The following is a 1,153,433-nucleotide window of genomic DNA, read 5'->3' as shown; positions in this document are numbered from 1 at the left end:
CAATATGAAAATGTACATATATGAAAGTCATAAGACATTTACTGCAAACATATATTTACTAAAGAATTAGTATAGAGGATGAATAGACATCATAAACATATAAGTAGTAAGAATAATCCAACCGTATATCGAGGCTCATTGATTATTTAAATACTTTCGTAATCTCTACAAACACTTTGCTCGTACTAACAATTTTGTACATTCGGTGTACATTTTCCTTTCAAACTTTACCGATATAATTATGAAAGTCGCGTGTCGTTACAATTCCAGTAAAATTTCAAAATACTTCTTATAACATATGTGGCGGCACTCGACAGGTAAATACCATCACTCGACACTAACTAGTGTCGGACGACGGCAGCGCAGTGGTTAGCTCCTTAGGTTACGAACGTTCGGGACGTTCAAATCTCAGCGACCGGAGTACGATTTTTCTTCTACGCATCAAAAACGGAAGAAAATCAGCAGTACCCCATCAGCGACATCTACAAGCCAACAGCTACAATTATCACGGACAATACTTTTACACCTCACATACTTCCACGAGCTACTTTATATTTCATTAAATTAAATATCCTTCCGATTTTTTAAAAGCTTCACCAAAAGCCCTCTATCAAAAACGAGAAAGGAGAAAAACCACTGGTAACATAAATATACCTTCGCTGCGTTCGACGAGTACGAATAATCCCCGTCGGCAGAAGACAGCCTTAGGTGGGAAAGTTTTGATTTACGATAGCAGGTTCGTCCGATACCAAAGGTCAGGACCAGAAACGGTGCAACGGGAGAAGTTTACTCGGCGACCGAGAACGCTCTATTAGTATCAACCATTCGTTATTTTCTTTCCTAGTTCGCGCAACCATGCAAGAACGACGAAGAAACATCGGCGAGTTGGTTAGTAAGAAAGAGCCGGATCCCCAAAGGATATCCGTTCGTGGTTCAAGACACTCGGCTTGCTTTCTCGTCATGGAAAACTGGTTATTGATACTGCACCGGGAACTTGTTTGGAGAAGGGAGAAGAGGAAAAGTTTGCGCGCCGGTGTCGGAGCATCCCTTCCGGTGCTGGGTGCTAGCCATTGATAAAAACATATTTGCCCGGGACCAAGCGATGTTAACAACCTCGCGCTCGTATCGTTTGTCATTATTGCTGTTACGTGGCGGGGGACTCGATCAACTGGCGAACGAGTACGAAAAGTTTCGCATCTAAGGAAAGTTCGACGCTGTCACGGACCGTGGAACCGATGAATCGTGATTTTCTCGATAGTGTCTTAACTGGCTCGAGTCCGAGTGTCGAGGAAAATCTTGGCCGATTGCCGACCTTTGATCTCTCCTTCCTACTGGCTACGTAGTCAGAATTTTATTAGGGAAAAATGCAGGGGACCGAGACAATCAGCTACAGTGTTTTCTTAATTTTTCATTTATTTTATTCTTTCGTAAACTGTGCTGCACTTAAGATGATTGTTTTAAGTTTCTGTATAAAGTCAAGTGGAACAAACGAGTTCGTATGAATTTATTTTCGAAGATGATTTATTAAAAAATTATAAGATATGAGATAAGATTTCATCAAGGAGAATGAATTGATATTTTACTTGTAAATAGTATGGTCATCGAACGAATGCCTTGAATGTTTGCTGTTAATTATTACCGATAAGTAATTACACAGAGTTAAAACAGAGAAACATCGTGCAATTTCGCTTAACGACAACGATTTTTTCATTCCTTACGAAGCAATAGGAAATTAGGTTTGGACAGAAATGAGAAAATAATACGGCGAACCGATTAGTGAGGTTACGTAACAAAGCTTTACCTTTGACAGGTGGTAACGTTTAGTAGTAGAGCACGACGGGTTTGGATGTAGAAATCGATAGTTGTACGGGAACTTGTGTAAATAGAGATTAACGGGAAGCTTTTGTTTGTAGCAAATATTATGGGTGTTGCCATAACATCAATCGTCCAATGCTAAGACCGATGTTTGAATATTGTTGATTATTGAACTTGATCGCTTCCGTCATCACACACATAGTCGAAAATCTCTGAATAATTTTATACAAATAGTGATTGATACTATTATTCAAATTTTAGATTGAACTAAAATTTAGAAATATTTTAAGACTTTTTTATATAGATATGTCTATGTACTATTTACAAATGTGTTTCAAGGATCAGACTTCATCTTGTACATAGAAAAATCCAATTCTGTTGCAGTGTTTGAGTGTTAGCGCGATGGATACGTCAAGGAATCGAACGTGGCTGAGAAGAATGGCTAGTCTGCTCTGGCTTGTCTTCCTATTTGTCGGAGTTTCGGCTGGAACTCTAGAGAAACTACACGAAGGTGAGTTGGTAGCATTATGTCAGCCAAATTCTTCTTGCTATATAAACAGACGCTTATTGAATAAATATTTTCAATCTGTTCCACGTAACTGATCGATTTCTCCAAAATAGCTGATATTATCGAAGTTAATAATTATACGGGATCGTGTCGCACAATAGGCGCAAGCCATTATCCCAGCCTTGTCTGTGAAAGTGAAAAATATAGACCGAAAAGTCATTATCATTCCTGTCCCTGACGCGTACCTTTGCACGGCGTCACCGACAGCGTTCGAGTGACGATGATAAATTTCTGTTTAATGTATTGAACACCCCGTGAGATTTATTACGTCTACAATAGCAGGAAATCGGTCTTTATCGATAGCATCGCTTCACGACCCAACAGCGTTGCCAACATTCCTCAAATTCCTTCCAAACGCACTCACGAAGATTCTTAAACATCTTCGCTGCGCTATATTCAAAACGTGAATATCCACACTATGCAAAGAAACGTTTAAACGGTCTTCAAAGGATAAGAAAAACGTCGAAAATGTATTTACAGCTCGCAAAACGAGCAGAGATAATCGTAAAAGAAACGACGCTGAGACTACTTTAAACCGCGGTATGACCACCGATATCTTTCGACCGCTTTCGTTCCTTTAGGCTACGATCTGGTTATCCTGATTTCGTACCGCGCCGTCAACGAGACACGGGAAAGCGTTAACGATCGCAGGACAGCGCGTGCGGAGAGCACCATATGATTTAACCATAAATTCGATCTGCATAACAAGGCGACCCCTCATGAATAAAGTCATTCGTATTTCGATATTAATCATGCCTCGCCACGCCATCCGGAACAACGAGTTTAGAGGTCTGCCCTCCCTTTCATCACCCGCCTCTGTTTTCCTTCTCCGCTCTCGCGTTTCACGTGAAACGCGCTTCTGTCAGAGGCCGACGCGTCTCTTTCGCGCCGTCTGCTCGCCTCGTACCATCGCTATCGAAAATTTCAGTCTCTGCTCGCCTGTTCGTCACGTTCAAATGCGTAAGTGTTATACGCCGACTGAACCGATCGTTTATAATTAACGACGCTACATGTTATTCGTTTTCACGGAAGCAGAGAATTTTGTTAATGGTATTTATAGTGGAAGCGTAGCAAAGTGGATTTGCGTTTTAACGTTTCGTTAAATAATCAGAACTATCGGGATGGAATATTATACGTTTCCCTCTTTTAACCATATACGTACATAGATACATATGTATATCGTAGAAATTAGGTTAGAATGGGTCACTGTTAAGTAAAATATATTGGGATATTAACAGTAAGTGAAAGATTTGCCTAATATGAACGAAAGGGTATTTGTGGAAGATGTGACATTCCTGATGTTAGAATCAATAATATATGTTACGATCATTGAAATATTTTCACTAATAACGGTAAAAAGGATCGAAGCTAATTTGCTATGTCGTCTAATCTTAATTGAACCAATACATTTATGACGGAGACTCATATAAGATTAGGCTGTAACCTATTAAAACGCTAGAGCATTACTAGAAACATTCTGCTTCTCTAATTATCTTATCTCCCTCCGACACCGATAATTTCATTCTAACTAACCTTACCCAACCGAATCGAAAAATCCCTCCCAACTATCTCCGATTCTCAACTTAACCCGTACTAAACTCACAAACCAAGAACCGCCCATGTACATACGTTCACCTGATTGTACGAACGTACCTATAGCTGAAGATACATATTTCCACGACTAGGATCCAAGGAAACCAGAGCAAAGTAATTTCTGATAGCGGTTAGGAGCGGAAAGGATAAATGTATCGGGTGTACCGAACGTAATTAGAAACATTCGAGGAAATGGATTGTGGGATAGGAATGCGGGTTTTCGTTGTTCGACCAATGGACGCGACAAGCGAAACGGTTTTATCGAGTTTTCCAGAGAATTATCTATCGCGACCACGGTAGATAAAGTATCTACGTCTTCCGGCCGATAGGTCCTCCACTATTCCCATCTCTCTTTTCCTTCCTGTCTCTTTGCTCCTCTTCTCTGCCCGAGTACGTCTCCCCCTTCTCTCTCCTTTCTGTGAAAGCCAGCAAGCTCCGTTGCAACTTCCGACTGAATAAGCATCACCTCACTTCCGTTTCCGACGATGTAGCCTTTGACGTAATACGTGCGCCGTTTTCAGTGTCCCATTGCCTATCCTATTTCGTCGACCTCTCGTTCTCTTTCTCAGTTACCAGTCTGCGTATCTACTTCCTCTTTGATACTTCCCTTTCTCTTCCGGCCTTCCCTCTCCCCTTTCTTTATTTCTTTATGGATCCACGAACTATTCTTTGCGGTGTTACCATTATTGCCGCATCTTCGTCCGTGTTCTCGGCTTCTTATTTTAATACCACTCATCGAACTTTTCAGCCACGTTGTTTCTTTTAAGCGACCTCCCTTTGACATTGCTTTTTACGCGATCGCGCAAAACGGGTCACTTAACGCTTTGTCGATTGTTAGAAGTACTTTGCTGGTCGTTTTGATATGAAAGTTTCTCGAGTTTTTTTAATATTTATCGTTTTCAGCGATCTATCTTTTGCGTTTCGGTACTTCAGTTTCTTTACGCGGAATCTTAACTGCGAAATTAACGACTGACTATTGCCGGGCTTGTGTTATTGTATTTACTCTTGAAGCACGTAAGAGAGTCAATTTGTTTGAGATGTTCAAAGAGAAATCTACTTTTTCTTTGTTAATGGAAATACATTGGTTTCGAAATTTTTTACAGTACAAAAAAAAGGAATAAAAAGAACGTTTAGATGTAGTTGAATCCTTCGATGTAATTTTGTCATTAACGTAGAATGCATTACGGATGATATGCTTCGTTTTAACGTAACAAAAACTATTGAGCGTTAGACAAGATGCGTTGCTTCCAGTAATATTTCCCTCTACTCGAATACCTTTTTTGTATTGCTCTATAGTGAGATAAATTTGTACGAGATGAGATGCTAATGGTTCCCTGAATTGAATTATAAACGGCAAATAAAGACAGAGTACCTGTTAAAATCTCGTTCCGTCTATTTACCGTCAGAAGAGGCATATTAGAATCATCAAAATTTGTACATCGCTGAACGTTAATTTTCTACCGCCGGAAGGTTTATTCAATTCCACACAAAATACCAACGCGTTTTTAATCCGTGGTTCGAAAACTAGGGTTTCACGTGTCGGGAAGAAACCTCGGTTACGTTTCTCGTAGAATACAAATGCGACGTTCCTATTTTCTACTCCATCAAAGACAAAGTATCCGACGGAAGTCCTGTGTCGTTGCGTTATTAAATCTTTCCACGACTAAAAATTGAATCCATCTTTTGTTTTCGATATCCGTTGTGAACTCATGGCCAGTTTTCCGTGATGTAAAACCTAAAACGGATTATTCCTTTTGCTCGAACTTAGACAACGCGACATCAAACGAAACCAATGGTCGCTTGAATTGTTGTTTAAAAGATTAAAATTAAACACGCTCGATTTCACGGTTAACAACGTTGATATGCGGTCACGGTGGTCCTGTCAACAGATTGGGTGCTGAACGAATTTTATATCTGTGTATTGCACATAGCGTTGATAGTGTCGTTTCTTTCAGTACAATAAATTGTTATACTCCGATATAACATCTTATCAGACAGAAATGTTTAGTAATTTTCGGTAGGTTATACTATATGTTATACATACTATGGTAGTCATGAAATTATATGTTGGTTGTATTATATAATGATTAACAATACAAAATAAGAATTCCTAGAATTTTATAGATTTTTTTTAGAAATAGATTTTATAGATAAATGTCCTATAGCGCATTTCACATTTCAAATTATTATTATAGTATTAACAGCATTATAAAGTTTACGAAAATCGAAACATTTCAATTAATCCTGATATAATTGGTTATCCATAATAATAATCGGTGTATCACATGGCGTCACTGTCAAGTTTAACGCTGATTTTTAATCACTGATAAATCCGCAACGTTCGTGTCAAAGATTCTACGAACTATCGTCCCTCTATCGTGTAATGTCAGAAACATACAGAGGAGATATACATAGATATTAGCTGCATTATAAATGAAAAATGACAACAATTATGTGGAGTAACAAGATAACAGTGATGCATCAAACAAGCTTAATCTCTTTCTATCGCGATTCCGATAACGTTGCTGGTTTTTTTTATCGAAGCTAGACACGCATCTGGTCGCAATTTTATTTCTTCTCGGAACGTGTTCCACGCGTTCGCCGATCCCGCTTCCGGTTTCCGTTAGACTTCCGGCTCGACGGCATCCGTGAAAAATTGCGTTTCGTCCGCTATTGCCTGATCGGTGAAGCGTTACGCCGACTGATGACGCAAGCCACGATGAAATCTCTTCTCTTACCGGCTCATGGTTCCATTTCCCCTCTCGCTCAGGAGCAACCTTTCGTCCTTTTGTTTTCGTATCCGATGAACACATGATCCCGGTTTCCGGTATCCTTGACGGGCCACGTTCTCCTCTTAGTCTTTGCATCCGACTTTTTTGAATTCGTCCTCGGCGTTGTATCAGAAGATGGTGCGTCCCCACTCTGCGCGGAAACGTCGACATCCATCATCCGAGGAAACCGAATCTCAGCACTTGCTATCCTCTCCTCTGCCACCGTTCTCAACGATCCTGGCGACTGTGTTGGCAATGGCTGTGAGACAGTGGTGAACGATCTACCAGATGGGAGATAATTTTAATGACAAGCTTTAAGCGGAACTACGAAAAGAAAAGTACCGTTGGAACTAGGTTTCAATGTTATCTTTCATCCTCATTCTGAATTATGGTGCGAATAAATCTTTGCTTCTCGCGTGAAAAATGTTATTAATTTTCTGGTTATATGTATAGGTAGAAAAAGGTATCGTTGACCGAGAAGTAAATATTTGGAGCGAAATCAGGAGAATGCAGTTATCGTTAACGGATAGAGGAAAGGCAATTTCGAGAAGAAGACATGGAGGTTCGCATAAATTTGACGGAACACAGCACGCCATAAAACCAACTGCAGATTGTATGCGCAAATGCAAGGTGCATGTTCTCGTAGTCGTTTTTGCCAGCGTCCGCGAACCGAGCCAACAAGCTAGGCATCCTCTTGCCAACACTGTCTTTCGCTTCTTATCTCGCAGTCGTAAAGTGCATTCGCTCTTGATAATAGTACGTAACGAAAGGCGACTCTCGAATTATCGCAATAACGCACTTTGCGATACATCGCCGGGAAACATTCCGCGCCAAAGGAATTCCCCTACTATATTCCTGCAAGTAAATGGGTCCATTAAGAAATTTAATATCTTTCAGTACGACTGCAGTGCTGATATTAGCAAATTGCGTACTATTTTTCGCAATATTTTCATCAGATCGGAAAGGAAATGATTATATTCGAAAATTTCAATATATATCTTTCATATATACTGAGATATATTATCAATAAACCAATATTAATAATAATCAATAATAAATAAAATATGTTTCCATCTGTATTTCCTATCGACGAAAGTTTTACGTTAAATACTTGCAAAATTTATTCACGAATATCGCTAGCTTTCCTATTCATCTCTGAAGTAGGAATACTTAAGCAAAAATAATCTTGTATTTATATTTTCAAAAATAGAAGATATCAGCTTCTAACTTCGTGGCTATAGATATTCTTGATTAATGAATGATTGGTGATGAACGAAGAATGATGCTGTGAACAGATAGAAGGATAATCTTTTTAAATTTCTATGAAACTATTGCACAAATTTTATCACAATTAATATGGAAATGTTCGTGTTCGTTCGTCGTCAACCGAGATCAAACGATCCTAAACCTAACGGTGTTCCATCAAAGTGGGAAAAAGGAAATCAATTTGTTCTCGCGTTTCAATCGGCGGATTAGAAGTTGTCGGGTATTTTTTTCCTCTGAATTCGTGGAAATCGTTGCCAGGTGCGAGTTTATGCAAGTTGCCGGTTCCTGTTGTTCCTGGTGATTGGAAATCGCTTTTGTCGTTAAGCCAAATCGCATTTCTAGATTGCCTCGTTACCTCGAGCTATTCTGGACACCTCGGACAACGCCAACACGAGAACGAACGAGAAGGGATCGGTTAAAGCCTGTATTGCGAAAGCCTCGTCCAATTATCAGCGTCTACAGGGCTCAAAGCAGTCGCTCCTTTATTGTGTTTACTGATTGCTGACGACGCTCCCGAAGGTAGCTTCGCTTATGCGGAAGCACTCAATATCCAAACACCCGAATTTTCAGTCGACCCTCTATTGAGAAACGTCGTTCTCCGCTTGCATCAATACCAAACTGGGATTCCGTTTAACTTGCCGGCATATCAGTTTTAGCAAAATTGATGCACTTGCTCCCGAGCACTACGTAATCCTCTGTTATAACCAGATAGGCAATAGGAAAATAGGCAAACCTTCGATGAATTCCAATTTGTTAGTCCTTTTATCCCATTTATTTGGTTGGTATATGAGTACAAAACCATAATAGTTCATTTAAAAGATTTTACTTGCTTACTTTTTTACTTTTATGTCATTTGGTAGTTTCAAAAGTGAAACGATTAATATTACGATATACTTAACGTTGCTAGAATTGACAGTTTTGGAATCTCACGATCAAATAAAAGTACAGTTCTGGTTACATAAAATTGATTAAATGAATTTTAAGATTGCATATTATGTTCTTTCCCTGTGGTGTTTATTGTATTTATTATCAATATAATATATTGTATTAATCTCATACGAGAAAATACTCTGATCGAATATTCTCATTGTTCATGGTAAACAATATTTAACAAAGTTTAGGTATTTTTGTTATAAATCTTCTTCACATCGAACATACGTGATTCAGAACAAATTGTCGATAGTATAAAGAATGAGTAGTATGAATCGTCAATTTCAAACTTTGAAAAATCTGTTTCGTAAAATATATTCGATTTTTCACAGAATTTTTGATGATCTTGGAATATTTAACTATGCAATGCAATCAGAAAGGTTCGAAACTCCTTCGCTTTTATCAGATTCATATTTCATCGGACTATCAAGTAGTTTGATCGAATTTTCGCATCGTCTTATCGTTGCTCCTCCATGTACCGACTGACCGCGTTAGCAGGTCAGCCAAGCAACTTTTAAATTTCCCATGCACGGCGATACCCGGCCATTGGCATAACGAGAAGGAAACTTGGCCGACAGAGAATCGAGCCGTAAGTGGAATGGGGTGGCAGAGGGGAAAAAAATTCTTGCGAACTACTCACGACGGAGACCGCCAAGATGGAGAAGAATAGCGAGCGTTGAATAGAAAGACGGCGGTGGAAAGTTCGAAAATTCGTTGAAGCGAGGCCAAGTCCGACGTCGTATACAGAGGGCAGAAAATGGCGGACAGAGTCACGTTTGTCTTGGAGTTCTTGCGGGGCTTAGCGTCGCTCACCCCCGTTGCTACCGTTTGTTCTTTTGATTCTTTCCAGTCACTTCACCGCCACCGTCGTCCACCTACTCTCCGCCGTTACCTTCCAGAGTAACCCCGGCAATCTTTCTCGAAAAGTTTGGTTATTTAATTTCCTAGCCGCGGTCTGCCAGAGGAGCGCCGTGTCTGCTCCTTTTCTCTATCCGCGTTAAAAGAACGTCCATCTCGTGTGTCCCCAGATGAACATTTTTTCCTTGTCAACCCTCTTATCGCGTGCTGCAAATGATCGTCGAGCTTCGTGAACTCCCTGTGAACAAATTACGTTTAGATTGATCAGTTTAAGGGAAACGTGACCTCGCATTAAAACTTCTACATTCCATAGAATTATTATTATTTTACTAAGTCGAATTTAGTAAAATTATAATAGGACTAGCAACGATTACAAAACAAATTTACAAATTATCTATCGTAAGTTTCGTAACTTTGGTATTTTTAACGAAGCTGTCATGATATCGTTTCTTCGAACGAAAGTAACGCCACAAGCGAAATTTCGCCGGCTCAGAAATATTTCACCGAGAACGGAACGCGAGATAGCGTTTGATAAAGCACGCGTCGATATCGAAGAGACAGCAACATCGCAGAGACGGATACCCGATGGAAAAATAACGCGTCGTCACGCACAGCTTCTCACGATTACGCGGTCTCGCACGCGACGAAGTCCCCGGCAACGATTTCTCGGAACTGTCCCTTTCCCCGACGGTTCTTTTGAATGCTCGTTATCATGCAAACGGCGATACTGCGAAAAAACGTATCCGGTCGAGAGGGAGTTTCGAAGGAACGCGTATCGGCTTCAATACGGAACAGCTTCTTCGCGACTGCGCGGATAAGAATCTCTTTGCCACTTTATAGAATCGCGTCTGGTCGTCTTAGGGCTTTTTCGTCGCGCCATTCAATAGTCACACGCTATCCAAACGAATCTTTCGACGCAAGGGTCCACCAGGGGAACGTTCGGTCCGGATATTCGTTGTATATACAACCGCCTCGATGGAGCTGTGCTTGCAACTGCGATCCTTCCACTATGTTCGTTTGTATACGTACATGTTCGCAAACTGTGTGCACGGACATACCAGCGCCGACGTATAATTCAGTTTTACCCTGAAACGACTCATTTATATGCGTTCGTTTGATTGAATCTCTCCCGCGTAGCCCTGACTCCCTCTCTGCATCGTTTCTTTCCTCCTTCTCGTTCCTCCCTTTCATCTCGCTTCCACCACGCAGATTTCCACCCTGTCCCTGTCTCTGTATTTCTTTCTCCCTTCGTTCTCTTCGTTCTCTGTTCTCTGATCCTTTCCCCAAGTTCTTCTCTCATTTCGACTCTACCCATCTCTCATCTCTCTTGCCTTTTCTCTTGTTACCACCCTCGTCGACACCAACGCGGTTAGCTGTTTCAATTTCCCCTCGCCTCACAAAACTGAAAGGCGTGCCCATCATCCGCCGTGTCCTCTCGCTACGCTTCTACTTTTCGTCCTTCGTACACGCCTTTCTATCTTCTGTTCGCGCGATCGTCGCTCGTTTTCAACCGTTCCAGATAGTCCACGCGACATCTGTCTCCGTCTGTCATGGATATATCGTTTACAGTTTATAATAGTAGCCTACGTTGTTGACGCACGTTTGGATAGGTCGATGGAATTTGATCGTTGCGCAGTACGATTGTTTGCCCGGTGTCGACGGTTTTCCAGGAATTTCCAGCAACTTTCAGCTTTCTGTCCTGTTTATCGGTTCGTGCTTAGAGGCAATTCGGGTTATAGAAGCCTGCGAAACGATCGTCTGGGGGGGAGTAATGGCCAGTTGATTCGATGGAACTAGCTATGGATTGCTTCGACTCTGTTAGAAGCCTCTCGCGTTAGGCTCCGTTTAAGTTACTTTTTACAGGTTCCCCGATGGCGATGATATAAAGTTTCGTTGGCAAACTTCGACCGAGTAGAAGTATCGCTCGATTTGTGACCGTTTATAGAAATCGAGAAGGTAAAAAAAGAAGAAAGAATTACGCCTATGATATTTCTTTGTATATATATATTTCCTGCCATACGCTTTTCAGGAACACGTTCCATTTCCACTTATCGATTTTGCTGTCACTCAAGCTCTCTTTTACCGTCGAAATTCAATTTGTCACGCGGGCAGGCAGCTTACTTAAATTGAAGTTTACAGCACTTTCTGCCAGTATTTTTGTTTTACATCGGAGCGCTTCGCATCTTACGCGGAATTTTCACCGTAGACGCGCGAGATAACGCAATTTCGTCAGCCACCGGGGTGGAAACGCGTAAAACGCGACTGATTATCCGGCAGGAATCGAAACGACGAAGGGTTTCGTGGGAAGCGGGCTTGATGTAGTTCGGGATGTACGACTAATGCAATTATATCTCCACCCTCTGACTTTCGGTTCATGAATATCACCGTTTGATTTGTATAATGTCGAGTTATTGTTCCGGATTCGAGGGGAGCAACCATTTTATATCGAATATCTTCAACTAAATCGATTTCAGTGAAACGTGAAAACGTACGAAACTTTCGAGAAAATACTGTTTCGAATTATTTGAAAAAAAAAGATAACTACTTTCGTGAAACTTATCTATAGAGTATTTTTGAATTGTGTGATTTTTTCTCTCTGAATATTTGTTCGAAACGACTTCTCCGTTCTTTCCTCTCTTTCTCTTATCCTTCTTTTTTTTGTGATAAATGTATACTCGATAAAATTACGAGAAAGAACCACCTGGATGAAGCATTAATTGAAACGAAGAAAAGCTTTTTTTTCATGCATATTTCGTTATAAATTATTCAATATCGATGTCCTTAACAATATTACGGTGGACGTGGAGAGCGAAGGAAAGTTTGAGAATCATTACCGTCTCTGTTCGTGTTACCGTAGCGCCTTCAATCAAGCTCCGTTGTCTAGACAATTAACCGGACGGTCGATGCAATTAAAAGCAATTGTTACGAGCGTGTGTGTGTGTGCGCGCGCGCGCAACCGCGACAGTGCGACTGGGAATTAATGTTCCTGCATTAGAACAAACGGATCCCCCGCCAAACTCCCAGGATTTCAATAACAATTTTATTGTATTGAAAATTCATTTTTTATTCATACGCTGGTTATCGACGCGTAAAAAAATTAATTAGTTATTATATAATCGGCTATTTCGCTTTGTTTTATTCAATATCAGTCGGAAACGTAATAAGATTAAACGAAATATCAAGTTTCCTATTGGATATCTATCTATAATATTATTCGATTTTTCTCTATTTTAAAAATACTTAGGTTGTCTCATCATCGAAATAACGTAACCTATTTTATTCCCACCTCGGTTATAAAACCGTATTTAATTTTATAATCATTTCGCAGTTTCCAATCCTTCCAATAAATTCCTAAATTCTATTACCATTAATCAGACATTAACGTTGCACAAAGATTAGACGATTTTTATCTTTCATCGACCTCGTCCACGATCGCTTTCCTTCCTCCGTTAATCTTTAAACACTCAAGTCTTTTTGTGCTTTAAATGAAAAATGGAGCTTAGAGAAAAGCAGTCCTTTCTTCGATCTTCATTATACCTGGATGGGATTTTTCGTTTTCTCGTTTAACCGGCGTAATTGACGTCTCGAGGGTCGGGAAAACCTCGGTTATCTCGGTGGCACGCATCGATCCGTCCCGTCGGCGCAAAACGCTTTTTAGGATAGGCCGTTTATTCCGGTTGCTTGCCGGCCTGGTGACTAATTACTTCGGTTAACTGCTCGTGAAAAATGCACTACTGGCCGAATCCCCTGAAACGGAATGTATAATCAGGCCGGATTGCTCGGCGATCGAGAGCAGAGAAATACGCGACGGGGAACGGCTCGATCGTTTCGAATGGACATCACTGTAATCACTGGTAATGCAGATGGCGGTAGTCCGCCGATGGGCGCATCGACAATCAGCTATATAATTAGCGAGGCCTCGCCCACCAATTAAGCTGCATTCATTGGACGCGATCGTTAGCCCCGCCGTAAGCATATTGCCGTGAAAAATGTATACGCTGTTCGCTAAACGTTGCTTAACACGGTCGTTGACGCGATTATCGATCCGCTGATGAAAAATGACAAGGTATCGTTTCACCTCGCGTGTGTATCGATGCTTTGCTGATCGATGCTGATCGTTATCCCGTGGAATAAAAATGAAAGAATAAGAAACAGTATCAGAGATGACTCCGATATGGTCCGCTACAAGTCTAGTTGTCTTCTCGTTTTTATATCAATAAAAAGCATAATTAGATTTTATATATTATTATTTATGTATTGTGTTGAAGAAAGAGTAATTTTGTGATCATTCCTTGTTCTTGTTCGGCACTGTCAACTATCTTGTCAGTCAATGCAATACTATCGATCTCCGCGATACTGATACTTATTCCGTGTTAGTTATTTTTGGGGGAATGTGGTAACATGAAATAGGGGTAAAGTCACGAGGGAAGTGGAGCGACTATGCCAATTTTTGGATTGTGTGTGTACGTGCTTGTGTGAATCTCAAAGTGACCATTTTTATGTAATTTCATGTTTAGTTTTATTTAAGGTTGTTTTCTTTTTAATTTAATTCTGAATATAATACACATATGCGAACAAAAATGTCAGTGAACGGATGAATGATCAAATTTCTATTATTCGTTTGTCTGCGTAATGAAATGAATTTGTTACTTTCATCAGCTGTGAACATTTTCAAGACAGTAGTATCTAAAAGTATTTAAAATTGACATAGAAATCATTGACGAGATCTAAACTAACATCGAGACCAGACAGGTGTAATTCAACATTCACGTTTGTGTCTTTTAAATATTAAGAATCAAAAGAAGAACGTTAATTCGTCTATAGAGAGACAAATAAAAATAGAAACTAAAATTCGAGATACAAGTAGAGATAATGCACCAAAATATTATAGGGCGAGTATTAATTAAACACTGACAAAAACATTAACTGAACAATTTCCAATGTTTAAAGTAATTTTATTTTCCTCGATCCGCTACATTAAACACACGAGAACGTTGGGACACCTAATTGTGGAAACACTCGCAGAGACGCGAAGCGTAAAACCATGGCAAAACTACAGCTACAGGAAGAAAGTTCTCTGCGGTGAAACAACCGGGTCGAAAGAAATCCAAATTTCATTAACTGGCGGATCGATCTTAGCCACAGAGCGGAAAAGTACGCAATGGAAGCAATCGAACCTCTCTTTCAAGGGAATAGCACGGTCTTTATCGTCTGAAAAATCGAACAGCGGAAAGGTTCGCGTTCCTGTGGTTGCAACGTACGACATTAGCGGATACCTATCCCTCGTCGACGTTATTTTGGAGCACGGTAACCACAGCTCGTCCGGTAATCCTGTTCACGAGCTTGAAAGCTCTCCTCTCTTCTTGCCTCTTTCATTGCGCGTGGTTACTCGAGATCGCGGTCATTTCGAAGGTTTGCCGGGACCACGTCGGAAGAAGAAGAAGAAGATTCCCTCTCGTTCGCCTTATCGAGAACGATTCTGCTCGACGAGGGAGCTCCGCCTCTCGCGATTACGCTATACCGACTTCCATTCCACTCTTTCGATTCTGTAAAGAACAAACAGCCACTGAATCGCGACTCCATCCGCGCTTTACACGCCCCAGTTTCGTCGTGATCGATCTTTTCTCCGTACAGGATTCCTCCTTGACGTTGTTACAAAACGACCGCGATCCGGCTGAACGATCGCGATGCTTCGTGCTGCCCGCTGGCATTCCGATCGAGAAAGAGAAAGTAAACGCGCTTATTTCGTACGATCGAACAAGATGTTTGTAAGATTGATACAGTTGATGTGCGATAACTTTTCTTTCTTTTAAGAAGGAACGTAAAGATATGGAATTTTAGAGGATTTATAAGTGTGTAAGTATCACACAAATGTTCGTGTCATGTTAGAACGATGAGGATTTATAAAGTAAGGAGTATATTGTCTATTTAAGGAGAATGATTAGAATTCTTTAATTCTTTCAAAAGTTTGTAAAAGATTGTACGGTTGATTCCTATAATCACTTAATGTTGGATAATGTGAAATATTATATGTGCTAAAAACAACTCGATCTATTAAGATTAATAAAGCAGTTCCTTCATGATCAATCGCAATTTTATATTCAACATTATGCAGGAGTATTTATTGATAAATAAAATATACTAGCTGTATTTTACACCTTTTACAATTCTACAAGACACCATGGGAACTTCTATCAATGTCTCAAGAAATCGATACGTTACACTTACGAAACTGTAAAAATCCATGCGCGCGTTAAACGTAAGCTCGTCGCCAGCATCGATTACATTTTCCAATAAAGTCGTTCATAAATCAGATTTCGCGCCCGAGACACCGGCCCGGACGTTAAATTCACCGCGCAAACTTTCGCGAGAGCCTCTTGCCCTCGGCTTTATGAAACCACTATCCGAAAGGCGACAACGTGGTCCGGGCGGGGTGCAACGTAAAAAAACCCCATCGTCGTTCTACAAGGTTCATTTTATCGAGGGTTGGCGTGTGATCCATCTCTTTTAGACTCGCTCTACATTGCGTTCCCTGTGAGCCAACTATCCCTGACCACGATCGCGGACGCGCCTTGCAGTTTTCGCAGGGATGCGCCCGGGGAAAGTGTTCCACGTCGAGACGTCTTTTTCCCGACGTCTAATATTTTTGTTATTATCCCCGGACGTCTATCGCATCGATATGGAGGATGTATCGGCAGCTGTCGCCTCCGTATAAACGCTAACAGTGTGCGCGTATACGCACACTTGTACACAGGCATGAAGCTAGAAGGGACTAGGTTAACGTACGCGTTCCATGACGGAGAGAGAGTTTAATACGGACGGATGACCGTAAAGCCCCGGTTTCGCTAGGCAAGAGGAAGGTCGAGAGATATATAGAGGGTTGGGTGAGGCAGAGAACGAAGAGAGAGGGTGGCATTGGGGCGGTCCAGGTGTCGATATAATCGAGAGACTTGCTCGTCATCAAAGTGCCCCCGTGGTTCTCCTAGTACAGCCCAGTAGCGGCAACACAACAGCTACAACGGCGAAGCTGGCGGCCCTCGTTAACGCAAAAACGCGAGAGATGATGGATGGATGCTAAATTGCATTAATTAAATCCACCGTGACACCCTAGGCCGGCAGCCTTGGTATCACTCGGCGGCTACCACTCGGGCCTGCTTGTCTGTGATCGAAGTGTGAGCCGTTTAAAGGGGTATGGGTCACTTTGATGATTACACCCCGCACAGACCACTCTCATCCCCTTTCCCCGTAGACGGTCTTCCTGCTCCTTCCTACTCCGTCTTCGGGCCACTCCAACCTACCAGAGAGCCATTCTCGTAGCCCATCCAGACCCGTTCATAGTACACGTACCTACCTTAGTACTCGAAGGTTCCGCGTCGAATCTCTGGCTGCACCGACCGAAGCGAAGATGTCTTAACTATCAAAGTCGTTCCCTAGATTAGGCCGCAATACGATACGATTCTAGCAAGAGCACTCCTAGGAGGATACCGGATCCTTTGTCGTTATTGAATGACGACCTACTCGTTGTTTCGCCGACGAAACCTTGGCACAATTTCGCGCGCCTCTATTGACTGATTCCCTTTGATCGTGATTCGTTTAGCAGTTGCAGGACCCGAACTCCGCGTTCCTCTGTATCGGAAAGTAATTTTCTTCTCCGCGCGAATCGATCGGTCATCTGGATTGATTATTCGCAGGTTTTTTAATACGTAGACTCATTGCGGGGTGAAAAGGACGATTATTCAGCGATGAAATGTATTTCTCTCCCGGATGAAGTCAATTATACCGGCAATCGTTATGGATTTTTTACTTCCAGTGACGCGCAACACCGCCTGGAGCCAATTCTGCGTTTATTTAAATTTAATAGCTCCGTGGGGCGCCACGCGATCTTACTCCGGAGAGACGTGAATCGAATGAATGCCTCGTAACACTTTTTCAAATTCTTACCTCCGTCTTTACTGAATCATTCTGGAAGACCTTACGATACAATGTCTTTTTTTTATATAAAGTAACACTTACTCTGGAAATCCTTCGATTTTACTAACATTTCCCTCCATGAAATGTGAAAAATGGTGCAAATGGAATTTAATTGAAAAAGTATCATACTCACCTTTTATAAGTTTTATAGGTCGTATAAGATCGTATCAAAATTATTCAATGTTATCGAAGAAGACACCAAGAATTAAAAATCAAGTCAAAGTTATATATCACATACTTATGTACTACTTACGTAGCCGAAATCTTCGCAAAGTTATTCATAGACAACGCCCATTTTCTCCCTTCGATCCCTCGTAAATCTTTGGTTCGATAGGATCAAGAAAGAAGTACGGCTCCGCGAGGGTGAAATATCATTCTGTTTGCAGCCGTTGTATTTCAAGTTCGGAGGGAGGAAATTAAATGAGATCATCCTTTCGCTGTACCTTTTGGAATTGCGTCCTACGCTTTGATGTTCTAATTTGATCCGCGTCGGCGCGGGAAGGAAACACGGGGTTAAGTGGATTTCGTCGAATAAAAGAACACCGGCGCGAGACTCGTATGGCAAAGTAAGACATTATCCGGAGCCAGTGGCGAGAGGAATCGGTCGGATTCTGTTCTTCAACTTCGTGAACGAGATGATGAGATCTCGATGCTGTCGCGTACCATGTGTTTCGCCGCGGAGATAAGTGAGGGTTACGCTGCGTGGATATTGGGTATAATTTAGTAGGTTGAGGCCTCGTCGATGTTTCATCTGCCGGAAGAAAGAAAAGGGTAGACGATAGCAGAAGAAAAAGGGAAGTTACGTTTGGTGTGGTATCGTGCAGTGTATCATGTCTTGATTATTTCCAGGATAAACGCGAATCGAGCGTGCTCCTCGGCTAAAAATCATAAGTCGGAATAATAAAAGGCAAGAGACTGGCGCAATTATCTCGCCACTCGCATGCTCGCGTGCACCAGTTGGATGGGAACCGTTGCCTTACGAGGCATGGATCGATGTCGAGAAGCAATTGGGACGGTTAGTTTGTCGCAATTAGAGTTCGTAATGACGATCTAATGATCTCCGTGAATTGCGTTTCTTAGCCGTTGAAAGAGCGGCGCGAAAACGCGGTTAATATTTCATCCCTGTGACGCGTAACAACGTCCAACGATTAAAAGAGGAGGAAATTGGGTCGACGTAATTGTTGAATTTTTAAGTCGACGTTTCACTCTTCCCCTGCCGCTGCTTCTTCTCTCTCGTTTGATGAACGCGCTGTTTGTTCAATTAGGCCAAGAGATTCGTTACCCGCGTAAATCATTTTTATTTTCATTGAAAAATATTACACCAGGGACGGAAACGTGAGAAACGGTAAAATTAGAGTGTCATGAGGGGACGCTTTGCTATTTAGGGGGAAAAGCGTGGAAATGCATTTTGAAACAAGCGGAAAAGACGAAAAATTTCTACACTGACAGAGCGCGACGAAACGCAAAGAAAATTCTGCTTGCCTCTCTTTCTCTATATTTTAACTCTTCCTCCATTTCTTTACCCGCTAGATTTTGTTGATCTTCGCGGGTGACAAATATTTTCGAATCGTACGTACTAAAGAGGGATCCGTCGATTCGCTCTTCGGAAGCGACGAAGCATAGCAGCTTCAAAGACGCAGAAGTACCTTCGCGGAATAAGAGGATAATGTGGACTCGATTTGGCGTTCTTGAATATTTAATATCTCGCGAAAGCCTTCTCATCGCGCGGCCGCTCTTTTTACGACAAACCAACCATTTGCTCTTGTCGAAGCGGAACTAAACGAAGAATCCGACTGTGTCCGATGTAGCATCCATAGGATACGCGACCGATCGTCCCTTCTTCTGATTGATCTGCCGTCATGGTGTTCAAGGAATCGTTTAATACCCTCGGATTTTATGGTTTCGCGGCTGTCAAAGAATCGTAAAACGGGAACAGGAGGTAATATGGAAATAACGTAAAAATATTTCCACTGAAAATACGGATTCGAACAGAGGCAAAATCGTTTTATTCGAACACGATTAAGTATACGAATACGTGGTTATCTTTTCAGTCGTGTTCTTCCTGAAACTCGATTTTTATCTTCTCTCTCGGATAGAATTGAAACACAAACACAAGCGGAGGTTCTTGTTACTGATACTATGTACTTCGGAAATCGTTTCTAATAAAACAGTATTTATGATCTTCAAGTCAACATCGAGATACCATTATTGCTTCAATCGATCACTTATAAAATTATATCGGTTCTTCGTAATACAAAGAACTGTTTAATTTATAAGATATTGCTACAGCATAAGAAAAGAGACATATATTCTTTCTTGGTCATAAGGACGAGATCCTATTAAACTGGGTTTCACACGTCTATAAATCAAACACGAAACATTAAACGGCAACTTAACTTTGCTAAAACTTATCACATCCCCCTTCCCTCGAATCGCGTGTTTCTGCGTTGCACGGAGGTCCATTCAGGCCTTCGTCGTTCCATAAGTCAGAACTTCCATGGGAACTTGCTGAAATTTAACCAGGCGTCGGGAAATTCACGGAGCCTCCCCCATCAACCGCATCACGAAATGCTGTCCGGCAATGAATGCCGCGGAACAGCCGACATTATAATGCCTTCTTTCTTATTCAAGACGAATCGTTCGTAAGAAGTTTCAAAGTTAAAACGTCGTTTCTCTCGGATGTGTCACTCATCTAAACATGAAAGGGTGTATTATACGTGCTCTTAGGCGAGAACCATTGCATTGGACTACTCAACGGCTGCTTTACCCATTTTCGATTACGTTGCATTCAGGAATAATAATTGCACACTTGCCAGATTGTATAATAATTTTGAGTGCTTTGAATAATGCATTTTTTCGTTAATATGTGGAATATATATATACATGGAAATAATAATATGCAAAAAGATCTTGGAACTAAATAACTTAGAAATATATATTTTGATACTTCATCGTAAAAACATTGGCGTTCTAAATAAATTACCTTCCATTTTCTTTTCGTCGTTGTTACCAAATTGCAATAAGCGTGTATTCTTGTATAGATAAATTTATTTATTGCCTTATTATACATTATAAGTAAGTGTAGAAATATCAAAAACTTCTTTTCTTCTTCAACAATAGTTCTAACAAGTAACTTCTGTGACTTCTTCTTTAGACTAAAACTGCCATAGGAATATAGTTTAAACGTTGCAACTTGGTAAGTAAATTAGTCCAAATGCTTCTTCGACAGAGCTCTTTGGCAAGAATAGAGATTCTGGTGTCTGCATGTGTCGTATCCTGACAATTTATATTCCGGATACTAACCACAGCAAAAGTCACATCTCTACGGACAATACTTTCAACGATTTTCTTTCGAAACGGAGGAAAGGTTGAACGTTCGCGCTTAGAAGCCACGCAAGAGAGAGGATTCGTTGGCCCGGTAAGAAACGACAAAGGAAAAGGGGTAGGGGTGGCTCATGCAATTCTAAACTATTTCAATGAAATGGGATAGCGGTTGGTAGATTTGTTGGTCGCGGTGCAACCGGCTAGTTCCTAGACTAGAAGACAAGGCAAAAGGTGGAAGAGAGAGAGAGAGAGAGAAAGTTAAGAAAAGCCAGGCTTCTGTAAGGACTCGGCTCTCTTCCTTTGTTCTAAAATTCTTACGACTTCCCTTACGTCTTGCTAGGTTCCATTCTCCCTCTTCAGGGACGACAACAAAGGGAGTGGCCTGCGTCAAGCATGGTGGTAATGGCGGCACCGCAGCCGCTGGATGATACAAAATTGTTTCTTCTTTCGCGCTTGGTCGGGGAACACTTTGTAGGTAGCGAAACGGGCCGGATATGCCTTGCAACTTTCTTTGCCCGTCAGCTCAACGTTGGCTCAGCTAACTTCGAGGGTTTTTACATTAGCATATCGACTTATTCATACAATCCGCTTCTCTCTTCGTGTTCCGTGACGGATGAACGCGCGCGCAACATTCGTGCTCTCCTTCGGGCTATACGGGACCGTCGATGATCACGCCGTTGAAGACGTACCACGCTTTTTGAGGGGCTTTGAATTTCGCCTTCGACCCTCCGGGGAATACGTTACGACGTGTTTCGATACATTGATTTCGTTAAATTCGAGTGCTGACTACTACGTCCTCGAACCGACTTTGAAACACAATATTAACTTTTTCGAACCATAATTTTTAAAAAATTTAGATCATATTGATAGACGTAAATCGAAATCTCTACTTATATAAATATAGAGTGTTTTTAAATCGCATATGGACGTTTCACGGGGTTAATTTGGAGTATAAACTTAGCATCATTATATAGTACGGACAGTTTGTATTAATATTGGAAAAGTTCCACGTAGTTGAACTTTGTCGAAATAAAAATAGCTCTATACGCCTATTATAACATTTGCGTCATCTTATACCATTAAACATGATCGATATGTAGATCGCAATTGTCTTTACACACCGTATGTTAAGGGTTAAGTGAATGCACTTTTCAACGATCGTACAAGTTACTCGTAAAGAGAAGAAGGAGTTGATACGAGTGTCAAGGACTCGAAACATTAGACACAGAAAAATCTGCAATAGAGGGTAGATAATAGGGTTTCGCGATAAATCGGAGACACTTCATAATTCAAGCCTTTGCAACGAGAGAGTTGCAGAGAGAGAACGCTCCAGAGAGTTCAATTCCGAACAGCCGTTTCGTTGGTGTGTCCGTATTGGCCCCACGTAGTCGAAAATTTTTCATACGAGCTATAAAAAGCGTCCCCGGGGCGAGGGTTAAGAGAAATATCGGGGGTGATGCTTCTTCGGACATTCGTTCAAACTGGTAGACGACGAGCGACTCGGATTGGAAAGAAACTAGCGTGGATCATAGAGTCGCAGAGCACGAGCAGCGCTTGCCGACCGTGGCCGAAGTTTGCCGAGCGCGGCCGACCGCCTGTGAACGCGGCAACTCGCATACGACAGTACAGTCGTGCCGCGGCCTCCATAGAGGGAGGTTTATACAATCTGTGCCGCTCACAGCGCTTCGTTTCATCGTGAGAAAGCGTCGTAAGACGCGTGTTCTATCTCGACACGCCGATAGACACAAAACCATGTTGTGACACTTGTACGAACAATCGTTCGACAAACGTGATGTCACGGGATTAAGGAAAGGCTGGCTCATTCGTGAAGTAAAATTCGGCGACTCGATCGTGGGCCGAGCAACAGATGTGACGTCGCGGGACGCGCTCTTTATATTTAGTTGCCAACGATTTCCTCGGTTGTTTCTTCGTACGCACGAATATATACGTATACGTTCTCGTGTGTCGGTTCAACGGTCGCACGCGACTGTGTATTACTTCGACAGTGACGTAATATGGCGCGAACGAAAGTGTATCACGGACGTCAGTGACATAGAGCTTTACGTCGATAAAAGAGTTAGGTTGCATGTTTAACCGTTTATCATAGATACAAGCCTTGAAACCATTCAGAGGTATTCCGTTCCTATTAGCGATCTTTACTTCGTAACTTTGCCTGTACGATCACGTTCGTGTATGCCACGTAACATAGAAGAAGAAAAAAGAGAAAAAATAAGAAAGAGAAAGTGGAGAATCTTGAGCGATTGTTAGACCTGTATCCGGTGCTCGCCGAACGACCCTATCTCAAGGCCCTCTACCTGCGACTAAGAATACTGTAAGGACACGAGGTACTGGCGCGTCGTTCCTAAAGCAGGAAAGAGAGGCACAGGAAGAATTCCTTTGTCCTCGAGGGCAGAGTTGGTGAAGCTGGTGGACGAGAAGCGGCGAACGTAGCGGCCGAAGTGGAAGGGAGAGAAGGAAGCACAGCACGCGGTCGAGTTTCTACCTTGTCGATCGTATATACCTGGCGTGCGTGAGAGAGAGACGGCGCGATCGTTGGTGAGTGAGACGGACAGTGAAAACGAGCCTTGTGGCATCGGTGAACGTCCGTCAGCGCGTTGCCAACGGCAAAGGGCAACAACCACGCCGTGAACACAGATTGTAGCGCGCTGTTAACCAAGGCCAGGTCGAATTTAACGCTACAATACGCATTTTCACTTGACAGTGACCTTTCCTGTTCTCTCTTGCGATTCACGAGAAATTTTCAATCGGTCTCGATACACGTGTTACGCTTTGTAGTGTAATGCCTTTGGTCGATTAGCGTCAATTGTGCACGCTTTTCGTTTGAAATTCGCGCTTCAAAGTGTCCAGCTGGGTCTGCGTGTGTCCTTTCCGTGAATCGTGCCCGAGGATGCAACGACGAAGATTACCGGATGCCATGTTGCTGCTGGTCAGAGCAGCTGTTCTCGCAGCTGTCTTGGGACTGTTCCTGGGATCGAGTCATGCAAACAGGCCCGCCGGTGCGCATCCCGGCCACGCGTACTTCGAGCAACCTTGTTGCGGACGCTCTCATCTCAGGCATCATAAAGGTTAGAATCCTACATACAGCCTTTTCCTACTTTTTTCTTCGAATAGGTGCGGTTAGGATTAGTGTGTTAGCATAGATAGCGGATATGCTGGATGTGTTCGGGGAAACGATCCTGTGTTTACATAAACGAACTGTATCTCGCAGTTCGAGCGATAAGTTGAATAAATTCTATAGAAAGTACTGTTGTGTACAAGCGATATTATACATATATCTGGTGTATTTTGAGGTAATTCTAGGGATGTTTTCTTCGATGGAAAAGGAAGATTTTAACGTAATTCTTGTGGTAATAGGAAAATGTTTCTGAAAGTTGTTTAGGTTATTCTGGGTTTAAATAAAAATGCACAATTTTTGTGGTATATCCTGTAGATGGAGTTAATACGTAGTTTGTAGCATAATAATTATGGCGGTAAAGTACAAACTGTGTCGTTAAATATAAATTGCTTCAAGATGAGGATTTTTAATCAGTATAATTAACAATCACCCGAATCGATAGATTTTCTCTCTATGATGTTTTTGCTGTTGCGCAGCAGAGTTTGATCAAGTGTATATTTACAAACAAGTGGTTCGAAAATCGTATTTTCTGCATGTTGTGTTTACCCTGGTATGATTAAATCAATGAAGTGAACGATCAAACTGAAATTTTCTGGATAAAAGAGTACGAAGAAAAACAATTATCGAACGTTCTATATTCTATACTATCAAACGGACTGAAATAAAATTTCGCCTATATTTATTATGCAATAGTCTAATATAACTTGCAAGTATATGTCTAATCAAATTCAAAGAAAACACAAGGCTCGCGTTTAAGAGTCCAAAGAATTGACTTCTATTCTTTCGAGTTAAAAAATTCCAACAGTGCAAGCTCAATTCAATTAGAGTACTGCAAAAGATTTTGAAGTATTTAGGATATCTAAACAGGCGTGAGACACGTAATACGATGTTAGATAACCAACTCGCGTAGTTAAAGTTACACAAATGTTTTTATCAGTTTGGAAAATCTTCGACTTGGCCAATTACTGACTTAGAATTTCTGAATTCTTGTTTTAACGAATTTCTCAGCACGTGATGTAAAGTTCCTTCGGAGGTTATACGTGATTTCCTATGATTTCAAGAAAAATGTAAAATCACATTAAACTGCCTTGAAGTGTATGTAAGTAGGTTCGCAAAACGGAACATTGGAAACACGGAAAAATTGAATTTGGAGAACACTCAAAGTATAATAAAAATCGGGCTCGGCCATTTGCCGCTATACGAAACGTAATACCTGTCTCCTGTAAGTTGGAAAAATCCCGGGGATCTTCGAACGGATTTAAACTTTCAGTTCAAGCATGTCTGTTTACCGACTCGCGTTCAGAATTCATCAGTAGGGTACACAGTTTGTCAATCTTCCCTTAAATCCACCGGACGTTCTATGTACGTCCCACTGGTGAAGATTTTCACCAACTATGAAACTTCCTTTCGACCACTTGTCTCCCGAACTAAAATATCGAAAACTTTCGGCTGGCAAACTTCTACCGAAACGTCGGGCATTAACGCTTCGACATGTTCGATAGCTAGCGAAAGCTGATTCACAATGCGCTTTTCATTAATTACCGGGTAATAATGATTTCGTTGCATCCGTCGCCTGGTACCGAGTATTCGTTGGGAAATCTCGCGGAACAATGTGTCGTTACTGCCACGTAAATACCCTTTCATTAATTAATATTATGAGTTTCACTTCTGTCGGCCGCTCTAAATACCAGCCACCCTCGCGTTCATAGAACAATGTGGCCCGCAACCCGTATAAATCGCCAACTTTCAAACATTCCACATCGTCCGGTCGGCCCTTGCCTATAAAAGACCAACCCACAGACACCCTCGGTGGCTGAAGGTTAACGAAGTCTCCGGTGGTGGTTTACTCTTGGAATTTTCAATGGTCGTGTGAAAAAAAAAGATCGCTTTTCGCCACCGGTATACATGTACGAGGACAGTAAGGGTGGGATTAAAAGGGTGAAGTTTTTTCTTTAGCCGGAAGGGGGTGGCACTGGCGGGGTGGACGGCGTAGAGATAGTGGCCGACCCCCACACGCGTTCTCTTTTTCGCGGTAAATCATTTAGGAGGACACGCCGGTACGAAAGGGACGTAAAAACGACGTAGCCCGGTACCGAAAAGCCCGTTAGCATACATCACCAATATTATCTCGGGGAGGGCCCTGCCACACGATATTACCGGGGCTTAGAACGCCAGGACTGACTTCATTATGTGCCGGGGGAGAGAGAACCGTCGAATGGAATGTGGAATGGTTGGTTGGTCGGGCAGAGCCGGCTGCTGGCTGGTTGCTTGGCTGCCTCTCTGCCAGTTGAGAGCCACCGAATGCAGGCCCCTCTCTTTTCCACGTATGCATACTCCTCGCTCTGTACATGCACGAGTTGTGTTTGGAAAATGCGTGGTTTAGAGTCGTATGAGTTTCGATGGGGATGCAGGAGAAAGGTAGCAGGTCGAGGGTAGCGGTGCCACACGTGAGAAAGGTGGTCCATCGGTGGCGTTCTCGCGCGGGGAGCAACGGATGGGAGCTTTCCGCAAGAAATTTTTCAACTCGCACACCGTCGACCAGCAGGCCAGACGAGACACGAAATTCTCGTTTAGTTTTTTGTTGGTCGCGCGTTTCGCTTTCTTTGCTCGCGCGAACGTAATTTTAATTGCGCGGTTGTCCGCCTTGTTATGCGAATTTGCTCGCCACTTTTTCCTCTCGTTCCACGCGAAATTGCTGTTACCGAGGCCGGAGGGAACACCGAACCTCTCGTCGAGTTTCTCGTTTCTCTCTCTCCCCCTTCCTCTCTTGGGTGAGTTCGTACCAGGTTGGCCAGGGGCGAAACGAAAATTTTCACCCGTTCTCCTTTTCGTTGTTGATTCCACGCTGCTTGGTTTATCGCCTACGGTTGTTTCTCGCGTGGGGGTTTGTTTCATTATCGGTTCATAGAGCAAATGGATGTTAGGGGTTTTCGTAACGATGGTGCTGAACCCTCGATCTCTCGCTCGATTCTCGGACGAATGGGCCGTCTAATCTTTTGTTGAACGATTCTGCGTTCGGAGTATGACGTTACATATCCTGCATGCTGCTAAACTGCGTAACTGAAGATATATAAATACCATGGAAGCGTATTCTATGCGAGTTATTGTAACGCGAGATCGACGATAAGGGAGCATTACGTGCTGATTTCTGCAGAGAAATCGATGTTGATAACGTGCTTGATAACGAACATTCGTGGCTTTATGGACGTTTTATAATGTGCATATAGCATGTATATAATGAAAACTTCTAATGCATTTTATTTTTTAAACATTTCATAGTTGGCATGCAATCAATTTATGTAAAAAGTCTTTTGTCTAGTAACGCGATAGAATAACGTATTGAAAATTCCTGTTAGCGCAGAAAACAAATTTACATAGGGCAGAGTTATTTTTATGGTAACGTCGTTTTTTACAATTACCTTTTCCGCGAGTGTTTTAAATAGCGGAAATGCGCGCTACTGGATGCAGAACACGTCTACTTTTTCATCGCGCAAAAACTGGAATATATTGCAAAACCGCAGGTCACGGTTTTCCGTTATTCAGATACCAAACAGTACGTTAATTTAATCCGCACTTGTGGCTGCAACTGTACGCCATGATACGATCATGAATCGTAAACCCCAAGTATCGAGTCTCTCTGGTAACTAACAGAACGGATATTAATTTCGACGAGCTTCTCAAACTGACCCATTGATCTAATTTGCACGCACATTTCACGTGTAACGTGTTCTGCCTGTATATCCATCTAAGATGAAATGAAATTTACGCGAAACGCGTCTAACTTGGGCAAACACGGTTTTCCTCCCTTTTGATTGCTAACTTGTCTTTTTCTTAATTTCGTAAGTTTGTTGGTAGCAGAGAAGTTGTCGTTGTACAAAGTATCAAAGAAGTATCACAGAAGTACGTGAATTAGAAAGTATGTTGTATATGAAATTATATGTGAAATTGTATATGAAATTGTATATGAAATTATATGAAATTATATAATTGTATATGAAATTTCTGGAAACTTTTTGTTTTAAATGAACGAAGGATAAAGTTTAAGAAAGTCGAAAGATAATCGTAGCAGTTAATCTCTTTTTACCGGTAAAGATAAATTGTGGTTCTTTGGTTAGACGATTTATTCTAAATTAACACAACTTCTGAGTAACTATCGTTCGAGGAGAGAATTCACAAATTCAAGAAGAAGTTTCGCTGCTAATTTATCAGATCTTTATAATTCGTTTATAGGCGATGCAATCTCCTTTGATAAACTCGAGGTAGTTTTGAAAAATAACCCGATTGCCGATCGAACGGCAACTCCTTGAGCTGTTTCGAACTTCGTAGACCTTCGGCCGAAGGAAAATTTTCATAGTCGGAAATCGTTCCATTTAACGAGCCGTGTCGCGAACTTTCTTAGAAAGGGTCACGAAATTTTATAAACGAAAAACTGACCCCGACTTCGATAATTAGTCCTGGCACAAGAGAGCCTTCACCCTCTTTCTTTCTTTCTTCCTCTATTTTCGCCTGTTCTTTCCTTCCCTTTCTATCTGCTCTCGTACAAGATTTGCCCCGACTCCTGAATTACCCCGCGTAAATCCTTAATTCGACCGTAAACTCGAGGAGCTTGCCGGGATACTTTCTTTGCTCTGCCTAGAAATCTACGAATGATGTTTGCGTAAGTATCCAGGTGGAGAGAGAAAGAGAGAGACAGACAGACAGAGAGGGACAGAATTATCGAAAGGTGGCGGCGGATCGCGGAGTTTGAAAACGAGAGAACCGGCCAACAGTCTCGATGAGAGAGCTTCCCTTTGGTCGTCGCCAAACGTCCTAAAGATTTCGAAGATTAAAAGCTAGCACATTCACAGTCCTTCTTACTCCCTCTCTCTGTCTCACGAGGTTTCGACCGGGCAACCCTCTCGAACGCTCGCAAGGAAGGCCGACTGGCTAATGAAGGATGATAGCAGAGACTCATCTACCATGCGGTATTTGAAGCCGCGCATTCCTGTGGTCGAGACCACGACCCCCCATGAATGCCGAGACATTGACTTTGCTGGCCGTGCTCCGGAAGTTGGAACGTGGCTCCTCGAAGCTTTTGGATGCGGCCTGCTCAGCCCCATCGCGGTTGAATTATCTCCTTTGAAAGCCTCTTGCGCTCTACCTCCTTCAAGATATCCCGTTGAAAGAGTTACCGATCCTCGGCACGTATTCATCCGAGAAACCATTAGCCAACTTTTCTTGCCCGGTTCAGGCTGTTTGATGAGAAGGAAGATTTTCGTTCTACAGGACAGGGGTGAAAAGATGCTGAGAGAAGGTTAGATCGACTTGGCTCTTTCGCGTATTAGTCGCGTGCCATGTCGACTCCGTGTTTTTGCGTTGGTCGCGAACTGCAAGTTCCACTTGCAAGTTCTCGAAACCTGCGATGAAACGGAAACGCGGGAGAAAAAGCTAGCTGTAAGAGTTGGTAAAGACGCGCTACGGGTGGCTGTGCGAAGGGCGGACGAAGTCTGAGGGTGAAGAAGAGGGAAAACGGAGAAAATGCAACAAAACAGCGGTTATTTTCCGTCTTGGAATCCATAGATCGTAGAGAAGTCTGTTTTAAGGTGGCGACGCCAGTCTGTTCAGATCATTGGCTCGATGAAAGATCAACAACGCGGTAAAAATTCGAAACATATTCAAGTCTCAATTTTTGCCGTTGGTGTATAGCAAATTCTATTCTTCTTTAAACAAACTTTTATGGGGTGAAATCCAGATTCTTTTTATTGATTATCAGTACAAAAAGTGGAGATTATTACTATAAAGAAAACTGTCTGCCTTCTGAAGATTCATATTATAAGCATAGTACGTATAATTTAATTCTGAGTTTAAAAAATTAGAGGGTCTTTCTCCTTTCTGTTTTAACGATGCTTTCAAACGCATCCTCGCACGGCGGCTGAAAAACAAATCGTTTACGCCGCGGTGGTTTAGGAAATCATCGGGATAAATTAATCGGCTCGCCCGGGGCAATCCTCCTAACTCGAGCCTGGGTAGCAATTAAAAAATAATTTCCCTTAAGGAACATTCAACCAGACCAAAGAACACAGCGTGAGTTTTAATTAACATGCAGAGGAAGCTCATCCCCTTTGGTAAAGAGTTACCTCGTCGAATTAAAAGCGATACTTTGGTTACGTGTACGCACTGAAAATCCAACGAACAGTAACAACAACGACAGCTTGTAGAACGGGATGTCCAGAATGAGGGAAAAAGCAGCTTTACCTGCATTAGCTTGCGTCTTTTCTTTACTTTAAGCGAGATCCGGCCGCGATGTAAGCTTAGCTCGTGTTTGGCGCATGAAGCGCAAGGCAGAAAGGTTGGGATAGGAAAAGCCCGACGACGACGAAGACGGGAACAACGAAAGAGGAAGGCAACATCGTGCCGGTCTTGTCGGATATTCCAACGACAGGATTACAGTCACCCTCGAGAGTGCCTTCCTCTTCTTTTCTCTCCCCTCCCTTTTGCGTGCCATCTCTTCACTCTCAGCCCCCTCTTGCCTGTCCTCTTTCTCTTTATTCCGCTGGAAAACACTTTGTAGTCGGCGTGTAAACGTGCGAAAGTGCCCTGCCAGAGCGCTCGACGAGAGAAAACGATTCCGTGAAGCGAGACCAGGAGAGCCCCGGTATTCCGGACGACGATAAAAAGGATAATGAGGATATAATGTGGCGCGCGGTGTTCCGGATGTTTAGGCGAAACGCGCGTTATCGCGTCCAGCTGGTTAAGGTGTTCGTGTAATGAGCGTGCAGAAAGGAGAGGGAAAAAAAAGAGCATCAGATTGCGTAACCCGTTGCTGCCGCCATGCGCCAGCCGTACTGGCTTTTACGAAAGAGAAAACGCGCATCGTGCCACGAGGCTCTATGGTCCACTGGAATTTTAATGAAATTTTTGCCTTCGTCATTGGTTGGTCAGAGAAAGGGATAGATAGCGAAAGAGAGAATCGCCCTTTTTTTCTCGCTACCAAAACGATTCAGAGAGCTTCGATTTCATCCACTAGTATATATTCCTCGATGGACCATAGCGTGGAAAATAGGCGCTCCTAATGGTCGTATGTTCGTTCTGTTCCTATCGACACGATTTTCACGGATGCAAATCACATCTGTTTATTATTTCACGAATGGTGCATTTGATGCGAGCGAGCGAGAGAGAGAGAGAGAGAGAGAAGCTTCAGTCAATTCGTGAAATAATGAAACGTTGTTTCGATTGTTCGGCCGGCGTGTGCATGTAGACCATGCTGATCGAAACGTTGGAAAACCTGGTCAGTTTTTTGGATACATTCCTCAACGCAGAGTTTTGCGCTGAAAGCACTGTTAATTCGCCGTTTAAATCGAATGAACGTCGTATAATCGCGTTCGCGACTGGAATAGATTCCTCGTACGCTAATTCAGGAATTTAATGCGCTTTTATATTCCAAGCTTCCACGATAACGCGCAACAATGAAAAATTCTTTCTTCTCTCTTATTTTTTTTTTTTTTTTCCCCTCCAAAAACATATTTCCATAAAGCACCGCCGGGAAATTATTTCAAACGTTCATTCCGCTAGAATTCTGCTTTATTCAATTAGAGGCATTAAGGTATTAACGACGATAAAACACGCGGAGCGTTTCTCCTCGGAATTCGAGCGTGTTCGAAAGCTTCTACATCTTCTCCCCGCGAAACGGGGTTAACGTTGAAACTAGTTTCTCCCTGAAGACGCACGCCGGCTTGAAACGAAGGAAAACGCCGGAAATGCGCAAGTTTCTTTGCCCAACCGCGACTACGCTGAAATAACAATGTTCGCTACGCGTTACTTTTCTCTCTCGTGCGAAAAATCTCTTGCCTTAAGTCTTAGGTTTATGGCAGTCGTTGGATGCGTCGTGTTGTAAACTAGCCGGTATTACGTTCTCGCGCGCCTTACCGTTCGAATGCGTTTTAACCGGCAACTTCTTCCTTTGCGTGGACGGTTTAACGAGATTCTTCTCGCTGGGGACGCAACGAGATATCGTTCTCATTCAATCGAAAGTTTCCCTCTCCGAACCGGGAGCTCAGAAAACTATACGACGCGACGTCCGTAGATTCAATCTTACGTATAATTTATAAGAGGCGTGATTCGTAAAGCAGGTTGGGCGCGCGATTTTTAAGACGATGAACAGTCGCGATTTATCGCAACGGAGCGGCAAACAGTGTAATTAGAGGGGAACATTAAAAGGCGAAATGTTCCTGGCCTTTAATCTGCGATAGCATGTATCAAGAGTACCTTATGTGAAAGAGAGTATGATTTATTAATGTGTTTGAAACAAAAGGATGAGAAATGCGTTTCATGTTTTACTTTAGAATTTAATTATTGAATTTGAATGTTAATTAAGTTTGACATGTAAGCCACGTAAAAGCTACAATGCGAACAATTAAGTAAACAAGATAAATCGTTTGGTTTCTGAGAAGGTAGACACTGCTACCAAACTTGAGTAAACAAGATATTTAGATTATTTCATAGTGAAATATAATTACAAGCGATTATTAATATGAATCTTCTTTCCACTAATCTATTATTCTCAAATATTTCTTCACGTTTGTAAACATTTTATACCGCATATTATGTCCCAAAGCGAACGAACAACGCTTTAAGATAAGATCTTATTATCCACTTAATGTAGCCAAAAGACATTCAATTTTTTCTTATCAGTACGTTAACCCTCGCATTAATATCATGGCTGCCATTAACGTCGAAATATCTTCGAATAGATTGTCAATCACCGCGCACCTATCTCTGAATTTTTTAACCTGTTTAAAATCTTTTCACGTGTTTCAAATTATCTGGTGTTCGCCTCACACCTTCGTTCGGTAGTCGATATCACTTGGCGGCAGGGATCTTAGATCTTCCTCTTCACCCTTATTCGCGTGGCGTTAATACAAGAGAAAGGTAAAATTGAATCTTGCTTTATCTCGAGAAGAGATATTGGAACGAAGGCGGAGCTTCTTCGCAAGGGACCAGACGCTCCCTTCGTGGCGCGCGTCGCTCGACTGAATAAATTGTTACAACCGCTATCAACAGCTCCGCGATACGAGCATTCTCACCCTTTTGCCCGCCATTCTGCTCGTATTCGGTATTTCCAGATCGACACATTCATCCACTGCTCTCTGTCGTAGAAATTCTAGACTACGATCTTCAGTTCGGATTTCCTATTTCCGAGAGTACGGGGTATGAGTCGTTGAGTGTGATTTTAATATTCTTTTGTATTGAAATGTACAAATAGAGTTAATGAATAGAAATTTTGGATAGAAAAACAAGTTCGGAAATATCGTATTGTTTTATGGAATAATTAAAAGTTAATTCAGTAGATGAATATTTTTAACATATTTTACATTAAAAATATCCTAGTTTTGCGGTCGAAATGCCAGAAGCATTTTACGATTATCTATTATTCTTGTTTCTTATTTTCGTATTAAAGATTCTATTTACCTATTTCATTATTACAATTACTTATTATAGTAGCAAGACAAACATTTTTGATATCTTCTATCGTTATGATCGTCACTGCTTTTTGAAGAGAATTTTTCTTTTCTAACTATCACAATTTTATCAAGCATTCTCTTGGTGATTTATAATCATACTATCGACAAAACAGCCACTTCGAAGCCCGTATCCACCAATTCCTAATCTAACTTTTTAATCCACACGAAGAAGCATCGAAAGAATCTTGGAATGAGATTCTATCGCTAGAATTTAGCCTCGCCGGTAATTTCGAGTATTCTGGTATATTTCTGTCGGCGCGACGCGGACTCTCAAGAAGCCAATTAAAAGAGGCCGTCTGGAGGTCGGCGAATTGCCTTATCAGAAAAATTTCAAGCTCACGCAGTCGGAGCGCGGTAGTGGGAACGCGTATAAATTAACTTTACGTAACGAACGACGGCTGTCGCGAATACATACACATGTTTTCAGTGAGCTGTCGCGGCGACGACGGTGCTTCCGTTTTCCGTATACGTCTGTCCGTGATTACGGACGAGCGTACGACCACCGCGGCTCACGAACCCGCTCGCCGGGACCTAATTACACTAACGACCGGCAATAAAAAGCAGCCGACGCGGCGACGTCGCGGAATTCGCGCGCAATTACCGCGGGATTCGCGAGAGGGGGGTCAGGTATCGCGTACACTTAGCAGCCACTCGAGAGACGTTTGCAGACAGAAGTCCTTTAACCCTCGCTTCGAATCGACGATCGCATCGTCGAACGCGCGCCTATCAACCGGCTCTAAGTAATCGCGTGCGCGTTTATCCGGCAATCGCGTGCGTTCGACGACGTGCAGGACTGTACTCGCGCTCGTTATGCGCAGTTGGACGCCCGCGCGCTTCAAATTGCACCGATTAGGACAAAAGAGGAATCACCGATCACTTCTGTCTTGAGTCTGCTGTTGCAAAATCTACTGATGTATAATCGCGATTCTAATTAACCATACCGCTTATTATTTCTCGGTTTGTATGAGTTTCGGTTAATTATTCCGTGATTCAATGGAGAAACGATTTTGCGATTGTGAGACAGCTGGTAGTTAGAAATGGAATGATGCACTAGCTTCGATCTGGTAATTCATAGGAAAGTGAAAGGTGAGATTAATATTGAATTACAGACTGAATGTAAGAGAGATGCAGCTTTATAAGGTTAATGGGATTTTATTGAGAATCAAGAGTATTTCGAATCTTGGGTAGGAAAAAGGAATTGATATGCCTTAGTACACCTTTATCGATTTTTGACTGTGGTAAGTAAAGAAAACATTCGTGAATAGAATTAGGAGCATTGCAGAAGAAATGAAGAGGAATTAAAATATCCATGGCGTTCATTTTTTTCTATCGTATTAGTTTAATAATCCTATGTGGCTGAAAAATGTTTCGCCAAGAGCGCAAAGGATGTAATTCCGCGTTATTACACCGTAATTGGGCCTCGATATAACTTGACGAGTTCGAGTTTATTACTACCTCGTAGTGCGTGGAAGAATGAAGTCGTTGAAAGGCAAGCCCGTTCCTTAAGCACGAAGAGCCGTTGTGGTAGGTTAATTATTCCACAACTCCGGTTCCAGGTACGTCCTTCCTCTGCGTATGCATCATCGTTCTCTTGACCCCTGGGTATTTCGCATATCATAGATTTCGTATTGTATATTACACTGTATATTTCATATGTTACATCTGTTTCTTGGAAGTCATCATTGAATGAGGAAATTGTATGGAATGTAGATTGTTTCATCAAACACGTCGAATTATTTAACGTTTATTCGCATTCAAATGTTTGAAATAATTCTCAAATAGGAAAAGTTGTATTTTACTTTAAGAACTTGGAAAATTTGAGATTGGAATTTGTTTCTTCGAAATCATTATCGAATCAGAAAATTCCTTCCCTATGGCCGCAAATGAATTCTCTCATCAACCATGTCGAATGATTTAACGTTCATTCGCGTTGAAACGTTTGAATTATCAGAAAAAGATATAAATATTATATATTAACTTGGGAATTTGATAAAATTTGAAATTAAAATAAATACATATTCCAATTTTAATAGGTATTTTTCAAGTATCTTACGAGCCTCGTTTGTATAGGTACTTTATGTCTCATTTAACGTTTCGCACGTTTACTCGTCCGGATGAGAGACTCTCGCTCGTTCACTCATTATTCACATACCAACACAGATATACCTCTCATTTGTCGATAGCACTCGTTTGTCACGAATCACTCATCTCATTCGCGCTTTCTCTCGCTTTCATTACGATGTTCGTTACACAACCTGACGCTGATGAGTTTAAAAAGCCTCTTACACCCGAGTTTTACCAAACGTATAAAATCAAGTAGGATTACCGAGTTGAATATAAGGTGTCAAATTCCTATAGCGATTTACATATTATTAAAGTTTTAATGCATTTTGCGAGGGCAGATTGAAAAATTTCCGGAATTGCCGCTAGGTGTTGTTTCATTTATTATTGTTTTTGTTTATTATCCTGTAATACTTAATTGTCGTAAACCACCAATCTCCTTAAGCATTCTCGTTAATGGTTTACTGAAAACCACGGGTAACAGTACGTATGTTTCGAGAACATTACGAGGAGAAGGGCGAGGAGTTCGGGTTGGCTCGTTTTGGCAAACGAACGATATGTGGAAGTTACTCTTTACCTGACTAGCGTGTCGGGATTATGGTTTCGTGTCAGTCGAAGGTAGAGTGGAGACGACGAAGCATGGCGCGAGGGTGAGCGAAAAACGTAGCAACAAAGGGCAATTGGAAACTGGTCTTGCCTCGAAAACGCGGTATCGTCAGGCCGAAAAGAAGTATTATAACCGTTGCTACGGGGGTAATAGTCGACAGGGCCAGTTAATGCCTCGTAATGGCTGAACGAAAGGGGCCACGATCGCCCCTCGTAACGACCTGTACCGGCGTAACACGACCGCATGGCCCCATCAAATCTGATACCGGTGTACAGGCGTACTAGAAACATGCTGCCGTGGCCTAGGCCCCGGAACCCTGCTTGAATAGTCAGAAAAAATGTGTACTACATTCGGTGGAACGGGCTTCGTGCGAAACTTTACGGGTATCGCAGGTTGCTTCCGCGTGCACAGTGCATACAAAGTGCAGACAAAGGGTCACTAGTGGTAATTTGTACTAGGTCTAATGACAGAGAGAGGAGGAATTAATAGTAGGTGTTTGAGTTTGAGAGGAAGCTTGGGTTCGGAGATAATAATGTGTTTCATGGTAGGGTGAGATCGTTCTGTTGAAAGATTAGTGTCTGGAGGAATTATATGAACCTCCCAAAAGTCTAACTAATAACTATGATTTTTATAAATTTCTCAATTTCGTCACATAGAGAATATAATTAATGTTGAGGTCTTTAACAAAAAAAAAAACACTTATCACAAGATATGACAGAAGGTAACTTCTACAGGTAAAGGTAAATTCTACGATGAATTGAAAAAATATCATTCCCTACTTCGCAATTGCTTCATATGAATGTGCTTTCTGAGCGGCTTGTATAAAGAGGTAAAAGTTAAAAGAGTTAAAGCTATGTGTATATAAATAAAAATGGTCTAAAAATGGAGTGTATTTAGAGATTCAACTGAGCTTAACGAATTAAACGAGGGTATTTTAATCTTCATATTTTCGAGATTCTGAAAGCTTGTCCAAATAGAATTTCACGCATGTGTATACAACTATACAGTTGGACTACAGTTATAATTACGTAAAACTTTATCGAATAAAGAAGAATAATTAAAATATCATCACGTTTTATTTAACTTTAACATTTTATCATTGCATCGATAAAAGTCGCCCACATATACCGGAATATCTCTCTTAGCTTTGTTCGTGCTGCGAAATATCGCTTTTCCATCTAACTTCGGCGAAATGAATAATTTTTCCGGAGAAACTGCGGTTCTACCATAGACCGCCGGTTCATTATCTTCGCCGCTACTAATAGTTCTAATTGCCGACAGCTTTTAAGGGAACGAGCCTGGAATACTGTATGAAACGGCGACAGGCTTGTTTTGGTGTACGTGCACGAAACTCGCGTGAAAACTCACTGCTCCTCTTTCAACGTTCGCACGGCGCTAGCTGCAGCGCGCTGCATTTCTTAATTGTTCCCTAACAAGAGGAGTTGGCACTTGGCACCGTTTGTTGGCCTGCCTCACCTCTTTCAGGGCCCTCGACCCACTACCATGAAACAGCCACCAGCCAGGGCTCGTACTTCTTGTACTCGCCTTGGCTAACCTCGAAGGAAACAGCTTTCCTCTCTAACCTCTCTGTCTTTCGCTTGCTTGCTGTTACAAGCGTGTTACAAAGTGATTAGTCGAGTAATAGTACCGGCTAGTCTCTGGTTGTGGTATGTCGTTAATGTTCCGTCCGGACTTGCAGCTGCAGCTGCACTTCGCTTCCGCTTCTTCAGAACTTAGACACGCGACCAATCGGTGGTTGCCATTGGAAGATTTAGAGCAGAATTTCCGTGGTTAGATCTCTGTGTGACCAAGTAAAAATTTCAATGTTTCGTCTGATTTCTTTCGCGGCGAATGTAATATTCGAGCTTAGAATTTTCGTCGAACCTCTGTGATGGATACGTTTTATAAAAATAGTCGCAAGCGTTGTTTGTTTTATAAATGAAATCTAAGATTATAGAGGAAAAACGTAATAGATCGGATTTCCTATGTTTTTACATGCAGTTTTGAAGTTCGATACATTGTTGATCAATTAGTTAGATACGTGTTTCTTCATCCTCTTCAATATTTTTAAAATGTTGCACGTTATGACACCAGAATATTACTTGCCTTTCGCTTCCACAAAGTTTAGCCAATTTAACAATTTTTTAAAAAGGCTTCAAAACATCTGTATTCTCTGTATTAAAATGCATTTATTTAATCATAAAGTGACATAAAAACTAGAAATTCAATTAAAATGTAATTACTTTATTTTTTATCTGTGATGATAACCATAATAACGATGATCACCATAAATAACGGTCAAACAATATCTTTGATATTATTATATTTAAAAATATGGATTCTTATCCTTCTTTCAAGAAAGATCTTTTATTAATCCTGTAGGCTTAGCAGATGCAAAATCGAACTTTAATTCTGAATAAGCAGTTTAATTTCTTGCATGAAAAATGTGAATAAATATTAACACAGTATGACGTCACATCTTTGACTTAATTGGGTCATTTAATTGCAATCTGTTAAGATCCCGCATTATAGTGTCATGTTTGACAAACGTTCTTCGAGACGCGCAGCTGCTGCTATTTCATTAGAATTAACGATGCGTGTAAAAGTTCCTCGTGCACGATTCCCCGTTCACACGCACCTATGTAGTCGATGCAGTTTAGGCTAAATTATTTCTACGTTCGCGATGTTATTTATACAAGCGTATCGCGCGCACGTGGTGTGATAGGTTGCGGCGAACACACGGTTCCGTATGAATGATTCAAAGCGTAGGCGGCCGAATGTAAATGGCTTGAACGATCGATAAATTTATTAATTGTTTGCGTCAGCGATTCAATTTGATTAATTAATTCGGTCATTCCATTGTTCCGAGCAACGATAATTTCATTAATTTTGTAACATTCGCGTGGAAAAGATAGATATCAAAACCAATCGGTTATTTCAATTTTATATTTTAGATCCGTATTCGTTTGCGATCTGTTTGCAATAAAATACAGCTTTATTCATTTTTTGAATGATTTCATATATATGAAGTTCTGTTTCATGTGGAGTTAACGTATTCTGCTTTTGGTTAACCTCATTTGAGTAGAATTTTTAATATTATAGTTTATTAATTTTTATATCCAATTAACAGATTCATATTTTCATATTAAATAAAATTCTGACGGAGAGAAAGGAAAGTTTGATATATATATATATTATCCAGTTTAAAATACATTATTTTATACTTTAGTACAATATTATATACGATATTATTCATCATTTTCATAGCTGTTGACCATTTTAAATTCGTTTTATTGAAATGAAGCCATTTCAATTTGAAATAGATTCTAGGATTTAATCATCATAATTACTATGATCTTGCAATGCCGTTTAATAAGGTGTACGGAGACCGCGTAGTCATATTTTTGCAAGAAATTTCAACAAGTGCACGTTTTCTTGTTCGATATATCTACATATATGTACTCATCCACAATTTAGCGATGAAACTGCGAATTTTCCGCATCTGTGTTCGACAAAGGGAGTTAGACAATCCAAAATACTTTTTCCTTTTTTACGAACTCGTTTCAATTCAAACCAAACTTATAATTACGTAACGACATACCCTCGGCGTTCCACGAATATTTTCTTGCTTATATTATACTAAAATGGTACATCTATATATATATATATAGTTCTTCCTTTAATACTTTCTTGCAATGTCTGACTCCTAAAAGTAAAGCGAAGAAACGTGCACGCGAATTGTTCATTTTCGAAAGAAAAAGTTGTCGAGGTCTTAATACAAGCGTCACCGGATGTGCACACCGTTCTTCCTGCGAACGCAGCTGTCAGTGGCTGTGAGATTCGGTCTCTGTATAGTCAGATACCGCGTGCTTGGCATTCTCCTCGCTCTGCTAGTTCGGTTCAGGAAAAATTAACTTTTTAACGATACCGAACCACGTAACACATGTGCATATCTGACGAATGTTGCAGTCTGCCTGACTGGATGCGAATGTTGCGTTTTTTTCTTTCTGTTCGAAATTCCTCTATTTGCGTTTGTATGTTGTTGTATGTTGAAATTCAGTATATTTTAAATAAATCAATTAAATCAGCGAACAATGCAATGCAATCCGATTTACTGAAATGATCGATACGATTCACATAAAAATTGCTCTCGTAATTTTAAATTCCTCTTTTCAAAAGAAATACTCAATATTTGCGTAATACACATAATATATTGACCACTGATGCATTCTTAAGCCCAATTTCGTATTCAATATTTCAAAGCATTAGCAACGTTAGAGTTCTAATCATTCTTATTAAGCATTATATCCTCGACCATCAACTTTCCTTACCATAACGCATTAAACTCTCCAAACCATGTAATTTGTACAATATTACCCTCCGTAACATGCACATCTGCTATTCAGCACACGAAACCTCGCTCATGATTCTCAAATATTTCTATACTTTTCTACAAAACCCATTTCCTTTTCTTTCGCTACATAAAAACTCACCACCAAATTCAGGCTTTTACTGCTTCTTCCCTCAACATGCACTTGTAAAAACACATTTGCGAAGACTAACTCGCGTCACTCGAAATTATGCATGCGTACATTCTCTCGAAAGGAACGAATGTCGCGTCGTTGCAACAGTAGCAAGCGGGATAGGTTAACACGGATCGCGTTTTATCGGATCCGCAACTAGCGTTCCTGCTAGGCGTCCGATTATCCTTCGGACTGGGCACATTCGTGGGAATAATTCCACCCCCGCGCAGCTGGCATTCTTGGGGGAGACGGGGCGGTTATTTTGATCGACCGACATTATAAGCCGTCGCCGCTGCTTCCGCAACCGTGAAACGAGCTCTCGCGTATTAAGACGATGATATTCGCCGGTTGCTGGAACCACGACTCGTAGCCGCGTATAGATTATATTACCTCTGGATGGGATGTAAAGAACGAAATTATATAATGGGCGGAGTGATATCATAGGAATTAGACCAGAATGCAATCCTGCTGAACATTTGAAGAGTCGTTACGTTCTAATGCCTGTCGATTATCTATTTAAAAGAAATGCTATGCTATTATAATATTATAGTTCGAACGAAAGATCGTGGAGCGAATAAGCGAATAAGATACTCGGTATTATGATAGAAGCGATTCGATAATTGATTTTCAAATAATGAATAATTATTCTTAGAACTCGCTGGACTGGAAGGTCGACGGTGTCGTTAACCACTGAGAAGATGATGCACTCTTCTTTTCTTTACTCCGAGGTTGTTCATTATTTGGACCGGTTCAAACAATGAGTAAAGTTTCATCGACTTACTTGAGAAGAAGTGACCCTTTCTCTCGACTCTTTTAAATACCGCGCTCCTCAGAGATGATTCTCGTTATCATCAAAAATAAGAAAATCGTTATTAGGGAGCATTCGAAACACGGTCTAAGACGGGGAAGAGGAAAATCGAAAGGTCTTTGTGCGAGAGAACGTTCGATCCCTCCAGAGAGTCGATATTAATTTTTGTCGACGAAGGAATCGCCGCGGGGAGGCGATAAAGAATGAGAGCAACCGCGAAGGGCGAGGTTTAGAATGATTGGAGGAAAAGCGGGGTGCGACAAAGTAGAAGGAACGGAAACCGTGAACGCAGCGATTTTAGGTTTCCCGAAGCAATCGTTCCGCGCCGCATTGAGTTTCACAGATGTCTCGTTTCGTCTCGCCGCGGCGAAATGGCGAGCGAATAATTAGCAGCCTGGCGGTGTGTTGGTACCGCGATGGAAATAAATTTCGGCCGTAAACAGCCATGAAGTTGGTATTTAACTGTACGTCGCGTTTGTGCTACTCTGTATTTCTACACGCGGCTGATCGTATCTCTCACTCTCTCTTTCTCTCTCTCTCTCTCTCTCTCTCTCTCTCTCTCTCTCTCTCTCTCTCTGTCTGTCTATCTTTCTCTTTCGTTTTTGTTTTAATATTTCTCTGTTGCGCCGTTGCTCTTTCAGCGGTTGTTTTCTCTTTCCGTTCCTTTGCCAAGCGTGAAGGCGATTGCCTTTGCCACGGTTAACTTCGGCGGAACACAATACCGAAAACGGCAGCGAAACTCCCGACGTGTCTACGAATCCGCCTTTATCGTCCGTTGCAAGCGACGCCACTTCTTTGGAAAAGGCACGTACCACCTGCAGCGAAAGGAGAATACGAGCAAAATGCCTTAATGGTCGCATCTATTTCTGCCTTTTCGTGGCGAAGCTGGAGCTCAACTGGCAACAGGGGTTGCCTCCTGGCTGACTGTGTAGTTGGATGTGTTAATCGGTGCGATTCGTGCGATTCTTCTTTTGTTCTGTTTCGGTATAAAATTGCTGGAAATGCACTGGAAACGATATCCGTGGAATGAAAACTGTTTCGTTATTACGACCCCGTGGAGTCGGTTCCAGGCTCATTTGAGTGGTTTAACTGCTCTTGAGAAAATAACCGACTTGTTTCACCGAGTTCTTCTTTTTTAATGAATAAGTAGCAGATTGTATCACTTACTTCACGATACAGTCTAATATTCTTGCCTCGAATTTTATAACGAATTTTAATCTTACGGATATAAACTTTGGATTAAAACGACGTGATTGCTAATTTTATGTACGTACGTATTACGTAGTTGCTGGAAAAAAGTAACAGCAGAAGTAATTCTTTGTTTTTGAAAAATAATAAACTTCATTAAAATTCCAAATGAAACTGACAAGCGAGCCGTGACAGACGAAACCGCAACAGCAATTCCAGTTTTTGGACAAACGTAAGCGAAAAATAAATGAAAACGATGTCTGTGTACTGGCATTCTTTACCGAGAAAAATTGTAACATTTTTTAGATGTTTCTGTTTACTGGTGCCATGCGCACGATGAACAAACAGTATTGCCATTTTACGCGACGGGTGGCGTTTTAAACCGTTTAAACAGGAATGGAACGATTTATTCACCACGGTGGATGATATTTTTAATATGTCAACTGAAATGAAAAATAGAAACCAAAAATTTGTATGACGTCGGATTGTTTGGCGTTGGCATTTTGTCTCGCACTATTTTCATTCATTCTAAATTGTAATCAATATTATATAATGTATTAAAAGTTCTAATAAAGAAACAAATCTTATAACTTTTATCAAAAGATACAAATATCGAGAATTTTATCGGATAACTTGAACTGTGATATAATTTTTATGTTGTATATTATTTTTTCTCAATTTAAAAAATATATAGGACCATATGTACGTTTCAAAGAATTAATCGAAAATACCATAAAATCGAAGCGTGTAAGTTGTAAAACAGCTTGTGTGAGAAATAAGCGAAACATTTGTACATGTAATTCTGTACCGAAGGGTACAAATTGCCAGCAGTCTGGCGTTAAAATGCGGTCGTTTATTTATGATAATTTAACGCATTATTCGCGCGATCGTTACGCATTTGCATGTAATTTGCACACATCGAAAGGGTTAATAGATTAATGCAATCAGATTGATTATCATCGTGAATAAACGTAGAGTATGTTGCGTTAATCACGTATTTTCTGTTGTTAACTCTAGTTGAGTATTATAGAAACAGCAATACTATAGAAGATTATTAATTTTGGATCTCGTTGTGGAGATACAATTTGTACACGTTACACGCTATATTACTTATCGTTTATGAGTGTTCTTAAAAGTTTTTAACCTTTTTATTTAAAAAAATAAAACAGACTACGATACCTGTTTTTTTTTTGCAATCGGTTAGTAAAATTTTCAAGTCAATTATTACAAATATAGATAATGGTTAATAATAAAAAGTTACTACGTTAAGATGATAAAATTCTATCGAAATATTCATTGCTTCCGGTTCGCGCTACTTTCTGCTTGGTCCAGCGAGTAAATTGCGGTTTTAATTAAATGTCGAATCACTTTCCAAGCTGTGCATCAGATTCTACAAGAAATCGTGCAAAATGCGCGTACGATTGCTTGTAACTGTGTCATTTGCTACTTTCACTCGCGTCAAGATCAAACGCGACTACCGTTTTGCACAGCTCGACAATGAAAAATTGTTCATTCCCAAATCGTATCTGGATCTCTTAACGCGTTAATCGAAAGTTTTATTCTCGAATAAAACTTGATATTCATCGAACGGTTAATATCGTTCAGTCTTTCTCTTTTGTCACAAGAGTCGATGTTAAAACGCAGCGTTTACTAGGAACACAGGCAGACGAGAGAGCTTTTCTTACGTGGCTCTCGCAAACGGTGGTAAACAGCGTTAGGTACAATCGTAAAACGGCGCGGAGTCTGGTAAAAAGTGAAATTCTGATGCAGTTCGCAGGCGCGAAAACGAAGGAAGCAATTACTCGTTAAACTTTCGTCTTGCTCTCGTCGAGGAATAACTTCCTTTCAACGTCGGTGATTATCGAAGCTGGCCAAAGGAGAGAGAGAGAGAGAGAAAATTCGACTGGTTCGATTATTTTAACGACCTGCTGCGATTCTCCTAAGATGCTCCTGGCCTTCTGTCGATCGTTCCAATCGATTTCCCTGCGGTGTAATTTCGTTTCGCTTCGACAAACTTCTACCCGATCGTACCTTCGCACCGTTTCAACGACGGCTCCGTTGTTTTCTGCGAGAAATCATGGTTCGACAATTTGTTCCGTAGCTTTTCAAACAATCGCGCCTAAGTAGAATGAAAAACGATGTATTCGAGTTGAATCATTATGTAGGATTTACAAAGCGTCTTAAAATAAAGGAAATATTTCTCATCGAGTCAATTACATATTACATATTACAATTACAATTTTATCCACATTCATTGATTGATTAAAACTTAATTAAACGTGCCGATCGGTTCTTTTAACAAGATCACTTGTGTCGGACGCATCGTGTATGTTAATTTTATCAGAGCTCGTTAATCCGTTCAAGTGTCCCATACTTCCCTTCGGCTCAAGGATGTCTGCATTATTCGATATGTTTTTCAAGTGGATATTAAGCTTACTCCGTTAAGACAAACACACACATCGAGTTGAATTTCGTACGAAACACGCAGTTGAGATAACTGTATGACGCGTTTATAATTTCTGAATCATTTCTCTGTACCTTGCTCGATTTTTCTGTTCGTATGATTAATTCAAAGAATATTTCGATTGCGACACGTAACATATAAAGTAACTGGAAATGTTATAGCGATACTATCGATGTTTATAATACATGATCGATGCACTTGTAACGTTATTGCAACTTTTTACGATAGCAATTAAATTTATTCTTCCTTTATCTCCATTCACAGAAATTCTTTTCGAAAACGTCATTCTGATAAATTTGAGTACTTGATTACAATGTTCTCTTTCAAGCTATATGTCGTTTCTAAATCCGAAATTTCTGAAGGTAACGAACGCACGGATTAGGCTCTGTATACCATAACATCATTGGACGATAGAAGGCAGGCAACATTAACGTCAAGTGCGAAGTGGTAGCGTGAAAATCAACGCTTGCGAGTAATATCTAGTTAATTGACGAGGGATTAAATTACCTTCGAAAACGAATTGGCATCGTGATGCCGCGTTGAATGACGACGAACGGCGTGTGCCATGGCGCTCCAACGATCAACGCCGAGGCTTCCGTTTCGAGGCGTGCGCCGCTCTCAATATTCCTGGTTGTGTAGCTCACACCCGTTGCACGCACGTACGATACATCGAATACGTATAGGTATGTACATGTGTATGTATATATACACGTATGAGTATGTATATGCATTGTCGAAGCGATCGAATTCGACGAATGCGATCATATTCAGACGAGACGTTGGAAGTCTGTACAATGTGAAATACGCATTTTTCCGATAACTTCTCTAGTTCTATATTTATGAGGTCAGTGAATCTGCCGAAGAGAAATAATTTTGAGGGTGTAACTAGGTGAAAATAGTATTAATCGATATAGTTTTCGAGTTTAAATTAGTTCCAGACGGGATCTAAGTGATTAGGTATAGATTAATTTGTAGGTTAATATATTTTCTGACACGAGCATAGTAAATGTTTTAGCAATATTTTAGGTTCGTGACAAAATATTTTATTGGGACGAATTATTAACATTTTAGCTAAGCAAAAACAGCATTCGTGTCAAATTTCTAACATTTCCATTTTCTCTTGGATTTATACTAAATGGATGATGTGATAAATATTTTTATTCAACTACTTGGAGATGCAAGTGGGTCGTGTTATACCGTAGAGCAATTAGCATCACGTTAAATAAAGGATATCGGTAAGATACCTTGGATTAGAAATACTTGTTATAGATGTTCGAGACATGAGATTTAACAATAGATTTAAACATCAGCTGATTTCTTTTATAATTGAACATGTAGGATCGGAGTAGAATATTTCGTATCACCTTTTTAAATCAAAAGATGATTTAAAATTTAAGTGATCAGTGCCAAAAATTCGAAAGAAAGTGTAGTAATTAGGTTTTTTTAAATACACACGGAAATTAAAATTGAATCTGCACTATACTTTTCGAAACCAAACCAATTTTATGAATCTGCCAAATATCTACCACTATTGTAGTTTTGCTATATCCAATATGTAAATGACATAAGATCAATTATTTCTCTTTTATTGTTGTATCACGAAATTGGCAACTCGACGTAGTGGCGTATTTAATGTATGAATCGTATAACATGGTTACGAGTTACACGCGATAGCTGTAACGTTTTCTAAAGTACGTGTTAGCTGGGCTGAAAATGCTGGCAGCCGTGTGTCAGCCTTGCAGAGACACTGTTACAAACGTTTTATCCTCCGTTCTGCGGCAAAGCGCGAAATCGTCGACGGCCTCGGATTTACGAGCGTCGAGCACCAAGAACGTCCGCAAGAAACTCAGACCTGGTAATTTACTGATGCGCATATTCGAGAATTGAGACGTTTCGCGTCAAGTCGGTCTCCAATGGATGCGGTTAGCTTTGATAAATATTGATAAATTATATTGATAGATATTTAGAAGAACAGAAATGTATCTAGTTAAATTGGACGTTGCTAATGGATATAGACGTGTTAGTAATGGCTGTTAAAATTGGACCGATGTAATCACATTGTTACATAGTCTGTTTTATAGTTTTATTTTATTCTAAAATAGAAGGTGCTTTTTTTCATGGAATTGAACTTTGAACTCTAATATATCATGTCGCTTTTTAAAATATTCGTCACAGTGGCGACAGAATGGGTCAGGTAAAAACGATAAAGTAATTAAAATTTGAAATAAATAACACGGGATTTCAACATCAAAATAAAAGTCTCTACGTATACCACGAACTAATAAAATATTAGTTCTATGAATTCCATGTCATCGTTTAAAATAAAAAGCATATTCTATTCAGTTCTACTTTTTAAGACATTTAGTTCAGTTCTGTTACATTTTTTATTGATTTGAATTTTTTAACATATAAAAGCCACATAGGAACGTACAATGCGATTGTATTATATATTTTTCTGAAAATAAATAAATCCTGTGGAAGCGTTCAATTTCAGTTTTCCACAGTAGAAAGGATTTCGTACACCGAATACGATGCACGACGACATTAGTCTCCAGTATTAGGATTTCATTATATTTAATATTAATTCAGATTTTCGTATTAAGATTGAAGAGATTCTTAGCACTTAAGCTTAAAGTCGAAAACAGAAATCCAACGGGATTCGAATAACGCGGACTTAAATGAAATCGGGCGGCGGGTGAACGTTTAAAAACAATGAAATTGTTACGAAAGTACGCACATAAATAACGATATTTGCGAAGGTCCTTATGCGCCCCTTGTAAAAAATCAAATACGCGGAAGCTGAAAAAAGAAGGCAAGAAGATCCAAAAACGTTACAGCGCACCGTGGCTTGGTTATGCCCGTGGATTGGCGCACGAATAAAACATAAAACATAGAGAACGAGAAATAGAGGCGAGAAAAAGGAAGAAATTGTTGATAACGAGTACTCCAAACGTTCTGCGGAAATTAGCAAATAAACTTCCTTTCGAAATTAATAAAATCTCGAATAAGGTACGCAAAAGGAGTTCAGGAAATTGCAATTTGTACGAACGTGGACTGGATCTGGCTAGACCGCATGCGCGCTGAATCCTTCAAAGCGACATTAAAATTCCATTAAATAGACGTATTTAACGCTGTACCGTTGGATATAAAAACACACGAGCATAGGGATCGGTGTATAGGCGTAGTTACTGTGATGCGCCTCTGAGCCAATGAACTACGTCCTCTCTATCTTTTCTATCTTCTATCCTCTACCGTCTTTCTCTTTTTCTCTTTTCTTATCGTTCTCTACTGTTCGCTGTCGTACATTTGACAAAAACGAACAAAATTCTGGCTCATCATTTGAAGCAGCTAGGTTCGCGGGATACGAGCTTTCGTCGAAGCTCTCGTCCTTTTTCAGGGAGCGCTTCAATGCCGCGGAATCATTTCTCTTGTTCGCGTTGCTACGCGCGCGGCCTATGAAAAAACAGGCGGAGAGGGGATCATGTAACAACGCGGTAAAAAGTGTTAAACGCGTTTCGAGCACTTGAAATGGCTGGTCTTGTATATGGAGTACCCACTACAAAGCGACCCATTTTTCTATTTTTTTCCCTTTTCTTCTCTATCTTCTTTTATTATTTAACCCGTATATTTCACGTGAGCAATGGTAACCTGCATTGTGAACTCTTCACTTTGAAATCATCGTTCGATTCGCTAATCCCAAAGTAATCCGTTCAGTCGTTGAATTACACGACGCTGCGTGCATTTAGCCGCGATGAATGCCGCGTCTCCGGAAATTCAGTAAAAGCGTCCTCTCCTCGTTCTTGCTGCGAGATAGCGTAGCTGCCCTTTTCAGAAACTGGGACGAATTCTACTACGTAGGTAGTCACTTCGGAAGAAATTCGCGTTTTTTGTGCATGGCTTGTTACTCAGAGTGAATGTAATGAGACCACGTCGGGACTTTAGTGAAAATTCACGTGAACATTTGTTTAGCGATTAAGTTTCTTACGGTGCTTTAGGTTCTCGAAACTGGAACTGTTTTAATGACGATCTTAAAAGTATTTTACCAATTGGGTTTCTGTTATATTTGGAAACAAAGTTCAGTTGCTCGGCATATTTTTCGAGCTAGTCGTTAAAGAAATTTTAACGAGATCCGTGGTATAATGCTTTTCGCAACATGAATAGATAAACACACATTCGCCTCACGTTTTGTACAATATAAATTACGAGTCACGTTATCCAACGTTGTCTTAAATTTTCTGTCAATTTCAATTCAATAAGTACCAACAACAAATTTGATCAACTAACTTTTTACCAACCATCTCAGCTATAAACAAGATCCACCCATCATTTCCCAAATCCACCTTTCCACTATGTCGCATCCTCTTTAGTCGACCTCCATGTTCGATCTTTTAGGATCACAGAAAATATTCGCGTGCATCGTCAAAGGAAATAAACTCGAAATATTTATAAGAGCGTTCAACAAGAAACAGATCACGGACAGTTAATCGCTCTCGCGTTTCTATCGTTTTAACAGCGTGAAAACGGGGGTATAATGACAGAGATTAGCGTAGATTTCGAGATCTACGTTACGGAACGGCATCCCGTGGCGCGATAATTTACGGAGTGTAATGCTCCGCGGCGAGTAAAAAACGAATATAAGGTCCAACGAAGAATGATATGGCGGCGCGTAGCACGTCGACGCTTTCTTTTCGTACATTGCTCTGTCTCTTTGGTACTCTGTTTTTCGAACGAGCTTCTAAACGTAGCGCGTGAGTCGGGGCTGTGGTTTTAAAGCGATACCATGTGCCATGTGCCGATGGCATTTCCGTTTGCGCACCATCGTACCGAGATGTTCGCTCTTGGGGAGGAGCAGGTTCCCTTCTTCTCCAGAAATAGCCTTGCACACGTTAGATAGATGCTAACTTGTCTCGTATCCGTGCACGAAACGCCAGGATGTTTTGTGGTCCGCTTCCGTGAACAAGAAACCCGGAGAAAATTGTTTATTGAACCATCTTGAAGGTGTTATACGAGAGCCGCGAATAATTGTGAAAACAAAATTATATACTTGCATTGTCTCACGTATGATGAACGATAAAACTGTTTTTCGTAGACGCGAAAATGAATAAAGCTATGCTAACACATGCTGTTGTCATTGCATACGTTTATTCATTTAAAGAGTTACGGAGGCGATCATTGAATCACGATTATAGTTCTCTACGGTTGGTTTATTTTTAGTATTGTACACGTTGATGCAATCGCCCTTTTCGTTTCTTGTTAATGTTTTCGATGCATAAAATTGTAAATGCAGAACCAACGTCAGCAGTGGTATCAGTTATACGGTTTACATTCAAGAACACTCGTTGCTCTTGAGATTAGCGTATAAGCAACGGAGTAGTCTTTCGATTACAATGCGATTGCCTTGTTTGGAAGAAAGGATTCTAGGAATGCGTGCACGACGCAGTATGAGTGCCCGGTCAGAAGTACTGTACACCAAAGTAAGAGCCCTCGAGAGTGAATAGTAGTATCGGTGGTGAACGAAGACAGAATGTTTGGTATGCTTTTACAAAACACGATTCTATTTCCATAAAAATATTATTAAAAGCACTCGGGACATTTCTTTGATTTGATACAGCACTAAAAAGTTCAATAACTTTTATTATATCTTTGTAAAATCACGGATGACTAACACATTACAAGTAGCATAAACCCCGTTTATTTACAAATATCGACAATAATATTCTGGTCCCTGTAACATAGAGTTCGCTTTCAAGAATTTACAGAATTCCGTTAAATCCCCACTCGACGAATTGCCACTAATTTCTAAAGCAAACTCGTCACTTAACAGATTTCCAATCTGCTCGTAGGCCACGTATACACGCACCAGCCGCTTCCCAACGCGATTTTCTGAAGTCGAGCGGAAGCGAGAGAGCCAATCTTCCTTTCGTGGTCACAGCACAAAGTCTCATTTGCGCGACTCGAACTTCCAAACGAAACACGTTCTTGCTCTCGACTAAGTTTGCTCACATAATAATGCAAAGGCTTCTACCGACTACAAACAATCCTTTTACAAAACAGAATCTCACAGGGTAATGTCGAAAGCGTTACCGGAAGTCCCATAGTGTTGCGCGTCTTTTTAGCGTGATGCCGCTGGGTTTCCAAGAAAATTTCATTTATTATGACAAAACACGGAACTTCTAGAGATATTCTTTGCTTCTAAAGGATTCTGAATTAGAAACTAGGATACTTAAAACCATAAATTCGAAGAGATTTTGTGTTGGGATTAGAAAGTATATCAATTCATTACCCTCAATTTTACAATTAACTATTCTTTATTACTCGGTAAAACAGTTTTTTTACTTCGAGTAATCCTTCGATTTCGTTGTATTTGATTAAAAAAAAAAAAATAGTTATACGATTTTACAATCTATAAAGCATCGTAATTATAAAATTTTACAATTTGAAAAAGCTCAAATATTTGTACTTCGAATCGAGATAACTCGACTGACCTAAAATTTGTTCTCAGTTCCATGGAATTTCTTTTTTCTCGTGTAGAAAGTTCGTAGCAGAAAAATTCCGGGAACACGACTTACATCATTCTGACTTTAATCGGTCCATATAATTTTCTCGATAATAGCCTGATCATAATTCTCCGAAGCCCTTCGATAAGACCTCTCGGAGCCACCATGCTAGAACAAAAATGCCCCCGTCGAAAACTCCATTCTTGAATAATGGACTTCACATTTGCACGATTTATCATCTCTTTGCCCTCCGTAGCGGCATCAACCGTTAAACATAGTCACGAGGATTTGATATTCAACGAGAATATGGATTACTTGATTATGACGCGTGTCGCCATCCAGTTACGAAACGACGATCAAATTTTCTATGCTTTGTGCTTTGTATAGGTCGTTGTTCACGTTTCGATTCGTGGAAGATTCCAAAATTGTAAGATATACTAAAATTTTCACTCCTAATTTTGAGGATGTCGCACAGATGTTTATTTTGGTAATACTTTGTTAAATATCGATAGGATAAAAGTTGGAACGAACTATTATCGAAATTCCGAAGTTTCTACGAAGAGCTAATATGTGATAGACATCGACAAGTTCCGTGTAACTTGGTTACTCGCAAGTTTCAGTTTTAGTAATAATAAGGTCATGTTTTCCTGCCGAATTGCTACGAAAGATTTCGAGAGTTAGAGTTTGCTTCGTTACCTTGAGCTCCTGCACGGACCTTTGAAGTATTAATTAACCCTTGAATATTCTGATCGTGGAAACTTTCGATTCTGAAGCTCTCCAAAGAAAGAATCCTTATCCTTAAATGGCTGGTAGAATCCTAGTCTAGCCAATCGATCTACCAATGATTTTCTCTCTTACTAAAATTAGCAATAAATTTTAAAATTTTTCGATCGTTGGCTTGATCTTCCTATCTTGATATCTTCAATGTAGAATCTTGACGATCGTAAATTAAAAAGATTTGACGTTCATGTAAGAAACATAAAGTTGGATCTGAGAAGTATTAAAAAAAAAAAAAAAAAGGAATTTAATAACGCGAAGCCACGTCAGTATTTCGAATGGGATCAAGACGTTGACATAACATTTGCACGCATCCTAAAGAGTTACGACGGCAACAGCTGACTTGCACGCCGGCTTTTTTCTCTCTATTTGCGGAATGTGGGTCAATCGAGAGCTGTCAACGATCCCGATAGATTTCGCTCTCGGCTCTTTATCGGAGTTTCTTATCGAATCGAAGAGACAGCCGTGACGCGAACGGATCGCCGTACGATTAGCCTGGGAGATCTCGAAACGATTCGAGAAACTCGTTCGTGCCGCGGTGTTCCTCCGGCGACGAGGGAGCCACATTTCGCATTCCTCGTTCGAGAAAAGCCGGCATTGTAGCTTATCGATTGAGTGCAAAGTTTGGCCCGTTGCGAAACATAATTTTCTGGAAGTCGTCGGAGGCCACGGATTTCACGGGAACACGGATTACTCGCAGAAGTTTATCGAGACGTCTATCGACTTTCCTCTTGTTGCACGTTTTCAACGAAGAATATTCGGTTTCCCTTCGGGTCTCTTGTGTTCCGTTCGTGTTTCAACGGAAGAGCATTCGATGGCCAAGAATGCGAAAAGGAAAAAATGGGCAAGTAAGTTCGTCTCCTAAAAGTGCGAGGAAATATTCGTTTTATTATGCAGTTGTTCACGAAAATATTTGATTATTTATAATAGAAAATATTTATATACATATCGTGTGTGTGCGTTATATTAAAGATTTTGAAACTTCATTGGTAATAATGAAACGTCACTAGTATGATTGCATTGCTAGAATTTGAAATCCATTTATAGAAATTACAAGACATTTATCGCAAATATATAGAGCGTATATTTAATATAACATGTAATGTATGAGCATTTAAATAATTAAGGATGACCCCATTGAATATCGATGGTCGCTAATGTAATGGATACTTAATTATTTAAATACCTTTGTATTAAATATCTGGCAATTTTTGTATATATGTATTTCCAAATTTGTTTTAAACATTGTTAATATGATAGCGCCATTTGGGTCTGATAATGATGCTAATGAAATTTCAGAATGTTTGATATAGCACATAAAACATTTATAAAAGGTGTTTACGCTGTAAGTGTTGGAGTACTTTCGTAAGCCACGGTAGTTTCGATGCTGCGTTTACGCGAAGCAGAGAATTGTTGCAATATTTTGAACGAACCGGTCGAATCCGATTCCTATGGTCGAATGTTTATTGGTATTCCGTAATTAGTATCGGAAAAATGGGGGGAACACGCGAGATACAAAGCATTTATCCATTAAATCGATGGAATTTTGCGGGGAAGATCGGATATTAAAATCGCTTGCGATATACAATTTAATTTTTCGCTGCACGAGTTGCTCGATTAACATCCAATTCCGCGTCCAATCCCGAGCGTACAGCAACGCTATGGCGTCCATACGGCCGGTTCAACACATCGTTCCCACGGATTACATTTCTCGCTGGTGGAAATACAAAACTGACATGGATAAAAGCAACGGACTCCATTGAAATCGAGGCATTTGCGTTCCGATCAAACAGCAGTTTCTCTTCACAAACAAAACGCGTGCTGTGTAAATTTATGTAATACTTTTTGTTCGTTTCATTCCGAGGATTTCTTAAGTGTACGCTGCCGCGTTTTCGTTCTTTTCGTTCGATGAATGGACCACGAACGTATAATTTTACTTGCAAAGTATTCTAAAGTTTCCTTTAATTAAAACATACTTTGGTACAGAGAAGAATACTATGTGGAGAGGATGTGAATAGAGATATCGAATTGCCAGATCGAAGCTGAAACCCGGATCTTTTGCTCGTCAGATGACTGCTTCGTAGGCAATGAGTTGCGTGGGTCGATATGAAATTTTTGATGTTAGTCGTATCTATACAATGTATCTATATGATGATTGACGTTTATTCGTATTAGTCCTGACAATGTAGTTATTTCTATTTCATTCCACTCTCTATATATAGAGTCATTTATTTACTTGAGTTATGAAATCGAATTTAACAGCATAATTAAGGATATTCCAATTCAGCCATGTAGATATAATCAATCATTTTCTTCCTATACAAAAGTCTTTGTTTCGTGCATACATAACATCACTGCAAAAGAAATTACATTCATCTATTGTCATCGTACACCATAATTGCAAAAAGTGTCTTTCGTAGAAACATCCTTCTGACAATTTGCATTTAGGACCGTCCATATTCATATTTATTAATTAAACAATATATCGTGACAATATCTCATCTCCATAGCACATTTTAATACACTCAGACCTAACCAAAATTCATAAATACGAAATCAAACAGAAAATATGCAAATAAATTTCCACCCCATACAAATTTCACTCGATAATTAAACGCACCATGCCACTATCCCAAGTACATTAACATATCGACAACCCTACCAATACTCCAATCCTTAGTTCTGTCTCCCCAACCGCTATAGGGAGAAGGTCCTCCTTTACTCTCGCGTTTGACGATCAGCCGATCGCGCGAAGATGTTCCGTTCAGAGTAACGAAAGGCGCGCCCATATATCGAGACACGCGGCGGTCGACATCCATATTCATGAAGGCAGAATAGAGTCGAAACGGGCGGAGAGGATCGGCCTAATTAAGTTGTTGTCTTCTTGGAAAACAAGGCGAGCTGCGGTGGCTTTGGGCCGAGCGTTGGCGGCCCTTTCTCTTCCTCTCTTCGTCTCTGTCTATCGTCACCTCGTCCCACCTTGCCCGGATTGCCAAGCCCACCACGTCTCTATCTCTTCCATAGCCTGTCGTTGTCGTTGGTCGACCAAGGTCCGTCCACCTTCGCCCGTAACCTCGTCAGCCTCGTCAACCTCGTTGCGGTCGAGCGTGGAACTCGTTGCCGACGACTATCCGTGAACAGTTCAGCCAGTCTGTAAATTGTTTGATGTCTTATTTACTTGATTCCTGGAATCGTGCAGGATGCGTCACAGGCTTTATTTGCGATTGTTAGAGACCCGAAGAGAATGTCGTCAGCCGCGAGAGAAAGTGGGAAGCTGTAATTTATCGTTGAATGGCCCGTTAAGGTCGCTGTATACCTCCTGCTTGGAGTAAGTCCGAGTAAGTGTACGATAATTCCGGTGATTTGTTGGAATTCCTTGATATACACTAAGAGACCTATATTTGATTTGGATGGATCGTATTTGGGGGGCAAAGTGTGGAATTCTTATTCTTAAAATTTCGTGTAACACGGAATATGTTGTTAAGTTTAGGCTTAGCTTATCCTTATCCTTATTTTTGAGCGGATACTATTTTTACTACCTGTAGAATTATTACTATGACTTGGTTGCTAGGTTGACATTTTTTTAAATTTAAATTCAATATGTGTCCGACGTGTTAATTACTAGTTATCCTTGCGCCGATTTGCTATCGAAAAGTAGAAAGAGACTTTCCATTTTCCTTTACATTATTTCATTAATACTTAAGAATTAATCCTTAGAAAAGTGTAAAATCTCGAGGAGTATTTATGTACTCCTGTAGTATTATGTAGTATTATGTATTGCTTGTTTTCCCCCGGATAATTGTTTCTCTAGTTAATCAAAACTAAGAGTTGGAGGAAGTTTGTGTATTCCAAAGTAGTATCAATGGTGAATGCGCCTGGATTTCCTTTGCAGTTGTTAGTTATTGTACTATCTTGAAAGGCTTCGCCGATATTCCTGTGGTTCAATTACTAGTTTGCATCTAGGTCGAACGATATAAGTAAATCAATTTGTTTCTCCTTATGTAAAAGTCTCTTAGATATACGATATATGAAACTTGTTCTTTCAATTTATCTTTGTTGAAAGCCGATAACTGAAGATTATATAGGTTAACGATTATTTTAAATGCTATTGTTGAAATGCAAAATGATAACTGTTGAAAGTTATTCAAATGTAGTTAAATTACAGTTGAATTATATAGAATAAAAAACTACGTAGAATGAAAAAGTTTACTATACAAACAATATATATATACTTCTACCTCAAAAAAAAAAAAAAAAAAAAAAAAAAAAATAAAGCGAGGAAGGAAGCGAATTTAAATCTCTGAAACATTTCCAATTCAAAAAATATCTCATACATCGCACAATGTGCATTCTACGCGAAAACAATTTATCTTATGAATTCATCGAAACAATCTGAATTTATTTTTTCTATCATCGAACGTTTTTTCCACCTACATATGATATCCTATGTATACTTTCTATTAAAAAAGGAAAATAATAGCATCTCATCTACTAAACCATTTTAACCTATACACGGAAGATCATAAATACAAGCACATGAGTGAAAATCGAGAGCCAAAAAGAGGGTTTTGAAATCGGATTGCTAGAGAGAAGTTACTAAATATTTCTTGTCCCATCGTCAAGTGGTCTATGGTGGTGCTTTCCATCAGGGATACGGTCAATTTCCGGTGGCATCTTTGCGGTCGCGTTCCAACGTCGCTCGTAAAGTGGCAGTTCCCTATCTACTCTCAACAATGAGGACCTTCTTATGCGAAACGGACCGGACCGCGTGTATAATGGTGCGACTATCAACGTGGATGCAGCCGATCGGTATTCGACCATTATTGAACAGTAAATCGAGTCCGTTTAACAGGATATTTATGGAGAGCTCGCATGCGCTTGCAAAGGGAACTGGAGTGGGCTGATAGTAGGTGTATGCCGACTCGTATGTATCATGATGGCTCACGGACCATCTAGCAATGTTCACGCGTCGATATTCGGCTCTACTTATCGCCTGAGTCTTCTCCCGAGGAGTCATCGTCGCGTTTATGGCATCGCGGGCAAATTTTTACGAACATTGCAATCCTTTATATATAGACACGATATATGTTTTTCGTAACTGAAGATATAATAGGATTCTATGTAGAATTTTATGTAAGATTCTAAGGGGATTCTTGGAAAGGAAGATGGTCTAAATATAGAATATGTATCTAGATGTTTTTTTCTTTTTTTTTTTTTTTTTTTTTTTTGAAGAAAATTGTGTTTGGAGGTTTGTGTGGGACTACTTGAAAAATTTCGTCATGTGTTTCAAGGATATACTTGCCATCAGAAGGATATGCACCGAAACATTATTTCTCAGAAGTTCTCCTTAGTCATCCTCTCTATACAAATAAACCGTTTTTAGCCTACACTGCTGATGAATTTACTAGAAAGTTTCCAATGAAATGTAAAATTTCAGTTTCTTTTTTATTTTGTTCGCTTCATTGGCGTCTTCTAAAGCGTCTTAATTACCATTTCGGAATTGAAGATTATGATTTTCTTATTTTCTTCATATCATCTCTGTCTCTCTTCGTTCAAATTAAGATTCACGAAAGTATTCGAACACGTGTAGTCATCTCTTGTGGAGACGTTATATGTGTTATATAAAACATTTAGAAATTTCGTTAGTACTGTTATGAGACTCGACTGTCGTATTTATATCGGTGAACTTTAAAATAAATCCGAATATATTTCGAGTCTCTACTTCGCAGAGATCGCAGAAATATTTATACAGTTAATTATCCGTTGTATTATTAATAAACCTCGAAATTCAGTGAGATTATATTCGCAATAAATGCCTTATATACATTTGCAGACTGATTTCAAATTTTATCAGTATGATTATGACAGTCTTGTTTCGCTAATGTTACCTCAAATCGTTTTAATTACTGCATGCAATATACACACATAAAAATTTCCTAAATATGTAAGCCAGTGTACGTAGCGAACATGTACCCAACAAATGTCTTGAAAACATCAAAATCATATTGCACGTTGTTTTATTTATTTTTTCTACCTAAAATGACCGCACTCCAATCAAACCACCATGTATGAAACACTCTGTATATCGATGTATTTCCACTGCCACTAGCGTCAACCTATTTTTATCGACAATTTTTCTCACCGGGTTCCTGCGCCACGGTGGAAGTCGAATCTATAAATCTTCCACCCTCCAAGAAGGATCTTCGGTCCGTTGGATTTCAATCGCGCGCCGACTGAATCCCGGAGAAACGGAATTGTTTCGACGCGGAAGAAATGCAACGCTCGTCGGTCCAGCATGTCTGGAAGTTTGTTTTGTGCCTTGTTCCGTTGCTTCGCTCGTTGTTCTTCGACTAGTTAGCTGGTTTCTTTCGTGTCCGGTGGAGTTCGTTAACGGCGGCCCTGTGTAACGACGTATTCGATCAAAGTGCTGGTGCGTTCGTGCCTTCGCAAGACAGCAGGTTGGCCGCGTGTGTAGATGAAACTGTTCCGCGGATAAAAATAGCGAGAACCATGCCGTTCGAAGTCGATGCTGGGAGTTCCGTTATATTATCATGAATAATGATTGAGGAAATGGTAACGACTTGAACTTGCTCTGATTTCCAGATATTTATAAAACTTGTTTTATGAGTTTATGGTTACAAGGGTGTTTTATGACTGTACTGTGTAAACTGAGAAAAATATTTTCTTTTTTGCTTTACTAGAAGAACTCGCTTATAAAGTAAGGATTAAGGTATAAACTATGTTACAAATTTTATCTGTAATTCCAGCTTTTTCGAATATTTCGCTCTTTCGATAGAGAATATCTAGCTGTTAAAAAATTTAAACATTTTCAACGTTCTGAAACTTTTAGCGTCTTTAACAACGTATTTAAAAATATGGGTAGTTCGCGTGGTAAATTCACTATGAAAACACTATGAATTGTTTCAATAATCTAATACCATCTTTTTATCAAAAGGTATATAATTTTTATTGCTAAACGAATACAATCTATTGCAATACGAATACGAACTACCGCAATATATCGTCGTAAATATGTAACTATATAAATTGATGAATCAAGATTCAAATACATCTGTAATGAATGGCGTGCGGCATCTCCGTCAATTCAGTGGGAGATCGAGTGGAGTATAGGGCAAGGGTCAGGTACCCAACATTTTGATTATGTCGAGGTGTTTTCGTACGAGCGACACGCCAGGGCAAAGCGTTAAATATAGACCGCGCACGGCTAAACAAACGATCAGCCCGTGGCTTAACCAGAGCTTATGCTCGAGCGTTAACTAGGGTTTATGTTTATACTCGCGGTGCAGCTGTTAACTAGTTCGCCGTTGTCGAAACAGTGACACACATCGCGCGTTCTGGTCCACAAGCATCGATCTCCAGCATAGCAAACTCCGAAATCCTTGGATAAGTCTTCAGACGAACGCCTACCGTCTAATCCGCGATAATTTCAAATATTACTTTTGAACATTGCTTTTAAGAGGAAAGAATCGACTGATATTCCATCCTATTTCTTAATTTTGTTAGCTTTGAAATTTTATTTTCAAAAAGTTTGGAATACAAATAAACGAGAAGAATATAAATGTATAGCTTTATAGGAATTCTTAATGCTAATCGTAATTAACGAGATATTGAAAAATAATATTCTTAAAGTTGCCAAGCGTGATATAAAAACTGCTACATTATAAAAGTAGAAAATGTAATTTACCACGCTATAATGCTGTAATTTTACATATATAGTATATATACATCTACGTAAGTATCTATAATTAGGAGATCTCTACTGCAACAATTTATCTTCTCGCAAGACCATATGTATCTCCATCATAGTCAAGAAAATCATAACCGAGATAAAACTAAAGGGATTAGCGCACATGAGATTCAATCTCGCGAGATTAATTTGTCACGTGTGCGCGTTGTTGATTACTGTAGTCAACAAAGCAAGGGCAGCAAACTAGGGCGGTAAAAGTCGAAAATAAATTGGCCAAATCAACCGACGGTCGAACGTTTATGATCCTTTGAGACAAACGAAGCTGTTCTATTATTCAGCGTGTTAACCTAATTAAACGGGACTTTCCTGTCTCTAGACGCAACAAAGGAACAGACCGAGCATCCAGCTGTTGTTTTTGGACGGAGTACCGCGCCGAGCGGAGTTTCGCGAATGAATAATTCGCTTAAATGTTTCGTGCACGCCAGTTTAATTATTCGATGCGGCGGAAACCTGAAGAGATGCGTTGGTGAAGCGTTAATGGATACTTCGAGAATCAAAGTTCGACGCCATTTAATTTGCGTCCAAGTACGAAAATTCATCAAAATACTCCGCGTTGTTTTCGACGCGAATTTTTAAGAAGGCTAAAGTTGGATACTGATTTTAGTAAAATTTCCGCGCTCAGGCCAACTTGTAACTTTTTCGGATTATTTTCGTACTTTTCCTTTCTTTCGCGCGTATTAGCTCAATTAACGTCAACGCAGCTTTTTCATAACGAGCATCCTGAGATTTGCTGTACGAGCATCGTTTATTGATACTTGTTGCTTTTGTGCATTGTGCGTAGGTTGTCGATGTACGTACATCGTGAAATATCAGTTCCTTGAAACGTTTCTTGCTTCTCTTTTTAAAAAGAGTATTGAATCGATATTTGTATTTACTTTATGAGCGAATTAAGCTACTCCTCGTATTATTGTATATTGAAGGAAGTATAACGGAGAAAGAGCAATGGAAAGAATAACAGAATATTTGAAAGGGAAGAAATTGGGAAAAGCGACGTTGACTGTATGCGTTTGAAACGACTGATGATACTTGTGAATTCGTAGATTGTAGAGACAAATCTCAGCGTTTGAACTTTCTATTTTTCGCGGATTTTTCACCCGTCTTCTATATAATATTATTCTCTTGCTCGTGCAATATTGTTTACGATATTATCTACTAAATTACAGTAATAATTACATCACTTTCAACGTACATAATTTGTGTATTAACTTGCTGCATATTGCTATTAGTATTAATCTAGTCTTATTACTATTAATTTCTATGTATTTATTAATTTTTAAGCAGTCAAGGAAGGGACAATTATTGCACATTTTTCTCGAAAAATAAAAGAACATTTAGAAAATTGCTTGATCTTGTCTGAACAGAAAAAATGTCTACAAGCTCCGTGTAACACGGATTAGAAAAAACCTCCACGATAAATTGATAAGATAATAAAAGCTTCGAATAGTACGATCATCGAACAGGGGTCCTTGTTGGCCTGGGTTGCTTAAGAAAGAAAATTAAAACGGATGGCTGCTGTCGATGGCAGAACCGAACCCGTTTCTTTTTGCAGCTGCGGTTAATGCTCGACGAATAGGGGAGGCGAATAGAACGAAGATCTCTCGATTCAACCGCTATCGTTCGACCTAATAGGACAACTCATCAACCTACTCTCCGTTTCCATTTTATCTCAGCAGATTTGCACGGCATTAAAGTGGAGCTTTGATCGAAATCTATTCTAATCGAAATTAGCTGGAGGAAAAAAAAGAACGTCGAGCAAACGTGTAAATCCGCAGACAAGCATTGGCAACTCCAAATGAGTATTTTTTTTATACTTAGCGATTTGCGAGACTCATTTTTATATTAAAGATTTTATAAGAAATTTGATGACGTATTGGAATAGTAATTACGAGACAGCTGTAGCGTATCAATTAAAATCATAGTTGCTATAAATTTTAGTATTTATGTGAATTAAGATATAATGTATCTCACATTCAGTGAAATAAATAATTCTGAGCGTTTCCTTTCATTTCGCTAGATTATCATTGCAATTTCGATTTAGACTATTTATCGTATATGGAGAATTTTCATCTTCAAAAGTCCAGTATTCCAGCATCGATGACATTTTAATATCTCCCTGTTTGACATACAAGTTCTATTAAAAACAGAATAAATTCACGAAAAAAATGCACACAAAGCTTGTTTGTTCTTCGTTCCCCAAAAAATCATCCTCTGACATATCAATGAATACGAAATGCTGCTCTGCTTCGAACAATAATTCGAACACACATTTCTGACATTCGTTTTTTGATTCCAAGCACCGTAACCCATGGCGATTTAACGTCGCCTAAACTCGATGAACTGAATCCAAGCATTTTACGTTTTATCGGAAAAGGAATCGGTGTGAAAGGGGACGAGAAATCGTTGCAGACAAACTAGCAGGGGGAACGATTCGATGTTCCATTTGGTTCTATCGCGAATGCTCGTTCGTTATAGGATTTATGCGCGCGTTCATGAAAATTGACTCCTAATAACGGAGTGCGGACCACCGAGACCGCCGCCTACCCGGCGCGTTACGCATCTGATTTAAAATTTATATGAACATAATTGCGCGTACACGGACTATGGAACGGAAACCACGCGAATTCAGCCAGTTGTCAGCGCTTCCGGATAACTGAACACCGCGTAATCCTTCAACCAAGCGCCTAATATAATCGCCACACATTGACTTCCTCCAGTTTCAGCCTATGTATGCATGTATTTCGTTCTCAGGCATGCGATTTATCGAACACTATAAAATTTTCTTTATTCTTTATTTTCCCCTTTTTCGTTGACCTTTTATCATATTTTCGATTTTTCGTTGGCCTTTTATCATATTTTCGATTTTTCGCTGATTTGTGGAGCCAATGGATCTCGTTACTTTCGTAATTCAAACGTTTCATTGTGTCTGAGTCATTGGATCCAGCAGATCTCGCTAACATTCTATTTATTTTATTAAAATACACGCAGAGCGAAATTGTGACTAGTTTCGTAGTGGATAGATATTCGAACGAGAGCTTAACCCAAACGATTAAATAAAAATAGGAGTATGTTTGCAACCACTATATTCCATTTTAAGAAAACAGAGATTCATCGTGAATTTCGATAACACGCACGAATAAAATCGAAAGCTAGTAATTGGCATTATACAATCAACACGTTAATCCCACAAGACTTTCCTTTAAACTTTTCCTTACGGTAACAGTTTCATTCTCATTGCATGACTCAGAGTCCAGCATCGCTCCATAACATAGAAATCTATCTCAGAGAGACCGTTGCCACCCTTCGCTTGAACAAAACCTGTTGATGAAAAACTACATACATCGCGTTTCCTTCGAAAGCCACGCACACGTCGCATTCACCTGTTAACGTACCCACGAGCCAATGTACCACGACCGATCTCGAGTTCAAATTAAATCAGCAACTCCCTTGTGGAGAGTAGGAAAACGCAGGTGAAAGGGACAGCGTGAGGCTGCTCGACGAAAAGAACGTTTGCGTGTCCTGAAAGATTCATGGCTGCTTTATTTAGTACCGAACTCGATTAGTAATTATGCTGTTTGACTAACAAACTTCTCCTTTTGTTTCAGGTAAGCCCCCAGACGGTTTCAAAGTGAGTCGTTCGGGGTCGGGAACGGGGCTCGTTCGCATTTTCGGTGAGTAAACAGCGCGTATCGACGCACGCATAATTAGTAGCCGACACCCCCGGAAGGCCGTCGAATTTTCTGACGGGCAGGGTTGCTCGCTAGGGTTTTTCTGTAACGAGGATACCCTTTTATCCCCGCGCCTCGATCCTCTCGCACGCAACCCAGGCCTCGTGTATACATGCGCGTACACGCAGGGTTCGTTTAACGTCGTTCTTTTAGTTCACCCCGCTGCCAGCTGGCCTTGCATTTTTGTTAACTAGCAAGAGGGTGCGCCTCGACCCGAGCTGATATAGTTTATTTACGTTCGCAATTAACACTCGATGCGACCGACAAGCTAGGGCCTCTACAGTTGAAAATTCTTTTCCCTTGGAAATTGTATTTTTCCTTTCCCGCGGTGCTTAGGAAAATTTCATTTTTTTCTATTGTTACCTTCTGGTAATATACTCTGCATAATCGAATGTTAGTGTTTCTACGAATTTGGTATTCTTTTTACAGGAAACGAAATTTAAAAATGCTTGTCAAATAATTTCGTTATTTGACGTGAACGTTTGGTTTCCTAAACTATATATTTCTATACGTTTATGGGAATTTTAAACACGAGATAGCCACAAGTACGTAAAATAATAAAAGTGCACTATTATGATATTACTTGGATAAATTCTCTTTCGTTCATCATGTTCGTAAAAATATAAATTTGCATAAGCATCCAATGTCTATTCATCAAATAAGGTGGAAATATTTCTTTTCGCTACGGTAGATAATTTACATTTCAAACGTAAAACGTATTTTCGTCGCGATGATATTGATAATTTGCACTTCAAACGATACATATCTAAACGAGTCTCACTCAATAAGGACTGTGATGGGGGATTGCTGTGTGTAAGAAACAGAGATGACAGGGATGGTTCGAGCTGCAAATGAATCAGCCCGAGGGGAAGACATCGGGTCATCTGTACTGTGTGGAGTTGCCATTAAGTACGCCACAAACAGAATGCTGGGCTGACGGAGGCTGTGCGGTTCAATTAATCGCATGATAAAGGCAGTGGAAATAGATTTCCTCTATTTAGAATCGTGTCTTAGAGGCTCGTTAAGCTTGGTTGTCTAAAAACCTTATCGACCAAATCCAAACGATGCAACCTTAATGATCCTCCTGCGCCGTTTCTTGCGGCGTGGAAACGACTAGCGAGAAAATGAAAAATAAGTAATTTAGAAACGAAAGGAATTACGATAGAAAATATTTCGGTATGGTATCGACAGTAATAATTGACAAAATTTCTATTTAAAAACAACTATTTAATTATAACTTGGTAATTTGCTTATTCGTAGACAGTGATTTAATCCGATAAAAATAAGTATGAAATATTTTTATATGTACTTTTAAAGTTCATATTTAAAGCTACATGTAGCTTAAATACACAATGAAGGGTAGTTGCTATATGATACACTACATTTTCACGTGTTCATCGCTTTGGGCTGCAGAGAGGAGGATGAACCAACGAATGGAAAAGAGAAGAGAAATAGAAAAGATACACAAGAGGAGGTACAGAGTGAAAGAGGAAGGAAAAAGAGAAAGTGAAGTTCAGAAACTGAAGAACAAAAAGCTTTTAATCTATTTGTTTCACTTTCTGCTATGAATGATCACAATTTCAAAAAGAAACTTCGTCTTAAAATTTATACTCCAATTTTTTCCTTCCTTTCAATAAATGTAGAAAGTGAATATAATATTTAACATTTACAATAGCGATATTGCCATAAAAATTCCAATTCATAAAACACGGTAAAGCTGTCGCTGAGCATAGGATCCAATCAAAAAGCACCCCCATGTTTAGGAATGTTGGCGGGAGGGTTCAAGATGATTAGCAAAAGCGCTTGAAATATCCAGGAAGTTTCTGTGATTTAAGAGTCGTCGGTGCAATATTGCGGCGCGGTTCGAGCGGATTGCCCGGAAGAATCGTGGTTGTCACAAATCAGCGAATGGCAATATAAGGCTACGGGGCGGCGGTTTAGTGCGAGAACGCTCGATTACGCGCGCGCTATAAATATTGCGTGCAATCGGGCCGTAGGGCGCGAAAGTGAGAAGGGCGTGTGTTACGAGGCAGAATTCTCTCGTCCTCGTCGAAGCTCTCTGGCTTTTACTTCGTCCGGGGAAAGCCAATTCGCCATTGCTGGTTAATTTATCGGAGGTGCCGTTTATTTATTGGCAGCCCTTTCGTTCAACGAAAGTCGAACGCGACTCCATCGGAATTATCTTCATGAAAAAATCGATTCGTTGTTTCTCATTGCTGGATTTAAATGCGAAATTCGTTTTTTAATCTGATATATGTTAATTGCTAGAAGCATCGTCTAGTTTCATTTTTGTGGCTCTGGATTATTATCGTCTGTATATCGTATTATTACTCGTAAATTATTTTGTAGCTTGGTTGTAATTTGCGAATTCAGCGAATAAAGAAATATTGAACTGAGAATAATAATATTAGATTAATATTAGAAAATGTAATGGATATATCAGGAAATTCATTGTCATTGGAAATAAATCTTAATAAGCGTAAATTTAATATCTAATTACAGTGTAGATCGTGCTTTGGATTTATCTGCAATATAAATACTAGAAGTAGATCGTAGAATGTCTCATGAATTTGCTGCTATGTTATTTATTACATATTATTTATCACATACAATTAAATCGCCTATAATCAAATCTCATGTACAACATTTCATTCAATTACAAGTTCATAACATCGGTATAAAACGATTGAATTATACGATAGACGAACGTTTCACGATTAAGCTTTCGTGGAACACTTCTGATCTAATTTAATTAAACCGGCTGCTATTTTCGTCTAATTTCCGATGCTGTCCGCGTTACACACGCGAAACTCGTCTGCAGACGGCGAGGCGTATTCTCGCCGCGTCTTCTCGACTAGGTTCGCGCGATCGCCGTGAATAATTGAGAAGTTCCTGGAAGTTCTTGAAAACCGATCAACGGGAAACTTGCAGAGGCCCTGCGTCCGAAGGTGCGACGTGTATGACGGTTATTAAGAAGGCTAGGATAATCGCATATCGAAGAACTCCAATTAATTCTTAATTACGTTGCTCGATCATCCGGTGAACGCGACTCTACGCCACGCCGGTATATCGACATTTCTGCTCGATAGTGGTGCGGCTCTCTGTTTGACTTATCGTTCACGACTCTGGGAACGCATACTAATTTTCAGCTCGTTCGTTCATTCGCCACACTCTAACGGGCCGATAAACGAAGTTAAGAAACTTGACGATTTATCAGTTGATTCAAATCGAGAAAATTGAGCTTCTATTGATATTAAATTGAGTGAATTTATTTAGGCGAATTTATTAAAGCACAGGTTCAATCGAAGAAGGCTTCCTTTGAAGAGTAATGGATAAATATCATTGATTAATTAACATTTTTATATCTTGGACGAATGGAAATTAGTTTGTAGTCTGAAATTAATTTAATAGGAATATAACTCCTGATTTAGTTTATTTCTTACTTAATAATAATTAATAGCTTGTGAATATATAGTTAATGCACTTATAAGAAATCTAAGTGTGTAAAAGTGTAAAGAGTATGCATAATGTACAGAAATGTATAAAATGTTCAAAATAAGCTTTTTTAGTTAATTAATTAGTTATAATAGTTGATGGATGAAGCGAATTTTTACTTAGGTTCTCTATACTTAGGTAATTATATATGTGGTTTTAAGTTTGTACAAAATTGGATTCTACATTTATAGATGTGTTACTTCACATTTTGCAGATTCAGCAATTAAGTGGCATTCGTAATTTAGACAATACTACATTCAATCACACGTTAGAAGAAGCTTTCGATTCGATAAAAATTCACGAATCAAAATAGAAAGAATTTAGTCACGAGGGAATCATTCGCCACAAAATTAGAAGTTAGAACGAATTTTCGGAAATATCTCAAACCAACATCATAGTGTATTTTTAACCTTGTCTGTTCGATCGTGAAAATAACGAGTAATTCGCGATGCTTCGTTAACGCGACTAACACGTGTTTTGCGTTACGGACATGAGAAACGTGCTTTGATCTCCGTTGAGTGCCGCTAAATCGTGACGGGATTATTTACGAGTTCTAAACGAGAAGTCAAATACCGAGTTTCTGTTTGAGATATCACTGTGATTACTTAGTTATTTTTTATGGAGAGAGGAATCGTGTCGAAATATCAACAATATTTTGATTTATATTTTGTTTTTTCAGAAAACAAATTGGCAACATCTTTCAACTTTATTAGTAGATTCTGACATACTTGCTCAGACGTTGTCGTTTTAATAAAATGTAAACGAAACCCACTTCACAATAATCGTAACAATAAATTCTGAAATATAAAATTAAGTATAAGTTGAGTACATAAATATGACTTGCGTTAGATTTTAAAAATATTATATTCAAAGTATTTATCTCGATATATTATGAAATATAGTAAGCTATACTACTCGACGTACACACCGACGTTAAAGTCAGAATGGTCGATCGTAAAATTCAATCGACGTTTCGCAAAAAGTGCGTCGAGAAAAGCATCTAACCGACTGAGAAGATTAATGTGCGACCAATAGAGACATCCATTCCACGATAAACGCGTTGCAAACGCGACCTAATGGCTCGAAATCGCAGCCGATAACACGTTACCTTTGACTTCTTGCTTCGGAAATTCGCTTTCTGCTATTCACGACTCTGTTCGTTTTAACGGAAAATAAGAGGAAGCTCGACAAAGCTTAAAAATTGCATTTCATCGTTATTCAATGGATCAATGAGAAACAGGAGGTTAGTTTGCTCATTAACATCTAGGGACAACAATACAAAATTGTTGGTTTACCAAGGGAAACATATTTTCGTTGTTGTTTCAAACGGTCGAGCAATTCTGTGGTCGGGTTCAATAAGCGTCCGCGTCAATTTGTTCAGATTTCGAAGAGAAGAGGCAGAGTACATAGCTCTTGATTCTCGCTCCTGTTCGTGAAAGTGGCGTGTATCGATAGGTGCCATTGCATGGGAAGGTAAACCGTTTGGATTTACGTCAGCCGGAATGGCGTATGTGTACACGATATTTCAGCTCGAGATTTTCCTTTGTAGTCGCGGCAGAAAGATTCTGGACGATGGGAATGATAAGAATGGAAGGTGGTTGATGCACATTTCTCTCGAACTCTTGCGAACGATATTAGAGGTTTTAAGATTTATCGATGTTTTCTTCAATGCATCTATGCGTTGATCGCGCGCTTTCGATATTTCGAACTATCTTCCCTCTCTCTTGCTTCCTTTTCCTTTTTTTAAACCTTTCATTGATATCGCTCGCGTTATATCAATAGAACCATCACTTAATTTTGCTCGAAAAAGAAGTCACAGGTTAATAATTATTTACTATCACACAATCTCCACATTAACCATACTTATTAAAATTATGTAACTAAGGTACCACCAAGTTGAGACAATTTTCTGTAAATAGATCTTTCATACCGTGGTCGTACGATGCTTTTCGGATTCTCAGGAAGCTTTTAGTGATTTCAATATAGAACCATTTGAGAAAGTCTTTGAAAGACTTGAAAGGCAATGCTTAGGTAATAAAGGAACGATCGATCCTTTTTATTCTAAAAAGGGAGGAAAAAATAGAATCTCCTCATAGTAGATTACCATATATACACCTTTTAATAATATTCAAAATAGATGTGATGAGTTTATTTTCACACACAACCCTCTGCCTTATCGATTAACAAAAGGAGGACTTCACCATACACGGGAATAAAGCAGGACGTTAATTGAAATTACGGCAGGCAGTGGTTTGAAATGCCGATGCGTTTAATCATTACTAATCTGTGGACTAACGAAAAAGGAAAAGAAAAAAAGAAACAAAGCACTCTCTCTGCGTTCCAGCGTGTCGGTAACCCTTAATAACGTTAATTGCCGTTCGGACTATTGTTCCTAAACCCGAAACCATATGTCCACGTCAAAGGAGGGCTGATGTGGCGCTTCGTTTTTCTGATCAAACCCCGCCAATTATCGTCACTGCAGGGTAGGCGTAGCTGGGACGCGTGACACCCCTAACATTCGAGGTTTCTGTTGGGCCGGCATGTGGCTCCGAGCAAGAAAATACACAGATTACCGCGACGTGTTCCAGTAACGTGCCGATTAATGACTGGACCACGTGTCGCACGACAGACATAGGGTAGGATTATTTTATCGAACTATCGATTCGATCCTTACGATATAACTATTCGACTGTCAGCATTTACACACAAATTCATCTTACGCGTAGAATGATCGATATTATCTATCCAATACCAATTTGTTATGGAATTATTCTGATTCTGATAACATATGAGAGAAAACATGAGAATAGTTTGATTATGTTAGAATGAGGTTGAGATCAGAGCATAAAATTGTCCGAGATTTGAGCGTCTGATTTTGTTCTTTTAATTACTGTCGTTCAAATTACGAAGTTTAATCATAAATGCTAAGTACACAAAGGCTATTACGATCGAAGGAATAATACATTCCATCTGTTGTTTCAATCGAGATGTATTTACCTAGTCATTTTATTTTTATATTTCATAGCGTTTAATAATATATTTGTATTATACAATGTTTTCACATTATATTGCATGCTCTGTGGAACTATTTCCAAATCTCCATGTCGTATAAATAGAATTTCCAATGAAGCCTCGTTAACCTATTCCAGGAAATCTCAATATCTAACGTAGTCCATTTGAAACAGTCTTCCACGTCTCGTTCACCTGTTCTCTCTTCTGAAACGACACACAATCGACTCTGCGGTCGTGCTTCTCACCCTTTTCGATCGTTCTTCCCCATTGTCGTGGTCGTTGCTCGCTTTATTGCATTTTTTCTTCGCAGGCGCATCGATAGGTACACGGATAGTCGAGGCGATCGTGTGTCTCGAGGCTTTGTGCAGGCTCGAAGGAAACCACCACTGGCTGTAATCTCTTTTTTAACTCACCCTGGTTTCTCGACCGGCTCAAAGCTAACGATTACACGCCAGTTAACGATCCCTTGTACGCGAACCTTCGTTCATACTCCTTGCCTTCCAGTCTCCTTTCCTGTCTATTTTCTTTCCTTCTGCACGAAGGCCACTCGCCACACGTTCTTCCGCTGCTTTCTCGATCGATCGATCGCCCAGTAATCGCCTGCAGTGTATTGTTTAGCGGTCGACTTGCTCGACTATGTGTAGTTTAGAAACTCGTATAACCTATAAAGTTCGAAATTTTCGAGTTAAAGGAAAGGTAGTTTCCTTTGGTGGCCCTGCAACCACTGTAGTTTATCGTTAATGGTAATCGCTGTGTAAGCGAGTTTCATTCTTTATCAAACGATGTCGCCAAGATTAAGTCCATAAATTGAGCAGTTTTTTTATGGGTTATGAAGTTTATACAGATAGAAAATTCATCGATCGAAGATTTTTGGGAAACTCTAAAAATAAAAATCTCAGATAAATCTCGCATAAAATCTCAGATCTTATAGTCCTCCGGATCAGTTAACCTACTTTTCTTCTTCTGATGTATTAACCAGGAAAGACGAGTTAACATATCATTTAGGATTTATGTCTCTTAAATATTCTAGTTTCTTTCTTTTCTTCGGAATTCTCTATACCTTTACGTGTTGTTTCTCTTAAAAATAAATTATGTTGCATTCACATTTATATTTACTAAAACCAACCTAAATTAATCTCTCTTTATTAGCTTCCAATTACGTGATTAGAAAGGTTTCTATCTAAATGATAACTCGATTAACAGATCAATATCTCTGATAATCGCCAGACCATTTGACTCATTTCTACGAAAAATCCACACAATTTGTGGCTCGCGTGTAGGTAACTTCGCAGGGAAGAACGTGAAGGATATAAAATATGACACCAAACTTTCAAAGCTACATATTGACAGCTCGGAGAACGCTTGTATACACGGTCCGTGTACTTGGATTTTACCCTCCGTGTCCTCTTATCGAAGATACTTAATCTGCGTTTCTATGGCATAGAGAGAACTGGGGGTTCGAGTTCATCGGCAGGGGTTCCATTGAACAGACCAGGCAGAGATGTCGATACGAAACCCCCATTGAAAGGGGCCGTGCACTAGGTTTACGAAGGGATCGATAGTTTTCCTAGGAACGGTAAATACAGCACGTTAATCCTGTGTTTACAGTTTATTCGCCTATTTATCTGCTCTCGCGTACCATTTCTCCTTTCCGATGCGAATAAATCTACAAACTCGAAACGTAATCAACACCCGATCGATCTTGATAGATCGTAAAATCGCTTTTTTAAGAAACCAAGCTGAAAACAAGACTGAAAGAATGTGGCAGCGTGCAGGTTTCAGTTGATGAACGCGATAGGAACGGGAAGCGATATCGCTAATTACGGCCGTTAAGAAGCACAAGAAGCGGGGAAATGGCACGAAAACGTGGCACAAGCACGGTTACTGTAATGAAAGAACATGGAGCGTTTTTTTTCTAACCAACTTTCTTCGAGCAACTTGCCTCGGTGCTTTTTCCTTTCCCTTGGCTAGAATTCGCGAAAGAAAGAAGACGAACAACGCCGTGCTAAGGTAGATTGCTCGAGTAGAAGAAGAACGACGGTATTTGAAGAAGAGCGAGAGGAAAAGCAACACGATGAAAAGACGAGAGAGCGACGCGTTTACGAGTGGCAAGAATGAAATACGCCGGAACACCGAGCCACGGCCTTTGCTTTTAAATTATTGTATAATTGTATATTGCGGAACAAAGTTGGACGGAGACGTCCGCGACGTAATAACGCGACGAACGTTTGCGTATAAAAAGGCTGGCTGGCATCCTCCGTTGCTATCCTTCTCTGTCCTGTCTCACAGACTTTCTCGTTTTTCCTTTCGTGCAACTTGCCACCAGTCTTCGTCTCTCTATTTCTCTGTTTCTTGTTCGCTTGGTTTCGCGAAGAAGAGGACTCGTTTTTGCCAGGATAGAACGAAGAAACGGCAGACTCGAACGCGCAACGAAGAACAAGGATTTATGAATTTGCCATCGGACGGCTTCGAATCTTAACGATTCTCCTTGGTGTTTTACGCGAGCCGGAAACGCGATGAAAAGCGAGACTGTGATTTACCGCGGAAGAAAGACGAGTCTCGCCTCTTTGGAAACGCTAAGTTTTCTCTTTAGTCGAGCATGCTCTTGACCGATTGCTTTCTTTTCCTTCGAAATTCCCAACGATCCTTCTATTAAATAATTCTCTCTGCGAAAAAGAAGTTTTTGGGAGACTATCTTCGATTGTATTATAATGTCTCGTTAAATTTCTATCGGAGCCGATGTTTGAGGAATATTTCGCTTTCCTGATCGACGTCTTGAGGATATTAGCAAAGTGTGTCAAACGTAAAGATATATCAAATGAAACATAAGAACCATTAGTTCATTTATAGAAGGAGTACAGACAAAAATTTCATGTTCTATCGTTCACGATAATGTTGTGTAATCTCGCCAATAAGGTGACAAAAAAATTATTACGCTTTATATCAACTAAATTCATATCAAACAGAGTTCTATGTAATTAATTTTACAACAAAATTATATCAGAGAAATCCGAATACTTTTAAAACAGGTGTCAAAATATATTTCATTTATTCTACGTCGATCAATTAGCTACCGCTGATTATTTCTAATATACCGACATCACTCTGACAACACGCGTCACGCGCAGTGATCCCAGGGAATTTTTGAGCGGAGCCGATGAAGACGTCAAACGCTTCCAAAAAATGTCCTAGACGTTTATCGATAGATAGACGTACCCTCGTGTGAAGACTTTCCTCCCTATCGCAGCCGACGTGTTACGATGTTCCCTCCCCTCCCCCCTGGTTTCTCCATCTTCAGCCTCGTGTCTCCTCTCACAACGTTATCGACACCTTCCACATTGCCACGTCATGGCGCCTCTCGTCGTTCTACATAGGCATTCGTGTTCTATGCAATAGAGAAACGAGATATCGTTGACGACTACTGGTCGACCGGTAGCCAGTGTTAGATATCGTAATGGGAGATACACGTTACACAAGACAGCAGACAAGTGTGAGCGAACATTGTCCCATCGATATCTTGTAGTCTTTGGCTGACCACCACTTTGCGTTCCATTATAGTTACGTATGTTAGGCTCTTCTCGGCTGATTTCTTCGGAATTTTCGGATAAATTTTCCTTAACCCGTTAACGAGCCATCCGAGTAACGACTACATAGTTCTTTGACACCGTCGTCCGGTTTTTCCTGGTTCCTTTTGTGCCTCGAAGGGATTGGAATCGATCGATGCTACCCTTTGTAATTGACACGTACGGATTTGCCGGACGATCCAGAGCAAAATTACACCGCGCGCCATAGAGAGGCTGTGCTGCTGCTGCCTCGGAGTTCTAGCTCAGCTTGGCGATTCAGCGTTTTTAATGGAAAATTCCGGACCGGACGGAAGCGATGTTTTCAAATCAATTTCACGAGGAAAATGGTTTTAAGTGATGGGATTAGGGAAGTGCAGTGTAAAAGCGATGTTGAAGATTAATAAGAATTAATAGTTTTTTCAATTGTAGAGCATTTTTCCCAATATGTACATATTGTTACTAGATTGCAGCTGTTGTTTGTGCGAATATCTACGTTGTATACATTGTATTTATTACAGCAGATATATATACATATAGTAGGTTCAAGTATGTTACATTTCGTATCATATGACTGCAAAAATACCATATTATGAAAACGAAATTCACATGATAGAAAATCTCGTTGCTTCATTGAAGGAAACTTACTAAACTTCGCGAACGAATCTGTAATGAGATCGTTATTACATTATTATATATTTCATTCTGTGTTTAGAAAAGAGCAGGTGTTCTGTCGCGCAACACATCTGCACGCCATCCCGCGCGGCTTGCCAACCAACGGTCTACCTGCCGTCCTTCTAACACTCCATAGGTCCAAGGACCCACTATAAAGTTGCAATTCTAGCTGCATTGTTCGCACACATGGTCTAAGCACATCTGTTTGCCAGAAAAGACTTTCTAATTCCAGAAGAGTTTTCGGCTAGTTTTTAGAAAGGTTCTTGGGTTTATTATGTGCTCTTAAGAATTACGAAGAAAGCGGAGATATACCTAACGAAAAATCTGAGTTTCCCTGTAAACAATGTCGCCTAGGACCCAAGTTGGTAGGAGGTTTCTTCCTCCTCTCTTCCTTCCTAACATTGGTCCCAACCAATCGACATCGCGGATTGTTGCCCTCACTTTACTAACTAAAAATGTAAGCAACGAATCCGCGTTCTTCGTTCAAAGAGCACACCCATACCAAGCTTTCCTCCGTATTCACATTAGAATAAGCTTCAGAGTTTTCCATCGTCTCTCACGGTGACTAGAGTTCCTGCATAACTCTCACTGTTCCTATATCTCTCAGAGTTTCCTACTACTGTCAAAGATCTAACGCCTAACTTCTAACATTAAGTCTCATACCGTGTTACTTTCATATCTATATTGTTGCAGCGTGATAAGTTATTAAGTGTTTATATCTATTCAATCGTGTATACTAAGTGTTGGAAATATATATTTTAACTCTGCGAGCCACAGTGTTATCATACCTGAATCACCCCTATTATCTTAATCGAAATACGGGGATCGAACTATTCGTGGTGTCGATCATTCTAATCGTAACGGGAATTTACGACTCCCGTTGACGCGTATTCTAACGACCGCGTCTCCCCGCGATAGCTCGAAAATACAGCAGGAATTCTTAATTTAGGAAAATAGTTGAAACTTCTATGAAAAGCTACGATATCAGCAATCGCATGATTATTCTGGAAATCCAATTTATGACGTTTCCGGATGTTGAGATCATTCTGCTGTACTCTGCCATTATGCGCATAAGGGGGGAAAAAACCGAATGAATTGCCACGAAATTAACTCGCAATCTGCACAAAGAATCGAGAGGCTTCCTTCAGATTTGTCTAATACGAGCCATTCACTTAATTAACGCGGAGACCCTTTTTCATTCGCGGTAATGCGCGCTCGAGTAGAAAAAAGGAGCTCTTCTAGCACGGTCGTTGTATTGTGTTTGCCCTCATTTGCGTATAAATCCTGATTAGAGTGGGACCGTATCGCTGCTCTGAATCGAGCAGCTATCTCTCTCTCTCTCTCTCTCCCCAGTTTCCTCTTTTTATTTGCCTTCGTTCGAGAAATACATCGCTCACGGCGGAATTTTTCTTTGGAACTTTGCAAAAGATGAATTCTGATACTTGCGAACATAGTCGAGAATGAATCTCAGAATCTCGGTCATGTGCAGGTTCTTTTTTCGCGACGCATGGAAGGAAGTCTGGCTTGGTAGGTCGAGAGTGTCAAAGGTGGAGAAGAGGCAGCAGTCTTAGGGCGGGAAAATATTTTGGAACGTCGCCAGAAAGCATCCTCCCCTCTCCGTGAAAAGTTCGACCGAAGAATCTCAGCGATTCCAAAAATAATGCCTCATAATTCGCCGAGTAGTAATAATGCTTGGCCGATTCTGTGATTATGCGGTTGAACCGTTCGAAATGGTTAAATCGAGTTATCAACTAGAAAATTCGCCCGCGGAGATTCTTCTTTGTTTCTTGAACATTTTTGCGGAGAACTTTTTTGAAGAGGTGGTACTCGAGGTCGAGATGCTTGAAAGGTGTCTTCACTATGTAACGTGTAGTGGAATATTTTAAATTCAGGTCAAGCGACGTGATTAAGCCACATTTTTCTTCTTCTTTTAATCTGTTTAAAAATTTTAAAAATTCCTTTCAGGCTTTGCTTATATTTTTTAATACGATGAAACGAGTTGATCGTATAAATGAATATAATTAGAACGGAGTTAGAATGTACAGGATTTATTATTTAAAGATACGTAATCTTCTCTTATCAACAATAATCACTATGATGTACGTGCCTGTCTGAAATTGTAATATTTATTATTGGTTGAATTGACAATTAACAGCAACCATTAATTCTAACATAAAAATTAAAAATTATTTATTACACGAGAGATTAAAAATACAACAATGTCCGACAAAAATACCACATATCATCTCCTATTTTCTCAAACAGACCAATTTCAATTCGTATCCTAAATATCCAAAGGATACAATCACTTGACTTTTACATACAAAATCTTTGCCAACATAGATGTAATCGATTTCAGGTCGTTCGTTATGGAAATCAAAATTCTTATCCGACTAGGTTATTAGCCTCGATCCAGAGAAAACATACAGAGTCCGAACAAACGCAAACCGACGCGACAGGACACTGTTCTCCGTGGATCATAGCGTGTAGTAGGTCGGATCGTGCCAAATTCAACTGTTTGTTCCGGAGTTGGCTTTTTTTTGCCTCGCGCATAGGAGCGAAGAGGATTGACCATACACCGTCGATAGGTCGGGAATCGTTCGAACAGCATTTATCGAGATTGGCCCTGGGCGTTTGAACAATTCGCTGTATCGGAGGCGAGTGGCGGCTAGATGCTGTCGGATTTTCGAAAATCTCGAAAAGCTTGCCGAGCATACGATCGGTAGCGCGATAAATATACTCACTCGTGCGTATAACGTATGCGCGAATAGCGATTTTGTATTCGACACGCGGCCTCGTCGATCGCCTCTCCCCTCTTGCTCGCTCTCTATCTCCCTTCCGCTGTTTGCAGTGTATTTCGATTGCATTACCTTTTCCGCGCCATTGGCCTCTCCTGTTTGCAGGAAAAATTCGTGCCCGCCCGATACGCTTTCCACGGGCCGATTTTTATTTTTTAGAGATTTTTATGCGTTCGCTCGTATACCCTGGCGGTACCCCTTTTTTGCCCCGCATTTTTTCTTCGCTCGTTATAAACGGCAGATGCTGTTGTGGTTGTTTCAGCGAGGAGTTTCGATACATATGAATATTATACACATGGTTCGTTTTTACTACACGTGGCTGGTATTTATTTAAGCATGGTATTTCGCGTGATTTTTTTATGAATAAATAACTAGAATTTATAACTTTGGCTTAGCAGAGGTATTTAGCATCCATGGATATTACAGAGGCGAGAAAACCGATTCTCCAACTTTTTATTAGTTTCTCAAAGAGTTATATGTATTCGTATCAGATACGAATACTATTCCCACTTCTAATTTCGATATCGTGACGACGATGTGGCTTGAAGTTAAAAATTAATGTACGCTTCGCAGATCCTATTACTGGTGATTCGTCAAGCACCAATTACAGCTCGTAAATGATTATCTTTCCATACTGTGAAGATAAACTTACCTACTAATTTGCACCTTCCGAACATTTTGCATATCATAGATCGAAAATCTGCTTTAACCCGTTTGGTTATCGCGCTGGCTAGTTTTCACACTTCTGTTTCGTTCGATAAAGCAGCGAATCGTAAGTACGTGCGAAAGAAAGAGGCCGTTCTTACATCGTGGCGTGATTACGAGTAAGAAAAGTTCGTGAAAAACATCGGTAGCAGGTAAAAAGAAGTTAAGTATCGCGTCAAAAGGCATACGCCAATGGAAAACCTACTGATTAAGCTATCCCTTACGATAAATGCAATTCTCACAGACAGAAACCGTCGGAAATACTTCATTTCGCGGTCGATTCTGCTTACAACTTGAAACACAGTTTCTAGAACAGGTCTTACTTTCTACACAAGGAAGAGGTAACCCTGTATTGTATACAGTTTTTGCTCTTTCCTTCTTTTTTTTTCTTTTTAACTATGGTCTCGCATGGTGTTCGTTAAGCGACAAGATTGGATAAGGAAATCACTCGCGTCTCGACGCTGTAACACTTCTCTCGATAGCATCGACCGGAAGCGGCGAGCTCGCGTGCTACACTCCACTTCGATTGCGTACTTTGCAAATATGTAGAGGCACGAAAGTTCCTTTTTTTTTTTGTGCTCTGCGAAAATCATGCTAGTTCCGCGCTCGTAAACCGTTTCGGGGATTGGTACGAATTACGAGTGAATTACGGGTTTGCCACATGGCTGCTTACGTGAATACGATTGCAGTTGCTGAAGAAGTTGACGGCGATCAAATGAAAAATAATCGTCGACTGATCGTAAGGATGATAGGCGCAAGTTTATGTACGAGGTGCACTCCTGATGGAATTATCGATAAAATATGTTATGTTTAAGGTGAAATTGCTTTTGAACTTGGATTAAAATCTTGTTTATGAGTTTTCAGACACAGTGTTTTTAATAAGTCTCGTGAAAAATGTGACTGCTTTTTAAACGATGATATGTTGAGATCTTTCGTGATTCGAAGGCATATTTCGTTTGATTAGGCACATTCAATTGATATTTGCTACGAATGGCATACTTCTTACTCGTAATGTAATTTATATCTATATAACTATTTGTAAAGGAGAATACAAAATAACGTAAAATTTATTAGAATTTTCTAACAAATATAATTAATTGATGTCTTAGTAAGTACTTGTGACCGACGGTGTAGCTTCGCACTTCATATTTGACTTTTTCTGTTCTATTTTAAATTTAATTTGTACTCTTTAGATGCAACGAATCGAGACCAATTCCATTTAACGCAGGCAAAACTCCTGGTAATTTGGTTAATCGCAGCTTTATCTTCTATCTGCTATATATATTAGGACAACATTTAACTTTCCGCGAAGGATGCCGGCCACCGATATCCAGCATTTCTCTAGCTTTAGATTCCATAGATTGGTCGGGGTCAACAGAACGCAAATTCTCACGGCGATCGATTACGCTTAGCCTGTTCGAATCCCTCTGAAATACGATCTGGGAATCGTGCACAGACTCCTGGTTCACCGCGAAAGAGGAAAGTCCTGACGAAGGACTCCTTCGGGAATATTCGTTCGCCATGCCACGATTACGGGATACATGCATCCTTTCTCCTCTGTGTTTCCGCCAGCCTGCACCACACCGACAATACAAGGGGAAATCGTTGATGATACTGTTTCATGAGTGTCCGTTTCTACGTGTCGGATCAATGAGATGATGCAATGCTGGAGATATCTTGGCTGTTATGGATCTTGTTATCGTTTGATGGGGGATAAAAATGCAGTTTAATATATTTATATTTATTATTTTATCGAATTACGTATGATCCATTTTCTTCTATCAAACTAAAGATCACAACGTTCGACAGAATAGGTTTCATGTTTGTATAAAGATGCCTTGTAGAAAAGAAAGTGTCTGTAAAAGAAAGACACTTTCCGGACAACCTAATATTTAGGAGATAATTAAAGTAAGAAGCTGAGGTATTGTTCTTGCTCACTTGAACCAATGTTATTAGTAACATTTTGCAAATTACACGTCATGAAACAACAAGCTTGGTAAATGTCAATTTTATAAAGTACAAGTCAGTTGTTTGCTCCATTTGGTCTAAAGTTGTAAAATTTTAACTTACGAATTGTAGTTTATAAATTATTGTGTGAGAAGGCCCTGGTCATGTTCTTAAATCCATTTATCGATTTATACATGATATAATAGATTTCATTAACTACTACATACAGTGTTTCGATATCACATCACGAATGATCAATCACCATACTCTCATTTCCTTTCGATTAAGAAATATATTACAGAGGAAACTCATCGATCAAACCCAATGCAATCGAAATCACGGGTGTAACTCAATTACATGTTTATAACAAGTGTAATTAAAATCTCACCACGAACCTTCCTCTGTTCTCGAAAATACTTGGTAGCAGCCGATCTATCATCTCCTATACATATACCATGAATACAATTTGAAACAGCTGCGATCTGGAAAATGTATTTCGGAGCTCGTATAATCATCATTCTTGCGCAGATGCATAAATTTGTTTCACTCGTTAATCTCGCACAAATACCATATTTCTTTGAATTTTTCCATCTTTAGTTCCATAAATACATAAACGTCCTTAGTGTAACTGTAACAATTCCGCCAACTAAAACTAATCTTGGAATATATTATACTCGTAAGAATCGAGAAAAGCCAACGAAACTGAAAATCCTAATAAATCAAAGTATGTGTTGGCAAGATTCCATCAATCAGGACAGAAGCATCTTTAACGGTGTAACTTCCATGGAACTATTATCAAGACGTATTAAACTGAACATGCGTATCGACGCGTTAACGAACCCGATTCCAATGGCCTTTAGCCGTTGGCGGGTGGCCGCGTATCTCCCGAGATTTGCATCATCATTGCGTCATTAGCGCGTATTCGTCGGGACGTCGAGGTGTACAGTCTGTGCGGCCTGCGATAATTGTATCGACGCTATCAGAGAGATTCCCTCGTGGGTTTCCTCTGTGCTCTATCTCTGGCGGTTGCTTCTCGCGTCAAAACGTTTTGGAATATTGAAAGCCAGGGTTCACGGGCCAGAAGCTGTCTGTTCCGGTTACGTGGAACAATTTTTGCGAGAAAAGGCAGGCAGCCGGATCTGGCAAGGTGAAGGTAAAAATCAGACGGAGAAAAAAGAAAAGGAGGGAAAAAGGACGGGCGAGGACCGAAGCAGAATGACGAGGTATAGGCTTGACTCGAGGGTGAGATGCAGTCGATGGAAATAGAGAGAAACCAGAACGGCGAGCGGCGCCACGAGGGGTGCAGTGGGTGGGAGGCACTCGCGGATGAAGCACAGTTCACCGAACACCGTTTGTTCTTTCCGGGTCGCTGGACCATGCAATCTTTTCGCAAATCCAGGTTACTGCGGAACTACGGGCTCGTCCTGTCGGTCGGTTGGTCAACCTTCTGTTGTTGTCAACAAGTATTTTGTTCCGCGAGTCGTGCTATTTCCGGGAATTCATGAATCTTCCACTGATACTCGCTGGAGAATATCCCGGCGTGTCCTCGACACGTGATTCCAACAGCCAGTTTTATCGTCGTCGGCACAGCAGATACATATTTCTTTTTCGCTCCACCACGCAACGATTGATACGGAACGCTTGAAAGTTATTGGTATTTTTATAGCGAAGCTTTTCGGGTAACGTATCTTAGCAGCTATTGCTTTGAAATGGTTGGACGAAAATTGATCCTAAAGGCATAATAAAATACGTTTATGAAGCTCGTATTGGATAGGTGGCTGTATACAGACGTTTATTTACCAAGGATACAATTTTATGGATTTATATTGGAGTTTGTAACGAATTATCAACTTGTTGACAAAACTATAGTTTGCACTTTCGATGTAATTAGCTTTCAATTCTAACGTAGTCGAGAGTATAATGCATTATTACCGGAATAATAGCGTCGATTAAAGTTTAAGGAATGATAGATTCAGTTTCGAATTTTACCTCCTTTCAATCTATTATCGTATTATTCTTTTCGATTCATTAAAATAGTCAGATTACATCTATACCTACGTACTTTACCACTTACACGTTCAACTCTTCCAATTCATAGTTCTCAGCTATTATTTTATTTTGTTATTAGAATGTCTATATATAATTTTTTTTTAATTACACGTAAAAGCATTATTTTACGAATAAGATTTACAGTTGAACCCGTGAACAGATGTGTAACATAAGAGTAACAATAGAACACGAACGAATGAAAATGTAAAGCAGATGAAACTAATGTAATCGGAACGAGGATATCGCTGATCAGTCGTCAGGAGATGCGCTACGTCGAATCCTAATGACGTCGATTCTAACGATGTTGATCGTAACAACGTTCCGGTGGCTATTACGTCAGTTGCTAGGATCCACGCTACTTAATGCGATCGAACTGCTTGGACTCTGCTTAGTTACGTAAACTCTCTGGAACTAGCGATCGAGGCTGCGTGTTATTCATTGTCCGTCTTACAGATATGCCTTAGGTTTCTCTCGCACTAGATCAACGGACCCGTAGACCGAGCGGTAGATTAGTCTATGTCCGACGTGCATACGCGCCGGCAACGTTACGGTCATTAATTTCATTAATTAAGGCAAGCCTGTCCTCCGTTCGCAACGATGCGCTGACTGCTTGCAAATTCGACGAAGATTTTATACCGAGATCGGTCAACCGAGAGCTATCGGACTCGACCCGAGGTGAATTTATTGGTTACAACGATATTAATTAACTCAATGGTGCGATTTCATTGAAAGTAACGAAGAAATTATAGTAAAAATATTAATGAAAAAAACGATGCAATATGCCTTTTTTCTTTACGCGGAAATATTTTTTCTTAACATTTATAGTCAAGTTTTACTGTTTTACTTTTCTCAACTTAATTAAAATTCGAATAATCAAATGATGTGAAAATTGTACAAGCGCAACGATATTTGTTGAAAAACATTATTTCGTCAAGGTACAGAATATATATTAAAAATGGATACTTTTATAGAAACTCATTACACAAAGCAGAGAGATAATATTTATTTTTGTGATTTATAAAACAATTTCTCAGTATGATATAAATAATTCAATTTCTTAAAATTTGATCAAATTATAGAAGCTAGATTTCGCATTTGTCTTTCGAAACAACGATGTGACAAAATAGAATTCCGTGATATAAACTAACAGGGAGAGAGAGAGAGAGAGAGAAAAATGAAACGTTGCGTTAACGTTGAAAATACAACGAATCGCATTTTGATTTTCCATGTATATTTGTACCACCTGCCGAACTCGTGTTTAGTATCGCGATCCAGGGTCATCGCTCTCTCGATTAATCGAATCATTTGCCATTCGAAACAATTCGACAATCCATAATTGACGTTTCGCACACTTCCATCTATCACCCAAAATCCCAACATAGCATAGCTGTTAATTCCCTCCGCAAGCCGTTTCAGCAAATAACTTGACGCAAAAACGAAACACGGTACACCGCTATAAAAACAAAAAGAGAGAAAAAATAAGGAAAACAAGAAGGACACGGAAGGATTTTCTGAAATGTTTGCTCAACTTTGTTGTAAACATTTCAGTGTGCAGAGAACAGAGTATCCGTGGAATGTTCTCATTTATCTAGTAAATAAAGCTTTAGACCGATCTTCGATGTACACTTGTTCGTTGTTATTTTTCACCCTCCCCCCCTCGGTTTTTATTCTTTTCGTTGCTTTTTTTTGTCTCGCTCAATCCTGTGCACACAGGGTTCTCACTGGCGAGCACATATTGACGTTATTGCGCAAACAGTACAGCTGCCCCGGGTCCGATGAATATATTGTTGATTCCGCGACAATTTATGCGACCGTGCTGCCCGACCACATTTCAATCGCGAATTATTCAGCTCCGGCTGACAAGCACTCCATCAAAGTGCATTCATATAAATAATTACATCGGCCGGCATTATTAAATCATTAATTTCAATTCCGTTCGACCGCGCGCAGCAACAACCTATTAGTTATCGTTCGCCGAGCGGGCCAACGATGAAATTCCGACAATTCGTCATAATCTCGCGCAAATGTTGCCCTCGCGAGATATTATCGTCTGCTGCTGAACACCGTTGGGCTGCTTTGTGCTTCTAACTCCTTGCTTTCTGCTATGTATAAAGTTACTACGTGTTATGTTGCTATATACACCAGGTGTTAGGTTTGCTGCAAAAATTCGCAATGAAAATTACAAAATATTGAAGGGAATGAATTTTCATGGATTCAGCATGAATTTTTCCTACGTAGTAAAAATAGTTCGCCTTTATTGATAATCTCTTCGAATAGCTTTTACATAGCTTCTGAAATATTTCATTTCTTATCTGTCTTTTAAATAAATTTGCGAAGACCACCGTAAATAATGAGACTATGAGACTCACGCGATTCAGTGAACGAAACAAATAGAGTTGAGCATTCCCGTTAACATTCAAATTTTCGTTCGAAGATTCTTCGAAGTTTTGTTATTGTATGAGGCTCAACTTTGTCTTACCAAAGAAGATCTTTGTCCATGATTCTCATTAGTATAGTTAGTATAATATTTGTTCGAACGTTTCATTATTTGATAAGAGTTGATAATAACGTTATGAAGTTTCTAAATGATTCGATATTACACATGGTTTGGGAAGATTGTTAGACAAACTTCGTTTCAAAACAGTTTTTGGTTTCAACAAAATTTTTGGATTGAAACATATAGTGTTTGGTAGCGTTTTTATATGATAGGAGGTGTATGATACAGTATTGATTTCTAATTAAGATAGCCTGTTCCATTTGTCACGTGGTGGTTTTTTGAGTTCGATAGGTTTTATGTCTGAATATTTATAACGATTGAACAAAAGCATCCCGCTATAAATATAAATATTCATATTATTCAAGAAACGCTGATAGTGGACTTTGGTTGCTTGTCATGCGAACCTTCGTAATGCAGCATTGGAAAAATTGATGGAATTTTTTCTAAATATCCTAGAAATTCCTTACAATGGAAAAAGTATGACGATATTAATATCTTGGAAGTTATAGAATTTTTACTCTTTCAAATTTATTATTTTCTCTTGTGTGTCTGTTCGGAAAGTCTATCTGGTTTAGTGTTAAAAGCTTTTTGTATCTCAGTCTGATTCGCTATCAAAACCATCAGCTATTGTATACGTTTCCTGTTTCAAACCATTTATCATTCCACTTAAAATATCACAGTTTTGAAACCACTTTAAATCGTACAAAACATCGTGTCGATCACTTCACCCGACAGGAACAATAATGGCTCGAAATTTTACCTCTCAACAGTTTCGGTTCGAACAGTACTTTTGGATTTGTCAGTTATCATTCACATAATGTTCTGCAAACTATTTCATTCGATAAACTTATTGTGAGAAATGCGGATTGTTTTTAAAATACTTGTACTTTGATGCAATAATTTTTTATCCATAATTTTGTAAACTCCGTGTCGATATTATTCCTAGATAAAGTTCTATTTTACCTTCAACCGACACATTGTACGTTCGTAGATTTCAAAGATCCATTTGTTCTAGTAGAATCCTAAAATAGAAGAAGTTATAGCTACCCACTAATAGATTTACTACTTACTAGTAGATTTCAGTTCAAGCTCCAGGAATAGACTTGGAGATTAGATAAGGAACAATGAAAGCAATCGGAGTGTTCAAAAATTCCAATAATTCTAAAAATAATTATTTACAATTCTGATGTAATTTCGAGAGTTCAGAATCTAATATCCATAAAGCTTTCAAGAATATCGAAGATTATGTCTAGAATTCTCAATCTGATGTATGTATAGTACTATACACAAACATCTTTTGATTATCTAAGGTCTGGGAATATTCTGATTAAATTTGAACAACATAAACAGATCTATATCAAAAGTAATGAACACGAAACCATCGAGTTCGACATTCGGAAGCTGTCTGTATCACAATCTATAGACGCGATACCATTTTTGTTGAGTCGAATGGATATGGAATTGTCTGTATCGGAGTGAATTGTTCGGAGGTCGTCCGTACCGAGTCCAATAGATTCGTGGTCGTCTGTATCACGCTGCATGCAACCGGTGTTGTCTTTGTCAAACTGATGGGAACCAAGCTTATGTCTATCTGACGGGTACTTCTGGGGTCGTCTGTATAGGATTTGATGGAGCCCGTGGTCTTCTATATCAAGCCGAATCGAACTAGATTTACCTGTATTGAGACGAGTGGATTCACAATTGTCTGTTAGAAGTTTATCGAACCAACAGTTGTTGGTTTCGAGGTTTACGAATCTCGTGACTTCTGTATATGTGCCATTCATCTAAAACAATCTGTATTGGAGATCGTCAATTCTGAATTATTTATATTTCTTATAAGTTTACGAATATTATGTGTATCTTATGTAGAGTCGTCATTCAGTCGTGCATTCTTTATTGCGTGAATATATAGAATTTTTTGTTATATTAATATTGTATAAGGGAAAAACTTCACGTTATACAAATTTCTGTATCATTTTCAATTCTCATATTATAATTATTACACCGTAGAAACCGTGATATACCTACAACAATATATTTTGTTTTGCATATGTCACGAGATATAATACTTCTGCGTCACAAAATAAATGTTATTACATTTGGATTGATATCCCGTTAAGCTCTCAATCCTAGAACTACTATATTATAAAATGTGCCTAAATATTCTAAAATGGTGAATGGTAAATGTAAAGAATTGAACATACGTAATTATACTTCTGTTTGAGTAATAATCCCATTACTCTCGTCGAAAGCGCTTTACAGTTTTAAGTACATACTTACTTGTATGTAATTGCAAAAGCAAGAAATCTGAAACCCATCAATTTAACTGATTTAACAATTATAGTTGCAATTATTCTATCAACAAAACAGTAAAAGTTCTGCAGCTAGTTACTCTATCGAATTTAATTACCACTTTCTCTAATACCACTATACATTACATACAAGATTCTTCACGCTTCCAGTCAGCAGTACCGGAACCGTTCCGGTTGAATAACCACGCGCGGTTCGGATCTTATAGAATCTATGCGATTTCATGGTTGGAAATCTCGGCGACTAGGTACTCGATACACGAGAGAGCAAACTCGCATATTCGATACGCGATTATACGCGAGTACTTGGCTGGAGGACGCGATGCACGCCAATGTAGAGATGAATGGCCGGTTATTTGCGACGGGCCTGGCGGAGGCGTCGGCCGACGATGTGGCTCCACACGCCGTGTAATTAAATATTTGCACTGCCATCGCCGATCGCGCCGCTTGATACCCGAATTGATAGTGTTCCATTTTATACAACGCTTACGCGCTGTCCGCCTGCTGTCCGGTGTCGATAAACACGGGGTTTGTAGGATCAGCGTGTACCCTTTTGCAGGACCGGCCACGCTACAAATCGTGAGATTTGCGTTTGTTTTTTTCCGATTTTTGCCCCTACCTTGCTCTCTACGCCGCCTCTTTTTTTCATTTTTATTTTAAATACATGTCCGTCCGGTCAGTTTTCACATGACAAGCTTTCTCTTTTGGCGTTCGGCGTGGACACAAAGCGATCGAAAATTTCCTGTTCGATGAAACTGTCATCGATGAAAGATGATTTCGTTTGGTTGGTCGATTGTATATCGACTTTTATAGAGAACGTTTCGCTTGGAAGTTTTGCGTGTCTTTCGTGTGTGAACCGTGTTTTTGGAATATACAGAATCTATAACGTGAAACATGAGCCTGTGACATACGGGATAATCTCATTTAACGATATTGGTCTGAGACGTACAAGACAATTTCATTGAACGATAGTCTCCTCCATTGTTCTAAGAATTAAGATGTAACCCAGTTAAAGATCAGTCATTTGATAATAGTATAACGTATCGTATTGAGAATATTTTATATTTTATAACCGTCTTAAACAATATCATTTATCGCTAATATTTTCTCAACCGATCGCGAAAGTTTCTCATCACTTTCAAAATTGCATTTACATCGCGAACCAATGCGCGTATAGTATATCGCCAATATCGGAATCAATTATGTACGAACTCGATCGAAATTGAAATTTGAAAATGGCCACGTTAAGAAAGCTCGAACGAGCCCGTCGGTGATCGATGTTTAAAATCGTACAGGTGAACAGCGATGAAACTGCGAACGAGAAATCTCGTTAGAGCGCAAGAACGCGTTGTTTTTCCAGGCTGGGTGCCCCGATTCATCGAGCACCGGCGTACAAAGCTCAATTTGCCTTTGAAAGTCGATGCTTCGCGGTTCGCTTTTATCGCTGGAAAATTTGGTCCCACGCGCGTTACAGCGTTATGTATTCATCGCTGGACGCTCGACGCGTGCGTACTTCAATTTTGTTATCTAATTATGTAGAACGCGATCCTTCTCGTTCCGATACGAGCGTATTAATTTTAACATTCGCGGGGACCGGGTAATTCCGTCGTTTCGTCGTAGGAATATAGTTTTCTCGGGCCGCTTTCACCGAGGAAGCAAACGCAAAGATGCCTCGTACACGTCGATTTTAACCGTCGAATATATATTTAACGGAGCAGAAAAGCTTCTTTGCCTTCGTTTGACGCCTTTCGCTGCTTGCGAAAACTGGGACGCATAAACAAAAAGACCGAGAAAAAGAGGAAGCACACAGACTTAACGTCCTTTCTCAACGAGTTTAAATAATTTACTGTCGAAGCAAAGCCGGGATTTTCGTCAGGGAATATTCTGCAGAGGGCTCGTTTCCTATGGAAAACGAACACACACACACACACTCTCTCTCTCTCTCTCTTTCTCTTTCTGCTTCGTCCGCTGTTTTATTGTTCGCTCGAGAGGAAAACACTCGTCGCTTCGTTTCATTTTGCAGCGTGTTAACGAGGAAAGTGTATGTAAATTGAACCGCGCCGTGAAGGATCGAACGAATTGAAACGTGCAATTAAGGATTTCTCCCGATACGTGCCACCGATAACGGCGATCGTTTTTCTAGAACGCTGGTAGCTTACTACGAGCTTGTTATTTGCGTTTACCACTGCGATCGTAGAGCTGTCATAAATACACGTTTTGCAGAAAAACGAGGGTAATTGAAACCAATTATATCGCACCGCATATCGAAATTAACTTGGTTGCAGGAACTCTGAGCAACGTTCAACGTTTTATAGGATTTTCTGCGACGACGTTTTTTTCCTGATGATGTGTGAACGAGAACGTTTAATTTAAATATTATCTGTGGAGTTTATTATCGAGCAAATATGAATACGATTAATTTTAAAAGCATGACGAATGGACTTGTAAATTACGCTAAAATTATATATTGTATATATATTATGCGTGTATCTTTTTACTAATTTGTTACAATAAATTCCATTAAATGTCATACATTAGGTACCACAGTGTAGTAAACAAATTGAGCATCTGTCTACTTAGAGTAGAAAGTGTTCCAATCTCTGTGAAAATATTCTAAAGCATTTTATAGGGACGCTTTTAGCGGCGTTCAAAGTGTTGGCGTGCATCAGACGAGACGAATCGATAACGAACCCCGTTCTGCTTCATCGACGACCAGAAGCCCTCGCATTCCATATGATTACGTATTATAAAAACGATCAATCGCTTGTGAAAATTCGTGAAAGGTCCCGTTACCGACCGTTTCCAGAGTGGCGATCGCGTTGCCCCTTTTGTCTGAAATCGCCGGTTGAAATCTTCGACGGCGAGCAGATTCAAATGGAAAGGGTGAAACGTTTGTCTTTCACTTGGCCTTTTCCTTTGATAATTCAACTATCGGCCGATTCCAATGAACATTATCCTTTATCCGGGGTAAATCGATGGAAAGGAGTTCCAAGAGCGCGCGATTTGTGAATAAATCAAAGAAACAGATTCTTAAGATGTAGATATATTATTATTCAGAATGCTAATTTTATCTTATTTATCTTTCGTGTATCTTTTAACTGTGTCAAGAGCCTTTGATATAATTCTCAAAACTTTCAACTTTCAAAAATAAGAAATCCCCACGGCACGAGGATATTTATTTTCATGTAATCTGTTGAATAGAGAAAACTCTTATTTGATTATTTCCTTGTCTTATTTCTTTATGTGACGTACAATTTCTGTTAAACATACACTATACCGTATCTACAGTTACTAAAACTAAAATCTACCTAATCGAAATTGAATTATCTTCAGTAACTTGTAATTCTATCACTAAGAAAGTTTCTGATTGATGGATAATTGAGTTAACAGGTTAATATTAGTCACAAATACGAAATAACTCAATCTTCTCAATGGTAATATTACATATAGACTGCAGGCAACATTTATGTATTTACAGGAAATTTAAACATGCAAAAATGCATAGACTGCGCATAATATGTGAAAATGTAATGTCAAAGCATATTTATAGCTTTATTTATATAGCTTTATTTATATAAATAGAAACAAATTTTCTATTTATTTCTTTAATTGCGTCTATAAAGATATACATTTTCGTAATCATTGCATAAACCTATGGATTCAAATATGTAATCAAGTGATTACCTTGTCGCAACTTATTCACTCTGCATTGGATGAAACTTGGATTTTCGAGGAATTATTTGTTCGTCGGTGGATCAAGCAAGAGACACGTTCGAACTTCTCACGATGATTAATCGGCATCAAGCCGTGCGTTAGTCGGGTAAATTACTCTTTCGCTACGTAATTTGCCGTCTGTTAGATAGGTGATTTAAAGTCGCGCGATAATCCGTCAGGAAACGAAATACGCGGGAACACGCGTCATGATCGCGTTTAGTAAATGCGGTGCTAATAACTCCAGCGATTCATTCGTGCAAATTATCGAATTTTATCATTGCAGTTTTCAACTTGAAGATTGTTTCAACGACGAAAAATAACGATGTTGAAACCTTTGGCACTTTTGATATATCGAATTATAAAGTGGCGTGTCAGCGTTGAACGAGTAAACAAGATTATGTACATGACGTTGGACAGAAATTGAAATTTGCGAAGTGATAGCTGTTTAAGTATCTAAAAAAGGAACTGGATTATTGTGGATCGTAATATTTGAATATTATAATAGCAACTGTTAACGTGTTCACGTGTTTCAAAATATTGAACATAATAGTGTTGAATATTTTTATTTATATATTACGAATAGAAGGTACAATTTGAAATAATTCATTAAGTAATTTATAAATTTCATTAATTTTACTCCAAGGATATTATCTAACGACATCTATTAAATACGTTAATCCGAGATCTTTAATTAAAATTCTTAATATAAAATTGAGATTAACGATTACAGTCCTCCTTTAGTGTACCCACTATCTCTTCAAGATACTATCAATTCATTTTATTATTAAGCAAGGTTTAATTACTAACGAAACTTTTAAAACAAGTTTATCAACGAGAACTATCATCGACTACTGTCGACATTAACCAAATTAAATATGGAGCCCCGAAATCAGTTTACCAGCGATAATGTTGGTCTCCACAAAATTTGTAGAGTTAATTGTCGAGTAAATGAAACAATCATCTGCTAACGCGTTTATTAATCGATAATATCGTACGCAATTATAATTAGTCGAAATGGGAGAAAAATTAGTTGCAAATGTCGCTAAGTAAAGAAAGACGTTTGTCAAAGGCTTTTAATACGAAAAAGGGACAAAGTTTAGAAGGGGTGTCGCTCCTAAGTTGATTCTCGTTGCTTTGGAAGCGCAGCTGTTACAGCAGCGACGAAGCAATTACGAAGGAAGGCAAGGAGCTTTATCGTGAAAATAGCCGTGTTGCGATAAACCGGCTGCGGGCAAGGCCGAATTATTGCTTAGCCAGCCGCGTAAACGGCCAAGTCCCCGGGCATTGGGCACGGGCCCTCGTTAATAGGCGGGCCACTTCCATTTCGAGACTCTGCTAATTAATAGAGATTATAATTGGCAATTAAATGCGTCTGAACGAAGATACGAGGTGGTACGTGTGTGTTCCACAAAATTCGGCTCGAGATCCTGTGGGAACGACTCGAAAGAAAATTGGAGAACTGCAACCGTATGTGTGTTTATCCAACTAGCTGTTTAAGCGATTGATTGACAGAATTCATTGGTTTATGGGAAAATGAATAGTGAAAAATTTTAACATCTTATCGAAGATGTCATTGCGTTGATTACTTATTCGTAAATTGAATAATTCTATGCAAGTTTGAATTTTTATCAACATAGATACAGGAACGATACTTAAGTACCGATGTACTGTTTCATCTTATAAATAACTACTTTAATTTGAATATCTTGTACATTTTTGTATATTATGTATTTATGTCCGTGTACATATCTGCACATAAACATTTCCTGTTGCTGCATAAACATTCGCAGTCTATTTATTTAACGTGAGAAGTGCGAATAGAAATTAAAATCTCATCGTTCTAGCACTGTATTTTTAGAAGAAACGAAAATAAAAAAGAAGAAGAATCTCAATTTGCATTAGCATGAATTTTCTTCAAGTTCTTGCTGAATTTAATTAAACCAAGTCTTTATTTGTTAGACGCTAATTGATTGCGATCTTGATACATAATATTGCTGAACAAAGCACTTAGCTTGATGGCACGTAATATCGAAAGTCAAATATAAAAGCAAATGTATAGAAAAAGGAATGGTTGTAGCGGTTTTCGACCAAGTAATGACGAAGATAAACTTCTTCCTGTTGAAACATATTATTTACGCGATCGTAATTACTATTTACATTACCTGATTACCAAACGTGTTATTTAACAACTTTGTCGCGTGCACTCGTACGTTTTAGTTCACAAACTGCTAATCTCTTTTTTAGCGTTTTCTAATTTCATAATATTTTTATCTATATAATATTTCAACGGTATAATCAAGATGTTTGTATGATAATGCAATGTCAAAATTACATATGAATTTACGTATATCGGATTATATCTCGAACTACTCATTAACTTTGAATTTGAATTCATCAACTCTCTTGCCGAATACTTTATGCTACTCGCGAATCAGAAATAGCGAGCAAAGTTAAAGTTAGTGAGACAGATGTCTGGACGTGAATGAATTCGACTCTATCACGGTGATGCTATAGACTATGCTGTACGTGTTAGGATTGTTAATTAATACTCTAACTTCTAACGCTTCCAACTTAGATATAATACCTACGAAGTTACTGAGAAACGTGGATCAAATGTAAATGTCGATGAATCTGATTTCATTAGGTTGAAAGACGTCGAGTTAGACAAGAAGTTGAAGATCTATATCGAACTTTGGCTATTACATTTTGACTATTTTTCATACAAATTCTTCAACGTAATTCAACCCTTGAGTTCAATTTATCACTTAACTAAATTTGGCACAAAATCTTAGATACGCAACGGAATTTCCCGATCAATTATCAGCTGCATCTATGAACCTTCAATTTCTGTTTCATCTCGTACGATGTGTACAAAATTTTAAATTAATTTTTACATTCTATACATACGTAATGCAAGTATAAATAGAAACCTAAACACTGGTAACTCACCAGTATCTAGCCCATCCATAGACAATTTTCTCAGTCGCCTATGTTTCTTAGCACAGCGTATCATGTCAAAAGTTGCAAAAGTTGCGATATTTCGTACGACATGTAATATTTCCCATAAAAAATCATGCCCCTTTACGATCCTCCTATCAAGCTCCTCCACACGAAATTCATCTGATCAACTTTGTTGCATCTAGACTCAGCAGTAAACAGACGGCCATCAGTATGTCATTCTCGGAATTTCTCAACGACGCGACGATATGTATCATAACCGCGAACATGCACGCCGTGTCTCATCCGAAATTTTCGCGATAAATTAAACGACGGCCAAGCCTGTCAAGGCGAGAGAACGAGCCGCGATTTAACACGACGAGCAAGCATCCGCGATTCTTTCGATTCTGTAGTACGGTCGCCAGCTAAGTAGATCAGCGTTTGATGTACGATGCCAAAAAGAGATAACTCGACAGCGTATTGACGTCGATTGGTAGCATCAATCACACGGCGTGTTCAACACGCGTGTATCAATCACCGAGCGACGCTATCGAGAGCTACGATATCCGTGCCCGCCACTGTATGTCGGGATCGCGAGCTTTTTTGTCGACGAAAACCCTATCAATCGGAGATAAGAAAGGACAACCCTCCGGTGATCCTCGCACCCAAAAATAGAATATCCCTAGCGCCGCGACGCTGATCACCGCTCATACAGACGGAATATGATATCTTGTTCTCGGCGACGCAATCTGGCGAGAACGATTCACTGTGCAGAGGGTGAGAAACGTCTGTCGATTATACGAGGGTTAGGTTTGGGAAAAACTATATGGGTATTGTGCAATTGATTTTTTTGATTTGTGAAAGGTTATGTGGGTATTTTGTTTATCGATATATCGCAGAAGACAGAGACAAGCTAAAGTTCTGAATCCCTGTTTAAAATGATTGTTTTTGTTTTTGCAGGATGATTTATATTCATATATAGACATAGCGATTTTAAAAGAAGGATTTAGAAAATTATATCATTTTTTCAAAACTTGCAATATTTAAATAATATTTACCATCTTCGTGCAACATAATGGTATTTAATGAAAAATTTTTATTGTTAGAGTATCATAGCAATCGAAGAATGTGTTTGTTTCTATGCAGCCAGAGTAATAAAGCTTTTCAATAAAATTTTCTCAAAATATTATTATCAAACTGCTGTATCTACCTCTCCCAAAATTCGCCTCGAAAGTTTTAAAAATTATTTCATCGTTGCTTGATAAATCAGTAAAAGGATCCCAACATGAACCAATTTAGATAATCTTAAAATATCCAGCCCTCTCCATATACATATATATTCGCGTATTAATGCTTTCACTTCGAATAACATAAAAGGAAAGAGGACAAAAATCAACGAACATCGGGAGTTAACTTTAGCCCCTAATACACTGGGATCCTGGTGTATCAGTTACGTTCGCTGGCAGGAAATAAGATAAAAAAATTCGCAAGCTGAGCCAGCCAGACTGTTCGTTCAGAGGTGCCGTGATGAAAGGGGACAGAGAGATATAGAAAACGAGGGTGACTGAGATAAGGGCCTGCAAGGGTTACGACCTTGGGGAAGGAAGTCGAGTAGGATTAAAAGGCGCGCGCGCGCGCTCGATTCGGCACGATAGACGTCGACGATCGTGGAAAATACTAGCGTCGAAAGGTTGAATTGCGTTTCGGGTGGGAAAAAACTCGCGATTTACCGATCTGCTAGAGGCAGTCGTCGCTTGGACAACGAAATCCCGTTCTAATCAGAATATTCCATCTTAGAGTGCCGTTTCATATTTGGAGTTTTTTCTAACGCTTCAAACCGCCTCAAATTTCTTTTAGTACTTCACTTTGATGCAGTGTAAATGCATGATAATGTACTAGGAAGAATACGTATAAGATATTGATTATTCTCTTCCACATCTTTCTACAGCAAGAACTTGGTGATTAAAATTTTGAAAGGAGATAGGAAGTAACAGAATGGAAAATTTTCTTGTTTTCTATGAAACATATTTTCTACCTCTATTATTAGAGTAGATAGATATTGCGTAATATTACTCATTTTCCTATAAACCAGTTAATTATAGATTTATTAAATATTAATACTACCAATATTGTAGAATTGTGTATGTTATTATATCTCATATAATATAATACGTTGTTATATCACAGCTTAATAATTAAACTACTGAAATATTACAAGTTCGATATGAAATTATGGATTATCAAATTGTATAATATACGCAATGTATCGTATACGATGTAACATGTGCGAATTACTGTGATAACACTTCGCTCCATATTTACTGATATTGATCTTCATACAAACGACCTTCTTAACGAGGAAAAATTCTTTTGAATAATGGCGCATACAGCCTTTTTGATTTCCACTCTTCGAATATCATCTTCCACATATTCCACGAACGTTTTTCTTCTAACACCCACATCGATCCAAATCACCTGATTCCACGATCACGTCATATAGGACTCGCTATTGGTGCATGTTCGCAATTCTAGCGGAAGCAGCGGCGTGACCAAAGTCGCAAAGATAGCACTGGTCTCGTGGAGAGGGAAACGGCAAAGGTCAGAAGTTGCGGGTGGAAAGTTGGTCGTTATCGTCGTAGCTTTTCACGGGGAGGAAATGGGGGCCGATTAAGCCTCGCCATTTTCCAATTAACGCCTTAATTAAATCCTCCCACCGCTGGCGTCGGCGACGGAGTCAGCCGCGCGTCGTCTGCTAGCCGGCGAAAAGAGACGCGCGCTTAAAATTGCTCCGGCGTGGCACGAGGTCGGCGCGACGCAACGTGGCAACCGGTACGCCGCAACCCTCGATTGCGCGCTACGTTTCGCCGGCTGATCCGTAATTGCGTTCTTGCGCGGTGAAATTGCCGACCTCTCGTCTTTCCTTCCTTCGACCTCGTCGACAACCAACGCGACGCTGACAAGCTCTTTCAGACTCGATCGAACGATCATCGCTCGATTACCGTCCCTGCGTTGTTAGGTAATCGATTGTTCATTGTGACGGAATGTTTAATGATCGATCGTTTAATTTTATGATTATATGCGGCAGTCTGTGCGACACGCAGATATTGTAGATGACATAGATGGAAGTTAGATTAGTTATTTTACATGTAAGGAGGCAAGGAAGAATATTCGTGGATTTACGTGGTATTGATTTAGTATCGTTATAAGATTTGCTTAGGTATCATATTGTAATTTAACTTTATACGTTAAAATGTATAAGGGAATAGCAATTACACAGCTTAAAGCTTTAAAAATAAGATTTCCTTTCGAGATGTTGAATTTTAATTATGTAACTGGATAATGTAAAATTTATAACTTTATAAAAAGTAGCCACAATTGATGAATTTGACTTCCTTCGAAAGGATCATGTGCCATGTGATAGGATTTATTGTTAGAATTTTATATGATTCCGTTTAAATGTTCATTGTGTGAAACTATATTCACGGCAGATAATAAGTTAAACAGAAATACAATATAAAATATAGAAAAGCGTGAGAAACATGTAGATATTAAGCATTTCATTGAAAGTTGAATGTTTTTAGTGTCAATGTACAATCGACTCGCTGTCTAACAGAAAAATTCACCAAAAATGTCTTGTTATCGTCTTTGCGTATCTTTTTATAAGACTTGGATCACTGCCGATCGCTTTGTGCATCGTCCAATGTAAATTCTAACAACCGGTTTGGAATATCCAAGCAACTCGGTCAATCACATTCTCATCTCTTTCCATGCAGGATTCTATCATTTATGCTACAATTACAAAAAACTCAACGGTATTTTCAACATTGACTGATGTAACCTGCAATCGTTAACTCGATTACGGCTATCGATCGTATTCACGAAAGAAGTACAGTACAGAGATGGGGAAGAACCATGAATTTCAAATGCACGTTCCGCCGTGTAAGCGTAATCGAAGTATCGGTATACGTTTTTCTCGCTATCGATTCTATGACATGGAAGCCAAGGAGGCGGACATCATCGTCGTCAAATGACACCTCTCGATTCGTTCTCCTCATTCTATACTCCGCTCAGAATCGTTGACTTCCGAGTTATAGCCTTTACCTTCGTGACTGTCGCTTAAACGATTTGCAAACGTTGTGATTTATCGTTGTCCACCAGCGAGGAACCAGGAATAGGTTTGAAAGTCGCTTGAAAACCTACCCGAATGCATCGACGAACAGTTCGATCGAATAATTGTCTTTATAAAACTTTAAGTTAAGCTGGAACCTTACTGAAGCAACGACGAGCAACTTTTTGTTAATGTTCCACGTGTCTTGACAAATTCCTTGGTTGTTACCCGATATTTCTCCATGTTTCTTTACGTTTCAGTTGTCGGTAACAGAAGTTGTTGCTTGTTTGCTATTTACAACGACGAAGATCGAAGAAAAATAAGAAACACAAAGCAACACGTCGCAAGGAAGAAACAGCGTTCGTTTAGCGCGTACAGTTTGTCGATTGTTCCACAATGCATTTTCGTGTGGATGACTTATTGTTAGGAACGAATGTCGCTTTGAAACCGAAACAAAACCCAAATGTACCTCTGATTACATTGTTTCAGCGCGGACAGAATGTTTCTTACGAATCGATGTTTGTTAGTTACCGTTCGAACGACCCAGAAACAACAGGTAACAAAAAGTTCTTCATTGTTACTTGAACGAGGACGCAGCTTTAACAGCTGTGTCTTTCTCCTCGTTGCCAGTTGCCAATGTTTTATCAACGACAGTGGCTCTTTTGCTTCGTTTCCGCGTTTCTAACCTACACTATCGTTTCATTTTTAACCTAACAACGTTCCCTGATGGTACTCGATAATGCACGAAGAGAATCTGCTAACCGGTGACTACCGTGACCACGGTTCTTTATAATGCAAGTACCAATCGCGAGCACGTGGAATGCCAACCGGAATGGATGATCTAGCCGATTGGTTTATTTATCAGCTGGAAAACGATCCCGAATAGATAGCCTGTACAAGAATGAAGAAATATATGCAGCACGTACACCATACTGAACCGATGCACTTTTCGAGATGGAGCTTCTTTCAGACGATTGACCCGTTAGGGAAAAAATACTATCGATGATGATGCCATGATAGGAGGCTGACATTATCGTCGTGGATCAGAGTGAATCGTAATTTTCGAGAGATCAGGATAGGGAATGCATAGGGGATTCTCTTCTCTATTCACTGGAAAATCGATACGCTCGCTCCAGTTGCTGAATTTCACGTTGCTCGATCGTTTTCTCGAAACGCGGGAATGCAGAGGGAACGAGTACAGGATTTTACGACGAAATTGCATTATCGTTAATCCTTGGTTTATTTTAGTTAGAGGCGATAGCCGTTTAATTTGTTTCGAAGTCGTAAAGCACCGTCGTTTGGTCACAGCCTCTGGCGAACAGTTCTATTGCAATATTAGAAAGTTTTATAAACGCGATTAATAAAGAAGATATTTAATAGACGCTTGACCGGATGCTTCTCAGTGTATTTCACACTTGATATTTATCGCTTTGACACACTTCAAGTAATTATTAATTAATACAGCGCAATCGGAAATTAAAATTAGTGCCACGATCGCGAGAAAAAAAAGACGGATACGCCGACATCATCGAAAAGGTCAGGCGAATAAAGATATCGAGCTGTAACCGGTCTGTGCTTGAAATAACACATTCCTGATGACGATCGTCTAACAAAGTGACAAACCAGTTATCCCTCTTACCCTTTTCCCATCGTTAGTTGCCATTCGTCCAACGAAACCGGCCAATTTTCGAGTAATGTCTTAATCAAAAGCCGCCGCCTTCCGAAACACATCCTTCATTTTATACTGATCATGAAATTTGTATCACGTAATAAAATGCAAATGGGATGTGTGTCAGCATTAATGGCGGGCCCACCATAATTCTTGGTAAAATTTACAAGTGTCTTTGGTTCCTTGGAATTCGGTATCTGTACATAAATTTTCAGCTCGAGCTGCGAACGTTTATGACGTATTATGAATAAGTTATGGGAAGTTGCGCTGCATAATGAATCGAGACATATCCGTAGAAACGTGTTATAATATAAGAATGTTACAGGTGCTCAATATTTATTGATCCGATAAACGTGTTAATGAGGCTACGTGTAAAAAAATTAGATCTTTCTGCGCTAAATCCGTTTTTCGTAATATCGTAATGCAAATCAGAAGAATGGACATATTTAAAGTATTACAAATTAACGAAACTGCGCGATCATTTTTATTTACGTATTTGTCTTTTTGTTTCAGGTAAGCCGAGAAATTTGCATTTTGCTTGTATTCAGCCTGATTGAGCCCTGATGCGTACGTGAGTACTAATATTTAGAACTTGAATAATTGTTACGAAATTATCATGAGTGTATTCGCAATCGAGAATACCATATATAATACATCTAACCAAAACCTCATATTTAGAGTAATTGTCAAAATAAATTCTTTTAAAAAACGTGCTCTTTTAAACGCATAAAAATAAGCAGTATATATTCTTCGACTTCAATTTCAGAATCGCAATATAAATGATCTCTTCCATTTTAGTATCAATAACAACCGTATTCTACATAAATTCAGTTGTGCTTATTATACTTCCAAAAGACGTTAGGAGGAGGTATCTAATTTTATTTTGTGATTTCTCAATACTATCCCGACTGGCCAATGTTTCTTAGGAAAGTGAACATCTATTTAAAGATCAACGTTAATCGATTCATCCAATAACTTTATTTAAAAATCAAACAAACAGTGTAAAAATATAGAAAATAATAGAAATAAAATAAAAATCGGAAATTTAACCATTACGTTTAATCTGACATCTAAGCCCAAAAATATGCCACATTATTTTGAAGTATCATGAAAATTCAAGTATTGTACTTTTCTCGGTTAAATTTCTGCTTGAACCATGTAAACGAAGCCTTTGACGGCGCACGAAGAATCAAAGCTAGCACGTAGCCGCGGCGAGAATTTACAGTTCTGGAGAACCGTTCGCGCGAGAAGACGTTCGCCCGTGGCCACATTCGACAATGGTCGTCGAAGTACCGGTCAGACCGGCTCTCGAAGTGCCTGCCGCTTACGGGAGGTCTGGATGCGCGAGCAGGGTACACTAGCTCTCTTGTTCGTCTTTTATTTTCCCCGTCGTTGCCGTCGGGCTGCTCGACTAGCCGCCGCTCTCGCTCTCCACGTGAAAACGAGAGAGAAGAACAAAGAAATCGCCTGCACGACTCTCTTTAAGCCCGGCCCTCCGCGTCGTCAGCAAACCAGCAAAAAAGATCGAATCGACGTGGGATCGAAAGCGGTCGACGAAGCCTGTAAACGTCTAATCGCGGAATTCCTCTCGCAGAGGCAATTCCACCTGGCAGCTCCTGAGAGAGCATTCGATCGCGAAAGTGGGACACCGTGTTCCACTTCTATCGACGCAAAGTGCGGACGGGAAGTGTCGGGATGGACGCGGTCCCTTGAGCGCACCTCGTTCTGGACGCTTTTAAACCCGATGAAGATTTCGCCAAGTGCTAAATTGACCGAGATCGTGGTCCAGTTTTGAACCTAAATTCGATTCGAGCACTTCGTTGATGCGTTTCCTTGTTTCCTGTTTTTGGTTTTGTAACTAACATACACGTTAGTCTGCATTTTCAGACTGCGAGTTTGCATTTTCTTAAGGCATCTGAGTGCAAACTAGTTCTGCCAAATGGTTCTGGGTAGATTGTAGGAGAGTATCGTGGCTTTGGAATTGTTTACATTTCTTAAAATGGTTTCTTCTATGTGTATAAAATTTTGGAAGATGCGAATTTTCAGTCGATAGTTGGAGCAAGTAAAGAATTAAGTCATCGATGGTGTTGGTAGCTTGTTGTGAGAACTTACTGTCTGTGAAACGTTATTTTCTTTATTTATATAAAATAATACTTTCATAAAAAATCGCCCGTTCTAGCTTTATCTACATTTTATCTCTAATATTGTCTTCTATTTATTAATCCCAATTCTTCTTCTTCTTCTTCTTCTTCTTCTTCTTAAAATTCCCAACGCAGCGCTGCATATTAAAGCAGAAGCAGTTATCGAATTATAAAACTTCCATGAATCAGTATTCTACCCGAGTATTCGAAGAATTTCATGAATCAAAATTTTCGCATTATCGATCATTCGCAGGAACTGCATACCGGTTGAAAGTTTCATCACGAATTATCGGAGACGAAAATTTAAAAAAGCTCGCGAGACTCGGCCGTAACCGGTGGCTTAGCGACCGGAAAGACCGGGAAGAACATAAGCGATTATATCCACCTAGTAATCCTCCGTAATCCTTAGCTCCATAAAGCAGGATGCTGGCGCTTGCGCGCCCTGTATACCTCTAATAAACTCCTCGTCAGCCGCTACTGAATATTCCAGTCTGTCCTACATAAGTTGCGGAATATCCTTGTAGTGTTCTGAAAACGCTCCAACCAGGGACTAATTCGTTTTTTCTCTGGGTAACTTAGCTCCGTTTTCTTAGATAAAGACGCGTTTTGACCCAATTTTTCCCATTGTAATATTTACAAATGTTTTCAGTCATTAGAGTAAATTCAAAAAGTATCGTGATATAAGAAAAACGTAAATTAATTTTAATAATTTTCATCCTTTACGAACGTTTATGTGAATTCAAATTTTTGTGACCACGCCTAAGAAAAAATTTGTTTCATCCGTTCAATGTTCCAAAGATTATTTCGATATTTTATATATATATTTTTGTACATTATGTGCACTTTGTACATCTTTGTATCCTTAAATTACTTGCAACTAAGTTTAACACGTTCTAAATAACTGCGAGCCTAAAATGGCAGACGACACAGATAAAGAAGATCAGGAATTTAGCTTCGTGTACCTACTTTACTCGGATTTGAATTACTGCCAAAACGATTACTTTTCTCCAACCAACCACCGTACAAATATACTTTCGACTTTATAAATGAAGCTAGCACACGAATTTTACGATATCTCGGTCACCACTTTGGCAAAAATTTTCCTCGCAATATCGTGGATATCATACGGGATAAATTCTTAAAAGAATTCTTAGTAGAATTATAAAATATATGGTTTAACCTTCTTCGACAAAATCGAACCAGCAATCGACGGTATAATAAAAATCGCCTATCGAATGCTCTGACCGGTCAAGGCCCATGTATTTCACTATCGTTTCGAACCGGAGAGGTGGCCCGGTCGAAGGATTGAGCTTAATCCAGTCGCGTTCGCCGGTAACCGGGATCCACGGGAGAAGATTCAGAGCAACGATGACTTTCAAGAGAAAAGGAGGATTAGCCGTGGATGAGTGGCAAGACTTTCCATTGCCGCCTCGTGCTCGTTTTTCTTCATTCTTTCTCTCCGTGTACACGCGGGATAACCGGTCCGGGAGCGAGAACTATACGACGTGAGTAAAAGGGATGAAAGTGTAGATGGATGCATCAAAAAGAGAAAGAAAGTGGAAGATAAAAGATGGAGGCTAAAAAGATAAAGAGTCGTGAGAGAGATGTGACGGGGCGATAGAGTGTAAAACAGAAATGCTGATGTGATGGAGTGGCAGTATGGCCGAATAGCAGAGTCGGAAAGTGATCTCCTGAGGGAAGAACAGGCGGGAAAGGATAGAGAAACAGAAACGTACCGCATCTTCACGTAGCAGTATACAAGTGTCCGTTTAAGGAAGACCCAGAAAACGCGAAAGATAAGCCAGAAATGTCGTGAATACAGATGGACTGGGCGATAAGTTGACTCGTTTGCTTTACGAACCCTTGCCTACGAACTTGCTTTACGAACCCTACATCTCCTTCGTATCGCCTTGTCACGACGCCCCACGTGTCACTACTTGCTTCGCTTTTGCCTGTCGGCTCTGTTTACTATATTCCTCTTTCGTGAATGCAGAAACAACCTCGTGATAACGCCTGGTCCACTACGTGATAAGAAGGACCGGTCGGTTCCCTCTATTGCCCTACGTGACTCTGGGCAAACCGTTTTTCTGTCCCGATATCCACTTCTTTTTTCATCTACAGTCTATAGACGTAGTTGTAGGCTGCCGGTTTAAGATATTTTTGTTATAGTCCGGTACTCGAATCGAGATGAAAAGAGACACAACTATGGGTTGAAGTAATAAAATGTTGGTGGTATGTGCGAATTTTATTTGTATGCAGTATTAGATATAGATACGTTGGTAAAGTCCAATTGTTGGTAAAGTGAAGAATGGAAAAGAAGAGTATTATTTGATTTTTCGAAAATCAGGCTGTTCTTATATATATTAAAATGCACGATAGAAGAGGACAAATGAATATGATATAATAGATACTGGTATACATCTGCGGTTAAAGATCTCAAGACGGTTATTTCATTTGCTCGAAAATTATACTCTTGATACTTTATATGACAAAGAAAATATCTAATGTGCTAACGCATTAACATTTTTGCTATAAAATCTGTATAATTTGAAATTTACAATCTGCGTCAAAGACAAAGTCTTAAGACTTTCGACTAACAATATACAAAATCTATCCGGAAAATAGTGAGAATGAAATAACATGTCTCTTTGGGTTAAATAGGCGGATAGGTGGACGTTCAAGGTCATTTAGGTGGGAATGTCAGAATATCTTACTTATTAGTTGTGTTGTAACCGCATCCATGCGAGTGTTTTTCTGCATCTTTTTTCTTCAGTTCCTCGTCTCGAATATCACGATAATACACCAAACCATTCATTCGTAGCTATGATAGTGTTGCTGACTAAAAAATCCATTTCAGTCCTTCCATACTTACCCTGCAGTCCTAACCTAGCATCTTGCTACTATTTTTTGTTCTCCAAATTAAAAACTAAATTAAAAGGCACCGTGGAAAGCGTCGAAAAAGCTGTGACGAAGGGTCTAAACAGGATAACATGGGAAGACTTCTTGCTACAAAGAATGACAGATGCGTTGCCTCAGCGATATGCTTTCAAGAGGATAACATAGCTTTGTGGATTTATTCGATAAATATATTTTTATAAAATAATTCTCTTTACTTCCCAGGCAGACCTTGCGTCATATCTTTTATTACCAACAGCTATTAATCAAAGCTATACAACCAGTCGAATAAGAAAAGATATAAAATTTTGGATTTTCTTCTAAAATTATTTAAATCATATCTCTCCAAAAATTTCAATCGACAGTAATAATATATATATTATCTTCTACATAAAGTACAAGATTTTTCAAATCGATTGCGACATTTAAAGATCTTCTCTCGGCGAGTCACACGATTGGCACAGGTTTGCCGCTTCCATAGAAACTGGACATAGGTGGGATTTAAACTGGCGAGTCACGCGATCGACTCGCCGATCGGGATATCTAGAACGCGATAGATCCTGAGACACGAGCCGATGTGTGCCGCGGATCTCGGCTGAATGTGTAAATCTCCTGAATGCGACCTCCGATGGCAGAAGGCGAAACTGATAACCGCGGACCATGCGAGTAAATCAACGGCTATGACGTCGAAAAGGGTTAGCGGCGTGGAATTCCATTTCTCGGGGCGATATCGTCGCGGCGTTTATATCACGCCGGCAGGAGGAACGGCCGAAGTTAATCACGGACTGCTATTCCGGAGCGAAAAGGAACGAGTTGCAGTCGAACAATGCTCGCCCGTCCCTGCGGCAAGATTGAAACTCTCCTAGCTGCGAGTTGTTTCACCGTGAACAGCCAACTGAATGTTTCTCACACGAAATGTTAAAGTAACTTTCTCTTATTCTTGGAGTACATCTTGAATAAGAAATTAGAACTTGAGGGTATTTGAGACAGAATTGAGGTTCTATTCGCTAACATTCGAAATAAGAGAGATTTTTAAATAAGATTGAAGACTTGTACGACTGATGCGTATGATATATAACTATACGTATACATATACATATACATAAATTGTGATATTATAGATCCAAATTTTTAATTTCAACTAAAGTTACTGTTTCTAAAAGGAGAATCTTGTCTATAACGATTTACTTTTTTTATATTTTCTATAACACGAGGGAGCAGATAGAAAATATCTCATGTTGCTTAGATATATGTATTGACATATAGATTTTTGACGTTCAAATATATAGGTAGATAGGATATATAGATTTGAATATATAGCATTAATATTGCACTTTTGTTGCTAATCTCAGAATTTTGTATGTTTTTATATCGCTGCGCTATCTCACGGACGTGAATATTTTTCTTCGTGTATTTTTCTAAGCGAAGTCTTATGCTTGATATTTATCTTATAATACAAGCATTGTGTTCCCGTTTTTAATGAGTTTATTTTGTGTGCGGGATAAGAATTTCATTTTTAACCTAAAACGCTATATGACGCAAACATATTACACAAAAAGATAAATCCAAGGGAGCAAAACTTACATTTTATATAGGAGCGTGGCAAAATATGGTTCAAGATATTGCTGTATAAACTGTGCTCCTGGATTGAAATAATGTTTCGCGGTACATGAAAGCACATTTTTACGATAAGAATTTCCATTTTTTTAATAACGAAAAGTTAAGTTCATGTCAAGTACTTTCAAGTATGAGTAAAAAAGAATTATTGTAGTCTTGATATAATAATTCTATGCAATTTTTCTAGACATTTCTTAAGGCAAATAACATATTTACACGCACAACTCTAGCTTTAATCGCACAAAAATTCTTCTGTCTTCGATTCAAACTACGCAGACTCTTCCGAATATATCTATATCAAAGTCAACGAGTCGTCACAGATATTAGGAATCTTCCCCTCTCGAAACAAAGCGCACACGTTCAGAAAGCTCGCGGCTAATTATGACGAATCGGTCGTCCGTCGACGTGACAGAAAGAAAATGAGCGATCCGAGGAAAAAAAAGGAAAGTCATGGGGGCTCGGTGATGGCTCTACTTGGAAGTCCCGAGATGCGCGGCATAGTGCTCTTCCCGCCGCTTCCAGAGCAAATCTTATTCGAGCAAGATTAATTCCCTTGTTCCTCCTTCCACCGGTCGAATCGCCAGTACGTGCTCGCGCTCGAGAGGACGAAGGGTAACATTGAGAGAAAACGAACAAGGAGAAGAAAACGACGAGGGGAAAGAAAAGAGGAAGAAAAAAGAGAAGAAAAAACAGAGAAAGAAGGGTAGGATCTAAGAAGAGATTGCCTCTTACTAATAATCATTCACAGCCCATTACCACCAATGACTCATCCGTCGCGGAAAGACGCGGAACGTCGAGCGGCGCCCGACTAAATCATCGAACCGTGTTTCCTCTCTCTAACCCTGGGATATATGGACAGTAGCTATGCGAGGGTTGATGGGGAGTTGTAGATGAATTTCCAGGACCGCGAAGAAGACGCTGGCCGCCGATTCGATTCGAATCGAGTCCGGCGCGCATCAAACAATGCTCGCAATTACGGTGCGGCCAGAGCACCGCTGTTCGGTCACCCCGACGCCTGTCGACAATGCCTGGTAAATGTACCGTCTCATTTGCCAATATTGTCCCACTTTTGTGCCTCCGTTGAACGGTGTGCGTGCATGCATGCACGAGTTCGGCCACCGATCGATCCTGACTTTTGTATCCAGACGACAATGGGAGGCTGTGCACGCTCCACCGACCTGGGGAAGAGGCGTGAATATGGATTTACACTGGACAGTTTTTCGGAACGCGAGTCTTAGAAGCAGCAAGGGAGAGTTGGGTGATATCGATCCAATGAAAGATTTTGGAAAGAAACGACGTTGAGACTGGTAGCATTTGGTTTTAAATCGGAGAACGAATCGGAGGGTAGATGATGGAGATTTTTAATGTATAAAGATATTGAAAAATCTTTGTTTTGTATTTACAATACTGCGCGTAATTGGGATTTCACATACGTACACAGTGGCTATACAAATTTGCGCACCATTTTACCTGTTATAATATTTATATTCTAATTGATCAGGTTCAGGTATATCGTATTCAAATTTCGTATCGTTTAGTAGTAGGCTATCATATGAGTACAAAAATTTGACACTATGAAAATGGAATGTAAAATTTGGTAAAAATATGCTCCGATGGAAAGTAAGGGTACGTATATGCAAATGCATTCTGTAGCCACGATACGTGGTATGAATACAAACACTGAATATTTGTTCATATTATCCAAATTGTCCTAAAAGTAGGATAACCTAGAATAAAGAAATTTGTATGAATTTTGAGAACAGGTTAAACTTTCGTGTGGTTTGCCAAAACTGAACCACTGGTACATACGTTGGTTGAGTTTCGGAAATTCAGCATTCGTCGACCGGCAGAACACTCGGTCCGTTCGAAAATTAACGATTCTTGGCTTTAGAAAAGAAAGTTTCCTCATTATACGGAGATCTTTTCTTTATTAATCCGGAAAGTATAACTCCGCTAAACTGAAAGTCCAGTTCGAATCCTGATTTTTCTTGCAATAAGTTTCAGAAAAGCGATCTTCGTCGCGGGAAAGTTTAACAACCTTCGAAAACTTTCGATTCGTCATTTTTTGTTTTCCGTAAATCCGCACGATGATTATCGCGTTATCCAGAACTTAAACTATCCAAACATTCTTTCTCCTTTACGCAGAATACCATTCTCTGAATAACATTTTTATTACGTTTAAAAATTCTACTACTTTTCGTCGAAAGTACTTCACCATCGTTTCGCGAGTTAAACGAACACCGAAACCTTTCCTACTAACCGTCGACAAGTATATTCGAAAACGTCAGTTTTGCAAGATCAAGCGCGACAACTTGCTAAATCACCGTTCGACCGTCTGCTCTTCAAATTGCGCCTAATATTCCTTGGTTGCTTGCTCGCGAGCTTACGATCAAAGACTTCATAAAGACTTAGTAGCTGGCTGCATTCGAAAGGTTCCGCGTTCCTTCCCCATTCAAAATGCTCAGAAACCCCGTAAACTTGCCACGTGGAAAAGAATCAATGAGCTCTTACAGTTACAAAATTACGAAACTTCGGCTCCCATTGAAGGAGGTGGCGTGTGTTCGCGTCTTTCCGTGCTTTTCGTCGAATATTGCTCGCGGGCCCATGCACCGTGTAAATGTAACTCCGGAGACGATAAGATCGAGCATAGTAACGCGTGAACACGTTGCAATATATATTCCCGTTGCGTACTTGCTACAAATAACGAAGAGAGCTGCGTACGTTGATGGCGGCAGACACATACCAAGGGGGAGAAGAGAAATCATAGAAACGTTATCACGCCAGTTCTCCAGCGAACGATGAAATACTCGTCGGTTCCTGTTCGTTCTATCGCTGTACAGTTCCGTGTCGCTTCGTAGTTTCTGTTTCTGCATGTACACGTGTATGTGCGTTATATGGAGGAGATACGTGCACATGCGTCTACAGGATGTTTCTAAAACGGTCTCCTAAACTTTACGGATGCGCTCTCTTCACCTTTAAAGAGAGAATACGCATGTATGCTAGAACACGAGTTTCCTTTTGGTTTCGAGTCGTTGACTGTTGACTTGAAATTTTCTGAGAATGGAGAAGTCTTGTTTTACGAATCGTAAGGGGAAATGTAGACGACACGTATTCTCAGATCGAATAGGTAAAAATATTTATTGTTTTGTTATTTTTATTCCTCTATCCGGAGCTCCTGATCCTAGGTGGCAAATTTCTCTTCATTTCTATGTACATTTCATGTTTCAGTTTTTGCAGAAATATGATTTTTGCCGTCAACTCGGTTAGCATATTCTAAAGTAAGTAATAACATTTTATTTACTTTCCGAGGATAGGTATAACGATAGATATACATTTCCACATTTCCTACATTTTCATGTCAGATGAAAAGATACATACTTTTAAGCTTGTATAGAAGACAAATATCAACAAATGTGAGATGATGAAATTTAAGACGTAAGATTTATACCACTACACTGTTCAAGGATTAATTAATTAAAATCTATTAAATAAAATACCAGCCTAAATCAAGTTGCTCATCCGATCTACACAATGATACAGTCAGAGTTCATCCACCGCGTAACCTGTCCTACAAAAAATATCGATCCAACCGAGAAGAACTGAAAAAATATGCACATCTGAACAATGAAACATTAGGAACAGTATATCTTTGTCAGTGTGCCGGAATCAAGTAGAACGTTGCTCTAAAATTTGGGCGTCCATTTTAGCAGGCAGCCAAGTACACGTAGTACGCGAAGAAGTGGAAGGCTTTTGCCAGCGAGGCTTCACCGTTTACGGTCCATTAATATCACTTTAGTAAGTGGGAGTGTAGTTGGACGAAAGGCAATCCGTTTTCATCCGCTCGTCGTCGTATCCTCGATGGAGAGGATAGGCGGAGACGGCTAGATAGATAGGAAGGAAGGAAGTAAAAGGAAAGAAGTTCGCTTTGCACGAGCAGGAACGTGGCTCTCCGTGAACGGATGCAATAATTAAGGTAGATACTCGCAAAGAACTCGGGCGAGAGAAGAGTGTGCGCCGGACGCGTAAAGATGGAGCACGCCCCCTTAATACCGAGATATAGAAACCATTAATTTACGTCACATTACGCCGCCGGTGTACGATTTCAGTCGTACCACCGTAATAGGGTCTCTGCCAAGCCTGTATATACTCTAATTTGTTCGCAACATCGTTACCGTTATGCTAGTTTCCGCTCCCTTTCCTGATGCGCCTAGAGTTTTGGTAACCCGGATGAAATGCACTTTTTTCGGTCTCCATCCTCTTTGATTTATGACCTACAATTAGAATGAATTTTAGACACGAGGAAAGAAGCTTCTTCTCTTTTCGTGGTTATTCATTTTCATTTTATTTGGAACACTTTGGTATTTGGTTACCTTCATTGGATTATATTAGGTTGTCCGAAAAGTGTCTTTCTTTTACAGACACGTTTTTAACAACGATGTATCTTTAAACAAACATGAAACCTAATCTTTCAAGCGTTGTGATCTTTATTTTGATAGAACAAAATGGATTATACGTAATTCGATAAAATAATATAAAATGGAAAATGTTGTGCATCCATTATTTGCTTATAAAACTTTTCGGACGACCTAATAGATATACCAGAAGAGATATGGTCGAGTTACGCAATTTTTAGAATATTTTATTTTTGTTAGTACTTTAAATTTTGTTAGTATTTTAAATATTGTGATAAAGACTAGCACTTGTATCTATAAAATAGGTATACGATTAAATATCTTAAAATTAAACAGTCATTTAAATATAATTCAAAGTGTCATGGTCACGCACGGTCCAGATACTAATTAGGGATTAAATTTCCTCGACTTTTTGCTTTAACTTGGATAATTTTTACTTGTACTTTTTATTAGATACTACAGTTGTAAATCTAGGAACCATGCGCAATAAGGATTTGGTTCTTTCCTTTTTTTCTATTGATATATCTAATCGTCTTGCATAATACGTATTTATGCAAACAGAGAGGAAATCTACTTTCGCAATTATTATTGAAATATTGGAATACTTCACTAATGACGGTAGATTTAATGAGAGATCAAGGATCAAGGCAGGCAAGTGTAAGCTAGATCTTGATCGCGATACAGCAATTTCTGCTCAAATGTGATGAATGGCTATGCCAAGTCAAAGCTATTAAGCAATTTAATCGCGCCGTTCTTCTTAATGATTATCCGTCTTTCATTGTATTTATAAACTAAAATTAATTTTAAGTAATTCATTAAATCGTTCTTTCAGTATCAGACGTATCTATATCGCTTGTTTTGAGAAGTGTATCGTTGTCAATGAACATTACCTTCAGCATTTATATGTCCGTAACAGGAAATTGCCACACAATTTAATCGCTCTTTTAGTACCCAACATCGTCTGAAGTCCATAGAATGTATTTTTATATTTATCTACTAAAAGCTGCCATAAAAAGAAATGTATTCCCGCTTGTAAAAGAGTACAAATGTCTTACCTCAAAAATGTGAGCAGAAGGACAGGACAAAATTTGTTCATTTTACGGTACTATCCCTACAATATTATATAAGTTAAATCTTGAACATGTCTTCCCTAAGTTATATTTTGATCATTTAAAACAAAACAGATATTTAACTTGTTTAACCTATTCAGAATACCCAGCCTATATTTTTCTCTCTAACAAGACCCTTCCAATTTTTTCCAATTATATCGCTTTTATGTAAAATGCATAGGAGATGCTTGGGATATTTTTATTCCCTAAGAATTTGCTACGGCTCTTCTGTATTCATCCTCTGTTCAGGACGCTTAGCTTCTTATCTAAACTCAGGACGATCGCCACGGCGATGATCCGCGGTGAAACGTCGCCGCTCGTTATCTCAAAAGTTAATCACCCATCGCGCGCGATCTGGATAGACACGGATAGACTATTACAGCGAGGAGTTAATGCAAAGTGAAATTAATGGGATCGAGAGCTGGCGTGGTATCGTGCCAAGGAAACCTCGTCGTAATCCGTCAGCTTATTACGGTAGAACGAGTAAAGCGACGTCGCGCGGCGTGCGTATGCAAGTCCTCCTCTTGGACTTTGCACTATCAGTGACACCGGCATAGGACAGCACGCGCCAGTTTTCCTCTAGGAATTCGGCTTTGACGCATTCCTGCGCGAAGAACTACAAATTCCATCAGAACGATCTATCAGAGATTATTCTATGTTTTTTTTTTTCTCTCTCGATATCTTTTCACGAGTTCAATGGGATTGGGGTCTACCTTTGTGCAGCTTAGATACTCATAGAGAGATAGAGATAGTTGATCTAATAAGTGTTCAATGAACAAATGATAGTTAGTAATAGCATAGATGATTCATGGCGAGTATTTCATAGCGATAGATTTATGACGCTATTGTTAATTTGGATTACGCTTTTGTTCATACGGGCACGAAAAGGTACCATTAAATTGCAGGTGTTTGGAAACGAGTTTGTGATCTTGTTATCAAAAATATAAAACTGCAAAATCTCTCGCGCAGTGTCGCTACTACGAAATTGCAACGATTTTACATTGCTCATATGCAGCCAGGCTAATCCTTTGCACCGAGCTTAAGATTGCAAAATAGTACTTCTTTTCTATCGCCTATTTATTTCGCTTTTCAAGGTATATTTTTTTGTTTCCTTTATAAATTCGCGACAAATAAATATTAAATATTTGCAGTAAAAATTTCGCAAATTTCTATGTAAACACGCATGTAAATTTTGTTATCCTTCCCTGTTGGTTGAATATTTTACACGAGCGTAAATCCTCTAAAGTTGAACAGTAGAACAGAAATTTTTAACCAAGGTAAACCTCAGAAAATCGTAATGTCTGAATAACTTTTTAACGCGAACAAAATCATTATAGGTACGCATTTGCGCAGGATTGTAGTTTCTATAACTGGAACGATTCACTTATTCGCTCTTATACATCCCTTACGGCGAGAGCTAAATAATTTCCATATTGCCCGGACATTCAAAATCGTTGTTCGATGTATGTACTTCTCGATGGATGATCCTTGTTATCCGTTCGCCTCCTACTTCAAACTTTTTACTTGGACGTTTATAGATTTTTCGCGGAATTATTCATAAGTCTATTCGCGAGCTCTTCCCGAAGGAAAGACTGTCGATATCGATCAAACTGTACGGAAGTTTGTTGAACAAGAAGTTCATATCCTGGATGATATAAATGATATTTGTTTCGAACATATTCCACCTGATGTATATTTTGTTAGTTAAAACGTTCGTTCTTTTATCAGATATGTAGAAGGAAGATCATTTTCTTACTTATTAGGTGTGCAAATACACTATGTTTCAATTGAGATACTTGGGACAGTTATTTTAAACAAGAATTGTATGTATATGTCGATGCTACAATCGATGAACAATCCAACTGTTGAAGTTTAATTTTAAATTGGTTTGTTATTCAAGACTGAAAAATATGAAGAAGTCACTGAATTTTAGCTTAATCTACATTCTATTCGGAAGTTGTGGGACAGAGATAATAGGCAAGTCTTGTATCAAAGCGAAGGGAAAATATTAAAGACTATTAAAATTTCGCTTCGAAAAAATTGTTCGTATGCTTGTTGAAAATCACGAAATATTTAGTTGTTTCAATCTAAAAACAGAAAAATAGACACTCTGACATGCAATAAATTTTTGCACATACGTTTCCGAAATCCGATTCGTTTGGTGTTTGTAAAATCCAAACCTTGAATTACCAGCGTTCATTATGCAAGAAGAAAAATACCCAACCTCAGCCTAAATAATCGCTTGACAGAAACTTTCGAACGGAATAACAAATAACGTTCATTTCCAGCGTTCAGCTTTGGAATACGTGGAAACAGGAATGTATTACCACGCTCTCTACTAAACATACGCAACAACGGGGCATAAAAATCCCCAAGGGTAGCTCGAACGATCCTTGATTCCTTCGGGTGGGTAAAACGACACTGCGAGGCGTCATTGTGGTAAACAAAGAGGGAGACAGCGACTCGGAATTTTGTCGTCCAGCTAGCGGTCGGTTTTCACGAAGGTGTCCGGCGAGAGTCCATACACGGTGTATCCGATAAACGTGCTATCCATAAAAGTCAATGGCCGGACGTTCTTCTCGCGTTGTTGTCTCTCGCAAATGCCAGATAAATGGCTCTCTAGAGTCTCGACGACACCAACTAATACCCAACTCGTATTCTCCTGCTCTTCGCCTATCCCTAGCGTGTAAAAGCATACGCACGTCTCCATATATACGTATAGGTGTTTGCGTGTTTTAGTGGAAGCAGATAGGTCAGCCGATATCAATATAGGAAACTGGACATCGGGGACCAGAACGGGTCTCGTAAGGCTACGCCTTCTCGACAGCCGTGCTCGCTAATATCGAAGGCGAATGACTTATGAGCAGTGTCCCGTGTTCACCGGGACCTTTTGACCAGCTTCGCGGAACCGAAGCGTCGACAAGGGTTGCACGAGGCCGCTGCACCCCTTGATACCAGTCGAAGGGACCTTCGAAGTTAGGGACGAAACGACTCCAAGTCGCGTGTGACTCGCATACGAATGGAAACAGACACAATGGAAATGTAATTTCATTCGACGGCCGCCTAGGACGCGGGACATATTGAATTCTTCTTTTGACTGGGTGGAGGAACACGCCATGGTGGCTTGTTGTAATCGTTGTTCGCCCTCTCTTCGCGAAGAGAGTGTTTCCTTTCTTGGATGACCCGGAGGGATAGTTTGAATTTTTCCTGCTCATTGGCCTGAGGGGCTTGAAAGAATGGGGTTGTTCGTATCTGTACTAGGTTATACTCGCTGCTTTGTTTGATATCGCGTTAAATATTAATAAATATGAAGCACGCGTCCGTTGCAAACTGCATCGCACCGTGTTCGCTGTAAACTGAATATATCCGTGATAAACCCGCGGGCGAGTTTCCTCTCATACGATCTTTATAGGTCATACGTATATAATGAAATTGGCATGACAGAAGTGTCGTGACTCAGGTTTATTTAGTTTTTTTTTAGGAAAATTGTTTTGATTGTTTATTTGGAAATTTGCCGACAGCTATCGTTGGATAAGTTTTATCGTCGCGCAATATTGTAATATATCCATTTGAAACTGTCTTATGGTTACTACACAAGGGGAAATTAACATCTATTTGAAGTGGCTGAATGAACAATTACCTGCAATTCGATCTATATCTTTTAACATTTTATAACCTTCTATCTATGTACATACTCAAATAATGCAATCCTTGAAATAGTTTTAAGATTTGCAAAGATTCGATTACAAGAATTTTCGAAATCTTATCGTAGCTTTGGTAAATTTCAAACAACGATGATACGGATACGTTGGTAGATACGTGTCGTGCGTAGCTCGAATCGTCAAACTTCTCCCTTCGGGGAAAATGCTTCCATTCTTGACAGAATTGGGGGACGCTTCTACGCAGAATGTAAACTGGTCTCCGGAGGTTTCCGTAGATCGCCTGGTATTCGACAAGATCAACTACCAGTACGTTTCAACTGGCCATAAATCGCCGCAATGGCAAAAAATAGGACTCCTTCGGGGTGTTTGTCACCATGAACTGTTTTTCCTCCGGACATTATTTGGGGAATTCTTTTCTGATAGTTTTGCCCCTTCATGGTACTTTCTCTGAAACGATATCCGCTTACTGTAATGGCTGCTGGAAGTGGTTCTTCTTTTAAAACATTTTGAATTGAAACCTTTGATCTCAGATTAAATAAGTCACGGAGATATTTCGAATCTTTCAGTTTATTCCGTGTCTCTGGGGTTATTGTCTTCTATTTCTTAATTCATTGTTGTTAGAAGATAATGTTGTTACAGAAAAGGAAAGCAAAACATACCTCACAAAGGCGATCCTATCCTTTGATACAGTTTCTTGTATAATGTCGTATTGATTATAACTTTTTTACCGTAATAACAAGGAGAAAGAAAAGGAAAATATTATCCCAGATATTTATCATGACTTTAATTCAATTTTTGTATACAAAAAAAAAAAGGAAATAATTGTTACATAACATTTTAAATCTTCCGCTTACTATATTCACGATCCAAATATCTCCTACAAAAAAAAAAGAAACATAAAACGAAAGCAAAACCACAAAACAAAGAATCATAACAAAATTAACCATTTAAAGGCCAAACAATGGCAGTGATTTGCTCGGAAGCCTCAATGGATCTCGATGTCACATTCACCGGCGCGATTGTCGAGCCGATCGTCGAGCTTCTGTTTGATAACCGAACTCTTCAGGAACGAATTCGCGGCAGTGACTTTGCAAGGAATTTCTGGCAAGCACTTGTGGGTGTCGTAGATCGCGTGGCATTCACCGTCTCCGGTCTGAACGGGGCTATTCTTCCATTGAGAGCCGACTGGGCGTGGAACGAGTCTTGCAGCATCTAAATTACTCGAATTCCAAGAGCCACGGAACGATCAAGCGAGGATCGGTGTTCTCTCGTAGGCGCAGGTTTGCACGCTAGGTGACTTCATGGTATGGCGATCGTCGTTTTCAGAAGGCCGTCTTTGTGGATCCTTCGTGCACTCACGATGAATGCCTGAAAATATCCCAACGGTGTTTGTCAAGGTCTCGAAACGGTGAGTAACAACGGCAATATGGCAAACTCTGTCCCCTTTAGGTCGCGTTGTCGCAGATCGGCCGACGTTCATTTTATTGACCCCATCGGGGTAAGTCGAACCCCTCGGTCTACCGGCATAACTGGCCTCCCTAATGGTTCTTGATTGAAATCTTGCTGATTTCTGACCTTCCTGCACCGCCTCGGACAACGGACGACGTTTATTGATTCGTCATATTTTACCCGCCTCTATTTTCTTTCTTTTTATGCTCGTAAAGTTTGGAAAAACTTGTGTGAAATTTGAGCGAATATTTTGGTAAAGAACATATGGGTATTTCGTTTCTCATCCTTATCGAATATTTAAGTAAGCATTGTTTTATTACGTAACTCATTGGTTGTAACTCAGTGTAGTAGTAATTCAGTACTATACGTACATTTCCTTGATATTATAATTCCTTCTTTTTACCAGTGTAAGTAATTTTATGGGGTATAACAATTTACTTTAATCGGGTTTAATTTTAAACCTATTTTACTATGTACAAATTTTGTCAAATCATTTCGACGAATACTCACAATCAGTAAGAACATAACATGAAAGAATCACAGTATTAAAAGTAACAGTCAAACATGTCTCATGCTCTCACCTTCTCACACACTATCGCATACACATCACTGTCTATACCTTTAAAATCTCCTAACCAATACACGTGCTCAACTATCAACTCAACTCAACTCATCGGGAAGTCGAATTTTTTCAGTGTCAGTCGTCCGCCACGCAAAGGTGACGACCCAAGCGAGTTAGCGTTTTATTCTCGACAGGCTATCGCGACGGGTTCGCGGTGAAAAGTTGGAAAATTTCGGTCCGACAAAGAGACCGCCGATCCCGAAGGTGCTCGCCGGCTCGGAGTTACGCCGTTGAAATTGAACTTCGCCGACCCTTTGGAGCAGCCGTAGTAACTATCGGAAATTGAACACTCATAGCGGCACGCGCTGATGGTGCATGTGCACGCACACACGCGGCGGAAAATGACGAGAACTCCCGGTGGCCACTCGTATATAGCCGGCAGCGACCGGAAACGCAATTCTGCCGCGTCCAGGTCGAATTCACGGCCGATCAGGCCGTTCCGAGAAATCAATAACGCTTTAAATCCTGACGATTAAAATCTTGGCCTATCACGTTGCGCGGCTAGCGCCCATTTCTTTGTTGTGTCGCTCGGATTTCGCTTCGAAGTGAACCAAATACCTTCGATAGCGACACTCAGAAGGGTTATTTAATTGGTTTCCTATCGAATGGAAATGGAAATGGAAGCTGGATGAAATTTATTAAACTCGTGCAGGATCGTTTTATTTAATTTCTATTCCTAGAGAGGAGATTTAATTCAGCTATAGAGGAACGCAAAATTATTTGTTTGCACACCTAGAATATTTTTCTTGCTTTTTGCCTCTGCGAGGAATCGTTTGCTTTGATGCGGCAAATGTTTAGAGAAGCGGTGTTTATATTTGTTCGGGTAGTCGTGTTTGTTCAAAGTATAAGGCATTTGATATCTTTTCCAAACGAGATCACGCGTTTTAATCCCTGTGTTACCGTTTCTACGTTACATTGCTTGCGGAAACTATATTTACGTAAGTAGTATTATTTAAAAAGGAGTAAAAAATTTGGAGAAGCATTTTAACCAATCATTTTTCTAGTATCCTGCGAAGTACTACGACTGTTACACGTTACGTTTCGTCCAAAAATTCGCGTTTTCACTTCAATTCTTCTTGCAGCCATGAAAAAAGGGAAAAAAGAAAGACTTGAAGCCAGGATTTGTAATGTACTCGGCGAAATAAATTCAGATCTGAGAGCTCGCGTGCGACGTACGAGGATAAAACGGTTCCAAGTGAAATTGAAATTCGTTACGTCGACAGAACAAGATATTCGACGTGCCAAAATCTATGAGCGAGCCGACGTGCCAACCGGCGGAGAAACAACTTGTCGAATACTAAAGTAGCCCGAAGTTTTACGCGAGCGATTCGCGGTGTCGGAACGAATGTGCCGGATTGCATCGGTTTCTACCCCGACCAGAAATCGAAATTGCTGGACCGCGAACTTCTGGCTGGGAATGTCGGCCAGCCGCGGGGGATTATTTCCTGCGTTGTCGATTGTTACGTAAATGGAAACTTGCTTGGTAATTATTCCACCATGCAATAATTATCGGAAGCGGCCAAGTTTCAGCGATAGAAGTGGTAATTAATCGTTCCATCGATACTTCTTGCATTTTTGGCTGTTGCGCGTAAGTACCTCGTGACACGTTTTTAACACAAATAACGTGTAATTATAACATGTAGTTCCGAATTTCGCTTTTATTCTCTCCATTTACTTTATAACGTATTTTAGAATTATTGTAGGTCAACTCTGCTTCTGATAGTAGAGTGAAAGCGATAGGAACAGTTTTACCTAATAAACGTGTGTTTGACTTTGATTTATTTCTTTAATAGAGATATTTTAAAAGTGAAGTAGACATTTTTCATCGGTGTTGCACAGTTATGAGTGAAAAGATTATATAATTCTTTTCGAAGATACTTTTCCAAGATGCGCTTTTAGTCGATATTTCGTAAGAATAGCATATGCTATTGTTACGTTAATTTGGAATAAGTGGACGTTACCTGTGATTGATGTAGAGAGAAGCTAGTAATCTGTTAGTTAAACAAGCCACTCGATTGACTGCTTCAGTTTGAACAATGCGAATTACGTTCGTGACCGATCACAAGACCTATTGAATCATACATGGGACATTGTTTTTGTAAGCAGCACTTGAGTTACTGCGCTTAGGGATTGCTCCATTAAAGTAAACTAGTTGCTTCTCTGGAAACATTGTTTGAAGCTATTTTTGTAGATCAGAAGTATGAAGAGGCATATAAATGGCCTAAAGTTAAATCTTTTAACGATGACAATTTTTATAAATAAGGAAGTTTACAGAAAATACTTGACATCCATAGAAATAATATACCAAAATGAACCTATTTCTCACTAAGATTAACTAAACACAAACTTCATTTAGTATTTACTACTATAAAGATCAGATTCCACTAATAAAGTAGATACTCAGCTAACGTACGCCCCATTCTCACGAATCGTTTTCATGTTCCATCCTCAAATTGCGTATATTTCAATTACCTTTTAAGACCAACAAAACTACGCTTATATAGCCTATACTTACTTTGAGCCTTATACCTCTGTTCATGGCACTTTGTTCCGGAAATACATCCAATTATGAGTCCCCATTAACTTAAGCAGGATAAAATAAGTGCAGTATAAATATGATCAAGGAATTTCCAAGGACTTGATTCGATTACCATCAGCTGTATCAGATTCAGATCGGAATTTCTCGGCAGTCGTCCGAATACCGTTAACTCAAGTAAGTAACTCCGCGAGCTATTTGGTTTCATGAACGAGCTCAAAGGATAACGGGAGAGGGGAGGGGGTTGGATGGGTCGATGATCAGCGCAAATGCTCCGGGCAAGGGGCTCGAAATCATCGGTTTCGCGATATGTACGCTCTCCCAGGCGATGCTGGAACCTCGAGGGCCCCGACACAACGCTCGATACGCGCTTATCGTACAGAGACGGATGCTCCATTATGTCCACATGCTCGACATGCCGGCCGCTTCAATTGAATCGTTCGCCAGATTACCCAATGACGCATAATGCCCGCCCGTGCTGGCCTCTACGTCTGTACGTGAAATCGTACACACGTATACAGGCATGCAAACACAACGCCGATTGGGGCACGCGCGCACCCTCTTGCTCACCTCTCTTACCCGATCGTCCTCATTCTCTTCCACCCCTATGCAGTTTCTGCCCCCCATGCACAGCCTTTCACCCGCCACTACCACCATCGTCGTTGCCGAACGGATGCAGGTATGCAGCTTCGCGGACTATTGTGGCCCTCTGAGTAATTCCAGACACGTAAAAGCAATTCTCGGAATCCTCCTCATTGTTATGCAATCACGGCTGCCGGCCAGCGCAAACCGAACGGGATCATAATTTTGTCGAGAAGCCGGTAATGCCGCGGCGGCCGTGCCGCTGACGCGCCAAGTGTCCTGTTTCCTTTGACGCACGTAACGTATGCGACGATACGCGGACTACCACGCGATCAGGGGGTTGCTGCCTTGGCCACGCGACTGCGTACCACCCCGCGGCTCGGCCGCAATCGCTGGAATTCGCATTGGACACCGTCTGCGCCCAACGATCGCTCATACTGATGACAAGTACAGGACCGGTACTCCTCTATGTGAATGGAAGATAGTTCACACTTACTGAGTGTTGGGTCTGAAGTAGCATTGCGGATTATTTTATTCATTTGGGAAAGGATACGAGAAGGGATATTTTCTTTTTTAAGTATTATTAGAATAACATTCGAGGATCTATGTATATATAAGATATTCAGAATCCTGTAATAAATGAACTCACGAAAGTATTTGTCTTTTGAGAATCGAATATTAATAGTACAGTTACGAAAGGAAATTGAGAAATTGGCAAAGGATGAAGTTGATCAGTTTGGGTTCCAAGAGATTTATATAAGAAATTTACAGAGAAGTTCACTGATAATTTTCTGAAGTAAGAGGAGGAAGCGTTTTACTTCAATTCGAAGTTCAATTCTATTGATAACAAAACGTATGGTTGTACGTATCAACTGTATTATTATTGTTATTATGTTAATATAGTAATGATAGGAAGGAGAAGAATCAGTATATTTTACGTTATTCTTTGTCTATTCTTTTATTCATATCTCGATTCCACTATCTTGATCCAGGTTTCATTGAAAGTCAGGAAATGAAAAGTTAAAAATACTAACCACAGTACACCTCAACACGAAACAACACAGCAAGGTATACTTAGGAACGCAACCAGTTTATTACAGCGTAGTTCGAGCATCCAATCTAACTGTTGGCCTAGACTTTGTTCCACGAAGATTTGAGAGTCCACGCTACGAATGTTTCAACCGTGAAAGTTTTCAAATTATAAATCACTCAATTCCAGAGATTAACCGCGTCTAGCGAGGATACTTCCTAAGAGTGGTAATTTATCACGTTTTCGTAGTTGCTCGGACGATGCTCGGGGCATTCGTCAGTTTTCAGCAGCAATTACATGTACCCTGTTATTCGTAGACTCGTTTCCCGAGCAACAGTTATTATGTTCCACAGTTATATAGCACCAGCAGGAACTGTTCTTCGAAGTCGAGCCACGCGCGAGGCATCAAACATAGAGTCGGATCTGGAAAAACTTATCTACGTTTCCTTCAGAAACGATCGCCAGCTTTAAAGCCTCTCGAGATATATCTCGAGTACACGTATATACTTTCTCGAGCCGGCACTCCGATGCTTCTGAAAATTTCGTAGGAGGAAACGAAACATCGACTGCACTCGATGTATCCGTTATCGAGTAGGATAAAAACGGCGGGAAATCAAAGGGGCACGGCTTCCGGTTGCAGGAACGTTTGCGTTCGATCGACGATGAACGTGCTAGCAAAGAGCGGCTGGCACGCGAGTTCCAACCGTATCGAACCAATGAACTCTTCCGTTGAGAAACGATTACACTGATATTTCCTTACTTACCTATGCTCTATGTGGAGGAAATACATATAACATGATCGTAAGTTGAAGTTTCGAATGACGTCACGGATTGACGTAATACGTAGAGTTGCGTATAGCATTTCATATATTTCACGGTACGGTTTTACGTATATCAGCAAATAGAAAATATATATAAAACTCTGTTTTAAGCTGCGTCATATCTAAGGTAACAAACGATAGCGTTTATGCTAAAATTGTTTTTTAATAAAGTAGAAGATTTGTTCTCCAATCAACATACTTCTTATTAAGCTCTAATGAGTATATAATGAAACAGCAATATATATATATATATATCCAACTTACTCTTATTTCTTATTAAACTTTCGCGAATATATGTGATATTATTTTAATATTGATTTACTTGCAAATGAAGCCTTTTTGTAATAGAAGATCTATATCTTATCTATATCAGTCGATATATCTAGTTCATTTATTTCTTATCAAACTCTGGTGAATATATATTTTTGTCAAATCATCCACCTCTTTGAAAATGAAGTTTGTAATAAAACATCAATTTATATAGCCAATTTACTTAACCATGTAAAGTTGTCTCTTTTTGTGTTGCACCATTACTTTAGTATCTATTGTGAACTTAGCTATACTTCACACCATCCGTGACAAGGTCTCAAATCCTGACTGATTTTATAATCACGTTACGCGTTTAATAACGAGGATACGTAGAGATATAGCGGTATCGCGTTGATAACTACAGATAGAAGAGCATATGGCAGGCGTAAGAGACGCGTAGGTAGGCCCTCGCACCGGTTTAAAGGTAACTTTCGACGAAGCACGGCTGCCAGGTTCACACTCTCGGGCCACATTGTTTTGCCGCGGGAAACTTGCGAGCTATTTAACGCCTTGCTTAAACCGCTCCGTTCTGCCGCAAGAACCTGAAACCCGCGTCGTGTATCTTCCACCTCTAGTCGCCCTCTTTCGGCTTGGCCCACGCTCTTGCACTCTCTTAACTACCCCCTCCGTTTAGAAACCCATGAGCCTGTTCCATCGACCAACTTCGAGCCAACTTCGCCTACATATTGTTCCCGCGAACGTGAGAGGAAGTGGCCCACCACGAGCTTCCGGCATTAGGGAAAGGCTCGACATGTTCACCGTTCAAAATTTCAAGAAACAACACCTGATGCAACTCCAAGATTAAATGGTTTCACTTTCGAAATAGATTTGGAAAAACTTTTTTATTGATCTTTCCATTTCCTTTTTCTTCTTCTTTTTTCTTTTTTTTTTTTTTTAATAAGTAACATCGAACGAATGATGATACGTCTACGCTTTCCTTAACATATTCATATGTTAGAGGATTCAGAGCAATTTGTTTATGATACCTTCATTTTTAATAAAAATGTTTATCTAAATCGATACTATCTTTCATACTTATGATATTTAAATGTGGTAATTCGAATAAACTAATTGTAATCAATGTAAATCATATTTCACAACTAGTTTCGAGTATCTCTGAAAGCAAAATTTTCTTTTTAATATAATTTCGATAAAGGTAGCGGAATTAGAATATCGAGCAGATATTTTAACTTTATTATACTTTTGAAACGATGATACTGCAAATATCAGAGGTCACAGTTTCTCGAACGCATTTGATTCTCATATGGAAGCTGAGTTTCCATCAGTCACGGAAATAGGTTCGAGTTTCAAGGTAGGAACGGTATCAATTATTCGTCCTACTTTATTCCCCGTATAGACATGGTTTCCAGAAATAATTTTATCCACGAGTGCATTTCAATTTTCACCCGTGACCCCATTTTCCTGGCGATATTAACTTAACGACAGTAATATGCCCGTGGCCCACACATTAGATGCATCATTGTCACGTGGCGAGGGCGCGGGACAACCTCGAAATTAAACTTTTCCTTTAGAACGAAGTGGGGCGCGATAATGACCGCATACTCGCCTAGGAACACGTAATTGAGTCACAATGACTGTACCATCGGTTACGGTTTATGGCCATTATAGTTGCTCCTAGTGGAATGCGTGATTTTACACTGTCAACTGATTGCACTAATATCGTGTACCAAAAACAACGATCGTGATTAGTAATTTTATTTCATGATGTACGAGTACATCAAATTTCGAGATAAATTTGCTAGAAAAATCTGGAACGAGATAATAATAATTAATATATCTCAAATAGTATAGCTCAGCTGTGAAGATTTTGTAATAGTTCTATTTTTTTGTGTGCAGCCATTAAAAATAAAAGTTGATGTATTTTCACTAAGAGTAAGAAAAATATCTTTTTTGTCTGATAAAAAATTTGTATTTTTGTAAATAAAATATTTTAGCTTTCGGATATTTAATGGAATACAGAGATAACTTGCATATATTGAAACGTTCGAGTATGCTATTATAATACAATTAATTTATGATTGAGATAATTTCTGGTGACCGATCTAAATTCGGTCCTACCCCTTTTGTTAAAAGTATTGACATTTTTGTGTTAATAGGCAAATAGAAACGACAGATGCAAACTGCATTAGGAATATTATATTTGACTGAAAGATACGTATCTTAGTAGGTGTGTCTCGCTCACATGGGAATATTCCAATTTCTTTTTCCAAGAATCATTTTATCTTTCTCAAGATCCTGCATCGTACGAAGAATGAAGTACCCTCGATCAATTTATGGATATCCAAGAATTTCATAATTTCTTTGTAAAAACTTTCACGATATTGCCTGTTATTCGTGTAAGAGGGTCTTCTACCCTTTTCTGCTTTCCTAACATCATAATTATTCGCATAAGAGGATCTTACGATCTTAGTAACGTAAAAATATCATCACGACGTAGTACCACGCCAGAAAAATTTACTTATAATTCTCAATGAGAATTGATTGTAAAATTCATCCAAATAAAAAAAAGAAACCATAACCTAAAAAGATAAAAAAAAGTGTAAATCGTAAGGTTGTAAAATGTGAGACATAGCATATTTGCTGTTTTTAATGTTAACTTTGATTTAGACTTACAAATCATATAGTATAAATTTTTTTAATTAATTGAGATATAAGTACATATGACAATTGAAGAATGCTTTAAACAAATTTCCATTGGTATTTGTACATTAGCTATATTATATTTGTCACATTTTTCAAATTACACATTATGTCAAATTCTCATATCTCATATGCTTACACACTGCGAGATAATTATTTCCAATCGACGTACTCTATATAGAACTAACTTCGTAAATTTGATTTACATGTGAGTCATAGCGTTTGTATTGATCTCTGGAAGACTCTTTTTCATTACTTAGCGTCCATCGAGTCTCGTTCTTGCTTCTCCTGTTGATTTATACGTCGCGTGGACCACGCCCGAGGTGCACAAGCCGCATAATATTTATAAGCGACCATGTGCACCGGCGGCACGGTGCTTCACACACGTCCGCCCGCGTCGTGAGACAATGAGGCCGACATAAAGGAAGTAAAAGCGCGGGAATGCTGCAATTGAGGTGAATGCGTGCCACATGAGATATGCGCGGCTGCGCGAGGCACCAGCCGGAGATATATCGCGAATCCCGCGAACGATATTGTTATAACGAATGGTCCTTTGCGGGCTGCGTTTCGCCGCGATTCATCGTTTGAATTGGAAATCGAAATTAGAGGAATCGAGGATGAAACCGTTGGATTTGTTTCTATAACAGTACTCTGCAGTTGCATAATATTCGGAAAATTGAGAATGAAACAGACAAACTATGAAACGACCGATTGAAATTAACAGTTGCGTGAAAGCAAAAGAGAAGTGAAAAGACTGCGGACACATAAATCGTTAGATATATGGGAATGTCGTATCTGCTTTCTGCTGCATAAATTACTTAAATATAAAAACTGTTAGAAAAGGCACATAGTATCTGACTGAAAAATTATTCCTTTTTTTCTGTGTGATATATTTTATACAATGGCGGTTCTATAAATTTAGTAATTAATTTGACAACGCAGGGAAAATTGCAAGGATATAAAGTAATTTTTTAACTTCCATCAAGACGTTTCGTGGCGAATTATTCAGACAAGATATTAAACGCATGTATGTATTTAAAGATACATTTCTTTGACCTCCTATATAGGAAAGCTTGAAATTGCTTGAAATTGGAAACGCTATTTACGTTTTCGAACTATGTCGCTGGTTTCATCTGAGACATTTTTCAATAGTTTCTCGTTAACGGCATACACGGGCGGTCAGTTATAAAATAATCACGGACGATATTTAAAACGCGCACGGTATGGCGAGTTCCTCGCGCATCAGCGGTCCGTTGAAAATGATATTTAAGCAAAACAAGATTCGAGCCGGCGTAATTGCGGTAAAACAAGGTTTTCGTGTACCGTGATTTCCGGCGATTACCGTTTCGCTTACATCAACGACGAAATTTGAGGGGTCGTAAGATTAACATTTATAACGCAGCGTTTCGCTGCGTGCTTTTTTAATCTTCCTAGCCGTACCCTTTCGATTGAGGCCGATCGGCCGCAATTTTTTCGTCAGTTTCTGCGTTCCACTTTCGTTTCGTTTCGCTTCGTTTCGTTTCGTTTTGTTTCCTGAATACTCTATACACTTGGACGTATACACAACGCAGCGCGCGTATTTTCTCTCTCCGTTTTGTGCTTTCATGGTAACGAGCTATGTATCTGCAACGATAATTAAAAATTTGATGGATCGCGTGATGGTTGTAAAAAGTAATTTGGAGAGATGCAATCAAAACCCTGAATACGGGTCACAGCGGGTATACTCGAAAGGAAAATAGCTGCACGATGACCGTACCAAGCGGCTTCATTACGAACAGATAGATTTTATCGTTTGTTTCACTTTAATGGCGTTTCGCCACGATGAAAACGGAACGAATAAAAACGCGTAGTACATGGTGAACAGTTTGGGATACTCGAACGTTCCAACGATAGCCGTGTCTCTGTTTTACCTTCATCTCGTCCTGTGAATGATTAATCATCGTTTAAATATAGCTTGTCCCTTGCAGGACGTACAAGGGGGTTGATTCCTCGTATAAGAAATAGGTGGTGGCCCGCTTTTCGGCAATTATCCCCTGTCACATGCCTCGAACGATCTTCGAACCATTGATCTTTCCCTCTGTACGTTCTGACAGTGGCAATAACGGTAATGTTCTCGATTCCATTGTGCAGCAACGATTTACAATATTGCGACATCATCGTTGCCCCTTGCCGTGAGAACCGCATAAAACGAAATATAAAACCAGGCTTTAGGTAGGAGTATTCTTACTATCATTGTCTACAAATGTTTTACTGCCGAAACTTTATAGTTAATAAGATAAATTTGGCCGATATTAAAAACGAAATCGTTTCTTTACATATTTACGAACTGGATAGTTTTGTGCGCATATGAAAAATTGAATTAATTTAAAATGTAGCTAGAACCTTAAATAAAATATTATCGTACGGTTATACGAAAAAATTGAAATATCTTTTCTTTTGTTTTAGGTAAGTTTCCCTGTTAAACTCAGAGGCTAGTCTAGCGACGCGTAAAGTGAGTATGTTCGTTTTAGCGAAACCATAAAATATTCAGTGTTACAAAGGCGGGCTTTTTTCGATTGCCGTTTTATCTATTTGCATATGATTTGCTCTTACATTTCTCATTCTTCTGCAATTACACTGGAAGACCAGAAAAGAAAGTAAACGAGAGAAGATGAGGAAAAAGAAGGAAACAGCGAACCCACGTAATTTCACTTTGTCTCGCGCTCATCGAACAATTACACGGAATTGCGCAAAGTGCTCGCATTAAACATTTTAACGAGAATTAATGGGCGGCTGTTGCTTGGCGATCGACCTTCTGCTCTGCAAAATGCAGGAAAAAGTTGAGGTTATTGTCATTATCGGATCAGTTACGTGACGCTTAATCCATTCGTTGTAATTAACGCGTCTAGTACTTAACGCTCGAGTAGAAAATGGTCGGATCTTCCGCGCGAGATGCTGCACGAAAATTAAATTTATTGGATTTTAGTATAGAAGCAAAATCGATGAATAATTTGCTAATTAGAATGCCGTTAAATGTAGTAAATTAATAGAAAATTTTTGCCAAGTTAAACAGCACTATATTTCATCGGAGTAAACATTGTTTCTATCGTATTACAATTTTAACAATTGATTGATCGACCAATTACTTGAACAAGTGTAGCCTCGTTTTACCATTAATTCTGCACTATAATTACGCCTGTTAGTTAATCGAACCGATATAGCTAGTCGAATTACTCGTTCGAAAACAAATGGTCGATTTCCGCTCCCAGAATATTGAAGCTCGATTTGTACAGCTACCACCTGTCGATATTGCATCGTGCGTAATCTTTCTTTTTACGTTCAACTCGTTATAATTTCTGTTATGCTTGAAATCTTATATTCAAACATCGTAGCTTGTATAGGAAGTATAAAATGTTTGAATAATTGAACTATTTTTATGTGCATACTGTATGGATTGCACTATGTGCTAGAAATTGTAAAGCTAGATTGAAACGCGTGTATGATGAACATACGAATCGATACTACTAAACTACTAATTTTCCAGATATGTACGTAATTTGAAACGCAGTTATAGATTATTCCCCAAAATATCGCAAAATTGATTGCTCGAAACGGCTGTAATGCCAATCCGACTCCTTCAGGAAAATTTGATTAAATGAATAATTAAACTATTTTTTAACAACGACAAACTAAAATATCTATTTCCTATGCACAATTTACGCACTTTTCTTCTGGTTGAATTTAAAGTTATTGTAGATAAAAGATTTGTATTTCAAGTAATAGTAACTTAGTTCGCAAGAAATGAAGCTTCGTATTTCATTGAACGAGATAGTGTCTTTGGTAGCGAATCACATAGCGAATTCACGGGTCCCCAATTATAATGCCGCGATGTTGTGTTTTGGAAACAATGGCTACTATAATGACTAACAGGCAGCCTGCAGGTATTCGTACTAAACGGTGCATTTCCGTACATTTACGGAAGCAAATGTAATGCACCCCATTGCCGAAATTGTGCCGGCTGGCATTGCAAGGAATTGTATCGATAACATATGCGTGGAATTTCATGGAAAATAAATAATAATGGACAGAAAATTGTTCTTGAATACGTGTAGCTCCGAATCATACATAAGTGCAAACATCAGCGATATCATTAACGAAATTAATAGAATCTTAAGACAATTTAAATGCAGGTTAGCATATTTTTTATTTTAATACATTTTTCTCTATGTATCTTTCCTTTTCACATAAAATTCCTCCATATAATACACTGTCATTTAAAAAATGAACTACATTTTATAAAAAGTGAATGGAGAACTTTCATTGTTCGTTAATTAACTTGTTCCAACATTAACAAACGAATTTGTTTTAATATTTCCACTTTAACAAATTTGTCGACATTAACAACGATTTTAATTATGAATCCAATTAAAGTTAGTATATCGGGTTTTACATTTATCAGCAAGAGGGGGCAACGAAATTAATGTTTACAACAGTTGTACCGTAAATCGTGAGTATTCTCCGCTCAGTTACCACTACTTTTACAATTTTGCATTGAATTCATTTCTCGAAAATATAAAATTTATGCCGGTGGCCAATCGAAAGTATGCTGTTGTCCCGTGTAATACAATGATTCAAACTGGAAATGCATACTCGTTTATCTTATTCCATTGTTTATTTCGAAAATATAACAGATGAAATCATAGATTAATCTGGCTCAAGCTAAATAAGCTTCGGAGGCTTCCAACGTTCGCAAATGATGACGTAGAAATATTACTGAGAATCATTAGATTATTGGCACCATTTAATGTATAAAACAATCGATGTCATTGTGTACATTTGAGAATAATAAAAATTCAAAATTGGAGAATCCATAATGGAAACATTATTTGTAACGTAAAAAAGTATTGTTTACGATGAAATTGAAAAGTATAATAAAGACAGCAAAGTAATGTAATAAAACATTATATATAATGACAGAAATGAAAATCCATATCGTCTTATTTATTATTTACAATAGAAAATACAAAGTGAGACTGCGTACAAAATTTATTTCTAACCATAACAATCTAAAACTCAAGTAAAAAATTTACAACTCATTTTCTTCGCCTATTACCATTCCACACCAAACTACTTCCTCGCGTCGTTACAGTAACATTCTTGAAAAAAAAACTGTCAGTGGAAACGAGCAAAATTCCATTCAACGCCATTTCATTCGTTGCCCATTTAATAAACCGTATTTATTACGTGACCACGTACAGGCAATGAAATATCGAAAGAGAGAGAGAGAGAGAGAGAGAGAGAGAGAGAGAGAGAGAGAGAGAGAGAGAGAGAGAGAAGGTGGAAGAAAGAAAAGAAAAAAAAAAGCAAGACCAACTCGTATAACGAAGCGCGATATTTCGGAACTAGGTTCCACGGCCGTATACCTATTTGACGTGTCTGCGCGAGAAAGCGGGGGAAAAGATAGAGAGGGTTGAATCCAATTCAACTATGGCATCGACTTGTTTTGGTCATCGAAATCCTTTTTTTCCCCTGCCCTCTCTGCAACGTGTCGCGGCGAAGTCCGACAAAAACGAGCAAGTGTAGCATGTAACGAGCGAGGTACACCTTTCTATTTTTTATTTTTCTTTGTCGCTTTTTCCCTTTTTTTTTCCATCGCTAGCACCCGTCGTTGGAATCCGCAGCGACAAGAGAAATGTCGCGAGCAGAAAAACGCGAGCGCCCGATCGACACGCGTCCTACCGTGAAATCGCTTGTTAACTTTTCTTAGTCGATTGTCGTTTCTTCTTCTTTCGGAGATCTATTCGTGAAGTTCAAGTCTTTACGCGAGAGTAAAACTGTGAAGCTAATAGTTTAACTGAAAGCGTGTTGCGACGAACTGTCGTTCTAATAAATACGTCAGAAGAATCAAATACGTAGGTACAGCCCGATCCACAAGTAGGTATTAGGCTATGACATAGCTTAAAAGATGTCATTAATTTCATTATTATTAATATAATACAGGTAAAATTAAGTAGTCCTTCCCTTATAAAAATTTTATTATAATTTAAGTAAAATTAGATAAAATTGTTATTTGTCTAAGATACTATAATCTCTATCTTAATCTAAGATTTCGAATCAGACAATAATTCACAAAAGTTCCAATAATTTTTTAATAACATTTGAGACTCACTCCATATTTTATTCATTCGGCAGACCAATAGTTCGTCGGAATACGTATCCACTGCTTAATTATATCCTGAAACGAGGATTCCTTTGATGACAGAAGACGCTGAAAATTCGAATACGGTATACAGAGTTGGAGAAAAATGATTACGAGAATTGCGTGGTAGAATGCAGATCATATGGGTGGCGATAGACTTCGAAAGAATGCAGTAGGAAGAATGCAGATCGCGATGGAGACGGTTAGGCTTTGAAAGAATGTTGGCGAAAGAATGCAAATTATGAGGATAGCGACAGGGTTTTAAAAAATGCGGTTGCGAGAGCGTATGGACTACGTGGACAATAGGACACTTGGAAAGAATAGTGTGGGAATTGAAACGTCGATGGGAGTGTCAATAGGATAGTATCTATCGATTGCCAAATTGTGAAGAATACTGTTTACGTAATACTTCTATTGGCAAGATCTGTAGGGATCAATAGAATTCACTGGTTTAGGAGCTTCAGAAAATCGAACACGTTCGCTGTGTGTAATATCGATTTGAATAAAAGATGCAAATTGATAGTCACGAAAGCTTGAGAGAATATTTCGTAATAGTATATGTAAAGAACGTATGTATAGTTTCATAATAAATCTTATAGAAAAAACATATTTAGGACAGTAATAAAGATGCGATATATGGTGAAGGGATTAAAAGATTCCATCGTAATGTAAATTACTAGTTTCGTGAAATTATATGTATAATATAATAATCTTTTATCTGGAATTGTTATATGCATTAATACATTTCTTGTAATTTGTTGGAGACTCGTAAAAAAATGAAACCCGATTATCGTATAAGTTAAGAATACTCGTAGGATTAACGATTTGTCCAGTACATATTTAGACTAATGTCTAAAATCTAAAAGAGGTAAATACGAACAGTACTCGTATCGTTCCGTCAACCGTGTTTTCCAAGAAATACTGTTTTATCAGCTATCTTTTCAAGTATCCTTGAGGAAAGTCTATAGCCTGGCACTAGGAACCAACGGGTTATAAATAGAGAAATGCAGGGAAAAAACAGTTGTTAAGTAACAAAGCGCATTAATTTCATAACTATACTTAAAATCAAGTACTATCTGGATTAACAACTGAAATCTAATATTACCTCGCTTCACACTATACACCTTCGACCAGGGTCCGTTTTAAATATACCCGTACATACATTAATGGCTACACGTCAGTACCTTATCCACTCTTGCAAACGTAGACCATTACTTTACTTATTTTTACACGTTTCCTACACTTCGTAAGTAATTGGTCTATCGATCAACTCTCACATTTATTCACATCAGTATACTACTAAAAATATAAGACAGTTTGTCGAAATAAAGCATTTCTATATTTTAGTTACACTATAATTTGACTTAATGCATTATGTCTTTAAAACTATCCCAAAGATCTGTTTGTTTTATTGACAATTAAGAACAGATAATATTTTCGGAATCCTAGAAGAAATAAAACCCCAGTACAAAAGAGCTACGTTTCAAGCCATCATAATCAACGAGCACAATTATCTTTCCATCATCGTCGGCGAACTATTCGAAAAAATACGTTCCTATTAATTAATAACTAATAAACAGTAAAAACTAATATTGTTCGTAAGCTAAAATAGGTAAATTGTGTGCTGAAGGGGTTAAAATCTAAGCTGAAAACATGTACATTCTAATACATCAAAATTACCAAGCAATTACTACTGGACATAATAAAACTACGAAGCTCGTCTATCGCACTTTTCTTCCATTCTCGGAAAACATGGCCTGGTCACCACCCACGTGTTCCGCTCGCACACGCGAGGTTAACCCACGCGTTCCCTCGATGTTCGCGCGATTCGCAAGTCGATAGCGCGCCCGCGAATCATCACGACTTCTCATCATTCCTTTTCATGCCATTGCAAGCCAACTGGTTTCGATAACTGAATTTGGTTCGTGCGCGCGCACGTGCTATCCTGGAACATCGCTCGAGCGAAATTAACGCGCGCGTTGGCAAATAAGCACGGGGAACACGCGATGCTGCCGGTTGAGCGTCGCGTTGGCCGCTGTTGCGGTGTGCATTACAGATGTAATTAAGATAACTGAGGTGAGGGCAGCTATGCACAATAGCTGATATATGCGCCGATGGATTCGCGCAAGCGGCGGCTAGGCCGGTTACATAATCGTATCCGAGCGGCTATCCGCAGAAATCTTGGCCGTGGACGTCCGTTCCGCGTACCGATTTCCCTTTGATGTCGATTCATGAGTAATGGCTGCTACGATCCGCGTCGCAATTTTTCACCAGGCTTCACTTGCACGCGTGTCACCGGGTATTGTTCCAACCGGCTCGCGTGCGATCAGTTTCCGATTGGTTGATAAAAATCTCGTTACAACCGTACTCGAATTATAGAAAGGTAACTTGACAGGAACACGACACAGATCGTATCTTTATTTCGAACGTTTGAATCCCTTCGCGTGTGCGAATGTGCTTTTGCGAACGCTAATGATGCACTCCTAGGGGAATGGATTCTTGAGGTTGGGTTTGATGCGATTGTTTCGTGATTTCAAGTGTTGAGAATTGTAAACAATATTGTAAGCAACTATAGATGTGCATTATTGATAGCGTCCTTATTTATTTGTACATTTGTATATTTGTTTTTTACGTGCTTACGTTTGGACGATTTTGGTGCTACTAGAAATATGGAAATATGAAACATAAGAAGATGGTACAGTGGCTCGTGAAAGTATTCGAGCTGCTATAATTACGATAGAATCATGACAGTTGTGTTTCATTACAGTGCTAATAAAATTTCGAAATGCATTATATAACATATATAATAATATTCATAAAAGGTTTTTGAAACTGTTCCAACTCTATATGGGAATCAAGATTTTTGTATAATTTCATGCAGCATACATTACGTACTAATTACTAACTTACATTTGGTATATTGATACTTTATCATAAATGAAATATGATCTTTCCTAGTTCTTGACTTACTTAGTTAACTTTTTAGGTCTTTGCGACGTAATAGCTAGTAGTAAAATACATTATGATAAATAACTGCAATGGTAGCTTTCTCAAGCATTATAAAAAAAGTCTATAAAAATGTATCAAAATATAAGGAAGCTCGAAACGATTATACGTATGTATCACGCAATTCGTCAAAATATTCGTCGGCAACGGCGTGCACGAAGCAATTCGCTGCAGCAATTTTCCATAGAAACTAGTCTACATCCATCTCGCACGAGGTATAGAATTTTGCACATTAACCTACTCCTGTTATGTAACTTCCAAAGCATTCACGATAGTTCTGGAAGTATCTGTTAAACGTATTCAGGCAATGTTACCTTTCGAAAATTTATCGAAGAAATATCGAGAAACATTTGTGTTATATCGTATACAAGTATAAAGTAATCGTGTACAAAATATTCTCTGCTCTGTTTCTGTTATAGTTCCATTTCTATTTTTGTTTCTATTTTCAGTAGAAATTTTCTATAGGTTTTTCGAGAAATATCGAACTCGTTTCGTATTAACCGCTGGTGGAACAATGGGCAAAACGTTTCTCGTAAAATAGAATGTTTTTCATTCTATACACAGAGGATATTTGAATTCTGACATCGATCCGTATTGCTTGAATAAGCAGAGGAAATTCTATTTCAATACTTGGCTTGAAGTTGCTTGCTGCCTTTCGCTGTAATTTAACAGTTTCTTATTAAGTTCCTGTCGAATGTAGTTCCGTGGCTGCGAGAAGTTCGAAAATGCGGGACGGCATACATTTTCGAAATATTTAAGCTCATTCAGAGACGGCGTCGCGCGTTCAATTCGAGTTTGTTCAAGTGATTAATGAAGTCGCGGCGAAACGTAAGCCCCGCGAAGCGCGCGCCGAAAGCGTTCAATCAATCTGATTTATGTTTGATCGTGATTAACGCATTCACGGGCCGGACGCGCCGGATTTTTACAGCCGCTCCGACGAATGGACTTCATGAAGCGCGAACAAATACGCTGGCTAACTCGATTTTTGCAAGCGCCATGCGTAGTCTCCTGTTTTCGATTGTAATTTACAAAACTTCGCATTATGAAATTTTACACCGTCCGTTTGAATTTTATGTATTTCGACGCTTATAATTGATAATTAAATATTCACGGTTCAATTAATTCACGGGATTTTGCGCGCTTTCACGTATTTTAATTTTTGGTGCAATTTCATTTTATGCAAGATTTGCTTTATATTCCTTTCAAGTCGTGTAATATCATTTATTAGAAATATTCATTTAAACATTTCTTGTATCCTATTATGATTATGCTGAAACAAGATAAAATCATTTATTTGAAAAACATCTCACATAATTTTTTACATTTCGTCTACTAATTCGCAAGAATAATTCTTTCTTACAAAACTATTTCTTTTATTTCGTAACTTTCAAAAGTATTCTTTGCGTGTTAATTACTACAAGAAAATAGTACCACGGTTCATTATTCATGCACGCCTTATGCACAAAGTATCAAAAGCATTCATCCACTTTCTTCTTCATCACGAGATCTTTCCCCATTACTTTTATTAGCATCATATTTTCTACCACATGTGAACACCTACATTTAGTGTCTATAATCGTATTCGAAAATCGTCGGGCTGCCATGAACACGAGCGTCAATAAAATCACGTCTACTAGGCTTAACGATGAATCACTACGAACATTTTGTTTATCAGTCGATGTACACTCTATACTTTACCTCAGTATAGCCTACGAAACTTTCTTTTTGATTTCTATTTTCTTCCTGATCTCTATCTCCCCGAATTCTATATTTCTTAGATAATTTGATACAGAATTTATATAACTAAAATCTCAATTAGGTATAATTTTGACTCAATTGAGGTTTCGGAAATATTTTATGCTACATGAACATCAGGGAAGTAGAAAGTTCCATAATTATACAGAAATATCTAAGCATACATGATTTTTGTCTTTCGTTTAGAAATGAATGGACGAAGCGTAATTGATTATTTCATAGTTTGCATTAATATAATTTTGCAAGCACACTCGTGATCAATGTGTCGCTTTTTCATCATGAGTACACGTATATTAAACACAATTTTTAATAAAATCTAAAGAATAATCCTTCCTTGTTATTTCTCTAGTATAAATAAATTAAGAACATTTCGTTCGAGAGCGCAGTGACGCAACCAACCGGACAGAATTATGCAATAAGCTACAAATGAGAAAAAAGAAAGAGAGAGAGAACGCTAAAATGAAACAGTATCAGGAGCCTCGTGAAAGTTGTCTTAAAAAATCTCTCATTTCTGTGGACGCGTGGTTCATCAACGATGAAACGAGTCGCAGTTAAAAATTTGATGGGGCAAAGCCACCGTTTCGTTATTTAAATGCAACGATCGATCATTTCCATCTGCTTCCTTTTCTAATTCCGTTTCGCGTATCTATCGAGCGAGTGAATTACCGCTGAAAGGAAGAGTTCGTTGCAGATTAATCAGATATCGGTGCACCGACATGGTTCATTAAGTTTGCGAAGATATCGCAAATTGGATCACCCTTACAAATACCCAGTTCGCGTACCTATCTTGAATATTCCTCGGTGAATTTATTTCGCTATTCGGCGGAATTCAAGAGAGAAGCGTGAAACGGTGGAACATCGCCGCCGCTTGTTTGAAAAGATAACAATATGAACCATAAAATTTCACACGTTGCCATTCCCCTGAATAATAACTTCAAACTGGTTTAAGCACGGTCCCTCGGCTACACACGCATTCACGAAACTGAAATTTTCTGCGCTTTCCTAATTTATCTCTGCAAATATAACCTGCGAAACGTTATATGAAAATTTCAGATTGCAACATTCGAAACGCTGAGTCTATCTAAGGTATTGCTGACGATTCAGGATTCAGTGGGCTTCAGATAGATGACATTGAATTCGTGTGTCCCGATACGATCAATTTCAGATATATTTAACTCGATACAGATCATCTCTGGATCATTCGACTCAATCGACATGAACCTAGTTCAATTTGTTACTGTTTAAATATTGTCGAGCTTGTAGGATGCAGCATGGACAATTCTGTGTCTTTGACTTCGAATAACTTGGAATCCGTCAACTCTGCGCTGTCTGATTATGTTGATGGAATCTACTGTGAATGTTGTCCGAGGAGATACCATTAAAGACCTCGCAGATCCGATGAACCAGGTGACAATGGGGACCATGAATATTGTAGGCGACTCTTAAGAGCAAATATTGCTGAAATTTTGAAAATTTTTAAGGTTCTTAATCTTAGCAATCTGGAGCCCTCGTGATTATACTGAAACATTGCAGCTTTCAAAAATTGGAATAATCTTAGAATCTATAAGACTTCAGATATCGTATTAACCTTAGGAAGTCTGGGAATCCTAGGGAATTTTAGAAAATTCTAGGGAACCATAAATACAGCTATTATCCATTATACGTTTGAAAAATCAGGATAATCTACACTTTCTTAGAATCTTCGAAAGTTTTTATAACCTTACAACTTTCGAAGACTCTATGTTTTTTGATGACCTTAGAATCTCGGATGACCATTAATTAATACCTTAGATAGTTTTGGAACCTACTCTGGATAACTCTAAAAAGTTCTTTTGACAAATTATATACAATTCCCAAAAACACGTATCGGTACGTAGATTTTATCTTCAGATAAAATGTAAACCTCCATGTTTTGGTTCCTCTCTTACTTCTCTTATGCTCTCAATGGGTACCGCTTCTAGCTAAATAGTCTCATGATCATTTGATAGTAGCGGATCTAATTATACAGGCTAAATCGAGCTTGTCCCATAACCTAGTTTGCGAGATATCTTGGACAGTCGAATCTCTACGCATACAAATGTAGTCCACACCGGAACATGCTCTCGTATCGAATATTTGTATCGTAATGTCGTATTTTATCTTTTCTTTTTCCTTTTTCTTAAATCCACTTTACATTTGAGATTCCTATCTCAACCTTTTTCGTAAAAAAGTTATAAAGTGAAAATTAAAATATCGTCGAATTATAAAAGTTTCGTAGATGGTTATGTATGGGAAAAGTTAGAGAATTTGAATTAAAATTTGAAACTTTATAGTATTCTAGATTATACTCGTTTTTAAAACTGAAATTGCAATACTTCCGTGTTCTCCTCCTAATATCTAACGTTCTTATTCCTCGACTTACACTTAATTTTTTTAAAAGAATTTTTTTAAAAGAATCTTGAATGCTTTAATCGTTCTGTCTACTATTGCAATAATGTAAAGTTTGCAATTTTTCATACTTTTGAAATGATAGATACCAAGACCGCAACACATTCCTAAAATCCTTCATAATTAATTCATTTGCACTTATCGTCTACATTCTAGATGAAATTACTCTGAAACAATATTCTCTAGTTTCTTTTCCATGCACCTGGCCATTGAACTTGTGTCAGCTGCACGAATATGCCAGCAAGCTTTGACTTTCCAGCAATCGAAACGGCTGCAAACGATGCCATCTGCGTAGATGTTGTATCTATAATGAATAAGGGAATATGACGATGGTAGTTAAAGTCGCTGTTTGTCCCTTATAGTCTCTATGTCATGAAAGAACATGTGAGTTGCGCCGATGGCCGAACAGAGTGTCATTATTTTCGCATTTAAGCGTATTATAGCGGGTTCGATACTATCGCAATAGTCGAATAATAGAAAAAGGGTCAAAGAATTTCTTGCAAAAAAACGTGCGCTAACAACACTGGTTAGTTTAACGAGAACGCGAATTCATTGTACGTGTAATTATTAACAGATTATTTGTTTCTATTTTTAGAATTCTCGTGAGAATTTACATGAAGTTTTGATTCAAACTTTACGTTTCTTTAGAGAATATATGTAGCTTTCAATAGTTCAAAAAAGTTAAATTACTAAATAGAACGTACGAATTAAAACGAACAAAATAAGAGAACAGATTTCAAATTTGGATCCACTAATTTTACGTTTTTTTTTTTTTTTTTTTTTTTTAGAGAATATATTGTAGCTTTCAATAATTCAAAAAAGTTAAATTACTAAATAGAACGTACGAATTAAAACGAACAAAATAAGAAAACAGATTTCAAATTTGGATCCACTAACTTTACGTTTTTTTAGAGAATATATTGTAGCTTTCAATAATTCAAAAAAGTTAAATTACTAAATAGAACGTACGAATTAAAACGAACAAAATCAGAAAACAGATATCAAATTTGGATCCACTAACTTTACGTTTTTTTTTTTTAGAGAATATATTGTAGCTTTCAATAATTCAAAAAAGTTAAATTACTAAATAGAACGTACGAATTAAAATGGACAAAATAAGAAAACAGATTTCAAATTTGGATCCACTAAATTGCAATTCAAAATATATTGAATCCAAATGTTCCTATAATTGTAACTATAAAGAGAAACGATGATGGAAAGACCAAAATTATCACGTCTTCGAGGCAAAGAATTGGTTCCTCGAAATTCTTCTCTAATTCCAACCTGCCCTTCCTTGCAATCCACCCTCCGTTTTATCGCAATAAACGAATTTCGATGGCGCTTCCGTTTAATTAGCAATATCATGGGACGATCGCGATGAAATTCGTTCCGTCGGAGGCAATATTATTTTCGTTTAAAGAATCGGACCCGTGAGAGGGTGTCTCGCTAAACAAGGGACAAGTCTACCCCAACGATCAACAGAAAGGGGAGGAAGAGTTTCAGACTGGCTGACGTCGGCTGGCCACTTGAAATGCCTGACTGTCTGAAATCCAAATTATCGATAGCGTGCATAGATTATTCCGCTATTATTATGCTACGTTCCACGTTATCCCGCAGTTCAAACGCGAAAATATCAATTTTTCGAGCGCAACACCGATAATCCATGGTTCGAGACCGTCGTCACTCCATGATTCCGTCACACGCCATTACATTTACCTCGTGCAACACATCGAAAATACTTTTTTTATCTTTCATCTTCTTTGTCCTTCTTTTTTTCTACTTTTTTCTCTTTCTTTTTTCCTTTTTTTCTTCTTTTTTTTTATTTGCGCATTGTTCCCGATAGCACGAACGATAATACCACGCATTGGGACTTCGTTCCAGCAACATCGACGTTAATCTGGAGAGCGCGACAGAGACGAGCGTGAGAGAGACAGGGTGATTTAGAGGGGTAGGTCGGATAGAGGGGTGGGGACGAGACGCGCCGGTTGCGCCGAGGGGATGAAATTCGCATACCTGTACAAATATTTCGTGCATGTGCGTGGAAAATATCGAACCAACTTTCTCTTCGGTCCGTGGCGCGCGATACCTCGAATACCCTGAGCACAGGTTCCCTCCGATATAGACAAGAAGGGGATAAATTCTTTCGCTGGATTTATGCCAGTAATTAGAGAAACGTTATATCCCCTTACCTCGCCCCCCTCCCCCTTCACCTATCCTACCTCGCTATTGGCTGTATTAAATTTACGCCAGAGAAACGAAAGCTATTGTGGAATAAATAAATCCTTACTCGTTAAGCAAGCCTCGAATTGTATTACCTTCAGAAACATTCGACTCGTGTCGTGTGTAGTTTCACTTGGAATTGTTGGATTGTTTTATCGTTATGCGTGCTCTGGCCGAATTTATTTAATATCTGCTTTCTAGATTTTGGAGATAGAAAGGTTTGAAATAGTTTAGAGAATGTATTGTATATCGTGTGTGGAAATTTTGCTGGCAATATTGTGAACTATATTGAAACTAAAATGTTGAAGATCCAGCCTCGACCTGGTTTCGAAACTGCAGTTTCGATGGAAAATCGTAGGAATTCTATGAGTTAAATGTTATGTAATAATACGTGGTCAGTTGTAATTTTCATTATTGTACTTCTAACTTGTAAAAATTCTCAGTATTTTCATGATCGTGAGCAGAACGAGATGTCGTGGGAAAATTGGATCGCTGCAGTTTGATTTCTAAATGTCAAGCTCGTTAGGATAAATGAGTTTCGTGGTCAGTAACATCATTATTATACGTTCTCTTTATCAAAATTTCATTTATTTTTGCAGAGATTACAATTTTTTATACAAATCCTATTAAAAATTATTCTACATTTTTAATTTAGCTCATAAAGGAACAAATAACGAGTGAAATAATAATCATAAAATTTTGATAACAGTATTACATACGAATTTTTCACAATCTGAATGCTTTACTAATGACCATTACTATAAATGCAGAAATCTCGGAAAATACATATATCTGTATTTTTGCACGCTTTTCCAAACATGGTTCATCTCGATGCTTGAGTAAATATGATTTCGCGTCGAAAGCGATAATTTCGATATCTTAAGTGAAGATTCGTCAACAGAATGTCCAAATTCCTAGAGTCGAACTTGTATTGAGACGTGTTGTGGTCACCGGCAGAGTGTGCCATAAAAATCCGCGTTTTCGTCCGCGGAGAATAAATTGGCTCGTATATCAAAGCAAATTAACGCCGGCGTCCGCGCGGACAATTAACGATTTTCTATAGGCCACGAACCCACAGAGAGGCAGAAAGAGAGAGGAAGAGGCGTCGTTCGTTTTCCGGCTATAAATTTCGTCGACCTCGGCTCGGGCATTTTGCACATTCTACAGCTGCCGCCAATTTTATGTCTCGCCTGTTATGCTAGCTCTGTTATGGGCCTACGGTTAACGCTTACCTGTTGGCCGGTCTTATATCTTGATAACGACATGATCATCGAGTCGGCTCGATTTTTGCGTTGTTTTATATCAGACCAGCTACTTCACCGATTTATTTTCTTATTGAGATGTGGTCGATCAAGATAAAAAAATTAAGTAAAGGAGAGGAAAAAAACGGAGAAAAGGAAGAAAAAAAAGAAGACGAGAGAAAAAAGAACAAATTTGGAAGAGGAACGAAAGTATAGACACGCGCGAAGCTTTTTTAGATGAACACATAGAAATTGTTGGTAAAAAATAATCATATGATACATGATAATTAAATCTGTATGTAGCGTATAGATAGAGATTGAAACATGTTCAGGGAGAGATTAATATATGATTATACTATTAAAAGGAGAATATATACAGATTTAATATTATGTCGATCATATGAACATAAACGTGTATCAGTTCTGTATATTTCTCTATAGCTCGTTATGAATAGAATTAAATTTTACGATAGCGTATTTCATTGAAAGCGCTTCAGCAACACGAACAAGACCGGCTTTCATCCAGTTTGTCAGTAAAACGGCTTTAACCCCAGTTTTAAACACTTCCAAAGCTGCAATTTGTACTTTTAGCCGGTGCCAACAATCCTTTCCACTTTTACGACTAATTACAATCGCGTTTCATCGTCTATTTTCAAGCTAAAGAGTAATACTCGAAATGGTAACAGGCAAAGCATAATAGAGGTGCATATTAATTGGCTCTCTCGTCACCTAGTTCCTCTGCTTTCCGGTCTCCCCTCGTAATATCTTGTTATGTAACGCGTACGCCAAGAAACTTCGCCGTGTAATTTTCGACATTCTTGATAGTCCGGATTGAAGTTTAGCGAGACAGTTTCTGACTTTACGGACTATAAAACAAAAACTTACGACTCAGTTACTGTTACGTTACTAGGAGTTTTGAAAATAATTTGTTCTCCTGCTACATTAAACTTTATATCAATCAATAAGATATATATACATAACGTAAGTTCTGCAGTTACTTCGTCTATGAACTAATAAGTAACATAATAATTGTGTCGTAAATAAATGAAACTGTTGAAGTAATTACTTCAAGAAAATCTCTGCACCTTTTCTTTTGTATATCCGTGGCCTGGAGTCCGCTGTTACAAAGAGAACAGAATTTAGTGAAACAAAAAATTCAAAATAAGAAGAGGTCCACATTATTGTGCCTTTGAATATAAATTTTGTTTTGGGTTACGAGATCTAGAAACAAAAAACCTATAAGCAGATTTCTATTGTTGTTTCTTGTAGCCTTCGGCTAGAGCTACACACCAAGGTTAACTTTTTGGTAATGTCCTTTGCTATAAATATATGAACGTGCTCCCTATCTTCTTCCTATTGTATTGTAACAATGTAAGAGTGAGGAACTGGATCAGCATACATTATACCTGTACTTATTTCAAGATATTTTTCTATTACAAATTCATCCACTCGTTCATCTATCATTCAACCTCAACAGAAACTATAATTAAATTCATAGTAATATATCAAGAATTAAAATGCATTACCAGAAATATCGTTGGTTGATCAAATGACATCGTATCTTGAGAAGCGAATTATTGAAAACTTAAAGAACGGTGAAACTTCCAACAAACTACGTATAAACAAGAGTGTAAAACATATAAATTTTAAAACACCAAAGGAGAAAACTTCATAGACAAGACATAAAGAAACTTACACTGGTATCGTCATCGAATCTACAACATTTAACACGAACCACACTTCACTTATTTACTCCAGCTCGCAATTGCACATCACGAAAAACCCTGAATACTCTCGCATCACACTATCTATTAAACCAACGAATCTTCACCCAATAAAATTCTATAATTCTCTCGCAACTATTCCTTTTCAAAATTTTCGCCAATTCGAATTCAAGCCGCGAGTTTTTCACTGGTCGTTTGTATAGGCTCGCGACAGAGATAAATATTTTATGGAGTATCGGTTCTCTTCACCAGCGTAGATCCGTTAACAGCAAAATTCCTGGAACTGCACGTTCGTGAAAGTTTTATTTTAGGTCGCGATTTCGATCGAGTGACAGTTTAACGAACGTGTTTCTGTTAGGTAGGCGCGCTGCTGCTGCCCAACCATAAGTTCGAACAGACGTCACTCCCGTGGGCAATGCATGTTTCATCGGATCGATTTCCAAGTGACGTCATGTAGGTATTAACCGCGGTTTCTTTGAATTATTAAAACCGCCTGCACCCGACGTAACCCCACTGCCTTGCATGCATTCCTTCCTACGTAAGTTCAGTACTTTGACCTGTCGAGGATTACGTAGCACGACCATGTTATATGCTACACCGTTCTCTATCTTATCTCCTCGTCGGCCGAGGAAAAACCATGGCGAGGGATGCAACTATTTTTTTTATGAGGGTTGCGTCGTTGCATCGGCCAGGCACAAGAGATTCATTCGAGATTATGTTTACGATTTTGTGGAAAATTGGTGGAAAAGTTGATTCACAGAGAGAATCGATAAATATCTAGCTGGTTTTGTAGACAGAAAGAATTGCAGAGATTCCTGCTTTTGTATTTTCCTTCTTTTTCGTAGCAGGTATTATAATGTTTTATTCTTATTGTGAGTAGTATTTCATTTTAAGAAGACTCATTTCATAGATAGAACTTTTAGGGAATTGTAGTTCTAGAGGGATATAGAAATTTGTTAGTTTATAATTTCAGAGATTTAATTACTTGAATTGTTTGAAAACTTGTTTTCGCGAAGTTTATAGTCTAAGGGAATATTTGATCGACGTTAACAGTCTTTGTACCGGAATTTTGTTCAGCGTTTGTACAACAATAATGAATAATACAGACAATATGTGAGAAGTTTTCTACGATTTATATATCTTTCTGTGATAGTGTAGAACATAGCCTGAACATCACCGATTCGTTAATATGGAATAGTTAATAAGATGCTTAAAATAAGAACAGCATTTTGTAAGCTCAAATATAGATATCTAGCAAAGTGTAACTTCAATTTGAAATTTTACAAACTAACGAAATATAAATTTGTTATTCGAATATAACATGTAGGTCTAATAAATGAAAAGACTGTATCTTGATACTTGTAAGAAACGATATTTACACGATAGAAGTGGGCAAACTTTTCGCGAGATAACTACAGCATACTTTTACGATTATAGTTCAGAAGGCGATTATACGATGCCTGAAAAGTTGGGAAGAGTGCTTTGGGAAGTTTTTAAATGTAAGTTCACCGTTTCCTTGGGAATCTTAAGCAACTCTTTCGCGTTGCTCTCATATCGTTTCCTCGAATTTAAAAATGTATACAGGGCGCAGTTAAAAAAATTACATAGCCGTGACGCAGTAATAACAATTTTCTAGTATTTTGTTATGCTGTATCTATCCATTTCTCGTATGTAGTATTGGCAAGTTACAAGTGTTAAGCAACAACGATATTCCCAACAATATTTCAGATAATAATTTACTAAATTATTATCAATTGCGTGAGATGGCACATTAATCTATTTTTGACGATGTGCCAAATTGAAAATGTGCCAAGTTGTTGGTAAGCGCCAGATCGCGCGCTTTATAAATGTCTGCTAATGTTAATGAACTATATATATATATATATGTAGAGCAACCAATAATAGATGCTAAGATATTAAATATGTTCAACATTTCAACGATATTGGTCGTTCCAACAGAAAATAGAATAATCATAATTAGTTGTATGATATCGTTATATCGAAAAAAAATTTGTAACAGTAGCAATGGAAATAAAGCGATGAAAGTATAGATAACTTTTCTCGAGAAGAATGAAAGTTTTCATAGATCTATTCCCATAGCGTTGATCAACTTGAAATTGAATTACGTCGAATCTCGTTTTTGCATTTCAAAACCCGCAATTATTGCCCGACGCCTGACCATAATGAGAAGACTAGTATGACGGCTTTGATCTTTATACCTTCGGTAATCTAGTTAAGCGTAAGATCAAAGGGACATTTTTTGCATTTTTTCAATCTCGCGCGTTATCGTATTTGCCGAATATCGCGCGTACTTTGATAATTTAAAGAAATCTCATTTCAGTCTTGACTGTAATTATTAAATTGCTGGTTATCAAGATCCCTGATTTTTCTTAGATCAGAGATTCACAGTTTGATTTGATCAAGAAATTTGGAATTTAATTTATTCTACAAACGCAAAATTTGTTGTGCTACTCTAAATACATCTCTGATTGAAAACATAAAACAGAACAAGACACATGAGAACGAGAGAAGCGCAGTATGTCAGGCGACCATAGTCGGTCGTAGTATGCAGAGATTACTTCATGGCAAGTGACTATAGTCGTTTGTAATAGTTAAAGGGTTAAGACGGAGAATCTTGGAACTAAAGACAGTTTAACCTGGTAACCGGAGTCATTGATCAATCAGAAACTTCTGCAACCACGTTATAGAATATTAATGACGCTAAATCAATTTCAAGTAGTTTGTTAATTCTTGCAAATTTAAATAAAATATAAAATGTATTCCTATGAAATATACAAATCAATAAAACGATTTTAAGTATAAAAATAATAGTAGTATAAAAATATATTAGTCCATTGAACAACCCTTATCGGTTCACGCGTGAAACTATCGAGAGGTGCGGATAATCGTCGCGAAATTCGATTAAGCACTTACTTTGGTGTAGTCTGGACACCAGGTCGTTTATAACGGTGCGAAACGTGGCCAGGCCAGTCGCAGGCGTTAGCTGGTCGCGTACATAACGAGACAACACACAGGTAACAGGTTCCAGAGAATAATTGCGAGTCGTCCAGCTGGGTCCGCTTTTTCGCGTTCAATGTACAATTATCGATCCAATTACGCGAAATAGAACGGTCGATTGTGTCGTTCGTTTAAGTAAGCTTTATTCAATTCCGGCGGTAATTGTGTTTTGACTTTGACGGGCTTTATACCGTGTGCAGTGGAAATGGGAAAGAGGGAACGAAACACAGGAAGAGAGACAGCCACTGTTGATCCGTGACGTGTCAAGCCGGACCGGAAATACAAACCGGAAATATCGGCACCACTTTGGCGCAACGATCGTTGTAAATCCCTCGATATCCGCGTTGTGCTCGCCTTCTGCCGCGTTTGCACGAGCAGAAAAACACTGTTTGCAAGGAACAATGAGGCCTGGATCACAATACTCGGCAAATAGATTGTTTGGAACATATCGGTCTGAACGCGTCGTATTGTCGCGTATTCCTGTTAAAAAGGTACATCGACTGACAAAAGTGTTCGCGGGGCTTTGAGAAACAATAAAAAGAGATCGAGCGAGAGAGGCCAACCAGGGAAACGAGCGTCGCATCGTTCAATCGTTCGACGCGACGCAACCTGCTGAATCAATGTATCCTCTGTTCGTGACGCGTAGGTAGGCTACGTGCATTCCAACTACTGTACCGTTTCTTTCGTTTCGTGCACTTCTTTCATTCCGTAATTGTCCCTGCTTGTAATCAATTAAGCAGTTGATTTTTTAAACGACGGTTCTTGCTGAATGTGTAACATCGATTTCTTTCGATGCAATGTCGTTAACTTGTTTTGCTTTAAATAAGTGATCTTTTTAACATACAAATGGATAGAAAATTCTTACTTAGAACTTCATAGGTTTCGAGCATTGAATGTGCATATATATTCGAAGGGCTTTTAAAGAATTGAAATTTTTGTAAACATTTGTACAAAGATCTTCATGGTCCTATAACGAATTGTGGAATTTTGAAATGATTGCACTTGCATAAATAATAACGAGCTAATAGTGATAAATATTTTTGAGAAATTTGAAAAATATATTGTGTATATCTACTTACAGAGAGCAAGATAATGTAGCAACAATAATAATCGAAGTACGAAAATAAAGACAAACTTGTTATTTTGAGTGACTTGGTCTGGTAGATTGGCATCTTCCCCATTGGGCCACTAGGGACAACTATCATTTGTCTCGCATTACTAATCGTCGTGCACTCGTTTAACGCTTAGAATGACACCCGTCGTAATACACGGACGTTATCTGTAGAGGCAGCAACGTGACAGAGCGATGCCAGTTGGTTATATGGGGTCGTTGATCGATAAGACGATACCAGTTAACTGCGCGAGATACGACACCCTAAGCTTCTATCAAACTCCAAGTAACGCAGCCGTGAGAAGCGTGCACGAAAAGATGCGTTTCTGCGATCATTTCCTTAACAGTTAAATACATAGTTTCCTCGTCGTAATATAGGTTTCTATAAACTGGTCATTTATTTATCGTTTATTCTAACAAAAATGGTCATGAGGTATATAGATTTATCTTCATTTTCTGTTTAATTTGATATTATAAATAAACAGTATTTAAAGTAAAAATATTAATTCGTAATCAAAGAATCAAATGTTTAAGTATTTTGATGTTGCAGTATATTTTATAAATACATTACCATTTAAATTACACAAATGTAGAATTCAAATAGTATATTTAATACATTTCTATACTCAACACGACGTTTTTGAAACGTTCGTATTTCCACAAATTTTATAATTTATCAAAATATCTCTACAAAACTGCACGTAAAATATCTTATTGCAAACCAACGGATTTTTTTCCAAATAAAAACATCCACGATTTAACATGAGCGTAACGTTCAAAAGGGCGTAAATTGGCCGGCTAATCGTACGCGTGTTTACTCAGTTAGGTTCTTTAATTAATCCAATGCTCGAAGCAACGAGTGCCTCGTGACCCACCGTCGTTGGTCCCGCTCTATGCAAATAACCGATATAACGTTTCTAAAGCTGGCATGAGGCTTAGTCGTCGAGTTACGCTCGTTAAAGTCGGTCGAATCCATCAATCTCGAGCCGCGTCTCCTGTCTGCGACGTTTATCCCCGTCGATTCGAAGGGCCACCCTACCGGGTTCAAAGAAAACATATTTTCCAAAGGGCCTCCGGCTAAAAATTAATATTCTTCTGCTGGTATCCTTTCGTTCCCTCGAACGATTCGACGTGCAACGTTCAAATAAGCTGGATCGAGAGAGGCGGAAAGCATTTCCCAAACTGTCAACCAATTAATCTTATTAATTTGTCCCCGCGTTCCAACGATCCCCTCGCGGTCTGCGTGATTTATGAAACGTTTAATTAAAGGTTTCATAAAGACGCTCAACGCCCCGTCTTTGGGTAACGCTCGAACGACCGATCCGTGCTCGTTGATCCGCGTTAATGATCGACTGAGGAGACGAAGCGAACGGTTACAAAGAAAATGAAAGTCTACGAGGTTTTCACGATCGATACACCCTCACACGAATTGAATAATCGCGCGATTATTCGTGGAAGTTACGGCAGGTTACGTGGTAATTAGTTAGGATCGAGGTTTTCACGGCACGTTGGCCTGCTTTCGCCGTAAATAGCGGTAATCGTTTACATAATGCCGTTGTTAATAATCTGTATCGAAAGCGCTTTGTAGAGAGTTCGTCGTGATAATGGCGAAGAGAAATCGACGTATTATGTGCCAGGTAAATCGTCCCCTGCCGTTCTTTTATACTCAGGTCTGAATATTTTTGTGATTTATAAGAATCAATTGTTCATTGTTCGGGTCAATGAAAGAATGAAATATAGTCGATACGGAAATGAAATTTTCATTCGCGTTATTGTTCGCGTTTATGATCGATCATTATGTTTAAATTTTATTTTTAAGAAAGTTTCAGGAATTTCATTCTCAGAAAGTTTTAAAATTCGTTGTTTCAAAGCTACGATTCACGCGAATAGTAATTAGTCGCAGGAAAGAATTCAAAACGGATACATAGATTTCTTAACGCGGTTCATGGACACGAAACTCTTTTATCAGTTATCTTTGATCAAATTAGCTTAACGATCATTTCGAATAGTTTAACACGCAGCGAGCAGAAAGTTCCAGCGTAAATTTTCTAGTGGAAAAGAGAGCCAAAGGTACTAATTAGACGGATCCTAATTATTCGAAGCGGTGTGCAATTGGCGCGTGTGCGATGTTGACAGTTAACGGGAACCTCGATTATCCCGCGTGCAACGCGAACGAAGCTAACGTTACTCTCGTCTCTGTTCAAACGTTCCATAATTACGATGGGTAATTACGTTGTCGATTCTATTGAGCAAACATGGCTTCTAAGGTTGCAAGATGATGTCATTCTTTACCTATCGACGATCAACGATCACTTTAACGTGCGTACGATTGATGCTAGCGGCTCATTGTGAAAGTGAAATTATAAAAGCAACAAATTTGATCAATGTGCGTTTCTCTTTATCCTTTCCTTCCTATTCTTGTAATTATGTTAAACTATAAGATGTTTCTTTTTGTATATGATTATAGTAAGTCTACATTTTCATTTATATTTTTTATAAGAACAATACAAGTTAAAACTAAAAGAAAAGTTTATATCATTTCATAATGAAAATAGTTACTATTTAAACTGTACACGTTAGTTCTGAAATATCTAGAGCGAAGGAGAAAATATATTCTAACGTCAGTCCATCATTCGTCACACGAATGCCTTAACCAATTCGCTTATTCGAGCTGTGAATTGGTCCGTGTCCAAAATTTAATATCCCAATCAGCTGTCACCCGCAGAAAAGAGCGTCAGTCCCTTTTGTCCGAGAATTGTCGAGATTTGACCAACTGACCGAATGGAAGTGCCATTTTCGATCATGACGAGAACCAACTCAATTAAACGTCGTTTTGCTTGGAATGAAATCATTCGGAAGCATCCGTGTCTGTAACAGCAACTTGATATCACGTCTAGTAATTACTTCGTCTAGGGTATCTTCAAAGGTACTTTGAGAACGTCTCTTTGAATCTTTTTCAGTCAACGATGGCTTTTCCATGGCTAGTGAACTAGAAGCACGAATCAGTCGATTACAGCTACGATCTTTTTGCAAAGAAAACCATATTATTACTAACCTCTTGATTTTTCTCCAGGCGTAATAATCGTGCAACATGTTTTTTTATCAGAACAAATGAAATACGACGAGTTTATCATGTATAGAATTAATCCGATTAATCGAATCGCTTATTTTTGTAGATACGAGGAAACGTTTATGTAGATTAATTTTTTGTTTAAGTTTTGTTTAATTATGAAATATTTGTAATTACAAGCTATAAAATTCTCTATTTGAACCGTAAATTCGTTTGGTACTTAATTTTACCTATCATCGTTAGACTGTGAATGAACACGAGAATGTTTGGAATGCGCGTAATATGTAAAAGTATAACAAAATATATGAAGTGAAGTAGTCATTGTAAAATTTAGGGGACGAAACAAATGTACTATATAGGTTCTATTTCTTTAACTATTTCTATAAAAATATATATTTGCATGAAAATCTGCAGTCTGATTATCATGGTTCATAGTTAAAGGTGTAACTTCTAACAGATTCATCGATGGTAATGTTTCTCGCGTTATTAAAAATCAAGACACCGATTAAAAAAATAACTAAGCAGCATTTTGTAAACCACGTAACAATATTCAAGTGGTAAATTACAACCGTCACGAAGAAATTTGCATGTGAATAGTGTCGAATGGATTCGACATTTTCGGACGCGGGGGAAAGAATTTACGCGCGCCATTAGTGTCCCGACGATGGTTAAATGTTTTTGTAAAACTGTCACCGTTCAGTTTTATAGCGGTGATCGTTGCGGAACTTTTACATTTTCGTCCAGGTGATGATTCACTGGTTGAGCTAGGGCCATAATCAAGAACGAATCGTTGCGAAAAATCCTGCGACCGAAATAGGGAAAGGGACAGACACTCGTTTCGTGAACGAGTTTTCAATCCTACGATTCAATTAGCCTTTTTTCAATTTGCATTAATGACACGACACGCGATGCAAGCGAATTGCCTGTATAAATAAAATTTGATTTTTTCCTGTTTGCTTTAAAAAAAGCTTTATAGAACTGGTTCATAAAAGTCCAAGCACTTTATGTTGTTAGGTTCCGCCAAAAAATTGGTGGAATAGTTAAAATGCATAGGGAAAGTTTTAAACGATACTGAGATTGGTAACGCGTATATATATGTACTTGTATTATATATAATCATAGGAAATTACTTTGAAAGAGTTCTGTATATATAACGTTTGAGAATAGTATGTACTAACGAATCAGTAAAAAGTTTAATATAAAAAGAACAGAAATTACTATATAAATTTCTCGCGTAATAAAGATGTCAAATAAATCATTCGTTAGTTCTATTAGTGGCAAGTTAATTTACTTATGAATTGCTTACTTAGCTTACTTTGCTATCATGATAAAAGTAAAGAAAAGTATAAAAGTTCAAATAATTACGATCGATATTATACACGCAGTATTTTCTTATTCTAGAACGTGCAAATCCATCCTAGTTTTAAGCCTGTTCCATCAGAGATTTTCTAAGCTGTTACTATTACCCTTGGCGAACAATCACCCCAACATCGGATTGCGCGTAGAGAACGCGTGAAATGCGCGTACCGTTCGGCTGCATGAGAATACATACTGTGTTGCCGCAGTAGATAAGGTTTACAACACGATAACTGATAGGAAGGTGATAGTGTAGGACGATATATCCTTGCGTGTCGGCCTCCCGATAAAGCTTCTATCGTCTTGCCGCTGCCAGGGCTGCGCTGCAAGCCTTTCGTGACACGTTGCATGATGATCCACGTGAACCGCGACGGTTTATTGCCAGGATCGATCGCCAACATCGAAGATCTACCTTCCCATCAGCGGCAGAACTCCTTTCATTAAAGTTCCGCAGAGAAATTGGGCCACTCGCGCTCGGATAAGACGACGACACCATCGGAAATTCCGAAAACTTCCGCTCGATATATTGGTTTTAAAGTTTCCCGGCTGCGTAGCTGGCGGAGTTATTGCGAGAAGATTAAAAAAGGAGAAAAGAGAGAGCGAAGAACGTGTGCTCGATAACGCGAGTTTTATTACGAAGGGTCGGTGTGATAGAATGCGATGGAAATTGGGTAATTTATGAAATTCTCTTTCACGCTGGAATTCCAAAGGAATTTTGGGTTTTAAGAGTGTAGTGTACCAGCTGCGTTCGTTTTGAATTGCTTTTTTTCCTTTTGTCTTTTTTTCTTTCTTTCGAAGGAGAATCGAAATGACGCTTCGATGAGACTCGTTTCTGTTTGATCTGCGAATATCAATTTATTTATCATACAGGCAAAGAATATAACGTTATCGTTTTTCGGACGGAATTTTTTATTTCATTTTTTTAGCGATAAATGTCTTCAACTATAAATGTACATGAAAGTTTTGTTAGTTTATTTGCTAAAATATAAATGACGATGTAGAAATAAGTAGGTATAAACCATATGAAAAAATATTTTAATATAAATATTGTCAAATCCACTACAAATTATTAAGATCAATTTAATAAACGTTTGTTCCTTCTATCGCGTATTTCTAAAAGGAAAAAAGGAACCATAATGTCGGGAATAGCTGGATGGAGTCCATTCTCAGGGAATTACCCGAAAGCTCCATAAAAATTATTTTCCACCGCGGACAGCTCGTCTTCCAATTTATTCCCATTCGACTCGCTCCCGATACATATTCAAGAATCGATATTCCCCGCCTGCCCCCGAAAAAAATTCTTTTGTGCCAAATATTGGAATTGCTTTTTTCCTCGAAAGCCGCCTTTGTGCTCGCAAGCCACGCGAACCGAAAACGGGATGAAAAGAGCACGTGGATGTCATGCAGGTACACGTAAGCGCCACCCTCCATTCCTGTTCTTTCTTTCTCTTTCACTTTCCCCTTCTCTCCATCCTTTTCTCTTCCTTTTCTTTTTTATTTTAACCTATGAAAATTAGGGCAATGACCGAGATAAGGGCGACACCACGCAACCAACCCCTGTCGGTTTCGACCCTCGTTAACGCGACCCAGTACCGACTCCTGGCATAACCAGGCACAGAAACGCTGAAATCGTACTCCCATTAGTTCCGGAAACCGTGGCAGAACGATATTTGTTGCGGAACATTATTTTAAGCGCACGCGAACATAAATGCAACGACGAGAACTTATTGCAGAGTGAAACCGTGGCAGATATTTTGTGACTAACAAAAGGAAAAAACACAAGGAAGACAAAGCAGGAGGCAATCGTTGATTGCTTTAAAATTGCAGCGTTGACTGGTAATACGCTTCTAATTGGCATGTTTGCGCGCATAAATCGATAAGGAGATTTTCCAGCGAAAAATTCCTGAAACTTCTATGCACCGAAGGTGGCAATTTGTTGCCTGAGAAATGGGTCAAATACGTTGGGCATATAGTTTTCATGACAATGGTTCTTTTTCTTTTTCCTTTTTTTCTATAATTGATAGATTTTTAATGTATTGATATATTTCTTTTTATAATTAAGTTGGAGAATAAGTGAGATTAAGTACTTGATATTTAATGAAGTCGTGAAACCTTAATAATTAAAAATGTGCAACGATGAATATTATGGACTTGGAGAAAGAAATAGAGAAAAAACAGATAAAGCGGTAATTGGTCAAGACCACTTCTTTTTTTTTTTTCTGCATCAGACCGCAGATGTAACCGCGCTTGCATTAGAGCCGATTGCTCGCAAACGTTTTTCTTTTTCCTTCGTCGAAATTTTCTCCGATGCCATTACAAAGACCGTGGGGTTTTTTCGGAACTGGGTCGGATTTATTTAAACCGAATTCCACTGGCCAGTTACGAAGTCGCCAACGGCGTCGAACGTGTCACTGGAACAATCATCGATTTTCCTCCAATCGTACAGGCAAATGTAACAGACTTCGAAAACGCAATCACCGATTCCATTCCCAGTCATTACAAACCAACGCGTATCGAAATTACAAAAAAAGGAGAACACACAGCGGTACGGTTCGCTTCGAAACGAAAATATCGAAAAAGAAAAAAGAAAAAAAAAGAGGGAAGGATCGTATCAAAGAGATCCCCCTGTGTGCGAGTTCTATCGAATCAGCAGAAGGAAAATAAACTTACAATCAAAGAACAACAGCGACTGGTCGCTAACTTCGTTTCGTTAAGAACAAAGACGGAGAGACGGAAAAGCAAAAGAGAAAAGAGGAAAGACGATAAAGACGATACGGCAATCGTTGGGCTAAAGTATCCTTCTCCTCGATAAATGGATCGATACACTCGGCAAACGATAAACTGTAGACACGCGTTTAAATAAAGCGCGGATCCTCTTCATAACGAAGTCTCTACTTTCTCTTCAAGGAGACTCGGCTCTGAGCGGAGACACGCGGCGACCGACATATGGGAGGTGGAGAACAGCTTAGAGGGGGTGAATACACACTCGAGGCGTTACTGGTACCGGGGGATGATGCGTGCTTTCAAGGCTATTTGTTGCGTGCCTCGCCACGTGCTATCTAGATATTCTGTTTGATGGAACGGTTCGGCAAAGACTTTGTGTGTCACTACCGTGACATACCGTGCAACCCGAACCTTTATGCGCACGCACTTGGCCGCGATAATGCGTGTCACGTGCTAGCTAACACCAAATATGGTCCACAGAAACGATTTCAATATCCAATATTTTCCGAACGATATTACGCGACTGCCATTTACAGACTGTCTCCTGGTGGATGTTGGATGCTAACGAATTCCTTGGACGTCGTAATGTTTCGATGGGCTTTTGAAGTTTTATGGGAAATAAAGGGGGAACAATACGTTATAACCTCGCCAGGGATGGAAAAAAGGAGCATCGCACAACGATGAGTTATAGAAGTTTTCCCCGGAAGAAAATTGATGGGTCCCGATGGTAAGTGGTCTTTCGACTTTGACGGCTTTTCGTTCCGAAGGATTCCGATTGCTATCGACCAGTTCTTCTCCTTGTCCAGTATCTGAGGGTAAACTTTGTGAAAGTGAGTTTTCTAATCTTTCGATGTTTCTAAAATTCGCTAAATTTGTTTTGAACAGAGATCAGCCGTTTGTTTCGTTTTTTAAATGATTTTGAAAGCATATTATCTTGGAAGGTTAAATATAGGAAATGTAACTCCACGGTTCAATAAAGTTACACTTGAAAGACATTTAAAGGAACAGCAGAACATCTTTACAAATTGTACAAATTGTTTATGCATTTAATAATATAATTACTTACGTTTACGCAAATTAATGTTTCTACAATATTGATAAAATAATTTCAACTTTATTGTATGCCTATCGATCGTAAGTTAATCATAATAATATTTCTTGGAGCATATTCTGGCAATGAAATATCAGTTTCCCAGTTATCGTTTAATCAACGATACTTACGGAGCTTATTTTAAACAAAGCCAACTAGGGGCCAAAGAGATTACGCGAAACGCAGCTTGAAACGAGAGGAGAAACGTGAAAATATATTATGATGTCGTTCAGATAGCAATGGTGTGCACGCCATTTACCACTCTCGTAGCTATTCTCGAATTCTTCGCGACGCGTTTTCTCTAAGAAAGAGGTTTCAAGAAACCAACAAACCACCACTCGTGACACGGCTTCCTAAGAAAAGCGTTGGAAAGAAGGAAGATCTTCTGCGATTTACTTAAAATGAATTTTCACCCGTTTACCTGAAATTGTATCTCATTTTCCTACCAATTTTCAATTCGTGTTACATATATGTACTAATACCAATTTCTTTTTCGCATGTTATTGATATGGATTAATATTTAAAAAAAAAAACTTACAAACAGGGTCGACTAAAAGAAAAATAATGAATAATAAAATGATTGTAAATTAACAAAGGCGAAAAGAACAATTTCAATCAATTACCTTAATTTAAGATTAGAAACCTTTTTTCTAAATATTTCTAACGACTTTATAAACGTTACATCCATTTCTCAATACGCAGAATGTTCACGTTGTTTCAATTGCAAGCCAGCTTTGATCGTGTTTTATACGAATCCGTGGTAACAGGCAACTAGAAACGAGTAGATTAGCCTGCACGCGCTCGATCACAGAAATTGAACAAAGCCGAGGTAGCCTCTCTGACAAGTAATAACAGTAATACCGACGTAAACTTTCGAAACAAGTCGACCGCCAAGGTATACACGAAATTAATGTTACCGGGGTTATCGCGGACGGAAGACATGGTTGACGACCTTTTCCTCGAGCTCTGAAAGCGTCGCAAGCTCCGTTCACCGATGAAACCCCGAAGCTGTAAGCACGTCGTAAACTGGCCACATTTCGTCGCGACACTTCGCCGCATTATCCCGCCGTTTCTCTTTTTAATTAAAGTTAACGACTCGTTACTCCTTATTCGTTCCCAAGAGGAATCGTTTGCTTTCCAGCGCAAGCTCGTTTTCCTTCGCGTCTATACGAGTTGAATAACAAAAACAAGACCAATATAATCGTTTGATTTAGTGGGTCGATAATGGCCATCGCAAGTTTCCTTCTTGGATAGTATTTTATTAATTCTTGCAATAAAGACGTTACGATGTCTTATTTCGTAATATTAGATCCAGGTGAGAATTTTAAAAGGTCGCTATTTCGTATTTTAGTTGATTTATTTTACGTTGCTTAGTTTAGTACACTTTACTTTTCACAGTTGTTAAGGATATAGAGGGTTTTATAGAATCGTAATTTTTCTGACATAAGATTATTTGTTCGTTATTGAAAGTTGGTAAATTTGAATGCATTAATAGTCTCGCGGAGAATATGATTTATCGACTGTTGACTCAATATGATGATTTGATGTTCATGTGATACGATATCGATAACTCTGAGTCGATGTAAATCAATAGAATGGCTTCCGATGTAATTCAATGCCGATGTCAGACTGGTTGTAGGGCTGGATTATGACGACCCTGTTGTTATGGGAACCAATATAATCGCTAGACTCGTGACACTTGGTATACGGTTCTGTGAGAAAGTCTTATACCATTTATATTACTAATTTCAAAACATATGTTTAATTATTCTTGTCATATTCGTATTAAACTATATTAATATTTTTCTATCGTTTAATAAACCAACGAAATATTTCTGACCGAAATATTGTTCATTGAATAAGAACCGTATTTAACTGAATCTTCATTTTACATTTGATCCCAATTCTTTAAATTAAATATCATTGTATTAAATATTTATATTATTCGTAGCGTTTTGAAAGCAAATTTAAATTAAGTTTAAGGAGTGTAACCATAAAATAAATCATACGACAAGGGGTTCGTCGTATTAAAGTCGTATCAAACCTGTAATTTTTTTCCTTGCCTACGAAGAACAACGACAGTGGTGCGAAATGTACTCACATAAGCTTGTCGACATCGCATTTTTGGTAATTCCGGTGAGCGCGTTAGACCCTCCCATTTATGTGTTCCGAGCAGTCGACGCGGCATTGTCGTGTAACTAATGGAAATTTAAGCCCGTCCTGTGAATCCAGCCTTTACTCCTCACTGGCATGCGTGTCACGTATCACTTTCCACCGAGCCTTCAGCAAACACGCCTGTTTACGATATCGTCGGATGATAACAACCAGTCTTATCTCGCATTGTCGTTCAACACGAATTTGTTGCGCCGATACAATTACTAACTATTCCATTTTTTGTGTGTTTCAGGTGAGTTCGAAATTTATACACGTGCCTGAACCTGATTCTACTGCCTGCGGAAGAAAGTCATGTTGGTAATCGAAGTGCATAATTAAACTCTCGGACGTAATTTGGTATACCAATTATTATTCTTATTTTCTTTCGTATACAGTGGTTAATTTTATCTGAAAATTTTTTAGCTTCAATTTGACACTTTTGATACTACTTCAAATTCTTCAGATTCCAATCAAATTTAGGAAAGGGAAATTATATCAACCCTTCGTGGTCCTGTGCTTTCAATCATCAAAATAAAGAAACATTTGGAGATACGTATGATTCAGAGTAACACTGTACCATGAAATTGGAAATATTGACGATGACCTTTGTTTTAAATCTTTAGACATTTGCTTCGATTACATTATCAATATTCATTCGGTGAAAATTTAATTGCGACGATCTTGCGCGAACTCTAGACGACCACAAAGAATTAATCTGATATGAGCCATATTAATCGGTCCTTAGGATAGCTACAAAAGAAACAGTAGGATTTTTTAAAAATCTTATCGTCATTGATAAACAGTTGGAAAATTTCATTTCCGATCATTTCTTCCCCTCAAATTCTTATTTTCCGTGAGACAGACAAAGATCTCATGAATGCGACATCACAGTTCCTAAAATACGATAATTCGTTCGGACCTGAAACACCAAATAAAAACGAATATCCTCCTATATTGAAAGTCAACTGTAAAACAGTCGAAACAGTTTAAGACGTCTTATCTTCTTTCCATTTCAATAACGCTGTCCTTGTAGTTCCCGTGTGGCAACCGGCTAAATATAAATATACGAACGTCTTCTTCGCAAGACGAGAGGGAAGAAAGAATTGCGGAAAAGTACAGATAGCAGGTGCATTAGTCGAAGTCGTGTGTATGGGTCCCCAGGAGAAATCATAAGGTCTTACCCTTCGGCCGTTGGTAGCGTCGGTACCCGCGAGGGTGAGCGGCCCTAATAAATCCTAATACTAAATCACCCCCTCGTCCGACTCTCTCCTATTACTCATATTTTGTACGCGGTGCGTGGTGCAGACGGGCACGTAGAACGCACACGAAACCAGCTTTGTTTTCGAAATACTAGACGGGTTTACGTTTCATTAAATGTGACGTGACCTTCTCGACCAGCTGGCATTAGATAATTGCCTTACTGGGGGATTCAAGCAGTATCGATTATTTTTTAAATTGAACTGCCAACCTTTAATTAGGGTAATATCCCCGGTTATCCACCCTCGTCTTATAGCGAACGGCGTCTGTAATTTGCCCCCTCTATTCCAGACGCTTTGTGATCTCGTTGCTCTAGCGTTCACTTCCTGGCGTGGAAAGTTTATTCGCCGCTTTATTTCTTGGTGTCTGAGTTTCTGTCTTAGATAGAAAGGAGACATTTTACGTTTATTTTATTTAGAACGAGAATTTGAATTAGGTTTATTATAGGTAGTTTGTTGCATCGGTTTTACGTATAGGGATTGTTATTATTGTACAGTTGATTCGCAAAGAATTGAAAAATAAGGTTGGAAAGTAAGGAGAGTAGCGGCGCATGTTGATCTAGAACATCGATTAATCAAGTTTTCCGCGAGATTTCATCGCGAATAAAGGTGTATTGGAGGATTACATAGCTAGGACTGTAATGAAACGTTTATCTTTCAACCATTGAATGAAAGAAATCCCTGTATTTCAGTACGATGGTTTCGAAAAGAAAAAATGGGTTAATATGTTTCTTTGTTTACAACATTCGAATAACTTTCAAAAATTGCGAAGAGAGATGAAAAATAATCACAGTATTGTAACAACTGTGTATATATATATTGAAATTAAAATTTTCAAACACAATCCTCCGCGTCTACGAACATTACAAATATCACCGTTACAAAAAGTCGTAGCAAAAGTCCATTAAAAAAGAGGAACTGGGAATGCCAGCACCTCGTTACCGAGCAATTTGGCGGATCGTAAACGAACCGGTGCACAGGTCGCTATTCAAAATTTATCTCGCGTCGAGGCAACACGGGGACGGTCATTTGTCCGGAACAGCGGTGCTACGCGATATCAATATCCGTTTTGTCGAATTATGTTCATGCCTGTTCGGCGTCAGCGCAAAATCAGCGGCCGCCTACGTGTAACCGAAATGTAATTACAAACGCCGGCCTGGTAAACACGTGCGTCTGATATCCATACACACGTGCTGGCCGTTCGCACGGCCGCCGGACGTTCGCTCTCTCGCTTATAACCCCAGTTGTATCAGCACGGAAGAACAATAATCGTACACTAGCCGCAAGGATATTATGAACGAGTCACTGCGGCGCTACAAAACAACCAAGTTTTCACCCGTACTTTTGTTTCTCTCAGTACGTGATCGGCGAGTTGACGTGTCTGAAAGTACCGTTTTTACATCGCCTTTGTGTCCTCGTAGCGGCAGCGGATAATTATATACGTAACGCAACGGTTGTCGTGTTTTACGGCATAGAATGGCGACACGACCGTTCCAGGCATTGTCCTTCAGCAACGCGCGTGAAACTACACTTTAAACGCAAGAAACTGGCGAGACTCTTTCAATCCTCCTCTCGTGTCTCGGTTTTGTGGCCCCCCTTTAGTCGAGAGATTACACTCTCGCGTCTTTTTATTGTCTTGATGTGCGTGTTTTATGTATTACTCGCGAGCGCTTGGAATTTAACGTGCGTATTGTCTGTTGCGTTGATAACATTGCAGATTAATTGGATGCGAGTTGGATGCATTCGAAGAGATTCTTTCATAACTTGTTCGTGTAAACTTTGGAAATTCGTGGTTTTTTGTGTCTTTTGGAATTTTTCTATTGGAATAGTAATAGTGATAGGTTGAAACGTGTACTTTGGAGAAGTTTAGATGCTTCTGTGTAACTCGTTGAAGATATATACATGTGGTAAATATAGGATTTAATTTTTACTCTGCCCTAATATGTAGCTATCCACGATTGATCAGGATTGTTCAGTCTCTCGCATATACGATTGAAAACTCGCGTCATCACGAACACTTATTCTCGAAAAATCGATATTCATCAGATATCTATTACATTCTCCGAAAACTCACAAGAACGTCTTAAAATAATGTTCGCGATTAGGATTACCACTTCTACTTCTACTACTACTACTTCTCAAAAATACCTTGCTGTCGCCCGACTCAAAATCGTGAAACGAACAAAGTATCGACGGTCACGTATAATCAACCGGCCATTATCGACATTATATTCCAATCACGGGCACATCATAGACCCGTGATAAATAATTTACGTGATCCTGTAGTGTGTTTCGCGTATCTACTGTCGCACATCGATAACGAGCCAATTAGTGTGTTGTCGCCGCGTAACGATACAACACGTCCCATCGATTGGCGAGTCGCATAATCGTTTAAAAGTTAGCACGCACAAAGTGAAAAGTGTATGTATGTGTGAGAGAGAGAGAGAGAGGGAGCGAAAGTGTTGAATTCGCGGCGGTCGAACTCGCGTTTCTTCTCTCTGTGTGTGCTACGCGGCATGCTGTTCCCGCGCCAACGGGGAATTAATAATTGAACGAGTCTTCTCGTCCAATTATACCGTGGCTGCGTTATTTTATCGTGGCGATCGCGGCATAGGCAGCCGTCAATTAATTTCAGGAAGCACGTTTCGATGCGTCGATCGTCATTTTCTTTCCGTGTTCAATTACCGGCCTGGCAAATGAGATAATTGCACGAGAAGGAAAGGAGGAACCCCCGCTTCCCTGGCTATCTTCTTCATTTTCTTCTTCCTTTTCCTCCTCTTTTTCGTTTTCTCCTTCAATTCTCGTTCGAGGAACTTCCTCTATCCAACGAATATATATCAGAGGCTGATTCGAATTCCTCAGGCCAGTTGGCGTGATTGCAAGCAATTACGCAGTTTCTTACATGGCCCTTTTCCCTCGGACCAATTATTTGCTTTTGTCGAAATTAACCGTAAATTGCAGAGGAACTCACGAATCATACCCACCCTTTTGACAGAGCTTGATCCAACCACCGCGTCGTTCTGGTTCGCGGAATAGCATTATTAGTCGAAGGTATCGCTTTACGCTTTTAGTCAACCGCTCCATGATTATTGTGCTTCTGGTAATGGACCAGCTGGTTATTCGTTACATCTAAGTACGAATCATAAGTAGAACTTACTTCGTACATGCTATACCGGTCATGAATTCTTTATAATTCGTTAATCGTCTTCTGTGAAAACCTAAATCTTTCAAGTATGTCCCGTTGCTTTCAGTACGTGATAAAAGAAAGTGCGAAAGTCTAAGATGTTTGTTCGATTATATATAAGTTTGCACAAACTTCCCTCCGGTACACATTCGCTGTTATTTACACGTACGTTGAGTTGATTCAATTATGTAAATGTTAATTGTTGCATTTTATGATTACGTGCGTATCAACAAAAGGACTTAAAAAGACAAACGAAGCCAGTGACAGAGTTATTGGGAGAAATGTTGTTATTTAAAATAAAGTTACTTGTGATTGATTATATATTCATGAAGGGATAAATAAACCTATAATTTATACGGGTTTTATGTAATTAATTTAGCCTGAAGTAAGCTTAGTTTATTGTATATCGTTTATTTCCTTATACTTCGACCTGTAAAAATTCCCATGACATAAAACATAGATCGAGAATAGACAGGTACGATTTAAACGGCACGCATTGTGCGGTCGAAGATAATCCCAGAAAATATCCCAACGCGTGGAGCAAGTGTTTCGCTACGCAATCGAACACCACAAACAATGCTGTTTGATCATTGGGTTAACGGCGATCTATTAGCGCGAAATTCTGGTTAAGGCAGATAATAACGTCGATGCCGCGAAATTATTATTGATTCGCGTTGTAGACTGGCCTCGCGGCAATAAATTTCCTATTATCCTTGGAAAACGATCAAACTGATCGAAAAATGGAAGTCCAGCGAATTCTATTCCGCAATGAACCATTGATGCAGCGTTTAAAAAGTTGTTTTAATCTTTTAAATAATTATCCTAGTAATTGTAGGTATTGATGAATTCGAATAAAATATCGGATGAATAAATGGGTGCTTATAATATCACCTTTTAAGATATGTAACATTGGAAAACTAAAGCGACGTATCAAAATTATTAAAAATTCTTACGTAAAATAAGCATACGTAGGATGAATTTTTATTCAGAGAACATTAGAGGGAATGTTTTATACAATGGCAATATAAAACCAATGAATAATCGTTACATTGTTTATCCAGCACAGAACTTTGCCGTTGAAACCGCCCGTTCCCTCCTCAATATTTCTAATTACAATTTGTTGCGTTCTCGCAAACATTTCAATATCACCAGTTAAGTAAAAAAGCATCCCAGTATAGCGGGAATATTCCCGTGAAAGTTCGAGCCGGCGATAATTCACGACGGGATAATTCGCGTAGAATGGTGTTATTAATTTATATCCCCTTTTCCACGCATTCCCCAAGGATTCCTCGACGCCAGAAAATAAAACCACCACCCTCCATCCTCCAACGACCAGGTAACCATCGCGCGTTCTCGCCTCGACGCTCGTACGCTCTCGCGACCAAAAAACGCCGTGGAACAGAATTAAACAACAAAACCGAAACACACAAAAAAATGGAGGGGGGGACAAAATATCAGGCGAAAAAAAGAAAGCGAAAGAGGGAGATGGGTGGGAGGGTGGTATGGAAAAAGAGAAAAGGAAGAAAAATCAGAGAAAAAATTCACGCGTACGCAATTTCGCGTTTCGCGCGTATCGGCAGGCAACGTGTGGCCCTGGCTGTGGTGTTCGAGGTGGCGGAACCGGTACCGACGCGGCGGTGGCCTGCTATTTGCATACGTGGCGCGCGGGGGTGGTGGACGAGACGGTTGGAGGCGGCGGAGGAAGGCAGGCTTTAATGCCCATGCATCATGCATATTCAAACCCCCGGCACGGTACAGCTGTACACGGAAGCTAAATCCCAACGCGCGTCTCCGCCGTTGGCCCCTCCAACCCCCCTCAACACCCCTTCACCACTCTATCTTTGTCTCTCTTCCCAAACGAAACCGCTCCTCGTCTACGTTTCTACGCAGCTGTATTCGCGTGTACGTACATAACTGTTCCGGACCGTGTCTCCGCTCTGTCTCTTATTGAAAATCAAAATTCAAGCGAATTAGTTGGATGGAGGCCTTGGGGAGAGAAACGGTCCTCACGGCATCCAGCCCGTCTTCCGCGTCCTCTCGTATTTCCTGAGCTTAGCACCGAGCATCGTGATTTTCCTTTCTATAGATACTAGAACCGTAATAGGGGGATAGAGAAAGAGAGAAATCCTCGAAGGCCTGGATTTCGTATGTTTGCTCGTGGACGAGTGTGTATGTATGTATAAGAGTCAGCTAGGGAGAAGTATAATTGCTCAATCGTAACCTGGCCAGTGCTGTAAGTGGATCCACGGTACCCTCACCTGCGCCCGGGATAATTAAACTTCGCAGACGTGGTGGCGCGCTAGCCCCGCCGACTCTACGATGCGTCAGGAGGAGAGGTTCTGGGAAGTCGCGACTCTCGATCGCGGCTAGACCCAGTCGATGAGAAAGGGTGGCAGAAATCGTTATAAGGGGGATGAGTGGGTCGGATATTCGATATCCTAAGGGTTCGGTAAGCTTTTTCTCTTGTTCTTTGCTGTCGTTCCTTTTTGAGGCGAGTGCGAAGATTGCTGATAGTGATACTTAAATGGATAGAATTAGTTAGATTCTATTTATATGTTAACTGGTATATTTGTTGTTTATTGGAAATTGTGATTTGTTAATTTACTGAAATTAATTGCGAGGAAGTGTGTCAATTAATAATTAAACTGACACGCTTTTACGGTAATTGTACCTCCGTACGTGCGTAAAAAGTGAAACAGGAATATTAATTTCTGTTTTATATCCGATTTTTAATAACATCGCGGCAGAATAATATTCATGCCGTGACACCGTAGGAAATATGGAAATATTCCGCTCACGCATGCATATCATTATCGTTTCTGTAATATTACAGAGATGAAAATCGTTTTATATTAAAATGAACCGATTGGTAATCGTTGCATACGTTTACATTGCAAACATCAGAGGACTTGTCCATTCAATCGGGATGTTACGTAAAACGATCCGATTAATATTACATATCGATGTTAATTTCATTTTAATTCTGCTTCTCATTTAACAGGAAACAGGAGGTTTTATTTTAATTTGCAGAGCTTATCTCGCTTTAAGTAGAATGATGTTTACATGGTCAGACAAATGTTTTTTTTTTATTTTTTACGATTTCCACTCGAAGATGATAAGTTTATTTGATATACATATGTATAACAAGTGTTCATTTAGTGTAAAGTCAAGTGTTTAATTATCTCTCTTGTACGCGTTCACTGGTCTATTTCAAAAAAAATTTTTTTTTCTCTTACTAAACTTCAGTTAACATGCACATTGTTCACGTAATCTGCGTTGAACGCGCTGGTTCGCACGCGTTTTATTCAGTTTCGTCGGTAATGCATCTTTTTCGGTTTAGCTACCGTTTGATCCTCTTTTTCCTGTATGCTATCGACTGTTAGCGTATTGCGCTTCGTATCACAAAAGACTCTAAAATTGAAAGCACATTTTTCATAAACTCCCTGTGACAGGACTATTAAAAAGTACGAATTCACTGAAAATGGTATGCTGGTGTGAAAATAAATTACGATATACTTCTGCTTCTATCATTTCGAAAACTTAGTTTTATCGTTTAGAAATTCTTCGATCACTATTTCAAAGAGAAGTTATTTTGATTAATATCTTACTTTATTTTTTATTTTTTTATGCATCGAATCGTAGTTTGCTTTGTTCGAATCTATTTAATTAATCTGTATCATCGTCGGGAAAAAATAATCGAAAAAGTGAAATACACAAACATCGTTTTAGTCAGAAAATGTTAGTCAATAATCGAGTCGTTGAAAAACTACATTGATCTACTCATAAATTGGAAATTATAGAAATAATAATATTGTAAACACTGTTTTTTTCTTTCTTAAATTTACTTCAGGATTTACCATTACTTATGGCATTCATTTATGACAGATGAATTTATGAAAGTAAATCATTTGTTCCTTCAGAATTGAACATTAATCGAATATTTATGTAATGAAATTAAAAAATTAACAAAAAGTGAAGTTAGCGTGAGAGACGCTCAACTATTATATATGAAAAAACTTATAAACCACCTAGCGCCAAAAGATATTCTATTTTCCATTTTATAATAAGACTTCCAAATAATCCCAACATCTCTAACACGCAACAACATCCGCACGCAGGAAGCCGGTTTTCAAACGGAAGAAACGCAATTTCAGCATCAATTACCTTACTTCCATTTCTCTGTAAGCGTCTCCTTATCCAGAGCCCGAAAATGATCGCTTGAAAACGTATAATGGTTATCCGGCGAGCCAGCTGATCGTGAGGCAATCTCTCTTCACCAGTCGTGGCTTATTTCGCTCGGGTGACGTCGGGGCATCGATGCACGACGGTTGCCGCGAATCGCGTTAGGGAACGATGAATGGGTGCCGGTGCTGTTCACGAAGAGCGGACGCGATTCCGTGTAAAATTGGAAACGAAGCGGTAATAAAAAGTTCCAATTTCCCCGTCGTTTCTCTTACTTCGTTCAGACAGGCCCCATAATGTCTCCATTTCTCTCTTTCTCTGGTCGTGGTTCGCTCCTAGTTCTCTTGGAACAGCTAGTCGAAGGGGGTTGGAATGGGCTGGTGGATGCAGGAACATCGTGGCAACGCCTCGGGGGCTAACGGCGCTGAATAGAGGCAGGAAGAAGGCAGACGAGGGTGCAAAACCCGGCTCGACCCGGGAGAGTAGACAGTTTAGCCAACTTTCAGATTTACACCCTTGCAGTTCGTTCACGGGCCGGCTGCTTCGGCAGACGAGAAAAGGGTGAAGGAGGAACAGAGAAGACTGCTTCGGGGTCGGATGGGACACGCTCGGGATCCTCGGCTTCTTACGCCGTACAATACTCGATTTTCTTGCGCGTGTGTGCGTGCCAGTGTCTACAAGGACCCCCTCGAATCGGCTGCAGCCCAACGATCCATCCGCTTGGGGGAAGTTCCCAACGCGCGCGAACAGGTTGAAAGTTCGATCTCGCCAGTGTGAATGTCGGGACCCGGCTTTTGTGAAAACTATGCCACATTCTCTCGTTCCCTACGATTTAGTGCGTCGATTACTGCGATTAGGATGAAGGCGTAGCGTTCTTCTTAACCCCTTGAATCTCTTATCCCTTTGCTTGGTTTATCGTCGATGGAATTTCGAATCTTCTGTTGTATGTTTTAAGTGAAGTAGTAGATCGATGTCGTGGGATTTATGGAAAATTATGTTTTTATGGATGGTTGTGTTAGAATTCGTTGTGGATGGGTCTGAATAAATTCGCTGCTAGTTTCTTGATGTTAGAATTATGTCTTGTACAAATTAGCTAGGTTATCTGATTCAAGTATCTCGACAGTAAATTTGTGTTCATGGAAATCCAGTGACGGATTTGAACGAGACTTACACAACGTGTTATTAATTAAAATAAGCTAGCTAAATCTAATAGGTCAGTCAACATGGATTAGACAAACATTAGCATTAATCCGTACGTCTCTTCCATTTGCCATTGGATTTTGCTGATGTAATATTAACGATAGACGAGTATTCGTAATATTTTTCGACACTAATCCTCCGTTAAAGCCACAACAAGTACGCATACAAGTTGAACCTTAACATTACTTGCAGGGAATCTGCGATCTAAAGCCGCGCTTTCTTTTTACAATAATCGCCTCTTTTATTAACTCCGCTACAATTTTTTTCGCACGCGGAAGAATCTATCATCCCGCATCGAAAAAGCACGTTAAAGACAGCGGAAAACACGAACACCCGTGTCTAACAATTTTCCGATAATCCGTAAACCGCCACAAAGACGGAAACCACCGCCCGCAGCGTAGAAAAATCCGGGCAGCGTGTCGCGTGTGTACACGTTTCTTGAAGAGAGGGTCTCGTCGGTACACGCGTGTGTAGGTGTTTGAGCGAACTAACCGACCTCCTCCTCGTGCTCTCTCCATTGCCCTCTTCATCCTTAATAAACGACGGAAGTCTAATGTACTTATCACCCTCGCTAAATAAGCCGAGCGCTCTTCGGCGTCAAAGAAATGTAAGCAGCTTATTTATTTCGTCGTTTGATAAATACCGGCAATTAAGCTTAAAGAGCGCGGCCGGAACGCGAAAGGCCTCGCTAGGGCTAGGAGAGACGGGAGGGGATGGCAAAGAAGATGGGAGAACACAGAGCGAGAGAGAAAACTGAAGCAAGATGGAAAAAGGAGGCGAAAAAGGGAGAGAGATAAAGGGAAAGCGTGGATGTTCGCTCAGACATTCAGTGGATTCACGGCTGCTCGATCACGGCAGAGGGCAAAAGACGGAAATGTCAAAGGACAAGCGGAGGATAGTTGCGCGAAAGCGGAAGACCCGCAGCAGCCACGAGGAATGAGAGAGGAACCGAGTCTTTCTCTTCTTATCTACAAGTTCCAATATACCGGCTCGACCCCAGTTTTCCGTTCGCGCGAGGCCCTCGACGCCTCGACGTCGTCTTAATGCAATAAATGATCTCATTTCGGTGATAACTGTCTTGATATATCGCGAGCAGAGAGGGAGAGGCTGATCTTCCAAGTTGCGGCTCACGAAGCAACGTAGGAAAGGGAGGACGGTCAGGAAACGAACCGAACTTCCTTTCCATCGGCTACAAGACTACCGGAGATCATCCCGAGCCGATAGATAAGCTCCTCTACAACCATTCGTTTATCTGTCCACTCACCTATGCATGCTTCTTTATCTCCCTATGCTACATTTGTATAAACCAGTTTACTTGTGGTCTTTTTTTGAGTTACCGGGTTCTCGGAGAATTTGGTTACTATATCTATGTATTAAGTTAGATTTAAGGATTTGATTTGGGTCCCATGATTTCAGCTGTTGAATATCTGAATTGTAAATTTGTTCAATCGATTTGTAACGGGATCTTGGGGACATTGATATTATACGGAGTTGATGTTATACTTCAGATACTTGAGTTTTGGTTTGTAACGATTAGATTTCACAGTTATAAATTTAGGTCACAGCCATAACGCGATGTAATATCGTTTATCTTTATTTGTTAACGCTCATTTCACTTCGTGTTTATACGAATTCAACGATTATAACATTAATGGCATTCACTTTTTTTTACTCCGGCTGTTTTATTAGAAAAAACGTGGAAACACGTTTCTACATTTCCTGTTTGAGTCATGCAACACGATACAAATAGTAAGGTATTTCTATGAGTCATCGTGTAAAGCAATATAATGCGACATCTCATTCCAGAGATTATCGGGATATGTTTAAAATTAATTACTAAGTTACAAAACTAAATTAAAATATGCTATCAAACTATCATGGTATACTTCAAACATTTCAATTCAAACTTACTAGTCTTTGCATACAAATTTGATATGTGGCCTCAAGATAACACATCTTTTAGTCCCCAGTTCAAAAGTATCTATGTATTTCTAAAATAAGCTCATATCTTCAAAACTATACCTATACGATCCAACGTTAATATAAGAATTCCATGCCCAATAGTCTGATGATAGACAAACGCTTGGTTCTATTCCCGACACGTGACGTTTGCGTTCCTGTTCCCTTTTTACGTGAACGTGATGCATACATATTTGTTCGTTGACCCATGATTTATGCTCCAGTTGGGTCGATCTAGGCTTCACCTACTAGATGGACGTGCACGAGCGTAGAATATTCGCGAGTTAGGCAGGTGTCTGCTATTGGATTCTGTGCGCGGAATCCCGAATACGAGCACAGCTTCTCTATTCAACGTCAAACTTGGATCGTGTCGAACACATCCGTTGACTTATTCAAAAAAATTATATCCATTTCTTTCCATTAGAAAATAAAAAAATCCACGATGAAACCTTTTAACCATAGTCGTTATCTCAATTTTTACAAGAGAGTGACAGACATTTCCAATCCCAACCACCGATGACGTTTGAAACGTCGAGACGAAGCCAGGCTTTCTCTCGAAACCGTGAATTTTTATTCGTCCGGGTTCGAATACCATGTACATCCCCATCAGTCTGACCAGCAAGTATCGGGGTAGAAAAGTAGTATATTTTCGGGCGTATTTCACTATAGAAGACAGGTGGAAGAGTTTCTTATCCCTCCGGTCGCGTTGACCTTTACTTGTCTTTGGAGTTTTCGCTGGCGTAAATTGTAGAGGGACTCCCGAGTCGTGGACTCTCTTCTGTTGGAGTTCGATCCAACTGCCGTAGCGACACGTGGAATCTCAATATAATCGAAGCTTCATGTTGATAGCTTGTTGATAACTTGATGATGGTTACAGCAACAGTTATTCTTTATATGGAAATACAGTCGAACTTTATATCGTCTCGTTCGAAATGGAAAATTTAATTGGCACCCGACTGAACGACTACTTGCTGTTTGAACCCATTAATTTAAACCTGAACTTTTATTATATGAACGAAAAGTAATAGTTAATATGAAAAATCGGTTACTTCCTATTATATAAACTATTTGCCTTGCGAATAATTCATATAAAAGAATTTCTATTGTATGTAGGAGAATTTGGAATAAACGAACTTACAAATAAAACTTATTTCGCGCGTACCATCACATTGATCACGATTTCTTTCTTATATATACGGTTCTGCTTTTGTAAACGCTTCTTTTTTTTAAATGCCTAATTCTTTCAAGCCTTTTAATTCTTCGTGCTTACACCCCCCTGGTCAGGAGCTATCGCGATGGAAAAGTAGTAGATTTTCGAGCGTATTTCACCGTCGAAGACAGGTGGTAGAGTTTCTTCCCCTTCCGATGGCGTCGACCTTTACTTCTCATTGGAGTTTTCGCCGACGTTTCCGGGGGAAACAAGCGCTCCGCCGCGGCGAACTTCGTGTCGGAATCAACGGAGCGGTCGAGCCGAGCCGTGCCGGGTTGTATATCAGAAGGAAAACGTGGCTAGGTACACCGGCCAGGGACGAGGTTTAACGGCTCCCTCTAGGGCTGCCAGTTACCACGGTCCGATGCCTACCCTCTCGACCTGTCCGTTCTGGAATAAAGATGGCCGAGGGTTGCAGGAGCATCCGCACCGGGGTTATCCTCATGGGATTGCACAAGGGTACGGGGTGTATACGTGTAGCAGCCGGTCGTGGTATACGAGAACGAACGATGTACGGAGAGGGGGATTTTTTGCTCCACGATGCAACCACGACAGACTTGACGAGATGTAAATTCTACGCACCACGGAAGAAAATACCTAATGTAACGCATACGCTGTCTTTCATAAGTAGATAGAAATGTTGGTCGATTTTGTGCTAGGATATTTGAATTTGATGAATATGTGCAAATTAGTAGTGAATATATGTGACGATGATTGTAATGAGTTGATCATTAGAAGCAATATTTACTGCATTATTTATTTAGTAAAAGATCTAACTATGATATATTTCATGATTTGGGATATGCATTTTTTATTTAAATATCATTATATACGCTTGCATCAACGTCGGAAACTATTTTATCAGTTCAAAGGAACCTTGGTATTCTGATTTGAAAATCGGAATAAAAAGAAATCCGAAGATAAATAGGTTGTTACATGCTAAAGTAGTTCTACAAGTTTTGACAATTTCAAGCGTCAATTTTGAATTACGCATTCAATTTTAGAAATCAATTTAACTGTTCCGTAGTATACTTGTACGTAGCTATGACGATTACTAGGAACAAATTGTAGTTTGACCTACATATCTATAATTCTGTAAGGTACATTTCGTCTAAAATAACTGTTGAACTAAAGAACTAAAATAACTGTAGCGTACATCGACCGAAGTTAAAGCCAAATTGCCTCACGTGCGCGATTGTACTAGTCAATTATGAGATTGGTTCGTATTTAATTTTCGTCGTACGGTCTAGAGTTCGCCGTGATTCTACATTCGTTTGTTCAGATAGTTTGTTGAAATTGATCATATTAGCTGTATGGATAATTCGTTGCCTGGAAGCATGGACTGTAATTCATTAAGCAGATTGTTTGTAGTTTGACGATTACAACGTGTATTCTTATGTAGAGGAACATTCCGTATCGTGATGATCGCGAGTCACGCCGTTAATTCTATTACCATATTCGAAACATAATTATTATTGTTCCGTGAGGTTGCATGCGCGGTTAGTAACCGTGATTAATTTCAGATTTATCGCGGAATTATCGCCCTCTGTCGCGTGTAATCAATCAATCTCCTTTACGATATGCTTCACGACTCTATTGGCCCATGTTACACCTATTCGCTAGTCTTTTCGCGTAAACGATACTATGGTCAAGAAATTCTTCCATCATGTCACAGAAGTTCGTGCAAGAGTTCATTAAAAATCCTCGAATTTAGAATTCAATGTTCGACTTAGAATTCAACGAATGATCTTGTTGCGATATGGCCAAAATTTATATCGTCACGTAGTTTCTGAGTATCACGTAGCATGTATCTATGTATTAGCACTTATATAATATTATAAGGCTACAGAACTTGTTTTGTCTGAATAGTATACCTAAATGTACCAAATTGAATATGACACAAAATTCTGATAAAATAGTACAATAGTTCATATCGATTACATACATAAAATTTTACAATGTAGAAGTTATTCCAATACGAAGAACGATAATTATTTGTTAGCATACAGCAATATAAGTAATAAAAATCGGTCTATAGTGAACCTGTTAATTTTTGATTTTACACAACGCTATATATAATACTTTGTAAACAAAATACTCAAATATATCTTCTAAAAGAATTTCTCTTATCGTCATTGCCAAACGAAAATGTTAATCTACCGCTGCACAGGAAATTTCCTTGGCACCATGTATATCTCGTCCAACGCAATCGATGAAACGTGATTTCAACCGAATTACAGGGCCTACCAGGCATGTTAAAACACGGTGAAATGCGGTAACATGGATGTGAAAAGTTCAGCGCATAAAATGGCCGTGTATTTTCATGATCAAAAATAAGATTTATAGGTCGGATTTGGTCGGTGTTGCTCGCTTGTTGCTAGAACGCGACCCGGGCCGGAATCGGATTTGACCGGGTGATCGATGATCTTTCGACAGGCCATGGCCGATAGGAAATTTCGAGGTCGGTTAGATAACCGGCAATCTTGTGATATATCGGTTAACGATATTAAAAGCCGAAAAGGGCATGCATATTCAGGGCGCCGCTTACGTTTTATCTGATCGACGCTGGCAGGCGCCGCCAGGGAATCTTGACGCCCGACGTAAACCTGCCAGAAGTTGATGGATTGCGATGCCGGCAGAAAGCGGGTTACCCCGAAGAACCTGAACCACCCAACCGGTGTTATACTTCGCTCCGGCGTCGGTCTAATTTGAATTTAATAAGGGGTTAAATTACTGTTTATTCCTTCGAGCTTGTACGCCTTGTATCGCGTTATTTGTAACAGCGGTGAAGATGTTTCATGGGGTTTGAGAGGGGAAACACGACCCCCTGAAATTATATTTTTTTCTGTAGGAAAAAGGATGTTGGTGCATAAAGGATCCATGGAATATTAAATATTCGTGGAATATTAAATTGGAGAGTATAAATTTTAATTTCAAGATGTAGTTGTCTGTGTGGTGGTAAGTGGATTGTAAAGGTGAACCTATGCTGCGAGAAGTTGAATGCTCTTTAAATTCAAGCTACAGCTCATTTTCAAGTAGACTTTAACTCTTGAACCTTTTTGATGTAATTTAATGTAACTTGGAATATCTCTTCAAATTTCAAGTGAAGTTGAGACTCTTTCGACTATTCTTTAGTTTTAAGGGAATTAGTTTCAATTTTGTATTCAGTCATTGTGAGCAGAGCACTGAATTCTTTTTCGGACGTTTTGACATGCTTTTTATATCCTTCGTCTTCTCTGCGTCTACTTCTTTTAACAAGGTGTCAGATATGTTAAGGCAATGCTCCTGCAAATCCATTTCCTTATCAAAATTCACCGTATCTCCATAGATCGTACTTTATCGTACTCTAACTCGTAATTCTTCGTTGGTCGTCAACAATTCATCTTATATCGCTCATCTCAATGTATCTTAGTAAGCAACTAAGTTGACTTGTATGAATACCAATTTCAGTCAACTTGAATTTAGCTAACTGGTCCTATCTGAACGATATTTCACCACACATCATTTATCTACATTTACTGGTACTTTTCTCTAACCAGATTAAACTCACGTTCCCAACCTTTCCTCTATCATCGGTTACACCAATAGCCCTTAATCCGTGCTATCAAACTTTTCGAATCCTCGTCGAGCTCTCAATCGAACGTTTGCAGACATCCATTACGCGTATGAAACCTCCTAAATTTGTTTCTCCGTGGAAGCCTAGTCCGCGGAATCGCAACGAGCAGCGAACGAGAGGTAGGGATCGGTGGTGGAGGCAAATAGACGCACAAACAAACGAACAAAGAGAGCAGCTCGGTCTCTCCTGGCGAAATATTAGGCAGGTCTTCGGTAGAGCCGCATTGTGTTTTGTACTCCGGGAAATAGCGACGTTCCCGGTCGGCCTCGAATCAGCTTGAAATATACGACAGAGGGTGGCCCGTTGCAGCTGCATCCGCAGTTGCAGGCCACAGTCTCTCGCTGGCGAGCGAGTGAACCGACGAACGAACGAGCCTCCTCGTCTCTTCGTCGTTGGACGATGGAGGCTAAAAAGGAAATAAATAGAGAGATAGCAGAAAGGGGCTCGAGCAAAGGACGAACGAACGAACGGGCAGCCGCATACGGTATTATACGGGCATTCGTCGATGCGCCAGCTCGTGTGCTATATCGTGGTTAAATCCCAAACCGTTCCCGTGAATTATTTCCGACATTACGAAAAGTGGGACGGCATACTTTAACCAGCGCGACGCGCCAAGCGCTTCGGCTTCTACTTAATTAATCGTTCCACGGGATTTATCGTTGTCTCCGGTGCCACTAGTCGCCACGATTTCGCGAACCTTTCTGCAAGACGCCATTTATTCAACCGGCTCTCGCCTCCGATTCGTTTGTAGCGATCCTACGTTCAAGCAATTTGCGACTTTTGGATGAATTATACGAAACAATATCGGAGTTAGCCAAATGTTTACCGTGTTTAGGCACACGTGATGTATTCGTGTATGGGTTATTAGAAAAGTTGTTGTACGATGGGTAGACGACGCAAGTGGCTGAGAAGGGACTATTTATGGAAGGTTATAGGCTCCAATTTTGGAGAGTTACTGGGCTTGGTTAAACGGACAGGAAAGGTGTACGAACGAAAGAAGGTATTTTAGAAGTTATTGTCTAGAAATTGTTAGGTGCTTCTTGCTAAATTTTTGGAAGCCGCGTTTTTGCTTAATGTATAGAATATCACTGAAGTTTTAATAGAAGTATTAGGATATTATACAAAAGTGTTATATTAAAAATGTTCTATTTTATTCACACGTTTATTAGAATTTTTCTATTCCGCTAATAGAAGTTTAGAGACAAAATGAAATGTTAAATCTTTTAAACGAAATACAAGGGAAGCTTTAAAACCAAAAAGTAGGATTATTAAAAGACTGAATATTACACGAGCAAAAAGCGTTGTGCTCTAAACTTAACGATGCGATATAAAGATAATGCCATCGTCGAATTAAAACGTTTTACGCTTCAAATATAATAGCATAGATAGTAACACTATCTGTACTTGAAAAAAAAAAAAAAAATGAATAAAGTGCAGAAATTGAAGCAGACTATTTCTCTCTCGAAGGAAAGAAGAGGTAAAACCGACTACATTCGCGTTACGTATTCGCACGGCGAGAGAACTCGGTCCGTGAAGCGGTGCGAAGCGTAGCGAATTTCGACGGAACGCGGCGAACAAAACGGGGCTGAAGCAGAAGAGGATGAGCTTCAAGGGGCAAATCAGCTTTTGTCGTGTACACGACAAGTCTTTTCAACGCGTACCATCTTAATAGAGCGTGCGAGAAACATCCAGTTCAACGAAGACAGAGGGAAGGAGGGGAGGCAGGAGGGAAAATTCCCGTTCACGGATGTCAGAATCCTGATATTATCCCTCATATTACTTTTTTTCCTCTCCCTTCGCGCCTGTAGCTTCGTTTTATGAGCGTATGATGGCTATGTCGACGACACCGTTTCGAATGAAACTGTTCTTGGAGATTCGAGATATTTCTCATACAACGGTCAACACTTCTGCTACTTTTTTCCTTGTGACTTAATAATGTAGCTCTGTTACACAACAAAACGGAAAAGCATCGACAAAATTAAAGATGAAGAAAAAATTAGGTAGTGGGTTTATATTACATAGAATCTTCTTTTTATTAAGATTCTATTCTTTCTTAACTACTGCCACGTGAGTATATTTATTTATTTTTTATGCACCTGTTTAATTATTTACTATAACTATACTTCTCTCTTCTTACTTCTCAAATATTCAAAGTTATTAAATTTTTCTATGAACGTAAGAAAAATTATATATTTATTCTGCTTATTCTTGAAAATTATACTCGGAGCTAGCACATTTATTGACAGGCTCGATTTTCAAATCTTTAGGAACAATAAAAAATTCGCATTTAAAATTTCCCATTATTTCCCTACTTCGTTTGTTATCCGTTTCTACAGGTGTTGCAGCGGATGTGATAAATCTTTCCTATTGATCTCTTCTCACATCTTTGCGATGAACGATAAAGGCTTCTAAACTGCGAAACGATCACACTCCATCTAAATCGTTATATTTATTCAACGGATATTTACTCTTTTATTTCCATTTACAAGCAGCCTGGAAACAGAAGGTATCGCGATAAGAACAACGAAAAAAGAAGAAAAGAGAAAAGAAATGAAAGGGAGCTGATTTACGTTTCCTCGATCTACCGACATGAAACGTGTGCACGTATACGCTCGCTATTCATCATACTCTACGGACATTCGTCGTGAAACTAGGCAATTTATGCGTGTTTTGATATTCTCGCTCGCGTTTTATTCTTTTTCTCTACTTTTACGTATTTTTCGTTTCTTTTTCGTCAACTCGCGTCGCGAATATATTAGGCAGGGGCGAGGAAAGCGACGCGAGGCGGAGTCGCGTTACAGATAACATCGCGAGACCAACGAACGAGCGACTGCTATCCTAATAAACTCGTGCTTCTGATCCCATAAAAATGCATTGGATTCTCCAAGTTCGTACACGAGAACACACCCTTCGTGAGTGTTCCTGCTGGAGATAGTGCGCAGGGAAAATGACTGGAAATGGAAGGAAATATTCCTGAACATATAACATATAAATTGGTGTCTGATATGCGTTATAAACAGATTGTGACAGGATGTGTGATGTTATCGATGGATTAATAAGCAGGGAGATTGTCGAGTTCAGATTACAACCGTGAAAAATTTCTTTTGTTGTCGCGTGTAATATGTCCACTATATACATAAATCTATTGAGTACATTGAATATTGTACAGGAATATTGTGCAGATAGATGTACATGACAATTGAATTGAAAGAAACAAAGTCTACGTGAAAATAGAATTCCTCGGTAATTAAATTCTTGTAAACTATATTACGTATAATGATACGCCCTAAAACTATCCTTTTAATCTCGATCGTTATATTTATGGACTTATTAATATCTTCAAAAATGACGAAACTTCCATTAGTATACGAAATATACATAAATATAGGAACAAAGGTAAAAAAAAGAAAAAGGGAACCAAATCCTCACATCTATCCCGAAAATCGGAATAGAGGCTGCCGTAAGTCTTTTGAGAAACCGAATGCAACCGGTGGATTTTTATTTCAATTCGCGGCGCAATATATTATTTGTAAAGCTCCGGCTTGTGAGCACTCGCATACGGGACCACCCTCATCTACCACAAATCCTATCCGTGGAAGCGCAGAACCTTTCGCCAGGGCCAAACGTTTTCTATACGTCTGTAACGACGCGAATAACTTTTATGCATCCACCCTTCGTCGATACTCTACGCCTCTTCTCCCTCTTTCGAGGAGATCCTGCTACCCCTCGCGAGTTCGTTCGTTCCGTCGTTTCGCGATTGGGATTTATTTTCTACGCACTAACGCAGTGATTGGCCAGGCACATCGAGCAACACGATCTAGAGCATTACGTCGTTGCGTACTTTCTCTTTTATTTTGTGTCGTTAAAGGATGGAGGGTGCTCTGTGAGACATTGATGAATTTTAATTTTAAATGCAGAATCTGGTTGTACTGTGAGCTTAGCTTTTATGGAATCAAACAGTTCCTATTAATTAATCCTTTGCCTTATGATTCATTTCTTGGTTATACTTATCGTTAAAACGGTATGATTAATGAAAAAATTATTAAGATACTATAAGTTAGATTTAATGTTTCGCAATCCTATAAATTGGAACGAATTTTTCAATGAAATGAAAGTTTCGAATCAAACGTAGTTCTTGTTTGTAGTTGTAGTTTTGTATAGTTTGTAGTGTATGTAGTGAATCGTGAGTGGATCGTTGTGTAATGCTTTGCTGTTAATCGGTAAAATAGAAAGAAATTACGAAAATTATAATAAACGTTAGCGCCTTAATCCTTACCGTTCCTTTAATTTAGGTGTACCAGCTTCTATCTTCGTTTTTTGGTTCACGTCAATAATTCTACGATAAAGTTGCTTCATTCTTTATTTCCGACCCAGTTAGGAGAGCACGTATAATTCTCAAGCTAATCCAGCTGCTTAATCCGGTCATTGCCTCACAACATTAATGTCTAGAAACTCTATAACTCCGCAATCATTCAAAATCGATTCAGCATTGACGTGATATTCTTTGTTGGAAATCCTTCTTAAACCACCTCCTACCAAAGTATGTATTGACATTTGCATCCAAGTGAATCCGAGTACTAGACAAACAGATAAATCTAATAAAACGCGACATTCTCTGGTAATTTCATGCGTCTGACCGCGTTTGACTCGCGTTGGACAGTCACAATTCTCGTCGAATGGATTTCTGACCGTGGTCTGGAATCGACAGCTTCCAATAGCCGGGCTGATATCCTAGGATAATCAATTCGACCACAGCCAGAGTTCGAGTCGAACGATACGCGATGCAAGATCGCCTTCGCTAGAGAGGCTTGTCCTAATTCGAGCTAGTCGGTCATGTTTAATTCAGACGTAATGCGAATTTCACGTGAATCGTTTCATCGTCAAAGGTCCCGAAGTCAACTCACTTCGTGAGTTTAAAGGCTACGAGATCTTCGAATCGGTATTGGAGGTAATTCGGTTCCGAACTTATCGTTCATGTTTAATTCAACGTTGACCGGGTGCACCTAAGATGGGCGTAGTTTCGCGCAGGAAGCGAGAATAGTTCGACAAAAGGGGTGCAAAAGCGATAAAGAACTGTAAAAAAAAAAAAAAACGGTCGGGGTAGTACAGGTTTGCCGAAAGTATCTGGCGAAGATTTACTTTTATACGTTGGCGATGCATGTAAAATACGTCTTTACATAAAATGTCGTGGAGTTTTTACTCCGCAACTGAAATTGCCGCTCGTAAATTCTGGCATTGCAGTGATATCGACGACGCCCACCTGGACAATCCCGAGCTTTATTCCGGAATAAATCAACGCTATCGTTGCATAACGAAGCAACTGCAACCTTCTTTCCCTTTTCCACTTGGGAAACAATATTCGGACACGATACTCGTGTCTACATGCTACGTGCTTTAGGCTGTGGCAACTAATCGGCTGTGTGAACTGACGTTCACACGAAATCGATATATCAAAGCAATCAAATATAGTAATGTAGGGTTATTTGAGTTACCTAAGGTAAACATCTTCATTTAATCGTGATATTGAACTTGTAGAAATAAAGTAATGTAAATACACTATATAATTATGGTATTTCAATTAACAATATCAATTTTAGCTGAACAAATTTTTTTTCCATAGAAGTTATAATAGAAGTCATATCCTCATAGAAGGATATAGCTGTCAATATAAGTAAACGATATATTCCACTGTTTATCAGATTACTAATAGCGAATGAAATAGTCTGTTCTTAAATGTAAATGTCTCAAAAGCTATTCATAATTGAATTTGACAAATTCTCTTCATTGGCTCCTTATAATATTCCTCTAGATCCGAATAGAACCCTACCCTTACTCTATGTATATATATATTTTTTTATGAGTGTATGCATTGCAGTTTTCGAATGTTTCATTCGTCAGAAATCAGTTGCCGCCAAATCGCATCCACTGTAAAAGCACAGCTTTATTTCGACTCGTTTCCCTTCAATATTTCTTTCAGTCCTTTACAACGAAAAGATGGAGTGCCGCTAAAGAGATGTCCTGATATGAAAGATACGATCGTTTCACAAACGATATGGGATAGTTTAGGATCAGAAGTCGATTATTCGATGGCCGTTTGAACGAGCAGCGAGGCTCGATCTAGCATCTTCAACCGTTGCCACGAACGGTGCGTGTTCTGGACAGGGGATGTCCAGTGTCCCGTGGGACAATCTTGTCGGCAGGCCTTCGCCATTACCTGGCTACATTGTACGTCCACCCAGTGATCCTAGGCACACGATATTGCATCTGATGCGAAATCTGCCAGGCTGATCGCGGTGCCCCGGTACCTCTAGTCTGCATGGTTACCTTCGATAACCTCGTTCGGTCCTCTAACCGGTCGCTTGTTTGCAGCCGGTCTGGAGGAAGAGAGACAAAGGATGAGGTTTGAGGGAGTGGACACGAGACACGTCGACAGCACTAGTGGGATTATAGGGTCGACGGTCATAGAGGTCTTTTGAGTCAGAAGAAGGTCGCAGGATTGAATTATCTGCCATCAGGAGGGGTTTTGACCTCGGCTATCGCGATAGTGGAAAGTCGGAGAAAACCGAGTGGCCACTAATCATATAACCCCGAAATATAAGGAGGAAAACTCTGCTAGGATGAAACTGCCGGATATTGCCAGGAACAAAGAAAACAACCGTCTACCGTGGCCGAACGCTGGCATCCTCTTAAATCATCTCTATAGCCTGTAGCTAGAGTCTCCATAGAGTTTATTGCTAGGAGGCTGCGACGCTTGCCACAGATTTCAACGTTGGTCACGATTGATGTTATACGTTTGATAGGTAAACATATTTTAGTGTCTATTTGTTACAAAAGGGAAAAAAGACAAGAAAAAGGAAATTCGTTTGTTCTTTTCACGATCTTTATTGTTATTTCGAGTTGGAATTGGTTTGTTTCATTAAAGTTAGAAACGGATCGGTCCTACTACTGTCTATGTATCTAATAGTATCTTTGGTAGAGTTGTTTGCTCGAATAGTTCGGTTGAAATATTCGTATTCTTCAATTAAGATGATTTGAACTATTCATATCTTCACTGTACCATTGCAAAAGAAAATACTGAAGAGTTTCCAACACTATTTTCAACAAAAGATACAAGAAACAAAGTCGACTTTCTATTCTGATATAATCGAGATAAAGATTACGAAACATTCAGGTGACCATTTCATATATTGCAATTTAATATTAACTTATTATTTTACCATATTAGAATATATCTCATTAAGAAATACGTATGTGTATATTTTCGTCATTCACATCCACTATCCTTGGTCGTCGGATGCATGCCAGAATGGTCTGCTTTGACATGAATCAAGGATCAAACTCGCTGGGGTCCTGTTCAAGCAACGGGGTCAAAGGGCTGCTCGTCGAAGTGATGGCGTTCGAACGTATCCGCCGCAAACATTCCACAGAACAGGAGGACAGATGTGGTATATTACATCAGCAGTTGGTGGCGGAACCTCTCCGTCGTGACGGTATCCTTTGGGGTATCCGCAGATGTGCCGAAAGCCACACTCCTACGAGAACGCGCGCGCGTTATATATATAGTATATAGGAAACCGCCAGCACGAGCCTGGCTATTCGTGGTTTTGACAAGGTCGGGACAGGCTACCTGTCCTTCCAACCCTGAAATTCTCGGTCAATGATTATTAAGCGTCACATCTTGTGGCAACGACGGAACCGCGAAACGTGCCAAGTTCCTAATTATCAGGAACGTTTTGGTTGGATAATTCATGTCCCGTCTTGTGGAAATTCCCGTGAAAGCCGCTTGCGACTTTCCTCATTGCCTGAGAATCTGGTGGGTAGTCGATTCGAGGAAGAAGGTTATTTTTATGTTACGTTGCTTTGAGAAAGATTCGCGACTCGGTCAAATCTATTTATTTGCTTTCTCAGTTTCCTTTAATGTTATTAGAATATATCACATTGTCCAATTTTCCAAACTTAATACTCTAGGAACTTGTGATTTTTCTCTTATCGTATCAAGCTTTTTGCAAATATAAATTCTTCCTTCTTATTTCTGTTTACATCTTTGTCATTTAATTTTATATTTTACTTTACCTTTCTAGAACATCGCTCCGCGTTATCAACCAAAATACCTAAAACTCCAACGATTAGCAGTATCGTATCTCCGTCTTCTCGTTCCGACATCATCGCTCCACCAGGAATCGGAAGTGGTCGGTTCCGGAATTATTATCACTATTATCATATATATTGACCTTGCCGGCGTAAAGCCGCGTGCGGTGCTAACGCATTTGATTTAGCGCTAATAAATAACCATTATTGTAGAAACTGGAGTGGCGAATGCCGTATGCGGGGCCGGTTGCCAGCTTCCCGAGGGAGAGAAAATAGAATCGACAACGTAGTTTCCATTATTGTGCCTGATAAGGGGATGAGTACGCGGGGGCGGCTCGGTATCACGTCATACGTGTGGATAGGGTTGATTATACGACTATAATAATCCGCTAAAAGAGCAGCAGATGGCTCAGGCCACCCAAGTCGCGAAACTTGTGCATCGTTTTTGCATTCATCTAAAAAAGGCACCACGTGGTGAATGATGGACTAGGAACTTTCTCACAGTTCTCGTGAAACGTGAAAAGGCACGGAGCATGAAGAAAATTGCGTGTAATGATGGTGATTTATATGGTGTTTGATCTTGCGAACTTTCGTGTTTTAGAGCATAATTACTTAGAGTATAAGATGTTTCAGTGACTTTAAAAGAAGATTTTCTATAGAAGTTTAGATTAGATTAGTACTGGTATATGTATTTATAATGTAACTAAAAGCGTGATATTATTTAAGCCTCTCAAAAGCCAAACTGATCGACTATACTTCTTATAAAATCTTTGTTTCACAAATTAAGATCGTAATTAATAGTCAACGCTTTATAAAATAAACAAATCTTTTCATAAATTTACTTGTCATAAAGAGGGAGGGAGAACGAAATGTCTATTATAAAAATATTAGACGAAATAATCCACATTTTACGAGTAATATTCGATAATCACTTATTCTCCATCGCCTAAATTAGTGAAGAATCAAAAACGCGACGCACACCGTCCAAAATCGAAAGCACCATCAGAGGGATCATATTATTCGTCGTCGTAGAATCCAATTGCACGAAAGCCGCAGGCCTCCTATGTATCGATGTTCACTAACGGAATCGCTAATCCCATCTCGAAAACTCCAAGTTTCCCTAGAACTATAATTGTATAGCCGCGGCGTTCAATGAAACTGTTCCGGAGTCAAAGCATTCCTTCGTTTCACCGGTCAGACAGTGTTCTGCAGTCGTACCGACAAAAGGCCACTCTCGCTCTCTCATCTTCCTTCACCCTTGCAGCCTACAGTAACCAAAATACAGCTTAGACAGCAGTAGCACTCACCACCTACTCGTTGTTGCTCGAAGCAACGGCATCGTAACATTATTCAAAACGAAGAGAGGAGGGGGACAGTAATAACAACGCAACGTTGCGTTACCATTCTGCGCATCGTGTAGTCGGCTGGTTAGTGCTTTACGCGGCGAATAACATCGTAACATTGTATATGAATGGCTCTTTCGTAGATTTCGATGATGGGCCCGGTGTAGTACGCATTCCCTCGAAGCCGGGCAACCTGTCCGAGGCTGGCTCTAGCGCCGTCACATTCGTCACAGGCTCGCCACCCTTCTTGCCTGCAAGCCGTGGCTACTACTCCCTGGTCTGCAACGTGTAAACACGCCGGCGTAATAGCGAGCAGCGACCCTGCCGCTCCAACGGCATTGTGTGCGCATACTGATGTTTCATTAGCCGACTGTTCATGCTTCTCCCGGGCCGTCAATCAAGTTCTCCAGCCTGCGGCTGGCTCCTCAGTTTCACCAGACGTCCGTCCCGATCCCGGCCACAGTATCGGCCTGTTAGGATCGCTTTATAAGGGGATTACAATTATCCGATGTTTGATTACCCCTTCCGTGGTTGCAATCTGTTTAGACGCATTTACGTGCAGTAGCTATCGTATATATCTACGTACCCGTGCTCTTCTCTCCTCACTTACTGTATCGCAGGCAGACCGATGGAACGCGCTAGCATTTGCTTCCTTATCGTGGCGATCATTTGTTTCGCGATACCGGATAAAAGGATCGATTAACCGTATCACTGCTGCTACTTGTTCTTCGTTCGATTGATAAAAAGGTAGGTGGAGAGACGACGATCATTGCGATTAGCGATGTGTTCGCGATGTATGTATCCGTTGTTCGATGGATACACTTGACGGCTTAATTGTACTGGAGAAATCGTGAATGTAGACTGCTGCGAGGGGAATATTTTAAGGGGCCGCGTCGAGGAGCGTTTCAGAGATTGGAAAGATTCATTGTTTTGAGGACCTCTCGTTGCGATCATGATTACGTGTACTGTGGTTGATGGTTTTTTTTAGATCTGGAACTACGGTAACTCGGGGCATTATCATTTGAATGGATTTCATCGACTCGTTGAAATGATATGAATATGCGATTGGCTGGTATAAATAATTAGATGGAAATTTGTTTGTTTTTTTTCTTGTGATACGTAATAAGTGTGAGTTAGATTGTTATATGTCATAGTGAATAATTTAGAGATACGAAAGAAATGAGATTGTTATGCTAGAGTGTTAAACACAAGTGACAAGAGATTCCGAGAATATATACGTAGGTATTGTTAGAGATTTGATTACACGGTAATTTCTAATAAAAATGTATATTGTACATTCGTAATCTTTATGAATACGGTATGATTAATAAGAAAGAGAGTCGTCATTAGAGCGGTGCATGAGTCATCAGAGAGTCTTTCAAAAGTCATTACTGAGTCATTGCGGGCTTGTGGCAGAATCGTTAAAAAGCATCTTGCAAACGTATTAACTAAGTACATAACCAAATGGATACTTATTTGTTCTAGCTGTAAATTAAACATACTCTGCATAATTTTTTTTTTTATTCTCCTAACGCAACACTCACATTCCACTTCTTCGCAATAACGTTTATTATTTGTATTCAGAACAGCAAAATTCGCAGGTTTGTAACAACGTATCGTTATCATCAACTGCTGGAGTAGCAAACACTATACCATTTTCAGCCTGTGTAGTATTCTCGCGGTAAAGGTGAAACCATTTCGCCAGGAATTCAGCTTCGTTAGACGTTAACGCGGTTTTATGATACGATCTCGCGTATCGTTTCCTAGAAAGCGTGTATGACATTACGATATTCCATTACACGTGCTGTTTATTGTTAGTCATTCCGCTTCGACCACGCTAATCGCCAACGTAACTTATCGTTTCGATTTCTGGCGCGTTTTGAAATTTAAATAGAGGGAGGTGGAATCGAGAAGCGCGCCAAATGGAAATGCGCGACCGTACCGAAATCAATTTATAAGAGGATCACAATTATCTCCGCGGTCGATCCACCATCCCCCTTTCGAATTTACGCAACGGTTCGGAGTTATGCCGGCGGCGGGCCAGTGATGAACTGCAACGCAAATTCGAACCGCACTGTGGCGATGCCGATGGTCGATTGTTAGCGATGTCGCGCGGCCCGCCCGCAATTGTACACGTTTCATTTCAACGATCCAGATTATGTAAGTTTCGAGGCAATTACGCGTTGGTTATTTTGGTCATGTGAGTTATTCATGTTCGACGTTATGCAGATTTTGTTTCGGGAATAGAAGAGGGGGAAAATTAAATGAGATATGGAGAGATTTTTCTATGTTTCGATATGAATCGCGATGACGATCGATTTGATACGTTTCATATATATTTTTGTGTACAATGGCTCACGAATGTATTTGAATAGTTACCATAGAGAAGTTTTATGTCCATAATACGTGTGTTATATGAGAGATTTTCAACTGTTATTAACACCATAATGAGGTACGATTGTCATGATTATATTGGTCAAATTTGAAACCAATATTACAATGTATATAGAAATTACAAGATATTTATTGCAAATATGCATGTAGTAAAAAGTTAGTATTTATCTGGCATAAATAATGTTTCTTTACAAATATAAAAATCATTTAAAACTTTGCTCTGTAAATGCACTTGAAATCCTGGTTTTCTGTTCAATGATTGTTTGATGTGGACGGATTAAACTTATCCAGTTCCGTTTGATTATCCTTTTGAACTGAAAATCCACTCGTGCCGAATCACGACGATGTCGCGTGCACGAATCTCCGGAATCCCTTTGACGAATCTTTCTCGATGATTCACCACGACACGAACGTCTCAACGTTCTTGTAAACTAACGAGTAATTAAATTAGCTCCGAACACTAGCGTTTTTATGAAGTTAAATTGCAGGGCGTTCGTAAAGGAAACAGTAACTTGACCGTAAGGTTACCTGCCACAGTGAATGCTTATCCAAAGAAACACGTGCAAATTGGTGGGAAAAATATCGCTAGAATAAGATTGTTTGACATAATTTAAAAGACATGTAAGGCTCTACTTTTCAGGGTCATTCAAGATGTAGTAAATATTGTTCTAAGGTCATTTTTTACGCCTTTCACGACCGTTCTAAGATTTTTTTATAGATCAATTTAAAGTTTTACTAGTTTCATTCCGTTATAAAACGTTACGACTTGCGTGAGCACATAAAATTGTATAGTTTTCTATTAAGAATAGAGAACTTCTTTATACACAAAAAGCAGAGACACGAAGAGTATAGCCATACAATGTATATCCATAAGTCTCTATAACGCCACATTACAAGTACGTAATTTCCCAATTAAATGTCATGTTTCATAACCAATCCCAATCAACGGTTCTAACCACATAACAAATCAGCATGCAACGTTACCTAACCACGAGTAATATTAATCTAACCATCGAGTCGATTACGAAGACAATGAGCATTATGAAAAAGGAGAATCAACCTAACATTTAACGCAACCTACTACAAATTCTCGTCAAACTGGAACAGCGTCAAAACCAGCCGAATCCCATGAAGGAACGCGAACACGACAGTCCTTCCACCATCGCGCGGGTAACCTTTGACGCGTAGACGTGGTGTTGATTCGTGCACAGAGAAAACATGAAAAAGAGGGACCGAGGAGAAATAAAAAAAGAACGCAGAGCGACGATGCGTTTCAACGCGAACGAGATTGCTTTGTCAACTGCAGCGTAAGTGACAAGTACGATTGGCCCGCGCGGCGTATTATCCCGCCGATGTTTCATTACACTGTCAATCACCATGTTTGTCCAGAGGCCCTTGCCCGCAAACCGATCGACTCGTTCTCATCAACCGAGCCAAATCGCTTTCGCCGTTCGCTTTATAAAGGGATTACAATCATCCACTGTTTGATTACCTTTCCGGGCGTGTGCGAGTTAGTTAGCCCTGGCCGCGATACATACGCAAGAGAGCGCGATGTCAACAGCGTGTGCCAGCTAGTAGGACGATTCCCGCCGATCTATCCGCGCTCTGGCCACGGCAATCATATCGCGATATGCTTTACAGCGAAAGCTATTAACCGTCGATGGGCCAATTCTGTGACACATTTACACAAACTTCACCAGACCCCTTCCGCAAAGTGCCAATGTAATTTAATAGCACGATGGTTGCGTACGCAATGCCCATTGGGAACGCGGCTACGAGACGCGTGCATCGGTCCAAGAAATAAGGGGAAGAGACAAATGCGTTTCGTATTTGTGATGAAGATTGCAGGATCGTTTGATAATTTTAATGGTATAGGGTACGAGATTATTTATTTGAATATTTGAGGGTCAAGTGGTTTGTAGAATTTGAGTTCATCGATACTTTCTGTTTGCCACAGTGGTACAGTGGTACAGTAAAATGGCTATATATAGTCTGCGTTATATGAAACATTTTGAAATTTTTCGTTAGCACTTTAATGACGTACGTTGGCATGATTATATTAATAAAAGGAACCAGTTTAAAATTGCAGATTGTAAATTGCCTCCCTCTTCTACGATGTTACAGATTCTTGAACTTGGATCTGAACATTATAGATTCTAATAATTATAATTATAGACAAAGTAAAAGGTTAGTGTTATATGTTACTTAACTTACACAATATCGTAAGAGAACAGAAGCTTATATCGATTATACAATGTACAATCTAAGAGAAAGTGTAATCAGACAGAAAATCCTCGTTTACTTTATATTTTTGTCCATCACAATCACAGCTGCAACTATTTCCAATTATCCTCACAAAAGTTATTCAACATGAAACATGTAAAATACCAAACCTGATCTTACACATCATCAATCACTACTGGCGCCTAGAAATTCAACATTTTGACTTATGAACTTACGACTACGTTGTAATTCTTCTACCAATACACCAAACTTATACATGCATAGCACGAGAGAAGTCATAATACATTCACGTTAACTTCTCCTTATTATAGATGACAAGGCAAGCACCTTGGTGCATAGGTTGCAGTAGAAGCGATTGTATTAGTAAGACCGAGGGACCAAGCTGTGCGTATCGTGTCGACGGCTGCCGTAACCTGTAATTTCCCCGAAATCTTTAATTACCATTCTCGCGAGAGTCTCTTCTCCTCTCTCCTCCTCTCTCCTCCTCATGCTCTCTCTTTCTATCTGTGCACAGCCGTCGATCGTTGGAACGTTACGACGCGAACGTTCGAGGGTTCGTAATACGCCGCGCCATCGAAATCCGTCCGGTGCATGTACGTGTAGCCGAATGGAATTTACAATGGGACGATAATTTATGCTCGACGAGAGGCTCGCCCCGACCGACGACGGAACGCTTCGAGAGGGGTCTCGTGACGAGCTTCAGTGGGGGAAAGGAATCGAGAATTTACGACGCGCCGTTGCTCGGGGATACATTCATAAAAACGCCCCGTGATTCCCGTGGCCATTAAAAGCTGCCACACGGTAAACTGCGAATATCTTTGTTGATACCGCGACGATGACTCGACACGAGCTACGTTGCACGCTTTCTGACGAATGATCTGCATTGATGGATAAAAAGAGGTGGAAAGAGAAAAAGAAACGAGCAGAGTCCTCTTGCACGATATTATTTGAGAAATTTTACATTTTCTTATATATTTGCCTAGTAGAAGTGGGGTAATAAAATAAAGAAAATTTTCTAAGTACGTTTTTTAGTTAATAAATTATTTGGATGATATTCGGATTCGGAACTTCGGGATAATTTTTCGCCGTCGATCGTTTTAGATCTCGAGATTGTCTCTTTTTAAGTTCATCTCTTTTACTAATGATTTTTTAAACACTGTTCTAATATTTTCTTCGTCGTTTTTTCATCTTATGAAATTTAGAGAAAACGGAAATATTTATAACGTCATGACTACTGATTGGTTCTTAGTGAATTAAGAATGACAATAAATAGCGATATCAGACTGAATATTTTGCCAATAGCGCGAAAAGAGAATAGAGAATTCGCAGGACATTTCGTCGGGTTTCCTACATCTATCTATCTGATCATCCTCGAAAACAGTGGAGGATACAAAGGAGAGGGGGATGATGCGTGGTCTGCACCCTCGGTCAGCTCCTCGTGGACGTTGGAAAGGGTGAAACAGGGGCTGGTTTGTGCAACGTGTGTGATTACGTTGGCAATTACTCCCACCCTAGACTCGGATATGCCGTTGGCCTCCTTCCACTCTGGCATTCTCTGCGTCGTTCTCGACCGACGGCGGAAGGGTTGTAACTCGTTATTAGCGAGGAACAGAGACGGTAGAGGGGCAGGTGATTACAGCCTCGAAGTAGATTCCCCGGTGATGATAAACGCGGGTCCGCAGATCCGATCGTTGGTTCTGCCCTTTGAGTCTCTCCCTTTCTACCTCGATTTCTCGTACTTTCTCCATCTCAGACTACGTTTCCGTCTACCTCCATCCTTAGCTCGTCTTTCTATTCGAAAGTCGAAAGGAAACATCGGTGTCTTGATTACCGATCTAAAAGCTCGGAGCAAAATAACCTCGAGTTTAACCCTCTTAGCGCGTCCGTTTACCCTCCTAAGAGTTTCTTTCGATGTATCTAGATAAGAACGTAGCGGCCTTGAAGTGAACCATTTCGTCGCGTGTAAGTAGGAGTGTAAATCGTTTTATTGGACCCCGTTGGATATAGAAGCTGCTATTAAGACTGAGGTTAATCGTAAGGTTATATCGCCGAAGGGAGGTTAGATCGTTGCGAGACAGAAGTGATACTGTAGCCTCGGCTTTGCGTAAGCTTTTTTCGCGAAATCTTCGATGTATACGCGGAACGTCCACAGGTTGAAAGAGAACGGGCAGACGTCAGGGGGTTTATCTAGATCCGGCGGCGTCACGCGAAAGTGCTTGCAAACGATGCGGGAATAAATCATCCATAGTTGAAGAATCGTAGTTACCGTCGTCGACGATCGTTTCGCGAGAACAGTGGCTGTCTTTCGACGGTTGCATTCGGAACCGGTTGTCTCGTGCTCGTTACGCACTCGAGGAGCAGTCCGATGAAAGAACTCCGATATACCCAGGCTACGAAAGTTACTGACGAAGGAAATGGAGATCGGTGAAAAGGGAAGGAATGTTGGACGCTGAATGAAACGAACGCACAGAGGAATAGGGAGTTCGAAGACAAGGCAAGGTAAAAAAGAAGATGCCAAGGGTCAATCAGGAAGAAGGGTTCTTAAAGATCAGTCGGAGAAAAAGAGAGATAGAAAGAGTATCTCCCAGAACGGATTCTTTTGTGTATATACGTGTATATATACTATATAACGTTTCGACGAGAATGCTCCGCCATAGAATAGACTTGGAGAGCTCTCTAAAAATGACTGCACCTTTCGCGGTAGCGCACGCAGCGAAGGTATTAGCAGAGTCGATGGTAGCTAGAAGTTCTATAGGTATATACGCGTTACGCCAGATACACCATGATGGAAGCTATACGCGTGGAACGAAAAGATAACGCAATTTATTTCAACCTTTATTCATCCTCTTTTCGCTTTCCCCCTCTGCTGGCTCGTGTGTACCAGCCAACTCTATGTAGCTAAAGACTTTTCACCATTTTCTTTTTTTCTTTCGCCTCCCCTCTCTGTTCCCCCTCTTCATTTATTATTTTTTCTCTTAACCCTCATCTGATGCGCTCACTTCTCGCATCTTCTTCCATTAAAGGTCCACTCTTCGCCATTATTATCGTTGTGGACTTAAATGCATCCACTTTACACGGCTTCGTTGCGATAAAATCTTAAGTTCTCCTTTACCGCTTCACTGGGATTTCCTCAGAGAGAGTTTTCCAAGTAATGTTTTACCTTGTTGTTTTCGAAATCGCGTGGTCCTACCTTTGTGACGAGTAACAGTCGTATGACCGATCGGAATAGGTACAAACACCTAGCTGATGGTTATCGTTCAAAATATTATTCACAGCTTCCTTGCATTTTTGTTTCAGCGACTTAGTCGCTCACTTTGTCTCCAAGAATTAGGGTCATTCTACATACCGTTTCTTCCACGTGCAATTTATCTTTCAAGTTTCTTTGCATTTCATACAGCAGCAAAATTTTTTTATTAATATACAGGTGTTTTATAAATTGTACAGTTAAGCTGTGGACGAGAAACGTATAACTATAATAGGATCACTGTAATGAGATACGACTGATATGATAATATTGACCAAATTTACTGTTTAAATAACTTCGTAATTCTGTGAAATACGTACTTACATTAAATATCCTGTAACTCTTATACAAATTTTCAGATTTGTTTCAAACTTTACCAATACAATCATAATAGTGGCTTCTCATCGTGGTATTAATGAAGTTTCAAAATGTTTCGTGCAACTGCTCATGAAAGATTTCTAAACATGTTTGAATGCTTTCCTGAACAACCTTAGCTTGTAATGCAGTCAAGCGCTCTTTACAAATGATATTCCTTCTTTCTTCTGACTTTTTTCCCTCTGTTATTCGCGAGACTAATAAGATTATGCGCTTCGAACGAAATCCTACTCACGTTGTGTCGCTATTAAGACGAATTTTCCGTGGTTGACGAAAGCTGTTGGCGGAAATTTCATTTGTTGTTCGTAGATGCCGCTAAATCTGTCCGTAGCCGAGCTAAAATCCAACGGCCGACTAATCCAACTCGATCGCGCTTAATCCAAACTCGCACACTTCTCATTTCCGGCTGCCTGGAATTCTGGCGTGTCGCGATGCACGCGATTCATCGTTATGCTCCGTGGTTTTCCAAGAGGGAGCTAAGCCGAGTGGGTGCGATACGATTAACATACCAGAAGTTGCGTCGTTATTTGAATCAACCGTCTGAGTTGCACGACTGTTGAAACTCCGCGTGTACAGAACGCATGCATCAAGCAGCCGGTAATTTGGGTCATCGGGCTGACTGCCTTCTGGAAACATCCCTACGGAACGTGTGTATACGTGTGTGCCTTAGATCCGTTAGTACTAATGTAATGTACATTCCCGATATCTTGCAGTCATAGACCTCCCGTGCGCGTTTCTTCGACGCATATTCCAGTGAAATTGAATTTTCACCGCCTGGCAACCGATCGAAAACACGGATCACGGTTGACGATTGCGCGGTTTCTGTGGCCTCTTGACGATTTAGAACATTATTTGTAATTATCTTATCTGCGAATGATATTCTTTTAGGTTGGTATATTAGATGTCGAGTTTAATGGGATACTAAATGGAATATGTATTAAAAAGGCGTAGGAATAATGATGAAAATAGGGTAGCTATACAAAATATTTATACGTCATTGTATTTATTGTAGCATGTTCATATTGATTGATTAAACGTATAATTATATGGTACGTGGAAGTGTCGTATCATTAGTCGTACTTTCATACCATTACAAAAATTTGATACTATGAAAATTAGATGCAGTACCTGATAGAAAAAGTTTTCTTTAAAAAGGCTTTTTCTGCTAAACGAACAAGTTAATTTATAAAACAGTTGTACACAACGAAGTACGATTGTCTTTTGAGAAAAAATTGGCAGTAAACTTAACTTGCCTTTGTTTCGCCGTACCGTATTCTTATCTCGCCAATTAAATTCACTATAACCTTTGCACGCCAATTTACGAGATCTTCATTCTGTCTTCACTCGACTGTCCTAAACGTACCCGCTTCAACTACGATTGTCCTTTCTCATCAGCGAAATACTCGACATTTGCAGAAAGGTTGTCTAAGAATGAGATACAAACGGCATTCCAGATTGAGTCACGCTAGACTCAACTTTCTACAAGACTCGACGAAAATGTCATGAGCATCTTTACCAGTAGTTTGATGCCGGAGTTCTCCAAGAACGTGTACTTAACGCTTGCTTTAATTCTACATGCCTGACCTCGTTTTCGACACAGTGTTGCATTGTACCCCATAATCACCCTCGCTTATGCACACATCAGCCAATTATTGCAGTAGGGACTATCTCATTACCAATTAAGCCCTTTTCAACTGGGCTGGAACAGGGCCCAATGAATTTTCCATCGAAATTTCGACGTATCGAGGCCTTGGAAATTATAATAGACACGGTGAGTTCATAGTTATTCGTGGGAAACTATCGAGGGACGCGTGTTTACAGCACCGATATTCGTCTGCTAGACGGAACTAAGAACCGCTTTCTTCGCTGAGAAAGTTCGACGTACAATCTACAGACCGAACCTGATCTGAATCTTGCATGGCTACGTCATTAAATTAACGAATCCTTAATATAATTAGAGTTTCACAGGAACAAGTCGAAAGTAGAACGGAACGGAAGAGTGTTTCCTTTGTTCGATCAGCGTGCGACACGCGTTTCTCTTCCGTTCTTTGCTTCTTTTTGGTTCGATCCTGTCATAAGCTTAATGACTTAGGAGAAAAAAGAGAAAGCGAGTCGTGGTGTATTAATAAGAGAATTTTGTAGTTTCGATCGTTGATACAAGAGCGTAGACAGGGCATGAGTAACGAATAATTAGGAATTTATATGGGGATTATAGTAGTGATAATACGATTCTTATATGAATCATACAAAAGTTAAACTAATTAAATTTATTGAGAATAATTATATGATTTTTGAAAAGCATGAATGATGTATTTTGGTATCGTTAATTAAGAATTCTTGAAAAAGTGCATTTAATTCAATATGAGCTTCTACGTAGCTCTCACAAGTGATGGTTCAATTGATCAGAATTTTTTAAACAGTCTAGATTTGGAGAATTGAATCTGTTTAATCACGAATAAGAACATTCTACAAGAATAAAACAAAGAATATATTTCAAGAGCGATATACCAGAGAGAATAGAGTTCCACAAGTCGTTATCTACATTCACCGACTTTTATAATCGCCTTTAAAAACATCTCCATTTCATCAATGTGGTTAGGTACACATCACACAAAGACCATGAACTACACGCTACTTTAATGGAAAGTAGTAGATTACAGGTTCGAGTTGCAGGCGTTCAGCCTCGAACGAGGCGATACCCGCTCGCGAAAAAGGTGTTTGCCATTAATCTCTAAGCGTGACCCGGTGATGTAAGCCTATTACCTTGATTAAAATATCCAATAATCGAATTCATCCGAGTACGATAACGACAGGGTAACCGAACGATAGAAAAACAAAAATGCAACAGAACGAGGAAGACAGAGAGAACGAGGGGATAGATTTGTAAGAGGAAGATAGGTTAACACGGCAGGGTGGTAGGGGGTTGATTAATGAGAAGGGAGTGACGTGGCGGTACGCCGCGCACCAGCCACGCTTCGCCCCATTTCATCTTTTGCTTTCCCCTCCGTTTCGGTTTCGTCCTCTGGTATCTCCCTCTTTCCACCCTGCCAGCTTGTTTTCTCCCTCCTTTCACTTTTCCTCTATTTCCTTTTGTTTTATTCCGCGTCCTATCTCGAAAGGTTTCCGTCTTTTTTCGCTTAACTTCGTGACTCCTTTGTTCAGGGTGGCCCATTCGCCGCCTGCTTCGTGGCGCCTTGTCTGCGTGTAGTTTTTTCTCCTAAGAAGTTTTCTGAGTGTCTAATGTTCATCGAGAAGTATCGATTCGGTGGTAGTTTTATATTCTCATGTTGCAGTTGTGCGTTATCGTTGGCGGATACGAAGGCCATAGGTGAAAATCGTGATAAGTCTCGTCTTTATATTTACAGTATATTTAAATATCTACGTGTATATATTTTCCGTATTGACAAAAAAATCGTCTTGCGCAGAAGACGCAGAAGAATGCTTTCACTTTTTTAGAGTGCCGTAGCAAAAGGGCAAATAAAAATGTGAAACATCAGTCGAATTTTGAACATATAAAAATTTAGTTTGTTCATCACATAGCAAAGTAAAAAAAGAAAGGTGGGAAAGTTCGAGAACGAAAGTGCAACGATGTTTTGCTCTAAATATCTAGCAATAAAGACGCCGGGAAAAATGGACCAGAGTTGTGCACTTAGCGGTTCTTTTTTTTCCCGCGTGTTATGAAACAATGGGCTAGCAAATAATAGCACAGCGGTAAGCTACCATCAAAAGCCAAACACGGAATTGCCTCACCATGTCGACCCTTTCGAACCATAGCCTGCTGCACTGAGTAAAAATGAACCCAGTGACCTCGTATTTTTTAACCAGGTAACGCGTGTCGGTAACAGGCCACATTGTTTAAAGGTAACTTCGAGACGCCGTAATTCCATTCAATGCTACGATTAAAGCGTCGTTATTAGGGTCAACGAGAAACCTGTCATCATAGGAAAAATTGTATAGCCAGCAAAACTAATAACGACGTTTTTTCAACTGTTGAACGTTTCGTTCCCTCTTTTTTCGAACCGTTTCTTTCATCCGTCTTTTGCTTCTTCTAACACTGCAGATTTACACTGTTTCGTGTTCCAAGTCGTAGAATCGGCGTGGCGCCAACTATCGCCATTTTCCCAGATAGGCAAACGAGTCGAAAGTCAACGTGTCATTATCGATACACCTCCGTCCACGCGATTTTCGCAAAACTTGTTTCTCATTCTCGCCCCTGTTCCCATTTCACGAGATCGTTCACGTGCACGATTGCACGTCCTTTCAGCGCTCGCCCTTCGAGTTTTACACGACCGAAGGATACCTCGGAGGCTACTCTTATCTTGATTTATTCCACCAAGGTGTGATCCCTAGGGAAGGCCTCCCTATTTATTTAAAAGACTCTCTCGTAGGTCAACTTGGCCCGGAGAACCCTTAAAAGTAATCGCCAGATCTTTCAATTTCGTTAAATGGCAATGTAGTCTGCACACTTTACTAAATTTGTTTATTTATAGATAAAGGTCACGGGTGAATAACATAATAAAGTTATTATTAAAGTACAGTGTTGAAATATAATATGTCGTTAACCAATTCCACATCCATTCGTTTTTGATATTGAATATGTGTTGTTGGCTTTCTTGAATATACTTTCTTGAATATTTAAAAAAAATATCAGTACTAACGCAGACTAACGTAACAGCTAAGCTAAGCTTACTCGTTTCTCAAACAAAACATCATGGATTTATTACTTATTTTCGAAAGTCTTGGGTTTTCGAATTTGTCAGGTTAATTCCTTCTTTAATTGTTATATTAAAATGCCGGATTTTAGCCATCAAGTGATATAAAAGTCAGGAACTGAACAAAAATGGACTTGTCATGTTCTTCCCGTATGGCCGTCAAACGTCATTTTAGTCAAATTTGAACTTTCAACTGCGAATTTTACGCTGCTTCTACGTTAGGTGGAATTAAACTCTATTTCTCTGTAAGTGCAAGACGCGAGCATTATCTGCTTCTGCATTAATGCTTCTACATTAATTACCGAGAAAATTGCAAACTCCTCAAAGCGAAAAGTAATAAAATTGTTTCAACAAACTTCGGATAGAATCGATATCTCGCCTCTCGATCCGAACGCCGCCATCGCTTCAAGTGCCCCAGACATTCGTAATCAAATAACTTTCCCTCTCATTAGAGACACTCGAACGGTCCCAAACGAGGCAGCCTTGCATTCAGTGCACTCTGCGTTTCTGGGGGAGCGCTTTGTATATCGTCTTTCTCTCGCTATTCTTTCCCTGCTGGCGAAAATGTACCGGTATAAGTCATCAATTAAAACTTTTCAGCGTCTATCGACGAACGTAATTCCGCGATGGTGGTACATACCTGAATCAAAAAAGTCCCTTCGACGTCATAGTTTGGGAGGCAGGGAACATTTTACCCTATAATTTCGACAAATTTAGTTCATTAATTTTATTCTTATTCTGATGCTTAAGATTACTAAAAGTAGAACGGAAATCTGTGCACTGTCATTTTATCATTATAAATTAAAAAAATCTGTTTTCCTAGTACGACACGAATGCAGTATCTTTCTGACAAAATACAATGATCCCTATCAGCTGCTATCTTGTAATATTGGCGGCAGACTTCCGTTTTTAAGCGTAAAAAACGGCTAAATTATTGCAGGCTCTGTTAAGTTTCAAAATATTTACTTCTATACGTACAACATACGATACGCAACTATTCTTCAACTTAACACAGTACGATACAGCTGAGTTCAATTTTCCGGTAAATTCTTGGCTTAAAAATGAGCATGAAACTAACTAATGATTCAAGTTTACTGATACGCCACACAAAAAATGTCCACTTGCTGCCGGACTATCGCTAGATTCCCTGCGAGCACTTGAAACTTCGATACACCTCCTAGTTGAATCGTCGTATGTTTGAGAAGAGTGTATTGTCATGTCGAGGTCGGCCCATCCGTAATCAGCGCGCACGAGTTGGAAACATGTCAATTCCGTGAGGAGGCGTGAACTAGAGATGTCGAGGGTGTACGCATTCACATCTGGCCATAGAACCTACCCTCGATCGTCAACTCTTGATGGACACGGAGGAGGAAGAGAGCGTTTCAGACCGGATAAAGGCTTCTAGAAACGCGTCAGCAGGGTCAGATCCCACGAGCCGAACTATCTCCGATCAAAAAGTGATCTGATGTTCCATTTAAATCGGCTTATATAGCGAATGCGTTTCTGAGATTGTTCATTATTTGGCCAACTTGTTCCATATATTGAGTGTGTGAGTTTTTTTTTTATGTGGGATATACAGGAGTGGTATGTTGAAAGTTGTTGAAGGTTTGATGACGTTGTATGTTGAACAGGGTAATAAGGGAAATTGATCGTTGGATTATTTTAGGCAGTGAATTGATTGATGGGGCTGATGTATGTACATATATGGCGCATTTAATGCAACGTTTATGTAGGTACAATTAGGGCAGGATGTATGAACAGGTTTTAACAGAAGGTTTGATTTAGGATTTCTGCGGTAGGTGTGATTTTCATGGCTCTTTTAAAACGTAGTATATCTTTAAACACTTACTTTGAGTTTTAGTTTGATTGCTTCGGGTTTTAAACTTAACTAGATCTATTAGTGGTAATGCAGTAAATCTTTATTCATAATCCTAAACTTTATTTCAACGTTCCATGGAATATTTCACAAACAATTTGCTACTGGAATATATAAAATACAGATTTGTTCTCTTCATTAAACTTCCAAACCTCCAACTATACTAAACCAATACAAGTTTCTATACAAATTAATCTTAGGTTCACAAAAAATATTTCTTTCGTAACTCGAAGTTTACGTAATAATACGCAATTTATCAGTTGAATTACAATTGAAATTCGAATAATTAAGTTGGAAGTGAATTCGATCAAGATCAGGCGTGAAGTTGCAAGGGAAAATCCACGTTTTCTCGAAGAAACTTTCAATCGACGCCTTCGAAACGGTCCCCGGAATAATTTACACCGATACGATCTCGAACACACGTTGCAGAAGGAAGTGTCGCAGTGCTGTGAACGTTTTGCGAACTGAAATGCGAACGATCGAGATAACCGGAAGGCCCGAAGTTCCCTGTCCCCTTATCTTTTATCGTTCGTTTGCGATCCACTCGATTTCAGTTAATTTGAACTTCGCGCAAACTATCGCGACTCGTCTACCCTCGCCTATCATTTTCACAGAATAGTGCGAGTAAAAGTGAGGAAAATACGAAAGTCGCGCGAGCTCTAGTCTAAAGTAAATTATAAATTGTAAAAGAGAGAGAGAGAGAGGACAGGCCTTAAATAAACAATTTTACGAAGTAACTTCGAAGAAAGCTATACACCGTATCCTTGCTCCGAAAGCAATTCAGAAACGTTCATTTTTATTCAAATGTAAAAAATTGTCCTTGAACATAACAGCACGATGTTCTGCTACTTTACGTGTCAAGATGAATAATGTTCTTGAAATTGGATCAAGTATCGTTTTATTATTTTCAATTTACGATCATATAAACTGTTAATGATTATTTTACAAAGATAGTTTACAATGAAGTTAGATTACTTCTAGAGAAAAGTTTGCTAAATTTATTAATACTATTTATGAATAGTATTATAAGACAATAAGGAATGGAAATTTTATCTTCGTTAAAAATACTGAAAGAATTGCTAATTACCTAATGGAATAAATATTATATTCCATTTACTATATTCTTTTTAGGGTGTATACAGTGAAATACAAAAATGTATGATGGTCTGTATAAAAGAAAAATCGAACGACATCCATTCATGCATCGTGTATACTATACAAGCTCGAATGAAACTCAAGTTTCATACACAGTTTCCTAGTTTTTCATGGATTTTTAAACAAACTATGTTATTTCAAATACATATCGTGTTCTGCGCTCCGTTTTTTAATCTCAAAAATTCTAAATGTTATTCTTACATACGGTTGAATGGGTGCTTTTACATTGACCTGTGTGAGATGTGTGACATCAGACAGACACCTTGCTGAACTCGGGGGATTAAAATAATAATAACGTTGGAAATTGGACACGGCGGTGGCTGTACCCTCGTAATCTTCCGTGGCCATATGCCGGTGCCGGCTGGAACGAAGCCAGGCGAACGTGAAAAAAAAGGAGAACGATCGCATACCTAATCTGACATTGTGAGAGCGGGTTAGGGCGTCTAACTTTATTCAATCGCGGCTACGTTTCGTTATGGTCTCGCATTTCGAAAGAAGACGAATGTGAAGGGTCACGGAATAGGGTCATTCTAGGCGCACGTGTCGCGAAATCCCCTTTTTCCATGATAAGATGACGCTGATAAAGTCACTATCGAGTGAATCCCATAGCATACGCCATGCGTATTATCGCCTACCGTATTAGCATAACCTTAGATTTATTTTCAATTATAGTCTCGTATATTACATTCCATTTTTTTTTTCTTTTAATGCAAGATAGCGGCGAGGGTTATGAATGTGATGGATTTGTTTTTTTAAATATGGATAAATGGAGGTTCTGGTGGGAATGTATGCAGTAATATTATAGTATACTTGCGTATTAAGTAAAGAAAATAATGGCACGCGTTTGGTTTGTACAAACAATTGCAACTAAGGGCAAGAACTTATTTGGTATGTATCATTTTTTTAATATTATATATAATATTAGAATGATCCATCATAATTTTCTACGCAATAGTCTGCTAAATTATTCCTTATTTAGAAACATATTTTAGACAGAACTTATCTTATTTCAAGGAAATAATTTTACGATAGACATTAGTCTCAGCTAAGTAGAAAATAGAACTATAAACCTTCGTTCAACTAGATGTGTAGCTCACTTCAAGTAAAGTTTATTCACCTGTCTTACATCTCTTGATACTATTCGCTTGCGATAAATACATTTACTTTCCGAGATATCGAATACCAGTTTATATACTTAAATGATAAAATTCAGAGATAGTCGAGGAGTGGAGTTGGTCAACTTGGCATCCAAGAAACTCAAATAACACGCCATATCATCGTAGCGTAAATTCAGCGAAAGTATCGATCGCATAGGTGAAACTATTCAATTGCAAGTGAATTCCGCGCATCGAAAAGCCGAACGAGAGAAATTTCCGTCGCTACTGTTCTTACTGCACGTGGCACGCGATCCGTCTGCGTGCCGATAAGGCGTCGCACGTATAAACACGTAAAACTAGACAGAGGATAGAACAACGCGTGCACATGTATGCGACGACTCGGCCGCAAGGGAGGCCAACGTTCGAAACGCCCGTTCACATCGCCATTCGCGTTCCCCGGGAGCTTAACAGGGATCTACCGAGCTTGCGTGAAAGCCTCGATGACGTCCGGGTGAATCGGTTGTTTGCGCTTCTACGTGCGCCCACTTTCAAGGGAGCATTAGTTTCAATTTTTCTCCGCGAGATTTCCGGAGAGGCAACGTAATAAAGCGGAACAACACTGAAATAATAATTTATCGTCGCTCAAGCGTAACTTGCGTTTCGACGGTTACACGATAAAAGGATGATTTTTTGGTATAACTGTGGTGATATGAAAATAGGAATGAAATTGTAGCGAGAAATATTATAGTTTTGTTTAATGTTCTTGGCATCGGACATTTAAAGTTATCGATGAAGATGTTAAAGCGATTTTTGTAATGATGGAAGTGACTGTGAAAGAGTGTCGGATGTTTTCGGTATTCTAGAGAAATTGACTGAAGAAATTATTGGCTGTAATTGCAGATAATGAGCTCGTTCCATTGGAATTAGAATCATCGATCAGCTATAAAAATGCCAGCTAGATTGCATAAACAATCTGCAATAAATTCGCATTACTTTGCAATAATATAGGCTAATTATGGTTCAACAATCGATCGAATTGATTTTCCACGCTTTCAAGAAATAAATCGCCCTCCATTGCCTTCCGCTTGCTGAGATTATTAGCAGAAGTATCGCCCCCGCGATTTTAATATCGCCACGAACTATAGTTCGAGGTCGCGTTAGCGGGGATACGAATCGATTTATTAAATTCGAAGCACTTTCTAGGGAACGTTTATTCCGATACGGTTCGTGGAGAAATGAGGCGTTCCAAAACGTCGTTTAGAGATGGAGGAATGAAACTTATGAAAATTTGTAGCTTCTCGTTCATATAATCCTGATGTTGTACTCCGTCGAATTCAATTTTGTGTGTGATATTGTTCCATGTATTATAATTCCACGTTCCATTTTTACAATATGTATATCATTTGATATCGTATTTTTATATAAATCATATTATTCACACAAATGGTGCGAGTAGATGATTCGAAGCCGAAGTAGTAAAAACAGAATTTGTCAGACAATTCTCAGACAATTTCTCAGACAATTTGTCAGACAATTTCTCGAGTATTTGCTCGAACATGACAAGAGATACATCGTTACATTGTCACTAATAACTATTTTTATTTATATGTCTTTTATATCTTTCGTATTAAGTTTATTTGTAACACAGCATCCGTATGGTATATTAAAAAAAATTTATAAAATCAATGAAAAATTTATACAATCAACAAAAACATAATTTCACCAGAGCAGATTCAATCTCGTTTTCATCACCCGCAATGAAAGCATCCTGAAAACCGTTTCGACCACCAGAATGTACGCGTGTCATGCGCAGCGCCAGATTTTGTAGAGCGAAAATTATAGCCGCGTAAGGAAGAACGTGACCCAGATTCATCTTGCGAAACCGTGGTAACTTCGTTTCGAACGCATGATCGCGTTTCACTCTGTTAACGATATCGATATCCGGCTGTTTCCGCAGCGTTCAGTTTTCCGCGGAATCCACGGAAGATCAATGTATAAGCAAGAGGTTCAACCGAAAGTAGATCAAGCGTTTTTCAACGATCTTTAAACAGTTTCGTTCAGAATAGCGTAACAAATGCATGAAATTTCCGTTTCGTTAACAATACTTGCTTTCGGATCGTTTATTTCTACATTTTGCAACGATTTTAAATGTTCTTGCTTTTATTTTTCATTTGTATTATTAACTCCTTACCTTACGGTATTGAATCATATATTCATAATTGAGGTATGGTTCCGATTAACACTAGAACTACTAATAATTAACACGGAGTCATTTTCACCAAAACCAGTCAAAATGACTGATCTTTAAAAAATACGTAATAATAGAATATTTTTATATTTATTGATTTATTTCTTTCTTACAGAAGCAATTCCATGTTATGTAGTACATTTTTGGTATTCTTAATCCATCTGGGACCATGATCCCTAAACGAGGATTGACACATTTATAAAATTGTAGAATCTGTCATTTTGACTGCTGTGGTATTTCTAGTGTTAGCATCTAGCGATTTAGCAATCGATCCGGAATTTTTCTGATAACTCATCATATTAAATGATACAAAGTAAAAATTTTAAAAACGTGTGGGAAGTTATACAAAATGAGGAAACTGTTATTTTGACTGGTACTTGGTAAGTACCTTAAGTAGCCTTAAGTACCTTTATAAGTAGCCTTAATACAAAATTATTTTGAGTTTGAATACATAAAAAACAAAATAAAATTCATTATATTATTCTTTTAGTTATCGTTGCGGAACTCATTACATCATTGCGGAAAGAAAATATAACATGAAGTAGGAATTTTAAAATAAACTTGTAAAACCACTCAATTTGACTGATGTGGTAGTTCTAGTGTTAAATAAAAGGAAAGTTTAATTTGTACTCTAATTTTTAATTCTTCTCCCATTGGTACGGATTGCGAATTATTTATCTAGCTACATTTCCTTAGTCACAGATGTTTTTCATCTGATTGTGTTCTTTTCATCATTAAACAATTTTTCAAGTTTGAAATGTTTTTAATATACGTGATTTCTCGTTTCATTTTTATGCTACAAAACATTGAATATCTTTCTGTTCAATCTTTCTGAAACAAAAGCAAGATTGACATATAGAAATTGCGAAACGACAGAGTTCAATGCAAATTACGTATTGTATTGAATATTTCCGAATTGCGTCCGACATAGTATTATTGCGATGAATACCTGATTTAAGTAGTTACTAAAGCAATCGTCAGACACGGTTTTAATTATAACAATTGTTTGATCATCAAGATAATTGACAGAGGTACAAACAATCTGAAATTTAGTTGGATAATTTGTACTTCCAAATTGTTGAAAATCGAACGAGGTCGGCATGAAATTCCAGGGTTTTCTCATTTGCAAAGCGACGAGCAAAGACACTAAAATCGTTCGAATTGGAAGCGCGGCCAAGGCTCGTGTAATTAAAGCAGAAAGTACTCGAATCCCTGTGCAATAACAAGTAATGACCAGCCTCTGTTCATAAACTGTGCACGCGTGCAACAGGATGGTACGCTCGTTTTCGACATGTCGAGTATCCGTGTGCGCGTGAACCAAGGGAAAAGTAAAATATGCGCGCGAATTCAGTTCGTCCGACGAGTTCCCTGGGCGATGACGGTCTCTCGTGAGGATCGAGTTCTTTGAAATTGGAGAGAGACGGCGGAAAAAGCTTCGTCCGTGCCTCTCGCGAGTATTGATTGTTCATACTTGGATTTTCTCTGTTCCGTCGGATAGTCAGTCCGCTTCGAGAACAAAGTTTCGAAAGAAATTGAAGCAGGCGAGATCCCAATTTTCCTTCGTCCCCATTTAAAATCGCACCCGTGAATCCTTCTCTTTTTCTTCCTTTTTTTTTTTTTTTTTTTTTTTTTTTTTTGTATCGTTAGCGTTGGAAAAAGGGACGATCGACGAAACAATTTTTTTTCACGGTCCGAGTGACTTTAATAGTTCCGATCTTTCTGACGCGTGAAATCATTCGACTATGAATGCTCTCATATTGGGTTCTTTCGCTTTTTCCTCTTTTTTCTTTAATCGACCGTGCGGGTTAAATTTTTACTCGACCGGATTTTTTCAATATCATTGCGAATTTTTCCTGGAATTATCGAATCCATCATTGAAAAATTTATACGTTTTAATATGATGGAAATATTTGCATTATTTTGGCTACATTCTAACATTTTTGTCTATCGGTTATAGAAGACTTTGAGCATTCTAAAGAAGAAATGGTCGTTTAACTTGTGTTATATTCATAACCGCTTAAATTATAACTTCGTGCAAGCTACAGTGAGTCGTGATACAATATCAACTTTTGATTACCGAAATAAAAAAGATACGTATGTGATGTTTAGGAGTGCATAAAAAATTTAACAATGAAAAGTTTCACTGCCATGTCGTCATAGGCTGTTCTACATATCATTTCCATAGCGTAAGTGAATAAATCTTGAAAAAGAATCGGTCCAACATCATCCTTCATCAAAATCACATAAAAGAACTACCACTTCTACCTGTCTCTAATAAAAATCACCACTGAAACACCATCGAACAATTCACTTAACATCTCTAATGCATTAATCTGTATTCACTCCAAATCTGCTAATGTTAATGACACTCATTGTCAACATCTGGTTGACTAATGGAGAGGAGTGTTCACACTTTGACATGTTCGTCAAGGTAATCAAACGAGACCTACATTTTGAAAATACATGGCTGCCGGTACTCTAACTTGCAATCTGTCTTTCATGGCATACACAAGTTAGTGATCCATTAGACAATTCGTTAGAAGCCTAAGCATCTATCATCAATCGTCTGGTGAACGCGCGTACGTAACGTCGCAGCGAAAGGTCTGGCCGCCTTTAGCGAGTCGAGTAATGATAAAAAATTACATAAGCGGACAGTTCGGGGTCGAAGGGAAGATAGAGTGGCCGCGTTTTAACGATAGCATCTCGTTTGTCGTGATTAACGGAGTCGAGCAGGCTTTTCTTTCGTATCGAGTCTAGCGAACGCGATTACGAGGACTCGCGAGGGCCGACGATGGCAGACGAAAAACAGAAGGAAAGAGAAAACGAAGCGACATCGACTCGGTTAATTGAGAAATACCGCTTAAGCGAATTAACCCACTGCCGGAACCACCGAATTCAAATGGATAGTTTCCGGTCCCGGGCTCGTTTAGCGTTATCTCTCTGCGTTAACAACCCCAGAGGAACGATCTTATCGTTCCGCGATACCTAAAGGCTCTTTTTCGACCACTCGAAGGCAATTTACAGTAAATAATCGCGTCTACGGTGTTTTTAATGGCACACAAGTGTGTAATAAATGGTCTTTGGAAGTCGTTAGTTTTGTTTAAACGAAAGGAGCCTATTGTAAGAGTCTTAAAATTAATATAATTCACTTTCCTCATCGGCTTTATCTCGCGGTTAATCGGATCATCCCTCGACTAAAAATTTCTATGACTAGGAAGTTAATAATTGCTCGATTCATTTGAAATAATATTTATTTTTCTATGTTATAAACTATTGCGATATATTTAATATTTTTAGTTTGATTTGTTGGGTTATTATTTGAAAGATGTTTATACTTATAACGGATGGTAAAATTAATAAAGCTTCGAATTTAAGTTCTAATTGCACGATTATACAGAATTTGACGAATTATATATAACCGTTCTAAACGATCGTGGCAATTTTGGCAAGCAAAGGTTCTTGCAAATATTTGGTAATTAGTGATCTACATTCGGCGGTTAGTGTATTATTTTCTCGATAAATACGCAAACAGCGAAACGTTTGCACGATGTTCCGTTACAGAGATTATTAGTAATTATTTGAACGAGCAGTTTGCAGCTAATATCGAGTCATATTTCCTGTTAATACGTTCGATTCATTGATCGACAGTTGTAAATTATACGAGGAGTTTTCGCAAGAATTTACAATAATTTCTTATACAAAATTATTTTTTTGTATAGTTATTTGTATATAGATAATGAAAATCAGGAAACCTAACAACCTTAGCATCAAATGAACATGAATGGTATCAAATGGGACATAGAAATAGAAACAAAATTCGAATCGTGCTATCTCTTTATTCAAACTGCGCGTAAAATTAAGTCCTCCGCATTCATTGTTCGCAAAAACATTTTTCCTGTTCAATTGAATACAGAGAACTTAAATAAATTTCTTTCCAAGATTCACTACGATTAGCATTGATAATTTTTCTGCATACCGGAATTAATTTACGCTCGAATCTACGAATCACCAAAATGGTGAAAATAATCAATTTCTAATAACTTTCACAGAAATTTTGCAGGTTAGCTTTTACTTACAAGCTATTGATCTTTGAATGATTTTTTATAAAATATATATAAGCAGTTTTAACGTTAATGAAAACATAATGAGAAACAAACCACGTATGCTTATATTCCCAAAATATGTCTTTCAAATCTTCATATGATCAAAATTACGAGATGCCTGGTTTAGAAATAAACAAAGGTTAATTTCAACGCTGATGTACGATCGAACCAGTACCCTCAAGAACTCTGGAACTCAGCGGCACGAATAATCTTGTAGTAGTGGTCGAGGTTCGATAAAGTTGGTGAAAGTTGGCTGACCTCAGCGACTACCGCGAAGATCACCGAGGAAGAAAACGATTTTACGTCTGGTCGAAAATAGAAGCGTTCGAACGAATGTGGAGAACGATGCAGTTATATCAACTGACCGAACGAGCGGCAGGTGCAGACATCATCTTCTATGCACGCGATGCGATACGATTTTATTACGGCAATAAAATCGGAATAATGCGCGCGACGAACGTACTGCTGGTCCTCGCTGACGAGCCGGAAAAACGAACCGTCGTATTTGCGAGGGAATATAAATTTTCAGTCTTCCCCGGGGGGACAATACGGCCCTGGGCCGCCGCGGTTTATCCGCGCCGATCTAACGAACTGCGTGCCGATGTTGCGCTTCGGAAGATACACTGCAAAAACGTTCTAGCGGATCCAGCTTTTCCGAATTTTATTGACGTCGAGTGTTTTGATGGTCTAAGTGTATTTTCTGCGTGTTAGCTTTAGTGCGCTCAAGATTTATAGCGGGCGCGATATATATAGAAATGCCTGTGTTCCTATTGTGATCGATAATTGATAACAGATTTCAAGTTAGAATGGTTAGAACGGATGGAATAATTAGTTTGATGAATCGAAGATCAGTTCATTCTGATATTTTACAAAATAGGTTTACCCCTCGTGTTTCCCAGATTTCATTGATTTTTTAGTGAACACAGTTAGGCTAATTCAAACGAACGTATAGCTAGTAATAATTTGATGAATTTTTGTAATTTTTATTGAGGGATTTTTTGTATTAGTGGATGACGAGAAAATCTCTATATAGTAACATTAATCTTCCTTTTCGTATCGTAGTGTATATCGAAACCTGCTTCGTCTAATTATTAATTGTTCTTAAACGTAGAAAATCTCTTGTACAGAGAAGCAATTAAAGAATTGAGCGAACATGAAAATTACAAGTTTGAGGAAGGATAAAACTATATCAATAATATCGGTACATTATCTTGAAAAATCTCGAACTATCTGCTTGAAGAGTTCAATCTTGGCCATTCATGATTGAAATTCAGGTTATAATCCACGATTAAAAAGCTCGATGAGCCGAGTAGATATACGTAACGATCTATTACACTCGTACAAAAGTACTATTGTTACCGGATCCACCAATGAACATCAATTCGAGTTAGCCTCGTATTAAGCTCGACCGCATCGCTACGCCACTTGGTCGGGAGATAAAGGACGAGAGATCAGGTTTTTGCATTCATTCATGGGCTCGCGGGCAAAGAACTTGTGAAGGGAACGAGAGTCAGCTAGAATCGTTCGGTGCCGGTGTAAACACGAGAAAGATAGAGAGAAAAAAGAGAGACTCGTGTGTCTGTGCAGCGACGCCACACTTGGACCCCTTTCATTCGACGTCAGCCCCTTCTGATACCGCATAAAATATAGTATTGTTCGCGCTCTGTTAGTCTAGAGTGGAGAACGAGTATATTTAGGAAAGGGCGGCTTTCTTTCATATGTTAAGCAGATCAGTGTCGGCCGACGAGATAGAGGGTGAAAAGGGTGTTTGTGAAAGGTATGGGGGATGGTGGCGAAGAGTATAGCGAGAGGATGGCACGAACGTCCCTTACGACTTTTACCCAAGAGAACTGTGCAGGAGCGCGCGCTCCTAAATGATTGCTGGCTTGACTTAATGTTGTGAAAAATAGCCGCGCACTCCCGCGCATCTTACGGATATTTTTCTTTATAAAAAGGCGAAAGCAAAGTGATGAATCCAATTTTTTAGCATGGTATAATTCGAAGTTTCCCCGCTCAGCGTGACTCGTAGCTGCGATTTCGACGATTTATATTCGTCGCGTATGCTATACGCTTCCTTCACGATCGCTAGATCGTGAAACTTCTTTCGTTTACGAGTTATTCCTCGAGCGTTTCAAAGAGGGATAAATTCGTTTGCCGGTACGTTTTAAGATTCGAGATTAATTCAATACTTTGGTTAAGCACGTTCTAAAAGCCGACTATATTTCAGGTCGTACCATTTTTCTTTGTCGATGGTACAGTGAAATTTTTATCGCGCGATGCTTCCTTGCGTGTGCACGAACCGTACGCTCGTGAATTAATGCTGTCTCGACTTTACGATCAAAGAATATCGGAACCAAGTGTCTCGTAACATTATCTTTTGATGCAGCAAGAAACGAGGTCCTAGTGTAAAGTAGTACGATCTTTGCGTAATCTTAGTAACCTGAATCTCATTAAGAGACCGCGTAATATTAAATACTTGCAATATTTATGAAGTATGTAAAATTGCTTTAATCCAAGTGCTATGGTACCCGAATTTATTGAACTTTAGACTATAAAGTCCAAGCCCTAAACTTCATAATTCTCAAAGTTCAGCACTTTAAAACCTCCTACCTCTACAATCCCAGAACCCTTAAAATCGATTTTACAGAGCTCAGATCCTAGACCTCTGTTAGACTCTAGAGCCTAGGATCCTTGAACCCTAGATTCTAGAATCTGAAAGCTCAAGATTGCGTATACATAACCTTGCTTTGATTCCCCGGAGACTCGATTATGATCGTACTAAAGTAAATCCAAAATGTTCCGTCATATTACCGGTTCGGTAGCTCCACACTCACGCATAAACTGCCATTCATCCTTAATGACCTTAATTGACGTTTTACTCGAGAACATTTGCACGGCCGAGTCCCCGTCTCCGCCAATTGAGGTCCATTTGCTGCTTCGATGTTCACGTCGCCCCCGTTCCGCAATAAAACCGCCACCTAGTCGATGAAACGAGAAATGTCACGTTGTTACGTGTCGTGTAATTCTAACGAGTTTTATGACGGCGATATAAGTCGCCTGTTGGCTTTGCTCGGCTTACTGCGAGATGCGAAATGAAAAGAGAGCAGCAGAAGATAGAGCAACGCGAACGAGGGAACGAGGAGAACAAACGGCAAGCGTTATTATAAAAGTCATAATGAAAATCTAACGATCCGTCAGGCGAGGCGTGCAGCGGCCAGAGAAATGAATTTCCTCGAGGTCCACCCTTCGTTGCTCAGTGTTTAATCTCTTTGTTTACTTTTGCTTGCAGAACACGTGAGGGAATTCAGCTGCGGCATGCTGTATTACAGGACGTTGTACCTGGACAGTAAGAGGGACGCCCTATACGTCGGCGCTATGTAAGTACTGTTTCTTCCCTTCCGTACTAACCCGCAAACCGGCTCCGCGTTCATCGCTTTTTCTCACATAATAAAATGTCGTAGGATGAAAATCCTGTCTCGGTAAAAGTTGCGCTTCATTCGTCGTCAAAGTGCCAGAAGCGGGACCTCGCTGGATAAAATGGAAAGATGGAGGGGGGTGTACGTGTGTGTACGTGCCGCGAAACGGATTTTTATGATTCTCGTGATTAAAATTCTGCACGGAATGCGAGCGCAAGAGGGGATGGAAGCGTGACGATTGATTAAATTTCTCGGTGACGTCGAACATCGTATAATCCATGTTTTGAAATACTCTGTGTATTACAGCGACGCTGATACACGCCGGCTTTCGCCATGATAATTATCGTCGCGCTGATTGCACCGAATTGCTACCCCTCTCGCCGTCGTCCCCTATTTCCACACACCCCTTTCGACCTATCGGCCGTGCAACGTTCAACGACGATCGTTTTTTGTTCAAGGCCTTATATCGACGCGCGTGCGCACTGAATCAGTGTGCAATTTTGCTCGTTATTTATCCCGCATTCGAGATTGAAATGAAAAGTAACGTTCCGTTCGATGGCGTAACTGGGTCACGCGTGAAATGTTTCGTGCGTTCGCCCTGTCTCGACCAAGCTTTCCGTACGTTGCGGAATGATTGACAGAGAGGGTTGGCGAACAGTTGGCTGGCTATTCCGCTTTAGATTATTTCCAGTGGAATCGTGAAGTTTGCTCGTTTAAGGTAGAAAAAAAAGTAAGCTGTTATTGGAGGTGATTAAAAATATCGTCAAGCGAGAGAAGTGTTCGAAACTGTACCTCATTCTGTTTTTATGTTTTTCGTTTTAATAGCACAATAATCGAAATTTTTATTTTTTCTGTAGAACGAGATATTTTGAGAGTTATTTCGAATGAATTCGATTGATAATAAATGTCTAATCAGTCAAGTTGAATTAATAGCAATAAAATTATAATCAATCGAATAAATCCAACTAATCAGCTGTGAAAAATGTCATAAATTTTATAGAATTGGATTTGCAATAACAATAACGATCAATTATATAAAAATATATACGTAGATTATATATTAATATTCATTTAATAAAAGGGAAATTGAGTATAATAATTTAGTTCTCGCCGAGCCGATTGTTTAACTTTCTGTTTCGCTTCGTCGTCATAACATATTCACGCAAGAAGCTTCGCGTTCGTGCACTCCTTTTCGTAATCGGGCCCTTTTCTGCGGTATTTGCACGCACTCTTAGCTCGAGCACTGAAATATATACCCGCGTTTATGTACCGGGTCGTTCCTCTGTACACGAGGGGAATGACTAGGTTTCGTTTGCTAAACGTTTCAATTTGCAGAAAGGTAATTTACTGAGACCTTCGGGGCACGGCGGAAACTCTGGAACGAAAGACGAAAGAGCGGATTAAATTCCTTTGCTACTTTTTAAAGAACATTTCCGATTAATCTTGACATTCAAGTGAATGAAGAAATATCCTCAACGATTACATGTAATCGAGACGTAAAATTGTTTTTGCGGGCGATAGCTCTTAATTGACGAGATTTAATTCAGCGAAAATATACGCCTGGAATATTCATGTTAATATGTACAAATTTGTTGATTACTTTGACTAGATCGTATTACTGAAATAAATAGAGAGAGCAAGGCTTGAAATGTATGTAGTTAGAGCTAGCCTTTTCCACAAATTAGTTGCCTTTCTCAATTTTATGAATTAGTAGAGTTAATTATCTCTATCAAAAATTCTTCTATTCTCTTTATAAAATAAAACACACCTATGTTTCTTTCTAACATGAAATTAACTATGAGTTTTACTGTAAATTTGTTATAAATTATTATTTTCGAATATTCTTGGAATAGTAATGAGACCAAAATTAAAAATATCTTGTTTGAATAAAGTAATAGAAGAGAAATAATAAATCGGTATAGCAATCTTAGTCGTGAGCCAAAATAGCTTTCGTTGTCAACTCGAATACTCTTCGTTGTAGCAAACAAAGCACGAATCTCTTGCACCATCGTCGTATGGTGGTAATACAATATTCTAATGGGGGCTATCTTTTCTCCTTTAGAACGAAGGTCGTCGTTGAGGGAACGGAACAGGGGGTTGCTTCGTCTGGAATGGATAAAGAGATTTTGACAGGGAACACTGCATCATTACTATACGAGTATTATTTCTTGATTCGGTTCCAACCTTTTCTTTCCCCCGCGTTACTATCCTGCCGGCCATTCACTGGCGTTTTCCTTTGTGAGCCTCCCTTCTTAATTTGGTAAATGCCAGCAAAATGCTACACGGCTCTGGTAATGGAGAGGTCACCAGGGCAACGCGTCTCTGAAAGACATAGCCAGATACAAAAACCAGAAGAACGTCTCCTATACGAGCCAAAAATAAGAAGTCATGTAATATATTTATTGCGACAGAAAAATTATGTCGTGCTTTATGTTTTGGCAGATAGATGAAACTGCGTGGTTGTTACATGTGAAGCAAAAAATCAAATTAATAGTAATGTGTTGTTTCTTGATGAAGTTAATATTTAATCAAGTTGATTGAAGCGAATTCTACCACTTTATTTTTGAATATAATTTAGAATTAAATCTAACGTATGTAATCTGCAATTGAGTTTGCAAAGGGTGCTAAAAGATATAGTTTTAAATAAGATCTTATAAGAGTATCTTATAAGAGTAATGGATCAACGTTCAGGAAAAGTGTACTTTTGATTTCAATACCGTAAAGTGTATGCTTGTGTTATGATTTATTTATTTGGCTTACAATAGCTATAGCTAGCGAAGGGTGCATATCGAATAGAATAGATTAAGCAAGAAACTTTTATATACTGTAGGAACATAATATTTCAAAAATCTTTTTATCATTTAACGATACACGTGCATTGTACACAGTAGGTATATAAAAACTCTTTTATGTAAAAGTGAAGAAATATTAAAATGCATTCGTTTTCATAAATAAAAATAAATATAAAAAAAAATATGTTACACGTAGAAGTATAATTACGATATATTCTCGTCATAGTATATTTTTAAGCAAGTTTTTGATCTAGTAGAAATTCAATTTACACCTGCTATTATTTATAATGGTAAATGGATGAAAATCTCATTAGGAATTGCTATCTTATGATTATTAGGACCATTTTACCGGGATCGTATTACATTTTGTTGGGATTACAAATACAAATCGTAATCGTTGTACTAGAACGGATCACAAGGCATTCGCGGGGACGATTTATTTTGCTGATATTTAACATATCTGTCGGTGCTTGTGTGGTCCATTTGCTAAATAGTCGGAATAATGAAGGTTTAATCCTGGCGATGCTCAATAAAGTAGCATTATGTAAATGTAATAGGTAATTCCGGAACAACTGATAGATATTGAATTTCAAAGCGTATCCACGAATAATCTATTAAATTTACTGTCTCGATAAATTCATTTTTACACAAACTGTATATCGATGATTGTTCGATGTTGTTATGCAAAAATTAACATTAAAATTTATGTCGGCTGCGTTTATTTTCCATTTTCAATTTTATTCAGTACAATGTCCCGCGAATTATTATCATCTTTGGCAATGTTAATGAAATTGGGATTAAAAAAGGATAAATTTAAAATTGTTCTTAGTATTATTTGTATTATTCATTCTTTGTGCTAATTCCGTGATCTATTTCTTTCATTATTCCACGAAATTATGTACAAATTGAATATCTCCTTTCATTGTTTTTTATCCTCTTTTTCTAATTTTACTGCATACTAACTACACTTAGATAAAAAAAAAAAAACGTTGCAATATACTATTCAACATCGCTTAAAAATAAGCAATTTAGTGAAACAAGATAACATTCAAATTCTCGTCGAGCTCAGAATCGAATAAACCGAAAGCCCCAGTACAGTTCTCAAGATTTCCAAACGAACGTAACCTTATTACACGCGGCAGCGAACGCGTGACACGCGCGGGGCGCGAAATAATTTCAGTCAAAACGAGAGGACCGAGGATGAGATTCTCTCAAAGGTGGAGGAAACGGGATTACGAACGGGGAGAATAAATCGGATAAAGGCGACGACGAGGTAAGAAATGACAAGCGCGTAAGATCCTTCCTTTTAAAAACGATTCCCTTCGTCCCGGTAACAAGACGGGAGCGCCTGCGCGTACCAAAGCGCATAAGGGGTGAAAAGGTAAAAACGCGACTTACGATAAATTGCATTTTCCAACGAGCAAGAGCGAACAGGAGTTTAACGTTTCCTGTTTTCTGGCTTCGTTCCATGGCCTCGTTTCTAGTTTCCCTTCGACTATCCACCTGCACACGCAGCCACCCCTCCCCGCAATATCGAATTCCGATAAGAATCCTCGCGCAAAAGGAAAACGATTCCGACATTCCTTTTCCAATGATGCGAAACGATTAAGCTCTATGATCCCCGAGAACGCGGCGTTTCAATGATGTGACTCTCGATTTCAGACGGAACATCAGCGTACCACCCTCTCAGCTGCGGGGGCGTAGTTTAATTAAAAGGCTCCGGATAAAACGCAGCGCGTTATTCGCAAATTCGAGTCGATTCCGCGCTTTGTAAAAAGCGAATTGTGCCCGGTTTCCCACTGAGCGATACTGTTAATCGTTCGCGAGCCGGTTAATTGGATTTCCAGATGATATTCTTCGAAAAGGGGATGATCGATGACCTGGTATAAATGATAAATTGCTACGTTGAGATTGGATTCGATACGGTTCCTTTTCTTTTCTTTTTTTTTTTTTTTTTTTTTTTTAATAAGCTATTGTGAAGGTAGAATCGCTACTTTTGTACAGAATTTTTTAAATTTTAAAGGTAGCCGTAGGGCTTCAGGGTGATATTCTTTGTAAAAGGGTAGATCGATGATTTGGTATAAGTGATACATTCTTAACATGAAAATCGTTTTCGTGGTGCTCCCTTTTTATAGAATCCTTATATTTGAGATTGCCTCCAAGTGGAAATCGTAAAATATAGGTCAACATTACTATATTATTGATAAATTTAGAACATGGGTGATTGGAACTTTTGTAATTTCAATATGAACATTATAATTATTAATTGCGTGTATTAAAAGGAAAATGAAATTATTATCAATTATTATAAAAGCGTTTTATGTCTTGTCAATTTTTGTTACCTATGTGAATATACATATTTCGCCTCTTTATCCTATAGAATTAAAATTGGAATCTGTCAAAGAAAATTTATCTTTCAATTAAAAAAATTCAATCAATAAATTTTGTTGTATTGAACGCTAATAACAACTTATAAATATTTGTCTCCTCATCGATCGACACCTTCTTTTTCATAAAAGTACAAGTCCTGTCGTTTCTACAGAAAAATGCTGACGTGTTAATTACCTACTTCCCTCGAATTACGAAATCCAATATTAGTTCGATAATGAGCCACACTGCAATTAGTAACCTCGGTGTTACCGAACGGAAACCTAGTAACAATTAATGTACACGAGTTTCGTCTAACCGTAAACTATTCTGATTAATTTTGCCAATCCTGAAACTTCGACAAAAGCGCGCCGCAAATATCCTTGCATTTGAATTCCTGTAAAAATATGTGACAGGCGAAAAAAGTCACGAGTAAAATAAACAAACGTGTCAAATGTATAACGATTGATTTGAATTATTTATGAACGTCAATCATAACAGAACATTTATGCTCGGTGAAATTACAACTGGTTCTAGCGCTTCAGTTCCATGCGATTCATGCGAAATGAAGAAAAATAACGTGCTGTGGTCAGGTTATTTCATAAAACACAGTATGGTAGCATAATAGATCGCGTCGATGGAATGAAAAATAAAAAAGATAAACGTTTCCGCTCGGAAAAATGGACAAAGGAAAGGTGCGATGGAGTTAAATCGATACCTCAAAACAAATTGCTCGATAATGCCTCGACCTCTTGGCCCGTGATAATAAATTTTTCCTCGCCGCCTAAGAACCACACGCGCTCGTGCATCGTCGATGCCAGCTAGGGTAAACCGTCGAGGAAAAATGCCGGCACAGGTGTGTATGTATATGTTTGTGTGTGTGTAAGTGAAAACAATGAACGAAAAAGCGAGCAAGAGCAGGAAAAATGGAAGAACGAAATAAAGGTCAAAAAAAGGGGGGAAGGAAAAAGAGTAAAAAAAGAGAAAAAGGGGGAGGTGTGTAATCGACGCACGTTTCAGATCGTCGTTGATGGTGATAAGTGGCGAACGATCACACTTTCGCTCCATGCGAATTGCTCGTGTCGCACGGCTCGCGTCCTGCACATGTTCCTAACCGTATCCCATCATGATTCTCTTCGTCCCTCTTCCCCTTATCCTTTATGATCCCTTTTTACCTTGTTGTATCGTCAGCAGAGGATCGATACTACGTACGAGCATCGTTGCTCGTTAATTAGAAAGGTGATACCCATTAATTGTAGTTGGAGAATCGATGGCTGCGTTGCGGTTCGCTTCGCCATTAAGAGACGCTAGTCGAACGCTTGCAATTATCAGACTTCCGGCCGAGTTGCCGAGTCGAGGAAAAAAGAAAGAAGTCGTTCTTTACTCTACGAGAGTAGCGAGGATTAGTATCGCGGTGTCGAACATTGGAATCTCGTCTTCTTGAAATGATGTTGCGATACGGAAGTCTTTGGCGTTCTATAACGACCCTGTTAGTAACCTGTGGAACAGAAACCTTATCTTGCTCTTTCTACGATTTTATGGAACTTATCTGTTACTCTCTTATCTTCTTCTATGTGTCTTTTTTTTTTCTCTCTTTGATTGTATCCTGTAGTTGAGTCGTTATCTTTTGACAAACCATTTTGTTTTTCTTTCATTTGCCTAGATATATTTTACTGGGATAAGTTTTAGGGCTTACTCTTACTTTTTTTTTGCGTATCAATTGGACAGGGGTAAGAATTTGTGATATTGGAAAGCGTTGTCCACGTGATGCGTGAAAAAGGAGTGGAATTATGTGAATGCCTTGCGAGATTGCGCTGTCGAGTATGTGCTTCCATTGTCGATATTGGAGTGCTACGGAAAAATGACATCGATTAGTCCCATCATTCTCGACAATAAACGACTCTCATGTCGAGATTTAGATGTATCGAGTACCGTGTTAATGCACTTCAAGAGGATCACTCTATTTGTAGTACTTTTGAGACTTTCGATGTCCTCTTGTGAATAATCTTCCTATAATCGTTTTATCACACATCCAAGCATTTGCTACTGAATTTTTCTAGCAAGTTATAGGAATTGCTAAAAGTTTTCGTTATTCGCAAGTCAAGTTTAATTTTCATTGAAAACTGAATTGTATACCATGGTATGGAGAATGAAAGGAAGTATGTACGTTTATATGAGTAGACGTTCATAAAAGTTTACACGTGACCGCTTAACTTTGTTTCGCTTGGCTAATTTGAAACTCCTTTGTCGCTCGAATAATGAGATGCATTGCGCTTCGTTCATCGAATGGAGTCCAATTCAGTCCGTGTCACGGTTCGTTCTCTATTCTAATTCAACATACCTCATTGGTCGACCTATGTACGAGCATACAGCGGAACGTCTCTTAATGAAAGTAAAGCCTGGCCACTGGGAAATCGATTTTATGTTACGGGCGAATTGATTTTATTTTTACTACATTTCTATCATTTTGTTGACGATTCTTTTGATATAAAAGTGTATGGAATTGTAGAACACTGATCGTAAATCGTGTATTCAATATTCAATACATCGTAATGAATATTGTATTATAATCAAACAATAGTATTGTATTAATAGTAAATAGTATTGTATACGTACAAAATAATATCAAAAAAACAAATTAAATATTTTGCGCCTGCATTAGAAGAAGGGAAGAAAATGAAAGTTAAAAAAAAAGAAAACTAAAAGTAGGAAACCCATGAACGAATAAGTGTATTTATAAGTTTATGAATTAAATTTATCGATAAGATATTGCTCCAAATATTGGTAGTGTCGATTACGGAATTGTATTGAACCATTTTATGTATCTGGTACTTATATGAAGAACTAAGCAACAAAAGTAAGAATCGACAATGTTCAACGTAACCGCTATCGTTATCATGCATAAAATATAAAAATCTGGTAATCGAAGTATCTAAACGTTAAACGATGTCGCTATATTTTACATAATTAAACGGGCAACGGTGTGGTACGATTCTGGAAACACGGCAAACGCATTTAGCGAATCAATCGAAATCCGACGGATGTGATTAGATTTCACGCATTCGATCAGAATCGAGCGTTCCAGCAATTGAAATGGCCGTAATACAGCCATGGACGTTTGAAATCGATAAGTATCATATAGTGTTAGACATAATCGCATCGACAAACAATTTATTTTTTCCTCTTTTGTCTTTTTACGCTTTTCTGTTGTTCGACTAATAAGCAGCAGCCAAACACTGATCGATGTGTTTTTCGAAAGAAATCGACGCGGAGTAAATTTCGCAATCGAATCTATCGAAAAAGTTTCATCGTTCTGGAATGAAATTTCTCGTTATACGGGATTTGCGTGAGATAAAACTCTTTTGAAGGATTTTACTACGCCATATTTGCTCGATCATCGTGATATTAGTTCATCGCCGTTTAAACGCCGCGATATTAACTTTCGATGAAAGACAGTGGATCGATAACAGATTCTGACAGCATTTTACCTCTTTTATGACAAGTAAAAATTCCTGTGTTATTGTTTTATTCAATATGTATTTGGTACTGGGGATATTAAATCAAATGGTTCGGAAAAAAAAGAGAAAAGTCGTGGAGTAGCGCTGAACCGAGTCGCGCTTGTTTCGTTTTTAATTAACGAATGAAAATTTTGTAGGGTCTTGTTTAAAATCAATCAATTCGGTGTAATTAAAACCGAGGTACAATTTCTTCTTCGTTCCTTTATATCTCATAATTGAAATAGGACACAAAATTTAATGAAGTTTTTATCGTTCGGAGAAAATTTTAAGTAAATAAATCAGTATATTATGTGGTAATATATAACACGAAAATTTTAATCTTCTTTTTTTAGATTAAAAAAAGTGGGTCATGTTATAAAATATGATTATATTAAAAATAATAAAAAAGACATCTGATAGAACAAATCTTTTAATTATTTAAATAATAACACGTTATATTTCGTAAGTTTGTCTCATCTAAAATTTTAGCCTATAGGCAGTAAAAGTTTGTTTAAAATCAGGTCAAACTATATATATATATATGTATTCGTTAAGTGATTCACACCTCGAATTGTTAAACTCGATCTATTATGTTACATCGCAGAGAATACATTATTCTTGCAAAGCTTTCGATGTTAATAACAACGGTACCTCTTTCCTGACGTGCGTTTCGCCATCGAAAATTTAAGGGGGAAGATGGGGACTGGATCTCGACACAGTGGATAATGCATTGCAGGTCGGAGCTGTCTGTCACGTCACGTGCAACACCAAGTCAGACACCGACGCTTTTCTGATTTACTGGCTAGTGAATTTCCAAGTTTGTCGAGTACGTTACATTACTTTGATATGAAACTACTTTGAAATATTTATTTTCATTGTATAATCGCTCGTAATTTCTATTTATTGTGGCAACTCAGAAATGCATCAAACAAGAAGTTATTCAATTATTTTGATACAGATTTGTTTAACAATAATGTCTCGAGTTTTAGGAGAGAATTTATTGCAAATCTAAGAATCGATTAAAAAAAGGAAATTTAAAAATGAAATTTAGTGAATGATAGTACTATTGTTACATTAGATTATCACATTTTTATGATGTAACAAATACATTTACTATTGTTATTACAAAATCGGCACAAGTAACACTTCTATAAAACTAGTTTAAATCGAAGCATCATATCTTGAAATATTTTACAAAGTTTATTAAATATTATAACCATACCGAGGCAATCTTCTTTAACTTTACTATTGATTAAATACCAATAGAAATGACCAAAAATCTATCAGAAAATTGTTTAAATATAACAATAAATTTATAATCAATTTCGACATAAACTACCATACATTCAATTGAAAGAAGGAAAGAATAAAAAAAAAATTCAACTACGAAAGACATCAGACCAGAAACATATATCGTCACGCCTACGATTCTATCAAAATTCTTGCAAGTAACTCGCTCCGTGAGGCAATCGAAAAATTACAGAACGAAAAGCTGAAGGAAAAGGGAAACGTTAGAAATTCTCAACTGGCTCGAAAGAGATCGGATACCACGGTCCAGCATTTCCAAGCTGACTGGGCGGTTTTTTTAAATCGAAAACACGATGACTTTACGCTCGCGTTCCCGCCGCCATCGATCACCCCCGCAAATTGCTTTCGTACAAATTTTTTCCCCCGTTCTTTCCGGTTGTCTCGAGCGACGAGCTTGCACGTACAAGGTCTCGCCCCGCCTTTCCCATTCACCTGTTCACGTCAGCCCTCCAGGAAACTTCTCCAGAAAGCGAGAAGCCGGCGCAGCCGGATTCCAAACTACGGATTTGTTTTTCCACGTCGCTATTTACTTTTTCACGGCAGCGTGCACCGGATGAATGAGCAAGGGAAACCTTCGAAGGGTAAAGCAAACGACTGCCTTTCTCACCCTTACTTCTCTCTTTCGTCTTTTTTCCACCGTTTTATACTATTTTTCTTTTTCTTCGTCTTTCTTCTTCTTTTTTTTTCTGAACCCGCATTCCATCCGACTGCGTGTTTTCTATTGAAGGCCAATGACGAACGGTTATTGGAATAAAGTTATGTGGCGCGCCGGCGCTAATGTTGCGAAACATTTCGAAACTGGGTAAATTCGATTTACCCCAGCCACCAATGCTCGCTGTTCCATGTACCATTTCGCTCGATCCGCCGACACGCACTTTTGTTTTCACCCACGATTCGATCTCGTTGTAGATGTAACGGGAAATCGCGATCATTTTCCGACCGCGTCGTCCTGCGGAGTTTTTGCTAATTAGCGCGTCCGTGGAAACGATTCGGTTTTGTCGACTGGATTTTACGAATAGCACGGTTGAAGTAATCGTGTAGGGTATTTCAGAATCGAGTACGTGTTTGTAGACTTGGACGTATGCATGGTATTTTATTGTAATGATGAAAGTGATGTGCGAAATTGGATGAGGATGAATCTTCTGATTTTCTAAATGAATAAAAATATTCCGTTTTCATGAATTTTTTTGTGCTTCGAGCATATTTAAAGATTTCTTGCTGTAAGACTTTCTAAAAATATTTCAAAGTAATATTGTCTTTCTGTGTAACGATCAAAGATTATTTCTGATATGTAATAATATTCTTAGTAATTGTATTATTTGAAGTCCTTCTCAGGAAATGGAAAAGTTTAATTATCGATGAAAGAAAGTATTTTGGGGTAAGAAATTCATAATAATTCCAATTTGTGATCACTTTATTCGCATAGGATTTACCAGTTTCACCAATTTTACCATCTATCATATATACGAAAGCGGTTCATGCAGTCAAACATGATTACACTCGTAAACAAATATTATACCAGTTTCTATACACGTACGTCTATGTTTCACTTTTAAAGTCAGTAAAATATATCCCAAAGTTCAGTTATCAATATAAAGAAAGTTTCTTACATTATGCAGTATAGCGAGCTGGAAAACTCGAAGGTTTTCATTTTCTAGGTCAGGCAATTAGGAATTTCTTCGTTGTGAATAATTCGCCGAATCCTTATGAAGTTGCCGTGGAAACGAAAATTAAATATGCCTACGAGCTGTATGTAATCGAAGCTCCAGCTTCAATTGTTCCGAATTCCCGGTTTCGGACGATTCCGTGGAACACGTAGCTTTGGCCATACAAACGTTTAGTTTAACGCCATTGGAATTTCTAGAGGGAAAGTAGAGGGTTGTATTCGCTGAATCGAGGGAAAATCTTCCAAAGGAGAAACCCCGTTGCCTTGGTTCTTTATTATTAGATGTATTTTTATGCAGTTATAATAAATTAAAAAATGCAAAGATCCAAAGATCCAAAGAATGTATATAATATACTGAAACGTATAAAATATTAGATTGTCCGAAAAGTGTCTTTCTTTCGCAAACATGTTTTTTACAACAGTGCACCTTCGTACAAATGTGAAACCAAGTCTGTGAAATATTGCGGTGTTTATCTCAACAGAACAAAATGGATCGTACGTAATTCGATAAAATAATATAAAACAAAAAACGTTGTGCGTCTATTATTTTCTCATAAAACGAAAGAGACTTTTTGGACAATCTAATATCTAGAGTGGAGTACTCGCCATAGTTTTTAGATTATACGAAAGAAATCACTGTGTGCAGTGACAGAGAAAAGAAAATTGATAAAATTAGAGATATATAAAGATACTATAATTTTATGAACCTGATCTATATTTAATAAGAGTAACGAATAAATATAATATATACCACAGATTAGACGAGTGTCGTGAATATGATAAAAAGCTTTTGATACAAAAATTACTGAAATTGATAATGTATAAATTTTGAACTTTCATTTATCCGCCACAGTAGCCATTCGCCAGTTCTACAATTCTTTTCATAAAGATATAAAATTGCATGACAATCCGCATCCTCGTTATTGTCTTATGTCGTGTGAGTATATTTTTTGTTTGATAACCTTGGGCCTAGCCGGAGGATCATGCGTCAAAGGAAATCCTAATAAAAAGTAAGCGATAGAACGGAAACGAAGAAAGTTAGGGATCCGTCGAGGAAGAAGATACAGGAGATTGGTAGACATAGGGACGAGGGTTTCCTTCCTTCGATGCTCATAGAAATTCCGTGGTGTTCGCGAGCAGTTCCGCCGTGCCGGGCAGAATGCCGTAAGCAAAGTGCCACACGCCTCCTACACAACCATACATAACCGTGACTAGATAAGGCGAACCTGCAGCCCAGCAGGGGTAATGTATCTCACAGACGTACGGAATGAAAATTTATACCCCGAGCTTTCGGCTATCGCCGCGTTTAATGCGAATTGTTGTTACGCCACCGTTGGCTCATTTTCGTTTTTCTCGTTTGTTACAGGGACAAGGTGTTCAGGCTGAATCTGAGCAACATCAGTCATTCTAATTGCGAGGTGAGTAATTCACAGTCTTTCAACGCATAAAGTGGCTACAAAAAGTATTTGCACGCATATTCTTATTTTCCAACGAACCGTTTTTCTTGTTATACTTTCCCATTGCTTATTCCATATTTTCATTATATACTTTCATTCTCATATTTTTGTAGTCACATTGGAATAATACTACATATACTGTAATTTTCTAATGCTGCGTTCTTTCGTCAGATTTTACATTTCATTTTCATAGTATTTTATAACAATAGATAATAAGGCAAAAAGATACATAATATCTTATATAATAGATTATGAAGTTTGATTCTTGGTTATAAAAAATATCACTCACTCAAATTTTCTTTAAGTATTATGGACCATAGCGCAGAAATATTATCCTCATTTCTAGTTCGAATGGTTTATTACTGGTAGTATAATCGACAACTTCTGGAATTTTATATGATATTAAAGTTTCTGATCATGGTGTCTAATAACTTTTAATGTCAGTTTCAAAAGTTCCACGATGGAAGAAAGTAAGCTTCGAGTGAAAACTTTAAAGTACTCTTAGAGTGGTCAAGAACTATGTATAGCAGCTATGAAAATTGGAGACTCGTATAAAAAATTCTTCTTATAAAAAGAAAATTATATTTTTTGCTAACCAGTAGTACATTTGAATGAAAAGAACTTTATAGCATTATTAACGGAGATTAAATTACTACTATACGCATTGTATCGTAGCTATTTTAATCTTTTATTTTTATATTTATTGTAGCTATATCATCGCCAATAACGAGCACCTAAATGTTATTGCTTAATGTATCGTATATGAAAATGATGAATCTTGTAAAATATAATTAATTATGCACTTCGTGCCTTGACTGGTGCATTTTTCATGATTCACTTCGAATCAATAACTGAACTACAGATTCTTATGCATTTCTGGTTACATTCTAGATATATAAATATATAGAGTATAAGGAAAATAATAAAACTCTTCTAAAAATGACAATATTTGAGGAAGGAAATAAATGTTTCTATTGAGATGTCTATAATTTTGTGTGCTAGACTAGATTGGCCGAGTAGTAGTGACACACGTATGTGAATATGAGTGTGTTGAAGGAAGTATGTGTGTGTGCGGCGTCTCGAAAAAGAGATGAATGTAACTGTTCTGTTGGCAGTCTGGTATGGAAAATGATGAGACAAAGAGAGTGCCGAAACGCGTGCAAATTTATATCGACAAAGATTCTAGAAATCGTTTATTATATAAATCTAAAACTATTTTAATATGAATTCTAAGTGTAACCTTAATGTTCCTTTACTTTTATGTCGGCAATTAAGATCCACAATTCTCAACAGTATTTTTAAGTATTTTTATTATTTCTTCAGCGTTCATAAAAATGTGCATTTGCAAGAAATATTTGCAATCCATTAAGAAAACTAATAGATTAATGAAAAGTAATTTGCACTTAATCACTTCTTAAAATACACATTCGCCTAAAATTCATAGATCGAAACAGCCCGCTACTTTTCAAACAAACAGAATATCAACTTCGTTTTCATAAAACTCCCCTCTGTATGCTCACGATTTTACCCCCCGTTGTTTCTGCCCGATACACGCAGCGATCGCACAGCTGGCAGCGAAACAACAAAAGTAGTAATTTACATTTATAACCTCCGTCCGCCTCGAATTCAAGTTGGCGCAATAAAAATGAATCTATATTCAGGATCTTACGACCGGTGGCAGTCGGCGCATCTTCGCGCGCCATTTTACGAATCGCGTACTATTTAATTCGAGGAAACAACGAACAAACGTAGCAACGTTCAAAAACCGCCTTCTGTTGCAGCATCACGCTTCGATTAGCATCAAACGTCGCGTAACGCTTGACCCCCTCGTGCGCCACGATAAAACTTCGTTCTGCTCGTAAATCCGAAAAACGGTCTTCGTCGTCCCCCATAAAACTGTCAATCATCCCGGCAGAAACGTCGTCTACATCATCGTGACAGCTGACGACTCTACTCGCCTCTAAGCGATCCATTGTAGACGAACGTTGCGTGTCCCGATTTTTCCACGCACTCTTTTCTTCCATTTCGCCTGGATGCACTCGCGCGACTCTGTTCTCGTCGTGTCGCGAACGTCGAACAATCGATGTCGGCTTAATGCACGCAGACTGGAAATGGTGGTCGCTGTGAAATTTCATATTTTGTGGAACCTTTTCTTTTAGAGAGAGATGGAAAATCTTTGCCTTTTTAGTTGGTTTCGTATTATATTCTTGCCGTGATGTTTGGAAAAAATGGGATTTTCGCGTGAGTGAGAGTGGACAATTTTTGTAGTTGAATACGTGTGAATGCGTTAGGTGTTATAATATTCGAATTGCGAATTATCAGAATAAACATGTTTAAATTTAGGTTTATCGTGAATGTAACCCAGAAAATCTTGAAAGGGGATTGTTTCCACTGCATAATTAATTCTTTGGTTACTCTTAAAAAGTTTCGATTTTAGAATCAAGAAAGGCGAATTCTTTAGCCTTTATCTTTTTCCGTGTTTCTTATGTTGTGTCTTTATATATTTTCAGAGTGAAAAAAAATCAACTTTAATGATACATATATCTTTGTAAATCCTCAGAACACGAAGACTCAGTTACAATGACACGTCGACTAGAGTCCAATCAATTTCCGTAGACAAACGCACAAAGATTAATCCATGTATACGTATAAGAGTACTAAGAACTACATTTCATTATCGATACCTTTGATAAAGCGATATTTATCGTTTTATTTTATCATTTAGAAGCTAATTCCAAATCCAGCTACAACAAATTTTCTACGAAACAAAGTACAAATTTCACAATTTCCCAAGACAAAACAAAGAACAGAGAAGCAGACCAGGCGTATTAAGAACACCAGAGAAGCATAATTGCGCCAATGAAACTGCTGCAATCTTCTTTATACGCCGCTTTGAATTGTGTCCACGCTTTCGTTTAGCATCTCGCCGAACCGCACCTGGTTAAATTTTTCCTGCGCCCAGGTGCACTTCTTGTTGAGCGGCGCTGCACTTGGCGCTCGTTTTCCACGGATACCATCGTTGTGGTTCGTTCAGGAAGATTGAATCGGAATTGCTTTGTCGGTACCGACGTCGGTGACGCCGATGTGACCGTGGTCACCTGCAGTCCGATTGTTCGACATTGTCAGAGAAGGAAAATTGCTTTTTAACCTTGTCGAACGATCGCAAGTCTCGAGACGGCCGACCATTTTCCTCTGTGCCGACCACATTGCAACGCTTTTTAAAAAGACCGAAATCCGATCCGTAGGTACCTCGTTCGCGTGTCTTTTTCTTTTCTTTCCGTCCATTACTCGAAACGCCTCCATAGAAATTGCCATTAACCTTCATTCCGTCCTTTCTTTCGTTCTTCTTTAGTTTTGTCCGCTCTTTCGTCTCGCGATCGACTTCAGCCTCGATAACGGACTATCTCGAACGACCAACCGATCTTACTTTCGATTCCTGTTTCGTCGAGAAGGCCAATCTAACGATGGAATTGATTTTTCTAAACGACGTTTCAATCGGATTGTTATGGATATCGGGCAGTTCAATGCTATTGAATTAGCTCTCAGAAAATCATTTTATTTCGTCTTATGTAAGTGTTATTTTATGTGGTATTCTTGGGTCTTTTTTCGTATTGCGCTTTAAATTCTTATCTTTTGTACGTGATATTTCTGACGAGGATTTGATGTTGCATGAATAATTTTCTATACAGAGTGTCACAAAATATCTAGAGGATATTAATAGGCTTGATTCTAGAGATCAAAGCGATGATAAAAGTTGCTTTACAAAAATAACGTTTTGGGCTCAGTCTTCAAGTTACAAATAATTTTATTTTACTCTGCAAGTATACTGGTTAAAGTAAGAAACATAAAATGTGAGCAACATTCTATATGGATTTTAACTGGATTGATACAAGAAAGAAAGATCTATAAATTTGTGAAACGATCGCTATTAAAGATAAACAAATAAGAAACTTATTAATGCTTCATAAAAAATCATAATTAACTTTGTTCATAAAAATACTTTGTCTCAAATTCATTTTTGTTTTCGTTGCGAAATTTTGTTCATCTGTGATATCTTAATTAAAACATGAATATAATATGATTTGACGTTTCTGTGTTCATTATACAACAACCTTTTATACAATTTCCACGAATCCACGGTTATTTTTACACCTTTACATTTTAAAGCCGAGGAATAATAAAATTCCGTACAAAAATTTCCTGACCGACCCATTTTAAAATATGAAAGACTATTTCCCTCGATTGTTCGTGGAGAGTGGAGGAAAAAAAAATGATTTCGGTATGGCGTCATTCTTTGGCGCAATATCGCGCGAACACGGCCGCGATCCTCCAGAGCGTTGCACGAAAAGCGGCGACGACAAAGTGTTAGTGTACAGAGGAACAAGAAGAGCCGCAGTTATTGATGACAAGCGGAGATAACGAGCACGTGGAACGTTATTAAATTTCGAGTGGATTGTAGCCAATAAATTGAAAAGCGCGCGTTACACTCGAACGACGCAAAACACACACGCGGACGCTTCGAATCAATCGCGAGGATCCTCGGATTTGATAAATTTCCTCGCATAACGAGTAGCACAAAGAAACAAGATTAATTGTAATAGAAAAAATAATAATAATAATAATAGATAAAAAAGAAAAGAAAAAGAAATAAGAAAGATAGAAAGGGCTGGTGAAAAGGAGATGGAAGAAGCAGAGGGAGAGACGTAAGAGAAAACAATTTTCGAGGTATCGGACGTACCTCGAAGAGTAGCTTTTCACGTATCTTTACCTTCTACAGTCCATTGAAATCGGCCATTGAATTCCACCGGATTCCCCTGAGGGGCGAAGAGTTTCGACGGGGATGAAGAAAAAGTCTTTCTCGATACTGGTTTCATGGTTGGGCACAAAGAACGGTGAAACGGCGCTCCACCATGAGGGAGGAAACGACAATTCGAAAACGCAATTATTCGGGCAACGTATCGTTGCCGTACCACCTGTCGCGAAACCGAAAACCACCCCAAATAGAGAATCAAAAGAAAAAATATATAAAAGAGGAAAAAGAAACGTTGAAGAGTAAAAGAGATAAAGAGGGGAGAAAGGGGGAAAGAAACTAGAGAACCAACCCCATTCTCGTTGCCTCTATGGCCAGATGTGACGATTGTCACGAAAAAAAATAATTTAAAAGCGGAGAACAACGCGCGCGATCGCTGGACGTATGCCGGAAAAAGGATAAAGCTCGAGTTTCGTTCTTTCGACAGGGACCATGGTCAGCCGCTTACAGATCATGTTTCCAGCGTAGCCTTTTTTCTTTAATTATGATCGTCGCGTCGGTCCGGTTCGCGAATGGTAAATTGAAGCACGTAAAACAGTCGCGTATCGTGTTTCTCACGCCTGTCCCGATAGCTCTTAACGCTAGCGTGCTTTGTGCCGTTTGGCATTCGAACTGGGTGTGAAATTGAAATTTTTCGGAGAATTGACGTGACGATTTGATTGGTAAGAGACAGAGGATGATAAAAGTGGATGAGGAAGAGATATTATTTTACAAGATGATTGTGTTACGATGATATATAGAACGATTCAGGTGTATTTGTATTCTATGTATGGGTTGCTTTAATTTCAAAATGTGGATACAAAGTAGGAAAACTTTCAATTATACTTATAAAAATGTGTGAAATATTTCATTTATATTGATATTGATATAATGATATGATGATATTTAAATTTATTCAGTGTACTTTTTAAGTGTAAATAAATAAATCATTGTTTAATACGATAATATGGAGATATAATGAACATTTGTTAAAGAAATCGGATGTCTTCAACCTTTTTCCACCAAGTTTCATCTCCAATGTTCGATTAAACTTGTATCTTTCTGTTGTACATGACAGTTCGTACTCACGAGAAGTTCATCTTTTATCTTGTCACGTTACGATGCTGTTCTGTGTTTAAAGTTGCTCGACACGAACAGTTACACCGTAACAGTTGCAATAAAATTCCATCGCGAGGCTGACGTTACCGCAGAGTTTAGTTCCATAGAGAATTCCGGGTGACTGTGGTTTCGACTTTGTTCATTGCGGTACTATCATGGCGTGGCCAAACATTAACACGTTCATCGTTTAGCGTCTGGTTTTCAAACGCCACATCATCCATCCATATCGACTTACCTTCAAAATCTTTACGTTTCACTGTCGCTGAAACATATTAATTAACATATAAGATCCTTGTTTCAATCATCAAACATAGACTTATCCCAGTTGAAGTTTAACATTAATGACAGGAGAGGCGTTTTTCATTTTTTGGACTTTGAAGACCGACGGGCACCGTAATTTCAGGTTGCTATCCATTTTTAAAATTACAAGTGAAATATCTGTAACGTACTTTTAAAAAAATATTTCTATAGTTTTGAGTAGACGCATGCATATCTCATAATATTTCTCGTGTGAAAACTAAGGCTCGATCCTAATCCTGCTCGTTGCCAGATACTGCCGCAGCGAAACAAAGTTGAAATAATACAATTGAAATTCTCTTAAATACTCGCGAATAATTGAAACGCTCGACCAATTTCAATTTTCCCATTAATAAATGCCGTATTACCGTTCCCGCGAAGAATCTTCCATCTGCGGTTCCACGAACTTCCGAGGTTCCCCAGTGTCATTACAAAGTTCGGGTCCACGGTGGGACGAACAACACAACTGAGACACCTTGGAACGTGGATTTCCGCGGTGGGACTTTACATACTTGTTACCAGAAAGTAAAATTCGAACGAGAGAGGGTTAAACTCGATCTCGACGTTGCTTAAGGCTCGAAGAGTGGGAGCGTGAAAAATTCGCGAAAGTTAGCCGGCCCGGAGTCGGGCGCAGTTACAATGAAATCCCATTGCGAGGCCGGCGTTGCCACCGCAGAGTTCGATTCCATGGAGAATTAACGGGAATGGGATTTCGATTTTACTCGTGGTAGTGGCGTGGTAACGTGGCCGTAAAACGTTAGCGCAGGCTCAGCCAGGCCACAGAACCGTCCATCCCCCCTGTGACCGAACCCCCGGGGGTGTTTCGCGCTGGCCAAGTAAGGGGACCGTTGCGTTACGTGGTAAACTGTAAAGCGAAAAGAAAAAGGAAAAAAAAAGAAGAGGAAAGGAAGGAAAAGGTAGAAAAGAGTGAGTTAGGGGAGGTAAGAAGACGGACCTAGCGCTTTCTGATGCAATTTCGTGTTTTGCATACATGTATAGCGATTGCGGTCCGGGGGCAGACCGCAGCGGCGGTATATTCTGGTTTAGACGGCTACGGGAAATTGATACGCTCAAAGATACTTCCGTCCTTCTATACCTCGCACTTTCTGTTTGTTCGCGCTCTGATCCATTCGAAATAGGACGGCTTATTATGTTCTTTGCTGTTCGTTGGAAGGTAACAGATAGGTGGGAATGAAAGAATACCTTGTTTTCATTGAGGATATTGATCATTTCTTGAGGATAATGTTTGAGTAGCTCAGATCAGGTAGAAGATTGATATTATCGGTGGTTGATGTAAGTTGTGATTTATGATAATTCACAGATGAAATATAATTTGCGATATCGGATATATTCATGATGATGAAGAATGGAAGCTATGCATATTTAAGTGACTCTGTCCTGGTAAACCAATATTCATTGTATGATATTTATTATAAAAAGTCAACCTTTGTGTAGCATTTATTTGTTGCCAAACTTCTTGAAAGATCTATATCCTCTCAATATGTACAGGGGTTGGACAAAATAATGGAAACATCTCTTATATGTCATATACATATACAGATATGACATATACCAGGTGTTTTATTGTTTTATCTAACCTTATGTCACATTTGTACATGTATGTGACATATAAGAGATGTTTCCATTATTTTGTCCAACCCTAGTATGAGGAAAGAAGATGTATAATATAAGAACTACAAATCATTGTTTTTTTCAAAAATTTAAGAATGAAGAAATTGATAATTTTTATTAAATACAGAATGGATTAGATAATTAAATAATTATTAGGAAGATTACACAATTGAATACGATTACAGGAAACTCATTTTAATGAAATATCCAAGGATCTACATATGTTTAAGAAATCTGACTTAGAAAAGGTATCATTCCGCATTGCTCCAACCTAATAGACAGAGCTCAGTGAGGAAATACAATTTGCAACTTCTCCTCATCGTCAAACGGAATATTAAACACGAAGCGCGGTATGGTGTGGTGTAATCAAAGACACGATCAATCAATCCTAATCCAGGGTCGACGAGAGTCCATTCCGTGAGTAACGCGTATACCAAATTACCTCATTGGCACTGGGTATAGTTCGTTCGCTGTCTATTTCCATAATGAAGCGTTTGAACGCGACAGAATTGGTTCGCGAGAGGGAACGATCGTCGGTTCCATTAATTTCACCGACTTAAATCGAACCAGACCCGTCGACGACGAACGAGGAACAATGAAAATGGAGTCGGAAAACGCGGTCTTAGCCCGTCCATCTCGCGTAACACGGGATCGATTCGATAGTATCGCAGCGTAGTTCCGCGACATGACGCGTCACGCGAACGTGTGCGTTTTTCCCTGGCGCACAGGCCAGACAATGGGCTCCATGCTAATCCGTGTCTGCGTTACAATTTCATAAGGGGGAGAAGAAAAGTTTCGAGGCCGTGCGTCAGTCCTGAGGGAACTACTCCGCGCCCCATACGTTTCACGCAAGTTATAACACGTGGTGCTTACAATGGACGACCGGGGACATACTCGTCGGGGCTCGTGCATCTTGCAGAAGCGTTGGCGCCATACTCGCGAAAACACGTGGAACAAATCATTCGTACCCGGTAATTTTCTTACTTCGCTGTTGCTTCGTGTACTTTTTTTTCCAACGAATTAACAAACTGAACTCTCGGTTGCTCGATGCTATGGAAAAGTATCGATTGTGGTATTAGATTGATACGAGGGATTGACATGAGGTCGTCGCCTGGAAGGTAATCGCACAACTTTTTCTATCTTTCGTTGTTTCTTTAGATTGCGGAATAATGACAGCTCGCGAAGTTGGTGGATAAAGTTATTTCAGTCCTGAGGTTTAGGCTTCTTTATCGATCTATCTTACTATGTTAAATTGTATAGTACATATGTTCTCTGTAATATGGTAGTTGATACGTATGCTGTTGAAATACGTTTAATAGGAGAGTGGTTATTTTTATATTCTAATATCTTTTACTAATTTTTCATCAATATTTTATGAATAATAAGAAACATAAAAATATTACTGTTATTAAGTTAGCACGAGTCTGTACGTCCCTATATCATCGAGTCTAAGGTAAATGTAAATCACTCTTCCAAAATCGCGTATAACATATCTATATATGTCAATTTTACTATTCTTTTCCATGTCCAATCACCGACTAATCAATCGAAAAATCCTTTGAAACTTATCCTCGAACGTTGCTCTCGAAACGGAGAGCCGAGTGGACGCGATGCAGAGGATTCTTCAAAGGAAACCCATGATTTAGAGCCAGACAATCTCAGTATCTTTATCGTCGACTACGGAGACATGCATCGAATGATAAAATCAGCCAGGCCGGATTCTGCATTTTATCCAGTGCTGCTCTTTCAGCGTGAAATGTAAAGTGTTCTATGTAAAGACAAAGAGGAAGAAGAAGCAGAAAAAAATAGGAAGAAGTACATGGTACGAAACGACGAAGAAAGAACGATTGGTTTGCATCGATCGAGATCGATCGACGAGGAAAATCGTCGTGTCCGTTGATTCAAAATACGGAACTCCAAATCGTGTCTGAGTGGTGTACACAGAAACAGGATATAGTAGAGGAAGGAAAGGGGGAAAAGGTTAAAGTTCAAACGAGAGAAGCTCAAGTGGTTTCATCGGGCCGGAGAAAATCGGAATCTATAAAACACCGGTACGTCCAATAAAACAACGTCCAATCCGGGTGAAGATCAGGATTCACGATATCGGCTGATACCACCTACGCGTTTCGAAGCAACCGCATCGCATCAGCCCCGACTGAAACTCCTGGCGCAACAGCGACGACTGCAACTCCGGAAGATTGGACGCTGGGGTGGTTTTACGTTTACATGACGGCAGTAAAGTATTAAGAAGCCCTCCGTGGGATTTACACGGCTGTAAAGCCGCGGATGAGATACCCGTTGCGCCTCTCTCTCAGATTTGCTGATGCTGCGGCTGAGAGAGCTTCCGGTGATGCTAGTCGGCTGGTCGGATTGTATTGGTCCACGTCCGCGAGATTTATGCGCTTTTTATGCCCGTGGAACGCGGTAATAATGAGTTCGGCTGCTTTATTATTTCAACCACGATCACCGTAGCTCTTCTATTTTGATTTGTTAATTTTCGCCTGACAAGCAACCGCTTTGTTCCTCGGGCAGACGTGATTGGAAAAATAATTTCATCTATGGCGTTAGGGAATATGATGAAATTCACAGATGGTATAAATAAATTAATGATAAAACACACAGAGATTTTTGATCGTTGTTCATCTCTGTTGTACAGTGACACTTTCGATGAAAAATATAACGCACATGTCTTTCGTAGGTGCAAGAAATGGATTCTGGAAATTGTATCGCGATATTCATTTACGATAATTCCTCGCACGTTCGTTACATTTTCCCTCTGATTTTATATCGGTATTAAGCTGAAGAGTACACTTGTTCGTTTAATGAAAATCGTGTCTCTGACGAATGTAACGTACCACCGGTACCAGATGTGTTAATCGTGATTTATCTGACGAGTTCACGTGAAATTCAACACAATAGGGTAGCAACCCCTCTATGCAGCGTGTAATTTTAGCGATATTAATTTCTAACGATTTTAATTCTTTGCGTTGTGTAAATATTTTTTTGATAAATAGAGCGAATATTCGAGACTATCGAGAGTATGTCTTGGGTATTGCATTAATCAGGAGGAATTTCCGAAACTGCTTAAATTGTTCTGCACGACGCATAGTGGTCCAGGATGAGATAGGATCGTGATGATGAATAATTACTTGCTTCCAAGTATTTTCAAATCAATGATTATTGTGTTTTATGTATTATATTATTATACACTATGTAATACATGTAATATATATATGTAAATATATGTAAATATACATTTTTTATATAAATATAAATAATTATACACACTTTATATGAACAAACTTATTACTATGTATTATATAATTGAACAGTGTTATATATTATTATATTATATTAATTTTGTTCCGCCAAATCGGTCATTTGAACTACTGTGCGACGTTCTCTGCAGTTTCGAAAGAAACTCCGGCGCCTCGAAGATTCCGAAAAAGAATCATTTTGTCGCCTCAAATTTCGCGGTGACCTAGAAATACAGCAACGTTCAGAAAGAGCAACGACTGGGGAATACGGAGGATGATTAAAAAGTTCTCATTCAGTCTCTCTTATTTTTACTCTACCCTTATTACGATGTGGGACCGAGCGTTATCTCGACGCGAAATTAAGAGATCTTACTCAAGCTACCGCCTACTTCTCATCCTCCTTACTTTTCTTTTCACCGCGCGGTTTCTTCTCAGAAAATATGGAACAAAGATTCTTCGAAATATGGTCAACATTTTTAATTATACGACAAATTAAAAGAAGAATATCCGAAAACAACGATAAAATACACGACGAGAGTACTCTCCCGATATTTCCTTTTTTCTTCTTTTTCCTTTCCTTTTTTTTTATGTATGTATATGTACAAGATGACATAGCTAGATATGAAGGGGTTGGCAGCGAAAGAAAAAGTAGCAAACAATTCTGCCAAGCACTGAAATATAAACGGGCAGGTCCGCTGCTTTCTAGAATGATGGCATTAAATATACATTTCGCGCGCAGGCCACTCTGTATAACTTCGAGACTCCTGCTTTGCCTTCGGAATTTCTATCCCTAACGCCTCGTGTTCACCCTCGTGTTTCTTTCCTCCTTTCCCTTTTCTCGCCTGTCGCGTTTTGGAGCCGACATCCCTCGTCTCGGGGGTGGGAGGGAGGGGGTAGGCACTGGTCGTGTACAAGCTGTAACGCGGAGTTTATTGCAACGATGAATTTAGGATAAGACCCCGACGAAATTTCAGTTTGATGAGGCTCTTCTGCGCCGCCAGCCGCCGCATTCGAGAGACGAACAGCTCTTTCTCTCATTCTTCTTCTCTTTCTCTCTCTCTCTCTCTCTCTCTCTCTCTTTCTCCTTCTTGCTTTTTGCCTTTCTGATGACAATCTCTCGAATACGCGCGAACTAGGGTAAAAAAGGAAAACCCTTTTCTCTCTCGGGTTGACCATAAATTTATGCTTCTACATTTCCATCCCGCTTTCTCGGAAATCTATTAACTCTGCAATGAGATAGTTTATTTTGGAATGGTTGATAAACGTTCGATTAATTTGAATTCGTAACAGAAATGTTCTATCGCGTACGTGAAATTAATTTCTATATTTACCTGGGACATGATTTGTCATTCGGTATGGTTAAGAATTAATTTTGGTCTCCTTAGAAGGTAGATATTGGATCTGTTAGGCTTTAGTATACTTATTGTCACAATTTTCGAGTTAAGCTATGATTATATTAGAATAGCATTGACGAAATATTCATTTTTAATAATTTGGTTTCAATGAGATATTGACATTCTTGAACGCTCTTTAAAGTACAATAAATCGGCGATAGTAAGAACGTAATTCCATTTCTTTAAAAAATGTGGTCATATTGGAATTTCTATAAATAATTCAAAAACTCGATATATCTTTTCCCCGTCTCTGATAGCATATGTATCTTATATATAGATACTTTTTTTAAAGTAACATTAAGTATATTTGAACCAGATATCTCTTATTTTATTTTATTATAGTATAAGTACCCAATTTTTCTTTTTCTTAAGAATTCTATCAGTAGTAAACTTGAAATGTTGAGGAGACATTCAGAATATTACGTTCTACTCTGTAGTATATTCTACTCATAATACATTCTACTTTCTCTACAGTCAGTTTCAGCAATATACGTATGTTCTGCTCGTGTTTTGTATAGATACGCGAGCGATGAATTCGGGAAAAAAGAAATCCTTAAGGATTTCGCGCACCAACTCTCTTTTCCTCTTTTTTACTTGGGTATTTAGACACGGCACGACGCTGTTCTTGGAAACTTGTAAATAAATGTAATGACGGTGGCGCACCGGTGCTCGTAGAGCCGGCGCTAACGCAGTTTTAAATCCGTTCCGCGGATAATCACGACGAAGGCAGCGGCAACCGGGCCGCATCGCGAAGAAGAAAAGACAAACAAAATTTTACGAAAGTTGCGATGAAAAATTCTCACGGTTCTGTTCGCGAAATCCTCCTTATACTAGTTTCTTTCTTTTTCTCCATGCAAACTTGTTTACACTTCTCATTTTCCCGATTTTTCGTTCTCGTTTCACGCCCAAATAAAATTATTCCTTGAGTATGGTCTTTGGTAATCCTAGACTTGGTTAACACCGCGACAACGTAGTTCTTCTTTCCCTTCCCTTTTTTTTTTTTTTTTTATTCTATTTGGAAGCGATAAATCTAAAGAAAACTTTCGCGTTGGTCTTTGTTCCTCGCGTTCATTACACCTCTTCCGTTTTTAATACCGTGTTGTCGTGGAAAAATAAAGAATATATGCGCCGGTACAGAGCCGTGGCGACGTTCGTTTGATCGCGGGCCGAGTTTGTCTTGCCGAAGATTTCCTTCCTCACTTCGTGCGCGACACCGAGAAATCGGGAGTCTAGAAAGTTTCGCCGGGGTCGCCGTTGCAGAGTAGCGGTTGGCGAACCGTCTCGACCAAGCAGGGTAAAAAAGGAAAAGAACCAGATAAGAGGAAGAGAAAACATCGTAGAAGTAGATAAAGAAGGAGGAGCAGGGAGAAGACTGTATACGAGACTGGACAGAATGGTAAGATTTCCGCGAACATCGAGTTTGCGGTGGAGAAACCCTTCCTTCGTCGTCGAACAAACATCGAAATTGTAAACAGTGCAACAGAAAAAGAGAGAGAGAGAGAGAGAGAGAGAGAGAGAGAATTCTTAGCTAGCGTGCTACTTTAGAAGGCTCGCGTTAGATGGTTCTCGACGATGCCGGTAATTGGAGCTTACGAAACGGTTCTATTATCCGAAGAAGTAACTGTCAAGCGTGTCTATCTCTTTCTCGAACCATGCTACACTCACTGCTTAGCCTTATTTCGCGCTTAGTCCACAGAGTTGTTTTATCCAAGTTGCTGTTTCTATTCTCCCTAGCTATTTCATCCAAGTCAAACCAACCCCTCTTTCTCCTCTTGTATTTGTCCTACACTTTGCGCTGCCTTCGCGATTGTATCGCTACTTAGCAGCTTAACTTTTTAATTACCACGGTGACTCTTGTTTATCGTCGCTTTGTTTCTTGTGCTCCTCGCTTTTCACCTCTGCTCTTCCCTTTCCTTATTCCACGTGGTCTGCCGGTTCTCTCAGCAAGTTGCTTGTCGCGTTTTCGAAGACCGACTGAAATACCCCGACACTCGAGCCGCGCTAACGAGCCTCGAATCGGCCGAAAGGCGCGACACGCTGCTGCTATAAGTACAAACAGTACGCGCGAGGAGGCAGGAGGAGAGGCGAGCACAAAACGAGAATACGAAAGGGAGAAGGATCGGCGCATTGCGCGGCGCGAACGAGACTCAAGTACCCTCTCGCGCGAATTTATGGCGAAAGTGTTCAAATAGCCATACAACCCCTGCCTGCAGTGGCACTGGCTGCGTCCTTGTCGCCGTCTCACCCCGCCGTCGTCGTCATTCTCGTTGTCGTGCAAACTGCCTCTGCTACTAAACCGCGAAAACCCGAGAAAAAAAGACGCATACAGCAGCGGCCCGCTTCAGCGCGATCTGAAGCGTGATAATCCGTAATTGTTCCGTGCTTATTGACGGACGAGATTGGGTTTTCTGCGAAATTTATCGTCTCGTCGCCGCTTCGTTCCTCGATATTAATATTCTGTACGTGAATGGAAATATATGGATGAATATAAGAAGACAGCTGTGTTTTCGTAATCTTCGCGTGAAATGATTCTTGGATCGATAAATATTGGTAGAAATGTCTTTTTCTCTTTCGTTTCTGAAACTTTTTAAAAGTTATGCATACCCATTACATTACAGTTGCAGACGTATTTTATTGCACTTGAATACGAAATTCCAACTTTAGAGACAATTGAGTCGTTCGGAACTCACATTAATGAATTCCATAAATTGGAAGATGCAGAAAAATGATGATATTGTTAACATTGTGTTTTTTAATTTACCTTAGAATTTACTATTATTCGTGCCATACAACTTTAACAACTATTCATTGAAATGTTTTCTTGTAACATTATGTCATATGTAGCGAAAGTGAATATACCGAATATTACTCGATAGTAATCCTGTGCAAGAAATCCCTCAATCCAAAGCATCGAGGATTTACGATCGTCTCATTTGATCGTTAAAATCCACGTCACCGATGCAATTCACCTCGAGCATAGTTCCGGATAATTTATCGAGATATATCGCGCGAACGAGTTCGTCATTGGCAAAATCAAGCCTGATAATTTGTTATCTGCGCGTTGTGGACGTTTACCCTCCGCGGACACTAATGTCCTGGAACTTTGGTCGTTAGATGTTTCTTCTACCTCATTGACTTCCTATAATTGGTACGGATGACGCGAAGGATTCACCCGCCTCTCACGTCCCTCGATTGCGAAACTTTGCTCCTGCAAATGCCTGGTGGACACGGGAGATTAGAATCGTGAACAAAGGAATGTGACAAAAATTATAGTTCAAGCGTGAATAGCGATAACTTCGAAGTTGTGTAGTTTGGCTTTGAACATTTAACAAGACGATATTTGTTTTAACAGAAATTCGTATCTAATGGTGTCACTAAATATAAATTTTGGGTAGATTTATTTCTATTAATTTTAATATTTTAATAATTTGTTTTTCAATTTATAAGAGCATTAACTCGTAAAATTGTTACTTTGGAACTCGTTGGTAATTTACACTTATTATTCATAAAGATATAAACAGATTGAATTGATATCAACGTACAAGCTAGCGATTAAAATTAATTATCAAGATTCATATAGAACATGAAACACAATTATGCGGATAATAATTTCTATGATATCACGAATATAAATAAATTACAAAATGTTATAAGTCGATGGCTATTTCTCAAATGATTCGACGATTTCACTCGTACAAATTATTATAATACATCTTCTACAAATATCTCGTTCTAACTTCATATTTGTACGATTTTTACTTTTCAAGAAGCATCGTTTTCTTGATTTTAGTAGAATCGTCAATGCATCCCCATTCTCCCTAACGATGAATCGCATGATCGATGAGAGCGTGACATCGGTATGCATTGGAGTTGACTTTCGAAAATCTCCGGCGGCCTTTTTCACTGCGTAGATAATTTTCACGCCGCCGGTGTAAGAAGTAAATCACAAAAATTGGAATCCACGATATCGGATTGAAATCAATATTGAATGCAGATTGAATCCCGGTTTTTCGCTCCTTTTACCTCCCCATTCACCTCCCATTCTCTTATCCTGTTTCTCCCTTCAATGTGCGCACACGATGTGCGTGTATCCGCCATCCACTCTGTTTCTCCATTTTCAGCTCTTCCTGCTACACTTCCTTTCTGTCTCTATCTTTCGCGTCGGATCGCAGAAGGGCGCGCGAGTTTGACGGTTTCCATTAAGAAAAAGTGACTTACGGTAGTGATCGACAACGAAAGGCACTTTTCGGTCTCATCGCTTCTGATCGCGAAAATTTTATGCGTATGATCACTTATGTACGACGAAGCTCGAGTGTTTAGTTGCAAGGCGAATCGAATACAGGTATTGTCACACTTGGTCTACGACACGGAATTATCTAAATTTCAGTTATAGCACTCATGGTGTCGCTTTCGACGAGTTTTTAGTTCTTCGTGAATTACGTGTTTGAAAGGTTTCGAAAAATTCTATCGAGAAGATAACTTAAGTCTTTGAAAGAAGTTTGAATGTTTATTTCGTTATTAGAAACTAGTGGTGAAGAAGCTGGGAATTAAATATTTTCAATTGTGAGAAATTAATACGAATAATCGAATAACAGAAAAATATTTACATTAGATTGAACTAGATTTTACAACATAGTGTTTTAATAAATGAGACACCAAGTAACCTGAGAGAGAGAGTGGTAGAAATATGATTGTCTATATTTAAGGAATACACATTTCTTTTTCTGAGTATCGTATTCAAATTACAAATTTAATGGTTAATATAGATACATCGCATGGTATAGAGAATTTTCAATTGGCACTAACAATTGAAAAGTGAACGTAAATCTTCCGACTTCATTCCCTGTATTAATAATTTCTTCTCATGGATGGTTATTAGTATATAGCACACGTAGCGACAAGAAACGATTCTATCTTCTAACGGTTCACTACCGTGCGTTACTATTTGATGAGATAAAAAGCGGCGCGGTGGCTCAGCCCGATGAATTTTTAACCACGCCTCCCAGGTACCATTACGGGCCTCGAATTTCGAAGGTTAGGGGGTGTCGATACCCCTGAGAAAACCGTGGGTCTTGGTCGTTTCAATAATTTAGCACGGTAAATTGTACCAGTCGCCGTATAGACTGACGTTCCACTTTCTTTTACTTCCGATCAAAATGTCATTCGTAAAAAGACGACGGGCTCCCTAAATATTTCATTCTACCCTTGACCATAAATGTAGTTCGATTTCACTTTTATGCAATTCTGTTTCGAGTATAAATGAAGTTGTATAGGTGTGGAATGATTTATCAAGCAGAGGGAAAGGGCATTACATTTTCATGGCACGCTATATCCTGCATGAGCGAAATTGAATTTTAGATTTTATTTTCTGCCACTTTTTATCTTTATAGTTTTGTTTCGATCAATGGTAACATGTTTTCTGTTCTCCTTATCACAGAGGAAACGAAATTTCAAAAATATAAATACATGGATATGCGTGTGCTTCTTTAAGTCACGTCTTTATTATATACCTAAACATAATTGCAATTAACACAATATGATGAATATAAATAGTCATTTCTTATGAATCATTTCCTATTTCTTTTAACTTTGTATTGCGTATCACACTCTTTCCCTGACTACCGTAATTAAATCTTTCCAAATTATAGAGAAATCCCAAATCTTCTTCTAGAAATTGCATCGTTACCTTTCTTCGTTACTAATCTTCGAAACTTTGAATCTTCAAAAGACAAGGCTATACCTGAAGTAATAATTTCATTACGACCAATCTCGTGTCCTAAGAGGAAGCCAATCGAGGGATCAAACCTGCGTAGTAAAGGGACCAGCGCTTCTGTTCCGCTAAGATTAATCAAAAAGCGTCGCGCATCTTAAGGATCAACCGCTATCAGAACTTTTAGTTAACGATTCTTGACTCGCTATTGGGCCGAGGAATTCGCAGACGCGCGACATCGCGGCGATGATTAAACCGTCGAAACAAGAGATAGGAAGAGGCGAAGAGAAGGTACGGAACGAAGGAGCAACGAGTTCGTCGTAGTTTAACGACCAGATGACAACCTCTGGGTGTTCTATTCGCGACATCATCGCCTCGCCACGAGCTTAATCAAGCCGGATGCCGAAAGTCTAAAGCCACCCTCTGAGGAGCCTAGCACCGCGCGGAGACCTCTTGAATAGAAGAAGCGCAGACGGCAGAGAACCGTGGCTGATTTGAAGACGTAGAGGCGCAAAGCAAGGGAGTTTTGGTCCGAACTGGGACACGAGCGGTGATTACATGTGGACACTCTGCTTTGGATGTTCGCGCAGAGTCCTCATCTTTGTTACATAATCAGGCCGCCTTTCTTGCACCCGACTGCACCTTTTGGAGATAGTTCTCTTCGCCCCGATCCACACGTCGAAAAGATTCCGTCCTAGTAGTGATTACGTTGCTCGTTTAGAAACGTGACCGATTTTTCCCTGCCTTCACTCAGTGTATGACCTGTTTTTGCGGATTTTAGAGATTTTTATTTAAATTTGGCTGGCGATAAATCGCTCAGGGCGAAAAATATAGGATGACATGTTTCGGAGAATAGATTTGCTGAGGTTTAGGATTTGGATTTGGGTTATTTGCTTGTGAAACTGTTGTTGCTCGAGGGTTAAATGTATGATAAATTATTAATACAATCGAACTCTGTTTATGCGAATTTTATTTATTAACGAAATTTTCTCTCGTGCTTGACTAAATGAATTCTTGCTGTTTGAATCTACTTATCCGATCGTGAATCATTATATCAACAATGAATTACGGCAATTTGAGAGAATTAATGGACCCCCTTTTATATAAATTATTTGTCTCCCGAAAAATTCATATAAACGCCGTTCTAAATAAAATATTCCTATAATAAGTTCTAGTAATAAAATATTTGCTAGTAATTTATACACCGGTGTCATTGAAAATATATTACGAAGTTTAGAAATGTTTCTTCGTTATTTCTTCATTAGTATAGTATTTGTTAGCGTAGTTAATTGTAACGAAACTATGTTGAACTTCCTTTGTTAACGATGAATGATGATATACAATATACATAGAAGAAGATTAAAAGATTTATCGTGTGCATAATATTAAATTCTGAAAGTTTCGATCTATCGAAAACACGGTTACATCGGTTAATTGAAGTAGGAAAATTGTAAAGGAAAATGTTCAATTAAAATACAGAGGAAAGGATGTAAGGTATATATAACACGCGATAACGAATATTATACGGCAGTACTTTAGAAGTATATATTTCGCCGCTAAGAAGATTCTTTGTCTTTGATGGCATGGCTCCGCAAACCAACCTTCAAAAGCCTCGACCTATTTTTCAGCCATACTTTTCGTTGCTTTTGTTTCCTAACGGCTAAATGAGGAAGCGACGGAGTCTAATGAAATGCAAAGATGCTGCAGCCGCATAGAAAGAAGTGAAAAAGCCAAGATGCTTTGAGAAGCATGTTAATACCAAAAGCTACAAGCGCATAAAACTACCAGACAACTTCATTTATTGGAACAATATTTTATTTCGTGCTCGAATAAAATTACAGATATGCGACTAATTACACGGTTCAATGTAAAATTGTTAGGGAATTTAATGTTTAACTTACCCTCTCGGAAGCAAAATCGATCAACTACTTGTTTTTATTAGTTTCTCAATTTCATTATATATATAAATACGTAATTAACAATCAATTTTCAAGATAAGAATGACTTGCTTAAGTTCATTCGTCGGAAGAAAATGATATTAATAATAATAAATTCTAAAAGAAATTTCCTAATAAGAAAGAGAAAATAATATTCTACGTGTTTCTCGATAAAACCCAAACTCCTTCCAGTCAAATATCCAGTCGTCTAATTTCTTCAAACTCGAGATTCAACACCTTTGCAAGTTGTCAGGCAGCATGGCAACATTTCAGCATACGATGCGGCGAGGTTGGAATTCGGTGTCGTCGTCTCAAAATGCAAGCGTCAACGACTTTTCGTCGTCTGTAAGACGACGGACAGACTTCTTCCTCCAGGACTGCTTACTGAGCGTGTAAACGCAGCTTGGGGACGCCCCGTGGCCTCGCACTCGATCCTCGTCGACTTTTCTGCCTGCAGCAAATCCGCGGAAATCCGGCTCCGTCGATGGAGTTTGAGGTCGGAACACATACAACCAACGTGCAGGGAGACGGTAGATATTTCTGTTTAATAGTCAGCGTACCATGGCCGATAATGGAAGTCGAGGCGTTTGCATGCCGCCAGGCACACCGGTGCCGTAAAGTTAATGGCATCGTAGGCAACGCGATAAAATGATGCACCCCGGCCAGCTGACAAAATTATTGCCAGCATCCATACGTGACCTGGTGAGATTGGCAACCTGGTTCAACCTTTAGAGACACATAGAACGTATCCATGTTAGGCTTGAACATGGCTGTGGTTGTGAAACAGTAGGCTTGTGAGAGATAGGATGTTTTTGATTATTATTGAATAATTTTATTGAATTAATTGTGTAGAATATTTGTCACATTTTCAGATTTGGATATTTTGATTTATTTTTAATTAAGTAATCGTAGGAAAATGTTATAAAATATTAACGTTTCGTATTATTTTGAATATTTTGTAATGTTTTGTAGTGTGATATATAGACATTTATATTCTTTCGCGGAGATTGGAATAGATATGTATATTGTCTCTTGTGAAAGCTAAAATTGTCGTATTGTGTCAATGATTAATTAATGGAAGCAATGACAGGATACGATAAGATACGTTATTTTGTATCGAATCACACAGTATAATATTCTTATAGGAATTTCCTCTGACACTATGAGTATGTTTCAGCAAACTGACAATTTCGTTTGTAACTTTTTTAAGTTCCTATTGGCTGGCTCTAAATCTTTTAATTCATAATTAGAAATGTTTTTTTTTTATATAATTATACAATATTTTATATAATTTGTAAATGATTTAAAATATCGAGTATATTCTCATCGTATCAATAAATTTACAATACAAATATTTCTTGTTCACACTTTACAAAGACTATAAAGGAACGTTAAAACAACATTGAAACCTTTGCAGTAACATTTCAAACAGAAAGAAAACATTAATTCTACTATCACATTCTCTTTTCTGATCTAGACAACTATACATTTAAGTCGGACATACCAAGTGGGTAGTAGGTTACTATAGAGGTAACTTGCACCTGTTCTTTCCTTCTCTCTCTCTCTCTCTCTCTCTCTCTCTCTCTCTCTCTCTCTCTCTCTCTCTCTCTCTCTCTCTCTCTCTCTCTCTCTCTCTCTCTGTTTCTCTTACTCTTTCTTAGTCTGAAGTTGTTCACGTCTCTTGGTTCTCCGTCTGCCTGCTCGAGAACTTTCTGCTGCTCTTTAGTGAATTAAGGACTAGAGAACATAGCCTTTAATCAGAAACCGAGCGAGATTAAGGTGCGTTCCCATTTCGCGAGCTCGTTAACGGGTCCCTGGTAATACGAGAGGTTCGTTAGAAAAACGACGTAGAAGGAGGCCTGATATCGGAGTTGTAATCTGAAATTGAACCGTTAGACGAATCGTCGGCCTCGCTTGGTCTCGCGTGGTTCTTTCTTTGCTTACGTGACTTCGAGATCTATGATCGATATTGAACAAACACTGGTTTTTCCTTATCGATTTTACATTCAACCTCTTGTCTCGTTACCTATTTCTGCTTCTCTAAATTATAGCCGTATTGTAACTAATGCAAATTGTATTCACGATAAAATTTCATTTTATTTCTGAATCTCATTTCAGCGTACTGTATCGGAACTTTATTGAACCGAAATTATTTCTGAATGTTCATTTAACATAAGTACTGCATAACGTAATTTTATTTAAGAGCGAAATGTTTATAAAACAAGGGGCTAAAATGATTCAGGTGTAAGTAACGTGTGAAATTATGTGTTCTTTTATTTTCAAAATTAGAAGCTATGTCGGTGTAGTTTATTCAGATATGTTATCGTTAAATAATTTCTTTTTTGTTTAATTGTGAAAAAGAGGCAAGTATAGTTTATGAAACGTTCTGCGGTTATTAAGTTACATTTTCAAGAACTGTGCTACGCATGGGTTATTAATATTAACTAAACGTAATAGCGAGAAAATTTTACGAGTTACATAAACTTTTACGTCGGCCAGCTCACGATGGTAATGGAAAAACGTCGTGAGTTGGTTCCGATATTAGATTCTATGACTCATTTACTATTACTATAGCTCACAAATGAGTGTTCTTAATTAACGACACGTTGTCGACGTGTGAGAGTAGAATTATAATGTTTCACGATTTTGATCTCGCTGGAAAACAGTAGTAAAAACATTTTATGCTTCTGTATCCTGTAACTTTTTCTATAATTATTCCACTCTCACAGAATTATTCACAATATTACTATTTATAAAACATATCGTTTCCGATTAATTATGAAAGATATATTTATTAACTTTTAACATAAAATGATGTACATGAGACGTTATTGTAAAATTCAGCAGCTACTAAATGAATGAATTAGACAAAAGGCAGTGAATTAGATAAAAGGCAATCACAAACAATAATGAATATTACAACAAAAATTAATTAATAGAAATATCAATTAAAACAATCAATTTCTCTCCTTTCAACGAAGAAAGAGCAACGAACTCTACCTATCAACTTAACGCATCTAAGATTAAACTATCGTTTTTTCCATAGCCATCAGTTTTCACAGTCAAAGAGATTTTTCACGCTCGTAGAAAATCGAATGAAACACGAATGAACATAAATGCATAAACAAGTTACAAAGCAGGTCTTTCGATAGATTAATGACTCAACACGAGTTTCTTTCCTCTGAACGAGGAGCATTTGCATTTCGTCGTCGCACCTTTTCCATGTAGCCAATACCATTAACATGTTTCATTTCACTCGACCCTTCGACACGCGTACAAAAAGAGGAAAGAAGAAAAGGAAAAAAGGGAGCGAAGGAGGAACTCGAGCACAGCTTCAGCCACGGTCTTCGTTTCGTTCTTCCTTTCGAAGATACTTTCACCCACACCTCGATCCAGCGCCTTCATTTCCCGGCAGCCTCGCTATTTCTAACGCGGCGTACACCACCGGATAGTAATGATTAGTGTAACGAGAAGATCCTTGGCTGGGTTGCAGTTAAGTGCGGATACCGGGAATGGCTCCGCTTTTAATTACCGGCGAGCCCGGTGTGTACATCGCAGCCTTAATGCACCAGGCTGCTTAACGAGTAATACGTCGTTATCAATGGCCACGCGCAGCTGTACTAGAGCCTGGCATCGTTAAATGATTTTAACGGGCCAACCGGTGGAATTTACACGAGGCAAACGCCTTCCCTTCCGTTTTTCCTCCTTATGATCAACTGGATTGTTTCTACAGCCATACGAACCACATCAAATAGGAGGTGGATATTTTGAGAATTAGAACAGTGCGTGATCGTAATTTTGGTACGTTTAGGAGATGCGAGGTGAATTTAGGGAAATGTGTTAAGGAAGAAAGAAGAAATAACAGGTTAAAGTGAAATTTATGCGAGGCAAACGCCTTCCTTTTCGTTTTCATCACATGTGATCAACTGGATGCTTAGAAAAAGAAGAAGGTGAATATTTTGAAAATTACGACAGTGTGTGAGAGTCACTTTGTGCTCTCAGGTCCTAGATAATCTCTACGTATATCCATTGGGAGATTTTTCTCACAAATTAGAATTTTCTTAGTGCCATGAAGAGAGTAGAATAACAAAATCTGACATAACCAAAGCTATTTACGCACCAAATTGATTTCCCGAGAAAGACGATAAAGGATAGACTCGTATAATATAAATTTTCCTTTAAAAAATGAAATCGTAGTATTTAAATGTATTAGCTTGTTTGAAAAGTTTCCTTCGTTCTATGAGGAAATAATAGACGCACAACGTTTTTTGTTTTATATTATTTTGTCGTATTACGTACGATCCATTTTGTTCTGTTGAGATAAACACCGCGACATTTCATAGACTTGGTTTCACGTTTGTATGAAGGTGCATTGTTGTAAAAAACACGTTTGCGAAAGAAAGACACTTTCCGGACAACCTAATATATCGCTTACTTGAATCGAAGAATTCGTTTACATCTTCTTAATCGTCTACGTCTTCAGAATAATTTTTTCCCTATATCTGCGTTCAGTTTGTAGCAAGTCTGCTTATTAAATAATTGAATCGTTGTATTTTTAAATAAATGTCGATTAATACAAAATGTCGATTCATACAAAGATATGGAAGCAGAGTAATACAATGGAAGGAATCTGAATGAAAACGTGTCATGTCGAAAGTGGGGCGAATTCGACAAAAGCAACAGATAACTAGCTTCAGACAATTGTTAAAATCAATATTAGAATGGCGGTTAAATCGAGTCGAACGTGAAGATGTCAAACAGGAAGATAGTGCAGGATCTATTCAGTTATTACCTAGTTAACCATCGTTTTGCATAGGAAATTCCAAGCGCATATAAGCGACTTCGAGACGAACTAGTTCTCCAGCCACGTGCTTGGTATTTCGAGAATAATTGTGCCGAGCAAGCGAACGTAACGTAGTACGTAAGTAGATTATCTTTATACGCGGCCAGATCTCTGAAAATTACTATCTCGCTAACGTACCTCCTTTAACAAATATTTCGCGAACGTTAAGTTTCCTGAAACGATATAGACTCGCCGTCCTTACTTCCGCCCAATTTTAATGCTTTATCGTATAAATTATATTTTCAGGAAACTCTGCCTTGAAAAGCCTGTAATACAATTTAATTAGAGAGATTCTGTTACAAGATCTTTACATTCTTGAAGAAGAATCTCGTTTGCTTTGTTTCAAGAAATAATAAACACAGTTATACAGTAACGAAAAGAACCGTAGGTTTTAATATCAAATCAAAGTAACACAAAGATCAGAAATCATTTTTAATTTTTCTCTTTTTTAACACTAGAATTATTCCAGAAGAACTCCAGATATTTTATAAAAAATCATCGAAATGTCCAAAAATACATCGATATAAATCTACAAAATTTCTAAGAAACATTACGAATTAGTGCGACTATTCCATTGCATAGTAGCTTCATGCAATGTGAATCACAAAACTTAGCTACAAAATAATCAATGTGTTGCCTAATGTTCCATTAAAAAGAATAGAATCATTGCATTTCAATTTACCCGCAATTTTATAATTATGATACACTGTGTCAAAATAAACGAGTGTCTAGATATTTTCAGAGATCGTTTTAATTTTACTCATCTCATTAATTCAACTTCACAAAATACCAATTAGTAGCCAACCACGGACGAGTCATCTTCGTACAAGTCAATCGTGTTCAAACGTAATTAACATTCTATCGGACGAACACGATCAAAGCCAAAGTAGAGAGTCGCTACTCGTGTTACGATTCTTATCGCGAGTTTCCCATTGCAAGTTAGAATCCTCTGAAACGATACCGATCGAACGTGCATTTCGTTCCATCGGGAAAAATCTCGTTGTCTCGTGAATGAAATTAACTTTGTGGATGGAATTAGAAATCGAAACGATAAAGGCCAAAGGCCAACGACTTATTTCGAGAACAAGACGTGTACACGCAATTCCACGCTCGTTCAAGCGCAATCGTGTAATCACAGAATCGCGAGTGGCGCTCGCGCGCTTCGCTGTTTAGCTATGGCAGGTTTGCAGCTTGATTACGCATTCGTGTGCGTGCGTGTCCACCTGTGCACCCTCTTGTTCCAACGTGCACGTGCGTGATCCGCAGCCTGTCGCGCACGTGTTTGTGCACGATTATATATTCGTACGTACACAGGTAAGCAAGGCTACATATATGTTGGAGGGACGGGTGTTAGTGTTTGAGGACAAGCGTGTTTGTGGACGTACGCATGTGATTACCCGATGTCGCGGATGTACAGCTGCGATCGAACGTTTCCGTGATTGTACGAATGTACTGTACGTTGATCGGTATTGTTGCTTTATGATATACCATATATGGAATTGTAGTTTAATGCTTTGCCATATGAGTCGCATACGACATTTTATTTTAACTAGTTTTTATCACATTGCATACGGGCTCAACGCGCTCCCAGAGTCCGTATATTTTTGATTGGCACAGATCTACCGATGTACTGACTATACTGACTGATTGTTCTTACATGCTTGAAATGTCAACATTCAGTTGTTTTCCTCATCATTTGTCATAAGAATGCACAAGGCTTCATTACCCAGGTAACATAACAAAAGCATTTGTCTCTGGTTGCCTAAGTCATCGATTCAGTCGAAAAAACATGAGAACGAGATATCTCGTGACCCGGCTACAACGTTCGGCTTGCTAAAAACCGAGATATCTCGTGACCCGTACGCAATGTGTTATCACCATATATTGTATCGTATTGTTAATATGTATCGGTATCGACATATTTTTATTAGATAAAAGAGTATTACTTTTGAAGGCTACATGCGTAATTTAGACGTACTTTGGCAATCGATATGGTGTATCGATAATGACGTATTTTTATTAAATAGAAGAGTGTGTTTGACGTGTTGAAAGGAAAAGGAATCGAATGAAATCAAACATCGAGTCTACTAGTGTGACACGATACTCGCGTAACCTGTTTCTGAAATGTTATTAATGTGCTTTTGATAAGCACCTTTTCTGACAAGTAGAAAAAGGACTTTAATCGAACATGAAAATGCTGTGCGCACGGTATAAATCCTTTGTTTCAATTAATATATTCCACGCGTGTATAATGACAGAAATACCAGTGCTGTCACAAGTGATTGCATGTTCGAGGCGTGTTTAAGAATCGTCCAGTTAACAGCCATGGGTCAAGGAAAACAGAGGCTACTAATTATTTGTAAACGAGGAGTTCTATTTCCATTTTAAGAAACCCATTTTCCACGGGTAGTCATGCAAGAAATAATATATCCGTACAAACAGAGTCCAATTACAAAGGCGTTTACTGAACTGAAAGCAAAAATTCTACGTTAAGAACGTGTAAAAATGTGAGTATCTTTATTTAAAAGAAAAAAAAAAGGAATGTTTAACTTACTTAATTCCCCTGAATATAATAATTCGCAATATAAAAAACTTGCCCATAAATCAAAAGTAAATTTACTTTTTCAAGCACTCGGAATCGACCTCATTTCATTCGTGGAAAGTTCAATAATGAAGTTAACGTAGCAGCTAATGGTTATTCTACCTCAATAAAACTTTCATTTATTATCCAGCTCGTTTGAAACGCTAAGAGATCAAAGGATTTAAAAACATTAATATCGCGAGTTAAAAATTGAAATTAGAAACTTAACCATCGCGTGAAAGAGTTAGCACGCGAGAAACGTTATCCACAGAAACGAAATTGGACGATATCGAGCCAAACAAATTCGGGTAATTTTCTCTTTACAGCGGAGCGTAAAGTTGGTCTTTGCTCGGCCGAAAATTTCCCTTCTGGCGTATTCGGTGTATTCCAAGCGATCGGAATCGTAGCGAATATCGGAGAGGTTCGAATCGAACCGCGTAAATCGTGGTACGCGCCGGGTTTGCTCGAGTCGCGCGATTCGCGAACTTCCAGCGACCAAAAGCTCGTAGAATAGAATTCCTCGCAGGAATTCCATTTTACACGGCCATTGCCGGGAGCCAGACGATTCGATTCGGTTCGAGGCGATTCATTCTACCTTCAGCCCGAACAAATAATTTTCCACGTTCGCCAAAAACCTATCGCGAGATCAAATACCACATATTGTCTCTAACGTATGCGACGTCGCAAAAACGCAATTTATCGTGTACTCCGGAGAACGTGCAATTTTTCTATAAGAGATAATTTTCTCCTTTGGTTACTTTCAATGCATCGCATTAGACACGACATGTTTCGTTTGCTAAAATTATGTATATCGTATCTCATTGTATCTTAGTTTTATTATCGAACTTTTGGATTGTAGATGTAACTAATTAAAAGTTTCGACTTTTGTAAAAATGTTTCTTTCAACGTATTATTGGATTAAAAAGTTTCGAGTGTAACAGAAGTTCTTTTATTTGTATTCATAACTGAAATATCTAGATATTTTCTCGTGCCCTAAATTTCTTTCACTCGATATTTCAACATATTTTTAGCTTCTTTCGTTGTTCGCTCGGACTGATTATGTGCTATATGTAAAATATCTGATATCTGAACAGTATACTCTGAACTGTATTTTATACATAAGTTTAGACATAGTCAAATAAGATAAAAAAAATTGTCCACCTATAATTCCTAACATCTGGAGCTTTCTCATTGCTTTATGTATTTCCGATATGTCAACTGAATAACTTTATACGTATTTACATAGAAAATCGCATGGTGAATTAAACTGTTGAACACACAATAGAATTTTTAGATTTATCTCAAATCAGTAATACGATTAATTCGATTCGATTAATAAAAAGAATACTTGAATCACAAATTTCACGTTTGTTTGCAATGAATAATTGACATTTCATAAAATGGTATATAAATTCATAATATCATAATATCATTTCATCATTTATACATTTCATAAATGTATATAAATAAGATATTTCAATTATTCTAAGATCAGTTGATCTCGCTTTAATTATTGTTTTTTTATTCCCACCAATTAATATTAACTATTATTGTTATCAATATCTATCAATTGTAGATGGTTGTCTGAGACAAGTTCAGAAGCCAAAACGAGATTAAAGAGCTTCATTTCAAGTATATTTATATTTTATATATTCGCAATAATTTGTAAGTGTCGAATTATTTATAAAGAGCAGCATAAAGAATCGGAACTTGCAACACCACAAGGCACGTTTAATTCATCGTGGTTGATGATTAAATCCATCAGTGTGAAACATCCCAAAAATAAAAAAAAAGACATGGCACCATCGAAATCCTAAAAATCAGACGCATGAAAACCAGGCGTGTCGCATAATTTGCCCGTTTCGAGTTCGTCCCCCGTTACTGTCCTCCACATCGTCCGAATAAATATCACGGTGTGGTCGCGTGCGCAAGCAAAAACAATTCTTTCGTTAATTTATTAGCCGTAGATCACTGTCACAGGACGGTGTTTCGGGTTTCTCCCCCCTACGTTCTCCCGGGCTAGGCCAATTTCGAGGATCAACGCGGTTTCTGGCCGTGACATCAGCGGGGAGCGGCACGCGACGTCCGCAGGAGATCGATCGTTAAAGGCAACGCGTTTCGGACGATTGACCGTGCAAACGAACCACTTCCTTTTCCGGATCGTGTCTACGACCTCTGGCACACGAAATGCTCTGGCTGAATGGAAGACGGTGAACGAGGGGTTGCTCCACCAAGGCGTCGAAATCTATGGCCGAAGGGTCTGCAACTCGCGGTTTCCGTTTTTCCGGTTTACCGGAGAAAGACCTTGCGGCTTTACTGTCACAGATCAATTTCAATGAAATTCCTTTTGACGTTTCGTAAAAATGGCTATATTTAGCTTGGTTTAATTCGGACGTTGAATCGTCCAAGTTGTGCGAAGAATGGACGAAGGAATATAGCTGGAAATTCGTGCTGTCGGATATTTTATAAATTTGATGTGAAATGTATGGAAAAACGTATTTGTAGTATTTATGAAGATGGTTACGTTGTTAAAATGAGGGAACAAAAGTGCTTTGAATAATTTTAGTGAAAACAATGCTCATAGTTACTGGTGTACAAAGGATATTTATTTAGTTTAAACGTTCCATTGTTTATAGACAGTTAAAAACGATGTTCGAATCATTAATAATTCCTGCTGTCTTGTTATTTTATAAATATTAATGTAAATATAGTAACAAATGCAACAATATATACAAATTTGTCATATTTCTATGAAAGGAGAGAACAAAAATGGATCCAATAATTTTAACGAAAGCGTAGTTGAATGGAGTACAAAACGTAATTATTTTCGACAAGTTAATCTCTGGACTTTCATATTAATAGAACGTTGCAGAAGAATTATAGAAATAAATCGTGATTTCTCGCTGTTAAATAATACTGTTTAGATTATGTGAATTTCGTGTTTATTATAAATCATTTAATGAATTCCGTTATGCAATTACGGTGAAAAAACAGTTCGGTTTTAGTATATGAATCAATTACAGTTCAAATATTGCTGCTCAATTAATTATATTTTTGTCCGCGGATATAGTAGATATAAATACGACATTTTTTAAGTTTGAATTAATTATTTAGCAGCGTAAGAAACAACAGTTGAAATAATTATAATAATTGGAATAATTTATAGCTTTATATAAATAATATATTTGAAAAGATTATATTTTGCACTTGAATGCACTTGAAATAAACTTTCATAAAAGATTTGTCATTTTCGTCTGATCAGATATCTATTATAGGTTTTTAAAACTTCAAATGATTAAATTGATATTTAGAGTTCTATTTTGCAAAAATTGCTTGTGCTTGAAACAAACGATGCGCTTGAAAAAAAAAAAACAAATTTGATTAGTTTCTTTTCCGATAATAAACTTGGATTTTTCTTACCGGTTTCCTCGACAAATAAATGATCTTATTTCAATGTATAATCTTTAATTTATTGTTTATCGCTTAATTCCACGAAGATCAAGCTGTTATAGACGTAAAGCCCCCAAAATGCTAGGAATAATACAAACTTGATAGTTGAGAAAAATAAAATGCAAAAGAATCGTGATGGAAAATATAGATTCGAATAAAGGTATAAGGAAATACAAATATTGGACATCGTATTTTATTCTTGTATCATATGTATAGACGTCCAATCCTGTTTGATAGCCATTCAAAGTTTCGAGAAATGTTCCCTAAGGAAATATTTCTTTAATATATTACTTTTTCGAAAGTATGTGAATATTTCACTTCTACTTAAAATATGTACGCGTATATATTTTACAATTTTTTGCTGTATACGAAGCTGGCAACACGAGAAATAAATAAAAAGTCCTGATAGTGATTAAGATACGTTTGTGTCTTGTGTTACTATCAAAGAAAGCAATGGCTTGGCTGGATGTATGAATAAGAATAATTTCAAAAAGCTCTGTTTGCTAAAACTTGCTCTTTCTAAACTCGCTAGACTATGTACTTTTCGTCTTTAGGAATACTCATCGTCACAGACATGCGCACACATAAGCATTCACAGACAGTACTTCATCTTTCCAGAGTACACGTAGACTCGTCAAATCTTAGCTTTTGGACATGATACGGTATCTATCAGAAAAAATCTTAAATTATTTTATTTCAAGATTTAATTTCGAAATTCAATGAAAAATTTGAAATGCTGATTCAACGAATATGAATTTCAACAACTTCGTATAACTATCCATAAGTTTGCCGAACTTACAGGCTACAAGCTATAACCTTCGCTAAATAAAATTTGTCAAGATCTAGCTGGAAATATTTACGTACTTTGTTCGTAATTTGTTCGTAATTAAATATGTTCGTACTTTGAGCTTCTTGAATCTCCTAAACTGATCAACTCCATTTTTTATTAATTTCTTCATTTCATTACGTAAGTACACAATCGATATTCGATTCTCGAGAAACTTGACTTACTTCTTACAAGTTTACACATTCAGGAAGATGACACAAATAATGGTAAATTCTAAGCTAAATTTATAAAACAAAGTTGCTAAGATTTTTCTGTACTCCTCAATTTGAGGATTCGATTAACATGGTTCATGAATGATCCATATGATATACCAACAAACATCGATATGAACTAAAAATCATACTAAAACCACGTTGTATCAAAAAACTGGATCGACACGATAAGTAGACATCCATTTGCCGACGACCGCGTAAATAGCAAAAGACGAGCCTCCGGAAGTTCTGTTAGAATCGAGAGTGAAACATCAAAGAGCAGCAGCACTCTCGTCGCGGAATTCGCGAGCAATGACACGTACACCGGACTTGATACGGTGCTCTTTACTTTTTTCAATTCCGTAACTCCGTCTGTTGACCTTATTCCGGGCGACACATTCGTAAGGGAGCTTTGGAAAAGCAAGTGGCGTCCGTCTGCCACGGCGTCGCGATCCGCACAATGACACGAGTGCAGCCTCTTCTTCGCGCTTGCGAACCGTCGAGCACACTCTCGTCACGCCTCTTCACGTTGTGTAAGGTCGACCGTGTCGAGCAGTCGACGGTTGCAAGAATGCCGCTGAGGTGAGGAGTGTTGTATGGGAAAGGATAAAAGACGATGGCTGGCGACGAACGAACGTCAAACGTAAAAATGCGAGTTCCAGTCAAGAAGAGATTCGGCCTCCGAATGGCTGGTAATTATGGCGCTCGTCTTAGAAATACAATTTTCTGGCTTCATGAACCATGTTAATCAAATCCTCAAATTGAGGAGTACAGAAAAATCTTAGCAACTTTGTTTTATAAATTTAGCTTAGAATTTACCATTATTTCGCGACCTTTCGAGGGACGAGTGATTCATCGTGTTGCAGGAAACGATTCATTTTCATGGTGAATCTCTTACCGACCGAGACTTTGTCATCTCTGAAAATGACGCAAGATAGACGTGCAAACGAAGTTCGAAAGCACAGTTGCGCGTAAAAGAAAATTTTAATATCGATACACTGTAAATTTTAATAACTCTTCGTATTAAACATTTTTTTACGATATTATCATTCGTTCTTTGATGTATTTATATTATACTGATTCGTTGCTCTTATTAGGAAAAAATTCATTTTGTAAAATTATAACGTCTTCATATCTCTTATTTTATAAAGTTTCTTGCGTCCGCCTGTATATCGCGTCAAGTGCGCGTTAATCGAATTCACCGAGAGTCTTTTGATGTTTGGGCTTGTTAACGATCGTCCCATTTTTGGCTATCAGTAACTACCTGGCGAGATTTAATCTCGTAATCTCGTAGCTGTACGCTTTTAATCGGTTCATCTGTATTTGCGACTGTTAACAGTATTTAACTGTCAGTATGAAAATTTGTGTAATTTTTTTATTTAAGATTCTGAACAGTCGTACTGAACGAAAGTATTAGGTTGTCCAAAAAGTGTCATTCTTTTATAGACACGTCTTTTACAATAACGCATCATTATACAAACATGAAACCTAATCTGTCGAACGTTGTAATCTTTATCTTGATAGAATAAAATGGATCATACGTAATTCGATAAAATAATATAAATCGAAAAATGCTGTGCATTCATTATTTCCTTATAAAACGGACGAAACTTTTCGGACGACATAATACTCGGAGTTCGGAGACGAATGAGATCAGAGTACATTCGACTAACGATTAAATAAATATGCTGCATATTTGATTTCACGATAAAGTATATAGTAGGATAATAAAATAAATGTGGTACATATCTAATATTATAGTAAGGTATATTACAGAACGATAAAATAACTCATTTGATTTCGTTTCTTTTACAGAGGGACGCGCTTAATCTGGAGCCCAGCAACGTGGCAAATTGTGTGTCCAAAGGGAAATCAGAGGTGAATTACTTCTTTATTTCATTATCGCATTTACCGGTCCGGCTCGCGTCGTTTCTCGATGGAATTTTAATAACAGCGTAATCTAATTAAAGCATCGCTTAAAATAGAAACGCCGGGCTGATGTAATTACGGAAATGTAGAAAAGTAGAGGAAAGACAAATAGCAGGGATAAAATTTCGTAAACAATTGTCCATCGTGAAAGAAAAAGGAACAAATTACAGTTTCTTTAGATTTGCTCGACAAAGGAGAACAAATGAAAAGAAACACGGTTTCTATGGACTTTGATGAACGCGATGATATCCTTTTGTATCAAAGGCAAAAAACGTATCGATAATCCCTGGTGAAACGCGAATTAAGGGTATAATTAAAAGTAGACGAAAAAAAAGAAACGTTCTTTTGGAATTGTCTACGATATTTCAAATAAAAGAACGGTCGCACGCGATATCGTTTATTCGTTCTTTGTGAGAAAAAGTAACTCGAGTTCATTTGAAGGCATCGTAACGCATTGCCTTCGTTATTTCTTGTTGTTCGTCGTTTTACATGTAAAATAAATGGATCGCGTATAAGAGACAAAGAAGAAAGGCAAGCGAAATAGGGAGAAAAGAGTGAAATCCCGTTTAACGGGCCGTGCGTTTCAATTTTATGGCCGCGGAATGTATCTAAACGAAATTTGATATCGAACAGATTCGTTAAAAGCTGTCAACGAGCTGCGCAACTTTTACTGAAACGGAATAATGGAAACAACTTTAGACGAAAAATGTTTCCCCGTTTGCAGCCATTCGTTTTATGGAGTATCGATCGACCGCGTTGACGTTGCTTTAATTGAGAACGGATTCGTTCGTCTGATGACGTTTCCAATTTGGCGGTGATAATGTTTTCATATAGCGATAATTTCCCAACGAGATGGAAGACCTCGGCCCCACTCACGCTAATTGCAGATTTCTCAACGATATTTACGTTTGGACGCGAACATCGTTTCCATTTATTTTATTCCATTTCGTGAGCGTATTGTGTCTGAAAAAGTAATTACCAGAGATGTATATTAGATGCTCCTTTTTCAATGTTTATAACTGTACTTTTAACGCTACGCGTACTCCCGTGATTCTTTCGTTTTAATTCGTAATCTACAATTATCAACATATGGAAAGCGCCAAATTAAAATTTGTACGATTAAAATAATTATAAATATGGATTCTTTACAACAAGATAATAACATGCGAATATAATTTATCATTCGAGAGGTACAAGTGAAGTACATAATAAGTTACATTTTATGGACGAACAGTTTTGAAATCCCATATCCAAAATTCCTGTTACCAATCAGTTTCGTATCAAAACAATTTTTGCATTTAATTTTCCATTCAATTACGTATACGTCTTTGTCAGCTTCTTGAACATTTCAATGTATAACGTTAGATTGACAACTCTTTCCAATCATCAAAAATGAATTTATCATATTCTTTTTCGTTCAGTATTTATTCGAGATAAAAATACAAAATCTTGTCGCTAATAATCCTCGATTTGTTCCTTCTTCATCGCTTCATCTGCCCCCAAGCTGTAACGGGTGACTTTTTAAGGTGCACAATTCGCCGACCGCTTATCGCGGCTTCATTCTGTATTCATCGTGCACGCATCGGCGAGGTGTAAGGTCCACGCAAATACTCTCTACGTGACGACAAAACCAATTTATTTTCCGTGCGCCAATTCGCAGCGAAATACGCGAAGCGACGTGATCGACCATCGGCGGAACCCTTTGCCTCGACCTCGTTCTATATAATTTTCTGAAAAATCCCTGTCCACGCATCGAACTCTTGTCCTCGCCGCGCCGCCGCCTCTTTCCACACCCCGAGCCACGTTTCTTCGCACGTATCCGTCGAAAATTCAATTTTCTTCCCCTTCTTTCACAGCACTTCGACTGCCGGAATCACATAAGGGTGATCCAACCAATGGGGGACGGCAATCGGCTCTACATGTGCGGCACGAACGCTCACTCGCCCAAGGATTGGGTGATTTATGTAAGTATCTGTGTGTTTGTTCTTCATTTCGGCCGTTTGTTTCACCAACCGCATCGTCCAACTCACGGTTTCCGTGTCGAAGGATTTTTTAGTGTTACAAATCCGAATGTATGCCAATGGTAAATACGCGAATGAAATTTTGGGGCTTTTTAACAGCGTGTCGTATTGTATCTTTTTGATCAGAAATTTGTGATTTTCAAGGTTATAGTTTTATACGTAGAATACGTGAACGAAGAATTTTATTATAATTCAAATACGCTGTACTTTTAGTTAGCATGTTCAGAAGGATGATTGTAAGATAATTCGTGTAACTATTAGATTATTACAATGCTCAGCGAAGTTTAAGGAAAATTTGGAGAAAAGCGAAGAATTCTATAGAATTCTCATTTTATCGAATAAAATACATTTTGTTTGTTTTAAATAGGAACAGAACTTAATAAATTCAATGAATGGATAATTAACGATAAGTAGTATATTAGGTAAGATACATAGGCAGAATTTAGTCTCGACGGTGTCTACGTCGATGTTGCTGCTTCGTTACCGTGTAATTTAGGTATCAATTCCTCGAGTGGTATCTGCTACTAACACAGCGCCATTGGCGTTACTGTTACGCAGCAAGGTAAATGAATCGTGCGTTCAAGTACCCGTGTAATGAAGTCAAAGAATATATTGGTCTCGCTTTGTCGAAGATTACGACTCCCGTGCGTGTAATAGAGTTTCCTACAGTAACGTACAGCTTTTTTGTAGGAACGTGTTATTTTAGCCCCAAAATTTCCGTGACTGGTACAGCTATTTTTCTTCGATATGCCATTTATTATCAACCACGTTAATTTTTTGTCTGATAAGGTATCATTATTGATATGTTATATCTATCTGTGACGTTTTATTTCTATGTCATTAATATTTAAAGGAGGGTTGAGAAATTAAGAATCGAAAAATTAAGAACCTTAGATATTAGAATTTTAGGATTTAGAGATTTTTAGTTCTTCGTTTTCTTATTCTAACGTTTGTTATTCTACAAAATTCTTCGCAATTACACGAATGTTAGTATTCAAACAAAATAGAAACGAAAGAAGCTGAACTACCAGCACGATACTATCTTTTTACCTCACTCTTAAGAATTCTACTAAACGCTTTAAAATTTAAACAACACGAAACGCGACAACAACATAAGTGAACATTATCGTTTACCTTTGTGTATCCAATGTGAATATCTGTTGCAGAGCAATCTAACCCATTTGCCTCGCCACGAATTCGTCCCCGGCGTGGGAATGGGCATAGCGAAGTGTCCTTACGATCCTGCGGACAATTCGACGGCGGTGTGGGTGGAAAAGGGCAATCCTGGGGACCTGCCAGCTCTTTATTCCGGAACCAACGCCGAATTCACGAAAGCCGATACCGTAATCTTCCGTACGGATCTGTACAATTTAACCACCGGTCGCAGAGCGTTCAGCTTCAAGAGGACACTGAAGTACGACTCGAAATGGCTGGACAGTAAGTGCCCTTCTGCACAGCAATTTCTTTTACTTCTTCTTCTTCGTCTTCTTCTTAGTCTGAAACGAGGCAATATCCGCGGAAAATTAGTGCTCCACCTTACCGGAACTTTTATACCGACTGGTAGAGCCTAACGAGATGAAATCGTCGTAATAATACTGTAAATTTGAAACCGTGTTATCGGGATAGGGATTTGAAGGTATCGGTTTCTGTGATGAGAGTCAGCTAACAGAGAAGATTTTCTTTTCTATTGAATTTTCGAGTTGGGGAATTATTATCGAGCAAAATTATAGAAATCATTTTTATCGACTTTCTATAATGTCTTTCTTGGCCAAAATACCTAATATTTATTCATTTTTCGAAACATATTGGACTATTTGAAGTTGCTCGTATTTTTTACCTATCAATCCAAATATATGTTGTACAGATTGTCATGAAATGATGATCAAATATTTTACATTGAAAGATGAAATACAAAGATCGTAAAAAAAAGTAAATTCTCTCGGACACTTCTGAATGCTACATAAGATATCGTAGCTAAGAAGGATAATATACTTCATATTAAAATAAAAAATATCTCCTGTATCTTTTCAAAGAATCATGTAACTAATCCAGAACTGGTTCTTTAAGGGATTTAAAAAAAATTTATACCAATTAAGAAAGCTAAAATAAGTCTAATTGAATTCTAATTATTTTCGAGGATAATTTGTTTGAATTTATTATTTCTGCGAGGATAAACTTCGTTGGCCGTCTTCACTATGTTTGCTTTATTGTTAGTAAATATAAAAGAATCGATAGATTTTCATGTATTATATAATGCAACATCGGTTAATAATCTTCTATCACGGAAATAGAGCGGTAAGCTCCTAGAATTCCGGAGCTTAACTAGCTTAACGTGCTTTAATTGATCCTTACTAACTGGTGATTGACAGCTAATTACTGTGACGATAAACGCCGACTGTTAGCTACTTGAAGATTAATTTTGATTGTCTTTCAAAATAATACAGCTTGAACTTTTAAGTATTTGCATCTAATTATTGATTATTATATCTTATTTAAGTTTTATCCTATTGTATGCTGATTTATTTATTTCTTTTTCTAATCCTCCCGTTTTGTTATTGTATATATTTATTAAATTAATAAATTCACCGGTTAATCTACCATATCTCATTGTAACTCATTTTTTACAATATTATATTTTAGAGCATACTTCTCTGTTTTTAATATTTATGCAAAATCTTGTTCTTATCATCTTCTTAACATTCCAAGTTTATAGTATACTTTCTTACCAGACGAAACCGAAATTTCTTGGATAATTTACATAAAGAAATACTCGTAGAAATATTTGATGTAGAAATATTAAACGCTTCAAATTTTCACTATTAAGTATATCATCCCACAAGAGCTAACCTAGTGTAAAGCAAACATAATATTCTCAAGTTTTTCTCCACCCACATGTTTTAATGAAAGATTGCTATCTCTAACGACCTTGCCATGAATCCGGCCAACGGGACTCTATCCAACAGAGAGTATAAAATTGAAAACATCAATTTCTCAGCCATACTGAATATTCATCGATTCCCAGTGTGCTCGCCAGACGCGATAGAAGTCAGCGTTCACCACTTAAGGCGCTTGTTACGGCTCGCACCATCAACAAAGAAACTTTCATTACAATCTGAACGCGGATTTCCCGTCGGAAATATGCGGAATAGCGAAAAGAGAAGAGGAGAAAAAAGACAAGAAAGGAAGAAACTGAAAGAGAAAAATGAGCCCCTCGTTACAGGACGCAAGATCCTTTGAAGCGAAGCCTGAACGTTGCAAGAAACGCGTATAACCTCGCTTAAATAGTTGCGTATAAAGCCGATACCGCGGCGTCTGTTCTCCGAAAAGGGTCGAAGGGACTGACATTTCCGTCTTTTGAGCGTGCTCCACCACGCTTTTCCACGGCAAACTGTGTAAAGAAGGTTGTCGTCGTAGCAAGGGAAAGATATAGAAAGCGGTTCGAAGGGTAACGCGACCAGCTAGTATACAGTCGGGCTTTGGTGCGAGGGTGTCGGTTCTAAAAATCGACAGGGTAATAAAATAACACCCGACCACTGGTTTTTCTTCGACTAAATGTTCGTCGGTGGCAGGCTTTCTCCGAAAGAAGAGAACATTTTCTCGCGTCGATGCCACAGAGAAACTCCCTTTTTACCATCGGCTCTGTATTCCGATCTTTAATCAGTTTTAGCTAGGTCGTTGAATCGGAGAGGGGTGAGAGAGCCGGGATTATTGCGATTCGTTGGATTTTTCGTTACCGAACGAAACACCAGTTGGAATTCGAGAGAGGGGGTTGAAATTGGAAAATGTAGATTAGAACGTGTTCCGGGTATCGGATCGCGGAATGCGGTAATCAGATTCAAACGCGTTCGAACAGCTTTGATTTGTTTGAATTACGTTTGTTTGGTTCGTTTGATTGTGATTACCTTCTGTAATGTCGGCACCGTGGTAATTGCGTAAGTGTGTAATAACGGAGTGATATTAACGATGCTGCTTGTTTGGGAAAATATTGGAAAGGCGCAAAGGTATCCTTTGCAATTTAGAGGATACTCGATATTGTTAGGCAATGATTTTAATATATTCCTTGGATGGACGTGTTATTTTAAAATTCGCATTCAGCACCTCTAATTTGCAATTACAAGCTTAAAATATACGTTATAAGATTGAGCACACTTCTTTATGTTCTGTTATATTCCATACGTTCTACCATCGAAGAATCTTACAAACAATTTTACATTAAACAAACAGGAACAATAGTTTGACACAATTAAAACAAAAATGCGTACACAATGCGATGCTCCGATAAATTTGAGTTATTTAGAAAGATTCTTATAAGCAATAAATTGGGTAAATCGATATCCATGTAATTATCGGTAACCAACGAAATTATACAAGTATTTGGAAAAAGACTGAAAGTATAATTTCAAAGTTCTTTGTAACAAATCCAAGAACTAGAAATTCATTAGAATTATCCCGCTTGCTGAGCTATTAATCAAGCTGTGTACACGCAGAATCCTCGAACGTAACGAACGAATCCTCATTTCTTCTTTCTCGTCTATAAGCGAAAACGCATGCTCGAAAGTAAAAGTTCGTCGCGTGAAAACAGCGACGAACCACCGTGCCTCCGTGTTCGCGAAGAATAGTCCTTTGAAGAAGAATAGTCACGTAGACAGTGGCGAAACAATTTCATTCGCGCCGCGTGCCGCGAACGTATTTCTTACAGACATAGTTGGAACCGAATCATAAATCTCAGGCAAAGTTATCAATTAATTTCAACTTCGTCCCGTGTATCTTGTCTACGATAATTTTGTGGCGGTGAACTGCGGCGAGTTTCGCGTTTGCCACGCGAAGTAATAGCATCTCGGACCGGTAGTTTGCCTTATATTTCTCATTAGGGTGTCGTTCTCATGCGAAGCGCGCTGGTAACGTTCGACCTTGTTTTACCCCTTCGTTTCTCCGACTGTTGGATTTCCAAAGGGTCGCGAGAAACGAAAGGAGTAACACAAAGTGAAGGAGAACGACGACGTCGACCCCACTTTGTATCTTCCTAGCCCTTCTCGTCCCCTCTTAGCATCAGCTACTAGCGGGATGCATGATTAGCCGTTTGTTTCGTCGTTTAATTTGAAGGCGGTACCCTTTCACCTTTCCTCTCGTCCCTCATGCTCTTTTGCCCTCGCTTTCAAGGCCAGCACTGTTACCATCAAGAGCCATTTCCCCGCATCGAGTTTGTCTATTAACAGAGGCGTTGATTAAATGCAGGAGAGAGACCCGAGAGACGGATAGGTTCACGTGCTCCGCTGTTTGTACGCTCCTCTGTTTCCAACCTCTCTTCCTCTCTCTCTCTTTCTCTTTCTGATCCTCTCACCCCTTCGATTCTCGAGCGTCTCGTTCGTGCGTACGCGGTAAAGTATGTGGAATGAAGATCGATGCGATTTGCGGGTGCGAGCAGGGGTGGATAAAGGATCGCGCGTTCTGTGAACGGAAGCACTGGAACACACCGGGTGGCTGAAGTAAAAAGAGCGGTGGCTGGCTGGGATAGAGCTTAACGAGTCCTGAATAATCGACCGACCACTTTCACGGATCCTTGCCCGTGTCAAACGACGATCCGATGCTTCTCGGTCATTTGTTTCCTTCTACGGGACGCTGTCGTGCCCGCAACGCTACCAAGAATGCCGAGTTCTTGGTCGCGTTCATTTGTGTGTTTCTAACGAAACTGAACGTACGGGAGAAGAACAGTGGCCGTGGATTTATTAATCTCTCGCATACAATGATTATGATTTAATTAAATGAAAATGGTTCGCGCGACATTTTATATTATATTATGAATTTTCGTTGATCGACCATCGTGCTTTCGTTCGTTTATTATTCTATTTAGAGTAACGATTACGTTGAGTGGTTAGTAATTACATTGATTTATAAAAATTCATTTGGAAACAAAACGAAATAGGTTGAATAATACGAATTTGCCGGGGAACAAGTAGTTTATATGTATAATTAGAGCTGACGTAACAGGAGTTCTCGTCACTATCTACGATTTTCCGTTTATATAATAGGAATTCATGTGCAGATGAGTGAATTCAACCACTGAGAGTTCACTTAATCAGATGCTAATTATAATTTTGTACAAATAAATGGAATTCCGCTTACATTTTTAACACTAGAACCACCACACCAATCAAATTGACTGATTTTACAATTTTATTTTAAAATTCCTACTTCATGTTATATTTTTTCCCGCAATAATGTAATCACTTTCGTAACGATAACTAAAAGAATAATATAATGAGTTTTATTTTGTTTTTTATGTATTCAAACTGAAAATAATTTTGTATCAAGGCTATTTATACCAATACCAGTCGAAATAACTAGTGCTTGTCAAAGTGTAAAAGGGTCCTGCAGTCTGTTTATCGAACCCCAATTAACCAGTTTCCTCGTTTTGTACAACTTCCCAAACGTTTTTTAAATTTTTACTACGTATCATTCAATATCATGATATCAGTTATCAGGAAAATTCCGGATCAATCGCTAGATGTCGAATTCGGATTAATCACTAGCAATACCACATCAGTCAAAATGACTGGTTCTACAATTTTACAAATGTGTCAATCCTCGTTTTACGGATGATAGTCCTAGATGGATTAATAATACCAAAAATATACTACATAACATGAAATTCCTTCTGTAAAAAAGTAATAAATCAATAAATATAAAAATATTCTATTATTATGTATTTTTTAAAGACCAGTCATTTTGGCTGGTTTTAGTAAAAATAGCTTCGTGTTTAACCATTGGTAGTTCTAGTGTTAAGGAATAATAGAATATTTATGCAATCTGTTCTTTTCTAGCCGAGTGGCACAATTTATAAATTGATTCGATACTACTTCCTACCTTGCTAATATCTCGTTCAAATGAAATTCGAATCTAAAGTAAATGTATTTAAATGCTCAATAGAGTTAACAGGTTATTGCTCGCGTCAGGCAATGGTTGACGTATTCTACTTAAGATACACGTATGATTTGCATAATCTATCCTTACTCTTTCTTCAATCCATTTGCTCATGTCTGTTTCTGTTTCTTCTACGCAACACAACATTAGAAATCGGTCCTAAACATTGCATTGAATTACTCTGGCGAAACTGCGTTTATCGTCGGTCAAATCTGTCAAACTAATACAAACTTCCTCGAAACTTGGCTCCGAGCGTGAAGAAGGGCCACAAAGGTTACGGGAAAAGACTGACGCGAATTTGGAAGCTCCACGGAAACATCGTCGCGGGTTAGGGTTCGGTAGGAAGAGAAGAGCAAGTTCGCGAATATTAACCGGCCGCGAGTAATTTGGCGTATTTATTAACGAGATGCCGTCTCTAATGGGTAGCATGGACGCGGCCGAGCCGCGGAAAATAGAATTTCATATTTGGCCGCGTGAGAGATGACGTCTCTCCGCGCTACTTGTAAACTTTATGAAACTAGCCCCAAGGGTGATTTCATTATTCCTCTCGCGGCGCGAAATCGAGAGTGCCGTGGCTAGAGCGTTTTCCGCGTCTGCTCTTCTACAATACCGTTTCACCTCGACGAGAGGAGTCCAATCAAAACTCGTCGGTCCCGCCGTGTTTCTCTCGAATCGAGACATTTCCTTTTTCCTGTCCCAGCCGCCGTGTTTCTCCTCGTCTCTACTATCTCCCTCTCTTCTTTTATCTTGTCGCGTTTCCCATCTCGTCCCTCCTCTCTCTCCGACTTCCGTGCCTCAATATATCAAACTTCCAGCGGCGAAGCGTCAGACAATCGATTTAATCGGTGAACTGTGAAAGAGATTGCGGCCTCTCCGCTCCGTATGCCATCGCATAATGTAAAATCGACAGAGAGACAGAGAGAGAGAGAGAGAGAGAGAGAGAGAGAGAGAGAGAGAGAGAGAGCCTTCAGTGCTGGCGCGCGGTACGATTTAAACGCGGCGGAAAAAAATTCGATTTCCGTCTGTACGCCGCTCGTGGCATCGGCCGGCATCGATGTTTTTCCACGACGTTCCACGGTAAACTACTCGCCGATATCGCGTGAAATCGCTTCGGTTGGTGAACGGGCAATTAGGGAGGCGTGACTCGAATACACGGCTAATTGATCGAGGAATAAAATTCGACGCGTGGGCGAACGACGCCGGTTCGTTCGGGATTCCCCTAGATATTTTTCGGTAAATTTACGAGATCGTCGCTGATATTTTGCGAGGGATGCTCTTTTTTTGAGGGGAGGGGGCGACCATCGTGGATGAAATGGATGACGAGAATTCCGGCGATTGTAAGATACTAACTGATGTACATATGTACTTGTTTTATTATCGTTGTGATATTGATTTATGGAGCTTATAGTAGGAAAAGTTAACAGTTATTTATTTATTTTTATTCTCATATTTATTTGTGTTTGCTACAAGGAAAAATATTATAAATGCATTTTTAATGGATTTATACAATGGATTGTGTGACTTTTATATCATTTGGTGGCTAAGAAGAAATATCCCGAGCTTGTTTAAAATAGATGACAAATCTACGACGTTTTGCAAGTAATAAATAATACTAGTTTAGTCTTTACGTTAGTTTATTAATATTTTTCAGATATACGGGGAAAGTGGCGAAAACGAATATTTCGTACGAAAATCAAATGAAAAAATAATCTTGACGCGGAATTGCTTTATAACATACTGAATTTTGAAATTGCTTTTTTATGCGAAACAAAAAATATCACTTATCATGTTCATTTATCGTGGTCTTCGTATGGAACTTCACAGTTTACATAAGAAAATCTTGTTTTCGTTAGCTAGGGAAATCCGTAAAATTATCGATGCTCGAACTATAGTAACGAGCGTACCGTTAAACGGTTTTACGATTGTAGATCGTAAAAACGATAAGTGGATGCTCGTTAAGCATGCGTTCAAGTTGGTCGCTTCATCTTGGTGCTAAATGAAAACTAGAAAAGTCGTTCCTCCTTCGAGTGTAAAACTTAGCTCACCGCGTCGTAACTCCAGCTCCTCGGACGTTTGTTTTATAGTTTTTCTCATTGTTCCGCCTGTTCCTTGAATTTCGAAGTTTTTCGAGAGCTTTCACGATCGTTTCCTCACTCGTAACCCTTCCGCGTAATTTCTTGTGGTTGAACTTTTGTTTCTCTAACGAGCGCCCGTGGCGATATCCTCTAATGGAACATCAACGTGAATCGTCCAATATGTTATGTTAAGTAAAATATCGACGCTACCAAAGTTAACTTTTGTGATCGCAATTGAAAGCTAAATTACCTCGAATATCGGAAGATTTCTTAGGATTACGATCATTGTATATTTAGAACGTAATAAAATAATGGTCGACTTTTATTTTTAATTTACAGTTACGCTTAATATTCAGTGTTGTTATCATTCTATAGTTTTAATAATTTTATGTCTATATTATAAAAAATTGTGTCATATAACACCGCGAATTCCAATTGCAATTGTAAATTATACGAAATTGATATTTTTAAGTAACTTCACGTAATTTCTACAAACGCGAGAAATGTTTCAGTTGCATGACTGCAGTGTTAATTTTTAACAGAACCAAAAGAATGCCGACCATCGTAGGAGATTTGCATCCTAATTTGCTCGACGGTGTTTAAAGAGCAAATCGTTCGGCGGAAATCTTCGAGTGGAATTTCATCAACAATAGAATCCTAGCGCGCCTGGTAGTCTCCGTCGAAATTACTGTTTCTCTGGATCTGACACGAAATTCCACTTCATTTTTACGCTCTGCTTGGTATTTCCATAAATTTCACCACGACTGGGAACCGACGTTCGACTCGTATTAGATTTGTCAAGAAATACTTATTGAACGTTAAACATAATTCTGCGATTCCGCTTTAATATACGGAATAGTGGCATCGCAAACTGATTTTAGTCTATTATTTTATACATTTTACATTTATGGAAAATTTTATTTCTCAAGTAAAAGCTCTATTGTAAAAGTGAAAATTTGAAATAGGAGATAATAAACATTTCTGTAAGATTAAAGACTTCTTAGAATTCAATTTTGCAACCTCGTTTCTTCAGCGCAATATCGAACTTTGTCAAACTTTTGCCAGAATCTGCGGAAAACCGAGTTTTCTTGATCGAATAACTGTTATTCTTTGTGACTGTTTCAGAACCTAATTTCGTGGGATCTTACGACATCGGCAGCCACGTATTCTTCTTCTTTCGCGAGACGGCGGTGGAATACATAAATTGCGGCAAGAGTGTGTATTCCCGTGTGGCGAGAGTTTGCAAAAGGGACACCGGCGGCAAAAATATCTTGTCGCAAAACTGGTCGACTTATTTGAAAGCCAGGCTGAATTGTTCGATACCTGGTGAATTTCCATTTTACTTCAACGAGATACGTAAGTTTTTATGCAACATCATTATTCGAGCTTATCTAATTAACCAAGTAAAAGGGTACTTTCATAACCATTTTTCAAACTGGAAATTTTTTCGAACGTATCTTTAGATATACATACTTACACACACACACACACATATTACTTGCTTAAATTTTTATATCTATTTTTCGCGTCCTATGTATTTTAAAATTTATAATTTTCATATGCATTGAAAAATCCCTATATTATTCGTGTTTTAAAGTTTAATTTTTTGAACGTGATGTTTCAAAATTCAGAATAATATAATTATTTAAGAGGTTCGGAAGAATAAAATTTTTAATTTGAGGTCGAATTATCGATAAATTTTAGTAATAAAATCGGCGTGTAAATTGAAATAAGTGATATGTATTCACAAATTATTAGAAACTCGTGATAAGATCCTCTACATAAATATGAATTGTATAATATATAGCTTTCTGAGCTTACCTTATTTTTGGAAAAAATATATTATTTATCCACCGAATCTTGCACTTGATGTCTAATAAGACTTGTTTAATTTATCAGGAAATTAATGGTTGCTTGTATTTTGTATATTTGCAGAGAGCATCTACAAAGTGCCCGGCGATGACACCCACTTTTACGGTACTTTTACCACGTCGACGAACGGATTGATGGGTTCGGCGATTTGCTCGTTCCATATCGACGCGATTCAAGAGGCGTTCCGTGGAAAATTCAAAGAACAGGCGACGAGCAGCAGCGCTTGGCTTCCGGTGCTTTCCAACAAAGTTCCTGAACCGCGACCTGGTCAATGTGTGAACGACACTGAATCGTTCCCGGACACGGTGCTGAACTTCATTCGATCTCATCCCTTGATGGACTCGGCCATATCGCACGAGAACGAAAAACCCGTCTTTTATAAACGCGACGTGATGCTCACACGGTTGGTCGTGGATAAACTACGAATCGATTTCGTTGGACTCGATTTGGATTATACGGTCTACTATGCAGGATCCAGTGAGTATTAATTTCATACGTTAAAGGATTATACATTTCGTCGATTTGCTATGATTATATGTTCTGTTCAACGATTAATTGATTTTCATTTCGAAATTGATGAATCTTATCTGGTTTGTAATTAATATTTTCTTATATTTCTTTATATTTGCTGTATTTATGCTTCCTATATATTACTCCAATATATTACTTATTATTATAATAATTTGAATAAATATTGTACTATGTACTATATACTTTAGACTCAATACTTTACGATTTTAGACAAGATATTAATAAAAATACAATAGAACTTTATTTCTTCTATCAAACCGTTAATAACTGTCAACTTTATTTTGCGAGTATAAAATTAATTTATCATTATTCTAAACAAAATATCTAAAGATTTATGAACCCCAGAATATATATCGAAGCTGTTTTTCCAGTTGTAGTATTTTTGTTTATAGCGACTTGCTGCAGTAGTTTCATAACTTACATTTTTCATCGTGTCAGGATTAAACTTTAAATCGGGAAATTGTGATAAGAAATTTAATTCGGGACTCGTAGCTAGGTTGGAGCGCGTTTTGCGCTGATATCCGTTGGCCGATTTGTCGTCGAGAAACTCGGCAAGATAATCATGAGCGAACTTCAAAGTTCTTGCAGTTGACTCGTACAATCTGCTATCGCAATCGCAGTTCTCGTCTCACAGTCAACTGTCTAGTGTCTATTAGCGCTAAAAACTAATATAATCAGAAGTCTCCTGTACATTTGCAAACTGTACAAGAAACAAGTTACAAAAACACGACATAAGTCCGTGACTAATTACACGTTGTAACTTCTATTATCGATTAATATCAGGATCTTCTAATTGCATGAACGAAACAAATTACTTTCTATCATCGCGGTATGTATCAAGAATAGAAAAAAATCTGTAGAGAAGGAAGCGCTTCTTTCAACAAGATTGGAGTTCAGAAAGGTGCAAGAGTCTTGTCAGTAATTTAATTCCAGGTGAAACAGTTACTTCAGAATATTTAACATGTTTCGCGCTGTACGAAGATTAACTTTTAATGGAACTTTATGGAAATATAGCAGTTACACCTAATTCTTAACATTTTGATCTTCTTTGAAATCCTGAGCCAGGCCAAAATGAGTCTTTGATGAAATCGATTGGAAAAAAATATCTCTTTGCCTCTTGAAATCATTGCCTTTGATACTTTTTACGTTATCGATGGTATTTGCGATATAAAACGCATTAATTATAGAAAAGTAACATTTGTGTATTTCAATCTTCTGCACTTTAATCTTCTTTTGTATTTTGCTGTCGACTGTTATGAATTACCTACGTGATAGAAAGTCTGTAACATAAAAATTTGTTAATCGACAAAGATAATGTTTTCACGATAAATTTCTGCTATAAATTTAATAGAACGTTGTCTGTATTAATTGTGTTTGTGAACGCGTTATTCTCGTTTGTTACAGGTGACGGACGTGTACACAAAGTTGTTCAATGGATAGATAATAATGGCGATTCGCAATCTATTCTGTTGGATGTTTTTGACGTGACGCCAGGCGAACCGATTCAGGCGATGGAAATCTCGAAGGAGCATAAGGCTCTTTACGTCGCTTCCGACCATCGAATAAAACAGATCGACCTGGTGATGTGCACCCGTAGATACGACAATTGTCTCCGCTGCGTTCACGATCCTTACTGCGGCTGGGACAAGGACACGAACACGTGCAAACCTTACGAACCTGGGTGAGTGTATTGCTTTATCGTTATTCGAAGTTCCAAAAATGACATTGAATCCAATGCGATTAGATCTAACGATGTAATGTAATTGGAAAGAGAATTCGAGTTTGGAATCCAATAAAAATTTATTGTTATACCCTTTAAGAATTATATCCAGAAATGGAATTAGAGATATTATCTTATATTATACTTAATACTTAGGTTTTGATATATTTTGTAATGACAGTCAAGATTTTTGCAAGTATTCTACGTTAACCTTGTTGCGTTCTTTCCGGCATCTTCGATCCATTCTACATTTTTCAATATTGGAAAATATCTCAAGTTTGAGCAAAACATGAAAGAATTGTTATGTATACGCGTTCCTGTTTCGACTTTATATTGAAGATTTTCTTAACAGATCAGAAGTGTTCTTAAGGAGAATTAATCAGACGATTAATGTTATTATCAATATTTCAGAGTTCTCAACATTGTATTGACAATATATATCGATCGTCTAAATAGTTGCAGCTTCTTTAGTTGTAAAGATAAGAGTAAGGTTAAAAATAAAAATCAAAGATTACAACAGCTTTATCACCTTTGTCGGTATATTTATACAAAAATGTGGAGTTTATATTTTATCATATTTATTACAAAAAATGCGATTCAAATTAGAACGTCGATTTTTTGAACGCATAATAATTTAAAAAACACAATATGACTGTGCATGAAAAATATATGAAATGGTAGAAATAAGACGTTGACAGAATACTTTGTGCAAATATTATTATTTTATAAATGCTGACTGTTATATTTGACGAGTTTATTATCCTACAAATTTATTATATTTTATACCGAGAGGTAGTTACAGCGTAGGTAACAAATGGTACGAGGATAATACGTGGAAGAAAAAAATGTAGTTCGATTAAGTACTTTTCTAAAGTTAAACATTATCATGTTTTCAATGTTCAACATTTCACAGTGAACTTTCATGCACAGAATGACCTAGTTAAGTTGGTCCAGTTTAATAAATTCGAACGAACATTGCCCCGACTCCACTGTTTTCCTTCCTGAAATTTCCATAACCCGCTTAAATCCTTTTGAACACAATCCGTTCCATCTATCCGATCGGTTATATATTTAAAGATATATACATTTGTTATAACATATAATGCAAAGTTTTGTTTTATCTCCGTTCATAATGGATGATACTCGACTCATATTAATAGGAAATTATTTTTCTCCCTAATAACAACGAATTAAATATATTTCACGAATGTTTTAAAATTTGTGAGAAATACTGTTAAAAAGAACTGTTAAGCGTGTATCGAAGAAAGTGGAACGAAAAACAGATATAATACGAAAGGGAATAAATCCCTATCTTTTCGGAAAACTACTTTACAGAAAAATTATTGAAATCCTCAAAGATCTAAACTCGATCTATAAAATTTCTATAAAATTTATGAATTGATTATTTCGAGTATTTTGATAGTCTTAATGTTAATGTATATAATATATAATATATATGTAATAAAACAGTAGGAGGATTGTATAGTATATACATTGGATAGAAACAAATAAAGCGATCATTTAGGAACAGCTCATAAGCTTTGGAGTCCAAGAAAATAATTTTTACAATTTTTCTTTGTCCGTTTCTTTGTCTGCCTGTACTCGTATCACGTAAAAACTATTGAGCGGATTTTGGTGGACTTTTTCCTGTTGTATCGCTTACTGCCCGAGAGGGGAAAAATAGAATATATTTTATCTCAATTCGTTTTGTAGAAGCTAAGAAGTAACCTAACATCTGAATCGTATGCGCTCCCATGTTTGGTAGAGATCAAGCAACGATGTTTATTGTTTACGTGTTTGTTCTGAAATGGAGCTTTTTTATAATTTAATATCTTTTACTAGCCTATCTATATAAAAAATATTTCATTCATAGAAATTCATCTGTTTATAGACTGTTCCGGATATTAGTAGCCCACGCGAACAAAGTTGCAAATGCTAATAAATAATAAAGTTTCACAACAGAAACATGAATAATACGAAACATTATGCTTATGATCGTATTTTTATTGTTTTACAGGCTTCTCCAGGACGTGTCAAACAGTACGGCAGACGTTTGCGACAGTAGCGTGGGTAAACGGAAGCTCGTAGTCACCTGGGGCCAGTCGGTGCATCTCGGTTGCTTCGTGAAGATGCCGGAAGTGCTGGCGAATCAGGAAGTCAGGTGGTACCACTACAGCAAGGAGAAAGGCAGGTATCAGATAGCCTACAAGTACGGTGCTGGGGGGGACAAGTTCATCGAGACGTCCGAGAAGGGCCTGGTGATCGTTGGCGTGAACGAGCAAGACGCCGGAAGATACGATTGTTGGCTCGGTGGTTCGCTCCTCTGCTCGTACAACATCACAGTGGACGCACACAGATGCTCTGCGCCAGCCAAGTCAAACGACTATCAGAAGATATACTCGGATTGGTGTCACGAATTCGAGAAGTACAAGTCGGCCATGAAGAGTTGGGAAAGGAAGCAAGCGGTAAGTCGACATGCTTTGATCCCACGAATATATTTTTGTTGATGCTTGCGATCGAACCTGGAAACCTTTGATGAAATATGAATGAAAATATTCTTTTTGTAACCTTCTATGATCCTGTCGGCAAGAATCTTTCTATTTCTGTACTTTTATTCGTGGTTTTAATAATTTTGTATTCTTTGCTTGTCGAGAAATCAATGTCATTAATTCGTTTCGTTTATGAGTCCGAAACCTGGAAACCTTTGATGAAATATGAATGAAAATATTCTTTTTGTAATCTTCTATGATCCTGTCGGCAAGAATCTTTCTATTTCTGTACTTTTATTCGTGGTTTTAATAATTTTGTATTCTTTGCTTGTCGAGAAATCAATGTCATTAATTCGTTTCGTTTGTGAGTGTGATTGCTTATATATACAGCTGGTGACAAATCTGAAAAGTTTTATAAAGGAGACGCGTGGTTTGCAAGAAGAAATCGTTTGATATAACGCTGGCAAATATGTAATCTAACTCTGAATGCGAAGTTCCTTAGAAAATTGAATTCATCCTTGAAAAAACAAAAGCTTCGTAGCAAGCTGTTTACTTTTCACGCGAGAATTCTTTTCCTTTACTGCACATGGTTACGATCTAAAGAGCTTTGTATAATGCAATACAAATTGAAGATAAAAACTACCAAAGATCTTTTATACGTATGCCCATTCTATCGAAAAGGAAATATGATATTCGTCAGAGGTTTCCCTTCCCTTTTTGCATAAATGCGAAGATAAACGCTATAGAGTGTAATTTGATGTAATTGAAATAAATGCGATTGTAATTTGAAATAAGAAAAGTAAACTGGCAAAATTACTTATGTTATAGAATAGTCGTCCTATGAATTACGTACAATGTGTCACCATTGCAAATATTTTTCACAGAAAGTGAGCTATGGGAAAGCTATTAGAACTATAGTTACGCAAGACAACTTTCTTCGAAATACCATTGTGTTTTTAAATGCATTGTTACGCTTTCGATCTCACAATCAAGAATATATAAAGATATACTTCAAATTATAAACAAACTGATTGCCCCAATCGATATAAAATTTAAAAATTGTAAAAACTCTTTGCACTACAAAAGTCTATGACTAAGATATGCTACAATTTCTTATTCATCAATTTATTAATATCATTATTTGCACAATAGAATCCAAATAATAGATTTTTTGATCCAATCGTATAATTCGTTTTTATTTATATTGGAAAAAACGTAAATATATTCACCTCTCAATTATTATGTAACGTTCAACTTATCGTTTGCTTGAGGATCCCCACCATTTTCTCTGTTGTAGCAATGCGCATCGAGGCAAAACGACAGCAATCAAAATTTACACACGAACGAGGTGTACGGCACCCCCTTAGTCTGATGGAGCCGATCATTGGAGCCCTCGTCGAGCCGAGATCCCGACATACTGCCACGCGCGAGCGTCTTGCCGAAGAATCGCGGTCCATCCACGATCAGTTGGACGAGGCTCACTCTCCTTCTGACCGGTTACACCACTGCCTTTGTCCTTCTTGCTGCCGACGATCTTTCGTCCAAGTGAAAGCCACGAAACGCGTCCGTATCAAAAGAACCGGCAAATCGAATGTCCGAAACACGAGCATCATGTTCACCGCGACATCCATCCTCGATCGGTTGGACGAGCCTCACTCACCTTCTGACCGGTTACACCACTGTCTTTGTCTTTCTTGCCGCTGACGATTTTTCGTCTAAGTGAAAGCCACGAAAATACATCTGCAGCAAATACCCGGCAAGTCAAACGTCCGAAGTACAAGTACATTTTCATCACATTCACAGTAACGTTCGTCTTCGATCGTTCGAACGAGCCTCGTTCTGATTGGCCTCATCACCCGCCCGGAACGTGTCTCTCGCTTAACTCTCAAGTTTCTGCGAGATAAATAAAAAGATAATATCCCCACGAAACAGAAATATTCATATGAAAGAGAGAAATATTCACAGAAATATCGATATTTCGAGGTTACTTGTAACCAATCGGTGTAACGAGGCTGTCCGCAACGCGCAGTGTTCATCGCACGATCGCTCGTCATTTTTACATTAATCATAGTATCATTTACATTCTATATTGCCATAATGCCATAATGCGCGTGTACGGTGGAGCACTGTCAAGGATCCGGTTTCGTTTTCAATGGACAACCCTCTCCACGAATACTTTTCATTAACCCCGTGTATAAATAAATGACACGCGACGCAGTCAAGAAGAACGCGATTCCAGGGTCGTCTCGAGAGAAAGTGCGCCTTAAACGCGAACGACGATAGGAATAACTCGGCCGGTAGGGCAACAATAATACACGTGGACTGCGCACGCTGATACACACACGGTTCCTAAGCTTTCTCACGCCGTGGAACGGTTCCTCGAGCGAGGAAGATACAAGGTCAGGGAAGGGTCATTAGAAGAGATCGTCGAGATTGATCGTCCGTGGTGGCGGAGGTTGATCGGTGATCACGAAAACGCGGCTCGAATCGAGGCGTCCGTCCGCGAAGTAACGCGTTTAGAAACCGGAAATCAATCCTCCTGTTTCCTTAGATCTGTGATACGAACGAGACGAGACGAGAGAGAGAGAGAGAGAGAGAGAAAGAGAGAGAGAGAGAGGTTGGTCGCTCTATCGAGAATTGGGAGGTTACAGGAGCAAACAACCGAGAGTAAAAGGCGACGACGAGATCGAAAAGAGAAGAGAGAAAATAAATACCATAAGGTCGAGCTTCAGTGTAGTTTTAACGAGTCAAAGATAACGAGTCAGGATCGACACAATCTTGTATGTAAGTTGTATATCAATTTGCTAATGAAGAAAGTGAAATTAAGAGAGAATGGATAAGAATGGAACGCGTCCAGGGAGAGAACGCGACATAACGTCGATGCGTTTTCAAACGTCACGCAAAGTTACACATGAGATTATTAATCGGCTACCACGTAGGTGGCGCGCGCGCGATCACCTCAACTTATTATTAGCTTGTTAACTTTTTCATATCAACAGTTTTCGCGACGTGCACCGCCGCCTTTGTCTTCGACTCGCACGATTCCTTTCATCACCCTTACTCGACGAAACAATCGTTTTCAACTTGTTTTCACCTTTTTTTTTTATAGCGTAGATGCATCGATCGATCGATGCGATTCTGTTCCTCGTCCCATAGATTATAGTTATAGCATTGTAGTTTTTGGGTTCTTTTGTCGCGACTTTATTGAAATGTCTTTGAAATCAACATTTCTCGAGTTTTGTCAGTATTCAGATATAATATCTTGGAGACAATGAGAAAGGAAAGTTAGTTACTCAGTTTTATGAATGTGACAATTGTTGAATTCTAAACGTACAGAAAGAAATTGTATCGATTAACTGGATTTAAGTATTCTTCCAATAATTTCATGAATCACGAACTCGTGTATTTAAATTTTAATCAAAAATCTTTAATGTCGGATTTAGAATTCGATATTTAGGAAAAAGCTAGAAAGCCAGACTAAGGAAAATTCGATGACAATCTAATTAGCCTAATTTATTAACATTTATAAATATAAGTGTTTCGAATTGTGTTAAGATTTTAATCGATCGTTCTCTTTTCCTTCGTATGATTCTAAATTACCAAAATGCTAACCAAGACAATTCCATCCATATCGCTATAATCGAGCCCGTATTCACAGCCATCCTAATCACTCAACGATATCATTGTTACCATAATCATTCACGAGAACTCTAAAGGTGCTACGTAGGTGCGTCTGACGCGTATTGGAGATCGGTAATAAGGCCTGCCATCCTCATATTCACTATGCGCTCTTCAAACCTATACAAACACACACACACAAAAGACAAACACATACTTGTATACTTGGATAGTAATACACGCAGATTTATCACACGAATCTATCTGCATCCAACTTCTACGTTTACTCGAATTTCCTCGAGTATTTATCTTTTTGGATGCCAAAGATTCAAACAGATTCTCGTATATATCTCCGAGCCTAGGAGTAGAATAATTCCGTTTTTGCTCGACGATTTTCGCCAGATTGAATCGGGTCTCGATCGAGCTTAAATCGTTCAGCAAATCGACGTAAATCGCGGGTCAATCGGACAGACGATCGGTTCGAGACAGTTTCGAAATCCACGCGCTCGTGAACACGGATGTCTCGTTTCGAGCAGCAAGCAGCTTCGACAGCAAGACAAATGTCGGCGAGCAATACATTCTCTTGTTCGTTTTCCGTTCGCTCGATCGCGTCGTTCGATTAAGTAACATTGATCGACGATTTACCGGTCTTGTTCTAATATTTCCATGTATGTCCGTGGCGAAGCGCGTTTAGGTTTCCCGCTGTTCGATTAAACGTATAAAGTCGTTTCTCTTCCGGTCCGGGAACGTCCGTATGTAAATAGGATCGTCATAGTGCATGGTATTTTTATAAAAATTCTCTTCGGAACGATACAATCGTAGACGCGAAGAATAATAGCGTTCTCTGTTCTCCGCAAGTTTTCCTTTCATCTCTACTAGTTCTTATTTCGTACGATTTCTCCGCGATAATTTAATATTTTAATCCTTTATAGTATATTACACGTAGTATTAGTTTATCGTATAATATTTTAAACGTAGATACTCGGATCGTCGGAAGTAATCGAGAACTTGAAATGGTAAACGATGTGAGCATCAAAAATGAAAATGTTCCGGTATGAATAAGAGATGTTAGCTTAAAATTCAGACCTACCACTTATTAACTAATAAAATTATCGAATTTTTATTCAGATAATTCTAGTCCTTCTAACTAAATTAAATTATTCCAGAACCTTAACGCCATATCAAGCATGGAATTCACATCTTTTTTTTACGGTTAAAGAAAAATCATTCTCTATTTTTCTGAAATTTACCATTTATTTGCCATCTTTACCATTTTAACCGTTTAAACTCTTTGATACAAACTTCTCGACGATCACAACTGCTTCTACCGACGGAGATGGATGCTTACCGGTGCTGTATTAAACAATTCGTGGAACGGTCGCTGTTTCCTGAAGACCCAGTTCGCCATCGCTAGTATACATACGTAGGCTATAAAATATAGACCGTAGCGAGGTGGTGACACCTCTCGTTTCGTGTGTGTGTGTGTGTGTGTGTGTGTGTGTGTGTGTGTGTGTGTGTGTGTGTGTGTGTGTGTGTGTGTGTGTGTGTGTGTGTGTGTGTGTGTGTGTGTGTGTGTGTGTGTGTGTGTGTGTGTGTGTGTGTGTGTGTGTGTGTGTGTGTGTGTGTGTGTGTGTGTGTGTGTGTGTGTGTGTGTGTGTGTGTGTGTGTGTGTGTGTGTGTGTGTGTGTGTGTGTGTGTGTGTGTGTGTGTGTGTGTGTGTGAGAGAGAGAGAGAGAGAGCGCGCGCGTATGCACGGACCGGAGTTCCCTCAGAGACGAAGGACGACGATCGAAATGCTGCAAAATGAGATACGGTGAACGATAAATGAAATAATAAGTATAATAATGTAGACAAGCGAAAAAGAGGAAGAAGAAGAAAAATGGGTGAAGAAAAAGAATAAAAAAAGAAAAAACACCGATGTATCGGTGATAGTTTCGCTCTTGCCCTTAAGTTTGTACATAAACGTTCGTATTGTTGAGAGGTTCACGTCGCGACCGTTCGTGACCCGCGCGCCATTTTCTCCTCGCCGTATGTGAAGTTTTAACTTCAACCGGAAGTTACGAGGACCGCGGGCCAATCGGAGGTAGACTCGACGCGCGTGAACCGTTAGTTATTCTTGTACAGAGGTTTGGAACGCCGTGCTCGACGATTTTCTGTTCTGTATCTATCGCGTCGACGGCATACAAAGGTACACTGTCAGATATAGTATGAGAAAACGAATGTATGCGTGATATAGTGTGAACGAGTGCTTGATAAGCACGATAAGAAAGAGAGAGAATGAAGAGATATAAATGTATATGAAGAAGGGGGAGAAAAGATGGTAGAAGTGTAAGGTTAATACAATAATCGGTAATTTAATCTTCAAATATGTACTTATTATGAGCTTGAAACAGGTATTGAATAGTATTATGTCGTAAGGATTTAATTTTCGAGCAAATAAGATGATGAACGGAGAAATACCTTAGAGTGCGTCCTATTAACGCGGATCGTGAGTTCAAGAGTTGCCTTCGAGACGATCGGAGAAAAGGAATTTTTCTCTTCGGGTTCGTCTACTTGTAATTCTCGAGGATCATTCACGGAAACGTTTCGCGTCGACTCTAGAGTGAAACTGACTGGCAATGAGAATATTTCAGCTATACTTAGAATATTCCAAAGTAATCGACGCGATGTGTGAGTGGATGGCGAGGGCTAACGAGAATCTAAATGACGAATAACGAAGACAGAATGAAAGGGAGACTGTATCAAGACGCGTGTGTGTCGTGACGAAGCGATACGCAAAGAATAATAGTAACTTACCTATATCGTACCTCTATGAAAAGCTATTTAAAAAGAGAAAAAGAGGGGAAATAACAAAAGACGAATAACAGAGGAGAGCAGTAAAAGAGCATAAGAGAGTAGTTAGAGAGCTCGATATTAGAGAAAGCGGAACTGAAAACAGGACAAAGGCACAGAGGATTACTAAGGTACACAATAATCTTGAACCACGAGTCTCTCGTGTACGCGTCGACGGCCAGCGAGGAAGAAAAGCGGGCGCGATCGATAAAACGATCGAGCGATGAAACGCCAATTTAAACGATCCGTTGCCGCGAATGATCCTAGTTCGAGCCCTCGACGAGTGCACATTCAGACTCCGTAGAACGAGTCGGCGTGATCACGGAAAGCAATCTAAGATGAACTTAACGTTGTTAGATATATTATTTGTAATATTATCGGAGTACTGTATATTGCGTAGACACGATCGTGGTGGCTGGATCGCGATGGAAGCAGATGGAGGTAGAAGGAGTATACTGACCGGAGATAGAAGAGCTCATTTTCTTCTGGGAATCGAGATTGTCGTTTTCGTAAATTGATCGATCGGATGATTGTAAGAATAAGAAGATACGGTTCGGTTATTTAACGTGTGAATCAACGGTTTCGAAGTGAAAATGGCTTGGGGACCATCGCGAACTCCGATCGATCTGATCCAGTGGCGACAATCGTGTCAGCAAAGATAGGTTATAGCTCGATTTAGTGTACGCTGTACGAAAAGACGTCTCCGTGACGACAGTTACTCGAGATACATGAAAGCGAGAGTGAGAAAATGCAAGAGAGAAAGAATGATGGAAGAATGCGAATGCCCTAAATGAAACACTTAACTACGATGACTTATTACTACGATATAAGGAGGAGAGTAGGGTAGGCGGTAACGACTAATTCAAATATATCATTAGGACTAGCCGACGACTGTCTTAGGTTCTCTAGATTTCTGTACGGATCGGTTTTTATTTTCTGGTGAACGTGGGGTGGGAGGGTGATCTACCGAACTGACATTTTTTTTAATGTGCTTCATTCATCGCCTCTCTGCAAACATTTTGTAAGCGAATTTATCATACATGACCACGCTCATGAACCTTTTCTTTTTATTCCTAATTTCACACACCATCCGATATCCCATTTTTTTATATTTTGCGCGTCATTGATTGTCTTCTCGTAACGTTTCGGTTTGACATCGTTTCGACGACAATCTCCACCGATTGCGACAGAGAAATTCTGCGAAAGAAAGAACGAGAGTAAGAGAGAATGCTGCGTGAGATTCATCATTTCGCCACTGTGTAACTTGTTTCTCATCATCATCATCATCGTTATTATTTTTACCGTCCTTGCCATTCGATTTTATTTCCTCCCTATTTTTATCCTCTTTCGTTCTGTAACTTTTCTACCGTTTGTACGAGTTTCTTTTCTTTTTATTTTTTTGTATAGCGCTCGTCCCTCTCGACTACAGCGATCAAGGGTAGAAAATAGAGTCGGACCAAAGTACATCGTGAATCCGAGAATCTCTTTTATTTTACGAGCGAAGAAATTTATTTTAGATCAAAAGAGGCGTGGCCTGCGTCTCGGCTCGTTTCGAAAGTTCCTTCGCTTTCTACCGAATAGTCATTCGAGTTCGTGCGTTAATACCCGTTCGAAACATTCTGTTCGAATGGCAATGGTGCATGTAACGCAATTAAGGCTATTATTCGGTTTTCTTCCCTATTGGAGAAAAACGGACGTTGCACGCGTTTTCTCTGCTATCGATTAAATTTTCTACTGTTTGCGCGTTGGTTGGTACGAACTGACGCGTATATCGCGACAATTTCGTGTACGAACGAGCTCCGAGAAATTTGGACGCTTTACTCTTTTATATATTAACTAGACATATTATTTATATATTAATATTATTTTATATACTTTCGATATATATTCGATAGTGACTGTCAATTTTTATCATTTAATTAGCATAAGATAAAATATCGCTGGGGTAGTTTGTTAGTTTTTTAATTTTTTCGATATTTTCTTTGGATTCACGCTGCACTTGCGCCACCAATGGAAAATTCACACGTATCTACGCGTTCGCGCGATTGTCATCATTAAACACACGACTGTAGACACTTCTTTTAGTTCGAACAACTTCGTACGGTAAGAGACCCTTTAGATATTCACCTAATACTTAAACCTAAACATCCAATCGCTATTTTTATCAAAAAAAAAACATGTTAAAAATCTTTAATAGTTATCCATTGTTCACTATTGCTATAATAAAGTTTTGCTTTAATAAACGATGGATTCGTATGTGCTATTTATTCACGTATACCCTTATGAGAAGTCCATTGTCTTTTGCATAATAAATGACGCGTACAGAATCTTGGATTGTCCGGATGTTCTGTTTTCTTTCGTTACGAGACGTGACACGCATATGGGATTTTATGGTAAGTATATTTTATTCTTTATTACTCCTAAAAGTCTTTCGATAGTATAAATGCTTATTAAAAGTTAAATAAATCCATTTACAATTTTCCGAATTAATATTATATACATTTACGAAACTTGGAAGGTTTTTACATTCAAATGGTTTATATTTCTTACCTTTGCATCAGTGAGAGTTGTTCGAAAAATACCATTGAAAATTCGTATCCAAATCAGTAGCATTTTATATGCATGATAATAAAAGTAAATAAAAAATACCTACTTAAATATTACAATTTCTTACCTCGTGCTGCCAATTGCATAAATGAGATTATGTTCAGCAAAAGTATACTCTTTAATATACCCTCTAATAATAAAATAGAAGCATTTCAAAAGCACTTCAAAAAATAAAACATACGACTTCCGTTTCCATATACCGTATATCATAAGAGGACAAATAAAGGCAACGATTCGAAATCTGGGATCATCTAAACGTGGTAAATTGATCGAAGACAGGGATCCGTTTCAAGGCAACAAGGAATACTACAGTCTTTTTTAGACTGAAAAGAATACCGCGTCCAACTACCGCGAACAAATTTAGATCAAAATCCGTGGCGATGATTCAGTTACATTTAATAAAGTTAGCAATAAGAGAAAACCAGCCGGCGCAACGCGGTCAAAACTTACGTTTCAACCGCGTCTGTTCGACCATTGCCCGATCAATAGAGCAACCTGAACTTCAAGCTATCCCCTGAGTTTGAATAATTACGTGCAACTACTAACTCTCTACAAGGGAGTTATACACCCTGTCTATACGCTTTCTACCCTCTCACTCATTGAACTGACGTCGTCACGGCTGACTTCTACGCTCGTAGTCCGCGACGTCATCGACATTTGGTTTTGTTTCCCCTGTGACGTCATCCTGGGAACCTTTGAGACAGAGTCGCGTCATCTATCGATCATTCAACTTTCCCGATGAAAGTTTACCGCGTGAACGATCGCACGTTTTACAGCACGAGAACGCGTGCATCTCCGTCATGATAAAAAGGTCGTGAGAATGCGCATCTGATAGCTCTTTACCGAGGAGATTAAATATAGAGCGGTTGTTTGAAGAGGACAATGCCGATCGACTCGGTGATAGAGGCAAGCAAAAAGTGCGCCGGCTTGATCAGGCTTCAAAAGTGAAGTTTTTGTTGGTCTGCTGTTAGCAGGAATGTTTGCGCGTGATTCGTGATCGGAGATGTTTTGATTAATGGCAGCTGTCCTGTTGAAGTTTTAGAAGGTTTTAAGTACTAGGTAGCTGTTTTGGAACAGGAAGAACAGAAGGTATAATATTTGCTGTATTTCTGGGAACTTTCGAAGCTCCTTTGTCATTTTAATTCTTAGAGGATGGTTAAATTCGGCCGAAGAACCGAATTCAAGATACGTAAGTAATTCAGCAATATGATAAAATGGTTCATGAAATGATCCGATGTTCAGGGTTAATGTTGTATTTAATTAGATTATAATGTATTTTTTTAAAGATCACTTAACAAATAAATAAATGAAATTCATAACTACCGCTGTAATTATTACCAAGCACATTATGTATATTCTGCCATTGAACGTAACTTATCGAGTACACTAGAATAGAATAACGAAGAAGACCTTAAAGAAATTTTCATTATATTCGATATTTAAATTTTTCCACACAGAGAACGTGTATAAAAATTCCAACAAAGCTCAATGTAACTGAAACGCAATTCTGCCACATTGGTCCATCAAAATAACGACGCAGTGGATCATGTGAAAAAAAATATCGATTTTCGCGTTATCATTATCGACGAAATTAACACTCGAATGTTCACAGGCCGTCAGTCGAGGATATTCATTAACTTAAATAATTGAGCGAAGCGCGCTGTCAATTTTTATCAACCATCGACACTTTCACACCGGATTGGTTTCAATTGATCGAAGCGTTTAAACGTTAATGACGAGAGTTTCACTCAAACATGGCCGGCTGACGTTCGATCTTTTCAATGCTTCGATTGATTATTTATTTCATTAAATCAAATGACATTCATTTACCGAACCCATCAAGATATTTGAAACAAAATTTTCAAGAGACGTCTAAAAAATATTTTATTCGAAAATCGTGAAAGGAAAAAAATATGTCGATAAACTGCTGGATAAAAGTAAAGTGATTTTGCTTAACGATATCAGCGAAAAAACGACGCAGGATAGAGTTAGATTTCGTTCAATTTTCGTCTTTTTATGACAATTCATTACGAGGATACTGTATTCGCGCTTTCATCGAGCCCATTACCGGCGATGAGATTTCTGAAACTGTTACCGAACGTATTTAGAAACGGTTTAGACGCGATATGTTGACGATAATCTGAACGTGGACGAAACTGTGCTGCGCAATTGGCAGCAAAGCGTTGCGTTTATGACCGTCTTTATTGCCTTTCGGCGGCATCGCTATACATTTGTGAACATTTTAGCCGTTGAGGAAGCGCGAAACTGACGATGAAATCACCGGCGACGGTTCAAGTTTTTGTGAATGCGCGTCGACTCGTTTCAACCAGATATCCTGCTGCACAATATCATCGTATTTAGCGTTTGGAATGATAAGCTGTGATACGTAGTTTCGACACGAGAAAACGTATGAAATTAAGTGTGATTGATAATGATTTATGAATAACGAAAAGAAGCTAAAAAAGAATGATGAAAAAAATGATGAAAAAAATTGGATTTTAGTTTTATCGAAATATTATGCTATACTGTTGCTTTTTAGATAAAATGTTTCATCTATCATTTCGAAACATTCGAGAAAAATTTTATTATATTTTTGTATGTATATTATAACCAACTTTGTATTTTCTCATTCAATATAAAACGTCGAATTATTATTTTTCAACGTTTTGCATAATATTACTTTACTTCAAAGGTAGAAACATGGAAATGTTTAACTATTTTAATATATTTTGAAAAATGAAAAAATAGTTACGTACAATAAAATATATTTTTGCGCTTTAAATAATCGAGTTCCCTTTCCGATCATCAGAAAGCCAGTGCACTTTAAGTAGGTGACTTGTTAATTATTATATCGTAACTGTACCTCTTGAATTTCTGTTTTTACGATCCAATGCACGTTATTAAAATAAATGTTAAATCAGTCGCCGATCGGATTAACTAGAGCGAGTGATTCGATAAATCGATAAAAATATATGTCAAAGGCAGCCGCGCCAGTAGCTGCGAGAATGAAAAATTCGTCGTGTACACGTGATAAAAAAAACAGAGTAACGTAACTCACGAATGAGCGGGAGCTATTTTTTCTCGGTGAAAATTGCTCGATGGCGCGATCACGGTCTGGACCCATCAGCGTTGATCACAAGTTCGTTCATAGAACAAAAGAATTATATTGTAGTCTTTCACATAAAGTCAAGGTAAATTACACGAGAAAAGAAACAATTTATTAGACAAGTCATTCGATTAACGGATGCTAGTTTTTCTCTGTACACATGTACATCGATTAGGTCTTCAAAAAAAAAGTACCATTAGTATAAATTCATCGGATAAATTTACATTTGATTAGTTAAATAACACTTTAAAATCTTAGTAGAATAAAATTTCTTACTAATCACTGAAATCTTCTTTGCTATGACGATAAATATGACAATAAAAATTCCATTTTATCTATCAAAATATGTGAGAAAACCTAAGGTTCATTCCATTAAGTTTCATATAATAAGATATGTGTAAGACAAACGGTTCACCGTGGAAACGCGTGCATACGCGTTTCAAAGAGGGACGATCAATTTTGTGAGATACATATTTGGAAACCACGAGCACCGCTTAAGCTGGCTTTAGCGTATGACGTATGCTACGAGTCGTTCCGCTCGATGAGAATCGCAAAATCTTATGGGGGTTGGTTAATCTATAAAATATTGCGGACATATCCTTACTTACGCGCTTTGCCGCGTGGAAAAGCGTACATACGCCGTAAAAAGGGTTTATTCTGTTGGAAAGCACTTATACACGTATGGCGTATATTTTTTCAGAATGATGTTTAGTCTCGCTTGTATGGGAGTTTTTCAATCGTTCAAAATGTCCAAACAACTATTCTACGAGAGTGCTACTTTTCGATACCCAGTTATTCATTGTTTCAAGTTTGAATAATTATATTTATATTTTGGTTACCTTTGGATTAATTTTACGGTGTTACGTAAATTTAAATATTGATGAATAATTAAATTTTATATAAGCTAAAATTCAGGTTTTTTATAAAGAAAGTAAATTTTGCGTAGATTATGAACGCAATAAATACAGAAAATCTCATATAGATCCACTGGTGATTAATATATTTAAAATAGTAGTAGTAATTAACATAGCGTATATCTGAATCGTCTGATGCATATTTACTTTCATATCAGTTGCATAATGCCACATTCATCTCGTTCTCCATTGTTTTTTCCTCCGTTGTTCTTTTTCTCGAAGCTTTCTTGTGATTACATTGTTCCAAAATAAAAAATTGCTTTTTGTTAAACGCTTATTGTTGTTACTCATTGTTAGACACACATGCAACCAAACGTATTAAGAAACAGAATAGAATTCACAATAAAGTAGACAGCATTCTTCTTACCATCTCAATCGTAAATTCATTCTTTTAGTTTCTTTCATATAACAGATTCATTTATAAAACAATACTGATATCCTACTAATAACATGAATGCATTCTATTGAAAACTACTTTATTAATTGACGTTAGAATTACTTAAAAGAAACAGAGGTACGCGTAGAACGAATTAATAAAGTAAATTCTCATCTCGCAAGAAAAATGCAGCTAATTCAACAAATGAATCACTACTGCTGATTGGCTTTCAATTACGAACCAACGCTGACTAGAACAGACTTCATCCAACGTCCTGGTCATTCGGTTATCCTGTTCATTGACGCAGCGATTCTTTATTCCAACGTTTTTCTTCTGCCTGCAGCCTCAATTTCCTATTTATTAGTAAATCGTCCATCCTGGCATTTATCTTTCAATTCCGGTTTCGGAAATATAATTCACTCGTTTAAAGCTGCGCTTGGCGTTGAAGATGGCCTTTATCCGAGAGGCTTTCAGAGCTCGACGATAACAGCCTGCCGCGGAGTGGGCCCGAGGAAAACAATGAAAATAAGGATACGTCCGACGAGTGTGTCCCGTTAATTAAATTTCCGTTTCCTGCTTGTCCGGCTTCTCATCTTTCCCATCCTTCCATATTTCTTCCTTTTTTCCCTCGTTTTCAACCGCACGTACTTACCGCCCATTTCATTTATCCTGTTTCTCCGAATTCTTCTCTTCGATTTTCTTCCTACATCTCTGCTTTTTTTCTCTCCGTTTATTTCAGCCGTTTGAAAACTCAGGTTTTCCGATGTCGTCTCGTGACATCGTTGGAAATAGCGAAGCTTAGATAAAGCTTGCGATAAGGTCTATAGAATTGTTTGGTCAATCGATACTGTTTCATCTTTTTCTGAGATGTGTCGGGATGAAACATGATTCCTTGGACCTAGGAGTTGTAGAATGTAGAAAGTATTCAAGCGATAGCTTTAGTTTTCAGGAAATCAGGATTTATGTTCAAACATACATGCATTGGTACTTTACGAATGTTGTTCCAGTATATTCTGTGTTACACTAAAAGTCTTCATCACGTAAATCAGACTTATTGAACAAATGTTCTATCATTTCTACTTATTAATAGAGAAGTTGATATTAGAACTGTTAAATTTCTAATGTTGATTATTTTAATCCCGACAATAACTCACACGTATTATTTAAAATTCAACAAATACAATTTTTTGATAGTAAAATTGTCTTTGACAGTTTCTCTTATCATTCATACATATACCCAAAATTCCTATAAAACCAACTAAAGATTTAAAAGAAAGATCATGCAATTTTTCTCAATTCCAAATAGCTATACACGAAATATTCTTCCAACAAATATCTCTATATGTAACATTTTTCATCCAAAAAGGTCAAATAGCTGCAGATAAAAAGTTATACCTTCGTTCCATTTTGTGTCCCGTTAATTTTTATAGCGCCACACGTCGATCGACGAGGATGCCTATCGCGCGTCTTCTTGTATTCTCTGCGTGGCGGGAGGAATTTATAATACCGCTCTCGAGCGGCTTGGATCGGGGCGTTAAAGTTAACGGCTTCCAATATCCGACGTATAGGGCTATACAGCACTCAACAGCCTGATAATGCTTTACTTGCATTATGGAAAACAGTTCGTTAAAACCGTATTATCCGCTCCGTCGAGCGACGACGCTGGTCAGAGGCTCAGCTGTGTGCCAGAAGTCTCTAGGATCCAATACATCGCTATATATTGTTATACGCGGTTTAGGTTAGGTTTCTCAAAAATTTCGAATGTTCTTCAATAGATAATTAGACGATTAAACATTAATCAATGAAGAAGGATGAAATTTGTATAGATGAGAATTACAGGAGAAAAATTAGAGGATTTTTTAAATATTCTAAAAATATTAATGAATATTAACATTGAAAGTAGTGGCAATTAAAATACAAAACTGGTACTAAAGAAATTAGAATAAAAGACATAAGAGAAAATGTATACTATAAGAGGGACATGTATTTAAACAATATAATCTATAAAAAATTCGAATTCTCAGAAATGTATCATTTTAAATTTATGTAACTTCTACATAAACTTACGAATCGATCAATTTGACTGTTCAATGTTAAGTAATTTGATTCAGATTTTAGCAAACCGATTGATAAATTGGTAAATTGATTTGTTAAACACAGCATTAAGAATAAATTATATTTGATGATTAACATCAGTGCCATTACTTTCGAACGTGACGAATAAATATTCAACTGTTAACGAACCGTCAAGCGTACTAAAAGAGCCATTTAGACGAAATATTTTAAGCATAAATGACTGTTGATGACTTTACTTGCGGATTAATTTCGACGTACACGTACATCCATGTAGAGGATGTATAAATTTCGGCTAATGGAACCACGGTACTATGAATTTCTGGAAAGTGACGGATAACAACGATAAGTGCTTCGCTTGAACTTGCTGGTATCAATGTGGGGAATACACTGTTAAGGAAATTGAGTATCATCAATCTAGTAAACGATAAATTCCCTTATTAGTTTTTAGAGAACGACTTGTCGCAAATAAGTATAGTCAATCAAAAGAATATAATATGTACGTATAAATGAACTTCTCAAATAACATTCATGTATCTCGTGTAAAATGGTTTGAGCGAAGAATATTTCAGTAAAATCGTTTCTTGACGTAGAAAATATCAAGTAGAACTACTTTACTGACATTAAAATGTATGAAGAAAATAATTTACGAAGTATCTAAGTCTACTTTTACAAGTTTACATTATTTTTTAATTATTTCCAAGGATTTCTTCTACGATCGAATTAATAATAGAAGAGAAATTTTACGACCTTTCACCACTAGTAACATTTGCAAATAATTTTTACAAGTCTCCCCATCGTCATATTGCATGAACACGAAATCATGATCGATTAATAATTTTCTGGACAATTCGTCTTAATTGTTACATCTTATATAAAAACAGAAAGTATCCTCAAACTTAAAATATGAGTATATGTACATACATTATTAATTTTCTATATTTCCTTGTTAAAGAAGAAGGCTCGAATTAATTATCGAAATATCATTAACAGAACAATGAAGAATTCAATGGACCTTACACGTGCTTATTGCCTCGCATTTATCATATACAAATCTTTCTACCATCCCATGTCGTCGAAACGCGACAGATGGAAGCATGTACAAAACTGGATGGTGAATCGTCGTGCGAACATATCTCACCCCAATCCGAGAAGACAGCGAATTCGAGCCGGCATTGTTCCAGCGCTCTGCCTTATCACCGTTCTCCAATTCCCTTTGGAAGTGTCCCCTACATCTCCAAGGAGCCTCCGTGCAATTCTCAAGGCTTCGACCGGAGCCAACTCGATCCTCGGCCGTGTCGTGTATCCACGCCCACCGGCTGCACCGAGTCGATGGCCATTGTACTTTAAACAAAGCGGCCGGCGTGAATTGTACGGGATTTAATGAAAGAAGATCGGCCCACCCTTTCTATCCGTCCAGTAGAATGGCAGCCACTCTCGACTGTCTTTAACCGGCGCCGATTTCTGAATTATTGAGAACACTCCTGGTGAAACCGGCCGCGCCTGGTCCCGTGGAATTTGTTAAACGAACTGTGAACCGACGTCGGAGAATTTTTCATACCGGAAGGCCGGACGAATTCGTCTGGCTGCTCTCACGAATCGTTTCTCGTTCATTGTCATCGATTTTATTCGAAGGTCGCACCAAGTTAATGGAATAGATAGCTTGTGAAATTTTTCCTGATTTTCGCGGGGAAATACGTGTAGAAACGTAAGAAGATGATCACGTTCGGAGTGTCAATGAATGGAGCTAATGGGTTTCGTTGTTCTTTAAGCGCACAATTGAAAAGCTTTTGGAAATAGGGTAAAGTAATTTAGAATCGAAATAAACTATTTATGCCTACATATTTCAGATAGAGTATTTATAAATTCATATTTTTGGGAGAAAATAATAAGCTCTATAAGAATGATTACAAGCATATCCTACTAAAAAATGATTATCGTCGACTCGACTATGTTTGCTGTTACACTTGATCCTTCGCACTTCTCTGTTCAAAACCGAACGAATCTTTGGACAGATTCTTTTCTTTTGTCGCTCCTCGATATCCTCACTGTACACGCGTTCGTTAGGCGTCCGCGGCCGTTGCCGCGTACGCATTCTTCCGAATATTCGGCGGAACGACCGTAGGAATATCGATGGTACATTAGGCATGTCGGCCTTACGCTTTGATGACATTATGCTTTGTGTCGCGAAGCCGCTGAAAAGTTCTGTCGTCGAATGTTGCTACAAATATAACGAAGATTAAAATCCAATCATCAACAAGTACCCATCCCTTCAAGATTAAGAATGCCCCGACAATCGTTCAATAAACAGCAATATATTCTATCTCCACGTTCCACAGATTCCTCCACCTCAGCGTGCCTCATAGCCTTAAGAAAACAAGCCTTATCACGCTTATTTAAACTTTCTTCCAAGCTTATTACACTACCCCAAATTCCTCAGGACTCCCCATCGTGAGTTGTTCCAGTCTCGGTCATCAAACTTCGAAATGCCGCGTCGTGCAGAGGGTGCTCGTATCGAGGCGAGTCCAAAACGAGGCACGAAAATCCGTCGGAAGTTTCTCGTTGGCCCGAGAATCGTCACGAGACTGGCAGTTTCGCGGACGGAAGCGGAAAAAGGTGCGGGTAACTTAAACAGAACCGCCACTACAATGTAATTACCCCGGGGGTGAACTTTTTACTTTGCTCGCGGATAACTGCACGGTCTCTCAGCGCTGCATCCCGGCGAAGTTTACGGGAGGACGTTCCTCTCGACGTGTCCGCGACGATGGCGTGTCCGTCGAAAATTCCTCGGGAACCTCTCCGGTGAGAAAGTATTCCCGGGGAAAAGTTGCCGACGCGTTCAACCTTCTCCTGTACTATCCAGCGCTTAGTTTCACGCGCCGAGGAAAAACCTCGTTCCGTGACGAAAGTTTGCGTACGCTCTTCCTCTCTTTTTCTCTTTCTCGTGTTCTCGTTGAGAGACAAAGAGCTCTCTGCACGGCGATTTGCTACGCCTCGTAGCGAAAATACTCCGAGCCGAAGAGTGGGAATGAAGAGGGTGGCTTAACGACGGACCGCCAGGGATAAGAGAGAAACGAGTTGAACTTTTTGACGACTGGCAGCAGCGAGCGACGAGATAAACGTCGCCCTTTTACGAGTGCCGTCAGTGACAGTAGATAGTGGCCGGCACGGGTCAGCCGGGCCGACATTCGCGTAACGACTTGTTTTGTCAGGCGCCACCTCGAGAGGCACAAATCACTCACGCGACAACACGAAGTAGCGGAGGGTACAGGGAAGCGATCGAACGACTTTATCGCGGAAATCGTTGCGATGGTCGTTCGAAGAGTTTTCCGTGAAAGAGTGACACCTATTAGGAAGATCGAAAAAATGTTTGGTTTGGAAAGAAGTGGAGGGAAGTTTTGGTATCGATGGTGAGGAGACGTAGGGTGAGATTATTTCGGAAGTTGTGGGAAGGGTGTACGAAATGAGAAATTTTTGAGGTTTCGATATTTGCCTTGAATGTAGGTTTTCGATTGGAGTAAGATGCAATGTAGTAAAATATAAATTGTAAACGATGATATATTTAATGACATAGTATTACGTTTATTTATTTAATTTTGTGATTACTATATGGACAATTACCAATGACATTATGGAAAAGAAAATTTCTTCTATTTATTTAAGTGAATAACAATGAGTTAATTGTAAGAATATGTAGTTTATAATTTAATTCTTATTTAATAATTAATGTGAATCGTGGTTGTTCAAGTTGATCTGCACAAAATTGTAATAATTGTGCATAATTTTCATTTAATTTTACAAAACTAGAGTTTCATCTAGTTTTTCGTAGAATTTATTTAGAAATGTTGTAATAAATAAATTGAAAGTATACGGCTTATGAATTATTAATTAACGTGATGAGATAGAGTTGCGTTATGTACGTCACTCATCCATGGAATTAAACGAACAACCGACTTTTCCATAGTGTCCACCGTAGGATGGTAATGGTGTCGATTATATTTGGAGATATATAGGAAATTGAAAGCTAATTGCGTCGAGAATTAAAGGCACCCACGTAGCTCGTTACAACGTAATATCACGTATGCATCGTGGGTGCCAAGGGATCAATAAAACCATTTAAAGCCGATTTCGCATTTAGCGAATAAACGAACTTTGGTTACCGGCGGTTAAAGTGAAATAATAATACCAGGGCTGCTCACATGTTGATGGAGATTATTAAATTTCGTCCGAAAAGATGGATGACATGCAATTATGTCGCATGTTCGCATAAAACCTATAGTCTCGATGGAATTTGATTTAATGATAATTCTTCTTAAATTTAATCGTTTTAAATCCACTTAATAACAAATCACATCGTGATTCAATCTCTTATTATTGTGTATAATAGATTGGAAATAGCTAAATACTTCATTTTTGAGCGGATACGAGATTGATGATCTTTATTTGGTTGGAAATATTGAAGTAGATTCAAATATTTTGTATATTATCTGTTTATTTACTTGTAATACCAAAGAAACCGAGCCTAATATCGCGAAATAAAGCAAGGTTTTATACTATATGAGGCACTTCTAATTGTTAACGCGTGTTAAAAGGATATAAGGTACATTTTCCTTTTCTTAAATATTTCGTTAATATATCCCTAAAAGATTTTATTTGCACGTTTTAGCATGAATGCTCTTATACTATATGTATATCAAAATCTTTTCAAATCTTGCCTTATGAACTTCAATATATTTACATTTTGAAATTAACAATCGCATTTTATCCTTGTTACAACTTCTCTATATTTCCAGCAACAACACGCCATTTTAACACACTCAACGTATCGACACGTTTTCCTTTTGTTAAACGTTTCATGTCCGGCCACGAAAAACGAATGATTTCCCCTGGAGGAAATTTCGCCAGGTTAGCGTGCATAAAGAGTTAATCGACCGAGTTGGTGGAAATTTCTGGAGCGGCCGCGGTTCCAAGCGAAAGAAAGAAAACAGATCGGAGCAGGAAGCGGACAGGAACCGGATACCGCGGCGGAGCGACGAAGTTTCGGGCTTTCGCAGCCTTCCACGCGGAAACGTTCTCTGATCTATCGCTACTTTAAACCAAAGGGGAAAGCTGTGGCGATCTCGTGGAACGCGTTGCTTCTAAACGAGGGGAAATCGAACTTTTCCAATTGATTCGACTTAAACTGACGAAGGGAACCGCCGTCGATAGAAATCGCCCGGTTTGTGCGCCGACTATCTCTGCCTTTTTCTCCGACTTGTCCTTCTCTGCTCCATTCCACCATTGCTCTTATGACTGCAAGTTGCACCCCTTGCTTTTCCTTTTCCAGTTTTATCGCCTTGACTTCACTTCGACCCCACCCAGACGACTTTACCATCGAATATCGCGAGAACTTTATCGAACCGACGTTCTCGCAGCGTGCAAAGCTACCAGATTTGTTTTCACTTTCACGCTGGTACATTTCGTGTTTGAAATTCGCTGGTTACTGTAGAGACCATTGATCATCGTGGAGTTTAGTGAGAGGTTTGAGGCTTTCATGGCGAAGATTGGACGAACTATTAATTGAGATTTCTGAACTTTGATCGATTGTTCTTATATTTCAATGTTTTGTTAGGAGCACAGCTGGCTCCGAACAACGCAGTAGTACATTGTGCAATTTTGAGGTATAAAAGTCCTTTATGTACGTACAATGACTCCTTTATCCGAATTGAAGAGTCAGTTTTGTGGTACTCTACAATTCTTGTACATCTATTCTCATAGATCATCTTATAACGTTTAGTACGTTTGTCAACATTCGACAATTTTTATCTAAAGATCCATCGACTATTTGGTATATTCTGGGATTGAATTTTGTAACTCGACACATCTTCCTCATATTCTGAACTATTTCTTAGCTCTTCTCTACGCTTGCAACGAAGATCCATAGCTATATTTCGAGCCATTTTCAAGTTCAATTTCTATACTCGACGATAAAAACCTGAGAAAGATTTGCTTTTTTCAAGGCGAACCAACTTCGCGACTCTAAAGAAGAGAAATTAAACTCCGCGTATGTGAGATGATGGCGCGCCGTGGTACCACGTTCATTCCGCGATTTTCAGTGTTCCGCGCGCATGTAGTTTCATTGTTTTTCAAAGTCTTCCCGAGGATCTGCAGGAACTTTGGTAGGGTGTGAGTTGAACAAGTCTCCGCGGAGACAATACCGGAAGGAAAACTAATTTTGTCTCGGTGGACGAAAGACGAGAGGCAGAAGGAAATAGGAGCGATCCTATTCGAAAGAAAGGTTCGTAACGTGATTTCAAGAGACAAAACCGCGGGGCTATGATGCGCGATAACGTAGCACGTGCTCTACCGCCTAGAGAGATTGTCAGGCCAATAATGCATTTCTCGTGGAAAAATCCAGCAAAGAGTACGTTCAGTCCAGAGATTTAGTCATTTAAAATGCATAGAGTTCATAACTTATTCCCAGACGACTGCCGCCGTCCCGCGCTAGCTATTGCAACCTTGGCGCACCTCCCTTTCGTTCCTACGGAAAACCTCACAGGCAATGTGTTTTCATGCTCGACACTCTTACGTTGTTTCACCGGGGAAACGATTTCCCTTTTGACATTTTACATTGTCAGGTCGCATCACTGCGATGATGGAACGCGATATCAAATTTACAGCATCGAATTCTGGAAATGAAAAGTTGAGGACGCTCACCACTTTTCATTGTGCATCGATTTTATATCGAATCATTGCGATTTATCACTTTCATCGTAATGGATCTTTTCTTTGACTCATAAAGTTCATCTTTACGTTCTTTGATGCTTTCGTTTCAGGGCGATGGGAGATTTGTAAAATTGGATACGAGTATACAAGCAATGTTACAAATATATTGTGAATGTTTAGGCATTTATGGTTTAGAGATACAAAAATATACGGGATGCATAGAATGCACATAATTACGCAAAAATGTATGAAATATCAAAGATGTAGTTATTTAGCGGATGAAAGAGGAAAGAGAGAAAAATTAATTTGCATAAAAATCCATAGTCTGGTAAGAAATTTTTGGTTATCTAAATTTAGCTAAATGTAAGATACGAAAATTGTAATAGAAAAATGAAACAATTTTCTCGTGAGTCATCTAAATGAAAATTATATCTTCCCTTTTGATTCAACTACCTGAAAATTACTTCATTAGTCTCTACGAGATTGCAGTGACAAACTAACACGAGAAAAAAACGTTTCCTTTCTATATCTGAATGACGTTAAGCGTTTTTCACTCGATCATACCTGTCTCTCACCGCCGCACCGCGCCAAAGAAATTCTCTAACGCAATTACGCGCAACGAATAACAGCATTTTCCAGCAACATTCCATCGAATTAATGTTCGCGACGCGCACAAAGGAACAATTTTAACGGGTTAAAAGCGATCCAGAGTTGTCTTCGTTAACCGTTCCTCGACGCGATAAAACGCCAATATCGATCGATAACACGTGCCGTTAATAATCGAAATCGCTCTTAAGTGACTCCTCTAAAAGTCCATGTCTCTGTTTTGCTCTTTTTACTACACCCTTTTATATCTTTTCTCTTTTTTTAGTTACTTAATTCTCATATTATGACGCAATATTGGAAATCCTGCTCATTTCAATGTCTATAGACACAAAGCAAACAAGTTTAAACAGTTTACTTCGAAATACATGTATTAACTTAATGGGTCTTAGAGTAAGGACAAGTAATGATGTTTTAATTTAACAAGCAATACTCAATACAACGAACTGATTACAATATCGTCGTACGTCTTATTATCATACTCGGCTCTCAACTTCCCGATTCATACTCTTCGGCTCCTCCACTCACACTCTCCGGATGCTGCACTCACTCTTTCTGATTTCTCAACTAACACTGTGCACGACTTCTCCATTAACTCTGTCTCTAGCATCCCTTTGTCTTTTTTCGCCCCGCCACGCATGTGTTCCGCAAACACCCGTGGCCAGGGTCACGTAGGCCTTTTCTACGAAACTATTCACTTGAAAGGACCGACGACACATTGATGGACCCGACGACGCCTCGGCTCTCGCGACATTGTTTATGGTTCGACCGACATCTTAGGCCTTTTTGTCCACGATACTACATGCATATAAAATACTTTATTACAAATTACAAATTATTTTACGATAGTTCATTATCTTATATTTCATTATTTCAACCCTTTCAGAATTGAGTATTTTAGGAATAAATTTTTTTCTAATAATTTCATAAATATCAAATGGTGCATTAATATTTAATATCAACTTTATTATAATGTTAATAACAAAGTGCTACAAATAGTAATATATTAGATTCACAATATTATGTCAATATCATATCTGTGTGTAACATCTAAAGATTCATTTTCTCTAATTTTCAATTTATTAAGCTGATCAATATGGTTTCTGAACGGTTCAATTAACATACCGAAATAGTTATTAAACCACGGAATTAATTACCAGGAAGCATTAGTACCCGTAAACGATCAATTTCCTCATCCAATAGAATAAATACCTAAAAACCGCCACCTGTATAAATGCTAATGTGAATTGAGGAAAATTGTGAAATTTTTTTCTGGTCAAAAGATAAGATAAAGGATTTAAGAGGGACGAAAGTCCACAGCCAAGGGTTTAACGAGCACGAGCCAGCGACAAATGCGAATTTCCTTTATTGTAACGCGCAAGTAAAACGCGAGAAACTGTGCAACACTGGTTAAAAGCGGTGAGGCGAGCGAAAGCTGACGCGAGAATGCAAGTGAATTATTGCACGGCGTCGAGATTTTATATTTCTCTTGGCTTCCGCTGCGCGACTCACCTTTCGCGCCTCCGCATAATGGTTTAATTGGACTCCAACACACGCGTCTAACAATTAACCGCACACATAGGAAGCCGCCCTCCCTTGAACGCGCCACCGCCGCGGCTAAATGTCACCATAAAGCCGAATTATATTCGGATTAAGCTCGGTAAAAATATATTTCCCCCTTGACGCCGGCCACGCGTTACGCCTGACAGATTCTCGGCTCCTTGCTCACGTGAATATTATCGTCGATACGCGTTTCTAACCAAATTCGTCTCTTTTACTGCACGCTGCTAATGGAATTGTCTGTTTTTGCTGTTTAAGTCGACGCAGCTGACTACTACTGAGAGTTGTTTCGTTCGTTCCTTTAAAAAGTTTCGTCTCCGCTTTTGTTTAAGTTAGTTTAGGGGGAAATTACCGAGGAATTTGTTATCTTCTGCATTTTGGTAATTGTGTTGTGAATTTTGATTTAGGAAGTCGTTAATATGTTATCGTGTCGTGATACGAAGTATTGTTTTTTATGATAGGATAAAGAATGTTTTTTAATTGTCAATTGTCTATCTTGATTTCTGTTCCGTATTTTTACAGGAAAGAAAAATTAAAATTAAACAAACTAGGCTAAATCTAAATTGTTAATTCAGATTAAGAATTGATATAGATTTTTTATAGTCTCCAATTCTGGTATTTCTGTATTGTTAATGATTTGGTGTATTTGAACTTAATTTAATTATATAAAAAAATGGTACTTTACACGTTTGTACCTTAAATCTATTCGATGCTGTGAATTCACTATACGTATATGTAAAATTATACATGCATTATCACATTATGAATGCATACTTTATAATAATGTATATGAAATTTGATGCAATCAGGTTTACAAATGTACATGTAATTTATCATTTCGTCCTGTTTCTTTGTATTCAAAAATGTTAGAAAAGTAAGGAAAAATAACTGCTAAATGTTGTAGCGCAGATATTATGTTACAGATGTTACTTTAAGGATGTAGAATGGAGAAAAGAAGGAAAACGACTCCTCTTCAGTTTTCATTGCACATTAGAATACGGTTAGTAACCTTATGCTTTACAAAGTGGAGAAAATATAGTTTTATCCGTTAAAGGGGATGAAAGGATCTAAAGAGGTACCGTCAAGAAATTAGTTTTCTTATGGAAATAAGAAACTTTTCAACTTGCTCTATTCACGGCATACTTTCCCTTCAGAAAGATAGTTAACGTTATATGGATTTTATACACAAACCTTCAAGTAAAACTGACTATATTGTAGTAACGAATAAAAGTGAATCTATAGGTTTCTGAAAACATGTCGGAAAACTAATAAAATTTTTCTAATTTCTAAAAATATTTTTCAGCTTGAGATTTGAAAAATATCTTTATCCCTTTAAAATAAATGCAATTATCTGCATATGTACGTGAAATAAATGAAAAGCTGATCTAATGCTTGGAAGAAATAGTTTTTGTAAATGCACCGGTAATAATTACAGACGCAAGCGAAATATTACCAACCTGCTGAGCTTGTTCGTGCTGGAGCAGCGGTATCAAGAAATTACTGGAACGTGAAATTAAATTATTTGAGTTATTTCGCACGTAACACGCTTACATTGCCGCAGGAACAAAATTAAGATATGAAGTTTCAGTCGTTCCCTGCAGCAAGTTATGTATATATTATTATTATCTAAACGTAGCGGGTCTTCAATGTTAAATGCTTAGAATTGACCAAGCTACATGGTACGAATAAAATATATCATTCAAAGATAGCGGTGAAGTTGTAAATTTTACAAAAATCTAGAATTAGAAAATTCGCAAAAATTACATTTAAATTGTTTCATCTCCTACATTCGCATTCTGGTAACATGTAACGCATACAAGTATAATATTTATTATTATATTATTTATTAGCATAACAAATTCTCACACCTATCTAACACCGATATTTTCTATCATTGCTGAATTATCAATTTAAAATATTCGGCCAAGCAGTTTTTTCTATATCACAAGATCTCAGCGGCTATAAAAATTTATCGATGCTAATGAGACGAATCCGTGACGAGAAGATGAAGTTTGTCCTGCGAAGTTGCCTTTCGTCATTGAAATTGCATTCGTCCTTACCCCTTTCACGGGTTCTTTGAGTTGCACATTAAATATTGATGAACTCGAACCGACCGAGTGTTCTGAGAGCTTGGGAGGGGGGGAGGGGGGACGCTTAATAGAGCCACTTTCCGAGGATTTCTCCACATTTTCATGCTTACTGCTTCTTCAGTCACATTGGTAAGGATATCCAGCAGGGGGATAACGTCTTAGGGCGAACACCAGTTTCCAGCAACAGCTTCAGCAATGATTTAATAATGTGTAGAGCATTAGTCGAGTAACGTAAGCGGGGATAATCCTTTTAACCAGTTGTCTAGCAATCCCTTTAACCCTTAAACCTGGGCGACAACTAATTCCACTAGATATTGTGGGGTAACAGGGACTTATATAAAGGGCCATTAGTGTCGAGCGTCATACGTAACGTGCATATGTTAAGAGGATACGTACACTTCCGTTCAAAAGCTTCATTCAAACGTCTTTCATTTTTAATAAAACAACATAATATTTGATGTAAATTATAAATTTTAAATTACATGCAGTTTTTAATAAAATGTTTAATATTTCATATTAGCTACTTTCTCCGTCGTATAAGGTATCAAATTAAACGATATTCCATGTATTATATGTAGCACCCATTTACTTTTATTTAATTCTTTTTTAGCTTTGAAGCAAATATAATAACTATCCTACAATTTTTGAGCGGTGTGCATATGTATATGCTGTGTATATATGTGCGTATCAAATAGCAAACGTAAATTTTTCGAAGATCCAAATGCATGCAGCTTCTTTAATTAAAGAAACTCCCACTTGTACCACTTTTCCTTTGAATTCCTCTGTTAAAAGAGAAAAGAAATATTTTTAGAAGTATTTCGCTGTACATTGACATATGAGAATAAAAGAATAAGGAAGCTCACATTTGGAACATCCCAAAATGCAATCCCGCTTTTTTTTTAACACACCTTACACGACCTTCAGAAACAATATTTTTAATTTGAATATTTCGTAAATTTTATTTGGCAATAAGTTGCCACGAGGAACTAAAATTCGAAATTACTGAGGCTGAGGCGGGATTATATTTCTAAGGTATTAATAAAATTCCTGGTGCCTTATTCTTGCACTAATTACGAGAATCCCAAGTAAACTTCCGGCATTTTCGCGTTTCTGTCCCTGGTAAGTAGATATGCCGAGCTATGAAATTCGACGGAACTCACCACCTAGAGGGGCGGACTTATTACAAGACTTTCAAGTTTACTACCGAAAGGGATGGACCAGTGCGTCGACCAATTTTGGACTCCTTTGCTTTCGCATGGGAATACGTCTTTCCCCTCCAGGACCGTCGGTCGGCCTCTTAATGGTAATTGGTCCGTATTTCTAACGAGTCTCAGGAGAACCTGCGTGACATTGATTTAAATAATCCATAGGGTTGAATGGATGCTTTAATTAGGCGGGTTCGTGCGACGTTGCTGCTTCGTGCCCTTTTCTAAATTCTTTGTCCAAATACGCGGCTTCGAAAACGGTCCCGATTCTCTTGAGTATTATTCCTGCAAACATTTTATTGTATCGTGTGTAATGAATATTCATGTTACCTTCTGCGTGCGTTAATAACCCTCGAAATTGGTCACCCTTTAGGTCGCTTCATGTTTCGGACGGTTCAGATCGAAGATAATTTATTTTACACTAATTTGTCATTTATTGGTTGATTTTAAAGAACATAGGAAAGTAGATTCGTGTTTCATTATTACAGGATATTAGCGTGTATTATAATACACTATGATATGTGTAATACAAAAATTAAAGAAAGTGGATATTGTCATTAATAACGTGTCATTAACGTTTTAATCTTTAAAGCGTTTGAGTCAATTGTTAAGAAGATTTTGTTATAAAAAGTCACAAAAAAACTGTACAGAAAAATCATTTCCTTTTATGTAACATAGCCAACAAACTAGACAAATAGCTACGCTTTAAGTCACAAATATCAATTTATTATTCAAACAGACAACTCGTGTAAGAAATCAATGAATTTCAATAAAATGTACTAAATCGCCATGTTGAAAAGGCATTGATATCAACACGCAATATTAAAAATCGTAAGTGGGTACACATGAATTATCGGAATGTGTGTAAGGTGAACAGAAATCCGGATTGGACTGTGAAAAGAGCAAACTGTCCAGTTTACCCAGTAAACAGTTGCCCTTAGCATAAGTCAACGGTTTGGAGCTGTACCTACGACACGACTGAAATCCGCTTAACAAACTTATCTATCGTTCTCTGCTGTATGAGAATATTTAATTGCGAGTCTAATAATCCCGCAACACGTTTACGCGTGTGTCCTACTTGAGAATTTTCCAATGTTATATACATTTAATCATAATTAATTCAAACACTTCGATATACGATTATCACGATGATTGTCTATTATCTAGATGAAAATCTACTTGCTGGTATCTTGAAATTAATTTATTTTTTATGTTCGTTTAGTGAAAATAAAAATGTGATTTAACCGAAAATTAATTCGTCTTTATTAAGATTTAATTTCTTATCAACTAAGAAACTACGAAAACAGATTAAATAATAATAATAGATTATGAAATTTCAATACATCTACGAATTTCAAATTTCTCTAATGAATAGATTATAAGGAAAAGCAATTACTGATAATTACAATTTTATCATGCTTGTAATTCAGTATGTAAATTGCGTAATATCAAACGGTTTAATTAATTGATTAAATATCAATTTTTCAGACACTCGGTTATAAAAGCAATTAATGTTAATAATAATACATCCTTGGTAGGATTGGTGAAACACAAATTTGTCGACGGTGTTTCGCGTTACATAGCATACAGCCGCGCTGGACGAATTTTAAACTAGTTCCCGCGACGCATAATTCATTTCTCATCTGATAAATGTAATTACGCTCGACAACGTATCGTTAGTTGCTTTAAAATCATAAAAGTTATTTTATAGTTCCACGTGACGTTAATACATGACCGCTTGTAACCTGAGTCGTTTATTTAATTATCATCCCGCTTTTAATTAGCTACAATTATTATTAGAAGATAGCGCGTTCAACAGGAACGATAATTCTTGATGTCTTTATGATATACCTTCAGCGCTTCGGTTTTAATTGCAGCTTTACCTTGCTTTCATTTCCTTGCACAAAGGATAAATTGATATTACGAACCTGGTAAAAAGATCTTGTTCCCTTGCTGTGTTATCGTGTGTGGTATAATAAACGGCGGAACTATAAAGGGAAAAACAGTAAACGTAATAAAGTCTGATGAAATGTAATAACACATGGATATCTATATAAATCATGGCTTTTAAACAACTTATCAAAAAATTAAGTTTTTATATATTTTATAAATGTCCAACAGCACAAGAATTATTGCTAAAGTGTTAAATTGTTCCAGCACACTGGAAATATTATTATATTCGGTGCTATATTTATAATCACTATTAACTTTCGTATGATATAGAAATGAATCGAGAAAGTTACATAAATTTCATTAAATTTAATCTTGTCAGATTTTAATAAGCTAAAATTTGTACACGAAGACACGTAATATTTTTAATAAAATATGGTTTTTATCCAATTTCCTACTTTATTTCTTTATGCTTGCCATCAGATTTCACTTGAAAACATAAATTTTTATTTACAAAGGTAATTCATATACAACATTCGCTCCTCCATTAACCATTAACGCCAGTCCGCACCCATTTCTCTTCTTTCATTCAAGTACGCTCGACATTGTCAAGGAAGGTCTGTTGCTTGAAATCTGTCTACTTGCGGTCGGTTCGTGCTGCAAACGGCGTTTTCTGTACTTACCCCATGGACTCTTCGTCCTCGGAGAAAAGTAATTTCCCAAACGGTGGCAGAAATTGAAGGAACAAGATGATTCCCTTTTTTCTCGTGAACCGTGTTAAATTGTAAAGTTTGCACAGTGACACATATTTCGTCTGGAAAACCGCGAAGAGGCTTTTCCTCGTAGTTTTTCGATCTTACTTTTACATTTCTATATTTGCGTTGATGGCGTAGACATTTGATGCCATACTTTCACGAGCAACGTTGTTTTCCTTATTCTTACAGCGATGTTAGTTTTATTCTTCACGTTAGGCGAGGAATTTTATGCTTTGGTGAACAAAACTTTAGTTTCTATTCTTAAGAAAGTGAAATAGTCTTAAAATGGTCAGCCGTTAAAATATTTTTCATCGGCAGTGACTTTTCTTTATCTCGGAGACGTTTTGACTCGTTATCAACAATTTTTGTAACTTTTTCAAGCTTTCCAAATTTTTATTACTAAATTTGTGGTACCGGTTTTTACACGCAGTATGTTTTTCGGTACAGAGAAGATCTAACTGCTGTAATAGCCTCAGTGGCTCTTACTCAGCTAAAACACGAACACATCTCCAAAAAGGAAACGCTTTAAGGCAACAAAATACTGTAATTTGAAGTAATGCCATAGTTTGTAAAACTGAACACATAGGTTTTTTATATACCACGACTTTAATATCGTTGGTAAAAATGAAACCAAAAAAAGAATATGATATTATATGACAGACGCAGTATTACATCGCTATTTTTGGTACACGAGAAAACTGTGTCAGCGACTACAATTTTTAATTCACAAAGGGGCATGCTACTCCACTGTCGAGAACTTTTAAAAAGTAAAACACGGTGATATTGCGTATTGACAACAATTTTCAATTCCCATAAAAATGTATGCCATTGGCTATAATTTTTAATTCACGAGAAGACGCAAGTAGATCATTGGTTACTATTTTTACATAGAAATATGTAACTAGATTATCGACTACAATTCTCAACTCACGAAAAATCGTCGCGTTATGTCATTGATGATGAAAATGTTAAGACAACGCCGTCCTAACCACAGAGAACGGAAGCGAACCTTTACCAGCATATTATAACGCAATCATCGCGATGTGTGCCGGGTTTACGAGCTCGTAAACCGATACGAGCCTTGATATAAGAATGTTATAGTTCGCTATTCATAAATTTGCCAACTAGCCAATGTGGCCTCGATGCAACGGCGTGTTCGCGATTTATTAGCCGGATAATCGAAAGTTGTCGCGTGAGCACGCGGTCTCGAGCCACGGGTTTCTACACAGGCGACGAGTTCATGCATACGCTGTACAGGGATTTACGTGCCCGAGATACCGAGCTGCCTGTTCAATTTTACTGCATTCCGAACGATTGTGTTCGATGGTTTACAATAATATGGTTGTTCCGATGCGAGGGATTGCATCGTGATACGGTTACACCCGTATCGAATCAAACGAGTTCGCATCTACGATATTTGTTTCGAGGGTTGTTTCTTGTTTTGCCAACGTAATCGTATTGCTATGGAAGAATAATTTGTCTAAACAAACTTAGGTTATTGTTATTGAATGTAACACATTAATTCTAGTAAATTAGTGAGAACGTATTATAGGATCTTATATTACAATTAGTTTATTTAGAATAAATAGATTAAACAGATGTTGATGGAACAGGAAACGATGATTATTTAACGTGAACTAAATACAATAACGTACAATAATTAAGACAACTAGATAATTAATTAGCAACTCTCGTCACCGCGGATTGAACGCTCTCTCTCACGCGGACTACACCCTCTCGACAACGCCAGCAACGCTTTCTGACTTCTTAACTAACACTCACTGGCTTCCCCACTGACACTGACTGTTAATTCGTCTATGTCCGTTAGCACCCCTTTGTCTTTTATCTTAGCCCCATCACGCACGTGTTCATCGACGATACATTGATGGGCCTCTCGGCACTTCGGCTTTCTCGCGACATTGTTTATAGTTCGCCCAATATCTTTTAGATTTTCAGTCCACGATACTACAATATAATTAGTAATCGTACATATGATATACATGTATGTGTAAATAACTAATATTGACGAAAGGTGAAAGACAATTTATAATACAGCCTGTTCTTTAGATCATGATAATTCTAACTTGTGAAATGAATTCTGAAATCAGAAATCAGTCCAATTTGTTATGAAATCAAATCGTCTAAGAAAGATATATAGTAATTTAATAGAAATAAATGTAACTAACGTTAAACATGTCGAAATACACAGAAACCGATCATATTATCAAAGTATAATTTTCCTCCACGTTCCCTTATCCTTCTCCCCTGAATTTTATCCGCATTTTCGACAACGCAATAACTTGAGCCACCACGAGGGCGTAATTGCCACGCAGCAAACGGAAGTGCTGAATATAGAAAAGGATAGAAGGAACAGTTGCTCAGCAGGCAAGAAACTTCCCAACCCTGGTCCCGTATATCTGGTGAGTAGGTATATTTCGGAATTTTTAATCTCGCAAAATTTTACACCGGCATAAGGAACGCGTGTAATCCTCCTTCTCACCGTGCCAGCTGTATTTAGATGCGAAATACGCATGTACTACCGCGCCGAACGCCATTGTACGTTTATTAAACGCGTACCCCAGACCAGCTTCCGGAAATATATGAGGCGATTCATTCTTATTTCTTGGTAGCGTGATTCCAACAAAAGCGTGAAAACGCGTTATAAACCACTTCCACGAAGAGTCATCCGATTGTTGGCGCCTTGAAAGTGTCTTATCTAAGAACTGATATAAATTTAGCCAATTTTTATGATCAGTGAATAGCCTGAAATTCTACTATTAATCTTAAAAGTAAGAAAATGTTTTTTTAAATCTCCAACGTGGCTGTACCTATGAATAAGAAAGAACACATAAACCAAATCTGTCACTCAAAACCTTGCAACTTTACAACAATGTTGTATTCAACGTTTGATTTAAAAGTTATACAGGTTATTCAAAGTTGCTGTGCGTGCATATAATTTCATCATTAAATGTCATGTTACGATTGTAGACACGATAAAAACAGTCAAACAAGTCTTTCCAAAAGACATCAGTACCTACTTTTGCACGTTGACGTAATGCATCAAGTACACCGAACGCACGAAACTTTCATATATTAGGTTGTCCGAAAGGTTTCTTTCGTTTTATAAGGAAATAACAAACGCACAATGTTTTTTGTTTTATATTAGTTTATTAAATTATGCACGAACATAATAATAGAAATATAACGAAATGGATCATACCTAATTCAATAAAATAATATAAAACAGAAATTGTTGTTCATTTATTATCACCTTATGAAACGAAAGAAATTTTTCGGACAACCTAATAATATTATTAAGATTTCGGGAAAAAGATTTGCACTGCCCACCATGTACTCCTCGGAACCCATACAATATTCATTGTTTCTGAACATTTATTTTCACATTTTACTATATTCATTACTCGTAAACATTTGTTTGAAAATTTGGCCTATTTCATATCTAAATGCAATTATAATTTCACGTGAAGTTCAAAAAGAATAAACAAGCAATCTGCTAATTTGACGTAATTAACAGGCCTTTCTTTGTCACCAAACAATCAAAGCCTAGAATGCGGACAAAGTGTGGAGCGCGAAAGGAACAGCGCAATTTGCAACAAAACTGCGTTGACTAACGTCGGCGAAGGGAAAAGCAAAGTCTCGTGGGAAAACGTACCGGCGCGTCGCACCTGCGTAGACAGTTATTCACCGCGAAACAGTGACAGTTCGATTTTTTTCGGCTGTGGCATTTTTTCTTTCTTTTTTTTTTTTTGTACGACGCGGTGGACGCAACTACCGATGATTGATTCCAATCAATGACGTTGCCGGTGTATTTTACAGAAAAGGGAATCGGGCGTGCGAGGGCTCGAAATAGCTGCAGGGACTCTTGCAACAGTATCGTCGATCCATTACACGGTTTAACGTTAGCGTTAAGTGCAGGCGGCTATACATACAGGTGTCAGAGCATCGTAGGTAATAGTGCTCCGTCCTAGAGTGCTGTAGGTGTTTCGTATACCAATGGAAACCGATTACCGTGAACCCGTCGACGATCCCCGAGATTACCTTTGATACTGGAAAACGAAAAATCAAAATCAAAAGCGTCATAAAGGAATATTCCTGTTACGATTTAAATTTTGCATTTTTCTATGTATTCTTGGCAGACGGTAAATATTTAAACATCTCAGAAAGGAAAATTAAAGAGTCTTTGAGCGTTGAGTTTCTAAAGTGTTGGGTACATTTAAATTATTACATATAAATTATTAGGTAGTTAGATATGAATTGAAACAGAAAATTCAAGGTAATCCGTGGTGAGAGCGGAATCCAGTAATGTATGTAAATCAAGATTTTATTGTACGATTTTTACAAGTATCATCCTTTTAGTTTTACAGTTAAAAGAACATAATAAATTTTGGAAAATAATAGGTATAGAATATATTATCATAGAAAACAACAGTACACTGACTTACATGGCTATATCATACTCAGCCAACCAATCGTCAAACATCAAAGAATCTTGAATTCATTTTAGTAATTCATTGCAATAACAAAAAGAAGGAGGCAGATAAGTTCAAAGAATGAACGCATGTAAAATTGATCAAACCTCTTACAAAAGCGACTCTAACGACGAGAACGTCGTGTTTTCCACTTAGCGGGACACCTTGTAATAACGTGGATATAACTTTCGGGGAAATAGAGCAGCCAGCAAACAGAGTCGAATTTGCAAGCAAACAAGATTTTCATAAACAAAGTAAAAGTGCACGATGAAGAAGCTTAGCGTGGATTGAGTTCGGTTACAAATTGCAATGGCTGAACGAACCGTGACACGATGCCCCGCCGATTAACTACACAATCGAGCAGCCGCAACGAAAAAGCTCTATTATTGGATTTCGTTTAACCTTACGAATATCCCCATAAATATTTATCGAAACGCCTTCGTGAAAGTCAGTCGATTTCATTGAACCGTGTCCCGGCAAGCCTCTTTCGTGAAACATTCCGGCTCCTGTTCTCACCGCTCGCCTCTCGCCCTCTGAATCGTATCCACTCGGGAAAAACTTTATTTCTGAAAGTAGAAAACTTGTCGTCGGATCGATTTACACCGTAAACGATGATCAGCTCTCTCCCCCGCGGAAAAATGTAAATGTTCTGGAATCGACGATCGCGTTTACCACTACGTTAAACTTCTTCGATGTAATTCGGATCCATAGCAAACAAAATGCGAACGAATAATGAAATTCGGATTTTTCTCGTTTCATTTGTGGAAATGAAAACAAATAAAGTTTGCCAACAATTGGTTTCACTTATTTTTCAAATTACAAATCGCTTTTCATTCCGACTCTTTTTTTGTTGTTGGCTTGTAAATAATTGAAAATCAAATCGATACGATTCAATCGTTTATTAATTGAGAAATAATATGTACATCATACGTTTTAAGTTTCATAAAAATTGTTTAATGTAGGACAGTTCTCATATGATCGTTTTAGCCTTGGAAAATTGGATTTTGCTAGATATATACATAAATGTCGAGAAGTTTGGGCTTTATGTTTTAACCTGATTTCAAAATTCCTTTTGATATGTAATTTTAATATGTAATAAACACATTAATTCGCATTACGAATGGAAAGAGGAGGGGTTTCATAGCTTTGGTATTAAAATTTGGATTAGTTTTGTTCAGATGAAACGAGCAGACAAAAGAGTTATTTATATAATCAGAAATGAAATTGGAATTAAAACTGTATCTGTGAGATTAGTTCTCGAATGTATATTGACCAATATTTAACCAACATTTTATCAACTCATTTACCTAGTTCTACTTTTACTCCAATATCCTTCACTCTCCCGCAAAGATCTAACAATAACGTTGTTACCTAATTACTACATAATTGAACATAAATTTTAAACTTTCACCAAAGTCAAGCTTCAACATCCATTGTTTCTATGAAATTCGTTGTTTCTCGCGCGTGTCGTATAGTATTTTACAAAACGCGAACGGACAATTGAATGAAGAGAAGTAAACGAGGACGAACAATAAACTAAAAAGAGAGATACGCTCCGGTGCAAACAGTCAATGAGCTTCATAATTCCGCGACATTATATTATGGTTTCCTCTTGGCTGGTTCGCATTCACGCGGTGCATTGCCGTCAACGTTCCAGCAAAGTGTTGACGGTCGACGTAATTAAACAAAAGCTTAATTTACAGAGAGACCGGCGAAGGTGATACGAAATGTTCGGTTCGCCCCTCTGGAATCCTTTATTCGCGCCCTTCCGTCAGTTTATTAATGCGCATTGCGAGCATGCCAACGCGGCCAAAAATTTTCCGTGCAATTAAACCGATTTGTATTTTCGGAAGTGGCGGCATCGCTGATAGCTCGCCCCGACGCGGTAAATCACCTTCCTGTCACGCTTTTTTTTCCGCGAATGCAGAATTACTGGGATTGCGCGAATAAATTGTAATATAAATTTTTCGTTTTTGTTGAAAGTGATAATACAACAATGGCGATAAAACATCGTGGTTGGCTTGTCTCTGTTTTCACTACACGCCGACAGAAGCATGCTGGAATGGACGCTAACGAGGGGCTAAGTCCTTTCATTGAGAATTATTTTAGTATCTATAATTTTGAAGAATCAGAATCATTCTTTTCATCGGTTTAATCAAATAACCTTTTCCATAAAACGATTGAATGGTCTGATCTATGCAAATCTATGCAAGAAGTATCATGTTTAAAAAAGTATAAAAAAGATGTAGCTGTAGAATGCATACTGTGCGTTGTACTCGTGAAAACATATGCTACTGAAAGTATAATTTATTCTCTTTAAAGTATTCCCTTGTTTCCTCCAACGTACTTTCTAATGGAAGTTAGAAAAAAATAGAAACACCAGTTGCGGAGGAAGCTTTGCATAATTTTTACGAAAATGAAAGATCTCTTAATTTAGAATTGGAAATAGAAGAATATTTATAATATTACAGAAATAGAAATGGAAAGTATGTTACTATTACGATGATTAATTTTTGATAACTAATGTCTCAATTGGAAATCGTCCTGAAACAATTCGCAATCTGGGCTCGAATTATAAAGTTGTATAATTGGAAATGAAATGGAACATAAGAGACGCGACACACGTTCAAAATTACTGCTCGTGCTTGGCTAGGTTGCACGCGATTGTTCAAAACTTTTCTCCGGGTTATTCACCCTCTGTGTCTGTGGCTCTCTAAAGGAAGAAATAATTGTGTACCTGGAAGACTGTTTCTTTTTCATTGGTTAACTGCGGCAAAAAATTGCCTGTAACAATATTCGCGATAATATCGGGCGATGCGAAAAGTTCAGCGAGTAATTGACGTCAGCGCAACCAAGAGCTCGCATTGCATGTGACCGTTTGCTGTGTTTGCTCGCCGATTATTCCTCCATTTGTTTAAAAATTCTATCGGGCTTTTTCCCCACTGTTCAAAGCAATTGTGTAATCACGTTTTTAGCTTATTTTCTATGAATTAATATTTTTCTGCTACGTGCACTGGTCAGGTTATAACAGATGAATTACAGGTTAACATTTTAATTGGTTATTTCATTTAACTGTACTATGTAAAAATATACCTCCTGAAATGTATGAACTAGGTTCAAATATTTTATTAGACGTTTTCATTGTTTGATTTATTAAAACAATTTTTATTTACGAAAATTAGATTATTCAAAGAAATTAGATAAAGTGGCCATATAATTTTATAGTATATTCTAAAGTATATACAAGAATTATATTAATTCAATTCTTTTACTTTTTTAAGTGGAATTAATAGTAGTTATTATTTGTTTAGTTCTTAATTTAATTCTTTAATTAATTTAACTTCTAAATGTTTAAATAAGATTTAAATAAGGACTTTTATCGTTACAGTAATATTAATTTAAGCAATGAGCAACAAAGATATTTCGAATATTGCGACACTCGAAAGGCATTTCCAGGATTACATTACAGGATATAGGGCAATTTACAATTTGTCCGACATATTTAATGAATTATTCTATCTTAGAACACGCGTATTTTAACGAACCTTATTTATACGATTATCTATAGGGGTAAACTGGTTCGTGGTGGCTTGCAACGTTGCATAATCTAAGGAAACACGAATTGGCAGTAGGTTTACGAGCCAAGATTGTATGATTACAGCAACACTTGACCCACTATCGACTCGTTAAACTTCCGTCAACGTATACTCTTGGAAATATTCCAGAAACTTTTGTAATAAGACATTCCCATAATCGGAATAAAATTACACACGCAGCCCATTAATTAACATTTATCCTTCAATTCTTGCGACTCTTACGTGTCTCAAAATCAAAACTGCATGTTTCTTTTATGCTTTATTCTTCGTCAATCAAGAGAGAAACGTGAACGAATCTAATTTTGCAGAACGTAAATTAAACGAAACAAAAGATTCGAGTTTTCCAATAAAACGAGAAACGATCCATGCTATCGATTTCTCTGAAGAATCGTATTCATTAATCCTCAAATATCTCGAGAAGACAATTGTATTATGTGTGTGTGTAACCAAAAATAAAATTACACAGAAACGTAGAATGTGAGCAAATTGTATCGTTTTTGTTGGTTCACTCCAGAAAGAAATTTGTTTATAACAGTATTGGGAATAGCAGATGACGCGAAAAGTTTTGCGAGCAACTGATATCAGAAGAATCAACATAAACGTGACTAATGTGATTAAAAATTGAAAGTTCCAAGGCAAAAGATAGATGACCCGTCCTGTCGATCTCGCTTAAAACAGTGAACGTTATCCTCAGAAACACAGCGAAGAGGTAAGTGTACCGATCGTATGAATTTTGTATTCTCCAGATAAATTAGGTCATCCGCGCATGATAACTGAATTTTCTGGTTAAAAGGCAATCATCTTTGCCACACTTGCGCCTCTATTAGCCACGTCGCTCTCGAATAATTTTCGGGAAATTGCTCGTATAATGGAATATTCGCTCGATCGTCACTCTGTTAGTTACATTATAACGACACGGAAAAATGTAGAATTAGCTGATGCGTCCGGCCGGTAATTGCTTCGTCTATCGTTGCCCTGCGTGTCAGCCCGTGGACGTCGCTTTAGGTCGTAATAATTTCACCGTCGAAATTTTTCGTCGCCGTGGGAAAAAAGTGGAGCTTGTCGCCAGGATGACATCGCCGGAGGAGGCGTCGCCTCGATTTCGCTCCACGAAATTTACGCGAAACTCCGCTTTTTTCTTTCTCTCGCTCTCGTTGCTCGTCTACCGGGTTTGTCGACTGAACTTGTGCATCTAAATTGATGTTCGCTCGAATTTGTCTACAGTTTTTTGATTAATGAATGTTCTAGACTGAGTCGTTTGGTCCTATACTGTACCGAAAAGTGCAATCCACTTTGACGGTATTATTGGTTTTTTGCAGGATTTCTGTTAGATATATTTCATAGCGAAGTTAACTGACGAACGTTGAGTTCACTTTCGGTGAACTCGTGTTTTTTGAGAATTTTACGATAAAAATTATTAGATTTGTATATGAGATGTATATATAAGATATTGTATATAAGTACGTGTATATAAGGTATTGTATATAAGTACGTGTAATTTGGTATGGGTGTATTTTAATGCAGATAGTTTGAAATGAAATTTCAAAGTAAAAGATTAATGGCTCTTCAACAGTAAATTCAGAGTTTCTGCCGTGTCTTTTCTTTCCGTTGTGGTTTCTTTTACTAAACTTCTTCTATTTCGTATTATTGTTTCGTAAGGACATTCATTGTAATATTTTCTACATGAAATCACGTATTAGGTTGTCCGAAAAGTGTCTTTCTTTCGCAAACGTGTTTCTTACAACAGTGCACCTTCGTATAAACGTGAAACCAAGTCTGTGAAATGTTTATCTCAAGAGAACAAAATGGATCATACGTAATTCGACAAAACAATATAAAACAAAAAACGTGCGTCTATTATTTCCTCATAAAACGAAAGAAACTTTTCGGACAACCTAATAATATATCGTGAAAGATGATTAACCATTGATTAACATTTGATGTGCTTTGATGAGAAACAGGATTACCACTTATGCACTATTAAAATAATTAAATCAAATAGCCAACCTAGAAAAAATACATAGATTTCAATCACGTAATAGAATTAAAGAAAATCGTCATTTGAAAAATACATAGACGAGTCAAGATACTAAATATTTCATTAACGTTTCATCCTCCTATAACTGGTTTCAATAAACCAATACATATCCTCACGTGCCACACGCTTCAACAATTCAGCCTAATCACATCCAAATTCCAAGCAAAACCCCTCTTAAATCAAAACAGAAGGAAAACCATAAAATCGCTCCATACTCTATCGATTTCCCATCCCCTTCTAAGAAAAGATATACAACCTCATATTCGAATTCCTTCCGCGCTAAAGCGCGCTACGCGCCACGACGTGCAAGCCAGGTGCAAGAATCGTGCGCGCTTTCGTGTCCGGTGTTCTAAACGAGAATAAAACGAACTTCAGAAACGACACGACGTGGTGCTTATCGAGGGAACGCATTCTCCCGGCCATTTACAAGCGCACACACGTTCGAACACGGGCGTGCCATGCCACGGCGAATGCGTTTATCGACGTTGGCCCGTGCGGCCTGGAAACAGGATCACGGCTCTCTCGAGGCGTAGGTATTCATACGGACGAGCGGCACACGGCTGATCTACCGGGATTCGTAGTGACAATAATAGAGGGAAATCGATGCTGTCGTGCGAGCCGCATGCGCCCGCCGCGCGACTAATAATGCGTAATAATGCATCGCTACATATGTACGAATATTATCCGCCGTGTATAACCGGCCGTGTAGCCGGTGTTGATGATGATGATGATGATGATAGGGCCATACCGCCACCTCGGATACCTGTACCAGCTTCTGCCCTCGATCATGTTGTTACCGTTTCCAGATTAGCGTAATTATCGGCGTATCGATCAGTCGACGTAAACGAGGATTTAGATTTAGATTTTCCTGCGGAGATCTGCACGGGGTGGCGCCGACAGAACGTACGAGAGCGTTTTACTTGTTTCGCAGGAAATTATGGTTGAAACCAGATAGGCCAGATAGAATGGTCAGGGAGGAGATCGTTGGATTAATTTGAAGTTCAACGAGCCTATCGATATTCCGCTCAACGAAATCGCGATGGTTTTGAGTAATTCAATGCCCCGCAAAGGGTGAACGCGTAATCTTGTTTAAAGGATTGTATCATACGATGAAAAATCGTCCGGGGTTGTGTGATTTAGGGTAATCGTGTTTGTTAGGAGTTTTAGATTGTATGAATTAATTTGATTCGAATTATAGCGTAGACGTGAATGGTGTTAATTAAAATTTGCCTTCTGAGCGAAAGTAATTGAAATTGATCGCCTCGCGTTGATTTTTCTCCCCTGTTTGTGAGTTCCTTTCAACGAATTGGAAATTAATAATTGATAATAGTACAACTTTCTATTTTGACATTTTTTAGATAGTTTAGTCGTCTATGCGTATACAATTATATAATTGTAAGAAAGAAATTAATTTATTCTTAATATTCTTTTCAGAAAAATAATTTAAGTATAAAATATTTCATTTCAAACATTTATTCCTTTTATTCGGAAAATGATCGGTTACTACAAGTACCCTGTTTGGGACTAATTCATCGAACATTTTCGATGCCGCCAGTGCCGCGGATGATCCCTCGAACGATCGGCGTTCCAACAAAGTTGAGTGGCAGTAGCGCCCTTCGTGCATACATATTTGTCGAGAGTTTCCGATATGCACATATTTGGGAGGAAAATCGATCGTGGCTGTAGCGAAGAAGCGGCAGTTAAAAACGTAGAAGGACGAGGCTGTTGCTTTGACGCGCTTTTCCATTACAGCTACATACTTTTCATCGCAAATTGTTCAAGCATCGTTTAATTATTATTATCGGCTTCTTCAAATGTAACTAATGTATCATACGACAAATACGAAGCACCAAAAATACGACTAATATAATTCCCGGTACAAAAGCATGCAGTTTAATTTTTTATTTCATATCTAATTATCTTGGAAATTAATATAAATTACTTACTATAAAATAAAATAAAAAATGTGATCTACAAAATTATTCTATAACGATATATACAGAATGTCCTTAAAACATCTCATTAGCATTTCTAAATTATTTGAGAAATCACGATTCTTCATTTTTTTAATTTTTTCTTCAAATTTCGAAAATTTTCGTAAATGAAAGATCGAAATTCATCGAGCAATCGGCAGACAGAAGCCGAAGGGCGTACACGCTAATTCCAGAATAGTTTGCAAAGAAGCCATGCGGATTTCTCGGTGAGCCGATGTCACATCACGGTTTAGGTAGCAGAATGAGATTACGAACAGTTAACGATATTCCGTACGGACGGTAGGTAGGACCGAACTAATCTAATAACCGCGGAGATCGTAGTGGATGTGCCTCCTACTTCCCTCGTGGCAGCTTGTAGTTGAAGGCCTGATCGTACCTGCTTTCCTGACGATCTCGAATGAACTGACCCGGTAAACCTGGCGTCGCTTCGCTTTTCCACAATTAACGCTCGGTATCCGCACGAAGGACTCGTCCCTCGCGATGGACCGCAGTCCTAAAACAACGAAACTGACGCGTGCCTCGACTACCAGATCGCTCAACTGCCGTATTGACTTGGGTTCACGATCTCAGACCACCGATGTATCGTGATTTTAGAATCAGTACGCGGAGAGTTTGAAAGTGGACCGGAACCCAAGTTTTGTATTTAAATTTAGTTTCGCGTTCCACTGTTGTGTTTTAGTAGAATAGCAATGCGGTGTTCTTTTTATGAATAATTTGGTGAAATTGTGAGACGGAGAGGACGTAAAAGAGAACAATGTAATATAATTAAACGATAACATCATCAAGAATATTTTTGCTATGGAAAGTTTCGAGGGTTATAAAGTGAAAAGAGTAGAAAACAGTATTCGATCCTGTTTTATGAGAATTATTTTTCTTGATGGTAAGTTTGATTAAGAAATATCTAGGAATTTGTATCAATGATTGAAAAGTTTGGATAGTAAGCCTATGAAGTTTTGAATAGGAACGATCAAACACAGAAACCTGGTGAATCTTCCAACGCTTCCTGAATTCCTATCGTCAGCGAAGCACTCGTGAGATATAAAATTTGATGGGTCAGCACCACTGTCCACAACGTTGTTTCACGCTAACGAACGTTTATGTACACGCGTGACGCGCGGGAAAAAATATTTGCGAACGAACACACTTGCAAATGCAAAAGAATAACACATTCCAATAAATACACACTGTCACACTGGTTCAACTTTCCAACTCGGTATTTCAAAAGTGTAAAAAGACATTATTTAAAAAATTCGAAAGTAAAAAGATTTATCTGTGAACTCGAAGGTTTTTGTCATGTATGAAAATGAAATTTTGATGTATTTGCCTTAATGAAATTTTATAATATTATCAATCGTCGTGTTCGTGTAAGTATCTAAAAAACAAACTGTAATAACGATTTTAATTTCTCGCAAATGAAATACTAAAATCTATGAGAGATTAATCGTTATTTATCATTAACAAAATATCATTTTTTCAACGTTAAATGGCTCATTATATTCAAATAGAATCCTCTCTTAAATGGAAAGTTACCTATGCAAAATCGAAAATATTTTATATTTTCAATTTACACTTGCAAACAGTTAAACGTAACAGACAGAAAGTAAAAAGTATCGCGATAGTTAAATCGTATAATAAAATCTAGTGCTGAATAGCTCTCAACCCTCAGTGGCTTTTGACCAGACGACAGGGACGGAAAAATAAAAGTGAAGTAGTACGGTCGGTAACTAGTCAGACACGATTGGAAATAGCCATAGTTTCCCGTTTCAAGATCGCACGTCACACGCAACTGCAGCCGGGTGTCCAGAACAAAAGGGCTTCAGACGGTTGTTTGTTACGCGGGTTCACGCAAAATTGCGCGCCCAGTTAACTTCGGACCTAGTCGAAAGTTATCCTAGATTGTGCTCTGGTCCCGTGGCTCGATAAGTTAATCTCCTCTGTCTGCTCCTCCGTGTGCTCGTGACACCGGCCTTTGATTTATTAGAACGTCGATCAGTGTCGTCCGATGGCCCGGTATCGAATTTCGAATGCGTCTGTTTGCCTGTCGCTCCTTTTACGAAGCTTTTGTAGAATGACGTGACAACCTCGACGCCGGGCGAAGGAAAATATTAGCCTGGACAAAGATTGCCTCTCTATATTGATTGCCATAGGACACAGCGCGACGCGTCGAATATGGACGTTGGAAAACTGAGAATCAGTTTGTTGATTTCTTTGCTTCGATCGGCTATCACAGAGAAGATGATCGTTTTTGGTCCTTCGACAGTTTAATAAAGCCATAAAGAACAGTGCAGAATGTACGGCTTAGAGAAGACACCATGTGTTTCTCATATCAGGTATGAAAAGATAGCGTTGGTTCTTTAGGGATCGAGGATCACGAAGAGAAATAACGTATAATACTTGCACAAACGTGACATTATTAAGAGACATAAATCGATATAGAACATTGTTTTATCGAAATATAAAAGATTTGTTGGGGGCTTCATAAAAACACGCAATATAAATCAGAGATATTAACAAAGTTGTTATTATTTAAAAACAAGTTTAACTAGTGTAAATACCTCAAGTTCATCAAAATTTCATAAATTTGGAAAATTTAAAGGGAAGAAGAAATAGTAATGAAACATGATATTAAGTAAACCCCTGGAATTTCCATTTAAAAATTTCCCCTACAAGACTGAAGAACGGAAATCAATAATGTAAACTGACTGAAAACAATTAAAAATATGTTATGTACGAATCTTACATATAATGAGATGTTACATATATGAAAATTAAAGACGCTATAATGTTAATTATAATCAAGACAATGGAAACTGATTCACGATACAAGATTTGATTACAAAAGAGAGAATACGGGACGATCAATCGATACTATCGAGTCGTCAACAATTTTCGTGATTGAAATTAGCCACGTTAAAGCTGTTACGCCACAAAGAAATCTGCGGGCGAAACGCAATTCAAATTTCAATCACTAGCGGTACCCGGACCATGGAGATAATGTTCACGAGGGTGTGCACGCGTGTGTTAATAAGAGTATCAAATAATGCGCTTGTCCAAAAATCACTTTGGAAACCGCGCGCGCGATAAATGAACACCCGTGTATTCGAATCGATATAAATCACGCACTCTACCGAGGCGCTGGTAATTAATATTCAGTGATTATCGGTAATCGAGTTCTTCCGGAGTAATTGAACGAGATTGAAATCATTCTACACGGAGAAGTTCATTAACATCACCGTAAATCATCAAATCGCCCACATGCAATCGTAGTATTTAATTATTATATTTAAATATTTGGAAAATATCGATAACCGATTCTCGAGATCGAAATAAAAATACAACGAAGTATTATTAAGGTACTTGAGTAATACTGTTGAGAAGTATTCGGACACTTGCTTATTTTTGACGAAATGTATTTTAATTGCTAAATTGCGTTTTCATAATCATCATAGTTATAAATATTATATACTAATTTATCTACTAGGTATCTTACTTTTTCTCATAAAACAATTTAATTTCCTTTTTTTATAAGATGACATTTAAAAAATAATCGTGTCAAGCGTTCAACGTATAACGTAGAGGAAAAATACAAAAAGATTGATAAAAGAAAGTTCTATTTCAAATTACACGCGACGCTACTATAAATACATTCTTTACAACAAATATACTTATCAATTCTCTATAAAAAAAATACATTTCCAAATTTTCACCAAATTTTCTGTGTCTCTGAAGCATAATGCAACGGTTTGAAATTTCGATAAAACGATTCTACGCGCCAGATTCACCTGCGTGTGTATCGATCTCGTTTCTCTGATTATCATTTAAACACGGTCGACGCGATGTACCCGAATGTACTCAGGGATCCTCTCGAATACCTGGAACTTCTTCGATCCATCTTCGTTCCATGAATATCTGCGATCTAAACGATCGTAGCGTAGTTAAGCGGACGGACGAGACGTATAATCGCATGGTGCAACCGGGTTTCCATGGGAATCCACGAAACAGGGCGGCCACGATAGGCTGCCGGAAAACTCATCAGGTATGCAGATATCAATAAAGGGGGATTCTAGACTAGGCCATAGCATCCGACGCCGTGCAGGATTCGATCGGCTCGTTCTGAGCAATTCGCGGCATGCTTCCAGTCGAGCAATACCAGCAGCATCGAAACCGTAAGGGTTGGCGCTATGCCGACCCCTTCGTTTAAGGGGGCAATAACATACCGTGCGCCACCCCCGAGGCACTACGAATAATGGAGCCTCTCGACTATCCATGATTAACGCGGCAATAACGATTATTTATAGGCCTAAAACAATGTTTCACGGTGTCCACCCCATAGCTGGACGGCCGGTCTCGTCCGTTTCTCCCGTGGTTTCTCTACGGTTTGAATCAGCAGTTAGTACTTTCTCCCCCTGCTCCCTTCTGTATTTGTAACTCTGTGCCACGCGACAGGTGCGGATTTATGCAAAAATCTCCGAATGTCTCCGTGGGGTGCCACTACGCGCCTAATTAATCGCAACCAGCGGCAAACCATGCTCGTGTCCACCGTCTCGTATTATCGCCTGGCTACTGATTGGAAAACTCGACGGATTTAGCACCTGCGAAATTGGGGCTTTTATGAAACTCGCGCACAACGAGTCTACCCTTCCCCATAGTCTGTCTCTGTTTTACCTATTTCGAAGAGATATCGGTCTGGAAATGGTATTTCAGAGGGTAGGATTGGTCATCACGATGGACGTGATATTGGGGTAATTTACGGTACGTATTCGCGAGATTGGGTAGGTAGGGGTTAAGAGGGACTAACGTGAAATTTATGCAATTTTTGTCTCGATCGAAGATACACGTGCCATCTGATGTTACGATATTTTCTTTTGTTTTAGATGCCATTAGATATATTCACCTGTGACCCGTGAAAGATCAAAAATGGGTATGTGTAATTATCGTTAAATGGAAAACTTCCTAATATTCTGTGTATTTCTATCGTTCCTTCTATAATATAATAAGTATTAAATGCCAGGTAGAACTTGAAATTACTACACATTCCATAGGATCCAGCAATGTAGAAAAATTAATTAAAATATCAACCAAACTGATGATGAATTTATTTGCAGGATTAATTTCAAATCGATAGTGAAATTCACTGAAAATTTCCTATGAATTCTACTGAAAAGTAATTCTGAACTTTCGAATCTTTTATATCATGCATATACTTCATTAGTAAAACAATTGTTCTACTACCAATTTATATTTATTCAAACGCGCAGAGCCACACATGCACGTATCCGCAAGGAAACAGTTCACGTGTCGAAAATCCGTGCGCGATGTCCCGGTTAATCCCAAACTTTTGATTACTTTCCCGTGGAATCCTTTCCAAAACCGGCGGATAGCTAGTCACTACGATTGATCCTTTCGACCGTATAACGAACTAGGAGGAAGTCCAATTTGAAATTTCTCTGGCTGGGTTCAATCAGCTTAACGAAAGAACGTCGCGGCAGGAGAAGAGCATGAGGAGGGGAAAAAAGGAGTCAGAGATCAGATATTTTTCATCCTGTTTACCACTGTGTGTGGGTGAGAGAAGGGATACTTTCTACGACGTCATTGTTTGTACGGGTCAGCGGAAGCATAATAATAACCAGTGGTGGGGGGATAGAATAAAAGAACAGAGAGTTTGGTCCAAGAAAACATATCCATTCCAGAGGGATAGAAGACGGCTGAGGGAAACGTGGAGGAAACAAACTAAATATTACCAGTCAGAGGGGAAGAAACTAGAGGGAAAGACAAATAAAGAAGACAGAGAAACTCGAGAAAGTGGCGAATAGGTTGGATCGAAGAAGGAGAAGAAATAAGGTAACTTCTTTCTTTTCGTTCGTTCAGATTAGTCATGTTACTTCAGCTGAAGTCGCTCGAATTTACTTTCAAGTTCATATACATATTACTGTAGTTAAATTATCTTGAAGTTGTTCAAATTCAAATAATCTAATTTAAAGTATGAATTAAAAATGGATACTTAAAATGGTATTTATGATTTAATGTCTAGAGTTGTATATTGGAAAAAGTGAAGAAGGGAAAATATAAAACTCACCTCGGAATGTTTATCGAAAAGTTTGAAGTTTACTAATCGATTGTTCACGAATATTAAGAATATTATATTATCCAAAAATTAGTGTGCCTTTCAAGAAATAGTTAAAAAAGTTCCAACTTTATTTACAACTTGAAAGGATATTTCGAGTCAAAGATACCAGATTCACATTAATGAAACGTTTCGAATGCATTCGACCAACTTGCAGTGAAATGACTTCACTTCGATTCAAATAAATAACATTAGCTTCCACGAAGAAGTTTCAAACCGCTTAAATTGCTCCATTCAAATTGTTCGAAGTCAAGTAACTTGACTAATCCGAACAAAGTTTTATACGAATGGTTCGATGATTTTCGACATTTTGCTCTCGATAATTCGGCATCGAAATTCCATTGCTTTGCTCGGTTACTTTGGGCCACGCTCGTCCGGGATGAATATTATTTGCGATAAGAATTTTTCGTATTTCGGGGAGGAATGGTCAGGGTCGAGCGGTCATTTCTATGCGGACGTCGGAGCTCGCTGGTGCGTGTTGGTTCAGCCGTAACCGGCAAGCAATTTTCTAAAGAATCCGTAGAATTCGATGCATACCTATGGGCTCCCGAACGGATGAATAAATTAGACATACGTCGCTGACGTTATATCATCGCTGATACATCCGAATGGATTGGATTCAGTACGGAATTCGTTATCGTCCACGATGTTACTGATACGGTTGTTAACGGCACGCTTAAGGTCTTGTGTTTCCTTATAAAAGTGGAAACGCAAACGCATGCTCTGAACGTATAACTATAAGGAAGAAACAGTAACGTTGAATGAAAATGATATTAACTGTAATGTATTGTAGACTGTAATGAAAATTTTATGTACTTATTGTACTGTTTTCATATAGTTTGAAGAGTATTATAATAGAAGAGACTTGTAGTCAAAGAATTTTTAATTAATTAAATCAATATATTAAGAGGTATTTTGTTACATATTAAATATTCTAATTATTAAATCAAATTATTCCTCCACAACTTTTATACATAACTTTATAAAACATATCATAGAAGTATTTGTGTTAGTATTGAAGCAATCTGATAGAAGTTCAAACGAAAACATTATAAATAATAGTATATTTGCAAATAATTAATTCTGACAATAAGTGGTTGGATTTTTATTTGTCGCAATACAACTACATATATTGAAAACAAGATTACCATCATCCACTCATATCACTTGATATAATTGATATTCTTCCAACATTCGTACGCGATCCTTTATGTTTCATATTTTACAGTGAATTTTTATTGAATCTCTACATTATTGCTGCAAAGTGTAGAATTATACGCACGATTACAGGTAGCTGAAACGAAAGATCCAGCATACATTACGTAGGAGATTCGAAGGAAAGTCATAATGGGGCTCAGGCCATGAAAGCTGTTAGGGTTGACAAATACGATACAATACTACTGCATCTCCTCTCTCTCTCTCTCCCCCTCTGTGTTCTACGTCTACGTGTACTAAGCTGGCCGATCGTAACAGTGAATGATTGACAGTGTGGAGATGGGAAATAGAGAACAGAAATAGCAAACCGTATCAATCAGACATGGGAACTTAGCCATCGACGTGGGTATAGCAGCTCTCAGGTTCAATGAATTATTTACAACGCTTACACGTTTCTACGTAAAGGAGCATGGTAAATTGAAATGGAAGCTTCTTCGTACATTTATCGTTTAGCTATGAATTTAATCAAGACTGATCATTATCATTCGCGAAACATTTCCATTATGATATTTTATTAGTAAAATTTTGAAGATGCACAAATATTGTTTCTCTAATAAGTATAATGTAGTATCACCACTCTCTAATATAATAGATTAACAATTATATAAATTAACACATACGACTATATTCAACAAGTTTTCTCGTCTTTCACTTATATTTTCTTCTTCTGCCCATTTCCTGTTTTTTTTTTTTTTCATTTTACATAACCACGATATATCCCCACCAATAATTCGACGATCTATGGAGTTCCAATAGTCAGGCAAGTTTTGAATCTATTGTCTAATCTACTACGTGTACACTATGAAACGTGATTTATGTCGTACATTCCAATTGTCCTGTGCATTATTTCAGGCCGTGGAACAACGTTCGCTCGAAGATGAATTAAAAGTTTTCACGTCGACAACGGGTGGCCCGTGAAGTAAATGCACGAAAGGCAAGCACGGCTGCAAACAGAGCGGCATCGACAAACGAATGTAAACGAGACAGAGTGCGATAATTCATGCAACGAGAGTTTGATACTTGTTTACGTGTGTTTGTCTTTGCTTCTCGATGTTGTTGGTGCAACTGCCGCGGTGTTCTTTCCCAAGTATGCGCGTGTCTATTAAGGTGTTCGTTTCTGTACCTCTTTCTTTCTAATACTGTCTTTTAATGCAAATTACCTTTTATTAATTATTTGATTTTTGATACAACTAGTTAAATATCTTTTCCAATTACAGTCATAATTCTTATACCTGATATTATAAAAATTTATGATTGTATAATCTAGGCAAATTCAAGAGCAGATTTATTTATTATAAATCACCATAAATCTCTCAGAATTTTCTATATCATATTAAATATAAAAACTATTCTCAAGAATTCATTCTTCTCATATGATATCCTCAATGAATAATGATATAATGATAAATACAATTTTTGCACAGAAATGAAAATAGGTAATTTTTTATTGCATCGCTGATATTTGATCCATAAATATAAATACAACATAAAATATTATCATATTTATAAACTAAATTAAAGGTAGAAAATTATTCAGTCGTGTGAATAATAACGGGTATTTCATAAACAGATGAATGAAACGTAATTCGCTGGTTACGCCAAAATTTCCCCTGCTCATTCAACGTCCAATCGCTACGATGTCACGTTTAGCAAATCACTCGGATGTTAATTCGTTTTTACAGCGGACAACGAGGCCGGGAATAGGACAGCGGGGAAATCGATAAAACCAATAAACTCTGGCAATAACGTGCTAATATCCTGAAGACCATTCTCGCCTACGGCATTTCTCCACCCCTTTACTGCCTCGTAAAGTGTAAACGATGTCCGAATGCCTTTGTAATTGCTTCTCTATGACTTGCTCTTGTCAGCGGACTCGGTCGTGAAATAATATCTATAAGTAGTTCAGTGTAGTGTAGCGAAAACTAACCATGTACATGTATTACAGTCGTAAATATAGTATTATAAAATAAAGAATGCTATTTGACGTAATATCTCGAAAACCTTTAACGTTTGATTTGAGATTTTTATTGAAATATTCATTGAAGTTACGAAAGATTTACTAAAAAAGGTTAGAATATTAAATGCAATAATTTGCTTCAAAAATTCGAATTTATTGTTAGTGAATTTTTATTTAATCTAAGGACCAACGAAAGATAATTGTATATTGTCACAATCATCCGTCACAATGAAGTACGAATATGTGTTTAATTAAAGAACAACGTATAGTAAATAATAAGATTATCTGATTGTTAAGAAGTTATACATTGTATGATTATGAAGTACAAAGTCGAAGATTTAACTTTATTACATATAATATTAGATAATTTAATATACCATGGGAAAATATCGAAGTAATATTTTGTGAATCCACAAAATTGTTCTCATCTTTTAAATTCATAATTTGGTAATGCAGAAAATTTCACGATCGAAAATTTATACAAAATCCAAAGCGACAGATAATATATCCCAATTGAAGCTAATTTATAATAAACATTCATATTTTAATCGATTCGCAGCGTCGTTCAAATAATTCAGCTACCTTTCAGTTCATTCGAAATCACGAATAATTGCCATTAATTACTAATACAATTATTCTATAACATACAGTGAACGTGTTGTCGCAACGAATTCAATCAATCTTTTTACCTAAACATATTGCGATGACCGTTCAATATAATTAACATTTGAAATCTAAATTAAACGCAATACATCCTTTCATTTTTATCGAACGTAAAAACTACAATAACAAAATAAGCAACGTCGTGATAAATTATTTGTACGTGTTCATTAGATTATTTTCAAGAAAAAGAGTAATCCTGGAAATATCGGCGGATCAACCGTTAATCTGACATGAAAAATCTCACTCCAAATAATCGCGTATTTTCGACTAAAACACTAACGACGTCATTTACTAAGGCACTAGCTGATTGAGTGGCTTTTCCAGGGAAAGTTCAAATATTAACGTTCATGAAAATACTAATTGACAGATTTATCGATAACCGAAGAAACCAATACCAAAATTTACTGAATACAAATCGAGAACACTCTCGAATTAGTGGTATCTGTTAGCTCATACTCTTTTTCAACTATTTCATATCAAAACGCTTCCTTTAACCGCAAAATGACATACGAGGCAGATAACTAACAAAAATTCTAATCACATTTTTCTGCCTATGGTCTTAGATTACATACTAGACATATTTAGCTTCCAATCCATTTTCTCACAAACAAGCAAAATATACGGAATCTTATTTTTGAAGAATTTCTAACAATAAAATCCTAAATTCTAATGGGGCAGAATCGTCAAATTATTTTGATATCATTATTTCGAAACAAATCGTTTTAAATAAGAATCAGAAAATTCATTTGAAAATTTATATAGTTGACACGGACGTCAGAAAGAAAGGCAAACAACCAGTTCGATTTAGGGTGCGAGGAAGACTACATAGTTTCACGACCTGTCGTGTTACGACTGCCGTCGATCCCGAGAATTAGGGAATTAAATCGAGCCACTACGCCCACCTTCTACGCCCCCTTGCACCTGACGTATTTCAAATACGGGCATTGGATAGGAGGGTCGGACGTCTGACGGCAAGTTCACGAATACATAGATGCTCGAGTCGCTCGACGCTGGAGGCGCGTAGTTACTTGCCGGCTCGACGGCATTATTGACAGGAGAAGGCCAAGTGTGTAACTTTGTTGGGTTGAGACTAAGGAGAAGCAACCTTGTGCGTCGAAACCGCTATGGGGCTCACCGAATTCCCGCATACCGATAGAAAATAATTATTGTGTACATGGAACTATTAAGATGACGTTTATCAGTCGAGGATCATAAACGTTTCGTACGTTAAATTGATTTTCAGTGTTTCTAGTCTGTGATTAGTAAAGTGGGATCTGTTAAATTTCAGCAATTGAAGGGGTTGTTACAATAAGGTAGCGAATTCACTTTTCAGTAGAGTAAACCAATCATGTTTGAGTAAGCGAACAAAAACTAAATCAGAGACAATTTAAATCAAATCTGCTTGAAACGTATTATAAATTAATATTTGTATTAGTAAAGTTTGACATTTTTGAATATGAAACCTATATTTCTCTTTTTCTTTCGATAAGTACAATTTAGACATTGAATTTGCCTTCTTATTGCTGTAAAATCCTTTTTTTCCTCATTCAATTTTCACCTTCAAGGCATCCTCGCCATGAAGTGTTTTGATATCTGTCAACCAACGAAGTTTCGAACTTCTAGCTTTTAACCGTAGGTTTCCACTTTGATCTAAACATAAGAAATTAATTAATTATTTAATAGAAAATATCTTTTTAATTTGATTTTAATGAATTTTAATTAACTTTTAATAAATTCACTTAATTTTAATATAATCACTTATAAGAAATAAATTATTACAAACTATTGAGTAATAATACAGTGATATAGCAGTAAAATATAGTTTACGATGATAAATAAGTAGAATAAGACTTTAATGCAAACATATAGAGATTTACAGGATCGTTACAAATTATATAGCATCGAAGAAGGTTACAATTACAATATTCCTAAAAACGGCAGTAACATTCATAGTATATTTGATAACATATTTGATTGTACGAACTATTACGTCATAAGAAGGGATGCTAAGTTCCCTGGGAGTTCGAGTATTAAATCTTACGTTCAAGGGATTATTGGTATCGAAATCAACGATACTGGAATCACCGGTATCCGATATAGTTTCATAACCATCGAGTTCTATAATGTATAGATCGTTAGTTCCGTTTCCGGTTATTCCAATAGACTCATGTTCCGTGAATACGAGAATCCTCTACAATGATCTTTGAGGCTAGCAGGTTGTGACCACGAACATTAAAGTGCCAAGTGTTGTTTCTAACGATCCCAAACGTGTCGGTATCGATACCAATATCTTTGCCAATAGGTGTCGCCCGAAATGGGTTTGAGAAGCACCGTGGAAATTGTGCCATTTGATAAAGCAATGATGCACAGATTGAACCATTTGTGGAACATGCTAGACTACGACGAAAATTTGAATCGATCAACTCTATTTTTTTTTTTCTTTTTTTTTATCAATTTCGTTAGACAAGTACGACTTGGTTCTATAAATTTCTTCATCGCAGAATGACAAAAATAATGGTAAACTCTAAGAGTTTAAAAAAGACGTTTTTCTATAAAACGTTATCATTTTTCTGTATGTTTTGCAACGTATGGTGTTGGTCAATGTCGTTTTATTATCATTCGTATCATGTGTAGTAGATCGAAGTTTTGAGAATAGCATTAGAAGCATAAAAAAAGGAATATTATAAATATCAGAATCATATTGGGAGGATTAGAAGATAATCCGATTACAATATTCATTTCAAATGTCCCACGCAGTGAGACGACAAAATTATTTATCCATATAATTCTCATGGCACTTAAATGTAGATGATCCAAATAATTGGAAATAGGGCAAACAATTTCGTTCACGATATTCCACTGAAAGTACATTGGAGGAAACGCAATTATAAATTAATAAAATAGGATAGTTTGCCATTTATTGTAACAATTATGCAGACTCGTAAATAGGTGGAAATGCTTGGATATCACGTTATTGTGGTCGAATCGTTCCGATTTCGGTGCATTGCGCTCCCACAGGACATCGATTCCCGTTACAAAATCCCTTGCAGCAGTCGAAGGGTTGAAGGGTGGGGAGGTCAGACAGGGTGGACATCCATTGCATCGATCTGGGTCTGCTCGTGCCACCGCAAAGAGCAACAGTTGGTTTTTATATAGACTAATATTCGGCGAGCGTGACAGGGGACGATTTCAAGTTGGAATTGCTCCCTCGTAACGGCATCGTTGCGTCTCGTGCTACTTCTATTTTCCGCGTCGTCTTTCGGAACTTTCTCTTTTCTTCATTTCAAAGCCGACGCGACGTCAGCCGCGTTTCATTGTTTTCGATCGTCGCGTACCGATGAAACGAAACGTTTCTATTTGAACGTCTGAAGCTTGAGCGCAAGGGTTTATTTAAGCGTACATGTTTAACAAAATTGATTGAATTTATTGCCCTTCTTTTATTTTATTTTAATCGATTCTTTATTCTTGCATTCACCATTGCTATTTTAATTTTTGGAAGGTAATTGGTTTACTTTAAACATTTGAACAATTCTAACGTTTAATTAAAATTTTGTATAAAAAGAGAATTGATTTTAACAGTTTATCGATTACCAGGGCGTATACTTTCACGAATTAATCGACGTAAATTTTCTAAGGGTTCGAATCCAACGAACAGAGAATACGTTGATCGTATTTCTAGTACTTCGCTAAGGAAATCCGACGTAATCTCTGTTGAACTAGTTTAAACTAATCCGTAATATATGGTATTTAATGTAATTACCAATTGTGCCAGCCGTACCTCAAATATCATTAATTAATCTTACCGGTGCGTTTACATTCGCCATACGTTTGCTCGTGTCCCACTTAATGTAACTTACGTTAGAAATCGCGACATTTCCTACGGCAAGATTCTCTACAAGATTACGTTACCATCTCTTCATCGAGGCAACGTTGCTAACGGCGTTTCTTCAAAAGCAATGATTCGAACGAGATTTATTAGAAACATTGTTATAGGATTATTACTGCTAATAGTTATCAAAAATGCGGGCTCAGTTAATAAGAGAAATAGACATATAAAACCTTTCTTCGTCATACTTTATTACATTGTGGAATTATAATCTATTTATTATCATCTACGACACTAAATGTAAGATACACAATCTGGTAATTTGTTCACTCGGCTTTAAATTTATTACTTCGTGAAATTATAACTTATTTAATTTAAATTATAAATTTACTCGTACGTTCTTGTTCTTAAATTGTTATATGTTGAAACCCAAATATATAGCAATTAATCGAAAATTGATGGCAAGATATTCGAAGTGTCATTTTAGACATCAATACCGTCAACAACTTTTTTAACAGTATTAGTATTTCTTCATTGTTTCACGAACATACTTTAAGATTAATAATCTTGATAAATAATAACTTCCCAGTGACATTAATAATATTAACATATCGTGTCATAAAACTACGTGTAATTGCAACGCATACTACATTAATCCATTGTCACAGGCCTGCACACCCTACATAAATAATATCCTTCAAGTGCACAAATCTGTCCGCATGGCAATCTTATTCTTACAATAAATTAATCCTTATCAATGCGAGTATTCGCGCGATCTTCCATAATAAAACCGATACTACGCCTGTATATTTCTACTACCTTTCTGCCTGAATAAAAGATAACCATCGGTAAATCGCACGGTGTAATGAATATTCCTCTGTGCATTTATAACACCTTAGGAATTCCATATTAATACATTATAAATAAGCGAGAGACGGGACGAAGTATCGTAAGGGGGATGAAGTACGTAGGGGAATAATCTGCGTGATCGTATTTAAACTAGTGACTCGAGCACGCAATGCCACGTGTACCAGGATAATTTTCTTGCGTCTACGGGGCGCAGACTATCCGGATTACAGACCAATTTCATATTAATTTCCGGCCGCGGACCAAGACGAGTACACGAGGCTTAGCGCCTGCCCTCGACTCGGTATTTGTTAATGTTATCGCGAAATTGTCTACAGTTCTGAGATCTGCACGGGTATCGATGTTGTTTTATTACGATATTGTATTCGGGGGCGGTAATCCATTCTTTTTCATTAATCTTTTATCAAGTGATGCCTCGATGACTGGTTTGCCTCAAAAGAGCGACAGTTTTTTTGGCGTGGCATCCACCAATTGCCAGACAGGTGGGAAAAATGTATAGCTAGCGATGGGCAATACTTCGAATAAAATATTTTTAATCATTTTCATACAATAAACGTGTATTTTCTATACAAAAATTCCGGTTTCATATTTACATACCTGGTATATTCACACATCTTTATGTATAATAGAAAGATACGTTAAGGTGTGTTAAGTCTGTGAGAATTAACTGCTGAATCATGATCACTGACATATCTTGCATTATTCTGTGTTTAGCTGTGTTGTACTTTAATTTTGGAATTACTTTCAATATTTTCAACTACAATTTCATTTCCATATGAAAATTGCTTTACAATCTTTTCATCGTACCAGACGTAATCTAATAAAACTTCTATCACAATAATTCTTTGGCTTAAAAATAGAAACAGACGTATGTACTATGACAAAGTCACCTTTGACAGATATTTTTTAGTATAACCGATATTGCCTTGTACCGAAAGAAATGTACAATAATATTGTCTTACCATACGTATCGATATCCGAAAATGGATCACAACTCAGACAGCGATTTACATTCCTTGAAAATTCATTGTGAAACCGCTTTTCCATTTGTAAGAGAGAATTCTATGGGACACAGAGGAAGAATAGATCGTTCGGTCAAATTCTGGCGGACCTTTGATGATGCATCAGAGGTTCAACGAGACAAAATCAATTCGCATGGCAGCATGCTTCTTCATTTCTTGAATTCCGTGCCTCACGTCGCGTCGTGCGGTTACCTTCGAATTCTATACGTTCTCGTGGATATTTCACCTGGCACGTTCGAAAGGGCATCGAACCGTTTCGTCGTAAATTTCTTTCGAAATTTGTACGATCGCCCTGAAATATCGGAGCTAGCGCATACTTTATTAGATTTGGAAAATTTTCCCCGGTGATTTTACATAAAGTATTTATAGACAGGATCTCCTCCTTTCATGATTTGAAATTACATCTTTTTCGATTTATGGAGCGTCATCGAGAATTCTATGAATTGTTAATATTTGTACTTTTCATTCGATTGATTCGTTCCAAAGATTGTTTAATAGGTAAATCAAATGGGTTTCGGCTTGAACGTTTGAAAATATATATGAAAATCGATTGGAAAATACTTAGACGAATTAAATAATATAATTGAACAATCAATACTTTGGGACAAGCGAACTGTTATATTATTACTGTGAGGTTAAATTACGAATTTTTAATAGCATTCCGACAATCGAAATTGACAGACGTCGAGTGGAAAATAGTGAAGGAAGCATGTAAAATTTCCATGAACTGAGGCACATGTGTTGAAATAATATTATTCGTCAGAATATTTGTGATTAAATATCTGAAAATGCAAGCAATGAAGATAAGGTAAATGTCTCCGCGATTTTCATTATTATATCAAGAAATTCGATACCTCGACTCGATAAGGAAGTACAAATTTATCTTTTATTATTGAATATACGAAATCTATATGACAATATCGTCTGCTACGTGTCTAATCCACTGGGAAAGCACCGTGTCGTCATTTAATCCTCGCGATCCCACTCATAATCAGAAACCAAACATAGATGTACAAAAGAAAGATCATATCTATTGACTTGTGAGAGATAAATAATGAAGATAGAATATCATGCCAAATTAATATATCCAGGGTTATACAAATTTGAATATCTCTATCGAATGTTAAACTGTGAATATTTGATTTTCTCTATTGGAAATTACTATAAAGTACTATAAATATATACACATATCAAATTTACGAGTTACTAATTTCAAATAAATGAAATATTCTATGTTATACATATATTCTTAAATATATTTTTTAGTTTTGAATATTTGTAATTTATCCTTTTTTTTTCTTGATATATATCATTAATTTTCTTGTATTGAATCTACATATTTATTTGTTTAGGAATTGAAAATAGAACATGTATACTATACTGAATTAGACCATAATAGAGCGTGAAATTGAATTTATCGAATGAAATGAATTTATTTCTATAGCAAATTTCCAGAGCACTCTAAATCGTGAAAAGAGTAGATACGACTTTAAATTTACTTTCTGACCGGGTAATGTTTGTGTTATCGACCTTTTGCAACGTGATGAATGCAAACGAAAGACCTAAATGACGGCGAAAAATAACACCTCCCAGGAACAACGTAATTTCAGATGTAGACAGATGTTCGTTATTCCATTCTCTTCTTCCTCAGGTGAACGGCTCGTGTTATTTCTGGTGCCTGCTTGAAATCGAACAAAATGATTACTTTGCTCGATACCTTTTTCCATTCGCGATTCCTCCAATATTTCACACGTTAGCTACGAATTCTAATTAAATATTATCACTTGTGCAAAATGTATTTCAAATGTATTTATCAATGTAATTTTTGTTGAAATTACAATCTTTCCTTAACAAGAGAAAAATACTATAAAAAGAACATGTTAATATAACATTCTTGTATTTAAGTTAAGTAAATCAGGTAACTTCATCGTTCATTCTACAGACATACATCGCGACTTAAAAAATTATTACATCAAGTTCCTCCTTTGTTTCATTCAAATATCTCAGAAAGATATTCCGTAGATACAAGCACAAGTTTTAAGTAGTTCTTGTCTAAGAACCAGCTCAACATGCATTCTTAAAACCGGATAAAAAGTAGAGATTATTTTAAGTAATTCCACTTCCTCTGTTCTTCCAGAGGAAGAATAAAAGCCGTGCATTTAAGTGATCATAAAATAGTAGACAAATTTTTGCTGAACTTCCAATATCTGTAGGTTAAGTCCCACATTTTTACTATAATAATGCTAACAGCTATAATAATAAATTTCAGTAAAAAATATCCTATATTTAATTAGAGTATTAATTTAGAATATTAATAAAATCTTTGTTTACAAAAAATATTACTTTCCAAGAACTGAATTACTTATTACATGTAAACGTCAATATCTAAATACTATAGTATTAAATAAAATATAAAAATTACGATATTTAACATAAATTAATACCAAATATTATAATCAAGTATTTCAAAAACAAACATCGAACATTAAATAAAGTTTATTTGCATCCAAATACATCTGTCTGAATCTCCTTGCACGCGGAGATCAACGTGCTCGAAGAAGCATATACCGATTCAAATCACACAGCGTGGTGGCGCGAATCGAGCCGAGTGTTTATCAGGTCGGAAATCACACGGGAAGGAAGATGATTTATCGTCGTCCAAGATACATTCACCGATACGTCGTAGCAACCGAGACGGATGACGTTTCGCGAGACTGACGATGATTTAAATATCTTCGTGGCATTGGAGGGGAGTCGGGAATCTACCCCTAAAATGAACGTGCCTGCTTCGTTTCTTCTTTTTCGTTCCATCGCATCATGAAAGAATAAGATTTCCCCGCTCATGGCCGCCCTGTCAGTCAACTGCCGCCTCTTCCAACCCTCTTGCTCGTTTAAAGGGATATTATCTGCGGGACACGCCGCTCCCAATACCGCATTGTGACGATGAATCATTGAAACCTTCATTCTCGTGTACCGTATCCGAGGGCTCGTTTAAAAAATTCAGAGGGCTACGGTGACGTTAATTAAGGCGCGACCGAATCAGGGTTCTTCGAGCGAACCGAGGAGCTGCGTTCCACGCAGCCGAAATTCAAGCTATTGTGACGCCACGGGCGGTGGTAAAAAATTGTCCGACATTAATCAGTCGTATGTAAGTGCAGAAAAGTGTATTACTGTTCAAAAGTACCCGGAACATGGTTACTTTTGAGAAGATGTATTTTAATTGCCGAAAGGGGACAACCTAATTACATGAGAGGATTTTACTTTATCCTTTATAGTCGTCACAGCTACACTAATAGTATTTGAACATTTCCAAATCGTTGGAGATACAAAAAATATTCTTGAGATGAAATTCTAGTAATCTGATTTTGCCTTCTGATCTTTCCTCATCAAAGAATCATGTACAATTAATAAAAATTGATAAAAACGTTAGGGAATATTATCTGATATAAGTAAAAGGACAATAATTGAAGATGAATGGAAATTGATCCGACGTAGACATTTGAGTCAAGTGATTTTAAATGTGCCTGCTCATTGTCGGGATCTTGAAACGTTTGAAATACATATTTACGTAGCCACTTTCTGAAGACTTAAAAATTTAATAGAAAAAGTTTTTAAACGATTTTTAAACGATAAATGTACGTAGTAACATATACAATGAATAATAAATATATTATTACTGTGCCTTTAACATGTAATTTAAATTGATTAATTATTGATTCACCATTGCTCAAATTGGAATGTTAGTGCTACGGATTGAACAGAGTGTCCGGATACTTACAAATATAAAGTCTACATGAATACTTTCTGAGTATTTTTGAATCTAGGTGATTGCAGGAATCTGGGACGACTAGATTAAGTGGGTTTTGTAATTTCGTTTCGTGCGGATTGAAGGATGGGAGTGGTTTCCACCGTGGATTTTGTTTCTTTTATTTACCCGCTGCGCTTCGCTGTTTGTTTGCAGGATTTTATTTCGTGCTATTGATACTCTTGGGAGGTAGGTATTTATGAAATACGGAAAAGTAGGTTGGAAAACAGCGATATCGATTCGTTGTACCCGATTGTGCGAATTGTTCGGATTAAAAATCTCTCCGTTTCGTCGGATTTCTGATGTTTTTTTTTAATAGGAGCATCAATGCATTAATATCGAGTTATTATTTATTCGTTACGAAGGATTTAATAAATGAAAACCACAAGGGAAAACTTCGTAAATTACATCTTCTTTTTTCAGGAGTAATTTTTAATTTCAATACGCTACCTGTATTAACAAACCAGCTCATTTATTTCATTTTTGCGATTAAACGGATCTATCCGTATCACCTACAAAATTTAACTATTTACGGAACTTCATACATTTATAAATAAAGCTTAAGTTTCTAGATCTAACAGGTTGCCCCACTTTCGAAATATGTCATATTGAGGTATTCGCTTTTAAAGCGATAGCAATGTATTTGTGGTGCATCTAATTGTGTTTGAGTACAGAATAATCGATTGATATAAAAGTTATTTGAAAATAATCTTCTACATCTTTCCTACCATTTAAATGTATTACGATCGATTATGATGTCCTTATTAACTTTAAAATTCTATATTCTTCGCTTATCTCCGTGCTGTTCTTTCTTATTCCTATTTTCCAACAATCTCATATTAAAGGATCAAAGATAATAATAAGTTTGAATCAGTTTCATGCGAATGTTACTAATATAGTTAGTTTCAATTCGAACCACTACTATTCTTAATCGACAATGTCGAACATCGCACGAAAATTGTAAAGGAGGTTAGATAACCCCTAAAAATGTAGAACAAACCACAAAAAGCATTGTATGTCACGTCTATTCTGTACCTCGCCTGTGACGTTGTTAAGAACATCGATACCAGCAATCGATCCAAGGGAAGGCGAGAGTTGATTTTTAGCGTGGCACAGGGGCGTCAAGAGTTTTTCTCCATTAACGTGGCAGCCGACCCTTTTGATTCCCAAGGGGACCAGTGCCGTGCAAAGGTCACTCATATGCAGCACGCTCATAGATCATGGTTAGTCGGACCCCTGGTTGCCTGGTGGTTAGCCATAAGACTTTACCTTAGCATCCTCAATTATCCACGGGACGGTTCGTTTCCCCAAGGAGCTCCAGCATTGTCGGTTCCCCGCAGAACTTTCCCTTATAATTAAATCATTAATTAGACACTGACTTTTCTCTGTTTTTCAACGGGAACGCGATCGGCTGCCTCGTCGATGATCATTAGTCTGATTAGTGCCGTGAAACATTAATCGACCAAGCTTCCTTGCTTTTTCATCTTCGTAAATTTATAGAATGAAGAAGCATTAAGAATATTTAAGGTATTTCGGCTATACTATATCGTTTGAGGATGATTAAGTTCTTTGTATTAATCTATGATCTAGAATCTAGGAGATATGAAGAGGAAGATACGAAGAGCGTTGAAATATCAAAGATTGTTTAGCGGTACTTTTTCGCCGTATTGAAAAAGGGAGATCGACATATTTTCGTTAAAGGTATTAGGTTGTACGAAAAATTCCTTTCGTTTCATAAGGTGATAATAGATAAACAACAATTTCTGTTTTATATTATTTTATTGAATTATGTATGATCCATTTCGTTCTATTTCTATTATTATATTCGTGTATAATTCAATAAACTAATATAAAACAAAAAACATTGTGCGTTTATTATTTCCTTATAAAATGAAAGAAACTTTCCGGACAACCTAATATATGAATGAGGAGATTGAATAATATATTATAGCATACGAGAATCTAACAATAAGAAGATATTCGTTTAGTGTATTAGTTTTAGTGTATTATTTTTGTAGTCTAACAATACTCCTGCTAACATTTAATATTTTCACGAGGATAGAATAAAATGAAAAGAGTACGATCAAATGGAAGAGAAAATATTTTAAATATACGCAATTGTGAATCGAAATTCACGTATAATTATAATCAATACGTGATTAAGAGGGCTAGATATAATTATTGAAATTTAAACTTCTGATCTTCTACATTTGCGACACGTTAAATAATAAAAATGCGCAGAAACATTTAAGGGGCGTGACATTTTATCTCGTTTATTAAACGCCGATTCATTTGTCGCTTTTTACGCAACCAATTTGTGCTTCCATGCTGCGTATCGACAGTTCCTTTGAACGCAGAATGTTTTATTTTCATCTCGTTCGTTTTCACGTGCCGTTTTGATAATGTCATGTATGATTTTGTTTCGACGAGAGGCATTTACGTTAAGCGATTTCACTGGCACTCGCGTCGCGAAAAACGGTTTTTAATCGAAAACATTCTTATGACTCTTTTACATATAAAAAAATAGAAAAAATAGAAAATAACTTATTACGAAATAATTATGAATTGTTATCAGATATTTTACAAATTGATAATTCTAAAATTAATTTCACAAGTGCATGTTTATTTTCATTTTAAATACACGTTTTTGCACTCGTGCTTTTCGATATCAATATCAAATGTATATCTGAATAGTACAATCCAAATTTTTATCTACTTTCAAATACTGTGCACAACTTTCAGGGTTTCAAATTTTCCCTCCATCCTCAACTGAATTCCTACAATAACGTTAATACGCTGTCTAAAACTTGTTCGATGGTGTTTCTTTGTTTCCGCACGGTATTTGTAGCGCAGCGAGGACAATTCGATTAATTCATCCCGAACTAACTATTCCTCAATTTTCCTCGCCGCCTGTACGTACGTACATTCGTATACGTGGTTGGCAATTAAGCGTCAACGATACGGTTTCCGATTGTATTAACTTCGAAATTGGGTCACAGCGTTCGTTATCAAAAGGATTATCAGTTAATTTATATTGCACTGTAACCGCGGGCGTAATTCCGGGAATCTCTCTTCCATCTCCTTTGTCTCAGCTTGTGTAATTTGTGCATCGTTTCATGCGTTTCATCTGCTCCATTTCTTTCTTCCTGTTCTTCCCTTTTCGTTTCTAGCCGTGTTACCATGTTCTCCCTCTTTCTTTGTTGCACGCGTATCCGTGATATGAAACGCTGACTTATGAAAAAGAAAAAACAAAAGGAAGAAGAAGAAAAGAAAAAAGAAGAAAAAAACACGATCGAATAGTCGCATACATATACATCTGGAAGGGATTAATTTGTGAAAGATACCACCGAGCTCTAAATCGAATGGGCGCGACCGAATCTGTTCCTACCTCGTTTCACTTCTCTGTTTCTTTTCTCTGTGTTCCCATCTCTGTCCCGCTTTACCCAGATAGCTCTTTTTCCCTTCGCCGTGGCAAAGGCAAACGCGTATGCATCTGGGTTATCCAGCTGCAGGCGAAAAACGCATTCATCGATGGGATTTATTTTTCCGGCGGCTATACAGCCGCCTCCATATCCCAGGAACGTGCCATGTTTTGCTGGCAAATAATGACCATCGTCGATGAAAACGCGGATCCCGCGTGCTCGTAACTTTCGCGATCGACGGCTTCTGCTTTCGAGACGCGGAGAGAAAACTACTCGCTCGATCATCAAGCTCGCGAGTAATCGCCACAGGATCCGCACGATTCTTCCTTTGGTCCCATATAATTTACGATACACGTTCTATTTCTATAACTTGCAGAATATTTTTTGAAAAAAATGTATAACTGTTGAATGAATTTACCAATGAAATTGACAAACTTTGGGAAATTCATTATTATTGAATGTCTGGTATGTCTGACATTTGTGGCATAATAAATTTTATCAGTACGATTTTTAAAAAAGTAATTAATAAGCGAATTTGATATAGGAGAAAATGAACGATGTTGACGTTGATATTATTGTAAATTCAACAAAATATTGGTCAAATACAATAAGAGTATAATACGTATCATTTCATGCTTCATTAAAATTTAGTTTCTATTGGAATTTCAAATGTAATATTAAAATGTAAATTTAAATGACAACGTAGAATCGACAGTGAAATTACAACTGTTAGGAAGTTATACGGTTTTACTTTGGTAAAGAAAAGTGGCATGTATATTAAAAATGAATATTATGCTATTTCAGTTTGTGACACTCAATTATCCGATAAATCTACTTTCTTGCTGAAGTTTTTATGCCTGTAACTATACGTCTGACTTACAAGTTAATTATTCCAGATAATGATATTTTAAATATCTCTTGGCGATATCAGATTGTTATCTCTACGATCAGCCTGCCGAAACTTCAGGTTGATGATGTACAAATGAGAAAGAAACGTCATCTCGTTGTCATTGTTTATTGTAGAAGAGAAAATTACTTTTTGGTAGTTTAATCGCTATCTTCAGCTGAACGTAGTCCATTTATTTCGCAATTCTATTTTACGTAATTGAATTACATTTGCCAATTAAAAGAGAAATTAACTTTCAAAAAGTTCCTGTCAGTTCTATTTTCCAAACGTTATCAAATTTTCATTTAAAAACTCATGTAGGCTATTAATTAAAATAAGATGTTCGCAAGTAGAAAACAATATTTAATTAAAGATAAAGAATATATAAAATGACCTAATAATTTCGTAATAATAAATATCACAAGCAATAAATTAATGACACAATAAACCTTTAAAAGCAGAGATCGAAAACCTGTAAAAATGAAAAATCGATTATTCCTCTGGAGTTCTACTTTTCGCGTCGCTATCGCGTCACTGTCACGAAAACGACTAGGATTTCCATTACATAATGTCAGCCCTTGATCCGACAAAAAATTCTCCTTTTAATTTTCCCATTTAAACCATATTTCCCGAGATTTCCGGTATCTTCCACAGAGAAATTCGACTCGATTCCCCCGATGGAATATTAATTCTTGACATCGCATCCCGACGACGAGTAACCATCGTGATTGCTCTTCGATAAGTTACGTTCACCTGTCAGCTTACGTTCGTTATCGTACTGTCATTCGTGCACGAACTCGAAACCACCAACTGTTCTCTATTTTATTCATAAACTGTTCACCAGTCCACGGTGAACGAACTTGAACGAATCGATGGATCGATCGACGGATACACGACGAGGAGAGAGGCCCCGGCGTCTTATCGGCGAAACGGAATCGAACGTTAGCCGGAGGGCGAGCTTCGAGTCAAATTACGAAAGTTTTAATTGGTGAAGCAATTAATTTTCCCGTAAATTAATTAAAATAATATCGGCCTCCTTTGGCGAAGTAGTTGCCGCTTCGTGGACCGGTTGCTCTCCTTTCGCCACGCGAAGACGCACTTCCTTTTCTCCCCGTTTCTTCCTCTTTTTTTCTTTTCATTTAATTTTGCGGTCGAATCCCGGACTCGTTATTGCTTTCGTGGAAATATCTGGGACGGATGATGAGGCGTTTTGTAACTCTTTTCATAATTTCCTTTCACATTCGTCGTTTCGACCAAAAGAATTTTGTTCATTTTGTTTCTTTTTTCCCCACTGGTTCCTTTGAGCTTTTAGCAACTAATTTAGAACGTGAAATGTAAATGTAAATTTGAATATGTGGATTTTTATAGAAAATGTGGATCCTTTTAAGACCGAAATAATTTGAATGGAGATGATCATTTTATTTGCTATAATAATTTCAAAATGCAAATGAGTCGAGAATTTTTGTATCTTTCATTTGACTGTTATCATATGTATGTTTTCATAAATATGTTTAACATTTATTGTTCGATTAGTATATTCAATATTTAATATAGAAGATGCAAGAACCATTGAGTTACATTTAAATACGTTCTCTTTCCTGTGATAGTAAATCAAGAAACGGGTAATCTTTAAATATTATAATTTCCGAACTCTTAATGGGAATGAGAACAATAATTCATGGAAATTTCATTTGTTTCAACAGTCTGAGATCAATAGATGAAATTTTTAATAAAATTCTCACTTTTAATTCCTCTACATTTGAAATGCGTTCGCTGATCGATTACAGATGTAGAATCTTGTCTAACGAGTGAAATTTTTATCTGACACTTGAAACATCAAAATAAAATTTCTTTATTCGTATTTAATTTTCTTTTCATCATTGCGATGTAGTACCTACTTACCTTTTACCGTTTCTTTAAACATTTCAGGTGTTGATACTTAAGAATTAATTCGCAAGAAGCTCATATCGTTATAGGGAAAAAAATCGACAAGAAATTAGGAGGTCAGAGTCGTCGTGAAGTATACGGATGCTTAAATGAGACTTAATTAGAGAATTCGAAGCGAAGAAGTACTTTTTCTACAGTAAAAGAGGATATGGTTCTTGTATCGCAACGAAATGCGAGTACCGACTAAAAGCACGTCGTATCGCAGTTTAATTGGAGCGGAATTAACGTTCACGACGACTAAACGTAAGTGAAGGAAACACAGACGCAAGCGAATCGTCTTTAGGTTTTTGTTTCTGGCTATCTATTCTGTTATTTCGGCATTATGTTCAATGTAATCGCATTGTCATTGCCAAGTTACTTTCAGAAGATATATATATCTGTTCAGGCGTAAATCATAGTCCGAAAGTATACTATAAATATACTGTATAGAACGTATTTATGTGTAAAATAAATTATTTAATCATTTAATCAATTAATCATTAATATGTTCTTAATTATCAAAGAAAATTGACAAACAGTCGTCTAGTACTAAAAAATAATTGATGATAAATGCTAGAATAAATACAGATATCTTTCGTGGTGCAATTGTATTTTATTAAAAAAGACCTTTTAAATTTTCTATAAATGTAATAAAATCCACAAATCTAATCATCACTCTAGCAGTACCAATAACGACAGCATACGAACAACTGTAGTTCTATTCGATGACAGCGATCCGAATCGACGTGGCAAACGAAAACGAATGGCCGGAGAGGGATGTTAGAAATCCATTTTGCTGGGGATCAGAATAATCTAGGCCGAGAGATTTAAATAATAATGTAACTCGATCCCGTGCCGACGGTTTTCCCGCGTCACGGCTTTCCGTCTCGCTTCGCTGTCCTTCCTCCACGTCGGGACAAAGCAAATTTGCGAGATTGCGTTCCGACGAACACAGGGATGCGCGGCCTCGAAATAGCTGGGTAAGGGTAGTCGCGGGATTAGAGCGTAGCTGTCTCTACAAGCGAGAAAAGCGAACGAGGAAGAGAAAGAGAATGTGAGATAGAAGACGAAGGAGTAAGAGACTCGAAACACTCGAAGAAGACGGAACAAGGAAGAACGAAGATGCTGGTAAAGAGGCAAGTTCCATTCGCGGGCCACGCGACGGATGGGTCGAAGTTTTAAATGACTTTGGTATTAAAACTTTGATGGCATTTGTCAGTTTCCCGGGGCTCCGCGAATTGTTTCGCAACTCTTAAGCCATTTTAAAGCGCCATTATTGACTGGTCGTTTCCTAGCGGCTCTGCTCCGTCCTGTCCTGCTCGTTTCGCAATCGAAAGTCCGCTTCCGCCTCCAGTGTCCTTCTTTCGCGCCTGTTAAATTAATACGAGCTGCTTACGGCCTTCGTCGATGGCCTGCCGTGTTATCGGATCACGTTAAATAGCGGCGATGATTGACAAATTTGGAAACATTGGTTTCAAGCTTCGACAGCGTGGAAGAATTTGGTTTTTAAGTTTCCGATGTGTTTTACAGTTTGTTTGTGTTGGGAGACTGTACTGTGTCGCTCAGAAGTCACACTGATTAATTTCATATTCAGTGTCGAGTTTGGTATACTTGAATGAATTTATACTAGAACAGATCGTGACAAATTTTTTACTATCACTCGTTATAAGATAAGACTTAGTCGGTAACTTTGGAAGGAACTTGACTAAAAGCAGCTACGAGCCAGGTTTTATACATGTATCGAGACTATGTACACATGTATCGATCGAACGTTGTTACTTTTCTTAGTAAAAGAGAGGGAAGGATTTAATTTGAACTCCTTAGGAAATATTTACCTAATCCAAAAATAATCTAGGAAGTAAGACTACTTAATATTCATATTGTACAAATATTAATAGTAAAATTAAATACGTGTTTCAGACTTTTATTTTTTCATTATTCATCTTTTTCAATATAACTACCTAACAAATATAACATAGAATTATTAGTAATTACTGACATACATTGTCATATTATTTTACTATGCATGAATCCACTTTATAGTTTCAAATAAGCATCAGGAAACTAATTTTCACAAATGATCATAACACCCCTCCTATTTTATTTTGTAATTGTTAAACATCTTTATATCGGATAATATATTGTAATAAATGATAAAACAGAGTAGAACAATAGACATAAAAGCGACGATTCAAGTGGCACCATTTAGCTATTCTCGTGCGTTCTCTGCACCCAAGGGACATGTTCCTTTCAGCCATCATTGCACTTACACCTGGAAACTATGTCTGCCAGCGTCCGTGACATTCGAGATGGCAATCCTCCCGAGTAGTCCCTCGGTTCGAATCAACGTGGGGTTGCTAGGAAAACCTTCTTCTTGGGCTTCAAACGGCAACGAGAAAGCGCATTAGCGATAATTGCCGGGTTATGTCAACTTTTTGTTGCACTCTTATTCTGTTTCGGATGCAGCAACTGGTAGGCGAAATAATTGAACGCGACATTAAAAATGCACCCTGTTCCTTCGTTCTTGCTGCAATTTCTCCGGTAAGTAATGGGAAATACGGATACTATTTTACTAACTTTCACGGTAAATTGGAATTAGAAATGAATTTGTTCTATGAATATTTCTTTAGAAGATTGAAATATCATAAGTATGAAACGTTTTATGATTATTGTATATTGTTAACTACAAGACATTCGTTTATGGACATCTTATATTTATTAAGATTTTTATTTTCGAAAATATTAGAGAATTGTTATAGTACTGAATCGAAAGACAGAAAATCGAACCAATAATTGAACTCGATATCGATTTACATACATACATATTTCAGGGGACTTAATTGATATATCAACATAGAAATAAACATTCTAAAGAATATATCATAAGATGAAAATAACCGGAAAGCATTCTTAAGTGAAATTTAAGAAAACTAGGAAGAGCGATTCAAATGTTCTTATTATTATTATTTCGGGACCTTGAGTGGGTATAAAATTAAAATTCTAACTAAAAATTTCTAATCGAAGCTTTAAGATAAATTTGATGTGATTTCTTAATGTAAAGAAAGGGAACGATTACATCGAACTGACTAGGTAGCCTTTCCTCGTCAGCAGAAATAAACACTCTGTCGTCGCCTAAAATTACATTCACCTTTGACCTCCGTGAACTATAAGCAGTCCAGATATGTATATATATGCTATATTGATCTGATATATCAAATACTACCTTGTTCCAGTATTTAATTTAAAGGAATGAACGACGACAATTATCATCTAAATAGGAATCGACCAGTTCAACCAAAATGTTTTATTAAAATACTAAAATTTAAAAAATCATATTTCAGTGGCTATTGACAAATATTTCCTTACCCTTTCTTACATAACATATTTATTATCTGATACGTATACGAAATATTTATATTTTAAGACAGAAAGAAAACACCTTGAAGTTGCAGTGATGAACGAACAGACAATAATTATCGGGTGACAAACAAACACAATGCGCGCGATTAAGGGAAAGCTAACGACGATAGCGGGACGAAAAAGCGGAATGGCAAAAAGTCGACGAAAGGTACAATGAGAAGGAAACGAAGACGCGGAGTGTAAAAGGGGCGAAGGATTAATTCCAAAGATTTACAGCGCGGCTCAACCATTATCGCGTTTCGTCGGCTGGATAAGAGTTTGCCCTCCGGGCTTTTAATTCCCCCGCAGACGCCGCACCTTAGTCTCTCGCTTTTCTTCTTTTTCTTTTTTTTTTTTCAACACTTGCCATAGCCTTAACCCCTTAACCGCCTTAATGCGCCCGGCTACGCGTCGCTTCCGCCCTGGTGTGTCTGACACTTAATTAGAACCGTTGTACATGAAAACGGAGCTGCTGCTCGAAGTGCGTTCCCGTGAGGGAAACCTACAGAATTCTGTCAGCCAACCGCGAGAAAATCCATCTACGTAACGGTCTACGAATACCTTTTCGCCAACCATTTGCGGCGAACCATGAGGAAGATTGACGTTCGATCCTTCCATACGAATCGAACAATCGTGAAATGTCTGTTTGATAAAACATTGAAAAACGGAGCCGGCAGGATTGTCATTGTGGGACAAAGAGCGTCAACGATGTTTCTATTCTTTTGTTGGAATTCTTTCTGTCGTGTGAAATACTATCGCGAAGAAATAAGCATTTTGTAGAGAAAGAGATGTTACTCTTGCTATGTTGATTCATATTCGTTTGACAGTTAAAAATTTCATGTGCAATTATCATGAATAGTGAGTTATAGTTTATTAAAAGGATTGGGCACAAATGAGAGCGAATATACTATGGTAATGGTACAATAGATTATTCCCTCCTGATATTCTGAGAATTAATACACTTTACAATTATTTATGATATATCCATTTGTGTCCAAGAAAAGTTTTCTTTAATTTTTTCTACTCCAATTCAGCCAGTAGATTTCTACGAGAAACTTAATTTCTTTCTCCTGGGACTTTGTCTGTTACAATTTTCGATTAGAATCTGTTTATGGTATCACATTTATTTCTTAGAATATTTAATTCCTTTCTCTTGTTGACTCGTACTTTGTCTTTTATAATCTTCGCTTAAAATATGTTTGTGATGTTATCAGGTGATTTATTTCTTAGAATTTAAAATAGTAAGAATATTTCACTTGGACGACATATTCGTGCGAAAAAATAGTGAGATTGAGATTAAACTTTTGAATTTTATGTTCTTCCAGTTTAATATATTTTAACGTGCACAGATATTGAAACACGAGGCCTTCTTACATGTTATAAACCATAAAATCCGTGAGGACGTTCCAGCGCTTCCGCAGTTCACGGAAAAAGTCATAACACCAAGAATATGGTAATATAACTTGAATCAAAAGGCGAGAGATAAAAAGGCTCGAACACGAAATCACTTAAACTTCAATAGCGAGACGTGCCAATGAAATTCTGAAACCACGCTAGATCTGAGGTGAGGGCCAATTTTACGAGCTATACTGACAAAACTTGCAGACAATTTTAAGTCTACATTCTTTTCAAGCCCAGACGACTTTATTACACCAGCAGCTTCTCCTTTTAACCGTAGCTGAACGTATGTCTGCCAAAGAATCATATTGATTCATTTGGAAGAAATCCGTAATTCGCTTCGAAAAAATTCCTGGCAGAAAATGAAAATTTCTTTCGTTCATGGTCCAAGAAGATGTTTATAAGAGCGAAAGCTTCTACTTCTATTTCGGACAGAGTCGAATAATATGACGAATTATCTGTTAAACCACATTCGAGGAAATTTTAAGATTCTGGTCGTAGATGTGCTGTCCTATTACGATAATCCTAAATCGCACATTACTCATAGTAAACTATATAGTAAAAGGAATCACGAACTTCAACTTGACTAAGTACTAAGAAAATATAGGTCACAATTAATTAAAAATACTTAGAAAATTAATTATGTCGATCAATATTCTCAACTTTTAGAATAATAAAATAAAAATTCAAAGTTTCAGAATAGCAGTACTTAAAACATAATCTGACATTACAGAGAAATACTTGAGAATCTAGGCATTATCGATGTTTCAATTCTCATGGCCGATATAAATAGGTAGATATAAATTTCCTGGCACGTTTCGTTTCCATTCAGGCTGCCCGTTCCTCTTCCTCCTGTTTCTCTTCCTCCATGATTCTCCCCTTTATCCACAAAACGATGTGGATCTCCCTAACACCGACAACATGGTCGGAGTTTAGTTTGACAGGTAGTCTAGTGAGCTGACATAAAGCTCACCACCAAACACAGCCAGGCAACCGGTCCGCGGCTGCGAAACACTGTCTGCGAACTGTGGCCGACTTCGCACCGGGCACACACAGAATTTGAATAATCCCGATTCAAAATTACGTCACGTACGACGAAATTGCGATGATTAGGGAACTTGAGAATTTCCAGAGAATTCATCGTCGAGTTTGCATTTTGCTGGACTCGCGCCGCGATGTACGGGTCGGGTCGGCTGGAAATCCAGCTAATCAATGACGATCACGAAGCATCCTCGAATTTAAAAAACTTCATGTCGAATTATATGCCACTGCTTTGTCCTATATTTTGAAGTTCCCGCTTCTTTGTTCGTTTTTGCAGGATCTTCAATTTTCTTGTTTTTTTTTCTGTGAAAGAATTGTGTCGTCATTAATTATAATGAAATCCCGATTTCTTTCTAATATTTGTGTCTTTATGTTCTTTTGTTTCAAAATGTTATGCTGACTATAATAAATATTCCTATAGCATTGTATTTATTCATCAGATCGAGGTATGTGTATATTAAATTTTTTATAATTTGGTAATATTTTCACAAGACTACAACAAATTTGTTGCTATAAAGACAAAGTGTAGATACTAATAAAAAAAATGCCCCATTGGAAAATAATGGTATGATCCAATACTTTTTGTAGCCGCTATAAACCAACGTCAATCACGAAGCACTCTTGAAGTCCTTTGTAGAAAACTTCGCGCGAAATTACGCTACTTCTTTGTCCTCAATTTCAAAAGATCGTTCCTTCGACAATTTTTGCCGGATTTTTTCTTCTCTTTTTTTTTTTTAGCAAATTGCGTCCCATTAACTACAAAAAGTTCCAGTTTTTTTCTCGTATCCGTCGCTTCGTGTTATCCTTTTGTTTCGAAATATTTCGAGCTCGTAGTTTATGTGAATACACGGGCGCGTGTATTGTAATTATTTTGAAACTGGGTTGAATACCACTGCCACGAAATAATTTCTATAAGCGTATGCTTAGCTCTCGTGCATTCCGCGTTCATTTGCCCAAAAATGATTCCCTAATTGAAGAAATGTTGCCAGTGAAATTTTTACTAGTTCGCCAGGGCGACACGAGTGCGAAGTTACGTTTACGAGTTGCTGGAACTTCGTGATACACCCGACAACGTATCGCGCGTTCTAAAAGATAAATATAGTGCGAGAGTTGGGTTGAGCTAGTAAACTTTGTTCAACTACGATTAAAACGCAACTGTATTTCCCTATTGTTAAAAAATTTCTGCAACTTCAGACAAATATAACAGAATCATTATTAATATGCACAGTCTTAATCTTATGTTAAAAAAATAAATAATTTTAAAACAATTTTAAAACAAAATAAAAGTCTTTTTATCTGTCGAGACAAAAGTGAGATTTAGATATTCGAGAACCGTAATACGGTTAATTAACGATAATAAATTATATATCTATCGTAGAAACTGTACACTTTTCACATATATAATTATTAGACCGCGGAGTTTTGTGCAAAAGTTTTGTGCAATTTATGCAAAATTTTGAAGGTACAGAAATGCATAGAATGCATATAGTATGCAAAAATACATAAAATATCCAAAGTAGAGCACACGTTATATTGTTTAGTAGCTGAAATAAATCTCCACCTAAATTGTATTTTTTCCTTTTTTGCTTGTATTGATAAAAGCACAGATTTGCATAGAAATCTTAATGATTATTTTCTGGTATCGTTTCTTCCTAAATTTCACAAGTCATAATCGCTCGGGTCTTAAAAATTTAATGTCGCAGGTTATCAGTTATTTTTCTGATTGAAAGGGCGTCTTCTCGACTGGTTTACTGTAATAAAAACTCCATACGAGTCTCCGTTTCCTCCGGATGGAACGAGAAAAGATGCAAAGCAACAACGTTCGTGCCAACGTCAGACGATTTCGACGATTTCACGGACTGGTGCTTTCATAGATTTTGTCCGTGCGTAGACGAACGAATACAAACAGTCCTGGTCATGGACTCTCTCGCTTTCTTTATCTATTCGTACGTATCTGTCACGGAGGGAGGATCAGATTGATGGTAGATATCAATTTTACGTCTAACGTTATTGCTATACTGTTTGCGTTCACTCGCATACATCAAGGTATAAATCGCGGATCCTCTATGAGGAGTTTTCCTCTTGCTGGAGACGCTTTCACGTTGCCCTCTGCAAACTATCCAACCGAGTGATTTGTATCCTCGAATATCAATCAACGAACTTCACTGTTCGTAACTTCTTTCTCGAAATCCTCGAATAATTCCTGACTGGTTTGATCTCACGGACGAACCTCCTAACTGTTACATTTCTTTTGCAGCTATGCACGTTTACGTTAGGAAATTTTACACTGGAGATAAAGAAAATTTATATTAAACTAAATACATTCTCCTGGTCCATTCTAAATTTTTCTTGTACTAAAAAAAGTTCTGAACGACCAATGAAGTCTGTATTTATTTTTGATTAGATCAAAGTTCAGCTTTTGAAGCTCGTTTTAGAATTATCTCTCCAAAATGTTGACAAAGAAATCAGAACGTGTTCAAACTGGGAGCGTGTCTTATTGCTTCGAACGCTTCATCGATGTTAATTTCTGACACGAAAGTCTCCTATACAGATTTTATGTCGTAGACGCTTAAATTACACATTCTAGATTGATCAAATCTATCTAATCGTAAAGACAGGTGAAAAAGGTATGATTAATTTAATATTATTATAAACTATCGTTAATATAAGAAGATAATTACTAATTATTTTCGATTTCATTAAACATACGTGTACGTAGAATCTACTAGAATTAGAAATGCAAACCAATCTACAAATCAAACAGTATCCATAATTTAAACTCTCCATCTCTCGCAAAACGTCTCTCACCTATAATCCCTCAAATTCAAAGGGAATGATTTCAGCACTCTCAGAGTTTTCATCGACCAATACAATCTTGCACGGCGCAGCTTAATGTTAAAAGAACATTTCCGTCTGCTCTAAAATCGAAAAGTTTGCAAGCACACGGAAACGGTTTCTCCTGCGTAATAGAAACTTCATTTCGTCTCTGTATCCCAGTAGATCAAATTTACGATCCGTAGAATTTGACCTGTCGTTTCGCGATCTACTTAAAGAGAAACCTTTCGCCGTATCTACAACCGGATGAAAAGAAACCGTACAGCGATCGTCGGTTTCATTTCCTTCCACCTTCTCTCACGATCTTTTTTCCTCTTCGCTCGGCCATAAATGCCCCGCTATTAACGTCGATTTGTAGCCTCTTAAACGCGGCGAATTTATCGAAAATCTGGCCGCGTGTCCTTCCGCTCTTTAATCGATCAGTCTCGTCGATCAATTACGTTTCCTGCCATTTACTGGTGACCGTAGAAACCCACGGAAATCGAGAATCGTGGTTCGCTTTCGAAGGCTCGCCGTTTAAGCTGCTGCACGTGTATCACTTTCCTCGTGACTCGATTCAAACCGTGACGAGACTCGCGAGTGGGTTTCACCACAAGGTAAATACAAGCCACGCAATTCGTTCCGTCGACGAATATCAGCACGTTTACGGTTGCCATCGCGAGTTAAAGCGTCCTTATACTCTGTGCAACCACCTGAGGCCGTAGCCCATCTATATACATTCTTTATTTGCAAAGCGATGCAAGCTGTGCACAGGCTGAAAGAGAAATTCCTGCTATATTCGTCCATGGATAGCAAAAGGAAGTGTACTTCGTGGTTGGAAAATTGACGAAGGAACGCAGCTTTCATTGGTTTAGAACGTAAAAGGATCACTTTCACGATTATAAAAACAGGACAGAGATACATATTTTTGTTACTGGTGGAAATTATCATATCTTAAAATCAACCATCTGCATCTACAGACTGGATGAGAAACATTATCTCTACACAACCTTCCAATTATATTAGGTTGTCCGAAAAGTTTCTTTCGTTTTATAAGGAAATAATAGATGCACAATGTTTTCTGTTTTATATTAGTTTATTGAATTATGCACGAATATAATAATAGAAATAGAAAGAAATGGATCATACGTAATTCAATAAAATAATATAAAACAGAAATTGTTGTTCATCTATTATCACCTTATGAAACGAAAGAAACTTTCCGGACAACCTAATATATTATATGACAGGTTAGTAGGAAGAGGACTGACTTAGTCGAGTAATCTTTTCATCCACCTGTCACTGAATTGATAAATGAGTGACTGTACATTTTATTGATGAATGGAAACTATTCTCTAGCATAAAGCAGATGGGCTCTACAAGTGTGGTGAAAAATATGCGAGTAATCTATTCATGAAGTTCTTTTTATCTGGTCACGACTTTGTGATGTATGCTTGTGCATATAGACATCTGTGGTAAATTATTAATACCAATCAATAGTGTATAATTGAATGACCGGCGCGGCTGACGATCTACAAATCATAAGGATTTATTACATGTGACGTATAAAGGAACTATGACAAGAATTTATTATATTTAACTTACTAATTAAGTTTCGATTTATTTAGTGGCCAGTTGCGAAGATGTACCACGAATCTTCACATATCTTCGTACACAGTGTCTCTATCTTTCACAGGATTTTTCTCTGTTTCAACACCAGATACGATTTCCATTATGTTGCTCGAATAGACCACCGCGCTGAAGTTCTGAGATTTTGGAAACTTTTCACATCCAGGGACGAATATAATCCTTGCAAAATATATAGAGAACACTAACTTTTGGAGTTGCACTCGGCAGATAACATGTAAACGTGTTGCTTCACCTGCATACTAAAATGAAAGTTCACAAACGAGAATAAAACGAGAGAGTATGAAACAAGTCTGTAGATCAAAAATACCATCTCGATACCGGAAGATAATTCAAAGAGGTAGAGCAATTGGACTGCTTTGAAGATACAAATTTTCATTTAGTATTCTACCGTTTCGACCGATTAAATTTTGTCTCGTACAAATGTACAAAGAATTGCCATTTTCACCAGAAAGCCTCTGAAAACCACAATCAATTATAAAATTCATTGATTCGAAAATCGCTTTTGATATTAAGAAGTAATTCACCTGTACTTTCGATTGTACTTTATTCCATTAACTTTATTACTCGATAATACTTTATCGCCTTTTCTCATTAATTCAAAGTTAAACCTGGTAAATTTTTAGATTCCGATTTCTCGTCTGTAATTAGCAAACATTTTGTTGCTGCTTTAAATATTACTTAGATGATTTGAATAATGCCATTTTAAATGACATATGTAACAAGATTTCATTCTTTCGTACGTTCTTCAAGCTTAAAAAATTTATTAACGATAAAACTCCAACACTATTGAAACTCCAAAATAATCCAAAGAACGCAGTGGAAATTAGGACAATTAAGATAATTGTAAATTATCATAAATTAAGACAATTCTAACAAAAGGCATAGCTGTACCAATCCTCTAGAGTCCATGTATAATCTCGTATCTTATAGTCGGCTGTAATCGCAGCCAACAACTCCACATCGAACAATCTGTTCTAAAAAGAAAAGTCACCGAACTAATACACTCCAAAGTCTCGACTTGCTACCCCATCGAATGCAACGAAGTAGTGCCTCGCCAGCATTGGCGTAGCTTCCAGGTAAGTACCGTGCCAGCAACTTATCGTAGGGTCGGAGGAAACGTAGTCTAGGGACACGTTGGGGTACAGGAGGGACGCTGAGCCTGGCTGCCGGGACGGTATAACTTCGAACTTGGTTATGGAGTTGGTTGAATTATGTGTCACGTAGCTAGTCGCGCGCGAACGCGCCAACCCCAAATAGGCTGGGGAACCCTCTTGGATGTTGTACTGCCTCGCGAACGTGTGTGTCACGCTCGATACAGGCAGCTGTGAACGATATTACGTGTATGTATATACATCCAAGTAAATTATTGTATGCGTAACGTTTACATCGGCAACTTGTGAGTACATGTACCTTGCAAATTCATCCTTCGTCCTATTTACACGCTAGCTTACTCGCGAATCAATCAACGGTTGATTGGAAACCCTGCAGATTTATAATGGTAAACGTTTGCCGCAAAACATTTCTATTTTCAACTAGCCTATGCCCGCGACTTAGTTCGCCTGGACTATTGATATACGGAACAATTTCTCAGCAGATGAATATTTATGAATGAAATACCTACATATCCTTTATACCAACAGTTGGATAATTCTCCGTAGTAAAAACTATTTAATTATAAACAGGTTCAATTTCAGAACAAACAACTTTCATTCGTTATTGCTTACGAATAAAAAGCATTCGTTGCTTGATCTCTACCGAACATGTGTGCGCTTACAACTCGGATGCCAGGTTATTTCTTAGTTTCTACAAAACGGATAGAAATGAAACATACTCTGTTTTCTTTCCTGAACATTAAGCTATACAACGGAGAAAATCCCATCAAAATCAGTAATTTTTCGTGATACGAGTACAAACAGATAAGCAAACGGACAGATAAAAGTATCAAAAATTAGTTGTTTGGACTTCCAAGTTTATGAGCTGTTATGAGAAATGGATGACTGCTTTAGTTTTCTTCATTATTTATTAATTTAGAGCTTTTTATTTGATATTTTATTGGCATGTGTCGTGTCAAATAAAGTTATTGAGCTTTTCTGTATACTTGTAGAGGTTATAGAATATTTGGCAGATGAAACTTCTTTTGGGGTAAGATTTCTCTTAGACTTTAGTATACGAATTTCTGAACATTCTAATGTTATCACTTTTCATTTTGCAACCTGGAATTATCATATCATATCACATACAAATACTTCGATAAAACCTATTTATTATATTTATTGCATCTTAAAAATGTATAAATACAGTAGCGTTTCTTTTATCTTATGACAAGAATAAAAAGATTTGTCTTAAAAGAGAACGAAAAGCGTAAAAAAGAAAAGACGTATAATGAATACAAGATTCTGTTCATCCTATAATAAGAACAATATTAAAACATCACAATTTATCTCATAAGCAAAGAACAAAAAAATGAAAGAAAGGAAAGACGTACAAGTAGATTGACACTTCTTTTACAATAAGAACGAAAATACAAAATCAAAATTCCTCTCTCACAAAAGAAAAAAAGAATAGAAAATATAAAAAAGGAAAATTATTCGATTGATCAACTATCCGTTTACCTACCCCGAGCCCGTGATACGTCCAAGTCGCGTCTTTGTGAAGGCAAAGTCGCACTCGATACAGAATGTAGTCCTGTTTGCGAGGCAAAGCGGCTGGTAAAGTTTCGAGCCAACTTCTCTCCCGCAGTATTATACGAGAATTGATAATGCCGAAGTTGTTAATGCATTCTCGGATCACTGCGCCATTTATGGACCGTAGGAGGACGGACCAGTGTTCCCAACCCCTTCTTTCCTCCCTCGTTGAAACGTCTCCTTTCGCGTGCACCGCTCGACCGAAATTCGAGGCGCGAACCGAGCCACGGCCAGTGATTAATTCGTTTGGAAAGTTCGCAAAGGCGACGACACTCTGTCTCTCGACCAGTATTCAAACGTGTTTACGTGCATGATACTGACAGAGAGAAAAGTGGTGACTGTTGAACAATCGTGGGCGAAACACTAAACTGAGAATGTCCATGCATTTATAGGAAACATAAATGTAATTTTCAAATATTGAAATTTAAATAAATGTACAAAATACATATAATATATATTTTTATATAAAATATGAAAAATAAAGTATTTATTTACAATATTTGAAGGGTGAAATAAATCTTCATATAAATTCTATTTCTTTAGTCGTGCTCACAAGGATATGAATCTGCATAAACATCCGGAATTTGCTCGTGAATGATGGATGGTTTAGTAGACGCTGTTTTAAATGTCAGAAAATATCTGATTTTTACTGACAATTCATAATAGAAATGTGCGTTTTCAATGACGTTTGTTCTATTGTTGCGAAACGTGTGTATTAAATAAAAGGATTTTTATTCCACAAACTCGAAAGCAACGATAATTTTGTCTATATACTTCGTTCATTTTGTTTAGCGAGTTTTTGAACTCCTCCAATGAGCTTACCGCGAAAGAAAATCGCTGGCGATTCGGAGAATCGCTGAGATCTCGCAATCTTCCTTCTAATTCTATACTTCTCGTTTCCAGGCAAGCATCGTGGTACGAAGTTGAACGAAAATTGCAAGATAAGATATTTCCAAGCTATCTACAAATTTTCACGGGATCAAAATTGAAAATGTAAAGAGTATCAAGGATTTAAATTCAGAAAGAAAATCTGACGAGCACAAAAATAACGTGTAATAATACATTATCCATCCATTTTTATATGTATATAACCATTCAACATCGAACAATGAACACGCTTTCAACGAAACAAGCTATTTTCTGAGGTTTAATATTTTCTACTTATACAGATTTTCAATTTTTTTACGCTAATGTAAACCTCGATATGCTGCTGCAATGTGTACGTTAAATTCTTGTTTTTGCTTTTTTCTTCTATCAGACCGTGGTTTTGCTAATTAAAAAAATGTTATGAACATGCATGCAGTCGACAATTTTCCAATAGGTACAGTCGTATACGTATTTATATAGTACTTTGTTCCCTATGATGTCGCGTTCATACAGCACAGCTGGAATTTACGTACATAGGTAAAACGAGTATGCAGCCCACCAGCGTGCACTTTTATTATTAACGAAATAGACGGATCCGTTGATGGATCTGCCCGATGATATTATTGGTTGTTGCGTTCATTTTTTTCTCTTTTTTACATTTTTTTAAAGGGGATCGTGGCATCGTGTAACATTTAGAGACCGTAAAAACATCGATGCTGTATCAATTTGCTAATTAATAAAGCAAAAAAACCAACAGCACATGGGAAAGCGCCTGTACCAATTATCACAACCACACTAACGTCAAATGTTACACGAATTTTAGTACTTCGATTCTCTTTGTACGAATTCGTTTTATTGAATCAGAATTCTTTGACCCAACGCTGGCAAGCACTGTTTGTTATCCATATGCCCCGGAGATTTAAAAATGTGAAAGTAGCAAACGAAGTAATGGATATTAATAAATGGATATTAATGCATACGAAGAAAAATTTAATACTGATCAAAGATTTTCTACGATTCTATATTACTTTGATAATTTTCAGTATTTCATCCATAGTTTCTATAATTGTTGTACAATTAACTATACAATTAATTTATTGTATATCGTGAGTGCGTAACACAACTTACTCTAATCGTTTAATTATTATATAATTATAATGTAATAATTACTACATCATTTTCCTAAATTCGATAAACCATTCTCCGTAAATCCAACGACTTATTTCCAAAAATACACGATCAGGACAAGTGGAGAAACGTAAAGGGTTAAAATTATAACCAATCACATTTCATGACTCCCTTCAAAACAGGACCACTATTCAGTGGTATAATTTCTCCAAATGCAATAACCATTTTCCATAAAACCATCGACTTAGTTCCAGCAATATATTATGAGAAAAATTAAAACAAATGTAAAGTATAGCAGCGAATTACTGAATTCGAAGGAACAAATGGGGAAGAGGCGAGTGAAGTAGTCTGAGCGAGTTTGTCCCGCTTGATCGTTCGCGCTTCACTGCTCTTCAATGCCTGCCATCGCCACGTCCTAATTATTCTGGTAATTATTCTAGCCATTATCGTGCCGACAGAGGATCGATAAGAGCGGTCTCGGGATCGTTTATGAGATAAAGTTGGGAGAGAATGTGCCTTACGAAGTCACCCTGCCGCTCCTGCCTTAGCTTTCATCGCCCATCGATAATCTTCGATGGTGGTTGCGATGCGCATCGTTGCCACGGTTAAAGCCGACCACGGATTTTCGCGTGACGCTGGCTACACGCTCTAACGAGAATCCAATAATCCTCAATTCCCCGGGATGATGTACGCCAAATAGAAGTTTATTCGAAAGGCGCGGCTCGGCCACGATGGACACGAAGATCCACGGATAAATACGTAGCTCGCGTTTAACTAACACGCGTTCTGACGCGCCATCAAACTTCGTTGAGTTCGAGGTAACCCTTTTCTGCTTGCGGTTTGCAGTCAGATTTCTGAGGCGTTCATGGACCATGCAGATCCATGGTGACTGAGCGTTATGATAGCGGGATTCACGCCCAATTTGATTTGTAACGTACCTCCGAGCACTGTTTAATGTAACGAGTTGTTCGGTACATGGATGTGGAGTTCATGTGGCGTGTTAATGTTTCAGATTAAATGCATTTGATAATCAGATTTTAGCGAAGAGTAGTGGATGTAGATTCTGGTCTGTTTCGGTGATGAATTTCGGAGGGAATTTTGGACTAAGTGTTGTAATAATATTATAAATAATTTGTCAGCTAATACAAGCTTTCAAATTTTGAATACCATCCAATACCAAATGATTGAACTGCATTAAATGATATCGTAAATCTGATCGAAACAAAAGATTATACTTGGTATTAATGCTGCAAATACCGTGTGCTTTAGCCTGATTTGAACAAAAATTTAGTGTTGTAGACGGTTGAAAGATGTTTGATTTATATCGATAAGTTATATCGATAGTGCATTAAAGGAATTTTGATAGAATTATTTAAGTCTCATTCGATAACCAATTATTCGAAAATACTGTTTACTACTGCGATAATTTAAAGAAAAGTGTTCGGGTATATCGATTAAGAGCTTTGGATAGCAGCAAAATTTCAACCTTAACTTCTTTGAAATTTTACAAGAAACAGAGCTACCGCCGTTTCACAAAAATCCTCGTAGGAAATTAATTTTACCCAAGCTACTTTGTACATAGAAAATGGTTAATTTAAGAGAAGAGTTAGTCTCCTTCATCCTGTACACCTTGGTTTAACGGGTCCTTTAATCGACATTTCACGAACAACAAAAAGCCTCCGATACCTCAGATAATTTCACAGCTCTCGGCTACGTGAAAGTAAACCTTTCCTCGGATGCGATACGAGCACATACAGGCCAACGAAAAAAGACCAGAATATACGAAACGTTCTACAGTTAACACCAGAAAACGATTCTTTCCTGCGGCATCGTAGAAAACACTATTTGCTCCTGTGAACGCAGCCGATGGAAAATAAAGATACAAAAAGTAAAAGACGAAAAAATAAAGCACGAGGAAGAAAAACGAAAATAAACAGAAACAACGAATGGAATCGATAACCGCAATAAAGAACCGTGAAGCAAACTACGAACTCACCGGCCAAATTACTCGATTTGTGCCCTAACGATAACGCTACGAATCCAACAAATTATCTAGCCCTCTTTTGTCGAAAATAAATCGACGAGTTGCCGAACTCGCATTTCTTCCCCGTTGCGGCGCGTCGTAATTACTTATTAGCCACTAAGAAGGTCTCTGACTCGCACTTTTCTCAAACCCTTTTTTTCCCCCTTGATTTTTCCCTTTTTTCTCTCGTTTCTTTTTTTCTTCCTTTTTTCACGTCGACGCGGAGCAGCCAATGCCAGAGGGTCGACGAATTTCAACGATTTATTCCATATTATGTAAATGACGGACCAACGAGGAGGAGAGGGGAAAAAGAAGGAAACGAGAGAGCGAGGGGAGACAGCGAAGGCGGAAAGGGTGATCCGAGAATCAACGAACGAGCCGGTGTGGACCAGAGCCGCAGCTTCTTTCATCTTCGGATATTAATTTCACGGTGGAAGAAGGGAGAAGGAGACGGCCGATTCGAAGAGAGAAGAAACCAGGGAACAGAAAGAACGCGGTAATCCAATTTACCAATGTCTCTCTCGAGCTAGAGCTTTGTCTGGATACCTCGACCGATCTTTCTTCCGTGTCTCTGTCCTCCAACAACGCGAGAACCACTTCTTCCATAGGATGTCCCGTCCTCTCCCGATGCCGCCAACCTTCGTACTTGAAAATTCAAAAAGGCACGACCACGACTAGACCGATGCGTCGCGACGTTTCTTCGCCGTGTCTCAAGTATCACGTTGATACTAGCTACTTATTAGGCTTGCGTTGCCGCTGCGACTTTTGGTAACTGTATGAGATGGCATCAAGAAATTTAGATACATCAAATCTTTTTATTTTTATTTTCATCGTGAAGGAATTGTCTTTAAGACCTACGTTGACTACCCAAGCATTTTTTAGTCATCTCGGTAAGAGCTCTTTAATTCTTACATCCGTTTTAATCGCCCTATTTATAGGATTATGCAATTTTCGTTAAAGATCGGAAGGAGCGACGTTAGAATTATTAAGAGTTCTTAATATCGTATTAGTATCATCAGTGTCCTTAGTATTATCTGGAAAATAATCGTAAAAAAGAATCATCTACGCGAAGGAAATCTAATCTTCTTGAGCACAAAAATGTTAAAAAGCAGGTTTTTAATAGTAAGGGATACAAATAAATAATAATTTAGTATAAACTCTTAAAACTCAACTCGATATTGTTTCATAGAATAATAAAAAAAGATTTTTATCATCGCTAAATAGTCGAGTTATATTAATAACTGTCCACTTCTATCCGATCTGTTGAAAAAAAGTCCACTGTTTTTAGTTACACTATTCTTCCATCCAATCGACGATACTTGGATCTATAGACCGAACAAGTTTCCTTCTTTCCAAACTTATTCTAATTTCATCGTATGCGCGGGATATTTGCCGTAAAACTGAGCGGCTTTTTCCCAAGCATCCAGGAGATATCGCAGCGAATCGCCGAAAACTTTCAACCGATGGTAAACATCAGCAGAGATGGCGGGTTGGCTCCCTTCGTTGGAAATACCATTACGTTCCCGAGCTTCATCCCCATCGTGCCCCGTTTCTTCGTCACACCCGTCCCATACAATTCTTCGTCTTCGTCGGACGAGAAGCCGTGGGTTATATTACAAGCCATAGTGGTAACCCTAGCCAGCATGCACTTAGACCCGACCGGTATCCCTCTTGCTCCTTAAATGCCTCAGGATCCCTTTAGGAAAGTATTCCTGATGGCATTACTTCTCACTGGACTTCGAAAAACCAGCCCTCCGGTTTCTACGTAAGCTCAGATACGTCTAACGTAAGTAGATTTCGTGCGTTTGCCGTGAAATACCACGAACGCGGCGCGATTCGATTAGTCAACGAAGAAGTTGCGTGTCCTAATGCTCACTGTCTCTAGAGTCGCTGTCAGAAACGATATTTCCTTCAGCCGCTAAAGGGATTCTCTTGTACGAGGCTACAAGGTACAGGATAGAGCTCAGATGCGATAGGGCAAAGAGGAAATTGGCTGTAAGGTATAAAAGAATTTAAGAAAATCGTATGAGTGTAATCGTAAATGTATATAGATGTCTTTATAATAATACAGAAGTAACTATTACTTTTTGATACTTCTCTTGTTGCTTTGACACTTTGACAGTAATGACAGTAAAAATCATCTTTCTGCGAAACAGATCCAATAAATTTAGAACGGAGTGCGAATACGATAAGAAGAGGGGGAAATTATTTGTGAGAAGTTTCAACTCGTGTACTGAAGTTGAAACTTGAAAGTTCTTTTCTTCTTCTAAAAACAGTAGAATGTAAAAAGACTCTGGACACCCGTACAACGCCTCTCGTTAAAGATTGGCGGGTTCGTTTTAGGTTTGATACGTTCCTTTTCCTCGCCGTTCTTTGAGGACTGAGAAGAACATAATTTCGAGCCACGTTTTATTTCAACGACGAAGTGTTTGTCGTTGAGCGCTCCAGGTTGGCCTTCCTCAATAAAATAGAAAGCGTTTGTGGCGTGGATACCGTGGATAATAAGATGAACATTGAAATACGCATGGCCTGCGAGATGAACCGGCGGCCTTCAAAGGGTTACTCAACGCTCGGGATTGTATCTCGCCGGCGTGGAAACCGTAATTACCTTCAAATGACGCCGTTAAGCGCAAACATTTAATCCGGACGAACGCAATGAAAGGCATTAAAACAAATCCACTTCCGGGTAATGTAGAAATTTCAGTGAAATAGATGGCCGTTCGAGAATCTGATTGCAATTTTACCTCAGCTACTTTAACTTGCGTCGTACATCAAAAAGATAGGAAAATGGGGGAAAAAAGGGAAATTAATGAAGACGATCGAAATACGTAATATGACCAGTTTGCAAATATTGGGAATAATTAACGTATACCAGGTCCATGATTCGGTGTTTCGTTTACTATTTTATTATTTATTATAGATTAGATTTTCGATACATAATGTTACTCTGATAGAAAATTACGAGTTCAACGGCAAATTTCAAAAGTTGATAATTAAGATATTTAATTAATTAAATACCTAAGTTAATAGAAAGGTAATACATGTGCATAGGTAAATAATGGTTAACAATAAACACAGAACGAGTAATTCAAAGCTTTTAGAGAGGGTTGTTATATTTAGGTCAAAAAGATAATGAAATGGTTAAGAGGGACTCAGTGCAACCTCATCTCGGTTTGAGTTTGTTCTTCAAATAAATATCTCGCTACGAAAGTTCACTTTCTCTATGTCGTTCATTTTTTTTCTTTATCATGCTGGCGACTATAATAATACCATTACGAAGATTCCATGCACTACCTTTTTGTTTCGTTTTATCACTTCGCTTCTTCTTTTCTTCGCTTTTACCCCTTTGTCTCGACCAATTCACAATCTTCCTTCCATTTTCTCTTGTTTTCTTTCTGGACCTTCGATAGCCGCAACTTGCACCATTAACGTGTAAACCATAAAGTGCGGTCTCTGTGTTTCGTAACTGTCGGAAAAATCCGTCGTTTCAGCGCGTGATAACCCGTTGCTCGAATTCGACGATAAGTTTCGTCGTCGTTCGGTACCAATTTTCCCTTGCGAACCAACCGACACTGACCCGCTTCCAACGAAACGAACCACGTATCTAGTTGCAAGGCACAAATAACGGAAGTAAATGTCAGCAGGAACGACGAGGATGTTTCTCGTGTTTTATAAATGGTAATTGCGCTGAACACTCGCTTGAAACGATCGAAAGATTGCTACTTACGAGAAAATTGTCGTGGTATCTTCTTCGTTGCAGCAACAGTTACTGTAACGACTGGGAGAAATTTATAAAGATTGTTACTAGGTTCGATTTATTTAATGTCTTTTAATTAGATCGAAGTTTCGAAGTGCTGAAATTAAATTCTCACTTAACCCCTTGCTACGTGATTTTAAGATATACTCAGATTCTATGAAGATAATTTTAGACTAGAATTGGTAGTAAGTTTACATTAATTTTACCTTCATTTTCGATTCTCAGATTGAGAACTCTTAAATACAGGTTTTGTAGAATATTTCTATACTATGTCGTTTAACAAGGTGTTACAATGATTAACTAACTCCTATTTATGTAGATACTAGAGAAAACGAAGTATTGTGAAAATTTCTTTTGGGAATATAATTTACGATAATCAACGTCCTCATATTCGCCATACATTAATTGATTTACTATTAAGTGATTAGCCGTGACATCAAATTAATTGCAGCAGCTTCTATGAAGTTATCGAGGATTTCTTATATTTTATTTTTAATTCTTATCGAGGAGATTTTATTTAATATGGGAATTTTCCAAAAATGTTTAGCAAAATCTTTATACGTGTATACGGCTAATTGATATACAAGTGGAAGTAGTACACTTTCAGCAATATCCGATTAACCTTTGAAACAGTTTCTTAGAAACTTGCGCCGTATCGTTTAGATCGTGGCACGACCTCGTTCGTCAGCTAAATTCCTGCGCGCTGCGACTTGTGAATAAAGGATACAGAAAGAAGGAATTATATTTCCATAAATGCTCGTCTGGGACGCGTAAAAGATATAATTTCACGGGGGAATTCCAAGTTGTTGGATTAATAAAAAAAACACCAGCTTTATCTGAATACCTCCCTTAATCTATCGTAGTATTATTATTTCAGTTTATAAATAAACATATAAATTTACCGGTTGATATCTTTAGCCTGAAATTTCATTATATTAATTTGTTGTTTCGAATGTAATTCCAAAAACGTAAGTTACGATCACTTATCCAGAAATTCACACAATTTTAAATTTCACATAATACTCTAAATTAAATACCAAAGTTTTTATTTAAACGATCAATAATTACCAAAGTAAAGTATGGATTGCCAAGAATACAATGCATCAAAAAGAAAAGAGCAACACGATGATGGAACGCTATTTCGCTGGAAGGAGGAGAGAAGCTTTTCCGTAGTTTACCCAGCGTTTCTCGCGAGCATTCCGCACTTTGTGCTTTAGCGTTTGTTCCGTTAAATTGCTTTAAACGCTATCGCGGCGCTCCAATGGAGCAAACGACCTGCCACGGTGTTAACCTTTCGTTGGTCAGGCTATAACCTTTATCTGGTGACAAAATCGGTAATAATCTCGACCAATGAGTACCACCTCGGGCGACTCGTATTTCGAGAATTTCGGCCAGGGAATTTCGTTCGCAAAGTTATCTGAATATTTACGAGATGTTTGTTCGGATCAGACTTGCAGCATTCGTTGTAAATAAATGTAAGTGTATACATAGGTGTGTGTGTGTATATATACGAGTTATTTGTTTGAGTAAAAAATTTCAACGATAGCAAAGGGCTGGGGTTGTCGGGTACCGTTATCGTCCTCGGGTAAACGGTTCTTCTTTCTATTGCAATTGTACAGAAAACGAATGTCTCCTGCAGTGGTACATACTGTAAATATCAGTTTGCCTTGACTGAGCACCAAGTCGTTACAGACGATTTACGATCCATTCTGGAAGCCAAACTGTCCTGACGCAACATAAGCATTAATGTTCGGAGGACGATTACTCGATGTGCTACTAGGTCACTGTTATTTCTTGAACCGAGAAGATAAAACTAGCTAAGTCCTTTTTGGATGAAATAATATCTTATAAATAGATTGTAAGAGATAAAACAGAAAACTGAGCTTTTCTCATACAAAATACATTTCTTTTTAAATATAAGTAGACCGAGTTATTATTTACACGTGTAACAAGTATTAGATTGTCCGAAAAGCTTCTTACGTTTTATAAGAAAATAATAGATGCACAATGTTTTTTGTTTTATATTAGTTTATTGAATTATGCACGAACATAATAATAGAAATATAACGAAATGGATCATACCTAATTCAATAAAATAATATAAAACAGAAATTGTTGTTCATCTATTATCACCTTATGAAACGAAAGAAACTTTTCGGACAACCTAATACCTGTTTTTCGTAGGAGAAAATGTTTTTTTTTCTTTGTTGTTGTTGAAAAGTTTAAGATCTAGTAAGTTTTCGGGATATTGCTTCGGGATTTGTTAATTCTAATTTCGAATAATTTTATATTGATAAATTTGCAGCAGTGAAATTATGAAGATTGATCGAACATGCATAATTTATCAAGGATAATGATGTTAGAAGATTAAGAAACATAGTATACTCGCGGAAACCTACGTCTGACATATTATACAGCTTGATTCCTGTGTTACGCATGCAGATGTATGCTGTGGCTCAGAAGATACAGATCGCATTTAATGTTCATAATTTCTTAAATAAAACAAATTAAAAGATAATGTGCTTGTATCCTGGTTCATTATTTCTTATTTCTGGTAGGTTTAATAATTGTTTGCTTTCTCCTGCACAATAATGTGTATCTTTTATCCCTATGAGCGAAAATATTTTATTACTCTTTTGTACAACTGCTATTACGCTGTTTCTTAGATTATGGAATCTTTCAATTTGAAATTATTTTATTTCCGCTCAGCAATACTCTTGGGAACATATGCCCGACAGCGACCCAAAGAAAGAGTTCCTTTCTAGAAACACGTGGAAGAAAAAGAAGAAACAGAATCAATGAAAGAGGAAGAAGATAATGTCAGAAGTTAAAATAAAAATACAAAACTGTGCAAGCAGAACCAAGATAAGCGGAAAAAGATTTGCAAGCAAACGAAAGAAAGAAAATAAAAAAGGAAAGGAGGACAGTGAAATAAAAATAGGATCTTCCAACCTGCGCCAACGCGTGTCTTCGATTTCTTCCAGCTATTGGTAGTCCTGAAGGTGTAACGTAGGTATATAAAAGTTGGTTTACGATCGAATCACGCGGCCAAACCGACGCGACCCAAAATCGATGAGAACTCGTAAAAGTGCATCGATTCCTTCGTCGGCGAGCATCGGTAGGAAGAAGGCAAATGAAGGCTTAGAGAAGAAAGGGGGTTTACGTCTAGAAAGATTGATTCCAAGATGTGGGGAAGTGGTGCTTGTCATTTGCTCGTTCGGCTTAACGAAATGCGTCCCGTCGTATCTACCCACTGCATACCAAGAAAACAGTGACCGAGCTTACCAATGCGGATTCCAAGCTTTCAGACGTAAAATTTTCTAAAACCAATTTTTGCGACCTTTGATGAAATGGATTTGATGGAATATTCCAAGGAATTTTCAAGATACCTACATTTGATATCTAACTTGCCACAGATAAATTTTTATAAAGTTATGAATAAGAAGATGGGAGATTCTTTCAAGATATCTATATTGTAGAGATTTATTTAAATTTATTATTTCAGAGATACTTTTAATATATCTATATTTCACATCTAGGTTATAATAAAACATGTTAGGTAACGTTATGAACAGAGAAACAAGAGATTAATTTTTTACAAAATTATACATCGGTGACCTATATTATAAAGAAATTGTCACAAATATATATATATACCTCTTCTATGGCTCATGATTGACTAAAATCGATGTGGACTATGAATAACGTACCTGTTCTCTATAATATAATTGGTTCCTACGTATCCTAAATAACATTCTAGCTTCTAACCGACACATTCAAAACGTTTCCCATTATACATCAGATGTTCCTATATCCCAGATTCCCTTTTTCTTATGAGTACAGTCATTCTCACCAACAGCCACTTTCGTTCTTCGAACGACATCACCGCATATACCCACAAAACCTACCAAACATCAGCGAGACGTAGTGTCACTTGTACCATTATAAGCTGAACAAGCCACGTAACAGGGGCGCGTTAATACGCCCGGCTTCCAAAATCTGCTCGCCAAAATCCTGCGAGACAAAAATGAATCTCGTTATCCTCAACACGAACATTCTCCGTTTTCGAACAATAGAACCAAGTCGATCGTCCTGGAATCTGTAGATAAAAAAGACAATTGACTACTGGAAAGAATACAATGTGGTCCTACAGAAGTGCTATCGCATTTGATCTCTCATGAATGCGAGAATAAAAGCGTAGGAATAAACAGGAGTACGTAATTTTGTGAAATAAGGGTAACGAAGAACGAGCTCTCTTCTTGTTTCGTCGGAGTTATACGCGTCCCCGATGGTCGTACGCTAAAAAACATACGCGAGCCAGGCGTAGTCGTAAAAAGAAAAGGTTATGCCTGGTTTTACACCGGACCATAAGTGAAATGTGCATCCGGCGGCGAAGCTCTCCCGTTACGTATATGACAGGCCAACTTTCGGATGAACTCGGGCGCGCGGATTTACACGTCCGCGAAATCACTACCTCCGTTCAGCAAGCGTGGAACCGAGTTACCGGTCGCTCATTGTGTGTACGTTACGTCTTTAGCCTAGTTCGCGAACAGATGCACGCTGTCGTAATCCCTTCGTTGGTTTATCACAAAATTTCCGAATTACGCGGTCGCGTACACACGCGATGTACAGGATTCAACAACGCGGCGCGGAGACGCGATGAAATTTACGCGGTTCCCGCGACGGTGAAACTTCATAAAACGAAGATATTTCGTGTTTGTAACAGTTACTTTTCGTTACGTATTGTGTCTAGCGGAGGCAGCTGGTTGATGGAGGGTCGATTTCTTAATTTTTATTGAGAAAGTAAAATTTGTCTTTAATTATATTTAATATATGTAGTTGATTAGTTCGGTACTGGAAGAGTAGAAATATGTTATTTTATGACATTAATAAGTTAGACTTTAAGGTAAACATACAGGTGATAGGAATTAATATATTATATGTACAAACGTTAGATAATTATAAGACATTAAATCTAGAAAATGTACGAGGAAGTGCAATCACGAAAGTCAATAATACGACAAAATTGCAAGGAAATCTAGATCTAAAACTTAGAACAATATAGTAAAGTCTCGTTTATATTAATCAAACTACTTGCGGCTGAAGAAAACGAGGAATAATTTGATGACCGAAGAGAAAGATAGAAATTTAAAAAAATATTTCAAGGCAGGCATATCACTAGTAGAAGACCACTAGTAAGGTCTCAAGTTGTTTAAATTCAGATAAAAGAATCATACAGAAAACAATACGCGTCTCTGTGCATATTCTGTATCGTCAAACATAACAAAATTCATCGGACCATGGCAATAAACGGGGCCATTCCATACCCATAGGCTCTCTCCAAGTGCAATCGTCATAACGACGACACGACATAGCAACTCTCTCATCACTTAGAAATCTATGTCATCAAAGAGAACGGGTTAATCTCCTTTACGTGGTTCGGATGAAAATTCATGAACTAAGTAGCAGGAACTTGGAGCAGGTTTCTTCGAACGTAGAACCGAAACGTATTTCGGAGAGTGCACGGTAAATATCTGCGGGACCCTTTTAGTTCGGCAAACGCGTGTTAACAGAGAAACCACGCGAGATAGAAAGAGAGAGAAGGAAAGAAAGAGAACACCGTTAGATATAATCGAGAGGGGCTTCCGATGGTCGAGACCGATGCGACGACGGCTGGGGACAGGATAGCGTTTTCTCTAGCTGAAAGTCGCTTTACTTCATAATCGCCCAGTTACACGGGGAATTACCATCGTCGTGGGGCTTGCGACGTCGAGTACTGTGAACGTGTCTTTAATCCAAGGAGACTCGCCTCCGCTTCGTGGAGGGGGTTTGTGGATAAAAGGGGCGAAGGTACGCAGAGAAGGGGATGACAGAAAGAGAGAAAGAGAGAGAGAGAGAGAGAGAGAGACGCAGAACGAGAGGATAGGCAAGTTGTGGCAACGTAACAGCCGGCAACCTTTCCTTCCTTCGACGTGCTCTCTCCGCATTAAATATGCATGCCTGACTTGACTGCGTCCTGCGGGAAATGGAGATTTTATTACTCCGGTACAACCTAATGTCTCGTGCAACTTTGAATTACCGTTGTAGGACGAGGCTACGCAGACGCTTAAGCGCTTCATAAACGTTATTACTAACGTAGGACAACGAGAACTGTGTGCTTTCCACAATCATACGTTTTGATAAAGGTGAGAGGAATTGCTTGTGCAAGGTGACTAAGTAGTCTTATTAGCAGTGTTGACGCTTTGTGCCGGTTTAGCAGCTGTCCTGAAAGAAAATCTTGGACTACTGCGATTATTCATAAGTTCGTGACAAATTATTTTTAGGAAGGTTGTATTTTAATTAAACGAAGAGATTCTATTCTGCGATAAGAAAGTGAGTGAGCATGCATCTACATTCATATACATTTACTGCAGAACGATTTTATTAAATATGCTAGTTAATCTCGAGTATTTGTGGACTCTCGCTCGCTTTGAACGCGGGCGGATTATTTTAAAATTCCTGATCTACGCACAAAGATAATTATTGATATCGTAATTATCATCAAATGATTCACGAAACTAGCAAAATTTCTCGTTGAACATGCGAATTTCCTTCATTGCTGAATATGCTGGAGAAGAGGGGATGTTTTCCTCCCTACTATCCTGGGATAAAAATGGAAGCCTGTACTTCTGTATGAAATGACTAATAGGTTTACCGATACTGTCATAAAACAGAGCAAAGAGGGGAGGAAAGCCATTTTGATTAAAATCTGCTGGTGGCACTTGCCGACAAGACTTCCTAACAGATCAGTGACTTCGATGTCAGAAGAATGAAAATCCAGACGAGACAGGCAAATATTTTCCAAAATTCTATTTCTGATAAGGAGCGTAGAACGATGATAATGAAAGTTTAGAACGTTTCATATGACGCACATAATATATTCATAAAAGTTATCCATAAGTGCTCGTATAGTTTCGTGAACCTGTATAACCTAGAATTATAGGGGCGTTTGAATAAAATTGGCGATAGAGGAACGCGATAGCCCTCATTATTCGATGGAATACGTTAATATATGGTTGGTCACACGTGTCGGTTGTCCGTGATTGTACATGAACAATAGAGTTCGGCGTAGTGCAAACAGCCGGTGTGTTATTATGAGTTAGAAGTGTATAAAACTGGCGACAATGACACCGATGATAGCGATGACGCGTTCATTATCCGTGATTCGACCGGATTGTGCGGCTCTATCGGCGGGCCTCAGTTGATAAATGCGGTAAAGAGATAGAGTTAATTCGGTGTTATCGAAATGCAATTTATGCGCACGCGATTCGGCCACGGAACGCGGGAGGACGCGCGAGAACGCGATATCATTTAACGTCAACGTTCACCGTGGTCAGCGTTGTATGTATCTCTTTTAGATCATCCGTATCGTTGATTCTTCAGTCGACCAGCCACCGAACCACCAGCTCCAATTAATTGATTTATGAAATCTTCCACCGCGATCGAGTGTTACTCGATGGAATGTGAACTGGCGAGATAAGCGAGGTTATACGAGGGAAACAATGCTATTGTTTGCCCACGGATACGCTAATATCTCTTCATGAAACCTAGTTTATTGTACGTTGATGTATAGTTAGAACTTTTAATGAAAGTTTCTACATGAGTTTCCCAAATTTGCAATTTTAATAGAACAGTAAAATTAATGCATAGTTTAATAGAATATAATAATTGAGCCCCTCACAAGTCAAATTGATCAACATACACAAGTACGTGATATAATATACAAATGACGTACTTTCATAAATTTATTCATTTTGAGGGAATGACATAAATAACAGTGAATTCTGAAATTAAAACTTAAAAAACAGTGTTTGTAACATCGTCACATTTGTATTACATATTTTTCAATTAATGGGGTTTATTTAATATAGCTTCTGAACGGCTCAATTAATATACTATATGTCCAACGAATATGTATGTCTTCTTTCCGAATCGTCAATGTTTCTCCTTTTTTAGCAAAGAATGCTCAAAAGACACTGATATAAAAAATATTCTTATAAAATAATATTCCAGTTTGTTATCTATGATATCCTCATTGAAAAAAGATCTAATCACGAATCTCAAAATGAAACTCAATTTTTGCGATACTCCTTTCTATTAGCTGTGTGAACCGATTTATATGCATTCAGCGTATCAAAAAAAAAAAAAAAAAAAAAAAAAAAAAAAAAAAAAAAAAAAAAAAAAAAAAAAAAAAAGGGGGGGAATCCCGTACATAATAACCTATTTCATAGAATTATAAAATGATCCAATAAATTATTTCGTCCTTATCAATGTTTACTTGTACCTTTTCATACGTGACTTGAATGCTTACTCGCACGTTACTTGCACCTTTCCTTCGTACGTTCTCCCCGGAAAAACGACTACTCCAAGAAATCCTACAAACCAACCAGCATACCAATCGTGTAACAGATACTCCATCTCCCGCGAAATGAGCCAGTAAAAGCATGCCAAGGGTTTTTCGAGCGTGGAGGACGTTCTCCGGACAGGCAGTCGAGAGCAACAGCAAGGAGCTTCCTTTCACGGTATTCTATTACTCGACTTCAGCTTTGGTGTAAAATCTTAAAACCGTCCCAGAGTCTCGTGTTCTGCCATTCGTTCATAAGGTCTCGTTAGGAAAGAAGCCCGAAGATAATAACGACGCGACATAACTAAGGCTATCCACGAGTAACAACGTCTCGCATTTGGAACCAGAACGTGAGTGGATTTCGATGGCCCTTCGCGTTCTATTCTGCCTTGTCAGTGAATGGATGAACGGTGGTGTGCGTCATCACTCATTCATCGAATGAAAAAACAAGGACGCCTCGCGGCTGGATATTTCAGGCGGCTCGTGTTCAGAACAGCGAGGAAAGGAAACGAAGGTAGTCTCCCATGGGATGCGGTAACGTCGACCTTTGCGTGAACCCTCGCCAAGGTAGCCCTTGTTTCCCTATAAAAGTGAACTACCGTTGCGTGCAATGGCCATGGTTATGCTTGAAATGATAGCGAAAGGAAGGCCACTCTGTCATCCGGTGCACGAATAACAAAATTTGACTACGTACGTGGAAGGGAGACTGTGGTCGCATAATAGGTCACGATATAAAGAAAGGCACTAAATCAAATAAATATTTCTGACCTCGCATAGTGGAAGTTCCTTTCTATTTCAGGGTTTTGAATATACACCAGTTCAGGATAGTATTCGAATATTTAACATAGAAAAGTTTTACGTCCATACTGTATGTGTTATATAAAACATTCTGGAATTACAATCATATTGTCACGATCATATTGGCAAAACTTAAGATCGATCTGTTGAAAATGACAACGTAAGTTCGCGCTCGCCATCCATATGCAGATCCGCTAGTTACAATAAATAATAACTAGAAGATAGTTACTATTTAGTTAGTTCGTTTTTATCCCTAGTCCATGTAAGAAAGTGCAATAAAGGTTTTTCAGTGACAACACAATCTGAAAACGTATATAATAGTTACAAGATATATACTGCGGACACATATTCGTAAAAAATTAAATATCGTGCCACTGAATATTTAGATTTATGAATACAATAAATAATTGACAATTTAAATACACTCGTCGTTTCTGCGAAATATATCTGCACTAAATATTTATGAACACTTTCAAATTTATTGTAAACCTTACGAAATAAGATACGATAATCGAGTCTTATTACAATGCTAATCAAGTTCTAAAATGTTTCGTACAGCATACATAACATATTCATAAAAATACAACTATTCAAATACTTTCACAAGTCTGTCTATAGATACGTAAATAACGAAAAATCGTCGATGCTGGGCCAACATTTTCGACCGATCTTTTGTTTGCCTGTTCAGTTTCGTTCGTCCGATATCGACTGATGTTTGTTTAATTAGTTTCCTTTATATTGGCACGGAGTATTGGAACGTGAAGCAAATTGCCAGATTGGCCGTCCGTTTTGTTACTTTTTCGATATCAGGTTAATCGTATACCAACGTACACGTTAGTTTATGCGCGAGCACGTTTTTAATAAAACATTAAGAACACAGCGTACACACCGGCTCTCCGTAATGACACATTAATAGCGTATCAATCGTTTGTTCCCTGGATCGTTCGAAACTTATTCTCATCGAGACGGATTTTAATTAGTGCGGTGACATTTTACCAAGTATCGTATGGTGATTTCGGATAAAATTCCTTTTTACCATGAGACGATATGCATATACAAAGTCGAGGGGGATCCATGGGCACGATCTCTGCTTGTCGCAGTCGCGGTAATAAAAACGCACGCGTCGCGCGTGCTCTTGCGCGATACGCACGAAGGACAGGGCCACCGTTCTCGTTAAATATTTTACGCTCGATTTTACGAACCTTCGGCGGTACTGTTTCTCCTTTTTTTTATGAACGGTCACTGTATATCTCGCACGAGAGACATGAAAGTGGCTGTCACGACAACAAACGTGAAAAAGAGGTTCGCGCTGCATTGCGCGACAGCGAAAAACCTTCGGTTTCGTGATCATTCAAGAATTTGTGGAACGTTCGCTAAATTGTGAGTATGTATACCACACGTGGCTTTTTGTTGGGTATATCTATATTATTGAACAATGTATCTTCTAATTAGTTTAATGTTTAACAAATATTAGTCAAATAGCAGTAACAGTTTGCGTTAAATTGATTCACTTTAGCTGATTCTATGTAGAATATTAATGTGATATATTACATTGTAAATTAAATTAGTAATACGCAGGCTTGGTGATATTAATTGCTTCTAAATTGATTTTTATAGCATTTATTAAACCTAGCCATAAATATTTGAATATTTGTTAGTGTAAATGTATAATATATAATTGCAATAATTTTACTAAATAAAACTCTTCAATTTAATTGAGGCTCTGATATTGTCAGATAACCATAAACAGTTACCAGATATCAAAGTAAAAATAGATAAAAGAGGAATAATCGAGGATGGATAAGAATAGATGCTCCGTATATACTTGGGTTCAATAATCTCAAGCATCCAAATACTGAAATGTCAGTCATCACGTATGAATAAAAAGAAAGTTTTATAAAGCGGTGTGGAAATCTTTCTTATTTTAATTTTAATTTAATAAAATCAGGCTTGATCCTGCATGGCAAAAAGGGAAAAACTAACAGTAGTTATTTTATAATAAATAAATAAATTCAAGACAACAAAATGCAACAAAAATATAGATCTTTTGATAAAATTGTATCTGATGTAGATGTAAATACTTATAAACGATAGTATATATGATTCAATCAGTTGATTAACTTAGTTTCAAATTTTTCGAAGTTCAATTAACGGGAAGAATAACAGACACGCACTTTACGTCTATTCTAATCTATCGTACCCAAACTTCCACTTTTATGCCGTAAAAGTTTTCCCCTCTGTTATCTGCTTAAACTAGCATGCAAAAGCTAATACGACTCTGTCAAAACGGAAAAAAGGGGATGAATCAGCCGGAACAGTTCGTCGAGAAAACAGTTCTAATTGACTATCTCTGATCGAGAGTTCCGCCACCCTATTTTCTTCTACCCTCGACTAAATCAAATGTCCTGGTGACGGGTGTGTTGCGTCGAATCACCACAGGGAATATCGTTTAACGTTTGTTTACCCGTAAATCGGGCGAGCAGATGTACAGGCAAATGCGACTCCGAACTTTTTAGGAATCCTCGTCGCGAAAACGACGAATACGATGATAATTATAAATTTGATTTAAGCAAAACATTTGACAAAAAATTGTTCGTTACACTCGGAATACCAACAATGTAAAAGTGCGCTCTTTCAAATTTTTATTCAAAATTATTATACTATCTTATCAAAGAAATAATCATGTAACTGAAAGTTCAACATCACTTTGATAGATTCTAGACAAATAGATTGGAAACCTATTTCGTTTTGAAATTTCTTAAAATGAGATAAGAGAATAAATCTAACGCGACATGCTTCATATCATATTTTACTGCATTTCTTCTGATAATTTTATATAATTCACCCAATATATCGCGATATTATGCAACTAATTCGAAGAAACAGTTCAAACTTAGTCTAGCCAATAGTACTGACAAAATGCAGCTCATTATACAGCAAGAAATTCTCTAAACTCTCGAATTGAACAGAAGAAACTAAACTCAAGGAACAATAACTAATTAATTTTCAAAATCAGTGCTACATATTATATCGTCATGCGTGTGCATTATAGAAGTATACCCTCATCAGCCTCGTTTTTAAATCGTTCGCGGCGCAATATAGAAACTTGCAGACACGCGGGAAGTAGAAACGGGTCGTGTGCCTCCGTTGTACGATCGTTTTTCCGAAGGCGAGACGATGCAATTGCTCGAAGGGATCTCACGCTAGGATACGTAGCGCGTCGTGGATACGTCGGTTCGTAGTTGTGCCGGTATTCCTTGTTCGAACTCGTTTGTACGGGACGGGGACACCGTTTCGTAAATGTCTTCTCGTATAACGGCTTCTTATTGCCCCACGTACGATGCCGACACGACTCTCTGTCCCGTTTTCAACCGAGTACGTCCTTCGATCGCAACCAACCTTCGGTTCTTCGCTTCGCTCTGAAACCTGGCACGGTATTCGATGTAGCTTCACCATCCTCTTCCTTTCTTCATTCTTTTAACCGTGGTTCTTGCATTTTTAGCGATTCCAACTACCAGAAACGCCGCATTCGCTTCGAAATTCCGGCTTTTTGAACTGACTCTCTTTACTATAGTACTTCGTGCTCAGTCTCATTCCACTTCTCATCTCTCTTTGGCTCACACATTTTCTTGCTTGTTTGCTTCCCACTAAAAATTCTTTTCTCTTTAATTCACACTTTTTCTTGCCTGTTTGCTTGCCTCTTTCCAGTAAATCTCTTCCGTTTGTTCCTGCTTTTGATCCTCTCAAATCGTACTTCATTCCACTCTGATGTAACTTCGCATCCTACAGCACTCTGAAATGCTCGTATTCACTTTCTGGTCTTCTTATTTTAGTCTAGTTATACTGATTACGAGAAATTTAAAGTAGTCTACGTTTTTCCGATGCTCGAATATTTTTGATACGTTTGAAATTTTTTACGACTGATATAACTTTGAAAATGAAAGAACTTCGTACGTTTTAAATCATATTTAATTTCAACTGCGTTGAACCGTGTCTACGTTTATTCCTCTCGAAGGAAAAATAAAAATGTCAATTTTTAATTAAATCACTGATCGGGTCAATTTTAATGTCTAACATCAACTTTTACTACCCTAAAGATAAATACGTATTAAATCTTATTAAATTCATCCGTTTTAACTTCTTCCTTTCTGCTTCGTTCTCGCTCGCCTTCATCACACTTTTCCACGTTGATCTCCTTCTTGAAATTCCCTTTTACACTTTCTTTTCCATATTCCATCCTCCATGGGGAAGACAAACGCGTCGCGAGTTCGCTGTAGCTTCTGGCTTTAATATCTCGGCTGGATGGAGTCGTGATTCTCGCGACTGACTGTCGAAGTTCTCACGCGACGAAAAATGGAAATATACCGTCGTAGTTGAGCTGTTCGAGAGGCTTACGCTTGCGGAATAAGTCGAAGTGATTTGGGATCGATAGGACGACGCGTTATAGAGTATACTGAATATTATTCGCGCGTGAAGGCTTCTGCTCGCGTAGTGCATTTTCGACGCGTCACCATGTGAAAATGGACCAAAAACTAGATCTGCCGTTGTGAGAGTATTAGGCGTAAAATATATTTTATTCTGTGCCTTCTGTACGCGTCCGAACCCTCGCGGTTATGAGCGCAAGAAATGAGTTGCAAGTCAAACAGATAAAGTACGAAATGGACTGTATGAATTTACTGAATGCGTGAGTATCAAGAGACTGTCCCTTCTAGATATATCAACTGTTATATCGTGTCTGACGGTCACATCACGACCCTTGAACTTTGACAAACGGAAATGAGCCGTATTCGACGAATGACTGTTCGTATGTAACTACTCTGTCGTATCTGACGGTTGGACCACGACCGTTGATATTCGTAAGGCAGAGCAAAATCGTGCGTTACGACTGACGACTGTTGGTATCTAACCCTGAATCTGTCTCGTCATGCCCGGCAGTCGTATCACCACCTGACATTTTGTTTACGTAAGACGGAAGACAACGAATGACGAGGAGTGAGTCTTCGTATCTGCCCCGCTGTTGTTCGTTCAAGATGGGTGTGAAGGTTAAAAGTAAAAAGTTTGTTTCTCTTACCGAGTGGTTCATGACACTGTTGGCCCTAAAAAATTTTTCGACCCTAGACCCGTTTCAATGGTTTCAAAAGCTTTCTGTAAAAAGGATTATTTCAGGTGCAACCATGTTAATGTATGCTATATCATTTGTACAACGAGATTTAATGGAAATGTTTATTATCATCATCGTTATTCCTACTTTATCCAATTAGATCAACTACAATTAAAAAAAATACTTTAATTAAAAAGTAAACGCAATATTTTTGTTGTTTTCGATGTTATTTTTTCCCCCTTTTGTACAATACAATAGCCATCGTAATTTCTATGATACGTTACCCCCGTTCCGTGGATGACGTTTAGTCGTTTTAACCAGTGTTTCCCATCCGTAAATTTTTGAATACACGCGAACATATTTAGAGAAGTATTTTATTTGTAATCGTCACGCGACGCGGAAAAGCTATCGATTTTGACCGTGGTGTACAGATTTATCGCCATTATGTATTTAAATTAAAGTAACAGTTCCCTTATTTGTATATTGTTAATTTAGGATTGAAAATATTAATGCCATCACGATTTTAAAATCTGTGCCACATGAATTCCAATTTTACATGTTGCTCATACACGTGTAATCCATTATCGCAATTAGAGTCAGCTAAATGGAACTTTTTCCCATGCGAAACAACTAATTAAGCATTGTTGCCAATGCAATCTACCTCGAGATCCTAATTTTTCGAACATATTTCAAATTCTCGAAATTATAAAATATTGGACTGTTGCAAAAAATATTGCATTTTTTAATACATAGCATTGCAATTAATATAAAGAATATTTAGAATTCTCTTCTCTAGATAATTAAAAATTTATTAGCAACAAAGTGACTAAAGGTTCGCAATATTTGCTTCGACACGTATCTACCAAGTTCTAGTATCTGTAAATATTATACGGTATATTTTAATATTTTCCAATTTACTAGGCATCGTATCTGAGATTAAAAGTTGATTCCTACAATCATGTAATACGATCGACATAACAACCCGTACAATTCTCTCTATCTAATCCAAATAAGAAGAAACATTTATAGTGCTCGTCAAGATGACAAATATTACATACACCTATAAAACATTCACACAGTCTCGCCTTTATTACCTCATCAAAGATACGATAAGCATCAAAGGTTCAAACGCGTAGCAAACAGATAAAACCTAGGGAAAGAATAAAACCAGGAAATAAAAGGTCGAAAAAAAAGACTAACGAACGATAATCACGAGAGAACGGAGTCAATTCAAACACGCGACTCATCAGCTATACTATTAAACACACCGCGCTGTTATCTTTACATGTGTCGATGAACGCTTGCGCGCGCGTTTAACCTAACACCGTTCCGAGTTAATACGTTCCGCGTTAATTTATACACCTCTTAAACAGTGGCGTGCTCTCGGACGAACAATATCGATTGCTGTCCGGGCACAATCGTTCGCAAACATAAAGCTTCGAATTTGTAGAAGCATTTAGTGCGAAGCACATTACACTAATGAGCGACGAATTATGTACATTGCCGCAAATGTATTGCCGTGCTTGCACATCACGGCCGCGATGCGTCGTTACGTCTGGTAACAATTTCGGACGCGGAAGTATTAATCGTGTCGCGTAAACACGCTCGGCACTGTATAATTTACTGGTTCGCGCGCGCCCGGTTAACGCGATCTTATGCAAGCGAAATTTGTATGGTTGAGCGGATGAACGTAATGTCACGTTATTAATTCCTTGACACGCTCCCGTATTTCCGTGTCCATCTTTCTCTCCCAATTTTACTCAATCTGTTCACCCAATTCGCGTGTACGAGACTTGTTAGTTACTCTTGTTCCGTGACACGAGATCAAATAGGATAAATAAATTAGAATGGTAATTGGACAATCTCATGAAAACATAGGTACGCTATCGTTCCAAATATTAGGATCTATTTAAAAAGTTTAACAAATTTTACTTCCTTATGTATTTTAAGACCGGAATGATGCAAACGAAGTGGCGGAGTTATAATGAAATAACTAGGTGATAGAAGTAGTGAAAAAAGTGTTCAATTTATATGGAATATTTTCAGGTGCCGCAATATTTATAGCTAACAGTGTATGTATGTCAGGTACGTCTAGAAAGTAATGAGACGGATTCCGGTCAATGTGGCGGTGATGTTTGAGACGTAATATTTTTACTCTACCTTCAGCAGATCGATTCAGCTAACACGAGCGATTTTGCAGCGAATTTTAGAAAAATGTGTTTTAGTGGCACGTTGGGGAAATGGAATGGCGACATATCGAGCAGTGTCCTACACTGCACATTCTGTAAATGAATCTTTGGTCAACGAAAGTATTCTTGTGATTCTATAGCTTTCACGCGTCTTAGGCTTGAATCTATATGAACTTTTTCTTTTCTCCAAAATCAGAAGCCATTTTAAGGAACATCATTATGAAACTGTGGGCAACGTCCAAAACATCGTAACTGACCAACTGAAAGTAGTTTCGGTAGAAGAATTCAAGCAATGTTTCCAGAAGTGAGAGAACCCCATCCGGAGATATGTAACTTCTCAAGGAAACTATTTTGAAGCGGACGATATATATTTTTGGTTAAATGACATATAAATACTTTTGCAGGATCAGTCTCGTTGCTTTTTAGACACATTGTACGTATATAGAATAACATGCGTTCAGTGTTAGAGTTTGATTCAATAGACACACTGGTGCTGTTACAAACATAGAATCATTGCTTTTAGGATATTTCAGGTAATAAGCACATTTTGTGATTACGTTGCTATACGTTCGATGGAACTTCACGACCGTCTGATCACGTTCTTCAAATTTAGATATGCGATAGTAAGACAACTGATGTCTCAGTATGCTAAATAGAAACCTTTCACTTCGTGGAATATTAACAATCATGAAATCGAAAAAAAAAAAAAAAAAAAACGAAAGAGTTACTTTGCAATGAAAAAGTTGAAGATAAGCCAGCCATAATCTTATAACCCAATATTGATTACGTCAGCCTTATAGAACCATGTCTGGCTGATCTCTGAAACTTCAAAGTATTATCTTATCGTCGAGGTATCTCTAAATTTCAAACCCAAAATCGTTGATCCTCTGTTTCATATTTTCAAAACCGAAAATCCCTACCTTTATGAATCCAAACTAAAAGTATGTGTATCAAACTATCATGATACTACGAAACCTCGAGAGTCGCAAAAATCCGTCCTTCAGAAGTAACTGGTTTAAACCACCCTTTAGAGTTCTCATCGAAGATTGCCACGGAAAACCTTTAGATTCGCGTCACAAAGCTGTTAAAGAAGAAACTGTAGAAACTGCAAGGGAAGGAAACGTTTTGAAATAGAGGGTTAGGTGACACGTTAAAGGCAGGATAGAGAGAAGAAAAGGGATAGTCGATTTCGTGGGACATGTTGTTCGCGAAAACGGCGTGGCAGGAGAATGGAAGCGAAGGGAAGGGAAAGACACATTGGTGGGTGCTCGGGTTTTAGTTGACAGTGTCAGCGTTTTTTAACATACTGCCATTTCGGCGTTTCATCTATCGTGTGTGCGATACCGTGTGCGTGCAGGACCAGGAAATTCATGGAAAATGGAGAGCGTCGCGATACCACGATTCAAATCAGTCATAATTTTCGTATCAGTGTAACGCGCGTAACACGTAATCGTCGACGCTATCTGCTAATTTATAATTTTTACCATGCAAATAACAATATTCCGTGTTGAATGAATATCGCCTACATCTCGTTAAAGTGGCTCACATTTATGTTTTCCTCTATTGCGTTTTGTATAAATAATTTATTGCATGCGAAAGTATCGTGCAACTGAAGTATTCACAACGTTCGTTATTAGAAAGCTATGTGTTGATCGTGGAAGAAAGTGATTTTTACGAGGTGATTTTCTTTGAGAATGAGATTATCTTTCATTTGACAAAGCAACGTTTACACTCACGATTACGCTGCTATGGATGTAAAAGTAGCACGGATATTAATCTCATATCACTACTTTCTCCTTGTACACTGTTATACGTACGAATTTATATTCTCGGATACTTGGAATATACTTGGTCGATTTATCGTCAAAAATAGGAAAATATATTTCACTACCCACACGGACCGTCGATTTTTATTGCTTCTAGATATTGCCGGTACGACTCGTTCGAGATTGTCATACGTTTATCCACGATCTTACGCGCGAAAGCATACAACGACGTATGTTGTCGCGCGAATGTAAAGGATTCTCGCGGAACACATCCGAATTCCGTTGCTGTCTGCACGCACCGCTCAGCGATATTGCGATATGTATTCCAATAAAATATTGAGACAGGTAGCCAGTGGCGGAGGCACAGCGCCTGGCAATAATATATTGAATATTCCCCCGTTGGATTCTGCGGAATATAAAAACGAGGCACAAAATAACCGTTATGCCTGTTTTGAATATTAATATCCGACGTGTGTAAAAATTCACGCATACACAGTCGCAGACACACGTCGTGTCGCACGCCAATATACGGAACACCATGCACATGCAGATTTGTGACGCGTGCTGGCAAGAGTCGACCGATTTCTCCAGAAAGCTTAGAATCGCAGAGAATATTTGATGGCCTCTCTGATTTCAATTCATAGCTGACAGTTTCGATATAGATACATTGAATTTATTACTGTTTTTTTTTCTCTTTTTTTTTTTGTTATTTCAGTATATAAGTAGTTATTTGCCATTTGACATTTAGTACATGATATAATTTTTAAGATCAATGATTAAGACATTTCTTCCTAAAAGTTTAATTGTGCATTATTAATATAATATTGGTATATCATGAAAAGAATTTAATATCGTTGTACAAAACATATTAACGTAGTACTAATAGAGCATGATCTTAGCGAGTATAGGTTGTCAGTGTTAATTTTTTTATTAAATATTTCAAACCATTTTGAAAGAAAATTCGCTTTGCAGAATTGTGGAACATTGTTGTATATACTTCGGGTATTGATATTTTCGAAAGAATTTTCTGAATTTCGTTGGTTGTAATTGTTACTTTTATCTTCCATTGTTAAAATAATGGACTCTCTTTATCGTTATAAAGAGCAATCACCTGTATGCATCTGGTTTTGGCACTCTATTATGGAAATTAATTACATAATCGATAAACGTTTCAGTATATCGTGCAGCACATATGTTCGGAATTATTATATTGTTATTATAAAAGAATCGAGAGCAGCGCGTTACCAAAATATTTAAAGCGTAACCGGTAACCAGAAATTGTTCATGCATGTTTATTTATGCACTCGATAATATATTAATTTGTCATAATCGTAAGTGAACGACAAAATTTATTACTCTTTCCTAAGTGCTTGGTGCTATTCGATAAGTTAAAGTGCAAATTCAGCGATCATTAATTTGTCAACGAAGCAGAATATGCATGCAACTATTCCAATCTACTCCAAATACAAATGCAAATACAACTTTTTTACAGGCACAATTTTTACATTTTTCTCAGAAATTCATTTATTCATTTGTCCAATATATTGTTCAACGGATTTCTTTTTGCAAGTTATGATTTTGCACGATGTAATTACACGCTGTCATATTGCACCTCGACATAAAAGTATCTCCAAAATTTTCTCGGAAACACAATTTTTGCATTTTCCTCGCATTTTTTTATCTGTCCAATATTTCATCCAATGAAATTCTTTTTGCAAGTCACAATTTTCGTCAGTAGTACACCCCTTCGTTTTTATAATACAGACTGTAGATTTACGTACGAAACTTATGGAATCGCACCCATTTCCACGGATAATTAGCAAACATTCGAGTTCTTCATTAGAGGCACGAACGCTTCTATGATCGACGTATATGAGAGATCCAAAGTTATGTAAGATCCGTCACGCGCCATTCATTAATACCGTATTTTCCTATGTGGTCGCAGTACCTGCGCATACATGATCAAGGTAAGTGGCATCAACGGCCGGAAGTAATGGACGATGGTAGAAATTCCCAAAGGATGACGTAACGTGTACACAATCATCCCTTACACACACGGCTGATTAGCGGCTTATTAAAATTGAAAAAGAAACTACTAATTATTACTGTTACGACCGGTATCAACAGCTGAATCTGTTGGGCGTAAACTGGTGGCCGGCACGCAGCGCACGATAACGTAATAAAGATGGCATACTTCAGATAGAAAACGTAGTAAACTAGGGAAGCACGCTCAACGGTGGACCGAAAATAACCATATTTCTCTCGTCATTACCCCGCTATAATGCGGCATATCGTTTGAACGACCGAACGATAGCCGCAGTATTATAAACGTTTATTAGCTCGAAATTATCTAACTGGGTAGAGCAGAGCGGAGGAGAACTAAGTACGAACAATTACTCAAATTTTCGGCTGCACGTTTAACCAAAAATTATGGTCTTTAACGCGAGCTTGTTTTGTAGACGTATAATTGATACGATAATTAACTCGCGATTACGTAGTATTTATTTTCCTCTCGACTAAAATAAACTAACTACCTAAACTGTTAAGAGGCTACTATTCAATAGTTTAATTATGTATATACAATTATTTGTCTTCTATTAATTAAAGGATAAATGGTACCGTTTGACAGAAATGTAAAGCAAGGAAGAAGGTTTGTAAAGATTAAAGGAAACGTGTATAAGCTGGCGCGGAAGTGGAGAGATTTCTTGATCCAATATAATCCAGAAACGCAAAAAGAAGCCCAGGTGTGTTCGAAATAAAAACGAGAGAAAAAAGAAGGAAGAATTCTCGTGTACATTTCGATTCGTGTTCCGGAATCTTAAAAACAGCTGGTACTTGCGCCCTTCTGCAATTAGTCGCAGTTAACCTGCTTCGGGAAAATCTTCGCCTCGGCTAAGTAGGTTAACCAATCTGAATAAAACGAGCGTTAGATGCGGATCCACGGCGATCAGAAAAAGGTAGCTTGCTGAACGGATTAAAGGCTGTAGGTCGGGTTTTCCCGGGCGAACGACCTTCTTCCATTGTTTTGCAATTCCTTGAATATTCATACGAGGAAGGCGTCTCGCTGCTTTCTTATTCCATGATGGATGAGATCGGGAAAGCAGAACGAAGCCAAAGAGACCTACTTCTTGGATGGACAAAGGCGCCATCCATCACGTTTCCTGGTCAGCCGAACATTATCTTCCTCGCCCTTAATTCTCATCCGATACGTGATCCTTGTTGCGAGCGACGCTCGCATGCAAATCCACGTAAATTAAGGATGAAAAGTGATTTATTCGGGAAGTAATTTCCGCGCTCCGATGATTTCACGAATTAACCCACTTTAGACTTTTTCGAAAAAGAGGGTTAACTGCGACTAATTGCACGCACGTCGTTCTTAAAGATTCCGAACACGAAACGAGAACACTTTAATGTCTTTTCTTTTTCATTTTTTTTCTTTTTTTTTTTTTTAGTGCAATGCACATATTTCTTATATGGTTGGATTATCTTTCATCGAAAAAGAAATGTCGTAAAATGCAAAAGACTTCGGAAGACATGTAAGAAAAATTAGAAAATTATTCTGTAATTTTTTAATAAGTACACCGTTATAGCGTAATTTCGGAGAAAATTCAAGTCGAGCGATTAATTTCATTAAATGTGGATATTTACATTATTGATAGAATGGTTAATATATATATTGTGTTATCATCATCGTATGTTCAATCATCGATCAATAATATGTTAAGTGAATCCGTTACAAGTAAAAATTACGTTTTGGCGATTCAATGTGCTAAATGAATTTTAAGCACCGATGAAATCTACATATATTATATGTCAATGCATGCTCCGCAGGTCGAGTTTGATAATATGTAGATTTGTACGGATGTTCGGAGAATCTCTAGGTGTATTCGCGAAACATTTAATTCTTCTTTGTTATAGTAAATTAAAATCCGCTTTATTTCACATTATCATTCATACTTTTACTTCATTTCATATTGTGAAACTTAAATGTTAAACATGTTGTATTAATAATTTTCTGATAAACCAGAAGTTAACTTAAATGAGCCTCTTAGGAGTGAAATTGGTAACATTTTATAAAGTTCTCAAATTCACGAACCTAATACATAATTAGAAAACAAAACGACTTATTTTCCTGAATTAATTTATCGCAAGATATCAAAAATTAGAAATTCTAATCGAATTTTAGAAAATTTTCACTTTTATCTGCATTTCAATTTATGGAGTTGATCATTGCTGCTTCTTAGAGATTCGAATAAACCTTACGGTTACTCGTGCGAGAGTATGTAGCATTTATGGGTATAATTACAAATAAAATTTCTTTCAGGCAACGATAGAAATTGCCCCTTCCGACATAAATTTATGGTAATTCACGTACAGTCGTATATTCACCCAGCTATTACAGTTCCATCGATAAAACTGATTTTTTGAATTGCTGCATCGTGCGGCTCGAGCAAAGAAGAAGGCAGAAAATCGAGCGAATCGTAAGAAGCAAACCGCTCGGTGTTCACGGGATCACGCACGCGATTATTCGCAACAACGACGACGTCGACGTTAACCGATCGGGGTGACTGGGGTGTTCATAAGTACGGCAATCTTGGCCTGGTAATTTTGTGCAAATAGTAATATCGTGCAGACCAACTGGCTGTGAAAGGTTGCTGCTACTGCTGCTGTTGCTCGCAACCGCCGCTTTCGAGCGCGCCGCGTTTCCTTTTCCCCCAGAAGTGGCCTACGTTGGATTCGCGTGTCAGCCTATCGTTTCCATTATGCCCACCTTTGCCGCTATAGTCAGATAAAACCAATTATAACCTATCCACCCTCGTCGACATCAAGCCAAACGTTGTCAGCGGCCCCGAGCCGTGTGGCTCACTGCAGAGACGATTTTACTTGCAAACCAGACATTTCACCCTCGTAAATATCTGGCCGCTAGCTTACGTGGCGCGGTCGATCATCCTCCTTTTCGCCAATTTCAGAAATCACTTTGACCACAGACGAAAACCACCACATGGTCTACCCGTTTTCCATCCCTCCGTATTCTTGTTTAACCGAAATTAAGGGCAATTTAGTAAACTTCTTTCTGATTTATTAAAGGGTGTATATGATAAGTGTGTGGTGATTTATTATACGTGTTGGTTTATTAAAGAGACGAGTGATAAAATTGTAATAGTCAGTCTATATTAAAATCACTCTAAATACAAGTATAGAGATAGCGTATGCCGGTCGTAATCGTCGGTCGCTCAATGCCACTCTTCAACTCTACGCTCGCTATTCAACTGCCTACGACTCGCTACAATGATTGTCCTAGAGAGCATGTTCGTCTGTTTGTATCGGCCGGTGATATTGTAAAAAGTTCAAATGTAACTCCGGTTGACGATTACAAAGAACGGCGATAATGTTTTGTCCGGAGTTCGTTTACCTTTGAACCTAGCAAACCAAAACAACGTTGGCACTCCAAGGCACAATATGAGTCTCTCCCGATTCGAATCTTCCATTGACTCATGTGCCGCTATAAATGTTTGGTTAGACGAAGAGTGAGTACGATAATTTGATAGAAACTGTAAAAAGAAATGTATTTGGGAGAACGTTTTTCGAAAGATATTTCTAAATTTAGGAACACTATACTTTAACTTTTATACTACAACTGAGAAGCTACCCGACAAGAAAGATCTACAGTGCCTAAAAATGTAGGTGCCGAGTGTATCTCCTAATTGAATAGTTGAGTTATGAGATTATTATGTATTTTGTAAATATATGAAACGGACAAAGTTTTTCAATAGCCAGTACAATTATCAATTCAAATGTAACTAAAATTATGAAACTAGCATTAAAAACTTTCATTGTAACTAAATCGATCTATCATTTTGTCTCCTTTTTTCCCAGTAAACTCTTCAATTATACTTGAATTTACTGTGACTACAAAAAGATGATGCATTTTACTGAGTAAAATGAAAAGAGAAGAGTTGCACAGGAAAATTGACTAACTATAAGCAAATAGCAGCAAGAGTATATCTGTCTTTGTACTTTTCTATTACTCCATGAAACTTCTTTACCGATTTTGTTTCAAAAATCCACGCAAAACACGCAAACCAATTTATGTAAATCCGAGAGAAAGACGAGAAAATTATGGGGCAACTTCAAAATTTCACGAAGTCCGTTCGAACGTAACATAGCATAGAAAGATACGAAGAAAGATGGAGAAGCTCGAAATGGTCGTAAAATCTATGCGATCGATAAATCTATAGGCCGCGTGTCGAGCGTACGCGATTTTTCAACAAAAGGACGCATTTGATACACATAAGTAGAAACGTGGCTGGCTGTCGTACGAAGAAACACGACTTTCGAACACGGAATTCCATTCCTGGCCGAGCTGCATTGATCGTGGCGTATAAACGTTTCTGGGAAAAACGACGTGCCGTGTCGGCTAGAATTAAGTAACCACGTGTCGTTTCGTATCGCGGGTCTATGAAACTACGCATGGCCGCGTGTCGTCACGAGAAAAGGCAGTATCAGCCGCGGCAGAAATTATAATGCGTGTTCAGTCGACGAAAAACAAGTCGGCGCCGTTCTGCGTCGCGACAACGATGAAAATGTTCCCCGCATTCTCTCACGGAAACGTCGATTCCCATTCCTGTTGTTATATCGATTCAATTTTTAATACGTCTGCTTCGCCACGCTAAAAGCACATACGTTTACCTTTAAACCGATATAGCATCGTGGATGAACTTTTAAGCGCTACTGTTAAATTACGAGTGATTACAACAATTTAGATCTAGATCAGATGTGGATTGGATTGCACATCTTTACGGTATTTAACACCTGTTCTATTCTTCTATATCGTTAATTCTTTTTCATACTGCTTGAAGGAATAGTAATAAAAAATATTCAACAAATTTTTGCAATTGCTTTCTGTAATTACAATATGTATTCGATGAAAGTAAATAAGAACTAAACAACAATTTTTAAAAAGAAACTATCTATACATATTATCTGCCGCGTTATCGTAACGTTAACTTTTAGGGATTAATAGAGTTTTGAAGCTCTTAAGCAAAAACTAAAATGTTTACTAATTTTCCATTATTTTCTCTGTATGCACAATGCATTTATTCCACTACAGTTTTCGTCGTAAATCGTAACGCTAACGATTTAAATTATTCACTACATTTGAAATATATAATCTTTTAAAAGGAAAACGATACGATCAATACAATTTTATCGTATTACAATACGCTTGATCGTGAAAAGCTTCGGAAATTGATAGTAATCGGTCGAATTGCCACATGGTCCTCGGTATATACCGCTGTCACAGTGATTTCCGCGTTTGTATGTCGGTATTACGGTTCGAATAAAAGGAATGGACAAATTGTCCACTGTAATAACTGTCGCTCGAAGTTACGTCTCAGCTGCACAAGGGGAGATGATAAAAATGGTAGACATCGACAGCGAACGAATATACAGTAGAGATGGGTCGACACTCAGCGTCGAAGACGAGCAACAGAAGCAAAAAGGAAGTCGAAGATCGTAGGTTATATAGCCGCCATCCTCGGTGCCTTGGCTAATCCACTTGTCTTCCCGGCAAACTCAGACTAGCCTGAACTGACCTATCACGTCAGACGGGAAGCTTGCTTTCCGTCAGATTGCATTACACGGCTAAACTTTCATTAGCCTCGTCCAGCAAGCGACAGCTTAACCTTTCCCTGCCGTTTCTACCTTCTGTCTAGTCGTAACTGATAATTCACTCAACATCGCGACATCCCATGGGCTCATACTTCAAGGGCGTCTGCTCTCCCTTTCTTCCGTCTCTTTCATTCCGAGAGAAGAACCTTGAAAAGTTTCAAGGGAACGTCGACTGAGAATTCAACGAAAGTTAGGTACAAGTTTTAGTAAAGAACATTGTATGCAGCGCTTTTGTTCGTCGAGGGCATGCGTTTGGGAATGGGTGGAAGTAGACAGTAAATGTTAGTGATGAATTGGCCAACTTCTTCACAGCACCGCAATTTCGGATGAAAAGTGTTTTATACAGTAACTCGCGAGAGCACTTGAATATTTATCATAGACAATTTCTATGTCTACATTGTAAGTGTTATGTAGAACATTTTGAAAATTTCATTGGTATTATCACGAGACTGTCATGATTGTATTGATAAAATTCGAAATTAATCTGAAAATATACATGTAGTATCGTGGACAAAAGGTCTAAGATATCGGTCGAACCATAAACAATGTCGCGAGAGCCGAGGCGTCGTCGGGTCCATCAATGTGTCGTCGGTCCTTCAAGTGAATAGTTTCGTAGAAAAGGCCTACGTGACCCTGGCCACGGGCTTTCGCGGAACACATGCGTGTTGGGGTTAAGAAAAGACAAAGGGATGTTAGCCCAGGGGGTATGAGTTAGTTGGAAAATCGTACAGTGTGAGTTGAGAAGTTAGAGAGAGTGAATGCAGAAACCGGAGAGTGTGAGTGGAGGAGCCGGAGAGTGTGAATCGGGAAGTTGAGAGCCGGGTATGATAATAAGACGTACGACAATATTGTAATCAGCTCGTTGTATTGAATATTACTTGTTAAACCAAAACATCATTACTTGTCCTTACTCTAAAGACCACTTAAGTTACTACATACATACAGAAGTTATACGATATTTACTGTTAAAAAATTGACGTATAGTACGAATAGCTGTCTGAAACTTATAATAGACGTGGATTTAGTAAAGTAATAATATTTTTTCCATCTCTGCGAAATATATACTTGTAATAAATATTTTCTCTCTATATATATACTTTCAGATTTGTTTCAAACTTTGCCAATATAATCGTGATAGTCAAGTCTCGTAACAGTGCTAATGAAATTTCAGAATGTTTTATGTAACACACATAATGTATATCCATCACATGTGTCCTACAGGTGTTCGAATAATTTCGTGAGCTTGTGTATTTATTAGGTTGTCCGAAAAGTTTCTTTCGTTTCATAAGAAGATAATAGATGAACAACAATTTCTGTTTTATGTTATTTTATTGAATTAGGTATGATCCATTTCGTTATATTTCTATTATTATGTTCGTGCATAATTCAATAAACTAATATAAAACAAAAAACATTGTGCGTCCATTATTTCCTTATAAAACGAAAGAAACTTTTTGGACAACCTAATATATCGCATGTCGTATAATCTTCCAATGTGTGCGAAAAATTATAACAATTATAATAACTTTGCTTTAATAATCGCACTTGTAGATACTAGTTGGAGCATAGATATCGTAATTGCTGTGAGCATCTAGTATAACTGGCTTTGACAGCTAGCTTTGATAGCTCTGATTTGATAGATACTTATGCAGTTCCATTGACAACGACGAAATCAATGAAATAACAAACTAGACTTGAACAATTTTATTGAAAATATCATTCTACCGGAAACAATTTACTCTAACTGGATGTGTGACGAACGTCAATTTGAAAAAAAAGAGAAAACAAAAAAAAAAGATAGAGAATTGAACAAAATCGATTATTCTAAATAAAATGTTTGATAAACGATGCAATAGGATTGCGTTCGCAATCGTAGCAAACCTTTTTTTTCACTAACGACTTGCCCATTTCGTTTTTCGTTAACGACTATGTTACTAAATGTTACAAACTCTCTGTAATCTCTGTAATCTACTAGTTCGTTGTATCACAGAATGGGCAAATATTTACCGTGCATGAAACAGAAACAACTACATATGAAAATCTACGATTGATTGAAGTGACTTGATCAACAGACGAGTCAATGTTTGCTCTTTCGTTCGACTTGGTCAGCCGCGCGTGACATTTTTCGCGCGCATTACACTGTAATACGTATATCGATTTCCGATGTTTAATGAATGTGGGCACAATCGAATTGTCTAGATAATGATGTCTATCAGTGGTTAATGTCGATATAACAGAATAGCTGAAATTTTCCTGGGGATGAACTATTTGATAACTTTTAATTTCGATCAAAACTATTATCTACGTCGCAATGAAAAAATTGTTCTTTTGTTCCATAAATTTCTGAATAATATAAAAAGATAATTGACCTTTTCATTCGAAACCAGTGAAGAATCGACGTTATGTTTTTTTTAATTAAATTAATCGGTTATTGTTGTTAGAAAGTATAATCTGCTGCATTTCTGTCATTTACTCTACTGGAACGAAATGATAACGAACAAATAATCGTGTTTCGCTTAAAGCTCGAGTTCGATCAGATAACGTCAGCCATAATTTTCTTAGTTGCGCTGTGCTTTCATACGCAATTAATTTCCTAGGTAAGCTACATATGTGCGGCATAGTTTTGAAATATGCTTTCACAGGAAGAATTGAAACGCGTTTATTTTACGGATTACTATCTCGTATTGATTTTCAAGCACTTGCGGCGTTTGTGTACGAATACGAATAATACGCGCTTTTAATTGTTTATTTCGCTATTCATATATTAAGTTAAATTCTAGCGACTCTTTTATTTTTTGTCTCAGTTATCATTACGCATGATGGCTTCGTATGACGGCAAAATCGAGCTGGTTAATTCCCAAAGACAAATTGTTTACAACTGTTTTCGTAACATTCGATTATTCTCTGCGCTCCACCGAATGGGCTGGCTGTATAAAATCCACGCTTAAAGTCAGCGACTTTTATTTTAATTCTAACAATGTGCTTGAAATTGACAATTTTTTAACCGTATGTCGGAAGTTTGTTTCACATGAAATTTGGAGTTTTTAGCACTTGACAGAGCGGAATATGAATCACAGTTTTATCGTTTATTACTATTCAGTTGCCTCTTAACCGAAATTTAGTGGAATTAAAAATTAATGCAACTCGTATGAATGACTGCTATCATCATTAGACAAATTATAGTCGAAATCAATTTTATCTAGAATTCAAATTTAAAATACATATATCGCTATCAATTAATTTCCAAAAATCATATTTCAAAAAGAATTGGATAGCGTCGTGTAAAATGCTGCGAAAAATCGCACAGTAAAATTGTATCACGATCATCCTTCTGCAAGAATGATACGCCTACATAAAGTGAAAATCAAACGTAATTATCTGGAAGGTGCCAAATTCGTTCAAAAACTCTGACATATATGTTGAACAAATTGAAAATTGATTGAAAAGATATAAAGTACGTAGCAATGATTATAAGAACTAATAATAAAAGACACAAGTATTTCAATATTATAGGAGCTGCATTTTTGTAAAGTTATACTCACTTTGGACATTCAGTGTATTTACGACAACATTAATTCCCAATATAATTTCAAAATCGATTTTCTCAAAAGGCAAAACCTTATTTAAGCTTAATCTCTTTATTCTTCATTTTCAATTTATCCTCCCGATGATTGTGAGGCACCAGTATATGATATATTCCACTACTATCGCGTGGTAAAGGTTGTTAACGACAGTTCACGTCCGTCTTGCCAGCAGAGAACGATCGCGGACAAAAGAAGCGTCCGCCGGTCGCGTAGCAATTGCAGCTTCCCTCTTGGGAATTGCATCTGAATATCCAGTGCGTACTCAGCCGGTTGATTTGTTCTGCAACCCTCCGGGTAATCGAATGAGGCGTCGCCCAATCTTCGCTCGTACATGTACGAGCGTGTGTCCCGATCCCGGTTCGGCCTACGAACGGTTCTATGCCGTTTAAAACGGCGCGGCCGAGTGGCTATTTCGCGAGGGTTCGCGAATTTACGCGCGCGTAGACGAACGCACGACGCGTACGTGTGCGAGCGTACAATACAAACCCGGAGGATCCCTAACGAATTCCTCGAGCAGGGGCTCCATGATATCCCTCCCTATGAAATTCTCCTCTCATTCTCCGCTATTGATTTTCCCCGCCGACGATTTAATTGAACCCTCCCTCTCGCCTCTTTAATTAGAAAATTAAATCACGAAAGAACGTTGTCACTATGAAAACAGTTGTACCTAGTGTTGTCCTTTGCGATCTCTCTAGTAATGGGATAGTGCCCCTCGGATCATAACATTTGTGTGGTACGTTATGATATGTAAAGGGGGAATTATGAAACCGAAATTAATATCGAGTAGTTATCGATGATGTTTATGCGTTTGTAAGAGACTTATAGGAGCTGGAAATGCACATAATATAGGAAATTATGGAAAGTATCTGAAGTGTAATATGTTATTGTACGAAGATTATACGACAAATTACTATTATTTTCAGTTATATTCAATAACAAAAAATAATAGCAAAAATTCGTATAATAAAGTTCATACTGTGTCTAGTTGTGATTGGCGTATCATATTTGAATTCGGGAACGCGATGATTATATTATAAATGTACCAAATAGCTTTCAAGTTTTCTATGTCTATTGATATTGGTATTTTATTAATAAACGTATTCGTCATATCCATTCGTACTTAATAAACGAATGGATATGAATCACAATGTGATAATCTACCAATGATATCGATTTTTTATCCGGAAGGATCGTTCTAGTTTTAATAACTGAAATGGATAATCAGATGTCTGCAATCCTTCAAATAATTAGCAGCTGGTATTAGAAGCCACTCTATTATCATTTATTCAGGATGCAATCGAGATCTAAAATAATTTTCGATTAAATTTTTATTCCTTCATCTTCGATATTAAATTGCTAAATTTCGTTGAAAATTGTACAATAATATAATATTATATTTTTGTCGTTATCTAACTCTTCAACAACAAATTCAATTTTATAGAATTTGAGTTGAACGATTGCATTAAAATTGAAAATATAGAAATACTTTTTCTATACCAGGGAAAGAAATATTAAGCGAGCAACGAAAAGGAAATACTCGAAATAGAAGCGTACGAGCTCTTTCGTAGTAAATCGAGATGAAAACTCGGGGGTGGAGGTATCGGTTCGAGTCGAAACGCTCTGGGACGCTTTTTTCTCTTTTTCCGCCAGTTTCCCCTTCTTTTGCTCTCCTATCGGTGATCCTGGAGTTGTAAGGGGCAGAATATCTTCGATAATCGACACAAAGCCGACCGATCAGCTTCTGCTACGGTTCGTCGACGTTCGAAAGGGAAAACTGGGCCAACGTCTAAAAGGCTGGCCATTTTCCACTTTGTTCGGTGGATGTATTTCGAGATGTATTTCCGGTTACATCGATATTTCGCGGCTAACATACAAATTAAATTGTTACTCGTCCGACAAAGACACAGACCAACTTAATCGACAACTCGTAACTTTCTTATAAAATTCATTGGAAATGTTATGTAATACAAATAAAAATTGATATTGAAAATTATGATGGAACGTGATATTTGTTTATGGATGTAAGTAAACGAAATAAAATCTATGAATAAAAGTGAACCGAATATTTTGTAATTCCATTAGCGAATACGATGGGAGATATTTTTGTAATTTTTAAAATCGTTATATTCGTCTTATTGTGCATAAATCTGTTTTTAAGTCAGATTTCAATTTACGCTCCATATAAAATATATTATAGAAAAAATGAATATTATATAGTAACGTATTTTATATAAATTTTTCATATGCCGATTTTATGCAGACCTGAAGGTACAATATCCAATCCTCGTTGATATTTGAATATTTTCCTTTGCCCCTCGCTTCCTTTCTTTTTTATATAAATATACCCTCGATATTCGCCGATTATCATTTTATGCGTATAACATAATCGATGTTTCCTTTCTTAGACCCTCTGCAAACCTTTCTTGCGACATATAACGCTTTCTTTCGATATTACCGAGTATGTCTCTGCACTGTGTTCTTTCCATGGAAAAATATCGACACATCTGTCCAATAAGTATCCAGCACATCTGTTGTAACGTTTCTATTTATTGAACGTATTATATTATATATGACCGATAGCTTTATGATTTTCGCTTAAATCGTTTTTTCTATATCAATATACTCTTTATCTTACGTATTTTGAAGATTCTATTAATACCAATATAAACCTCTCCATTTCCACTCTTATATCGTTCCTTACATTTGTATGATTTTAGTATAATAAGATTGCAAGTATTAATATAAATTTATATTTTTATGATCTTTTATTCATAATTTAAAAAACATTATCATAACATTTGCATTATCTACTAATATCATAAAGAGTACTAGATTTTTGATACCTTATGTGTATACTATATGGATATTCTTTTTAGTATATTATATGCATGTATTCTGTGAAATTTTTCACCTTTAAATAAATATATAAACAGTTAAATAACGCAGTTCGTTAAATAACTATCGTTGCCGCCAAAAATCGGTGAAATCGGAAAAGTATCTAACCGAAGAAAGCAGTCAAAAAGACGACAGTATCACCACCCTTGCCGTAAATCCACGGGGGGCAGCAAATGAGTTTAATTTTAGTTGTATTTCAATGAAAAGGGCAATTCTCCGGTGGCTGTGCATCCATCATGGAGAATAACGTGAGCCGGCCGGTGGGATTAGCATGGATATGACTGAATTATACAGAGACTATGCGCCAGACTGCGTGTACCATACGCCACTCTCTCATTCGTTCTCTACCCCTCTCGCGCTGTCTTTCTGACTCTCGCGCTTCTGCCTCTCCGGAGAGCCGTCATTTCAAACTGGCTGTATGATGTTTAATATACCGGTAATGCGGTAAGCTTTAGGAGGTATACGAGGAAATAGTGTCGACTGCCTGGACCCTTCGTGATTGAATTTATCCATCCCGTAAGCAAAACTTCCGTATTATGAAAATAATTATACCGACTTCTCGGGTTTCCTAATTTATTTTCTTTTGTGTCTATGATTCTTGGTTGTAACTTGCTTTTGAGATTATAACGAAGAGAAGTAACGTGAACGTAAGAAATGAGACAATAATTATAATTACAGTTTAATCAAACAATAAAGTTTAATGAGTTTATACAACTGATAAAAATATATAATAAATTAATAAATATAATAAAAATTGAATGTAGTGTCGTCTGCATAATTTAATTTCTGCATATTTAATAAAAAATTATTTTTGATAAGTAATGTCTACTTCTTTATAAATGTAATAACTTTAATATACACACGTTGATACGTATCTACAATAGCATGCATGATACATATTTAGCATGCAGAGAACTAAGATCTCTTCCAGAAATACGATATCTGTAATATGTAGTCAGTATCAAACATTTCTTAAAAATACATGTGGCAACTATTATTTGCTTTTATTAGTTAATAAATTATAATAAATATATGCAGACTGTGAAATTTGCATGCAGTGCAGAAAATCTGATCGCACTTCCTTCAAAGTTAATATTATCTGTATTACCGTCTAAATTTACCAGTATACACGAAAGACAAATACAATTTTCAACAGTAGTACCAGCATTATGCATGAGTTTAATAGCAGCTTGCACGCTACATTACTGTACTTATCAATTATTAAATTACAGTACCTTTACTTAGATCTAAGCGTACTTGTGATCGCTAGTGAAATTAATTATTTTATATATAGCCCGTATCTGTCGTTAATTCAGAATTTACCGTAAGATGAAATGATACATAAATAGCGATAACGTTGATTTTTACGAAAGCACGACTTAAGATTAATATATTGACATGAACTTTTGAAAAAATTATAGTCAGAATCCAGTTAGGAAATTCTATACACATTGGTGTTGTTCAATATCTTTACAAGCAATTATACATCCTAATATATATATACATATAGGAATTTCACCAACCAGATTAAACAATATTATTCCACTAGGTCTAAAAATAGAAAAAGTCGTGGATAAATGTTGTGCATGCTTTAACAGGCTCTATGGCACGATTTTACATGTAATCAAACTTTTTATATAAATTTATTTCTCGGGCAAACACGTATAAGGGGAACAAGCTAACGTTATCGAAAATTCAGTATGTTGATTTTAGGCACCTGCTAACGAGCAATTTTCGATACGCCGGTCTACTTTGTTGAATTTCAATAACATCCTAATTACATCAAATATAAATCTGATTTACCAAAATTGGATGTGAAATTGGTTAAATATTTGTTAAAAAAGCTATTTCACGATCATTCATTTTTATCATCCCTTTGCTTACCCACGATGACCAATCCATAAACGTAAATCACTCTAGTTACAAAACTACCCAAATCAACTGCTCGTTCCAGGAAACGAGAGCAGGCTGCTCGATGGCACGTTTCTCTCGTCCTTGAGAAATCTCATTGGTCCGTAGATCTTTTTCGGCGCGAAAGAAACCGTGCTACTTCGAAAAACTTCTCGTCGGCTTTCTCATCCCTCCGCGGACGAAAAGTTGGCCGGTCAGGTCAAGAGGATTCTACATCGGTGAATGGAAAGGCTGGGGGTGGTTTGCTGTTCGTAGTAGTGCTTGTACTCAACTAACAAAGAGAAAGAGAAAGAGAGAAAGAGAGAGAGAGAGAAGCAGAGTAGGTGGCAGTAGGAAAGGTGGCCTTTGGATATGGGGTGAGGCTTATCCCTTATCGTAAAGCGAGTTTAGACGTAGACGGGCCGAAGCCGGCTCTGTATTTCCCCGGAGCTCCGCAAAGTCCGTATAGGAAATCAAGTTAAATTTGTTGAGCCGATAAGGGCAGTAGGTAGAGGTTACCAAGGTATGGGATGATGGAGAAGGAGGGGTTAGGTGATGGAGGGGACCAACGACGGGGCTGGAATCGAGCTCGATAACGGGCGAAAGCTGTCTTTATGTACCACTACACTCTCGCATAGGTGCAAGCTATTTCTCTCTTACCCTCTTACTCTCTTTCCTTCTGTGTATATGTATGTGTGTTAACATTTCGGCCTTTGGATCGTGTTCATGGGAGAGCGGGTACGTGTGAACTGCCGCAGGAAATCCCGATCGGGCGTGGAAAGCTCGATCTACGAACATCGATTGATTCCTCGTGAATTCTATCCCCAGTACCCGGTGGCTGTGCTAGCCCGGAAAGCGATCGGGCACCGAGAGACGGACGACTTTGCTCGTGGAAAGGCAGCACGGGCCGGGAATTAGCTGTACGCCCGTTGACGTGCAAAGCCCGTTCCCGATGTCGATTTCGACCGTAAAATCCAGTCGGCGACGTGTGCCGTGTCACGATTACCAGTCTGCTCTGGCCACCGCACACCGCGTTGCCCTGGCGTGTTGATAATTCCTGCTGATCGTCGCATTATTTATGAACCTCGATACCGTTCGTTGACCGCCTGTCGATCCAGATCGACTTTTATGCAAAATCGTGCGGCACGATTTCGTTTCGTACAGGTTAGAGCCGTGTAAGTCGGGAATAACGTTGTTGCGAGCAAACTTGAACGAAACGGAGCGAGCGAATGCACTTTATCCATGCAAATCGACTCGTTTATCGGTTTCGTCAAGGACTTTGTTACTTGCAATTTATTGATGTTATTAATTTTTTAAGTTTAGATTTTTTGTAGATTTAAAATATATACTGTATCACGAAATGTGATGTATTAGGTCGTCCGAAAAGTTTCTTTCGTGTTATAAGGAAATAATGGATGCACAACATTTTCCGTTTTATATTATTTTATCGCATTACGTATGATCCATTTTGTTTTATCAAAATAAAGATCACAACGTTCGACAGATTAGGTTTCATATTTGTATAAAGATGCATCGTTGTTAAAGACGTGTCTGTAAAAGAAAGACACTTTTCGGACAACCTAATACATTTGTTGTATATTGTCGTATACAAAAAAATCGATGGTTTATTTCCAGTTTGTCTAACGAAATTGTGTTATCTTTACTTTTGATAAAGTAGCGAAAGCATTTATCATAATGAGGATGTTCTCACGTTTCCTGTCATGTTATTTCTTTTGGCGAGAACGAATGGAAATTTGATGGGAACGTTGGTCATTCCACTGATTTATTCAGCTTTACCCATACGCGAATATACCATTGTTGATTACTGTCGTTAGTGATCGAGTTAATGGCTCGAGAATAAATTGATAATTAGACGCGTACGTTGTTCACAGGCTATCGATGTACATAATTTATCACAGAAAATTAGGCTGCTAATGGAATCGCTTAGTGCCGCGTTAGAACCAGAAACTATGTACTACCTAATAAGTCATTGTACGGTTCATTGTATACTGTCGTAACATCGAGTTATCGAGTCCTAGATGCAGATGAATAAATAAGCACGTAGTAGAACTTTTATTTGCTTCTATCTTTAACAATTTTCCAGAAATATTTTGCAGATAAGGATTAATCAATCGATTGAAAACATTTTATGAAAGTTTGAATGATTTTAATGCAACTTTGATACTTGTTGAAAGTATGTCTTCTGAATACCTGCTGAATTTACATGTTAGAAAATAATGATACCAAATGAAACGATATAGTCTACATCGTTTTATGAATTTAAAACTTTTACGTAAATGTAGGAACAAAAATTGAAACCATATTGATAAACAACATGTTCCTTGTAATAATCAGTTTATTATTACAGATGACTAATATATTCTCTGATTCTATTAAAAATCACATCCGCAGAGGGTAAAAGAAAAATTGCAGTTGTCCATAATTCTTTGTTATCGAATACAGTCGCCTTAATCACAACAGAACGGAAGTCGTAAATTGAGCTTGTTCATTCATAGAGTGGCCCACTTTTCCGGGGCTACCATTGAAAATTATCATCGTCTGGGAATACTTGTAGCCAGTTAATTAAAAAACGTGGTACAGGAGGCGGCGCAGCGTGGCCCGTTGTCATTGAAATGTTGCCAAAAATTTTATTTCCGGCGAGCCACGCCGCCGGCCACGTTTCCGTCGAGCAAACATTGGAAGCCAGCGCATCCGTTCGCCCTCTCCTCTCTAGTTTTCGAATTTTGCATTGAAACGCAATTACCCCGTCGCGCAAAATATCTACATTTCAATTCTGTTACACTCGGTCGCCGGTTTTCCTTGGGAAAATTGTTCGCCGTTATGCTTCGCGAGAACGTTCCCCGTGCCGAGATATTTTCCAAATTTCGTTAACCAATAGTCGCGCAACGATGTGGAACATTCTGTTTGATTACCTAAATTGTTGTTTGCAGCCTTGATTCGTGTTGATTCGTGCCGAAGAATGGAGTTAATTAGGTAGTTAGTATAATAAAATAACGCAACCGCCTCTATAATACATAGATACGGTATTGTTACGATCGTCGAATCAATGGAAAATTTTAGTGGAGTAATAGTTGAATTTTGAGTTCCGAAAATCCTAAATATATAGACTTTCGTAAATATAAAATATGGAACTGTTTTCATATTGAGTACGATTTACAAATTCAGTTCATATTGGTAATTACTTTCTTATATTAATTTAGCTGTTATATTACTGATTTAATTTTGATATGACCTTTTAGATGAAAATATCTCACATTTGTGAAAAATGTTTAAAAATCGTCGTTAATATACATTAGAAATTATATGTCAAAGACATTCTTAAAATATAAAAGGGACTTTTCGTTTATTGAAAAGAGAACAAGATCGAAAACATTGCAACAGGGTTAAAACCAGTGTACAGCGTGTGATCTAAATCCATTTCTTTCGTCTCCTAATTCATGAAAGGAGCAACAAGTTTTACAAACATACTTCGTTACAGGAAAAGATATAAATATTAATTTTCATCTAACAAGTAAAAGGAAGACATAGGTATTCGTCATACCAGATGATATACCAGTTCGACTTTCAACTTTCTGAAAGCTGTATATAAAAAGACATTCATTAATCAACGTGGTGGAAGTGATCAAGTCATCAATTAAAATCGCAAAAATTTTGTCCAAAATGCTTCATCAATGCTTCATAGTCAGCCAAGAACGTTCGTAACCGTTCGACACAAGACATTAAGCTAATGGTTATTCCCACTCGAATTTTCCCTGCGTTCTGGGTAATAGGATCGAACGAGGGGCATCGAGACTGCACATAAAGCGCAACCCTCGACCGCAGCAGTCGGATACACGGTCCGAAGAAAAATGTGCGGATGGACGTACCAGTAGCCGCGCCTAAGATCGTTGCCGCATGCGGCTAGCGGCCAGAAAAAATAGGGGCGAAGGAGAGAGACAGCCAGAATGCCGTTGAAATAGAGGGAAGCATCCCGAAAAAACGAGCCGTTCGTTTACAGGATATTTAGCCAACTTTAATTAGCATAATGAACTATCGTCCAAAGTGTGATTACTATTTCAGCTACCCTCGCTGCGGGGGTGGATGAGGTCGCGTAATCCACAGTCATTGGAAGAAGGGGTTACGGTGTTACATGCCAGGTAATCGTCGAAAGACCCGAAGAATTCACAGCATACCAGTCCACGCGTAACGAACTGTCTCTTCCGACGAACAATTTTATTATTAGTTTCAGAGTATGCAGGGTGTTCACGTAAAATTTGCGTCGTGAACCAGAGGTAGCCAGAGGTTACCGCGATTCCGTCATTTCTGGTTGGCTCGATTAATTTTTAATTAATTAGCCGCACATCCTCGCGCGATCTCCCACTACCTCGCAACGCGGCCTCACTGATAATTACGTTTGAAATTCTGTTCGACGAGTCTCGTTACAGAGAGCACTTTGTTCGTTTCGCGGTCTCAGCTGGGGAAGTTGCGTATTAAATTTTCAGGTATTAATTGGCCAGTAACGCATCAGGAAAAAGGCAGCTTGGCTGCTATGAATTGCGCGTTCGTTGGAAACGAATTCGTATTCTATGAAGGAATTTACCTGTGAATTCGTAGCTTTTGTGGCAAATAATATTAGAATTGAAAGAATGTAGATGGCCAACTCTTTTAGCTAATTCAATAAAGAATCGGCTTATTTTTTCAGATTTCCTTAATATTTTACGAATACTTATTTTTATTCGTCTACTTTAACTTCCTCCTCGCAAATACCATCATATATGACAACTCGAAGTTACCACATAACCCAGGAAAGATTTTTGACAATTACCAAATACAGTCTAATGTAATTCAAGAAACAATACACGACGTCCGAAAAACACAGCGAACGAGGATTGCACCGAGGACAGCACCTTCCATTTTCCTCGCTCTGCTGTATAAAAAGGAGTCCACAACAGTTGAGGTCGTGGATGTTTCAACAATGCAAATAGAGTCGTTCGTTTAGTGGCCTATAACAAAAGAGCGAGTCCGCTGAAAACAAAGAGGAAACACTGGCAATGAAACCGGGACTCGGCAGGATACAAACGCGGTAGTCGTGCTCGTTCCATCTTCCCTCGTGGAACCGGCGTCGTTGCTGCACGCGCAGTCACCATTTCCCTGCCGCAAAGGTAAGCTGCGTTACTACTGGCTGTCTCCGCGAAGTTACTGCCGCGATCTGTTGCTCTATGGGCCGTGAAGCTCGAAACGCGGCAATAACGTAACCTTCTTACCAATCCAGTTGTTTCTCCGCCATCGTCGTCCATACAAGAATCACGGACTTGGTCGATGGCGTGCACGTAAATCTGGCAGAGCGGTTTTACTAACGGCGATGCTGTCGATGGCGGGCGCTGCTTGTGTTCTGTAGTAGTAGCAACGAGCAACAGCGGTTACGAAGCTGGTTGCAACGATTACCCTCCCCATTTGAGAAAGGGCCCCGTCTGGTTAGTTTTGGTTCTTCTCTTCGGGTAGTTTAATTGCTAAATTGGCCTTGCTAGATTCAGTGGACTGGCTGTACCACGCGCCTCGCCACCGATTCCATTCAAACCCCTTCTTCGTCCTCCAATTCAGACGATGTACACGTTCAGAATGCTGACGATACTATAGTCGTAGAACCTCGATCAATGGCACACCATGACCAAACTGTGGAAGAAAGGGCACCTGATCCTTCACAGACTTTTTAAAGCAGCAAGATTTACCAAAGATATTCGATAGAGACGTTCGTCTTCTGGCTACGTCTCCTCGAGACGAGCGAGACTGCGGCTGGGAAATTAGCGTGAAATTGTGTTCCAGCTAATGCGAGTTTCATTCGGCAAGAGGATTAAATTCCAACGCATAGCCGAGTTACCGCGTTTTATTGCACGTCCCCGGTGGTCTGGTACCCGGATAAATGAAAATTCGCGCTCAGTTGCGAATTGGCAGCCGAGAGAATATACATCGCGAGACGCGGTGTTGATTTAACGCGGTCTGAGTGAATATGTGGTAAGACTGTGTTGCCGATGACTTTACATCGTACAACGATGATGCATTGTATGTGCATATAAATTGTTTCACTGCTTCTCTTATAGTAGTTCTAAATTACGGAAAATTTTGTCGTACTCGGTAGCTGAAGACGCTATTAGCTAATTGAAGACACAGATAGCTGAAGTTCATATTATATATATTTGTGAAATTTTCTTTTTTCACATGCTGCGTTCATAGATTACTTGATATTACGAATAGACGGATCGATGTGGCATATGTACGATAAAAATGTTTTATCAACGTTCCAATATACCAAACGCTATAAGAGGCACGCTGAACAGTCTATATTGTGACCATAAAGAGAAGATAAGGGGCTTCCTATTTTATTATCTCGGACGTATTCGTTATGGGTAATACACAAAATCCTGGAATAATAGGAACGAGATCCTAGAGCTCGCTACACATGAGATTTGTGTCTTCTTCAACCGCCGAATAACGACGATTTTCGGTTCCCATTTTACCATGGAATTTCCTTCGTTCGCGAACTGTCTGGCCGATAACGTCTGATTTTTCGAACAGAACACGTACCGTCGTTCGTTTCACGATATTCTTGGAAGCCTTCCGCGTTCGCCTACAATGTACTTTTAAATGGAACGTTCTGTTCAAAACCCAGCGAGAAAAATCTTAACAATTCATACGGTATAGCTTAACGTTTTAATGTAACGAGGTAAGGTAACGTGAAGTTTTTAGCTAAAAGTATATAACATCGAAATATGAAACTTACAGATCCATTAAAAAGTCTTCAACCGGATAATCAAGAGTTTCACTAAGGATACTTTCCTCAATTAATGGTTAATTAATGGTTAAACTGCAACGTGTAGAAACCACTTTTGCTAATTAAACGTTTCATTCCACCAAATCCTCCTTGTCGCGATTACAATTTTCGTAGAGTGCTTCTGGTGGTTGCGTAAACTCGAGATTCGAGAACGACATTAATTCTCATATTTTCATCTTAGCTGCAATTTAATTCAAGTACCTCCGCCACCACGTGTTGCTCGCGTCCGGCTTGCAGCGGCTGTATTGCCTTTATTAGAATCCCGCTGAGCTGCCACTTCTAAATGTTTCCCTTGTTCCATGATTACGCCACGTTGATAGCGTTTTAAGAGAAGGGCGCTACGACGAGGTGTTATATACTCCCGAGATTATTTTATTAATTAAATGCGCCGACGATAAAATGTACTCTCCAAGGTAGAGGATAATGATGGATTTTTTTAGCATGGTTAGGGTACATTTTCCTTTTTACTCCATTTATATTTAGACCGAAAGGAAGATTATTTCACAAAAATAAAACACAGCAAAATATTACAGGTATGATAATAGAGGAAACGTGTGATTGCATTTTGTAAGAACATATAAATGGTATAAAACGCAATAATCTTTTGTTCTTACGCATTTGCAAATATTTTACTCTATTGAGAATGCAATAATTATCAGTTTCGATGCACAACAGGGACTCGACGAATTATAAGGAAGGGAAATCAATTCCCTTTGTTCCAACGGAATTTTTTCATTTCTTTCTCGAACAAAGCGAATTCTGATAGGGGATACGGGTAGGCTTTCTACGTGGCTCAGTCGTGCGGCATAATTTTCAATTACAATAGATTATATCGCGTTGAATTTAAACTGGGATCGGAATCACAGGACGTTGGTTCTTGTTTTGACAGTATCGTTGCGACGAAACCGTCGCTTCTCGCATACTGATATTAAAATCGGGTAACGACAGTTATCCTGATATAATTAAAATACAAACAACTCGTATCTTATAAATATGTTAAAATAAACCTGCATCAAGTTTGCGAACATTTGATAAAAAGAAAAAAAAACGAAAGAACATAAACGAACTAAAAGATCGTTCGCTAAACACCAATTTCCACACTAAATTATATAATCACATTCTCTGAAACTCTTTACGATACTATAACTCCCGTTTCATAATTTTATCTCAATTATTCCCTGTTCCTTATCAATTACGTACGCTTTTACGATCGGGAAGGGGATGCAATTTTTTGCATGGTCAGCATAGCTCGTCGGCGACCAAGATCGTGACCAGGCTATAAACGGTCGGTTTGCGTAAACGCACAAAAATCGTCGAAACTGCATGCCGGCCGGTTACACGCGGAATATTAATTAAGCTGGTCGGGTAAAAGCCGCGTGTTGAGCAGCGGTGACGCTCATAACGCCCGTTGTACGCGTTGAATCTCCATTACGAACGGTCGCACGTTTCCCGCGTCCGTTTTGAATTACGAGCGGAAAGTATGGAGCGATCGTAAAGCTCGTCTCTGTGGCAGCTACGAGGGAACGCGTTTAAAAGGTCGAGACCCGGCCTGACGACGCTGTCCTACGCACGCGAGGACAATGTTAATAAGCGAACGATGAATTATTGCCACGGAATTCTAACGACATCTATAAGTTTCTGGTTTCGTAGGGCCAAAATTTGGACGTTTTCGATGTTTAGATGCTATAGCGAAAGGAGCCTTGGTTAACGTTTCAAAGGCGACGTTGATCGTTTAAGTTAACCCGGTAAAATTTCGCTCATGAATTTCTTGGAAGGTCAGTTTCATCTTTCTTGGAAAGTTCTTTTACACATTTGAATTTAAAATTCATTGTGAACAGGTAGCAGGGACTTCAAGAAGCATTCTTGAGCTTTTTTAATCTTTTGGAAATATTGAACAGCAAACAATATAAAACGAGTCAGTTTGCCTATGGAAAGTGTCAAAATAGTATGTTTGCGCAGGAAGGGGTGATATATATTTTCTTTGCTTTGTTATTTATTGGTTTTGCAACAAAAATTCCAAACTTTCTCATAGGTCGTGATTGATCCGGAAGAATCAATCGATAGAAATAAAATTATTATTGAGGAACCATCCAAGATATAGGACTCGGAACTGTCTACATATTCGTAACTACAAGGACGATAAACTAAAGTAACAAGAAACGTGATGAGAATTCCTCGCTAATATTTTTATATGTCTATCTACATAACATTATACTAATCTACATAACTTATAATAATAAATACTTACTTGTATCACAATAAAATACATAGGAAGATTCTTTTTTTATATTGATAGCAGGGAAACAGGGAAACATTTCGATGAAAATAGAGGTAAAGTAAAGGAAATTATATCACTCCAAAATGCAGTAAATGATGGCTATAATTTAATCATACGTAAATTTGGTTAATTTATTAGTGCAATTATTAGTAGATATTATAGGGATGAGGTCCTTTTTTAGAATAACATTTAAAAAATCAAATCTCCCAGAGTATTTCGGGCAATTTCTAATTACTGGATATTAAGTATTTACACCATTAAGGTAGATTAAGAAGCCAAACAATTTTAGGATCCAGATTAAACGGAATTGTTATTTAATTAAATTTTAACATGAAGTTATGAAGCTTAATGGTCGTAAAAAGTGCTCCGTACCATCGGTAAAATAGAAATATCGTAAAACCTTTGACGCGTTAAATATGTCTGATTAAACGTTGTTCCGTTGTTAATTACCTCGTTAATTACAATACTGACCTATTTAGTGAATAAAATTAATTGCCGTTCCAATAAGTACTTCGCAGGCAATATTCAAGAAGTGAAAACTTATACAATGTGTACATACTGTAACATTTTAAATTGTAAAATTCTCTCCAAGCCAATTGAGAATGAAACTAAGTGTATTTATACAAGATATAACGCTACTGAATCATGCTACCAATATATGATCTGTTGTAATGTAATATATATTATCTAATAATAAAATATTTTATCCTGATATCAAACTAAATCTATGAATGTAACTTTAAATCGGAAAATTTCGAAATATATCAAACACGAAGCAAGTAAATACTATACTCGTTTAAATTCAAACTCAACGAAGAATAAATTCTGGCGACATTCACGGGCAACGTCATTGTCAATCTCGTTAACTTTCATCGTTTCGAAACCTTTTAATGCAACCGGCTGCTTTTTCCCTCGATTTCGAAATTCGTATTTAATTCACCTCTGCGTGATACGCGCGCAATATTAATTTTCCACTCGCGGGCGGTCTTAATTTTGGATTCAACGGGGATGTACGAACGTCAGAAGTGGAATCAGGAGACGGTTAGACACACCACCTTCAGCGGATACCCCAGGCAGCGTGATAATGTCATGCTAAGATCAATTTTGTATTCCGAGCGTCACTTCGCAGACTCAAGTTAAGTACGAGCTTTTCGAAATTCCTCCCATTAACGACGAAGCTTCCTGCTTCTGTCTACATTTACGAGTGCTCTTACGCGTTTATTTACCCTCCCAATTGTTTTATTCGGCTTCAACGTTCTCCTTTTTGTCGCGAGGCGGTATTTTTAAATCGATACATTAGGCTTCGCAGCTCATATATTTCTTTCCCCATTTGGGTTATTTAGATTTTAACATTGGTGGAATTCGTAAATAAACTTTTATATTCCTATACGAATAAGATGTAGAGATAGACTCGAAAGCATAAATATTCCCTTATTTTTCTATATGTCCATTTCTTTTGTTTTTTATTATCGTATTTAGATTTTTATATGGGTAATGTTCAAAACAAATCTTTTCATTTTTATATGGATAGAGTGTATTAAATCCTGCGGTTTTTGGATAAACAGTAATAGTAGTATTGGAAAATGAATCGTCAACACGTCAAACAGAAGTTATGTTAAGTTAATAAGAAGCAGTGGTGCGTCTAAATATTCGCGATTCCTGATTTTCTAGGTAACACCTGACTTACCTGTAAATTAGATACGGGTCAGATCACTGGGTTAAACCTACGCCGATATCTGGCTTAACTAGCCGGAATTGGTGCATTTGCATTAGGTCGAATTTGTGGTATTGGTTACGGTTTGGCTAAAAGTAAGCCCAAATTATACGTACTAATTTGCTGGCTCGTGTTACGTACGATCGTGTCGTGGTAAATTTATACGTGTTATGCGCAACGTTTATCGTACTTAACGTCGGTAAGTGGCTTTCGCAATGAGAAGCATCAGATTTTCGATTTATCCATCTCCAAATAACAGTCGGAAACACGTTTACAATCGATCGCTGATAAACAACTAGACTTTATCACTTAACGCGTACAAATCATACATGAATACCTTCACGATTCACCATGGCTTCAAATGCAAACCACTGATTCCTCTTTGTTAAAGATAATTAACGTTCTGTTCTAATTCGTCATTTACAGCTTCTACATTTAATTATATCCGTAATCATTCGTGACTAATCGGTTAATTAAATTGTATTCATTTAATAAATTCGAATAATGTAGCCAACTGTATCATCGCGACCTATAGCAGTTTCTGAAATATATATATATATATGTATAGGTGTACACGTTTGACAGAGAAACATTTAATATACTTTGCGGAACAGAGACTTGCTGCTGTTTCTCCCGACGCGAGTGTCCCAGGTCGCTTCAGTCGTGTTTCTTAGGCAACGACTATGTACATGTTCTCGTTACATTCGAATAGAAGTTAACACGAAATTCCCTGACGGCGTATGCGTCGCAACAACGCTACTTCCGGTGGTACAGAACAATAAGGGCTACACAAGGACGACGAAGAATATGTAAATTGGAACCGGAATGAAGAATAGGAAAAAGATGAAAGTGAGTGAATGTCAAAGGAAATATGATGTACAGGTGCAAAGGAAACGATCGGGAAAGCGGGGAAGATAGCCAAAGAAGCTTCAGAAATCGAGAAAGAAGCAAGAGAGGAGTGAAAGATAAATGTGGAAAGATAATGGAAATAGAAAGATGAAAGTAAAGATAAAATGTAAGTGGAAGATTACACAGAAATGAAAGGATACAAAAGATAGAAGGAATGAAAAGGGAGATGAGTTAAAGCAGTAAAGAAATGGGAGAAAAATTACTATTCTTTCAAGTGAATAAAGGTGATCCTATCTTGTTCCATTCGCCAATAATCCAACTAGTTAACAGTTGTTGGAACAGGAAAATAAATTAAACGGTGAAGTGATCTGCGTGTAGCTAGCGAATACAAAAAAAAGGACAACGGTATCCAGAAACAGCAAGAGCACAGGAATTAACTAACAGACGAAGTGAAATAAACACAAAAAAGAACATCGAGCTGAAAGACAAAGTTTTCCAAGGGAAGAAATCAGAAAATCATCGTACAAATGAAAACGAGAGTGAAACGAAGAGGGGGAAAGGGGAGAAGTCACAACGAATCCTGGAAACTTCGAACTGGCTTTGGCAGTTTAAAAGTTGCACGAAGGCGTCGCGTTGCGTCTCAACGCCGGGAAACCTTATCATGGCACGTACACTCGCTCCTTGGCCAACGTCTTGCTACGATATTATTTCCGGTAAATTCCAGGCCGGAAACTGCAGCTTCTCAGCGAATCGGCGACGAAGAAGGCGTAAGCCTGGCTGCTTGTTTGAAAAGATTTCGATTCGTCGCCATCGGGAATGCGGAGGGAAATCGTGGTGCGACGAAGAGAAACGGAGCCGCAGAAAGGTAAAAAGGAAGGGACGACGGTAGCAGAAGGTGAGGGATTCGAGTTCGAAAATTGGCTTCCAGTTTTCCAGGGCAACTTCAAACACAGATATCATCGGATCTCGCTATTTCTTGGATGGAACACAACATTTCCTGTTTCAGAGTTGGTGAATCTCTGATGCTTCTTCTTTCTCCCTGGGGCTCTTTCATCTAGATCAGATTGATTCCTTTTAAATTTACGTGAGACGCTGTCACGAATCTTGCTCGAGCTACATAAACGTTCGAAATAAACGTTTCTCTTACCCTATCGAGCCAATGAAATTAATCGATAAATTTTTGGTTTGAAATTTAATTAATGCGTTGTTATGCAAAAATTTCATTTTTACACATCGCCTCGATATTTGAGGAAAAAGAATGAACAGCAAGTGCAATGATATTAAAAATACGTTGAAGAATTAAAAACGAGATTAATGTTTATTTCCACGGCAAACATTTTGCGCTTCGTTTTTTGTCACGAACTCCTCTCATTAGCATGCGAAATAAACGCGAACATCCTCGCTACGTGCAAAACATTAATTAAATACGAAGCAGGAGAAAAAAAAATATATAACAGACTGGCAGGAACAAACTTTTTGCCAAACGAATGGCCCGTTAATAGCCCGATTCAACGTTTATCCGGGGTACTCGTCCGAAGAACAATGTATTATTTAAATATCGCATCGTGGAAAAAACATACGAGTCAAATGGCGAGCCATCGTTACCCGCTGAATTATTCATTAATTATAACGGGATTACTTCTTGAATCTTCACATGCGTATAAAAACCTGCGCGTTACATTACAGTAAAAAAGCACTCGTTTAATTGTAGAAGTTGCCGGTGTTCGCGAGGAAAACGAAACAAAACACACACAAAAAAAAAAGAATGAATGGGCCAACGCACGGTCGCCACTTCACTAGCAACAATTCATATTAATAAACAAACTTCCCGGCCATGTAACGTGTTTTTACGCCAGCCCGTAAAAATAAAACTTAATACGCGACGGCTCGTACCTTTCATCTGCCCCTCGCTTCTTTTCCTCTCCCCCCTCTTCTCCATTTTCCGCTTTTAATCAACCCTTAAGATCACCCGTAGGAAATTAAAATTGTTTATAATTGATAATTAGCTCCGGTTAGGAAAAAAACCCGGCGTGGCTAATAGTCCGCTAGGTACTGTTTCTCTGTTTAATCAAGCGTTTTACGATGTGCTTAAGCAAACTTTTCGTTAACATCGGTGAACTTATGATCGATGCTGAGCATTAAGCCGTATTTCGTTGCGTCGTTGTATAGTTAATATCAAGGACGTTGAGAGAAGTTCCTTGAGAACTTTCAGAATGGAAATTGCCATTGTTACCATCGGAGAGAAGTATAAACGAAGTCTGGCGTACCGTTTGAAAGTTGTATGAGTTCGTCGCCGTCGTTCAACTGTCATAATTTCGAGTACATTTGATTTTAATTTTAATCTCGTCCAAACGTAAAACACTTAGGACGGATTAAAACTTGTCCCCTCGTTCAAATTCTGCCGCGAAGTAGGAAAATAGTTTCGCAGAAATCGACAATTGTTTGCGGTTATTTTGCGAATCGGCTTCTTAGTTAAGAGAACAGCCAAGTTGCAGGAAGTTTCGTCGAGTTCTCTTCCGCTTTTGCGTGAAAATTTAGCTCCGCTCAAATTTTCCTTTGATGTTGTTGCGGCGACTGGTTCTTTGATCAGTAGGATTCTTCGAAACTGTTAGGTTCTTAGATGCTTAAGAACAATGGGTTATTTCGCTTCGGTTGCTCAAAAATTATTGAAAAATGATTAAAAAATGATAAGTAATTATTGTGGAAAAAAGAAAAGTTGGTAATACAAGTTATTAATAAACTAAGAAATAGAAATAAATATTCAATCTTCTTGATAAAGAAGAGAGAATATTTAGAAAAATATTTTGATATATATATAAACTCGTAAGTGCTTAGCAAACTCCTGAGCGTAGTTTGTACATCATTCCTTTTTGGAAACTCGCTGTACACTAATGATACCAGTTGATCTCCTATTTCATTATCCGTAATGGTTCTTGATTATTATAATTTTCTAAATAACAATAATTTTTCTCCTACTTCACGAAACGGAATCACCTGAACGCGAATTTCTGGTTTAATAATCGTATATGGCCAAAAAATAAGGTTGTAGGAATTTCCCCGAAATCAGAAGCTGCAAATCTTCGAAAACTTCATGGATTTTGCTAAAAGTATCGTGTTCACAGACGATTCAAGAAGAGAGAGAATGGCATTTCAGCGCCGTTTCGACGCTAAAAGAGAAACGGAGCGTTCTCGCGTTCGCCAGCGTCGAATTGCAAGCGGTTACCTCTCGTCTTCCGTCGAACGAGTGACAAGAGGCAAACAGAAAATGGCGTCGAACGGCGAACGAGAACGCGCGAGGTAGAGATTCGAAAAAGTATTCGCAAGGAGCACGTTGCTCGCATACCATGTGTACCTATACAACGTACTCTTCTTCCTTGTAAAATATCGCAAGCGCAGCTTTCCGAAACTGGAGCCTGTGTTAAGAATCTGCCTAAGTATTTCGTGTCCGGACCAAGTATCGCACATGATACGGACTTCGGCACGGGAACTGAAGATATCGTAGAAAACTCGTGCTCTTGTACGTTTTCAGATATCTTGAATGGGATCCATCGACGTTTCGTCGAAAATTGATAACGTAAGTCGATAATAAATTGTGAAAATTGTATTGATTATACGTATATATTATCACATCATAATTATAGCTAATTAGAATTACACTGTTAATTGTAGGTTTAGCATGATTATTATTCGTCGTATAAATTTAAATACAAGCACATAACAGGGTAATATAATCTATTTAATCTATCTAATATAATCTATCTTATAATACAGAAAAACACTGAAAAAGTATTGACTTACGATGATTAATTTTCTATACTATCGTGAGGATCTTTTTACTACCTAAATTGCCTTTTTCTCCATTACTTATTATGCATTTGATAAGAGTAAAAATATTAAATTAAAAGCAAACACAAACCGAGATATATATGTGAATATAGTTTGTGCAACTCGACATTCGTTCTCCAAGAATTCTGTCATTCAAAAACTATAGATAATACACATCAAAAGACAGCACGTAACATACTGAATTTCTCGTGACGTAATATAAAAACCTGCAACCCTACATTTCAGTAACCACCACGTATTCCACGTAACCACGATGTAAATTATAAAATACAACAGCCTTTCCTTGAAATTCACTAATTGTAACAGTAAATACAAAAGTATGCTCATACACCAAACAACTCACAATATTTGGCGCGTCCTATTAGCGGTAACGGAGTTTGCGTGAAACTTTCAAAGTTAACCACACGCACAAGGAGGGCAGCTGCTAGCTTGGTGTCAGTCTGGTGACTGAGCCAAGTGCTGATAGTCTGACATCGCTGTTAGTCGAGGGGCGAAGACAGAGAAGGGTTACAGGTTTGGTTTAACGGAGTTATTTAGACATGGTGTTGTTCTGGCTCGCGTAGTATGTGGGCCGCCGCCGGCTTATTGGCGCGGGTAAGCCTCATGAAACATGAGTACCCACTGGAATGGCACAGCTATCTCCTTTATGGAGATGGAAGCTTATGCATGAATCGTAAGGACAGTGAGATCCTTCTGTTCCTTGGGCAGCAGCTTGTCTATGACACGGTGGAGTATGCTTCATGCTTTTAAGTAACAGTCCGTCAAGTAAGGCGCGCATCCTCGTAACCTTCGATGCGTTCATTATGAAGTTGAAGGGTGGGAGAAAGAAGAAAACTGAAGAGAACAAGCACTTCGGCAAGCATAACCCTGTCTGGTAGTAAAATTTCGGCGTGTAAGGGTACACTGTCGTTCTACGCTCAGTTTACGAACGTTCGGTGAGAAAGTTTTGGATTCACCTCGTCACCGCGAGGGCCAAACGACTGTTATAAACTCGGCGAAGTTTCGCGTGGGGGAGAATGCAGAGTAACTCTTCTCACGGTACGCTGCACAAATTTTTCAATGACATCGAGGATGTGTGACAACTATGCTAAACCAGCGGTCGATGGTTCGTCACAAAGTAGTAGTAGGTATGAAAGGTTATTGGTGGATGGTGTCGGTAGCAAAATTCCTATGCCAAGTACAACGTCTAGTTATCTTGGAACGAATAGCGCTATTTTTATTAAAAAGGTATGTTTTCTTCTAGAAATTACAGTAAATATTGGTTGCTGTAGAATAAAATTTATACGGTTAATTTAATATACTCCCAAACGTAGATACACATCAATTTCCTGTTTTCCATAGAATATTCTATAACGTACCATACAGTATTCTCTATCTCCCCTTCACACGAGAGTATTTTCATATTTTATATCAGTTAGCAGAACAGAGTTCGATCCGAAGGACAATAAAATTCGTCCAGGAACGATAAATCTGAACGATAACCCCCGCAAGGGAGCAGGAAGTCGCATACACTTTACATAATTGCGATCGCGCCTCGAATAAATCGTTTTCGAAACGATCCCGCGCGCTTTTGTACTCCTGGTTCGCCACAGGGAACAAGGAATATTCGATTGGTAGGATGTCCCTGAGCAAACGAAGTACCATCGCGTCCAGCCCTGGGAAGAGGTGAATTTCGTAAATTGAACTTACGTCTGGATCCGTTTAATATGCATTAAAGCGCTTCACTCGCTTAATCGCCTCGAATTCCCACGACGTTTCATAATTAAGCGGAAATCGGACGCGGCCTGGATCAGTTCGCGATATTAAATTCAATTATTATCAATTCTCGTAAATAATCGAGCTCGAAATCGAAGGAGCTGAGGCCTCGTTCAGTCTCCTTCAATTTATTCGACGCGATCGGATCATGAGAAGTTTCCATTAAAAGGGAGGCGCAACTTTTTCACGATCCACGACAGCTGGGTGTCGCCGAGTGGAAGATTTGCGACAGCCTAGCGGCGCAATAACGAAGAACGCCCCGGCTAGAAAGTAATATGTAAGAGGAAATAAGCTCTCGCTGTACGTTCCGCGATATCTGATGCGACCATCTCGAGACCCCGAGGGATCGTTGAAAACTTAACTCTTTCTTTCTCTGCCTAAGCCAGCCGCGAAGCTGCGCACAGCCTGGGATCTAGCTGTGATATTTATACGACTTTTCGCTTAATTGCCCTCGCTTGGAAAGAAGTTGCTGGCGTAATTAACGCTATCGTTCGCGGGAAATCGTCGCGTCTTCCTCTGTTACCTATGTATACGTAATATACTTTGGTGCTGGTGAAATCCGTCCCAGCCGTTTGATTTATTTTATCTGCAGATTAATCGGTAACAAAAAAGCTTGAATTTTCGGGATCTTAGATGGAGAAGTTCGTGTAATATTTTTTAATTTCCACTGTTCTCCTTATATTTACATACTTGAGGTAGATATTATTATACGTGTTGGTTTATTAAAGAGACGAGCGATAAAATTGTAATAGTCAGTGTATATTGAAATCACTTTAAATACAAGTACAGAGATAGTGCATGCCGGTCGTAATCGTCGATCGCTCAATGCTACTGTTCAACTCTACGCTCGCTATAATGATTCGTCCTAGAGAGCACGTTTATTTATTTGTATCGACCGGTGGTATTGTAAAAAGTTCAAATGTAACTCCGGTTGACAGTGTTTTGTCCGGAGTTCATTTAACCTAGCAAACCAAAACAACGTTGGAAGTCCAATGCACAACAATATGAGTCTCTCCCGATTCGAATTTTCCGTTGACTACACACTACTATATTTCGATAGATATTATTAAGGTATAGATAGTGATTAGATATTTAACTTTAATATTCAGTATATTGAAATTTTATTAATATTTATACATTTCACTGTTCGTAAATAATACAAAAAAGCTATCTCTGAAGAATACATGAGAAGATCAGTAGGGTTAAAAGAAGCTATAGTGATTTTGTTTCTTTATATCAGCTTATGATTCTCATAAGGCAAGGGGAATACTTATGAAAGAAGAAAACGAGATTTTTTTATGATCCCTCCAAGTACGTAATATAGAAGACGCGAAATGGTTGAAGGTGTGCTTTAAATCAATTATACGATCGAATATTAAAATGTCACGAGCTTTGGATTAAATATTGTTCGATCGTTCACGAACATTGTTATATCGGTAAAATGTAATCCATGCAGGATTTCAGAGGGATCTGGCTGATGGAAAAGGGACGTCGAGAAGACATAACACTGTTTCAGCTACGTAAAAATAAGCCATTACAAACACGTGTCCTTGTCGATTAGCATAATGGCCGGACTTTTTGTACTTGCAACGATCCTCTTGCAAAAAATGTTAATACAGCGCGCTGTCGCGAGCAGATTTAGAACTAGGGACCCAGATGCTGTGCATGTGCTTACCGGAAGTCATTACACTTCTTCAGGGTGCCGTTCAAGAAGATCCACCTCTCTGCTCTGACAAACTTGGTTATCCAGAGTGAATCGATAAATTTATAGACCACTTCGTTTTTTTATCGTCGCGTTCTCTGCAGGATAAGGGGACTTATCGTGCTCGTATTAAAATAATATCGTCTTAAATTCTGTAACTCCTAATTCTTAATCTATTTGCAGATATTATAACATAACAAGTATTCAATGATTCTTATTTAATTTATAATATTATAGTATACGTTAGACCTTGCTATAGGGTGTCGAGACTGGTCCACTAATCGGGAGAGCGAGACCACCAGTGCAGTGGTGCTTGATGTAATTAATACGATTTTAACCTCATATCTACAACGTAACACTCAAACTTCAAATCTCAGATTCTAGACCTCGCACTTCGCAATCCAGTAACCAGATCTCACATCGTATAATTGAAATCCCAAATCGCAGGTCTTAGGTCTCAGACCATATACTTCAAGTTTTAGATGCAAATCTAAGTACCCTAATTTAAAATCTTAGATCTTAAAATCCAGACCCATGTTTAGTTTTCGAGTTCCTCCATCTGCGTATGATTAGTCCTATGATTTTGTTAGAAACGTGCGCTATTCCACAACATTCACAAGAACGAAATTTATTACGTTTACGAGTTCACATTATGGTACTGTGTTTGCAGATGTTCTAGAAGACAATCTAATACGTAATTAACCAGGACGCGGGAATGTCGCGGCAACAAACGCAACAAAATCCGTAAAAGCAATTTCTGAAGCTGCTCGAGTCAACGGGCTGTCTGTACTAAGGGAGACGCGCAAGAACATTGTGCCGCACCTTGTACGACGGACAAAGAAGGAAGCCTCTTAACTGACACGACGGCAGAGCTAATTAAGCGCACGTAACGTTTTGCAAGGCGATTAAACCGGCAAGAGGAATTCCGTTCTTATCTCGCCAGGTTTCCTCGAGGCGGCTTCAACCACCAACCCTTGCCATCCCATTCTTCCTCACACCATCGTCGCTTCTTCGTTCGTTCGCGAAATTATATCACGAATCTCGGCGTATCGTTATTTGTTTATAATTAGCGCCCGACTGACGTCGTTCGAGGATAAAATGGAGGCCATGGAACGCGTACGAGCCCCTTCAGATTTGGCTGGTATAACGTTTAAACCGTAGAATGGCAGTGGTCTGTGTGACATCATTAACAACTTTCTGGCATTGTTTTCCGTGCGGCCGACAAACTGGGCTAATTGCTTCAACTTCTGACCCGTTTCAGTTAGAACGCTGTAACTAGCTGCTTCTCCCGAGCGGAGACGATTGTCCTCGGCCGTTGCGAATGCCACTCTCGCGCAGGCTTGCATAAAATTCATCCCCTCAGGGCGACGAGCACCACTACGCGACCGACGCCGCTTGCAATCGTCGCGGCTTATTAACCCGACGATAATTAGCCGTAATCGCGGGGACGTGAACTACCCGTTTCTCTTCGTGGCCTCCTCCTACCGCCGCGTCGTGGACTCGCGCGTCAGAGGTCATTGCTTATTTCTTTAAAAGCTCGTCTGAACGGTTATACTCGCGTGACGGTGATGTTAATCGATAGTTAGACGGATTAGAATTGGAGAAAACACAACTTTGACGATAGATAGTGATAGATACTGTCAAAGATAATATCTACGGTGACTTATAAAGTTAATAAAACATTTTCTCACTATGAGCATGCTTATAGTAATTTATAGTAATGATAAAATGATTGATTAGAAGATATATAGATTAAAGATAGAAAAAGATTATAGATTAAACGATATATCGCTTTTACTTTAAAAAAGTGTAACGAAAGATAAAAGCGTAACTTGATCAAATATGAGAGTTTCTCATTTTCAAGTATCTCTGCCTTTTGGTGCGAAAGGGTAGGTTTGAAATTATAGAAAGTTGTCGAAATTCTTACAGTTTCTTAGAAAAAGTTTAACATTCCCTAATTATATGGGAGAGGAATAAAGAATCACGAGTCTACGAGGATTTTATTTTAGAAGAATATCAATTAAAAGATGCTATGTAAAAACGGAAGAGTTTCTAGCATCAATAAGGTAACTGTAAGAAAAATTTAAATCGAAAGTGTTCTTCATGCGAGGAGTCCATTTTTGGATTGTTCTCTTTGAAAAGAAAGGAAGTTAATCTCTTTAAAATCGAACAAAGTAGTAGCGAAGGCATTTGTAAAAGTCGGATAATTACGCAAATGAAAAATTTCCCCAGCTACTTGTTCGTTTTCAGTAACAAAGCAAGTTCGATTAGCTTCGTGACGCTGATCGTTTCATCAAGTTACGCCGCAGTTTTTACAAAGTATAATTAAGAACAATTGATTCGCTATCGTTCACAAAACTTCTTGTTTACATCGTTGGCCAATTTGCAGAACTATAAGAAATATTGTGTAAAATCGTCTCGATGCAAGGAAAAAGAATAATACTGCAAATCAACCGTTGTCAGTCGCGCCAATTATTTGTTCGTGAAAGTTGCTTAAGTATCTGTTCCTTGCTCTTTCAAACATAATTCACGTATTTTACAAAAGACAATCGCGAAAAAAATGAAAGAGCAAACAGCGACAAAAAAGAACACTGGTTCTTGTCCTTTAAATCGGATCAATTGTTAACGAGCTATCTTGAAGAAAGATTTGTTAAGTCGAGTCTTTTCTTTTACTTATAAATAAGACTAAGGAGACGAAGGATTTTAAGAACTTGCATACAGGAGTATTTCGTTTTTCTGACTCGATTTCGTTTCGTTAAATTGTCTTTCTTGAAACCGAAAAAAAGATTCTTTAAAAGCAGTCTAATTTATCTTAAGAAAACAATTGTTCAGTAAAATTGGTAAGAGAATATTTAATTACAAATTTTTATCTAAAATTATATCAGAAAAATATTCATATTTAAATTTCTGTAATTATACTTTGAGATTCTAACGAATATCTCGTACTATTTGTTGCGTTATTCTTTCAATTTTTTACTTTTTTTTATTTTATACATGAAGTTTAATTTCTTCATACATTTTACAATTAGACTCTTATAAATATTAGACTTGTATATGTCGGAGATGAAAGAACACCGGAACCTTCCCTTTGGAACTTTGGGAAGATCCCTTAGTACTGTAATCCAGATTTCATCATAGCCGTACTAAGAAACTGTTGTTTTTCGATCCGACTGTACTTATTCGAGATTTATGATAGTGAGCTCGGGCTCGAGGCGACAACCAGTCGCCGAACGTAGTCGCGGTCAAGGGATAAACGTTTTGTCTAACAAAGGCATGAAGTAATTCTATAGCACTCCTTAAAAGAGATACTTGCGACGGGGCACGACGGTAAACGTTTCAATGGTTTCTGCCCCGTAGCTCGCCACACGCAGATTTTGTCCTTCGGGTAAAATGATTGCCAGATATCAACGCATCTTCACAGTATATGTTTAGCTGGCCGAGGACCCGTTACGAATAATCAAGTTGCAGATATACAAAGTCCTTCAAATAGACAAATAGTCCGTGTCCCAACTACGGGAAGATAAGAGAAATCTATCCTTCCACGAACGATGCTTCCCGCTAGCAACTTTTCCCGAGGACAGCTAACATCCTTCTCTAACCACCAACATGGAAATTGATCAATTAACAGTAACGTCAATTTCCCTCACCCTTCGAACGAAGACTTTCCTCTGCGAAACCGATGATCTCGTGCCCTTAGGCACACCCATCATAGTTTTCTTCGACAGCGTCATCGTGACGGAGAGACACTCTCTTGTACGATCTCATCAACGATTGAACTGTCATCCTTATACGTAGTGATTGCTCCTTGCATTAACATTGAGTACAACTTAGACGCTACAGAAGAGTAGAGTTCGTCATCCCGTTGACCGCGGATTCGTTATTGAGCCTAGGATCATTGTCTTTAGCTTCTCGAGTATCTAATTATCGCGATTACTTGTCAAATTCTATCATAGTCATATTTGCACTAGTAAATATCTTCTCTATTGCATAATGATCACGTCTAATGCCAATAGGGATTCGTTTCACGCCCTTAACCCTAACTCTAATCTTAACGCAAACCCGACATATATATTATATATTAGACTTAGATTACTGTATTCGTTCTTACATACCATATTTATTATAAAATCTGTCGCGTAATATTTCGCTAACAAAATATTTTATAAATTAAATTCATCAGTTTTCACTCTTTCATTATACTTTCATGCGCGTTATGCAAAATTTTTCGCTCTAACGATATTTACTTTACAGTAGATTTACGTATATCGACCAAACGAGTTCTTTCTATGAATTTGCATATAGAAACGGTAGAGAATGTTAATGCATACGCGTTCATCACATGGTTGAATTTACAAATCCACGGATTAGTTTCACGATCGTGATGTAACGATGCAGTCGCATATACGATACGCTCTCCTATTTCATCGGAGGAAATATGGTATTTCAGAGATGCGTTTTTCACCATAATAACAAATTTCATCGTTAAGCACCGTTTTAATTTGAACTGAAAATTATGATTGCCCAACCCTTCGGTATTTATGCAAAGAGCGAATCAGATGGCACTCGACTGTTTGAAATCGCCGCGACTTTTTGCTGCGTATCACCCTTTTTCCACCTGCATATAAACGATAATCGATAGAAGAATAATTAACGAACAAAGTAGCCGAACGTTTTTCATTTGCAGTAATTTTAGATTTTGTCGAGTTATCGTTACGAGATACGTCGGGGAAATTCAATTTTATACCTATTTCCCTTTCTGATTTTAATTATACGCAATATCCTCGTTTACCTGTCTCGAATGCAATTTTTAATGGCTTCCATCTCTACGTTTTAATACTTGTCGACGTATTTGTACTAAAATACATACGTACAATCAGCAAAATTTCAGAACATATACAAATATTTTTATGAATTGAAATTGAAATACCTACGCTATCAAGTTCAGCTAAACATACCTAATTTATCGTTTATCAAGATTTAAATATTTAATGGCCAGTAAATGCTTTCCATCGATGATATACTTGACGTTTATAAAAAGTAAGCGAGGAATACTTTCCAATAATCATTGCTTTCCCGTAACGATATCTTTCCTACTCGATCTAAATTCTAAAATTCTACAAAGTTTGCTGGCTGGTACTTTAAATGAATCTACTGCTCGATCTTTATTTTGCAACGATGCAAGAAATAGAAAAAACGGGAACAAAGAAGAAACGAAAGAAAAGAACGATCACGAAAGTTTTATCCCAAAGTGGAACAGTATTCCAATGGCCTGACCGCAAAGGATACCGCATTTAAGTTAATTTGGCATAGTTTATGTTACAGGCCCAGAAAGAAGTGAAATTTTACAATGACCATCGTAAGTTGTTTGTCCGGTGGAGGAGTCTCGGCTATTTTTATTCAAGAGATGTACCACTGCTTCTCCTGCGGTTTCTTAATTAGCATGTTTAAGTTACTCCTCGGTAAAATTTATGTTCAGCGTCGAAGCACAACGAAATATCAAGTACGTCGTATGGAAAAATGAAACTCGCGAACGAATTTCATTAGCAACAGCAAATTTGTAGTTACTGCTCCTATCTCATGCAAATCTACTGTCAGCATTGAAATTTTTATTTTATAATCCTTGAATTTTATTTTATAAGATATCTCAGAAGCATAAAATTGGAATAAGATGATTCTTTTAAATCTTGCAAGAGTAAATTGCTATATCTACTTTATATCCTTACATACGTATAAATTTTTCATATCTACCTGGAATTATTCTTATAAATTCTAAAACTCCGATATCAGAAATAAAAGCAAACATTCTAAATTCATTTTCAGCTAAAGAACCATAATTTTCGTAAGGTATCTCTTATTAAAATAACTTATTTTTTATTCTAATGTTGCTACTGTTTAATATTGTTCTATCCAATCAATGTACTGGATATCGGTAAAAACTGATCGTCTATTTAATTTTCTGCCGCGATACACGTTGGCTTTGACGAGCCACACTGTGATTGTGAAATATTCGTAACAATATAACATTATTGCTAGGCAACAAATGTATATATAATTTTAAATTTTTACAAACATAAATATAAAAATAAATTCTACAAGTCATAAGACAAAATACCAACACTCTTATCAAAAGAGCATTTCTTGGTAGCACCCATCGAACGGGAGCCGTATTAAATTTTAAATCACTGCGCACTGGAAAAAACTTCGCATCGACCACCAAAAAAGGATTATGAAAAATATCATGGAAAAAGGAATAAAGGGAAGACGAGAGAGAAACGCAAAATTATTCAGTGGAAAGCGCGCAGAGGACGCGCGACAGAGTCCCGCTGAGAGTGTATCCGCGTGGCACGTAAACGGTGAGAGGACGTGAACGCCGCGGGCACCTCATTTACGCACATTTTGCATCCACTCAAGTTTCGTTTGAGCGTTGGAGATTACATAGAATATTATTTCGTCGGTGAAGTGGCTGGCACGTCGCGCGCGAGATGGTGAGGTGTGCGTGGGACGCCCTACGCTCTGGGTCGACTTTAGTCCGCTTTGATACACATGGCGGTCGAGAGTAGACCAGAGAGCACTTCGTTCGACGGTTTGAGCCTCGATCTATACAAACACTAGCGTTTCATGTACCATCGCGTCGATTCGGTGTACAATATTCTACCTGTGAACACTATCCACGAATTTGCAATACGTTTGACAAGTATATCTTTCAGAGCAGAAGAGAAGGAAGAGAAAATGCTGCCATTACAATATCAATCTACTTTGTCGTCTTTTGTCTTTCCTCTTTCCTATTTCTTGGACCATACATATTTTCTTTCCTCTTGTGCACTTTAAATGTACTTTCATGATGTGTTTTGGATTTACAATCATATTTATGGTTGTCCTTTGATACTGATTCTTGTAATTTCTCTCATTGCATTGTTTTTTCTGTAGGTAGATGTTCTTTATTTTTTCGTTTTGCTGTAGAGACAATCTCGTAATATGCGCGTTTATTCAAACGATATGGATGAAGGTGGAAAGAATTTCTTGGTACTTTGTATATTTCCACATCTGTTTTTTTAAATGTTTTTACATCTATGATATGTGTATATCTTCTTTATCTTTATTTGATCTATTTTTACTGTTAATTATCCGTTCTTCTGCCATCTGTTTTTAAAGATGTAACTTTTTACTTCTTTATCGTATTACTGCAGTTCACTCGCAAACAATAATGTAACTCTATATAAATTCATAAGCTCTCCAAGCACTTTCTTGCTTCCCTTTTTTGCTGATTCTCTTTTTTTCGTTTCTTTAATCTCGCTTTATATAAGTACTTTACCTTGTACCTCCGTTCCTTTTTTTCCCACCTTATCTTCTATCCACCTTCTTTCTAGTTATGATTTTTCTCACATACTCTTCACCCTTCCCATCCGTTGCCTCCTCTTTTCAACGTTTCCTCCTTAGCTGTATGTCTCGCGAATTTAATTAACTCAGTCTGAGCTTCATTGAGCCGCGTTAAGTCACATCCTTCGCGTAATCTTTGTATTATACCATTCAAAACGTATTTCTCTGCCGTGCTTGCATGGCGATAAGCCTCATGGAACAAGACTTGTACAAGAAAGTTACGCTTCCGAGAAGTGTCTCGCTGTTTCTGGGACGAAATGTCCCACGCTGCTTTTATCCGACGAGCTAAGTGCCTCGAAAAGGAAAGAATATCAGTAAGTGATGTACCTGATGCACGTTTGCAAACTTCACATGTTGTTTATGCTTGCCTCTTCTAAACAACTTACCAAAGTTTGTATTCCACCTTACATGCGCACTACATCCACCGTAATCTCGTCATAAAATATTAATTTCTTTAAAGCATTTGATAATACGCGGAGCGTCGTATGTAACATTTTTGGGCTGATATTTTTTTTTCTTAATATTTCAATTAAATGTTTAAACTTCAAGCAGGATTAAATTCTGGCAAATCAGATTATAGAAAATTAGAGATTTAGATTAGAAATAGCTTTGTTTGGAAATAGGAAGTTAATTGTATTTAAGTAAACGAGTTTCTAGAGAGTTTGAAGGAAACTTTGAGCCTTATTTGACTATATATCATCGCGTGTTAGTGTGTGCAATTATTGGGATTAGTTTAATCTGAGACTGTCATAACGAAGTCAGAACTTTGTTTGGCGAATATATTCGCGTTAGAAAGCAAAATATTAGTGAAGTTACGACTTTGCAACGAGATAAAGCGAAATAACTTTCATCAAACATCAAGATCCTTATTATTTCTATATCACTAAACTAAGAATGTCTCAGAGAATTAAGTTGAACTTGTGTAGTCAGATAACATATTAAAACCATAATATATTAATCATAGAAAACATTTTTCTATATATTATGTACGTTGTAATATAAAATATATAGAAATTTCATCAAATAATGAGACACGGTCATCGTAATTACATTGATCAAATTTAAAACCAATATGGAAATACATATAAAAGTTACAAGAAATTTACTGCGGATATATTTAATAAAAAAATTAACAGCTGTCTTAAGCGTTAAAGATGGCTTCACTGAATGTTAATACGAATATGACGATTAGGCCTCATTGCAGTGTCAATGAAAATTCAAAATGATTTATACGACATACATAATATATTAGGTCATCCCATAAGTTCGTTCCGTTATTCGAGCGGTTATATATGTTAAGATTGTTTACATACCTTTCAGTTTCATGAAAAAATGTAATCCCCCTCTCGTTGTACAACTTCTTCCCATTTTTCAAGTGCATTGGTCCCTTATCGCCGTATGTTCATAAATCGACACATGAAGTGTATACACAAAAGTCGGCACGAACTTATGGGATGACCTAATATTTGTAAAATATTTCTAATAGATCGTCCGAAAAGTTTCTTTCGTTTTATAAGGAAATAATGGATGCACGACATTTTCCGTTTTATATTATTTTATCGAATTACGTATCATCCATTTTATTCGATCAAGATAAAGATTACAACGTTCGACAGATTAGGTTTCGTGTTTGTATAAAAATGCATTGTTGTAAAAGACGCGTCTGTAAAAGAAAGACACATTTCGGACAACCTAATATAAAGATTTAAATACGTTTGCATAGCCACTGTATATAAATATTAGCAGCGAGCGTTTTAAAGAGCAGTTAACTTGGAAGAGAATTTACAAGTTTGAAAATCGTGATTAGTGGACAACATTCTGCGTCTGATGGTCGGTTATTATTCGGTGAGATCAAGCAGGTCGCGACAGTAAAAATTTCCAATTTAAATTCACGCCGACGCGTTTAAAAATTATTAAGACAGCGAGGATGTCTGCGCCGACAGGTAGTTTGCATTCGTGGCCGACTATAAAGATTTCACGTAGCTTCAACGAGTCGGTAATAGAGTCCGTAAGCAAGTCTCGCCAGGTACTTGAAAGTTTTTCCTTCTCCTCTCAAAGGTGGAGGTGAAAGTTCCTCAAATCCAGAGCATCCTCAAGTCTCAGGAGTACAGCCGTAACATGTTGCAGACGCATCAACCAAAAAGTGAGAAGAAAGGAACTATGAATATCTTCGGACGAGTAAAATAATGTATGATTGAGGGATAACCACGTAACTTGAAAATATTCCCTTATGTATTAACATAAACATCTCAATGGCATAAACATTAATAATATGAGGCTTGTAATTGTAGATACAAAATGTTTGAATTTTTAATTGAATACATGTATCTTTACATAGACTATCTGAATGAAATTTAATGAAATGGCTTTTGAAATTTAGTATGAATATTCGATTATTAATATATTATTCATCATTCGCGAGTATTTTATTACTCTTATACTATAATACATTCTATAATATGACGCAGTTAAGTACCTGAACTTTTCTTGAATAAAGTTGACTTCAATAAAAGAAGAATCATATGGATGTCGCACAATATACTAATTTGAAAAAGAAGAAAACAGAAATTGGTAAAGCGCTGAAACGTACTGTATGTTGAACGCTATATTCTTAAAGAAACCGTAGAAAGGATTTCAACTGGGTGAAACCTGCGCGATCAAGCAATATTATCGTTGCTTAAATATAGTAAATCGTTTAACAAGTTCTCTTGCTCCGGGAATCTTTTCCTGGGTTTCGCGAGAACTTCGTTTAAACTCCTTCAATTATCTCCGAGTTGTTTACATTTCGCTAAACATTATCCAGGTCAGAGGCTCCTCGGAATAACGCTATAATAACGCGGTCCAAGAAGCTCATTTTTCACAATCCGACGGACTGGGTTAGCTCGGTCACGTTGGTTCGCACCAACGTGTTTGTAAAACTAATTGAAAAATTCCTTTGCACCCTGTCAGGAACGAAAATAAAAGCTCTGGCCGTGATAAACGAGAAGGAAGAAACCCGTGGACCGGCCAGGGAAAAAAATGTTCATCGGGCTTAAACCGACTTCGGTTCCCAACCAGGAATTAGTCAACGTTTTTCAAGTTTTGATGGACAACAACGATGGAACGCGAGGGGTTTTCCTGTGTTTCAAATTTCCAACCTCCTCGAGGACCCTCTTCGCGTCGAATGGGAGCACGAGTTCGAATCCGTCAAAGAGAAGAGCATTAATGTTTCGTCCCTTCAACGCTTAATTTCGTAGCCGCGTCACGTTCGTTGTTGGCTCCGTAAGTGTCACCATCGATAACGAAACAGGACCGATCGTCGTTGTGTATATCCGTGGTTTTATTGGCTTTCGACGAGGGATCGACGAGAAATTGAAAGTGAAATGAAAAGCCACGGTTGAGTATCGTTGGCTACAGGTCGTAAATTCGCTTGACATTTGCAGTGGTTGATATGAAGGATAGTGATTGGTTACTTTTGTGACAAATTAATGGAACGAAGTCATGTTGGTGTAAGGCGCAAGTTATATAGAACTTCTATACAATGTTGGTTATTACGTAGCAGAAAATGTTACGCAGCGTAACAGAAAATGGAATTATATAGTTTTCAATTGTGTTGGATACAATAACGAGTTTTACAACGTGTGGATTGGTTGCTGCGATTTTTGAGTGGATTATTGAAAAGGGGATTTTGTTATTGTAGTTGAAAGCGCATGATACGATCATTTATTTATTTCATTTTGAAGATTTAGAATTCAGAATTTCTATTAGATGAATTTTCGATATTGGCGCTTGGAGAAAGAATATAATTCATCATCTACAGTAATATCTGAAAGATTAATTCCGTTCAAATACGAGTAAATTAATTTTCGAACGTGCTATTGAACATTTTTTTCAATTGTGAGATAACGTTATTATCATATACTTATATCATATAGTTGTTATTATCATAACTACCTTTATCTTTTACTATTACAATATGCATTTCTCGTGATAAGGGGAGTAAGAGAAAAAGTAAATAATCAATAATAAATAATGAAATTAAAAACATCAATTAACATTGTAAATAAATAAATTTCCTCTTCCTCTTTGCGACACGTAGAACGTTTGTAAATTTATTTCAAACGCTTAACATGTAATTCCAAATGAAATCTACCGTAATTATACCGCACGTATCTACGATGTGCTCCTTTAAATTGGTGGAAATGATCTCTCGCGGTATGTAATGGAACTGGGTGTATTCCGTCTCGAATAAATAACGCGCTGTCTAAAGGCAGAAACCACAACGAGGGAATTACGAAAAACGGAAATGAATGGTAAAGCAAGCGGGCAGACTTGAAGGAAGCGAAAGATCGATGAGATCTCTCCAAAGGGAGAAGCACAGTTACCCAACTCTCGTATCTCAAGTGGATGCCTTTTCTGAAAGACTCGCTGGAATATATTGCGAGTTCTGGATGCTCGTTATACATCCTGGTGAAATTAGAAGAAAGAGATAGCCTTGGATTTAAAGAATATTTCTTTCGCATATATAACTTGACCAAGATTCATTGTACAACGAAAGGAAAACGAGGCACCTGAGTAAGATACTACATAAAAATTCAGACTTTAAATGTAAATAATACAATAAGAATTTAATTGTATAATAAACCGATTGATTAATTGTTGTTTTAATTTCTATTGCTATTGCATTTATTAAAATACGATGAAAATATTTAAGTAGAACAATTGTTAATACGTTTTATGGAAAAGAATAATTCAATTAACCTATCCTTTTTCAATCATCTCACAGAATTTATCGTAATTAAAGCTATGAAAATTCCTTTCAAATACTGGTATCGACTCATAGTTCCTCCCGATATTTCACCAGATATTTAAATCTGACAAAGTAATGGATACTTCATTTAATGGAATATTAGTGAAAGATGTTCTGCCTTTCACATCATGTGCAAATGGCATTGAGAAAATGCTTTAAGTGTTTTATCGTGAAGACGAAAATACGACATTACGATTTCCAATATCCATATCTCGATAACGTAATAAATCATGTCACACGCGTCGTAAAAACATCTCTATTCTTCAAACATCTCTTCCAAAAGTGAATCAAACGACTGCAGGTTCGAATTGGCTAACGATAAATATATTATTAAAAAGATACAAACGACCATATATAAGTATTATATATACGTGATTTCAACCTCACGTTAAGGTTCAGAAGAAAATTACCGTTTAATCACGAGAAAGAGGCATCTAGCCCACTAATTACGACAAAAACGTGAATGTTCCACGGAACCATCGGCGCGAACCGTCTGAAGAAGCGTATGCGAATAATTTTCACGAAATTCCCGCCGGTGCTGGTATCGCATTAACCATGCTGTTACCGTTTAACGATACTGCCAAAGTAATAGGATCCCACTCAAAATCCGTTCTTTCACCAAGGCATTGCACACGTTACACGTCAAGCTACTCTCGCGATCGTTTTACAAGGGCCGCCAGGAATTTCGCGAAAGGACTCCATCTCGCCCCGGGATTAACCGGTGCACATTCTAAAAGTAAATGTAACGATGGCAGGTCGTTCATTGATTTTGTTTTAAGCATCTCGGAAATTCCGTGAATTTTCCTCGCTCGATTTACCAGTCGTTTAGTAAGGAATAATATAATAAGGAATAATAATAATTATAATATTTTATTGATTGACATGGTATTCGAATTAATGTTACCAAGTGCGTAATTCGTAATTAAGTTTATGGTAACTGGTGAAAATTTTGTGGATTTTTAAAGATATGAATAGACTGCGGATTTTCATACGTTTACGTGAAATTTAAATGTGTGACAATGAATAGGATATATATACATATAATATTGTGACGCTCGAGTATAAAACCGATGAACATAGAACCCGGTATTACACCGAGAATAAACATCGACAAGATATTGTTTTTGGTCGACGAAACGACGCCTGCGGCATTATTCTTTTATTTACGCTGGTATTTATGAGAATGATCTAAATTAAGGAACTAAAGACAATGAATTTATCAGTTATTCTGTGTTTGCATACATTTATATTACAATGATGTAAAACCAGTTTTGTAAGGTAGTAAAAATTTAGTCGCTTAATAGTAGTGTCGTTAAACAGAATGCAATTTATGTTAAACGCAAAACGTTAAATATGTCGAAACAAAAAATGTATGACTAGACCACTTTCATGATTACCAGCATATTTCGGACCTTACCGCATGGTTGGATTTATCGATCTTCAAAAGTTCTGGATGCTTCTACCGTGAGACCGAAAAGGCTCATCTCCAATGAACCAACATCGAGCAACTTTTTATCGCAACTTGTTATTGCATATTCAAAAACATTTCCAATAAACGATTTACATTATAAAATATTTCCATACTGAAACAACATTCGACAATTGAGACAACAACAAAAATTTACTCGATACTACTTTAACAAAGATGAGGCTAAAGAGTAACCTAACCGATACCTAAGCGCGAAATGGGAAAAAGAACCAGGACTTCCTATAGAAAATAATGTAGCCTACCTTGTCTGTATCCTCCGTTATCGACATGATTCTCCAAATATCCTCACCAGGCATTGCTTTCTGGCACAAACTCACATACAAAATGGCGCACACGAAACCGAAATGCATAAAGAATCACGTATAAGTATATAGATCGTAGAAACTTTGTACGATGGGTAAGGCCAATAAACTACGCAATATATTCATACAACAACAATTCGTTTACAGCATCAAAACAAAGAGGTTAATTGATATCGCGAAGCACGCGTATTACGTTCAACTGAAATAAGAAACGAGTCCCCCCGTCTGCTACGTGTGAAGAAATCTCCCCACCACTCGCCGTAACCCTCCATCTGCCGTGCTATCGATTATCGGTATTTAATCGCGAACTCCGTCGAAAGTGAGATCGATGCTCTCTTAACACCCAACGCGCATCTGAGCCGCGCAGCCAGGCTTTCAGCGGTTTCAATCAAATTCCTATAGTTACGATACTTTCCTTTTCTGTCGTAATGTCAGAATATAAGAAAATATACAAAGTATTCAAAGTAAATTACTCGTTATAATATCTAAATCGAGAGGCAAATTACTTTTTATATAATAATGTCAAATAGTAATAATGGAAAAATAGTAATAAAGAGTGTTTAATTTCGAATGCATAAATGACAATGAAAGAAATGTGTATATCTTTTTACAATATTTAATAATGAGTTAAATTTTTAATTAGAACATCAAAAAATTACGAAACATAAATTAATATCCATTTCGAATATATTATTATAAGTATTAATAGCATTGAATAATACGGAATAAAATTGTTCGATTTTTCTCCAACGAACATTTTTTAAATTTATATAAGTTTTATATCAATGGTTTTATTACAAAGCATGATTTTATCATTATTTTTTACTATATCGTATAGCTCAGGAATAATTTTCATAACATTGGATATTCGCAAAGCGTCTACATATATATCTGTGAAATTTTGTTCCAACGTGAAATTTAATTTAACATTAAAGGAAACTTTGACTTCAATAAATTGTTTAAACATGAAAATGCGGCAAAAGGTATGGAATATCTTTTCTATATTAAATATTGATACCTTCTTTGCAATATATATGAGATTTAATGAAAGAAACATAAAGAATTGAATCGACAAGTTGCTTTATGTAATAACGCTTGAGACATGATCAAACAGCGCAGTGTTCCGGCAAAACCACTTCAAAGGGTTTCCTTGCAATCCTATTGAGTTTGAAGCGTTAAAGCAAAAACTTTTCAATTTGTGCTCGAAGTCTTAAGTGTTTTTAATTAAAGAGATTTGACTACGTAAAAGTCGACGGAATCCTTTTGAAAAAATCTCCGATACACGCTGCTAAACTTGTATTAGATTTTTCTTGGTTTATATTCCATTTAAAATTTTATTTCCTATAAATTTTTCTCCAACGTTTTTCATATATTTATATATGTTACTAAGAAGAATTTTAAACGACCATATTGCATCTTCAAGTAAGATTTAAGTAGCAGTCTTCTTACTCTCAGAGATATCCGGATTAACATAAAATTCTCAAAAATCCTCATCTAATCACCCCGACTATACAATTACCTTGATCTGATGTTACCGTGTACATATATCTAAAGCACAGATCTGCTTCGTACAGAAATGTATCTTCTTTTCTTCACTCTTTCACTTCTTTTTTATTTTTTTCCTTATTAGAGCGTCTCGATATCAATAAATATATGATACTTATTACTTCTAGAATACAGATTTTTATGCATTTATTGGAAATTTAAAGATACAAAAATGCACACAATATGCATAAATATACATATAAGATGTCCAAAATATGGTAGCTGTTAATGAATATTTAAATGATTAACGAATGAAATAAATCTTCACTTAGATTTTTATATATCTAGATCCTCAATCTTTACTTGTATTCATAAAGATATGAATTTGCATAAATATCCGCAGTGTAGTTACATATATGCATACATATATATGTTACATATATAGTTACATATATGTGTAGTTATATATATACGTGTATATATATATTAAAATACTATTTGCACTAAAATCAAATAAGATATTTTTAACAATTTCGTGTATATGCATTGTGCTAGCTGTGTTATTGATAGAATTGTATCGAGTACGAGAGTATATCGATGTTTAATCCTTTCGTGTCAGGAAATTCAAAGTAAGTGACTTTACAGGAGCTACTTCTGCAGCAGCACCGAAACCAATTATCCTTCTGCATTGGGGCTTTGAGCCTTGGCAAGGGTATACGGCAGGGCCTCTCGAATCACCTTGTCAATCATTTGCCAATTAATCTTGGGAAATTATTGCTTGGATTGATTCACCTACCTAACGCACCTGACAACTAGATCAAGTGTGCAAAGTGCACTTGCGTCTGACTTCGAGTAGACCGGAGACTGACTCATTGATTTCTCGAAACGGAGCGGCGACATGCACTTGGTAGCACGTACCAATTTCGTGCAATATCTGCACGTGAGCTGACATATAGATTTTCCAACATTTTGTACGCTTTCGTTGAGATAGTTACTATAAAATCGTTGAAAGCTTTACATATTCTATTCCTTTAGAATATTTCATAAATTTTACAATAAATATTATATTTATATTAATCATCGTCTTTGTTACTCAACAAAATTAAGAAATTAATATTTCAGTTGCCTTGTAACTATTTGATAACATAGAAATGAAGCGTATTTTATTGATTAGTAAAGGTTTAGAACCGGAAATTAAATTCTAAATAGGTTAATATCATTAATATCATGTATAAGTAGAAGGAAATCTGAAATTCTATATGGAATATAATAAATTTGACTATATGTCACTTTGATACACGGTACCAAAATTTTCAACAAGAAATTTATCAGTTCTAACTCTTCTATAGTTAAAATAGGAAAAATTTATCACAAAGATAGCTGACTACCTTCCAAACAAGTCCCTTGAATAGCCACATGAAACTAACTATTAATCTTCTCTCACTAGATACTGTTCAATTGTATAGGTCTGACAAAGCAGCGTCCTATTCTACTCGTCTCGCCAGACACGATTCTATTCTACTTGTTCGATCAAAATACTTTCCAATTCCGTCTTCCTGACCATGCACTCTTTTGTACTTCCACATTACATTATTTCCATTACAGCGGATAAAACTCAAGTTGAAATTAAAATTTAAAATTAATCGTATTTCCAAGCGCGAAATATAATATTACTATCGTAAAATAAAATATTACATTGTTGCCCAGTCGTACAATAACATGGTTCAAATAATTATAGAATCCATGTTTATTTAATTTGTTGCCAAAATACAATGAATAAAGGATGTTCTGCAGTTATGCTAATAATAAACGTTCCATGTTCTTTGTAACTATTACCATTATTAAACTAACCAGAATGAAAGGCAAAGGTTTTTGCTTCGTCGGTTATTTTCATGTAAATTTATTAAAAAGACAACCAACTAAAATATCGCTGTACCGTGACATTCTGCAGCAAATTAGATTACTACTCACTCATCAATTCTCCTTTCTTTCCAGCGGCTGCGTTATCCGAAGAATTAATAAAGGCTAGATGGAAGAGAAGAGGGTGGGCGTAGAAGAGGAAAAGAGGGAGAGAGCATTGATGAAGCGCCACGCGATAAGGAGGAAGACAGAGCATGAACAAGTACCACTCTCGATTCCGTATTTACATAAAATAATCTATAGCGTTCAGGATGTGGTGAGAAATTACATCGTGCCTTCAGCAAGCCCGAGTACTTGTGCCGAGAGGAAGTATTTATTATAGACAATCGATTTTCGAACTCTACAAACATCGAACGTTAAGTGAAATTTAAACGCTAAAGAACAATTTGTATCTTCTTGTGGAATTCTATCCTCTAGCAGGATCATGTTTCTATTGAATTATTTAATATCGATGACTGATTAAATGGAAGAATGTTTTTCTTCAGGAGAAAGATACAATGTAATGGAAATGTAAAAAATGATTTGAAAGAAAGTGAAATAATTGGGAAATATAGAGTGTTCTTTAAAGTAAGTGAAAATTATCCTATCAATATTTTTCTAAATTTATCCGGAAATAAATACATGCCCTTGTTTTGAAGTCGATTGTGTAGTACAGGATACCATATATCGTGACGTGTAGAATTTCTGTCTCTTTTATGGAGCTGTCAAATTTGCATCGAAATAGAAAATGGAAACATATATCATTTATAGAGAAACTGGGGCAAAAATTCTATTTCAGACATTCATCATTATTTTGATCTAGTTTTTACGAAATTTTGCGGAACGTTTTATTTATTCTATTAGTGAATACTGCATGTTCTAAAATTATTCTATTATGTTTTCAAATTGTTTGGTATAATCTGTGTTTTATATGCATTAACGATGTACGATGTTCTAATTTTGCTACAGATATAGAGAAATTTTCCAAAAACCAATACGACAAGATAAATATGTCTACCCTTCTAAAATTGACTTTTTTATCAAATTTAATAATCACTGATATACTTTGAATATTATTTTTATAATTTTCTTCTATTGTTATTAAATTCAATTACTATTTCATCTGAATATTTTATCTTTAGAAATAAAAGAAATTTTCTGAGAACAGCTAGATACTAAAAGAACATGTGCAATATAAAGTCAATTTCTTACTTTCAAATGGGAATCTTTTTCATGTGTTTTTCAACAGAAGATTTATGAAACTGTACAGTCAAATCACCTAACTTAAATTAAGATTGCAATATCGTCCACTAAATTTCTCGAAAACGAGTCAAAATGCATCGTCTACCTGATCGGACCGCTTTGAACAGCTCTTTGAAAAAGATAGCCTGACTGCTACATTATCCTTCTCCACTTTCACATCGTTTCACATGCGTTAGGTAGAACATTCCTTTGTATTAAAATAAAAATCCGAAACAAAGAGATTCCTCGTATAATAAAGCCTTCGGATTAGTTTTTCACTATCTTTGCTTTTCAGTTCGACTAAAAAAGGTAAAAAACGAATTCATTAACGTTCGTTCAGCGAAAACTCGGTCATAATTATAACATTTAACAATAAAATTCACTTAGAAATTAAAACTACTTAATGGAATGATAATACGTAAGAGTAGCTTAGGGAGTAATAAACATAAAATATGCGTATAGTACGAAGTACATTTTATGCCCCAGCCCCCGAGAATTAATTCGCGCTCTATTTTCGGCGAAAAAAAGCATCTCAGATTTATTTGACTCGAAATCCTCGCAATAGCCGTTAACCACGTAGAACCTGAACTATCTGAGATCGTTAGAATCGCTCCAAAGCCCTGGTCATTTCGTCAAACGGCTAACTTTGCGGTCGAGAAAGCAATTTCTTACTGCCGATCATATATCTCAAATCAGTTTTACGAGTGTGGTGTTCACGAAACAGGGGTTAGGGGGCTGAAAGGGGCAAGGAAAGATGTGGAAGAATGTTCAGAGTCTGTAGTATCGATGCGTTGGAAGTGGAAATATAAGAGGAAAAACAGTATTAAAGCCGGAGGTCACGTCATTTTGTGTTATTAAATTTATATAGATGGCACAGAGCTCTGATCCCCACGACGTAGATTTGTCAGAAGGCATGGCAAAGGGGGTGGAATGGGGTTGAAGAGCGGCGACCCCGCAGGCCTTGCGGGAATTCAATATTGCACTTCCCCGTGTCCATCGTAGCGTGCTGTTCCTCCTCAACCCTCTTGGGAAACCGACGCAACCGGTAAATGTTTGTGAATCTAATGCAACCGTTCTCAGATTTGATGGTACGGAGAGAAAATGTGACGCCATTCAGCCTAGCTGACAGATGATACGTTGAAAAACGGTCGGATTACGGGACTCACCAATGGAGAATGACGGGAAAGAAGGGAAATCATATATTGAGGTTAATAAAAGGGAAATATGAAATAGACGATCAGCAAAGACGTGACTCTTTAATGCGATTTTACTTTGAGGAAAAAATGAAATAACGCGTGAAAACCATTATTAGAATAAATGATTACTTGTACTTCGTTTAGTTTTATTTGGATCTTGAAAAGGTTAATTATTTTTTAAGATGTTAGAATTTGTTTCACGTTTGCTTGTTTGCTTTTTTGGTTTATTCTTTTCTTACATGTAATATTAAACATTTAATCGAGTAAAACGAAACATTACGCTGTACTTTTTGAAATTAAATAAATTCATGTCGTCCAAGCGTTCTCTCTAGACTCGCAAATAGATACATTTTTAATACTTTATACAATAAATGAAACAGGTACATTAAATATAAAATGGATATCTTGTGTCTTTTGTCACGTGGAAGATATCTACGATAACATGTATTGGCATGTATATATACATATACTTAGAACATTTAACTGAATTTTCATTTGGATGCTAAAAAATACCGTTTAATTAATTAATCCTCGTGTTTCGATAAATCCAATTCCGTCCATTTGGGTAAGAACGCGGAATATGGAATTAATAAAATCAGAGTCGTCGAATGAATATGGTTCATTTTTCATTTATCAAAATATAAATTTGCTTTGTGAAAACCCTATGTTCGACGGAATATATCTCCTGCTTCAAACTGAAACATCGTTTTCATTATTTCAATAACGTCAGATCTCGACTCTCAACCTGTTAACCTTTCTGGCCCTTCCCGATTGGATTTTCCATTCCGTGTACACAAAAGACGGGGGAAATTCGAGTTTCCAAGAATTCGATCGGCGACGTGGCGGGGTCTGAAACAAGAGAGTGGGTGAACACGATTAGCGGAGAATCCGATCAGAGGATCAACGTCGTCCTTTTACGGCCGTGAAGGGATATCGGAACCGGCTATTTCCTTTTTTTCTTCTTTCTTCCTTTTTTTCAAAAACGAACCACCTGATATTCCAGTCGTGTACACAAGCCGTATGTTTACCTCGCGGTAATAGGCGGCAGAGCGTGCTTTGGTTTCTTAATTTTTCACTTCCCCTCTTCGATAGATCAAGTAGAAGTTGGAGTACGCGACTCCACGAATCAGGAAAGAAAGTAAATAAAAAAGTTCGGTTAAAAGACTAAAACTTTCCTTAGTTGGCAAGAAATCAATGATTTGGAGCGGCAGTTTTAAAAGAAAAAAGGTATCGAATTTCGCTATTCTCGTTTTTTCAAAATAGAAAAAAAGATTTATGATCTCATAAGAGAGAATCCCCGATAACTTTCAATCTTATCTTATTGCTTATCTATTTTAATATGTAAATAATGTTGGAACAAGGACATTTTGTAAATCGTCCATTAAATAATAAAGATACAGTGACTACATAAAAAAGGTATTTACACTTGTTCTTACTTTCCAATGAAGCATCTTTTTAATCAGATCCTATATTTCATTTGCGTAGTATCAAATTTCTGTAGTCACATGAAGATATTACCGTACGATACGAAATTCAATATATCATTATTTTAATATTAGATGTAATTAATTGTTATGCAGATTCTATAATAAGTAGAATGGTGTGCACATACATTTTTTAGCCACAATATATGTATTTTTATTAAATACAAGAAAGAGATGTAATAGCTAGAACGACTTAAAGGATACATCATTTATAAGTGATGTAGTAAATATATTGTGGAACTTTTATAAACATTTATGGTCGTTTGTATCGACATCCGGAGGATAAAGGATGAAAGTTAAGAAAAAGTCGAAGGCGGGGTGGGTTAGTAAAAAGAAGGCGAAGAATAGGAAAAATAACGATAGAGCGCAAGTAGAAACACGAGAGCAAACGAAGACACTCACAGCATGTGAAACAGTTGCTCAAAGCGTAGCGGAACTCTTCTATTTTTCTTTGCCCTCCTTTCCACCCTTACTTTAATGATGAGGCTGACCCACCCTCGTTCCCTACGATCCGTGGTGCAAATGTAACCCACGTGGCATACGTGCCAGTTTTTTGTGGTACCAGATGAGAACCACCTTGTAAATGAAATGGACTACCAGCCACTGTCGATGAAACTTCACCGCCTCATATATTTCTCTTGCTCTAGGATATAGAAAAATTATATTTGTACATATATCTAACAAGGAAGAAAAAACCCAAAGAGTTCAACCCCTTTTATACAAATCGTTCGAAATAAATTGAAAACCTTGCGTGCCTGAACAATTTCGCGTTTAATTTCATTTTTCGGGGTATTTATTTAAATTGTATTAATTCGCACACATTTTTCATATATTTAATGAAACAATTTTCCAATGTTTCCTCGCTGAATTATGTTGGAAAATATGCCTGGAACGTTTTCGTATATTAAGTGAGTAATTTTATTTGCTTTTACGATAATTGGTTTTTTAACAACTTCACATTGTTGCGTTCCACCCTTGAATGCTTGCATGCATGTATGTAACGTAGGAACATAGATAAAATATAAATTTTTACCTTCGACTGTGAAGGGTTAATATTTATTCGATTAATACAAAACTATAGATACTTAGATATTTAAAAGATACTATAGATGTTTAAATGTATATTGTTCAAGCAAGCTAATTTATAAGCTGTGATATATACACTCATTTTCTTGAAGTACCTCGTCTCAATCCTGCTGCATTGTCTGAATGATTTTCGACACAATTATATCTTACTATCGTCTTCTTTTATTTGAAGAAAAATGAAGTAATTGTTAATTGTATTGCGTTGATTTTTCATTTCAATATTTTGTTAGTGATCTTGTGAAAATATTGAACGTCTTTTGTCGTTAGATCGAAACTGTGTTCCAGTCATAAAAATTAAAATTACAATTATTTTTTAAATTCATTCAATCTTTGGAGGCGTGCAAATATGAAACAAGCAACTCTCGTCTAAAGAACTTACTCGTTCGCTGTCTTCTCCGTAGCAAATACAAAAATTAAAAATTGAATTACCTAATATTTTAAAAACAAAATAACTCTATACCACCAAGATCGCGAAAACCATGTATAACACGTACCAGCATAATATTAATCGACACTGAACTCGACCTTTTCCAAGAACTTCTGTCGTTCATCTTCGTGGACTACCATTCTCCAGAGAAAGTCCTTTAAATTCGCGTATCACAGGCGACATCTCGATACCATCTTTCATCCTGCTTCCGGCCAGTTCCGTTCATCGCTCAGTCATGAAGCTCACTTTCATTCAAAGTTAAATACTCGGCGTAGAACTTCCATTCCCGGCATGGATCCCCACCTTTAATGATTGATACCGACTCACACCCGCCTCGAATGTATAAATAACTAATTAGCTCGGTGACACGGACAAGGGGAGGGCGCTGGGGATGCATAATTTAAACGTCCATTACTGTACACGCCATAGTTCTTCCTTAATACGCACGAGGAACCGTGCACTTTAATTTGTCTCGTGGGAATTCGAGTTGTTTCCAATCTTCCTTGTGCAACCAACCAACGTCCTTGACTTAGCCCTATCTGGTAGAACTGACGTGGTTTATTAAACGTGTTGGTTGGTTTATTAGAGAGATGAGTGATAAAATTGTAATAGTTAGTGTATATTAAAATCACTTTAAATACAAGTACAGAGATAGTGTATTCCGGTCGTAATCGTCGCTCGCTCAATGTCACTGTTCAAATCTATTCTCGCTATTCGACTGTTTATGACTCGCTACAATGATTGTCCTATAGAGCATGTTCGTCTGTTTGTATCGACCGGTGGTATTACAAAAAGTTCAAATGTAACTCCGGTTGACGATTATAAATAACGGCGATAATGTTTTGTACGGAGTTCGTTTACCTTTGAACCTAGCAAACCAAAACAACGTTGGCACTCCGAGGCACAATATGAGTCTCTCCCGATTCGAATCTTCCATTGATCGCTACAGAACTACGAGACAAAGAAAATGTCTGATTGGGCTTCCTAATATTACGAACAATTGAACAAAGAAATAATCGGAATCGAAGACATTTAAGAGATAAATTAATTCTACTGAAAGCGATTAAGTTTCTTGGATCTTTTCGATAAACGAAATATACAGTATTTGAAATTTCTTTTGATACATCATGAATTTCCTTTTTTGTTCAGCTTTTGTTGGAAAAGGAGAGAATATAGGAATAGAAAGATTTATATTAATAGATTTTTGTCAGTGATATTATAAATGATTTTATTTCTTTATACTCTTAATTTGTATTTTAAGTGTAATTTGATATGTCTTATGCAGTAGAATGAAATAATGGTGCAACACTAGAGATAATAATTGATAATCGCCACTTCAATATCCTAATACATACATACATGTACAAAATATGCAGCAATAATATTAAATCTTTAATCGATCTCAATTATAACTAATAGTGACGTAGCTGACATTTGTTGTTGTATTTTTAATGACCTATGTTGCATAACAATTAGCTCCCTAAATTAATTGTGAAAAATAGTTTAAACTACATAATTCTTTATTTCCATCTCAACTATAATATTATACTACTAAGAAAATTCAGCCAGAACAATCTAACTCTGATTTCAAGGGTTGTGATAGAAAATCAAGAAAATAATATTTAACCGTTGAGTCCTAGAGTTTACTTTTTTTTCTTGTCAGCATTATGTATTTGATAAATAATCTTCTTGTAAGCTTATCAATAATTTTTCCCGAAAAATCAATTTAAGTAGTGCCACTTTTAAAATAGACGTGTGATATCAAAAAAGGAAAGTACCCAAAAAAGGATGGAAAAAGTCCTCTGGTTAAATAAAACTGGAAGTGCGAAGGGTTAATTAACGAGGAGCCATTAAGGGAAGTAAAACACGAAACGAAAGGAAAGTGTGTTTTCAATAACGAAAATGAAAGCAAACGCGAAGCAGGTCGCCTTCCTTCTAGTCGAAACTTATGGACGACACCCAATATTGAGATTGCTAGCGAGCAGAATGTCGCGCGACGTGTACGGACGACCACCATAGAGGCAATGGTATCAAAACGAAAACAGAAGAATAGGGAGAGGAGGGATGAGAGGAATGGGAGAACGATCGGTCCTCTCTCTCGATCAACGTGGAAACAGGTTGACAGATTGGAAACAGGCCGAGACTTTTATGGCAGCTGTTTCCCGAGCGGTCATAAATCCTTTATCTAGATTGTTTATCGCTCAACGGGAGAGAGAATTTCTCATTTGCGTTAAAATTGTCCCTAGGAATCGCGTGTAGGGTGTCGTTGTTTACGATCCTTCTCCTACGTCCATTGTTGTCGATCTTAGAAACAATTTTAACGAAGAAATTACGATTGAATAAGAGTGAGTGTAAATTTGCTTTTGGGATTTCGATATGTTTTGTCTTCTTGTTCTAATTTACTCTTTTTCTTATTGTTCTCTGTGTGTTTGTTATTTTATAGTTAAAATCAAACGCTGAATGCTTTATAGCACTACGACTATTTCTAAAAAATTTGTTAATAAAACAACTGAAAGTTAATGTTAATAAAACAACTGATATTTTCTGATGTCTATTCATGGTGTTTGTAAAGATTTTTCTATGCTTTTTAAATCTTTTATATCTTCTGTATGTTATAACGTATACGTATTTATTTAATCTTTCATATTTCTTAATTGTATTTTCAGCGTGTCAAGTTTTCAATCTTTTGGTAAAAGTAATTGAATTGATTTTTTAATTCAGTCATATGATCTTCAGAAATTATTACGATTTGTTGTAGAATCCTGTTAATCTTCTATATTACGAATTAAAATGGAATTAATTTCAATTCGTAATAATCACAAAAAATTTTTCTTTCCAGTTTTCATTAAACACGAGCCTGTTTTATTTTGACGATTTTATTGAATTATATAAATCAGAAATCATTGTAAGAACAAACGGAGGTAAAGGATTGTTGCGTTCAATTGAATGCGATCGTACCCATATGTATTCGATGTGACTATCCATATCAGGGAAATGTTCAATTTTATGGGTCATTTCTCGAGGCTTCGTGTCGTTGAAACTGGGATAAACCGAATCTGGTGAGAAAATTGTGACAATGAAAAGTTGGGCCCTTGACGACGACGTCTATCGTCATTCTGCCGCGAAATTAAGGAAGGCGTTTCGACTCGATCAATTAAACAGAACGTCGAGAGGACGGGAAAATAATAAAGCGGAGCCTTTATGGGAAATGGAAAATCGCCCGCTGAATAATGGGTATTTCGATTCAATTTGCATTTAATTGCTCCATTGATATTGATACGCTGTATGTCAGGAACCATTTCGAACTATGAGCGTCTGAAAAACGAAATTGATTACATTAATTTTTTAATTGCATTACATAAAAATATGAAACTTTTTAAATTACTTAAAGAAATTTGAGGTTTAATAGATTCGCAAGTCGTATCTTGTTGAAGTAAAATAATAGAATAATGTAACATCTCATTATACGAATTTTTAAAATTAAAAAATAGCCAATTTCTATTACAAGCTACCTAGTCGATCTAGGATCAATCGATAAACCTTATAACATTTACCCTTCGTTCATTCACGACCAACTAGTGTCTCTAGTTTTCATTCCTATCAATTCTTACTTTCTCTTTTGCTACTCTGCTCCCATGATAACTTTCCGAACTATATACGAAATTACAGAAAATATTCTTGCAATATTACATACACACAATTCGTAATTGAATTGAATTACCAAAATGTAGGCGCGGATACAAAATTACCATAGCAACAGCGATAGATCCCAGGCGTCTCCACGGTCCACCAAACAGATCGAGGCAATTATCCGTAACAAAGCAACGAATATCCTACTAATAGGATTAATACACCGTATTAGCCCCGACAGAGTGGTATCTAGAGGCGTCGAAACATTTCGCAGACATTCGTAAAGCTCCACCGAACCGTGGCAATAACGAAGTAACGTTCGACTCTTTGCAGTTGTCGAATTTCATCAAGCTGGCCGCGATTTGGTTGCGTGTAGGCGATGTGTTTCGCGCCCGTGTTTCCCTACTCACCTGCACAAGCGCGACGCGGACGTTTCGGTGCAAACGCCGTGTATTATCCAAATTGCATTATCGTCCGCTGTTTGCACGGTTATATCGTCACAGTCGGATGTATTTGCCGTGGAGCACTTTGCCCGTGCGTAGCCAGTCAAATGGCTTAATTGCTTTGTCCACGCAATTACGAAATTGCTTACAATTTACAATCAGCCTGTCTAGTGCATGGCGCGCTACTCTCTTCGGGCCGCGTTGATCAATTTTATGAATGACTGGCCCCGTACGGCCAGTACGGCCAGTTTGTATAAAAAGATCCATTCGCTGGTTTTAATCGATGATACTTATGCACGTTCGAAGTGATGAAGTGGTGGATTTTCATTTTGCATAAAGGAACATGGGTTTGAATTAGAGGGAGATATAGGATTGTGCGATGACTATCTTGTGCTTAAATTGAATATCTCAGAAGCCATATTTATCGACTACATAAAGTGGAAAACGTAAGGAAAAGGATGATACTACAGACAATAATTAAAAAATTAAATATAATAAAAAGAATTTTTTAACATTTTCTTTAGAATTCAATGTCATCTCGGTAAAGGAACTTATTGAATTACCTAAGTCATTCGTTTCTCTAGAATTGAACGATAAAATTAAACTAATTACAAGGGGTTCGTTTATTAAAATACCTATTTTTTTATTTTCTATAGTCTTCATTTTATAATTATTTCATTATAATTCCGTTGTTTCATTTACATTTTTGTATCTTATAGCGCAAGGTATTGGATAAAGTAAGCCATTTAATTGATCAATTTACGTCTACCTAACGTTACTCTATCATTTTTACCAAACATTTAACATATTTAAAGGCACATTTCACAAATGGCACATCCATGAAATAAGATGTAGCAACCGTCATGAGGAACGAGTTATTTTCATAATAACTAGATTATTCTTTCGTACAGACGTCTTTAATAAAATGTCAGCATCAGGGATGCTTACGTCAACCTGGACGTTCAGATATCATCGTTTGATCTTTAATAAAAGAAGCAGTAGTTGTTGTTTGTCCACAAATAACTGGCACCGTTACGATGACGCCGGCAGTTTTGCTCAGTGACTTTCATCCATGCAAACACTAACTCGCTCGCTTCCAGCTGCCGGAAATTTTCATAAAATTCCGCCTGTTTTTTGTCTCATTTTTTTTTGTTTTGTTTTCTCTATCTTCTCTGCCCCCCCCCTCTCTTTTTGTCTACGTCTCCTCCGCTCCTGCGGTTTTAATAAATAGCTACGCTAGGCTCCGTCGCTCATTTTTTTAATCTGCGCGCAGCGTACGCGTCCCGCATTGCTCGTATTTCACAAATATCGAATCGCTTACGGGTCGTAAAACGTTCCCCGAAATTCCGGCCCGTTTAAAACAACCGCCAGGCCAGGCGACCGTATTTTAGTAAATTTATTTTTGCGTACGGCCGGTTGACAGGCTGAGTTTAACCCTGTCGTTGTCGTCAGCAACTCGCCGGACGAGCCGCGGTCACGTAGTCTAAGGCCGAGCTTTTTTTCCGCGGTACGCTGAAATTAATGTTTCGTCAGGCCTGCGGCGACGTTTCGCGTGCGCTGGAACATAAACGATTCCCAGATACGCGAATCGAGAACGTTTTGATTCAATATAGTCCAGAGCACAGATTTTTTTCAACGTTCAAGTCTTTTAATTGCGAATTTGAAATTGCTTGAACTACCCCATTTTTAGAACGCAGTTCGGTTTTGTCGAGCCAGTGAAACTGCATGTTTCTATTTGTTGCCTATTTTCGTAGAGTATGTGTACAGTCTCATTTGAAATTTTTTGGATAGTTGCTGGGTTTAATAGAACTCTTATATTCGATGTGAATTGCCATATTTATATTTTTTTTTACTAAAGTTGTTGATCTGTGAGCATCGAGCACTTTGTTCAACTAATACAAAGTGTTAAATAAATTAATAACCCTTCGTATTTTTTAATGATTTCCTAATTTTTTCCAAATTTGAATTAGGTAAGCATCAAGTATGCCAAAGTTTGCCAGTTAAATTTTTCATTTCATATTCCAAAAACGACATAAAAATGAATTTTGAGTAATATTGACTATGAGACATAACAAGCGAAAGAAGATAAACGCTAGTATATAATTATACGATATTACTTATATAGTTATACAAATTGTAATGATACATATTTGTGTACGTTAATTATAGAACTAAAAGTTAATTCAGAATACGGCCTTCATTAATTTCTTTATATCGATCAATTTGCATTTTGAAATTATTTAGAAATAATCCAAAATGTCATCGACAGAAATCAAATTAACAAGCAACCCGACATTGCCCCATTCCAACAGTATGGAACAAAAATTTCGAACACAATTTGCGATGATCGAGTTTCGCGCTTTAATAGTAATAATTGACCGTCGGGATAGAGTTTTAATTTCAGTTCGCTAACCAGGCGAAACCGGCTGTTTCGCTCGGAACTGTAAACAGTACGGTTCATCACACAAAAGTAGCCATTCAGCGAAAATTCATTTATGTTCGAGATTCGCGATCGATCAAGTGTTAATCGACTAGATAAAACGTACACGCGTGTGTGGAAAGTGGAACCAACACGGTTGCAACGTTCGATCATCGATGATAAAAGAGCGTTCATGGCTTAGATAGCAACGCCATCGATTTTTTCGCGGTAGATAACAACTATTCTATATAATTGCACAGTGACCAGGATAATTTAATAGCGTCGCTGGCTACGTTGAATGTATTTAACAATCAACCAGAGGACTCGAACGTTCCCTCGCTTTCGGCTATTTTTGATGCGCGAGACTCGATAATAAAATTATAACGGATGATCCTGAAACGACTGCAGTGTTTTTTCGTAAAATCCAATAAAGCGCCTATCGAACTGACACAGGGAAGGAGAAAAAATGTCGGCCAGTCTGGTTTTCGAGAGCCTCTTTCCATCGCGGCCGCTCCCGCTTCCTGCTTTGCTTCCTGTTCGCGCGGCCCTTTTCGAAAACTACGCCCGTACTGTGAATTCTCATTGTTTGCCCAACATCGGGGCTGTCACGAAAAATATCCATCGCCAAAATATCGAGCCTTTTGACTATCCACCAGTGTATCGACGATGACGAATGAAGTCGCGGGAATTGGCGAAACGATTCGTGAACGAGTTTTGTTGACCGATCTTTTGTCAAGACAACGTGTTGCCAAGCGATTATTCTCAGTAAAATTTTTCACATTTCCCATTTTGTATAGAAAATGTTTTCCTCTCTTTGTTAGCTAAGAAGATATAAGGAAGAATGATTTAGGCTAGGTGACGGATTTGTTTATGAAAAGCAAAGGTTTTAATTCCCAAAGGTTCTGAAACTAAGTTTCGCTATCGGACAGTGATTGATACAGTAATTGATAAAGATTGAGCGTTTCTAGTTCTAATTCTGACCACGATCGATAAATGGCCTAGTTTCTAAACATGGTGGGCAACGATTAATTCGTTCCTCGTTAAATTTCTGTTGAATTACTATTGACCTAACTACATATTTTGTATTATGAATTCTGAACAGTAGGTAAATCATAGATTCTACTTGTTGATCCCTGTATAATTTGGAAATCACGGGAAAAACATGACAAGTACACTTTTGTTGATTTTCTGGTTTTAATGTTAGAAGTTAAAAGGAGGATTTCAATGTGACGTAATTGAGAATGAAACCAATCGGTTCAATCGAAAGATTTCAAAATAGCTGATAGGTTGGCGAAGTTTTATGGAGGCCAAAGATATAATTATTGAGCCAAACCACATTTTAATATTATCACGATATGAGACAATATTTTTAACATTTTGAAGTATATGAAAGAACACAATAAAAAGCCAATTTTTGTATTGATATGTACTGAATTTTAAAACTGTTTCTCTATAAAAAAATAAAAAATTAGACTTGCCATGTTCTTCCCCTATATTCTTCATTCACTAAGTATCTATCAACAATGCAATTACTGAATGCATTCCTCCTCCATCCTTGTTTTCTCGCGCAAAGTAAGTATACACATTAGCCATAATTAGCAACCGATTCAGAAAAGGCAAATTTCTCCAACAGAATCGAATCACTGAAATTAGCTTGAGTCGTTTCTCTTCGAACGAACAGAGGGAACTCAGTCAGCCATAAGATTCTCGATATATTATTAAGAATCGAACGGTATAGGGCGGTTGATTCATCGTGTTCGAGAGTAATCCGAAGGAATCGGCCCATTACGTGTCGGCTCGTAAAGCATACGACAGCGAAAGAAAAGAAAATAAAACGTGATCAAGGAGAAACGGAGCCCTATGAAAACCGAGGAGACGCAATAACACGCGAAGGATCATCGATCGAGCGAAAGTCAACGATATTCCGTGCGCAAGGACGAGAATGCTCGCGTAGCGTTGTCTCGTATCGAAACGATATGGCGCGCCACGCTGGAATTCCTAAACGCAGTCCAATAAAAACTTTTCCAATTGACTTCCCTTGGCTTAATTCACCCAAGTCGAAGGTAAGTAGCGAGCTGGGTTATACGACCGCTCTGTGAACGAGGAAGGTTATTCGTCGAGCATCTGCAACATTGATGGGGATGGATAAGGGTAAAAGTACGAAGGGTGGTTGACTGGTGAGTATCGTTGCCCTAAAGCAGAAGATCAATGAGAATTTTTTCCAGATTGGAGGCTGTGATTCTTAAATAGTTTGACTTTCTTTAAGTGTTACAAGTCGTTCTCGTTGGTTTAATAATTGCAGGCTTGATAACCGCGGGCTAATCGCAGTGTTTCGAATTAATATTACAGAGAGTGTTGTCTAACTGTAGAGGGTAATACAGTGCCCACATACAATTTTAGGATGATTCAACTTTTATAACTGCTGCCTGTATTATTTATTTTTCATTTTCTATTACGATAGTTGCATAATGTATTTACACATCATTTAACTTATTATGTGGGGTATTAAATTATTTATATTAGATGTATTAAATTTTGTATTATTTACTACAGTTTTCATACGGCTACAAAAAATTGATGTTATGAAAATGTTCCGCCGCGCAACACATCTGCACGGCATCCCGCGCGGCTTGATAGCCAACGGTCTACGTGCCGTCCTGCGAACCTTCCATAGGCCCAAGAATCCACCATTAAGTTGAAATTCTAACTGCATTGTTCGCACATATGGTTTAAGTCAATCTGTTTGCCAGAAAAGACTTTCTAATTCTAGAAGTTGTCTCTTAAAAATTACGGAGAAAGCGGGTAGTGGTCTAACGCAAAATGGAAATGCCTAACGGAAAAGCCGGGTTTTCCTAAAAAACAAAGACATCAAACTAGCAACAGTAGTAGGAGGTTCCGTCCCCTCTCATCACTCATCAACATCTATTAACCAATTACTTTACGAACGAAAAGTGTGAGCAACGAATCCGTTTTCTTCACCCAAAAAACCACACCCACACGAGCTTTCCTCCGCAATTGCACGAGAGCAAAGAGTCAGTCTATTCCAATCAATCAGTCAGTCGTTCAAGTCATTCAGTCAAGTCAGACGGTCGATATCAAGCAGTCTATTCATTTGGTCATTCAGTTGATTCTGTTGATTCGATTCAGTCAAAATCGGATCTGATCAATCGTTACGTCTACTGCGACACGAGAGCCTTCATGTATCAGATTGGCAGTCAGAATCTGAACAAGATCAAGGCAATCCTCATACTCAGCGACGTTACTAGTGTGTGTGATTATACGAAGTTATTGGAAAATATATAAGTTATAACACTGTTAATCACGGAGTTATATCATTTCAACCACCCCTATTGTCTTAACGGAAATCAGGGGATCGATCTACTCGCGGCGTCGATTATTATAATCGTAACGGGAATTTACCACTCCCGTTGACGTGTTTTCTCGCGATTGCGTCTCCCCGCGATTGGTCGAATTTACAGAAAATGAAATGTAGAATGTGATTAAAAAATCGGAAGAAAAATAAAATTGTTTCTTGTTTCTTACTGAAGACTAAAATATCAGGGACAGTGACGAATGCTTTAATTACAACCCTGGGATGGGACACTTTATTCTTTCGAAACTTTACCTATTTAACAAAAGAGAAGAAACTTTTAATAGAAACTATATGCTGTCATACTAATTTTAATTTGATGCTTCAAACAAACCAACAAAGGAACATAACATCTCAGCGTGTTTTAACTTAATATAATAACTCGTCAATTTTTGTATTCATATTTCTTTGCTACATTCTTCTATAATTTTATTCTTTAATTATACAAAGTAATTTAAAACATTAGTTCTTAAATATTAAATATTCATTTTAAATCTTGAATATTATTTCTATTTATAGAAAAATTGATTCATTAACAGTATAATATTATAAAACGATATAATTTTTACAGAAAAGTTTAAACACGCAAGTGATTTCGTGGAGTTTTCCGCAACATGGCGGATTCCACGCAGGTATTTCCGAGTTAATAGCAATTACAGAATGAAATATAGCTACTAGAAAGCGACAAGCCTTGCCCTCTTGTAAAAGCGACTCTGCGCCTAGCAATACTAAATGAATCATTTGATTGGAAAATAGCATCTGTTTCTGATTTTTAGAAGAGCGAAGTTATTGAAATCACGCTGTTCTTTGAGTAAGCTGAACAAACGATTTCTCTCGCAGTAATGTCGTTTAGCTCGGATGAGACGTTCAATTAAAACGCACCTCCTTCGACTCATTTCCCATGCATGCAGCGTACAGTTTTTAAAACGAAACCTATCAATGTCCTGCCTTTGAAATACAAATCATGTACTGTGTTTAAAGGTACATTCTCCTTTAATGGAGTAACAATGTGCATAATGTGAATATGTACATATGTGTTATGTTGCGTATAAAAAATGTCAGATTGGTCACTTTCTGCTTGAGTAAAAATTTGTATGGCCGAGAAGTACGTGAAGGTACATATATAACATGAAATTATTTCTCCAAACATTTATCTTCTTTTTTTTTTTTTAATCGAAATCTGGAACTGTTCGGATTTAAAGTTTCGTATGCTTCCCACTTGCCATAAAGTAAATCGATTTTAAATACAAAGCGAATTCCGATTCGCGATGACGTGAATACAAATTTCAGATCTCGAACTCTAAAGATTTACAATGTTAAACGTCTCACAGTTTCTATTTCCATCTCTATACATAGGGCGAGTCACGTAACTCGTCGTATCTCTTTCTTGGTTGAAGTTAGAAGAAAATGTTAAAGAAAGAAGATGGATGGTTCAAGCAGGACCACATTTTCGTGACTACATTTATTTCCTAAGTGCAAAGATGCATAAATATTTTATTCTATTTTTTAAAGTGTAAGGCATACAGTCTTTTGCATAGATCGAATCATCTCGTTCTAAGAAGAGAAAGAAGCTCTGTTCCACCCTATACATTGTATATTGCATGCTACAAACGACCTTTAGTGCTCCATCCCTTTTACAAAATTATGCACTTTCAACTTCCTGCATGAATCGTCTTCGAAAGAAATTCTCTTCCCTGCTTCGTAGATAAGAAGATAAATCCCGTTCGATTCCACGTATTATTCGTAACTTTCTCATCGATTCGATGATTGATGAAGAAAAAAATATAATGGTACAAAGTCTCAAAAAAGAAAATAGTTTCTGCGCTGTACTTCGATTTACCTCGAGAAGCAAGGATCCCTTTGTTGGATAATTCGTAACGAAAGGGTTTGTACGAGAGTAAGAGAGACAGCGACCGGATATCAGCGCAGTTCCGTGAAGTTTCGATAAGTCGGTCTCGAAGCGTTTACTTCCTGGTGAGCACGACTGCCTCGGATAGGATAGAAGACTGGAGAAAGTCTAGACTTTGAAAGATCAAAAGGCATCGGCGGCCTGGAAGTAACACGGTCCTGGTGTCTGGCTTCTCAGTAGGAGAGCTTCCAGAGAGTACCCTCCTTTTCGCTTCTTCATTCTCCCTCCGTCGTCCTTTTTGCCAGGTCTTCCTCTTCTTCTCCGCTTGTTCCTGTCTTAGTTCCTATTTCAATCGCCCTGCCCTCTTTGTCGAGCCTATTTGCCTCTTTCCTCTTTCTCTCTTTTCCTCTCTACGCCATCGTGCGCCGTCTTTATAGGTTATGCAATCGTCCTTAAACGCTTTACAATACCCAGCAGTTTGATATCGAATCCTGGGATCATCGTAGAAATTGTGGTATTACCTCGCGACCGATGTTCTCGTTGTAAAATGTAATGCGCGAAATGGACACGGTTAAATGAACCGGGCAACAACCGGTGCCGTGGGAATCCATGTAATTGACTGGATTATAGTACGAAAGAGGAGGATCCTGTTTTTGGTTGACCGATTACAGGACACGGTTTGTAAATTCTTTGAAATGCTGCTATTGATTTCGACATAAATAGGTACTCGTGCGATAGTTAAATGGTTATCACTATGTTTGGCACTAACGTCGGTTGATTTTAGAAAATAACGAATATATTCTATTTTTTTCTTTTTTTGATACGTAATTATGATAGATGTATTTCAAATAATATCTAATTTAAATCATGTTAATTGTATTATACGAAAATAATGATCGGGACTTATTTAATATATTCCGCAATTTTTATATCAATTTCTTGATCGGTTTAAAAGTTTGTCTCATAGGTTACAATGTCCAACATATCCAAATTACGCTAGAACAAAGAAGAATGCAATATAATATGCTGATCGATCGTATGTATAATTCATATAACCGATTAATGTAATTTTGAGTTTTATCATATTTTCATTATTTTCTCCATCAAATTGCGAATATTCAACTATAACACTTAGAATCTTTAAAGCTACAGTCTCGGATATTATACAAATTTTCCGCGATAAATGATTACAGAATCAAATATCGCAATTTTCTACTTTTCCTTGGAAGATACTGATGTAAAGGTGATAAAATAGTTCGTTAAATGATAGGACAAGGTTTAGGGATTTTTATAAAGCGGATTATTCAGTAAAAAGCAACATCTTTACGCCGTGCTTCTTCATCATTCATTATCCTTTGCTCAGCTCTTTTTTCCATCTATTTCTTCTTCATTCTTAAAGATTTTGCGCGGGATCAAAGCACGCGATGGGAAATTTGATGCGATTATAAGTTCGAAGGTAAGAAACGAGGGAGCTAATTGCATCTTTTTCCGAAGGAGCAAAGGATAAGCTTCTCTTTCCTTTGGAATCGGGGAGCAAACTAAACGGTCGACCTCGTTCTCGTGGCGTGCTCGAATCGGGATTCTATTAACCCATTTCCCTGAAATCGTGCGTCAACTCTACAAAAACGAACTTTAACGACGTTTTTACATCCTCCACCCCGGCGACACGATTGCACATCACAGAGAGATCTTTGTTCCAAACAGTTACAACCCCTGAAATTACTTCTCGCGCCACATTGAAAGAATAAAAGTTTCAATCGTCTCTTTGCGCCAGACGTGGATGAAGTAATACTCGACTTCAAACTCGACGTCGCAAATAAAGTTCATCTACATTACACAACCAATATGCTGCAATATAACAATATGCTATACGTTTCTGCTTAATTAATTTTAAATTAAACATCTATCGATTTATTTTTACTTCTGTGTGCGATGAATTTAATACTTTTATATTGCAAACGTAGCTTCGAGAATTATATTAGTACGGATTTTTGTTTCTACCGAACAAAACGTTCATTCTTTGCGAAGCGTACAATATTATTTATCTTTGATATTTATTTCTCCATCGAGTAGTTTTTATATCAAATTAGCTTTTTATATATAAAAAATTAATAGCGAATTATCTAGCTTTAGCAATTAAAAATGAGCATAAAAGAGATTGATTAAAAGTAGGATTCCTTTCACGTGTATTCATTTTAATTGACAATAAACTAAAGATTAAAAGTACTAAAAGAATAAAACTGATGTTCATGATTTTTTTTTTTTAGTTTTGAAGTTTCAACAATGGAACTAATTCCAAGGGCCACTTAAGAGATCCACTTTTTTTATTCACGCCATTACAATAATCAACGCAAATATGTATCTCTGTTAGACTACACAATGGCCTTCAATTTATTTTATATTTTGAGCATAGACATTTATTTAAGAGTTAAGTACCTATACAAGGTGTGGATCCTACATAAATTACATTTTAATGTAACAACGCTGTTCAGTCGTTAAAACGAGAAACTAGAATATCTGTCCTACCGAGCAGAATAAATGTTACAACAACAAATGACAGTAGCCAAAATGTGCATAGAATTCGTTTACACGAGCCAGCTGACACTAATGATGCTGCGTTTACGAAACACGGGGATGCCTTGTTTTTCGCCCATTCCGCTTAAAATGTACAATTGTTTCGTTGTTATTATTATCATTATCGCGATGTCTATTTAATTTCACTGCTTCTATTTCGCTTGTAACGATTAAATAGACATCGAACGGTCGCGTGCCAATTTATGGCACGACTGTATCGCGAAGCACTTTGCTGATTACACGCATCGATGCTCGCATAAATGTCCAAATAAAATTCAACGCCATCGATTCTCCGTGATAATTCCATAAAACGCGGAAACGTGATCATCGAGCCGTTTCATCGGCCGTAAAAGAATCGCATCGCAGCGAGTGATTTCGTCGCTGCAATCTTTCGCTTTATGCGAACGCTTGGAAATTCAGGTTTCGTTAGTGAATGTTTGTTCCGCCGAGTTGATGTTTATTCGATCGAGTTGAAATTGAATGTCGTGTACAATTTTCACGACGGTTGTAAGTTAATTAATGAAGATTTTCCTTTTGGGGCAGTTGTTAAATGTTATTGAAGCTCTGTTCGGTATGAATTTTGCGTTACAATTATTCGTTTATAAAGAATTTAAATCTTGAAACAATTGGAAAGTTAAATTTTATATCGATAGTACTTTGAGAGTTGAATGTTAATAATAATTTTAGTCGAGTTCTAAGCTTTTCTTATTAACTGTAGAATTAAAACCTAAAACTTGCAGCAAGAAATGAACATGAGAAAAGTTGCAAAATTGTATTGGTATGGATCTATAAAATTTCTCTGAAAAATTATAAACTAGTTATTTTAACTACACCGGTAATTCTAACGTTAAATGCTTCTCATATCATAAATTCAAATTGTATAAATTTTATATATTCTCGTACTTAATCTTACGAATCTCATTATTTTCAGGAACTTCATTAACGCAGAAAAGGCCCATCCAAAGGAGAGTTCCTATTATCCGACTATATTGACTTTTAGATAATCGTCGGCGGTCCTCGTCAGAGAGTACCATCAAAAATACAAGATTCGTTTGCATAACGAAGCAATTGAAGAAAGTAAATTCCAATTTCCCAAGAAAATGATATCCCTTGCGTGAATTGTTCTATCATAGAACAAGTAGTTTAAAATTGCAGCCACTCCATGTAAACCAGAACAACGAGCATAAACGTTGCAACGGGAGATAGGAACTGAGCGTTTCGCACGGAACACGGGTTATTTCAGACTAGTTCGCAAGAACGAAAGTTCATAGTGCAAGAGTTATAATTGCAAATAATGAAATATTTCGTTGAAGTTGTATCTGTGTGTCTTCGTGCATTCACATACACAAGAAAAAGGGAGCGTAGTGCTGGCGACGAGGAGAAACTTATTCTCGTCGTTCAAACTTTCTCGTCTCTAATTACCAAAACAGCCGCGTTCGTTTTGGATCTAATTCGCGGATGATAACTTGCTTGACGCGAATTAAAAGCAGAGACACAAGGAAAATGCGTTGACGCACACCTGAGCTCTTTTCGTTCGTTGGTTCTTTCGTGCACCAATTATCTAGTGAATATCGAAACGATGAGGTAGACAGCGAGATAGGAAAGACAGGGATGAACGAGTACGTTTCCACTGGTTCGATAAAAAGACGCTTTCAATATATCCAGCAAAAGGAATTACAAAAATTCGGATATTAGTTCGGTGCAGATCGATCGTAATCGTGTGTGAGAAACCGTCAGTCCATGGGAACACGATGGAGCAAGATGGGGAACGCGATGGAAAGGAAAAAGCTGCAGGGGTGGCGTAAGCGAGGGTACAGAGGCTCGACTTCTCCTTTGAGATCGTGCCAAAGAACGTTCCATATGAAAATAAACCAAATAAATCGCGTGTTTCAGACGTTCACGTAATAGGAAACGAAATAGGATGTCGATAGATCGAGCTGTTTTTAGTTGTTCTTTCCTTCATCCATCCCCCTCGATCAAACTGTTCACCCTTCTTTCTCTCAACGTTCGTCATCCCTTTCGTTTTCTCTCCTTTTTTCTTCTTTTTTATTTTCCTATGTATGTATGTTTCAATGGAATGTTTCGCGTGTTACCATTTCTCCTTCCCCTTCTTTTCGTCTTCGTCGTCGTCGTCGTGGAGGTCGTTGTGTGCACATTTTGCGTTCCTCCAGCGAAAGAACGAAACTCGCAGTTTCCTCTGATGTACGCGCGTCTTGTTCGACTGGCTGTCGAAGAAAAAGCCAGGTGCGCACCTTTTCCGGAAAGAAATATCCAATCTTCCCCTGTCGGTCAAAGTGCGCCGCAAAAAGGGCCGAAGAATGAAGCGAGGCGTAGCTGCGTTGATGTACGCTGCCAGGCTATCGGAAACGTCTTTACATCAATATCAGATCGACGTTAAGAAGCTTCTAACGCGACCTCCTCCATTGAAAAACTGTGAAAATACCGCAGAGCATTTCCAACGCTTAATTCGTAGATCGAACAGACAATAAATGTTATCTTCGAGTTTCGAGATAATAATTACATGGTATTCTTAATCGAACGAGATTATTGGTTGATTTTAATTTATTAGTATAATGTTCGGAAATGTACTAATTAAAAGTTACCAATTCTATAGTCTACAATTGTATAAAAAATTAAATTTTAAATATTCTTAGATATTCGTAGTTATAAATTTGACCTAAATTCTTTATAGAGAATCCAACGTTTTTCTTTCTCCTTCTTCTTCGTATTACACGAATGAAAACCGTTCGACCATTAATCCTGCATATTCCCTTCGCGAAACACCAGGCTGGTGTACTATTTTCTCGTCGGGTCGGCGTTTCTGCCGAGGTCGTGGCTGGCAGAGGTCGCAATAAAATTGCATGCCCTACTCGCGCAGAGGTCTAAGAAATCGCTCATGTGTCACTGGTGGACGTGTTCCTTGATACCAGCAGATGCTTTTCGGTAGGATTTACAGGGCAACGGTACGTGAAGCGCAAGTACCTCGGGTACCAAGCCGGAAAAGCCTTTGCCGGATACGGGTTCACAGCCGAGACAGACCGTTCGTGGCGCTGTATTTGGTGGTAGGGGGGCAACAGGCAACGATAAAACCAGCACCAGAGGCGTATTGGGCGGGATGTTTTTAAAACTTACTCCTCTGCTCGTCGGCACACCCACACCATTAGGAAGCAGGTTCTGAATCTTCTCCTTCCTTCATTCCTTCTTTTTCTTCTCTCCTTGCCTCTTCTTGTTTACCATCTTTCTTCCGAAGCCGCGCCGCGTTCTACACCTCGCGTTTCCTCGCGAGAGGGCCCCGCAAAAGTCTGAGCACTACGTCTTTCGGCCTCACCCTGACAAGAATACACGTTACGCTTGAACAACTAGCTCTTTCTTCCTTCCCATCTCCCCGACCAACCCTCTATCCCAACCCCTCGCCATTCCCTGTTTCTTTTGCTCGTTCACCGAGGCTTGCTTTCAATGCACAACGCTCAAGATACACCAAGGTTCCAGACGAACACTCCCGCCCCCTTGTCTTCGAGATTTCGGCCCCGAGTTCGGATTTAAATATCTGAAAACGGGAAAGACGGCCTTTCCCGCTGCCTTTAGTCAAGTCTATCCCCTTTCCTTTTTTCACTTTCTCCTTGCCTCCGCTGCTATCGTTTGTTCGCTCAGGTGCACCACGATCGAGAAGCTCTATCCGTCTGTCTTTCTTTCCTCTCCTTCTGGAGCGCGAGCGTCAATTTCCCATCGGACGAGTTGGAAACCTTCACGGTCTTACCGTTAAAAGCCTGGCTCCTTCGCGCTCCACTTTTCCGACCGATTTCTTTTCGTCTTTCATTCCCCTCATTTCCGCTGGAACACCTCGCGCCGTTTACTCGACCATGCTCCCCGTGTGTACACGATGAGCCACACGAGGGAGCAAAATTCCAGGAGTCGTTAGGATGAGGTTCAACGAGATTCAACAAAATACGAGGTGTAATTAAGGAATGGAGATGGTAAACGAGGTAAATGATGCATGCAAATTTTATGATATCGTAGAAGAATCTTACTAGAACGAATATAATCAATCAGCATTAATTTAAGAAGATAATGTGATGTTTGAAAGTGTTGATGGAGGCAAAATTAATAATAAAAACACAGTGTCCACAAAAAATATTTGAAAATATTATTAGCTTTGAAATCAAGCATTCATTTATCGAGTTTTATGTTGTTTCATTGTCATAATATGAAATTTTTTATCTTTGTAATTTATATGGTAGTATTACTAAATAATACGAAATTTAATATATTTGATTAAGTTAGAGATATATCGCTATGATTCTCTGTCCCACAATCATCGTTATACGTACATAAAATAATTTTTAATTGTCGACGCATATGGAATTCAAAGTAAAATACAAAAATTTTAATCGGCTTGGAACGCTGAAAATACCGAGGAAGAATCCAAGTTATTCGATCGAGTAATATTCTGATTATTTTTTAATCGGTCGTTTTTGTAATTTTATTCGACCAACATTTCAATGAACGAACATTAACTTCCCAATCTACATACCTTCCTTCTTTTTTCCCTTTATTGTACTATATTTTTCATAAACCTGAGTTTTAATCAAAACATTTATTAAATTGTTCGGACACCGGTGGAAACATGCAAAATTCGTTAATACTGATGAGCCGGCGAGATAAAAAACGGAACAGCGATCGAAATGGTAGGAAATATTTCGATGGCGCGTACTATACGATCATTGAAATAAACATTGCATAAATGACGCGAAACCGTACGACGGCCGTGAGCACTGCGGGTTATAAAACACTGAACATTCGAAAATTTATAATTTCGCACGTCAGCGTGTCGCGGCACGAAACCACAGACAGAAAAACAGAGGTAAAAAGCGACAGAGAGAAAGAGAGAAAGAAGTACGTCGGGGTAAAAGAGAGGCAGAAAATAATTTTGAGTCGTTGAAACGAAAAAAGAGCTGTTAATTAAGCCAGATCTCAATGAACATGTATTTACCCTGAGCAAACTATATCCCGTATCAATATTAACTTTAAATATTCCATTTTCTCACAAACATAAATATATAGCTGGTTGCAAAATCGTTCGCGTCTCGAACATGAAAAGACCAGTGCCATTTTGAATTTTTCGCAGCGTCGGTTCGCCCGAGGAAGATTTGCCGTTTTAATATAATTTATCCTATTAATTTTATACACGTGCGGACTGTGTCAGTATTCCCAGGAAATATATTTTAACTACGAAAAAGCTAATTTGTGAACGTTAATATATCATTATTATTAGCGTGTGTAGAAAGAAACGCGCCCTCACCGTTTTGTAACGCTTTTCCTTTGCTTTACGCCGTAAACGTAAATAATAATTATTCTAATGGGAATAAACCGTACCTGAAAGGATTGCAACGCTCTTTCGGTATTATTTTCCACGGGATTTCTAGTTTTTAATTCATTTCATTCCATTCGATTCTACGTTTGCGGATATGACGTGTGTTCAAGGTAAACACATATTGGCCAGTGTATGAATAACGCTTGAATATCGTACGAAAAGCAAAGTTTCGTGACTGGAACAAATAATTAAAGTATTATAAAAAGAAAATTTGATCTCGAGGTATTCAAATCACGAAAGATTCTTGAGATAATTTTATACAATTTCACATTTATCGTAAATATAATGAATAGGCTAAATTAATCTAAAATACGATGATCTAAAACTTGTAAGATATTTCAAAAAGTTTTTCCGCATGAAGAGTGAAACATTAACACGACTATTCCTGTTGTTCCCCATAATCGTATTTCCTGTTACAAATGCTTCACGAATGGCCTTTAACAGTAAGAGAAATTTCCGACAAAATGATTGCTAATTAATATTCCCGTTGGCTAAACAACATTCTCAGAAACCAATCGATGCTACTTTCTCTCGGTCGAATCTCGTTAACAATCCCATTAAGAGCGACGTCTCTCGACTGCACGATCATTCTGGCATTCCCCGAATTATATACACGATCGTTAATAGGATCGACGACACGATAATAATAGCGAAACCCTCGCACTCGCGCGATAATACCAATCTCGGTCTCGAGTTCGACGATTTGAGGTGGTTAGAAAACGAAGAACGACGGGGGATGGACTCTCATTTTTTGGACGAGCGTCTTTAATTAAGATCTTCCGTCGAAATTTCCCCGGCGTATTCGGTTTCTGGGGTTCGAACGAAAGCGGCCGCAATTCTCGATAAACCGTGCTGAAAAGAAACTCGTTAAAAGCAATCCAGCAGCGATCGAATCGATCGTTTTGCGCCGTTCGTCTGCACGCGGCTAGAAAGCCCGCGGAAGAATGAGACGAAAGTAAGAGGGTGGTACGAGGAAGAAAAAAGAAACAGGGTAGATTAAAGGAGGACGCTTTTCAAGAAGATAGAAACAGAGGGGATAAGCAAGAAACAGAATATTTGTATTCTGTGTGTGGTTATAGGACGAGTGATCCTTGCTTCAGATAGAACAGGATACAATTATTTGAGACAAATAATTAACGATAAGAAGTTTGTCCTGCAATTCGTCCAATTTAATTGTGAACAATTTTTATGAACATTTGGAAACAGCCTATTTAACTTGTTTTCAGTGGTATGATAAATGTATCCGATAAGTATTTACATCGACAGCTTGACAACGTTAATTTTTTTTTTTTTTAGGACATTATGAGGAGGTTTGACGAATTAATATTAATATTGTCAGTTTTAATGATCATAATTCGATAGCTTGTGCACATTATTTATGCTTTATTCGTAGAAGTTACGTCATCGTTTATTTTATCACATTGTTTTTCATCATATCTCTTCGCTGATTCAAACAACTCTACCGTAAGATTATTGGAATTATTTTCTCGTTTTTCATATTTTTTTTGGTGAAAGTAAAGTACACGGTACTTTCTATTTCAAATGCTATCTCATAATATACATATAACAAGCTCAATTATTCCATGCAAAGTTCAAGACTGAATCCCAAGATGTTGAAGCTCGTGTGACTCTAATACCTCTACCTTATACTATCTTGAAGGTTAACCATTTGCCAGGACAGTCGGGCGAATGATTTAATTAAAAAGCTTGAACGTAATGTACGGAGACATTCTTTGTCTCGATTCACAATTTTCGAGACGTCGAAATCGGCCGACGAAAAAAAAGGGAAAGAAAAAAGAAAGAAAGAACAGAGTGTCCGTCTGGTTGGAGACGATTTCTGTGATCGTCTCGAGTTAGGTAAGAAATGGGCCAACGAGCGTGAAAGGAAACGGAAGAAAATTAACGAAAAACAGAAGGACGGCGAGGAGCAAAGTACCGAGAGCAGAAACGAAATCAGACATCGGGAAGGACGCGGAAAGTTGGGCAGAAATCAGGATGAAAAGAGGAAGGGACAAGTAGTGCGGATCGCGCGCCAGATAGCAGACGTAGAAAGTGAACGTGGCTGGCAGGACGCAAAGGGTAGATAATTAGACAAGAAACACAGACTCGTCCCCTTTCTCTCTCGTCACCTAGAGTTTCTTCCAGCCATTCCGACTTTCTCTTTTCGCTCGAGCCCGTATCCTCCTTAATTAAATATAAGCGCCGGCTTACCTCTGCTTCTCAAACCTTACCGCCTGAGCCCGTCATTTCATCCCCGTTTCTCCACCATTCTCTTCCTACTTCTTCTTCTTCTTTCCTCTTCCTTTCTGTCTTTCTCTCCTGTTCCCAAAAGTACACCGTTAAGCCAACGTTTCTCGTTCGCGAGGTACTCTCGCATACGCGTATGTACTTTCAGCTGTTTGCACAAATTCAGCCCGTGTGCATGAACATGGTCCCGTACACCTCTGCAAACGCGTATACGCGCGCAACGAAGGGTAACACTTAGGGAGGCGTAGAGTACACGCGTGCACATACACGTGCGAGTACATACGTGTACATACGTATGTATGTATATATATACGTATGTGAGATATACACAACGCGGTTCTATCGCCACGCAATTATGAGAGGAACCGAGCACGTTTGCGTAGGTCACACGTGGGACAGAGAGGTTCACCCGCCCTTCTCTCTCGCCTGGGCGACTAATACGCGAGACTGATGCGATGCTTGGCGATACGGCCGTGGGACAAGGAAGGGTTATAATCGTTTTAAACGATCGCGCCAGGCCTGATTAAGGATCGTCGATCCTCTTAGCGGTGCCGCCGATGGTGCGACCCGCGGGCTTACGGTGTTTAGGCGAAATTCCCAAGCCCTACGCTATTTAGTTTGTTTTATTATAAGATGTTTCCAGCCACGACACTGAGGTTCCTGAAAGCACGGTAATAAAGTATGATTTAAGAATTTTATTACCGCGTTTGCTTTACGAAGAATATGGGGAAATCATTGGATTTATTATGTTCAAAGAAGGCGATTTATCGTGTCATCTTGATTTGTATGTATACTCTTCCAGTCTTCTACAGATTTTATAAAATAATTGATTTTGTTAAAATTGTTTGTTTTAAAATCTTTATCACAGAATCATACGATTAATGTAACATTTATTTAGTATGCATATTATCCATTTGTACGTTACACCTCTTAAATGTGTGCTGGTGTGTGTTTTCCAATATATGAAAAACGTATTGATCCCGTACACAGATTGGTAAATATACAATAAGTATATAATGAATATATTATTGTAAAACGAAAAGATGTAAATTTACATTCGGATGTTTATAATGTTTTTTTATTACTTGTAATAACAAACCTTCTATCATTAAAAGGACTTGTAGTGGCGATGCATTTCCCCACACATGTCCCTTAGATTTTTAAATAAAAATGTAAGCTTATCTAGTTAAATTTCTGAAATTATCATACTTAGAATCTTTATTATTCAGTATCATACTTGGACTCACAGACAAGATATCGAAGCATATAATTACGATTTATTGCGCTTCGTAATATCGTCAAATTTTGTAGTTGACTCGGTAGTTACTAATATCTTATACCTACGAGGTGAAAATTTATACTCTTGACTATTACGGCTGATGTTATTTATCTTGAAATTATTGTGAAATGTACTATTGCTATAATTATCTTCAGATAATCTAGAATGAAACCTATTAGATATATTCTTATTCTCTGCGATATTATTCTGCATCTTAAGGTTTAGAGTGTAACCGTTGTTTGATTTACGACCGAAATTAATTGTATTATTCACAAACTTATTAGCAAATGCATTATCACTAGATGTCGTACGTTCTCTATTCCAATTTAAAGTATAAGGCCATCTTTTCTCAAACGAAGATTCATTTTTGTTTTCTTTACTGTGAAGAGGGTGGAAACGGCCTGCTGCTCCGAATCCTGGGAAGTCATTTCTTGTTTCCTGTAGTTGATGCTCCTCTTCCTGTCGACTCAACTTTTCTAAAATAAAATACGATAATTTCATAAAATTAGTCGCTTCTATTTCCGCTCATTCTTAAAAGCAGAAGTTACCAAAATAATTTCTGGATTACCTGTCGACGTCAGAGGTTCCAGAAAACTTTCAATAGATCTCCTGTTACTGTTCAAAGAATCAAATATCCTTCTTAATATTCTCTGATAAGCAGTCCTGTTCCGACCAGCTGCGTTCAAAATATTCGATACCGCAGAGTTCATCAAACTCGTATTCGTCGATCCGTCAGCAGGCACTACGTGTACCAAGTGTTTCTGTCCCATCTGATCAGTACCCAGAATCAACTTTGGTATCGATTGCTTCACCTTGCTCCCATTTTCCCTCGATCTGACATCCTTCGAAGATCCACTCACATTTTCCTTTAATGCAACATCCTTCGAGGATTCGCTCAAATTTTCCTTCGATTCAACATCCTTCGAAGATCCGTTCAAATTTTCTTTCTCCCTAGTAACCTTCAACTCTGGACGTTGTCTTTTGACATTTCTCAAATCATTCCTCTTCTCGCCATTTATTTCTGCGTCATCCTTTTTCGGCATCGCGCTTGTGCTCTCCAAAGTCTCTTCAACATCACTTTCATTACGTTTCTTAGAAACAATATCGTCAGTCGAGTTTCCAACAATACGTTTCTGAGGCAACGAATTCTTGTCTACGTACGACCAAAAGTTTCCAGGTTTCCTCTGACCGGAAAAATCGTTTTCAACGGCGATGTAAGCAGTGCCGTCGCTATGATAGCTATGCTTTTCGTTCATGTAGATATCCTGCTCGCCTTCTGACGTCACGTAGACGTACGTTTGCGGCCACAGGCTCCTCGTGTGGTAGCTACCGTCTACCTGCGGTAAGATCGTCAGCTGAAGATCGTGTCTTGCGGCGCCGTGTGAAGAGGTTCTCTTGATTCTCCGCAGCACCCACTTGACCGTAGGGTGCGTGTGGTCGATACACACGCCGCATTCGACGCATCCTTGTTGACAGAACAGCCAGAGGCCACTCGGTAGTTGGTAAACGTCGCCACGCGACAACACGACGTTGGCCGCGTCGTTCGAGACGATGGGAAACGGGCCGCCGTAAAATGGCGCCTCCAACAGACGTCTGTACAGCTGGTGATTTCCTGATGGCGGTGGCGAGATCGTCTTGAACACGAACTCTCGGAGAATATGCTCCCAGTAGGATGGCGTGTTAAATGATTGACTTGATGCAGAGGCGTGACGCTTTCCGGAATGATGTTTCGACTGCTCTGGATTTTGTTTTGACGGTGTCTGAATGGCCGCGAAGATTAGCGAGAGCTGTGCGAAAAATTATAGATATTAAGGATAGTTGATTCGTAGATGATAAATTCTCGAAGATATGCAACTTTGATAGAGCAAATATCTAGTTTGAGGTTTGGATGGAATATGTAGAAGAATTGGATATCTTTTGCACGAGGTATTTAGCAGAAAGGAATATTTTTTCCATGTGATTGTGTTTGCAAGCGTCATTTTTCGGAACAGAAATATTTGCAGGGATCGAGTATTTTTCATAAAGTGTTTGGGAAAGTTGGATATTTTATTGGAATGTAGTATTCGCGCAGAATTAATATTTTTATACTACATTTTGTATTTATAAGAATTATTTTTTGAGAATGCAGTTTTTGGGAAGATTCAGTACTTTTTTTAAGGAAAAGTACTTGAGAGAATTGGATGTATCTCAGAGATGAAATAATTGGAAAAACTGCGAAACTTCGTGGTTTGTAAGTTTCGGAATACTACGGAAGTTTCGTATAAATAGGAAAAAGAATCGCACGTGGTTAGCAGAAAATGTAAAGTAGAACGAATAATGATAAAATTGATAAAGAAGTAAGAATTTATAGGAAGAACTCAGAGTACTTCAAATATAACGGCTATCGTTAATCAAAAAGAGTGAAACCTAATATCCTTGTAGTTGAAATGTTCGCAATATCATTCCCAGAAAGAGTATTTCACACAAGAAAAATATCAATTGAATTATTGATTTTTACTCACCATCACCATTGAGACAAGGTTCCACTTTGTCGGATTCATGTTTCCCTCCCTCTAATCACGCTGACACTGGAAACGGAGCAAAAAGTGTAAAGTTAAAGAGAATTCATGATGCACAAGGGTCTGTGTAACGTGTCCAGCACCTGGTGAACGACTGAATCATACAGAAATCATGACCAGTTCCTGATATTGAACATATGTTGGAGATTCTACTATGGATACCGAGCTACTGTCTAAGAAAACCGAGATTATCTTCGGTTAAACATTCGATCCGCTGATCGAACAATATTATTCAAACATACCGGTCAGGTCAGATTTATCGCGTGTAACTTACGGATACGATGTGTCGAATATATTTAAAAGATTATATTTGTCAAAGACTATACTCGTCAAACAGTCGACATTATTTTATTCGATGATATAAATATAAATGTAAAATAAATCAATTCCTTCTTAATGATAGAGGCAATAAGTTCTTCTGAATGTAAAAATGAATATTTATTGTTTACGAGTGTTTAGTTCAAAATACAAATGATATATTTGCGAAAGAATGAAATAAAAGAGGAGAAAGGATATCAAGGAAGGTCACTTATTCTTCTGAAAAATCAAACTTTTATTACTTTACTACCGAACGTGATATTGTTTTCGTCTTATTAATATCTCGATGAATTGTTCTCGTTCCACATAAATTTTCATTTTCAATTATTTTATACAATAAATATAAATTTAGTAGCTTGAAAAGAACGACATAATAGAGATTATAATGCTTGTTATAGCCATGATATAAACTTCGATTAATGTCGAAAGTTCTCGAAAGTTCCATAGAACAGCATACTACCGATAAAACAGAATTAATCGTTTTCCGTATCGGCGATATAAATAGTGGCGATCGATGCACGCGTTGACCATATCGGATAGGTATTGCAAACGATCGACAATGTCATACGGTATGTCAGGTAAAATATGTACGTCGCGAACTAATCTGCGTTTTGATCGTGAATTTGTTTCTATTCCGCGATAGGGAACCACCTGTCACGTACGGTCAGATAAACGGTTTTACTATGCAAAGAATGGAACACGATGAATTATTGTTTCATTAATACGACACGCTGGTAACGCAACACATGACAGAAGTTATTGTGAACAGACGCGTTAATATTAAAAGCGAATGGTTGTTGCATTTTTCACGGTGACAAACGTTTCTTTGTTTTGGCTTTCTAGCACACCAGGCGTTCCACTTTTTCGATGATGAATCGTATGGCCGGTACTTCAGGAAATTTTTAATACGAGAATAAATATTCTATGTATGTAATCGATATTATAAGAAATACCAGAAAATAAAGTAACTAAAAGTCAAAGGAACTTTTTATTGTTTAATCTTAACGACTAAATCTTATGAAATATTTATTCGTCGTTGTTGGTGTAACAAATTTTATGAAGTATTTTGAGAATTCTACCTAATCTAAAGAATGTTATCTAATATAGGAAACTGTTTATAAACCGTAGCTTAAAATTTCTTTAATTTTTATTAAAATTTATTTTGTCGACGTTTCAGGCTAGAGTTTCAATTAAGGGGGATTTTATAGTGGTTGCAAATTTTCGAATTTAAAATAAGAGGTGGAAATTTCGATTATAAGAGGGCGATACTTGTCGATAATACCCGTGGCGCTATCTTTAGTTCGTTTACGGAAGCTAAGGGTTGAAAGTATAAAGTCTCGAATATCTGTGATTTAACAAAGGTAAATGTGTCTACGTTAGTGTTTTATACGTTACGCAAATTTATAAATTCGATATAATTATTAACATTACTATACTAAATAGTTTAAGATAAGATACGCATTTTTATTCCGCAGTTCAAAGATTTGCATTTTTCTTTACCATTTCAGTATCCCTTCGATCGTTACCGATTCATCATCAAATTATGTCACAGTTGCAAACGAAAGTAATTTCGGTGAAAGTAATGCGAAATAAATTTCCAACTCTTTTTCTAGATTGATTGAGGAATGGATTTAAAGAAAAAAATGAAAGAATTTGATGAAAAGGAAATAAAAAAGAAGAGTAAAAATAGAGGGTTCTTAATATCTATCTTTGTCAAATTTCAGAGTTGCAACAGTGAATTGACGTCTATTTAATTACAACTATTTAATTACAATTCGTATCTCATCTGTGTTCATGATATTACGGTCGAATAAAAGAATATCGATGACTTGCCAAAATGATATGTCCGCCTGACATTCAAGATACAGAATTGCAAGAAAGGTTACCGTAAAATCAGAAGTTCTTATTATTATGTTTTTTTTTAAATAAACACTTTGGAAAATTGTTGAAGTGAAGGAGAATGTCGGCAAAAGTCGCGAAATCGCTTACGTCACCTTCTGCCGCTAAGGAAGTGGACAGTCTGCAGGTTTCTTTACCGCAAATGTTGGATCTTGCATTGGGAACTCCGGAAGTAAGAAGAATTTATCTTCGATCTTTCACACAAATAGAAAATGATAATCCATGAAATACGTCGTTTTACGTTCGCGTCTAGGTAGGAGCGGTAAATTTAAATATCCTCCACAACTTCCTTCATATTTTACTGCATCGGATAAATTTAGGATCGACCAAGGTTGAGTATCGTGGTGACGATGCTAATCGAATCAAGGTAAAATACTGTGTGTATTGTATATGATGGTTTTGCTTAATTTTTGGAAAATATAATAAAGCTATAAATAGTGAAATTGAATAAAATGCAACAAAAGATTAAATAATATGTATTTATAGACGATGGTAAGTTCCCTAAAAGCAGGTCCCTCGCTTTACCTTCAAGAGTACAATATTATCGATGATTCCAGTGACGTGAAGCAACGAGTTCGTAGTACCGACGCTATAAGTGTAAAAGTGGATGTAGTCAGTGATGGTAAGAAGATATTCTGATAATTGTAAGCGATGCACTAGTTTTGATATTGTTATTTTTATATTAAATTAATGAAACAATTGTACATGCTTTCGTTATCGTAATAATTTCATACTTTTCGTTATAAAATCCGAGGCGAGGGAAAGACCTGCGAGCGTTCCAGTTACAAAACGCGAAAAGTTTGAAAGCGAGCTAGGTATCTATCTAAGAAAATAATGTTTTATAACAAAATAATATTTCTATAATACACGCAAAATAAGATAGATATTAGAAGAACGTGGTTATATCAGTGAAACCCCAAGCAAATCTGCACAAGAATGCAAGGAAGAGAATATTAAAAAATTACCAAATTCAATTCAGTATTTTAAGGTTATTTAAAAAATTCAGCTATTGTGAATTAATGCTAATAACGAATTACGTAGCCAAAGATGGAGCATCCCAACGCGCGGTAGATTTAAAAGAGACAACAGGTGTCAGAAAACAAGTTGGTCCTGGGAAAGAAGGCAAATGCGAAACTGTTATCTTTGTAGAACCGATTGTTGATGGTGCAACCCCTACAGCTTTAGGTTTCAAACGGCTCGAAAAAAATGTAAGAAAAATTTATCTTCTACTTACCATATCACTCCATATGTTTGGTGTAAATATTAGGTGTAAAATTATACGATAACATTCTAATTAAAATATTTGTATAGGTTAACGAACTTCAACAACGGTTTCAAGCATTGGAAGAGTTAGCAACGACTCCAGAGCTTATCGAACGACTGAAAGGTAAAATCACCGATCCTCTGACCGACGTTTGGCAAATTATCAGCATTACCAAAAGATTGGACGCCAGTGAACAAGGTATTGATAAGGTATAACTTGATTCCTTTAATTGTTATTTAATCTGACAATGTGGAAACTTATCGATATCTCAGTTGTCTATTATTTAGCCGTAAATTACTGCGTGCATACTCGTAATTTAATAGTATTTAGAAACACATAAAAGACACAAAGCAGAGATGTCATAAACAATGCAATAATGATTAATAATTTGTATTTTGGTAATATAGATCTTTCAATTTAAATAAAACTATTTAGTTCTATATATATATATATATATATATATTATATATATTATAATCTACTTAACTTTCGATGTAACTGTAAAACTACAGAAAATACTCTGCTTCCAGTTGACAAAAATGGTACAAGATGTGATGAAGGGTGACACAACACTCGCAACGGAAGACACGTCGAAGCTCGAAGAAAGACTAGTGAATTTAGAAAACGCTTTAAACAATTTGGATCACGTCGTTCAGAATTTACAATTAATCTCTGACGATAGAGAGGTTGAGGCGATAAAAAACCCTGTAGTTGCTGGAACGACCGGGGAAGAAGAGGAAGAAGCTCAGCTTGTACAGGAAGAAAAGCAGCCCGTTAGACGAATTACATTAAGCGAAATTCTAGGCGAAATAGACATAAGAAAAATGCACCAGGACGTGGGTAACTTGCAAATGGAAGTTAGCCAAATGAAAAATCAACTGAAAGATTTGAACGAAAAGATTGACAAAACAAAAACTGGTAATGAATCATAAGTATTGTAATTAAATAATTAGTTATAGGGAATCGATGAATCTTATCAATACTTACTATTTCTTATATTTTAACTGTCTCTGTTGAAGTATTCTTTGATATATTTACAGTCATATTCTTTAATAATTTCTTACCTATTTTTATTTTTAATCTAAACTTGGCTTAATTTAAGCCTAAGATCGAAAATTTGCAATCATTACACTATCCAAAGTGCACTATGATTGTTGAAATTTCTGTGATATTCTAATCTATGTTTATTAACTTACTTTACAATTACATTCGATATGTGAAAAGAAGAGAAAATATTTTTAAGAATTTAAGGAACATTTCTTTTAAAACATTCTGAGAATGAAAGAATTATTAGAATGATCAATTTAATTAAGGTATCTAAAAAAACTTATTCTGCAATTATTAGCAGTAATAAATGGAACAAAAACTTGATAAATATTAGATCTAATACATGAACGTCCACTAATATTGAATCATTGAAAGTCATCATTTTCAGTTTCCAATAAAATTCCACCTTACAAGCTTTTAATAATCGATATTTGATATTTAAAGTTATATATCAATTAATTTCTCAGAGATAAATTATCGATTTTTATACACGTCCATGTAGAACTGACCAAAGAGATAGAAGCAAAACAACTGACTACGCAAAGGGACAGAAATCCGGTCGAAAGAACACAGAAGGAGGAAACAGAGGAAACGATGAAGGAAATAACAACACCACGTAAAGACACACCTCCAGAACCACGCACTCAGGTTGAAGATCCGAAGGAAATGATAGATTCAGAAGAATTGAAAGACATGAAAAAACGAATTTCAAAATTAGAAAAGGACGTGATTACCATATCTGATAAAGTGGACAAAGTACAAGTGTCTGGTGTTGCAGGCGCCACTAATATCGACAATTTAGTCTCTAAATATAACGAGGTTCAAGCTGAAATGGAGAAATTGAATCAAACCGCGGATCGTCTGATCGATGATCGTGAAACTCGCGAAATGCATCTTAATGTTAGTATATTATTCATTGTATTTATATTCATCGTTACATTCATTCTATATCGTTCAATATATAATTAATCTCCCTCTTTATCTGATTCAGTTAATATTTCTTCTCCTTGTTGTTTTATTATTTTCCCATTTCGTCATTCTATGCACATATTGTTCTACTCCTCATTTAGGCGCTATTAGAACAAGTGGAACTTTTGAAAACCATTAAAGCCGATAGAGAAGATCTCGAAGAAGCTCTTGCCGATAAAGCTGATGCTCAGGCGATACATAGAAAGGTCTGCACATGTATATTTACCAAAAAATCAGACGAAAATAAATAGCAATCTTTCTGTGGTATTTATTCCTCAGGTTTCTTACGATCAATTCGATGCAGCTTGCGATGATCTCGCACACGGCCTCGAAGACGCGATCAATAAATTGGGACAGCAAGAAGAGATTTGGCAACAAGCTCTGGATGAAGTGCAAAAGGAGATCGAGGGAAAAGTTGATAAAATGGAAATTTCTCCGCTGAAGGATTTCGTGAATCATCGACTGAAATCTCTTCAAGATAAATTGAAGAGGGTGGCGGAAGCGAGACAAGATATCGAAGCTGCCGGAACCAAAAAGATGCTTAGGTAAAGTTACAGCAATCCTTCAACATTATATGTATATTTATATTATTCTAAATTTTGTATCTCAAGTAATTGAGTTCATCGCGCAATATCCAATGATAATTAGATAGACACTCGATGAAATTTTGTGTGTGTTATTAGGGACGTTCAATGCATATCCTGCGACAAGGATGTGGTCATGAGAATGGATCCTCCCCATAAATTTAAAGTTGAAACATTACCATGCACCACAAGCATGAAGCCGTATCTGACCTATGAATTGGATCAGGTTAGAAAACAACACAGAAGGTTACCTCATAGTAGAAATATGATTCAATTTGAAGCAGCCATGCAGGAAGAGGCAAAGAAGCAGAAGAGCGCAAGAGCGGACACGCTTGTAAAGACTCCTAGGTACGTAATTAATATTGAAATGTACATCTTGTTTTTAAAGATTCAGAACAACATATTCGCTTTGGAATTCTAAGCAAATTTAAAAGAAATGTTTAAATATAAAAAATTATACTTTTTAATCTCAGTACCGCTAAACGAGTTAAATTATCCTTTTTGTTAATTTATAAATTGTCTTCGATTTTTGCTAAGTTAATAACGTCGGGAGAATAAATGCAATGATTCACTATTATTAGATATTGACATGTTAACCAAGTCAGTTTTTTTTATTAGAAACTTACATAATTATAAACTTGAGGATTAGTAGGGACAAACTAATTTCTATTGGATCGATCTTAATCCTTGTAAGTAATTACTTATTTTCAATAAAAATAACACAAAGGATAAAAGGATGAAGAATCCATAAACTTAAAAATTACATTTAAGTAATTGGAAATTCAAATGACGAATTAATATATTCTGTTCGATTAACGAGTTGAGCTTAGAAATTTTTTAAATAAATGAACTTTATTTATCTTATTAAATAATTATATGTTTCTAGCTAAAAAAGGACTAATTTTATTCGAGACATATGTTTAAATATTAGAGATCATCTGTGCAATCGATACTGCGGTGGAAGTCACACGATTACCACTCCTCAGCAAAGAGTAATGCGAGTGGGCCATTTCCTCACTGAGTGGGGACCGGAAATAATTCAGCTGACGGAAGGGATGATAAAGGGAACGGACGGTAAGATGTATAAAGGCCGGCGAATGCCAGATAAAATCGATGTTTGCGGACCTGCATACTGCGACGAGCGTGGCGACGAACTTCGATCATCGGTAATTATTCGTTCTTTCCACGTATTTTTCAGCTTCGAAATTAACAAAGGTAATTGTATTTCAGGATAGACAATCGATAACTACTACACCATCCTTGCGAAAGCCTGACAAGCAAAGTTCCACTGTTTCAAGTACGTTAAACATGAACCAAATTTTTCTTGCTCTTTGCAATTACCTAAATACATATCATTTAATTATACAAAAATAATGTTTGGAATTTTCTATGCTTCTATCTAAGATTCAGGGTATAATTTCCTATTGTTTATTTTTATTTTTATTTCATTATGAATTTTTGTAATAACGAGACAAACCAAAAATTGAAGCGTACAATTTACATTACAAAATCGCACGTCTGAAAGATTATATTACTTTGACTATTTTATAGAAACTTATTAGTACAATTTTAACAGGAAGACGATCGTCGAGGAGACAATCTCGAGAAATAACTAAGGAAGTAATAGAAGAGGTAAATAAGTCGAAAAAGTTAAAAACAGAATTGAAATGGTACGTAAATTGTTTATGTTCTATTCGTAGTTCGCAGAGACACCGAGAACAGAGACAGAAGATCAATCTGATAGATCTGCCAGTGCACCGATGGATACAGTTGAACCTACAGAACATGTTATTCAATACATAGAAGAAGAGGAACTGGGAGAACAAGACTAAATGAGATTCTAATTATTCACTGTAAAGTATTCTAAATATTTTTATGAAGTGCTTGTTCTAAGGTCTTGTATCTAGTTCAGTGAATGATATAATACAATATATTACATACATAGAAATATTATAAAATTAATCTAAAATTCATAATATTTATTTGCAATTTGTTATTATATTTTTATCTACATTATTGAGAATATAAGTTTATTTTGATATCATCTTATTAAAATTACATTACTAAGGATACTTAAGATTAATTGAGGATCGACAGGACAAAGAAAAACGAGGAACGTTATTTTATTAAATGTTTTATTATTAAGAGGGAATTTCGGAGTACACAAGACTATCTAGTGAAGTCGATTTGGAACATCGGTGGTTTGTCATGCTAAAACAAAAATACCGAATCGCACCACGCATCGCGGCGACCACACTAGATCGCTGTTTCGTTTATTGCACATCACACCGTTCGAATACCGTTTACATTAAGAGTGTACACAGCGCTCGAATCGTGTCTATATAATATCGGATTTTGTTTCCTGTTTCCCTTTTCCATTACTTCCGATCTGACATTCGATTGCACCTTCTATAAACGACTATGCGCTAGTGTTTTCTGGTAATAGTAATAGAATATTTATGTATACGTATAATGATGTATACATTGGAGCTAAATGCTACTTCATATAAATTTCAAGGTACAGGAAGTATCTACAAGTTATTATCTACCACATAATTTTTACGACTGCCTGTTCTTACGTCACATTTTTTTTTGTTTTGTTCATTTTGGTGAATGGCGTTTTACTCTACGTTTCTCTAATACCTAACAATAATAAGATTACCATGGATACTCACTATGATCTTACTATTAAATCAACGGTATACACGGAACCATGACAGTAAGATCATTGACTTATAACGACACAATGCAATAAATAGAACGCCAAATAAATATATACGTACAGATAGATTATACTTTTTTCCCATAATCATCCGTTAAGGGCGGGGGACAATATAATGTTCTTAAATATTAACATGGATATGCATTATCGATTACAGTTAATAATACTGGCAGCTTAAAGTACAACGTGTATGCATTACGCTCAACCTAATCAAAAGGATACGGTAGAGAGTGCCAAATACAACGTTGATGAAGTGTCAACTTAACGTGAATAATTCTAAATAAATACGCTATGACTAGTATCACGTTCATGCGTGATTTCCACTGAAATCATAGGAATAGAACGTATCCATCTACAGCCAAACAATATCTACTGAAATTAGTTGAAACTCTACCGACTAAAATCTTTTTATGGCACTTGCCTACGTGTGATGTGGATTCTACGTTTCTTCTAAACGATGACAAATACGTAAAATATTTGGTTACATGCCATTTGGATTAGCCAAATGACCAACAGAAAACTCGCTCACAACCGTTTGCGAATCGAATCCTTACTTCGAAATAATTATTGTAACACCACGGACGTCTCTTCGTGTCGCGCCTAATTACGCATCGTTGCTGATTACCCAATTACAATAGCGACTTAATTAGTTACCATTATCGTTAATCGTTATTACTATTACGCTATCATTATCCATTATCAATAGTATTATTATCGTTATTATAATCGTACGTACGAGAATATTGCACACAGCGACCAACAGACATGGATAAAGGGAACTAAGTAACAGATCACAGGTGAAACTAGGCTATCTCTGTAACAAATTCATATCACATGAAAAAATATGTATCGGTTGCCTTCTCTCACAAAAATCTCCCAAAAATAAGAGACTGTCGGACGGATGACTCGAGTGACGAGCCATCGATTGTTCGGACTGGCTGACCTCGATCATCTTTATTCGCTTCCATCTTTCTCGTCTTCTCTTTTTCACCATACCCTCCTCTATCGGTCAACCCGGACGAAAAAATATTATCATTATCATTATGTTTCACGTCCATTCTCTTCTTCCTTTCTCGGTTTCGATTCGCAGTACATCAACGTAAAGTAACTGCCGATCAATTTACTTATTGTTCCTTATCAACGATAATGTGAGTAACTAAACCCTGACTAAATGATTACACGATTAGCAGTAAACTTTGGCAATTGAACCGCGGCCAGTTTGCGCCACACACGTTAATCGCGTTCGTTTATTTTGTCCTTCCTCTTGCTCCTTCTTCGCACAAACGAAAACGCGACTTAACTCGTTTCTTTGGCTTCCAGCTGCTTCGTAGAGGCCGACGTTGACCAACTACGCGTGTATCTAAATCTAAGTACGTATTACCTCATGCCTCTCTAGATTATCAGCTTGTAGTACGACGATTCTGATCCCATCGATAGTTTCTTACACGAAACTCGTGGCTTCGCAAGCCACAAGCGCAAGGAACAACCATTTTCTAAAGCTCTTACGGTGCTTCCTCGAACTCTGTCTCATTTCTGCCACAGTACGACGATCCACCATTTTAGACCATTAAGATTCTCTACTTCGTCGATATCTTATACATAGTACATGCCACACGCGCTCTTTACACATTGAAATCCTTCTGAAAATCCAGAGTTTTCCTCCTTATAATCTCTCACGAGTCCTTCTCTGCGTTACGCAACCATTTATAAAAGCCGCTTCATCGATCAATCGAGTGAAAGGAATTGATCCATCTCGTGAAAATAAATTACACATATACGTACACACCTCTAACGAAGAGGTAGATTTGCGCGATGCTGTTTGGGGAAGACGAGACATTACACAGATATTGTAAAACATTCGCCATACACCTATTCCATCCGATTCTTCAACGTTCGTTTTCATATAAAAACGCTTTTCCTTTTTAATGTTCGTTACGAAACAACGAAAGCTCGTCGCCAGGTTTGGAATAATATCGTCGAAGCGACGCAATTAATATCTTAGGTCAAGATTAATCCTTTTGTCACGGGTAATAAAGCTACCGAACGATGCGGAAACAAACGTCGACGCGATCGTTAAGGGATTACGTAAACGAATAGGAATAACTTCAAGGTCGCTCATTAAATCTACGGAAACTTTTCACTGATTATAAACTTTGTACTGTGTTATTCCCGTGAATGGTTTCATCTATAACAAGTCGCTATTATTTCATTTCCTCCCTCGATTCACCTCGGAAGCTCGGAAAAAATTGATCAGCCTCAAATTGCGAAAAAGCGAATCGCGGGACTAGAATGGAAATCTTCAGTGGAAGTACCAAGTGCCGTTATATGTGACTCTAGATTTTCCCGTAGATTATCGTTCTCCATGCACAACGTTCATCTTTCATTCGCTCCTCTCTTCTTTCTTATAAATAACTTTCGGAGTACTGTTCAGGTTTTGTGAGTATTCTTTGAAGGTAAAAGGGATATCAAAAATTGTTGGGGAGCGCCTTAAACGGCGCTACGATAGATGCGCTACAAAAGCTGAGCTATGACTGGATGCAGAAGACACATGTGCTCGGCACCGCGTATCGGAAGACGGTTCACGCTAAAATGACGAACCATTTCCGGTATGCTGTCGAATGGTTTACTGAACTGGCCCAGGATGTACGCGTTCAGCTCCTCGTTCTTCTGGATACGCATATGCATGAAACCACGGGCACTTCTGTAATTGTAAATATGTAGTTAAACGTTTAGATTTATTATAACGATAAATAAGCAAATAATGCGTGCATTCAATATTGAATTCAATGCAATTTTCGTTAAATTGAAAGACAGGATAGCTATTATATTTAAAAGAGCGATCTTTAAAATGATATTTACATTTTATGAGATTTCTTTCAATTCTTTGATGTGTTAGAATTTTTAATGTACGAAAAGTAAACTAAACTAGCGTATGAACTGAAAAGACTACGAAGAAGATAGTTTTGTTTTAATTGTATACTACACAGACTTCAACATTTTTTAATATTATTGTAAAGTATACAAAGTATACTGAGATAAAGAAGATAGTAATAATATCTATTCTTTTTATTACAAGAAATTTACTTTCTCGTTTATCAAGGAAACTACTTGTTGGAAGAAACGAAACTTTTCCTGAAAAAATAAAATACCGACTGTGATACATCAACCTGATGTAACCTATATAACTTACTTTAACGATAAAGAGTAATCTTGTTTGGTGGATTCGCTGTTCCTCACCAAGTAACTTCCTTCTCTAAGAAGTCGTAGGACAGCTTCTGCCTCAATTCTCGTAATGGATCCATGGTACCATCTGTGAAAAGGAAGAAAAGAAATTTATATTAAACTATGAGAAACCAGAGATATGATGTTTAGGGTCCAGGAACTTGTATGAAATACATATATACAAGACACTAAAAGACAACTATATTTCTGCAGTAAATTATTTTTGCAGTATATTTCAACTAAATTTTTAGCATCTTTTCATCAAATTTTCACCGATTTATTTCACATATACTCTCTCAGATCTGCAATAAAATATTCATCTCGTTACCTCGTAAAAATACTTTTAACATACAAACTCTGCGTAAATTATCACTCTGCGATAAAATTCCTCAAGAAGCACCTATGTTGTGAATGTTCATGAAAATAATATGCAGACACGGTGGCGACATAGCAGCGTACGTACGAGCCAAGAAATTCAAAATCAAGGACGTACCCTTGTCTCTCCAAAGGAAGATCCACATCAACCAGATCGGCGGATCCGCGGGCGGTGTTAATATCCAATGGCAATCCAAGGCTCAGACCGCCAGGTTTTCTCGGTGCAGGCTGACCAGCGTTTCCACCGCTGCTCGTCCCACTCCCACCATCCAGATTCAGTGTCATCTTCGGACGCGCCATACCGCCGCCTGAAATGAGTCACGCGACAGTTAGACGCCGTGAGATTCCCCGGGGTAAACATCGATTATATACGTATACGAGGCGGTAGATGACACGAGGAAACCTCCCTGTTCGCAGATTTTATGGCATCCCTTCCCGTAATTGGAACAAATCGAACTCAGGTTCCGTTAAAATTCACGGTGACAGCAATCGAACTCCCTAGTCGATGTACAATGTCTATGTGTATACGTTTACATTCGAGGTATGACGATCATGAGAATGAAAGATCATGGAAATTGAAGGAAGGCTTTGTGCAAACACGTTTATATTTGGACGTTGACGGGGAGGAGACAGTTTGACGGTGGATGACGTGCACCGGTTTTTCTGTAGTTTATGACGTTCGAGCTAGATCGTGATATTTGAGATACTTGGTCGTGTTTAAGGTCCTACGTTATTTAATTTTTGGGTTTACCTTTGACCTCGTGGATGATACAATTTGGATGATATAAAATATGATATTTCACTGCAAGTTATATAGTGGTATATCTACATATGTTTGATAAATTGTTTGAATTTAATTTTTCAATTTTCTTTAAACTGATAGATTTGAGATACTCGATGATGTTCAAGGCCCTATGTTATTTCATTTTTAGGTTCGTTCGTGGCTAAAAGATGTAATATTTCACTATGAATTTCTGATATGATGTTTGATCAATGGTCTGGAGTTTTGATTCGTAAACATTAATATTCAAGGTTGTATCACGATTTTCCCGTATAATAACGTTGAATATTTTAATACACGATATTTATGAAATATAATGATATAGGAAGCTGACAAAGAGCATCGAAAATAGTACAAAATATAAGAAGAATTTAGTTTATAAAAACGAGTGAATTAATAGAGTGTCAAGAAATCTTCAAAACGAACATTATTAATTAAGTTTCATTGCTGAATGGACGCTCGATCAACTTCTCGAGAGGATGTAGTCGTGTCATCAATAACCGTGCTCTCGCAGCAAAGAGTCGATAATTTCTGACGAGAAATACTTCCTTCGTGTAGTGGAACAATCGACCGTGACTTTGGATGTTGCTTTGTCAAGGTATGATAATGGAACGTCTCTTACTCTTGGATGAGCAGAATCTCCTCTCTTTTAGCACAAACAATTGATCGAAATTCCTTCCTGCAATTTTTCTCTGTTCTCTCCTCTTCTAAGGAAGATCTCCATTGACTTGTTGGAAAGTTTTCACCCGACTATCACTTAAGATTTCCGTGCAAATTACGGGCCTTGTTTCCTGGTAAACAATGTGGCCTCAGATATAGAAGACAAGCTACTTCTATTTTCCTCGTTGTAAACGCATGGCGCAGACACGATTCAAGTCGTGAGGTATTACGCTTATTAAAGGTTCCACGACCTTCGACCAAGCTTGAAATTAGCCGGGAAGAGAAATTGCTATTCCTTTGGGGCAGGATGAGTATACGAATAAACAGACGCTTATCGAGTGATATCAAAGTGTGGTTCTTGGGTTAGCTTTAAATTAGTTTAATTATGTTTGACTTGTCAAATAGAGGAGAAGCATTTCGTACCATTCAAAGATAATGATTTAAGAAATTATTCCCTTTGAAACGTTTTAAGCATAAGAGAATTACTTAAATAATAAATTTAATTTAGATTGGTTAAAGGAAGGGGTAAATAGATTTATTATGTCGTCCGAAAAGTGTCTTTCTTTTACAGACACGTCTTTTACAACGACGCATTTTTATACAAACATGAAACCTAATCTAACGAACGTTGTAATCTTTATCTTAATAGAACAAAATGGATCATACGTAATTCGATAAAATAATATAAACCGAAAAGTATTGTGCATCCATTATTTCCTTATAAAACGAAAGAAGCTTTTCCGACGACCTAATAAAATATACGCGTAGATAAATAAACAATAAATATAAGAAATCATTTGATGCGATAATCGTAAAATAATAAACATTTCTAAAAACTACTAGAAATATTTTATACCTTCGAAACATCGACAAAAACCCATGAGACTTTTAACAACCCCAAATCCATGGCAATTATCATAAATTACTCTTAATAAAAGCAACCCCCCTACGATATTGATCAGAACGAGGAATCGTAGTAGCCTCCATAGCGACGAAAAAACATGGCTCCCCGCTCATCAAGAATTTATAAATTTCGCTAAGTAAATTCTTCCGGGGTCTGCCATCGAGCGTAAGCGTCAATGTTATTACAGGCTCGTGAAAGTTCGGAGATGATAATCGATGGGAGGGTCGGCGCTGTTCAAGAAAGTGGCTGCGCGGCCGCGAGGTAATTTCATTTGTTGGGTACAATCTCTTAGTGGTCGACTTTTCGAAGGTTGCATGATTCAGGTACGACAGGATTGCTGTGACAGGTGTAGCACCAGGTTAGCCCAGCCCGAGGCTAACGCGTCTCGACCGTTTCGAACGACCGCTTTATACATTATGGATGAGCTCGTACTTTGGAATTTAAGACCATTGAATTCTGTCAGACATTACGCGATAAAGCTTTTAGGTGTCAGTTTCTTGATTCTTTTGATAGCGATTTTTTACATTGTCTGTTAGCGTTTTTCTAACGTCACAATGAGCTATATAACGTTTGTCACTCTGCTGACGTAATAGCGTGATATATACGTGTAACACCTGTTGTATAATGAGAAAACTTTATATGGTAATAATGAGAGCGAATTATGTTAATGGCGAGGTTCAAAGTTGTTAGTCAATTACGTAATACTGGAACTCGCGTTTATGTAAGTTTGTTGCATTTCATATCGAGAAATAGTCCAGTAATAGATTGCTATGAAGTAGATTGTAGAGACACAGGTTCTAACTTAGAGCGATGCTTCTTAAATTCGATTAATCGTTTGAATAATTAACAATTAAATAGTTTACTAAAATCGAATGACCGATTTATTGCGGTTGTTTGGAAAGCTTCAAATTGGCACGAGTCATTAATTTCAGCTACATCTCGAATAATAGATGGAACATCAAAAATAGAATTATAAAAGTCACGACATAGAATAAGAAATAAAATACTTTTAAGAATTTAAAAAATGCGACGTAATTTATTAAAGATTGTAAAAAGATTTCACATCTTCAAAGAACCGTTTCTACGTATCCGATTGACAGGTACGAAATTCGAAAGCTATAGAACTTGGTACGACTGAATTATTCATTCAACATAAATCGCTTTCGTACACGCAACATCGAAGGAAACTCTCGAAAGGCCGAATCCACGCGCTCTTCCTAGTCATCTGACACGGCGTGCGTTTCAAGCATAGTTAAACATTAACGAACAGAAAGCAGCCGTCTACTACTCTCCGAGATTGGCCGTATCTGTATTATTAAATTTAATCCGGTTGTTCGGACAACTCGATTTATTTACCCGAATTCCTCGTTTTCCACCCTTTTCCGCTATCCAATCTAAAGCAGTTTCATTTTCTTTATTAGAACCTGACACACATGTTCTAGACACTATTCTTTTGTATATGCGTATCAATAATGTAGCAATCATTTAACAGTCACTTTGCTGGCTTTGAAGATATTTTCATTACTCGATTTTAATAACAATTTTCTTATAAATAGTACTTTATAATTTTTCAGGTAGGAAATTCTTTTTGAAATTGACAAATGAAGAATAATTGATCAATTATAGAATTTGCAGAAAATTTACATAATATTCACTACTCTCTGTGTAAAACACAAAACCAGTAACTCGTATCATACTCGTAAATTTCAAACGAAGGCATAACAAGACGAAACAAACGCTATAATTGCAGATGGCCCATTTCCAACAATCCACCGCATCCGAATTTATCCGCAGTCCAGTGACATTTAACGATTCAACCAAAGGAACGAACGCTACCAAAATTCTACTTTCAACACGAACTCGTGTTCTCTCAAGATCGATCGCCATTCTTTTATCGCTATTCCATTTATCTATGCCTACTAGAGGACAACAGATAATTCATATAATAGTATAATATTTTACCTGTGATTCTCCCTTCAAATTATAGAATTTGAGTGAAGTAAATTCAATCGGTAATTTATTTAATCGTGCATTAAATAAAGTGTGGATGGTGCGATTATACGGGTTGGTGTATATAGTGACGAGATGAGTTGATACTTGGTGTAGTCAAATATATTTAAAACTATTTGTAATATAGAGTTCGTCGTCATTTGCTAAGTGTTGCTCGTTATGCGCATACACGGTAATGAGTACGTTCGCTCGATGATAATTTAAGATTGCTCGATACTTACTCGCTATAAGAACGCTCGGTAAAGATTCACTGATAACTGATTCGTGATTGACTATTGATTAACTTATAGATAACTGACTCCTCCAAAAACTGACTATAAGAATGCTCGATACTGACTAACTGATTGTCTTAACGATCGCATTTGTTTATTTCCACTGGTCGGGGAAATACCGGAAAGTTTAAATCCAGCTTCGGTTGACGATTGCTTGTAGCGGTGATATTGTTTTGCCCGGAGTTGATTTATCGTTATGTTTTGTACGTCAAGACAGTGTCAATGCCCCGAGGCAAAACAACAACATGAATCGTCCTCTGATTCATGTGCTGTTACAAAAGTTTCGTATGAATTCTTATTTCTATTGTCTGCAAACGATGAAAACGTAAAAATGCACAGCATTGCTGGCAGAATAGCAACAGATAGTAGTTATGGTAGATAACAGCTAGGTACATTAAAGCAATAAGATTACAATGCGATGCAAGGAAATACAATTTAAAAATACAACTCAATAATCAAGATTCAAAAACTTCCTACTCAGACTTACTACTTTATAATATTTTTCAATAATTTCGGTTAAACTACAACTTTGAAACATATTTTTAATGCTTGAAATTGAATCATTTGCTATAAACGAGCGCCTGAAATCTTAAATTCCATAATTTTATTTTAATAAATAAAGACGGGACAAATAGTTCGCTCGCGTGTACGCTTTCGTGCGCATTTTCCTCAGGAAATTCTCCTCTTGACACCTGTACACTTATTTTCTCGTTTCCTCCGCAGACTGTTTTAATATCCGTCTCAGACAGAGATACGTCTCAATCAATTTCTTCGCGATGCTTCTCCATCCAGGCAAGCCCCGTCCCTTGGGAAATGCGAAGAGAGTCGCGAGTACGTTTCGCGAGAGCTAAGAAGACGCCCTCGGTATGCGAATAACTGTCTCTGCGTTATTTGTATACGCGGATGTGGCGCGAGCTGACGATATGGAACAAGCGACTTTGGAAACTTGTTATCGCGGGGATGAAGTTGTTGAGTTTCACGCGGGAACGGCAGATACCGGTAACTTTTTCCATGAACACTTCCTGGGTATTTCCATCTCTGGGTATGAGGAACCGTGGGGAACTACTTTGTTTTAATAACCAAGAATGGTACTGTATAACAAGTAGAAAGATATATAGGATGTTTTTGGAATAATTTTATAACTTGTATTTTTGTAGTTTGTTGCTTCAACAAATTATAATACATTATTTGCTTACGTCACGATCTCAAAGAAGTAAATATATAAGGTACCATTTTATCCTATACCATAACTAATATTCTACTGTTAAATCATATCTTACTATCAATTCATCTTCTATAAAACATAAATAAACTTATTTTAACAAACATTTCTGAATCTGTTCTAATTATCCTTAAAACTGATAAAACTTAACCTATGATCTTATCAGAGACGCTAATAAACTATTATAGCAATTGATACAACTGCAAAGGATCAATTATAAAAAGAAGATAACTCCAATTATAAAACACTTAGAATCATTCTTTTCATATTCCACTTCACTTCACGGAACAGTCTATCAATAAAATGTCTAAAATAAAGAAACCAGAATATTCTTGTTGTATCGTCTGGAAGTATCAAGAGTTTCCTACAACGAAGACATCGTCTGGGAGAGTTGTACTAAAAAAGGAAGAGACCATCAGTGGTAGAAACTTAGGGAAAGTCAGACGTTGAAGTCTCGAGGGAAATTCCTCGTCACGGAGGAATCACCGGAAATCTCGCCGTGTCCTATTCGGATGGTATATATCACCAGCGGCCGGAAGTGGAGGAAACTTTTAATTCCCCGTGAAAATCAGGACGTAGGGCTAACGTGTCACGCGGAAAATCGAAGCTTCTCATCGTGGCGACTGTGAACAATCAAATATACTCACATGGACGATTCGTATTTATTGTGGCAACAAGAAGATAAGGGTGGAATTCTTCGTGTAGATTTACGAGGACGAAGAATTTGCCACGGCGGTGCGTCACACGACTGCCTGGAAGGATCGCCGGCGATTCCACCAAGTCTCGGTGCGCCATTAAAACAGAAGTGTGTCTGAATGTCGTCGCGCGACGTGGGAAAAAGGGGTAGGTCTTTTGCCGTAGAAGTGAGAAATTGTTACAATTTCATCAGCCACGATGGAACGGAAAGATGCTTTTACTGCAGGAAGTGGAAGAAGATGTAAATGGTGCGTTAAAACTTTGTTGCGTTTATATTGTTTGGATTATGGACTTTAAGTATTACGTGTAAACTATATTGGAATATTAGTGAATTATTTTTCTTTTTTATAATTCGAGTGTTATTTGTGTAACGTTACTTGAGGACTGTAATTTTATGGTGAATATGTGAATATTTTTTCCAGCACAATGCAGCACCATAGAATGTACCGAAACCATTACGATAACTATTATGATAATATTAGAATTTTGCTCGAAAGAATTATTATACACATCTATTATTACGTGAAAGATGATTAATGAAACTTTGCATTTCAAGTTTTCTGGGAATATTCTAGGAAATAATTTAACACTGATATTGGATCGTTCGACTAAAATGGTATTTTTACCTTAGTGTCATGTAAACGTCAAATAAAAAGATATTCGCTCATCAAACGGAAGAGAAGAACGGAAAGTTTCGCGAAGTCGTGCTTCGTGAAAATATTTCATGAGTCAGTCGCGCTCTAGAAAAGTCTCCCCCAATGGAAGAAATCGAAGATTCAAGCAGATGTTGGAAAGCTTCACGCAAGACTTGTGATCGAAAATTGCGCTTCACGGTACGGTGAGAATGTTCACCCTAAAAGCAGAGACACGAGAAACTTGTTACATCGTTAAATGGAAGAAATTTGTTTTCCTCTTCTCTCTTCGAAAATCACTTTAAATCTGTTATTTAAATAATCATGAAATTTTTATGCAATTGTAGTATAAAGACTAATTCCGCATTTGGTTTAATATTAAACAGATAATAAAATAAATATTTAACCTAAGAGTTTCGTTATATTTCTTCGGTTATAGGTAGTATATGTTGCTTTAACTACTATTCGATTTTATAAAGTCCCATGGCAATGCTTGAGAGTACGTATACCAACAGCCATGTACCCTGGGGTAAGTCCTCTGCTAACAGAATGCACGATACTATTATTTGCTTCAGTCATTAAGCGGTTCTTAGATGCTTCAACTTCGTATAAAGGAGTAGCATAGCATTCACGTTTCATGGTTAGAAAATTCTCGTCGATGAAATTTTCGAAATATCATTCATTCATTTATAGCAATAAAATTCCGTTTGTAAATGTATCATGCTATTACATGAACATCCTCAACTAGTGAAATATATCAAATTGGAAAAGAAATTTAATAAAAAGATCAACGAGGATTCTCAATTAAAAATAAGGTTGAAAAACACACAAAATTGTTACCAAGAAGTTCGATATATGATGGATTGCAACGTCCAAAAAGTGTTACAGAGAATAAAAGAGCTATGAACCAAGCAGTGACCACAGAAATGGATATTGTGACAGAAGTTCAGGAAGCAAGAACCCCGAAACATCGTTCGGTTGCCAAATGCGAATCGCTGCGATCCAAGTTTGAAAGAAATTCTCTAAAAAAACAAAACGAAAAAACTTACACAGTTATTTATCATCCTACAGTACCATCAATCTTTTTATTTTTCAATCTCGCTCTGAAATTCATACAATCGCAATTTTACTGTCACTTTGATCAATAATCTCCGTACATATCCCTGGAAACATGACGAGTCACTGTGAGATCGCAAGTTCGGCCACGTTTCGCGGCTCTTAAGATTCGGAATCTTTTCAACGGTACGCCGGCTTCTCCCCTAACGATAGGAAAGCTCGCGATGTGTCGAAACGTCCGAACAACAGATGCGGGATACCAACGCGGGGATAGACCTTAAGATCTTCGCCAACAGATGTTGCAGTTACACAACCCCTCCTTCTACGATCTCCCCAGCCAAGCTAGCTGCCCTTATCGATGCGGTAACAAACACTTCGAACCTGCTTCGAATGCTTGATACGGCTCGATCCTCATGAAATATGAACTACCGTACGCACATACGACGTTCTCGTCGATGTATCGTGCAATTTGCTCGAGGATCACCGGTTCACTCGTGTTGTAACGCGTATCGATACGCACGATCAACGTCAATTACTTGGTAAATAGTAATTTATTACTTCCATTTCTGTGGACGCGTAGGTCTATTAGGATTAGGTCTAGATACGTTACTATGATAGTCATAGTTTCCAAAATTTCAATTTTGAATTATAGTGAATATAGTTCTAAGATTAATTTACTATTTTAAGTAGTTCGTTATTTTCAATTTTTTGGAATATAAAATATGAAATTTTACGTATACATATTTAAGAAAACAGCAGAATTTTCTAACTTCTTAGTGAATTAACTTTTCAAGCCAAAATACTAGAGAATAAACTGAACGTTTATTAACTTCGTTCAGCTCTATTGTTGCATTCTCTTTCTTTACTCTACCATTTCAATTTTATCTCCTACTTTTCACAAAGTACCTAAACATTCCACCGCTAAGCGTCGATTTGGGTCAAAAGTTCGCTGATAAACCCAACCGTTTCACCACTCGCTATCCGCCTCGCCTTTTCGTTCTCCCAACCTGTTAACATTTCCATCTCGACTTGTTCAAAAATCTGTCTTTTGATTCTGTTAGAAATCTGATGCTCTCAAAGCTGGATCACCTCCTGGTTCTCGCAGCGTGTCATAACTATTTATAATGAAGCTGCAGGTCGCAGGAGGCTGTATAGACATAGCTCTAAATTAATGGCGTATCTTCGCGATGTAGTTTCTCGCTAAACTCAAAAAACACCCGTACGAATTAATTGCACGAGCAAGGTACCAACGACGAACTGTGATTAAAAAAGAAAAAAAAATGAAAGAAATAATACAGAAGAAAATGAACGAGAGGGAGGAAAATGACACGTAAGGCCGATTATCCACCACGCGTTCACAAAATTTTTGCTCCTACAGATAATATACAAAATATTTATTCAAACACATGGAAGCTTTTAAATAAATAAAAAAAGAAAAAATGTGACTTGAATCGACAAATGATTTTCGAGATACAAAGTTTTCAGAAAGTATAGAATAAAATAAGAAAGAATATTAACAATAAATTATAGCATGCACTTATAATTACCCAGTAAGTATATTGAAGCATATTAAATTTCCTACCATTTAGCAGTAGTTTCACAAAAATTGGTACTACAAGAATGAAATATATAGAATCCAGTAAAATGTTGTTTCGTTGTAAAGTAAAGGTACGTACAGCCTTGTATGTACTATTTTCTATAGATCAATCAATCAACCAATATTCACTAACACATTGCAAACATTGATTTCACAAAGATACTCGGCAAATATTCCAACGAAACTATTCACAACCAGTGACAAATTTTTAAATGATTATTCCGTTCCGATATTTGGCTTGGAGGTTTGGTAAAAATGCAAATGTAAAAGGGCGGTGGTAAAAGGAAAACTAAGTTAGAGGCAGACAAATTAACGCGGAAAAAGCATTAACTGAGCCGAATGTAAGGATCTATGCCACTTAGAGATTTCGTCGACCGTGACAATTAGCGAGCAATGTTAAACCGCTGGTTAAAATCCAGTCGTCGTCGAACGTCTAGGAATTAGAGCCCTAGGCGGACATTCGTGCTGTGTTGGCCTGTTACCAAACGTTTTCACGACAGTCGAATATACGTACGAGCATGAAAGTACGGCGTGCAATTGGCGTCGAGCGAGGTAAACTGTACGTGACTGGTTTCCCTGACCAGACAGACGAAAATTGTATTTTTCTGCCAGTGGGAATATGTCACCGGGAACGGAATGTAGTTAGAGAGATCCGGTGAAATTTGGTTCGACGAATTTCATTCGAGCCCGCGACACCGTTACTTGGTAAACTCTCCCCGCGCGGAAATATCGCCGACTCAACGCGTTTTTCGTTGTTTCGTCGCAATTTAACGCCGCTGTCATTCCAACTGCTCGAATCACCCCGGAATAAAATTGCCGTACCGTAAACAATTGTAAACGGTTGACAATGGGGTGTGACATGTTTGCATGCGGATGAAATAACGAAAATTCCTGGCAACGGGATGGTCGCTGTGATTTTCAAGCCGAGTTCGTAAACATGCGATGATTCAACGCGATCGAGATAAAGTTAATCCGAATGTTTATTGAAAAATCCATTGGCATATTCAAATACGATTAAATCTCAACAACTAAAGATATTTTGAAACGATATGTCAATTGTTTTTATTTCTTATTTATTTATTTGGTGTAGACTGTTTAGGATCATTATTATTATATTATTATTTGAAATTTCTTCAAATTCTAATTGGAACTTAAGCGTTTTTAAGGAAGCGAAGTCATATTCTGTGATTTCCATATCGCATAATCATTTGTATTAATTATTTATCAAGCAGTCGACATTGCGAAATCGTTCGAGACATTTTGGACGACTACCAAAATGTAACTGTTTGATAAGGGAATTGCCAGAAAACATCAGTAAACTACGCGAACCGAATTTCATTGGACGTAAAATGCATTTCTTCGATAAAATCGTAAAATAGCAATAGATATTTGAGCACAATCGTTACCATGCGTTTCATTGCCTAGAAAACTATATGCGCCAGTTTCATTTACATATAGAATCATATTTAAAATATCGGTTCTCTTCGTTCCTTGCCAAAACTTGAAACACTGATACAGTTCAAAAAAATATTGGAAAGGTAAATTCGACAGTGAATAAATCAGTGGAAAAAAACTGGATCGTTAAGAAAAAACCAAACGAAAACAACGACACGGTATTCCAAAAACTACGTTCGTTTCAATAAAAATCGATATGTTTGTTTTTAATGCGCCGTTGGCGTTCGTGCCAAATGAATTTCAGGTTCTGATATCTTTTTTATCTTAAGTTGTTAGAAAAAAATTATTTGAAGAACAAATTTTTCAGAAAAGTTATTTGATAACAGATGTAATTACATTGTCTTCGTAATGACCTTGTGAACGTGCATGTGACGATCAGTTACACGAAATAAAAACAAAAAGTAAAACAAATGTTTCATCTACGTCATTTGGACAACAAAGCGATTGTCTTTACACAGAATCGATTTGAAAACGGATACAGGAGGACCATGTTTCGTGGAAAATGTAAAAAAGTTGCTTTCAATCCTGGTTTCCGTGGACCTGGAAGTCGATCCCTTTGAAAGTCTTTCAAATTAGATCCGTGTTTGTTCTCAAACTAGAACGCGTGGAAAAATAGAACATAAAGAAACAGTGTCCGCGCGAGAAAGTGTAATTACTTTGCTCGCCTGCATATACCGCATAAAGCCACATGATGTGACGTTAATTACGAATTTAATATCAGAAAGCGAAATGACAAGAGAAATTATTACGGACATTGTGGTTTTACAAATAGACGAATGACAAGGAAAAAAATTGAAAGAAAGAGAACACAAATTTAAAACGCAAGAAAGAAAAGGAAAAGAAATTGAAGCTCGAATGAGTAAAATGAGTACTAAGTTAATACTAAACGAAATCTTGCAAGTACACATTGTTAATATCTTCATTTCAACCTCTTACGATTCTCAAATGTTTACATTTCAATCTCGCTGCTGTCTCTAGAACCAAAAAGACTCGAACATCTTTTCCAAAATATTTAAACTTGAATTTGAAATGAGAAATCATGCATACTAATAAAATTCTTTTTTTCTCAAACCTGAAAGCGTTTTTTAACGCCAGAAAAATACCATCGAAAAGAAAGAACGCAACACGGTTAGTTTCGTTATCACAACTAAAATCTGAATTGACAATGATACAACGTATGGATCGTTTTACAGAGAAACAAACAACGAAAGGTGTATCAGTGCTACAGTGCTTCTAGTGGAAATAGAAAGGAAATCGATAGCTCCCTTACCTAGCGATTCTTGGGGGTGAATGTCACGCAGACACAAAAGAAACGGGGTTGAGAAGCGGGAGTAATTCAAATACGAGTAGCAAAAGTCTTCTTCCCCTTTACTTTAGCTGCTGAATTTTTTCTCGTGTACCTAGCCAAGCGAAAGAAGGGAGATACCGACTACCGTGCTTTTTTCTCTTTCATCTCCACCATCTTATTCCCTTTTCGCCCTATTAACGACCACCGCCGTTGTAGCTATCCGTTAAATGGTCCAGACGCGAGGATAGATCGACCTTCGCAGAGATTGCGAATATCAATTTTCTCGGCTCATCGATGCTGCAGTCATGAATTGCACAGTTCCACCTACATCGAGATTTACAATGTCGTAACAGTTATCTACGATCGTAATACTTGCAGAATAACGCGATACCGTAATATAAACTTCACTCTTTCGTACGGAGACGTATTTATAGATTCGATTAACGTCTAGAAGGATGGAAAATGATCTTATCTTGATAGTAATGTTATAGGAAATTTTTAGTGCATGGTGCGGAAAAGACGTTCAATTACAATACAAGTGATTAAGATGAGAAATAAATTGTATGAGAGAACATAGACCTCTTTAATAGATTAAACTTTGTTAATCAATTCTTTGGTGGACAAGAGGACTAGTTACTTAAATATCAAGGAAAAGAAACTGTGACCAAAAGTTTGTTCCTCTTTTTCTAAAGATGCACGAAAAATTATTCTATTGAGCGATAGTTGAATATCTATACTACGTAACATGATAAATTTATAATTACAGTTCTTCAAAAATTCCCGCACTTCTGCAAAAGTATTGGATAAGGCATATCAAAATGTTATCATACCATTCATTAATAAGAGATTTGAGGGTCTGATTAAAGATGAAGTTATAAATACGGCCCCTACAATGACGATTTAATAACATCGCGGGATAACTGAAAGATTTATCTTCACCTTTAAATTTCAATTAAGAAAGATAAAAAATGATATTCAATTTTAAAAAATGTTTAATAATGCAGACGTTTATTTTATAAAAGTTTCATAAATCAAGCGAGGTATGATGAAATTATATCGGATAAGAAAAATGAGCGCAAGCAAGAAAATATCCCTTTCGACAACTTGGCATCCTAATTATTTCGCCCGCTGCATAATTCGGATGCTCCATCTATTCAGTTATGCGAAACGGTTGAATTCACGAGGATGTAAGGCTAGATTCCAGATACGGAAACAGATATTAAGTTACGTAAGCTAGCGAGTTTTCCGTTTAATTCAGACCTCGTTTCGACGTTCAAGAGCTGAACTTGACTTTCCGCTTCTTCGACATAATGAGACGCTGTGAGCTATGTATATAAAGCATACTATCTTTCTATACACTCTATTAGAGGAATCGGTACGTCACTTAATAAATTTAAGTTCCTAATTTGAGAATTCGCTAAGCCCAATGAACATTAGTTTCCTAATTCGTAAGTTCATGAAACCCAAATTATGACATATCATTTCACTTTAATCTATACGTTTGCAAAATGACAACAAATTTTCTAAGAATTGGTATTAAAGTAAAACAATACAGTAAACTTTAATATATTTTAATTTGTCTTTCACCTATAATAATTATCAAGTATCGAACGTAAATTAAACAAAGAATGTTTCCGTGTTTATTACACAAACGAAGCAGCAGAGAAATAAAATAAAGACAATGGAATTATAATTAAGGGAGCAAAATGAAATATTGATTCAACTTCAGGAATGTATTACAAATTAACTATTCATCACCTTTATTTTCATATATTCAAAGTATATTTCGAATAGGAAACCTGAACTCGCTAAAACTGTCTCATAAAATCAATGCCTGACATAAGAAAGAAACCCACATAATAATTAAGTATTTACAACACATAATTATCAAATATAGCACATAATTATCAAAACTAATAGCTAGAACCGAAATTATTGAAAAAACTGTTCAAAATCCAGCATTCCAAGCACCTTTCATTACATCGCACTATCACGAATCATCCAAAGGAATCATCGAAAAGCGACTGGTTAAAACGACTGGTAGACGACGCTCGTTCATCCATTGGCAAGCTATTTTTAGCGAGTGAAAAAGTACATCTTTGACAGGAGTCGCATAACGAAAGGGTCGCCATTGACGTTTAGAAAAGTCGACGCGGGGGAAGCAGTACGCTCTCGTCGCAAGTAGGGCGTAATATTTCCGATATTTCCAATATGCTCTTGGTATCGCCCCGATGACAGCACGCCTCCGCACAACGTGAACCTACGACAATACGAAACACACGTGCCGCGCGCGTTTGCGCTTCCGTCCATGCAAAGATGAACACCGGCACGAATACAACACGTGCACAGAGGTACATGAGGACAAAGATATTGCGGTTCGTAGTTCGAGCCCCGGTCTATATTCGCGTCACTGGTCTCACGCGCATTGCGGACACGCGCTGCAACCTCGGACGTTTTGTTCGCAAGCACAATGCGGAACCGTGTTTCTTCCGGGTTAGTCGCCCGTCGCCGCGGATGAAACGCCAAAGGAGAAAGCGAAAGGGAACAAAACGACCGGTGAATCGAAAACCGTCCTTTCGGAAAATACCCGCGTTTAATACCCTCCAGGGATAAACCCTTTTCAACGGTTTAATAGACCATGCAACGATCATGTTTTTTAATTTCACTCTGCAATTAACGTTCACTGCTATCGATGCATACGTCGTTCCAATGAAATTGTGTAACAGCGAGAAACACTGCCGAAGCATTACGTCATATTTACCAGCAGTGGATCCATCAGGCAGCTTGTATCGAATTCCGTTTAGTTGGACGGGCAAGAAAATAATAAAATTACGTCTTTCCGTTTTCTGTCACGAACGACGCTGATGCATTCTTACACTTTATTTTGCATAATTGGTAATTATCGTTGCGCGCTTTATTCGCGTCAATGCTAATGCTTCTACCGTTTACTGTACGAATATATGTAGTAGGTGTGTGAATTTTGGTAAAATTTAGCGGAATATGTTCTCATCGGAATCGTACAACTACGTATTTGAAATTATATAGTAAAATGGTATTCTCTACACCAATCAAGTAATCATTAATTAAATTAATTAAATTGATCTGGTTAAACTGAGATTTGTTATGCTCATTAAAAATATACCGAATATACCTATCTAAAATATTTTTCATTTCTCAGTTTTCATGCTCGTTAAATGAAAAACGCGCTGGAACGTAGTATTTGTAGCAGAAAATACGTATAATCCTTCCCAACTGTATCGAAACGCTCACAAAACCACTCGCACGATCTCGCCTACACAAAAACCGTCTCCACGCGAGCTGTTCGTTACTGTGCATCGTTTAAAAGGTTCCGTGCTGGATCGATTTTTGGTTACTTTTCGTTCAGGCCGATTAGTTTTTTAGTTTTGCTTCTGATTGTTTTGTGTATAACTTACAATTTTTTAAATAGTACAAACGATATAATTCTCAAGAAGAAGATTCATTGTTTGAGATGTATTAGACATCAAACCATTACATTTAATTTTTAAGCAATTGCACACGCCCTACGCGGCACGAAACGTGTTAACGCGTTGTTGCCTTTCAATTACCTCATAGAAATGACGTGATAATTCCGCGATGGTTATTGGCGTCGGCGGAAGAGCGACGCCGTTGATCGAAGGCCAATTAAAGCGACGCTGCGCTGTTAAAGCGAATCTAACATATCGGCAACAGTAAAAAACAAGGAAGATAAAATTGGAATCACATTCCCCGATATTAATTTTTCTCTCGTCACTGTGATCCCGTTCGTTAATTCTTTAAGAAATTGCTATTTCTTGCGCGATCGACGATTCATCGAAAAGAGATTAATAAAATCAGTAGAGAAATAGAAGGATGAAAAACAAATACACCGATCGATCATCCGTGCTTAAAGTTGCTCTGCCGGGCACGATAAGTAATTGTCGGCACTCCGAAAAAAGCGCGGAGATTTTCGGGAATCTGTTCTCGATCGCATGCGAAAACACTTCCCCTTTCCCTCTTCAAAATGTAATTTACGGCTACGAGCCGACCGACATCCATCAAACCGAGGAAAAAATAGCTTCTCGATCCCGACGCAGCTGACTCCGATCATAAAAATCGAGAATTCGAGGATCGGTGTACAACCGAGCCACAATATCCTCGGACGTGGCAATACATAAAATGATTGAATAAATTTAGTCACGGTTGGGGGTTGTTGTTGATGTTACGAAATGTTACAGTTATGTGTTTTTGATGCTAAAGATGATAAAGATAGGTTTCACAAAAATGTCAAATTTTATTAACGTTCGTAGAAGCCTATGTTTGTTCATGTCTCTGAAAATTTATATTTCCCTGAAGCTTATAAAAGTTTTGTTTAAGTTTAAGTTCTACTCTGACGATGCTTGTAATATAACATTTAAATATGATGTAGAACTCTTAAGATACATTTTTTAAGAAATAAGGATTCATAATTAATAGAATCTAAAAAAAGAAAAAAAAATAGATATGAGAATTTTGTTGCATACTATTTCTATCTATTCTATAATCATATTTTGGGGATATAAGTAGCTGAATTTACTGGACTAATTTTAAAATCTATTTAAACTTTAACTGACTAGATCTGCAACTTACAAAGCAACATTTTGCTTGCGTTCTTTCGGTTACTTCGCCCTACATAATCACCTAAATTTTACATTATTCTTGTCTTCTTTGCAACCCTTTCATTCCACAATAAAACTTCCAAACAAAAACCAAAATACATTAAAACGGAGGAAATTCATCATCGTCACAATTTCCCCCTTTTTTACTCTAACTATTCTCCCAACCATTAATTTTCCAGCAGTCAATACTTTCAAAAGAATCGATTTAGCGAGCTCTCGTCCATTTATGGACACTCGTTCACCGTTAAAAATAATCCTTTCACATTTTTACGTTCACCCTCGTCCCTTCGTGAATCACAGCACCCTAGGATACACCGATGCAATACTAGTATAGCGCTATTTACCACTGTGCGATCGCTACGTAGCGCAGATTTTGCCTGCAGGCAACGCGACGCCAACTCGAAGCTCTCGTGTTAGAGCTTTCGCAATTTCGAAGCTGGGAGGATAGCTGCCAGATGAAACTCCCATCAGAACGTAACTTAGGGAGCTCATGAGTACGACGTTGGTTGGAAAACAGGGGGCCGGAAGCTTAATCAGCTGACTAATTCCGAACGCCCGCTGATGTAGACCGCAAATCGCGACCAAATTCAAGTATTAAGGCCGATCGGTGATCGATGACGCATAAATCTACGATCTGGCAAATCCCTGGCTCTGCCAGTTTTTTTCCATCGGTGTCTTTATAAGAGCATTAAGGTATCGAATGATTAGGCTTCTGGGTCGCGCATGTCAGTCCTGTGATTGGTTGATAGCTTCTGTCTAGTTTCTAACGTATTACAAGTTGTTTAACATTAATTTTACTTCGAGTAAACAAAACCGTACTTTTTTAATATTTTTGAGAGACATGTAGTTCTTTTTATAATTTACACAAAAATTATTTTCATCTTCGTTGTAATTAATTCGTAAATACCTCTGTTCAAGTCAGTTTCATTTTTCTTAATTTAATATTCCTTATGCACTGCCTGATTGCTTCCGAAATATTACAACAATAAATTAATTCGGTAATTCCTTAGCTTTTAGTTATTCCGAAGCTTCTAGAATTTTTTCCTATCTAAATTTCAGCAAAAAGTTTCCTTTTTTCTCCACTATCCTTTCAAGCTTCGATATTTGTTTGTTTATTTTTTATCAAGTTTAGAAAATTCTTTATGAAATTTCTTGTTACCGAAGATGCTAATCAATGAACAAGATTCAGGTACAAATTAGTATAATAGATTCACGTACACCGTGTTATGTATGCGTCGCCTAGTGTTTCAGTAATCTATGTTTATACAGCAACGACCAGTGCATAACTGATTCGTCGTGACTAAGCAAATCGAGTTAAGCCTAGCCAGATTTACCTTTCTGTGACAAGTAGTCTGTACAATTTCACAATCTACCAAAGAGAAACTTGAGTCCTTCGCGGGAGAAACCCGGAACGTTGTATCGTTGCACGACTTTACGGATAACGCAAAGTTTTCGAGAGAAATACGCGCGAGACGACGTTAATTAAAGCTTTCGAACTTTCCTCACGCGCAGAAGAACGCTCCTTAAAGCAATGCTCTGGTTACGGGAGTAGGTTAACACGAGCGGCAAAATTCAACAAAAGGTTCAAGGATTAGAATTTCAATGAACCTGTATTTTCTCTATTGTTTTCTAGGTTCGGTATTTTAATTCTTATTTCAATGCAATGGAGTGGTGGAGAACACAGTTGGAAATATATTATACAGTATAATGTGATATGTGACACTTATACTGAAATTGGAAATTGAAAACTAGGCCAAAGTGCAACATATATAGAATAAGGAATTCCTGTACTAGCCTTTCTTTTTAAGAAAATTGACTTTAAGTGTTTGGTGTTTAGTGAATGTGTATTTAACTGGGTTTCAGTTTAACAAATTTTAGTTGTGGGTTAGTGTTTCTAACGTACATTTGCATTTATTGTATCGGATAATGCAGAACGGCCAATGAAGCAAAATAATTACGGAGGATACATTTTATTACTTTGGGAATTGTTGAAAATATTTTTTTGCGTAGTTTATGCTTAATTTATCAAACTGAGTTTACTATAAAATAATAATATATATATATATATTATGTATAAATATTCTGTTTCATAGTTTGGACTTCGTTTCTCAATACGATAAGCACAACTATAATTATAAATATTAATTTCCAGCGAAATCTCAAGCTAATTTGACATTGTAAGTAGAATATAAACGTATATATTGGACAAACGTTCGATATTAATTTTCTCGGAAACGGAGCTTCACATGAAAAAATTGTATTCTATGTTTTTGACATAATTTCAATTTCATATAGTGTCACCCACTTGATGCTTATACTACCATTCGCAGGACACCCTATACATGTATTAAGGAATATGTGTTGGTAACGTTAAATATTTAGTCTCTGAGAGGGATGCAGGCGCTAAGTGAAGCTTAACGATATTAGCCGCTGTCTGGAAGGTTCATAACGATCAGCATCAAATTACGGTGTCCCCTAGCGTTGATAAGTACTTAGTTTACCTCGAGATGCCGAAAGTACGGTTTTTATCGTTTTAATGGCTAGGCGCTCGATTAAAGAAGGGAGAATCCATTTACAACATTGCGCACTGAACTTTCAGGCTTCATTTTCTTGATAATTATTTTAACGTCAGAGTCATTTCTACAAGAAAGCTGTGATAAAAATTAATTAGACACGTCTTTAAATCCGGCAATTTACTTTATCTACGGATCTTTCGAGTATCGCGAATACTAGCCTATACAAGTATTGAGGAATCAAATTCGAAGTATGACTACATAGTAAAACTATAACACAATAAATTACGCGAGTTTCATGTAGAATTCAGAAAATTACTGTAAAATTAAATTATTCACAATTATTCTTAACAAACGTTTGTTGATACATTGGACAAATTAGAAACTCTTTGATAAATAAGAAAATCGATTTTTAATCGGTATTCTCTAAGATATAATACAGTATATCAACTTTAAGAAGAAGTTACAACTATGATCAACTTGCGCGACAAAGCCAAATAAGACAACGTATGTTATTCAATAATGATTCCTCGATTTTAGATACAATTACTAACCATATAAAAAAAACCCTATCTGATACCCACCTTATTTCCTAGTACCATGATCTCATTTCCATTCGACATTCAAAAAGTCACTCCGTATCAAAGAGCTTCACCTACCAAACTCTATAAACCTGTACAACCGAATAAGACCAGGGGTATAGACTTACCAAACAACGCAGACGGCTCGACGTCGCGCATAGAAAGACTGGAGGAGGCCTGTGATCCGCTGGATTCCGTGCTCTGCATGCATCTTAGCCTTCTTCTCAGTTTTGGCATGTCAAACGGCAAGTCCCTCAAATCCACGCTGGTCGCGCTGCCAGACGTGGTGGCGTCCTGTTGCATAAGCAATCGCCTCCTTCGCAGTTTTGGCATGTCGAAAGGCAGATCGGATAGCTCAGGCTCGTTGTCCACGAGATTGATGTTATCCAGCTGCGGTTTCAACAAGTGGAACCCGAATGGTTTGCACTTGATCCCGGCTCGCGACTCGATCGAGATGCCACTGTCCGATCCTTGGATCTCCGCATCGCCCGACGACGAGGATTGCAGGGCCAAGTTAATCAGATTCTTGTTTTGCGGTGTGCGTCTCTTCTTGAAAGACGTGTCCATCGGTGAGGTCACGGAGTTTGTGTTTGTATTTCCTGTGTTTGTGTTCGTGTTATTCGATGCGGTTACGTTATTCTCCGTGGTCACGTTCTCTTCAGGCGAGGCTTTCTGGGAGTTGTTGTTACGATTGTTGTCGGAAGTCTCGGAGGCAGGCTCTTGGGACGATTTGTCAGAGATAGGAGACAGTATGTGTAGTTTGTTCGCGTGGTGGGTTAAAAAACCGGTCATAGAAGGTTGCTGATGATGATGGTAGCAATTGGTGCTGCCACTGTCAGAGCTGTGAGAGCTTAGACTGGTACTATGACGACTCTCAGAACTACTAGTGGATCTGTTACCCTCGCTAGTGCTACTTCGAAGCGATTCCATGCTACCTCCACTGCTACTGGTAGCCATACTCTCTGTACTCGAGTATCCCGCCCTGCGTCTACTGGTCCGTAATTTGAATTCCAACAAGCCGACATCCCTACGAGGCCGTAATAGATCACTCTCGGCCTCGTGAGGCCTACCTTTGAACTCCATGATCGGCTTGCTCTCGCGAATCAAACTGCGCGGTCGTTGCCTCTCCTCTCGCGGCCTCCCCTTGAACTCTAGTATCAGTTCCTGGTCGAAACGTCGTCCCTGAGACGATTCTACGTTGTCTTGAGCAAAACTCTTCGGTCTACTTTTAATCTCGAGAATACTACCCTCGCTACTTTGAGGCGAGTCTTTCGCTCTCAACAGAGATTTTACGGGCAATCTTAGATCCTTGAGACGTGGATGGTCAGGTTGACAGGGTAGGTTCGGTGTGCTGCGTATGTTTAACAACAAGTGATCACGGTTGCCATGAAATTTGGCAGGCAACGGTGCCGTGGATGGAGGTGACGGAGTATAACCTCGGGCCGGTAGTCTCGGTGAACCGGTTTTCTCGTCGCTTGAATTGATCTGGAGGGATTCGATGTCTTGGGACAGAGTAGAAATATTGTCTGGTTGCTGCTGTTGCTGTTGCTGCTGCTGCTGCTGAAGACGGCTCGGAATCGGTTTTGGGCGGAGAAGTACAACTTTGCGTCGATCTTTGCTGCTGTGGGACTGACCAGCGTATGGGACTTGCTGTTGTTGCTGTTGTTGTTGCTTCGACGTGTCTGTCGATGAACTCGTTCTGCTTACTGGTATCGCGCTGCTGCTTCTGATCTGCATTATCAAACAACAATCAATAATTATCATAAGTATATTCATCGTGAAAGTGAATGAATAGGAACTGATCGGAGAATTAATATTTCATTGTGAGTCTCTTAAGTATATCAGAAGTTAGTTTATACAATGCGAAGGTATAACTACGTTTTCGTATAATGAGCGAATTATACGGTTCGACTGCAATTAAAGTTCAATTAGTGCTAGATAGGGGAAGATTCATAGTTCGTGTTCCGAAATCCCGTAACATTTTGAGATATATTGGACTTTAATTGCTTTTCATTAAAGACCAGCGGCCCCGTGTTTCCCTAATATCAGAGAACAGGCAAACTCGGGAAATAAATCGCAAACGCAGATGTTCCCGTAAAAATTATAATTCTGGAATCTCCTTCCGTAAAACGACGAAACAAAGCATCAATATCGTAAAGAAACAGGAAAATGTGTGAAAAAATATGGACATATTAATATTATATTATTTACTATGACAAATAGAAGAAATATTTATCGAATACGTAAATAAAGAAATAAATTTAATAAAAGTACCCTAACATCGTAAGAAAAATAAAACATAATCGAATGCTATCGTAGATGATAAAAGATAAGAACATTGATACGTACCTGTGAATGCAACACAGGATGATTGGTAACCCGATCGAGGTCATCGAGATCATCGTCAGAGCGATTGACCTTGCAATCAAAGGCCGTCTCGTAGAGGTGACGTTGCCTAGCCATCTCTTCCTCGTCTTCCTCCACCTCCACGTCCTCCTCCTCCTCTTCCTCACCCTCGTCCTCTCCCTCCACGTCGTCCTCGTCCTCGACGAGTATCGGTTGCGGGTCTATCCTCCGTGTACGACGTAGCTTGCGCACTTGATGCCGCGTTAGTTGCGGCTGCCGTTGATCTAGCTCATCCTCCTCTTCTTCAGCTGATGCGACGCAAGTACAAACCGTGGTTGGTAGGTCGTGGCTTAACAATCTATGAGGAGGCATGAGGGTGTGATCCCATTCGGTGATGATGCACGACGAGAGGATCTCGTTTCTGGCTGGGACAGCATGCTCGCTCCCCGACGTGGGGCTCACTAGATCCTGACTTTGATAATGCTGTTGTGGCTGCAATGGATGTTGTTGCTGTAGCTGCTGTTGTTGATAATGTTGCTGCTGTGGCTGCTGCTGCTGCTGCTGCTGTTGTTGTTGTTGCTGAGATGAATAGGAACCCCCATCACCCGCCACCGAGTTTCTCTTCGGTATACCGGGTGTTCGTGAACGTTCACCCGGTACGTCAAGACTAACGCTTTTTCTGTACCTGTTTGGCTGTGACTTGCTTATTTGATCCGGTACCTTGAACAAATCGCCGTAGTAATAGGGTGATGGATGGCGGACCGGCTGATTAGATTCGGTGGGTGATTGATCCGTGAGATGCACCAGGGCTACGCAGTCCACCACAGCCCCGTCGACCGAGCTTAGCTCTTTTTCTCTGTCTACTGACAGAGCACGAGTCGAGGAAGATGCGTACAGACTGTTCTTGCGTTTTCTGATATCCACTCGGCGACCATCTTCGTCATCCTCGCAGGAAGAGCCTGAAGCAGATGGATCTGGAACGAATACCATATAGAATCTTCATGAGCATCGTCTACTGTACGTGATACATAAAGGCGAATATAGTCTTTATATTTACATATGTATCTTCGTATAAGCTTCAGAGTCCTATTAATCTTTCCTTGGCACGACTAGCGTCTCATAAAAAATATTATGGTAGATGGGCATCAAGATAGAGGAGATAGCAAAGTTCGTGGTAGGAATACACAAGAAGGTATACTCCAACGGATCGTATACCTTTGGTAAAATGAAACCGACGTGAAATTTTCATAATCGTTCTGTTATACGAGCATCGGCTACTCTAAGATGTTGAAGGTGGAGAATAGAGATGCTTATGGGGAGACGAAATTGCCGTGAAATGGCAGGCTGGTCTTTTTAAAAATCACTTGTTTGCCCCGCGAGATATTACCGTAATGGTTTTTGGCCGGCTGACACGGGGTTCTACCTTCTTTCTATCCTCTTTCTTCGTACACTTTCACTCGTTTCAACGTCGTTCCGGGATCGTCTGGTACCCCGAGTTTACGATCGTGTCACAAGCATGCTTAGGTAAACGGAAATCGGCTCGGCGGATCGCAGGAGATGGGAAATTACATGGACACCCGGTACATTAGCCAAGCAACGTGCACACGCAGTATAGACGAAAGGACTGGAGATAATGGGAGCATTATGCTCGGCCGGAGGGCTTTACCGAAATCCTTCCTTGCTCCTCCTTGGCTAGGGTGGTAAGTGCAAGAGGCACACCATAAACCACGCCAAAAGCTGTTTCTGACAGGAACCGCCTTCCCAAATTTCGCGAGAAAGTTTCCCGATAGAAGCAAAAAATTATTATCGGGATCTCTGTCCGATCTCCGATGCCACTGTCTCGTTAAATCGCTCAGGAGCTTTAACAGGATGTGAATATTTCGTGAGGCCAAATTAAGAAAATTGGAGAATATCATGGAAATTCGATCACTTATCTTCTGCTTTGTACTTTTACTTGGTAAAAAATAGTGTAATACGTATGGTATTATATGTATTTTATTCTACTGAACAAACAAAATGGATGATACATAATTCAATAAAATAATATAAAAAAAAAATATTGTGCATCTATTATTTCCTTATAAAACGAAAGAAACTTTTGGAAGAACCTTATTACGCTTCTGTAAATATCCTTATAAGATTAAAAAGTATTGTGAATATTGAATTAAACATATTCTTACCGCATATGACAAAATTAGGACGATAAAATAATGTTTTCACAGACATTCTTTCTTGCGAGCAATACCAAGAATGTGAATTAACATACTATACATATTTGACGTAATAGTGTTCAATTTATAACTTCAATATAGAAAATATGAGGGAAATGTCTGATTAATAACATGTTATATCTACTTCTACTGACGATTACAAGTAATAGAATAATCATTCTAATGATATTTTTCTAAGTAATAATATTCAATATATAGCTTTGATATAGGCAGTAGGAAAATGTCTGACTAATAACGCATTATATCACTACTGACAGCTAGTAATAGAATAATTCTTTCAAAGATATTTTTTCAAATACTACCTATATCGCAACTCGCATCTTCTTAAAGTAAAAATGTTTGACTAACGACATGTTATATCACTGGCGAAGTCTAATATCTAGAAGCAAGACAATAATATTGAAATATATGAGTAATGAATAGTAATGAAATATATCCATAATATCTTCCATTTTTAATTTTTCTGTTCTAAATCAAATTCTAAAAAGAAGAGACTTTATACAAACGTACTCTGAAACGACCACGGTGATTTACGTATGATTCATGATTCCAATAAGAAAGAAACGAGTAAATGTTAATATGCGGGATTCTTTAGAGGAAAAAACGTATGAATTTACGTTGAATACGGCGAATCAACTTATTACCTATTTTCGGGCAGTTTCATTATCACGAGGTCCGTGGAACTTCGTTCTCTCCATTCGAATATAAAAGGCCGCGCCCAAACGATGAAACGAGAAATGAGAAATTAATTCCTGAACAATGAATCCGGAAAATTATTATATAACACGCGCACGAAATTACAGACACGGTCCCGTACAATTCCTTTTCATTTTTCTTTCCGATTGTATAACTTGTCCTACTCTCGCCACAATGAACTGCGAAGCATACAAGAATTCAATCGAACCATTCATTTCGCGGAAAGAACAAAGCATTCCTTTATAGAATTAAATTGAGAAAATTTGAAGTAGAAACTGGGAAAACGAACAGATAAAGAAGTAGAAACAAGACTCTATTATATCATTTTCTAATTAACTAATGTACCACTTTCTATTTAAACTATTGAATTTTTTATTATAACATATAGGTACATTTTATTAATACTGAAACTACAAGAATGACCAGTTTTGTAATTTTGTATAGAAATTTTTGAAGATTTCAATGATCTTTTTGTAAATTAGTGCGGATAAGGGCTACCCTTTTAAATTAAGGTTTTATGATACTATAGTAATAAGTAGTTTTGTTATTAAATAAAAATATTTTTGATAAAAAAATATGATATACAAATATTTAAAATAAAGTACAAATTAGAATATAGGATATAAAATATCAATTATACAATTCAGTCATGTAATTGTGCGTATGTATTTATGTAAAATTTAATTCAAAATATTGAAAGATACGAAGTAGTTCGTAAGTGAAAAAATACACCTTGCGACCGTTCGATATGTATGGCGAATTGATGCATTGTTGAAATGGCACACGTCCAAAACATCCATCATGTTTCCATGTCAACGACGTTAACGTTGGTGATGCATGCACGATGTACAAAAAAATACGATATCGCTCTTGGATTTTCGCGATGTCGTAAGAAACGTTGCTCGTGAAATATTGACATTTAGAAACTTGTATAAGAAAAGGATAACCACCAAACTGAAGATTTCTTTGTAAATAAAATAAATTCTGAACTTTCTCCTTCTTATATAAATTATATATGTGTTTATATATATTTCTTTTTTTTTTTGTAAAATAAACTTTATCAGAAAAGTAGTTTCTAAGAGAAAGTTACAATTGTTTTATTAATTCTTCAAAATATTATGCACTTATTGTCAAAAACAAATATAAACTTCGTTCTTAACATCGCATCAAATAGTCCACTAACAATTTTACAAGAGATACCAACACGAATTGACAAGGTTTGTCACGAATTTCACAGAACAAGACCTGAAAGGACAATGGAATTTTTTTAATATCCGTCAAACACGCGTTTCTCCAATGCAAACTAATAAATGCGATGAATATTGAAACAGACGTGAATTCTTCATATCAGAAGAAAATTGCCTATAAAACATTTTACCAGTCGACCAACTTTTTTAACGGAGCAACGATACGAACAAAAAACGCAATATCGACGCACTGACTACAGTTAGCGCAATATGCTTGAAAAATTATATTTGAGCAATACGATAGCGCTTTATAGGAAGGGGTTAGACGACAGTTGTGAACGAAAATGAAAGGTGGCATGAATATGCATAGGCAGATGGTTCGTCCGGTCGTTTTACACAAGACACCGGATCAAATCTGGAGAGAAATAAACGTATTAAGGAAACCGCTTGCTCGTGCTGGTTGATTGCTTCCTAAACGAGAAATCGATATCCGTGGGGGTGTATCAAGCTAGAAGAAGGAAATTAAATGCGGACTCGCGATGTTTCCATCAAGGAAACTTCTGCCAACGATTGAGCTACAAATTAAACGCTAATGTAATTGTTTCGCAAGTAACGATTAGGGTTTTATGAAAGCTTTGTTCATTAAGAAATGAATGAAGATGAAGTTGCGATGTAATACTGTAATCAGATATGTATTTTGATGAGGTTAAATTGTATACAGAACAAATCACTTGAGATATTGTGAAGGTTAATAGAGCAGGTAAATAAAAGAACGAGGTCCCGTTTCTATACGTATACCACAATCATTATTTACTTTGATTTTATAGACATCGATAATTGCAATTAACATTTACTGAGGAATAATGAAAATCATTGTTATTTACCCGCATAGCAGCCTACGGCGTATGAGTCATTGACATAAACTACTTAGTGTTCTGTACGCTTGAATCGTTGATCCGAACTACTTAATATTAAACCTATTGGATTATACGTCTTAAATCATATTACGAGTCAAAATCAATATAATAGACTCGTCTATAATTAGCTACCTACCTTTGAGAAATTTAATAAAACAATTTCATTATTAACAAAAAGAAAATTCACTGGCTAAGAAATATCAAATACATAGTTCAACCTTTTTCCTCGACACCCCTATTACACTGTACTATTAAAATTTAAATCACGGTCATTCCAACCCATTCACCAAAAACTTGACTAAAGATTGACGCACAAAGTTAACGCTACAAAAATTAAAATCATTTTCTATCCAAATGAAACAAATTAAATTTCAGAAATATCCATTCCAAAGACACATATTAAGAGATTCGTTTGAAGTCGCTCAAAGCGTGATTAGCTGTGCCGCACGTGCACTGTTTTCAATCATCCCCTCCATTGGATCAGCCGGTAAGCCGCCCCGCTTGGTTCGACGAAGGACACGCACACGACACATACAAGCATACACATGCCAGGTTGGCGTAGGGCCAAATTGCACCAATATTGATTACCGATCGATAATCAGATTTGCGAGTTATCCGCAGGGTGCAGGAAGGGATGCTGCAGGGGAAAGTACGAGTCGTTGAATGACCAAATGAGTTATGAAGTAAACGAGCTACCATCAAGCTCGTCCAAACGACTGATATACGTATATCGCGCGAATCGGTGGAAACGTGAGGACACTCGACTAGAACCTGTAGATAACGCGGCGCGTGAGTCAGTGAGCGGTTGTTTGAGTGCTTAGCGAGTGATGTATCGCGCACGAGAACACCGAGTGCGTAAACACGTGAGAAGCTAAGGTGCTCGTATTACAGGGTGAGTTATTGAATAGAGTCGCAAGGGTAAATCGGCGACGTCGATGGATATATTTGTAGATGGTTAGAATGTTTGATGCTGTTAAATGTATTAGGTTGGTTCATGTGAAATTAATTATGATAGCAAATGATATCTCTTATATTGTATACGTCAATAAATAAATTGATGAATAAACACGTCGTAAATAATAATTGATATACTAACGTGAAATCGTAAAAGCTTAGTAACAAAGAATTGATCAAAGTGAAATCATGCAGCATACTATAAATATATAATTGCATTCTATAATATAAGCAACCAGTCATAATGAAGTATTTAATTAGCGTTTATTAGAGTATTTGTATAATTGTGTCGTAGTATTTATTTGTATGATTGTATTGTAATATTTATGGTAGCTATTAGAATGCAACAAATTAGAACACGTATTGTAATATTTTCACATATTTATTACCACAGATTTATTAATACCATTTGTCATTATAAATCAAATAAGTCTCTAATTCCTACGCCTTTATTCATAAAAAAACATAAAGTTCCATGAACACATTGTAGTTTAACGACTGTAGATTAATTATAACGACACTGTGCTCCGACAATCGAGTTAATCAACTTAATCAACTTGGCACAATCTCCGCTATCTACAAGCTTACACGTAACAAGTACTATCAGAAATACAAGCCAGATACCCACACCTCGAGGAAAGGCGTCGTACGCGCGAAACAGTGAATGCACACGGGTACACAGAGTTACGTAATATGGGTGGCAAAGCAGAATTCACGCGAACAAATCGATAACACCGCCGAGAAAGCGTTGGTGAATGAATCAACGCAATAGTTGCGCGCTAGAATGAACTGGATATGAATACACGTTGCCTGCGACGGAGTAAACGTTCGAAGGGGCGCGTGACGTAGAAATAGACTGCACGCGCATACATTTAGGGTTCGCTATGCACTCGAAGGGTGTACAGTCTACCCCTAATGAATCTATTAGTGCCGGCGAGCGACGACCCCTGGCTGGCAATCGCCACAGATAACGCGATGCACTGTTACGCGTCGCGTGCATGCTATGTTTACACGTACTGTCAGATAAGTCGACGAAATATTCACCGAATTATTCCCCAGAACTGATATTAACCCTTTTGATAACTACAGACGATATTAAGCCTTTTATTATTATAATCGTTCATCACTAAGGGATATATTTTACAGAATTGTGCAGATTGTTGTATAGAAGATAGCGACTAAAAAATAATTTAAGAAGATAATAATTAACAATATAATACTTTAATGTTAAAAAGGAAATAATGTATAGTATTTAGTATTTAGTATATTATAAAAATTTATATCAATTTGTCACAAGAAAAGCTTGATATGCTTTCTCAGTAGTTTCACTATTTACATGTATTAGGAAGATCCGGAGGTTAATTTTTTTATCATAGATAAAAGAATGCAAATATCTTTGTAGTCTCTGTATGTTCTTAATCTAACAGGTATAATATTTTTTATACTATAATTGCATACAATCATTTATTGTATTTATTATCAGTAAATACGGTATTACTATACAATGCATGGTTTTATGCAGAGACGACCGCGATAAAAAAGTTAAGCGAACAGGGACCAGAGTAAATGGATGGAACACGTAGTTTCAGCGTAGGAGGAGGCTGCAGCTAGAACGAATCGATTAAACTCGACGGATAATGATGTTAGAGCTTCCAATTTCTGACGAGCCAGTGTCAAGGCCATCAGAGATTAATATACTTTGTACTTGTTTCAGGATGGCGTATCGGAATTTGTGCAACGATTGCCCGTTTAGAATTGTGCAGTAAGCGATTAAGCTGATTGCTAGTGCAGATTGTGTACTGCACAACTGTTTGTTTTGTACAGCTTAACGAACTTGTACCAGTGAATGTTAATTGCTTAGATAATGATTTGTTAGGATATAGCATGCCATAGCTAGTACAGAGTGAATTACTTAGTATCTGGTAACCTGTTAAACACTTCCACTGAGTCCTGTATTTAAGTTGCCTGATACAAGAATTATTCGTTTTAAGAGGAAAATATTGTTATAACGTAATTTACTACGATGTTTATAAAATTATGGTATTTAATTATTATGTTATTATAGTTACAAGTTCTTGAACTTATTAATTGGAAAACATGAGTTAATTCATCACTCTGATTGCCAATTACCTGGACATAATAATTTTTCAATTTAGAGTTTCATTACCTTTTGATGTCGCCTTTCTTAGGAATAAATTATATCATATTAACATTTGTACGATTGTAGATATTTTCTGCTTAAAATTGTTCATTATTTCTCGATTTTGTAATATATAAGACAGGTTGCAGAGATATAATTCACTCACGAATACCGCGATGAGAGTACATCATTCAATAGTACTCAAAGATATAATTGTACCTATCAAAGGATTTGCCTTTTAAACCAAACATCATCTGCCCTTCATATTCACAAGTATTACAAACTATCGAACACACGAAAATATATATTGTAATATAACTTTCTATAACTATTGTAATATACTCGTATCACGAACATGTTGAGTTAGATTCTTATAAAGGGAAAAGTATTTAAATCCGTACCTCACGATGAATACCAAGTAACCCTCTCTGTGTTTAAGAAAAATGTTACTATCTTAAGTTATATAGCAAAAATATACACACCTATCTCCTTTCCTCCGCTAACGGTGTCAATTTAAATTCTTATAAGGGAGAAATGTTTAAGATCATAGCTTAGAACGTCTGCTATCATCAACACGTTTACGAAGCATTTTTCTCAGAAAATAACGTTTGAACGGGAGGCGTACAGAACAATAATCCCGGAATAAAATGTCCGGGATTTCATAAGTCCTATAAAAACCTCCGAATTGTCACTTATACAATCTTCCTTTTCCCAATGCGATTCGACGGGGACGAACGCAATGACGAGAGAAATTCCGGTGAAAGCTTTATAAAAGAGCAAGTCTCATCACCCTCGGAGCCACTTCACTCTGCTTTTTATTAGATATTGTCCTCGTAACATAACCGGGGTTGAGCTTCGTTTCTATGGAATATGTGGGTCGTAGGACTGTATCGTCGGGAAAAGAAAAAAAAAGAGAGGGGGAAGAAGAGAATACGGTACTACAAGGAGAAACCTTAAACGAAATCACCTTCGTGTTCGTGATCCTTAGGGTTTCTTAGGTGGCAGCTAAAGATTACTCGGCCAGCAACGCGATGGAACGAAAGCCAATCTCGGTTATTGGTTCCGGTATAGCAGAATTCATGGTTACTGCCACGGAATTAGACGAATCTCGCGGCCGAAATGTGTCAGCCGTGTTAAGGGTCATCGAACGATCGGGTTAACTTATCCGACCGATCTAATAGGTCTCAATACGTGGGGCTTCCACGATACGGCACCGTTCCTTCTTCTAATCGTTCGTTTCACTCTTCCTATTGCTGATATATGTACCTGCTTATTTTTATATTTATGCTTACGATTAGAAAGATTTATGATTATATTAATCATAAATCTTAATATCAATTCTTTAGTAGGTTTAAATATCGAAACCGAGGGAGCAAGGTAACTTTATTTTATGAAATTTCATGTTTCTTTTGGATATAGAAAATTGACGAAGAACACACACTATGGATATTTCAAGAAGATTCAAGCAGCAAGTAAGTAACTCAGATTTTATGACAAAGCTTTTCTGGAAAAAAAGAAGGAGAATTATTTATTTGGCAAGGGAAAATTGTATACGATATTAAATCTATGAAATCTGTTCCATATGCAGGAATGAAATAAATGATTCGATTTACGTCGAAACTGAAATATATATTATGAGAAAAAGGGAAGGAAAACTGGAAAATAAACCTATTACAAGTATCCAGTTTCAATTACATTCTCTTGTAAGTATTTCATTCATACAAAAACTCACCCTTCCGAAAATGTATAATGCTAATAAGCATGGAAGAAACGCAATTAAAAGTTTCTTTCGATACGAATAACATCGATCCTATCAAGGTTTCTTTGAAGGCTCGAATTATAGGCCCCTTTAATACTCGTTCCCTTAAAGCCGAAAGTAGCTACTAACGAGTCAAGGTTACGAAGGACAAATACGAAGGTCAGCGCAAAGAAAAAATGAATTAAGCTGCGAGGTAAGAGATTTACTTTGAAAGCAAATCCACCCGTGTGACGTACGTAAAGAACACAAGCCTACGCTGGCAAATATCTCATTACGAGATGATTGAAATATTCCCTGATTACAGAGACGTCGTGATACTTCGCCCGTGACAGCTCTGTGACCATCTTTTTCAATCGCCCCCTCAATCTGAAGTAATGTACTTTATAACGCGACGCTGAAAATATGTACATCATATTTTATATTCTATTGAATTATGGTTGATTTCTATTACATTTTAAATAAACTGCTAGATTTTAAGAAAATTAATATAAAATTCTTGGTGTTATATACGTACCCCTTTTCAATGTAATATTGCTTATTGCATTATAATAGTTTCAAAGGTGGAAAATATTAAGTCATTAATAGAGGAACATACCCATGATAATAAAATTTGACTGTGAGTAAAAATTTTATATAAATATATTACGCATAAATACATTTCCTTTCCCTTCGTCCAACTTCAATAATAAGATATATAAAACACGATCGAACTACAACTTGATTCAACAAAACTAAACTAACAAGACAATGAAATAGATAGTAGAAATTAAATTCAGAATAATGCTTCTTCATTCACACTGTTTACTCTATTTCATCATCTTGGTTGTCTCGTGACGTTAGCATGGCTTATCAAGTTGAAGCATCCTAAAAGATGTAACGAAAGATCGCGAGACGGTGACAGTCGGTAAATTTGAAAAGGTGCAACAAAAAAGAGCAACGCCTTTGAACGTTTTGAGTGGCAATTACTCGGCCTGTCCTCAAATTACTTACTCCAGTAATTTCATTCTGTCGTCGGCCTTTCTTACAGCCTCGCCTGTCATCCCCCATCCGGCTTATCCTTCAGTGACTCACGCGGCCGGAAATTATCTTAAAATGCCATCCCCGGCCGCGCTCCTCAAAAGAGAAACATCTTACGCAGTTTTCAGTCGAGAACACGTCAATACGGAGAGGAAAGGAACGACGTCGAAAAGTTCGCGCGGAAGGAAGAGATTTCTTTTTTGTAAGAAACAGACCAACTTCTACCCTTTGTGCTTGTCCCTCGATTTCGTACGACGAATTCCAAGGAAACAGGTACGCGTAGAACGCGCTTGAAAGAAACGTTCCTCGCGTTCGAGTTGAAAAATACACGCAATACGTGTCCGGATGTTTGACTATGAGATGTTGAAAAAGTTGTCCGTTAAAAGTTGTCCGACTTATCGTTACTTGAACGTTACGCTTTGAGTTTCTTAAGGAGCTTTCGGTTTTAAAACAAAGAATGTTTTTATTATTTTACGATATTTTGAGATAGTGCTTCTATTATTCTTTTCTTAGCTGTTGTACGTTTAACAATATGTCAGAGCAGAAAATTTTGTTTAATTAAATATACTTCTTGTAAACTGGATGAAACAACGTAACCGAAATGCAAGTAATAAAACATGAAATCGTCTTAATTACAGTTTTCGAAATAAAAATTCAGAAATATAACAAATTATTAGATACAATATCCCTAAATACGAATATTCATAAGGAATGAATATAATTTAATCAAAATTAATTAAGTAGTTGTATACAAATTTCTGAATCAAACTAAATTATTTGAAGTAATAATGTTTAAAACGAAAGATAAATGACAAAATCAATATATTTTATGATAATATTAATATTAATATTTTTTATAACATTGAGAGCTTTAAATTTAGAAATATTTAAACCTCTTCGCTTTACACTCGGGTGGAGGAATCAAATAGCAAACTCTACAAATGACAACTTATCGATAATCCTACTACCTCTTTAGTTATACAGTCAAACAGAATCCCTTGCCGGAACAAGTAACGATATCTTCAGCCTCAACAACTTTGCGATAAGCTTTCGACAGATTTCCACCGACAAATGCCTCATCGTTGCATGAGCGAGCACTGTATGCCACGATAGCCAAGTTTAATCCTCGAATTTCCACGAGCCATCCTCCCTTTCCTCTTCACGGGGGAAAACGTATCGAGAACTGGCTACGCGGAGAACTTTCCCTGCTGGGCTCCCAAATGTCCAAATCCAATATCGCGGCTATACGCTGCGGCTAAATTGAACGCTCGATCTAATTTAACTCGATCCAAACAGCCATATCGGTTGCACGAGTCTTTCTGTTTCGACACCTGAGGATTCTATGGAAAAAATAAAAAGGCGTTCGCATCGTAAAGTTCATTATAGATCGTCCCCAAAAATCATTTCAATCTATTCACGAAGATAGACTAGTAAGCATGAAAAAAGAGGGAAGATAGTTTGAAGCTTCTCAGACCACCTTGATCGAGATAAACTATTTTGATGCCAGTTTCTCATTTTTATTTTTAGTTTTAGTATTTAGCCTGAAGCATTATTTAGCTCCATGTGGCATGCAAAGCAAAATATTGAATAAATTAAAATTTGTCAACATTTTTTAGTAAATGAAATGAATACATATTTTAATATTTATTAGTAGGCCACGGATTTTCATGAGTTAGTGGAAAATTTAAAGATACAAAAATTACGCAAAATGCATATAATATACAGAATTATATATAATACTCGTTAAAATTTATAAAATAGGTAAAACGAATTTCTATTTATGTTCTACATATTTCGTTGATTGTGCCCAGGAAAATATAAGTCTACATAAAAATCCACGAATTACTCATTACGGCTTATAATTACTGTCAGTGTTTCTGATTTATAGTCAAACCTATATGTGAAGAATATCTGACTCTCTACTTCGAATATATATACATATATACAGCATAGAAAAGAGAGAGAGAGAGAGAGAAGATGAAAAAGTTGATAGGCTGTAGCGGTGTTTAGTTCGATTGATTCTAGCAGAAATAAAATCAATGTTTGACCCGTTGCGAAAGGGTTTTTGCGACAGACGAGCAGGGAGGTGTTCGCAGAGGGTGTCGAAGCTGTCGCTGGCAGTGATAGCAGCATACTCGGATTACCCACTTCCCCGTCGGTAGACATTGCTCAATTGAAATCTACATCGGTGGCCACACATGAGCACGATCGTTTGCGGCCGATGGGGGTCGACTCGTTAAGGGCGTGAGTCTGATCAGTTGCGTTCTGGTTCTGGGTTAACCTGCAAACTGATTCCAAGCAACTCTGTTTCTGATTTTCTTCGATTCTCCCTTTGTTCTCTTTCTGTCAGTTTGGTCAATCCTACGCATGGTTTACTTTCGTTTTGCAATTTAATCTTACACCGACGGGTGTACACGCTTGCCAAATTCGATTGCTGTGTTGATTCAGTGTGAACGAGACGAAGCTTGTCGTGGGTGTACGGAACGTGGGTTGCTCGATATTGGTACAGTTGATGGAGTAACAGCTAAATGTAATGTTCCAAGTTCTGTTAAGTAAAATGTTTTATTGAGCAATATGTTTGGTATATTTTTAGAACGAATGAACTTGTTATGCTTGTTAAGATAAAAGATATACGTTGGTTGTATTGTACTGTGTTATGAAATGTAGAAATGATCTCAAATTACAAAAATTTCTCTTTTGTTTGAAATAATTATGAATTTTCGTTATATTATCGAATATAAGTATAGAATTTACGATGTACTATGAGATAATGTTTCTGAAACATTCTTCAGTACATGTAGGTTCTATTATCTTTTATTTATAAACTACCGTATTACATAGTACTGATCGTATAAATTCAATTTATAAAAATCAATTCATCTGAATTTATCAAAAAACAATTAATGAAATACAAATTTAACAATTACAACTCAATAACGAAGCTTACGTTATGCATCTCTATATAAACTTTATTGCATATGATGATATTAAATCTTTCATGAAAGTTTGTGAAATTTCAAATTCAATTAACGTGATCCTGCTGTGTAATTTATACACTAACATAATATACTAATACAATGAACTATTAAACGTATCATATACCTTTAACTTCTAAACCTATGAAATTAAATTATCAAACAATCTTCCAACCTTACCCTATTCAGTCGTGCAATCGTTCTTTCTCTGCTTCATCTATTTCCTATTACATTTTTATGCAATAAACATAAAAAAAAACACATTGACAAGTGTCAATCCTTCACGGTAAATCCAACTTAGAAAGAATGCAATAAACCAATGTTGTACTAAATTGCAACACTTTCTTTCCACTTCTATCACAAACAAGTAGAAACAATCTTAGAAAGCAGACAATGTGTTGTCCCCAAGTTTCTTATCTAGAAAATCGCTTTCGCCGGAAAGTTTGCACGTGGAGATAGGCGATCTCCGAGGATCAGAAATGTTTCTTGCCGACCGGCTGAAACATCTGACACGGAGATTAGGCTAAGCGTTCGCGAAATTATCTCGCAACGATATGCAAATCGCGGCATAAATGCTAATTGTAATTGCCCATGAAATGAATTCAGGGACCCTTCGAAGGCAGGCTCTCGTAGGGACGCGACGTCCTCATTGCCAACCTTTGGCTCGATGCCTCCTCGTTTAGCACCGTTAAAATGGCGCGGGTTTGTTTGAAAATTTTCTTTTCGCCTCGTTCCAAGGTAACTCGCCAAAGGGAAATGTCGTTTCGCCGCGCGATAAAACGGGGACAAAGCTTTGCTCGCGATTAACAAAAGTGTAAGCCAACAAAGAATACGCGTACTCACGTTGTTACATAGAGAACCATGGAGAAAATTTAATGCAGTTTAATATTTAATAAAAAAAGTTAGTTGGTAAGTATATTTAATAATAAAAAAGAAAATTTAATAAAAGAAAAAAGAAAGAAAGTTCGTTATCGTACACATTGGAAGATTATTATCTCGTTCGTTTGATGATAGTAAATCAAATTTCGAATAGTTTAGAGTATTTAGTATTATCCTATTATCATCCAAAAGGGTAGGATAATACTAAATTGTTTGGAAAATTTGTAGAGTTTTTAATGATTAGTATATCTTGTTCGAGTCTTTAAACATATCTCTGCAGTTCATTTTACTTCTTCTTCAAATATTTCCTTTTTTGGAATATTTTTTTATGAAAACGTTAGATCCTGTATTTTGATAAAAATACAGATGAAATTGGATGTTAGTTTGTTCATTCAGCAGGAGTTTATCACATTATCTCATTACGGTTTACTTTGAGCTTTGAAATTTTCTTTCGTATGATAAGAAAGTATATACTTCAGAAGTCTGTGAAAAGTACTTAATTTCAGGAAACTACATTGTCAAAGAAGGCAAATTCATCGAACAAATAAGTTGTCCAATAAATAATAAAAAGGTTACAAAGAGAAGTACTGCGCATATTTCGTTATATAAATTTTCTCAACAATATCTTCCTAAAAGAATGAAATATCTTCTAAAATTTAACGTCCATACCACGAAATGTTTAATCCAATTTCTATTTTAAATCGTTCATCGATATAAAGTGGTTAAAGTGGTAAAGATATTCAAAGGAGACAGATTCTCTTCGGCTGTCGATCATAAAAACGTGGTTCTTCATTCGTCGATTCGAATGAATCGAAAGAAATTTCATCCATTTTCTTTCCTCTGATTTTCAACGAGCTTCGATATAGCTTCGTGGGACGTAATCTGAAAATAACGCGTACAAAGAGACGGTCACCATGGAGAATATTAAACCATGGATGAATTCAGAGAGCTCGATTTTATGGTACGTGAAACGAAATGATAGGGTTACGATGTTGATTCGTTCGACAATGGCTACCGCGAATGCTAATAGCGACCGTGGAGTGACGCTTCGTTAATATATCAGAATGGGATTCGATAATGGAATTGCAAACGCGTAAAATTGCTGTCTTTTATTTTGTTGCGGTTGCAGTCGACGGGATAGCGTGACGTGAGGTTACAAAGGAAATCGCAGACCGAGCATCGAAATAAAAGTAGCGTTTTATTGAATTTTAGACCATCGCTTTTGATAAACCTTGATTCACATTATAGATGTTGATTGCAACTAAAGTTATTTATAGCTTATTGATATATCAATGTATATCGTTATACTTTATTGATAAATCTTAGGTACTTATTTAATATACGCTCTGTTTTGTTTGTAATTAAGCCAATTATGTCTGTAAGAATTCATACCGATCAACTCCATGAATTACAATGCATAAAATAATGACAATTACAAACACTACTTTTTTAAATTTTTCCTTTGAATCTACAATTACTTACGCTACCTCCGTATGGTAGATAAATTTATGAAAATCAGATTTCTTTTTTGAAATATCAAATACTGAGTATGTAAGTTGCGCTGTATAAGCTGTTCAAAGTATAACTTAGCAAGAAATGGAGATTTTATAAAATTTGTAATAAATGTAATTAATACATGGATATACTATGAGAGATGTTTTAAGGAAGCATACGAGTCATAAAATATAATTTACATTAGTTTCATTTCATTTATACGGATGTACAAAATACATTAACAAACCGACTACCTTACTGGTTTTATTATCCAGATTTCCTACTGTTCTCTCATATTTTTCCATCATACATGTGATTAATAATGCTTATTTCATAATTTTTATAAAACGTTCTTCGAGAATTATTTCGAATTTATGAACACGCAGCTTACTATTTCCAGATGATTCATTTTTACACTTAAAATTAATAATTATTAAAATATAATTCTATATTTTTTCGTCATTATCCTAATTGTGCAATATATCTAGGTATACATATATCAAAGACCATAATTCTACTGTTAAATACAATAACCTAAATATATTCTAAAATACCAAAAGAAAGATTTCTCCCTATCACTAACTTTAAACATCCAACTGATGCCAACACAAATCTGTGTTTTTTACCTTCTTCACGAAAATCCACGACCACTCGAATATTCAAAACGACACGACGATCAACGATAACTTCCTGTCACTGACTGTGAGACACGCGAATTTAACTGGCGAAATTGCCGACGGATTAAGATCCGCCGCGTACTCGTGTGTCCGGCGACGACGAGTCGAGGAACCATGCCGTTGACAGTTTGTAAATGATCTAGTTTACCGGCGAGAAAACGGGAGAAAGCCGAGGCACTGAAAGACGAAAGCACCGCTCTCGAATGTGGAGCAGAAAGGAAAGCGGTGCTAGACGTGAGGTGAGAGGGGCACGAGGAAAGACGGAAATTCGGGATACGGAGAAAATGGAAAGCGGAGTAAAGGGTGGAACGCTCTCCTGTTAACTATTCATCTTCGCGGCAATCCAACAAACTTTCCACCCTTCCATCGCACTTTCCTTCTCAGCTTCGAATACTAAAACTGTCGCACGGCAAATCGCGCCGTCGTAAACATAACTCGCGACCGAGCTGTTTGCACCCCATGAAACGTTCCACCACGATGCAACGCTTCGTTCTATCGGGTTTAATGTCTCGTTGAGATATAGTTATCCGAGGAATAATAGGAAATAATAACGAGAGGATGAGACATGTAGCGTGCGTATGAAATGTGGCGAAGGAAGCGTGAATGTGGATAAATACGCAGGATGTACGTAATATGCGAAATAATGGAATATCACTGTGGGACGAAATAAATTTACATGTAGATTTCATTTATTTATTCGTATTCATGAAAACTGATTTGCATAAACATCTGTATTTTAGTGATCACCACTGTATTATATTCTGTATTGATTTCGAGGTTTGATAGTGAAACTTGTTGCTTTTCATACATAGCAGTAAAACGACAGCTAATTGAAATACGTAGTGTTGAGGTTTTGAATAGTCTCGAATGAATTTATGACTGAAACAGGCAATTTCCCAGACAATTTTTAAACGTTATTATACTTTCATTTCTATTTTCATTAAATTATATTTTATAAAACTTAAATTAAGCAAGTAACTTCTAGTGTAAAAACTACCTCCAAAAAGCTCTATAATTACTTCTAACAATACCCGGAATAATTACTATGAAAATCTTTGAAATTTTGTTGGAACTCTGCTAAAAAATACAAATTATTTCAAAAAGATATTATTACGTAACGACAGAAAATTCTCCAACAAATGAACAAGCGCAGCTTTTCCCAGAATATCTCTACGTTGTTTATCTCGACTCTTTCCATACATTTTTTCCAAAACAATGTTACGTTATTTACAAGCTAAACAGAAAATTCTACAACCCTTCTAACTCGTTACTTCCACGGTGGAAACATTCTCCATCGCCCTCGTACGCTTGAAACTGAACCTTACCCCCGGTACGATAATTACTTTTCTGTCTCGATTATTTAATATGCGCGCGTATAGACAGCTGAGACAATAGACAGCATTTAGCTAGCGTTTGATGTGAATCAAGCAGCCCCCTGTCGCACTAGCAACGGATGAACGGACAAACGGACGGACGGACCGACGGACGGCTTGTCATTTGCATACGATGAACCCGTAGTAGCGTTAACTGCTCGGGGACGCGGAACGAGCTACAAGTCACCTGGTACCGGTAATTGAAACGAGGGTAGCTCCAACCGAGGGTCGATCCAAGAGACAATCAGTATAGGAGAAAGTTCTTTCATCGGTCGAGTAATGACGTAGCCGGTACTTTCATCTGGATAGGGAACGAAAGCGCTGATTAACGTCGCTAAAATTTCCAGCTGTTCGTTTTACACGATTACTTTCGTGGTTTTGTTTCGTTTTAGACGACACCGATGAGAATATTGTTAATTTAATATGTTCTCTATCGTGGTTAAGAAATTTCAAAAATTAATGATGAAATGTATGGCATGGTATATAAAAAAAATTGACGAAAATTTGGAAAATGCATGCATAAGAAACGTAAGTGGACGTTGTCCATTCTATGAAGTACTCTGGTCTATGCGAGTATACGTATAAATATTTAGAATTTTTCGTTTTCAACGATTCAATCTAAAAATATTGGATACTGAACTGAAGGAGCAAATGTTACGTAATATCTTCTTAATAATGCGTATGTGACAATAGAAAACGGTTCGTGTAACTTTCTACGCGTTTCATCGAAGATTGAAGGGTCCTTTTCTGGAAGCATGGAGCGCGAGAAAGTTTTGAAAAGTGGTCCTTCAAGTCTCGCTTGAATTCATCCTACTGCGATGATTTCGAGTACTTTCGAAAGATCGAAATCCACCAAAAAGTCGCTTAGACTTGAATTTCGCACGTCAGCTGTAACATGTTAGATCAATGTTTCATGTTATTATCGAAGCTTCAAACTTCCTACATATAAATGTAATTGTTAGTATAAAACTATACATTGTATAATATAAAATCCAGAATAAAGAATTTCTTCGAGGGATCAATCTTACCTACTCAACCAATCAACTCTCAAAGTCCACTTACAGCTCCATAAAACCTGGACGAAAAAAAAGAACTAAAAAGTTTATTCAAGCCAGCCCATATTCTACTTACAAGAGGAATAATTCTTCCTAAGAAGTACGAAGGGAAATACTAATAAAACAGGTCCGGGCTGTCGCCCCAGGCTTAACAAGAAATCTCCGCGATCCTCCCTACGCAATCCACGCACCTCCGATTCCTTTCTACTTCATTAGGTTTAATCGGCTGATTTTTAATTACTTGGGACGCCTGGGCCACTCGAGAAGAAGGCAAGAAAAATCCGCATGTCAAGGGGCCTTGTCGAAACGGTTAATAAGTTTGTGAAAAGGGTAAAAGGACAGAGGGGGGCAAGCTTGTACTCACGGAGAGGAGAACCCCTTGAAACTTTACAGACTGCTACCAGTGGAACGAGGGCAGACCGGATGAGCAAGGACTGCAGGGAGAGTTTAATTAAATATCACACGACATATTATGGGACGAGGTCGGTGTCGTTGGCAAGTAACGTCAGCAGCACAACGAAAAGTTCGAACGAACCGAAACGGACGCGTTCTAATGTCGGACCGGATGGTCCTGCCGGAAGTAGGCAGAGAAATCAGCGACCAGACGTTGCTCTGTATCCCTTTTTCTGTAAATTGATCCAGCTCTGCGAACGTTCCATGGGGTTGGCCCAGCAGACGTAATTTCGTCGAATTTTACCCTTCGCTATCCTTATTCCCTCCCTAACGACGCTGTAACTAGAGATTCGAATCGCATGGACGTAGAAGAATTCCTGTTATTATTATGCATACCAAAAATCTTAATTTCATAACAATTCTGTCGTATGGCCAATTGTGTGAAGATAAACATGGTTTTTTGTAACTGGGTTGAGCTGATTTGTGGATGAAGGAGGATCTTGATTGGTGGAGGGTTGTCCAGGGAAGATCCTTTAGTTGAATGAAAGTATCTATTTTAATCGTTTATATCGTATTCCATCTAAACCATCGCTTATTCAACCCTTTGTAACATTTTATCGATTCAAAAAACAATAGAGTACAAGAATTTGTAAACGAAAGTTTCCAAAAATTATTTCAATCCCCACAACGACATTTAACTTTAACTTACGTCGGGAGAATATAAAAGCATTTAAATAAAAATTTCTAAAGGTTCTTTCGATTCCTACAATCATGGCGACTTAACCATTAATCGACAGCTTACGAATTCTAACCTCGGTTTAAACCATTATTGACTCAACCTTTTGGTAACGTTTTACTTATCCAAAAACGACGGGAACACGATCCGTTTCGTCGCCAAATACACCCTCCCTGGCCGACTCACCGAGCGATTAGTTTCCACCGATCATCCATTATGTATAACGCCGCAAACGGAAACGGTCTGACCTCGAGAGCAAACATCGTTCTCTGCGATTAGAATGCCCGTCGTATCTGGGCAAGAAGTCGTATCAAAGAGGCGTGTTCGTTGCCTACTGGCCGACGTGCTACTGCCAGGATGGCAAACGTTTACTCCTGGTAAGTTTACTCAGGTCTTTTCGCCGAACTTGATCCCCGCCACGTTCGTGCAAATTAAAACCCCATGAATATGGTAAGAATGCAAATCTGAGCCGGCGTGTTTACCCAGGATCTGTGTTAACGCGACAATCTGCATAGGCGAGCGTTAAAATGGGACGTAACATAGGGAAATGTTGGATTTGCCCTGTCTCTCTGTATGTTCGGTTCGGTTACATTCTCCATGCGAGATAACTACGGGGGTTAATTACAAACCGGAACTTCGGACATTCCAGTGCCACGATGCTTTGGACCCTTGTTACCCTGAAACGGGTTAACGACTGGCTAAAGTTTATGAGGCGGTCCCCTTGTGAGATCATTACAAATCGAGGGTAATTGACGTTGATGGGAACGAATTAAACGAACGTATTGATACATCGTTGTGGCGAAGGAATTTTTTCCCTATATCAAAATCTGAGTTTGTAACGATGGAATGATGATATGGTAGATTCAGGATCGGTCAGTAAATCGTTAAAAAACATTTATAATAACACACATGAGATGTAGAGAAAAGTAGTGGAGAATCATATTATATTTATATCAATAAGTATCATATTGTTGTAATGACTGATGAAAAGAATAAAATTCGGGACGAAATGAATTAAATAAATTGAGAATGTCATAAAGAAGGTTCAGATTATGTAATCAAATTTAGTTTCTTTTTCAAAAAATGTGATAACTTGTCAACGAGTGTTACATATTTCTCCACTGCCTACTTCTCCTTTGATTCTTAGACAAATAACTTACTATTTCCTTAACTGAAATACAGAAATGTACTACAATGCCACACGTGACTAAAAATTGTCCAGAATATTAGAATAACCAACTTGTATAATTAAATTACTAAATACAGCGTAATCATTTCCAAATATAATGTTAATATTATTATTCGACATAAATAGCAAAAATCATATCTGTCAAATGACGTTTCACTTGTGCTTGGTATTGGTGGAAATCTTTCTCGCGGCGATATGTTCGACAAGAAACGCGTCCCCTCGCATTTCGAAAACGTTCGATTAATCCGCGGGCTTTCCCGTCCAACCTGTGTGCACCGTTCAATTATCGAGGGGCTCTTCCGCCTCTCTTACTCTGCGTTAACTGAGTTGTTGCCTCGATAATTCGTACATCGGAGTATCGGCCGTATCGCCAGGGGTTCGCCGCATTAATTTGCGGCTTGGTGCGGGAATTTCTGTTAACTCTATAATCCGAAACTTACAGCCTCTCGATCGGATACTTCAGCGTTGCGCCGACTCAATTTTAACCTCATCGATAGAAATCGGAATTGAAAAAGTATCGCACATAGTGGTAACGATTTTAAATATCTACAGGAGAAGGGATCCGTTAATAAATCATCGATTCTGTATATTTAAATGCCCATGGCTATGCGATAAAACATTAATTATCGGAATATTAATTCTTTCGATTTCCTTGTCATCGGATATTTGTTTATTTGAACGTGTTACAATTGTGTATGAAATCTCATTCGTACATTCCGTGTTTTATATGGAAATTTTATGTGATAGTCGATAACGAATGTGTTTTTATTCATTTATGAATTTATATGAAATTGGAATTTTAAAAAGGCTTTGAACTTAACAATCTTGACGCATTTTTCAATCGAGTTATATTAGGTAAAATTCAATAAATTTATGAATTTTAATGTTGGACATACGAACGAATAAGTTAGTCAATTATTTCTGTTCCAGTTTATTTTAAGTTTGGTTGTAATATAGGAAATCTCTAAATCGAAAAGATGAAAAAAAAAAGGAAAGGTGCATGAGCGTAAAGAATTCCATGGATTACAGAGAAAACTCGATAATCAAGATTATAAAGTTCATGCTTTTATGTGAGGTATGTAGCAAATCAATTCTCTTAATCCTTTTTTCAAGAGTCAGAACAACTTCTACTTTATCTGAAACAATCTCATCTCTTATTCTACTTTATATCCTCCATCGTTTGTAAATTATCATTGAAATCTTAATCCGAACAGACAATTACGAATTACTCACCTGTATTTAATTTTTAATACAATAAAAAATCTTTGGCAAAATAGTATTACACCTTTTCTATAAATAACGAGAATATTTTTACAAATGGATGGAGTTTTTAAGATTATCCTTCTGCGTCAAGAATTGGAACCATGGACGTGATTTATACGATTGCATCCAAATGGATATCTGAAATAGATTTCGTCCAAATCCGGATTTTACCTCGAAGCCAGATTGACGTTTGAATTATCGTGCTACTTTTTGAACGTTCTCCTACGTACCTTTTATACTACTAACAATTTTAAAACTGTATTGACGTTAAAAGCAAGTTTTACTGCGTTAAATCGAAGTTTAGAGTTTAATAAAAGTATGTATTTAAATCCGATATTCTATGGTTCCATTTCATCCACAGCCTGTTCGGTATAATGTTTTTTATAATAAAACAATCAACGAAAACGCTTCATATTTTCTCGTGTTAAGTTAGTTACTAACTTAATTTACTAATTGAACTACTATGAACTACTATTGAAATACTATGCGCAGTTAACTTTCAATTCAAATCTATTAAATATTACTTTACAACATAATCAATACAAATCCCAATCATACTGTATTCAACTAATTTTAAATTAACAAATATTATTTAACAGATAACGATTTTTTGCGTTTATAGATCATAAATGATTTTACACGTTTACTGCAACATAGAACGAAACCATCGAATTCTTCGTCATAAATCAAACTCTTTTGGTCCCAAATCATCGCGCAATAATCTTTGTGTCGCAACATGTCCTAGCATCTGCATTATTACGCGATCACGCGTTTGGCGAGAAAACATCCTACATTTGGAAGGAAAAAACGCGACGAGAAGCTTGGCAGAAAGTTGGCTGGAGTATATAGAACCAATCGATAAGCGGACAACCGAAAACACGCGCTGGTTATCATCCAGACGCCAGGCTAAATTTCTGATTTACGAGCAACATTTAAAGTTTATTTATTTTAACGCTGTTATGTCTCATTTGTTAACTGATCAACGCGTTTAATCCAACGACTAATTAGATCGTGTCAAGGATTTATGCGTCGTTGCTTTTTCCCACATTTTAGGATTTCCACGCATTTATCGCGGTTTATCATTGGTCTGCCTGTTCGTGTATCACCCCAGTCTCCGTACTGAATCTGGTAATATCGACGCAAATATTGGTTTTGCAAATATGGAGAGTGGAGTGGTATTTAAAGGTTCCCAGTTTGATGCTTTTTTGAGGAGTGTGTATGCAATGATTGAAAATTTAAAGAGCTTCATTTAGAAACAGACCAGATAATTAATTGGTAAAATTTATAACGAAGTTGGAGAAAATGTGGAGAATCTTCCGTGGTTTTGCCTTGTGATGTTCTCATAACGTAATTTTTAGTTTGTTAACTGGATTCTGCTTTAACTTGCAACTTCTACAAATTACATAATTAAAATACAACATACAAATCAGTTTCAGTTGGGTTAATTTTACATCTTGTAGTGAAGCGACACGTAACAAAATAGAGAATCCCTAAATAAAGAGTTAATTCGTTTACTCTTGAAAAGACAAATTAATTCAGCTTCCTTAGTTAATAAGTCTTATGATTTAAATTATTGAAAAAAATTCTTCTCGAGAAGTCTGCCTTTTTATTTTTCTTCTAGCGAAGTTAAGTTTGTCACGTAACCAATGTAACCAACTAAATTTTTCATAGTCAGAGTACTTTATACACCTTTTGCTTTCTTGCTTCGAAAACTAAAACTCCCAGGATTCAGCAACTTATCGTTTGAAACTTACAAAGCCATACGCTTATCAAGACTTTACATCTAATCACTCGATCCAACCTACTTTTACATCTCCAAAACCTCGGGTACAAGTGTCCGCCTTGGGCTCTTGTATTTTAGAATATGTAAGACAAGCATACGTGATGTTATCTGAGCCACGTAAATCCTCTTAAGAACTTTCAGTATTAGTCCTTCAAACTTATTATACATTCTTATACATTATATATTGTGCATGTATCTTAACTAACTACTGTTGAAAAATGTTACGAAATCAGTTTTAAACCAACATAGTCTACTCTAACTTATTTTAGGTCGTTTTATAAACAACGTGTTTTCCGCAGTTCTTTCATTATCTTTTCTCTTTAGAGATTTTCCTATTATTTTACTTTTGTTATATTTATAAAATCTCAATAACTTGGAATTTGATTATTTAGTAAAAATTTCCAGAAACCTCGAAAATTATTTTTCACGTGTCTTTAAATTTGAAGTTTGCAGAGAAACCGAATATGATAGTTTAATATTAATATTTTCATGAATTTCTTCAATTCACATTTCTAGAAATGGACTTTCAGTTACCATTCTTTTTTTATTATTTTCATCTTCTTGATATTTACACCTATTGCAAACTAAATAATTAGGAAAATAGACATCTAAAAGTACAAAAAACAAAAATGCATGAAAAGTTGATAACGAAAGAAACACGAAACATCCGAAACGCTCTAATAATTTCAATCTACTGTTCATGAAAAATTATTGCTCCTTTTATTTCTCATTCCTAGCCTTAATAGAATTGAAACGAGTAATAAAGAATCCTAAGCTAGGTCTTTTAGTAGCCTTTTGCGGCGAGATACGCGTTGGCAAGGTGGTAAACTTCTGTCACATCGCAACCACAAGTATAACACGAAAGTTATGCACCACTTACCCGTATAAGGTCGACAATAGTTGCGATTTACTTTGCTGTAGATCGTTGGCAGGGACGTCTCAGCTCCTGGCTCGACGTATGCCTTGTTCTTGCTATCCCTGGGGTCGCTGTATTGTTCCACAACTTCGACTTCCGCCTGAAAACAAAGCAGAAAATCGTTTCCTTCCGTTACAATCTCTAACCACCTACACATATACATAAATCATCGACTGAAAGTCTCGATTTTGGAATAGTTTTGAAATTCTGAAAGAAAGTAAATTAGCCTTGAAATTAAACAGAGAGAAAAATTGGCAGCTAAACACAGAAGAACAAATTATACAATTTCTTCAGATCGCTAGATTTTCTGTAACACGTAGAAATTTTCGGGAGAAATACTTTTAGATAAATTTAAGATTCCTGAAAAGAAAGAAAATTTAAACGAGCATTGGAATTAAATAGAGAGGAAACTAGAGTGGTTGAACGCGGAAGAAAAAGTTTCTCTCTGAATCGCTCATGTTAATTGTCACGCTCTAAAATTCACCGGAAACGTGGAAACTTTTACTCGATAAATGGAGTACTTTCGGTCAATGAGCAAAAAATTCGTCGAGTGCATAACTCACACGCACTGTAACGCGTTGAGAAAGTTTGGAAATGTGATGTACTGTGAGTCAAAAAATTATTGGCACAGATGTACACTTAAAAAGAAAATGATAAAGTAATAAAAGAAGCGAGGAAAAAGAAAAGTAATAATATATTCAATACTCTAGACTCTTAATAAAAATTTCAATTGATATTTTTCTTGCCAAAAACTACTTCCTTAAAAATAATTACATCTTTTTTTATAATATTAAAGATTAATTCACACTTTCATACACTTCTACCACTTCTACGCTATCACTTTCACATCATTTCTTTTCCACCAAGAAACGATAACTTCCCTTCTAATTTATAGTTGCAAAATCAGTCGTTTATTAGATACATTCAAGAAACTAATTTTAGGCAATTTTGTAGAGGCAAAGAAATTATTTAAGCGGTGCAATTATAACAGCACCGTGACTCCTCTTTATGAAACCTGTTCAACGATTCTCTACCGTATTCCGGGAACGTTCAAGGCGTTCTATTAATTCACCAGAATGTTAAGTATCCTTTATTAAGCAAGGAGATTAGACGCAATTTCAGACGACTGGTTGCACGATATCTCCGGAGGAACGATAGAAATACGAAACAAAACGCGGCACCAGTTGTTTCCTCTCGAAATAATGATCATTTAAGAGGAGGAGACGGCTAAAAATATTTATCCTCCCTGGTTGGCCAACGCATTACCGCAATTGGCTGCGTTCAGGGCTGGGAATTGCGCTGAACTAACGTGTCGCGTGCTTAGTCGAAGAAACTCCAGCAATAACCCCTTGCTTATGGTATCTCCCAAAGGGTCGACGCTGGACGTTGTTAGCCAGCCAACCGGCTAGCTCGCTGCCAAATTGGTATTGTTACCGACCTAATAATTTGTATCGCTCAACTTGACGTTCTTTGTTTCGCTGTAGCGAGAATCTCATTTCCTCGATAAGTTTCCTTCCTCGAATCACAGCTTCTTCAGTTGTTTACGAAAAGATTCCCTGTGGAAGATATGCGATACTTTTCTGACTGTCCTCTTATTTTGGGTAATGGGAGAGTGTCTTAATACGTGTATTTTATTTTTTCTTGCGTTTCTCAAGTTCGCGCGTCGTATTTTTTTTTTTTTTTTTTTTTTAGTGGAATTGTTGAGCTGATATTCCGATTCACAAAGTTGAGAAAGTTTTTGCTATATTAAAGTGAACGAAGTAACAGTCGTAAAAGATTGCAAAGTGGAAGAAATGGCGAAAGTATATGAACACCAGAACGGCGGAATGCCCATGTATAAAAGGAATTAGCAATGTGAATTATTAACTAAACAAATATAGTATCACATGTGAACACAATTTGCACTAACACAATTTAATTACTTCACTACACGATAAAATATATGTACTACCGTCCCTGATTATTCGACCAATTTCAAAAATTAATTCACGTTGCTTGAATAATTTCAATTTAAGGCATGTACGATCTCAAATCAGTAATTGAATCAAAACAATGTTCCTTGTTGTAATAAAGAGTCGTATTAAGTTTCAAAAATATATCATAAGTATATAACTAAATCAAGGGATAAATCAAGACAGACAGTTATCAACATCTGACGACGTCAGACAAACAATAGCGAACTTTCACTTCCCAAAACCATACCAAATCCCCCTATTTTCACAAACTCTCGAAGCCAAACGATATCTATACAACTCCACTTTCATTCGCCTTGACCTTATCCGTCTCATTTCGCCGATTTCAAACAACGTGCACGTTATTAAACCAACGAGACAGTTGTACAATAGGGGGTTTTTCCATTTACCCTCCGCCAAATCCAAAGAAAACCTTTACATTCATCTCGAAGGACTCGCGTCCCGCTAACTTTCGATTTTAATAATAATAACGATAATAAAAGCAATAACGATGGCCTCGGGTCCTGGAGCTCGCAGACCAAACGCAACAGGGAGAAGCAGGAGGGAACGAAGAAGGAGAAGGAGGGGGGAGGAGGAGGAGAAGGAAGAAAGCTGGACTCCTCGAAAGAGGCGTCTGATCAATGGTGATGGAAACTTCTCCCTTCCCTGTTCTCCCACCGAGAAAGGAGGTTGTATCACGAATCAAGAAGTCGACTGGTGGAAGAGGCAAAGAAACGAAGAGAGACGAATTGAAATGACGGCAGACGGAGGCTAGCGCCTGTTACGGTACAAGGCGAATGAGAAGAAGACGGGCAAGACAAGTAGCCTTAAATTGAAAGAGGCCAAAATTGGAATTCTCCTGCCAAACTTGAACGTCGTGCCCCCGGGGTCTGTTTCGAAGCCGATTGCCCCTCGTGCCTGACGCCAACCTCCCACCTCCAGTCTGTTCGATGCTGGTTCACATTGAAACAGATAAATTCGTGGATGTTTATACGGAAATTACGAGGGCGATTTCCGCGGGCGAAAGAAACGGGATGCCGATGCAGGAAGCGAGCCGATCGACTGTTGCAAATTCGATCATCTCTCCGAATGAATCGCTATCAAGCTTGGGGTCTGTTGCACACGAGCAGTGTAGATAATATCGTTAAGAATTTTTAGCGATTGCTAATAATTTGATAAATTTATAGTCTTAATGATGTAGGGTATGTGAGAAAGATGGACATACTACGAGTTAAATTTTATTAAAAACGTCATCAATGTTGAATGTTTACGATTAAGACAAAAATGATATAATTATCAAACAAAATTATGCCACCTAATAGGAATAATGTCATAATTCAAAATAAGCCTTTTTTAAATAGTACATAATATTATATGTGAACAGTATTTTATCAGAGAATCCAGAAATGGTTAGTTAAATAGCCAAAAAAAAGAGTTTGTTTAATTTTATTTTTAGACAGCTGAGCGCTTAAAAATTTTTCTTCGTTATGTCACTCTTCTTCCATATCATCGGTATCATCGGTATGCGGGATGCATCAGTATCAAGGGTCGATCGTATTGGCTGATGTGTTAGGATATAGGAGAAAAGGGACAGATTTTGAGCGACGATGTGGGACAGTTCGAAATATGTTTGAGTAATATGATCGATGAGACGAGGGTTGGACTGAAATGTGTAGCGATGTATGCTGTTTTGTGGTTGAATAAGAATCAGGATAAAATCGATATCTAATGCATTTACTACATGACAGGGTCCATATGACGCAAGTTCGGAAACAAAATTGACGTACAAAATGATGAAGATGGGTTTGTACTTTGTACAAGTACATCGGAAAGTTCCTTGACATTTTTCCTGCTTTAGTAATATTTTACTAAAATTAAGACAATACATCATAAACCCTACAAAATTTATTATATTTTGACGTATTCATACCGACCAACAAATAAAATCCTTTATGTGTATGTTTTACAAAATACGATATACATATGTACAGGAATTTCATTCAATTATCCGATAATGAGACTCAAACGAGATAAGAAATATCGATGAGATTTAACGAAGTTCCTTTTTTGCAATTTTGCACTTCACCAGAGAACGCTTGAATAGCGAAGAAACGAGGAAACCACTGCAAAAATTAGCGTTACATCTAAGTAATTAGCATGACTTCCGAGAGTATATCAAGGCGAAAAAAAAGTTGCTCGATTATCGGACTTGGGATGAATATCGAAATTTCCAGTGGGTGATTATGAAGCAACGATTACAGGAATCAAGATTGATGAGCTAACTTTAGCGAACGTCGCATTATACATCAGTGAAAATTTTCATCGTTCAGCGTTAGTACATTAAAGCTATTAAGTACTTTGAAAGCAAATATATTTATACCGCTTAAGACAAATAAAATAATCTCATAAATAAGCAAATTATAAGTAACAAATAAAATAATCTCGTAAATGATCATAATTAGATGTTTATGTAAATTTATATTTTTTATGACACCACAATTTAAAAAATTGAAATTTTGTTTATCCATTAAATATTATAACGAACTCCGCACTTTTGATATAACAAACCCTGTTAGCTTATATAAATAGTTTTCAACCAAAAATACATCATCGACCTCATAGCATATGGACATTAGATCCGCACATGAATTTTAAACATCATTATTTGGGATGGCATTAGGCCGCAGTTAGCAGGAGCAACTACATTAATACTCTGCCGATAATCCCGTCGGTTTATCGGACTTTAATCCGATTATATGGCCACCGTATTATAATTGACCACGATTATTAGCTCGCCTATAAGCTGGCTACTTTATTGTGTGCGTGACATTTGGTACGTTATACTATTTCGTACTGCATTACTATAATGCACGAAACCACAAAAAATCTGCTATATGTATAGGTCTTTGAATGTGCAGATTTAGGAAAATAAATGAAGTTCACGTAATACAATAATTTATTGCTGAGTCGTGTTCAAAGAAAATTGAGGAATCGATAGGATGGTTCTTGGACGTCGGTGAAATGTATTTCATCGAGCTGAATTAGAAATAAAGTGTCGTTCATAACCTTGAGAAATTCCGTGATCTTGCATAATGTGCGAATTTCGCTGTCGAAAGAACTTACTTTGCGAAGTTGACAGACTATTTTGGGACACGTCTGATACGTTCTTTAAAATAAAAAGCTATGTAGCAATATCGTGAGTTTCGTTCGATATTAAAATTTAAAAACCAAAGATATTTCGGACGAGGTAATATCGTAAATGAAATTAAGTATCTTTAAATAAAATGTCTTTGAGATTCAAAATTCACTTTCAATTTATGATAAATGTACAATAGATATTTCTAAACAAATAGAGGCATCGAACTTTATAAGAATTAAATACGAAAAGAATTTTATAAGAATTAAATATGTCGAAAACATCAATTTTACAAAACTTCGATAGATAATAAATATTGTATACGTCAATTAAAGCGGTCTTATAATCTCAATGCTACGAGGGTGGTTAGACTGCCATAAATAACAGTACCACTAACGAGAGGCGAGGACAACGAGAGTGTTTATTACCTCGGAAAAAAAATGTATGGCGACACAGGTCCTACCTATAACATCTAATACTACTTCAGGGAAGCAAAATCGATATATCCTCAAACAACTAAAACCAATCCGTTTTTATACACAGATAAATCACGACAAAAAGTAACCACGATAAATTATCGTGAGATTAAATTTCAAATTACATAAAAGTACACATTATTGCAAGTATTTAACAGTCACAGCGTATGAAACTATAAAAGCCAACGAATATCCCAAATATAACACAAAGCAGGATAGCGCATGAGAAAAGCATAACAAAACCATTTCTATTAATTTTTTCATTTTTATCAACTCAGCTTCACAAATATAAGTTTCAAGAAAATAGATAATAAATCTATGAAATTTTATAACCATCAATCAAGTAAAGAAACATTTTCGTTATGTTCTGTAGAATGCATACAAATACATATGCACATATTATAAAGATATTAAAAACACATATGTATATGTTTAATTCCAGACTCAATTAAAAAATTTGCCAGTGGTTTCGTATTGCGTGGTATATTATATAAATATATATTGTATGTTTCATCGTATAACGAATAAAGATAGAATTATGCAAGAGAAACAAAACCGTGACAGTATAAAACCTTCTTCTAAGTATAAAATATCTTTACGTGATAAATATTTATATACAAATATATAAACATAAAAGCATAGAAAATCCCTATACATGTCAGGAACGTCGACTTCAAGATCATTTAGAACGTTTCCAAAGCAGACGACCCTTCACCCGCCGGTTAAACATTGTCTGAAACCTTGAAGCAACGGTGTTTAGGAAACCATAAATCCCCGTTTCACTTTCAGCAGCGCGCGACCGCGAAATTTCCATCGCGAAGTAGGCGTTCCTGCACGCGCTTCGCCCGCTCCAACTTTCTCGCGGCGAGGCTCTTTGTTAGAGTGATAAATGCGACCTACAGCCGTGCCCGACCTCACGCATAAAATAAAGCGCTAAAGTATTAAGTAGGGCTTACGAGCGAGAGTCGTAACGATTCACCCTCTTGAATCAAGTGGCACCCGTTCCTCTCTTTGTCGCCCTTTCCTCCACCCTTCACGATCCCGCCCCACTTTGTCGCTACTGTTGCGACGAGCACTTTCGTCAAGGGACGGTACTACACCGGTGACAATGAGACGAACGAAACTTTGTTCAACACAGTCAGGTGTACCGACCTTCTCGATCTTTCTTTCCACTCTGTCTTGCTCCTCTTTTTCTTCTTCCTATTTACGACTTTTCTCTCGCGACGACCATAACCTCACGTCGCGACGCCTTTATGTTGCAACGTTCGCGAAGCTAGTTAGCAATTTGTTGATGATCGGGATGAGGTGACTGATGATGTGACTTTATTGCGTTCGATAGCGATGTCGGTTTGGTTCTCTTCTTTTCATCTGTTTCTCTTTCACTGCGCTTTGGTCTCCGCACTTTTCCCTGTTTTTCTTTTGCAGGGACGCTGGTCGGTAGATCTTTTTTTATTGTGGAAAAACACCGCTTGATTTATCGAAATTTGTATCGTATTTTTCGTATTGCGGTTTTGGTGAGGTTTCTAAGTTCATATTTTTACTTCACAATAAATCGAATGATAATAATGCCAATAATAATAATGATAATAGTGTGAATGATAATAATACGACCAAGAACTAGACCAAAAAAATAAGAATAAAATTATGGAATAGTCGAACTATCCAATCAAAAATTCGCCCAATAACCTCGAACAACCCAATCATAACCCAAATATAGCATACGTGCCACATCAGTATACGACTAACAACCGACCAAAGAATTGCAATAAAATCATATAACAATGATACCAACCAACCACGAATTCTCCGGATGACCTCGTACACTCAATCATATCTCGAACACCGCGTATTTCTACTATACATTTCACATAACCAGCACGAACTATTCCGTACGAAGACTTTCATTTACAGTTTTACGCGCGCCAGGTCCAATTCAGTGTAGAAACTTGCTTGCCAGGACAAAGTAAACCGAGATTCCGGAGCACGTACAGACGTGGGTGAATGGGCGAAATGTGACGTTTCGACCGCATTTTCGAGGACACCAGGAAGCACAGTCAAGGTGAGCTGTATATTTCGACTGCAAAGGCGTTTAGACGTTGCGCTTCGGGCGATCCTGAGCACCAAAGCTGAGTGCTGGAACAATTATAAGCACCGCCGGAAGTCACCGTGCCTCCTCCACCCTTTTCATCCCGTTTCGCCCTACTCTCGCGTTTCCCTTTCGTCCTTCCGTTCGTTCGCGCTCTGTCAGCCAGCGAAACCGGTCTTCTTCCACCCCTTCTACGGCTGCCAGTCCACCCTCTAACACCATCGTGCCCAGCGGGTATTTTGTCACCATCGTAATTATATTTCTCCCTTCAACCGATTCTTCGGCTGCCACGAGAAAATATCAATACTGCCGGTTACTCGTCGGACGTATCCTGAATCGATGCTGGAGATCGTGGTTGGATTCGTCACGATTCAATTAAAAGCGAAGGATTTTCGTTAAGCGTAGAAAATGAGACGTTTAATTTCGGTTTATGTTAGGATGCCCTCAAAATGCCCTGTCAGGATGCCTCAGGATGCCCTGTCGATATATATTGTCAGTATTTCAAGGTTCTCAACTAAAAGGATAAAGACGTATTTACGATACGATACTGTCCATATTTATTGACAAGCCGCATTTTCGTTCAGAACCTTGACATACAATACTATTGATTGCCTGGAGGTACAAGATTTGTGTCCGAAAGTTATTTGGAAGTTTTAATGTTTGTGTTCGAAGATGATTTCTTCGTTAAAAGATTATTGAGCTTTTCAGGACGGATCTTTTTTTGGGCATTTCGAAAAATTTGTCTTTATTAATTATTAATGTTGGATATGTATGTCTTTTGGTGCTTTTGTAAGGCAGATTTAATGTATTAAAAATTTCTCACCAATTTGATCGAAGACAAGCATAAATAATGCGTGGTTAGTTAATAATTTGTAAAGTACAGTGTTGTGTTGTTTTTATTAAATGCTGTCTACAGATTTGAGAGATGCTCGACAAATTTTGATGTAGGTTCAATTGTATATGACAAACTGAAGATAATAATTCTTCGTTTGAACCTTTTTTCATTCGATAAAGTTACAATGCCCTCGCGTATCTCCGTGATTCCGAGCAAGCAAATCAAAATTGATATTCTCTTCCGCTGACAACGAGCCATGATTAAACCAGACGATGAGCGAACTGTTATGATACAGTAACACGATTACCGAACAATGCACGTTTATTGAACCAACAGAATTTGAATAAAGTCTGATCGGATAGGTACCGATGCATCGTTGTACGATTATCTGAACCCTTTAGCAAGTAAAATACTGATATTTCCATGTTATTATTGCTCTCATGGAACAAAACTTCCCGATGAAATTTCGCGAACTGTATGATGAAAAATATATGAAATTTAATTACTGGACTGTGGATTTACGTAAATACATAAAAATCCACAGTGTATTAATTGCAATTTAAAGTTCATAAAAATCTTACGTTTTCGATAGTAGGACTTGGTAGTGCCCACTGAACCGTGGATGTTGCACCTGCAGCACTCGCAGGGCGTCTCTTATTCACGAAATCGACTGGTAGACTGTAATCGTCGCACAGGGAGACCTGAAAACAAAAATAGGGTAAGATACGATGGCCGCAGATGAAAGAAAATATGATAAGTCACGTCCTCCGATTTTTATAAAAGATTATATTAAAACTTAATATATTATCAACCGATTGATTCTGTATCAAAATTATCTTTTCATTCCATTTTAGAATTAATTATATAACTGCAGCAATCCCTTCATTTCTATCGCTATAAAATAACGTACCATTTTATCAAAAAATTCCATAACAAAGAAAATATTTACTTATTTGTGCGTAGCCTAAACAAGCACGTGACAGGGTTATTACGCCTAAAATCAATTAGTCACGCCATTGTACTTAACCGAGTACACAGTCCCAGCCGTGGACGAAACTCTAACGCGAGCGGAATAAAAATATTGCCGGGTCGGTCATTAAGGGAACATTTCCGAATTAATTCGGATAATCGTCCGGTCGTCGTTCCACGCACGCAGGAAGTCCCTCGTTCGCAATAATTTCCCGCTATGCAGGGAGAAAGGACAAAAAAAGAGGAGGAAAGAGAAAAAAAAGTAACCCGGGCAGTGCGTTAATCCTCAGCAACGTTGGAGGCAACGCTGCTGCCTCTCCCAAGGTACCTACGTAGATACGACTCAGTTGGCAAAAATCTCCGATGGAGAGAGCGGAAAAACAAAAATCGCGAGAATAAAGAATGGCTGAACAGACGGATAAAGACTGAAACTTGGGTAGGATAGAGGAGGTGGTGAATATAGGGGGGTGGTTGGCAGTGGTATAGTGCTGAGTAGCGCGAGGATTCCTGCCACTCGACAAATCGCAGGGTAAGCACCCTGTCCCCCTCAACTGCCGGCCCTAAGTCCCAATCGTCGAGGACCGGACCAGCTCATCAGCGATATTTACTGTCTGCCTGGAGAATCGATCTATTGATGGTCGCATCTACTGTGCACCCTCGGTGCCACCCTTGTCTTCTCACCCCCTCTCGTCCGAGCGACAGCGGTGGCCGCAGTCAGAGAGCAGAGCCACACGGACCACCACCTACGTCTGTGCATGCATATAAATCGAGACAATCGCGGATCCCCGGGGGCGGCTTATCGCGCTGGAGTTGAGCCGCGGTGGGGTGGCCGAAGCGAGCGCCCCAGGGAGACCGGGCCACCCACCCAACCTATCGAGCTTCTAGACAGAGAGTGACGGGATGAGAGGATAGCGCGTGAGGGTCAGAGAAGGGGTTTGCTTCAGAGCAGGGACCCTACATGCAAATGGTGCACATTTATCGTAAGCAAAGAGCGCCGTATGAATATGTGAAGTGGGAAACGAAACAAAACAGAAAAAAGACGAGCAGCAGACTGTGTGTGTGTGTGTGTGTGTGTGTGTGTATGTGTGAAAGAGAGCCGTAAGATCGGTTGGATTGAACGAAAACGGAAATGACAGGAACAAGTTGATCGCCAGGCGGTCTGGTGACGTATATAGAATTGGAAGGGTGAAGAAGGCACGAAAAGTTGAGAGGCGTTTAACGACCGACGCTGTCGATGCGAATAATTCGTGTCGGGAGAGTGTAAGCTTCGAGTTGTTCTTAAGTGTCTTTTTGTTTCGTTTTTCTTCGTGAGACTCGGTTTGAGTTTCCGAGAAGTTTGAGCATTAGGTAGAAGTTTGTGACGCTAGACATGTTTATTTAGGACGTTTAGGTATGATACTTTATCAGACTAGAGATACTGTCCTAGTTGGAATCAAGAAAGTATTGAAAATTATCGTTGAAATAATTTTATGTTTAAATGAAGTAATAATAAAGTATAGAGAAATTAAGATTGAAATATATTTAAAGAGCGAATAGATAGTCTATAATCTAGACTCTGAAGATATTTAGAAGCGATTGACTTCTAAGAATTATGCCATAAAAATTCGAAAATTAACATCAATACATGAATATATTAGTCTAAATCATCAAACTGTGCTGCACATACAATCTTGCTAACATTAATTCATTAAATTCCTACGTAATATTAAATTGTAACATAAATTTGTTCTGTTTTTATATATATTCTATAAACGAAACGATAGTTCTAACCTAATAGTTCTAATGCCTGAATCCTAATTGCTAATAGTTCTAGCTTGCAAAAATAATTACTCACAAATAACATTGTACTTTCAAAGAATAGTATAGTTGATTCAACAGGACATACTGTGTGTCGAAGACACCATATACATCTTTTCAAAGAGCATAGTGTTTCGTAAACTTGACCGGCTTCGGGGTTAGTTATCAACCCCCATATAAGAGGACAAATACTTCCCTTTCTGCAAGTAGGAGGAAGCCAAATGCGAACTAGGCCGACTGGCCATCGTACTAGTATGGCCAATGGAATCTGTAGAAACCGCCAAATAGCCCGCAGCTAAAGGGTAACATTTCACCGTTTCAAATTATAGCTGTCTGGGGAGCAGCGTCGCAAAATACATCGTATCATCCTTCCTTGCAATATTCGCCAGGGAAGAGTTTACTTTCCACGAGATGTTGGATTCTATTTTCGTATTTATTTCCTTCGTATATCCAACGTTCAACTTTAAGTCCCTCTTATCGTTCCGACTTCTATCTTGATTTCTTCCTCTATTTTCGTTCGTTATACCTTCTAATCGCTTTATAAGAGGAAATTACAACCGGATTTTCTTGTGAGACACATTACGGTCAATGTAAATAAGATACAAAGTAGGATCATTATATAGTATAGTAGGGATATAGTAAGGATTAGAATAATTAAGAAATGTACTATATTACATTTTATGAAGCTTTAAGAATATTTATTTTTATTATAATTATCTTCATTAATTTGTTTAATCTTCTTCAAATAACGATATTCTCACTATATTCATTTCTGCATAACTTAATGCAATTTTATTATTCGCATGATGAAACCATAGTTTTCATCAAGCGTATTACCAACAATAAATCACTGTTCGTTGGATGTTTGAGTCTCGTTTAAAAGAATCTTTTCACGCCGTTGGCGCCTTCGAAAATGATTTGCTCGCTCGTAAATCTTCAGAGCGGCATGAATTTCACGGTGGCTCGTGTCCGAGTTAGAAAGAACGGTGAATTCTCTCGAGCGCCGACATTTATGAAGTGCCCGCGTTACTCAACGCTTTTTTCACGAAATAATAGGAGCTTCTTCATTAGAAATTATCCGAGTGCAACACATCAGAGGAAAAAAAAGGTTGCGCAAACAAGAGCTCCCGAACAAAAGAGATTACTGCTGTCGTTTCAGTAACATTCCGGCTAAAAAACCGCGATACATTTAACTTTTGAAATCTCTACTTTTATAGTACTCCACCTTCTAAATTTAATCGCGCAACGCTCAGCTTTTAATTTTTCAAAATGTGTTTTTTTATATTGTCTAGAATATGGGTAATATCTGACCGTGCATTAATAAAACATTCAAATTACTCGCAATTTTGATCTTACGAAAAATACAAGAGAAATATATTCCTTTTTCGATGATTACTCATATTTCATCGTTTTATAAAATATAAGATATTTATAATTAAAGAAAACACATTGACATTCCCTTAGGATCTGAAAGTAACAATACCCATGAGTAGTCTAGGGATGAAAGATGATGAAGAACCGAAACATACGCAAGTAAAACATTTCATCCTATAAGTATCATAACGAGAACTTCACTTTGGAAATTTTGCATATCTTTACACATTATATACATTTATGTGCATAAGCGCATAGAAATCTGTAGTCCGTCCATAACTGCGATACCATCACTTTGTCAAGAAAAGTACGCTCACCCCAAAGTATAACCGCTTCTCAAAGTGAAAAAAATAAACAAATTACCAAACAAGTTACCTCGCTTTATGATCCATTCAATACTGAACAAAAAGCAAAGAGGAGAAGAGGGAAAATCGGCAAGTGCCCCTCTTCATAGTTCCACTCCCTTCGACATCGAGGCAATATACGAGTGTTAATTCCGTTCATCGAGTCGCGGAGAGAAGAAAAAAAGGCGGGCGCGCGTGCTAGGGTGAAATCGGGATCCCCTTCGAAGCCTTTTCGTTTCGGACCCTCGCCTCGTGGCGATTTTCGTCGAAGGAGACGCAGGCGAGGAGACGCGGCGGTTCCTCGGCGATGGCATTCCGCGGAGCCGAGATTAAGCGGGAATATTTAGCAAATGTTTCGCATAAATCAAAGCGGCGCAATATATTCGGAGTTCGGAGAGAGGCTATGTAAATTCATGGTAATATCGCCTGGCCACCCCGCCGAGACCGAAGAGTTTCGATTCGCGGCGACGGAAGGGGAGCTTGGGCGAACAGCGAGTTAAACGAACGGGAACCAGGCGGAGAGGATTCGATAGAGATGTAAGTACGCGTTCGCTAGCTGAATAATATGGAACAATGGAGACAAGTAGGTTTCAGAAGATTGAAACTCCAAAAGGAAAACAGGGAAATGGATTAAGGTAAGATCGGGACAACGAAGGTATTATAAATCAATGTTACGGAGAATCTGAAAAAATGAAAAAAGGGGAAAATAAAGGGAATCAAAATTAAAGAAGAAAAGAAGAGAATAGACTGAAATGCATTAGTGAAGGCAAAATTGTGTTCGTAAAGTAGAAAGTGTTTGTAAGCTGAATATCATGACACGATTGAAGAAACTCTAGAAATGGAGGAATTCCAAGGTACAAAAGATTAAAGGAAAAGACAAGGGAATAGATTTAGAGTCTAATGAACGAAGTGGACAATTTTAGACAGGATTCGAAAAAAATGTATATAAGACTATGCCGGGTGAATGTTATGGAATAACTGAAAAAATCTGAAGGACAAACAAATTTTCGGAGTACTAAAAATTGAAGAAGAAGACAAGAAAATAAATTGACGATAGAAGTACGAGATTAATAAAAGGAAAATTTTTAGACGGTTTTAGATATATATAGAACGTTAGAAAGTTGGAGCAAAAGAGAAAGGAGAAGAATGGCGATAGAGAGAAAGAGCATGGTCCAAAGAGGGTAGCGAGCGCGTATTTCATGAACCCCTAAAGCAGCCCTAAGCATTGCTGCAACCGCCACAATCCCATTCATTCTCTTTATGGGCTCCCAAGTATTCGGGAGCGGGCTTGAATAAATCGGAAATTTGCCCCCGGGAAGCACCTCCCCTCCCGCGATTTGCCTATGACTTTCGAACTGGTCATTCGCATTACCATCCCTGCTATACGCAAGTCTTCGTATGACTTATCGTTTTGTATATCGTGTATGTGTGATAATTTCGTTTGAATCGGTGGTAGTAAATTAACTGTTACAACTGTTCCAATTTTCGCGGCACATTCGATGCAACATTATCACTGTTTGTTTATTACATTTCTGAATCATTTATGGATAGAGATATCATCGAGATTAACCGAAGAGATTACGCTGGAAATTTTTGTTAATTGAAATCAGACAAGAAAGAGGAAAAGATAGGATACATGGAAGGAAACAAAGAAAGAAAAGAATTTCTTTCACCCTTCAAATATTACGAGTACTTCATTCTGGATATTTTGTAAATTTTTGAACAGCATATGTATAAAAATTCGCACAGTCCATTAGTAATTAATGAAACCAATTTCGACCAGTTACATCGGTTATTCACAAAATCAGGATCTAATTATAACATCAACAATAAATTGTAGAATTTTTTAAAATCTCGTTATAATATATTAAAAATAAAGAACATAACTGAACATAAGATTTATGAAACATATCTTCAACGACACATACTAAACGACAGTACGTGAGGCCATTAAAATTACGCGAACGTCAAACATAGTTTGCGCCGCGTTGTTGCAGTGACTGGCATAATTAATATTTCAACGTATATCACGCGGAACAATCCAGTAATACGTGAGTTTCGTAAAACTATGATAAAGCAGCGGAAGGGATGATTCCATTCCTCTGTCTAACTATGCAGGGAACGTGTTCCATGAGACGATGAAACGCTCAAAGCTATTTACCGAGCGAAATGTAGCGCTAGACGGAAGCTATAAAACACAGTGCTAAACGCTTCATTCTTTACGTGAAGCACAACTTTGTTTCTCCACTATGCTTTTTTAATTTACGCCCCGAAACGAACAAACACATTTCTAGCATGATGCTTTTAAAACGCCATATCACAACGAGGTTTCAAATTCAATTTTGTACCAACATATCGCGCATGGATTTCGATAGCGACACGTCCTAAACAATCATTTCAATGAAGACGAGGAACTATCTAGAACTTTACAGAAAAATTATTTACATACTAAGTGCATAATATACCGATAAAAAATAGATTACAGAAAATAATGGTTAAATATTACTTTTGTAATTTTCTATCCTTTGCCCTTTGGCAGTTTCGATTTTAATACAGAATACAGCTATTTCTAATACGGGATTGATTTATTCTAAATTGTAAAATGCATATGGGATATCACTGTCGAAATATTTTCAAAATAAGAAAAAAATTATTGTAATGGTGTCTTAGTATGTTTGAACAAGGGCAAGTTTAGGAACAGTCGAATCACGCAAACAGATCGATCACGATGACACAATTAACCCCTAACTTGGAAGGGTTGAAACTTGAATAGCTAAGGGTCTGACGCTGATGCCTGCTCAGAATCCCTAAACGCTCGTTAGTAAACTGTAAATTTAGCAGCTCATGGGCTAATTTGCATTTGAATTGAACTACGTAACCTGTGCGGTGAAAAGAATTCGCCACGTGATCAGAACCTTAACTTCTTTTCCACGGGTATGCTGATTTCAATATTTTCTGCTAATAATTCGTTTGGTAATTTTACCTGTCTGAAATTAAATTTTTATTTATATTCCGTAATGTACAATTATATATGAAAATAGCCTTGAAAGATGAAAAATCAATCTGAAATCCCATTCGGAAGAAATCAAACTGACACGTCGAATTGAAAATTTCATTGTGAAAAGATCAATTTCTATTGTAAGATGTGGCTAAAATTCTAACTGCAGATTATCCAATGGAATCCAAAATTTCATAAGAGGAACATCATCATCAACCAATTTATCTTCTCTTCTCTACTTTTACCATCAATTACCACGATACCAAGAAACAATTCCACTTTTTCCTCACGATGGTACTTCCTACGGAATCCTGTCACAAGCAAAGGAAGAAATAGGGACTGGTCAGAAAGAATGAAGTTAATCGTGATCGATGACGAATGAAAGGTCCCGAATTCGAAATCTTTTCGAAGCGAAGATGTTCATCTTGTACACGCAGATATATCGCCCTCGAGCTGGTACAAGGTAAACGCGTTAAAGTTTTACGAGGAGAAAGGCCAGCTGCCAGACACGAGACCAAACTTACCCTAAGAGCTATTCAACATCGTTTTCCACGCGAAACCATGACCACCCCTTGGATAGGTTCGATGCTTTGCGAGCAGACTTTGAATCGAGAGCCTCGTCCACTCGTTTTTCTTTGTTCGTTACGTTATATTAGTTGGTCCCGTGGGTACCGTTTCGCGACGACTAAAGAGTTGAAAGATTATCTCGATCGTTTCGTCCTGACAATAGAGATAAAGTTACACGTTTTGAAGCAAATGAAATAGGAGAAAGTAGAAAAATAATAAATATTGGAGAAATACGAAAATACAAAAGATGTATTATGAGTAAATGAATTTATAGTTTATGAGTTTATAGTTTACAGTACATAGTAGTACAATATATAGCATATAGTATATAGTATATATTATAGTTTATAGTTTGTGAGTTTGAAGTTTATACATGTTTTGGTCATTTGGTTCTTCATTGATGTAATAAATTTGGCAATACAGATTCAAAATTATTGACTATTGACTCAGTCACTATTATTGACTCAGGACAGGATAGATGTGACATTAAATAGGACTTCGTGTCTCACGTTCTAAAATGCCAATCTTGAAAAAAATCAGTGTTTCTCATCCCCTCAAAAATTTGTAACGAGGCAACGAACATAATTAGTCCGTTTGTAGGCACTCTGTTTATTCAAACAAAAGATAGAGAAATAAGATTTCGGTGGTGTATTTGCTGTTTTCCTTTGGTCTTTCATTTGGGTTTCTAATTCTCTCGTTAATCTTTTGCTCTTTTCATTGAACGTAATTTGCCTGTTTGGGTTATTAATAAATTGTGTTATAAGTTTTTAGATTACCTATGCCTAATAATATATAATTAATAATTAGTTTGAGAATACAGAAATGGAAATAGAGAAGATTAAAAATTCACATTTTTATGTTTCAAATATATAAAATTTTATTTGAAACTAATTTAATTGTTATCGTACAGTGATTTACTATTCCGATGGTGTATAATGTACACGTGCAATGTACGTAATGCGACTACAGTAATTTATTATTTTGATAGTATACAATGCTCTTTGAAGTATCGTAGAAGTATAGAATTCTACTTCTTCGTTGCATTTATAGGATATCCTTTTCTACATTTTATTAATAATTTCATAAAAGAAATTAGTTGTAAGTCAGTACTATACCGAATCGATAACGTTACACGTGACACAAAAATGGCAAGGAGTCAAGTGACCTCCTCTGCTCCAAAACACGAAAAAGCATCACATGTCGGATCTATTCTGTACCTCTTCTCTGATGCTATTACATATCCCAACCATCATTTCTAAAAATAAAAATTTCTTGTATTGATAGATAAGTATGGCACCTACACAGCATTGTATTTACTCTCATTCTGTTATATCTTTTACAATCAAATATATCTCAAGCATATTAAAGACGATAGTCTTTAAAAAGAAACTAAGAAAGATACACTTCCATAATCCATCTTTCTTTTATTCCAAATTTCTACTGTTCCTTTTCCCAGTATCCAACAAGACTCCATCAAAGAGAAATACAAACAGATGTCAAATCAGAGTTAATCGAGATGGAACGAGTCAATCCAGGATCGTACGGAACAAATACCATGGAACGAAGAAAAAAAGGGGGCGAAAGAAAAAAGCAAAAAAAAAAAGAAAGAAAAGGAAAAAAAGATCGAAGCTAAGAATTCTGTGATTTCACGAATTGGAGGACGAGTCTGGTACTCCCTTAGTCTTCATTTAAACGGATCCGCGTGTCCCTCGGTCCTTTGGTCCTTCCAATCGGACAGAAATGTGCCACCGAAGGACCACAGACCTTTTTGTCGCGTCTACGACCCCCTTGTAGGGTCACGAAGGGTCGTGGCTCTTCAAAGAGAGAGCGAAACTCGTCTCAAAGTCGGCGAAGAGAGACTCTACCTCCTGTAGAACGAGTGGAAACGGGTCTATGCAATAAGAAGCTGGACTAGGGGTTGTCACAACGGTCTCTAATCGGCCGGTATCTTTAGACTCAGGCCGTCTTTCTTGCTTCCCGCCGATCTCCGTCTCTTTCAACGCCGTCTTCTACTCTGAACTTCTCCCGACAAAGGTTCTTTAACGAGTCCTTCTACCCTCACTGAGATGAAAGAACGCTCGTGAATATTGCGTCTCTATTTAATCACACGCAATTTCGTCCATTGTATTATAGTAAACAGGTTTACGGGATATATCCAGCGTGTTTCTTGAAATTTTGAAGTTCTGCTGGATCGTACGAGTTTTATTTGTAATTTGTAGAACTTCCTGAAGTTATGATTCAATGTCATATAATGAGACGAAGCTTAGAACACATTCTTCGAACTGAGGATGGAAATAATACAAAAGTTCGTATTACAGAATTGCAAAAGAAGTACATAAAACAAAAGTTCTTAAATTGTTTAAATTCGACGGTACTGACCTGTATTATACCCTGAAGATTATATTACCATGAAAGAAGGTGCATTAGAAAATGGTAAAAATATTCTGCATTGTTTAAAAAATTTGTAAAAATATACAAACAGAAATTTTATAAAACACAAATCTAATGTACCATCAATCTACGTCACGAAATCACATTCACCAATATAATTCATTTATGAATTACCTTTACATCTTAATGTACAATTCATGAATTTCTTTTTCTTTTTATGCCACACGTAACTTTTTTGTCCTTTGAGAGGCAAACTTTGGACGAAGTCAGCCGGACCAAGTCGTCCTCAACTAACGCTATGTTTTCGAAGGGATGAAGAACCATTCAGACGTCGAAGGACACGATGCTCAATTATACGAACGCTAGAACTACCTTGGTCCCTAAGATCTTGAGAAACTTCGACCAAGTGATCCCCGAGCGTTGCGTGTCATCCATAGAAGAGTGTCTTCATCGTGTGGACTTCAACTCCAGGTGGACGAATTATGGAGGATTGTTAAAGTTCGCAGCGAAGTGCGGGGCAACGGTTAAGCGTCTCGGAAGTAGAAAATCCTCCCTCGAAAACGCCCCTTCAGGTAAAAGTTGAAACGATCCTTCAAATGAAATACACGAATTCTCCACGATGAATGCGTAGGACGAGTATGGAGATTACTCTCCATCCCTCACTGGGGGAAATAATTAACTTTTTTCCAGCGGCAAGAACGTTGTAGGAATATGAATTTTTTTGGCGAACTTCCGTTTGCTTAGATTAAAGGGGAGCGATGTAACTACCGATTACATGAAAATTTCAGCGTTGTAAAAGCAAGCTAAGCTTAAATTGAAACAATGTATTCATATCGTTAGCTTGTTAGGAAAGCGACTCGTCTGGGAAATAGACGATTTTGAGATATTTGCAAAGATTAACTCCGAGAACTTTCATATTTCTAAATTAAACAAGATTGAATGCCTGGTAATGTCATTATAACGATGTAACGATGTAATTCACTAAAATGTCATTTCTAGGCTACAACTTAAATGATTAAAGCAGAAGTGTTGATGGAGTAGAAAGTAGCACCTATTTTGGATGCACTCGCGATATTCTTACAGCGCCAAAATTACCCTTAAACGGAGGTAATCTTATTAAGAACTTAAAATATACCTAAACTCTGTTCAAAAGTATCTTCCAAAAATAAGATGTGGTTCAAAAAAAAAAAAAAATAAGACTGTACTTCACGACCCAATTTCTTCTCTTTTCCCAAAGAATCATGACGTTGTCCGAAATACACCTCTTGACCTTTTCAACCTCCTCCGCTATCTTGTTTCACATCGATGCACCTACAATCCACGATCAATTCTGTTAACCGTGCACCTCCAATCACAGCCCACGATCGATCGTGTTAACAATGTCCTCGACGCTCCTCTTAATTGTCGCCCGATCTTTAACGTAAACACCAAACATCCCTTAACAGAAATAAAACTGATTTCTCCCACCGTTAGATCTTCGTCTCGTTATTATCGTGATTTTGGCGAAACTTCGATTTCCTCGGATAAAGAGATGGTTTCCGTTGAGCTCCGTTTAACAAGAAACAAGGGTGAACGATGTACCCAGAGTATCTCTAAGACGACTTAGGAACAGCACTCTTACGGGACGAAGACGACAGGAAGCGTCGATGTGTTTCTCGAAAACTCAGTGTTCGACGTACGAGAGGAAAACGGGGGAGAGGTTTAGGAGGATGGCCCGAAGGAGGAACTTCTAAAATCAATTAGCAGCCCCTTAGGCAATGGGGTTCCGTTCCCGCGACTGTGGAAGGACCCTTTCCATCATAGAATAAGGGGTGATAAGGAGGGGTCGACGTTTATCCCAATAGAGAGACCGGCGGAACAATCACGCCGTTTCTATGAGTATCTACACGCGCAGTTGAAGGGTGAGAATGCTTGTGTGTCGGTGGAGGTGGATCAACGTGTTGGTGTTGGTGAGCGCGGGTACCTGCAGGGGTTGCAACGACACGGTTCAACCCTTCCGCGTGACTAGCAGCGTCCCGTTGCTGCGGGCTGCTGAGATTATCGTGAGACGACTCAGCCATCGAAGGTAATGGACGCTTTCAATCACTATGGTTAAACGCATCCGTATATGATCACCTTAGGAAATGCACCACTGTGAATCTTTTCCTCAGACTTTTTCATTGAGGTTAACGTTTTTCGTATTATAATATGTGCTATGGTAGGTTTGCTATATATGCGTAATTGTTAAATAATTAAGAAAATCGTAATATATTTCGAATTGGTGTAGTTTCGTCGGTTTCGTATTCAGCTGTTCACGAATACTTCCTTACGTATGGAGCAACTACGTTTATAATTGTAATGCATTAACAGAGAAGATACTACGCGTTAAGAATTTATTACACTATTTATGAAAGTTATAGAAAGAAAGATAATACTTTTGAAAGCTAATATTATACCGTATATTATTTGTTACCAGTACATCATCATCTATGCAAGGAACAAACAATACCACCAATCTGCTGAAGATCTACTTAAGGACGTCGTAGCATCTCAAGCAACTGGTACCTCAAAGAATCCAGAACGGTAAGATGAAGCTGTTTCATGCTGGAAAGAATGAAATATCTCGTTTGTCCGGCGAGCTTTCGAGATTTAGACAGCGAGAAATGGCGCGTAAGTGGGCGAAACATCGGTAAGGAAGAAGTGGCGTAGGCAGCAGGCAATAGCCACTACGACCTCGGTTTTAACGACGCAATCAAGCAGATCGTAGGAAAAGGAACGATACTTAAAGAGCCAGACACGAGGCCAGGGTGATAACAAGACACGGGACCTTGAGGGCATCTCGACTGGGCGGAACCACTCGGTGAACTTGCTGCGAAAAAAAAGTAGAAGGAGTTCGCTTGCCAGTCGTAATCACCGGCACTGCAACAATGCAGCCCCTAGGGCTCCAGTTCTTTCCACGTTCTCCACCTCCTCCCCACTCCTCTCCCTTTTTTCCCTTCGCGACACTCGGCTGCCTGTCGTTTCGCTGTCTTCTTCGCTGTCGCGGCCAACAGAGACTCACCGACGTTCATTCTCTTTCTGATAGCGTCTATAGTCGCCAGAGACAACCGAACGAACCGTACAATAAGCTTCCGGTTTATTAAAATCCGTCCCCTACTCGCAACTCCTGCCAGCCGTTCGTCCCGATCAGCTGTGAACCAGTCGGATATTCGCGTGCTCGACAGCGGCCTTTCAGGACGCGCCAACCGCGATCAGTGGACGACGAGGAAAGGCTCGCACAACACGGAACTCAATGCAAAATCGTGGACGAAGTTTGGAATATTTCGAGAGGGACTTTAGGTAATGGTGGAGCGTTCTCGATTGTGGAGTTGGTGATTGACAGTTGATTTTAACTATGGAGTCTACACATCAGAGTATTTGCCTTGTATATGAAGAAAGAGAGAAAAAAAGGAAGATATGTTTCACATCCTTAGCGTCAAATTTTCATAGGAATATGAACAGTAGTAAATCATTAGAAGTTCAATTGATCAGTTAGTGAATATTATAATACATACATCAGCGTGCAACTATTTCTTGTAGCCGTTGTATATTGACAATTTGCGATGTAAATCGAATAAGAAATAAAAAATTTCGGTTTAGACGACAATACTTTTGGTCTGAAATGTGTTCCATTCCATTCATCACGTTACATTACATTTTCTCGAATAAAAATATTATATTCATCCTCCATCGAATACATATCTAAATAACCTTTCTGACGAATCCATTAAAGGGACCAAAACTGGTAATCACCCCACTCATTTCCCTCTTTATCCTCCTCCATCTTCACTCTTTCATACAGCTTTTTACACGAACTCGTTCACCGTCTATCCTCTATCCCCAACGTAAGCGCGTAAGGTATTAACGATAAACCTGTCCTTTCTCCGGTACACGCGAGCGAACAGCAAAAATCCGCGAGAAAGGACAAGCTCTCTTACCTTCGTCGCCCTTCTCGGTCACGACAGACCTCGCAACGCTAAATCGTCCATTAACGCGCACTGAACCCTTGAAAATATCCTTCGGCGAAGAAACAAAGAGCCTAGGGGACAAGAGAGGGGGGTAATAGGGGTGAGAAAGAGAAGGAAGAGAGGGAAGGAGCCGGAAAAAAGGAGGGTAGCCCGCGATCCGACTACCGGCAAGATATTACGTAAGGGTGGGTCTTGCGAGGGCTGGAAACGCAGTACCTTTGTCGCCACTTAAAAGGGTCGTTCCCCAAACGTCGCCGACTTCTGCGAAGTCGTGCGAGACGCAGGTGGCCCGCTCGCGTTATCGTTCGTTCGCAGTTCGTCGAACACGCTTTCAACCCTTCTCTCTTTCTCGACGTGCCGTGTGGAATCTGCTTTAGGCGGAAACACGCAAAATTGGGCCCAAGGAAGCCAAACGTCGTTAATAACTCGCGGTACATTTAATGCCGGTTCCGACGAGTAATGTTACGTGACGCAGGAGATGATGAAAAGGGTGCCGCGCGATTGCTAATTACCGACAACTAAGAGAGAAAGAGAGAGAGAGAGATGGTAGGGATTCAAGAATCGTCTGGTCGAACGTTGCTGCCGGTTTTGCACCAGATTATGAATGGCCCAATGAGAGAGTAAAGGGAACAAATGTACGGGGAATTTGAATTGGGACGGTGTTTAATGGAGGAGTTGCGACCAGAGTGGAGGAAATGGTGCAGTGTAACGTGATTAGATTGATGGGTTAAATATATGATGGACAGAAGAGGGTAATATAGCAATATGGTCTGTTTGTACGAGGGAAAGGATATAAGCTCATGGAAGTATTCATTCGGACATTTGTAAACAGCATTTACAAATTTTATGAATATTACCTCTCTCATTTCTCTTGGAATCTAAATATTGCGATATTATTTGCATATACCGATAGTCACAAAATCATACACATATGCAATATAAATTTATGCTTCTCGTTCCTCTACAATGTGATTCTTATTTACTTAATGATCAGAAAATTGTAATTGAAATAACCCAAAACCTAAACAGACTAATCTCCTCATCTGTTAATCATCCCTCACGTAGAAGAAATTATTCGAAATGAATGCACTTATACAAGGAAAGATACTAACGTTATATAAAGAAATCCAACAAAAGAATAAAATAATAAAACATTGTTCACTGCCTTACAAATTAAGCATTTATAAATACCGGAGAATTCATTTTCGCGTCGGCCTGCAAGCGGAAGTATTCAAGAGGGCGAAATTAATCTCGTTATTCTGAAACAAACGAGATGCTCTCAGGCAAACGGGGGCGTCCATTTTTCCAAAGTAATTATACATTTCAGCCGCGAGATTATTACCAGGCAGAAACGGTGCCATGCATCAACCGACATTAGTCTTGAGTCACCGTCGACTTATTCGACGCCATTACCGTCATTGTACCCGTTTAGCCCGCGATTGATAGCGAAATGGAACCGCGGACGCGAACAATGCATCGCAATTTTGAACCGAGTTCTTCCACGTTCTCATCCTGCAACCAGATGAGAAGACATGGACAAGAGAGAGATGATAGAAAGAGTCGGGAAAGAGGGAAATCGATCCCCTCGAATGCCGGATGTACCGTAAATCCTGACGTTACATCATTAATGCGGCTGGCTCGTTAATTAATTCACCAACGTTGCGGCTCTCTCTACGTGGCAACGGAAGAGGGTGGTTAAAGAGCCTGGACGATTTGCTTGCCGTAGAAACACGCGTGTATTTACGTCGATACGATCTAATTACCAGAATGACACGTCCAGAATTCCACATTGGATTTACCGAAAAATCATTCGACATGCGCTGCCACTCGCAATACGTGCATCGAGGGGAGTTCGAAAGCAGCACGATTCAATTTTCGATACGTCTCACCGATACTTTCCTGTCCACATCGATTCCATGACTCGAGACTAGGCGAGACCTGGCAACTAACACCAAGCGCTCTAGAATTCAATCGAGGGAATAAAATAAACCTCCAGGCATTCGAGCTTCGCGGCTTTCGTCGAGTTGCTCGAGTTGCATTTTAGCGCGGTTACGTAACGTGCGTGTTTTCTTTAAAAAAATGGCAAGTTGAAGCAATTTATGATTCGTATGAGATGCTATGAAATTTAAGAGGATTTTTAATAAATGTTTTATATACAGAAGACGTGTGTCTATCTTTAACGAAATTTTAGCATCTGATTCAATGCCCCCAAACGTAATCGTGACTTAAACGTGAATTTCTATTATATAAATCATAGGTAGTGGAAAGAATCACTGAATTTCTGTTATATGAACCGTTTATCTCTAAATAAGTTGCTATAAACGGAAGTCTACTATATCCTGTATGTTAATAACGATGTGTTTTCAACCCTTTCAAAAGGATAGGGCTGACTATCGAAAGCGATAACAATTATTTTTAATAACGGGAGGATAAATATCAAAGGCAATTAAAAATTAAATGAACTTTGTTTCTCACAATTAAGCGATTCAAATATCTAACGATAATTCGTAACGTGAAGTCACGGAGTTATCGTAAGTCATAGGGTAGATCGTTGGGGAAATGCGCGAGAGAGATCAGAGATAGCACGCAAACCCGCGTTGTGTTATCCTAAAGATTAAGGAACAGCGTTCTTAGAAGATCAGGCCACAAAGGGGGAAAAATGAGAGTACCTTTTAGCGAGGGAACTTTGAGAAATTAATCAAACAAATAATTTAGACATCCTTTATATTTAATATCGTATTTAATACTTGTGATAAATATTTAAACAATACTAAAATAACATGATCAGATTATACTAACAAAATATTCTTTGTTTCTACGTATTTTATCATGAAACCTAATAAAACAGTAATTTTAAAAGTACATAAAGTCGAACATAATGTAATGTCACTTTTAATACTGTGTACATACATGTACCATTGCATAACGAAATAGATCGATTATGGCAAACAAATGGAGACATTATTTCTGAAGCTCGCACGCATAGGACCAAAAAATGTTCACAAATCCGTAGGGATTACGGTGATATTTTCTATCCAGTCTGCTGTACAGGACCAATTTGGGATCGGTAAGTATGACGAATGGTCGCGGCCAACGTGAAGTTCGAGGCTACGAAATTACGGGGCTTTCATAAGGATTACGTGCAAACGAGTGGTATTTTTAAAGCTCCGGATAGAGAAAATGTTCGAAGCAGCTGCAGGTGACGCGTCACCGTCTCCCCCATGGAAAGATCTTTCTCGCTTTCGTCGCATTTCATTTCATTTTAAAACCATAAATATCATTCTTATCGTTTATTTACTTTTATACCGCAAAATTGTTGTTAGAAAATTAGGAATTAACACCAAATCTCATGACACATTAAATTTATATTAATTACAAAAAATACGTGTACCTAAGATATTAGGAATTTGTAGATGCTCTTAATTGTTTACCAATTTCACATTCGAATCGAAACATTTTGTTTATAATGTACTTGCTAAATTTATATCGATCATTACACATGTATCTTCTTTTATTTCTCCGTTTTTGTTTCCAATTTCCTCATACTTAAACGATCATCCAACCGATAATTCCACGATTACATGTTTATGGAAAACACTGGTACAGTCGCCATCCCGCTACAGGAAACTGAACAAACACCCACAGTAGCCAACCACGAATCCACTAAACCATAACCAATCAAATTATAATGCAAAATATATTTGCCTCTTCGACCATAAACCTACATTCGCTTAATTCTTCACCACACATCGACAGAATCTACCAAATCGACCTCCATCCCCCGTTTCTCAAAATTAATCAACGTGTACGTCGATGCTAATGGACCCGCCAAACTCGTCCTCTTTTGACTCGTTAACTTCCATACACGCACGTCGCGGATACAGAGATCGCGTTATAACAACCAAGCGAGATGAGAAGAGAAGAGCGAGAGAACGGAGCGCATACGAGTCTCCCTGATGAAACGGAATCTCATCAAAATGGACGTGGATGCGTCGGGCATTGATTTCCACGTCCCCAGACTTCACTTGCTTCAGCTACGCTTGGCATCAAGCTTGTTACCGGGGCTTTTCCAGGATCGGCGCGTATCACGCTCGCATACGTGCATAATTAACGAGACGTGCCACGCGGCACGAACGAATTTTGACGTACAAATCCGCAGCGACACGGATCAGGCTAACGACGATACGCGCGTACCCTCCCAGCCCTGCAACTTTTCGAAACGCTACCGCAACATGAACTGCCTAACACCGGCACTGCGGCCAACCGCACTGCCATCGGTTTTCGACGGTTCCCTCTTTAACGGGAACCCTAGGTGACCGGCTCCTGGTCCTTCCTTCTACGTGTATACGCGTTGTTTCCATTCGATTACGAGCCCCTCCGACGCTTATCTACCCGCAGAATCCACCTACTCGCGTGGTTTAATCTCCACGCAGACTGCATATGCTGCAATAATTCTGCTTTCATGGATGAATGTTGCGTAGAATACGGGTTGGTAGATGTTGGATAGAACTTAGATACGCGTATGCATGTCTGTGTTATGTACCTGCAGGGCGTGTGACCTGAGTGATTTAGTTAGGAATAGTATATAACTGAAGATCGAAATAATGTCGATGATAGGGTATATGGCTAACTGATGAAGGAAGACTTGGGAATGCATGTGAAGATTTGGGATGAATGATGCCACATGAAAATTTGGGATGTACAAAGGTCACAAATCACATTTCCAATCTTTCTGTATTTGGTTCAATGTAACTAATACTAAATCGAAACTGTCGTTTCATTCGATCGAAAGAATAAAGTTCTAGTGCGAATATTTTTCTTGAGATAATCGATACCAAGAATGCGCTTGCTAAAGAGAAATTACTCGAAATTACAAGAAGTAACGTAAGAGGAACTGTAATTCTTATGAATAACATTACTTATCGTTGATTATTTCATACGATATTCAGATAGTCTTTCAATCATTGACGTTGATCATGTCCAAGCATAAAGACGACTATATCATAAGACTCGTTGCCAATGAATTTTTCACTGAATTATTATGAGCTAGCGAACGAGGCTGCTCGCAGATTAAACCGTGCAAAGCCGATTTCGATGAAAGGCACCTTCCTCTTATGCTAGTACGGCAGCCTGTTTTCGTAAAGGGGCGTAGAATACCCTGTGCCGTGAGTTTTATGGCGGTGGATAGGCGAGACCTCGAACGAGAGGGTACTAACCTTCACCGGATAATAATTGGAGTACGTAAATTACGCGTAAATCGTCGGATTCATAGAGATCGTAACGACGAAACGATGTTCTAATGAATATGGGAAATGGGTGGCTGAACTGTTTACACGGGACAGGTTACCGCTGCTTCAAGCGACAGACAGATACGCGTGAAAGCGAAATTTTAATAATGGGCGAAGGTTTTATGTGAGAACGAGTTCCGACTATGTTTCGAAGTGTGCTTTTCTTATGGAATTTTTAATGACTTTAATATTATTGTAATGTCTTATAAATTGTCAGAATCTATTGTTGTTTCTAATTATTTCTTAAACCTTTACCCTTGTGCTTTCAAATGTTAATTTTATGTAATTAAACAATAAATGACTAATGAGAAACATAGACGAAGAAGATTTACATACATTTTGCAGAAAGGATATAAAAAGAAAGTACTTGCAAAAAATGAGGTACTTCGAAAGAAATATGATTTAATGCAGTTACTTTTATACCGGGATATGATTTATGACGATAGCAATGGTAATGCGCAAGAATGATAATACAAGAAGTGGAAGAAAAAAGTGCACGTGCACGTTCCACATGCATATGTAAAGGCAATATTATTCTCGTTTAAGATGAAATATAAGATCCAAAAGATAGAATGTACATAAAGCTACACCTTTGTGAAGAAATCGAGTACACTTTACACACATCATATTTATAAAAATCCTAAGAATAAAACATCATACATTAAGGAAGAATTCGAAATTCTTTTCTTAATTCTAAAAACACCCTAACCAAGAAATTCAAGTGAAATTAAAAGAAATTAATATTTAGATGAAATTTTAAATAAGAAGTTTAAGAGAAGCTGAAAGAAATTAATAACCTGGCCCGAAAATCAACCGATGAAAAATAGATTATCCCGTTTCCCCTATTTGGGAGAATAAAGATGTCTGCATAATACCACCAGCTCGCTCTCCTCTAACCACTGTCAGGCAAGATAAAATACGCAACCGGCCAGCAAAATAAATCATTACAGGGGAGCTTGCGAGGCGCGATGACTTCGAACTTTACAAAGCAGCCTGGCCAGGATCCAACATTCATCTCGCTAAATTTATTTATCCGACAGGGCTATTTGTTACGTGTGGCGTGCCAATATCGGTTGCCTTGCAGGTTCATTAGTTCGAGATTCTCGACGAGTTCAGCCATCGACTTGGATGTTCGCGACGAAGAAACGACAGAGTCTGATCACCAGAAAGTTCCAGTTGAAAATGTAAATAGCGTATTGTCGAGAGTTCCCCTCGCGACCAAGCTATTGTCCACGCTGGAAGGAAGTAACGTGGTAGTCGAACCTGGGGAAAAGTTTAATCGTTCTACCATGACGTGACGTCAGAGATAAGGAAAACTGAAAATGGTAGTCTCCGCAAACGGTCGCTGTTTGTTTCGTGCATACAACTACGACAATTCAGTTGGATATGTATACATGTATAGGTATGTCGCTTTGTGTATCGTCGAATATTCAACTCTCATGATATTGCTTTTGCGTTTGACCTTTCTGTTTGAGAACGCTTTCTTCCCGTCTGTTGCCTCCGTGTTTATTGAAAAGTCATGTTATGAGAGGTACCTTAGTATAAGCCAAAAGGACAGTAAAAGGTATGTTTAAGTGTGTACGACTTTGTTTGAAGCTAGCCTTTGCAAGATATTATTGTTTGCAAATGTAAATCTCTATGGAGGACTTGGTTTAAATATGTGGAAGCGAGTGAGAGATGTAAAATAGAAAAAAATGTGTAGAAACAGCGGTTGTATTAATAGGAAAATACTTCATTGGATATCAGAGGATAATGGATAAGGAGAGCTAAAGAAATAATAGACAAATCTTGTCTGCATATTTTTTCAATTTACTTCAATTTTTATTTTATTTGTAATGAATTAGAAAGGATAGGAGAGAAATGGATGAAAATACGAACTTCAGGTACAATAAGGAAGAATTTAAGACAAAAGATAAGGAAGAAGTAATAGCGGAAACTTGATCGAAACAGAATTACAAACGACATGTATAAAGGTATAGCAAAGAGAACATGACCATTTAAAGCTTCCAGAAGAAAATACGAAAAGGAAAGAAAACACGTATATAAGAGGCACGTTACATGTGGTAGAGCAATGAAAAAAAAAGAAATTTTCCTATCATTTGAACTCTTACTCCAATATTTTCCATTCGCAATTAAATCAAGACTTCTCAACTTTACGTTTTCAAACATTTTTCAACCTACATCATTCTTCACCCAACCTCTTCACGTAACTCCAATTCCCTATTAAACAAACTCTTTGCTTGTTCCGACTTTCAGAAAATTCTCGTCAAAATTTCAAATTCTTCAACGAACCCTCTGGAAATTAACTGCCCAAGATTAAGACCAAGTTAGATATAACAAAGTTTAAGGAATAAAATCTGCAAGAGCGCCCAGGTCTCCTTTTAGTCGACTGCTCCATCTAACTCGTTAGTATCGAAAAGTCAGGGTATGAGGATCTAGTAGATACGTACCGATCAAACTCTACCCCTGGATTCGCGTCCCTACGGGTATGTCCTGCGGGTTTGCGGCGCCGTGGCAAGGATAATCGCATGCTGGGCGATAACGACGTTATCGACCCGGCGATTCGAAAGCCACGACACAGGGTCGACGGTAACAATTAAGCGGTCCGATCAGCCGATCTTCGCGGATACTGGCCAGGGTTGCTCGGGTTCTCTAAGCGCGAGAACCGTCGCAAAACGGATCGTAACGGGTCCGCGAATATCCCGTAGACGGTGTACGGGCCAATGTCGGCTTCGTTTCGTACCTACGGACACTTAATTAATTCAGTTTGCGCCGGACTACCCGTTTGTAATGCAGGATAGGGGCGCCTAAGAACCCCGAGGCAGTAATTGATTCAAATGCTTCGAGGGTATTACGGTTGCGGAAGACGGTGTGCCTGGATCTCAATATCGCCAGTTTGTCGACCGAAACCACCACCGTGTTAAGTGTGACTATCTTGTAACCTATGCGTTCTGTTTATGCTTTGGCGTGATTCAGATTCCATATGAATTATGAACGTTCCGATGATTATATCAAAGTAATCAAATATATATATGAAAAGTGTGATAGGTGGTAGTATCTTTTTTTGGTAGAGGAAAGTAATTTGAAAATTCAAAATAATGTCGACCAGTCTCATTTAAATAAAATTCTCTTTCTATTTGAGGCTAGGATTAAACACGTTTCCCATAAATATTTCGAAAATAGTAATTATCTCTTAGGTTTACCATAACTTAGCTTTTTTCTTTTTATAAAACTCCATTTATTCTTATAATACATGTAATATCATCTATCTTCTCCTAATTTGATCGTACCAAAAAATTAATCAATATGCTTTTGCATTCCTGATCAATATCAATAAGCCAGAATTCGGACCATAATAACTGGTTCGAAGGGAGGCACGAGATATCGTCAAGATAGGAAATTCGCATCAGAAGGGTCGCTACAAAGGGTTGAATCGTAACGCGCGTCCTGTAATACCACATGATACATGAATTTAATTAAGCAATTATTCAGGACAGTCTGTCACATTAATCACCATTTACATCTTCTTCTTCTCTCTGATTTGTCTCATCCGTAATCTCTCCCAACGTTTCCCTTCGTCTTTCCACGACTTCATTGTACCGTAAAATTTCCACGACTACGCGAGGTATTCGTAAAAGTTCCGCACTTCAAACAACCCACCGACAACGCTCAGAGATGTTCATCCTAACAACGACTCTTTTCATCGTGGAATTCCTTTATACCCCGGCCAACGGGGTGGAAATGGTTTTGCAATTGTACGTAGTAGTTTCCATGTAGCTATTTTATTTATCTCGTTAATAGCTGTGTGATGAAAGAAATGCTGTGTTAGAAATTACCTTTTTTTTTTTTTAATTTCAATTTAAAAGATTAAAGATGAAGAAGACTCATGAAATTTAATAAATTTAATTTTCTGCAAGTTATTTATTTCTTTATTTACTGAGAATGGAAAACTTTGTTAAAAACGAGAAGCTCGTTCTGTATCTAATTTCCCAAGTACATTTTCCATCTTCTTATAACCTTATTCAATTGTGCTTCTCTAATTATTCGCAAAAGCGTAGAGATCTCTCACTTCTAAGTAATGTACGACATTCGTCAAATTTCATCATTCTCACACTCACTGCTGTTTCAATTCTCACAATTGCCTTGTCTCCACAACAACGAGTTACTCTGCTGAGCGTCATCAACATCTTTGTTCTAGCTTCCGTGACGCTTTCGTGAGAAAACGTAAAGAGAGGGAAAGGAAGGAGAAGAGAAAAGAGGGGAGGGATGGAAAAGGGTGATTCCAAGGGAAAGGCCGTGCTCAGTCCAAGAGAACTAATTTCATAGTTTTAAGGGCCACTGGAATTGAGCCGGTTCGGGTCATCGCTAATTGGGTGCTGTACTGGCTAGATTGCGGTCACCTTGTTAGAAACCTCGACGACTTCGCTGTGAAAATATATCTTCCTAGCGGAGAACGAATCTTCTCTTGTTTCAGCACGTGTATCACATTTCTGGCGTATGTATATTTGAAAAGAGACGTTTAAGTATCACGACATTTGATAAACCAACTCGCTATCAGGCAATGCTTGACTTGACCAAAGTTAATGTTCCAACGTGAACACATTGTTTCGATTCGATTCACGAGAAGGGACAATAGTACACTGACAACATTTATAGTTATATTCCTTTCTTTCTCTAGCTAAGATAGCTACGTAATTTGTAATAAAATGTAAATAAATTAAAACTGTAATAAAAGTATACAAAGCTACAGAAAGCGCTGGTAGAAATTTAGATTCAATATTTCCAACTTGAAAATTTAGAATCCCAAAAATGTTAAGTTTGAAACTCGAAATCTGAAGTTTGATATTATCAAAAATCATCTTAGGATTGAAGTGCCTTCAAATATAAAATTAGTTGGAATTTCACAGTACACAACATTCGTATAATACGATACCCGATAACAGTAGCCAATTTCATTTAGATTCTCCCAAAGAAACGTATTATATATATGTACAAATACCGATAAACTCACCGCGCCTATAAAGCTCTCATTTTACGAGCGCAGTCGCTCGTTCAGCAAACATTTCGGTTTCCCTTAATTTAAGACCGTTCGACGAATGAAAACAAATTGGCGAGAATAGGAAAACGTTTCCAGTTGATTGCTGGAAATATCCGGGAAGCCACGAAAGGGATTCCTGCGAGGTACAAAGAGCATGCGGCTAAGGGAATAACCAGGGGACTTCTGAAAACGGTGATCACGTTTTTTTAATTAAACCGAAAGTTAGACCCCCGTAGAGAGGAATCCCCCCGGACAATCGAGACGGCCGGTTTAATCACGACGTAATAATGACGGCAAATAAATTAAACTGGACCGTAACGCTGTCCGCTCGAACAGCCCCTCGAAGAAAGATCGCGTGCCGGAAACAAAAGACCGACAGAACGATTCAATAAACTTCGACGACACGGGGATTCCACGAACGCTGAGATTAAGTTTACCAGTATCTGAAGATTTGACGAGCATTCCAGTGAGAATCTCAAGTAATTCTTTATTTAGAAATTTGGCAGTTTCGCGATTTACTTTTCGAAATATCGTTTTCACGACTTTAATCATTTATTTTTAAATAACTGATTTCATTTATAATTTTTAAAATCACTGGGAAAATAGAAATTCTTGTGATTCAATCATTAAACCGCGAATTCAATGATTCAGAGATTGTACAAGGCGATTAATATTATAACCAAATATCAACAATCATTTTAACTGTCTATGATAAGCACGATATGAAAGTATTTAACATTAATAATTAAAAATAATTAATGGTTAAAAATATTTTTAACAATTACACAAGTCAAATGGTGAGATCGTGGGAATATCGTTAAATGATTTAATCTCTTCACTATCATTGTCAGAAATACCACAATAGTATCTACTATTAATCTTAGCCACATTTATATCTGTTTACGGTCTTCTGCCGAGTTAGATAAACACTTATCGAGACCGGATTGCCGATAACCCAACGTTCATAGTCGATGGTTGGGGTTTACCGCGTACCCCTCATAAATCCGCATTATCGTTGGTAAACAGTTATTCGAGCGGAAATAAATGTGGTTTGTGCATTTCTGTGTATACAATGAGACTGAAGATCTTGCAGAATCATCTCACAAACAGAGATTAAAGGCTTAACTTAAGTTTGAATGCTTGAATTATGAATATCGATTTCTTGCGAAAGTTATTGCTTTTATCCAACTAATCTGTCACTGAAATTACGCTAACTGACCTTCCAATTTATCTGATAAAATTCCACGCTTGAATAAAATTTAACTGTCTTGTCAAGTTGTGTTGAAGTGGAAGTCATTAATCTATAATTATAACAAGACTTTTTTATTGTACAAAACATATGTCTACTGTAAGTATGATCGAAATTTCCAATAATTATTACCATCGACAAAAATAATAATTCTTTTACAATTTATTTGTTGGACCCAAATGATCTTTCCATAATAACATTACCAGATAAAATATGAATTATTCAATGATAATGCACACATCCCGCTCCAGAGTCATAAAGTTTCAAATACATAGTACTATCAGCAGAAATAAATAATAATTTCTTTCCAGTTTATATTTTCGATTAAAGTGTTTTTTATAAACCATCACTAAATAAAATATTAATATATTCGATCATACTGCAAATATCCCATAGACAATTCACATCATCATCCTATGCAAACAACAAACCGTACCACGCTCAGAATCGTCCATCACCTCCATTTATACTTCCTGTACCTATACGCGCACACACTCGCCATTTCAATTGCATTCGCCGATTCCCCAACGCCCAGTTTCCAGCAGTGAATTAAATTCCATCAGTGCAAACAGCTCGATTTCGCGCCGCAATTCTCAAGAAGTCGCGCGGCCGAAACAGAGAGAAGACAAATCTGCTTTGCAGAGACACGTGTACATAAATAGGAGGGTCGGTAAACAGTTCGGTCACGGGTATTTAAGCACGAGCACGCGTTTACAGACTGCACGCCGATATATGTTTGTATGCGTTCAACGTCGACAAACCCCCCATGAGCAATACGTTGTAGATAACGAACTGAAATCCCGTCAGAATCCGCGTTTACGGTTTCAATATACTCGAAACAGTCCGTGTGGAGACATAGCCGCGTGTGAATCCCTTCGAGCCGAATTGAAAATGTTCCATGCTCGTGATATACTTCCGATGCTGATTTGCACGATGTGTTTGATATCCTATTGTGCGTCCTGCTCACCGGATATTGGACAGCCGCTGGACTTGAGTCAGGTAGTGCCGTGTTTGCATCGATTCGATGTTGATTTAAGTAGAAAATAATATGTTGTTGAGACGTTGAGGTGAACAGTGTGATAGAGAAGCCAGAGTGTTTTCGAATTGATATATCGTATAACGAAAAAAGAAGGTACAATGTGGAAAAATAGGTTGGAAGTGTGGAGCAACATGTTTCTATATGAAGCTTTATTTTCAAATAAATTGATGTTAAAAATTCGTTAAGTGTTGATTGTACTTTTTTATAATTAGAGTAATTTTTGTTGCATTTATCTAATTTACATCTACTTCGTTATTCATTCTTTAATATGTAACGTTAAAAGTTTAATGTATTCACCTGAAATAATAATGCAGACACCTTGTACTAACATGTAAAAGTATACGTGTTTGTCGATTTTCAATATCGATTTATTTGAAAATAAAGCTTATATCTGAAACTTGTATCTCATTGCTGTATATGAAAAAATATCATCCTCCATTTTCAACATACTTTTCCATGTAGGTTTACCTTCGTTCATGTTCCACCACAAATTTAAGGATACCTTGTACAATGAAATTATAAAATTGATAAAGCATTAACAATTCTTTAATGTTAATTACTGCAAGACAAAAAATTCACGTTTTATTCGTTTTATTGTTACAATTGAAAATAAAAATCGCAAGCAGATTTGTAGTTTGCATAAATAAAACAATATCTAATATTGCAATCATACGAGATTTATCAAGATTTTATATTTTATTCTCATCAAGATTTGGCTATTATTTTCACAATTCGTTCACACGCTCTAGAAATCTCCATTTAACGCAAGTAAAGGAAACCTGCACCAACATATCACAAACTGCTAATTATTAAACATCTGCACGATAAATATCAAAACCACAAACATAGTGACTTCTGCAATATCGATCGCATTGTATGATTATACGATCCTTCGATTATTTTAAATAACATGTTTGCGAACGTACATATAAACGAAACAGGCTCGTGTTCGCATAATCGTATCCATAAGACCCGTTCATTTGAAACTTGACAAATGATACCGAGTTATGTTTCGTATGATAACCATGAACACGACACATCTATGTCGACACCCGTAAATTCGGAAACGTTAGTTCAATGGATCGTGAGCTTGCACTCAATGCAGCCGATATTTGTCAATATTGGATCATTACGCATAATCGTACGCATTAATTTCCAGACCTGTATGCATATTGCATACGCACGAATCTAATTCGAATTTACGCGTGGCAAACGGATCCAAGATAAAATAAAATGTTCCTGTAAAAGAAATAGAAACACGGCCAAACGATAATTGTTGATAAACGAATTGTCAAGAGATTATAGGCTGAGAGAGAAAAAATGTGGAATTTCTATGTTAGTTTGCAGGAGAATGGTATTTCGCTGCTGGCACGCCGGTAAATGTAAGCCTAAGTAAATGCGGACGGTTCCTGGTCAGACAGACGTCGCCCAACACGTTTACGGTGAAATTTACTGCGCTCAGTTACAAGAACGATATTCCTACCGTTTTTAACATCGATGGAAATGTCAATGGGAATGATATCGTTGCAACTTGGCAGCTTCAAGGATCGAAAAAGAGATTAGGTAAATATTTTATTTAGTAATGGAATTATTCAGTATAAAATTTGTACGAATGGAATGGAAATGAAAAAATATTTGATGAAAGAAAAAACAAAATCCTTCCAGTCCTCAAAATACACTATTATGATTTTATAAAATTTCAATGAAAGATTATAAAATATTCGTAAACTTTCTATAACTTTTCATGCTAATTAGTCGTGACAATTCTAATGTTAAGCATTATCCGATGAAAGATAAAATAATCGATTATAAATTTTCCAACTTTTTATAATTCTAATGATAAGCTTCCTCTTTGATGAAAAGTAAATAAATTAATTCTAAATGCTCCGACTTTAAAATGTTAAAGAACCCTGAAGTTTAAAATAACCGTACCTTGATCTTTCGCGAGCTTACTCAAAGTGTTCTATACTCGAGCAAACGAGTGGGATAAACTTTAAAGAAAATATTTTCCATAAAGACAGCCTAGACCTCTGCGAACCTTGACACGTGAATCGATAAAACTAATATTTTCAATGGCGTGTTATCGGAATGTCGTCGCTAAACAAGTTGGTAGGCGTTCGATCTGTTAATAGCTTCATAACCCATAACACTAACCTGTTTGATCCTTTATATTCTTTTTTTTTTCCTTTTTGTCTCGGAGAAGAAAGCAAATAACTTTACTCTCTGTTTATGGTTCGATAATCAGGCTGGCGTTAAATTTGTTAAAAATTTTCAAAATTTTCTATTCCCAGGGCCTTTTCGTCACGTAATAGCCTTCGTAAAATACGATACGGTTCTTGGGATGCTGGTCTGTTACGAGTCGACGCATCACCAGGGATACAAGTTCGTCATGATTTGGTCCCGGGAGAGAAGCCTGCCTTTGCCGATCTTGAAGGAACTCAGGTCCAAAATGGGAGCATACATTAATCAAGACAGAATTCGGATGGTAGATCACGGAGACTGTTAAACAAACCGTAAATTTGCACGCAACACTGCGTCTCAATAAACTTAGTGCGTTGATAATTTAATTTTCTTACTAATCGACTGATATTTCGTGCAAGGGATTGGACTATCTTCACGTTGATAGCATTAAGAAGTCAATTGTAATGACATCCAAGGTCAACCGAAATTAACAAAAGACATTCGATCGTGTGTAAACCAATAGTACGAATAATAGAATAATTCTTGTTACTATACTACTAGAGATACTTGTTTATAAGAATCGAATCGTATAGAATAGCAACTAATACAAATAAGAATAATAATTTTAGATTTGTAATTGCACGATATAAATTTACAGACAGCACTCCCGGAGAATGAATGATTCAAGAAGGGTGACGCAGAATTTACTCGTTGAGCTCATGAAATATTCGGGTAACAACCAACTGAGCCAAGAGTATCAACACCTGCGGTCGAAATGGTATCTTGAAATACTTGGCTATACCATTGCGGCTGGAGTTTCAGCCATGACGCGAATCACCAATAAAACTGTCATAAACGATGTATTCCGTTGGGAAATAAGATACTGCGTTGAATATTTCGTAATCGAATAACGATATAGCGCACGTCATATAAATTCTAGAATATAAACAGATTAAATAAAAAAAAAAATTTTTTTTAATTAGAGGAAAATAATATTCCGAACTTTTTACTATTAATAAATTCATATAGAATTTTAGAGGTAACGTTTAAAAATTATACTATATTTCCCTATTATGTACAAACTGTAATCTATGACTTTTTTATTCGAACAGTAACATCATTAGTGTCCAATAACAACATATAAATCGACGGCAAATAATCTTCTGTTGGAAGAAATTATTATCTAAATTAGTCATATTAACCTCATTTATATTTACATCTTCTCATATTTCTTATACATTCTGTAACGAATCACTCGTTTCCCCTGCTGCTTTAAACAAATATTTCAAGGGGGTGTTCCCTCAATTTACAAACATTTCATAAAAAGAAAAAACCTATTAATCATCAAAAATTCACTCTAAAATAATTAACAAAGTTTTTCGAACCCGTAAACGGAAGGAATAGACAAATAACATCCTGCAATTTACACGAACGATAGAGCTACGCATTTGCACGGTAACTTTGAAATATACCGCCGTGTTACGTGCATTTTGGTCAGTCCGTTAATTGAACATGATTAGAACTATCGCTGGAACTACCGTTCGCTGTAGCCACGAAAATGGGCATGGAAACATGGTGTAAAATATCGAACGCTTGGAATGCGCTAGTAAACTCGAAGATCGAGTATTTCGCTATGTTTAATACTACAGCCCGCGAACAGCTCGAATTGTTCAACTATTTTCCAACTTTCCCTCTCTACCTCAGTCCCTGTTCTCTTCTATTCCGCTTCTCTCTGTCCCTCTTTGATGCCATTTCAAAGCGACCTGCAGATTTTCAGCACAAAACCCGGCTATAAATCCCGCGTATCACAATGACCGTGTCCGTAATAAATATTGCAGGCCAAACACCTAATGGGGAACGCCATTTCGGCGCGGACTTCGATGATATTGTTTATGGAGACTACGTACGGGAACGCGATATAATGGAAATTCCGGCGTCCGGCCGACTATTTATGGGACACCGTCATGTGCTACCCATTGCCGTATAACGACGAGTCCCTACTGCTTTCTCATGGTATATAGGCCACGTGACCATCCCACAGGGACAACTACTGCACGCTCTTCTCTCTTCCCTTTCTGCTTTCTGTTTCTTCCTCTCTTGCTTTATACCGTTTTTTTCCTGCCTTTTGATGTCACCCTTGGTTTCGTAAAATGATTATGAATGAGTGTGGCTTCGACTGTTTGATGCGTATTTCTGATAAACTAGTTTTGCATTTGCGTAATTAGTATTTAGATGGGATATTCTAAACACGTTCTGTATATTATAGACATGTGTAGCGTAATCAAGGGTTTTTAAAGTAAGGTCGAGTATAATATTCGAGGTAGATCCTACTTGATGAGTTATTGCTAGTTTCATTACTGTAGCCAAGCTGTGAACGTTTGTGCAAATTGTTGCATGGAAATGGAACCTAAGTAGAGATTTGTTTCATTCTTTAAATATTATATTGGATATTTTTCATATTCTTGCGGAATATACGTATTCTGAGCGCCCTTTCATATTTAAATTTCTCAAAAATATACAAATATCTTTTCCAGCGAATAGTAATATCTATGTATAAGGTTTCTTTTAAATTCAGGCAATATTTTGCTATTACAACTTCCAAGAATTATTTGACGACTGATTCCTTTGGAGATTAATTTGGAGATTCGTGTAATTGTAAAACCAATTCAGAAGACCACACGGTATCGGAATATGAACAAACATATTCAGAAACAAAGTTCAACCAGTTTCAACCATATTAAACTCAACACGTTTCTTTAGACAAAGCAACAGTTTCTTGCCCCGTTTGCAATTAAGTCGATTCTGAAGCTTGTATGTAAATTATTCGATGTGACGTCATTGAATCATGCACTATACTATTAATGGTATGTTACCCCATATGGTGTAGATAACCGCATTTATATACGCTATAGAGATATATGTATATATAGGCCACGTGACCGCACCACAGGGACACCCATTAAACCGACCCCACGGATCATGATGTCCCATGAACATCACTTGAGGGATTCCAGATTGTCTCGTGCACAAAAGAGACACAGGTGACGGCGATCGGGGTTTTTAAGGAGCGTTACTGTCCTTTAACTGTTTGGATATATTGTTAAATTATTCACTATCTCGATTAATTTTATCAATTAATTTTACACGAATCTCCAAATTCGTTGTAATAGCAAAATATTGCCTGAATTTAAAAGAAACCTTATACATAGATATTACTATTCGCTGGAAAAGATATTTGTATTGTTTTTGAGAAAAAGTATCATTTAAATGAATTAGCAGACATATCGTTTTTAATTTAAAACAACAGCATTATTTTCAGAGAAAAATGCTTTTATAAAAACACAAAAGAAAGAAAATTATTCTTTTATAATTCTCCTAATTTTAATTATAAAACTTGATAACACGGAGTGTGTTATAATTTTATTGAAGCTTCACACGTTCACTTCCATATTTAACAGTGAAACAAACGACAAAGGATGACTAAACGTGTCGAGGTCAGGTCGAAACACGCCAAAAACATTTTCCACTTGGTCGCAATGTTATTTCCAAGAGTCATAAACAGCGCAAAAGCTTTTTCGCGCACTTAAAAGAACTTCATTCACTTTGTTACCACTGTATAAGATGACCGAGTACCTCGATTTAATAATAATATTTATCATTTCAGTTATTACTACAGAGAATACAAATTTAGCTTTTGTAATCTGTTCTTTGTTTTCTTCAATTAACTAATTAGCATTTATTAGTTTTCATGAGGACTTATTAATTCGTATTAGTCCTGACCTTAAAAATCATTGATGAAACTATGGTGATTCTAAGTAGATCTGGTATCGTCAAAAATAAGCAAGATAATATAAACATTTCTGACAATCTGAAATCTGACAATCTTTTGCTTGAAATATTTTGGGAAGAGAAGGAGAGAGAATAAAATTTGTTCATTTGGTTCAGACTTCATTTGAGAAAAAATCAAACGTAAAAATTCTTCGAGCACAATGCGCTTGTTAACTAACTTCCAAGTGAACTCGTCAACTGTGACAATCAACGGGTTATCGACTACAATTTCAAACTTGATATTTTCCAAACCGAGGTGTGAAATAAAAAAAAAAACGTCTAGAATACTTTTTAATTGATTCTACTACTCTCTGAGATATCATTCTGAGTCGTAGAACATTACAGAAAATTAATAAACATATCTGGTTACGATACACGTTAAATATCTACATTACAAATTTCCACCAATGTCATGTAAAATTGCTTTCACAAGATACACGATACGTACGGAACGATACAAAGGCATTTAATTATAAATCGTTTCTCGAATGTCAAAGGTAGCCTACCTGAACGTGCCACAAATACTTGCGCTCCGTACACGAGATAAATTGGACTTCCTGTGAGGATATTGGGATATCGGGTAATTAAATTTTACACGTTGTAACATAAAGCATGCCCGTGTCGTTTCCCCACGAATGCATCGAATATTACGTAAAAGATATCGGTGTTTTTTTCAATGTAATTTTAATTACATTATCGTTCTTTCATCGACGACGTTCGACGTCTATCTTGGATCGAAAAACCATAGATAAAACGAATGAAAAGAATGTCTGGGCAGAGGCGGAGGTTACATTAATTTGCAAGAGAGCACCGAATTTTCTCGAGCGTTCTTTCTTTCAAAGACAGCCACCCTCTTTAGCGTACGCCGATAATCTTGTCAAAGAAAGGAGACTCTCGAATACAACAGATTTATACCGTATACATGCTTCGTCTTGTACATGATACATAAGGTTATATGTACCATTTACCAGCCCTTCGAAGGGCTCCATGAGTCGGCGATGCTCGAATCTTGGAAGGCTTTCGCGGATTAGCGACCAATTGCCGTTTTCTCCTCTTATTTCCGAGAAAGGTCCAGATTAATTCTCCCCAAGCTTGCTCGGGAATTGGCGTAGATGATATTAAGCTATTTTTACTTTTCGTGTCTGGTTAAATAAAGATAGTGCGACGTACAGAAATTTTCTTTTATAGTGATACTATCATAGTTGAGAAATTAGTATGATATTCACTAGAGATTAGTGGTTATGGTATTTAGTAGCCAGAAATATTAATAGAATATTCAATTGTTAATGCCGAAGTATTGTTTTGAATTCGAACAAGAAACCGCAATTTCCAACGTTTAATTTGCTATTTTGTTTCCTTCTCGTTGCAATTAAAATATACATGTCTCGTACAGAAGCCAATAGCAGTTACATTTTCGATTTATTTTTGCGTACAGAATGCTGGATCGTATCACCTATTTCGTAACACTCTACATATGTATATGAATATGCTCCTCTAAATATTAGAGTCACAGACATCACAAAATGTTAGTAAATTCATTTTAACACATTGAGGAAGACGCAAATTCACGTCTTACATACTTCGTGCGGTATCTTATAAAAATGTTAACTACTATTTAAAAAAGTAGTAAAAAAAAAAGGCAATGGATGCTACAAACAAAATGTTATGAATTTAATTTTACATTGCATACTTGAATAATATAAAATCGATATCAATATATTCGATATAATATTGGTCGCTCGGGAAGTTCGTTCCGATTTTTAAGGAATTTAATAAAATAATAAATCTTGCTTAATAGTTCTGCTTCGGGGAAATTGTCTTCAAGCATATCACGCTAAAAAAACGTTACTAAATGTGTTAGTTACTAAACGTTACTAAACGCTAAAAAAATGTTACTAAATATTTACTTTAAATGTGCTTATTGATTTTTAACAAAATATTACACTCGTTAAATGCTGTTCGGAAAGTTCCTTCCAATTTTTAACTCTCTGGTCGACATAAAAAATCATATTGAAAAGTTCTTCGCCGAAAAACCTGAGAGATTCTGCAACGATGGAATATTCAAATTGCATGAATGACGATGAAAGATTATGGAACAAAATGGCACCTATATAATTCGAGAAATGTATATCGAATCGAAATGCAAATCGGATCGAACTTTCCGAGCGATCTTTTGAATCTTTTCAATCGCTTCAAAAATACACGGGAATTCAGGCATATGCTTGTCGGAGCATACCGTCCGCAATGTATTAACCGTGTTTTCACATTAAAGATTTTCCCAATATAAGCTAACCAATTCCATTAAATTTAATCGAATCCTAAATCATACGCTCTCGTACTAAAATTAAAATATTGTTGGAAAATGGAGTCAATCAATTTGTATTCTAAGCGAATATATTATTAATGGCATTAACCGTGATACCTTAAATTAAATATTAAATAAAAACTAACAAACTCGTGCACTTGGATAATATCCTCTATAGGTCCAATTACCGTGTTCGCTCAATAAGATTCTACACGACTTTTAAGAACGATAGGGCCAATTTAGCTGGATTTTTTCGCTAAGTCTCTAAGCTTGTATGCCGAACATCATTAACGTCGTGATTTTAGGATTCTATTTTCACGATCGAAGGGTGATATAGAAGCGTGTACAGCGAAGATAAGGGTGTGCCCACCAATGACGAAATATCGTTTACTGCAGTTCTCTCCATCGCGTCCCTTGCCCGACTTCCCATGGGATTACAGTCCCCTAAGCTACATTTACATATACAGCCAGAGTGCTACTCCAACTACCAGTCGGTAAAAGGAAAGAATTCAATAAAAGGCGGGCGTCGGCCAGTTGTTTCAAGCTTCTAAACTCAACTGTCTAAGATCATGGAACTTGGGCCAAGATCGTGGGAGAAACTTAAACTTGCACATTTTGGAACAAGCTCCTTTGAAACAGAGTCTTTGATTATTTCTTTTTTTCTTATTTCTCCTTTTCATTTTCACCTGATTAAGGTATTAGTGTCTCTGAATCTTAAATTTCAATGAATAATAGACATTTACTTAATTATTCAGTTATTTATACGTTAGTGCTTATTAGATTAATATCATTAAATTAATTATTATTTGATTAGTAAAGTTGTAAAAAATACGAAAATAATGATTTGACAATGACGAACATATTTTTAACAGAAAATTTGTTGGAAATTTGGGAATTTCATCTGTACGCGTGTACAGATTAAATTTTAATCTCTAATTACGTTAGACATAATACAATTTAAGTTCACAGTACCGTATTCGATGGCTTGGCCGGGTCTCTCTCCTACCACACTGTGAAAAGGTTAAGCGTGTTTTTTATTTTTGTTATACTTCCTCGTCTAGTTACTGTAAACTTAAATTAAGTCATGTAGAATTCAATGTAAAGTTCAGCCACTCTTTGTTAATTTACAAACATTCATTTCTAATCCTATACAATCACAAAAATTATTATGTAAAGAAGACTATGAATGCCTATCGTAACTGTCATGTTAGTAGAAACACGAGCGACTAATAGGAAGAAGCGTTCGTCGCGTTGGATCGAAGGCCGTTCATTTCACTAGCGACAGTTTTCTGATTAAAATTTCGTTCCCCTTCTCATTTTTCTCAAATAATGTACGGTTATCGACTGGTGGCAGACGAACGGAGCGACACCAAAAGAAAACAATAAAAATCCATCGAGCGGGGCTCACAGATGATACGTCGATACCTCGAAACCGTATTAGGTTCTGTCAGAGACCAATTTTAGTTCGTCAGGACGGCCGGTTGATTTTAATTTGACTGTCAAAGCTTCCCAGCTCGAACATCTTCCCTTCCGCTTGACAAACGAGAAAATAGAACAACTGTCTTATTGCAAGTGGGACGAAGAAATCGTAAAACTTGTTCGTTATGGAGCACACGAAATTTCAACGTGTGTAAACTTTAGTCGTGAATGTAGCACACGAAAACAATGGAAGAGTAACATTTATGTCACTTGACCTCATTCTTTTATCGCAGCTGTGATTAGAATTTTACAAAAAGATGTGGAAAGAAATGGTGCATTAAAAGCAACCACGAAATATAATCGATATATAAATGAATTATCAGTAAAGTTATACGATTAGATGAGATGTAGTATTTTGCAAATTTGTATTTTTATGAATATATCATAGCTACAGAAATAGAACCTAAATAGATAAGACGTTGTTTTATATTCTAAATACTATAAAGAGTATTATAATTGTGGGTGTTGTATATTTTTCTTTGTGTGTGTGTGTGTGTGTGTGTGTGTGTGTGTGTATAAAATTGTACCAAAAATCATTGAAATATCGTAAATAACGTAAATGAAACGAAAATTCAATCTTGATGCTACCTATGGTATCAAAACATCGTATACACAGGCAAGCTTAAAAGCATCGAATCTTCGTTCAAGTTAAAAGCCATCGAAGGAATAATTTAAGCGAGTGAGGGATTATTCTTGGAAGGTACATCGTTGCTCTCCCAAATCTGTAGGATCATAACAAATGGCTGGAAGCACCCTAATGGAAATAAAGAAGGAGAAGGTGTCGGTGTTGGTGCCCAAGCAACGATTCGTGGTGAAAAAAAGAGGAGAAAACAAGCAGGTATAAAAAGAAAGATCGAGAAACAGTGAATACAAGATAAAGGAGGAAAACGAAATAACAAATGAGAAAATAGGAAAAATAAAACTGAACCCGAAAAGGGGAAAAGGTGGAATAAGTAAACGAGGGATAGTGCGAAGAAAAATAGCGTTAAGAGGGTGCCAATACGTATACTACAGTACTACTACCGAAAACTTGCCCTAAATAAATATCCCTTACTTTTTTCTCTGATACATCTTATCTGTGACAAATGGCAGGTTTAGAGTGCACGTTAGAAGTTAATGGGAAACAATTTTGGTTCGCGTGTCGACGAATTACCGATTGCATTATACTGAAGATCACATGAGGAAAATATAATGAGTCATATTTTTCATATTTCACAGATGAATAGTTTTAAAATTGAATATGTCGTCAATCAATTTTACATTATCAATTTTTCTCCTTTTTGTTTGATTTTAATATTAGATATATGTGTATCTTTAAAGAGTGCTTTACGAATATTCACTTGTTCCAAAACTCCTATAATCGTGAAAGTGAAAAAAATCGTGTAACTCAATTCCACGGAAGATTCGAATAAATCAGTTACATTAGACGAAAACACGATATAATTATATAGAATCACGTACAACAGTTTTGTAAATTGTATAGGAATACAATTAACAATCTGGTCACATAAAAATCGACCTTCGATTCTCCACATATCTACGGAACATCCACTTTCGCTTAGATACGTTTTGTCACATTCAACAGCCTGCCTACCAATCGTACGCCTACACCAGATAATCTTGACGTCTCGCGAACGCTTTCTAAACTACAACATATATACTGCAGCGACATATTTATGCACAATCCAGTGAAACAACTCCGAACCACCGTATCACTCGAATAATCCACCAGCAGCTTATCGGCTCAACGTTAGCCTCCGCGTGTTTTAAAGCACCGAACGTTACCTGCCACCATCGTGTGTCTGCAGAAACATAGACGTGAGTAAAGCGTTCGCTTAAGCTTAACTTATCAGTCGCGGCACGCAAGCATTCGTGACCGTGCCTCATGCAAATTCGTCCGTGTACAGCGACGCCCATCGGCAAAGAAAAAAAGAAGGGAAAAAGAAAAGAAAGACGAAAAATGGCCTATCGTTCGGATAAAGCTACCCTCGGAATCGAAACCTGCTCTTTTCTCTCCTTTTTTTTGGGGAGGAAGGGAGGGGTTGTATGGGGACGAGATCGCGCTAAGCCGCGAAATAAAATCCATCTCACGAGCGAGCTCGTGTTCTCTTAGGGGGACTCTTCAAACGGAAGAACGTAAGAAGATTCTATCTTCGAACGAGCGTCTTGAGATCTCGTTCTATGGACTGTAACGAACTGGACAAAGTACATTGATTCGCGTCTGAGCCGCTCGGATGAGAAACCTTCAGACGTTTTAGAATTCTCGAGACGCAGCTGATAACCTATATCTTGGCGTGTTCGATTGCTTGGATTGGGATGTTGCAGGGTTTATTGATTTAATGTTGTTTCTCGATTAGAGTTATTGATTGATACATCATCGTCTTTGGAATAGCGTTACGATGTTCTTATGGTAATTTTTGTAATTCTTGATTAAGCAAAATTATTTTTAATTTGTATTTGTAGATGTTGAATTATGCATTGTTTCGATCTTTCGAATTAGTATAGCGTAAAATATGCTCTTGTTAATGAAGCGTATATTTAAAGATAGAATATAAAATTAAATAGAAGCATGTATTATTAAGCCTTACGTGACTCAACCCTTCGCGTCACGCGCACGTTTCACAAAAGATAGGAACAGCAAAAGAACCAAGGAGGAAATGACGTTGGATTATATATTGTATGTTCTTTGCTTTCAAGTATATTAAATATATTTAAATTAAATATAGATTGTATGTTTTTACTAAATATTCAACTTTTATTCAATGCAACTTTTAAATATATTAAATATATCACTTAATTCAATTCTTTACTTCTTTTCATTGATGCCAATAAAACAATGCCAATAATTGTTATTCATCTCTTGCTAAGTTTCCTCTCCATGTATTAATTAAACAATATTTTTTATTTCATCGACCCCACTCAAGATTAAAAGGGGTGATGTCAAAATGGGGGAAAATCGGCTTGTACGGAACGTATGCATCAAAGATAAAAGCTACTATCTGATAGAGACTTCCACAGCATGAAATATAAAAAAGTGGTGAAATACTGGCCATTTTGACGGAATAAACATTTGGAAGAAAAACGAGTTATACGAATGATCTCGTTGCCAAGAGATCACTGGGTAAATCTAAACGACATCAGGATACAAATTGAAAGCATTTTATGCCTTCTGTTGAGTGACTGTAACGAATGCCGCGTCTTTCCGAACATTCTCTTCCTGGCCAGCTGGACAGCTCGAATTGGCCGATTTTTCAGAAAGTCTATTTACCTTCTATCCGTAACTTCGATCGGTCGCACTCGACCCTCGGTGATCCCATCCGTACGACAGGAAGGGTGGAATTTAATAAAAATGTCCACGATAAACGGGCAAAATCGAAAGCCTATAAAAATAACAAAGCAATCCCTCTTTACCTTCTTTCGAAAAAACGAAACAATGTCTCCTTATCTTCTTTAAAAAGGACAAAATTGTAAGTCTTAGTCTAATTTATTGATATCATAAGATTTTTTGTATGTTTTGATTAGCCATAAAAACTCTTTTATTCGGTTGAGCAATAAAATCCATTCATTTTTTTTTCTTAATATTAAAATATGAAATTCTGTTGCACTTATTAATACTTTATTATAAAATATTTGTCGAGTTAATTATTTCACTTTTCCCACTGTTAACGTCGTGCAAGGCATGTTAAGAGTGGAACTAAAAGAGCTTGGTTGAAAATCGCTTAAAACATCGACGTTAACCATTCCGGAATTTCCGCAATCCACTAATCCAGCCTCATACGCTGTAAAGCCGAGTATTAAAAATATTTCATGTACCGTACTTTAACCCGGCCGGAAGAACAGGCTTTTGCACGTATACCACGGTATAAAAGCAGCCCACACTTTTCCCTCTCTTTTCTCACTTTTGCGTTGCAGAACATGTAAACAGGAATATAAACCGTAAAATGTAATAAAATTATTCAGAGTTCCTTCGACTGTTCAAACACGATACAGACCTTTATACGAGATTCGATGATTTTATTTGCTTTTAAATTAATACTGGGAATTATTTCTTCATTGATTTTATTGACGATATAAAGCTATAAGCTGATTCCCGAATATCGATATAACAATATATTAATAAGATACGGTAGTGGAGTGAGAAGCAACTAAATTAAAATTCTAAAAATATATCTTATAGATTTTAACATTTTTCAAACGAAACTTCTAAATTACACGGGTTTAAAATAATTCATAAAATTATATTTTCAGATTTATATTTACTAAAAATGTGTTTTTGATCATTGAACCGAATTTATTGCGAGCCATAACTCAGCGTGCTTGAGAGAACGCGATCACTCGAAGACATTTTTAATTCGCACTGCCGCTGGCGTGCCTTTTGTTCCAGTATTTAGTTCCGGCCAGTTTGTGAGCATCCGTGGAACGGCGAACCCCTCGTGCATTCAGCCCCTAAACCACCCTTGAACCGTCCGTGAGCCAGACACCGTCCATGTGGCCGCACACTACTCTACTGGGTATATCAAAAATCAGTCGGCTCGAATCGAATCGTTACTCGTATTTTCAATCCAACAATTTCGATCTTCTAAAACTTTCACGCGATTTCAAGTAAATTGTTTTTTCGCTACGATCGGAAAATTTCGACGAAAAAATCTCTGAAAGTATTCTTTCATCAAAATCGAAGATAATTTAATTTTTTTTTTTTTTAGAAGTAATTGCTAAATTTTTCGCACGAATTAAAGGAATATTTGAAGACATTCGAGTTAAAAGATTTTATCGTTAAATTTTCGAACTGTCTAGAACAGAATTTCTTGTCGAGAAATATCAAAATACCGTATTATGTGATTCATATTCCGTGAGCATTCGAGTCGCGTGACAAACTGGTTTAAGACGCTCCCTGCATGTGTTTGCACAGATAAGGACAGAAAACAAAATCACAGAAGCACGTACGCGGTTAGTCGGATTAAAGATTAAGGGATTCGAGGAAAACGAGAAAACTAAGAAAAATCGTGTTAATGGTATTAAGCAGAATCCTCGCGAATGTCTATTATCGTTGAACTTCGTTTTTATTTCTAATCTTCTTAATCAGAAACTGAATAATCAAGGGAAATAACCAATTATGATAAAAAAAAAATACGCATATTTATAAAAGAAGCCAAAATACCGATACTATTTAAACTTAGCCTAATTAGAATATAAATGTTACACTTTGTTGAACACAAATATCACAGTATTCAATCTTAAGATGATACTTAAAGAAAAAAAAGTAAACGTATTTGGCATTGAACAAAATTTATAATCAAACATACATATCATAATAATCCACCACTCGAAAGAAAAATGCTCTTTCCATCCTGACGTCATGTCCTACCCAGCACGAACGTAATCATCCTCTCACAGCATCCTTCCTAAAAACACGATGGTTTCATGGCATCAATACCAGTCAACGGATCCAGCGTTCGAGACACGTCTGTCTCCGTCGAAACAATCGTGGCCACGTCTGTTCCGCGAAAAGAACAAAAAACCATGACCTAGGATGCGGCCGTCAGGCTGGCTAGTCATTGAAGCGGCGGTGGTGGAAGAGGATGGAGGGAGCGAAAAAAAGAGGTAAAAACGCTAAGAAACCGGAGAAGCGGGAGAACAATCGACACGACGACGTCGTCTACACGGCGCGAGCACGAAAGGGGTGAGAGACAAAATCCCCGAGAGCATATCCCGACGGGGATAAAACCACGCGACGTTGGGACATAATTGGCCGTAGAATTAGCAAAGGGGTTTCGTTGTTCCCCGTCTTGTGTGCGGTGGACCACCGAGAGGACCTGACTGAAAGTCAGACCTTGTCGTTTCGTGGGCGACATCCACGCACAACCCTGAGAAGCACGGAAATTTCGAAAACGAGGAGAATAGAAATGGACACGCAACCACCCTTTCGCTTCTCTAAATGGTTTAGCAAATTACGCCAAGCCTGAGATTGGATTTGACTCTGGTGGCTTTGCAGACGAGATCGACCAGTAACCTGTTCACGTGCTGAACGAAGGACATTGGCCAAAAGAGGGAAAAAAGGAAAAGAGTTTTCGACTTTCGAGCTCAGCCAATTTGCCAAAATGTCCTGTTCTTTTCCTAACTGTCGACTAGGTAGAGGGAAACAAGCGCGGTGATCGAAAGTCACGAGTTGTGAGCGACGTGAGGATGAAGGGTTCGTTTGGTCGCACCTTTTTCGCTGGTATTTAATTAAATGTCTGTATCGTCTCTTTTCTGTTTGGTTTAGGCAGTCACCGTAATTATTGTACCTGCGTGTTGATTATATATCTTACATAGAATGAGACGTATCATTTTATAGTCGCTAGATACCCTTATTCTCCCTTTTTGTAGACACTGCTTGTTGTAGAGTATTTTTATATTGTGTAATGAAGATAATAAATATTAATTTTGCGCAGGAACTATTTTTGTTTTAATATAATGCACACATTTCGACCGATGTGTGTGTGTAAAATAGAATAGAATGTTTTAACAGCAAATTAAGCTTTAGAAAGCATTTAAAAAAATTACACTTGTACGTAGTATTCTATAATTTTTAAAGACACGATGAAGTACTTTGTGTTGACCGTTTTGCGTGAAATAATTCTACAAAAAGGAGGTATATGAAAACTAAAAAATTCTAAAAATCCTAAAAATCGTGAAATATATAAAAATGCATAAAAGTTATAATCAAAGAGACAGACGTTCTACTAAACTCGTGGGATTCATGACAGATCGGTTTGTCATCCACGAGATGCGATACAGGGAGAATGGTTTCGCTACAAATATCCTTAAATTGCGTGCAAATATCTCCTGTATCGGATCTTCAGGTGGATTTTCGTACAAGGGTGGTTATCCACGGGGGGTAAAACGAAATAGAAACGGTGAAAATATCGAAGGGTCCCGACTACTCTGATAGCTTTCGATTTCTCGCGTGTAAACATCATTCCCTGCTGAGCCTTCTCGTTTCGCGTTATCATATATAAAAGCTATATATCTTGGGGGTTGTTAATAATCAAACTGTGCTTCATAACGATAAATATTTAAGTATCATATAGACAGAGATTTTTCCAAACTCTATATTGTACGATCGATTTTATCTCCTTTAATAATTTCATTTTTTCACAATTTTTATTTCGCAAGTTTCATATCATTTGTAGGAAATTCTTTACAATATTCAATACATAAACCAAATCTCTCTCCAAATTTTAATTTTTCTCTTCATAAAAATGTGAATTACTATACATGCTCGTAATGCATTCATCTGATAAAAATGTAAAGGAATATTTTGTTTCAGAATTGCCAGATAGAAATCCAAAGTGACTACTGACGTTTTAATATTATACGTAACATACAAATAGACTGACATACAAACTGAACGTAAGAATTACACCCAAATGCATCAACGTTCCTCTTTCATCTCTGCTATCAAAAACTGCTTCGCACTGTTTGTATGTGACCTGTAACGTAACCCTTCATTCTCTCGCGTCAGACAATAGATAACCGAAACAAAAAACGGATGCTCGATCAAACGAAAGCGTATGTAAATACGTGGATTTATCATATGAAGACCGTATCTCACGACTGTGCACCCGAAACGATACGAGAAAGTCTCTCGTTGAAATAAACAATCGCGCAATGATTCACGAGTCGGATTTTTCGAACAAAAGGTTCGACAAAGACGAACCCTTTCGTTCGCCAAATACCTCCGACCGACCGAATAAACACAAAGCCATACAGACGAAATAAAATAAGAAGAGAAACTAAATAAAAGATTCCGGTTGTTCTACGCTCCGACGACTACCAGATACGCTTCCTTCGTTATTGGCTAAGTGAGAATAGAAGAAAATGTTTTTACGAGAGTCACGAAAATCTCATAAAAAGCGACGCGAACAAACCGCACGATAATTATTACCAAGCTGCAGGCAGCTTAATGAAATAACTTGGTAACCTCGCTGTGTACCGTGCTGCGGCGTATCGAGCCGAAGCCGAGTCTCTGTCATCGCTCTCTCTGTTTGACCAAACACAGGAATCAACTCCCACCTCCCAGTGCCACCCTAAACCGCGTTCCACGATACCGAGAGGGTGCCTCTTCCATACAGACGACAGGAGGACCGCTAATGAATCCACCCCCTCCCCACGCCTCGCCAAACCTTTTCTACCCGTGTTTCCAAGCACACAAAGCAAATTTCGAAACGTAACTTTGATAAAAATGCAAAAATCCATCGATGGATCCAATTTTATTAGCCTGTTTTTATAATATGTATGAATACGTAGGATAAAATGGAAATTGATGCTCTGCTTGATTTGGACCACGTATGCTGCTGATACGGGGTCAGTTTGCGTGTAATTTCATGTAATAACGGGCATGGGTGAAGTACACAGTTGTTACTGCCAGAGTAATGGAGCATAGGTATCTAATATGTAACTAGCAGAGTTACGTCGGTTCTGTTTCAATGAATAACAAGGTACACTATTGCTAATTGAAAGTTTTGTTGTTTAGTCACTCTTCTATTGCTTCGTTACCGTAGTCATTGCCCTTAATGAGATGTTGCGGACTGGGAATAGAAACTACGATGATTCAGACTGATTCAAATGCACGATATCGTCGATTATTTAAATATTTCTTTTAAGTATTAATCTGTTAAGTTTGAGGAGATTACGAAACGATAGTTCAGCGAAGATATTGCCTATTCATTGTTTACTCTTAGTACTATTAGGTTGTCCGAAAAGTTTCCCTCGTTTTATGAGGAAATAATAGACGCACAACATTTTTTGTTTTATATTATTTTGTCGAATTACGTACGATCCATTTTGTTTTGTTGAGATAAACACCGTGACATTTCACAGCCTTGGTTTCACGTTTGTATGGTTGTGCATTGTTGTAAAAAACACGTTTGCGAAAGAAAGACTCTTTCTGAACAACCTAATATGTCTGTCATTAAGAAGTTTTTTAAGTTTAAGGAAATTATAAAGATTTTTGTTGATGCATTTGAGCTTCCGTTTAAATTTTATGTTACAGTGTTTCTCAAAGAATTAGGAATTAAATTCTATACATTTGCACATTTTATTCTCATAGCATCAAACTTTTGTGGCCATATGAAAGTACTATTAAATAATATCATCTTTAATATAACTATATTTGGATCTAATTAATTATTATGCAAATGATATAATCAAAACAGTATGCCAGTATTTTTTCTAGCCACTACAGCTATCAAAGACCATGTTTGTGCTTTTGACCCTCCAAAGAATACCACCGACAACACGTCTGTACCGTAACTCTTCCGCTGCAGCACCCTTTGCTGCTATCCCAGTCTTCCTTTTCGTATTCATGGAAACTCCCCGCAACACGTATCTCCGTAGTTAAGCAAGACTAAGTCTTTCCCGAAAGGACAGGTCGACACCGTCGTCGACGCTTTTTCAGCGTTTTTTTCTTTTTCCTTTTTTTTTTTTCTCCAGGAAAAGCAAACAACGGTAAGGGCGAGGGACGCGCGAGAACGCAAACGTTCTGTTCGCTGGCGGTTGTCAGGTGTCTGCGGAGGACCACGACCGCCCCGTTACTGCACGACCACAGATTCCCGACGGTCGTCACCCTCCCGCTGGCATCTCTCTCTATGCACCCTTCGCAGTCCGCTCCAAACGGCAATCATTTGCATATCTGGCGATCGAACGTATGCGCGTTCCGCGAAGGGCGACCAAATTCTATTATCGAATCCTGGTATGCGTTCTGGACAGGGGATGGCCGGACCAATTTGAGAAAAAAAAAAAAGAATAAGAAAAATAGGAATGCCGAGGATGAAAGGCGTTCCCGGCGCGTATGGGACCATTACGACCCAAGAATTTGCCTGGAGGTCGCAGAGGTTGCTATGGTTTGAATAGGGTGTACTTGTTTCTCGGCTAAGTGGAATGCTTTTTGAAGGGACAGTTTATTGTTTTAGGTTTCTGATGGTTGAACGTGAGGATGTTTTTGGTACGTATTTGGTATTTAGGTCGCACGAAATGGTCACAGGGAGAAACTTTGAATTTTTTGTAATATTCAGACAGACTGTTGCGGGTGCGGTATTAGACTATCTAATAATTATGAAATGTTTTGTATTTTGTAACTCCATGAAGAATCTTAATATTGTTAAACGTTAATATATTAAGAAATTTTTGAAGTATTTGAATGGCATTCTAGATTTCTGTTTTGGTGATTAGACATAATGCCAAACGTCGACTACATGCATATTGACAATGTATATGTAGTGATAATAACTGTAATAATGCTATATATATATATTTACAATGAATGCGTATTGATGATAATTATTCATTGATGCCTATTTATAAAAAATGATTAAAGTATGCGAAATGAAAATCATAAACGATCATGAACGAACAGTAAATGAAGTTCCTAATTTTAGAAGATTAAAAGTATGTAAAGTACTGGCAGAGCGATTTTTCAACATAAAGAAACAATAAAAATGCGTATCACTCGCGCGATGAGAAAACAAACGACTTACAAAGATGAATCTCAGATTCTGAATACCAGATAGGGAAGTGAGCCGGTTTCAAAGGACCCGTAATTGCATTCAAATATTACCCTCGACTTCTAAGTAACAAGTTACCCGCTGTCTAACGTAATTAAAACTTTCTCCTCTTCTCACGAAGATCCTGACCGTCTCACGAAGTGCGATCTACTACGCCGCATAATTAAAAATAAATTATCTCGTAACAAATGGTGCTAAAAAAATATTATAACTTTATGGGATGGCAGAAATTGAAGCGAAAAATGTATGAAAAACTTAACTTCGATAAATCAACTTTTCTGATCTAACAACTCCCATGATATTGGTTTTTCATGGCATTAATCAACGTTTATACAAAATATTCTCTGCGATAATATCAATCTAAAACCTTCAGTGCCGCAGACACTCATTAAGACATTAATCTCAGAAACGCTGAAATATTGAACGAAACACCGAAATCTGATTTGGAAAAAATTCATGCAGAGAACTTGTGATTCGTCGTGTGCATTCAGAACTTAGTATGAACTTTGCCCGTTCCTACCAACACAGACCAGCGGCATTTAGGCTGCGAGAGAAGAACGAGAAACTGTTCACGAACTGTCAAAATCCGTTCAAGTTTCCACAAAAGACCAGGAGCTATGCGTCTGGAAACGCATCTACGCACACACGTCACCATAGTGTTGGCGACACGGGGATAAAACTTCCTTCCGGCGGAATGTCGTTCGAGGACTACAAAAATATGCTTTCCATTTCGTCGTCGAAACGTTTGACGGAAATGCACGCTGGGGACCCTCGGGTAAACAAAAGCGGACCGAATTTGCGTATCTCTGTTTCCCAGCTCGAGTTGCAATAGGAAACAAAAGAAAATGTAGGGGCCGGGGGAAATTGCGGAGAAAATTTTAAAGATAATAACCGTAGTTTCTTGTGGAATTTCAAGTTTTAGAACGAAGAGCGTAAGATATAAATAAATAAATAAATAGAAAAGTTACTTAGCTGTAAATGTGGAAAAACAATAGGGACGTCGTATTATGAATCTTCGGTATTTTTAATTTTGGCTATTAAACTTTCAATTTAATGATGAATATTTAAAGATATACCGCACGAAGAAATTTGAAGAAAGACTCGTCTGATGTTCGAGTTACTGATAAGATTCAATTAAATAATAGTTCTTGAATATAAATCTTCAACAGGGAAGTTAATTCCATTAACTACCTATATTAGTTTCTGAAAACTACATAAAATGTATCTTCCCCTAATAATCGCATTAAAACAAGTTTATTTTACAATAATAACATATTTATTTATCATAAAGAAATTTTCTTCCCTGACCCTCTGCCACGATATTTCCCACTCCTATAAATCACGTCACTCGATGTAATCACACTTTAACTGCAAAATCCAAACTGAACACGAGACTCGTAAGACCTAGACTCTATAACCAGCAGCAACAAAAAAGAAAAAAAGACACCAAAGCTCAGACCATTTCACTCGCGTATCACAACCTATTCACTCGACTTTACATTCCTATCTCCATCCGTTCAAAAAAATTGTTATCATTTCGCGAATTAAATAGACCACTCTCTACCTTAATCTCTTGTTCGATCAAAAGCACGGTTCCACGATGGTCGCGTTATCCGTGCAGATAAGCTAGCAAGAATCGTGAAACTAGCAAGAACGTCGAGTTTGCAAGAAGCAAGTAGTATACTGGGCTGCGGAATTAAACGCGACCTCGAAGTGCGCCGCGGTATTCATCCAATCCTGGAAAAGTCCTATGGGGTCCTTTGTTTCTCAGCAGAAAAGGATCGAAACGAGGATGCCGCCGACCCCTGCAGCCCTCCTCGTCGCAGACGTGGTGCTTACTTTCGCTCCTAGGATTGCTGCAGCCAGGCCCTAATGAGGAAATACACTTTCGCTACGACGTGACAAAAGGGCCGGCACGCATAGTGTCAGCAACGTCAGCAGCGAGTCAGGTTCATTCCTCAAATGAGAATTCCCATCCCCCTGCGAGCTCGTACTCGCGAAAAGACCTCGGTTCGAGCACGCACACGTGAAAGGGAACTTGAACCCGATACCGGATTCGAGAATTCGTTTCGGGATTCCCCTTGAAAACAACGCCATCATTTATTTGGGGTGTAGCCCGACTCTTTCTATATGGCACGATTCTTCGTGTATTTGTTGGCCCGTGGTTTTTTATCATTGGATTCAAAACTGGAATATTTTTCTTTTCTTTTTTTCTCTTTTTTTTTTTCGACGGAGTGAAAAAGGATTTGGTAATTCTGAGAGTAGATGAATGGTAATTGTTTTAGTATTAGTTTGGTTTAATAATGGGATTAGTGCGGCTTAATAATGGGTGCAGATAAATGGAGGAATATTTGTTGCTGTTTCTCTTCTTTGTAGATATGGTTCGCCATAGTTATAACTTTCTCTTGTAGGTAATTATAATTATTCCAAAAGAATTCTTTCGTTCCACATATACGTATATTTAATTGATTCCTTTTATGCGTGTAATGTACTGTCTAATTTTGAGATTAAATTGCGCCGGGAATGCCAGATACAGTATAAATGATTCGCATAAAATAAGACGTAATAAAAGGTAATAAAAATTTCTCTTCCGAATTTTCTACAAATATTACAACTTTATATGTGTAGTACTATGTATTCAGAATAATTTCGTTAATACAGAATGCATATTTCCTTTGAAATTAAAATGAAAGAATTTAGAATTTTTTTAAAGCAGCTTAGCCATGGAAGTACACACGCTGTTTAAATCAAGTAATTTCATCTGCATATCACATTTTAGATGCCATTATTATAATAAAAAAGATATTTTTCTAATTTCATGCTCGAATATTTTCCTTTCTGTATCATTAAAAGGGAACATTTCCACAGAAGCTTCTCGTTTACATTAACAACAGAAAACAACCTGTCCCCTTTATTCTCGTATGAAATTAAATATGGCATCCAAACAGTCCACTCTTTCATGTACAGTTCGTACGTAACAATCCAATAACAATAAGGTTGTATAATATTATTACACTATACCATCGTATCGTAACGGTGAAAAACAGCTCGGCATTTGCACTTCTATGGTACGCCGTGTGCCTTAAAGTTCTCTCGCGATGGAACGCGACGTTATTCGAGTCGGCCGTCTAGAAAGCTTCTTTTTATCATTAGTATGAAGCCTCGACTCAGAGACTCGAACGATGAAACGTAAGTGGCTTTCCTTCCTGGAAATGTAAACGGCTTCTTATAAATGGCTGAGCAAAATCTCTCAGACCGGTATACAATTTGCTTTTCTAAGAAATTATTTCTCACAAGAGTAGAGAAAATGGAGAACGAGGAACAAGAAATGAAAATATTTCTACCTAACGCAACAAATCATCCTCATCTCATTCGAATCAATAGCTAATCGTATTTCATATTCTCCTCCAATTATTACACTACGTCTATTACCCTATCATCGGTAAAGTTTTGCATTGTTATATTACCAAGACTTGCATTATATAATTACCATGGTCCTTTGAAAACACACGAGAAAAATTTCTGATCTGCGTCGAATCTAAACCTGAAGCTACTCACCCTCAAAAATTATGACGATTCGTACGAAGAATTCGTGATTATTTCAATTTAAAAGCATACTAGGGAGCATCGTCAAAGAACCCACAACGAAGGGAGTTTCTTTTCTTTCGTCCTCCTCCTTCGTGCGAACTGCATAAAGGCAGACATCGCACGAAAACGGTAGATAGGCATTACGAAATAAAGAAAAGGGAAGGCGAGGAGAAAGACATAATGTAAATTGGGAGGGTGACGGACGAAAGGGTCTCGTAAGACGGGCTTCTCCTCTTGCTTTCCTCTTTTTCTACCCTCTGGATGTCTTCGCAGCAGCCAAGCTGTTCTCTCATCTCTCGCGACCTCCGGCTCTCTGCTTTCTGCGTGAATGAAAGTCCTGGCCGAAATGAATCGTCCTCCGCGAATGTCCTTTCTTCAGGCAACACGGATTCCTCTTTTTCTCGGTCTCGCGTTTTTTTCAACGACCATTGTGTCTCGTCTGACCAGACAACAGCTTGCTGTTCTTCCGATATTATACGCGTGACGGATGTATCCGCTTATTTATTAGAGTTCTATCCACATTCTTCACGTTCTCCACTTGCGAAAATTAAATGGAAACGTCGAGGAATGAAAATGGTCGATGGTCGTACCAGTCTGATAAACTGTCGTTTGTAATTGTCATTTGTTTAAATTGTTTGTCTTGGGCCTCTTGTTTAACCGTTATTATCTATTAGAATGAATTATTCGTGACTCGAATATAGGTATAGATGGAAGGTTGAAATATGAGATAGCTCGAAAAATTCAAAAGCTAAAAAGGATTTAACTAATACGAATTCCTTCAAAAAGCTTCAAACAGCTTTTACAAACTTATAGAATATTTTGTTTCTTGTCCATGTTTTTGGAACGAGTTTCGTAATGATCACGGTAAATGATAACGTTCATGGACCAAAATAGCTTTCTGAAATTTTAATGCCAAAGAGCTTGACATTGATGCTTATCTCATATTAGGTTGTCCCAAAAGTTTCTTTCGTTTTATTAGGGAATGATAGGTGTACAACATTTTTTGTTTTATATTATTCTGTTTTATTGGAACAAAATGGATCGTACCTAACTCAATAAAATAATATCAAGCAAAAAATGTTGCGCATCTATTATTTCCTTACAAAATGAAAGAACTTAATACAATTTCATCAATATTCTCTACCTTTTGTGGTTTCATCGAATGGATAAATAAGCAGCTTAAATAATAACAAAACTTCTATTTGTGGAGGTATATTGCAAGAAGTATCGTTCCAATTAAACTTGTATCATAACTTGTTCTATCATCTCAACATATCAAAGAAGACAGCAAACCCGAAATAACCTCCTTCGTTTCTGTTCGCGTTACAAGACGATATTATGTCAGAGAGTTCTTCTTTTTTTTTTATCTTTTACGGACATACTATCGCAGAGAGGGGAGAAACGTGCGTTATGACGATCGTTCAACGGAACGTTCGACACGATTTCATCGTCTCTTCACGGCTCGAGGATCCAGGGAGGTTTTCTTGAGCGAACATGAAGTGGATCTTGGACACGACATGTGGCCATATAAGGAGTCCTCGTCCACGAAACTCTTTCTTTTCAAGCTCGACTTCTCTCCTTCGCGAACAATTGCCTTGTCTCTTTTATACCGGCGAGAATTGGATTACGCGAGAAAGAAAAGTTGCTTGTACAATGGACCAAAGTAGTGAAATGAAAGGAACGTTGTAGAGAGTTCGTGCTTTGGAAACTTTCCTAAATCTGCTGTTTTTCTAATTTTTCTCAATTTTATGTCTTATATTATTGATTAAAATATGAATGGCTCGCTTGGTGACACGATAAATGATCATATTCGAATAGGTCAACCGTCCAGTTTTATTTGCGTACATGATAGCAGGAAATTCTAATGTAATTCTCTTTTTATAGTATGTACGTAATATTGTACGCTATCGATTAAACGAAATTAGACTTTGATGCTACTGTGTACTTTAAAGATTGCCTTAAGTTCTAGTACACTTTTTTACGGTTCAACTTTTCTTTCTCTTGCGAGATACGTATTGAGATATTAATAATTATGTTAATGCGCATATTGGAAGAAAATGTCAAAGTATAACATATAAAGCGTGACTCTATATTGACGTCAGGTATTTTTAAGGATATTTCAGTAAAGAAAAATTTAGAGTAGAATTCTTGGATCTTCGCACATCATGAAAAGTATAGAAAGAATAATCCCTACAATTTTCTCTACTTTCATTCATTTCCATTTGCAATATTCGACATTTCCTTCGTATTATTCCTATCCTTTCGTTTCGATTCAATTTCGACTACGTCTAAAACACTGTGTCACGCGGAATTATCTTGAAAACGTACGGGAAACGAAACAAAGAACCGTTTCGTGGGAGAGTTTGGAGTTTGGATTCACTGGGCGAAATTAGCAGAGAAGCTCGCTATAGCGTGTAATTAAAAGATTAAAAGGATAAGTGCTTTCGTATGCTCCTTCAGTCCCTCGTCTAGAGCCGGCACGATTATCAATGAGCGCTGACCCTTGCACTTGCCACTCGAATTTCGAGATTATCGATCATCTGGAAAGTTTTCGCGGCAGCTTCTTTGTCGTCGGAATAATTAACCGCGCGCTATATTAGGTAAGAGCCCGAACGAGATTGATGCGTTGAAAGGTTTCGCAGGAATCGTTTCCATGGGAATAATTGAGGGCTCGGCCGAGGGTGAACGGAAACGGCTCGGCGCTACTAGGGAGATTTAAAACACTTTCTTAGGGACCAAGCCTCTGTATCTGGCCGCCACTATTCCCAAAGGCTTTGCGAGATTGGATCACGTCGGTGTCACATACTCAACAACCAATGTCGGCCAACTATCGATTTATTACGGTCTAGAACTGTTGCATCGATGACTGCGCAAAATAGAATGGGTTACTTACTCAGGAATTTGGAATTGTCAAAGGGTTATCGTTGATTTCCACTTTGATTTTCGCTTACCTGTGAACAAGAAAAGAGATTTTTGTTAAATTATTGAACGACGAAGTTGGACAGAATTAGAAACTAAATAGAATAAGTTTCGTGTTCGTGGAAATGATTTGTGTGTATTGCACAGTTTGTAATGTAACGACGAAACTATTTTTAGTAATATGGAGTTACAGAATCGTAGGATAATTTCTAAATGTAATACACAATAGACCTTTTATAATAAGGGTATCGAAAATATTCAACATTTCAATAATTAATAAGTCAATCGCAAAGTATATACGTCTATGTTATGAATACGTTTTCAAATCTGTTACAAGATAATGTCATTTAAAATGTAATATGTGATAATAAGAGTTTGAAGAAAATCATGTTCTAATAAAGATATTCTTTTTCAGTCAAGAACGTGGATACATTTTGCAATATATTCCTCGAGCTAACCAAAATTCTTATGATTCACCGTTGTTAATATTTAATTCATCATTTGCCAATATTTAATAACAAAAATCAGAATTTAGTTTAAGAAAACATTTTATGAAACCCAGAGGTTCTTGAACTGATAAATTTCAAATCTCAAGAACCGATGCCACGTCCATAATACATGTGGTCACGTACGCCACGATCGCAGAAACGCGTTGTGCCACCATAAAAGTTTTACGACAGAGAAATCGGTATACTACCTATAGAAGGAGAACGGAGAGAATTTCAAAGTGGAATCGCGTAGGTAAAACTAGAAACCGGTTGAAACCCTTTAGTGTCCTGCCGTAATAATAGATACGTGTAGTCCATTTCATGGGCGGAATGTCGAGAACAGCTTGAGGAACAAATCGACCCCTATGGACTCACTTGTTTAGAACCCCTTTAGCATTCGCCGCGGACACCCCTTTGTTCACTGATACACAAAATTTGTCAGTGACTCTGTCGCAGAATTTAGCAATTGCACTGACCGATCTCTAGGTTCGAGCAAATAATGATTCAGTTACAGCAACAGATTTTATAATTTGTTACTCGTATTATTCAATAGTACACAATTAAAATAATTTCTAACTGGGATTATACAGATGCTCGTTCTAATTATTAGGTTCTAAACTATTATTTAGTATATAACTTAGTATAAGTTAGTCAACCTGTTATTATATATTCTAAAAATTATAGAAACTGAAACACAGTTTTTATAAATATTTATAATCATCAATTATATCTTATAATTTATCCCACAAACTGAAAACGATACTAAAAATCTGGCATATATTCAACGCGCATCCCTAATATTACAAACGTTCCAAATAAACGTAACTAAGCAAAGCAAACTTGCCATTCAATTATTCCCCTGTCCCAATTTAACTATTTTTTCTCAAACAACCTTGTCATCTTTCTTTACTTTAACAATCAATTACATATACGCTTAAATCAATTTCTCTATACACACATACACACATACAGACGTAGAGCACAGGTTATTTAAAGAACCTAACCCCCAGAAGGAATCGCATCAATGAACAGTTCAGAGTTCATTCTGAACGTAAAACCTCTCGGAAGACGTTTAGAGTCCCCATCCAAACGTGGATACTGCCTCGAAAATCCCACAAGCGATTTTGTTTGTTCTCACGAGGGATTCGAGTCCTCGCTCAGGGATGACTCATGCTCTTCCTGTCTGTTTTTAACCCGCCGTGGCGTCGTGGGCATCCGGGGCGTCGCGAGGGGCTAGAGTTTAATCTAACAACCCCTGGCTCGCTTTGCATGGCCAGGGACGAGCCTGGCCTCCCGTAGAGAGAGAGAGAGCTGGCCGCAAGGGGTGCTTCACCCTGGCTACCAGCCCCAAAGTCGAACTGCCGCGATAACCTCGCACCAACTTCTGCTATGAATAACGTTTGTCATGAATTATCATTACACGACACGAATCAACGTGCCTTACGTCGATGCCCCGGGGTTTCAAATCTCAGGAGATCGCGAGATGTTGATAAGGGATGAAAAAATGTAACACGTGCGGTGTGAAACGGGGGAAGGAGTGTTTGCTACTGTGAAAGGAAGGAATCGACATTACGTGCCTGTTTTCTAATAGTGAACAAGATTTGTCTCTGCCCTTCCAGAGAAAGAGAGCAAAAGTTAATTTTCGTGAAATGAATTTCTCCGTAGAAACGACAAAAATAATTGTTAAGTGGCATGGTGTCTTAACAAAATCATTTGTCAGATTTAGATTTCAACAGCTAAAAGATGGCAACTAAAAAAGGCAACTTTTGTTCATTTTTTAAAGTCACGGATAGCGAAACAAAATTTCGTTCCACCCTTGGAGGGATGGTTTATTTGCAGCAAAGAAATTAGTAATAATGAAACGTATTCGGTGGTAATACGATTTACGATGCACCATGAAGCGAAATATTGGGCGGATTGAACGAGTTTATACCGTGAATTAACTTAATCAGATTAGTTAGCAGCTTTGATTTTAAAAGGGTTAGAATTAAGAAGCTGATCCGTGATAATCAAAGAAACAAAGAGAGGAAAGGGAAGATGGCAAATGCTTGATTTAATTTTGGGCAATTTAGTAGGGAAAAGCGAGTATTGTAGGAAGTGGATTGTGAGGCGACGAGTATTTTGTGCAGTAATTGTTCGACATACTTTTGTGAATTTTTTTTTTTGTATATATATATTGTATATGTATTTTTTATGCGCACAAGGAATGAGTATGAAAGTCACAATGACAGAGAAAACAATTTTACAATTGTTTTGAACAGTGTACGTTTCAGAAAAATGAATTGAATAACAATGACTACAATGTAGATGTTTCTGTAAATTCATATCTTTATGAACATAATTAACTAAACTGACTATATAAAGATTTGTTTTTCACCTGTAGATACTATAACGAATTCTCTTTTTTATTTTAGAAATTTCGCAAATTTTTGAATATTTCGTAAATTTGTACCCTCCATAGATGAATAAACATTCGCAGTCTAGTAATAACATCTACGGCAATATTAATAGACATTTCAATATAATTTGAATATTATTCCAATGTTAATTAAGTAACGTAACAACCGATGGTAATCCTTAATTTAGGATCAAGCATAATAGAACATTCAGTGATGCAGAATCCACTACAGGTCTTTGACAATCGTATCACGCAAGGATTTGCATTTCGGATTTGTGTATAATATACATTATCCTTCGTATTCTATCGATTCAAATCTAATCTCGTTCAGCTGCTGGGTTTCGCTATTGAGAATCAGCTATGTGAATATTAGATGGGCTTTCGGATAAGATAGATTTCTCGGTAAGTAATAAGATATGCTATATACTAATCGTATTCATGAATATATCTGTATCACTTGCAACAAATTTTATCAATAGAATATCATTTGTTAAATATCACAATTGATTTTTAACTATTTTAATAATTTTCTACAATTTTATTCAAATTTTTAATCTTTTAATATTGCAGCTATTAAAATGAACATTTCAAATTATTGGCTTTCACAATCACTGAATGCACGTAGACGCTTTTACCGAAACTCAATGTTGACTTTTATCGTGACCGAAATATCATTTGATATGTCTACCTATTTTCATCGACCACTTTAATTTTGCTTATCTATATACATATACTCGTTATGGGTCAAGTAAACTGTAATATTAAGTATTAATTTATATCGACAAACTGATATTATATACCTATACTTTCTCTTAAAAATCTCAAGACTATACAAATTTTAAATTTTAATCCTCTCTCTTTCAAAGATACATTTGTTTCGATTCAAAAAATGTAATTCCCCTCAACATTCTTTTTGAAAAGACAAACTAAGAATCATTCTTCGTAACGAGAAATGAAACTCGCAAAATATGACTGCAAACAAGTGAATCCAAATTTCCGAACCTAACTACCGAACATAACACAGCAAACTAACGTCCCAAACAGTTACAAAGCGTACCAGTTTGGCGCGACATTTCCGGCGCGATTCAACGCGGAACGTTTCCGTACGTAAGTTTACGTTGATCCAGCGCATAATAAAGCCGAAGCTCCTTATTTGTCGCGCGTAGATTTCGTCCTCGGCCGTTTCACCATCTGATCTGATCTCGATTTCAGTCACGATGCCAGCGAGATTCCAACAGACTGGGCGTGACGTCATATCCGGAACTCAAGATCCTCGCGTTAGAAGATTCCGTTCGCGTGTCTCCGCTCGGCGAACCTCTATTTGCATGTGCGCCATCGGTTCCAAAGAGGTTTCAACCTTCTCTCTCTCTCTCTCTCTCTCTCTCTCACACACACTTTCTCTAAGGTATTCCAACCGCTTCGCATTGATTTCGTATCGCGTTCAGCTGTAGAATTTTAAAACTTGAAGGGCGTCCGTGCGCGTATCCACGCGAGACCATAGATCGACCAGTAGCAAAGAATCGAAAAGTATCGAGTATCAGAGGGAACGACGGTGCTCGCGATCGGTAAAACGAGCCACGAACAACTTCCTACTTGGAAAACCATCCCTTGACTTCGGGACGGTATCGTGTGTCGATTTCACGAATAAACGAGGTTGCAAATGGGGTGCGTTGTGCCGGATACGAAAAGGTTACTAGATCGATCTGTCTTACATGATATCTGGATATTATTCAAATAAATCGTAGTTCTTGTTTGTATTCTTAGCTAGCGGTGTAAGGTGAAATCATTGAGTGAGTAGAAGCGTAGGTTAGGATAGGTGAAAGTTGTTTGCGTTTAGATATACACATACGACTTACTAACACAAATTAAAATGCTTTATTAAGTGGTCGTATTTTGGATGAGTTTCGAGAAGAACTAACATGGTGTTCTCCTAAAAGCGTATATATAATGTGCAGCTTATTAAGGAAATTTGAAACATATGATTAGGTATTCGCATTTTGGACAACTTCTTTGCGAATTTATGTACGATGTTTCCCTAGAACCAGCGCGTGTTTTAATGAAATTTTGTTGCCATAACTGCAACGAAGAGCTTTTTCATCGTTTTTGTAATATCGTAAATGATACGAAATTTAATATACTCGGACCTAATTAATTAATATGCGCCGAAATCTTTTGTAGTTATGTACCTTATAAATTTTCGAACCACATCGCGTCAACGATCAGAAAATTAAATTTCTATTTCTAACATTCTCGATCATCAAACCCTTAACGATCTACCAAAATCTCTTCTGAAGTCTCACGCTGACTCTCGTTTCTTAGCAATCGTATCGATTATCCGATAGATTAGATCTACATCACAGCGTCCGTGGTGTCCTTCTTCAAGCTCAGAAGGAAAACCGGGTGCTCTCTGCGATTGCGATTTCCGAATACCTGACGTCCCTCTGCCCTTGCATCAAACGTACTACACCAAGTGCATAGGAATGTGTTCGTTTACCTCGGAACCGCATCGCGGCATACTGTTTCAATTATGAACTAATTACCACTGTCACATGTGTGCGTACGCGTTCTGCTACGTGTGCACGAGCTGTGCAATTTGCCACGAACGTGGCAACATCTGCGTATGGTGCTTCGTCCGTAGCTCCGATCGTTGTTTCAACCGGCGCGTCGTTAACAGCACCGTGCCATGTGGCATTACACATGTTCGCGAGGGGTGAGCGGTTTTGGGGTGGTCCAGGTCCAACCCAGAGTGTGATGCACCCTTCTGGCTTGCAACATTGCGCTGTCTCAAGGATCATCGTTAATTAGGGGCTCAAAAATCGTAACGCCGTTGGTTCACTGCTATTTTTCATGGAACAGGGTTCTAGGGTTCTGGGTTTATGTTAGGTTGTCCGAAAAGTTTATTTCATTTTATTTTATTTTTTTTTTATTTGGAAGAATTTTACAATCAATTCTCATTGAGAATTATAAGTAATTATTATTCTGGCGTGGTACTATGTCATGTTTAATAAGTGTTTATCGTGTGTTTGATTCTAGTTGAATCTAATGTTTAAATCTAAAGGGTAATGTCTTTTTAGCCTGCGGATCTGATATGTCGTGTCAAGTAATTGAGTAATTAGTGGGTTTTGATGGTTGTTACTCTTATGTTATATCTATTACTGAATTTATTTCATTTTATGAGGAAATAATGGACGCACAACGTTTTTTGTTTTATATTATTTTGTCGAATTACGTACGATCCATTTTATTCTGTTGAGATAAACGCCGCGACATTTCACAGACTTTATTTCACATTTTTACGAAGGTGCACTGCTGTAAAAAACACGTTTGCGAAAGAAGCACACTTTCCGGACAACCTAATAATTATTAAACCGCCGATGCTTATGTATTTATGGGAAATTTGAAGGTGTACAAACGTACAACGTAAAGTATTCGTTATAAAGTTTGGTAGGTGAAAGCAATCTTTGATTAGATTCCACCTCTTTTTCATTGTATTCATAAAATATGAAATTGAAAAATAAACATTCGCGGTCTAATTAATTGTAAAGAGCATAGGTATATATTTTTCAACACATGAAACTGTGATGCGGCAGAAAATGAAATTCTAAGTTAATCGAGCGTGAGATTAGAGTAAAACTTTTGAGAAATTACTTTGGAAAATTAATTAAAACTTGAGATAGATGATTAAATCTACGTTCTTCTAATCTTGGTTTTCGTCGCTACGATTTTCAGCCCGCCAAAGTTATTGAACACGCGGCAGACGTTTGTGTGTCTCCCAGCGTGTCTCGTGATTATGCTTCGATAATTTGCACCCCGACGTTTGCGGCCACGGCATCTGGAAAATGAAATTCTCGCGAGTCAACCGACTGGCAAGTCGAGAAGCTTATGCCAGACGTACCGTATATCCTACGCTGGTCTTAATTAGCCCGTGACTCGCGTATAGCGGGATGCTGAGATCGTGATCACTGCGCAACGATGTCGTAAAACGCTTTTAAACGTTCCCTCGCTTGGAACGAGGCACAGGTATAAATTCGAGGGACAAAATTATTTTCTGCCTCGTAAACATCTGACGCCAGTCGTTCGCGGATGCACCACGAGATGATGTGCATGGTTACGCCTTTTAGTTGCTCGTTTCGGAGATCCCTCTTCGCGTGGAGACGCCTCGGGAGATCAACGAGTTTCTTGTGAGAGCGTACTTGGAGATTCGTTCGATATACAGAGAATCACGTAGGCGGAAGGAGTGGCACGTTTTGTTTGATTGTTGCATTTCTTTCTGTGAGTAGAACGTAGTAAATTCTCAAGGCAATTGTGAAGTAGTCTTGTAGAATCGTAACTTTGATATGAGGCGATGGGTTTTAACATACCTGTTAGAAGATGAAGCAGAAACAGATAGGGAGCAAGAAATGTACACTTTCTTGTGAAACGTATCAATGACTTTGAAAAATAAAAAGTGTTGAGGTTGACTGGTAGAAGAACGAGTGGATGAATTTGTAATAAAAAATATATTAAAATAAATAAAGGTATAAGTGTAAGTATAATGTATAAATGTAGGTTTATGCTGATCCAGATTCTTACTCTCATAGTGTTACAATACAATAGAAAAATAGGGAACACGTTCATATATTTATAGTAAAAGGACATTGCCAAAAAAGTTAACCTTATATCTTTAACTAAAGGTTACAAGAAACATAAATAGAAATCTATTAGTTTCTTTGTTTCTAGAGCTTGTATAATGTATATTCAAGGGTACCTTTCCTTATTTAGAATATTTTTGTTTCACTAAATTCTATTTTCTGCCCAATAGCGATCTCCAGGTCACGGATATACAAAAATAAAGATGTAGAGTTTCCTTGAAGTAGTTACTTCAACAAAAAGAATAAATATTGTGAATAGTATATACATTTTTTAACTAGTAGAAGTGCTGGCTCGTAAATTGAGAGTCTGTTAAAAGTTAAAAGTGTTCTGCCTGCTTCAAGTCTTTTGCGTTATATTTTTACACGGGAAAAAAAGAAAATCTTTAAAATATGTATAAATAACGATAACTGCAATTTGGACAATTTGGACTGTGAGTACGTCTTCGCATAGACTAATCACGTGATCGTTATAGTTCGAAAGAAAATTCAATTTTAACATTCGACAAGAACTTTAGAAGCAATAATTTTTAAATTGTTTAAAGAACAAGAACTTTTAAATTTTCATCAATTTAGAAATTTCATACACTTTCACGAATAAACAAATTGATATTTCTAAAATATTTTATCCGTCGAATTCTTATATTCTTATGTAGTATATGCCAATATGTATAGAACATGTAGCCGCAGTGGTTTTTGTCGCTCCTATGTCAGGTTGTTGAGAGTGAAATTTGTCATAGCCTAGTTTTGCCCCTCGTCTACTGACATACTCGATTTCCATGTAAAAATTGAGAAGCGGGGGCGTTCCCCATGTGCAGACTCTCGACACATTTGTAACAACCTTTTCGCTACTCCGATCCCATTGGAATTCTTCTTTCAAAGAAAAAGAAATGCTTCATCACTTCATTCTCCTTTGCTGTTATTACATCCATTTTAGTGTAAAATAATATAATTTACTTTGTTTCAATGAAAATATTATTTCATGTTTTCAAACATACTAGTTTACGATATGAATTAAACGTTTGATATTTTTGACAAACGAAATTTTTAATTACTGTTTGCTGACACGTGACTGCACAGTGCACGATGTGCGGGACTTTGACAAATAGACAATTGTACGGCACATCTATTGTAGTCACGATGTCACTAGAATTGCTAGACACCTTCAAAAATTCATAAACCTTTTTCTGGACGCAGCAGAATATTTTCTCATTATATTTCTCACGTTTAAAGTTCAACAAGAACATAGAAATAATTAAACAGAATACATGAAGATAAGACAATCGAAAAAATAACGAGTTCTTCGTGGTTTTCGGACAAAGAATGGTTTAAAATTTTAATCTTCGAAATATCGAACTTCCAATCGAATTCAGCTAGAAAATAAATCATCTTTCGTTTGCTATATTATTTTTTAAGATTTTATAAACTGTTTGAAGATTTTACAAATATTTATCTATTATGTAATTTAAGATTTCTATTTGTGTATATTACTTCATAAAAATATGTTTTAAATAATCAGATCATTGAAACAAAATTTCCATTAGATCTGAGCTATACAAAGAGCAAAGAATAGGAGCACGATGAAATTATCTTGAATTCTACAGAAAATGTACAAAAACATCTATAAAACATTTTGAAGCATAACAAAGCCCAAACGAAAAATTCTTTCAGTATTTACGTAAGTTGAAACAGTAACATAAGAAGAAAGCACACGTTAAAAGATTTCATACAAAAGCTTCGGGAATTACGAGGATATTAAAATAACATGTAGCAAAAAGTCAACGAGCATTGCAACGTAAACTTGCGGAGGCATGGCAGTGGTATGGTATCGCTGTGGAAAATTTCATTATTCTCTGGCTGATGGAAAAAGTTTCCCGTCTCTCAGCGACTTTTCTCGATCGATACACAGATGGAACACCGATAAACGCGCAGATGAACCGATGCGTGCATTAATCGTCGAGAGCGGAAACTCGTTGAGAAAGAAACAGGATTTTTACAGACGTATTTGTAAAAATAGACGAGATCTCTTCGTACCGTCGTGAATACCTGCTCAACTTTTTACCAAGTTTATGGCATAATTATTTTCCTACATTTATTTACAAATATTTTACGTGCAATCTCAATCCAGAAAAATACTGATTTTGGATATTAAATTGCAAAACAATTGCAAATGAAAAGGTTCTTCAATTTTTTTGTGTGTGAATGTTTGAATTGTATATAATCTCTGAACTTTAAAATATTGTAGGGAGTAAAAATTTTGGTGAAAATATTTTACCAGAATTAAAAATCTCAGAATGTTTCATATAACGCATACCAACAAATATTCGAATACTTTTATAAGCTTATGTATACCGAATAATCAATTGGAATTCGCATATATATGTATTTTATCGTTATTACAATAACATCGAGTATTCTATATAAATCTTCGATAAGATTAAAATAATCTGAAATTAATCACGTGCCAGGGTTCTTGCGTTACATTCAGTTTTACTAATTACACAAAGCATCGGAATTAAATTCGGGTGTGACTCGATGGACGTAATTGTAACAGCGATGAAAGTATATTTTATTATTGGATAGGGATACCTCGATAAAGTAATTGGGATATACAAACGAAGCACCGATAATTTCATATCAATTGTTCGATGTTACTATAGATGTGTACGCGATTCATCCGTGTATTCTATCGTCGCACGTTTCTCTACAAAGAAACAGTTTGAAAAGTAATTAAACTGTGGCGTAATTAACGTTTACGTAAACAATGAATATATCGAAAAGAAATTTCGATCTGGCAAGTCACCCTTTTCTTAACCTCCAATTTATATGCATCGCGCTTTACCTCAAGCTTTTTCACGACCCTCTCGAACGGATAATCAGCGAGTTCGTTCGAGCAAATTTGCTCGCCGAGGCTCAACGTAAGTAAACACTTCGAGAAGCTCCGTTAAATCCTCAGAATACACTTGGGAAGGGTGAAAGAGATGGATGATTTCCTCCTCGGGACGAAAGCTGTCCTTGCTAGGTCTGCAGCTGTTGACCACGGCCAGTTGCGTAGTGTCACGCGATTAAGATTCATATGACTGACCCACGATCCCTCGAGCTCGCTATTTCTATTCCAAGGTGCACTTAGAGCATTTAAGCTTTCCTTATTCTTTAGACACACTCGTGCCTCGAACGAAAGGAACCGTTTCAAATTGAAATAAATTATGTTTTTGAATTTCAAGACACCAGAGAGCAAAATATTTGAATATTTAAGTATACGAGAGCTTAATCATTTTTTGTCAGACTTATACACGCAAGGTTTTGATTAATTCGAAAACAACTGAAATAAAGAACATGCTAAAATCATCAATATATATATATATATATATATTTAACGGTATTTATATCTTTGCGTCTTTTTAAATAAAATAGTTTATATCATTGGAAAAAAGAAATTAACTTTAAATTAATGCGTTAGTGGACTCATCGAGTTTATATATGTATGAGACACAAGAGAAAATTCGATGCATTAATTTAAAGTTAATTTCTTTTTTTCAATGATATAAACTATTTTATTTAAAAAATGTATAGATATAAATACCGTTAAACGTTGTAAAACGGATATATAAATTGCATATAATAGTTTTTGCTAGTACTGTATATCACTTTCAGATAATAATATATAAAGTTCATAAGAGTTTCATCGCATATATAATGAACCTAATATTATACACAATCTTCCCACAATGGCGAATTAATTTGAACGCATGAGGCACTCGACACACGATAATAAATCGGCAGGGTGCGAGAAGCTGGAAAGTTTTTCGCTAAAGTGTTTCAGAACGATTGACCATTGGGTTTGCGTCACGTGCGCAAGATTCATGAGATCGAGAGAAAAGCACGTTAAATCTATTGTCTGGAACTCCTGGCTAGACTACGTTCGTCTTACAGTCCCCTTACCGTAGATCTCGTTGCCTACTTGTCCCTGCTTTACGATCGTTTACGCTTCTACTCGACTCCGACGAATCACCCCTCACTTCAATTAAGCATACTGGTCAATTGGAAAATAGCTCTTGGGATATATGCCAGTCACTTTGCGTATGCATGGCCACCCCATTGAGAAAGAACGAAAGGAGGGTTCCAGTTCGAATGACGGAGGACGTATGTTTATGATGTTGCTTAATTAGAGTGGGGAGCACAGTTGTTGGGGTAATACGGTAAATGTCGGGCAACGCTTTATGTCGTTCATTTGCATAATTTCCAAGATGTTTACAAACTTTCTTAATTAGAATCGAACAATAATACCGGAGGAACTATCTGTTATTTACGTATGTATCAATCTGGAGTTTATCATCGATCTGATAATTTTTTATTTTTCATGCAATGTCAAAGGAACAATCTGTTATTTACGTATGTATCAATCTGGAGTTTATCATCGGTCTAATAACTTTTTATTTTTCATGCAACATATTATTCAATCATAAAATAAATCGACGAATAATTGCAACGTTGAAAATTAGAATTATTAATTAAGAACTTATACTTCCGTGGAATAGTTTAACTAATATTCCAGATAGCAACTTTCACCATTCAATCTGATTTAAAGTAGTTTCAGTTTGAATGCAGTCAGACAAAAATCAATTGCTCTTACAGTGTCTGCTTGGATACTTAATCGATCTATGCTAACATCGACCAAATGGTTGGGCAAACCAGTACACCAAAAGAATGGAGAACAGAAGGAATAGAAAGTAAAAAAAGAAAGAAGAAAAGATCCGGCAAACGTTAAAGAAAAATGCACGTTTCTTCTCAGTGGCAAAGAAACAAATACCCAAGCGTTGTTCAAGATTCAGCTCATTGCGATGCGACTCAGGCTCCGCGTTATGATAATAAGGAGGTGGGAGCTACGACATTAGCAAGATTGATAACGGATTGTTACGGAAAGTGCTTGGTTGCGTGATGGATGTTCCGACTTACGGAAAAACTTCGCTTTCCTAAGAATCGCTGCGATTTCTGTTTCGAATTGGTGTTTCCATTTGTACGGAAAACGAAACTCCAGCGAAAGCTGGTGCCATTTACAAAATTACTATGCCATTTATCAAAACAGAAAATTACTGCGAATGAATGCGTATTTAAGAACGTATGCTGTAGATATTTCTGTTTTAATATCAAACATTAAAATACGCAACTATAATATAATATAATAGGCTCTATAATAGGATAATAAGCGATTAAAACTCCTTGAAATCTCATTACAACCTTAAACATACTATTCTCTTTATGACAAAAATTTTATACTACAACCGCTCTACGTTACATTTCATTTTCGTCGAAAGTTACATATCTGACTTGTAAATGCAAAACTGGCTCGCGAGATATTTCCCGCTTGAAAACGACAACGAGAACAGTTTACGACATTCGCAGATAACCGAAGATATGAAACTTGGCAAATTGTCAAAGTTCTGCGTAGAGTAGGACGTCGATTTTTAAACTGGGAGGTAAACTTCTATTAAGGAACGATTTATATGGTTCAGTAGGTTGGTTCAATAAGTTATTCGCTATCTAAACGACTCGGCGAATAATCAGCAAATAAAGGAATTATTTAGATGCACGAGCAAACAACAGGAAAGTATAATACCCACGTACAAGCAGAACGAACATCCCAAATGATAAAAAAGACTGACTGCGTGTCCACGCGACAATTACACGTACAACAATTTCACTGAGCAATCAAGGGTCATTAAATTAACGCCGCCCTAGTGTGATCCGTGTGAATGTGCCTTAATTACAGAAACACGAGCAACCAGCTTGCCCAGAACTGCGCTCCATTCTACGAACGAATGACAATGAACGGTTAATTCGTCGTAAAATCACTTTATTATATCGAAACGAAGGGGTAATCTCTTGTAGACAAAGAAGGATGAGAACTTCGTGAAGTAGAGCGTAAAAATTGAGTCTAAAATTAGTATGTCTAAAATTAGTAGCAATTATATCTACATTTATAATTAAACACATTCTCTGTGATTTTTCGATATTATTATTTCTATAGAGCAAAGACAATTACTTTCGATATGTTTTATCTTTCTATTACAGGTTTACGTTACTTCAATGGCCTGGTAACTAAATGTTATCTTTTCTCTTGAAAATAAACGTTCTGCTTGCTTCAAAGTTTATCTATACTGTAGCAAGTATACTACAGGACATTATCTTTTCAACTGGGGAAATATATTTTGTTTGCTCTCAAATTTATATATACTATGGTATACATAGTACAGGATTGTATCTTTTTTTAGGTTTATGTTATGATATTTTAGGGCGAAATTAAAAAATCTAACAATGGGAAGAAATTGCTGATGAACAAGAAATGCCAACAAGTATTGTAAGAAAAATACAGTTAGAAAAACTAAAGTCTACCGTTAACGTCCAACGTGATATTTTCATCAATTTCTTTATCTCAAAATCACGTTAAATCCTTTAGCTATTCTTCACCAATATGAATATTTTACTATAATTCTTGTTATAATGCACATATAAAGCATTTACAATCATATTAAACACCCTGTCAACTTAATTTCCGAAGGAAAAATGAAATATCTCAAATATCTCATTAAAATATCTCAATTAACACCTGTCCCACTTTACGTTTCGGTAAAATAACTGATATGTCGAAACGTCGAAAGATCCATCCGACGAAGATAGCAAAAAAAGAAAAATCACAATGCCTACGTCCGCCTAATCGAGAAAGCCCAGAAAGCCCAACCAGAGAACGTTCGTTTGAAAAGCTGGAAAATGAAGGCTCGATGAGCATTGAGACAGAAGGGGCGAGCGAAAACGACAGCTAGTAGATACCGAAAAAAATCCACGCGTTCACGTTCATTCACACTCGGAGAGCAAAAAAGAGCGAAAGAAAGAAAAAGAGAGAGAGAGTTAGAGGAGCTTTCGTTGACTAATAAAAAATAAAAGCTGTCCCTGACACGCGTGTCGATAATGCGAGAGCGTAGCCAGAGCTTTCGTGCGTTAGTCCGAGCAAACATGAAAAAACGACACGACAGAGGAAAACGGGTATTAATCGCGAACGCAATCAATGTCAGTGATCGCTTTAATCTTCTCGCATTTTCCACGTGACACCCTATATATGTATGTACGTACAGCTTGTGTTCAATATTTATGCTATCAGATCGTACGTGTACCACGTCGGGAATTGATTAAAAAAATCTGTACACACTAATGTTTGGTGCAATACTCTGACAGATATCAGTGTATTACGTTGATTGCGATTACACGGCTAATGAATAGCGTGGATGAAGGTGAACGAAAATACGGGATAAATGCAGTTGAGCTAATGACAGAGAATTGCAAAATATGGTTAAATATTTACGTTTATCCGTGCATATGTGGTTAATATGAATTATTGAGAAATTTAAAGTTAAATATAAATTTTGTAATAAATTATCAAATAACGCGAGTAAGCTATGATTTGAGACACGAAATAATTATAATATTTAAATAAATAATTATAAAACATTTGCACATTCAGTTGTGTCCACAAATATATACACACATAGTAGAAAATTATTCAACGTATCAAAATTCACAAAACACAAAAATAAATAATTTTCCTTATATCGCATTAATCCTATCAATCATACTAACAGTAACAGAATCGTTTTGCATTTTAAGTGTTTTAAAACGGAAGATATTAGTAACGCGAATGGATGGGAAAAAGTTGGCGATTGAAACGTTCATGATTGACATTCGAACAACCATCGTCGATTCTCGTGGAACAACAAAGAACACATACACCATGGTGTAAATGTAGCGTGTAATTAAAAAATCGATCTGTCGCGTACAGGACCGCGTACAAATGACGGTCTGGCAGCCGTCATCGGTTCGCCTATTCCCCTATGGAACTAGACAGTCAAAGCGCAAGTAGAAACAGACTAGAGAGATGATCGAACTCGAAATCGACATCTGGTGATCGTTTTAATCTGCCTTTGTCACCATGTCTTCTCTGTTTCTCCTATATAGCGCATGCAAACGCCATTCACGAATGTCAAAACTTTCGAGAACGTGCTCGATTAGTTGATAACGAGCGTTGACGTAACGAAGGACGAGAGTTGAAAGTTGAACGAGCCGATTACAAATCACGATGAATGACGCTGCCCCTTTCCGATACCTCGTCTCGACGCGAGATTCGAGGGATTCAACTCGTATCGAACGTACGAATCGCCCAAGTTATCTGAACGTCGAGAAAGCTGGCGTAAAAAAGAGAAAAAAAATTGGTTCGGTGGTTCGAGGGTTGAAAAATATGCCAGAAATCTCGTAACGACGCGACATGGCTGACGAGTAACCAGCGTCGCTTCTACACGCTGGAACAGACACTAAAGTAGGTCAATTAAAGTTAAAGATTTCAACGCTCTCGACCAACCAACTTCTTTAACTACCAGGGATCAGTGAGAGTTCTCGTTTTACGTAATCGGGAAATTTGTTATATCTATATGTAGACACTTTCTTACACCAATGAGAATGAATTTATGTCGAGTAAATTAGGTAAATGAATTTAACAGAAGAGAGCTGGATTTTCAAGCGTCGCACTGTTTCTTTTATTTCACTAATCTACCGATGCACGTTTGTTATATTAATGGGTAATCAAACATTTTTACGTATTCCGACGAATTTATGAATTAAGATATAATAATCTTGTACTATCCTGACGGTTTTTTAAATTTTAATGATTGTAAATTTCTCATAATAATTGCCAGGGACTCTGGTAAAATTGTATACGTTAATATGCAGAAGGCTCAAAACGGCTTTCGTTTTTTTAATAAGAAATCAAAATAAAATAATAGAAAGATGATTATTATAACATATATTCACCTTGATACCATACAATCTCAAACAATAATTTAAGTAATAACTTAATAGAATATAATTTAAGTAACGTAAGTCGCTCTTACATATTGCTTTCCGATAATTTTATAATATAATATATTGGCAAAAGCTTGCTTATATCGAGTAGTGTCGATCGATAAGTAAAAGCGATGCGAATTTTAATATGGTAATGGGAGAGGCGTGTTCGATACTTGAATGATTATTCGTACGATACGAGGAAGCAATCAATGTCTCTTCAACGACCAAATGTCTGTCAGATATACATAACGTATTACGAAATTCTGACATCTTTAATGCGCATCCAATGTGGATGTTCGCGCTACGTTACGATCTGTATTCATCAGGCTAACGTATTACATTGGCTCAAGTTAATGACAGTCGTAATCTATGTTTGAGTAACTCCATTAGCTGCATCCTCACGCTTTGCACAAATCCCTTCGCTGTTTAATGATTGATTAACTGCTTAAAGGGTACGTCGGTATCCATTTATCTCAGGGTGTTGCTAATTATAATGTTCATTTCAAGTATGAAAATCGAAAGTGTAATATTTAGCAAAGTGATTAAATTCTCAATGAGTTTAATAAAATTCTGGTGAAAATTTTGTTTCAAGGCTATACGCGTGTAAAACATGCATTTATTATCCAATGAAAGTAAATATTTGAGATGTAAGAAGACATATGATAGGTAAAAGGAGAGGAATACATATTTTAAAAACGTTTGTGAAAGTATAAAATTTGTTGAAAGAATTCCGTAGGAATCATTTTACGAAGCATTTAATAAAATCGATTTTATGAAAATATGTTAGATTCATTTAATCATTCTTTTTATATGATCTTTTATCTTCTATATTATCCCTATAATTTTAACTAACAATTTTAAACTAATACGTGTATATATTAAACGTCTTTGAAGTGTACATTTTTTCCTTGTACAAAGAGTCTCCCTAATGCTTTTTATAAATTGGATTAACTACTCAAAGCTGCTGCACCTAAAATCCTAAAATACTTTCTACATAATTTCTCAACACCTAACGAGTTCAAACCCTTTATGATAACTATATCTTCCTAGTTTAATTATCTTCAACAACGGTATGAAAAATTATCTTGTATAAAAAAGACATACAAAGTCCAATTATCCAAAGTTATATACAGATTCATATTTTTCTAAACACAACTATTCGCTCGTTAAACGTCAAAGCAATTATTTCATTTTAAATATTTTAAACTGTATATTCTTTTCACTGTTATATATCTAAGCTTTCCATAAATGTATAAACGTTCATAGAGTAATTACAAGCTGGTTGCACTTCATAATACAGACTAAGAATGATCAAAATGTTTATAAGAATATTGATGCATAGGAAAATTCTCCCCCCAAAACAGCCTCTTTTTATTTCAATCGTCTACTTGCCAACGCGAATGTGGCACGTAATCAAACAACCGGGATGTGAACGCCATATGGCGCGAGGCAACATATTGAAAGCCGTCATCGTACGATCATTACACTTCTGCATGAAAGCAAAGCCCAACGCCAGTCAACCAACGTCATGCAATGTAGCCACGCGAGATGCAAGGGTGGCGCTAGAACCGCGTGGAATCGATGGAAATCCGACGAATGGTGGCTGGTTGCTCGAGGCAATGCGGACGACAGACGTTCCCGCGATTACTTTCTTCTCTGCGATACCTACGGATTTCCGCTCTATACCTCGCGGACGTGTCTAGCAACCCAAGCGAACAGAAACCAGACTAATGTCTCCTATTAGTATTTTCTATCGTATTGACGTTTTATTTCCAATCAAATTTTAGAATGTTGTTATTTACTTTCGATATATAGAAATTGTTGAAGAATTACAATTAGGTTGCGTTTAAGGAGAATTTAAAGATGCAAAAGTGAATTAAACGACATACATATGTATAAAATATCCAAAGTATAATATCATGTTGTTATAGGTTCCATCCCTGAAGTTGTATTTATACAAATAAGGATTTGCATAAATATCTGCAGTATAGTTATAATCTATAACAATACATGTTAAAGGACTTCGAGTTGATTTGAAATTATATCCTTAATGTTTAACGATGATGCTTATCATTGATGAAAATATAAGAATCAACTGTACTTCAAAATTGATCAATTCTCCAATAGATTGGAGTCTTTGAAAATTGTGAATTTACATATTCATCCTAAGAATTGTCTAGAATGTAACGATCTGCATTTATCAAGAATGAAAAAATTGCACTTGGTTTAATTTCAAGAGAAACCGCTCACAGTTCAGCGCCATCGATCCTCTTAGGATTACTCAAAGACCGTGTGACCTTGAACAACACGTGCTTGAACCAGAAGGCCAGTCGTAGATTACCTCTAAGCCATGGCAGTTGGAACCGAATGAGACTGAAAATGAGACAAGTTGAAGAACTCATTGCACGTCACTGGTATTTCAATTTGTTCTAAAAATGAGGAAAAGTTTTAATGCTTTATCGTTTTCTTTTTTTTATCGAATAGATATTTTATCGAATAGAAATTTCTGTGATTACTCGAAATTACTATTACACAATATGAAATTTAATATACTCAGACTTAATAAATTAGTATGGCAATACTATGATACATAAAATAGTACGCAGCTACTATACGCACGTAATGTAGCTTCCAATGATCCCTTTCATTATATCACTCGTATTTCACCAAACTTTCAAAGGAAATATTTCCTTTCCTCGACAGCTCGCCAACCATTTTCCCTATTTACACTTCCATTACGTACATTTTTTAAGGAGTAAACGCCTTTCATATTCTAAGCCTTCCCCGATTTCCTTTCAAACCAAGTTTCGCCTATGCTCTCCTGGTTCCCCGTCTGGAAACCCGCAAGGTTAGAACGACGAACGCCATGGCGGTTTCTCAAGTATCAAGAGAAACCTACGAGGCCGTGCGAATCGGTGAAATCCGTCACCGGGAGCCCGGATCGTTTCTCTCGCTCGCATCAAGTATTCTCGACCTAAACGCGCAACCGAGTGCTTTGCAACGCGAAAACGTAGAAGGAACAGAACAGGCAAGTTTTTTTTAAGGTTCCTGATCCGTAAAAAAGCAGCGATTAAACGATTTGTAAGTACAGCCTGCTGCGTGCTACGTTTTCCTTCCTTCCTAACTTTCTTCCTCTTTCAAAAGATTTGCCATCTTGTCCTTTCTTTTTCCCTAGCCTTGAGCTGCCCCTTATACTCGTGTCTACACCGCCTTCGGCGACATCAGGTTTATTCCCTTGACGAGACCTCTAGGTATCGTGAATTACTGTTACTCCTCGGTGGACGTAAACACGCCCCATAAAGCCGACGCGACGTCTCCAAACGTACCAGAGAAACGTTGTACCATGCTTTCGGATATGCAAATAGCGACACAGTGTCTCGTTGGGTGCTCGAACGCATTGCTCGTTTATGCGCTCGTAGTTCTTAATTGAGCAATTCAGTTAAATGATTACGGAATTAACTACCAGCGAGTAGGATGAGCGTAGTCGTTTTGTTTTAAAGTAGTAAGAAGTTTGTTAATGAATGAGGAGTTAAAGTTGGGCTGAGCGAAGGTGGATAAATACAAATGTACAGATGTTCCTTTCTTTTGTAATAATTATATATTGCAGTTGTTAGGAGAATTTAGAGAGGAACATTTTCTGTAACGAATATCGAATTTTGACATTTCATCATATCATACAACAAGTAACTTAACAAGAGGCAAAATAATTAAATCACCAGATAAATGAATATAATTTAAAATGAAATTCTCAGATCAATTTTTTTATTTCATTCCTATCCTTTTGTCTCTCACTTTACTAATTACATATTAGACACATTATCTAAAACAGACTTATTGTACTCCAATTATTCCGCGGATTTCCAATCAGTTTAAAAACTCCAGAGATCTCCATACATTAAACATTCGACAAAAACATTATCATATTGCTGCTTCGTCGCAAAATCTATTCATCCCATCTTCCCTAACCACATGCAAACTTAATCTTCTGGTTGCTGCAAATTGCATACGATATCCATATCATTATTCCATTCCCAAGCTTCAAGCAGCACGCAGACGAAAAGAAAGCACCTGGCGGGGCTACGAAAAACCATGAAGCCCCAGGCACACCACATCGCAGGTGTAATATTACTTTAATTAAAACTTTCCAAGCGAACATCTACGATTACGCGATCCGAGATAAAAAAAAAAAAAAATCCGTGGAACGGCAAGTTCCTCGACCGTGAAACTTTCTGGAACGTTAGATCGTTCAGATAAGTTGTGGCTGGGCCATCAATTTCACTGCCTTACGTTCGTGGTATCGCGTATGCGCACAGTCGACTCTTCCAAAGGAGGGTAAAAGTGTTTGCGATGCGTTTTCCGTTTCGTAGATCATGTTCTACGAGCGAGTACACGCGAACGTGTAACGCGAAACGAGCTGTGGCGAAGCTGCTTTTAAGGAACCGAAGGATATTAACACTTTCCCAGTGGCCATTTACGAATCGAAGTGGTTAGTTAACTGCGCTTTTTGAAATTTTTCAGACAGTCTTAAAGCACTTAACCCTAATTTTTGAAATGTCTACAATTATCGAAATTTTAGCGTCAAAACACTTTCACCGATGCTTATCTTATATAATTCATTAAATTCGTTCTATTTCATGTTTTGCTAAGTTAACCAATTTGACAAATGAGTGACTCAAGTTAACATTTGGGAAATTACAAAAAGAAAGTGGAGTTAACTACTTTTACTGATGGATACGCAGCTTTCTTTGTGTAAAGACTTCCTATTTCCTCTGCGAATTTCCGTTGTCCTTTTTAAATTTGTGTCTCTTAAACGTTATCGCACACTTCCATTTCTCTCAACGTTTCGCAAACATCCTGTTTCATTTTGCAATAATTTCTATGCTACTTGTACAGTGTTATAATCGCTGGCAGACAAAACCGCGCGAAAGAGGGACAAAGAATGGAGTATAAAGAAGGATGGAAGGTCAAAAGACGAAGTACAAACGTGGAGAGACGTGTACAAAGTATAAAAGGAGAAAGAGAGAAAGGGAGAATAAAATTACAATTTTACGGGACAAGTACGGTCGGCTGGATGTCGCGCACGCGTTTGCGTTTCATTAGGAAAAACGACGATGAGAGATGGAATGCGACGACGTAACAGCCATGTCAGGTATACGTTTACGCGCGCGTAAATCCGTGTCCAGAGAGAACATCGCGCTCAGACGATGCGAAATATGTTCGCTGGTAATTACACTGGTTGGGAACAGAGGAAAGAAATGGCCGCAAACTTGATTATAATCCGCGAGAGTGAAAGGGGTCTTTTCTTTCATATCGGTGAATATTCATATTTTTGTGCTGACATTGTTAATATTGACCACACCACGGTTGAGACTTTTATTGGAATACGCGATACTGTGGCAGAGAGCAAACTTTTGACACTACTAGAATGAAAAAGTTATTTCGCTGATCTTCCTATTCAAAGCATATTACACGCGTATAGAATGTTGAACAAATGAAGTACAGACTTTAAAATATAACAACTATCGATGTATATTTGATATTGAATAAAGAATAATAGATGTTTCTAGTTGATTTATAGATACGGCTATGATGAATGGAAATCAAAATAGAAAATAGATGAGTGGGCTGGAGCGGATGCAAGATTGTCAAACAATCGATTCAAACTGTTTCCAAATGAAAAAGGACCGAATTACATGGTACGTTAAGAATGTCCTGCTGGAACATCAATCTGGATCATGGGCGCCCCTATAAGAATTCGATCTAACACCCTCGTACCTATTTTATGCAATTGCGTTCGGTTGACGTTATGACTCATTCTAGTGTCCGCGAAAATCAATAATTCATTCTATAGCAGTTTGTTCTATCATCGTATAGATGTAGATAAAAATGTCAAGAATAATACAGAGAAATACTTTCAAATAATTATTTTACATATCTCGTTGTATAAATATGAAATAAATACAGTACAGATATACATTAAGAAATCTTTTAAAAAGAGGAAAGAAAATTATAAGCAATTACGTGATATATTTTTTTATTAAACGTTCTACTAATTAAATACGTGAAATAAACGAAATATCAGCGGAAATTCGATAGCGAATCGATGGCAAAATTGATTTAATCCTAAATTAATGCCAATGATACGAATTTATCGATATCTGACCATACACCGACCGTATCTACTGGAGAAACATTTTCCATCATCGACGTTTTGCGCAACATTTTTTTCCCCATTTACATGCGAATCGCCGCATTAAAGATGCATAATCAATCCCCCTTATGAATCTTTAATCTCTACATGAATATAAATCATCATAGCATTATTTGCGGGTAATAGGTGAAAAGTTTCTTAATAGATTTCATCTTTCGAGCAATCATATGCGACGAATTCGAGATTGAAGGAATAGGAACACGATAACAAATTGTTTACCGTGTCACGTTAAATTCGATGATATTGCGTGGATGATGTATTATGGGAAATGTCATGTTACACTATCTATCGTAAATAGAGCATGTTAATTTCTGATCTTAACCACACTTGATCGAATTCTGCTCATATAGATTGCGCGATCGTTCACGCGCTATTTAATCAACTAGACAAACTAATGTCCACGTTTATGTTTCGTATAGCGTTTACCTAGAAACTGAGTTTACATGTTTATTACAAATTATGTATAAGATAATATCAAGGACGTAGCAATTTTTTCCCTGTCAAAATTTATACATTCATTCAAATCAATTTCAACAGTTTCCGATAATTCGACATAAACGTATGAAAATCAAGAATTTTTTAATTCATTCTCAATCTTTATTGGTATATTTACATACATAAAGTACATTCACGCTTATCATCGTATCAATGTACAATAAATTTCTAGCAAAATTTCAATATGAATCTAAATCACATTAAATCCACTTAAATGTAATTTTAAAGATACACTCGTGCCAAGAACAGAAGTTTCAACAATTCATTAACTCCCAACAATCTCAGTACACGTAGAAACAATCAATTCGGAGTAGCTGGAAGCAATTGTTACTCATCGCTTTCCAGTAACCAATCTAACCACATCAAAAGAAGGGCCGTTCAAACGCAATCCCATCGATCGTGCCTTTTCCAAGAGCAATACGCTAAAAGCGTTTCGACGCGAACCTCTACGTCTATCGATTAATTAATCAAATCACGGTAATTCTGTAAACTTTTCTATCACGAATGCTACTTCAAACTGTTGCAATCATACCAACGATGACGCAACTCTCACCGGAGCCGACTCTTATCAAAAATTACGCTCTGCTCTCGTTGAAAGTATATAACTGAAGAATTCATATTCTATATCGTAATCCCGATGTTAATCTTTAATTCATTATCTTTTATAGCTTTAGCTAAATCTTGCGAATGACTTTACAAAATGTTTCCTTACATTCTCGATCGTTATCTTACACTAGCACATAATTTTGGTAAATCGATCGTTTCTCTGATAATATGAACCAATCATTACAAAATCAGCAGATGTTCTAACATCTATTAGAAGATTTTACACGAGCGTATACCTCCCTATAATACCAAGAAACGTTCTTTCCCGTTCTCTTTCTAAGATATTTCAAAGATATTTCACGATGTTGGAGATGATGCGCAACAATCTATCGAGCTGAGATTGGAATCTTTCCAACTCGAACTTCCTTCGACGCTCTCCTACCGAGATTTGACGAATCTTCGAAGCTTCCTTGGAACAGTCCGCAATGCGGGACAAGCACTGGGACGAGTGGGAAAATCCAAGGGGAGCACAAAGACGATAATGCTGATAACCGGCCGATGAAGAAAAACCTACTCGTGGCGCCTAGTTGTTTGCGTTGCTGATTGCCCAACACGCCTTCGCTCTCTCGTCTCTTCTTTTCCTCGCTTCCTTTTTTCATCCTGTCTCCCTCTCGATTCTGATCGAATCGACCGTGCTAACGATACATGGATGACGCTTAACGCGTGGTTTTCTCTCATCTGTCCTATTCCACGGTTTCGACCCCATTAATGGCGTAATTATTTCCTGAAACGTGTGTATCCTCGATCCGACCAGAGAAACCGTTTCAGATAAATTCTCGATTTAACGAACGTTTAATATCGATAAAAGACTGTTATGTCAACGATTATCGTGGATTGTGTATACGTAAGTATTTTCTTCGATTATACGAAACGTTCCCTCGTGGATTTTTCATTCGAGGTATACGGCCAGTGTACTTATTACATTGAGTCTAACAGTGAGTGGAGATCAGAATAGAAGAGAGGAAATTTTCTGAATATTAATGAAACCTACGCTGCTATTCGGAAATTATGAGATACTGGCCAATCTTAAACGTGGACTTCAATAAGGTAGATCAGTAATAAAGTCTTCAAAATATAATATTACAATTTAGCTTCCTTCGTAATACTGCCGATTAATAAGAATTAATTCCAATCGTCCATTTATATCTATTCTAAGTTTATAATAAGAATATTGAAACTTTATTGTAAATCGTTATGAATGATTAGAATATCAGTATCATCTTGTTGTATCAATTTACGCTTGGTAAAATTGCGTTCAGAGTGTTACAGAAAATATAAATTTAACTGTCGGGAGTGTTTAATAAATATTCAAGGAATGCAAGACTAATTATTTTTCCGTGGGAGACAAATCAAGAGAAGGACTACATCCAGGAAAGAGAATTACTGAAGATGATCCGTGAGAAGCAGCAAGAAAAATAGCGTTTCAAATGAAAATCAACCACTCTACTATTATTCGTCGTTTGGTTGGAATAGAAGAAATAAAGAGAGTAGATAAATGGATTTCGCATGAGTGGAACGATATACGACAGCACGGACGAATTTAAGTAGATACAGCCATCAAAGCTAATTCAAAAAAATGGATAGGATGCAGTTTAGAAACGACTCGAACAATAAAACTAAACATGCTGATTATCGCCTGTTAGGTTAACACATTACGACACATTTTATCGAATTTTTAGATATGTACTTCCTTCTAACACTTTTATATATCACAATACACTCCCATATTCCACATACATATGACCAAAAATTTCTTCGAAAAAAGATTCGAAAAATCATAATCTTGAATATTTGAGAATTTGAAGATTCGAACCCATAAAAACAGAAGTTTCTAATTAATAGATCTTTACATGGTATATCCATAATATAATATTCTATTTTTTTTTATTCGATAAATAACAATTCCCGCCATATCGTCCGAAGATCATCCATAAAGAAGTTAACATTAAGGAGCCACAGGCAAAGTCGATTAGAATTTCGGTAAAGATAAAGATTCGCCTGTTTGTTTAACACAAAAGACAAGCCGTGCATGCTATTATAATGTCTACGTCCTTTTAATACCTTACCTATAGAAAAGCTATTGTCTTTGAACAATGTATTTACGTTCTTCTATCAGAAAGTTTCAAGAGCTTGGCCGCTCAAAAGTTTGACGGCAAACGAAATTAAAGAGAAAAAGACCAGGAGCGAGGAGTGGGTGGCGTGCAAAGGGAAGACGTGTAAAGGTTCGTGGGGGGAGACGGATATACCGAAACTGGTATTCTTGAAATGCAAAGGGCCCACTACACTCTCAAGGGTGAGCCTCTCGTCGAAAATATTCTTCTGATATTTTCGTACGTAACTTTTTTCATATAGTCCCCTCGCATTCTTATATTTTCATATCGGAAATGAAAAATAATCTTAAACGATAAATAACTCCCGAAATTATGAAAGATTCGTTCGATCTTAGAACACGACGAGCAGTTAACGGGATTTTTCTGTGTTTTAAAAAATTAATCTCTTTGATTTATATTTATTTAGTATGTGGATTATATTGTTTTAGATATCGTCCATATCATGGATTACTTTATGACGATAAGGGCAATATGTTTGATGCTCTTCTAGTTTAAAAAATGGCAAATTTAAGGAATGAATTTAAGCAAAGCCAAAAGAAGATTACGTATAGTACGTAACAATATTTCCACCAAGTATTAAAATTCCATAATGAGTATTACAATCCAGCGTCAGTTTTAGCCAAAATTTCCATTTGGATATTTCCAATACTTAACATGAAATTTCTACAAAAACTCTGCTTTATTTAATATTTATCGCTGTTTAATCCCAAAATAGGAATTATTAAAATTAAAATCTCATGAAACAATCTTATTGTAAACTATAAACCATTCGAAGCTGTCTCCTTTAACACGATCCCACACTATCGTATCTCATAAAATAATAGCATCGTAGACTAAAATATGAACACATGTGCGACTGTTTCTTCGATACAGCTAAACACCGATATTACATCCCTAACTGAAATAGTAGATAACCGTAGAAATAAACAGCAGAAAACGACAGACACGCATCCCTTTTATAGTATCTATATCGTTTTGTATCTCGTAAGTTTTCTCTGGTGTAACTTGTTCGAACGGATAGTTCCAAAACACAGGGGACCTATTCGAGACCAGGCTTGAGCCTCTCACCAGCCACGTTCCAAACGACGAAACGCGTATATTCCTCCGCGCGTTTTTCTTCCACTGTTACTCACCCTCGTGGTCGCGTGATGCCATAAACATGGCCTGCTCTAAGCGGCGGCCGGTGAACCTACGCTATTCCCACTGTGAATTCCCGGTATCCAAAGCCGCCAAAACACAACGTTCACCGCGACCAAGCATATATTATTAACGCGTATACCGGCTTAACTTCGCGTACCAACGGTTACTTTATGCGGGTTAACTCGGCGATTACCAACTGTTTACACGCATCGTGAGATAGCCAAGCTTCGAGATATCGTTTGATCAACTATTAAAGAGGGTTGTAGAAGTTATGTGGGTACGTGGATAGTTCTAGAAGTACGTGCGAATTTTGAAAAATTTGTTGGGCAAGAATTATTAAGAAGTTGATATTTCTTAATGAAGTTAAATTAATCGTAGAAATTTGCTGACCTGCGTGTTTTGGTTAATTTCTGTGACGATGGTAGAAAAGGTGTAATATTGTCCATACAGTAACTACAAAAGGAACTGGCATGCTTGGTACTGTATTTATTGTACTTATTTACTTGTACGTACTTTATCATAGCACTAACTAATTAGCTTCAAAATTTGTATCCTCTGGTAATACTATCATATGGCTGTAAAAATTTGATACTATGAGAATGAAATGTAGAACTTGGTAAAAAACATTTTATTGGAAAATAAGGGCATGTGTTAATATTTGTATGGCTATTGTAGGTACTACGTACCTACGATATTATGAATTAATAGATTGATAATTATATAAATAAATAATCTGTTAAACGCCTTATTTAAAGTGTTCTATTTAACATTTTAGTTTCTAACATGTATATGTTTAACAAATGTTTGAAGCCCTCTATGCTTTTTATTTTTTATGTAAAGTTACACAGGCAAAGAAAATATGTTTGTTTTTGCTGTATAAATTATTTCATGCGTCTCTTCAACGTTCGTAACACAAATACGTTAGTTGTCGATATTCACAGGAGGAACTATATAGACGGTAGGAAATGCGGATAAACGTAAACGAATAGATTCTCGATCGACGTGTTCTTATTGGAATAATTTTTATCGAAGGTCCCAGTGGAGTACCAGCGCTCGTTCTCGTTCGTTTCACAGACATTCTGCATCACTGACTCAACAACCAAACGATACATGTGTATTATTCCGAATAAACAAGTTTATGCGACTCGTTAATTATAGGAAATACAGAGGTTCAACGATATCGAAACTGTGCTGAGATAAAATATCCTGTTACGTGAATAAACAAGATTCTTTGGTATTAATGTAAAAAGAATTTATATGAATAATACAGAACAGAAATTTCACACGGAGAGAATTTAACACAAATCGAGAAATTTCTATCATTGTCATTGAAACGATGCGACAAAATAATGTTCAATGTACAAATTATAATCCATGTAATATAATCGAACCGAAAAGAGACGAAAGTATATAAAAAATAAAAATGGTGTTATCCATCAATGTGGTCGTAATTTTTTGATCGTCATAATTTTAGAGGAAGATCAAGTAAGAATTTGCGACAAAAGCTCTTACACGACATTCTTAACTTCAGCGAAAAAAAATAAACACATATTTTAACGTCCCCTACGTAGGAACACAGACAGCAGGCGTTCCAGCATCATAAAGGAAACATTTATTTCGAAGAAAACAACAACGGAGGGTCCAAATTTATGATTCGTAGCCTAAAGGTGCGATGATCTCCTCCTACCTTTATAGCAAAATCAACGATTAAACTTTCGACAGAGGATACTTTATTACTCGATAAAAACATAAAACTTTATGTTTACGACGTTAAGAATAAGAAAGTATCAGTGTAAGACGAAGAATAGTTTCACGAACGATTCCAAGATATCGCGTTTGTGAAATGTACTCGATGGATTTCCACAGAAGTCCGGACAGTCATCGTAGACAACGCATTCCTCTAAAGACATTATTAATCTCATAAAAAGTAACGGTATGCCATCCAATCTTGCAGCACGGTGCAGTTTCTTAATGCTCGAAAGAAACGGATTGATAGAAACGGTCTCTGTAACGAAATGCTTCATGGAATCGTTTAACGAATGAAATTGCGGTTATTTCTTCTGACTTACTAAATGAATTCGTCCGCGAAATCCAATTTACTACCACTTGTTTATCTAATCGTATTATGAGAGCGCGAAAGAAATCAATTTTAAAATGGGAGCATTTAGTTCGTTTGTTGTAGCTAACTTAAATTCTATAGACTCCTCGGCACGATCGATAAAGAAGGAAATGGAGAACGTAAAAGTTAAAATTTCACGGAATGCGGAAGTTGCTTCAAAGTAACTGGCACAACCTGAAATCGTAAATAATATTATAGAGGCCAATTTAGTTGAGAGACGCGAATAGTTAAAAATGAAAAGAACTTATTTGCTGCAATTTTAACGAAAAGGAATATCAAAGAAGCACTCTTTGAAGATCTTAGTTTCTATAAAAAGTAAATTCAATTCCAACCAATAATCTTGTATTATATTATTATATATCTAATTGTATTTGTTTCCCATATTCCCTAATGTACTATAACGTGTTATCCAATTTCTAAATATTTTCCTAATCTACTAATTTCTCATTATTTGAATCTTTTAACACGCTAGCTTCCTATTGAACAAATTTTCTAATTCGAACTTTCTATTAAACTAATTTCCTATTATGGAAATTTCCAAATTCCAACGCTTTATCATGCTACGTAATTCGTCATTGAATTAATAAATATTAATAAATATCTATTGATATCCTAATTTTTCAATATTTAAATCTATTCTAAAAAAAACTAACTAATACGAATGTCTATATTTCCAATTATCTACATTGCCAAATATTCCAATTTCCCAACATACAAATTTCTTCCCAAACTTTCGAGATATTCTATTCTCCTATAATACACTAATTCTTTACGATTCAAATGTCTGAATACATCGATTCCTCGTTATCCAAATCTTTCAATATCATAATCTAAAGTTTCACACTACAAACACAGATAACCTGCAGAACTTAAAAAAGGACTTTAAACTATTCCGCACAACTCCTCCAAATGTACTGCATTTAAAATTCAATTGTTGAGTTATGCGGAAACAATTCCAGCGATATAGAAATTTCTAATTCAACGCAACAAGAGCGAACAATGTTCGCGCGCACCTTTTCAATGGAGGCATCGAGCGTTATCAGTTCTTACAAGCGAAACTTTGCCCGTTCATCGACTTCATTGCCAATGAAGAAAGTTTTGCGGAAATAGGATCGTTTCGAGGGATTCGAGGTACATATGTATCATCCAGCGATACGTGTGGTCACCAAATATATATGTACATGGAAACATAGCATAACCGCGATAGTTGAATCGCTATTGAGAAACGATATATAACATGGTTGAAAGTGCTGCCTTAAGGTCATCGATATGAAAGAGAATATCGGAACATGGAAAATCATGAAATCGTCGAAATGCTCGATCTTCAGTACTTGGATCGGTACTTCAGGAAATAAATATGAATAACATATAAAATTTTGAGTAAAGTGTTGAAATTACAATGGCTACCAAAAGAGTTGTGAAATATGTTTTATCGAGCACAGAGTTCCTTTAAGATTAATTTAAAGATAATAAATAAAATTTTAAAATAATAATTAATAATTTAATAATTAATTTTGAATAATTAGGAAGATTAGATTTAATATATAAGTTGATTGAAATTTTGTAATAATCTGTGCGAACAGACTATGCCGATTACTGCACTATTCGTATTATTGAAGATTACTTGGTTTTCTTTTAACCCCATGCTTCGAGATTTGTAGAATAAAAGTAAATTTTGAATTAATTGAAAAATTTATTAACCAGCTTTCATTACAATATCACATGTTCTACATGTTTACCATTATAATCACAACCAGACATGAAGGTTTAACAGTGACAATAACAGTGAGTACTTCGATTAATTGTAATAAATAACCAATTATATACGTAATATTTGGAAATATGCATGAAATTATAGAATTTTGGGTATTCAATGATTTACAAAACGATAACTTGTAAACGATATTTAGAACTAAAAAATACAACACAAATTAAGGAAAGACATAGGCAAAGAACAAAAGCACGCGTTGGACCTTCTTCCTATCGCGGATTCACGCACGTTTCGATTTTTAGCGACCGATAAGAGAGCTTAAGGGAGAACGGGAGAAGCGGTGCGTCGTTAACGAGAGACAGAAGTGTCCTCGTGAGATTTTAGGCCGCGTTAATGAGAGGAAAGTACGGTAAATAGAAACGACCACACTCCAATCGGAGGGACCGAGATTTTTCGTCGGAAACTTGCTCGGAGAACGCGACAATCCGATTTTTCATGTCATTAAAATCTCCCTGACAATGAAATAAATGTTTTTTCTCCTGTTTAAAATGTTTAAATACATAAATATCATTTCCATGAAACAAACGAATATGTCAGTCTGAATCTTATAAAATATTTTTTATAACTTAAATGTGATCGAGTGTGTGTTTGGAACAACATAAAGTTTGGTCTTAAAGTGGATGACATGATATCCAACGTCTACTTCATCATTTTTAAATACATCTGAAGTTAGTGTAGGTGACAATATATTATCTCATATCGTCTATGGATGTTTAACTTTATGTTAAGAAAACTAAAAGTTTCGAGAACATATAAAATTTATGAAATTCCATAATTTAATATTAACATTTAAAAATTTGCTAATATGCTTTGTAAATACTATTAAAAACTATTATTTTTTGCTAAAAATGAGCAATATGAGTCTAAACATTACTAAATTCCAGATTAAAATGCGAAGCAAAAATTTGATGAAAAAAAAGTACCGTGAAACTGCCGTCTGACTAATGACGCACTATACTACTTACAAGAGCATGTGATAACTAACAGCAACTCACAAATACCTTAATCAAAACGATATTGACCCAATAGCAAAAACTAAAAGCAACGCAACATGGTAGTTGTAGGGAAGAAGAGTTATTAAACATCATAAAACATTGTGACCTATCGTTAAAATGATGTATATATTCAATAACACGTTACAGAAAACAATAATAACACGAGTGAAGAAATTACCGCAGCGCGAGCAAAAACCTGACCTACCACGTGAATTCCACCGAAACAATACCCCCGATACAAATCTACCCGGGAAACATTCATAACAACGCCGTCCATTGCACCCGAACCAGGCATAACACAACTATACAGAATGTAATGCAACAGTCACAGTCGCTCGTTGAAAACCCGCTATAAAGAAACTGGTGTCACGAGTCGGGCAAGTGATTCACGACAAGCAAGTAGCCCACGTGTTCCTACAACCTCCAACATTCTCGAAACATATGTCACAAACCATAATATCATCGTACACAAAAATCAGCTTTTTATATCAACCAATCTAATTTTTCCTAACCTAAGTTCTATTCTACTTACTTTCCCGCTTCAATCATTGCGTAACAAAGACGCATATATACATTCTATTTTCTTCTGTTACACTTGCCCGCCAGTTCATTACGGAAATATCTATATTTCTAGAAGAAGAGAAAAAAGAAGCGATTCCTAACCTCAGTCAGTAATCGAGCGCGAGATTTATAGCGGTATACGAGAACAGCGTAGCGATGACAGCAGCCCATGAGCACGTAAACGTATGTTTACACTCACACTGTCGCGCGAGACCGGAGAAGATGTATGTGAAGCAGGTCGTGTGTACGTGTGAGTGGCGAAACGTCGCGGGGTTGTTAGCTCGTGGACGATTATCGCGATTCATCTAGAGAAATGGACTCACCTTTTCGCGCGGAGGACGGGACCGGAAGGCAGGAAGAGGCTGGTACACGGCTGGAGCCGGTCCACGGTCGCACACAGTGTGGACGATCTCGAGCACAGGTGTAAAATCTCCGAAGACGCGGCTATGCCGCTCGAGTGATCGGTGTGAACTGCAGAAAAGCCCGCAGATGATATCAGAGACTTAGGGGAGACTGCATGACATCATCACCGGCCAATCGCGGCAAGGCCGGTGCTGCGCATGCGCTTCGCACCTCCGCGCCGGGGCTGTTGCGATATATCGCAATCGATTGCTCAACTTCGCGCCCCCGATCGACGCGACATCTCGCGGAAAATGATTGAAGGGTGCGTTTGAAACGACGCGGGAGAATGGGAATGATGAATGAGTTTAAGGAAAGAAATAAGGTGAAGAATGAACGTAGAAAACGATGTAAATAGACATTGTAAAAGTTCGATGTTAGATTAATTGCGTTGATGAGTTGATTACTGGAAGATATTTGTTTAGCAATATCGAGTTGTGGAATTGATTGAAACAATAATAAAAAGTATTATATAAAATCTTTAAAAAAAAATTCTACTTGAATGTAAGTTAAGAAAAAAAAAAGGTTTATATAAATGTATATGCATTAGCTACAAAAGAAATTAATTCAGAGTAATGAAGCCTTAATATAATTTAATTTTAATTTCATTCAATTGTTTAGTAAAATAATTAAAAAGATGAAACTTGATACTAATGCAACTAAATTTATTAATATAATCTAGAGATATCTGTTCAGTAGATATTTGCCTAGCACAATTATTTTACGTCAGTTTATCCGGGTTAATTTAACATGAAAATTAATTGTCGGGTTATATGTATAACTCACCATGACCGCCGATGGTATTAGTTGACTACACAGACAATGGTTTCAAGACTATGCATTTTCGCAGAATTACTACCCCGGTGAACATACATCAATGTGTCACTGTACGAAAGCAAATCGCTAGTACACACTACATGCTATCGACGTGTATAAACAGACTAACTTGTCAATACGTCTAAAATTCCAGTAAAAACGTAAAACGTTAGAAAAGTAAAGCGTTAGAAACGTAGAACATTAGAACACCAGTTTACTGTAACCATATAACAATTTAATCTAATTATACGCCCTAAAGCTTCGTTCAGGTTAGTCTTGAATTTAAACAACTTGAAGCCATTTAACCAGTGTGAATTTCCAATTTAGGTGACCTGAAATACTCTTTCAAAATCCTACACTCGTTCTTACTAATCGAGTAATCACGATTAAGCTTGATGCGTTACTTAAACAAGCAATTTGAATTTGTAACAGGCCCATTTTCATAGATTCAAAAAGAAGAGTCATATAATATTATTAACAAATATGGAATCAAACGGAATACATAATCGACACATATTGTAAATAAGGTTAACAGCTGAATTAGATTCATGAACGTGGGCGTTCAAAAGCAGGTATCTCGTTATACGCCAATAACGCGAAATACCAGGTATCGAATCAGAAAATGTCTACGCACGAAATTGGATGGGTTGTCGTTCCACTAGGTGGACAAAGTTAATTGCTGCGAATAGCAATTTCTCGTGTGAAACGCGTTTGACGCAACTAGCCTTTCGCGTTGGTCGTTGCCCTGCGAGAGACTCGCGACATGAATATTTTCTCGCGATAAACCCCGTAAGGAAGATACGGCGCGCGCGTTTTATGAAAAAGCAATTTTTGGCCCGCGCTAATGATACTTTCAGAAACCGAACTGGCGAACCTTAACTCCTTAAACGGTCAGCGACTTTCCCCTAAACGTTTCAGCACTGAGACATGACATTTAAAACATACATAGTTATGCGGTATTTTAGAAGACTTGTAACTTATGCAATTTATGTAATTATACCAAAATGTTTCAGCGATTTTCAAATTGTTATGACTACGGAATTAAAGATGTTAGTAAATTCTAAACTTAGAAAATGAAGAGAAATATCATTAGAGAAATGAACGATATCTATACGTCAAATGAGGTACTCAGTTAATAAACATGAATTAAATAGTAAATGTTAATTATTCTTAGAGGTAACGATAACAGCTTCTTAAAGAGCCTATTAAAGCCTGAAATAAAGTACATATGCAAATTTGATTTGAAAGAAATTATTCATAAATATACACGTCCCACAAAATATCTACAACAATATTTGCAACAATTTCACCAATAGATTTCATGCATAAATGAATGAAAACAAATACCCACTAGCAAACAGTTAAGAAAAATGAAAAGAACACTGAAATTAACCGCTAAAAAGGAAAAAGTGAAAGAAAAAACGTAGGATACAAAACGTGATACACGTAGCCAGGATAACGAATCGCAGGATACCAGAGTATTCTTGTTGTTTACAAAATGCACAATGGTACAGAATGTTGGCGAGTTTCGCATTCGCGGTGATACACGGGGTCAACAGTTTCGTCCCTCCCAAATTACCACCGCTCGACCTGGAAAGACGGAAACTTTCCCAGAGAATTACCGTCTTTCCACACGGTTCCTTTCTCCTCTTTCTATGCCCGTGGTTCAGAAGCACTCGACACGCTTTTTCAACGGCAATTTCACCTTGCCTTTACAAAAGAGCCTTTTGTATTCAGGTACATGATAATGTTGTCTCCCATGCAAACGTTGTTTGCACCTGTATCTGTTCCACCTGTACGTGTACCAATTTTTTCTTAAGCGCATGTGGTGACATTCCGAGCATGTGACGAACGTTCGATGGAGAAGAATGTTGCGTTACGCGTACATTTTCTGCGAATAATTTTGCATGTTTTGACGCTATCGTAAGCGGGAAAGAAGCTTACGCGACGTCTGCGAAGATAACATTTAACACGAGGTCAACGACATGGCCAAGTATTTCTATCGAGTGTTCTATCGTTTTCTATCGAATTTAACTTTTCATGTTTATCCTGTGGAAGGATCTCCCATGTATTAATATTATTCATTATCAATTTCTTCGGATATTACATTAATTTGTGATAGTAGTTGTGATTGTGATAATAATAAGAAGATGATAATGTGAAGAAGAAGTGAAGGATAATAATATATGCTATCAACATAACAAACTGATTTAAAAACAGCAGGTCTTCCTTAATAACAGCTACATGTTTCAAAATTTTATAATTATATATTCGTTTGTCCTATGCTCCATAATGGGCTTAATATTTAATTTTTATATTAAATTTTCTATGTAAAAGAAACATACAATGTCATACAAAGAAATATACAAAAGAAACGTACAAGTTCACGATAAATTATTTGCCAAATATCGAAGCTACGGTGGCATTGACAGTTTCGGAAAGAAAGAGAAAAAAAGAGTCAGCGTATCGTGACGAAAAGGGAAACTATGCGTGGTTCCATGCATATTTCTTCCAATACGGGTGACAAAGGGGAACAGGACGTGCTCGTCCCATGCGTTCCTTCGATCTTGACGATCCCCCGTCGTGGAATAAAATCCTGTACAATCCCGATATTCCCTGGATCGGTTTGCGTTTCGCGACTTTGTCTTTGAAAGCAAACGACAGGCCCACCTACTTCGCGTATTTATGAAACAGCAAAAGCGTGCATGCACGCGTACACATGTTCCAAGTTTGTTCCCTTCGAAGCGTTCATGGAAAAATGGTATGAGGAATGGTCGAATTATGCGACATATTGCAGGACCCACACTCTCTTCTGCCGCCCACATGCTCGCGCACCGGAAAAGCTTTTCCATCGACGACGGGGGAATTGTTTCGACTATGAACGACGTACATCGCGTCTCCTCTCTCTCTCTCTTTCTCTGTCTCTTTGTTTTTTCTTCTCCATACAAAGGAGACGGAAGAATCACCGCGTTGCCGGATATTAGCGTAATTATGCGTTTCGGGGTGGTTATATGCGAATGAGAAAACTCTAGTACGAAGGGTACCATGATTTCAATATGAAAAATATTGTAATAATAGTGTGTTTAAATAAAACACGAAAGTCTACTTTAAATGATACCTGAATGTAATGATTTTTGATGACCTAGTCCTGCATACGATTTACCTTTTGATTGTACAATTTCGAATCTAATATAATGTACTCAAGTAACTGTATATTTAAGAAGAATTAAATGTAAGTGAACAAATGTATATTTAAATGTGTGTTGAAAAAGTACTATTGAAAATAATAATTGTACTACTAATATTAATGATTAATATTACTAAATCTTTAACAGGTAACAAGTATATTATAACTTACGAATGTGAGAAAATGTAATTAATAATATAGATACGATAAATGATGCCGAATATTTTAATATGTTTCAAAGACTAAGTTTCAAAATATATTGCTTACGATGGGCGAAAGATGATAATATTGTTTTCAATCTTCGTATTTCATGCATATTCATTTTCGTGTGCAGAATTTACCAAGAACATTCTTTATCAAGATTCTATTCTATTCTACTTAATCTCCGTAAGATTGATGTTGCACAAATTTTACACTTGAAGGTGCGCGCGATGGAAATCTTATTTCCGTCGTCTCACCATTGAACAAAATGGAACTGCTCAGCTGGAGTGAAAGCAAACGCGATAACTGATTCTCCTTTACAATAAAAAAGGTTGGGAGGGAAAGATCGATTACGCCCAATAAGGAGAGCCCGAGAATACGTACGAATCAATCACCGAGGTAGTTGGCGGATTAAGCTTTACAATGCTCTCGTATCGCTTGTATCGATCAGCAAAAAACGACTGTACGACAAACCTGTTTCAACAAGCAATTTTAGATAAATAAACTTAGGTGTCAATATGCAATATCTAATTTTTACGATAATGTGATCACGGTAATAAAATATTTCTATACATACAAATCATTTCGCCAAGGTATCAATAAAGTTGAACAACGTTATTGTATTATTCATTTATTGAAAATCCTATTATTTGAACAACTTTGCTAGAATAAAGTATACTTAATTGGTACTTTTAGTAATATGCAAGAAATACAGTATGATTACCAATTTTTGCATAGTTTAACGATTTTGATACTGACTCGATTAATATGCTTACGGTGCAAAATCAAGCCTAATCTCATATTCAAAATCTCTTAAGACGGTCACGTTCGATGTTATCTTTGCGACTATAATCGATACAAGAACTCTGTAGCTACGTATTATATCTTAGTCATGAGGTTTGATTCTTGCTTAACTCTATGCTTGTATCTCGTACTTTAATTAAAAAAGAGTTAAACGCAGAAAATTTTTTCCACGCTAAAGAGGAATAAAAATCACAAACTTCCGCTTGAAACATTTTTGCGATTCTGCGAAGCTTCTCCCTGGCAATTCCATCCCAATCCACTACGGAACTTTCAGGCTGTACATTTTTACCGATCCAAAGCAAGAATTATTCGAAAAAGTATAACTTAAAAAAGAAAAAAGTACATTTTCCCCTTTTCGGTCTTATTCTCTTAATCCAATTTAAAACAAAATCAACATTAGTACATTATTTTAAATACTATGTATTTTTGCATTTTTGTATCTTCTATAAAAAATGCACAAAAAGCTGCACTCTATCGTTTAGCGTTAATCAAAATTAATCAATATTTATTAATAATTTTGCTCATAAATAATAAATTAACACAAGAAAGTAATGAAAAGAAATATATATGTATATGTTCATATTTATTAACAATTTTATTTGCAAATGCTAAATTAAGCCGAAAAAGTAATAAAATACAGAAAGGCAAGTACTAAGCGCGAATAAATTGACGTTCTTCCGATAGCCTCGGTATCGAAACGCAATCACAAGCTTATTTCGTTAACTTGCCTCTGTAGTTCCGTGCCTTCACGCCATCTCTTTCTTCCTCTAACCGTTCTGTGCCGAACTCAATGAACGAAAAAGGAGTAGCATCTCATTAAGCTGTTTTGTGGGTTGGCTGAATGCAGCTGCGCACACCTTTCTTTCATTGACCCATTAAAACTGCAGAGAGGGACAATGACTGGTAAATAAGTCCTGGCGAATTATTGTGGCGAGGTGTGACGTGTACACGAATAAAGAGGTCGAACTCGCTGCCGGCTAAGCGATTTAGATAAAAGCTTCTGAAATATCGAGAACGTAATATCAGTATTCGTTTCCCACTGTTTGAGAAGTACGATATGTCACGATCGCGAGATGTATCGGAAGCTATCTCGTGACGGCTTGAAATAACGCGAAGAAAAAACCAAGAGAACCGAGGGAAGTTGCGTGATTCAGTTTAGAAGAAATTGCACGAGTTTCGGGATAGGTATTCTTAATAACATTGTATTGTTACTAGATGTAATATATTTATTCTGTGACAAATAAAGCGGTTGATAAGATGAGGCATATTGAGAAATTGAGTCGATTAAAAATGTAGGAAAATACATGTCTTATCTAATTGAAATTACAAGAAAGATATTTATGTGAATTGCTTGTTTAATATTTGAGTCACGTATAATGACGATACAACGTACTATTATTTGTTATTAGAGTATTATGGGAGAGAATTATAATACGTGTCATGTTTGCTGTATACAGAACGATTCAGTGTATTTCACGAAACAATCACACAATATTATTGTTTGGCGCAATTATATTCTACTACAAATTTATTTGGCAACGTTATAAAATACGTTGCATTAAATAACCATAAAGACATATATTGCAGAATAAATATGAAACACTATCGATATACAAATTTAAAGCATTGTCTTTATCAAATAAATCTTCTATCTTTCCAACAATTAGTACAATACGAAATACGAAGAATTCAAATGAATGATCACCACAACTGATCGAAACAGTGCTTGAAAATCATATAAATCATCGCAACTTCTATTGCATTCAAAATTCAACCCCAAATGATATCAACGAAATACGTATTCACAAAGCTTCTCCGATCGAACACATACAAATTTTCGCGTCTTTACTACAAACAGTTTCATGTCTGTATCATTAGGATTCCGTAATTTTCGTTCGTCCCAAACGAACAACTTTAGTCGAAGCGTTGTCGTAAAACTTTAAAACGGCGACGAAGACCACGCTACCCATGGAAACGCTGAATATTAAATTCAATTTGTTTCCTCGTAGACATCGCGCAACGCCGAGAAGTGACGCGTGTTTCCATCTCACGGATTTACATAAGTGACTTATGGTCAGTGGGTGTTACACCCTCATCGAGGGATGGTCTGCTCGGATATCTTTGATGTGACGTTCGTATAGGGATTCAAATGAGGGATGGTCGTTATGAGGCTGGGTATAGAATATCATACGCGTGTACTCGTATTTGGTTTCGTGACACGCGTGCATTGCAGACGAATACTTTCGTTACAGGCACGAATTACTAGAAAGGAATTTAAGAGCACGTAAAGATTGCTTTATTGTTTTAGAGATACATTTGATGATTACAGAGATAGATTTTCGTGGAAAGTGATAGTGACTATGATTGTTATTGATATTGCGTCGATAATTTTGAACATTTCTGTAAATTTACACGTATCAATGTATGTTCTGATTCTATGATTTCCATATGAATCGTTAATATTGTTTTATAATAAGAATAATCGTACTATAATCATCATAATGTTTGACTACAATTATCTTTGTGCTGTTTATTCGCCTGTTTACTAGTATTCAATTTTTGAGATTTGTAAGTGGTTTTAATTTTATCAACTAAAACAAGCGATTTTACAAAGACAAATTAATTTTCAAAACCAAGTAAACATTTTTGTTGCATTAAAATGAAACTACTTGATAAAACGTTAGAACATACAAACAATAGGAAACACAGTGAAACTATAATAGATGTGCATGACAGCTAATTGAAAGCCGAGGTGTGATATTTTTCCATATTGATTCTTCATCCTAAACAAATATCGTTATCAATAACTATATTATCGATATGATAATAAAATATTCTTAAAATGGCCATAAAACGGTACTGAATAAAATTAAAATATCTACGATATCCATAATTGATAGATAGAAACATTACATTGCACCATCTGAGACCAAAATAACAGTCACATTTTGAACCGATATCTACAATTATTATCATACCGTTGCGAAACACAAATTAAAAACAGGATTAAAATAAATAAGAAAAGCTACGTATGAAACGTTATGACGAATATGCGTTTATCGTTTATCGAAAAATGCATTTATCTCGACTTACTTTAATTCGACTATAGCTATCATAATATCAAATTAATGATAAAAACCGAAATGACATATTAAATAAAGTACGAACCATTGCGATATCGAAATTAAAAATCGGAGTGAACAAATTTCTTCCTCTATCTCTTTGTCATGAAATAATAAACAAATCATCCCCTCAAAAAGGAATATTCAACAAACGTAACCTAAGTGTCCAATCTATGATTCGTCGAAATATTCGAAGCAACAGGGACGCGCACCAAGAACGCGACCCATGAAACATAATCCGAGATTTCACGGGAAGATTATCAACGATGACCATCAGAGGGTGAACTAAAATGGAAGCAGCATAACGAGGCTGTCCCGCTATAGAAGGGTGACGCTGCGCATCGGCCAGTTACGATTTTTCATCCATAATTAACTGTCACCATGGACCGGTCAAGTAATCAAAATGGAAACAGAAATCCGTCACACGTTACGATCTTCGTCGTGCAACACAGCGACGCCGGTATCTGATACCGATCTAAAAATCTCACGCCCATGTAAACTTTGCAATTAATTCCATCTATCCTCTGAAACATAAAAACGCCAACGAGAAAGAACAAAATATTCGACAAAAATTTGTCCAACTCTCTCAACTTTTCTTTTATTTCTTTCTCCTCCCTTTTATTTTATTCCTTTTTCTTCTCCTCTGTTTTTCCACTGCTATTTCTCGCGAGAACGTGGCAACGATAATAAATGCCTCGGTTACCTTTCGTTTCGACGACTCGCGCATAACAACGAGAACAACGACGATTCCCCCTTAGCCGATTTCATTTTCTACCGCGCGCGGAAATCATTCGGTTTTGGCGGCGCGCGTTACGTTCTCGCGTCTCGCTGCGCCGTGAAAACGGCTCCCTACCAAACGAAGCAGCGGGCTTTATCAGATAAAGTCGCGCTATCGGTCTTGGCAAATAAGGGAACGCTGACAGTTGGACGATGACACACAGTGCCGGTTGTCACAGAGGCGTACGTGCCGCGACAGCTATTTTTTTCCTCTCTTTCCTTTCGCCCCGCGCGCCCGTAATTTCAGTTTCGCCCAACGCTGCTCGCAAGGACGAGAACAACCTGTCGAGTGAGTAAATTCACCACGATCGATTTTAATATACACGTGTGTGTGTGTATGAACGTACGTGTAAAGATGATGTACGTGAGCGTCGTTATAGCGTGAATGAATAAGTGTTGGTCATATGCTATGTGGAAGATAAGAAATTGGACAGATGGCAACATTTCTGTGAATTTTTTATGCCGATCTGTCGTGTTGGATTTTATTAAATTATTTGCGTTGGATTTGGGAGTTTAAAGATAATACTGTCCTATCCACAGATTCTGTTTACTAGATTCAAACAATAATAAATGGTTACGAATTGTTTAAGTTATAGAGGAAATAAAGGTACACTGTTATTTAAGGTTCCAATTAACGTTCTAACAAATGTTCAATTAGGAATTAAACAGCATTTCGTGTTTCAATGGAATAAGATAAGATAGGAAAAGTCTGAGCTATATTCTTGCGTCACGAGGCCAATGAGTTGATTCCGTAGCGACGGTTAAAGATAGCCGGTTAGATAATCAATCAACTGATAAAAAATTGCGCGTGTTTAATGCGAGAACAACACCTGTTTTTCATCGTTCTTGATAGATTTAACACTTTGATTGCCACGCCGAAATCATACGTTTCGCTCAGGACCCCACAGGAGTATTTTTATTATTCAAAGCATATAATGGCAAAGTAATAATAAATTGATGATGTAAGACAACATTCTTCCCCAATGGACCATTTATCTTATTGGCGATCACGGGTGACCACCGTGGCGTCTTGGTAACAGTTGATAGCGATACAAGGCTTCGTTTATTTCAACAAACCATTCGCATTCGTTATTTCGTCGTAAGCAAAACGTGCAGAATATATTGTTGAAGCGTGTAGACGATATTAGTAAATAGTAAGGTACGTGCACACTTCTAACTTCAATTATCTGATTATAAAGCAGCATTTACGATTATTTTCTAGGCTGTGTTTATAATAATGTTCATAGATTACCCCTGAAAGATATGGATATAAACACAGTGCACAGTTAGTTGCAAGATTTGTTCTCATTTTTTTTTTTTTTATTGATGTTCTAATAAAAATGTTTTATTGTTCAATAAGGCACTTTTTATTTCAAAGTATCTTTTATTTACCAGTTATATTCAAAATCCCCTAATTGTCAATTTTCATACGATTTTTACAATTGTAAGAAGTTCAAACGCTCCGGTTACTAATGACCACCGTAGCATCACAGAAGAAACCGTGGCCGGTCATATATGACCAACGTGGCAGTCAAAGTGTTAACCTCAGTATGCAAAATTCATGTGTAGCGCAATTATACTACGTTTAAAGACATCCGCGATAAATATTCTAATAAATAAATTGGAAAGCGATGATGTTATAAACACTGTTCTTTAAATTTATCTTCGGCTTTACAACTCTTAGGCTTTACTCTTGCCATTTTCTTGCAATGTATCAACTCGTGGAAGCACGTCATTCGTTTCTTCGACATTCAATATCATTCGTGTACTTATGAAATGAAATTAAAAAATTACCAAAAAGTAAATAAACTAAATAATCAATTATTTCCATCAGATCATGAGTAGCCTGTACCCGAATCTGTACGAGAGGTTCAAAAGCGAGGGTGTCTGCCCGATCTGCCTGATGGAAATGGAACTAACGCCCAGATACGCTTGCGCCAATCAACATACAATGTGTTATCGTTGCAAACCTTATTACTACGACTGTCCCACTTGTCAATGGCCGTTACACAAGGAAATGCCATCACGAACGTCTTCGTCGTTATCGTCAGCCAGAGATTTTCAGCCTCACCCACTTCCACGCAGGTTCCATCAATATCATCCTAGCGCTCCAAAACCGGACGAGTTTCAAGAACATGAGAGAAGCTATTACCCATCACCGCCACTTCAAGATCAAGAACTAAATGAATGTGCGTACGCTCATCTAGGTTGCTGGGTGAAAGTACCGATGAATTTGGTGGACCTACACGAGTCTCGGTAAAGAACGTTGCAATTTTTAATAAAGTAATTTTTAATACAAGCGAAACATAACACGAATATAATTGAAAAATAATTTCGAAAGAAAACCACGAAATTCTGTTGTAGATGAAATATTTGCATTGACCGATCAACATATTCATCGATTTAAATTCAAAGTTTAAATTGAAATTGAAAGAAGACATAGAAATAAGAAAATAAGACATTCGCAGAAAATACGTGTATTTTAGAATTCTGTAAATAATTTTTGTATCACTTTCCCATATTGATATAGAATATGATACTTATAAATACGCTAGTGAACAAACTTATTATTCAATCCAAAAGAAATGATTGTGTGTTTACATCGTTAAAGAAAGAGAGAGAAAGAGAGAGAGCGAAAGTGTTCACATTGTTTTTTTAAAAATTTCAGATGTCAATTCCGTCCTCACTTAGAGGAGGAACACCTTCCCACAGACGTAGCCCATAAACACGACGATTTGATCGAGTGCACCTATCGAGCGGTGGGTTGTAATGTGAAAACGTCACCCTGGAGGATTTCGATTCACGAGAACCATTGCATCTACAAGGATCGTTTCAACGAGCAGAACATTAGCGATTCCATGGAACGAGCGACCATCTCGAGTGACGATTATGAAGATCCTGAAGAATTAGTTGAATGCAAATACAGAAGATATGGCTGCATGGTGAACATGCCTAGAAGACGAAAGCAGTTACATCAAGCGAAATGTAACTATCAGAAATATGATACCGGTGATGACGATACTTCGTCAGAAGGAGAGTACGATCCTGACGAACAAGTTTCTTGCGGATGGGCCGAGTATGGATGTAAAGTGAGGCCTAAACGTAGTCGTTTGGAAAGGCACCAAGAGAAATGCAATTACAAAATGGAAGAGTGTGCTTACAAGTATAACGGATGCACCGCCAAGTTTCAACCAGCTAGAAAATACGCTCACGAAAGAAACTGCGAATTTAATTATCTTTCGTAGATCAAGTATTTTATAAAGAAAATAGATACAAGATTATTTCTTATTGGTCGGATCTTTTAATAAACGTTTTTTGAACTCTTCATTTAATCGTATAAAATATTGTTTAAAAATATTTATTATTTGAGAAATATTTTAAAAGAATTACAAGTAAATTCGCATATTATATTAGTATTTTAATGATAATTGAAAGGTTTGCGCCGTGCGTTTCATAATAAATGACGAAACGTTCTTAATCTCCCCAATATATCACGAGAAGACGTACAAGCATTCAAACCAACGTCGTTAGTACTTCCAAGTATCGATTCGTATCTAGCTATACATTGTTCCAGAAGACAGTTCAAGCACATTGAATACCACACTATTAATTACGTTACCATCGATTAGGTTAGCTTAGAGGAAGAGTGTTTCATCTAAGCGAAACGAATTCGAATTCTAAAATCAAACTCCATTCGTTAGAGAAGTAGGATTTAGAAGATATATTAAAAAATACAGTAGATACCCTGTAAAATTTTGGTTTCCTATCTATTTTATAATAATATATTTATCAATAACACTGTGAAACTACTTCAAGATTCAAATATCTTGTTATACTTCAAAAAAGAAACTACAAAGCATACAATTAAATTAAACAATACGTACGCCACCCTGTGCACTTTTACTATTCCAATTACGAGTTTAATGCCAGTTAACAGGTGTCCTCCTTTTAAACGGCACATCGATTCGGTTTTCCAATGAACGAACTAAATCCAAACTTAATTACATTCGCAATCTGCAATATCATCAACTAGAACATGCGCATTTCTACGTCTGCCACGATGCATTTGCAAGAAAATTTATAAACCCTTCAACTCATGATTTCCAATAACTGGACATATTATTCGAACATTATAATAAAAATGTATTTCTCTTCTAGAAGCGAGACAAATACAACGAATGCAAATTTATGCAAGTTATCATTTTCTTCTTTTTTTTCTGAATACGACTAAAGAACGGAAATAACACAATTTTTAATTTGAGAAAAATGTGAGAGAACAGTTTGTCAAATTACTATATTTTTATGAATACGATTAAAGAATGGAAACGACGGAATTTTTAATCTCAGAAAACTATGTAAAGATTTCGTCAAATCGTTATATTTTTATGAATATAATTAAAGAAAGGAAATGACAAAATTTTCGACTAGAGAAAGAGGCGAGTAAAGATTTTGTCACTAATACGGCTCATTCTCTTCATTGATTCTCTCTATCTCTCTTGTCCGCCCTCTTTCCATCCACCCTGGATCGTTGCAATCTCGTTGTATCATGAACACGATAGTGAAACTTACACTGCCATTCGAGGGATGATCCGGGGCATGATCGCCTGGAATGAGGGAATGATGGGTATGCCTGGGACATCGAACACCTGGAAGCTAATGATGTACAGCTTTCCTAGCCGCTAACTATCGCACTGTTTCGTGGCATTGCAACGCCAACACGAACGTTTATGGCGATCATTTATAAAACCACCGAAAAACCTTGAGAAACGAACTGTCTAGAACGTGACTATACTCTCGCGTCAACGGGAAATATTTTCCACGTTCTATGCTCAGGTATTAAGATAATAAATCGCGTCGAACGCATTTATAACCGTATCTTGCTGTACAAGTTAACAGGTTGGTTGCTGCACGTGTCAGTGAAGGAAAATTGAATCTTCAAATAGGATTTTTTACGATGATGATAAGTTTGCGGAATAAAGGTGATTAAGGATGTACTTTTGTAGTGTACGTCTAAGTTTGTTCTTCTTTAGGTAAGGCGGATTGTTTGGAGAATTAATTGCTTTTTTTAGAGATAAGTTTGAAGAAAGGAAGTTAGTTCGATGAATTATATGCATATTTATGGCAAGAAAATTATACCAATTTCTGTATTTCTTTTTAGATTATTTCATTCTAATTACCTCAATGAAAGTATAAATCAACGTTAATAAAAGATTTCTCGAATTCCGTTATTCATTTCGATTATAAAATTTTACGAATTAAATCTTTATTGAATTTTGGCAATGTGAAACTTTCAATTTTTTGCTGAACTTTACAATATTTAAGATATCGAATATTTTGCCAAGTATCTGATAATTTATTATTACATTTTCTTTTTCTCTTCGCCTATAAAAAAGATATGCATGTCTAAAATATCAGGATAAAAGTGGATTCAGAGGGAAAAAGATCTGACGATTGACTGCATGAAAATCTCCAAAGAATCCAAAGATCCGAGTATATAGCTTTTTAGATACTACATAAATATTGAACGGGCCAGAAAATGGTAAGCTCTTGTCCGTTCACAGTTCACAGAAGCTGTCACCAGCCTGGCCAGAACTTTAACGATCAACGCTGACCCGGCCGATGGACAAAAGGGAATAGAAGCTGTTTTACATAGTAAAGACCAAGAAAGACTACCATCACCGCGACCCAGCCGAATTCTTAAAGAAGATATTCACTTCTGAAGTAAGAAGAGGTTATTTCGCGAAATGCGAACGAGGCGTTCCAGTTCCTTTTTCTTTCCCACGTTATTTTCATCTTACTACAGAAAATATGTACGTGAAATATTGGAAACTTTTATATCAGATTGAAATAACTAATGAAATGTTACAGCGATGTCTTATTTATGTAAAAATATTTTACAAATGGATAATAAACGAGGAAAATATACAATAGAAATACAATGGAATATTTTATTACTTCTTCAACATTTATCCTAAGTAAATATTATTATTCTATATCAAGAAAAGCAGAAGGTACCTGATCAAAAGGTAGCAGTTTCCTTTCAATTTCAATTAAAATGAACACTAGACTTCTACGTTCGAATGAACGTGATGTGTAATATTGAAAATCAGTCTCTGTTTGTGAAACGCTTCTGGCCAATATTGATATTTATAACTTTATTGCAAGTATACATAAAAGAGAATTCAAAGACGAGGAAATCAGTAACCGTATTCAAATGTCTAAAACGAAAGTGGATATAAGCTGTGTACGCTCTGCTCGGTAGCTGGTAGGAAGGAAAAGGGTGGTGAAGGGGTGCGAGAAAATTACACCCCTGGGGAACAGATCTGACGACGAGTGACACGAAGGGTCACGGTGAGCGAGAAGTCAGCCGACTTTAATTAAGACACAGGTGTCTTTTACTTATAGTTACACTGAGTTCCTCCAAGGGAATCATAGGAAATATGTTTATTATGGATGGAAAAATACACACTAGCCTAAACTTCAGGTAAACCCTTACTGTTCCTTTAGACCATATTTAATTAATGATTTTGAAGAATCACTCATCGTCATAATAATTTTTATTCTAAATACAAAAGTAATTTGCAACTTTATTATGATAGTATTCATTAAGCTTTCCTCAGCAATTTTTTACATCAAATTAAACGACAACATAATTTTGCAAGATCAACATGCTTGCCACGGATCAATTTATTGTAGAATAAATAATTAGTATCGTTTAAATAATAAATAGTTTCGTCTAAAAAAGCAAAAATCATTTTTAAATCTCAGAAACGCTTTCATATAGACTCCTATCCTCCTATTTGAATTTGTGTCCATCATAATTATCCTATCTCATGTTACGTATTACTATCCTTCTCAGAATAAAATTTTAATTTTATTTAAAACATTATTGCGTAAAAATATCAAAATCACGATCGAAATTTAAATTTCGAAAATATTCCATATTGAATTGAAAGGAATGTCTGTTTTGCGCCAAAAAATTCTAACACTGTCTTGCCTAAAGCGAATTTAATGACGGACCGGGATTTTTCGCCGAAAATCCACGTATGTCTCAGCCAAGATATAGACTGGCGCCTGACCCAAGAATCACCTTAATGCATGTATTCATACGATAAGCTAGTAGCTTCAAATCAGACGCATAGGTAGAATAAGTGTTATAAGGATTTCAACAAGGGCGAACACTTCTTGACAAAGCAAGCGACTCGTCGGATATCTTCCAGTTATTTCCCTTAAATACTGTCCAAACAGTCAAATCCTTGCTGCAAAAGCACGATATCCTTCTATGAGTATCTGTCGCTGTTGGAACCCCTTATGAAAACCGTATCAAGGGATTCTTCCTTCGAGTAGATGTCGACGATATTGACTTTTTATCATGTCAACGTATATCAAGAGGAATTTGGTAATACAGTGGAAATTACGAATTTTTACAATGGGGAGAAATTTAACATTTGAGGGTTTTAGGCAATGATAATTCAATAGCGCGTAATTGTGTATAATAATATTTAACACTGTATATATTAGGTTGTCCGAAAAGTTTCTTTCGTTTTATGAGGAAATAATAAACGTACAACGTTTTTGTTTAATATTATTTTGTTGAATTACGTACGATATGTTGAGATAAACACCGCGACATTTCGCAGACTTGGTTTCGCGTTTATATGAAGGTGCACTGTTATAAAAGATACGTTTGCGAAAGAAAGACACTTTTCGGACAACTTAATAGTTTAATTAGTTTACGATAAATTCAAGTGTGAAAAGAATATATACAATATATGTACAAAATTTGAAAAACCTTCAAAGTAGAATGCTAACTATGATACTTAATAGATAAAACAAATTTATATATATTAGATCCATTTCTCTCGTTCCGTCCATAAAAATATGAAACTGTACAAAATCCGCAGTTCATCAATAAATAATGTGTACAACTTCTTGTACAAAACTTTGCAACTTTAAATAAAAAGCCTAAAAATGTATTACTTCACTAGCAAATAACCTTACAAATAATAATTTCCTTCATTTGTAAGTACAAGGTATCGATTAAGGTACTTCCAGTTATGTATAATATTTCACTTTCCCTTGCTACGACCGTTTTAAATGGCCCCAGGTAAAGGCGATCTAAAGCCACTTAAGAATCTCAATTTATGACACTCTCCACACGCTAATTTCCTGCACCTATATACATTGAGAGATCCAAGGCCTTCGTGTACTGTAACAATTGATATTAATAACCATTTCGTTCTCAGCGTGAATTACCTGTCTATTTCGTAATACCATTCACCCATACATCTGTATCCTCCTACACGATCTCGTTGGCGATATTATCGTTATCTATGTACCGCAACCACCCGTTGATCATCGTGCGTTGATCACGAAAAGCTGGAGCAAGTCTATAAACTGTACGGTGTTCGGAACGGGGCTCATATGCTGGCCACAAGTTCCAGACCATAATATTCTCACATAAATACATCTCGCCTAAGTAAAACGGAGCGAAGCTTCAGGTCAGTGGCGAACACCTTGCACGAAGCACGCACGCGAACTCAATAATTCACTATGAAGTTGCTCTCGACGCCGCGAAGGGGAAAGGCAGTCGTATCTCAATTTTGTCAGGATATAACTATCAGCGTTTCGGTAACGAGAAAATCCACGCCAATCCTATGGAAGGGCCTTGGTGATTGGATACCGAAACATCTGATTCCCTGGGCACGTACGCGATTATCGTTCATCGATAGATCGTAACTACAGTCGAGTTTTCTACGGATCAAGATTTATGTCGAACAGATATCCGCTCGCGAGAGTGCATGACGAACGAAGAGTATGACCAGGATGATCGTCAAGTGATTGTAGAGTTTGCAGAGTTAGTTTCCGCTGAAGATTCTCTTTTTAAAATGAAACGATGGATAAAGCGTGGAGAGTTACGGGCAGCGTTGATCGATTAATGCGTAGGAGGAGGAGATGTTTATTGTTAGAAATAAAGGTTGATTTAATTTATTGATGAAATTAATCGTTAATTAGTAATTGTAAGTATTGTTCTTTAGGATTATCAATTGATGATTAAAGATATTAGATATTAAATTTGTATAATATGTACATTATGAATTAAAATAAAGCATATTTATGGGATCTTTTTATTTCTCACCGTGTAACTGTAATTATTAGTTCCGTGGTTTTCTCTCCGGTCGATACGCGATATTCAGATGAAAATGTTGCAAGGATTTCGTAAAAAAGGTGCGAATGCTTTTATATGTAGATGAAACGTCGAAGGTAGGAAATGGAATTTTTAGAGAATATAGGAAATGGAATTTTTTAATAGAATACATCTTCCTAGGAAAATCGATGAATAAAAAATTTGTAAAAAGAATGTACTGATTTACAGTATACAAATCCCTGATACAAAGCCACGAACTATATCATATTATTTCCACCTCGCCTCCTCTTTAATCTAAATTCTCTGATAATCGTAATACAAACAATTTTCTGGACGCCTTATATCAAATTCCTTCAACTTATGATCGACAAGCGAGGTGAGATTAACTTTATACTACGTCAAAACGCGTGTCGATGTAATCTAATTTAGCTGGTCGCAGGATTGGTTTGTTTGTAGTAAACCCAACACGATGTTTCAAAAGGTTTTCCAGCAATTACGTTAACAACTCCAATACTTGTTTCCGCGCACGTTCCTGACAAACGACTTCTGCGTTCGAGGTTTATAAAGAGGGAAAGTTTCTCGGTGCGGGATTACAATTTTTAATATAACTCTTTGCATGAAAAAAAAATGGCAAGCGAGAAGGAATTGGAGAAACGAGATGCAAAGAGGCGTAAGAAAATACTATCCAAAAATATTTTGCCAAACTTATTATTCGACGATCAGTGAGAAGAGACATCGTTAAGACAATTAGTTACTGATTTACAAAACCATCCGCTGAAATTATTGCTTGAGGAAAATATTGTTTAAGGAACAACTACGTATACTGAGCATGCTAAAAGAAAAACTGTAACAGATGCATTGTCTAACTACGAAGAATAACGATATCGCTCAAACAATTAGTAACAAAGTAATATAAAGTATTTTTATTTAAACGTTGATTCGTATCGTATGGACTATATGAAAAATCATAGACAATAAGAATAATCAGTGAACTCGTTCAATTTTACAACCGACACTTCCAGTTACTTGAAAATGTAAAGTACATCGTACACGGAATATCTCAGATAGTAGAAATCTAATCAATGAACTTTTAATTGATTATATACCTTCATTTGGTATTTCCCTTTTCCGAACCCTTTCTTCGTGTCGACAGAAATATTGCACAAACAAGAACGACATTTACATACCAAGACGAGAACGAAGGGTGACGAAGGAACAAGAAGAAAGAGAAGCAACAGTAGCGACAGTAGGAAGAAACGAATTTAATGAAACGCAAGAAACCCGAATAAAAGTGTATTTGTAATGCAAATACGCGTTGGACCAGTCCCGGAGGGCCGAAAAATGAAAAGCCGATGAAACAGCCGGCTACGAAATCGACCGTCCCATCACTCTCGCTTAATCCGATTTCAAATTCTTCGACGTCTCCGAATCACGTCTCCGAGACGCTTTCCGCTTTCTGCAATCTCGCCTAAAAAATCCTGATTTCTTTCTTTTAATTACCTCGGGGACCCGGCTGATCGTCAAACCGAGTACACGCCTGGAATCCTTATTAAACGAAATCCGAATTCTCAGTAGTATCAGAATCGTATCTTGCCTTGCTAACCTGATTAACGTTTTACACTATGCAGAATTTCATAGTTTAAATTCCCCTCATTAACGTATTTGATATTGTTAAGATATAGAGAGGATTTGGAAAAACAAATAGTTTAAATTTAATTACAAATTATTCAGCTTTACATATACGTTATTCTCTGAAGAACTCGATAACCTACTCGCTCGGTTGTTTGTTTGCTTCTGATGATTCTAATCACTTCTAACGGCTTTTAATAACTTCTAACCGCTTTTAGCCGCTTTTGTCTCAACTGAGACCTGCACGTCCTTCAACGCTTACATACACTTTCACACGTACAGTATAAATGTATCATCTATTTAACAAATATATTAAGTACGTTTAATTTATTGAGGAAACACCTTCTATTTGAAAATAATTAAATAAAATAATATTTTGTCAATATATTGAACTATGATAATACGGAAAATTGAGACGTTAGTTACTTCTACGATCTGTTTCACGTATCCGATTGTGAATCACTGATTTTCTTATAAGCATTATTTTGCTAATTAAATCAGACACAAAATTCATTTATGTAGTACTTTCACAAGATGGGCAATCAGCGTGCAATAGAATTATGCTTAAAGATATAATTCATATGCTAATTCAGAAAAGAGGTAGTCAAAGAAAGTGATTGAAAGGAATAAAGAATTTCTATGAATGTGTTCATAAAGTTCCCACTCGACCGGTCTTCTACTTAGAAATACTCATTTCATTTCAAGTAGGTACTTATATCTGTCTCACCTTGCTTCGAGTCTACTTGCATACAGTAGAATTTCTCTCTTGCACCACTGTTCCAAGCTACTTTCAAACTACTTATACTCGTCTATTAATAACGTTTCTCAGCCACCAACATTTATAAGCAACCTCCTCCTCACGCAAATCCAAAAAAGACGTTCGTGTTCCTTAAGTCTGGTCGATGGAAGCGGGAAAGAGCCGACGTATAAATATTATCGAAGCTTCAGCTGGGTGGATGTTAACGCGGAGAGAGAAACGAAAGAGTATACGACGAGTGTCGAGAATCGAAGGAATCATTATTTACCGAGAGAGCTGGCTATTGTCCTCTTCGACGGATGCATTGTCGAATTAAGGGCTTTTGTGACAGCGAATAGTGGAAGCGCACAATACTTTCGCTTCTCTTTCGCTCTCATCATCTTTCTCCTCTATCCTGTTTTCGTCCATCGTACACAGATTTCCCTCTCTTTTTCACCCCTTTCCCTCCCTTTTCCATCGTACATCTCCCTCCGCGCGAATCGCTTTGACAGTTACCTCGCAAATGAAAGCACTTTTCCGCCGAATAGACAAAATAAATCGAGTCCCTCATACAATGTCGATGATTTCGTAACAATGCGCGTCTGCTCGGCGTCCGACCTACGCACGAATAAATAGGCAACCCCATCCACGAAATGTCCCTATCGTCAGACGATAAAACAGCGTTCATTGTGTTCTTTTATCGGGTATAAAAATGTAAGGCCTAAGAGTGATCTTTATCAGGCTAGAATCATCAAACGTTGTCGAGTTTCGTTCTTGGTTATTTGTTCGTTGAATTTTTAATTGACGTTTATAAGATTGATGAATCACGCATGTGCTTCAAGAGTAACATAATTTTTGAATCTTTTAGGAGCGGAAATTTTTTAGAAGAATTAATTATAAACTACAGAATGTAAAAATAGTAGACTCTAGGAAACAATGGTCAAATATTATTTTTATAATTTGCTGTTAATTTTTATAATTTTCAAATCACTGATCAAATTTAAGAAAATTCAATTGTAAGGAAACAAACAGTTCTAATGAAAGAAATGGCTAATAATTTATATTTTGTTAAAGTAGCAGGTAATTTTAAAATTAAACTTTAAGTATTAAAATCTAATTCTGTGGTCAAAGCTTGAATCGTGTGATATTCATGGTAACGTGGTAACGTTTATTATTTAAAGTATGTACATTGTAAGAACAAGCGTTCGTGTTAATAAACGGGAAAAATGTCGAAACGTACATGCAAGAGGAAAACGGCGATAACAAAAAGCCGGGGGCGTGTGTTCTTCCAATGATTTATCGATGGTAATTAAAGAGCCGAACGTCACCACCGGCTGCGTGTAGATGACCAATGGCCGGTGCGTGAGCCACGTATTAATAGTACCTTTTAACATCCACCGCGAACCTTGCTTCAACAGCCATTTCCGTCGTTAAATAAATACGCCATCGAGTCACGTGTACACGCGATTTTGCTTATAACTTGATGCAAATTTCTCGCTGATACCAGTACGCGCAGTAATTATCCATAATAATAAAAAATTCACATTGAACATATTGCAACCATAGATTTCGAATTAATATTCTCTCGTTTCAAGTCTATCGAACGCCTTCTGGTTCACTTTCGAATGCAAATTATCGCACACGACCACCGTAATGAACAGAAAAGTGTATTTCATAGGATTCAAAGTTTCATGAATAAACATTAAAATATTAGAAGAGCGAAAGAATCGCAAAGGAATCCAATATGATTTCAAAATTCAAAAAGTTCTCAAGACCTGGACAAAGTCTTAGTCGCGTTTGTATGTGACGGAGTACTTGTAAGATGATACTGAGAACCGGTCCAGATACATTTTCATTGTACCACCTTTAAATATCTTCGTCACAATACTCGTCACTCGAGATTTCGAGACCTCCTCGATAACATCAAACTTTAAACCTTACACTTGCCCCACTATTTCCTATTATTATTCGCTATCTTTCACCTGCCCTATTTAGAATAACCCCCTAAACAATCTGCCTCCCTATAACCTGCGAATCTTCCCCAAAATCAACTTCGCATCCAATCATCCACTAAATCTTCCCTTACAGACACCAATTTTGACATGTTCGTCTGCAATCTCTATCCATACCTTACTAATCGTGTTTGACTTCTACCAAACACGATCTTATCTATAGTAATGTCGGGCCAATGCCTTTTCATCGCGACGCATTAGTCGCCGAGACTTTGACGAACCAATTAAATAAATGGTCTTAAATTGTACAGCCGATGGTAGGGTAGCGTCGCGTCGTGGCGCCTTTATCCACGGCGCCTCCGCGTTTCTTCCATTAAGGATCACCCCTGTACGTACCCCTTCGCATTGGAAAGCAGAACCAGGGCCACTCTCAGCCCTCTTGCTCGTCCTCTTTCGACGCTTCGCCCGTCGTTGTCATCGGTGGCGTTACTGGAATTACATTGGATCCACAAAGGGTTGAGGAAAGACTTTCATCAATGCATACAACGCGTCCATTGTTCTTCCGCGTAAGATTGATCCCTGCTGGTTTTCTGAACGTACCCCATGGAAACACAAGACGAGATACGTCTTTGAAATTGAAGGCTGTTCTTATTACTATGGTGCTGTATATATAGGTAACAAGCTGCGTAAATTATTTATACTGAAAAAGGGTGTAACGTACCAGCGTGACAAAGGATCATTGTTTCGCAATGTGACCAAGTATGATATGTACGTTACATGATTTCTATGAATTTACGGTGTACCATATTGGTTGGAAGATCAAATATGCATAACCATTTAACGAATTTATTTTAAGTTGTCCTACATTTCAAGCTTTCGTCATTGCACGGAAAATATGAAACGAGGGCAAGAAATAACGTCGAGAGACCTGTTGGAAAAAGTTTCTTGAGCACCCTCTAACGTTAAAATGATATTGATAAGGAAAGATATTTAAAACGATGAGGAATAAAAACGTATCTCGAAACAGTGCACAATTTGACGAACGATTGTGATCGCTAAAAAAGTCGTAAAAAAGTAATAGAGTTGCAAGTAAGTAGCTCGTAACATGAAAGCATAGTTACTTGCAAACCCGAATATCATATACCTTCATACGTACCTATTTGTATTTAGAACACTACGACTAATACACGAATCATCAAGGTACTATAATCCAAGTTTAAAAATGTTCATCTGAAGAACCGAAATTTCAAATTAAAATAAAAATTCACTTGAATATAACTTGAATATAATTATTCGTAATGCATTAATCACAGTGTGTCACAAATGTTACTCGACGTTACAAGGCATTTAATCTGTTACAAACCATCACATAAAAAACATCACAGATAGCCGGAATTCCTTTGAAGAGTCGGCCTTAAAATTATTTCATGAGGTGAAATATACGTTCGGCGGGGAACCGTAACTCTTTTTGATCGAGTGGCCTCGGCCAGTATGCCATGGCTACGAGAAGGCAAGAGATACCGCGGTGAATTGTAATAATGCACCTGCAGTATCAACAGGCCTTATACAACACAGACCCTCTTCTTGCACAGATGGATTTGAGTATACTATCTGAAGGAGGACGTATGAAAGCTCGGGATGCGAAATACGAAGCGAAAGTACACGAGGAGGAACGAAGAGCACAGGAGGAACAGCCGGTTCCTATTTAGTGCTTCTACGTCGACTATGTCAACGTTATTATACCGCAGATTCCCAAGGGAGTGAGGGTGCAAGCCGGCAACCCGGAGCGAGGGGGTGTGACCACGACGAATACGTCGCAAAAGTGGTTTTTTAAAATATGGATAAAGTGTAACACGCTTGCACTGCTGAAAGGTGGGGTAGCCGCGCTTTGAGCCCGCCTCTAAATTATAGCAACACCTTGTCAACCGAGAACAAGGACGTTCCAAATGGCTGTACCACGCGGAGAACATAGATTAATGGTTTCGATAGCCGGCATAAGGAATAAACAGTTATCGCGTCAGTTATTCTCTGTGAAATTTTTCTATTAAAAAAAATCGAATTTGGTTTGTTCGTTATGTAACCGGTGGTTGTTGGAAACTTTGTGATCTGTAGCGAAACAGGTGGATATTAAAGTATGAAGTAATTTGATCTTTGATCTTGAATATGGAGAATTACGGTATTAAAATATTTTATTTGTTTATCATAGAGTTTATTCACTTCACAAAAATTTCTGCTAAACAATTCAAAGACTGTTCTTCTAAATGAAACTTAATGAAACAGTTATAATTTTAGAATAATATAAATATACAATATTTTGATCCATTTTTAATTCTTTTAATTCTGTTCGATCGCTGTATACATACCTGAAGATTCTTATACAAAAATTTCTTTTTAATTTGATTTTACGACAAGGAACTAATTAAGTATCCAGGTATGAGGTACCCATTCAGGTACCCATTTCCAAGTATGAGACTTGAAAAAAATAAGGGAAGGAAGGCTCAGATATTAAATATTCCAGAGCATGCAAATGCTGACTTTCCTCGCAAGACTTCTGAAAGAATACGGTGCACGCAACGAGTGTATTATCTGTGACTAATGCACATATCTCCAGCCATCTGAGAATCTCTCAATAATGCATCGTGAAGTTTCGTACAGACGGCTAGAAGTATGCACGGCCTTCCTTAATAACTGATGAGGCGTAACGACATCAAAACAGAGAGACACGAGAAACCTCCGCCTCGAGAGACTCATTCTTCTTGCCCTTGCAATCGTGAATGAAGGAAGAGATCTTCCAGGTAGAATATTCGGGATAACCACAGCAATAACCGTTTCGACCCTCTACAGAGTGTGAGATTGAAGCTTCTTTTATTCTTGAACGTACACGAACCACCGAGTTCACTTGTGCGGGTTCAAGAATTTAATGAAATTTTTTTCTCAAAGTCTCACCTGTTACTTTTCTCATAAGCATTGTTATATTGAGAAAGGAAAATTCATGAACATAATGTCAATTGAAAACTATATAATGCAGTTTAGTGAAATAAAACGTATAAGCAGGGAGAAGAGATTTCGAATAAACATCTGCAAGTACGAAAAATCGTTGCAGAGAACTTAACGAAGAAGGAAATTAATCAATTGATTATATTAATAATCAAGAAGAAATTCTATTAATGAAATTACGTTATTTCTTCGAGTATCCATAGACTCTACTATGTTGTATTACTATATGTAAATTTGCAAATCAACATATTTTTAAATAGATTGATCAGAACCTCTATACCTTCAATTACGCTCTCTTCTAGTTCTCGATTCACTTAATCTTCTAAATGTTTCTAATATATTTCTCTTAAACCATTTGCAATAAAAGAAACTCCATCGATATCAATACGTATTTATCGAAATATAAATTGAACTTATCCATGATATGTTTAGCCATAGTGAAGATGAACAGAAAATAGAAGACACTGTAGCTGTATACTTATCTCAATACCCAGCACAAATGTCTGACCACAACCATACTCAAATCACTTACAGGCAGAGCAAACCACGGAAGTAGTTTAATAGCGAATTATCGTGAATGTAGGATAAATGATCGTTTACGATAGAAGGACGTACATTATCGGAGACCAAATACGCGTCTTTATCCGCCTCTTCGTTCAAAGAGGAAAACATTTACATTTTCGTACGAGCAGGAGGGTTGACGAGCATGCTCGTTAAAAATCGCCGGGTCTTTTACGACTCCGACCCTCGAATGGTATTAAGAAATGAAGCATAAAAATACGCTTAACGCTAAAATTAAGGATTTATACGAAAGAAATCAAAATGACAGATATACCGGCGGTGGAAAGTTTAAAATCATTTCTCTAAGTGTACTTACACCGAATCACCTAATAACTTTATTATTTATTCAAAATTAATGCTACAAATATTAGTAATTAATTTCATTTATTTTGAGAAGTTTTCGAAAATGACGAAATTCCAATCTAACTTTTTTTTACGAAATTTTTACGAAACACGCAGTAATTCTAAATCTCTTGACAAATTTTATCCGTATATTTTACATTAGAAAATCATTCGAATTGCCAAAAATACGCCGTTGTAAATCGACAAATATTTTACAAAAAATTCCGTATTTATCAATTTGTCTATTCTACTATTAACGTTGTTTAGTATTAACAACGATAGAAAATAAGCAAATTTAAAGCCCCGCGAGACGCAAGTATTCTTTGTCATTAGAGGAGGAAACAGACGAGCATTAATTTTATATAACGTCGCTTTCTCTCGCGACAAAAGACGAAATATTTACAAAGTATTGTCCACAGTCGTTGGTTTACGGAATCGGGTCTCGGACTGTACAAGTCGCGAAGGAAGGAAACGGGAGCGGAATTTTTCCTCGGTAGCTGGAGAAAATAAATAACATCCTCTCAGAAGGGTGGTCGAGAGGTAAAGAGGAACTGTTGCCTGGAAATATATCAAACCGTTCCTTCGGGTGTTCGTCTCGCCGTGTCAGAGTATGTTTTATGTGGTCCGCCAGCTCACTGAAACAATAATTCAGCTCGATTTCACGTTTTACTCTACCGTTCTTGGTACGCCTCCTTTTTTGGCACCAGTCAACTTCGTTTACACTTTCTCGAAGAAATTTGTAGAATTTGTCGGTACAATTCGTGTGGTTGTTGATATATCACCATGTGATGCGGCAGATAGTAAATTTCCAGTGGTGTACGTATGAAGATCACACGAGAAAATATGATGAATTATATTTTTCGTTGTTTATAGGAGAGCAATTTTAAGATATCGATTCAAATACTGGCAATAAATTATTTTTGAACTTTTCGAAAATATCAATCGTCAGGTCATCTAATTTTATTCTCCGTGTCAATTCTCCTTTTCACTTAAGTCATATTGAAATATTTTCTTTCAAACACGAAGTGACATCGATAGTTTTCACGCACACACGATACAAAATATAGATTATAAATAGAACTTGCGAGATACAAAAGCGATATCTTTGAAGTTCTATAATCAATAGAAGAATACTAAAATAGCAGATAATACAAACTCCCTTTCACAGATGTATTTCTATTTTCAATTTCCAAATAAAGATCCATATTATCGAAATCTAGTATCTGCTCAGATTCAAACCTATAGAATTATCCACGCAAATTAGAAATCTCAGCTGTCACGAATAACCGAAATAAATATTCCTCCGTGACCAAAAGAACTCTCCAGTTACCGGAAATTCCAATAAGTCTCGCAGATTCCCAGAATATTCACCGCTTTATCCACCATTGTTCCACGGTAATCATTTCGCCTTTCATCCGCGGGCAATTGAAGTTGAATTTTTACGGAATCTTCTCGATGGATTTCCCTTTAATGCTAGTTTCCCCGCGCTCCGCTTTTCTATACAGGGTGTCACAAAATATGTCCAAAAATATCATCCAAGACATATCTTTCAAGTTATTTCTATCTCATTCATAATTCATGAATCGAAACAAGCTCTAACACACAGGACATACATAGAATTTCAGCTGTTCAATCAGAACATGACATTTTTGCGATATCTAGAGCCGATCCTGTAAATGAATCAGAACCAGAAACCCAACTGAACAACTCTATCTTTTTTGTCAATATCTTTTTTATCAATTTCGCTATCCAAGTACACGGCTGCTTTTCAATTCTTAAAAAGGCAAAGGTTCCTGTTCACAAGTTCATTTCTCCTAAAGAGATAACAAAAATAATAGTAAATTCCAAGGCAAATAAAGGATAAATTTTCTAATGTCATTCTTTTTTTCACTTTCCAAGATTGGAACTAACTGATATAACTTCTGAATAGCTTACATATACCTCACATATTTTCTGACACAGCCTGTATCAAGCCTGTTCCTGTACCATTCTCAGGATACGTACAACCGATTCTGGCACATCCACCACCTCGTTCCCCTTGAAAGGGATCCTTCTTCGTTTCCTGAACGGAATTGAGGTTTCGCCGGTGAATGGACCGCAGCCTATACGTAAATTGCATTGTCGCAATGCTGGGTTCCTAACTGGGAACAGCTACGAAGGGCTGACCGGCCAATTAGCTTCTGTAGGCCCCTCGATAGAATTGCACAGCAACTTGACTCGACGATCCACGCGCAGTTAGGGCTACTGCCTTGGCAAGTACCACTCCAAGACCAGAACCGACCAGACTCAATCTAACCGTTCTCGCTCGAATATCGAATCGTTCTCTCGTAACTGCAGGGAGAGGAGATGGAGTAGAGAACCGGAACACGCGGGACGTCGTGTCCGTCGTCCCTTTGCGGCCGTTCACAATCCAATTTCCGCGCGGAGAACTTTCCGCTTTCTCTTCTCCGCGATTCACACGCCATGCCATTCTTTTGACTCGCGTGAACGTCAATTTCACGGCCAACGAATGGATAAATTTTTTGCGGAGGAAACTGGTGGAAATGATTAGATAACGCGATGTCCTTGGGAGAGAAAGGAAACGATCGATCAGCCATGGCTTTGGTAGACCTTTTGTATAAAAGTATCGGCTTCTTTGGAAAATTTCTAGCGTTTCTAATAATAGATTGATTATTACGTCTTATCGTACATTTGGATGGCTTTGAAGAGGATTATATATTACGTTACGTTGCCATACTTTACTGAGTCCCTGTATACGTAAATATGAAAAGAGAAACGATTATAAGAAAATTCGCTGATTTAAAATTACATAAAATGATATATCTTATATGGATACAAATATTTATCGCAGAAATAGAATTCGGAACATTGAGACAATGAAATTGGACAACGTGGATAATGCTGCTAATTAGACAAATTACTAAATTCGAATAAATATTGCTTCTAGTTGAACATTAAAAGTTTTGGAAGAAAATCAATAATTTTCATATGTTCTATATTTCTTTATATTTTTAATAATCAGTCTTAAGATATGTGTGTATAATGCCACAAGTTCCGATATAAAGTTATTCAATATATAAATACAAAATATGTATAAATATGTATTTAGCACATTCGAAACGTTAACTTAAAAAGAAAAAGTGGGCAAAGTGTATAAACAATAGTTTACACTATTATTTACATATTATTACTTTATACTAAATATAGTGCAGCGTCCTCTTTAAAAAGGTTCCAGCATTGACTTTGCTCTTTGGATACAGAAACTGCAAGTTACGTACGTCTAAGACACAGACGAAAACCTTATTTGTAGTATTATCAACTGGGATACGAGTTTCTCTGTCAGAAAAGAAATCACAGTCCAAGCGCATAATTGAATCTCTGACCATAATTAGTAAATAGTTAATCTATTATGAACCTATCATTTTATGGAATTTTGTGTCTCACGGCCTGAAATACCGACTTTGAGAAAAATTGGAATTATCGTTATGCCATTTATGATTTAAAGTGACTTTATTTTAAACGCATTCAATTTTAATTTCCAACCAAACAACTTTCGTCGCAGTATTTAATTTTGATCCCATTTAGTAGCAGTGTTATAACGTTTTATTTTAAATCGATAAACCACAGACACGAGCTGCAGAATGTACGTAACACAAAATGCATTGTAATAAACAAAGATGCATTCTGTGTCAGGTCTATGCTCTATGGTTCCTCGTCTAATTTATTTTATGTCTGGTTTATTGTCTATGTTAACGTTTCCTTTACTGTTAATGTTTCCTTACAGTCGATAAAGATACGGGCTTTTGACTGTCCATGAGTGGATAAGACAGAACACCGGCCGATAAAACAGCAAAAAACATCATTGAGCTTACGCAAGCTCTACAGTTTTATCGACAGTGAAACCAACTTGACCGACTCTTTAAACGCAAGGCAAGAGCTTTCCTCGATACCTACGAAAGAATAAAAGCAAATGTCGAATTAAGAATCCGAACGGTGGAAATTAAAGGAAGACCTGTTATAGCATGAAAAGATTGCCTTTTAAGTAACAAGATAATTTAATAATGGAAACTTAAAATTACGGAAAGAAGATGAAAGCTCAATACTGTGACTTTTAGGTGATAGATAACATCAAATTCAATTAAGATCAATTAAGATTAAATTAAACTTGCGAATGACACTTTCAGACTAGGATAAGCATATTTTTTCTTTCTGATATTGCCATAAAACGTTCGAAAAAGTGCTCCTTTATTTAATAATAAATTATATTTTCTATTTGTAAAAAATAATCATTAGACGCAATTTACCTATAATTTTTCTTATCAAACGAAAACGACAGAATAAGAATAAAAATTAAGATAAGAATATAGATATATGTTTTATTTCATATATTGTAATCCTTTTATTCCAAAAATATTGAATATTGTAAAAAAGACTTCAGTCAAATTATTGGAATTAATTACGTGTAATTTTTAAAAGCCATTCATTTTGTACAATTTTTTCATTTCAACGGAACAAATTTTAACGAAGACGTCCGATGAAATATGTGTTTAATCAAGAATGAAATCAGGTTAAAAAATGGATTTTAATTAAGCGGTATCGAGTAATCGTAATACCGTTGAGCCATTTGAACAATTCTTATATTTCAGCTTCCATTATTTCTCGTTCACGAAATTTCATTGGATTTCAATCGTAAAGAAACCAATTTTATCCCGATTAATAGCAGATTAAATATACATATAGTATAATAGATAAATTAGACGAGTCAAAAATATTAATTCAGTAATAATAATTTCAAAATGAGACTTCAAATAAATCTTCTTAATAAGTGTTCTTTAATATCAGTGATCAGAGTCAGTGTATACAGCGTCCAAAGTTTAATATCTACTGAAACTTTGAACATCCATAAGACCAATCGAAATGAGAAGAAAAGTTTATATTATATTTGTTATCCCTTCGTTCTCTTCTTCGTTTTTGAAGAAATTTAAACGTCATCCATGTAAGTCAAATTGTGTTATACAGTTTTACAGCGTAAAACATTCGAATTTTTCAGCTCAAAGAGCTACTTCGTATTTCTATTTACTTTTTACATCTCTTGCTGAAAAACGATTATTAGAATATTGTCTAAGACAGTTCGTATATATCAGGAGAATCAATCTTTGCAGAAGAGATGAGTTGCTTAAACGATTCACCATCTCCGAATTGGATTATGTTGCATCTACTCGTGGGAAGGAAACGATCCGATGGTGAATTTCCGACGTTTCGTTTCCGCCTTTCCCCGACGTTTAGTCATAGAATATACTGGTACTAGCCATTGCGACCTAGTTACTATACTGTAATATTGGATCTCACAGACCATCATTATAACCACTTCGAAATGCTGTATCTGTTATGGTAATACGCTTGCAACCTCGCCATTTGAAATTCTGATTCACTATTGCGATCGTAAAATCGATTAAATCTCATAAACACTGAGATATATAACAAACCAGCATCGTTAATTTTATGAAAGATAATTTGTGACATTTTCTCTGATTTTGGGTTGGCAAGTAAGTAATTGCGAATTTTGTCAATACCACATAATAACAAACTCCGCAATCACCTAGTTGCCAACCCAATATCAAAGGAAATGTCACAAATTATGTTTCATTAAATAATTGAAAATTTACTCAGTCTATTGGGTTGACAACTAAGTGATTGCGGATTTTGTCAATACCACCTAATGACAAAATTTTGTAATAGACTAATAAAATCCGCAGTCACTTAGTTGTCAACCCAATGGACCGAGTAAATTCTCAATTATTCGTTATTCTCATTATGCAATGTAAGAAATTTCATGCGTCGATGAAACTTCTACATACAAGAATAGAGTCAGGATCCTGAATAGAGTCGGTATTACTACAGCAATTTTCTGAAACCTAACGAGTAATTTGTTTTTTTCAATTACTGCGGTACAGTATGATTGAAGAAATCTGATATATCATTGGTAAAGCCATACAAATATCAAAGAGTAGATATAGTTAATCAATATTTTATATAAAATTTATAGAACATAACGCACGATCGTTTCAATGCACTAGAATCTTTAATTGTTAGAGGATCGAGTAATGGAACGGTCGATTATCGAAGCATCGATTAATACAAAATTTGGCAATAGTCTCGTGTATAAAAAGTAGGAAAACAAGAATAGTAACTGAAAGAAACTTTCAAATTTTTATTAAAAAATGTTTATTCCTGTTTACTATCACCATTTACAAAATGGCTAAAATAAATGAGTGCTTGTCATATATATATATTCACATATTCATTCACATTTTTACGAATATAATTAAAAAGATGAAACATAGGTAGAAGATTGCCTTATCTAAATATCATAAAGACATCTACACTTTGATTCATTTTTGCGTATTATGTCCAATCTATTCATGATGCATTGATAAACGACACGCATCGTGACTAATCCGTATAATCAATGTTCCACTTGCATATTTTCTTCGGTACAACTTTCAAAGATGGACAAACGTAACGAATCGGCATTCCTATACAAAGCCTTTGAAACGCCACGTGCAGTTGATCTGTGACATTTGTTTTAGCAGAACGAGGAAAGTTTCGATTGGCCTCGTTCAATATAGCCGAACAAATTTCAGTCAAGTTGCAATGGCAGCAATGCAATGTAGATGTGAACGAGCTTCTCGAATCGTGGCGTCTGGGCGTGAATGAACTTCTCATGCGTTGGGTGTGAAAGACAAGTGTTTGGAATAGCGTGGAAGAGATCGAGTGGCTGTTTGGGGTTTAGCTTCGGTTTCAAGTGAAACACGTTCCTCAATGAATCCTAGGAATGTATATAAGTATAGTTTTAAACGCAAAAGGATTCACTGAATCCATTCCACTGTACAGCGAGTTGAGGGCACTCTGGCATCGAAGATCGAACGGATTGATAAGTTACTGACGAAGAACATACAGGAAAAATGTGGCAACATACGTAGACTAAAATTATTGATGTTTCAAAAATATTAGTCGTTATTATAAGAGTTCAGAATCGGGAGTGGATTAATTAGAATAAAATTCGAAGTTCGTGAAAAATATTCTGTGGAAACAAATTGACATAAAGCGTCCTGGTTATGCTTCAAAACGATTTAAATTACTTTGAGATATATTTATATATCAGGTATTTTTGCGAAAAGGAAAATGTGTGTCGGATTGATATTATAGTTTTAACTTTCTCGATCGGTGCTATATTCGAAATTACAATCCATGAAGAATAACACTGAATTTATACAAAGAACGACCGAATCAGGACGAACCGATAAATTTCACAGGTTAAACTATTTTGAAGACAATAAAGCTTCCGATTGTACGTCGAGGCAATTATTGTATTACCACGTACTACAATGTTTGAAGTATGCGCTATATCTCGATGTGCGGAGAGAGAAATGTGGATTTCAAATAATCGAAAAAGCCAAGCATTTTGTTAAAATTTGAAAAATATATCGAGATTTTCATCATATATGTCATTTCTGGTCCGTCGTTCTGGTGAGCTTTTATAAAATGAAATAACATGATTTTAATGGGAAACAAACATTGTTATAAAATACAATGGAGGATACAATATTGAGGTACAGCGTCAATGTTAATTTATACTCTATATCTAAAATTCGTAAACAAATCATCGTTTCGTGTACATTGTTTACCACGAGTGCTATTCTTTTAGCAATCGTACTATGTGAAAGATCATTGATTTTCTATAACATTTATCCATGACGAAATACACAACACGTTCTATCCCAGTCGAAAACGTAATAAATTTCCACGTTTATCATTCGAACAATAAACCATGCATTAATACGTGTCATTCTATAAATCCATGTATAAGTCAGAAACGTTAATATCATTAAATTGTATTTGAGAATAATATTTAACAAAACTCATGGAAATGAACTAAAACGCCCATACATAACCATAATGGCATACAAATAAATGCATTCGCCTGAAAAGTTGTAAAATCTATCGGATGAGCAGTAGATACTAAACCATTTTTGATAGAATAGTTTTAGTTAGGCTTCAGTTCGACTACTTAATTTTAATTTAGTTTCTACTTCATAATTTATCACGTAAAACATAGAATATAAATAAAACTTAACGAATCCTTCTATGGATTACTTACACGACTCAACAATAATCAAGGTTTGAATTACATTTTAATAAAATTTAAAAAAAAGGAACTATTTTTGTTAAGTATTCCTAATACCAAAATAGAATAGTTCATGCTAAAGATAAAAATTCACTCCAGCTTATGCTCATCCTCTGTAAACTAGGTGTTATTCACGACATATTGAAACTATACAGGATAGAACACATAACAGGAATTCCGATAACTTCGTAAATGATGATTTTAGCGAAAGTTCGTTCAAATAAATATTATATGGTTCGATAGGGACCATATAGTGCAGCATTTCCATTTTATACATACAGTTTTCAAAATATTTAACAGCGTAGTTTTTCTCATACAGAAATCAAATTATACGTCCCAAAAAAATTTTAGAAAGTGCATAAGTATACAAGGACTTCTTTTTCACTATAATATTTCTTGACTCTAATTAGACATCCTTTAACTTGATCCAATATTATATTGTTATTCTCTATTTTTATTATGGGAAAGATGAATTAACATTAAGAAAATGAAAATGATATTTACAGATAGTACGAAAAATCGAATAGTCCATTTTCCTTATCGGGCCATGCGTTCATAAGAGCTAATTTTTGTTAAAATTGTATTATTTACAAAATTATCAAGGTAGCCGCAGTTTTATACCGTATTCTACATTTCATCCCCAATCTCTGCAAAAATATCTGTTTTATCGTACAGATATTGAATCCATGTGCACGAACGTGAATTTGTTTCGAACACAATTCTGTGCAAAACCTTTTTTTGATCATACAATTCCGTGTATGGAAACCGTATACAATAGAGTACATACGGAAACACATTATTTATTACCAAGACAACTAACAAAATTTTGGGATAAATATCATGTTCCTCGTCCAGAATAAACCATTCACAGATATTCGACAAGTTTTCATTGAACATGTCGGGTACAATAAACGATACATTCGCGAACGAAAAATCATGTGAAGCATCATCGATGCTATCAGTGATTCCAGAATGAGAATTGGTAACACAATGGCTTAAAAAAGGAGACAGATTTGTGAATTCAGGGGACATCGATTAAAGGAAATCTTAACTCAAGGGCTATACACTATACACCCTTCAACCATTAAACTGGAGAACATCAAAAGAGCAATCTAGCGACGAACGAGTCGATAGTAGGCGCTCGTTTTCTCTAACAATCCATTCGCTGATTATCCCCTTTTAATTACCTTTGATCATGTTCACGATGAATCGTTTTATTCTTTATTCCTTCAATTTTGTGCAAACTTCCTTATTTATTTCTCAATTATTTTCTCAACTTAGCAACCGTTCTATTCTCGCTTTAGTTTTAGTTGCGATATATGCCGCTCGATTTTTTAAATTAATTTTCACTTCGCCGAGTTTCTCGTGGAAACTAATTAACCCTTTGCACTTTGGAGCTTTTTACGACTAGATCGGACAGAGTAGCTCCAGCACATTTTTATGGTAAAACTTTTCGATACCAAAGGATTCTTTTGGAAAATTCCATTTCGAAATGAAAACGTTATAAATGCATGCGAAACTATTTGTAGTAGCTTTCTTTCCTTTTTTTTTATATCTTTATCAATAAAGACAGTACCACACATAATATTCACGTGATTAATGTGTTTTTGAAATCAAGGAGTTTATTTCAAAAACAAGAAGGTTACACAGTGGCAAACGAAAGAACGTAAAAACAACGGTGTAATTTTACGAAAATAAATTATAAGTGAAACGAAAATGAACAAATACGATACTGCAGAATATGTACGCAGATATAATACGAGAATCGTATATAACATTATAAAAATTACTAATAGCGATACACATATGTCTCAACTCTAAATTGTCTTTTATGCGCTACTATAAATGGTTGTAAATTTATTTATACCATAACCTTTTCCCTTTTTATATTTTTAGCGGCAAGAAGGATATAACGAACAATCTTTACATTGTCAATGTCGTTCTAGCTGCGTCAGTGAAGTATAAAGGATTAAATAATCGATACGAAAAATTATCGGGTATTCGCGAACTGAATAAAGTGACGTAACGCAAGGGCTCGCTGTGATAAAAGATTTATCGATTCGCGACAAATCGGATAGCTGGATTCGAGAAACAGCAGTAAACACGAAAGCTTTGTGATTAGTTGGCTGTATATTTCACTGTGGAATGCGATCGCTTTCGTCCAACGAACGAGAATCTATCGCGTGGACATATTGGATTGAGCGGAGGATCTGAAGCTCGTTTCCTATCGGTAGGTAATCTACGTACAAACGTGGGGCGCACGTTTCTGTACTAGCGTATTTCGATCGTCGAGAAAGAGAAAGAGAACGAAAAGAGGTGGACACGGTGTGCAGACTGTGTTAAAGCGTTAAGCCATTCCGAAGTTCGTCTAATGATCACAAAGAATCTCGCCGGGAGTTACGAATTTAAATCGTTTAAAACGGATAAAAGAGTGACCATTTGCTTGAAGTAACTCCTACTTTGAAGATATTACGGTTGTAAAAATGACAAACTCTGAGAGATTCTGCGGAATTAAATGCGGGATACTTTACTACGTAAATCGTAATACTTGTTCGTTTTTCATCTCTGAAATGATATACTCGTTAATACGTTTAATTAAAATCTATGGATAACTTGATTAATTATGGATACTAATAATTGATATAAAATATTCTGTTATTTAATCCAGCAGAATTTCAAACCTTCGTTCATTCAGATTCGTGAAATTCGTTTAAATTTCACTGTATATGAAACCACTGATACGGTTGCGTTAACATTCCCTGTTTGCTCAACACTTACATACGTTTGACCTTGTTTCTGAATCGTACCTGTTTAGTATTCACATTATTTCTGCCCTGAACTTTGCATCTTCTTTCCTCTTGTAAACATATTCAAAGAGGTTAGAAACACCCTAAAGCAATATGAAAAAAAAAACATAAGGATCTATAACAGGATAACCTATACATAATTTTTTATAATTATGTGTAGATATCAAATTAATAATAGCAAAAGCACAAACAATTCCGAGGCAACATCTTACTGTGTATGTTTACGGTGGTATGCTTACTTTTCGTTGCTTCCATCGTTGTAACCATTAACGAGACATTATTATCAACATCACTGACACTAAAGAACTCGAAGCCTTGCACACTTTTCATGTCACAACTTCGCGATAAGTATTAAAGAAACTTTCAGTTTATAATGAATTTCAGCTGCTTGTAACAAAGTTGGTCATGTCAATAACAAAACTTTGCAAGTTCGCGATGTATATACGATTTTCGTTCGAATAATAATAGTCTCGATAATAACGTTTCACGTTGAGTGTTTCGTCTAGACGTTGAAAATGAGGAGAAATATTTGCAATCTAAACAGAAAAAAAGCCTGGCGCTTACACGAACTGCGGGGATGGAACTCGCGGCGAATGGAAATCGTGTTGCCGGTGCAATTAGTTCCGTATTGTATCGCACTCTGACTTGGCGGAGCCATGAAAGGGCGGGCAATTTGAACAAGATTCGCGCAGCTCAAGTCAGTGTCAAAGCTTTACGGACGTGTTACACGGACGAATTCGCTCGCGTTTTTTCACGTCTTCCATATGCGCAGTTGAATCTGCGTGTTGGGAATTTGTAGAACGTCGCCTCATTGAATTGTTTTCTAAATAGCGTATTGTAAAAATCTTAATACATAAAAGCTAAAAAATATTTACGTGAGAGAAATATGTAATTTTAGTTATTGAGTTTAGGATAAATAAACTCCTTGATGTAATATTTTTATAAATTTAGATTTCTATGTAATTATAAAACATAAATTTATATTGGTCTTTAGTCAATATATACAGTTAAACAATGCTGTATTCATGTTACAGTCGTCACAAAAGAACTTAATATTCATAATTTAGAATTAACCATAGTCTTTTCATTAAAAATTTAACAGACAAAATCTATCTACATTTTAATATTAAAGACTAATAATCCTATTTGAAAGTTTTGCTCAAAAAGTATTTAAAATATTTATTAAAATATACTACTATACTGTACTACTATACCATTTCTATAAATAACTATTTGTTAAAATATATGCCAGTATATGCTCCGAACGATCATGTCAAGCATCTCGTCTTTTGATATAATGTACCAAGGAGCGAGAAAATTGTTGGCGTATTAAAGGGTGTGCAACCCTTAAATATCACTGGCGGATATAGTGTCTCTCTGCTTCTTCTACCGAGTACGCTCGTACAAGATTCAATCATGCAGAATGCCTGTCAAGATCTCGTTACCTTTTTCGTAGACGAAACGAATTTTCTCGTTTTTCATTGAAAAACCAGGAAACTCGAAAAGAACGAACGCTGGTTCGCTGATTTAGGAACTGCGAAACTATCAAAAATTGAAAACGATTTCCTCGCGAACTTTGGCAAACGTTTCCACTTCTCCTTTGATCAGAATCCGAACTCTCGCTACTAAACATATCAGCTTCAGTTGGCTGAAAGGATGCAAGTATAACATCGCATGAATATGGTCTTATATTATATCATAGTACAATTTCGATATAGAGTATCATAGTATATTTTATATCCTTATACAGAGTGCGGAAAAATAAGAATAACATATGGAATACAATTTCTTCATTTAAGCTTTAGTTTTGGAGAAAATCGAATTTGAAAATTGATCAAGTGTACTAAGCCTTAAATGAAAAAATTTTATTGCGTATTTTATTCCTGTTTTTTCATAAAGAATCACCTCGTGCTCGCTTGTACATGTTATTCGGCCTGTATATACTAATATAAATTTAAAATATACGAATATGTGTTTAATTAAAAATTTATATGAATTATACGGTATATATAAAATTTGAGTGTGTGTATGTATCTAAATAATTAAAACTAAGCTTTTGCATTAAAAGAATTATGTCGGTATATATACACTATATGTATTTTTATTATAGAATTTATATATTGTCTTTTCTGTTGCCTTTTTGTTGCTTATTATTCGTTAGAATTTTTATTTATTATTAGTTGATTGTTGTAATATGAATGACTAATATAATATTTAATACATAGTGGAAAGCCATCTATGGTTTCGTTTCACGTTTACACTATGATGTGAACTATTAATAATTCACTAACAGATTCCCATGAACCCATAAAGAACTCTTATAAATACAAAATTAACCTAGAAATGAAACTGCTAGAACGTGAAATTTCAAAAGCAAGATGTAGTTCGCGGTTGTCGCAGAAATATCCAACTTTATTAGAATATACGCGAAGAAACAGCGGAAATGCAACTTAAATCAAATAAATTTAAGTCATTTTTCAAACAGCACATAGCGTAGCTTATTCTCTTGTGCGTTCATGATACTGATAACGATAAACATAAAATTATTATAACCTGTATTTGTTTCATAAAAAGCTTCGTATAAAGCTCGAGACGTTTTATCGATTATCCCGAGTACATTTAATTACATTTTCAATTGTGTCAATTATGAGATAAAAAGATCGCTTCATTTTAATATATTCAAATTTCTCATAAAACGAACAATAATTTAGAAGAAAATTTAATGATCACATCTAAAATTACTCTAAAGCGAACGACTATTCACTACCAATTACCCACTAGTCCAATTCTTTCAACAACAGAACTACCCAATAACAAATAAAAGCCAGAAATACTAAATAAAACGAGCATCGACTGAAAGAAAACGCGCAGCGGTACACTAATAATTTTCGCAAGACAAAGCACAGCGTGTGGTTCGCTTCGAATTCCTTTAATTACACGGCTGTCATGCGTCCAACGGGAGAAAGTCAGCAACAAAGTACTATGGCTCTGCAACGATGCCACGATAACCGAAGCTTTTTATGAAATTTTCGAGAACTGTCGTGTCCACTGTACCACGAAACAAACGTCCGTGAAATACGTTAAATTCGCGAGCCTACTCGTTCGTTACCATATATCCGGAATGCAAATTTGAAAAATCCTCTTTGCGATAATGAAAACAGTGCACAACCACTATGTGCTATTAAGCTCGTGCACACGCATGAATACATTCGTACATAGCGTATAGCGGTGGTTAAATTGTCTTTGACCGGTCGTTTCGTCCGCCACTATTCGTTTACCCTGGCTAACAAAGCGGCGTGAGTCAAAGTGTTAAAAGACCAACGAAGACTTGAGATCCGCAATTTGAAGCACTCGACCGCGGTGTTCCGAGGAGAAACTACCGCGGATGCCTCCGAGAGCAATCTCGTTGCACGGTTTACTGAAAACACAGCCACCACTGGCGATATGGGAGACAACAAAGAACTCCTCTTCGAAAGTACCTACTTCAGACCGCGAGATTTTATTTCGGTATTTTCTACTATGGGGAGGATGACAAACAACAGGAGAAGGAGGAGGAAAATTTCCGAGAATCAGATAGGTTCGTTTTCTTTCAAAATTTGTTATTTAAAATAGTCGACTAACAATTGACCAACTGGCTATCTTTTTTGATTTGATAATCAACACTGATATATTTATAGAAATGAGACGATTAGGACAGAATAATATAGGATCAGATAGAAAGAAGCGAAGAATTAAACGACCTGTCTTTTCCATTTACTTCGATAAATGTATCGGGTATATATGCAACGAATTTGGTAATTTGTGGAAATTACTATATATAAAGTAAAACGAACTTTAATATGCAAATTCTATTAATTAGCAAATATCTGGACCTACTTACTTTCCCATTAAATTGAATTAAACAGATGCGTTGAATTTATATTCTATTTCACGACCAACTCGCGTATTCGTCGTTCAATAAAATATTCTATGAATTTTTGTATTTAGGACACGCATACGCACACGTGCACGCACGACGTGTCACATATGTGAAATGCGGATTTTATAAAACGTAGTTTAATAAAAATCTAGTAAAACGAGTATTAAAGTATTTAATTAAATCATAGCCAAGAAGAGTTATTCACTTGAAAATATTTTAATAGTCAGGGAAATTCTCATCTGAAGTTCCCTGATCGTTTTTCGCAGGAATTGTCAGTAGAGATTTTTGAAACATATTTTTTACGAGTTTTGACCATACGATCCGTATCAAAAAATCTCTATCATTCCATCGTCGATTGAATAGCGTTGCTGGTTGAGTCGTAAAAATTTCACCTGGCAACATCATCATCTAACTTTAACATTACTTTCTACTATTTTGTACTATTTTATTCGCGTTTAATATTCATCGAAGACAAACGCATCTAATATTCACCGTTGCCCATTATATCGCGTAATATCATCTTTATCATGGTTAATATCGCGCAAGGATTCCAGCAGACACTCAAGAACAATCAGAACTTCTGAGCTCATTGTCGCTTAATTATCTGTCACAACCTATTAGCACCTCTCGCAGAAACTACAAAGTACACACATAACGCGAAACACACAAAAGAATCTTCGTGCAGCCAGTCAGAGCAGGGAAGAGTGTCTCTCATCCTCCCCCTCGTTCCCCCTTTTCTCTGTCTCGTAATTCGCTTGTACACTTTTGTCAAGAGCGCTCATTCTTCTCGGGCAACCGTCGAGAGTTGACTCTGTCTGGCTTATCCTACAACTGGAATATTAATGAATATGTCGCTACACAGCCGAAGGAAGGAGTTGCCCCTTTCAAACACAACAATAACAGCACCGTTTAAGAAACTCCAGCAACGCGAGCCTGCAATTGAATGAGTACACGCATCTGCAAATAGACGCAGATAGGAAATGTCGTATTCTCCGACGCAGAAATTTGTTCTGATTAGTCAAATTACTTGGCTATTTTACCCATTGACACATTCGTAATGAAGCATGAGAAAAATTCATCAAAGTATTAATATTTACCTTTTATAAGAAATCAAAAATATACGTTTTTTTCTATCCGTTAATAGAAGCGCGAGAAATATTATTTTTTAAGTGGTTCATTCTGAATGTTTCGTTATTTTATCAGAGTAATCAAGAGTTTACATTTTAACGAGAAGTCACATTAATCGATGTCCTATCTGAAATGATCACATTACAACAAAGAATGGGATACAAGTATTTCGAATAACTTTAAATAAATAATACAGAGATAACGATGAAAGTCACACTAAGTTAGAAAAAAATCTTGGTTGAAGGAGCTACTATCAGTGAGAATGAAAGCGGGGAATAATGTTACGTCATCTAGCCACCCTTGCCTTTCACGCGAAGAAAGAGTTGGAAGAATCTGAAAATCTCAGACTTAAAAGAATATTCCAACCCCAGTAAAATAAATAAGTTCGCGTTGTTATTGTGATATCAATCGATTTTGATCCAGATAATTTGATTAATGGAAATAAACCTAGAAACTTCAAAGTTCCAAACTAAGTGCATAGAATATTGCGAAATTCCTATCGATAGGAATTTCGAGTTCTTGTAAAATTGCTTTCGGGGAGAAGGGCGGATGTTTTCGTAAATTTGATGATAATTGTTGCGGGTTTTCCCAGAGTTCAAAGCTCGAGGTACGTCGTTGTGTAAAGGCCACGATTTCACGGTAATATTGCGGGCTACGTGGGATCATTGATAGGGTCAGGACACGGGGTCGTCGATCGCAGGTGAATCCTGTGCCAGCGGTTCTCAAAGCGGGTCCTTGCCGTGCTCCGATCGATCGGCCTTCTACCAACACGAATAAACATTTCCCCCACGTTGTCTGTTAGGAATTCGCGATAATGGGAGACAGCTTCCCCGGAACAAGCTATCATGGTCACGTTTAGTGACCCTAAGACGATTTCCACGCGAGTACCGTGCCTTCGGCGCGTCTTCCAATACATTTTCCTGATTTCATTGTTACAAATTTCGTGAATCTTTGATTAGACCATTTTATGTGAACTAACATTCTTGTAATATCTAAATCGAGATTAATTTTCTTTTTAATAAGAATAAATAGTGTACTCTTTCGTACCCATATTTTACAAATTATGTATTTTCATAAATTAAAAGATAAATTGTGGAGTAGCTAATTGTACGATTATAAATATATTATACTTGAATGCAATAATTATATATTATTCGTTGAGCTGACGAATGAAGAATGATTCATTCCCGATGTACGTAATTCTGTGCAAAATTCTTAGACCATTTTTCGAAAGGAAAATGTTTCATTCTTTCGTTACTCGCTTTAATTTTCCTTATTTCCACTATTTCTATTGAGACTACTTTATCCGAGTAAAAGTTCCTTTACTTGTTACATAATCTATTGATCTAAGCTTTCAGTTCAAATAATGTAAGATTTTTATACAGCAGTTATATTAGATTTAAAAGCCCAAAACTTAATGACTTAAAAAAACACGATAATGATTATAAATACATGGACACGTTTTCGTTCGTCGTTATAGCTATTAATCTCACGAATATGCATGTTTTCCATATAATCAAAATGTCACGTCGGATATATGCGAGCGAAAACACGCAGTCCGCGAATTTCGAGGAATTTTTGTACATTTCGACGGCTCGCTCTCTCGCGAAAGGGGAGAAGTGACAATTTATAACCAAAAGTAGAGCTGTAATTTCGCGAAATATAAATTCCACTTTCGTGAATGAAATAATGACGCGACGTGTATTATCCGTTCAGCGACAGACAAAAGGAGAAAGTCCAGGGAATTAAGAACGGAGGTTGGAAAAACGGAGTGGCATGTTAGCTGATTCAATCTTCCGATCGGAATTTCGAGGAGAACGTGAGACGAAAGATTAAAGCCGGTGAGACGAAAACTACTCTGCGTGGAATTAGAATGAGAGAAAAAGTATGTAATACGTCGGGACAGCGGACAGACCACGATTACCATTTTTCCAATATTCATCTCTACCTTCAATTATTTGTACGTCAAGTTTAAACAGACCTTTCTTCGTGATAAAATATAAATCACGAAACGTATATCTCCTTCTGTATTTCCCCCTGCTTTTAGATTTCTCTTTATAAAACGGTATTAAAAGAAGATGCAATTTAAAGAATTAAGAATCTTTCTCAAACAAAGTTATATCAGAAGGTATTTAAAACTTGAGATTTTCTTCGTACGTATAATTCGATTATATATTTAAAGTATATTAAAACAAATACTAAGAAGGACTTATACGGAAAAGATATGAAGATATTTTCATAGTATCATATAACATCATATAGCAATATCAAAATATTTAAACTTCCTTTCGTAACATATCCACAATACGTAACAACAATTATTATTTGATAGATTATTCACGTAAAAAGATCGAGTTCGAAGAAAATAGAAATATTTATCAAAGCGTACATTAATCTTTTTAGACGAACACACTATCACCTGTATCGAAAATACTATTCGTTATATATATTAACTAGTATTATTAATTAAAATTAAATACATACATTAACATGATATTAACTCGTAAATTAATTAATAGATTTACCCAATAAAAAGACATCGTGAAAAACATATTCAAAGGTACGGACCATGAAAATAAGTAGGTTTTGTTAACTAATTAAATGAGAAATTCTCTTAAAACTGGAAAGAAAAAATTTCACCGACAGCTTTTGAATCCTATAATACTCGAGTTTTTAAATGCGCATCATTATGGATAATAGTTAAGGAGAGGAAAGAAGCGAAAAAGCAGCTGGAATTCACTTGTCTGACGCTCGACCACATTGAAATATCTCATTTAGTCGAGCAATAGAAGGACGCGATAAGGGAGATTTAGCCGCGCGGAATGTATAGGTTTAATGACTTCACGAACTGACGCTAACTTATGTTATAGGGATGGGGATAATTGATGTAAAGTTCCCTAACTTCGTGATGCACTTCCGGTTACGCTCTACGTAAGAGCTGGAGAACTGTCCATTCTTGCTAACTCAAACGAATGATCTACAAATTCTTTGGCTTTTTTGTTATTTCACCATTTCTATTCCCGTTTGTACTTTCTTAAATTGAGAAACTTTTAGAATGCACATGATACGAGATTTTATAACAAAAGAAATATTTTATTTCATGGCATAGTGCATCGTAAAATTACATAAAAAAAAGAGAAAAGGAGAGAGAAGGAAATTAAGAACAAATTTTCAAAATGTTGTCGTTCTGTTACAACAATTATAATTATTTATAATATCATAATTCTCTTCCTTAATATAATTGTGAATCAGCTACAGGGCAAAAATTTTATTAAGTAATATCGTTCTGTCAGATTCAACATGCACACCAATCGATAAAACAACATTTTCTTTCAGCGAGTAATCTAAAGCTTTAACTCGATACGATACGTCTGTATCAGTTTCGGTCTTCTTCGTCGATTGGAAACGAGACAAGAAACGAAGAAAAAATTCGCATAGCCGTGATGCGTTTTATCTATCAATCTTTCAAAAGCGAGACATCAAACAGCGAAAAATGCGAAATCAATAACTCGTGCGACAGTATACATAAGCATCCAGTTCACGTGAGATATCAAGCTGTCACTGGCGCGTGATGAAGGAACAGAGCAACTCCACGGATTCGTGTTCCAGAGGTAGACAAATGGAATCGTTCTATTGCGAAAGCCGATGTCCCTCACGCGCCTGTGTGTCACTTCACGTTTCATTCACGCCAATGTAAAATGTTTTCCTTTACAATTAAAACGTTTTTCGCGTTTTTCAGAACACGACTGATCGGTACCGTGTCGACATATCCGTTTCTCGTATTTTGTGCGAGCTAAACGTTTGATTGGATGGAAAAGAAATGTTTCCATTCGTGATATTTTTTATTTGAACACTGATAACCAATTAATTCAATAATGTTGTAATTAGAAGTATACATAAAAGAAATTCGCATGCTACTTGAATAAACTTGTTAGCCAATTTTAACTGGATTATTTAACATAATCAACCGCAAAGTATTATGAAAATTATTCTCAATCTTCTAAGTACAGATACATTTTCATAAGTCGTTCTTCTGAAATGAAAAAATAAGAATAAACATACTTCACGATATTTTTGCTTCGTCGTCTGTTTACGACAGGTATTCAGAAAAGTTAAAAATGAATATAAATAAAATACGAATAAAATTATAAGTCAGAAACAGTAGAATTTTCCGCGGATAGATTAAAAGCTAAGAACGTGCTTTGTTTTAAAACGACAGAAAGAATGTGCCCCTCAATTATAAAAGATTCGTAATTATTCGATGAATTTCGTTATCCAGACTACAAAATAAATTTGGAGAATCTACTATTTCTATAATTTCAGCTAATACGAAAGATAAACTGCCAATATAGCAAAGATAAATTTTACTTTGTTCTTCGCTATTTTCTTCTTACTGTCTTTTAATTAAATTTCTCTGTATATCACAAATGTTTTCGTAAAATCTGAAATAAACGAAAACTGGATTTTCAAGAAAGATTGATGCCAACCCTTCTCGACGGTTATGTGCGTAACGCCGAATCGCCCTAAGCGTTTGAAATCGTTCAACCGTCATCGAACTCCGCAGACCTCGACATTGCCCGTCCGATTTCGATCGAGCGAATGGCACACGCAATTTTACAGCGTTTCACGATTCTATTTCACCTGCTTTATTCACTCTTTATCGCAATTTCGCTAGAAATCGACGTTTCGAAGCTACCACGATAAATGTTCCTCGACGAGTTTTCTGTGTCTCTTGGCGTAACCCGTGGTATTTAAATCAATGTCAATTTACTGTTACCTAATTCCTTCCTTTGAATTCTTTTCTTTCATATTCCCTCTATGAAAACCGAATTGTGCAAACGAAAATTTTGATCACAGAGGAAACAGAGACGATAAGTCACATTTTTTGTTTTTCATAGGAGAGTGAAAAAAGAAAAATATGATAGGTATATAAAAGTACATTCTTTTGATTTTCTGATTTAAACGTCAAGGGAATTTTAATATGAAAGAAAAGTTATAGGAAAATTCTTAGCTTTAAAATGATACGTATATAATGATACATCAATTAAGCTGTAAATAATTATGGCACAAACAAATGTTAGAAAATTGATACGATTAAATTGTATAAAATTATACGAAAACAGACACTGATGAAATGAACGAGATGCCAAATTTACAAAAATATTGTTCTTCGTTTCAATATGACACAATCAAAATGATCCATTATAAACTCATTCAGCACATTCGAAACATTAAACGCGAAGCCTAACAAGCGATATTTTTTTCCTGTGATCTTCAATTGCCTTATTACACACGCGTCGATGTCTATGTTCTCACGTCGTTTCCCCCCTTTCGCACAATCAAATGGCGTAATCGGTGATATAATAATTTTCCGACGAAGCACGTAATCGATTAAACGAAGCCGAGGGTGTCGCACTTGCGCCAATAATTTATTTCCTCCCTTCATTTTTTAACGACTGCAAGCCTCGAGGAAAAATGAAGGAAAAAGGCAAAGAAACGTGCTCCGACGTAAAAACTTCTACCTCGTAAAGAAACGTTTAAGAAGTTTACCTCGATATCTTCGTATTGCTAATAACCTCATGTATAAATTTAAAGGAAACATTACGATTGATTGATATTGGACATTTCATTATCAATTTCGATAAAAGACTGAGAATTTATTGTCAAACGTTACTTCGTTACTTTATTAAATCTGATGAATTTTATCATATGCATTTAAATTATTATTTCAATGGTGCTGCAGGATTACTGTTAATTTCCTCACAGCTGAAAATCCAATAATGCTCGACGTATCATTCCTGAGTTCACGCTCTAGCAATTTGGTGCGTCTGAAAGATGATTACGGCTGTACGATTGGATTTATATATTACAATGCACGAGATCTGCATATTCACTAAACTAGAATTAATAAAAGCGATTAAAATATATGCAACGATGTTTTATCATATTGGATATAAATTATTTTCAATTCTCCTTTAACAATTTTTATATAAAATTAACACAGAAGTAAAATATTATTTTAATAAAATCGTTACCTCTCTATGTTAATATGGACTTTATGTTTCGTTCCTTTCCTCAATTCTCTTCGTACGAATTGGCAAAGAACATTGATAAACATTCTGACTGTAAATACGTTCGAAGCTCTCACACCTAATTTCTACTCTACTGAAAAAACAATTTTAACAGATTGCAAATTACATAGTTGGTTTTGTTAAAATTGTTTCAGCATTCTAACGCTGTACTCGGTACATCATGTCTGAGTTGGGTTCGAGTTAAACTTTCGTAATCCGTACTCTTCCGTAAAAGTGTTTCGACGCTTCGCGAATATCGTAGCTAGTTTCACGAAGGATTTGAGAACACGTTAATACTCTTTGTCAAGGCTGCACGTCTGAGTTAGATTTCAGTAAAACTTTGCCAGATATGTTTCAATACCTCGTGAACGCTGCAAGTCATTTCATCGAGAATTTGAGAATACGGTAACTTGTATCTTAGAACCTTATACGTTAATACGTTAACGCTAGAATAACCTGACAATTTGACAAGTTAAAAATTTGTTATTCCTGCTAAAAATATGTACGCATTTTCAACAAACTTAATATCGCAGCTGGGCAAATTATTGTCGCTTCTATGCAGGTGGAAATATGATATTTATTCTCGTCATTTCATTTCAATCCTGTTAGCAATTTTCGCTTTGAATATGTTCGCAACTATGGAAATTGAAATTCCCAAACAAAATTTATTTGGTATAAAAGAAGGATAATATTGCGACAGCTCTTTTGTAGAATGAAATGATTACATAAATCCAGTAATTTTTATTTTAAAAAATGCTGTTCTACTTCCAAGCCTTTAGAGAAAAATTAGGTCAGTAGCTCCAATGTTAGGTACTTTCTCTTCTATATGAACTTCTGGAAAAATGGTTTCTGATAAAACACTACACAATTTTAACGTTTCAGAAAAGTAATATCTATGCAAACTGCGTAACGTGAAAGAAAGATTTAAATACGTAGAAAGTAGAAATAAGTTCTAAATTAGAATTTAAATTTCCATATCCTCTGTACCAATCTCTTCAAACGTTATCAATGGAGCATAAAATTCCCGGCGAAACTAGATGAGAAGCGTCGAGATACTTTTTCAGAAGACACGATTTAGTTGGAGACACGTATCTGCTAAGCAATTCAGCCATGAAAACTCAAAAATCGACAATAAGCGTTTCTTCTTCGTTTCAATAGAAGAGAAAAGCGATTGCTATACAGTAGTCCTGTTTTACTGCCTCTTCCTGCCTTTTCTTTTCTACATACGTGCGATTTAACACGTCTCTCGATTACAAAGAAAGAAAAAGATTTTATACACGGAAATCTGTCTTGCGTCACAGATATTTTTTCGGGTGCCATTATGCTCTGTGATGAAGATTACGCGATTCGAAAATTGTAAAACCAACAGGTGTTGTTATTTATCAATACAATATATACATACGTTATATTATACGTTATAATATATATATATTGTTATTATTATATGTATTATATAACATTATAATCTATATTTATATCATATTATTGTTATTATTATACTACGTTTATGTGTTATCTATATCGCTTATCTAACATTGTCTAACTTCTATTGAAAGAATCATTCTTACGAATAATGACATATCTATTGTGATGATATGCTGATATATCTAATGATTATTGTAAATTTATCTAATCTTTAAAATCAGTATACATATATATAAATGGAAGGCATAGTTGAGTAACATTGTTGAGAGGACAAGATGGCGAAATTCAGTATTCTTTTGCTTTTACCTTTGATCGCTTTGACAAATGGTAAATATAGTCGTACAATATCTTCCATAGTTTATACTTACTACTATACTTTAATGTTTTATAAATAATTTCACTATCCTTTTTTTAGAATTGTACAGAATTCTCTATTATTCTTTTCAATAATTATAATCCTTTTGTAAGTTCACGAAGTTATATTTATAACCGTGGAATTTTATAATATTTTATTTTCCAATAGGATGATATAATTTTATGCTAATTATTACTGTTATTACCACAGCTGGACCCACGCCAAGAATCATAAACGGAAAGGTAGCGAAACCAGGTGAAATTCCTTACCAGGTATTTTCGAAATATTTCTGTTTTTCCTATGAGATATGTTTCACGAAATTATTCAAGACAGAAGAAAATCTGTAAAATGATTTCAATTGTAATCAGGTGTCGCTGCAAGTAGCAAAAATTATGTTTCATTTCTGTGGCGGATCTATTCTCAACGAACGTTACGTTATAACTGCTGCTCATTGCGTCACAGCGTAAGAAAGAAAAAACAAATTTATTTCTCTTTTCAACTCGATCGATATCGACGGATTATCATAAATAAATCAACTATTTGTTGTTACTTAATCTCCTAGTAAACCACGAAATCTTCATACGGGTAAATAATAAAGAATACTCTGTTAAAATACAATTTCACTACAGGCTACCGGTGGAATTGGTGGTAGTTGTTGCTGGCGTAGTTGATCTACAAATGCCAACTTCGAAACATGAGATCGAGACCGCTTATGTTCATGAAAATTATAATGCCAGAGATGCCTATGCGAACGACATTGCTCTAATCAAGGCATGTAATTTTATTATGACATACACATATGTGAAAATTCTTTAAACTCCAAATAAGTGCAGACATTCGAGTTACGATTAAATTAATTAGAAAGAATTTCGTACAGGTGAAAGAACCTTTCGTGAAGTCTACTTTAGTATCTTTCGTGCCCATGCCCTCCCCCGGAGAAATCGCCAAAACTAACGATCCAGCTATAGTTTCTGGATTTGGTACACTCACGGTAATTTCGATCGATATGACAATGAATTTTATTAACGGTAACTGCGATATTTATAATTTTTAACTATAATTTATAGTATGAAGGAGAAATGACAAAGCTTTTGCACTGGGTGGATATCAAAATAGCTGACCAAAATTACTGCAACCGAATGTATAAGAACGTTATCCACAACACACAGCTCTGTGCGTACGATAATACCACTGTGAAAGGACATTGCGATGTAAATATTCCGACTATCGATTTAATAACTAATCTTCTAATTACATATTCTTGTACATTTAGACTGCGTGTGTTCATGCATTTACAGTGAGTTTAAAATTGCAAAAATCCATAGAATGCACATAATATACAAAGATACATAAAATTGGAAGAAAGTGTCGTATTTTACATAAGTAAATTTCTCCTTAAATTCTATTTCTCTAATTAAAGAAATACAAATGTCCATGAACATTCGCAGTCTAATTACTCTATTTATAATGAAAGAAAAATTGAACGTGTTCTTTTAGGGTGATTCCGGTGGTCCTTTAACGGTGAATGGAAAACTTCATGGAATCGTCTCTTGGTCAAAGAATTGCGCGAATGTCGTATATCCATCGGTCTACACGCGAGTCAGCTCGTATCTTAATTGGATAAATGAACACGCGGTATAATAGATTCGCAACTTTTTAAACAACGCACGATATTGCGATCGGTCAATTCATACTCTCCCTTTAGTTAGATCGTTTTTGGACGAAAATGTTCCGTTCGGAACACGTTAAAAGATTACGCGGAATCCTTGTCAGTATAAATTATAGCACGAACGTAAAGAAGACTATTCTTGAGTTGAAATGTTAATTTTTTAAAGAAGAACGATAGACAGCACTGTCTTCGATTCTCATTTATTCGCACTCAATAGCCTGAGACGTGTTATAAACTCGGAATTTCCGAACGGTTATTGGAAAATACATGTAATAGCGCAAGTTGCCGAAGTCTATGACCTGGAGGAATACCGCGACCTTTCCGAAAAGGTGAATACCCGCGTAAGTTCAGATAACGCTGTACCCGTATCAGGAGAAGACACATCATTGGCGTATGGAAGGGTGCGAGTGATATTCAGATCAAAGATCAACTATCGCTTAGCAAGTATCAACTCGCAATTCAGTTACAGATACTCAAACCCTTGTAAAATTGTTAAGGCTTACCTGTATCAGATATACAATATATTCGTTTTAAATGTATGCACGTGATTATTACTGTACGAGTACATATGCAGGTAATTATTAATCTAAAATAGTATAGTATCAGAAATACGAAAAAATGTTTCAGTTGGAAGTCGTTTGATCTCGTGGGGTAAACTCAATAAGATATTTCTGTAGGATCTTTACTACAATTAGTTTATTTACAATAAATGGATTAAAGAGATGTTAAACTGCTGGTTATACAGGAAACAATGGTTGTTTAACGCGAACTAATCATAATAACGTATTATAATTAAAATAACTAGATAGTTAATTTGCAACTCTCGTCACCAACGCTCGATCCAACGCTCTCTCTCACGCGGACCACACTCTCGCAACAACGCTAGTGTCACGACTGGTACACTTCAAAACCGATGGGCTGATGACGGAGATAAAGATGTGGCGCCACTTGGCGACAATGTACATTGCCGAAGCGAACTGCCTAATGAGCCACCGATATCCCAACGATCCTTCCGCCGAATGTTCGATAAGAATGCCTGCGTGGCAACGGTCGCGGACGCCTAACAAACGCGTAGATAGTGGGGACATTGAGGGGTGACAAAGGAGAAAGAATCGAATCCGATCCAAAGTCGAGTTGTAAGAACTTCAGTCTTGGCAAGTCACGACAGGAGTTCGGAAGTAAATTGTCATTAGTGTACACAAGGTGTTAGCAAATAAATTCTCTCTTTTTTTATTTTCATCTTTGATTTCTTTTTTATTTTACATGACACTAGCAACACTATCTCTCTGACTTCTCGATTCACACCCTCTGGCTTCTCGATTAATACTCTGGCTTTTCAACTGACACTGATTGTTAATTCGACTTTGTCTCTTAGCATCCCTTTGTCTTTTGTCTCAGCCTCACCACGTACGTGTTCCGCAACCGCTCGTGGCCAGGGTCATGCAAGCCTTTTTCGCGAAACTATTCGATTGAAGGACTGACGATACATTGTCGAGCCTGTCGATACTTCGGCTTTCTCACGACATTGTTTATAGTTCGCCCGATATCTCTTAGGTTTTTCGTCCGCGATGCTACAGTTCGATATTTTTTTATATTCTTATTTGAAGAGATGTAATTTTTTAAAATAAAACCATGCAGTTTTTATATGCGACTCGATGCCTTTTTCTGATTCTTTATTGAAGGACAAGTAAAGAAAACGTAATGTTTTTATGTTTATATTTTTCCTCGTCTTTCATACGATAAATTTTGCAAGATTGATGTTAAAATATCTTTTTGGCTAATCATTTCTCGACCCAACTAGCTTAATAGTTTATAGTAATAATTTTTGTAGAGAATTAAAAAATGCATCAAGTGGTGTATGAAAGAATGTATGGTTTCGTTTTAAAAAGTTATGTTGGGATTGCAATTTCTTTAAATAAGAATGTAAGAAAAGATCGAAATATCTTATTAAGTTTCCCCCATGAAGTCAAACGACTTCCGACTGAAATATTTTTTTGTATTTTTGATACATACAGACAAAATCACGTACATATATTTCAAACGGACACACTGCGTGTATATTAAACTATTCGTCTGTTATCAACTTACGAGTAGGTTCGATATTCGATAACGACAATGTAATATTCACTCGTGGTCAATTTTGCGTGTTCGCGTTCATTCAACGTTAAAAATCACTTTGCTTATGAATCTAAACGAAGTGCAAAAATTTGGTAGATTTTTTGACTCATGTGATAAGCTATTTATAGTTTATGAATATTGAGATTTCCTAGCGAATTTAAGTTTTAAAGGAATAAAAACCCATAGGGAAGGGTCAAATAAAAAGATCAAAAGAAAGATCGCTTAAAAATATAGAAATTTCGATTCTCCTGCAAGAAAACAATTTCGGAAATAGGATTCTCATTTTTATTTGGGAACTACCATTGAAAAAGCACTATGGCCGATTGGAATCGTAGACAAACTGAACTAGTCGATTGTATTTCGGTGGAAAACCGAAACGCGAGCCAGTGCAAACCAGCGAAATGGTGCAATGTAGTCATCCAACCGAAAATCACTATTCGAAGACATTCAAGCAAATATTCGTATACAATGGTTCAGTTCGGAGATTAACGAATTTCAAAGATACCTTCAATCTGCCATTTGTCTATCAAACATATTCATACGTTATTTATATTATCCAAAAGAAAAAATTGATTTGACAACAATTTTGTATAAATATAGATATAATGATAAATGTTAAAATACTACAATAAAAGTACGAAACGAATTATTTGATTTATTTGTTTGCTTTCGATATGATATAGAATCGAGTATTAACGTGAAGGGTAGATAGACCGGACAGGAATTCTTTTATCTTCAATATCATTAGATATCACGCTACTGAAATTCTTTTCTTATGGAGTAATTTATAGAAAGAAGTTTATTAGTCATCAGAAATTAACATAACGGATTCATTAAGATCTCGTTACTTCTTGAATTTTCGTGTCTCAATCTCACTTTCGTTTCAATAAACAGAAAAGCTTTCGGTGTTTTGAAAAAAATCTTGATGCATAAAATTGTTAGGTTTAAACGAAGATTTTCCCTATGAATGACAACTATGCGAGTAATTTGAATAAGTAGAGTCTAAATTAAAAATACAATCTGAGAAGCTCCCTCGAGAGAAATACGTGTAACCCTTTCGATCTATAACCCTTTAAAAGTTCATTCACTTCTGCGGAGAAGGTACACGGATTGAACGATTCACAGACATTGAATGCTTTCAAGCCGCATGATGAGAATTCGACAAAAATGCTGTTCAATCTTCCATAAGGGAATATATTTATTTTCTTAAGAGGAAACTCGTTAAATCTCTCTCGCAAAATATAATTGAAATCCATCATAAATTTTATCCGAATTCCTATAAATTAAAGCTGTAATTATGTGAATACAACTGCGTTTATAAATTGTATAATTGCTGTACACTTTTAGATTAAGTGATTACTCAATGTTCATATTTGAATAAAGATAGAGTAACAATGTTAAATGTATAAATTAACTCTTTGGATTATCGAGAAAACTTCAAATCTTATCTAATGATATATATATATATTTTATATATATATATATATATATATAATACATCGGTTAAATTTTCACGTTATTTCATAATCAGATTTCATAATTAAATTTATTTCATATTTCATTCTACGTTGATTATGAAATAACGTGAACATTTAATCAGTGTATTTTTTTTAAACCGCCAAACGACTAAGAATTTGCAGTAATTATTAAAAACAAGTAAGATTAAAAGCAATGGTAACCGTAAGATATTAGGTTGTCCAAAAAGTTTCTTTCGTTTTATGACACAACATTTTTAGTTTTATATTATTTTGTCGAATTACGTACGATCTACCTTGTTCTGTTGAGACAAACACCGCGGACTTTCACAGACTTGATTTCACGTTTGTATAAAGGTGCACTGTTGTAAAAAAGAAAAAGAAGGAAAGACACTTTTCGGACAACCTAATACTTGGCAATACATTTCATATTGTATCCATAAATCATCACAAAATGTGTTGCTTATATTTATAAATAAATACAAGTGACAAGGAGCGGCATTTAACGTTTTGGATTATAACAAGTTCATGTTAAAAGCAAACTGTCGTTTGCGCGGAACGCCTGTGATTTTATAACTCTGCTGTTTCAGTACATTCGTAAAAATATACATAATAGTTGAAGGTACACTGTTTTTATACTTTACGATAGTTCAAAGACTGTAGTAAAATTGTATACAATTCTCGTACGCATTTACGAACCTTTATTCTAGAAGAAAGTACCTTGAAGTATACTTTTCATCACCGACGATGTCGTCGGTAACTTCAGCCAAGTAAAAAGGAGTCTAAAAACACATTTAAATTTGACATTGTTATAAGTTCCTGATGAACATTAAGAAAAGTTAAAATCGAAAATTTATAGTAAAATTATCATGTTCATAATGATACACGTATAACGCATATTTATTAAATTAAAAATCAGAAAAGCCATGAAATCATATGAAGGAAAGCTTCGTGGCAACATCAAAGCGGATGAAACGTGTATTCTCGTTTTATAACGACGTTAAAACGCGTTAAAAGAGGAAATTATCGAGTTCCGTGACGTTTCACCAAACTCTTTTATAACTAATAAGTACGTTAAACTAATTTTACGATATTACTGGATATTGCATTCGCTGGAAATATAATAAACGTAATCTGCCTCTTTATTAAACGAAGTAACATAAATGAGTGATTTAACATAACTTTATATTAAGAAGTAAAACAGAGTATATATTAGCTTTATGAACAACAACATATTGTTAAAATTAAATGTTAAGAAAGACAAGTTAAAATTAAATCGAAATCTACTTAGAATAGTTAGTGAGCAAAACAAATGCCTGCTGAGATTTCATTATTTTAGTAACGTTCATAAAAACGTTAATTCGGGTAAACATCCGCGGTCTGACACGATAAATTCGAATTAAGGAGACAAAACCAAGAAAAAACGAAAGCTACACGTAACGTTCGAAACTTCATCGCGAACGCTATGAGTTACAAACTTCCTCTATATACTAATTAAGAAAGTTCGCTGGCAAAGTAACGAATCGGGGGATCATTTGTTTGCCAAGGAAAAAAAACAAGCTATAGAACGGCTCGGTGCAACAGGCAACTGACCGGACTGGCTTTTTCCAATGTTTTCCTCGTATAAATTCAAGCAGTTTGTACTTAACGCAATGGTGATCTTAAAATAAACAATCTCGTGATTTCTTACAGTTCAAGGTTCGTTTCGTAAATCCTCCGCCGCGACAATATCCTCGAGAGAGTCATGCGTAATTGTTAAGTCACAGTACACATGAGAAACTTACTCGTCCGTATTTATAAGGCCGGTTCAACTTCAATTACATTACCCGCAAGGAACTTATTTCCGCGTGTTTATTCGGCAACACGCGGATCTCTAACCGCGCTGGGAGGCTGTAACTTTCAATTCACCTCGAGCTTAACACGTTCCGCGCCCGGAGAAAAATAAGCGTTTTAGCGAGACTTTAAATTCGAGAGAAGGGATTACATTATAATATTTAACGCAGAGAAACAACATTTGCTCCGTATTTCCGTGCTACGCTGAAATTTTAAATCCATCTCCACGATGCTCGAATAATTACGGTAAAGGGAGTATTTTTGTGCTCGTCAAATGGAAATTTTACATCTATAAAGTGCCGTTTAATAATCGTCCAAAAATTGTTTGAGATCGAAATAGTGGAAACCTGAGCGAATAGTAAAGTTTTCGCTTTCCTTTACGTAATTTAGTCAAGTTTTCGCGAGTTTTTCGTTAGGAATAATACTACAAGTATTATGTAAATTACAAAACATATTGCGTAACGTCGATGTTTAATCTGAATATTCTTGTGAGATTAGTAATTATAATTAACCGTAATTACAATATCGTCACAAACCGTTATTGTAATTTTTTTAACTATTTTACTGCAAGTATTATGTAAATTACAAGACATATTGCGTAACGTCGATGTTTAATCTGAATATTCTTGTGAGATTAGTAATTATAATTAACCGTAATTACAATATCGTCACAAACCGTTAACTTTTATACATCATGATAGTATACAGACCAAATATCGAATTGCATGAACATTTTAGTATTTTCCTAATTAACAATAATACATGGGGATAATACATGTACATGCAACATATATTGATTCGTAATTGTTAATTGTACAAACATATTGTGTATTGTATCATAGTCGATAATGATATAATGGATAATAATCCCTACATCAATTAGGGATGTTATGTAATAAACACTTTACAAAGATAGCATTGGTACTGAAGAGTTTATTCGATACTGGGAAACCGTGTTTCTTTCATTCGAAACGTCTTTAATCATCAATCGATCTGAAGCTTTTCATCCGGGCTCGAGTTTCAGAACATTCGCAATGAAAAAGGCACACACCTCTTTATCGTGAGATTCCCGAAGCTTTCGAGACCTTCAATACGTGAAAGTATATGAGGTTCCGAGGGGTTTCAAGCTCACCAATGTATGATGGTTCTCTGTTGACTTACAAGAACCATTCCCGCGTATATAAATGCCAAAGGATTTTTCATTTTCCTCTCTTCATGTCGTCACGACCAAATAAAATATTTATCTCAATTACTTTCTTTAAAACATTTGTCATTAAAAATACTTATTACAATATTTCTTGTAATTCTACACTCTATATTCATCAGACATATAACAGAAAATCTACATAAACCAAGCATGATAATTTCCCTTGACAATTTTTTAAATTATGAAGTATATTCTAGTAGTTAAAAATGAGATTGCAACATAGTAGAATCGATATTATTAGGGATGATCTATATCGTGTCTGATCGTCGGATAAAATAATCTTTAATGTAACAAAATATATATAACAACCTTTGTTATAGCTGCTTTTCAGAACTAACTCTCGTTAAGTGAATTGCAGCTTTTTATGTTGCTGTTGGCGAGATAGTTATTTTAGAACATCAATGTCATGTTCATATATCGACATAATTCAGTCTGGTGATCGCTAAAAAAGGAGAATATTGATTTTTTTATTCAGTAAACAATATTCAGCTTAATGAGGATATGTTGTTTATTACATCAACCTATCCCGGAAATATTTTGCCCGAAAAGCGACCTAAGTTATGTGAACCCTAACTTTAGGATTTTCTTTCTATGATATAATTAGAAATAATAGACAAAGTTATTTTATAATATGATAAATGTTTCGTTTAAAAAAAAATTGAATCTCTTAAGAATACTGAAAACTGAAGATAACCAGAGATTTAAAAAAATAATTATAAATGAAGTAGCAAAACTTTACTATAACAACGTTTAAATAAGAAATCTTTTTGCGTTAAGTAAAACAAACATAAAAGTTATCAAGTTAAGAGATTCTTATCTTTGTTCAAGGACTTCCAGTATTTATGACAAACAAGAAAACCTTCCCGAGGAAAAAATCTTTGTACGGGCGTCAGCATCTGCAACAACTTAGAAGCTGTTGGACCTACGCCAACATCAGGGACGATGCACTTTCGCATCTGTCCCAGCATATCGATCGGTTGGTCATTCCATCAGTGAACTCTCCAAGGTAATGCTAATGGTCTATTACTCTCAACTATTTCGTTCCACCTGTGTTTTCATACTTATCATATGTGTATTCTAGATATTGTTCTTCTCGTAGATAAATTTCATTAGTAGTTAGGATACCATGAAAAAATGAACTCAAAACTTCGTCAACTATAAAGTAATCTCTAACCAATATATTAGGTTGTATGATAAATTCATTGAGGATTTTTTTTTTTAACAGAGTACATCTAGTACTTTTACTTTTATATAAAACCTACCTACATATAATCAGAGAGTAAGTTATAAACGTAAATCTCTCGTTCAAGAGTTTAAACAGATGAGTCTCCACTTGCTTCTAACAATTTTTGAATAAAATGAATAAGAAACGAACTTATTACTCAACTCGATACGTAAATCCGAAAGTCAATCCTTTCGACGAACAACATAAAAATTCGCTTTCACATTCGCAAAAAAGAAATTTGCTGTATCCTCCTTCCATCTCAATCTACAAAAGGTCAACGTGTGGGAAACAAATCGCCGACATTTTTCAAGAGCATTCCTTTCGTGTACCACTCGTAGTCGTAAATTTATCACGTTATTTATTGCTGATAAGTAGATTAAAGTCTTTAGATATTCTCGCAAGAAGATATCTAGAAAATTGGAATCAAGTGATTGAGAAGGCTACTCTATTGGTCCTCCTACTCCTATCTATTTTTCGCCGAAGATTCGATTTAGATGTTGTCTCGCGCTAATCGACAAATGTAGTCGATCTTCGTCATGGTGAAACAACATGTCTAATTGTAAATTTCTCAAACTAAATAATCATAATTAAAATCACACGATGAGAATAAATTAAAGGTATATGCAATCATAATTCGATCGCAATAAAATTTAACGTTAATTTTGCCAAAAGTATCTACATTCCTTAGTCAATCTTGAAAAAAGAGAAAACTGTAATAAATAAATTAATCATTAGATTTAAAATAAAAGATGTTATAATAATTAGAAAAGAAGAACTCGAAGAAGTAAATTTTAAAGGAAAAACATATAGTCGAGTCACAGGGACGAAAAAATTTAGACGCGAGAAATCGAAAGGGCCAGATATAGCTAAGGCAATTTCTGTAATACGCGAGTGTAATGGATTGGATTGAATTCGAGCGATAGGATGACAAATCGTAAAGGACAGTTCAGGGAGAGTATTTGCGGCAGAATTGGCCATGATCCAGGTACTTTGAAATCCTCATACGTGCTGATAATGGCGTGGTCGCCGTTTCTCTTATGCTACAATCCAACCAATGAATTGTCGGTGAACCTTCCTATTCCTTCTCTGCTATTTCGTGAATCATCTAGCAAGAATGTTGTTCCCGTAAATAAAAGTTGAACAAGATCAACGTGCTATCGTTACCATCGATATTTTTACGTTACAGCACCAAGAATTATTCTCGGTATGTATGCGACGTATATACTAAAAAGCTATGCTTTGTTAGAGATTGATTTATACCTACCATTTTTCTTTCTTTTCTTCTTTTTTTTTTGTACAGTATATTTTACGAAGTGAATTTAGGTATTTATTTTATTGAGACATAAAACTGCACCTTGATTATTTTACTTCTAACAATTAGCTCCCTGCTTCTTTCCGTGTAAACGTGGCTTTTACTGGCCCTTTCACATTCACTAAATGAATCTTCCCTTTTTTCCTTTCTTTCTTCGCTGGAATTCTCTCCGCGGAGAAACTGCTCGATACACAGTTCAAACGACGTATAAGAAGACAAAAGAGATAGAGAGAATTTAATATAATGAAAGTCTTGTCGACTTGTTGTATCAGTTGACAAATAATAATTTTTTTATTAAGAAATATTTCTGATAGGCGAATTTACCTAAACTATAACTGGATACTGTAAATGTATTTTCGGGTCGAAGAGAACTAAACACAATTTATTTATAACGTGCTAGAATTTTCAATATATCTAATACACAATAGATAACGCATAAATAATGTATAGTTCGAACAACGAGCTTATTTCTTGTATAATTAATTTGAAACTTAAGTCATAAAAATTAACCTCAAGATGTGAAATCACTATCACTCATGCTTAAAAATTCTTTGTATTTACCTGTTAATTAACTTTAATATTTAATCGGATTAAGATACATTGTCTCGAATTAGCGAAAATAAGGAATCAGAGTAAAACGGCGGAGTTTTCTTTACGATGTCGCTTTTTTCCTCTTCCATCTTGTAAAACACTTCGTTGAAAGTTTAAGCGATATACGGCAAAGTATGAGATACAAAACATCTTTCGCCACTTTTGGATACGTCGTACGGAGCTTTCATAAGTCCAGAAAATAGCTTCAGGCCTTGTAAAGTTTCGCAGGATACCGCGGGCTATCTAAAGGCACGAGCGTTGTGCAACACGAGCCAAGCATCAACGTTGATCCGCTGCGAAAGTCTAAGTTTAAAGTATGCAGCCAGATGCTTGTAATTTCTGTGGCGTTATTCGTTTGTGCTTGTGCTGTACATATTTTTCGTGGTACTTTCTGTTTAACGAAGATTCTAATGACCGACTAAGAGAAAAATTGTTGTTTCTTTCGCTCTACATCGTCAAGTATACAGGGTGTTACGAGAGAAAGATATCTACAACATTGTGAATAAAAGATATCTGATCAACGTGAATCCTAGACTCGATCTTTTCAATTTTATTTAATAGACAAAATTCGTAGAAATTAAAAACTTAATTACCGTAGTAATTTAAACGTATTTATTTAAGACGTTATAGTTAAGTGCGATAACATTGTTTAAAATAATATAAAATCTCAAGGTTCTCTTCATAGATAGGATAATCAAAGCTAGTTGGTTAATTAGGAATAATAGATTATTTATGTAAGACAGAAATTAGAAAGAGAAACTTTTCTTTTAAATAAAAATATCCTTTTCGAAGATCTCGATGATCATAAGAAAATCTTGGCATTTCAGCGGGTACTGCGAAGTATTTACGAAACTTCCCGCTCTGCTGCTGTTAGAATGCTACGTAAACTTCGACGAAGTCAAAATAACTTTTGAGATATATTTTCCAGATTTCTTACCGGCGACTCGAACGAAAGTTATACATCCGCCTCGAATGATCCTTTCATAACTATTTCTAACAGGAAAACTCGGAATGATCGTCAATTTGTGCTTGACTATCAAACTTTGTCAATGTACACGAGATGCAGCTCAAAAATAGAATTCTTGTAATATTTATGAAAATAAATGACAAAACCAACAGGGCTTTCTATAAATTTCAGACATAATTTATTTCTTAGAATTACGTTTGCCAGGTGTAATACCTAACAAAATACAATAATGAACATAGTAATTATCATACATAATAATTATTATAATAGAAGATAACGACGTATTTAACGTGTTTTTCAAAATAGAAAGAAATGAAAAGTCTATGTCAGATAGACTCGTGAAGTATTATACAGAAATATGCAAATTTACATTATACATGGCGTGAAGAATAATTCGATTAAAAACACCACAAAATTACCGTGATTGGATGTGAGTGGAAAACTAAAGGATGTTGTCAAATAGCGAAGCGTGACGTAAGGCTAATTAGAATCAAAGAAACCAATATAGATAACAGTAAAATTAATACAAGCAATTCTGAGTACGCAGGAAGCAAAGCAAGCGACCGCCAATATATCGACGTCCATATGTTCCACAAAGTCCAGTGAAGCCGATACGACAACGTCGGATTTACTACTAGTAACACACGATAGTTCAGATCTGTTGAATGCGACACATAGAATTTCAAAGGTACACAAACACACGCAAGCATAGAAACCTTCGTATCAATACATACACATACCACAGAATCGTCAATAGTAATACAGAAAGTTTTGAACACATAGAATTACCATCGTAACTGATCTAATGCCACAGCATAGTATATTTCTACGCGTGTATTTGACATGATAATTTAGATGTAGCATGATCCTATTACGATAATTAGAACTCTAGTTCTAAAAAGGGCGCAGAAACTTTGAAAATTATAAGGATCTAAAAGACAACGTATTTTACAAATCTCGAGAAGCTATCAATATATCAACATTGCGAATGTATATGCGTTTACAGGGAATTTAAAAGTACAAAATCCGCTAAATTGCAAATAATTTGCAATAATATAGAAAGTGCAATAGATGTAATTTTTCAGTCAGGTAAATTTTTCACTTTGTACTCTAGAAGCGGTATTTTTTTTTATTTTAACTAATATTATATAACTAATATCATATAATATTTATTTATTGTATTGTATTCTTTTACTTACTACATACTTATACCAAATATTATTTTAAATTCTTTTAACGTATTCGTTTGTTATACTGTATCTATTCGCATCCCATTTCTTCGGCTATATCCATGAAGATATAAATTTGCATAAAAATTCGCAGTCTAGTTGATAAGTAGAATCATCACTAACATCGTATACCTACTATCTATACCAACTTCGATCGGTGCAGCACCATCCTCATCGAATTGAGTGGATCTGATGCCCTCTTCATCAAATCGAGTCGTTCTGGTACCGTTTTCATCAAGTCGAATCGTTCTGGTACCGTTTTCATCGAGCCGAGTCGATTTGGTACCATTGTCATCGAGTTGAATTGATTTGGTATCGACTGCATTAAGTCGAATCGGTTTGGTAACATCTTTATGGAGATAAATCGGTATGATGCCGATTCCATTGAGTTGAATCAGTTTCATCGTAATACGTTCTTTGATACGTTTGTGTCTGTTTTGTTCTGTTTGTATTCACTGTGATTTATTTGAGAGCAGTCGATGCCGTGTAAATACCTAGTTAGTCGTTGCAAATATCGTTATATGTATATACAAATGATGCGAATTTACGAAGCTGACAGAATATTCTATTTTAAAGTGACAAGTCAAACTACCGCTAAATTTTTCAGCAGTGGCATGAAAATTTTATGCGCAACGTTTATTACAAATGGCTATTATAGATTCTCGCGCGAGTTGTGTTCAACAAGCATGATATTGTTTCATGCTTTGGACCAGCTATAAAAATATCCTGTCGTATGAAGCCTATAATTTTCTGTGACACAAAAAAAATATTTAGTTCGTACCTACGTATATTTAGCTCTCACATGATCGTGCTCTGATTTATGAAACGTGTTCTCCAACGAACGAAATATTTTGCTTCTGTTGTAGAACAAATTGATAAATAGAATGAAATAAATATCTCCATACGTAAGAGAAGATTTTTAACATTTGTATTCCTCTTATTATGATTATTTACAACTGTATTAAATATACTTTTATTCCTTTCTTCTATGTGTCACAAATAAAAATGTGAAAAAATGTAATATGCCGTTACACCAACTGTTAATACAAAATATATCGATTTATCCTATTGCGTACAACGTAGAAACACATTTTATACAAAAAGTATTTATTACCATATAATATAGGCTGATGTAAAACAGAGTAGCTTTGAACGTGTTACTATCAGTAAAAACCCAGTACTAACATCGCTAAGTATGTAGTTACTCTTCATACAGATTTTCACATCAATTTGCATAATTTTCCTTTTCCTCGAAGCACCTTAGAATTCTCTATGAAAGCCTCAAGCTTCTTATATAGTAAATTATAAAATACGATGAATTCATTCATTTTTGTATTCAGTATGTCACATATTCAACATGCAACGCAATGCCTACGCCTTGAAACAAAATTCATCAAACAGAATTCATGTATTACACTGCAAGTTACCACGAACAACGTTCTTCAGAATTAACAACAATTTAATCAAATTATTATTTTCGCCGTTCTCCGGAAGTAAAATTACACGTCGCGTTAATTCCTTTCTATTTTCGCGGAATTGCATTTTATACACTCGGCTGATAGAGAACCGAATAGCCGAGGATTGGATACACGACATCATCAATCGTCCTTTGATTTTACCTTTGTGTTTACTCGAGCCGGCTGAAAACCATCGTTACAGAGATATCCGCAACGCTCTGTACAAACGGTTAACCACTTTCGAATATACATCAGTGACAGCTCTTTTGACAAAGCTTCGATACACCTACCCCACTTTTCTCTATGTATTTATCGTTCTATGTACAGGAAAATTGAATCTGTAATGACATCGCCACTTCGGATTTGTTTCACTGGTTTGCACATCGCGCGGTATAAGCGGCCAAAATAGAAGTTCCTATCGAATACCTGCCAATCGAATATTCATTAAACGCGACAAATAATGAAAGATAATAGAAAATACGACGTTAACTCTCGTTCACACATGAGAAAAAGAAATTACGCGTATAATCGCTACTTAATCTTTCTCAAATTTCCAGTTTGTAGATTATGTTTCTATCTAATCTATTACACGTATATATTGCATTGTATATGAGAGGCATAACTGGAAGAAACGATAAGTTAGATTTCTCGATTTTTAAAGAATCAACTTCAAAATTCAATGTGCTATCGATCAATTGCCTATCGAAAGAAGGATAAGTTAATCGATGATTATAAAAGTTTTGTCTATTATATCTCTTAACTATGTCAGATTCTGAAATCAAAGTATGAGACTCATATATAACAAATGAAATTTCGATAAGAACAATTATCATAGATTGTAACGAACACGTACAATAGGACTAACGATAAGTATAATAATAGCTATTATTGCACATGTGAAAGTCTATTTTCACAGTGCAAATTGAGTAACTGGAGTTCGACTTTGATGAAACTAATTTCCATTTAGAGAAGTATCAAAGAGACGAAGGCAAATGTTATTTACATCCACAAAGCATTCCTAACGAGGCAAAATATAGCTATTTTCGTACGTGTCTGTATAGAAGAAACAGACGTTGAAAATTTCCATCGTTTAACAGATAAGTACTATGGAGCTTCCTTCCATCGTTTATATTCTACGATAACGAATGCAGACAAATAGCGAGAAATAACAGCTTAACAGTATCTCGTGCATGATGATCGTTTTATCAATCTAAACTCGTTGCCGTTTGCCATCGTAATTAATGCATGCATTTATTCTACTTCTCTTGTCCTCCGTTCTGAATTTGAATAATCAATAAAGGTATCCGAATCGTAACAGATGTTTGCTCCCAAGAATGACGAGAATATCGTAAGAATGTAAAAGCGGATACGAGAATTCAGCCGAGTTCGATGATCCGTATAATTACATCAATTTCATTAATTCGGCTAATCGTCACCTGTAATCGTAGCTATGCATTGATTATTAGACACTTGATACAGCTATATGTATTTCAAATAATTACGAAACCATTTCTGGGTTCCAAAAATATGGGTGTAATAGCAAACTATGCATTGACTAGAGATAGTTGATACAAGAATAGTTTAAATAATTTGGAATTTATCTCTAGGTTACAAAAATATTCATTATCAGAATTATACAGAGTTCATCTAACTGTAAAAAGTCGAATATCTCTTTTTTATTGCAATTGCAGAAGAAGAATATTAGAGGGAAGAGACGAATGGTTCAAAGAGGAGTACGTTTTCAGAAGCATATTTTTTTCACACGTGCAGCGACGTATCTGTATTTTTCCGATGGACTGTTCATCTTTTTTTTTGTTAAATAAAATAACTTCCTTTTCCGTACGTAAAAAATAATTAGGTTAAAATGGCGGAAAAAATAGAGTCCTCTTTGGATCATTTCTTTTTCTTTTGACATTTATTTCCAACTACGATAGTAAAAGAGATATAAATGGTTCCAACAGTATGAGTCATTCCACCTTTAGAATAATTAATAATCCACCGCAGTAATTGGACATTAATAGATACAATTTAGGGAATTGATTGGTTACTTAAATAACCTCTTACATCGAGTCAGAGGAAGCTCATAATAAATGAATTTATTCCTAGAAAGATATTAAATACGTTAATGCTAGATCTCCTAAATATGCTGGTTCAATCTCCAATATCAACTTTCGTATATTAGGGCGAAATTCATACATTGCGCATTAGTCAGTTAAAAATACGTCTTCCTGTATCGCCACCTAATTGCAGATTATAAAATTCTTGCATGTCAATTTAAGATTGCTCTCTAGAAAGAAATTGTTCTAATTGAAAAAGACAGCGCCTATTAAAAACCAGTGGTTAAACGCCAACGTGAAAAAGGTTTACGTGATTCACGTGCCAGACGAATTGTGTAAAATAATACGACTACAAAATGTCTGTAGTCCATCCATGGACAAAAATGTTCAATACCCAGTTTCATCAAATATAACATATCCAACCAATTCGTGACATTCGGTAAAAGAACAGAAAGGATCCTGTATCCTACGTGAATTATCGACCCGTAAAGAATGTAAGACGTATATCTACGTGAAATGGCCGTAGATTGTGGTCTCGACGTTAATATCGCAAGAAGATTAATTTCGATATCTTCGTTAACTTTATATATATATATTTCAGTTCCAAGTCTCGATAAAGGATTTTCGGTAAGTTGGATGTTACTCGCGTACAGGCGCCACCAAATTTACCCAATTTAATTGGAATCGTTATCTCGCGGCCAGAGAAATGAACAATTTCTTCGATTCGATATCTAAGAAACTACCAAACGCCTCGATTGAAATTCTTCCAGCTGCATATCCGTTTGCTGCATTAAGCTCAAAAATAAACGAAGCCGTAATACGATCAATCTAAATGCAATTATGGCCCCACCGACGCTAGATTTAGGAAGGATAATGCCACTGAGTTGAAAAAGGATAGCAGGTCAGGTAGTGCTGTAAGGATCAATACGCCATCCTCTCTCGAGGGAGAACTTCACGTGTTGCTCCTGTTTCCGGTGCCACCTGGCGCACTAGAAAGGATCAATGTGCATTCTCCGCAACTACTCTTAATTACCGATCAACGCGGCCATTATAAGAAGAATAATAACAGGCATTTACAAGCTTATACAGTGGTTCTCCAAAGTACTTAAACGCTCGTCGCAGGAAATTTTCACGAGCAATATATTATATGTTATATATGAATTATTGTAAAAATTCATCAACACCGTAATGAAAGTCGACTATCGTGATGATGATATTCGTAAAGTTTGAAAGAAATCTGGAAAGTATATAGAAACTATAAGATGGTTAGCGCAAGTATACATTCCGCAGATATTACAACATTTTTTAAACAGTCGATTATTCGTTATATTAATAGTCCATGGTATTCGGTAAGACCGCCTTTGACTAGTATTACATGTTTGAAGTGAACATCTAAGCACGAGGCAATTTATACTAATCTTTTACTAAATATATAATACATGTTTGCAATAAATATCTTGTAACTTCTATATACATATTTAAATTAGTTTTAAGTTTTATCAACCACGATAGTCGGTCTCACACTACTGCCAGTGAAATATCAAGATGTTCCTATAAATGTCCGAATAATCAAATACTTAAGCTACCCTATTTCGTGTACACGTTTTAAAAAACTAATTTATTTGCTTACAACTGGCAGGTAGAAAATGGAGAAATTAGGTGGGAATTACGTTCATTTGTAAAACTTGGTGTGTCTACGCGACAAGAAAGGAACTTAGAGGGCTTACTTCTGAGGAACCACGTCCTCTTGAAATGACACTTTTCCTCCCGGTTTTCATGAAAATCCAAGCCTTCCTCCTAAGGAAAGAAAACTCCACTTTCGAATAATTCACACGAACACTCTCCGCTGGAGAGTCCTCGTTTTCTCGGATAACCTTTGAATCGTTCATTCCGTCTGCGCTTTTGTAGAAATCGATATTTTAAGAGCGGATACTTCGAATAATTCAGAGGCTACAGTGAAAGGCGGAAAAGAAAAGAAAAGGTGAAGACAGAGAGAGAGAGAGAGAGAGAGAGAGAGAGAGAGAGAGAGAGGTATTGGATCCACAGAAGAAATAATAACGAATGGTGTAATTAGACTTCTAACAAGACACTGGTTATAAGATCGAACAAAGATAAAATATAAATCCAGAAATATTATATTTATAATTATGCCTTCTACGATATAGTTACGATACTTCGGCTTTAAAGTAGATTTATCTTGTATCTAAGTTTTCTTCTGAGAACTGAGTGTAAAACAATAGAGCTCATCGCGATAGAAATTCAATGAAGAAAGGAAATGAATGCGATATAAGAGCACACTTATCGACACGTCACATACATATCATATTGTTCTCGTTATCATTGACATATCATGATAATTTAGGCTACTGAATTGCGCAGTGTAATCTATCCGAAAGATAAAACTAACCGATCCGTACATTGAAAATATATTCGTATCATCCAGTGTATATTATTTATTTTCACTAAAATACGAAATCTCGTTTAGTCAACAAATCACGAAGAAAGTCATCTATAGGTTCTTTGTGTCTCCTTTATCCATGAATCTGATATATACAATTACCTTTTTATTTTTTAGGTTTCTTTTAATAAATAAGTAATATCACTCCACAATTTCTTTGAAATACAAAGAAATTACAATGAATCAGTTCTATCGATTTGCTGGATAATGTTGCGTATGTCAGCGTGTCTATCGTAATTTGATACTGATTTCAATCTCGCCGATTAAAAGCTAAATATTGCATGTTATCCTGTCATTGCACACAATACAACTAATAACAAAAATATATACATATATAGTACACATATAGAATTAGTCAGAGATAATTAACGAAAATATGCACGTACATAAATACACGTTTGTTCAAGTCGTATGAAAATGTTAAAGCAATCTGCATTTTCAAGATACGTAACTTAACGTACGAACATATTTTGTTTTTCATATTTTTTGTAATTCGCGTTCGCTACTCCGAAATATTACAATTTTTAGATGTATCTAGATAATACACGAAAATGATTAAACAATTTCAAAACATACATCGAATAAATATTTTTATACTTTTTATCACATACTGACGCAATCAAAATCAACGTATAAATCTATGTTCCAAAGGAACGTTATTCAAAATATATTAATCTTTTATTAAGATTAATGAATTTTATATTAATCTTGCATAAATCACTTCTTTAAAAGGTTTTCGTTTATCGCGTCGGTATTTACGCATCAAATACCTGTCAAACAGGATTAATAACTCACGGGAAATCCAATGATACACATCACGAACTATATTGCAACTAAAAAATGAGAAATCCGTGTTTCGAAATTACATACTTTTGCAAAATATATGTCACAGATATATTGAATTCCGTGATAGATTCATTCATTTATCGCCATTGTACGCATTTCAAAAAATGTTATAAAAATTGTATTTCAACGTTTTTATGAAAGATACACATTTATAAAAGGAATTTGTAGAGAAATTATTCTTTTACTAGATACACGTTACATGAAAGTAATAATACTTAACGTGTTCTTCTAAGATAGCATGCATCAATTTATTTAATTGTCTTTGAATATCTTATGACGTTGCACATTTTTTCAAGTATCTTTTTATCTGTACAAAACTTTACAATTTTTTAATTACTAGACTTGATTGCATGATTCAATCATATTACTCACGTTTATTAGTCACGAAGTTGATAATTTTACATACACACACATATACGTCGTGATAAAAAAATAAACAAAATCGTAAATTATAAACAATTACGAACTATAATTATTAGTCTCAACTGTCATTGGCAACATGAAATCTCAGAAGTCTACACCATGCGAGTTATCGCTAAACGTCAACATTATCAGAAAATAATTAATCATAGCAATCTGGATCAATCACGAAATCCATATATTGATACAACAGAAATCACCAATTTATCTAATCTTGAATCGAAGACGAATCGACGTTACATATTTTTAAAATACCACGTCGGAGTATATAAACTAATAGCTTGCATGAAATTTCATCTCAGTTTGCGAAAACCGAGCTGGTTAGAAACATGTTGGTGACAACGTTGACCCTTTTTACTCTTTTCGCCCTCTCCAATGGTGAGTAGTTGCTACTTTCACGCGTTTCGTTTCGTTAAAAAGATACATTTATTATAAAACTCTCTATTTGATAGAACATTAAGGTTTCGCGCTAAACGACACCAGAATTATATATACTACGATATTTTTCATAAAAACTGAAATTCGTATCTCAAATAACAATATTACAATATTTTACTTCGGGATATTTCAAACATTTCGTTTTACTTTGCTACAAAATTAACTTAATTCCTCTGTTAATCTCTTAATCTCGTGAAAATTTCAAAATCATGTAATTAGAACGTTCACTAAACGTTTCGGTTGAGAATTAATCCACGAGATTTGAAACGTATGAAGAAAATTAAAGAATTGTTTCTATCGCGACAGCATGTTCATTAGCGGCAATTTCCGTCATTAAATGTAGCTAATAAGCAGAGCAATCAGTGTCGACTGCATAATGAGCAGCGTTCCATCCACGATCACTAGATACTAATTATTGTGTACCACTATTATTTACATAGGTGGATTGGTGCCGAAATACGATCCAAGGATCGTAAATGGGGAGAACGTTAAAGAAGGAGAAATCCCATATCAAGTAAGTTATTTCAATAACGAAATATCGTTGCCTGTTAATTAAGACAAGAAAAGATTGAATCGAGAGAAAAAATCAATTTCTTAGAGAACCTAACAACCCTCTATCGAATCAATTCGTTCTTCTTCCTGTCATTTATCCTACTTCTTGAATATTGTTCAATTATCAGGATATTTCTTTTTATCCCTAGGTATCACTTCAAAACAAAGAATCTTCGTTCCACTTTTGCGGCGGCTCCGTTCTTAATGAAAATTACGTCATCACTGCAGCTCACTGTACCGTCCAGTAAGCATTCGAAAAATTTTAGTTTCGAACGTTAAATTTTCACGAGTAATTACGAAGCATATACGCAAATGACAATATCAGTTAATTCGAAAAAACCATCGATGAATTCATAATGGTTTGACAATTTACAAGAAAATTCCTTACACAAGTGCGAATCTTATGCATCGTCATTATATGGAAAAAGTTGAAATATAAGTTAATCGTTATTGATTTTCTCACCTACGTAATTAACGCTATCAATATTTTTTGAATATCCAAAGAAGTGATAAGCAAAAAGATAATTTCGATATGGAGTCGGCTAACGACATATTCAATTTTAAAACTGCTCTTTGACGAAACGGCAACAAGAATTTTCCATTTGTGGCCTTCAAATAAAAAAACTCATCTTCTTTTTTTTCGAAGGAAATCACCAAAAGAAATCAAGGTTGTAGCAGGCACGATTAATCTCGCAAAAGGAGGTTCCGAACACTTGGTTGAGAAAATCATCATTCACGAAAACTATGCTGCTTCAGATTCTTGGAAAAACGATATTTCATTGATCAAGGTATGCTCTCAAGCACTGATTTTCCTAAGTTAATAGTATCAAGCGGTACAGATATTCTTATTTCGTTATGGTTTATTTGTTACAGGTCAAGACACCATTCATAAAATCGAAGGTACTTTCTTTCGTTCCCCTTCCATCGCCAGATGATGTTATTAAGGCTAATGATGTGGCAACAGTTTCTGGATGGGGTAGACTTTGGGTAAGTTCTCCATCTTCTTGAAAAAAGTATTTTTAATATTTGATAAATACATTTAAATAGCTTTGAATGTCTTAAAATTTCTATCACGTTCTGTATAGTTGAAATATTAATTAACTGCAAATAACTTTGTATCATGTCTCATACTTATGTATTACAAATGTGCAACTGCAGCAAGGTGGTCCTACGACTGTTTTCCTGCAACGCGTAAACATCTTGATTGCTGATCAAGAATACTGTAGAGTGATGTACAGCAAACAACATCAAAACGTCTACGACTCGCATCTTTGTGCATACGACCCAAGTGCTCAAAAGGGATCATGCCACGTAAGTTACACATGGATTAAAATTATATTACATAACGATTATTTTATTTACGATTATAAATTGGCTTATTTAATCTCACATAGTTGCATTTATTCCGCTTTGTTTATCTTCTCGCGGAAACGACATAGACGATCTTTCTACGTGATTTCATTCGTATTGTATTTCCATAGAATACCCTTTTACACTGACTGACACTTTCGGTGTAATTAATTGTATGAATAATTTCAATCGTTCTTTGTAACGCTTCGTAAATTGTAATTTGTAATTATGATTGCGTGAAATCAACGTAAATTGTCTTTATTCAGGATTTCGCAGCAATTAACGGGGTTTCATGGTTTCGCTAAGATTGTTCTTGAAAACTTGATTCTTTCTTTTCTCATAGGGTGACTCTGGTGGCCCCTTGACCATCAAGGGAAAACTCGTTGGTCTCGTTTCTTGGGCAATGGGCTGTGCCCTCACTGACTACCCAACTGTCTACACCCGTGTGACGTCTCATCTTAATTGGATAGAAACACACGCTGTGTAAAGCCAGCAAGTGAAACGTGAACTGGAAGTCGAAGTAAAACACACAAGCACGAAATTCGAATATCTCTTTCCATACAGGCCAAGGTATCTTAACGTTTTAAGAACTGAAAATATTGTAACCTGCATTTAATACCGTATTTTGTACATTTAATTTTTAAATAAAATAAATCGTTTATTTGATGAATTAATATAAATTCTTTAAACCATACTTCTATAAATATTCATCTACGTATGTTTGTCCTAACAATCTTTTATTTTGCAATGTACATAAAAATATTAAATAACGTATTGGTATATTAAATATTTAAAGGGCAAAATTTCTTTTTCCGTTCCAATGTGTATAATAAAATGAAATAAAATTATCTATAATACAAAAACAAAAAATACATAATCTACTCGGTAAATAAACACACAATTAATCGTTTATTCGTATACATACTGGATTTTATCTGATATCGCGGTTATTAATAGGAATTCTTCGAACATTCGAATTTCTTGTAAAAAATAATTAAAGAAGATATGAATGAAATATCAATTATCTAATATTCTATCAGAGAAATTATGAAAGGAATTGGTGCTTCAAAAGTAACATGTATCGATGATTAAACTAGTTAGATTAATCTCAACTGAGAGCGAATGACAGATAACTATACTGACCTTAACTACAGTAAATACGGCTAACACATGGCTAATATACCGTAATCACGAATATCGCGCTAATCGAAACCTTCAAGTATCCATATTATCATGATATGATAGAATCTATCTTAATTTTCGTCCAAATTATTATATGACTATTTTTATTTATAATACAATAATAATAGAATCTCTGTTCCATTTCTCTTCTACAATAATAAATGAATCAAATTAAATTAATATTTAATAAAATTATCAATTGTTCTATAGCGAACGAACATACAGTAGCGGACAAAAGTTTAAGACGATGATTTGCAAACCGGATGACAAACTTCTTATACGCATATTGTTCTTCTATTCGGTTTGTCTCTTTGGAATAACATACCTGTATGTTTGAGCTTCGTAACCTCACACTGTCAGTTGGTAAATACAAACAATGTAGGAATTACAACAGTTAGTTACCGCTTGGCACTTGTAAACAGTGGACATTAGTTTAAGACGATCTGTGTAAAACGTATGAGTATAGTTTTTGAACATTTTTGATTCTGGAATGTTAGAATCATTGTTTAGTTTACTTTTTATTACTTAACACGTTCGTCGTCACGTCAGACATATCTATGTAACGGGTATACTTCTGTGGGTGCCCGTCACCAAAGTATGGGTGACGCTCTTCTTGCTCGAGTTAATTAAATATAGGATATTGTATATAGGATATATAACATGAAAATAAACACGTTATACCATACTTTTTATTAATTTATATTCTGGATAATATATTACATTATTCTATATCGCATGGTATTTGTTGAAACATTCCAAACACATTTGGAGTGATTTTGGACACTTCGAACAATAGTTATAGACTCCTTTATCAATACTCTCCTCACTTTTAAATATATTTTCACACTGTTTATAGAACATTTTGAGGATAAAAAAATCACTGATGTACGTCTCACAAGCATGCTTTTCGACTAAATGAAAGATCTGAGATATCTGCCATGAGATCCCTCGGAATACTCTAGCTGGAAAGCTTATCGCTTTTTCCATTTCAGAACTAAATAATATTTTTTTGCAATGAATCGAAAGCGATAAACAATGAATTCCCGCTTGACGCTCTATTTACATTCTGTGTACCGACGGTCGGATTTGGACTCCGCAGGAAACTTAGCCGAATCACGCTGGGCGACGAACATGTTAAAATTCATTTAGATAGGAACAGACTATGGGTAAATCAAAGAATTTGCTTGAAAACGAAAGGGGACAAATCGTAAGGCTGCGAAAGCAAAGTAAAACCTTCAATTAAATAGCAAATATAGTGAACAGGTCAGAAAAGGCTTGTAAGCAAGCTTGGTATACATTTTTAAAGGCAGGTATGTATTGCGATCAACCGAAAAACGGAAGACCACGGAAAACAACGCCGAAAATCGATCGTGGGATTCATCGATTGAGCGAAAAGGATCGTTTTCGTAGTGCAAATAATATTGCTGCGGAGATAAACTATAAAAAGATACACAAATTAATGCTAGAACTGTTAGGAGAAGATTAGAAGTCTTTAACTTAAGAGGACGAAAACCCCAAGAGAAACTATGGCTGAGTTCTAGGAATCGAAAAAGACGACTTGCATTTGCTAAAGCTCATAAGCATTGGACAAGTGATGATTGGCAAAAGGTATTGTTTTCAGGCAAATCGAAATTCAATCGCGTCTCTTCTGACGGGATACGGTATGTTAGATATTGAATTGGCGAAAGTTTGAAAACACAGTGCGTTTTAAAAACTCTTAAACATGATGGTAGAAACGTTATGGTGCGGGCGTATTTTTCTCGAGGCAGCCCTGGTCCGATATGTCGTATTAATGGAACTATGGACCGTTTTCAATACATGGACATACTCAAGAACACAATGTTGCTTTTTGCACGCAACAATATGAGTGATGATTTTATTTTTCAAAATGATAATGATCCGAAGCACACGGCTCGGATTGCGAAACAGTTTTTTGAAAAAGAAAATATTACCGTGCTGCCGTGGCCGTCGCAATCACCAGACATTAATCCAATCGAGAATTTGTGGAGCATCGTAAAAAAGACAGTACACGGTTATAAACCAAAAAATTTAAATGAATTTTACTCTATAATTGAAACAGCTTCAAGTAATATTACGGTAGATCAATGTAAAAAATTAATAGATTTTACGCCAAGAAGATGTACCGAAGTGATAAGAAATAACATATATTGAATAAAATACTGAATTTAAACAAAAATTGTGTATATTTTCTTACCCAAAATTAATATTTTTTCTGTAGTCTTAAACTTTTAACCGACGAAATATACAGATTTCGTTCCTTTTTTATAACTTAGCTACTGAGCAAAATATCAAAATGAAATTTTTTTTGTAAGTGTACAAACAAATGTCTAATTAGTTAATACCAAAAGTAGAATACTGTATTTATATTTTTTACAGAAAGTAAATCAATTATTTATTTCTTTCATTTCGTCTTAAACTTTTGTCTGCTACTGTACAAATTTATTTAAGAAACGTATTTTACTGATGTAATAGTGATCACTAAGTTTATTTGCTCCTTAAAATAGATTTGAAAGATTTTTTATTTGCTACGAAATTTTTTATCTATCCCGCATTTGAGCGAAATACACACTTTTCGGCGGTTACTGTTATTTATCAGCGAAAAGATGTACTTACTGATAATAATGTCACTGAAACTTATATATATTGAAAGGAGATATAACATATCGAAATGTTAATTAAAGATCGATTTATCAATTATTGATTATGTTTTTAAACTGGGTTTCACACATCACAATGGGTATATAAGGACAAACCAACCGATGATAGCGTATTCAATCATATTTCCCTGTATCGTTAAGAAACATGAATCCGGTGATACTTGGACTGGTACTTATATCTACAGCGTTAGCAAGTTCTAATGGTAAGTGGTAATACCAATAAGTCTTAATTGATATTTATAGATTTAAACCTCAACTAACTCGACTCAACTAACTACATTACGAAACCATTATTAGCCGATATATCAACTCACGACTTGGATCCTAGAATCGTGAATGGTGAGGATGCAGGCCCAAACGAATTTCTATACCAGGTACCGAAACTTATTCTTCACGCAAGAAAACCGAAAACTCAATCATCAAACAAACGAAATTGAATCGTATCGCGTTATTCGAATAAACTTCTTGTCAGATGAAAATTGAAACATTAAAGATCAGATAGACTAGACAAACGATAAAAAACTACGTTATAGAAAAATACTGTTTCTACCTTTATTATTATTCGTTTCTGTTATTCGAAGGCTTCGCTTCAAATGAACGGCCGTCATTTCTGCGGTGGATCGGTGCTTAACAAGTATTACGTTCTCACCGCTGCTCACTGCGTCTTTGAGTAAGTTTCGTAATTTCCTATCAAGTGGCATCTTCGAATATTGTAACATGATCAGCATTATAAGCCCTATAATACTGTTAACAGTGAACAACCTAACGAAGTCAAAGTTATCACCGGAACCAAGAACTTAAGCGGCTCTCCAACATTCGTGCATCAAGCTGTGAAGTTTATTGTTCACGCTAAATACGACTCTTCCAATAACTGGATCAACGACATAGCCTTGATCAAGGTATCTAAACATCAAATGACCAAATTTATAATAAAAGAAACAAGTATATGAAAAAATATAGAACACCTATAAATATTCATATAGAAATTTGCATTCATAAACTTATTGTTGGAAAGCACATTGCAATTCTATCTTGAAATCTTTTATTTCTTTGGCATTAGTCCACGATAGTTTTAATATTGATATAAAGAATTAATATAATTAATGTAATTTTTCGAACGTCGAATATATCGGAGAAATAATATTTGACGAGGAGATAAAATTTTAAATCATTGGTTATCGTTCCTCATTTTATAACCTAAGGTGCCTTATTTTTCTAGGTAAATAAGCCATTCGAGATCGGACCACAACTAAACTTCGTTCCTTTACCGCAAGCAAATCAAAATATTCCAGATAACTCACGCGCTATTGTATCGGGATGGGGTAGGATCAGAGTAAGTATTAATTTGTGTTAAATAAAACGCGTGAACAATAGCTCAAATATTGTTGCGAGTTACTCTAACTGACATAGCGTCACGATTTTACTCAAATATTCTATCGTACAGCAATATGGACCAATCTCGACAACATTGAAAAAAGCAACCATCTACATTACCAATCAGAATACTTGCAGGAATGTCTATAGAAAAATATATGACACGCAAATTTGCGCCAATGATCCCAAGACTGTGAAAGGAGCATGCAACGTAATTAATATTTTCTATTCTAATATTTAAAAAAATTCGTATTCAGTCGTTCGAAGACTACAAGGGAAGAACATGATAAATCACGTTTCTTATTCTTTGCACGAAAGCAATTTTAAGATTCACTGTGTCATCGATCAACATCATATTATCAAAATTGTTTGCATTTGCTTTTTGGATCTAAATATGTGTTCTTGTTAATTCTTTCAAAATTATTTAAATATTGGTTGCCATGATGTTACAACATCAAAGATATTAACATATTACTTGTCTTAATAATTACATACATTTTTAGCTTCCATAGAATATCACCAATTTATTAACTGTTTTTAAAAGACTTACATCTTTGAACCTAACAGAATATCTTCATTTTCAATTATGTCATATAGAAATTCTCTTGTTTAATCACAAAGCGGCATTAAAATCAGAAAGTCATCGTGTTCTTCTTCTGGTCTTCACATTTTATTCGTCATCTTTATGTTATAATTCATGACAATTACGACAATTAATTATACTTTCATAGGGTGACTCTGGTGGCCCTCTTACGGTTAGCGGAAAGATTGTCGGGATCGTATCATGGTCACAGGGATGTGGTCTTTCTAATTACCCCACTGTGTACACTCGCGTTCCTTCTTACATAGATTGGATTCAAGCAAACGCAGTTTAAAATAGAAAAAGATGAAAACTGTGCGACATAACACAAAGTTTACCGCTAATTGTTAATAGAGATGTATTGATAGCAGAACATTACTCACTATTCATTTGTCTTTATTATCAATTTATATTTTTAACCAATTATTCTATATAACGTGTTAAAGAGAAGAATAAAAGGATATAGTTCATCATAGGATAACATTTAAATCGCAACAGTATCTATAACAATGGATAATTAATTTTATGTATAAATTATAATAAAAGAACGCTATAAATTACCACACATTCTTGGTTATTGATATTCCATTTCAGCTCACAGCTCCAATTCGTATATGTCGAATAACAAAAGATATTCGAAATTTTCGCGAAATTTTTATTGACGGATGTTTTACGAACGTATCACTTACATTTGAGTTACGCTCAAACGTTCACTGTTCAGCATTTGCAACGACGTTTTGTTACAACACACGAACAAAACTTTCAAAACAAGCTAACTTTAATGCATGCTAAAAACGCTACACAGACAGTAGCAGGTATACTAAGCCCATTGAACTCAACGTGGATAATCCCAGATGCGAAATATGTAGCACTATTTAATTAGATTGCACACAATACAGACACTAGCAGGACCTAGTTCTACAGTATATAGACAATAATAGGCTTATCTGACATCATACAAAATAATACGAATCATTCAAATTCGATATAGATAATTCTAAACTCAACTGACTCAATGGTACCAAATCGAGCGGACAATTTTACTATTTTTTTTTTTTTTTTTTTTAACACTTTGACTGTGACTGCCACACCGAAATCACATGTTTCGCTCAGGACGCCACGGGAGTATTTTTATTATTCAAAGCATATAATGGCAAAATAATAATAAATTGATGATGTAAGACAACATTCTTCCCCAATGGACCGTTTATTTTATTGGTGATCACGGGTGACCATCGTGGCGCCTTGGTGACAATCAATAACGACATATTATAACAAGGCTTCGTTTATTTCAACAAACCATTCGCAATCGTTATTTCGTCGTAAGCAAAACGTGCAGAATATATTGTCGAAACGTGTAGAAGATATTAGTAATCAGTATTTATTCATTCTATATACAATAGTAAGATACGTGCACACTTCTAACTTCAATTATATGATTATAAAGCATCATTTACAATTATTTTCTAAGCTGTGTTTATAATAATATTCGTAGATCACCCCTCAAAGATATGGATGCAAACACAGTGTACCGTTAGATGCAAGATTTGTTCTTATTTTTTTTATTGATGTTCTAGTAAAAATGTTTAACTGTTCAATTGGGGCACTTTTTATTTCAAAGTATCTTCTATTTATCGGTTATATTCAAAATACCTTAACTGTCAATTTTCATACAATTTTTACAATTTTACAATTATATATTACAACATTTACAATTGTAATCACCAATGATCACCGTGGCGTCACAGGAGAAACCGTGGCCAGTCATATATGACCAACGTGGCAGTCAACGTGTTAATAGTCGCTTGAAAATATGCAAATGCATCTGAGTGACCATAAATTCAAATAACGCTATTAATCATTGAACAGTTTCGTTATCGAGAGATTTTCTTCCACTTTAAAGGAGATTAAAGAAAATCCACTTAATGTAGATTCATTGTCATCAATTCACACATCAATCGTAGCACAGATCTAATCTGAGACCTGATAACACAATATATAGAAATATCGTAGACCTTGAAGATTCACAAAATCTAACAAGAATCCACATAATCTGTAAAATTCTTGAAAACTTAACGTTGTTACCTCGTCTCGATTGAACTTACGTTTCCATGAACAAATCTATGTTGTTCGATTTTGAATAAAACAGCCGGTGGCATGCATTGATTTATCCATAAAATGGACGAAAAACGTATTAAGATCCGAAGGAGAGCTAATCCGTGTTGTTCGTGTGACATTGATAGTTGTTGTTAATAACTTCGTTTGATTTATGGCAGAGATTCATAGTTGTACTCATAACATTGGCGATAGATAGATACACGAGGTGACTGGTTTCTTGTGACACGAACGCGATCGCGCGAATAATCCGAACGTATTACGAGCACGTGAATTATGGCGTTATTGGATTTCACCGGCCTTGCATAAACACAAATGCGGAATCAGAATGCAATCGATGTTAGCTCAGCTGTCAATTTGATGAAAACATTTGGACACTGGACACGACTGTGATTGTAACGATGTATAAACTTAAAAATCATTGAATTGTTAATTACAGTTGATCAACGATAAATTGAAAGTAAGGGGAGTACAATATTATAAATATAGCTAACAATCTGAAAAGTCATTATAAATGTTAAATTGTAAAGGTTTGCACGCTGGAAAATTAACTTTCCTCTTGTAACTTTGCAACTCTCCTTTCTTCTGTAACAAATATTCCATTAAAACAAATTATTTTCATCTTGATCGTTCAATTTTAGGATCAAAAATAAAAAAAAATTCATTCAATCATTCTTTAATGACGTTATATATTGTATCGTGACTATCATGACAGGATCGTATAACGCGAAACTGCTCGAGGCTAGTTGCAGTAATGACTACCTGTGAAAAGGGAAAACTCATCTGCGAAACGAATTCGCCTCCTTTGCCTCTTTCGTTTACTCGGGGGTTCATTTTGGTGGCAAGGGTCAATAGATATTTGAACGAGGGAAACTTCTCGGTTTTCGTGATGTGCAATTGTATCTTACGTTGATATTCCATTGCGAAAGTGGTTTCGTATCGTTCCATCAACGTACATAAATATGTACATCCATACGTGTATATAAAAATTAATGAAAAATAAACGGAACACAAAGCAAAAATACAAATTCATAAATTCACGCGTATACCTGCACGTTTACGTAGTTGCATTCGAGTCATTGATTTAAATTTAAAGTAGAATTTATCGAGTGATCTGCGCTCCCTGGAAATTTTTCGATATATCAACCGATGGTGTTTAAATAAAGCGAATAACTGACAAGGAAAATTTTTCTTTCTCGTTAAAATCAATGTTTGGAAATATCCTGTTCGTGACGTTTATTAACGCACGAAAGATTACGAACAAACGACTTATTCAATCGAATATTACCGTTCGAATTCTGATTTTGATTTTGCGTTGAATATCCATGAGACAGGCAGTAAAACACGAAATAACGGGTCACTTAATACGGCGAAATCAATAACACCATGACGTTCATACGATGGTCTCATTTCCAATGCTACTTGTACGAATCGATGAATACATATGTTTCGTTCGAGTTTTAGGAAATTGAGAGAAAATCTAAACGAACTTGTAATGATTAATTTCACGGGATATTAAATGTCGAAAAATTTCTTGGACGACGACTAATTTTCAGAAAAAAAAATTTCCACGTTGAACATCGAACAAAGTTGAGGATCAAGAGAACACGATCTAACTTCCTTTGAAATTTCTTTACTTCCAAGCCGTTTAACGACTCTTAATAGGTTCGAAATAAGTTTGACAATGAATATAAATTTGCGAATATTTCGTTCGTAATTTGATTCTTAGGGGACAGGATTCCGTTCATGACGACGTCAAAGCGTTTCTTCTCTTCTTTTCTTTTCAATTTAGTTCTTAAACAGCAGAAAAGTTTCCTCAAAGCTTTCATTTAGGAAAAGAAACTAACTTCATTGTACATATATCGCAAGCTACCATGGTGCGCGACGCATTTCCATAAGTATCGTAAAATTTTCATTCATAATAGAAACCGGTGTACAGCGGCGGTGAAAAATGTTCGCGTGTCGAGAGAAGGAAAGCTGAGAGGAATATCATTGTATAAAGAAAAATTCCCACGAGAAATTCTATTGCGAGTAACGCAATGACTTCATGACACAAGCATGGCATGATGACAGACTTTCATAAATCTTTGTATTTTGGAGACACAACAAAAATTGAGGAACAATGGCACAAAAGACGCGCGAAAATAAACCTTTTCTTTGGGTACATAAAGAAATCTTTTGAACAAGAAACTCCTCTCTTTTCTATACGAAACGTTAACAAAAAAGATAAATGTGAAAATCATTAAACATTAATCAATTAATCTGTAACGACGTTTATGCTATCGAATGTACCATGAATGTATCGAATGTGATAAAAATAAAGACAAAGTATAAGAGAACGTAAATTATTTTGTTACTAAAAGGGGAAAACGGTTCTCCTCTCGCGTAAATATAATACTTGATTAAAAGCAGGACACGAGCACAGTGTTTGTTGTAAAAAGCACAAAGGATAGACCAAAGGAAAACCATAAAATGAAATTTGGGAATAGAATGTATAATAAGGCCGGCTCTTTGAGACACGGTCGAAAGGATTGCAACGTTGACAACTTCCGGGAAGTGGCTTACGAAATTTTGCGGCCACATTAAACATTGGTGTTTGATGGTGGACGCTTTAATCTCACAAACGAAATAATCGAGTCAGGCGTTATGAAGAAGGAACATCGTTCCTCTTGCAAATGGATCCTTTTGTACAACCACGAAATAGCTCTCAAGCTTTGAGACGTTTATTTTATGATGAATTTTTATGATACAATGTAAATTATGTAAATTCAGTAGGAAATTAATTATGAGAACCAGGATATCTAAATATTTCTATCGGGGTTGAAAAAAATGTCCGAAGCTGATATTTTTGTTTGACTTTTTTTTACAAGCTTATTTATTTAAAAAGTCATCTATGTTTTCTTAAATAGTATTATACAGCTATTTTTAAGTTTCATTTAATCTCGTAGCGTCATGGCCGATGTCAAGGTGATTTTAAAACAAGCGTTTAACCTATGCTTTTAGCTCATGATTAAGAAATCTGGATTTGATTAATCAGTATTACATACCAATCATCATTCAAATGAAATACTAACCCACGTTAATGCTTCCATTATCATAACTACGAGTAGAATTGTTTTCTTCGTTCTTCCAATACGATAACTGCATATGCATTTTATTCCTATTTAGTTTATGTAAATATTAAAAATGACTCTTAAATTAGGGCTTCAATCAATCTAAAGTTTCTTTCGACATTAGTTCAAGCTCAATATTTTTTAATACACCGTGAATACGAGAAGAAAAGATCTAACAGCGCGATCTGAGAAGCAAGTTTTATATAAAAAGGTAAATATGTACAATTGGTACATTCGCAAACATCTGTGAGAAAATGTGTCGTCGGAGTATCAAAGAGTATGGAAACATAATAATTCGCAGGTTGCGCATACGCAAGGGAATATCGTGGCAACCAAAGCATTTACAAACGTTGCAAGCGACAAAGAATGCAATTACAATAACTTAAAAAATGTATATGCAGCAAGGTGTATTGATTATTCTTGAAGATTCTAGTCGACGATGTACGTCCAATCGCATTTACATTACTAATGAAATTTCATTCCTGTTTTCTATTCTTACACGTGGCAATACGGAAGATTTCGTTGGCGTGGTGTTTCGCGTTTCGTTGAACATATTCTCAAACTACTTATTTAACACATAGAAAGTTGCTTGGTGCCGAGAAAAGAAAGGAACACGACGGTAATTGGCTGAAACTGGGCCAGTTCCCAAGGAATCGATTTCCTTGTGAAAATGAAGAAATCTCTCTTCCACTTTTCATTATCTCCAACTCAAATTCAACCACCTTCTTTTAGTCGATTTTCCAACCAACGTAGGGATTAATCAAACAGATCAAACTGTATGAAATATTCAGACGTTGATACTCTCTTTTACTTGATCTATCGCGTAATCGTTCTACAAATTTATTTTCGCCTATCTTCAAAATGAAGAGAATAAGGAAGAGCGCGGTAAGTCATATTTTTCATTTCTCAGTACATTGCCAAATGATCCCACGTTATAAAAAAATATATATTTATCCTCTCTCTTTGTAACTTATAACATTAATATGTCTTAGAAGTTATACGTTTAACTTCTACGAAACTTCGTCGACTTATTTTTCGACCTAACGAATTATTTCACTTGTAGCTACTTTATTTATTATGTCAATCGTAAAGTAACATTAAAATGGAAAGATTAACAAAGATAGGAGAATTCTAATTCAGTGATAAGGTTTCGTGAGTAAACGAGAAATATACATTTTAAATAAAAGAATTTTATGAAAATCTTGTCAGTATAATATTATGTAATTCGCGTAATTATTTTGCAATTATGATATTTAATATATATATATATATAAATTTCAATTTTTAAATTAGATATCAAATAATTAACAGCGTCGGATTCCTTTCGTGTTAATTACTTGCCTCATTAAACGTCATTTTTCAACGCGAAACACAATTCACGTGTGCGCTTCGTTATCGTGACGTAGCATTGTACGAAATTCATTAAGTTCTTCCTTGCACGCAGTAATTAATTAAGATAGGGCATCCATGTCGTTAGTTGAACTGGCAGAAAGCACCTTGCCACGCCATGGCCCTAGCGTGAAAATAATCTAGTTACAATATTGCGATGAAATTACTGTCGTTGTTTGGCAAATAAATTAAAGTGGCATCATTTGTTTTCAGTGAAACAGGTTTCACCTCCCCCCCCCCCCCGGTCACCCTTTCAAAGAAAAATCGTTCGATCAGCTTGTACGTCGATTAATTGCAGATCCGATTGCAATAATCCATCATGCACTCCGTAACCATTTATTCTTTATACAACTGCACGATACGATAAAATTAAAACGAATTTTAATTTACAATAAAATTACAAAACCAATTATGAGACAATCATAAAACAAACAGTATAGCAAAAGGAAATTAAAAAGAATATTATACCTGTTGAGAATATTGCAAAGAAGGGAGAATGTTACGAAAATATTACAAATCTGAACACAGATATGTATTCTTTGTATATATAACTCTTTGTGAAATAAAAGAAATTTTTCGACGGCAATGCACGCACAAACTTTCAAGAAAATGTTTGTAAGCGGTTTTTTCCAAAGTGCAAAAGAAACTAATATTCGCTGCACAGTGTCGGTTAAAGCGTACGCTTTTACACAACTTAATTGCCGGGAAATCTCGTTGTCAAACTACGAGAGCAGAACTTCAACACAAAGGATTGCTCCAATTGGAGCTTGTCTCCAAAAGAAAAGAATACAATTACATTACAACGAACTTGAAAGGGGGAAATAAAAAGACGCACGGCTCTTCTCCTCGCGACGACGAAACCAGAACACTGACTCTTAGACGTGATTCTTAGGCGTTCCAATAAAATCAATACGAAATCTTCAATGTACCATAAAATCGTATTACGTTTTCGTTAAATCGTCCATTAGTAATAATTATAAGTAAAATATATTAGGTTGTCCGAAAAGTGTCTTTCTTTTACAGACACGTCTTTTATAACAACGCATCTTTATACAAACATGAAACCTAATCTGTCGAACGTGGTGATCTTTATTTTGATAGAACAAAATGGATCATATGTAATTCGATAAAATAATATAAAACGGAAAATGTTGTGCATCCATTATTTCCGTATAAGACGAAAGAAACTTTCCGGACGACCTAATATTTATTCGAATATGTTTAGATATCAAATAACTAAATTGATTTCTGGAAGTTAAAATAAGGAAAGATTATTAAGAATTTACTTAAGAACTTTTCAATTATTTAAACATTGTTCTTGCTTTCCATTACCAGAGAAAATAATTCACGCATCCATTATAAATGAGACATTCTATATATTAAGAGAAAAATCAAGAAACGAATATCGATTGTATTAAATTTCTATAATTAATTTCGCTAATATGCGCGCATATATAATAATTATAATAAAGCTGTGGGAGTTATTCGAATCTCTACACAGGGAGGAATAAATTTGAACAGCATTATAGCATTATATTTAGTATGAACACGTGGCGTGAGATGCATAAGAGACGCATTCTCTCAGCCACGGCTCATAAACCGTATCCGCGTTGCTGTACCAAAAATAATTAGGTTTATGAAACGAGCAAACGCGTAGGCTACAATTTATTATAGCCGATTTCTTTAGCTTCATTCTTTTCTTTTCACCCGGCATTCTTTCATTATAATATTAAATTGGAAGGACTCGCTCAGTCGTGAAACTGAATTCTTAAATAGAACAAAACGATTCAAAACGGTTCAAAGTATACACATTAACAGAGTTTGTCCGTACGAGTGAAATTTTTAGGAAATCGATATTAAATTTATACAAACTATTTCTATCAATGTCATAAGCTTATAAAGATACAAAAATGCAAATAATCAACTAGTACGAAAGTAATGCTTTTGATGTATTAACGATTATTTCTGATGTATAATTAATTTTCCTACGATAATATAATAATAACAGATATAGCATTTCATTATGCCAGCTTCTCAGTAATTCATTCCAGATATAAATTACGACGAATTATTGAAAACAACAAACAAACAAAGAACTATCATACGGTATATTGCATTTTCTTGATTGCACTGTGCATTTCAAACCGAGCATTATATTCGCTGCTAAAAAAGAGAAATTTCACATCGAAATTTTTATATAGAAACATAGAATTAATCGATAAATGTCTTTGATTTAACCGTTTCAAAAGTTTTGTCTGTAGAATCAATGGAGATTCTCTTTTTCCTCCGACACCATTGCAGTTGAATGGTTCGTTTCAGAATCTTGATGCACTTTCTGCAACGAAAAGTTAGATGGTATTTAAAAAGAGCACTTTGCCACCCAGAAATAAAGGGTACACGAATAATTATTCGATATTATTAACAGAGTGAACAGAGACCGCATCGTCTCGTTAAACGTGCTTCATATTCAAGTAGTCATTCACAAGGCATAAAAATTTTATTGTGAGTGTATTAACGCACACAAACGGCAGTTACCAGTAAACTGAAATTGGTTGCAAAGCTTCAACGATATATATGTAGTACATACAGACGGAAGAGTGCCATCCGCACCGGCGACGAGTACAAGTTTAATGCAAATGCTCGGCAAAGAAAGACGCGTTTTCTCTGTGCTTTATAAGATGAGTAACCGATTAATTCAAACGCGAATCTTTTCATCTCATAGAAGTCAGAATGAAATACGTAATAAGATACTTTCTAAAATAAATAAGAGATCTATGTATTTTGTACATAAATAAGTACTTCAATACTTAACTCATTCGCTTTGGTGAATCACTTGGAAAATAATTTTTTTACGGTGAAGACTTTCTGCATTTTTTGCGCCAAATATGAGAAATACGTTCTTTTTACTTTTCCTATATCAACGATTGCTTTAGTATTAATAATAATATCAACAATATCAAATTTCTAGTACTATCTTTGTCAATTTATCTGAATTTTTCTCGTACTAAATTTTCAAACGATTAAACACGATGTTTCAAAATATTATGCTATTAAATTTAAGTTAAGTCTGTAAAAGCATCTTCTATGAAAATAACAGAGTCGAGCAGAGATTCAGGTGACAATCCTTAAGCCTATAACGTGATATCGACTTTGCCAATAGCCGTTATAAAGGCAGCGTTCAGGTAGAACATACATTCCAACCACAGAAAACAGTGAAAACGAGGTAGGTACATATAATACATGAAAAAACAAAGATTCTCCAATAACCGTATAATCCGTCCTGTCACTTTTTTCCCATTCTCTACTTTCGCGAACGCCAATCGTGTTACCATACTTTATACTCCATAGTTGTTAAGCAATTTTTCAAACTTGAATACCTTCATCCGTGAAAAAGGGTGTTTTAATTTCTTTATGTCGAACGTTCCACATATAGTAATATTTATTTTTAAATAAAAATTCCTTCTATGTACATGATCCGTTGCAATGCAACTATCAAGTGATTCTCTACGTGACCTTTTGAAAAATGAATGATAGATATTTTTGAAAAAGTTAAAACAATAGATTTTTAAATAGTTGAAAATAATATTTATACGGTCTTAATTAAAAATTACTTCGTTTAACTATCCTTCATTTAAGTGGTACTAAATGTCGGACTAAATTCGGTTATACTACTGCAGCAGTTCCAGGTAAACATAAATCAAGATCTAATATGAACTCTACTAAATAACAGCATATACATAAATAAGTACTAATAGGATAGAAACTTTCCCTTTAAATTATTATTTTTAACACCTTAATTAGTTGCTTCAAATATATTTCAATGCATCGCACTATTGGTTTTGGATTCTAATTCTCAATAGAAACGAACGTATTAAAGTATTTCATATCTCAATGTGAGCAAGAAGGTACGTTACAAAAGCGTTCGATTCTGTTCGTTATTCAATATCGAATATGACGTCGCAAAAGTTTTCCGCCCACGTAACCGTGTAACCTGCATCCATCTCTTGCAGGAAATTTCGGCATCGTGGTATCACCACGCCGTGAAATCTATTTAAGAAACCTTCCTCCCGCTGGGTGGATATCATAAAAGCGACATGCTTCAACTGTTTCGTATTCACGAACTTGGTGTAACTCCATCTTGCTTCAATTTAAATTCTCTTTTCAGAGATAGAATCCCTAGAAGCGTCTTATCCGATATATAGCGTCGCAGGTGCAATCTTCATCGTATTCGCCTGAGGACACGTTTTGTACAGTAAAAGCAAAATAGTTTCTTTAATGTAGAATACTTTCGTCCGGTCGAACTCTTGAAACTGCTGACGAAAGAATTTTTATAGACGAAAATCCGATTTAAGCAACGGCGTGACAGAACTTGTATCTCGATATTCGATTTGATTAATATGGAGAAGCAATTTTTCAATAATATGTAATATATGTAGTATGCAATGTATAATGACGTATACACCTGTTGATAAGTATTAAGATACAATCATTATGAATTTATTAAAACTTTAAAGAATTATTCAATATTACCCGTATAATAGTAATCTCATTAATTTAATATGATAAAATGCCATTTTCTTTCCTTATATATATCCGATTATTCTATAAACGTATAATTAGCCAATATATAATTACTGCAATTTACTACGTTAATGCGATTCTTGCAAACAACTTCAATGAATAAGTACTATGTTGGATCGTAATTTTCCACGAATGAAAAGCTCTGATCAATTAATCGCTTTTTCGATAGTATATCCTAATAGTAACCTACTTTTAACTTAATACTTAACTTTTAATTTAATACTAGTGAATCTTAATACTTACAAAGAAACGTATATATATAATAATTCTGATAGATTTTCTGTGTCCTATTTTCCTTATTATATACGAATAGAACGCAGTAATACGCGAATAAAAAATCGTATACTACCATTGGCAGCGAAGCGTATACCGCGAGGACTCGTCTATACGCTAAGTGAAATACCATAGCAAACCCTGCTGCATTCAAAGCGCTCAAACTTAAAGCTGTTCCCAAAGTAGAACTCGTTGTCGCTCTACTGCCTTCTACAGAGCTCTCATACAAGTGAACTGGTCCGGGTTTTCATTTAATAAAGCTACTTCGGTTAACAAAGATTTCAGCTGTTTGGCCTGGTATCACGATTCGCAAACGTACGATGCAGCTTCAATACGATACTTCTAAATTGGCTCGTTAAACTTTAACGATAATTAACGTGAATGTATTTGAAACATTCGTTCGGCCTTGTAATGAATATTGAAGATTCGAAATAAACTATCGCATATTATAGAATTTTTTGATTAATGCGTGATTGTTTTAACGATTTAATCAACACGAAGTTAAAAGTTCGATATGAACAAAAGCATAGACATGTACCGTGATACTATAATAGCTCGTGTTCCGTGAATAACAATGGATATCTATTATGCGCATTCAAACAACTTCATTTCAATTCCACGTATCTGGAAACAAAAAAATTTACGCTATTGCGTTCATTATAAATGCAAGAAAGCATTTCCGCGTAGAAGAATAAAACATACGAATAATTGGGGTGAATTAACGTCACTCCCTCTCGTTTAAAAAATACTTCAAACCGTAGCAACCATTTAAAATAATAGTTTCGTTATGCATATCCAAGCGCATTCTGAGAAAGCACGAAACTTGCTCCACGTCTTTTCTCCGATATAACGTCTAAATAAAATGAAATAATACTTCAGACTTCTATTATCAAAAGAAGTCACACAGAGAAATATCTGTGATTCTATTATCACGAACATTAAATTAATTCGAAAAAAGATCGATATTCTAACTATTATCTAACAATAACCATAACGTCGTCATCCTAAGAACGCCAACGTGGGTCATTTAAATTTCATATCCCACCAACTAATTCATGCAGCATGTGAAAATTTACAAACTCATTAACGCTAGAACTAACTGTAAACGTGTATCTACGTAAATATACGAAAATTATAATAATTAACGCTGTACGATAAAAATAATCAATGATATGTTTATCTCTCTAAAAAATAACATTGATTTCTTCATAAATATAATTTTATTCACCCTTGATTACCTTATCAAACTACACGAACAACGTTACTTTTTAAACAAATCTTATTACCACACAGGAATGAAAATATTTTCCCTTCGTTTACTTATTTATTGCTATAAAATAAACATTCTTCGCTCATGATAAAGCTGACTTATAATTTCCGTCTGTCAAGGATTAACTCCGAAACGATTGAAATAAAATTTGGTATCTTACTCGTACCTCAAAGGTATATATTTGATACATTAGTTCTAGACTTAAAGGAATCGTAAAGCAGACTCACCTGTTTTCGCAGCGGAGTCGCGCACTCGTCCTTGCTCCTCTCGAACCGCTCAAACTTGAAGCTGTTGCTTCTGTAGAGTTCGTTGTCGCTTTGCTGCCTCCTGCAGAGCCGTCGCGTGAGTGCACGCGGTCTGCAGGGCGCACATTCGGTGGCGAGACCCCAATGCAGGTGCAGCATCGCGAGTTCCGCGGTACACCTGGCCATGGCGCAACCGGCGCGCCTCACGCGGCACTTAACACGCTTTATCCGTCCCTCGTGCTGTGGCTTATGGCTGCACGGTTGCGTGCCACTTCCACTGCAATCGCACGTGCGACGCGACCGGCGTTGCCTGACCGTGTGCGAGCATGGCTTTGCCTCCTCACTGCACTCGCACTCGCCGCCGCCTGTGTGAGTGCAGTTTATTCTTTCGGCGCACTCGCACGGCTGCTGCTGCTGTTGCTGTTGCTGCTGTTGGTTTGGCTGACTCGCTTGAGAAAAAGTGGGTGAAGAGGGTTGAACTGGCAGTCGATGCCGCGTACCACCGTTTCCTGCTGAGTGTCGACAAGGTCGTTCTGGACAGTCGCATCTGTGCAACATGCAACGAATGTGATATCGGATTAGACAAGAGTATCTTACGCTGGAAGAGGTTGGAATTGATGGAGGCGATGTTTATGCATTTAAAGCGTTAAAATATACAGAATGGACACGATATGCAAAAATGTATATCGGGTAATCAAGAAAGTTCTGCCGCTTCTCGTATAATGGGGAAGACCGATGCAAAAATATGGAAAAATATGGTTTTTTGGTACTAAAATAGTTACTTTTATTTTTGAACTTTTTTTGCTCTTAAAAAAGATGATTTATATATATTATTAAATCATTTTACATGCTTGTTCTTGGCCTGTTTTGCGAGGTAATTAAGAACGTTTTGTTGTCCTTATATACGCTGTTGTTGAAGGATTTTAGAAAGTTTACAAAGGACATTGATTTCGAGAAAAGATACAATTAATCTTTGGAGATTCTGAGATACGAAGATACCAATGAAGCTTTTAAAAAAAAATCAATATCCTGAGTAATTACCATTTAGTAAAATAGATTGCTAACTATAAACGGTGAAACTTGGATCTTGTGAATTTCTCGCGACTATGTGAAGCGACAAAGCTCTAATATTAGAGAACAGCGTACCATCTTCAAGGACATTAAATCCTGATATCAGCAATATTCTGGTACACCGTCAGAACAGGTTAAAGAAGTATAACTTCCAATAGAAATGCTCTTATGGTATGCTGTCTAAACTATTAAAATAGAATTTTATGAAAGCTCTAACTCCAAACAAGACTAATACACAGATCGCATCTATGAATGTGAAAATTACTTGTATTAAATTAAAAACTCTTTCATCGTCTTTCTCATCTCATCGTACTTCAATACGGAAACGTAGTTATTATACAATTCGGTTATTTACGATCAAAATCAAATTCTATGAATCAAATTCCACCTCCATAGAATGGAGGTAAGTGCCATTGACACCGTGACCTATATATTGATCTTTATACGACCATACGCATGAACGTGGCGCCATTTATTATTACTGAACTGTACGATCAGCATTCCTACAGATTTCTTTGAATGTAACTGACTTTAATTTTTCTTACTCGACTTTGACTAAATTCTACCGACGTTTCGGCTAATTTTACACCGTTCGAATCAAATTGTACCAAGATATATTATATCCTGCTGAATCCTGTTGGCTTTTAATGCTTTCTGTCATGTCCAGTCGATTCATACTAGCCTAGATAAGTCCTACCAAATGCTATTGGCTTTGCCTGTAATCACAGCTATGCTCTGCCAGATCCTGATGATATCTATTGCGACGTAGACATTTGATCGAGTGTTATCTGCTTCTAGTCGAATTTAAGGTCGTCTTCCTGTGTTCGATACAACTTTTGCTATAAAGATATAAATAAATATAAATATAAATATCCTTCGCTTAAACAGAAACAGTATTTGTTCGTATATGATTTGTTTTGATAAATTAAATAATGTGAGAAACGAAGAAAATAATGGAATAAGTTTGTTAACTTGCTTCTCGTTTCTCTGACATTCGAGAAAAGTTAGAAATATCGTGTTAAATGAATAAAGTTATTGTTAATTGGATAGAGTTAGTAGATCTGGATAAAGCAGTTCGCACAACGTTGATAAATCTTACATTGGAAACTATGAAACTACATTTGTACCTCATTACAACTTGCTTAATTACATGCCCGTGGCGATGCTGAAAACTATGTACGTACATGTTTAAACGATTTTCAGAAGGAGATTGTATTTATCCAGTTTATATTTGTATCTTATATTTTATTGTTATAATACTTGGTTGTATTGGAAGTTATTATTACGTTGATAGTCCTTACAATAGAAATGTATTATTATTAATTTGTTAAAAGACAATGAAATTCATCAAACTAAAATATATGAAATTTCTCTTCAAATGGTTTACGAGTAATTTTGAGAAACAAAGGGAAAAAAGAAATTGTGAAGGATAATCCGCAAACAATATAATAGCTTGTTATCTTTCATTTTTAGGATCATAATAAACTAAAATGACACGCTGAAACGTGCATTATTTAAAGACCATGCATAAGCAAAATTATTCAGAGCGATATATAAAAAAATTAAATCACAATTAAACCTAATGTTCTTTTTGAAATTTTAAACTTCAAACGTCACAAACGATTTATTAACAATTTACAAACGATATTCTGATAAATTGGTGTTAAGTGTCTCTTACTAAAGACTTCCTCGTATAAACCAGAAGTTAAATTAATAAAATATTTACCTTGAAAACTAATTAAAAGATACGATGGAAGCTATACAAAGTTACGTTCGTAAGACCAATGTTGATTGGTTTCAATATAAAACGTATTACTAAAACTTTATTGCTAAAATGTTTCAATCATATTTGACATTGACAAAAGCAAAGCAAATTTTAAATCATTAATACATTTCACTTTCTTGGCTCATAAAAAGGCACGCTTTTGCCCATCGATTTTTCACTTTAAAGGTTCTAACACGGAAATAAGAATACCTATGTAATTACTATTTCGAATATCATGAAACGTAATTCGCATCTTGATAACTATGCTATAAAATAAACATTGTCGACATCAACTATGTTTCCATACAATCATATTACGAAGAATCAAAAAAATAAAAGTAAATATTATGAATACGGACATGTACATTTAGACGTAGCACAGTGACAGTGTTTATTTTACGAAATAAAATATTCATATCTTAATAATTTATTCGTTTTAATTTGCGAATAAATGTGCATTCTATTTTCCAATGCTAGACACAAATATTAGTTATTAATTATAGGCAGATAGCATATATGTACTTCAATTATCGTTATAATATTACTCTAATAAATGTTATTATTAATCTATATGATGTATTTAATATATCAAAAATTCTATTACTATCCAATAAAATTATCTTGTATCTGTTTTTTAGCAAAAAGTTTCTGACAAAAGTTCCTTCTAATATAACATTACCGATCCTGTTTCGAAATAAATAGAGAAATATGAGATTGAAACTATTATGCACTTCTTGAACAACCTGTAGAATACGAACCTACAATGCAATAAGGTACGGTTTATGTATTTCTTCCTCGAAGCAGTCATTCGATCAGTCCATAACCTTACATTTATTTGGTATAATAAAATCACACGATGGTGATTCGACTCGTCAAACCTCTCCCCCTCTACTTTACTACGATGCATCGCGGAATCTCCTTGCTAACCTTTCCATTGTTAACCTTACCACAGTCTTCGAATTTTTGTATTCTAATTTCACCTTCGTTTCAATTTTATGTGTTAAGAAAATATTTTAAGAAGAACTTCAGCCTAACAATAGAATTGGAACGAAAAATTATATATATCAAATAACCATTCCTTCGTATTTTCATCAAACTTAAGAAACATTTTACAACAAGATAACACGATTCGATTGCGAACTACTCAAAGAAAATAGGATTAAGTAGACACATTACCCTGACTCTACAAAAGGATGCCAACTTCACTATATTCGCGCCGCAATGAGCCTCGTTTACGGCTTCGCAAATACGATCAGCACACGTTTACTTTGACCTTCGTCCCTTGCACCCCTTTAATTCATAATGCTCCGCAACGTGTACACAGCATACACTGTCGCGCCAAACATTGAACGGTAACGGAAAAAGAAGGAACGACAAATATCGAAGGTTATCGATAAAAATAGGCAATGACAGATGTTTATTTACCTTCGAATACGTCGAACAGCCGATGTACGTGGTACATGCGGACAAGGTTGCGATTCCGGTGGACAGTCACAGTTGCCAACCGCGGGTCGGGTACGACGAACTCTAATCAGTACCGGATGTACCGGACATGGCTGCACTTGACAACCACAGACGATCGTTTGCGGTCCACCGCGAGATTTTCGACCGCCTCCTCGTTTCGCGCGTTGGTCCACGTGCAGCTGACAAGGCTGCACAGGGCAACCACAGCGAGCTGTGGCACTGCGACGCCCGGCACCTTGTACACGTCTCCACACCCGCTCCATTCAACGACCGGCGTGCGACTAATAAATGCACGCCCCACACCACTCGACATTCTCGATTCGCTTCGGCTGTATTCGGCCAACTTCGACTCGCAACGTCACCCCCATTTTTCCCTAACCCTCACCATCAGGCATCGAGTCCTGACTCCTAGCGATGCGCGAGCATCGAACCTCCCCCTACACGTTATATTTCTTCGACGAACACGTGGAATAAATTCAGCGTGTATAACATGTAATATCTTTTTTTCAAAGTGTAAAGTGCAATGTTTCTTAACTGGTTTGAAGATAATTTTGGCTTATTTCGCGGACTGCTCGGTAAGATATTTTGTTTTTTGTATAAGAACATTTTTGTGTTATTTTGAAGTGTTAATCATGAAATAAATTGGTTGTGACGTATGTGGGATAAATAGATTTATATTAATTGTATTTATGGGCAAATTGAATGGAAATATAAAGATACGTTTTTGAATATTTCGAGTTCTTTCGGTTAATTTCGGTAAGATTCGATGTTCTATTGTTACTAGATAGTCAAATGCAATGAGTAGAATGATACCAATATTTGCAAAAGTATTGCATGTTGTAAATTAGTAAATATTGGTTAATATATGTTTTTAAAGTAATTATAATAAGAAAGATAATACAAAATATGGTAGAATTAATTTATTAGTACTAATTTTAATGTAAAAATAAATTATTTTGATAAAAGTAATTCTATTACATATGTATATATAACAAATTAATAATAATACCAAATACGTATATATTACAATACATTTCTTAGCTATTAACGGTTTATACCCTTATAAATATTTATTTAAAGATTGATAACAAAGTATGTTACATCGGCGATACATCAACCGGATCTTGTAGTACTTAACAAAGAAGCAGCAAATATTTGTTGCAAGATTCGAGGTATATCCTTGAGATCCATACAGACAAACGCACGTCCCGAGGCTATCTTCTTGGTTAAACTTAAAATTAAAAATATACATTTTTATCTGTATTTGTTTAAAAAGTATTCCAACATTTTACGAATATCAAACAATATACTTACTAAAAAGCTTGATCGCCTAAAGAACCAATAAATATAGCAAATGCATTAACATCTGAATTCGATGTAAGAATTTTTGTAAATAGCTCGGGACGAATACCATAACGTTCAAAATTGGCGTCCGACAGCACAACAACGATACATTCATCGGCGTCTTCTTTAGCTAGATTCGCGATCGCATGTTGAGTCGCCTCTAAAGTATTATCGCCAGACATGCAAAATTGTGAGTGTGCATGCATCGTCTAAAAAAAATGATATCGTTCGTAATACCGCACCCCACGTTTAATTGGAACAATGTTTTTTAACTACTATTACCTTTATTACTTCCAATCTACGCTTATTATTAGCCGGCGGTTGAGTATGCTTTACAAAAACAATATTATAGTCATCACCGGAATGGCCAACGATATCGTACTGAAACTTCCCTTCGTACCCACTAAACGCCTCCATTACCATAACACAAGCTTCCATTTCTCTATCAAGACGTCCATCATAGCCATTAAACCTATACATGCTACCAGAAACGTCCACTACTAATTTTAAACGCTTCGGTTTTGTCGGAGGAGTGCCGAGCTCAGGTTCTTTCTCCGCCCTTCTTCGGTAAATTGTTCTTTCCCCTGTTAATCCTTCGATTAATTTAGTATCGTCTAGCTCGCCGGAAGTTTGGTGCCTGCACCATTGACGTTCTTTACTTTTTGCCTGTAGACTATCTGTAAAACGTAATTGAAGCATTTTAACTTTATTAAAATAAAATAAATATTTCGTAGTTATAAATTATCTTTTCCAAGCATAAATATTTAATTCGAATGGCGCATTAAAGTTTATCAGATGTCTGATATATCTTTAATTAGTCTAGAAATCTATACTGATATAGCAATATTCGGATATATTAACCTATTATAGTTCTTAACGCTTTAACTTGCTTCTGAACAGCGTCACTGAATTGGGAATAAAGATTATGATCATATTCGCTCATATTAATTTCTCTTAGTCGCTGCTGAAACGCTTTAAGACCCATTTCTCTCGCTGCCTTTTTAATATGTTCCGGTACCGCGTTCTTTTCTTCGTCGCTAAGTTGATGCACCGTATGGCCAGCATCTAAGCGATAAGGTCCACCTTTTCCACCAAGACCAGCTGTGTCCCTTCCTGAAATTTTCATTGTATGTTTTATATTGCATCATCCTTTGTTGTGTTTAGTACATCACACACCATACCTCCGGTTCCTCCTGCCCATGTATTGCCTCCAACGTGCGGTTCGTTTTTGTCATCGATTTTACCATGTTTTGGACCACTAACATCCAAGCCAGAATACCTTTCTTTCGTCATTTGCAAATTTTCATTACCGTCTTCCAACATTCTTCGCCAAGCTCCAAGTGATTTTTCAATATTCGCTAGAGACACCTCCCAAAGGCGAACGCAACCACCTGCATCTACCGTTACAAGATCCTGATTTGATTTAAGAGCAATATACAAGTTATGCTTGTTTGGATACAAAAATTGAGTCATATTCGATACGGTGGATAGTCTAAGGATATAAATAATACGGTTAATAAGTACATATTTAATAATTATTGGACATTAAATTTAATCACATATACTTACTCTGGTACGGGTATATATCGTAGCTTCTGATTTACGATATCAACAATTTCTATATAACCAACGACCCCTAAATTTGCTCCAGTGTTTGGAAGAATATCATTAGGAACTTCACGAGCTGTAACCGTTCTAATAATTTGCCCATTATCCATAAAAACAGGGGGCGCGGAGCTTCTGCTCTGTTTTGGTCTTGGCCAAGTATGTAGTTCGTTAAAACTATCTAGATCAGGAAATCCAACAGCGATAGTGGCATAGGTATTGTTAGATACTAGCAATCTATTTGGAGAATCTATTTTCTGTTTCAGTGCTGCACTAAGTAGATTGCTGTTCAAGTTGCTGTCAGAGCAACTGAGAAATAAATCATTTTCAAAATTATTTTTGCTAGATTCTTCTACTTGTTGTAAAATATTTGGACACGGTGACGATTCTACAGATTTCTTGAGAATATATTTGTTTTGATTTCTACCTTGAATCAACCACCTTTTTTCTGATGGAAGTAAAATTGATTCTATTTCAAACGGTAAATTCACTATGTAGAAACACATGCGATTTAAATCGACCACTTCAATCTTGTTAGAATTATAGACATAGAAAACGATTTGATTATGGGATTTTATCAAATCCGTCTTCATTTTTCGATGAAAACTTGTATTTCTCAAGGCATTTGATATTTTATCCGATGCCATATCGAAGAAAGATAATATTTCTACCTTCTGAACGAATCCTTCGCCTAAATTCACTATTAAAAGAACATTGCTCTGAAAACAAACATTTTATACAATACGCTATAATAAAAAGAAATTCATTTGATATAAAGATTACTTACTGTTTCTTCGTAAACTAAAACGTTTTGATTTTTATCACTTGCCATAGTGAATCGAAGTCTATTGCTTCTTTCAGAATTTATTAATCCATGTAACGTAGTTTCCTGAACTTTATCTGATTCTTGAATCATGCTAAAGATCTTTAATGGATTCGTAGTAAGGACATTAATTACATCATCCTTTCCATCGGCTTTTGTACCTTTAATAACTGACAGACCTGCGACTACGGCGGTGTCACTAATTGGAATGGTCCAATAACTTTGTAATTCAGTAAATAAAGCTGATCTGGCTTCAACGCGATCTAAAGATAAAATCTTTTGACTTAAACTTATCGGTGGTTTTAACTTAATATATTTTTCCTGCACGCGTAGCACGTCCTGCTTATTAGAAAAATTCCAGGTAGCACTAATTTTGCTTTCCGGCAAAGATATTCTGCAAAGGAAAAGGAAAAAGAAATATTAAACGTTGTATTCTTTCTATGTTTTATTCTTGTTCTAAATACGTGTATATTATTCAAAAATAAAAATACATGTTAAACGTATAACTTTCATTTGCCCGAGGTAAAAGCTATTCTAACGGAATTCTTTTTATTAAATATCTTACTCTTTCGCTAACGCAATATTAGTAGAACTTGTTCCAATGGGAATCCCATGTTCGTGTAATACAGATACTAAAGTATCAAAAGTTTCCTCGCTATATCGATCGAAATCGAATACATTTCGCACCACCTTAGATAAAGGTTCTTGTGGGAATTTCTGAAAAAGTAAGTAAAAAAATTCGCCAATGAACGAAACATCACGGATTGAATAAAGCTTTGGATCGAGGTTCATATAAATAATAAACAATGATAAAAGCTCACCTCTAAATGCTTTACAATATTAACAACTTCCCGAGTCGAATATGGATACGAAACTAATCCTTGATCAGCCATATTTCGCAATTTTCCAAAAGCTTTTACCAATTTAAATATTATTTGCTCGTCTACATTCGGACCGTAACGTTTCAAAAGTTGAATTTCATTTTCAACGCTTGGATTATCGACCGTATGCGTACTGAATAGATCACCCAATGCTCCAAAGAAATCATTTCCCAAGAATGGAAAACCGGGTCTGTTTGCTAATATTATCATCTTAAAATCTGGATGAAGCAGTATTTTATTCGAATTTTCTTCGTCGGAACTTAGAGAAGATACTATACGTCTTCCATCTGATAATATCATTTCACCAGATTCGACTAAAGTCTGGAACCAGAAAGATCATAGAAAATGAAATTGTACGCATCAAATCTTAATCTTAAGACTTTGAGAAAACTTATGGTGGCATTAAAGTTCCGTAATCTTACTGGCTAAAGTTTCATAATTCAGGACGATATTTGGTTCAGCTATAAAGTGTGCGGGCAATAAAAAAATGTACTATTTCTTAGTCTCCAAAATATTAAATATAGAAATTGAAAGATTAAATTTAAACATCGTTACAGAGATCGTCTAAATTAAATTATTCGGAAACTATAAACCAGATTCATTAGCTGTACACGTCTCTTTTATGTGGGCTACTAATTTCTATGATAACATATCCGATATAACTTAGTTTGCACGTACATACCTTTAAAATACACGTAACATGGGTTGGAGCTTTGTCCGCTTCATCAACGACGAGCACGTGTCCTAATTTAACAGCTTGCACGAGTGGCGAGTCTTCGTACACAACTTTTCCATCCCTAACCATTGGTTGAAGAGTCAAAGTTTGAACAGTAGTGTCCCTGTGTAGTTGTATATATTCACGCGGCCTATTTAGAAGTTGTAACAATCGATCGACGATTTTATTTTTGCCGACACCCTGGTTTCCAACTAGCAACAGATTCTGTCCTAAACTAAAGTCTTGCAGTAGATTCTCCAATAGTGCAACGTGCTGCGGCACGTCGTAAAATAAAACATCAGGTACTTTTGTCAAAGCTGTCGTGTTGTATCGTTCGGTAACCGTATTACCAATTTTTACGGTATTCCCATTAATTTGACACTTGATATTCTGGTCCACCGTATTTTTCGTTGCAACGATACCTACGCTATTGCAGCAATCGTCCAGTGCTTGTTTCGCTATCGCTGGTAAGAAACGAGCCAGACAAGAGCGTTGCACTGCGCTATAAGCATCGTCAGTTTGGAACTTGTGCATCCTTTCTGCTATCCTCAGAAGCTGTCTCGTACTGAGAAAGCTAGCTAAGGACTGTAAAGTTGGATCGCTGGAGGATCGCAGTACGTGTGCCAATTCCAAAATGTTTAATAACGCCGTGGAAGGTTCCCCGTACTAAAAACAACACATGTCATCATTTGGTATACATGGAAACGTCTCTGTCAAATGTTAAAAGGAACGAACAAAAATGATAAAAAATACCTTTGATCGAACGATATGAAGCTCCTCCGACTTGGTGAGCGGCCTCATCTCGTGGAAAAGGAACAAACTGAGCAGCTCTGAATTCAACCATTGCCTCGAAGACGTGTTAAGCATCGGTGATTCTGCTAAAGCTATAATTCGAAACGATGGATGAATACGCAGCACACCTGATTCTTGCAGTTCTGCGTCAGATTTATTGTACTTCTCCTTTATCTCGTCGTAACGATCTGCTCTGATGAGTCTTTTGCCGTCGTGCAGCTGTAACTCTCGATCGTGAACCAATCTAAAAATGAATAAAACGAATAAAAGGACATTTGGAGAGCTTAAAATGTTTAAAGACAATGTACCTATGTACAATAGCTAGAGTGCTAGGATCGATTCTGTTAATTCCATCCAGTATAGCCAATTTTCCATGCAAAGCTGCATCGACTAGCGGCGAATTTTTCCAAACCGTATCACCATTGGACAATGTTGTCCGTTGTTGTATCAAGTCTCTAGATGTCATATCCTAAGAAGATATTTCAATTGTTTCAAATAAATTATATGTTTATTTAAAATTAATTTAGAGATGTGTACGAATATGTGACACTTGCCTGATACAATACGACAGGCTCGATTTCGTACCCCAATAAATTAGCTAACGTTTGTACAGTTATTGATTTCCCACATCCTTTTGGACCGATCAAACAAATATCAGAAACAACATGCGATTCTAACAAACTTATCAATAAATTATTCTGATAACTCGTTTCTACGTATTTACTTTCTTGTGCTTTTTCATTAATCTTTTTCGTGCCACAAGGAACCTATTTAAAACATACGATTGAAGTATGATGTGCAAATTTATAAATTCTTCTTTCTTAATAAGTCTACTCACGTTCAACCCTATTTCCCCTGAAGGATGCTTTATACTGACACTCATTGAATTGTCTTCTTCATTTTTCCTATCTACGTTTACATATTTTGAAATCATAACGTCGTGCATCGTTGGTTTCGGTATATTAAAAGTTTCGAGGATACTTTCGACGGACAATTGGCCCTCCTTTGCCAAAAATAGCTTATACGGATAACATCTGTAAAATATATCGTACACCGACAGGTATGGACACTTATCCTGCGGTTTACACACAAATTAGCAAATAATAGATTAAGTAAATCGAAATTCAGAATAAAGAAGAATTTAGGATAAACAATTTACCAGTATAATAGCAACCGATGTCAAATTATCGAGAGGAAAATCCGGAAGACCTAAGGACACAGCCTCTTGTGTAACGAAAGCGTGCGAGCACGATAATAATTGCTTTAATTTCACAGTATCAGTGTGCGTAACTAGATTTTTTAATGTGTTCAATTGCTCCTAAAAATTGCAAAAATGTTCAAATAAATTTCTCGAAAATTTCCCTAAATACTATTTTAGCTTGATATTTTGATAAATTTTTTTCTTTTACATGATGTAAGAAAATTTGTTTAGACTTTTTCTTGCGTGTCAATCGTACACAATGAGTGTACGAAGCATGCTGTTTACGATGACTTTAACTCTCAAGCAGAAGTTAATAATTCACGCTGCTTCGAATACCTCATAGTGAGCAAAGTTATGGTTACACTACTTCCGCGAGGTATTCGCATTATTTCCATTTGCCAGAGAACCGCATATCCTGCATAATTGTGAACAAGTCCGCGTACGGAATGTTACACCACAATTTGTTTGAAACAGTCCACGCGAGTGATTAGCACCAAGAGAGCTTTCCAGTGCGCGCCAAGTACGATAATAACTACCACTCGGCACGAAACTCTCTAGATAGCTTACAGATTTCTATCGGAAAGTTTCAATTGGACTACATTCTCAGACCTATCGGCGCGATTATCGCGGTTTCCGGGAAAATACGATTGCTTTAACAATCCCCGGAATAGATCTGGCGAAAAAAGCTGAAACTACCTTGATATCAATTCAACTTCCATCAAACCTTTCTTATATCCCTATTTTCGTTAAGAACAGAAAGAAACAGCTCTTGAAAGATTTCATTGTTGCTACTGTATTAATACTTAAAAAGTTTAGAGGATTTTAATTTTCAAAAATTTAGGAAGTACATACATGATAGATTACACGATTGTTTTTTTCATTAATTAATATTTTGATTAATGTTTTATTATTATATTTTATTTTATTAATATTTTATTATATTTAATTAATATTTTATTAATATTATATTTTAATATTTATATTTCATTGATTAATATTTTGTATTAATTATCAATACCTTAAGATTTTGATATGTCAGAAACAACCATATAAACTTCCGTATATCGTATATTTTTGTATTGTTATTAAAAACATTTACAAGTACCATAGAAACGTTATGATCGTAGAATGACTGTCTTATAGATTGTTTCTACTTGTTCGTAAGGACATTAAAAGCAAATTCTCGTGATATTACGTTGTATTAATTAGCGATTATTGTATTAATTTTCGTAAAATTGTAATAAATGATATCACGAAAATGTTCCTTTAGTGGGGGCAAATAGAAATAATTTACATTAAGCAGCCATTCTATAGTCATAAAGAATCATTTCTATGGTACTTGTAAACGTACGTAGAAAAAGCAATTACTTTCTTAGAAACGGAAAAGTTGGATATGTTTCGAACGAATCGTTACCGAGTATGCGTTCATTACAAGGTTCTTTTTGTCTCTTTCAATTAAAACTTAAAGTTTCTATTAATGAACATAGATCACGATTGCATGTTAAATTGCATTATTACTTGGCGTTTGATGTCACTTCCAATAACTCATGAAACGAATGCAATTTAAAGGAACTGCTGCAGTGTTGAATAACTGCAAACTTTTTTACAAAAGTTATATTCTGAGATAAGATCGACACTGTTCATTCCTTTGTAAATAACGATACATGTCTCTGATGTAAGTGACAAACTTTCGGAAACTTCTTAAAATACTCTGACCGATTATGACATCAATGTCTTGTTCGAAACTGCAATCACGCGATTATAGCCTCCAATAAATCATTGAGGTTCAATGCAGAGTTCATAAATCATGTACTATTACACAATAATCGGCAGTTCTCTATCTTAACTATGTAAAATATTTGTGGAGGATTAGTCGTGACTCATGTGCCGCTACATATTCGACCCTTACAAAAATGTCACAATTATGCAATATAAACCATACCATACCATGATTTATTGTTCAATTATTCCCAATAATTTTCATCATTCTTTTTAAACTAAATCTTTAAGACTACATCGCAAATATAGGAGGTTTAAGAAAGAATCCTATAAATTCGTTTATGTAAATTCATAAATGGAGCATTAAGAATAAAATTAAATACATATGTAACTCGTTAAGACTAAGTATATATGTAATTCCAGCAAAGTAATTCGCTGTTAAAAAGAGACATGAGCATAGAATATTCAGTGCACAACTGATTTCATTATGTTACCTGAGTTTGATTTGGAAAAAATAAATTTCTCCACTTCTGTATGATTGATACAGTTTCTTGGAAGAAATTAATACTATAAAGTCACATTTTAAAAAAGTAGTGTTTTGCTCTCAACTTTTGAAATAATAATACCAACTTTCAACTAAGTACCAGGTACCAAAACTACTTTCAACCTACGCTATACGGATATGTTTTAAAGCAAAACAGATCTTCTACGTGTAAACTTATTGGTTCGTAAATAGCACTGCATGATGCGAAATTTTAGAAGGTACTATTGGAAGCTTTGTCGTCTCGTCACGAAGAAACGCCCTAAGGTAGTTAAATACCCCTTAATTATATTTGACTTTTTATGTGACCCTTGCCACGAATATTATTTACTTTTTCCAATTTGCAAACGATACTAAACGACGCTAAAGCGTGTAAGGTTCTTTGGTCGCGATGTCTCGTGCCGGCACCATTTCCAACTGCTCCTTCACGCGCAGGATAATGGGTGTCGAATTGACTCTCGATAAAACCGGATTTATTCTGACGCTGCGACGTATTGAATTTCAGTAGGAAGTCGCGAACAGGGATGAAACAGGGATGATACATGGCGATGCACAAGTATTAACGAATAAAGGCTCGCTACACAAATAGGGAAACACATTTCCGCGAATAATCGAGCTAACGTGTAGAAATTAATTATCGTTGAGCATATCGCATGCAATTGATATAACAAAATAATGCATTATAATCGAATAAACAAAAGTAATACGAGTGTTTATAAAAGAATTAAAAATAATTCAGTTACATGCTGTTAGTAAGTATACGTATGAATAATGGATAATTACCTTTAGATGATGTAAGTACTTGTATTAAACATGTTGGGATTTTTAATAAAATTCTATCACTAGAAACAGTATATTATATCATTTATGATAAATGTTTTAATAGTTGATTAATCTATATAGATTTATAAGATTCCTGTTAGAGATAGTCTTGCAGCAAAAGATGATATTAGTTTTAAAAAACATTATGTTATGGAGATCTGATGTAAATTAAACAGTTGCTAATATGCATGTAATGATATGACTGATTAAATACTGTTTTTAGTCATCTACCAATGATTCTTGCGAGGACGTGTGAAACTCTTTGCAAACGAGACTCGGTATCACTACGTGCAACTTTAATCGGCTAGGAGGACACCATATCGCCGATGATGCTTTTTCTTTCATTTCATTTTTCGATTCATCTCCGTCAGACTTTGGAAACGTTTTTGCGCTATTTAACTTTTCGTTCAATTCTTGAAACTGTTCCCTCGTATTCTTTATCTTGGGCAAGCGACTTTGCGTCATTTTATTTTCTTCCTTTCTAAGGCGTTCTGAATTACGCTCTCTAGGTAATTTGTTGTTTCTCATCGTTATTCGTTCTCTATCTTCGAAAGGATCACGTTTCAAACGGGGAAGTCTCCTCTTGGTAGCACTCCATTTTTGTTCCTCCTCGTCAGATGACCTTTCCGCAAAGTGGTCTTCCAAATCGCTCTTGAAATTTTGCGTTTTCCCAGACAAATCCAACCACTGGAGGACCCTTTCAAATAATGGATTCCAAAAAGTATCGGATGTCCCCTCCGTTTGTCTACATTCTGTTATATTCAGTTTAAAATCTGGCTCTGACTCTGATGTTCTTCTTTCACAAATATCACTTTTAAGAATTTCTTTGTCGATGAAAAATACTGGGTCTTCTTTCATTGCTTTATGACAGCGATACTTCTTTTTAAATTTTCTATTATTACTTAGGATAGATTCTAAGATACTAGTATCGGACGTACTAGTCGAAATTCTGGAACAAGGAGGTGCGGATAGTTTGCGATATATCTGAGAAGTTTCTTTGGCTTCTGAAAGACCGTTGCTAACTACCATCTGCAAGTTTGTGAAACAATTGTTCAGTCGATCCAGCCTCGATTCCAACTGTTGATACTCCGTTGAGTAACTTTTATTCCTTGATATACGTGAACGTCGACGTGATTTGGAATGGATCAATGGATCATCGGGTGATAAGATCGCGTGTCGAATGCCGTCCACCCAGATAGTACGGACGGATATTGGTCTTTCTGATGACGACCATATTGCTGGCATTGTTCAATTATAATTTACTTATTAATTTAACAATAATATACAAGAAAGAAACACATCGGAAATTTCAAATTATTTTTTAAAATGTAATTAATACGTATAGTATTAACACGAGCAATTTGCATTAAATGATGTAACGTTTCTCTTTTACAAATATTTTCTAGTTTGCCATATTTCTTATTCTTAAAATTTTTAGATACAAAAAGACGTTTTGTATTATCTTGTTTCTCAAGCATATATCTTGATTATTGATAATTCTTCTTATATTAACAACGCGTGTTGAACTTGTGATTCGACCGAATTCCGACGTATTGACTCCCAGTTAAACAGGAGGACAAACAAGGTTCCACTGCTCTCGCGACACGCGATCTAAACTACGATGACTGTGACCATAGCGCAACTACGAACAGTTTATATAGGAAGGAAACCGGCTCCGGAAGGGATGGCCGACTGGAGGGGTTTGTGCGACCTCCGCACCCCATACCTAACGATACGACGCTACATAAATCAAGTAAAACTTTAGTAAATTACACGCGCCACGATCTTCTCTGAGCCGCGCCAGTAATTACTGAGCGTTGTCACATAAAACCTATAACTCACGAACTTCTAAATCCCTATATTGTTAATAAGTACTATAACTAAATGTATACTCAGAAAGAGTTGCGTTGTATAATTTTATAATTTTATATATATATATATATATATATATATATATATATATATATATATATATATATATATATATATTATTTTCACTGAACTTATTGAATAAATTATTTAATGTAAAAATTCTGCACAATATATTGCATAATGCACGTATTATGTTTTTTTGATGAGGTGAACAGTAATTTTACATTATAATTTAATCGTAAAATTCTTTTTATATCATTTTTAATATTAGTAAAATTATTTTAAGTGAAATTATGTAGGATACCTGATTTATTAATTAAACATACTCACTTCAAAACTGGGAGGTGGAATATGTCTGGCTTGAAACCTAGATCTAAGAGGAGGATCAAGTGGATGGCCAGGATATCTTGGTGCTGGCATACCCAGTGCAATAACTCTAAAGTCTTCGCTAACTCTAACTAGTCTCCAATTATCTAATTCCTCCTGGCTGTATGTCTAAAAAAAAGTACACATTTACTAAATCCATTAATCAATAGTAACAAATCAATGCACATATACAGATATTAATACCTTGAGTAACTTATCATAACGTGTTGCAGGGACAAGAAATCTCCCATCCTCTAAATGCATTTCACGGTTTTCCAATAAATTATTCAGAACAGGAAGAACATTTCTTTCAGCTTTCTCTACACCTTCAATAATAAGAATCCTTCCATTTGTTGCAGCCCTTACAGCACTTTGATCATGATAATAAGCAGTGCCACTTCTTATTTCTCTCCGCTGTTTTAGATCTGCTTCTGTTGTATCCCTTGAAAGTGCTATAAATTCTACTTCACGGTCTGTGAATTCAAGAAAAGCAAGAGCTAATTTTCTACGTCTAGTCCCTGGACCTCCAATTAAAAAAATATCTTGAGATAAAACATCTTTTTGAAGCATCCATTTTAAATGCCTTAATGTAGATGCATCCTCATTTTGAGTAGATAGATTTAACACTGTTTGCATAAAAATCACTGTTATAATGCTTTCCTTCAGGAACAAAATAAATAATGTAAGGAAAATACTTATTTAACTTACAGTATTTTCTAGGCACATACTCAGGCTTTTTTGGTGCTTTCACTGTTTTTGAAACTTGGCCAATACTAACAATCATATTATTATCTAAAGTTAAAATGAAATAATTAAACTACAGTGATATCGCCATATCACAAGTAATTGATCTATTTTAATTTATGATACCTGATTTGCAACGTGCAAATAATAAAAGGTTAGAACGAAATACATTAGATCTCGTTAAAACTTTATGATTAGTTGACATGCGATGAAAATGACATAAAACGTATAACATTGTTTTATTTTAATTTATTTCACATTACAGTTTAAAAAGAATTATAGAAAAGATATTCTTTTTCGTAAAAATATATACGTATACTTATAACGATATATATACATATGTATATAGATTATTATGATTGTATAATGAACTGATTACCGTGACCAAAGTTTGATACAAGTTAATACAAAAATGAACACAATAAAATACTTCATAATACTATTTTTCTCAATATTTTTATATTATAATATATATTTCAAATAAACAAGAAATCTAAATGTCTTCATATAATACTTTTGTAAGGTTACATGATATAAATTCATACCGGTTTATATTACACAAAAAAGGAATTTGACAATAGCCTAATTGACTGGAAAATTGTACTTTTGCTCGAGGAGAATTGTACTTAGAACACATGTTATAATTTGAATATTTATTATTTATTTCATAACTGAGTATTGTGTAAGTCATGAAGTAACGTATTATTGATTTAATATATTTGTAGATATATAATAAATAAGAAATGTAAGAAACAAAGAAATGTTTATATATTATGATATACCGTTTTTATTATTACACTGAGGAGTGTTACAATAATTCTAAAGACTATATTGAAATTAACATATATATGTTACAGTTGCCTAATGTTTTAGCTCGACAAATTAGCTGTATACAAAACAAACAGTATTGCTGTAATTTATGATTTCCAAAATATCTAAATATAAATAAACTTTGTACTTGATAATAAACACTTCCAAGCAGTGAATTTCAAATAAAAGTGCTTATAAAATATTTGTGTCAAATAATTAAAGTATTACATTATGTTTCATTTCCTATTTCATTAAATTTATATCATCCGTTTACCTTCAAATTAGTGTTTCTCTTAAGTGTCATTGTTCTGTATAGCAAATCATAGCATTAAGTACTTTATGCACAATATAAAATGTAAATAAATTACTCTTAAATTAATATCTATACAGTATATCAAGCGTTACAAAGATTTACATTTCAATTCCTACATGTTATTCATTTAATACTATTTAGGTAATAAACTGGAAATGTAAACCCATTTCAGAAAAACAGCACCCTAATAATAAAGCAAATCTCGTGATAAGCCATAAAATTATATGTTTAGTTACCTGTATTACTTGACATTTTCCAGTAACGCTTTATAACAACTTGTATAATCAAAATCTTTTATGCATTTTACAAGAAAAAATATTACCTATTCACCATCAAATTTGTGTTTGACGACATTGAATTTAAATGACCAGAAATATGCAATTAATAAATAATTTCAACACACACACACACATATATATATAAAAAATATATAATATGATTAAATAAAATATATTTATTATTTTTAGACTTTCGAACAAAAAACAAAATTTGTCGGCTTTGTCATTATTAACTAAATATTTTAATGAAACTATGATTATCCTTATAGGTAATCACCCACAATTCGGTTTTTTTTTTATCCTATTCTATTTCAGAAGCAACCTATTCAATTCTCATTAAAATATGCAAATTAGGAATGCCATTATGTCATTGCATATTAAGTTACACATAGGAATCAAGAGAATAAAATATCTCTTATACATTACACTTAATAAAATATTTTTCTTCTGTCCAATTTTAAATATTCCTCTAAAAAAAGGGAAATAAATTTTAAATGAAAATATAACTATAAATACAAAAAGCTAAATATTAATGTTCATTTAATATCAGAAAATTTAAGAAATTACCTCTACAAAGTCATCTGTTCTCCTAACATTGGCAGGATAATAATCAACAATTAAAGGGCGTGGTCTTTGACCAATACCAGATGGTTGTTGTAATCCACATGTCTGTTCTTCATTTGTAATTACACTTACTAAAGTGCTCACTACCTTTTCGTCAAGTTGCGACATTGCTTTATTCGGCGTTTTCATACGTCTCAAGAACAACGCATTCCATTTCTGTCTTAAATGTAAAAAGAATCTAGCAGTTTCTGGATCGAGTTTAAATACTACCCAATCGTCGAGTTTAAAAATCGTTCCTTCATTACTTTCATCAACTTCAGAATCTGATTCACTCTCTGGTACGGCTATAAATAAAAAATCATGACATTAAAATATATTAATAAAATGTACTATATTAAGTAGTCAGATACCACATACACTCAGCTTCATAAATTACGTCTACGGACAATCTTGATGGTCCACAGAACAAAGCTACTGTTATTGGATTGATCAAAGTAACCATTTTAACATGACAAAATCGTCCTGTACGACTCATTTCTTCATAAAGTAACCAATCACAGGGCAAAGCTTCTACATTAGCTGCATATGTTTGAGTGGATGTCATCCTTGGTGATTTTGGACAATCTCTTAAAGTTGATGATGGATGAAAAAATACTTTCACTTCTTTCCTACAAAATTAACAATCAAAAATGTAAATAAATACTATATTATATAAAAATATAATACTGAAAAAATTAAAGAAGCAACGTACTGTGTTCTTAGTTGCAAATGCTCTCTGTCTAGCCTTATTAGGTTCGGATATAAACCAGCAGTCAGAGCTGCTTTCACTACGGCCCAATTTTCAGAATTAGAATTCAAGTCTCTAATGTCTCCTGGCCCTCTTGCTCTAACAAATCCAGATGCACGAAGCTGACCAAGCAGTTGTGTACGCATTCCAACTATCATCTCCATTACAGCAGCCGAAATAAAATTTTGTTCGCAAAATGTGCGTTCTTTGCCACTTGCACGTGCATTCTGCCACCCTTGGAAAGCACGTAAAACTGCCATATGATCGGAATATGTATTAGTCGCAAATCTCTTACGAGCCGCAGTTGCAGCTCTCTTTTGTGATGGTTGCAGGGGTAATACGAAGGGATCTCTGAAAATCGTTTTTCAAAATAATATTGAGTTATTTAACATATACTTAAAAGTCTAAATCCTTACTTACTTATATGCTAAACTACATACAATAGTCAAGACAGGATCTAAGCATTTTAAAACCACAGCATACAATAACATTTTTCCAAGTCTTGGTTCAACTGGTAAATCAAGCAAATGACTTCCTAATTCAGTGAGATCTTCCCATGGATCTAATGCGTCGATAGTCTTCAATAATTGAACTGCATTTCTTGTTATTACATTAGAGGGTGGTTCCAATGCTCGATCTAAAAATTCTGCGATAGGTGTATTTCCTGGAGCTAAATGTTTTGTGTACAAACACAGTTCTTGTAGTGGTGATCTTAAGATTTCTGGAGTTTGATAAGGCTCCATGTTACTATATCGAACCGAAGAAAATAGCCTATAACAAATCCCTTTTCTACATCTCCCTGCTCTACCTTTACGTTGTTTTGCACAAGCTTGGGAAATCCAATTGGATCTAAGTGTACACACTCCCGATAATGCATCGAACGATTTTTCTTTAACTTTTCCTGGATCAATAACATATACAACATCATCAACTGTGATACTTGTTTCAGCGATATTTGTTGAAAGAATAATTTTCCGAGATCCCGCGGGACTTGGCTTAAATACTTTTTTTTGATCACATGTTTGCATATTTGAATGAAGTACATACAAATTATAGCGTAAACCCTTATTCATTTCCTTTTCTTCATTATTTATCTTTTCTCTCATAGTTACGATATCATCATATCCTGGTAAAAATATTAAAAGAGAACCAGGAGGCATCTTTAAGTGGATGTGCAAAATTAATTGTAAGAGGAGATCATAATTGATTTTATCATCATTAAATGTATGTTGATATACATCTAATAAAAATTTATCTTCTTCCGAAAGTGAAACATCTTTAACATGTACTTTTGTTTCATCCTGTAGTGTACAATCATAAGTTTTCATATATGCTTCTATTAACTCGGCACATTCAGCTTGATTCATATTCTTTGCCCAATCTAATGCAGTCCATTCATTGGCTGCTCGTAGGTTTAAATTTGCACCTAAATTTAAAAGCTGTTCTGTGGTATTTATACATCCTTTTCCTGCGGCAATCATAAGCGGAGTTACGAATGTCGCGGAATGTTGATAATCTACCGAAACATTTTCGGAAAGTATGAAATATAAAAGTTGTGCAAATTTATCTTCGCCTCCGCATAACCATGCTTCAGAAATACTTTTATCCATTTCTTCGGCTAGCCACGGTTCTAATTTTATTTTTTCAGGAACTGGCTCATTCTGTTGTGCTAAAATTGGAGCAGGCAATATACATCTTTCATTCATAGTATTTGATCCTGATTGTTGAGGTTTATATTGAGTCCAAGTTTCTAACATTTTATGTTGATCTTTTTTATCCATAAACTCTTTTCTCTCTGAAAGCATTTCTTTCGTCATATAACCCGTCATTTTTAGAACATCTTCTAGAAAATACGTATCGACATCATATGATCTTCCCAAGACATTTACAACTGCACATTTGTTAAAATATTTAACAAAAATGTTAACATCCAATGTGGCGCTCATAAGCACAAGTTTAAGAGATTTATGCTTTTGTATTGCATCTTTTAATGCTATTAAAAGAAAATCGCAAAACCTATCGCGTTCGTGAACTTCATCCATGATAACATGTGTGACAGTACTTAAAGCAGAATCTCCTGCCATAAGAGTTCTAAGGAGAACACCATTTGTACAGTATGTTAAAAGAGTTTTTGGGGCAACTCTACTTTCAAGCCTTATTTGATAACCGAACGTTTGACCAATTTTTTCATCTCTTTCAAATGCTACTCTTTCAGCCACTGAAACAGCTGACAATCTCCTTGGTTGAGTGCAAATAATTCTACAAGGTTGTTGCCTTTGTTGGCAATGTTCTAGAATAAATTGAGGAACTTGGGTAGTTTTACCACTACCTGTTTCCCCTCCTATTATGACTACCTGATTCGTATTTAATGCATCAAGGATATCTTCCCGAAAGCTAAATATTGGGAGTGCTTTACGATAATTTAATACATCAAAATTAGTTTTCAATTGTGGTATTTGAGGCACGCTGTTATTTAATCGACCCATTGCTTTTGTATTTGTATTTACTGAAACTAAAAGTTATAGATTACAAGCTCAATTTCACGATATAATTACATATACTTTGGATATATATATCAGAGTACCATCTGTATTAGGAGGCCGTTCTCGTTCAATCGGTGGTAACAAATCCTGACATTCTTTATGGTTTAGTGGAAAAGCCTGTAATAAATTATATATACTTTGTCTTGATGCTTTTTGTAATTTTATTACAGCATCAGCTTGAACTATTGTTGATCCTTCTCTTTTGTACACAGTTAAAAAGCGATTTGTACCTTTACTGTTAAAGGAAAATTTATATTTATTTATATTCATTACCTATTACATTGAAATTGAAATATTTGAATTATTTTTAACTCACCCTCTACTTTTAGATTTTAATCCAAGTTCATGTGCTAATTTATGAATATAGGCTCTTTCTTCCGCAGTATACGAAGATGGAAATTCTAATTCTTTTTGATCATGAGTTTCCAATAATTTTTTAAGCGTTAAATTTACTGCAATTCTAGTATCCTCCCCAATAAGAGGGGCTTTCTTACTGCGGTTTCTGCGTGGCATTATATATATCTAATAAATATTTCTGAAATATAAAATAACCAATAAATATTTTAAATCAAATCTTTTTCAATCTCCTCTTAAAATATATTGAGCAGAATCAAATTTTGTTTTATTTTAAAATGTAGTTAATTCCATAAAATTTTGAAAGAGTAAACAGTATGATAACAGTCATATGATAACGACCTTGATAAAAGCAGACAAAAATATAAATAAAATAAAATAATTATAAAATTGATGTATATAATTGCATATAAACGAAGTTAGATGTGTATAATTTGATGAACTTTTTATATAAACTCACATAATTTCGATAATTCCGTTAATGTACATGAATTGTATTTAAATCCAATATGTACTTGATAAACTAATACTAATAAATACTACAACAATTTGTAAAAGTTATGTTTCATAAAAGTACATCATATTTAAGTAATGACCTTAAGTAAGTAATGACAGCGAATAATATTTACGTTCTTTTTAATTATGAACTCCCTCTACACGAGCCTAGAAAATTATTTAGAACAGTTTGTATCGATATAAACCGTATTCTACTAGATTCACGGTCGGGTCATGTTTCTATGTTACCAATCTGAACGAAATATCAACAAAGTTAACGTAGTTCAACAACAGAGCGCGTTTTGATCGTTTTTCACGAGAGATCCGCAAACAGTGAAAGCAGGCACACGGTTAAATGCTGTTCCAGTAAACAATATGGCCGGTTTAGTTTGGTGCGCGGGTTATGTCGTCTCTATCATATTTTCCGAGTGTTTATTGTGCTTTATCAAGGATTAGTTGTTTTCGGTAAGTACATATTTTATAACGAACATATACTCTTACGTAGAGAAGTCGAATGATTAAGATTTACGACGAAAGGTTTTGGTACCTGATGATTGACGATCACAAGTGTGCCTTTCCGTCAATTACTGTCTGTGTTTAAAGATATCGGTGAAATCTTACAAAGATTTTCGACTCACTTCTAAAGAATTTATACACGTGTTTGTGTATCGTATATACTTTTAGATGTTGAAAACACTTCAACGACAGATAAATTATACATTTTAAAAAATTTCAACACGGATAAGAATGACGGTTGAGATTTTAAATCCTGCGATGCAAAACGATATCATCGAACTTTTCTTTCACCTTCGTATGGCTGTCGTATTAAACAGGCCAACCTATTGTGGATCTGTTACGTTATCTGTAAACTTGGCCAAAGTTCCAGTTTTCTATTGGCACTTTTCCTATAAGGTTTGCGATAACGATTAAACTTCCTGACAACGTAAGCGAAGCAACAGGTTTTTTGCTGAGAATCTGCCGATGACCTCCCATTTTAGTACTCACCAGCAGACTTAAACAACTCAGATCTAATCATTTTACACATATCTTGTTATCTTTTTGCACATTTGACAAATTATATATTTAAAAAGTATATATATATATATGTAATAGAAAAATAATTACTTCTCGAAGTATTTAATCGTAGTGAATCTCTAAATGTTAAACGAGTAATTGAACTTGTACCATATTTCATATTGATATACAATTATTTTAAAATGTTTCGTTATATATAATAATATGTATTCTGAATAGATACTTTGAATGCAGTTATTACTCGTTAATGATGAAACGATATATTTTTTAGGATACACTGAGAGGATATGAATTTTTCAGTATTTAATATCTTCAATATGAAATTTAAATTAATTCAAAATGAAACTTAAATATGATTTGAAATTACATTGGATTGTAAATATAATTCTTCTGACGCGTATATTTAATGGCTTACTTATTTAAAATGCGATTATGTAGGAGATAGCACATGTTTTTATTACGAGAATATTATTATCTGAATCTTAAATATACGTTTACTTAAATATTTAATATCGAACTAACGTCTATAAAAATTTATGTAGTCTAGATCTCGAATGAATTATCATTGATATGTCATCGAGTATGTATATTAATTATGAAATCAGAATATGAAAATGTATTTAAAAGTACAGTAATACAATAACACATTTACATAAATAATAAAGAATATATCAAATTAAGTGTAAATATTCTGTACGCGCATGCGTACAGCATGTAGCCATGATCAAGACCCAAATTTAAGGTTCGTTGCAAAACACGCCGAATAAACCGTGTAAGATATTAACGCGAATGTCGACATCACGTGCATTACGAACAAATAAAAACGATAATCATAAGATTATCAGATTCATGTAATATCAAGTATCAATTTATTTATGCTCGATGCAATCGCTACGTCTCATAACTTTTATAATGTACAAAATTACACGTGTAATTGAAATTTATGCAATTACTTAACGATCATAAATGGAAGGAAATTGTATAAAGCATTGCAAAATAGATTTGTATTCCTACAGATTACGTTCATCATGCACATGTTACACGAATGTTTACGATTCAAGATCTATATACATCGAAATAGCGCGATCAACGCGAAACGCATCGAAACCATGGTCAATTTAATATCAGAGCTACCAGAGTCAAAATGACGAACCGATACGTAGTTTTTTCGCAGCAAAAAGAGATAGAGATTTCCATAGAGATTTGAATGATTTTTCCTTTCCTTTTTTTAAAATAAATTGACGCGAGCTTATTTTTCTCTTTGACACCTTTCGTGACAGTTCTGGCGTTAATTTCGGTTACCAGCCGTTTACCTTCTTTGTTGGTTTCGCGAGAACCGAAATCTATCCCATTGCGTCAGTGTTCTTATTTCGGACGTTGCTGAAAGTCCGTGACTTGGTACATTGTTTTTCTCGGCGAGACGGATGTTTAATTCATTCAAAAATTGCCAGAGGCAAGAATTGGCACGGGGCGAGAAAGAAAGAGAAAGAAAGAGAAAGAGGATACCGAGAAGCGAAGTATAAGAAGAAAGGAAAACAATGTAAACGGTACAAGAAAAGAGAAGAGAGAGATATAGTTGACGTTCGAATTTTTTTAGGGAAAGTCCCGCGTCGTTCGTCGCTTGGGACTGAAACGCCACATTCGTTGTCGTTCATTCAGGAATTACGTAAGTTAACATCGCATCTGCTCGTTGCGCTTGTCTACTAGTTAATGCCTGGGCAAACGCTAAAGATTCCCACTGATTGGGGCCTGAAAAGGTGGCGCGGCAAAGTGCTCCGCCGTCCAACAACCGTGGTCCGTTAAATAAACGTCAGATCAAACAAACTGATAAATACGCGAACGGGCGATCTAATTGGGCCACACGTGCGAGTATACGCCTAATTTGCCACCTAAACGCCCATTCACTAGGGCCTTAAGACACTTGCAAATCAAAATAAAATCATTATGTAGTTATGCGCGACGTTTCGTGACGCATCGTCTATGGTGGTCGTATCTCATTGCAATTTAATAGTCCGCTGATCGATAAAGAAGGGAATGATGAATATGTATATAGATTTCTTTCTTTGTCTAATCGATCCTATTTGTAATCGAATAGGAACTAATTTGAATTGTATCTCGATCAACGGATAATTCGACGGAAAGTCTGTCTGTGTTTTTGTCCGCTCCCCTCCCTCCTCCCGTCTAATTGCCACGAAATTAGCTGTTTCAAAGACTTAATTAACCTTGCTCCTTCACTTAGGCTTGCTTAATTAAAAGTTAATTTTTATATGTGCCCTTTCAAATCGGCAAATGAAATGTTTGATGATAGCTTCATATTTGGAATTTATTTGGAACGTTTTAGATATCGTAATCCGCAATCTGATTATTAGTATTAAACGAAGAACATGGTAAAGAGAGTAATGTTCACTTAAGTCAGAATCATTTAATAATTCATGAACGGTGCACTAATACCGTACACGAACTCCGTTGGTAATACAAAACTATTTTGAATTTACAAGTGATCGTTCGTCGTACTGTACAATGGAACACAGATCACGTCGAAATTCTTCTCATCGAATATGCTTAATTTTATTTAACATTCTCATAGCATCGGGATGCAAATGCGCAAATCTAGAGTCTAGACGTTTATCGTTGCACTCGAATCCGAAGCTTTCGTGAATTCTCAAGCTTTCGCCTACACCTGAAAATCACCCCGCCCTGATCTACTATCTACGAAAGACAGAAATTTAATCAGATTATTCGATTAAGAGAACGCATTCTTAATTCTCTCGACCACAAAGTTTAGTCTTGTTCTTTTATTGGAGATTTGTTATTACATTGCTGATACAAGGGCTTCTGACTATAAGAATCTTTCACCTTCCATAAGTAAAACCATTTTCCATAGGTAACGTTTTTGCTCTTCTATAGCCTTTAACACGTTGGTCATCCAGGGTGATTCGGCTAAGTTTCCTACTGGGCCCAAATCCGACCGCCGGTACGCAGGACGTAAATAGAGCGACAAGCGGGAATCCACTGTTTATCACCTTCGATTCATTATAAAGAAAAGATTATTTAGTTCTGAAATGGAGAAAGCGATAAGCTTTCCAGTTAGAGCATACTTGTGAGATCTACATCAGTGATTTTTTCATCCCCAAAATGTTCAGTAAACAGCGTGAAAATATATTTGAAAGTGAGGAGAGTAGTGATGACGGAGTCTACAACTATTGTTCGAAGTGCCCAAAATCACCCCAAATGTGTTTGGAATGTTTTAACAAATACCATGCGATATAACATAATGTAATATTTTATTCAGAATATAAATTAATAAAAAGTATGGTATAACGTGTTTATAATATTTTCATGTTGTATATCCTATATATAATATCCTATATTTAATTAACTCGAACAAGAAGATCGTCACCTGTACTTGGGTGACGACCCCCATGGAAGTATACCCGTCACATAGATGTGGGTGACGTGACGAGCAACGTGTTAACCATAAGCTTTCGTAAACATTCCCTGATGGTTATCAATATCTCTGCTACGTTATATATATAATTATTTGTAAAGTCAAATGTTTGAAACTTCTCTTCTTTAACAGAAATAAACATTTGGAGTGCCAGCGTGAGATTTCTATGCGAAGCGCGAGGGTTACGTAATTTTCTCGATGCATTTCGTTCCTCATTGTTTTTCTAATGTTACCGCTTGTTATTTAAAGTATAGGTATGTTGTTGTTAAAGGTACGACTACGAAGTTTCTTTAATCATTGACAATTAATGTTACGGAGTACTTAAAATGTTATATTCAGATACGAGTGGACGATGTCAGTGAAGAATTGATAGCGGACATTCGTAATTTAGGAAAACGACGATTCTGTATGGAATTCAGCCATTCTCGTTCGCTTGAAGAACTCACGAGTTGATCCTTTCTCCTATAAAGTTCGCGTCGCTCGACCTTGGATTCAGAAACGTCACATGCGTTTTCACTTGTTTGAACCTACATACGTTGTCGCGTTATGTAAATTTCTTCATGTTTCTAGATACTTTATAGTACCTACAGCTATTACTTTGGTATTTTTCCTAAATTATCCGCCAATTTAATCTCACGATGTTTGTCTATTGTTATTAACAGCCGATATCAAGAATCTTTGATCATTGTGATCGCTCGTTTTAAAACAGTATATGATTTCTTAAATTCTGATGAATTTGTGTCCGGCTTTTTTAAATCGATAAAAATACTTTTGATATACCTTGAACTAATAATAATTTCTGGTCTCTGAAATAATAATAAAGTCGATGTAATATGTAATTCATCCGTGCAATAGCACGAGATCTACAGATATGTGCACACGTATAAAATATTTTTACGCGACTGGATAGTAAGCGCGTGATAAAATATTATCGAAATATGGAGTAAGCAAACATTTCGTTAGAAAATTTTCACTATAATTTATGTTTGATTTTATGTATAATTCGTGCATTAATAGCTGCGTATTCGTGTTTATGTCTGCAAGTATCCTTATAATCTTTTTTACTCGATAGCTTAAAACTTGTCGCTTGTCGATTCGTAAATGTTATTAGTCAGTAAACTATCGTTGATGAGGATCGACGAAACGATATATTATACGTTCTGAAATAATAATTATGTTTAAGTAATTAATAATATCTTTCCTTTGAATAATTTACGATACAAATCAAAGAGGCTAATATACGATAAAGAAAAAAAGCAAAAAAGGAAAGGATTACATTGTATTTCAACGTTTTATACATGCAGTAATTATTGGCTCACTTTTTACCGGATCTCGATCCTACGGTAATGATAGTACGTTGCGTTAACGATCGCATGGTAACCTCAGGTCACACACATCGATCCTCCTACGCGAAGCTTGTAAATAATGGAGACATACACGTGACTTATTCACAGAACATACCGATGGACTCTTCACAGTCGATTTATGCGGTCTGTCGGCAATTTCTAGCGACGAAGTCGACTCATCTTCGAGTTTCAACGGTGTTCGAGTTTGTCTATCTTTTATCTATCTTACTGTGCGCTCATTGACTATGAATTTTGCATACAATCCTATCATTATGTCATAGTTTGGTTACTTGTTCTGGAACGATTCCGTCGTTCTATATATACAGACACATGAAAGTATTCCAACACTTATAGACGCCTTTTATGAATATATTATGTGTGCTATACGAGACATTTTGAAATTTACCATTTTTATGAGATTCTAGAGACTAGACTAGGTTTGGATTAAATTACAGGATATTCGGTGCAATTATACGTTATGATATAAGTTTAATTGGAACGATACTTCTTGCAATATACCTCTACAAATAAAAGTTTCGTTATGATTTAAGCTGCTTATTTGTCAAATCGATGAACTGCACAAAGCAAAAGGTAGAGAATATTGATGAAATTGTATTAACTTGTCCTAAAAGTTTCTTTCGTTTTAGAAGCAGATAATAGATGCGCAACATTTTTTCTTTTATACTATTTTATTGAATTATCATTCTGTTCCATTGTAACAAAATGGATTGTACGTAATTATCATTTTGTTTTATCAGAACAAAATGGATCATACATGATTCAATAAAATAATACAAAACAAAAAATGTCGCGCGTCTATTATTTTCTTATGAAACGAGATTAACGTAGATCACGGAAATACCTAGATAGTTAATTACCCATCATATTATTATGTAAACCTATATAATAAACATCCTATATAATAAACATCCTATATAATATATAATATATATGCGATATAATATAGAGATCAGAATTATAATGATCTTTATGTAGATAGATGTATTTATTTACAGTGATTGAAACAGAGAACTACGACTGTTTAATTAGAGCTATTTCTCGATGTAGTAATGTGATACAACTGAATCAACTGAATTTGTACAACTACACAACTTACAACTTATAACCAACTCCAACTCACAGCAACTCGATAATTTATGAGTAACGATTAACCTGCTGCTTACTTGTAACTGTAAATAGTTGCAACTTAGTCTTAACTGACCAAAACGTCCTTTTATGCATCTTATTGTCCTAAAGAGCCACGGGCATATGGCTCATCGAGATTTCCCATTCTTCCTGAATCGTCAGCATTTTCATTCTTTTCTGTCTGTAGTTCATCGGAATTTTCTCAATGGTCTTTCCACGATACTACAATAATATTCTACGTAACTATTAGGTCATCCCATAAGTTCGTGCCGTTTTTCGAGCGGTTATATATGTTAAGATTGTTTACATACCTTTCAATTTCATGAAAAAATGTAATCCCCCTCTCGTTGTACAACTTCTTCCCATTTCTCATTACTCCGTCTCGATAAAAGTTCTCTTGTTTTTCTTTAAAATATGAAATGTATACACAAAGGTCGGCACGAACTTATGGGATGACCTAATATATTTGAGTCTTACCATGTATCTAATGTAGCAATTCAAGTTGTATACTAATTTTTTGCTAAATATATGTTTGCAATAAACATCTCGTCATTTCTATATACATTTTTAGGCTGGTTTCATGTTTGACGAATATGATCGTGACATTCGTGTATCATCGCAGTGCTAGTGAAATTCCAAAATGTTTTCTATAACATACACAGTATGGACGTAGAAACTTTCTATGGTAAATGTTGAAATACTTTCGTGACCCAGTGTATACTAGTTTCATGAATGAACAAAGGCTTTTAGCGAACGTTTAAACTATGAATACTTGTTACCAAGATATCGGAAGACTTGACTTTTTGCTAACAAATGTGACTTGTATTCTTTCAAGGAATTCTTATTATTCTGTAAATTATGTATTGTCACGAACGTTTCGCGTTGAAATGAAGGAAGATCAGTCGAAGTCAGTCGTTTCTCGGTACTACGTGTTAACGAATAATTTTTACGCGAAATTCTATTTTAATATTAAAAAATTTTACATAAGAACCCGATAGATATTTTGATAAAAGTATCTTTTCTTTTCTTAAATTTCGTAATTTTTAATTCGTACGATGTTCTCCGATTTAAGGTGAGATTAGAGTGAAAAATGCACGGCCAGCCAAAGTTTTGGATGGACGTGACGAATGTGTTCGCGGAATGTAGTTTGCCTGGATTGAATGAAAGACAATCAGTGGCAGGAAGATATGCAAATTGAGGTAAGGCAACTTGTCATTACTTTCTCTAAAAGTTTATATGCGTAATACATATGTAGGTACTCGTGATGGAATATTTCGAGGCAAAACAACTCACCTACGAGATTATTTAACGCGGAACATACGTAAAACGATATTTGTTTGATAACTAAATAACAGGAAATTAATATGATATTTGAAACTTATCACAGGGATATATATTTCGTTAACATTCCCGCTTAATTTATGTTCATATAGAAATTCCATAGTATTTACTTCGTATCGATAGTAATTCCACGCCAATATTTATACAAGATTAACGAGCTATTAAGCTTTGCTAAAGATTGACAATTACGGCAAACTGCGGAGGAATTGATCAATCGCGATGTAATTCCTGTGGAGAACCAGTAATTCAGGTTTAAAATGATATTGCTGTGATTACGCGACTATTCGCGTTGCAAAATTATTTACTGCTAGTGACTTTTCTAATCGAGATCGTCTTTTAGTTAGAATAGTTTTCAGCAATAGTTATATGAAAATATCGTGCGTGTGATCTATCCACCAATCACTAAAGGGAATTTCTCGTTGATATTGTCGCGTTTTTATTTTCTACGCGCAAATAGACAAAAATTAGGATCTTGTGATCTATACGAGTAGTTCAGGAGTAAATGCACATTTTAAGTAATTAGTAGGCAATGTTGGAGTTGAATCGAAGGAGAAAGTGCTACACCATGACCCCGCCTAATGAAATCGGGTTGTGGCTATTTTTCAACTCTCTTATCGAATGAATGAAACAAAAAAAGATGGGAGCAGGAAGGAAAATAGATTAAAAGCGTCGATGTAACGAGTGTGAAGTCATTGGTAATTGGAATGCAGATAAACTGGTAGCTTATCCGCATATTTGCACATATAATCAGGCTGATTACACGTGATTCATTCTTTCGCCGGGTGTTTAATTTTTTTGACTGTATACACTGTACTTGAACACATAATGAACCGAAAAATAAATATTTTTGATTTTAACGCAGTAATATCTCGTTATATTCAATACAATTAATATCTGTTCACAAAACATTTGAAATATTTACATAAATAATATTAAACTAAAGACGACAAATCTTTCGTTCGTCGTGACATTATTAGACATATTGTTATTATATATTATTATATGTTATATAGTGATACGTATATTGTATATTATATTTCATTGTATATCGTTAGCAATCATTTTCAGTAAATCGATATTCATTTGTTATATTATTAATAAATATTCAGAGATAATTTATAGTGATTTATACAATACTGCCTTTTGAAGTCACTGTAAAAGTTTCCGCACAACTTTTTCAATTATTGTATTAACAAGGCATCGTTGACTGGCGTAGGTTTATTCAGTTTCTTATGATTAACTGACGACTAGCCTTGACCATCGTCAAAAGGCCAACCAAAGAAGAAACGTTATGTCCCTCACAGTTAACTCCCTACATTTTTCATTCGGCCACCGATACATATTGGCATGAAATGTTAACTTATATTTTCACCTTGAAATGTTTTACATAGCCTAATAATTATCGTTGTTTCCATATTAAATCAAGCGGTCGGCTTCCCATTGTATACCGATTTGTTACGTAATGGCCAATTACGCAACCAGCATATTTCAATTTTTGACAGGTTACCATTATGCACTGTGAAAGAGTAATTACTCTTTGTTATTTAAATGGCTCTATTTCATTGTGAGACACTTGGCGTATTCTCCTTTGTGTATAGTTAAGTATGAGAAACTTGATATCGATACACGAGATTCTTGTTCATTAGAATTTTATCGAAGGTGTATTTTTCCAAAATTGAATATCTTCTCGAAGAAACTTGCAAACAATCGAAGGAACAACTAATCCATTCGATCGATATACTTTCCTGTAAGCCTGTATTACAATGTAACCATCTGACCTATAAACCATAACTTTCAACTTACGAGGAACCTTATACTTCACATGCCGCTGAACTTGTTAAGAACAATTACCTACACGCACACAGTTTTAGCGATGGAAATGTTACATTAATCACCTTCAAATAGAAGTCAAGTACTAAAGTAAAATATATGGCTTTCTTCAATACTTTTACGAAGCCGTATCAAGAAACACCAAACGCGAACTGTGCTTGATGAATTTGTTGCGATTTTTATTTTTATGATACGATATGGAGGTTGTATCTTTCACTGATAGTTTAAACGAATTAAACATTATTTGCGGCAAAAAGAGATTTCGAACGCGTCTTTCGAATTTTTATATTCTCATCTCGTATTCATTTCAATAAAAGACGCCTATAATAAAAGGAATCTTTGATATAAAATTAAATCGTGAAATCATCGACGACGGTTCTTTTATACTACGTAACCAAGAACGTTTTGTAGTTTCCTTTTTATGATGGAAGAGAACTGCGTACAAAAATATAGAAAAATATCATTTTATTTGCCATAATCGTTTGCCAAACTGTTTACTAAAATTATCCCGATGAATGCTTTTTCTACATTTTTTCCGTTTTTCTCTTCTTTTATAAAAAACGATACAACTTTCTCGATTATACAATATTTTCCTCAAGCGTAAGAAATTCTTTATCGACAGAAAATCCCACGAATTATCTAAATGTAGCTGGAAAATGACTGAAAGCGCGTGATGTGATTAATTGCGAACCAACTGAATGGTCGTATTTCATCTGCTGATCTAATGAATATTTAAGTTTAAATAAAACGTTTCGTAACGAGTGTACAAAGGGCAAAACAAGAGTCACTTCTTGAGCAAATACGACGATTTGATTGGATGTAGTACGCGACGATAACGTTTAAGAAATAGCAGGAACAAGACGCAATTGACAATATGATTTCCATTTGACACGATCGAATTGCTTGCGAGTAATTTCCTCGGCCGTGAGAATCATAGGACGAAATGGAGGAAGAGAGAAGCACGTTTTATGGTTTAAAGTTTATGCAATTTTAATAGGGTACCGATAGATACCGATCCGTTGAAACATTTAATGTCCGCTGTTCATTGGAATCGGAACTTTACAGGTGCGACGCAATCATGACATAAAGCAAGGTTGAATAGAATAACGAGACATTGTGACGTCCATTTGGACGGCATATAGGACGAGCATAAACGCCTACAAGGACGTTCGTAAAACAAAAATATGAAAATTACCAGTGATCCTATTATTCGACGATTTTCATATGTAACTTTGTTACGAGTTCGATTTTCCATGTAATTTTTTTTCATCTATAAATAATTCATTATCAAAGCGTTGAATCATCAATCGGTTTGGCATAGACGATCGCAATGCTTCGGGTTACATCTAAATACTAATATTCAGCTATGTTATGAAATGAATTCTCTACGTGTTATACGTCGAGTCAAATGTCCTAAACACGGCAGTATTTGTTGAATCTTAATCGACTGGTATGGTTGAGTCATATGTTGTAATCAATATAGTTTGAATTAGATGTATTTCCGTATTAGATGACTTTGGAGTATTTAACTGCATAAAGTACAAATTTTCTGTCGTGATTAAATAGCGAAAATAATTAAATTGTTTTATAATAACAAATGACGTAAGGATAATCCTGTCGAGTGTTAGATTATAATTCTTGATAAAGAAAATATTTTTCACTTTTTCATTCTCCTATTTGTTTTTGTTTTGTTTTTTTTTCTTCACAACCATTCTTCATGAAGAATTCGCGAAACTCAAATATATATTTACCATTTGAATTTCTTCTTACAGTCGAAACAATAAACGTTTCCGAGAAACGTTTTTGGTAAAATGAAATCAAGTTTATTTGATACGGTTGTTTGTTCGGTTACGCGTATTGTGTGCGCTCTGTAACTAAGTGAAACGTTAGGTATCGCTATTTGTAAACCTTCGAGATAGTGCAACGAGAATTGATTCGAGGGAACGAGTTGACAGTGTTTAATTCTCGCTTCTCTCGTTGCATCTCGTCAAATCGGTTGAACGTCCGACCCTCTTGTTGCCCTCTGTTGGCGGCAAACCAGACACGTTTCGCGCCTTTCTGTAAAATGTTTAAAAATAATAACGGAGGAGCCAGGAAATAAAAACTCAAAATTACTTGAATTCCACGAATATTCCCGGCTTTTTCCAGATATTTGTTCCGTTGCCATTATTTTGGATATTTGCTATTTGGTATTTGATGTTTTTTTTTTTTTCTTATGATTTATTTGTAAAATTTTTGAATAGAAGAGATAAATATAAAGATGAAGATAGATAGTCATGATACGTTATAGCTACGTATAAGAAAATTACAGAAAGCAACAATGAATAAAGTATCTCTCTTATTAAATCATGTTTAATGCTTTGAAGATAAAAATACTTCCTTCTCTTGTAATATCAACTTCCTACGCCTCTTTCTGCCCTTTCGAACATTATCACACTCGAACTACTCCTGAAATGTCATAATTTTAAACACCAAAATCACAGAGCTGGTATAAATAACTTCCACGGAATATCGTCGTATCATTAACGCCCTGACGAAACATTTAAAATCGTAATCGACAGAGAAATAAGCAGAAGAAGGTCAAGATAAAATGACGATTTTAAAAAAGGAAAGGAGAGGGGAAAAAGGAAGAACGGGTTTGCGGTTTGACGTAAAACTTGCTGATCTACATCACTCGCAGGCCTGCAAGGAAGTGGCGCGATACTATTATTCTTCTCGGGTTATTTTTACGCTTTCGGATCCAGGAAAATGTATACCTAGCGAGGATCGATCAGGTTCACTTCCTCCTTTTCCATTAACCTACCAACGCCTCCGTGAAAATCGACAGGGAAAACAACGATGTTTAACCGTGCCACGTTCTATGGAACGACAGATTCAAATCCATTAAATTACAAAACACGTCTATCGATAAACTGTTTATGATAATGAGGATCAATGCAAAAGTTATTAGTAATGATCGGTTCTCTCTGTCGTATGTTGGTTTTTTCCTCTTTCTTTTACCAGTTTTCTCTAACACTTGCAACACAACATACTGCTCCGCATTCCTCATAGTTTGTTTATAGAAAATCAACTGACATCGTTCGCCCGACTAATTAATTAATAAACTATATTTGCCATGATTTACATGAGATAGCTGCTCTCGAATACAGACAGAGCATTGCATAATCGCGCGGCTATGTCGTTTCTACGACACTATTTCCTCACCTTATCCCGTTACTTTTCGGTGCTTGCGTACTAACGATCAGAAGCCACGAGCTAGATTATATCATTGTAACTCGTGTATCAAACGTGTGTTGTTTCGAATCGTACGTGAGTAGCGATAAGACGTCGATAATCGAGACTTTGATTCACAGTTGCATATATAGGTAAACGTACGTATACTCGAGAGAATACATCCGGTTGTTATTTATGCACTTCGGTATTCTGTATGGCTGCTGTGATACCGAAATGCAAGATGTGAATGATTTACTGTCTCCAACTTTTGCAGACAGACTTTTCTCTTGAAAATGGATATAATAAACTGCGTGTATTTGTGCAGTTGTAGGAGATTTAAAAACGCAGAAATACGCGGAATGAATATAGTGTTGAGAAATCTTAACTAGGTGGTAGATAGATCAATCAGGTTGCAACTGATCGGTTGATATTGCGAACCGTGAACGCTATTAACGCTCAAGATGCAGAGTAATGTTATGTTTAGTTGATTTATTTGCACTGTTGTATTACAAGAAGAGTATGATTGTGTAGTGAAGATTGTTTGAAGATTGGTTTAAGATCCCTGAAGAAGCCTCGCCTGGCCCTTATATATACTAGCTCTCCGTCCTGGGATTTTCCTTCTCATAATGGTTTTATGGGGTGAGAATCTATTCCTTTCATTCTTCTCCGGTGTTGCTGAATGATACTAGATATTTACTTTAGAGCGGCCCCATCGATCGCTTAGGGTGTTAGTTAGCCTCTTGATATGATCCGCATCGTAAAGTTTACAACTTGGGAGGAGGAACTTCGAACTTTTTTAAAAAGGGCAGATGTGCTGCCCAAGTCATGAACTAAAAGTCACCCGAAATCCTGAACATATAGTATGTAAGATTTTCAAAGTAGAAGCTATAATATTTATGGATTTGTTTAATCCGGATGTCGTTGATCTGATAGATACGTGTAAAATTGAATTCTAAATAATTTTAAGTGAATAATTGTTCGTTCTTTATGTTTAAGTGTGATCTATATATATCGTAAATACATCTGATTGTGTTTTATATTGTTAGTACAAATGTATAGATTTTAGTACAATTAAAGACCTTTTATATATATTTATATAGTCCTTTTGCAAAAGTAAGCGCTGCAGCGTAAATTTCAAGTTATTGTATCTCCTATACTTACAGGAATTTTTACTTCGCGCTTTTTTACTGCGACTTCTGCAGTTAATTCTATTCAGAAAAATATCAGATTGCATAAATATTTACAGTCCAGTAATGACATAGCAGTACTAGTAGTGAAACATTAGATATGAAAATGGATGGGTTAAATGGGATATTGGTGTTATCGAATGTTATTAAGGAAATTCATTCCTTGTGTTATTACTACTAATAGTTATTAAATAGTTACTAAACAGGCTGAATATGCTCATTTCAAAACAATATTTCATACAAACCAATTCAATATGTAATTCTTAATGCTCGTGTATTTACTCGAAATTATATTCGTGTGAACAGTGGACATTGAACAACTGTATTTATAGAAAGAAACAGCTGAAATAATCGTATTTATATTACAGATCTTATTAAACACAAATTAGTAATCAGTGATTAGAAAAAGTATAATAGACAGGTATATAAATCATGCTTCAACCGAAGCCGATTGAAGTTTAGCTACCAATTAGCTCTCCTTAAAGCACTAAGACGTTACATAAGATCGATCCACCGATTTCTTGCTAGATAAGAAATAAAATTCTTCCTGTAAGTACTCACGTAGGCATGTTGTCCGACCAGCAACCTTCTGCCAGCAGAAGGTTGATTGTACATGTTTCCGTTACTCTATCTTTATTGAACATTTGGTAAAGTTTATACAAATTAATCTACTTAAAGCAATAAATTTTAAAGGAACAGATTTTTGTACAGATTTCTTACTTCCATGAAAAATAAAATTGGACCAAACGACTTATTTTTTTTATTTTTTTATTTTTATTTTTTTTTTTTGAGAAATTAGAAGAGTTAGTTTACTAAGTAACGTGTAGAAATTCATCTCATTCTCAATAATTTTTATTACATCAAAGATTATTTAATTAAATTACATCAAGATAGAAAACATATTGCTACATACAAACATTCTTCAATCATCAGTAATAACAAGAGTAAATAATCAACAGGAGTTTAAATTACGTTTGAAACTAAGTTAAACATGTAGGATAACATTTTTTTATAAGATACTTTATTTTCGAGAAAAATACATTTGAAGATGTATCATACGTACACGTGTACACACTGGACCGGTTTGTTAATGTGCTTAAACGTTATTTCTTTACAAATGAGACCTTCGACAGAAAAACATTAGTTTATATTTTTTATTTATTTCCGTATGTATAATAAGCTCCTGCTGATTGTGTTACCATATCTGATCTATACTTAGCCAAGTTAAAGTCTACTTGACAAATTTTCAATCTCGACGAAGGGAAAAAATTTGATTCTATATTTTCGACGTATTTTTTCACGTAGAATCATCCCTGCCCGATTCTACTACGATTACCGCTCCACCCTGTGTTGGGATATTATTTCATTACTTAACGTAATATTCGTGTTTGTTCGATTTTTATTTCGAACAGGAATTACTATTGCGATGTATGTAAAATATGCCTGGATTGCATTGTATCGTTTCGATGAATGCTGACAAAGCGAATAAAGGTAAGCAGACCCAAGTCGCTTCGCATTTTGATATTAACAAGATATTTCATTAGAACTTTCTTATCTGGCAAATGTATTCGTAGAAAGGAAGAAACCCGATAAATAAAAAAAAATCGCTGATTTGTTATCAACCCGTAGATATAGAGTTTCTAATAAAGCAATTCGTCGTCGCTTTTATTCCATAATAATACGGTTATCGAACATATCTACGCTCTCTACATTTGCACTTTGACGACCATTAAAGTTTATTGGCTGCCCTTTCGAGCATTTACATTTTGTTAAATATTTACGCGTACGCTGCAGGTGAAAAATGAAACTTTGTTACAACATTGAAGGATCTGCTATTGCTGCATGCTCGTAGAGCGCAGTCGTAGTATCTATATGGATTATAAATTTTGAATGATGGTAATTATAATTAGACTGCAGATTTCTATGCAAATTCATATTTTTGCATAAAAATATGGAAACTCCGTAGCCGAAGCTCAAAATTGTTTTGCCTTTCGAATATCATAGCAATATCATTATACTTCGGATATTTTATACACTTTCTCGTATCATGTGCATTCGAGCACTAATTTTGCACTTCTTAATTTTCTATGCTTAAATGCGTAAAAATGTTATAAACCCATAAAAAGAAACTTCTTTTTAGATACGTATTTTTCCTGCGAAATTGATTGGAAATTAATTATTTATATCAAGTGCAAATTAATTTTATCACAATATAGTAAATTATAAATTGTTAAAACAATTATTTCAAATAACGTTAAAATTATTTCAAATAAAAAATACTCACTTTGAGAATTTTATCTTAGTTGCGCCTATATTTGATGGAAAATGGATTATAAACTTACGATTGTATGATTACAAATTTGATTCGACTCGAATGCAGACTATCTTGATATATTTTGATAAATTGAATATAAATTAATGTTATGCGGTTACGTTATCATTATCGCCAGGTTGGAATACATTATGTCGCATATTTCGTGTCGATTGAAAGTAAGAATAGCCTTTCTAGCTGGTTGGAAATATCGATCAATTAAGAGAGAATGTTGCCTACAATTTTATGACACGTAGACGTGTATGGAACGACTTCTAAATATTTAATTTGTAAATAACATTATGTACGTTAATTTTGATAACACGTGTGATATATTGTCTCTGAATGACTTTAACATCTTCAACAGTATAATAAATGTAAATTCGTGGTCGCAATTCAAAGTTCCTTAGAATCGTGTACGATCCAAAGTTATACGTTTCGCGTTAACTAAATTTTTTCCTGATAGACTAATTGTAAGAGAGTTTCTTTCATATCTTTGTGCTCATCTTGTAATTTTTACCAAATACGAACATATTCAAGGTAAAACGTTTTCCTATCTATTAAAAGTTTCACTGAAATTCGTTAATGAACTTTTTATTGTAATAAATTATAATATACTTATTAACGAAATTTATTTGGTGCTCTGATATGAAGAGCTTTTAATTACTGTTCACTGAAGAGCTTCTTACTACTCAAATGGTTAAAAATACTATTATCGAATAGCAATATTTTCGCGACTAGATGATAACCGTTAAAAATGTCTATCAGAGGTATTATGTACATTTGTTTCGCATCGTCATATGCTGTTGCACTTATAAAATCGTTGAATGTACAATACTTTTAGGAATTCTTATCGTTCTATTCTCCTTTCGGGGTCGACTTATCTTATCGGTAAGCGTCGTACTTTCAACGATTCTTCGTAAATATCACGGAGAATCTCTACCTGACGTAAAAAATACGCTCTATTGTTTACGTATAAAATTGGATGACTTCGATCGTGAACAGATTTTATCTGATTACGTAAATTCAGTTCGTTTCTTCTTATGTAATTAATTCGTAATGCAATAATAATTAAATCATTCGACAATCGGCAATTAAAAATTCTCGGCCGTTTGATAAACAATCATAGGATGCACATACTCCGTAATTTGAAAAATGACGCGTATCTATTGTTTCTGGGTAAGTTGGAGGGATTATGTATCGTTCTGATATCACGTAACGCTCCATTTTCACATTCTTAGCGTAACATTCCTTAATTTAGACACATACATTTAACTGTCGAGCAATTATTATATCACTATTATGCATTGCACTAGAGTCGTACTAATTATACTATTTCATACTGATCTCATATAGCGATCTTTTGCAGATACTGTTATACGATAGAACTTAATATTACTTAGTAAAACTTGACGTATTTTGCAAGTAATCAGTAGCGTGTACTAATAAATTGTTTTACACAACAGTAAAAAATTTTGGTAATAAAGTAAATGGAACTTTCCATGTAACACATATTTTACAAACTGAAAGTCATCGTTGCGAGTCAGCAATAAAGTAATAAACCTTCAATATTTACTCGCTGTTTAATGTTAGCTACAATTGGATTGATAATAACTAAAAAAACTTATATTTCTTTATCGTAAGTCTTTCTTCAGAAAGCTTTTCAATTGTAAAAGAGAAGATTTACAACTTGCCAATTCACCAATGTTATTAATTGGTAAATTATCATGTAAGATGGCTTTAATTTTTTACCTTTTAATCGAAGTTATGCTGTGTAGACTCTTATGAAACGGCGGCTAAATATTTTATGATAAAGAAGAACAAGGATAGCACAAAGAAATTAATGAAGCTTCGGTTTTTTCACTTTTTAAATTAACAAAGATGAAAATTATATTTTTTAATGACCGTATAACATGCTGACCAATGGCCATCGTGCGCGCGACTCTGCTTTTATTTTACAATCTGACGTTGGCGAATCGAATAAAACCTTATGACGTCATGTTGATTTTCTTATCAGCCTCTTGCGGTATCCCATAACAGATTGCAGTGGGAAAATCCTGAGTGGGAGTTCTACGCCGCTATATTTACACTAGAATATGATATCGCTTCCCCTCGAAATATTTCGATTCCATGAATTTCTTTCCTGGTCGAACGCGATACGGATCGCTTTATTTGCGAGGCAGATTCGTCGTTAATACAAGAATTTACGGGCTCGGGAACGACAATCGCGCGATAGGTAAATGATCGGCGGAAAATAAGAGGATTTACGGTGGCGCGAGATTTAAAAGCTTTGCGTGCGTAGTCCGGTCTGTTTCCCAATGACGCCCCGCGTTCTTTAATTTCGTGCAGTAGTAAACGTCCATTCAAATCAGGCAACCATGCGCTCGTTTCGTACTTTACGCGTATCATTAATCTCTTACGTTCGGGTTGATTGAAAAAACATCTACGTACGTCTATCTGGCGAATGCCATATAGAGGATAAGTAACTTTAACTTGTGAAGAGAAATTAATTTAAATATATTGTTTTTCTTTGTAGAATTCTATAGCTAAAACTGATTAATTGTACACTTCTATAACGTTGTAATAAATATAATGCTATAACGTTTTTATTATATTACATTATATTATGGTATACAGTACGCTATGTGCTAGAACGAATTGGTTCTTGAATCACGTTCGTTATAGCATCTGTTCGTTTTAGCTTACATTAAAACATATATATTTAGAAGTAACTCGTTCCAGATCCATAGTTTAAAGCAAGGTACAACGGTTTGAATAATCGTAAAACGTAATATAAATTAAAAAATAAGTGATGAGAGCGATATGAAACTTATTTATTTAATTGAAATCATAAATTGACGAGGCAAATATGTTTGTTAGCCTTCTTCAACAATCGATATCGTTCCGTAAACAAACCGCCGTACCTTTTGACTGTGACATTCGATTATTCGTTCGTCCTGGACCGCGTTAGTTTGTACTGTTATTCACGAATTTTTACGCTACTTAGTTGTCTTCTATCTACCGAACGAGAGAAAGAGAGATTCAAACAAATTCGTGTCGTCAGTCAATGTTTATTCTTTACCATAATAATCGTCGGAGTGGCCGATATTTTTTCGCGTTTGTTATAACATTCTGATTTTACTTATAAAAATTATTCGTTGTCTCGGTGTAATTAATCAATTATCTCAGATTAACGTAGTGGAAATCGTTTAACTAAATTGGAAAGCTGAGATTATGTGGTGGAGTAAGTTAAAAATTTGGGGATATGAGTTGGTTTGTGACTTCTAATCCTTAGAAGAAATATTTGTTTAATCCGATGGTAAATCAATTTACCATATGATCCTGTGTCGTAGCATGTTTTTTTAAGCTCAAAAGATACACTAAATTTTGTTGTAACAATAAAACAGCATCGTATGAAAAATGGCAGTGGACTGATTTACGCCACTATAGTTTCCAGTTTGTCGACGTATAATAATAACTGGTGTGCGCTATTTAATAATTTGGTATTACTAATGCTCGTAATGGAAATCTTCTTTGAAAACCCGTTAATTCTATTTAGTAATTCCAGTGAGCAGAGATTTCTGGGAAACTAGGTGCATTTTTCTGCCTTTCTTATCGTCACGACGATAATCTTTTACGACTGTAGGTCTAATAGAGAAACACGGGATGAGGTCACGCTTAGATCGAATAAACAGGGGCTAAGTTAAATGGAACAGTATCTATGATTGCCTGCCGCACCCTTTTCTATCTCCGGCCCTACCCTTTTGGTCACCATAGGGGGCTGCTCCGGTTACAACGATACTCAGTTACGTCTTCGATATTGTCACTCAACGACTCAACCCTTCTCATAGTTTTATATCGAATTAGACTCGATTCTTCATAGAAACGATTCTTTTACTCGATGTTGACAGGACGCTCATTTATTAAATTAAGAAATCTAGATAATTTATTTAAAATTGTTACGTATATCATTCAGATTCTTGTCGATTGTTCAAGAAAGTGTATTAGATAAATAAATCTCAATTTTAGGATTAACTGGAGAAAATACGATAAAGGAGTAATTTTCTATAAATACAATTATTTTGTTAAATTTGTGGAAATTGAATTCGTTATTAAATTAGAAATATAACTACATATTAGCTGGCGATAAATATATCAAGAAGATTATTAGAAAAAATTCTAATTTATCCAATTAAGTCTAAAAATTAGAATTAAAATAGAGTTAAGTCATCTCATGGAGTTTATCACTTATGTGTCTGTACTTATGTGAAAATGGTTGTAGAAACAGCCAGATGAAAACTTATAGACGAAGATATAGTCTAATTTGATAATAATTTTTTTCTTCTTTATATTCACACACTGTTTACGAGACAGGACGATCAGCAGTTTACAAACATACTTCTTAAAGAGCATCTCTTACACGTAATCTAAAAATTGACCTCTGTAGAATAATGTAGTAATCGTCAAAATCATTTCCTACTTCTACTACTCGTTATTACTAAAATAAATCTGTTACGCTAGTTCGCGGAAAATCTACTTCACGGAAGAGTCTCTCGATATGCCGAAAAGTTCCACAATCGTGTAAAAACATTATTCGACGATGAATTAAATTTTAAATCAAACTAATCAACTCGAAAAGTTATATTATTTATTACAAGATAATAAGATATTATGCAAATACCAATCGTACACTGTAAAGTGTAAACGAACAAAATTTCTCACAGTATTTTCCGCTTTCTCCAAAATCCGTTCGTAACCAGATCTCTCCTATATCTCTGCAATACCAAGGTTGCTATCAATAAAGCAACAAACGCGAATTGAAACGCAGCAGCTCATCGAAAACAAGCATTCAGCTGGAACCGGAACCTAGTCGTCTCTAACACCGCAAACTATCCCACTCAGGAACACAATGTCCGTTTCAATAAGGTAGCCGGTATTACTCCATAAACCGTGCAATAGCTACGTTTCAGCTATCTCGTACCAATTTCCATCACCGTCAAATACGTTCGAGCGTACAGGAACGAAAGTAATCGCTGTTTACAGGCGAATAGCCGCGAATATCGGCCAGATTCGTTCGTTTCTTGATCGACGGCCTTAAAACGAGCAATCATCGTTCGACGTAACGTCGTTCGTTTAGTAGGACGTTGTTTTCGATGAGATTTCGACGAGATTAGTCAGACCGTTTGGCGTATCGTCGATCGGTTGATCTCATTCGATACCGTGCCGTTTCATCGACAATCCTCCAACAATTAGCAAGAAAATTAAGGGACAATTTACCGGTGAATCGCGTCGTTAGAGGAGCGTCCGCTTCCATTGGCTCATCGATGATTACGTCGTCTCTCACGTGCACGGTGTCACAGAGAGACAGTGTCATTTCGCAAGGCCACGCTGTATATTACGAACGTCTAAAAGGGGTAGAGACAGGCCGTCAATTATGCACGCTTGCCCAATGGGTACGTATCTAGGCTTGCTACCGATTTTATTAACCGCTTCACGATACGGAACGTGTTATCGTGTAAAAGTGACATAAACAGAGACGCCAGAAACCCGTCAACCGTTGATACCTTTGGAACACGTTTGCACCGTTTTTCGCAGGATCATCCAATTGTAAAGGTTCTGTGTATCGTGAACAAGTATTTGGGTACTTCGAAATTATTGCGAGGACGATGGTTGACTAAAGGAGTAGAACAATTGGCATAGAAACTTTTAACGTGTGTGTTGTGCGAGTTATGTAAAATATTTTGAAATTTTCTTGGTATTACGATGAGACACGACCGCCACGATTATACCTTGATAAAATTTCGAATTGATCGGAAGTTACACGACATTTATTGCGGACATATACTTGGTAAAATATTAGAATATAACACGAATAACCATCTTAACCATATAATGAATTTGAAAGACGATACGCAGTAGGGTAGGTAGACTGATTTAAAGAATGTCTAGAAGAGGATCTTGAGAGCCGATTCATTATCCTTGTGCGGAGTATTCTGGGATTATGCAAATGTTTTCAACAGACAGCATGTACAATGATTTGCGAAAACGATCGTTCCTCAGATTATAGTTATTCGTAATTACCGTTGTACTTGGTGCTACGTTTGTACTACAGGATATTACCAAGTATGCGAACTATAATTGGCGCTTTTGCAACTAGTAATTACTTCTGTTTTCTATAATTGGAAATTCGTCGAAGGATAATTGAAATTTGCAGGATGAACTTGAACGAAAATTAGTCGGATGTGATTATTATATTCAAGACTAACGTTGTCTCGTAATATGCAACAAGCTTGATCATTAATTGTGCAAAATTCAAGATTGAATTTGGAGACGTTCCAGTTTAATCATCCTATCTTAATATTACACTTTGTTTTTTTAAGTCACATCGCATGTTTCCTCATATTTTACCTAACCTTGCTGTCTTACTTTATTCCACGTTCCAAGACATACATACGTATTGCGGTAGCATTATCATATCTCCCAAGGATTTTGATCGCAAAGTAACAATTCCAAGCTTAAGCGAACAGCTCCGTCGTTGCTACGCGAAGAGACAACGGTTTCTAAAATATTAGGTTGGATCTGAACAGGTTTAGGTGTGTCATGCGTTCGTTCTTTCAAATCTACTTAATTTCAAATATTTTCTTTTTACCAAAAATGACGTGATTTAATTAAGGAAAGCTTGAAAGTTTGAAATCTTGGTTCGTGAAAAAAAAGAAACAACATGAATCGCTATAGATTTTATGTTTTTCATGTAATTTAATTTGTTTCGTGCACGAAAAACACGGTTCGATGGAAATGCGCGATTCCTTTGACTAAATTCGGCATATTTAAGCTTAATAACGAAATACGGATTAAAAAGGTTTCTTGTATCTAATATGTACAATCGTAACGATTTTTGAGAATTGCATTTATTTGACGTACTCGGGAAAGCAAGACATTTACAGATTAATAATAAGTCGATATTTTTACACTTTGGATATTTCTAAGCAATTTATAATTATCCTCGGTTGCTAATTTAAGTTCAGAAATGTATAATTAAATTTAAAATCAATTCTGTATCAAGTATCTGATAATAATATGTAGTATTTCCGATATCTCATTATAATAATCAATATTCAAGAATTCTAATATATGCACGTATGTACGTGTATGTGTTACAAAGTATTTTGGGTATTTAACATCGCGTCGCGTCGGATATCTTTGAACCATCTTAAAATTTATCAAATCTCCAGGATATTTTGAATATTAAAAACCTTTACTGATATTTTAATGTCGCGAGGTATTTTTCTCATTTCTAACCTGACCCTGAAAAAAATTTCCCCGAAATGTTTAGAATATCTTTTCTTATATCGATCCGATTTGAAGGAAAATTCTCGACTCGACAAATTTTCAGTGTGGTTTTAAGAAAACTTGACAAAATGTAGAAATTCTCCAAAAAATTCCTTATGCGTTACCTTATGCGCTACCAGATAATCGTATTCATATGCATATAACGATAGAACATTAGCTGAATATATCTGCTCCAATGAGTAATTAAATTGAAAGCGAAAACGTTTACGCACAATTGGAAGAAACAACGGGGCATTCTCGATTCTCGGGGAATACGATTTCACGGAAGCGATAGAGTTAATTAATTTTCAGCCTAACTCGGCTCATATATACGCTTCTCGACGAATCGTGCGAATAATCATCGATCGCAAAATGAAATATATTTCATCATACGCTTACGCTTCTGAAAATATTACGTATAAAAAGAGTAATGAGAAATTTAAATGAAAGAACAGAAGGAAGATAGAAATTGAAAGAGCGGAAGGTAAAGATAGAATTGCAAGCCAAGGATTTTGCCAACCTGGACCATTTCTTAGCCGTCAGGCTGAAAATAAAGAATATTATTATCATTACGTATAAAAAGAGCGTGCCAAGCAGTTGAACCCTTTCGCAAGCTTTATCATATAAGTGAAATATAGTAGCAAAAGGGTTAAGTATTCTTCACATATTTCGATAAGAAATATTTACCTATAAATCTTCGGCAAACAATCTTGTTTTTTATCATCAGTCTACCGCGATCTTTTTCCACTGATACGGTCGCACGCTACATAATCGAACACTGTCTAACTGGTGATTTTTAGATTTAAATATTCTTTGGTTATTTTAAATTTTGCAATTTTTTTTTAACCTCTTGTCGGATAATTCCGCAAAATAGAAAAATATGATTTATATGTTATATGTAACATGTGTACATTATTTTGCTTAAGAACATGAAACTATTTTTCTATTATTATCTGTCTCCTTTAGTATTTATCAAGTTAGCTTAAGTAAATGCAGTAATAATTGCTTCCCTGTCTACATTAACGATCTGAAACGTATTATTCCTTTCTAACGTGTTCTACGATTAAAATACGATCAGCTCATTGATCAGCTTTGAAAAGCAGAGAGAAAAGCGATGGTGTTGCAAACATTGTTTTTTAAATTCACCGTAGAATTTCTCACTATTTATATAATCTTCTTACAACAAAATGAACTTGTTAAAATTACTTATTTCTTGAGAACTAAGCGTCGAATCGCGTACCTATGTAATCAAAGTAAACAAACGATAAAAGAAATGTAGTTGATCAGTTTCGCTACTGAGAACCTCAAATGTTGCTCAGTTTTCCAACACTTTCTATACAATCAAGTCCGTAAAATTGGCTAAATTGCCAAACAGCATTTGACAATTATGTTCTCCGCGAGCATATCGTGTTTCAAAGAAGATACACGAAATTTCTGCAATATTTCATCGTGTCAGAAAATTGTTTTAATAATAGCTGCCGAATCGTGTCGCTTGAGAAAGAAGTCCAATAAAGTGTCATCCATATTTTCGTCGTCTGATTGAATGAAATAATTTTACGTTGACAGACGAACAAAATAGAATCGTGTCGTCGAGCGATGATGTATTATTGGGTTTGGCGTGTCCACGCCTGACGTAAGCTCGAGCGTAAAGTCAGAAGTGAGGGCCACGCCGACGATGGCACGTTTCGTCGAACTTTTCATTAGTTCGTCACGCGATCTTCCTGGCCCTTCAGTTATTCGTAAATATTACTTTTAATATTGACTACTACGACACTAGTTCTGGCTTTTCAATGTACGTATAATTGTAAAAAGCCCGGAATGTTGAAAACTACGCTTGAATAGGTTGATGGTAGTTTGGAGAATGAAAAATTAATTTGAGATACTTCGATGAACTTGATAGCAGGTGCAATTTGTTTAATTAATATCGATGAAAAATTTAATAATTGGGATAAGACTAAATTAATCCGCACTGCTGTTAGTATGGTTAGTAATTTAAAATTCAATTCATGGTTTAGTATTTACCTAAAACAAATTCATTAGCAAATAGCGCTTCTTCGTAAAACACATATTTTATTTTAAAATCTAATCAGCGAGGTATTAATTATCGTGCTGTTAATTACTGTCTTATTTAACACGATTCGATACTCGAGAACGTCTAGATAAGAAAGATAAAATTACATAGCGACGAAGATATTTCTTTTCATAAATTTTGCCTTAAACGTGAAACAATTGTTTGCCACCAAATTCCTATGTAAATTCACATTGACGCGATTATATATATATATATATATATATATATATATATATATAATCGCGTACTATATGTATAATATGTATATATATGTATAATCGCTTATTTATGTAATAATTCGTCTAATCATTCTTGGCTGGTAGTCATTTACGTTTCTTGTCGCTCTTTTTTTTCTGCAATATTCTTTTCGTGATTTACGACAAGAAAATCTTCTGTGAAAACACACGTGTTGGACAGATAACCAACGTTAGCCCTATTTAGCTCATTCGTGCTTAAATCGTGCAATATTGTTGCTAATTATTGATACGCGCAACTCTTAATATTGTAAGAATTAGAACAGTTAAGAAAAATTAGTTGAACCTGAAAATTCGTTATACCTTTAAAATGAATTATTTACAATTTGCAATATTTAGCGCGTTTGAAACTTGTTAATATCGCGTGGAGAATATATTTCGTATCGTTTCGTAAAAATATGTGTAATATATTTCAAGTATATAAAATATACTTGTAGGAAAAAATTGATACCTCCTGCGATGTAACATTTATTTAAACCTTAGGTGTAAAGTAATTTTTATAGTAATTTTTATGTAATTTAGAATAATGAATTCAATAATCAATTAATAAAATTTTGTAAAATATTTCATCTCCGTATACACGTTGTACAGTTGAATATCTTTTACTCTTTGGCGTTCGATGTAAAATTAAAAAAAAGAAAAAGAAAACTGTGGACATTGAACGCGTGAATGATCTATCGTAGATCAATCTATGCGGTAATTGCTTCACATACTTTATAAGTACGTGTTCAACTGATTAATAGAAAAGAAAATAAAACAGGTTCTTTCGCATCGTGAATTTTAATATGATATCATTCGATAAACACAGTGATTCTTTTTCAGAAATGCATGAATGAATTTTGCGCAGATTTTTGTGCAGACTTTGTGGTATTTGTGGTCCAAGACGGACATAAGGTCGACCGAAAGTATCGATTGGTCACGGATAAGACGAAGACAGAAATGTTTAAAAAATTTTGTGCGTTTAACGCGAATCAAAAATTGTTGATAAATGTTTAATATCGTGATATTAATTTGATAATATGATAATAGTTTACGTTGAATCACTTAAGATGACAAAGTCGGAAAACTGACGCAATATTCATAATTTCTAGGAACTCGTTTAACGTCGGTTTAGTCCCATCGTCACAGTGTGATGTGACATTTCTTATTTCCTCTCCTCGTTGCGCGTCGTCACATGATGCACGGTTATTACATTCGACGATAAGAAATTTTCACAGGCGAATATTTATTGACACATGACATATCCCAACAATTTAGGACAATAGTACTCGAAAATGTCGTAACGTGGCATTTCTAAAATGTCAGTGCCGCTATTAACAGCCTTGTTCAGAAATGGTCTCGCGAGCATTGCGAACCATTGTTATCTATTTAGAAGGTGTTTCGAGCTTGATGCGTGTCCTAATTTCCACTATTTGTAGTACAAATACATATATCTTTGAGAAGAATGTACAGTAGTTCACTGGAGTATTCGAACACTTATAAAATTCTTTCGTAGATACGTATATCATGTTTGTGATACGAAACATCTTGAAATTTCATTAGCGTAGTAACGAAACCTTTATCATCATAATTATAGAACGTTATCAGCGTAATTGTGGCAGTTATGTTCCATTACTACGTAGTAAATTTATATTTACAGACCTTAATTTTTAAAAAGGTAATTTAAAAAATGCAACCTAGGTAGACGATTGTGTTTGGGACGATTATGTTTTATTTACAAAATAATATAATATAATATTTTTGCGTATTACATGTGTATATTCTGTGCAATTTTCCACCTTTAGATTTTCCACAAATGCATAAAAATCGTAGTGCTAATGAAATTTCAAAATGTTTTAGATGACACACATAGTATATACGTGAAAGTTCTCTATTAATATTCGAATACTTTTGTCAACTATTGTGTATATTTGAGTCGAAAGAAGAAATATTCATTTCTTCGTGTAGAAAATTTCTGTCCATTTCAATAAAAATGTAACAAAAACTGATAAATGGTAATTTCATAGTTTTATGAATATCGATCGTAAACATTGATTGTTGAGTTGTTAGAGGACATTCGCAGAATACAATCTACTTAACATAATGCGCGATATGTACGAGAATAACACAAGTTCTTCGCGGAAGCACATCCTCATTAGGTCGGTGACTGAGCTCGACTGAAAGTAGCTGCGATTACGCTTTTGGAGTCCCATGGAGAACGTAATCGAAATACTTTTGTTCTTGGATTATCGAGGTCACGCGTGATTACTCATTCTCATACCTTTCTTTCACGCGAAGTTATTTTGAAGTCAGATTAGTAACTAATCGATGACACGAGTTAATGTCATTTATTAGCATTTCGTTTGTTCCGTGATTTTAATTACGAAGTTAATTTTAATACAGGAAATTTATTCCGGCCTTTTATGCAATTATTATTTTTTCTGTTATTGAAGTTAGTTGAAATTGCGTTAGAAGATCTCTAAAAGTATATACTCGGTTTTTAAATCTTCCAAAGTAATCGAACCTTACGCCGACTATATAGTTACTTGCATGATCTTTAAACTTAGTATAGGCTAAGACCAAACGTAATATTCTTTCAAGAAGCTTGTTTATGTTTATGTATACGTTTTATTTGAACATAAAATGGTATTAACACACTATAAAATATTATACCATTGTGTATTGTACCATTATACAGGTACATTCTACATAAATAAAAAATATGAAAAAAGATTCATATTCGATTAAAAATCTGTTTTTATTGGAAATAAAAAATATATTCAGATATACGACACTACGATCATATGTTATGTTAATACGATAATTCACATCATATCGGTGAAACATGGGAAACATCTGCGAGTCCTTCAACGTGAAACGAAACACTGTCCACATCGAGAAGAGAAGCAATACTCAACTAAACGAGCAAAAGATGAGAATAATTAAATTATAATTAAATGAGAATAATTAAATAATTAAATTAATGAGAATAATAAAATAAATATTTAAATATTGAGTTTAGTAACTCAACATATAAAATTCATTTATTTTTAAAGAACAAATTAAAAGAAAGAGATCTTGAATTATTACTAAAAGTTTGCACTTTCTATTTCTTTCTCGAAAAAAAGAGAAAGAGAAATAATAAGAAACAGGATGAGAATCATATACGACATATTTATATAATCGCGCGATGTTTTCGATGTAACAAATAATATTTTCTCGATAAACGAGAAAGAGAAAGAAAAATAAAAGCTCTGATTAAAAACGTTGCGTGTCGTTTGAACTTTCGTGTTTTCCTGTGGGTAGACCGGCGTCGTGGTATCCCCACCTACAGAAGCTTTTTCCTCGATCGAGGCGCGCACCGATGGGGAAATGCCGCTTCGCCGTTTTGCTCGTCAGTCGAGAATGGCGTAAGCTTCCGACCGGACGGCCTTTCCGATCGGTATACACGCTAGAACGTTTCTCATTCTTCGTGATCCACGAGACGCCGGAGGATCGGTATCGCGAAACGTGAGTTTACATCCTCGAGTTGTTCTTCTACGATCATTTCCTTCGTTTTCTTTCACTTTTTCATCGACGAATGAAAGTTGCCAGTTAAACGTGCTCGATTTTACCAAGTGCCTCTCTTTGTTACATTCCGTCAAGTTACACGCGGCTGATCAAATACAAAAGCACTTACTTGTTAAATAAAAAACAGAAATAGCATGATCGTCACAAAGTGGAAGATTCGTACAGTGACATAGAGTGTCTGTTATTTTAACTCTGCGATCACTTCAGTTTCCAAAGCTGAAACTTTTGCGAATTCGCGGGAACGCCGACGAATCTCGTGGCCAAGTTTGATAATTATCAGTGACAGCAACGAGTGTGAAATTGCTGGAAAATAACTCGTTTCTATCTGCAAAGATTGGAAGAAATAGATAAACCGAGTGATCGTGGTCGATCGGTTAAAATTGAACGCAAGGTCGGCCGTGTTCCTCGAAAGTTATTTTTTTAAACGGTCGTCGAACTTGTGTATTTCTCAGCTTCTTCGATCGTTTTCGTTCGAAGGAATAACGTCGATAAAAATCGAGATTCCCCACGGTTGAAGAAGATTGAAAAGATCGTTGATGGAATTGGTTCAGTTTTCGAGCAACGTAGTTTCGAAAGTCGTGATTTCGTTACCGCTCGACTCCTTGAATCTACCTAGGGGAAGGTGGTCGATCGCTACGAAGGATTTCTCGCAACCTTGACCCACTGGGATCAATTCGTTGTTACGATTATAAAACACGTTGGACAAACTATGCTTCGGATCGAAGCCTTATAGATATTTTTCGCCGATGAGAAAATATGGTTTTTTTTATCTGAACGGTGAACAGTTCAGCAACATTTTTAAAGTGTTCCCTCGACGAACAATGTTTCCGTGCTGGTTGGACACGATTTTCGTGGTTGCCGAGGTATAAGTTTGGAACTGAAAATTTATGTACGTTTTTGGTTTTATGGTGACAAAAGGTGAGAACGTCAGAACGTGTGATTTCTACTATGCGAAGACATGAATTCTGGTGCTCTTCAAGGTATTCTTTATTTCATGTTATATGCTGATAATTATTGGTTAGTTGTTATCTATAATTTTAATTCACATGCTACTTTCGTGCTTCGATCTGAATTATTTGAAGTCCGAGCTGCGCTTACATATGATTGGTTCAGAAGCCACATTGATCAGCTCCATAAATTGAAACATAACATAAAAAATAACGACATGGCGCTACGGACACTGTCTCTTCAGTTTGCCTTAAAATTTCCCATTATTTGTGTCATCTTATGACAAATGGATATACGAAAGCGTCGTTTGTTTCTTGAGACCTAAATGTTCATTGTACATATGTAACGAAGAAATTAATAAAAAGTGGAGTTGATTGATTTGACTTGCGAGAGGTTCCTATTTCTATCGAATTCAATCTTATCATGAAAAAATATGATTCGCACAATATCGAGTGCATCTCGCAACGTGGAATCACAAAAAACTAAATATCCAATTAATTAAATTATGTGTATTTAATTATTATTTTTTTTCGATCGAGTAATCTATTTTAATGTCCCAGAGTCCCCTTTAATTTGTCTCGCCACTGAATAAATTCCCGGTGACATTCGCGAATCATCGCGTACGATAATCTCAACAATTTGTCAGGATCAATATCTCTGACGGGGTGGAGAGGCACTAAAAAAGAGTTCATTGTAACACGCGATCGATGAGAGAAACGTTAACACATCGCACTCCTCGGCCGGTCTCGTGTTAAGCGACATGGCCGATTAAATGCTGGACATTTATTTTCATTGCTCTTGTACCGTAATCGTGAATAATAATTCACCGAAATAAGTAGCGATCCACGGTATATCACCAATTAAACTAAATACGATCAAGTTCGAATAAAATAGATTAAACTGTGTATACAAGAAGAAAATGCGTTAACTGTATAAACAAAATGTGTATGAGCAATTATGGAACATTTTAATTTACAATTCTTTAAGTATTTACCTTGCGCATGGTTTTTTAAGGCAACACGTGGTTACTGATGTTTATAACGAAATTTGAGAAAAATTTAAAGATAACGTACAATGATTTCAGCGTTCTATAAAATTGTACGGGACGTTCGAAAATAGATGGGTATAATTTAGAGGATCTGTATATCGTGTGATGTATTGTATAATGTAACGTATTTTTATGGTGGCTCTTCATCATTTATTGGCGAGTAGTATAATAATCTTTCCGGATTTTTATAAATAATCCTCTGTCGACCTCGTTTCGAGTAAACAATGGAACTACAAATTTTTCGAATAATCGAATAAAAGAAGAACGTGAAAAGATTGAGAAGAAAAAAGCGATGTAGCCAGAACGATCGTGGATCACTGTTGAAAAATACGATAAATTCGAGTAAAAGTAGACAGTGTATAGATACGGTTGGCAATCGGCCAATCGTGATATCATGAATGTATGCATCGTGCGTACTGGCTGTGTTTTCCAAATGAGCTTCCGTCATACGGAGGGAATACTTTTGTTTCGCGATGAAACTGGTAAAACATTTGCTGCTAAGGCGAGCGTATTTTCGTTTTATACCACTTCAGTCTTGATTTTAATCTAACTTTTCGTTTAATTATTTCTTCGCTTACAATTCGTATATCGTAAGCGTATATCAAAGATACAAATGTGCATGGAATACATATAATATGCAAAAATATATAAAATATCCCAAGTAAAGCGTTCTTCACAATATTTTATAAATAAAACAATTTTCTAGATTCTATTTTTTTTTAATCCTACTATTCTCATTTCATCACCTATTTTTCGCCTTTGTATCTTTTCGAATGTCTTCTTTTCAAATTCTGAAATATCGTTAATGGAAACATCTTTATTCGTGAAAGGTGTGAAGTGAGTTTGCCACAAAAGTAATAAAGTCAAATTTAAATATATATCGAAATGTAGATCTCATTTTCCTTCATATTAATCATACATATATATTCACATATATAGCCAATGAGAACAGCTAAGCCAGTTACAATACATTCGTAAGAATACGCGAATTTGCGTAAATATCTGTAGTCTACTTATAAGAAACGAAAGAAAGATCAAATTACCAGACATTTTCCAATTACGTGATTAATCACGGAAACTATAAATAGACCTACATCGAGCTCTCCATCCAACGCACTGTTATTTTTTTTTCTCATTTCAAACGAAGCGCGTTGATCGTATCAAGTCGCAATATTAAAATATCATTTCATTAGAGGAGAAGTTTAGAATGATTATTCATCCATCATGTAGAAGGAAGTGAGTCACCTAGCTATCGAGACATTTTCTGAAATGTTTTCTCCGTTGGCCATTCTTCGTTGTTTCTGTATACTCGTTAAGTTGCTTCTTTCATTATCTCTACTTCCCCTTCGTCTCAAACCCCCAATCCTCTAGAAACGTTTCTGTTTCCAACCCTCTGGAAACGTCTTGTATGGCATAGCAAAATATACTCTACTCGTTGGTTGTTCCTTCTTGTTCAACTCTGCTGCCTCTCGTTTTTTTGGGAACAGCGCGTGAAAAAGATCGGAGTACAAAAGCGAGAAGTCGCGAACCGCGTCGAGATCAATTTCAGACCATTCGTCTCCGAACCAGAAATTATTTCTGACCCGATAGTTGCAAAATCGGACAATATCAACTCGGGATCATGGTCGTTCTAGGCATATTAGTCATTTATACCAGCGCTTGAAGATGTTACGATCAATTGTACGTGCTGAATTGCTAGAACACGTGTCTGATTCGTCAGATACACATTGTTGTTTTATTGGTTTTATGGTCTGGTCGCCGCAAATTCTTCTAGTTGCCACTTCTTGTGCAAGTTTCAATTTTTTTATGGACTCTGTGTTAAACGAAATCGTATTCAAGAAATAGAATCATAAAATTATACATGTTTCTTAGCTCTTGATTCCGACGAAAGAATAGAAGAATGTTGGTCTTCTGGTTTGATAGAGTTATGATTTATTTTAACGAAAAGCTTATATGTAAGTTTGTGAGAACAAAATTATAATAATGTTTATAATATCCGGGGCACGACTTACAACTGCACAGAAACAGTTAAATGATTAATGATTACCTGTCGTTATTCTAACTAAAACTTATGTTATCTACGGCGAACTCCAATTAGCGATCCTCGTAATCCTGTAACTATAACGTAATTATTCTGAAATAATTATACCGTGGTATGTAAATATTGAAAATGCGTTGGTTCTTGCTATTTCAAGAGTATGAACTTTCGAACTCATTTCTTAAAAATACTACCAATAAGGTGTTAACGAGAAATCTATTTTTTTCTATAGATATATGCTTAACTTTTGTACATTTATTTCAATAGTGTTAAAATATGATTTCAGTGAATCTTTTTTATGTGACCATGTACAAGTCTCTAAAATTAGAGGTAAAACGTGGAGTGTCGATTCAGCTGTATGCACGCGTCAGCAAACAGGTGGTGGATTCGTTCCTGTGTACGATCGCGTATTTCATACAATTTTTTTAAACAAGTAAAAAGTTTGAAAGTATATAATTGTAATATTCTTACTTATTTATTTCTTTTTTTTTATCAAATAGTAAGTCATTTTTTTTAGTAATAATTGAGCTTGATTTTCGAATTTCGCTAAATACTTTCGCTGTATGATAAATACAATGGAAGGTATCAGCCTTTACAAATTTTTGTATATTTTACAATTTTATATTTTATTGAAGGATAGATTTTTCGAATTTTACTACTTTTATCTTACTGTATCAGTATAATTGGAACTAGTGGTATTAAATTTTGTTTGAAATTTTATCAGATCGCAATTTTAGGAAGATAGTTTTGGAAATCACTTTTTAAAAATTTATTTAATGACGAGAATTTTCAATCTTATGGAGAGGGTGTGGCATTGAAATATCGTACAAAAATATCGTCATGCGTTTAAGAGATACAGCAACTTTGATCTATGCAGTGAAAATTTCTATAGCAATGAAAAATTTTATTTGGAAAAACGTAATTCATAATTATCGCATATCGTCAAACAAAATAGAAAAATTGATGACGAAGTACCACTTTGATATGTAGTGAATGAAAAATTATTAGTTTCATAGACCAAATTAATAAGTTTAGATCTAAACAGTACAAATAGATACATAGTCATTATTTATAATAATAAAGATATGTTGTAATGTAGATAATATAATTGTTCTTTGTTAAATCACTAATGGGAAGCGAATATGCGATATGTATTATGGTAATGACTAAATATAAGATAAGCATTGTGACCAAAATAAACGAAAGAAACGATTCTGTAATCTGTAACATTATCTATTTATTTAATGAATGAAACAAATCTCTACTCGAATTTCATATTTTAGTTTTTAGTTCACGAAAATATGAACCCTATATGCTATATACACATCCTATAAAGCATCGTATAAATGGTAAAAAAATTCATCACAAACAATATTAGTACCTTTAAAATATAGCAGTTTCTCACGTATCAATTCTAAACGTATCAACATGTACGAGGCTATCTAAAAGATGTTTGCGTAGAACGTCACGTTCGAAACCTCTCGACGAAAAATAAGATACAAAATCTCGCACGATATCTGTAAAATTTAAGTTAGCAAGATAACGCAATCGCAAGAATAAGAATACAAAACGCTACAGGAAAACTCGAAACGATATACATAACACGTAGTCTTCAAAGAAAAACTGCTACTGGCATGACGATACGTTTTGCGAAGGGTGAAAGGTAAATTGTTTGAACTTGCGGAGAACGTGGTGGCTGACATGAAGAAGATACAAATTATTGGTCACCTTTTTGAAACGATAAACGATGACTGAGCGTTTACCGAGCGTTAAACGTTATCTCGACTGTTTTACAACCCAAAGTGTTTCGCGTTATGATATTTGCAGCGACGTGAGATACCTTTGCTCCTTATCGTCATCAAACATTTGCAGTGGCGATGTGCCTTACAGAAATAATACAATTCTTTTTTCCCCCTTCTTATTTGTTTTAGCGACTCGTGTTCGACAAACACCGTGGTTATTCGACTACGATGACGGGAAATTTGAAATTCTTGTGTTTCGTTTTATGGCTTGTGTTAGCCTGGCTATGATTGATAATGTATGAGCAGTGATGGATTATGTGCGTCAACCGAGGAACGTGTATACATATAGTAATTGGTAGATACGATTAATTTTTGTCAATAGCGAAGTTAATTTAGGATTGATAAAATTCTTTTAAATTAGTTGTTTAATGGGTTATTCCTTTTCTGCGATCTTCGTAGTTACGAATCGAAAACGATTGAATGGAATATCGGATAAGAATATCGGAAACATTAAAAACCCATGTTCATAAATGCTTTTACACATAAAATATTCGTTGTATGGATTCCAATTATATGGTCATATATATGCATGTACTTATGTACGGAACAGAAAAGGAGAAAATGCAATTAATTATGAAAAAACCAAACTTTATTATAATTTATAATTCTTACATACGGTCTTGAACTCGATCTCACAAAAAGTTATATTTCTCTTGTTTCTGTGGAATGAATTAGAATGTATAAACAGATCGCTACAATAATATAGACTATCGTCTACACGTGTATTTCGCTTTGCTAAATATACTTCACTACCCGAGTACTCGCGTACTAAAAATTGCACGAACTAAAATACTGACACATTAATACCCGTGCGTTTAAAATACACGTGACACAAAGAACTCTATTTGTTCCAGCTTTTCCTTATCACTTGCCTTTATTATACGATTATTAATTGAGTAAAACTATTATTAAAAAATTATTATGAAGTTGACGTCGAATGCTTTTTTTTCTTTTCTTCCCTTCGCATTTTAACGATTGGAACAGGGACGCTGCGCTGTGTCGATTTAAAACAAGAGAGCACTGAAACAGAACTAAATTGATTTCTTTGAGCAAGCGCGAGCTGAAACAACATCGTATATGGTACTGTTGTGTATCTAAATTAACCCCTTGACGACCTCTGTATCTCATATGGACAGTGCATTTTTCAAGTATATATCGTCTGCATATGCGACTTTTTTATTTGTTCTACTCTCGGTGTAATCTATCGTATGATTTAATTTATCTTTATTGTGACATTACGTTCTTGATCTTCACTGGTCAATATAATCGTTTCTTTGATTACTATTAATGTCGTCATTGTTTATACATAAATCATTTAATATAAATTTCACTTGAAATTTTTCATTGTCACAGATTACATTCGTCGGAGATTAACGTTGCGTTTGATTCCCTGATTAAAGTATCATACACATACATACGCGAGCTTTGACATGTATGTATATATCGTTGAAAGATGCATTACGATACAAAGAAAAATGTTAGTCTTCTCTGTGTTCAATATCTACGAAATTCAATCCTTTTCTAAGAATATATTTTCTTTAAAGTTCTTCTTGATTTTCTATAGCTACTCCTAATTATAAATCATAGGCCAGTTTGATTAGAAAACATAAATTAGGAATTACGTAGTTGTTATTACTGGATGGACTTGTCGTTCAAATAATTAACACAATTTTCATCGTGCATTGACTATGATATCTTAAATTTCAATTATCGCAGTAACTAGCCCATCGATATTTTGCGTCGTCATAATAAATATGAACGGTAGCGTAATGATAACGATAACTGATAAGCATTATAAATTTGTCTAAGAATAATCTCAATTTTTTAGCCTCGTGCAAATGTTCACTGGTTTCTATGTGTTTAAAATAATTCTACATCGAACTATTACGACTGTATGCTTATGCATGGTATAAAAAGGTGTACGTATTATTATACTCCAGTACTTTTTAGTATTACAAATTAAGTCTGTCTGCATCGAACGATTAATCTAAAATTGCTAATTCCTTTGTTCGCTCATCTGTATATTGTTAATCTCGTTATCGTGTCGATTTCATCGTCCTTCCCATTTATTCCACTAAATTATATCGGTGTTCGTGGAAATCGTTGACAAATTGGCACACTCTATGATTATGTTTTAGCCACGACCCTATTAAAAACCTATTGATTTTTCGTTATTTCTGTGAAATACGTCAATTCGTACGCGATTTCAAACGTTTGACCACCCAAAGAAAGAGCGTCAGTATTGATCCAATTCCATAATTTCTTACGACTGCTACTAATAATACGTGGCCACCTTACAGTCCTGCAAACTTATTATTTGTTTTCATACGACCAGATTTAAATAATGCAAAGTTGCATACTTCGTACTTAACTTCGAAGGTATACGTAACTTCTTCAGAACTTGACGACGTCTGATTGAAATAACTTTTACGGATTTCCTTTCGTGTCTTCTTTTTTATTGTTAACTCGTAACTCTTGTTATTTCATATTTGAAAAAATTGATACTGGTTATTTAATCTTTTATTTATTTACTTTCTACGCTATTTTATAAACATAATGTTTGTTTAATAACTTCTTGTTAACGCCTAGATACATATTTCAGATATTCTTTTTTCAATGCACAACTGCAAAGCGAAGTCAATGAAACTGTAGGAATTTTCATCTTTGTCGTAATTTGAAGTTGTACTTATGGCGATGTATAACTTAATAACCACAAATGTATGTGCAACTTGCAGTGTTATCTTTTGAAATGATGAAATTCAGTTAGTTAGTTTGCCGAGCACTAAGTTAATATTCATAAGTATACCTTTGAAAATTGCAGTTAAGAGAAATATAAAGTTGAAAGTCGTAGAAGAGTAAATTCCTCGTGTTTAGAGTGTTACTCGGCCACGCTAAAATCTGTTGCAACGCTCGCAAAGCCTCAAGTTGCAGATTACATTCCGCACACAGCGTATACGGCGTTAACTCAATTAACATCCCAGGGAGGATAAAGCATACGTTAAACTCTCATTCATGCCGATAGCTAAAACCTTCGAACGTCATCGCAAACAACCTGTGACACGAACATCAAACAAATCCCCGAAATAGCGTACAGACTCGATGTTTTCTCAAAGAGAGCTTCCCTCCACTACCTTTCTAAGCTAATTATTCGATTTCGAACTATTTTCAAAATTAGAGATAAAATTTCAAACAAAAGATTGATGCCCGTAACATGAAAAGCGTTAATGATGTTAATAACACTAAGCTTTTTTTTATTATGTCGCACAATCGTGTAAAATAGAGTAAAGACGAAAGTTATAATGTCGTAGGTTGTAGGCTAATGACTATAAGTATAAAGAGCGGAATCTATCGATTATAAAATAGACGCTATTATATGACATCTATATTTCTTTATTATTTGTTCAGTATATTTTATATCTTTTATATTTATATATCTCATACTTGTCATATTTCTATGATACGTATGACTCGTATTATTATCTCAAAAGATGGTATAATACAAAATTACACAAATAGATTTATCTAAAAATTATAATCACACAATTATTAACTTATCAAGATCTCAATTTTTGTTCAGTTTCATATCGAGATAGTACGTGCTGTTAGTAATCGAAACTATTAATGTTTCAATTACGAAATACGAAGCTTTATTTGCAGTTTCTATAACGTGTAATAAAAGCATGTATGAAAGCGGCAAAAAATATTCATTTAAGTAACTTTTGAAACAAGTTGTAGTTGATAAATATCTACACCCTTTGAAAGCTTGAACTCCCTACAGTTCCCTTTCACATTAGTTCTACAATAAAGGACGAGTTGCACGGGTAATTTCATCCTTCTAATGGCTCGCTATAAATAACTACGTAAAAAGTATTTTTAAACAGCGAAGGAAGGATAAAAATAGGAAGAAAAGCATGAGGTTTTCGTGCGAATATTTGCCGAGCATTGTAGAATTTCGGAAATAGGCCGACAAAGGCTACAGTTAAAGGTCGATTAACGCCGCTTTCAGTCGATAGGGTTGTGATTGTTGCGTGTTTGTGAGCCCGTAGGATTGCCCCTACAGTACCGTTTTATCGGGGTCACAAATACAGTGGGAATGAAAAATGCTCGTCAATGAAGAACTCTCCATGTAGGTCGACGGTCAGTGTCGCTAGTAGCATGATTTCGCTCTTGTTAATAGCGATAGGTGCGATCCGCTAACGTTACACTTCTGTCACCGTTACAATGTAAAGCTTTTAATATCGAAATCGTCATCCCTTAAACCGATGTTCCGAGCGACCGACGCAGCGCCTCAAGAAGAGTAATCTTGGTCACATTGTTTCGTAGAACCAGAGCTTTGTAATTTTTTGTACAGGAACGGTGATCCTGAAGATATTCTGATCTAGAAGAACAGGGGTAGGTGACATCTATTATTCGTAAAAGTGACTCACAGTGTACGTACAATAAAATTTGTATTTAGTATGGCATATAGGTGTAGCTTTTGAAGCTATTCTGGTATTTTCGTTTTCTATAATTTTCTTTAGTCTATTAAAAATAACTAAGACCTTATATTATATGTAATCGTGTCGTTTTTATGATAAAAATGAGACAAATTATATTTAATAGAACTTTGTACGAAAGTTAGTACGAAAGTGCTCTGGCACTTCACTGGCTAATTTTTGCTGGACCTTTCACCTTCGAAAGACAGAGTTTAGAAATATTTTTTTTGTGCCTTTTATACTCCATATAGCCATAACATTCTGAAAATATGATCTAAGTGTATTATAAAGGGCATATTAAAAAGTCGATGATTCTATAACGATAAAACTAGTTCTACATATTTGTAACTACATATTAGTTAGAGTCTAACAGTTGGTTGATTTATCAAACTTCATTTTATGAGCCATTCTGTTACTTGTACGATGTTATACGTACATATACTGTTTATAGCGTTTCCTTTTAAATCAAAATGTGCCCAAAGATTACTGTAATTCGGTTGCTGATCGTACCATTCAACGCGTTGATTCCAATCAACTGGTGTTTCGATGAATCACTGGTAAAGGTAACCTATGATATTTACGGAAGGTGGAATGATTTTCAAGCGGGCGAGCAGAGCACGCGTTGTTCGGTTCGATATCGGGTGAAACCACCAGGCGAAACGGAAATGGAACTATGAAGAATTTAACACTGTCGGAACTCCCTGCTGTTGAATATTATCGCATCATTTTTTCATATACCTTTGAAACTTCCCTCAAGTGCAAATAATGTTTAATTAATATCCTTGAATTATTGACGAATCGTCGATTTGAGTCAAGTTACTCAATTTTTATTTATATTATATTTATACTCTAATTTTATGTAATAAATGTCATTCATGACACGTCTCACGTAAAATATAAAATACTAAATTGCTAAAATCAAATATTTATTATAAATTAAGTAATCTAACTTTAGTCTGAATTGCGTTGTAATTTGTATTATATCTAACAAAGACCATCAATGGCATTTATCACGTGAAACGTAAAATAAAACATATCAAAATTAAATATTTCAAATTAAGCGATCTAATTCAAATTTAAATTAAATTGTGTCGTTATCCTTTATGATTCAGCTACGACCATGTACTTTAAAGAAAAAGAAACGTTAGGTATTATTCAAGAGAAAATGATAATGTGAAGTTGTTATAGTAGGCGTGTTTCATCGTGATTTCTAATAAACTTATAACGTGAAAAAAGTTCCCTGCTTTATTAATGCAACTCTTCGTTATGTACGAACACGTCAGATATGAAAAACTTTACTGTTTGAATCCAAGGATACATGCATACGGAATAAGATCGCGGACGTCGCGACTTTGCTTCGATTGACCGCTAAGCTCGTTGGTTCTTATGGATCAGCTGTGTGTAGTTCTGACCCATTGCCCTTCGGATTTCATATCCCACTTGCTGCACGAATTGCGTGGTTGCTTAAAAATGTACTGGCGATGATGAAAGTGATACAAGTTATAGATTCTTCGTACCAAGTACTTTACTTAGTTTACCTAACTCTTGTTCACGTCGCTATTTTGCTTTCCTCTTGCTATAGTGTAAAATGATGAAACAGAATAAAGTGCGATTCAATAATTCTTAATTCTGCACTTACAGTCAAGCTGTACTTTTCGGGACAGGTACAGTTTCTCATTAAAATAAAATTTATTATATTGATAAAATTATAGAATTCAACCATTGAGATGAATTAAAATTATTCATGGAAACAGGAAGTGACCTCACCGTAAATATAAAATATATCAATGGAGTATTTCTGGGTGATATTTAGTTGAATAGTGTTATAGGACAAAGATTCCGTGATAAGAGAATACCACTTTGAATCGATTTATTCAAACATTTTCAATGCCACATTTAATAACAGGGAAAATACTACAATAACTGTACAGGTGGTGCACAACAATATTATCTGATTGCAAATTGGTTTCGTTTGTCCAAAGCAAATTGATTATTCAAGGACCATCATGATTTGTTATGTATCATACTTGATCGTTGCATACGTATGTCTATTTTGTCATGATGTTTCTTCTAAAAATAAATACACAAATCTTTTTATCTATATTTTCTCTCATGAAACACGCTCATAATGCTGAATGAAAATGTTTCATTTAGAATTTTTTCATTTCTCAAGATACATCAAAATATTTGAGGTTCTCTATGTAATTTATCTTTTATGTATACTTGTTACAAAATATATAATGACTAAATATCTTAAGTCGAACGAAGAAAAGCAAAGACAACTCGGAAAAATAATGAAACTTCATTTTTTTCGCATATTTATCTACAACGATAGACACTAAATTTGAACTAGGAAGGGCAGAAAACTGTTTCACTCAAATATACGCATTTAAAGATGCATTAAAATTGAAAAGTGAAAATGAAAAGCATTACCACCAGAATAGTTTATATATAAAAATAACAATTTTGTATTTTACGCATGTCTTATACATAACTTATCGAAGTTTGATTTCTAATTAAAGGTTTGTCATGTTCTGTTACAGCGTGTGCTCGCAAAGCTCAGTGTGGGAGGGGGTAAGTGAAACTTGGCGACGAGCAGGGAAGGTGTTCTCGGACACCAAAAGCTGGGGCACCCTGACGAGGAGGTCCTGGAGGAGGAGGTGGGTCGTAGGAGAGAGGAAAGAAAGGAGGTGACCATTCACCCCACATGGACGCCACCCCCAAAGGACCCCCCGTACCCCCCACACCGGATATCCTGTCACCATTATTTAGCCGCAGAATATCCGACCTGAACGTAAGGGCACCGTTCTTTGCCCTGCATTGTCCTCAACGTTCTCGTCGAATATCGAGACATCCGACACTTGATGCTTGTCGTACGAAGGAAACGGCCGCCTACGCGTCATCTTTATCTTATACGTGCCTCAATTTCTCTCGTCTTTTTCGCCGTAAATTGAAACAATTGCCGATTCTCTATCTCCACGTTGTCGATAATAATAATCAACTTCTTGGAACACGGAAGTCGAACATCCGGAGTAACGGTATAACGATATTAATTGCAATATCGGGAAGATACACTGGTTCCTGGTGTCCATTGGCGAGGATCACTGTCGATTCGCGAACGACAGCTCCAGCTGCGAGAAACAACGTAACAGCGCACGTAACAATATCACAATTGTCAAACGGGAGCAGCAGGTCATTTTTTACCCTCGTTTTTACACCACGGCGGACGTGCCGTAAGTTTGATGCATTTTTTACAAAATCAGTCGCCAAGCGTCTTCGAGCTGAGGAAGTACTTTTAACAGGCGTCACATCTCGCGCGAAACATATCTACAGACTCCGTCCAAAAGCGCCTAACTCCGAGCTGCAGCCTAACAGACCACACAAACAATGTCGCGCAGCGCTGCCACGCGTCCTATGCAAGGTGAGTGATTATTAAATTGATTAACATACAGGTAACTTCATAAATGGAAAACTCACGTAATTCGTGATACTTGTTGATGCAATTTTATTGTAATTAGCCTGTGTATATTCGCTCGATGATTCTCATTGTAAACAGTAGTCTGATGCAAATGTACAGTACTGTGTAAAAGTCTTAAATCATCTAAAAAAGGAAATGTTTATATAAATGTATATAAAGATAGTTGGTGTTATTCTAAATTTATTGTTACTATTCAAGAAGTGTTTTATCCAAGAATTAATAATTGATACTTTATCTGATCTTTCTTGTATAATCTTTCAATACATTATTGCGTTCTTTTTCCCTTTCTTCATATAACTTACTTTTTAAGTAGAGGCCTGAGAGAAAGTAGTCTCAAAAATTTGTAAGAGGATATCTAAAGATCTATATATAACAATATGTAGAAATATTTTCGAAAATATTATTACAGTAAGGTATGCTATAACGAACAACTTTCATGACTAACGTCAGAATCCTATAATGTAGAAAAATGCTACAACGAGCACAAAGAAATATCGGTTGCTCCGGCGAGATTTTTACTCCGCGTTCGTTACGATCGTAAAGAGTAAACACTAACTGATGATACGAGTATGTTCGAATCTCTCTTTCTCTCGTTCAGTAATATCTATCACGTAGAAGACAACTAAGTAACGTAATAAATCGTGAATAATACTATAAACTAACGTGGTCCAGGATGAACGAGTAATGATCAATTTATAATTCCCATTAAATAAATAAATTTCATATTGTTTTTATCACTTATTTTTTAGTTTATATTACATTTTACGATTGTTCAAACAGTTGTACTGGTGATAATCTTGTTTTTAACTGTGGGCCTGGGACGAGTTACTTCTAAATATATACATATGTTTCGATGTATGTTGCAACGAACAGATGCTATAACGAACGTAGTTCGAGGACCAATTCCGTTCGTTCTAGTGTAGCTTACTGTAGTTACCATTATAAGATCATTAAGATAGGTGATCTAAGGCTTTTGCATAGTGCCATCTGAATCTAATCTTTGATTAATGAGAAAAGTATCTCCTTGTCCAACTGTTGAAACGATACAGTGTATGTTATTATTGTTACATTTGTCATAATAGCGTTTCACGGACGTTTAAAGTTTATCGAATGATTGATAACTCCCTCTACGAACCGCATCCGATATCTAGTTCACATTACAACAAGTAAAAACATTATTACATGTTACACAACTTCCGCTATGTGTTTCGCCCTGAAACTTCCAACATTGATTCAAAAGATTTAACTGTTCTGGCAATCGCTAACGTAGCAATCCTCTTTACCCCCAAGCGGTGGATGTTTCCCGACAACAACGAACGCGGTGGTTGTTGCCTTGAAATGTTCACGGCACCACCGGCGAGGTGACTTGTGGCGCCGTCAAGGGACGACGCCTTGAAGTCTCTCGACGATCATCGAACAATACCTCGTTCGACGACTCGGGTCTTCGTTGTACTGTTCGAAGTGCAAAGCACGCCGTCGTGCAACGGCACCCTCGTGCAGTGCATGAGAGACGTGAGATGTATACGCGGTTATACGACGTGTAACTTTCGATTCCTGTATTCCGCGATATGGTAATCTGTAAATAGTAGCATATAATTCGAGTCGAAGAGGTGTCAGAGATAATGGTTATGGTGACGATAGTGCTGACAGTGGCAAAAAACATAGAACACCGGCGGTGCTCGATGTGTTCGACAATCATCGAAACGATAGATGGTGCCCACCCAACACGCACCGATTGATCGGTTTATTCTAGAAATCGTAAAAAGAGTATATCAGTGCCGTGTCGCATCTCGATCTATTCGTTGCTGTCATCGTCGACATTGTGCGACATTCTAGTGTGGAATTCTATATGGTTGGTTCCTTCCGATGTATTTCGAAAGAAGCATCATCATTGAACTATTGATTACCGTGGCAAACATTTCAAACGTTTTTCCCGTGCGCGAATCAAAGTGAATAATTTTCTTGGCGAAATTTCACGTTAAACGGCCTCGATATGTTCTCTCATCAACGGCGATCGTTATAACGACGTCGCCCTCGTCGACGCGGGCGCTTCGACCGCCTGTACCCTTGCACTGACTGCGAAAACAACGAGGTAACCTGATTCCCTTAGAAAGAAAACGAAGGTCATATACTGCCGTAGAAAATGATCGTAACGTTTATTAACGTCGAACTGGGAAATTAGGAAACGTTTATCTCGCATCGTGTTTCAGCTATAGATTATGTAGTATAAAATCAACGAAACAACCAGGAATCGATACGATCGATTTGACGATTTTCCTATCAGATGTAGTGCCGGTAATCGATCAAGATAATCAACGAATACAAGTCATCTGATAAATACATGATAAATACATTTAGGCGAATATATATGTCGTTGAAACGTTGCTCTGCAGACGTTTAAGTGGCTACAGTGTATCACCTACCTAGTCGTTAGGATTGTCAAGCTCGTTGATAGATATAATTTTTTGTCTACATACATATATGTCATTGTTTCCCACGTATATAACGTGTATGCGTTAATAGAAACTACCTTTTTCCATAGACGACGATTATTCGCCCGGAATAGTTGTCCGTTCATCGTCTATAGCCGTGCATTTAGAATATGGTCTGACGCGCGTTATTAAATTCTTTTCAAATCAGGTTAGTTGTCCATCTATTTTAGCATTTTATTGATGGTGTAATACAAAAGAAATGAAATGGGCGTAACAGACACAGAATCGCTCGAGCACCTTTGACGCCAGTGACGGCGCCCATTTAGCAATTTCCTAAGCAAATGTAAAGCTACCCGTAAATGACTTGCTTGTGATTGGTGTCGATGATTGTGGATGATATTGTTACCTCCTTATTATACTCCGCAACGTGTTGAAACTATGACCTCAATAAAAATGTCGGGAATATTAAACCTCTCTTCTTTCAAATATTTAATAGTTGACATTAAAAATGTATTTTTGATACATTCTATTTGTATAGAGCATTGTTAAAAAAAATTGCTCTCTTTTATAATTTACCTGATAATTTTTAGATTTCCCGGGTCTCCAATAAAATATTATTTGTGTGTATTACTTAATATATAAGAAAGGATTGGAAAGTAACCTATTTTAAGGTCTGATCTTATCGTTAAATATTACAAATTCTATTAGATAATTGCCACATTTTCATTTTAATAAATAGCTTATATTTCGAATTAATTTCTACAGATTTTAAAATCGATGAGTTTTTAGATGTAATCTGGCGATATAATATTTATAAATATAAACAATAGATGTTTGGTAATCTTCCTGTTTAATGCAATGAAGCATTTTCTTAATCATTTAGCAATCGTTTCCCTGCGCGAATTTCAAGAAATTGAGTCATTACGAAGTATTTAGCCTCAGGAAGTCGACATAGTTATCGTAGTCTGGAAATATCAAAATGGAACGTCACGAGCATTAGACCGACCGCGTACAATAAATATTTCGCACACTATTATTAATTTACCTTATCCATTTCCATAAATGAATAGTTGCACAATAATAAACAAACTAGCATGAATAATGCCAACTGCTACACGCTACTACAGCTATATATATATAAAGAGATGAGAAAAGATCATCTCAACATTCGAGTATACAACTTGAAACAACAATACTAAAAATACTAGAAATTGATATAACCAATTATCCCAAACGTATTATTCGATGAAACTTGTTATGCTATTAAAAAAATATTTTATTTCACGATTTCTCATTTTATCTCTCTTTTTTTATGAATTCTCTAGTTGATTACTATTTTGACAATTGTATAACTTAAAATAAATTTCATCAATTAATTTCACATTTTTGTGAAATTCAGATAGACATCTGTTTCACCCCATAGATATTATAACAAGTACTTTGTATATTTTGTGTCCATATTTGCATATTATATAGGTTCCTTACATTTTTACATCTTTAAATTCCCCTTAAATGCATAAACATCTGGAGTCTAGTTACAAATCATAAAAGAAAATCGTTTTAAATCAAGCTATTTAAGATTATTTATACAAGATATAATTTTGAAGGATTGCGTACTCATTCGTACTTCTATGTCTTCTTCTTGTCATTTTGTAGATACTTGAAAACTCGCTAAACTCGTTATATATCGCGACACCGTCTATGACAGCGTGCGTACTAAATTCCGTTAAAATTCCTCGCCAACGGAGGAAACGCATGGTGTAACAACGCCTTCCATTTGTCATTGGAATTGCGACCCTTTTTGTTTTCCGTCGCCTACCTCTTTGAGACTTTCCAAATACAACGCAAATGTCTGTACTTTTCCATTCTCATTAACATTTGCCCTTCCTTTCTTCTACAAAAAAAAAAAAAAAAAAAAAAAAAGAGTAAGGGAACCTCTTTTACTCCTCTTTTTGATGATGTATATAAGAAAGAAAAAAGAAACGAAGAACGAAATCGTTATATTTAGCTACCACAAAGATGCAATTAAACAGATATGTATTTCTCATTGATGTCGATAACTCGAACTAGCTGAATCAGTGCCAACTATTGGATTTAAGACCGGCAGCTTCCAAAGTAAAAAGTTTGCGAATGATATTTGCCGTTTCTCGTTAATGAGTTTTAGCGCTGTTATCTTATGTGTTGCATGAAGTGTGGATTATATAACAATCGTATAGACTGGAAAAGTCTTATATTGCAAAGGCACGATCGAACCGGTAAATAAGACACGTTATTGATTTCTCGTAATGGAAAGAGCGAGAGGATAAATTGAATTTTTGTTCCTTTTTTTCTGTTTATATTTGTATGTGGAAATTTGTTCCATTATTTATTTTTTTTTTTCTTACTTCTCTCACTTCATTCTTAATGTAATAGGTTTACGCGTGGCGTCGACACGATTTCTCATTTTTCAAGAACCAATTTACAATCTGCCGAGAGCCTTCTCGAACTCCGGGTTTATTTCTGAAGTGAAATAACGTAATAGAAGAAGGGCGTGGAAACGAGATCTCTTCTAGCTTTTCCATTATCATTGAGACGGCGAGAGGCTGTATTTTCAAGCAAATTTCAAGTGAACCCTGCTAAAACGAATCATAAAGAATCTCGTTGCAAGTTTCAGCCGTGTTGCGGTAGTTCGTTGCAGGGTTAACTTTAGAGATTCGAGTTTAGAAATTTCAACAATTTTCGTTTTGTGGATCATTCATTTTCAATTCATCGTTAACTTATAATATACTTTTTATTACATTTATATGCTAACTACGTGTTATACCATCGCGTCGCTTATTAAATTAAAACTATAACACTTTGCTTATACAACGATAATAATAGATCAGAGGGTTTTAAAAATGTTTTGCCTTGTCGTACCACGCAACAAGTAAAAGAACGAAAAAAAAAAAAGGATTATTCATCTCGTGCTGTTTTGTGTGCCTAGAAAAAAAAGAGTAACGATAAAAGTCCGTGAAACGATCAATTTGCTTTGAGCGATGAACTTCCGTCACGTATGCGCCCGTTTTTGTAATCAACAATATTTACGATTGCAACATGGGTGTGTATTTTAATTTCATATGGACGAAAATATCGAGCGTATCCGGTATTAGAAGAGAATTTCGAGGACAATCAATGATTATTCGTATAAAGAGATGACGCAGCATAAAATCACATTAAGAAATCTTATAATTGATCCGGCTGAAAGCCTTCGAAAGATACCAAGAGGCGATTGAATACGAGCTCTACCGTCTATACCCTATACAATACCGCTTAAAGTATTTGGACAATTTGCTTTTCTTCCACAGGATATAATTTAATCAAGAAATTGGGGATAGAAAGTTTACAATGATTCTGTTCTTTATTCTTATCTGTTCTATAATAGAATATTATAACGCGATAAGATATTTATATATTTTCTAAAATAATCCAAGCTAGTGGAACTATATTTTGTTATCACAAAAGATAGTTTAATTTTCTGAGCTCTAAGTTAAATAAAGAAGATTCTTTTAGACTGGCAGACTACCACGTTATTTCAAACAATGATATATGAAATGGTCGGTATGGACGAATTGTATATTTAATTATAAATTGAAAATATATACTACTGTTATTTTTAGTAGATAATTTAAATCTATAGTCTATTGACTTTACAAGAAAGCACATAATAGATATTGCTTCTAGAGTTTAACCCGTAATTAATTTGCAAAAACAAATCTACCAAAGCGTTCAGATACTTATGAACGTTAGTGTACTGTGCGCGCGTACTTCCGATTTATCGTTCGGTAAAGTTAGTAGCATCGGCCGCACACTCCAAAATAGTTTCATGGTGCGTCCATACAGTCTAGTCGTCGCGTATTTACAATGACAGAAACATCAGACTGTGTTCGTACGGTAAAACCAATTTCCGCGAAAACGACAACAGAATTGCCACCGATTGAGAGCCACTGGCATCTTACGTAAGAGCCATTATCGTAGCTCTCGCGTCTTAGGAGATCGGCTAGCGGAGCGGTTTTGCTCTTCTTCGTCATGGATTCCCTGGAAATCTCGAGCCGTACTATAGATCAAGACACATCGTGGCGAACCGCTAATACTTTAAGGAGGTACACACACCGGATATTTTTATTCGTAGACGCCCAAAGCGGCTTCGTCGAACACGTTGACATCATTCGTGTATACGGAATCAAGGACAAGCGAAGAAAACATCGCTGTTAAAAAGGATTCGCGCTGGTCGCGTGCTCCTTCTATCAACGGGGGGCATTGTTAAATTGAATCTTCTTCCCTAGCCCCCTCTATCTTCTTCAACAAGGGGAATCTTATTTATCAAACGAAAAATACACACGCGTTTCGTTATTTATTGTAGTATACTCGTAGCTCTATGCCTTTTATGCCATTGTGACGACTACGTAATTCAGATGTACACGTAATCGTATGAGACAGAAATTCATTCTCTGTAACATACGAGTCTATCTCGATGTACTTTATTCATAGAAATAGTATTATTATCTTAGTAACAATATTATTGGTTGGTTTGAATTTGCTTTTGTAATTAGGTTTCTTAAAAAAATGTTTTATTGTGGGACTTTAGAAGTTTTAAAATAAATTCGTATATTTTTAATTAGTCTTGAGCAGATACCTATATCATTTAAATTCTGTGTATTGTAATATTGTCGCAGCGTTACAAAATTCCAGGAATAGGTTGGCCATGTTCTTATTTAGGCATACATCGGAAAACAATGTTCCGCTGAAGTTTCTTAATTAATGTCGATCTCTGAAATTCCCCGATAATAAATTAAATATCGATCCTATGCAACTGAACAGCGTTCCCACATGTCATGCAACAAGTATAAAATTTATACGTAACCGCATATAAGCAACGTAACGCTTTTGTATATGTACAGTATCTGCATTCCCATTCATTTTACATATAACGTTAACGATTTAATCGAGAAATAACCTCTACAGATGATTGCAATGCTTGTTCCCTGATAATTAATCAAATTCCATGTTAGAGGGTTACGTTAGATACATTCAACATCGTATGAAGTGGAAGCGATAATTCTACTTTGACTTAAATTTGCCAAGAATCTTTCGTAATAGACAACGGAAAACATTGCTTGACTTTTATTTTTCAGTTTATTTTTAAACACGAATGAAAGTAACATCGTTAAGCGGAGGTCAATGTGTTCATAACATACGTGTTTTTTAAACAAAAATAGCTTGATATTTCTGGCCGATGTTTCTCTGCGATGTTTCATGCCTCAGACAATCGGATGATTCAATTTTAGCGTTAACATTTCGAAATCGTTTCCTAATTTCCACGCAATATTTCGACGCAGTAATGACACTTTACGAACGTGTAACGGTAAACGAATCCTTATATATGCACGCAGGATCAGGTGACAGGATGATTTCTTTACAGAAACCCCCTTCAACCACGTAGGAAGTCCGCGCCATCACTAGCAGATATCGAAAATTACGCCTTGTTACGATAGATCTTCTTTCAACGACCTCAAATGGTTCCAGTCTTCGTTACGAAAACATTGTATTGATATTGTCACGTGACACTATCGCTACGCATTTGTTGTTCCTTCGGTAGAAGAATCATCGTAGAGGAAACAACGTGAAATTACGCTACGACGATTTCTTGTGAACTAACCAACGACGTTGGCCAAATCAAAACTGAAAAACACGTGCGATAAAATCATCGGATTGTCGGTGATACTTCATTAAGTGGTTATTCACGAAAAATAGTGAGATCCTCGTAACACAAAATAGTACATGTTACTATTAGAAAAAAGATGCCGGTTAAAAGACACAACCATCGGATGATTAGTAGAAACGTGAACGTAAACAGGCATCGTGATTCAACGAAAACAGAGTTAACAGGCTAATGCCGTCCTGCACCTGCAATGATTCGCGAGGACGAAGAAGAGGAGGGACCCAGGTGGAAATATGTAAGAGGCGAGGCGGACATCGTCTCGTCGGCACGGCTAAAGTGCCACGAGGAAGAAGAGGTTGGCCTTATACAAGGTTTATAGTTTGCGTAGGATAGACGATGAGCGTCGAGGTTGACACGCTGGAACTCGAGGTCTTCGAGGTGAGTCCTCCAATCCTCTCGAGGACACGACGAACGGAAGTCGCGCGGTGGCTTCGGCAAAAACGCAAAGACTTGCCTGAAGTCACGTTTAATTACGTAGCCGATAGCGCGAGGTCGCTAGTAGAGCATATTTTAGTTCTTGGTAATGCAATGACACGATTACTGTCTTACAATAATTTATAAAAATATACGACTATCGTATGTCATATTTTTTTCGCTAAAATTCGAATATGTATTTGTTTGTATCAATTGAATATCAAGAATAGATCATTCGAGTATAACGAGGTAAATTAATTTTCTATGAACATGATAATATGCTTTCGAGTTGTATCATGAACTTTGTTCCGTTTTTATTATCGCGTATATAATTTTTGAAAATTAAATACATGTCGTTATCAAGCGATCAACGAGTGGAAATTTAATTTTTGAGGAGTACTTGAGGCTTTAGCCTTCTTGGTCGTTAAAAACTTGTATGTTTTTGTATACCTTCATTGGATTTCCGTTCGGTGGCTGTCGTGTGCCGTTTGACGATCAGTGCACTTCTTACGTGGTTCCCTGAGTGTATTAGAATACTCCCTAAATTAGGAAAATGATCTTCGTGCCTTTCTAGAAAGAAATATGCTTTTTACATCTCATAACGTCATCTTTTAATCTGTATAAAATTGTTCGTTTCATCTAGTTCTCTGAAATCTTGTTGTGTACTATAAGTTTGATTGGAACTTGAAATGTAAGCTCTGCATAGTATCTCTATGTTATTTCGTATGCACTAGTGTTTACGTATCTCGATATGAAAGTCCCATAAATTTCCGTCGTCTTACCGATGTTTGTGTACTTAACGCATAACGCGACGGCATATTCACCTCGTTTACCATTCTCAGATGAAACGTACAGAGAAAAGAAAACAAAGTAGCTTGTAAGTTTAAGCAAATTTTGCAATGACAAGTGAAAAAAGGAAATATACGATGGCGCCGCGTTTTGTGACTTTTAAAATTACTCTGCGTCTAGTGAGTTTATGATCCTACTGACTGCATTAAAGAGATTTTATTGACATACACATATTGAAAACATTTTACAATTAGAATATATGCTACAAACTCTGAAAATATTAATATGATATTCGTTATTAATAACCAAACCCAGAACATCTGTCATAGGTAAAACTAGGAGATAGATGTACGTGCGAATAAGCCAATTGCCTTGGGGTTATATCATATATTAACCTGCAATCGCTATATGAACTGTTTCAATTAAGTGCCATCCCGTAAATAGATATATATCTAGAGTCTGGTTTTTCTTTAGTTCATACATATATAGGGTGATCCCTCTCGGAATCGGGTCGCTTCGTTATTCTCCTTGCTATTAGTTGTAAAAGTTATAAAAATTTATAATTTGTAATAAGTTATAAAAATTTAAGTGTAAAAACATTCAATGGTTCTTATTAAATGATTATTTATGGAAATATTATGGAAATTGTATCGTAATTTTTAAACCAAATTAATACCGCACTTTTATATGCGGTAGTAATTTTCTTTTAAATAGTTTCGTTGAATATCTTATGCAAATATTTTAGTATCAAGCAAATTATATTTTAAAGAAATGAATTGTAACATATATTGAAATAATATTTCGTGATATGAGCACAAGAAATAATTGGAGGTTATATTTGTAACAAATTACACAACTTACGTATACAGTAGTAATTGAACAATTTATTTTCTAGTCTTTAAACGTAAACGAGAAAATAATCACCGATACGATAGTCAAATTTGTTTCACGCAGTCATAATAAGTTAAATAATAAATACATATATGCCATCATGACCATGCGCGCTAACCAAGCAATGATCAACGTTCAAGGTAATCGTTGAAATCCGATTAACGAAAGTACAAATTGTTGCATCAATGGAATCCTTACGTGAATTCATTCTTTAAATTATCCTTCAAATTTAAGAATAGATAAAATAAAAAATAGAACTACATTATCAAATCAAATCAATTATAAACCAATTATAAAATCATATCGTGAAAATAAAAAATAATGGAAAATAGTAATTTACATAAAATGTAATTTATTCTACGTATATATATACTATATATATGGTATATGAAGTATGAAAGGAAGTAGAGAGTAAGGTGAGCATTAGGTCAATCGGTAAGATGCCAGTTTCAGTAAAGCGGAGGTCCCCAGTTCGAATCCTCCTTCAATGGAAATCTTGAAATAAATTCTTCGTACGGTTTTTCCACTATTTCTTACCGACTTTCCACGCAAGTCTAATCTTGTTGTACGTAATATGAATGTTACGTGCAGCATTAACCAACTTGCAAGAATAAAGAAGTGGTGAGGTATTTATGAGCCAATTTGTGGAGAATTTCTTCAGAGTGGTCAAGCAAACTTCACACAAACGTTTTTTTTTTCGATATCATAGATTGGTCATATAAATCGATCAAGATATTTGTCATAATTCTGAATCGACGCTAAATTTGTTTCTAAAATTATAATGGCTTTATAAGAAATTAACATTCGCTTCTATATCTCATCAAGGATTTTATACTCGATTTATATATATGCATCTATATCAATGAAAATAACAAAAAATAATGATATGTAGTTTTGTACCGTTGAAAACAATTAAAGAATAATTCATTTAAGTAAGATTTACATAATTCCATCATTTATATGATTTTACAAATTAAAGTGAAAATATTATTATTCCAATAAATGTACATATTCGCTGAGTTAAACAGACTAGCAATTTTTTTGATGTGCAATTTAGAACGATATAAATTCTATACAAGTATACACTTTAATAAAAAGAAAAAATGGTAACATCTTCAAACGAGAACTGTTCCCTGAATTTATGAGAGACTTGGTAAACGATTCCGGTTGATCTTTAATCTTACCATTAATTATCATCAAAGAAATAAGTCTTAATTACATACAGACAGACCTTAATCTTAATTAATATTATCATAAATTTTCTTCGAGTCCTTAAAAAGTTTCTGCTCGCGGTATTTATAGTATTCATACAAATTACAGTATTTACAGCGCAAAACGTAAAATCTAAGGGAAAAAAATGAAAGAAAGAATGGAGCAAATTCTTGGAAATCCCTTTCATAGTTATGATGTCAGAGAACAAAATTCAATCATATAAATTGACTGGAAACAAAGAATTAGACCTTAATGGTGTTAACCAAGCTGTGATTCTTGAGCTTTTGTATTTCCATCTTGCTTCCAATCTTACTTTCGCAATAATAATTTTAGCAAAGGCAAAAGATTTATAATGTTTTAAGAAGACATTCAACATAAAATTGTGGCGACAAATCGTGTACTCCAACAATAAGTTTTTCATATTTTCTTCACGCCTGAAATATCGTACAACGTTAAAAAAATGTTCAGTCGACTTGTAAATAACCGAAGCAACATAGTTAGTGAAATTAAGAAACACGAGGGATATATGAAATACTTTATCCTAATGGAGTGTAATAATCCTCGATAAATGGCGTTAAGCACGGTAACTCGAACGGATCTGCGTAACACAATAAAGATCCGTTATAGCCACTCAACTTTACGGTCATCTGCATATCGCGGCTTTATTGCAGACGCCGGAAAAGTCTGTCGACTTGTATCATACGCTGTCCATGACACATTTTCGCACGCGACAAGTCATTCTACTATCCTGCACTTTTAACAGTTTTCAAATGCGACGCTTTCTGGAGCATCGACGACGATATTTAATCATTTTTCTATACCCTTCTCACCAATAACGTACTTATAAGCATATATAATAGAGACCGGTCAGAGGCGTCTACCACGGAAAATGGAAACCAATCGATAACTTCTTACATGTAGAATTCACATGCTCTTTGTAGATTGTTTTTGCTCGATAAAGCGTTCATCATTCTGTGATCGATTGTACGATAACAGAATCGCATTAGAAAATCCATTTCTCAAGAGAATGTCAATGTTTTGGCAGAATTTTGAAGATTTAAGTAAGAGTATTATTTTGCACTATTTAATTGCAGATCTTTTTTGATCTTTCGTTAATATTAGTCGAATAATATATAAAATAAAAACCTCGAACTTTTTCGCTCTTAAATTATTTAACAGGCAAGAAAATTTGTTTTTCTTTTTTTTTCAACTTTTGTACTTGTCACACGAGAAATACAAGCGATTTCTACAAACATTGTTACATTTAGAAACGTATCATTCAAAGCGTAAATGTAAGGGATTTGCCATCGCGATCACTCTATGATTAAATAGTCTAACATGATTATTTCACATTATTCTTCAAAGTTCAGTAAAAGTTTTAATTTCTTTCAATTAATCAACTTAACCCTCCATCTCTTACATGCATGTCTTTTCAATCGTACATATGTATAAACTTTTGTGTCTCATCTTCCCAAGGAATGACTATAGAATTTGTTGGAGTATTCGCGGTGCAACAATGCGAATATAAGTCGATCTTTTAGCTTGTTCCGAGTCGAAAAAACAAATTTAAAGAGACGCGTTTAGGGAACTCTCTTTCCACTCAGTATTCTGGCTCTTTTCTCCCTTCGACGAAATAGATCTTCCCGGTAACCTGTGCATCGTTAGCTTGTTTTCCTTTCTCCTTGAGGCTGTGCAAACAGCGAGGGAAAATAGAAATCACGACCATTAATGATTCACCGTGAATGCCGTTCGATTACTCTTGTTTAAATCTATTTAAATCCCTATCGTACATATTCTCTTTCGTAGCAATTCCCAACTCTTTCGGATCGGAGAATAGAACTTTTGGAACAAGCTATAGGTACGTGGGGAATTGCGATTCTTCTAATCTCTCCAAGATATAAACTGGTTTAAGACCGAACGATGAATATTCACGATCTATAATTATACCTTCTGCGTTCTTGCACAACCGTTTCCCCGTTTTACTGATCGAATATGACAACTCAGTTTCCGAATGAATTAAAATGGATGGTTATTTTAATGAGTATTTTCTTTCCATATAATGTTTCTTCTTTTTATAGCAGAAAGATGTTTTTAGAGAAAACTTACTTATTTAGAAAAGTAGAGTTGAAACGAGATATTTAACAATGATGAAAGAATTATAAATTAGAGATTAAATCTTTCAAGTAGTCTAATAGCGTTATTTTTCTTTCCTTAAAGCTAAGGATTTTTTTTATGAACTACAAATGCCTAAGCTAAGGCCAGCTTTTCGCCGTTTTTAGAATAGTTTATTTGTTAACATTCGATCTGAAGTAGCAATAGGAGCATAAAATATACTTCTTAAAATAAGATAAATTAAACAGATCCATTCATAGCAAACATACCTAGTCTACTTCGTATCAAACTTACATTTAAATGTTCGAACGCGATCACATTACCTATATATATAACCATTAAGAGGGTGAAAGATTTTATATCAAACTAAATTTAGGTTGCTGAATCAAACATGTTCGCACGTTATCTGAATATGTAACCGTTAAGGATGATCAAAGAATGTACACTAAACTTACATGTAAGTTTTTAAATTAGATAGAACCGTAAAAAAAAGGAGAACAAAATTAAAAAAAAAAAAAATGAAAAAATCGAAAATAAAAAAAGAAGTGGGAAAATCTGAAATGAGCACATAGGGAGCCACGAGGAAGGTACGTTGGTCGTGTTAAACGGCGTGTCCTCGACCAATCGTTACCCGTTTCCATCGCGAAGCCTGTAACGCAATGTTGTCGTGTGATAACCAAGGTGAAGGACTGCGACGAGGCGGACAAAGTCTCGGTAGCGTGCACTGCGACAAAATCAGACGCGGAAGATAGCCGGAAAGGATCGACGACTGCCGCGTCAGTGTGCAATGATGACGAGAATTCTGGTACCCGACGAAAAAAGAAGAAACGTCGAAAAACTAGGAAAAAACTGCAGCTGCAACAATTGCAGTTGGAATCTACCGACAGCCAAGTGCATTCGGTGGTGAATCTGCCGTCGTCTTCCGACGAAGTCGAGGCGGTTGGCGAATGTTCGAAAAGAGACTCATCCAGCAGCTTAGGTGGCACGAGCAGGCATAACACCCTAAGGGAATCTTTGCTCACCGTGCTAGGCAAGCTGGTGATCTGGAAAGGCACTAGGTACCGTTCGTCTACCGCTGCGTCTTCTTCACCCTCCGCACCGCCAAATTCACCGCCCGCGACCGAGTGCATAGGACGTAGCACTTCCTTTTTTTCCAGCGGTGAGTTAATTACTCACGAATTTTCATTATGTAACTTTGCCAACAGTTTTCTTTAATACGAGCGTGTCCGGGCTATAATTGATTGGATCAGCGTTTTCGAAGTTTTATTCAAGAATGAAATGGCCTTGTTACTTGATTATAAATTAAGATTGCTTTAAGGTTGAAATGAGAAACGAAGGAAACGGTATTAGATTCGCTGTTCCCTTTCTGAGCTTCCTTTCTCCTATAGCTACGACTTGTGAAGGGAAAGAGCTGCGTAAGAGGCGCCACCTGTGAACAGCATTCCACTAAATTCCACGATAAAGATTGTTTATACGAGCTGATTTCACGAGAACCGAGAAATGTCTTTGAATTCTTTTGACGATCCAATTTTGAACTTGAATTTCTGATAGTTTTGCTATCGATCGGTGTTTTATGCTCCTTTCATTCCAGTGTGTCTTTCTGGAAAATAATTTCGAAGTATTTTATAACACTTCTTATCGAGAAGTTCAGAAAATGTATAGAGGAAAAGATAAGAATTATTACCTCAAGTATGTGCAAAATTACGAAAATTTTGGAAAAAGAAGAAAGCTTTCGAATGAAGGAATCTTTACGATTTTGATGATGTAATAGCTCCTTTCAAATTCTGCTTCTTTTTTTTTAAATCATTTTTATTATTGAAGGTTTAGATAACAATATTTATTGCCTTATCCCAAATATCATGCAATTCAATAATGTAAATTGAAAAAACAAATGCGAAATGTAGAACGGCTTTCTACTATACGAAATTCTGTTTTCGAGCAAATCGATGCTGAAGATTCATTCAAGTACGCGTGCACTTAAGCGTGACCTCACCGATACCTCGGTCTAATGGACATCGCTCTGCACTACTTATATCGCCGTTCGTGTTTACGATATTAAACAATAATAAAATTAAACAATGAAATAAAATTGCTCTTCTTCGACACTGTTCTTCTTTTTATTAATATAAAAATTATCGAAAATAACTTTTTTCTCTTCTCGACATAATCACGTTCCATGTATTACGCTTTTATAATGATACCCGATAAATTTACAATACTTGCAATTTGCATACTAAATTGCAATTTTTCGTTCAGAAATAAAATTTCGTATGAAAAATTAACACTCTATACTTTCTCTGCAATCTTTTTATGTAGCATTTTCTAGTTGTAATATACTAGCTTATTCTTATTAGGAATATTCAAAATACAGCTACAAAGTAGCAGAGGACTAAGATCTTTATCTTTTTGTGGATCAAATGCCCGTATTGCGTAATTGGTAGAACGAGGTTATTATTGTGACTGCAGCAAAACGTTGAGTAGAATAATAAATACATTCTACGTATATCTTATTCGTTATTAGAGGAATGTAAGAAAGTTGCAAACGTACAATTTCTGTATTATTACATTTCCTATATTAAATTTGACTCAACTCATATTATTGAGTTTTTGCCAACATTATAATTAAATTACTACAGAAAATCTGAATTGTAAAAATTGTTTAAATGTTAACAGTACTATCGAATATTTATTATTCTATTATTGGAACAAGGTCATTTCAACTCCATAAAGGACAGAACAGGTCATATATATATATATATATATATAATGATTTACATGTAGTATCTATGATGACGAAACTATTTTCTAAAAATGACACAATACGATTTGTCTCCAAAAGTTCTTTATAGTTTTATTTTAAATATACAAGATTCTCTATATATAATTTGAAATAGAAATTAGTGTTTTACATGAAACATCTCATAACACTTACGAAATATTAACGTTTAATTAGAAATAATATTGAATATTTGCGTTCAATATTTCCTGCTAAGAGTTTGCAGTAAAATTAATAATCAGACCGCATGGGTAACGAAACGAAAAAACGACATTTATACATTTTAGCATACATTTGGATAGAACTGTTACAATAATGTACGAATGTCAAGGAAAAACTTTAGCACATTACTCAACTTGGTGATTCCTACGTAATCTTGTAATTCATTCTGTTTCCAAAATGCAATCCGCAATACCTGGTGCTCTTGGCCACCTCTCGTATATGTATTATGCGACGAATGAGTTCACTTTAATCGATTCAACGGTGTGTATATTTAATTTTAATTTCGGGTGTATATCCAGTTTCTATTTTGCTAAACACTTATTTTTTTTTAAATAACTATACACCATAGTTAAAATTGAGATCATTATCGTAATGCAAAAGGAAACTTCACAGACCATACCGTTTAAAATGAGAATCATTGAATTTCTTTGTGCGAACAACTACGTATAATTTGATGATCTTATAATTATCGCAATCCAATATCATGTCTGTTTCTTTTTCTTTTTCAGAAACGGAGAGGAGAATTCGCGCCAATAATCGCGAGTTCAACTCACAGTTTAATTATGCGGTAAGATCGAAATACGGTCCCGTAATTCCTTTTTTCCATGCAATAATTGAAGCTCGAGAAAACAGTACCGATAATGACGAGACTCGTTTCATTTTTGTTTTTCTTTTTCATCTTTCTTGCAGAACAACTACATCAAGACGTCCAAGTATTCGGTTCTGACGTTCCTACCGTTAAATTTGTTCGAGCAATTTCAGCGGCTCGCTAACTTTTACTTCCTATGCCTGCTGGTGCTTCAGATGATCCCCGCTATCTCCTCCTTGACCCCCATCACCACAGCCATACCCCTTATAGGGGTGCTCATGCTCACTGCCGTCAAAGATGCCTACGACGATTTTGTAAGTCGATCAAAACTGCGAAATTATTTTTCTAGGTAACCAATAAATAAAGTATATTTCTAATACTGCTGCTCTCCTTGAGTCTATATAATCCAAAATTGATGTTATATTCTAATAGATAATCTTCGTGTATTCCATGTTTTTTTTCTACATAAGATACCTCAAGAGATACAAACGTGAAGAAACAGCGAGAAGAACAGTAGAGTTAAGATTATACAGTGGCTAGAAAAATTATTTACACTCTATTGTATTTACTATAGCAGCAGTTAGCTATTAATTAATTAGATTTAAGTATATTAAATTTTGTATCATTTAGCAGTACCTTCGTACGATTATAAAAATTTGATACTATGAAAATGAAATGTATGGAACCTAATGAGAAGACGTAATTAAACGCATTTCGTTTCTTTAGCAACGGCACAGCAGTGACTCGCAAGTGAACAATCGAAAATCTCAAACGTTGCGAGGTACAAGTCTTCGTGAAGAGAAATGGTCGCAAGTGCAAGTAGGCGATGTAATTAGAATGGAAAACGATCAATTTGTCGCAGCCGACGTGCTTCTTTTATCTACTAGTGAGCCAAATGGTCTTTGTTATATCGAAACCGCAGAATTAGATGGGTTAGTATCTTTTTATTGAAATCGTGATACAGTATTTTTGCTTAGAGACAGGGAAGAGTAAGAATGGAAAAATGCTAATACATTTGGTCATTTTAGGGAGACGAATTTGAAGTGTCGGCAATGTTTACCTGAAACTGCCGAAATGATGGATAATCATGAATTGATTGGTCAATTTGACGGAGAAATTGTTTGCGAAACTCCTAATAATTTGTTGAATAAATTTGATGGTACTCTTACGTGGAAAGGACGAAAGTAAGTAATCGTTCCCGTTAGTTCTATTACATTTAACATGATATAAAGACACATATGTTAAAACTGTTTTATGTGTAATTAAATAATTAAATAAAATCTGTAATACATTACAGATACCCATTGGACAACGACAAAATTATATTACGAGGTTGCGTGCTCCGAAACACGCAATGGTGCTATGGCGTGGTCATCTTTGCAGGCAAGGATACCAAATTAATGCAAAACTCAGGGAAGACCAAATTTAAGAGGACTTCTATAGATAGGCTGCTGAATCTTCTCATCATCGGGATAGTGTTCTTCTTACTTTCTATGTGTTTGTTCTGTATGATCGGCTGTGGTATTTGGGAAAGTCTTGTAGGCCGTTATTTTCAAGTGTATCTACCCTGGGACTCATTGGTGCCTAACGAGCCTATGGCAGGTGCCACAGTGATCGCTCTGCTTGTGTTCTTTTCTTATGCTATCGTATTGAACACAGTGGTGCCAATCAGTTTATACGTGAGTGTCGAAGTTATCAGATTCGTTCAGTCGTTTTTGATTAACTGGGATGAAGAGATGTACTATGCACCTACGAACACACACGCTAAAGCAAGGACTACTACATTAAACGAGGAGTTGGGACAAATAGAATATATATTTTCCGATAAAACCGGAACATTAACACAGAATATCATGACTTTTAACAAGTGTTCTGTGGCAGGAAAATGTTATGGGGACATTATCGACGATGTTACCGGGGAAGTCGTCGATGTAAGTGAGGTGAGTCTGTTTATCTCTTTATCCATAATCAGACTCGTTGCGGATGATGGGGTACGTTATTACTAGCTTGTTGTATAAAGAAATCGGTCGTCTTTTTCACTAGCTTTAATGATTTTGTAAAAATGTAACGTTTTACTTTTAAGTTCAATATTTTTATTATCGTTGCAATGAGACTCAGTGTGATTTATATTTTTCAATACTTCAGTGTTGTTTGAGTTCCTCCGTTATGTACATGTCTTATATCAAGAAATATAGATAATTTATTGATTTGGAATGGCAAGTTTGTTTCTTAAAAAAGATACTTGCTTAATTACAGACTCTTTGTTATATTTTCGAATCACAAATTATTATATTTAATAAACTTAATCATCTAGCATTGATATATCCACACATCGGTTTCATTCATTTCATATTTGTTATCAAGAAAGAATGCAATTGTTTATAAGGCGAAGATATAATGTATTGACATGGTGCCCGAGATTTCATTAAAATGAACATTTTTATTTATTTTACTTAATAGTATAACTATGTTAAGTGAATAAATATCAAATAAAAGTTGTTAATTCTGTAATTTCTTCTTGGTAACAAAATGCAAACAATAGAATCATTTCACAGTTTGGCCATATTTTGCATAAGTTTTCATGTACATCACTTAGCATGTGTGTGCTGCATGTAGACGAACAAAGCTGCCCAAACACCTACGATGCGATGGAAAAATGGACAAGAATTTGTTCAAGTTTATACACCTATAAGTGGTCCAAACGTACGTCTACTGGAACAGGTGGATAGGATATCCAATATAATTGGAGAGCCAGGCCCAATTGGCAGTCCGATGGTTCCACATAAACTTTCTGTACGCATGACAATAATTAACACATCTCTTCTACAAACGGAGAAAATTTTATGCATTATTCAGCTTATTTTTTCCTGTTGTTATCCTATCTGTATGCTATGGTAGCTAGAAATGTTGTAAAAGAATTACTAAACGTACAAAATTTAACAAATGCTTTGGCTTTGCAAGTATGTAGCAATTACTAACTGTTGCTTTCCAATTGTTGTCTATATTTTCTAATACATTAGATGCATGCGTAGTACCCTACTTTCCTTTACAAATAAATTCAATTGCTCTTAAAGTGCTTAAATGTTGAACATTAATTTTCACAATGCTTTAAAGGAATTATAAAATTATAATATCTCATATGTGTCTGCCAACTTGACCGAATCTATTTATATGGAGGCAAGGTATTTATTTTAATTTCTAACATTTCCTTTTCCACATACTTACTATCTTTTGTGTGTCATACTAACACATTGTAGCGCACAAAAAATCGTTTCTAAATGTAATTTAATATACGTTTACAGACATTCCCAGCATTGGATTTCTCCTTCAACAAGGATTATGAACCGGAATTCAAGTTCTATGATTCTGCGTTACTCGATGCTGTAAGAGGGAATAACGAAGATGTTCATAGTTTCTTTCGATTGTTGGCACTTTGTCATACTGTTATGCCGGAAGAAAAAAACGGCAAGCTAGAATATCAAGCACAGTCACCAGATGAGGCTGCCCTTGTATCTGCCGCTAGAAACTTTGGTTTTGTATTCAAAGAGAGATCTCCAAATAGTATAACAATTGAAGTTATGGGAAAACGTGAAATATACGAGCTACTTTGCATTTTGGACTTTAATAATGTTAGGAAAAGAATGTCTGTAATTTTGAGGAAGGACGGACATCTTAGGCTATATTGCAAAGGAGCGGACAATGTTATTTATGAACGATTAAAAAAAGGCAGTGAGGATATCACGTCAAAAACATTGGAACATCTTAATAAATTTGCGGGTGAGGGCTTACGAACATTGTGCCTTTCGGTCAGAGATCTAGATGAACAATTTTTCAATGATTGGAAGCAACGTCATCAAGAAGCTGCCATGAGTCAAGAAAATAGGGATGATAAATTGGATGCGATTTATGAAGAAATAGAAAAGGATATGACATTATTAGGCGCTACTGCCATTGAAGATAAGTTGCAAGATGGAGTACCTCAAGCTATTGCTAATTTAGCTCTGGCTGGTATTAAAATCTGGGTATTAACTGGTGACAAACAAGGTATTGTCTTAAAATCATTATCTTAAAGCTGTACACACCATAAATAAATATTAATGTTGTTTTATATTTTTATACAGAAACAGCTATCAATATTGGCTATTCCTGCCAGTTGCTGACAGATGATCTTACAGATGTTTTTATAGTAGACTCCACTACTTATGACGGTGTCGAAAATCAGTTATCGCGATACTTGGAAACTATCAAAACAACTTCTGGTCATCAAAATCGGCCAACTCTCTCCGTTGTCACATTCAGGTGGGACAAGGAAAGGTCAGGCACATGAAAGAGACGGAGTACCAATCATTAACCTTTTCCATATCTCAATCTGACTAATTAACGCATTTATTTTAAAAGTTTCTCTTTCATATTGAATGTGGCATCATGTTCTGTGTAATGCTTTCTTCGTCTGGTTATGCCTAAAAATTTATAAATATTTCAGATCTAGATTTTCTGTCTTCAATATTAAGTTCAAATAATAAGATTCGATATAAAAAATCATTGATCACGAATTATGCATTCTCAATAATATTGCTATTATAAGTACCAATTGCTATAATAAGTACCAATTAGTTTAAATATTCTTTAGCATGCAATATGATATTCCAAAAGTATTGATAAGTTAAACTGCACCAATACATGTCAATTCAATTTATCATATATGCAACAATATAAATTTTATTATATTTAAATTGATTTAAGTTTCAATTATACAGTTAAATTATATATTTGCATGCAAATTTTAAGATATTCATATATATATACAGATGTTAAGGTTCTGTATACTATCAATTACTTTCTTTCTCAAGCTTTCTTTTTATTATAGAAAAATATTGAGAATCTATTTATCTCGTGCTTGTCGATCATTCTATTTATGATGTAGACATTTGAGTATAGTAGAGTTAGGTATCAGTTTTTTTCTCAAATACTCCAATTTTTGTTTTGTACTTCTCAATATCCTATAATTATGTATTAACATTAATTAGTCGAAATGAATAATGATAATTATCATGTGCTTGAAACTCACTCCTTCTCTTTCTGTATGCTTAAAATTAATCTTAGTAATAATGATAATAATAACAACAACAACACCAAAAGTATGTTGCTTATGTCACGTTATTATATCAGTAGTTCATGATACAGTGCACTGTGTGTATTGTTTATGATTAATACGCATAATTTTTATATTCAATGAAACAAATTAAATTTCTTCCTTTTTTTTTCTTTTTTTTCTCAGCAAGTAATTGTATATTATATTTTACCATTGGTTGAGTTTAAAAGTCTGATAACTTCGGGAAAAAATGAAACTTGATTCTAAGAAAGCACTGTTAATGTAAATCATATTTTATTCTAAAGTCATCTTGTTTCATTTAAACTTTATATTTTTTATATATAGCAGCGATACTGAATACAATCCTAGCAGAGATGAACAAGATGAGCATGAGATGGAACAAGCAACAGGATTCGCGGTGGTTATTAATGGGCATTCCTTAGTTCATGCATTACATCCGCAACTTGAGCAACTTTTCCTCGATGTATCAAGCCAATGTATGTATATTTATTTAGAAAAATTCTCGTATATTTATTACAAAAAATTATTTATATTTACATTATATATAATTATAACATTGTACATTCTAAATTCTTAGGTAAAGCTGTGATATGTTGTCGCGTAACTCCTTTACAAAAAGCAATGGTAGTCGAATTAATAAAGAAAAATAAAAATGCTGTGACTCTGGCAATTGGTGATGGAGCAAACGATGTTTCAATGATAAAAACAGCTCATATAGGTGTTGGCATCAGTGGGCAAGAAGGATTACAAGCTGTACTAGCATCCGACTATTCCATAGGACAGTTTAGATTTTTGGAAAGATTACTTCTCGTTCATGGGAGATGGTCATACTACAGAATGAGCAAATTTCTTAGATATTTTTTTTATAAGAATTTTGCGTTTACATTATGTCACATCTGGTTTGCCTTTTTCTGTGGATTTAGCGCACAGGTATAAATTTATTTTATTCATAATCTCATCTATATCTACTATGTATTTTATAATTCTAAAATGATGAAACTAAGGCGAATGTGATTCGCAAAATTCCTTTGTTGAGCAACTAGTTCCAAAGTCGAGTATTGGGAAATTGAACAAATTTTTAATTTATTCTGATTTTCAAACATTTATAAAATGGAAATTTGGTTGAAGGATAAGTTTTTGATACATTCTTACAAATGTTTATTTCTTTGCAGACTGTATTTGATCCTATGTATATTTCTGTCTACAACCTCTTTTATACGTCATTACCCGTAATGGCAGTCGGTATATTTGATCAAGATGTTAATGATAAAAATAGTTTAATGTACCCAAAACTTTATGCACCCGGATTACAAAATTTACTTTTTAATAAAAAGGAATTTTGCTGGAGTGCTATACATGGATTTTTTGCTAGCTGTGTATTATTTTTAGTTCCATATGGTAAGTGTAAATAATATATGCACCCTTTTGCTATGTTTTGAAATTAAAACATTTCAATTAAGATTATGATTGAATATATTTTTAGGAACGTATAAGGATGGAGTATCACCAAAGGGCTATGTACTTTCTGATCATATGTTACTAGGAAGTGTTGTAGCTACTATATTAGTCATAGTCGTGACTGTCCAAATAGCCCTTGATACATCATATTGGACAATTGTTAATCATATTATGGTTTGGGGCTCGCTCATTTGGTATTTTATTTTAGATTATTTCTATAACTTTGTCATAGGTGGTAGTTATGTTGGCAGTCTTACAATGGTATGTTATTTGTATTAAATATTTGTTGTATTAAATATTTTAATAATAATAATATATTAATACTTGGGTACATAATTTTAGGCAATGTCGGAAGCGACATTTTGGTTCACGGCAGTCATTTCGTGTATCATATTAGTAATACCTGTACTGTCATGGAGATTCTTCTTCATAGATGTAAGACCAACATTGTCTGACAGAGTTAGACTTAAGCAGAGATTGGCACAACTTCGCTCTCGCCAAAGTCAAGATATACTTCGTACACCATCTACAAGACGAACACGACGATCTCTTCGTTCAGGATACGCTTTCGCGCATCAAGAAGGTTTTGGCAAACTCATTACATCTGGCAAAATTATGCGAAAATTACCGAATGGTGCAGATTTTAAGTTCGCCATGCCGTTTACGAACAATACCAGTAAACAAGTCAGTGTTGCCACTACGTCACCAAAGGACAATGCATCCAAAAATTCGCACACATTGGATACTATTAATCTATAATTTGGACATTATATTGTAAGTCTTTTTACCATCTATTAAATTTCGGATGAATGATTTGTGAAGCCGTAGCAACATTAATATAAACAAAAATTAACATTCTTTTGCAAATTAATTTTTTATTTCAACACCAATCGAATTTTCTAAATACTATATTAGATCATGATGTTTCATTATATTTACATTATGTTCTTGTTACATGTAAGACACAAAAATTATATGTACTTGTATGCATTGCAATAACTAAAAAATATCTGCTAGCTTATTAGATTCAATCTTTCTGTATCAATGCTTCAAAAATTTAAGTAATCGAATTTCATATGACAATAAAGCATTAATTGTTTGCATAAGAAAGTTTACATACTAGTATCTACTAAAAAATACTATTTCTTTTTTCACCAGAAGCTATTGTTAGTTAAAGATTATTTTAATACAATGCATTTTTTATATGATCAATAATTATTCTAGACTCTTAAGAAAAATTTTATACTGTTGATAGATTAATTATATTTTTAAATATATATTTGTTAGTTTTACTACTTATATATTTTTTTATATATGTATATAGTTCCTCAACAGCAGAACTTTAGAATGATTTTTCTTAAATCAAAATGAAATTAAGTAGCAAATAGTTTATAAATCTGATCATTTTTGTACGTGTAAAAATTATATTTTAAATAAGTTACTTCAATCTGATACATGAGATTTATGTTATAAAGAGTCTAGAATAAAAAGGATCTCAAATTCAAAGAATTCTTCGAGCCATTGACAATGACTTCTGAAAAATTCTCAAATAGTACACATGAAGAAAAATGCACAGGTTGATTTATGATTATGCATTTTTTGCTTATTATGTGAAAAAAGGAAAAGGAATCAAATTTCTTGAAAGCCATTGTATGATAGGAACTGCTATTATCTACTTGCTGTCTATATTAATTGTTTAGCCATTCATTGAAATTAATCAATTTACTATTATTTGCTAACTTGTTACTGTGAATAGAAATGTTAATTTAATAAAGTCATGATAATGACAAATCAACATCATCCAGCACGTTTATATTTGAAATATTTTTAAAGATATACTTCAAAATCTAACGTAATCACAAGAATGTAGAATTCTTGTAAAACTGGAGATGTTCTTCTAAACATAAACAAAATATTTTTTATTTAAAAATTAACATCAAAATACAACGCAATAATAAGATAAATTATGATTTGTATGATCATGACACTCCCTGTGTACATACGTGTAAAGGTGTCAAAGTCATGTAATATCCCTACTTGTATTATATACTGTCCTAGTATGAACATAAAACATGTTTACACAATACATGTAATATGTTAAGGATTATAGTTATGATAATAATTGCCTTTATAAAATATGAATACACAAGAAACAATTAAAATTACTATATCATAACAGTGACTGTAAATATTTTAAAAAGAGATATATATATTTATATATATATAGTATATATATTATTTATATATATATATTATAGATATATATTATATATATATTATATATATATTATATTAAATGTTAAGTATACATTTTTTAAAAGAAAGTAATATATAGGTAGATCAATTTAAAAAAAAATATGAAAATAGTAGCTATATTATATTATACTATCGCGGATAATGTTTGCCTTGGACTGACTACTGAATATATATATATGATATAATAAAGTAAAAAACAGTAGTAGCAATGAAATATGTATTTCTACTTTTAATATTAATATGAATTCTAGGGAGATATAGTCTGTATTGGGAAAGTGTGTTCCACAAAGAATTTTTTTATTTAAACAGATAAATAGGAATTTATTGCTTTCGAACATTGTGCCTAATCAAGAAGCTACACAGAGTGTTTCACATTGCAATGATATTTTGTTCATTTACGTTTATGTAAGACGGCGTATGTTATATGTGTAACTAGATTCTTCTCTTTATGAATTATATGTTAATAGTACCAAATTATTTAATTACTGTCTTTGTATAAATTCCACTTGTATCGTATTACGTACCGATCCAAAGTTATTAATTGAGAGAAAGAAAACGTTTAATTCAAGAGACTGTTGCGTTTCTATCTTCTGCTTTTAGGAGTAAACATAACATATATATGTAACGCAGGAATGTCATAAAACGGGAAAGTAAAAAGTTTCAATGAATTGATATATCTTAATGTCAAGAACTCAATACGTAACTTTAAATGTAACAAGTATCCTTCACTATAACGATATTTCCGTTTACTTTGAAATTGAAAGTTATGTGTTTTTAAAGCGATAAGTATCAATCATGATGTGAAGTATTGATTACGTTTTTTTATAATTAATGTCAGACTTTCAATAATACGAATGGACTGAAAAATAATTTTACGAATATTTATAAAGCAAAATTGTGAAATCATCTTCAATATTGAAAACAAAATGATCTTATTAAATAACGCAGTAAACTGTTTGTGTTAGGGAAATTATGAATATGTTCTTCTTTATACCCAAGGAAAGATCATAGTTACCTAGAAAATGCACCGCCTATATTTTTTGTCGAAACTCATTTATATGTATGTACATTTATTTTGTAATACTTTGTGCTAAGTAGTATTTGGAGATGTGATATTATTATTACGGACAGTTATATTGTAATGTATGTATTACTTATTTTAAATCCCTAAATGGGTATAATTTCATTTTCATTTGCAAAAAACATCCTTGTCCTAAAATCTGTGAATACTGAGATTTTTAAATAATATGAAATAACATTGTGATTTAAAAAATATATTATTTTTATATTAAGAAAATTTTATATACTATGTTCTACATACATTTAAATGCTGCTGCTATAAAATGTATACATTACTTTCGTCTACTTTTAATTTAACGTATTGGAAAATTTATTAAACTTAAAAAAAATATATATATTAATATTATTTAAAAATCCTGGTATACATTGACTTAATGTATAAAAGTAAGAAATTAAGGAAAATAAGCATTATAAAGTAGTCATAACATGTTGTTGGTTGCATAAGTTGTTATATATGTTACTTTAAATACTGAATCAAATGTCTAGAAACAAAGTGCAAGAGCAAATTGTCTGCTGCATGTGCTCTATAGACTGCGCATCGATTACTGCTTAAAACTATTTGCTTAGGACATAGTATAATTTAAAGAAGAAAGCAATTGTACTTGTATCATGTACAATTGTTTAATCTTCATTACATTTCATGTCCGATAAATAATCTTTTACTACAGTTTTTCAAGTACGTGTTCGTGGGATGCTAACACAAGACAATAATATATTTAACAACAGTAATTAAAGAGATATAAAAATATTACATATAATCAATAATATCTTTATTCCCTTTGGATGTTTATTAGTTTAAATTAATTATATATATATTATTTCTATTTGTTTAATAATGGAAGGAATTTTATTATTTCATTTGATATTTTGATACTATGTCCTATGTACTATTTCTAATATATTCTACTTTTATGTATGAAACAATGCATCCTATATAAAATTTAAGCCCTACTGAAATGAAGAAAGTTATACACGCACGTTATATGTGTAGGGCCATGCAGGAGGGCATATGAAAAGAAACTAATGATATCGAATACAATGTTCCTTACAAAATGCACGCAGGATAGAAAATTAGTATGTATGTGTCTATCACATTATTATACGACATTGAAAGCGGTGGTGACTTTAAATGAATTAACTTATCGAACAAAATATTGATCAATCAATTGAAATTCATTTTTCTGCAATCTTTAGAATTGTTGCGCTCAAACATATATTCAGTTACATGTTAACGGTTCGTCACAAATAATAAGGGATAGTTTTAATTTTGTATTTTCGACAAATGTATTAATACAAGGACGATTTACTTTTTGTAAATCGTGTTAAACAGTGTTTTCTGTTTTTATACTATATCTGTATAATATCAATTTTGTAAATTTAAACATTGCTTTAAGTATATACATCATGTACAGCAAACTCTCATTGTTAAGTGTATTATTTTTTATGTGTAAATAACTCGCATAAGAGGAGAAATTTGTGTTGTAAAAAATGAGTCATATCTAAGATCTAAAAACTATCTCTGTAAAAGTTTTGTTTCTTTTCCATGAAATTGTATTAATACTATTTCTTCTTTTATTTACTTTCAAAAATATCCTTGCGTTTTTATGTTATGATCTAAATTGAAAATGACAATGATAACAATTTCCATGCTTTTTCACTACCTTGAGTTTGGCAAATAATGGTATATACTCCTAAAAAAAAATATTATGTTTGTTATGCATTACAAAAAGTGTTACATAGTTATTACTTATAGTTCAGTCTGAATAAGAGGGACCACAGTACCATATGTTAGAATGAATTTATTATTTGCATATTCTAAGATGTTTTAAAAGATTACTTACCTTTGAAGACATCAATATTTAATTTGAAGCACTTGTAAATCTTCTTGATGTTTCCGAAAAAATATAATACGTTTAAACTCAATTGAAAAATCCGGGTTTAATTTTATCATTTATGTAGAATATATCGCAGATGTATGCTAACAGGTGGTAATCCTCTAACACATCTTAAAATGATCACGTTTTATTTATATAGAATTCCCAGCTTTTCACCTCTATATCAGAATCTAACAAAATATATAAAACAAATATTAAATGTTGCTTCAGTATTTAAATGCACACGTCGTCTTAATTTATGCTTTTAATGTAACTATGTGTACAATACAAGAAATTTTGTTATAGCTTTATGTAATATATTAAAATATGAAATTTATTTTATTCTTGTAACATAATTTTAATGTGAAACACTTTTTCATCAATTTCAGAGGTAGCCAACTCATGTTAATATGTGCATTAATATAAGATATGTACAATTTGTATCTTTACAAAATATTATGTTTTTTGTTACCCATCAGTATTGAATAGATTTATGTATGTGTGTAATAGATACATGTATATTGAAATCATGCACGGATATTAGAAGCTGATTGAGAAGATGCAATCAGTCGTGAGCGGTACTCGTAAAAAACTACTTGCATGCTCATCACAGATGGACAATGCAAAATCATCAGATTTAGCAAAAATGATAAATGTGTCCTTTTTGTCCACAAAGCGGATATATTAAAGGAACATTATTTATACTTTATACTTTTCTTGAGAAAGGAAATAGTGGAACATCGTCAAATAGAGACAAGAGCGAGTAAATGAGAATCTGGTAATGTTTGTACTTATTGCGAAAGATGAATAATTAATCTCGCTACAGGGAAAGCTGCGAAATGCGATTACAGTTTTAATAATTTGTTATCAACGATTCACCTCTTTATGCTATCGAAATTTAATATTTCACAAGTTACAAAATTGTTCACGTATCAAACATTTCTTACTAGTTTTTAAGTTAATAAAAAGTAATGCAGCATAATGTTGTATTTTTCAAATATGTATTATTATTTCAGCCTATAACATTCCCATCCTGTTTTAATTTTGTATACATATAGGCCACATTTATTTCAAGGATATATAATGTTAATAACGTACAAAATAGATGTTTATTTGATTTTAGTTATATACATAATAATTTTGTAAAAATATATTATTAAATTGCATATCATATATTACCGCAGTAATTCATTGTAGCTGTTTAATATTATATTTCATGTTTTGAATTTACTTGTATATTATGCATTTGTACAAATTAAATCAGTCTCTATCTCCTTGCTTCATTCTATTGCATATTATATTGATTATTTATTGTAAAATTAGTAAGGAAACAATAACAATGAATTGTTTTTGTAACAATTTACAATTAAATCTAATTGCATTTATGGTTAAAACTGTAATCTTTTTGCAAGGGAAGCACCATCCATCGATTCCAGTAGTTTTCTCTTTAAACTGGGCTTTTCTTCTGGCTGACGTTTTACAGATGTAGGAAGCGGTAATCTAGGTCCAGGAGTTGGTGCAGGCTTGTTGCTGAAGTATGGCATTTGAAGAGCTTGATCACATGTACATCTTTCCAAAGGATTTACATTTAATAGACTAGCAATTAAATCTAGGAGATCATCACCAGCAGCAGTAAATATATGTTTTAGTGGTGTACCAGGAAAAGGTTTGAATTGGATAAAATCTGGTAATTCTGTCATTCCTGGCCATGTTTCTTCAGTGGGTGTGCCTAATGTCTGAAAATGATGTATGTAAATATATGAAAATAATTGCAATTAAGAACATTTTTAGGTTACAATAAAGAGGATATACCTGAAATATTCTAGTAAGCTGATCCAGATCAGATTCGCCAGGTAAAAATGGTACACGTAATAACAGTTCTGCTAATATACAACCAACTGCCCACATATCAATTCCAGTACCATATAATCTCGCACCGTACAACAATTCAGGTGACCTATACCATCTTGTTACTACCTGATGGGTGTTTATTCGATTAGGTGAACCAAAAAATTTGGCCAAACCAAAATCACCAATTTTCAAAACACCTTCAGAGTTAACCAGTAAATTATTTGGTTTCAAATCTCTGTGCAGTATCCAATTATAATGTAAATAATCCAATCCTTGCAAAGTTTGGATCATATATGCTTTAATGTTTGCAGCTGTTAATACTATATTACTATCCTTTATTATTATCTCTAAATCTGTATCCATAAAGTCAAATACTAAGGAGACATTTGACTTGTGACCAAAAACATCTAAAATATCAATAACATGATATGAATGTTGACTACATAATATAAATTCTTGCAACGTATGTATACATTTATATACCTAATAAACCTATCACATTATCGTGTTTTAATTCTTGCAATAATTTAATTTCTCGTAATGCAGTTCTATTTATACCATCCCTAGCCTCTGCGCGACTTCCAACTTTAATCTGAAATTGTCATAAATGACACTTCAAGAACATTTGATCAGCGTATAAAATCATTGTGAAATAACAAACCTTTTTCACAGCAACAATTTTGGACGTTTCAATATCTTTGGCTTTATAGACAGTAGCGAACTGAAATAAAATTCATAAATATATTTACGACATTAATAACGAAGTTTATAATCTTTAACTAACCTGTCCTTCTCCTAAGAAATCAATTTTCTCATATCTTCGCAATTTTTCTGTCATATTTACTAAATATAATAATACTTTTATTTTTTTCAAAAATAAATTATTTAAAAATATTTTACATAATAAATCTATCTTGTATCATTCATGAGCGTACTTCGTTCAATGTGCTTCAAAATGAAACGTATATGAAAACCTTGTGTCGTGTCCTCGTGCCATCGTGTCGCTGTATTCGCCAATTTGCACATGTTTGAACATATCCTGGTATTTAACTGAAATATGTAATATAATTTTGGGATATTCTAATTGATATAGAAATAATAATTCTATATAGAAATTAATAATATTTAATCTTTACTAATACTTTAAAAGACCTTTCTTTTTTAACAAATTATTTTGAAACAGGATATGAAAAATTTTAAATATTTCTTTTTGTTTTATGCCAAAAGAAATAGATAATCTATTATTAATGACTATCGTTTATATATCGTTTATATATGTTTTTACATTTTTTGTCCTCCTATGTATTCAAATAATTGTATATGATAAAACACTAACATACATTTAACACTTAAAAGTTATCATCAAATAACGTCAATGCTATGATAAGCGAAATTTCACCCCAACATAACCTTTTACTTTAGTACTCAATAAAATCACACAAATGCAACTGAATTTCTTATTATTATCCAATATTAGATATTGTTCGCAATTATAGATAACATTGCAATGATATTAATACGCTACTATTAGAACAAAATTCTTATGGAGTAAAATTTTGTCCTTGATGCTCTTCAAGGATACATTATTATTAAAAAACCGTATAGGATAAATTTAGAAATGTTAAATATTAAAATTTTATATGTAGTAAATATACTTATTGTTAAGAAACTAGTATTACCATCGGCGCTGCATTGTAATCAAACTTTTTAATAGTCGGTATAATATGAGATAAAAAAAAAACACTGATAAAGGAGAAATGTAATAATTGTCATGCAAGATCATTCGACTGTTACATAGTGGAAAGGAACGATATAACCATTTACGATAGTAAAGCAGGGATAGTCGCGCTATCATAATTAAACTTTCTAAATTTAACGACGTTCTTGGGACATCTTCCTTTAAGTTTACACATTTAATGAATGTGTTCTTTCTATATCACATTGCCAAATGTTAAACATCAAGACATAAGAGATGTTATTGCGAAAATATTATCAGACTTTTTAGCGGAGACAGACATTCAAATTACGAAATGAATAGTTTGAAGAAAATAAACGAAGTAAACATAACAGTATAGAAACTGCGTTGAAATCATCATGAAAATAAACCAAAACATTTGTTCATTCATTAATGAATGTATTCATAATCAGACTGCTGACGTTCATGCATTTATGAGAAACTGAAATATGCAAAAATCTACAGCGAAATATTAAATATATATTTATTTATTTATTAGGATATTTAGGTTCCATATATTTAACTGTATTTATAAAAATATACATAAATATGCGTAAACATCCATAGTTTAATTACAATATACGTGTAACCTGTATTGATCTTTATGCTTGACGTCGTTAATATAGCTACTTGCCAAATAACAAATAGGATTATGTTATTCGATTATTGCAATGAAATGATATAATTCAATATTCATTACTAATATACATAATTAGTTTTTATGTATATTTTATTCAGAAAAAAGTATGTAATCGTGATTTGTGATCTATATTAAATATAAAATTGTACAAGTGAAAAAATGGAAGGTGTTTACTTTTTATTGGCAAATTTTTTATTTTTTATTTATTATTTATTATGCTATGAACAAGTATAATAAATAATTACAATAATTGATATATCCTTAATTTAATTCCATTAGTTACTCGTGCAAATGACAATCATACTGATACAATAATAATATAGGAATCTTTTTTTGTAATTGGGTCAAGCCGGATTACAGCTAACAAACAAAGATTTCATTAAAACTAAATAATTTGTAATGATTCATCACATAATGTATGTGTATGTGGTATATGATATGTTTCAGAAGTGAAGACATTTCAAAAATTTCAAGACATTATAATTATGGAACTTAATCATGTCAAGTTTCTGCATAGAGCAAAAAAGTAAACACTTTTCCTTGTAGTCTTCTACTTTCATATCAGTTTCAAACGATGAAACACGACATATACAGTCTAACCAATATTTCACGTATAATCAAATACACATACATGTATCTAAGCGATAATCGGTACGTTTTCCCCACGAAAGAGTGCAAAAAGTGTTTCTCGAATAACGAAGTCGTAGTAGGAATTACGAAATTGAGAAGAGTTTGGAAAGGCTATTTATAAGAGATAGGGGTGAGCAACTTTCGAAACTATCCACGTTCGAGCAACTGTCGTATTAATTAAACAAATGAATATAGCTGCCGGGCTTATCGAACATCAAAGACGAGAAATCGCGAGTAGGATGAATGGTAGTCCACTGCTAAGCCGGCTACAGTAGTAATCCAGTGCAACGGCGAGCGGTATCGCGCGGAGAGACATGTCATCCGTCAAAATTCTCGTCCTTTTAGTGGTCGTTCTGTCAGGTAAACGAAGTCACGTGGATCTTTTCGTTAACGTCTACTAAAGATCGACTATTAAAGTGAACCGAACGTTCTTCTTGTTGTATATACATTTCAATCTATTTGGAATTTATCTTCATTGTGACCTTACCGAATTTTATTCAAGCTTTATGATAATCGACTTTAGTTTATGATCTTTTTAAGGTTAAGATGAGTGTGCGACTGTTTGAATAATGTACTTCTATATTTCGTTTTCAACAAATTTTGTTTCCTCGTGGTTCTAGCGTTCGCGCATTCACAAAACACACTGTTCAACGATGTGCAATCGGTCATCAAGTCCATGTTCAAGACCACCCGTGATCCCGCTATGTTCAATCTGTACACCAGGTATGTAGAACATATAGTATTTTTGTTTGGCGATTTAAAGGAAGTTTATATGTTATGACTGAAGTTAGCTAGGCGAACATAGTTATCCACGAGGGTATAACTCCTAGTCGTCAAAAGGAAAGAAGTTTGTTCAGTGTTAATATTCTTTAATGCCTGTTATGTCATATACAATGTTAATATGCTTTATTTCTCCTATTTTATTTACTTTATTAGTTCTTATATAATATCTCTCCACTGTCTCGAACAAACCTATTACAGCGATTTTTTTCTTTTTTGATATTTTCTCATTCTTTCCTTAAACATAATACATATTAACTTTTTCACTATAGTTTCCTCAGAATTGAAAGTTTTCTTGACATACAGTATGAAGACAGCTTTTACAAATCCTAACTAGGCACTGCGGGTACTTAAACTAATTAATTGTGGTTTAACACATATAAATGGAAATAAAAATGATTGTACATTAGAAATATTTGTACATTTTTAATATATGATTATTCGATATTTAAGGACGTATACGCTCTCCATAGCGAAACGGTTAAAGACTAATGATGTCTCATAATATGCAACTTCTGCATAAAGTTCAAGATTTAATTTTAAGATATTTTGGGAAAGAGAAGAGACGGAGCAAGGGCGAACGTGATACGTTAAAGAAAATCCGCGCTTCTCCTTGGCAACGCGCGGTTCGTGCTGCGAATTTTTCGTCCGTGCAGAGGCGAGCTTTATCGTTCGTCGTTCGTAAACGATGCATCAATTTTTTAACGATACATGCAATCAGCAAGCCGGCAAATTCTATTCTCAGCGCTGACGCTCCACTGACTATCATCGATGCGTGAATATCGTGGACGCGCCTCCTTTTCTTATTCTTTTTGCACTGCTTTGCCTTTTCTTGTTGATCGACTCGATCTAAAACCGGGAAGGAAAATTGAGGCGCCACTCGCGATGGCGGCGCCTCGAGAATTCCTCGTTCCGATTCTCGGAGATCGTTTCATAAAAACCACTCGAATCATTAACTCCATGACAAACAAAGCGTTTTATTGAAACAAAAATCGCAAATCAACGTAAGAAAGGTATTTTGACACTACGAATCTGGGATAGACTATGATTAAATTACATGCGAAATTATAATAACTTTTTTAGGAAGCACTGATGCTTTTTTGCTTACTGATAGATTAAATCATTTTATGTATGCTATGGTACAACAAGAATCACAAAGATTTCGTTACAGACGAGGAAGAATATCGGAAAAAGATGTAAGAGAATTTCGAAAAACATATAACATCAGTGGATTTATGTAATATTAAAAGGTTAGGAGAAATTATTAATAAAAGAGCATTAAGTCAGAAATATTTGGTATTATTAGCGGTTTCAATTTTTGTAGGATAATTTGTAGAATAATAATAATAAATAGAATAATAATTTGTAGAATGTAATTGTAAAATAATTTAATTCTAAAATAATAAAAGAGCTTTCCTTTTGCGAAGAGAAAATCCGTTTGGCGAGGAGCAGCTGTTTCTAAACAACACCGAGGTTCTTTACGCATCTCACTTCAATGAAAGTCGACCAACGAAATTCATTATTCACGGATTTAGTGACACCGGAAACGAAGCCTGGGTACGAGGTTTGATAGATGGTACGTAAACACGAGCCTTTCTCGATAATTAGCAGACAGACAATTTTTTGTCTCATAATATCGAATCATACCTACTCGTGGTACGAATTATAATTTCGATTTAATGAAACTTTGTATTCGTAATAAAGTTAGCATCGCTTTAAAACGAAGCGAAGTAGAGGCCGAGAAAACGAGAATGAAAGAGGAAGAAGGAAAAGCGAGTTCTAAGGAATTTCTAGAAATGTCGATGGTGCCGAGGCAGTGAAATTTAATTACAATCAGGGTCAATCCGTTTCGGTAAACACGGAATCGACGTCGTCAGGTTCAAGGGTCAGCACGATAACAAGTTAATTGATCACTTAACAAGTTTTTGCTCTCTCGCGTTAAGTTCCTGACGTAACTGTGAGAAATTTCGATTTAGAACTTTTTCAAAATCTCCTTAACAAATGTGTATTACCTTTTTGCCTTCTTTGTCCTTGCACGGTATATTTTGTAGTCAGAAATTGTCGCAAAACAATTTTATATTCTTCAATTATTCCAGATACGCCTAAATTTCTTCTGCGTTACTTCGCAAAATAATTTTATTCTATCATTTTAGTCCATCATTATCCCAACCATCGAAACGAAAGAAATCATAACATAAAATAATCATACTCCTGAAAGTATCACAAGCACGTCAACAATTAACTGCTTAGTAGGTATTTTGGCTTTCATGTGAATTATATTTGCATAACACTTGCAATTCTGCAATGATTGCTAATATTTGTTTTATTTAAAACATTTGTTATAGTAATCCTAGATAACATATTTTAATTTGGATTAAATTCTATATATATGGATTATTTATTTATTGAAAATATATTTTATTACCTTGTGAAATATTTTTTACTTCTTTAAGTAAATACTATCAATTCACAGAGTTTTAGACTCTTTTTTTGCAACACCCTATATGTAGTTGCACGCTTCTTGACATTGAACTTGCGTCAGACTTAATCCAATGTCACGGTTTCAACGTTTTGACGATTTTTAATATATCATCTCTAATATCATTGACTCTAGTCGAACAAAGTTATATACGATTGTGCGTGAATGATTACAGCGTATCTACTTCATGAAGATGTAAATGTGATAGTAGTTGGATGGGGAGTTTTGGCGGCCGACGTTTATCCAGTAGCGGCAAACAACACACGGAAAGTGGGCGAGTTTCTTGGAGATTTTTTAGAATTTTTGAATCGCGAGTCGAATCTTGAATACAAGGATGTTCACATCAGTGGTCATAGCTTGGGCTCACACGTGGCAGGATACGCTGGAGCTTACTTGGATGGACGTATTGGCAGAATAACAGGTATATTTCGATTAAGATGCATTCATTGTTAATTTAGAGTTTGTTAACCCTCTATAACTCCCAAATTAAGTTTAAGAAAAATATCGTTTAATAAAATATGTCGTCAAATATTTTCTAAGGAATTGCCACAGTTTTTTTTATAGTTGAAATATAATTGAAGGTATTTTATAGTTGAAGATTTTTAACATACATGTTTACATTTTAACATATATATTTTTAATATGTATATTTATTTTAATATAGCTACATCGTCATATACAATAAAAATAAATTGCCATATTTTATTGAAAATATTTTTTATGTAGCGAAGGGTTGCTGATGACTTGAAAAGATTGGACAACACTGCTCTATAGTGTCGTTTAATTTAAAAGTTATATAGTCATATCCACGAATCTATATTTTTTAAATTACATTTTGCTTCTTTATTATTGTACTATTGTATTTTATTACTATATCATTATGTTTATATTAAATAATTTATTTACAATAGTTTATTTATAACAAAATTTCACAGTTGTAAAGAGCTAAATTTATCGCACATTTGTGTTATCTATTTTTATTTTTAATATGATGTGATGTGATTCAAAGGCCTAGATCCAGCTAGTCCGTTGTTTGAAACAGTCTTCGGAATTGTCGATCCAGAATACAGATTAGATCCAACCGATGCCCAATTCGTGGACGTAATTCATACGAGCGGTCCTGCCTTTGGATTTTTGGCTCCACTTGGCCACGCTGATTTTTATCCTAACAATGGGAAGTTTCCACAACCTGGTTGCTCGTTTCTACCAACTACAAGTAAACATCTTTTTTGTTTCATTAAGCTTCCAACAAAATTACTTATGAAACAGTGTATCTGACAAACTTTAATTAGAATTTAACAATCGTCGAACGTTTGTCAGCTTACTGCAGCCATTCGCGAGCTCATCAGTACATGACAGAGAGTATAGGCAGCACGGCTGGTTTTAAAGCAAGAACCTGTGAAAATTGGGAGAAATACATAGAGGGACGTTGCGATTACAATCCGATTGTTCTGATGGGGGAATACGCGTCCACGTCGTAAGATATTTAATTTTTTTTGATTTTGTGTCATATAAAAATTGAAGAGCTCATAATAAAAACGGTCCTCGTTTATGTTTGTCTTTTTCGAAAAAAATAGAAGAATATTTTAACATCTTTAATTTCTGTTCAATATTGTTTGTTTCATTTCTATTCCTTTTAACGAAATATTTATCATATTACACAATCGTTATAAATGTGTCAGTAATTATATCACAAAGAAACTATATTTAAATAAATGATAAAGTTCTGGAATGTTGATAAAGATTACTTTGATAAAATTGAATTGAACATTATTATGCATTCAATTACCAAACTTAATTTCGTCTTAATCGTTTTAGGTTGCGAGGAAAATTTTACTTAACAACGAACGACGTACCTCCGTTCGCAATAGAATGAGCGAGAATGGACATTTGGAACAACTCTACATGATGATGGTCCTGTATTTGCGGCATCAAAATGATCTGTACTAGTCATTTACAAGTTACTTTATTTATGCAGCGTGCGCAATTTTATTCGAATTCTACATTTTTCTTCTTTTTTTTTTTTTAATTAATCGGACGAACGAGATCGAAATCGGTGCTGAACCGGTATCATTTCATGTCGTACAACAAAAGTACAAATTATATTAATTAAAATGACACGTGTTAATGACACTTTCTCTCGTTCGCGTACTTTTGCAGAATGAAATAGAAATAAACGTTGTATTGGTTACTTTGAAATTTGTGTACTTTGTCATTCACATTATAGCAAATATTATTACAATATTCAGAAACAATAGACGGATCATGAAATGAAGGTTTACGAAGAAATATGGAGCTGTTGTATTAATAATATAAGGTAGTTGTGATTAATAAATGCAGAAATACAATATTAACGAGATAATAGAATATTCATGAACAATATCAGCGCAAGACCGACCAAATGTTGTACTGAAAACGTTCCTTCGGAAGATAATTCTGTACGATGAATCGAGTGTATTTTTCGTTGCTTTTAATAGTGCAATTAATTGCTACTTTGTGCGCTAATGAAAACAATCTCATCCGTGATTACTTTGCATTCAGAAAAGTGGAAAGAATCGTTGGATTCTCTTGCGACAACATGGAAAGTGCGTAGCAAAAGGTTTTCTATAAAACTTTTTTTTAATTTAACACACAGGATCTTATCTTTATTTCGTTAAAAACAGATAATTTTAAACTCGCAAAAACCCTCAACAATATGTACACCACGTATATTCCAATATTGAACTCTACGGATAAATCGCGATTAGACGTGAAAAAAGTCTTAAGAGCGGAGTACAATTGGTTGGGCGTTTTTTTGGATTCTCGATGCGATCGTAAGAGACACACTAACGTCCTTGTGGAAGTAAGTAATTTATATTCGGAATTTTCTCTTATTTCCATAAATGTCTGAAATGTTAATATCATTATATTACTGTCCTAAATCTATTCTTTATCTTTTCCTTTTCTTTTTAAGTATACCTAGTTATTTAAGAATTGTTATACATAAAAATAATTTACATATTCATAAGAATTCAAAGGTTTAATTGCATTAAATTGTTCTAAGAAAGGGGAATTATTGTACCGCTAAAGTCTTAATCTCACATGTATTGAACCATTTTCTATTTTTGTCCTAATCTCACAAGTATCAAACATTAAAATAAAGTGCATAATATCTATTGCACATAGGCAACTAAATATTCTATGTACGACGAAATGCACAAATGGTTAATTTTGGGTTCGAACCTGAGCCATGTATTGGAAATACTAAACGATGACGCGTTCACTATCTCTACCGATGTTATAATTGCTGTGCCATCAGCGAACAGTTATATTTTGTACGATGTGTATAATCCTTGCAAAGATCGAGGAGGGTCGATGAATGTAACGCGCTTTGGAACGTGGAGCAATAAAACTGGATTAAACGTTACCTTAAATGAATCGAAATTCGAAAGAAGATCGAATTTGCACGGGATGAAACTCAAAGTTGGGGTCGTTGTAAGTTGTGCCAGTTCTTTCTATGATCATTATCTGATTAATATAATTAATGAAATTAGAATTTTATATATGGTACACTTCGACAGATAGAATAGACATTAAAGTAATCTATAGACTAAGAAATTTACAGATCGGTTTTAAACCAGAAAACATGACTTTTCACGAGATGATGCTACAATATAGCATGAAGTCAAAATATGGGCGATCGAAATTTCTCTACGTATTGTTACAACATTTGTCTGACATCTTCAATTTCACGTAAAAATTATATTAAATTCGATAAATTTATAAATTTTATTAGCAGCTTCCGTTCAACTGCATGTGTTCTATGCACTTAATCTGTGATTCTTTTTAAACAAAAGAATTTTTATTCATTCGTTGGTCTCTACTTTGCAGTATGGAGATTGTGCAAATAAGTGCGCGAAGAAGATTCGACAATTCCGGACCTGTTTTCGCGGCTTTCAAAGAGAAACTCATAGATCTCTCGGCAAGTCCAGTAGCGATGAGGATCGGCAGATTAGATAACGGAGACATAATCGGACCGGTCTGGCCAATACGGTATATTACTACTTGCTTCTTCATACTTCTTCATACCGTTTCCTATGTCTTGTATCTTATATGCATTCATAATATTCTTAGAAATAGTATTTCAATGAACATGAATAATCATCTAAGGTACAAGAATTCCTGTTGTTCTTCTTTGTTTCTTTTTTTTTTGTAATTTCATCGTATCCTAATTTCACTATTCTAATTCTCTCTTCCAAATTCGGATTAATTATATCTCATTGTCGTAGGTCGTGTTTTATGTTCCGCACGATTTCATCGACGAAAATTAAACCAGGACAATTTCTGAAACCCCTGTCTGTGAAAGTATGGTATGTGATACTGGCCATGATAGGAATCGTGACAACAATTCTAGTTATCTTACTAAGATTAGAAGGCGTGCAAACTCCTACAGAGATTTATGGCCTCTCTGTTTTGCTCACAATAGGAGCTTTGTCCCAACAAGGTATATCAAGAAAGAATTAATCGAACAAGGTTTTTGGATTTCTTTGACACGATATTTTTTCATTCAGGTTCTGCGTTCGTTCCAACACGTTGCGCAAGTCGTATAGCATTCCTACAAATCTTGTTCGTCGGTTTATTAATTTTGAATTATTATTCGGCGAGTGTCGTATCGAATCGTTTGAAAAACAGAGGCGAGAAGATGAATGATTCTTTGATTAGTTTGGCAAAGAGCAATATGAAACTTGCGGTGCAGCCTACGTCGTATATTCGTTCCTTTTTTCGGGTAATATCTCTTATGCAGCTACATATTTAACAACAAAATATTTCGAAATAAAATAAAATAAATAAAATAATCTTTTAATAATTCCTAAATAAATAAAGATGCTGTTAAATCAGTTTAAGAAACATTTTCATGAACATAATTTTGGAATAAAATGTAACTCTACTATAATACTACAAATAATATATACATATAATAGAACAAATTTTTTATTGAAAAAGACTTGGTATTTAACAAATTTTCTTCAATTTTAAAATTTTTATGCAATAGGTGCCAGACAAAGAAGTAAGATATTTTTACGACAATCGGTGGTCGAAAATACCAGAGTCGGATAGATATTTATCACTAGAAGAAGGACTTAATCGCGTGGCGGAGGGTCATTTAGCCTATCACACGATGATCGATTCAGCTTATCCGTACATCGAACAGTCGTTCACTCGTCGAAGTATCTGCGAACTTACGGAGGTTCATCTGTTGCGTGCTGTCCTCGCATTTTATGCGAGGCATCACAGCCCTTTTACTGAACTGATGAAAGTAGGGTACGAAAGTCAATATACATGTAAATGTAGATCGACCTATTGGAGGTATTTCGAAACGATTCGAAAGCATCAATCGAGAGGACATGAAATTAATTAGAAAGTCGAGAAGACCCGAGTATTTAAAAATCAATTGAAATTACATTTCATGCATAATTTCTGTAACAAATTTAAAACTCGAACGAAGATCGAATGAAACATCTTTTGAAGATCCGTATGTTACTTTTTTTAGCTTGATTAAAATTCAAAACGTTGGCATTCAGAAACGCGAATTGAAGCGATGGGCGGCTAGAAAACCATTTTGCCCGATCAACCTACTTATCGCTGAACCTCTATCGATTCACGAAGCTGTACCGATTTTCGTGTTCTTGTGTATCTCACTGGTTCTATCGATTCTCATTTGCATCGTTGAGAATATCGTCTTCTGTCTTTTCCCAGCACGGTAAATTACAAATTTCATTTAAGAGAAATATACGAAATGTATACTATATACATATTATTTTCTGTTCACCCGAAAAGTTCTCAATTTTTGTACAATTAGTGACATTAATTAATTAGTTAATATTATTCTACCTATGTAGGACAGTATAAAAACTATTCAAAATAATCTTTTTTAGACCTCCAAGTTTCATGATGGAAAAGAAACGCTTGATCGACTGGACTTCGCTTCTGCTATATTTACGAAACGTGAATCAGTCTCTGAGAAACTTTTTTAGTAAATGGAGCCCTTTTCAAAATCCCTAAAGTTTATCCATCGCCACGATATAATTGCCATAAGCGCGAATTTGCAGATTAGTCGCTAGAACAACTACGAAAGATTCTCTACCAATTATTGTAGATAGCACATACGGTATTTTATTACATTTAATTATTAGACTTTGTCAAACATATAAAACCATAATCACGCGTAGTTTCTTCAAAATATTAAAGCAAAATATACATTTAAACATGGCCAGATCTTGAATTAATTATCGATATTGATTACAGATTTTGGGCAGGAAGCCGGTAGCTTGTTTACTATTATCTTCAATCGCGTAATTAATTTTTAAATCCGTTGCCTTTCCATGTTCTCTTCCAATACGATACCATTAATATCTAGCTTATCGTGAAATTCATATTTTAGGCAGCCTTTGGCAGGAAATTAATAAAACACCGCAACACAGATGAATAATAATAATGCAAGTAATAACGCGGTCGATCTGTAACCGGGAATTCGATCAATAGCGAGACTTAGCTTGTTTTCATTGGAACTGTCGCGTTGCGAATGGACATTGGAATGAATGATTGATTAATCGAGCTGTATGCATTCCTTTTCGTGACTCGAGCAATTTGCCAAATTACACGAAATCGTTCGACAAGCTTGTCTCTCAGTGGAATCCCACATGATACGTCCTGCATTATTATTATTAATATTATTATCATCATTATTATGTCATGCAAAAGTAATATTATAAAATAACGTAATAGAAAGGCAGGCGATGTCGAACGATTCGATTTGGTCAGTGTTAATATCCGAACAGAATTCTTGGTTCGAGAAAAGAATAGTATAATGTATACCGTCTTGTTCGTTTTATTGCAATTCGTTTTAATTTCGAACGCGCAGGATCATGTATTCATCCGAGATTATTTTGTGTATAAAAAAGTACGAAATGTCGTAGGATTTTCATGTGGCGATATTGTAGGTAAGCAACTCTTTGCATTTGGTATTAAAGTGTTATAAAACATCTAAAATACTGAACTGATAAATATATATGAAATAAATTAGTATTATCAGTCTCAGTTTTCTTAGAAGCTTATAAACGGCAATTCATATATTGGCGAATTATATAAAAGGAATTATCTTCTAATACAACGTAATGTAAATGTGAAAATTCTCTCTTTGGAGAAAATGATTGTTCGAAGAAATGTAGTATCTAGGCAAATTCATATAACGGTGCGATATACAGGTGACTTCAATCTTCTGAAAACGCTAAGCACCACTGGCATATTTACGATAATAAGAGAACCCAGCGTGAAAATCGACTTCCGTAGGTTTATGAGAAGCGAAACTTGGACAGTAGGTGTCGTAATCGATTTGCGTTGTCGCAATGAGACCGCCGTACGAATTTTTGCTGAAGTAAGAGAAACTTCGTTCTTCACGATTACAACGATAATCGTTTGACAATGAATATCAATTGATTTTTATTTTAATTCAGAGCTCGAAATATCGAATGTACGATTACTCATACAATTGGTTAGTGTTGGGCTCGGATTACAATAACAGTATTCCTCTCTTGAACGATACCGCTTATAACATAGTAACGGATGTTGTTCTTGCTATAACGAACAGAAATGGCTATGATCTGTACGATGTTTTTAATCACTGCAAATATCGTGGTGGTGCGTTAAACGTTACTGAGCTTGGTACTTGGCATCGTGAGTCCGGATTGAAAGTTTTCTTAACGCAACCATTAATTAATAGAAGGGCCAACATGCACGGCATGAGATTAAAAATATCTGGTGTGGTGAGTCCATCTATCGATTCCTATAGACTTTTACATTTTCTCCTGGATTTTTTTTCAATTCTTTATCAGCTGTAAACGATAGTTACACATTTTTCGGACGGTTTTTTTTAAAGAAAATACAATGTACTAAAATTTTTAATTAATACATTTATCGTTTAGTTATTAATATTGAGCGTAGAAGGGCTGTATAATGGAGAAACATTAACAGTTTATCAAACGTTAATTAATGCTAGTTGAAATCAATAATTATGTGTTATCCCGAATTACGTTATGCGTAGATTCAATACAGACCAAAGAATATGCGTCTCGAGGATTACATGCAAGACATAAATACGAGATCGTTGGATAGTATGCATAAATTTGTACACGCTATGATTTTGCATACGGGAGATCTTTTTAATTTCAGGTATTATATTCGATACTAATCGTTCGTTGACGCAGCGAATTTTATTTTTTCTTTTTTCTTTTTAGCGTCCATGCCTCGGAAATAATTTATTGGGACCGACACAGCGTGCATGGTTTGATTTTCGAATTCTTACGGTCGAATTACATCGATTTCGCTAGTAATCCAAGAATCATGGTGTCTGAACGATTGGATTACGCTACTCTAATCGGCGCAGCATGGCCAATTAGGTGAGACAATACCCGATATATTAACATAAAGGCAATAAGTAAATTATACCAAATATGTATATTTACTATTAAATGTATTAGATATAGTGAATAGTATAGTAAATGTATCGTCGATATCGATATATAAATTACGAAAATCTTATAACTTAAATTACCTACAAAAACTTGTTTAGTCCCTCTCCGTTTAATGTCTACAACCCGAGAAATGTTCGATGATATCTAATAGGAGAATTATATCTCTGGTCAGACCCTGTTTCATGCTGCTATCGACTTCAACGAATAAGATCAAATTAGAAATCTTTCTGAAACCCTTCACACGGCAAACGTGGTACGTGTTTGCTGTTTTCGGATTATTTTCCATATTCGTTATGAAGATGATAATGAATCGCGAAGATATTGGCAAGAGAGAAAAATATTCAGGAGCGGTGGTGCTGTCGATAGGAATCGTGTCCCAGCAAGGTGCATATGAAAGATATGCTAAATTATTAAATACGTGCAAAGATCAAAATCTATTAAAACTATTTGAAATTTCGACAGGTGCAAATCTCTTGCCGAAACGTTTACCAAGCCGTATAGCGTTATTTCAAATAATTATACATAGCTGGATAATGTACAATTATTACTCTGCCAGTATTGTCTCGGCTCGATTGAGCGAACCCCTTGATATGATGGAAGATTCCGTAACTGTCCTTGCTGATAGTAATCTAAAAATTGCTGCGGAAGCCGTACCATATCTAAACTACTTTTTATACGTAAGTTTAATTACTACGTTTAAGTAAAAAATTAATTTGTCACAAATTGAAACTTCGAATTAAATCTGACAAAGTTTTCTAGCTTTAAAATTCTATATAATCAAAACATCCTTTAAAGTGATAGGAAACATTGTCTAAGGCAAATGAAATCAATATTACGATATTAATGATATTATCAACAGAAACTGAACTGGGAATCGGATTATTTTCGCAAGAAACGCTGGGATCCTCTGCCAGAATCAAAACGATATCTGCCAATAGAAGAGGGTATCAGACAAGTCGGTCAAGGAATTTTAGCGTATCATACGGATCCTAATACAGCTTACCCTTACGTCGAAAGGATGTTCGATTCAAATAAAATCTGCGAATTGACGGAGATTCATTTGTTCAAACAATCGGTGATGGGAATGTACGCCAGTCACAATGGACAATTCATTGAGATAGCAAAAATAGGGTGAATAATCGTAGCATATATTTCTTTCATTTAATAATTAGATTATGTGTGTGTATGTACGAATTTTCATATATCTATGAAGTACTCAATTTATTTCATTTTGCCCATTTTGGTTTTAACGCATAAAACATATTCTTTCTATTCTAATATAATTTAATTATGGAAATAATTGAAGCTTGAACTGAAATTGAATTGAAATTGAATAATGGAAGCTTGACTTTCATTTCTACTAAATGTTTCGACAACTAAAGAGTTGTCTTCATAAAAATATAAATTTCTTTACTTAATTATTAATTTACTTAATTTACTTTAATCTGTACTTAGTATTTTAAAACTAACTTACTTGTCTTTTCTTAAGGTTGACAAAGATGTTTAATACTGGCCTTCGTAATCGGCAAATCAAGCATTGGTCGTCGAGGAAGCCACAGTGTCAATCCGACACTTTGTCCACAAGGAGCATCACGATCTACGAAACTGCTCCGGCTTTGATTTTATTGGCATTCGGAATGCTCGTAGCTGGAATCATTTGCATCGTAGAAAATATTATTTATAATCATAAGATGAAGTGAGTTATTTCACTTTGTGCACGATCGTAAATATGGATATAAAAATTTATTTTATGCTTCATAGGAGTATGAAGAAAAGAGCACGAAAGAGAAGCGAAACGAAAGGAAGTTTCAGCAGTGGCAACAGCAGACGTAACTTATTAGATATAAATCCATAATATTCGTATTGGTTTCTGATTCGATAAAAAAGTAGAATTTCGATTAACTTATAAAATTAAAAAATGAAATAAAAGAACTAGTTATATAATGTATATATTTGTTTGCAAGGGATCAACTTTCATTCTGACATACAGATTGTAAATTTTGAGATATAAATAAAATTAGTCGATTGACTATTCATCTGATATAGTCATTATCGGATATTATTAGACTACTATGCTATAAAACAGTTCAGAATCACGAGCGGTTTCGTTTTCTAAACCTATCATATCAAACCTGACATGTTTTCTCATGAAAAATAAAAGAACGGAAAGGGAGAACTGCCAGGGACTGTAGCACGAATACTCCACTTGTAGTCGTTCGATTTGCAATCGTGAATAAGGGCTAACAACAGTAGTGTCATGCACTTTTACAATTTCTTTTATTTACAGTTAATCGTTGCGCTGTACGCAAGCAAAATGGATATGATTCGTGATTATTTCGTTTTTAAGAATGTTGGTAGAGTGGCTGGATTTTCCTGCGGAGAGATCGAAAGTAGGTAGTTTTCATTCTGTGAAGTAAGTTTCTCAATTTTTTTAAAATAAAATAGTATCTTTAAAAGAGCAAACATTAAATAAAAGATAATTCAAACGTATCGTTTTAAATATTATTACATTCTCAGATTTGTCTTAATTTAAAATTATTTTTATATTCAGAAAATTGAAATTATCGATTGAAAAATACTTTTTTCAAGAACATTTCGTGACAATTCATACGCATAATTAAACAACAATTTCATTACGTATTATTTCATACACACTCGTATATTTTCGTTCCATTTTTAAAATTACACCGTGCATAATGAATATTTACATGCAGATGATTATCGGATCGTTAAACTTCTCAATGATGCTGGGATTGGGGTGTCTGTAAGTCAATTTGCATCGACAATCGATATATCCCGATTTTTGCACAGCATTTATTGGAATTTAGGTATATTCTTGGACCTACAGTGCTCAATCTCGGACAAAGATGTAATGGAACTTTTCTACGAGGTATTATATTGCTTAAATCATGTTACACTTCCTACATTTGGAGATTGATACACAAAAATTACTATTTAGACCTCGACCCATTACATGTTTGATCATTTGCATCAATGGTTGATCCTGGGAGAAAACATGAGCCATACCGTCAACTTATTAAACGAAAGTACATTTAGTATCATCACGGATATCGCAATTGCTATACCAAGGGATGATGAGTACATTTTATATGACGTATACAATCATTGCGAATCTTGCGGTGGTTTATTAAATGTTACGGAACTTGGTACCTGGTCTAAGAACGATGGATTACGGATTACTCTGCGGTCAAATAAATTTTCCAGAAGATGGAATTATCATAGGATGAAGATCAAGATTGCTGGTGTTGTAAGTTGAAATAAATATATCTAAAAATATTACATTGCTTGGATAGTAAGATATTAATTTTGTAAAATTAATATAAATTAAACCCTTAAAGGATTAAACTGATGCAATATAACATTTACATTTAGAAATTCATTGTTTAAAAAATTTATTTAGATTCATTTACCTTCGTGATACTTTTATACATAGGTAACAGCTAAACCTAAGAATCAAGATTTGGTGGAATATCTACGAGAAAAAAATACTATACGCACGGACAATTGGTCTAAGTTTGGATTTGCTATCATGGAACACGTTAGAGATCAATTCAATTTCACGTAATTTTTCAACATCTTCAGATTATATAATGTTATGATTTTATACAATATTATGGTCTTCTTCGTCTATTACATAACTTATTTTTAGCTTTGAGGTGATAAAACTGGATCATTGGAACAAAAATGATAGCAGTTTTGGACCATTGATAGCTGGCCTTCGCGATGACATCTATCACATGGGATATTTTCCATCGATTTTGACTGTCGAAAGACTCAATTATGTAAATGTAATTACGCAAGTTTGGCCCGCAAGGTACTATAGCAATACTTATACTATACTTTGTATACATACATATATTTTTCAAGTCAAGTTATGAAAAAATACATTGAGCATTACAAATATTTTTAATCAATAATATGCAGTATATGAAAGTATAAAATAATTCTTTAAATATGTTTTACAGAACCTGCTTTATGTTTCTTACTGTACCTTCGTCAAAAGTGGACATGAACCTAATATTTAGACCATTCTCACGAAATGTTTGGTACATGATCCTTTTATTAATAATCGTCATAATTTTCGCTATGTGGACAATTTTTAAACTCGAAAAAGATGCTGTTTACTCTGATCATGGGTCCACAATTCTCATTATTGCCGCTGCATTAAGTCAACAGGGTCTGTTAATAAAAAATTTGTTATAAATCTTATAACATTGTTCGTATAATAATGTTCATTTACTAAAATGGAATAAAAAAATGGAACTTATATTTTAATTACAGGATTACCATTTATTAGCAATCAATCTTCTAGTCGTGTTGCTTTTTTTCACATAATGATCTTTGGTCTACTTGTATATAATTATTACTCAGCAGCAATAGTATCCAGCCGATTGAATGCACCATTAGATAAAATGAACGATTCATTGTACTCATTAGTAAAAAGTAAAATGAGTCTTGCAGCGTTTAAGGATATATATTTCAGTGTTTTATTGCAAGTGAGTTTTAATTTTGTATGCTACTGAAAACAAACTTTTGTTTGTAATTTCGTTTCTATCATATGGATAGTTAAATATTAATTATTCATAACCGGAAAAATGTTTCTAGTCTCCTGCGGAAGATGTTCAATATTTTAAGAAACACTGGGAAACTATACCGCAAAAGAAAAGATTTCTTTCGATAGAGGATGGTATGAAAAAAATGAAGAACTTAAGATTTGCTTATCACGCGGAGCCCGATAACGTTTATCCATTCATAGATCGTAATTTTGATAAAGAAATGATTTGTCAGCTTACCGAGGTACATTTACTTCATCCTTGTTCGCTAGGTTTATGGTCAACACAACATAGTCCGTTTCAAGAAATAACAAAAATAGGGTAAGAAAACTTCATAAGTATAAGTCCACAAAAGTTACATGTAGTATATATTTTTCTAAACGGTTTAGTAATTACATAATTGTTGTTGTAGTATTCTTAAAATATCCACTTCAGGGATTCGGAAGCGAGAAGTATCACGTTGGAGTTACAGAAAACCTTATTGCAACAAAGATAAATATCATGTATCTAGTGTAACTATTCATGAAGCGATACCAGTTATACTTGTTTTATGTTTTGGCATCATTTTATCAGCTGTTATTTGTTTCATAGAAAATGTAGTTTTCTGCAAATTAAGCACAAAACAGGAACAAATAAAAAAATCTGGAAGTCGATTAAAAAAACGTAATCAGAAAAATATTGCACCAGGGATTAAAACTATGGTAAAGACAAAAGTAGCTATTCGTGTAACTAACAAAAAAAAAATTCTTTCTAATAAATAAAAATTTTCATTAGAAAATAAATGAATTATGTTACTCCTTTACCTTTGGTCGAAGAAGTTATGTAAGTTACAATTTTATAACTTTTTCCCCGATGTACAAATTAATTTTATTAAATAAACTATATGAATTACATTACTTAAATGTGAAAATACTATGTGGTATTATTCCGAAGTGCGTACGTTGCAATAAAAAATGTATAATGACTTTTTATTATATGAAACCTCCATAGATTTTAATGATGTGAAATGTATACATATTGATTAGCAATTAGTTTATTTCTTTTTCTTCGACTTTTTGTCAGTCGGAGCTGCAGCCGTTCCAGTGAGATCTCCTAATTGTTTTTTGAGTTTCAATAATTTTTCTACTTCTGGTTGCCATACAGATCTTTCTTCTTTAGCTTTCAATTGACGTACAAGATCGCCCTAAAAATAGAAACATCAATTGCACAAAAAAAAAAGAATAATTGAAAAATTAAACATTTAATAAGATCATAAATATAATATTTTATTGTACCTGTTTAGCGATGGCCGCTTCCAAACTTGCTACATCCATTGCAACATCTCCATTTTGTTCAGGTACCAAAACCGTTTCAGGTTTTTTGCTTTGCGATTCAGGGGATTTATTTTTTTCATTTATGAGATCAGGAAGCTTTTTTTTTAAAGCTGAGAAAATTTGAATTTGACTGGATGGCCATCCACTTTTATCGAACTTGGCCTTTAGTTTTTTAACTTTGTTGTCCTAAAAATAAAGAAATGTATAACATATGTGACTGCATTAAATTTAGCAAAATTGCTTAAAAAATTCACCAACCAATTCTGCAATTGCACCATCCAATGATTTTACATCTCCGTGTCCACTGCTACTTGTAGTTTCTTGCTTACCAGCATACTTTTTTCTTAATATTTCTACATCTTTATCCTCTATTTTTTTAAATAGCGGAGATGGTTTACCAATTTTGTGTCCCACGGGAAGTATGCTTGTGATAACATCAGGTATATAGCCATAGTTACTAGTTTGCAATCCTAATTGGGATCTTAATTCGCGGGCGGTGCATGGCATGAACGGAGCCAAAAGGGCTGATAAAAGACATGCCAAGTTACAGCAAATACCGATGATCGTTCCAGCTCTTTTTCTACAAACAACAGAAAAATGCACAAAATTACGCTATGTTTAAACTAAAAACAATGACGCCACTTAGTTCTATTAAGCGAGTGTTATTCATAAGTACTGTAACAGACCTGTACAACACAATTTAATATATGAAAGTTGATTAACAGTCACAGTCAATTAACAGGACTTACTTTACAGCATAAAATTAAGTCATGTAACAGCAACATAAATCATGTAATCCTCACTGAACAAGGGTACCTAGGAAATAAAGATATTCTAATCTCTAATATAATAAATTATTTTACATGATATAAATTCCCACTAATTGAAACGAAAGTAACAGAATAAAATGGGGACAGCATGCAACAAAAATTGAAGATTTAATGGCTTAAATATACAAAATATTTGTATGAAGACATGTAAAGGCCTATAGTACACTTACGCATAATCTCATTATGTAATTAAAACGGACATAGCACTTACTTATCGTTATCTGTTCCTTTAATTTTCACCCATGGCTCTTGGAATTGCATGTATTGATTTCCATGTTTTGAAATTGCTAAAACGTTTTTCAAACCATCACGTAATTTAGCTTGTTCCAAAGCATGTATATAAGATGATAATTCTCGCTGAGCTAATACCAGTAATATTAAGTCATCTTCCTGAAGTTCTATTGGTGGTATCTTAGAATCAAAGTATTTTTCCGCAAATACTAGAGCCCTATTTATTAAAAGCAGTCTTTGAAAACACTACTAAAAATAGAAATCAGAATTCATACCGTTTAGCATAAAAAAATAAATACCTATTAACAAAATTTCCAAAATTGTTTAATAATTCACTATTATTTTTAGTCGCTAAATCCACCCAATTAAAATTCGAATCTTGCGTTTCGGGTCTAACATATGCAAGATAAAATCGCCAAACATCAGCCGGTATACCTGTATCCCTAGCATCAGTTCCAAATACTCCGATACCTCTCGATTTAGAAAATTTTGTATCTTCATAATTGAGGTATTCTAAAATCAGGTTAAATCATTAATAATTAATTGTTTATATAGAAAAGTACTTAACAATACATTGTTCTTTTGTCTTTAATATATTAAATGCATACCTGTTGCCATTAAATGTTTCATCAATGTATAACCTTCATTAGCTGCTAATAAATAAGCAGGGAACATAATTGCGTGAAATGGAACATTGTCCTTTGCCATAAATTGATATAGATCAACTTGTACATCCGTGGGCTTCCACCATTGTCGGTATTCCTTCGTATATCTTTTTGTAATACTGATATAACCAAAAGGAGCGTCGAACCAAACATAAAATACTTTATTTTCAAAACCTTTTACTGGAACAGGTATTCCCCATTTTAAATCTCTTGTTATACATCGTGGTTTAAGTCCATCACGTAGCCACGGTTTTGCAACCACTTTTGCAACGCTTGACCATCCCTTTTCTACTGTTGAGGACCACTCTTTTAACTTGTTTTCTAGCTGCAAAGTGATATTTTCTTCATTGAAATATGATACACTTATAATAAATAATGTCATAGGTATCATAAAGAAATTCTTACCTTCGGTAAATCTAAGAAGAATTGTTGCGACTTTTTAACAATAGGTCTATTACTACATACTTTACATCGCGGAGATACAAGATCCGTTGCATTCACCAAATGACCGCATCCATCACACTGATCGCCACGTGCATCTTCATATTTACACCTTGGACAAGTTCCTTCTACAAATCTATCGGCCAAGAACCTATCACAGGACTCGCACAGAAGCTGGTCTACAGTTTCACTTAATACATATCCTTCTGATTTAATTTTTAAGAAAAATGATTGTACAATTCTGGAATATAAAATATTATATTACTTAATAGCTAAATAAATTGTATTTTAAATCAATTAAGCAGCTAATACGAGTTTCATCTTACTCTGTTTGTTCTGGTGTAGTAGTACGACCAAAATAGTCAAACCCAATATTAAACCATCGATAAACATCATTATGTATGTCAAAAAATTTATCACAAATATTTTGGGGTGTCGTTTTTTCTTCCAAAGCTTTAGCTTCTGTAGCAGTACCATATTCGTCAGTACCACTAAAAATTTATGTCATTTTTATTATAAATGATTATTTAATTTTTATATTATATCATGTAGAAAAAAGAGGTATGTACCTAATAAAAAGGGTATTATAGTTTCTTTGTCTGCAATATCTGTAAAGAAGAAAGTTATTTAAAAATATGTATATTTGTGTGATACTATTATAAGACCTACTTATTATGAAACACACCGGGCAAAAATATCAGCAGAAAGAACACAACCAATAATATTTCCTAAATGAGGAACATTGTTGACATAAGGTAATGCTGATGTTATTAAAATATTCTTTTCTCCTTTTTTTGGCAACCTAAAAATTATAGATAAATTTATATTAATTGCGCATTTATTATTTTTTTTAAGATAAAATCATTTATATGTACATTCAAACTTACACAGGATAAGGAAAGTTCTTTACATCAGGATATGATTTAGAAGACCAATTGCTTGAAATATTTTGTATTTCTTCCTGACTAACTGCTTCCATTTCTTTTTCTTTAGTTGGACTAAGCTGCAACTAATAGTTGACATCAGATGTAAAAAAATATGAAGTATATACATATTAATAGCAAACTTACATCAGCTGGTTTAGAAGGTTTAGGATTTGAATTAGCATTAACAGGAAACCAAGATACAGCTTGAATACTGAAAATTGCTTTTGAGCCTCTTTCAAATTTATATTCTTCAATGGAATCCTAGAACAATCAAATATACAAATATTACTAACTTTGACACTAATATCAATATAAACTTTGAAATTAATGATAAAAGACCTGTATAACTGGTAGCAATTCAATACTGGATATCCAATTTTTAATTGATAAATATTCTTTATTTAATTCATTTCCAATTTCTGTGGCCATTACTGTAGACCATAGAGTTACCCAAATGCATATATCTGCCAATGATAAGTCATTATTATCCTAAAATAATTTCAATAAAATTTTAATTTTGTGACAATAATTTGATTAACATCACACTAAAGCTATTTTATTATGAATTACCTTAATTAAGTACTGTTTGTCTTCTAACGCATTATTAAGTTCTCTTAATAAGGACCATAAACATGACTTTTGTGTGGTTTTGTAAATCCCTGTATTACCATAAAATGCTATAGCTGGCTGTAAAGTATATGATGTTTATAGTATTTCATTAATTTATATTATTATATACATAAACACTCATAATTAATTTATTATTCTTTACCTGTAACTGAGATATTTCCCATTCCAACCATTTATTATTAAGAATTTTTGACTCTTGAGATGAAGAAGGTACTATGAGCTGCATTGCTGCATTAGTACTAAATAGTACTAACCCAGATGAAAGTTCAATAGAAGGTAAACGGCTCAAAAAGCCAACTATACATAAAATAAGAAAACTCACTTTATATTAACTGATATACTGAAATGATTTAAAAATCACAATAAACCTCTGGTTTAAGTGGTCAATTTAAATTATATTTTTTCATTGAATATATGATTTATAATACCAAAAACCATTTTCTGGTGTCATGTAACGATTATTGAATGAACAATCATCGAACAACAAAATATACCTACTTTAATAGTAAGATGTTATTCCAAATCGAAATCAAAATATTTTATCAGTCTAATTTCAAGGATAGCAAGATAATGATATTGAAACATATGATAAATACATATATATTAAACTCTGCTAATTAAAAATTCTAGATTGTTTAAAGAATTTATAAAAGGTCAATGGATTTTAAAATGATGAAAGCAACCTACAAGTGAAACAAACATATGGTATTTCATCATATGATCAGAAATCGGATTACTTGGGGCGGAAACATTAAATTTCTTACCTTTTGGCTGTACCGTTTTTACGGTAACCGCATGTTGTGCTACTTTAGCTGCAATTACTAGCTTTAAAGTATTCGGATTGCCCTCGTTCGTTGAAATATTCATTTTTATTAATAAGTTAATAAATATTCACAATAAATAGATGAAAATATTTTCAGCACACAACCGACACATGTGAGCGACAAGTAAATGCAGTCTGTAAGCAGATACCATGAACAATTTCACAGCACATTGCCAATCTATTCGAAACTAACCTCATTCTACTAACCTCAAAAGTTTAAATACACTTTGTCATTTATATCACTTGTTTAACAAACCATTAGAATGTTTTTGGTTACGTAGAACGAAATCACACAACGAATAATTGTTCATTCGTTTAATATAATGTAATATAAAATTGAAGATACACTAAATGACAGTTGGTAATACCGAAAGTTGTTATTGCATCTACGAGCATTTTAATTCTAATATTTAACATTCATTGTAAGAACTTTTTGCTAATAAAATCTATAAATTTAAGCACAGTGACAGTTTTATCTTTAAATATTTTTCTTTCATACAGTACTTAATAAATATTTTCATACATAGCTACATGTAGGAACAAATTTAGTGAATAGTGGTGTCCTCTGGCGTGATTTGTATATATTATTAAGGAGAATTTGATTCTGTAGTGAAGTTTGATCAAATTTAACATTTGAATTCTACAGCAATTTTAATTTATTATTAATATTACTCAATGTCAAATGATATATAACATAGAATATAAATTTAATTTACATAATATTTCTTATAACAGTTTTTCTTATAAAATTTTATTTTTTCTTGTAAATCGTGTGAAATAAGTTTAGGGGAATACCCTTATTTCTATTTATATCTTGCATTTTTATGTATTTTCAATTATTTAGAATTTAAAAGGAAATGACTATTTTATTAACTTGTATCTTTGTAAGTTGTATATTCTTATCATACTGTGCAGAAAACATTGTACTAATCATTGCTGATGATTTGGATATATTTCTTGATGGCATGGTAAATATGAAAAAAAAAAAAAAAATAGAAATACAAAATGAATAAACATACGAACTAATTAATTGTTATTTTTAGACACCAATGCAAAGTACACTGGAATTGATTGGGAGTAAAGGTGCAACATTTTCAAATTGTGTAAGATGGAAATTTAATTTCTTAATAAATAATTATTAATTAGGACCGTGTTTAACATTAAAGTATATTAATAAAATATTTCTTTTAATAATTAGTTCGTCGCTTCACCTATTTGTTGCCCAAATAGAGCATCAATTTTAACTGGAACATATCAACATAATCATTTAGTAGTAAATAATTCAATTAGTGGAGGATGTAACAGTATCGAATGGCAAAAACTACAAGAACCAAATACATTTGCAGCACACTTGAAAAAAGAAATGCTTTATAGAACTTTTTATGGTGGAAAATATTTAAATCAGGTACATATCTACAAAATATTATAAATTGTAATTAGTTGAACATGAAGTGTTTCTAATTTAATTAAAAAAATTTTATTGAGTATGGAGAAAAAATAGTAGGTGGATCCTCTCATGTACCAGAAGGATGGGATTGGTGGGTTGGACTTATTGGAAATTCAAAATATTATAATTATTCCTTATCTATTAATGGAACTGAAAAAAAATTTGGTAGTGAACCAAATGATTATCTTACTGATGTAATTGTAAGTATGGAAAAATCATGTGTACTTTTATAGTATATTTAAAATTATCTTCTTTCAGAGTGATCTGGCAATAGATTTCATTAAGGCACATAATCCAAATAGTGAACCATTTCTTATGGTTTTAGCACCGCCTGCACCTCATGCACCTTTTATACCAGCAATGAGGCATATTGATAAATATAAATATGTGATAGCTAAAAGAACGCCTAATTTCAATACACAGACTCAAATGGTATAAAATATTTTTCATACAAATTTTGATGTCACTATGTTAAACTATATTATTTAATAGGACAAGCATTGGCTAGTACAAAGGGGGCCATCTCCACTTCCTGATAATTTATTGCCTAAGTTAGATGAAATCTATAGAAGGAGATGGGAAACATTGCTAGCTGTTGATGAACTTGTAGAAAATGTATATGAAGCTTTAAAAATGGGAAATCTTTTAAATAATACTTATATTATATTTACATCAGATAATGGATATCATATTGGTAGTATATTTTGCGTTTAAATAAATTTTAACATAAATCAGATATGAATTAACATGTATTGTACATACTATTTTAGGCCAGTTCAGTATGCCAATAGATAAACGCCAACCATATGAAACAGATATTAAAGTTCCATTATTAATACGAGGTCCTGGAATTACACCATCAAAAATTGTTGCACCTGTCAGCAGTGTTGATTTATTTGCAACAATTTTAGGAATAGCTGGTATACAACGTCCATCTGATGGGATGTCATTTTTAAAAAAGATATTGCCAAAAGATAGAACTCTCTTAATAGAGTATAGAGGAGAAAAATCTAAAGGTATTCCATCCTCAGGTTGTCCAAGTGATTATGATCCAAACCTTACAGTATGTATTAGATATATAAGAACAGTTGTATGCAAAATGTATATGATATAAATTTTATTTTTGCGGAATTTATCAATTTCACAGTTATGTTCCAAAGATATGGCATGCAAATGTCAAGATGCTGCAAATAATACCTTTAGTTGCATACGACGTGTATCTCCAAAATTCAACAATATTTTCTGTATCTTTGAAGACGATAAGGTACTGTTAATAATAAAAATAATAAAGTAACATAAAGTAAAGTAATTATTAATGACATTTGTTATTTTTTATAGCATTATATTGAAGCATACAATATAACTACAGATAAGTATCAACTAGAAAATATTGGATATACTATGAAGCGTCATCATAGATACAGATTGAGGAAAAGTCTGAAAAGAATGAGTATTTGTAAAAACGAAGATTGTATTGTTACAAATATGGAAAACATATATGTTTAAGTCTCAATGTATTATAGATTTCATTAGCATATCTTATTTGACTATATACATTTTAAATTTATAATATGAGTGTCCGTATAAAGATCTTTTATTATGTAATTAGTGAAATATTTATTAAATCCAATATTCATTTTCTTACGAATTTATTTTATGTTTACTATATCTATAAACGTATGAACCATTAAATATGAACCATTAAAAGTTAGAAAGGCCGACGGCCGTCTTACTTCGAATTACTGCATTTATGGAAATCATGAGCGAAGAATACGCTGCGAATCTGGATATAAGAATAACTCGTCTTGCTTCCCGGGAACCTCGGGCAAACTGTTTTCTTAGCAAATATTTTTATTAAAGCCCCGCGGTTCGAATATCTGAATAGCAATCGCGCTATTCGGGGGTGGAGAAAAAGAAAACTAAATGAAGACAGAACGTAGAAATATGCTTTTGCCATATCCATAAATTTAATCTATTAAAACGTTTTGAATCGTTTAAGGATTTATGAAATATCATGATAGTAAAATTATCCTGTAAATTATTAAGATCGATGTCAAAAAATATTCTGTCATTTTTTATATTTTATGCTTTAAAGAATAAAATTTTATAATTTTGTTTTCAACAAATCACACAAATATTGGTTAATAAATTTTTAAACTTATACAGACTCTATTCTTCTGACCCTAAACGACGGGGATAACTATAGGGCAAAGTGGCACGATTTGATGCTTTTCAGTGCCAAGCACCGTAAGAGACATCCTTTCATGTTGCATAAAAGAACGTCGGAATGTTTGTACACACGTTAACCGCTCTATAGGCTGTTTAATCGTTTGCACAGATGGTAATTTAAGATAATATGATGTTCATACAATTACACAAAAAATCAATATAAATTGAAAGTACCATTACAATCAATAACCATTTGTATTTCAGTTTTCGTAATTGATAATATGGACCAACTGTTATGGATAACACGATAACTCTGAAAAATTTTTACGAAATGAAATGAATTTCGAAGTACATACAACACAATTCCAAGAATAAATTTTGTTTCAAAATTAATATTAAAAGCATAAAACTTCTGACCAGAGGAATTCATGAGTCGAATTATATCATAGTGTGTTTCACTCGAAAAGAGGCACAGCTGAAAATGCAGCATTGAAAAAGAGAGTTTGCGGGTGTTTCGGCAAACAGCATGAATCCCTGCTCGATCGATCGGGTGGAGGATTAACAGGCCTCGGCACGAATTGTGAAGTCGTTACATCGTCACTGAGACGTGTAAGTCGGCTTGCGAAAAGTCCTTTTTTTCTTCTCTCTTCATTGATCACCAGAGCGAGTGATCGCTTCCTTGTGCATTAGGATCAATGGCTTTCGTTGGCTTCCGAGTTTTGGATTTTAGCTTTCCTGCCCCCCGGAGATTTTGGTCCTGTTCAATTTTCAACTCACACTGCGAAATGAATCGGAACGTATGATCGGTTAGTAAAATATTGATAAACTCTATTTTATTTATATATATGTATATATCCCGTTGGAACGTTGATTGATAATCGAGAAAGCGTTAAATAAATGTTATTCGAATCAAAAATCGTTGTATGTGTGCGTGCTATTTGTAGTAGATAGGATTATTAGAAATATAAAAATTTGAATCTAAATCGAACTCGATAGAATCCATTATGGAATTTTCCATTAGATTTCAATTTGTCTTTATAACTGGTAGAGAAACAACATTGTTTATTTCGTCCACATTAATTTCCCCTTTTCTCAAGGTGAACGCTGATTTGAGAAACATAAATTTGCATCAAATACTTTGGCGAATCGGGAAACAATGAGTTACAAATTTCCTTTGCTAAACTTCGCTTAACTTGCGATTCCGTAGAATCCTCATTAACATTCCTGAATTAAATTCTGCACGCTAGGAAGAATATTATATTACTTCTCTATAAGTCTGATTCTGTGTTAAATTAACTTAATACTTTAAAACATAGCTTTATCAATTATAACTGTAAATAACTACAAATTTTCTATATAATACAAATTAATGAAAGTAGCATACCTAGTGATATTTACATTAATTTACAGAACATTATTAAGGCATATATTTAAATAACGCAATTAGAAATTGTCCTATTATTTAGAAAAAGAGGAATAAGAAGCAAAATCAAGTTGCTACGTTTCTACAATATGTATCAATAATCTATATACTAAAAGAAATATGGAAAATGCAGAAAGAGGAGTGTGTCAGTATCCCTAATTGAAGATAATTTCAATAGTATTGAATTTCATGGCCGATAATAATAAAAGCGCAGGGCTCGCATTACGGAACCGCTTATCCGGACAACAGTAGTCAAATCAAACACGAAGCTATTAACTAGGTCAACATTTCGGGTTTGGGGTACTTAGTCCCGACTACTTGGTAACCTTCGTCAGTGAGCTGCACGTCGTGTATATGTATTTGCACATATATGAAGCAGGAATTCTACGGTGAACAAGAGTAAAGCAGCCGTGTCGGACGGTCTTAAATAAATATCTGATGTGTAGGGGTCGTGCTGGCTCTAGATGCCCCCACCAATATTGTTTTAGGCACGGCCCTTGGCTAGCGAAGTTTTGTAACTCGAGAAACGAGCGCCACTCGTGCCTGCAACGGACAAGATACCAATAGGTGTTGGAAGATCTAGTCGAGTACTTAAGTTCTCGAGATATCCTGTCTACACTTTTGTTCTTGTATCCTACAAGTCCTAAAACGCAACATCCAGTTCTGTGTGAACTGTGACAGCTGTCAGTTTTACTATTCCAATGAAAGTATTGTATCTATGCTTCCTTATGATCTATGATTTAGACTCTACCTTAAACGTTTTTCACTCTATGTCATTTTTATTCAGAGACTTAGTACTTATTTAAAATGACGAAAGAGTGTAAAGAATGAATATTTAAACATTTTAAAAAGTTAGAAAGTACCGAGTTAGAGTTTGCTGCAAGTAGACAAAGAAATTTAAGTCTGTTTGAGTCAGTTTGAGTAAGTTTAAGAATAACTTGTCAGGTTGAAAAATTATTACTGACATAAATTAATAATATAGTAAAAGATAAACAAAGTGTCAAGTGAATAATGTGATTACATACGTAATATACATTTCCTAATATACTTATAGTATACGATACGTATATATTGTGTATTATTTATTTAACAAGTTCGAATTTGTCATTTGCTTGACTTTAGACTGTGTAATGGTTACGAATTGGTATTGCCTTGCTAGAAAATTATTATTGGTTCTACCGATAAATATTTTTGTAGCGAAATTCAGCTAGAAAAATCTGATTGTGAATATTGTTTTAGGTTCTCTTCGTGGAAACCAGACGCTTCTTAATAAATATAGAACGTAGGTATACCAATTCTGTCTTCTTCTTTCATTTTGATGTAAGGTTTGCTCTTACCGGTATTTGTCACGGAAATAATTAATTAGTAGCAGAAAGTTCTCCCACTTTGTCGCTCTTTCCCTCGCTTTTTCTAACCGTGTGGCCTTCTCCTCTTCACTGTACCGACTCATAGCTGCGCTCAGTCGGCTGCTGAACCCCTTTTGCTCATGCAACCCTTATTACCGTGTCGCAGCTCGGTTAACACGAGCGGGTTAATGAAAAGCTCGAGCAAATATAGAATTTCTCGTAAAAACTACAAATTACTGCTGTGTCGGGTGCATAGCCGCGTGCAACGTACTTCGTCCTCCTACTCTTTTCCTTCTTTCACCCCTCTCGCTATCCCGTTTCTCTCTCTTCTTCTTTTCCTTTTTTTCTGTTTTTCGTAATTGTGAAATTATACAACGGTATAATACGCGAGAATAGGAAATAATAAAATGTTTCTGGACGTACTTCGAAGATCGCGTCGGGATTTTATGACGGAGAATTCGCGGGATCGTGCACGAGATGAAAACGCTATTCGAATATGTCCGCGTTTTACGAGTTTTTTCTCGTGCCGCTTAAAAGGCCGAAATGAACGAGCCCGTAAAGTTTTTAATTTCGCAAGAACCGCGCTACCTCTACCATAAATGTACCGTGAAAAAATGCAGCATTCGTCTCGTCAAAAGAATAGAGTAAAACAGTTACGATCAAAATACTAAAGATGCATATTATACGCGTATACCTTTCCTATGTATTAATTAATAAAGGGATAACTGTTGGAAAATTTCGTTCATCCTCGATACTTATATTAAACGATTAAATTTCACCATTACAGAGTAGCTTTTTTGAAAGATATAATCAGGCTTCCGGATATAAATCATATACCTTTTGGAAGTAATATTTTAATGTTTCACGAGCATAGTAAACTAGGTGTACATATAGCTTCAGTTTACACCCGGTAGCTTCTTCATTTTTGATAATTTTGTTCTTGAATCTGTTCAATTTTTATCTTCAATGTAACACTACTTTTATTATTTGTTTACGCGATACCTGGAAAATCGTTGGAAAAATTTACAAAAATAAATCGACACATACAAATGTAAAAAACGCCAAAAGTATTGAGGTAGATGCCTTAATCAGCAGTTAAACAAATTTCATCGCCTGTTTCTATCATATTAGAAGATACAGTACTGAATTAAATATTTCTATTATACACGAAGATATAATATATACTAAGTAAACTATTTCTATCGTATTAGAAGAAATAATCTTAGACGCCACTATTCGATATCTACATCATTAACACAAGAACGATCCAGAAGACATTAAGATGACTCGTTTCCAATGAACCGTTCCAATTGATCGAAACGAATTACGAGCGTCAAAGCAACGCCTCGTTTCTACGATTGCAACCCCTCTTCGATCTCACTTCGCACGGCACTCGAGGTTCAAAGAGCGCATATAGTACCGTGTGATTCAAGACGCAAACGCGATGAATTTACGGCTAGGCGTACGAGCAACGGGAGTAAAGGCAGCACGCGAGCAACTATACCATTGCCGGGTTATCTCGCATTATATTATTACACTCGTGGCCAATGTTTGTCAGTTTAAAACCAGGAGCCATTAGCAGGTATTATTTTAGCAGTGATCCACCGTTAGCGAGAACAATGGCGTCACTACGGGTTACGTCCCACGATATTAAATGAGGCGAAGTGATACATTTCGAGGGGATAGTCGAGCAAATAGGGATGATGCGGTGATGGCACGAGGGACAGAAAAGGGAGAGGAAGAGAGAGAGAGAGAAGGAAATCAGGATAGAAAGGGAGTACAAGGGAGAACGAAAACACGTACAAAGGAAGATAGAGAGGGAACCTGGTCAGAAGCACAAGGGTTGAGAAGAGGAAAGAGACCCAGCACGTATTACGTTACGCCCCTGGGCTGTGTAAATACCACAGCGCTGTAATCTAGAGTTAATGGTGCTCTCATGATACGAATGTCTATTAAAGCCCTTGAAACTTATCTACAAGAACTACCAAGGATGCTCTTTATGAAATGAACTCAATAACACTTACGTGGCTTGCGCCCACTGCACATTTAATCCCGGTATAAACGAATGCACTACAACGACCTTTCAATGCTTCGTTGCTGTGAATATTCAACTAGAGTGAATTTAACTTGCTTGTTTTTTGTACGATCTGTGGTTTATTTACCGACGACGAGGTAGAATTTATCGATTCTAACATAGTTCTAGTATAGAGCTATGCATTCTAAAATTGAATTCTGTTAGATTTATTTTATCATCCATGAAATATTTATGAAGTTAATTCACTACGATGGATAAGTGATTCAGATTAAGTAGCGTTGAAAATGAAACGAAGTCTGGCGCGAGCGCGTTTTCAATCGAACAGAGAGAGACGCGAACAATGAAAATTGAATGTGATTTATCGGGAACTGTGACGTGCGATGTCGCATAATATATCAGCCGAGGCAACAGGCGAAAATAATAGTTTGGAGAATTGTAGTCGATATCAATGCGCAACCAGCTAGCTGTGTCTCTGACAGCGCAATTATCTGGTCTCGCTTGCGGTCGTACACCAACCCCTTTTATTATCGCCATCCCTAGAATCAACGCTTCTATCATACACGTTCTACCCTAATGCTCGCGTATTGCCGGGGATTGTCAGATGATATCTATCGAGTCTCGTTATAAATCGCTCCGACATTTTTGCATATATATTAGATTTCTCAATTTTTTTCCTTTTTTCTCGATAATACCACGACGATGTTTCGTCTCTTCAGAAATCTCTAATTTGAAGTAAAAGAATGTAATATAAGTAAGTCATTGTGCAACGATTAAGAAACATAAAATTTATATCGATTCATCCTCTAAAATATTTCAATTAAGAAGAAAGAAATGTAATTTGCGTTGTGTAATGTGTGTAATTGCGTAATGAGTGATCGTTATTAACAAATTTCTGTCTCAAAGAACAGAGAACTCTTGATTTATGCGGTCATAGTGATCAAAATATGCGCACTTGCTAATAGCGATGATTTAGAGTATTCCGATATCTAGTTTCATTGCACGCTATTGATTAAAAGACAATTTGTCTGTCCGTTTATGGTTCTACGTACGTGTGGTTCTGCGGTTTCGAGGTCTCTCTATTATTTCCGGCCGCGGTTACAATACCGATATTGAATAGTAATCAAAATTCGTAGTAATCAAAATTCGCGTACGCACATTCAACTGAAATAGGCAAATGTATTAGATTATACCGCGAAGTGGCTGTGCCGTTTATTTTTGTATCGCTGGTATAAAATTTGAAATACGATAAAAGTTATAGTAGGGGATGAACATCGGTGTAAATTGAAATTGTAAACTGAATTTCTCCTTTTTAGATGAGCACCTAAGTTCAAAAATTGATAAAAAGCTTAAGATAATTGAATATATTCACGCATGTCAATCCTATCAAATCTGATTCTATTACAAACAGAATGATTTTTTTTAACACTGAAAAACAATATTTTAAAAGAGCATATAAATATAAATGCAACGATGCAAAGCACAGTATAAAAAACAAAAAGAGAAGAAATAGAAAAATAGATACGAAGAACGTTATGCAAAAGTGCAAAGAGGCGAAATACAAAAACGGAAGTCATATGTTAGATTAATATTATAATCTATTAATCGTATTACAGAAGAAGTTCGATATCTCTATTCATCGATAACAATCATCCAAGAGAGGAAGTGTCGACCCCTAATCAACTATTCGCTGATACAACGTATCTTCTTATGTAATTTAAACGAATACCTTGGTCTCCTCTTATTTCATCGATTATCATCGGACAAAGTAAAAAGCTCTTTTTCCGGACGACACGCGGACGAATCGATACTTGGAACGGAGAGCCCGAAGGCGCGAATGTATAATAAAATAGAGCCGGTCGTGACAGATGAAATGTTGGAACGGTGGACAGATTCATGCGTACGTGCACACGTGTCGACACGGAACGTCCCCGGCCACGTTAGTACGCACCTGTCAACTCAGAATGTAATCGCGGAAATCAAAGAGACCGTGTTCGACGACGCGAGAGATTCTGCATTGATAGAGCCGCATTTGCCGAGGTGACATCGAAAAGAGACTATCCGAGGGTGTTACTAGGCAGGAAGCCATTTTGAGCTACTGACTTGATTAACGAACAGATTCAGATCCGAAGAGAGAGAGAGAGAGAGAGAGAGACACCGCATGCATCTGTGCCTTTGGCGCGAGCAGCAACATTGGGAATCCTTGTTTTAACTAGCGAATGGGAATCCTTATGTACATGATAATCGAATAACAATGGTTTCGTTGGTCGGTGTCGTCATGATTATGCGACTGATTATCTTCTATTGCAACGGATACATTTGTCCGCTCATTCTTCAATTATTCCCCTTTGTTTCTTTAACATAAAGTTTATCCCTTTCCTAAACGTTATACAGTATCGAAAGGAAGATTTAAAAACGTCTCAATATAATACTTATTTTTGAAGATCAGAAATTGTGGATACTTGCGCAGACTCATATCTCTGTGAATGCAACTAAAGAAATGGAACCTAATCAGAGATTTCTTTCACCTATTAAATATTATAACGAGTACTGTATTTTCGATATTTTATATATTCCAGCATATCGCGCGCATTCCGCGTATTTTCAATTTTTCATGAACGCAGAAAAATTCTCAGTCTACTATGCAACAGGATAATAAAACGTTTATGGGTGATACTTACATATTAGAAAATTGTTGTTAAATATTTCGAAAGTATATCCAGTATCATGCTCTTCTGGAAGAAACCACTGGATTTCCAAAAGAATCCCCGAAAACGATACTTCGGTTAACAGCTATGTGTGAGAGAGAGTGAGAGAGAGTGAGAGAGAGAGAGAGAGAGAGAGAGAAAGAGAAAGAAGTCCTCCAGATGCGGATTCTTTTTGTTGAATCTTTTTCGCGGAATGTTCGCAGTGAAACCGGGAGGGCCGTTTGAGCGTCGAAAAGGAGGAGCAGCGTTGGAGGGAATAGCGACGTTTTAAGACCTTAAATTCTAGATTTATATCGTGAAACGCCAGGCAAAGCCAGGTCTGGCACGATGACAGCTTTCGAATCGCTGGTAACCCTTCGGCCCATGGATGTGATTGGCTGTCTCTAGGGGTGGTGGGTGTGGCCCCCGCGGAAACCATCATCCCCGTCGGACGTCGAGACTTCACGGGATCCCCTCTACTTTTCCATCCCTCTGGAATGTGCAGCTTACCTAAACGAGTCCTCTCGACTCCCCAGGCGTTTTGGAGGGGATCGCTGGAACTTCCTCAAGGGGAAATACTGGAAGGAAGAGGGGTGACAAAAGAAGAGGGAGGTATCTGTGTCTAGGGACGGATAATCGGTCCGCATTACTGCCTCTTTCTCTCTTTTACTTCTTCTCTATCCCTCTTCTTTTCTGTCTCCGTCAAACGCATTGTAAAAGTCCGCAATAACGCTTTGAATGATGTCCGCCTCTTTTGGTAGAGGGGAAAAATATGATGGAAATTCGCGTGGCGTTCGAACGATAATTCCTTTCTGTTCCTATTCAAGTCATCGTACGGTGATACACGGATCTTTCCTCCGTTTAAGGTCAATGATATATTTTCCTCGTTATCTCGAACGACACACGTACCATGCGTTTTATAGGACTGTGATAAGGGGCGGCAGATTATATGGAAAGATTGTTAAATTATTTTGTTCCCTCGTCGGAACCTTTCCTTTTTAAGGCGAAGGCTCGTTCGCAAGGTGCCGGCTTGTTTTCGATAAGAATGGTTCTTGGTTTGCTCTCTTCATAAGGTTTTACAATGGACTTAATTGTCGATGTGTACGTTTTAAGCGATTGAGTTGTTAAATGACTTTTATTAGTTTGAAATTCCTAGATTATACGATATTTGACAGAGAGAGATAACTATTTTTATGTTGTACCAATGCAGATACAAAGAATTGGAAATGAAATTATAAAATCGAACATATATAGAGAAATGTACGAGTATAACTAATATTATTAATTGGTAACCTGGTTAGAGGTCCAAGAAATAGCACTCGAATTCGCATGAACAGAATGTTAAATTAACATTGACTGTGAAATAGGTTGAAGAATGACAGTTGAGTTAAATTTACAAAGATATTTAGGTGTTTCCAAAGGACGAATGGAACTATGCAGATTTTCCGACCTTCACAGCACTTTGACCGTATTCAGACTATCGTTGCATACCTACGAGGGTTCCCAGGCTGAATTCTCATCACGAGAAAACCCGTCGGGATTTCACGCGTCGGCTCGCATTACTGAATCCTACATCGAGTTACAGGGATTATAACGAATCGTCAGCCGAGTACTTAGGTTCCAAGTTCTTTTCACAATAAAGTTTTATAAGGTCCTCATAACTCTGTTTACTTTTTATCTTCTTTTTTTTCACGGTACACGTTATAACACAGCAATCTTCCTATTTTTCTACCACTGCTAAAGCATGGAAATTTGCTTTCGCTATTTTCGAAATAACAATAACATTAGTTATAATATAATTACACCGATTTACTATTTCAATGATGAGACCGATTTAAATAATTCCTAGAAGAGAATATCAGTGTCGCGTTAGTTCTACATGGCTAGTCACAAGTTGTGTTAAATGAACGCTAACTTTACTGTTAATTATATTAATATAACATGCGCGTTGCATCTTTCGTACGCGATTATATCGTTGCATTATATATCTTAGGTTATATATCTTACATACTATACAATTTTATATTATCTAAAATTTTTAAGCGTGCAAAATCGTTCGTTTATTCATTTTCTCGATTTCATGCATAATTAACAATTAATCTTTTCATACAAATCATAAAGCATTACAATAACATTAAATAAGCTAATCTTATGGGACTAATGGTACAATACCCTCCAACTCTTAGGAAAACAATCGAATTGTTGTTACTTTTCTGACGTCATTGAAACGGATCTTATCAAAAATGAAATTGTATATCAAATTTTAAAAATTATGCTCAACTTGTATCATTTAAATTTGTTTAAAGTTTACAGTCTGTGCTATTATGTAGCGGGCAGAAAATCGAAAAGATTTAAGTCAAAATTTTGAAGATCTTATTATACCTACGTATTTCAACTTCTAAGAGTAACATCCTTTTAGTTTCTTAATTAATTAAGTTATAACTTTATTCTCCACCACGGTACTTTATGATTTGAAAAGATATAATGAATTTTTATAAAAATGTATGCAGGCCATTATTATGAGAGTACTATATCATCAAACACGTTATTGCATTCATTATTAAAAAAAGAAGTCCATTTCGAAAGAGTTAAATCATCCTCTGTTTAAGCATTATTGATAAATTCTTCTCGCAAATATAATTGACATCATTTTTCAAATATGACGTAATTTTTCAAATATCGTTCATCCATAAATCGAATAAAATTTCGACGAGTTCTTACACCGATGGAGAGATCGGACGATGACATTATCATAACGATTGGAGCAAAGAGCGAAGGGATGGTTTTGGGGTAATTCGAACCGGGACTCTCGTCGCGTGCACTAAGTGTTCCTCTGGCGCTTCGAGCAGAAAATATATCGGCGAGGGTGGTGGTGCTGGCGCTATCATGGCGCTCGGGGCTCATGCAGCTGACGGCTCAATTATCTCAGCGAGGGTCTCACACAGTCACGCCTGCGACCAAACCTACCCCCCGGTACTTACTCTCAGCATCCTTGAAACAGCCAACCCCAACTCCATTGTCCTCCAGCTATTAACTGCCTCTTCTCGTCCCGAATGAAGGACTCGTTGCTTTCGAATGCTTTGACTCCTGTCACGCAATCGGGTGCCATTGACTGCTCCGATAACGCGTTCTCTCATTGGCGAGCTAATCCTTTTCGAGGATTCACCCGGCTGATGGACGAGTCACGTGTGATCGAATAATTCATAGTCCGAATTGAAATTAATTACATATTTGCTGCTTCTTTTTTAGACCTGTTCTTTAATTTCTTTATTTAACCCAATATTTAAATTTGTTTTTCAATTTATGAATAATACAGTCACGGTGTGTTTTATAAATCAGATTGGAGGAAGATTGGGGAAATTTTAACTTGAACTCTACTTCCAAATTGCAAGATCGTAGATTACTAAATACAAATTGGATATTCTCCTTAGTATCTTCAGATATAATTTTATTATTTTAAAGTAGTTATTCAAGAGAAAAATCATAAGATAAGAGATTGAACGATATGATTTAAGAGAGAATTATTTCAATCATATAAATTGTAATCATTATATCGAATTAAAAAATTTAATTCAATTGTATCATTTTATTAGTCTTATTAAAGTGTACTTTCTCGAGCTGGAAATAGAATTACAGAACACTTCTTGAACAAAGCTAATATCAAAGAAGTAGTATGAATTCGCGTTTGATTTTATTCAGAATTAGAAAATGCTGATGTTAAAAATATTGCGTTCTAGACGGATCTTATTTAAAAATATAATAGCCTAACGTGCGTATATAACTCGTGTTTGATTTCTTCACTTGAGATTAGGGTGCAAACAGTGGACAATTAAGGATACCGGAAGTCAATATCTTGGACGATAGTCTTTCTTTGAAACCGGTAATGTGGCCATTAGTAGACACTCCTTGTCCTGTTTTGGCATAAATTTAAACGAACAATTTTTGACATAGTTACCTATTTAACTTGCAAATATCTAAGATGGTACTATCACCAATAACAAAACATCAACGTCTTTATAAAGTATTTGATTAAGATATTTGAACGAATGAAAGGTCGAAAATTTGACTCGTTAAATATAAAAGCAAATGAAATCTTCTGTCTCAAATCGATTGATCTCACGGTTTTAACGTAGAACGGATTTCTCTTGCAGGTTTCCTTCGTTTGAGCTTCTTCGGTGCACTAATGGAAATGAAATCCCTTAGGATAAAGGCTCCGACAGCAACTCCGACAAAGGTGAGTTCAGTCGACCCTAAAACTCAATCTCACCCCCGGCGTTACCTGCTCACGCTCTTGTTCATCGTTTCATTTGATTACAAGAAAACATTGAAAATGCCCGACCACGCTAGTCCCTCGTTACAGCGAGTTAATCAACCTATAAATTAATATTATCCGGCCTGTCTTCCTTAATAGGGGAAGATCAACGTCGAATAAAACCGGCTACCCTTTCGAAAGGTGATCGAAACCGATAAAAAGTTGAAGTCCACCTTTCCTCAGTGAGAAGAAGTTCGAGGAAAAGAGTTTAATTAGTAATTAGACTACCCCCTTGTTCTTTTAAATTGGATTAGATTCTTTTTGGTGAAAAGTCAGATTTTCTTTAAAGATCAATGCGGTTATGAGTACTTACTACAGGGTTTATTAATCGATGGTAAATGGTAAAATTATCTTGCGAGAGGAATTCAGCACATTTAACTATTGTAAATTCTAATTTTACATTAAGAGTTATAATCCAGATTGAAACATTGGAGATCTCAATCATTGGTACATGATGATTCTCTTCTACAGTTATATCTTGAAATTGAATTCTGTTTATCAACCATGAAGTAATAAGCGATTACTGAAATTGATTTACCTAACCGAATAAGAGAAGTGATAATGTGACAGATTAAGTATCGCGTTTCGCAAAATTTTCTGCTACAGTTACGAGAGAAGTAAACAGAAAACAATTACATATTAGATGTTTGTATTGTTGAAAAGTCGGCGTGTTTAAAACATACTTTTTGTAACGCGCATGCTCGCTCGTTAAACGAAACGAGCATCGCATCCGAGATAATTTAAAGAGCGGAGAAGAAAATGCTAGAAGGCCGAGGATCAGGATAACGATGGTTTACATAAAGCTGCGCGACGAGAGTTTATGACTCTCAATACGAAGGCGGTTGTTTGCCCGTTTCCGTGTTCTTCTTTCCGCCCCGGTGTCTCAACGGGGGCTTGGAAAAAAGATCCCGACAAAGAAGAAAGGAAGACTGCTCGTTAGGATGGCGAGAGCGAAACGAGCAAATAAAACAACGTGGACCGGTACCAGCAGCGAGGAAACAGCGTTCATCGCTCTTCTTCACGCGCGACTTCCTCCTACGTCATCTCGTTACGTACGAGGAAGAGCAGGTAACGTTCCGCAAAGTGAACGTCGAGGAAAAGACTCCCTTTTTGCAAATACGGATCGTGCGCTGTCCTTTTACACAGCCCCGTTGTCTTTTCTTTTCTATCTGATTCGTCGACGGGGTCAGACAAAGGAAACGGAGAGAAGGCGCAACTAAAAAAAAAAAAAAAAAAGAAAATATGAAACGAAAAAGGACAAAAGACAAAAGAACTTTTGATATTTCGAAGTCTCGTTAGTATCAAAAATGTCGAAAAATGAAACAATCTCAAGAATATTTGAAATATCGAATTTTTACGTTTATTCGCTGCACGATAGGATACAAAAATAAATGGACAGGTAGTGGAAGTAAGTATCAATGAAATTCAATGGAGGTAGCGGTACTGTTATATACTTAAGTTTTATATATTATACGTATATCCTTATAGTACGTAGATTATTCAGTAAATGATTGAAATTAATATTTACTCTTCTTTTCGTAAATAATCTGTATTTGACGAAATTTCATTACCTATCTATATCCATTGTCTGTCCGCTTATTTTGGTCTCCGATTTCATATTCTGTGTCGCGAATTAATTCTTTCTTCGTTTCTATTCGGGTAAGAAGACGATAGAAGTGGAAGTATCGGCAGCGAAAGACGGTGGAGAACTTGCCGCGTAGTATCTGGGAGTAGTTCGACGGTCGCATTGCTTATATTGAATCTGTCGGGGGCAATAAAACAGTCGTTGGCTGGAATGTCGTGTTTCAATCGTTCCGCTATTGTGGGACTTGAGAGAGATATGGTACTATGTTCAAATTTTTATACGCCTGTATTTATATGTTTTGCGAGGCACATTGATCACGTAACAACCGGTGCATGTATTTTCTTGTAAGTATACCCATGTACATATTATCCTGAAGAACGGGTGGGAGGTTTTTCTCATTTATATGGTTGCGATGGAAATTGATAGGTTATACAATGATAAATAACAGAAGCTAATAAAGCAGCCTATTGTTGAGATCAGAGAAAAAAAGAAAGAGAAAAAATGATACTGCTATCTAAAATCTATGTCTGGTAGTACAACATACAGGTCGATTTTTTTTTTTTTTTTAGAATTTAGATATTTTTCAAATTTATAATATGAAAATATTTTGTACTCTGAGATACACGCTATCTTTTTTTTTTAATTTTGCAATAAAATGAAAAACATGCTTCTAGATTTCCATGTCAATAAAACATCAACTATTTCTCCCTTTTTCCTGTATCCAAAAGATTTCCAAAATATTTCATACAATATATAGAAACGTAGATGCCATTTTAAAGCTATATTTACATCAATCCAAGAATTTCGATCTCGAATCTTTCGTTGCTATTTCTAACCATTTATATCAATATCACAAATAAGACTTCCCTTAAATCTATCATTCACATTACCAGTCAACTTCTCCCTATCACCCATCATTTCGAAATTATCCTTTCAATTGCAACATTGAATAATCGAAGATGAAACTCTCTCTACACCTATCGATTTCGTAGGTATCGGATCTGTTCGAGGATTTAACGGTGTTTCACGAACGATTAAAGGAAAGATCACGGAAGCCTCGTGGCTGTAATTCAAACGCGGTTTATTGTCACGACACGTTGCATGGTAACGTACCCCATAGACTCACTCCCCGCTCGTTCTTCCCCCACCGGAAACCATTTGTCCAGGCATAGCCACAGAGTGTGTAAACACGTGGAGAAGGGGGTTTGGCCTCTCTCGTACGAGGTTACGAGGGTGCACCACGGATATGGTGAGGTAAAACCGAGCCGAGGGGTAGGGGGTTGATTTTCGTTGCGGGATGTAGGCGCAGAGACCGGGTGCAGAAATCGTGTGGGTTTCTATCCCCGCGGGCTATATCCCCGGAATCAGCTGCCAGATTATTCTATTACCGCGTATCAACATGGGGTTTGTTTAGTCTGAAAACACGAGCCCGCCACATTGTTTCAGCCAGATAAAGAATTTAACGTCGGGTAATTAAAAGGACTGGCCTCGGGGACAGATCCGTCGAGGGGCCACCAGGACAGTTCTCTTACCTCGAATATACGTTCCATCGTCTCCGACGGCGTTCTCGCGCCCGTAAATCTCTCCTGGGGACATTTTAAGCCTCCATTTAGTTTCACGACTGTTCGCCGACGCGATTCCACCGTGGTAATTTATCGTTGCCACGTGCATGTGAGATTGATACCGAGATTGACGGCATATGATGAAGTATCGGTGGAAGTGAACACTGCGAAAAGTAACGTCGAATTTTAGACACGGTCTTGCTGTTTTATGTCTATGCTAGAGTGTAAGGTAAAATTTGAAATTCCCTTTTTGAAGATAAAAGGAATAATTGAACTTCTTGAAATAGAAAACTTTTGAAATATATATATAAAAGTGTTCTTTAATCTTCTTTAAACGTTTGAATTTTATTACACTAAACTACGTATTTGAAAGTATCTTAATGAAATTTTGTAAAATTTTTTATACGTTCAAGTGTAGAAAAATCTGAAACACCTCATTGCGACGTTTGATAATCCGGAAAATTACTGTACCAGTCCAGGGTTAAGACGTATTTTATTTGAAATTTTGCAAACGTTTCCCTTATAATTACTGATGATACCATGTATTATTTATATCAAAAACTACCAGAGATCGAAGACGTTTGGCAGAGTACAGATGATACCTGTTAACGTCGATAGGAAGTGCAGGACTATAATTAAAAGTATATTGATTTCGCCTGTTCGAATTACATTTGGAGAGGATCGTATCAATGTAATCGTTCTGCTCAATTTAATTATCGAGGGTTGAAATTTTGTAAATGTTTGCAAACACTCGTGTGAATTCTGATGGTACGTTTTTCCGCGTATGTGTAATACATGCAGATGTGGATCGTGGGATTCGTTGGAATACACGTGTAGTAGGTAGTTTCGTATGTAGGGATGATGCACTGTAATAAACATTTTTTCACGTATAAATCACATGTAATTCTTCGTTATAACGAGCCTAAAACATTTAAAATCTATTATTTTTAAATTATCTATATTTTTATCCTTAAATTGCATCTAACGAAAGAAAGAGAAGTTACGTATAAAACATAAATTTAATTCTACTTTCTAAAATATAGCGCAACAAACGTTTTACCCAAAATTCATATATAAAACATAAATTTAATTCTAGCTTCTATATTGAATATAGTGTTAACTAACGTATTACTCGAAAATCAAACGCGTCACTTCTACATCCACTTGATACAATGGTAATAGCATAATAATGTCGCATAACTAACATAAACATTGTTTGATCATTAAGCGTGTCGCACCATGTGGTAATATTGTTCGCTACTTTTACATGGTTAACGTAATTACAGCACTTCGATAGCTACAACCCGCTCGAATCGTACGTGATTACGCGCTAACGATTGCTTGTAAATATTTGCCTTAGCAGCGCATGTATAAATAACGCGAATTACGCGAAAAGTGTTACCATCAGGATTGATACGAATTTTCGAATTTACATAAACTGTCGTTTGACACAGATATTAAGACGTCTACTTGTATTAATCTTGCATCGATTCATCAATATCAGTTAATAAATTATTGTGCAAGAGAATTTCAGAATATTCTAATGCTTATATCTTTCTAATTGATATTGACGTTCATCTGTCATAGAATTATCAAAATTATTCAACGAAATGAAAAAAGGAGAAGAAAAAAAAAGGAAACGAAACAGAGAGTATATCTGTCGTTCATGAATGAAGAGTGTCTATGGACACTTTAAAAAAATTTGGTTCCCATTTGAGTGACCGTTTCTCTCGTCGCGGTGAGAACAGACAGAAATTGTCAGCGGGAAAATAACGAACCGTCAGTCGATTCGTCGCCGCCGAAACAATAACAATCGGCGTGTGCTCGACGATGCAGTAATTAAAATAAAATTAATTGGATTGGTCGTGTGCGCGTTCCCGTACGGGAACTTTCGAAGGAGATGGCTGTACAGCCGTAGGGGCGTTTTGTGCGTTATTGCATATAATGCACTGTTTATTCTGCATTCTCCCTCCACGCCCCTCTTTCGTATACATGCACGTACATATATACGCGGCAATCCGCTTCTTCTTTCCTCTTTGCTCTTCGTGAATCTTTCCGGACCGGATATGTACGGTCCAATCGTTGGATTTAATGGATACGCCTTCGGTTCTGCCATTGTGATCTTCAATTCCTTCCTTTTGCTATTTATATATATTTGCGATGTATGGTCTATTAATAGACTGCAAATTTTTATGCATTTTAGGGACGCAGAGATGCATAAAATGTGATTGCTATGAGGTATACATAATATTTAAAAAATATATAAATCCAAAATAAAACGCTCGGTATAGTGTTCAATGAGTAGAACAAATCTTGAAAATATGAAATTGCATAAATATCTCAAATTTATTAGTATATGTGAGTTCATGGATCAGATTTGATTAATGGAACCGAAATTTTAAATGGGCAATTTGTAATGGAAGATTGTGCAAAGTAGAAATTAGGTAATTTTGTCGAAATTTAGTTAAAAGATTCTTGATTTGATTTGTGATAAATAGCGACATGTGACAACCGGATATTGAAAAGCAAATTTCACTAATTAATTCGAACGTATATAGCTTCAGCGTCACAACAAAATAGTGGAAGGGACACACGAATAAGATATATCCAACCTTTTACTTAAATTCTACCTCGAAGTAATGATATCACGAAATTCTTTATTACGACTGCTTATAACAAGATGTTTGTATGTATGGAATAATTAACTCTCTCTCCCTCTCTTTTATTTACCCTTTACTCCGGCAATCTTACTATTTAATTAAGTCTGCTTCTACAGTTCTGTCACACCATATATATGGAACAGTAAAGTTGGAGCTTCAGCAAAGCAATTATTAATTGGGAACAAATAATATTAATATGCAAATGTAGGGGAAACCTGTAGAATAAGTACACGTTAATATCGTGTTTCGAAAGTAATTTAAATACCGATGTTATTGAAATCTGCGTCGACATCGGGAACATTCGATCCAAGTTCCTTTTTCCCTCGTGTTATCTTGATTCGCAGGTAATTCATACCTACTACGTGGCCACGTCTTCTCGTGGGATAATAATTCATTTCAACCAGCTTTCGAGATTTAGCCGTATTCAACCGATCGATCCACCTTTTCTCGATGGAACTGTGCGCGAGCTTGGTTCATTAAAATTTCAACGACCGAGTTATCTTGATCTTTGATTTGCTCGGCGAAACTTCGCTCCACAGTGGAACCTTGCGGGGATCAGGCCGATTTCAGCTTCAAATTCACTTTGACTTCGACTGCTGCTCGTATTCCCACGGGATACATCGGTGGACCCGTTCGAACCTCTTCTTCTCGTTTTACTAGAAAAATCGAGCAAACGACACTCTGCTCCATTTTCGTTATCTCGATAGATAGATAGCCGTTAAAGAATATATCTAGCTGCACTTAAAGTTCGAGAAGACCACTCCATTTCGACGCTCTGTGTATACGTGTCATTTAGCCAGAGAAATATTTTCAGTAATTCTATTGATAATTCTTACGTAGTTGTGATTATTTTACTTCTTACTTAGAAATAAAATGTTTTGATTTTGTTTCAAATCTTCTACTAAATTCCGTAAATTGATTCGATTGGTTCGATTGTAACTTATTAAATTTTGTTATATTGTAAATAGCCTTCTGTGATATTTTATATTATTTTCGCTTTTTCAGTAGAAAAAGGCGAGTTAATTTCATCATTCATCAATAATTTGTTTAGATAGAAATTTCCTGCTTTGTTAATATAGTCAGTTATATTCATATTAAAAATATATTATATTATATCGTAATATTTGCAAAGATTAATTAGTTCACACTTCTTTGTAAATATGTTTATGTAGTAGCGTATTTGGTAAATAATAAAATATCTTATTGTTATGTTTTTTAACGGGTAATGTAAATTTATAGCTCGTTGATGTCACGAAACGGTAGTAACTTTTGCTTCTAATTATTAATTGTTACTTGTAAGCGGAAGTGTATATCTATTCACATACATTTTGAAGTACAAATGTTTTTCTTTAAATGACGGAAATATGTTTCGAAACATTTGCAACAAGAATTATTTGTGGTCAATGCATGGGCAGGGCTCTTAAATAATGATCAGAATATTACCCGAAAAGTAAGGTTTCACGTTATTTCCATCGTGTGCCGGCGTAATTTTATAAACACTTTGAAAATTTTGTGTCACGGTCTGGCTTCGCGCGCTGAGATTGCTTGCCGTTTTAAGGTTTCGTCTACTACGGAGGAAAATAATTACAAAATCACAGAACGGAACACTTTAAATCTTTCGTCAGCCCTTTTGAGAAGCTGCATTTATTCAGCTTCCCCGGTTGGTTCCGACGTTCCCAAATAGCTATTCATATTTCGGGAAGTATATTTAAGCGGGAAAAAATGTTTAAGCGCGACGCAATTCCTTCGTTATTAAATAGACTCGCAGAATGCAAGAGAGACAATAAAGCATTTTTATTACAGTGTTTTTCCCTCTTCCTATTTTCGTCTCCGCTTGCATGTCCATTCGTGTCGAATCGATTGACATATAGAACAAAATTATTTTTCAATTTTTCGCATCGAAAATACTTTTCGATGACAAATTCAAATTCCATGAGAAAAACGTATGTCACGTGTATAGTCGATGCCGCTTATCACTTGTCAGGTTATATCAAAATATTCTATCGAGTCATGGTTAAATTATCTACAAAGATGTAAAAAATGATATAAAAAGAGCTTCAGGATTATCGTTTAATCTTACAAACTAAATTATCGTGAAATATTATTCTGCTATTAACGCTAGTTAAAAATGAGTTGACTTAATTTACTTGAGATACAATATCTACAAATTCGGTAAAATCGTGTTAAATTGTCAAGTGCAAAATTAAAAGGTGCAAAAGTTGGAAAGTTAAAGTGCAAGAGTTAATAATTCATCGGTAGAGAAGTAAATAAGAAGAAATCGAGGGAAAATGGCCGAGATTGAACCGACCGATGAAGATACTACGACCGAATACCTCGATGACACTACAGACATGGAGGTTACGGAGGATACAGAGGGTACAGAAGATACAGAGCGAGAAGGAAAAGACGAAGAAACTGTAACCGAGGAAGAAACAATAAAGGAAGGAGAGGCTGAAGGTATTGTAGAATATGAAGATGCATCCTCAAAAGTTAGAAAGAAACACGGGAAGAAGAAACTGAAAAGTTGGATGGAGCGATGTATGAGAGAAAAATGGAAATGCGACATGCCGCTTTGGCAACTTTACATGAAAACGTAAGAAATGCTGAAGCAGCCACGTATTTGTTATACGATTAATGTTTCATGTGACCAGTTTCATAATTTTTTCAGATTCGTAGAAGACTACAAGCAACGAGAGAAGGATGATATTTTTAAACATAGAAAGCCTGCTGATCTTAAAAAATTTCCTCGTGTTCAATCGTCGGAAGATCTGCCCACCCATTACAAGTGTTTACCACTTAACCTTTTCCAGCTGAAGGATCAATCGAAATTGCCTGATAAATTAGATCGATCGAAGATGATACGAATCTGGCAGAACATGCGTACAAACATACCTGTCAGTAAATAATCGAAGTGTAATTTATAACATGAATTACGTAGAGATATTTGAGACAAATTGGGCATATTTTGTCAACGATAATTAATAATGATCTTTTGGGATGAAAATTAATTACAGTGGTCCTGCTCCAGGCAATTATATCACTCATGCAAGACTATTTTTATATATTTTATTAAAATCTTAATGTTCAAATTAGGTATTGTATCTTGAATTTTTATTTAAAATTACACTTCATTTGCATATGTAGAACAATCCCAAAATAACGAATAACTAAAAATAAATTATACAAAAATATTCCAATATAAAAAGATCCTCAATTACGAGTACTTCATCAGGTACACTTCTCCAAATCCGACACAGCGGTAGAGCCACAGATATCAAAGACCGATGACGATAAATGGCCAGGAATGTGGCCCTGCACGACGAGAGACATGGCAAAAGAATTGCTGGAGAGACGAAGGCAGAAGCGAATGGAACGAAAAGATCTGTTTCCCTGCGATCCAGACTATGTACGCGATGGTTTCCAAGATCCGAGCAACGATTATTCCGATCGTAAGGAATTGGGTCATGCTCGAATCCCACAATCTTGCCCTCTACCAACCAAGGAGATGCTAGTCGATCGTGCTGCTGGTGAACAGCACGGTTTAGTAGACGGTGATTACATCATTTTCGAGTTACCCTCGAAAGCTCGGGGAACCAGGATCTACGCAGATGTATGTCTTCGGGGGTTGAAGGGTATGCATTTGCCAGAATTGGGAGTTCTACGAGCGCGCAAAAGGACGTGGAAGTTCTGCTTTTATCAGGCGATCGTTGCTCTTCTAGCTAAGACACAACTGAGGTATCTGTTGAATACATCTCATAAAGCTTAAAGTTTTAGGAGAATTTGCACTTTTGAGATTTAGGATCTTTTATTTTCTTTCTTATTAGATGAATCGTAGATTACAATTGTATTATAAAAAGATTAAAAAGATTTGTGTGAATGTCTGATTAATTTTTGATAGAAGATTAATAATGCAAATTGTATTTGGAATAATTAGAGGTTTAAAGATTTCTTTTTCCTTTTTATTTTTGTTGGATGAACCAGAGATCGCAATTACGTCGCAAGGAAAGTTCTGTGCGAATATTTTATCAATCGTTGATAAAAGATTCGTAATATGAAGTTTATAACTTCTATTATAAGAATAATCAGAGATATTTATACGACAAGAGAAATATTATATAGTAGAACTGTTTCGTATAGAGCATTGTATCTTTAATCTTTCACGCATTAAATTACGTAAATTATAAATTGTCCCTCTACAACATGTAATGAATAGATGTATTTTTATAAGATACAAGTATGCCTGGAGCGCGAACATCGATTATGTGTACGATCACGCGTGGTTGCTCTACACCCACATGGGTATGATCAATATCAAGGACAAGCAAAGGCTAGACGACATCGTCGTGTACAACTACAAATACAGCATCGAAGTAAGATTGATTCAAGAATTAAACGACGTTCCAATCGTCACTGATATTCCATGGGATTACGAGGAAAGGAACATGCGACGAAAAATGATCCTGGAACGAAAAGAGCTGATGAACGTTAAACTGGAAATCGGTTCCGAGAAAATAACCGATGAACAAATAGCGCCAGTTCACAGAGGCATTAAGAGAGTCCAGGAGTGGTTCGACAAACTTAAAGTACGTTATCGTAACTGTATATTCCGCACCACCCGATTCTCTGTAGCATTTTGGAAGGACAATCTATTCTGGTACTTATACAATCCATATCGATGCGATGAATTCGGCTATTGGGACGATAACGGATATGCTTGCATCTTGAAGTTTTGCTCCAAAGAATCTCTTAGAAGACATCTGATGATCCTTCTATTAAGAGCTTACGTTTACACTACTCCAAAACCGAGCAAGGAGGAACTAGAAAAGAAACCAGAAACTGATACAGCTACAGTGGCTATGGAGCAACCAGTAGCTGCAGAAGATCTTGAAGCCACGGAACCACCACTAACCATGGAACAGGCAGAAACTGCAACAGAATCGGGCGTTTCGGAAGAACCCAACGTTGAACGCCAAGCAAGTGGTCCGAACGAATCCGTTCGTACACAGCCATCAGGAATAAGCTCTGCACAGCAACCAGAAACAGCCGAAGAAGAGGCAGAAGAAAAATTCTTCACAATCCAAATTTTCCACGTGTCCCATCTCTGCTGCCAGATTCACAATCTTAAATTACTTCAACGAGGTGCACCAAAGCCACCTAAACGCTACGTGAAGAAGAAGACCATCGACGATTGTCCTTTCGATCCTCTAGACATGAGAGATCCGTGCACGATCGAGCAAGAGGAAGGTGACCTCAAGGAATCGATCGAAAAACCAACATGGCTGAAACTATACAAGATCACTTGGACAAAATCACTAGCTGTTCCTCAGAAGAAAAAGGGCAGCAAGGAACTCGGTCTAGGGAAGATGCGCTGGCATCAATACGTCGTAGAAGAATCAAACAAATTATTTTCTTTATGGGGTGAGATTCATATCACGGATGGTATGTTCGAGAGAGAAAACCGTGGAATGCAAACGTACGCTTGTTACGTGGTTTGCGCTGGTATGACAAGAATTATGGCACCTGAGTATTGGAGTTCGAAGACACTGGACGTGATTGTTATGTGCGGAGACAGATATTACACGCATAGTAAATTAGAAGCAGAATTTAAATCTACAAAAAATGAGTATAGTCACGTGAATTGTTGGAACAGATATTTGATGAGTCATTTTAAGATCGGTGAGACGATGTTCGAAGCAAAGGTTCTGCCAGCGATTTGTGGTAGGTTGTACGCGAAATCTGGCAAGTATTTATGGCAATCTTTAGAACAGATGTTCCTCAAGTATAAATTTGGTATTTTAACGTGCGAAAGCTCCTGTTTAGGCGTGTTTAAATTTTGTGGCGCTTATTATATGTGTGACGTTAACTCTTTGGGTCCGCCGTTGTTTTCGTACGGAGAGGGAGCAGTTTATCTGTTAAGAGCCACGTATTTTTTGAAATTCATCACGGTTCTAGTGTTGACAATCGGTTCACCGGAATGCAGTCAGTTTGCTCTGAACCCTATCGAAATATTGAAGGTCGTCGATGTAGGTCCTTCTGTGTTTCCTGTTGGAAGAGCTGAGAAGAAGGATAGAACTAAAAGAGGTACCAAAGTGGAGTGCCCGTACGACGAGGAGAAGAAAAAACAGATGAAAAAGTGGAAGCATAAGAGAGCGGAAACCGCACGAACTATCGATAAATTGTGCTGTAAAGGTGGAGGATGATCGTTAGATTCTTGTTTAATTCCTCTTGTAAAATTTAAATTGTTTATATGTAATACCTACATGCAATCTAGTTCGAACTCTACTTTAGTATTTTTTGGTCTCTTTTTAGTCTTTAGAATGTGACTTATTTTGATAAAGGTTTTTAGTTTCATTGAAATTATTGTATTTATGTAATCTTCATTTGAGAAGATTAATAAAGGGATTATCATATGTTGTGAATATGTTAAATGGAATTTTTATAAATTAGTAATTTTATGTATTCACTAATTGAATGATAAACCATGATAAATCATGATAAATCAAATCTTCAATCGTTCTGCTATCATAGTGGACTGTAACGAAAAGATGTACTTCAAAAGATATTGCCAAGCTTCATTCAGCTTGTATTTAAGTATCTCATTGTAGCTTAGTACCTTTATTTATATCAAAATAAATCTAATCTATTCCATCTAACATTTGTTAAGTATCGAAACTTTCTAATCAAATCATTTTATCTATACTCTAAATTAAAAGATATAAAAATTCTGCAATAGTGATGGGAGGATTAGCTAAGCACTTGATCAACAATATCTTTATCGAATTCGAAGGAAATTACCAAGAGAGAAAAGGAAAAGATTCGTCGGTTTCGAATAAAAGGAAGAAAGAAAGGGTGAGAATCTTTCGAACAGAAGAGTGAAAATAAAAGAAACCGTGCTTAAGTCGATCGTCTTTACGTCTCAGTGTAGCAACGGCGCGGAACCTATTAAAGTTGTACCGCAAGAGAACGTCTTAGTTCTTGGTCGCCCTCGGGATTTATGTACTTACCCCGAACTTGGCTGGAACTTTCCTCTAGCGGTGAAACTTACTGTGTCCAGGAAACGGCGCTACCACCGCACAGGGCTAACTGCTGTTTCACTTCTATCGCACAATACTAATAATATAATCGTCAAGGCACGTAGAACTAAATTCCAACTACAATGCCAGGGAAACTACTCGGCGATTTTAATCACTGATCCATAGTGTAACGTGGAAATCATGCTGGACACATTCCTGCGTAATTGATCACGGAATGAAGAAGCAGGGAATACTTCTTTAAAGAATCTAATTTTCCACCGTCGTTTAATCGGTTTCGAAAGTAGTGTTATTTGTAAAACTTATGCACAAAAAAAAAAAGAAAACAAGGTAAATTGATAATTTTAAGACGGACATTAAGTCATGTGTAAAATGGGCATTAGACGTCAAAGGTTTTTGATAATCTATCTCGTTTATAAGATATTATTTTTATGATATAATTTTTTGATTATTGATTAAGATTCTTCATGATTTTTCCAGATATTAGAAGCTTCTATATCCACTGACAACCTACTTTGTTTCTAAAATATTCTTTTTACAATAGGCTTTGTTGGAAGAATTTCTTTGGCATTGAATTTTTTCAGACACCGATATTCTTTTTGAGTTTCCAAGAACCTTTGTATCTTAATGATTTTCTTGTTCTTTTAAATCTTGTTCATATCCTGAATCAATCCTAATGTTTCAATTCTCATGGAAATTGGTTCCATTACGAGATAGCATTCTCTTAAATCATATTCTTCTTTCATTCTTCGATCATTGATACCTTTTCGTATCGTGTTATTCTCTTTACAAGCTCTCTAAAAATCTTACTTTCCAAAGTAAGAACAACCACGCATGCGAAAATAAAATCCCATCTGACTTTCGTGACTTTCTTGAATCAATAATTTATTTCACTACCTATTATACACATCGATAGGCTATATGTACAAACATATTTACATCCTAATTCGGTATTTACACGTGTCCCTTGTATAGGGTCGGCAGGAAGAACCTGTATGTTTCGAATCTTTTCGACCGTCGGCGAAATAAAAAGAGATAGGAAAACGAAAAGAAATAGGAAAAAGAGTTTTACAATCGATATTTTGACTACGCCACTTCGAGATCCGAGCTGTCGGTGTCCTGTTCGTGTTGTTGCTGTTGCTGATGCTGTCTGGTCAACGTCAAATGTTCGGCTACTTTGACCGCAGGCGTTGAAACGTTGTCATCGGCACGCTGGCGTTGCTCCAGTTGAAGTTTCCGCATACGTTCCTGTTCTTCCCGTTTCTGTTTACGCCACTTGGCACGTCGGTTCTTGAACCACACCTGGAATAGGAAATGTTTGATGAGGGTGGCTCATCGTGCCCTAGACGGCCGCGTTTATTTTCTACGAGTTCTCAGACAGGGAAAACGATGTTTCCTTGAATTATGAAAACGCTTGAAATGGAATCGAGGCGTGCAAGGTTTAAATACTTTCTTCCTTTTCAATTTCTTTTTTTAGGGGGTGAGGTTAGATCTTTTTTTATTGTTAACGATTGCTTTATAATAGCTGAAAATATTTGATATTTCGTATTTCATCGATAGAGACCATTCTTGAAATATAGCGCATTTTCTGTGTATTAAGATCAATTACGATATTCACTGGTAAATTGCAATATGGTAGGTGGATGTTTTGTGGCGATTATTACATAAATTAATTTTCTGAATTGTTTAAACGTGGATTGTAAAGAAGTAGTATTGCAAGTATTAATGATGATGTTAAATAATTATGGCTTTTAATATTCTAAAGCTACAGCTATGTAATAACAAATGTTAGTAAAATATTTATGCTTGAAAATATATAATAATCTGACAATGACTTACTGTTACGAAACCGCAAGGAAAAATCTAATAAATATCTAACGCAAGAAATTGGTTGATTGCTCAATTGATGTTTAGTTAACGATATATCAATACTATACGCAAAATGACAGTGGATTCTCCGGGAAAAAATGAATTAAATAATTTAACGTAACGAAATAGTTTTTCTTTTAACAATACATTTATTATAAAGTTCCTGTTGAGATAGTATAAAAATCTATACCTATAGATTTTTGAAAGAGACGGTGTTATATAATCGCCTTGTTTAAATAGTTTAAATCCTCTAATTATTTTGTATGATATATTAGCATTCGTCGATTGATTACTAAAATTACATTCCAGTCGAAGAAATTACATTCCCCGGTATATTCGTATATTCGCTACCACTGTATCGTAAAATTACTAAACAGACCTCAATTTCAAGCCATGGCAGGTAGAACGTTTAATTGATAACCTCGTTCACCTGCGAGTCAGTGTATCTCGTCGAGAAGACTCTTAACGAGGCAAGGGAGCCATCGAAGATCAAAAGGCTTCATCCCACATTCGAAATCAGCATTTGTTCATCACGCTTGTCCGACTCGATTTAAACGAAACGCCCAACGATCTCACCCTCTCTCTCACTTTCTCTCTCTCTCTCTTCCTCTCTCGTTTGTTACCGATACGATGCTTCATCGTTTCCAATATCGCATTGATCCTGGCTCTTAGCCGTTGAATTATACAATAATCACACACCTCAGTATTCTATCTGTTTCAAACGTATTTCCCTCCGATATTTCGCGATATTTATTTATGCAAAACATTCTTTCTCTGTATGTGCGTATATCAACTTGTTAAATTTTCCTCAATACCTCGATCTAAATACACGAAGGTAGTTTTTATCAGTCGACGCATCGATAAAATTTCAATCTGAGATTATCCATCGAATTTCAAATTTCACTCGACTTTACACGAATACTTAGATATCGGCGCTTTTATGTCTCTGCTTTTATAACATGTCCGTCGTTCGTGTTTCTGCATTCTGTTGATGCAATCACGAAGATAGGAAAAGACCGTCGCACGGGTAAACAGTCGTGCTTCTTTCCAAACAGAGAGAGGACACAGCGTAGTGCTTTAGGCCCTTCGTTCTCTCGAGCTGTTTCTAGTCATTCCTTTATTTCCCCGTTCTCCTTCGTTTCCCTCGCCTTCGTTTTTTCTCTCTCATTTTGAAAGTCGTCTTTCTACTAATTCTGTACAAACACCAAAACTCTTGCCTCGATGCGGCAGGTGCGCTGCAGGTATATCTTGTTTCAAAGTCTTCGAAGACTCTCGAGACAAGAGGTTTCCTTTGGCAAAGCCGACGACGCGGGTGGTCTTTGTTGGTCTACGATAAGTGTGAATGACTTTGGGATTGTACGACTGTTCGAACAAATTGCACCGCCACGAATAAAAGACATTTCTTGATTCCTCTCGTGTTCCATTATCGTGTGATCGCGATAACTCTTGCGTACCGAATTTATCTTTAGCATTGTTAGGTAAACTTTCGTGTTTAGAGATTTAGATAGGAAATTATTCAATCGAAATTCACTTCTTGAAAACCATTATTAGACAATAATTAGACAGCTGAGACTAAAGACAATAATTAAAGTAATAGCATAGTGATGTTTTAAACAAAATTATTATTTTTAACAATTAAGATTTTTATCTTTATTTTCAATGTCCATTAATATTCTTCGAGAAAAAGGATTTTCTTTGATTATTCATATATATATCGTATTTTCGTGGTTCATGTAATAATTTAAGAATTATAGAAACTTTTTTATTATTTAATACAAAAATTTAATACAAATTCTTATATTTAATTTTTATATATTATTAGATTTTTGTATTAATTTCTTCTTCTCAAGATGTCCGATCCTCGAAAAGCAGCAAACTGCAAGTGAGCAACGATCCTCCTCTTAAATAGAGCAACAATAACATGGCAGAAAAGGGTTCCTTCGGCAATCCAGTCTCAATGACACGGTCCTAAATCCTTCGAAACATCCTCGTCGACACGATCCATCCATTGACCGAACAAAACCGATTTTAATCTCGAAAAATGGCAGTAAGGCTGGAGAGCCACTATGTGCTATGTTTAATTAATAAGGAAAAAACATTTGTTCGATGAAATATCGGCGGACAATAAATCCGTTCGATTAATTATGAAGTTACCTCGTGACGAATTAACGATTACACGCGTTGTAAATCTTTACGACGTTAAATATAACGTGTTATAAATTCTACGCCCCTTCTCCGCGTTTTGTATGCTTGTGCATGCGTGTATGTGTGACACATGCATGGTAGGGCATATATATAATTGAAGTAAACACATTATCGGCAAAGCTTTTAATCTACCATGCAACTTGTTGGCCCGAGTCAAACGACGACCGATAAATACCGGTCGCAAATAATTTTAATGATCGCATTAAAGAATTATAGAGTTATGGTTGTCGGTGCATTAAGGCGACAAACAACAGGGCCCATCGAGAACTTCCAGACCGGAAAGTGGAGGCATTTTGTCATCGGTACAAATTATGCGTACAAGGGAAAGTTTGCCGACAATCCGAATGGTCAATGTTTGTCAGGCGAAAATATTCACTCATGTTTAAGAAAGTAATTTGTCGGTTTAGGCTGTTACCAATTATCATCCGTTGTAAAATCCTCATGATGCTATTGACTTTCCCCGTTAAATATAAAAAAAAAAAATAGTAAGGAAAATTGAAAAAGCGAAAGATAACTGTGTTATTGAGGACATCGTTTTATTATTTGTAGCGAAATTAGTTGGCAGAGTTTAATTTTACCACGTGTCAGTTATATTTCGATTCACTGATTACTAGATTATTAATTATTATTACTATTATTTAAAATCTTCAAAAAATTATTTAATTTTGAGTACAATGTCTTATTTAACCCTTTTAGTGCCGACCGAAAGAATTGTACCTAAACGGAGAATACCGAACCAATTTAATGTAATTTGATATGGTTTGAGAAAAAATCATAAAAAAAAAGAAGAATGATATTTTACAAATTCAAAACGGCAAATATTACGAAATAAAGGGAGAATAAGTTAATGCTAATTATATTTCAATATTTGTTCAAAATCGTATTAATGATACTTATTCAAAATCATTAGGAAATATGGAAAAATCAGTTCTCTTTTATAAACAATATTCGCAAATAAGAAGAATCATCCATTTTGGCTATAGTTACAAAATTTCTTATATCAAAACACAAAATTTACTTGCTCCAAAACAAGTGAGCTAGTATAACATTACTAAAATAACATTTTAATATTATTATAAACATTTATAGTTTATATATCCGGCTATTCAAAATGTGTAATATTTATTTATTATTATTTGCACAAGTAATTTACTTAGCATTGATGGTTACTGACGTATACATCGTGTAATCCTTTATTACATAGATTATTGTACAAACTGTGCGTGATCTTCGTACAAACATTTTATTTCCGCCCTGTCGATGCAAAACTATTCTGTTCTAAGATGAGATATTCAGTTTTAAGCAGTGTTATTCAAAATCCGTGATTACAGTCTCAAGCAAATCTCTTGTGCCCAATTTTATCTTATGGCACTAGCGTATACACAGTCTCGGTATCAACCATCGCGGAATATAACCAAGAGTTAAAGCCGTAAAAAATTTTTTCAATTTGTGGAACATCTCACATAGGATTTCTGCAGAAATATTCAACCATTTATAACGTTTTATAAATTTATTTTGAGATAAAGTTCTTTCGTGTTGCGAATAGTAAAGCGCCATCGCATAAGCAACGATATATCGTCGTTGGCACTTTTTGCAAGTGTTGCTAATAACGATGTATCGTTGTTTGTCACTAAAAGGGTTAGTCTGTAATCTATTAAATAGGAAAAGACCACTCAATTCGTCAATATTCAATACTTCGGGTTGCCGATATCTTCAACGTAATGATCTCCCTTAATTTCTAAATTCGCGAAGGGTTTCTGATTTCTTTTCTCAAAACTCACCTCGATTCTCTCTTCCTTGAGATCGACCTGAAGCGCGAGCTGTTCTCTCAAGATCACATCAGGGTAATGTGTCTTGTCGAAGGTGGCTTCCAGTTGTTCTAGCTGTTCCTCCGTGAATATCGTCCTATGGCGACGCTTCCTCTTCGCCATGGGTCCTACCGCCGCGGCGTTTGGATTTATTTGATAGGGATGAGCTGCGTGATAGAAGGCCGGTTGACCGTGAAGCGAAACGCCGGCAGCTGCCATTGCCGCCACGTAGCCGCCGGAATATAAAGTAGGATATGCTGCGGCTGAAACGAAAGAAAACAATCTTCAGATATTAAATTAAATTTCGCTATCCATATTTTACAAAATAATTCCTACAAATACTGCTTGTAAAAAACATAAAAGGGGAAGAAAACGTTAAATTAAGAATTAAGAGAAGAAGATTAATCGGAAAGCGAAAAGTACACTTTCATAATCGACGATTATAAAACTGTACTAATGCCTCTGAAGAATTTCCAGCCCTATACTACACGATGAAGGAACGAAAAATACTCGTAGACCCCAGCCCCAAGGGATGTTTTGGTTTAAAATCTGGAAGAAAGCTGCTTAGAGGCGACGTCTCCGCATAAAAATGTGCGAAGGGCGAATTTATGCTTTCAACCGGCGTTACTCGCGTTCTCTGTTTCTTCCTTCTTCTTCCATTCAACGAGCCCGGTTGCATACTTTTTCCTTCTCGTTTTTCAATCTTCCGGCACCGGGATTGCAAGCAGCTAAATCGTTCGTGCGTGATCGAAACGGATTGCGGATTTCAGCTCGCGCATCCCCAATCTGCGGCGAGGTTCTTGCGGGTGAAATACTTAAAGCCCTCGGGGGCATAAAGGAAATTTTTGCTGCAAGAAGCGTCGGCCCACCCGAGGATTTACGCCTTCTTTCATTTTTCCGCTACGAGACGCCTTCCTCGATGTAATATATGCGTAACCGCGGGGTAAGCTATTTGCAAATTAACGCCACGCTCTTTCATGTAGGTGTTTCATTGCGATATATTCGAATTTCAACAGCAAAGCTGGTTTCTTAAAAAATAACACACGGATGAATCTAAGCTAAGAATTGTTTTTTCCGTTAATTCATTCTAATCCTTAAATAGACGTAAAAATCGCTTTCTGCAATGATTAATTGCAATCCTGAAGCTTGGATATTGTTAAAATCCGTTATATCTTAAACATATAAACACCTCTTTCTAGAATAGAATTCAATTCTAGTCTTACAAATGGATAATACCATAATCATGCATGTATATTCTTAGATTCCTCCATTAGTAAAGTCCTATAATACGTATTAACGGATTCCATAATTGCTTTGCTTATTGGAAGAACGTGTAATTCCCTGATTTTCTAATTGGAAAATCCTAAAGTTTAAAAACCTTAAATTCGTTTATTTCTTCATTCGTTTAACATCCAATTCCTGTACACCAATCGTAACATCCATCATTACCCACCGGCATTCATAGAAGAACCATAAGTTTTATCTTCGCCTATATATACACCTACATATAACAATCTAATATCAAAGATATTCCTCTATTACGAATTATCTAATATCAAAAACTTTCAAACTTATCCTCCAATTTTTGTGAAATAAATCATCTCATCGAAACTATTCTACACTTAGTTCAATCAATAATTCCATTGAAGATATTCCATAGCGAAAATAGTTAATTTAATAAAGGAACATACCAAACAAGTCGGCAGACGTAAACGCGAGATGATGGATCTGTTGTTGAAGAGGATGCATGGCCCTCGATGGCGATCCCACGACTTCCGGGTTTTGAATAATGGATCCGAGGCCACTGGTGCTGGTGGGAGTTATGTTTCCGATAGGTCTAGGTGCTAAGATATTCTCGATAGTGAAGGCGGACGTGGGAGAGGACATAGTTGCCGAGGAACTCGGTCTGGAAACCTCGCGTGGTCTGAATCGCGCCTCGTCGGAGCTCAATGGACTCCTGGAAAACGTTCTGTCTCGTCCATCGATGTCGTGTCGCCTTACAGTCACATTGTTCTGCTCGTCGTTGTTCTTCAGCTTGTGCTGCAAGCTCTCTGGCGAATAATTGTAGAGATATCGATGACCGTAGCCGGATATTCCGGGACCATCTTGAAGAGGACTCGACGGCTCCGTCATCGGAGAACGCGATCTGGGCGAATCACTCGCATAGGTACTTTCTACCATGTTACAGGAGTCTTATCGTTGTGAATTGAAATTCTTTCACTGTTACTTTATTCTTGACAATTATTCGAAGATTATTTCGGTGATTATTGATTTTAAAATTCGACCACGTTTAATGGTTATCGATTTAAAATTGTCGATCACGAGGATTAGTATCGTTACAACGGGAACGAAGACATTCTTTATTCGCGGATATACTTATTTTATATACACTGAGCTTTAATTTAGTACGTTTGCAAACGGTAGAAAAATTTCTTTTAATTTATGTGACGTAGCGCCTTTTCACGATTAAGCGTTCGTTATTTAGGATACGTACGGAGGATCACATATCAAGAACACCGGTGAAAAATCGCCTGTACGGTACGAAACATTCAAGTCTTTGATATTACAAGATCCTTCGAGATCCGCTTTTGTCTCATCACAAAAGAATCACCAAATTCACTGTCTTCTATTCCGTCCACTTAGATTTCCAAAAATCTCCCACAATCTCGAGCGAATTCTTTGCTTATTGTACTAAAATCGAGTCGGTCACTTCATCGTTTGTTCACGAAGGGATAAAAGAATTCAAATCGACGTTAAAATGATAAGGTTCAAGTCGAGCGGATATGTACGCGAAAACGAGGCCCTGCCGGCGGATCGGGGAGGCCACGAGGACGAAATCAATCCGACGCGCGTGGAGAAGCCCAGATGTGCAGCGACTGACACCGATGATAAGGGATATGCCAACGACTGGTCTAGCTTCGTGTACGCGTTGACCTCTGAGGGTGCGCTTAGATTCGTCGGCATCTATGGGTACGGGTGGCCACCCCCGTGTGAGTGACATAGGGACAGAGCGACACCCTCGAATATACCCAGGCGAAGTTTTGCCGACACTGGAACAGGGGCGTGGCTCACCCTAGGCTCCATCCACTTTTCCACCACCCTTCCGCCTCTCGACATCCCCTACACGGCGGTGATGTCGCGGAGATGCAGAGGGATGAACGGGGGAGGCTCGAAGCAGGAAGCTGGACAGAGAAAGAGGCATAGAGGAGACGCGAACGCAAACGGTGGCACCGAAACGATGGTTTCCCGGAGGATACAGGCGGAGATGCGATCTCCTGACGACAGTACGATGATTTGAGGGGTGGTTGTTGAAAAAGTGGGGGTAGGAACGTCGGACGGCCCGGCAGAATGCCCTTTCAACCCCGTCGACGCGCGTCGGGGCTTCGACGGTGCATTGGGTGGAGAAAAGAGAGGTTTTCACACCGGTGGAAATGGTGGAAGAAACGTATTTACAACGGATAATCACGACGTGTCTCGCGTATTACAGAGCTTTCCGAGTTTACATTGCGAATCGTATTCGCGAATTAATCATGCTGCCGGAAGTGTTTGGGTTCGAACCAGGTCCTCCGTACCGATCGAATTCGCTCGGCTATTGTTTCTGAAAATAATTTCACGTTTCCCCCGTCGCTGGTATTCGTAACCACCGGGGATTACTGTTCGGATGTTTCGTGCCTCTTTGTACCTTGTCTCTTCGCCGTTCGTGAATTTTGCCGCGGTATTCGCCGAAGTACGGACACCTTTTAACGAAGATCAACGGGCTTTTCGTATAGCGTATTCGAGTATTACATTTATATGGCGGACTGATATGATCATAGTGGTGCAAGTCAAGGTCTTGCGAATTGAAATTTAGTCGCGCATCTCAACTTTTACGAGTATCATCCTTTTGCTCTCATAGTTAATTAAGTTCTAACTTTACTCGTTATAACGTTATAAGTTATAACGTACTCGTACTCGTTACAGTCGCGAGACACTTTCGTGAATTACCAGCGTACGATGTATTCTTATAATTCGACTATTGATGTTTATGCATTTTTATAAACATAATAGCTAGAGAAACGCAACCTAAACGGAAATTTGTTTCATCTACTGAATATTACGATGAATGTTCTACTTGGAATGTTTTACACATTTTTGCGCGTTATACGCATTCTGTAGACTTTTACATCCTCAAATTTCACGAAAAGCGAATAAACGTACGCTACATAGTCTACTTATAATAGATAAACGTAAAGTGTTCGCTGTTATACGAAAAATAATTGAGCTGATTTATGCCATTATGAGTCTCATGCCGTCATATATGAAACGCAATCGGTTGGTAAATTAAAATTGGGAAATACGAAAATAAGTAAAACATTTTTAATCTACGTTATAACGCATTATAACTGGCGTATTATGGGTATCACGTTCGCGATATAGAATCGTTTGCATTGCATCGGATGAAACGCAGATTTTCTCGGAAGCGTGCGCGTACGTGCTTGATTGATTCACAGATTGAAACTGGCAAGCTGGCCCGTTCTACACCGTGTATAACTGAAACAATTTTTTCATAATACCTATTGTTCAGATTTGAGGATATTATGATTTTGATGTGTGGATTACATCGAGCTTTCGAATTATCGGAAGGGAATTTGATGCCACCGACATGCTCTCGTCCGTTAATTTACATAAATAACGAAATACACGAGATTCGAATTAGTAATATATTAGTGATACATCTGTGACAGAGTGCAACGTTAAACCTGTATAAATTTCAAAATTCTCTAACATCTAACGCATAATAATTACGGATAGTATTACTAAACGAGACAAACCAAACAAGAATACTAACAATTCTGTTCGTTATTGGTACTTACACGTGTTAAGGCACCGATATTGAGATATTCAATAGGTATTTGGACGGTGTAGTATTACCAATCTGTTTTTCGCTAGTCGTAAATGACAAATATTTTAAACATTCGGGAATTATCGATTTAGAGATATTAAATCTTCGTGAAAGCTCTAAATATATGAGTTTATCACAAAGAAAGTTCGATTCATTGGATATTTACATAGGTACGTAGAAAATATATAAAATATAATTGTCATGCTAAATAAGAGTTCTCCCTTGCGGAAACTCACGTGCCATCGGTAAAGACAATACGATCAAGGTTTTAACAGAAAACGAGCCACTCTTCTTCTATCATGAAATATGATGAATTATCTAGCCATATTTGTAGGTACGAATCGGGGGCAAAATTTCATCAGAAAGCCATCCATTTGCCTCGTAGCGAGCATCACAGAATCTCGTCGACTACCCACATAATGCCAACTACATACGCGTATGTTAGAAAGCATATGCCATGACCATCTCTCCCTTTAACAAATCGTTGATCCGGCAGATCTGTTCAATTATTCAAATCCCGCCCAATGTGTCCGTATTAATAACATAAAACCGTTGTAATGTGCATTGACTGTCGTCGTTATTGTTGTCAGCAGCGGTACGGTGGGGAGGATCGTGACACGATACGTGGAGAACCGAGCGTGAAAAGGTTTTCCATAGGTTCGCGCACGTACCCCGGACATTGTCGAGTATATCCCCCTTGGCCACCTCTTCTTCCCCCATAGGTAGTATAGTAAAAGCCCGTGCGTGCACGCTTAAATCCCGAAGTCCACAGCGAAATCTCTGCCAACCTTAATCCTAATCCGTACGTTAATCGTGGCCCGATCCATGGGACGTAGGATCTCATGGTCTCGTACACCGTGTACTCACCGGTTTACCAATACATCGTTTCGATTTCCAGGAGATACACGCTCTGTGAAATATCAGCGTCTATGATGCTCCAGTGAAGAGACGATCCCTTTGTTCGGCGGAGTCGTGAATTTCATTAGCACCGTGGCGAATAGATACACCAGTGCCAGTTTCGATTCATCTAACTCGATGTGCAGGTATTCGTATGCAAATGGAACAGCCACCGATGGCTTAGAAAGTGATTTAGTTTACCAGTTTCGACGACTTTGGCCTTCCAGGCTGTAGAAAGATGGCAAAGCGAGAAACTGAGGATGGTTGAAAGCTGTCTTCTTGTTCTTTTTTTTTTTTTTTTTTTTAAGAATAGAGGAAGGTGTGAAAACTCGTTCAAATGAATACTAAACGTTGTCTCTTATGACGGGCTGACAAATGCACTGCGATTCGGGGTTGGTTTGGAGAAGAGGACACGTTAGATTTGGAGAGTTTAGAACGCGATTCGGACGACATACGAGCTCCGCGCGGACCAATGGCTGATGCCTGCCTATGCGAATCAGGATTATCCTTCCTGCCGGATTATCGATTCTTTTCGAGGAGACCAGATTTTCTGGGAATCGAACGCAGCGTGGATCATTTGTGTTTCAATTGTGTTTTTTTGCTCAATGTTATTCTGTAAACGTGAAATTTGCAAACGGCAAGATTTACTCTTGGTTTCATTTCAATGTTGATTTCAAGATGTTATAGTCAAGCCGCGAACTCATTTTAAAATATAAAGTAATTGTACATTATTCTTTAACAGTTTAAGTAATATGACGAATCGTTCATTTAATGTTTTTTTGATTTTTATACAAAATTCAAAATATCGGAATTACTATTTATGGAAAAATTAAAAAATTAAAATTAAAATTAAAAAGAATTTAATCTTTTGCATTTGTCTTATCAAATTTTTCTGCTTGCATCTAGTAAACGTGCACTGCCGCTCAAAATCTCGAGATCGTTCAACCTAACGATTAGATTTATCAGGAAAATGATAAGATTTGTATTTTTATTACATTATTAATTTAATCGTTTTAATTATTATTCAATATTTATTTGGAATTATCACTATACATTATTTTACATCCTTTCATCGAAATAATTTCCCCCTACTTTAATGAAGATTTCTCTTCCGCATTATCAATTCCTGCGATATCTCTCATTAAACATTATTTCGTCATAATATTTACATTACTTATTTACACTAAAAAACTAGAATTTTGATTCATCCTTCCATAAAATAATCCTTTGCTTTTCTAATCCAAATCACGTTTGTATTAGAAATTATGCTTCTTATCCTACTACCAGTTCTTCATTTTCATTTCGTGACTCGATAGTGTATACTAACTCGATTGTACGAGTAATAAGATTCGACAAAAATCTTCTAATAAACTTACTAGATACAGCAAAAAGGGAAAAGCCCATTATCTCCTCTGCTGTCTTCTTTCATAAACCGTAAAAGTTTGATTTCTAAACTTTTGAGCGGTGGTATATCTCGAGCGAAGCCTGCCCTATGCCATTATGCCCTTGAATCTCCAATTTCGACGGCTATGGGTTTCGTTTCTTATTTACAGTGATTCCACCATTTGGGGAAGATAGAAGCCAGAGGGAAGAAAAGAACGAAGAAATTCTTCTTCTTCGTCTTACCGATTCGGTTTTAAAAAGTTTCCTCCACGGGAGACGCTTTCACGCGAAAGATTACAATTTCCGTGGTAATCGTTGTGGACGAGTCTGCCCGACGTTAATACAGTGACAATACAGATGTTTTCACGTCTAAGCGGCGTGCTAAGTGGATGTTCTTTCTTCATTCCGTATCCTCACCGTCATTTCCCACTGTTGAGATTTCGTGATCCCAACCTGGGGGGTGCTGAGTTGTAGCTGACCGGCTCCTGAAATAAACGTTTCGCGTGTACTCGTTACTTCAGCTTACACTTGACTGGACGCCTTCTTGCCTCTTTAGGTGGGGAAATAATCGAGCAGAGAGAAAAACCCGGCAAGCAAAAGCCAACGGAAATTGAGCCTGCGAATTATCCGCTGGTACCAAACTATTCCTTCACATCCACTTTGTTATTCTCATCTACGCTCGCTGCTTGTATACGGGGTGTCCTGACAATCGTCGTCAAATCTACGATTGGCAAGGAAGACGATTCTACGTGAAGATGACGCGTTGGAAGTATGGAATAAATCTTTTTTTAATAGATTTTTTAATAAAAAAATTAAGATTTATCCAGAACTCGTTTAAACATTACTTTCTTGTAAATCGACTTTCTTACGATTTGTTTGAAATATCGACGATACGTTATTTAATATATTATGTATACATGATCCATTTGTTACAGAGCCGAGCTCTTGTCGAAATGGAAATATTCATCAAGTGAAAGTTGAACATTTTAAAACGCAACCCGTCTTACGGATTATTATACGTATTGAACAGTAAGCTGTTGTAAAAATTACCCTTTGATTAATTACACAGAAGCCGCTCTTACAAAGTTGTTAAAAACTATCTTGCGTAAAATTTCTAGAAGAATCTCTTTTTAGAAAAAAATTTACCGCCCACCTGAACGTTTTCGAGTAACGTTTTAAAAGTAACGCGAGACGTGTAATATCGGTAATTGCAGCATACAAAATACCGTATATTATAACGTGAAATTACCGTTATGGCTATTACCGAATTATTTGACAGCGTGCGCGCATAGAAAGTACAGGCAGCCAAGAAATTTCTTCCTAGATACAGTATCTCAGACATAATTGAAATACCTTAAGCGGAAAAAGTTTATCTTAATTTTTCACTGATTTTTATATGTATTTAGAGTAACTTTTTACTCGTTGATTATTCATACCGAGCCGATAATTAATCAAGTTCACATATACTAAAAATAACGAAGAACCGCGTCGAATGAAAAAATTTCATTCCGTATTTTTCATTTATTTTTTCACGTAGAATCGCTTCCTTGTCGATTGTACGATGACTATCGAGACACCCTGTATAGAGAGGAAGTTTTTTTCTCTCTATCTTTCTTACTACTGCTTCGTAGAATGTGCTATGCTTAAAGTCTGGTGCGAGAACTTTGTTGGACCTGGTGATCTGACTGGTAGGCTTAAGGATCGAAGTGAAAACCGATGAGTCCTGCGATTATCCTTCGTATGGAATTCTTGAATCGAATAGTAAAATGAAATACTAGAGACGTCACGAATGTAAAGAATGTTGGAGAGGAACGTTCCTTTTTTTTTTGGTATTGATCAGCCGTGAAAGTGGTTATTTCATATTTTGTCAAGTCTGGTTCCTTTGCAGAATTTGACAAAAGGGGTGAATTTCTAAGAACGAATAAATTGCTTCGTATATTTTTGGGAACAGCTGTATTTGTAAGGATACGAGGATAATTTAGGGTGGAATAATTTAAAATAGGAGATATAGAGCGATTCTAAATTAATTCTAATAATTGTATTTGTGGAATAAAATTAAAGATTATGAAATTTGGAAAAATTTCAGAAATAAATTTTGTACAAAAATTAATTGTTAATCCATAGCATAACGGTAATTCGATCGATTTTAGAGTTGTTGCTGGAGATTTAAATGTGCACGTACAATCAAGGTAAAATCAGGCTTTGGAAGTCCATCGTTAATTCTGATAAAGTAATGTTCTGCACATGTTGTTATAAAAAGCTCGTTATATTCCTACGAGTTATGAAAACATATCGCGGTAGAGAATAAAGTTACAGCTTAATCGATTATAAAGCTAGAGGGATATTTCTAAGAGTTGGAATACATGACTTTTAAACACGTTATTTGAAAACTGTCATTCCACTGTAATATAAAATTCAGTTTCTCGTATCGAAAATTTGAAATAGAAATAATATGCTTTTCTTACAATTTTAGGGCACCCTTTCATTAAAATCTATTTCGACTGATTGAACCAAACATTCATCTGCGTCTAAATACATATTCATATAATAATATACGAACATTACGTCACAAATAACAAGAACGAACCATCACATTGCCATACTGAGACCGTTGTCGATATAATTAACGGTGATATTGCGCGAGCGGTTCATATTTCGCGAGTGATAAATTCGATGTAGTTAATGGTCAATGTTGTAAACCTGTTTGTCGAAGTTTCAACGTTTTCAAACCATCGAGACGTATTCCGTACGTTTCTTTCTTTTCTTTTTTTCTTTTTTATACCGACTATTTATCTTCCAGCGAGGTAAACCACAACTGATAAGACGTGGTATGAAAAAGAGAAAGATTAAAGAAATTTTAGGAACAACGACGCCGCAATAAAGCACATCGTTCGCAGAGCCGGTCAAAGAAATCCGTAAAGTGTGAGAGCATTAGCGGGCCACCGCAAATATTTTTCAGATGCTATAATCGCGCAACGTTTTCTTCCAGGATATCTGTTGACGGCCTGCACACCCAGAGAAACCTCGTGCTTCTCTTAACGTATAGCGCAAATATTGTTCTTAGCCAGGAAAATCGTATACTCGCGCGATTCTAACGGTTCTCCGTAGTCAAAGACGCCGCAAGTGCAGCGGAAAGAATTATAATCTAACCGGGAAAGCCTGTGACAATGGCGTAGAGATCTGCGCGGATTAGCTTATATAGTTTGTTACAGGATGTAAATATTTGCGCTTGGTGGATGAAGATAGCCGCTTTGAAAACTGACTGAAAGAAACGCTTATAAAGCTGGAACAATCAGCGAGCTTGAAGCGTACAATAGAAAATTTTCTTTCCATTTATCGAAACTGGACCGTGGATGTTCGTGGAAATTCATATCTTGCTGAACATAATTAATAATCGAACTTAAATACGCATTTAATACTTTAATACAAATTAATACCTTTAAGTAGCCGTATAAGGAAATAAGCTGGAACAATCAGCGAGCTTGAAGCGTACAATAGAAAATTTTCTTTCCATTTATCGAAACTGGATCGTGGACGTTCGTGGAAATTCATATTTTGCTGAACATAATTAATAATCGAACTTAAATACGCATTTAATACTTTAATACAAATTAATACCCTTAAGTAGCCGTATAAGGAAATTGTACGTGGAAATTAAATCAACTCGATTATAAATAATTTTAGTATCGAGGTAATCGTTTCAATAGATCATTTTTGCATTACATTCGGAATTACATAAAGTAAGAATTTGGTGAAAGTCAATTTGAATTTCTATGTATCCTCTCCTCTTAATAAAAAAATCTTTTATACCCTTTGATAATATCATACTGTTAACGATCATGTGTGTATGAAAATCAGAGAAATGTTTCGTGAATTGTTAAATGAGTCTGGAAAAAAACAAACTCAAGAACTCTAATACCCATTTCCAAGCGTTTCTTTCTTCCCGACTCCCCGAGAGGTTTCCACTTTTAATCCCATCGTTTAACTCCAACTTGCATCGAGTCTTACCCTCCCTCTTCGTCAGGAAGAGAAAAAGAAGTTACATCTTGTAAACAGCCGCGTGTTCGCACGGCCGCAATTTATTTATGATGTTCGTGCAGGCGCGCGATGGCTCGCGCGTGTGCACGCTGCGACGCGGGACGATCGCGAATTTATTGGCTCGTACGTTAATTACTTTAATTATTACACTATTGTCAAAGGCTGATCGGAATACAAAGGAAGTTTATTCGACGCTGAACTATGTTTCCATCGCCCCGAGTCACTGATCGCCAATTAATTTTCCATAATTGGACGGACATGCTGGCACGATACACGCCTTGACGCTCGTGGCGAGCACGCGTGCACTCGATACGCGTTGCACACGATCGCATACACACACGTACTCATACAGCTGTACACATACAGTATGTTGGGGCTGCTTAAATTGTAGCTGTGCCGGCCGGCGGCCACCGCCGTCGTATTTTCACCGCGGAACCAATTAACAGTTTTCACCTATTCCTTTTTAGTAGCTCGGTCGAACGAGATGGCCAAAAAAATAAAAAAAAAATACGCTAAAAAAAAAAATAATAAACGCGAAGCAGTGTATGCACGCGTCGGGAATAAAAGAAAGCATAACGAACGCTGATCGAGGCTGGGAGGGGAGTTGAAAATAGACAGGGGTGAGGGAAGAAAATGGATGAAAAAAGCGTTGCTGTGATGGCCTTATAGCGGCGGAAAAATCAACTTCGATTTTGTCGAATATACAAGGCGTTTCGTTGTTACCTGGGAATCGAGCGAAATCGAGCCGCTCGGTCGATGCTTCCGTTCGTACATAGGGCTGCTCGATAACCACGATTGATTGATTTTGCAAAAAGCATAAGTGGTTTTAAAGGAGAATGGCATGTAATAGAATATGTTAACGTTTCTCCAAAGTCTATTAAAATTGTTCTCAATCGGAGATATTTATGAAGTCATTCGATATGGAGATAACTTAGAAGTGGAGAAAACTAGTTGTGCAATCGTAGGATTATTTATTATTTTCATCGTGTTTTATAATTATAACTGCGTTCCCTTTGTGGGGAAGAATATCTCCTGTTTATTATATTTATTATATTCTATTGATTACGTTATGTTATTCGAAAGGTAATGTTTCAATAATGGTCCGATGCAGAGGATTTAATATTTTAAATGTCCGAATTTCCAATCGCGCGTTGACGTTTTAAGGTCTCTTTATAGCCACAGTATCAAACACAGAAACAGATATATAAGAGAATTAGAATTATATAAACTTTGTCCCACTTTCTTACATAAATGTATACGAATAAGGAAAATTCCTGGAATTTGGTTTGAAATTAATAGATAAAGGCAATAAAAAAGCGAGATCAAGATAGAATGTAATTTATAAATTCAACGATTCATAAACAATATATACAAGATTTTGAAATCTTTTTTCTTACAAAATCAGCTTTTTTCTTGGATATACGACGACGCGGTTTGAGAAACCGAATCGAATTTTATAACTTCGGTGGCAGGGCTTTTAAAGCTATTTCGGCGCGGATTTCGTTAAGTGATACCAATAACCCGATGGGACAACAAGACGGGCCCTTCAGGATTCGGTGGAGGATAAACGAAGGGCCAGCAATCCCAAGGGATGTTATCTAATCCCGGTGGATTTGTTGATTCTACGACTTGTGCTTTCCAAAGCGCAATGTGGTTTCCATGTAGTGCTGGATTACCTTATTCTTTGCAGCCCTAAAGACCCTCCCAAAAACTTTACGCCGGTGTACCATTCTCGCAGTGTCTATTCCAGCCAATAAAAGTATTTCGTACTTAATCACGTTCGTCTTATGAAAATCGATCTTTGTATAAAGAAAATGAATAATGTAATTTAGATAAAACTACTATATATAGAATCATTCGCGTACCTGTAATTTTTTACATTCTTCAATTATTTATACATTCATGACTTTTCAATGGTTTTCAGCTATTTATATACACGATTGTTCGCGTAAGTATTTAGCCGCTTACTACGTTCCACTCTTTCGTCGTATAACAGGCATATTCCAACAGAAAACAATGTCCATGAGCTTGAAAAAATTGAGGAGAACACGAGTAAACGAAGAGCTTTTTCTTCATTTCACTCGTCATCGTTTAATTCGTGCTATAAACATTTTTCATTGAAAACAAAGGAGATACTTAGGAGTCCACCTTTAGCTGAGACACTAGTGCGACACCCTGTATATTAAAAATATTACCTTCCTTTAGACATATAAATATACTATACTTGTGCTGTATTTTCTCTAAAGCACAACGTATACAGAGTGTTTCCCATCTGAAGTTTCTCGCGCAATTATTTATCACGAATCTAGTGGTTTCGAAATTTCAAGGTGACCTTTGCTTTTTTATACGGAGTTGTATGTTTTATTTAAGTAAGCGTGTAACCCGTTTCGTTCCCAAGATCACTTAAGGTCATTGTAGGTTATTTATTATCGTTCAAATTACCTTCGCTGAATGTCTCCAAGATTTAATTTTCCAGAATTCTTATTGCGTAGATTCGGATATAAATATGATTCGGGAATAAATATGATTCGATATCACGCTAATGATGTGATACATCGTTATGCTTAATTATAGACGGAGGATAATCTGCTGCTAGATATCCCCATTTTGTGTCACAGTTGCTTCGAGGGAATCAGTGTTATTGCAAATAGTATTAAGTGCGCTGCTTTTCTATAACGATTTAATTTACGATGGCTCGCTATACATCTAGCGAAATTGTCGATATGCTTGTGGTTTTGAGAGAATGTGATGAATTTGAGAGAATTAGTTCTATCACTTCCGAGATGTTATTTAGGGATAGAGTAAATAATTGTATCGACGTCCAAGAACATCCTTTTGAATACGAGCGATAAGAAACAATTTTTTTAGACGGAGGTAAGTTTTGGACCGCAATAAATGACCTTAAATGGCCTTAGAACACCAATATATCGAAATTTGGCGAATTCGCCGCAGAACGGGCTACACGTCTATTTAAATAAAAACATATTAGTTCCGTATAAAAGCCATAAAGATTATCTTGAAATCTTAAAAGTACGTCCACCTGGAGAAGATTTGCGATCAACGTAAGATGACCTTCCAGAAATAGGGTAAGTTTTATTTGTAACATATTTTAAGCGAGCTGTAGTTTGGGAAATAATATAATAATAGCGTGTGAAATTTCATATGGGACACCCTCTATATGCATAATAGAATATAATACATATATAATAGATAATTCTCTGCAGAATAAAATATGTAATATAATAAATATATATAATACTAAATTATACTGAAAATCACGCAGCAGACACTGTAGCTCAGCAAAAGTCATTCTATAAGAAAATTACAAATCAAAATTACAGTATGCGATAAAACCAATGAACATTGTTAGATATATGCACATTTCGCGTTATACCAATTCATTTATACAAATATCAGCTCCGAACGTTTCTTTTCGTATCATTCCATTAAGAAGCATTTTACTTGCATTACCATTTTCCAAATCGTGTTACGATTTATTTAGAAAACGGAAGAAATTTGAAACCAGTACAAAAGCAATTCTTTTCTCTCCGTCCGAAAAAGAGTATCATCGCCCAAGAGGAAATACATTTTCCTTTTATCGATCAGAGGAGAGTAATCTATATTCACGGTTTCGCGAGAATATCGGAGGAAAAGAGAAGAGAGAGGGGAAAAAAAGGAAGGATTTTCCCGGTTGTGATTGTTATTATTCCGTACGGAAAAATCAGGCCGGATAACGCGTTATCGGGTCGAAATGTCCTCGGAAGCGCGCGAATCTCTGAGCGAAAAACAAAGATGTGAACGTCGTTTGCCCCGCGGTGGCACTCTCGTAACGCAGATTATTCTATTACACGTTACGTAAACAGAGATAAAGAGAAAGAGAAAGAGAGAGAAAGGGAGAAAGAAAAGAGAAACAGACGAGGGAAACGCGGCGGAGCTGTTCCGCCGCTTTCCGCGTCTCGGTACCGCGATGTTGTTTGGCCTGAAAATACGTTATTGTTTCACCGCGATAAAAAATTCAACGTTTGGATAATTACATCAGAGTTGATCGATCCGGTTAGCCCCCGGCGGATTTCTACTGAGTTACTGACTTACTTTGCCTACCCTTTGCTGTTTTGCCGCGAGACAGATGTTTACACGACCGACGTAATAACGTTAAATTAAATTCTTTCTCGGATATTTCGCGTTAAGTTCTACACTTTCAAAGTCGTACGCGATAGATATAATTCATCGTGTAGATTGATGCAGAGTATAAAAGAAGGTAGAGAGTAATCGTATTTCGCTTCAATTCGTAGTTTCTAAATCTTATGTAATAATAATTATCAGTAGGTTTATCGTAGAACAAACTAGAATATGTATTACATTAAATATTTTAGAATTACGTGATCTCTAATTCAAATGTAATTACATTGAAACTGTTGCGATTATCTTACCTTGCCAAATATGTATCTATCTCGTAGAATATAAAATACAAATAAGAATTAAATAATCCAGAGAGATTGTTAGATGAACGAATGGAATAAATTGTCGTTGAATGAACTGGCTAATTTCTGGAATTTCTGTTATTACCGGAACGGTATGAATTTCCATTCTGTTTAATATCCTTGGTTCGTGAGAGATCGTGAACTGTATCGTAGGATATAGCATATATTTGCATACAGAAATTATTTTGTACTTATATCTCTATAGTTAAATACTTCGACGTTCTGCCTCTTAAGTTCACATAGTATACCACATTACACGCATAAATCCAAATTATAAAGGCCCTTTCTTCTCTTTCATGACCGGGGGCACGCTTCGAACGAACAGGAGGCTCAGCTGCGTACGCGCGCGCTCCAAACGAAAATGCGTCTATCCGCGCGGATTTCCAAGAGCAAGATAGAAGAACGGGCAAAGAACGAATCAGTTTTCGATAGAACCACCCGTGCGTGACAGCTGCGATTCTTTTTTCCGAATCTTTCTTTTCCTATTTCTTCCTCTCCCTTTCTCTGTCTGTCTGTCTCTCTCTCTTTCTCTCTCTCGATCTTTGAAACTTCGTGTTTTGCCCGGCTACATAATCCCTTCGAGCAAGAGGAACCGTGAAAGAAGAAAGAAAAACCGAGCGAATCCAACGAAGATGAAATGAGAAACAGAGAAACGATGAAGGAAAAGCGATCCAAGTGAATCAACGAGAGGGAACAGAGTAAGATGGGAGAAAAAGGGAGAGAGAGAAAGAGAGAGAGAGAGGGAGAGAAGAGAGAGAGGATAAACGTTGAAGAACAAGGACGAGGAAAACAGACGACCCCGCTGTTTGCCTTTTATTAAACTCTTGTTAAACGCCGCCTTTCTTCGTACACACAATTGAATCGGCAAAACAGCGAAGATAATGCTTCGACCGAGTTGTACACGGCCGAGGGCCAGGCTCTTCTACGTGGAAGACTTACCGCAAACACCAGCTTCTTGTACACCCTGAAATGGACACCGTGTAATCCGGCTTTTTATACGGCAGTGCCGCATTGACCGGCTCCTCCAAGGCATGCACATCGGCTACTATTGGCTAATAAATACTGTCATCATCTCTCTCTCTCTCTCTCTCTCCCCCTCTATACGTTTCCGTTTGTTCGTGAAAAAGAACCCTGAAAACGATTCTTCAACGACCGTGAAAATCGCACGGCCCACCCTCTTCCTGCCGGCATCGTTCACCTCTAATGAAAATATTTGGATATTTCGAGCAAGATTGGCGTGACCCACGTTTCAAAGCGTGCCATTGTACGCCGTTGCTTCGAGAAGCCTGTAAGTAAGTACGTTTTTCCTTCGAACACCACTGGATTGGACACTATGAGGTATTTGATGCTTTCTGTGATTTTATCTGCAAGTTATGTGTATAACTATTATATTATATATTTGATGAATATTATTGGATGTACGCGTCTATTATGCGTACTATTTGTGTATTTATATTTTGTAGGTTTTATGTTTGATATTTCTTGTTTTATTTTCATTTAATCCATGCATATCTACCATTCTTCCGAAAAGATGATTGAACGATAGGTTCGTTATATAATATTTTGTGTTTTTCATGACACCATATGTTATCTGGTAGTCTTTGGAATTATGCTCGTGTCATTGATAATTCTCTTCTATTATAGTTCTCTTGATAGTTTTTTCATTTAAACTGGTCCTTAAACAGTTCACAATTTCGTCCAATTCCGATAGCATCGTCTCGGTATTGTTTATCAAATCTTTTGAAATTATTTATTATAAATATGAATAAACGAATGTATAATAATCGTTGAATTAAATTGTTCGCATTCCTCGTGACTATATTCGACATGTAATAAATATTATCGTAATATCTTATCTTCTAACATCTTATGACAATAATTGCTTCAAACGTTTCATCAAACCTCAGTAAAATTTATTATTCAACAATAGTATCCTCAGTTAATTGGTCCAATGAAAAATCTATAGATCATATCAATAGATCAATTTTTCGAAATCCGATTTTTTATTTAAACCATTTGAATCACAGAGTACAAAATATTATGATAGAAACGTTATAATTGTAACTTGAAATCAATTGAAAAAATCATTGATTTTAAGAAGCTCGTATCAAAGGAAAGTTCTAAAGCTCCAAGTATATTTTCTCTATTCTGGTATCGGCATGAATTTCACCAGATTTCCAAGTGTATCTAGCCTCCAGTAATGGCCGATTTAATTATCGTTATCCGTAACCCCTTCGATCTATTCGCATTTGTCATGTTCTTCAAAACAGTTTTAATTGCAGCTCGATAAGACCGGAAATCAAAGGTTATAAACAGCAAAATACCGACACAAAGTGGCACGAGATATCGTGGAATGAGTGTTGCAATTCTACGAATTGCAATGGGAGTCCGAGTCACGTACAAAGTAAGCGCGTAATACATTTAATAACCCTTGTGCAGTTCGTCAACAATTTTTCTACCTATTCTTATTGCTTTCCTCTTTCAAATAAACTTTCCAATTTTATAGAAAAACCATCGATAACAAATTTCCGTACATTAAATTTGTTTTGAAATTGAAAAAAAGGGAATACGATTCAAGAACCGTCGTTGAATTTATTATTAAACGATACCGGTAACGTCGATTATTATATTTGTAAGTTCGTTAAAAAATAAGTTACGGCACAGTCAATTTCTCGTTACGACATTTTTCTTTTTTTTCTTTTTTTTTTTTTTTTTTACAATTACCACCATCGACAAAAGAAAGGACGGGAGAGACGGAAGCGTGGAAATCAAATGGAAGGAAGAAAGAAAAAAGAGAATATAGTTGTGCACAGTTTATAAACAATGTTTATTTTCTGCAATTTTACTTCTGTTCCATATCGTTTCGTTCTTTTTTCTTTCCCTGTTTTAATTCTCTTTTACAATCATAGGAGCAGCCTACATTTAACGTGATTGAAAAATCTTGCGCCATTGCGAGTGTGAATGTTGAATATGTATACAGCACATATACATGTACATAACACACACATATATATATACACATACCTTTTCATTTCATTCTTATCTTATTTTATATAATGTATATCGAGGTAAAAACTAAGTACTCATAAAAAACGTAGATCAACATTTTTTTTTTTCTTTATTTTTTTCAATTTTTTTTTTCTCTTGTTCTGGTGGGATATCGTTTATAAGGGCACATTATAGGACTCTCTATGTGTACATACATATACATATGCATGTGTTCTCTATACATATATTATATATACACATACATTTGACATACTTTCAAAGAGATATGACATCCGGATATCGCTTTCTTCGTTCAACTCGACTCAACAAAATTCCACAATATACCTGCGTGATTCTCTTCCTTCCCCTTCTTCTATTTTTCCTTTCCCTTCTCTCCCTTTCTCGTTTCTAAGCGTTTTACAACTCGCTTTTCGCTCCCTATTGACTAGTGACACTGATAATTGACTAATAAATACTGAGCTGCTACGAGATTAAGGTATACAATGGATTGGAGGAGACAGCTAAGCTTCCTTTACACGAATCAAGCCATCGAAGCGCTACTACATTTTACGTAACTCAAATTCGTTTTGTATAGTCTTAATGTTATTTACTAGGAGACGATGGCACGTTGGATTGACGTAAGGAAAAAGAAGTAAAAGAACACGAGATAGGAAAAACCGTATGAAAGAAGAGGCAGAGCGTAATTAGGAATAATCGAACTAATCGTTGGAAATTGCAGCGAACTCGTACAGCGACTTAATGTACGTACCGAAGTTTAATCCGCGATGACAAATTTCAAGATATATATTCTTTTTTTGGCATCGACGAGAAACAGAAGAACCAAAAGACTCGTAAACATCTCTAATTACTTCGACCTGTTTTCACATTATTTACACATATACATGTATGTATGTATACGTATATGTATATATTTCTATATTTCTATATGGCATAAGTATAATCGTTGAGATAGACGTCCGGGATAAAAACAGGTCATCAAGTAATTAGAATCATTTTCATGTAGTATCATTGCTATTTTGTTTATCAGCTTGGAAAACCTTTCGTTTCTGTTCCTTTTGCCATTTGTTTCTTTTTTTACTTGTTTCTGGGGTTTTTTTCTCTGTCAATAATCTCATCTATCGAATTTCACGAATTCTCCTACATATAAAAATATACATATGTATATACGTAATAAATTCTCGCTTCATACAACTTTGTTTCTCTTTTTTTTTTTTTTTTTTTTTTTTTTTTGAAGCGAATCTTCGTGTACGTTTATATAGCATTTTCTGCATTTTCTGAACTCTATGCGATAAAGGGAATATATTAACAGTACAATATATGCGTGTGAAGTTGAACACACGTGAGATTTAAATATACTGCTGGTGGAAGGGATATAGTGAAGTCATAAAGTAATGCTTAAATAGGGACGCACCATAGCCATATTTTCTGGACGCTCATTCTAAGATGGAGCCATCTTAAATTCCAGATTGCAAACATTATTTATATATTTGTATTTAAAAGCTCTGTTTACAATCGTTCATTAGACCTACATGATTCGTTTATTAACTCTTGTTGGTTTCTATTTCATAATAATTATTGTATTGATAAAAATTAAGCTACAACTACTTACACAGGAAGAACTAGTTCCAACTTGCAACTTATCTATTCTTAAATCCCTTAGATCTTCTCAGATTTCTATATTGATGTTAAAAATTCGTATACTTTCAGGCATGATGAATTTTACAATCTCACCATATCTCTTCCACCCAGACTACCTATCGTTTCGACCATGAAATTCGAAGGAAATCCAATGACGATACATGAATGCAAACACGTGAAGGTACAGGAATTTAGAACTTCATCTACAATCTCTTAAAAACGTTTCAACGCCATGATCATTTCGCTGCTTGGCATCGATAGTGACACAACTCTAAAATTGTACATTTTAAAGTATATTTTCAAATCATTTCAATGACATTGTAAAGCTGACTTAACACAAGATACGTCAGTATTCACGAAAGCGGTACAACCTTCCGCTTGTAGCGTCATGAAACAACTGAAAATAGGCTAGTGTTGTAAAACTAAGGGTTAGGTTGATAGCAACATACATAAGTAACGATTTTGTCCTCTGACACAAAACTGAATTATAGAATTACAAATCTACCATTTTTTATGATAAAGCTAGAAACCTAATGCAGACCTTTTATTCAATAAAAGAAAATCTGAAACTTCTTGAGTTGTGTCGCCGTTAGTGTGAAGCAGCGATTTGTTCCCCTTCGAATGAAATATAATTATGACGCGTGCAAAAACTCTCGTTCACTCTTTTGTATAGATGGAGTTTGTAGATGGAAAATGTAATACATTTAACAAAGTCTAGCTACTTATAAATCTGTGTTAATAAATCTGTTACTCATCCATGGATGAAAAAAAGTAAGGTAGATCTTTGTTATATACATCAGTTCCTGATAAAAGGAGACGAGCTAATACTTTGTAGAAAAATTCACTATTGAATCTCTGTTTCAAAAATTCCATTTCATATTCTTTCAGCACTTTTCTTCTCTTGTGTCTGGCTTCGATTTAAACAAGTTTGGTCAGTCCCCACTGTATAATAATTACTTTATATGCATAGTAATTTTCATGATACTCTTTATAAAAAAATTCTTTCAGGACCCATCGATATCTCATGCAAAACGCATTAAATTAATTAAGTGCTAAGTGTTTTCTTTCTCATTATTGTAACACCTTTAATGAACATTTAGAAAGGATCGGTCAGTTTTGAAAACATTCCACTAATATTAAAGAACGATTTTTCGATTTTCTTTCATCCGTTTTTCATCTTTCATCCGTTTCTCATTCCGTTCAATTTTTCAATTTTCAATTTTCTTTCCTTAGTTTCACGTAGAAAACAGATAAACACGTGGAATTAAAAATTCTGAAGTGACTTATTCTACTTAAAAACGTGTAAAAGTTGTCCGTGTTCACTTTGATTCGTTTGTCTTTAAGTGTGTTGTTTCTCCCAATAGTTTGTTTAACAGTATACGTTTGTATGTGTTGGTACATAATGTGTATATACATGCTGCGTTGTATGTTAATATGCGTCTAACGTGTATGCATACGTACAAAGTATGTACATTTCGTAAACCCCTTATCGCTAAGTTGTCGTACTTTATGTAGTTTATTATTGTTTATTGTGTATTATCCTTTCTGTTGTATGTGGACTTAAATTGGCACTGTTTCATCGTTTGATTTATAAAAGAAAAGAAGGAAAGATAAAATCATATTATTAGTCGATTAACCGTTAAACTTAGGAATTCCTTTTTTACAAGCGATATGCATACTAAAAGCGTATTCTCGCCTGTATTCATTCATTCTCGAGTCGTCTTACCTATATCGATTGCATTTAATTTAACAGCTTGTAAACGTTATTGATATTGTCATTTTAAAAAAGTACAAATTTGCATCAAAGAAGAGAAGAAAGATAGTTTTTATAAAAAAAAAAAAGGACAGATGTTTCATGATTCTATTTCAAAGAGAATTCTTTATAATCTTAACAAAATGAATGCGTTTCGCATAATTTCAATGGTATACAAAATACATGCCCAATATACATACAGCGAAATCGGCCATATCGACCTGATTTAAAAAACAGCAACATCCAACAAATCGATTTAAAATCTACAAATGGAAAACTGAAACCTGTTATATTAGTCAATTACGATATTTTGAGCAGGCTACATATTTGAATACAATTTTTGTCTCCCTCTCTTATCTCCTAATATGCTGACATACGTGGAACCATTTCTCCGTTACAATCATCTGTTTCGATAAATACAAATATTTAATAAAATCAGTTTTCGTTAAGTTATTACGATAATATTAAAATATATATCGAATATTTCCTGTGATACTTTTTGAGCGACGCGAACTTAGAAACTATGCATAGCTAAGTATCTATTATACAACTTTCGGTAAAACACGCTTTATCGAATTTACATTCAGGCTGATTATATCGCACAGCGTAATAATTGTTATAGTGAACATTAAATAAAAAAAGAAGAAGCCATCTTCACTCTTGAAACGAAGATTTAGCGACTGCACACGTAACATTCATCTTTTTTAAATTCTTTTTTTATAACGTGATTTGTTATGTTTTATCGGGGTAAAGCCATATAACTGGTCACCGGAGAGATACATCGATTAAACGTCGAAAACAGTCGATATAGAATGATTTGTTGGTTCCACATCAAAAAAGATCAGTTCTTCCATTTTTTGGCTTGTATACATGCGTAAGTACGATAAGTTCTATTAAGTTAACTCGATACAATCGAATATATTAAATAGAAGATCTCGAATATAATTTATCCAAGGGAAAAATTATTCGTGTGACGCTCGACTTGTTTGATATATGACAATGATGCTTTCCACCATATTCTCGCAGACCGATACAACTTACGCGATGATTTTTTTTTTTTATTTTAATTTTTTATTTTATTTTATCCACCTAGAGATTCCCTTTTTTTCCTTCGTTCTTATTCTTCCCTCTCGCTTTTATTTGATCTTACTCTACGAGTACATCATATTAAGCCTGTGACATACGAAGTATGTATTTCTTGTCGAGGATACAATCGATGTGATAACGAAGATTATTAGGGCGTCACCTAGGATTCTAACGCTGTATTCGTCGGCATATACGACATTTCCATGGTAATTCCAGCGCTGCTACGTCGGTATCTAGAAGGAATCTCGGTGCTGTTGCGAGGCTTGCGTCTGCTCAAGTGTCTCTCTACCCACTTCAACATGGTCAACACGGAATCCGTACTCGGCAAACGCCTTTCTGCCGACGTACGGATTATATGGGACGACGCTACGCGAAAGGTAGCTGCCATACCTTTTAACGCCTGGAGAGAATACATAATTATATAGATCATATAAGATGTGACAATAGATCAAAATCAAAGAAAAAATGAACTTAATGAATGGATAAAAGTTTCAGGAAATGTAATATCGACTATATTAACTGTATAGAATTTATCAGTTTCAGGATATCTAATATTAACTATATAACTATATATAATTTTTATGTTTCAGGAAATCTAATATTGGCTGTATAACTATGTATAATTATGATATCTAGTATTATTTGTTTCTGGTAATCTGAAATCTTTTATTAACACGTTGATTATTGATGACGTTACGTTATCATGGTGTAGTTACTTTCAAATGCAAATGACACCACATTAGCGTCACGCGCAACAGTTTTCGAATAGCGTAGCAAATGTTGACGATTGCTTAAAAACAATTTCCGTCACAATGAAAGGCCACGCGACTTCAACTTAACGATGAACGTGTTAAAGTATTAGATATAGTATATGTCCATTCTTCCTTTACTGTAGATTCGATTATTGCGGATTTCATACCTTCATTGCATCTTCATCTGTAACATCATCACCGGCATAAATAATCCTGATACGTTCGCTCCAATCTAAACCAAATGCCGTACGCAGAATGTAAATGGAAGCACGACCCTTGTTCCATTCAACCGGTGGTCTTGCTTCAATGGCACAGTGCGCTGAACAGGCTTTGAAACCTGCTTGCTCGATGATTTTCTTTGCCTGATCAACCATCTGAGAACGTCCTTCCATTGGCGTTTCACGATAATGGAACGTCAGTAACGCTCCTTTGTTTTCTACCCAGGCTCCATCCTTGCAAAGCTACATTCGATACATTAAATTTCGTTCATTACATTACGTTTCAATACATTAAAGTCGTTTAAAGTCGTAGGTAAGTAGCTGCAATTAGTTGCAATTACAATTGTTGAAGATGTTACATGATACGTCCCTAGTACCTAATACTCAAAACTCTTAGAAATATTTTTTCTACTTTGCTTTTGTTACTATAATACAGAAATGTTATTGAAAAAAATACTTAATTGAAAGAACTGCTACAAGAATGCTAAGAAGGCAGCTCTATCTTTGACTAATTTGAATAAATGAAGAAAAATTAACTCAAAGTCAATCAAAATCAAAGTACATCTTGAAACGTGCTATAAATGCATAGCCAACAAGATATTCGTAATGATAAATTACATTTTTGAATATAGAATCGTCTTCTTTCTTCTTCTTTCAATAAAGATAATCTAAGTATTGGAATTACCCCTTTATTGTCGTAAACTCTTCAATTATAATTATTACATTCTAATATAACTTTCTTTTTACATTTCTCATTAGAATTCATTTCTCACTTACAAACAATGTTATAATATCACAAAATATTAAAATGCTCGAACAATTTTAATTGCAAGACGAATAACAAATATCTCAAAATACTATCGCTTTGGAAAAAATAATAAAAATAATACTCACTTGGTCTTGCAACGTTTGCATCAAATTTGCCACCTTATCTTCCAACTCAGCAGGCATCGGATGAACAAACTTGCTACCGTCCGGATGCAAAATTTCCAATCCGTGATTTCCGGCGTACGTAATACCTTCTATACCAACCATGGACTTCACGTTGTTCACGTTTCTGCCTGATATAATTGCTATATATACATCGGACATGTTCGATAGCCTTTGGAGAACGTTCTTCGTTTCCAAAGGTAAAATGGCAAGATCCGGATGAGTCGCAATAGGAGCTAAAGTACCATCGTAGTCCAGCAAGAGGGCCAATTTATGATTATCGCCGATATACCTAGGGGACATGTGTTATCACTGGAACGTTACCCGGCTTTCATCATGAGTCAGGTCGCATTCGCACGCGCGGGCCCGCCGTGTTCCAAAAGCATTCTCTGACTGAGCATAAACCTCTTCAAACAGTGTCAAACATAGACACACGTAATCCGCAGACTTGGAATTTTATTCAAGAACATTTTCATACTTCGTTCACAATGCATTAAATACATCACGATAACTTAATTAATTTTATAATAGGATAGATTCGTCAAGAACATTAATAGAAATGGATACAGTTAATTAGGGAAATTGTTGCAAATATTCTTGATTTTGAATAGTTGGAAGGTTGCATATGTATTTTTAATATATCATTGGTAATATCAAAGCACCTGGTGGTCAGCGTTCCCTACGCTGCGATGTACCCAAACTCATGCTCAATTTAATAAACGATTCGATTGACCGGATTATTAATCGGTTTTTGTCGAAAAATGCATTCCATTGGGACCGTTCTGTTAACATACCAAACTTGTGGTTTATACAAGCATGCTTATCAGCAATCTGCACTCGTACATGAGATAAGCAAACTCTACCTATATACTTTGATATATATAGTTTTTGTGTAGAAGATTTTTAGTAGAATATTGTGTATTTAGAGTGAGTTAAATTACGATATTTGTCATTAAAGTGCAGCAACCTTTTTAAATTTTGGTTTTAGTCTTTCTGCCACCTATTTATTCTTGTTTCATGACTCAACAAATTATGTTTTAATAAGTAACTACGAATCAACTTAATTTTGTGAGTAGCCATCAGTAAGTTTGTTTTGTAATAGTTTGCCCACAACACATACATTAAAGTGCGATTAATTCTTTTAGTATTCTCAATGTAATCAACAATTAATTCAATAGGAAATTTACATACATAGTGTTAATAATTTTAACACCTTAGATTAACTGGATTTTAATCGTACATTGGTTGATTGATTCTCGTATAAGCACATGCTCTGGTCGGGCCCAGTCATGCATGTCGTTGATCTCTAACAATACCTACTTGCTCAAGTAATCATCGAAATCATCCATGGTCACTGGTTGCATCGTGGTTGCACCTACAGAATCATGTTCCTCCAGCGATCCCATTACTTGCAAGAAGGACTTCATCCAATAATTGACATCGTTGATCCTTTCACGGCGTCTTAAGTGATTCATTCTTAATGTACGTTCGTCTTCTGGCATGGTAAGCGCTCTGGAATATACACAAAAATTAATTAAGAAGTTTAAAGTCGAGTTCACATATTTATATGTTTGAAACTATTTTGTTCTTTTTATTTGAACGTTTCTTGGACAAGAATAAAGTACTTAAAGTCATTGAAAGTAGTAATATTTTTACTTAAATGGTTAATTAATTTAAAAAAGTAACAATTAGTTGATTTAATGTAATAACATAATAATACAATTTTAAAGCTTTAATGTTAACAGGAATATACAAAAATAGATTTATTATAGAAATATTAAATAGATTTGTTAGAATATACATACTTAAAAAAAGACAATTTGCAATCAAAAACTTCAGTTACAATATTAAATATTTATACGATATCCAAAATTCAATTTGTATAAACACATTAATCGTACCTATGGATAACTTCAGCAGCTTCGTCTAATTCATAAGGATTACAGATCAAGGCTTCGTGCATCATCTCCCCAGCTCCAGCGAATGGAGAAACGATCAACACACCAGGTGGTGTGTTAATTTGACAGGCGACGAATTCCTTGGCGACTAAATTCATACCATCCCTAAGTGGTGTAACCAGAGCAACCGCAGCATCCCTATAAAATGCTGCCAATTCGTCCTGACTCACGCAGCCATAAATGTAACGAATAGGAGACCAATTCGGTGTCGTAAATCGACCGTTTATGCGACCGATAAGTTGATCCATCTCAAGTTTCAAATCCTGATATTCACGCACGTCAGTTCGCGATGGTACAGCAATTTGAAGCATAGTAACCTAAACAGATATATCATTTCGTCGAGTAATTTGATGGAAATCTCATATTTTTATTTTTTAATTTTCTTTTAGTATCTGATTAATTGAATAAGACAATTTAATAGCTATGTTTTAAACTAAATCTAGAATTATTTGATTTATAGTATTTTATCCTATCATTGAACACTGTTTGTGAGCAATAAATTCTTATGTAAGTTTCTTCGTCACTATTTTTCTAAAAGACGGATAGGTCATAACAGATTAACCGTGTGACCTCTTTGGTAACTCGATCTAGCTGAGTTTTATTGGCATTTTGCAATACACTCTACTTGAATTAAAACATATTTCAATAATTACAAAACGAATAAATAATACGCCTTGAATATTTATTATGAAGCATTGGAATAATCCAAAGCAGCTATACTTAAATAAATGAGACATTTAGACATTAATCTTTCCATTTTATTTTATTTCATGTGTAAGTACTTTGACCTCGTATATGTACCTCTGTAAATTACCAGATATTAAAATGTATAAAGGAAATGCGAATCTTGTATGATTTGCGAATTTTATTATCGCGTTGATATAAATTATAATGATATCGTTACCTGTTCACGATGTTCTGGATGTTTTTCTAACAACAGCTCAAAAGCCTTCAATCTGTTGACCAGACCCTTGGTATAATCGAGACGATCAACGCCCAGTACGATTTTCTGATTGGTCAACATGACCTTGTTAGCACTCTCGGCTAGCGAAACGAATCTATCGAATGGAATGCCAATGGGAAGTGGTCTCACACGAACAGTTCTTCCACCGTGCTCCACTAACAAATTCTTACGATCAACCCTGCACCCAAGACTTCTCTGGCAGCAGTCGACGAAGTTCAGACAATAGTCTTGAATGTGAAAACCAACCATGTCGCAACCTAAAACAGATACAAATAAATTTACATTCTTTAATTTGTAACAGTTAGCTTTCAAGATTTTGGCAAATACTTTATTATAATGTATAATCTAATTAAAATTAATATATTTGTATTCGGTTTTTAAGAAATAGAATTTAGCACTTTCAATTCACGTTAAATATCACTTCTGGATTAAATTTGCAAATTTTAATCTGGAACTTAAAAATTTCTAGCGATATAGGAATCAGTGAAAGCTCACCAAGCATTCCTTGAAGGATTTCATCAGCCCATGGGAACAATCTGAAGATGTCCCATGGTGGGAAAGGGATGTGGAGGAAGAAGCCTAATTTACATCTGAGACGTTTCTCGTCGGCTCGTTGTCGAATCCAATTCGCTGCTAACATTAGGTGATAGTCGTGCACCCAGACCAAAGGCGTGCCATTCGGTTGATTCTTCTGTTCCTTGTAAATTTGTTCCAGTGCACTGACCTAAGTCGATACAAAAACTGGATATTTAGTATTAGAAATATCTGCGTATAATGTCTATAATCTCGTTTTTATCTCAATAAAACTCAACGTTAATTTTTACTAAAGGCATATTTTCGATACTTTGAAAACAATAATTCTTTTTCTCCGATACAATTCTATTACTAATAACTTACTAAATAATAAAATATTCCACGTATGCGAAACTTTTCAGTTCTCATTACTATTGTGACAACATAATATCTCGTATGTAAAAGTACATATCGCTCTGTTTAAGTCGCAGCAAATATTTGTTACCTTGATACCGTTTTTAACAATTTCAACGTAACACTTATTTGTAGAGTACACAAGAGTATAAGATAACAGTGTACTTCCTGTGTTTCATATCTTATATACATTTTTCTTTATCTGACAATTTTATCCACATAATCGCTGCCTGACATAATATCATACACATATATCCTCTCGTCGAATTGAATTACTACTCTCTTACTGTTTCAAATAGCTGGCGTCCTATTGTAATTTCAATCGATACTCCATTCGACGGCGATTATACTCACCGTTTTAACAGCGAATTCCTCGTTGACCGCGGAGTACGCTCGCCAATGTTCCGCGATAAAGGTCGCTCGATCAGGCATAGAGTGGAACAATGGCCAAAAGGTTCCATTGCAACATCCATTGTAGTACGCATCGAAGATGACCGGATCGAAGTGTACTGCCATAACCTGGAGAACAAATATTACGACCTCTTTAATCCGGCTGTAGAATATAACATGTACATAGATATTAATTAGCGTTTACTCAGATGTCCCAAGGCGATTCTTTATATAGAACTGAAGAAGCAACTTCGTAGTTTTCCTTTCTTAACAACTGTGCACATTATTGTTAGAAAAACAGAGAATAATACGAATCGCGTAGAAAGTAATGATATTTGTTAATGTTATATGTCTTTTTATTTTTATCTAACTTCTGAATCTTTATTTTTATGTCTTTTAACTTATAAGGAGAATGCACGTAAAATGACATAGCCACATAGAACGCAACGATATTTGCTAATTTCATTTCTTTTTCTCTATTTATTTAACTTTCGAATCTTTATTTTTATACATTCTGTGTATTCTTAAGGCAATTTCTCTCTCCTTGTTGTTCTTCTTTTACCTTATCTTTGTGTTTTCACGTGTTTTTAGAGGATGAATTAATTTCAACAGCGCGATTTTTCAAGATACTGCAATTACTAGCGTATTGATTTTTTAAAGATACAATCCTGATATAGAAAAATATATTTTTGTGTGCGTATGCTAAAATTGAAAAAAACGGAACACAACAGGATATCGATATATGTAGATTCTATATTTTAAAGATAACCAGTTAACGTTAATTTTCTATATTATTTTGAATGTGAAGGAATATTTCAATTTTCATAGAATCAAGTGGAAATTTTAATTCAGCTAAGTAACATCCTGCCATTAGACTGAATTAATTATTCAATTTCTTCATTCTATCTCCTGACATTTTAATAACGTATCAAATGTACGTGAAAGATATAACAAAATCATAAGAGAGAAAGTGACTGGCGACGACTTTTATGATGAAAGAAACTCGCTTTGAGATACATAAAGGCTATAGAAACCGTTGCTTGAAAAAGACAGTATTATTACAAAAAGAAACATGTATTCATTTGTATTTTTAAATTTTTACAGTAGAAAACAATGACATCAGCAGACCTCTTTTTTAACATAACAATGAGTCGTTAAGCTACCTATTTTCTTCCTTAGCACAATGTTTTCTTCTCGAAAAGAGACTCCACGAGATGCAAAATGATTAAGGAAAAGCTATCTCCTGTTTCTTTCGTTCGAGAATATTAAACACGGTCAAATTTATATAGAATACAATGGCTCGCGTAAATATTTTATATATATAATATATGTCTATAATAAATAAATAAAAATAATAATAAACAAATAAATAAATAAAAATATATATATTGTGTGTGTTACATAAGACATTTTCAAACTTCATTAGCACTGTAACGAGACTCAGCTGTCGTCAAATTATATCGGTCAAATATGAAAACAATCTAAAAATTTATATAGAAATTATGAGATATTTGCTGCAAACATATTTGATAAAAAAATTAGTATACTACATGAATAGACATTTTAACCGTACAATAAATATCAAAAATGGTCCCATTAAATATCGAAGTTTATCAATATAATAATCGATTTAATTTCTAATTTTGTTTCCTATATTCCAACTTTATAGATTCGTTATCGTCCTTTCAAAATTCCATTATGTCCATCGTACCTAGTTTTATATATTTGATCTTCTTTTAAAGTTCCTTACGATCAATTCCACATTAGGAATTATAAGTTTGATGACACTGCTTAATGGTGTGAAAGCAACTCTACAATCGATTGCCATAAATAGTCACAGCGTCGATCGAATGCAGCAAATAACTCGACAAATGTTAAATCAATGACGTTACATGTTCTGTCGATCGTCATACGTTTGCAGATTGATCGTCGCCATTGCAGGAAGCGTATAATAACAATAGACGCAAATTCCTAAGCCGTGGTATACAATTTTCTTTATCAAAAGCAACGATCAAAGATTCAGACATCGTCGCTTCGTGACAAGAAATTATATCTGACAATAAAAAGCAGACTGTGTACTTGAGAAAGAACAAGAGATAAACAGAACGCCTGGGCGTCTACAATTTTAAGAATGTATCCAGTATAGTATACCAGAAAACTCCAATTTCAAAGAAAGTCTATTTTAGATTACACAATCTTATTATGCAACTGTTTTCGTTGATAGAAGTACAATAGGATTTAACAAGCTCGCTAAGCGTCTCCAATTTCTTCAATTCTTAAATGTGTCAAGTTTGATGAAAAATATTAATGCATTGAGCCAATATTTCTTATATCCCTGACATTTAGTGCGTTCAGGAAGCTCGAATAAGAACTAGAGATTTTACTTGGAGCCATTTGCAGTATCTATATAACTCCAAACGAGTCTACCATATAAGTATCGATTTCAATTAGCAATGAGAAATTTCTTTGGCTATCACGAAAAATAGATCATAAAATTCCGTCATAAATTCCAGCAACATATAAAACGAAACAATGTTCCAACGAACAGAGACATAGTTGAGTTTTATGATGATGAAGGAGATTTAGTTGACTCGTACTACTTGACGAAGTTTCGAGTCTGCTCTAGTTACGACGAAATGGTATCTTACCAGAATTTTTTCGTTTATCTGCTTTAAAAGTAAGTATCTACCTAAAGATACTACCCACTTTTAATTTTTTTAAACATTTAAACATTTCTTAAAATTCCTAACATATTCTCAAGAAAAGATTTCTATTACCAAAAACCATAGCCTATCAATTCTACGCCAAATATTACAAATGAAATCGTAAGTTTTCGCTTGAAGTGAATAATTTCGTGTAACTCATTAAACGAAACAAATCCAAACTTTTCTTCAGTAATGTAGGTCGATTTGAACAAACAACGAATTGTACGAAACTCTAAGAAACTTTCGGTGTTTTCCAACGAAATCGCGAGAAAGTGTAGAAACGAGACTCGCGTAAATAGCAATCGGAAGTGCATAAAGTCCGCCGTAGGAGTTGATAACACGATAACGCTTAGTTGGCAATACGTGACGAAGTCCCAGAACATCTTTTGTTAATTGCTCGTTATCCTCCTCGACGTTCTTTTGTTTTGCCCGTAGCACGGCCTCCTTTATTTTCTGAACATTGTGAAAACACGTCCACTCTCTGGTTAACGATTGACGCAAGCCGTCAAACAATCGCTAATGAGATAATTATTAATGTTCTCAGCAGGTCTAGACACAACCATCAGAGGAAGAATCTGATTGGTGCTTTAATTACCATTATTTTCTAAATATATTGATAAAGATAATGTATAATAGAGTATTATCTAATTTATTATTTAATTACATATAAATAAAATATATTACGTGAAAATACAAATATTCCAAGCATACTCTGTTCTAATCATTCTAAAATAAAATTATTCCTCGGAAAAACGATATCAATTCACCGAAACAGGAAGCTTCCTTCGATGTTTTATATTTGTTTATCAGTTGCAGATATTACCTAACCAACAAATAAAAACCTCGTTAACATCTAAATGCTATCGACTGACGCAAATGAAAGTCCAAATGAATCAAGAAAATGAAACTGACTAGTAGTATTAACTGTTTCTTTGTGTGGTGCTTTCATCGTCTCTATTATTTGACTTGGATATAACGTGGAAAACGAAAAAAATTATATAAGCCACGATAGATTGGTCTCTGGCCGACAAAGTTCAAAAGAACTTATCGATACAACGATTGCATTATAACGTTCTCGTATCACGCCACTCCTTTGTTTCCCTTTGATATTCATTAATAGTGAATGGAATGTATTGAAGAAAAAAGAAAAATAATATTGACGAGATACTGTAAACTTGCTGGAGCTTTTCTCGTATTAGTATTAAGAATCATTATTCCACGATATTACTAAAATAACAGACTGAAATAACAAAACAAAATAGCAGGAATTTATGGAAATATCTTTTATAACATAACTAGGTCATTATTGCATAATTTTCAAATATATTCTAGATGGTTAATATATTAATGTAAAGTATTGATATGAAATCATAATGGTTACTGCTACCACGAATAAACCATTATCATCGAATTCGTTGAATTTTGAAATTTACCGAATTAATAATATTGAAGTTAACAAGTCACTATAGCTGTTTTAAAATAAAATAAAAGATTCTAAATAGAGCACTTATTGTTAGTAAATATTATGATGAGTACCGCCTTTAAACGTCTGACATATTTTTAACATACGTGTTATGATCATAATGTGTTGTTCTGATCTGAAAACTATTATAGAAATCAATAACTGATACAGATAGTATCTTAATAGTATACGAATAGTAAATAAAATAAAATTAAAAGGATACATAAATACATAAATACATACATAAATACACAGGTAGCTCTTATGTTAGATATATTATAAAGAATATATTACAAGGAAGCATCATCATGATAAAAATAGTCATTTAAGCAGTTTTCCTCGTATCAATCACTATATTTAACAGTGCAACAATAAGAAGTATAGACGTCAATGATTGTAAAAATATCTACGATTTCTTGGCGGTCGTTCATTTAATGTCAAGCATCAAGATTACAATGTATATAATGTATATGCAATAATATATATGCAAACAGCTGCTCGGTTTAGCGTGAAGCACGCTATTTGTCTTGGCAAGCCTGAGTTTGTCCTTTCGTAACGACATCATGATAATTTTATTACATAAAAATACGTTTTTCAAGTATCTTTAAATTCTTCCGGCTATACATCTTTTGTATATTGCATTACGAGAGACTCACTATAGTTTAATGTAGATATATGTATAACTACACGACATTTTCGTTGCATTTTGCATAGAAATGCATGAAAAGGTGTTTTATAATGATTTCAAATGAAAACACAATCAATCTCGTGATGTAAGCGGAAGCATGCAATATGTGTAATTTCATTTACATATCATAATATAAATAATAAAAAACAAATAAATACACGTGCTCGTCTTGTAAAACCTACAACGTTACGTATCTATGCTTTCAAAATAAACAAAGGTGGATATAGCGATTCACGAGATTACCTATAGTTAATCCAGAGATTTAGGTATTAAATAAAATTGCCCCTATTATAATCTACAGCTATTGATTCTTTTTCATAACTTCATCCGTTAGTTAAAAAAAAAATTTATCTCCAAGCTCAATTTACAGTCTTAACAATTCATAAATGTTTCTAACGCTTTAATAGTAGATTAAAAATGGAAAAGTACAGAAGACACATACACGTTGTATATCTTTTTCTGTTCAAAATATCTCTTGACTATTCTGAAAGATTAAACTGTGATATCTGTTTGCACATGTTTTTCTTATTATTTTTCATGTAATAAGTACGAAAAATTGTATGCCATAAAACAAGATAAACATTTCTTAAACATCCTACATAATTTATATGAATTTATTGTTCACAATAAAATATATATACTATAAAACGTTCGATAATATTTTTAATGAAACGACGCAGTCAAATAGAATTTAATAGTTTAAAAGAAATAGTTAGAAAAGTCAAACCATATAATTAAATAAAGATTCTTCAATACTCTAATATTTTAATACTGAAATAGAAAAAATCTCTTCAGAAGGAATCTTCGATGCTCGAAAAGAACAAAATTTACTCCCAAATTTCAACGAATAAAATCAATCCAAACCAAACAAACATGAAAATAGAATTCCAAATAAATCTTTCCAAACACAACGATATGAATTCTAGTGTGATATGTATGTACAAAGATTTCCTAACATTCTACCAAGTTCGACTAAAATTTCACACTTCGTAGACGTCATACGAGGCATTAATCAACGCTGGATCATGATATTTACGCATGGTCCCAGAAGCAGACGAAAAAAAGGAAGAACCGAATCTTCCTCAAAGAGTTTAAGTATTACAAAGTCACGCGAACGTATCAGACGTAACAAAATTGTGTTACGTTACGTTAATGAATGTCGTATGTCCCGCCAAGCTGACTGACGATGATCTGATCGGCTCATATTCGCTTATCGACTGTGAGTCCAAGGAAAATTTTCGAGATCGCGTAAAACACGTAAAAGACACGCCGCGTAGGCGTGCATGTCACAAAATTTGACGTAAGAACGTGTGAATCGAAAAAACGTTATCGAAGTCTGTAGCGAAATTGAACGCGGCTGATAAACGTCGTCGGATTCGCGAGCGTCACGCCATTGATAACCCCTCTGATGATTCGACCTCTCGACACGATTATCGTGACACCAGATCCTTGCCTCAGATCCATTCGTATACGAGCTGATCGACGCTTTGTAAAAATCATTTAAGGAGCTCGGAGGTGATTTTTCACCAGTGATTTCCAAATAAGGTCACCGAGGATTGGTTCGATGACTGATTAAAAACAACTCAAGGTCCAGCCTCGTTTAAGAGATTGGAAAACATTTCGGGGAAACATAATCGAGGAGAACTGATACGAGATGATAATTGAAGATCTCTGGGGGAGAGACTGTGGACTCATTTGTTGGAATTAGAGGATAATATCATTCAATTTAACCTGTTAACCGGTCCATTTAATCAGCAAAGATTATAAGAATTATATCTAAATTCTTCGAATTAAATACGTAACTGATTTGATCAGACAGTAAATAAAATTTTAGCAAATGAAGTTCAGATAGATGGAGAAGAAAGAGATTTGTGACAAGAATTAGTCTAATAGAAAGGGTATCAAGAAAATTACAGTTCATAGTTGAAAAATTAACTTAATTAGGAATCAGATGCTTTATAGAACTTGATGCCCAACGCAAGCAATTTTTTAATTGATTTTACAATTCACTACATCTCAATGTGCAATAAAAATTTGTCTCGGAAACATTTTACGTATTTTCTCATGCAAACGAATCAAGCATTCTCTACCGATTATGTAATAGCTACTTCGTCATACTAATGCAAAATTGATAAATCCTAACGTTTCATCAAAATTTCTGTTTTATTTGATGAATTTACCAATAATCCATTTTTCTCTTTTTCGCGGTTAACCTTTTCAACACGGTAGAAAAATTATTTTTATCTGTTATTAATAACAGGAGCATAATGATACGATAGAAACGGAAACAGAATTACTAAGAAATTAATTTTTGTAGAGGGGATAGAAAACGTTAAAATAATTCAAAGTCAGTTTTACTGAGAGAAGATACATTTATCGTGTTCAGTTAATAAACTGTTAAACCACGGTGTTGCGTATGCACAACATCGAACATGAAAGGGTTAAATGCATATCTGCTATTCCATAACTCAACTCCGATAAAACAAAAGAATCATACATGAAACTCATATACATATATATATGTATATGTATGTATATATACATATACATATAATTATTCCTAAACGTTATTTAGGACAAAAACAAGATATTCTATCTATGTTTCAGAAAAACCCCCGCAACACTGTTATCACAGATACGTAAACACCACCCCCACTACGCGATCTTCGTTTGTTCGTTTTTCTCTCAATATTTCCCTTAAAGACGTGGATATAATAATGTATTCATATCAACACGGGACATCGTATTTCCTCGGGAAAATAATGAAGAGGAACATGATACAACGTTGAGAATAGAAACTCAGCCTCACAAGTAGGTACACAGGCTACTTTCAAAGTTAAAGAGACAGGCTCTTATGAAAGGCCAGGAAGCTTCGTGCAAATTCCTTGAAAGTCTCTTGCTTTGGATCGTTATAAGTGATAATATATATTTATCGATAAATAAATAAACATGTACATGATGGCGTTTTATATTATTATGTAATTGGTAAACTGTGGATGTTCATGCATTTATTGAAAATTGAAAGGTGCAAAAATGCACAAAATATTTGTAATGTAAATAAAATATGTGAAACATTCTTTTTTATATAAAAAAGTTACATATATTCTATAAACATATAAATATTTAAATATTATTTACATACAGAATTTGGTAGAGTTATTTTAATTAGTACAATTAATTAGCAAATAATTAATTAACAAAACATTCATAGTAAGTAGAGGGGGCACAGTACATATATTAAAAACGATTAATTAAATATATGCAGTAAGTGAAAACGATTTCTATTCAGATTCCCTTTCTTTAATCGTGATCATAAAAATATAAATTCAACATTCAAAACATAAAATCAACATTCGCAATCTAGTAATTGTATCATAAATTATAAAATTTGTTTCACAATTTCTTTGGACTTAAGAGAGTTTTAGGCCAAAAGCTTTTTATTTTCGATTTAAAATTTCGTACAAACAGCTTTATGAAAAGTCACGTATAAATAAAAATATATATCGCGTTTATATCGGATATTTATCATTTCTCCATTTCGCTGTTGTACATTTAAAAATTCTGCTATCGCTCCAGTATCTCTTTCTCAAAGCTTAACGTAACTTTTGCATGTCACTTCATATCTATTTCCCCTCTATATTATCTTCCAGGAATATCTGATCTCCTTTTACGAAGATCTTTTCCTTGTAGCCACAAGCTACGCCACCGTTAACCAGGGACAATTGGCTCGTTCCGCAACAGATCAAATTCGTTCCCTGTGGATCGCGATTTGATTAACTCGATACCGAACAATTCCCTTTATTTGCTCGTTTCAAAGTTCAAAGGTAAATCTGTATAACCAAGACACAGTTACAGCTGACGCGGTTCTAAATTATGCTATCTGATACCCGGTTCGTTATTGATGACGTTTTCCCATCTTTCTTTCCGTCGATGTATACTCCTATGGTTATTCGAAACGTGAAGTTTTATAATTGAAACGATTGAAGGATTTCGTCGACTCAATATCGCAGGGATTACATTGATTTAGTCGATGTAGAGAATCGGTAGCATAAGCGTTAATTGCAATTATGACGAGAATAATCCTTGGACATAATGATCTGTCTAATGTAAATGGTAACCCGTGACGTAGATTATTGTAGAGATACAAATTGTTACAAAGAGGACACGAAAATTTGTTAGATACAATTAATCAAGCTGGTAATTTTAAATAGAAATTGTTATATTAAATATAGTTACCAAAGAAAATATTTAGAGAATTCTTCTATCGCAGTAAAGAAGTATTTTATTTGCAAGGTTAGTAATTTAAAATGTAAAAATTTACCTGATAATAATACAATTTTTCTGATAAAAACGTAGTATATTCTTTTTTGTATCCAGTTTTTCTAGTTTTTAAATCTATAATTAACAATATTCAAGACTTCGTTTGCATTTTTCTGATAAAATACACTTCATATGTAAATTATTCATATGTAAGATATCATAAGACTGAAATATTACATAAAAAGTCCACAGACATTTTGTTACAAAATTGTAACAGAATAATACAAAACGTGAAAAATATGATAATGTTTTTCCCAGTAGTTCGATACAAGCAAGGAGAAATATTTCATGCTTATATTGTTTGTTAATATAATCTATCTAATTTGCATAATGCATAATTGCAGATCTTGGTAGAGATTATTTAAGCGCTAATTCAAATACAACGTTTGGCATAAGCAAATGCATAAATAGCTAATTCCAAGGCTAGAAACAATCGTAAGACAAGTGGATAATTCTTATTGTAAGTTCGTCAAATTCTTTCTGTTAGCCTTTAAAGAATCGACTTTTTATTGAATTTATCATCGGTTTTCTAAAGCTTTTGTAATTCTTCTTGCATCTATAGCTACATAAAGCGTGAGAATATTAACTAAAGGAAGTCCGTGTTACAGAAATTTATACATTTTAAACACTTTCCAGCATCCAACGAATACCAGTTAGATTGAATCGAAATCTAATTAGGTCGATCATTTTCCAACAAGTGAAACAGTGTTTAGCTCGGATCAAACTCATTTCCTAGTAAGAATGACGGTGGTTACTGAACGAGTAACATTAGTAGGGTTCACTGAATTTTATTCGAATCGAATAAATGGCTCTTTTTGATTCGAATTGCTTCTGCTTGAGTATAGTTCAGTTCCAAAGTACATAATTCCCGTCAGTTTATTAACTTCGGAACAAATAGCGTAGATACGTATAAGGAGCAATAGTAAATATTACCGTCCATGTTAAGGTATCCTTATAATAGAATCGAAGAAGTATGAATGTGATTAATTATCAAGTTTTCAATGGCTTCACTATTTTTAAATTCGCTATGACATAATACGTATCATCTCCGACATAACTGCTACCTATTTCTGTTTTATACATGGAACACGGTCGCTTAATTGCAGACATTTATTAAGTACAATTTAGCAATGTTGTTAACAAGAATTGCGGTCAATTTTCTCAATAGCAGTAACAAAAAAATGATGGAAATTTTCCAATAAGAATTAAATTTGTAATGCTAATAATATGGTGCTTTATTTTGAACTTCTTCCTCTGGAAGTAATAATAATTCTATAAATATAATTCGTTGAATTCTACGTTATGCAATAATTTATGTAATAAATTACGTAATTCTAAGCTATAGAAAAGTAAACTGATTTCAAAAAGGGTAGTTTCTCATCAATATTCTGTCATATTATTACCCAATCATATTTATTGGATATATATTATAATTAGATATTCCTAACACGATGTGTATAATAAAATAAATTACAAATTTGCGTGAAAATAGTTGATAGATATCAAAGCTGGTAGAAAAGGACAATTCCATCGATCTGTTAAAAAACTAGTTACACGGTGTTGGAATCGAAGACTCTTTTCAAGATTCAAATGATTCGTACATTCGTAGTAAAAACTTAAACAATGTTTCTAAACAGATACAAGGAACAGACAAACAAACATCATCGCTTATCAGTAGGCATGGCCAGGCATAAAAAATATTTATGTATATAGTGTCAGTGGTCATTGTGAACAAGTCTAATCAAAATTAATTCTCATGATAATACTTTTTATATATGACGCTGGCTGCCGAGGCTTGTTCAAATTGATGAGTAAAAACTGAGAAAGATGCGTATCAGGAGAAAAATACCAGTCATTACGGAAGAGAAGGAGCGTTTGAGTAAACTATAAATTATTCCAATCACTTTCTTGATGAGTAATTTCACTAGTCTGGCAATAATTTGATATGATAAAACTTGTTGGAAATTATAAGCTATCAAGGTAAGGCCGACTAAACATGTTCGAATAGAATCGAATCCTTAAATACTATTAATTCTTTTAATTCTATTATCGAATGATTCCAAGTATTTAACCGAAGACTATGTTGAATTATTTAATTTGCTATTTCAAGAATCGAATATTCAATCTTAATAAACAAATTCTCGTCTAAAGGAAATTTAAAGTAAACTGTTTAAACTAAATTGGAAATTTCGAATAGCTAAATTCTAAAATATTTTGAAATTAAATTGGAATAAATTTGAATGAAATTATAATGAACATTAGTGTCATAATAACAATGTTTGAAGATTGCACGATTCTACAGATTAATCACATCTAAAATTATATTCCAGAATTATAATTCCATGCGGAAAACGTTACATAAACGCGAGTTCATTACAGGGAAGAACATTTATTTTACGAGAAGCCCCTTTATTCACACACGCAGTTCAAGATATCAGTAAAACTTCCGGAAGTTACCACTAAAAGCTACAAATCGATGGAATATTTTTTTGGTAATTCTTATTTTATTTAGATCTTACAAATACCGAACACGAATAAATCAGACGTGACAGGAAGAATAAACTATCAATGCCAAGGTCAACGCGCACACTATGATATCAGAACGTGTATAGGCAAACACATTGCGTGGGTGTTAAATGAGGAAGAAGATCGTTGTCACATAAAATCGTGACAATATATTTGAATCATAGCTCGTTATGTGCCTTCGTCATGTTAACGACAAATTCCAATATCCACATGAAACTGATTTCTACGAAATATCCTTAAAACGTTTCTTTCTCTGAATGAATCATTTGTGCAGAGTGTAAGTTTAAAAATTGGGCCAGATTGTTGACATGTATTTCTATTGCAAATGAATCGAGAAAAAAAATTATAAGAAAAAATGTTGCACTGTCTACTTAATTGCAACATGCAAGAACAATTATAAAACTATTCTTCGTTTTTAATATTTGAATATTTATAACAAAATATATTTCATTTATTTAGTAAAATGTTAACTAGAAAATTGTTTGAAATTAGTATTTTAACAAATGTATAATTCCAAGTTACATAAACTAAGAAAGAAGTGTAGAGAAAAAGAACATTTTCAATATTTATATTTAATTTTAGTCTATCTAGCTTTAATGTCCTTTGGAAATGATAAACGAACAAAAATACACACTACAGCAACGAACGATAAGTAGATATGCACACTTTTGTTTCGTTTTGATATTTGCAATGTAAACTATGAATCCTTAGAACGATATAGACTTATTGTTTATAATTAGGTTTAAATCAGAAGTCCAGAACTATTCCATAAGAGAAATTTTGAAAAAATATCGGTTCATTTGCGATTAATACAGGATCAATAAGTCATCCAAGAAATTAATTCTGCGCTGAATACACAGTCATATTCATATAAACATCGACCAATACTTTATTACCTGATAACGCAAATAATGATAATGGATCTTTACCGAGAAATGCAATAATTACAGCCCAACATTCACTCGATATTTACAACAAGCACGTATTTTCATAATACTCGTGTATTAACTAATCATCTCTAAACAAACTAATCTAGCAACCTAAATAAGCACTTAAACAAGATTACCGAAATATGCGACTTCCAATAAAACTCGTAGAATCCCTCTGTTTAAAATCCATAAATATTGTCCGAAAAGTATCTTTCGTTTCATAAGGTGATAATAGATGAACAACAATTTCTGTTTTATATTATTTTATTGAATTAACTATGATCCATTTCGTTATATTTCTATTATTATGTTCGTGCATAATTTAATAAACTAATATGAAACAAAAAACATTGTGCGTCTATTATTTCCTTATAAAACGAAAGAAACTTTTCGAACAACCTAATACATACGAAAACGTTTTATTGAAAATATATCTTCAAATTCAATAATATTTTCTCCGAAAACCTTTAACCATTTTTCACGAAGATTAGAAAAGATCTTCAGAAAATCTCTATCAGTTTTCTAAGAAGTGCGAAATCCTACAGAAGATACGACCTTCCGGAAAAGATTTATAAAAAAACGATAAAAGCGAATGGAAAACTAGGTTAACACGGAGGAGAGACGGTCTCGTGACAATTTCACCACAATCGGAATTCGATATTAGAATTGACCGATGCACCGGAATCTATATTATACCTATGAGCTAAGGCGAGCTTAATTATAAAATACTTTAGCCGGTATCAATCGTGATAAAATCTCGAGCGTGGGCGAGGGAGAACGATAAATTATATTTAACGTATTTCCTGGCTAGGCTAGGAAATAAATGAGTTTCCCGTAGAGAGTCGCAAACCATCCTCTTCGAACCTTCTCGAAGTTTGACTTTCTCACTGAATCCTTTAGGAGGAAAGTTTAGCAATTATATAATTGAAAAAAATATGAAAAAAAACTGTTAATTACTTCTATTCTTTGCAAATATCCATAAAGTAAATGAAATGCATATTTATGAAAACAAAGAATACGTAAACTAATTAAATTATATCTAAGATAAATATAAAAATAAGTGGCAAGTAACAAATTAACCCGCCTTTGAATTGAATAAAATTAATAATAGTGATTTATTAGTAAATATAATTTATTCGTAAAACATAAAGGAACCTGTTACATTCTATATTTTCGACCTGAAAATTAAACGTCGACATAACGAAGCATAACAACAGATACTATATAATCACATGAATCACAAAAACAAGACTTCATGTATATGAGAAAATATTATTCTTTATTTTTAATTACTGTCGAATGCCCATCGGGTAAATTGCAAAGAATTTATAGGGGTTCATAAAAAAAAGTATATTATTTTTTATGTAAATTCTGGATTGTTCTATTATTTCGATTATATCACTTGTTCGTATATTATGATTACGACTGTATTGCATTATATTGCGTCTCATAATTACACGCTACCGACACGCGAGATAGTTCCTATAATTATCGATTGGCACGAGTGAGACACGCGGAGAGATTGAAGAAAACATACGCTCCCTTAAAAGAATCATATTTTATTTTAGTTCATAGCTTTACGTATCAGCCAATTCGAATAATGTATCAAACTGCATCGAGTTTCCGCGGTTAGAATAGGATTACTAACTTCGCAAAATGAACGTATAATGTAAAATTCGAGCAGCTAGACGGATATACTTATTCAAATAGATTTAACCTCGTTCTGCATTGTAATGGATTCGCGACAATGAATTCGCGATAATGAATTCGCGATAATGAATTCGCGCAGTAGTCATTTAACGGAAGTCATCATAGTTCTCCGAGACTGACGTCTCAATCATTCGATAAAACCCATAAGAAATTCAAGTAAAATTTCTATCGATGATATTCATAGTGTGGAATTATCTTTTACTAATTTTCATTTCATTTTACTATTTTTATTAGATAGTAATTAAATAATAACAAAGACAAAAGTAATCTTTTGGCTAACTACAATTTCTAACAGATTGATTTTCTTTCTCTTTTTAGATTCTACAGGATGAGAATGAACTATAGTTGTGCTACACTATAATTTACACAAATTGGACTACGTACTTGTTCTCTAAGTGATAACATACAAGATGAATTTTTACACTTGTTTTTTTCTTAATAAAGTGAAAGTGATCAAAACATGATATATAGATAATACAGAAGGAAAATATTTGCTTTAAACTACGTGCTTCCTGAAATCATATAAATCTTACTTCATCCATTTTTCCATCTAACCAATAACTTTATATCGTTAAATGTTAAAACCTTCTACCTCTTCAACAGCTTTTTACATCAAAATTCAGGCCGGAGCTATTATAAATTTCCCCAATGACATAAATAGTATCTCATGCAACATTGCTCGACCTTGATATTTGCTATGCGCGTTATCCTCATTTTTTCATCGGAAATTCGTTAACAATGTAATCAACACATGACAAAAGACATTTTCGCAGCGATCTGTTATATATATTCATTCGACAATGTGCAACTGTGTTCGTCGTAACAATTACTGTCGATTAATAGCAACGTTTCTCCATAATATTGTTCCCGTCCGATGAAAATATCTTCGTGCGCACATTATCGTCGTGTATTATCGAGGACGTAAAAGATCGACGTAACTTACAAAAATGAAGATTCGTAAACAGACGATGTTATGTAACGTCTCGTAATATACAATTTAATTTCGAAACTTTCAAGTAAACATTTTTAACTAAACCTTTGGAAAATTTAAAGTTTACGATTTATTGCTAATAGTAATGAAATAACGATAAAGATGAATGGTGTTAAAAACCATTCTCCATCACATTTCACCTCGAAATATATTACATTTAAATGTCAAATTTTCGGGTGACCTATTATTTCGTCCACTCGATGAAAATTGTGTAAGAAGAAAATGTGTAAAAGAAAGCACCTACCTTGCGGGATAGAAGACCAGCAGTCGGTGTACGATCGTTAGGGTCGGACTCCGGGATCGGTTCATTCGGGTTCTCCATGTGCATACCTGGCCATCCAACCCACACTCCATTTCCGCTTATAACCACCGGTGCTACCGCTGTTACAAGACCTCCAGCACTAAAATGAGGAAAACGTACCAACGTTATCAAAAGAAGATGTCACCAGAAAGAGAGCAAATAGAAAAAGGTGGCGTGCGTACAATGGTGTGCATACAATAATGTGCGTACATGACAAATATCAGTACATATAAAAGAAAACTCAATCCTTACGAGCAGTTCGTAGAACACAGACGATCTGTTTGGATCTCACTTGGATCTATTTACTTCCTGAGACCATTTGAATAGTTTTAAAATACAAAATAAAATTTTAATGGCGTTGGAAGAAATATAATTTTAACAAGGTGGAAGAACGTCTTATATTTTGAATAAACTTGAGTACAAAGAGTAGGTAACCATATTTTTTTATAACATGTGTTTTAGTCACAGATCGATGTTTCATTTCTACGATATTAATTGCAATCGGATTGAAGTACTTTTAAATAGTAGAAGATTTAGTATGTCAGAGTATAATTACATAAGTCCATATAAGCACTTAAGTCATGAAACACATGCCAATCTTGATTAAAATATTTGTACAGGTACATTCTGGTTAAACTCATAAAAATGGCAGTGTAATTTACATTTCTGCTATAAGATGTTCCAGAATTATAAACCAACAAAATGTAAAGCGGATAGAAAAGAGGATGTAAAAATGTTGATTTTGGACATCTTTCAACAAGGAAGCCGATCATTTCGGTGAAATTTTAGAGTAAGACTATCTAATCGGAAAACTACGTTATTTCAACATATAACTAGTAGATAGAAAATATTTCTTTCTCACTTTTTACCATTTGATACTGAAGCACTTATGTAATATAAACCTGATAAAATTAGACCTATTCCATAATAATAACATTTTATAATAAATAATATGATTTCGTTCTTGTTCTAAATTCATAGATATCCAGTGATCCATAGATGAAAGTGTAAATGATAAAGGAAAAAAGATAATGTACAAATATCTTTCTTTGACTACGCGTATTTTCTATCAATTTTTAGCTGAATACCAGCAATTTCTGCCTTTAACCAACCGTCTATCGTCTATGTAATAATAATGAAGATAGCGACAAAGTCTATGAAAAAAATAGCCCCATACGTAAATATAAAAGATCACCGAGTAGTCGTCATCGGCGTATCAGGCGATAAGACGAGTATAATATAGAAAGATGTCTTCGATCAATTCTGTAACAGTTTGCCAGGGAACACACACACACACAAAAATCACATACGATCATATTTACATAATGACAAATACATGACAATTGTATCAATCTCACGAACATATATTCTCGGTTTTATATAATCGATCGTATCCAACCATTTTTAACGATTTTATCATCGTTATTAAAATTAATCTACATTAGTGAAAACAATTGAAAATGTGGCATCATTAAATTAGAAACATGGAAGGATGGTAATGTTGTGATATTTTGAAATCACTTGCATAATGCTGCATCTTTCAATAAGATGCACCTGTGAAACTGTCATAAAATTATTAAAGACTTTGAGGAAAATGTTCCACGAGTACCGACGTTATTTTATATTCTCTTATGTAGGATTATCCACTTAACACGTTGGTTGCCACGTCACCCATATCTATGTGACGGGTATACTTCCATGGGGACCCGTCATCCAAGTGTGAGTGACGCTCTTCTTGTTCGAGTTAATCAACACGGAACCCGCGCTCGCGAGAACATTGAGAATGTCAAAAGTATAACATGTACGCTTACTACTACAAACAAATGTTATGAAATCCATCTATGAACTATGTCGAATACTGATTACTCATGTTGAATCTGTGGTTTAGTTTTAAGATAATTTCGGCTTCTTATCATTCTAAGACAAAAAAGCTTGTCGGCTAGTCCGAATAGATCCAGGCACTGCAAAGGATTAAATTAATTTCCATTTTTATAAACTGGCCTGTCTAGATATGAATTTCTATGAGGTGTTTTGTTGTATCTTGATCGCTTCCTTATTCCTTATTCTTACATTCAACGTATTCATAGCGATGCGAGCCAGAATCAGGTAACAGCGATAATCAACTTAATCAAATCAAATAGAAAGTGATCGATGACAAATTTTAAAGTACGACGTGAAAGAAAATGTTTAATACGCTAAAAATAATAATTACTGAACGAAATAGAAAAAGGGCCTCGAAATTTATAAGAATTTGAACAGTTTCATTGTTATTCGCTAATAACTCCAACAGTTAAATACGATTTTAAATAAAAAAAAAAAAAAGAAAAAATTACATTGTAATTAAATTTCAGATAATCCAGGATATCAGTTATTAAAAAAAAAAATTGTGCTACATGTAGGAACAGAACCGAGTGCGCTTGCTTATTTCGAAGCTTCGGGAGCGTGCAAGCATATGAAATCATCGAGCGAAAAGTCGCCAAGCTCGCTTTCTTAACGATCATCTTCTTCTTATTGTGACGCCAAATTTGAAGTCCTTTGCCTAATTATATTTCTAGCAGCAGCTCATAAATGGCCTGTGACATTTGATTGTAGTAGTGAACGTATATGTTACACTGTTACCGGACTCAATGTTCTCGCTACCGCGCAGGTCCCAAGTTAAGTGAATAACCCTGTACTACTAGGACATATATACTACTATGTTAACTATCAATAGTCCTGTCCTCGTGTTTATCCCAACTAATTCTATATACATAGCAGCTTGTTTTCAAAATGAAAACGATTCATATATCGATTCATTTCCTACACATGTGTATGTTTGGATTGATTCTTAATTGCGCGGCTGTTCCGGGTTGGCCGTAATTCAATACGCCCCTCTGCGACCTCAACCTACATATCTACCCCAAACTCAACCCACTCGAAGATCTGTGATTGAGCTCGAACGTGTGCCGACTACATTTTCACTGGCACGCCATAATTATAAATTTGTAATGAAACTTGGCTATCATTCAGCACGCCTAACGAAAAGGCTGAACGAACATCTGAATGGCCTTTCACCGGAAAGTAGGTCAAATCAAACAACTTCATTCCCTTACAACTTTTGTCATTTGCGTACTTGTGTTTTTATCTTAATTCGTTGGAAGTTGCTACTTGGTTACCAAGGAAGCGAATTTATATTCTTTTGTAATAGTAACGCAAAAATCTTAATTTGACACTTGTAATTTGATATAGGTTTTCAGGGACGATAAATTTTTAAAATTTGTATCAAATAAGGGAAATTGAATGTTAAAACTGTATTCTCTATTACAGAAGAATTTCATTTACTAGAATGAAACTTAGTTTTATCATTAAATGAATTCCTAGTACCAATGAAGTAGAAATATTTCATAAGTGGTAACAATTCTTCGAAGACTCCAATTGTATGAAACATTTATCTTCTAACAGATTCAAATAGCTAAATGAAATAGCTAAATGATTTTTTAATTTCCACAAACTATATTGTTTGAACTGAAAAAAACTGTAATCTTTTATTTTTTTTCTTTTTTTCAATTTCATGATTCTGAAAATTATTTCTCTAACGTCGGGATAAAATGCTTCAGATATTATTACATTGATACACTTAAACCTTTCAGTTCTTTCTTTCTCTCGATGACTTTTAATGATAAATAGACAATACGTAACTAGACGTAAGAATTTTGTTGACCAGGGACATTAGTGGTACAGCACCAACACAAAAGCCATTGGTATATGCTATTATTACCGCTGGATTACTCAAATATGATCTATTTTGAGAATGCCACAATTTCAGACGCGTAAGTGTTTCAGCTCGAGTGAAGCACTCTCGAATATCATTACTTGCGCTCTTCAGTATGTAACGATCGCGTTTGAAAAAGTGACCTCCTACGTTCTTGTTTACCACACATCGAGATTTTTACACAGGACGAAGAAGAGAAAATACACTCGATTGACACGAATGTTGACGACTGTTATTTTTAAACGTGCCAGATTAACATGGAAAATGATTGATATCGATAACATATTATACTTTACTTGTGTTTAATTGGATTGATACACGGTGATAAAATATTCAAAATAATTCCGATGTATAAATAATTGTGATGTTGAGTTGTGGTGTTGTTGAAGAATTTGAAAAAAATTTTTTAATTGATTCAACTAATTAATTTTGTTTTATTTTATTGCTGATTTGTTATTCCTTTTAATGAAAGAGTGCTTCGTTTTTCTTTCAACTTGAGAACGACATTTACGATAGGTGTAACGATATTTGTAATTATTAAAGATTTGATCTAGAGATGAAAATACAACGTTCAATGCGAATGTTACGTAATATTGTTAAATGTGGAGATTTCAATATCAGTTCCTGACTTTCAAATCAAACTAAGTGCTTATATATATTATACATACGTGTGTATATTTCAAGACGAATTAGCCAGAGATGGATGACGTACATCTTTCATTAAACGCTATAAATAACTATTGTAAGCCAGAAACAAATACTATATTTTATCTGCTTCGTAGCCAACATTTGATATGAATATGTGACAAATGGTTAATTATAGACTCTATTTAATCACTTATTTAATTATCTAAGAAATTAACAAAAATTGATTCATGATCTGCTTAACAGTAGGTGTAAAATCTTTAAAGAAACTTCTCCTAACTAATCTGTTTTACCAGACCTCAGTCCACTTCCTCTTTGAAACATAAAAAGAAAAATATGCAAATTTATTAAAAATTCCAAGGAACACAATGAAAATCCCCACGAATAATTTTACCACGAATTCAAACATTAATCTAAATGTACAATCCTCTTGTTTCAAATTGTTTGAACATCTGCTTTACATCTTAAAACCCACGTCATAAACTACTACCAATAGGTTCCTATGTAATTGTCTAATGTATCTAAGTTGTCTATAATTAAACAAAATTTGTCGGAGGTAGTATTACTATTTACAGAACGATGCACCCAACCACTCGCACGAAGATGTATACGAAGTATAACTAAAACTTTGTAGTATAGTGCAAATTAAATTGCAAATAAGAATATAACATGACATCCAAAGTGACAATGAGAAAAACATGCATACACAATCTTTCTTTCTTTGAAAAAGAAGAAAAAGAAAAAATTCACAATAAATATGTACTTAGTTATTAGTTAATCTCATTATCCAAAAATCTAAAAATCATTATTATTGAAAAGGAAGATATCATACATCATAAAATAAAAATCATTAATAATTACAAGTTCCTTTTTCTTTCTTTGAAAAAGAAGAAAAAGAAAAAATTCACAATAAATATGTACTTAGTTATTAGTTAATCTTATTATCCAAAAATCTAAAAATCATTATTATGAAAAAGGAAGATATACATCATAAAATAAAAATCATTAATAATTACAAGTCAACCGTCGATCTTACGAACCATTTTATATTACTTCCAATATTCCAAACATCAACAGCTTAACAAATATAATAAAAAAAGAACTTCCCAAATGACCTACATATCAAGGAAAGTATAAAAATGTCAAATACACTGACAAAACAATCCCCTATCTATCAAAAAAGAAAAAGAAAGGTATTTGATGCGTAGAGACGCGCTCACGTCGCATCCAATTTCAGACAGTAATCAATTCCACCAGTGACGAAGTTCGTGTTTTTCCATAACATTTATCACGACTGTGCCATGCAAATCGGGCACGTAACTACCGCAACAATCGCGATAATATATGTATATTACGCAGCGCACGTAACACGCGCAGGGGACACGCGGAAAGCACGTGGCGAATATCTTGTGAATGACTGCGCGCGCGTCTACTTATGTTGTCACTACGGTTTTTATCGTAAGCCACCTAAAAGATGACTGGTTCTTATCGTTATTTGAGGATTTCTAGTCGATGAATATATCCAGTCTCGTCGAAGAATTAGTGCAATTAACAAGTGTTAAAAATACCAGGTGATTTTGAAGATCAAAGATACTCTTGAACAGATATCATTATCAGATGAATATATCACGTAACAACGTAGAAAAAGAATCGTGAAGAAAGAAGGAATACCTGTAGATAAGAATGTTTAACAAGCGCAACATGATCGTTTTTCATATAACGTAATATACGTGATTCGAAAAACTTCCATGGAATTTTTGCTTCCCGCCATAACGATTACACTATCGTTCGTGTAATTTGTTTTTTTCATCGCTTCTGCCTTTTGTTTCCTGTTTACTCAGAATTTTCGTAAAGGGGATTGTATAGCTAATTTACAAAGATAAATCTTAATTTCTTTTTACTTTTTTAAAATGTGATAACACGAGAATTGGCATTTTGAACGTTGACGTTGAAATATTCATCGTAATGTATAATAATATGCCTGTCCAATTTGATTTCTCTGCAACGATGACACATCCTACTCATGCTATTATGTCCGTCGACCTATCCATTACGAAGGTTGTTTGTACTTGGTTCTACGGGTACAGTTACACGACTAGACGACACATTTAAATATTATTTACGGCATATTAAATATGATTAACATCCATCTTTACAGGAAGTAATGAATAATTTTTGCGATTTCTGTTAACAATCAAATTTCGTTTCAGTTTTATATTATTCTCGATAATGGGATTGCATGCTCGTATATATTGCACCATGAAGAAATATAAAGTTAAAATTGGAACGCACTGTGTTTGGTACATTACAACAATGCCGTATCTATATTCAATACAGTCTATTGATCTTAATGTCAAATGCGGTGCAAAATTGCGTCGTTTGTCTGCAACCGTTTGTCAGCAAACTGCGGGTGTTTATGCAAATTCATATCCTCCTAAGCACAATTAAAAAAATGGAACCTAATAGAAATACATTTCATCATAAAAATATTATAACGAGTACTTGACATATTTTATATATCGTTGCATATTATAGACATTTTATTAATATATTTTTGTACATTTGTATTTCTCACAAATGCATAAACATCTGCAGTTTATTCAACAGAAATAGTTTAACAAATGAATCGTATAATAATAAATTGATCGTGCAAAATGAAGAGGGAAGCGTAAGATTATGTTCCATCGCTTTTTTCTCTGTCAAGTCTACAATTTTTACTGTTTGTTTGCAGTTGACAGTCTTTTAATATCGATTCTGAGCAATCTCAACCGAGTCGATAGCAGTGTACATATTCATTCCTACATAAAACTACCACAGTAAGGAAATAGTGAAGAGAAACGACAAAAATTTGCGCAATATTCCTATATTTTGCAACGAATTATTTCTTTTCTATATTTTACGAACGTGGTTAGATTAGATGCCTGAAAAGAAGTTTATTTTCCTAAAAGGGTGAAACGACTGGGTGGAGAACGACTACTTTTATCTCCTTGATTAATTATTTCAATTATTGGTAGTCACGCACGCTTGTCTATTTTCTGCCCGTTGTTTATTAACAAATCATATCGTGATTCATGCAAATAACTAGATAAGATACTCGACTTATGTCACTGAAACAAGATAACGGTTGTCTTTGCAGACTGTCATATGTTTTAAAATATACAAAGACACACAAACACCTATGTAGTCAGTTTCGTACCGTGAAACAGGGGTATGTTCGTGCGAATCGGCATATAAAAACAAAAATGACAATTTATAATGTTTGAAACCGTAAATCACGAAAGCTATTAAATTGTCGCGAAATGATTTTTCGAGATAGGACGGAATTGAAACGCGAAAGCAGCTCTATTTTGTAGTACATTTTTATTTATATGTACTACATATATTGTATTTAATATAACAAAAAACGATAGTTAACACGATTTAATAATAGACGAAACATTATAAAACTATTGGGAAGAAGAAAGAGGCAATTGCTTTAATATTCAATGGAAAAGCTTGTTCAAATATCCAAAAACCGAAGTTGAATCCATATAACGAAATACACTTCGATTTATGAATTTTATTCCATTATTTTGCATTATTTCGAATAAAATTAACCAATTTTGCTTCATCATTCTGAATGTTTATAAAATCTCTCTCAAGTGTTTGTCATCGAGTTAATAAAAACTTTATCTTGTTGACTACATACGTACACTGGTCCCCCAATTTACGCGGCACTTTTTTTACGGGGTAAGTCATAACACAACTTACGCGATAATTTTTATGCGGTCAATCATATCAGTGCTTTATGAGATAAGGACAAAAGTACATTACGTTTTGCTAGTCATCATATGTGTATATATTTTTTCTTTAAAAACGGATAAAATGAATCCACGCGGAACGGGTAGAAGATGACATTTATAGATTCCGAAAAATGTCGGTATTTTTTACGTTGTATCGAAGAAAGCAAAGGAATTGACGAACGTTATTGCATATACACGCGACATATTTTTGTGGTCACGGATTTCCGTCGTCACGAAGTCGGAGGAAATTCGAAAGCTATTGAAAACAAAGTAATTCAACGAATGGGGAAAATACATCGATCCGGAGAATTGAAAAGTTCCACAGGACGTGTTCTTACGAAAAATTTCGTCAGCGGTTTTGCCCTATATAGAAGCGAGCTTTCCGACGTAGAACACTGCGCGTGATGTGTAATCGTATACTATTTTTTCACCGACCATAAATAAACGCTGCAACCAAGAGCAACATGCATCGATTACTAATTGTAAGTCACAATTGGTAATTTTACTTAAGAGAAGTTCATAAAACGTCCGACGATGTTATAAAAAGAAACATGTTACATAAAAAATGATCTAACGCTGTGGGAAATTATAACTAATCAGATGATGAATGGGAATCTATACGATTGAATACATTAGTATTTTTAGCCCTTTGTAGTCGATTATAATATATATTTAAAACATATTCTCTTGCGTTATAATTTAGCTTGATAAAAATATTTCAACGTAGTGATACTATTAATTGAAATATGAAAATTAGAATTAAACAATTTCTAATGACTTATCGAGTGTGCCAGTTGGAATAGAATGTCACACTCTACTGAAACTGCAAAGGGCTGACTTGTGACGATGTAATCTACTAACCTACATACTGTAGTGGGACATGCTCCGATAGCGAAGGACTTAATAGTAATGGTCTAATCTACTGATGTCTGAGCACAAGCACTTATCTGAGCAAACGTTCGGAATTTTTTCTGTAATATTGTCATATTTTCGAAAATATGACAATATGATGTGCAATGAACATTATATTATATTACTTTTAATATATCTTTTTAATAATTTCATTATATTTGAATAAAATTTAATTGACAAAGGAAATATATCAAATAATTAGCAATATAAACACAAATTGCCTATATTGGTTTATAATTAAATGAATTTATATTATTCATTTAATTCATACTTGGAATCTTGTACTAACAATAAGAACATCTTGCACTTGAGCAAAGTCCATCAATGAAATAAAAGACACACTAACTGTTCTTAACAGTACACAAACATGACGATTTATTGAACTCTATCGATTACGTCCAATTAGCATGTTAACAGTACCACTGCTAAAATCGACCGAAAGAAACTTCATTTATGATATAAAGATTCAATGTGATAAATAGATTTAATAACTGATTACATTAAATGATATATCGTCTTCGATCGATTCAATTAATCAATTTTCTTCAATTTAATCTTTTCCTGATTCGCTAATCGTTTTGGACAATTAGAGTAAAGGAAAATGATAGAAGCGGTCCAACAGTACCTTCCATCAGATATTTGGCCGTAAAATATGAAAAAATATTTTCATTAACTATATTGAATATTGATACAAATAGGGAATCTACGAGACCCTGTTTCCCCCTTGCTTTGCGTCAACAGTCCTCCATCGATATTTCTATTGGCTTGTTTACGCAACGGAATAAATTACCGCACTATTGCATATTCATTTCGAGGAATACTATAGACTTTGTTGATCCTACAAATCTGTCAATAACACAACGCTCCGCAATCGACGCTTCTACATCGCAAATCAATGTCTTAATCGTGATCAACTCTTTTACATTTTCCATCCTTTACGAATTGAAATTAAATATTTATTACACAAATATAGCGGTAAGTTGGAATGTTAAACGTTAAAATATTGTATTTTGTAAATAAAAATTGAAATTGTATGTGAATTTGGGAATTAAAAATCTGATTAAAAATACAAATTTATACCTATCACACTGGCAGCTCTATAAACGAAATAAAACGAGAAAAATCGAAGAAATGTATGAAAATAAGAAATGACAATAAAAGATCAGAGCAATCGAGGAAACGTTAAATAACAATGAGGTAATATCACGCTCCATCCGCGGTCAGGTCGCATTGCAACGACCGCGAGTAACATGCACCCACGCGTGTACCTATCGTGCAACGGCGAAGCGCGTTCGCGCGTGCATGACAGGTAAATAGTGGGAAAACGAAACAATAAGTGAGACGTGATTAATGAAGTGCATAGAAAAAGAAAAAAGGAAAGGAACAGAAAGATAATAAGAGAATAAAATGAGAAAGAGAAGAGCTTCTCTGGCATACTACTAACCTGGCCTTGCGTTCCAGCTGACCGGTCACCTCATTCCTCTTCAGCACGAACGGCAACCTGTTGCTCACGACGATCATGCTCCCGTTGGAGGAGAAGCTACCGGGTTCTGTAGACATTTTGATGTTCTCTGATCAACTGTTGCAAACCGTGTGTTCCGTAGAAGAAGGGAAAAAATGACACCGCGAGTGAGTAATAAGTGTCGCGCGACTCCACACACGAGGATCTCTCCTCTTTCTCTTCGGTTCGTGTTCTATACGCACGATCACCGGTTCGACAGCGCTGTTCTGCTATACCAAGCGTCGCGTGTCACGTGCGATCACGTGTGCATGCGAAACCGAAGTCGAAGGAGAACCGCGCCAGTTAGACGGTCGATCTGGCTAGTAGTCTGTCTCTCCTCGTCGTCGAGCGCCGCGCGAGATGACACTTTTCACCGTTCCTCGTGTCGTTCCCTTTACAGCTGCGCTTCAAGCGCGACTGGATGGCGCGTGCCCGCGTGCAGAACCGTGTCTTTCGGTTTCGTTTGATATCTCGCTTGCTCTTTGCCCTGTTTGTCTTCTTCTTTGTTTCTTTTTCGCTCTGCGTTTAAGTAGTGATGAGCAAGCGTTTCTTTTTGGTTCTATCGTGAACTCTGATTATCCGTGAGATACGTGATTAACTCACAGTGACCGATTCTCTTTATCTTGTCCTTAAGGGCGGTTCGGATGCACAGCGACAACAAAGAATAATACAAGACAGAAATAATACAGAGGGCGAATAAGAAGGGGGAGACTATAATGGAGGGAGTAACGCAAATCGATTTACACCGGGTAAAGGTACAATAGGAATGAGTGAAAGCTTAAGAGAAAGAGAGGAAGAAAAATTCTCTAGCGGAAGAGAGTGGTTGATTAGTCCGTATGACTGTGCCGCGGTGCGTGGCTAAAGTAACACTGAAGTAATAACGCCGCGTTCCCCTGAGTTTATTCGTGTTAGCCGTCGCGAGGAATTGGTCCAAAGTCTCTTTCTACGATAGTATCAATGATGGGGCCGCGACCTTTTGGCGCGGTTTCCCCTCGTGCAATCAACCACCACCACCATCATCATCAGCGTCGTCGTCGTCACTACCACCGTTACCATCTCTGCATTCAAAAACACTACCCCAGCGTAATCATATGTAAACATACAGATACAGCGCCTCCCTCTTCACTCTACTCTTTCCTTCTTTTTTCCTACCCCTCTTTTCTTCCTCTCTTTCTATGACGACGCAGCGTGTCGTCGCGTGTCGTGACAGACGATCAGGGTTATCTCCTCTTATCTTTTAATTCTCGGATAACACTCGCTAATGGGACATCATGTACGTCGTCGGCGACGTCGTGACCAGCTGTACACGTTGTATCGGCATCCAATTGTCAACATGTACATACGTGACAAATAACCGGTACTACTATATTATTACTATGTCGCGTTAAACACAGCCTATGGTATACCGAAAGGGGGCCGACCAATGCCAATTCAAGCGGAACTCGACGACAAGCAGACTGTCTGTGAACCAGATCAATCGCTATTTTTTTTTTCGTCCTTTTTTTTCGTTTAGATCGTATAAAAGAAAAATGTATATATCTCTGTTACCGACCGATGAAAACGGCCGATGTAACGCGGATGCTGATTATGTTTTTTGCAGGATAAAGAACGATATTTAGGTAACACAATTATTACATGTGTTACAATTGTTACATTATACTTTTTATCGAATTTCTAATCGGTCCTCGTATAAGTACTTAGCAAGTTGTTTTCCTTTGATTAAAGTCGAATCAGGCAGCGATTAAAGGGGCAATTACGTAACTAGCAGAATGACTGTAAGCAGAAAGGCGTTGAAATCTATAGTGGATAAAATTGGGAAGCTATGACATTCTGACCTATGCCGTTAAGGCACGTATCTCTCATGTAGATAAGTACCAATCGAATTGTTTCAATGTGACGTACCTTCCTGGTAAATATTTGAGGTCAACTTCGACAAAGTTGCATGCATTTCTCGTTTACTCGAAATAAACGAGATAAAAAGATTACGTCTACATGCTGGCAATATATTTCGTACAGTCTTATCCAGTGTTGGGAGAAGCATGACTAGTAACAACGAATTCCAACAGCATGGAAAAATTAAATAATAAAAATTAATACTATGCAACTACTATCTTCATATTCTTCTTCGTTTACTCATGCAGTTTCTATTCTCCAATAAGAAAATTTTTAATGGAATTAGATTTCATACTACAACATATTCGTCCAATAATCTGGAGAACCAACGTATAATAAGTAATAATATAAATTCACTGTTTACGAAGAAAAATATTTACTTTTGCGAACATAATTTCATATTATCTCTGAGCACCGCGATAATACAAATTCGAATAAGCTGCTCGAAAAATCACTACTTACAAAATCCGTAATTGTTGTTATTATTTAAATAATGGAAATTAAACCTCATAAATAATTTGTCACGACAAAGGAACCTTGAGAACAGATATTTATAACTATAATCAGTCGCTAAATTCTAGTAACGTAAATTAAAATTACCGCTACTATAACTTGACAAATCGAAGAAAGAAAAGGATAGTGAACATTTTTACAGATATTTTTTCTCTCATTTTGTTCAACCGATATTAATGTTGTAATTGCAGGACTCATAATGAAAACAAAAAATGATCTAGGATATCTTGACTTATTTTCATATAAAAAACAACCGAAAATGTTTACGGTATTTTATAATACTATAAAAATCTTTATCATGGGATCCACAATTTCATAATTTAATTAGATATAGTTTTTCTGTTATGTAATTGAGATCGTACCGATTGTAAGATCGCTTCTAATATAAGTCACTTAAATACCGCCAATTAAATAACGTAATTAAATAATTAAGTCGTTTAAGAATCATTTCTGTTAGCAAAATGTACTGTGGCTCAAGAAAGTATTAGAATACTTATGCAAACTTCTAATGGATACATTGCATGTATTATACATTTCGAGATTTTATTAACAATGTAACGGAACACGACTAGCATGATTATATTACTAAAATTTAAAATGAATTTAAAAATGTAAACATATAGAAGTTAGAAAATACTTATTGCACACAGAACTTACCAAAGTATTTGAACAAATAATTATTCATTATATTAGTACATCACAATATTTACTGAGATCATCTTTATCATTAATTAATAATTATACATTTAAGACTATTATTCATATCGTATACTAATTTCTTACTAAATATATGTTTGCAACAAACGTCTTGTAACATACTAATATATTTTCACATTGGTTTCAAATTTTATCGATATAATCATGATAATATAAATGTTCCATAAACGATAAATGTTCAAGTGCTATCGTGAACCGCTATAAATTGAACTAATTTGCCTGATTGTACAGAGAATCCCGAACTTTTCAGCTGAAATACCGTCTTGACGTTTCTCGAAGAATCAAGGGATAAAAAAGACGTTATCATCACGTTATCGTCACGTGCTGGTGTTAGCTAATAAGAAGCTAGAGTTAGAGGATAATGAAGAAAATTGGCACGAGTCGCGCACGCGGTCCAAGTTTTACTCCATTCTAAAAAAAATCGTTCCGTTGAAATTTAACTAGTTGAGAGACAAGTGTCGCGTTGCGAACAATACACAACTGATCTTATTGTATGCCCGGCTCGACCATGAGGAACTGGTAAAAATCAATGACGCATGGTTGGAAATTAGACGCTGCATCATCGTCTAAACTTACTCTATTTAAAGTATGTACATATACCAACATAAATCTATATTTTTCGCACACTTTTGCGCACCGGGATACGTATTACGCAACATACTTCAATATCAGGTAACCAAGAAAGTCCGTGCCGTTTCTAGGTTTATTTCTATAAATTTAAAACGGCAGAACTTTTCTTGACTACCTAATATTTCCCATACTTACAATTAAATGATACACGACAATAGTCTCACTGATTTCAACTATCACTTCCAATATTTTTGTCGATTTATTTAGAGTACTATACTGAAAGAGCAAAATCAAACAAATAATGTTGTATGTAGACTATTCAGAACAATCATATAACTTTCATTTCATGTATCTGTTTGAAAGAAATAAATATACATTAATAATGTTCGGATGCAAACTGTTCTTATTATTCAAAATAATGTATTGTACAATTAATTAAAGTTTTGTTATGTTTTGAGGTTTATAACATATTTTTATAACGTTCTACATTACATATTATTACTTCATAACAATATACCGAAGTAATAATGTGGTAAAAAAGCAATGTCAGAAATGTCAAGTTTGCAAAAACACGTGGATAGGGCAAAAGCGATATTAACGTTTTATTACCTTCCTCCATAGATGGAGTTACTCACACAACATATTTACGCAAAGCTATAAATAAGGAAGAAAACTGTAGTTATTAATGCAATTATATTTTTTACAAGAAATAGTAATTCTTTCTGATTCCATAAGATTCCTATCAAGAATTTCGGGTCCGATCGTAATAGTTCGTAAAAATCCGGCAAAATTCGACAAGTTTCGGTGGTAGCATGTGCGTCGAATATAAGCGCGAAACCGGTATGTATATTTTTTGCTACTATACAAAGTAGGTTAAAAATATATGCAAACAATAAACGTATAGTACAAAAATATTTAACTTTTTACAAGTTACTGACTTCATTGTATATATGTAGCAGTGTAAAATTTTTAATATTATTAAATCCACAATATCTAATATCTTTTAAATTTATGCAAAGACGATAACTTAATGTATTTAAAAAATCAAAGAAATTTGAATTTGAATATGAATATCAATTATAGATGTTTGTTTTATGTATTTATTTTGTAATTGCAAACAGTTCTTCTAATAATAAATATTAAAAGTAGATTTTTTGCGAAAAAGAATTAATGTAATAAGCAATGAAAATATAATCCAAAGAATCAACTGCGTTTATATTAAAAATATAATATATAAAAAATTAATACAAGCTATGCTGGTAATCATTGAAAAATTGCATTAATATAATTCAATTTTTCAAATAAAGCAATTGCCATAAATTACAAAAAATATACTTTTTCAGAGCATTTTTACTGTATTTTTATTGCATTTTCGACAATATACATACAGAGAACGTAGATCCTTCAAATAGAATAGTTATTTAAATCTGTATCGTAAATGCGGTTGCCGTTGAATTTACGCTCACAAAAGAATCGTTTAACCAACAAATGGCTGACGTCTAGCACGCTGAATATTTCAAAGTAAAAAGAGATGACAATTACACCGAATGATTAATATACATACAAATGATCACAAAAACAATAGAACATATAGAATGACAGAATCGTGAAACTCGAGATGTGTACCTAATTCAAATCGATCTGCTATTGTCAACTTAGTACATACACCTTTATCCGTGTTAAGACGACATTGGCACCCACCTCAAAAAGACAAGCTTCCTCGTTTTATTATATATAAACGGCAATGTTAAATAGACTATTAAATATACACTACAAGTTGGCAATATTTTGTTAAAGAGTTCAATGCTAATTCGCGCACTCACATGTATACCGGCAATCCTCCGGTACTGGCTAGTGTTTTTACGAGAGACGTTCTTTCGAGAAGGTACCACTGGTAACTGGTTCCTTCTTCGCGAAGTTTCGGACAGCTAAAATTGCAGGCCGAATCGATTGTTATGGCCTACAATATGACCGGCAACTAAACAAGAAACCATGGAAAATTCCCTAGGAAACGTTGCAAATTTTTCTATCTCTAGTCAAATTTCTATTTACAAATATAGGATGTTGATATTGCTTTATCACATAAATGACACAATAAAATTAATGTTAATTGCATGTACAGATATTAAATTATTTAGATAAGCATTTGCATCTTTATTTACATTATATTTTTCATAAGGAACAAGAGATCGAATTTGTTTTTAACAATAATAACGATTATTATATAAAAGTAATAGTTTACTTAGATTGAAATTTAAATTATCTAGATCTTGTAAATGCAATGTTGATATTAAACAGAAAATCATACATCTCATTTTTAAAAACTAAGTTAATATATTAATATATTAATTTCCATTATATTTCTATTATATAATTACTTTCATATTTAATACACAATATGTATTCAGTTAATTTAAGCGTCGTTCTATAAGCAAAGTTACATATGTGAAAAATTCATTTGCAAAAATAGTAAATTCAAACTTCATAAAAGTATCTATGGGGTAAACGGACATCCTACTAATGATGTTTCGGGCTATGTAGTTTGATGGCACATGTATAACCCCTTTGAAACTTAAGTCATCTCGAATAAGAACATAACAAATGTATTTATGCTAGATTGATATTTTAAATTAAATTAACGTTAAAACTTTGTAAACAGTAATAATAAACTGAACGTAAACTGATCTTTGACAGGTATTTCTATGATCATTGTTTATGAAATTTTGATGTAAAATGAATGTCATTTGCTCTATATGTAGCGATCAATTAATACAGTCTGATGATATTTTCTATACGAGATGTGGACACGTATTTCATCTGCATTGTTTAACGTCGTGGCTTGAAAGGTGAACAAATATTAAAAAATAATAGAGCAGGAAACACCTTGTTAGAGAGTGTAAAAGTGTATAAATTTTCTAATTTATTTTTTTTTCCATGACAATATTCATAATTGTAAGTTGTTACTTTCAGATCAAAAAGCTGTCCACAATGCAGAGAGAAAGTTACACAAAGTAAAATTCATAGGCTTTATTTTACATTTTCAAGCAATGACCTGATAGTTGAGACTCAAGGCTCAACATTGCAAGAAAAAGTAGACAGATTGAAATTTCAAATTTTGTTAAAGGAAAAGGACATCCAATATTATTCCTCAAAAAATGTCACTTTAGAAAAACAAAACGCTGGCTTAAAGCAAGAAGTTCGGAAAGTAGAGAGTGAGATTAACAAAAAAAATGCAGCTATACATGCTTTGAAGGAACAGATAAATTATTTCAAAGAACAGAGTTCTCACTGTGATAACCTAAAGAGAGAAATTAGTCAGTTAAAAAATAAGATTGAAGACCTTAGGCCGTATGTAATTATTACATGTACATGTATCATATACTTTATATTATACTTATATCAATTTTTTGCATATTTCAGAATACAAGTATTATTACATGCTCCTATCAGTGATGTTAGTAAAATGGTTGGAAAAACTAAAGATCCTCAAACACTTACTATGTATATTTCTATCATGAAAAAGTTAGTAATGTTCGAGAATATGTTTTAAAAATTTATACTATTATTAACATATTATATTTGCAGAGAATTAATTGGGAGATTTAATAAATGTAAACAATTACGCATGAGTGTTAAAAAGCTGCAAGAAGAACTCTCTAAAGTTAATACAAAATCTGATACCTCATTAGAACAGTCAAAACGAATGTAAGATTTTAAAAAATCTATTCAATGTGGTAATTTATATGAACGGATATTATATACCAATATTATTATCACCTCAGGGACTTAGAAGAAAAGCTAGCATTTTCAGAGAGCAAAAATATAGCATTACAAAAACGAGTTAATGAATTAGAAGAGATACTTGACATCAATGAGCAGAGTAATAGTAAATTAGAAATCCAAATAGCAGAAGATGTAAACAATATTTCTATAAAAAATCCAACTGAAAAAACATCAAAAAAACACAGTCAAGACATCTCAAATAAAAATTCTATATTAAATTGCTCTACTAAACAAAAAACTGAAAAGGTTTGAAATTGAATAGAATAATACTAATGAAAGAAATTAAAATCAATGGTTAATTACATTTATCATGTATTTCTTTTATAGATATGCAATGCTAAAACCATACAACAAAAAATACAGGATTTTCAGGCAGATAATGATATAAGTGATTTAGAACTAGATTTAATAGATTGTAACTCCTCCAAAAATTCATCAATAGAGTTTAAGAGATTTAAATTGTCAGAAGATGATATAAACGTTTCACATACAAGTCATAATAATAAATCCTCAAATAGTTCTATATCAAAGAAAAGAAAAAGAAATAATACCAAAAAAAAGGTATCTGACATTGAAGACAAACACGAGAGTAGTGTGATTGATCTTACGTAAGGAGTTCCTATAAGTACTGCATATTTTTTTATATAAATCATTATTTATATTTTAAAAGTATATATAGTATTTTATCATTGTAATTAATGGATCTTTTCTGAGTTTTAGAAAAATAAAATATTCTACTTTTATATTTTTTGGTCACTTATTTGATTTATGTTTAATATAGCAAAACAGGGAAAGCAGTTCCAATAAATTTTGTACCATTATTTTGTAATATGTATGTCTGAACATAAAATTTAAATCCTCCAAAAGACAATTGACACCTTTTATTTGGTCTTGTAAAAACACAAAGTGTATAAAGGGCTATTTCTAATTCTGGAGTGGTTCCAATGAACATAGATGACCTTTTACGTTTTCCAGTATAAGTGAAATATATTTCTAAAATGACAGCTTTCTAAAATTGTTTTAAAGTGATTTAATGAATATTATTAGTTTATAATTTGCATTTCTACTTACATTAACAAATTCCTTGCTATGGCCAAATCCAAAATAATTAATTTTCTTTAATAATTCTCCATGGGAAAAGAAAATCCAATTATGAAGCCCTATAATACCTTTACGTGGTTTTCTTTCTCCTATAAATACATGTTCAAATCCAGAAGTACCATTTATATTTTTACTTCGAGAATATAAATGAAACCAAATTTGTTTTAAAATATCTTTATAAACTCGTATGTCATTTTTAAAGAACCCTTTGACTGACAAAAAGTACATAACATGTAACATTATGTCTGTTTCCATTAAATTATCAATAAATTCATTCTCTTCTAGATCTTCTTCTCTTGTTATGACTTCTGGTTCATAAGTATCCAATTCATAATTATCAAATAACTTTACAAGAGATCTTATTGTTGGTATTAAAAATATTTTGGTCGATATATTTAACAACCTAAAGTTATAAAAGCTAATTATGTTTGAAATTATTAACAAAAAATTAGAAAATACCTTTGTGGAGCATTATCAGTAAAGTTTTTAAAGCTCATATTTCCTTGATAATTTATATACACATGGTTGAATAATTCATGAGAAAACTTATTAAATAATTCTTCTGATACCATCATTAATTCTACATCACTTGTTAAAGACACCTCTGTAGCAGTACAGAAATCTATGAGACGAACAAATATATATAAAGATATATAAGATGAATAAATATTTAAATGTTGTTTTATTTCTGTTTTGTAATTACCGCCTATTTGATAAGTTGTGAAAGGGCTTATGCCTGAAATATTTAATATAGCTAGGATGTAAACAGAAGTTTGAAACATCTTATTTAACATTTTTCTAAAGTAACATATTTTAGTTTTAAATAGTAAACAGGTTTTAAATAGGTTATGTCAAATGTTTCTTCGTTATTTGAAAATCTTATATTTATTATACATATTCCAATGTAAGATAAAAATTATATATACTGATAATTAAGATTTAAAAAATATAAAATGGAAGTTTCCATTTAATTTTAAATTGAATAATTGATAATTTTTATAATGTATAACGATTATTATGTAATTTATTATAGAAGAAAATTGTACGAAAATTAAAAAATTTGTATAAAAAACCTTAAATAAATAAAGGTATCTATTTTTAAGGTGTAAATCTTATAGTTCAAAGATAAGTAAAACATAAGTAGAATATGATTAATATTAAAAAGGAAATTATTTTAAAATATTGATATAACATTAAAATTCAGTTAAAACCATTTATATTGTAATTTTTTAACGTTATACTTAACGGCTATATATGTATATGCAATAATTACTGCAGAGTATCGAATATACCGAATACGAATTTTGTTTACAAATGGTTGACATTCATTTACGGTAGTGCGTTTTTAATTATAAAGATGTCAAATCGAATGGAATATATAATTTTGCCGTGGGAAATTGAATTATATATACAACATCTACAAATTTCAGAACTTGAAGATGTTGGAACGAAAGGGTTAATTTTTCTTAAACATTACAAATATTTCTTACACAATATAGCTATAACTTGACCATTATTTTCAGCTGGTTTGAATTTCATAAAAAGTTGATGTTATTAAACCAACAAAGCGTATTAGAAATTAGCGGCTTGCGAGAAGAAAGTACTAAGGAATGGTTTGTTTCTTTTAAAAAGGTAAATAAGATATATTTTAATAAAACATGCAACTATCTGTTATGTTAATATTACTTTCTTCCCGTATAGATTCCTGTCCTTATATACGAAGCTATACAAATTGATATATGGAAACATAAAGTATTTCCACTTTTGATTGAAATAAATGAAGAACCAAAAAATACTTTTATGCTTTACACTGTATTTTATCACGAAGATATTGCCGTTTCATTATTAGAAAACGTGTTGTTTCATTGTGAAAGTGCAGAAACTATAAATGATTCTGCTCTTGACCTTGTCGATTATGCTGTTAAATCTGTATCTTTACTCCTCGATATGCCTGTCATCGAAATTTATGAAAATGTAAGAGACCCAAAGTAAGTGAACTGACACTCGAATTTTTATGTCATTTTAGTAAGAAAGTAATATTTTACATGCTGAGCAGTAATGATAGTAATTGTTGCAATTAGCTCATGTCTTGAAGAAATATTTGAGAAAAAGAAAGAATTTGAATTTGATATTGGTATACGTTGCATTTCGATTCTCCGTTACTTGGCCGAATACGTAGATAGTTTACCACTGTGTGTATTATCGCGATTGTTAGCTACTCATGATGTGCCCTATTTACTTGCTGAACTCATTGAAAGACATCCGTGGAAAAAGGAAAGTACAGAAGGTAACTATCATTACATAAGTATAAGAAAATTCAGAGTACAATAAAACTGTTTACTCTTCAGGTGAAAATATGATATATAACAGTGGTTGGAGAAAAGTAAAGTCAGGTGAAGAAGGAAAAATTTCTAAAATAGAAGGACAAGTTTGGCTTGGTTTAAGGGAATTATTGCTTAATACAAAAAGTGCACCTTATTATGAAATTACTGATCATAGGTTTTCTCAGTTATTAAAGGTATTTTAACATTATACATTGCATTATACGTTTAACATTATATGTGTTGTATTCAAAGAAAAGAAATTATGTTTTGCGTTAGTTACAGAAATATTTACACGAATGTGTACTGGATCAAATTTCACCTTTAATAGATCTAAAAAGATGGTTAAATTATTTAAGTGTATCATCACCTAATGGTAATGCACTGCGAGCAGTAAATGTGGAACTTATACCACAGGTTGAAAATTATCCAATGAAATATTTGTTTAAATTTTTTAAAATATTAAGCAAATAACCAAATTGATATTTTACTAGATAAAATCATCAATAATAGAGAAATATCATAAAAAGTGGAAAAAATTAGCAAAACATCAATCAAAATTTATATACACTACAGACGTTGATTACATTAAAAATGCTGCTCAAATTTTAAGCGATGCATATGATTTAGACAAACTGGATTGCATCGATGTTAAAGAATGCTCTTTATGTCATGAAGAAGCAAAAAAACGTTGTTCTAAATGTAAAGAAGTTTGGTACTGTGGAAGGTATAGATTTTTTTCATATGTCTATAAAATAGTACTATTTTTTATTAAAACAATATCGGATCTGTTATTCCAGAGAGTGTCAAGTAAAAGATTGGGTGAAGCATAAGAATATTTGTGACAAGATAACAAAAAACATGGAATGTGAGAAAGACTAATTTCGAAATTTGTGTCTGAAAAAAGAATATTTGATTACATTTTCAGTATTTCTTCCAAGAAATAAAGAAATTAAAAATATAAAAATATTGAAATTAATTCCCCTATTATACGAATATTAGAAATACTTAGGATTAAATAAATAATACGTACGAATTTATATTAAATATTTAATTAAAAGATCTTAATGTACAGAGCTTTGTTTCACATATTCCATTACCACATCTTTTGCAGGAGTGTCTTCTCCAAAGTCCTAAAAGTAAAAAGAATCATTTAATAGAAAAGATTATTAAAAAACAATTAAGTTACTAATATTAAATTGTTAAAATCAGGCAATTATTAGGCATTATTACATCATAATTCGTTAATTAAATGGGTTCTCTCAGTAGAGGGAGCCTTTGCTCTCATCACATAGTATCATTAAATTTGCACATTGCATTTAATATTAAAAAGTTAATTATATTTTTATATGTAGTACAATTTATACCTTTACAACAACACAGGAGCACCCAACAACTTTTCGAGCTTTACCAGCGCAGTCAATTTTACATAAACCAGCCCATTCACCTAATTTCTTATTATTGTCTACACGGATAAAGGGAATCTGATGTTCATTGCACAATGCTTGTACTAGTTTCTTATACATAGGTTCATCACAATTTTCTGCCAAAATGCAAAGCATGGCTTGCCTCCTAGAATATAATAAAAGAAATATAAACAAATATAATTTTAATATTATACAGGCTATAAAATAGAATAATTCTTTAATATATCAAATAGGGTTATAGACAGCATTATTAAATTTTGTAACGGATTGCTTCTCAGTAGAATGATCCTAATATATAGTCATATAATGATATATAAAGGTTTGCAAATTTGTTATTTCATGAAAATATATGTAAGTTATTTAAGTAAATCATTCAATAAACTCACTTGTCTAGTGCTTTGGCAGCTTCATGAAGACCATGTACGACACCATCATGAATAAGTGCATTTTTAAGAACTTCTTGAAGGGCTGTATTTATATCCATTGCACCTCCTGCTGCCATTGCAGAAGGCACATCGTCACTAAGAACAAAAATATAATTACAGTTTATTTACTTGATTCTCCATACAAAATTGTTGACATAAGATTTTGTGGTTATATGATAACTTTATGTAAAAAATTAATTTCAATAAACATCAATATTCAAAAACAGTTTATGAAATAAAGGTAATAAATGTTTACTATCGTAACTTGATACTTTTACAGCTTTAAATTAAGGTTTTTAATAAAAAAAACCTTCATATCAATATCTTTATAACAAACATACAAAACACTTACTTCTCAACGTCTGACATATTTTTGAAGGACTAGGGAGCTGAAATAATAAAATGAAATTAATGATTCTGATTCTAGCTTCACATTTTAAGATATTTCCACGTAAAAATTATGCTGATGGTATTATAATAAATTGATTTCTAAGTCATCGCCTTCCAGCGTGCTTCTACTTACCTTTTCTTACGAAGAAAGAGAAATGGAGTTCGAGTACGTTATATTCAGGTTACGTCTACGTTAGCTCTGATTGGCTGAGAAGGAAATATAAGTGACATCTATAGAATGTTTCCAAAAGTTCATAATTCGTCATTTTGCACTTTCGGTAGGAGAGAAAATAAGTGTTCATACTTATGGTTTTGGTTGTAGATAAGTATGAGAACGACAAAATCGTGCAATAATGAAATTAATTGTTTTTATGTCAGATAGGAAAGTAGATATGAACTTTTCCATAGAATCGTGTAATTAAATAGGGTCTTGTAGAGTGAAACTCAATGGGTTTTTGTCTATACTAGTGTGCAACCAAACTCCATCCCTCCAGACCTCAATAATCCTAAGGAACTGTCATAAAACTAAGCATTTGTATTGTACCGTTAGGGCCCTTAATCGTTATTAATGCGTTATTAATCGTTATCGAACGCGACTCTCCGCGAACGGTCGAACATATAGATTCTTGTATATACTAAATAGCAACCACACAGGGTATATCCCCAATTTTATAAATTCTTGTATATGCTAACGTTTGTTCCCTTCAGTACTTCTTCGCATGGTGTAGCACTAGTCCAGGAACAACCAAGACCATGACTGCGTGGGTACTTTCATTTCCTCTCTGTATCGGTAATTTACGTTCCATTAAAGGTTTCATTTATTTTATTATAGATGCCGTCCTATACCTCACCTATGATATAGAATGAAACTTGAATGCATTTTTTTAAAAAATGAGATGGATTATAGAAAAGAATGAACAATTAAAATGTTTAGTTTTGCATGGCTTTATTTTCCTAAGGTAACCGTTAAGCATCTTAACATTCATTAAATAAAAAATTATGCTTACAAACTGTACATTCCAACATTAAAGAAGTGCATATAAATACAATTCCTATCCAAAACTTTAACGGAGACATCACTATTGCTTTATGTATGCTTATCTAAATATCTTAATATATTTATATATACAATAATTTTACTCTTCTCTACCAATAACTATACCTACAATAGTTAGGTACTTAATTTATCTGTTGTACGTATTTATTTTATAGTTAACATTTATCTTATATATTACACTTAAAAAGAACCATTAATTACACGCGTATAATAGATCTACCAATAATTAATTATCGCTGAATGCTTAACAAAAAGTTTATATAATCTTTCTAAATAACGTTGGAAATTATCTATTCCTTTAAAATCTTTAAAATAGCAGTATAATTTACAATTGCTTTTATGCACTGGTATGCCTATTGCATATCCTACGCATGATCTAATTTAACAAAAAATTGTTCACGTTGTCACAAATGAAAAACAATGAATTCTTTATGCTACGTTGGTGGAGAGTATCTGTGGTAAGGCCAACAATAATGTGGTGGAGGTGGCGGTGGTGGTGGAGGCGGTGGTGGAGGTGCCGATGGATGTTGCGAACTCGATGGTCCTGTCGGATACAGATGATGTGTATGATGAGGATGACAATTCGCGCCTGTACCTCGACTCGATTGAGATGCCTCCAACGTGACACCAGCTTGGGTCTGACAAGCCATCATCAATCCATGGAAGTCGAACTTGTACGCGTATCGTTTCCCGTGCACTTTCGTCATGATATTTTTGTCGTAGTAATATCTGCGAAACAAATACATTTGAAATATAATACAGTAATAAAATAACGAGTCATATAGATAGGTAATAGTGAATAATAGTAACAGCGATAAAAACTGTAAGGTAAGTTCATTCTTTTTCATGTAATCATAGGACGCACCTTCCCTTCAATGGGGAAGGTAGGACACACGAATTCTTTTCATTGAACGAACTTAAGTACCTATCATATTTCAAATTATATATGTAGATTACTGTAGGTATTGTAGGTTGACCAACAATAAGTGAAATACGAACTATGTAAATAGAATAAGGTGTTAGTATTAATACCATTACTAAATGTTTTATTGGTACATATAACGGCTTACAACTCTAAAACTAAAATCAAAAATATTAAAGATGAAGTCATGGAGAGTAAATACAGTAGCTATCTTACTCCGCTAAATGTATAGACATCTTTTCATATCTACTGCGTAAATGTAAATATATTTAATACTTTATCTACCGGAAGCCTACTAATAGGCTTTTCAATGCTAACGCTTATCGGCCGATAACCTATTAATCAGTTTTCCGATGCCAACACTTACCGACTGGAAGCTTTTATATTTTATATTCGCTTGTTAGTAACTGTATAATAATTCGTACATATCCTTGCAAATTTAAAAAATTTTCATCGTTTACCATGGATCAAGATAAATGAAGATGAGGCGTTCTGCTTAGATAATTTGTCAGTTTGTGGCGTAGTTATTTGAAAGTATTATACATATATTAGTTTATAAATAGTTATATTACATAAGATAAATATAATAATGCTACCGTGACAATTATAAATGATAATAAAATTGCACTGCTTTGAAACAAAAGAAGTTAGAATGACATAACGAATAATCCCTCACGTTTTGATTTTAATGTTATAGAGTTTTACAAATAGGCGCGTATAGGCTTCGCGAAAGCTAAAACCGGAACGGTACTACCGACGTGTCCATGCCCAACTAAATTGATCGTTAGTAAGTGGCAACCTCAATGGGTAAAGTGTTAATATCTACACCAAAGTAAGTACTTACATAAACATTTAATACACTTCAAACATACATATGAACATACTTATAACAAAAAAAAAAAAAAAATTAAAAATCAGAAAACTCGTGAATAAAATTTCCATTTGATTTAAGAAGTTCAGATTTCTATTTACCTGAGTGCTCGCGATAATTTGTCGTAGTTCATGTTCGGTTTGCTCTTCCGTTCGCCCCATCGACGCGCAACTTCGTCCGGATCGGTAAGTTTGAACTCGCCGTTCGAGCCCTCCCACGCGATACAGGATGAATTGGACGAATCCGAGAGCAGCTCCAGCAGGAATTGCCAGAGTTGAACCTGTCCGCCTCCGACCGCCCCGGAACCCACAGCTCCAGCTGTCGATCCAATCAGGGAGCAAGTTCGTTGGAGGAGGCTGAACCTCTCTGCGGACAAGAAGCAGAAACACGCATGCACCAACAGGCCGTGATTTCCTCGAGGTCGATTCGTCGAAACCTTGAGAGTATAGCGATGGTTGCGATCATCCACTGCCTGTTATCTCTCCTCTCTTCTTTTATGTATTTAATTTATTTCATGTTTGTTTCAACAGTGCTTTTCTTTGTGAGTCTAACCGAAGTTGGGATTTGAAATTGTACTGGACGAAAAAGAAGGAATCTTGGTAGCTGCGGAGGATCAGAGGAATTTGACGGCATCAGGATCATCTTAAGAAAAAATTTATCAACTAATGATATTAACGAGGTGATAAGTTACGGATTGTAGGATGTAAACTTCTTTTTCACAATTTTATGTTATACGGTGTAATCAAATGAGTTGTAATTTATCAAGTATGTTTATAAAGTTTTATTTTCATTCTTCGTTTTATTATCAATCTTATTATTGTGTTATATCTGTTACCGTCAGAATTTTTGTTTTAATAATGTAATTTGAAAAAATTACTATCTTGTGTCTTAAAAAATCACGTTAGGTTCAGGTGCCTAATTTTTCTCCCCCGAAAACATTTTTGGCAGTTATCCATAACTAAATCAAAATTTTTTAATCTGAGGAAATTTGTATAATTACCTTGAAAACTTAGTAACGAAAATCCGTAATCAATGTTTTATAAAAGTTCATACGAACAAAGTAAAAAATATATATGTAACTGTATGCATTTTCTAGTTGTTAAGAAAAATGTTCCTAATTTCGTTCCCTTACTTTTAGCAAAAAAATGTTTATATTATTAAAACCACGACATAGTCAAGTGCATGCGTACTCTGGAGGTAATTCAAAGCCGATTTTCTCAAAAACAAAGCCTCGAATGAAACAAATTTGTTCCATATCTTCGACTTATTTTCTCATGTACGATCACCTCTTTCAGGTTGTACCATCAATATAGGGACACCCTGTATATATATGAGACAAATGATGATTCTATACAAAGATTATATACAAATTACTTAATTTGTGATATAAATGTGCACAGCTTGTAGCACCGTTCGAAACACCCGGTGCATCTAACCCACATTTCTGTCCTCATATCATTTGAAAATTGATTGTCACTTATAAAACAGACCACATTTTCATTTTCCTCGCTTGATGACTCTACTTCAAAATTCTTCCTGAAAACACGCGTAGAACAATGAAATTAGACACAAAGCTATTTTTTAATATAATTGCCAGTTCTAATCGATACGTGATAGAACGAGATCGCCAGTTCGGAATATAAAAATATACTATAATAAACTATACTACACAGCGCCAAAAATAAATACTAGAGTCACATACTTTGGATTTTGAAATACAACTTCAAATATTAAGAAATAATATAGTGCACTAGTCGCGAGAAGAAAAAGCGTTACAGCAGACTCTGAAACGACGAATTCCTTTGTTTTTTCCGTAACTTAAGCAACGGCATTTCTATTTTCTATTCCAAGCGATTTACAAGCTGGGACACCTAACAACAAAGATCGATCAGGGGACGAAATTAGGCACGCGGACAAAATTTTCGCTCCTTGCCCTATTTCAATATAATTTGAATGGCGACGAAAATATCTATAAAAATTACTTACATGAAGTAAATTGTTATAATATTAGCATACAAAACGAAATTTGATAGATTAACTCAATAGAGTAACTTAAATTTTCTCTCGTAAATTCTTTCTCTACAAAGTTTTATTAATGTGAAAAAAGTATTTTCGTAAATTTTTAATTCGCGAGAAAGTTAACGCTATATAGTAACAGATACCGTTGTAAAGAATGGCAGCTGCCGAAGGATGGAATCTGGTGTCCTGCTGAAGATGCAACGGATGTGTTTGAATCCTCCACATTACGCGTCGAACTATGTCGTCTAATCCTTCACCGCGTGAGCAACGGTGATCGGCTGGCACGTTATCAATCTCATTACGGCGGTACGTAATACGAAAATCATCTTTCTTTATTGTTTAATTTTCCAATTTTTTCGATATTAACTCAGATTTAACATTTATTTTCAAGATAATTTGCCATAAATTTGGAGATCGATGAGCATAAACGATTGTTCTAATAACAAATTTTATTATAACGATACAGTGATCTATCCGAGATAAAGTTCCATTTTTAAATTAAAATACCATAACATCTGATTCACAAGCGTATCGTATGAATCAAAAAGAATATAAATATTCGATTTCCCTGGATCCGAATCATTTTTTTTTTCTTTTATCTAACCACTTCTAACTTTAACGTTCCATTAAAATTGAAAAACGGTACCTATTATGTATCTATACACTACATCACAATATTGTGTATTTAAAGGATCAGTGATAATTTAAAGTTTTCCCGCGATAACGAGTAAAGACAGTCCTAATTTAAAATAATAAAAATAATATAATAAAAAATAAACCACATGACGTATTCGTTGACGTTTCTTTATACGCACAAATTTGTGTACATATATGGACGTATCGTACGAAATTTTGATCCGCGATAAAGATAAAGCGTGAATTCACACAGAATAAAACGCACCAGACGGAGGACAGAGAGTAACTGAGCGACCTTTGCCCCCGGTGATTTCAGCCCTTATCGCCCCCACTCTGACTCCCGCGAACGGAATGCTTTTACACGTCTGTACAATACTAACTCCAACCACTTTCTCATTATCCTAAAGATACAGCTACTACAATTAATAATCAAGTTCAAATTTAAAGAATTTGACATTTTCAAAGTTTTTCAAATTTTATATCTTTGTATTAATAGATACTTTCATTTTTGGATACACCCTTAATCTAATTCTTTAAAAAAAAATTGTGAAAATTTCTTGATTAAAATAATTGCCTACTTTCGTTTTTTTCCGACAGTTGTAAGTGACTTTTTCATGAATTTATTACTTATTCGGAGTTTGATTGACTGTTCGATATCCTTTCCTTCCCTTCTCTTCCTTCTTGTCTTTATCAAATGTAATTTTACGAAACCTACGTCACTTGAACGAAATTATAAAAAAAGGAAATAACATACCTGTATCTATCGTACAACGAAATGAATAATTGAAACCGCCGACCGTTTTCGCAATGTAAATTCAGAAGTATGCACGAAATCTGATTTCCAAAATTCTATAAACCTATTAATTTATATTTTCTCCGAGCATAAATCTTGCCTATACCATACAATACAAATTCAGAATTCCAAAAGCGTTGTTTCAAACGTCGTTTTAAATAACTTCCAATCAGTTTCCAAAAATTTACGAAAGAATTTTATAGCTCGAAAAATGAAGTCCAGACCACGTATTTCTTGTAAGCAAACATTTTAAATCTTATTCAAATAAAGATCATTTTCGATCGATTACCGCAAATCTATCCGTATAAATGATTCTCTTCACCTTTTCAGATAACCCAGTAACCTTTCCAGAAAAAGAAACGAAAGAAAGAATATATGTGTATATGTGATGATTTCGCTTGATGCAGGTTTTAAGGCGTTTTCAGTTTCGCGGCGTACGACGATGACGCCTGAAATTATCCCGTATACGCCGGGAGATTCGGGGGATGTTTCGCGCTCATCAAGAAAACAATATAGCCGCACCCCGTGGCGAGCTTACCATCCCTAGCACCGTTAGAGTTTGCTATCCCCTCCCTAGACAGTGTAGATGGCAAAGGAGAAGGGTGGCAGCGGTTACTGCGAGGCCGTAACCCCAGGGTGGCGGTGCTACCACCTTTCCGCCGCCCTAAACACTCGATGGTTTATTCATGAGAGCTCTCTCACCACGATAACACTGATTCGTTTAATAAACGGCCGCTGCCGGGCGCGGAGTGTGCCCCAAGAGCACCTACAACGTTATTCAAACGGACGATATATCTCGGAGGCTTACGCTGCCAAGACTCTTGCCTCTTCTCGCTTTTCATCCGTCGTCGACCAAAAGGCGGATCGCTCTTTTTCTCTTACACCAACTCCGTATCACCTCTAGTTACAGCTCCTTGCTCGCGCGCGCAAAACGCTTTAACGCGAATAACTTTTGCACGCTTCGAGCGAAGTCAGAGAGGTAAGTACTTTTTGTCCCAAGTTCTGCCTCCACGTTTTCATGTGTGTTGATTCCTTTTTATCTTTCTCTCGTATTAGAACTATGAAATCTGATTGAATTGATCATATGGTCGGCGCGATAAAATTATAGAGGCAACGAAGTGGAATTTATTATTTGTATGAACGTATTTTTGTATTTTCGTAGTTGATGGAATTTGGATTTTATAGTTTTGAAAATAATTACGGAACTAATTCGATTAACTCTGTGAAATGAATTTCGAGGGAATTTTTTGTTGTCAGATCTGCTTCCACGTTTTCAAGTGTCTTTATGCTTCTTATCTTTTTTTTTCTCTTTTGTATTTTTAAAGTTCATTTCCAAGTTTAACGGTCGAAACTTGATTTTTTTTAAGATCGAAATTAATTATACGTATAAAATTTAATTGCGCTTCGATTATTTAATATTTGAATTTCTTATTTTCGATTTGATAGAATTACGGAAAAAAACAAAATTAAATATATTGTTCGTGATCAAGGTAAAATAAAGAATCGATAATACAAGTGATCAAAATCTAGTTTTCATTAAGTCGGAAGTCCGTGGTGGATGAAAATAAACGAAGGGAGCAACGAGACTATTATCGTCTACGATATTTATTTTTCTGCCGGACCTTTCTTATCTCTAATAGATCGCGTCCTCGTTAAAACCTAAGATAAGGTTGAAATGTTCGCCAGTGGACTAGGACCTACCCTAGGGAACTGTTAGCCTCTTCCGGTCACTTTCAATCCAACCTGGGCCCCTATTAACCTTCCCTAAGCTCCATGAATCGCGCGTCATTTGGATTTACTGCAGGAATTCAATCCGTATTGCTCAGCTACACCGACTTTTACGAATTATAATAAATGACATCGATATGTTAATTTCTAACTTTGAAAAAACACAAGAACTTATATTGAACACCGCTTTATATGTTCTACTTATAAGCACAATTAATAAATAATTTACTAAGTGGGATATGTTACTAATTGCATAAATATTATATAACAGGTATTATATCGAAAGCCTATTATAAAATTCGCAATTTGTCAGGGTACTATAGCTAAATACTTGGAAATAAAAATAATAGAGGATAATATTATATAGTTCATTTTGTGAATCAAGATAATACTTATGCTCTTTTTACCTTGGATACGGTACAATAACACTTGTTGTTTCATATATCGATAACTTGAATATTGAAATTTATTACAATCGTTAAAATCTTTGTATTAAAAACAGCATGTTATATGAGTGGAAAAGCTGGAACATTTATACGCTTTACGTATATTACGATTATGGTTACTTACCATCAATTTTCTCCTCTTGCAACAAATCCGGCGTTTGTACACCAGTTGCCTGGAATTGAAGGTAACCAAGGTGTCGTGCCAAAATTTTTCCACCAGGAATAGCTTGCCAATAATCAGACGATAATTTTAATAGCTCTTTGCCAGTTGATGGAAATTTAATTGTACTCGGTGGTGGTTTTATGGAAAACACCTGGCTGCACCACGAAATCCAGGATGCAATGTGGTTTGAGTTCCATTCCGACGGATCTAAATGTATAATAATATTAATTCTTTCGATTAATTTCTTTTTCAGTAAGGATATCTTCCTTATCTGATGAACGATTTCAAATATATACTGTATTTCTATAGTAGATAACAATGATCATTTAAATCCTATAATTATCATCTAAATACTCTCTTTGTCTATTCCAACGAATAATACATTTAAAAATAAAAATAGTTACCAGATGGAACCATCACGGGCTCTGATTCCATATCGTTTTCTTCGATTGTTTCTCCTTTTACGACATTTAATTCGCTGCCACATCCATATTGATTCTTAACCGGTGGCATAAATCTCAAGCTTGCTTGCCAACATATCGTCAAATCATGCATTTTTTTCAGAATCCTACATTCGTCGATAATAAACAAGAAAGTTGGATCCCTTAATAACTATATATTTGTATCTTGTATGTTAAAATATCTGATCTTTCTCGAGTGTCTTTTCTGCATGTTTTTCGTAATACGAAAATTATATCCTTGTCGATCCGCTTTTGATCTGCTTTCGATTGGACTGCTTGATACAATCTTTCGATTCGTCCGCGAGAAATTGTCATACGGTTTCATTTCCCACGATCAGCTTATATGACTCGTGATCTCCACAAACTGTTCATGATTCATCGAGTACATATGCAATATGTAGGTGTAAGAGTGTAGGTATATACATAAGCTGATCGTTTATTTTTACGAATCACTCCATATTTTAGGATCGATATTCTTCTTTGAAGTACCTAACAATGTACATAGATAACACTTTAGAGTATGCCCTCTCAATCTAATCTTCAACTTGTATCTGTCATTCTTAGCTTGACACTTTGTATTAACAGATATAAGTAATACATCTCGATCAATAAGATTGATCACATTTGTTTATTTTTGCTCAAACATGAATACGTATCTACAAATATTTTTTAAAAACAATTTCATTTATCTCTTTCTGATATTAGATTTGATTTTCTTTTTATAATATCAAACTTGAATCATGCTACTTTTCAAAATTGCTCTCAAATTATTTTCGTCGAATTCTAATCATCCAAAAATACTCTTATGTGTAGCAAAGCAGCAGGTAAGTCACTGTTGAAATCGTTGTGACTCGCGTATCGGTCGATTCATGCGTTTCCTTGAAACGAGCCACGTGCGTCATCGGGGCTCGCCGATTTCTCCGATGAATCCTTGCAGCACCACTGACCCTGTGTTGTATCAGTTTCGAACGAGAAACCGGATGGTCTACGTTCCCCGTTTCCCCGGATATAGACACTTGAATAATATGGCCAACGAATCGAATGTTCCAAGTGTTAATTAACAATTCGCGATAGTCGTCGATTTTGAGAAATGTGTTCTGGTGTAATGAGTTAGGGATGCACTACTTAAGTTGAGATAATTAGGAGTATTTTATGTTATTTGTAAACTTGTGAATCGTAAATACACTTTAACGTGCGTTAAATATTAAATATTAAAATATTAAAATATTAAAAATTAAATATTAATATTAAAATTGTTAAAATTTCAAGTACATATAGGTATTATTAATATCTACATTTGTGTTGATGATAACTGTGTGATAATGCTTATTTTAAGCTAATATGCAAGTGTTGTTTATTTTAAAGTGGTAGATTATGAAAAAGATTTTTCTCTGCTGCCTGTCTTACTTTTAAAATTTTGACAGATATTACGCAATATGACGAAATACATAATTTTATTTGACGTAAGTAAAGTCGAAAACACTAAAACATGTATAGTTTATGTATGTCTCTATGATAGTTGTTTGTAATTCAGATATTACATATGTTTAAATCTTCACACAAGCAAGATGAAACGTAAAACTGAACACAAACAGAATAATTATGTATATAACACCATACACTTATGACTAATCTATACGAAAATTGAACATAAAATGTGTATAATTAATTCTTCCGTAGATGAACAAAAAGTGCTCAAAAATGTTAGAAATCAGCGATGGTAACCAAAGAATAAACGAATTCAATTACCACCAGTCACACGTGTTTCTCTGTCATAAAACATCACATGTCACACAACACGTCTGACACGAAAAATTCTCACACTATTCTTCACTGATTGTCACTTAGATTCCTCTTCTCACGGATGACGACGCGCGAAGGTTGATGTAGAATTGCTGGTAAATTTTCCAGATTGTATCATCACGTTCCAGACGAACACACTGTCCGTGAATGGAGCTGGTGCTGAAGGTCCGATTGGCGGAGTACGGATTCCCGGAACCAAGAAGGAGACCGGTCGGTTTCGGGGCGTACATCGCCAACCGCTGAATCACGTTCAATCGGCCATCTTTACCTATTTTTTCTTCTCTTTTTTCTTCTTGTTTTAAGCGATCAGACGAGTCAGCCTAACCGTTCGCGATGTAACCTTTCGAACGGGTTGCCTAACATATTTTTTTGCCCATTATGATGGAGTTCCGTTTGCGGTTTTGCGATTCTATTGGCCCCAAAATGGAATGGACGCGGTGCATTTCTCGTGATTCGCAAAGCTTTTAGTGGCAACGAGCAAACCGCCTTCGAAAGAACATCTGCTCGTTAAAAAAAGAATCGAAATTCCTTCGGTGTATCATTTATCTCTTTCATTTTCAAGGATGTTGTAGAGTAAAGATGTTTAGATAGTCATTAGTACGAGTAGAAATTGTTGGAATTGCGCACAAGGAACTTTTAATTTATAAATTTGTTAGAGCACAGCAACGTTATGTTATATTACTAAAAAGACTGAGAAAATTAATTTATATCAATATGTTTATATATCATATTCTGATAGTTCCGACGGGATTTATTTCGAAATATTCATACGTTTATTTATAAGGAAAGATAATTCCATATGATAAAAAATTATTATTTTCTTATCTGCATATTTACAATTTAAACAATCAGTCTGACGTAATATTCATTGTGTTATAATTACTATTAGGTATTTTATTTTATTTACTATACATAGTCTTCGCCTATCAATTTAGGAGGGACTTCCGGTTTTACATTTTTCTCTTATTTCCTATATGAAAGTAACTCTCACACTCTCCCTCTCTTCGCTTATACCATATGCATTCAGTCTACAGACTATTGTTATACTTAATTGTAATAATAAGTATACAAATATTTTGTGAGACGTCCTACACAGAATGTTCGGCTACAGGTGTCAGGAAAATTAAGGGGTAACTTTTGAAGTCTAAATAAGACGAAAATCAAGAATGAAAAAATTGTGTTTTCGGATTTGTTTTTTAGTTATTGACAATTAAAAATCGGCTACAGTATCCCTGCATACGAGCAAACCTCCTTACACGAACGATGGGAGATCAGTCTAAGCAGTGGGGCGTACAGTGATCCTCAAACCGAACGACACATAGGCAGCAGCTTACCTCGTACAAATCGTAGAGAAAAAGACTATGATATTCAGGGACGTAAACGACCATTATGTAAATTGAACATTAAACCTGGTTACTCGAATCCAGTTACAGAAGTTGACAAAGTTAATGTAGAAGATAAAAGATTGTTTCTGGTACGTTAGAGTTTAATGACTAGTATATACTTTTATATTATATATGAAATAATTATAACAGTTATAATATAACTGTGACAACTATACGAGTCATGACAAAGAAATTATGCATTACATAACTGAAATATCATTTAGATCACACTTCTATCGAATAATCTTCCACCACGACTTGCAAAACAGTTAAGATGAAGAAGACATTGGAGAGATACTGAACTAGTATGAACTTACTATTCATATGGTATCCTCGATTAGTCGCATTTGATATTCAAACATAGACATGGGTTACCGAAAAATGATAACCCAAAGAAAGCTCTTGTAGTACACAGGTGACCGAAAGAACTACTGGTTTTTTATTATATTGATATATCAATATAGTCAGTGGATACTCTTGCATTTGTAATCACTTTCCACACCATTTTTCATCATATACATTTTGTGAAATGTTTATATTGTAGAAATTATGAAAAGGAAAAATTAAAAAGATTATGCTTAACCAAATGTGATTTATAAGTTCAGTATGATGTATCATATCTTCCATGAGATCAGCTGGCCACGCTTACATGTAAATTTGCATGGGCACAGAGTATATGTAATTACATGTTGTACTCTCTCTCTATGTTATACACAAACTTACCACAATCATTGTAATCCTACATATAGTCAAAACTAACGTGCCTATCGTAATAGCATACAATACCAAATAGCGTAAATAACTAATCACTTCTTTTGCGTATCTAAGAAAAAGAAAAATCATTTATAAACTATTAAATGTCGTTAATTCATACGTTTATCTAAAAAATAAAAAACCATATATACTATTTAATTCATATATTATAAAATATTACCTTTACCTTCTTAACAGTAACCTCTTAACAGTATTTGCTTTTTCACACGCACACAGTTTAGAACAGTTCTGGAATTCCAAAGTAAAAACGCTACAAATAGACTTAATGCACATTAGTACTTATTCGATTACACGCTACAATCCGTTGTTGAAACATACATCTTTTGATATCAAATAATAAAAACAAATGAATAAGCTTGAAAAAATACTTAAAATACAAATTAGGGACACGAATTTAATAACTCACTTTTTGATCAATTTGATCAATTTAGTTAGTCAAATAAATTAAAGCAACGTTATTAAAAAATAATATAGAGACAAAGAGAACATGGTATGTCATTTAAATAATCATTTCTCAAATATTTCATTTAAATAATACCCAAGCCTTGGTAATTAGTAAGAACTTGGTATTAGTAGGAAAGCCCGTAGAATATAAAAGGTAACATATGCGTTATAGTATATAGAATATAATACATACCTTTATTCGTGATTTAATTCTTAATCACGGTAAAAATATAAATCCCCAAAAATCATGGTATACCCATGATCATAATCATTGGTCGCATTACATAACTGGAGCGTGCGACATTAGACAGATACAATAGGAAATTATTATGAACCGATGTCAATATTCATATAGCAAAACTAAAAGTTCTTTGCAAAACTAAAATTGCATATGTGTAATAAGCTACATACTCAGTTTCTCTGATAATGGCTGTTATTCGCAATACGAAAAGCTATTCGAACAAAGAACGAACCGTTACTCTAAACATCCAGGAAATCTATCAATACGAGTTTCTTTTAAGACAAGCCCACATTTGTCGCGATATTATCGTTGTAGGTAGGGTTGAAATCGATATTTCATGGAATAAGTGTATTTAGCAGCATTCTTCTGTCTATTAATTATAACTGATACAACAAAAAAAAGAACAGTAATCAAACGTAAAGAAACTATAAACAGAACAATTCGTATGATACCCAGATTTACTCTCTGGCAATGTTTTTATCTAATTCACGTACGTTCTAAAAAGGTTCCACTTTAGAGGCATAAATATTCTCATCGATACAACTAGTTATGGAACTCCACACAATTATCATTTTGTGATTTCTAATCTCGACTATTAGCCATTTAGGGCACATATATCCACAGTTATCTATCTCCACACAACTATCCTTTTGTGATTTCTAATCTCGACTATTAGCTATTTATGACACATTTATTCTGGCTCGTCTTGTACCATAGCACGCAAACCGGTACAGAAGGACAGGGCGTTGGACATAAACTGCAATCATATCAATTCGTTATTTACGTATATATTAGTCTTAATTAAGCTGTTAACCAGGAAAAGCGTGCTAACTTGAGAATAGCAGTCTTTTTACTTAAAAGTCCTCTATATTCTTACGAATCATTTTATTTATGTTATTAATGAATTGCAAGCACTAAAGTCGACCAAAATGTTTTTCTGTGCTAATCTAAATTTCCGTGGACACAGAAGTTGCTCATTAAAAGGTCAACAGATTAATTCATTCGTTGTTAGACCACCGACGTTTATATACTTATACCAAGTACAAGAATGCAAATGATATATAAAAAAGAATGTAAAATCATATATACCAAAAATGTCTTACCGAACAAAAAAAGCGCAAGGTAAGCTCTGGCATTAAACAACCGACACTAAGTGTTACTGGCTTCTGATAAACTAATACGTTCAGTATATACTTCCGCATTTCTAAAGACTGTTCATACCATTTCATATCATACGCACTTCTTGAAGCGTTTTCGCTCTAGAAATTATATAGTATTAATCATACGTAATTAATTATGCTTAACATAACTTTATCTATGTAAACAATTACGCATAGATACGACTCACTATATCCTGTACTAAATCAGCTGGCCACGCATACATGTAGACGTGCATGAGAGAGAATGAACTGTGACTCACGAACTCCATCCTCGTAATTGTTGGGGTATCCTGTTCACAAATTGCATCATCGATTCATTATGTACTGTCTTCAAAACACTACATATACTTACTATAACCAATATAATTCCCAATCCTGTCACGAAAAATGTTGCTAATGACAAAAAATAAAATACCATAAAACGAAAACAGCCGATCACCTCTTCTGCGTATCTAGAAATACAATCACTTATAATAAATACAAATACATACGATTTAAATCGTACATTGTAATATGCTATCCCTACCTCCTTAAATATAATTGTTTTTTAATACAATAGATCAACATAGAAATATTTGTAGTCGCCTCGAATTCCACGGCCAAACATTCGAATCTTGCGGCTGTGAACCACAGTAAAAGCGCACCAAATACGCACATGCATACATGTGCAGCGCATGTGATAAAAAGGATAATGTAATGTAGGTTAATGATAACGCTTACTGCCGTATAATTAATTGGAAACGGATATTCTATACTCAATGGAAGTACAGACGACAGGAATAAAGTTCCAAGCGTAAAACAGAGTGCAGCTATATATAGAATGACTACATAACTGCCGTAAAAAATGTTGCATTTAGCAATATACGCGTCGAAAATCTCTCTTTCGTACTGTTTTGCCTCGTTAATACATTTCATCATTTCCCGAATTATACGCTGTAATAGATGTTACACAGTAATGTTTGTTACAGGAATTAAATTCATAGAGAACGCGAGGAGAGACTTACTTGCAAAGAGTCGCTCTTCTTCCAGCATATGAAAGTCTGAAGAATAAGTTGCGCGGTATATATCACCTGGAAGATACATCTAAAAAGAGCAGTCATATTATCGAGGTTTAAGAAAAACGAATATATCGAAGTCACGAGCATCAGAAAGGCGTTGACAACGGCACTGATTTGTAAAATTCTAAAACCAAGGACTTGACTTCTGCTACTGTCATCGGAAAGCGGCCAACAAAAGCTTAAAGCTACGCTGAACCAAGTAAAGCGAATTACCCCCTCAGGTGTTATTTGTTTCGACATAATCTCAGCAAAACCATTCGCTTTATGAATCGAACTAAACACATTTTAATTCGCGCAATAGGGAGAAACGTCCAGGTTCTTGGGAGCCAGGAAGTTATTACTTTCCCTTGAACATAACTACGTAATTACAGTTTTACCGTTATAAAATTGTCTTGTATGCAGAAGCAAATCAATAAATGATATGTATAATACGTAGGAATAACTCGTGGGATAGAGACCCATCGGAACGTATTTCTTCTCCTGCTAAATGACTCGACGGTAATAATTATTGATTCCATTATACATTGGCGCGATATGCGTTATTAGACAGCTGCAGAAGGAAGCTATTTCGCAACAAGTTTAGTATTCATAAAACTAAATTGTAGTAATATGTGTTTTTACGAAATATCGGCACGTTACAGATTATTAGACAAGTGCAAAGGGAAGTTCTAACACGCAAGGTGCAATAGCAAATTTTTATAGCAAAACCTCTTTAAAAGTGCAAAACTGCATATATGCATTAAGTCACATATTCGGTATCTCACGCGACAGCTTACTTGTGATATAAAATGGTACGAGTAAAACTAAAACCGTAGTATTAATCTAAGATCCTAGAAGCTGTATCGATCTGTGTTCGTTTAATAATAAATCTGAATTAATTTCTGTAATATCGTTTATATCCTACACGAGAAAATATAGATTCTATCTGTTAATCAGCATCGGTGACAAGAAATAATTGATAACCAATAACCATAGCAGGAGCAATTGTTACTTCACCAAAATCCATAACGTAAGTAATGCAGCTGTTGTAATATTAGTCTAAAGTTACATTTTATCAAAAATTCTTACTCGTTCGTGCATGTACGTATATTCTAAAAAAATTAAAGTTGTAATATATATCTATTTTCATTAAAGTAACAAGCTACGAACTTCATTCGTGATTATTTACCATGTCTAATCTCAACTATTGTGTCTTCAGAACACATTTATTGTGGCTCATCTTGCATCATGGAATATAAAGCGGCACAGAAGGAGATGGCATTGAACATGAACTCATTACGCTTAAATCCTTACATTTCATGTATCGAACTAAACGCGTTTTTATTTGCGCAATAGGAAGGTACATCCGGATTCCAAGGAACTAAGAAGTTATTACTTTTTTTGAACTTAATTACTTAATCACAGTGTTATATTGCTGCTTGCGACCTAAATCGCTCCAGCTTTGTTGGCGATGCACGTATGTGCTGACAAAGAACTAATTGGTTCAAAGAACCATCCTCGTTCGAGGGAAAGAAAACACTGTATGCGGTTGACTATTTAATAGAACTATTTACAGAATACTGGGAGCTGTCCAGCAATCGTGCCTAATATTGCACGCAACTATTCTGTATAATCTATCTTGTCTTTTCTATCTATATAGAATATCTAACAAAGTTCAACTGTCCGAGTCGTTCTGACTGCTTCGAATGTTCTATAGGTCTTAATGACAAAAAGGCGGAAAAATGACCTTTGGCTTCTACTCCGCAGCTAATTTCAGAGGTATGGGAGTCGGGTGCAAGCGATGTTGTATTTAGTTGTTGGTGTTTTGACAACTTTTTTGGATTTCCACGGTACCATGTACGTTTACAGCGGAAACAACCCTTGGCCATGAGAGCTGAGTTGCTGCAAACGCACGTGAACCGCGGGTACTCGGAGACTCGATAACTAAAGGTCGAGAGTCTATATTATATATATATTAATAAAGAAATCTTGACGATAACCTTGCTGACTTCTACCTACAGTTTATGCTTGCCATAACTCACAGTTTCACCGTTGTAAGATTTTGCAAGATAAAATATGCATATATATATATTCTATATGCAAGAGTAAATCAATAAATTATACTACGCATAATATGTGGAAATAACACATGGCATAGAGACTTCTTGAAACGTATTTCTTTCGCTGCTAAATGACTCGACGGTAACAATTATTAGCTTCATTATGCACGACCGCATAACACGCTATTACACTACACTGAAAGGAAGTATTTACGCTCAATATTTATGTAGCAAGACCCTTGAAAATGTATACACGAAACGACCTATTCGAGGTCTCATACAACAAGAGACTCACAACAAAAAAGACGATAAATAGAACAAAAAACCAAGTGTCAATATGAATCCCTAGAACGTGTGTCGGCCCGTGTTTCTTCGACGATCGGACTAAATGAGTTTCTATGATATGATTGTGAAAATTGTTTGTTTTGTAATTATGATTGCCACCAATACGAAAATATTGGAAGCGTTCATCTGTGTGATCCTTATTACCTATGAAACAGATAGCTAATAACCGACAGCCATACCACAAGTAATTGCTGCTGCCAACAAAAACTATACCATAAGTAACATAGCTGTTGTAGTATCCAAAATTATACCATACCGACGATACACACTCGTTCGCCCACGTTCTAAAACGTAAAAAAGTTACAGATTTAATTCACATTTATTTTCATTTCTACACCTAGTTATGAACTTCACAGAAGGAAAGTGCGTTAGATACAAACTGAAATGATATTAACTCGTTATTTATGTATTATTCTTAATTAATCTGTTAATTAGGAAAGGCTAGTTAATGTGTCAAATTGATAATTCCGTGATATAATATCTTTATTTGGGAATTTTCGAACTTTCCTTTCCGTTAGATTTTAATTAATTATCCCACAATTACATTTTAAAGGTACAAAACTGAATGAAATGAAATAAATTTAACTATGGTATTTTCTAATTCCATAATCATAGAAGATTTTTGTTCAGACATGACCTGGTTATCAGGTTAATTCTTCGTCGTCCAACTGCGGATGTCTGGTAGTCGTTTGTATATTTGAAATACATATATGTATGTGTTATATTTTTATAAACTATGTCAGCCAGATATAATAAGGCAGAAACCTTCTAACAAATTTAATTACGCCTATATTTCCTGCGCGTTCTAGTTTTTGTCCATCTGACTACCAATTTTCATAGAGGCAGAAGAGATCACATTTTATTTATTCGTCATTGAATTTTATCCTTCTCTTCACTGGTTCTATCTTTATTTCGTTTCTTTCTTTCGTTCATATAAATCAGACTGAAGGTTCTATTAGTTAATAATAAGTATCAACATCTACGTGGCAGGACTGGAAGAACTGAGGAAAGGACAAGCCGGGCGCATAGTGGTAGGAAAAAGAAAGGCATGGTCACTGGCATATGCAGACGATATTGTGCTGATGGCGGATAGAGAAGAGGAGCTAAAGGAAATGCTAAAGAGATTCAAAAAAATTTTTAAAGGAAACCGAATTGGAACTGAGCACGGAAAAGACTAAGATAGTAGTTTTCGAAAAAAGAAGGAACAAAAGGAGCCAAAGAAAATGGAAATGGGGAGAGTAAGAATTAGAAGAAGTGGACGAGATAAGATACCTAGGGTACATACTACAGAAAAACGACAGTGATGAGAAACACATACAAGACAGGAAAAAGAGAGCAACAATAGCAATGAAGAAAACATGGAGCGTGGGAGAAAGAATATTCAAACAGGACTACAAGAGGAAAATGAAGATGTTTGGAGCATTGGTAGAAAGCGTGGCACCGTTTGGAGCAGAGGTATGGGGCTGAAACATGGAAGAAAGACTAGATACAAAGAAGATATGTGAAATGGATCTTAGGTTTAGATATGACAACACCAAATTATATATTGATAGAAGAATACAAGCTAAGAAATCAAAGAAAAAGCATTAAGAAGAGCAGCAAGGTATGAAGGGAAAGTCTTAGAATCAAAAAAGGAACTAGTAAAGGAGTGCATAAAGAAAAGAGAGAGAAACTGGGGAAATGGCCAAGAAGGGAGAAGAACAAGAAAGAGAAAGAAGGGACTAGAAGAGGTGAGAAATGGAAGGACACAGATGGAAGCAAAAGAAGAGCAAGAAAGGATTACAGCAGACTAAATTATAGAAGAAAAAAGAAAGAGAGAAGAAGAAGAGAGTGGGAAAAGGATAAAGAAATCCAAATATAACATACATTACAGAAAAATCGCCAAAGAAGGGTTACCAAAGTACTTAGAAGGGAGGATGAAGTAGAAGGATAGAAAAATATTAGCAAGATTCAGATGTGGAAACGAGACCAAAGCAAGGAAATACTGGAAAGAAGAGGGAGAAAAAAGATGCAGACTATGTAAAAGGGAAGAAGAAAACCTGAGATATGTAATAGAAGAATGCGAAATAACGGGAGGACCAAAGGACATAAAAAAACACTTAAATGAGACTGGAGAAGGACTAACAGATCTAAAAGCAATAATACAGAAGAGAAGGGCAGTACAAGATGGGGAAGAACGACAGGAAGGAAGTACAGCAAGGAGGCAAAAGCCCAAAAATTGTAATAGTTTTTAGTTATTAGTTTTTAGTTTTTAGAGATAGAATAATTAAGGGGGTACAATATAATAGAGTGGATAAGAGGGAAAGTAGATATATAAGAAGCGAAATAGGTAAAAGAGATGTAAAACCGAAAGCTCGGCCAAAGCCGAAAGACACGAACTAAGCAATAATAAATAATAAATAACAATAAGTAAATTCGTAGTACTCGTTGTGGGATGTCGTGCCAATATCGAAGCCTTTCAATGGTATGTGATTTACGTTATAGATAAAGTAATCTTACTGTAATCAAATATGTAAATAATGTTTATAATATAATAAATAATGTTATTTGTTAATTATAAAGTGCGCAAGGGCAGTCATAAAAGTTAGTTTCACTTATTTAATTGTAAATAAATATTTATTTACCTGATATAATGCATATATTTCTTAAATATTATTTAATGGAAACATTCAATGATATTTATTACATAATATTTATTGATATAAATTATATATTTCTTCATGAGTTTAAATATATGTGTTGTTCAAATCAAATAACTGTATCAATATTTAAATCAAAATTTTAATAAATATAACAAATGAAAATATATATTATACTTTTTAAATATAGGAATTCATTTAACACGTAGTAAAATATATTAAAAAGAATTAATATTTAATTATTTTCTTTATATCAGTAGCTCGTTTGAATAGTCTGTACTGAAACAGTAAACTACAGAGAACACGAATCAGCTGTGAACTGTCAAATTTTTGTATTGTTACAGATTCGTTAACATTTATAACTTGTTTGACTTGAAAATATTAGGGTAAGGAATGGGATTATATGGTTCCTACTTTTATTTTTTAGCATGAAAAGTATTAATAGGTTTTAATATTGAAAATAACGATATACACACAAAAGTAAGGTTAGAAACGCTTGTTTCTGAAAGAACGTTTTTGTAAATATAGGAAACAGGTGATGCACAATGTCTCCTGACCCTACACAAGAACCCATCGAGGAATCATTAAATATACCAAATTTACCTCTTGATAGAGGAATGAATGCATCGGATAGTGAAGATGATGATATAGGAATGGCAGGATATGTACCACTATCTCAGATTCCTGCTGACAGTGATCCGATGTTGTATGAAGATGAAGTATGTTTATTATTTAATGAAATATTTCATTTATATATGATATACTTATATTACACAATTTCTTAATTTATTAGGATGATGAATGGATAACTAACGCAGCTGAAACTAATCAAACACTGAGATCCCCAATATTAGAATCACAGAATGTATGAATTCTTTTAGATTTAAGGAACAATGTTACTGTATTTGTCTTTTAATATTTTTATTCATAATGTTTTACATTCCTTATAGGACTGTATGTCAGAAACAATAGAAGTTTGGTCATCTCCTCACAATCGATCTAACATAGATATGGATGCAGATAAAATCAATCAAGTGAAATCTATGATGGCATCTTTTACTTTACCAATTACAGCATTTCCAGAGTGGGCAAAAGCTATATCAGAAGAACAGTGGAAGGAACAACTTATTGGACGTATTAAAGAAATGCAAAATAGAGAAAAATAAATCTAAATATTTCTTAATTAACTCTTTTATATAAAATTATGTATATAGATTAATACAAATTAAAGCAATCTTCTTTTTCAAGCTATAAACTTGATATCCATTAATAAATGTTAAATTTCCAAATAAGCAAAGTTAGTGTATACATTTAATTGTATACAGTAGACAAATCTGATATCATGTAAACTATAACAAATAAAAATATTTATTTTATCTTAATTAAACTTTCACTTAATATATGTTTATATATGTCCTATATAAGAATATTTTGTATTTTATTATAGTCAATGCACTTCACTTTATAGCACTAAGTTTTTATTTGTTTGTGATAAATGATTACATGAATATATGGTATGATACTGTTCAACATATGAAATCATGCTTCTGCCCAGTCATACACTGCAAAGAACACACTTGCATTAATGATATCAAATAAAGGTACAATGACACTTATAGTTCGAGATCTGCACCGATACTGGCAGCTTTTTTGGGATTTAATTTCAATCGTAAAGTGGCAACATCATCTTCTATTCTTACCAGTTTTCGGAATTTCTGAAAGAAAAATATGATTTAAATTTTGTAAAATTGAGAAATTTTGGAAAAAATTGTATTGTTTAATTAATAAGATGGTTGAAAAAATGTTTAATTAATGTACCTCAGAGTTAGTTCCAGATGTTGTAAACCAAATATAAATCATATATCCAGGAATACATAACATTGAAGAAAGACCACAAAGCCATCCTAACACGTGACTCCACCATGGATATTCATACGTAAGATATTTTACGGGAACGAATTTAATTATGTTAAAAGCAAAAACGCCCTAATTTGAAAGTTTATTTTAATTAGACATGATCAGAAATGTAAATTAACAATTATATGTATATGTCTAACAATGGAAATTGTTATTTTACCACACAAACAGCAGGAGTAGTGAAGGTCCAACATATTTTCCACCAGTAACATGGATAATAACCAATCATATCACGAATTCCATCGTAGAAACGATTTACACCGAATGCCCACGAGACGGCAATGCATTCAAAGAATATTAAAAACAGGAGGCAAAATCCACTAATGGCATACGAATCCAAGAGTTGAAAGACATACATTCCTCCCTGAAGAAATTATGAAAATACTCTTTTCTGTGATTGATTTATATACAATGATAAAATTTAATTTTTATTAATTACTCACTTCAGTAACGCAAGAAAGACCAATAAGATACGAGATAAAACAGACGATTGCTATGAATAATTCCTTTCTTTTTCTGAGAAGACGCGGCCATTCATCTACCGCGGCTGTTATAAAGCCTTCAACTGTACAAAACTGTAAAACATAATAATCGTTTATTTCATTTTCGTCACATTAAAATATTTTAAATTACCTGGCTGTCCAAGCCGATAAGGATAAGCATAAAAAAGAATAAACAAGACCAAATTGATGATCCTGGTAATTCTAGAACTGCAGAAGGATAAACCAAGAAAGCTAAACCTGGGCCTAGTTAAAACATTTAAAAAATATAAGATATTAGCACCAACAACAGATATTACAAGCAGTTTAATTTAATATTAATTATCATAATTACCAGAAGCTGCCACATCCGCTACAGGTTTTTGTTGTTCGTGAGCCATGAAACCAACAACAGAAAATATAACAATGCCACTAAGCATACTAGTACATGAATTCACTGTACAAACAATTAACGCATCCCTAAAATAAATGCAATATTTTATGTGACAACACATAAACAAACGCGATATTAGTTGAATTAAATGTAATTAAAATTATTTGAAAGAAATCTATTACGTTTAAATAAGACGTAAGTTACTCACTTATAAACATTATTATTAAATTTATTGTAACTTCCAAGAGCAACCAATGCACCCAAACCCAACGCATAAGAAAAAAATATTTGAGTCACCGCATCTATCCATACCTATAAACATTTACTAAATTATTGACAGAAGAGCAAAAAAAGTAACAAGATTCTAATACCTCGGGATCACTGAGTTTTGAAAGATTTGGCGTTGCATAATATTTTAAGCCTTCTATTGCCCCTGGTAGGCTCAATCCCCTGACCAATAAAACTGCTAACAATGCATATGGAAATAATGATGTAAAGTACACAACCTATACAAAAATTAATATCGATTATAAGTCAATTTTACTTATAAATTATAAATAATTATGGAATCTTACTTTTCCAGTCCACTTCACACCTTTCCAAATACAAAAATAACACATGATCCAGACGATAGCCAATGTACCTGCTAGTTCCCATCTTATTGAACCTATGTTTTCTATACCATCAGAAATTTGAAGAGTACGCCTCCTTTTTAGAATAAAAATGATATATACGAGTATAGAACAAGAACTACAGTAGGTAGTTCTTCTTGTGTCATACAAACTTACTCCCAAAATTCTTTCACTGGATCGTTCAGTAAAGTGTGGCTTAAATTACCAATCGAAGTAGAACATATCGTATCTTCTTCTTCGGGCCAACATAACGCCTCTAAACGTTCTGAAGATGTGAGACAATAACGTGTATTCCAAGGATTGCCGCATGTTCTCCATGGCACATCTATGTACATGTTTAACTAATATTTAAAAAATTCTATTTGTTGTGCAACCGTATTAATATTATGTATGTTATTTTCGTACCAATTCGTAAAGAAACCAAAAAGTAAAAAAGTGCCCACGCCAATATAATGATATAATATACGTTAGTCCAACAGGAAAGTACACAAGTGGCGTATCCAATGCCTGTTTGTAAAAATATTTAATGGTGAAGTAGTAGCGAAATGTTTAAGCGGGTATAATTAGAAATATAAACCTTTGAAAATCGGAGCTATCTTAAAGACACCTAATCCTCCTATAGTCATCATCTGTCCTAATGATAACTCCATTAGGAACATGGGTACTCCGGCAAGTGCAAGAGCAATAAAATAGGGAACCATAAAAGCACCACCGCCATTTTTATAGCAGAGGTAAGGAAATCGCCATAAATTTCCTAATCCTATGGCCAATCCTACTACGGATAGGATAAATTCGATCTTAAAACAAACAGACAAAAACAATTCGACATTAATAATTAATTGTCAGTCATAATATAGATACCTGCATGTCCTTTTTGTTATACATTTTTGTTGTTATAATTCATATAAATGCTTTTTATATGTTCACCTTACTGTTCCACATTCCTCGATCAGGCAATATTTTGGTTTCTTTAAAAGCCGAAGATTGCAAGCATTGAATCGCCTCAAAACGAAAATCTTGCTCTTTACCGCCATTTGAGACTCTTAAGGGTGGTTCAGCAAACAGAGCTTTTAATTCTTGAACAGGATTCACTGGCCTACATGGCAGAGGACTAGTGGACCTATCTACTTTGGGTATCTTAGAAGACCCGCTCGAAGGCATTATTTTCTGTCCGAAATACTAAATCGATCGAATTCACCTCATCCTATTAATTCTTGTTTTAACCTGTAAACAAATATGAATTTCTAAAGAAACCTCTGATAATTGGCCTTCTGGAATTCTTGAATATTTAGAACACTGAATGTCCAATTTACAGCCATTTAAACGTTCAAATCTTGGGTTTTTCTTTAAAATTCGAAAGATTAATGTCGTTTAATTTATGTACACTTTTCATATGTCTAATTAAAAAGAACGTGGACGCTAAATAAATTGTAATATGCAGCAAGTGAAAGATAACGCGATCATTTCTGAAGAACTTTGAATATTCAGCAGTCATCGTAGTTACGTGAGATACTTCTACACAAGGGTCTTGATGATGATGGATGACAGACAACGAGCCACTTCCGGGAATCACGTTTGTGAAACGTTGTTCCCATCGAACAACCTTGTCCTATTTTAGATTAATCATCGGTGAAAGAAACGATGTCATCGGAGATCATCACGTGGAACAACGAACTATGCGATCGGCGGACGTCTCGTCACAATAAAATTCATCCCGATTTAAATTTTCAATTTGCCATGTAGGAGGTAGAAAATTATTCATTAGCAATTCTGTCGTTCCATTTCAAGTACCTACTCAATCCACACTTGGTGAATTATCATAATTACAACTGAGAAACATATAAGATTCGTCCAACTTCCAATTGTAAACAAACTGCTGTATCGACAATCATTAACGAATTATTCATGGGTGCAATGTCCTTTTAATGATACCATCCTCGGTATAAAACAATTTACAACTTCTACACTTCAATTGTGTAATAAGCTCAATTGTATAGTGACTGACTTGAATGAATGAAGATAAATTAATCTTTAGGATATTTTCAGCCAATGTTACTGTCACCCTCAACGATTATGTCAATATACAAATAAACCAATAAACGTTAACGTAATACAATTTACGATATAAACAGAAATAGCAAAAATAATATTTAAAAAATGTGAAATATGAAACGAACGTGCCAGGACGTTAAAATAAAAATAAATTCGCTTATTTTTATTAGAAGACAAAATCCTGCTGATTATATCTTTTTGTTGAGACATCTCTTATACTCTTCCAGTAACTATATAAACTATGTTTTACGTATAATAACAAGAAAGAAGATACAACAAGAAGAATCAAAATAGGAGAAAATCACTCAAATCGAAAAACACATAACGTAATGTCAAATAGACATAACATAATACACATAAAATGTTATGGACATAACCACTGACTACTTAAGTAGTATCTGACAGTCTATCGACAGTCATAATGTCTCACGGGAAAGGATACTCCTTTTTTGCAATACCGTTTAAACAATGTACGTACGTGCACAATTTCACGAGTAGATATGAACTGAGATTTTCACTGGACTTATATATCGATAACAGCCGTGAAACGTCGTAGGCGAAAGAAAATTGATGAAGCGTGTCGTATGTCGGCCCGTGTCGTTACGTTCACAAATCGCGCTTACGTACGATGAGTGTTGAGATTTCTACTGTGCCCTACAGATCTACCCCACAATGGCGTTCAGTCCCCCAAGCACCAACACACCTTCGTTTCATTCAACAAATTAGTGCCACAGTGTCACTCTATATTTAGGTGCACTATGTGAATGGTGAGAGAGCCCCGGAGTTCGCTAATAACTGATTGACCACACCGATGGCCGCGAATTGCTCCCTTCTTTCAAGAGTACATTTAGAATGCACTGAACTACACTTGATCTTGACTTCATACATCATCAAGTTATTCTAAAGTAAAATACAGTTGGGTACCGATTTCATTAGTAAACGATTTATTATAGATTTATTCATATATGATCCAATAGATTTAACGATAAGCATCAGAACATCTGCAAAACAATTAAAAAAAGAAGAAATAGTCGATATATCATACTGTTTTAAGGCACGAAGGAAAAACAGGTAAAAATGAATGCACGATAAAGATAAAGAATAAATTAAAATGTTATAAAAAAAAATAACACATTGGGGGTTTAATAAGAATGATATCAAGGAGTACTAGGAGTTATATCGAAATATTAAAATAATGGAAAACGGAAATGAGTTATAAAAGAATAATAGCCGGAAACATTTTGTAAACTCTCCCTTCCGGCTAATTGCTACAATTTCACGAGTAGAAAATAAGTGTTTGTTTAGCTAAAATTGAAGGAGAAAAAGATTGTACAAATAAACATTCAAGATAATAACAATACAATATGTTCAACGCGAAAATTATTTTATTAAACAAATTTTCGGATACTTTTTATCTAGGTATAGCATTTATTCTTTTATATATACAACAATGTTTTTATTTTATAAAAGTATTATAAATATAATTCATTAGTATATGGAATATAGAACAATGTAATTAACTCATACATAATCATTTCATTAAATAATAAAATTTTAATTATCTGTCATCCATCGTATGTCTACATAAATAACATATTATTTTGTGTTTACTATTCTCAAATTGTTTAATTAATTATACAAAATACATTACACATATACTTCTAAATTGTACCTGCAGAAAATATCTACAATTTCAATATGTAAAGACTAAAATAATTTCTTATTAAAATTCTTATTAATTATTATTTGAATTTCTATTAGTTACTTGTTCCTTTACAAAAATAATAATTAAAAAAGATAATTTAATGATTTTTATATACAATAATAGAAAAACATACATTCGTTTAAATATTATGTAAAATTTATTTGATTTAATTGCAATTTTAAATTTTAAATTTTAACTTTAAATTTTCATATTTAAACTGTCGAACTACAATAATTTTGTCACGTGACGACAATCCTTACTTCCGATTCGCGCCAAAAGCCGGTAACGACGACACCATAAACTAATCCAACTACTTTATAGGATAAATAGTTTAGTAATTATTTCCATCTCTTAATCGTAAACTAATTGTGATCTTAAAATGGTTGGAAAAGGAAAGATGTATGTGATAAAACGCGGTATGTTATAAACTTTATTATTCTGTTATTATGTCGGGTAATCTTAATGTAATCCTATTACGAACCTAAGTTATTATAACACTAATCAGTTTTTCTAATTATTAGATGGACGTAAAGAAGATGTTCATTTTGACAAAATAACATCCAGGATTCAAAAGTTATGTTACAATTTAGATATGGATTATGTGGATCCTGTAAGTTTACTTATTTTCAGATTATTTATTACTTAATTATTTATTTCTTAATATTTTATATCTTTTTCATAGTCTGCAATTACTTTCCGTGTTATCAGTGGTTTATATTCAGGTGTAACCACTGTTGAATTAGACAATCTTGCAGCTGAAACTGCCGCAACTATGACTACTAAACATCCAGATTATGCGATATTAGCTGCAAGAATTGCAATATCTAATCTTCATAAAGAAACAAAGAAAAGTTTTAGTGGTAAGATAAGAAATATATTCAATTCATTTCTTTATTTCTTTTTTAGAAATTCAATGTTTTGTTTTTATTTGAATCTTCCCTTTCCATTTATAGAAGTAATACATAGCTTATATAATGTAAAGGAACATTATACAAATGAAGTTAGACCTGTTATTAATGAGAAATATTACAATATCATACAAAATAATGCAAATAAGTTAAATTCTGCGATAATTTATGATAGAGACTTTAGTTATAATTACTTTGGTTTCAAGACACTTGAAAGAAGTTATTTATTAAAAATACAAGGGAAAGTTGTTGAAAGACCACAACACATGTTAATGAGAGTTGCAGTTGCCATCCATGGTGAAGATATTGATAAAGCTATAGAAACTTACAATTTTTTATCAGAACGTTATTTTACACATGCATCTCCATCACTTTTTTTTGCCTGTACTAGGCAACAGCAAATGTCTAGGTATATTTATCAAGATTAAAATAAAACGTATTTATCCATTCCAATGTAATAATCTAATGATTATATTTTTCAGTTGTTTTTTACTAACAATGAGTGATGATAGCATAGATGGAATTTATGATACATTAAAAAGATGTGCACTTATTAGCAAATCAGCTGGTGGTATTGGACTTAATGTACATTGTATTCGAGCAAGAGGCACACCAATAGCTGGTACACTTGGTGTATCTAATGGTTTAATTCCAATGCTCAGAGTATACAATAATACAGCTCGATATGTTGATCAAGGAGGAAATAAAAGACCAGGAGCATTTGCTATATATTTAGAACCATGGCATGCAGATATCTTTGAATTTCTAGATCTTAAAAAGAATATTGGTAAGCTACATGTTTGTCTCTTTATTTTGAAAGATTTTGATTACCTATTTTAATATTCTTATACATAACGTTTTATATCTAATAATAATTGACAGGTAAAGAAGAAAATAGAGCAAGAGAATTATTCTATGCTTTATGGATACCTGATCTTTTTATGAAACGAGTTTTGGATAATGGTGTATGGTCTTTAATGTGTCCACATGAATCTCCTGGTCTACCTGATGTTTGGGGCGATGAATTTGAGGCTCTCTATACGCGGTAAATTAAATTAAATTATGTATATTGATGATACATAGTAAGATATATCGACAGTGTTGAACATTTTTTTAAATAAATACATATTATTTTTAGATATGAGACTGAGAAAAGATATAAACGTCAGATTCAAGCGAGAGATTTATGGACAGCTATTCTTATTTCTCAAGTTGAAACAGGAACTCCTTACATGCTTTATAAAGATCATTGTAATCGTAAATCAAATCATCAAAATTTAGGGACGATCAAAAGCAGTAATTTATGTACAGAAATCGTACAATATTCCAGTCCAGATGAAATTGCTGTATGCAATTTAGCTTCAATCGCAGTGAATATGTTTGTAAACTCCAGTAATCAGACATTTGATTTTGAAAAACTGCGAAAAGTAACAAAAATTGTTACTTGTAATTTAGACAAAATTATCGATGTGAATTATTATCCGGTTCCTGAAGCAAAAACATCAAATTTTAAACATAGGCCTATAGGTATATAGATATTTTTATGTGAAATATCAAGAATACAATATTCATATAGTTTTAATATTTTTATATGTATTTGTTATATACTTATAATATTTGTTATATGTATTTATATTTATTAATATTTGTTATATGTATTTTAGGGATTGGAATTCAGGGTCTTGCAGATGCATTCCTTTTAATGCGATATCCATTTGAAAGTGAGGAAGCACAAAAACTTAATATCCAAATATTTGAGACACTATATTATAGTGCATTAGAGGCTAGCTGTGAACTTGCTGCAGAGAAAGGTACATATGAAACCTATGAAGGTAGTCCAGTTAGCAAAGGAGTAAGTAAATCAGACGTAAAAATATTTTACTTTGACAATTAATTTATCATCATAGCATTAGTATATCACAATATATAGGCTAATTATTTAGGTACTTTCAGATTTTACAATATGACATGTGGAATGTTACTCCAACTGATTTATGGAACTGGACAATTCTGAAAGAAAAAATTGCTAAACATGGAGTTAGGAATTCTTTATTAATCGCCCCTATGCCAACGGCGTCTACTGCACAAATCTTAGGAAATAATGAATCTATAGAACCATATACCAGTAATATTTATGCAAGAAGAGTTTTGTCTGGAGAGTTTCAAGTCGTAAATCCTCATTTATTACGAGATCTGACTGAAAGAGATCTTTGGGATGAGAATATGAAAAATGAAATTATAGCAAATAATGGTTCTGTACAGGTAGGTTTATATGTATATATATAACCTTGATAACCAGGATCTGACTATCTGTCGTCCTGATTAACTGGAATCTTGATTATCCGAATCTCGGTGTTCAAGCACAGATGCCATACGCGATACAGTAGTTCTATACCTTTAATTTAACTAAATCCAGGATCAAATAGTTCCTTCTTTCGAACAGACCATTCTTTACAATATTATTATAATAGATTTGTTTTGTTATAGAATATTGAACGTATACCAAATGATTTAAAAATGCTTTATAAAACCGTTTGGGAAATACCACAGAAGGTAATCTTAAAAATGGCAGCAGATCGTGGTGCATTTATAGATCAGTCACAGTCAATGAATGTTCATATGGCTAAACCAACAGCAGAAAAACTGACTTCAATGCATTTTTATGGCTGGAAGATGGCAAGTACTCTTAATTTAATCTTTATAATTCAAAATTTTATATAATTATTTTAATGAAACTTATTTAAATATACAAAAACACCTTGCAGGGTTTAAAGACTGGTATGTATTATTTAAGAACGAAACCGGCAGTAAATGCCCTGCAATTTACAGTTGATAAATCAAAATTACAAAATACAATCAGTACTACTTCTAATCAATCTGTTAATTCTGAATGTAATAATGACGAGGAACTTAATTCTACGGAAAATAAATGGTTACAAAATCAGAGTAGCGAAAACATAGAAGCTGTATTCGCATGCTCTCGTGAAAATGGAGATGCGTGCATGGCCTGTGGATCATAGAAATAAATTTTTATAATTGTAAGTTTTCTATACGGTTATGAGTATTATATATATTTAAGCATATTCTTTGTAATACTATATAATTTTGAAAAATTTTAAAATAAAGCTATTTGCCCTTGATTTCATGTATTATTTCTTTACATTGTAACATTTAATATTTATTATTTGCACTGAAGATCTCGAATAAATTAAGATATAAAGATTATAATTTAAAATTCCGCGCGAAACAGGGTAGTCAACTAAATCCAAATAAATATGGATCACTGTTGTGTTCTTTATATGCTGCTACAGTCAAGTGTTCGAGAACAGCGTCACTACGGTAGTCAAGTGAAATGTCAAAATTGTAAGCGTGAAGACGTACATAGTTGCGCATCAGTTAACTGTTGTGTAAATTTCGTTAAAGATCTAGAGTGAATATATTCATTTTGGATTCATTTGTGAGTGATTCGGCATTTGAGCCGATTAAGTATGTAATGATCTTATTTTCTGATCAAAGGAAAATAAAGAAACGTTAATAAAAAAGGATTCTTCTGTAACGAATTTTGGCACTGATATCCAGCTGATGCATTTTAACATATTTGACAGTTGAAATTGCGTAATTGTTGCCAGGATTTTCTTATGAGTCTTTTTACGCAATTTATCTAAATTGCCGTATAGAATGGCGGATTTGGATGACTTATTTCATTTAGATCAATACATAGGTCCAGAATCTCTTGCAGAATTATGTTTCCAAGTAATCTGCAAAAATTTAGACATTATCTCAGTAAAGGATAAGTGTGAATATCGAAATCTTTTAAAAGGAGTGGTTTTCCCAAGCGAAATATGCGATAAACTTATTGAATACGTTTTACGAAACGATATAAACGAAGATCATGACTGTTTCTTTACGATTTTCAAAAATGTATGGATAACCAAGCTTAAACGTGTCAAAGTTGTAGGATCCAATATAACCGATGATTCAGTACAGATCCTTGCAAATCACAAACTTGTAAGATTAGAACTTACAGATTGTCCTAATTTAACAGATCGATCTATTGATTACATAAATGCAAATGCAGAAAATTTGCATACTTTAATATGCCGTGGTAGTTCTGGAATTATTCCAGAAAAACTTACAGGTAAGAACTCTTTACTACTAGAATAACTTATAAAAAATCTATAGTTCCATTGTCAGGATATTATTATGTTGTATTATACTTTTCTTTATTGATATCTATTAATAATTAAAATTATGTTCAATTTATATCTTATAAAAAACATAGATATGCTATTATGAATTAATGATTAATAATAAATAGTTCCTAATAAAATATTTATTTTGCATTAAGGTATGAGTTATTTTATATTATGAATAAAGCATTTATATTATTATTTTGCAGTTTAATGATTAATATATTTAGAATATCTTATTATTAATATTATTTGCATTTAGTTGTATCATAAAGAAAAATAAAATATAAGAGATATTAAGTTAATGACATATAATATATTTATTTAATAATATATAAAATTAATGTATATACTTTTTAATTATTAGTATACCAGAAACAAGGACATGTATTTAAAATACCAAATCTACGAACCTTGGCTATAGAATATGTTCAAATTTGTGCCTTGGATTATAACATACTCTTGGGTGGATTAACAAATTTAACAAATTTAGATTTGTCCAATAGTTCTGATATGGGCACCTTTGATTATTTCCATTTGGTTCCTAATTTAGTATCCTTAGTTTTATATAATGTTAGAATTATTTCTCAAGCACAAGCCTTTGTTACCAATATCTGTCACTTGAAACATTTAAGGTAACTGTTTATTTATATTTGACTTATGGTATAATAAAATATTGTATTTAAAATTTTTAATTCAATGTTTTTAAAATTAGGCATTTGGATATTTCTCAAATCCATCCAGAAGATGGAATATTTGCAAATCCTAATACAATCTTATCTGATATAGTAAATGGTTTGCCTCAACTAACTTCTTTAGATATTAGTGGGACAAATTTAGCAGGAATAGAAATTGTAGATCGTAGAATACAAACAGTTGAACATTCTTTCTATTCTGACATATATAATAATAATCTTTGTGATATACCAGGTCTTATTTCAAGAGTGGATAGACCTTTACAATTTTTAGGACTTTATGGAGCAAATGATGCACCTTGTAGGCGACGTAATATTCCAGCGAAATTGGTAAATAATAAAAGCGATATTTTATAACAAATACATAATAATATTGTATATTTTATCATTTATTTTTTAATTATTCTACTTTTTGAAATTCTAGATTGCAGGAAATGCAAATGAAGATCAAATATTGGTTGCAGCTCATGTTTATATGAATAATAGAGAAGATCTAATGTTAAAAGTGATAAGTGATTTATATCATATGTACAGATATGAAAATTGTCATAGGATGGATCAAGCACTTTGTGCAGTATTAGAAGCAATGGAGAAATATCCTACTCTGAAAGATATACAAATATCTGGAAGGTATTTATATATTATATGATTTTTGTATACTGTTATATTTATCATATATTTCAAAAAATTGAGTACAGCTCGTATTGTTTATATTTAACAGTGCAGCACTGTTTTATATTGTAAAAATGAAAGAAAAAGGCGAACTTGAAGCAAGATTAAAAAGGAGAATTGTTCGCACACTTCTTGTTGGAATGAGTATTCATAAAAATGAAGAAACTATGATGCGTAATGGTTGTCTAACATTATACCAATTCCGATTGCCACAAGATGTGGTATGTATTGTTCTTGTTACTTGCAGTAATAGCATTTGTAGTTATATCGTAAAATATATTTTAAAGAATGTTACTAATTCTTATTTACCTTTTATTAGATGTCACACTATGAAACATTGGTGAAACTACTTTTGCATTTAGCTAAACATGCACAACAGGAAAGTTATGTTCAACGTATTGGAATATTTCTTTTAAATACTTTGGCATGTCAAGTAACAGGCAGAGAGAAGCGTTTATTAGGCGATCTAGGTTGCATAAAAACAATGCTTGAACTAATTAAATACAGAGTTGAATCTAGAACATTTGATGATGTTATGGAAGTAGCTTGGTCAACTATGTGGAATGTAACTGATGAAACTCCTATAAATTGTCAACGATTTTTTGAAGAAAATGGCATGCTGTTATTCTATAGATGTGTGATGGTATACAATATTAATCTTACTTATTAATAAATAATTACTAAATAAAAACAATTACTTTATGAATGATTTATTTTTACAGCAATACTCTCGCAAAGAAGAATTATTAAAAAATATGATGGGTTTACTTGGTAATGTAGCTGAAGTACAAAGTCTTAGAGTGCATCTAATGCAACTACCATACATGGTAGTTTTCACAAATTTAATACGTACTGTCAGAGAAAGCATTGAGGTTTTTTATACTTATATATTGACAATATATTTAATAATTATATTTTTACAACACTTAATATATTTTCCTTGCTATTAGGTACCATATAATGCAGTCGGGATATTAGCTCACATAGCATCTGATGGTGTTGAAGCATGGACAATAGAAAAACCTAGTCGAAATGTAGTTCTTGAACTTATGGTTGAAGCTATTGAACGATGGGATATATCATCAGAACGTAACATTAATTACCGTTCATTTCTACCACTATTACGTTTGGTAGATATTTATCATACACCACAATGTCAACATTGGGCGGTTTGGGCTCTTGCTAATCTTACAACTGTTTATCGTGAGTATATAGATTGCAAAATTTTATTTTATTTTAAATACAATCATTTTTCCATTCTATATATTCATACATACAAATATCTTTTTGAAGTTTTATTACCTTGCAACTTTTATTAAAACTATAATTATTTCTTTAACAGCTCATAAATATTGCATATTAGTTATTCGAGAAGCAGGAATTGAGAAACTGAATACTTTAATCTCAGATCCAAGACCATATGAGCGTATAAAAGAACTTGCCCATATTGTAATTGAAAATTGTAGTCGTTATAGTAGCAACTCCAATGACATGAATGTTCATCCCCCTTTAGATGAAGACTATATATATAGCTCAGATGGTTGAAAGTCAATTTTCATTATCATAATTCAAACACCATAAAAAGTAGAATGTTTTATGTCTGTAACAAAAAGTCTCCTAAAAAAAAGAGTGTGAGTAAGATTATAAAACTTGCTAAATCATTTGTATGTTGGTTTGCCAAACTGTAAATTTAAAATTGAGTGGTCAAACAATCTTACTCGCACTTTCATCACATAAACATTTCATTACATATTTTATTTATTACATGTTATGAAATATGTTTGGATCATGGATGCAAATATATTAATATATTAATGATATTATTAACGAAAGAGTAGTTAATTTAATAAAAATATTTTTGATGTTCATAATCAATCTATTATAAACAATATTCAAATTTAAACGCTTTTGATTTATGTACATAACCATGTTGTATTATAAATAAGAACAAATTAAGAGTAGACTGAAGTTATTTGTTTAAATAATAACAATAACAATATCATTATATATATAAATAGTAACAGATTATGACACATCTCAAACTTATACTAAGTTTCTTATACTTATGTGAATTCTTTGTAGATATTTGTATCATAAATAACTTTATTAGTTGCCATTACATTTTATTTGATGAAAAAGATTTAAAATAAAAAGATACATTAGACTCTATTATGTAAATAAAACTAAAATGAAATAAGCTGAATTAGGTTTACGAATTTGTACATCTCTATTATTAAAATTAAAATTCTTTGCAATAATGATGCTATTGTCAAAATTAATCTGTAAAACAAACATTATAACATAAAATATACATTTGTAGATTTTAATAATTGATTTACATAACTAGCAAAAAATCTGCGTGAATAATTATCTAAATGATTGTTATTGTAATCGTTACATAATATTAATGTATGCGTGTAATAAATTGCAAAAATTCTTGATTTGTTTAATGTATAACATAAAGTTACATAAGACTGATTTCCTCTTTATTTTTTTGTGCCCTACAATTCTCTTTATTTTTACTACTTATATGATTAACAAGATAATTTTATTTCTGATAAAATATTGATCACTTTAATTTTTATATGTGTGTATATAGAACATATGCAAGCAGTAAGAGAATGACTCTTACGAAATTTATATTTTATTACTTAATACTTAAAGATTTGATAATAACTAATAGCTAAAAATTATTTATTTGTTCTCTTATATAAAAATATAAATTATTTGGTTTTTATGTATATAAAAATATTTAATGTATCTATTGAATTTGCCAAAGTACGTAAATATTTTAATGCCATGTTAAGCAATTTAGTTTTTCAAACTGCAATTCCTTCAGAATATACTATCTACAATGAACAAAAACTTAATTTTCAAAAAATATTAGAATAGCATAAAATGATATATGTTTATTAAAAATTATGGATTTAGTGTTTATTAGTTGCATACGACAAGTAAGTCATTGAATATTATCAAAACGTGTGTATGAGTCAAGTTGATGCTAACTTCCGGTTCGATTCCTTCATTCCGAACGATCGTTAGAATTTGGAAGAAGAGTGACGCCACAGCCTTTAGGGAAGACGACATTTTACGTGAATCGGGCGTCCACGGCGTGTCTGTGGAATTTCGTGCCAAATACTTAAAGTTTAGTGTAAAGTTTCGCTTACTAAAATCTCATAAAGGAAAATTCACATACTTTAATAAAGTAAGTATTATCTTGCTTATATAAAGACGATTTCTTAGATAAAGTGATGGTTCTAAAATTCTCGCAGAGTGTGGCCATTAATTTGGGGAATAAAGAAGCAAGTTATTGATTTTCACACTAGAAATACTATTAATTTTTGCAAAAGATTGTATATTTTATCATTCGAATATAAATATATCGTTTCACGATTATAATATTTATTAAATGTGATAAGCGTTGAAGCACTTTGTTCAAAATCATGTACAATTGCGAGCAGCATGAAATATATATTTTAATGATGGTATTATGAGGAACTACATTTTACAATGTAGAAATGTTATCTATTAAAATATTTATGTATCTTGTAGAAAAAATTTGTCACTATTTTAATAATTTAAATAGGTAATGATGTAAACCTTATTTTTATATATTATTGTCGATTTTGCGTTGAAGACGATATATATGAAAACTCTTTTAAATATTTTGGTAATTTCCGTGTCACATTGCATAAGAACAATAAATAGGTACAATTAATAACTGAAAGTTATAATACATATGAATGTATTTTAATGTTGTAATGCAATACATAAACATTCCTGTTTTGTCTATAGACTTTTGACACCATATCTGACATCTATAACCCATCTATAAGTCCTAATTATGAGTTATAGCTACCATAAATGCAGGTTGGTAATAGATTATGCACATGTAAATTTATATCCGCTTGGATTTTGTATTTTGTTATTTTATATTATTCATGAATATATGTATATTATTTTCATTTAATATACTATTTTTGTTGTTGTTAATTAATTTTTTCATAAATTTTGATCTTAAACTCTTTCTATCACAAATATAAGATATACTGTGTTAAATATCAATGTCATTTAAATATGGTGTTTTTTATACTTTAATATCATTTTAGAAAATAATAAAGTTAGATATATAAAGCTCAGTATTAATTATAAAAAGTATTTTATATATTTGTTATCTTTTTTTTTTTTTATAGCTCTAGTATGAGTTCTCGTGGCCGTGGATTTAATTCTCGAGGAGGCAGTTCTTATAGAGGAAGAGGAGGTGGTAGTGGAAATGAATGGAACAGTGGATCCACAGGAGGAAATATGTCTAGCAGAGGAGGTTATTCCTCATCTAGAGGAGGCAGATTTAAATATTCAACTACTAGTTATGATTCACGTTCAAAGTATAATTCTGGTTAGTTAATATTTGTGTATATTTAATATAATTCTTATAACCATAATAACAAATTTATATTACCTAATGTTTTATGAACAGCATTTATTTTATAAGTAATATTAAAAATTATTTATATTTATAACAGGAGGGTCTGAAAGATATTCTAGTAGAGGAGGAAGAGGTGAACATTCAAATAGTTATAAAAGACCAAGGGTAAGTATGTAAATAAATGAATTGTAACCTAAAAAATTGTATGCATAGAGAGTGACATAAATATTTGAAACATTGTTATTTTATTTAGGAATCTTATTCTGGAAGGGATGAACATCGATCATCGAGTGATTCAACTCGTAAGAGGATGAGAAGTGATTCATACCAGGTATATATTTTATACATATAAGCGTAGTGATATTTTTATTGCAAGACACCTCAAATAAGCGTTAGTCTATTTTGTTTCAATCTCCTGCCGTGCTGTGGTCAAGAATCATTTTTTCATCTTGAAAGCCCTGCTTCACAAAAGTTTTCAAATTTTTTAATTACATAGCATGTACAAACGATGGTCCTGAAAGATTTTCACTAATGAAATTTAACTATGAAATTTTAAGTATTTTGTTCCATATGAAAGATATTTTCAGGACACTCGTCTTAAACATTTACATTTAAAAAAAATGAAACAGTAGGCAAGGCATTCATAAGTCGTCATACTTTCCTTTCAAGCGACGAGCCAACGGCTACTTGAACACCCATTCTTTTTGCGTTGGGACACTACTGGTGGAACACTGCGAAAACATCACATAATTAAAAGATGAAATACACCTAGATGGTACTTAATTATTGCCTGCACACAGTTGCATTAAATATTGAGAACAACCTGAAAAGTATCTGAACCAACAAATGAATAGATATATATATATATATACATATACATATAGAAATATGAATTTTAAAATGCCAACATTACATCAGTATTGTTCTCTATGTAAAACAATATGTGCAACTAAACCAGTTTCCTGCACAGTGCAGATCAGTTATTGAAATGTTGAAAACATCCCTGCATTGCCGCACCGCAAAAATTTTTAACAAATACTGCTCTATACAATTTTCTAAATTACATCTATTAAAACTTACCATTGAGATAATGAAATAAATTGTTAATAATGTCAAATCATAGATCTTTCCAATGTAAAGGACATACATCCTAAGTTATGTTCAATTGAAAATGACTGAGAAACATCAACCTTTTTTAAATATATATCTGTACCTTATATCTATGGGTTGAAGCTAGAATGTGCTGGAAAGCTTTACAAAAGCAGTGAAAGTACACAAATATATTTTTCACATATTTTATCCTTAAAGAAAATATACAAGGATATAACATTATATGCATATAACTACAATTTTATTAGTTTTATTTGATTTCTTGGTTCATATAAGTGTGCATGAGGCATTGAACATTGTATGAAAGAGTGCTTTACAAATATGAATATATAAAAATACATCTATCTTTATTAAAATTGGAAAGGTCTATCAACAATTAATCCAGAATCATGCAGAATTCAGTTCATTTGATATCTTCAAGCAAACGAATGCTGATCAAAGCTACTATTCAGAGCTCGTACATATGAAATGAAATGACAAGACTCCTATTATATTTTTTGAAAACTAAAAATTGTTTCTAATATAATAAAAAAAGCGGTATGCAAAGTTACTTATATTTGAAATATGAAAGATAAAATATAATTTAGGTGCTTTTCAAGCTTAGGCAAGGTAAATAATATTTTGGTGATCCAACGGGAATGGGTGTAGTGACCGTAACAGTACAAGGTTGGATGATTTTGTACTAAACGATTGGCACTATAATGAGTGGTAAAATAAGGGAGTGCAAAAGAATCAACTTGGAATGGAATTAGAAAAAAAATATATGGAGAATATCTGATAGGAGGGAACAAAGGGGAGGAATGTATATAGATTAAAAGAGAGAAGGGCAGGAAAAGAGAAAGATACAATGGGAAGGAGCACAATTGAATTTGATTTGGCAGGGTGGAGGTAGCGGTAGCGGCTCTCAGAGGTATTCTTCGTCGTATGGTGGTTCATCTGCATCAGCTCCTTATGACGATAATAAGGGATCATCGTCTTCGGCCGTGTATGAGGACAAGAGACAAAGCGAACGTGCTTCGTCATACCATCGCTCAGAGGACCGTCATTCAGCATCACGGAGCTATGCACCTCCACCACCCCCTCGAATTAGTGAAATGGCACCTCCAACTCAGAGATATACCTCGAGCCGAGGGCGAATATCGCATCAAAGCTCAAACTACAGAGGTCGCATTTCAACTCGTGGAAGCGGTAGAGGGGGTGGATTCCATCGTATGAGCTCTCGATCGGACGTCATCATGGCTCGCAAGCGTACTCTACACTCGCTCGACTATCGACGCAAGCTGCTAGGATCGCGATCGCGAGACTACATCCAGCGTGTGCGCATGACCACAACCAAATTGCGCAGGAGGTAATTAATTAATAAATCACTTACCAACCGCAATACCGTCCTAGTAGCCTGCTTGCTTATTTGTCAGTAAACGAACTGACTATATCTGACTATAATGACCTGAAAGTCAAGATGATGATAGATATATAAATGGTAAAAGAAAACACAAAAAATGACACAAATGATCGCACGAAACCAATATTGTACTGCCGAGAGGCAAACTTTTCGCAGGGTTCTAAATAAAAAAGGGAATTGATTCTCACATGCATAAATACAATGTGTATATCATCAAAATACAATGTAATTACTTTTGATATGAGAACTACTATAATACTTGTACTTTACGAGATCATTATTTATCATTCTTACACATAGCGGTGATTAAAACCAGTATAAGAACGTTGTTTCTTATATATATATATATATGTATATATATATATTTTAAAACGCGAAAATGCGGAGACATAAGAGCACAATGCAGAGCAAAAAGGCTGAATAGTTAAGACCTTTATTGCAATACGAAATGCATTCATTATGGGGGATAAAAGAAAAACGAATACTATCGCGATATTTGCTGTATATCAACTATAAGAAAACAAAATTTTGGTTGATGATATAATGAAAGACAAAGGAACCAGAACAAGACGAAGGGAAATAATGTAAGTCAAAACAAAATTGCTGTGTCGTTAGTAGCGGTACTACTAGGCTATCCGGAAGTAAAAAGGAGTCAGGATCAGGAACGAGCATGAAGGACAAGGATAGAGAGATGACCAAAGCTATTAACGCTGAATTTTCCGATGACGATGAAGAGGATGATGATAACAAAAGTAATTGGGATGATGATGATAAGGTAACTTCATAGGGCTGATAATATTTGCTCTTATTATCTATATGCATATTGTGTGCTAATAATGGCAATACTTACTGTAATATTTACCGACATTAATTCAGCCACATGAACGCGACGATGAAGAAGAAGAGGAAGAGGAAGAGAAAAAGAAAAAAGATGAAAAAAGAAAGAAAGAAAAACAAGATCGAGAAAGACAAAACACCGAAGATGAGGAAGAGAAAGAAGACGAAGTAAAAGAAGATGAAGATGATCGAAAACATGAGGTGAGACCAATTAAAATAAATTTTGTTAATTGAATTAACCCGTTACGGTGAACATTTGTCATGCGTATATTTTTAGGATGATGAGGACGATGGGGATGATGAAGAAAGAGATGAAAATGATAAAACAGATCATGGTAGAACTACTGGTTCAGAAGAGTTACCTAGTAGAAGAGATGGGAGAAAATTTATTAAATTAACTTGTCCACATTGCGCTCATCGTAGTGTTACTTTCAAAGAATACTCGCTGCATTTATATTCAGGCCGTCATAGTGCAGCAATGAGACGAATCGCATCACGGCACAAAGCAACTTTGACTCGTATGCGTGTCTTGCAACGACAAGAGCAACGACGTGTCGAGGCCCGAGATGCTGCGCGTGGTACTTTGCCTTCTCGTACCATGTTCTGTCCGATCTGTAAACTTAATTATCGTTCTCTTAAAGCAATACATCAGCTATCAGATTCCCATCGTCAAATGAAACGATTTCTCACACCATTTTGCCGCACCTGTCGTATTCAATTTCGATCACCAATGCTATTTGAAACTCATATGTGTTCTTTGGATCACATTAAGGTACTATTTCTATTGCGATATTAAAGTTTTTGGAGTTTTAATATATTTTATGCCTGTGTATCTTTCAGAGGAAAAGTGCATTGAAAGAAAGAATGAACGCTGGCAATGGTGAAGCGGAAGCGAATTCAAGTGGACCTGAAGAAGATGACAAGGAAGTTAATCTTGATAACTTTATGACTCTGGATTCTGTAGGTGATGTTGACGGTACGTGCGATTATTGAACGTTACATTTTTCTTTCTCTAATAAATATTACTTCGATAACAATTACTAGATAAACATAATTTACAGCAGAAGATGAAGAGTCTCCCGAGAAAAAGAAAGAAAAACCAGAAAATGAAGGCACAAACGACACAGAAAAGAAACCTAAAAGTAAACAAATGATTAAAGTGGGAGCAGAATATATAAAACGTGTCGAAGTACAATTTTGTGAATTGTGTAAGATATATCTACCACGTAGTGAAAATAGTGAAAGAGCAATAGCGCTCCATTGTTCAACCAGAAGTCATCTTAAACGGTATACTTTTAAAATAATGATTTCATAAAATTTTTGCTTTTATGTATACAATTGTTGATCTAAATATAATATATTATGCAGATATGTGCGCGATAATGATGATAAAGCATTGCGAAGGCAAGCAGAAAGAATTCATCTGCAATCATCGTCATCTACCAATAATACTTCTACTCCAAATGCTGTAAATAGTACAGAAAATGCTAAATCTCCAACTAATTCTGAACCACCATCTACAAATAACACATTGCCAGTAACTACAACTGATGGCACTAATACTACTGAGTCGGGTAAAGCAATTGAGCAAAAAGGGATTGTTGAATCTGAGAAAAATATGAAAGAGAATAAAAATGGACAAGCGGAAGAAGATGATGATGATGATTACCCCGGCGATAGTGGCGATAAGTTATGGGATGATGTTGATAAAGACTTGGGCGATATTTTAAGAGAAACAGAAGCAGGAGCTAAATCTAGCGATGATGAAGATTCTCGTTATGATCGTTTCCGTAATTCAGATAAGAAACAACAACATTCTGGCAAGGATAAAGAAAGGGACAGTGAAAAGAACGAAATAGATGAAAAAGAAAATATAAAAAAGCAAGAGCTGAAAGTAAAAATTGAAAAAATAGATATGTAAAGTTCAAGAATTATTAGTACGTTTCAACCATATCCTAATGTGACTTTAACATTTTTTCTACAAAACTGTGTAAAACTTTACAAACTATAGAAAATATACATACGTCGGAATTTCATACAAAAGTTATTTTTATAAGATTAAACAGTTATTTTCCGGATCGAATTGATAAAAACTCATGTACAATACTATATTTTGTTCTGTATAAGTTTATTGTATAAAAGGTTGTAAAAATGCGTGACCTTAACGATGTTTATTTTATATGAAGTTATGAGTATAAAACTTTGTTTAGATTTTATTTACCAAATGCTGGACATGCTTGAAATGTACACACCGATATAAACTTCATAATGTTCAATTCCTTTGTAATTCAAGAAGTCACTATGTACGCACATTTAGTGACATTCATATTAGCAAGAACTGTAAAGGAAATTATTCGTATAAGCATGTTAAGTATAGATGTGTAAAAGTAGCGGTTATTTGTGCATTAAAAATTTGGTGGAAATCTGCAGAAAACAGCAAAAATATTCGATTAATTTTTAATTATTAATTGTAAATGAGCATATAACAAAATCAATGAACTTGTCACTTATAAATAAGTATAATAAACATTATACATCTTAATGTTTTGTTTTCTATATTTATCTTGTAATTCAATGAAATAAACAAATTTTCCTATTAATATACATGGCAAATTTTGTTGCATTAGTTTTATTATAATATTTTATGTATATATACGTAACTTATATTTATTACTCCTTGGTGGTAATATATATGATACAGGTGTTTGAGTTGTGTGTATTTTCATCAATCTTCACAAGGTGGCATAAGATCTATTCAAGTTAACATCATTTTGTACTATAACAGATTTATGCAAAAGACATATTACATACATTAATACGTTATTTTTATCATAGTATTATAAAAAATGGAAAAGAAAAGTACAGTGTAATATTTATAATACAAAATTATAGACTTTTATTTCGTATTATTTTCTTACAGTTATACGTCTTACATTTCCTATTTTGTATCCTAACCTTGATTCCGATTACAAAATAATTATTTTCATTAGTCCAATGGCAAATATAACTTCGATGTTGTCAATAGGACAACAACATGACATTTGTTCTGAAGATATTACCAACAATTGTACAGACGTAACCGTTTGTAATACTGATAATGAATGCAATATTTCAAAAATCTTAGAAGATATACAATGTTTTGTATGTGATGCAAAAATTCAAGGGCGTCATTATGCCTTGGCTACATGTAGAACGCAGATATCAAGAACTAGAGTAATAGAAAAGCTTGGAGAATTAGTTGGTGAAAGGTAGTATCTTATTATAACATTTATATGAATATAATATGCATTTCAGGCACTGTTTTAAAATACAAATGCAATTTTATCCTTTTCATATAATATAGATATTTGGTAGTAATATCAGAAGATGATGTAATTTGTCGCAGTTGTGCTAATCTTATTAATACACTTGATAGACTTGATGTTGAGATGTGTAATGTACGTGATAATGTTTTGAGATTCTTAGAACAAAAGTATTCTTTGGAGAAAGGAGAACTTCTTGGTAATAATGATAAACAAAAGCGTTCTCAACCACCACAAATTACAAAGTGTAACGCTCAAGCTACAACTAATTATCAAAGTAGGAAAGATGTTATCTTATCTTCAAATATTACTGAAAAATCCAAGCATAAAAAGAGTAATATTTGGTTGCAATGTGATAAGTGTCAATATACTACTCTTCATAATTCATTTATGGTGCATCATATTAGAGACCATGTTAAGCAAAAAATATTTTGTGATAAATGCGGTGTACAATTTTATGAAAGTCAACAAGAATCGCATAATTGTAATATGAAAGAACATATAAGTCGTCAGACTAGAGTTCAAGATAAACAAACAGGTTTTTCACACCATTCATTTTTGATATGATGGAAATGAACTTTTTCTATTCTCAGAAAATTGTATTCCAAATACCTTTCAGAATCATCTTTAAAAGATATTGATGAAGCTATGTTGGATATCCCAATCTTGGAAAAAAGTGTGCAGCAAAATGTACCAATTATGACTATTGAAACATATACAGAATCACACATTCCAAATCATAATGAAAATATTCCTATAATAAGATTATCAAATTCTGAAAATTTATCAATTCAGAATATTTTAACTGCTGGTAAGAATTTAATATATATTTTTAATTGAAAAACATTTCATTACAAAATGTCTATAAATTATAGACAATACTACTGTAACTCAACCAATATATGTACGTATTTTACAACCTGTGGAAATTAATGAAGCTCCAACACATCCTGCAGTGATGGTATCACATTCTGATACAGATTTAGCTTTGAAACTTAAAGACAATTCAGAAAAACAGATCTTAACATTGACAGAAGATGGTAATTTGGAAATGACAGAAATAGCTTGTTGGAATGATATGCAATCATCAGAAACACAATCTAACATGATGTTTTAATAAGTTGATTTATTAAATTAGACACAGTTTTTATTTACCTATTTTTATCAACACTACAAATAACAGTTATTTACATTTGCAACAACATAAATGTTTTTTTGACTTAAACAATAAGTGTGCATTTTCAATATGTTGATTTCTTCTTTCGTTTCTTTACTACTGCTGCTTGTTTATAAATTGAAAACTACTTTATTTGTTTAGTAATTTCCAATCATCGATTTCCTGATTCCATTTAAGATGCAGTAGCCTATATTTGTTACTTAGATACCAAATGGGAACTAGACATAAATATAAAGAATAATTACAAAAGTAAAAATGAAATATTTTGTAACATAAGATATAGAAATACATAATATGCTGAACATTTTGATATTAAAAATGTATTAAATTTATCTTAAAACTATGGGATGCTCTACCCTCTGCGTCATCTACAACAAAAATTATTTAATATTCATTTCATTTTTTTAATATAATACGATAATAATTGTTTAATAATTCTTTGTAAAATGTTTATGTTACCTATAATGTTAGCAATAGTGTCTTGAACATTGTCATGGATATGGTGTGTAACGTTGAATGCGTTTTTTATATTATCCCTCATATTATCTATTCCAAATTTTACGACATAGTGGACATCATGGAAAATGCCAGAAGCAACACTTTTAACATTATTAACTGTTTGTTCAACAACATCGTTAGTGTTATTAACAATAGCACCGACAATATTTTGAACATTATTCTTTGCAGTGTCTAATAGAGATTTAGAATCTTCCGAAATATCGTAAATTATATCGCACAGATCTTCCGTAAGATGCAAGCATTCATATTATCGAGGATATCGTGAATTTGGTTTTCAATTTCAATAATTACATCATGAATAAATTTTTTGGTATTGTTCAAAAGATTGTGAGCCTCTTTTCTTAACTCGGACAATGTTTTGTTTAAAATCTTAGCAGTTTTTTCTTCAATATCTTCAGCAGTATGTCTCGCTTGTGCCACAGCTTGGGCTGTTTTATTTATAAATTCCTGTACTCTTTCTTCTGTAATATTCCTCACGTGATTTACGATTTCGGAAGTCTTTTCGTTAACGTGTCTTAATGTATTATTTATTTTATTCTCCAGATTGTCAAGCGCATTGGTAACGTTCTTGATGATGTCCTCTACTTTGTGTTTAATGATATTCTTTGCCTTCGAGGCATCTTCTTCCAGTTTATCGAGTTTGTTATGGAGATGTTGAAAATGTTCTTGTGTTTTGTTCCCAATATCGGTAATAACTTTAGTGACCTGTTGTTTTATTTGTTCCAAAAGATGTGCGGAGCCGTTTGTTACTTTTTTCAATTGATTTTCCAGCATATGTTCCACGGATCCTATAAACTTGTGCAAGTCATCGACAATTTTAAAGCTTTTGTCCACAACATGGGACAAATCTTGGCTACCACTGTTGTCATTATTACTGTGATTTTCATCACTGCCATTATTGCTATTATTTCCTTGTGAGTTTGCTTGAGACTTGTCATTAGGCTGTAACAGTTTTTTTCACATTATTATTAGATATTTTTTACTTACTTATTTTGTTTTTTACAAGAGGTTTCTAGGAAACTGTAATTATATTTGGATATTTAAAAAAATTCTTGTTTAACAAACAATTTTTTATTACATTTCATACCATAATAGAGTAATTATAAAGAATTATATTGTTAGATGAGATGAAAATAATATATAACACTTTTAAATGTAATTAATGTGAATTTGAAATGAAATTACTACTTTAAATATTATCTAACTTCAAATTTTCTAAATAGTGTTAAGCGTTATAAATCTATTCCAATTCATTACGTATAAAAATCATTAATTGATACTTACCTTAAGAGCATTTTGTACTTGGTTTAATTGATCAAACGGAAGAGCCTGTATTAAAAGATTAAGAAAAATGTAATGATCAGTTAACAGATAGAAGAGAGAAAATGTTCTATTTAGAAATGAGTAAATGAAGAACATACGTAAGTATAATTAGAAATCATAAATAATTATTGAGATGATCAGACACAACGATAGAATGTTGTAGAACGAAGTATCATACGTACGAGAACAGCAGCAATGCCGAGAATGGCGAAAATTGGTAAGAACTTAAACATGATTTTGAATGATGATGCTTGTAGCAACAAACTTGTCAAAAATGTATGCTGTAATTTGAACATGACCGCGATTTATATATCCATCTATCTCTGGTTAACATCTGTGTCAATGAAAAATGAACTTACTGTATGAAAGCATTAACAAAGCTTGAATAGCGTCATAATATTTACTTGTTATTACAATTTATAAATTAAACACTGTGTTACCTAATTCAAACAACTCATTAATTTTCTTTTATTTGAAAATTAAGTAAACAAGATGAACATTCAACAGAAATAAATGGTCGTATGTTGATAAAAATAAAATAAAATAAAAGTAGTTTTTAAACTTTAATAAGCAGTATTGATTAAATTTTCGTATTTTTTTCTAATGCTTAACTAATATTAGATTTCAAATTTACCGCGTTATGGTTTAAATTTTCTTACTATAGTAAATAATTCATTCAATTTAGATTGGTCATTATCGGTTAACTTCAGTCAAGATGTATTTCAATAACTATTTTTGTAAGATTTTATGAGATCAGAATTTTGTACAGATTTTAAGAAGATGTAACTGTTTTTCTTATAGAAGTGGAATAAAGTGAATTTAAAATATAAGTATTGTATATTAATATTACAGCAGATTATAGAAGTAGATATTGGCTAGTAATATTTGTCCAGCTCAGTGGTAACATTGTTATTTCAAATCTTAAATGGCTACACTAGTAAACACTGTACGTTAAAACCGTTGTGCCTTGATCAGGAAAGCAATAATGTAATTATGACATAAAAATAATATAATAACGATGGAAGAATTTAATATTGATATTGTGCATGTTCTTCAGAATAGAGATTTTAGTGTGTTGCAGAAGTTAGTATCACATTGTTATGATTTTCGAGCAAAAATTGCCGCTAAAATTGAAGATACAACTGCATATGAATCTGGTATGTATATAATATATTCCTCAGTTTGATAGATCTAAATTATATTGTATTTTATTATAGATGTTTGTTCACATATTGTATGAAATTTTAATGAATTCATAACTCCTCCTTTTAAACCTTTGAGTACTCACTAAAATAATCAAATGTGATAAAGAAATATCCACTATTTTATGACTTTTAATTATTGACTTATTAATAATTTTGAACACGTATATTAATAAAACTGATTAAACAATTTGACATTGAATGGCATATATATTTTTGTACAATTTTTCATTCAAATGTTCTTAATGTTAATAATATATTTATATTGTTTTTTTTTAGAATGTATAGAGAAAATAGCACAAAGCGGTAACAAAATATTAGAGTTAGAGCAAGAAGTTGAAAGTTTAAAATCTGATATAGATGCAACAAAATTGCAACAAAAAATTATAGATAAAAAGATTACTAATGCAATTAAACAGCAAGAAAAATTAGAAGAAGAAGTTAATAATGCCAAGGTAAAAAGAGACAGCTTGTCTGTTGAAATTGTTGATTTACGTGAAGGTATTTATTATAAATATATAAACATATTGTAAATATAATTTTTGTATCAGAAATCTATAAAACATTATTTTTAGAATCAGAACAAAGAAAAGAACAGAAATTATTAACTTGGAAAAGTATTAAACTTGCTTGTCACACTTATAAACAGCATTTGGGCTTTCATATAGAATTAATCAATAACAAAGAACAAGAACAAATTAAAGTTTCCTTTTTTATAAAGAACACTAATGCAAAAGATAAATACTTTGTACAGTTACTTAATTGTAATAATCAGTGGAGAGGTATGTGTAGTATCCATTTGTAAGTATTCCAAATATATTATTTGAAATGATATAATATGAATGTATGAATAACTATGTCTTCTAGTGGAACAGATTCAGCCTACTCTTAAAGCAGAACATTTGAGTGACTTTGAAGGAATTATTGACTTTTCTAAACAATCAGAAGTTTCGGATGTAACTGCACTTCTTTGTAAGCTCAGAGAAACTTTTGTTAAGTATTACTAAAAACAAAATAAAATTGAAACCTTATATATATATATATATATACATAGGTACAGATAAATTTATAACATTGATATTATTTATTATAAGATTAAAGCCTTTATTAATAAAAATTAATAACTGAATTGTCTTATTACATATGAAAAATTTGCAACACTATACATAGCAAAACTTAACATTGGTATAATTTTATTAAAATATATTTATTATTAATATAAGTATCTGTGGTATTGTTACATACATATGTTGTGACACGTATCTTAATGTACTATTTGCCTACAGCTCAGATTGGAAACAGTAAACTGCTAATCACAGTGTAGATAAATTATTTAGATACTAAAATTATAAAGAAGTTTCCACTTGATTTCTATTTATATATGGCACTTATATATATGATACATTTGAAATTATCTATTCCATGAGTGGTTAAGTTTATTTAAAATTGTTAATTTTACTAAATTATAATATATATATTTATTTATCTAGTTATCAAAGATCTGTTATAAATATTATCTAATACTCGATCATTTAATTTTTACTTCTTGCCGTCTTTAAAATTCTCTTATTTAAAATATATTTTATTATTAAATTATTTCGATTTCAAGTCCTAGCTATTGAAGCTAGCAGTCGATATTAACAACTGTTTTCTTGTCGATATATTAAAAACTCATTTCTATGCAACAGACAAAATCAAATTATACTTCGTATAAAACCTATTGATCGTTTCAAAACAAAAGAGACGAACATATGAAATTATAAATAAACCTTTAACGATGTTGTTGTTTTATTTATACTGGAAAAAATTCTGAAATTTTCAATTTTTCATGATTTTGTTTTTATTTGAATATACAATTATGCGTTGGACCGTTAAATCGCATCAGAGTTAGTGTTCAAACGATATCGATCGATTGAAATTTGTTGAATTTAATTTTTTCACCACTCGTGTGGAAAATTGAATTTTTCACTATTTACTGTATTTTACATTCAATTTTGATGTTAACATAGCTACTTACGGGATATTTACGCGTCTTACTCGTACATGGAAAGGGCCAATTTATTATGTATGCGTAGAAGCACGTTGATAACAATTCATCCCTATTGGCAAGAGTTAACGAGAGAGTCAATTGATCGCCCACTGCCAATCAGCTCATATCGCGTACACAACGTCAGTTAACAGATTTCACTTACACTATTGACCCGCCCGATCGTTCATTTACTCGGTCATTCAGGAATTTAATTAAAGATCGAAACGTTGACGATGGGAATCGATGCATTACTATGATGTACACTAGCCGTATTCACGTTGTCTGTGTCCGATCGGGTTCGATACGATTAATGCCTAGCAAATCTCTATTTATTATATTTAATTTAAAATTTCATATTTTCGCTTAACAGAAAATAAATATTCAATTATTATACTGAATGCGTCAACGAAGATTGTACGTATTATCTTACACAATGTAATGGCATACTAGATATTACTCGTATCAACCGATGTTATTAATGAATAATCTAAGGCAATGGGAGCACGAAAAATCATGATACACGATACATCGCATAAGCGTTACGGATAATACTTTGAAGTATGAATGATTAAATGATGATGGTTTCGAGCTCGATTAAAAGGTAATTTAATTAATCGATCCCGAAAGCTTCGTGTATGTGTATGTATATACACACACATGTATATATTATATATATATATATATATAAATTATATATATATATATAATTATTTCAAGACATTAATACAATAAAAGAAATAGACGAAAATCCTAAATAATACGACGCAAATTGGAATTTGAAATGGACGCTCGAAGAATCGTCTAACTCTACCGCAAACAAGGTGCATGGTATTAAAGAAGTAACGGAATTAATGACTATTTACAGCGTAATAATGTCACCTATTATAAAACAGAAACTTAAACAAGTTGTTTCTGGACCTCGACTTAGACAAAGGTGATATTCATCAACTCTTTCAGCTTACGCTCGCGTGAGTATATAACATCTTTTTTTTTCTTTTCTTTTTTGCTTTTCTTGGACACGTTGGAGTTCGTTTTCGAGTCTTCGTGCTCTACTGTTCCACGTAGCTAACACTAAAATGTGGGAAATCGTTCCGTTCTGACAAAAGGAAACATACCTCTTATGATATGTGTTGGAAACTCGCTAAAATAAATATATATCTCTCGTTACGTAATAATTACTACAGCAAATGCAGTACACATCTATCGATTAGAGGACCGACGTCTGATCGTAAACGGTTGTCAGCTGTCGATTATGGGATTAGTCGCGTACGACGTATGAGATGTCTCGTCAGTGTTCGTGATTTCCATGAATGTGTGTGAGTATGTATGCGTGTATATGTATATAAGTGTGTATGTGTTATCCTATTATTATTATTATACAATGTTTTTTTTTTATTCGAATGCTTCCAAGAAATACACGCAAGCGGATTAGATTAAACGAACTAAAACGCCCGTGTCGAACTTAAAAGCGAGGTTATACCAAGATTCACACCGCCCGTTTCTTTACACTTCTGGTTTATCACAATGATCAATAGAATGGGCTTTTCAAAGTCACCGTGTCCATCTCACGTATGTCTATCATTGTTTGTATTACATGTGTAGTCTCGCGCAAACGGGCGACCACGAATCGAATAAATTCTTCCTCTCAACCGTTTCTTCGTTCTTCTTCGTTTCCGTCCGAATTTTCTTTTGCCCATCGATTGCGTCCTACGATTCTCATTCTACTTCTAATGGACTACTCGAGAGTCGCGGCGAAAGAAACATTTCCTCCGGAAGCAGCCGCGGCGGCGGCCAATAACAGCGTCGGTGGTAACGGCGGAAGCGGCGATGTTTGCTCGGTGGGAGTTGCAACGGTCGTTGGACAATTATTGACCACACCATAGACTTTCGCGTGATTGACTTCGAAAGCCACGGTCAAGTCTGCGAGTCCAGGATCGCACAACACCGGATTATCTGCAAGCAAAAAAACATCGGAAGATCGCAAAGGGGAAACTCTTCTCTTTTTTATTCTGTGACGTGTATCAAAGGCAGATAAGCAAGAAGTTAGATAGGCGTCTGGCTGGCATGCGTGAGTGAACACACTTTTCAAACAGTAAAAGTCGTACAACTATGACATCACGATTAGCGATCTGCTCTAAGACACGTTGTACGTGGCGAATTACACGTACAATTACATGAAACATTCTTATAACTTAATTCTTAAATAGGTAGATTTGGTAGGTTTACAGTTTTGGAAACGCTGAAAGTCGTTGAAAGGGTGCTGTTCGATATCCTATTTTTACAACTTTTATATTTTTAATATTTCATATGGGATATCATAATAAATGAAGATTATGAAAGTTATCGAAACTTTCAAGACATTCGAGACCTATAGGATTTTCAAGAAAATCAAATATCGAATCACATTCGAAGTAATTTGAAAAACATCGAATCTCTTTTAAGTTAACACTATCACGTTCGGTGGCACCAACGTGTTGACAAGTGCAGGCCAAATGTTAGTGTCCGGTGACATCACGTTGGTGTCACGCGCAAGTCGACCCTTTACGTAAAGTTTACGACAGTTTAATATCTTTTTACTAAAAAATGCCGATTACTGGTTAAAGTCACTAGTAAATTTACGTGGACAGCAAAGTGTTATGATTTCAATACCCATCGCTGATCATCAGATAGTTTCTCGAAGTCTACCAAAAAACTTTTGCAGACGGATTGTTGACTAAGATATAGAAAATGTTTGCTTGCATCTCGATGACCGAGTTCGTATCGGTCGCGAAAGACTTCGTAAACATATGATCGTGTGTCGCGAATCCGATAATAATGACAGGGGGCAACGGAATTGTCGTTAATCGGAGATTTTCATATGTAGAGGGAATAGTCGTTCAATGAAAGCGTGAACGAAAAGAGAGACCGAGAAATAACGAAGCTAACCGAGATAACAGGATTGAACGACGATAACCGTACCATGAAAACCCACATATATTTAACAATAACAACAGCTAACAATCCGTCTTCGGTATACAATAAATAATACGAGATGGCGCCACGACGGAGGTTATCACGTGAAATGTAACTTATAACAAAATAATGTACAGCTCTGAAGCCGAACGGAGCCACGCTATTATCAAGTAATAATTTATTTTCTGCCGCCACCGGCCATTCTCATGACCCGTTCCCTCTTTCTGTCTCGTTTCATCTTCCATAACGCTTGGCCTCGCGACACTTAACGATGTATTTATTAATTACGCACTGGCGCCCATTCAACGCGTCTGCGTTCCACAAAGACGTTATCCTTTTGCGAGGGTGGAAAGCAAAATCGAATGACCGTTCGTATCGTACGATCGGATGACTCGTCGTTGCACGAACCAGACGATTACGCGTATTTGCGCATAACGATTATTAATAAGAAATTCATGTTATATTACATTATATTGTTTCTTTTTTTGATTTCGAACTTTTAACTAGATCACGAGTGTTTATACGAATTTGCCTATATTTTTGTGATAGCTAAATCGGGGTTTGTCTCATCCTCCAGGAGATGTTATGAAATTCGTCAACTATATACGAAGACAACTGAAGAAATGAAACCTAAGCGAGGATTTGTTTCATCTGTTAAATATTACAACGAATACTCTACTTTAGATATCTTTTGCATATTTCATGTGAATTCTGTAAATTCCTACATCTCCAACTTTTCCACGAATACATAAAAATCTGCAGTCTAGTTATAAGTTATAACATAGTATTATATCTTGTTATAACATTTACCCGCTACTATATCTTAAGTATATTATGTGCACTCTATATATTTTCATGCAATAAAATTTTCCATAAATGCATAAACATGCATAATCTTCTCATGATATGTCTATAATTTTTCGAATTTTACAGATTATACCATCTTTGTTGATCTGTCGGCGGAATTATGTATTATGTATCTTTGTCTCAAAGATTAAAATAGAATGAAAATCTTCAACTTTGTCCAATGAGATCTTCATTTTAATCGGAACTAGAGATATTTTATTGGAGATATTTCACGAAGAATGATCATTAACAAATACATCGTTCCTTTCATCAAAGTGATATCCCTAGATGATGCGTTTATAAAATCAAAAATACCTGTGTTTATCCATTTTGCTGTTTGCGCAATCTAGAAAATTCTGGTCTTTTATCTACTGCTGTTTGCGCTTTATTAAAGAAACGGCGCACTGATCTTTCATTAAATGAAGTTTCGCCTTTAACCTTATCATCGATTGGAAATATTAGATTAAGTGGGAAATAGTTCGCGCGGTTTTGTGTTACAAATAAATTCTGATCGAGAAGTCATAATATTTTGCAAAGGAGAAAAAAAGTATAACAACTGCAGTATTATTACTATCCACGTGTAATCGGCATACATTAGTTTGAGATTTAAATTCAAATATTCATTGAATGAAAACTTTGATAATTACAATTTTCTCTTAAGCTGTCCAAACTGTTACTGCAAATATTTTTTACAGACGAGAAGAGTATACTTTCTTTACTCGTCGGAAAAACTCTTCCGCATTCTCCTTACAGTTTGAATTTCCTTGCGACTATTACTCGTTTTTATCTGTGATAAATTATTTTGCAAATAAGTATTGGTTACATATAAATCTTATTGTTAATCGAAACTAAATGTCAAATTAAATGCAACTAAAACGCTTTTATATTAACTGAATGTGTAAGATTATAGAATTTTCAAGAAAAATTCACACTATTTGAATTTTTTGCTATTAATCTGCACAAATATTTTTGTACCTATTTACTAATTTGTTTGAATTAAACATATCAGGGAAACAGATTGAAGAAATTAGTGCAAATTTACTCAAGCTTCAACGATGGCTTAATATTCGATAACACTGATAACGGATACGTTTAATCTTACCTTGAAGATATATGCGAAGCACGTCAGGCACACCGTGAACGGTGCAACGTGTGTTCGCCACGAGTTCCGGCATCAGAGTACGTATCCGATTCGCGCTCACATCTGCCCAGCAGAGAACAGGAAATCCACGGAAGTCTCTCTCGGACAATGTTACCAAACGATTGTGCGATGCGTTTAATTCCTCCAGGGAAGGAAGCCACGTCTATAAAAAATCATTATCGAAAGATAATGCGATGAACAAAGATTTTTCCCGAGATATTATTACAGGATAAGTTTAATTTGTTTGGGGACATATATAAAAAATTGAAGATATAAATAAATTATTTTTGTGCAAAGATTGTTTGATCGAAAGAGAAAAATCATGTTCTAAATAACATCCTTATAAAATAAAAATAAAATATATATATAAAATAAAATAAAATGAAATATAAATAATCTTTATAAATGAATATTGAACAGATAGAATATTATTTTTTTTTCGTTATAACATGACAATATTGATCGAAGTGATTTTAGTGTTTGTGTTTAGTGTTTAGTTGTAAAAAGAAAAATTATATCGGAACTAGAGATATTTTATATCTTTAATAGTAACCTTTTGAAGGTTTCTAATAAATATAGATTAAGAGATATTTGGGAAGATCTTTTTAAATAGAATTTGATATTTTCTTAATTATAGTACGATATTATTGATGGAGATGATTTCGATAGCTTTTAATTGAAGACACGCGCCAGTTTTATTTTACCATAAATTTTATGGAAAATACTTTTTTACGTCTTTAATGGCTCGATATTCTCGTATCTAAACGAATCAGATAGACGTAAAATCTTCACGGTAGAATGATCATTCGATTAAATACGACATACGTTTGAATAAATTTCACGCATATTATACCTCTGACGTATCTTCAAGTGTAGTAAGCTCGTTGTGAGAGAGATCGAGGACTTTGAGACCATCGAGGCCTCGTAGATCACGCTGTCCAATCGTCGGTCCTAAAGCGTTGTAACTGAGATTCAGCTTCTGTAATTCCTTCATTCCAAGGAATAACGAGCCGTCCAAGCTTCGAAGCTCGTTGTGCTGCAGTTGCATATCTTGAATATTTCCGCCCGCCGTTTCTTCCCCTTCCTCTTCTACCAAATTCTGTAATTATAAGAGAAACGAACTTCTTCTACTAAGTTCTGTAAATATAAGAGGAACAAACTTCTCTTACATATTCAAATGATCGAGTACTTTGAAATACGACTTTAAAAATACTCATTTGAATTTAAAAATATGTATTATTTGCGATGTAATCTTATATAAGAGTACCTTTTTTATTCATTTGAGCATGACGTATTTGCATACATGATCAATGAGAACTATCAATGTAGTTATTGAATGTACACTTGAACAAATTAAAATATTTATATAAAATTATACTATAATTTCCTTGGAAGAAATAAAATATTTAAATGATGATTTAATGTGTAAATATCTTCATAAGCAAAAAATTAATTCTATAATATAAAAAATTTTTCATCTTAACGAAGAATATCAAAAATCGTTGAATGTTCCTCTATATAAAAATGTACATATACTTTAGGTTTTGCAATAGTTCATTGCGTATGTGGTAGAAGTAAATTAGTCCGGATATTAGGTGCGTACCTCTGACGGCGTTCTTCCTCTGTGGAGTCGCGCGATTCTGTTGTTCGAGAGATCGAGCAATCGTAGCTCGCGCAGGCCACGAAGTGACGCGAATGAGAACTCGCGAAGCTCGTTGTGCGTCAAGTTTAAACACTTGAGAGACCTGAGAGGGTAAAGGACACTGTTGCCCCCGTTTCCGTCGCCATTACCATTACCCGCGCTACCCAACGATTTTAGAGAATTGTGTCCGAGCTCCAGATCTTCTAACATCTCTGCTTCTAGGAAATCTTCTTCCGTTAACTGAGAACAAAGGTTTTGATGATATTTCATGTTATCTGTCTATTAAAAGTTTCGTTAATTACTACATTCTTTTTGTTGGATATAATATTAATTATTTCACTGTATCAATTTAATAGACGAAACAGGTTTTTTTCTAAAATAATATGATCGGCTTTAATTTGTGAAATAACAAGTAACAGCTAAGAGTGAAACCTTTGTGGTCGATTCAAGAAGTCGATCAAATCGTCCAATTACGGCTAAGACCATCGCATGCTAACCGTCCATCGTAATAAAAATTTAATCCGCGAAACGGAAGCGTACGACATAATAATCACATTAGGATGTAGTAATTGACTTAATGCACGGAACATTGAACGAACGCCTCCACGCGTTATCATACATCGTGATCATGCACTTGCACTTCATACGAGTATCTGAATGTTGTACAGGCCACCATTACGTAGATATCAGCACATCATATTTGCAGATGATATTTAATAAACTATTTTGAATCGTTTTAATAAACCGAAATAAAACTAACTATTACACGATGTTTTAGGTCGGATCAAAACGTGCATTCGTTACAATTTTAGAAGGGAGGACAATCTAAAATATTGGTAATCTTGTATATTTAATAATTTTCTTCTATTGAATAAGAAAGTTAGTTATTTGTTATTTATTATATTCGACCATCGATTACCTCTTGCAGATCGTTGTACGAAAGTTCGAGAAACTTCAATCTACGAGCCTTTTGCAGCGTGCCATCGAGACTGCGAATCTTATTGTGCTGAAGATAGAGACTTTCCAAACGATGTAAGTAGCGAAATTCTGCCGGCAAGTGAGTTAATTTATTGTCCACGGCGTAGAGCATCTTCAGGTTATGACCAGAAGACGGTAGCTCGCCATCTAAAGACGTGAGCTCGTTGGCGTTAATTAGCAACCACTCCAACTGATTCAAATCTCTGAAACAAGATTAAGTCATGTGGATGGCGACGATGCTCTCGTTCCAATAAAATCCAAAAAGAACAAATCTTTGTTTGTTCCATCGAATGAACGAACCAAAAATTTCTTCAGTTTCCTTCTATACTTCCTTTTCCTCTTTTATTTTCTTTTTCTTTTTTATGGGTCCAATTTAAATTTGACAAAAGAGGAAAGAAAAGGAAAGAAACGGTTCTCGAACACGTGACTAGATCGCAAGCTTAATTGTTCTCTCCTTTGCATATAATCTGCGTGCACGTTTGCTTAATCATTCGGCCGAGTCCGAGGAGCTGCTCGTTGCATCAACGATGAATAGAGCCAATTAAGTAAGAGCCACTGTTGGAATGGTAAACAGGATGTCCGATACGTTCTAGGAGGTTCGTGAATGGACGTATATTTTCGGTAATCAAGAAAGTGTCTTACCGTAACGTTCGATTCAGGCTTTGTAACTGATTGCGGCCAACGTGTAGGTGCTTCACTAATGGTGGCAACGAGCCTGGCACCATTTCTGAAATCGCATTTCCGGCCAGCAGGAGATGCTGTAATGTCGGGTTGTACTGAAAATGATAACGTAAAATGTGCATTTTAAGAATACATGTGCTAAAAAAATAGAAATTATATAGGTTCAAGCTATATTTACATGTACATTATCTTATATAAAATAAAATCATTATTTAGTTTAGAAAAAAAAAGAAATAACAAAATAAAAGAGAAAGAAAAATGTAAAAGGAAGAAGGAAATAGAAATGAAACAGCGATTTAAAGAGATTGTATTCAGCAGCGTCGACAAACGTGATTAAATACGAGAACGCGCAACGTTTAATCAAGAGTGACGGCTACACGATAAGTATTCACGGATTACATACTGAAGCAACATTGTTAAACAGCAAGAATTTTTTGAATCATGCTAGACGTTCATGTTCCAATGAGAATCCGAGATGTTTGCGATCCGCGTTTACTGAAACCAATTGATCCGAATCAACAGCTGTTTACAACAGTCACGCGATAAACGTTTTTCTCCGATAATTCATCACATAGACGGTATTGTTACATCAAACTTGTCCGTTTTTCCCTTGTTTACATATATACGGTATAATATTACAATATTTAATTTACTATAAAACGTATGAGTAAGCGTCATTTCAAACGTATTTTATTTCTAGTTACTTCGGAATAGATACTTGCAATTAGTACATACTAATTCGTTTCTTAACCATGCAATTAAAACTTTAAGATACGAGTCTTAACCCTGCTGTGATCTTCGAACTTAAGATCCGATCGAAAATGAATCAAAGAGCGCCGGAGGGTTAATCTCTTGTAGAGTTAGTTAATCTACTATTTAAATATACATAACTGATTCTGTTTTATCAACGAGTATCTCGTCTAAGCAACTGAAACTGTCTCTTTAACATGGGATATTCGCAATTATCGACCTATTTCGTAAAATCGCCAAATAGAATGAGATTCAAAAAAAGTACGTGTACAAGATTTTTGCATATTTCTATTGTTCTTTAACTCGCGAATCGTGTGATAAGTGACACGAGGCAGCGGTAAAAAAAAATATATATATATATATATATATATTCCCATAAGTAGCACGAATCGTTTGAGGAACGATTGGCGGACAATTCTCTGCACGTGGCTGGTCACGTGCGCGACAAGCGCCAGGGGAACCCCACCAAGCTCTCTACTAGCTGTCTTCCTCTCTTCGAGATGAATTGTTCGTTCATACGTCGCGCCGGCTACAAATACATCGTGAAGTCACGCGTAATATGCAAAACGTGCTTAGAATATATTGTCCCTACGGTGTGTTGATTTAATAGACATGATTGATATAGCAGTAAAAAGAAAAAGAAAACAAAGTAGTACAGAAAAATAAGCGAACGAGTATGTGAAATAGATCTTTAATAGGATGCTTTACGTATAACTTCACGGAAATAATCCACGCGCCAATCTCAAACGATTGCCACATAATTTATTTATTCATTTCATTGAATCACATTAGAGTACTATGTAACAGTATACGCAAAAGTTTCATTGTAAACAGGAATTGTAAAAGATGAATATGCAAAACATTGGATACTATTCGTTGCAAATAAGATCAGATTTATCCAATTCGATAAATGAAATATCTGAATAGAATTCGGTGTTAACACGGTCAACAGAGGTTACATCAAATCTTGTAAACTGTTCGTCATTTAATGATGCGTTTACGTTCTTCCTGTTTATAAACTGCTTCATACAATCGATGCTAAATACCATTGCTGATGAACCCGTTTTCTTTTTTTCGTTTACTTTTTCTTATGCACGTGGCAGTATATTTGCATAAAACACTGAGAAAATAAGAGATGCATATAAACGAAGCTTCGTGTTTACGCACTACGGTCGATACGTTAGGGGATCGTATCCACGTGTTTAGTATTCTCGCGTAGATCGTTAGAAGACACTTTGCGATAAATGATTCAAACTTCTCGCGCATTCGTGAGATGCACAAGAAATACAAGCTTCGATTCCTGAACACGTGTCTCGACATAGTATGTACATATTCACTCGCGAGGAAGAAAACTAATAAATGATGCAAACAGATTCTTATGAGTACGCATGCATACCTTAAAGTCATCCGAGTCTATACGGCTTATCCGATTTCTGCTGAGATCTAGGGTCCTCAGCAATGAGAGATGCGACAGAATATGTCTCGGTATAGATGGTACTTCGTTATCCGCGAGACTAAGATATTGCGTTCTTCCCAACCCCGCGAAAACTTCGCCGTCTACGAACCTACAAAATATGAAGTCGCTTTTTAATTCTATTATTCGAGCATAGGTCCATTACAAATTAAGATCTTTACTTTTATAATTAAGATGTTGAAGATATTTCGCGACAATAAGATATACAGATTTTTCGTGAGATGTAAATAAGAAAATTAAAAAAATTTAAGAAATACAACTTACTTTGGAATTAAATCGAACGAAATGAAGATTCGATCAATTTGCAGATTATTTATTTAAGAAAGAGAAACATTCATTGTTTTCATTCAATAGTACAAACATTTGCTTAACATATTTTATCTTTCTCAAGATAATTAAGATCGCTCGAGACGATGTTCGAATATGAAAAAGAGGTGAAACATCTTGTTGTCCTCGAGAAATTTGGAATGTCATCTCACGATAGTGCGTTATCTCCGTACGCAGCAACCAAAAACCGAGTAACTTGTGGCCCTTGTAAACACATGGCTAATAAGCGATACACAATCAATCCTCAATTATCTCAAGTGAAACGAAGTTATCGCTTATTGTCCTAGTCACAGACCAACGAAGTGGGTTTAAATCTTTCCGTGATAGTCGGGTTAAGGGCAGGAAGAATCGACTTGCGACTTATATCAAGTACAAGGTATAAAAATTCTTATAACTCGAACCGTTCTTATAACTCGACGTAGAACTGAAATTTACATTTTCCTCGTGTTATACAATTTTTCCACGATACGTATCATCACTTTCATGAAACTCCGATAAAATAAATTAGAATTAAAACTGTTTATAATATTAATTTCATTTTTCACTCATATTTCAAAAATATCATTTATATGATAAAAAAATACATCAATTCGTTTAAAAACCTATTATAGGGAAAATTTTGTCAATTAAAGCTAAAGATGGACTGTCTATCAGTTTATCCTCCATTTTATAGAAGTTCCGTTTTCTTCTTTCTCTTTTCTCATGCAACTTGTATAGTCATGTCTCTAGAGTTGCGCAAATTCTTATCGAAGTAGGCGAGTTTACAAAGAATAGACCAATGAAATTGTTCAATTGTAAAACATAGGCGAAACACGTTTATTATCGTTTAATTATTCACATAATGTTGGCTCACAGCATTTCGTTATTTAATTATTCCGAGACGATAAGCGGAGGGCTTCTTGTTGATAACTCGTTCGAAAAGGTCGGACACGATTAAGATTTCATTCTCGTGCCCGTAGCTCTGCCTCTTTTTCTATCTTTCGCGGGTAACGACGACGCATTCGCGATGATTGTTTGTCCGTCAAGGACTTTCGTTTTCTCTCATCTGGCAAGTATCACCGTGTATCAGAATAATCAAGGAAGACCAGTGTTCGTCCTTTGTGCCCGTTCGAGAGAACAAAACGACGATATTTATCTAGAAACGAGGAAATTCTCGCGATTCTTGATACGTTTATCCTTAATCGGTAAATTTGTAATTAACGATCGATCAAGCTTCATCTACCATATTAACGCATGAATTCATATCTTTTTTTTCCCCCGATAAAGCAATTATTTTTTCAAGGATCTTCAACAAAGGCTTGAATGTTACCTTCACCTTTTATAGTCGTTTTATTATTTCGTCGTTTTGCCGATCGTAATAAAAGTTGTTGTATTCGTTTCGCACAATGTAGCACTTTCTAGATGTTCAAAATTTTGTCTCTCGTTCCACTATCGTCGTATTATTTAATATTTTATCTGAGCAACCGTGTAAAAATATATAAAAGCAACTAATATCTTCCGAAGATAAATGAGGACAAAGATTATAGTAATTACTCCAGAAACATTCCAGCAATGTACACGTACATTAGAATCAATGTATTATAATTTGAAGGACACTGCTGTTACTCTACACGCTTATCTGGAAACGCATCATTTTCCACAAGACACTTTGTATCCGTTTCTTTAAACGACTCAAAAAGGTTTTTACCATCGAACATTACGGTATAATAGTCAGTTTGAAAAATAATTTTATCAATTAGAATTTCTTCTTTGTTACGTATAAATGTCTTTACTCAATACTTGCAACATCAGACGATGACCTTTTGCCAAGATATTGTTATTCGTATCGTCAATGTATACGATGTATTCACACGCATGCTTTTCTACAAGTTCTGAATGACAATCATTTACGTACAAATACTTGTCATAAATTTTTTTTCCTCTTTTCTATTACACATGCTGCTCCAAATTTCTTCTTCTACAGTCTGTTTGTATTTCATACCTTACGAAAGTTCTGACGACATTTCGTCAGTGATTGAGGAACTTTATGGTCAGACAAGCGAAGTATAGTCAGACAACGCATAGTTAAACATGGATGTGCGAAGCCAACATTATAATAACGATTCGAATCTTCTGATTAATTAATTTCGTTAAATAAAGCTTTCTTCTGAAAAATCAGTAATAATAAAACATTATAATACTTTGAATATATGTCATTCTGTCAGCTGAAACCTCCACTGTAAATTTGTAGAAAAATCGATTTTTCGCGGAGAAAATATTCCAACGAAAACCAAACTGCGCAGATAAATAAATTGGTTTAAATAATATCCAGAAGAAATAGTGGAAGAATTCAGAAACTCGATCGTAGCTCGATCACTGTACCCGCGTAGTTAGAGTAAACGTGGCTGATATCACTTATCCACAAGTCATTATCGTCGTCACACGATTTTCTTCATCGACATTTCGTGAGAGCCCGTGGAATTTCCACGAGATAATGGAGAAAAATTTCTTAAAATCGGAAGCTCGATCCCGAGTTCATTTTTATCACAAACAACGGTACTTTGTTTCAAATTGATCAAACCAAGCTATACTTGCTTCTGAAAGAAAAATCCCTGAAGTCCTGCACGGATGAAAGAAATACAAACACACGATTCCTGACCTAACTAATAGACCAAGAAAAGATAATCGAATAATTATGAATAATTAAAAAGAGACACATTACACGCACGATATTTATATACACATTAAGATAACGATTTCTTTGCAAAGAAGGAAGAAATTAAACTAAACAATTACGATATTAAACAATCCCGATTTTATGCACACTAAACTTACACACTCACCCTAGACGATCGTGATTCAGCTCGAGCTTCGTAATGGACATCCGCAGCTCTTTGAAATCATGCCGCGATATATCCCTGAGATTTGAATGAGAAACACGCAAAGTAATCTGTTGCTCGGTGGTGAATTTGCCCCTTAATGCCCCTGCCACTTGTTCGAAAGAGTCCATCCGTTCGCATACGACCTCGATCCGTTCGCCGTGTCCATGGTGACCGGCATTGTTACCGGTCGTAGCAGCAGCCGCGGCGGCTACAGCAGCAACAGCAGCCTGCGCCGGGTTGATAACGGTGCTGGAGAACGCTTCCTGTCGGCAGGTGCATGGGCTTATCTCGCGGCGAACAGCGCAATGAAGGCTCGAGCTAGCCGCCAACCCTAAAAGCGTGTAAAGCAGCCCCGACATGGTTGTTTGAACGTTAAAACGCTTCCGTGCTGATCACCATCCAAACGGACCAGTAGAAAGGTCCGTGCTCGTCGACAGAGGTGATCTTCCCCGGTCCGGACGGACCATGCGTATCCCCTTGATACCAATCACCTTCCACTGCCTCTCGGTCCACCGTTCCCTCTCTGTCTTTATCACTACTCTCTATGTCTGACACTTGCACCGATTTTTATTACTATCGAATAATAGAATACGCGAATCACAGGACACGAGTAATTTTACAATCACTTGATAATAAAAGGGTTATCCACTTGAAGTAGAAGCAAAGAGTAGGTTTGTAAGAGGATTAAAAAGTTGTTTCAACCATAAACCTCGATTCGGTGGTGATTCGAATTTAAATGGAATTAAAAAAAAAAAAAAGAACATAGATAACTTATCTAGAGTAGCAAGTGAGAAAAAACGCACGAAGCAGATAACATCGAGTTCCGAATGATAACGTTTAAGGGTTGAAAGTTTATCTTTCCGATAGGTGTTATTGAGTGGCTCGCGAACGACACTCGGTCACTCTGTTCGCCGACACTAACTCTAGACTGACACTGGCCGGATACGACTGACAGCTACGTATTATCTACACTGTTCCGATCCACACCCCGACGGGGTATATATATTCACTGCTGAAACGCGGGTGAAAGCTGACTGCTGTGTATCTATCTCCGTTTTTTCTCTCTTTCTTTTTCTCGTTCGTGCCGGACACGAAGGAGGCTTATCGTCGCCAATGGGCCCTCCTCTTGGCGCCACGAACGCGGCAACGGCATTAAGCCGCGGCGCGCCGCGCGAGACTTACTTATAGTCACAACGTCGTGCCGTGGCGCGGCGCGGCGCCGCGCCTCCGGGAGGGATTCCGACTCCTCTCAGGACTCGTACATTATGTGTGTACACCGACTCGAGTCTCTCTTCTCTTGCCCCTTCTCTCGCTTTCCATCCGTTTCTATCTTTTTATCGGCAATCGTCAATCTATTTGTCGCTTGTGTGTATTCGCACGGATCAGCAACCGGAAGTTCCGCACGTGAAACAACCATGCGTGCTCCCTTAATTTCGTCGTTCGGCTTCTATCGAGCACGAGTCTCGAGGGTACACAAGATCCTCGCAATAAGTCTTCTCGTTCGTGATACATCTTTAACGATTCTAATAATCGGATGCTTCCTATAACCCGTTCTATGATTCACGAGTATCTCGATATCGTTCTCTTCTCTGGACGATTCACTGAAAGTAATTCGTCGATATATAAGTAGTAACAGTAAAGCCTCTCGAAAGTGTCACAGCAAAGCGGAAATCAGGGAGAAAAATTGGTGCGGCACGATCGAGATTTTCTTCGACAATGGCACCGGCGTGACTAGCGTGAACGTTTTCACGCGAGAAGGCAAGAAGTCCCGTCAATCTGTCGATGCTTGCGCACTGCATATGCGAAGGCGGTGTTTGCATCGATAAGGATAGCATTGCTCAACTTTTGACCTTTGCTTAGCCGTTCGCAGGCTGAAAGAAAATACCAGATAATTCGCTCGTAGATCCCTCTCTTTCTTTTACTCTTACTCTCCTTGTCTTCTGCTTGTTTATCTCTTTTCCTCTCTCTCTTTTCCTTGTCATCTTTCTTCCTCTGTTGTAGCAGCTAGTAGACGACACGTACGACCGACACTCGGACTTCATAAACGGTTGATACCTTGAAAGCAAAGTCACATCATACTCTATCTTGATGATTATTTAACAATCGAGTCAAATATATGGTACATATTAAACGATGTAAACGTGCTATCGCAACACGAATTTTATACATATATTCGAGTTTCCTTTTGCCCTTCTTTTGGTCCATGACCGGACCGACCGTTCTCTCGTCCATGCAGACGCTCGGACACATTTTTAATCCCGGCTACTGCCTCGCGCGCGATAACATTAATTCCAGGTGCTTATTACGTTCTGTGTGCCTATGCAAATTTATATATACCGTAACGCGTACTTATTAAAATTACATGTAAGCGAGGGGGGTTAATTGCGACGCATTATGTGCGAGTTATGCCACTCCTCTCTTATTATTGCATATCTCCATTTTTTTATTTTCCCTCTTTCTTCTTTTACCTGCGATACTGTCAACGCGGTAAGATCGCACCCTTTCCTTCGAATCACGCTTTGGAGATCGTGGCTAAGCGCCATAGGTATCTCAGGAGAGAGGGAGAATGGATTTTGAGGTAGGTGAACTGCCAAGAACGCTCTTGGAATGTTGGTTCGATGAAACTTGTAGATCTTCACCGTTCTTTTTCTTTATGCTTCTTCTCATTCTTATTATTACAGTCCTATTGTCGCGTTGAAGCTTGATATATGAAAATCGTGGGACGACATAGCTGAAATCTTCGTGCTACTCATTTTAGTTGTCACAACGTATTTCAAGGTAGATGAATTAATAAGAATGTTCTTGGAACGTTGATTCGCTGAAACTTACATTTTTTATTATCATCCTATACGTATATTGCCTCTGCACGGCAAACATTCACGAATAAAGCATCAAAAAACGCATCTAGAATACACATTTAATAAAGTTAGCGATACTCGTCATTTTTTACCATTGTTAACATTGTTGTATCTCTTATCGTGTTTGGTGACAAGGTAGACTTCGAGCTGATCAAAAACCATTAAAAAGCTTCGCCTGATTCTTCTTATAGATTCTTCTTATCGTTCGCGTTGTCACGATGAATTTCGAAGTGGTTAGGAACGTTGCTGGAATGTTAATCCATTGAAATTCTCGATCCTCTCTTCGTCGTTTTCGTCATTCTCCGTTATCGTTTTCGCTGTCAAGCTACAGATCTTTGTAAACGTAGACACGCCAAGAAATCGATACGGCTAACAATATATGTATCAACTTGGTACACGCCTCTCACCTTTTACACGATGTTTAACGCGGTTCACGGTCCTGCCACTGGTTCCTGCAATAGCATCTCAGGTACAATAGCCGTTACTAATTCGTGCGATAACGTTCGATTCTTTTATCGTCTCTCGAAGCTCCTTATCCGCTGCGCTATAAAATTACGCAATACTTTAATTGATGTTTTAATTTGTCATCAACTTATTCATTTTTATGCCATTAAATCAACAATTTTTACTAAACGGGAAAAATTCCTCAATTCGTGATTCACTTCGCTTATTGATTAGTAATTAATATTGATTATAAGCGATCTTTCAACGCTCTCTTTCGTTCATTGTAAACTGATACAGATTAATTACCGACCTCGACGGTCGTCTCTCCGTGGATCATTGAAGCGACAGTAAATACAATCTCACGATCCGCGCGGCTCGCGTTTTCACCGACCGGTTTCTATGAATTCCATTGACACGATGCATCATCGCGCTTTTCCTCGATGAGAGAAGAAAGGAACTTCTGGATACGACTCTGTGTCTCCGCTTCGTATCATTAATGTCCCATGAATATCTGTCGAAGAAGCTTTTTTAAATGGAACTCGCCTTGACCACAAAGATAAACGAGAAAATACTTGAAGAAGTGGAAGAAGTTACGCATAAAATATACAACGAATAAGCGAGGCAGTTCGCGTTTTATTGTTTAATATACTCTACCGTAACTCCGTCTTCGGAGTCGATCGACGTGCGTCATCGGGTTTCAAGGATGAAACGATATCACGATTGATAATCACCCGAGACAATAAGTTTCGATAGCTGGACACGGATGTAGTCTCCTCTGGAGAACCACTTTGTTCCGAAACACGATTGGCGACCGATGTACACCAGTAGAAACCGGTCATCTTACCACGTACCGGTGGCGTGCAAACGGGACGAGGACAAATCGGTGTCCCGCCTCTCCACGGATGGCAAATTTGGGATCCGTGACCGCTCTTAATATCGCGAAGGGTTCCCGGGACGGGGTAGAGGGTTGGTGAGGAGGAGGTGGAGACGATGGAGGTAGGGGAAGGCGAGGGAGAACAAGGCACGAGCTGCGGAGGGACTTAACTCGATGTGTTAGTTAACGAATGCGAGAATGCGGCCTGGCGCCAACACACACAGTACACACGGTTCAACGTGTCACGCACTGCTCGCTACCGGCCTCGGTATTGGTTTATCTCTCGTACCAGCTTCCCTGGATCTCTCCCTGTTGCATAGCTTCAAGACACGCACGCGAACTTCTCGTTTTCTTGTCGTGAAAGAGGAACGACTGGAAGGAAGAAAGAGGATGAGAAAGGAGGCAGTAGCCAGTAGCAGTTTAGAGGATATAAAAGCATTAAGGTAGCGCGAGATAGTCAATGCTAAGTTGGTATTTTGAATTCTTTGTAGGATTCGTTTCAAACCAGTATCTATGTGGAGCATGCCAGTTCTGTCTGCGTATACGTGTCCAGATACGTGCATAGATGATGATACGTGTGCATGTATATACTCTTGACTCGATGAATCGCCGTAACTATTAATCAAACAGATATGTACTCTAATATCGCTCGTGTCGAGTGCTAGCGAAATCGGTACATATCGAAGAGCAACAACATGATTTGAATGACAATCTTCGTACTTGATGAGTTTCAAGTATTAGTCCTAAAGATCAGTTCGTTTTATTTCGATTTTATATATCATAAGAACTTTTGTTTTGTTGACAATACCCTCTTTTTCTGTATTCTTCGTTTCCTTCCTGTATTTCCTCTCTCTTGGACAATGTTCCTTTTCGTTTCTTCGTCGCCTCTCGTTTCATTCTATCATTATTATTAGCAGTAAAGGAAACGGAGCCGGGTTAAGTTATGCTAAGAACGGCGAAGCTCACACTAGTAAAGCAAGTTAAGTATGTACTAACGGGCAAGACCGCGAGGCATGTTAAATCGAGATAGCTACATCATTACGAAGCTGCAACTTTGGCTGGCGCCTGTTTATTTCTTGTTCCATAGGGCCAACATATAACCCTTACTTTTTCTGTCACTGCATTGATGCAGCGGTCTTCATTCTCGATCCAAGAAATGCATTAACCAGATACATTAAGCTCATATTGCTATAATTAAATGCACTACCTACATAATCAGGTGACATGAACCATACGTTATTATTTAGAAATATTCTATCAACACATTCGCCACCGCTAATTTTATGAAAATGATAAAATAGAAAATCGCAATTTCTGCAATTAAGACAAGCAAGTATAAGAAATGTTCCTCTCTTTAGAACCACTGATGATTGGTCAATCTAAGCATATTTTAGTCATAAAAGGTATAATATTAAAACCATTTGTGCCCTAGTCCCTAGTAGCCAAATCTTACCATAATCACATATAGATCGCAAAAGCATCGGATCAAAGATATCAAGCTTACCAAATTGAGGATTGAAAATTACGACAGTTCGTGTAAATATTCGATTTTTGAGGAATGTTGAGAGCCTCTGGCTATGTGTGTTTATGATGGGATTTAAAGGAGCATCTCTCTTTCCTTCCTCCAACACGGGAACGGGTGAATCTCTTGGTTTTTCACTTCTATTAGTCTTATTGTGCCTTTTTCTGCTCGGACGTTGGGGCGCCGGGACCCGCTACGGTATGAGACGGGACGCGCCGTCACTTCCTGCATACAAAACTGAAGCACCATTAACATTCTTCTGTGGTGCACGATCGACCGTATTATCTTCCACCGATATAAGTATGTACACGTGTATACGCATACAAAGAAACGCGCGTACTCGCATACTCGCGTGGCTCAGTCGATGCCCTAATCTGAATAATGCGATCGGCTTGCCATGAGTCTTCTCTGCTTCTCTTTTTCATCTTCGTGTCGGATCACGCAAAGTCCATGGCGAGGCGATGCCTCGCTTTCGATATGTATCCGTTGGTAACGCTCGAATTATTTTCATCTGACTGCGACAAGATACAGAAGATCGGTGTTACTGGTTACAGATCGATACAGATGTTTCGAACGTTCGATATTCTTCGACCTCGCGTCTTAAAGCGACACCTTAAGGTACAAACACGATCGAAAGTAAATAAACTCATAACATGCATTTGAAAGATTCTATAAGATATAAATGATTACTGCGACGATACCATTCTTTTTTCTTTCAACTTCCTCTCTATGTTTCGAGTTGGTAGAAATAAAATGTTTAGATTCAAATATTTTTCTTCTGTATTTGTAGTGTAATGCGTGAATATCAATTATATCAATGTAAGCATCAATATCATGTAAGCATCTATAAAAGAAAACTGTCGGGGGTAATTTAATTTATCAACAAGACTATTATTTTTAAGAAGAAAATACCAAATGTACAATGCAGATAACTTACACGCAAGATATTTTGTAACACTTTGTTTAGACAATATAGTATTAATTTAATATATAGTACCAAAACTTTTATTAACACATATGTACTTTTTTTGTCATTATTCTTCACTAACGTGTTATTTTATGATTAAAGTTGGTGTTAAGTTATGATACGTTAATTCAAATCGATGAGACCAGTAATTGATTCATATTTTGTCGTTTATTTACCTTGCTGGTGTCATCTAGCAGATATCGAGGGAATATCAAGATAGGTAGGTACTGCAGAAATATGTTTTTTATCAATTCTGGATCGTGTTCTATCTAGGGAATAATTGAACCAATATATTGGCAACGCTTGTGGGGTCGCTATTACAGCGAATTCTGGGTAAAATAACGTGTATCGTGTCGTATCGTTACTGTAAAATTTCATCGGTGGGTTCATTAAAAAAAACCATTATACGATAAGAACAAAGTTTTAGAATTTATTTATGTAGCTTCTTTATATCTTCGAGTTGATTTGTATTAGGATTAACTATTTTTTCGTACTTTAGATATTGAATATTTCTCCTCGGTACTAATCAAGTGTCGTTTACAGTCTTGTATCTACGTGCCTGCGTGAGTGTAGAAGTCGATTCTGTATTACGCACCTTCGCCCTAATGCTATTGTTCATTTTCTCGAATTTCAGTTCTACTGTAGCTGTTAAAGCAGTCTAACAATGATTGACCTTACGGTAAAGACTTTGGATTCACAAAATCATACTTTCTCCTTGGAAGACGATGTAAGTAATTTTTTTGCCATTTTCATATAAAGAATTTCTATTCTCTATGTTTATAATTAACATTATTGTTGATTGTAATGCTTTTAATAGCATGCTTCATGATTATTTATGTACTTACTCATATTTCTATTTTTATATTATTCTATACTATACGTTAGGAATAATTATTATAAATGTGAATTTTTTTCATTTAGAATATTCACTAGTTATAGTTATTTTATAGCGACATTATTTTGAGGTTATTTCTGTAATTATTTTTATGATTTATAATCTTCTAATTATTATACCAAATTTTTGATAACTTCAGTATCTATTATTAAATTTAAGAACATTGTTGTATAATGAATATAAATATAATACTAAATAAAATTATAATTTCTTTATATATCTCATATTCCTAATGTAAATAATATTGTACTATTGGTAGAAATAATTGGAAATATTAACCATGATGTAACAATACTAATGAATGTGAAATATTAATATGAAATATACTTTAATGTTTTTCTATAATTATATCAAGACAGTATTTCTTAATAGATTTGGAACTGTCACTATAAACTGTTGTTATATGTTATTAAAGTAAAAGTTGCAAAAGACTAAAAAAGAAAAAATGACTTAGATTTTTTATATAGCAAATTACAGTTCGAGGTTTCAAAGAATATATAGCAGAAACAGTGGCAGTACCAGCAGATTCACAAAGACTTATTTATTGCGGTAGAGTTCTTCAAGATGAGAAAAAATTAAATGATTATGGTAAAGAAGTTTGTATTACATTTACAAATATAAAGTAAAGGACATTATTGATTTAAATTATTTTACAATTTAGATGTTAATGGAAAAGTTATACATTTGGTACAACGTGCACCGCCTCAACCTGGTCAACGTGGAAATGACGGAGGCCAAAGTCAAAGTCAGACTCATGGATCACAATTGTGGCAAAATCCACAAAGAACACATTACCGACTCACTCGTGCTCAAATGCATGGTAATGCTATGTATTTGGGTGCAATGTCAGTACCAGCTGAAATTGTGGAAGGACATGGTATTAGATCTAATATATATCTGATATAATATATAATTTCAAAATTTTCGGATTTTTTCATTATTTTACTTATATTTTTTCTACAGAGATTTTTTCTTAGAGTTTTTTTATTTCGTTTAAAAGGGTTGCCAGTACCTCAATTCAGCAACAGCTTATCTAATGGTCGATTAATTGCTGCAAGACACATGCTTGAACGCGCAAATCGTCTTATGGATCGACTCGAGAGCCCCTCTAATTCCGCAAATCTTTCTGCATCTGATAATAATCGACCACCATTGAGTCAACTCATGCAGGAGTCAGAGTTGGATACAGAACAATAGTAAGTAAAAGAAAAAAGAAATTTAGTAATTACTGTAGTAAAATAAATTGATAAATTATTTAGTGTTTTCAGTAATAATGAAAATGCAACAAATGGTGGCGCCCGGTTGGCAGAGGCTACTGCAGCTGCAATAGCAGCTGCCTTATCTGCAGTTGGTGCAAACGATGTTACAGTACTTAGAGGTTTGTATATAAAACGTATTAAGAATAAAAAGATTGAGTATAAATTATTACATATAATTGCTAACTATGAACATAGGAAACAATGATGAAAATGCTGAATCAAGACCACTAAATGAAACTAATGAAGAGAATCAAACAGATACACAACAGCCACAACAACCACAATCTGAACAACAAGGTTCTACATCAAATAATGACGAACAATCTAATCGACGACCATCATCACAGTAAGAATCCTGTATAGTTATATATGTATAATATGATGTTCTATTACATAATTCATAAATCTATTATTTTTAGACTTCCACGACCTCCACAATTGGCAGAATTATTGGACCTATTAATCGATACACAATCTCGTTTACGACCTCATACAGAGCGTTATTGTAAACTTATGCGTGATGATCCTTCATTACATCCAGGTGTAAGTAAATAATATTCATAAATATGGATATGAGTAATTTGAAATGAAAAAATCATTTATGTTTAGGAAAGACGCATTGAAGAAACTCAAACATTTGTAAATGGTGTAAGTGAATGCTTGCATTATATGTCGCATGCCTGTCATGCTTTAAGCGACATAATTGTTGATATGAGTCAACAACCACCCAGGAACTTGCGATGTAGACCAATTATTATTCAACATTCAGCTATTTTGCAGCCCGGTATACCAATCCAGGTAGAGGTGAGGATGAATAACAATAGTATTTAAATTTTGTTCCAGGTGTAATAAAATTATTTTATATCATGTTTCTACCAGGCACACATTAGTTTACACGGTCGTAATGCAATTAATAATGGTAATGAAGATAATGGAGAATCTGCAAGTACACTTGCGCAATCAGAAACAAATGAAGCTAATACTGATGATGCCAATCAACAACAAGAATCGGAATCTAGCACTCAACAGCAAGCTGAACAACAACAACCACAATTAGATTCAACACAATCTCCGTTTGGTATGTATAAGTTTTCTTGCGTCTAAAGAAGTAAATTATTTAGATAAAATAATTAGAATTATGTTATAGGAACAGTGTTTAACTTACCAAACAATGTTGAAGTATTAATGGAAGTTAGCCCTGAAGGTAACATAGATGTTCCACCTGGAAGTGAACAGCCTCAAACTGGTGAAAATAATAATAATAGCAACAACAACAATAATAATGGCAGTAGGGCTTACTAATAGTTTCAATACTATGACTCAAGCTCAACTGTCATTTATATTCGTTTATTATTTTATAATTTATAGGGAGAATGGATGGTAGCACTAATGCATATTGGAGCACAGCTCCTCCACCTGATTTCTTACGAAATTTGATGCAGGCTGTTGCTGGTCATATGGTACAAGGTGGTCCAGCTAACACAAGAATTATAACCCGAAATCCTCTAACAGTAAGCCAAATAACTGCTGCATCACTTGATAGCGGAAACACAAATGCTGGGCAAAGTACGCAGGCACGGTATGTTAATCATTACTTTTACATAATATGACTAATTTATACATCTATATTTCTAATTTGAATTTAATATTTCTTACATATTATTATAGAAGCAATGTTGGTACTCATCCTACTACAGCAACACAAACTAGAAGTACATCGCGTCCACATGTATTCCATCAACAGCCTCATCCTTTAGGTGTTGGAATGAGTATAGGGCAAGCATTTGATTTTGATCCATTCCTTTCTTGTAATTCGCATCATATTCGTCGCACCTCGACTACAATTCCTAGTATTGTTACATCTACGTCGCAGGGAACACGAACCACTCAAACTACGCCTGAAACACCATCCCAGGCACAAACAGGTATATAATTTAAGTAAATATTAAACAATTGTTATTTGTTAACTATTACCCTATAAAATCATTTTGTTATATTACAGCGACAACTTCAAGCGCTACTAGCAATACCAGCTCTACAAATACTACAGCATCAACGACGTCACAAACAAATGCGATCTACGATCCGTTAATGTACTTACAACAACAAATTTTAGGAGGTAGGGTTAGTCAACCACAGGCTAATATCAATGTCAATATTAATAGTAAGTATTCGTCGAACTGTTTTTGACACGTTTTAAATTAAAATCTGCATCATTTTTGCTGTTAGATTCCAACTCATCCGAAGGTCTTGGAAATATGGTGCAGATACGTACTGGTGGAAATATTCGCATAGGAATTATTGGAAATAGGTGTGCACATTACTTGCAGAATACTTGAGATATTTATTCGTTAAGTAAAACATAAATTCTTATCATTTTTCACTATTAGTACTGGTAATGCTACTGGGGGTGATCTAACTCTTGCGGACTTGTTAGAACGTAGAGGTATCCAAATGAGTCTTTTCACGTCTCAAGACTCAGAAACTGCAGAAAATTTCCTCGTGAATTTATCTGTCCTAGTGGTAAGAAACATTTTTATGAAATTTATATGATGGTAAATGAAATTTATGTATATATATATTAATTTTTTAGGTACAGAATATGACATTAGAAGGTTTAATAAGATTACGAATTGGTCAGTCAGAACCAATTTCTCATCTTAGAAGACCATTACAAGAATTCTTCCAGTACTCTTTCCCAAACGTTGCACCGGAAACACTTCAGGAGCAAGCTACTGATCGATTGTTATCACAGTTAAGACCACATTTCCAGTCTTTATTAAACGCAGAAGAAGAAACTAATACTAGAAACGGTCAACAAGTAGACATTTGTGCTACTGTTGAAGCACTACTTCGCCGTCATATTAAAGATATATTACAACATCTATTTAATAATGGTATGTGGCATTGTGTAAAATGCGTTCTGTAAAATATTTAATTTTAAATCTCAATTATAAGGAAATATAAGTTTGTTTTTTCTAGATATTGATGATACTAGATTCGGGCAAGAAATTTTCAATATTGTAAATAATATGGGTAAGCAATTATGTGCTGTACTTCGATACTCTATTCGTGGCGGACAGGGAGGATTAGAAGTAATTGCATCACGTTTTGTGGTATGTTACATGTGTCATTGAATCCATTATAATTTGCATATTTTTCATACTTTAATAATTGATAATCTTCGATTTTTCAAATAGACCGAAATGTTAGGGAGTATTCATCCTACAGTACGTCGGTGGGTGCTGAATGCATTTATTGCTCAGTTCCGTACTTATTCTTTACGAGTTACACAACCTCCAGATTCAGAAATTGTCCCGCTTTTAATATACAAAAATGCACCTTCCGAAGCAACATCGGTTCCTTCAGCCCCAGCGCATCAACCTTCGCAAACACAATCGGAAGCAGAGGCAAGTTACATATACATACATACTTCTGCAGTTTTAATGTGGAAATGAAATAAGTCTAACAATTAGATATGATTCCAGCCCATGGAGACAGAAACTGCACAAGAAAGAACAACATTTGAAGCATCTTCTCTACCAGAAGATAGAGAAGAAATTCCAGAAACGTTCCCAGGTCATGAAGCATTACCTTCAGTATGTATACATCTATCTATTTATATGAATTTGTATTGTAAACAATGTTATAAAAAATTGTCTATTTTAGGATTGGGTACCAATAATTGCTCGAGATGGTCTACGACAACGACGTCAACTACAAATGCAAGGAATAACAAACAGCGGTGTAGCAACACTTAGTGATGCTTATTTAGGTACACTACCTACTAAACGGCGTAAGCTTATTGAACAGCAAAAGCCACGATTATTAGTTAGTCCTACTCCCAATCATTCAGCGATAGCGGCGTCTATGGAACGTTTAGTGAGAGAAGGTGTAACTCGAGCAGGCGTCGAAGAAGTTGAAGGTGCTGCAATTGCTGTAGCTGTAGATCCTGGAGTTAGACGTGCGTTCGGTCAAGCAATTAGAGACTGCTTGAATCCGCATAGATTGGGAACACCAGATTTTCCGGATCCTTTGCGTTTTCCTAACGCGACAAAATATTTTGCTGATCAAGATAGACCGCCAAAATAATGATTACAAGGAGAAAGCAGTTCGTAATGGCTTAGAGTATTTATAAAGGAGAAACCAGGTAGTGTCTAAAAAAAATTGAGAAATTGCAATGACCAAGGAATACAAAAATATATTCTTAACATGTAATCACAAATATTATTAACTCTTATGATTGTATGTGTCAGTTTAACGCAGTGCGATGATTTTTATAAATACCAAATGTTTTCAAATATCATACTGTACACAATTTGTTTAACCGATATAGCTAGTAATTTTACAAAAAGTACCATTGATTTTTCGATACATAAATATGTTAAACAATTAACACTATACGTTTATTATTAACGCTATATTATTAAAAATTACAGAAATCTGGCTACACTTGCTCTCTCATTGTACTCTAAGCATCGAGTGACCCCAATCTGATACTATAATTAAAATATTTCTTTCATATTAAACTGCGTTTTCTGTAGAATTATTGTTATGCAAATGAAATGTATTATTCTTAATCGAACGACACCTGTGTAGGTATTATACAGATGATAATATGTATTATCTTGCGACCTATGCATATTGTGCGCTATTTAAGTGTTGTCGATATTAAAATATCCTTTTAATAACGATGATACTACCGATCAATATTAATTGTACTATCCTGTAGTTCCATATTTGATTTGTGAAGAAAAGGAATAACTACGGAGGTACTCGTAGTAGTGGCTGAGGAAAAAAGAAAGTTGATTAAACACAATTTAGTACGTTTCATTGTAATCAGAATTATCTAAGGCTATAGTTTGTACCACATAAGCTTTGTTGAATAATACGTTGTAAACAACTAAGTAACATGTCTCTTTGTAATTTATGTAGATAATTAATTTTGGTTGTGAAGCGTCACACTGAATGATTCAGAAGCAGAATTTTTATACAAATGAAGGTATCGTATTTTATGTACAATTTTGGCAGCCTGTACAAGGAATGATTTTAATCATATTTAACTTGCAACCAAATTTCATCAGTTTTAATCATGAAAAAGAATCTAGTAGCCTAATGAAGAAAAAGGATAATTCCAAATTATACGTTCGTATTAATATTAAGGAATATCGTATGAATATTTGATAGATCGTATATAATGTTAATAAAGTAATTGAAGTAATTTCATGTGAATGTGATTTTAAATTTGAAAGTCTGTATCATTTAATTAATATCAAAATAGGAATGGAAATAAAATATGTATTCATATGTTTTTATTTTGCTAAAATTACTACATAATTATATAAAAAGTACGTAAGATTTTATGTATACAAAGTAATCAATTGTAGAGCCTTAGAGCCTACATAATTAAAATCTTTGACATTACATGATAAATATTAATTATCAAATTGACAGTTTCATCTACTGTAATATCTCTATATTAACAATTATGATTCATCCAATTGTAATTTTTTTCAACAACTTCGAAATCCCCACTCTACCTGCTCGTACATGTTTTCCGGATTACTTTGCCCATTCTCCTTCTGAATATTTACAACACGATTAGTCCGTGATTTCGCGATTTACGAGTCAGCCATAAGTGTAGGCACTTCATCCGACCGTATGTAGAAACATGGACAATGTATTTTTACGATTAGCGGGGCGCGGGAAGTACCGTAATGTGTTGATTCGTTGAAACATACTTGAAAATACTACTTGTCGGCCAATAAACAACCGCAATTGGTTTCATGGAAACGGATTTGTTAATATACGTCATAACGCTATCTCAATAAAGTCGCAAGGATTGCAAGTACGTAGTTTTTACTATGCAATAACTAATAACAAAATGATTTGAAATATCTATATTTTGCCGCATTTACCGTTTACAGGACTGATCAGGATTTCACAGATGAATATATCGTTGATATGTACAGAGCAAATATTTAACAACACTATCGCGTTATGTAAAACGGCGCGAAAACGTTTTTCAAACAAATCGACTATAAACCGGATTGTGTGCACACAATAAGACAATATCGATCGCTAATCGTCGGGATTTCGAGGCACGAAAGCTGATCGAATCGGATCCGATCGGTTTCGGCCGGCCATTCGAAAGGTTGAAAGTATTATGCCCAACTTTATCGGAGATTTAAAACATTTATCGTCGAAACAACGCGTTAGATTGTTTTGCGATGTTAATTGTTTATTCGCGATAACCAGACCAATGTAAACGTTCGATGCGTTAAGACGCGATAAATCACTTATCGCGTACAGGTAAACGCAGATAATAAAATCAACGCTTCCTTGCCGTGTTTTAAAATTAAACTAGAATCTGAAATCTCTGCGATCTCTTTCTTGTAAAAATTCTAACACGATTACCAGGTATATTATTATATTTCTCCGAAATACGATTTTCTCATTCGATAACGTAATCTTGTTAACCTCAATCGCATTATACGTACATACATAGATTGTAGATCGTCACGTGACGAGATGCAATTCAGGAATGAAACGAAATTTGGAAACAGTCTGATGAAAGAAAATGAAAGTAAAAGGGGCTGAATGATTTAATGGAAAGGGTGGAGTGAAGGTTCGCGCCGACCCCTTTCGTATTTAGTAAAAAAAAAAAAAAGGAACGATTAAAAGAAGAAAAAGTAAAATGAATTTCCCTTCCTCTACCAGTTGCCACTCGCTAATAGGCGCTCGTTAATATTGCGAGTGCCACTCTTGAATATCGAGGAGAGGTTCCTACTACCGTCCCTCCCTTTTTTCAGCATTTCACCATCCTAACTCCCACATCCTTCTGCCCTGTTGCTCGGTCTCGTTTCAACGAGCGTGGCGGGCAGTTTCTCTTTTTCGCCCGCCGCAACGCGAGCGTTCGTTGGATTAAGGCATAATGAAATTACGAGGGTCACGTCATTTTATAAAACGATCGTTAAGCGTCGAGAGTGTTCGCTTGTCGTGGCTCTCGTCGAAATGACACCGCATTGAAAACGATCGATCGAAATCTCTGGCGAAAGAGCTCGGAGCGAGGAAGAGGAAGAGAAGGAAGAGGGAATGAGGCGAGAAGGGGGGAAAGAGGACGAAATTTCCGTAGAGGAAAAGAAGGGAAAAAGAAAGGGATAAGTGGAATTTTATGTATAACAGAAGCATACTAATAAATCGGATCCGGTTGTAAAGTCGATTATTAATTTAATTCGGACATTTTAACGAAATATATTGGAATTCCCTTAAATATCAGAGCCGAAACGCTGTGCATTGACACAGGTTGTTATGGATGCTTCGTCATAAGTGCATACGAAATTTTATGAACACGCGCGCCTGTTAACATTCCATGTGCCAAAATTCATTATAATTTATTGATACGTCAAATATATCCGCCAGTCTCGCTCGTTCGTTGCTCTTCATAATAACGAGGAAGCCACCAGCATGTATGTGTGTATACGTTGGTGGGTGTATGTTTCAGTTTTCCTTTCGTTTTATTTTCAATCGTTCATATGCCGTTTCGCGCATCGTGGCCGACCGTGTCGATTTTTCGCGATTCCGTCAATGAGCGTGAGAGGTCGCCAAAATAGGCCATCCACATGTAGCCGCATTCGTAAATACACTTGTAACGATATAATTGGCCGCGTCGACGGCGTGTATTCGTTATACATATGTATATCTGGCGTCAACACGACGCAATTATTCTCAAACTTTTATTAATATTATTTTTCACATTATCGGATATAGCGTGTTCTTGTCGCTTAAAACGAATCACCTAAATATTTCTTTCTTTAGAGAAATTCTCGAATCTTGTTGCAAATGAAAATCACATTAATTTTCTCTTCTTTCGAGTAACGCATTATGAACAGTTTATCAATACAATGACGAACTGTCTGATATTTATGGTATTATAGTAAACAAGTTTTGTTTACATGCATAATACATATGTTGTCTTCCGTCATCGTCGAAGTTTGTGATTTCAATGGAAATAGATGTCATGTTTGACCTTTAGTTATAAGTGTCAAAGGTTATTTCAAGGTCGCGGTATTACATATCTCCAAATAAAATTTAATGCAACAGCTGCAACTTAGAAGAAAAGATAGTACATATATACTTACATATATTAAAAATATCGGTAGTTTTGAAAGCTCCGAAAATGATAACCTTGGAACAAAAATATTTTTTTGCATTGTATTTGTCCCTCGATATCATTTAAATTGCATATGAAATATTTTTTTATTTGGTCGAACGAGATACATATTTACATGGTCCATTTTAAGTTAAACACTATAAACCATCTAACCTGAAAGCTCGTCGAAACGCAGACTCGTTCGATCGAGAATTAACCTATAGATCTGCCGCATTGTAATCTCTTAATACGCCGTATCGATGTTCGCACAGTTTCATGAGATAGAATATGTATATACGAGCAATTTCATTTGCAACAAGAAATCAATTTTTCATAAATTTCCCTACACATCTTTTCCTTCTCTTTATATAGTTGCGTTTAGAGAAAAATAATAAGCATAATACATAGCATCCCTTTGTAATGCGATAAGATCGATAACTCGGTGTTCCTCTCGACTCGAATAAATCTACGACGGTATCCTAGAACAGAAAACAGTTGAGAAGTATATGTAGTGTATTGAAATTGTATATATACATATAGGAATGAAATTGTATATATACATACGTATATATACATATATATATACATATATATAAATATATAGGTGGGGCTGCGACGTCCAGTAATTCGACGAAACTTTTTCACGGAGGGATAACACCTTCGTTGCACTTGTCAACGAAACGGTTGGGCTACCAGGAACGATATCATCGAATGGACCTCCGGCTGCTCGTTGTCGCGGCTAGGAACAAGAGGATTTTTCGGAGTCTGGGAGCGAAAGGCGTTGGTATTAATTGGCTGGACTAGTCCGTGTGGAGTGGGCTGACTACGCGAGTGGCGCACTACTACCAATATCGCAACTATCACCACTACTAGCGCACGACAATCACCGAGCAACGCTATTCTCTGCGTCGAACGTTTTTCGTGGTCCGTGCCACGGAAATGTTCGTTCATTTGGTGACCGTCCCTGCCTTCTCTTTCTTCTTTCTTCCGCGACCCCTGGGGTCGTACCCTCTTCCTTCTTCGACCCCTACCCATAGTGCGGAACTCGAGGAGACCAGCGGGAGTATAGGCCGCGCTCGCTTGTAGCCGTGTCTATACACACGTATACTGGCGCGTAGAAAGGCATAATAAAGGTTGGGGAAACAGTCCGCGCGGACTTAACGAACGGCTGTCAGCGCGTTCCATATGGAAGCCAGTTGGTCGGAGTTACTGCGCTCTTCCGGCAGGATTGGCCTTTTTCGTTCTCGATTACGCCTCTTTATTCGCCCACTGGGCGTCGCCTCGCATTTTTCTGCGCCCAGGTTGGTTGCTGTGGTTGGCTCGTGTCTCTTATAGGCTGACACGGTGCTTTTTCATCGTGCAAACGTAGAGAAAGTCCGCGCGGACAAACCGAGGCCGAGGTTAAGACGCCTTGGCAATCAAGTAGAACCTCGGGCAAGCAGGGGCGGTTATGGGTGGTTATCGGAAGGGGGTGCACCAGCCGCACCGGTATAGAGAAAGAGAGGACGTACGAAGGCGGCCATATTTAGAGAAGGAAATCAGTGAAGAGCATTTCGCGCCGTGTACCGTGTTCGACCGTCTGTCCTTGTTTGGCAGGCGATACACTCCATCCCCCTTTCCTTTTCTTTTATCTTCGTCCCTCCACTATCGGTGTCCCTCGTTCCTTCTTTACGCGTCTCAACATACCGCTGTGTCTGCGCCCGTTGAATTTTGACGGATGAAAAGTAACCGAGGTCGTCAGAAGCGGCCGAGGTTTCTTCTCGCCAATAGGGAATTATGGTTTTGCGGCAGCGAAGGCGTCTCGACGATCATCGGCACGCTAAAAGACGAATCGAAACGTTGTTCCTCACCGTGAGAGGAGAGTTGCGCGCTCTCAATCTCGCTCTTTCTTCCTCTTTTTCCTTCTGTTCCTCTTTCACCGAGACTGTCCTTTTAGCACGCGCGTTACCCTTGGTACTTTACGCACTCCAAAGAACTCGTCGCTCCGTATCTCTCGTCTCGACGATCAGTTTTTATGGGAGGGAGAGAACAGTTCGCGGTGTTTGTTATTAACCAGTGCATAGGACCGCAACGTAGCAGCAACTCGAAGAACTTTACCGTTCCTGGCGTCGTAAATAGACCGCCGCATCGGAAAACTATTGTCGCGTCTTTGATTCTACGGTGAAACAGAAGCGTGCTTCATGATTTTCTATAGGCTATAGATGGAGTTGACAGTTTTCCCGTGACGTACCGTTACGCCTGTATGTATACATATATATTTCAATGCCGTGTATTCGTAAACCTTCGAAAGATCACCCTTCCTGCTAACCACAGTCCCAACGGGCTCATGTACGTATGCGCGAGTCTGTATCTGTATACGTAATTCGTAGCGAGTGTCCAATGGCGTAGAAAAGATTGGGCACGACGTTTCGTCAAATTAAAGTTCGCGCTGTATCGAGATCGTAGATATTTGTCGAGGCTCGCTCGATCGAGCATCAACTTAATATGAATTTGTGCCTCTAATTCGACAGAAAATGGCTAAACCGTTTATATTTCGTGATGTATTGAATTTTCTCTCGTCTAATAAAACCTTTATCACATACAAATTTCATTGAAATCGATTTTCACATATGTACCTTCGATATCGACACATAAATAATCGCGTCATGGTCGCTACATCTGTTGTCGACGCGTATAGAGTTATTTCTACGCTATTGTCTTTCGAGTTGGCGTAGTCAGTGGAGAAGGAACGAGCCACTTCTAAACGCGTAAACGCTCGTTGCACGCGTCAATCGTATATACGCGTATAATCGCGTACCTTGGATCCGAGCGATCATTCGAGCTAGGCAGCCTGAAGCTTTTCAAGCAGTTTTTTGCAGTCGTCGACGACGGCGCTGCTGTGTAGTCGACTGGTGTGGTGTCGTCGACGGGCGCGAAGCGTCGCTCGAAGCTCAAGAGCTTTTTCTGCATCGCGCCTTCACGGTATGTAATGTCATTTCTCCTCGCCTCGGTGCCGTGACGAAAACACTCCTTCTGATTTCTCCCGTCGTTTCTCCCCTTGCTCCTTTTTTCTTTTTTTTTAATATCGTACCCGTAGCCAGGCCTTTTTTATTTTGCACTTACCGTAATGTCGGAGTCGGAGCGTTCTCTGTTTAAGAGGTTACCTCGCGAAAGAACGCGCGGTTTTTTCGATTTCAGCCGTATGCTATCTGACCGTGTTCGCGTATATGTATGAACCGCGGCTGCGTTTATCGTTGTTGCGGTTGTTTGACAAAGGGAAATGATTAAAGCACGATAAAAAGAGGAAAAAAGGAGTACGATAATATATTAAAAAGTTATAGTCTGTTTCTCGTTCTTGTCGTTGCCCCCTCCTTTTTTCCATTTTCGTTTTCCTTTGTCCCATTCGCCGACGGAAAACGGGAACGCAGGTGGAGCGTGGACGATAAAAAGCATTTTCTACGAGCCAAAGGAACACCCTTTTTCGTCGCTTTTTCCCCACTTCCGTACATACTGTGTATATACGCGCGTTATCGACACGCGGCAGAAATTATTTTTTGCCCCGGTTTTATCGACCGAGCCGCCTTTGTTCCGTACGAACGCCTTCAGATAGGATTCTAATGACTTTTCATATATCAAATCCGAGCAGTAGGCAAGGCGGGTCCAAAGATCCCAGGGTGATCGTGAAACTTTTCCGTTTAACAGTAGCAAGCGGACGCGACCTAACCCGTGCGGTTGCGTCGGGTGATAAAACTTTCCGCTTGATCTATTGCCGCTTCGGCAATTAATTCTCGCGCTCGCGGCCAGCTGATATCAGTATGCTGGTGTGTCGGTTATCAGGAAGCGTGGAAATAGTGACGGCCACATCGGATCGCGGCGTTATAGGTGTTTTCGCGGAAAATCATTTTTTGATCGTTTTCCAAACACACGCCGCAGCTATTGCCAATGTATACGTATAAATTTCAAAACTGACCGATCTTCGTTAAAGTTTTTATCCGAAACGCCGTGCACATACGCGAGCTATCAAAATGGACGAATGATTACAGGTTTGTAGAGTAAATCGGAATCAAAGTTAAACCATTCACGGTCAGAATCTTACTACAAGAGCAAGCTCGAACAACTTAATCTTTCTGTATTTAAGGATCAGATCTGTTTTACTAAGGTGTGATGTTTTAAATCCACGCCGATGAAATTTTATCCTTACGATCGTTTAAATTTTAATTTCAATGTTATTAGTGATACGAGAACATGTTTCAACAAATGTAGGTATTATCTAGCGAAAAATATTTCATTTTTACGTATTATATTCACGTGACAGCTTATACCCGAAAAAGAGCATGCGACATTAAATCTATCGTACCATTCATCTTAAGGAGTAAATGTTTTCTCGGAGATTGATGCGTTATTGCTCCAGCCCATTTAAAACAATGCCCAGTCGGACCGCTGATCAAATTTACTTAACCATCCGAATTACATGTCCGATCGGTCGGCGTCGTCAATTAGTCAAATTGCTCGAATAAATATCATTTCGATTAAAGTTTGCCGTGGATGCCGAAACCGGAGCCAAAATTGGCCCGTTTCATAAACCGACCTGACAATGATCGGTTTATTCGGCCGCTGATAATTATCCAGGTAACAAAACAGCGTCGATTACGCGCAAGAGACCGAACCAACCTCATACCGTATCCCCGTCCACTTTCCAGTCGAAAAAGGTGATCGTTAAGAAGAGTGGTCGGTCGAAGTGTATATGTATACATATCTACGTATATACGTTGCAGAGTGGCGTATAGAGCGAAATGCTTTCGCCGGATATCGAGCGGACGTGTACCCAGCGCGTAGCGATTGATGGCCGAGCCAATTGGCAGCCGGGCACTTGGCAAGAATGATGCAATTAACCAATAAACACGTTTTCCAACCGGGCAACTGCACGTACACGGCAGGGAGCAAGCGTACACAGTCGGACAAACTCGTACAGGACACATGCGTTTCTGTCGTGGACGTAGTCGTCGTCGAGAAGTCACGTTCCACGTCCACGTCAGACATTCCACGATTATCTGCCATCCGTGATCGCATTCCCGCTTTGTCTTCGATCCTGTCGCGATAATTCGCTCGACATGCGATTCACTGAAATCGAACGTTGTGCCACCGAATCTAAATAAACCGGTTCGCATTCGCTTCCCGTATGTACTTACGGTTTGTCCAGGTGAAACTTTCTTCGCCTTTCATTGACAGTTTTCGTTTCCGTGATATTTCTTTTTAAATGCTGATTTTAAAGGTAGAAGGGTTATGAGCTAGGTATACTTCTATACGTGTTCGGTCTAACGAGCACGTTTCATTTTAATATTCGAAAGGTGTTTGCGTGAGTAGGTAACATTGGAAGGAACGTTGTATTATACACACGGATACACGTAGATACGCGTGGAAAGGCTGTTTTTCTTCGGCGAATCGATAGAGATTCGCATGCACGGGACGCGTTACGCTGGTAATCGTGTAATCTTTCGATCACGCTAGAATTATCACGTATGTACCGTGGCAATCGATTCGACGTACGCCGATCAATTTCGCCCCCGACGAACCCACCGAACAATAGACCGATGTAAATAAATACACCGCGTGAACGGAGAAATTCTGTCGGCATTAATAAACCATGCGTTGACAAACATTCGCGTTAAACAAACTATAAACATCGATGATCCTAAATATTCGTCATCCTCATTGATAAACGCGAGTCCGGCTGCGTGACTGTTTAAATAGGCACACGAATCGAATCGTCCCGAGACTGATATCGTAGCTAAAAGTGGCGAACACGATGCGAATTGATTTCATTCTAGATAGTAATAATAACGACAATGATGTTAAGCTCTACTCATTGACACAATGGATTTATTATACGTTAGTTTCGAAATCGTCTTTATAGATTAGGATTATAGCCAACATTATTAAAATGTATTGTATGAGTGTCGTGACATAAAGATCTCGTCAAACAATAGCGGGATGAATTAAAAGAGAATCTCATTAAACTTTTGGGAAAATACGGCACAGTTAATTCTAAAACGTCTGATCATTGTGTCTATAACAGTAAGCATTGTCATACCGTGATTTTCACAAACAGCTTAAGAAATACTTAGATGGAATTTTCTAAGGGGCTATTTTTACCTGAATTACCCTAATACTTGGAAACTCTACCTAGAAATTACTACTAAAACTCTACCTGGAAATTGCTCACGCTGTTCGAAAATGTACCGTTTTCTTTCAAAGCTACGTACCTTTGGACGTAGCTTAGGACCTTTGTAGCTTCGAATCAATTTTTCCTATCTACAAATAAAATATATGTATATATACCTTGCGAATAATATATATTTCAAATGTTAAAATACAAAAATATAAAATACGAAATAGATTCTAAAAGATCTTAAATAAAGAGCGAAGGAGAAGAAAGATCAATGAAATAACAGATCACGAAAGGCGCGAGAGGATAAAACATCTACGCGGCTCTATCACGAAGCTCCGGCGAAATAAGTGCAGAAAAAGGGAGAAGAGATGGTCGTTAAAATGTTCGGTAAATACGATGAAATGGGAAATGTTTGAGAAAACGTCACACATTCGTCAAAACCGACATCGTAAAATGCGGCGTTAACTCGGTTTTGTTTGCGAGAGAAGGCAACCGGTTTTTACTCGCGATCTGTCGCGGCTCGCGTTACATCGCGAACATTCGAAAACACGAAGTAAAAGCGTAGGAGGTTATGAAGAAGGGTGGGAAAAAGTGCGATCCATAGCTTTTAATGGTACGCCCGCGTAATATTCGGGCGAGAACCGTCCTATTTTTGTCGCTGGATTATCCGGTTAAACGTGTCGTCGATATGTCAGAAGATAGGAATTTCGTATCGAGCGTTCTAGTTCGATGACAAGCGATGACGTGTTTCTTTCCAGCTTTCGCGCCGACTCGAATTATGCGGCACAGATTTCTGTATCCTGTACCGCCAAACGAAACGATCTCGTGCTGTATGACTTCACAAAACGCTCGTGGATATTAACCAATTAAACCAGAAAACGACCGAATTAATCCTATATCGGTAATTATGCGTTTGCTTAATCGACGTACGAGTGATTTTCTAACATGGAAATCGACGTTTAAAAGCCTTTTTTGTTTCGCTATCGATTGAGAGTAAATTAATCTTCGGCAAAGTCGGTTTGATCGCCGTCTAATTGTACTGACGCTAGATTAATTAGCTGTGAAATTTTAATTAAACGTTCAATTGCAGTGTGAACGAATACAAAAACGTTTGTAAAAAACTTCATGTATCGAATATTAAAGAAATTTGTAAAACGAATGGAAAAAGAATTAGAGAAAGTGTTAGAAGAATTTAACATTCTAATTATTATTATATGTAGTAGATATCTTGCACATAATACGATTATTAAGTCGTATTGCTCGCGAGAAGTTAAAAGTATCTACGTATTTATACGATAATAAAATCATGATTGTAACAAAATTACTTTCTAAATCTTTTGTTCCCAATTTCTCCAAATTTGATCACACCATGAATAGGTTTAAGCAATGCTAATATTTCATAATTAGAGCCGCCGAACGATACGCAGCGCGATGTGGAAGCAAAGTTATTGCCGCAAGACATCGACACAGAGAAACGGTCGACAAGAAAAAAAAATGCACCCTCTTGTCCGCAAGCACGCTGCGCAACGATTAGCTCGAATTACAGTTGCTAAAGCATGTCGCTGGGTACACGTTGCCTGGCCACGGTATCATTAGCGGACTCCGGTAATTTCTTCTTCCATTTGCTCTGGCGTACGCGAAATTTTCGTGACGAACATGGCTCGCGTGTCACCGCTCGTTAAAACTACTCGCTCGTCTCGTCTTCTATCCGAGAAGTCTCTTTCTCTCTCTCTTCCCCTCGTGTTCCCTTGTTCTTCTTTCTCCCGTTAAATAACGATAAGATTAAGCGTCACCGGGCCGAGTGCAGGAAGGGTAAAGTGATAATAATTGTTTGCAGGGAGTTGAGGCGGAAAGGTCGTCGATGGTTACCACCCTATCCAAAGGGGATGAACGTCGAGGCTTGTAACAGGGCGTGCACGCGTGTACACGTATACACGCCGACTGTAGAACACACACTGTCGAGTTGGAGTCACTGGGACGAAAAGAGGCTGTAGCGGAGTAGAGAAGGCATCGACGTGGTCGAGGGTTAGGGAGAGAGGAAGGCGGGGTGTACGACAAGTAAGAGGTCGAGGATGAAACGGACTGGCGGCGGCGAGATAGCGAGGACGAAAATGAGAGAAACTAAACGAGCGTGACGAGGATGACGGATGAGCCGAGAGCAGGCTAAACTCCAATCTGAGAGGTTCGTGGCTACAAACGGGACGAATGTAAACTAACCGAAAAGCGCGGGTCCACGGTAGAAGGTTTCGCCGATTGTACCGGAACGATGCGGTGGAAGAATAAGCAGAGAGATTCGGGGAACGAAAATAACTTTATTTGTAGCATAAAATAAGTTTTGCATATCTGGTTCCTTGTTGTTTAATGTTCGTTTTCGGTTTGAAGTTGGGATGAGACGGACGAGAAAGCCGATGGTAATTGTAGTTTGTTTGAATTCCTTTTCGATACGATTTGAAGCTAGGCGGAGAATCTTCATGCGCGTCGAGACACAAGGATAATCGTTTGAAAATAATTCTGGATGCCTGCAGGTAATTTAATTTAATAAATGCATGGGGGAAGGAATCGCGGTAGCGACATTCGTTATGAAGCGATCAAATTTGCATGTAATAAAGAGGAAGGTTAACATAGGTTTTCCGGCGCGCGTTAGCAATGTTCAGCGTGTCTGGAGTAATAATTTAATACGCGCTCGGCGTAATGCAGCTACAAACTCACCGCAAGATCTACCGCGTGCAAATCTCGTTTTTGTGTAAGTAAAAATGCAAAGCGGATCGCGACGAACGGATTCCCTGTCTAGCTGAAACGTAGTATACGAAGAGCCCGTCTATGCCGCGCGCGCAACCGACCGGACCAGACGGAAAAGAGACGAACGAGCTAAGAGGCCGATTGTCGGAGGTGCAAGAGTGAGAAAGAGAAGGAACGACTGTGCGGTTGGATGGGAACGAGTGAGACGGAAAAGACGAGCAAAGGGGAGACCACGTGGTGTCGCGGTAAGCAGTGGGAGGGCGTAGCGGACGACGGTGCGGGAGAAGGAGAGGGAAGAGCTTCCCCTCGACTCTGCGGTTGATTAGTTGATACCCGTCCGTCGTCGAGGGTAGATCGTTCGGAGTTACGTCTTACATGTGTGTGCCGTCGGGTATTCGTATTGTGTAACTCTAACGTGATTCGATACTATCGTAAGTATTATTTCCTATTCTAAACGTACACGCGTAGCGTATGTTGGCTTTCTTCGCGGTGTATATTCATTGTGAAACGAGTATCAAGTGAGTAGTGGCTGCCACGAGAAAGACGACTCGAAGAAGAAAGTGACAGTGCTTAGTGTGTGCTCTAGCTTCGACTATTCTTTTCTTATCTTGTGTCTTCTCCCGTTATTTCGTTTTTTATTGCTGACCAGTGAATAATAGTGTATACTGGCTATGACCTGGGATACCGCCGGATATACCTGAGGATAACGGAGACATATCCATTACTCCTGACAGGACTTCGTCGTGACGGGAGGAACCAACATAACCTCTTCGAGGGCCTCTGACGATAAGATGTACCCCAGTGCCAGTATAAACGCTGCGGCAGCTGTGGCTGTGGCAGCTGCGGCACGGCACCCGGTAAGTGCTTTTATTTCTCTTTCTCGCTTGTTGATCTTTCTTTTCTTTTTTTTCTTTGCCTCCTTCTCTTCTTACGTACTTACACGTTCGATAGGAATGACTGACACGACAATCGCGATAAAAATAAAACAGCAAAGGATTTTGAAGTATTGAGACATCTTGTATTGAGCTCACGAGGCGAAGCGTTTGGATTTTCGCGTTTAGTCGCGTCGAACCGTATGATTCGATCCGACGCTACAGACAGACACGATCAACTTTCGACGTGCTCGTGCAAGTTCTTATAAAGTTGTGTGTTCTTACGTTCTAGGAAATAAGTTCGGAATTATTGATATGTATATGTAATGAACGTGTAACTATCGCTTACGCGGTAGTTAATTATCATATTTACAATTTCCGCGAGACAATTGCACAAAGACCGTTTGCATATTGAACGATAGATTTTTCTGCGAGTCGTCAACGCAATTGTTCCTTCTTTCCTCCGATCGTTTATCGCACGTTCTAAGTTTCTATTTATCGGGAAATTATACGCGAAGTGATGAGGTTGATTAACTTGAACCGGTAACCTTGCTACATCTTGCTATCAATAGATAGTGATTAACAGCACAAAGCAACTGTGAAAACATTCAGATCCGTGGTCAGATACGATTAATTATAGTCGGTTTCCCCCGACATTATCGTGTATACACTTATACACCGTGGACGCATCGTTGTCATAGCAGAAGTGCACCTACAACCAAACCGGTGAAATTAAATTGAACCTTCCTCATTACAACAAGATAGCAATTTGTATGTCGTAAAAAATAAGGTTGCGAAAATTGCATCTGATAGTAATCAGTCATCGAGTGACTGTATGCTCTTTTATTTCTACCTGAAACTTCTTGAATAATCATTTTATTTAATTTTTTGCATGTAAAAAGAAATACATAATGATGATGTATATTTTAATATTTTAGATTAGATTCTTTTTTTTTTACACTAATAATTTTTATAATTTTATGATCATTATGCGCAATATAGTTATTAAACAAATATATCTGACAAATATACTACGTGAATTACTGGTGAATCACTTGACCTGAATGACAAATTATGAAACGTATTCTAAGTGCTTTACAAATATTGAGTATCAATGTCTTATAACAAATGACGAATTGAAATTCACAGAATGTCTTACTCATATAGAGCAAGTCAAAATTTTGAGAACTTTAATATAAAGACGTAATTTAATTTATGCAGGTTCCTTTAATTTCGTAGTTCAATAAATTATAAATTCTTTCTTTACCATGATACCTATATTTGATATGCTATACCTAATACTTTTAACGTACACATCAAATATATTCTTTATAATTCTTATTAACAAAGGTAGAACATTATTTTACAAAAAATACTGCTAAGCTACCTTAGTTTACACCATTATGATTTTCAGTCAACAAATATATATACTGTATACAAGTGGTGCGACTATTCATATTCGAAAAAAATGTCAAATAAAAATTAGACAAAGTTTAGTTCGGAGTATCCATCTCGTAATGGCTTCCTCTCGATACGTTGCGCCCCCATATTCCTATATACATACACATACATACAATGTTGTCTCCACACTTCTCGCAATTCATCGTCTCGTTTCGCCACGGATATCGAGTATGCATCGTGTATCCTCACGTTCGAAAATCCTTTCAATTGTGCGAGCGTACTTTCGATAAGTATCGTTCGTTGCAACACCGGTCGGAGCGGAGCCTCTACCCATGCTAATTCGAGATACCGATATATCGACCGGTATATAGGTGCCAGGTCCATAGACTCTTTCTGCCGTCAGATGAATTCGTAGCTCATGGTCTATGGCTCCATAGCCTCTCCTCCCCTCTCGCCGCTTTTTCCCCTTCGTGCACCGGCGTTACTCAAACGGAATAAAAAAGGTAGACCTGAAAAGTACTGTCAGAACGTTTTTTCATTTTTTGGGGGGGCAGGTCGTCGGAACGGTTGCGACGGCAAGCGAGTCGTGCGCGCGCGTATACTCGCTCTGCCAGACGAACTCTTTCGGATCGTTAGTCGAATGAATCCGGTCCCGTATTTATTTTCTCTCGATAGTTTACCCACGTTCTGCACCCATCACCCTCTCCACTCTCTACACGCGCTTCCCTTCCGTCACTACCTCCATCACTCTCTTCCTGCAAAGTACACACACGCGGCAGGAACTCTGACTCGCGCGCGAGACGAAGTTTGCTCATGCGTCTGTGCGCTAAATACCTATGCACTCCTCTTGTGTATAAATACGCGTCCGATGGAATTGACGCGAATCTAATTTTTTCCCTTCGTTTAGTTTTTTGGACCTCCCGCTTGGACCCTGAATTCACTATATGTAGTATAGATATATATCTACTAGGTAGTATGATTGTCAGGATTGTACGTGTCTTGTGGAAGCGCCTTATGCCTCGTGCAAAAGTTATGTGTGAACTGGTATTTTGCTTATAATTTTCCACTAAAATTATGAGAAATTATGTTCATACTTCTTTAGTAACAATTGCCATATTAGTGAACGTCGATTTGTAGTTGTAGATTATATCAGGCATATTTTTTAAAAGGACGAACAAGATTTCGTTCTGAAAGTAGCTCGAGTTCCTTATCTCCCGAAATATATCTCAAATTACATGTTTCGTCAGTCGAACCGTGTAACTCAACTCCTTGCTGATTTTACGACAGCGCTTATACGATAATATGTATCGCATCAGCCGGTTGGAATTTTGTTTCGTTAACAGACTTTTGTTATTCTCGTCGCAAAATAAACCAAGTGGCTTAGTTCATTGAGTGAAAATGCATTGAATGGAAGACAGATATTGCGGCATTCTTAGAATTATACCTCTCATGATAAGGTCACGACCCCTGGTCAGTTTACGCGGCACTACTGTATATTGTTTCCATCTAGTTCGTTTGTTCACAAGGCTTGGTATATCTTGCGTGTTTGCATTGCACAGCATGGGTGCGCTATATACAGACGGATAGACGGACGGTGGCGCAGAAACGGTCGAAAAACGAACGAACGAATGACTGAACTGGGCGAGCACAGTGAGGAAAAGAGATTGTGAACGAGCGTTGGGGTCGCCGACGGAATAATATTTGGCCGGCGTGCAAATTTCCATTTGGCCGTAAACAGGCCGCGAGCCGAGGCGGAAAAGCTCGTCGGGAATACGACGAAAATAAATGCGTGTATCGTGACCGCCGCCGGCCAATATCCGCAATTACATTATGTTTGCTATAGCGCGGTACCGGTAGGTCGATGTATCGACGATTACCGACCGAGTAAACGGCGGGAATCGAAGGAAGGAAAAAAAAGAAGAGGGAAGGAAATAAATCTTGGATAAGAGGAGACGCTTCTGTCGCGTGGAATTATTTGAAAGTGCTGGAACATTTCCAATACGGTATATCGGAAGTGGAGCAGATTTGCTGCTCGCTTTAAAAGCTTGCTTTAGGTGATCCATTTTTATTCGATGTTCTATTGTACAATTGCTTTTTTATTGTCTCAATCGTATCTTAAGATATGCGTGTTATCGGACACGCTTCATTTCGCTGTGTAACTGATTAATGATTCATAACGCGTTCGATGTGAAAGTGCGTTTAGTTGAAACTATAGACTCTATAAAATTGTATATGATTAATATAATTCCGGGTTTTGTCGTTGAAAAGAAAGCTGTCAGGTATAAAAAACAGAATTTTATAGCATAGCCATTGTTCTAGAGAACAGCATACATTGTATACAAACGTATACAGTATACGCTACATGTAACGGTATGTCTAATGTAGAAATTCTTGATCCCTACGAAAAGGTTAGTGAAGAGCTTATGTGATGGAATGATTCATCTGTAAATGTAGTGCGAATGATGCTTGAAGATCGAATGAAAAGAATCGAGTGTTTCTGTTATGATATTGATTGAGAAACGATTCTAAGAACATATGTAATATGCATACTGGTCATTTAGATGCAGAATGACGTATGGTATAGATTTTGTGCATGAATAAATCTTTAGGAAGCTGGTGTGATAGGAAAGAGGGAGAATCGTTGCAGTATCATTAGAATGTTGTGAGGTAGTGTGGAAGTGCAAACATGGCTGCAATAGAATATATGTATATATTAGGTTGTCCGAAAAGTTTCTTTCGTTTTATAAGGAAATAATAAACGCACAATGTTTTTTGTTTTATATTATTTTGTCGAATTACATACGATCCATTTTGTTCTGTTGAGATGAACACCGCGACATTTCACAGACTTGGTTTCACGTTTGTATGAAGGTACACTGTTGTAAAAAACACATTTACGAAAAAAAGACACTTTTCAGACAACCTAATATATATATATTTAATTGAACATATAAATGCATATATTTATATACTTTATATATTTATATCAATTTAAAACTATTCAGCTCATTTTCCATCTTATTTATATCTATCCACTAATTTTACGTATATTCACTCGCACGTGTAATATTACATAGTTGATTATATCATACTACGCACATATCTTTATAATTACATGAACTGCAATTTTCTCGACCATTCCAAATATCTATCGCCCTCCAAATATGCAACTAATTTTACATTTCGAACTAACTTTTTTGGATTCAAGTTTCTATTTCTCGAACAAAGATCCCCTATATCTATACCTAGATGTCTTTTCACTGAAAAGTGAGTCTTGTGAACAGCATTCGCACCGGAACGAATCGCGTTTGCTCAAAAAATATTATTCGAAACTGTGAAGGATCAATAAAAGTAGGAGTATACCTGCTGTAACGAGTCGGTCAAACAATCGAGGCTGACAATGCTAAGTAAACATAGTCGATCGCAACTCAGGTAACCAGCTTTTTCTATTTTTCTTTTTTTTTTCCTCTTTTTCCTTTTCATCTGCTTCTCACCCCAAGATCCAAGAACACGGCATCTGTGTTTACATTGCAGGCACTTGCCAACAACCAAATGTCCCCTTTGTAAATTATAACCTCACCCGAGCAAGGGTTCGAATTTTACGATTATACGATGTTAATAGGATTACCAGATTAAAGTGTAAAAAGCTAAGATACGGCTGTTCGAAGTGACGGCGAACCGACAGTGGCGGGACGCGTCTTTAGAGAGGCGCAACGAGGCAGCATGTCCTCGAGGTAGATTTTTATAAGCATTTCTCGTATCGATTACGGAAACCTGTAAACGGCGCGTATTACGGCGATAAAACAGGAATAACCAACTCTCATCGACTTACCGATAGTACGGTTAAACGCAGAATCGTTTACGATCGGATAAAAGGAAATGCGACTATGTGGAAACAGGTTCTATAATAGTGTAATGCTAATACAGGATGATACGAAAGTAAATTACAATCTTTACTTTTTTATGACGATGGTAATGAGAGGAATTTGTGAAAAGGTTTTTATCGGAACGTATGTTTGTTCTGTTGAGAAATATTCCAACGTTTGAATAAATCTTGCTATACGCAATTCCCAAGAATTCCGTACAATATCGAGGAATTTGCCGTCATGTACTTTTATATCGGAATATTTGATTCGAATTTAGTTCGATTTAAAGATATTAGAGTGTTCGATTTTTCATGAAGTATTTAATGAATTTTACTTCGGTCCGTTAGTTTGAAAGTAAGCTATTCACGCGTATATAAGCCATTGTAATATAATACTCCATCATATATATATTTCTCAGATATAACCAGAATTTACTAAAAATCCAAATAATCCCCTCCTGTTTAGCACCCCTTTAACACATTTCGTATTACTTAAGATGAAAATCTTCGAGCAAAATACAATTACTGTATTTCACGTTATATTCTTTTGCAACATATCTACTGAGATCCTACGATCATCTTGATCGATCGGTGAATTTAGCAAAAGATCGAAATTGCATCCACGTGCATATCCTCGGCCGAGCACCGCTATTCTCCACTTCCAGCTACCATCCAATAAAAAGTAAAAAGCCGAAAAGAGAAAAAAAGAATCGTGTAAATCGAAACGGAGGAGAGTACATTTAAACTCGAATCGAATTAAATCCCGAGCGATAATGGAACCGGCAGACTTTCTTGTAATTATTATATGACGATATACGCGGGAACAATTGGTCGCGTCGCGTAATTGTCGTCTGGCGTGTGGAAACGAAGAAAAGAGGGAGCACGCGGGGAATGTAAAAGCGGAACAGGGCTGGGAAGAGTGACGTGAAAAAAAAAGGGAGAGAAGCGGCGTGTATGTGGGAGAGATATATTCAGGCAGGATCAGGGCGAAATTGAAATCGAGACGAGCGGAACGACGAGATGGCGACGAGATATGGGGATGAGACGTGGGTGCGGCAGAGAGGAGCGAACGAAGGGATTCGAAGTACGATTGCACGAAATTCGCGGTTCGCACGCTTCCGAGCTTCCGCAGAGACCGCAATATGCATTGGTAATTACACGGGATGAATTACACCGCGGAATGAGCGAAGCGTGTTACGTGTAATTGGCGCGCATTATAAATCTCGCGACGTGCAAATAGCTCCGCACACCTCCGTTTCGCGTGGATCGTGGACCGTGATATCGTTGTCATGGTCGTTCTTTTCCGTAGGACATTCGTTTCCTCTCGATTTTTGCTGGAAATCCTTTCGCGATAATTTATCGTCACGCTTTATATTGGACGTGGACGTTGAAAGTGGCAATGGGGAAATTTAGAGCCAGTCACACAGGCGTGTTTAATGTTTTTAATATGATTCGTGCTCGTTGCAACGAAGTTTGATAAGAGAAACGTTCCTTTCGATGGATCTTTCGATTAGATTGTATGTAGTGCATGGAATGTCTGAATTATTCGAATAGCTCGTTTAAATTGTGGCTAAAAGCATATCTTGCTTTATGTAAAATTAAATGTCAACTATGTGTTCTTTCGTTTCGTGTATTCTGCGTTTGAAATAGCGTTGTTGGAATTAATTCGTTATTCTTCTTCGAAATTTGAGTCATCTTCCCTTATGGGGTTAAACCCCACCATTCCATTGTTCCAATGCTGCATGCGATGTTAATTGTTTTTGACGAGAGGTTTATTAATGAATGTGCTGTTTTTCGTTGGTTTTCCAATTTTTTTTTTTTTTTTTTGGTCGCCCGTTGAAATGAAAAATAGATACACGTATTTGTGAAAATTTCATACAGTAACTGTGTATATAGCGCTAGAAGTACAGTTTGATATTGTTACTGTAAATGGTTTGATTAGAGGCGGAACGCTAACTAAATTGGAATACAAATGCTGCTTCCTTTTTAGTGATGTAGTAAAATGGAAATAAATAATCTGTGGACGTGCTAATACCTTTTTGGAAATACACGGCTCCATGTAAATACTTTCCTAATTCTTCAAAATCAGCCATGTAAATTTTACTATTGATACTGTTCATGAACCTTTGTTCATACATTGTTTTTTTCCTACTTGACGTATTATTTTCGGACATCTTTCTTATATTCTTTCGTGTATTTTACATTGTTATAATTCGAACAATTGCATAGTTGAAAATGTAAGAATAAAATGTATAATACAGCGATAACATACTAGGATACAGACTATACATATATTACATTTAGGTTTATATGAATAAAATTAAAAAGAAAAAAAAAAACAGAACGTAATTGAAGACTCGATTCGTTTTCTAAACATTATATAAATATTTTATTTTAGGTATTTTGTACATTCATATACGCGTTAAAATCTTCCATAAATACATAAGCGTCAAGTATATGAAATTATTTACAATTCCACAGCTTTTATTCCATAACGTATGAAATAAATTCTATTCTAAGAAATTCAATTTTTTATTACATAAAAAATCTCTATCCTATGTTATATTCTATTCCACACCACAAGAAATTCTATACATAGCACGTCTTAAAATTCTTGGAAAATCTACAACAACTGTACAATCATCCCACAGCCTTTCGCCGAAATGTCTCAACGGATGATTCGCGTAATTTCCGTTCCGCGATCAGTCCGATCTTCCTTATCCGGAGTTCTCGATGTTTAAACGACGCCAAACAAGCTTGCCGCGTTTGGAGGCGCTAAAAGCCTTTCGTGAATTACTAATTTGCATGGAACGTAAACGACCGAACGGAATCTCGCGTCGTTAGTCAACGGGCGTCGTTGCAAGTTTATTGCGGTCGTAAAAGCAAAAAGTAAGAGACAGGGGGAATAAGGATGAGGTAGAAACTGCTCTCCTGGCGTGGTTGGACACCGCCCTGCCTCTTTCTCGAAGCCCAAGAGTTACACCTTTCTTGTGGCTCTCGCATCGTGACTCATTTGAGCGGCCTGGTACTTGACCGAGTTGACACAGGCGGTGTTATTGGCACTCTGGAGGGCCGCCAGGGTTGTTTACGTACAAGCTGTACAAATATTATTTCCGGACAAACTGGCTCGCCGATCATTACGAAACTCCAGGCGGAAAGTTTTAACAGCGAACAACCCCTCCCACGTTCCTGCCGCCGGCTTTCCACCGCCTTTCGTTCTGTTCTCCAGACGATACTTTAAACTTCTAGACGGGATCGATCGTTAAGGATCGAGCCCCGGTGTTTCCGGACCGACTACTCGAAAACGCTGTGGCTCTCGAGAATTTCGAACCGCCGGTAACGTTTGCGGTCTGGCAATCGATGAGACGAACGTTTCTCTTTTATTTTTCAGTCCTTCGATCGTCGTTTAATCCCGCGAAACTCTGTCGGGATAAAGTCGGACAGCTGGTTTTTGGATGTCAGAGGATTCTCGAGAAGGATGACGGAAGCGGCTGTCGTGTGTTACAGCTTGGATCGGTCGTGTTCTAGCGTGAATTGGATGTATCGGTGTGAAATATAAAGCGATGAAGTTGGCGTAAAATTGTTTCGAGCGATAAAAATTGATTTTCATGCGATGATATAGCGGAGATGTGAAATAATTTGGAGGATTATGTAATTTTGATTTTCTTTTTTCTTTCTTCTTTTTCTTTTTTTTTTTTTTTTGTAGCGTTGGAACATTGGTATTAAAATATTAACTTCTTAATGCACGTATGTTTTCCTTGATATTTCACGTTCTCTTTGGAAATGATTATTGAAAGCGTGATACGTTTATGGATATATAAATATGATTACTTTTAATACTTAGATAAACGTTCGAGTACAAATGGGTTAATACATTGCAAACAGATATGAAAGTATGGAAGACTTTAATTACAAAGAGTAAACTGAACATGACGCATCTTTCTCTGTATGAAATAATTTTCGATGCGTTGGATGGTAAAGTTTAAATTGAACGATCAAAGTAAATAAAAGATACCCGTTATGTTACTAAAACAATTAGACCATCACCTATCTAAACAATGCTATCGCTTGGAAAGGAATTCTTTAATTATTCTAAATAATTAGTACAAATATTATTGTAGTAAATAAGATAAATATTTTGTCCTTGACACTTACTTAAAAATGATACTCTTATGTTATCTAGGTACTCACATTCTGTGTCATTATTTGATTGTCCGAGATAACAAATTACACGAATTAAGAATACGCGAAAGCTGTAGGTACAAACAACTAAAGCAAACAACTTTCATCGCTAGTAAATTTCATTTCAAAACTTCAAACCTATTATACTCTAGATAGACTGATAATTCTAAATAGAATGATTGAAATTATCTTTCCTGGCGATTAATTTTTAATTCTTCGTAGGCAATATGAGTTATTTAGATTCAGATTTTTTATTGTTTTAAGCTTCCAAGAATTTTCAAAACATTCTGTAATATTTGTCTATGTCTTTATTATATTGTACAATCGTTTGTTAAATCGAACGGTGGAAATTTTTTTTCTAATAAAAAAGAAAGTGTTTTGAGGGAAAAAAAATTAAAGGAAGAGTTTCGTTTGCACCTACTTACTCTAAATTCAAAATTAATCTTATAATCTATGGGTATAATCTATTCACATACTTCCTTCTTTTTATTTTAATCCCTTCATATGTAACAAGATCATTGACATTCATTTCCAATAGAAAATTGAGCGTATGATATAATTTTGGCAAATTATGCAAAAAATGCAAAAGAAGAAATAATTATTCTCTGAAATTCATTTCCAATTCATCCTTATATATTACACCGTTAAAACGTTAACAGCTAAATTGTTAAACATTCTTTAGAAAATATCGTCACGACGAATGGCAGAAAACACATAACAAATATAATATTTAAGAAATTCCAAGTTAACTTGTCGCTTCTATTTCATACAACTACCATCAGTCAAATTTTATATAATTCATTTTACACAGATAACTCGAGAGGAATGATTTCGGTTGAAATATCACGAGAATCTGTGTGTCGTTTCCGCGGATATTGCCCGGAATAAATCAGATTCCGTTTGGAATGTCTTTGTCGATGCGCGACGTGCGTCGTAAACGCGAACGAATATCATTCGAAGAGCGTAGAAAGCGCGATATCTAGGTACAGGTTTGTCTAAAAATTTCGAGAAATGATGACGCAGGTCCTCTTTGATGAAATTCGGCCGCGGGAAATATTCTCGACGAGGATTCCAAAGGTGCATTTCGCTCGGATATCGTCGAACACAGTGACTCTGAACGCTCGAAGCGAAAACTCGAGACCGGGAGAGCAATTGCGCGCTTATCACGCGATATCTCGACACGAATTCGTTCCTCTGCAAATAACGCGCCGTGCACGTGTAATACAAGACTCGTGTATGATCGTCGTTGACGTATCCGCGAATATCTCGAGTGGCTCTTTTCGTAACTCGCCTCTAAATTGCTTTGCTATCGTAGGAATATCGAATACGATATGAGAATTATCGTGTTGCCTCACCGTACGTTGTAGTCTTTTATTTATAGCCTGTTTTTAAATGGGGTATCGAAATCTTTTTCTGTATCTTTATCGCAGCAAAGAGAGAAATACAGGGAGGAGAAAATCGTTGCTCGAAAGTTGTTCGATCGTAAAAACTTTTTGGACGTTTCGCTGATTGTCGACGTGTAGTCTTCCATCTAGATATCGTTTATGTGTTCTTTGTAAACATAGCGTGTATCTTATATATTTCTTCATTGTATCGAACAATAGAGTATAAACAATGTTGTTGCTATTAACGTTATTTTACGTCTAAAAAGAAATATTTAAATGCCACGTGGAAAAAGAGAAAAATGGAAAGGACCTGTTATTATCATAGTAGAATAATTTTTAAATTGTGGAAAGGAAATAACGATACGTATCGTACAATCGCAAAATCAAGTAATACGGTAATTTCGATAGCATCAGATTTATCGCAGATGTATCTACAGAATTATAAAATTGTTGTGCTGTAAAAACCTAGAAAAATGTGACTTGGCGTGTTTTTCCTCATTGTAGCCTTCATTGTAAATTACATTCAATTTTAGAATAGCAGTTAAACGCGATACGTAACCAAGTAATTTATGATCATATCGAGTATCTATATCTTTTTCATTTAAATATTCGAAGGTTTATAAATAATTCATAAGTTGTCAACATCAACGGAATTGTTATATTTAACATTTTCATGCTTGAGGTTCTACATGCAACATTGTATGTTAACAAATTATTAATTAAACACACTAAACGATAAATAAATGTATTTGTTTTGGATAAAATTGGTCTTAAATTATGCTACCCAAAAATAAATCAACGTCGAGCAAATGTTTGTCCGGATTTACCGCTTATTTTTTCTCTCTAATTAAATTCGTTAATGAGTATAATTAAATTTATTTGCGCCGAGTGGATTGCGACGAGCTGGTCGGGACTCAAAAATTCATTGTTAATCGGTGGTTGCGGTACGCATTCACATGAACAGGTCCACCGAGAAATCGTGCAGCGTACAAATCCCTTGGTTGTAATTGTTGCAAAATATACAAACAGTCTGCGCTAGCCCAGAACAGCTGCATTATCAAACCAATTCCGCACGTAGCACGGAATCCCTGCAAAAAGGCACAACCTTTCACCTCTCCGTTACGCAATAGGAATTTAGTCGATTAAGGGGATATTCTACCGTGAACGAGCTAGTTTCAATTTGTTTTTGAAAATTCTTTTTCCGTGTGTGTATCGCTATTTGAGGTATCGAAAGAGCATTGTAGCCTACTACCATTGTTCAATTTGTCACAGGTAGGAAATTTATACGATTTATGTAATTACGAGAATAACATTCGAACATTTAAGATTAGAAATTATTAGGTTGCCCGAAAAGTTTCTTTCGTTTTATAAGGAAATAATAGACGCACAATGTTTCCTGTTTTTTATTAGTTTATTGAATTATGCAGGAACATAATAATAGAAATAGAACGAAATGGAATAATTCAATAAAATAACATAAAACGGAAATTGTTGTTTATCTGTTATCACCTTATGAGACGAAAAAAACTTTTCGGACAACCTAATAGAAGTGGAAAAATGTCGTAAGACACAGCGATATGACGTGAAACGGAATATACTTTTGAATAAATTTTATCCACCTTTTTTATACATCGATATATTTAAAACTGTATTCGTATCATCTTTTTTAAGCGTAACTTTGTAGTTTTGGCTGCAGATACCTGTATACAGCATTATACATGAAAAATATAAAAATCAAAAAATTTAACGTTCAACGTTCGGTCAATTGATATTTCGTCGGAGCTAAAAGTTTCTGCCGAATGCAAGACAGATGCGCACTTTTTTACATCAATTAAGCGTATCATCGAGGGAGCCGTTCGACACAATTGTCGGCCGCAGCTTTACAAACGTAGCGTTGAATCGGAAAATAACGTAACCGAGTCACGGCAAATTACACCACGGCGCATAATCTTCGGTCAGTCATTAGTTTATTGCGGTGCACGTTCGCCGAGGTTACCAATGATGACTTTTTATCGACGTGATTGTGGTGATGATTAAATCTATTCCCCTCGACGATCTGCTGACCTCTGACCGGTTCATTGAAGTAATCATGAAAGAAATGTTTTCACGAGTTGGAAAAAATGATGCAACATCCACGCGTTTCATCTCTGCCACGAATAATTTATAACACGTTGCACGTTACGTAGGGCCATCGATAATCGTAAATTATCGATGGAAGTGATATTTTTATTAGATAAACAAGAATATTATTAACTTTTTCTTCTTAATCTAAGAAAAGTTCACAGCGCAGCAAAATAACGGAAATTTGTATATATGTGTATATATGTAGTATATTTTTGTATATGTGTATGTATATTTAGATGAAGCTCTTGGAAAGTCAGTTGTATTCCATTTAGGAATTCTTTTCTAATGTGCGAGAAAAATTGTCTTTATTAATTACTGGTAACGGGAGTGTACTTGTGGGATGGTTTTATAAAGAAAATAAAGTTTTACTGAGAACAGATATATTTATAGTTCAGTTTAATCAATCGCGTTTTATATTATATTACATTTTACTTTAATAAATTGTAAACAAACAGAACGATAAATGTATAAATTTTTTAATAAAACTAGTCTTCAGTATTATCATTATATTCTCTTCACAAAAACATGAGATCAATAGTACACGTTTTTGTCACGAATGGCTGATTAGACAAGAGGTTGCTACAATAAAAAAACAATTAAATCCCGAAATGAAACATAAAATATAGTCAAAATATATTATTTTACGCGATAAGTCGTATGGAATACTGCTCCCTTCAAATTACGTCAAATTTATAGCCTACAACGATTGTATTATAAAAGTACCATTCTTCTATTCGCATCATTTCTGTAAGGAACATTTAGGAACTGTAAAAGCTTCTTTACATTCTTCTGCACAAGTTTGGTGAAAGATGTTTTGGGACTTTTGAACGTGTCTGCCAGGTCGGTCTGTGCCAGAAAATGGTGAAGTAACCGCATTGTTGGCGCGATAATACGGACTAATTTGTAAGGGGCAGCGAAACGTTGGAATCAAGAGGACCATTGTCAGTGGAGTCCTTGGTGGAACATGTCGAACAAAGCTCCCTCCTCGTAGAGTCCTTAAGATCGCCTCATTGTTCATAGACCGTGAGTCCTCTTCCACGCTCCATGGAGCAGCCGTTTAGTTAGAAATTGCCGATATTATGCGCTCGACACTTCTTCCTTTGCCAGGTAACGGCGGCTACAAGAAAGAAAAAAGGGAGGAGGGGAAAAAAAAGAGAAATCTCGCATTGTTTGCCAGCCACTGTGTCAAATATTTGTCGACGCCGGGAATCTCTAGAATAATCTCGATGGACGATCCTCGCTAGACTTACTTTTCACGTTGCCGGTTAACGAGCACTCTTGCTTTAAAATTGGTCGTTCCTGATAATTTTCGATTATCCTATCTGCAGCAACTTTTGAAGCGCGCCCATACGACGTATTACTTGAAGGGTACTCTCTTTTAGAACATCGATTTTTTAGCGTTTAATTGATAGCTTACATAAGGCGTTCACTAATTGAGAAATTGGTAGAAAACTCACGTAAGATACGTTGAGTGTTCGTTCTTAGGAAGATAAAATAAGAGTATATGTATTTATATACACTTTTACTTGAACACGATATCGTTGATTATCGAACGATACGCGTACGTTCAGTGCATCGATGTATTTGTTATTTTATCTTGTTTTAAAGTGTAGTGTCTACATTCGGTGTTTTTAACCAGTTAGCTGTTGCGACCTCTTTGAAAACTTTGAAGAGTGTGTACGTAAAATGTGTGGCAAAAAGTAAGCGACGTCGAGTATACTCGTCAAACACAGAGTATGCGTGACTGTTATAATATAGAATTAAGCTGTAATGAAATGACTGTTTTAGTTTTTAATTTTATTATTGACAGGGTTCGTCATAACACCAAATATTGCCATTTCTTCATGACGAGTATACTCGTCAGAAACAGTCAATTCAACTTAATTCGTATAACAGCTTGGAGAAATGGTTTTTTTTAAATAAATGCATTCGTTTAATTGGAGTTTCGAAGAAGATCATCGTAGCAAAGCAGGTTAAAATCACACGATGAGTACTGTTTTATAAAATTTTCCTAAGAGATCAGCGAATCATTGCAAATTGATTCGAAGAAATAATTTCATGTGATAACTTCTTCATTCTATCAATGTATTTGCTAATACGCCTTGAACATAATTATCGCGGATATAATCGCGCTTGTCACAATTCCAGAGAAATGTGAATTATTAAATTATACGCGATATCGTAAATGAAAAAAGCGCGTATGTTGCGAAAGTACGTAGCTTGCCCGACAAAGTAATATTTTCCTATCTGTTTTCATGCGACATAGTATTTTGCTACCTTTTTTTCTCGTGATATGAAATTTTAAAACGTCAAACGTTGCCTATAAATATATCTTTCATATCCGTGGAAACTTTTAGCATAGAAATAAAAATATTCTCAGCCGAATATATCACATTCTTTTCTCTTAGCAAAAAGGAACAGAGTTATACGATGTAATTTCATGTTATTCGTATGTATTACGTTTCAAAGATTTTGTTTTCGCTCTCATCCCCTGTCATGCAATCTTCTTATGTTTTCTGGTTAACAGTGCATAATGCATTGTTCCACAATTATCGCTGTTCACACTCATCCTCCCATTTATCATTGGCATAGCCCACGCCAGCCTGTTCACGATGTCGAGTGTTTATTTTAGACTTCACTGTTACACATGTTAGAAGAAAAGTAACTTACCCTTTAAATTTCCCTTCTTTTTACTTCCAATGAAATTCTCTATTCCATAAATTAATTTCCAGTACAAATTTTTGTACTTTACTAGGATATTCAAATACGTGTAAATTACTATACTTCAGTAGCAATATTACTGAGATTTTCATTAAATAACAAATTGGAATTTCGTAGTACCTGTATAATTTTTGTTATTTAAACTTGTATAATCCAATGGAATACTCGAAATGTGTCTCATCCTCGTCAACGAAACTATACTAATCAAACGTATTAAAATTAGTCGTATTACTTCCATCCTTGCATGTCCCAATTAAGCCGCATTAATAAAAAAAATACACGCCATAAATTCAAGTCACAAAGAGCCCCCTTTAGCGCAATTATAATTCACATCAATAACCTGATCGCTCGATCATTATCTCTTTACGGTACAGAACCTATACTTTGTCAAACAAAAAAAAAAAAAAAAAAAAGGAAAGAAAAGAGGAAAAAGAATAGCCGTTCTCACGATAAAAATACAAAAGATAAAAAAGAAAGAACTGGCAGCTCTTCGCGTGTTGAAATAACTTCGAAGTGTTCGCTTCCCGACTCTCGTTGGTCGTTCATCATCGAACGAGAATCAGTGCCCCGATTTCGTTCGTGGTATAATTAAGGAAGAAACTGGAAGTTTTAAGCAAGCCGATGAGTAGGTGAGAACAACAGGGTTGTGCCATGAATAGCGGCGTTCCCCGGCGAATTTCCTGCGCCGGCCGGTGTGGATTATTGCTAGGGGACGGAATCGACTACGAAATTGAAGGGCTCCGGGCAATTTAGGACGGCCCGCCCTAAAACTGCCGTCAATTTCCGCGTTAATGGCCGAATTCGGGAAATGGTACTTGGACCCTCGTCACCATTAAAATGCCTTGGGTACGAGTTTCATGCTTTGGCACTCGTAGACGGTCTCTAGTAGGAAGGCCGGAAAGGAGCCGAGTCGATTTCACGGCAAAGAGAACCCTGTCGGAGTATTTCCTCGACGCGTATCGATTACTTATTTCGAACGTCGAGTCCTGATTACAAATTAAAATCGTGCCTGGCATTTAACGGAGGACCAGCGACACCGCGCGCGGGGACGTGTTCCAACTTTTAAGAGACGAGAAACGCTTAGTAGCGAGCGCGCCATTTGTCGTCGCCATTATTATAATGGTATTTATGCCATCGTTTCTTTCTTTCTCTTTTTTGTTCGATTGTACACGTCCCTGCTCTTATATGCACGTACGTATAAAGAAAAAGAGGAAGAAAAGATGGCATGCGTAAAAAAAATAGACGCGGATCGGTGATCGCGTTTCACGCGTCATCGAATCCTTTTTCTTAATGCAATCTCGTACTTTGGCGCGCGTTGATTCGCGGTTTTATGATCTCGCCGGGCTAAACGAGCGCAATCGAAGTCAACGAGCACACTCGAGCCTCTGTGTGCAATCACCAGTATCAGGGGGTGGAGGAACATTTTCAGCGGATCGCGAAAAAAATTCGATCGCGCCTCCATGATATATGTACATACGTATACGCGGTGGTTCGTGCCGCAAGTACGCGGCCGCTTATACATACACATAGAAAAATGGAAAAAGATATCTACCAATATATATATGTACGTATACATCATGTACGTAAAGATACATGTATACGCGTCCATATGTATGCACCATATGTATATACACTAGACGCATATACATGTATGCGCCTTGTACATATAGATACACAAACATGTATGCACCATATACATGTAGACACAAACAGGTAAACCACAGGTAGATATGTAGATAGTATATTCTACCAATAGACGGGACAGCTCCAGTCACGGTGACTACATCCACAGGCGCATGCGCGGTTGTATAGCGGCGAATACGCGAGAGCGCGGAAACGTACGCACGCACGCACGCGCGATGGCCTGTGTACATTGTTCGCAATAATGAGGAGTTTGCACAGACCGGGATCCCGACGTTCTTCAAACAAGGAGAGCAAGGACAAACAGCCCTATATGGACGGATGGACAAACACACTCAGCCACGAATCACACACCGCGCCAGCAGGCCCGGCGACATGCGTATTGCGTGCTTATGTACGAGGGAACTAAGCCTGTGAGCCGCGTCGTGTACATGTGCGCTCACCCGCTCACGGAACGCTCACGAACGAAGCCTCTTCACCGCTCCCACCACGGAAACTATCGACCATCACCCTCGCTCAACAAGCACCATAAGCGATATGGTGGCTAATATTTGCCGGGCTAAGCACACAAATACAATACAGTACTGTTTACCTACTGCCAGTGGTGCTCAGCCGTTTTGATCGACGCTGCTGATACCGGCAGGTCCCGTTTGTAATTGCGGCTCTCTCCGTTTCACGCACGATCATCGTTCTCTGTCTCGTTCCGTCGCGAACGTGTGTAATGTTGCACCATGCTGATGGTACGTCGCGCCGCGTCGCGTCGCTCCGAAATGGGAAGCGCGCGTTTCATTATGAATCGATCGAACCCCCTGCCATATGGGCTGGTGCGACCGGTTTGTCACGTTTTCGTGCCAATCTTGATTTTGCGAGGATGGAAGTTACATGGAGCGTTAGTTTTCCTTCTTTTTCTTCCTTTAGTTTTTTCTTTTTATGCTTTTATTTGATATCGCTGGTTGGAAAAGGTTCGAAGAATATGTTATGATTGATTTTGAGAGAGAGGTTTGGAGCAATTGGAGTTTAGTTGTAGTTGATTGTATGCATTCGTTTGATCGAGGTTTAAGGGAGCGTAATTATGTTTATTACGTTATGTGTATTAATTCTATAATATTCATAAATTATTAAACGACTGTACAACGTTAAACGAAGTATTGCCGACTTGTATTGGCCATTTTTCCAAAGTATAAAGCCAAAAAACGTACTTTTCTTATCGACACGGCCATCCAAAGGAGGTACTCGAGATAAGCGATAGGCGATCAAGATCGATTTACGGTGTTTGTAGAACAAGTTTCATCGCAATATCGATTTCCCGATAAAATGTTTTCCGGGTATGATTTTCGAAGCTTCGATATTGCTGTGATATTTTCGATGACTCGGTAAATTTAATACGTGCTGATAATGTTGATCACGGTTTATCGATAACGTTAATTTTATATTGAATCTAAAGCTAGGACTTGTGATTTCTATCTATTTATGGACTATCGACTGATCTTTTAAAAATGTATTTCATTATAATCCAAATAAAAATGAAACCTTTTTTATATCCTACCTTAATGTTAGATAAAATGAGAATTTTAATCTTAATTTTAAGAAAAATGTTCGTTTGTCCTTCTAAGTTACTAGTAAAAAGTCTATTCTACATCGCTTATTACGATCTTTATCAAATTTACACTTTAGAATTCCTAACAATATTACGAATTCACTATCTCGACTTACCATTTATCGTACTTTACACAATCCATTTCAATACAATTTCAAATTAAACGCGATTGCTTATCCCGCCTCCTACTTTTCCACCAGTATCACTTACAAAGTAATCAAATTACATTCTACGCGGCGCTCTCGTTGTTCCCTGTATCACAAACAATCCACGAATTCGAAAACAATTGCCGCGTTCACAATACTTCCGCGCCATTCACCGGCATAAAGAAACGTGTATTAGCAACGGTAGCACGAGGACCGATTCTCTCAACGCCTTTCCAGGCGTTTTTTCTATCGACCCAACGTAACGCGAGCCAAGCGCAGCCGGTCATTTCGTTTCGGAGAAACATTTCTGCGAATCGGACGATTTTACGCGAACACGGTTCGTCGGGTAAATTTCTTTTTTGCCGGAACGACCGCAGGCAGCTCGCTATCGAAAACGAGCTACTCGCATTCACCGCTTCCTTTTGAACAGCGAAATTCTCTCAGGAGCCGCGGGCCCGCCAGCATCCTGGCGTGACGGTTAGGTCAGCTGGTCGGTGGTTTGCGAACTATCTCAATTTGCCTAAGCCGCAACCGCGGCGACCACGAGAACCGCAACTTCCCTCATCCGTGGCCACCTTTGCCCCTCTTTCTCCGCAATTTCAGCTGTTCCCTATCCCACCCGCAACGATCCTCTTTCCCCGTCCGCCTTTTGCTGCTCTGTCTCCCCGAATATATTCTCTTTCTCTCTCTCTCTCTCTTGTGGCTCTAACATCTCGAGAATTTAGCAACTACATACCTAGTCTACGTCGGCGTAACCTCTGACCACAGACCCTCGCGTCGAGAGAGCGACACTATCGTGTACTTTGCTACTAGTAGTAAGCTCGAACGATTTTAATGATGGGGGGAGGGGGGGGGTTTAATGTTAGGTTTATTTGAGACAGGATATTTTAGTCCGGTTAAGTAGCTTGCCTTGTAACTCGTCAATTTCGATTATGAACAATCTTTAAACGATGTACACGTGCATGTACCGTGTACTTGCATTTACCTTGATAGCTTGACGATTATAGTTTTCTACGATGATGTCACTTCTATTCGCCGAAAGGAAAGTTTGTTTACACTAATAATAGTTTGTTACGACTAATGTCAATGTATTCTCAATTGGATATAACTATAATTCAGTTGCACGCACATATATTTTCTGGAAGTTATTTTGTCGTTTATTTTATTTTCAATGTAATAGCTTCTCGCCGACTCAAACGTTCCCACCGTGGCATTGTTCGAATCATCTTTCGATTTTTTGATATCTTCGTTTATCGTACCTGAAATACACCGTATTTTTCTATTCTTTCGTTATTATATCGAAGACCATTCGTAACAGAGATAGAAAGTCCGGTGTCTCGTAATACGCAAGCTTGATTATTCCGTACGGAATTTATGGTTGAATTCTAAGATGTCGAAGCTTAGGTGACTCGAAATAACTCTAACTTTACTATACTCCGACTCGAGTAAGATCTACGGTGAGAGAAACAGGAGGAGTATGAAAATGAGAATACCAGAAATTCCGCGAGCGAGATTACGAATAACCGCGACTCTGCCACGAGAAAGGAAAGTCCTGATCTCTGTTCTCTCGTTCTTCGCGACTCGATGCAAGACAAGAGATTGAATTCTTTCGCGATTGCTCGCTGTATCGAGCGTAACATCTTGCGGTTTTCTCGCAGCTCGATGGGTAATTTCGGACTACGATGGGGAAAGGATTAACGCGTGTCGTAATGAGGCGTATGGTGTAAAACTGTTATTTTAGATTGGATTGCCTTATGTGAAACGATGAGTAGCGTGAGTCAGACGAGTTATGTTCGATGTTCGATCGAGGTTAAGGGGGTGTCCTGAATTAGAATGTTCTGAAACAGTGTCTTTTTGTGGTTTTTTTTAAAAGGGAAAAAAAGAAATGAAGTTATTGAATTCTGAGGTATGATTTTATATATATTTAACGAATACAAACGAATTTTTTTTAAAGTAAAAAAAGAAAATTATAACAGATTTCTAAGCCTATTTCATGGGCTGCAGTTGTCAATCGGTGTGAAAGATCCACCTCGTAATTCTTGACTGAAACAAAAAACCGAAAAAGGATTAAATTATTATATATTTTTCTTCTCGACGAACTAAAAAAGTTCGTAAAAAAATTTATTTAAATAATTGTTATAGCACCTTGAAGTTTATTTTTTCTTTCTAAAAAATACATTTTTTCTTTAAACCCGCCAAAATTTTTAATTTCACACTATTTTCTGTCTTTTTTTTAGAGTTTTAGTAGAGAAAAACTGGCCGCGAGGAAAGTTGGAGCGTAACAGATTCAACGATCCGTTATCGAGCATGTGTTTTTCCTTTTCAGCAGATTTTTAGTTATATCGTACGCGAGACTGTTAATTTATGTGTTTACGATTTTTTAATCAAAGCCTCCCATTTAGATTTTTTGAATTTCGTTGTTCTTATCGTTGTTTGTGGTAACATCGTTGAAGTCATAATTTGTTAAGATGATTGACGTAACTGGAAAAATATTGATTCTTCGCTTCCATATCTCGAAAGAAACGTATAGTTTTATTAAGTGTAACTGTCAATTACATTTTGTAGGTGCATTGTTAAGATTAATGTTGTTGTAGCATTCGCTTTCTTATCAAACTAGAGATATAACAACCATCTTTTTTATCGTGTAACTGTAGAAGTATGTTGATGTCAAACTTTGTAAATTCATTTTATTCTGTGTACAGAGTAATAACACACTAACTATTGCGACGGAAATACAATTTTTTAACATCCGTACTTAATAGCTTAATACGTAAAAAAGGTACCAGTTAGCAGAAAATATTGGTATATCGCAAATAACATTTACACACATCGTGTTCACTTATCAATAATTTTAACGCGCATTAAGACGTACATATATAGCTTCTTGTTTTAAACCAACTGTTTACTCAATCTATTCTACGAATAGACGAAGAACTTCCTCCTGTATGCTTCCAACTTTTATCTGCTAAATATATCACCGCGAAAGATATCCCGTCTAAAGTGATATCCGTTCGTTGCTACAACTGCCTATCAAACTATTTATTAACGGCATTTACGATGTATTTTTGGAATGCAGGAAAAGGTTAGTGCCTAGATTATCGATAAATATTCGTTAATTGTAGTTCTCGGTATCTATACTGTTAACCATAAGCATTTGAACATCATCTCGTTACATTTATTGGGAAACTCTGATGGATGTCATTATGTTTGGTAGCTTAGAATTCTTATTATAAGAGAGCCTTTCCGAGTACAATAGAAATTTTCTAAAATGGCACAAGTTCCAAAAAACGAGATATATTAAATAGAACGTATGTTTATTTTTATAAAATCAATTTATTTTTGTATTATCCCGTACGAATAGGGGTGGAATATACTTTCACTTTACCGACACGCGTAACTTCAGTTCATGGGGAGAACCAACCCTTACCGCGTATGAAAGGTAGTTAAGGTTAAACGATCGAAAAACATAATTTTATCAACACTTTACCGATTCAACAGCATACGCACGTCCAACCGGCATCTCAGGCGCAGATCCTGCCTGGCGCCGGCTCTGTTTCGGTTTAGACTCTCCAATACCATTCAAATTGGTATAAAACTGTGGGAGCTTACAAAGCAACGCGAGCAAGGTACCTTAGTACTAAATAACAAATTACTGCTCAAATAATGAGAAAGATCGCCGGCAACAAAAAACCGATTAATAGGTTATCGATCGGTAAAGCGTTAATACGCCATCCGCCTCAAACATATTCCAACCATTCGCTGCGACGTAGTCTTGGTCGTATCAAATTGTTAGAAAGTAGATGCAACTAACAAAGGGTTACAATTTCCTGGAAATAAAAATAACGGCAGACTGCAGTGCTATGTTATAGCATTGCAGGGTTGAGATCGGTGATAAAACGTGCCGCAGCGCAGATTTCGTCCACGCATCTGTTGATTGTCGTTCGATTTGATCCAGTTTCACGCGATAAAACGATTCGGTGAAACGATTTCTCGCGTGCTATTGGAATCTGTTGGAGTTAAAACACAGAAAGATTTACTGTTCCTTTCGGCGAGATCGGAATCTGCGAAAAATAAATAGCCTGTGACATCATTATTATTCGCGTCAAACACTATTTATCGCGTTTTATCTAGCGCGATAAGTTTTATGCGGCAGACAGTTGAGTGTACCAGGGGAGAAATATGATTCGTAGCGTCCTTGCTCGGCGTGTTTCACATTTTACGCGGTGTATTTCATTCGAGTAGACGTAGATAGGATGCGCGGAGAGGTATGTATCTTTAAATTTCCGACGATAGCCGCCAGGGGAAGCTTTCGTCATGCGAGAAAAATGCTTTCGTCGCGTTAGAAAAATGCTTTCGTGGCGCAAGAAGAGACTCGCGACAAGGAAAATTCGAAACGAAAGTTCGTCGCTGGTAAATGAAATTTCATCGATCGGACAGGATAACAGGAGCTGAAAATGTGTTTTCATGCCGATAAAAACTGGTAATATCGAAGTCGATTGCCGTGTTGTAAAAAAGGTTTATTCTTTGATAAGCCGTTTCCAAAATTGATACGGCGAACGTGTTAAATCTGTAGGGAATCCTATCGATAAAAGTTGAAGCGATCGATATCGATCAAGTGTTTGCTATTTGCAACGAAGAATGAACTAGAAAATTTGAATCGGCGAGAAAACGAAAGAGTATTTTTGTCCGATGGGACAGTCTCAGGTGATTTTAAAGATTTGTCTTCCTTTCATTTAAATCAAATCTCTTCTACTCGATACGATTATTAACCAAATGATTGATGGAATCTGTTGCTCTAATCAGGAGACTCAGAAGAAAAGCGATACGTACGATAAAATCTTTAATTTCAGAAAATTATCAGCAAACTTGAACATGGAAAGATCTCTGTGCGTTTGTTACTTTTGATTTATAGTCTTCTCGTAATTCCGGTATTATGGATTTCTATAATTTCTTCCGCGAGTCGCATTCGATCTTAACGGTTTCGCCTGAGACATTTTCACGTATTGTAAGATTATCGCAACGACTGCCTCGCGAATTCCCGTTTCGACGATAAATTTGCTTTCGAATAGTGAAAATCTCTGGCGTCGGTAACTATACGTTATTTCCACCACAGCGAGTGTGCAGTGAATGCACGATGTGCTGGCCGGTTTGCATTGCGGTGCACAGCGTAACGAAGTGCATTTTAGCGCATTAGCCGAAACGCTCTAAAAGCCGCAAAGTGCCGCTTGCGTTAAGAACCGTTTAAACTGCTGCAACAAGCTGCGTACAGCGTGTGCAGTTTACGTGTGCTACTGAAGACGCAAGATATTTGACAAAGACAAACAAAAGGTTTCTATAAAATTATAATTACAGCATCGCGACTGAAATTACGACTGTAACATACATACAATACAATGTGCAAGGTCCTTTGAAGCCTTTTTGAAATCGTACAGCGTAGAATGTTGATTTTCGTAGACGTTTCTTCGACCAACTTCTATGGTTCAAAAGCAGTTTGTATTTGTTTACTTGTGTTTGTATTGCTTTCAAGAGCGAGTCGCGTTGCAACGCATTTATATAGTAGACTTAAACCCTTTCACCGTGTAGCACGAGAGAATCTTAGAAAGACAGACAAAAATATCCTACTACGAATTTTACATTTGAAATTTTATCAAACGTAACACAGTTATCGATACAGTGGCACATATCCTTAGTTTTCAATGAAATGCTTCCTTTTATCAGATTCTGTGTTACATATGTTCGTAGTATCAAATTTTCGCAGATGCGCGAAAGTACCACAAAGTGATACGAAATTTATCGAAAATATAATAAAATTAAAATTAATACGCGGTATATGGCATAATAATATAACGTATCATATAATAAATACAATTTTATATACTTGCACCCAATCGATTAGCATGTAAATGCTATAACGAGAATAATAGAGTACACTTCTCGTAGTCACTGTATACATTTTCAATTAGAAATTGAAAATATGTATTTCTTGTTTATCACGTGCAATTCATTGGTCCATCAGAGGCCGTGATTTCGCTTTCCTCATTTAACGTTTTACCTTGCTCGAAAGTAGACGATTGAGTTTCATTGCAGCAGAATAAAAGGGCCGGGGACGGAAAAGCGCGGAGCGAACCGCAAGAATGTTCGCACAAAGAGACTCGATGGATTCCACGATCGATTCAGTCGGCCGACAACTGAACCGAACAACGAGGAAAGGGAGCCTGGCTCCTCGGTTCATTCGATTACAACGGTTCGATTGTGATCGAGGTCAGGAGGTACCCGATGCACTTCTAGCTTAACCCGAGATAACTCCGGAGGCTAGCCTTCTTCCTTCTTCTTGTTTCCTCGATGATGCTCCTCGACGCTTCACGGAACATCTCGAGAATACGTAGTTGGCTGGAAGAACTTACGCGAGGCACCTTAGCGTAGATGCAGACGCTGATTAATCAGCAACCTCCTTGTTTTCTTTCCATCGGAGCGGAGTAATCAAAGGGAAGTTTCGCAAATTATGTATCAAGCGGACGCTCGAACGATCGGCTCGATTCCACGACGAACGTTTCGTAAAGAGATTGATGAGTGGTAGGAACCTACGTGGAATAATTGATGCGATTAAAGAGCGTTCTTTTCGTGTTAGCTTTTCGAAAGGGAGCGATAAACGCTCACCGGTAATCCGATTCGAGTTTCCTACGCACGTAAAGCGATGGAAAACGAAAGCTCCATGTATTTACGAAGAACTTCCGGTAACAAATTGTTATCTTTGTAAACTGTGAATCTTTGGGTGTGTTTCTTTCATTCGGTTAGTCTCGAAAGCATATTTTTAAATGGAATTGTGACGATTATTAGCGTATCGGAGTAATCTAATGATCTTTCTCTCGGATAGTTCCATTTTATTTATGCTCAGTGTAATCTGGTCTATGTTCTACATTCCATATTTTATGTTTCTTATTCTGTTTCTAATCGGTACTATATCGCAGTCGTTTAATGAGATTATATGATACACCTTTTTTTTCTCTTGTATCTGATTTCTGAAAAAAGATCGTAGTTATGCCAATAATTCATCCAAACTCCCGGTATGAATCACGCTCGGAGGCCACGTTAATCGATTTCACGAATTGAAAATTACAGGAAAATGATCTTACACACGCCGTTATTTTTTTAAATTTATACCTCAGACCTTGCTCTTCGTCTACGTCATTTCGTAACATGTAAACCAGTGGAAATAAATCATTTATCTCTTGACAATCCATCGGTAATTCCACTACTTGGTTAATGGACTTTAGAAATTTACAAAAAGTGTAGTTGCGTGTGCGAATCACTTCGTATTCCGAGACTCGTACAACTACTCTAGAACCGTCTTTCCGACACGGTTTTGCCTTTGTCGATCGATTTCCACCAGTTCAACAGAGAGATAGTCGTCGGTTAACGTGACTCTGCTTGTAGGGGAGCGTATCCGACACGATCTACAGGTCGGTCGAAGGACAACGCTTGCGTAGGCAGGGCAACTGGCGAATGTAGTTAACCGAACACCCTGTCTCTCTCTCTCTCTCTCTCTCTCTCTCACTTTAGGACACACGTGCAACGTAGATGGGCACCCACGTGCATTTGCACGCACACAGTACACGTGTGCGCGAGAGACTCGCAAGTTCATAGTTTCGGTTGTAGCGTGTAATCCTCGTGGACACCGCAAACATGTAATTAACACTTGCTCTCTCTCTACGAGCCGCTGCAGTCAGTCGAGATCGTGTTGACTATACCCAGCCTCGACCGTACCGGCCGTGTAATCGTGTGCGCATGCCGACCAATGTAACGAATAAGACCCGCTCTCCGCTATACGGGGTGTCCCGACACCAACCGTAAATATTTTGTCATCGAATTTCGCTGGTGATCCCTGAAATTGAGATTTTGCTTGTTTCAAATCGGGTTTCTTGGTTTTTGCTATTTTTCAATTATCGAAGAGAGGAGACGAGTTACTGGAAAGTTTGTTAATGGATGAAACGCACGTTGTTTTTGGTTCAGTGGACCACAAATATACAACCAGTAAAAAATTGCTATACCTTCTGTAATACGATCTCGATCCTTTCACGCTCGGAAATATGATACGCATAAGTCTGCGCTATTAAACTTTGAGTTTTATGGAAATGTTTCCTAAGGAATGACCTAGTTTGTAACATAAAGTACGATGCATATTGGTGTTTCTTTTTTTGTTTTTTTTTTTTTTTTTTAAGCTGCGCTAATTCGAGTTTAGCGTGACAAACAGAAACTTGTATAATTACGAAGTTAGAAATTAACAAAGGCGAATGGTTTTTAGACCTGTTTTGGTGCTTGAAGCAAAAAGTTCTTTGGTGTTGAATGAGAAAGCTATTGAAACAAAATAAATATCTGAAACTGTATTTTTCTTCTTTTTGGGAAGAATTGAAATTATCGTGAATTTTTTAGACGGCACTGTGTACATATTATTTTTCTTTTTTTTTTTATTCTTGAACTAAGTACGAGTACATGTTACATATATGACAAGCATACGAAGTATATGATAAGTTATGATAGTTTAAAGAACTTCGATCTTCCAATAGGGGAATTCCAATAGAAAAATGTGAAACATATTTTTGTTAAATTACGATATTCACGTTATATGTACACTCGGATCAATTTTGAATTTCCATCGAGAAATATCCGCTGAAACGCTTCTGGAAGCGATCCTGAGCGCGAAAAATATGATGAAAGTTTCGAACTGGATTTTCGGCGATATTGTTGACACGAATGTCGGCTCTGCGGTAACTCGAACGTGATTTCGAACGTTATTGGGGATACGGAGGAACGTTTGAGATAATATGAAAGGAGAAATGTGTGTTATGCGCGAAGAATATGTAGAGTCGTTCGATCGATCGAGGTTGAATAGATGGTTCGGGGCGAGCGAGTTTCATGCATCGATGGAGACTGCAAATCATAGGTTTTAAGTTTCCTAGCGATGGTCCATGTATACATAGTACATCAATTTTTTGAAAGTTCCTTCGAGAAATTTGCGGTGAAACTCGTTTTCCATAGGTAGTTGTTTAGAAGATAGATTAAATTAAATGGTCGTGTAATTTCGTTGCTTAGCACTGTATACAACCACGAGAATCTCCTTCTATCTGGAATTTCGACAGCGATACATCATTTTCTTGATTTTATATTCATTTGGATTAGCCATTGTTGTTATACAATATAGATGATAGTTAACGGTACAAATATGATTATTACAGAATTTGACAATTAGCTGTAGCGATTAGATACTCGAGATGCTAATGACAATAATCTTAGGTTCAATAACGAATACACGGTCAATGAGATAGCAGATACGTTTACTTCTCAAAAGTCCAAGCGGAACTGAACTTACTTGTCCACAGTCCAAATGTAACTCAACTTACTTGTCCACAGTTCAAGTGGAACTCAACTTGTCCACAGTCCAAGTGAAACTCAATTTACTTATCCACAGTACAAGTGGAACGCACTCATGTACTTTTTTCTGTATCTCTTTATACCCCTCGGGTTAACTATATTTTAAAGGAGTGCTATACAACTACTCCCAACCTTTGTTAGGTAAAAAAAATCCATCCCGTGACCGTGGCCACGTTTAGCGACCAGATATCACTTCGAGTCCAAGCCTACAGTCACAAATCTCGGGCAAACATACTCGCATTAAATCATAAACAACTACTTCTAAGTTTTATTATTTAAGTATAGCTATAATAAAAAGTCTAGATTAAAGTATCGAGGATTTTCGCAAAAATTCCAAAGGAAAAGCCCCGATGTTCTTTCATCTCCGATGTATATATGCACGTTCTTTTAAGAAATATCGCCACTAAATACTGTGATGTTGTATCGTATTCGATCATTTTCTATCCTTAGTTTCGTAACGAATTAAGTACTTTTATCAAATTATCGAACGTACGGATTTCCAATTTTATCATTGCTATCTTTAACCCGTACAGGATCGAATTAGTCTTCCATCAGACTATGGAAAGAATGTTATTTTACAAATCACGAACGACAGAAGCGCGTTCCTTCCGGTATTTCTGTAAGAGAGATACAATGCAATAAAATCTAAGATCAGTCTCGAAACGTACGTTTATAAATCAATATTAATCAAATACAAATATACAAATCAAAATCAATATCAAACAGGTCGATTTCAATTCTTTCAAACATAACGCAGGAGAGTCTAAAACCAGTTTTAAAAAGTACATTCGTATCGTTTAGTCGCTTGACAGAGATACATCGATTTCAAATACGTCGATTTCAATTCTTTCTGTCATAAACGTAATCTCTGCTCTCGATTGAAATAAAAATGGTTAACGTGTGAAAATCTGAGCCGAAATGGTTCGCTACCTTTCCCTCCCTTGTCAATGGGACACAGTATACATAGCGAAGCCGAAGGCAATGCGAATCATTGATCTTTCGAAATAACAGAATTTCCTCGAGCGAGGGGAATTGTTTGGGATCGCGGAGTCTCCGGAGGCCGGACGAGATTCACCTGTCAGGCAAATCTTGTTATCACGTTGCGTTACGTTACATCGTGGGTTCACCCACGCGTGCACGATTGCCGATGGCGTTTAGGTGTCTTTCACTGTTTACCGTATGCCACATGGTCCGTACGCCTACCATCGTCTGGTCTGGTCTGGTCTGGTCTCGTCTCGTCTCGTCTCTTCTCGTCTCTTCGCTACGCCTGTCTGATTCCCCCTTTTCTTCGCTGGCTCGCGAATCGGCTAACGCATTATTTCCTGCATCCATTCTCGCTCCTTCGCGATGAACAGCTGTGTGAAATTAATTATTCACCGGCGGCATTGACGCGTATTCACATCGCGCGCTTCGCTGTGCTTCCGTCGCCTTTGCTATTCCTTTTTCAAATTGGAGATCGCAGGTGAGAGACACGATAAGTCACATTTACGATCTTTCAAGGGAGAACAGTTTTTAAATTCGATATATTGCTAAATGATTTTGCGTCAAGGCGTCTTTTTTTTGTGTCAATTTTGCATCAATTAACTCGTTTTATTATGGGCTTGAGTATGTGTTTCGTTATACGCTCGAGAAATATTAACAGTATCGGTTACGTGCACCGGTATTAATTGATTTGAACTGGTATTAATTAATTAAGATTTGTATCTTTTATTCTTCTTCAACAGTTTCACGTGAAAACATTTTTTTTATCCACTGGGTTCTACATAAAAGACGATCGATACGAAAAGACATATTTTTCCCGTGTAGTCATTTGTTTTTATCTTTCTCTTTAGTTTCTTCATTTTTCTCTTTCCTTTATCAGTTTGAAACGAAGCGAATTCTTTGTTTGAGATAAGATACGGTGAAAGTTGGATAATTCTTCGAAAAAGAATCGTAGTCTTGATGAATGTTAATGGGATTTAACGAGGATTTGTCTGGTGTGGTTTTGAAGACAGAAGCGTCATTCTTTGAAAGTGATCTTAACATCGAGTCAATGAATTTTAACTTGTCTTGAAATCTTTAAAGCTTTAATAACGTGAATAATTCAAACAGAATAACGTGGTGTAATTTTGGTTAAATACGTTTACATGTGAATATATAAAAGTATATATTTATATATATATATTTGTTAGAAAATATATAAAACATGAAACATAATATTCTACAATATATAGTAAGTAAAACTTCCTACTTAAGATTCTATTTCTTAAATCCTATTCGTAAAATAATACCAGTGTAATTATACGAATATTATTTATGTTAACCATAACAAACATTCTTAAACGTAAGAAAATTCCGTTCTTCTTCATCACATTTTATTTTGCAACAAGTAAGTGAAATGACTGGCCATTACCAACGATAGTAAAACGTGTATGGAATAGCGAAAACGGATGTTAGCAGTTTTATTTCCCATCGGTATAAAAACTACGTAGCAACTAAGAAGATAATAATATGCAATATTCCGTCGGTTAGTTTTCGCGTAACATGCGCAACGATTAATACAGCAAAGTTTAGACTGTAAAGTTTGCTCGTGTTTTACGTGCTGTTGCGTTATAATGTGATACCACACACGTTGTATAGTTAGATATTCCAACCGTTATACTCTGTTACTTTCGCGAACTAAGCTGTAGATTATTACTGTGAAATCCGATAGATGATTTTTGCTGTTTAATTTATGTAACAGCATTCGAAGCAATATGTTATTTCGCTGAAATTAGCTTTAACTTAGTTACGTAATTTTGCGAACGATTTATATATAATTTATAATCGTTTTATAAATTTCTAGAAATTTAGAAATAAGATCAAATTCTACGTATAAATATTAGTAATATAAATATTACGTATAAATATTAAGTAATTTTTATTATTATTCATTTTATATTATATATTTTATTATTGCTTATCAAGTAATACTGTGCATTGAGAAAAATCATTGAGAGATTATTCGCGAGGAAAAATGAAGAGTTATGTGACAATTAAATTATTTTATAACAATAAAAAAATGTTAAACGTAAGCTTTACTTATCTTGCTAAACAAATGAACGTATTTTTAAATGTTAATTCTACTGCTCTAGAATACTCGACGAACATCCTGGCAGACGCATGTTTAAGAAATCGAAGACGATAAAGAAACAACAAGATCGTTAATATAACTGCTCGACTATTAATTCGTTTCTCTTGTGAATTTATTGCAGGGTCCGCCACAGCCCGGACAACAAATTAAATTCACAGTCGGGGAATCCTGCGATAGGATCAAAGAGGAATTCAACTTCTTGCAGAACCAATGCCACGCGTAAGTGACAGATATCTTCTACCATAATAATCTACGCATAATTTTCTCTCACACTTCCTAACATCTTGTCATCGTTTCATTACACAAAAACAACAAATACGCTGATCCAACTTTTCGCTAATTTATGTTTTACACGCGCGTAGCGTTCTAAATAGAAAATCTAAAAAGAGAACAGGAAATTCCTAACGATGCTAAAATACCTAGAAACAATCGAAATCTCGTTGTGAAACACAAGTAAAATTAAAATACCAAAAGTCGCGGTAAGGTAAGGAACGAATTAATTCCTTTAGAACAGTGACGTTAAACTATCCGCGATAAGGGCGAAACTTAATTACAACGCAGCGTAAGTAGAACATAAGAACAATCATCCGGAGAGATTCGACTCGAGGTCTTTGCACCCTTTGCAAGTCACCTTATTACAGTTTCTTTTCTTTTTTCTTCTTCGGTTCCAAGGGAATTAATATTAAAAAAGACGGACAGGCCAGAGCTAATCCGAAAAAAGGTCTTCCGGCTCGAATAAGTTTATTAAATCGTGTAACAAAAAGGGGGAAAAAAAAGAAAAGAAGAAGAAAGTAAGAGAAGAGAAAGAAGGAAAGAGGAGTAAAAAAAGGGGGGGGGGGACAAGAGTCGTAAAACGATTGAAGTCGAGCGGCACCTGCTCATCAGCCCTTTCAGACTCTCTGTCTCTCTTTCTCTCTCTCTTTCTCTTTCTCTCTCTCACTTCAAGTTCTCCTTTTGTCTCGAAGTTGCATACGTAGCCGGCAGCTACCGGGCACCACCATCGCGGATCGAGAAAGAGCCTGGGAATTCGTGCAGCTGCTTCCTTGGCTTTGCACGCGATACACAAAAGCCATAAGTGATTTACGACAACGTGGCTATTGGCAGACACGTAATGACACCCGTGCACCGTAGCCACCGCGAATACGAAATTAAGGAAGCCTCGATCTCGCTGCTGTTGCATTTTTCAGCGTTTCGCCGATCGAAACTTTCATTGTTCGTACAAGCTGCAACTTCCCAGCCGGAAGTTTCAAGCTCTTTTCCATTTTTCTCTCTTTCTTTCTGTCTTTTCTTCCGTCCCTTTTTCTTGTCGTTTCGCTTTTTTTCTTTTTTTCTACCCCTTTGAAGTTGGCAAACGTACACGGCATTGTTCCCAGTCGATGACGGCGAGGTATAAGAGAATGTAGAAGAACGATAGGAACAATATTTCAAACGTTGCGCTCCAACTTTTCGCAGCGTGCACACGCGAGAATGTACGTGCTGTCTATTATGGGCAGTAAGTGGTGCAACGAAGGACAGAGTGGTTCTGTATTAAAAAATGGATAGAAACTATCGAACGAAAATTTCTTTTTCACGGGAAACCTTTTACGAAAACTTGAAGTTGTGAATCTGTATTAACGAACGAATGAAATCTTCATTCATAGGAAGCCGCGTTTGCCAAAAAGTTGAAGTAATAGCGAATTTGTACTAACAAACGGGTGAAATCTTTTAATAGGAAGCCTCGTGGAATGGATATTAAAAATTTTTCTAATTTAAATGAAATTTAATTGAAATTAATTGAATTAAATTAAATTATAATGAATCAATTGAAATTAATTTAAATCGAAAGAAGCTTCGTTCTCGAAAAGATTGAAACTGAAAATTCTTCGGTCGTGCGTTCTACATTTAAGTTTCGATCTAGGTATTCATCGGGTAGAGTTTTTAATAAACGAAAACATCTACTGACATTTTCACTCGTCAATGTTGCAAGTGCAATCGTTTTGATGTATGATTAATGAAGATACGTCTATTGGGAGCTTTATACGCTAGTAATTAGATGCACGTGCACTGAAAGAACTTTCAAACTCAATTTTCTTGAGAACGGGGCCTTGTACCGCATTATCTTTACTCTACACTTTTTATTCGTTTTTGCATGTACAATCATTTATTATTCTCCCTTCTTCTACCACTTACGAGACACGGTAGTTTAATAGAAAGGGAATGCTTGATGGGGGAAACAGGTTAGAGAATATAGCATAAATGGCCATCGCGTGTGCACGCAATTACGTATGCATAATCGACGACAATTAATATTAACATTATGCTAACGCGGCGAGCATAAAGTAGAAAGATCGTGGGACGTTACTCGGATTACATAGTGCGTAATGTAGGCATGTGTGACACACATGGCCACGTGTTATCTGTAAAATTATGCTACTTAGTGAATAACACGGGCAACGATATTTTAGACCATTTAAAATATCGTATAGCGGATGTTTGCATGTTGGTTGCCAAAAGTTTTCGTAAAGTGCGATTTTCTTATACCGTGTAAAGAGATAAATAAATTCCAAAATTTCAATATAGAGATTCGCTGTGCAAGTATAGCGTGTAGTTAGTTCAATTTTCAAAGCAGAGGAAATTTATTGATCTGCGATCTAAAATAAGTTGTTTTTAAAAGAACATATTTATATTACACCATAGCCAACAATTTTTGGCTAACATACGCAGTGGTGTGTAGAAGTTTCTGGTCAAATAGATTTTTCTTTTTATATTCTACGAACGGTATCTTACAAATTTGTAACGAACATTGTACGACTGTAGTAAAACTGCGTTTATTCGTTGTACTGTTTTCTTTTACTTGCCTTGCCTTTAAACTCGATGTTTAAGTTAAAGTTCTTTAGATCTGGCTAAAATGTTATATTACATATATACAATAAATAAAACGAAAATAAATATACTATGTAGAACTGTATCTGGCGAAAAACAGTGTCTTACTTACGTATTTATCGTACGAATAACGTGATTCCTTTTTTCTCCATTCATATTCAAATTGATTTTTCTCTGCGATGCCTAAATTCCGAAATATAAAATTCAGCATTAAATCTGCTATTCTTTACGCAACTTGGCGTATTTTTTTTCTCCCCCCAGAATATTTCGTTATAATACTAAAATCGAATATTTAAAAGCCATTTATTTTTGAATAATATCAATCGAAATGAAATATTCATTTCGAGTCACATAAATCTAAGAAAAACAATAAAATTAAGCTTGACCGCCACTTAATATACTACACACACACACACACACACACACAATACAAAAGATAAGAGAAACATAAGATGGGATTAAAATCATTTAATCTGTACCAATTCCCCTTTCTCTCTGTTCACAGCTTGAAGCTCGAGTGCGAGAAATTGGCCACGGAGAAGATCGAGATTCAGCGACATTACGTGATGGTAAGGAATTACCATTCTGTAACACTAATTCCGGTTAAGTCCGTGCTCTCCTTTCTCCCTCTGTCCCCTAAAGTTTCCTTCTGATCCCTTCTCGCTTGGTCCTTCTGCCTCTATCTCTACCCCGTTCTCCGTATCCAGGATAATCATGCTTGCTCGACCGCTAAACCACCTCGGCTTCTTAGCATTAATTGCATCCTCGCCGCACCGACTTTACATTGGCCTGTTACGCCGCGCACATTTCCCCTCTGTTCAGGTATACAGTGTACAGGTACACACAGAGCCTCACAAGGGACACTAACACACAAACGAATCACGTGTGCTAGTCCGTGTATCTGTATATTTATCTTGCGCACCTACTGTGCATAGCTAATGATTCTAAGACGGCCAGAGGTTCTCACTGATTGGAAGACCAGTGGTTGGGAAAACCCAGTGTACGAGCGTATCGCATGCGAGCTTCTTATTTGATAAACAGCTTTACTCCAGCAAAATAAAAAGGCATAGAGGATGAAGGGGATTACATGAGATTAGCATCAAAGTGCTTTGGCATTAAAATTGGAAAAGTTTGAAAATCTGGAGTTATTCATCTTGGCTTGTGAACTGCCCCCTGTGTGTTTCAAAGCTTTTACAACCGAAAGTAATTCAGTTATGCTGTGAAAAAAAAACATGAAAACCGTCAAACGGGTATTTTCAAAGGTTAAAAACGAAAATCTGCGAAAATAATATTTGACCAAATAATTTTGTGCGTTTAGTATATATATACATTTTTTGTAAGCTTTCAAATGGTTTTTTGCGTTTTCTGAAAAATTTGTTTGAGTTGCCATGCTTTTGAAATACATGTTCGATATGGCAATGGGATCTGACACTTGGAATTTCTATGCAGCGCGTTATAAAATATATGGGGGATATTTATAGGGCCGATTCTAAATATTAAAATGATGAAAAGCGCTGTTTCAAGCTTACCGTCCCAATTATAAACAATTCTATTTTACGTTAGAAATATATTGGTATCAATGAGTCAGCTGATAAAGCTTTTTCTCTGTATCTCACTTAGATTTCAGGTTTCTCATTTTTCATCGACATCAGTACATTTCCAGCGCAAAATGAAATCGTTTGTAATCGACATTTTTCTACATACACTGTCTTTATCGTTTTGATGTTTAGAATTAACCCTCCCCCTTTCTATATATTTTAACCTTTGAATTATATTCCAGGCGATTTAAAAGTTAGAATTCTTGAAAGCCCTCAATGTATCCTAGAAATCCTACGTGTCTCGAGGGATACTTTCAAGTGTTTCAAGTGTGAAATTTTGATAGATCATAAGATCTTGACATTATTTAGACTATCCGATATTATACATTCATTTTCAATGTCAAGGTATCCAATCAATACACCATAAGGTACCAGCAATTAATGAGATGAGAAATTAAGGGAGAAATAGAATTCAAGATCTCGAAACATTCAAAATTTAGAAAACTCCAAATCTAAAAGATTGAAGACTCGTCGAGGCTTTCGAGATTCCAAAGTTTCGGATCGCGTTCGAAACGATTTGCATCTTCATAGTCCCGAAAAGCTTCGAATTATGTACATGCGAGTTGAGATTCGAACACCCGTTACTACGAACGACCCGTCTTGGGACACCTAATGACAAAGTAATACAAGCTGGATGGAGGCGCGCGAGCAATGCCGAAGGATAATGTAGTTGGCCTCGTTGGCTTGTACCCGAATGCTTTCCAACGATCGACCGCCGTAAACCAGTCTAATTATACCGATCCGCGTGTCCCGCGAGGAAATCCGAGCCGCACTCGCTCGCCGCACGCAAGATGGGATTTATTGCCAGGCGTTTTCATGGTAAATGCCTCGCAGTTAACCCTCGCGAAATTGGACTGCGTGCGTGCGCGACTGCCAGGAAGAGGGAAAGGGTCCACCGAGTGGCGTGTGGTTGGAGTTTATTGTGGTCCCGGTGACACAATTAATCGACGCTGATATCGCGACGATCGTTTATTCAGGGCGTTGTAAAATAGGACGTTTGACATTTTTCGAGTGTTAATTTCACGTGTTTCGTTCCTTGGATGTGATAGAGCGGTTGAAATTTCTGGAAATCGAATGTCACGCGTAGAGAAACGGTTTCATAGATTCTGATTATTGTCTTTGGGTATCACGTATTCAAGTTTCTTCTTTGATCTTTCATTTTTCACATGTCGTAACACAGATACACGTGCGTTTGTTATTTGGCTAATGAAAAAATATACAAATTTTGAGCGATAGGAATTTTCTATACGAATATCACGATTAATAAGAGGAAGATAATTCGTTGCTCTGTTATTGTAAATTCATTTACGATGTTAGAACGTAATAGAACGAAGCATTGTTTCTATCCGTAGCAGTTCTTACGTATCTAGAACGTATACTTGAAATTGTATCTCTTCTGCAGCAAGTGTGCGATATTATTATAAATGAACATAAGTGAATGAGATTTCTTACGAACAAAAGCAATTACTACTTCATTGATAACTTCATTGATAACCCTATTAAAAGAAGATGGCGATAATGTCTAAAACGTAAGAAGACTATTGCTATCCTTGTATTTGTCATAACCTAATAATAAAATGATAAATTAAAATGCAGATAATATAAACGCAGAAGATAACTGACGCAAACACCAAGGAAAATAACATTCTTACAATTTAATCGTCGTGATTGCGTCTCATACTTCTCTGTCCTACATAACGCACATAGTTATAGATAGAGAACTATAAGGACATACTATGGCGCCTTGTTCAAGGCCCGTATATCGGTTTGATATACTAATTTATTGTTGTCCCTTGCTACCCTGACGTGGCATTTCGCCTTAGGTTCTGTTTTTCCTCGAACACTCGGATACGAGGGAGTGTCTCTCCCTCGGTCCCTTTCTTGCTGTTCTTGCACAGGGCGTTGTACAGACTTAATTGGCGCGGAGGCGACTAGTTTAAACACGATTAATCAAGCGTACGAGCCAACACGGCTGCCGCCGGAGGAAGTCGCCGTGAAGAGAGAGAGAGAGAGAAACTCCATGGAGATTTATCGACACGAGCCACGTTGTTCCTCGCGAGGCTTTCTAAGACACGTTCTGTCTCATAATTTCTGTTACCGTGGAATGTAGATTTTGTTGCCCCCGGGACGTTATTATTGCTTGTAACATGTACTAAACGCATTGTTTCCCGCTAACGAATACCAACTTCTATGAACGTCCTCGTAAATATTGCCAACCGTACTGGCCTTTCGTTGTATCTCTGTTACGTATTTTAATACACTGGGATTTTCCATTTTGTTGCGTGTTTTGTCTTATTTGCAACAGGGCGAAATATCAGCGATGAATCATTGTCGTTGGAATCTCGTCTTTTGCGTTTGGTCGAACGTTTTCTCAGATTGTTTCTGTTACAAGAGCATTATCGATGAAAAGTTTGGGATCAGTTCGCAGTCGGATTGTACCGAGTGTTCGGGTATTTTCGTCATCGATTGGAAATGGATATCAGGTCGATCGATGTAACAGATTTTTGACCATAGAATTTTCGAAGATAACAGAATTCCGAGCTGATCTTTCTGTTTTCCGGTTCTTCACTTTTACGGACCATGTAATGCGATTTCAAGCTTTTGACATTTGAGACAATTAAGGATATACGAACTCAAGCAATGACAATGCAGATGAAAATGATCTCCTAATTGTTTCAACCAGTATATGACTAACAATACAAGCAGTTGTCTTTCATATCCATGTCTATTAATACTCATCAATTGTTACACAATAGTACAACGATGATGAAAATTTCCGAAAATTTCAAACGTCTTTCCTTCAAACAGCTTATCTCGTTTTCGCTATTCCATTTCCCTAAGACATCAAAGTCGTTCCTGAATATCTCCAAACGCGTTTAATTCTGCGATTAATCAGCAAGCAACGCGGTTCGACCTATCCTCGTTCGAGTTCTCTAAGGGGAGCCGATCGATTTCTATCCGGTCAATAAAAATTTGTCGGATTGAATTACACCTCGGGCACGCCTTGGTCCGATCATTTATCCCCCCTTAACAAGATCACTCTCCGAGAGCAAAAGAGAAAGAAAGAAAGCTGTTCGAGCAATAGTACCGACGCGGCAGTAAAAAAAAAGGCCAGGTCTCTAACAAAAGACCGCTTGTTAACTCGCTTAAACGACGTGTACAGAGTACATCTCGGTGGGGTGTCGGTGCCAAGGCGGAGCAACAGCGGTGAGACGAGAAGTAGAAGAAGAAGGAAGAAACTAAGAGAAGAGAAGAAGGGCGCGTTGGCGAATCGAGGGAGATCGCGTGCTTTTTCTCGTTCTCTTTGTCGAGTTCATTAACAAGCGCCACGTTAAGGACGCTGGTGTACAGGGGTCGAGGCCCGTCACGTTAATTTGTTGTGCAAGCCATAATGAGTCGCGGAAGTTGGTCCAGAGAGTGCACTACTACTAAGGGCTGCTGCTGCCGACGCCGCCGCCACCACCACCACCACCACCACCGCTGCTGCTGATCGTCGCTGCTGGTTCCTGCTGCTGCAGTTGATCTTAACAACCTCTGCCTCCTGCCCTCTTCGCCTCTGTTGCTCTCTTCCTACCACCACCGTTTCCTCAGCATGTCCTCTCCCCTGTCCCCGCTGTGTTCCTTTCCATCGGTGGCTCGCTTCATCCCCCTTCTCCCTCGGGTGGAATAACTTACTTACGACGCAATTAATTCGCCCGTGTAATTACGGGGCTAATGGCCCGTAAAATTAAGAACCTGTACCTGGCTCTCGAGCGTGTTGCACGCGTTCTACTACCCTTCCCTCTCTCTCTCTCTCTCTCTCTCTTTCTCTGTCATCTATGTTCATCGTCTCTTTGCCCTTCATCTTCTATCTATTTCCGTCTTCTTCATACGCTCTCGTATAATTTCTCTCTCCCGCTCACACTCCAATTCGCTCCCTCGCGCAAAATCCTACGTATATACAACCGTCCGCTCCTCTGTCTCTCTGGAGTGTATTCGACTAGACTCGATTAAGTTTATCGCGATTAACGATAATTAATAACGCGTTACCACGGAAAGTGCAGTGCTGCATGCCGTGAGGGAGAGAGAGAGAGGAAGAGAGAGACTAGGGGCAGATATAGTCGAAGCTCGCTCGCGCCACCGCTCGTTCACGAGATTAATGGTACCCGGGGATGTTAATGACGCGGATGTGCAAGGAGGCGGCGACGTCGGGCAGGTGGTAGCTCGCCACGATGCCTTGCCGTAAGAAAGCCAGAGGATGAAAAAAAGAAGGCGAAGACGAGGGAGAGAAGGATGTAAGAAAAAAAAAGAAAAAAGGAAATAAAGGAGGAAAGGCGAGGAGAGAGAAAAAAGTAACAACGTCGAAATAACGAAGCAAGACACGGACAAATCTGGCAAATGATGTTAAATTGCTGGCAGTGAAGAGACGCCGCGCTGTACGGACGACGCGATGCTAAATGACCGCCGCTGAGTCTCGGAGTTGACTGTTAAGTAATGACGCTACAAAACGGTCTCTTCGGTAAAATGCTCGTTTACCGCAATTATGACCGCCTCATCGCTGCCCTGCTAACGACCACCGTTGATAGCCGATGAAAGACACTTCGCATCGGGAATTCTAGGAGTTTCCTGTGGTGTCGTAAGACGGCAGAATCGACGCCATATTATTATTTTTCAACCGTTTGAACATTGTTTCCGTGGAATTGACGGGACGAATCGCCGAGTATTCGCGGTATAATAATAAGTAGCGAACGATCTATCCCAGAGAATTCTGTAAACGAGCGGCATTATCCTTTCAGACTTTGTAAATTTCTTTCTTGTCCTGTCTTATTATCGTCCTTTTAAATTTTTATCAGGTGTTTTATAAAAGTTAATTGCGTTGTTCGAGAAAACGTTGTAAACGAGTAACGCTATTTCTTTAGATTTTTGTAATTCCTTTCAAACCCATCTTTTTATTGTCCCCTCAAGTCAGATGTTGTAATCGTGTAGTTGGATTCTGTGGAAAAGTTAATTGATTTGTAACAGAGAACTCTGTAAAAGAGTGATGTTATTGTTTCAAATTTTTGATAATTCCCATCTATTTAGTGTATTTTAAAAAAATGGTCGGTCTGATATCGTACCTTTGCAGTTGGACATTTTATAAAGGTTTACTTTATAGAAGTTGGTAATTGTTTTCGGAATGAAATTTTGATATGAAACGAGGAAGAATGTTGTGCAAAGATAAAACTGTTAAGTTTTGTATTTTGATGTTTTCTGTGCAATATTAGAAATTTGTCTCTATCATCGAGGAAACATTGTAGACAGGCATTATATAACTTATTGCTAGTCTGTTATTTCCACTGAAAGCATCAAAATGATGAAACGGCAACCTAATGACATTATACATAATGGAGAAACATATTTCTGAAATAACGGACCACGTCTTACACATGACGCTTCATTTACATTATTATTTCATCGTATTTGCGAAAATAAATCTTGGAAAGCTCATTCGCGCGTAACATTTCTCTCTTATTATACGTTGGCTGCTTTTTAGTTTGGCATTTCAAGTTATCACAGGCCAGCGTAGTTAAGAATTAATCATTGAAAAATCTAATTAACTCTTTGCTTACAAAAGGCGGCTATGCATGCCCTTAATGTATCATTAACATATTTATGAACTCTATATGCAATAATTGTATGTACAGCCAATATATCTTTTAATTATCTGATAATCTCGAATATATTAAAAGGAAAGTGTGGATATTTGTAGCTACATCTATAGGAAATTTAAATGTGTATTGAAGAAATAATAAATAATTCGATTAAAATGTACAATCGTATGAAATTCAAACATGCACAAAATATCCAAAAATATCCATGTTACGATATTTAGAATGTGAAATAAATTCCTGGTCAGTTCCAATCTCTCGTTTCTCTAGTTCTCTTCACAAAAACATGAATTTCCATCAGCATATCCAGTCTACCGATATACACTGCACTTTTGCAATTATATTAAAAAATGCTTCAAAATACGAAATTTAAATAAGAAATTTAACGCTTCTAACGCGCATTAACATCTGATTTCCAAATATAATTTCATCCAATACGCATAATTGTGTATACTTTACTCTTTTACTACTTTTTAGCTACGGTGTATACTAAAAGAGTATACACCGTAGCTAAAAAGTTAATAATCCATTTTCATTTAGAAGTTGACGTATTTATAATTTTGATGCATAACCAATTTATGTTCTCTGTTACAGTATTACGAAATGTCGTACGGCCTAAACGTGGAGATGCACAAACAAGTAAGTTCCTTCTACCCTCTGCGCCAAGAACTATCATAAATTTTCTTGTCATCATTTCATGCAACCGCGATTTTCGACCGGTGTACCATACAAATTTTTCAAACATGTAACACTCAGGCGCATTGAACTCTCTTTTCCCTTAGATTATCAAATAAAAACGACGATATTCTTTCGATATAAACGTCCTGTCTCGAACCAGCTACTCGTAATATATTTTTCAATGTGTCGCGAGATTTTAATAATTAGCTTATCCGTGTAACGAGGCAAGAAAGGTCGAAAATCGCTGACACGATGGCGCTGTCTCGTTGCACGAAATTCAAAAATCGACCGCGAAAACGCGTTTCACGTGTGTACACGCGCACTTCCTTCCACTTGCATTGCATCGCGCGACGATCTTTCTTGGCTCGAGACCCGCGCCGGTTAACGTCGCGTGTTTGCCGCAGTCATTAAGCGGGATAAGTTTGTCCCGTGTACACGGCCGAATAAACATTTGCAGCGATGACTCGACGACATGGGGCAAGGCTCTGAGAGAATGCAGCCGCCACTTTCGATTCCGTTTGCGAACATCTATTCCGAGAAGACGTTCCGTTCGCACGATAACTTGGTAGCCCGTACGCGTCAACGTTCTCCGTGTTTAAAAAAATCAGCTTCGCTACGGAGAATCCATGGATTCGTAAATATTGCTTCGTTCGAAATATTGTTTCGTACGATTCGAAGATACGACGACCGAAGAAATTTTGTTTTAAGATTAGGTAGAGAAATTTGAAGATTTGCCTCTTAATATATTTCTTAATTATACTTGATAGGTCTACCTTAGAACGTGCACGTATTTGACAGGTCAATCACGTAAGATTGATACTAATGAAACATTAGCTTGCAACTGTTATTGGAGATAATCGAGTAAAATTGGTTAACGGATTAGTTAAAATTTAGAGTATTTGAATAATTAAACTGTTGCGATAAATCTAATCTGCCGGATACAGATCGTTTACCTCTATTTAATTGGCTAGTAAATTTACTCTAAATTTAAGCTAGATTATCTATAACTATTATTAGGAATTTAAATTTATGTATTTCTGACATATCTTTTAAAGTGATCATCAAATATGTACAGAATTCTTTTCCAATACACCGTAGAAAATGGAAGAATCAAAATAGAAGGAAGCTAATTTCCGGCTCTGAAAGACCTCGTAATGGTTATTAACTATTAAGTTAAAATTTACATAAAGATAAGGATAAATGAAGTTTGTAAAAGTTGTATCTTCTTGCTGTTTTTCTTTTCTACTTAGTAATTAACATAAATAGCGCATTCGTCGAATTTTTTGATCAGGCTGCATAGGTGCAGTTAAGTTGGTGTACGGCTCGTTTCCTATACACAGAGGACGTAAACTAAGGGATCGGCTCGTTAAACCGGCGAAACCGAGCCGTGACGCGCAGCTTTTCTACGCGTCTCGTTAATCATCCTCCTTATGTCTGGCTGCGTCGCTTATTTCCGCGGTTCCACCGCCTCTTACCAGCTTCTTGCGACGAAAATAGAGACGCAGCCCATCCATGCTAGAAATACGCGGGTTCGATGAATATTGCTTGCATTCCGCCTATTTCCTTTACAAAATGTTGTCGAGTTGCCGCGGCAAAATATTAATTAACCGGCGAAACAAACAGGTTGAACGATTTTACGGTAGAACTATGTACACATTAATTTTTGGTACATAATTTTGGTCGGATGTAAATATGCGATCGAGCGTAAAACAAATTGAGGGAACGTTAGAAATTGGAAACTTTTGGTCGAGAGGAACTTTTATTGTAATTTTTTCCTTATAATATATTAATATACGAATCGAGTGGATAAATTAATTATACAAATATACATTATACAGTGTGACAAGGTATCACGACAATATGGAATATTATAAGAAAAAGTTTAAAGAATTCCTTTTCTCCCTTTCAAGTCGATATTTCTTAAGAATAGGTTTTTTTTTTATTTTATTTATTAGAATATTCACAATCAATATCAAGTCAGTTCAAAAGGGGACAGATTGAGATAGATAATGATATAAAATACAGGCACAAAATTTGAAATGACTATTTGAAGATTTCATGGCAAGAATGTAATTATTTTATATTTGAGAGGTAGGATCGTGTTAGTTATTATTATATTATCTGGATAATAAATCCACACTTCTCGGAGCAGAAAAACATTTATTGCACGCACTTGGAAGGAACACGAACGAATTTTTTTTTTTTTTTTTTATTTATTAGAATATTTACAATCAATTCTCGTTGAGAATTTTCAGTAACTTAATTTGGCGTGATACAATGACATGGATTATAATAGTTTTATATTGTTGGTTCTAGTAGAAACTAAGGATTTAACCTAGAGGGTATTTTCTTTTTAGTCTGCGGATCTGGTCCGTCGTGTCCAGTAGTTGGGCGACTAATCTTAAGACTAGGTGAAATCAAATACCTACGCAGTGTAATGTTTTAGAAGAAAATATTCTAAATCTGTAATCTCGTTGCTCGAAAACTTTAGGGTTCTAATATCTGTATAACAAACATCTACGCTTCGTGGATTAAAACTCCAACAAGACACAGTCGACGAAACCAAACAGTTGAAACGTAATTTCGCAGTGGTAAATCTCGTTCTTTTGTACGTCTAATTTTACCGCATCGCGTGTTAAAAGTGTCCACGGTTAAACACTCTGCTTGCGAAAAGTGAGTCGGCCAAAAATATTTTCCATCTCTCCGGGCAGCTGGAAAGCATGTGTTGACCGCGAAAGCGAAATAAAAGCTTCCTTCCTCTTTTATGCACTTTGTTGTCGGCACGTTTTACTACGCGTAGCTCTCACGCGTCGACCGATCACCCACTGTGCCAAGTTAAAAAAGCGACGAACCGTGACCGGGTGCTTCTTGCACCATTCAATGAAAAGCTAATATTACGTACAAGTCACGTGTTACAAATTACCAGTGCTACCAAATTCTTATGTACAACAGCCATCGCGTTTGATGATCTCGCGAATCCAGATCTTTGAGTAAATTTCACAAATTACGAGTCAGCCGATTATCTAATTTCTGGTGGAAATTTATAAAATTACAAGATAAAAGTTTGTAACTTATAACTCGTAACTTGTCAGTTCATTGATATTATTTATACGAATTAATTTGATATTTTTACTTTGAATCAATAATTACGAATCCATATGAAATTTAAATGCTTCCCCATTATTTTGAGATTTTCAATGTTAATCTTAACATTTTTAACACGTAGCATACCTAACATTACTTCAAATGCTAGTAAAATAGTAGAAAAAAGAAAAAGGTATTTCTCCAAAAACTACATGAATAAATAAATGATAAATTTATTTTGAAAGACAGCGAATTAATTTCTACGCCTAACGTTATTACTTAATAAATTATCGCGCAAGATTGTCCATATATTGTTGTTTTTATATAAATATTAGTCGGGAACGAACGTTTCTCGTTAACGTCGAACGTACCTTTGTTCCTTTTACAGGCCGAAATATCGAAGAGACTGAACGCTATCATCGGACAGATCCTGCCCTTTCTGTCTCAGGAACATCAACAGCAAGTTGCAACCGCTGTTGATAGGGCGAAACAGGTCACGATGACGGAGCTGAACTCCATAATTGGGGTAAGTGCGCGTCATGCTCCGTAATTGACTAATTTTCCAACAGAGGAGAGCGGTTGTTCGATCAGCATTACGCGTCAGGATATCGCAACAGGTGCATCGTGAAATTACGCGTTTCCGTCGAGGAAAAGGTTTAGTAATCATCTGTCAGTTTCAGTACCTCGGATACAATCGAGCAGACGTTTAAAGGATCGCTTTAAATAAGTTTTATCGGTGTCGTAAATTTTTTCATTGAGATATAGTCGAGCTTTCGTTAACCTTCATCCTCTTCATCGTGTCGATTTGTACCGTTGCGATAAACGCGAAAGTGCAATATTGCTACGTGTCGTTTTATTATTTGTAAATCACACGAATGATATTCGTATGCTTGTCGATGTCGAAATACAAATGAGTCGCAGTTAAATTTCTTTATCAAGTTGTACATTTTTACGTACGATTCGCCTTTTTCAATTGGACCACACGTCCAATACCTTCAATTTAGTCGCATAAAAAATGTATCGAATTTAGCCTGTTGTACATTTTCATAACCAAAGAGTAACACCGTTACTCTTATAAGATACGTATAAATAACTAGACTTTATCTTTATGCAAACCCATATTCTCGAGAATATGATTAAGAAAAGCTAGAATTTGGCTAGAAAATTGTTCTACCTACCAAGTATTATACAAATCATTATACTTGCATGTTTTATATGTTTTTTCATACCATGTGCATTCTGCGCAATTTGGTACTTTCATATTATAAATGCATAAAGATCGGCAAGCTACCCAGAACCCATGCACACAAAATGATCGTTTCAACCCGTCCCATACACCTCTTTTCTCATATCTACCGTATCTTCCGTATCTTCAAAGCGAAGTATCGCATGTTGCACTTAGAATCCACAACATGATCTGCGATATTTTGGCGACGAAAAAAGATGGGTGCACACGCAAAAACCTACCGCAGCAGGCAAAACGCGAGACAATTTTACACGCGACCAGCCGTTTATTCGGCAAGCGGGTAATTTAAGGTCGTTAAGTCGGGTGAATCACCCTTGCGTATCCATTACCTGACCTGGACGAGTCGCAAACGCGTTTCCACTTAAAAAAAAAAGAAAAAGAATTTTTTTCCCGCCACCCAAGATCGCGTACGTCCGTCGTTGTCGAGCGAGCTTCAATTTACATAATAGTCCACCGAATCTAACCGCACGACCGTGTGTACTCGTGCAAGCTGAAAAGGGAATGAGGTGTAGGTAAGCCGAGTCCTTTCTTCGCGTCTCGTGTACGACAGACTTCCGGTGGGAAACGTTTTTCTCATACTCATAGGCTGCATGCCGGTGATAGCAGGGTCGACGAATGCGAAATTGGCATTCGACCGCCGCGGCACGTATAATTGAGTTCCGTGTCGGTTCTCGCGTGCACGACTTGAATAATTCCCGATCGCCTAAACGAATGCACGGTCCTCGTGGCCCCGGACACGCTTGAATTACTCTTTCTGCACGTGCGCAGCTACACGCGCATTAAAAACACCGCGGGCTAAAGGGAAATTTGGTAATCATATACGGCGAGCAGAAAGACTGACCCAATACGAGGGATTCTTTTTAAGAAATGATGATTTATTTGTATTGCGATATGAGGGACGCAGAAAATCGGAAACGTACTGAGCGACTACACAATGTATTTGTATACAGAGATCAGACCAATCGCACTGAGAAGCAAGGAATGGACAGAAATAGTAACAGCAAACCGAAAAACATATATGACAACTGGCAAACTTCATGAAGGGAAGCAGAAAGTTGGATGCTTTCCGCATGAACGAACAGAGAAAGAAGGAACAGGAACGAAACACCAAAGACTGACACGTAGAAGATGTATAGGATGGGGTAGAATAAAGAGCGATTTTGAAAAAACCGTAAAAAGGAACGATCAATTTTTCGAAATGTTATTTTCATTGCCTTAAACTAGTAGAAAAGTAAGTAATTTTTAAAAATAACTCTGGTAATATGAGGTCCGCTCAAGCATACACATGCTTTCAGCCAGACTCTCAAGTTATTCGTTACATTCCGCGGCATTGCCAGTGGAATTTGAACCACTTTCTGTCTGGAAATGAGCCTCGCCACTCATCCGTAAATTATTTGTAATGTCTTGATTAATTAAATTTAAAAATTCTTCACGGAACCGTCTTCGGTTCACATTATCTGTTTCTTTAAGAGCCTTTAAGAGACCATTTGGATTTCGTACGGATGATGGTGTAGGTGATTGTGTTAAATCCATCTAATCGTTTTGTTGGAAATCCCAAATGTACCGCTGTGCCGGCGAGCCAAACGACGCGGGCTTCTTCCGATCGCAACTCTTACACGCTGTTTACATGATGTTTTCGGGCGTACGCACTGTTTTTGGTCTTCCAGGCGTTTTTCTCGTCGTTGACGAAGTCTCTTCAAATCACTCATTTTTCAGTCTCGACCCATTTTTTAATCAGACGGCATCGGTCTCAATGTTAAAATGGTTGCGGAAAGCATCGTTTTGATAAAACGCTTTGACAGTATACGCGCGATGCTGAAGAGGGGTCCACCGCTCCATTGATACAGCGTCCCCATTCTCTCCCATCGACACAATACGATTCCCGCGCTTTTCAAAATCGCTCTTTATTCTGCCCACCCTGTATAATAACACGTGTAATAAATTAAGATATTGATCTACCTAGATAAATAGCATAAAAGGATGATCTAAGATAAAAATGAAATGCAACGAGTGTCCATACATACGGAAAGATTGTAACAATCATAAGCCTCAATACAATAAACGAATACAATAGGATACGATATAATATACGATATAGGGGAAACTTATTAGTTGCATTTAATAATACTTTATTTTGTTAAGGTTTTATCTCGTAATAGAGAGAGAGAGAGAGAGGAAGTGCGTGGATGAATGTATTTATAATAGAAAAATATATTTAAGCAAGTTTAAGTATAAATACAATAAGTACAAGTGTATGCTAGTCCATATCCGCAGGCTGGCAGTGTTATTTTACGAAAGAGCTTCGAGGCTATGGGTTTATGGGTATTTATACTATTACAGAAAACTGACCTGTCTGTACCTCGTTGCAGCATCTGTGCAAGGCATGTTCCTAGAAAACTATGAAGCTGAGAGACCCTTCAAATTGATTTAGTGTTAAACAATACTGAATGGTTTCAAGAACTAAGAAAACTAAGCTTTAGAAAAGATGTGGAGTTTTCCTTGAAGTGGGACCCACTTCAACGTATTTTAATACTTTGACTGCCACGTCGAAATCACATGTTTCGCTCAGGACGCCACGGGAGTGTTTTTATTATTCAAGGCATACAATGGCAAAATAATAATAAATTGATGATGTAAGACAACATTCTTCCCGATGGACCGTTTATCTTATTGGTGGTTACAGATGACCACCGTGGCGCCTTGCTAACAGTTGATAGCGACATATTATAACAAGGCTTCGTTTATTTCAACAAACCATTCGCATTCGTTGTGTCGTCGTAAGCAAAACGTCTAGAATATATTGTCGAAACGTGTTAAAGATATTAGTAAACAGTATTTGCTCATTCTGTGTATAATAGTAGGGTATGTGCACAATTCTAAAGAAGGGCAAGCGTATCTTCTCTCTTTTTTTTTATTTGAAAGTAGTTTACAATCAATTCTTATTGAAAATTATAAGTAAATTATTCTGGCGTGGTATTATAACGCGAATAATAAATAATTATCGTATGTTTGGTTCTAGCTGAATCTAATGTTTAAATCTAGAGAGTAATGTCTTTTTAGCCTGCGGATCTGATCCGTTGTGTCAAGTAATTGAGTAACTAGTGGGTTTTGGTGGTTGTTAATTCATATTTTATATCTATTATTGAATTTGAATATTTCTTCTTTAATTGTAGGTATCTTAATGTCGCGATGTATTGTTTCGTTAAGCGTACCTGACACGAAAATTTTGCAGAGAATGCTATAAAAAAAAAAAATGTTAAACAGTTAGGATTAAAAATTGCTAAGAATCGGACCAAAAAGGTGACCACCTATTGTCCAGATTGTATTGATGAGCCACATTTTTGTTTAGTGTTATAACACAGTGCACCGTTAGATGAGAGAATTCTCTTTTTTTTTTATTGATGTTCTAATAAAAATGTTTAATTGTTCAATGGGGCACTTTTTATTTCAAAGTATTTCCTATTTATCAGTTATATTCAAAATGCCCCAACTGTCAATTGTCATTCAATTTTTACAATTGTAAGAAGTTCAAGCGTTCCGGTCATCAATGACCACCGTGGTCACAGGAAAAACCGTCATATATAACCAACGTGGCAGTCAAAGCGTTAATAGGATTCAAATAAGTTTATTAATCGGAGTAGTTAATTCAACTTTGCACGGTTCAATAAAAACTGATCAAATTATGTTTGTTTGTTTCCCTTTCTTTTTCTTTTATTTTGTCTCATCGCGAGATGTGTTTGACGTAAGACTGAATGAAACGATATATGTAGATAAAGAAAGTTAATTGAACTTCGTCTGACTGATATCAAATTTGTCAGCGATCGAAGTATCTTTACCGGAATGGGCCAGATTAAGTTTTGACGGTTGAAATGCTTATAACGAAGCATCATAGTAATTCGAATGCCGGCTGTTAATTATACCAGTTCTTTTCTACAGAAAAAAGAAAACTGTTGCTTCTGATTTCTGATTTCGACGTCCGATTTCTTCTGACATTGAAATTTACTACGTCATTACCACGAGTCTCCCATAAAAACCGACCAACCCGCCAGAAAAATAAAAAAGAGCCATCAAACGTTATCTGGTCCGATCACCGCAGACAGAATCAGACTCTCGTTGGGGCGTCCTCGATTTAACGAGCGCAGGCCTGACCGCTAGAAATCGTCGGATCGAGGTCGTGACACAAACCGCAATCTGCAGTTGCGTAATACGCGTCATCGGCATGTGGGGACGCATAATCAGCGCGTGCACTCAGTGCCGGCCAGTGGCTAATACAAGGTGAAGCCGGCAACGTTACACGTGCACATGCACTCCTCTCGTTCGCATGTGCGGTTAACGCATGCTGATGTACTTACGAAGGGGAGACGTTCCAATGTTTCCAGTTCTATCGTCGTAGGGTTGGAACATGCTAAATAAAGACGCGAAAACAAGGTAGAGATAAATCGAACGAGATAGAGGAAGGTACACACATATACATATAAATATACAAAAGGAAAGCGTAGTGGAAAGCAACGACGAACGCAGAAGGGAGACAGAAACGGACAGGGCAGAACGGCAGGGGCCAAAGGCTGAAGGGACGACAGAGGCAAATAGACATAAGCGCCAACCCCCATGAATATGTATTACTCGGTAAACAGGGGTTGAATCAATATTTCGTTTAATAACACTGCACGCTGGAACGCAATTCTCCCTGCCCCGTTTCTCCTATCTCGCTTCCACCGTTCCTTGTCTCCGCTGTATCCCATTGCACCTCTCTGTTTCACCCTGTCTCGTTTCGTTCCCCATTTCCTCTTCTTCTTGCACCTTTGAACGCGCGTATCGCACGCTTTCCTGCACGCACAGACAGATACGATAGCCAGCCAGCCGGCCAACCAGCCAGCCAAGGGGGATGCATTTGTACAGGCGCATACAGGATATTCCCTGACACGTATTTAAACGTACAGGTATGGACGAGTCGCACCTCCGGCACTGCGCGATGGTGCCGGACCGATCCTCCCCTCAGGCATCAGGCCAGCCAACCCTCCTCGTACTGTAGCTTCCCTTTCCGCGTATTATTCACGCCGCGTTAAACCTCGTTTGGGACTATTACGTTTCGTTTGCCGCGTTGCACGAACGACGACGCCCCCTGTTCTCCCCTGTCGATTCTCTCGCGTTGCTTCGAATACGAATTGAATACCGTCGGGGGCTCATGCACGCTCAACGTGGCCTATGCTCGCCGATTTTCGCTATACATGTACGTGTTTGTTGCGAACAACGCTGCTTGGACGTCGGTTCTTTCCCCACCCCATCAGGTCAAACCGTCGGTCACAAGCACAAGGATTGGAACTTTGAGACGCTTTGGTCGATTTTTAATAACATGAGAATCTTATCAAAAGGGTGAAGATCAACGTGGTAGTAATGTTTATCGACTTTAACCGACGGCACTGGAAATGGATTATTTTTCTAATTTAAAATTCTTTCTCCACTCTTCGGTTGCGTACTAAGAATGAGTTAGTATTTAAAAACTTTGATAGTTAGAATGCTTTTTATAGAATCGTCGGGCTATAAACCGAAATCAGTTATTATTCGCTATCAGTTATTATTGAGATTGTATTGAGAAACAGTATATCTTTTTTTTCTTCAATAGGAAACTGAGTTATTCTTGTTGCATAGCTCTAAAATCAGCGAAATAGAATATTTTATTGTACAAAAATCGAACTCAGGGTACAGGAAAATGAACATTTTACGGAACAATTCAAGCCTGTTGCTTTTTGAATATCGCGTGTCTATTGCCCGTTCGACAATTGTTTCCGTGCTCTGTATTTTTACATTTATTGTTCTTTTCTTTTTCTTTTTTCGATTGATGTTGGTTTGTGAAATGGGCGAAATATTATAACTGACGTTTACGCATGTTTGATGGATGATACAGGGGTGGGAATTTTGGTCAGGGGTGTCGAAATTTGATCAGGGATAATCGATACGTTTTGTTATGTATAAAGTGGAAAATGATTATACGGCGTGGTGGTAATGGTAGTATTATGGATATAGCGTAGCGTTCGAAATAAAAAAGGGTAATTTATGTAAATGGTATTCTTGGAACTGGCGAACATACGTGGAAAGTTGTGATTCAGTGGCTGCGAATCTTCCGATAAAATGAACGTTAATAAAATCAGTCGATTATTTAAGCTGTACCAACGACGTTATCAATGTTATATTTTTGGTAAATTCGTTTAAAATGCGTCTTAATATCTGCCCAATAATAATAATGTCCAGTGGACGCGTATTTCTGTCATTCGAAAGCAACGTGCTTTCAAGTGGTCGCGTTAAATTTAGACGAAGCGAAAGGTTATCTTCGGTATTCGATAAAATTATTCAGTATTCGAATGTTCCTTGTAAAAATAAACTCTTCCGCGCATTCGCTTCTCTCCGTAAAAACATAGCTTTAGCAGCGGCTAAAATATCCTATCAGGGTAAACATATTTAAAATAGAACTAATTTTCCAGCACGAAGACGTAATCTGCGAATGATCAAAATAGTTCATAATTGTTAAAATAGTTGCACCATTAATCGAGGTCGCTCTTTGTTTAGAAACTTGAACTCTCTTCCGCGATTACTGTTCTATTCTACTTCTATTTTGTCGCAATTGTAATTGCGTTACTCATTTCCTCATCCTCTCTCTCTCTCTCTCTTTACTTACACATCCAACATTTGACTCTGCATATAAAGCAAACGTAGTATAAAAACGTCCTACTCTTTCGATTATGTTCACAAAATTATGAAGCCGATCAAATATTCTCGATCTAGTATTAACCGCCGACTTAATATTTCCAAACGTTTAAAACTCCCACTGCAAAGCTCACTAACCGATGTCCACAAAGCGTTCGAAAAAAAGAAGAAAAAGAAGGGAAATTCCGCAGCAAATATCGCGCGAAACATCAAACGCCGCAAACCGTTTACCGTGCACGTCGATAAAAGCTCTCGACGGCTACCTCGAAAAAGCTGGGCGTTTCTTGAAAAAATCGATACCCCTGAAAAATGAACGTCAACGAGACCTTCCTTCTCTTGCAAACGTTTCACCGTCTCGCGGCGCGATCCCCGTGGCCCCTTCCTGGTCGTTCGTCGAGCAGGCTTCACAGCATAGAAAAAGTTGTTGCGCGTCAAAAGCCCCTCGCCGGAAGTCGAGTGGCCGCAAGGCAAATTGCAAGCTACATCCGTGGAGTAGGTACACGTGCGTAGGGCGGTGCAAATACGTCCCTAGGGGGTAAACTGTGCTGCGGGAAGACCATACGAGCTGTATACACACACGCCAAGCCGCGACCCCTCGCCGTCCCTTTTGGCCCATTCAGCGACAGTCCAGGAAAATAACTATCGTACACAATCGGCGCGTAGCCCGAGAGGGGTTATTTCGCATAATCCACCCTCGTCGGTGCGACCACGACCCTCGTTCTACGAGAATCGTGTGTTACTTTCTCTCCCCTTCTACTCTTCTTTGTTCCTCTCGGTCGATCCCTAAATACCTAAGTGAAATCCACGATAAGCATGATTCGCGCACGTAACGAGTTTACCGGCCTCTGTTATCCCCTCTTGATCTAACATTGGATTTCTCCTGCCCTCGACAACTTGTTTTCTGTCTTCTTCGTGCTGAGTTTCTTTTTTCGTCTTCCCGTTTGCTCTTCACCGGTCTGTCCGCTCTTGTGTTCGTTGATTCACCTTCTCTCCCTCTATTTCTCGTTGCCTCTTATGGAGTAGCTCTTGGGACACCGTGGCCATCGCCATTGGTCTGCAAGGGTTCTCGAACACGGATTCGTTTTCACCCCTTACTCAGGGCGTATAACGTCAGCTTGGATTTTCTCGACGATGACATTTCATCCTGACGCCGATGGATGGTGTCATCTAAGGAAACGTCCACAGGGGACGTACTTCTGTGGTTCGAGTTATCGGTGATTATTATCGGTGGCGAAGTTTTATGCATTTTATGGAAGATTCGAAAGTGATAAATACACAGAATGTAATGTAATATTTAAAAACGTGTCGGATAGAGAAAGAACCTGTTTTAATATATTTAATAAACGAAACACACATTTCTGTGTAGTTTCTATCTCTTTTCTTGTATTCATAAAAGTATAAATTTACATAAATAGCGATAATGGTATATATAGAATGTCGAATATCTGAAACACATGAAGAATTCAATTTTTATATTTAACTCCTTTGTTCTTAAATAAACCAATAGTGTTACGATAGATGAAACGTAATCAAAATTTAAACACAGACAATATTAATATAATACTATTCCTATAGTATTAAAGAAATCAATTAGACAATAATACTACGTGTATTCGGTCGCTATTTTCTTTGTATAAAATTATTTTCTTTATAACGAAGGATTAATTAATTCAAACAATAAAATAATGTTGTTATATATGAAAATTGAACCACGGTGATAACTATTTTTTCTGTATTTTAGCAACAGAGACCTGACATATCAAGACTGCTGCAGCAAATGCATGCTCAACAATTGCCACCGGGGACGGCGATAGGTGCTCATCCAGGACTACCCGGACTTCCGGGACTAGGACCAGCTGCTGGACTTCCGGTGCCAACTTCCGCCTCCGCGGCTCTTCTTGGCCTTGGCTTAACGCCGGCTGCTGCCACAGCACCGGGCACGACAGCGGCTCATCCATTGTCGATGTTGAGTAAAACGGAATTACATCGTGGTCAACCCGATGATTTAAAAAGCAATGGCGGTGAGTATTGTTGCTTCTCTTTTCGATCAAAGAATACAAAGTTGCCATTAGCTTCTAAGGATTTTAACCCTTTGATAGCCCTAAGCGATTTTCCATTTTTATCGTTAATTTTGTTGTAAAGAAAAAATGAAAAACGGATTTCTTGTATAATTTAACGTTGAATATATATTGCGGTAGATTCTTTTCTATTTTTAATTCGGATATGTGGTATTTTGATATGGAAAATAGAACCATTAAATAAACGAAAATAGTACTCTTCTGTGCTCGGAGGCAAATATTATCGTGATTTCTCGTGGAAAATAGGAGAAATATCGGAGTAACGGAGTTAATACTAATAAAACAAGAGAAACTAAGGAGAAATCTACTGTTCGATGGTACAAAGCCTCGTTCATTTAGCTAGAAAAGTCAACAAAAATACCGATAAAGATAATGATTCCTCGACGTACGTTACTCATAAAATATGCTTCTGATGGAACGGAACGATCAAATAAACCACGTATTTTCGCCAAAGAAAATCAACACACGTGTATCATCGACGAAAACGTATCTCAGTTCCGACACATCAGCAAACCAGTAGGTAGAAAGGTTAATTACGGCATAATACGTATGAAATCATATGGTATGTCCATCTCTAAATTATTAGAAAAAGAATTCCATCAAAATTACAACACTATATACTGTAGTTGGTAGCCTGGAATTTGAAAAAGAACTCACGATTCGAGGCATCAAAACCCATTTTAACGTCGGTGCCTGGAATCAAATTAGCGCCAGTTAATTTCCGCGCTTCCTTTTACGACGCATTACATTCCCTTCTCCCTCGCAGCAATTCCAAAAAACCACAGAAGACCACCGCGCGGCGGGTGCGCACCCCTCCGCGCCACACGCTCCCCTTCACGATCGAATTCCTCGCCGCGGCTCGCTTCACGAGAATCGTAAAACCCCGGAATACTCGTTATACGCATACCTTCCGCCCTTTCACACGATTTTAATTGCCACCTCTGTGGGCAGCACGGCGGGAAAAGAAATTAACGAAATTCCGGCCTTTGGTCACGTTCGAGTGGCGCTGCGCCCCGATATAACGAATCACACCAGCACGCGCGCATGCGCAACAATGAACGAGCGAGCGAGCGAGCGAGTTCCATGCTGCAAACGGTCCAGACCCATCGCGAGGTTTTTTCTCTTTTTGTCACCATCATCCGTTTGATCCCGCTTTTGCGATACCCTGAACAAAAAAAAAAAAAAAAAGAAAAAAAGGAAGAGAGGGCCAGTCGACCGACTGTAGCCTATGTGTGTATATGTACGTGTCCTGTGTATATTGGTCTGTATATATGTATATGTATGCGCTATCGAAAATGGGTGGTCGGGAGCACTCTGGACCACGGGACAGTCGACAGCGGGGGAAAGGGTATACGGGGGTGAGGGAGAGAAAAAAAAGAATATGTAGCCGACGTGGCGCGAGCGTGCGGCTCGGCTCGCTCAACTGGAAATTTTCAAAGCGCTTTTCGGGTATCCGCTTTCGAGGCGGGGGGTGAGCGTGTTTGCGTCACCCTGTTAGCGGACACCGGCGGTTTTGAGCGAAAAGCGCATAAATATGCATGAAGATCATTTATACGGGCGCCTCTCGCGCTTCTACTATCCACGCCACGCTATGCCACATCGCATACGTATCTAACACACACATAGATATAGATATATATATATATATAGAGAGAGAGAGAGAACAGGCTAGTCCCCTCCACCCCTGTTTCGGCTCACACCCCTGCTGCCTCTTTTTTATGGGCACGTTATTAACATTTTATCGACGCGCGGTGGCCGGGATTTCGACAGTTTTTTTCACCTTCCCCTGTCCACCCCTAAATCGTTCTCCCATTTCACCCCATGCATGAAAATGATTTTTTTTTCTCGCCCCTCCTCCCATTGAAAACGCACGGCTTTTGACTGACGATTGTTTGCATTTGTCTCGTTACAGGTCTCAGCTCGACCGAGGAAAGACACGTGAGTAGAAAATATTTTGTTCTATTGTTTTTTCTATATTTCCCTCGCTTTCTTCTGTATTCGCCATTATCGCTACTTTTTTTACTTTATCTCTCTGTTTGTCTTTCGAGCGAGCGAACGATTATTTACGAGTTATATAGACGAATTTCTCGAGTGATCGGAGAATTCTTGTATATTAACTCGCCGTTAATGAAATTTTGCCCTTTCGTTTCGCGTACTTTTATATTCGGTTGGAGCGCATTTAGTTTTTCTTTCGTTGCTTTTAACGAGTAATTTACGGGACGGTTGACGCGTGTACCGGCGTAGAAATCACGCTCAACGATAACGTCGCCGTTTCGAATTAAATTATTAATGGACGTTGAAGTGGCGGCGACGTGGCGCTTTTTGTTAGAATTTTCGAGCGTCAGAGATGCAGAGAGCGTGTGTTTGAGAAGTGAGAAATGTAAAGAGAGAGAGAGAGAGAGAGAAGTAAATGAGGGGAAGGGATGGAGAAAGGGACGAGCCGCGCTTTATTTTTCATGTGTCGTAATTAAGGTTTACTACGCAAATGAAATTATGTCAGCGTCGCTGTTTTATCGCGGATGAAACAATAATATGCGCCGAGATTTACGGACCCATATTTTCGCTCCGGTAAATATTTCTCCACTGAAACGCAGACAAATCATTTATCGAAATGTCGAGTTAACAATCGGATTATCCGTCGAACTTCTACGTACGATCTATCGCATAAATAAATAAATATGCGAACGGATGGGCATTTTTTACCGCTTATCCGTTCTCGCCGCTGTTTCCGTCTGAAATTTCCAAAGGATTTAATGACGTAGATAAATAAATCCAATTGAAACGAATCGAACGAACGACAAAAATCGTCTCTGTATTTTCAACGATTAAAATTGCTTCAACATCCGCGTCTCTGTTATTGAATTTATGACGCGCGATGTGCGTGCATTCAGCGTGGAAAGAAGTTCGTCTCTCCATCGGTGATATGTAATAAATCGACGTCACTTTTTGGATGGATAGGAATTAACAATAACATTTAACAATAATTTAAAGTCACGTTTAAAAATATCACAAATTTCGTCCACTGTAACAATAAATATTTTTGATTTTATGTACTAACAGGTTCGTATATGTGTATAGTTTTTCCTTAGAACTATCTATTTTCTTTTTTCTTTTTTTTTTTTGGATACAATCGCAGACGAAAAATTAAAATTCCTGCGAAGTAAAAATACAAACTAAGGTTCCTACGAAAAGAGGTGTAACAATGTTTGAAAAAGTAAAGACGTAATAAAGAATTTGATATTTAGCAAACGATTGTTACTTCTTGGCTTCTTGAATGTTTAATAATATTATTGAAGAAACAATCGTTTCTCTCTGACGCATTTTATCTCAAGGAGCGTGTTTTACTTAATCTTTCGTAGACAATTGTATCTCTCAAGAAGGTGAATCAAATCTGATATAGAAAGATAATACAAAACAATAAGAACGAAGTTCAGTCATCGCTAATGGTGTTTATTGGCTTCTACGAAACCTGTACATATCGTATATGACGTTTTGCAACTGTTCTTATACCGTTACTAATATAATATAATATTTCAATTTTTAATATCCTCCCTGACATTTTTTAATTTCTCAAGCCACGTTAAAATATTTGAAATTTATCGATACATCTAGATCCGTTGCAAGACAAGTAGTTTATACGATAAGAGTTTTTCAATTTTCCTCACTAACTACTTTATTTTATCCACATAATACTAGTTCACGTTCACATAAATAGATTCGATTGACAAAAATCCATTTAATCGTGCCATTAACACTTTGACTGCCACGTTGGTCATATATGACCGGTCATGGTTCCTTCTGTGACGCCACGGTGGTCATTGGTGACCGGAGCGCTTGAACTTACAATTTTTTCTTCTTCTTACAATTGTAAAAATTGTATGAAAATTGACAGTTAGGGCATTTTGAATATAACCGATAAATAGAAGATACTTTGAAATAAAAAGTGCCCCATTGAACAATTAAACATTTTTATCAGAACATCGATAAAAAAAGATGAGAACAAATCTTGCATCTAACTGTGCACTGTGTTTGCATCCACATCTTTGAGGGGTAATCTACGAATATTATTATAAACACAGCTTGGAAAATAATCGTAAATGTTGCTTTATAATCATATAATTGAAGTTAGAAGTGCGCACATACCTTACTATTATATATAGAATGAGCAAATACTGTTTACTAATATCTTCTACACGTTTCGACAATATATTATGGACGTTTTGCTCATGACGAAACAACGAATGCGAATGGTTTGTTGAAATAAACCTTGAAGCCTTGTTATAATATGTCGCTATCAACTGTTAGCAAGGCGCCACAGTGGTCATCTGTAACCACCAATAAGATAAACGGTCCATTGGGAAGAATGTTGTCTTACATCATCAATTTATTATTATTCTGTCGTTATACACTTTGAATAATAAAAATACTCCCATGGCGTCCTGAGCGAAACAAATGATTTCGGCGTGGCAGTCAATGTGTTAACTAAAATTTCATTTCGTTTCTCCGAAGCTTCAAACAATGTTAGCCGTAGGTAGTAATGTTATCTGCGACGGTGTTAAACGCAAAACTTCGTTCCAATAAATAAAGTCTAGATAAACGGAGTCCCACTTTACGGAATTTTCTTCGATGACGTAAATGATGCACTCGAGACAACTACATATTTCTAATCTCGGGGTTGCAGCATGAACACGCGGCATGTATACGCACCTACAACGTACTCGACGTACGAGCACTCGCAACGTGACCTCCTCAATCTCTCTCTCTCTCTCTCTGATTTCCTCTCCTTCTACCGTGTATTACAGCTACATTACACGCGTGTAACTTTCCGTGCGCGTGAAGGGTACAACGAGTGCTTCGACGTACTTCGCTCACGAGCACCCACTGTACGCGCAATTATGTTTTCGACGAACGCGCGAGTGGTATAAAGTGGCGGACGGGAAAGAGGCCTGCATGAAAAATACCTAACCGCGGCTACTAAGAAAAGAGCGTGTGCTCTTTGCCTTTCGACTTCACTCGTTCCCGCGTTTTGGTTCGTTGGACTGCAGTTTCAACCAACGCGGACCAAGGAAATTTTTCAGCTTTCCGAGCTTTCCGGTTCTATCGTATTTACTTTTAGAAAAATTCTTTCCGAACGGAAATGGTTAGAGAAGAATATTAGTAGGTTAGTTGGTGGTTACGTGGTACGCTACGCTTTGAAACATTTTGCAACAGAGTTGGTAATTTCAATGTATTTTTGTAGCATACAACTGTTTTACATCGAGGGTTTTATTTCGAAATGGAAAAGGTTAGAGCGATGTTTCCTTTCCTATTCTCCTTGTTTGTCACTGAACACGGTGCAAAAAACGTTATTCGCAAACGATCGTGAAATGGAAAGATTTTAGATGAAAAACTTCTCGTCGAGGTTTCGGTTTCAGGCCTTCTAATTATTCCATTTTTTTGAATAATCAAGTTGGTAAAAACAGCTTGTTTCGTAAAACCGTAGGGAACGGAATATACTCTAATAGTAAGGGAACTGTATCACAGAATTGAAGTTTATCTACATATTTCCTTAACGCGCAGAGTTCTAGAAGTATCGCTCTTACGTACGCGAAACTGTGTCGAATTACATACGCAAATATCACCCAACACTTTAGTACTTGACGCGAGAACTTCGAGTTTAGTGTAGCAATAAGACATTGATGTTCTTCCATGTTCTTTCAAGTAAGACAACAAATAAATGATTCTGAATAAAATTAGCAAACAGTACAGGCGTATTCAAATGCATTTGAACTTGTACATTACTTGTAATACGTTGTACTCTACACTTTCAACATGCATTTGCACAAGTGAAATCGCACTTTTCTGAGAGCCATTGAAAAAAAAGTAACTCGTCTATTAGCATCAGTGATAACCAACTCCTGCCAGTTCCTTCATCTTTTTTCAAATTATAATACTTAGAAGCATTCTGTAAAATCAATGTTGGCTCCTACCGAGTACACATATCAATATTGCTTTCATCATAATGTATCTATCTTTATACTTTTATGTCTACAACTTTTGTAACATACTTTTTATACCTATACATATTTATATATACACTTTCATATTTATAATTTTATTTAGTAATTTATAATCATTATTATTACATACTTGGAATATTTAGATACATTAGAACCTGATTACTCCAGTCTTAACCGATAGCATAAAGTCAAAATGCAGGATACAATAGCAGAAGAGGCTATTATATTTGTCTTACGAAACTGGCTATTCGTTGCGAAGGCACGAAACAAAGAGGGACCGGTCGGTGTAAATCGAGCGAGAAACGGAACGAATCCGCGCTCGGGAACGAGAGGAGAAAGATATACCCGACCGTTCGAGAAGGAATAGCATTAAAGTTACAAAAGTAATTACAGACGAATACTAGTTCTCGATTGTATCGAGCTTAGGGGATAAAGTCCGCGTGCCGGGGGTCGGCCCACAATCTTTCTTTCTCTTTCTCTTTCTTCGGTGCAGAAACTTTTCTTTCCGAAGTCGTAGCCGTAGGGAAGGAAGAGGCACGGTTCGCCCGTAGAAAATGCAAGTAACGATCCTTCTTCTTGCGAGAATGGTCCCGAACCAGACCCCATGGAACGTGCAGAGGTAGTAGAAGAAGAAGAAGAAGAAGGAGTCAAGATGAATAGAGAGGGACGCGTCGAAGAAAGGAAAAAGAAAGAAGCAAGGGAAGGAGAAAGAGAGAGAGAAACAAGAAAAATAATGGAAAGAGCAGAGCACCCATAAAGAAGGAGAGGGAAAGGGGAGATAGCAGCGTGTATTATAGGTTTGCCGAGCCTGTAATCATCGCGGGACCGCGAAACGCCCATCGACGCCCTCTCATTCTGCCTCTCGCCATTCTATTTTCCTCTCTCCTTATTCGACCCATCCTCGGGCAGTTTTCTCTGGTTCTTTCGTCCTTGCTGCGCGCTCCCTCGTGTGTGTCTCCTCGTCCTATTCTCTCTTCCATCGCGCCGACTCTATAATCATTATCAACCTCTTCCCAAACCATCGTCTTCCATTTTTTACCCTTCGTTCCCTTTTTTCTCCCCCCTTTATCTTCCCTTTTTTGTCTGTTTTTTTTTTTATTGTACCTCTGCCTTCCTTCTGCCTGTATCGCGGTATCGTGCTTCTTTTAATTCTGTTTGGAGCCGCGCGTGTGCTATTCATGGCCCGTCTCCCAGCCGTGCTTTCCCCTTTTCCATGGATTTTAGCGTGTTCATGGCCAGCCTCGAATTCTATTAAGCTTCGTTACAAACTGGACGGCTATGCGGAATATAATGTGGACGCGTCGCGTGCCGCCAACGGCATTTCTGTGGGAATGAATTCGAAGGTTACGTGTGAGAAAATTGGCTGGACGGGAATTAGACAGGATGAAGTTTTGTTACGTTGGAACGGTGATTGTTAGGGAGAATTGGGGGCGAAGGTTCGGCGGTTTGCACTTGGTTTTCAGTTACCACCGTTCGTTCGACATGTAGAAATTTCGAATGGTAACCGGGCCAGACAGAAGTTTGTTTAAGTACATACATGGATCTGTTTGTTTAAGTTCCAGTGAATTAGTCTTGATTCTTTTAGTTACGGATTGTTAATATAACAAAGCATTCCATTTGCAAGCGAATAATTAAACGAGTTTTTAGCGGACAGTTAAGAACTCCTGTAACGTTTGTGAAGACACGTGCTTTTCTTCTTTTTTTTTCCTCTAACTTTAAATTACGAATGAACGTATAACGGCTTATTTTCATAACATTAGCTTCTTTGCATTTTTTATGTTGTTATCGAAATTGTAACGACTTTCGAAGTTATCGAGTATAATTACAAATTCGCAGATAAGTATCGCAAATTTGTATGTAAAAAACATCGAGGGATCTATTTTCCACGGTAGAAAAACACGCAGAACGTGTTATACCATCCCGTTGAAATATCGTTAAATTATATTGCGCATATCAAAATCACCGAGAATCTCTCGAACGCAATTCCGTCTCGCGGATATAGAGATTTTATTCACCGTAACGTAAACTGCCCTCCTCCCTCCCGAAATCTACGTATCGAAGCTCGTCGTTCGGCTGTCACGGGTGGAAAGTCGAAATCGATTATCGCGAACGGTCGCGTGACAATTGATAATAACCGTCGACGCGGGTAATTACGGTTTTGTCACGTTGATCGAACCGCAGGAAACACGTGGGTAATCCGTTGTTTCAGTCTATGCCGGTTGTCTGTTATTTAACCAGAGATTAACGGCTCTGTAAACGTATACTTCTGCTCGGATAGAAAACCGTATCTCTTCGTTCATTGTCGTCATCTCCAACATCATTCCTATGCATTAAATCGATCTCATAATATGTAGTTGCTCGAAGTATCGAATCTTGTGACACATAGTAGCTGTAAGTGTTTGAACGTTATATAATATGTAACATTATGTAATGAAATAATATATAATATCATGTTATATAAATATTCTATAAGTATATTATGTGTTTTATATAGAATAATTTTAACATTTCATGGACACCGTAACGAGATAGGATTATCGTTATTATAGTGATAAAAGTTTCAAACGTACTTGAAAATCTACATGGAAGTCAGAAAATATTTAATGCAAATATAGATGATACTTGATATATATCTATATGAATAATATGAATAATATGAATAATATGAATATAGATATACTTGATAAACTTTCAAACTTGATTCTCTGGAAAATTAAACCGAGAATGCACAAATTTTATTCTACATCTTTTTCTTATTTTTCCACATGGAGATCACTTCGTGTCTGTTTTTACACGTTATACGGTCGGACCCTGTATATTTCGCAGAGATGATAAAAGTATTTAAAGAAACAAACGTGCGTTATGTTAATGAGCCTCGATATTCAGTGGGACCATACATATTTAATATTAGGTTGTCCCAAAAACTCCTTCGTTTTATAAGGAAATAATGGATGCAAAACGTTCTTTGTTTTATAGAATTTTATTGAATTATGTATGATCCATTTTATTCTATTAGAACAGATTATTTCCTTATAAAACTTCCGGGACTAACACTTATATATCTAAGACAACTAGTTACGCTAATTATACTAATTTTTGAGATAAGTTATTCAATATGTTTAAACGCTTTTATAATCTCTTCGAATTGAGTCTATTTGCACTAAATATCTTGTAGCTTTTACGTACATTTTCAAATTAGTTTGAAATTTTCTCAACGCATTCATGGCAATCGTGTCAAATTTAAAGCGATAATGTGATATAAAAATGTATTTGTACGATGCACATAACGTGTAAAAATTGTCTATGATCGAAACGTCACTTGGAAACGTATTCCTTTCCTTTCCTTTTCTTTTTTCTTCTTTTTCCTCGAATTCAAGAGATACGATCGAAACGCGATTATCAGTGACGATCTCTCGCGTCATTTTATAGCGCGTTATTTGAAACGAGCGTGAGTAGTGAGTACGCGTCACGAGAGCCGTAATTTTCGTCACGTTACAGAGGAGCTCGATATCGCCCGGTGATAAATACAGTCGTCCACGCACACCGCAGGAAACGCATCATTCCCATCATTCTCAGAATCACCATGACCATCCCATGCACATCAAGAAGATGAAGAAGGAGCAGGACAAGGACATCGGTCATGTAAGTGTTTGCATTGTATTATTGTTCTTGCTAAGCTTGTTGGTCTTCGTAATCTCGCGACCATTCTCGCTTCATTTTCGACCCAGTTTTGCTGGTGTTTCTTTAGAAAATTGTGATTCTCAGGGAAATGGAGTCGGAGTGAGAAATGGGGTCGAGAAATGAAAGATATACATAGGATAAAGCGTACATCAAAAAGATTTGTTGAAACTGTAGATTACTTCTACATGTTCAAATAAAGCAGTTAATATTAATCGTTTTGTTAAGATCTTTCCTCGAAATTTTGATAAATCACGTTATACGTACGATCGATATAATTTTCAACCGGGAAAATGTATATAAACAAGAAAAATGAAATGCTACTAAACGGACAAAATCAGAATCATGATTCCTATATATTATTTATATTTATCTGACGAATAAATTATTTAAGATAAAATATGTGTTTGAATATTCTGTTTTTGCATCATGACGTTGATTGTGTATGAATGAAAACTTGTGACTGTATATACAATGCTTTCCATTGCAGACATTGATGATAAACGTTCGAGATTTCTTATCTATCGCGATAATCGATCAAGTATCTGCTTTTGATTGATTCATTTATCAAATGATTATAAGGCTACGAATTAATTAGCGACATTGATGAAATTGGCATCAGGTACCGTTATAATTCCAATGCTAATAGGGCACGAAGGAAACGTTGAACCGTGATTGAAACTTCAAACAAGATAACACCGATTAACTCCGCCAATATGTAACTTAGATACAAACCGTGCAAGCTCAAACACACTTCAGCGTGAACAACAAACTTTCAGCGAGTCTTTCGATAAAACGAAAAATCGCGTCATCTTAAATTCCCCGGATAGCATGAATCATTCAGACGTCACAAATTACGTTCGAACGACTTTAGAAAATCAGCAAATTATATTTTGAGGATCTTCTGAAAGATTCTAAACGTCGTAAGAATATATTTTAACGAATTTGAGTAAATTTATATATAATACCATTATATGCAGTAAGGTATTATAGAAACAATTTAATATATTACGAGTTTATAGCATTCAACAAGAGGAATAAAAAATATCGTATCGATAGGTACAGGCCTTGAAAGTTTATCCTTTCGATGTTATATCAAATTTTGTATCGACCATATTTTTCAATTGATATGATACGTATCGTGTTTAAATTGGACTCGATCTTAGCTCTGTGTTAGGGTAAAAACAACTATGTACGTATACACATGTAAAATGAAAATGCGTAAGAACTATCAATACTGCCTTTGACTTAACTAGCGAGAAACTTCACCCTTTGCCATACTAAATTTTAATCTCATTTCTACAACACTCTATAGGTCATCGATCATCGTTTCAGTTCTTAACCTTTCTATCTCCGTTACTTTTTGCAAACTGAGGAAACTAAGTTTAAAGTTTATGAAGTTTGATACTACAGTGTGGAGTTAGGATTTGAAAGAAACGAATATTTGTCGCACTCTAAGTAGAATTTTCATCGTATTATCACGAATCCGTATTTTTTATATGAATTGATTAATTACATTTCCTTGAAAAACGAAGTTAGAACAGTTAAGAACTTGGCTGATAATATGTACAAGGTGTTAAAAAAAAGGTACGAGACTTTATATCGCTCAGCAAGAGCAGCAAAGAGTGTCCAATCAACATAAATCCTACGATCGATCCTTTCGACGCAAAACCGATTTTTATTATTTACGAATATTCGATGAACGACAATGCTGTGAGTGAGTTTCTTCATTGAACGTAAACACAGAGATTGAGCTCAATCCGTTTGTTTACATTCAACGAAGAAACTGGAACATTCGTAAATGATAAAAATTGATTTTACGTGGAAAGGATCGATCGCAGGACCAGTGTCGATATTTTTGATTCAGAAGAGCAAAGAATGCGCTATAGTATAAACACACTTAAAGTCTTCAACGCATATTTTTGAACACCCTGTGTAACTTTTAACTGTACCTAGCCACGTGTGTGAACGTAACGAATGGCAAAATAACTTATCGACCATGGCATCTCTGCAGAGTGACGGCGAGAAAAGCGATCAGGACCTGGTGGTGGACGATGCCAGCGAGGGACCAACGAGTCCGGTTGTAAACGGTACTACGTCACCTCGGGAGAATGGTTTGGACAAAGTAACACCGATAGGTACCGGAGTTCAGACAAAGAAAGATGTACCGCCACATTCACCAAGAAGTGGAACGAGCAGCAATGCGAGTACACCGTCGGCCAAGAAAATGGAGGAACGAGAGAAACCAACGACACCGATCTCGAAGCCTTTGACACCGACCTCGGGCTCGGCGATCGGTGGCAGTTTGAAACCATCGGGATCGGCGAAGCTACTTCAGGGACCACCGCCTCCCGGTGTACCAAGCGCGTATCCGCCACACTACGCTCCCGGCCCACCGCCTCACCATCTGGCACCAGCTGGACAGCATCCTCATGTCGACATGATGGGTGGTTATAACGGCTACGTGGCGCCTAGAGCACCACCTTCGCTTCAACAGCTCTACGATCCCCATGTTGCCATGAGAGCTCCCATGGGATCCGTTGGAGTACCCGGAGGCAAACCGTAAGTAGACATATGCAGTTTCTATATTCCTATTATCGTGAGCAGATTGCGGATTCTTATGCAAATTTCTATTTTCATGAATACGATTAAAGAAATTTTAAGTTAAAGGAAAATTGGTCTTGTCTGTTAGATATTAAAACGAATAACGTATTTCCAACGTTTTACATACTTTTGCATATCGTATGCATATTGTATTCATTTTCTATGAAGGACGAATATCGGATAAAAATCCGCCGTCTAATCGCGAAGTTCGTAAATTTAACGCACTCGCTGCTAGAATGACTTGTTCTATCTGTGATTATTAATTTTCTCGTTGATCAAGCATTTCTTTTTTCAAAGTCAGAAGCGTGTTTGTTACGAGCAACGTTATGTTTGCGATAGATTTTTCGCAATTAATTAAAGACAGTAGCAGCGAAAGGGTTAAGTTGGTGAACGTTGTTAGTTTTTTTTAGTACAGTAGAATTCCATTGATCTGAATACTATTTATTGAAACGAAATTTTAGTCAGCGCTGGATTGTCTGAATTCCTGACGATTGAATGATGACCGATCTGAACGTGAACTACTATTATGTAAATGAAAAATAGTAAGTAGCGAGAAGAATTGGTAAACTCTTATTGTACGAACTCTACTTACATGAACTGTTTTTTATCTCTCAACAAGTTCGGATAAATGGAGTTCTACTTTAAGTTAGTTCTCAGAATTAGTAGACACTGGCTGAGAACTAATGTCGGAATTGTCAATGCCAATATTTGCGACCAATTAAATTCTCGCCAATCTTTAATATTAATTTTTACATAGAACGTAATATGCACTAATTAATGTAAATAATTACACGCTTAGAAATATTTCGTCGGTGTTTTCGAAAGATGATATTTTTGAAATATAAAAAATGAATCATGAAAATTGTTTCTCTTTTATTCCACACGTAGCTCATACTTTTCAAAACATTTTCCTGCAACAATGCATTCAGTTCTTAACACCCGAGCACCTGACCATTTAATGTTTTTTCCCCAATACCAACTGCGCGTTTTGTCAACCAATGTTTCCATAAATATTTTATAACGTATCATGCGTGATATATTTTTCAAATAACTTCAAATTTTATATATATACAATATCCTTTTTCCTACTACAACTCAATCGTATTTAAATTGTAATAAAAAATACTCGTAACCTAATCCACGCACCATTATTCACGCTATGGAAGATTCTATCGAAAGATTCTGTAATATTACATGGATCATACGAAAAAGTCTTCTAAGCTTCGTAGATTAATTCGTACTACGTACGATACTGTGATAAAGATTAATTTTACGACGATTATTTATAAAAAGGTAGAATCAAATTGATAGTGGTCGGTAGAAAGATCAAAATAACAGAAAAATCCTTTTAATTATTTCCAACAGCGTATTTAGACCAGATCGTCTAAAGTCAAATCTCATTATTTAAACCGATAAAAGTATGAAACGAATAACAATGTGTCGCGTTTATCTTATAGCTAATACCACGAGATAGTGGTAAATTTAACGATACACGATGATGTAAGGTACATAAGCAGTTTCGAAAACGAATCTGGAATAGGCGAAGGCTGAGCGACACGAAGCTGTTTGCTTTCCGAAGCAGATTATAAAAATTCGACAGAACGTTCCGCGATAAGATAATTGGATTAAATGTTCTGAAGCCTTAAATCGAGGATTATTAAGGGGGAATATGTATTTGACACAATTACTCGTCGTGACGATAATAATCTCTCAATCAATAAACCATTCGAAATTACCTACGTAGAAAGTGGAACTTTCCAATATACAATTTTCCATTTACGATTTCCCATTTCTCTTTTTGTAAAAAAAAAAAAAATTGTATGGAACGATACTAACGATTCTTGGTAAGCAATAAAAATATACGCTTTATATTTTTTAATGAAAAATCGAACATCCATATAATACGGTTTTTGTTAACGTTGTTTGATATTCGGTCTGCTTGCCACCCGGGGCTCGTTATCTACGGCTTTGTTTGCTACGAAGATTCACCAATGCTATTGTTTATTGTAGCCACGGACGGTTAAAATACGACGCGTTATCGATATTTTTATTTTAAAATGCAGATGCCAGTGCAGTATGATTAATGCTCAAGATAAAGATTGATGGAATGCGAGATTTCTGTGCAATTAGTGTGTACACATCCTATTTATGGAACGCATTAATGCACTTTAGGCGGATAAGATACGTAGATGAACACGAGAAAGGCGATATTTTTCGGTGTCCTTTCTTCTTCCTATAAATCCTCTATTTTCGAAATATTTCATTATGAGAAATACTGAAAGGATCAGCCTCTTTCGTAGTCTAAAAATGCCATAAGAATATCCTAAAACTACATCCTAATTTTATTAAACAAGTCGTTAATTAATCCTCCATAGGCAAAGTCAAGGTCAGAAATTCTTACAAGAGAATTTTTATTGCTACCGAAAAAAATTCAAACACTCGATTTAACAAACTATTGTATAACGAAATATAAACGTTGATCAGCGTTGGAGAATTTTTCTAAATTTTGTTGAAAGCCTGAAAAAATAAGAAGGCTAGGTTTGCACGTAAAGAGACCACTTTGCCTATTCGATGTTAATTAATCGAATTTCTCAACCGACCTATTAAATTCTATAAAACCTTCCTATGGAGAAAAAAAAAACCATTTTCCCCCAATTTCACGCCCTTTGTCACATCCAAATTACACTCTCACTCAGTTTGCCCGTGCAGTGTTAACTAAATTCCTCAGTCGTTCCATTAAATTCTACAAAATATTACGCGCTATTCCTACGAAAAAAGTCATCCCTTCCCAATCGTTCCGCTCGTGTTAGCGCCCGTAGTTCAAATCCACGTACCAGTTTCCCAAAACCAGAGAGCGACAGCACCAAAAAAAAAAAAAGAAAAAAAAAGAAGTAAAAAAGAAAGTCAGTCTGATGACCAAAATCAGGCAAAATCCCGTCTCTCGATTAACTTCTCCAATTTCGTTGAACGATCGTTGCCCGGGCGCGGGTCGCGTCGAACGTGTCAGCGAGCGGAACAGCGAATGGATGGTTGACAGACGCGTGTTCACCGCACGAGTCGCATTTTTCTGGATGTTTCAGCGCGTACAGCTTCCACGTGTCGAGCGAGGGCCAGATGCAGCCGGTGCCCTTCCCACCGGATGCGCTCAGCGGACAAGGGATACCACGTCATGCGCGGCAAATTAATACCCTCAGCCATGGGGAGGTCGTGTGTGCTGTCACGATCTCGAATCCGACCAAATATGTGTATACTGGCGGCAAGGGATGCGTCAAGGTCTGGGACATTGGCCAGGGCGGTACAGGAAGCACCAAGTCGGTCTCCCAGCTCGATTGTCTACAACCTGACAACTATATCAGGTGAGTGGTTCTCTGAAATTTTTAGATTTCTTCTACACTTTTCAATTATTTTATCGTCCCTATCTCCTATGCTGACAATTAATATTAAGAGAAGGAGAAATGTTTTCCGCGTATGTAACATTCTAATGTTAGAACTATGAAAAGTATGACGTTGCGTTTGTTGAAATGAGAACTTTTATGTAACGAACAGAACGATACTTACTACTTCGCTGGTCAGGTAAATATAGAAATGTCAATAATTCAGCACCACCGATCATAGGTGTTCTTGCTTAATTGAATTGGATATTCTAACGTGACTACTTGATATTCAAATTCTATTATACCCTTCGTTTTCATACATTATGAATTAACGACAAGTAATTTAGTTACATACACGTCTTTCTGCATATTTTTACCTGGAATTTAATTACATTCAATATCAGACTCGGTTATGACGTTCTATTCTTTACGTATTCTATCATTTATATATTATTAATCGCACTGCAGAAGATATTCTTCGAATCCATTTAAAAATCACGCGAAGCACACACGCAAACAACGCAATAAACATCTATATAAAACGTAATGAAGCAATTTCTTTTTAATAAAACAATTGCGAGATTCTACCAGCGATGCGAATTAATTTGATCAAACACCTGGGAAACGCTCTTACAATAACACGAACGAAATTATGCAAGCCACACCGTTTTATTTCGTAAAAGCAGGCCGGCAATCAGCACAGAATCAAACGAATCAATCGGAACGGCGTACAAGAGGGGAGCGAGGGGAAAAGATGGCCAGGAGCGAACGAAACATCGACATAATGAGATTCGATGTATTCGTTGCACGGAACGTCGAAAAATCGCGGCGAAGTGTCGGGTTTGCATAGAACAAACGGGACAGCGCGACGTTTTCACGATACATTTCGCGCTGGATGCACGTTTTAACGTTGGAATATGGCCGCATGTATAATATCGCGCTCGTATATGACTGTTAATGTTCGCGATACGCTGCCGGTAATTGAAGCCCGGCCGCGTTTTTTGAACGTACGCCCGAGCCACCGGCAAATTTAATACATTTCGTCCGGTAATGCATGCTCTACCTCATCCCCCCTTCGTCGCTCCTCTTCTGCATTAAAAGGTACTTTATGATCCATCGGTCACAGTTGCTAATCACGGCCGCTGCAGTCCGCCCGATTTCGACACGGTCCACCGCGTAAAAATGATTACCACTTTTAAAATCCTGTCAAACCGAGCGAAACGGGCGGAATTCGCGACGCGTCGCCTCATCTCCAGAATGAATTGCAGTCACATAACGTTTTATTTATACGGAATATTCGACTGGATTTGCTTTGTCGATCGATCGAATCGCGCGGATTTTCACACTTGTGCGAATGAACTCGTTGTAAAGTGATTTTCGGCTTGTTGGCGACGGTGAGTCTGGTTGCCATATTTTGACAAAGTTGCCTTACCATGTGACGCACAGTATTTAAAGACTAATTTTGAGTAAAGGGATTAAAAGTTTAGAAGGTTTCAGCGTTGTCGGTGAAGATATAAACACATACAGTAGGACAATCGTTCGCTCGATATAAATCCTAAATTTAACGAAATACTTGTACCAAAAAAAAAAAAAAAGAGAAGGTACAATCTTGTAGAAATCAACGAATAACACGTTCCTCGATATCTTCCCCAAACCAAACAAGCGTAGACAAGCGCGAAACAAACTTCCCAAAACTTAGAACCAAACCTACGATATAACGAAACGTACGTATATTATATCCAGGTCAGTGAAATTGCTACCGGATGGCAGAACGCTGATAGTTGGCGGTGAAGCTAGTCGGCTGAGTATCTGGGATCTGGCGAGTCCAACACCAAGGATCAAGGCCGAGTTAATCTCTGCCGCCCCCGCCTGTTACGCTTTGGCGATCTCGCCGGATTCGAAGGTCTGCTTCAGCTGCTGCAGCGACGGCAGCATCGCCGTCTGGGATCTTCAGAATCAGACTCTGGTCAGACAGTTCCAAGGTCACACGGATGGAGCGTCCTGCATCGACATTTCCGCCGATGGCTCGAAATTGTGGACCGGTGGATTGGACAACACGGTTCGCTCGTGGGATCTTCGAGAAGGCAGACAGCTCAAGCAACACGACTTCACCTCGCAGATATTCTCTCTCGGCTACTGTCCCACGGGAGAATGGTTGGCCGTTGGAATGGAGAATTCAAATGTCGAGGTGCTGCACGCCTCCAATCCGGACAAATATCAGCTACACCTGCACGAGTCTTGTGTATTGTCGTTGAGATTCGCATCGTGCGGCAAGTGGTTCGTCTCCACTGGCAAGGATAATCTGCTAAACGCGTGGCGCACGCCTTACGGAGCATCGATATTCCAGGTAGGCTTTTTTGCGATTTAGTAGAATATTCAACGGATAGTGTAGTTTCATTTAATTTTTTGTTTCTTCATTGATCGTTTTGTTTCTTTAAATTTCTACATCTTCGCCTTTTGTACGATGTGTTATATTCGATGAACGTGAGTACCTAGGCTAATGTGCAGAAGTAGCCAGCCGCTTGATCGTTTATGAAAAAATGTACTTTAATTATAGGAGATCGATCAATCTTGCTCATTTCAATTATAGAATTAATCTGTTTGGAATAATTTTCTATAATAATATGCCAAGGTTCTGCTGTCTTCCTTTTTTTTTTTTTTTTTTAAATTACTTATATCTTCTGTGTTTTGAGTGCCTTTTCAATCAGTTTCCATGACTTCCCTGAATACTCATTAGGATATTTTATGCGGAAATTGTCAATGCGCGAGTTGGTTTGTTCGTCTAAATCGGAGTCACGGTTACCCCTTGCCATATAGATCGTATATCATTCATAACATAAAAAAACGATGTGTCGCGAAAGAACAGATTTCAAATTCTAATTGAGCGAGGCTTCTAACGACGCCATAAAGAAAAAGAAAAAATAATGCAAAAAGGAAGTAAGATCTGTAATGCAAATCGTTATGTCCTTTACATTTTGCACGATTTCTTCGGTGACCAAGCTGTTTCGATATAAAAAGAACACGGAAAGAAACGTATATGAATTGGAATATAAGTCTTGGCAACGTATATTTTTACGCAATTCTTTAACAACCAGTTAACTCACGAAGGACGTATCTTATGATGTTTTCAGTCGAAGGAATCGTCATCTGTGCTCAGCTGCGATATATCAGCGGACGACAGGTACATCGTTACCGGTTCAGGTGACAAAAAGGCTACAGTCTACGAGGTGATGTACTGAACGACGAAACCGCAACGACCGAACACCACAACCGAACGTATTCATCCGACTTGGAGGACTCCCGTTGGCGTGGGTGTACATAATTCTTATACGATATTACGAGAGACGTTTGTTGCCGTTGTTCTTGTTATTGTTGTTGTTGTTGCTCTTGGTGAAGAAAGGGTCCGTGCGAGAATGAAAAGGAGCCGAACGAACCAGAAATTAGAAACGCGTGAAACGAATAAAAGAATTCGATGGAAATGAACGAGACGCGATTAAATTATATTGCTCGAGCAATTTCGTAAGAGACTTTGAAACACGTTCGTGACATCGAAGAAACGGACGAAGCGGAAATGAAAGACGTTGTTTCGTTCCTCGATCGAATTGTCCTTCTTACGACGAGAAGATACAGTCTCGTGAAAGAAACGAATGTTTCTAAAACGGCAGGCTCGACAATGAAACAGTTCGTTCGGCTCGTTGCGCGTACAGCCGCCACTTGGGCGGTGGGATCGCGTATTAATTAAAAACAAACGCTGGCATTCGTACCGCGTTTTCCCCCTTGTACATTTTGTATATACGTATATATATTATATATATTATATATACATACTTCAGTCTTTAAGTATACCATGATATTTTTCTACGTCCCCAAAAAGTGAGACGGAACGTGAGTAATGAAAACTAAAAGAAACCACATATACATACACACACATACACAAGCGCGCGCGCGCGCGCGCGCACGCACTCACGCACGCACACCGAACATAAACACACGAGAAACTAAAAAAAAATTTGTAAATATTGTCTGGCTTAGAGAATAATAACAGAATCGTGACGAGAGACGATTAAATAAAAAGTGATACTCGATAACGAACTCGGTGATCCGATTCATTCCTCTCCCTTCGACTCTGCAATCCTATGAACCGTCATCGAAAAACAACAAGCGAAAATAAAACAAAGGAAACGAGAAAAAAAAACAGAGTATTTACAGAAAAGGGGTGGGGGGTGATTGGTATAAAAAAAAAACAACACGGAGAAATAGAGTTTCGATGGGAAAAAATAACCTCATATACGCGGCGAGAGAGCGTGCGCGCGCGCGCACGCGCGCGTCTGCATGGGTTTATCATGCTGCAAGGGTAGGTATGAAACGAAAATCGCGGGCAAATATTATCTCGCCACGGTTGTAATATAAAAACCGATGAACGCGCGGCGAGACCACTTCGCGCCGCAAACATTCGAAAGCGGCCGAACGGACTAACGAACGCGTGCCGGCGCCCGTCACTGAAAATATAAAACAAGGGTCGTCACACGGCCCTGGTCCCCGGAGCCTCCGTGCCCATAAACGTGTCAACGGCGCGGCGGCAGCCAACGTGGATCGAGAGAGCCAGAGGACCGATACAAAGAGAGAAAGCGACGCATGGCGTCAACAATATTTAGTCACAACGCTGGCGTATCGTGTCGCGAAAATTACGACACCGTTTCGTCGATGAAAAAAAAAAAAAAAAGAAAGGGAGCGAAAAAAAAAGTATAACGAAACCGCATACGCGTCGGAAGCCACGGCATTTCGTTCCTCGCGTTTCACGCGATTTCCACGGCAAACGAATTGCGGTGAACTCGACAGCCGCTGCTATGCGACTAACAAAAAGAAGAAGAAGGATATGACTGTTACGCGAAGGTAGTAAAACAACGGGTAGAAAGAGGAAAGAAGATGAAACGTACGTATACGCAATGAAACGTAGCGTGCGTTACGTTTGAAATCGCGATCGCGCGAGAGCCCCGTGCGAATCACGCCACCCGGTAGATAATTAGCGATGCAATCCACGATCGCGGAGCGCATATTCAATGGAAGGTTCATCGGCGTAATGTTATTATAATAGTGGCACGTTTTGCATATGTGACTGGGTAGCTGGTGCGAAGTGGAATCGCGAGTGGACAGCGGACACGATGTGGGAGTAGGAAGGTGAAAAAGAGAACCGGCGTTGCGTGGGAGGGAGATGAATACGAGTGTAGGCGAAGCAGGGTACGAGGTAAAGAGGGTGGGCGATTTTACACGGGCTTTGCCGCACGCCAAGCGTATTTGCATGGTAATGATATGCGGCGCGGCAGGACGGATGGAGTTCCGCCGGTGGCGGTGGCAAAAGTGGCGGGGGAGAAGGTTTTCGGGTGGGGGATAGCGAATTGGTGATGGTATTTCGTGCACAAGTTTTGAATGTCGCGGCTAAATGCATCGGTTATTACGGTTAATTCGGTGAACGGGCAAGCGAACAGCTGGTCGCAGGTTTATTTATTCGTTGGCGCGAGCTTGCTCGTTTCTCCGCCGTTTTATTAGCAAGTACAGAAGACCGGTGTTCTTGTACCGCTACTCAACGCCTTCGTTTCTCTCCATGCCTCTACTGGCTCGCTCTCTTTTGCGTCATCGCTTTAATCGTTTACACCGGTGCAGTGTGTTCTGCGGTGAGAGGATTAACAGGCGCGAGCAAGTCTGTTCGTTCGATCGTGTCAAACGCGACGTAACCACTTAATCGACCGACTCTCTCGCCCTCCGCTCATCTCGTTGCATCGGTACTGTCTCGTCGGAGGATCCTACTACGGATCCTGGCCGTTTTATTTCGTTTTAGAAACACCATTTTCCACGTGGAACGCGCCAAACGTGCACGAGCGCTCGTTCAACGAGCGAACAACCGCGGTTACACGCCACAGTGTATTTCCAGAAACGGATACACGCGGCGACTGCTTGATCGATCGCGATCGTGATCGTACCCGGACACCGTGTAATCTCCATTTTACGCGTAAAAACGGACGGGTAACGGCGTAATAAGCGGAGCGTACCGCTATCATTCGGGATCGTTAGCCGCCAGTAACTTGAGCTATCCGTGCCGCGAGCCTCTGTCCTATTACGCTTCGCGTCGATGTCCAATTTCGCGGAAACCCGTGTACCTTTTACGCTCGTGTATACCGTGTCGTACGTTCGTCACGGCTTCCATCCCTCCTCGTTCGCTGTTTCTACATAGGCTTGGAACAGGGCTAACTGGCATAACGCGACGAGAACGATGGAAACGTTTTCCACGTTCTCATTGTGTCGTTCGAATATTTAGTCTTTACGATTTGCGTACTCTTTTCGTTGTTGCATGTCGTTAGGGAGACGAGCTTTGCAAATTTTTGAATTTCGAGAAACCAGTTTTAAAAGGATCGACGATTGGTCGATCGATTATGCTTGGTGAAAAGACGCGCGATGTGCGCGGACCCCTGCATAAACAAAGGTTGTGCAAACGATTTATGTACAATGTACATATGTATATAAGTATGTTAGTTTTGAAGTATGAAGTTTTTTAATGGTTTGTTCAGAGTCAATTTTATTTTTGAAGAGAACTTTTTGTCTCTACTTCGCTCGTGTGTCTATTCCACGGAACTTGAACGTTTATTTTACGTGTATCAGGTGCAAAGTATAAATTGCATGTTTATTTCGTCTTGAATTTGATAATACGCATCGTCGATAGAACAGATTTTCTTTCTGAAACGAACGGGTTAAACACACACGTAGAAATCAATATTTATTAGCTACTTGGTGGGAATCAGTACGGGGATGATAAAATAAAGACAACGTACAATAAACCTGTCGAATAAAAACAGCTGTATTTCTTATCATTTTAAATGATCGCAATAACATCGATTAGCGGACTACCGGCGTTTTAAGAAACTTGCGTACTCGTAACATGAAAATATTATTAATAATAAGCAGAAGTTTAGGGTGAATGTTTATGACAGATGATTAATTTGACGCAACTTCTATTTTATCAACATCGTCATACAAAAAATATTCAAAATTTTGCAGAAAATCGGTTCCAGCTTTCTCAGAAAAATCCACTTTTCTGCCAAGGATATTCCTTGCAAGACTTGCAAGATATTTGCAATGTGAAATAGACGATAACTCAAAAACCCCAACAAATTTAACAACATTTAACGTTTAAGGGTCCAACGATTTCCCTAACAAATAATTTTGCAATTCCACGTATAATCAGCGCTGCTATTTGCCACATAATCCTTGCTTCCCTTCTTTTTCTCGGTGAACTATTTTTCCGCTCCCTACGCCACGACATCGAACCATCCTCGATTTGATATCGAAGATATGAACCTTGACCCGTTACAGATCGAACGCACGTCATGGAAATCGAACGAGACGAAGCTCGCCACCTAACGCAACGCGCTTTCGTCGCGTCTGCTGCGCGAGAAAAAAGAAAGCGAGAAAAAGGCGCAAAAAGGAAAACGAGGCGTCGAATGTCGGGCAATTTTTATCCGACGCACCACAGGGGACCACCCAGACGTTGGTACGCGAGCCGACGCGCACGTACGCGTCCACCACGCGCTCTCGCATTGCGACGCGAGCAAGCCAGGGTCCGAGAGAGCTGGGTTCTGGCCGGCAGGCGGTCAGGCACCCATACTCAAAGCGCTAATTTTCTCTCTGTCCATTGGCGGGGACTGGCTTGTGCGTGCCGCGGCGCGGCACGGTGCTCACACAAACGTGGCAAATTAACAGGCACGCAAATGAGCGAGTTCACGCGCTCGCTTTCGTGTTACCCTGCGCCTCTCTCGTCACAATTGGACACTAATAAACGCGGCAACGTGTCTCTATCCCATTCTCCCTCTGCGTAGAAGCCTCTCTGTTCCACCCCTTTGCGCTCTTCATCCCTTATGCCGCCGCTATACCACGCTATCCAGTTCTATCGTTCTCTACTCTCTGCCTTGCTCAGTCCATCGCTAACGAACTACGTCTAGTATCTATGCTCTGCGAGCTTTGTCACGTAGGCGCACTGTTTCTGCCCGTTTCGCGTGCTTTCATTCCATTCTCGCGTTACACGATCGAGTCTCGCATCTTGACGCCAGAGAATCTTCGAGTTGTCCAGATATCTTTCGAATACAGTAATTGTTACAAGATGAGAAAGATATCGGGAGGATTCGTGAGCTGGTAATTTCACAGGTTGATAAGAGTTCATATCTCTGGAATTGTGGAGACTGGAGGAAAGGCGAATTCGATGATTCTAGGAGAAATATATAATTCGAGTTACATAGTTGGCGTGCAAAAGGAGCATAGTGAGGATTAAAATACGACTTTTCATCGTAAGATACGACACGTCTTTTGCAACAACGCATCTTTATACAAACACGAAACATAATCTATCAAACGTTGTGATCTTTATCTTGATAGAACGAAATGGATCACACGTAATTCGATAAAATAATATAAAACGAAAAATGTTGTACATCTATTATTTTCTTATAAAACGAAAGAAACTTTTCGGACGACCTAATATAATCTACTACGTCGCAGCGATAATTAAACTTTTACTTATACAGGTAAACTTGAATTTGTAAAAGGTGGGCTTTCTTGCGCGCGCGCGTGTGTGCGTGTGCTGCAAATGACTTTTATACGGATAAAAGAACGTATCCAGATACGTGGTAAATTATTCCATATAAGTTAAAAGCAAATGTCTTCACACTGAGGCAGAAAAAAACGAAGAGAATCATAGTCGTATAGAGATTTTTAAATTACAGAAAGTTGAATTACAGAGGTCTTCGTTTCTTACTTCTCTTAAATGTAGTTGTATAATGTATAGAAATGTAGTAGTTGTTTCTCTGACGTTGTTTCGTCTGTTCCACTCTCTCTCTCTCTTTCTCTCTTTTGCTATGAGTCGGTCTCTATTTAGTACGTGTTGGTGTTTCGTATGATATAGCCTTCTTCGTTACTCCTGCGAGTGCAATCTCCCCTGGATAGGCCATGATATCTGCAAACACGAGAGAGCAGCTCGCAGCGGGAATATGCACGCTTGTCCGCGTGAAAAGCGAGATACAGGAGAAAATTACCGGTCTGCGGACCGGTGGAATCGAGACACACGAGTCTCGTGCTATGAATTTCGACGTTGAACCGAGTCCACGAAGATTCTTGCGGATTTGTACCTTTTTCATATCTTCGCGTCAAGGATACTTATTAGACCGCGGAGTTTTATGCGTTTACGGGGAATTTGAAGAAGCAGAAATATACAGAGTGCGCGTGATATGCAGAGGAATATGAAACACTAAAAATAGAGTGCGGATATTTATGCAAATTCATATTTTTATAAACATAATCAAACATGGATAGAAATTTTGTTACACGCCAAACATTGTACAGGACATTTCGGATATTTTATACACTTTTGCATTTTCAAATTTTCCACAAATGTATGAAAATCTGTGGCACAGTTACAATATTCAATAGATGAAACGTACAGATCTTTGCTTAGATCTCATTATGGTGAACGAAGATCTTCGTATTTCGTATCACTCACTGAGCATTCTTTTATTTTTTTATTTCTCTGATCTTTGCTCCAGTTTTTACTATTCGTTATATTTGATGGTTAGGTTGGGTGGTTAGGTTATATTAGGTGGTTGGTTATATTCGATAAAAGTGATCGTCTCTTGAGAAAATGCCGCGCGAACAACCGAGTGATATGTAATCTTGCCGGTTGTTGGAGAAAGCTCGAAGATCTTGGGATTTATGGCGATTTGCATGCATTAGAGATCGTCGAGGATACTCTGGCGAGTCGAGAGGTCGAATGAGAGAAAAAAAGGATCGTTTTCTGCGAACCGATCACGAAGCGGTCTCGAAGAAGTCGAAGACACTAGGCACCTTTTTGTCGATCTGAGCGAGTTGACCTTTTAAGGATCGCCTTCCGCAATGGAATCGATTAACCTACTGCACTGTCAGACCCTTTTTGCATTCTTCTGTTACACTATGCCACGCGTGACCAATTACTTACGAATTGCATCTGATCCTTGTGTACTCGCTGTATTGCGAAACAATTCTGTTTTCTAGCAACATTGTAGCTATCACGAATTATCGATGTCGGCTTGACCTTTTTCACCCGACGTTTTTCTATTCGGTTTTTATTTTTCCACTCTGTAAAAATTGATAATACTACTAGTAAGAAAAAGATTGAGATTTGTGTATCAATTTAAAAAATTGGAACATTGTCGATAAGAATATGTGTACATATATCGTATGTGTTTTAAACATATGTGCCTATCTATATATATGTATCTTTTACGATTTTTATAAATAATATTTGTCAAACATTTTATAAACGAACGTAATCAACCATTCGTTTGCTTGGCCAGAAACCTGATCCAACGCAGACTGATTAAGGAGTATCATACATCTCACAAGCCGAAAGATAAATAGATACAGACGTTCAAACGTCGCGAAATTAGAACGCAAGAAAATAAAATTTAGTTTTATGTCGACTTATCAAAAGACAAAGTCATTAAGTACGAAATCACCAACATTTGACATTTGTATCCATCTAACACGTGGAAAGATTCTGCTGTAGCGAATATAACAACACATTGTTCTAGCTCGCAGAAAAATAACGTGAAAGAATGAACACAAAGGAGCGCGCAAACAGCCGTACATATCTGTACACGGACCAGTTAGAAAAAAATCGTAACATCAAAAACGCACAGATATTACATGGCCCGTACAGGCGCACCTACACGCCAACTACTGTTCCAGCTGTTTTCTACCTCCGGCAGTTTAAAAGTTTCCAAGTAATCTCTCGATTTTTCAGTTACAAAAATCAAATATCGCCGGTTGATCGAGCGCGTTCACATTGTTCACGCGTGTACATCGGCAACGCACACGCGTACGCACGCATTTGACCGGAGAGCCATCGTGTAAACCGCGAAAAGCTGAGGTGACGCACGCCTATGAAAACGTAACCAGCCCCAGTGGCGGTTGTTTTTCTGCGGTGTTAATGCAACGACAAAAATTGCTACAGCCGCGGACGGTGCAGCTGCTCGCGCGTGTCGAAACAAGCGCGCGAGAAACGCTCTCTCGGCTTCGATATTGCGATCCCTGCGTGTCCATAACGCTAAAATTTCGTTTCCCGGCCGTCCAAGCATAATGGATTTTCGACTTCCGCTTTTTACGTTTTCAATACCACCGACGAATCGTTTAACGAGCAACGCGCACGGCACACCGAAACGGGGCGCGAATTTTTCTCTTTTTTTTTTCGCCATTTTGCCTGGAATTTGAACGCAGAAACATTTTTTTCGAAGTTGCATCCTTTTCGATTCGATTCTTTCTCTGTGAGAAACGCTTTCGCTATTTACATCGAAGATCTTTTAATTATAAAATATAGCAGAGTCTCGATGGAACAGCTGATTATTATCGGAACGAGAATGATTGGTTTGGATAATCTACTGTCTCTGAATTCTGAGGAAGGATATTTTTCGAGAAATACGTGTAACTCGACGTTTTAATTTTCGTGTTTCTCACAATTAGGGAAGAAAATTTTTCAAGGGAAAAAGAATGAGAACGGTTACTGGCATTTCTTTCAAGAAATATAAAGTATATTTTCTCTTATCGCATCTTGTAGCGGATCGTAAAATACGTTCAACAATAGCACAGTAATAATTTCCTAGTGCTCTTAAATGATATTAATGTTATAAATACTCGTTCTCTGCCTCTCCCTCTCTCTCTCTCTCTCTCTCTCTCTCTCTCTCTCTCTCTCTCTCTCTCTCTCTCTGTCTAAAATGAATACGAACGTATCATAATGTTATTTCAATTATTTTTGACTTAATTGCAGCAGGTCTAATATAATGCGATTTATTATATATTCTAAAGTTGTAGATTATTTGCTCTGTAATGGCATCGAATAATACCTTCTCGTATTCCAAAATAACATCAATTACAAAGAACTCGATATTACGAGCGAACACCATTCTCAAAATACCCGATGGATTCTGATCTTGTTATCCATCATCGATCCATTTAACACGTTGGTCGCCACGTCACCCATATCTATGTGACGGGTATAATTTCGTGGGGGCCCGTCACCCAGGTATGGGTGACGCTCTTCTTGTTCGAGTTAAGTAAATATAGGATATACAACATAAAAATATTATAAACACATTATACCATACTTTTTATTAATTTATATTCTGGTTGAAATATTACATTATGCTATATCGCATGGTATTTGTTAAAACACTTCAAACACATTTGAGGTGATTTTGGGCACTTCGAACGATAGTAAATATATTTTCACGCTGTTTACTGAACATTTTGAGGATGAAAAAATCACTGATGTAAGTCTCACAAGTATGCTTCTCGACTAAATGAAAGATCCGAGATATCTGCCATGAGATCGCTCGGAATACTCTAGCTGGAAACCTTATTGCTTTCTCCATTTCAAAAGTAAATAATCTTTACAATGAATCACAGGCGATAAACAATGAATCCCCGCTTGTCGCTCTATTTACGTTCTGCGTACCGGCGGTTGGATTTGGGACCCGCAGGAAACTCAGCCGAGTCACGCTGGGCGACCAACGTGTTAATAAAGACAAATAAAGCTACAAATAAAGAATAAAAAAAGGTTCGCCGCGCAATCCGAAAGACTCATGGATTATCTAATGCAAAAGTACAAAGGGAAAGTGTAACGCGCATCGGAACAGAAAAATTGATGTTAAAAACCTCGCAAAGGTGCAATTACTCGGACGATCGAGCCTAACTGGAGCAGCCCGTGACCGCGTGAATTAGAGGTCGGTAGGAGATTAAAATCAGCAGCAAACGGAGAGCAGATTTACCAGGTTAGAAACGTGCGGCTCGTCCTCGGAAAAGACGAGGAAACGATCGAGGGATCCACGTAAAACGGCAGCTGGCTCGCGGGATCGTAAACGCAGCTAAACATGTGTACGGGCATAAAACGTTGCTGCACTCTCCCTCTGTGCGTCGCATAAATATACAGGCGCCCCTTTAGCCGATGAGCCGTGGTGCGCTTAAATTTCTCGGTAGCCGTAAACGAAACCAGAAAGAGAAAAAGCGAAACACAGAGAGCAAGAGAGAGAATGATGGAAAGAGAACGAATAGCACAGAAAGGGTAAGAGGAGGAGGGCAGAAAGGAAGGCGAAGAAGGAGGAATTTATCGTGCAGCCTGGTCGAGGCGCAGCTGAGTGAATCGCTGCAATTACATGCCAAGGTAATTGCACACGGTGACCGGAGATTTTTATCCTCGCACCTTGCACAAAGAAACCCTTCCCCTCCTGGGCTATTCAATTTATTCGTTCTCCTTCTAGCGTCTACGATCGCCGGCCGGTCGCAAAAACTCAGCCACCGCCGCAGTGGTTTTTTTCGTTCCACTTGAAAAATTGCGACACCACCGCGTACTTCGCGGTTTCCCTCGGGGCGTTCCCTTGCGTGAAATCACAGCCAGTAGGAGTATGCAAGGGGATGAGTTGTACATGTACAGAGATCGTTCGAATGGCTCGATTTAAGAGTGGGATATAGGGACGATCGATAAGGATCGACGATTAACCGAGATCGATTAAATAAGAGTTGCTCTTGTTGAGACTAGTTAAACGGACGCGTGTGATTTACGTAATCGAGCGAAGCGAAAATCGCGTTGCTCGATAGTTCTTGCTCCACGACGATCGTCGTCGATCAGTTTTGCGATACTCGATGGATATGCAGCGACCTATATCTACGTAGATTTGAAATTCATTGAAATTAAAGGCTGTTGAATTTGTTCTTTCGCAGGAATGAGAAACATTTGATTTCTGTTTTACGGATTTTTAAGGATGCTTCTGATACTGTTTCGTTAGCGAGGTCTTGTGATTTTGAATAGATGTATTCGGTCAAATGAATAACGAGATGATGTACGCGAGATATGGGATTGGAGGTTGTCGGACGATTTCGTTGATTCGCGATTTTGCATATTGACGAGAACAGAAGGCAGAAAAATTAGACTTTTGGATAACGATGATTGGATATTGGTATCTTTTGATTGGGATTAATTGCGGTAATTGCATATTGAAGCTGTTTTGCTATACAGTCTGGATATAAAATAGCAGAAATTGTGCGTTATTAAATTCTCCTAATAACACATAAGCGGACTGACAATCATCCCAATTCTTCATATCTCGTCATACCATCGTTTCAACAAATTACACATCCCTCCAAAAAGCAGCGGCAACAAGTACTTATTAACAAAAAGAGAGTTTCTTCGAGTCATATAAACCAGCGATAAAAAGCGCACTCGAAACATACAACTGGCAATCACGACAATACAATTCTCCACAAAAAGCCGAATAGCATCGCGATTAAATGTATTCTTCCTCTCTTCGCATCTTAAAAAGCCTTGAAAACTTCGGCATTAAGTAATTACCGTGCCACCCAAGGAGATCGTTAACGCTCCACGTATCAGCTCCTCGATCCTCCTCGTTCACGCGGCACAAGTGAACATTTTCTTGTCTCGTGCCACCGGAGGCCCATTCACAGAACGAAACGTTGGAAAAAGAAAAGCTTAAAAGAAAAGGGAAGAAAAAAGTCCGCTCTTGAACGCGTGTGCCATAAAATAAAAAGAAAAAAAAGAGGAGCGACATGACTAAGCGGAGACGCGACAGCTCGTTAACGCGTTCTTACGAGCGTTTCGATGATCGATCGGCTCGAAATTAGCGAGATAAGCGAGCGTTACGTCGACGGGTATCGTCGGTTCGACGACGAGGACCCGGTGGGTGGAAACGGTAACGTGATGTCGTTCTCTCTGTCTCTTTTACCTTGTCCGTCTCTCTCATTCCGGAGGCGGAGGTGTGCAGGAGGCGAACGCGGAGGCGGAGGGCATCGGCGGCGGCGGTGGTTATCCAGATAGCAGATAGCCAGGACGGTGGTCTCGTTTGCGGTTTGACCACCCTTGTGGTGCACTGCCCTAACCGCCCCTAACCACCATACCGCACCATCCGCAGCCGCGCGGTGTGTGCAACCGGCGATAATGTCGCCCTTGCTGTGGCCGATGCATGTCGTTGCACTGGCCACGCTTGAGGCACAAAGTGTTCTATCAAATGCTCCAACCTCGCCTCTTTCCCACACCTTCTTTTCCTTTCTTCTTTTCCTTTCTTCTTTTTCCTCGTTCCAGGCTCCATTATTTCGTTCGTCTTTTATACTTGTTTCTCTTCTTTTCTTTCGGATTTCGTTTATTAATTTGCTCGTCCTTTTTGGGACGGCAGTGGTTTCTTTAATTCGTAATAGACTCTTGTGTATGATGATAAAAGAATGTAATCACGAGGTGAGCGAGGAGCAAAATTTCCAGAATTTTGATTTCGGAAAGGTAGAATATTTGCTGTATATGCTTCTTGGAAATTAGTAACATTTCGTTAATGCACTTGCTTACCGTAGTTTATCTTAAGATTTAATATTATTTACGTCATCTTCTTGCAATAGACCAACGATAAATTTATACAAATGGAACGTTCGTTTCTTGAAAATCGAAATATAATAATTATCTACTTATTTGATGAAATTAAGAAGTTCGTTAACAAACATGTTTAACGAATATAAGGGACTCGTACATGAATGAAAATTTTTATTTCTCCTTGCATCATAAATTTTTCATATACTTGTCATTTAAATTTCTTTGATGCAAATTTCATGCCTCTATCGTTAATGCTGTCGTATTTAAAGCAACTGCGCGTCTCAACGCGTTTCAATCAGGAGCCCCATCCTATAAAATCAGCAAAACAGAAACGTAAGTTGGTGATACAGGATGATCCCGATTAAAACTGACCAACATGCTGGCTAAACGTCTTACCGGATTATCTCGACACAGTCCGACGCGGAACAGGTTCATCGGTGGCCACGTTTGACAGGCTGTTTTACGCGGATAGCGATACGGGCCGATCGAATAAATAAGCGTTGTGGACGAGTTAATTATACCGGTCGTCGGGGTTCCATATTAATGCGATCCCGGTGGACCGTTTATTCGATGAAAAAGTCCAAATACGATCGTGGCGAGGCTTAACGAGATCCTTTCACGGGATCCCGTACGATTGCGACCACGTAACCACGTATACGTAGCAGGCCACGCGGTAAACGAAAACATATCGGTCACCTGTAATGTGAGAAAATATCAAGAGGCAGGAATGTTCCATGTAACGAGCTGTTCGTGTTTTAAGGCATTTTTGAGGCTACCGATTGCTGCAGAAATTGGGTTCAACGTGTTCGTGTGCGGGTACCAGGAATTCTTTAAATATTGTTTATGGTAAGTATATATGTATAGAAGGCTATAGTAAATAGTTTTCTATTTGTAAATTGTATTCTAAAATCGTATTCTATGTATCTATCGACAATCGAGAGGATTTTAACCGTGTAACAGGAATTTTAATTTGCTATGCGAATTTCAAAATATAGTAAAGAAGCTTCGGTTATTATTATTTTATTTATTTTATTATTTATTTAATTCTTATCTTTCGTCATTGAATGGTTTCTAATTGCCAACCTTACAAAGGTAGTCAGTCTTCACAATAGTCGTTATGTATGCATATAATTAGCAATATTTTCTATAATGAAACTGTAGGAGAATATTTGATTTTTCTTGTGAAAGTTTACGATTTAAAAACAAAACGAAGTCGGTCGTACAATTTCGAATTTTCAATATTTAAAGTCGTCTTTTTCATAAATGATAAAAGAGAAAAGTTGGCATAGTTGTGGTTAGCCCTTTAGAATTCGTTTATACTTTATACCGGCTACCTACTTTTCAAGCTCGGTTTCCTTTAAAAATTTCACGTCTTGCTCGTGATTGTCCTTCGTTAGCGTTCCTTGTCTTAACCTGTTAACTAGGTCGCCTTTCAGATAGAGACTTCTTTTTCAGATGGAATTAAAAATTAACAAAACACGGGTTAACTCTAGCTAGATGCATTTTGACGTTTTAAAATATGAATATAATATAATGTACGTGTAATAGCAGAATGTAATAGCGACGTAACGATGCATTAAAACCGGAATATCCTCGGATAAATCAATTATTAAGTTCAAAGGTTAACTTGTCTTTACTAGTCAACAGGTTAGCTTTGTATATCAAGTAAGCGTACTAACCTTGTATATCAAGTAAGCGTGCTAACTTTGTACTTTGTAATTTACATCCAGCGTTCTGATATACGAGATAGGAAATTATTTAGAGAATGGCCCGTTTTTGTATACGAATATATTATAAATTTCACATATCGTTGAATTTTTCATGAATTTTCCATTCCTTTTTGAAATCATTAGTTGCATAAATGTACGTAAGAAACACCGGAGAACACGTAAAACTTCAAGTCAGAGGGCGATTTTGCTTTAATCTTCGCTCGAAGAATGGTCCCGATTAGCCAAAACTCGTGAACTCCACAATACACCTAATCGCAGCAGTGGTACGACAACTGTCTCGGGAATGCACGAAACGGTTGTCCTCTGGTAAATCGGCTGAATCTCTCTACTCACTGTCCCCACAGCGAAATTGGACTTTATTCGCATAAAATGCTAACACGAATGAAATTTCGAATAAATTTTTCGGATGAAACTTGGTTCGAATAAAATATCTCGAATATATATATATATATATTTTTAATCTTAAATAGGACGTTAAAATACGATTATACTCAAATGAAATATGATATAAATTTTTTGAACAAACTTTTATTTCGTATGGTCTGTGACTAAAAGTTGCGAATAAAACGGAGTTGCTCGAATATAACGAGCAATCTCTTATTCAAGTGAAATAAAACCTTCTTCGAATAAATCAGAAAATAGAGGTATCGCGTGTGTCATCGGCGAGTACTGTACACGTGTGAATGTACGCTATCTCAAGAAGGGTTTTCCCTTACCTTATGGTATATACCTCTCGGATTTCAATCCATAAATGTAAAGTAGTGACGCTTTTATTTCTGACGTTTATACTTATCGCGTAATTTTTTTGAATAACGAATAACCACATAGATCTATTCATCAATAACTTTATCGAACAAAAGAAAATAAAAATATTATATAAAACTATATTGAAAATTGTACAAAGAAATACAAATCCGTATATACATACACGCTGATATACAAACACATATTAATCTATTAGAAATGAGAACTCAATAACTGTGGTAGTACATTTTTTCAATCCTTCTGTATTATCAAATTCTGTTTTTCATCGAATTCTTGTTTTATTCCAAGGATTTGTTTAAAATTTCTCCCGCCATTATTTTTCCCGACCTATTTCCTTTTCTCTCTCTCTCTCTCTCTCTCTCTCTCTTATTTGCACCCATTCTACAACTTTATGAAATTTACCAAAATTAAAGTATTTATTGCATCGAGGAAAACTATTGTGTCCAACATAATCCCTAAAATACAGAGAATAAACACGAACGCGTGTTAATCAGGTGCCGTCTAGCAGCAGCCTAACGGATTTCCATTTCCTTTCCTACTTGACTCACCTAGGTATACACAGGTGTAACCCGAAGAAGCTATTCAGCCAGGTAAGGAAAGCAAGTGGGACTCGATTCCGGCTTTTCGTCCCGATCCAGCATTTCCGTTCGAATGATCGTCCAGTCGTTTACAAGGCGGCTAGCCAACGAGAGGAAACGTTTCTACGATGCGAATCATCGGCAACCGATGGCCAGACTTCTTTATATGTACATGTACATGCATATACGTATGAGTATGTGCACACGCGTATGCATATATACATGCACATGTCACTTACACACGTATGTACATACATACATACATACACACACACACATCCAGGCGTGCCTATACAGAGCTTCGTACATGTGTACGTACATATAGAGGCTGCATAATTGTGTAGGTACAGATGGACGTAGTGCAACCGCACGTGTGTACATTTTACATATGTATACCTTGCACACGACGTATGTACACTGCGTAACGCCTATACGACAGCAGGCCGCGCCTAACGAACCGAAATGATACCTACCAGTCGTCGCGTGTGTACACATATACGCATAGATGCGCGACGGAGAAGTTCGTGTGACCGTTACACAGTTATACACGAACACGTGTCTCCGCGGAGAGCGAGAAGAGAGCAGCAGTCTCGCTTAATGCTCGGGCATTAACGCTAATTGATGGATTGTTTTTAATATTTACGCTTCGTTTCTCCTTCTACCCTTCTCCATCTTCTCCCATAGCGATGGCTACTTCTTCCTTTTGCTTCTTCTTTTCCTTCGTATAACGCTATCTCTGTCTTCTTTGCATTACATATAGGGCAAACACTGTATGAACCTATTCCCTGTATCTTTTTCTCGGCGTCCACAGTTGACCACGTTTTGTACGAGCACATAGATATTTCAGTATGTCATCCGTGTATATGTACGCTTGCACATCATTGTATACGTGCAAGCATGTACATACTTACTCGTAGTAGGTATATACGCGTCTATCGTACGGAGCAGCACGAAGACACGTCGGCGACCAAGAGAGCTTGACGACGACGAGACGACGATGGCAGCGGCGACGAAGACAACGGAAAAGACGACGAAGACGACTACGACGACGTCGGAACAACACGATCATACGCGTATATAGCGGGAGAAGATCGGACGAAAGCGAGAAAGAGACGGGGAAAAAAGGAGAGAAGAGAAGCCTGTGAGATAGCCGTGCAGCCGACACATACGGTAGTCGCAGATCGGCGAGGCAGACAAGGGACTCGAGCAAGCAAAATGGAGGGCAGGCGAGCGTGGAATATAAAAGGAGGAACGTGAATTCATATCTCGTCCGGGGGATCTCGCTGCTTTGCTGCTGAGAGACTGTTTTCGCGGGACAGAGAGAAAGCGACCAAACGATGAACAGAGATACGTTGATGGAGAAGGGTGAGTAGGGTGAAAGAGAAAGAAGGATTGAAGAGCCGAGAGGCAAGGAAAGACTGCGAGAAGGAGAATGAGAGACTCGAGAACAGCCGGCCGTGGTTGCTATCGTATCTGTCACGAGTGCAACGATGACGTTTGAATATCCCGCCGATAGAGAAACAGAGAAGGAACATGGTTATCGTATAAGCGGGACGAAAACGACAATCTGTTCGTAACGAGTGGAACGAGGATAGAAGATACAGTCCGCGTGGAGTAGCCGTCGAAACGCCGAGAGAATCGACCAATGAGCGTGCGGCTCCGACCAATCGGATGGCGAGTTACGAATCCGCGCTTGACTACTACGTAGTCTCATCTCTCACCCGGGCCAGTCGTTCCCGAACCACGTAAGGAGGTAGTCTCTTTTGTCTCGCGGAGCTGTGAATACACGATGCGTATACACAATGGTCCCTGCTAAGGATACCGCCGTGTACTCTGCCGTGTAGGCAGGTGAGAAAGTACGAAGAAAGAGAAAGAGAGTAAGAGAGCTGGGTACAAAATTCCCCGAGTATTCAGCGGTATTACCATGGATATAACGTGTGGTTTTTCGACTAGGTTTTTAGAGAGCGTTCCACGCCACGATGATAAAACCGTGCACAGATTAGTTCCGATTCTCTGGCATCGCGCGGCTGTTTGTACCGAGTGTAAAATTATTCGTTGACCTCTCTATCCCGACTCGCTTTTATTTTTCGAAACACTTCGTTAGTGTTTTATTTCGTATTCAGATTCTTCGGTTCTTTTTTAGCCTTTATTTACTTTAACTTCTTTTCCCAGCTTCAAGGAATTGTTCTTTTTTTAGGCTATTGGATCTAAGATCAATTTTAACGCGGTTATTAGCACGATCGATAAGTTTTTCTTGGAACACGATCGTTCGCAATAATATGAGCTTTATATTTCCTCCTCCTATGGTATTACGTTCGTAATTGATCGGACAATAGCGAATTGTAATTTCGTCAGTCTTATGTGTTTGCTCTTCGACTTAACAGCTTTATCTTCGGATGACGAATGCGTCCATTAGTACGGCTGCGTTTCTAAAAACGTAGAACGCCAGGAAAAATTTATTCACAGTTTATTGAAGCCTCGTTAATTAAAACACGTGTCCCCTTTTTTCGTTAGCGTGAATTTCGGGACTCAGTTACCACCATTTGTCTGCTCCATGTTGTTCCATAGGATATACATAGGATATAATGCTGAACTGTTTGAACGAAAATATCAAATTCCTTAAGGCGTCTTCTTGATACATCCCATGAAAAAGTCCTATATAAAAAAAACTCTTTCATTCCAAATTATTTGTAATACAAAATTTGTTTAGTAAGTAAAAATATTTGTCTGTTGCGAAATAGGATCACTGTGAGGAGAGTAAAAAATAAAATAATATCCATCCGGATAGCGGAGCTGATGTGATCAGATATCACAGTTATCTGAAACGCAAATTGCTAAGAAATTCTTAATCTGTAGACTGGTGGTTATCGTCTGAACGAGAATAGTAAAAAAATGTTAAGAAATAGAAAAATAGCAGCAGGATTTCCAAAAAAATTTTTTCGTAGCAAAAGGAAATTTGTAGTAGATCAGAATGTTGGTTATAAGAAAAAAAATTAAACTACCTAAAATACACAAAATTGTATAGTTTATGAGTCATATAACCGTCTCACTATAACTTTCTCTCATTTATTTCTTAACAAACTACAACATGTACATTATCTAGTATTTCACATTATAAGACACGAACAGCATAAAATGCGGTATAAACATGAAATAATAAATTACATCTGCACGACGAACCCCAAAATTTCTATTCCCCCAAACGAACAAAGAAATAAAAAAATAGACAAAAATAACGAAAAAGAGAGTTGTCCCAATGAAAAATTAAGAAAGAAAAGGTTCTTGCGACAAAGCAGCACAACCAGTGCCGAATCCAATGCGATTTCATTAGCGGCAGTTTGCAGCGATGTTCACGCAAGCCGATTGATACGGAGCATCCGGTCGGATCGGCGTTCTCGACGATCCGATTAAATTCACGCGAGTAGACGGTTCGTTCGCGCGTCCGCCCGTGAGAAACACGCTTCGCCCCCTTAACGATCATGCTAAACCCAGCGTTGGTCTATTTGTTGCGCCGGCGTCGAAACGGAAGACGCTCGTGTAAACGTGGTATAATCGGTATTAGACGCGTGTTCCAATCGCTTTTGCTTCGTGTATACGTATCCGTATTCGATCGTTTCGTCCGTTACGATATTCTCGGTGGCGACTTTCGATTCTCACGTGTTACGTGTTGCAGAATCTGGAGATCGAACCGACGGCGGGCCGCGCGGCAGAATGCCTCTCGGATATCCTCGTATAGGCGTCACGGGTATAGCAATCGCGTGGCTTACAAGGCAAGCCTAACGAGCGTTTCTAAGAGCCTTCGTCGGAGAGATGTTTTCTCAAGGTACGGAGAATTAGCGTACTTAAACCGTTTACGGGCAGATTACGGCCGACTACCGTGCTCTATGCCTCAGAAGATTTCCAAAGCGAAACGTGCGTTACGGTCTCTAATCGGTGGAATCGAGAAATCGTCCACCGTCCAGATATTTTTTTTTTTTGTATAGGTGGTGTAGTGTTGCGAAGGATTTTGATTTCTTCTTCTTTTTTTTTCTTTTTTTTGACGATCGTCGAATCTTCGACTATCGTTGCGCGGTGTGTTCATCCTTGGAAAATTCCATAACGTTTTTGACCTTCTCTTGAATTAACATGTGACATTTTGACTTTTCGGCAACTGTTGCGCGACGTCTCGATCTTTGAAACATTGTCGCGCAGCGTTCTGAATTTCTCGAAAATAAATGGAAGACTTGAAAGTTTGAATGCGTTTCGTCTTACGAACGATCGCTAATTGCTATATGTCGATCATTAATCCTCTTGTGTAAGAAGAGACGAAAGTCTCCGATGAACCGGAAGTTTTATCTCGGAACAAAGGGAAAATCTAGTTGCGAAAGGTTAAGAAGAGATCCGTTTGAAGATTAAAAGCAGTTTCTTCTTCCCAAGATTAGAAGCAGAGGCGAGCAGTGTCGCAGAGCTGATGGCTGCAATGTTATCACCGTAATGGACGGCTGGCCCACAAAAGTTTAACATCAACAGATACCACCAAGGCAAGCAGACTTTCGTTTGTGATTCGCAAGAATCACGGTCGCAAAAATATGAGCGTACTGACCGCAAACTAGAACCTGAGCACTCCATTTGCAAATATTCCTCGAGTTCTTGGAAGCTTCCAAAGAGGCTTCCAAAGGCTCTTAAAAAGAAACGACCACAGTAGGGCAAGACGTTTTGCAAAGTGTTTGTTCTTCGTCCTGGATTCGAATTTAAAAGATTAAAAAAATAGCCTGTATAGCAAAATGTGTTTAAGAATATTGTTATAATGGCCGGTGTAAGTACTTGCATATACACGCCAATATACATAAATATCATAAAATATTAGGTTGGCAACTAAGTGATCGCGGGATTTGTCAATACCACCTAATGACAAAATCCGCAATCACTTAGTTGCCAGCTCAATATATTTGTAGAAATTACTGTTTTCCAGTGAATGGTTTTTACTTGGGACAGTAAATATTAAAAAATATTTGAACTGAAATTATATTGATTTGCAGCTTGCCCAGGACAATTTAAGCACGAAGCGTTTTACAGTTGAATTTCGAAATTTTTTATCGCAATATTCTCGGCAGAGTAACGAGGTTTATTGGTGAAAAATCAATTTAATGTCCCCGGTTATGTGTGTGTACATTGAAAAAGTTGTTACGATTCTTTCATAGGAATTTTACGACCCATTAAAATCATATAACTTTCCGGCAACTACTTAAAAAGCTACCACTTATTCGTAAATATTGCTGTTATTTTTAGAGGCAATCAAATCTTCGCAAAAACACAGACGAAAATATTACCTAATTAAAATTAGAATTTATTTTAATCGCCAGTATATATCCACGTTATCCTGCTTTTCGAACGAGAAAAAGAAAAAAAAAACGTGTAGCTATTTTCTTGTAAGTTGATAAAAAAGATTGTACGAGATAGTGATATTTAATAACTCGCAACAACCAAACGTCCGGATTAAATTCTGCACGAAAAAGCTGTTTGTAATGATAATTTAAATGCAAACGTTCGGCGTTAATCGGCGTATCCCCGTGTCTCGTTTTGAAACTGTGAAATCAATATAATTGACGTGTTTGCGCCTTCGAGCACGTCGTTTTAGACATTGTATGTATTGTTATAGGCCGTTTGGCTCTTCCATCTGCCTTTTCTAAACACGTCATCGATGACTTTGAGAAACTGAAACAGAAAAGAGAAACGATCTTGAGCAACGACGTGAAATCGTCGAATTTATTTAGCCGCGCTTCCTATAGTATGTTATTCCACTCTGTTATTCTTATTCCATCAAAACCCTTGCGTGTGACAAATTGCGAATATGCCTGACGCTTTTGGATCGCAGCCACGTTAAAGCTACGTCGTTCATACGTCTTCTTATAAAACGCGTGTTTCTCGTCATGAGACTCTTGCATTGCTACTCATGCATTTTGCACGGTTGAATTGTTGTACTTCAGGAAACTCTATTAACGTGTTATAACATATCGTAACATTGTGATTGTGAAAGCGAGTTCGATGGATTTGCTTAATTCTTTAATTTATTATTTTTAATTCTTTTTCTTCTGTTACTATTTCTTCTTTAGATTTTACAAATTTGTTCTTTTTCCTAATCGTGGAATATTCTTTTGTTAATGAGTTAAAACGTGGTTAACAGATTCCAGGAAGCTTAGATTTATATATATTATTTTTATATAGTATGCTAAAGAATATTTATTGTTATTTATTTACGAACAATCTATTTTTAATTCTTTTTTTCTGTTACTATTTCTTCTTTAGATTTTACAAATTTGTTCTTCTTTCCCAATCGTGGAATATTCTTTTGTTAATGAGTTAAAACGTGGTTAACAGATTCCAGGAAGCTTAGATTTATATATATTATTTTTATATAATATTCTAAAGGATATTTATTGTTATTTATTTACGAACAATCTATTTTTAATTCTTTTCTTTCTATTACTATTTCTTCTTTAGATTTTACAACTTTGTTCTTTTTTCTAATCGTGGAATATTCTTTTGTTAATGAGTTAAAACGTAGTTAACAGATTCTAGGAAGCTTAGATTTATATATATTATTTTTTATATAGTATGCTAAAGAATATTATTATTAAGAATATCATTAGGTTTAACATACTAATTTGCTTGAAGCTTTATTTAGAACATGCATACACGAAGTCTCACTTATTTCGTGTTAAATTCCCTTTATACTTAGTCAATTTTAATTATAGAAATATTGCAATGCGTTAGAATCGCGTTAATTAAACGCCAAATGAATTAATTTGACAGGAGTTATTTCCATCACTTGGAATTGACTCAAAACGACAAACTCTAAGCTACAAATACACCCTTTGGCCAAGATACCAGGAATATCATCGATCAAGCGTTTATTAAGCATTGACTAAGCAATGACTCATTCTCTAATGATAGTAAATTTACTCTTTCCTTCTCATACTTCACTCAATGTTACATTTTCACGGTAAGGTCGATTCGTACTTTAACTTCCAAGAAGATACCATAAAGTTCAATCAAACTACTACCAATATTATCTGCATTTCAGTTTTATTCGTTATATATCATTACAATATGTACAGATTTTTAAGTAACAAATAGAAATAATTTAAGTTAATATTTACATTTTTGCATCAACCAGCTGTATTTAGCCAAATTCTTCATTGATACCTGCTTTTATTGTATCTGTTCTTTTATTATTTTTATCCTTACGTAAGCTAAACTCAAAAGACAAAGTTGCTCAAGTTTTCCTCAATTCAGTTTTATCAAATAAAACTAAGTTTTGTTAACACTAAACCTATCAGCTCTGGTCAAATTGACTGTTTTCGAACTTCTTCACAAATTTATCACTTTGACTACCACGCCGAAATCACATGTTTTGCTCAAGACGCCACGGGAGTATTTTTATTATTCAAAGCATATAATGGCAAAATAATAATAAATTGATAATGTAAGACAACATTCTTCCCCAATGGACCCCGTTTATCTTATTTGCGGTCACGGGTGACCACCGTGGCGCCTTGCTAACAGTTGATAGCGACATATTATAACAAGGCTTCGTTTATTTCAACAAACCATTCGCATTCGTTGTTTCGTCATGAGCAAAACGTCCATAATATATTGTCGAAACGTATAGAAGATATTAGTAAACAGTATTTGCTCATTCTATATATAATAGTAAGCTATGTGCACACTTCTAACTTCAATTATATGATTATAAAGCAACATTTACGATTATTTTCCAAGCTGTGTTTATAATAATATTCGTAGATTACCCCTCAAAGATATGGATGCAAACACAGCGCACCGTTAGATGCAAGATTTGTTCCTATTTTTCAATTTTTTTATTGATGTTCTAATAAAAATGTTTAATTTTTTAATGGGGCACTTTTTGTTTCAAAGTATCTTCTATTTATCGGTTATATTCAAAATGCCCTAATTGTCAATTTTCATACAATTTTTACAATTGTAAGAAGTTCAAGCGCTTCGGTCAACAATGGCCACCGTGGCAGTCAAAGTGTTAACCATATTTAAACGTTATCATATCGCTTTATAATTTCTCATTTTTCCTTAAACATGCATACAATATATTTTTCGGCATTTACTTTTAGTTTGCTTGTTTCTTTTCTAAGAAAAGAAAGTGTATTCTGTCTTGTCTACCGCTGTCAATTTGATCGGCTGACAAAGTATTTTAGTTACTCTTGAAATAAATGCGATCGGTACAAAGAAAAGGTTATTTCAAGATCAGATGACAAAGAAAATCAGTAATAACAAACAAGAATAGCTGTTATGTCCATAACCTTGTCGTAAACCATTATCCATCTCTCGATCAAGATGACTATCAACTGTCAAGATATATCAGGCAGGCCCATAAGAATCCTAAGGAACTGTCATAAAATTTAGCATTATCTTTACGGTATATTGTTACAGACATTTTAAACTTCGAGAAGTTTCTTAGGCTTATTGTGACAAAACACAGGAAAAGCGGAACTTCACTCTCGAGTAACCGTTGGTGTAGAACGGCCAATACTCATCAATATTTTGGTACAAATATAGCCGTCACAGACCATATTCTTACTTACTATGGTCCTTTCGACCAGAATACATCTCAGTTTGTCAGTCAATCAGTAAACATCTAAACTTGTTATCTCTAAAACTCAGACAGAAAGCATCTCAGAGCGTTTTGTGTAAAGTTGTTATAAAAGGAAAAGTAAAATATATCAAATTTGACAATAATTTTGTATTCCGTACATGGTATTATTCTGTGATAAATATTTACCCTAGAAATGTCAAGACTTTAAAAAAAAATTATAAAAAAAAAAATAACGGACATAGAAGAAGACTGTTCAGTGTTACAAGGTTGAGCAAGAAACTTCAGCAACTGAAAACAGCATGGAAACAGCATGAAAAGCTATTTACAACCGAATCAGAGTTGAATATTATAAATAAGCGTTTACGTAAGGGCAAAAAGGAAAGAAATTATCGTTGACAGTAAAGAGTGAGACTAATGTAGAGAACCAACGTATCGAAACTGGGCCCGATGGGACAGTTTGGAGAGAAATAGATGCAAGTCGCAAACCTGGCAGGACATCGGTTTATAATATTTTTAGGAATGTTCTAAACGGCATATAATAAAAGGACAAGTAAACACGGCATTTTATCTTATCATTGATCACCGTATAAGGGATCGTATCATGAAATGTACGGAAGAAGAAGCATTTAGAGTATTAGGGACTAAGAGAGAGCTAGATGCAACAAAACTAAATGCATTTATTGCTCTGCTATATGCCCGCGGTGCATATTAGGCAAAAAATTTTAGATGTCTCATATTTGTGGAATATAATTTGGAGACCTGCATTTTTTCACAATGAGCTGGAATGACTTTGCTGAAATTATGAGGTTTATACAATTTGATAAGAAGAGCGAAAGAAGCCAACGTTTACGAACCAATAAATTTGCAATGGTATCTACAATATGGGACCGATTTATAGAGAATTCACAAAATTGTTATAAACCTGGTGTATACGTTACTTTTGTATAAAGAATCGCGAGAAAAAGACCATGCAATAAAACTATTAATAAATTCAGATTAATTACTACAAAAACTTGTCAAGTAAAGATTGCAAAGGTTACAAAATTAGGAAAATTTGCTTAAGATGCGGGAAATATGTATTCGGCAAATGTACATTTGATAATAAAATAATTTGTAAAAAATGCAGCGAAGTTGAATAAGATATATCTCTATATAAATAAAAGAGTAATTCTATTTAAGTCTATAATTGAAATTAAACAGAAGTAAATTCGGACGAAATTTTATGAAAGTTCATCATTTTATATACATTTACTTATAAATTAACCATTATCTAAGTTAAATCATAAAAAAAATTATTTCTTTAATCGCCGGTCATTTTGACCGCACACGATAGGAATAGATATACACCAAGTGTCGGTAGGTTCAGCGTTAAATCAACCGCAGCCCAATTTACAGCTGCACCACTTCCTTCCGGATATTTCTCACTCAACAAGAAGCCCTCTTAACGTCAACCTTAGCGCATTCCCATCGAAAAGACACGGTTCCGCCCCGCGACACCGTTAGCCGCGTCGCGGATGGGGCCCGCGCGCGCGCTCGTGCTTATAAATTATCGGCGAGCCGGTATCGGCGCAACGAGCGTGTATTATCTCGGGACAAACACTGGTCGGAGGCTCTCTGGACCGCGTTTCCATCGACGCGGTCCGGTTTTATCAATCGCGCCGACGACCACGACATCAAATTATTCTGTTTATCGAACGAAAACGCTCTCTCAACAGGCGTGCTCGATACGTCGTTTATCTGCTCCGCCTCGTCGTATTTCTGCCTTCGGCTGTATCTTCCTCCCTTTCCTTATCTATCTTTCTCTTTCTTCTTCCTCTTCTGCTTCCACCGCTTCTACCGTGTTCGTCTTTCGCTACTTAGTCTTTTCTTTTTTTTTTTCTTTCTTTTCTTCCCTTGGTCCCCGGTTCTCGTCGTTACTTGTTTCTTTTTTCCTTCCTTGGCCCTCGTCGCCGGTTGGTACCGATTCTGGTTGGCGATTTTCGACGTTGCTCGTCCGGTCCATCGCTTGACAAAATGCACGGCGAGCAACTAACACGACAAAGAAACGGGGCAAAGGGGAAAAGAAGGAACATGGCGTGACAGAACGACACGAGCCGTCTTTCAGATACGTCCGAGCGATCACTGGCCTCGGACAAATTATTAATCCTGAAGTCTTGACCCCTTTCGCCTCTTAATCCGGATAAAGAGAGATATCTCGCGCGTTCGGGGACAAAAGGTCCAAGTGGTCTCGACGATCCCGCCTCTCTCCTTTTTGTCCATCTTTCTCTATCGTTTTTCTTTTTTACCTTCCCTTTCTTGACTCGTCCTCTGTTCAAGAGACTCGACTTTCCGTCTTTCTTTCCTCTCTGTCGCACGACCTTCGTCTCGCTCACGCGAAGACATTTCTTTCCGGCCCTTGCTTTTTTCTTCCCTTGATCCTTTCTCTTGTCGTTCCTTTTAGACCGTTCACCGTGACGACGAGATAGTGCGTCGCGTTTATCTGCCGCGACTTATATTAGCTTTTTAGGTATCGCAAAGATCCCGAGCATCAGGGAATTCTTGTTTCACCGTTTGCAGATTTTCTCTTGCGACTGTCGCTCTTTCGCCGTCGCAGCTTTGCTTCCATACTTGTTCGCTCCGATTCTATGTGAAATTGCTATGGAAGAACTAGACTCTCGGCGAAACGAAAATTCGGAAGGATGCTTTTTAGCTGCGTTACGAACGATCGGTGGACGCATTCGCTGAAATAAAAGGAAATTGTGTTGCAGCTCGGTGAATGTTAGTCGACGAATATTCCGTGTATCTGTTGGTTGTAATTATTCAGAATTTCGAGGATTTTTGTCTGAAGCCAGCTCTTGAGAATATTAAAAACACACGCAGTTTTCACGCATTTCATTTCACATCCATAGATCGATTTCTATCGTTTGTAATTCTGGAGTATTTTTGTTATCTTAAGCAGAGATCACTGTGTTGGTCAATTTTTAAAAACTATTACAGATATATACAATTCTAATGTATCGTACAATATTCGGAGATTTATAAATTGTCGAATAATATTTATAGATTTCTATAAATTGCTACAGACTACACCTACATACAGTACCTTGAACGTCGAGATCTATTAAATTCTTCGTTTCTATTTAATTTCTCTAATAGCGGTCATCATGGTTCCAAGAAACGTATCGAGTCACACGGTCAAATTAATAGTGAGAAAGCCAAAGCCCATCATCCGAATGAAACAACTCTGCAAACAATCAAAGAGGCCAAACAAACTTCGCCGCATCGATCGTCGAATCCATCAAATCTCCCGCAAGCAGCTGGCAACATCCGCAAACGCGAAACACCAGATCCGCCAAAACTATCTGGCGCAAAAGGAGAAACATGCAACAAGAGAGGGGAAACAGGCGAACAAGAAAGCAAATAGAAAATCAGGAAACCAGCAACAGAAAAAACTAATGCTACAGTGAAACAGGCGAAAATAAGATGAGTAGACGTTAGAACGGGAAAAGAAGAGAGATTCGTCTCTTAATTAAGCGCTCTTTTCTTCCTGTTTCCTCGAGTCCGGCGTCGCGTCCCGTTTATCCGTTACAAATTCAGCCGCTACCGTTCGCCTGAATCTAATCGTCAAGATACATCGGGAAGCTACGTGTAGTAGCTTGTTCACGGATTGTTTCGTTCCCTGGTTTCTCGGTCTCCCTGTGGGAGTAGTAGCGGGAATCGTAGAGAAAGACCGATAGCTACGCTCGTGTACGGTGTTCCCGTGAAGGAAACGAAGGAGGAGCGTTGTTTGGATGGGAAACAAACGGTGGAGGACGTTCCATGGAGAAGGAATAAGGGGAAGGAGCACGATCCACGTTGATTAGAGGGGAGCATCGAGCGATTAGAACTTAACCCGACAGACCAGAGATAGAAAAATCTGGTATTTAATTAAGCTCCTTCCTTCCGTATCTGTGTCACGCTTGTCTTTCATTGGCTTTGTGCGTCTACATGCGCATGTATGTTTGTCTACGTTTGTAACACGTGCGTGTATGCAAGGTGTACACTGTACGCATCTATTATATGTATAAGGTGATTCGGAATCGAAGAAGTGGTGCTTTCTGTTAATTTTTATTTATCGTCTTATCGTTTATTTCATAATTCGTTTATAATTCTTGCCTTAGGCTAGTTTAAGAGGCTCTACGACTTACGTCATATTTACATTTATGTAAAAGAGTTCTAAACTCTTATCCTACTAATTACTTGAGTCAATACGTTTCATCATTGCCTTGGGTATTGATACTTTCTATTAATTTGAGTAAACCGACAAAAACCGGCTTAAGATCGAACAAAAATCAAATTACTTGTTCAGATGTTGTGTTCAATGCTGCTACGAATTGCTCGAACTTTTTTATGTTTCGATCTTGCTCTCGTTATACGATAGAGAACAAAAAGGATTTTTAAGGTTTTAAAAATATGTTTAACATAAAATTGAAACGAGAAATCACGCAACCATTGATTTCTTTCATATTCTGTCCAAATTGTCTGTACGTGTGCGCACGCGCGTGTTTGTGTAGAGGTATTTTTAACGTATTTTTTAACGATGGAAAAATATAATTGGTTTGAAAATGACCGAAAAAGCGTAACAGAGTTGATTGGTATTCGCAGTAAATAAACTTTTGCCTTTTTCAATGTTCAAAAACCCGTATCTTTTTTTCTCTTTAAATAAACACAATGTAAATATCGGAGATCTGCCTCATTATTAGAACAAACTCTTCAATTCGTAGTTTACGCTGCTGTGCTTCTGTAAACGTTGCTGTGGTTATCTAAGAGACCTATCACAAGAAATTCTGAAACACCCTGTACGTACTGCACGCTCACGCGACCACTGTGTCGCAGCGCCTCGAGTCTTCCTTAATGCGACGAACGCCATGCTATCGGCTCGTGTTAATTGCTGAAACGCCAACCGATCGTTAATCGCCTCGTCTCGCATCTCCAGCCCGGCCGAGAAGATAATTGAGCGTTTTGAGGAACGAGCCGATCGAGAACACGACAAGAGACGGAGCTATCCGCCGCGAAGCGCGTTGAAACGGCCGCTTCATTTAAATGATGCTTTTCTTTCCTTCGCTTTTTCTCTTCTTTTTAAATACGCCTTTTTTAAATACTAAGAAGTCAGTCATAAGCGAGCAGGCCGATAACTACAACGCCAGCGAGCAATTTCGATCTTCGATCTTTGCCTTGCTTTCCGGAGAGACGTGCTTCCTCTCTCTCACTCTCTCTTTCTCTCTCTCTTATAAGAGTATTCTCAAAACGAGAGAGCCTGATGGCCGCGCGATTAAGCTCGTAAACGTGGCGAAATTAATCGACTGCGCGTCACTTCTCGAACCACCTTGCATTCTTCTCTTCTCTTCTGCTCTTAACGTCCCCTCCTCCCACTCTTTCTATAATACTCTTTCCATCTTTCGTTCGATCGAGCCAACCTCGAACCAGATAAGATTCAACGCGTTTCGGTGATTAACAACACCGAGTTCGTCGTGTTAATGTACGATCGTACGAGGATCATTACACGCTGAGAGGTCCGAGCGACATATATAGCCAGACTGCTAGAATCTTGTGTGTGTATGTGTATGGGCTTGATAGAAGTGTGCGTAGCACTCCTTCGCACTAGGACACGCAGAATCATGTCATTATATTAGCTTAGTCGATTCCGGTAAGTCGGGCTGCACGTTCAAAGAGCTCGTGTACGGGATCGCGTAGACCGGTGATTATGGATGACTGTCAGATTCATAAATCGACTTAAATCCGATCTCGGCTTCTGCGTGAATTTAACTATCCTCGCGCTGACTTCTCAAGTCTATTCCTTTGCTACTATAATTCCTTTTCCGTTCATTCTTCCTCCTTCTATTTTTTGCTGCTTTGGCGTCTCTTTTAATCTTTCATTTTCTTGGAATTTTGCTTGTAATTATTATATTCGTGATAATCGTCTCTCTTCTACTGTATAATTCGCGACTAATTTCTTTCACTTCCGTTAGCTCAACGAGAATGAGCAAGATTTTGATTAGTGAGAAATGTACATTTTTGTGCATGAATCTTTGGCTGAGAGCCAACTATAGACTATACCTGAGAGACTATACCGGTAGTAGAATGCCAGATTGTAGAAATATAAAATATTTTACACTTTGTTGAATTCTTCCAATATTTGTTTAACAATTATGTAAAATTTCACAATGTAGAAAGTACTGGTCTTTATATGTGAAATACAAGTATATAGTTCACATAATTCAATATCGTTTGCAAAATACTAAGTCAACAGGTTTCTTCGCTGCTGAGAGGTAGATGAGTAAGGTTTTCATAGCGGCGATTAATCGTATTAAACACGCGTTTCTCTCGTATGGCACGCTTGTACAAATAACTTTTGTTCGTCGTTGTTATCGTATTTCTTTATTCGCTTTTGAAGAAAAATTCTACCGTATATATACTTATTAGTGTTTCCATGTAATAATACAATAAGCGAATGATCGATTTTTACAAGGCTGAAATATAGACGGGATCCCTGAAGAATACTCCTGGAGGCTAATCTTAAAATACTTCCACAGCAACGTATCAAAAGGCACTTCTTCATAATTAATTAATTAGCTACGTACTTTTATATTTTTCAAATTATCTTTCTTATCATTTCCTTTATCGGTAAATATATTTCGATTAAATTCAGGTATCATTCGTTGTTCAATTACCATTCTATGTAACGGTTCATCGTTTAATCTATGCTTAATTCACATTTCACCAAACGTACGCACGGATATCTAGTAACTGTGCGAAGATTACAATTATTTAACTATAGAAATTAAGCCTAGCGCTATCCCATTCCGTTCCTAATCCGGCCATTTTCCCCGTGTCTTCTTCGATCCGGCAAATTCAGCTCTTTCCCTTTGTACAAGCATCTGGATCGAAAGCAATCCGAGCGACACATAGCGTGTTGCGAGCCAGCTTCCCGAGAGACGATTTCAATATCGGCGCTAATAGCGGCCAGATACGATAATCTCGGCCCAGTGGCCGTACTTAACGCTGACTTAACGCTAATCCCGGTCCCATGCCGATCCCGCAAACCTACGTTAGTATACTGGTGGCGTTATGTACATATGTACGCGTGTATCACGCCGAATAAGTGGATACCAGAGGCGCAACGAACACAGCGAAACTGCTGATGTACAGAGGATGGAACACAGCGAGAGAGAAGACAGGCGATTGCGTCCGTACAACGCTTCGCACGTGTACACCACTGGATGAGGAAGAGAGAGAGAGCGAGGGTGGTGGAAGAAAAGGAACACGTCGAGTATACGCCGAGAGGGTAGAAAGAGAGAGGAACAGGATGTGGGATTGCGTCGAATGTCGGCGCAGGAACGAGCCATTTGGCCATTTCGAGTTTAGTGACTGTTGCTAGTGCTGCTGGCGGTTGTTCATGGTTGCAGCCAGCAGCTTGTCTCGAGAGTAGTAGTCGTGGCGGTAGCACCAGCAGCAGCAACAGTACCTATGTTGCTGGTGGCGTTGCTGGCGCGCAATCCGCCGTCGAGACGATACTCGGCGCTCAGCCGGTCAGCCAACTTTCTGCTGGTTGCTAATAAACGCGCAGCTTCGCGGCTTCGGCTACTATGAACCTCTCTAGCTCTCTATCTGTCTCTGTTGCTCGCTGTGAACACGTTTCCAGGGACGTATCAAGCGTCGCCTCTCTCCCCGACAGAGTGGAGAGGCTCTGGAATTTCGGCGCATGTGCTCGCGGCGTGATTAGAAAGGGGAATGACGCAGGCCAGGAACGCGCAATCTGGGAGGATATTAAAGGGGCATTAAACGGGATCTTGGCGAGCTCGTACCGAATCCCTGTATTCGAGCGGTGAGCGACCTGGCATTCTTGTTTTATGGAATTTGTTTTGAAGTTGGAGATATTAGATAAGCTCTAAATCGCGTCTGGCGCTTGCCTGATGGCATTGTACGCTGTGTTTAGTGGTTGTTAAATGCTTGCAGTAAAAGAGGAATATTTGACTTGTAGGGAAAAGGATAGTTGTATGTATATTACTTAGAAGAGTTTTAGCGCGGGTCTGAACATTTTGTTTTAACGGAATTCTCTGCACGTTCGTTTAAAACTTTCTTTTTAATTTTCCCTACGAACGTCAGAAGTTACTTTAAAGACCTATTTATATAATTCACTTGATCGAGATTACGATAGGCTAGCTACATGGACTGAAAGATATTGTACGGAGGTGTTTGGACCGATATCAATCTAATTGAAGAATCTTATACGGAACCTTATCTTTAGAATGTAATACTTAAACGAAACGACTAATTTTAACCACCCTTAATTATTCAAACTCAAGTACATCAGATACCAACGCAAACAACGTGAAACAAAGTAAATGACCTGAAATTACTCCGAAACATCGATCACAAAAGAACGCAACAATGTTACCCGACTGTCTTCGTGAAAATATAGAACACCGTGAAACAACTTAGACGTTCGTATATTCGACCGAGGAATCGTTTCTCGCTGGAGCCGAACGAATTAATAGTCCGTCACGCATCGCGCGAAATAAACGGCGCCTGGTTGTATTACGTATTACGTAAAGCGCGACACGGTTTCCGGGGAGACTTCTGTTTGCACTTTATTACATCCATTCCTAATGTGATGTAACGATGATACGCGGAACGGAGCGTAAAGCACGGCTCTTGTCGCTTCGAGCGCTCCTATTCCGCTAGTTGGCTCCGCTAGATATACATAACCTATACTCTGATCTCTGTCTATTCAGCACGAAAAGTCCGCGTATATATCTTAACCGCGACAAACGATCGGTCGACGTCTGTGTCGCGGTCGTGTCGTTACAATTCGCACGGAACACAGCTGGATTTATCGTATCACGAAACGACTTTCGCCTGGCTCTCGTGATCTCTCCGTGATCTCTCCGTGATCTCTCTCGCGTTCGTTTCATTCAGGGCCGTGGCGAGAACGACGAGCAAAAAATTCGAGTCCGAGGCCCTCGACCTCGCGTTACAACCTCTGCCGGCACGGAACCAGGGTTAACGCGTGAAATTGATATTGCATAGCGGCGTGGAAGGTACGCGGTGAGAAGCGAAGGACGAGAAGGGCCAGAAGAGCAGAGGAGAGGAGATTCGGTGGAAACCGGAGCGGGCTTCGGGAAGTTTGGCTAATTTTTTCTTTGCTGATCGAAAGGGACGAGCACTCCCCCCGGCGTGTCGATGATTTAAGGCCACTCCTCCCTGTCCTCTGAAAAGAAGGAGCCTGAGAGGGAAACGGCAGTGGCCCCTTTTGCCCGTGTTATTTACGACCGACTCTCGACAGACGTTTCCAGGACCGCTCTCACGTCGAAGGTCGGAAAGCCAGCAACAGACGAGACTGGGGGCTTCCATGGTTCTCGAGGACCTTGGCGTTTTTCCCCTCTGGCCTGTTCGAAACGCAAACACTTTCCTTCGGCCGCGACCGACTAATTTTAGTTTCATGATCGTTTCGACCGGCCCCGAACGGCATGCGTTCCGCTCCGGCCGCTCGTAAATCTTTCCCGTTGAGTGTGACCGTTAAACGGCACCTCCGATGTAATCTGTGGAAAGACGTAATTTGTCGCGGGGGAAAAGGCCGAGGATGCTCCGTTAAACGTCGCCCGAGGAAATTCTAAAGAGCATAGAAATTTTGTACAAGAATTCGAGATATCTTAGGTACAGGGGCAAACATCGGAATTTTGCTCGATAGTGGATGAACATAAATTTTAATTTCGTTTGATTTTTACTGTCTTCTTCTCTGCCTTTTAGAATCCATATTGAAATTTCCACGAGTTCTAAACGAATGTATACGTATACATATTCCTTTCGAAATTCGTTTCCAACTAATGTTCGTAACATCTGACGCTCGTCCCTTCGACGAACTACGTACTCACCGATAAAAAAAGAATCGGTTCGATATAAACCTGTCGGAACGACGCGCGTCGCTTCTCGGGTTCACCATCGACCGTGCAAGATATCTGCCCATAGCTGAGGAAGGAACGGGCCGATTGCTACGGCCCTGGCTATATAAGCCATTACCGCGAAGCACAGACACTCGCCTGTCGCTCCTTCTTCGTTCGGCTATCTCCGTCTCTGTTCGGTGAACATTCGTGTCCTTGTCTTCGTTGCAACTGCGGTGCCGCGGACTCTGTCTCTCGGTCTCTCCCTCTCATCAGGCGGGGTGGCAGATAACATTGCTGCATGACACCACCGCTCTTGGTAGAACTACTCGAGCACCGAGAGTAGTAGATACCTACAGGCACACAACGAAGCTTCTCGTCTCGTCTCGCACGGCTCGCCGGCAGCACAGTCTCTCTCCATCGTTTTCTATGTGTGCGTCGTGCGCCATCGACGTTCACGAACACCTTAACGGAGCAGTGTCCGTGTGACAGTCACATAGAAAGACGGTTCCGAACAGCTCCGCAACGGGGAACGTCCATAACCGTGCGGCGTGGAGTAGCGCGCGCGGCGGCGGTGCAGTGCATTAGGACTGGGTTACGACAGTAAATTTTCACTACCGTGCGGAGTTCTAATGGCCGGGAATGCAGCTGGTTTCAGTGGCCTCCAGTTGCCGTCTTCGTCTTCCATTTTGCTCTTCCATCTTCCCTACCTCTCTGATTTCTCCTCTTGCTCGCGTCTCGCGCCATCTCTTGCTCGGCAAGCAGACGCGGCCCATGTGTACGTATTCACCGCATTGGTTTCCACGACGAAACGCGGAAATGGGAGTAAAGGAGATCGAGTAATATGTATGTAAGAGAGAGATAAAGGAAGAGAGAGAAAGGGAGGGGATGAAAACAGGAGGGAAGATGGGAAAGCGTTGGAGGAGAAAGAGACGGAAGATACGGCGAGGAGTAAGTTGTTCGCGGTTCCTCCCTGTAGGAAATGTTCGACTTCGGCAAGATCCCTTTAATATCGTCGAAACAGCTCGCGACGTGTGCACCCAGCTTCCATGGCACCAAAGGAGCAAAGGGTGAACGTATGCACACGCGTGTGCGCGTTCGTGCGTGCACGCGGTGAAAGGGAAGAGCAATCAGACTGTCCGCTGCTCCGTCGTTCCATCTTCCTTCCGCCGTTTCCCTTCACTCATCCATCCTCCGGTGTGTACGTGTCTCTGCGGCATCCCGTTTCTTTTTCCTTCTTTTTTTATACCTTTTTCGTCCTTTGCTTACCGTGGTTTCACTAAATCAAGTTTCAGCTCGACAACAAGCAGTATCTCTGCCGTCTACTCTCGCGATTAGTTTGCCTGGCTTTCATCCGAGTCTTGTTGGAGAATTCTCCCACGATAACGCGAGTAGAAAACGCTAATAGGGTATTCTGCTTTGGACAGTCCGATAGATCTGGGTTTTTGAATTCTTTTGACGATCAGAAGCTTGGAAACGCGGTTTTCAAAGCGTTTTTGGTCGAACTGAAAACATCGACAGTTACATGAAAAAGTACACGCATATGATTTCTACGTGTACGTTTTAATTCCGTGGAAGCTTCGGATACGTTCTTTTTTATTAAGAGGATGGTTTTAATTGGCAACTCCGATATTCGTGTTCGGTATTTTAAATGTCTTTCCTACATTTTTAATTCGCTAGTACGGATTCAAGTAATTTGAAAAAATTATTCCGTCTAACAGAGTACGATAGAAACGATAATGATAATACATTTTTTAAGTAGCCTGAGTCATTCTTAAAAAGTTATTTTCACAGTAGAGTAGATAACGGCTACTATAAAATTAATAACTATACATTGTATTACATATACGTCACTTAAAGTAGTTATAAAAATACCGATAAATCCACATAGATACAATAACATTAATAAATTTATACACGCTATATATCACCATACAACTTTTTTTTTCAAAAAAGAACAAGAAGGAATTGGACGTAAAATAGCCACTTCAGTAAAATATCCCCTTAAAGGAGACGCGATAGGCCAGAATGCTTCTAGTTAATGGTTGATACTTGGCGTGCGTGCGCGTTTGACTGGCGACCTTGTTTGCTAATCGAATCTGCGCGGCGGTGTATCGCGAAACCCGTTTAGCGGTAAATTAACGAAGATCGCGTTTTCGGTGTCGTGTCGCATCGGTGGAAAGTCGTTAAACGGCATTAAGCGGCGACGAGACACCAGCATGCGGAACATAATGAAATACTTAAGGAAAAGTTTGCTACGCTTGGCGCAGAACGCGTCGTCTGTCTGTCCTTTCGTAAAACGACATTTAACGCAACGTCGTAACGGGTGGAAACGATCTTTTTTGTCTGCGTAACACGACATAGATAGTATACAGCCTATTCGTATCCAATTTCGCTTACACGGTGGTGTGAGAAAAACCGATGATTATCCGTGCTTGGTTAGCGCGAAAACATCGCCTGGCTAGTTGTATCTGTATTACTGCGTATAAGTACTTTCAATATCTCCGATCGGGATCGATCGCAATGATACTTATGATAGCCGATGCTTCAAGAGTGCTCGTTAAGTAATTTCTTGTCGTGAAATTGAAACACAGTCCACGAACGAAGTTGCGCGATCGTGAAAAACGGTTTTCCCAAAGGCGATCGTTATCGAAACGATATTCCCACCTTATCGACTATTCGTATCCTTGTGACTGTCTTTAAACGCGACGACACGACGCGACCACTTGCACAATTACGACGATGAGTTTTTGGAACACGCGAATAACGAGTATCTGGCTGAAAAGGCAAAAGAGAGACGGAAAAACGAGAGAGAGAGAGAAAAAGAAGGAATAATTACGGGTTAATGCGCGTCGTCGACGGTGATTAATGGCTTCATAAACTGTGCGGCGTACGAAGTTAGGTTATGCGCGCATGGTGTTTCCCGTAATTGCCGGATCGTTTCGACGTCGACACGGGTCACCGTAGAAACGATTAGAGGAGATGTAATCGCCTCGAACATCGTCAAGGAGAAATCTGAAATTCGCGAAATCAGGGTCGATAGTTGTGCGAGCGTGTCTTACGTTGCCTGCATCACCCTCGTGACACGACCCAAATTCGCCGAGGGTCGCTCCTACTCCTCCGACACGGTCTACCCCCACTATTTATCCACTCATCCGCTGTCCTCGATAAGTTTTGACAGGGTTCCTCTAATCGGCCCGTACTTTTACGTATGGTCTACTATATGTTATATAGATATATATATTATATATCCTATATATAGGACAGCAACTTAAAAAGTGGCTAGAGAACAATGGCGAGGCACCTTGCCTCCCCTATTATGCCAGCGCACGACTTCTAACGTATCACAGACGCACTCGATTTCAGTGCAGAAGAGGCCGATTGTGCGCAGGAAAGGGGCGGGAAACGGAAGGGAGGAGAAAGGGGAATACGAAAGCCTGCTGGTTCGGCGGTATATTGACGTACGATCCGATATACGCGACACGACCGGACTTTGTTATGCCGTAATAGCGCACCCCTAGGGAGGACAGAAGTCTGGAAGGACTCTCCGTTTGTCCATCCGCCCCTGTCGAGCGAAAAAAGCTCAGCGAAGAGAGCCTGACGAGTGGGGCCTCCGCGCTCCACTATCTCGCTTCCTCCCTTAAACCCTGTTTTTCTCTCCCTCGAGGTACCAGAGACAGGATAAGAGAGTGCGAGAGAGAGTGAGCGAATGAGCAGGGCAGGCGTGGGTGGCCAATAGTTTTGCCCCCTACTCGACCGCCGTAGAGCGGCCTACCACCACCTTTTCACAGTGCTGCGACTACTCCACGCGGATTCAACGAGCCAACGTCAACCATGCCGCACCGACGGGACGAAACGCGCGGGCATCCGTGCGCTACGTTCATTGGTCGAGGTCGTCGTCTCATTGGCTGTTTTTAAAAGCTGTCTCACGGTACACGGAAAGAGGGGTTCTTTGCTTAAGAACAAGCAGCTGCTATTGGATAAGTCGGAGTCAGGAGTACCGGGATTGGCCGATGGATCCGCGCGGACTGCAAGCAAGAGATGCAAGGGGGACTTATACTCGGGCCACCCCGATGGTAAGGTCGTCGGGGTGGAAAACGCTCAAATGGGGTGGTTTAACGCGAACCTCGGTGCCAGAAGGACCCGCCACCGTGAGGGCTCTACGCCCCTCTCCAGACCCGGGGGGCTCCGGCTCGTCGAAACAACGTAACGACCAGCGAAATTAGGTAATTCGGCCTCGTAATAATGCGCCGCCACCGTCCTACCTCCCCTCACCCTCTTCTATCGTCCCCACCAACTACGCTACCCCACCTCCTTCTTCTCCACCTCCTACTCGCTTCTCTTTCTCCACCTCGTCACCCTCCTCCCCCGCGCAGTCGGTAATGAATCGGGTACGATGGAAATTAGGGGCTCACTGGACGCCACCCATTCCCTTCTCTCATCTTCGCCCAACACCGTGTTGCCTTCTTCTATACGGTGCTTACCGGTCCGCGATGTTTGTTAAACGTATCGTCCGTGGTAATTCCAACCGTGAAATCACGGTGGCAGAAAGAATTTGTATTTAGACTCGTAACCGATCGATGCCAGTTTTTCGGTGTGTCTGACCGTACATATACGTGTGTACACTGTACACCATCAACGCGTTCGGTATCGAATCGGTTCCGGTACCGTCGGTTATCCCCGCTCGCTAACTGTTCTAATCACGGACCATTCAAAATACGAAATAACCGTTCCACTTACGTGGCGATCGGTGATTCAATGGATTCGCTCGATTACCCGAAAAGTGACTATTATCGGAGCAGAAAATCCGACTCGCTCGGCTCCGCGGCCGATCGGAGAACGACGTTTTGTCGGGGGGTTTTCATTTCTTTCTCCGTGTTCTCCTTTTTTTCTGCTGGCTCTGGTTCTTGTTTACGAAAAACGTGGTGGTAAAGACGCAACGTTAGCGAAATTGGATACTTCAGATTCGTTGTCATGCATCTGGTCAGCGACGTTTCTCCGTCCCCACTTGGATGGAACTGTCCTTCGGAGTCGGGACACTCCTCAAAATGTGTAATGAACCGAGGACAATAGACTTTCAAGCCCGGGGGTTAACCGGCCGCGACCGCCGCAATATTCTCTCTCTTTTTTTTTAAACGCGTTTCTTTCTCTCGATTTGCGCCACTTGCGTGTCTTGTTTCTTTCACGCGTCTTTTATTCCCCTCTACCGTGTGTCCCTTTTTTCTCTTGTTTTTCAGTCCTACTACAAAAAACAACTACCGTGCTTGTAAGTTTTTATGCGCTTTTTTATTCCTCGTCGTCAAAGCCTCCTCCAAACGCTTCTTGCTCTTTCCTTTTTTTCTTCCTTCCCTTCTTTCCTTCCTTTTATTTTTACCCCTCGCCGGTGCACAGACTATGTGTATACGCGCGGCTCCTCGAAGGATCGAATTACATGAATGGAAGTAAACCGCAACGCGCGACGTCGCTCATAAAGGGACATCCGCAGATAACGTCGAATTATATACCGGTTCTATGAAAAGAGGCAGTATCTCGGGGAAAGCCCCGCGTCACGACTCCTGCCCCCGGCATTATTTACACGCTAAGGCGACTGATCCTGTTTGCACGCAAAATTCAATTCAGTTCTTTACGCCGCTGGCTTTATCGTTAACGCCGGGAATATCATGGTGGTGGCTCGCGTTGCGAGCGTGTAAATATTAGAAGCACAAGGACTATGTAGCCGGAGGAACGGGCGATTCATGGGGACGCCGGCAACGTCAACCGAACGTGGTGTTGTTCGCCAGTCGTCGTAACAACAGCTCGCCCTGGTGCTCTTGTCGCAACGGTGCAATAGCGGAGGAAAGTCTTAGAAAACTATAAAAGCAGAAACGGGTCGTTTCTTTTTACGCGCATACTACGGTGACGCGGTGACGATAAAAGAACATTGTGCGCCTTTAAAGCGCTCGTGTACCCTAACTTCTTTTCTTTCATGCGTTCTTTGCGAGCTTCTCTGTACGGGTCTTTAAATATATTTTTAAAAGTTTTGAATTTTGATAAGGATTTATTTCGAGTATGATCCGTGCGTTAATGATCCCTTTAATAACGATCGAATGTGAAGTAGATTGTAATTTCTTTAGCGACGGTAAGTATTTAATTCCATCTCCAGAGTCATGGAGGAACGTGATTCCCTAATTGTTTCGTGCGCCGTAATTCATCCACACGATTTGTCCGTAAGGTTACACAACGAAATATTTCCCTTAAATTAAATTAGCTTAACAAATGCGCCCCTTCCTCAAGATCAGATCTTACCATTACGCGATCGCTGCGAAAGTGGCTCGTTAATATTCATTTCCGTCCAAGGAACAGAGGGAACAACGGCCGCGCGAAGGAGGATGAGTAGCGCGCCGGTGGAAAAGAAATAAAGAAAAAAAAAAAAAAAAAAAAAAAGAAAAAGGAAACGAAAGAGGCACGAAGAAAGAGAAAGAAAGAGGTATGAGTCGGAAGAAAAAAAAAAACGAGGGGCAAGGGAGGCGAACGAACGCATCGATAATTACCGGAGCGGCTTATTAAAAACACGATATTCCGCGGACAAGCGGAAAGCTGCACGCACGATTGAGCACCACTGGAAAATCCTCCGCGAAAGATTAATTGTTCACCCTCTCCTTATCCTCTCTTTTTCTCTCCATTTCCACGCCCACCCTCCGTCTGTTCCAGCGTGCTCAACGAAAACTCTCATCCGCGGGTTCCACCAGGCATAGAATATCGCGGCGGTGGCCAGGCCGCCCCTTGACTCCCCTTTTCGAGAGCGTGTCCAAACTTTTTCACCGTGTGTTGGTCTGTGAAGCCGTGCTTTGCCGTGTGGCGGCAACGTTGGCCGTGGCGGTGGTGGCTCTGTGGCGGTGGCTGTGGCAGTGGCGCGGCATGGTGCGCGGCGCGGAATAGCGCGGCACGGACCAGCCGAAAAAAGTTTATCGCAAAATGGCTGCCGGTATTTACGCGATTCGGGGGCGGAGGCTTTTTCCAACCCTCCTCCACCAAGCTGTATCCCGCTGCTACCGCCACTACCGCCGCCACCACCGCTGCCTCCGACTCGATGCTGGTGCAACGGCGCGGAGCCAGAACGACCCAACTGCCGAGAAAGCTTTTGCATAATAAAACAGCCTGTACTTCCTCCACCCTGCCTCCACCTACCCCTCCAAACTCTCACTTGCCGCAGCCATAGCTTCCTGCTTCTCTCTCTTTTTCCCTCAATTACTTTTCCTCTTTCTTGCTCGCTTTCCTCTCATCCTCCTCTTCGTCTCTTTTTCGCTCCTTTCTCCGTCTTTGTCGGTTTTCTGGTCGTACCCTTTAACCATCCACCGCCACCTCCCCCTCTTTTCATCCTGCTTTTTCTCTCTTTTTCCACGAGCCGACGTCGAATCGGGAGAGAAAGAGTATTGGGTACGGTGTACACCTGTGTGCACGGGTGACGGGATCGTAAAAAAGAAGGGTGGAAGCGTCGATTCGCGGCGTCGAGAGAAAATCGAAAAAATGTCGCCATCTTGGTGCTACCGAATGCCGAGGCTGCTTGCACTTTCGTGCAAGGAATCGAAGAACACACAGTTTTCTTTATCACCCGTTTGTACTATTCCCGATTGAGAAGATATTATGGAACTTGGTTCGGAAATTGTAGCGAAATGGAAGTGGGTAATAGGACGAGATACATAGTTACTTTAGTGTACTTAGCTAATATACGAGTCTTATCTTAAGTTTCGTTAATCATACCACGTCTTTGTAATCTACTAAACTTTCTAATCTAGCAAACTTTGTAATCTATTATATGTTACAATTAACGTGACTCGATTTAAATAGCGATGTTGATAGTTTACAAGAGGTAGTTGAATTTTAGAATTTTCTCAAATATTTTTCAGCATGATTTATGCAAATTAAAAAAAGACGCGGTGGGTTGAAACAAAGATTCGACCGACGAATATGATTTATTACATATAGGTAGGGTCTGTCAAGGGTTTCAAAACTTTCATTCGTAATTAAAATTTCGCAAATCAATTAAAATTTCAACCGTAATAACGAGCGGACTACAGTTTTAAATAATTTTCTAATGACATCGTGACAAGCACAATGCAATTAGTATTAAAGTAACACGGCGCAGTGCTTGAAAACTGCGATAGATGATTAAATGTTCTCTCGTATGCTGTTAATGCTCTTTTAATGATTTAATCTCCGTTTACAATAGAAAGTTAATCAGCACACCAGAAATTTTCCACCGTTTTAAAATTTGCATTTTCCCTGAAATTCGGTAATATTTTCTTGACCTATTCAGTTTTGAACGTCAAACTTTCTACTGCCGAAATTATGGAAAAGAAGAGAATAAAGCATAATCTATACGTAATATACGTGGAAATATAAAATAGCAAACCGTTGTATAAAATTGTCGAAATTCAGGTCGCGTGTAACACTGTTCACGTGGTATCCGCATGGAACAACTCGATTTGTAACTCGAATAAACTGGTCTACGACACGAATTTACAACTGTATATCGTTCACGTGCAAATTTTATATAGTTTGTGTGTAATATCTAGAAAACAATGTATTTATTTAGGTATACTTGTACGGTAATCTTCATCGCGATCTATTAATCTATTAATCCAGTTATAGTAAAGTAATAGCATAAAGTAATAGTAGATAACATCTAGCATCAGATAAAAATGTACAGCAGAAATAGAAACAAAGTTAAAATGTTATCTGAAAAATCTACAGTAACCAGAATATAAAGTTAAAGTAGTCACAATTTGAAGAAGAAAATAGAATAATTAAAATAACTTATCTAAGGATCTGGTTTATCTAGTTTGGAAACAACTATATAATAAACCGTTAAACGCAAAACGCATAATTAGAATCATACCAGGCTCGGCGTAATTTTCATAGAAGTCCTAATTCTGTCGCGTTAGTTCGTCGTCTTCTTTCCATTCGGATTATAATTCATTAAGTAAGTCATTTTCAAACTAACTATTTATTTCCTCAAGATTTCTTAATGTATCATTATATTTGCAGTATTAAATATACATTACATTATATAGATATATATATGAAAATTTCATTAAGATCGATTTATCTAAAATTAATTTTTTCTTATAAATTTGTAATTCCCCAAAGAGATTCCCGATTAAGAAATGACCCAGTTATATAACGGGTTAACATCGATCGTTCCTGTTGGTTCTATTACGTACAGCTGACCAGTGAAACTACATTTATCAAACTGTATGTTCCATGCTGATTGAGGTTACGCGCCCTCAGGTTTCTGTCAATTCGCTCGACCAGACGCTGAAACGTGTAAACTTTGTCGTCTAACTAACCGATTACATACTAAGATCTCATAAAGCGTTAAATAGGATCACCAATTGATATAACCGCAACTAGGGCTGTACATATTCTATACGCACGGATTTTTTATGTTTCTCTCTATATCTTTCTTTTCATGTAAGGCATCAACGATAGTTTTCTAAAATCAATTTCCGTCATTGTTAGCAGAACAAAGATGAATCATAAAATAGAATTGGCGTTTCTAGAATTTATATTTGAATTTACGTTAGAAATGAGTTACAAGTATATCGCGGACTTTTCTGCATTTATGTGAAATTTCAGGCTGCAGAAATACATAGAATACATATAATAGAAATGAATAAAATATAACAGCCGTTGTAATATTTAACAAAACAATTTTCTAGTTACGTTCTTTTTCTCAAACTGCATTTTTATCGATTTGTTAACATTATGACTAAAAAAATGAGGAATATTTTAACGTAAAATAGCTAATCGCTTTCAATGTTTTAATATTACGAAAAGCAATGTTTTTTAAGTTACGAAAAGAGTAGCAAACATATTTTTAGCTCTAAAGTCAGACAAAAGAATTACATACGTATTTTGGTAACGTAAGATTAATTGTCAAGAAACAAAATGTGAAAAATGTTACCTTATAAAAACTTTGTATCTTTATGAATATAATTAAAAAAAATTGTTGCCTTTATTAATTATCAAGAAGCGCTTCTCTTCTAATATTTTATACGTTTTAGCATATTATATGCATCCTGTAGATTTTTAGAATCTGAAATTTTTCAAAAATGCATGAACATCCGCAGTCTAAATATGGCTTATCGCGCTCTTCTGTAGCGCGGTATTCCTATAGTTTCCATCCACTATATTTCCTACAAGCTACCGTAGTCTGTCGCGTTCCGCGCGAGAAAACGCTCGCTCGCGGCAGGTTTGCTCGCGCGGACGAATTATTCGCCGGTAACCGGCTGAAACGAGTCGATCGCTCGTTTACATTTACGCCTCGTTTCGCGCGCCGGAAACTCCTCGCCGTCCGTTCATTCGTTTTCCGCGAAGTCGTTCGAGCGATCGCCGGGCCAGCCGAGCGGAGAGCGGCGTAAAACTTGGCTAAAACATACCGACGAACTTCGACCAGGCCAATAAAAATCTCGAATAGCTTCCGAGCTTCGTGGGGGTAGGGGTAAAACGCGTCTGCGAATTCTTCTCTTTTTTTTCCCTCTTTGCTGCCTTTCTTTCTTTCGTTCTCGTTTCCTCCGTTCGCTTAGCTCGTTAGAAAGTACGCTCCACTTTCTTTGCTCGAACGATCCCCTCTTACGTTTCCCGCGCCGGTACAGTTCGCTCGAAATTATCCGACGGATATTTCGGTATCCGGCCACTTCCGACTTTCCTCCGTTAAGTCGTTGTTTCGAGATTTGTTGAGAATAACAGTTATTTTGTGTTCAGTTCGATAAGATGATTGGATCTTCGTACAAGGAAGCATCTGGATCTTATAAGGCTGTTCTTTTAAGTTCGTAGCAGATGTTGGTGTTGGAAAAGGGAAACGTGTTAGAGTTTATTGCAATGCGCACTAGAAATTCTAATTTAATGTACCTATCCGAGGTATATATAATATTTGTAACTCTTCCCTGTAATATCTAACAAAATTTCCTATGATCATAGTCCATAATGATTACAGATAACGATAATGGATCCCTCTTACTACTCTAATCTAGTAGTGTCGAAACTCGAACACGAGAAATTTCGTAACTACTATTTGAAGTACTCGAGAACATTATCTGTTCGTTTGTGTTCTGTATATCTAACCTTGTCATCTAAATCAACCTAACCTCAACTCTCGAACGGTTGGCCGATTAAAAACGAAGACTCGCAAGTATACCATGAACAAGTTGGGCACGTATGTATATGTACATGGATGTGTAGTTACATCATTACCTTAATGTCCCTTTAAATATTCTCTGCAATTTTGCTTGAAAATAAAATCCAAAACCAAAGCAGAAGAAGAAAGAAACAAGACGAGTTCTGGTTAAATAAGTGGGTACGTAGTTGGAGTTTACATTTGATCGAAGCACTAATGTTCTCGAAGGAGCCGCCCTTAAGCGATGGACGATACACGACGCTGTGACCGATCGAGAAAAGTGGTCGATCCCCTACCATCCACTCGGCCCGATGAAAATTACTTTCCGATAATCCCCGAGTTTTTGATCCCGGTAAATATGGATT

The 1,153,433-nt window shown here is 36.6% G+C and overlaps 36 protein-coding genes and 6 long non-coding RNA genes across 91 annotated transcripts in view; 24 read left to right on the top strand and 18 right to left on the bottom strand.

Annotated features, from left to right (window-relative positions):
• LOC126915887 (semaphorin-2A) overlaps window positions 1-284,835 on the top strand; it is a 558,427-nt gene extending 273,592 nt beyond the window's left edge. For 2 of the 5 annotated variants that reach the window (XM_050721018.1, XM_050721019.1), the window contains exons 3-13: window positions 2,200-2,326; window positions 211,321-211,408; window positions 224,444-224,495; window positions 258,397-258,459; window positions 260,367-260,474; window positions 261,698-261,968; window positions 270,653-270,883; window positions 271,463-271,876; window positions 273,335-273,611; window positions 275,668-276,115; window positions 277,437-284,835. In XM_050721018.1, coding sequence (XP_050576975.1) covers window positions 2,218-2,326; window positions 211,321-211,408; window positions 224,444-224,495; window positions 258,397-258,459; window positions 260,367-260,474; window positions 261,698-261,968; window positions 270,653-270,883; window positions 271,463-271,876; window positions 273,335-273,611; window positions 275,668-276,115; window positions 277,437-277,511 — 2,136 coding nt within the window. In that variant the 5' untranslated portion in view covers window positions 2,200-2,217 and the 3' untranslated portion in view covers window positions 277,512-284,835. Of the gene's footprint in view, window positions 1-2,199; window positions 2,327-7,200; window positions 7,310-22,703; window positions 24,183-210,485; window positions 211,183-211,320; window positions 211,409-224,443; window positions 224,496-258,396; window positions 258,460-260,366; window positions 260,475-261,697; window positions 261,969-270,652; window positions 270,884-271,462; window positions 271,877-273,334; window positions 273,612-275,667; window positions 276,116-277,436 lie in introns of those variants that run through there. The other 3 variants (XM_050721020.1, XM_050721017.1, XM_050721022.1) reach the window with 3 other exon arrangements.
• A 178,904-nt stretch (window positions 284,836-463,739) lies between these two features.
• On the bottom strand, window positions 463,740-466,968 carry LOC126915888 (asparagine-rich protein-like). The gene is made up of 3 exons (XM_050721023.1): window positions 466,775-466,968; window positions 464,842-466,060; window positions 463,740-464,749 (listed from the first exon to the last, which is right to left on the bottom strand). The coding sequence occupies exons 1-3, from the start codon at window positions 466,811-466,813 to the stop codon at window positions 464,265-464,267; spliced, it is 1,743 nt and encodes a 580-aa protein (XP_050576980.1). The 5' UTR covers window positions 466,814-466,968; the 3' UTR covers window positions 463,740-464,264.
• A 2,554-nt stretch (window positions 466,969-469,522) lies between these two features.
• LOC126915886 (glutamine-rich protein 2-like) lies at window positions 469,523-475,150 on the top strand. 2 transcript variants are annotated; one of them, XM_050721015.1, is made up of 12 exons: window positions 469,523-469,670; window positions 470,090-470,256; window positions 470,360-470,521; window positions 470,843-471,230; window positions 471,862-472,259; window positions 472,430-472,534; window positions 472,608-472,873; window positions 473,012-473,260; window positions 473,844-474,078; window positions 474,143-474,209; window positions 474,489-474,544; window positions 474,613-475,150. In XM_050721015.1, exons 1-12 carry the CDS (start codon window positions 469,538-469,540, stop codon window positions 474,742-474,744), a joined length of 2,358 nt encoding a protein of 785 aa, XP_050576972.1. In that variant the 5' UTR covers window positions 469,523-469,537; the 3' UTR covers window positions 474,745-475,150. The 2 variants fall into 2 exon arrangements, with proteins under 2 accessions (XP_050576972.1, XP_050576973.1); XM_050721016.1 differs by lacking the exons at window positions 469,523-469,670; window positions 470,090-470,256 and having other exon boundaries at window positions 470,402-470,510.
• Window positions 475,031-719,462, bottom strand: LOC126915883 (uncharacterized). Its single transcript, XM_050721009.1, has 9 exons — window positions 719,144-719,462; window positions 714,865-715,429; window positions 536,600-536,719; window positions 527,498-527,633; window positions 501,903-502,873; window positions 499,682-501,284; window positions 479,350-479,539; window positions 478,825-478,944; window positions 475,031-478,335 (listed from the first exon to the last, which is right to left on the bottom strand). The coding sequence occupies exons 1-9, from the start codon at window positions 719,443-719,445 to the stop codon at window positions 478,146-478,148; spliced, it is 4,197 nt and encodes a 1,398-aa protein (XP_050576966.1). The 5' UTR covers window positions 719,446-719,462; the 3' UTR covers window positions 475,031-478,145.
• On the top strand, window positions 562,635-566,275 carry LOC126915895 (uncharacterized). 2 transcript variants are annotated; one of them, XM_050721031.1, is made up of 4 exons: window positions 562,635-563,018; window positions 564,399-564,621; window positions 565,350-565,500; window positions 565,898-566,275. In XM_050721031.1, exons 1-4 carry the CDS (start codon window positions 562,752-562,754, stop codon window positions 566,148-566,150), a joined length of 894 nt encoding a protein of 297 aa, XP_050576988.1. In that variant the 5' UTR covers window positions 562,635-562,751; the 3' UTR covers window positions 566,151-566,275. The 2 variants fall into 2 exon arrangements, with proteins under 2 accessions (XP_050576988.1, XP_050576989.1); XM_050721032.1 differs by having other exon boundaries at window positions 562,636-563,018; window positions 565,350-565,608; window positions 565,898-566,028.
• Window positions 594,641-597,360, bottom strand: LOC126915900 (uncharacterized). Its single transcript, XR_007710378.1, has 2 exons — window positions 597,150-597,360; window positions 594,641-597,058 (listed from the first exon to the last, which is right to left on the bottom strand). It is a non-coding gene; the product is annotated as an uncharacterized LOC126915900 (long non-coding RNA).
• Window positions 631,723-635,809, top strand: LOC126915892 (uncharacterized). Its single transcript, XM_050721028.1, has 3 exons — window positions 631,723-631,909; window positions 633,455-633,876; window positions 634,289-635,809. Exons 2-3 carry the CDS (start codon window positions 633,458-633,460, stop codon window positions 634,863-634,865), a joined length of 996 nt encoding a protein of 331 aa, XP_050576985.1. The 5' UTR covers window positions 631,723-631,909; window positions 633,455-633,457; the 3' UTR covers window positions 634,866-635,809.
• Window positions 672,762-675,786, top strand: LOC126915897 (chymotrypsin-2-like). The gene is made up of 7 exons (XM_050721037.1): window positions 672,762-672,850; window positions 673,089-673,150; window positions 673,247-673,341; window positions 673,508-673,649; window positions 673,756-673,869; window positions 673,946-674,089; window positions 674,376-675,786. Exons 1-7 carry the CDS (start codon window positions 672,799-672,801, stop codon window positions 674,517-674,519), a joined length of 753 nt encoding a protein of 250 aa, XP_050576994.1. The 5' UTR covers window positions 672,762-672,798; the 3' UTR covers window positions 674,520-675,786.
• On the top strand, window positions 693,982-702,286 carry LOC126915896 (chymotrypsin-2-like). 3 transcript variants are annotated; one of them, XM_050721035.1, is made up of 7 exons: window positions 693,982-694,120; window positions 694,621-694,694; window positions 694,882-694,976; window positions 695,379-695,520; window positions 695,606-695,719; window positions 695,891-696,043; window positions 702,048-702,257. In XM_050721035.1, exons 1-7 carry the CDS (start codon window positions 694,072-694,074, stop codon window positions 702,189-702,191), a joined length of 771 nt encoding a protein of 256 aa, XP_050576992.1. In that variant the 5' UTR covers window positions 693,982-694,071; the 3' UTR covers window positions 702,192-702,257. The 3 variants fall into 3 exon arrangements, with proteins under 3 accessions (XP_050576992.1, XP_050576991.1, XP_050576993.1); XM_050721034.1 differs by lacking the exon at window positions 702,048-702,257 and adding an exon at window positions 696,426-696,752 and having other exon boundaries at window positions 693,983-694,120; XM_050721036.1 differs by lacking the exons at window positions 693,982-694,120; window positions 694,621-694,694; window positions 694,882-694,976; ... (1 more) ...; window positions 695,606-695,719; window positions 695,891-696,043 and adding exons at window positions 700,022-700,145; window positions 700,240-700,316; window positions 700,524-700,612; ... (1 more) ...; window positions 701,162-701,275; window positions 701,387-701,527 and having other exon boundaries at window positions 702,048-702,286.
• Window positions 719,463-720,087: 625 nt separating the features above from the next.
• On the bottom strand, window positions 720,088-733,748 carry LOC126915881 (von Willebrand factor A domain-containing protein 8). Of its 5 annotated transcripts, none has more exons than XM_050720991.1 (19): window positions 733,153-733,748; window positions 732,572-732,655; window positions 732,068-732,489; window positions 731,828-731,992; window positions 726,502-726,660; window positions 726,181-726,417; window positions 725,897-726,109; window positions 725,651-725,811; window positions 725,304-725,586; window positions 724,518-725,216; window positions 723,776-724,156; window positions 723,520-723,671; window positions 722,919-723,348; window positions 722,096-722,850; window positions 721,708-722,018; window positions 721,388-721,639; window positions 720,809-721,203; window positions 720,497-720,735; window positions 720,088-720,413 (listed from the first exon to the last, which is right to left on the bottom strand). In XM_050720991.1, the coding sequence occupies exons 2-19, from the start codon at window positions 732,645-732,647 to the stop codon at window positions 720,296-720,298; spliced, it is 5,448 nt and encodes a 1,815-aa protein (XP_050576948.1). In that variant the 5' UTR covers window positions 732,648-732,655; window positions 733,153-733,748; the 3' UTR covers window positions 720,088-720,295. The 5 variants fall into 5 exon arrangements, with proteins under 5 accessions (XP_050576948.1, XP_050576946.1, XP_050576949.1 ...); XM_050720989.1 differs by lacking the exon at window positions 733,153-733,748 and adding an exon at window positions 732,734-732,907; XM_050720992.1 differs by lacking the exons at window positions 731,828-731,992; window positions 732,068-732,489; window positions 732,572-732,655; window positions 733,153-733,748 and adding an exon at window positions 729,587-730,756.
• A 416-nt stretch (window positions 733,749-734,164) lies between these two features.
• LOC126915884 (3'-5' RNA helicase YTHDC2-like) lies at window positions 734,165-738,890 on the bottom strand. 2 transcript variants are annotated; one of them, XM_050721010.1, is made up of 8 exons: window positions 738,717-738,890; window positions 738,219-738,437; window positions 737,944-738,137; window positions 735,780-737,871; window positions 735,324-735,710; window positions 734,990-735,240; window positions 734,576-734,916; window positions 734,165-734,477 (listed from the first exon to the last, which is right to left on the bottom strand). In XM_050721010.1, the coding sequence occupies exons 2-8, from the start codon at window positions 738,413-738,415 to the stop codon at window positions 734,466-734,468; spliced, it is 3,474 nt and encodes a 1,157-aa protein (XP_050576967.1). In that variant the 5' UTR covers window positions 738,416-738,437; window positions 738,717-738,890; the 3' UTR covers window positions 734,165-734,465. The 2 variants fall into 2 exon arrangements, with proteins under 2 accessions (XP_050576967.1, XP_050576968.1); XM_050721011.1 differs by having other exon boundaries at window positions 735,780-737,865.
• Window positions 738,891-739,058: 168 nt separating this feature from the next.
• LOC126915882 (phospholipid-transporting ATPase ID) lies at window positions 739,059-812,556 on the top strand. Of its 12 annotated transcripts, XM_050720997.1 has the most exons (18): window positions 739,064-739,216; window positions 746,799-746,925; window positions 781,666-782,543; window positions 790,473-791,067; window positions 796,872-797,349; window positions 799,698-799,756; window positions 799,879-800,091; window positions 800,504-800,709; window positions 800,806-800,961; window positions 801,075-801,717; window positions 802,394-802,570; window positions 803,080-803,821; window positions 803,899-804,091; window positions 805,215-805,366; window positions 805,468-805,820; window positions 806,063-806,288; window positions 806,374-806,609; window positions 806,691-812,556. In XM_050720997.1, the coding sequence occupies exons 4-18, from the start codon at window positions 790,963-790,965 to the stop codon at window positions 807,105-807,107; spliced, it is 4,356 nt and encodes a 1,451-aa protein (XP_050576954.1). In that variant the 5' UTR covers window positions 739,064-739,216; window positions 746,799-746,925; window positions 781,666-782,543; window positions 790,473-790,962; the 3' UTR covers window positions 807,108-812,556. The 12 variants fall into 12 exon arrangements, with proteins under 12 accessions (XP_050576953.1, XP_050576954.1, XP_050576961.1 ...); XM_050720996.1 differs by lacking the exon at window positions 746,799-746,925 and having other exon boundaries at window positions 739,059-739,216; XM_050721004.1 differs by lacking the exons at window positions 739,064-739,216; window positions 746,799-746,925 and adding an exon at window positions 768,612-769,791 and having other exon boundaries at window positions 803,899-804,076; window positions 805,218-805,366.
• A 92-nt stretch (window positions 812,557-812,648) lies between these two features.
• Window positions 812,649-814,422, bottom strand: LOC126915891 (cyclin-dependent kinase 7). Its single transcript, XM_050721027.1, has 5 exons — window positions 814,194-814,422; window positions 814,071-814,130; window positions 813,893-814,001; window positions 813,371-813,816; window positions 812,649-813,294 (listed from the first exon to the last, which is right to left on the bottom strand). The coding sequence occupies exons 1-5, from the start codon at window positions 814,245-814,247 to the stop codon at window positions 812,947-812,949; spliced, it is 1,017 nt and encodes a 338-aa protein (XP_050576984.1). The 5' UTR covers window positions 814,248-814,422; the 3' UTR covers window positions 812,649-812,946.
• On the top strand, window positions 814,367-821,872 carry LOC126915893 (pancreatic triacylglycerol lipase-like). 3 transcript variants are annotated; one of them, XM_050721030.1, is made up of 7 exons: window positions 814,367-814,451; window positions 817,035-817,137; window positions 818,622-818,770; window positions 819,849-820,094; window positions 820,683-820,889; window positions 820,994-821,150; window positions 821,492-821,872. In XM_050721030.1, exons 2-7 carry the CDS (start codon window positions 817,091-817,093, stop codon window positions 821,547-821,549), a joined length of 864 nt encoding a protein of 287 aa, XP_050576987.1. In that variant the 5' UTR covers window positions 814,367-814,451; window positions 817,035-817,090; the 3' UTR covers window positions 821,550-821,872. The 3 variants fall into 3 exon arrangements, 2 of the variants coding, with proteins under 2 accessions (XP_050576987.1, XP_050576986.1); XR_007710375.1 differs by lacking the exon at window positions 814,367-814,451 and adding an exon at window positions 816,572-816,774 and having other exon boundaries at window positions 820,966-821,150; XM_050721029.1 differs by lacking the exon at window positions 814,367-814,451 and adding an exon at window positions 816,577-816,774.
• A 147-nt stretch (window positions 821,873-822,019) lies between these two features.
• LOC126915362 (uncharacterized) lies at window positions 822,020-830,657 on the top strand. The gene is made up of 20 exons (XM_050719965.1): window positions 822,020-822,258; window positions 822,337-822,515; window positions 822,839-823,147; window positions 823,278-823,405; window positions 823,544-823,705; window positions 823,942-824,156; window positions 824,224-824,438; window positions 824,706-824,974; window positions 825,204-825,413; window positions 825,589-825,711; window positions 826,439-826,653; window positions 826,918-827,087; window positions 827,167-827,475; window positions 827,754-827,881; window positions 827,947-828,108; window positions 828,356-828,567; window positions 828,646-828,860; window positions 829,043-829,314; window positions 829,673-829,879; window positions 829,945-830,657. Exons 1-20 carry the CDS (start codon window positions 822,117-822,119, stop codon window positions 830,036-830,038), a joined length of 3,936 nt encoding a protein of 1,311 aa, XP_050575922.1. The 5' UTR covers window positions 822,020-822,116; the 3' UTR covers window positions 830,039-830,657.
• Window positions 830,658-830,925: 268 nt separating this feature from the next.
• LOC126915889 (ionotropic receptor 75a-like) lies at window positions 830,926-833,569 on the top strand. 2 transcript variants are annotated; one of them, XM_050721025.1, is made up of 9 exons: window positions 830,926-831,073; window positions 831,143-831,451; window positions 831,638-831,765; window positions 831,854-832,018; window positions 832,170-832,381; window positions 832,486-832,700; window positions 832,810-832,891; window positions 833,030-833,078; window positions 833,170-833,569. In XM_050721025.1, the coding sequence occupies exons 1-9, from the start codon at window positions 831,056-831,058 to the stop codon at window positions 833,516-833,518; spliced, it is 1,527 nt and encodes a 508-aa protein (XP_050576982.1). In that variant the 5' UTR covers window positions 830,926-831,055; the 3' UTR covers window positions 833,519-833,569. The 2 variants fall into 2 exon arrangements, with proteins under 2 accessions (XP_050576982.1, XP_050576981.1); XM_050721024.1 differs by having other exon boundaries at window positions 832,810-833,078.
• Window positions 833,570-833,704: 135 nt separating this feature from the next.
• Window positions 833,705-838,953, bottom strand: LOC126915885 (methionine--tRNA ligase, cytoplasmic). 2 transcript variants are annotated; one of them, XM_050721014.1, is made up of 17 exons: window positions 838,558-838,692; window positions 838,292-838,476; window positions 837,936-838,090; window positions 837,734-837,850; window positions 837,503-837,652; window positions 837,308-837,424; window positions 837,125-837,246; window positions 836,923-837,039; window positions 836,807-836,845; window positions 836,564-836,728; window positions 836,202-836,478; window positions 835,740-836,121; window positions 835,431-835,644; window positions 835,112-835,348; window positions 834,329-834,650; window positions 834,032-834,256; window positions 833,705-833,940 (listed from the first exon to the last, which is right to left on the bottom strand). In XM_050721014.1, the coding sequence occupies exons 3-17, from the start codon at window positions 838,017-838,019 to the stop codon at window positions 833,791-833,793; spliced, it is 2,718 nt and encodes a 905-aa protein (XP_050576971.1). In that variant the 5' UTR covers window positions 838,020-838,090; window positions 838,292-838,476; window positions 838,558-838,692; the 3' UTR covers window positions 833,705-833,790. The 2 variants fall into 2 exon arrangements, with proteins under 2 accessions (XP_050576971.1, XP_050576970.1); XM_050721013.1 differs by lacking the exon at window positions 838,292-838,476 and having other exon boundaries at window positions 838,558-838,953.
• Window positions 838,954-839,167: 214 nt separating this feature from the next.
• LOC126915890 (N-acetylglucosamine-6-sulfatase-like) lies at window positions 839,168-841,711 on the top strand. The gene is made up of 9 exons (XM_050721026.1): window positions 839,168-839,584; window positions 839,660-839,719; window positions 839,815-840,021; window positions 840,102-840,263; window positions 840,322-840,495; window positions 840,556-840,757; window positions 840,834-841,126; window positions 841,211-841,327; window positions 841,402-841,711. Exons 1-9 carry the CDS (start codon window positions 839,474-839,476, stop codon window positions 841,567-841,569), a joined length of 1,494 nt encoding a protein of 497 aa, XP_050576983.1. The 5' UTR covers window positions 839,168-839,473; the 3' UTR covers window positions 841,570-841,711.
• A 20,416-nt stretch (window positions 841,712-862,127) lies between these two features.
• On the top strand, window positions 862,128-866,425 carry LOC126915361 (uncharacterized). The gene is made up of 4 exons (XM_050719964.1): window positions 862,128-862,432; window positions 862,508-862,737; window positions 863,046-863,574; window positions 864,068-866,425. The coding sequence occupies exons 1-4, from the start codon at window positions 862,128-862,130 to the stop codon at window positions 866,037-866,039; spliced, it is 3,036 nt and encodes a 1,011-aa protein (XP_050575921.1). The 3' UTR covers window positions 866,040-866,425.
• Window positions 866,426-867,738: 1,313 nt separating this feature from the next.
• Window positions 867,739-875,891, bottom strand: LOC126915045 (homeobox protein goosecoid-like). The gene is made up of 3 exons (XM_050719339.1): window positions 874,444-875,891; window positions 872,726-873,015; window positions 867,739-868,172 (listed from the first exon to the last, which is right to left on the bottom strand). Exons 1-3 carry the CDS (start codon window positions 874,931-874,933, stop codon window positions 867,957-867,959), a joined length of 996 nt encoding a protein of 331 aa, XP_050575296.1. The 5' UTR covers window positions 874,934-875,891; the 3' UTR covers window positions 867,739-867,956.
• Window positions 875,892-892,634: 16,743 nt separating this feature from the next.
• Window positions 892,635-932,608, bottom strand: LOC126915736 (uncharacterized). Of its 2 annotated transcripts, XM_050720693.1 has the most exons (12): window positions 931,345-931,387; window positions 930,184-930,324; window positions 928,225-928,330; window positions 917,634-917,790; window positions 902,023-902,187; window positions 901,237-901,465; window positions 900,682-900,998; window positions 899,721-900,094; window positions 899,140-899,331; window positions 897,784-898,111; window positions 896,839-897,132; window positions 892,635-896,319 (listed from the first exon to the last, which is right to left on the bottom strand). In XM_050720693.1, exons 1-12 carry the CDS (start codon window positions 931,370-931,372, stop codon window positions 896,080-896,082), a joined length of 2,571 nt encoding a protein of 856 aa, XP_050576650.1. In that variant the 5' UTR covers window positions 931,373-931,387; the 3' UTR covers window positions 892,635-896,079. The 2 variants fall into 2 exon arrangements, with proteins under 2 accessions (XP_050576650.1, XP_050576652.1); XM_050720695.1 differs by lacking the exons at window positions 930,184-930,324; window positions 931,345-931,387 and adding an exon at window positions 932,584-932,608.
• On the top strand, window positions 896,285-900,525 carry LOC126915753 (uncharacterized). The gene is made up of 2 exons (XR_007710313.1): window positions 896,285-896,419; window positions 896,510-900,525. It is a non-coding gene; the product is annotated as an uncharacterized LOC126915753 (long non-coding RNA).
• Window positions 917,790-920,019, top strand: LOC126915759 (uncharacterized). The gene is made up of 2 exons (XR_007710321.1): window positions 917,790-918,116; window positions 918,311-920,019. It is a non-coding gene; the product is annotated as an uncharacterized LOC126915759 (long non-coding RNA).
• LOC126915760 (uncharacterized) lies at window positions 920,837-924,444 on the top strand. The gene is made up of 2 exons (XR_007710322.1): window positions 920,837-922,183; window positions 922,662-924,444. It is a non-coding gene; the product is annotated as an uncharacterized LOC126915760 (long non-coding RNA).
• LOC126915738 (uncharacterized) lies at window positions 931,480-940,146 on the top strand. 2 transcript variants are annotated; one of them, XM_050720697.1, is made up of 14 exons: window positions 931,480-931,990; window positions 934,669-934,820; window positions 934,945-935,322; window positions 935,395-935,496; window positions 935,560-935,679; window positions 935,757-936,003; window positions 936,085-936,365; window positions 938,382-938,490; window positions 938,560-938,846; window positions 938,940-939,145; window positions 939,207-939,376; window positions 939,459-939,596; window positions 939,674-939,906; window positions 939,980-940,146. In XM_050720697.1, exons 2-14 carry the CDS (start codon window positions 934,708-934,710, stop codon window positions 940,059-940,061), a joined length of 2,466 nt encoding a protein of 821 aa, XP_050576654.1. In that variant the 5' UTR covers window positions 931,480-931,990; window positions 934,669-934,707; the 3' UTR covers window positions 940,062-940,146. The 2 variants fall into 2 exon arrangements, with proteins under 2 accessions (XP_050576654.1, XP_050576655.1); XM_050720698.1 differs by lacking the exon at window positions 931,480-931,990 and adding an exon at window positions 934,198-934,577.
• Window positions 936,503-938,298, bottom strand: LOC126915747 (endoribonuclease CG2145-like). 4 transcript variants are annotated; one of them, XM_050720715.1, is made up of 5 exons: window positions 938,105-938,296; window positions 937,562-937,594; window positions 937,318-937,480; window positions 936,829-937,261; window positions 936,503-936,766 (listed from the first exon to the last, which is right to left on the bottom strand). In XM_050720715.1, exons 1-5 carry the CDS (start codon window positions 938,181-938,183, stop codon window positions 936,530-936,532), a joined length of 945 nt encoding a protein of 314 aa, XP_050576672.1. In that variant the 5' UTR covers window positions 938,184-938,296; the 3' UTR covers window positions 936,503-936,529. The 4 variants fall into 4 exon arrangements, with proteins under 4 accessions (XP_050576672.1, XP_050576674.1, XP_050576673.1 ...); XM_050720717.1 differs by having other exon boundaries at window positions 938,132-938,295; XM_050720718.1 differs by having other exon boundaries at window positions 936,624-936,750; window positions 938,105-938,298.
• Window positions 940,147-940,215: 69 nt separating the features above from the next.
• Window positions 940,216-979,294, bottom strand: LOC126915752 (40S ribosomal protein S12). 2 transcript variants are annotated; one of them, XM_050720726.1, is made up of 5 exons: window positions 979,283-979,294; window positions 941,384-941,420; window positions 940,993-941,127; window positions 940,547-940,751; window positions 940,216-940,312 (listed from the first exon to the last, which is right to left on the bottom strand). In XM_050720726.1, the coding sequence occupies exons 2-5, from the start codon at window positions 941,398-941,400 to the stop codon at window positions 940,244-940,246; spliced, it is 426 nt and encodes a 141-aa protein (XP_050576683.1). In that variant the 5' UTR covers window positions 941,401-941,420; window positions 979,283-979,294; the 3' UTR covers window positions 940,216-940,243. The 2 variants fall into 2 exon arrangements, with proteins under 2 accessions (XP_050576683.1, XP_050576681.1); XM_050720724.1 differs by lacking the exon at window positions 979,283-979,294 and adding an exon at window positions 941,555-941,626.
• LOC126915360 (DNA-binding protein D-ETS-6-like) lies at window positions 942,351-950,611 on the bottom strand. The gene is made up of 4 exons (XM_050719963.1): window positions 950,461-950,611; window positions 950,018-950,359; window positions 944,373-944,637; window positions 942,351-943,207 (listed from the first exon to the last, which is right to left on the bottom strand). Exons 1-4 carry the CDS (start codon window positions 950,609-950,611, stop codon window positions 942,913-942,915), a joined length of 1,053 nt encoding a protein of 350 aa, XP_050575920.1. The 3' UTR covers window positions 942,351-942,912.
• LOC126915746 (uncharacterized) lies at window positions 955,623-958,922 on the bottom strand. Its single transcript, XM_050720714.1, has 7 exons — window positions 958,551-958,922; window positions 957,329-958,473; window positions 956,851-957,257; window positions 956,677-956,776; window positions 956,513-956,614; window positions 956,268-956,423; window positions 955,623-955,921 (listed from the first exon to the last, which is right to left on the bottom strand). Exons 2-7 carry the CDS (start codon window positions 957,620-957,622, stop codon window positions 955,856-955,858), a joined length of 1,125 nt encoding a protein of 374 aa, XP_050576671.1. The 5' UTR covers window positions 957,623-958,473; window positions 958,551-958,922; the 3' UTR covers window positions 955,623-955,855.
• On the top strand, window positions 962,654-963,660 carry LOC126915751 (male-enhanced antigen 1). Its single transcript, XM_050720723.1, has 4 exons — window positions 962,654-962,791; window positions 962,934-963,124; window positions 963,199-963,270; window positions 963,356-963,660. Exons 2-4 carry the CDS (start codon window positions 962,951-962,953, stop codon window positions 963,569-963,571), a joined length of 462 nt encoding a protein of 153 aa, XP_050576680.1. The 5' UTR covers window positions 962,654-962,791; window positions 962,934-962,950; the 3' UTR covers window positions 963,572-963,660.
• On the bottom strand, window positions 963,862-968,691 carry LOC126915742 (sodium- and chloride-dependent GABA transporter 1-like). Of its 4 annotated transcripts, none has more exons than XM_050720705.1 (14): window positions 968,583-968,691; window positions 966,755-967,051; window positions 966,405-966,624; window positions 966,233-966,334; window positions 965,984-966,152; window positions 965,771-965,903; window positions 965,567-965,701; window positions 965,404-965,507; window positions 965,157-965,281; window positions 964,956-965,068; window positions 964,766-964,897; window positions 964,483-964,686; window positions 964,224-964,391; window positions 963,862-964,120 (listed from the first exon to the last, which is right to left on the bottom strand). In XM_050720705.1, exons 2-14 carry the CDS (start codon window positions 966,986-966,988, stop codon window positions 964,019-964,021), a joined length of 1,941 nt encoding a protein of 646 aa, XP_050576662.1. In that variant the 5' UTR covers window positions 966,989-967,051; window positions 968,583-968,691; the 3' UTR covers window positions 963,862-964,018. The 4 variants fall into 4 exon arrangements, with proteins under 4 accessions (XP_050576662.1, XP_050576663.1, XP_050576665.1 ...); XM_050720706.1 differs by lacking the exon at window positions 968,583-968,691 and adding an exon at window positions 968,358-968,506; XM_050720708.1 differs by lacking the exon at window positions 968,583-968,691 and adding an exon at window positions 967,332-967,962.
• On the top strand, window positions 969,833-973,632 carry LOC126915737 (ribonucleoside-diphosphate reductase large subunit). The gene is made up of 11 exons (XM_050720696.1): window positions 969,833-970,000; window positions 970,106-970,194; window positions 970,267-970,444; window positions 970,538-970,901; window positions 970,975-971,279; window positions 971,375-971,537; window positions 971,631-972,019; window positions 972,157-972,344; window positions 972,446-972,754; window positions 972,980-973,168; window positions 973,258-973,632. Exons 1-11 carry the CDS (start codon window positions 969,964-969,966, stop codon window positions 973,510-973,512), a joined length of 2,466 nt encoding a protein of 821 aa, XP_050576653.1. The 5' UTR covers window positions 969,833-969,963; the 3' UTR covers window positions 973,513-973,632.
• LOC126915741 (protein zer-1 homolog) lies at window positions 973,825-978,527 on the top strand. The gene is made up of 9 exons (XM_050720704.1): window positions 973,825-974,630; window positions 975,050-975,317; window positions 975,398-975,707; window positions 975,802-976,007; window positions 976,099-976,270; window positions 976,369-976,692; window positions 976,772-976,921; window positions 977,000-977,252; window positions 977,392-978,527. The coding sequence occupies exons 1-9, from the start codon at window positions 974,171-974,173 to the stop codon at window positions 977,592-977,594; spliced, it is 2,346 nt and encodes a 781-aa protein (XP_050576661.1). The 5' UTR covers window positions 973,825-974,170; the 3' UTR covers window positions 977,595-978,527.
• LOC126915734 (glutamic acid-rich protein-like) lies at window positions 979,086-986,366 on the top strand. Of its 5 annotated transcripts, none has more exons than XM_050720690.1 (12): window positions 979,086-979,254; window positions 979,845-979,919; window positions 980,243-980,445; window positions 980,573-980,640; window positions 980,729-980,806; window positions 982,467-982,933; window positions 983,606-983,762; window positions 983,864-984,025; window positions 984,102-984,596; window positions 984,665-984,800; window positions 984,886-985,111; window positions 985,193-986,366. In XM_050720690.1, exons 2-12 carry the CDS (start codon window positions 979,894-979,896, stop codon window positions 985,743-985,745), a joined length of 2,571 nt encoding a protein of 856 aa, XP_050576647.1. In that variant the 5' UTR covers window positions 979,086-979,254; window positions 979,845-979,893; the 3' UTR covers window positions 985,746-986,366. The 5 variants fall into 5 exon arrangements, with proteins under 5 accessions (XP_050576647.1, XP_050576646.1, XP_050576645.1 ...); XM_050720689.1 differs by having other exon boundaries at window positions 983,603-983,762; window positions 984,889-985,111; XM_050720688.1 differs by having other exon boundaries at window positions 983,603-983,762.
• A 138-nt stretch (window positions 986,367-986,504) lies between these two features.
• Window positions 986,505-988,622, top strand: LOC126915745 (uncharacterized). Its single transcript, XM_050720713.1, has 4 exons — window positions 986,505-987,072; window positions 987,168-987,664; window positions 987,746-987,937; window positions 988,002-988,622. The coding sequence occupies exons 1-4, from the start codon at window positions 986,819-986,821 to the stop codon at window positions 988,241-988,243; spliced, it is 1,185 nt and encodes a 394-aa protein (XP_050576670.1). The 5' UTR covers window positions 986,505-986,818; the 3' UTR covers window positions 988,244-988,622.
• On the bottom strand, window positions 988,233-990,241 carry LOC126915359 (biogenesis of lysosome-related organelles complex 1 subunit 2-like). The gene is made up of 3 exons (XM_050719962.1): window positions 990,107-990,241; window positions 988,763-989,764; window positions 988,233-988,671 (listed from the first exon to the last, which is right to left on the bottom strand). Exons 1-2 carry the CDS (start codon window positions 990,239-990,241, stop codon window positions 989,030-989,032), a joined length of 870 nt encoding a protein of 289 aa, XP_050575919.1. The 3' UTR covers window positions 988,233-988,671; window positions 988,763-989,029.
• Window positions 990,242-990,848: 607 nt separating this feature from the next.
• LOC126915748 (uncharacterized) lies at window positions 990,849-992,476 on the top strand. Its single transcript, XM_050720719.1, has 4 exons — window positions 990,849-991,302; window positions 991,627-991,848; window positions 991,923-992,129; window positions 992,215-992,476. Exons 1-4 carry the CDS (start codon window positions 991,164-991,166, stop codon window positions 992,352-992,354), a joined length of 708 nt encoding a protein of 235 aa, XP_050576676.1. The 5' UTR covers window positions 990,849-991,163; the 3' UTR covers window positions 992,355-992,476.
• Window positions 992,477-993,162: 686 nt separating this feature from the next.
• Window positions 993,163-1,008,787, bottom strand: LOC126915743 (insulin-like growth factor-binding protein complex acid labile subunit). The gene is made up of 8 exons (XM_050720710.1): window positions 1,006,990-1,008,787; window positions 1,003,763-1,003,931; window positions 1,001,578-1,001,711; window positions 1,000,877-1,001,138; window positions 999,919-1,000,197; window positions 999,169-999,414; window positions 998,277-998,478; window positions 993,163-995,329 (listed from the first exon to the last, which is right to left on the bottom strand). Exons 1-8 carry the CDS (start codon window positions 1,007,385-1,007,387, stop codon window positions 995,112-995,114), a joined length of 1,908 nt encoding a protein of 635 aa, XP_050576667.1. The 5' UTR covers window positions 1,007,388-1,008,787; the 3' UTR covers window positions 993,163-995,111.
• Window positions 1,008,788-1,014,079: 5,292 nt separating this feature from the next.
• On the top strand, window positions 1,014,080-1,021,162 carry LOC126915733 (large proline-rich protein BAG6). 7 transcript variants are annotated; one of them, XM_050720687.1, is made up of 21 exons: window positions 1,014,080-1,014,256; window positions 1,014,328-1,014,420; window positions 1,015,056-1,015,176; window positions 1,015,250-1,015,465; window positions 1,015,589-1,015,784; window positions 1,015,857-1,015,966; window positions 1,016,043-1,016,193; window positions 1,016,267-1,016,390; window positions 1,016,457-1,016,651; window positions 1,016,727-1,016,925; window positions 1,016,995-1,017,135; window positions 1,017,216-1,017,426; window positions 1,017,516-1,017,772; window positions 1,017,850-1,018,011; window positions 1,018,077-1,018,158; window positions 1,018,238-1,018,370; window positions 1,018,441-1,018,744; window positions 1,018,830-1,018,963; window positions 1,019,048-1,019,257; window positions 1,019,336-1,019,446; window positions 1,019,517-1,021,162. In XM_050720687.1, exons 2-21 carry the CDS (start codon window positions 1,014,358-1,014,360, stop codon window positions 1,019,937-1,019,939), a joined length of 3,543 nt encoding a protein of 1,180 aa, XP_050576644.1. In that variant the 5' UTR covers window positions 1,014,080-1,014,256; window positions 1,014,328-1,014,357; the 3' UTR covers window positions 1,019,940-1,021,162. The 7 variants fall into 7 exon arrangements, with proteins under 7 accessions (XP_050576644.1, XP_050576640.1, XP_050576641.1 ...); XM_050720683.1 differs by lacking the exon at window positions 1,019,517-1,021,162 and having other exon boundaries at window positions 1,015,848-1,015,966; window positions 1,017,001-1,017,135; window positions 1,019,048-1,019,434; XM_050720684.1 differs by lacking the exon at window positions 1,019,517-1,021,162 and having other exon boundaries at window positions 1,014,081-1,014,256; window positions 1,015,848-1,015,966; window positions 1,016,457-1,016,645; window positions 1,019,048-1,019,434.
• A 5,647-nt stretch (window positions 1,021,163-1,026,809) lies between these two features.
• LOC126915739 (protein groucho-like) lies at window positions 1,026,810-1,108,983 on the top strand. Its single transcript, XM_050720699.1, has 13 exons — window positions 1,026,810-1,026,960; window positions 1,031,985-1,033,743; window positions 1,065,483-1,065,580; window positions 1,068,729-1,068,792; window positions 1,076,043-1,076,087; window positions 1,079,599-1,079,736; window positions 1,088,900-1,089,179; window positions 1,091,149-1,091,174; window positions 1,098,734-1,098,877; window positions 1,100,928-1,101,475; window positions 1,104,598-1,104,873; window positions 1,106,635-1,107,238; window positions 1,108,023-1,108,983. The coding sequence occupies exons 2-13, from the start codon at window positions 1,033,678-1,033,680 to the stop codon at window positions 1,108,128-1,108,130; spliced, it is 2,397 nt and encodes a 798-aa protein (XP_050576656.1). The 5' UTR covers window positions 1,026,810-1,026,960; window positions 1,031,985-1,033,677; the 3' UTR covers window positions 1,108,131-1,108,983.
• Window positions 1,108,984-1,120,218: 11,235 nt separating this feature from the next.
• LOC126915758 (uncharacterized) lies at window positions 1,120,219-1,124,419 on the bottom strand. Its single transcript, XR_007710320.1, has 3 exons — window positions 1,124,315-1,124,419; window positions 1,120,727-1,121,026; window positions 1,120,219-1,120,639 (listed from the first exon to the last, which is right to left on the bottom strand). It is a non-coding gene; the product is annotated as an uncharacterized LOC126915758 (long non-coding RNA).
• Window positions 1,124,420-1,150,909: 26,490 nt separating this feature from the next.
• Window positions 1,150,910-1,153,433, bottom strand: part of LOC126915755 (uncharacterized) — an 11,847-nt gene continuing 9,323 nt past the window's right edge. For all 3 annotated transcript variants that reach the window (XR_007710315.1, XR_007710317.1, XR_007710316.1), the window contains exon 3: window positions 1,150,910-1,153,433. This exon is cut by the window's right edge. This is a non-coding gene — a long non-coding RNA (uncharacterized LOC126915755).

This window comes from Bombus affinis, chromosome 4 (genome assembly GCF_024516045.1).
Source record: "Bombus affinis isolate iyBomAffi1 chromosome 4, iyBomAffi1.2, whole genome shotgun sequence".
Classification (NCBI taxonomy): domain Eukaryota; kingdom Metazoa; phylum Arthropoda; class Insecta; order Hymenoptera; family Apidae; genus Bombus; species Bombus affinis.
The sequence above is the reverse complement of the archived record's forward strand: the minus strand, read 5'-3'. Positions and strand labels throughout refer to the sequence as shown.

Coding starts and splice junctions, on each gene's coding strand:
- LOC126915888 (XM_050721023.1), bottom strand. CDS start 466,813: ATGAATCCGACAAAGTGGAACCTTGTCTCAATGGTGATG. Junction 466,061..466,774: donor ACCTTGTCTCAATGGTGATG/GTGAGTAAAAAT, acceptor TTTTTCGCACAG/CTCTCGCTAATCTTCGCGGC. Junction 464,750..464,841: donor GGAACCTCTGACGTCGACAG/GTAATCCAGAAA, acceptor ATTTTATTTTAG/AAAAGTTGAGTCGACAGGAA.
- LOC126915886 (XM_050721015.1), top strand. CDS start 469,538: ATGGTAAGTTCCCTAAAAGCAGGTCCCTCGCTTTACCTTCAAGAGTAC. Junction 473,261..473,843: donor ACGCTTGTAAAGACTCCTAG/GTACGTAATTAA, acceptor TTTAAATATTAG/AGATCATCTGTGCAATCGAT. Junction 474,210..474,488: donor GCAAAGTTCCACTGTTTCAA/GTACGTTAAACA, acceptor CAATTTTAACAG/GAAGACGATCGTCGAGGAGA.
- LOC126915895 (XM_050721031.1), top strand. CDS start 562,752: ATGTTTGTATGCGTTCAACGTCGACAAACCCCCCATGAGCAATACGTT. Junction 563,019..564,398: donor AGCCGCTGGACTTGAGTCAG/GTAGTGCCGTGT, acceptor TTTCTATGTTAG/TTTGCAGGAGAATGGTATTT. Junction 565,501..565,897: donor CCGATCTTGAAGGAACTCAG/GTCCAAAATGGG, acceptor ATAAATTTACAG/ACAGCACTCCCGGAGAATGA.
- LOC126915892 (XM_050721028.1), top strand. CDS start 633,458: ATGAGTAGCCTGTACCCGAATCTGTACGAGAGGTTCAAAAGCGAGGGT. Junction 633,877..634,288: donor GTGGACCTACACGAGTCTCG/GTAAAGAACGTT, acceptor TAAAAATTTCAG/ATGTCAATTCCGTCCTCACT.
- LOC126915897 (XM_050721037.1), top strand. CDS start 672,799: ATGGCGAAATTCAGTATTCTTTTGCTTTTACCTTTGATCGCTTTGACA. Junction 673,870..673,945: donor CTGGATTTGGTACACTCACG/GTAATTTCGATC, acceptor TATAATTTATAG/TATGAAGGAGAAATGACAAA. Junction 674,090..674,375: donor CTGTGAAAGGACATTGCGAT/GTAAATATTCCG, acceptor GTGTTCTTTTAG/GGTGATTCCGGTGGTCCTTT.
- LOC126915896 (XM_050721035.1), top strand. CDS start 694,072: ATGTTGGTGACAACGTTGACCCTTTTTACTCTTTTCGCCCTCTCCAAT. Junction 694,977..695,378: donor GCAGCTCACTGTACCGTCCA/GTAAGCATTCGA, acceptor TTTTTTTCGAAG/GAAATCACCAAAAGAAATCA. Junction 695,720..695,890: donor CTGGATGGGGTAGACTTTGG/GTAAGTTCTCCA, acceptor GTGCAACTGCAG/CAAGGTGGTCCTACGACTGT.
- LOC126915883 (XM_050721009.1), bottom strand. CDS start 719,445: ATGGAGCGGGTGTGGAGACGTGTACAAGGTGCCGGGCGTCGCAGTGCC. Junction 715,430..719,143: donor GCTGTTCGACGTATTCGAAG/GTAAATAAACAT, acceptor CATGTTGCACAG/ATGCGACTGTCCAGAACGAC. Junction 502,874..527,497: donor CTATTGTCGACCTTATACGG/GTAAGTGGTGCA, acceptor TATTCGTTCCAG/ATCCATCTGCTTCAGGCTCT.
- LOC126915881 (XM_050720989.1), bottom strand. CDS start 732,842: ATGTTATACGTTTTATGTCATTTTCATCGCATGTCAACTAATCATAAA. Junction 723,349..723,519: donor AATATTGCGTTAGCGAAAGA/GTAAGATATTTA, acceptor TTTCCTTTGCAG/AATATCTTTGCCGGAAAGCA. Junction 720,414..720,496: donor TTAGGCGATCAAGCTTTTTA/GTAAGTATATTG, acceptor TTTAATTTTAAG/TTTAACCAAGAAGATAGCCT.
- LOC126915884 (XM_050721010.1), bottom strand. CDS start 738,415: ATGCCACGCAGAAACCGCAGTAAGAAAGCCCCTCTTATTGGGGAGGAT. Junction 738,138..738,218: donor TTAAAATCTAAAAGTAGAGG/GTGAGTTAAAAA, acceptor TTCCTTTAACAG/TAAAGGTACAAATCGCTTTT. Junction 734,917..734,989: donor CGTAATTTATGAAGCTGAGT/GTATGTGGTATC, acceptor TTTTATTTATAG/CCGTACCAGAGAGTGAATCA.
- LOC126915882 (XM_050720996.1), top strand. CDS start 790,963: ATGATTCGCGAGGACGAAGAAGAGGAGGGACCCAGGTGGAAATATGTA. Junction 806,289..806,373: donor ATTATTTTTAGTTCCATATG/GTAAGTGTAAAT, acceptor ATATATTTTTAG/GAACGTATAAGGATGGAGTA. Junction 806,610..806,690: donor ATGTTGGCAGTCTTACAATG/GTATGTTATTTG, acceptor ACATAATTTTAG/GCAATGTCGGAAGCGACATT.
- LOC126915891 (XM_050721027.1), bottom strand. CDS start 814,247: ATGACAGAAAAATTGCGAAGATATGAGAAAATTGATTTCTTAGGAGAA. Junction 814,131..814,193: donor ATTTCTTAGGAGAAGGACAG/GTTAGTTAAAGA, acceptor ATTTTATTTCAG/TTCGCTACTGTCTATAAAGC. Junction 814,002..814,070: donor AAATTGTTGCTGTGAAAAAG/GTTTGTTATTTC, acceptor TGACAATTTCAG/ATTAAAGTTGGAAGTCGCGC.
- LOC126915893 (XM_050721029.1), top strand. CDS start 816,729: ATGTCATCCGTCAAAATTCTCGTCCTTTTAGTGGTCGTTCTGTCAG. Junction 816,775..817,034: donor TTTAGTGGTCGTTCTGTCAG/GTAAACGAAGTC, acceptor TCGTGGTTCTAG/CGTTCGCGCATTCACAAAAC. Junction 821,151..821,491: donor GGGGAATACGCGTCCACGTC/GTAAGATATTTA, acceptor TAATCGTTTTAG/GTTGCGAGGAAAATTTTACT.
- LOC126915362 (XM_050719965.1), top strand. CDS start 822,117: ATGAATCGAGTGTATTTTTCGTTGCTTTTAATAGTGCAATTAATTGCT. Junction 822,259..822,336: donor CTCTTGCGACAACATGGAAA/GTGCGTAGCAAA, acceptor CGTTAAAAACAG/ATAATTTTAAACTCGCAAAA. Junction 828,109..828,355: donor GGCGCAGCATGGCCAATTAG/GTGAGACAATAC, acceptor ATCTCTGGTCAG/ACCCTGTTTCATGCTGCTAT.
- LOC126915889 (XM_050721024.1), top strand. Junction 832,701..832,809: donor ATTTCAGTGTTTTATTGCAA/GTGAGTTTTAAT, acceptor AAATGTTTCTAG/TCTCCTGCGGAAGATGTTCA. Junction 833,079..833,169: donor CAAGAAATAACAAAAATAGG/GTAAGAAAACTT, acceptor TTGTTGTTGTAG/TATTCTTAAAATATCCACTT.
- LOC126915885 (XM_050721013.1), bottom strand. CDS start 838,660: ATGAATATTTCAACGAACGAGGGCAATCCGAATACTTTAAAGCTAGTA. Junction 837,425..837,502: donor AATTGCTACCAGTTATACAG/GTCTTTTATCAT, acceptor TGATTGTTCTAG/GATTCCATTGAAGAATATAA. Junction 836,846..836,922: donor TCTGCTGATATTTTTGCCCG/GTGTGTTTCATA, acceptor TCTTCTTTACAG/ATATTGCAGACAAAGAAACT.
- LOC126915890 (XM_050721026.1), top strand. CDS start 839,474: ATGACTATTTTATTAACTTGTATCTTTGTAAGTTGTATATTCTTATCA. Junction 840,022..840,101: donor GTGGAAAATATTTAAATCAG/GTACATATCTAC, acceptor AATTTTATTGAG/TATGGAGAAAAAATAGTAGG. Junction 840,496..840,555: donor TCAATACACAGACTCAAATG/GTATAAAATATT, acceptor ATTATTTAATAG/GACAAGCATTGGCTAGTACA.
- LOC126915361 (XM_050719964.1), top strand. CDS start 862,128: ATGGCCGAGATTGAACCGACCGATGAAGATACTACGACCGAATACCTC. Junction 862,738..863,045: donor GCGTACAAACATACCTGTCA/GTAAATAATCGA, acceptor CAATATAAAAAG/ATCCTCAATTACGAGTACTT. Junction 863,575..864,067: donor CTAGCTAAGACACAACTGAG/GTATCTGTTGAA, acceptor TATTTTTATAAG/ATACAAGTATGCCTGGAGCG.
- LOC126915045 (XM_050719339.1), bottom strand. CDS start 874,933: ATGGTAGAAAGTACCTATGCGAGTGATTCGCCCAGATCGCGTTCTCCG. Junction 873,016..874,443: donor TACGTCTGCCGACTTGTTTG/GTATGTTCCTTT, acceptor CTTTCGTTTCAG/CCGCAGCATATCCTACTTTA. Junction 868,173..872,725: donor TCAAGGAAGAGAGAATCGAG/GTGAGTTTTGAG, acceptor TTCCTATTCCAG/GTGTGGTTCAAGAACCGACG.
- LOC126915736 (XM_050720693.1), bottom strand. CDS start 931,372: ATGAATAATTATTTGTTCAAATACTTTG. Junction 901,466..902,022: donor AGGAATTCGCTGTTAAAACG/GTGAGTATAATC, acceptor GTATCGACTTAG/GTCAGTGCACTGGAACAAAT. Junction 896,320..896,838: donor CAGATGAAGATGCAATGAAG/GTATGAAATCCG, acceptor TATTCTCTCCAG/GCGTTAAAAGGTATGGCAGC.
- LOC126915738 (XM_050720697.1), top strand. CDS start 934,708: ATGAATGTCATTTGCTCTATATGTAGCGATCAATTAATACAGTCTGAT. Junction 935,323..935,394: donor AAGATTGAAGACCTTAGGCC/GTATGTAATTAT, acceptor TGCATATTTCAG/AATACAAGTATTATTACATG. Junction 939,377..939,458: donor GGTTTTCTCAGTTATTAAAG/GTATTTTAACAT, acceptor GTTTTGCGTTAG/TTACAGAAATATTTACACGA.
- LOC126915747 (XM_050720715.1), bottom strand. CDS start 938,183: ATGTCAACCATTTGTAAACAAAATTCGTATTCGGTATATTCGATACTC. Junction 937,595..938,104: donor TTGCATATACATATATAGCC/GTTAAGTATAAC, acceptor TAAATATTTCAG/GCATAAGCCCTTTCACAACT. Junction 936,767..936,828: donor ATAGCAAGGAATTTGTTAAT/GTAAGTAGAAAT, acceptor AAACAATTTTAG/AAAGCTGTCATTTTAGAAAT.
- LOC126915752 (XM_050720726.1), bottom strand. Junction 940,752..940,992: donor GCTGCCAAAGCACTAGACAA/GTGAGTTTATTG, acceptor ATTATATTCTAG/GAGGCAAGCCATGCTTTGCA. Junction 940,313..940,546: donor GCTCCTGTGTTGTTGTAAAG/GTATAAATTGTA, acceptor TTTTACTTTTAG/GACTTTGGAGAAGACACTCC.
- LOC126915360 (XM_050719963.1), bottom strand. CDS start 950,611: ATGCATGATTTGACGATATGTTGGCAAGCAAGCTTGAGATTTATGCCA. Junction 950,360..950,460: donor GCCCGTGATGGTTCCATCTG/GTAACTATTTTT, acceptor TATCTACTATAG/AAATACAGTATATATTTGAA. Junction 943,208..944,372: donor AAATTATCGCGAGCACTCAG/GTAAATAGAAAT, acceptor TTTGTTTCGCAG/ATATTACTACGACAAAAATA.
- LOC126915746 (XM_050720714.1), bottom strand. CDS start 957,622: ATGTCGAAACAAATAACACCTGAGGGGGTAATTCGCTTTACTTGGTTC. Junction 956,615..956,676: donor TGGGAATTATATTGGTTATA/GTAAGTATATGT, acceptor ATTTGTGAACAG/GATACCCCAACAATTACGAG. Junction 956,424..956,512: donor CTGATTTAGTACAGGATATA/GTGAGTCGTATC, acceptor TATAATTTCTAG/AGCGAAAACGCTTCAAGAAG.
- LOC126915751 (XM_050720723.1), top strand. CDS start 962,951: ATGTCTCCTGACCCTACACAAGAACCCATCGAGGAATCATTAAATATA. Junction 963,125..963,198: donor CGATGTTGTATGAAGATGAA/GTATGTTTATTA, acceptor TTAATTTATTAG/GATGATGAATGGATAACTAA. Junction 963,271..963,355: donor CAATATTAGAATCACAGAAT/GTATGAATTCTT, acceptor CATTCCTTATAG/GACTGTATGTCAGAAACAAT.
- LOC126915742 (XM_050720705.1), bottom strand. CDS start 966,988: ATGCCTTCGAGCGGGTCTTCTAAGATACCCAAAGTAGATAGGTCCACT. Junction 966,335..966,404: donor GATAGCTCCGATTTTCAAAG/GTTTATATTTCT, acceptor TTTTACAAACAG/GCATTGGATACGCCACTTGT. Junction 965,702..965,770: donor GTGTGAAGTGGACTGGAAAA/GTAAGATTCCAT, acceptor ATTTTTGTATAG/GTTGTGTACTTTACATCATT.
- LOC126915737 (XM_050720696.1), top strand. CDS start 969,964: ATGGTTGGAAAAGGAAAGATGTATGTGATAAAACGCG. Junction 971,280..971,374: donor AGATCTTAAAAAGAATATTG/GTAAGCTACATG, acceptor AATAATTGACAG/GTAAAGAAGAAAATAGAGCA. Junction 972,345..972,445: donor GTAGTCCAGTTAGCAAAGGA/GTAAGTAAATCA, acceptor AGGTACTTTCAG/ATTTTACAATATGACATGTG.
- LOC126915741 (XM_050720704.1), top strand. CDS start 974,171: ATGGCGGATTTGGATGACTTATTTCATTTAGATCAATACATAGGTCCA. Junction 975,708..975,801: donor GTAATATTCCAGCGAAATTG/GTAAATAATAAA, acceptor TTGAAATTCTAG/ATTGCAGGAAATGCAAATGA. Junction 976,693..976,771: donor TATTCTATAGATGTGTGATG/GTATACAATATT, acceptor TTATTTTTACAG/CAATACTCTCGCAAAGAAGA.
- LOC126915734 (XM_050720688.1), top strand. CDS start 979,894: ATGAGTTATAGCTACCATAAATGCAG. Junction 984,026..984,101: donor AAGATGATCGAAAACATGAG/GTGAGACCAATT, acceptor GTATATTTTTAG/GATGATGAGGACGATGGGGA. Junction 984,801..984,885: donor TTCTGTAGGTGATGTTGACG/GTACGTGCGATT, acceptor CATAATTTACAG/CAGAAGATGAAGAGTCTCCC.
- LOC126915745 (XM_050720713.1), top strand. CDS start 986,819: ATGGCAAATATAACTTCGATGTTGTCAATAGGACAACAACATGACATT. Junction 987,665..987,745: donor AGTTCAAGATAAACAAACAG/GTTTTTCACACC, acceptor AATACCTTTCAG/AATCATCTTTAAAAGATATT. Junction 987,938..988,001: donor TCAGAATATTTTAACTGCTG/GTAAGAATTTAA, acceptor TATAAATTATAG/ACAATACTACTGTAACTCAA.
- LOC126915359 (XM_050719962.1), bottom strand. CDS start 990,241: ATGTTCTTCATTTACTCATTTCTAAATAGAACATTTTCTCTCTTCTAT. Junction 989,765..990,106: donor AAGTACAAAATGCTCTTAAG/GTAAGTATCAAT, acceptor AAACTGTTACAG/CCTAATGACAAGTCTCAAGC.
- LOC126915748 (XM_050720719.1), top strand. CDS start 991,164: ATGGAAGAATTTAATATTGATATTGTGCATGTTCTTCAGAATAGAGAT. Junction 991,303..991,626: donor TACAACTGCATATGAATCTG/GTATGTATATAA, acceptor GTTTTTTTTTAG/AATGTATAGAGAAAATAGCA. Junction 991,849..991,922: donor AATTGTTGATTTACGTGAAG/GTATTTATTATA, acceptor CATTATTTTTAG/AATCAGAACAAAGAAAAGAA.
- LOC126915743 (XM_050720710.1), bottom strand. CDS start 1,007,387: ATGTCGGGGCTGCTTTACACGCTTTTAGGGTTGGCGGCTAGCTCGAGC. Junction 1,000,198..1,000,876: donor CGTACAACGATCTGCAAGAG/GTAATCGATGGT, acceptor CTTTGTTCTCAG/TTAACGGAAGAAGATTTCCT. Junction 999,415..999,918: donor GAGGAAGAACGCCGTCAGAG/GTACGCACCTAA, acceptor TTATAATTACAG/AATTTGGTAGAAGAGGAAGG.
- LOC126915733 (XM_050720687.1), top strand. CDS start 1,014,358: ATGATTGACCTTACGGTAAAGACTTTGGATTCACAAAATCATACTTTC. Junction 1,015,967..1,016,042: donor CGATGTTACAGTACTTAGAG/GTTTGTATATAA, acceptor CTATGAACATAG/GAAACAATGATGAAAATGCT. Junction 1,016,194..1,016,266: donor AATCGACGACCATCATCACA/GTAAGAATCCTG, acceptor TATTATTTTTAG/ACTTCCACGACCTCCACAAT.
- LOC126915739 (XM_050720699.1), top strand. CDS start 1,033,678: ATGTACCCCAGTGCCAGTATAAACGCTGCGGCAGCTGTGGCTGTGGCA. Junction 1,079,737..1,088,899: donor AGCTGAACTCCATAATTGGG/GTAAGTGCGCGT, acceptor TCTGTATTTTAG/CAACAGAGACCTGACATATC. Junction 1,098,878..1,100,927: donor AGGACAAGGACATCGGTCAT/GTAAGTGTTTGC, acceptor GCATCTCTGCAG/AGTGACGGCGAGAAAAGCGA.